The 1102575-nt window shown below is 49.2% G+C and overlaps 7 protein-coding genes, 6 long non-coding RNA genes, 2 other non-coding genes and 1 pseudogene across 25 annotated transcripts; 8 read left to right on the forward strand and 8 right to left on the reverse strand.

Moving 5' to 3' along the window:
• The first annotated feature begins 95543 nt into the window (after positions 1-95543).
• On the forward strand, positions 95544-741812 carry CDH4 (cadherin 4). Of its 2 annotated transcripts, XM_077116937.1 has the most exons (16): positions 95544-95635; positions 97884-97995; positions 516571-516797; positions 544126-544284; positions 617739-617894; positions 627084-627228; positions 660779-660951; positions 689495-689632; positions 700158-700343; positions 704186-704439; positions 706716-706858; positions 710082-710315; positions 730612-730845; positions 734006-734145; positions 735347-735511; positions 738000-741812. In XM_077116937.1, exons 1-16 carry the CDS (start codon positions 95579-95581, stop codon positions 738204-738206), a joined length of 2730 nt encoding a protein of 909 aa, XP_076973052.1. In that variant the 5' UTR covers positions 95544-95578; the 3' UTR covers positions 738207-741812. The 2 variants fall into 2 exon arrangements, with proteins under 2 accessions (XP_076973052.1, XP_076973061.1); XM_077116946.1 differs by lacking the exons at positions 95544-95635; positions 97884-97995; positions 516571-516797; positions 544126-544284 and adding an exon at positions 615107-615160.
• LOC143653495 (U6 spliceosomal RNA) lies at positions 160454-160556 on the forward strand. The gene has a single exon (XR_013161331.1). It is a non-coding gene; the product is annotated as a U6 spliceosomal RNA (small nuclear RNA).
• LOC143647202 (uncharacterized) lies at positions 211019-308340 on the forward strand. 2 transcript variants are annotated; one of them, XR_013157919.1, is made up of 3 exons: positions 211019-211258; positions 212908-213021; positions 307451-308340. It is a non-coding gene; the product is annotated as an uncharacterized LOC143647202 (long non-coding RNA). The 2 variants fall into 2 exon arrangements; XR_013157916.1 differs by lacking the exon at positions 307451-308340 and adding an exon at positions 214291-215256.
• Positions 478382-490614, forward strand: LOC143684493 (uncharacterized). 3 transcript variants are annotated; one of them, XR_013176053.1, is made up of 3 exons: positions 478382-478600; positions 479441-479520; positions 482042-482138. It is a non-coding gene; the product is annotated as an uncharacterized LOC143684493 (long non-coding RNA). The 3 variants fall into 3 exon arrangements; XR_013176052.1 differs by lacking the exon at positions 482042-482138 and adding an exon at positions 488076-488553 and having other exon boundaries at positions 478385-478600; XR_013176050.1 differs by lacking the exon at positions 482042-482138 and adding an exon at positions 490400-490614 and having other exon boundaries at positions 478388-478600.
• LOC143647217 (uncharacterized) lies at positions 607686-615135 on the reverse strand. The gene is made up of 3 exons (XR_013157928.1): positions 614900-615135; positions 608694-608962; positions 607686-607876 (listed from the first exon to the last, which is right to left on the reverse strand). It is a non-coding gene; the product is annotated as an uncharacterized LOC143647217 (long non-coding RNA).
• LOC143647221 (uncharacterized) lies at positions 734440-736330 on the reverse strand. Its single transcript, XR_013157930.1, has 3 exons — positions 736145-736330; positions 734959-735059; positions 734440-734529 (listed from the first exon to the last, which is right to left on the reverse strand). It is a non-coding gene; the product is annotated as an uncharacterized LOC143647221 (long non-coding RNA).
• A 1568-nt stretch (positions 741813-743380) lies between the features above and the next one.
• Positions 743381-784189, reverse strand: LOC143680689 (inositol hexakisphosphate and diphosphoinositol-pentakisphosphate kinase 2-like; annotated as a pseudogene).
• A 35767-nt stretch (positions 784190-819956) lies between these two features.
• TAF4 (TATA-box binding protein associated factor 4) lies at positions 819957-961591 on the reverse strand. The gene is made up of 15 exons (XM_077116974.1): positions 960638-961591; positions 861150-861316; positions 859803-859922; positions 857175-857294; positions 856360-856482; positions 854071-854160; positions 853091-853336; positions 850688-850835; positions 850318-850432; positions 848024-848193; positions 847564-847694; positions 846550-846675; positions 845697-845753; positions 845109-845228; positions 819957-820907 (listed from the first exon to the last, which is right to left on the reverse strand). The coding sequence occupies exons 1-15, from the start codon at positions 961566-961568 to the stop codon at positions 820740-820742; spliced, it is 2832 nt and encodes a 943-aa protein (XP_076973089.1). The 5' UTR covers positions 961569-961591; the 3' UTR covers positions 819957-820739.
• LOC143647232 (uncharacterized) lies at positions 960420-966116 on the forward strand. The gene is made up of 3 exons (XR_013157932.1): positions 960420-960708; positions 963320-963432; positions 963705-966116. It is a non-coding gene; the product is annotated as an uncharacterized LOC143647232 (long non-coding RNA).
• A 40009-nt stretch (positions 966117-1006125) lies between these two features.
• On the forward strand, positions 1006126-1016925 carry LSM14B (LSM family member 14B). 5 transcript variants are annotated; one of them, XM_077116997.1, is made up of 10 exons: positions 1006134-1006428; positions 1008100-1008263; positions 1009210-1009345; positions 1010144-1010260; positions 1012354-1012521; positions 1012786-1012863; positions 1013106-1013267; positions 1013610-1013760; positions 1014755-1014939; positions 1015777-1016925. In XM_077116997.1, the coding sequence occupies exons 1-9, from the start codon at positions 1006302-1006304 to the stop codon at positions 1014924-1014926; spliced, it is 1275 nt and encodes a 424-aa protein (XP_076973112.1). In that variant the 5' UTR covers positions 1006134-1006301; the 3' UTR covers positions 1014927-1014939; positions 1015777-1016925. The 5 variants fall into 5 exon arrangements, 4 of the variants coding, with proteins under 4 accessions (XP_076973128.1, XP_076973112.1, XP_076973138.1 ...); XM_077117004.1 differs by lacking the exon at positions 1006134-1006428 and adding an exon at positions 1006996-1007661; XR_013157936.1 differs by lacking the exon at positions 1015777-1016925 and having other exon boundaries at positions 1006126-1006428; positions 1013610-1013860; positions 1014755-1014865.
• Positions 1016926-1018569: 1644 nt separating this feature from the next.
• On the reverse strand, positions 1018570-1025443 carry PSMA7 (proteasome 20S subunit alpha 7). Its single transcript, XM_077117044.1, has 7 exons — positions 1025237-1025443; positions 1022659-1022785; positions 1021655-1021779; positions 1020834-1020956; positions 1020169-1020288; positions 1019282-1019344; positions 1018570-1018794 (listed from the first exon to the last, which is right to left on the reverse strand). Exons 1-7 carry the CDS (start codon positions 1025330-1025332, stop codon positions 1018702-1018704), a joined length of 747 nt encoding a protein of 248 aa, XP_076973159.1. The 5' UTR covers positions 1025333-1025443; the 3' UTR covers positions 1018570-1018701.
• A 364-nt stretch (positions 1025444-1025807) lies between these two features.
• On the forward strand, positions 1025808-1058679 carry SS18L1 (SS18L1 subunit of BAF chromatin remodeling complex). 3 transcript variants are annotated; one of them, XM_077117057.1, is made up of 11 exons: positions 1025808-1026007; positions 1039484-1039560; positions 1040031-1040115; positions 1041423-1041567; positions 1042001-1042198; positions 1043335-1043499; positions 1043786-1043887; positions 1044790-1044882; positions 1049732-1049845; positions 1052092-1052219; positions 1055844-1058679. In XM_077117057.1, the coding sequence occupies exons 1-11, from the start codon at positions 1025939-1025941 to the stop codon at positions 1055868-1055870; spliced, it is 1203 nt and encodes a 400-aa protein (XP_076973172.1). In that variant the 5' UTR covers positions 1025808-1025938; the 3' UTR covers positions 1055871-1058679. The 3 variants fall into 3 exon arrangements, with proteins under 3 accessions (XP_076973172.1, XP_076973187.1, XP_076973180.1); XM_077117072.1 differs by lacking the exon at positions 1025808-1026007 and adding an exon at positions 1026172-1026228; XM_077117065.1 differs by lacking the exon at positions 1025808-1026007 and adding an exon at positions 1026354-1036311.
• Positions 1058680-1059256: 577 nt separating this feature from the next.
• Positions 1059257-1079316, forward strand: MTG2 (mitochondrial ribosome associated GTPase 2). The gene is made up of 8 exons (XM_077117081.1): positions 1059257-1059275; positions 1060454-1060542; positions 1073857-1074007; positions 1075557-1075704; positions 1076044-1076159; positions 1076831-1077049; positions 1077369-1077507; positions 1078452-1079316. Exons 3-8 carry the CDS (start codon positions 1073876-1073878, stop codon positions 1078844-1078846), a joined length of 1149 nt encoding a protein of 382 aa, XP_076973196.1. The 5' UTR covers positions 1059257-1059275; positions 1060454-1060542; positions 1073857-1073875; the 3' UTR covers positions 1078847-1079316.
• Positions 1068785-1068891, reverse strand: LOC143652504 (U6 spliceosomal RNA). Its single transcript, XR_013160734.1, has one exon. It is a non-coding gene; the product is annotated as a U6 spliceosomal RNA (small nuclear RNA).
• A 136-nt stretch (positions 1079317-1079452) lies between the features above and the next one.
• On the reverse strand, positions 1079453-1088677 carry LOC143647271 (uncharacterized). Its single transcript, XR_013157950.1, has 3 exons — positions 1088338-1088677; positions 1087472-1087610; positions 1079453-1081078 (listed from the first exon to the last, which is right to left on the reverse strand). It is a non-coding gene; the product is annotated as an uncharacterized LOC143647271 (long non-coding RNA).
• Positions 1088678-1093476: 4799 nt separating this feature from the next.
• On the reverse strand, positions 1093477-1097293 carry HRH3 (histamine receptor H3). The gene is made up of 3 exons (XM_077161521.1): positions 1097041-1097293; positions 1095856-1096022; positions 1093477-1094403 (listed from the first exon to the last, which is right to left on the reverse strand). Exons 1-3 carry the CDS (start codon positions 1097291-1097293, stop codon positions 1093477-1093479), a joined length of 1347 nt encoding a protein of 448 aa, XP_077017636.1.
• Between the last annotated feature and the right edge of the window lie 5282 nt (positions 1097294-1102575).

Here is a 1102575-nt window from a genome sequence, read left to right on the forward strand (position 1 = left end):
TATTCTGGATACTAGAGCCTTATCAGATACATGATTTCCAAGTATTTTCTCCCATTCTGTAGGGTGTCTTTTTTCATTTCTTAATAGCATCCTTTGTTGCAAGAAGTTTTTAATTTTGATGAAATCTAATTTATACTTTTGTTGTTATTTCTTGCATTTTGGTATCATAATTAAGAATGCATTGCCTGATCTAAGGTCATTGAAATATACACCTATGTCTCCTTATAATGGTTTTATAGTTTTAGCACTTATGTTTAAGTCTTTGATCCATTTTGAGATCGTTTTTATACGTGGTATGAGACGGTGACAAAAATTCATCTTTTTGCATGTGGTTATACAGTTGTTCCCACACCATTTGTCAAAAAGACTTGTTTCCCCATTGAGTTGTTTTGAAACCCCTGTGAAAAATCAGCTGACCTTCAGTGGGTGGCTTTATTTCTGGATTCACGACTCCATTCCTTCAATCGATACTTGTATTCGTTTGCCAATACCTTACTGTTTATGGTAGATTTGTTATAAGTTTTGAGAGCAGAATTGTGAGTCCTCCAACTTTAATCTTTTTCAAGATGGTTTTGGCTATTCAGAGTCCCTAGAATTTCCTTATGACTCTTTGGATTGGCTTGTACATTTTTTACAAACCACCACAAAAATAAGGTTGTTGGAATTTTGATAAGGATTGCATATGGCATTGAATCTCTTGGAAGTATTGTCATCATAACAATAGTTATTTAGCCTTCCAGTCCTTGGACACAGTGTGTCTTTCCATTTATTTAGGGCTTCTTTAATTTCCTTCAACAGTGTTTTCTGTTGTTGTTTGTTTTCAATGTACAAGCCTTCCTTGGTTAAGTTTATGCCTAAGTATTTTATTCTTTTGGATGTTCTAGTGAATGTAATTGTTTATTTAATTTCATTTTTCGATTGTTCATTTCTAGAGTGTAGAAATGCAACTGATTGTTATATATTGATCTTCTATCCTTCAAGTACTGAATTCAATTACTAGCTCTAATAGCTTTTTTGTGGATTCTTTAGGATCTTCTATATATAATATTGTATCATTTGCAGTAATTTTACTTCTTTGTTTCCAATCTGAGTGTGTTTTATTTCTTTTTCTGCCCTAATTGTCTTGGCTAGGACTCCTAGTACGACATATTAAATGTAAGTGGTGAGAGCCGATATCCTTGACTTTTTCTTGCTCTTTGCAGGAAAGCTTTCAATCTTTCACCATTAAGTATGTGGATTTTTTATAGATGCTCTGTATTATGTTGAGGAAGTTCCTTTCTATTCCTAGTTCGTTGAGTGTTTTTATCATGAAAGGGTATTAGATCTCACCAGATGCCTTTTCTGCTTTTACTGTTGATATGATTTTAAATTTCTAATAAATGCAATACAAAATGCTGAAGTAATAACCAAAATAGAAAATATGGAAAGTTAGTGGTGAACAAATAGAAGAAAATTAAGGCACTTATAATTTCAACCACCCATAAATAACCATAGTAACACGTTGGCATGCACTCTTCTGGGCTTTTCTAAATTTCTTGTTTATATGTGTGTGCACACAAGCAGACATAGGGAATATGTATTCCCCCCTCCCCACCTCAACACCAGTAGCTGTTCCGTGCACAGCAGCCTGTTCCTTGGTCAGAATTCTTGGTTACAAAGAATAAGGACAGCTTAATGTAAGCAAGAAAGACTCACAGTGAGAGAATCAAGGCCCCCAAAGGTATTGCCTTAGCTTGCTAGGCCTGCTGCAAACCTAACCCCCACCCCCAGTTGGCTTAAGCAACAGGAATTTATTGTCTCAGAGTTTTGGAGGCTCCAAGTCCAGAGTCAAGCTCTCAACCCACCATGCCTTCTCCCCGCAGCCTGCAGCACTCTGGTGCGGACTTGCCAGGGCCCGGGGACCCCTTGGCTCACCTGAGCCAATGCCCCATGGCAATCCACCTCTCCTTGGGTTTGCTCCTGTTGCTGCCACTGACTTCTAGCTTCTACCTCCATGTCCAAGCTCCTTTGCTCCCAAGGAATCCTATGGCCTCATGCCCATCCAATTCAACCTGGCCTCATCTAAATAGGATCTCTGAAGACTGACTCGCCTTAGCATAGTCAGAGGTCCCATCTACAAGGGGAATGTGGTCGAGAATCAAGTGTGGCTTTGGTGGGGACACAACTTGACTCCTAATCCCTGGAACCCCTGTGCTTACTTACATGGAAAGGGCACTTTGTAGATGTAATTAAAACAAGGATTCTTGAGATGGAGAGATGATTGTGGATTATTGGGGTGGGCCCAGTGTCAGCACAGGGCTTTATAAGAGGGAGGCAGCGGGTCAGAGGCAGACAGAGGCATCGTGAAGATAGAAGCAGAGGGTGCAGGGACGTGGGTCCCTGAGCCAAGGAATGCAGACAAACTCTAGGAGCTGGAAAAGCAGGGAAGACGTTCTCCTAGAGCATCCAGAAGGAACCCAGCTTTGACTTTAGCCCCATAAGATCCATTTCAGACTTTTGACTTCCAGAACTATAAGATTAAAATTCAGTTTAAATTTAAATAAAGTTGTTTTAAACCAACTAAGTCTGTGCTAAGTTGATGTAAAGGCAATAAGCAACTCATGCAAGTGTCTTATTGGAAGAGCATCTCGTAGCTCATGGAATCATCCAGGCTGGAGAACCAGGTTTGAACAAACAAGGAAGGCGAGGCACAGCCAGAGCCTTGCTATGAGGATAATTGCCCACCTGCTCTCTAGACACTTGGTCCTGACCTTGCCCACCTGCCTCTAGACACTTGGTCCTGACCTCACCCACTGCTAGCACAGGACACGCCCCACCATGGGACTGGGTCCCAGCCCTCCTGTCCTTCACCGCAGGAACCCTGCCCTCACTGCAGCTGCCCCAGAGAGCTTCTAACTGACCTGGTGTCTTTGTTCCTCTCCTTCAAGGGTCCACCTTCGGGGCAGAAGCCCCTTGGTAACTTTCCTCTTTCACCCATGCAAGGAGAAGGGTTGTCTTCTCCCCTCTGGCCTCGCCTTCCATAAACTGAGACCCCTTGCCTTCTATCTATTCGGGACTCCAAAGCCACACAGTCAGCCAGATGCCGGGAAGCGAAAGGGCCACTTCACTTGGCAGGTTCTATATAACAATGCAGAGTAGGCACGTCCCTGTGTCAGGAAGTTTTCCACAATGTAATCTTTAAAAGGGCTTCTTTGTACAGATCAAACATTTACACAGTTTTGAATGTTTTAGAACCTCACCTGCTCTTTGAGTTCAAAGGAAGAGAGGTTTGTTTTGTCCAGAAACTAAATTTTCTATAGCACATAATCTGACTCAACCTGTCTGGATAGCTCATTTAAACAACCCAAACACAGGGAGCCCAGAATAAGAAAGAGGGCCTTTAATCCTGCATATCTTAATGTAATGCCTGGATACATCCTAGACTATATTAAGCAGATAATCAAAAAGTATTGGCAAAGTCCCTTGAGGGATGGGAGAAAAAATACAGAACTACAAAAGTTTACTACCAGGTAAATCCCTACTGCTGAGTCAAACATTAAGGACACCCAAATCAATAGGCCAAGCCCTTGATCTTAGGCTTGTTCTTGTGAATTTATGTCTATAGCGGAGAAGCTTAGCCTACCTATATGTATGCCTGAGAGTCATCTCCAAAGGATCTCTTTTGTTGCACAGATGTGGACTCAGTCTCTCTAGCCCAACTCTGCAAGTGAAATCATTGCCCTCCCCCCTATGTAAGACATGACATCCAGGGGTGAAAGTTTCCCTGGTGGCATGGGAGATAACTCCCAAGGATGAGTCTGGCCCTGGCACCATGGGATCAATAATGCCATCCTGATCAAAAGGGGGAAAAGAAGCATGACAAATAAGGTATCAGTGGCTGAGAGAATTCAAATAGAGTCAAGAGGCTATGTAAGCTTCAGTTAGACATTGCTACCTATCATAGCCAACCTATCATTGCCAACCCCCAACCAAAAGCATTCTAGCCAATCCTAAAGAGCTCCTAGGGTAATATATATGATTCTCCAAGGTTCCATGCACTAGGTAACTTTCCAGAAAACCAGAATCTCCAGATGGGTCGCTGGACCAGATAAGCCCTGAAACCTAGAGAGGCCAGTCTTTCCAGAACATAAGTTAGTTCCATCTCCTGACCCCTTATTATTGACAGTCCTTCCATGTGAAAAAATTAGAATGGGCATAGCCCAAATACCTCTAAAGAGTAGGAGAAAGATCAAAGGTGATAGCGGAGTTATACAGAGAAGGTAAGGTTTAACGAACAAGTATGATTGCTTGCTGAATTATTATATTGATATTTCTTTTAGCCTCCAAGATCTTGGAGCAGTTAGAAGTAAAAACCTAAAATGGTGAAATTGAAACCCATACTGAACTCTGAAGGTCTGTTCTACGACTAATTGTGGTGCTGTGCTTTGAAATTTATTGCTTTTTGTAGATGTGTTATTTTTCACACAAAAAAGTTGATTGTGATGATAAAAATATTTATTCCTTCTAGCCTCCTATATTATGGAGCAGCTAGAAGAAAATAACTGAGAGGATGGCAAACTCTGGGATCTGTCCTATAGCTACTTGTTAAAAGAATGCTTTGAAAACTATTGCTTTTTTCTTTCTATGCTTTGTATGTGTGTTATATTATACAATTTAAAAAGTTAAAAAAATGAGTGCCAAAGCAAAAACAATACTGAAGCAAACATCTGTCTAGTTAGGTTTATGGCAATGATGACTCCTTTAGAATAAATTTCTCAAAGTTGAACTGCTGCACCTGTGGCTCTTCAGAAACTACAGGCTTTTGTGTATATGTTGTCAACCCTGCACTGCTGACCTGGGGTCAGTGATTTTGCAGCCATGATCCAGCTGCAAGAGACGTGTGCATTCCCTACGACATGTGTGCACGTGCTGGAAAAAGCAGACTTAACAAGCACGGCCTTTCTCGCAGCTACATGGGGGTGTCTGAGGTCTGGCTGGGTTCTTTCTTCGTTTTAGAGACATTGCATGCAGGTCAATTAAGCAATTTCACAGGTTCCAGCCATGGTATCAAGAAAGGTTATTATTTCAATGGCAAATACTAAATGTTCAAACTTTTCTTGCATGCAGCCAATATATTTGACTGCATTTTAGTAGCTCTTAGAGTTAATTAAGGATGGGAGCATGTAATCAGAGCATGATTTAATACATTTTTTGTGATCCCTCTAATGGGGAACAGTTCCATCTGAACGCTCCCTCTCCTTCCCCATACAGAATAGTGAAAAGATCCAAGGTTCCCCTAGTGCACCCATCCCAGCTGAAACAATTCAGATCCCCGGTGAGATGAGAGGCAGACTCAGAAGTCCATACCCCTTACAGATGTGGAAATGGTCAGGTGTTCGTGAAGTGTCTCTACAAGGAAGCCATAGTTCTCCCTTAGCCCATGAATTTAGCCCGGTTGTTTTGAGCTAGCATCTGCATGCTTTGGGCCCTGCTGCTCAACTCTTACCCAGTATCATTTTCTAGTGAATAAGAAGGTGAGGTGCCACACAACACCTCGAGAGGTGAGGTTTTGTAATCGATTAAAAGATGCAACCTGAATTCGCATTAGATTTCTCCTTATGTTTAATTAAGTCGAATTCAACAATGCAGACATCTTCCTGTCACCTGTGGTGCAATTATGTTAAATATTTAATGCTTGCGAAGACTAGACTGCACCTCTAATCTATAGCTAGCAATCTGCTCCCCCTCTGGAGTATTTTTAATTTAGTTCTGCTTTGGTATAATGAGTTGCATTTCAAAGGAAATTGTTCAAGTCTTCAGTTCCGAAGGAGCCTCGTCACTGCGTGGGAGGTAGAGCGGCCATCCCATCAGGGATCAGGTGTGCAGCCACGGTGCCTTCTGGACCAGAGAGGAGGTGAGAGCAAAACGCACCAAGGGGCCCAGGAGGGTGTTCTCAGCCCACATAGCCTGATGACGATACCACGTTCACATCGCACACGCCCCGGGCACGCTTCTCGTGCTTCACCGCCGTACGCGCTCCAGCCCCTTCTCCCAAAGGGCTGTCAGCCGTTTATGGAAAAATACACATCTCTATGTCTTTACTGTCTCTAAATGTGCACACAGCCATCCTCCGCTCGGACGGAATAACACCACTTTCCTGAGCGAGGCAACCATCACAAAACACTCGCGTCCAAGAAAAGGCCAGGTTATTTCTAGCAGAAAAATTATAAATACTGACTAAGGATGTTTGTAAATGTCATACTTCCTCTCCAAAGGAAAATCAGCCCCTTGTTATCCGTCTTGACCCAAAATGCTGTTTGTAGAATTCACATGAAATGACGGCACTGAAGACTTTGGAACTTGCGATCTCGAAATAACTCCTAATATTTTGAACACATCTATGATCAAAGAGCGGATTTATGGAATTATGCTTCAATTGACTGAATCTGGGTAATCAATTTCTCCCACTTGTTAAAGACCCTCTTTTCTCAGCAGGGCCTGGCAGCCGTGGCTGCTCCTTCTTTACAAGTTGGAAAGAAGATCCAGTAGCTCCTTTATTCCATCAAGTGAATTTTCAAAAATTAAATTAACACAGGGCCAGTGCAGGTTCGGGTGGTGAACAAATTACATTCAGTATTTCTTTGGGCAGAGATAAAAGCCGCCTCTCCTCCCTCCTCTCAGTGAGGCTCCATCAAGGCTTCTAAAAGAGACCTGGGGACTGACACCCCAAAAGGACAGGCACTCCCCTGAACCAGCAGCCGCTACCCCAGATTCCCTGCTAAGGCAGGAATGGGGGTCATAATGTGATGGAAAGCCAGCTGTGTGCTCAGCAAGGAAACCTCATCCGCAGCCTCAGAGAGCTCACTCTGCCACCAAGCTTTTATGATCTGCAGGTAAGTCCCTATATATACATATTTTTTTTTAAAAAAAAAACATTTATTTTCAGTTGTGGCAAAATATGCATGGCATAAATATGATTTTAACCATTATAAGTGGACAATTATTTAACATTGGGTCCCTTGATAAGACTGTGTCGCTTTCATTGCTTTCTTTTTCCAGCCAATTTTCATAATCCCAAAGGACATCTCACTTTCATTGGGCCATAGCTCCCCCTCCCACCACCCCTGATAACCACCATGCTGCCTTTGGTCTCTGCGACTTTGCTTATTCTAGGCACTTAATGTAGGAGAAATCATTTGTCCTTTTGCATCTGGTTCATTTCTCTCAACACAATGTCTTCAAGTTTCATCCATGTTGTAGCATGACCCAGCACTGTACGTCTTCTTATGGCTGAATAATATCCTGTTATATGGATGGGCCCCATCTCGTTTATCCATGCACCTGTTGACAGATACTTAGGTTGCTGCCAGCATTCGGCTACTGTGAATAATGCTGCAAAGAACACTGTTGCACAAATACCTGTCTGAGCCCCTGCTTTCCAATTCCACTAGTTGTGGAATCACTGCTCCCATGGTGAGTCTATGTTTAACTCTCTGAGGAACAGTCAAACTGTCTTGCAGAGCAGCTGCAACATTTTACATTCTCACTAGCAAGGAATGAGTGTTCCTATTTCTCTGCATCCTCACCAACACTTGTTATTTTCCACTTTTCGAATAATAGCCCTCTTGGTTATTGCAAAATGGGATCTCATAGTTTTAACTTTCATTTATCTAATGGCTAATGAGGTTGAGTATCTTTTTATAGACATGTTGGCCATTTGAATAACTTCTTTGGAGAAATGTCTATTCAAATCCTTGGCCAATTTTTTTAGTTGGTTGGTTTGTCTTTTTGTTGTTGAGTTGTGGGAGTTCTTTATATATTCTGGATATTAAACCCTTATCAGATATATTGATATGTTGCTTTCCAAATATTTTATCCCATTCTGTAGATTGTCTTTCCACTTTCTTGATGCTGTCCTTGTGCATATAGTTTTGATATGAAAAAGTGGCACTCTCTTCTGGAGTGAGCAGGGCAGGGATGGATTTAATATCACCACCAATATCAGCAGGAAGTGTCCCTTCCACCTGGGGACTCAGCCCCAGAGCAGCGGCTTGGGAGGCATCTCCTCACCACCTGATGGGAAGTCCAGATCATGTATATTCAGAAGTACAACTGGATTCTCAAAAGTAACTTTGCACTTATGTAAAATTAATAAGGGTTCATTACGAAACTCTCCTGCATCTTAATAAAGGCTCTCTGTCACTGGAAGCAGGAGGTGGAGGCAACTTAAACTGAGGTTTTGTTGCCCTCTAGTGAAGGAGGTCAGCATTATGCATGCAAAATTATTGTGATCATTGCATAATTGTTTAGTGAAGTAGGGGGAAGAGAGTAGAACCAGGCCTTTTCAATGCTAGTGCTAAGTGTGTATCCATTGGTGTGTAGAGATGTGTGCGCGTTTCCCTCTTCTCTCCACCAACTCCCCCCTCCTTGACTTAGTTAGCATATGGAGTCATTATTTTCCTCTTGTCACTTTTGTTTTTTGGCATGGAAGTTTGGTTTTATATGGCTATCAACAGGCAGAGAGCCAAGCATAAGGAATAAATCAGCACAGCAGATCTGAGAACGGAGCTTTAATGCATCAGTATATATTTAATGTGTCTGCTGAAAGAATGTCTAATTATCCTGTCATTGAACAAAGCACATGTTCAACTGTGATAAATTATGCCATCCCTTACTCCTGCAAAACATATTGAGATTTAGAAAAGCTGCAGCCAAATCCCTAAGCCCTCCCCCGTAGGACAGCCCAGTGCCCCGTCCACCATGGGAGCAGCTGAGGGCGAGGGTGAGCTGCCACGGCTTCATTTAACCCAGGCAAGTCCAGCTGGCGAGGAGTCCACCAGCCCCAGGTTTAGGGAGAGTGGCTCCTCTGTAAGCAGACGGGACACACCTGCGTTCTGCGGAGCTGTGTCCTACTTTGCCCCGAGGCTGGATTCCAGCATCCCGAGGGAAGCAGCATATTTTTTGGAAAAAGGAAGGAGGGGAGGCCGATGCCCACACCTTGGTCTCTGGCTATAGCAGCAGCACTGAGGCCACAGCACACCTGTCACCCTGTGCACCAATCCGTACGCACTCCCCCTCCAAAGGGTTTGCAGAGACAAGGATCAATAGAAGACAGCCGAGTGCCCCTTCGGGCCGCACCAGGCAGATTGGGGGGCGGGGGGAGCCATTGTGGGCTCGAAGAAATGAATCCAAGTCCCCCACCCCTGCCCCCGGCATGCCCAGTCCCTCTGGATGAAGACAACACCCGAGTGAGGTTTGAGGAATGCTCTAGAAATCAAAGAAGCCGCAGCCACCCAGGAGTGTGTCTCAGCAGAGGCTTCTGGTTGAAGCCTGTTGACTGTGGATTCATCTCACTAAGCAAGTCTTTCTCCACTCACACCACTCCTTTGTCACACACGCACACGCACACGTACACACACACTTTGTATGCATTCTCCTGCCCCAGCCTTGCTCCCGCTGTTTCCTCTTAGAAGTTGGGCATCGGGGGTCGCTGGATGCTGGACAAGCAGGAGAGGGTCTTCTGGGTCTCTCGGCCAGGGTTGCAGAGCCCCATGGCTTTATTATGCTGTGCTCTGTGATCTGTGCAGTGCTTAGCCAGCGGACCTGGAGGGACTGGCTTTCTATTTATGTCAGCAAGAGACACAACAAACCAGGGAGAGAAAATACGAATCTGTCCTGCCACAGCGTCTAGTTCTTTCCTGCAAGAATGCTCAAAGTAGCTGTCTGCTGTCTCGGTGGAGATTCTACTTCTCATCTCTGTGACCAGCTCCTGTAATAGTATTCTTTTACTTACCAACATAGAAGAGAATGCTGTACTGCAAGTCTCTATCATGCCTAAAATATATAGCCAGTAGCCCCCATCCTTTTATTTGCTTTTCTCAGTCGTGATCTGTAGACTGAAGGACAAATGAATAATCGAGGAAGAAAATCTATTTCTGATATCATATTGGCTTTAAAATGTCAAAGTTTTTTTTTTTAATATTGTTTTAGGTTAGTGTCCTTATTTACCTTTCATGATTTGTTTTCAAAGGCTGCTTGCTGTCTCACACTGTTTGACTAGATGCTGTTTCATCTACCCTCGGGCCTGACCCACCCTGCTCATCTGTATTTTATTGCAGCTCCCTGAGCCGGCTGAGAGAGGACCGCCCAGGGACCCTGCCCCCTTACCCCCACCCCCTGGAGGTCACCAGCCACAGTCACAGATGTGGCAGGCACCTGGCCATGTGCCCCGTGCACACAGGTCAACCTAATTTTAGCAATTAGTAAGGAATTGGCAGTCACGCCAAGTAGCATGCCCCCGCAGAACATTTGACGTCTCAAGCCCTGAATGCCTAGCCCAAGCTGGGCACACCGTCATTTTGAACTTAAAAGCCCTGCGAAGTCAAATTTCCTCTGCACAAGGAAACAAAATGCACCTCCAGAATGAACTCCTGTGGTCTAATTGGTGAAGCAGAGAACCTGACATCAGAGGGCTTGAGACAAGGAGGGGGTATACAAGACACTCTCCCCGTCCTTAACTCTCGTCTCAAACTCACCACCCCTCGGCTTCCGACGGGAAAGGAAGTAGGATGTGCAGAAAAGCCCGGCTCCTTCTCCCGGCCACGAGCCCTGTGCTGTCCCCGCCTTGTGGGAAACTGACCTCGCATCGTGTGATCAGTTTGTGGGTTCTAAGGCATCCTGCGAAAGGCCAGGTTGGACATTTCCTTGGAAGAGCACAGGCAGGGGTATGCCTTATCCTGGGCGCTGGTGCCCCCCTAGAGACAGGATCCCAGCCCTGGGGGTCCCTGGTCGGTGGTGTTGCAGTACCGCAAGCTGCCGTTTTGAGGCATTCTTTCCAGGATGTGCATGAATTTAGGAAACTGATGAAGTGATGGTTCTGGAAAAAACAAAGTGGACTGCCTGGCAGCTTTGCCAATGCCCCAGAGCTGGACTGTAACTTCTCAGTCTCCAACCTGGGTGTCACTGGACGGGACTGGTTGAAAACAGCAAACTATGCATGCTTTTGTCATCAACGGACCGTGAATTACCTCCTTCCCTCCCTTCTTTTGGCCTTTCCCAAAATCCCATTTTCCAATGCATGCCTGTGCCCTCCTGAAAACCTTCGCTACCCTTTCATCCTATAAGTATTCACTGAACACCTTCTGTCTGCCCAGCACAGCACCTGGCATTGGGGGTAAAACCCCAGCTCCTAGTGCTGAGGGGAGGGGCTCTCTGAAGGGTGGAAGGGGCCGGTCAGGAGACGGGCACAGGAAAGAGGCCACATCGGCTGGGCCTGGGCGAGAGAGAGCCTGGCTTGTCCTAGAAACAGGAAGAACAAAGGAAGGCAGGGAGAAGGGCTTTCTACCCTCGTCTGCAGATGGAGCTGGTTCTCCTTCAGGGGTGACTCTGCCCCTGGGGACACCTACAGCATCTGGAGGGGTTTCGGTTGTCACACCAGCCAGTGCCCCTGGTTCTCCAGCAATGCTGCTAAAGCTCCTCAGTGCACAGGAGGGCCCTGCCCAGAGCACTGCCCCACCCCAAATGTCAGTGGTCACCGGCGTAAGGCTGAGCATCTTGCCCTGGGGTCTGCCCAGCAGGTGGCCCTGCCCTGCTCTGGTCCCTTCCCCGGGCGATGAGCTCCCCGAGGCCCCTCCTTCACTCACAGTAAGCTCCTTCTCAGAGCAAGCTGCACAGTGAAGACCACGTGATGGGAGACGCTGGCAGCCCCGAGACCTGCACGGGTAAGACATCTGGGGCAACAGGGGGCTTAGCCCAACCATGGGGACCACCTACAAGCTTCTTAAAATTTATTTTTTATTTTATTTATTTATTTATTTTTTGCATGGACAGGCACCGGGAATCAAACCCGGGTGTCCGGCATCACCACGAAGCTTTTAAAGATACTTCTCTTCAAGCAACACCCTCTGAATTGCCACTTTCCCACCAGCTTGGGCAGCGTCTATGCCGACTCTGGAGTCGTAAAGAAGAGGAGGCAGCCTCAATCGAACTGAGGAAGGAGAATCCAACAGACTTTGTGCCACGTTGTTATGTCACCACAGGCAAGTCGTTTCCTGTCTCGGGTCCTTGGCATCCACGTTAAATCAAGGAAGGAGGATGCAGGACTTCACAAATTTTTAAAATACATATAAACACATACCTGGCACTTTCTGGGCACCCAACTAATGTTTCTTTAATGAAAGAAACAAATGATTTTCCTTTGTGGGGCTATTCAGCTCCTTGGTTTGGAAGTTTTAAAGCAGTTTTTCTTGCTTTGCCTGCCAGGGGCTTCCTGGGAAATCCCCCAAGCTGGGCTCCTGTTTTATTTTCGCCTACGCGGCTCCATCACCAAAGTCCGCGTGGCCCAGGCCCAGGGCCCTTTCCCGTGAGACGGCCTCAGTGACATCGCCTGCCGGCCTGTACTAGACTGCAGCACACCTGCCCTGAGTTGTTTTTCAAAATCTTTACTCTTGTGCAAATTTCATCAGTTCCAGTCAGCTTGTTCTAGCTAATTTCACAATAATTCCCTGATGGATTAGATGTTGCTGCTAAGGGAAGGCCTGGAATTCGGGTCTGTGAGACGCATCTGGGCTTACAGGAACTCCAGTTTGGCGAAGGGGAAAACCTAGGTGCACACAGTAATAGTATTAAATAACTAAATTCCTGGCCTACAGTAAATAGCCAGCAATTACTACTGAACTCTGGTGGTGTGTCTGACATGTTATAACCTACACAGCCTGTGTCAGTAAGCAGCCAGAATGCAATAAATCAGAACTAGAATGACTTTTAAAAAGGGGAATTTTAAAAGTTATGTTTACAGTTCTAAGGAAGTGGAAGTGTCCAAATCGAGGCACCAACAATAGGCTACCTTCACTCAAGGAAGGCCGATGGGTCAGAAACCCCTCTGTCAGCTGGGAAGTCATGTGCTGGCACCTGCTGGTCCCTTGCTCCTGGGCTCCATTGCTTTCAGCCTCTGTTCCTGTGGGGGTTCCTCACTTTGCTTCTCCAGGGCTAACTTTCATCTCTTGGCTTCCCTTGGCTCTCTCCAGGTTCTGGCTTGCTTAACATCTCATGGCAACGCCTGCTGGGCTCCACGCATCTCCAAACATCCATGTCTCTGCTCTCTACCTGTCAGTTCTGCTCAAAAGTTTCTGTTGACTCTCTCTCTCTCTCTGTTGTTTCTGAGGTTTCTCTAGAATGTTTCCTCTTTTAAAGGATTCCATAAACTAATCAAGACCCACCTGGAAAGGGTGGAGTAGCATCTCCACCCAATCAAAGGCCACACACACAATTGGGTGAATCACATCTCCATGGAGATAATCTAATCAAAAGCTTCTACAGGCAATACTGAATCATTATTTAAAGAAACAGTTACTCCCACAAGACTGGGTCAAGATTAAAACATGGCTTTTCTAAAGTACATAATACTTTCAAACAGCACACCACCCTAGCAATCTTTTGCCTAGCAAAACCATTCAACCAAGAAATATTAGCATTCTTGTTTGCAATCATATAGAAAAGTACCGTCTTTTGCTCCAAATCTCTGCCAGAAAAAAAGAATAAAATTTCCAGCATTCTTCAAGAGGGCTAGACAGGGTTTTAGTCTTATTCTGAATAAACAGAATAAACTGGCCTTGCTATTTTTTCACTCATTAAGTAAGATTTATCAGGGCGCATTTACATTTTTTGTGTAATAAGTCAAACGCAAGATACCATTTTTTCTAATTTATCTTGAAGACTACTCAGGTGATGCCCTGCTACTACAAATATTTCTAATTATTTTTAAAATCCTGAGATAAACAGGTCCTGTATTTTGAATTTGGCAGTTATCTCCATACCCAAAACTTTATTTCAGGGGCTTGCTTTCTTTTCTTTTCAGTTTCTGAAGAAAGTAATATACAAGTTATATCGAGCAAGCATTTGCTATCAACATAAAAATATTGACTTCCCTCAAATCCTGTCTTACAAAGAGAAAACGTTAACAATTGTGATCATAAGCAGGTCTGATGCACAAAGCACATGAATTATGAATCAAAAGACAAAAGTGCGTGTGTGTGTTTTTAGCGTGGACGTGGGACAGGATATTATAAGCCTAAGGGAAAATAAATGTTTGTGCTCCTAAAGCATTTTACCTCCACCGCAGTGTGTACTCAGCAAAAAGCAAGGCTCCCCCTCCCATTTGTTCTTTCTCCAAGTACTCAGTGCACAGGACAGCTCACAAACACAACCGAAAGGTTGACTGATAATAACTTTAATTGTGGGAAATTGTCATTAATTTGGACTCTGCCACTTCAGGATCTGTGCTCATGTGAGCAGACTTTGGCCTGAAAAATATCTTTATAATCTTTATGAGGAAAACTCGATTTACTGGACAAACCCCTAGTACAAATATAATTACTAGGGAAATGGATCTTATGCTTAAGAGCACACACTGTTTCTGTGCATTTGGGGAAGAATCATTTCCCTATGAATTCTTATCATCTGCTAATTAAAACTGTATCAATCTTGTTTACTTTTTATAATGAAATAATATGGCTTTTCGTAGTTAGAAAAACCAGCATGAAAGTCTATAAAATAAGACGTGAAATTTTCTTAGATTGCTCTTGTCAAGGTCAAGGTTGCTGGCCATCGTTCTACCCGTTTTTAATAAGTTGAGGTCAGCTTGTAAGGATCAAGGCTGTTTGAAAACAAGCAAAATGGTTCTTTCAGGACTTCCACAAAAAGTGGGGCTCAGCGTCCATCGGAATGTGCTCTGCCACAAATCTTACTTCATGGAAGCCGGAACTCATGAAAGGACCACCGCCCCCTACCCCAGGAGCTGCTCTAGAGGTCTTGTCCCTCCCCACTACATCCACAGGTGATCCTTGTTTTCCAAGGTCATTTCATTGTACGTCGTCCACCACGAAGCCCTGAAGCACGTGGACAGCCAGCCCTGGCTGAGCAGGAAGAGGCTGGCAACTCACACCCCGCACCTCCCGTGGGAAGCTCCAACGTGTCCTGTGATTGAAAGACAATATCCACATCAACAGGTGAGTTTCCGTGAACAGCCAGAGCAGTTTATTTGCAAAACTGTCAGGGGTTGCATTTGGGAGTGGGGGTTCCATGCTGGCTCCATCTTCCCCTTCCCTTGGCAGGGTGTTGGGAGAGCCATTGGACCTCACTCCACACCCAGTGGGCGGCAGTTCCGGCCTGGAGGATGGAAAGATGTCCTCCCAGTCTGAACCTGGCGGGTTCCCTCTCCCTGGAGGAGGCTGTGGTCGCAGGGTTAGCCCTTCACTGCCAGGGCAAGGGTCCTCCCCGGCCATCGCCCCCAGCCCCTGCCCGCCCTGGGCCGCACATGCCCAGGAAGTTCTTTGCATGGGGGGCCCAGGGAGTCAGGAGGCCCTTTGCTTTGAGATCCTAGAGCCAACCTCCAAGCCACCAAAAGCAGAAACGCTGCCACTGGCCTTTGTTTTGCTATTTGCCTTGCAGACCCAAATAACAATCCCCTGCCTTGCAGCATGTTCACACTTCGAGCATCAGCCACCCAGTGAGGCAAAGGAGGCTGGGGTGCTTGAGCCCCTTGAACACTCCCGGAAGCCAAGCATCCTGCTTTCCTGTGGCAGCAGAACAAACAGCCACTGACCCAGCACTTGAAACAGCAGAAACCAGCTCTCCGCAATCCAGGGGTGGAATCAAGGTGTGGGCGGCGCCATCCTCCCTCTGTACCTGGAGGTGGGGGTGGGAGTCCTCCCGGCCTCCTCCAGGGCGTGGTGTTCACAGAGTCCCCAGCCGTCCCTGGAGGCAGCTGCGGCACTGCAGTCTCTGCCTCCATCGTCCCATGGCCTGGTCTGCGTGTCTGTCTGCACATCTGCATCTCCCTCTCCTTATAAGGACCCCAGTCCCATGGGCTCTGGGCCCATGCTACTCCTGTTTGGCCTCAACGAAGCCTAATTCTGTTCACACAGTCCCCATTTCCCAATTGGGGCACCTCGGTGCTGGGATGGGGCTTCGGCACATCTTGTGGGCAACACCATTCAACCCACGCCACCGAGCTCTGATGTTTCTACAAAACCAAAGCCGCAGGGTTTGGCCAAGTCCAGATGAGGCCCAGAACTTGTGTTTCTTTCTGCTGGACTTCATTCTTAGGAAAACAGATGAGGATGTAAACGCATGTGGTTACACTCCTCCCCCCACCGTGAGATCCCTCACGATTAGACTAGTTTCCCGGGACCACTAGGACCTCAGTATTTTCCTGTATAATCTCATAATAATGGCCTCTACATTAAACTGGTGGCAAGGACGGGATGAGAGTGTGCTCAGAGAGTCCATCGACCATATCACAGGAGTCAAATAAATGATAGTGATGGTGACGATACGATGATGATGATGGAATTTAGATTCCTGTTGCCTTTCTGGAAACCAAAGGGGAAAGGCCTTGTGAACGGACAGGGCATCCCGTTTTGTGTGTAGGTCGCTGGCTTTCAGGTCGCTGTTCCCAAGGAGCCAGGCAGGGCTCTCGGGGCGTGTAACCTGGTGCAGCCACAGCAGCGCTGCATTTCAGGTTTTCTGTGCAGATCCTGACCTGCCTTCGTGGCCTTGTCGACCATGTTGCCTCCACCCTGTGTTTGTTGGTGTCCTGGTGTTTTATTACAAACCGCTGTAGCCAATTGTAATGCAGGCAGAGATAGAGGCATGTACCCAGTGAGAGCTCCACCCAGACAGCAGCGCCTTGCCTTCCGCAGAGATAGCAGCAGAAAACCCACTGGGCGGCTTCCATGCCCTTCTCTGTCTCCCACCCTCTCCCCCTCCCCTTCCCCCTTCCCCTTTATTTTCCCCTTCTCCCTCCCTTCCCCCTCTCAATTCCTCTCTCCCTCTCCTTTTCTCCCTCCTCCTCTCTCTCTCCCCCTCCCTATTTCCCTCTCCCTCCCCCTCTCCCTAACACACACACACACATACACACACATAGAAATTTGGTTTCGTACACTCTTTTTAATAAAGTTAGGGTTGTGCAATGCACATCATCCTACAGTTGTTTCTTACACTCCATGTGTTGTCAACCCTTCCACCCTCTTTCTCAGGCTCTCAGCCCTTCGCCTCAGGTACTGCCATTTATTTCACTGTTTCTCGACCCTTGTCCAGCACGATGCTTCCAGTGACATCCTGGTTCAGGATGCCGCAGTGACCACTCATGCCCTCATGCCAGTGGCATCATGGAAGGGACAGGCCCACCTACTTGAGGAATGGACAGCCCAAGAAAACCAGCCAGTGGGGGAAATGAACGTGGCCTCCACTCTAGACAGAATCTTCCCAGGAGGTGGGCATGGCGTGGTGAGGCAGCATCCACTTGCTTCTCACCCGAGTGCCACCCTCTGATGCCCCCACCCTGAACTGTCCCCGCAGGCCGGCTCCAGTAATCAGCCCCAACAGATCCTTGTTTGACGAGCCACATGTTGTCGTAATTTCCTGGATACTTCAGAAGGTGGCATAACATGGTGACAATGTGCTGTAACACGCGTGAGATCTTAATACCCCAGTGCACAGGAAGGGCAGAGGATTTTAGCTGAGCTGGAGCTCACCCCACAGCCCCTCTGGCAGAGATGGATCGGCTCCATTTCCAGGCAACTGCAGCTTTAAGGACAGTGCTGCATCGTGACATGTTCTTTCCGCGCTCCACTGAGTCTGTGAACAGGACATAACAAGTCTTCCCTTTAAAATACCTGATTAGAAATCTAAAAAGAGGAGGATTTGAGTTGGATTTCCCACAAGGTAGTTTTTCTCTCCACTCTTAGCTGATTAAAATATTCCAATTAAGACTTGGAAACGGAATAGTCTTGCCAAAGAGTCATATAGGGGTCTAAGTGTTCTCTCGCTCCTCCTACTCGCAAGATGTGCTTTACCCTCGGCTTCGTCCTAACGGTGGGAACTTCCGAGTCCACCGTGTCAGAGACGAGATTACATTCTGTCTTCCAGCCCACTGAGGCCAGGACACAGGCAAGGGAAGCTTAGCTTATCTGTGGCATGTGTGCCATCCGCAACCTGAGGTATTTAAAAAATCACTCATTCCACCCAATTAAATCTCTCAGTAGCTCTGAAATGGTGGCACTAATAAGCATCACGGTCTTATGCAGGATGAAGACAAGCAACTTTGTAGAGACACATCAGGATTTGGGCATTTGTGTGCTCTCAGGGGAAAACATGGTTTCAGCTTAATTTTTGTGACTTAATTCGAGGGCTGAGAGCCCATTTTAACAAAACTGCACGGTGCCCAAGTGCTCTGGTTATTTAGATTGCTACAGGGAGAGAAAAAGGAGAACTGTATAACCAACCATGATTTAACAAAAATGGCATGTCATTTGTTCAGCTTTTTTCCAAAGCCCTGTGTTTTCAGCATCGACCTCATTAAAAAGGCTCTAAGCAGGGTGAGGATCTGGGTCCTGTATATATTAATAAAATCATTGATTTTCACCAAGCCAACTTTTCACTGGCATCAGGAAAACCTAACAACACTATGTGCAAGCACTGCTCATGTCAATTTCCAATGTACCACTGTTAATATCCAATTTTAGAGTACATCTTTTATTTGTAAAAACAAATTGCTAGGAGAAGCAATTGCCACCGGCATTCTGGCTTTCTCGTTCCAGCCTGGATCTTGGTAGAGAATGGATAGGGAATGTTTTTCTAAATTTCTCCATGTCCCAGACGGTGCTGATGTTTATCATAAATTTAGATACATATATGGCTTCATGAAATTTGAAGAAAAAATGACCACCCACATGAATTTGAAAATCAGTTTACTTGGAAGGGCATAAATCAAATCGATTTCACTGGAGGAGTAAAAGCAAAAGGCAAAAGGAGTAGAAGCTGTAGACCTACTGCGAAACACAAGCTTGAATTCTCTCTAGCATGTGATAGGATGTCCTGAACCAATAGCCAAACGCTGTAAGGCTGCAAGCCCCCTGGAGTGGGGAGCTGATATGAATGATGCCGGGAATGAAAGCAAGGAAATTAAGGACACTTGTGGGAGAGTTCAGGGAAACCAATTATTCCCTGAACTGGAATTATTGATTGAACACTAAGTCAAGTAATATTAACATCAAGTGAAAAGTGCAGACCAGACAAGTAACTAAAAGAACGAGATATTTTAAATGCAATTGTTTCAAAGTGCACCAAGCAATCACTCCAGTAAATAAATTGCTTGGTGCTCAATGCATTTTAAGCTTCCCATATGTCTTTGGGTATGTATAAAATATGGCAAGGCAGAACAAAATGTAAGTAGAATATACTTGGAGCAGGACTGAGATAAACTGTTCTGACCAAGCTGCTGATAAAAATGATTTGGGCAGCCCCAGAACAGGAGGCGGAGCATAAACTGAGTAACACATTGATAAAAACAGGGTATAAAATATGGAATACAAAAGCTGCAAGTCCAGAGCATAGCAGGCGACACGTCCAATATGAGGTTTGGGAAAACATTTGGATCAAGCCTCAACGTGGGAGCCGAGTCAAGGTCACGGGCACAAGCTGCGGTTTGGAGGCAGTGTACAGCCTGATGGTCTGTTTTGATTGCTTCTCCTGGACCTTTTCACTTTTCTTTTTAAATTAGCTGCCAATATTTCAAACTGGAAGATTCCACATCCAAGCCTGAATTGTGGAAAATTAAGATCTGACAGCACAGGGGCTGCCATCCTCGTGTCCAGAATTTGCTGCAGATACAAGAAAAATGGAAGAAGGCAGCTTCCCTCTGTCCACTCCACACCCAGACCCTTCCTGGCACCCCCCCCCAACTGGACCCCCCCCTCCCCAAGACGTGATCTTAGGACTCCTCGAATAAGGGAATATGGGAGCCTGTGTTAACTCTTCTCGTCTCAGGGCCGATGAGCTGGTTCAGGCAATTGGTGAAGGGGTTGAGAAACACTGGCTCCCAGAATCCTGTTAATTTTATTTGCAGTCGGGCTTTTCTTTATAGATCACCTCAAAGATTGCAGAAAGATTATAAGAGTTTGTGTGTGCTCCATGCTGTACAAGGAGAAAATCAATTTTTCATTCTTCTAAAAAGCCCACAACGCAACTGGAATTTTACCTGAACCAAGTAAACAAAAAATTGTCATCTAGCTAGAATGAAAAAAAAAAAGTGTTAGGAAAACAAATCTCTATCCTTCTGTTTTCAACTCTCCTGTAATTATCTAAGTCTGACTGATTTTTCAGGGGACAGAATTGTTATGGGGTGACTTTCAGACAGTCCCTGCCAAAACTATTTATAATAGAAACATTTTAAAATTGAAATTGCCAGTGAGAGATTGAAGCCATGTGGTTGAGAAGCTGTAATTATTGTTATTATTTTTTTTTTACCATCTGTCTTCCATGGGAAGCTCAGCGCAGTGTCGGTACCTCTTCCTCAGCCTGGGCTCATGAAGCTGTGGTGAGGAGCAGATCACCTGGGATTGGCCAGGGCCACAGGGACAAGCCACCGGTCACCCCAGGTCCAGGGCGAGCAGCATCTGACTGCACGTGGCTTTAGGAAGCAGGAAGGCGCTTCTTTAAGGGAGCTTCCACGCCCTCCAAAGCGCCATGTGCTGGAAGATCAGGCAGCCTGAGCCCTGTCCCTGCTGCAGTGAAAACCCCATCGAGAAGTCGTGTCTACACCCCGGGAGAAGCTGGTTCTACCAACTGTCCACCTGGCAGTGCCCTCTGCGGGTCCCCACAGCCTCAGGGCAGGCAGGAGTGAGGTGACCATGCTCACAGAGGGGACGGCATGAGCTGGCCGCCACGTGAGAAGCTGCTGTGAAATGCCACAGTGAAGGGGCGACGAGTTCAACCCCCAGGGTCCCCTTTCGTTGGCCAAGAAAGTCATGTGATCACAGACTCACCTCAAAAGCTAGAATAAAAACCACTACTTTGTAAGAATTCCCTGAAATAACGTGTATTTGTGGCCCATGACAGGCTGATTTGTTGTTGTAGTTGTTTGTATTTTCATTACATTCTCCCCAAGACCCATCTTTCCGTGAATTGGACGTGGCCAAATAAATTAGAGAGCTATTAACACTCACGCCAAGGCTCTGGAGCCCAATTTCTCACATGACGATTTAGGGAATGAGAAGTGTGCAAAATCGTGCCCATCGCCCGCTCCCCCATGAGCTGGCTCAGGACGCCCCCGCTCGGGTGCCCGCATGTGGAACAGGTACCCGCACCTGCCACCTGCTCGGGAGACAAGATGGCTAAAGGGAAATTCTTCGTGGCTGCGCTCCTTGTTCCCGCTGTGACTCATGCAATGTCGTAAACTATTATTTTCTTTACATAGACTTGGCTATTATTATAATTCCCGCTCTCAGTGGAAGTAATACAGATTTACGTCCATTAGTAAAGCCATCTGGAGAGAACATCTCCAGGGCCCAGGGCGGCTCCAGGGATACAGTTGTGGCATTTGTTTTCTTGGTATTTACCTCAAGACCTACTATTTCGCGACCATTCTACAGGTGCGTAAACCATTTCAGGCAGGCCAGCAGTTGCAAGAGAACCACTCTTGGAGTAGTTGGGATTTTCTCTGGAGCAAACTATGGGCTAGCAGTAAGCATACTGAGGGTGCCAACTAATTAGAATGGTAAGGGGAGCAGGCGGCCTGCCCGGGCACCAGGAAGAGGCAGGTGCATGGCATGCTTTGCCATGTTTAAGGCTCTGCCATGCGGGGCTCCCTAGACCTCCCCAGACAGGAGGAGGCGCCATCGTGTACAACTCACATTTGCAGACATACGCCATCCAAGAGGGAGCCGAGAGAAGTCTCTGTTTTTATTTGCTGGTTGCTAAAACAAATACCATGCAATGGGTTGGCTTTACCAAGGGGAATGTATCTGCTCACATATCGGTTTTGAGGTGAGGAGAGTCCAAAACTGAGGGGTCATCATGGTGACGACTTCTCCCAGGGACTGTGGCCTTCAGGAGCTCTTTGCTGGCCGCCCCGGGCCCTTGGCTTTTCCATCACTTGGAGGTGCACGTGGCAGCCTCTCCTGGCTTCTCTTCAGGTCCACTGACCTGCAACCTCTGATGCTCCTGTGGCTTCTCTCTCTGTGGCCTTCCCTGAGGGTCTCCAGTGACAGAATTGAGACCCACCCCGAGGCAGCACGGCCACACCTTCACTGAAGTGACCTCCTCGGAAGGTCTCGTTGCCAAGAGTCACACCCACAGGAGTGCATCCAGATTAAGAACAGGTTTTCTGAAGTACCTTTAGCTCCACACCATCACAGGCTCCTGTTAACGGGTCCTGTGGTTTGCTGAAGGTCCCGCTTGTGCATGCTGAGGACATCAGGTGAGCAAGAGGGGCATCTCCATGTGACAAAGTGGTGGAAACCCATCGGACTCAGAGCCCACCGGTACAGGGGGCAGCCCACCCACCTAAACTTGGCATGCACAGGGGTGGCACTTGTGCCCTGTATTTCTCTGCAGGGTCCACTGATCTCAGGATTTCTCTTGTGATGTGTATGATGGAGTTTGGGTCCGTTTCTCCAACTCATAATGTCATTCTTAAAGCATTTACTACTTCAAGCTTTTACTAGACGCTGCTTTAAGTGGAAGTGAAGACCTATAGGTTGCATGTTATAGCAACAAAAATTCAAAGAATGAGCTATTGCTTCCTCAACATATTTGGGGGATACGACTTCTCCTTTCAACCCAGAATTTTCTCCTGATCAGGAAAGAGTTGCCATCAGGTTTCTAGGCGAACAGTGTTCTCTTAGTGCAGCTGCTCCAAGGTCCACTCCCCTGAGCCCACTCACTCCTTTTCCTTATTTCACAAAGATGCGCCATCTGCTTCCAGAGGCTCCAGAAGGGATGCCGGGGCCTTCTGGAGCGTTTGTCATATGTTAGCACTTCTGCGAGTGCAGAAGAAGTTTGAAAGCTGCCAAGCTGAACTTCCTCATTCTCCGTGCATGAAAATTTTCATTGAGGTTACGATCTGCCAGGGGACTGCAAACAAAAAGATCATTTGTCTTAATTCATGCTTGAATTTCAATATCCAGCTCAGAAATCCACAGACTTTGGTGTTTTAAGCCTTTTGTCCGCTCTCCCTTTCCTATCAAACCAAAAATATCCATTATTTAGCTTCTGAAAATAGAAGAGATGTCACTGCATTGGCTTCTACCAATCGATACAAATAAGTTGTGTAACTTATGGGGAAGGGGCATGGTTTTTGCCAGTGGAAGTTCATCATAGCGCTCCATCCTCTCAAATGAATATAGCCTGCCATTAAAGAGATGCTGTTCATGTCTTCAGAATATATATTTAAACATATTATTTCTATAATAGTAGTGCGAAGTTTTACCTACATCTGTGGATGTTTGTTTTGTTTCCGCTATAGTCCACATACTCATATCTCATCACGACCAGGCAGCAAAGAGGAATACTTTAGGGTTGTCTAAAGTATCTGTTTAGTGTCAATTGTCTAATCAATAATCCATACATGTTTTGTGTGCATGTTCTGTCTTGTTCATCATCGTTATTTTTCATTTTGCTTTCCAATTGTCTAGAAAGCTTGATCTTTAGGTCCATAGTAATTGGCTTGAATCACTCCCTTTGACAGACAATGACTGCGAATTTTACTGCAACAAGGCAGGGGCTGTAGAGCTCCTTTTTAAATAGCCTGCTGCCTCCGCATCATTAAAAATCTCAAACTCTATTCCTATGAAAAAATAGAAATAAAAAGGGAACTAGCGTATCCATTTCCATCTGTTTTATGCTTTCTTAATACCTGGTTCATTAAAGGGAGTGTGATCAAGCCACCTGCCTTCTACCTGACAGTAATACTGCAAAAGTTAAGCCTCTCCCAGACAACGTGAGTAAAGAAGATTATTCCTATTAAAGTATCAGATTGTGTCAATAAACCTGCTTGGTCCTCAGATGCCACTAACAGAATTAAGTGGGTGATTAAGGGGTTAGGCAGGATCTACCCCTTGTTGGCAGGAAGGGGGGGCGCCCCCCCTGCAGCCAGCCCACCCCCGTCCATCAGACAGATACAAGAGGAATTACTTAATTTAACACCATCTCAGTTCTAACTGAATTCCATTTTCTAAATCCTGAATAAATACATTACAGCCGCGGCTTCGGTCAAATGGAGAGAAATAGCCATCTTTTAATGACTCCCCTGTGGATTTAATGCCTATTCTATCCAAGAGAATAAGGATTCCGCCATCCTGGGAATACATGAAAGGACGATGGTTATTGAAACATGCCAGGTCTTTAGCCTCCCCGACCACTGCTGCCTCTGCTGGGGTGTCTCTGTGATCCCCTGACAGTGAAAATGGAGCCGTGGGTGTAACTGCACCTGTCTGCACTCCAAGGACATGTGAGGGGAAGACCCGCTGCCCCAAAGAAACGCCAGAGCCCTCCCTTAGGCCAACAGCTCCCCCCCAGCAAGTGGGGACCCGGGACAGGGAAGGTGGGGGTCCCGGTAAATACTCACCAGCCAGATCTCAGGGAGAAGGTGGGAAGCCCGGACACAACGCTGCCCGTTTCCAGGGAGGTGGGAAGAGATGTGTCCCGGTGGCCCCCGAGTGACAGAGACCTGCAGTGTGGGGTCTGCACAAGAGGGTCCTGCCTGCCAACCCCTCCCTCCTGCTCTCCCCAGGTCAGTTCGCGCCTTCCCTATTCCAGGTTCCTCAGAGCGTCTTTTCCACCGTCTACAGACACCTGTCACTCACCTGTTTGCTTGTGCGACAATGTAAGCAGCAGTAGTGCTGAGACCTGGCACCATTCCAGAGGGACCTGGGCCCCGCCTGCCCTCTTTACTCCTTACCCTCACTTGTGTTTCTTGTTTCAGAGGATGGGGCTGCTTGGGGAGCCCCAAGGCAGGAGCTTGACTGTACCTCGTTTCCAGGTGCTCATGGACTGCCCGCTTCGCTGAGGCCTCTGCAAGCATGTGGAACTGCTGACATAACTGCCTCACAAAATGGATTTCCAGGAACCCCAAACCTAATTCAGACATTTTACAGAAGACGTTCCTGCAGTGTCAAAGACTTCATTTCAAAAGATAAGCAAAATTCAAGAACTTCAGGAGGAGAAATATTTCCTTACTATAAGAAGAATTGTCAAATGTAGCAGGTAAATAGGAGTCTAAACACAGGAGGAACCTCAAATCTCAAGTGTTTCTTGCCCTCAGATTGGTTTTCTACCATGAATGAGAAAAGGGTACCAGCGCCATCTCAGCCTGTTTCTGCTATTCGAGCCCAGCCTGGCCCAGGAAACTCCCCTCCTCCCCCAACAGGGCAGACGCGCCTAGGGCTTCCGGGTGCCACATCAAGGAGAGGCCAGTTGGTTGTGGTTGCAGAGGGAGGGTGAGTGGCCCCTTGGTGGGCTGTGTAATCATCCGACTGTGGGCAGTCACTGGGCTTGCAGCAGCACCAGCCACACAAATGCACATCTCAGAAGATCCAGGGAATGAGCACGCGTGGCGGGCCACACAAAGTAAAGCCCCTGGACGGTGGCCATATCCCAGCCCCCAGCAAGAAGGGCCCTGCAGGTTGGTTCAGCATCCCCGGGGCCACCACCTCCGCCACTGGGCCCAGGAGCCACGGGTGTGTGTGGTGGTGGAGCAGACTGCGGGCCTCGCCTGACCGTGAGGGCAGTGGCCTGGAGATCAGGCTCTTCTTGACACTGGCCACTCCTCCTCATCCCTTCACAAACCAAGCTGTATCTCTGTGCATGCTATCTCACCCTGCACGCCTGTTCCTGGATCCCTTGGGGAGAAATGACCTGCTCCCAGGACAGCTCAGCCACCCACGCCCCTGCCCTGTGATGGGAGCTGTCTCCATCCTATCGCCCCATCTGGAGGGGCACCACAGAGAGCACAGGAAGGAGACCCCTCACTCGCCATGGATATAAGGGTCTGTTCATGGGAATGTTTCAGAGAATGAGGGGTGGGTGGTGTTCGTTTTGACATAAAAAAAAAATTTGCACAGCTGTTGAGTAGTATCACTTACAAATTAAAATGTTCACACCCATGGACCCAAAGATTCCATTTCTAGGAAATCTCTACAGAAATAACACAAATGAACAAAGACATAGAAGGTTACCAAGACAATCCTCAGAATCTATCATTCATTTGATTAAATATCCAATGGGGTGGAATTAACTTTAAGTTAACCACTAATTTGAAAAAAAAATAGTTGTCGCCATTTGTAATACAAAATTGATATATCATTTTAAACCCATTTTTTCCGATTTCTCTAAGGTGATACATAATTTTGTGACATTTCTAAATTACTGATGTCTGCACCTCAATTTTCTCATCTTTAAAATGAAGATATTAACACCTTCTGTGTGAGATTGCATGTGTTAAATAATCTAATGCATATATGTGCTGAGCACATGGTCAGGGCTATGAAAGTGCTGATTATTAATATCTTTATTAATCCTCTGGAAAATTCTACCCAAAAGGCGGGGAGAGGCCAGAAGTAAGACTCCCATCCTTTGCTCGCTCACTCATTCATTTACTTGGCCAGTGTCTACTGAGTGCCCAGCATCAGCCGGTGGCAGTTCTCGGCTGGTTACAGGGATGTTGTAGTAAAGAAGAGAATACAGTCGCTGCCCTCATTGAGCTAAAGTCAGAGAAGACTGGGACCCAAAGCAGAAGTGCCGGTGCCACAGAAGCAGAGAAAGTGGCGGGTGGTTCAAGGGCATGGAGAGCTGGCAAAGGCTTAAAGCTGGGAGGGTTGTGACTCCGTTTCATTCCGGCAAAAGCACTCGGAGAGCAGAGTGGAGAACCGCTGGGAGGGAAACCGACTCAGAAGTCGTCCCAAGACTCTGACGGAAGGTGCCGATGGCTTTGGGAGGCAGGGCAGTGAGCAAGAGTGGGAGCTATTTATGAACTCAAGATTCAGAGACATGGGCGTGAAGAAGAAAGAAGCACTAGGAATGTTTTTTGTCTTTTTCTCTTTTTTAACCTCACAGTTTTTTAGCTTTGACATCTGGTGGACGAGGGTAGGTTTCACTGGAAGGGGAAACACTGGATAAGGAGCAGTTGTGATCCACGGAGCGGGGCTAGAGCTTGTGGGAGTGACGATGCAGCACTCCGGAATAAGGAAGGATTTGCTGCTTCATGGCTATCGACCAAAGAATCTTCCTTAAAGGAACAAGTGGCCCTGAGGCTGTTATGAAGTTACTTAGATATTGATGGGTTTAAGAGGAGTAGCCTGCATAAGAGAAGATAAAAGAGTGGCTGCTTAGGTGGTCATAATTATCCCCCTGAATTGCACCCTGAGAGACTTAAAGAGATCGGAAAGTCAGCATCGTGATTCAACCCAGAAGTGGAGGGGTATGAATTTGAGCCCAGATCTGTGATTCCAGAAATTATTACCATTCTAAGGGCATCTCAAAGAGTTCTAGAGAATTTTTTTCATACAGATTTTTAAAAAATACATCTCAAAGTGCAATGGTGGCTCAGTGGCAAAATTCTCACCCGCCATGCCAGAGACCTGGGTTCAATTCTCGGAGCCTGCCCATGCCAAAAATAATAATAATAATACTTTTCAAAGGAATGAAAAATTGAGATAAGGTTTTGCAGATTTCTAGCATGAGGTAATATGGGTAAGTGTTCCTTATCCTTGGCAGACACACTGACAGTTTTCTATAAGATGCACCAGACAGATAAGAACGAGTTGCTATAATGGAGCTTTTATACTCTGAAAGAGAGTAAAAAACAATTCAAGCAGAATGGAGCTGAAGACTTCTAATTTAATACTAGAAATGGAAAGAGCCAGAAAGAATGTCACTCCCACCTTTACAACAAGAAAAGAACTGGACAAATTGCAAACCACTGACTTTTCTTGAACCCACTAGAGGAATGAGACTACAGAGCAAACAACCAACCCAAAATTTGGGAAGAGATAGGTGCTTGCAGGGAGAAAGAAGACCCAAACGTTTTGGGATAGATGCTGCCTGATACTATACATACAGGAAAGAAGCTACAGCTAAAAAAAATTTTAACACATTGCTAAAGGCCAAGTGTGAGGCTCTGGGGGCTACAGAATTGGGGGCAGGCCCCACCATCTTGCGAACATGCTATGTATTATATATTTATAACATACATGAAGGTGAAATATATGACAATTTTACGAAGAATGGAAGAAAGGAATTAGAAATATAATACATGTGAAAAAGTACAATATTATTTGAAAGTAAATGTTCAAATATGTACATTTTAGACCCCAGGATAACCACTAAAAATTTTTAAGAAGTATAAATGATTAATCAATAGAAGAGATAAAGCAGAATTATAAAAGTGGATCGAGCCTACAGGAGGTAGAAAAAGAGGAAAAAATAAACAAAGACCAAATGAAGCAAATAGAGAATGTCTAGCAAAATGGTAGATTGTAATGCAACTCTATCAATAATTATTTTAAATGTAAATGGCCTAAACACAGCAATAAAAAGACAGAGATTGTCAAATTGGATAAAGAAGAAGACCTGAATATATGTTGTCTACAAGAAATCCATTTTAAATGAAAATAAATTGATACATTAAAAGTAAAAAGATGGAGTATGATATCATCAGGAACATGGATTACATAATGACATTACCATCTGACTTGACTGAACTGACATTTACAGAACAATCCACCTGACAGAAAAATGTACACTTTCTCCTCAAGTACACATGGAATATTCACCAAGAGAGCCCATTTTCTGGGCCATAAAATAAACCTTAATAAATGTAGAAAATATAGGCCATACAAAGATGTTCTCAAAGTTGTAATTAAACTTAAAAAGTCAATAACAATTAACATAATTGGAAAATCTCTAAATATTGCAAATTAAATAGCACACTTTTAATTAACCATGGATTTAAAAAAGATTTCTAAGGAAATAAAAAGATTTTGAACTTAATTAGAATATAAATAATACATGTTGAAATATGTAAGATGGAGTTAAAACAGTGCTTCGGGGAATTTTATAATGTAAAATGCCTATAAAAATAGAAGAAAGATTTTAAATCAATAGCTAACTAGTGGAAATGCACACACCTAGAGCCTGGATCATGGTTTCTAAATCCCACTCTCCAATAAAAGTTTCCAGGACTCCTTGGCTAGCGCTGGAAAGCAAATACAAGATGTGCTTGGAGCACCTTTTAAGATCAGAAAATAAGAAAATACTAAAAAATAAAAATAAAAAACCATGGTGCATTCAAAAGGATTCAGAAGTCAACAGGAAAAAGTTCCCCAATGGCCAAAGCTGGAGCAATTTAAATAGTAAAATAAATATAGTATGTATTGGATTATACCCCAAGTTATAAAATGAATATCCAGTAATCCACATTGATAGAGATACATTAATAAATAATAAAATGGAAGAGAAGAAACAATTCTTCCTTATAGGAGAACTCCAGTGAATAAATGTAGAAGCAATGAAGGAAATAGAAAAAATCACCATTGGAACACCATAGTACTTATTGTGGTGAACAAGAGGCTCCAATCGATGTTAAAATTATTGGGTGAAACTTTAAAGAGAAACAGGGTCTTTACATAGTTTCAAAGTCTCTCTCTCTAAAATATGTAATTATTGTGCTTCTTTTAAAAACATAATATCCACAGATTCTTTGATACTCCTCGTCCTCTTTGGGGTGGCCTGGTCTCAGTGACCCACTCCTGAAGCATGAATGGGAAACAGTGGAACTTCATAGTGGGAGACCAGGAGCCACCACCTACTCGAGGGAGTAAGGTTCCTGCCCCAAGGGACGGCGATTGGGCTGCAGACCCGGATGTGGTGCCAGGAAGGGTGAGAAGCATCGTGCTGTTCTTCCTCCAAGTCAGAGCCTCAGCCTATCCGAGTCAATGCCGTCAAACCCACACAGTCTACAGGGTACCTGACCGCTGGCGTCCAGACATCCCAGGTCCTGGAAGATGTGGGCTGCACGTGCCGTCCCGAATGAGTCCGGATGAAGGGACGTCAGCGGAAAGCCTGGCGGACTCTACCATTTAGCCAAGAGTCTTGGGCCAGTTAGAATTTCTCAGTTTTGACAAATGCCCAACACTTAGATGCAGGGAAGCTGGGTGAAGGGCACGTGGGACCTCTCTGTGGCATCTTTCCAACAAAATGGGCTCAGGGCACCAAAGTGAGGTAGATCCCTCCCATCTGCCACCTCAGGTGTCCTACAGGTTGGTGTTTTGGTTTGTTAAAGACGCCAGCATGCAGTATATCAGAAACAGAACAGCTTTAGAAAGGGAATTTATTGAGTTACAAGTTTATAGTCTAAGGCCATGAAAATGTCCAAATTAAAGCATCCAAGGAAAAATACCTTAACTCCAAAGAAAGGGCCGATGAGGTTCGTGGTGTCTCTCTCAGCTTGGGAGGGCACGTGGTGATGCCTGCTAGCTTTCTCTCCTCATTTCATAAGGCTCCCTGGGGGTGTTTTCCTTCTGCATCTCCAAAGGTTTCTGGCTGCATGAGCTCTGAAGCTTTTTCCAAAATGGCTCCCTCTTAAAGGGCTCCAGTAAGCAACCCCACCTTGAATGGGTGGAGACACATCTCCATGGAAGCCACCTAATCAAAAGCTACCCCACAATTGGGTGGGTTACATCTCCATGAAAACAATCAAAAAGATCCCCAGCAATATTGAATTAAATGACATGGCTTTTCTGGGGTCCATAACAGCTTCAAATCAGCACAGTTGGTGAGCACAGAGGAGGGGCTGAGGCCGAGGTTGCCCAGTATTGTAAAGTTAACTTTTCTACAACCTGGAGACATTCGCCCCGAAGATCCTCAAACACTGCCCTGCTGTCAGCTCCCAGACAGTCACAGTCTGAAAGGATGTGACCAACCGTGGAAAATGAGGAAGGCTGGGGAAATGGTGGATGAGACAGTAAATTGCTTTCTTATTAGAAATTCAGGATCCCAGTCTCCACCACGGAGCTAGCAAATAAAAATCTGCCTTTTTACCAGATCCCCAGCTAATCCTTGCACCTTAGAGTGCACAAAGCCCTGCCTTAACCCATCAGCATGCCACCAAAACATCCCATCTTCAGAACATAAATGTCATCGAAAAGCCAGGGTGTAACATGAAGAGAGCTTGAAGGCTTGGGAAACGAGGATTCGCTATTTCAGTAACAGAAGGGTGGCCTATTCCTTCTCCCTCGGGATGAACAGGGGCCAGCTGCCCAGCTCTGCCAGGCCCAGTGTAAAGCCAGGTCCTCAGGCACAAGGAGATGCACAGGACATTGTCAGTTAGACAACAGCACCTGTGGTGCTTCAAATCAGCTCTGGACACCCTAACCAGCCAGAAGTGTGGTTCTTGCATGAGCAAAAATAAGCCATAATATGCCATGACATGTGTTACTCATCCACCAGCAGACTTTCAGCGAGCATCTGTCACATATGGGCTCAGGACAGGCATCTTGATTTGTTCCTACAAGAAGGTTGTGGTGCTTGGGGGTGGCCGTTCAGCCAGTGAGTGGCCACAGCATCCGGGAGTGCCCGCCTCGGCCCCCACCTGCTGCCCAGTGGCCCCACTGCCCTCCCCCACCTGCTACCTGCTTTCCTTGTTTCTGGCTCAGACGCTGACTTTTCTGTTCCCTGAGCCTGGCATGCTTTTCCCTGAGCTTTTCTCAGGGCTGATTCTTTCACATCAAGTCAGCCCAACTCACACCCACTCTCACACAGGTCTAATCTCCATATGTATACACATTCACACACTCACATCCATACTCATTCTTACACACTCACACACATTCACACACTTGTTCACTCCCACACAGACACACATATGTTGGCACATACACAATGGGCACACACATAGGCACTGACACATGCTGGCACACACACAAATTCATTCACACTAACCCACACATGCTCATTCACACAGTCACAAACACACTTAGTCATACATTCACTCACACACACATACTCATTCACATACACAGACATGCACACATTGACACATGTATACTGGAACACAACCAAACCTTCTCTAACATATACTCACTCCTAGTCGCCAACCCACACACAGCCACACACTCATTTGCTCACATGCAGACTCACACACTCACGCTCACTCACACTGCATGGCCCAGTTTTGTTTTATTCAGGACGTGCACAGCCGTATTTAGCACGCCTGTTGGATTTGGGGCTGGCCTGCCCCCTGCTGCTGTCCCCTCCTCACTCTCTGGCTGTGTCTCATTTGTCACTGTCCACCCAGCACCACCACAGCCTGTGGCATAAAGTAAGAACTCGATGTTTATTTTTGAAGAGAGGACAAAAGCACAGGATAAAGAAGGAGAAAGGAAGAGAACAAAGACAGGAAGGGAGAGGGGGTGAGGAAGGAAGAGGGGCTGGTCTCTGTGGAGCATCGCAGGGTCTGGGACTCCCGCTGGCATTGCACACTTGCCTCGGCCGTGTCTCGTGGCCCCGTGTCTGCCATCATCAGCCCGCGGTACCCCACAGCCCGCCAATTTCAGGTGACATGCTATGCACCTTTGATTTAATAATCACAGAATATATATCTGCCTCTCCCACAAAGTTGTGGTCTCGATAACTAGCCATCACAGGCTCTGCTCACAAGTTAGGGATGGTTTCCATGGTGACCTCCTGGTAATTAATTCCTTGGAAGGCATCCAAGAAAGGCCAGCCTTCTCCAGCATTGTGCACCAGGGGTCCTTCCCGCCAGGTGCACCACTCTGCAAAACGCCTCACCTGACCCAGGTGTCGGAGGACCGTGTGTTCCCTCTTAACCTGAAGGGTCACTGCCCACGGGAAGATGTCTTGCACACTTCCTTGGGAGCCAGGCCGTCTCCTGGGAGCCTCATCAGTGGACGCAGATCAACTGTAAGAACCCAGAGAGAACAGCGGGAAAGGGATGGGGCAGGCAGTCTCTAACCCCTTCCCCCACTGGCATGGTTTTAGAGATAACAAACAAATCTGCACTGACACGTTGTGAAAGGGAAAGCGAGTGCGTAGTGGAGTGCTGCAGACAGACATTTTTTTCTAAGGTATCATATCTTCTTAGATGAATGTTTCTTGCCAACATTTTGAAATTCGTTGTTTGGCTTCTTTATGCTGGAGGCAAAACACTGAACAAGAGACAATGATAGCGCATTGTTGAAACAATGGAGATAAATTCTAAATAGACATAATTACCCAGTGGCCTGAAAAGGGACCTGCACACAATTAATATTGAGATTTGGCAAGTGTACCATCAGAAGCAACTTATAATTTATCCAATAAAGAAACATTAGGAAGATGAGCCGCTATGGAGCACGGTAAACAGTTTTCTAAGCAGGCAGTGAAATCCCATGGCTGAGAAAATGCATGCCGGGGGGCATTATAAAATATTGGACTGATAAAAATCATATTTCTGCCCACCCCCACCCCCACTTCTATCCTCGGTTCTGGTGTGACACTGCGAAGAGTTCTAAAGATTCAGCTGGGAATATATGTCCTGGAAGAACAGACCTGCTTGGGGCATGGAGAGCGGCAAGCTGTTGCAGACAGGCTCACAGAGGAAATGAGGAAAATTGGTTCTTTGGAAGATCTGGTGCAGTCTGTTTGTAGCTCGAGGGAATCTTGGAGTGCTGGGGAAACTAAGGGACATGGAGTGAGGCAGGACCCAGGGTGACTGAACACTCACCAGCTCTAAATGGCAAGGGAGGTGACTGGGGGCCGATGGGGGGGGGGGGGGGACGGTTAAGAAGATGACCTTGGAATTAGATCAACTGTGAGAACCTTGGGATTAGACCATCCCCAGACTCTGCCACTTACTTGCTGCGTTATTTTAACAAGGTTTGTCACTGTCCCAAGTCCCCATCTCCTCACCCCTCCAGGGGCTTGGCTCCCTTTTAGGGTGGAAGGTTACACATGATTAGGAAAGTGCCTGGGACATAGTAGGTGCTCAGTAAAACTAGCTCTGATTTTCTGCAGTGACGTGTGGAGCTCAGATTCTCAGATATCATCAGGCTTCCGGGCTCTTCTGGAATGAAGCAGAAATAAAATGACTTTAGTCAATCAACAGAGAATGGATTCAATGGGATTTACCTTTGCATTATCAAATTGAAAAGGAAGGACCCAGCAGTTCAAACCACCTTGGCCCTGTACCTGAAAGGGTCGTTCAAAGGGTACTCAAGGATATTCCAAAAAAAAAAAAAAATTTGGACGTTTCAACTCGGATGTGCATAAATCTCTAAGAAAGTGGATCTTCCCGAGTCGGTGGTTACCCACCTCAGGTGGATCGCAAAGGCAGTTCTGCTCTGCAGGGGTGCCCTGAACAGGGTCCTGTGCTGGCCTCCTGGCGTGGCCGCGGCCCCCCCACAACCACCTCCGGCGGCCCCTGCAAGCCCCCCACACCCACCCGCATCCCCTGCAGCTCCCCCACTCCCGCCCGCGGCCCCCCAAGCCCTCCTGCAGCCCCTGCGAGCCCCTCGGCCTGGGGGGCTCCACTCTGCGTTCTCTCCCCAGAAATAGTTCTTCCAAGACGCAGCAAAGCAGCTGTTTTACTTCTGATTGACTCTTTTTTTTTTTTTTTGAGCAAATCCTCCAGAATCAAGTCTCTTGACGGGTAATTGTTCTTGACAAATATCTTGTTTTTTCATCAGTGCAGCTGTGGTTATTCACCGGCAGGAACACCATCCATTGGCTGCGTGCTCACTGCTTTCCCTCCTTTTGCTGTGAATGTATGTTCGTAGAGTCTCCTCGTTTGGGTGGTATTCTATAGGTTTTAGAGGGAGTGACTTTTATTTATTTTTTGTTTGTTTTGTTATATTCCTAATATATAGTATAAGACGTTTTCAATCAAAATCAAAAAACATTTTAATTGAATATCTCAATAAAATAACATCAAAAAATTTTGACATGAGTCCATTAGCTGAACAAGGAGGAACTCATTAGTGTCAAGTCCAAAGATCACCTTTGGGGAACTGGGAAACTATGGGTGCCTCGGAGACACAGGATCTCCGCAGGGAACAGAGCTCACCCTCCTGTGCATGCTCCATCCTCACGGGGCCCTAGGAGGTGCCTGGGCACGTAGTCCTGTAAGGGCACCCACAAGTTAATGCTCCTGCACGTCCCTCAGGGCTTTCTGACCTGTAAAAGACCCTGAAAGGCCCCCTGGAGGGCAGGGTCAACTGCAGGAAGCCAGGAGACCTGTCCTGGCAGAATCAGGGTGGGGGATGAGGCGTGGGGGAAGGGGGTCCCAGGGAGACCCAGGTGGTTTGCAGCCCCCACGTCTCGGGTGGGTTTACTTTGGATGTAAAGCGTTAGGTCCCCAGCCTACACCCTGCACACCCCTGGGTGGGCCACACCCCCAGCACTGAACGCCCACCCCCGCCCACCCCCATGGGTCGGGACCAGAAGGGGGGACACGGTGAGGGCATGGGGTGCAGGATGCTGCGCAGCTGAGCACGTGTGGGCCACGGGAGCAGGTGAGGAGGGCAAGCGGAGGCAGCAGAGAGGAAAGCAGACAAGCCCTTGAGAGGCCCCCCGCGCAAAGACCAGCGCTGCGTCTGTCTTGCTCACATTGTCCTGGGACACAGCACAGTGCCAGGCACCAAGTGGCTTCCAGAGGGAGGAAAGGGTGGGCTCTGGGTTGAGAAAGGAACAGACCATGTCAACAGGCAACCAAAGGCCGGGGGTCAGTGGGGCCGTTAAAATTTAAATTACACTCTTTCTCCGCCGGCCCGCCGCGCGGCGCCCACGCCCCGCAGCAGCCGAGCCGCCCGCCCCCCTCCTCCCCTCTCTTTCTCCGCCGGCCCGCCGCGCGGCACCCACGCCCCGCAGCAGCCGAGTCGCCCGCCCTCCTCCTCCCCTCTCCTCCCCCTCCTGCTCCGGCTGCTCTCCAACCACCACAGTGCCCTCTTCCCCCGCCTTCACCGTGCTCCTCCGCCACCAGCCTCGACAGCCTTGCTGCCCTCACCTTTCCTCCTCCAGAACAGCTACTGGGGGAGTGGAGACAATACAGAGCAGCTCCCGGAGCCACGACGGAGATCAAAGGGACAGCGTACCCCATCCTGGAATGGCTGACTATCTGGGAGAACCAGCTCCAGTGAGATCACCAAGGGGCACGGGCTTTCCTGGGTGGGACGGCAAGCGACCGGAGTCCCTCCCTTTCACCTTCCTGGGCCAGCTGGTAGAATTGGACAGGCGGTCCCCTTAGGCCGCGGCGGCTGGTGCCCCCACCACACGACGCCCCCGAAACAACTGAGAAAGTTGGGTCGGAAATCCCCAGACTGCGGAGAACAGTGACCGGGGGATCCCTTCCAAACACGTGACTCCCCCGTCAGCTGGGAACAGTGTACTCTCCCGGGCTGCGACAGCTGGCGCCCTCCCGCCATGCTTGGTGCCCCGGGCCGACTGGCTAATTTGGCCGGACGCTCTCCTGTGCTGCGACGGCCGGCGACCCTCCCCGCGTTTGGAACCCCGGGCCGGCTGGCATTCTTCCAAGACGCTTCGGTTGCCGAACCTCCCCTACGGCGAGAGTTTTCCAGAGTTGAGGGACCCACAGCAACTTTCGCTGGTGGAACCCACAGACAGGCGTGTGCCACGAGCGCCACCTACTGGGCAGGATAGGAAGAACAGAACCCAGAGATTGCGCAGAAAAATCTTTCAACCTGTGGGGTCGAACACCCGGGGAAATCTGACTAAATGCCCAGACGCCAGCAGAAGATAACGGATCACGCTCAGAAAATTGAACATATGGCCCAGTCAAACGAAGAAACCAATAGTTCAAATGAGATACAGGAGCTGAAACAACTAATGCTGAATATACGAACAGAAATGGAAAACCTCTTCAAAAATGAAATCGATAAATTGAGGGAGGACATGAAGAAGACATGGGCTGAACATAAAGAAGAAATAGAAAAACTGAAAAAACAAATCACAGAACTTATGGAAGTGAAAGATAAAGTAGAAAAGATGGAAAAAACAATGGATACCTACAATGACAGATTTAAAGAAACAGAAGATAGAATTAGTGATTTGGAGGATGAAACATCTGAATTCCAAAAAGAAACAGAAACTATCCGGAAAAGAATGGAAAAATTTGAACAAGGTATCAGGGAACTCAAGGACAATGTGAACCGTACAAATATACGTGTAGTGGGTATCCCAGAAGGAGAAGAGAAGGGAAAAGGAGGAGAAAAACTAATGGAAGAAATTATCACTGAAAATTTCCCAACTCTTATGAAAGACCTAAAATTACAGATCCAAGAAGTGCAGCGCACCCCAAAGAGATTAGACACAAATAGGCGTTCCCCAAGACACTTACTAGTTAGAATGTCAGAGGTCAAAGAGAAAGAGAGGATCTTGAAGGCAGCGAGAGAAAAACAATCCGTCACATACAAGGGAAACCCAATAAGTCTATGTGTAGATTTCTCAGCAGAAACCATGGAAGCTAGAAGACAGTGGGATGATATATTTAAGTTACTAAAAGAGAAAAACTGCCAGCCAAGACTCCTATATCCAGCAAAATTGTCCTTCAAAAATGAGGGAGAATTTAAAACATTCTCAGACAAAAAGTCACTAAGAGAATTTGTGACCAAGAGACCAGCTTTGCAAGAAATACTAAAGGAAGCACTAGAGTCAGATACAAAAAGACAGAAGAGAGAGACATGGAGAAGAGTGTAGAAAGAAGGAAAGACAGATATGATATATATAACACAAAAGACAAAATGGTAGAGGAAAATATTATCCAAACAGTAATAACTCTAAATGTCAATGGACTGAATTCCCCAATTAAAAGACATAGACTGGCAGAATGGATTAAAAAACAGGATCCTTCTATATGCTGTCTACAGGAAACACATCTTAGACCCAAAGATAAATATAGGTTGAAAGTGAAAGGTTGGGAAAAGATATTTCATGCAAACAACAACCAGAAAAGAGCAGGAGTGGCTATACTAATATCCAACAAATTAGACTTCAAATGTAAAACAGTTAAAAGAGACAAAGAAGGACACTATATACTATTAAAAGGAACAATTAAGCAAGAAGACATAACAATCATAAATATTTATGCACCGAACCAGAATGCCCCAAAATACGTGAGGAATACACTGCAAACACTGAAGAGGGAAATAGACACATATACCATAATAGTTGGAGACTTCAATTCACCACTCTCATCAATGGACAGAACATCTACACAGAGGATCAATAAAGAAATAGAGAACCTGAATATTACTATAAATGAACTTGACTTAACAAACATTTATAGGACATTACATCCCACAACAGCAGGATACACCTTTTTTTCAAGTGCTCATGGATCATTCTCAAAGATAGACCATATGCTGGGTCACAAAGCAAGTCTTAACAAATTTAAAAATATTGAAATCATACACAACACTTTCTCGGATCATAAAGGAATGAAGTTGGAAATCAATAATAGGCGGAGTGCCAGAAAATTCATAAATACATGGAGGCTCAACAACACACTCTTAAACAACAAGTGGGTCAAAGAAGAAATTGCAAGAGAAATTAGTAAATACCTAGAGGCAAATGAAAATGAAGACACAACATATCAAAACTTATGGGACGCAGCAAAGGCAGTGCTAAGAGGGAAATTTATTGCCCTAAATGCCTTTATCAGAAAAGAAGAAAAGGCAAAAATGCAGGAATTAATTGTCCACTTGGAAGAACTGGAGAAAGAACAGCAAACTAATCCCAAAGCAAGCAAAAGGAAAGAAATAACAAAGATTAGAGCAGAAATAAATGAAATTGAAAACATGAAAACAATAGAGAAAATCAATAAGACCAGAAGTTGGTTCTATGAGAAAATCAACAAGATTGATGGGCCCTTAGCAAGATTGACAAAAAGAAGAAGAGAGAGGATGCAAATAAATAAGATTAGAAATGAAAGAGGAGACATAACTACTGACCTCACAGAAATAAAGGAGGTAATAACAGGATACTATGAACAACTTTACGCTAATAAATACAACAATTTAGAAGAAATGGACAGGTTCCTGGAAAGACATGAACAACCAACTTTGACTCAAGAAGAAATAGACGACCTCAACAAACCAATCACAAGTAAAGAGATTGAATTAGTTATTCAAAAGCTCCCTAAAAAGAAAAGTCCAGGACCAGACGGCTTCACATGTGAATTCTATCAAACATTCCAGAAAGAATTAGTACCTACTCTCCTCAAACTCTTCAACATAATAGAAGTGGAGGGAAAACTACCTAATTCATTCTATGAAGCCAACATCACCCTCATACCAAAACCAGGCAAAGATATTACAAAAAAAGAAAACTACAGACCAATCTCTCTAATGAATACAGATGCAAAAATCCTCAATAAAATTCTAGCAAATCGTATCCAACAACACATTAAAAGAATTATACATCATGACCAAGTAGGATTCATCCCAGGTATGCAAGGATGGTTCAACATAAGAAAATCAATTAATGTAATACACCATATCAACAAATCAAAGCAGAAAAATCACATGATCATCTCAATTGATGCAGAGAAGGCATTTGACAAGATTCAACATCCTTTCCTGCTGAAAACACTTCAAAAGATAGGAATACAAGGGAACTTCCTTAAAATGATAGAGGGAATATATGAAAAACCCACAGCTAATATCATCCTCAATGGGGAAAAATTGAAAACTTTCCCCCTAAGATCAGGAACAAGACAAGGATGTCCACTATCACCACTATTATTCAACATTGTCTTGGAAGTTCTAGCCAGAGCAATTAGGCAAGAAAAAGAAATACAAGGCATCAAAATTGGAAAGGAAGAAGTAAAACTATCACTGTTTGCAGACGATATGATACTATATGTAGAAAACCCAGAAAAATCCACAACAAAATTACTAGAGCTAATAAATGAGTACAGCAAAGTAGCAGGCTACAAGATCAACATTCAAAAATCTGTAGCTTTTCTATACACTAGTAATGAACAAGCTGAGGCGGAAATCAAGAAACGAATCCCATTTACAATCGCAACTAAAAGAATAAAATACCTAGGAATAAATTTAACCAAAGAGACAAAAAACCTATATAAAGAAAACTACAAAAAACTGTTAAAAGAAATCACAGAAGACCTAAATAGATGGAAGGGCATACCGTGTTCATGGATTGGAAGACTAAATATAGTTAAGATGTCAATCCTACCTAAATTGATTTACAGATTCAATGCAATACCAATCAAAATCCCAACAACTTATTTTTCAGAAATAGAAAAACCAATAAGCAAATTTATCTGGAAGGGCAGGGTGCCCCGAATTGCTACAAACATCTTGAGGAAAAAAAACGAAGCTGGAGGTCTCGCGCTGCCTGACTTTAAGACATATTATGAAGCCACAGTGGTCAAAACAGCATGGTATTGGCATAAAGATAGATATATCGACCAATGGAATCGAATAGAGTGCTCAGATATAGACCCTCTCATCTATGGACATTTGATCTTTGATAAGGCAGTCAAGCCAACTCACCTGGGACAGAGCAGTCTCTTCAATAAATGGTGCCTAGAGAACTGGATATCCATATGCAAAAGAATGAAAGAAGACCCATCTCTCACACCCTATACAAAAGTTAACTCAAAATGGATCAAAGATCTAAACATTAGGTCTAAGACCATAAAACAGATAGAGGAAAATGTAGGGAGATATCTTATGGATCTTACAACTGGAGGTGGTTTTATGGACCTTAAACCTAAAGCAAGAACACTGAAGAAGGAAATAAATAAATGGGAGCTCCTCAAAATTAAACACTTTTGTGCATCAGAGAACTTCATCAAGAAAGTAGAAAGACAGCCTACACAATGGGAGACAATATTTGGAAACGACATATCAGATAAAGGTCTAGTATCCAGAATTTATAAAGAGATTATTCAACTCAACAACAAAAAGACAGCCAACCCAATTACCAAAGGGGAAAAAGACTTAAACAGACACCTACCAGAAGAAGAAATACGGATGGCCAAGAGGCACATGAAGAGATGCTCAATGTCCCTGGCCATTAGAGAAATGCAAATCAAAACCACAATGAGATATCATCTCACACCCACCAGAATGGCCATTATCAACAAAACAGAAAATGACAAGTGCTGGAGAGGATGCGGAGAAAGAGGCACACTTATCCACTGTTGGTGGGAATGTCAAAGGGTGCAACCACTGTGGAAGGCAGTTTGGTGGTTCCTCAAAAAGCTGAATATAGAATTGCCATACGACCCAGCAATACCATTGCTAGGTATCTACTTAAAGGACTTAAGGGCAAAGACACAAACGGACATTTGCACACCAATGTTTATAGCAGCGTTATTTACAATTGCAAAGAGATGGAAACAGCCAAAATCTCCATCAACAGAAGAGTGGCTAAACAAACTGTGGTATATACATACGATGGAATATTATGCAGCTTTAAGACAAGACAAACTTATGAACCATGTAATAACATGGATGGACCTAGAGAATATTATGCTGAGTGAATCCAACCAAAAACTAAAGGACAAATACTGTATGGTCCCACTGATGTGAACGGACATTCGAGAATAAACTTGAAATATGTCATTGGTAACAGAGTTCAGCAGGAGTTAGAAACAGGGTAAGACAATGGGTAATTGAAGCTGAAGGGATACAGACTGTGCAACAGGACTAGATACAAAAACTCAAAAATGGACAGCACAATAATACCTAATTGTAAAGTAATCATGTTAAAATACTGAATGAAGCTGCATCTGAGCTATAGGGTTTTTTTGTTTTTGTTTGCTTGTTGGTTTGTTTGTTGTTGTTTTTTACTATTACTACTACTTTTATTTCTTTTCTTTATATTAACATTTTATATCTTTTTCTGTTGTGTTGCTAGTTCCTCTAAACCGATGCAAATGTACTAAGAAACAATGATCATGCATCTATGTGATGATGTTAAGAATTACTGAGTGCATATGTAGAATGGTATGATTTCTAAATGTTGTGTTAATTTCTTTTTTTTTTTTTTCTTTCCGTTAAAAAAAAAAAATTTAAATTACAATTACAGCAAAATTTTAGGTAAACATACAGAGACAAGTAATGACATTCTTAAAACTTCAGAATAAAATCTGTTTGATGGATTTAGGGATGGTTAAACTGAACTTCTGTTTGAAGCAGTGTCTTCCCCTCCTCCATCAGTGCAGGCGTAGAACACTTTGACATGTACCCAGAGCTGCCAGGGCTTGACCTTGCCAGCTAATCCACAATAACAGGCTCAGAGGTCCTTGGAGAGTGATTGATTTGATGTCCTGGGAAGTGGAAAGTCAAGATGACCCAGAACATCTTGCTGTCAGAGAGCGAGAATTCTTTCTAGAATACTTGGGGATGGTGTCCAACAGCTAGGAGAGCTGACCCAAGAGGCTCACAACGGACATATTGTGACAAGGTAACCCACACCAAAAGGGTGGTAATTATGGGTAACCAGTCAATTCAGCAAAAAGCTACAGGTCCATAATGACACTCAAAATGGAAAAAATTATAAATGTTTCAAAGCCTTCCATGAAAGGTGCCAGAATACTGGTGCCAGATTCTACTGCCACAGGCTACTTGCTGGTTAATGGACGGAAATAACTCACCCAGCAGAGGGATCTCGCAGGTACCACCTCAGTCCAAAGGTAAAACTTAATGTCCTACTGGGGAGGCCACCAGCGTCCATGTATCTCATGATGTGGGGTTCATAGCATCACCCTGAAATTAGACTTGCCCCATGGTGTTTACTAATCAGGCCTTCAGACCTAACTTCTGGTTTTCAGGAGATGCCAGGGAAGAGAGACACAAGCTAAAATGAGGACATTATCAGACAAATTCAGAATGTGGAGTCTACTATCAGGCAGCCAGAGGAGTCTCTCTAACAAATCAGTGACATGGGAAAATTAGAGACTTAGCAGATAGGACAACCAAAGAGAAAGCCTGATTCTTCCTTGTACCCCAAACAAAGTGGGGTACAACTGGACACATTTGAACAGGAGCTGGGAGTGTATGATTAAGAATCATTACTAGTTTTGTATGGGTGATGATGACATTGTGCTTATGTAGGAAAAAATATTCTTATTTTACAGATACACACAGCAGTATTTCAGTGAAATGACATGATGACTGTAATTTACTTTAAAGTACTTCAAAAAAGAGAAATAAGTGAAGCAATTATGATGAAATGTTAGCAAATTTTAAATCAGGGTGCTATGTATGTAAATGTCCACTGTTCATCCTTCCTTCTTCTGTGTTTGAAATTTTTCATAATTAAAAATTAAATAGAGGGCAGGCCACAGTGGCTCAGCAGGCAGAGTTCTCACCTGCCATGCCAGAGACCCAGGTTTGATGCCCAATACCTGCCCATGAAAAATAAATATATATATATATATATATATATATATATATATATTAAATACACTGGTAGAATGCATGCCTTCCATGAGGGAGAGCCGAGTTCAATTCCTGGACCATGCACCCCCCCCAAAAAAAAATCAATACACACAAATAAAAGATACAGATAACTAAATATGATTGCAATACTAAAAGAGCAGGTGGCCCCATTAGGATATATGTAATTTTCATTTATTGGAATTTAGATTATAAGGGTGCACGGTTGCTGGCTGGGGTTGGAATCACTTTGGAAGTTACAACCAGTTCTTGAGCACCCCCCTTAAAAAAAAATGAATATATTGATCAATAACCTAAAGCCTGTATCCCCAGGTGCCCTGAATCACTGTCCTCTTTCTTAGTGTTCTCGTGAGAGGATGCTAACACCCAGAGGGCTGGAAATGAATTGGGGAATGGTTGGGGTGAGTCATGCCCATGCTGCGTTGATATTTTGAAATGATTTTAAATGGCGTAGGTTTAGATCTGATTTTTATATAATACTGTAATTACGTGTTTGTGTCTTGAAGTGTTTGAGGCACTTCAGAGAATTTCCCATAGTAAACATGCATTTTTTTAACTGTTGTAAGAGGCTATGACTAAGACAATCATCAATTTCGGATGTATGGGAGAATTTGATTTATAAAAATTTATGTTTTGATTTATAATTAGAGCCACAATGTTTAGGAAACTGTTTCATATCAGATTTGGAAGATTAATAAACTGGGAAAAAGAAAGCACAGTGCTAGCTGACAGCAGTTCGAGCAGTGATTAAGAGGTTTAGATCAGCCAAACTGCCTGAGTTGAAATCCTTCACCATAGCAAAGGGTTGTTCCATCATGTCTTCATCTATAAAATGGGCATGTTATCAATAATGCTTACCCACAAGAGCATTATAAAAGGCTAAATACAGCATATTTTGAAGACTCTGGTGTATATAAGTGTTCCAGTGACTGGAACACTCCGTCCTGATGAGTGCTCGTCCATGCACAAATGCCTCTTAGATAGTAAAACATCTAGAATCAGATCAGAGGATGGAAGACCTGTCTGGAGCTGATGACCCAAAAGAAAGAGGGTGATGACCTATCGATAGAGCAGCTGAGAGAAGGGTGATTTGATTCCTACAAATCCAGTGAACAGAAAGCTTTCCAATAAAAGATACGGTGAAAAGTGGGGCAAAGTGCATTTCTTCACTTGGAAGTTTGTGTTCATTGTACCAAATGCTAAAATCAACTTCTGTATCAGTCACCCATCTCTATGTAACAACCACTCCAAACTTCAGCGGCTTACGGCAGTAATGCTTTATTATTGCCACAAGTCTTAGGTTGCTTGGCTTGGTTCCAGGTCGAGCTAGTCTCCTGGGGCCAAGCCAGCTTGGGGTGGTCCTGCCTGGGACTGAGCCTCTCCATGTGGTCCCTCGGCCTCTAGCAGGCTTGGACCTGGCCTACAGTCACTTCCTTTACATTCTGGGGTCCACGCAAGCCCCAGACATCGCCTTTTGCTGGGCAGTGCTCCAGAGTCACTTCCCAGTGGGCCCGGGTGTGGGCCAGGCTGGGCAGTGGAGCCCTGGAATCCACGCGGTTCACTGGGACCTCGCCCACCCAGCCAGAGCGGGTGGAAGGCAAGTCAGAGAGGCTTTCCCTTCACGTGCAAAGTTGAGCGTTTGCATACCTGGACTTTTCTCTGTGTCTCTGAAAGAGTCCATCCAAGGTTAGCTGTAGAGCAGAACTGTTCTTCAATCCTGACGACAAAACGTAATGCCCGGCAATGCCCAGCAGCAATGGAGCAGAACATGCTGTGCTCTTTCCTAAGCATCGAGGCACTGTCTACTTTCACTGTCCCCACAACCCCATGAGGTAGGTTCAATGATCATCTTCACAAGAAGTCAAAAAAGGTAAAACACAGAGAATTTAAATATTTTTTCCAAGGTCAAGTAGCTGGTGAATGGTAAGCCTGGGACTGGACTCCACCCTACCTGGCCACAGAACCCATAAGTTCCCAATGTACGAACATTTCACAGCCCATCTCTAGGAAAAGGTTAGAGGTCATGAGCCCCAAACACCTAGAGGGCCAATGCTGACCTTTGATGAACTTTAAAATGAGACAAACTGGTAAAATAAAGACAATGTGGAATTATTAATTATTTTTATATGATAAAACCCACTTACATATTTATATATAAACATTCTAATGGATTTCTTAATACATAATTCAATTCTGAGATTATAACCTTCCTACTTTGGGGGTGTCACAATAAACTTGTGCAGTATGGGAAAAGAACACTGCAGGCACATGTCAGCTCCCTTGCATTTTGGGTTCTTGGTGCTGGTTTGTAATTAACCATCAGAATAAGCAGCTGATAACACCACTTCAGTCCTCTACACAACATTTAACACATTCATCTATGGTGAAATTACAAAGTCTAGAAATGATTGTAGTGGACATACACCTTGTCACCTGCCGCCGTGCACTACCCACACAGTCCCTAAGGCCCACAGTTCCTGAGACACTCTTGGCAGGCAGGCGGGGCCTCCACCCTGCATGCAGCAGGTGAGCCCGTGGCCCTGGCCAAGTCCATTAGGGTACTCCAGGCCCTGGGTCAGACTTGGGGTCACAGGTGGGGCCAGTCTGTATCTCATTAATCAGGGGATGTTTCTGGGAAGCTGGGGACAGAGATGCATGTCACACGAGGAGCTGCAGCCATTTCGGGGTCCTGGGGAGAGCCACGTTAGGGTGAAGCCAGCCTTGGACAGCACAGCAGTGAGTGGAAACAAAATGGGTCTTCAGTGTCCTTAGAGAGCCCCCAAGTAAGTCTGCCCTTGTCAACCCTTCATAGTTCTGCCATGTATATAAGCCAGCATATTCCCTTTGGCACTTAAGTTCATTTGAGTTTAAAGTAAACTAGTCTGTTGTAAACCAGGTAAGAGGTAGTTAGTAACCAGATTCTAATATACAATTTGGGACTCCTTGGGGAAGCCCACCTTCCATTTTCCTGTCCAGTGAGGGGAATTCTGTTTATTCTGATTAAAAATATCTCTGTCAAGTTAGAGGACTCATGCCTTTTTAAAATAGTCCATTGCTTCAATCCAACCTTCCATCCAGTCGGGGTACACCCAGGCTGGGTGGCCCTCTAGTTGGGTGACGGGACTGCACTGCAAGGGGCCCATTCTTTGCAGCTCTCCAGGGACACATCCAGGATTTCAGTCTCCGCATTTTCAACACTGCTTTTCGGCCCCACGTGGACCTGGAGCTCAGGATGCTGCTTCGCTTCGCAGTCCTGGAACTGCTGGCAGAAGCCACGCCTCCTTTGGAATGGAACCAACTAGCAAAATCAGTCACTGTCCTGGCCACCTCTCGATGAATCCCACCGGACTTCCATTGGGTTCTTTAGAAGGAATCAAGGAGTCAAGGCTCTCAGCAATGAAAAGGTTCATCGGCTCAGGGCAAGTGAGAAGGTGGTCGTCTTTCTTCTGTTACATTATTAACCTCCAAAAATGCGTCCAGGTGTGTGGGGACAGGACGGCAGACTGGCACTAAAATTTCTCTGCACTGGTAACTTGGCACATTTTTTTCTGCCTGTATCCACACTCCTTATTCAGGACAGGCATACCTTGTTTCATTGCACTTTGCAGATCCTGTGTTTTTTACAAATTGAAGGCTTGTGGCACCTCTGCGTGGGACAAGTCTGTTTTCCAACAACAGCATGTTGGAAAAATACGAAGCTTGCTTCATGCCTGTGTGTCACATTCTAATTAAGGTCTGTACTTTTTTTTTTAGATATAATGCACACTTAATAGACTATAGTGTAGTGTAAACATATTTTTTATGTGCACTTGGAATTCTTTCAAAATTTCCTGAGTCATTTTATTGTGATATTTGCTTTATGGCTGTGGTCTGGAATGGAACCTGCGATATCTCCGAGGTGTGCCTGCATTTATCAAAAGCCGAGTTTTAAACAAAGATTTCTTTGCACAACCTTCACAGTACTCTAGGGACTGAGACATACACGTCAAATATTTTAAAATCCTTTACAAAAGCATTGAGATTTTATAATGCTAAATGAGCAGAGTGAGGCTGTGGATGGTAAAATTACCCGTTGCATACAGTAATTCAGCAGTTGTCTATCACCCAGGCGAGACTCAGTGGAGAGGAGGACCGGCTGATCTAGCTCCTCAATGGATGCATCCAAAAATACCACTTAGAACTTAGTATTTATTTTCCATAGAAAAGAATAACTGCACTGTTTCCTGCTGGGAAATTTACAACGCCTTTATTCTGTTTAACCAATAATGCCTTATGGGCTCTTGAAAATTATATTCACTTAAAGATCAAGCAGTCATTTTCATTTGTCCTTACAGAAAAGTGTCAATTGCAATTGGGTCTACAAAGCCCAGATTCAGTTCATGTCTTGCTAAAATAACAACAGCTACCACTTCAGCCATGATCTCTCAAACTTGACTTTCTCCCTGTGGTGCTAATGCTGCTTCGAGACTGGGCCCATATGTGGGAAGACCTTTCTCCTTGTTCCGTCCTGGCCAAACTCAATTCCTTCCTCAACAGCCAGTGCTAGTCTTTTCTTCTCTATGAAGTTCTTCTCAAATCTTGTCTGCATCAACCTCTCTTTCTGTGGACGTCCTTGGCAGATGGATTAATTAGCTTCACTTATGCATCCCTCCCTATACTTCTTCCCTTGTCATGTAACTTTTCTGATTCTTCCACTAAACATAGACTCTTCTTCCCTGAATCTAGACTTTGGGTTTGGCCACATTCCTTGCTTAGGCCAGTGGAAGGTAGGTAGGAGGGATAGTGGGATAGAGGGGATAGGGGAATGTGGAGTAGACCTGTAGGTGGGACCTGCCAAGCAGACCCTAGCCAAGACCAGCACCCATCTGATGCACAGACAAGAGAGAAAAAAATTCTTATTTCTATATGTAATATAGATTTTGTAATTGTTTGTTATGCAGCAATAGCTTACTGATACAACCTTCCATGACATTTTTTTCATGCCATTCATTTTAGGAGGCAGTGATGTAGTCTAAAGAGGGTGATTTGAACCTCAGCCAACTGATATAAACATTTAATTAATGAAATTTTCGCATTCTCCCAAAACCTAACCTAATCCCTAGACCTCATTCCCCTGGGTTGGGAAAAACTTAACCTTAGATTTATTTGATTGCTTATTTGTTTTTTAACTCTGCACATTTCTCTTTACCGTGTCCTTATAGCTATGTTCTAGAAGTTTACAATCTGACAAAAAAGAGAGGAGTCAGAAGCCTATAGGGTAGGGTTCTTGATGTCATCCATCCACATAGCCAACTACTGAGATGTCCATCAGTCATTGCACATTCAGGCTAACATGTTGACATCTTCTCAAGGGCCCTTCTGGTCTAGTATCTTTCTTTACCACTCCTATCACAGGGAAACATTCTGTTGCTCCAACCATGTACGAGAATCTGAGAAACAATGTGGGACTCCCTCACAACTTCTCTGCCTCATCAGAGCAGCTATGTCTTCTCTAAATTATCCCAGAATAAGGCAGTGTTTACCTTTGTCCTGGGACACTAGCAGCCGCTCTAGGTTTTTGCTGCCTTTCCTGGTACTCATCCCAGTAGGCCCATCAAGGGCCCATTTCTCTCTTGCCCACTAGTGAATCTTCTCCTCAAAGTATCATACCTACCTGGCCTTCCAGTGATGCTCATCTTATCTGAGAGCAGAAAAGACTGTTCTTTGTTTCCTCCAAAATCTACTGACTAATCCATATGCCCTAGGGAACTAGGCTTATGCAAATCTAATGCAAAGAAGAGACTCAATGTTTCTGTATGTTTTTATGTCACTGTCCTTCTTTGAGTTAAGAGCCACAAGACATGAAGTTAAGGGTCATCAAGTAGAAATATTGGGAACACTTCACAATTCATTCTATGAGGCCAGCATTACTCTGACACCAATATGAGACAAAGACAACACAAGTAAAGAAAGCAATAAAGCAATATCTCTTATGAATACAAATACATGAATCCTCCCTGAAATACTGGCAAATAGAATATAGCAATATATGAAAAGGATTGTACACCTTGACCAAGTGGGATTTATCCCAGGAATGCAAGGTTGATTTAATATCCAACAATCAATTAAAGTGATACACTAAATTAATAGAATAAAAGACAAAAACCTCATGGTCATTTCAAGAGACACAGAAAAAGCATTTAACAAAATTAGACATTGCTTCATTCAAAAACCCCCAACAAACAAAGGGTACAAGGAAATTTCCTGAACTTGAAGAATGGTTTCCTACGATGATAAGGAATAAGATGAGGATGTTTGATCTCACCACTTCTATTAGACATTGACTAGAGGTTCTAGCCAATGCAATTAGGCAAGAAAATAAAATAAAAGGCAGTCAGATCAGAAATGAAGAAGCAAAACAATTTCTATTTACAGATAACATTTTACTGCATATACAAAATCTAAGGAATTATTTAAAACCATTGGTATTAATAAATACCCTCAACAAGTTTGCAAAGTACAAAATTGATATGTAAGAATCATTTGTGCTTCTATATAGTAACACTGAGCACACCAAAAATGAAATTAAGAAAGCAATTGTGTTTATAATAACAACAAAAAGAATAATATGATTAAGAATAAACTTAACAAAAGAAATGCAAAACTTATCCTTTGAAACACTGTTTCAAATAATTGAAGAAAGCCTAAATAAATGGAAAGGTAACCACATTCATGGATCAAAAGACAGTATTGTTAAAAGACTGATATCGCCCAAATTGACCTACAGATTCAGTGCAATGCCTTTCAAAATCTGAGCTGACTGTTTGTAAAAATTGACAACATGTTCCTAAAATTAATATGGAAATTCAAGGGACCCAGAATAGCCAAAATAATCATGAAAAATAATTGGAGGACACACACTTTCTGATTTCAAACTCTACTAGAAGTCTACAGTAATCCAGACAGTGTGGTACTGACACCAGGTAGACATACTGAGCAACAGAGTAGAGTGGAGAGGCCAGAGATAAACTCTTATTGTTATTGTTGAGTTATTATTGTTGAAATAATAATCTTTTCAACAAATGATTCTGGGAAAGCCAAATATCCACATGCTGAAAAGTGAAGTTGTCTCCCTACGTCACACCATACCCAAAAACTAATTCAAAATGTCAAAATGGATCAAAGAACCACCATAAGAGATAAAGCTACAAGACTCTTAGAAGGAAACATAGGTGAAGCTCTTCACAACCATGGGCTAGACGAGGGTTTCTTAGATATGACACCCAAAGCAAAGGCAAGAAAATAAAGTAGACCAATTGGCTATCATCAAAATTAACAAAAGAAGGACTTCTGAAGATCATCAAGAAAATGAAAAGGTAAACCACAGAATGGGAGAAAAAAATTGTGAATCATGTATCTGATAAGGGAGTTGTATTTAGAATAAAAAGAACTATTAGAATTCAATAATAAAAAGGCCAAAACCCCACTTAAACCATTTAAAATTTGGCAAAGTGTATGAATAGTTATCCAAAGAAGATAGACAAATAGAAATGCAATGTTTTCAAGTTTCATCCATGTGGTGGCATTTATATTCTTCATTTCTTTTTACGGTCAAATAATATTCCATTGTATGTATATACCACGTTTTATTTTTCCATCAATCAGTTGATGGATATTTGGGATGTTTCCACTTTTTTTTTCTTTTTTATTAATTAACGGAAAAAAAAAAGAAATTAACCCAACATTTAGAAATCATACCATTCTACATATGCAATCAGTAATTCTTAACATCATCACATAGATGCATGATCATCATTTCTTAGTACATTTGCATCGGTTTAGAAGAACTAGCAACAGAACAGACAAAGATATAGAATGCTAATATAGAGAAAAAAATAAAAGTAATAATAATAGTAAAACAAAACAAAACAAAAACAAAAACAAACAAACAAAAACAAACAAACAAACAAAGTCTATAGCTCAGATGCAGCTTCATTCAGTGTTTTAACATGATTACTTTACAATTAGGTTTTATTGTGCTGTCCATTTTTGAGTTTTTGTATCTAGTCCTGTTGCACAGTCTGTATCCCTTCAGCTCCAATTACCCATTATCTTACCCTGTTTCTACCTCCTGCTGGACTCTGTTACCAATGACATATTCCAAGTTTATTCTCGAATGTCCGTTCACATCAGTGGGACCATACAGTATTTGTCCTTTGGTTTTTCGCTAGCCTCACTCAGCATAATGTTCTCTAGGTCCATCCATGTTATTACATGCTTCATAAGTTTATACCGTCTTAAAGCTGCATAATATTCCATCGTATGTATATACCAAAGTTTGTTTAGCCATTCCTCTGTTGATGGACATTTTGGCTGTTTCCATCTCTTTGCAATTGTAAATAACGCTGCTATAAACATTGGTGTGCAAATGTCCGTTTGTGTCTTTGCCCTTAAGTCTTTTGAGTAGATACCCAGCAATGGTATTGCTGGGTCATATGGCAATTCTATATTCAGCTTTTTGAGGAACCACCAAACTGCCTTCCACAGTGGTTGCACCATTTGACATTCCCACCAACAGTGGATAAGTGTGCCTCTTTCTACGCATCCTCTCCAGCACTTGTCATTTTCTGTTTTGTTGATAATGGCCATTCTGGTGGGTGTGAGATGATATCTCATTGTGGTTTGATTTGCATTTCTCTAATGGCCAGGGACATTGAGCATCTCTTCATGTGCCTTTTGGCCATTTGTATTTCCTCTTCTGGTAGGTGTCTGTTCAAGTCTTTTTCCCATTTTGTAATTGGGTTGGCTGTGTTTTTGTTGTTGAGTTGAACAATCTCTTTATAAATTCTGGATATGAGACCTTTATCTGATATGTCATTTTCAAATATTATCTCCCATTGTGTAGGCTGTCTTTCTACTTTCTTGAAGAAGTTCTTTGATACACAAAAGCGTTTAATTTTGAGGAGCTCCCATTTATTTATTTCCTTCTTCAGTGCTCTTGCTTTAGGTTTAAGGTCCATAAAACCGCCTCCAATTGTAAGTTTCGTAAGATATCTCCCTACATTTTCCTCTAACTGTTTTATGGTCTTAGACCTAATGTTTAGATCTTTGATCCATTTTGAATTAACTTTTGTATAGGGTGTGAGATATGGGTCTTCTTTCATTCTTTTGCATATGGATATCCAGTTCTCTAGGCACCATTTATTGAAGAGACTGTTCTGTCCCAGGTGAGTTGGCTTGACTGCCTTATCAAAGATCAAATGTCCGTAGATGAGAGGGTCTATATCTGAGCACTCTATTCGATTCCATTGGTCGATATATCTATCTTTATGCCAATACCATGCTGTTTTGACCACTGTGGCTTCATAATATGCCTTAAAGTCCGGCAGAGCAAGACCTCCAGCTTCGTTTTTTTTCCTCAAGATGTTTTTTGCAATTTGGGGCACCCTGCCCTTCCAGATAAATTTGCTTATTGGTTTTTCTATTTCTGAAAAATAAGTTGTTGGGATTTTGATTGGTATTGCATTGAATCTGTAGATCAATTTAGGTAGGATTGACATCTTAACTATATTTAGTCTTCCAATCCATGAACACGGTATGCCCTTCCATCTATTTAGGTCTTCTGTGATTTCTTTTACCAGTTTTTTGTAGTTTTCTTTATATAGGTTTTTTGTCTCTTTAGTTAAATTTATTCCCAGGTATTTTATTCTTTTAGCTGCAATTATAAATGGGATTCGTTTCTGGATTTCCCCCTCAGCTTGTTCATTACTAGTGTATAAAAATGCTACAGATTTTTGAATGTTGATCTTGTAACCTGCTACTTTGCTGTACTCATTTATTAGCTCTAGTAGTTTTGTTGTGGATTTTTCCGGGTTTTCGACGTATAGTATCATATCGTCTGCAAACAGTGATAGTTTTACTTCTTCCTTTCCAATTTTGATGCCTTGTATTTCTTTTTCTTGTCTAATTGCTCTGGCTAGAACCTCCAACACAATGTTGAATAATAGTGGTGATAGTGGACATCCTTGTCTTGTTCCTGATCTTAAGGGGAAAGTTTTCAATTTTTCCCCATTGAGAATGATATTAGCTGTGGGGTTTTCATATATTCCCTCTATCATTTTAAGGAAGTTCCCTTGTATTCCTATCTTTTGAAGTGTTTTCAACAGGAAAGGATGTTGAATCTTGTCAAATGCCTTCTCTGCATCAATTGAGATGATCATGTGATTTTTCTGCTTTGATTTGTTGATATGGTGTATTACATTAATTGATTTTCTTATGTTGAACCATCCTTGCATACCTGGGATGAATCCTACTTGGTCATGATGTATAATTCTTTTAATGTGTTGTTGGATACAATTTGCTAGAATTTTATTGAGGATTTTTGCATCTATATTCATTAGAGAGATTGGTCTGTAGTTTTCTTTTTTTTAAATACCTTTGCCTGGTTTTGGTATGAGGGTGATGTTGGCTTCGTAAAATGAATTAGGTAGTTTTCCCTCCACTTCGATTTTTTTGAAGAGTTTGAGGAGAGTTGGTACTAATTCTTTCTGAAATGTTTGATAGAATTCACATGTGAAGCCATCTGGTCCTGGACTTTTCTTTTTGGGAAGCTTTTGAATGACGAATTCAATTTCTTTACTTGTGATTGGTTTGTTGAGGTCATCTATTTCTTCTTGAGTCAAAGTTGGTTGTTCATGTCTTTCCAGGAACCCGTCCATTTCATCTAAATTGTTGTATTTATTAGCGTGAAGTTGTTCATAGTATCCTGTTATTACCTCCTTTATTTCTGTGGGGTCAGTAGTTATGTCTCCTCTTCCATTTCTGATCTTATTTATTTGCATCCTCTCTCTTCTTCTTTTTGTCAATCTTGCTAAGGGCCCATCAATCTTATTGATTTTCTCATAGAACCAACTTCTGGTCTTATTGATTTTCTCTATTGTTTTCATGTTTTCAATTTCATTTGTTTCTGCTCTAATCTTTGTTATTTCTTTCCTTTTGCTTGCTTTGGGATTAGTTTGCTGTTCTTTCTCCAGTTCTTCCAAGTGGACAGTTAATTCCTGCATTTTTGTCTTTTCTTCTTTTCTGATAAAGGCATTTAGGGCAATAAATTTCCCTCTTAGCATTGCCTTTGCTGCGTCCCATAAGTTTTGATATGTTGTGTTTTCAATTTCATTCGCCTCTAGGTATTTACTATTTCTCTTGCAATTTCTTCTTTGACCCACTTGTTGTTTAAGAGTGTGTTGTTGAGCCTCCATGTATTTGTGAATTTTCTGGCACTCCGCCTATTATTGATTTCCAACTTCATTCCTTTATGATCTGAGAAAGTGTTGTGTATAATTTCAATCTTTTTAAATTTTTTAAGACTTGCTTTGTGACCCAGCATATGGTCTATCTTTGAGTATGATCCATGAGCACTTGAAAAAAAGGTGTATCCTGCTGTTGTGGGATGCAATGTCCTATAAATGTCTGTTAAGTCTAGCTCATTTATAGTAATATTCAGATTCTCTATTTCTTTATTGGTCCTCTGTCTAGATGTTCTGTCCATTGATGAGAGTGGTGAATTGAAGTCTCCAACTATTATGGTATATGTGTCTATTTCCCTTTTCAGTGTTTGCAGTATATTCCTCAGGTATTTTGGGGCATTCTGATTCGGTGCGTAAATATTTATGATTGTTATGTCTTCTTGTTTAATTGTTCCTTATTAGTATATAGTGTCCTTCTTTGTCTCTTTTAACTGTTTTCCATTTGAAGTCTAATTTGTTGGATATTAGTATAGCCACTCCTGCTCTTTTCTGGTTGTTATTTGCATGAAATATCTTTTCCCAACCTTTCACTTTCAACCTATATTTATCTTTGGGTCTAAGATGTGTTTCCTGTAGACAGCATATAGAAGGATCCTGTTTTTTAATCCATTCTGCCAATCTATGTCTTTTGATTGGGGAATTCAGTCCATTAACATTTAATGTTATTACTGTTTGGATAATATTTTCCTCTACCATTTTGCCTTTTGTATTATATATATCATATCTGACTTTCTTTCTTTCTACACTGTTCTCCATACCTCTCTCTTCTGTCTTTTCATATCTGACTCTAGTGCTCCCTTTAGTATTTCTTGCAGAGCTGGTCTCTTGGTCACAAATTCTCTCAGTGACTTTTTGTCTGAGAATGTTTTAATTTCTCCCTCATTTTTGAAGGACAATTTTGCTGGATATAGGAGTCTTGGTTGGCAGTTTTTCTCTTTTAGTAACTTAAATATATCATCCCACTGTCTTCTAGCTTCCATGGTGTCTGCTGAGAAATCTACACATAGTCTTATTGGGTTTCCCTTGTATGTGATGGATTGCTTCTCTCTCGCTGCTTTCAAGATCCTCTCTTTCTCTTTGACCTCTGACTTTCTAACTAGTAAGCGTCTTGGAGAACCCCTATTTGGGTCTAATCTCTTTGGGGTGCGCTGCACTTCTTGGATCTGTAATTTTAGGTCTTTCATAAGAGTTGGGAAATTTTCAGTGATAATTTCTTCCATTAGTTTTTCTCCTCCTTTTCCCTTCTCTTCTCCTTCTGGGACACCCACAACACGTATATTTGTGCGGTTCATATTGTCCTTGAGTTCCCTGATACCCTGTTCAAATTTTTCCATTCTTTTCCGGATAGTTTGTTTCTTTTTGGAATTCAGATGTTCCATCCTCCAAATCACTAATTCTATCTTCTGTCTCTTTAAATCTATCATTGTAGGTATCCATTGCTTTTTCCATCTTTTCTACTTTATCCTTCACTTCCATAAGCTCTGTGATTTGTTTTTTCAGTTTTTCTATTTCTTCTTTTTGTTCAGCCCATATCTTCTTCATGTCTTCCCTCAATTTATCGATTTCATTTTTGAAGAGGTTTTCCATTTCTGTTCGTATATTCAGCATTAGTTGTTTCAGCTCCTGTATCTCATTTGAACTATTGGTTTGTTCCTTTGACTGGGCCATATTTTCAATTTTCTGAGTGTGATCCGTTATCTTCTGCTGGCGTCTGGGCATTTAGTCAGAGTTCCCTGGGTGTTGGACCCCACAGGTTGAAAGATTTTTCTGTGAAATCTCTGGGTTCTGTTTTTCTTATCCTGCCCAGTAGGTGGCGCTCGTGGCACACATTTGTCTATGGGTTCCACCAGTAAAAGTTGCTGTGGGTCCTTTAGCTTTGGAAAACTCTCGCCATGGGGGAGGTTTGGCAGCCGAAGCGGCTTGGAAGAGTGCCAGCCGGCCCGGAGGTCCGAACGCGGGGAGGGTCGACGGTCGCCACAGCCTGGGAGAGTGCCCGACCGAATTTCCTAGTCGGCCCGGGGTGCCAAGCGTGGCGGGAGGGCACCAGCTGCTGCAGCCCGGGAGAGTGCACTCTTCCCAGCCAGACCGGGGAGTTACATGTTTGGAAGGGACCCCCCGGTCACCGTTCTCCGTGGTCTGGGGATTTCCGACCCAACTCTCTCAGTTGGTCTGGGGGGCCTCGCGTGGTGGGGGCGCCAACCGCCGTGGCCCAAGGGGACTGCCTGCCCAATTCTGTCAGTTGGCCTGGGAAGGAGGAAGGGAGGGGCTCCGGCCGCTTGCCGTCCCGCCCGGGAAAGCCCGCGCCCCTCGGCGATCTCACCGGAGCTGGTTCTCCCAGATAGTCAGCCGTTCCAGGATGGGGTACGCCGTCCCTTTGATCTCCGTCGTGGCTCCGGGAGCTGCTCTGTATCGTCTCCACTCCCCCAGTAGCTGTTCTGGAGGAGGAAAGGTGAGGGTGGCAAGGCTGTCGAGGCCGGTGGCGGAGGAGCCGGTGAAGGCAGAAGAGGGCACAGTGGTGGTTGGAGAGCTGCCGGAGCAGGAGGAGAAAGGGAAGGATAAGATGGCGGATGGAGCGCCGCCAGAGCAGAAGGGGGAAGAGGGAGAGGAGGGCGGGCTGGCTGGTGGGGTGTGAGCGCCGCGCTGGGCCGGCGGACAAAGAGGGAGAGGAGGGCTGGCTGGTGGGGCATGAGCACCGCGCCGGGCTGGCGGACAAAGAGGGAGAGGAGGGCGGGCTGCTGTTTCCACTTTTGACTATTGCAAATACTGCTGCTATGAACATTCATGTATAAGTTTTTGTGTGTTCCTATGTTTTCATTTCTCTTTCTCAAGGAGTGGAATTGCTGGGTCATATGGTAACTCTCTGTTCATTGATTATCTGCCAGACTATGGTCCGAAGTGGCTATACTATTTTACTTTCCCAACTACAGTGTACTGGGTTTCCAATTTTTCCGTATCACCCCTTATACTTGTCATCTTCTGTCTTTTTTTATTATAGCCATCCAAGTAGGTGTGATTTTGATTTGCTTAATAATAATAAGAGGTGCCATTTATTGACACTATGTGGCTTGATGTCATGGAACTTTATAAACATTACTAATTAAAAATAAATTTTAGTTCTTTTCAATGGTGTCCAGCCTTCTTCTGCCATTTAAATATCTCACAACAGCATTTGTCATCTCCATAACTTGGTTAGCGTTGCTGACATGGAACATATTTTTATTATATTCCCTCAGCATTCCCAGAATAATGCAGTGTGCTCAGATACTTAATTAATGCCTGCTGATTTCAAGGTTATAACAGTTACTTTGCAGGGATTGGAAAGGCAAAACTGCTGTACTTATTTTTTACAGAGCTATGGCTCAGTTCATCATCATCAACAACAACAAAAACAAATGAAAGAAGTAATTAGTTAGTTTGATACACCCAAATTTCACTACAACTCATCTCCCAATCTCAGATGAAGACTTGTTTGAAGAGTGTTTTATGCCACAGTGTTAGTGGACACCTCCTTAATGAGCAGTTTAGTGCATTCATTCATTGGTTCATTGGTTTGTTTCACTTGCCCATCTCAAAGTCACTCAATGGTCAATAGAACTCTGGAGAGATTAAGATTCAATTCTTGGAAAATAAAAGAAATCAAGAAAATGCAGTAGTGCTGTGGTAGAGAAAGGACAAATCCCCTTCATATGGCACCTTTTGATACCCGAAACCAAGGTTGTCTTCTCAACCTTAATCACTTTAGAAAGGCCTTTGAGAAGAGAGAGATGCAGACAGAGAAAGCATTCTGGAGATCTGCAGAGGGTCCAGTTGAGTACTCTGCTGAGTACTAGTCAGCATATGTAGGTAAGGGAACCGCCTGTGCCTGGGAAAAGAACCATCTGAAAGGATTAGGGTGACCAGTGACCAGAGCTCACACAGGGCCAGGGACTGTGTCCTTGCCCACAGGCCAGTTTATAGAGATTGATAAAGGACTCCAGAAAGTTTTGTGTCATTAGTGGGGAAATATTAGTCCTAAACCCAGCACTGTTCTGGAGCTGCCTAACAAATAATAAAAGCAAGACTTAGAAAGAACAAACTTTTTATTTTCCAAGTGACTTAATTGCAATTCCAGAAAAAAAGAAACACTTGAGACTATGAATAAGATTACAAAAATATCTAGCACCCCAGAAGGTAAAATCACAATGTCTGACATCCAATCAAAGATTACCAGACATGAAAGAGGCAGGAAAACATGACCCATAATGATAATCAATTGAAACCAACCCAGAAACTGATGATAAAATTTACAAAGACATTATAGCAATTATTATAACTACATACTATATATTCAAAACATTATATTGAGACATGAAAGTTATTAAAGACCTGGGGTGCTTTTAAAAATATCACCTGGACAATTAAATCAGAATCTCTAGGAATGTAGCTCACACTTGAGTATTTTTTAAAGCTATACTGGTGAGTTGAATTGAGAACTACTGCACACACACACACACACACATACACATACAAAAAACAGAATGAAACAAAACAAAAGCTACACACCCTAAGACACCTAGCTCTGAAGGACTTCTTATTTACCTTCAGACAGCCACAGAACACTTACCAGTGGCTACCTTATTGGTCAAGATCTCTCTAAAGGAGAAAGGGCGTGTCTTGGCCATGTTCTCCCAAGAATACAAATGAGACATCATAGAAGAATTTTGAGTAAAATGGTATTTCCCTACCAAAGCAAAAATAAAACATAAAATCCCACGCCCTGGAGAAACATGCTTGATGACTATGATGTGTTTCTATAATACTCGTACACTTGGTGATTTTATAAAACAGTCCCCCCCTGGAATTTTTCATGTTTTAAAACATCTGCAAGTTCAGGCTCTCACCACTTCTTGCTGGAGTGCTCATTCTCTCGTTCCCCTTAGCACGTGATGGGACTGAGTGCTACCCCTCTAGTAGGCTCTTAAGAAACACTTGCTGAGTGGATTTAAATTGGATGATATACGAAGAATTTTCTCATAAACTGAAGCTGCTAGTTGCGATTACTATCTCATACACACATACACAAAATCATACGACATTGAAAAGTGTTTGGAGGCTCTCTACTCAGTGAGGAGCTTTGAAAAACCATCTCCACACCTGGGTGTCACCCCAGACAAATTAAATCAGAATGCCTGCAAAGGGCTCTATGCATGGGAATTTAAAAAAAAAAAAAACACCACAATAACAATGAATGCTGTTGTTAGCTGATTACTCAAGGAGAAAGGCACAGTTTGGCCTTAAAAGTCTTTAGCATCTCTCCAAGTCTTGCTCCTTTGTTTCTTTAACATATGGGTTACCAGGTCAGAGGCTGGGCGAACAATGGCCTCTCTACCACATGTAATAATGTTTTCCCTGTTTGCTTGGCTCCTGATGGCTGCCAAACTCAAAAAGCCCCAGCTCCTCAGACACGATCATGCACATGTCATGATAGAAGCAAAAAGGGATATAATTCTGTTACTAGAATGGTTTGTGCGACATGAATTGTATAGACTGGCAAAGTGAGAGGTTTCATAAAGGAGTCGTGTGACACTTTGAGCTGAAACTTTATGAGAGTGAGGGAGGGGCGTGGGCCAGTATGCAGTATACACTGAAGCAGAAAGATAAGAAAGTGAGATTACAAAAGATGTTGGGAAGGGCCACTGGTGGGGAGTGGCTGGAAGGTGGAGGGAGTGGAGGCGGACCAGGGGAGTCTACGGCCGCAAACTATGAAGAGGCCCCTGTGGACGCCTTGCTATTTATCCGTGGGATAAGTGGTGTCAAAAGAAGATTTTATTAAATGGAGTGTGCCAACCCATCTTCGCATTGACAAGAACATTCTTGATGCCGCTGATGAACACATTTGGGAAAGAGAGGTTACAGGCAGACACAAAAAAATTTATAATGTAAGTGTAAATTATAACAAATCACAAAGTGATGAGTGCCCTAGAATGCAACAAAGTTTAAGAGGAAACAAATTAGTATGAACTTTGCAGACCTTGGAGACACCCTCTGTCTTCTCCTTCTTTCCCCATCTTCTGCCCTCACAAGTAAGAACTGATTTGTGCTCACTGTCTCCTTGCCTCTCTTTACAGTATTAACATGCACATTTGCATTTCAATTAATATAGTCTCAACTTTCCCATGTTTCATTTACATTTTGCACATTTGGAACATTATATAAGTTGAACAATACCGTATGTATTCCTACAGCTTCTTCTCCTTTCACTTAGCATTCTGTCCTGGGCTGTATCTGTTTGAGTGCCTGAAGCTATCACTGTTTCATTTCCAGTGTTGTAACAACACTCTTTTGTAAATTATACTATGAGTTATTTCTCTATTCTACTCTTTAAGGAGGTGTTTTCACATTTATTTACTCATTTATTCATTCATGATGCTGCTGTGAGCATGCTTGTCCCTGCCTCTTGTGGAGAGAGTTCCCTGGGACAAATACCTAGGAATGGAATCACTGGGCCAGTGGGTATGTGCATCTTTAAATTTACTAAATATTAGCAAATAGGTCTTCAAAGTTTTGGTGTACCTGGCCCACCTAAGCAGATCTCTTGTCCAGCATCCATTACCAGCAGAGGTTACTGCTGTTGGATGTTTATCAATCTATGTTCAACAGGGACTCTTGTTTGTTTTCATTTGTATTCCCAAAACTTTTCACATCTTACGGCCATGTAAAATTAGTCTTTAAAATGTCATTTCAAGTTTTGGTGGCACTTTTAATTGGATTACTTGATTTTATTTTTCTATTGACTTATCTTAGGAGTCATTAATATAATGTTGGATAATTAACCCTTCCTTGTCAGTTGTGCATGTTGCAAATGCTTTCTCCCAGTTTAAGAATTTTTCTTTTGGGGGGTGGTTGGTTGATTTCTTTATGATGCTTCTTCCAACATTTTCACATCATAGTCCATAGGAAAAATATCAATTAGATTTAAGCGGCTTCCTGGGGCACATATCCTCAACAACCATAAAACACAAATTATTTTCAAAGACCCATAAAATATTTATAAAAACTGAAAACATACCGAGTCATGAGTTAGTCTCAGCATAGTCCAAGGCACTGGTGTGGGAAAGGTCAAATTATCTGACCACAAAACGATTGAAATAGAAATAAATATTTTTTAAAAAACAAACTAAAGTTTTATTTGTGTAGATATTTTAAAACCATTTATAAGTCACTCATGGGTCAAAGAAGAAATCATGATAAAAATTAGAAAGTATGTAGAATAAAAAGATGTGGCTAAAACAGTATTTAGAGGGAAATGTATAGCCTTACATGCTTATATTGGAAGAGAAGGAAGGTAAAAAATAAATGGCCCATATCTCCATATTATCAAGAATAAAGATTCAACCAAAAGCTCAGTAGAAGGGAAGAAGAAATAATGCATATAAATCAGAAAACAAACAGGTAAAATAAGAAGTTAGCCCATAATAGAAATTATTAACAGGAAAAGAAACAAAAATATTTAAGAAAGATTTGAAAACAAACAAAACTGTCCATATTTGTTAGAAGAAGCCACAGATAAATTAAATTTAAGGTATCTAGAAAAAATACAGCTCTACAAAATAAATATCATTTTAATATGCCAGCAGCAAGCCGAAATGAAATTTTATAAAATATTAGTTACAAAGGTAACAAAATATGTGTGTGGTTTTTTTTTTTAACAATACCTCTGTGGATGAAATTTTTTAATAACACCTCTGTGGATAAAATTATGAAATTGTATTGATTCATTCAGAGAAAATTTAAATAAATGAAGATGCATCATTTTAATGGGTCTGAAAACTCCGTATTTCTTAAAATGTCAATTCTCTGAAAACTGATGTGCAGGTTCTCTGAAATCCCAGCCATATCAGACTCTCTAACATTTAGATAGATGCAAAGGAACAAGGAAAGCCACTCCACTGTTAAGGAAGAACCAAGAAGAGAGGACGTTCCCTCCCAGACAGCTGCATTGCAGTGATGGTGACCGTGGCTTGGTTTATGACCACATCGCCAAGAGAGAGTAGGAGGATGATGGAGTTTTTAGATCAGCGCTGGGGTGGGGGGGAATGTTGATAGAGCTGCCAAACGATGCTGAAAAATTGGATGCTCATACAGGAAGAAAAGAACCAAACTAAATTCTAGTTCTAACGCATCATATGCAACAGCCAATTCAATGTGAGTTAAAGAAATAAATGCGAAAGGCAATTCTCTAAAGATTATAAGAGAATACATGCAATTATTGCTATAGATAAGCCAATAAATTGCCTGTCTAATTGTCTTAAACTCCTAAGCAATCTATCTTTCTGGTTCCTTTAAGATAGACTCTCGTCTTTAGTTTTCTGCAGTTTCACCAAAGTGCATCTAAATGTGTGTTTTTAAAAAGCTATTTATCCTGCTTGGAATTACTTACACTTCCTAAACCTGTAAATTGGCCTCTTTTATCAGTTCTGGAAAATTCTAGTCATTATGGCTTATTAACTCTCTCCTGTTACTCTGAAACTCTGTGATTTCTTTTTCAGTCCATGCTTCACCTTTGTTTGTGCTCTCATATTTTTATTTCTTTGTCTCTTTGGGCTGCATGTTGGATAATGGCTTCATATATGTATTTCAGCAAACTGATTCTCTTTACAGCTGTATATAATCTGCCATTAATTAAACCTACCTGTTGAGTTTTTAATTTTAATCCTTATCTTTTTTACTATATTTCTAATTTGTTCTTTAAAAAATCTGGTTATTTTGTATTCTCCTGCATGCTCCTCTTACTTTCAAACCTTTTGCTTATTTCTTTAGACATAAAAGCACACTTACGTTACATTCTATTCCTGATCATTTTAATGACTAAACTTTTACAAAGTTATTACATTTTTGATTTTTGCTAAATTCCACGTGAGTTTCTAAATTTTTGAGTAAGCTTATATTTACTCAGAACATCATCTACGGGAATCCTTTGGGATCTGTATTAAAGGCAGGATTATTTCCTCTTGCTTCTACTAATTTCCCAGGAAATTATGAACCAGGACAACTAAATTCTCATTTTGAGTGAGATGCAAACTTAGCCTGCAAAGCTTACTTTTGGATTATGCCTTCTCAGGGTAGGTTTCCCTCTCCGATCTCCCTCCAAATCCGAGACAGGCAGTGTTTCCTCGCCGTGCCCCGAGGCATGGATGGATTTTCACTGCAGCTCACATGGAGGGGATAGCCCTTTGGGTACCCGGTTTATGGGCAAGGAACTCCTATTAGACTTAGCACTGGACAGACCCTGAACTTCCAAATCTCTCCCCGACACCCTGGAGGCTCTAAAACTGAAATTCAAATTTACTTGTATCAGCAAATTCCCTCAAGGCAGAACTAGCTTCTGTGCTTTTGTTACCTCTCTGGGTTCCCCATAATAATCAGTTGCTGGTCTCCAAGTAGAACTTACTCTCTTGCCAGCACAACACGCACATAATTTTCTTTTTTCTTTTTTTTTTTTTGATCCAGCAGTTCTGGTGGGAGGGTTTGTCATTCTGCCAGAAGGCGTTCTTTTTAATCGCTGCATAAACTTCCACCTTATAAATGCCCCAGATTTTAATCATTGGATGGATAATCAGTTTGTTTCGGAATTGTTTGGTTTGGTTGTGAGGCAGAAAGAGGCTCTAAGCACTCATCTTTATGAATGTGTGCTCTCATTTCTGTAGGATAGATTCTGAATAGCAGGATGATGGTAACCAGATAGTGTGTGTGTAGATACAACAGATAGATTCATAAACCTACCTGCAATGTTTGAAAATGTGCCAGACTGACCTTTCTTTCTTCTCCATTTTTTATTTTGAGAAATTTGAAACCTACAAAATAGCTGCAAGCATGGTGCAATGAACACACACACACACAAACACATACAGGTGGGCATTTCCTTCTATCCTTCTAGTATATACTGTTTCACTGAAACAGGTGACTCATGCAACCGTCAAGCAGCTTCCTCGCTAAATGTATCAGCACATATTTCCTAAGAACAAGGATATTTTCATACATAACCACAATATAGTTATCATTCAGAGAGAATATAATGATGATACAATTTCATTACCTCAAATACCATCCCTATATAAATTTTTCCAAATTACTCCCAAAGTGCCTCTTGCAGTCGTTTTAGTTTTTTAATCCAGGAAAAACTGCAGGAACTATCAAGGATCATGAATTGCCTTTAGTTGTGAGATTCCCTTAATCCTCTTTAATCTGGAACAGTCCCCCTGAGTTAATTTTTACTTTTCGTCATTAGTGGCATTGATCTTTTTTGGGAAAATATCCCTCAATTGTATTTGATCGTTTCCTCATGATTAGATCAGGGGGCATCGTTTTGGGCACAAACGCTGTGTCCTTCTCAGCACATCTTATAGCAAGTAATAAGCCTACTTTCCCCCGACATACAGTGCAGGCTGTTAGGTTTGATCACTGGCTCAGGCCATGCCTGCCAGGTTTCTCTGGTGTTAAGTTATCCTTTGTTCTGACTAATGAATAAGCAACTCTTGGGGAGGCTTTGCAGTGACATGGGGTTTCTCTCGTTCTGCAACATTTTGTGGTTGGCATTTTTGGGAGAGAAGATTTTCTCATGTCCCCAAACTTAAGAAGGTATTTGTGTGTTTGTTTCTTTCAGTATGGACTCGCAGATTCTTACTTATATTCTTCTGTGATGCGGTACAGTGTATCCCTCGCATTTGTATTTTGATGCTAAAACTGCCCTGGAATTAGCTGGCGGGAGCCCCTCGAGCTACCTCTGGCATCCTTTTGAGACGTCCAACAATTTGTGAGCACTTTCCTTTTTCTTGGCACAATAGGATGTCCCAGTCTCGTGATGAACTTTCCCTGCCCCAGCCCTAGAGGTCACGGGTCTTCTTTTTTGGTGGGGAGTCATAGTCAGAGGCCTAAATTGTGCCCCTTCGCTGTGAAACTCTCTCCTGCCTTGGCGTTGACCGCCGGGCTCTCCCTGGCTCTCCTTCGTCTCTGCTTGTTCTCTGCCCTTCTCACCTCGTAGATGCTGGTTTTCTCTGTGCCATCAGGAGCACCCTCCATCCTGGCTCTCTGGATGAGCCTCTCCCATCCCAGGTGCCCCGGAGCTCCATTCTCTGCTCACACCACCTCCACGGGCTGCAGACATTCTGGACTCCTTCACTTCGCTTTCCATCAAAGACACTGCCATTCACCCAGCCTCCCAGACGTGAACATGTCACCTCCTTTCCCTGCCACCCAATATCTCTATTTGGTCACCAAATTCTGCCAAATCTACTCCAGAAATGGCTTGTTCCCTAGCCTGCCCTTTCCAAACTCACAATTACCGTGCAGACATCAGCTCTCACTTAGAGGCTTGCCTCTGACCCCCAATTGTTTTCACCATCCTCCCACTTGCCTGGCTTCTCACGCGACATGCTGGAGATGGGTGGGTGGCGTCCTTAGCCCAGCGGCAGCCCTCTGCCCACCTAGCCACCCGGCCACAATCCCTGCAGTGAGCTGCAGGCCAAAATGTGGCTTGGGGCTCACCGGGCAGCCCTGGAGCCTTTGCTCCCTTCTTCCTCCTTCCGGTCTGCAGCCCCAGCGGCCGCAGGGGACCACATGCCAGCTGGAGGAGGGACGCACGCTCTGGGTGGACATGGCTGAAAGATAAAAGCCAGAAACCCAAGCGCACAGGACGCTGCCACTCCCTGCCGTGTCCTGGATGCCCACCCCAGGCTTCCTCCACCCCGGAGGGCTGCCGGACGTCTACCTTGTTTCAGCCGCTGCTTTAGGAGGGGTGGCCATTTCCCTCATCAGACCCACACCTAATCCCAGTGGGCACGGCACAGTGAGGCGAGGCACAGCCACTTGGGACCTGGCCAGCAGCTGTCACGAGAATTGGCCGTGTCAAGCTCCGCGACGTCCTCAGGTTTTGCTTCTCCTGCACCACGCGTGTGTTTTTCACTCCTTTCACTTGCTGGGTTTCCATCCATGCTTCAGTGCCCAAGTCAAATGTCACTTCGGGATTCTGCCCTGTCTTTATGTGGATCTGGAGGTGCTTACAAGCTTGTATTCATTTGGGAAATCTTTAAGACTTACACGCTTAGATATAGGTATATAGATATAAGTATACAGCACATGTCCCTCTTATGTGGGTTGTGGATGTAGATAAAAACATAGAGGAAAGACAGACAGACATCGATGAAAATATAGATGAAGATACACAGAGAAATGGATATGCTCAGCTTAGGGAAGACATGCCAACCGCCCCAGGCAGCACTGCTACTTTGTTTATATTGTTAATGTTTGACGCCTTCCTTCCTTACCTGTAACTCACGAATCTCCTGAACTGTCCAGTAAACTCCTGCGTCCCCAGCCCACACACGTGCACAGAGGAAGTATTCAGTAGCAGTTTACAAACATGCGAGTGAGGTGAAATTCTCCATGCACACACATGTATTTTGGACCTTTAAGTAATGACTTCCATGTGTGTCATCCCAATTGCATGAAGTCATGCTTCCTTTATTTAGTCTCAGGCAATTTTCTTTAAATTGCACAAAGATGCCTCCTACACTTGGGAATTGGGATTTGGAGAAGAGACTCTTCTTCCTCCCTTCATTCCCTTCATGACTCGATATAATTAAGTCACATCCCCTTTACCCATTTGGAAAACGGCTCATCCTTTGGGCCTCTCTTTTGGGCATAGTCACAGTCTTTGCTTCATCTCAGGGTGGCCCCCTCTGGGAGTCCCATGGCAGCCTGGGGGGTTCCCTGCCATACTGGCCAGACTTCTAGACATTTAGAGACCACCCTCTCCCTGGCCCTCCCAGGAGACTAAAGAAGACAAAGGTACAGCCTGCATAAGAGGGGGATGTGCCGGTCTTAGGTCATAATCACAGTAGGGCTGCAAGATTTAGAAGAAAAAATATATACACACAATTAAACTTGAATTTCAGATAAACAGCAAACAATGTATAGTATAAGTAGGTCCCATGCAATAAACAACAATGGGGAGGGAGCACATTTACCAAAATTTACTTGTTGTTCATCCAGTCTGATTGGGAGTTCACGCGTGTGTCAAAGCCATGCTCTGCAGTAGCAAAGTGTTTGGGACATTATCATCCGACTTATTCCTCACAAGAGCCCAGTGAGTTAGGTGAGGAGGCGTGATTAGTTTCACTGAAATGAAGATATTTAACAAGTCACAAGACTAGCAGTTGCCAAGACTTTTACCAAAGTCAGGTTTTCTGGCTCCTGTTTCACCCACATCCACTGTTTTGCTAGTGGAACTGGTGGCCCCTTCCCACAGAAGAAGGTGATTTGGTCTGCTCCCCATCACCGATCACTGGACACACCTTTTCCTTTGGGAAGGCGCCTGGCCACCCTGAGTCCATGTGTTGGGGGTGCAGATCCCAGATCCCAGACCCAGGCTGGGAGAGCCTGCATAGTCCATTCCCCAGGCCACTGTTATTAGCGTATTGGCCCATGAGCTAAGACAGGTCAATAGAAGCAATCACTGGACTTTTTTGTGAGTTACTGGGGAAGAGGTATCTTCTTCCTTTGGGTTTCCACCCAGGTTAGCCTGGAATACAGGTGGTCATCTTGCCACCAAGAGGGGAAAAGATGCCCTTGAGTTAAGCCATCATAAAGGAAAGCAAAGCAGCAAGAAGAGGAAGAAAGTCCGGGCAAAATAATCTGAGCACCTAGATCCAGCCATGCCTGAAATCCAGTGGCTCTGGATTTCTCAGCCACGTATGAGCCAATGCATTTTCTTTTTTACTTAACCTAGATTTAGTTGGATCTCTGCCACTTGCCACCTAAAGAATCCTGAACTCCTACCTTCCTATTGAAATTTCAATGTTTGGAAATCTGTCCTGGACAAATAGATATTGACAAATATTTATGTTCCAGGCAGAGTGACAAGCACAGAGGACATAGCTAAGCCAGGTCAGCGTCCTCTCTGCCCCCATGGTGCTGATTTTGATGGTTAGGCCAACTCTCCCCTGCCATGATCATGCTGGGAGACTCAGTTTGAGAGAAGGTCCACAAAACTGTCCACTCAGGCTCCTTCCAAACCCCAAAGAGCCAATACTTCAGGTGGCCTCAGCCCTCTCTCACTAGAGTGCAGAGCACACACGGCCACCTGTTTTGTTAGAAAGTCCCTCCCTGGGCTTCCTTCCCCTGTACCCTAGTCAAAGCACATCCCGCCCTCCAGCAACACAACAGAACTGCCCATTCCCCAGCTGCCTGGAGAATGAATAAACCAGTTTGCTTAAAATACAAATACCGGTACTGAGACTCCACAGGCAAAGAGTCCTACCTATTTCTAAGATTTACATTCTAAGTGTGAAAGTCAATAAAAACTAATCAGATGTTTACCTCATTTCCTTGGTAATGACCCTTGCATGCCACTGATTGTCAGTCTGAATCTATATCTGGGCTCTCATTCCATCAGGGTCAGGGCTAGTTTCTGCACACACAAAGAAACATTGCTGCAGCTATTTATACCTGGCGTCAGTGCGTTCTGTGCAGATGCTGGTGGGCTCGTTTCCATAAGAGGAGGAGCTGGAGCCTAGATTTTAGAGCGCCGAGCAGAGAATTAGGTATGCAACAACCATTAACAATAATGAGAGTTATGCACCTAATTCCCCAGCACCATCTTAAAATTTGCTTTATTAAATAATGCTGTAATGTTATGTTAAGTAATGCAATGTTAAGTGACATTGACTTCAGCCTCATTAAATAATCTCCTTAACTATCGTACTGGAAAACTAGTATCATCAGACAAATGCTGTTTGTCATCTGCCATGATGTCATGGCTCTGGAAGTTTCTGCACTGGGGAATTAATAAACAAAGCACCATATACCCAGGACCACAAAGGGATAAAACAAAGGGGAGAGGGAGCAGGTCTGGAAAGCACCTGAGAAGTGAGAAATGCATTGCCCACGCTGTTCATTACACTCAGGGTACAGCACAAAGAGGGTAGGGCATAACCCCACTGCTCCTTTCTACCTGGTTGAAAGACATGAGCTCTGAGGTCTGCATTATCTCAATGTATTGGTGGGGAAAAAAAGGTGTCAATAAATGAATATATTCAGTAGATGTACTTGCTGACCTCCTCCCTAATATTAGGAACTATGAGAAAAACAAAATGGAACATCTTGACCACTTCACATTTGGCAAGCCAGGGCAAGCCCATGTTGTAATTAAAGCCACACCAACATAGAGTGAAACCATGAGGTCTTTCCTTGTGCTTTATTACCCCATTCTCAGTTGTGGCAGGAAGGATACTGCCCCCCACAGGTGTCCTTGTCCTACCCCAGGGCTTGTGACTATGCGAGGCTACCTGGCAAGGGGAGTGTGCCAGTTTGAAGTTGTCATGTACCCCAGAGAAGCCATGTTCTTTGGTCCTGATTCAATATTGTTGGGTCGGATCTTTTTTATCAAGTTGTTTCTGTGGAGATGTGACCCACGGTCTTTTGATTAGGTAGTTCCTATGGAGATGCATCTCCACCCACTCAAGGTGGGTCACTTACTGGAGTCCCTTAGTAAGGAAAAAACTTCAGAGCCCACACAGAGAGAGAAGTTTGGAGGTGCAGAAAGAAAACCATGGGAAAGCTGTTTGAAATGGGAAGCCAAGAGAGAGAGCCAGCAGACTCTGCCATGTGCCTTCCCAGATGAAAGAGAAACCCCAAATGTCATCGTCCCTTTCCTGAGTCAGGGTATCTTTCTCTGGATGCCATAGTTTGGACATTTTATGGCCAAGTTGACTTGTAACATAATACATTCCCTTTTTAAAAGCATTCCATGCCTGGTATATTGCGTTCCAGCAGCTTTAACAAACCAAAACAGGGAGGTGAAGGTCACAGCTGGGATGAAGGCTGCTAATCAGCTGACACTGGGATAGGGAAATTTCCTTGGACTGCAGCTGGGCCCCATGCACTCGCAGGGGACGGTGAGAGGTGGGAGCGAGAAGCCATTGGGGAGAAACAGGAAGAGAGGTGACAATGGCTGCAGGCTCTGAGAGGGGCAAAGTGAGGACCTGGGCCCCTCTGCTGGCCCTGAAGATGCAGGAAGGGGCAGGGAACACGGGCTGCCTCTGGAAGTTGGAAAAGGCGAGGACGTGGAGTTTCCCTTAAAAACTCCAACTGGAATGCAGCCCTTCTGACTTCTTGATTTTGGCTCAGTGAGACCCACGTCAGATGCCTTCTCTCCAGAAGCGCAAGACAGTGAAGATGTTGTTTGAAGCGCCTACGTTGGTGGTTATCTGTTATAGCAGTGAAAGAAGGCTAATACATAGTTATTTGCAGTGACTATGAACTTCAGAGGTGCACTTAGCGAGTTCATGCACCATGGCACTGCCCTAGATGCATGAGCAAGCCCCTTTGGGTGGCCTGGTGAACCTCAGCGCTCCGACACAGATAGCTCAATATCTGCAAAGAGAGATTCAGGAAAGGGAAATAGGCTGGCACACAAAAGGCAAATGTTCATCAGATCACGACAAGAGCAGGGAGGGACCAGCATTCCTGATGCCAAACATTCCTGAAATCCCTCTTGCAATTCAGCTTCCTCCTTCCTCACCCAGCAGCCTACTGAGGAATTTTTTGCTTGATTTTAGAGCTGAGAAAATAGACACTTAGGCAAGTTTGGAGCCCTATAGGAAGACTCCCAAAGAACTGGGATTTGAAGCCTGCTGAGTCTGGCTCCTGAGTCTGAGTCTCTCTCTTCTCCTGCAATGCTTGGGTTCCACTGATTTTCAGTAAGCTTCCACAAGTTAGATGGAATTGAGAGATCATACGTCTGTGGGGGAAACATCTAGCTTCAATTCAGAGTTTGTTTTCTCCCTTGTCCCTCTTAAAGGGTCTTCACAAAAGGGATCTTGAGCTGACAACAAAAGTCTCCGGAACAGAAGAATAAGAGTGGGGCCAGTTCATTATTTTTCCAGGCTCCAGGAGCGTGGTTGAGAAGGGCGGGGAATGCCCAGGCGCACAGCACGGTTCCCACTGAACCCCCTTCACCTCCAGGAAACCCCGTTCGCTGTGGCTCAGCAGGAGACACTGGACAGCAGCCCTCATGTGCACGCAGGTCAGCACTGAAAAAAGAAGACAACAGAGTTTACATAGGCGGCATGCCCCCTGCTCTGGAAACTGCCCATATTTCACTACACGAGTGGACGATCAAAGGGCATGAGTTGAAAGATTAGCCCCAATTGTCCATGGAATCTTCTGCCCTAATGGGAATGTCCTGCATCTGCCCTGTCTGATACAGCAGCCCCTGTGGCCAGTGAGCACTGGAAATGTAACTAACTGGTGCAACTGAGGGACTGAATGCTTTCATTCTAATGCCTTTGAATTAATTCAATTTAAACGTAAATCCCCTCCCATGGCTAGTGACTATTGAATCCGACAGCACAGGATTGAAGAAACCTTTGGGACCTTACAATATGTCCATCACACTGCACGGCCACGGGGATCAGAATGGTCAGCGATGTGGACAGCCTTGTCCCAACCTCCCAGACCTAGAAATATAATCGAGCTACGAAAAACCATGCTGGCTCATCCATCATCCTGTCATTTTTGAAAAAGACCTTTAGTCCAGACATCTTGTATCTATTTCTTTGGCAACTGTACCTGTCAATTTGCATTACCCATTGCACTGCCTCTTAAATACATACCCTGGGGAGTGCTATTTTATTGCTCTTGCAAGAATTAATATGTGTTGATTTCAGGCATCAATTAAAAATGGAGCTCCTAATAAAAAGAACCCTTGAACTTTTTGGAGATGCAGAACAAACTGCAAAGGGACAGTGCTGTGTGGTTGGGTAAGAACTGTGCTCTGTAGGTGCCCTGCCCAGCTCACACTCAACAGGCAGCATTGGCCCATGTCTCCTGCAGGGCCCAAGGGCCTCTGCCATCGGGCATGATAAGGACTCCTCGTGGCTCACATTTCTCAACCTCACTTTGGCCGTCACAGATATCTTCCGATGCATCAGGACATCCAAACCATAATCCAGACTGAATGACATTTTTAAATGAGAAAAACGAGATTTATAGATTTACTTGCCAGCATCCATGCTTCGATTCTCATCCTCAGAACTGGGCGTTCGACAAAGAGTTATTTAGGTTGCTGTCTGATGGGGCGTACTCAGGAAATGACCGCCTGGGGCTCTCACCCCAGGCACAGAGTGGCAGAGGTCACCCCATGGGCTCCTGAGAGGACACCTCCTTGAGAACCCATGTTATTCCACACACTCACTATGGAGTTATTTTATTGACCACCGGGGATCAGAGGTCCTGTTGAAATATGGTCTCTGCAAAGCAAGACCCTTAAACAAGTATTATACGCAGCTCTTTAATATTTGTTCAGCTAAGATCGTGGTGATGCTTTAAGCCAGCTGAAGGGCACGGGCTGAGCCTGCAGACCTGTCACACCCACTTGCGAAGACTTTAGTAGATAACCTGGGCTGAGGCGCAGAGAAGAGAGACAGCTCCCCCTGAATTACTGGCATAAATAAGTCAATATCTATTGCTCCCAAGGAAAGATGCACACACCCCACCAGCACTGTCCCCAGCAGCACATTTAGGGATGGTACTGATGCACAGCGTGTGTTCCCAGGAAGGCTGGAAGAAGCAGTGAGAGTTCCTTGTCGCAGTCACCAGACTCTGCGCCAACACATTTAGAGAAAACAAAAGAGAGAGAATCAGTTCGGAGCACGCCGCCCAAGCCTTAACCTCCCTCGGAAGCTTTGCAAAGTCTCTAATGCCCAGACCACTCTGCAAGCCCACTGAGCAACAGTGTCTGGAGGTGGGGACCTGGGAACCTGCATTTTTAAAAGTGTTTCCCAGGTGATTCTACTGTGTGGGGTGGAGCACCACAGGCTGGGAGGCTCTGGAATGTTCTAGATTAGCAAGAAGGCCGGAGAACAAAGCTTAGAAAGAGGGCAGCTCCGTAATCAGGGGGATTGACAGGTCCTGTTGACAGGCCCCTGCCACCGAGATGAATGCATGCCACCGTCCCCTCCCCCCTGAGCCCCTTGGTCAAGGGTCAGACATCCCAGAAAGGGTGTTGGCTGTGCTCAGGGTGGGTGCAGGCCTCTGCCTGCCGGGGGTGTGGGAAGGAAACAGCCGCCCCTTACTCCACCCACCCCTTCCTGCCTTCCTACAGCAGACGCCCCTATAGACAGAAGGATGCCCACGGGGCATGGAGACAAAGGAGGCCCAGTACCTTTGCCCATGATGAGTGACCTTGCAGGATGCGCTGGTAACCATGACAACAAGGAGAGCGGCAAGCCCTTGCATCCTGCTTCCCAAGGCCAGGCATCTTCCAACTCCTGGAATCCTCAGGGCCAGAGAAGGGAGGAAATTCTGTGCCCAGAGGGTCAGAGTCGTTTCCTTGATGTAAGCAGTGCACTCTAGGCCGGTGTGGGGTGGCTTGCCCAGTGCCCCCAGCCGTGTGCATCAGAGAACCATCTTTTGGCCTCAGGGTCTAACCTGCAGTGTCCAACCTGCTAGTCTCAAACCACAACGGCCACCAAAGAGCTTGAAGTCTGGCTGGCCCAAACTGAGCTGCACCCCCAGTGCGAATTACATCCTGGCTTCGAGGCCCTAGCCTGATGAAAGCCTGCAAATACTTCACTAACGATGCTTATATTGAATATATGTCAAAACAATGTTTGGGGCATATTGATTTAACTAAGGTAGAGTATTTAACTAAGCTATAGTATTAAAATCAATTTCACCTGTTATATTTCTCCTTCTTATAATGCGTCTCCTAGAAATTTCTCAACTACGTGTGTATTTCTCACTCTGTGTCGACCAGACAGCGCTGGTCTGCAGTGCCGATCCCGGACCCACAGCACACGGGCTGGGGCAGCAGGAAGCTCGTCCGGCCCACGGCCACGGGACCAAGCCTGCCTCCACCTGCTCCGAGCTGCGGGTCCCGAAACAAACTGCTGCCTTGCTGGAGCCTCACTCTCCTCGCCTTTTAGCAGGGTGACCACAAGCTGGTATAATTAAGCAGCCAGAGCCCATATGGGTCTGGGCACAGGATTGGGGCTGGTCAAGTTCCCGGGATTTGCGACGCCGTCAATGTTTTTCTCATGTGCGAGAGAGTCAGCAGCAGGAGAGCGAAGGGAGGCTCTGGAAGCTTTCTGCCCAGGACTCCCGTCTTGACTCCCTCTAAAACGTGCATCTCATCCGTTCCTGCATTAGTTCCCGAGTATGTGCGTGTGCCGAGTCCTGCGCACAGCTCCACTGGGCTGATGGTTCCTGGAACATTCCGCCTATATCCCCGGGTTGCAGCCAGGCTCCGTGGCCACTGCTGCCCCTGAGTCACAGTCTGAACCTTCTCCATGGGTTCTGGAATTTGTCGGATGAGCTTGTCTAACTTTAGAGTTACGGCCCCATTTGGACCTATGGCCAATATCAGGGTGGGATGTGAGGGGATTCCAAGTATGCCCTGCCCCCAGATTTAAACGACAAAGAAATCAGAGAGATGAGTCTGGGTGACTCCAGACCTTACTCAGCCAACATCAGGTGTTTGGCCGTGGACATGTCACAGGCTCTCTGCAGTCAGACTTCCTGTCAATCACATGGAGACAATTCCTGCTTCCCAGCCAGCAGGTGGAAGTGAGTTAAATTAGTGAACTCACACGGCTCCATGTGCTGAGTGCACGTGTCCATTCTGAGGGCCAATGTGTCTAGTCCTAGCACAGGGTCTGGCAATTGACCAAGCGCTAAATGCATATGTGAGAACTCTAAGAGCCCCAAATCTCTTCCAGCATTGCAAGCAATTCCTTTTTCCTATTTCCTGCAATATTTTAAGTTATTAAAGGCAGATAATTCACTAATGAGGGAATCATTTATGTGTACATGTGGATTCACCATCGTGTGCATGTGTGTGCATACATGCAGGTGGGTATGGATCTACCATTATGTGTGCATGTGCAAGTGTCCAGGAGATACGGGTCCCCATCGTGCATGTGTGTGCACACAGCCAGGAGTGTACAGATGCACCATCACACCATCGTGCATGTGTGTGCACATATACACACGTCCAGGTTGGTAGAGATGTACCATCATGTGCACGTGAACACATCCAGGTGGGAGTGTATGGATCCACCATCATGCATGTGTGTGTGCATTTGTGCATACCCAGATGACTACATCTACGTGGGCTCAGATCCATCATCACACATGTGTGTACATGTACACATGTTCAGGTGAGTACAGATGCACCAATGTGTGTGTGTGCACACATCCAGATGGGTATGGATCCTCATAGTGTATGCGTGTGCAAATGTACAGGAGTGTATGGATCCACCATTGCAAGTGTGTGCGCACATATACACATGTCCAAGTGGGTAGAGATGTGCCATCGTGTGCACATGTGGTTGGCACAGATGCACCATAATGTGCATGTGTGTGTGTGCACATGTCCAGGTGGGTACAGATTCACCTTCACACATGTGTGTGAATGTGCACACATCCAAGTGGGTAAAGATCCACCACCATGCATGTGTACACATATACACGTGTCCAGGTGGGTACAGCACCATTGTGTACATATGTGCATGTGTGCTCATGTCCAGGTGGGTACAGATGCACCTCATGTGCGTGTGTGTGTGCACAGGTTTGGGAGGGTATGGGTCCACCATTGCATGTGTTTGCCATATACACACTTCCAGGTGGGTGTCCACATGTCCAGGTAGGTACAGATGCACCACCATGTGCATATGTGTGTGCATATGTCCAGGCAAATACGGATGTGCCATTGTGTGCACATGCATGCACACATGAAGACACATGGGGGGGAGAGCCACCACGAGGTGTTCTCAGCATCCTCTTGGCCATCTCTGCAGACCCAGTCTTCCTGATGACCTCTTTCTAATGTGTTCTTGGTGACACGTAGGGTCTGGTACCTGCATGTGGAATTTGGCATCACTGCAGGTTTGAGGAGTGTGAGCTGAGGAAGATTTGGCTAAAAGGAGTCCTATTTGTGACCTGGAGACTGATTGCCATCTGATTTGCATGCTCACATGAGTCACCAGCTTCAGCTCAGTCCAGAACCTGAACCTCCAGTGGCCAACAGTGGCACCTGCATTTTCAACAAGTGCTTCCACTGTGGCATTACTGGCATGTAGATGTGTACCGGATTGCCTGCAACAGGGACCTTACCAAACCTTCTTGCCCACCTTTTCCTGACCTCCCTTCCCAGCCCCTGTTAATGCTACAAACAATTTCTCCTTTCAGTTTGCACCTTCCAAGGCAAACACTGGGCTTTGGCTGCATTGGGTGTGTTTGCACTTCAAACCCCATCCCCTCTGCCCATCACTCACATGCTTGGGTTCTTTACTGCTCAGAACATGCTGAGATCCACGCATCAGTCTCAGTTTAGAAATCTATCTCACATATACTCAGAGCAAATTAAATCAAACCAAGCAGAAATTGTCTTAAAGAGAGTTAATATCCTAACTAAAATCCTGCATAAAGCTGCCATGTTAACCAGCTCTGCCAGATTCACCCTGCTATCTAGGTCAGGTAAATGAACAAGCCAGCTGTCCCCCTGGGGTCTTTTTAAGAACTGGCCCCAGGAAGCCCTAATCACCTTGGGCTCTGGATTTCAGGTGATGATAGGGGTGGACTGCCACCAAACATAGTGGAAGAAGAGCATCCAATTTTGAATGGGTAGACTGGGGTAGGATATTGTCCATTCAGAATGTGAAAACCTATACACTGTTTCCAGAGCCTTTAAAATGGAGGCAACTATTTTTAATAGCTGAATTGGAAAATACTCAAAACCCGATGGGAAGGGATGGAAAGCCAAATTATGGGAAAGCCAAATGGAATTGAAACTGTCATTGGAAATGGAATTTATGGGGCTCGGTGGCCCCAAGAATGGGCTCTTGAGAGAGAAGGCCCCTCAAAGATGTCCAGGCCTGAAATCCAAAACCTTTGATTATGTCACTTCACAGGGAAAAAGGGACTTTGCAGCCATGGACCTCAAAATACCAGAGCACATCCTGGATCATCCAGCCAGGCCCGATTTAATTACATGAGGCCTTAAAAGCAGAGAACCTTTCCCAGCCGTGGTCAGAGCAGAGGAGCAGAGTCAGTGAGCTGTGCCTGAGAAAGGCTTGCCCCACGCTTGCTGTCTTTGAGGATGGAGAACCTGCCCTGAGTCAAGAAATGGGACAGCACCTATAAACTGAAAATAAAAGGGAATGCTCCTCCCCTTGAGCTTCCAGAAAGGAATGAAGCCCTGCTGACACCCTGATTTTAGCCCAAGGAGGCCCATTTTGGACTTCTGGCCACCAGAACTGTAAGAGAGTAAATTTGTGTTGTTTAAGCCACTGAGTTTGGGGTAATTTGTTACACAGCTGTAGATGACAAATACAGCTCAAGAACAGGGATCAAACTGTCGCAGTCCAAACTGGTCCCTCTTCTTGTTGCACCAACTTGCTGCTCCTGCCAAAAGGGGATAATTGGTGTTTCTACACTGCAGGATTAATTTAAGGGTGAAGTAAGAAAATGCATGGAGAGGTGGGAACACTCAAAGTGTATAAGCCATGATTAGAGTGAAAACTGGAGCTGGGCACCACAAAAGCAAAATTTTGAGTTCATAAGGACAGGCATGCTGTAGACCATGACTGTATAAATGCCAAGCTTATTACAGTGTTTCAATAACAGGTCAGGGGTGTGTTCAACTGTACGTTGGAGCCAATGGTATTTTTATTCATTCATTGATTTAAAGCATTCATTCAGTAAGCACTTTTTTTTCTATATGCTCTATGGTGGGGGTCACATTTCATTCTTTTTCTGTGTGAGTATTCTGTTATTGCAGCACCATTTGTTGACATTTTGGGGGGATGGGTGGGGGAATGTACAGGCCAGGAATTGAACCCAGGTCCCCTGCACGGCAGGCAAGAATTCTACCACTGACCTACCCTTGCACCCCCACAGTAGCACTTTTGAGCCCTCTGTGCTGGGCACTGGAGAGACACACCCTGCCCTGACCTCCTTGCCATTCCCTGGCCAGGGGCACAGTTGATTAAATTTACACTAAATAAAAAGAGGAGTCGAAGGAGAGAGAAGTCATGGGTTATTGGATATGATGGGGGCCCCTTGCAGAAGCTCATCAAGGCTGAAAGTACAACGTGGAGGGGAAAGATGTTCAATTCACACACGTCTGGACTGTTTAAAACGGCAACTCTTCTATTTCCTTCTTAGTTCCCAGAGATAAAATCAAAGGCCTCTTATGTATGCTGCACAATCTCTAGACTTTGTTTGCCCTCTGCCACTTTTTGTAGACAGGTTCCTTCCTCTTTGCGGTTTTCCCGCACCCGGTCGTCCGGTGATTTCCTCAGCATCTTCACTCCCTTTGGGAACGCACTCCTTGTCCTCTGTCCTTGCCAGCCAGGGCTGGGGAAGCACTGACTGCTCACTTCTGTCCCCATCCTCTAGTTGCCCTGTCAGGCCCGGCTGCCCCTCAGAACCGAGCCCGCTGAAGATGCTGGGCTGGAGACAGCACCACCCAGTAGCCAAAAGCCACAGGCTCGCCGCCCTGCTGCACAGAACTTTCTAGACAGGTTCTCATGACTGAAAGGAAATGCTATTTTGGTTAAAGCCGTTTTTCTTTTCATTTTGTTCCTAGCATTTTCTGTGGACCAAAATTCATCAGCATCACAAACACAAATCAAAGAATCAGGGAGGATTAAAGAGTGTATACATATATGTATTATGTGTTCAACAGAAAAATATGAAATTCCCATCTTTGCGCATCAAAAACAGTCAAATGGCTTAACCTAAAATTTCTATAAGGAAGCCATGAAATAAAAAATAAGTGTGTGCACACACACATAGGAGATCCTGATGTGTTTAAGATACAGTAGAGTTGAGCAATCTGGCCCCTGAGCTCAGATGGAATGCTGAAGACATGCATATGCCGCCTGTTATACATACCTTTCCTTTAAGGAAGCTGTTTGCTGGGCGCAGTGTGAGACTCAGAGTGCTGGAGGGGCCGGGTGGACACTGTCCAAAGCTGCAGAGAAGATGCCTGGGGAGCCCGTCCTGCCAACAGCAGCGGTCATCACCCTGACGAGGTCTTGGACCATTTCCTTCGCCTTGGAGTTGAACCACACTGCGCTCACTGCTTTCTTCAAGGCAAGGTGCTGGCTGCTTTGACCAGATGGCAGGCTGCTTCCCGCTCTCGCTGCCTCACCTCTGCTTCTTCTCCAGACACGCTGGGACTGGCTGCCCCACACCCACTACCCCATGGTGGGTCCCACTGACCCCCTGGTGGTGGCTGAGCCTCAGTAGCCAATGCTCCGAGGAGAGAAAGCAATCGAGTGCTGCCCCCTGACGGTCAGCCTCCCACGGAGACACTGTCCACAGGAGGTCTCATCAGCCGAGGACAGAGAGAGGTTGGTCCCTCCCACGCTAGCCACACCAACCTTTGTTTCCTCACACAGCCTGGGCTCGGGGCTTGGCCCTTGCCACCTTCTCTTCCTGGACTGTTCCAGAGTCTCTGTGGGTCATCACCTCCTCAAAGAGATCTCCCCTCATCACCCATGGCCTGTGGTTATGCCTCTCCTCCCAGGTGCTATTAGGAATTCCATCTTCTTTACGCATGAGTCACTATTGAAATTACCTTAGGTAGTTACCCCAGGTTGGTGGCGTGCACCCTTCCAATGGAGTACAAGCTCCACGTAAGCTGGTCCTTGCCTCATCTGCAATTTGCCTGATGCTTAGAAAGCTCCAGGCAAGGAGTAGGCACAAACCATGTTCGTTAGATTAATGGAAGGTATCTGTGACAAATAGAGTGTTCCTCAGTGCCCAACGCTATGGGAGGTGTGAGAGATCCGACCAGAAACTTCACCAAAGAGGAAATACAGATGGTAGCGAAGTGCCTGAAAAGATGTTCACCATTGTTAACACTGAGAAAATATAAATTGAAGCTACAATGAGATGCCAGTGGACATCTACCAGAATGGATTAAGAAAATAACAAACATGCAAACAAAACAGAACAAAAACTGATAACACCAAATGCTGATGAGAACGTGGAGCACCTGGAACCATCACCCATTGCTGGTGGGAATGCAAACATGGAAAATTATTCAGCAGTTATTCATGCAGTTATCATATAACCCAGCCATCCTGCTCCTAGGTATTAATTGAAGAGAAATAAAAACATATCTGCACAAGTCCCTGTGTATACATTTTATGGCAACTCTGTAATTTCCCCACACTGGAAAGAATCCAAATGTCCCTTAGCAATAAATGCAAAACAAAACTAAACTACTTATGCATTCAACAATTCAAAGAACTACACTCTAAAAGATGACATTTATTGAATGGAAATGACATTTTAACTTTTTAAATGCCTTTGAGGGTCTTTTCTGCATTGGCAAATTCTATGATGCCTGTGTGCCCAAACATTATAGAAACATGCTACAGTTAAACCATATAGCACATTTCTATAATTCCTTCTCCCTGTCTCAGCCTTAGTTCTTAGTCTTGCACTCATAGTAGGCTTCACTGAGACAGTTAGATTCATATTCACCCCAGTTTCCCTGCTGGAGTGCTAACATCTCCTATGCCCAGCCCAGATGGTTTACCAGATGTGTACACAGAAGTCTGTGTGGCCCCATGCAGAGGGGCTCACCAGCCTCCTCAGCTCATGAAAGACAAAGACTGAGCCTCCAGGAGGCCTCCTCAAGTGAGAGCTGGTCCTGGGGAGGGCAGCCAAACTCAGGCCGATCCAGCCAAATGCAGGTCAACCCAAGCCAAACCAGGCCAATGTAGCCAAACCCAGGTTAACCTAGCATAATCCAGGGTAAACCCAGACCACCTCAGGCCAACCCAGGCCAAATCCAGGTCAACCCACCCCAAGCCCAGCCCAATCCACCTAAACCAGGCCATCCATGCCAGGTTTGACAACACAGGCAAACCCAGCCAAACCAAGGTCAACGCAGGCCAACTCAAGCCAAACCCAGGCCAACCCCAAGCAAACCCAGGTCAGCCTACTTCAATCTAGCCAAACTCAGGACAAACCCAGGCCAGCCTTGGTCACCCCACTGCTGCTCTCTGTCTGAGCTTCGGCAACACCGTCATCAAGGGAAAGGGCCCCTGTGTTACCAGGTCAGGAGGAAGCCCAAGGTGCAAACTGGATCACGCCCAGCCAGTTCCATCCTGTGAGAGGACTTTGAATGAATGCTCCATAAAGGGAGCATCTTTCCCAATTAAGCACTGCGCATTAAAAGGTCTTACAGAGATCAGCATCCAGTTGCTGCCAAAACAAAGGCCCTGCCAGGTACGGCACTAAGTAGTTCAATCGTTTGACAGCACGTCATACTGCCACATCATTATGCTGCCGGCTACTTGACACCACTTTCAAACCACCTCTTTATTTCAATAATTATGAAGCTTCTTGGCCTCTGGAAAATAAACGTGCAGCCTTCCCATGTGCCAGCAGAGCTGGGAATGGAACATGAACAGAGCCGGGCCTCACCTCTCCTGCATGGCTTCTGTTCTTCGTAATTTGTGTTTGCCCAGAGCGATGGGAGATCCAGAGGTGTGCAGATTTGTTATTCACTTTCCACCCCTGTCAATCACAGTGAGGTTTTACATTATTGGATTTGAGTTTGGGGTGAATAATTCAGGTTTCCTGTTTTGATGAATAGAAAAAAATGCCTTCAGAGATCCCGAATTGTGTGTGTGCATGTGGTATCTCAAGAAAATAAACATCACCTTCAGCAACCACCACTTCGACTTCCTGTACATAATTTTCTGCAAAGCTTCGTCCAGCAGGTAAAGAGCATTCCCTGTGAGAAGTGCCCTGTCACTCGGAGCCTTATCCTTCTCATCTGCGGACTTCAATAACAGTCAGAACAGTGCCCCTGCCCTGAGCGGTACAGAGGTTCTCTGCGAAGTACACACGCATAAGATCTGGGCGCAGCCAAGTATTGGACAAACAATGATGCGCTGCTCAGTTAGCATCAAACAGGCACCTACCACTGTGCTGCCTGGGAATCTGGTTTTCAGAAATGGGCAAGATTGAAGCATCCCAACCTCCTTTATCAGTAGCTACTGATCCAAATCAGAATACCCTTTGCCGCTGCCTGATGGGAGCACAAGAGGGGGTCACGCAGTTAGGTGGTTATTTCCAAGTCAGAACCTAGGATGACCAATCTGTCCCATTATCACATCTAATAAATTGGGGAGGGGCTTTTTCCTAATGGCACCATGTCTCAGTTTCCCCCAACCACAACTAAGAGAACCTGCTTGCCTTGTCAGAGGTAACCTTGAAGAGAAGACGAGGCATGCAGGACCTTCAAAACACTTGCAACGGAGGGAAGCGATTTTGTGATACAACCTCTCCTTTTCCTCCCAGATTACTTGCTAACCACCTGTGCAAGACACAGAAGTTGCCTTGTATTCTTATTTAGAGAACCCGGAGGGTGTCTGGGCCAATTGGCTATGCTGCAGTTTTTGGAAATCTCCCTCACTTGAAGACTGATCTTTGGTCTCCAAGTTTAGCTGGCGTTAGGGGTATGTTCTGAATACACCTCCTCCACCTCACATAACTAATTTCATTTACAGCAGAACCCATAACTCATACATTCAAGACAGTTTGTCATGTATACCTGTAAATAGATTGGAAGTTTACTGAAGCATGCTGGGTAAACACGACAACAGCGTCTGCCCGTCTCCTGGAATCATGCCAAGTTCTGTAGATGTGGATGATACTTCTTATAGTGCATATGAATTTATACTACAAAGACAACCTCACCACCCCCACTGCCAACTCTGGAATTCCATTCAGTTTTGATTTTACTGCTTGAAAGCCGCTCGTTTCGAGCTGCACCCTGTGAAGGTGATGTGTCACCACCATCACTTTCGTATTGATTTAGGAGAGCTGCCTGTTATGCCGAGCAGAAAGTACTGCATTCTGCACACAGAGAGTAAACAGAGGCAGAGCTGCTTTGGAAGGGGGGCCTGTGGGCACCCCCTCCACGCCACTTCCCCTGGTGGTCTTGAAGTCAAACCATTTACAAGAGTCTCAATAATTGAAGTGTTCCTGGCCAGAGTTTCAGCCTTTGCAGTCTTGGAGCAAATCCCCTTCAATGCCCACTTATTGTGTTATGAGGTTATAGCCAAAGTAAATTAAAATGGGCATCTGTGAACTGTACAAGCCTGTGTACCTTCTGACAACGATGCCAATTCCTAAATGAATCCTATAAATACACTCATGGGAATACTCATCAGTGGCACAGATTCCAGGGAAGGAGCTCCCTAAGCCATTAGGGGAGAACCCCAGGTGTCACAAGGGCAGAGACTCAGTTCTCATCTCGGGGACATCTGTGCTCTCTGCCCTCTAGCACGCGTCCCTCCTTCTGGGAACATGTCTTCATCTGCACAGGTGGGTTCCACTCCCCAACACCAGGTTCAGATGGACCAATGCCACCTGGGCTTGGCCACGGTTATGTGACCCAGATAGAGCCAATCAACTCTTGAATCATCCTGAAAGAGAGGTGGGTTCAGAGAGTGCTACAGCGGTCCAAGCCCACGCCCAGGATGTTTGCTGAGACAACTGGATAAGGTCAGCTCCCCTTGCAGGGGTTGCTGAGGAGGGAGGGCATGGTGCTGGAGCCACTGTCACATTCTGCTACTAGAAGGAGGAAGCCTCATTCAGAGCAAAGCTAATAGGTGAGACTATAGAGGAGGACAAAGTCCGGAGAGTGAGAGAAACATACTGAGCACCTGGATACAGCTGTGCCTGAAGCCCAATACAGCTAGGTTTTGGGGCTACCTGAGCCCCTATGTTTCTTTCTAAAGAAACTTGAGGCAGCATTAATTGTGATTCACTCTCGTCTGACTTAAAAAAAATTATATGGATAATTCAACTTACACCCCCAATATCAGAATCAGAGTCTTTCCAATCCTTCTTAAAATGGATGTGCTTCTCTTGCAACCATGAGATTCTGATTCTAAATCAACAGTAGCTTTTAGATTCCTTCAAGTGCTGTCCTTTGTAAGACAAATCTCTCAAGTTGTCGGGAGCACAGTGATCCAACTGTATGGAGGAGGTGTCCCATTTTGAAAGGAGAAGGGAAAGCCATTTCTCTCCGGGATCTCTTCTTTGCCTCTGTGTGTCTCCTGTCCTCCTCAGCCTGCCCCAAGCCCCCTCCCCCAGTCCCTTTCTCCTGACAGATATTCCTACGGCCCTTGGACTCATCTTTATTCCCAGCTCTCCCACCCCCTTGGAGTCAGAGAAGGGAACAGTCACCTGAGTTCTTTGCCTGACAGCTGCACCGGCTGCCCTCTCCCAGTGGCCTTGAGTACTGTGTGTGAATACACTTGACTTAAGCTGAACTATCAATTTAACTTTATTTTAAATGCCCAGAGTCAATGACATTTTGAACAGTAGCGGAAAATCATGTAAATGAATACCCACGCTCACGTAAGATGATGTAAAAGGCTATGAAAACACAGGCTCCTGCCCGTGGCCACGCTGCCGTAGGGTTTTCCATCATGGGGGCCCAGGACCTGACTTTCTTCCCATCCTCAGGGAAACAACTCAGAAAAAGACTTGGTTTTCTGGCTACATTGAAACATGCTGGCTGGCTCAGAGGCCCCGTTTCCCTCTTCGAATGAGAGCATTCCTGGTTTCGGATGGTGCTGGACATTGAAAAGCTCCAATTAGGTTGTGCATCTGAAAAATCGGGGCCTGGTTTTTGATTTTACATAGTTGTGGTTAAAGCTTTCTGCCAACTGCTGTGGTTTTAATGACTCTGGGGTGGCCCGTGCACGTGGCTCAGCAGAGGCCCTGGCCGCGGTGTCAAATCCGAGCCAGCTCCCCAGGAGGCAAAGTGTGCACTGCGAGGGGCCCTGGGGGAAACCCAATGGACTGGGTCCTGAATCCCCGCTGGCCTTTGCCTGACCCTGGCGTCTGGGTGCACATGGTTTTTTATACAGACAATCCAGGGACATAGGGAGTTGGAGACAGGGAAGGCAGAAAAGCCAGAAGAGGCTGCATTGTCGAGCTGGTCACTGACACTCACCCTGCCGGAACTTTGCAGAACCCACTCAGAATAGTCTTGAAGAGGACGGAACCTGGGGGTGCATGTCCACAACCCCCTTCCACCACGTAACAGTTGCAGACTGCTCTACCCACCCCCAGGACAAACACACACACTGTGGGCTGGGCCTGTGGGCAGGCTGAGGATCCCCCCGGGTGAGAGGACACTGCGGGGCTGGGGTAGGGCAGCGGCCAGCCTGCATGGGAACAGCCCACCACTGCAGCAGCGGCAGGCAGAGGCGGTTCTCACCACTGAGTCTCTGCTCCAATGCAGAGAGGCCCTCCTGAGCCATCCATTCCAAACCAGCCCACACCTCCCTGTCCTGTCGGGACATGTGTGCCTGCCGGGGGCCACCCAACCAAACCAGCCTGGACTTCATTGGGCTCTCAGCTGTTTGGGGGTCTGGGGACTGCATTTAGCAGACTGCCCATCCCAACCATCATTTGCAAGATGAGCTTTGTAGAGCAGGCCACATCGTGGCAGGGCTTCCTGCTCCCTGCAGAGGAGGAGCTATGCACTGGATGAGCTTGGGACACCTGTTTCCTCCACGGCCAGGTGGGCCCACTCCCCCTTGTGTGGTGGGTTCTCCATGTGCAACTGGAGGACCGGAGAGTGGCTTCTCAGCGACCTCCCTCCCATGCAGTTATCCAGGGCCAGCGTCCCTCTGTCTGGCCTCTGACTGCCAGGAGAACCAGACACGAGTTCTTGACTGATACAGCTCATCCTGGCTGGGCTCCACATCTGCTGCTTTGGCCTCAAGGCTCCATGTCTGGGCTGGAAGCAAGCACACACAACAGATGTTCTCTACTTCCCTTTATCTGACTTAGCTCACCCACACCTCCTGAGAATTCACATGCCTCATCCAAGAGAGCTCAGGTCTTTAAGAAAACAACTCAGTATACTTCCAAGGAAGTCCACCCACAGTTGAGTCTCTGGAAATGCCTTGCTTCAGTCCTCTCTTTGGCCTTTTCCCTTTTTCCTCCACTGCTCTACATCTTTTTGTGGTTGGAGCAAAACCAAGTGGAGATGCATCCTTCTGTCTTGGTTCACTCCTGCAAACAAGAGCATGAGCAGACTACTATATTCCATTTGTGAATGGGAAGGTATGCTAGGGTCTTGCCTGCTGGGCCAGGCCTTCTTGGGAATGGGCTACTTCTTTCCAGGTGTATAAGTGAAGAAAAGCTTATAAAACATGTGGTTCTGATTTTCAAGGAGTAAGTTCTGTATTTGAGGCTGCATCAGCTAGGTGCTGAGCTTGACGTCTTCAACTTGGCTGTTCCCTGTGGGCAAAGGGCAGAATAGGCACTGCTGCAACACCAATCAGCTGTTGGGTGCAGCCAGCAAGCCCACCAGCATCAAAGCCTCCACAGAAGTGAGAAAGGCTTCTTTTCTATGTCTTTATCACACGTGCTTAAGTGAGCAAGCTTTGGAGACAGCGACATGTGTCTAAGTCAACTTACGTTGGACAGTGTAACAGTTATCTATTGCCGTGTAACAAATCAGCCCAAAATTTAGTGGCTTAAAATATCCACCATGTCACTCTATTTCACGGTTTTCTGAGTCAAAATTTCAGATATGGTTCTTCTGGATGATTCTTCGGTTTTGTGTGGTATCAGTGGAGGGTGTTCAGTGAACTCAGCTGGCAGATGAGCTGGCCTAGAGGGTCCAGGAGAGCCGCACTCAACAGTCAGGTGACTCGTGAGTTAGACTTACTCATGCGGTCCCTCCAGCAGGTATCTCTCCAAGTGCTCAGATTTCTTACATGGCAACTCAGGTCCCTGAGAGCTTATCCAAGAGGCCTCAGTAGATTGGAAGAACCAGAAGTCAAGTCTTTCACATTCTACTGGCCAAGTAAGACACTAAGGCCAGCCCAGAGAGAAAAGGAGGGGACATCAGTGCCGCCTCTCAATGGGGAGAGCGGCAGAGTCTGAAGCTATCGGCACCCTACCAGGCAGAGCACCTTTTTGTCTTGGTTTCCTCCTGTGGCAACAGGGATGATCCTGGGCCTGCCTCAGAGATAGGGAGTGAGAGGAAGATAGAATAATCCATTTAAAGTGCTCAGCCTTGCACAGAACCCATAGGGATGCTGACTCTTGCTTCCCTTGGCTCAGGCTAGATGGAAACTTCCAGCTTCCGGGGGACCTCAGAGTTGTGTGTGGGGCAGCTGACTATAGAGGTCGGCCTCCCTCTAGCTGTGCTACCCATCCAATGTACTAATGACCTGCCTTTGAACACTGATGCTCAGGTATAAAAATATAGCCTCTGGGTAGAGAGGATCAGATTGTGGTGCCCACTAAGGGTCGCATGGAGGAGGTGGGGCATCCGGTGTGAATGTGCAAGATGTGCAGCCACCACACATGCGCCATTGAGCTCATCTACCTCCTCCCACCTCAGCTCCAGGTCTGCATGGACAACACCATGCCTTTCCTGTCTGCAGCCATGTCCCTGGAGTGCAGCCCGGTCTGGAGCCCTAAGGGAACTGATGTGATCCGAGGTCTCAAAAGGGACAAGAGAGGCAGCTCCACCTCCTTTGGGACAGGGCCAGACCTGCGCCCAGTTCCTGTGGGGCTGGTAGCTGGGCACTCCTCATCCATGTGAGCACACAAGGGTGCTGGGTGAAGACATTCAATGGAAGAGCAGCAAGGCTCTGCGTCCTGATCTACTGGGCGGGTGACTCTGCCCTGGGGTGGGGGGGGAGGGGCACCAGCAGTCTCGGGAGAATACCTGTGCTGGGCTGCACCCTCCAGATTCCACACATGTTCTGCCTTAGTCCTGTCAGCCCTGTGGAGACGAGCCCCGGGACCCCAAGAAGCAGTGCGCTCTCTCTGAGCCTCAGCATTCTCATCTGGAAATGGGGCTGCAGCAAACAGATGGGGTGCTGCCTGGCAAAGTACTGGACATGGTGCATCGCTGTACAAATGTTAGTTTTCATTCCCACCCAAAGACCCTGAGCAGGGCAGCTGGGAGACTGCTATCCAGGTCTCAGCCTTCTGCAGGGACCCACTGTAGGGGTGTGTGGGGGGGTCCCCTCCTTTTGGCAGCTGCAGGGGGGCAGAGAAGGAATCCTGCATCCACGGGTGGGTCTGCACTGCCTCCCACCCTCCCGTGCCCCCACGGCCCCTCAGCACTAATAGGCCTCGCATTCGTCTCCTCCGCGAGCAGCCAGTGATCCATTTCCTTGCTGCATAGGAAACTTGTTCTGAGGGACTGAGTCTACAGATTTTAGCTTGAGAGCTGGCTCAGCTGTCTTCATGCCTCTTCTGTTTCCCACCTGGCATCAGTAGGCTTGAGGCCCCCGTGGATGTGCAGGGAATGCGTCCTCATGCCCCGTTCAGCACGTGGCATCCCAGCATCTTCTGGACTGCCTGCACCTCACTCCCCATAAAATCAGGCATTCCTCCGCCTAACCCACTTGAGCCGCCTTCCCAGGAAGGTTCGGAAAGCCACATCACAGCAAGGCATTCAAGAGGGAAACATCTGGGAATGATCTAGTGCCTTAGTCAGAAGATTGTAAACACAGGCACTTTCTAGAACACCAGGGGCATGCCAAGAAGCGTGGCTCAGCCCCTACCTGAAATGTGCAGAACCTGAATCTTCAGGACCGGGGAGGTCCAGGCATTCATATTTTTAAGAAGCTCATCAGGTGGTCCTGAAACCCCAACTAAAGTCTGAGAACACTGCCTTATCCCAAGAAAGTTATAATCCAATGGTGGATTATATTTTCTGAGCATACAGCATCTTTCTTCTTCTTCTATACTGGAGTACCTTCTCTGTTTGAGATTCAACCTCAGACCTGGAAAGCAAGAGGAATGGAACACTTCCTCTCTGGGAGGCTGGTGGAGGGTTGTCCTCTGAGGTCAGGAACATGTGTCTCTTTGGGCCTCAGGCTTAGTGGACTGTACCATGTTTATGCATCTGCTATCTGTATCTGAGAATGGAACAGGCTGGGGAATTCCTGTCACCCACCTGTGGGACATGGCCATTTCAACAATACTGGGGCTGGTGTTCGGGAGAAAGTGATCAGGAACAAACCAAAAATTCAGCAATAAAACAGGGTTAAATATAGCTCAAAAGGACCCAAGCAGTGACTGCATAAGGAAAACTGTCCCCCAGGGATGTCCCGAGTGGCTGAAGCCGGATCATATCATGGTAGCACAGTCTCGGAATTGCAGGTGGATATTTCACTTGTAAAGAACATTTTCCCCTTTCTTTCACTTCCTGGTCCCCCCAGTTTTATCACCACTCTCAGTCTACTCATATCCCCAACCTCTCCCCGGCTCCCTTCCTCCCCTTAAACTGGATATCTAATCCGATTATTGGTTACCTGGATTGCCTTCCTGGCACGTCTGTCTTGAGCATCTTCCTTATTTTCCTCCCCAGGCCTCTCTGCCTTGGGATCCCGTGCCGGGTGTGAACTCTTCTTCCAGGGAGTCCAGAGCAAGACAGGAGGCCACCACCCGTGCACCTCCCACCTGCGGCCCGCAGCCCCGCCCACTTCTTTCAGTTGGCTGTGAAATGCCCCGCCCACTCTTCCTGATGGGAGGCCCCGCCCACTTCTCCCAGGTGACTCCGCCAGGCCGTGCCCATGGCCACATGTCCACAAGGCCAGGCCTCTGTGTGCAGCCCTGTCCTCGGAGCTGGTGAGAGGGCCGAGGCAACTCTGCCCGCTGCCTGGAGTGCAGAACCTGCAGGGCGTCTCCCGGCAGTAGCCTGTTGAGATGATGAAGAGCCGGGAGAATGTTCTAGAGGCAGGGCAAGGGCAGACCCAGATGCAGGAACGGAAAGGGCTCTGGAGGAACAAAGCCAATGCAAGAGAGGGTGAGGTGAGGGCGGGAGGAGTTGGAGTAGGGCTGGGGGAGGGGATGAGAGTGGGGGAGGGGGTTGAAGTCTGGGTTGAGAGCCTTGGGATCTATGGAAAGATTAAAGCGGGGGGGTGGGCTGTGATACTTATTAACTCAGGTTTTCAGTGGATCCCTCTGGGGCCTGGATGGTGGACAGCAGCCAGAAGGAAGCTATTGCAGGAACCAGGTGAGGGGACTGTGCTCTCCCAGGTGGAGAGATTTGGAATAGGCTATGGGGAAGAATCAAGGAAAAAAGAGTGGAAGGAAGGAAAGGAGGGAGTGGGGGAGAGAGGGAGGGAACAATCAGTTCTCTGCTCCCACAGACAGCACAGGGTGGGGGGCTGTGGGGCAGGCTGATCCAAGACACAAGTGGGCCCAGCTACACTGCAGTGAGGTCCCAGGGCACGGTGGGGGGGGGGGCAGTGCCTCGTTTCTGGGGGTCAGGGCATCCCTCCTGGCGACCTGGGGAGCTTTGGAAGGGGCCTGGTCCCAGCTGGCACCTAACAATGGGCCTGCGTCACCCAGGGTGACCATGACCTCTTTTTCTTCTTCTGTCCAGTGCTTCTAAAAAACAGCAAACAACAAATCTGACATGAGGCAAGGTCAAGAGTGAGTGCTCTATTACTGGCATCCCCAGGACATGTGTCTCCTGCTCCTTCCCCGTTCTCTCAGGAATCAAACCAGGAGAGCTACATGTGGAGCAGAATTAAAACTCTGGGATCTTGTCCCCACCCCCAGCCCCTGCTGCCAGGGTATGCATCCTGTCCCCATCCTCTGGCACACCCAAGGGCCCTTGAGCACAGCACTCGTTTCACACTGTGGCTACATTTTGTTTTCCCTTCGGAACTGTGTTCCTGCTGCACAGAAACTGCCAGAGACTCAGTGCCCTGAGAACGGCTTCATCCTCACCCCACTCTCGGTGAAGCCCCGGCCTTGTGCTGCACTTCCTCACTTCCATGGCCAAGGCCACGGCTCTGGTTCCTGGCATGGGCAGTCCTGGTTCCCGGCCCAGCGCCTCTGCTTTTCACGGCCCAGATTCTTGCTCTGTAAAATGGGAGGAGGGGGCTGGCACATTCTCACTGCTTCATCCAGCAGCCACTGGGGCCCCAAAGCTAAAACCCTGGCCACGTCGAGGGTTGCACACCCTGTGGTCACCACCTAAAGGCTCTTGCTGGGTCCAGGGGACAGAGACGGAAAGTAACTCCACCCCAGTGTGCAGAGAGAGGTGGGTATGAAGCCCTAGAAAAGGGCAAAGCAGGCTGGGGAGAAGAGCTCAGCCCTGGGTGCTGGCTCCTGAAGGCTGACAGCTTCTTGAAGGGTTTGGTGGGGGGCAAAGGGACGGAAGCACAGAGGGCAGCATGGGCTCCTTTGGGGTGCAGGGCCAGGTTTCGGGGGTAGGGGCAGACTGGACAAGACCGGATGGGAAGATGGGTTTAGGTGGGGAGGGGATGTTTGCATATCCCCCCGAGGGTCCTGACCAAAAGAAAGCCTACTGTCAGCTCCTAGGTCTAAGCCACACTGTCCAGTGGTACAGCTCAGCCTGGCCTCTGATGGACTCGGGGCCTGACAGCCTCTGCCCCATCGCTGGGCCTGCGTTCCACGTGTGGAACAGAGAAACATATCCTTCAGATGTGACGATGCCCAGATCACAATAGAAAACCTTCAGTGTGGACTGGCAAACCCTAGAGGAGGGAGAGGATGGTGGTAGAGACAGAAATGACAGTTATAATGCCCATTCTCTCTCATCCCCAGCATGACTTGGATTCGGCTGGCGAGCCATATTGGGAGTGAAGGCAGTGAGCTACTTGTTCTGGTCTCGCCCTCTTCCCTTTTTCCTTTTAGATTGTTTTTCTCTGTTCTTTGTAGGGGGTGCTGTGGAACCGGGAAGCAGGCTGATCTCATTCATTTCTCCAATGCCTCGACAATCATCAGTGTCCACTAAGATTTGTTTTTTTTTTTTTCTGCCAACAGACCTTTGCTGACATCTTCCTACTTTGTTTACAACACAGCTTTTTGTCTATCATTGAAGTGTCTAAAAAATAATGATAAAAAGTGAACAACAAAAACAAAAACACGGAATTCACATGAAATGAAAGGCAGGGGAGGTGCAGCGCTGGGGCAGGCGTGTGATTTGCTTCTGAAGGTGGACTGCTCCAGATCGGCATCAACAAGTGGCAGACAGAGGAGAAGTCTACCAGCTCGGCAAGCAGCTGCGGTCCAATTACAGTCAACAGTTTACAGGTGTCGAGAGGAGAGTCACCCTCACACCACCCTCCCCAGTGCAGTTTCTTAATCTCTCTTAAAAACAAAAGCGCACTTTTCTCTAGGGCTCTCAAAACGGGGTGCTGCGCTTACAGCTCCTTGGCGGTTGCTCGGCTGCCCCACGCTGGCGCGTTGCTAGGAAGGTGGAGTGCTCCCCCAGGTGGCGGCCGCCGCCGTGTTTCCCCACTGTCCTCATGCTGAGTCCCAGGCTGCGCTCTGGAGGTCCAGATTTTCCATGCAGCTCCCAGGAGCTGCTCGGCACCTGGCAAGGAATGTCTGTGGGACGGGCCAGTGGTTCTCGAACTCTAGTCTGCATAACGCCAGCTTCATGAAGGGACTGGGAGACGAGTTCCCAGGCCCCACCCCCCGAAGCTCCCCGGTGATGGGGCTGAGATGGGGGCACAGGTGCCTGTGTCTCCATGACCCTCTCAATGGTTCTGTTATAGATGATCTGAGGACCCCTGGGTGGGGAGTGTGGATAACACGCAGAGTCAGCTCCCCTGGGTCTGGGGTGGGGCCTAAACTTCTTCATTTTTAACAAACGCCCAGGAATTGTTGATGCCGCTGGTCTTGGAGTAACTGTGAGCCAGCAGAGCGTCCTGTGTCACTTCTGCCATGTGTTTTAGATCATATCTGGCCTCCTCTCTAAACATGTCCTTCATGGTACGGCTGGTAAACCACTGCTTTCTCCTGGGCTCCCAGCTGTCGGTCGTTGTAGTGCTTCTGAAACCAAGTCTGTGGAACATCCGATCCTGGGCAGAGAGGCTCCCTCCGTCAGGCAGGTTTTGGGGGTGCACGCAACCCAGGGCTGCAGGTCTGAGATGGAGCCCTGGCCCTGCCACCTCCACCCTGGTGAGTCATCTCATCTTCTGTGCCTCTATTTGCCCAACTGTAAAACAATAGGACCCACTTCAGGGATTTGGAGGGATTATATGAGCTAATTTACATAAAGCCCCTGAATCTGTGTGTGCCAGGTGGCACCTGGCAAGGGCTGCCTGCTGAGTGGATATGCCCCATCTTGAAAGCGCAGAGATATTCAACAGTGAGGAGATGTGTGTGCGCCTGTGTTTGCACTCAGGACCCTCCGGCATCATTTTCCCCCCAACTGGCAGATCCCAGTCCAGGGATCACATTTAAGCAGATGCTGGGTTGTTGGATACCTCTTGGCATCATGCTTGGGCCTTCTGAAGACAGAGGCATGGCCCCAGCCCTGGATATTTCAAGACAACAGTCAGACTGGAGGGCTGCCTCGGTGTGTGGGAGGGGCCTTTGTCAACCTCTGCAATCACTCTGCGGCGGTGACCAAGCACCTTGGATAAGGAGCAAAGCACAAAGGTTGTCCTTAGCCTCCTGTGAGCACATGGCCGAGGATATGGAGTCTCACTGTGGCATCGCTTTTTGATGGAGGTGTTCATGAACTCTCACTCGCTATGCAGGACCCCTGAGCATGTTTGCACATGATGATCAGCCCAGCACGTGTCCTGATCTCGCCAGGATGAGTGAGATGTGGGGCGGGCGCTGCAGGGTGGTATAAATTTGGGTCCCATTTAGTCATGCCATGGGTACAGGTGAGGAACTAAACCTAGCCTTGTTTGGGAATATAAAATGTACCCCACTTCTCTTGTATTATCTAAAATCTGATTTCCTAAAGACCAATTCAGAGCGCTAACCAGCCGAGCACCTTGCCTCCAAGTGTGGGAGTTCTGGGAGGGGCAGAAGGAAGGGGCAATTCTGCAGCTTTTCCTGCTCTCTTGCCCAAATTAAGTCTGACCTTGGCGCTCAATAGTTTCATTCAATCCCTTTCCCTCTGTAATGTATTTCTTAAACCAGAGCTAATGTATTCTGGACACAAATCTCCTCCAAACCAAGACAAAGAAAATTAGAAATATCTGAGCAAACAAAACCACTTTTCTTTAGATCTCCAAGCCAAAAGGAAACAAGCACACACCCTGACTCACTTTCCAAGTTGTGCATATTTTTCATTTGATGATTCCTTAAAGAAATGTCCTCAGCTTGGAAACCACTCAAGCCAAGCAGAGGGAGCAGGCCCTCAGCTGTCCGTCTGCAGGTCTGCAGCTGCTCTTCCCTCCGGGAATTTCTTCGCGGCTTCTCAGGCCCAACTGTGCCTGCACGTACCCGGCAGCAATTAGTACTGTCCCCATGGCTTGCTGCACAACGCCAGCCAGGGCGCAGACTTTGGGCTTTCTCACGAGCAGGACCCCATCTCTTTTCTTTATAAATTTGCTCATCTTTCCAGAAGGTGACCCGAACGTGGGTTTGTGACTGTTTGGCAGGCTTGGGTGCAGAATGTGGTAGGACGCATACTTCCTAAACTAAAGAAAGGGCAAAATGGAAGTGCCAACAGGGACTCCCCATCCACAGGGGTGCTCGGGTTTGGGGACGGGGACTTCACGTCTCCCCGTTCCTCTTTTTGTCCCTGGAGGCGGAGTGCCCTCGGCCGCTTTGGCCAGAGCAGGGTTTGCGACGCCCGGAGCAGTCTCGGGCAGGGCGGGGGTGCGGGGAGCGGGGCGCGGCCCCTTTAAGGCCCGCGTCAGGCCCAGCGAGCGCAGGGGCCGGGCGCGGGGCGGGGCCTCGGCGGGGCCGCCGCGCGACTTCACCTGCAGTTCGGAGCGCGCGGAACAGAGGCGCGGGCGGCTGCGAGGCCGGCGGACTGGAGCGCGCCGCCGGCCCCACTTGGCCTGGCTCCCGGGAGTCCGGGAGGCGAGCGCGGCAGACACAGCCAGGCTGGAGGCTCGAGGCCGGCGCGGGCGAGCGGCGGCGGCGGCGGCGGTGGTGGCACCGGCGGCGACGGCGGCGGGGAGCGGGCTCCGGGCGCCGGGCACCGAGCTGGCGCCGGGGCGCGGCGCGGCGGGGAAGATGACCACGGGCTCTGGCGTGCTCCTCGTGCTGCTCTCGCTCTCCGGCTCGCTTCGGGTAAGTTGCCGCCTCCGGCTCCGGCCTCTCGGGAGGGAGCCCGGGGCAGCGCGGAGCCGGCCCTGGAGCCGGCGGGGCGCGCACACGCCCTACGGGGCTCTCCCCGGCTTCCCTGGCCGGCGCCAGTATCCCCACAGCTCGCTCCGCGGCGCCCAGCCCGGCGCCCGCGCTCCTCGAAGCCGCCTGCGGTTGGCAGGAGTGGGGAGGCGCCGGGGCAGCGTGGAGCGGAACCGGCGAGAGTGTGGGCTGCGGGTGGGTGTGTGGGTGGGGGACCCCCTGGGCAACCCTCGCCGCCTGCTGTTGGCGGTAGCTGCCCGGAGCTCAGCTCGCCCGCGCCCGGACAGGCTGCCCGCTGGCGGAGCGGGTGCGCCCTCCACCGCCCGGGAGCCTCCCGCCTCCAGAGTTAGCGCTCCGGGCCGGGGCTGCGGGCGAGGGGAGCCAGGCGGACGCCGGCCGGGATGCGGTTCGGCAGCTTCTGCCGGGGGGCTGGGGGTCCGCGGCACAGCGCCACCTCACTCTTCGGGGTGCAGGCAAGGACCGTCGCTGCGGGCGGGTTGTAGATATGGACCGCTGGACACGCTCGCCGCCCAGTCGCGCGGCGGGCTGCAGCCGGAGTCCTGGTGGGGCCCTCGTGGCTCGGATCCGGGCAGGGGGAACGGGCACGGGGCTGGCGCGGGCAGGGAGTGCGCCCTGGGACCGAGCTCTGGGAAGCCTGCTGGCTCGGTCCCCAGCACACGCTCTGCGTCTCTCGGGGTGCAGGGCCTGGGGTGGGGGGCGGGTTGCAGAGCTGTTGGTGGAGGGGAGCGATGGACGGCAGGGACCCCGGGGCGAACCCTGGGAGGAGACGAAGGGGCCGCGGGAGTTGCAGGCACCCCCTCTCGTGGCCGATCAGCCTCGCTGCCTCCTCCCGGGCCGCGCTGTTGTAACCTCGGAAATAAACAAATGCCGACTGCCAAGGCCCGGCTCCGAGGCCGCAGGGCACACCGGGGGTGTCTCAGGCGTGTTTCCCGGGATGGGTCGAAACTTTCGTGGATGAGTTCAGCCTCCTCCCGGGCTGCCGGTGCTATATGCAGCTGCTTTCCCGAGGAAACAAGCTGCAGTTCGGAGCTTTTCCACAGCAATGACGCCGCAACCTACTCTGCCTCCCTCTTGGGGAGTCGGGGTGCCTGGGACCTCTGGGCCCAGGGCAGTCTCTCGGAGACGAAGCCCTGGCGCGCGGGGTTGGAGGCGGCAGCCGGCGGGGAGGCGCGTTCCGCTCTGGCAGCCCGGTGAAGGCGCGTCTGTGGGGTGCGGGGTGCTGGCTGTGCTCCTAGCTCTGCGCTTGCTCTCCTTCCCCCTTGCACACGCTGCTGTCTCTCCCTGCATCCCCTGCATCTCCTACCCCCCAGTGCTTCCCTGTGCCTCCCGTACCCCACAGCCAGGGAGGGGCCCTTTCGCCTACCCTCATCTTCCTCTGTCCTCTCGGTGCCATCTAGTTGCCTCATCGGGCAGGAAAGCTGAGCAAGCTCCCTAGTACCATAAGCATGGTCAGCTAGGGATGCTCCATCCTGGAGGGGCTGGAGATGGGGGCTCTGAAGGTGAAAGCGTCAGAGGAAGAGGGGAGAAGACTGGAGCTGGGGCTACCCTGTGCCTCCCCCCACACACACACTTAACCCTTGGACTCTTGGCAGCCTTCCTCAGAGCGTGTGGCTTTGCTTAGGTGATTTTTTGAGCCTCCTCTTTATTGCTGTCCTTCCCCCTGGGGTGAAACTGGCTGGAAGAGACTTCAGCAGCCTACTGGTCCTTCTCCCCTAAAGCACAGAGTAAGAGGTCCAGGGGGGGCAATGGTCCCGCAAAAGGCTGGCCTGGATTCTGCCTGCCCTCATCTCTTGGCCCTTCCTGGAGCCCCCCCTCCCCCTTCAGTGGCTTCCTTGGACACTGGACTCCTGCTGTACTGCCCACTAGACCCTGCAGACCTTCCTTGCTCCCGCGGTCTGGAGGTCCCCACCAGGCCCCCAGCCTCTGCCAGGCTGCCTGGCACACCCTGTGGCATGTCCACCAGGTTGCTTGGGAGAGAGGTGTCCGGTGCAGAACGCTGCCACTGCGAGTCCTCAGAGGCCAGGGAGGCTCTGCAGGCCCATGGAGGAGGTCACTGGGCACCCACGGTTCTGTGGCAGCCGAGACCTTACATGTAGTACAATCCCATAAATGATGGGGTTAGATTTCCGTGAGCTTATTTGTGTTTAACCTCTCTTCTTTCTGTTCTTAGGCCCATACTGGGGATCTTACGTCCAGACAGACCTGTAAGGCTGGGTTCTCGGAAGAAGATTACACGGCATTAATCTCCCAAAATATTCTCGAAGGAGAGAAGCTACTCAAAGGTAGGGATGGGGTGTGGAGGGTGAAAGTAAATTAAAAACCACGTTGTCGGTCGGGGAAGACGTTGAGGTTGAAAAATCTAGGCTTGGCTGGTCTTAGAGCTGGGCTGTCTACTAAACGAAGGTTGTGAATCCAGCAGGTGCAAATTGGTGACCTCAAAGGCATTTTGAATCACAAGTGAAAGATTATGAGTGCCTGTCACTTTTGAGTGAGGTGAATCATTTCCTGGGCAAGGAATTAAAATTTGGAGGTAACGTCACCCAAATAATGTGCAGTGAGAATTACTTACCAAGTATTTTTATGTATGAGGTTCTGGATTCTTAAATTATCCTGCTCCGAAATGCATGATAAAGCAGACGATGTTGTTGGAAATGCGGTAAATAAGCCCACAGCCGTGCTGTTCACAAATGTGGCATTCATTTTCATTACTGCCCCACTGACAACACGGAAACACACATGCAGGAGGGAACTACCAGTTAGCGCTATCGTAATTGCAGAATTATATCCACATTTGTGATGGGAATCTCGGAGACAGCTTCAAAACGCAAACGGCAATAGATCATCCTGCATATTGATCTGTTTCCTTTTCAAGACAAACTAATTAAACTTTATATTTGCATGGGAGGGAAAATAAATCAGTTTTTCCTTCTCTGAGGTTTTAGACTTACACAGCTGCACCCTGCCTGTGTGCCTTCCCTCTCTGTGTCTGCTTTCCAGAAGTGGGAGCCTTTTAGCTGATTTCAAAGTGATGGGGGAGCAAACTTTAAATAAAGTATCAAAGTGAGATTTTAGCATGCACAACTAAATAATCCCCAGCCTACTGGCTTTTCCCCCAGTTTTATTTTCCAGCTCTCCTAGCACTATGTGGCCGAGGTGGGAATATAGAATTTTCCTTTAAGAACTGACAGCAGTGTGTGCGTGTGCGTCTGTGCTGGTGTGTGCGTAGGCACGCCCGTGTGTGTGTGTGTGTGTGTGTGTGTGCATGCACACATACATAGAGGAAGTTGACTTTTCAGATCTTCATCCTTTGCGACAGAACTTGCTGACTTGTCTTGTTTGTTTCTGGCTATGTGAATCAGAATTTTCAGTTACATTGAATCCACCTTCTTGTACTTATTTATTGTTGTTTGAGTTAACTACTGAGACAGCAGTGTGATGATATCGATCTTCTCTTTGATGACAACAAAACAAAAACCTTCTAGGCAGTTGGCCAAAGCAGAAGGAACGCGCTATGGACGTCGGCACGTGTGATGGGGAGCTTTCAAAAGTAAGACTGATCACACTTGATGCATTGAAGAGTTAGAAAGGGAGGGTGGTCTTTCACTTCCTTTCCTTCCTGTGTGTACCTACACATCCGCAGTGTCCCTGGAGGGGTCCCTTGTGCTCAGTCCATTCTCTGTCACGTGTCAGCTGGAGGTGCTGATCGCATCCCCCCTGCAGGCCCATCCTGGACCCCTCAGCTCTTCTTCTGAAGCTGGCCTCCCCAAGTATACGGTGGAGCCTTGAAAATTAAGATGTATCTCTGAACATCTGCTTTTCTCGGGATTGAAGAAAAGTAAACCCTCTTTTTTAGTAATGACTGATATTCTGGGTACAAAGTACAATAGAAAATCGTCATACTTCTCGCTGTAAAATGTGAGATTTCAGGGCAGCGCTCCTCTCTCGTCGTGGGCTGCCCTTAGCTCTGTAGGTGCGGTTCAGCTACCTTCTCTCCTCTGTCCTCGGACTCCCTGGCTGGTGTCACCCTGGTCAGGAGGTTTTCACCCAGTGAGGAACAAGAGTCGGTTGTCAGAGGTGAACTTGGAGCAGTTTTTGGGCTGTGTGGTGTGCGGCTCATGTTTTAAGCCCCCTCCCTGAGGTGAGGGCCTCCCAATTCCAGGAGGAATTACAGCCCATCCCCGGAGCCTCCTGAGATCCTGGGGCCTCTGTTCCTTCAGGGTGGGCTCGGGTCCTTTGGCTTCTGCAGCTCCTGTGAGCACCTTCTCACTCTTGTCTCCTCTTGGCTCTTCTTGAGGTGTGGAGTTTCAGGAACAAAGAGACATTTTTCTGTCTTAGAAATAATTTCACACATAGGGAGGCGAATGCCAAGGCTGACATATAATCAATCCCAGGCAGATCAAAATTCCTCTGTTTATGCAGAAAAGTCTGTAGCCTCGCCACCACAGTAAGAATGCATGTGTCAAAAAATAAATAAGGAAAGCAGGATGTTTCTATTATTCTGATAGGAATCAAGCTAAATAGATAATGACTACTTATAATTGAGTTATTCCGACAGAGAGAGCTTAACCTTAATTTGACAAGCACGCATCGCAGAGTCCCCGTTTTATTATAAGTAAGCCATAAGCTATTAACGACCAGTTTTTGGTGCCTTCTCTTTGCCTGAGTCAGCTCACCAGCGGCTCCCAGATATACAGATTCCGGCAGGAGCGATTTGTTACACAGTAATTAACTTGTTTATGATAAATGGATGGAAGAAATGTCGTGGCATTTTGTTTTATGTCTAAATGAAAATCATTGCATTCTAAAAATTCCGTGCTAATTAGGCTTAAAATAGTTTCCCCCAATAGGGAAGCAAATACCATGTATTGTGAACCTTTTGCAAAGCCTAGCCACTAAGTATGGAAATGCAGAGTGTCGGTTCGTCTGATTTGTGGCTTTCCTAGACCCCCTCTGTGCATACTGCCCGTGCTTCTGCTGGCAAGCATTGGAGGGGACTTGCATACCCTGTTCGGCTGTAGTTTTGTTTTTAGGATAGTTCTCACATGGTCATCATCACTGGGGCGTGGTAATATCTAAGACGCGCTGCTTATGCCATTTTCCTTAGGCTATAATGGAACAGTCTCAGTGCCATGGATTAGTCTGGGGCAACTGCTAAGCTGGTATCTTTTTCTCTGCTTGGTTAATAATTAATGGTCCCAGCCTGACTGGAGACTGCAGCCTGACTCCGTGACCTGCATGTCTCTCCTGCACGGTGGACAGAGTTCTGGGAAAACCCAGGACCAACTTAGTGGTGAAAAGCCCATAAGGGTAGGAGAACTATAGTGGGCATGGTGCGAACTGACAGGGCATGGGTCATATTTCTCCTTGACTTTGGAGACAAGGGTGGCAGGAGTAGAGACATTGTCTGGTGGAGGGGGGAGGAGAGTGTGGGGTCTGGACATTATTCTGAGGAAGGTAGATATGCCACGAATGCCAAGGCTGTATCAAAGGGAAATTTATTTATGATGCCTTAATTTAATGACACTTCCCCAGAACAGCTTTCCCTCTCCTCCATCCCTAGTTAGTTGAGGACCATCTTGTGTACCTCCCTGCCATCCCCTTTCTTCTCATGTGAGAGTTTATGGAATCTGTTTTAATCATCTCTCTTTCTTAAACTGCAAGATTCATGAGGACAGCAGCCCTTTGACACTTGTTTACCATTTATACCATTTTGGAATGCTGTGGGCCAACAGAGTAAAACCCAAATAATAGAATCTTTATATTTATGTTGGTATTAATTTTTCTTGCACAACAATGAGTGCAAAAACAGGTGGCCAAAAGCTGGCGTGGCAGCTCACCAACACCATCAGGTGCCTAATCTTTATTCTTATTGTTCTACCCCCTTTACTCTGTCACGTTATTGCTTCATGTTTTCAAAATAGCTGCTGTGGCTCCAGGCATTGCATCTGAGTTCAGAGAAAGAAGAGGGATGGAGAATAGCACCATCTGTTTCTTCCTTATGTCAGGAAAGCGATTGCTTTCTAAGAACCCCCATAGAAGGTTTCATTGGCTAGAACTTGATCATGTGCTTGTCCTAGCCACAAGAGTGAGAGGGGCGTTTGGAAAGCAGAGAATTGCTTTGTTGTGCTTCACTTAGACCCATCATCATCCATTACCTTGTCGATGAGCAAACTGCCACTTGGAACAGAAGTTCTGTTTTAGGAAAGAAGAAGGGAGGAATGGTTTTGACAAATAGGTAATTATCAGTGTCTGGCACATTTCCCCATGTCCAGCCCTGGAACCTAAGCAGAGGAGACAGGCTAGGAATTGTTGAATGAATGAATGAATGATGCATTTCCATAGCAAGGCATAAAGGGAGAGAGAGTGTTAAGGAGAGATCAGATATAGGGTCCAGGAATTAGAATCTCAGAATTTGTCACAATGTAAGGGGCCAGAAGTGCCATGCTCAAGTCTTTAGGAGGGAGCTGAGAAGTGTGCTTTCCCTCAACCCATCTCTGCAGACCAGAGAGGAGGGAGTCTCTAAATGCATGGGAAGAGAAGCAAGCCTGACTGCACTGTGCCTGCTGTGGGGTGCATGTGCAATCCCGTGAGTTGGATGAAGCCAGGAATGAGCAAGGAAATGCTCACGCTGTCAACGATTCTTAGTTCCATGGTTAACTGGCAGCAGGGTGGGAGCTGCTGTGAAAGTGCAGGCACGGGTGCTGAGAATTATTGGAAACTGCAAGTTGCCTATCTGATATCCATTCGCTCCTTCTTCCTACTAATTTCTGTATGAATCCTTTTGGGGTGACAATGTGCCCAATTTCAGACACTCACGCCCCCAGATTTCCTTGCACCGAGGCGGTCATGTGGTCTGATTCTGGCCAGTGTGATCGAATGGCAGTCTATTACATCCGGCATGCGGGAAAGCCATCTTTCTTCCTCATGTAGAGGAACAAACTCAGCAGACCATGCCCATTTCCCTCTGCTCTTACCTCTTCTTCCTGCCTGGAACATAGACATGCTGTTTGGGGTGGAGTTGCCATCTTGTGACTGTGCGAAAGGTAGAAAGGTAGAACAGGAGCCGGATCTCATTTGGCATCCCTGAACTGCTGCAGAGCCCTGGACTTGCTGCTTCCTGAGAAATGAAGAAATAAGGTTAGAGCCCCATAGTTGAATTTTTTGCCAGAGGCGGCCAGATGCAATCCCTGGCCTAAGGAAAGGGCGTGCACGCTGCCGCCACACCACGGGGCCTCCGGCGGTCTCTCTCGGAGTGGAGAGAGCATTGGCCCACTGCCCTGAGCCTCGGTTTTCAGGCCCCTTTGATACTTCCCTTGTTCCTGGGCCCTTGGCCTCTTGCTCCAGCTTTGATGGCCTTTTGTTCTTCTGTAAATTAGTGTCTGCCCAGTGCATTGGACACAGAGAGTGTGCCATGGGCACACCGTCCATAGTTGCTGAATAAATGAAATGAACTGTTGCCATTTCAAACTCTTGCTGGTCGGATATGAACGAATCATTAAATGTATTAATCCAAGTTTATCTACCTGAAGCACCCATCAGACAGAATAAGACACCCGTGGGGTCTCTTAGCCACCCGCTTCCAAGAAGCCAAGGGATGGGCTGTGGACTTTGTCCCATCTGCCACGTCCTCTGACTCTGGGGAGGTTGGTCCTGACGAAGCCACCGAGGTTGGGGTTGAGCAGGGGCCTGTCCCAGCTGCAGCCCTCAGCTCTCAGCTGTGCCATGGCCTGGCATGGTGCACTGGTCGTATTGCACATGGGGAAACTGAGGCCCAGAGATGAAGCAATGGCTGCCCAGGCTGGTGGACCTGTTCCCCGCCATGGAATCTTCCATCCTTCACAGCCTCCAGAATTGCCCACCACAAAGAAATCTCCAAAATCGCCCACCACCCTTCCCTGTCAAAGCCTGTACCCTGGTACAGAGAGGTGGCTCCCCAGACACGACGATGTCTGTGACTCAAAGATTAATTAAGATTTTTACATTTTAGCAATATGTAGTTTAATTGAGACTTAAAGATGAAGGAGTGTGAAGCTTTGGTTATAGCAGTAAGATTATAATAACATTTACATTCTGGGCCAGTCCTTAGCCTACAACGCACGCGTCAACCCTGACGGAAGCGCTTCCGGGGGGTAAATTGTTCCCATTTATGGATCAGAAACTGACAGAGACGGTGCAGGGCCAGCCGCATGGTGGTGTTTGCTTAGTTTCCCCTCTTTGTCCAGCCCTGCATTTCTGGCTATTTCTTTCTCCCGAATACTTTCTAAGATGATGATTTCTAGAGCGCTGAAGTCACAGGACACAGAAGGGCACCCACGTGTGCAGGAGCAGTTTCCAAGCAGAAAGACATGCTAATTGTAGCTCACCATGGATGTCGGCAATCAACAGAGGCCTAGTGAGCAAATGAGTAAAGGCTGGTGCCCAAGGCCCAACGGAGTTGGTGCACACTTAGTGCACACATGGGTGTGCAAAGGAGTGTGCAGTGCAGTAAAGGCTGGTGCCTGAGGCTCAGGATGGTGGGTGCATACATGGTGGACATGTGGGTGTGTGAAGGACTGTGAGATGCAGTAAAGGCTGGCGCCTGAGGCCCAATGGGATGCGTGCACATGCAGGTGTGCAAATGAGTGTGCAGTGCAGCAAAGGCTGGCACCTGAGGCCTGGTGGGATGCGTGCAGATGCAGGTGTGCGAATGAGTGTGCGGTGCAGCAAAGGCTGGTGCCTGCGGCCCAGCAGGGTAGGTGTATATACAGTGCACATGCGGGGGTGCGAAGGAGTCTGCAATGCAGTAAGGGGCGGCGTATGAGGCCCAGCATGGTGGGTGCACACATGGTGGACATATGGGTGTGCAAAGGAGTGTGCGATACAGTAAAGGCTGGTGCCTGAGGCCCATTGGGGTGGGTACACATGCAGTGGATACATGGCTGTGAGGAGTGTACTATCCTGTAAATGCTGACACCTGAGGCCTAGCGGAGGTGAGTGCACATGTAGACATGTGGGTGTGCAAAGGCATGTGCAATGCAGTAAAGGCCGGTGTCTGAGGCCCAGAGGAGGTGGGTGCGTATGTGGTGGACATGTGGGTATGTGGAATGTGCAGTGCAGTAAAGACTGGCACCTGAGGCCCAGTGGGGGCGTGTGTGGTGCAGTAAACGCTGGCTCCTGAGGCCCAGTGGAAATGGGTGCATACATGGTCAATAGGTGGGTGTGAGGAGTGTGTGATGCAGTAAAGGCTGGCACCTGAGGCCCGGTGGGGGTGGGTACACACAATGCACACGTGGGTTTGCACAACCGGTCCTGGGTGTGGGCACAGGAGAGTCCTTGATGCCAGCTGCACACTCTCATGCTAGGCAGGGACCGGCAGGGCCAGAGCAGGGCTCCCCTCAGTCCTCGCGCTCTGCCGGCATGGGGTTGGGTGGGGGAAGCAGGAGCGAGGAAGATTCCCAGGCAGAGTCCAGCCCACACAAGAAACCTCGACAGCATTCCATCAGAGTTTAGTGTGAGCATGAGACTCATGGTGTGACCCAGGAGGTGGCCGTGGGAACAAAGCCAAATGCTTTGCTGTGGATTGAGAGACAATCTGGTGGACAATGATCCCACGGAGGCCACCGCCCGCCACCCACGGACAGGCCTCCGACAGCCCCTGAGTGGATGGTCCTGCGGAATGGCCTGTGTGCTCCCCTGGGCCTCTGCCTTGGGGCTTGCAAGGGTTCCTACCCGAGGTTTCCAGAGAGCAGGGCGTTTGGTGCGGATCTCGCTGAGAAGGCAGGGCCCCCCTACCCCCCGCCCGGGGCTTCCCCTGGGCTCTCCCGGCCCACCTCTGATCCTCTGACCCAGGCTCATGCCCCAGCCCCCCCACCAGTACCTCTGCAGGTAACTTTCCTGAGCACGAGGCCACTTTCGCGCCTGTGACTAAGTGGCGATCGGATTTTAGTATAAACCGCCGTCATGTACCTTCTTTGTTTCAGAAATAGTAATTTTCTAATTCCATCCTACAGGGTTATTTTATCACAATGAAGTTAATGTGCAAGTTTAAACAAAATATATTTAGTATGTAGTTAACTGTTATTTGCCTCATGATATTAATTTCGAAATGGGGAAGTTCTGTGAATTCTTTTAGGTTGTGTGTGGAGGTGAGTTCAAATTGAGGGAAGGGCCTTTCTCCCTCCCTCCTTCACTTACTCCCTCCTTCCTCCATCTATCCCTCCTTCCCTCCTTCCCTTTTTCTTTCTTTTTTTCAAAGCATGGTTAAGAAGATACCACAACTAAGTCATGAGCAGAGAGAGAGCAAGCACGCATTCATCTTTCAAAGACTGTACCTAGTTTTCTGGCTTTGAGGGAACAGTTTGTCATCCAAGGACAGTGCGTTATAAAATACCTTACAAGCTGGTGAAGTGCCTTTGGTCAAGGCAGTAAAGTGCGTCCACATGTGTCCTTGCTTTTGCAAATCTCGTGGCTCTTGTGAGTCCTCTTCATCCCCCAGGCAGAGGATGGGGCGTGCTGCCAGCTGGGCTGACAGAAGTGTCTGCTCTTTGTCAGAAGGTCAGAAGCCTGGTGGCCTGTGGCCGGGTCCTGAGCAGCTCCTTCCTGGTGGCCTGCTGTCCTGCCTCGGTCTATTGACCCTTCGTCTCTGCATCTTCCCTCTAGTTCCTAAAGAAAAGAGAGCAAAGCAAAGCAAAAGCCCACCTTACTTATATTTGACCATAGGTGCTTCCAAGGCATAGTTTCCCTCGAAACGGCCCATGAGCGGCAAGGGAAAGGGGGCGCTGGTGGTCCTAAAGGACTTGCTCTGTGTTGATATGGCCTCTCATTGAACGTTTTCGAGACACCTGGAGCTTAGGGTTCTGGTTAGAAATCACACCCAAGTCACATGACTGCTACAGAGGGCTGGTTCTATGTGACTTCATTTTCCCCAAACTGTGTTTTCTAGGAGGGAACTTGCTTAGTTTGTATGCATTATATTAGTCTCCTGCTGCTACTATAACAAAGTGCCACAACCTAGTGTCCTAAACAACACAGGTTTCTCATCTTACTTCTGGAGCTGAGAAGTCAGACAGGTCTTCTTGGCTGAGAACCAAGGTGTTGGCCTGGCGGGGCTGCTTGCTGGAGCTCTGGGGGAGAGGCCTTCTCCTCACCTTTCTAGCTCCAGAGACGCCCGCATCCCTGGGCTTGTGGCCCCTTCCTCCATCTTCAGAGCCCATGGTGGTGCACCTCTGCCTGCCGTCCTTCATTCACCTCCAGTAGACCCTAACTCCCCTCCTTCCTTCTTGTAAGAATGGGTGGGATTGTTTCCACTGGGCCATGCAGGGCTGTCTCCCATCTCAGGGTCTTGCCTTGTCACCTCTGTGAAGTCCCTCCTGCTGCGTCAGGTGGCCCAGTAGCCGGTCACGGTCTTGGGGCTGGGATTCGGGCGCCTCAGGGGGCCGCCTCTGCTGCCACGCATCTCATATGGTGGAGGTGCCGAGTCGGTGTCCACAGCTGTTGCTTCTTGGCTGTTGCTTACTGAGAACTTGCCCCATGATGGGTACTGTGCTGTGGCCACCTGGGCCATTCTGACGGGACCCCTTTTTATGGTGAGGGAACTGAAGCCTGGAGCGGTTGAGTGACTTGATTCCAGCATGTGGCTGCTCCCCCGTGCCATCCATCTTATCCCATCCAGTCCTGCCCTGTGTCAGGAGCTGCTACCAGCATGAGAGTCCCCACCTTGGTCTGTAATTCGGACTCAGGCTGGCAGCTGCTTAGTGGGTCCTGGGACGGATTTCGTACTTCTGAGACTCTACAGTGTGGACTGCAGCTAGGAAGCTGGCATCAGCTTCTGATCTCACTGCTTCAACCCTGGCCTTGTTTGAATTCACTGTGTTTTCTTGCAGACAGTGCATGGGGATTTAGGAAGGATTAAGGTAAGCCTTCAGCGACAGATAAACATCCACAGAGCCTGTAAGTGCTGCCCCGTGCGGCGCTCAGAGGAGAGCACACGTGCGTGGAGGGTGGGTGCATGCCTCCAGGCGAGATGCACTGGCGTTCAGAGAGGTGCTCTTGTCCTTTGAGCAGGTGTGTCTCCTATTCAGGATGTACTTTCAGTAGTGCCAGGCTCCAGGGTGTGTCCAGGGAGAACCGGACAGAGGAGTAGCCTGCAGCTTCCAGCAGCTTCCAGGGGTACAGTGCCCACAACCGTGTGTCTGATTTGTAGAAATGGTGGGTTTTTTGCTTTGCATTTGTTTTCCTGCACAAATGTAAGTTTGACACTGTCAGCATTGATTGGGTTGGAAAAGCTGAGGAAACAAGCTTCGTAAGCAGGAAGTCCTGGGTACCTGCCTCCAAAGGGCCAAGGCAGGAAGGGATGCCAATTAAAGCTCAAGGCAGCGTGCAGAGGGCACCTGGCTGGAGGGTGGCTGGTCGCGTGGGTGCCTTCTCTGCTCTGGGCCTCACTTTCCTTGTTTGCAAAGCAAAGCGGAAGGATTTTGGGGTGCAGCCCAGGTGCACCGGCCTTGGGGATGCTTGCTAAGTCCAGCAGGCTCCTGGGTCCTAGCAAGACCCACGGCCATGGGTGGAGTGGCGTTCGTGTCCACACCAGGCCTGTGACGATGACATTGTTTGGGATTAAGTTAAGCATCTTGAGATGAGGCCGTCTTGGGGTCCTCAGGTGGGCCCTAAATCCAACGATAAGTGTCCTTATAAGAGACACGCAGGGGAGATGGCCATAGGGTGATGGAGGCAGAGCTGGGAGCCATGTGGCCACAAGCCAAGGACCTCCCAGAGCCCCCAGAAGTCGGGAGAGGCAGAAAGGAGCCCCCTTGCAGCCCCCAGAGGCAGCACGACCCTGCTGACACCTTGATTCTAGAGTTCTATGAGAGAATACTTGTCTGTCATGTGAACACCCCCAGGCTGTGATCATTTGCTGTGGTGGCCCCCAGCAAGCCAAAACCCATGGGGCATGGGAAATTCTGCGAAGGTGGCCTGGAACCATCTCCAGGGAGAACCTGATGGTCACGAATGCTGGAGGACGTGAGGTTTCAAGATTTTTAGCCTCACCATTCCAAGGGTCAGCGGTCCTGGTGAGGACGCTGCCGCCCGGGAGCATGTCAGCTGTGGCGCCCGGGCTTGGTGCGCAGCCCACATTGTCGGGCTGAAACAGAGCTGTGCACGTCTTCTCCCTAGAATGGCAGATGAGGCACTTTAACGTAGAGATAGAGAAGCTGGTATTATAAAGCGTGACACAGAGCGATTTCATCGGAATTAGAATGTATATGGCACATTTGTTTTCCTCCCATTGTCTTCCCATCAGATGGGAACTTAACAAGGATTACTGCGCAGATAATATCGCCGAGATACGTTGTAAATATTTTGTGACTCTAAAGGTCTCCGTTTGGGAATGGGTTGTTGAACAGGCAGCACTGCTGCTATGGTGGAAAAGGCTCCCCATGATGAGCAGGGTAGGCGCCTGCAGCGAGGAGTGGGGGACCCGGACGGGAGCACATCTGTTGTCTCCCCAAAAGTGCTGGACTGTGGGAATGCGAAAAGGCTGCCCCTTTGGCTCCGGGCGGCTCAGTCCTGACTTGCAGGCAGCGGCGATCCGCTGCGGGGCTGCTTGGCCTTGCTGACAGCGGGGGGTGCACACAGTGGCTGCTAAGCCCGTTTCCCAGGGCTCCCAGCCAGGCCTGGTCCTAGTTGCTTCTCCAGCACCTGAGTAGCAGCGAGGGCTATCACATGGATGGGAGCCTATTGCAAGTGCTGTGTTTCCTGGGTCTGTGGTTAAAGGGAGGTTCCCTTGGGGTACCCGTGTGGGGTGGGGGCTCTGGGAGCAGAGGGCCATGGTGGCCCACAGTCTAGCAGTCCCAACTCTCTTTTTGGCTGGGCAAAGGGCACCCAGGGCTCGGTGCTGGAAAACCTCAGGCCCAGGCCTGCCTCTCCAGCGTGGGGTCTACAAGAGGCTCCAAACTCCCAAGAGAGGAAAAAGCCCCTTTTACTGGTGTGTGGCCATTAGCCCCTGCAGGTAGCTCAACCAGAAGCCGGAGACAAAGCCCGCCTGCCGAGCAGGGCAGGGAGGGCCAGGGCTTCGCAGGTAAATGCTTCTCCTTGTTTGTCCCTGATGCTCAGCTGGGCTTGCATGCTGAGCATTTTAAAGGGAAAGATATGTTTTTCCCTCTCTCCTCTTTAATGGGTTATTCACAGCTGTCTCATTTGGAGGGGACCCTGCCAGGATAGACTAATGAATTCTGCAAATAAGGCAACTGCATCCTCCAGCAGCCTTTGGCATGTTACAATGCCTGCCCCACTCGAGGCGTTGGGAGAGAGCAGCTGTCACCGACGGAGCCCCCTCTGTGGCCAGCACCTGCCCCTCTGGTGTAGCCCTCCCAGCCGCCCCCAAGCAGGTGGGGCTGGAGCTTGGCCATATGGGTCACCTGCCAGGCTCCCTCAGCGGGTACCAGGTGAGCCAGGATTTAAATGGGGTAGCCCCCCTCCAGAGGCCTGTCCTCAAACACTGTACCCCGATAGCTCAGAGCCAGACTCCCCCCAGGTAGAGAGTGGAGCCTCCTGTGGTCCAAAGCATGGGTTGCAGAGTCTGATAAAGCACTCGGCCTCCCTGTTACTAGCTGCGTCCGGCCAGTTTTGGGGCTCTGTGCTCTCCCATGTCCCCTTCAGGAGTGGGGATGACAGTTCCATTTCATGGGAGGATGCAGTGTATAAAGCACATCGTGCCCTGCCCAGCCTGTAGAAACTCCAAACAGGGGCCCATGCTATTGTCACTCATGATACTTTTTAATGTAAACACACAAAGTGCTTCCAAGTCCAGAGCCTGGCTTGGCCAGAGACTCCTGCCCGTTGCCTTCTCATAGACCTCTGTGACACCCCCATCCCAGTGCTGTGTCCTCCCCCCAGGCCTTTGCACAATCAGCTGAATCCACGGGTCACGAGGAGCTTGTCATTTCCGTTGTCAGTGGACAAGCCCCAGTTCCCCAGGCGAGCCTGTCCTGGAGTCCAGCCCTTAAGATGTGGCGAGCACCAGCTAACCTTTGAGGCAGTCATTTTTTCCATCAGACGGGGCCTTGATTCAAAAACATTTTCCTGGTTTTGCGTGGGGGATTCTTTTTCCTATTGGTCTTTGCTTTCTGAATATGTGGCCAGAGATCTTTTGGCAAAAGGCGTGTTTTTAAAAGTGAATAAATAAATGATAGAGTGGCTTATTTAAAGCTCTGTAGATCCCAGTATGTGTGTGTGTGTGTGTGTGTGTGTGTGTGTGTGGAGGAGACAGCACACCAACGAGAGTTATTTATTAATCGGGTATTGGTGTAATTGGATTGTGCTGGGCCGTATTTAATGCTTGAGCACGGGAGAACCGAGAAAGTCAGAAAGTAAGTGACTCAAAGACAGCCTTCTCTGTGGGTTCCTGGCTGTTGAAAGTGATACTTTATTTTTTCTTGAGTTAGCTTATTCTTTGCCACCTCCCCCCAGATACAAAGAAGGGATTATAAAATGTGTCTTATCTAGTTCTTATATTTTAAGATAAAAACAGAATGCTAGGGAAGGGCTGAAGGCTGTAAAATTGTGATCTAAAGTGTGTAAAATTATAGAATTTAGGTTTTCTGGAGAACAGAGGGCCTTCTTGATGAAGGATGGCTATGACTTACCTTTTTTTTCTTAAAGGAGCTGGACAGATTGAGGATTGAGCCTTACAGAAGTATAAGATAAACCTCCACACAGGGGCAAAATTGAGATATGTGCTTGAAAGTTCACGGCCGGTAAATGCCAATTTTCTACAACCCTGGCTAATAAAAATAGCTTATAAGACGTAAAAAGTCATGCTGCCAAAATTACAGAGGCCTTTGAAATGCATTTTGAAGTCACAAATGGTGACTTTGGAACTGGTGTGCATGGATGACATGGCCTGAGTCTCAAGTGGTGTCTTCTGGGTGAGCATGCTGCCTTGAGGAAGGCGATGGAGCATTCAGCTGGGCTAGTTTTGGTTTAATCCTTGGACAAGTATTTGGAATTGGTAGTCCTAGAGACTGTAGACCCATTTTCATTATAGAGGGTCTACCTTCCTCGATCAGCCTCAACTGTATCTGTGGGTGTGTGACGTGGCCCTACTGCCAGGGTTTGCATTTTGACACTAGAAAGCAAATTATTCTCTAAAAATCTCAGATTTTTAAATGGCAATGACAGAGTCTGAGTGTAGTCCTGTGAAACCAGAATGGGGTTCCTCCACTATTTAAGTTGAAATTGCAGCACACAAAGATTCTGGAACTTTACAGAGTTTCAAGGGGTTGAACGAGATTGGGGAATAAAGAGCTCCACATTCCAGCCCCCCACCCCCACTCGCCGATCTCCTTTGCTCTGGGTGGGTGCGGGGCTGAGTGAGCAGAGAGAGTGCCTGAGCAATCAGTGGAAACATGTAGGGCCCGGTTTAAAAAAAAAAATCGTTGGCAGCATATTCATTTCCAGGCACCCCTTGTGTCCAGCGTCCTCCACTGTAGGCTGAACGAGCCCATGGACAGCGGCACCCCTTCTTCCTAAGTGAGAGAAGGCTGCCATCGTGTGCGCCTCTGTGCTGGGCTGCTGTGCCCGTCCCCTTTTAAGCAGGACCATGTAACTGTGCTGGCCGGGCCCGACGGGCCCCTGGCTCTGCCGCCGCCTTGGGCTCGGGGGACCCCCGCCATGCCCCAGACACGCCTCCCCGAACTTGAGGGAGGAATTGGATTTCTCAGCACTGTGGACCTGGAGGTGGTACTTCCCCCGTGCCACGTGAGGGAGCATGCCACAGACAGGGCGCTCCTGTCCCCGTGCAAGAGCATTTGGGAAATTAAAATGTGTGGGTGGGCTCATCCCCATCCCCCACCCCAGGCCAGGGATTGGCGTGGACGAGCAGGTGGGTACTCCCGGGCCCTCCCAGGTCACCAGCTTGCCATTGCATTTGCCGCGCTGAAAGGAGGCGGCTTGACAAAGCGCCTTCTGGGACCCAGGGCAGCAAGACAGCATCGAATGGAGAGTGGGCTGGGAGTGAGATGCTGTCCTGGTATGTGATCACGTCCTTCTTTCACTTAAAACTGTATCATTACATTAACAAGGATAAAAATAAATAAATAATAAGGGGAGATAAAGGATAAAAATTGGATAGATTGAAATACTGGAATCCATGAGAGGGAGGGGTCAGGGGTATGGAATGCATGAGCTCTTTTTTTTATTTCTTTTTCTGGAGTGATACAAATGTCCTAAAAATGATCATGGTGAAGAATACACAACTATGTGATGATATTGTGAGCCATTGATTGAATAATATGCCTGGACTCTATGTGTGCGGATATTTGTCAAGAAAAATATATATATATTTAAAAAAAGCCATGTCATTAGTGGCTTTCTCTCCCATTGCAAAGGAAGCACCAAGAAGAGGGTTCCTTTGCAAGCCAGGGCTCTGTCGCTTGGTGGTGCCCAGGCTGCAGCTTGCTGCACCCACAGTTGTGGAGACCTGTCCCATTGTTGGGTTCTCAAAGGAGGATTCTGGAAGGATATCTTTCTAGGGTGTGCAAAGGAGAAGTACCCCAACCAGGTTCCTATGGCAGTGGTGTCAAGGAGACACTAATTAATCACCTCCTCCAGCCCTGGGGGAGCAGAGGAACTGCTCTGGAGATAAGGAGGCTACTGGCTGCCCCACCTATCTGTTCCTTCTCTCTAGGCAGAAAATCACATTGTTTCCTCACTTTGATAGGTGGTTATTTTATCAGGAAGGCTTCCCCTCCATGTGGTTATCTACAAATTGTCTTATTGCATTTCTCCCTTATCTGTTGAGAAATAAGATTATTTCCCTATTGCTGAAATGCCATGTGGGGCAAAACTTGTATTATTGGAAAATGCCATCATCAATGAGTGCTTCTATTGCAGAGATTCCTGATTATTCTCGTGGGTGGCACATGCCAGCAGTGAGGTTGTGCTGAGCTCTGGACACTCGCTGTTTGGGCTGAGAGAGTCCCAGGTTCTGAGAGTCACCCAGCAGCTGCAGAGGCTGACACTTATCTGTTTAGTTCCAACATATTGTGCTGTTAATCTAAACTCCCGTCTCCCAGTGGAATTGCTCTTCATGAGACTGCATCTTCTCTCCAGAAAGGAATTTGATTTTTGATGTAAGAAAAAGGATTAATGTAGTTGGATTCTGATAAGCTCGGCCGTCTCGTGCGCCACAGACGCGGTCCCCACTCTATCATTCACAGTCGCTTCGTTACGCAGCGGCACTGCAGAGTGGTGATACGGGCGTGCAGAGATAATTGTAGTTTTGCTATTTAAAAAAATAAGTGTAGCGTTTTGCAGTGTTAATGTGCTAGCCCGTTTAGGGAGACTTGCAGTGCCCGACTTTCGGCACAGCAAAACCCCATCTAGCGGCTTGGCTTGGATCCTATTAATCCGTTTTTATTTTTCCGAGAATCATTTAGTCTTTTTTGTTTGAACTCATCTGTGGCAATGTAAGGCCAGAAGTGCAGTTCTGCAGCTTGTAGCTTCCAGAGAGTTTGCACCAATTCTGTGTTCTGCCTCTGCTTTTAGATGATCTTGAGCTTAGAGGTTAGATGTGTTCAGTTAGACACAAGGCAAAGAGTTTGATCTCTTGTGGGTATTTCTGTTCAAGGTGATTGTGCTGGTTTGAAACCATTATGTACCCCAGAAAAGCCATGTCATGTTAATCCAGTCTTGTGGGGACAGACCTATTGCTGGGTGGGACCTTTTGATTAGGTTTCCATGGAGCTGTGACCCCGCCATTCAAGTTGGGTCTTAATTGACTTACTGGAACCCTTTAAAAAGTGAACATTTTAGAGAGAGGAAATCAGACACAGACATTTGGTGATGCTTGAAGAGCCAACACATCACCATGTGCCTTCCTATGTGACAGAGAAACCCCGGACGCAATCGGCCTTTCTTAAGGAGAGGTAACATCTTGTTGATGCCTTAAATTGGACATTTTCATGGCCTTTGAACTGTAAATTTGTAATCTTCTAATCCTCATTATAAAAGCCTATTTCCAGTATATTACATTCTGGCAGCTGCTAATCCCAGTGACTTACCTGGGGACTGGGGAAAGTACGGATCAGGAGGCTACAACAGAGCTGCAGATAATGAGGTGCCCTGTGCAGTGTGAGGTCCTGTAGTGCTGTTGTCCTGCCTGCCCGGAGGGGGTCGTGCCTGAGATCCCCAGCACCCTCAGGGGCTGGCGTTTGTTCGGTGACCCTCTCTCTCGCAGAGCTGCGTCCTGTGGCCGAGTCAGCTACCCAGTGCGCTGGACATCGTGGAGGCCCGTGGAGGTGGCCCCGGGTAAGACAGCCTGGGCCTGACATTCTCTCATAGCAACTCCAAGATGCCCCCCGAGTCAGGGGCTGTTGGGCACATGGGGGCATGGGGGCAGCAAGACGCCACATTCCTCATCAGTAAATCATATTGTTCATTTGGGCTTTGCAGTTGGCATTTTACTTCCGAGATACCCATGGGTCCCTGGAGTCACTGCAGGGGTTGTGGTGCAGGGAGTACAGGGGACAACTTGAGAATCTTAGACCCCACAAGCTTGGCAGACTCCTGCAGGGCATCCAGTGGTGCCAATGCTGCCCTCTGTGCCATGGTCCCTGGGTTGGTCCCTTTTCCTCTGTGCCATGCCCATCCCTCTAGGCCTCTTCCCTGAACTATCTGTAAGGGAACTATCTGTAAGGGAGCCCTTTTCTGTTTTTGTTCCCTTGTTTTAGCTGCCCCCCTCCCACCCATCTTGCCCCTCTATCTGTGGGACTCTTTTAGGCATCTAGGGCCTCTGCATTCAGGTGGCACCTCTCCACTGCACCCTCTTTGCTGGCTCCCCCCCTCCCTTGTGCCTGGGCTAAGTCACATTAATTACTTCTACCTCCCTTGCTCCTATTTTTATTAAGACATGTACACTATATTGTGGTTTCCTCCACAGCTACCCAACTCAGTCTTTTTTTTTTTTTTTTTTTTTTTTTTTAAAGGAAAGACAGAGAGAAGGAAGGAAGGATAGAAGGAAGGAAGGAAGGAAGAAAGGGAAACATCTTTAAACATTTTCTTGTTTTATTGTATTTTGTTTCTTTGTTTTTGTTACATGGGCTGGGGCCGGGAATCGAACCGAGGTCCTCCGGCATAGCAGGCAAGCACTTTGCCCGCTGAGCCACCGCGGCCCGCCCCCAACTCAGTCTTATTGTGAGTGTGCATGTGTGTGGGTGTGTATGTGTGTGTGCATGTGTGTGGGGGGTTCTGGCTAAAAGCCAGAGAAGTGAGTGTGTGTGTGGGGGTGGGGGATGGAGTAGGAGAGAGAGCCAGATGTTCCAGCACACCCCATAAAATCTCTTCCCAGGAAGGAATCTTGCAAGGGAAAGGAGATGAGCTTTCTCCCACCTCTCGGAGAGGGGGAGAGTCTGGAACTGACAAGCAAGAAAATATGAAAGCATGATAATTGGAGAAGGATGGGCATAAAATGGAAAAGCCAAAGTATTTTTCATTTTGCACCTGGGTATTAGGGCTTACTGAGTTTATTTATTAAGCTATTATCAAAGTAAAGTAAGACAAGTGAGTCTTAGTCTAATGAAATTGCCCCTCTGTGGGCTGTGCTAGCTTCAGGTATCCAGAGCATAATTGGATAACAATGACAATTATTGCAGTGGGAGTTTTAGTACCGGACAGCTTCTTCCTCGGTGCACTTGCTGCTGAGCCTTCTGGCAAGGTGGGGACAGGGCTGAATTCTCCAGCTCCGGTTCTGACTTGGAGCTGCAGAGAAAGTGCCCGTCACCTGACCAAGTCCTTGCATTTCAGACCCTGGCACTGTCCTGCCATTCAAGTCCTGTGTGATAATTTGGGCAAAAAAAGCCAACACGCTGCCATCTGGAACGTTTCCCTCACTGGGCTTGTTTAGCTGGTCCAGACATCTGAAGCTGGGCAGTTATCATCAGGGAGTTAGGGGGTCAAGGAGGCCCCATCTTTACTTCTGCTTTGTTCTATTCTTTCTGGTTGTTTTTTGTTTGTTTTGTTTCGTTCTAGGCATGGGACTCACTCCCCGTCCCTGGCCATGCCCTTCCTTCCCCAGACCTTCCTCTCTGCCAAAATCATTTCACTGCTGAGAGTTGGGTACCTCTGTAAAATTATATTGACCTGAGAGAATTGAGACTGAGAAGTGCCCATGGGCTTAAATGTGCAGGAATCAAGCTGCTTGGCCGAAAACATTTTATCGATTCTTCTTTCAGTACTTTGCCGCCCTGAGGCTTCTCCAGATGGGAAGGCGATGGTTTTACGTTGGGCCCACGGCCCTCGAGGATGTGCTTGTGGGCTGAGGCCATGTCTTTGTCGATGTCCTGACAATCAGGCAACAGCTCGAGGCGCCCTTCCTGCCGCAGGGTGGGGGCCCTCCTCTCCCGGGACCAGGGAGCCCTCCTTGCCCCCTGGTCCTCAGCCCCCCGCTGAGCACACAGCCTGTCCCTGCACACACACTCATGGCGTGCCCACAGAAATTGTTCCGAGGTGACAGTGTTCACAGTGCAGGAGTAGGAAGGCTGGGACCGTGGGTGTGGCCCGCAGCAGGGGTCTCCTCCCTTTGGAGGAAGCACGGGGACTCTGCTGGGTGCTGCCTGAGTGATGAGCCTTGGGGGGAGTGGCTCTGGGAAGTGGCTCTGGGGAGGGGCTGGGCCCTGACTGGGCCTGAGCTGCTCAGAGACTAAGTCAGCTACCCAGAAGGGTCTAACTTGGCCGTCACTTCTGAGACTGCCGGGCTTTAGATTCCAATGTCAAGGGCCCTTCCCTGGGGAGGTTCGAGTTTAACTAGCGAAGTCTTCCCCACAGTGTCGCCACTGCAGAGGGTGGCCTGCTGGACAGAGATGTGGTGCACGGGGTCCGGGGGTTTGCTTATGGCTCCCTGCCTCTCTTTCCCGAGGGGCTGCCCCGTTCCCTTAGATGGCCGTGACCGAGGTCCCGGGGGGCCGCTGCCCCCGCAGTCTCTGCAGCAGTCCAGGGGTTTTATGAAGCGCACAGTGCACTGGCCCCCCCCCCCGCCCCCGTTGGCCTCCACATGGGCCTTTCTCCCTGCAGGATCTCCCGCACATCCACGCTTCCCTGCAGTGCAGGGACGAGCTTTATAAGCCCTCGTGGGGCCTCCTCGTCCCTCCCCCACCGAGCTCCTGGCTTAGCCACATCCCCTTTGCTTCCTGGAGCGCCTTCTGGCCCTCCTACTGCTCGCAGCCTCCACTGCTTTCTCTCCCGGGCCCCACTGCCTCGGCTCCCCAACCTGCCATCACCCTCCCCGTCCACTTGCTACTGGGTAGAGCAGCTCACTGAAGACACCGCTCCCAGCTGGAGTTCTTGCTCTTCTAGCCCCGCCTTGTGGACCCCTCCCCTGGGACAGCATGACCCCCCGAGGGGACAGACCGTGTCTGCTCTGCAGCACCCCAGTACATCGGGGTCTCCCCGGGAAACCAGCAGCGCTGTATATCCACGAGCCCTCACCCCGTCATCCCCAGAGCCCTCCCTTCAGTTCTCAGTGACGTCAGAGCACCGCCGGCCTCTCCTGAGTGTAGCTTTTGGGGCTCCCTGGTGCCCCCTTGCTGGAGTCCCCTTATCCTTCTCCTTGCTCTGCCCTCTCTTCTCAGCCTGGTGGCGAGTCCCCACCCCTGCCCTCCACAGCTGGGACCAGACCCCCATCGCTACCCCTTACTCCTTCCCAGGGACCTGTCGGGGGCTTGCTCTCTTTCTCCGCCACGAGCCTCGGCTCCCAGAGGTGAGGGGACCGCCCGTGTGCCGCAGCCCCTGTGCGGTCAGCTCCCACGCAGGAGCCAAGGGGCACTTCCCACACCCAGAGCCTGGAGCTGCAGTGTCCTCAATGCCTGGGGGTGCTAAAGGCGTGAGTGGGAAGGACACTGAGAGGGTGGTGGCAGCAGACAGGGCCCTGGCCACCTCCCTGGCAGTGACGCCACCCGAGCCCCGGGATTATTGCCACACAGGACAGAGACCTCACCGGCACTTCCACTTTCTAAGAAAAAGTGGGCCATCTAGATTTTGATGTAAAAATTCCCCTTTTTTCCCATGATACATCTCTGGGCTGAATCTGATTCTGCCAGTTTGTGTTGTAGAATCTGTTGTGAACAATAAAACAGTTGCATGGAAAACTCTATTCACAGGGGCCTTTGGTCCTTCTTGAAGGTGCGTCATCGGGACTAAGGGGATGTCTTCATAGGGTGCATTTGGCTGCAGGGTGTAGGGTTGCAGCCTCCCCACGCTGCAGGGGGGCCAGGTGTGGGCGGCATTAGAGGACACCCCCACACTGAGCCTGCAAACTGCGGCTGGGCCCTCCGAGCCTGGGTGTGAGTGGTCTCGGGGGGCTGAGTCCCTGGGGGCTGGGGGTGGGTGACCGGCCTCCGAGAAGGGGTGAGGGTGAGAAGCGTGAAGCAGGCAATGAGCAGTGGGCTATGGGGCAGGTGGGGACAACACTCGGTGTGACCTGGAGTGACTGAGAGGGTGGAAAGGCGGATGCTGACCTCATTGGCTTCACCCCCTTTGTTTAGGCTTCGCAGAGAGTAGAGTTTGTGGTAGGGGAACTTTAAGGGTGTTTCCAGGGTGCACAGTAAGGCTGAGAGTGAAGAAGTGTGACTCCCTCTCCAGTTCTCTTTCAGCGTGAAGGAGTCTTCCTAATGTCACTTTTTCACAAAGAGAGGCAGGTGGGCCCCAAGGATCAAGCAGGGATCTAGGGGCCTTATTTTGCTTTTCCTGTGCTGATTTCAAAGCCCAGTGCCACGACAATGATATGACTGTCCCTTAGAAATGCATTCACTTTTGTGAAATGTGGAGTCAGTTTAAATTTTCAGGTACCATCAGAGGTAGTAGGGGCCCTGCACCCTCTGGGTGAGGGAGGGGCGAGGGGGGAGCCTCAGCAGCGCCCTCTGGGCTGAGATGTGGCTGCGCTGGCCTTCCCAGCATGGCCCTGGCCCTGTGTCCTCAGCCTCTGCCTGGGGGTGCTCTGCTCCCTTTCCCCGGAGCAACAGAGCCCCCGCAGACAGCTACAGTTGTGTCATTCCTTCCGGCGGCTTCTCCTTGGGGCAGTCACACTTCTTCACTGTTCACTGGGAGTGGTGAGTTACTAAAGAGAAAGTCAGGGGCTTGATGGCCTGAACCGTGGCAGATGTCCAAAATCCTGAGTGGGGGCAACTGGGGGTGGAGCTGGTGCTTGAGTTCTGGGCAGACCAGGGTGCCACTGCTATCTCTGTATCCCTCGTGGTGGCATAACTTGGGGGGGGGGTTGTTAGCCCGTTCTCACTGTGGACGGGTGTCAGCTCGGCGGGGGGCATCAGCCCATTCTCTCCATGTCCGTTATTGCTGGGCACTTCCGCCCACCCCAGCCTCGCCTCTGACCTGCCTCTAGGCCGAGACACGGCCTAATGGCCAGGCCCGGGCCCTGCCTGCCCCTCCCCAGCCCTGTCCATGGGGAGACCCACGCAGGGTGGGGTAGACTGGGCCCGAGGCCCCATGTCCCGTGCCCCTCCAACCACTTTCCTGGCATGGTCCTGGAACTGTGCTCCTGAGGGGGCCTGTGGCTTCTTTGTCAGCCATCGAAGTGCTATAACCAGAAAGGAACGTAGTGGATTTGCATAATCAGTAAATTCTGTCCACGCTGCTGAATCGAGTTGAATGTTTCTTCGAAAATACCACCCGATCTGGAGTGAACCACCCGATGCAGAGAAAAGACAGCTGGAGTAGAGGTCAGTGATGGGCATGTTTAGGTAATGATGGCGTAAAGTAGGCACATGGAAACAGGTGGTAAATAATAAGGTTTCTTTAAAAAAGTCTACTTTTTGCTCCATCTGCTTATTTTTAAATGACATTTTGTATTTTGAAAAGCCAAAAAACATTACGGTTGAAAACTTGAAGACGAGAAAATTATGAAGAAAAAAATCAAGTGAAATCTTGTCTTCCTCCCCTGAGCAACCCACCTTTTACACTTGGTACATTGTTCGTGTGTGGGCATGTGTGTGTAAGCTGCTGAATGTGGTGTGAGTTCCTTGTGTATGCACACGTGTGTGGTATGTGTTCACATGCAAATGTGTTGTGTATTCATGTGTGGGGGTACATGGGTGAGTGTACAGATGTGCTGTGTGCATGTGCACATGTGACATGCTTGCATGTATGTGGTGTGTATGCGTGTGCATCGGTGGGGCTGGATGAAAGGATATTTCCAGCTCTCTGCTACTAGAAAGGATGTCGTGATGAAAATTTCTGCAAACACATCTTGTAGCACAGCTCTCATTATTTCTTTATGATGAATCACTGGAAGCAGAGTTTGGAGTTTCTGATTCAGAGGCGGTGTTGGGTGTGGCCCTGGAGGCCAGCGTGAAAAGGTTGTTTTGGAAAGATGGTGCCGATCTGTGTTCCCAGCGAGGACATGTGAAATGGCCTCATCCCTGCTGCCTCCCCACCAGGGAGTCCTGTCGGATGGCCATGCCTTTGAATGGATTCCCACATTGACAGGTATAAGTGAAAGCTTTTAATCTTGCATTTATTTAATTTGTACAGAGGTTGGACATTTTTAATAAAATGCACCCCTGCCCCTTTCCTCTTTGCAGATTGCACATTCATGTTGCCAGCTTTTCTCTGGGGGGTTGAGTGGAATGACCTCGCACATATGCAGATTCGTTTCATTTCATTCATTTGGGGGAAATCCAACACCTGTCTTCTCCTTGCTAACGTAGGTTGTTTTGTTTGCCAAGTTGCCATTTAAATCTCTCAGGAAGGTTTTTTGTTTGTTTTTCTGGGTGAATTTGCAGAGTTTGCCCCTCGTGGCCTATGGCCTGGCTGGAGGCGCTGCTGATATGTGTGTGGACGAGAACTTCGGTCCAGGGGCCGCATGTTGGTATTGATGAATAGGAAACCCCATTTGCATCGACCGAAACCCCCAGTGCAGAAGGAGCCTGGGCTTCTCTGCAGCGTTAGCCCATCCGCTCTCTCCAGCCCAGCTTTTCCTATTTTTCTGTGCACACGGAGGAATGACGTCCCCACCCTACCCATTGTGCCCTTTGAAATCAAAGACCCGAAAGGGACAGTTTCCTGGTTGGACACATTGATCGGACCAGCTTGGTCAGGTGACCATGGAGGCGTGATCACGTGACCTGTTCCCAGCAGCAGGTGGGAGGCTGGGAGGAAATAGGGCCAGCCTCGTGCAGGGTGGTTTCCCTCCCTGCATTTTGAGTGTGTGTGTGTTGAATAAATATACTGATGATTTACAGCAAACCACTTGTATTAGCAGGGAGACCTTTGGCTCCAATCTGGCCCCAAGGTTTAATCCCAGAGGGGAATTGGTTTCACACAGGAAATTACAGGACAGATGAGCTCCAGGCAGGCTCAGCCATCCCCCGAGGGTGGGCCTGTTCCCAGCAGGTAGGCACAGCTGATGGGCTCTGTCCCCAGCGGGTAGGCTCTGCCCTCAGTGGGTTGTCTGTACCCCAACGGGTGGGCCCAGTTCCCTGCGGGTGAGCTGTGTCCTCCGCTGGTGGGCTCAGCGAGTGGGCTCTGTCCCTAGCAGGTGGGCCCCTTTCTCTGCAGGTGGGCTCATTGGGTGGACCCCATCCCCAGTGGCTAGGCCCTGTCCTGGTCGAGTTCTCCCTTTCGGAGATGGCTGTCAGTGTCTCCGGTCTGACTCAGGGACAGGGTGACAGGGACTGATGAAAAGCTATGCAAACGCCATCCCACAGCACGTCTCTCTTTATACTTTGTGATGAATCATGAGAAGCTGAATTCAGGATTTCTGATTCACAGGCAAATGTGGTGCTTCTACCTGTTTTCCAGAAGTTTCTCTTGACTTTTCCAAGTAGGTAATCATATCTTCTACAAATAAGCATAATTTTGTCTTCTTAAAATTTGTATGTCTCATTTTTTTACATAGTAGAGAATGTGAGGTACAGTGCTATTTATTGTATAGATATATTTGTCATACTTTTATATAATTGCTATATATATCATATTACATATAGTAATTTATATATTGCTATATATTATATATTATACAATATTACATATTGTATTTATTATATATTGCTGTATGTATATTTATATTGTTATGTTTATCTGTAACTATGTGTTGGGATGGAAGGAGGGCACTGGGAGCACCTTCTCAGCATTTCGGGCCTTGATTCATCCGTCGTCATGTTGGGGATTATCACCCGAGCGGTAGGGCTCTGCAGTCCCCGGGCAGATGTTGGGATCTGACCAGCTCAGGGTCTTCCCTGAGAAAAGGCAGCAGGGAGAGGCCCAAGCAGGCTGACAGGGGCCAGAGTGCATGCTGGCAGTGCCAAGTCCGCGTGGCCGTCCCCCACGGTGGTGAGAGAAGGGCTGCCACAAGCAGCTGGTGGGGGGGGACATGCCTGTTCATCAGCACAAACATTTTTTTAAATGTCCTCCTGAGAGCGTCGTGTACCCGCGTGAGCTGTCTGCCTGCCCCCACGGCAGCCTGGGGTTTCTCCTGCTACACTGTGGACGTGGGGCTGCCTCATTCTCTCTGGGGGGCCATCCTTGGCACTGGAGTGGCGAGTGGCATCCTTGGCCTCCGCCCCTGGGAGCCAGGCACCCACCACCTCCAGCCCTAGCAACCAAAACAATTTCCCCTTTCAAAGACTCCAGTAAATTAATCAGGACCTGCCTGGAACGGGTGGGGTCACATCGCCATCTAATCAAAAGGCCACACCCACAGTTGGACCCATCACATCTTCGTGGGGATAATCTAATCTAGAATATTGACTCAGGATCGAAAGCATCAACTGCCTCCATAAGACTGGATCAGGATTAAAACAATGGCTTTTCTGGGGTACATGTTATTTTCAAACCAGCACAGGGGCCGTCCTGGGCACTGCATGGTGAGCAGCCCCCTGGAAGCCAGGTGTGCCCCCACACCAGCCCTAACAACCAGAACTGCCCTCAGACACTGGCCAGTGCCCAGAGCGGAGAAGGAGCAGAGCTGGCTGAGAACCAGACCTCTGAACACATTCTTCCTGAGTCCTCCCCACAGCCTGCCAGGTGTCTTGTTATCCACCTGTATCGGCCAGGGTTCTCTAGAGAAGCAGAGCCCACAGGACAGATGTCAATATGAAAGTTACGAAGGTGTCTCATGCAGCCATGGGGATGCAAGAGTTCAAACTCTGCAGGGCAGCCCCGAGGCTGGCAACTCTGATGAAGGGTCTCAACAAGCTTCACAGGAGAGCCTGCTGGCTGCAGAAACGGTGAAAAAGTCTCTCTTCTCCCTTCAAATCATTCAATTGATTGGATCAAATCCAATGGATTGGATTCTCTCGTTTGTGGGAGACCTACCCTTAGTTGATCATGGGTGTGATCAGCCACAGCTGCAATCAACTGACTAATGATTTAATCAACCAGCCACAAAATATCCTTGCCACAGTGGTTAGGCCAGTGCCTCCTGACCAGAGAGCTGGGCACGATTTCTGACCAGGTTCACACCTGCACCCACCTGTCACATGGTCCCACTTTACAGCTGCAGAAACTGAGGCCAGCCTGCGTGGAGGACATAGCCAAGGCCACGTGGCTCCTGAGTTGCAGAGCAGAACTTTGAACCTGTGGCACCTGACAGAGTCCTGCTAGCAGATGAGCGCAGATTGGCGCAGAGTCAGGGGCAGGGTCCAGAGGCTGTGGGGACAGTCTTGAGTGGCCTTCAGGGGCAGAGGGGCACGAGAGGATGAGGAGCGCGAGCACAGGGGACGAGGAGCACGAGCATGCCTGGCCTTGCCTGTGCCTCTGGGCCCCGCTGCTGGGCAGATAGCGACAGCGTTCACCACGACACTGTGATAATGAGAGATAAAGGAAACGAAATATTATTAACCGCTGATGGATAGTGTATTCAGTTTTCAATTTAATGATCTGCAACTGCAAATCTATAGCTAAAAAATGAACCAATTTCTCACTTCTTTTTGCTCTGCTCATCCCAGATAAGAAAATGAAAGGATTACTCTGCAGTTGCGGAATCCAAATGTCAATGTTCTGCCTCATTGGAGACACTGGCGCAGGCTGCCCTGCAAGGCACAGCTGGGTGGTGTCCGGGTAATGCCCAGGTGGTGTCTGGGTGAAGACCGGGTTAGTGCCCAGGTGAGGTCCGGGTGGTCTGCTTGGCCCAGATGGTTGTGCTTGGCCCGGAGGATCTGCTCCCAACCTCCACAGGCACCCCTGGCTGCATTCTTCTCGGCACTTCTTCCTGTGAGCGTGCAGTTCATTTCCTTCTCGTGCATCATCTCTGTCCCTGGGTCAGGCTGGTCACCCTCGCTGTGGACAGCCACGGAGCACCCATGGATGGAGTCCCATCCCCTCCTAGTGAGCAGTCAAGAGGTAGGTAGAGGGAGCTAAGTGTTCTAATGGAAGGCCAGCTGAACTGATATGTGTCCCCTCCTTCTGAGTCTTTCCAGTGCCCTCGTGCTGGAAACTGAGGTTGGAAGTCGCTCGGATGCTCGGCTTTGGTGCCGCTGCAGTGCTTTCTCAATTAGATGGCTGTTAAAGAGTGCCATGCCTATGCCTTCTGTTCGAAGCCAGCCCTAAGTCCAGGGGCCCACGTGTGGAGGGACCGGGGGACATGGCAAAGAGCTCCCCACTATGTGCTGCTTGATCTGAACACTTCTTTATTATGGTCTTTTCAGCCATTCCTCATGTGTGATTCCACAGAACCTTCCAGATCAAGTGCTGGACCCTGCTGCAGAGGGCAGGAACAAGCCTGGTCTTTTCGTAGGACAGGGTGGGGGTGGGGTGGCGGGGGCAGGAGTGCTGGTTACAGTTCAGGAACCAAGAGTGGCAGTGAGTGCTTTTACTCAAGGAGAGAAATTATGAGCAAACACTTATGCTCAGCAACTGTGAAAACAAACATATGACAGTGTAAATGCTTTTTAACAGCCCTGCATATTGGTCTGGTTCACAAGACATTGAAAACCGAAAATAAAACAATGAGAAAGGATGCGTGTGCCAGCTTGTAGGGAAGGAGCCCTGCATGGCTGATGGGTTCAGTCTTTCTTGTTTGTGGGCAGACCTCACACTGCAGCTGTTGCTTCTGTGTGTGGCTGGGCGTCTTCTGGCATCCTCTGGTTTGGGGGCTCTATGCGACTGAATTTGCCTAAGGTTTAATGTCAAGTTGAAAACCACCTGAAAGGTTGGATAGGTTAGTGTCAGGAAAGCTGCCTAGGGCGTTTTAAACCTCTGATATCAGACTTCTCAGTGGTGCTTATTTTAGAGGGGACAGGAGAGTTCCCCACATGAGCTGGAGAATTAGTATACTGTGGACTCCAGCTCTGGCTGAGCCACACCCGCCCTCGGCTGGGAAGCCGCATTGCCCTCCGTGCCTCGGTTTCTCACCTGCAGACTGGTTCCAAGTCACACCTGCCCATAGTGTCGAGGCGGCAGAAAAAAGCTGGGTTGGTGTGGTTACAGAGCCCTGCGGGGCCCTGAGCCTTATGACTTTTCACCCTGTGGCAACATTCCTGAGGGGACCCCCAGCTCGCTCCTGCCCCCGGGAGCAGCTCCCGGCGTACCCACACTGGATGTGGGGGTCATCACCGCCCTGATTCTCGGGCATCTTCATTCCACCTCTGTGCCGTCCCTTGGGGCAGTTTTCTGGAAGCTGAGACGGTCAGTGGCTGTTAGTGGCTTCAGACCCCTAGATCCGTGTCTGTGATGGGCCACTGGGGACCCCCAGCAGGTGAAGCTCATTGGGTAAAGCCCATGCCCACAGCTGACCCACGGGGTCAGGGTCATGGACACCGGTGCCCAGGCCCGAGAGACCAGGCACCTGTCTACGCTTCTTGGGAAAAGAATGTTTGATGCACCTTCAAGGTCTGTGAAAATGCATTTGGGGTCCATACTGCTTCAAAAATTTTTTTAGAAAAATTTCTTATTTTTTAGAAAAATTGTGGGCTTAAGGAAAAATCATACAGAAAGTCCAGAATTCCCATATACCTCTACCCTACCCTGTGCAGTTTCCCAATTATTAGTACTTTGCATTTGCCTGGTACCTTTGTTACAATTGATGAAAAAATATTATTGTAATTGTACTATTAACTATCGTCCATAGTGTACCTCAAGGTTCACTCTGTGTTGTAGAGTCCCGTGTTTTTAAAAAAATTTTATTATAGTAACAAATAACCCTAAATTCCTCCTTAACCCATTCAAGTATATAATTCAATGCTGTTCATTTCATTCACAATATTGTACGACCATTGCCACCATCCCTTTCCCATCATCCCAAAACTATTCCATCACTCTAGACAGAAACTGTACCAATTAAGCATTAACTCCCTATTCTCTACCCTACCCTTGCCCTTGGGAACCTGTATTTTAGTTTTTGACTGTATGAATGAGTTTTTTTATTCTAATTATTTCATATCAGTGGATCATAGAATATTTGCCCTTTTGTGTCTGGCTTATTTCACTCAACATGATGTCTTCAGGATTCATCCATGTATCAGGACTTCATTTCTTTTTATGGCCCAATAATATTCCATTTTTATGTATAGACTATATTTTGTTTAACCATTCATCAGTTGATGGAAGCACCTTGGGTTGGTTCCATCTTTTGGCAATGGTGAAAATGCTGCTATGAACAGTGGTGTGCAAATAAACATCTGTTCGAGTCTCTGCTTTCAGTTCTTTGGGGCATATACCAAGTAGTGGGATTGCTGGGTCATATGGTAGTTCTCTCCTTAGCTTTCTGAGGAATCACCAAACTGTCTTCCATAGTGAATGCACCATTTTAATCTCCACTATCAATGAATGAGTATTTCTATTTTTTCACATCCTCTCCCATGCTTACTATATCCTGTTTTGTCAGCATTAGCTGTTCTAGTGGGTGTGAGATGATATCATTTGTGGTTTTGATTTACATTTCCCTAATGACTAATGATGCTGAGCATCATTCTTGTATTTTTTGTCCATTTGTGTATCTTCTTTGGGGAAATGATTAGTCGAGTCTTTTGCCCATTTTTAAATTGGGTTATTTGTCCTTTTGTAGTTGAGATGTAGCATTTTTTTAATATATCCTGGATATTAAACCCTAATAAGATATGTGGTTGCCAAATGTTTTCCCTTGTCTGTAAGTTGTCTTTTTACTTTCATAATGAAGTCCTTGGATGCATATAAGTGTTTAATTTTGAGGAGGTTCCATCGATTTGTTTTTTTCCTTTGTTGCTTGTGATTTGGTATGAAGTCTAAGAAACCACTGCCTCACACAAGGTCCTGAATATGCTTCCCTATGTTTTCTTGTAGGAGTTGTATAGTCTTGGTTCTTATACTTAGTCTTTGGTCACTTTGAGTTAAATTTTATATATACTGTGAGGAAGGGGTCCGCCTTCCTTCTTTTGCATATGGAGATCCAGTTTTCCCAGCACCATGTGTTGAAGAGACTATTCTTTCTCCATTGAGTGGTCTCGGCACCCTTTTTAAAAATCAGTTGTCCATTGATGTGAAGGTAGATTTCTGGACTCTCAGTTTGATTCCATAGCTACGTATGTCTGTCCTTGTGCCAGTACCATGCTGTTTTGATTACTGTAGCTTTGTAGTAAGTTTTAAAGATCAGAACATGTCAGTCCTCCAATTTCATTCTTCTTTTTCAAGATGGTTTCGGGTGTTTGAAGCTGAGCACCATTTTTTAATGAAATGTGAGATTCACAGAGTGAAAGAAAACTGCAGCCAATAAGATTTGGAAGGACAATCCTCAGCCTTTAAGAATGTATGTGTATATGAATTTGTTTGGTGAAAGGAGGCTCTGGCATATTGAATTCTCGCAGTTTTTTCTTTTCTAAATTGATTGCATTCCTCAGGAGAGTTCTTTGGGTACAGAATGTAGTTACATGTTCCCAGAAAAATCCCTTTTCATGGGCTGGCCATCACTCCTGGCTGATTTGTACAAATGGGATTTCCCTTTCTTCGGTTCTGACCCCTCAAGTTGAACGGTGCCCCCTACTTTAGCTGAAAGAATCATGATTGTCCCTCTTGGCTGGCGACCTAAGACCCTTGACGGCAGGTGTTTCTGGTTCTGGCTGTTGGCTTCAGCATGAGGACTCCCTTAGTCCCGGGTCTGGGCATGACAGGCGCTGATTGTGCATATTAAATGTATTATCCATCCAGGACTAGTGGTCCCCCAAGCATGGGGAGGGGCTCTCCGCAGGGCCCTAGGTAATGAGCCTGCTGCCCATGGTGGCCTGGCAGCAGGATGAGGCTGGGGCTGCTCAGGGCTTGGGGTCCCTGGGGGCTCAGGACTGCTGGGGGCTCGGGGTTGCTGGGGGACTTGGGTCTGCAGGGGCTCGGGGTCACTGGGGGCTCGGAGGTGCTGGGGGTTTAAGGTCACTGGGGGCTCAGGGCTGCTGGGGACTTAGGGTCACTGGGGACTCAGGGCTGCTGGGGTGCTCAGGGTTGCGGGGGACTGGGGATCACCCAGGTGCTCAGGGTTGCGGGGGACTGGGGGTCACCCAGGTGCTCAGGGTTGCAGGGGGCTCGGGGTCACCCAGGGGCTCAGGGTCACCAGGGACTCAGGTTCCATATGCCCTAACAAGAGGCAAAGCCTTTGTTGGATGTAAGGGTTTGCGAGGCCACGACCCCCCAGACATGGGCCGGGGGCAGGTGCGAGGCTTGCAGAGTGAGCTCACTGGCTGCTGGGCAGGGCTGTGCCTCCTCGGGGGCACCCCGGCCGCACAGTTAGCGTGGGAGCAGTTTCAGCTTTTATCTGTGGGGGGAGATTCAAGGGCGCTCATCTTCAGGCAATAATAAAGTCATCATGTTCTGAGGCGGAGGTTATAGACTCTCGCTTGGTGCACGTAAACTGGAGCTTTAAAGGAAAGTGGCTTATAGAGATCCTATTAGGAAAGGACAAAAAACATTAAAAAGATAGGAATTCATTCTTTTTCTCAGGGGATTATCACTGGAAAGTGGTTTATGAAACACATTCCTTCCTTAGAAGGTGGATGTGGACGGTGGGCAGTAATTTTTGCTCTGAGACCAGATGTAGAAATTGTAGGTGCTCCCAGGTGGGATGCTAAAATGATAGGACAGAGCGGGGTGCCCCCCCACCCTAGGGGTGCCTTGTTCCTGGAGCGAGAATGGCCTCGTTCCCGAGCGTCTGCCTAGCACCAGCACACGCCTGCTTCCTGGTTTCCCCTGCACAGCCCTGGAGGCTCTAGGGGTGCCATCTCCCCTCCTGCAGGGCTGGACACGGAGGGCAGGACAGCCAGCCCGAGACCCTCAGTGCTTGGCAGAGCCTGAGGCTGCCCGGCCTTCCAGCGGAACCTGTCTCTGGGATCTCTGCCTGCTTTGGCTACACATGAGCTTCTGAGGGACATGGGACCTCACCAGCCTGGGGGCTGTTTTGCCCTGCACATGTGCCCTAGGTGGGTGGGTGGGGGACCCCAGAGGGCCTCAGCAGCAGCATTCTGGCATGGGAGGAAGCAGTCTTGGTAACATCCCAGGTGATAGGAAACAACTTCACCTGCCCCTGCGTCCTGCAGGACACTCTGGGTTTAGCATCACAGTTACTGGCTGAAGGGAAGTTGGCATGGCAGGGACTTGCCGTGTGGCCACCAGATGATCTAGGGTGCAAAGGGGGTGTGGCAGTTGGGAGTGGGCGCCTTCTCTGGGCTCACGCTCCCTTACTCTCCCGACCTGCAGATAGCAGAGTCACAAGATTGAGACTGCTCAGATGGCTGTATCCCTGGAGGGGGGGCACCCACCTGCCTATAACAGGAAGCCAGTGCACATGAGGGAGCAGGGACAGATGCCATGGCAGCTAGCATTTATTCCCTAAGCCTCTCTATTTGGAAACTCTGGGCCAGCTTCAGGCACGGCTGTATCCAGGTGCCCAGACTTGACATTCTTCACCAAGGACAGATGGTGATATTAACCGTGTAGACCCATGGCTCCCCAGAAAGTGGGATCTTTGTAAGGCTTTATGTTTCAAAGCAGTTATGGGTTTGCAGAGAAATAGTAGAGCAGGTACAAAGTTTCCTCTGCCCCTCTTTTCATGGTTCAGTTTCCCCTGCATCTTCTCCTCACATGGTCTATTGGTTGTAATGGATGAACCCATATTGATGCATTTTTTACTAACTAAACTCATTGCTCCCATCAGGGCTTGCTTTATTCTACACTTCTATGGGTTTTGACAAGGACATCATGCCATATATCCACCATTATGGTGTCACACAGAAAGGTTTCACTACCCCTCAAAATGCCCCCTGCTCCCCAGTGCACAGGCAGAGCGAGGGTGAGACGAGGGACCTCAGCCCCTTTGCTGGTATCTTTGGGGGGCCATCAGGCAGCTGGGGCCACCCAAATAGCATGGTCCTTCCCCAAGGCCCTGCAGTGTCTACACCTGTATGTGTAGCCCCAAAGAGGACCAGGCCTTTTACTCTCAGACAGTCACCTCTGAGGGGCAAAAGCCTGAGCATATGTTCCTTATTGCACGGAAATGCCAGCTTGGTGCAGGCAGGGCTTGTGTCGGCCTTGCCCGCCAGTACCCCTTGTGCCAGGACAGCGGTGACCCCTGGAGATGCTGACTAAGGAACATCCCCTGCACGGAGAGCACACCTGCCTTGTGCATGCCGGGGCTGGATTCCGGAGACCGTGCCGTGGGCTTTCTGTTCCCTCCCTCGCGTGTGTGATAGAGACATTAGCGTGTCAAACCCTTTAACGGGGCTTTCCCATTGTTTTAACATGTTCCTTTAATCTCATAAGTATGCGCCCTTGGCTGAACTTTTCATGAATCTGTGGGGAACGAGAGTGAATATATTACGGCAGTGTGGTTTGAATGACAATCAGGCATGCTCATCGGTGGCTGTGCAGGTTCCCCTCCCTTGCCGAGCCGGCCGCCCTCCGTCTCAGTTGCCGGGCTGGCTCACGGGGGGCCACTCACCCCCTTTCAGTGGTGCCCACATGGGAATCCCCAGGCGGCCTGGACTGTGGGGATGGCGGCTTTGGGGCAGGCCACGCATTAACGCCATGAAGCATCCTTTGCTTGTGCTTAGAGTCGCGGACGGAACGGAGTTCAGAGTCGGGGGCCACGTGTCTAGGAGACTCGTGTCTCCCTGTGCTTGGGGGCAGCCTGGCCGAGTGACTCAGGCCTGGGAAATGTGGTGTCCCAGGTGCCGGCGCTGACCTGGCCGGGAAGTCAGTGATGCCGAGGGAGAAGGAGCTGCGAGGACTAGATGGAAGCACACGGGCTTATTGATCGTTGCCCTGGACAACCAGCTATCCCCACTGAAAACTGAGCATCTGCAATCACCGAAGGTCTGGCTGCCTGGTCTCCCTCGCCCCTGCCTCACAAACTTCTCTTCTTTCCTGTCTCTCGGCTTTATTTCCAGAATGTTTGCACAGGCCACATCCTGCTCTGTCCTTGCGAATATCAGACGATGATATACCCAGCCTGCAACTGCTGCAGACCGCCTGGGGACCGGCCCTGCTGCTTTTATATAGGCTCCCTTCTTCCTCTGAAAAATAACACATTGTTTCTGACAGACACCGAGGCTTCTGCCAACCACCTTACCCTCTAATTCTACTGTAATCATCACCCTTTCCTCTTGCCAAAAAACTTAAAAATAAATTTACAAGGACACATACTAAAGAAAATAACTTCCAATTCAAGCTGCAAAGGAGTCAGAAATTAATAGCTGGAAACGAGTCCTTTTTTTTTTTCCCAGTGGTAACAACAAAAGCAAGTACAGCCGTATGTCCGTGTATGTGGCAAACATAGTGGCTTGCCTAAACAGGAGATAAAGATGCTCCCAAAGAAATGAGTCGGATTCTGAAAATAGCAAACTTCTAGCCCTGGTATCAGTATTTTGAATAAGAATATCGCTGAGGAAAACAGGCATTTTGGAAGGTCCAGAAGAAAAATTGTGTGGCTCAAAAATGGTGGTTCACATGAGCGTTGGTAGCTTAGCTTCTGAATAACTTTTTAGAAAGGCCCTTTCTCAATGGCTGAAAGTTTCTGCTAGGAACTTGCCTTGCTGGCCAGAGTGTTGCTCCCTCCGGCGGTGCCAGGCTCTGTTAGGCAGCTGGGTGTTGTTTAGTGACCCATGACAGGCATGGCAGGGGGGTTTCTGCCTCCAAAGACAAGGAACTCTCCAAGCTCTCTCGCTTTGTTTTCCTTCCTTTTTTTTTCACTGTCTAGTTGAAGGTTTATGAAACCACGTTCTACATGCAGACGATGATGAGGACTAAAGCCAAAAAAAGAGCAAACTCTAAAAATGTTAGGCCCTTTTTTTTCCGATTTTAAGCTTTTTATTTTGAAATACTTTCAACCTTACCATTCTAGTTACAAAATTAATACCAACCCCACACAGTGAACTCCAGCGTACCCCAACTCCCATCCCCAGAGACCCAAATCCACTGATTTTTACATTTTTGCCACATTTGCCGTATCATTCTATCCATCTGTCTATCAATCTATTAATCCATCTATTTTTCCATTTTGTTGTCCATCTGTTTATCAATCCATTTTCTGAACATTTGAGTATATACTTCATGTTCCTTGAACAGTTAACAACCACCATGTACATTTTCTGAGAACAGCGATATTATGTGTCCTCTTTGAATGAAGTTATCAGGCTCAAGAAATTTAACACTGATATAAAGTTTACAGTTTATAGTCCAATTTTTTCTTATGCCCCAATAACGTCCTCCTGCACTGTCTCTCCTCCCAACCCCTTTAATTGTATCTTTTAGTTTTTTTGTATTTTATTGTAGGAGCATATATACAACATAAACCTTCCCGTCACAGTCATGTCCCGCACACCATCCAGTGGCATATGCTGTGTGTGCCTCTGTCACCACCTTCCTTCACTACACTTTCCTGTCTCCCCAAACAGAAACCCTACACCCTTAGCTCCCCCTTCCCCACACCCCCTGCTGCTAGCAGCCTGTGATTCTAGTTTCTGTCTCTTTGACCTTCCATTTCCTCCAGTATTTTCTTGGTAGCTACCAGGGGGCTTACATTTTGCATCCTAAATCTATAACAATCTCATTTGCTTTGGTACCAATGTAACTTGAATAGTGGGCACAAAGTATGTTCTTGTACCCCTCTGTCCCCCACCTTTACACCTTTATGTAATTCTTGTCACAAGTTATATGTTTATACATTGAGCCCCAAACCACTGAATTATCTTTACATTTTATGCATTTGCCTTTTAGACTCTGTAGGAGATAAAAAGTGGAGTTACAAACCAAAAACTCAATAATCCTGGCATTTATATTTATGCCCATCATGACCCTTTCCAGAGATCTTTTTTTAATAGTTTTTTTATTGTGAATTATAATATATATACAAAAAAGCAATAGATTTCCAAGTACATTTTAACAGGTAGTTATAGAACAGACTTTAAAGTTTGGTATGGGTTACAGTTCCACAATTTTTTGTTTTTTCTTCTAACTGCTCCAAGACACCGGAGACCAACAGAAATATCAACATAATGATTTAGCAGTCATATTTATTTGTTGAATCCTATCTTTGTTATACTCCTCCTTTACTTTAAATGACATGTATACATAAAAACAATAAACTTCAAACTACATCGTAACAATTAGTTGTAGAACAGATTCCACAGTTTGATATGGGTTACAGTTCCATAAGTTTAGGTTTTTATTTCTAACTGCTCTAAGGTATTGGAACTAAAAAGAATACCAGTATAATAATTCAACACTCATGCTCATTTGTTAAACTCTAACTTCTCTGTAAAACTCCACCATCAGCTTTGAATCTTTGTCCCACTCATTAGGGGTATTTGGGCTATGCCCATTCTAACTTTTTCATGTTGGAAAGGGCTATGGATACTATGCGATAGAGAGATGAAATAAGTTGATGTTCTGGAGAGGCTGGGCCCTCTAGGTTTCAGGACTTACCTGTCCAGTGACCTATCTGGAAGTTGTAGGTTTTGGAAGGTTACCCTAGTGCATGGAACCTTTGTAGAACCTTATATAATGTTCTAGGTATTCCTTAGGATTGGCAGGAATGGTTTTGGTTGGGGTCTGGCAAGTTATGATAGGTAGCAAGGTCTAACTGAAGCATGCATTAAGAGTGACTTCCAGAGTAGCCTCTCGACTCTATTTGAACTCTCTCAGCCACTGATACCTTATTTGGTATACTTCTTTTCCCCCTTCTGGCCAGGATGGCATTGTTGATCCCACAGTGCCAGGGCCAGACTCATCCCTGGGAGTCATCTCCAAAATCGCCAGGGAGACTTTCACTCCTGGATGTCATGTCCCACTTAGGGAAGAGGGTAATGATTTCACTTGCAGAGTTGGGTTTAAAGAGAGAGAGGGGCCACATCTGAGCAACAAAAGAGATCTTCCAGAAGTAACTTTACCAGAGATATTTATTTCTTCATATGGCTTTGATCTATTGTCTGACGTCCTGTCCTTTCAACCTGCAGATGCTCTTTAGTGTTTCTTACAGGCTGGTCTAGTGGTGGCTAAGGCCTCAGCTTTTGTTTATCTTAGAATTTCTTAACCCTTCTCTCACTTTTTAATAAACATTTTTATTGACAGATCTTCACACATATACATTCCATACATGGTGTATGATCAGTGGCTTAAAAGACCATCGCATAATTGTGTATTCATCACCATGATCATTTTTTAGAATGTTTACATCGCTCCAGAAAAAGAAATAAAAAGAAAAAAGAAAAACTTATACATCTCACACACCTTACTCCTCCCTCTCATTGACCACCAGTACTTCCATCTCCCCAATTTGTTTTACCCCTTATCTTCCCTATTATTTATCTATTTTTAATCTATATGTTTTTACTCATCTGTCCATACCCTGGATAAAGGGAGCATCAGTCACAAGGTTTTCACAATCACAAGTTCACATTGTAAAAGCTGCATCGTTATGCAGTTGTCTTCAAGAATCAAGGCTACTGGGACACAGCTCAGCAGTACTTCATTAGAGGCCCTTTTAAATCAGCTGTGAAACTCCTGAGTGTCTGTATTGGTTAGGGTTCTCTAGAGAAACAGAATCAACAGGGAACACTCATAAATACAAAATTTTATGAAAGTGTCTCATGTGCCATGGGGACACAGAGTGCAAAATCCGCAGGGTGGGCTGTGAAGCCGACTATTCTGATGGAAGGTCTGGACGAACTCCACAGGATAGGCTCGCCAGCCAAAGCAGGAAGAGAGCCTGTCTCTTATGAATCCTCCTGGAAAGGCTTCCAGTGATTAGATTAAGCATCACTCATTGCAGAAGACACTCCCCTTGGCTGATTACAAATGGAATCAGCTGTGGATGCAGCCAACATGATTATGATTTAATTCTATGAAGTGTCCTCATCGCAACAGACAGGCCAGCACTTACCCAACCAGACAAACAGGTACCACCGCTTGGTCAAGTTGACACATGAACCTGACCATGACATTGTCCTCCCCCTGTTTGACTCTTGCAGCCAGGCTCTGGCTGTGTGAGACTGTTTGAGATAGAGTTTGAAGACAGAGATTGGGTTTGGGATAGGTTCTTAAGATGGGACAGTTTTAAAATAATTTTTTTAAGAGAACTGTGTCTGCATATATTTGCTTAGCAGATAAATATGGGCTGTATTGGCTGTTCTAAGCACTGAAGATTTAATGGTGCATAATCATGGAAGGCCCTGCCTGCTTGGAGCTTGCAGTCTCAGAAGGGAGGTGTGGAATCAACAGTTTAGCAAGTTGGCAGGATCCCACGGGGACCCAGAGAGGTGGGTGCTCTGAAGCCAGGACAGAGGGGTGAGGGCAAGGATGGATCCCCTGCATGGAGGCTGGGACCCCTGTCAGGTGGAGCAGCAGTAAGGGAACACTTGGATACTGAGGAGGAGGCGGCCAGCCTGGGAGAATCTAGGGGGAGCATGCCCAGGGCAGCTGGAACAGCAGGTACAAAGGCCCTGAGGCAGACCCAAGTGGGTGTGTTCCGGGATCAGGAAGGAGGCCCATGTGGCTTGGGCAAAGGGAGCCATGGAAGAAGGAGGACAGTTGCAGCCCTGGAGAGCAGACATCTGGAGGTGGTAAAGGTCTGAGACTAGAAATCCACTAAATGTCTAGCTCTCCCTCATCCACAGCAGGAGCCTCTGGCATCCTTGAAGAGCCTGGGGGTCTTGGTTCAATGGGCAGGTGGGCTCCACCAAAGCTGGATCTCCCTACAGAGATGCCTCTGTTGGGAGAGGGAAAAGGGGTGCCCGGCTCTTACCCACAGCCTAGCGTGACCCTGGCCTTGGCTGCAAAGCCTCCAGCACTCCTCTCCTTTCTCTGCCTTCTCCTTGGTACGGCTTCTTTGCTGCTGTCTCCTTTCCCATTTGCCTTGTTTACACCCATCCCTCCCAGGCTGACTCGATGACCATGTCCCCTCTGCCACGCTCCAACTGCCCACTCTGCCTGCAGCCCCAGCTCTCACCCTATTTGCCTCTGTGTCCCCCTGCACAGGCATTGCCTCCTGGGCTCCCCTTCAACTGGGGGTGTCTCCTTTCCCTCCTCACCCTGACATATACCCTCCCAGGTCCTGGCAGGTAGGCCAGGCAGGTTCTCTCCCCTCCCCAGGACCTTATTTCCTTTAGCTGGAAGAGAACTGGTTCCTGCCAGGGCCACCGGGAAGGCAGGGGGTCCCAAGGAGGCAGGCCTACTCCCTGTGTCCTTCATTTTAGAACATCTACCAGACGTGGCAAAGCGGGGGCACAAAGCTGGGCCCCCCCATTATGGGCACAGAGCACTGCCCATGTGCTCACGTGAGCTCTTGGGAATCCACAGATTTGTCCCGATTTTGGATGCCATTTTCCTGCAGAGGAGATTCTGATGAGAAGGGAAAGACAACGGCAGCTAAGGAATGTTGAGCCCGGCCAGCGCCGGTGTGTGCTGAGCTTCCACTTGCTGAGTTGCAGCAAAGGTCTCGACCCTGCTATCAGCCCACTTTGCAGGTGGAGGAGCTGAGCCCCGGAGAAATGATTTGCTCCAGTAGAAGACCCGGAGCCCATGCGAGAAATGATTTGCTCCAGTAGAAGACCCGAGTACCATCTGTTCTAGAAGTTGGTGATGCAAACTCTTAGGATCCTTTGTCACACAGAACCAAAGAGGGTGTGCCTCCACACGTTTTCAGAGGCACGGTGTTGGCATGCTTGAAACATTTCTCTTGGGAAGGTGGCAACAAAGTTCTGAAAACGTATTTCAGTTTAGTTTCAACAGGGCTGCTGCTGGCCTTCTCCTTGCCTGGCCTTTTGGCCAAGCCCCATTCTGATGACTACTCATTGCTTCCTGATGCCCCTTTCCTTCAACAAATGAAGTGCAGAAAGTTCTAGTACTTTTTTCATTATTTCCAGAGATTATGCCCAAACAATAAACCGCATCTCTGAAAATAGGTCAGCTGAAGGCCTCAAATTTTCTTCTAATTAGTGTGTGAATTTATTGAATATACCTAATCGGTATACTTCATGATATAATTAAAACTACTATTAAGATTTTGCACATCATAATATTTCAGGCGGTAGGGAGACGGAAAGCCTGATGCCCCCTGAGAATTGTATCTGCGTTGGCAAGATAAAGGACAATTTAGGACGATTACAATGGCAATGATTTAGAGTACAACATAAAACTCTGCTGAGAACTAATTCGTAATGCCAGCTGCTGCTAAGCTTCTTAATCTTTATCTAGTTCAATTAAAATCTGAATGTTTGGGATTTCATTAACAACTGGGGGTTTGGAAATTACATGCGCTTTTACACTGTATTCCACCGCCGATGTACAATACTGGAAGTTTCCCAAAACGTCTTCAGGTAGACTTAGAGATAATTAAAACCTAAACACTTAAAGGATAATGCAAAGGTAAAAGAGGATTATTTTAATTTCCCCATCAGATCCAATTAATGAAAGAAGGGAACTCCACCCCAAACAGCACCCCTTTTGTGTGGGGAGGGAGGGGAGCCCAGAGCTGCAGTTCTGGTCCTCCTCAGTCTTGATGCCCTCATCCTTCGGCTATGGGACCAGCTTGTTGAAGGACCAAGGAGCTACCCTTGACATCTTCCTAAGAGCCTTGTACCTCACCATCTCCCTGTGCAAACACGTCATGCCCTGTCTTGACTTTGGTGCAAATGTATTTGCTATCTGTCAATTCATTATGCATTTTCAAGACTTTGCAGGCAGGTTTTTCTAAAATTAAACTAACCAACATGATGAGCAAGCTGAAGGCGTAACTTTAGCCTCAGAACTAACAGCAAGAGGGAGGCTTCGTGTGTGCGTCCTTCCTTGCCCAGGTGCCAGGGCAGGTGGCCAGGTTCGTGCAGATTATTCTTTTCTAAGAACAGGGAATATTCCTCCCTCCCCTTGCCATAGCTCCTGATGGAGCTTGGAGTGGGCCAGGAAATCTGCATTCCTGGTGCAGATGCCGGGTCATGTCAGGCAGGCGGTCCTCTTCCCACGCTCTGCACACTCTGAAGGGCACACACGGGCCTGGGCTCTGTGGGAGGCACCTGTATTCTATGCCCAGCCCAGGGCTGGTGGGCTGAGTGGTGGCCCACCCCCTAATCCCTGGAACCTGGGCTAGGTTCCCTGTTAAGTGTGATTGAGTTAAGGCCCTGGAGATGGGAGAAGGTCCTGGATGACCCAGCTGGGCCCCTGTCATCATGGGGGCCCTTGTACAAGTGAGGTGGGAGGGTTGGCATTTGGAGAATGAGATGGGGCCATGGAAGCCGAGGTTTGAGTGATGCCAGGAAGGGGCCCTGAGCCCAGGACTGTGGGGGGCCTGTAGGATCTGCAAAAGGCAAGAAGCGAGCTCTCTACCAGAGCCAGAGCAGGAAGAAACAGCCTGGCCAGCTCCTCGGTGGAGCCCAGTGATACCCATGCCAGACTGCTCAGTCTGGAGTGATAGCAGATGTGTGTTGTTTGAAGCTGCTGACCTCAGGCTGATTCCTTAAGAGTAGCCGCAGGAGGCGGTACATTGTGTGACCTAAAGCAGATCGCTGTGGCGCTCGGAACCTCAGTTTTCTCATCTGTGAAATGGAGACAGGGCGTGGGTACCTCCAGAGGCCATTGTGAGGATCAGACGAGGTTATGGATGCCTAGCAGGGCCCGGCACAGAGAGGGGCATCACTGTTCACTGCAGCCTGCAGCCATCTCGTTCTGCTGGGGCTGGTGCCTAGCCTGCCGCTGCCCCAGTCCTGGTCCTGGTCCCAGTTCCAGTGCTGGTTTTGGTCCTGGTGTTGGTTCTGGTCCCAGTCCTGATGATAGTTTTGGTCCTAGTAGTATTCCTGGTTCTAGTTCTGGTCCTGCTTCTGGTCCTGGTCCTCACCCTGGCCCTGGACTTGATGCTGGTTTTTGTCCTGGTCCTGGTTCTGATTCTGGTCCTAGTCCTGGTCCTGATGCTGGTGCTGGTGCTGGTGCTGGTCTGGGCCCTGGCCCTGGCCCTGGCCTTGATGCTGATTTTGGTGCTGGTCCTGGTCCTGGTTTTAGTTCTGGTCCTGATGCTGATCTTGACCCTGGCTCTGCCTCTCTTACAAGAGCCCTTGTGCTGGTTTGAAGCTCTAGTGTGCCCCAGAAAGCCATGCCCTTTCATCCTCATTCAGTCTTGCTGGGTGGGACCTTTTGTGGTTATTTCAGTGGAGATGTGACCCACCCAGTTGTGAGTGCAACTTTTGATTAGATCATTTCCATGGAGCTGTGTCTACCCATTCAAGGTGGGGTTGCTTACTGGAGCCCTTTAAGAGGGAACCATTTTGGAAAAAGCTTTAGATTTGAGAGAGCCCACCCAGCCAGAGACGTCTGGAGACACAGAAGGAAAATGCCTCTGGGGGAACCTTATGAAATGAGGAGAGAAGGCTAGCAGACATCACCACGTGCCCTCCCAGCTAAGAGAGAAACCCTGAACATCACTGGCCTTCTTGAACCAAGGCATCTTTCGCTGGATGCCTTAATTTGGGCATTTTTATAGCCTTACCTTAATTTGGACATTTTCATGGTCTTAGAAAAATGTATTTGTAACTTAAAAAATTCCCCCTTTTAAAAATCTGTTCTATTTCTGGTATATTGCATTCTGGCAGCTTACCAACTAGAACAGCCCTCAAGCTGCCCAGGGATAAGTCTATGGGAAAATGGCAGCAGAGAGGCCAGGAAACTTTGCCAGTTCCAGAAATTGTCCCATCTAACCCTTTCCCTGACACCCCTCAGCCCCTCTGGCTGTCTCCAACCCCTTCTTCTGGCTGTGTCCTCACCCTCCTTCTTCCCCCTGGGTTCCAGGGTGTCTACCTGAAACAGGAACAGGAAAGGGGGCTTTGGAGATCATTGTCCTGGGAGCCAGGGTGAGCCCCCATTTTGGTTTGTTAATGCTACCAGAAATGGGTTGGCTTTTATAAAGGAAATTTATTAAGTCAAAAATTTGCTGTAAAAATGTCCAAACTAAGGCATCCAGAAAAAGATACTGTGTTAGCTTGCAAGCTGCCAAAATGCAATATACCAGAACTGGAATGGCTTTTAGAAAGGGAAATTTAGTAAGTTACAAGTTTACAGTTCAAAGGAAGTGAGTGTCCAAATTAAGGCACTAGCAGGAGGTTACCCTCATTCAAGAAAGGCCGATGAGTCAGGAACGCCTCTGTCAGCTGGGAAGTCATGTGGCTGGCATCTGTTGGTCCCTTGCTCTTGGGCTCTGTTGCTTTCAGCCTCTGTTCCTGTGGGGGTTCCTCACTTTACTTCTTCAGGGCTGGCTTTCATCTCTTGGTTTCACTTCGCTCTCTCCAGGTTCTGGCTTGCTTAGCATCTCATGGCAACATCTCCTGGGCTCCACGCATCTCTAACATCAAACATCCGTGTCTCTGTTCTCCACATGTCTGCATCTGTGGCAGCTCTGCTGTAAAGTTTCTATCAGCTCTGAGGCTTCTGTCATTTCTCTTAAGCTCTGTCATTTCTGACTCTCTCCAAAATGTTTTCTCTTTTAAAGGATTCCAGTAATCTAGGCAAGACCCACTTGGAATGGATGGAGTCACATCTCCATCTAACCAAAGGTCACACCCGCAATTGGGTGTGTCACATCTCTGTGGAGATAATCTAATCAAAAGTTTCCAAATTACAGTGTTAAATCAGGATTGAAAGAAATGGCTGCCCTCACAAGATTGAATCAGGATTAAAACGTGGCTTTTCTGGGTACATGATATTTTCAAACAAGTGCAGATACCTTGACTCAAGAAAGGCAGATCGATCCAGAAAACCTCTGTCAGCTGAGAAGGGATATGGCTGGCATCTGCTAGTCCTTTGCCTTTTTTGGTTTCCCCAGGGCGTTTTCTTTCTGCATCTCTAAACGTCTCTCTCTTCTCGGCTCTGAACCTTTTTCCAAAAAGGTTCCTTCTTAAAGGAGTCCAGTAAGCAACCCCACCTTGAATGGGTAGAGACATGTCTCTATGGAAACCACCTAATCAGAAGTCCCACCCACAGTTGGGCAGGTCGTATCTTCATGGAAACAACTGAATCAAAAAGATCCCACCCTGCAATATTGAATCAGGATTAAAGAACATGGGTTTTCTGGGATATACAACAGTTTCAAACTGGCACACTCCTTAATCAGTTGTTCCTGTGGTTTGAGGTAAGTCCCCTCTTCCCCTCTCTCTCTGGCCAGCTATGGGGCTTTCCCAGTTTGCACAGAATCCTTCCTTTGTCTTCAGTGGTCTTTGTCTTCTGTCCTCTCCTCCCTGCCCTTCTCGCTTCTAAGGCCACTGCCTAATTTCCCTATGGCTGCTTACAGGGCAGCTGGGCGAGGATGTGAGCAGCCTCCAGTAAATCTTCGGCCACACCCAGTGTTTCTGAGTTCGCAGGATGGCAAGCCTTCCACGAATTCAAAGAAGCCAGCTGGAGAGGAGGTCCTGAGAGGCAGGCTGCAGTCCAAGAAGCTTCCAATGCTCGGGCAACCGATTAATCTGTGCTTAAATAATAAAGAGGCCACTTTGAAGTCAAGTTGACTTGGGGTTGCTCTCCTGAATATTAAGAGAACATAACTGTCCCATTGGCAAGGTGCCCCGTCTTGATGTCCTTAGCTGGATAGTGCCTAGGCAGTCACGTGTAGGGTATGCAGGGAGCTCATGTTCCGTGGTGTGGGGAAGGGAAGCTAAAACCGTACTTTCCTGAGCTGCAGATCCAGGAACCATTTCACCAGCCCAGCAGTTCCTGAAGGAGTATTTTGGTGTTTATTTTCTCCCCCCCACCACAAGTTATCCTGCAAAGACATTTCTTAGTATTCAATATTTTGTATGGAATATAGTTAACAGCTAACTCATTCTTTTGTGAGAATGTTCATATGAATAATTCCCTAAGTCATAATTAGACTATTCAATATTCATTATTTTAAATCATTCTGAAACTATGGTCTTATGTGTCCTTGTTTTATTATCTTATATGTACATTTTATTGTTTCATACTTGTCTGCATGGTTGTCTTCTCTGTAAAGGGCGGGCGCCTTGAGGACTGGAGGTGTCCCTGTGTGTGTGTGTGTGTGTGTGTGTGTGTGTCTTTTCCAGCAGCATCTGACACTGAGGCTGACAACCCACGAGCATGTATTGCGTTGGTCCACAAACTTGTCTTCTCATTTTGCGATTTCTTCTTATTGTCCCCGAGTCTAAGGGGGGGAAGAAACGTTACATCCAGTGCAACTTGTCAGCATGCTGCTGTCTCCTGCCGTTTCTTATGCCACAGTCTTATTTTCTTTGGGTTTCTTGAACTTCAATGTGCTACCAAGTCAGGACACCTGTCAGAATCTCATGAAAGCAGGGATCCAAGGCCCTGGCCGTGGGACGGGTCCAAGCGACGCGTTTCTAAGAGCCACCCACCAGGTGCCCAACCTTCTGGCCAGGGCCCTCTGAGCGTGTGCTCATCCACAACCTGCACTCATCCACACACCTGTGCTCACCCATGCACCTGCGCTCATCCTCGCACCTGCGCTCATCCTCGCACCTGCACTCATCCTCACACCTGCGCTCATCCTCGCACCTGCGCTCACCCTTGCACCTGCGCTCATCCTCGCACCTGCGCTCATCCTCGCACCTGCGCTCATCCACACACCTGGAGCCTGCCCAGCATTCGGGTCCCTGAGCCATACGCTGTGGATGCCTGGCCAATAAAAGCCCATGATTCCCTTATGCTCCCCTGACCTCTGTCCACCATTTTCATCTCCTCCTTAGTTTTATCACGTTATAGAGTGTTGGTGGAGGTGAGCGTGCGGCTGCTTAGAAGACTGCCTCACTAGTGCTCGTGTCCACCTAAGTGGTGGGTGTCACATCCACATTGAAATGAGCCGCCGTGATTTTGTGCTAGTCATTTTCACTTGTAAAGAAGAAATCTGAAATAAATAAGTGAAGGATGCTTTCCTATCACAAATGGATTCAGTGAATGTCTCACCGGGGAGATGTGTGGGAGTTCAGAGCTGAAGATAACTGCAGATATGATATGTATCTGTGCATTTGGCTTCAAATATGGAAATCCTGGCTACAGATTGATCCATTAGGGGTAATAAATATATATCGTCTGTAATTACTCTTGAACTTTATAAGCCACCTTCTAATAGCACCCCTTCTGTTGGTTTTTCTCTAGGCCTTTTAACTTTTTATGATTCAGCTGGGCACTTAGATTCAATTCAAAGAGCAAGATGCTAGGAGGCTGTGCTTTTTTTTTTTTTTTTAACCTCCTGGTTGTCACATTCTTGAAAAGTTTGAATGTTTTGGTACTTCTCGTTGCTTAGGGTTTCATTTTCATCAGCTGACTGTAAGGTTTTTGCAAAGGTTTGGTGGTAAGGTTTTGCTCTTTTCAACCTTGACTTAACAGATTAGAATATTACAGGCAGAGCGTCGCAGGTTTCTTTGGAAATGCAAGTCACTCTAAACAGAGTGGCTGATTGGTTTCATTATGGTGATGGCATCAACTTGTACAAAACTTTCCAGAGATGTATAATAAATGTGCAAGCAAGTAGCATGCAAATGAGTGTATAAATCATAAGTGTACAGAGGGTGATTTTTCTCAAACAGAACTCCTCATGTCACCAGCACCATGTCAAGGCAGCAGAACATGGCCAGCTCCTCGGGCTTTTCTTGTTTTCCCCAGCCTGCTCTCGGTGGGCATCTGCCTGGTTGCAAATGGTGACATGGTGCCTGAGGGATCACGTTATGTATGGTAGCTGCCTGTCACACAGCCACTCTCCTCTTGGCGATCAGACGACCGGGATTTTAGAAGCACAACCCTAGTCTGAGATTGGGGAGTGTGTAAAGGCTGGACTTCATTGCTCAGGGAAAAAATGCAGATATTTCTTAGTATCTTACAATTGGTTCCAAGCAAGTCTCTTGGAGTTAAGTGCATGTGGCATATTTTGAAGCACACTGTACCATGCCAGGGGCAGTGCAATTTCCAGGGGCTCTGCAGGGGAGGTACTCAGAATTAAATGTGTGTGCACACAGACTTAACCAAAGCTGTCACGGAAGTGCCTTGAGCTGCAGTGCTGGGTGGGTGGACTTGGTTTTGTGCGAATCGAATTAGTGGGAACTGAGGTGGGGAGTGAATGAAGCTTAGTCAATGCCTCTTTCTCATTGCCCTGTATGGGGAAGCTACACAGACTGTTAATCTTCATCTACCTGTGAATTCTGGCAAAAGTCCGACGTGCCAGCAGTCCCTGAAATCTTTCTGCTGAAAGTGCTGCTGCTTCTGTCCATTGAAATACTCGCTGGTGCCAAGGCCTGGTAGGAGCCAGGGAGAACCAGGCCTCACCATTTGGCATGTTCTGCACAAAACATTTAATGTGCTCACTTATTTAGTGTGTGATTTCCATTTGCTGATGGGAATCTTTTCTCCCAGGGTCTTGCATTAAAAGTGAATTTGATGACGGCTGGTAGAGTAAAGTTTAGACAGTGCGAGACCTGAGAGGTGAACTTGCCTGGCAGAAATTTGTCACAGCCTCTCAAATGCATCCCCTTCCTAATACATGAAGTTGCTCAGGACCTGGCCAAAAGGGCTGGCCCTGGGGAATGGGTCCGAGGTGTCGCAGTTTGCAGGAATCAACTGCCTCGCCCCTCCTGACCACCCACGCAGGGGCAGGACCCTGGGCAGAACTGCCTGCCACTGCCATGCGAAAGTGCACACCCCTCGTGCGAATGTTATGAAGAATATTGGGATGGTAACAACAGAAGGTGGGAGCTGAGTGTGGGGCTCCCCAGAACCCGGGCCCCTTCCATGTGCAGGGCCTGCTGTGCACGGGGCCCTGTGCGTCTGCAAAGTTGGCACTGTGAGCTGACCTTGTCCAGCCATCAGCTCTGCAGCCTCCCTGGAGCTGGGGCTGAGGCCTGCTGGCTGAGAGTCGGCGGTTTGGGGCTCAGGTAGGGGCTTCCTACGCCGTGGATGAGCTAGAGCTGAGAAGCAGGAGCTGGCCCCACTGTGCGGGAACCGCCGACCTCTGGCCAAGGCCCCCAGCATCCCGGCTGCAGGGAACACACGTGGGCCCTGGGTGCCCAGCACTGACTGCAGAGTGCAGGGCTGCCCCTTTGCCTCTCCCTGCAGGCCTGGGTGGACTCACCTGGCCTCCTCTCCCCTGGACGCTGCTCTGAGGGCCTTTGTAGGGTCAGTGGGAGCTGTGATGAGGACAGCGATTCGGAGCAGAGGAAAGGAAGAGAAATGCTGCATGGACATCACAACACGGCCAGACCCGTTTCCAGAAATGGTGGGTCCATCTGTCTGTATCACTATATGATAAGACACTTGAACTTGACCATCAAATGTACTATAAGCTTTGAGCAGAAGAAGGGTTGATTGTAGAGCACCTCGTTCATTCATTCAACAGACATTCCTTGAGCACGTGCTGCTTACCAGGCCCCAGCTAAAGCAGTGGACAAAATAAAGTCTAGATAAGGTATGAGGGGTTACGTCATGGTGCTCGGGTTATGTGGGACCCACGGGGGTGACTGTGGCCAGCTCCCAACTAATTTTTAAAATCCATTAAATACAGCATGTTCGCGTTGGGGGTGACGTGCCATGGGGGACTGGCTGGGTGGGATCGGAGCATGTGTGGTGACATCGTGTTGCTCAGGCACACTGTCCTCTGCCGCTGGCCTTGTCCCTGCTCACTGGCCCTCCCTGGCTGCAGGAGTCACCAAGGACACCAAGAGCAGCACTGCCACTGGGACAGCTCAGTTCCCCTGCTGTCCCTATGCTGGGGTGGCCCCGGCAGGGCAGCCTGTGGGGTGGGTCCAGCCTATGCTGACACCTGTGGGGCTGTGGGGTGCAGGTGGGGCCAGGGCTCTGCAGGCAGTGGGGCTCTTCTGCCCAGAAGGGGTGGGATCCATCCTCTCATAGCCCCTGGGGAGCAGGTGAGGTTCCCCAAAGTACTGCTTCCCAGAGATAGAAACCAGCTTCCTGGTCCCCTGGCTGAGCAGGGAACACAGTCGTCCACCTTGTGTGCCCTGGTCTCCAGTCCAGTGCGGCTTCTGGTGGCTCATGGTCAGTGCCCTGGAAACAGCGACCAAGGGTTGGTGTCACTGGGTGATTTCCCAGTGGGCCAAACAAAGTCAACCCATTAACACATGTGCACACGCATGCATGCACGCGCACACACACATACACACACACCAGGGTTGGCTACTTAACCGGACTCTCAACAGGGATGGGGGCTGCATTCCAAATAGAAAATCACAGAAAAAATCAGAAAGGAATAAGGAGCCAGATCTCACTTAAAGATTATTTTCTAACCTTTTATAGCAAAAAAGTGTTCACTTTAAAAGGCAAACAGACTGGGAAAATAATGTTATGTTATAAATATGACAACGAATTTCTCACCTTTAAATATAAAGAGGTAATATAGATTGGTGAGAACAATGCAAATTAGAAAAATGGGCAAAGTGTAAAATAGAAAAATTATAGAATCCACAAATACTGATGTTTATTGAATCTAAGGAAAAACGTACAGTCTCACTTGTAACCAGGGAAATGACCTGGAAACAATGTTTTACCACCTTTGTTCGACCAATTGAGAAGCATTTTTCCCCATTCAAGTGAGATCATCTAAAGCTGGCTAAGATGCATTGAGTTGGGCATTGTTATCCAATGGGAGAAATGTTAAATTGACATAGATAAGAAGGGGACAGAATGGGTCAAGAGCCACAGAAATGGTTATGCACTTTGATTCATGCTTCTCAATCTACTGATCGATTCTGAAAATATGAGATAAAATCAGGACTGTGGGTGGGGCAGGGCATGCAGCAGGACTGCTGGACTGGGAGCCCTTGGCACTGGGCCTGCCGGCCTCCCCAGGGTCAGCACTCCCGACCAGGAGAGCCCTGGGCTCCGCCGGCTCCTGTCATGCAGGGAGGAGGGGACCCCGCATTCTATTCTTGGCAGCTTCCACTCAGCGCCAGCTGTGGTCAGGGCTCAGGGTTGAAGACTGTTCAGAGACCTTTGTCCCTTGTGCCTGGGTCTCTTCTTTCCAGTCTCCTGAGCCTTGTCTGGGGCCGTTTGTGCAGAGAAAGGTGCTGGGCCATGGCCCCTGGTGGGGCTGGGACAGGGTGGCAGGACCTCCCTGGGCTGTGAGGATGGGAATGAGGCGCAGCTGGGGGAACCCATTTAGGATGGGGTTTGCATTCTCCACCACACATCATGAGCTCGGCTCCTCTCCTGCTTCAGTCTGGGAGCCTTTAAATGGACGTAGATGCAGACAGAGGGATAGAGGTGAACGCCTGGGCCGTGTGGAGAGGAGGGAGGATCACGAGTCGTGTATAATCCCCTGCTGCTAGCTCTGTAACTACCCAGTGAACGGCAGCCCGAGGAAGTGGTGCCTAAAACCTCATAATCTCCAGGGCATAAACAAGCCTCCCTGGCCTGTGCTCACGCAGTTCAGCCACTGTCCCCATGTATCTCCTGTGCCTGTCGACTTGTGCTGTCCAGGCTGCCGTAACAAACATCCCCAGTGCCCCAGGGGCTGGGGAGCCTGAAGGACCTCCTCTCCCTGCTGCCTGACCCTCGTGTCTGAGCGCCGTCACTCCTGGACCCAGGCTAGCAGGGCTTCGACCTCCTCTTGGCTCCCCGATCACAGGCTTGAGAGCCACGGTGCACAGGCACCCACTGCTCTTACAGCATGTCCGGGAGTGGCAGACATCACTCAGCTCCCGTTCCGTGGTCCAGAGCAAGTCTTGTCCCCAAGCCTGTGTCCAGCTATCCCTATCAGGGCGGGCACTGGAGACCCCTGTCCCCGAGCCTCACCCGCCAAGCCGCTGCTCCCCTGCCTCCTCCACTGCCCCTGGTGCTGTGAGCTGCCTGGAGAGCTTCCCACCTGTGGTGCCAGGCCCAGGGAATGAGCTGGGTCATCGCACCCGTTTCCTCGGTGCCTCTGACATCCTTGACCAATGTGCTGGTCTCCTGGAACCTCAGTGAACAGGGGACTTCCTGACCTGGCCTTCAGAATTGGTCCTCTGTGGCCAGAGAAAAATAAACTACAGGGGTGCATGCATGTGTGCGTGCATGTGTGTTTGCACGTGTGTGTGTGTGTGTGTGTGTGTGTATGAGCCAGCGAAGACCTTGGGGTCAGTAGCGGGCAGAATGGTCAGTGCCCGGTCACCATCGCATCTCTGTGTCACCCAGAGGACCCTGTAGTTGCTCGAGACAAATCTCCCGGCCCCCACTACTTTCCCTCTCCCTCACGGCACCTCCTGCTGCTCCCTGGAAGTTCCCGCTTCCACACCCTGCCTTGTCGGACCTGGCCTGCAGCTGCTTTTCTCTCTGGCGCTTGCTTCTCCCCCAGCACCCGCCTTACCTGGGGCTTTATCCGTGTCCGTGGTCGCAGCTGCTGCTTTTCCCTGCACGTCTCTTTCCAGCCACCCTGCGGAAGGCAGGGCCCTGTCCCCTCATTCTGTGTCCCCGTTGCCCAGAGCAGCCAGGACCTGCACACCAAGCTGAAGAGTGGGGGAGAGGGGTGGCGGCTAACTTTGTCAAGTGTGTGACGGTGCATTCCAGAACAGAATCGAATCCCAGCTCTCTGCACCGTCAGCGCTGCCAGGGCCCTGGCCCACCCGTCCTTTCCCAAGGCCCGAGTCCTCTCCCCCACTCAGCCTCTGCCCTCACTTACACAGGGTGGGACCTGCAGGCCTTTCTAGGGCTCATCCTCCAGGCTGCCATCCGGGCCCTTCCTGAGAGGAGAGGGCTGTTCCCCGCGCAGCCCACCCGGCTCTGATCATTTCCCAGCCCCAGGGAAATTCATGTTACAGGCCAGCTCTGCTCCAGCGTGACTTGTGTGTTTCAGCTTCCTGAGGCCATGTTTGAAATCTCATTTATTCCTGCACTTCCTAATCCGGTGCACTCTGCGGAGCCTGCATCCCCCGCGTGGCAGATAAGGAATCTATGAACATGTGATTATTCACAGGGCTTCACCGTAAGCCCCCAGCTCCCTGGGACATGGGAGCATTGCAGGGTCAGGCTGGCTGGAGTCCTGGGGCCGGCGCCCAGAGGTGGGCACGGAGTTGGTTCGGTGCTGGGCGCTGAGCTCCGGCTCCTGTGCTGGCTCCAGCGTGCATTTGCAGGCCTGGCAAGCACCCCTGGGCACCAGGCACTCCCCTCCCTCCAGGAGGACCATCCCATCTGTGGCCTAGCTAGCCATTGGGTTGCCCTCTGGTAGCTTTGCTTTCTGTGTCTTGACAAACCCTGGGGGAAGCCACCAGCTCCTTCTCACGGTGCCTCTAGTCTACAAAAACCCTTTTTCAGAAGCTAACGGGGTGAGCTGGTTCTTTCCTGCATCCTGCCTGGGGTGCGGCAGCCTCCGTGGACCTGGCCTGGGCACCTGGCGGCAGTGGCTTCGTCTCCGGGGTTTGTTTGTTTCTTTGAGGTTGGCGCCTTTGCCTCCAGCTCTGATGGGAGGTCAGCCTGGCTGTGCAGGGTGTTGCGGACCGTATGTGCAGGACGGGGCTCCATTTGGGGGAAGCAGAGCAGACTGTTGGAAGCAGGGTGAGTGCATTCTTGGTGCATCCCTGGCCTTGGGTGGGCAGGGACGCTGGGGAAAGGTCGGGTTCCACCACCGCCTCAGAGGAGGGAATTTTGGCATGGGAGATGGAGAGTACTCCACAGCCGAGGGGAGACATAGAGGCCGTCCCTTTGGAGATACACTTAATTTTTAAATTTCTTCTGCCTTGTGTCATGTGACCTGTGACCCCCCTCCCCCCTCCCACACCCCCTCCCCGGGGCTGGCCCATTCTTTGGGACAGGCAGTAGTCCCGGGAAGCCTGTGAACCAGGAAGTGGACGTTCACGGTCCAAATAGAAGGGGGATTTCGCACAGGCTTTCTGATGGGTCTGCGTGTTTTCACATCCCACGGGGAAAAATTGGGAACGAAAAAAATCTAATTTTCTCAAACATGGGAAAGGCAGTGCTCTGTGCAGATGGAGACCGCGCCTAGCTAGGTGAAGAATTTGAAGGCTCTACCACATTTGACAGAGTCCACTTGTCCCCTAACTCAGGTTCAGGCTGCAGAGCAAGTGTCCTGTCCCAAAGGAGACCGAGTATGCCTGTGGCTGGAAGGAAGAAGAGTGTCGTCTCCTCCCCTTTTCCAGGTTTCTGCCTCTTCGGCTTTCCCCATCTAATCGAATCTCTCTGATTGTTAGAGGGAAAGTGGTTGTTTTTCAACACAATTAATTTAGTAGGCGACGGTGTTGCTGACTGATGGGAGTGGTGTCCGAGCAAACAGGTTGGTTGGTTGGTAGCAAAGAAATGTTGGCCATGTGAAAAAGGACGAGAATGAAGTTGGACTCAGCTGTCCTTAGGGCAGCTTTGCTTCACTTTCCTGGGAATTCTCTCTCTGAAGTCTGGAAGCTGCCTCTGTGTGTGTGTGTGCGTGTGTTTGTGCACGTGTGTGTTTTTCTTTTTAACCATTTGTTCCAGGGTGACAGTCAATGCTGAGTGACCAGGTTGGGGGGAGGCTCCCGGACGTGGGGTCTTGGAACGAGGGTCCTGGGACATGAGCCCGCTGCCCTGTAACCTCTCAGCAGGCTCCAGAGCCCCCGGAGTAGGGCCATGAGGCTTCCACATGCCCCGTTGTTTCCAGGACTGGGTGAAGGTGCCGCACACCTCAGACTCCAGCCTCCTGTGCTATATAGATCCTGTCAGGTAACACTTGAGCTGAAGGTTTCTCAGCAAGCCCTGAGCATGTGGCCGACTGGACCAGGGAGGTGGCAGCTGCCTTCACGGAAGTAAGGGGACGGCCGAGCCAGGCCCCTTCGTCGTTCAGCACCAGGGTCTCCAGCCTCAGCACCTTGAACATTCGGCCAGATGGTTCTCTCTCGGGGTGGGGTGGGGGCATCCTGGGTGCCGGAGCCCGCAGCAGCACCCCTGGCCCCTGCCTACAGATGCCAGGAGCACCCTCCCCAGTGTGTCAACTGAGGATGTCTTCAGACATGGCCAGCTGTCCCCTGGGGACAAAGTCCCCACGTAGCGAATCACTATCCTCGATAATTAGCTGGCCAGGCAGGGGACTCCTGTTCGTGGCTGTCTGTCCTGTCAGGCGAGGGTGAGTTTGCTTGGGTCTCTGTCAAAGGGATGTGTCAGAAGATGAGCAAAAGCTACTGCTGCTGGGAGGATGAACCAGCCAGCCCTGCCCGGTTTAGCTTGTAAGCATGTGAGTGGGCAAAAATGCTGATGTCATTCGTCACCAGCAAGAATGAAAGATGATTGGGCTCTGCTGAGGGGTCTCCACTTGCTGGTTCAGCTGGGGCCCCACATAGGATGTGTCTCAAACGGGGACTTTATATCCACCCTCACAAGTGGGGTGGACAGCTCCACCCTTCAGGCTTCAGCTGGGTGCTGCCTATGCAGAACAAGAATTTATCACCCTGATAAAAATGGAAACAGCCGGCTCTGCTGTAGACAGCAGTCCTTCCACAGTGACCCCTTCCGCAGGTGCTGCTGTCTGTCTGGAGTGAGGTTTCCAAGCTTCTCTGGCTGGCTGAAGAGACCAGCCTGGGTTTTCCACTTCTCAGCTTAGCGGCAGGTTTTGCAGTAGAACACAGCCTGGTGTTTAGTTGGAGTTGGTCTGGGATGACTGCCTTGAATGAAAGGGAAAAAAATCAAAGCCCGGCATGTGAAAGTTGTTTGACCTGCCACTGTTTTTCCCCCTTCCCCTTTACCCATGTACTTATCTCTTAGAATTAATTTTGGTGCTTGCCTAAGGAAACTTGATGCCCTACATAGTTTCATTATTAAATCATGAGTCGGTTAGAGCTTGCTGGTAGCTATTATGGGCTACTCTCCATAAAAGAATGCAAGCGAGACGGAAGACCTGGTTGTGCCCGAGAGGAATTTGGGTTCTGTAAAGATGAAGTTGGGGTGTGCACCAGACACACAGGGGCTGCTTAGGATATTTCAGGGTCCAGGCGTGAGGACGTGAGGACAGCAGCAGGTATGGCCCTGCATTTGGCACCCAGAGGTGTTCAGTGAGTTACCATGGATTGAATCGATCACTTAACTTGTGCCTTTCCCCCACATGATCCTTCTTATAGTTCATTCACTCATTTGCCCATTCATTCATTCAGCCAACATCTGGTCCATCCCTCTCTGTCTGCCACTGCCCGGGTGCTGAGGTGAGGGGTCGAGTTGGATGAAGCCCCCACCTGCCCACCAGGATGCTGGGCCTGCTGAGGCTGTGCCAGGCATGGGGAGAAATGTGGAGAGCAGATCAGATGGGTGTCCTGCCCTTAAAGAGCTGACCAGGCACTGATGGGGTGATGGCACAGGTGAATGGAAACTTGGCTCTGTATGTGGAGGGGTAGAGGAGCTGGGTGGTCAACAGAGGCAGGTCTACATGCATGGAGCCACTGAGAATGTGTGGCCTGTGCCAGTGGTTTTCACAGCGCAGTGTTGCCCCCAGGGAGCATCTGGTAGCATTGGGAGGCATTTTTGTTATCACAGCTAGGGTGGTGGTGGGTGCTACTGGAGGCCAGAGGTGCTGCTCGGCATCCTGCAATGCATGGGGCAGCCCCCACCACAAAAGATTTGTTCAGCCCCAAGGTCGTGCATACTGAGGTTGAGGCCTAAGGTGAGACCTGTGGGCGGGAAGGAGCTACCAGGCAGTAGGGAGGGCAGTGTGAACCCAGCTGATGGGCAGCATGTGCAAAGGTCCTGTGGCCAGAAGAGCACAGAGAGAACAAAGACCTGGAGAAATGGCTGCCTGGCTGGAGGGGCGAGTGGCTGTGATTTGAAAAAGTTACAGAGATGGGGTTTGGGTTATAGGATCCTGGTGGCCTTGACAGGAGCAGTGGGAAATTGCCTTCCTGCCTGGCCCCGGAAGCATCCTGTGGGCTCTCCAGTGGGTTGGCTTTGTGGCTCCAGCTCTTTCACCACACAAGAGCCTCCTCCAAGGCCTCCTGACCTGGCCCCTGTGGGCACCACTGACCCACCTCGTCTTGCTTTTTGTCAGTGGGTGCTTGACTTGAGTTTACAAAAGTAAACCAGCTGCTTGCAGATTGCACCCTGTGAGAGAGGAGGAGAGGAGAGTGTGAGCGAGGAGAGAGGATGAGGGGAAGGCGGAGGAGAGGAGAGGAGAGAATGGAAGGGAGGGGTGCAGAGAGAGGAAGGGAGGAGGAGAGAGGAAGGAGGGGGGAAGGAAAGGAGGAGAGGAAGGGAAGAGGAGAGAGGGAGGAGGGGGGAAGGAGGGAGAAGGTAGGGAGCAGAGGGAGGAGGACTCCCAGGGTCTCATTAGCGGTTGATTGAGGTCGAGGCGTTCCACCGTTCACTTAACTCTGCACATCAGGGCAGTTAATTTCCTGGGAGATGAATATCCTCTTCGCATCGATCTTGGGAGCTGCGGGATCCACCTTCGGACTGCAGAGGGTGGTGAAGCTGGTTTTTGTGAATTCTGAAGGCAAGGTCACCTCCTGACAAATGCAGCCTTCATCACTGTTTTTCTGGTTTTGTGTTTTCCTTGTTTCGTTTGCTGTTGGCTCTTAAAATATATACCGTGGAATGCTACTGCTCTTCAGATTTTCCTTTTAAAAAAACATGAAGAATTATGTGTGTGAGAGAGAGAGAGAATGCAGGATTTTCTGGGGGTGAGAGTTTCTGGGACTCTGTACAATCTTATCTCTTTGGGCACATTAAATAAAGGTTCTGAGAAGTCCCACAGTGAGCCAACGGTTCCTGACTCTTAACCTTTAGGAAGTGATAGTGTAACCAGATGGTGCGGTTGTAACAGTGAGACCCCTGATGAAGCCCTGCATGCTTGCTCCACCCGTCCTCTCTGATGTCCTCTCATCGTCGCTGTCGGCAGCATTATCCCCACTTTACAGATGGGGGAACTGAGGCACGGAGACGTCAAGTGACTTGCTCTGGTCACGTGGCTGGTTGGAGGACACAGCGGGCTGTGAAGCCAGAAGTTCTGGCCTCATTCCCATCTGGGGATGGCCGTTATCCACCTGGCCACGTGAGGCCTGAGCCTCTGCAGTCTGGACCTGACCTTTCCATCCAGCCCAGTGAAAATGAGACAAACGGAAGGGGAGGGGCATAGCACCTCATTCCCTGAGGCTGTGCCCAGCCTGCCTGGTAGGTCCGAGCTGAGCAGAGTGCCTGAGCCCAGCCCAAGCCTAGCCCTCTTGCCTTTCCTGCCTGGATTTGCGTGGAGGGAGAGCTGGGGGGTGGGGACTGTCTCCTTCCTTCTGGTCCTCAGGGTGAGCCAGGGGTCCCGTGGTGGCTGGGGCCCTGATGGGAAGCAGGGACAGTGCACAGCCCTCCTAGGTGAGCCTGCTCATTTCACCCTCCGCTGAGACGCGGCCCCCTGGGAAGGAGGTACCCGAGACTGTGGTGGCCGGGAGCAGAGCACCCCCCGAGCAGAAGGCATGGCAGTCCCACCTGAGCCCCCCGCCATGGGAAAGTTTCTGTGGTGTGCCTGTGGGCAGCCACCCTGCTACGGGCTCCAAACCCCTGATCTCACCTGGTGGCCCCAATAGGGCTCCCAGGACGTCTCACCGCCTCCGGCTGTCAAGTGAGGCCACTAGGCATAGAGAGTTTGGAGAGCCTCCCAGTGGCCCATGGGGCGAGGGCAAGCTCTGGATCAGGGAGCCTGAGCTCATCTATGCCCACTGCGCTGCCTGCCATCCCCCTTGCCCACCAGCTTGAAGGCGAATGCTGAGCAGGCAGGACCCTGCAGCACCTGGAGCTTCCTTCCACTGGTCATCGTCTGAGAAAACTCGAATTCCTGCATGTCTTCTTGCTGGTTCTGGAAGCGTCTCATCATCAGAACTCATCACACACTCTATTGTGAGTCTGATGTGATGGGAGATTTAGAGGGTCCTCCTAGGACCCTCGCCCCACAAACCGCTGGTGCTCTTGTGGAGTTTGATTGGTAAATTCTACCTCGTTGGCTGAACCCAGGCACCAGGAGAGAGTATTACATCAGGTACCAAGGACTGGCTGCAGAGAAAACTTGGAACTGCCCGCAGTTGGAGCTGTGACAGTTGACTTCTGCTGCTGTTTCGTCACCTACCCATGACCTGACCCCCACCCCCACCCCCACCCCCGTGCTCCCTGATGGCAATAATTACGGAGCTGGCCAATGTCGCAGATGGTTTTCGTCACCAAACTTAGTACAGGCTCGGTACTTGTACACCTGGGGCAAGGCCAGCAGGTGATTACACCAGTGGGGGCTTCACACAGCGATGGTCAGTCTCCTCTGTAGGAAAGTCCATTTGTCCATCCTCCTAGCTGTGGGGCTGGGCAGGAGCCCACTGTGCCCAATGGGTTCTGGCCTTCAGGTGTTTCAGGCCCTGGGAAATGCCAAGGGTGTCCTCTACAGCCAGGGCGGGACACAGAGGGGCCGCGTGGAATCGTTTCCCGTCACCTGCTTGTCTGCCTGCCCTCCTGCCCACTTCCCTTTTGCTCCCCCTGTGCGGGGCACCAGGATGCCGAGAGCTGGGAAAGGCCATTGGGAGGTGAGCGGCCATCACATGAGCTGGTGGGGGGGCAAGCTGTCAGCCACAGCAGTCCATCCTCCAGCTGGGGAAAGCCCAGAAGGTTGCCCTGGCATGAGTCTTGGTGTCCACTACCTTTGACCCCATGATGCTGAGCAGGTCAGGGAACCCCAGCGCCCCCGTTTCCTCAGCCCCCTAGTGCCCCTGTTTCCTCAGCCCCAAAGCACCCCCATTTCCTCAGTCTCCCAATGCCCCATTCCCTCAGCCCCCCAATGCCCCCATTTCCTCAGCCCCTCCCCCCCCAAAGTCCCTGTTTCCTCAGCCCCCAAAGCCGCATCTCAGCAGACTGAGGTGCTCAGGGGCCTGGTGTGCAGCCGCTGTCACAGCATGTGATACTATTTTTACGGGCTCAGTAACACTGTGTTCGCTGTCCTGCGCGGCCACTGGAAAACCCCACGGGCCGGGTCTGGGTTTCCAGGGAGGCCAGCACGCCCCTCCATCTGGACAGCCGGCTGGGTGGTGGGCTCGGCCCGGGCCCTCCCTGAGCTCACGGCTCGGGAGTTCTCATTTCTCTGCCGTGAGGTAAGATGTGAGGTAAAGGGAACTGAGGTACTGCCCTGTGTCCTTCTAGAAGAATGTGAGCACGGAGGGTGCATTCGGAGGAGAGAGGGCTCCGCGGGAGTGGGTTCTCCGTGGGGGGCGGGGAGCCGGGGGCGCAGCCTGGGTGTGCTCGGGGGAGAGGGCGGGAGCCGGGGTGCCGGCGGGCCGGGGGGCCTCCAGTCCAAGGCGCAGTCCCCACGCGGAGGCGCCGCCACGTCACTTTTCTGACAAGGCCGTACAGGGTTGTTATTTTGTGAAACCCTGCTTCTGTTCATAAAGGCCGGTGGCCCCAGGGGCCGTCTCCCTGAGGTCTGCGGGCCTGGCCGGGACTCTGCGCGGACACCTGGGCAGGGACTCTGCACGAACACCTGGGCAGGGGCTCTGCGCAGACACCTGGGCAGGGGCTCTGCACGGACACCTGGGCAGGGGCTCTGCGCAGACACCTGGGCAGGGGCTCTGCACGGACACCTGGGCAGGGGCTCTGCGCAGACACCTGGGCAGGGGCTCTGCACGGACACCTGGGCAGGGGCTCTGCACGGACACCTGGGCGTGGTGTCCACTCTGTGTGGTGTCCACTCTGCGTGGACACTGGCAGGGGCTCTGCGCGGACACCTGGGCAGGGACTCTGCACGAACACCTGGGCAGGGGCTCTGCGCAGACACCTGGGCAGGGGCTCTGCACGGACACCTGGGCAGGGGCTCTGCACAGACACCTGGGCGTGGTGTCCACTCTGTGTGGTGTCCACTCTGCGTGGACACTGGCAGGGGCTCTGCGTGGACACCTGGGCAGGGGCTCTGCGTGGACACTGGCAGGGGCTCTGCGTGGACACCGGCAGGGTCTCTGCGCGGAAACCTGGCAGGGGCTCTGCGCGGACACCTGGGCAGGGGCTCTGCGTGGACACCGGCAGGGACTCTGCGTGGACACCTGGGCAGGGACTCTGCGTGGACACCTGGGCAGGGGCTCTGCGCGGACACCTGGCAGGGCTCTGCGCGGACACCTGGCAGGGACTCTGCGCGGACACCTGGGCAGGGGCTCTGCGCGGACACCTGGGCAGGGGCTCTGCGTGGACACCGGCAGGGACTCTGCGTGGACACCTGGGCAGGGACTCTGCGTGGACACCTGGGCAGGGGCTCTGCGCGGACACCTGGCAGGGCTCTGCGCGGACACCTGGCAGGGACTCTGCACGGACATCTGGGCAGGGGCTCTGCGCGGACACCTGGGCAGGGGCTCTGCGCGGACACCTGGGCAGGGGCTCTGCGCGGACACCTGGGCAGGGGCTCTGCATGGACACCTGGCACGGACTCTGCGTGGACACCTGGGCAGGGGCTCTGCGCGGACACCTGGGCAGGGGCTCTGCGCGGACACCTGGGCAGGGGCTCTGCGTGGACACCTGGGCAGGGGCTCTGCGTGGACACTGGCAGGGGCTCTGCGTGGACACCTGGCAGGGACTCTGCACGGACACCTGGGCAGGGTGCACCCCCCAGCACAGGGCTCAGCCGGTGGCCCTGCCTGCTTTCCCGCCGGCCAGCACCCCTCGGGCCTCATCTGAGGACACGTGTCCCCGCACGCCCACACTGCCACCAAGGCCAAGCCAGAAGCCAGGAGACCCTCCCACCCCCTAGCAGGGAGAGGGGGTCACCTGTGCACACGTGGGGGGGTGAGACTGGGTGGGGGAACTGGCTGCAATACAGTCCCCGTCAGTGGGGGACACTCCCTGCAGGCCGTGACCATAAAGAGGGTGGCGCTGACTGCTCCGAGTTTCTCTCTGGAATCTCTGCTTAGAAGAGTGTGAAATGTTACTTTCCTCAGACTTTTGCACTTGTGTGGTTTGGCCCTTGTCCAAAGCTAGGCTTTAGGTTTCTGTGACTCCATACTGAATAAAGGAGGGAGGGAGGGAGGGAGCAACATGCTATCAACTGCTTTGGCTCATTGATACACAATAGCAGGTATGACAGGAAGGTTGCTTAGGATAAAAAGTGCAATCTGTATGACATATACAATTGTCTGTCAAACATACTAAGAGCTTTCTGGATATCCCCAGCATACTAGTTGTCTAGGCAGGTGGGAGAAGATGGAAATTTGGCTAATCAAATGCAGGGGGAGGATGAGAGCCAAGGAATTGATTAAATAGATGATCAGTTTTCCAAGGATCCAGTAAAACAAAATATAATGAACACTAAGATCGCACTTCCTGGAGTTAAGTCCCTCCGTTTTGATCCCAAAGGCACACAGCCATTCTGAGAGATTTGGGGCTGTCCCTGGAGCCCCAAGCTGCTGCTGTTGGGGTGTGGGACAGTCATGCTGCCAAGAGACCGACAGCAAAAATCTGTAAGACAGAGCCTTTGCCAGATGAGCTCTTTTTGGTTGGTTTTTCTCTTCCTTGGAGAAGAAATTGATTTGGTTCTAGATGGGGAGAAGGCACTGGTAAATGCAGGACACGTTGCTCCTTATGAGTTTTCATCTCAGCTATCCTTAAGCATCTGAATGACCATAACAGAGCCTGTGTGAAATGTGGTGAGGAATGAAGTTCCATTTCTGGTGCCACCGTCCTGGTGTCCTTCCCAGATCGTGTATTTTCTGGGTACGTCTGTGCTGTGAGGTTTAAGAGTCACCCCCAGCAGGCAGGACTTGGCACCTTCTTCACCCTCTTCTCCCCAGGCAGTCCCCTGGCAAAGGAGAGGGAGGCGCAGACCTGGGATCCTGTGGTGTCGCCCTATAGGTCTGCTGGAAGCAAATAACTGCTTCCCAGTCTCGCATTTTTTCTGAAAACTTCATGTACCCAGTATTTGTAAAGAAAAACAGACATGTTTGACTATACGAATTAACACACCACTTAAGTTTTATGGAAAAAAATAAAAACCTAGAGAAAATAATTTAATACATGTGACAGTTTCCTTAATAAATAAAAAGCTCTTAAAAATCAATGAGCAAAAAGACCAACAACCGAATTTGGTGGGGGCCGAAGGAGTTGAAGAAGCAATCACTAAACTATGTGAATCAGCAGTTCATGGAAAAACATTTTAGGGGGCTAAGAAATATTTTAAAAGATCCTGAAGTGCTCACTTTGGCAGCACGTGTACTAAAATTGAAATGATATGGGCGGGCCGCGGTGGCTCAGCGGGCAAAGTGCTTGCCTGCTATGCCGGAGGACCTCGGTTCGATTCCCGGCCCCAGCCCATGTAACAAAAACGGAGAAACAGAATACAATAAAACAAGAAAATGTTTAAAGATGTTTCCCTTTCTTCCTTCCTTCCTTCCTTCTATCCTTCCTTCCTTCTCTCTGTCTTTCCTTTAAAAAAAAAAAAAAAATTGAAATGATAAAGAGAAGATTAGCATGGCCCCAGCGCAAGGATAATGTGCAAATTCGGGAAGCTTTCAATATTAAAAAAAAAATAAAAATACTGAAGTTCACTTAAATTAAATGCAAAATAAAGTTCTGAACCGTCATTTTCACCAATCACATTGGCAAAGATTAAAAAGTTAGTATTCGGGGTTGAGACTTACCTGGATTTGGTTGCCATGTTGTCCTGAGTGAGGAGTAGGTGCTGACCCTCTTCCCTTTGTCCCCCCAACCTGTGCACAGTCTGCAGTGAGTGCTGCTGTGACCACTCTTGCCCTGCTGAGCCCATTCTCCATTCTGGTCAGAGGGTATTTTTACACACCTGGATCAAACTGTGTCCCTCCTCTGCCCTGGCTGTGTTAGCAGATGCATCCGAGCTCTCCATGATCCAGGTCCTCCATCACCTGACCCGTCCTGAGTCCTGAGACCCAGCCCCTGCAGCTTTCCTCCACCTCTGTGCATCTGCCAGCTTGCCCCGTCTGTTCCTCACACTTGTCCAGCTTGTCCCTGCCTCAGGACTGGGGTGTAGCTCTTCATTCTGCCTGGAATGGTCTTCCCTGAGCACATGAGTTTCAGCTGAAACAGCTCCTCAGGAGCCTGCCCTGACCACCTGCCTTTACTGAGACCCCTATGTCCATCACTTGGGTGACCTGCTTTGGTTTCCTCATGGCAGTAATCCCTGCCTGGGACCGGCTTCCTTGGTTATTTGTCTGCACATGTTCAGTCTCTTCCCCCTTGCTGGTACGCAGTGCAGCCCTTGCTGGTACTCAGTAAGCATCTGCTGAATACACAGATAAACTCGTTTAAAATCTCCATGGGGGTTGGGAGGAGCTTTTCCCTGCTTTCCTGCCCTGAACCTTCAGTGCCTGGAACAGGGTGGGCCCAATGGGACAGAGGCCAGTTTCTTGGATGATGTCCTGGACACGTGTAAAAAATGATGCCGGGCTGGTGTTTCAGGTGAAACATGTAATGATGTAAAGCTCACAGCCCCATATCAGCGTGGCTGAGGGTAAACTCTGGGCCGCCCAGGGACCTGCGGTAGAGATGTGTTCTGTCCGGCTCCAATGCCACCATTTACCACGCGGCATGACTGCAGCCTCAGTGTTGTGTGGGGTGGGCGGGCGTGCGGAGCCTGGGGGGACGCTGGCTGGGGTCCGATGGTCTGCAGGTGGAAAGGACGCTAGGTCGGCAGCCTGTGCTCTTAGGATGGGAAAGGAGCCGCGTGTGCCCCCCTCATGCTGCCAGGTCCTTCTGCGTCTCTGGGGGCCAGGCTCTCCCCTGACCAGGGGCCTGGGCTTGGCACAAGGGGCCTCACCTGGCCTGCAGGGCTGGAGACCTCCCAGGGGGTGGGTTTGGGGAGAGGATAACAAGGCAGCCCCTACCTTCTGCAGAGGCTGTGTGCTTCCTTTATCGTCCCCTTCCCTGCTCTTCCTGAGTCCCCACGGCCCTCGGCCTCTGGTGGTGCCACCTCTCCTGGACCCCAGGTGGACTGGCCCACGACTGGGTGCCCCCAGGCCAGGGTAGGACCAGGCAGGGTGCCAGCCCTTCCCCTTGGGTCTATCCTGGGGGCTCCTGCTCCTTCTCAAGGCCCCTTCCCTTAGAGGGGGCTCCAGGTCGCTCCACCAGCGGTTCGGGGGGAGTAAGTGCAGGGTCTGGGGCCTGCTCCATCCAGCTCACAGGCCATGGGGGGAGGATGCAGGTTACCCAGCTTTGCCATGGTGGGGGGAGTGAGATGCAGGGTGGGGGGCTCCTCCAGAGGGAGGGGGAGGGGCAGGTGGGTGCCAGGGTGGGGGCTGTCCCAGAGGGAGGAGAGGGGCAAGCTGGTGCCGGGGTGGGGGGTTGTCCCAGAGGGAGGAGAGGGGCAAGCTGGTATCGGGGTGGGGGGTTGTCCCAGAGGTAGGGGAGGAGCAGGCTGAAGCAGGGACACAGGGCCCAGGGTTCTGGGGAGACTCTGGGTCACCCTGAAAGGGAAACCTAGAAATAGAGTCAGAGTGGGACCCCCAGCCAGCCCTTTGGACCCTGCCCTCTGTGGACCCATCTGAGCCCTTCCCCAGACTAGATCTGCTTCCCACCACTTCCTGAATCAGTTCCCCATTCATTGCACAGATGCCTTCCTAGGATGACCCTGTGGAGTGCATCCTGAGCCGGCACCAGTGAGCCTGCTGCCCAGGGAAGGTCCCAGGCCAGGCTTGCCACCCCGAGACTCGGGTAGAAAGCGGTGGCCTGCTTTGCAGATGAGGAAGAGGCTCAGAGAGGTTAACTCCAGCCAGGCTCCCTCTGCCTAAGGAATGGGGCTAAGTCCGTTCCCCTCACCTGCCATGGATAGGTAAAGCACAATCATGGTTTCCACTCACGTATAAAGGTGCGTCGGCATTTACTTTCCACACCCTCCACCATCCTTCCTCGCACTCCCCATCACTCTGATGTTGCTGGCTCAGTTGTTGGCTCAGCCGCAGGAGTTTCCCACGGGCCACCTGTCTGCCTGCCCACCTTCTGCTTTGCGGCCTGGAGAGCACCCGTGTCCTCGGGACTTTCCCCAGGCGCCAGCTGGTGCCAGTGGGGCCATGCTGTAAGTAGGAGGACAGGGTGAGATAGAGCACGTCTGCATGAAGCCACTCAGGTGATTTGGGTTAAATAAAGGAACACATCCTTAAAATTAATTTCACCTCCTCCTTTTTACTTCAACATGGCAGCTCCAGAACTTATAACAGCCCCTGCCTCCAGCCTTTTCTCCCTCAACCCTCCCTCTGACCCCTGCCAGCCACTGCTGCTGGATGCATCCGAGGCTCGGGCACACATGCCGTGGTCGGTCCTTTGTTGGGACTGGGTGCCGTGCCCCAGCTTGGGCAGGGGCAGCATGCTTGGGTGGATGTCAGGGAAATACATGGAGGAGCCATACGCAGGTGGGCCACAAGCCTGGGGCGATCCCCCTGACCCCACCTCCCTCCCTGTGTTCCTGCGTGCCTTCACACCGCCCTCATGGCTGATCTCAGCGGTAACCACCTCCCGCCCCCCACCACTGCATCTGCCACCGCAGCCCCAGCTAAATGTTCTGGGTTACGGACTCGCAGATCCATAGCTCGTTCACCGAGCGCATCACACGGGCAGAAGTGCACTCTGCAATGTGGAGACATCTCGAGGCTCCAGAACCTCAGTCTCCTCACTTGAAAAATGACAGGGTCTGATGACATCGGCGGCTCCCATGCCCAGATGTGAGCGGTCAGCCGAAAAGCTGAATGGCCTCAACTCCAGAGCCCACAGGCTTGGGAATCCATCAGAGGTGACATCTGGGAACAGGACACACAAATATGTATGTTTGATGCACGGCATATGTGCATGTATATGTATATGTAAATGTTGTGTGTGTAAATGAGCCTGTGTATGTATGTGTGTATGTACATGTGTGTGCATATTTACACACATACCTAACTACCCTTGCGGCTGATGTGGGTTGAGCCCCTGTGGTTGCGATGGCCTTAAGGCCCTGTCCAGCCCGCAGCGATGACCCCAATGCACCCCTGTCCTTGAGACACTGCCTCTCCCACACCCAAGCAAATTCTATCACTGGACCCTGCCACACATGCCTCTGGAATGCATCTGAAACCCACACCTTAGCCATTGCTTCCTCAGCTCTCTGGTCCGAGCTACCACCTTCTCTGGCTGGGATAGCCACCGCGGCCTCCAGAGCGGGTTCATGACCTTTCACACCCCCTCTGCGCCCAGCTGCTGTAGATACGTGCTTGTGGAGTGCCTAAAGGTTCAACCTGGTGCGGCCACAGCACCTAACAGCTCTGCTCCAATACCCCGCTGAGAGGTGGGAGGCTCCTGGGCACGCAGCTGCCCGTGAGTGCTCTGCTCAGCGTTATTCATCAGAGCCGAGAAGTGCAGACCACCCAGCTGCCCATCAGTGGACCAGGATAAACCACGAGGTCTCCAGGTAGCATGGGATTATTTGGCCATAACAGGGAATGGAGTCCTGAGCCCCCTTCATTGTGGTTTAACCTCAAAAAAAACTGCCCTCCGTGAAGGAAGCCATTCCCCAAGGGCCACATGTCATACGACTTCAGGAATATGAAGTGTCCACAATAGGTATGCCCATAGAGAAATTAGGTTAGAAGTTGCCGGGGCATAGGAGAAGGGCGCAGGGGCTGCTTGCTAATAGGGGATTTTGGGGATGTGATGAAGGTGTTAGAGAGCTGAATAGGGGTGATGGTTGCACAACTTTCTAAGTATACCAAAAAATGCCTCGTAGAGTTTAAGTGGGTAGATTTTTGCGGTATATAAATTATATTTCAAATAAGCTGGTAAATACACGCCCCCTGCCTCCTGCTCCACAGCCCCCTTGGCTTCCCCCTGCTCCAGCATGGTGCCTACAAGGCCTCGCCATTCTCTCCCTCTCCGACCTCCCCTGGGTTCATCCCCTGACCTCCCTGAGCTCCTTCTCAGGTCAGGGTCACCTCTTGGGGTGGTGACTATCAGACACGGCTTATCCTGAGCCCTGTCCTTCCCCCCTGCCTCCTCCCTTGGGTGGGCCTCCCCAGTGCTATCTAGCACGTGGCCTCCTCTGAAGTGACCCTGCTTGCTGGCTGGCTGCTCCTGCTCCTGGAAGGGCGTGCTGTGGCGGGACCCACACTGGCGCCATGGCCCCAGGCTGCTCAGATACCTCCTGTGGATCCTCACTGCCCCCGTCTCGCCCAATCTGGTCTGGCCCTGGGTTCTCCGAGGCTGAGGATGAGTCTGAGAGATGGACGCTGTCCTCAGGGACCTCCCGTGCTAGTCAAGAAGGACACGTGCTCCTGATGGAGGACAAGACGCCACCCAGTAGCTAAGGGGGCACCGAGAGAAAGAAAACCCAGGACTCCTGCTCCCCACGCGCCCACAGAGCCCCGGCGGCCCTCCTTGCCAAAGCCAAGTGTGTGTAAAACTGCCGAGCCCTGCATTAAAGCCTCCCAGACCTCTCAGTGGACAGATGAGGTGTCCCGTGTTATTAATACGCGTGATGACAGCAATAAAGCTACCCAGGAAGCTAATGGGAGAAAGCGTATCTGGCAGTTCTCTCTAATGCAGTGGTTTTCTCGTTGAGCAGGAGCTCTTGAAGAAGTCAGAAGAAGAGGAAGCCTGGCCGTTGACAAATGTCAATGTGTTTATATTGATTGTTTCCTTAATGGCCTCCCTGCCCCCGATTGGGAATGACTTAGCAGGGGACGGGTCAGCAGTTTCATCTGCGCTCAGTGTAGCAGTTAGAGTTGCAGTACATTTGGTCCAAGGGAAATGGAAGTTAATTCTATTCATTGTTTACAAACTTAGGAATAAGCCACACATAAAGCATTCAGAGAATCCAGACAAATGGTTTTGATATTTTAAAAAGGTCTCCTTTTTGTGGTGCACAAAATGTGCTTTCTGGCATCATGGATAAGTCACACCTGTTTGGATGCCTGGTAGCCAGGTCCTCGACTGGGTTCTGGAATCTTCCAGACAGCATGGTGGTCTGGTCTATCTGCTGGGCAGGTCTGCTGGGCAGGTGCCCCAGCAATTGTTGCTAATGAAAGACTTAACAGGTACCTTGGAATATCCATGACCCACCTTTTAATATTCTGATTTCCCATTGAGGAATCTGCAGAAAATTCAAACCAAGAGGAGACCAGTAAGCTGAGTAAACTGACGGAGGGCTCCTCGCGTGGATGGCATTGAGTTGACCTTTGCAGAAAATGGGCGTAAGGGTTCCACCTGAACGTCTCCCTCAGGTCAGCTGCCGGAGGACCCTGATTCACCTGGTGGTGGGGACTTTGGGGGGTCAGCATCATGCCTTGGGGCTCGGTTGTCCTGGCTGTTTAAAGGGTGACCTTGGCAAGAACCGTCCTGCCCACTCATTACCGTTCCTGCCACTCTGAACCTTCAAATAGTTCCTGAAGGTTGATGTGAGGGTCTGTTGACCACGAGCTCCTATTTATTTTGTTTCCTGATGAAAGCACAAATGCCACCTCTCACCTCCTCACCCCCTCACCCTGTTGCAACCCCATAAACCACTGGTTTAACCCCCAAAATCTCTAACTTTAGTCTCACATTCCAATTCATTTTTTGTTTATTTTTTTGATCAGTAGATTTGTTTTCTCCTAAACTCCCCAACCTGGGCGCTTGGCTCGTTTTAGAGCCCCCCTCCCATCCCTGCCTGGCTGAATCCTGTAAGACCCAAACAAAGCCCCTTCCTGGCTGTGAGGCCCTGGGCGAGTCCCCTGAGCTCCCGGAGCCTGGGTGGTCTTGTCTGCAGAGTGGCACCCACTGCGAAAGGGCCCACCAGGTCACACAGAGGAGTCAGTGGGAAGCTGGGCAGAATGAGGCTCAGTGCCCAGCACCTGGTAAGCACTCAAAGGTGAACACCAGCTGCCTTCCTCTTTCTGCACCACCCTCAGCCTTGCTAGTAAGTGTGAGTGTCTCTACAGTCCTCTCTGAGTTCCTGTCCCTGCGGGGCCTGCTGTCACCTGGTACCTGTCCTTCCGCACAGCTCGCCATCTCTCTGCGGGTCCCTTTTGCACCCACCCAGAAAGCTTTCTCCATGGGCCTCTTTCATCCTTCCTCTGACGATGGTGCCAGGTCTGTGTGCCCCTTAGGCACTGGCTCAGTACATCCCAGGGCGGCCCCCCAGGTGGATGCTGCCAAACCAGGGGATGGGGGAGGCTGGCAGTGCAATCTCCATCTCACTTCACAGGGCAGGGTCAGCGCCACTGAGCACTGGGGTGAGGCCCTGGGGCATGTCTTTCTGTCCTCTGACCTCCTTCAGACCCCTATGGCAGGGTCGCAACAGGGTCCTCCTGTCTCTCCCATCCCAGCTATACCTACCCGGTAGAGAGGCACGTCCTTGTCGAACAGAACAGCAGAGAGCGGAGGGGAGAGGTGGACAAGAGCTCGGGTGACAGCAGGCCTGGTTGGGAGCCTGGGTCAACTGCCCCTGGCTGCAGTGGCCCCAGATATGTGGCTGTGCCCATTTGAGTGGCTGGAGCATCAGGGGCCAGGCAGAGATGCCCAGACACCCGATCCTGGTGTGACTGAGGGTGAGATGAGGTCAGTCCCTGAGCATGGCAGGCAGAGGGCTCTGCAGAAGTGAAAACAACAACACGGCAACGATAATGGAGTAATCATAGTGCAGCCCCTTGGTCTAGTCCTGGAATCTTTCCATTTTCCAAGCCCTCCCCTCATGCTGTCCACGGCCTTGAGTTGTCCTCCCTGCTTGGGAGTTTGACCTTCTTAACCTCTGCTGTTTCTCCTTCTTCGGGTTGTGGTCTTCCTTGACCACAGGAGCATTTTCCCACATCCTAAACTTGCGCCGGCCCCAGCCAGCTGCTGTGAAGATAGATCCCGTGTGTCTCCCTTCCTCTGGCAATTTGGAAATGTGTGAGTCTCTGCCCTGGAGTTTTTCATTTTCGTTTTCTCAGTCTGCAGGCGATTAATTAGCTTGTTTATTCCACAATAGCATTTACAGTTTTCTTATTAACTGGGCACATAGCCAAGGCCCCCAGTCCTTCGCTGGGGCCTCTTGCAAGATTTTCATCGTAGGGTTGGGCAGGAGGAGACACCAAGAGCCAGGAAAAGCTTGAATCTTGAATCACCTCTGACTGTCCCAGGAAAGTCACGGGACTGGTTTGGCCTTTTGGTCTGACCAAGGAGAAAACTATCAGAACGTGCAGCGCAGCCGTTCAGCCTTGCATTCCCTACAGGCTCAGCTTCAGAGGACGTTCAAAAGCTCAAGTGATCCAGAGACTTTAAGGAAAGTGTTTCAGGAAAGATGGAAGAGAAGAAAATCAGGAGTTTAGAACCAGCCAAAAGGCTGTTCCTGCACATGAGCCCCGCACCAGAGAACATTCTTTCTTGGCAGGGGTTGAGTGAGAATCAGGCATGAGCGAGAATGGGAGTGGGAGAAGGGAGGGGGCTGGTTTTCTCACTGTGAGGAAATGTCCTCAGGAAAGAACGGGGTTCCACGAACCCCCAGACCCGCACTGGACTGGGGAATGTGGCCGTGGCCCTTTCGTCTACCCCAGGAGCTGCTCCCTGGCCCCTGCCCCTCTGCCCAGGCTGCTGGCCACAGCTTAGCTGTCTTGTTTTTTTTTTCATTTTTATTATCTTTTTATTTGCCAGACTTCTTCATTCCCTTCCTTTATTTTCAACACTCTCTTAGAGCTGGTTTTTTTTTTTTTAACAGTTCATACAAGTTTTATTCTTTTTTATTTTACAGTATTATAATAGATCTGACTTTTTTAAATCATCAAAATCAACTTTTTTTCCCTTTTTGTGAAAAATAATGTATCTACAGTAAAGCAGTAAATTTCAAAGCACATCGCAACAATTAGTTGTAGAACAGATTTCAGAGTTGGTATGGGTTACAGATCCACAATTTTAGTTCTCCTTCTAGCTGCTCTAAGGTACTGGAGACTAAAAGATATGTCAGTATAATGATTCAGCAGTCATACTCATTTGCTAAACCCGACCTTATCTGTATAACTCCACCATCACCTTTGATCTTTCTCCCATTCTTTAGAGGCATTTGGGCTATGCCCATTCTAACTTTTTCATGTTGGAAGGGGCTGTCGATAATATGGGGTAGGTTGATGTTCTGGAGAGGCTGGAGGTTGTAGGTTTTGGAAAGTTACCCTAGTGCATGGAACCTTTGTAGAATCTTTTATATTGCCCTAGGTGTTCTATAGGATTGGCTGGAATAGTTTTGGTTGGGGTTAGGCAAGTTATGATAGGTAGCAATGTCTAACTGAAGCTTGCGTAAGAGTGACCTCCAGAGTAGCCTCTCGACTATTTGAACTCTCTCTTAGCTGTTGTTTTCCTAAGAAGTCTTCCCTGACCCAAGACTAAATTGCTCTCTGATGGACCATCATTATTTCCAAAATAGTGCCATTGAACACTTTCCCAAGGTAAAGATTTAAATTGTAACTAAAGGGCTTGTTAATTGTACTAATGGTTCTCAAAAAAACATTCATTTTTAATCACCAAACTCTCCTCAGGGCAAAGATAACACAGAAAGTATGAGAATCTTAAGAAAAAGGCTGTCATTTCTCTTCTGTGCCTGAAAGTCCTACATGAATTTGCTGCCTCTAGGTATATCCTCTAGAGACACTTTTGAATGTGGCCCAAGGAGAATGCAGAGGAAATTCACTGCAGCATTATCCATAATGGCAAAAACAGGTGATAAGCAAAACAAGCGAAAGAAAGCAAAAATGCCCCACTGTAGGAGAATAAAATGTGAATTGTGGTATAGCCAGGCAGTAAGATTCTGTGATTTATCATCCTGGATAAATCTCCAATTCCATGGCGTCCAAAAAAGTTGCAGAATGATATTTTCAAGAGGTACCATTTATCTAATATTTAAAAATAAATACTAAATCTTATTTTTGCCTGTGTATGGAAAGGGAGCACAGATAAGATCAGGACCCGTGTCCCAATAGTAGCCCCCAGTGTGGAGCGGGGGAACGGGGCGGGGTAGAGGTGGGACCAAGGGCCTCCACTGGGTCCTGTGACCCTCCTGAAGAGCTGAAGTAAAGGTGGTGTGTTCACATCTGGTGATCTTTAGATGCTGTGTGCACGAGTGCGTGTGTACGTGTGCATGGGAGATGTTATTTCTTGTGCTTTTCTGTCTGTTTAAAATGTTTCAGCATTACAAAAGTAGCATCGGTCTTGCTGTTGACTTATAAATATATTTTACGTCATTGTTTTTAAACGTCAGAGTCTCTCATAATAGGTAGAATTCTTGGGTCCAGATAAAGGTCGGGGTCACGGTGAGAGCTGTGAGAAGGTGATGGAGTCTGGGGAGGGTGACAGAAAATCACGGTGTGGCTACTGCGCCTTTTCCCTGCCATTTCCCGGCTGGGGATGGGGTATTCTGGTACTGCTGGAAGTACCTGCTTGGGAATCCTGTGTCTTTGGGGGACGTGATGTCTGATGGGGGATTTGCAAAGGGACCTTTCTCATGCTAGAGGAGATGAAGGAAGCCAGCATCCCACATAGAGTAGCTAATTGAGAATATTTGAAGGGAAAAGCCATCTGAATTAGTAGCAACTTGGAAGAGTTTTTTTGCTTGCCAATTTAAAATGCCATCTCATTACTTTCAAGCTCATTTTATGAATATAAAGGGTATTACTGAGTTTAAGAAGATGCATTAATTAAGAAATCACAATTCCCAGGAAGCCTCTTCGACATAATTTCAAAACCCAGGTAGGTGTAATCCCTTCATTGAAAAACCTAAATTGAATGAGGGACCATAAAACAGCATTCATAAGCCCCAAAAGCCGGGTGGGTGGGGGCCCTGGCTGGGAGAGGATCTCAGAGACTCGGCGGAGGTTGCGGTGCACACGGCAAGCATCTGGGAACCAGCCTTGGAGTGCGTGCAGCCTTACCCACAGCCAGGGCCCCTGGGGACAGCTGCCCGTACACCTCTGCCCTCCCCAGGACCGAGCCCCCATCTTGGAGGAATGAACTGGCTGAAAGGGGCCTGTCTCCTCGTGGCATGACGTCTTGTACTTTCCAAATACGACACTGTAATGTCATCCTAGAATAATCGCAGGACCTTGAATTTAGGGGATTAGTTCTTAGTCCTATTGGTTTATTTTTAATTCTGTTTTCTGAAAAAGCTCTGAATTCTGTGGTGCAAATAAAATCTAATGTCAAGTCAAGTACAAGCCACATTGGCCAAGGATGTATGGTCACGTGTTAGAATGTGAATTATAAAAAAAATGCTCATTGCATGTTCCATGGAACAGAACAGGCTGTTTCCACTGGGCAGCAGCACCAGGGGAAAGCTTCCTTCTGCTCTCCAGGCAGTGTGGCTTGGGGTGAAGCCTTGTTTCTGTGAGCGTCCGCCCTGTGGTGGGAGACCTTCAGAAGCCCAGCTCAACAAATTTGAGCTACAAGTCCCCTGCCCAACAACTGAGAGCACTAGTAAATGTCCCACAGCAAGGGACTGTCGGTGCAGGGCTGTTCTAGAAGTTTGTTGTTGTTTTACTATTTTCAAGGAAGAACTTGCTTTGAAGGTATTGCTATTGGTTGTGATTCAAACAGAGATGAAATAAGTGCTTAGCACAAAATGCGGCACATACTTTGCTCTCAATAAACGTTAGTCATTGTTATTATGTTTACTGAACTTTTCACTTTGGCTGTGTAAACTCAGGGGAGGAATGAATGGCGATGGTGACAAAGAAAAAAAATATGGCCTAATATTGACCAAATCTGGAAATTGCGAAGTCGCCGAGAAATAGCATTGCCTTAGGTTGGCCAAGCTGTCAGGAAAAGATTATGTGCCTTCATACATTTTTTAAAAAAGATAAACTGGGATTGAAGAAGGAGCTTAAAATCTTGATTCTCTGCAGCCTGGAAAGCTGGTAAATCAGAGAATTAGTGAATTGCATTATTCCAAAGCAGAAGCTCTTTCTCCTAAGATGATAAACACTTTTGTTGATTAATTGCTGTGTGCTATTAATATGAAGCTAAGTAATTAGAAGCAACTGGCAGAAGTTCGTGTAAACCCATCTGTTTCTTGCATCTTTGTGACCATTTTCAGTGCACAGCGTCTCTAAGGTGAGATGAAGACGCCTGAATGGTTACCAGCCAGAGACCAGGTGTCCCTTGGCTTTAAAATGCTGGCCCTCACTAGAGAGTGTCAGAGTAAATAGTGTCTTAAAGGCCAGCATCTCTTTCTCTTGTCCATGGCATTCGTGGATGGCAGGTGCACACTGAGGCCTGGCTTTTGGATCCAAGGACCTCGAGATCACGAGACTCTAACAATGCACTGGTCACAGTCAGGGAGCGTTGGCAGTGGTGGTAGGACCCAAGATTGTGGATGAGCGCTAGCCGTGCCTTTCAGGACTGAAGAGCTGTTTGCTTCAATGTCTGGGACAGCCCTGATTGCAGAGATTGGGCTCCATGATTCAGCCACTTGTGCTGCTGCCACAGGGAAGGGGGTTCCCTTGGCCTGGGCAGGTCAGAGACCCATGCAGCCTCTTCTGGACAAAGAGGTCCCTTCCTCCTGGATGAAACTAAAGGAGCCGAAAAGGGACGGCAGATGGATTCATGAACAAAAGTCTTTGTTTTCACCTTCTGTGTGGTACTTCTGGCCAGAAGTAAAGGTGGCATCGTAAATGACATTTACCCAATTGTATAATTAGCCTTTTTTTTTAAACCAAAGTAACATGATGGAGTAAAGACGCCTAAGTACTTGAAATCTTCCGAGCCCAGCCTGATGTTGTTAAATTCACTTTTCCTCTGACTATCACAAATGGCCTCACTGATTATTAAGAAAATGGAAGTTAAAAGTGCTGCTTTCCCTGATTTTTCTAGACACTCATATTTATTAGTTTACAGAGCTGTCAGCATCTCAGGGTATCATTTCAAAACTCTGCTCTTGATGGAGGGGATGCTCACTTGTGCTTAGCTGGTGGGGTGTGCGTTTGTTTAGACCTGTTTCAGAATGTGTTATGTTCCCAATGATTATTTTTGTCTAGCAAATATAATGTGGATAAGTAGATGATATTTTTTCATATGCCAGAAAATAAGACATGAAATGATTGGACTTAAGGTAAAAGTAACTGCAGGTTGGTTGTCCTTGCCAAAAACTAATTTTCATTCAGATTATATCAAGAAATTGGTTGGGAACCAAGAATGTTTAAGAAATACCTAAATAGAGTTTTTGAATATCTGTGTGAGAAATTGTGTGTATGTTTGTGTTTTATATCATTATCACTGTTAAGGCCCAGGCACATATCAGCCAACAATTTGGGTTGTGTTTGAGTCACCAATTCAGTGTGTATTTTATAAGATCTGGCCAAACCTACTTGAGTAATTGTCCCCATTCCAGCATAAAAGCTTTCAATGGCGGTAGTAGCCGTCAGCATAGATAAGTTATGGTTGCAGTAACAAATGACCCCAGAATTTTCATGGCTAATCTGGGATCCTGGCTGAAGATGCCAGGCACTCTTCTGTTCTCTTGGACCTTTTCTTTTTTTTAATTTATTTTTCTATTTGAAACCTAACCACATACAAACACAAACATTCTTACCATATGATCATTCCATTCTTCAATATCCCACAATATCATCACATAGTTGTATATTCATCATCATGATAATTTCTTAGAACATTTACATCAATTCAGAAAAAGAAATAAAAAGAAAACAGAAAAACATTCATACATTCCATACCCCTCCTTACCCCTCCCTTTCATTGATCACTAGCATTTCAATCTACTAAATTTATTTTAACATTTTTCCCCCTATTATTTATTTATTTTTAATCCATATGTTTTACTCGTCTGTCGATAAGGTAGATAAAAGGAGAATCAGACACAAGGTTTTCACAATCACACAGTCACATTGCGAAAGCCGTATCATTGTACAATCATCTTCAAGAAACACGGCTACTGGAACACAGCTCCACATTTTCAGGCAGTTCCCTCCAGCCTCTGCATTACGCCTTAACTAACAAGGTGGTATCTACTTAATGCACAAGAATAACCTCCAGGATAACCTCTAGACTCTGTTTGGAATCTCTCAGCCATTGACTCTTTTATTTTGTCTCATTTTGCTCTTCCCCATTTTGGTTGAGAAGGTTTTCTCAATCCTTTGATGCTGAGTTGGACCTTTTCTTTAAGACTCTTTGCAAAGTTCACATTATAAATGGATTGGCATGCTCATTAAGCCCTAAGCTCTTAGAAGGTAAGGGTCATTGTGTCTCTATTATCTAGCCAAGTGACTGTTACAGCAATGATGGTCAGACACGTTAGTTGAAACAAGGAGGCCTGCTCAGGCTAGGCACTGTACAGGGATTGAGATCACCCACCCACCCATCCATCCATCTGTACATCCATCCATCTATGCACCCATTCCTCTATCCATCTCTCTCCCTCTCTCCTTCCATTCATATCTCCCTCTAACCATCCTCTCCATCCATCCATCTGCCCATCCATCACATGCTAGAAGCTTCCCTGAAAGATTGACTTAGATTTAAAGGATTGCCTCTAGGTGAAGAATGCAGGGGGTATATTCCCAGAAGACAGACAACTATGGACAAAGCCATTAAGGCATGACAAATCTTAGAGTGTTCCAGGGGCTTCCAGGAGTGAATGTGGAGTGTGACGCAGAGAGAAGCAACTGGTGTAAAGAGAGAGGGAGGAGGGTCACACCCAGCCTTGAAGGACAGGTCTTGTAGCTGCCTGGTGTTGATGCCAAGGCCTCACTCTTCATCTGTCTCCCCAGGCCCTCCGCCGAGGGCCCTGCTCTTGCTGTGTTCAGATGAAGGGGAGGGAGGCCCATTGATTGCTGTCATTTGGTATCATTGAAAAGTTCTCCACTTCCGGTTTGGAAATTACTTCACTGTGTGTTAAGTTTTCCATAGTTATTAGGAATTAAGCTTCTCCCCATGTTGAGAACAGATTTGAGGTAATTTAGAAAAAAAATTGATATTTATTAAGGTTGCCAAAATGGAAAGTGAGGGAGAGGCAGCTTATTGGCATTGTTTTCTTTATCAGAGAAGTTGCAGGTTTACAGAGCATAAAATACAGGATTCCCAAAAACGACTCTAGTGTTACCAGTTTGCACTGGTATGGAACATTTGCTACAATCGAGGATGGCACATTTTTATAAGTATACCGTTAACTTTGGCCCATGGTTTAACTTAGGGCTTGCTGCTTGTGTAGTGTTGTTCCATGTTCTTATTTTTGTTTTAATTTTTATTCTGTTACCATATATATAATCTAACAATCCCTCTATTAATCAGATTCAAGTATATACTTCAGTGCCGTTAATTCGGCTCACAGTGTTGTGCTGCATCACCACCGTCCCTTACCAAAGCATTTCTGTCCTTCCAAATAGGAACCGTGTACATCTTACGCCTTAAATTCCCAAACTGTATCCCCACCCTGTCCCCTATAACCTATAATATAGATCCTGACTCTCTTAGTTTGCTTATTCTAATTATTTCAAATCAGTGGAATCATCCAGTATTTATCCCCTTGTGTCTGGCTTATTTCACTCAACATGATGTCTTCAAGGTTCATCCATCTGTGTTGTAACAGAACTTCATTCCTTTTCATGGCTGAATAATATTATATGGTATGTATATGCCACATTTTGTTTATCCATGCAGCAGTTGATGGTCAGTTGGGTTACTTCCAATTGTGAATAATGTTGCTGTGAACATCAGTGTGCAAGTATCTGTTCGAGTCCCTGCTTTCAGTTCCTTTGGATATAAACCTAGCAGTGGGATTGCCTGGTCATATAGTAGTTTTATAGGAACTGCCGAACTGTTTTCCACAGCAACTGCCCCATTTTATCTTGCCACCAGCAATGAATGAGTGTTCCTATTTCTCCACATCTTTTCTAACACTTGTTATTTTGCTTTTTTAAAAATGTGTATGAAATGGTATCTCATTGTGATTTTGATTTGCATTTCCCTGATGGCTAATGATGTTGAGCATCTTTTCATGTACTTTCTGACCTTTGTATATCTTCTTTGGAGAGATACCTAGTCATTGCCTATTTTTTAATTGGGTTGTTTGTCTTTTTACTGTTAAATTGAAGGATTTCTTATATATTTTAGATATTAAACCTTTATCAGAGATGCGGTTTTCAAATATTTTCTTCCATTGTGTTGGTTGTTGCTTTACTTTCATTGTAATGTCTGTAAGGCATGAAAGTTTTTTATTTTAATGTGGTCCCTTTTATCCATGTTTTCTTTTATTGCTTGTGCTTTGGGTGTAAAATCTAAGAAACTGTGGCTTAACAAAAGGTCCTGAAGATGCTTCCTTTTGTTTCCTTCTAGGAATTTGATAGGTGTGGCTCTTCTATTTATATCTTTGATCCATTCTGGGTTGATTTCTGTTTAAGATGTGAGGTGGGATGGGGGTGGGGCTCCTTCTCTTTTTGTAAATGGAGCTCCAGGTTTCCCAGCACCATTCATTGATGAGACTATTCTTTCCCCATTGAGTGGTCTTTGTTCCCTTGTCAAAATCATTTGGCCATAAATGTGAGGGCTGATTTCTGAGCTCTCAGTTAGATTCCGTTGGTCTATGTGCTATATGCCTGTCTGTGTGCCAGTGCCCTGCAGTTTTGATTACTGTGGATTTCTGATAAGTTGTCAAGATTGGGTAATGTGAGCCCTCCAACTTCAGTTTTCTTTTTCAAGTTGACTTCGGCTATTCGAAGTCCCTTACTCTTCCATATAAATGTGATAGGCTTTTCCATTTCTGCAAAGAAGATTGTTGGCGTTTTCATTGGGATTGTGTTGAATCTATACATTGCTTTGGGTAGGATTGACATTTTAACAAGATTTAGTCTTCCAATCCATAAACACTGAATGTTCCTCCATTTATTTAGGTCTTCTTTGGCTTCTTTGAGCAATGTATTGTAGCTTTCTGTGTACAAGTCCCTTACATCCTTGGATAGATTTATTCCTAGATATTTGATTATTTGAAATTTTACCTCTGTTCTTATGACCATCTTCTTGTATTTTTGTTTACTGTTTGCTATTTTTTTCAGTAGCAAGGTGTGGGGGGCAGATTTCACTACATCCTGTAAGAAGTAAGGAGTTGTTTTTCCTTGTCACTACTCAGGCCATAAAGTACCATGATTTGTTAGTTCCTTTATTAATTTGGGGGGGTAATTTTCACTGAACCTTCATTTCCCAGTGTCCTGTTTTCAACATTTTTAATTTTTGGTGATGTTTAGAGTATTAATTAACACAAACAAAATGAGATTTTCCTGTGTTTAAAACTGAAAATATGAAATTACCTTCTAAATGAAAAGAAGTGATAGAATGATGTAGCAATCATTGGATTCAAGATATGGGGTAAATCTCCTTTGAAACATGATCATTTTCTTCTCTGGCCTGTAGATTTGGGGTTCAGGACCCTCCTTAAGGCTCAGTTCTGTTGGGCAGTGAGTGAGATCATACTGAAAATCTAGGGTGCCATTACTAATGCTCACATAACATTTGGGACAGCAGTGTTTCCTCAACCATTTTGATTCCTGCTGTTTATATTGGTAAATGACCAAATTCTACCAAGAGTCAACATTCTGCGCCTAATGAGGAACATAAACAGATTTCATGTGTGCATTTGTGCCAGGCCTAATTTGTTCCCCTCACTGTTGACAGATTTGTAGATAGAGTCACCCATGAAAGTGATACTGTATCCAAGTAAAATTAAGATGGACAGCATGGCATTTTCTCTAATTTCTTACCTAGAGTAATTGTAAAACCTCAAACCTTGCCGTTATTAGCAGAGTGAAATCCAGAGTCTCCAGTTTTTAAAAGCACTGTTAGTTCGTGTAGTTAATTAGCCGTGTTTCATTGGGAAGACAGTGCTTTGTTGCATGTTCAGCATTTTATTTTTGCTCAGCTTAGCGTCATACCAGGTGGAAGGAGCCTGCACTGATGAACTGCCAGAGTCTTTATTGAAAACCTGGGGTTTTGAATCTTCAGTAATTCATTAAGGAGCCATCGCTGGGACACGGCTATAAACGTATTCATTTGACTTGGACTGAGAGCGTTGACTTTTCCTCTCACTTTTCCTTTTGCCTTTAGCTGCAAATGCGGAAGGGAGAGTTCAGATAGTGAGTCCCTGTGTGCTAGAACTCCGATGGGGAGCGAGGCAGGTGGTGTCAGGAGCCATGGATTTGGGCCTGACTCTAGCAGGAATGGGCTTGGTTTCAGGGCTTCTGGGGGCTTCGCACATATAGGTGGGTCTCGGCTGCTGGCATGCGAGCTAAATGGGAAATACGGGGAGGGCTCTCCAAGGATGGGGTTCCACACGTTTACTAGTTAAGGCCCATCTGTTCTTTCATTCAGCACATTTACTGAGCACCTGCTGGGACCTGGGACTTCTCTAGGCATCTAAGATGTCAGGCGCCTTCCTGCAGGCAGGTCACGGTCTACGGGAAGAGGCAAATGCAGAGCTAAGTGTACAGGCGAGAAGACTCCCTGTAGGGTAGAGTTTGAGGAAGACTAGACAGGGTGGCCATGGAGACCGATGGGCGGCTTGTAGGTGGTCCGGGGCACCCTTGGTACTGGGGGCGGGGGGTGAGCCTTTCCCACAGAGGGAGCAGCAAAGCAGAGGAACCAAGGCAAGGAAGATGGGGAGCCCCAGAGGAGCTGAACGGGCCCAGGTGGGTGGAGCTCCATGAGCCCAATAAGGCAGCTCAGTGGCAGGCAGGATGGGCAGGGCCCAGGCAGGGAGACTTGGGGCACAGGCCAGGGTTGGAGTCCCTTCTGGTGCCATGGGGGGCATGGGTGTGTTGTAAGTAGGGGCAGGCTATCAGATGTGTGATTTAAAATCATACCTCCCTGCTGCGTGGAGAGCGTATGGCAGGGCAAGGCTGGTGCAGGGAACAGGGCGGCCACTGTGCAGTGTCCGGGTGAGACATGGTGGTGGGTCGGGTCAGGATGGAAAGGTGAGGTTTACTGACTCTGTCCCCCAGTGTCATCCTGTCTGTCCCCTCATCTCTGTTTCACATCCCCAGGCAGAGGGATTTGCCAGATTTTCTCTGTTCCCCTGGCAATGCGCTCGCACCTCTAACAGCCCTGGATCTCGTTCCAGCCTGCGGGTTCTTCTGTGTCGTGCTTTGCTGACGCTCTATCCCCAGTGTCCAGCACAGGTCCCGAGGGCATCACAGGAACTCAGGGTGTAATGAGTGAAAGATGCTCCGTCTCCCCACGAGGTTATTGTCCATGGAGCCAGTGTGGCCCTGCAGTCCCTGCCTTTAATTTGAAGTGCCATTTTGCAATCCGCTCCTGGGCCTGGAGACGTGCTCTGAGTGCACATTCTTAGTGGCAACCACATTCTGTGGTACAGCCGACATGTTTTTAGTAATGTCCGCATAATCAGATTATAAGAGCTTTCAGTTTTACAGTGGTCTTGATATCTGATTTGGATTCCATTTAGCGAGCAAGACGTTTTTCCCTCTTCATACTTTACCAACGAGAAAAAGAATATCACAGGATACTGACTCCCACGATTCTTCCTGTGGGGACTAAATATAAATATCTATGACAAATCACAGAAGGCCTCTTTAATGGCAGCTGTCAGTGTTATTTAAAATGAATTAACCTCTTCAGTCTCCTGTAATGATGAATGCTGAGAGAGACGTTCCACGTTTTTCCAGTTCGTTCTGTACCTGGAAGGAAGTTCAGCTAATTCAGGAATCACAGAGACTTACGGAGTGAAACAAGCTCGGCTCACCCCTGGGTCTCAGAATAGTTGACACGGGAGTTGTTTTCTTGGTTTGGAGCATGGCCTCAGCCTCAGTGGACTTAGCTGATAGGGTCCGGCCATGGGTAGGAGCTGCCGGCAGCATGGGGAATGAGCACATGGCCATTTGGTTAATAGATATTATCATCATATTATCCCAGGGTCATCGAGCCTTCCTTATCCATCAGAGTGAAGTCCGATTCCAAAAATCAGGGCTAATCCTTTACATGATGAAAGAGAAGTCTGGAAATCCACGTATTTATTTATCAGGGAGAGTTCTTTTCTGGGCATAGATGAATCTATAACCTGATGGCTTCCCGTTGGGCTATTCCCCCCTATAATGGCAACTATTTTTATGTTTGAAGTGAATGACTCGGAAGAGAGTGGAAAAATGTTTTTATTCTTGACAAAGGAGTTGCTGAACTGTTTAGCAGGAGGCAAAAAGACTGAATTCTGCCTAACCTGAAAACTGAACTTCCAATAATAATATAATTTCCATTTTCTTTAACTTCCTTCTATTTCCTGTGTTTAAATAATCCAAGATCAGTTTACACACCACACTGTCTTCTTTTGATGTCTGGCTGAATCTCTCCAAATGGCTCAGCGGAGATCGCAGCACCCTCAAGGCTGGACAAGTGTGGGAAAGCAAAATAAGATTTCAGGAAATACAAAATAACTTGCCGTTCTAAAAGAGTGCCTCCTTCTTCCTGGCTTTGAAATAAGCAATCAGATGACAGCTAATAACTGCTTTTCATTTCCTGTCTAGAAGAGAAAACAGTTTGTAGTTTTAAATAGAAATGATACAGGGTCTCTAAAAACTCTTATGTAAAAGAAATTTGGTGGGGGTCCAAACTACATTTTTTGGAAAAAAAGCACGAAGATGGCTCACTTGTGTCCACCTCTCTGGGAGAACCCAGCCCTTGTCCCTCACAGGCGGTGCAGGGCTTCTGTGAATAATGTTGGGGGTGGAGGTGAATAAAAAGGGGAATAGCCCCATTTTTGTCTTAATTACCCCATTATATATTTAACTTAATGTTTCATTTCATGCTCTATAGTCCTGACATCATGGACTTTTTGTGCTTGGAAATGCGCGGCTATGTCATAGGAAGGAGTGGCTTTCCAAACCAGAGATGTACCAAGTCTAGATGGGTTCTCATAATTATGATGGCCTGTGAGAGGCCCCACTGCCTCCACAGAGAGTCCCACCTCCCCCACTGATGATGGGTGGCTGCTGTGGAATCGATTAAGTTGGTGGTTTAGGGAGAAAAGAAGAATGGACCCAGCATTCATTTCGTCCATCTGTACAGTGGGGCTTTGATGGGCTCCCCTTTGATGGGTAGCATTTAATAACATACCAGGTAAGTTGTCATCTTGCACACTGACTAACGTTTGCTGTGAATTGAATCGTGGGGGAGAAAAACACCCACTTGAGGTGTGAGCCAGTTAATTTGCAAGGTCAGTGCTGGGAAAAATGCCTTCAAGCGTCAAGGGAGGGTTAGCACAGTGGTTTCCGCTGTTTCCACCACCTCAGGTGACAGTGCCCACAGCTCAGGCCTTTGTGCGTGTGGGCCCTGGGTGCGTGTGGGCCCTGGGTGCATGTGGATGCACGTGGATCCAGATGTGCAGACAGAGCCTCATCTGAAGTTCTGTGCGGTGAGAAACGATGGCTCCCCATAATACCTCTCGCCTTTGCAAGCTCATCTTATTGTCCCATGGTAGAAGACCGTGTTGTTTTGAAAAATAACACACAATTACGCTTATAAACAGCTTGCTGGGAGAAGTAGTGCTGTGTTATCTGCAAAATAAGAACTCTCCAAAACAAAGCATGTGCTGAAGGAAAGGAGGCCACATAAACACGGCAGTTTTGTAGAGAAGGGACAAAGCCAAGTTAGTGTTGGCTTGGCATTCGGCCCGCCCGCCATGCCAGGAGCAGCTCGTGCTGAAGCTGGAGTGGGCGGCCCCTGGAGCAGAGCTCATTTCTCCCTTTTCCTCAGACTGTGTGTCACGCCCGCCCCAGTGATAGGAGCCAGAGTACCCCCCCACCCCGACCAGGAGCCTGCCCCACTGGTGACGGTCACGGCAGAAAGGGAAACGCACAAACGCTGGGGATGAATGGGGTCCCACCCTCCCGTGCAGCCTTAAGCCAGTGCTGGAGTAAAATTCTCTCACCTGGCATTTGTTCTCTCAGAAGAGACCCTCGCCAAGTGTGGGAAACCCTTGCCAAGGGCTGATTAATCTCTGCTCTTCTCCGAAGGGTTGCACCTTCAAGTGGCTTTCAGAGAATGCTTCTATTTTAAGCAAAGAAACCTTGCCATCCTCACAGGAAAGAAGTAGAATTTGGAGTCCAAATTTCACTTGGAATTATGATTCCATGAGCATGCTCCATGTTGCTTTTCGTTATTTTCTAGAAATGATTTTGAAAAGAAACATTGTAGAAATCAGTGAGTAAGTCATGAAAGACAGGAAATGATGTTTTGGGATGCGCAGATTTGAAGTGTGAGCCAGGTATGTGCTCATGCTCATAAACGCACAGAAGCCTGTGTTCGCAGAGGGGACCTGAGACCTGGGGTCCGAGGTCTTATGCTAAGTCCCTGCCAGTGGTGACAATCGTAATCGCTACTGTTGATTCAGACGTCCTGTGAGCCAGACCCCTGGTTCGGCCCATCCTTGTAACAACCCCCCCTGCAGACACTGCTTTCATCCCCTTTTTTCTGATACGAAGGTGGACATGCCCGGGACAGCCATGTGTCCAAGGTCACGAGCCAGGGGTGGGATTTGAACTTTCCACCTGCAGAAGCAGTGCAGAGCCTCCTCAGGGAGCTAGGGCATCGCTGCCCTTCTGGGGTGCCTGCTCCACTCGGCCACATGTGGGATGGACTGCAGGAAGGCGCATGACAACTTCTGAGCTTTCGAGTGTCAGACGAATGCAAATCAGCGGTGTCAGTGTTTTCTGCATGGTCTTAGGAATGACATTTCCTTCTTTTCATCAAAAGCCTGATTGAAATGTCTTTAAAGAAAACAACCCATGATTGAAAATGTGAGAACCTGGGCAGCAGGCAGACTGGCCGTTTCCAGCTGGTGTGCTGTGACTCCTCCGTGGACGCGACACGGTTAGTGTCCATTCAGGGAGCATGCGTGGCTCCTGTGCGGCTCCAGCCTGGGAGCCCCTCCTGGGGAAGGCACCCCCACACAGACAGTGGGCAGAGGCCCACAACCCCCTTCCGTGCAGAAGTATAATGAATTCTAAAGAACGGGTGAAAATGATGACCCAGCCATCATTTGAATGGGGCTTTGGGGAAGGGGAAGAAAAGGCTGAGTGAAAACTATTCTACAATTTCTCTTCCTATCCTTGATCTTATCTTTTTGAAACTATCACGTATAAAAATGTTGCATAAACACCTTTTCTCTATCATATTTGTGCTCAATTATTTTCCCCCACAAGTAATACATGAGTGCATGCTCACTGCCAAAGAGTTAGCCAGGGCGAGTGTCAAGCAACGCCTAGCGGCCTTCTCTCTTGCACTCGCCTCAGCAGTGAGGACCGTTGTCCCCTTTCCGGTGCATTTATATCGATGGATGTACATATATACATATTATTTTAACATAAATGACATATTATACACGTATTTCTGCATCTTGCATTTTAAGATTTAATATGCATTGAAGTTCAGGCTGTTTGAGAACATTTAGTTGTACCTCATTTAAAGAAATGGCAGCGCATCCCATAGATTAGGTGTCCCATTAATTTATTTAGCCATTATCGATGGCATTTCCTTCCCTCTGCATCTAAAGAGGCCATGAGCACTGTTAATTTCCGTTTTATTTGACTTCCCTGGTTCACATGCCCACCCACAAAGTACGAGAATGCTCATTCAGGGTGGCCTCTCCAAAACTGGTGTTTCCAGCCCTTTTAATTTACTGGTCAGCTAGCAAGTAAAATTTTCCATTTTATTTTAATTTCTTTTTCCCGGATAACTTCTAAAGTTGACATTTCAGTTTTGTCTTGACCATTATTATTTCTAGGTAGATGAACTGCCACTTCATTCTCTTCCTCCATATCTTCTTTGGGGCAGTTTGGCCTTACCTTATTAATTTATAGGTGCTCTTTATATATTCTGGACATTAAGTTCTAACCTGCCATGTCTGCTGCGCTGACTCTCTGGCAGCATATGCCCTGCCTTTTCTATCCTCCTCTGACCAGTAACTCAAGTAACCTGGCACCCTGTGACCATGCGAAATGTAGAGTGCCGGATGCAGGGCCCGCTTCCACTTCCCCCCGGGCCGGGGGCTGTAGACACCCAGAGACCTGGACGCACGAGGTGCTCAAAGAGAGCACTGCCCTCTGCCTCGTGGTGCCAGAGCCGACAGGGCACCTGGAGCTAGAGGCAGGCTCCGGGGACCCCTGGCTTGCCTCCCTGGCCTCCTGCCATTCCCGGGAACCTGACATCTGGCAGCCAGGGCTCTCCTTAGCCCCTCTTTGGTCAGACTCCTGCCTGGGTGCCTGCATGCCTCCTTCCTGCCTACTGTTCTCGCCCTTCTCTGTGTCCTGATTTTGTCCCCATACATCATCAGTTTCCACGGCGTACAAGGGACAAGTTTGCTTCCTCCTCTCTGGTGGCAGAGCTTCCTTGGAGGTGGAGCCCCAGGGTCGTGGTGGTGGCACCTGGGGCCACGAGGGCGCCACGACCAGGGGCTCTGTGCAGTGGCTGGGCCTCCCGCGTCCCCTGTCTCCCACAACTTCCTCTTCCATTAAAATTAATTTCAGAATCTCCGGCTGCAGGCCAAGCCATCACAGATTGTATAATGCCTGCGACTCTGGCCTGTAAATTCATTTCAGCACCGTTATCTAACTCATTACCTTGTAAACCGCCTTAATATACTGTGGCTCCGCAGAATATAGTCTTCACATAAAGCCAGATTTTATTCCCTAGCTTCGGGGGTGGGCGCCGTTCAAGTTAATCACTCCTCCTGCAGCCTGCCTTTTAATTCAGGTTAATTCTGCCTTTTTTTTCTCTTTGATTTGCCTGTAAAAGCGGCTGAGAGTAGAGTATGATCCGTCCCAGTTCACCTTCCAGTCACCGGGAACAGCACTCCAATCCGAAGCTGTAGTGTGTCACTTTAGAAACATCTAAAAATGAAAATTGCTTTTGAGCTCGGCCACCTTAATGAAGTTTATCTTCCCACGTAACAGAGAACGATGAGGGTTCGGCCAGCACGCCTGCCTCATGTGCAGAGGGCTCGCCTCCGAGTTCAGTGTCCTGGGGACTTCGTTGGCCCGTTTCTTTCAAATGTGGGAAGTGAATAATTTACAGTGATGGTGATAGTCCAGAATATTCCATGACAGGGCTTTTCAACCGAAGTGATGCAGCCCCCCTCCGGGAACCCCCCTCCGAAGATGCAAAACATCTCTGGGATACAAGATGCAACATATTGTATCTAGAGATGTTTTTGGCAGTCATGGCTGAGCTCCGGCCAGGTGGGGGATGCTGCTGGCATCCGGTGGGTGGGGTCGGGCCTGCTCGACACCCCCGGGATGCCCCCACAGTGAGGAATTACCTTGTCTGGTCTTGACAGCGCCGAGGGGGACCTCTGGGTCCCGTGGACCTGGTTGTGGGAGGGCAAGTGCAGGCTTAGCTGGAGGGCGCTTCTGCGTCTCAGCTGGGCTCCGGGGCCACAGCCTTCTCTGAAGTCCTGTCCCGCCTCTTGTGAGCTGTTCGAGCTTGGGCAAGCGCTATAACCTCTTCAAACCACAGTTTGCAGGTAGGTTTCCTGGAGATAAGATGTACCCGCCTCAACAGCGCTTATTGGGTGGTGCAGTAGGCTACATCATCTGAGAGTGTCAACTCAGCGCAGCTTCAGTACCCTGGTGATGGCAAATCAGAGCCGGGACCAGGAGGGAAGCAGGCAGGGCCTTTCCACCCTCGCCCAGTCCCAGCCGTCGGCAGGCCCTGCCGTGAAATCCCTTGGTGTCGGCCCGGCCACTTGTGGACGAAAGGCTTGGCTCACCCCGAGCCTGCCCAGCGCGGCTGCTTTCCTGGAAAGGCCAGCTCTCAGCTCTGCCCGCTGGCACGGCCCTTTGTGGTGGAGGTGACTGTGGCAGATCACTCGTCGCGCCCCTCGTCGGACTTTGGGAATCAGCAGAGCCAGTACAGGGTGCACCCGAGGCTGCCGAGAGGGCCTTGGAAGGGAGCAGCAGGGCAGAGGGCTGCTTGGCCGCCAGCCAGGCCTCTCTCACACCTTAGGACACCCTTTTAATTAGGCGTTTCCAGCCCCATTTGGAGTCACGCATTAACATTTTATGGGCCGTTTTCTTATAAAGAAAAGCAAAGCCGACTTAATTCTTGCTGTCTTTGGGGTTTTGGCTTCACACTCAGCACATCAGACATTGCCACTCTGGGAATAAAATCTCTCAAATGTGGTGGTCTTTATTGAGTGGGGAGGAAATGCGCCTTTTTAATTCCTGCAGCGGAGACCCCAGACCCTTTCATCTCTGGGCCGTGAGCCCTGAATGAGACTACCCTGGGGGACTGCGGACCCTCCATTCATGCTGCGTCAGGGGTTGTCGTGGAAGCAGAAGTCTGGGCAGGCTGGGCAGAGACTGGACACCGTTCTGCCTGTGCCGACGTAAGGGGCCATGCGCTGGGACGAGTGCAACCACTGTCAGCCACTGGGCTTCGACGTGCCCCGAGTGCCGCAGTGACCCTGGCAGGGTGGAGGGCAAAAAGGGGTGGGGAAGAAGCAGGCTCTCCCCTTCTGGCAACTTCGGATGTTGGAGTCAAGGCTGAGGGCCAGAAATGGAGCAAAAGGCCCTGTGCGCCAGCAGAGCAGTGGATGCCCCCATCCCTCCAGTATCACGTGCCAGGGCCTGCCCGGGGTGCTCTGCTTATCTCTTGCCCTCGAGGGCAGCCACAAGTGGACTCTGGTTTCCAAGAAGAAGCTTGGGGCCCCGGGCTACCCAGGTGACCTGTGCTGGGGGCACGCAGAGCATGGGCAGCTGACAGCGAGGTGGAGGGGACACACATGTGCCGTCTGCCCAAATGCACCCACACGTGCACATGCACAAGGAGCTGTCCCAGGAATGGCAAGCCATCGGGAGGTGGCATGCCACCTCATTCACGTGACATGTCCCCCGATTCCCCACTTCCACAGCCCCCACAGGGCTCCAGCATTTCCTGAGCCGCGGCATGAGCGGAGGGGCCTGGCAGTGAGCGACGGCCCAGGGAGCGTCCTGCGGTGTCGGAGGGCCTGAGGCTTATCGTCACTTTGTGAAAGTTTCTTTCTAGAAAGGTTTATTTCCCTTCCTAATATTTGTAAATTAAAAAAAAAAATTGAGATCTGTTTTTCATTTGACTATTTTTCACTTGAAGAAATTGTCTTCGCCAGCAGTCACGGCATGGGTATGGAGTGATAAGGGCACTGAGGGTGCAGTGGCAGGTGGCGCAGGGGCTGCGCTGCTCCCTGGCCCGCGGCCCCTCGCGTGGGAAACATCCCCCCCCCCGCCCCCGACAGAGTGGGCTCGGCGCTTGCCCAGGTCACACTGCTGGGAGATGGCGCTGCGGGGACGCTGGCCTGGCCTGTGTTGCCATGGCACCGCGTGTGTCCGCTAAGCAGCCTGGCCGCTCCCCGGGAGGACGAGGCCACCGAGCACTCTGCTTGGACGCGGCCCCCCATGGGTTTGCGCCCATTGGTTTATGAGTCCAACCAAGCGGGGCACACCGGGCTTCTTGCTTGCTTTCATCCCCTCACCATTAATGGTCCGACTTCATTTTATTCAAGAGGCAACAAAGAGTAAGAGCCATGCTGTTGCTTTGCTGTCAAGCTGATTGTAAATATTCAGCCAGAATTTGACTGACAGTGCAATATCATATTCCCCAAAGCCTGCGCCGTATGTGAATATTTTAATTAGGATTGTAACAAGCTATTGAGAAAGTTTGAGCTAAATTGGTTCAGCTGTTTTTGCATTAGTGAAGCATGAAAAGGAATTTTTCTCATTAGAAAATATTTCTTAAAAAAAATTAAGCTGAAGCAACTGAAAATCTGCCAGTTTGAGATGTTTTGAAGGGTGGGAGTAATGGACAGATTTGAAAATTTTGAAATATATGTAAAAGAGGTTATTCCTGGTTAATCAGTTCACTTTGGGGGCTGTTGGGAAAGGTGAGATGACTGTGAGAAGACCACGAGTTGTCCAAAGGGGAGGAAATCCTACCAGGTCCTCACCTCTCAGACCCAGGTGGGCTGCTGACCTTCTGACCTCCACCTACCTGGTCCACTGCTGGCGCCTTGTCCACACGCAGGCCCCCGCCCCGCCCGACTCCGCTTCTCTGCGAGCAGGTTAGGCCAGTGCCGCCATCTTGGACATGCCCCGTTAGAAAGTCTTTTCCTGTTCTGAATTGAACTCTGCCTCCCTGTCTCATCCTCCCGTGCATTTGCTCGTTTCCGCTCTCTTCCTTATTAGTTGTCTGCTTCTTGCTTTGTTCATGTTGCTGTTTAGCTATTGCATGTCTTTCTTGATTTCCCCTGAGAGGTTGAATTAGAGGATGAGAGGATGTGGCCGGTCACCATGCTTTGTGGTTGGGCTTCCTGGTCCATGGACACTTCCCTGATCCGTAGAAACTTCGCTGGTCCACAGGTACTTCCCTGGTCCACAGGTACTTCCCTGGTCAACGGACGCTTCCCTGGTCCATGGAAATTTCCCTGGTTCATGGACGCCCTCATCCACTGAAAATTCCCTGGTTCACGGACACTACCCTCATCCACCAAAACTTCCCTGTCCATGGATACTTCCCTGATCCACAGAAACTTCTCTGATCCATGGATGCTTCCATGATCCACAGAAACTTCCCTTATCCACAAATGCTTCCCGTCTGTTTGCCTCATGAACGATGCATGGTCCCTCACCCTGGCAGTGGGGAACTTCTCCTGGCATGTCTTCTTACTGACTCTCTGTATGTAGCCCAGCTTCCTGCCTGGCACTGACTGTCCTCTCAGGAACCGGACACACTGGGCAGCTCAGGGCACCTGTAGGAGAAGAGCGGATAGGCACAGAGGCAGACTATGGGCCTGCCCTGGCCAGATCTTTACGCTTGCTTAGACACAGCCAGAAGTCTGGAATTAAGTGTGAAATCTCTCCTTTTCAAATATCAGTGGCTAGCTCGTGTTTTTAACCCCACCCAGGCCTTACAGGCAGAGTCCCAGGAGGACTGCAAGCCAGTCCCTGAGCTCTGATTTCGCTGTCAGGACCCCAGAGGGCAGGGGCACAAGTCCTCGTTCTCATTTCCCCCCGTGCCTCCAAATGCACCTGCAGCCATGAGCACTTGGGAGTTAATACATTTCTTTTTTATAAAAATAAGTTTATATTTTAATTCTTTTCAACACTAAGAACATTCTTAACTCTTTCTTGGTTTTACAAATGCTTGCCCCACAGCTGCTGGTCCCGGTAAGAAATGTCAATGTTAATAAATAAATATGAGCTGTTCTTGTTTGTTTACTTCCTGGAAGTGGGTGCTTTGGGAGCCGCGTGAGCCAAAGACAAGGGTGCATTCCCTGCTCCAGCAGCTGCAGCCTCTTCCTGGGGTTCTGTCCTTCCAGCTGCTGGTTTGGGATGATGAAGCTGCTGTATTACCTTCCTCTCCCCAGTCCCCACACTGTTCACACCGGGTCTGTGTTCTGCTCCTCTTGTGTCCCAGGCTGTCCCACGCCCATGTCCAGCACACAGGGATACCATCAGCCTCATTCCCACAGCTCGGCCATATTCCACTGGATGCCGTGCCCTGAGGGTGCAGCCCGTGCCAAGCCTCTCCCCTGCCCATCTCCAGGGCCCCATAAAGGGCTGGGCAGAAAACGTACCAGAAATACCTCTTGAATGAAGGCCAAGCACACGGGGGCGTCCTGTCACCTTCCCTTCCCATTTCTTTGATTTCTCTTTGAACGTGCTTTAATCAGCCAGCCTCAGAGCGTGAATTAAAGAAACCTGCAACACAGCCCCTTGTAGCCTAAGCCCCTGTGCTCACTGGGAGAGGGTCAGTGCACGGCCTTCCCTCATTTTCCTTTGGGAACCTCGTACAGGATTTGTCTTGAAAACATGTTTGCTTCCACCTTTCAGGTCTGCAGCTGGCAGCTCAAGGCAGTGGTGAGGCTCTTCATAGGGGTGCAGTTCCACCAGGCAGCAGGAAGGCAAGGCTGCCACGTGGAGTCCCGGGAGCCTGTCCCCTCCACCCCAACCGTCCTGCCATGTGCTCCCCAGAAATTTGAGCCTGGATGGGTGCAGTGGGGGCGGAGGCCTGGGGGCCTCTCCATACATGGCACATCCAGCTTTGGGGTCACAGCTCACCCCACACAAGACCTTGGGGAGATTTCTGTTCCCCGAAGCAGCTCTGACTGCCTGAGCCGTGCCGGGGCCTTGGTAGGAGAGCAGAGCTATCAGGGGAGCGAGATAGGCTGGCCTCAGCTCTACCATGCTCTGTTCCTGGCACACTGAGTTCATTAATTCCAAGGGAAGTTTCCACACCAGCGGCTCCTCTTGGCCTCCTTTTCATGAAGAAACAATGGACTCACACATTCCCACCGTGGAAACCCTGCTTAAGTCTGCCCGCTCTTTAATCTGGGCCCTTTTCTCACTTTCGGAGGCGATGAGGGAAGGCGAGTGGCTAATTGGGATGGCCACCCTGCTCGCTGCCCCTGCCTCCCCCACACCACCCCGCTTTCTGGGTGCAGGTGCTCGCCTGTGCTCACCCACCTTTCTTTTACTGGGAAAATGTGTAAAGACGCATCCAGGGCCCAGTGCCGAGTTCGCTGGGGAAATGTTTGCTTTTCCAGTGCATGGGCAGCCTGGCCGGGGCTGGTCTACGTTTGTTGCACTCTGTGTTGGTTGAGCGGGTATCAGGGGGTGGGTGAACAGGCACTGGGAGGGGGGATGGTGGGTGAGTGGAGACCGGGGGTGGGGGGTGAGTGGGCATTGGGAGGGGGGACAGTGGGTGACTGGGCACGGGGGGTGAGAGTGGGTGAGGGGCACTGGGTGAGGGGTCAGGGGAGTGGGCACCACAGGGGGTGGTGGGCCAAACTCTGTGGTGTCACCCCCAAGCAGTGAGTGAAGTGTGCAGCCCTGTGCCCTGCTGCCTTCTTCGGGCAGGAGTCTGCACCAGCATCCTGTTCCCAGGGGCTTCAGCAGCCTGTCTTGATGAAAGCTGGGTTGTAGTAGAGTGAAATCAAAAGAGGGAGACAGAGATTTACCCCAGCGAGATGGACTCTCAAGGGAAAGGCCTTGGAAAAAGTTATTTATTGCGTAATTAGCCATAATAAGCTCAGATAAGACACAGATCAAAGAAAACCTTTTGGATGGAAAGTGAAAAGAAATGACTTTCTGAAAGGAACCACAAATAATATCCGTAAGCTCAAGGCTGGAGGCCCCGGCGAGTGCCTGGGCCTAAATAAAAGTGAACTGCTGCACACACTCACTGCCCCCCCACCATGAACCTAGAGCCACGCGCACCCGTGGGGGCTGCGTTGAGGTGGTGCCTGTAGCTTCTCTGCTCTGGTGGGATGGGAGGGTGGGCTAGCACCAAGGATCCCCGCCCGTGCCCGAGCGTGTGGGGGTCTCCACTGGGCACTGGCCCAGCTCTCGGACATGAATGGACGTGTCACCTGGAGGGACGTTCAGGGTGACTGAAGGTTCACAGGGAGGACATGGAAAAGGCCTGTCCGTGGACAGGAGCACACAGCAGGCTAGCTGAGGCCACCGTGTGCAGCAGAGTGCGGGAGCCGTGCTCAGGCCTGGGGCTGGTCTCTCCACATGGGTCCTGCCCTTTGACACCCGCTCCTCTATTCCTGCCTGGCACCCATTGCCTCACAGCAGCTGTGTATAGGCAGAGGGTCCCACCCCCCAGGGCTGCAGGGACAGGGAACCCCACCAAAGGCTGCACGGACAAGGCCTCCCTCCAAGAGCTGCAGGGACAGGGCCCCCCTCCAGAGCTGCAAGAACAGGGATCCCCAGGGATGCAGGGACAGTGGCCCACCTCCAGGGCTGCAGGGACAGGGACCCCCAGGGATGCAGGGACAGTGGCCCACCTCCAGGGCTGCAGGAACAAGGCCCTGCCTAAGGACAAGGGAGCCCTGGGCACAGCATATGTTATGCAGCTATGGACACGGCAGCAGTCTCACGTTCAGAGTGGCCACCAGCCCTGGCTGGGGAAGGGGGCAGAGGGCGCAAGGATCCCAGGAGGAGGGGGCATCAGAGGACCAAACGTCTATCCCTGGGGGCTCAAATCCTGGCCAGGTAGGGAGGTTTCTGTGTTAAATACAAAACAGTAAAAAAATAAGAAACCCAACTTGACAGAATCCCTGGGGAAGCAGCCAGAGGGATCAGAGGCGCTTAGCCCCCACTCTGGGAAGATAGGTAGAGGTGAGCTGTCGGTGTCCAGCCTGTCCCCCGAGGGGGATGGACTGGTGTTTCAAGAGGCAAGCAAACCACGGGAAGGGAAGTAAAACGCAGGAGACCACCTGCTGGACAGAGAAATGCTTGAGGATGCCTAGGATCCTGGCTCCAAGGATGAGAGGCTTTATGTGCTCATCTGGCGTCAGGAGCTAGGTTAGGGACCAGGCCGGGAGCGGTGGCCACACCGTGGAGTTCAGAAAGTGGCAAGGCTGAGACGGCGCCTTTGGGGTGTCCTCGTGCCATGGTCTGAAGAGAAGGCTCCACGAGGATACACCTTATCAGCATGGGCACGGGCTCGTCCTGGGGCTCCGGAGACTTCTAGAGCTTCCTAGGTACCAGCTGGGCACGTGTGTGATGCTGGGGGAGGGCGGCTGTTATTTCTCAGAGATTCCGTAACCCTGCGTGTGAGAAGAGAGGAAGGAGAACGTGGAGAAGCGGGCTCGGTGGAGGCAGACGGTTGAGTGTGTGAACCTCCCACGCTGCGACTTCCGGGGCAGGTGTGTGTGGGTAGTGAGCGACACGTCAGATGTGTCATTGGGATCTTGAGAGGTCTCCAAATCTGCTCGGTGTCAGGCCCTGGCTTCCGTTCTGTGAAAGAAAGCGCCCCACGCCAGCACTGTCTCTGAGCCAGCACATCAGGACGCTGGTCCCGCTTCCTTCCTTGCAAAGAGCAGGTGAAGGAGCCGGGGCAAGCAGGTGTGGAAGGACAGAGGGAGCCGTGCCCCGAGCCCCCCACATCCCCCATGCTGCAGACTGGTGGCCAGATGCCATGGGAAGGAGTCCCTGGCCACCTCTCACACCGAGCACAGTTCCAGGCACGGGACCTTGTGCACAGCCAGCCAGCTGGGTACCTGCTTCGTGGAGCCCACCTCTCCAGGGACAGATGGGCAGGGGGCAGTGGGTTCATGTCTAACCCAGTGAGATGGGCTCAGATGGTGGGAGAAGCTGGTGAAGAAGTGCAGTGTGTGTCTGCAGAGTGGCAAGGCTGCTGGGTGCCCGTCAGTTGACAGCATCAGAGAAGGAGGCACTTGGGCTGAGTCCTGAGGGTTGAGGAGTCAGCCGGGCAGGGAGTCCAGCAGGGGATACAGCAAGTGTGCATTTGGTACACTCAGCCACGTGGACCATGGGAGGGCTGGGGGCTTGAGAGTGTGGGAGCCACAGAGGGTGCCAGCAGGGAAGGGCATGGCCTGCGAGGGGCTCTTGTGGGCGCAGGGGTGCCCAGAGGTCCGGCATGGGTATAAGGGTGGAGGAGAGAGGATTTGCAGCAGGACTGGCCATTGGGTGAGGAACAGATGGTCCTGGGCACCTTCCAGCTGCCTGGCCAGAGTCCCTGCTAGAGGGTGGGGCTGTCCTTGAGGTGAGGTGCCAGGCTGTCAGCCTCCCACCTGGGAGGGCTGGGCCAGGGTGAGGTCAGGTTTGGGTGGGTCCGGTGGAGATGGCATCAGAAAGCTCCAAACAGCAGGCACTACCAGCCCAGAAGAATCAGAGCCCAGGGCTTTGACTTCTGGTTTTGGAAAGCAGGAGCTTTTTACCTTTTACCTTTTACCTGCCCACCTCAGCCCCGTGTGGTTTCATGAGGACTTGTTGGATATGTGACCTCACATGAGTTGAAGAACAGCACCAGGCTCCGGTTTTCTTGAACCTTGTAAAATAAGGACGATGGTCCTGGACGATTAGGCTTCTTCCAGCTCTGACATTCAATCATTCTTGACCAACTGGACCTGACGTAGCAGGCCTGGGTCTTTGCTAGGTTTCAGGATGGCTGTTTGCAGGTGCCGAGGGCGAGTACTGGACGGTGAGCCTGCCATCTGCAGGCCATCCGCTTGTCCATCTACACATCTACTCATTCATTTGAATGAACCTACATGCTCATTCAAACATTGCTGAGCACCTGGTATTTGCCAAATGCTGGGTACCTGGTATTTGCCAAATGCTGGGTAAGATGTTGGGGAGTCAGTGGCCAGTGGAACAGGGAAGCGTCTTTATGGAGTTCAGTCTTTTGAGAAGCATCAAATAACCCTTCTCCTCTCTGTCCCTCTCCTTCATTCACAAATGCATGTGAAGAGTTATGACAGCTGCTGTGATTAGTCGGGGCTGCTTGAAAAGACCTGGCATTGAGGTTTGGAAGGTCCCTGGCTCCAAGCGTAATCTCTGTACCTTGCTGCACTGGGGATTATTTTATCCAGTGGCAGGGAGCCGGCAGAGGTAGCACCCATGGGGAAGGAGGAAGATGGCCATGCCCTTGGCTCCATCTGCCCCTGGCCGCTAGTGCCTGGGAGCTGTCCCTAAGGACCCCTGGCGCCCCCAGGTCAGACCCGTGAACCGTCCTGGCCCCTAAAGCTTGAGCTCCTCTTGCCTCTTGGAGGGCCCTCTCCCTGCTCCTGCAGCCGGCACAGGGCCCGGCCTGGGCAGGCTCCATGCTTCGGCCAGGAGGGGCTTCCAGAGGGAGCTGGGGGCCCACCTGGCCGGGACCCGGCCCAACCCCTCCCATGCTTCCAGACTTCTGTGGCCACTGCCTGGCACACGTGCTGTCATCACAGGCTCAGACATGCACAGAAACGTTGAAATCCCAGGACAGTGGTTCTGACCGTGGGCCTTGCTCCTACTGAGTGGACCTGAGCCTCGGGACACAACTGGGCATCAGGGAGGGGTGTCCAGGCCCTCACGGGGACCTCAGTATTACCTGTTAGGAATGCAGATTCCTGGGCCCCTTCCCAGACCTACTCAGCCAGGACCTCTTGGCCTCCAGGGGGTTCTGATGCACAGCCCCCTCTAATGAGCTGGAGTGCTTGCTCTCCCGGGTTCCAGGACTATAGCCCTAGTGGGTTGTCAGTGAGGCCAGGAATGCTCTCCTTTGGTTTATGTTTTTTGTTGTTTCTTACTTTGGTTTCTCTTTTGTTTTTCCTGAGATGGTTCTGGAAAAAACACATGAAAATATTGTGTGCAAATAAGAGTACCTGTAAATCTGTTTTAAAGAGCAATGGAAGAATAAGCTTCCCAGTTCCCTGCCCCTCAGAGATGCTCAGTTCGCTCAATTTTGTGTTTATCATTTTTATCATATACCCTGTTTTTTGAGCTTTATAAAAATGGAATCATACCGAATTTCTCTGACTTTTTTCATTCCGTATTGAGAAGGCACGTGGCCAAAGCATGGCAGTGGGGGCTCTGGAGCCGAGCTTCCTGGGCTCAGAGCTCAGCTCTGCCCCCCGAAGCTGGAGCCGAACCCTCTGCATCCTCGTCTGAGGCAGATCCGCTGGGCAGCCAGGAGAAGAGGGAGCGACATGCAGACGTCTCTAGTGTGCACGGGGTTTTCTTTTTAAATGAAAAACCACAGTCTGTTTACACACAGCCTTCATGTTGCTCCTTCTTGAGGCAGTTTATTCATTTCTGCTGCTGTGTAGCATGGTTATACTGTAATTTATCCCGACTCCTGTGGGCAGACGTTTGGTTTGTTTTTTCCTTTTATGAGTGGTACTTCCATGAACTTCTAAAGCCATATTTCTGGTATAAATGTGCAAGACTCTTTCTAACTTACATACCTAGGGAAGAAATGGCTGGCTTGTAGGGTAGAATCTGCTCATTTTCAACTTAAATAGAAAAACGTCAAATTGTTTTTCCAGAGTGGTAAACAAATTTACACTCCCACCAGGAGTGTTTAACAATTCTTGTTACTCTGAATACTATTTGAAGTTTTTGTCACATTATTTTAAAACCTTTGCCTTGCTGTTGGGTGATCGATTCCATTTTCATTTCCAAAATTCTTAATGAAGTTGAACATCTTTTCCCATTTCTGCTGACCATCCTTTTGTTGTTATCACTTAATTTCAGTTTGGGTCTCTTATTCACTTTTCTTTTGGGTTGCCTTTTTCTTACTGGCCTATAGCAAAAGTTATCTATACAGCTTCAATATGAATTTTCTACTAGATTTGCATATGGCAAAGAGTTTCTCTCAGTTAATGGTTTCTCCTTCAACTTCCTTTAAGGTGCCTTTAGATAAACATCTAAACATTGGTTAACGTAGCGAAGTACAGTGGTAGATATTCTGTCCCCGGACTGCTTGGCGTTACTGAGATAAACCCAGCTTGGTCAGGAAAGAGAGCTTATTTTGTCTTGCTAAATTTAGTTTACTAATTTTATATCCATGTTCAAGAATAAGATGGCCTATCATTTTCCTTGCTTGATTGTTTTTCTTGCTTGATTTTGCTGTTCAGATTATGCCAGCTTCATAGAACCAAATGGGGGGCGTTCACTCTTTTTCTACTCCCTGCGGGGAAATGATGTATGATTCGGGTTTTTTCTTAAAAATGTTTGGTAGAATTTATCTGTAAATTTCCTGGTGTGTGTGTATGTGTGTATGTGTGTGTGAATGTTTATGATGACTGATTTGTTGCCTTTTTATTTTTAGAGGGCTAGCTCAAGTTAATTTTGATAACTTCTGGTTTTTTTTAACAGAAATCTTTACTTTCTACAGGTGTCTAGGATGTTCTAAATTATCTCATACATTTTGAAACCCTCCCTGGCCCTGCTCATTGGATGGACTTTGTAATTCCCCCATCCTGGTGGCAGCCTGCCCCTCGGAGCCCTGCCCCTTCCTGGGTGCTCAGAGATGAATGAAGACATGGTCTCTGTTCTCTGAGGCAGAGTGAGGCAGGGTGAAGGCGCGCCGGCCAGGGAAGGCTTCGGAGAGGATCCTGCCGTGGAGCTGGGTCTTCCCCAGGGTCGGGTGTGGGAATTCTACCGTCAGTCCATTGCTGCCTGCAGCTCACTTTTCTGTTCTGGGCAGGCCTGGACTCTAACTTTTTGTCTGCTAGTTTCCAAGGCTCATCATATTAAATACTGTGATAGTCCAGGAAGATATTCTGATCTGCTTCACCAGCTCTGTGTTTAAAATCTGCTAAGTCCCTACTCTTTTTCCAACAACTTAGATAAATCCAGTTCTGTGAGTCCCAGATACTAAATTACTGTTCTAGTTTGCTAGCTGCCAGAATGCAATATACCAGAAATGGAATGGCTTTTAAAAAGGGGAATTTAATAAGTTGCTAGTTTACAGTTCTAAGGCCGAGAAAATGTCCCAATTAAAACAAGTCTATAAAAATGTCCAATCTAAGGCATCCAGGGAAAGATACCTTGGTTCAAGAAGGCTGATGAAATTCAGGATTTCTCTCTCAGCTGGAAGGGCACATCGTGAACATGACATCATCTACTAGCTTTCTCTCCTGGCTTCTTTTTTCATGAAGTTCCCTGGGAGGCATTTTCCTTCTTCATCTCCAAAGGTCACTGGTTCGTGGATTCTGCTTGGTGGTGCTGCAGCATTCTCTGCTCTTTCTGAATCTCCAAAATGTTTCCTCTTTTATAGGACTTCAGAAACTAATCAAGACCCACTCAAATGGGTGGAGACATGTCATCCCCTAATCCAGTTTAACAACCATTCTTAACTAAATCACATCAACCAGGGAGATGATCTCATTACAAATATACAGTATTGAATAGGGATTATTCTACCTTTAAGAAATGAGATTTATATTAAAACATGGCTTTTCTTAGGGGGCATACTTCCTTTCAAACCAGCACAATTACCTTCCCAGCTGCAGTGACCTCTCTGTGGCTCACTGTGTTCTCCCGGCTTCCGTTCTGCCCTTGCACAGCTCATGCTCACTCTGCAACCAGAGTGAGGCTTAGAAACTATAAACCAGTCATGTTTTATAAAAACCCAGCTTTTTCTCTGAGCCCAAGGCTGGGGTAAGACCTGGTTTTTAACACTCCTGCCCAGCCCTCTTGCTCACTAAACCACAGACTCACAATCATTTTATCCTTTAAATCCATTGACTGCTTTCCTACCCTGGGACCTTGCATGTGCTGTTTTGGCAGCCCAGAACATTCTCCCATGCCTTTTGCTTGCCTGCCCTCCATCTTTGCATCAGTGTCACTTCCTCAGGCCCCTATCTGACTACCTGCTCATGGAAGGTCTCCATGAGCTTCTCCTTCTGCCTTTTGCTTGTTCATCTCTTAGCATTTGTCACAGTTTATACATAATTTGTTCCTATTTTTCTCGTTTTTGTCTCCCCCACCAGAATGTAGCTTCATGGCAGTGTGGACTGGCTGGTCTTGCTCGCTCTTGAATTTCTGGCATCCACTCCTGACCCATCATGGGTGCTTGGCAGATCGGTTTTGAAGGAATAACTGAATGACTCAGGGGCACTTAATCTTACAATCTCCTGGCAACCCTGGAAGCTTGCTTCCCCTAGCACTGGTGGGGCTGGGGGGCTTAGGAAGATCTGCTCCCCACCAATCTGTTCTGCTCAGTGTCCCCTCTTGTCCTCTCTGCCTTCTGTTCCTTGGGGATCTGGTTCCTTAGGACTGTGTAAAGCCCCTGTGGGCAGTTCTTGGATCCCTGAGAGGTGGGCATCCTGTGAGTAAGAGCAGAGACTCCGGGGCCCAGGGCCCAACTTGGATCCAGTCACTGCCCCGTGAGGCTCTGAGATCTCAGCCAGCTTTTGGACTGAGGTGCTGGGGAGAGGCTGGGGAGAGCCAGCTCCTTCAGCCCTCGGGTGCTGGGAGCCTGTATCCTTGCTCCTGAAGGGCTGACGCTGGCCTCTCCCAACTAGGCTGGGTCTTGCTGCAGTGGAACCTCCAGCATCGGAACCGTGCTCTCTTGTTTGCTTCATCTCTAGGACTTGGGATGTATACAGATTAGCCCAAGTATCCTCCCCTAAGCTCTAAGAGATAGGGGCTAGCGTTAGGTTATTTAAAGATGAAGAAACTGAGGTTCAGAGAGGCTGAGATTTGCCTTAAGTCACACAGCACAGGAGCAGCAGAGCTGGAATTTAGTGGGGCACAGCCTAGCTGGCTCAGTGTCCCTGGTTAGAGACACACACAGGGTGTGACTTTGCAGACTCAGTCTCCAAGACTCTTATTGAATGGCTGTTATGTGACTTTTAATATCCCCCAGGAGCTCGGCTCTTCCCTGCTGTGGCCTGTTGAAGCGCTGGGCATGGCGGGTCCAGTGGGACGTCTCTGGACCCTGCTCACAGGCCTTTGCCCCTGAGCCCAAGGCCGGCAGGGAGGAGCTGTGTGCGGTGGTGAGCAGGGAGGCCTGGGGGTGCAGAGGGCCCCCTCGCCTGCCGCCTCCATGAAGGCTCCCGGGCTGGCAGCAGGGGCCAGTGCAGAGCTGTATGGCAGGGTGGGGCGGTGGGAAGGTGTCCCCACAGAAGTCGCCCAGCCCTGCCCACACAGCGGCTGGCTGGCGTGTCTGTAGAAGAGCAACCACATTGTGGCTCCGTGGCATTTAACACAGTGGGAAAGGCTCCAGCTCGTCAAACTCCCCGTGCGCTTTCCTATTCAGGCCCTATGGCCCTGCTTCGGGAAGGGGGAGGCTGTATACCCTTTTGGAAAGAGAATTATCAGGCTCACAGGGAAGTGGCTTTTCAGAGCCACAAGATGAGAATTCAGGTGTTGGGTTTGCAGGCACTGCCCCCACCATTGTTCCAGGTTCCAAGCAAACTCCAGACAAGTAACAAGACGGGAATTGCATCAAGCCCAGGGGGATTAAATGACGGTGCATGAGTGAGCCGAAGTAAAACTTACAAACGCCGGGTTTCCTAGTGCAGGGTTAGTGTGGGTGAGCAAACCTGGGGCCTGTGTTTCAGAAACAGTGATAGGGAGGTCAACACAGGTCATGGCTGCCTCGGCCATACACAGGCCAGCCAGGGTCAGGAGGAGGGCAGGGGGAGGAGGGGGAGGTCAGGAGGAGGACTGCCACGTGAGGGAGCTGCCAGGGGTCTGCATGCAGGCTTGCTCAGGGCCGGGCCCTTTTAGGAGCTGAAGAAACAGCGGTGAGTGAGGCAGATGGTGAGAGGCCGTCAGTACCCAGGCAGACGCGGGGTTGCACCACGATGTGAGCTAATTGTAGCTGCAGCAGATTTTAAACAGGGCGACGTGCAAGATAAGGAAATGCTCAAGCAGTGACGGGGCCACAAGCACAGAAACTGGCAAACCGGGGTCAATGTAAATATCAGAAATAATGCCCGTGACAGATCCTAACCTAGAGTCCATGCTGCCATCAGTGGACAGATGCAGAGGGACAGCGATGGGATGAGCAGGTCACCCTCTGCCGCAGCTTAACGATGATCGAGTCAGGAATCATCAGGAGAAGTAACACCACGAGCGAAGGCTTGAGTCCTCGCCGTATGCAGAGGCTTTTGCTGCATCACCCCAAGAGTCTTCATAGGTGCAGAGGGGAGAAAATAGATGGTCGCTTCAGTGAATAAACCACAACCTGGCCTCTGCACCCCAAACCACGGGGCACGAATCAGCGTTGCAGCAGCAGGACAAGGGGGATCCCTGCCTTTTGAGGTGTGCTGAGGGACGCGCTATTTTGAGGTGACCTGAGTATCAGAACCCAGCTGGTGTCATGTAACACAGGACTGATGACAGTTCCAGGTCAAAGAAAACCAGAGCCAGGCAACAAGCGCTTGCTCCGGGATGAAGCAATGAAGACATGCCTGGGACGTGAGCACAGTCTGGACAGGGCCTGAGATGAGATGACAGGGTCATGTCTACCTTATCATCCTGATTTTAATAACTGGACTGTGGAATCCATTGGCCTTGTTTTGGGAAAATGCACGTTGAAGAATTTATTAGAGATCAAACAAACGTGGTTAAGGAAGTACACATGACAGGAACACAGGAATTCTTTGCCTTATTCTTGTAATATTTCTCGAGGGAGCGTGTAGTGTGTAAGGGGTGGGGGCGCAGGGGGCTGTTCAGACCAGATGGCCAGAGAAGGCCCTGCAGGCACCATCTGTGCTGAGGTGGGATGAAGGGAGAGGGGTGCCCTGGCACCCATCAGAGAGCAGAGAGCAGGGGGCGGCACCTGCAACAGGGGGACCGCAGCAGCCCTAGGGGTGCAGAGAAGCACTTGACTCCAGGGGCATTTTGGCAGCGAGGCTGATGGCATCTTGATGGTGGTGGAGGGGGCCTCAAGGATGAGTGTTTTCGCGGCTGACCGTCAGTGCTGTGTCCTGGAAGGTGGAGGAGAGCTGAGCTGGACATCCGCCCATGCCCTCAAGGAACTCACGGTGTTGCAATAAATACAGACCAAGTCCTGTGAGGGGTGGGCTGGGGCGGGCTGGGGGCGAGTCTCTGAGGCTGGGGCACCCAGGCCCCTGTGCCTCCCCACGGCTGCATCCCCTCCACCTGGTTGACACCTGCCAACCTGAATCGGTTGTTTCCAGCCAGGCAGGGGCTATCACTTGAAGAAAGTGGATTCACACAGACACGGCCAGGGCAGGCTTGAGAAACGACTGAGTTAAGGAAAGACAAACCAGTCCTGGGGTTTAAACACCGACGACATGTTCCACTTGGTAAATCACTCAATGGAAAGTTTTCACAATGCTGTTTTTACAGGGAATGTAAGGAGGGCGCAGTTTTCCCCCATTGCTTGGATATTAAGCTCTCAAATGGGGACGTTTGCACAGAATGCCCCCCTGAAGCTTGGGAGGAGTGAGCCGCAGGGGCCAGACGCTGGGGGGCCAATGCTGGGGGGCAGCTGTGAGGCTTCCAGGCCTCAGGAGAATGGCAGCAGTGTGGGCTGTTTGTTCCCTTCTTTCCTCTTCCCCACTGTGCCGGGCAGTGGCCATGGAACCAGGCTGCCTGGGGAAGGGAGGAGAGGCCGCCTGGGAGACGTCTCTACTTGGGCTGGTGCCCACTTTTTAATTGGCCCTGGAGTTAATGAATGGATTCGTTTCTGCTTGGAGCGAGCAGGCCTGGGCGCTGGAGCGTGTAATCTGATTGCAGCCGAGTGCTCTGGGCCCTGTGGAAGGCTCCGGAACCTGCCACGATGGGTTTGGCTGCGCTGCCCAGTGCCAGGGGAGAGGGTGGGAAAGCAGAGGGGGCACGGGGACGCTTGGCACAGTACATCTGCCATGCTGGGTTCTGGGGCCATCCGGGCTCTTTGTCAGCTTTGGAGGAACCATCTTTGTGTGCCGCTGTCCTGAGTGGTGGGCGACTCTTCTGGTGCAACTCCTTGTATTCAGTGGGCAGTTAATGAATGCATCCTCCCTCTCCACCTGGCACCTAGGAGGTACAGCTTCAAGCTGACGGTGGCCATGTTGGCAGCTATCGGGTTATCCCCCAGCACCCCTTCGTTTTTCTTTCTTCCAGCTGTGCCTCACTCTGCATGGGTATCCCCTGCACCCCAAATCTGGCCTGCAGGAGTGCCAGGGTGGGGAGAGGTAGGACTCTGTGACAGCACCCCTCTCCTCCCTACCATGGTACATGTGTGTGAACCCCACTTTCTCAGTGGACTCAACACCATGTTCATGTTGGGGACCCCAGGACCCCACAGAGCGGGAGCCGAGCTGAATTGGGTTAAGGATGAATGAATGCAGGAAGGGAAGTTTTGCTTTCAGTGCTGGAGGTACATCTTGGAGACAGAAAAGCTCCCTGCCATGCCCCTTAGCCCCTTGGCCCCAGCCGAAGGGCTTTCGTTGTCTTCTTGGCTAGTAAGCCCCATACCTGGTCTCCTGAAAATGATCCAGAAGTGACTTTGAAGACTAGCATGTGACTTGTGTTTGCAAGTGTGTGCCCATCTCAGGCCTAGAAGGACAGCTCCGTAAGTGACTTTAGGTCATCTGAGACAGTGCTGTAAGGCTTGAGTTCAGCTCTTCTGTCCAGATCTGTGCCTCAGGTCTCTCTTCCTCAGGGGTATCCCATGGAGCTGGGCTGGTGTTCTGGGGCATAGGAAGCACGTGGCCAACTCGGCTGCCCGAGGGTCCCTTGGAGTGCCAGGTGCCACGCCTGTCCATGGGCCTGGCCCTGGCTTTTGATTTGGGCACCAAGAGGGACGTCACACAGCAGCTGAGTGGCTGTGGGATGCGTCAACACCACCTGCCGTGCCCAGTGTCCATGTCAAAAGAAAACACTGTAAGCATTTCCTTAATGCCCTCCTTTGCCTCCCTCTCCACCTTGCTGAGCAGCTGTGTCCCATGGGTGCTGCTGCCTATGGGTTTTACAGCTGCATTTGCAAATGTATCACAGTGGCTTTACTTGGACTGATAATTGTTGATTCTGCTTTCCATAAAGCAGGAGCATCGGTGAGCATTCCCCAGCTGTGCTGGACTTCTGGGGGTGCTCATAGGCCTCTCCAAAGCTGTGGCAGCAGCGGGAGGCTGCAGAGATTGAGGTTCCCTTGCAGCCTTTCCGAGGTGCTGTCAGGACCACACCTCACCCCCAGGTGATGAGGAAAGAAGCTCATCTCTAAGGTTTGTCCCCACGTGGAAGGGGTGGCCAACTAACGAGGCAGAACACACAGACTGGATTAAAACATTGCACTGTGCATATGCAGTTAAGGCCAGAGTACACTGCAGTTCCTGGAATCGAGAGTAGAAGTGCATGGAACTTCAGCCTAAAGTGGCGGTAGCAAACTAGCGGCCGTCCAGGCAAATCCAATCCTTGCATTCATTATTTATCTCATTTAATGATTCAGACAGTTTTGTCATTTCATTGTCAACACCTAATCATATTTTTCCATAAAAAAACAATTTCTGGTTTATCTTTTTAAAAAAAGTCAGAGGGTTTGGCTGCCCTGAGCCCATCTTTCTGTCTAGAGCTGGTGGCTGACCCACCCCTATGTCAGGCTGTGGTCTCTGTACAGCTGTCATCCTGCTCAGGTCACAAGGCCCTTTTGCATTTCCTGCCCAGCCCCAGAGCCTGGATGTTTCCTGTGTTCTCCTGCCCCCGCCCCCGGCCGTCCTGTTAAGCAGCCCCCCATGCTGTAAAGAGTTTAGGGGCTAGGCAGAGGCCCTGGCTTTGAGTAGGAGGCTCACAGCATCTGCAGGAATTTGAACACTGGCTGCATCATTTTGTCCTGGGCGTATGAAATGGTCTGTGCCCTTTAACCACCCATTTTGAATTGTTGGAGACTTATTCAAAGGCTTCTTTTATTGTTCTAAAAACAGCAATGGTAGTCTTTGTTCTTTGAAGATAATATAGCGGAGGTTCACCTATTACATTTCTTGTAATGAATGTCATCCTGGTGCTCTCAGGACCATTTGGACTTAATGGAGAAAAAACAGCACATCAAACTACAGAAATTCCTTGCCATTTCTGACCTCCCAGAAAAAACAGGATTGGAAACTGGGGAATTTAAGTGCCCACATCAGACTTAGACCTGAATGAATTGTTGAGTGACCTGGGCCAGTTGTGTGAGATAGCTAGACCTATTGTGTCAACTGCAAAGCCACAATAATACATTTTGCTTCTGGATGGTATTTGGGTTGGTTGTTGAATACATCATCAAGTGATTTGAAAACGTCTTGAGCAACAACAATGCAAAGTGTGATTTATTCAAATGTGTGCTGCCTGGAAGAAATAGAAATTCATACGTATCTATATAAACTCTTTGGACCACATCATATGTGTGACACCCCATTCTCTCCAGAAAATAAGGAAACCTGGCATGGAAACTGCTACCCAAGCTGAGGTAGGTTCCCTGGATGTGGGTGTGCAGGTGCACGTGTGAGCAGGCAAACCTGTGGCAGAATCAGAGAATGTTGAGCTACAAAGATCATGGAGCATCTTGATGACAGTGAGTCAACAAGTTTTGACAGATGGCTCACTGAGTTTTTAAACATTTGTCAAGCTCCTATCATGGATCAGGCAGTGCGCTTGGTGCTAGTTCTATGACAGTAGTAAAATATGGTCCCTCCCTGAGGTGCCAATTGTATAATAGGGGACAGACATATGGGAAAAGTGAGTCCAGTATAGCATATGATGGCAGAAGATGTATGAGGCAGTCCAAGGTGACTCCTTTAGCCTAAGAACTTGGGGTAGGCTTCACAGAAGAGGTGATGAGAAGGATAGGAGGGCAGGAGTTTGAGGTTGACCAGGCATCCCATCAAGGTAGATTCTGTATCTCAGTATGCCAATGGGGAGTCATTAGTGAGTCCTAACAAAATGGAGGTATGGTTATGAGTGTCAACCTCTGAAGTCAGATATCCCAGGCTCAAGTCCTGGCTCCTCCACTTACTACTCCTGTGATCTTTGGATTCTCACTAAGTTAGCTTCAATGTTATCTGTAAATAAGGTAATAATAGCACCTACCTCAGATGGTAGTTATGAGGTTGGTGCTTAGAAGTTTGCTTGACATCTGCTAAGTGCTCAGTAATATTAGATGGTGGCAGCAAAGGTGGTGATGGTGGTAATGGTGGCAGCAGTGGTGGTGGTGGAGATTATGTGATAGTGGTGGTTGTGGTGGTGGTTTGGGTGGCGATGGTCATAGTTGTAGTGATGGTAGTAGTGATGATGGCAGTGGTGGTGGTAGTGATGGTGTTGGTGTTGATATTGGTCATGGCAGTGATGGTGGTGATAGTCTTGTTGTGATGGTAATGGTGATGGTGTTGGGGTCTAATGGTTATGGTGGTGATGGTCTTGGTTATTATGGTATTGCTGCTACTGTTGGTAGTGGTTGTGATGGTGGTGATCATGGTGATAGTGTTGGTAGTGATGGTGATACTGGTAGTAATGATAGTGGTATTGGAGAGGATGGTGATGGTTTTGGTGGTTATGATGGTGGTAGTGGTGGCAGCAGTGGAGGTGGTGGTGGTGGGAGTGGCAGTTAGTGTTGTGGGTGGTAGTAGTGGTGGTCGTGGGAATGATGGTGAAAAGTGGTGATGGTGGTGTTGGTGATGGTGTCAGTTGTCATACTGATGATGGTGGTGGTTGTGGTTATGGCGGTGGTGATGGCAGTGGCAGTTGTGGTGGTGATGGCAGTGGTTGCAGTGTGGTGATAATGGTGGCGGTGGCAATAGTATTGGTAACGGTGGCAGCAGCAGAGGTGATGATACTATTGGTGGTTATGATAGTGATGGTGGTAGTCATGGGAATGGGAGTGGTGGTAGAAGTAGTGATGGTGGAATTGGTGATGGTAGTGATGATGGTGGAGCTTGTGGTGATGATGGCAGTGGAGATAGTAGTGGTGGTGGTGGTGGTGCTGCTGCTGGTTGTTTTGGTGAGGATAGTGGGGGTGATGGTAGTGATGGTGGCAGTGGTGATGGTGGTGGTCATGGTGGTTGTGGTGGTAGTGGGAGTGGTGTTGGAAATGGTGATAATAATGTTGGTGTTGGTGGTTATTGTAGTGATGGTGGTGATGGTGGTGGTTGTGAGAGTGGTATTGGTAGGGCAGTGGTAGTGTTGGTGGCAGTTATGATGGTGATGGTCATGATTGTTGTGGTGGTGGTCTTGGTTATTATAGTGGTGCTAGTGGTGGTGATGCAACTGGTGGTAGTGGTTGTCACGGTGGTGTTGGTGTTGGTGGTGGTAGTGGTGTGATGGTGGTAGGAGTAGTGTTGGTAGTGTTGGCAGAGGGAATGGTGGTGGAAGTAGTGATAGGTGTTGTGATGATGATGATGGTGGCAGCAGTAGTGGTGAAGGAGGTTGTGGTTGTGGTTGTGGTGACAGTGGGGTAGTGATGGTGATGGTCATAGAGATGTGGGTAGCAGCTGCAGTAGCCTCAGTGGTGGCATCATTGATATGGTGATTGTTCTATAGTGTTGCCTCTGCCTCCTTTATGATGATGAGAGATTTGTAGAATCTCTGAAAAAGTGGACCGCATACACTAGAAGAGGGCTATGGGGAAAACTATGCTATGGCCGATAATTAACAGGAAAACATCAACAGTACCGCAGCACTAACAGGGACAACTAATTAGGGGGGTGGAGAGGTGATAAGAGGTAGTTTTGATTTGATATTTGGTGAGGCTGTGTTTGTTGGTTCTTTATCTCAATGGACCAATGAAAATTGTCTAAACTTGAGAGCGTTGCACAACCAAATGAAGCGTTATACAACCAAATGAAGATGCTGTAAGACATGGTTTGTTTACTTTGGGCATTATCCATGATGCCAATAGATGGAGGGAGCCAAAGGGAACAATGACTGAGAAGCAGAATGGCGAGCTATGATAGATTTATATGATGGAATATGGTGCGGCTACAAAAAGGAAGGACGTCCAGAGGCGTGCAATGAACTGAATAAACCTTGGGACAATGTGTTGTGCCAAATAAACCAGAAAGAAAAGAACAAATATGCTAAGGTCTCTCTCAGGGAAAGCTTATAAAAAAAGTTGGAGCCTAAATTGTAAGCCCTTATAGCAGTCATACTTAGTTTAAAGTTGTAAATATATTTCTAGATTCTGAGACACTGAGCTATATGTGTATCAGCAGGTATTTCCCTGGAACTCTGAATAACTCTGTGACACCTAAGACCCAGAAATGGAGTACTACAGCCCTGAAAGTTAGCATTGCTATATACAATAATAGTTCAAGTTAACAGAAAAGAGATCAGACCTCAATTAGAGATAAAAATGAAGCTGATCTGGCTGGGTCTAAGGTAAATTGGAATACAGGGTAAAAGATGATAGTGTATGTACTCTAGACCTTCATGTACTTTATACGAGACCAAAGGCAGAGAGGTTTTTATATGCAGAACCTAAATTTTTGGTAATTCATCATCTAAATCTGTATAGCTGTTGGTATAGCTCATGTAAGCAACCCAGAACAGGAACAAGGCCTTGTAATTCTGTGTAGCTTAATACCAAACTACATCTCGGACTATGGTGGCTGATCATTAAAAAGTATTGGTAGTGTCCATTGAGGGTGAAAGCACACACACATATATATATGGACCTATTAAACTCTCTAATCTGGGAAACCCTGGATACCCTCCCAACCATTGGGAGCTCTCAAGAAAATAGGGCAAGCCCTGGATTTTGAGGCTTGCCCTTACAAAACTTATGTCTATAGGGGAGAAGCTCTGACTATCCATAATGAGGCCTAAGAGTTGCTTCCAGGAAACCTCTTTTGTTGCTCAGATGTGGCCTCTCTCTCACTAGACTCAACTCTGCAAGGAAAATCATTGCCCTCCTGCCTACGTGGGACATGACATTCAGGGGTGGAGGTCTCCATGACATGGGGTGTGAGTCCCAGCAATGAGCCTGGTTTTGGTACTGTGTGAACGACAATGCCTTCCTGACCAAAAGAGGGAAAATAAGTGTAATAAAATAAGGCATCAGTGGTCAAGAGACAGCAAATAGTCAAGAGGCTGTCCTGGAGATTGCTCTTATGCCAGCTTCAGTGGGATAGTACTGATTGTCATATTTGCTAAACCCCAACCCACATCACTCCTGCTGACTCTTAAGAACATCTGGGGCTCGAACTGAAACTCTATAAAGGTTTCCTATACTAGGTTTGCTTTCCCAGACCTATGATTCCTGGAGAGTTCCTAGATCATATAAATCCTGAAACCCAGAGGGACCAGCCTCTTCAGGATTATCGATTGATTACATCCCTCTATCCTTTAGTGTTCACACCCCTTCTCAACATGAAAAAGTCAGAACAGGCATTGCCTAAAGATCCTTATAAATTGGGAGAAGGACTAAAGGAGAAGGAGTTATGACAGAGAAAATAGAATTTGACAAATGAGTGTGGCTGCTGAATCACTATATTAATGTTGCTTTAGCCTCCAGTGTTTTGGAGCAGCTAGAAGGAAAAATCTGAGATGGTGGAATGGTGGCCCACGACAAACCCTGGGATCTGTTCTGCAACTTCTTGTTGAAGTGTGCTTTGAAAATTATTGCTTTTTCTTTCTTTGCCTCATATATATGTTATATTTTATAGTGAAGAATGTTTTTTAAAAAGTGCACCGCAAAGATGAAACAGGCTCAGATTCTGTGGTGTGGAGTCGGAATGTTGTTGGGTGGATAGTAGTAGAGCAGCGGGAGCAGCGGGAGGAGCTGAGGACATCCTTTCGGAGAAAGCCAGCCTTCACCCAGTCCTCAAAGGGGAAGATGGCTTTCCCAGCCTGGAGAAGCGGGAGCGGCACAGATGTAGGGTTGGGGTAAACCCAGAGCACAGGAGGTGAGATGGATGTGGCAGCATGGTCTTGGGCGGCCCTGATCAGGGACTGCCTCCTACCCGGGTGGAGTTTGGATCAGCTGTGAGGTAAGGGTTGGTGCTTCTGGCATGTTCTCCGTGGTGTGCTGAGCTCCCTCCTGTGGATCCCTCCCCTGTGATCATTCCTGCCCTTACTGTCTCAGCATAGACCCCAGCGAGCCCTGCGATGCGATATTTCCATCTTACAAATGGAAGTGCCAAGACTCAGCAAGGGTCACGCGGTGCCCATTCCAGGGACGGGACAGCACATTCTCTGGGCATCACCCCAAGACACCTCCCATCGCTGGGAGGTCTCCTGGCATGCTGTGGCCTAGCAGCGCCCCTGTGCGGTTCAGACCTGCTGGTTTCCATTTCTGGAGTGAAGCCGGCTTTCCCTGCTGCTCAGCCCCTCTCCCGCCTCCACTGTCGCACCCGGGACTGAGGGAAGAGCACAGGGCGAATGTGAGCCGGCCAAGCATGGGGGGAAGGGGGGCTGCGTCAGGTCTGCGGTTGCCACGGTGACGGATTTGGAAGGGACCACCGGGTGACATGGTTTGCAAGCTGTGCTCTGCAGTTACTGAAGACTTTGTGACTCCATCTAAGATTGAGGAGGTTTAGAACTTGAGGAAGCTCTGGGGGTGCAGCCTTCGCTGCAGCGTGCTGCTGACCACTGCTGCCTTGGGAGATGCGCGCTTGGGGCCCCGGTCCCTGGCGCTTCTCCTGGGTCCTTCTTCCTGGAGTGGTTGGCAGCGGCGGGGCGCTCCACCTGCGCTGTGGTCTTCCTCCTCTCCTCTCCCCACCTCTCGGTTCAAGTGGGAAGTCTTCCAGCACCACGACCACAATGTGAGACTGCCCCCACAGCCCCACTCGCCCCCACACGCCCCGCTTCCCCAGCATCCCCCACATCCCTGCTCCCCCCGCACCGCCGGTCCTCCCGCCCGCCCCACACCCCCGCTCCCCTGGAACGCCCTGTATCCCCGCACCCCACATACCCCCGCTCCCCCCGTAGGCCCCGTATCCCTGCACCCCACACACTTCCACACACCCGCACGCCCGTCCCCCTGGGCCGAAACCTTAGGTTCTCCTGCGCCCTCACCCAGCCCTTTGGCTTCTCCGGCGTGAAGGTGGAGACCCTGGTCCCTCGCGCCTGGAACCCGTGAAGCCCCCGGGAGTCTGAGGCTGCGCTGACCCTATGCAGCAACTCAGAGCCCTTGGATGCTCCTGCCCGGCATGGGGGGAAGTTGCCCTTCGGCCTCTCCTCTCAGACATGGGATGAAGCCTCGGGCACTGATAGCCTTTTGCCATGGACCCACCACTTGAGTTGTGACTTAACCTTGGGTCTTTAATGTGGTCTGTCGAGTGTGAACTGGGCGACCAGAAAAAACAGCCCGGTGGAGCTCAGAACCCAGAAGGCGCCCAGGCCGCTGGGACGTCAGCCTCGGATGCAAGGCTGCTTGGTCCAGGTCTGTGGCCCTGCCCGGTCCCTCCCGTGCTGGTTTAGGATGGCCCGCTGGTCCCGGGTCTGGGCCGGTCAGCACAGAGGAGCGTGGCTGAGGCGTGTCCGTGCAGCCCTGGTAACCCACACAGAGTCAGCTCAACCACCCCCTCATTCTCCCCCCCACCCTGTCTGTAAGGAGTCACTCGACCACTGGATCCTGGAGACTTTCTTAATTGTACTTTGATTTCACTTGATCTGAAAAAAACTTGAGAAAAATAGTTCTGAAGCTTTAATTGGGGTGCAGTTTTGCTTTCTTTAAGATTTAAAAGTAGACCACGTTAGCTTTCTGTGGCTGCCCTAACAAGTGCCACACACCAGGCGGCCTAAATCAGCAGAAAGGGGTCCTTTCGATTCCGAGGGCCGCGTCTGACGTCACAGTGTGGGTGTAGACCCCACCCCACCCCACCCCACCCCCTCCCCCACCCCCACACCCTGCAGGCTCTGGGAGAATCTGCCTCTTGCCTCTTCCAGCTTCTGGGAGCTGCAGCACCCGAGCCTCTTGTCCATCTTCACATGACCTCTCCTCTGTCTGCCTGTCTGTTCTCTGTGTGTCTCTTGAGAACACTTGCTGGACTTAGGTGTGTCCAGGGGACAACCAAGCCTGGCGTCTTCATCTGGAAGTCCCCACCTTCCTCCTCCTTCAGAGACCCCTTTCCCAGATAAGGTGACGTTCTCGGGCTGCGGGGATTAGATGTGGACATATCTTTTGGGGGCATCGTTCAACCCACGACATAAAGCTGGGGATAGAACCATAGAATGAAGGTTTTACCGAAGTTTTAAAGCTTTTTATTTTGATAAAATTCTAGATTCCCAGGGAAGTTGCAGAAGTGGTGGAAGAGGTCCCATCACTTGGTCTCCCCCATGGCCCCTCCTTGTGTAACGTTAGCACAGTATCCAGCCCAGAACTGGTTGTCAGTACAAGCCACAGCTCTCAGGTGTGATCTTTTGGACAGCTCAATCTCAAGCCACAGAGATGGAGCTTAAATCCCTGACATTACGCAGGTCTTACTTGTCCCGCACCTCGAGATTTTGTTTTCCCATCTAGGAAAAGGGGACAATGAGAATACCTGACAGGGTGGTGTGGGAATAAAATGCAATTGAGTGATGCAGCCCTGAGCCCTGGGCCTACCTGAGCCCTGTATTCCTTTAACAAATAACAGGGGGACTTGGAAACTTAATGAGTTTCAAAATCTGCTCCTTGGATTGGGCCTGGAGATGAGATACAGGATGCGAGGACTCTCTTGAGCGAGTACTTTGGCAATGGGGACCCTGGACTGTGGGGTCCTCGGAGAGCTCTGTCCTCTCAGTACTAATGGGGGAACCCCAGCATGGAGGGTTTAATTGAGAGTCAGCCATGCCAGGTAGTCCGTACCTCTCTCCATAAACACCACACGGCACAGAACAGTTCGAGTCCTGCATTCTGTAGTTACCGGAGTGAATGTGACATTTGAATCTGTGTAGGAAAATCCGGAAGGTCATTGAGTCAATTCACAACTTCCCTGATTCAGGAGGCAGCAGGAGGGGGCGGTGGTGGCACTTTCAGTTGGTTTTTAAATAACCTCCCCCCCACCCTACCCCCGCCCCACTATTTACAGTTTACCTCATTTTTTTATAGCCTAAAATGATGGAGGAGAGCCTAAAAGAGATGTCTTTTTAAAAAAGAAAGACATGGAATGCCTCATATAAAACACTGCTTTGATTAAGAATTCTTTTAAAGAGTAATAGATAAATTGCCAGGACATTCTTTCCTGTTCTTGCTGTTTAACCAACTCTTCTCAACGCCCCTGTGCTTGAACATTCTTTGTTTAAATTTCCATTGCAAGTTTTACAAGTGAAATGTCAACTTTAGGAATATGAAAGGAAAAGAAAAATCACTGCTGGGAGGAGGACAAATCATTCAAAGAAAAGCAGACTGTAATTTGCCTTTGTTTTAAGCAGATAGTTATGCAGATAAGGATTGGGTAGATAATTTTGCTGCAGATTTTTTTTTTTTATTACTCAGACTAATTTGATATTGTCCTGGAAAGCCGTCCCTTTGAATATTCAACAAAAGCAGCCTGCACAGGGAAAAGTGGTATTAAGAATATTATTTTTGCATAATTTATGCTTGGTGACAGCGATGCCTGCTTCACTTCATCACGTTTGCTGGGAGACTGCTCAATACTTCAAATCTCATTAAGCTATTTATTCATTGTAATGAGTGATTTTAATGTACTGCATTAAGGTCACACCACACTGATCAGTTAGAAAATCCATCTTACTGTACACATTTTAATGTTTACAGCTGAATTAATACCTTTATTACTTCCTCAGTGGTTGAACGGACACTGTTGGCAGATGCATCGCATTTGTCTCGGTTTCTCCTCCAGTTCTGAACCCTTTCCTGATAGAGCTGTGATCATCTCTCCTCTTCGGTATCCATGGCAGGTACATGCTCTGATTTGTGTAAAGTTGTGCAGTTCAGGGAGCCACTCATCCATGGACTGCTCCTTGTCACCTCCCAGAAATAACTGCTATTCTGCAAAGCCCTGTTTTCTCCTCCCACCCACCTGTCCCCCTCCCCACGTCCTTCAAGATGTTGTTGGCAAAAGGCAGCGACAGGAAGATAACTTCTTTTGGGAGGCTGGAAGGCAGATCTAATAAAAAGCTGTCATTCACAAATCCAGATCCACTTCCCCACAGTATGCATTTTAAAGACCATATGAACTGTGAAAGGGCTCAGTCTGGGCAGTCGGCGTGGTTGTGACAACTTGGAGATCTTTAACAGCATCAAAAAGGAGGTGTGGGCCCATCTCAGCCTTGGCAGATGAAAGATTTTTGGTTATGTGAAGAGATATCGGCATCTGTGCTGGGTTTTATCTGCATTATTTCTTCCCATGCCTGCTTAGGAAGTCATCAGAAATATTCACCCTGAGCAAGGAGGGAAGTGGGCACATTTATGTGTAATGAAAACACTGGATTATCATCCTTGATAATCTAGCAAATATTTGAAAACCGTACTCTGTACAGGGGGACAGAGGCACTGCCTGGATGGCACTCAGAGTGTTACTTAGCAAGGGGAAGGTGAGACCTTAGGAAGGAGCCTGTTGGACTTGGAGAGGAAGGGGGAAAGGAGGCAAGTACCTTTGAAGGACAGTGATCTTGGGTAGAGTTTGGGAGTCCTGAGCCCTCCCTGATTTGCCTTTCCAAGATGCAACAGTGCATTCTGCACTGAGAGGTCATGAAGCCTGTGGTGATTGATGCCAGATATAAGTTCCTGCTTATTTTTATAGATGATATCACCAGGGTCCAATCAACAACTTGAGTTTTGAAATTTAAGAGAGAAAAATTGGGGACGAATCAAATGCAGAAAATTGTAGACAATTACTTTGGGCTTGTTTTAGCTGTGCGGAAACAATTAGTCCATCACATGGAATCCAGCAGTTTAAGATAAACAAAAACATCCACTTAGGGAAAAGATCTTAGTTTAGAAGAGAAGAGATAAAATAAGGAAAGAGCGGGTTCACCTCCCCCTCGCCTTGCCCTGAGAGAGGATGGCTTGAAGCATGAGAAAAGAAAGGCACAAATTACCAAGGATTATGGCTGCAGAATCAGTGGAGCCTCAGTATCAGAAAAGCCCCCACTTTGAAAATTTGAGTCAACCATCCCCCCACCCAGAGGAATGTGGGTGATTTACACTTCTTTTTATCTTAACAGAATTGAATAGCAGTGAAAAACCTTAATCAGGTAATGTCTCTCAGAGAACTCTTTTAGAAGATCATTACTATAAGCAGAAACATCTAATAGAATGGATATCTGATACCTATGGCAAAATCTTTCATTTAATTGGATATGTAAATGTAACAGAAACAAAGGAAAGAGAAAAAGAGAAGAACTAAAAGCATATTTTACTTGATGACTATTAACTACCTAGATGCCTAATAGATTTTCAAAGAACACATTTAAAGAGTTTTTTCAGTAACTAAGTTAAGCAATCACTGGATGGAAAGTTCCTTAAGTGATAATGAGGATGCCTGATGGAATTTTCAAACTCAGTGTGGCTACCTTAGTATGTAAAGACACGGAATAGGGAAGTAGAAGTCATGTTTCATTGGGATTATAAGAAGAATGAGAGATTCACATGCTGAAAGGAAAAGCAAGTGAACAGAAATTCCTGGTATTTGAAAAAGGCCAGCCACTTGGAGAGTGGATTGCCCCATGATCAGGGTGTCAGTGGCATCTGCCATTCTTGCCCCACTTAGAGACAAAGGGAGTTGTCATCAAAGGAGGGGGCAATGGGTGTCATGGAGGGCCTTTCAGGCCAGGCTGGGGTTGCTAAAGATGTGGCATCTTAACCAAGCCTGATCAGGATGGGGAAGTGCCATGCTTCCCCCCATACGGTTCTGGCGTTCATTATGCGTGATCTGGGAGCTGGGAATCTGGGGTGACCTGAGACTATGTGGGCCCTGCAGTCTCTGAATGTCCATCGTGATATCTAGTACTTCTCATTTCATCTTCCATCTCTCTTAACATATTCTTTCCAATCTCTTTATCTGCCTGTATTGCATTCTAAGTAATTTCTTCTGACCTGTATTCCACTTCACCTATTCTTTCTTCAGCAGTATCTATAATGCCCTTTACCCCACCCATTGAGTTTTAAATTGCAGTTTCTTTATTTTTCATTTCTTGCTGTTGTATTTGGTTCATTTTCAAATCTTTTCATTATTTTTTTATAGTTTCCTGTTCTCTGCAGATAATTCAAAGCTCTAAAAATCTTTTTAAACATAAACATAGTTATTTCAGAATCAAAATCTGATGACTCTAAATTGTGATGTGTACACTTCTGTTTCTCTTTTCTATGCTTTCTATTTGTTCTAGTGCATAATGCCTGCTTCCCTGAGCATTTCTAGCTACTTATATTTAGTGGATATTGAGCTCTGAGTTATATTTAGTTATACTGAACTCTGAGCTTTCCATTTTCCATGGGTGATTGCTGGTAAGACTCTTTTGAAGTGTAGAATGAAGTTATGTGGCTCCCGAGAGGATTTTCATTGTTGTTGTTGTTGTTTTGCCAGGCATCACAGACATCACCAGTTTAGAAGCCCCTTAAACGAAATTCATAACTTGGGTATTTGTTTGAATCATCCAGAGGTCATAAATTTACATCCTGCACCTGAGCCACCTTTCTCTGCAGCCTCTTGGAGGTGGCAGGGGGAGGAGTTTACACCTTACCCACAGTGTGTACTTTGAAATCCCAGCTTTCTGGGATAGCATTTCACATGAGATTTCCCCATCTTAGAAGGCCCTATGCATTTTCTTCTTTCCCCACAACCAGCCCCTTCCCTTCTTCACAAGGGTGCAAAAACCAGCACTGAGACGGCTAGTTTGGCAAATTCCCACAGGGCAAAACCAGTGGAGCCAGTGTCTGAATTCCCACTTCCACTTAGGTTTTGGTCTAGTGAACTCTTCCTGTCTCACCAGCTCATCTTTGTCTTTACTGGGGAAACCCCAGCTATCAGGGGCAATGCTTGGCTGAATACCTGTCCTGCCATATTCCAAGGCATATTACTGGACTTTTCTACTCTCCCCGCTACCCCTCCTGGCCACTCCTCGGCTTCTGGCCACTCTGTGGCCACATTAGCCTTGGCCTCACCACATGCCGAGCTCTCAGCCTCAGGACTTCACAGTGCTGTTTCCACCCCTAAAATCATCTTATTCCTCCTCCTCACCTGCCTCACCCACCACCCACCCCCTCTTTAAAGCTTGGCCTAAATACTATTTCTTCAGAGACCCTCTCACTGCCCAGACCCCCACAGTGCCCCAGACTCTCTCTACTTGTCCTTCACTACATGTGTCATAACTGTAATCAAAACATCACGAGTGTGGGTATTTTGATGCCTGTCTCCTGAGCTGGACCTAAGCTTCGGGAGGACCTGGCCATTCCCGCACATAGTGGACACTCCAGCCATAAACTCAGCTTTGCTGTTGGCCAGGATGGCAGCTTGTCCTGACACCTGAACTCTCTGGGGAGAGGGGACTCACTTCCTGGAAAGGGGACCAAGTCCCCCCCACCTCCATTGCAGGCGAGGGTCTTGACCCACTAGGTGGTTCACCCAGAACCACAGTGCTTTCCCACGCCTGACTTCTGGAAGAATCCCGGGAAGACACCTCCAGGTTTTCTCCAAAAGGAAAAACCCAGGATCATGCCCGAGGATCTGTGGTGCCTTCTTTTGGCCATTAGATGTTAGATAACTGGATTCTACTCTTGGGGGCTGCCCTTTCCAGGTCGGCAGGCTGCTTACCCCCCAGTGGTCCTACCTGAGATTCTTTCAATTCCCATCAGCCCTTCCTGGTGAGGTCCCAGCAAATTCTGGGCCCAGACCCCGTGCTCAGTCCTCTAGGGGAACTGTGAAGGCTGTAGATGCCCATGCTCTTTGACAGGCAGACCGGACAGGATTTACCTGCTCCCACCTGTACTGGACAGGCTCGGATAGATTCTTTGACCTCTGAAACGCTTCATTTCCCCAGTGGGGCTGGAGCTGCCCACTGCCGGGATTTCTGTAGCCTGAAGCCGAGGGCCCGGTGTGGAATGGAGCACTCAGTAACTTGTAGTCGCTGCCGTGGAGCTGCCGTAGGTCCTGATGTGATGTGCCTTCAGGAAAGAGCACGAGATGTGGAACCCACGGGCACCTAAAGGCTGGGAGAGGGCACAGCTGGGCTCTCCAAGTGGAATGAGCTGTGGCTCTGCAGTGTCCCAAGGACAGACCCCGAGGCCCTACGTGTGGCCACACGCCTGCTCTCAGGCAGAGTCCTCCCTGCTCTCAGGTTAGGGGCTGTTCAAGTTTATGTTACAGGGTTGCATTCTTTTACAAATTTGCTCTTTTGTAAAAAAAAAAAAAAAGTATAATAAAATGCACACAGTGTGCCCATGGTGAGGAAGGAAAACCTTGCAGTTGAGAGGGATTGCAGTAAAAGGTACATGTCCTTCTCATCTCTGAGAACTCCCAGTGGAACCCCTGATAAAACATACACACCACCCCTTTTATTTGGGGCCAGGTACACAGATTAATCTTGGTACTTGGTTTCTACAACATTCTCACATGTGGGTCTTTACAGCCTCTCTTTTATAAATTTAACTGAATAACAACCCCCGTGAAATGACCACCTGGCATGAACGAGAGCACAAGAACATGTCCACCTCTGTGGGTGCTCCCCGTCCAATCCCTGCCCCCACCGCCCTCTGGCTCCACCCCATGTAACCACTCACTCGAATCATGCTGTGTTCCCTTTCTTTTCTTTTTTGTGTAGTTTCACCACATCTGCATGTTTAACAAAAAGCGTGTATTTTTTGGTTTCAGTTGCTTTGACTTTAATAAATGGGTATCATGGAGAATGTAATCTTTGGGCACTTACTGTTTTTCACTCAAAATTATCTTGGTGTGATTCCTAAAGCAGACGTTTTGACCCCATATAATACCCCAGTGTCTGAATTCCCCAGTGTATCGTTTGTGCGGTGTGTGGGCATCGGGGTTTGGTCTGCACCTTTGCAGTTAAGAACATTATTTTCAGGCAGTGCGACGGGTGGATCAGTGGCAGAGTTCTCACCTGCCATGCCGGAGACCTGGGTTCGATTCCCGGTGCCTGCCCATGCAAAAAATAAAATTAAAGAATACTATTTTCCAAGTTTCCATCAGCACCCAGGTGGGAGTGTCTCTTGGGCCTGGGATTTCTGCGCCCGGAGGAGGGGGTGCTCCACATGGCACCATTTTGCCACGTTCTTCTCCAGGATGGCTGTGATTCCACGGAGGGCTCAGGGAGGCTGGGGGCCCACGCTGCCTCCCAGGTGTTGCTGTCCTGCTTCTTAATTTGTGACCTTGAATGGGTGCGGGTTGATATTGTTACTTGACTTGTGTTTTCCTGATAGCAGATAAAGGTTTACTATCTCTTTATCTAATTTTTGACTATATATGTCACCTAAGAAATTCTCATGCCTTTTGCCCATTTTTCTATTTTGTCATCTAAAGCTGAGAGATTGTGATATTTATAATATGCCGCGCCTTGATTTGTTCACATAGCCCAAGCACACACACGCACTTTGAGCAATTTTATAGTCTGCTTTTTTCATTTAACAATATGTCCTGGGGCTGTCGCATGGAAACAAAATGTATCTAAAACATAAAGTTTAATTATCTATGTGAAAGCATAACAAACTGTATTTAAGTAATCCCTTACATTTGGACATGAACATTGTTTCAAAATTGCACAATTACAGACAGCTTTGAGATAAACAGCCTTGAAGTTAAATTTTTTCACTTTTGAATTTTTCTCCCTTTAGGAGCTATTTTAAGTAGTAGAATTCCTAAGTTAAATTGCAAACTCTTCTTAAAAGCTTTCTGATCCAAATGGCTAAACTGATCATGGTTTTTTTAGTGTTGCCGTTCCTTTGTTTTTGTTTACCGATAAAGAAATTGCTACAGGTTCGTCTCAAAGTCTGCGTAGGCCTGATTCCCGAGCACAGCCTGGGACTGAAATGGGTACATGGCCTACCGCAGGAGATGGAGGGAGGCGGGGCTTTGCCCTGCCTGAGCTCTCTCCCTCGGGCTGGCTCTTCCTTTTGGGTCACACAGGTGGCCTGTCCAGACGCTGTTTATCGCCTGACCCTGTCTTGTGTCCTACTGGACATGCCTGGCTCTTTGCACAGCTTGTAAATCATAGTTTTGCTTCCTTGGCTATGATCTGTGTCCCCATGAGAGGTGGACACACCTTTCTTATTTGCCAGAGTATTCCTCGTGCCTGGTTCCAGCGCCTGGCACACAGGAGCCACTGAGCAATGAATGACCTGGAATGGATATGGGGCTTGAAGTGGCACATGCCCAGGAGAGAATGGGAGGAAGGGCCAACGCGGTGCGAGCAGTGGTTACTGCCTGGGTCACTGCTTCTCACCTGACCCAGGGACATCTGGCAATGCCCAGGGATGTTTTTGGTTGTGGTGCTGGGGTGGGGGCACTGCTGGCATCTGGTGGGTGGAGGCAGGGACGCTGCTCACACCCTGCAGTACCCAGGATGCCCACACCCAGGACTCACTACCCAGCTCCAAGTGCCAGAAGCACCAAGGGTGGGAAACTTCTAGATTTTCTTCCTTTTTATTGTTTCAGCTTTCCAAGTTCTCTGAAATAACTCTGTAATTAAAAATCACTTATTATAGACATATTATTAAGTAATATGAACTGGGAAAAAGAAAGCAGCAGCTCTCTAGAGCATGCCAACTGCAGCACGCTGCTCCTGTCTCTAGTTTTTATCCTGTCTGGGTGGGGTGGGTTGTGCCAGCAGGAACGTTGTACTTGCCCCCAGGCCTCAGAACACTTGGAAGTGGAAAGAATGTTCTAGAATACATCCCCGAGCTGTGCCCATTCTGTGACCTGCCGAGTGAGTGAGCCCAGTAAAGCAGTGATTTATCCAAATAGGTTTGGGGAGGGAGAGGGGCTGAGCGGCTGCATGGCACCTGCACAGGAGAAAAGGTCGGTGCTGGTGCAGCAGCCTGCCGGGTCCAGGACAGGTGCCTGGTGGGACTTAGTTTCCAGGGTGACCGACAGGCCTCTCTCCCTCAGGGGCCCGGCCAGCCACCCCACCCGCTGCCACTCATCTGACTGTCCGGGAAAACCTTCTGTTTGGCAGAGGGGCATTGTGGCCAACTAAGTAGCTGCCCTTTGTTAGCAGGCAAAGAAATGCATTTAATATCTGTTCACTTCATTTCCCGTGGGAATGCTTCCTGGCCTTCGCGTCTTTGTGTTTGGTTACTGAGATCAGTTGATCCAACTTTCCTCTTCCCTCCCTTAGGGGAATGTAAACAGAATGATCCTTAGGTCAGAAAACAAGACGGGGGAGCATTTCGCCTTGGTGGCTTGTCTGGGCTGCTAGACGGGCAGGAACAGTGGGAGGACGTTGTCCCTGTCCAGTATGACGTCCTCCGGCGTGCCCTGGGCGTGCTGAGCGTCAGTGGGAATGAGGCCGCGGGGGCTGGCTCCTTCCTTCCTCTAGGCGTGCTTCCCTCTCCCTGCAGAAAGGTAGCAAGGGGCAAATGGGGGACACCCCTTGGTGACTCTGCTCCAAGCCGAAGCCCCTCTCTGCCCTGACAGCCAAACTGCCTCTTGAACTTTTTATGTGCTCTAGAGTCCACATTAGGCTTCAGTTGAGCGTGGCTTTGAGCATCATGATATGCTTTCAAGAAATGCCCAGAGAGCGTTGCCGAACACATGTACTGCAGGCGGTCAGCCGGCTCAGGCCGCACCTTCTGAATCCAGGGATGTGGAGTAAAAACGACTTTGCATTTCTGTTCTGGATGGCACAGCCGCCCAACGAAATGCGTGTCCACCCAGGACCTGTGACTGTCACCCTCTGTGGAAACAGAGTCTCTGCAGAGGTGATGAAGCTGAGATGAGGCCATATCAAGTTAGGGGGGACCCTAAACCCGGCCAGAGAGGGAGGCCGAGACACCAGAGGGGAGGGCGCAGGTGTGGACAGAGACGGGGACGAGACAGAGGGGCGAGCCACTGCCGGCCAGCACCCAGGGTTGTTGATCACCCCAAGAGCCAGGAATGAGGCTGGGTCAGATTCTCCCCTTCACCCTCCAGAAGGAACCAGTCCTGCCGCCACCTTGGACTTCTGCCCTCCAGACCGGTGAGAGAATAAAATCAGGCTGTGGTCGTAAGTGCCCAGGTTATGGCCCCTTTGTTAGGGCGCCCCAGGAGAGAAATGCAACTTCCAGTCCCTCTTTCTGTTGCTTTGCTGTGGAGTTTGGTCTCAAATCCAGACGTGTGTCCCACCCCACAGGCTGCAGGAGTTGGCCCCGGCGGGTTCTTCTCCTCCATTGAGCGACGTCGTGCTGTCAGGGTCCCACTCCCCGGGCCGTGGAGCTCAGCCTGCCCCTTGTGGCATCCCACCCTCCAGGACGGAACCTGCCAGGCCCTGACGTTGCTTTCCGGAGACCTGAGTGACTGGAATATTAAAATTAGCCTTTTTTTAATAACAAAAAGGATATAGTCCATTGAAGTAGGGCTGGATTTATCTTATGACAGTGCTTGCCATGACCTCTAGTATTTATTGAGCAGTTTTAAAAGTTCATTAAACTCCAGAGATTAAATATTGCCCTGAGCAGTGTCCCATAAAGGGGAAATATCAGCTTATTCCTTGGCAAAATGTTGTACTGTGTTGTTAATTTAACTCCCCTGAGTTCCCATCTCCTGATTCTGAAGACATTTTCCCATGCTGTTAAATTTGACATTTTCTAAGAACCTCGGACCGTTTCTCACAGCGTTCCCCAAGAACCCGAGATTGCACATTCATTTCACAGAGGTGGGGAGAAACCCTTGCCTCCCCCCGACGGTTCTCTAGAAATGTCAAATGCGTTAGTCCTCCTTCCCCCCCACCGTTTTACTGCATCGCCTTCCTTGATAATAACCAGTTGACCCTTAGGGAGGCTCTCGGCTGGGGAAGGCACTGGACAGGGCCCGAGATTACAGCCCTCGCTGGGGACGGTCCAGAGGGCAGAGGGGACGGTCCAGAGGGCAGAAAGCACGGATGCGGCACCACGCCTGCCACCTGCTGGGCCCAGCCTGTGATCATTGCCATTTATTTTCTTTTAATTTCTAGCAAGTCGGGCCCGCTGCCTCAACTGTAGGAATGTCCTTTTCATTCTCCTGTTTGACCTGAGGCCTGTGTTTGCTTTCTGCACAGCAACCTTTGTGTGGGGTCCTCGTGTGGGCCTGCCTGGGGCAGGGTGAGCTGGTCTTCCATCTGGCGAGGGGGGATCTGATGGGAACCCTGTGTTCCTGGAGAGAAAAGGGGGATGAGTGTTTGGTGCCAAGCGGCCATGGGGTGGGCAGGGAGGCTGCTTGCCTCGTCTGTTGAGGCAGAAAAGGACCTCTTGGAAAACGGATAATTGTGAATGAAAGCCCAGCCCAGAGGTCATTATCGGCATGTTCACGAGCCCGCAGACACTGGCTGAGTGACTGCTGCGAGCCGAGCCTTGTTCAGTGACAGAGCCCCAGTGCGTCATGAGCACTGCATGGACCCTGGAGGTGGACTTCCCAGCTGTGTCCCTGAACATGCCTCTTCACTGCTGCTGTATTGAGCTAATAAGAGGGTGCAGCTCGCAGGTTCTTGCGAGGACAAAACACAGTAACACCTGCAGAGAACTGTGCATTGTGCCAACCGTCAGTGCTCAGTAATGGTGAGATTCAGTGGCACCAGCAGCAAAGGACAGCGGTTAGTAAGTCCTTGCCACAGGCTGGTAGCTCCAAGCCACACTTGCCTGGTGTGAGCTAATGCAATCTTCACGTCAACCTCATGTATATACTTGTGTGTGCAGTTCTCCATGACGAGGGCCTACCGGGCACAGAGAGGCTAAGTAACTTGTCCAAGGTCACACAGCTCAGAAGCAGCAGACCCTGGATTCCAGCTGGAGACCTTGTAGCTATCCATTAGCTAGAGTGCAGCACCGGGAGCCCCAACTGCTGCCATCCCTACCCCCAAAACAGACGTGGGTCCCCCCCCCCCCCCCCGGGGAACTCACTTCTTCCTCTGTAAAATGGGTTAGTGCCACGTCTGGCAGAGCACACCCCCTCCGTGAGGGTTAGTGGTCCTCTCCCTCCTCCTCCTCATCATCATCGACCTCGTCGCCATCGAAATTGCTACATATATTATCATGCACCTACGCCTGTGCATATCCCGTGCACAGAATATTATGATGCGTGCATTATTGTGTAATTATTATGCACCTTGAACTGGGCTGTGTGTCTTGAGATGTGTGTGCAGAGGGAGCAGGACCTCTTCAAACCAGAGGACTCTGTAGGCATCTTGGTTTGAGTCTCACGTCCAGCAGCAGCTCTTGGGGAGCATCCTTTCTCCTTTCACCCTGCCCTGCCTTTGACCTTAGCCCTCTGCCCAGGTGTGTCCTCTCCCCCCACACCCTCCCCTTCATATGCCAAGCCTCAGTCCAAGTGTTCACTCCCTGGCAGGGGCTCCCGCACCCCGGCCACTCAGCAGCCCTCAGCCCCTTGTGCTGGCCAGCGAGGGGAGCAGCCAGTCCACGCTGGCTTCATTCCATCAGGGAGGATGTGTCCCCATCTTCCGTGGAAGGCTCGGCTTCCTTAAGCGCGATCACTTTTCCGCTTTTGTAGGCACGTGGAGGTACAGAAGTGACAATGTCCTCTCCTCCCGAGTGCTGCCGAGGGGAGGAGGAGGGTGGCAGGCAGCACGTGGGGCCACCCGGCCTCATGAGTCTGGCAAGGCATGCCCGTCGCCCCTCGTCCACGGCTGTTCAGCCGGGAACGCCCTGCCCACCACTGCTTCTAAAGGAACCAGACCCAGATTTTTTAATTTTCCAATTTCAGAAACAATGCAAATTAAACAAACAAAAAAACAACTCTGTACACCAAACCAAACTCACCTGCGATTTGGAAGCGGCCAGCTGCCCCTAGAGGTGAGTGTTCCCCACTCCTCCTCGGGCTTGTCCGTGCCCCAGAACTTGACCCATGGGAAAGGGGCTGGAGCCAGGAGACGCAGGGCTCCTCGTGGCAGCTCTGGGGCCGGGCCCCCCACCCTGGGAGAGCAGGCCGGGCCGGGGGGGTCCACCCTCAACTTCGCATCCTTCCCCCTCTCTAGCCCTGGAATCTCAAGGCTTTGTGCAAAGAGCCGGTGCTGGGGAGTCCATCACTGTGCGGCGGTTTCCCCATATTTCTTGATGATTTTATAACTTACATACCAGAATGACTGCATTACTATTATTTAGTTTAAAAAATGATAGATGTGTTAAAAGATGAGGAAAAAAATTAAGTTTTATTTAATTGATTAACAGCACAAGGACATTTGTGCTCCCAAGCATGCGTATAAATGTATTTATGGTTATTAACGTGTTAGTGATGTTCACACACATAGATTTTTAAAGGTCTGGCCGCCCCTGCTGTTGTGTTATTGTCTGGAAGCGCCATAAACCCTTGGGATGGAGCCCTTCCAATGACGGTGGGGATGAGCCCTCACGTGGAACAGGCTTCGTATTAATTTCAGGTGCTTGCTGTCTTGAAGCTCATCATGCAGCCGACAGTTTGGATTAGGGCTCGAGGGGAGACCCCCCGGGTCTGGGCCGCTGCCTGTGTCTGTATGTAAGGTTTTCTTGGCACAGCCAGCCCTTCGTGACGCAATTTCTGTGGCTGCTTTTGTGCTAAGGTGGCCGAATTGAGTAGTGGAGACCGAGACGGGCATAGGGTACAAACCTAAAGCATCTGCAGTCTGGGCGGAACACCATTGCCGCCCCTGCTCTTGGCATGACGCTTCCGGGACGTGCAGCCTGCCCCAGCGTCGGGGGCCCTGCAGGGGGTCCCCGTGCCGACCCCGCCTTGGGAGAGTCGGTGGGCAGGGAGCCCCGAGTCTGTGTCTATGAGCCCCCAGGTCAGCACGGTGGGGTGGGGGTGTGTGCTTAGGGAGACCCCTGCTCCAGAAAGCACTCAGGCTTATTCTGGAGACATCCCGACAGGGGCAGGGCCCCCTGGGAACCAAATTACTGCCTTGTTTGTTTGTTTGTTTTTTTCACATGGGCAGGCACTGGGAATTGAACCTGGGTCTCTGGCATGGCAGGTGAGAACTCTGCCCCTGAGCTACTGCCACGCTGCCCAAATTCCTGGTTTTGAGCCCAGAGTTCCCCCTACCTGTCATGTCAGCGTCCGCCCCCGCCTCTGCAGCCTCTCCAAGCTCTCGGCCTCAGATGTGGGTGAGGGGTGGAGGCCCCTGGGGAGTGGGACGAGCGTGGAAACAGTGGGTAGGGGCCTCAGTCAGTCTAGTGATGCTTCAGCCCTAACTGTGTAGAATGATTTAGATCAACATGAAATTTGATGTCAAGGAGACGAACACCAGAAAGTCTTTACAAATGAGGCTTTTCGGGGGAAGAGGGAGGAGGGCAGGGGGGCAGGCTAGGATGAGGAACTTGGGCAATAAGGTCTTTGCTTTCCCCCTCCCCATGGGGGAGGGTTCGCGGGGGAGGGGGCTCGCTGTGTGAAAGCCCAGTCCCCACCCCTTCTGCTCCGGCACTTTTCCACCCGTGTCATAAGCCTTCACTGAGCCTGTGTTTGTAAAAATACAGGCCTCTGAGGGGAGACGCGATCTGCTGGTATGCTTGAGGCTGGACGGCGCAGCCCTGGGGCTGCTTCCCCGGGGCTCCCAGCTCCCCACCAGGACTCCTGGGAAAACCCTGTCCTGTTCTCTGGAATGGCACCGTCGTCACATTGCATGGCTTAAGTTGTTAAAGCAGTAAATGTGAATGCTAAATTGCACTGCCGTTTTTTAAGCTTTTTTTAAACTTTTTTTATTATATAACGTAACATATATACAAAGCAAAGAAAGAAAAAAGCCAGTTTTCAAAGCACTCTTCAATAAGTAGTTACAGGACAGATCCCAGTTTGCCATGGGCTACCATATGATCCTCTCAGATTTTTCCTTCTAGTTTCCCCAGAATATATGGTGTTAGAAGGAATAAATTTTTTTTTATCATCACAATTGACTTTTTTTCTTTTTTTTTTTAAAATAACACATATATATATACAAAAAAGCAATAAATTTCAAAGCACAGCACAATTAGTTGTAGAATATATTTCAGAGTTTGACATGGATTACAGTTCCACAATTTTAGGTTTTTACTTCTAGCTGTGCTAAGATACTGGAGACTAAAAGAAATATCAATATAATGATTCAGCACTCATATCCGTTTGTTAAACCCTATGTTCTCTGTATAACTCCACCATCACCTTTGATCTTTCCATCCCTTTCTTTGAGGGTATTTGGGCTGTGGTCATTCTGACTTTTTCACATTGGAAAGGGCTGTCACTAATATGGGGTAGGGAGATGGAACTGTCTCACGTTCTGAAGTGGCTGGGCCCTCTGGGTTTTAGGACTTATCTGGTCCAGGAACCCGTCTGGAGGCTGTAGGTTTCTGGAAAGTTACTCTAGTGCATTGAACCTTTGTGGAATCTTATATATTGCCCTACGTGTTCTCTAGGATTGCCCTACGTGTTCTCTAGGATTGGCTGGAATGGCTTGTGCACCGCTGTTTTTGATGGAAAAATAAATAATTCTCACTGGTGCAGGGCCCTAGCAGAGCTCTTGGGGGCCCCTGGAGCCTGTGAACAAAGGAGCTGCTTAGCTGGGTGGGAGTTTAACAACCCCTTGGCCGAAGTGTCACCGGCCGTGCTTGGCTGGATTTTTAGTGCCAAGGCCACAGGACTGAGTCCTGGCCTCACCTGTGCAGCGAGTCGACCAGGAGCCCAGGGTGCCTGCCAGGCAGCGAGGCGGGCGGGCAGTGACCAGGGGCTGGCAGAGGCACAGGGCACCTGCCGGGCGGCATTTCTGCTCTGGCCCATGGAGGGGCAGGAGCTCGCAGGGGTTCTGTTTTCCGCTGGCTTCACTCGCTGTTTACATTTGCTGAAACATGTCCTCACATTAGAATTGAATAAGCATTCAGGGAGATCAGTCTCGGTTATTTATCTTAGAATTGATAACGCACTCAAAAGGTTTTCAGCCTTAAATATTTACAGAGGTCTGACTTTGCATTATGATAGGATCACATTTTAGGTTTTTGCAACTTACGTGCAAAGAGGCGATATTCCTAAGAGTATGATTCGCAGAATAGGACCCCTAGCGTGCTTTGGGTGCTTGCCACCTGTGAGGGGGCAGGTGACTCGCTGCCCTCTCGACAGCCCCCTCCCCTCTGGAGCCCCTGCTGCTGTTGTAGTTCTGTTGTCACCTGCTGCAAGGGCCACCGAGACTGAGGAAGATGGCGGGTTGGACGTGCCATCCAGTAACGTCCAGCCACTCCATGGCAGAGCAGTTAGAGGGGCTGGTGGACGGCCCTTTTCCTAACCCTCCCCAGCACTGAAGTGCAACCCAGGCCAGGAGACCCAGCAAGCAAGAGGACAGTGGCCCAGGGGACCCAGTGGGTGAGGGAACGGCCCAGGCCAAAGGGCTCCAGCGGGCAAAAGGAAAGGCCAGGGACCATAAGATCTTCTAAGTTATGCAGTTTAAACTGAAACATTGTGTGGGACTTTGGGAAAGTTGCTTTTGCAACTTTTCTCTTCTGCCTCCGCCTGCTCCTTTTTCCCTTTCTCCTTTTTTCCTGAGTGGAACATAGCAATGATGGCTAGAGTTTCAGCAGCCACTTTGAACTATGAATTGTCCTTGAAGATAGAAGCCACGCATGCATGGAGCAGAAACATCAAAGGAGACAAGTCTCTTCCATCCCCCAGCCGCTATAACCCTCCCAGATTGCCTCCTTCTGGGCTTTGTTTAAATGAGCAAACGTCCCTTTACAGATTTAAGGCACAGGTTTGGAGGAGTGTCTTTGCAGTTGAACTTAGCCTAATGCAGCTCCTAGCACTCCATAACTTTTTCCTTTTAGACAGAGGAAGCCTGGGAATTGGCATTTGGCCCAGTAGTTGCTTCAGCATCATAATGCGAGGTCTGTGGTCAGCCTCTTTGGAGGTAGGACAATCTAGAAAGTGACCACTTCATGACCCCTTTGCGGCTGAATTGATTCTGAGAGTGGGAAGGGGGTCTTTTGCCCCATCACCGGGTTAGCCTGGACATCAAGCTGTGTCCTTCTTTGCAGCATTCTCTAGATGGGTGAGCCGTCACTCAGCTGTATTCAGCTCACAATCCACGTGTCTGCACATTCACACCAGCTGCTTCAGTATAGGCTCCTGATTTTGTATTTTGCATACAGGAAAATAGTACACTTTAAATTGTCTTTATTCCTTAAACCCAAAGGACAGAGGAAAGGTGAACATCTTTAACTGTGGAACTTTGTTCTCCTTATCCAAACACAACAAAAATGTCAGGCAGGACACAGTTTATCAGAAAAAAAAAAAACAAAAACTAAAAATTGTAGTATGTGATCACCGGTTCATGTAAATATCTCCATACTATTCTTAATTACATATTATTGAAGCAGGTAGGTGACTGACAACCTCGGTTCCATGCTGATGAAAGGGCCATGTCTTTTCCTACACTGTGGACCAGAAAGTGTTGCCTGGAGGCCTGGGGTGAGGATCCGGGGGGGGACAGGGCAGGGGGACACAGGCTTGGGGGGCAGGAGGCCCTGGCCCATCTCACACCACCACCCAGAGGCCCTGGGCACCGCCTAGGAGGAACGGGTGCTCCTGCCCATTCCAGCTGCCCCTCCACCCCCGCCACTTGTGTTTTTCTCTCTATATTTTAATTTCCAAAGCAGTGAGGACAGCTGTTAGAGTCTTATGGGTGACACTTCTCTGGGAGTTTGGGTTAATCTGTTTAATTTTCATGCCCTTCCCTCTGACCAGAGTAGCTTTGCATCAGAGCATCAGATACATTTCACGCGCCCTGACTCTGCTGAAATATCCAGTGGCGTGAACAGTGCCCAGAGCAACTGGCGCAGCCCTTGGCCTTTGGAACCTGTTTGGGCTTTTGAGAGCTGGAGGGAAGACAGACTGCTGTCCCCTGTGGCTCTGACTGAGGAGTGGGGGGACTTGAGTGAAAATCCCACCCTGGGCTCTTAAGGCCGCATTTCCCATTAACCTGAGTTTTTGTGGAGGGGAAATGCTAAACACCCGGGGGCCTTGGAGATTATGCATGGGACGCTTTGTTCTTTGGGGGGGGGGGGGCAGTTGTTGCTAAGAAAATGCTGCGTTCCCTTTACTGAGGTAGTTAACGGCTGGGTGGGGTGGTTTTGTGGTCCCAGGATTGACTCTGGAGGGGCTCCAGATCTCCTGCCACCACGCGGCCTCCTGCTGCCCCAGACCTCCCCTCTGTCCACTCCTGGGCCAGGCAGTCTCAGCATCCCTTCCAGGCTGTGAAATAGCAGGCACATCCCACCCTATGGCATCCAGAGACGCCCGCCTATTATCTAGGGTTGCAGAAGATAGCATCACAGAGCTGAGCTCCTGCTGCGTGGCCAGGACCAGCACCTTGGAGTGCCCCTGAGTGCCCAGTGACGAGTTAGGGACCCATGACCCTTGTGGTAATTAGGCTCAGGTGTCAACTTGACCAGGTGAAGGTGCTTAGTTCTATTGCTGTGAACATGACCCAATGGCATGTGAAGCTCATCTGTTGCTGATTACATCTGCAGTTGGCTAGAAAGCATGACTGGTGTTTGATTTAATTGGCTGGTGCTTAAATGAGAGAGCTCACTGTAGCACAGCCCAAGCATCTCAGCACACTTCATCTCAGCACTTGCAGCTCAGCCCAGGCCTTTGGAGATGCAGAAAGGAATCACCCCAGGGAAAGTTGTTGGAACCCAGAGGCCTCCTGGACAGAAGGCCAGCAGAGATCACCCTGTGCCTTCCCACATAAGAAAGAACGTCAGTTGAAAGTTAGCTGCCTTTCCTCTGAAGAACTGATGAAATAACCCCCCTTTTATTAAAAGCCAATCCGTCTCTGGTGTGTTGCCTTCCAGCAGCTTTGGCAGACTAAACAACATCTTCCTCCCTGTGGAGGGAAGATAAAAACAAGAAAATCACCCATGGAGTCGGGGCGGTGGGACCACATACGCTCTAGCCACAGCCTCGTCCCCTATTATTAAACCAGCTAATATTCCCATATCTGTGTCAAGGCAGAGAAACCCGAGGCAGAAGTGCGAATGTGTGCATATATAGATAGATACGTGCACCTCTGTATCTATATCTGTATATCATAACTCAGGGGGATCAGCTCCCCTGCTGGGTTTATTTTTGTTCCAGAATAAATAGTTAGACTGGATCTGTCAAAACATAGTTACCAGCATTGAGCAGTTTAGTCACGATCATCTTTATAGATCGTAAATGTCATCTGTCACCTAAATACTGCCCCTTGGTTTGGATCAATATGTTCCACATTTTCCTGTGAAGAAAAGATCTTGTACTTTGCTCTAAGGGTTCCAAGTTCTCTGCTAGTTCTTTGGGTTTTTCATCCAGTGTTGGGATTTTGTTGGGATTGGCAAAGAGAGCACGTAGGAGGTTGGTTGGTTCGCTGATTGATTGTGATTGAGTCCTTCATTCATTCATTAGGCAGATATTGGTTCAGCCCCACTGTGCCTGGGGACCCAGCAGTGAAGCCACTAAAGAGGGCCCTTCCTCAGGTGTCTTATGGGATGTTAGGAGATTCATGTCCTGTGTGGGAAGACAGCCACACAGAAGGGCTAGGGGAGGGTCACCGCTGACATGCCAGACCCCCCAGGGAGGAGAAGGCAGAACTAACCTGGGATTTCCAAAGTCCTTTCTAACCAGGGACCACTGTCCCCTTTGCCAGTCTGCCATCCCTATGGGTGGGGGTCACACCCCTGTGACACACGACCAAGTCCTTCTCCAGACACCTGAGAAAGCAAAGGCTCACGGGCAGGCTCGTGCCCACCGCGCCATGGCTTCCCTTCCTTTCTGGAGATCCATGTTCAGAAATGTTCACAGAAACCACATTCACCGTAGCCTCAGGCTGGGCGTTACCCAAGTGTGCGCGTGTAGGAGGATGGATAGGATGGTATTGTGTCTGCACGATGGAGCCCAGCCCAGAAATGGATGCAGCGGGCTATGTGCAATTGCAGACACATCGCTGAGCCGATGCAGCCTGGCACGTAAGAGTGTGCACTGTGTAATCCTTCCATGCGAGGGTCCAGAACAGACAAATCTGACTGCATTTGTTTCCTGCTGCTGCCATAGCGAATTACCCCAAGCTCAGTGACTTAAAACATCCCGGAGCTGTTATCTTATAGCTCTGGAGGCCAGAGTCTAAAATGAACTGGCCTGTGGGCTGCGTCTCTTCTGGAGGCCCTTCGCCTTTTCCTGCCTGCCTTGGCCCATGGCTGCACTTCCATCTGATCTCCGCGTCCATCATCCCCTGTCGTCATCTGGTGCTGGCCCTCCTGTCTCCCCGACTTGTGTGATGGTGGTCCCGGAAGCTCCCCCTCCTTGGGGTCCTCTCCTTCTGCATCCACAGGTTCCCAGGATCTGGGTGTGTTAGTACTCCTGCCGCACCCATGCTGACATGGAGCAGGGGTCTAGCTCAGGGAGTGGACGCATTGCAGGGAATGAGTGTGAGGGAAACTTCGGGGTTGCCAGAAATGTTCTACATCTCCATCTGGGTGCCACTTACATCGGCATATACATATATAAAAATGTGTCCGTCTACAGCTGTAAAACCAGTGCACTTGCTGTTTCTTTATTGTGCCTTAATACAATTTGTGAAAAAAAAAAAGAAGAGAATTTAACGTAGCCTTCCTGCAATGCCTTATCTTCTGCATGCAGCTAACACACCTAACCAGGTCCCAGTGCTCACAGCATGGTGACAGGACAGGATCTTGAGGACAGGAACAGGGGGAGGGGAGGTGTCCTCCTCTCAAGCTCCTTCACGGCACCAGTCTCTTTGCTGGTAGTGCCCAGGTGGCACTGGGTAGAGGCAGATGTCCAGGCTGCTACAGGGGCTCCTGGCACCTGCACAGCCCCTCTCAAGTGTCTGTGGGATGGATGCTCCTGTGCCCCGTGCTTGTCTAAAAAGGGTTCCAGAGGCAGCTGCCGCAGCACCTGGGGCCCACTGGACTCGGGCATCTGGAGTAATCACGGGCTTTCAGAGCCACACAGCCTCGTGGGCCTCTTCCCTCTGCAGTGCAGCATTGTGGGCTCTGGGAGGTGTTCAGTGTAGAAGACCATGGGGTGGTTTTGTCAAAAGGAAAGCACTGCATGGTTTCAAGATGTTTTTGCCTTCCGGGGCTGAATGTTGGCCAGCGCGGGTGTGTGGAGCTGCAGATTCCGGGGCAGGGGCTACCCCCAGCTGCTGTGCCCCCTTAACCTGGCCTGGCTCAGCAGCTGCACAAGAAATGTCCTTGACCTGCAGCCTCTCCCACCTTTGTACCCATGTCCCGCTGTCGCGTAAACATGGATGCACTAGACTCAGAGAGAGACAAGCCGTTCCCCTGCAACACTCCTCACGTAACCTCAGACCTTAAAATTAAAAACAGTTCCCTCCTACTCCATAAGGAATTAAAATATGTTCTTTACAGATAAATATTACCAGACTAGACCAACTCATCTGGATCAAATGTTACCTTTTAAAGATGCAAATTGAAAATTAAGCATGAAAACACTAGAATCCTCTGGAGCCACCACGAAGGGCTGTGAATTCTCATCAGAACCCAGTACCACTTGGGAAGCCTACAGTCTGTTCCATCCTGAGATGGATTCCCCTTTTTCATTGTTCCCATGAGTGTCTTACAAGATTATTTTTAATAGGAAATAGAATAAGAACTACTGTGCATTTCCCAAGTGGGTAGGAATCACTGTGTATGAGATAAGTTCTAGAAATCGTCCCCAAAAAATCTTGGCCCATTCTTTAACCCTGCAACCTCAAGGTGGCCCTGGAATGCCGTTTACTTTCTAATAGTCCCAACTTGGAACATTTTAAAGTAGGCTAAGCAAGTCACTGAGGAGATAGGACATTAGGTAGATGGGAGGACTCAACGGTCCAGAAAATGAATCATCGTCATTGGCGTCTGGGGGCTGGAGCCAATGTCCAACCTGGAAAGACAGGACAGGCTGAGGATGTGGAGAAGGTGGTGATGCTTTGGTATAAATTAAGGAAAAGAAGAATATATTGCATACATCTGATCCACCTGTCTATCCATCCACCCACCTATCCTTCCAACCATCTACCCACCCATCTGCCCACCCATTGATGTATGCATCCACCTATGCAGTCATCCATCCATCCACCCACCACCTATCCTCCATCCATCCATCCACCTACCCATCCTACCCATACATTCACCCATCTACTCACCCATCCATCCATTCATCCACCCACCCATCTATCCACTCATCCATGCATGCATCCACCCACCCAGCCTTCTACCCATCTTTCCATCCATCCATCCATTCATGCATCCACCTATTCTTCATCTATCCACCCACCCATCTATCCATCCCCCTACCCCTCTGTCCATCCCTTCACCCATCCATCTATCCACCCATCCATCTAATCTGTCTATCCGTCTGTCCACCCATTCATTCATCCAATCACCCATCCACCCAGTCCATCCACCCATCTATCTACCCACTCATCCATCCACCCAACCACCCACCTGTCCTTCCAATCATCCATCTATCCACCCATCCATCCAATTCATCTATTCATCTATTTATCTACTTATCCATCTGTCTATCCACCCACTCATCCACCCATCCATCCACCCATCCATCCTCCATTCTCCCATTTATCCACTTACCCATCCACCCATCACTCCACCCACCCATCTATCCACCTGTCCAGGCATGTGTCCACCCAGTCAACCATCCAGTCTATTCATTCATCTATCCATCCATTCATCCATTCACCCATCCACCTATCAACCCATCTGTCCACCCACCCACCCATCCACTCTTCAGCCCACCTATCCATCCATCCCTCCATCCATCCTGGATATCAGGGATTCCATGGACAGTGAAACAGAAGAGACCCCTGCTTTTAGGAATCTAATGTTCTCATGTTTCATTGTTTGTGATCCCACAGTGCTACCATAATGGGCAATTGTGTACCTTCCCAACAAGTCTCGTGGTACTCCTGAGAGTCCATATTTGGACTTACAGACTTATCTAGTATGAGTCTGACTTCAAAACTGCATTAGTTCCTCCCTCATCCAGAGGAAAGCTGCATTTATGGATGTACACACCTCAGCATAAAGACAGTATCTAGATAATTGCCTGGCAGACCTTCAAGCAGGGTGTTCTCTTGTTATCTTGATTTTAGCTTTCAATTGGGCATCATTTGCACAGGTCACAAGGGCCCAGCTTCAACACGGAGGCTGGGCATGTGGTGGTACTGCTTCAAAGGTGTCACCGGAAGCCCCATGTCAAACGTGGCCTGCCATATGCTCTACATTGACATCAAGCTGCACAGCTCATTTCATCACACTCCCTTTAATGCAGAACAAATTTTGAGCTCAAAAAAATATAAGTAAAATAAGCAGTGTGTTCAAGGCCTGGATGGGAGAGAATGTGCAAGTATTGGGGGATTTTGTGGGATGGGGGCATGTCAACACCATACCTCTGTCTGTATTTCCTTCAGCTCCAGCAGAGCTCTTTGTCTCAGCAGTTAGGGCTATTGAGTCAGGGCCATGCCACTTACCCTATTTGAGCTGGTTGCCTTGGCAAGGAGGCGGTGGTAAGACCCCCACAGTCCTTAAAGTGAAGGCCTCTTGCACAGAGCCCAGCTCATGCAAGCCCTTGGTGGGTGTATCCTTCCTGGCCCCACTCCATCCAAGAGGGCGGAGAAGGCCTCTGGTTGCTAACATGATCAATGCCTATTTAGGCCTTAGCCAGTTCTCCTGGGCTGCCCCTGCCCGGTTCATTTCCAGATGCTGGTGGATAACGAGTATCTCTGTCTTCAGACTAGGCTGTGCTTAAATAGACCAAAATGAATTTCATTGAATGCTTAATGACAGAATCTGTGTCCCTGGCCTAGGACCATGGTGGCTCGAGCTGGCTCTTAACAGCTCCCATGAGCCAATCATGCATGTCTCGTCCTGGATCTCTGGTCAGGGATGGCATGTTGGTAGCCTGAAATGGTTGAGTTGGGGGTATTTACACCATGGAAATTGTCCAGTGCTACAAATCGTCCCCTTTCCCTGAAAACCAGAGAACCAGTTGTGGGCATTTACCAGTACCTTGCTCATTCGGACTCATGAAGTGGCATTTGTGGCCCCTCCTGCTTTTCTGACTCAACTCAAAATGACTTTGAGAGGGGGAGAGTCAGAAAGACAGACACAAAGATTATTGGCATATGTAACTGAACTTTCCATTGTGGGTTCAGGCATAGCTGGATCCGAAAACTCCTCCTCTGTCCTCAGGAATGGTCTCCCCATCTCCCGGCCCTGCTTTCCCCACTGATGCCTCCATCACCTTCAGATTGACATTATTCATAGAGTTGGCAAACCGAGCAAAACAAGAGCTTTTCTTTTTTACAAGCTCAGCAAAGCCCTGGAGTTGCATCTCATCGGTCTCATTTACATCTTGCCTTAACCCTGAACCAGTCGCTCTAAATGGAATGTTCTGGTTGGTCAGGCTGGGTTGCAATTGCCCCTGTAGCTAGAGGAACAGAGACAGCTCCATCAGACCTCATGGACCAGTTTCCGGGAAGGGCATCTCTCCAGGGGGACCGTGTTCCACAGGAGGGGCATGATGCTGGGCAGGCACTCAGCTGAGTGTGTACCCACGCTACCTGGGCGTTGGTGTCCTCATCTGGCCCCTGGAGATGCACCTGGAGACCCACCATGTATCTGTAGGTAGCACCTGGCGTCACTGCTGGCAGCGCCGTTGTGTGATTCGCGGGTGGTCACAGACTCGTTCATGGCACCTTGCACCTGCTGGGTGCTCGGATAGTCACAAATCGGGCCCCTCCCCTGCCCAAGGAACTTCTCCCCCCACAGGTTCCCCCTAATGGGGTGATCTGTGGAAAGCAGCTCCGCGGGGGTCACACGGTCAGCACCCCGGCCAGCTCCTGTTCCCCAGGGGCAGCATTCAGCAGGCCACTTACCTCTCCTCAGCCTCCTCGGTGTGCACAGGGAAGGTCGGCAACCCTGCGTGGCTGGACTGCGCTGCTTGGAGTGGGCACTGCTGTGGCCCTATACCAGGCTCAGCCCTGGCCCACATGGGTGGTGGGCAGACTGGCGCGGATGGAGTGAGGCCTGTCCCTGGCACAGGGTCGGCCAAGGCCCCTTTCCTCCTTGCTGGGTACAGTCCTGTCTAGGGAAGGGAGCGAGAGGGACTGCAGGGATCCCTGAGAGCCTGGCAGCCGCAGCAGAGGGACTCAACCTATGCTCACTCAGCTCCTCCCCAGCACAGCTCGTCCACAGGCACCCGGCACACATTTCCTTTATCGTGTGGGCAGGAGAGGTCACACTCGCCATGGTTGCCAGGCCTGGGCACGGGCAGCGAGGACATGCCAGGCAGGGTGGCTTGTCCTGTCCTCGGAGTGGATGTTGATTTCATTTTTCAGAATCAGCCTTCCGAGTAGAGGTGGACTCAGGATGTCTCCCCGATAGGAGAGGACTTTGTCTGAGGTCCTTAGCAGAGCCAGGAGCCGCCGTCTCAGCTGGGGCCCGCCTGCCTCCTTCTGTAAATCAGGGCGCGCGTCACCCTGCACAGTTACCCCATCAGAAGTTGCTCGCAGGAGACAGGGAGAAAGCATCCTTGCTGCTGGGGTACCAGGACCTGTCATCCCCCCATCCACCGAGGGTCAGGTGGGTGGCTGACCATGGTGTGTCCATCGGCGGCGTTGGGGGCCACCATCATCGGTCCCCAGGAGACCCTCCTTCTACCCTCCCTCACTGTATCTCCCTCCCTTGGCTTCCTTTCCTCCCTCCCTCTTCCTTTCTTGCTCTCTGTCTCTGTCTTCCTCCCTCCTTGCCTTTCTCCCTCCCTCCCTCCTCTCTCTCCCTTTGTCACTCTGTCTCTCCCTCTCTCTCTGCATCTCTGTGTCAGTAACCTGCTATGACCACCTCTCTGCCATGAGGTGCTCTGTGGCATGGAGCCAGCCTAGGGACCGGCTGTCTCCCCTGCAGCCCTGCCCTGTGGGATCGAGGTCAAGAGCCAGCCAAGCAGCCCGTCAGCACTTTTCCCTCCTGACCTGTTTCTGGCATTTTTATATCCATGTCTGACGGTGCTGTAAATTAGGACCATGGATCTGGGAGGAAATCTCTGGCTGCTTACCTCTCAGAATGCCAATTTTTCCAAATTTGTAAAATTTATTTTCCTGTGAAACAATCCCAGGGGACTGGAGACAGATGCTGCAAGGAAGGGGTGGGGAGTGGGCACCATGGGTGGAACTGACATGGTCCCTGAGGCCAGACAAGGTGCGGATTTCCAGAAAGCTCCAGTTGAGAAGGTGCTGCCAGGAACATGCATTCCTTCCAGTGGTCTTGGCTCAATAGGCCATGCCGGAACCCCCCCACCCCCACCCCACCACCACCATCTGCATCCTCAAAAGGATGATTTGGAAAAGAAGGGGCATGTCTGCCCATTCGGTTTTCTGCAGAGGGCACATTCCACCCTTCTCAGGCCGCATTTCACCCTAAAGAGGTGTCTCAGTGCCTGCGTGGTGGACTCCCACAGGGATCCTGGGGAGATGCCCTGCCCATTGCTGCTGAGCTGCTATGAAGCGGCAGATGCCAACTGGGAAAATCAAGGCGGCCACTGGCGTCTGTGCCTGTTTGGCCCCCAGTGATTGGAGGAGGCATTCAGCAATGCAAATGACATGGGTTTGAGTCTCGCATTAACTGTGCCCATGTGGGGCTTCATCAGGCTTCATCAGCTGAGAGAGCCCCTCAGCTGGGTGGGACTGTGGGTCTCAGGGATGGTGGGCTACAGGACAGTTGCCACCCTCAAACCCTCGTCCCACACCGTGGCACATCTGATGCCACGTCCGTGCCTGGGGGTGTGCTGTGCTCTGATGGACACCCTCAGCTCTGCTCCTCGGCTCCACTCTGCCCTGACACATTTTCTGCGGTTTAGGCTGACTCCTCACCACGTGCAAATGGAGCACCACTTTTGGTTGCTTTTGTTTTTCGCCTCCCAGCGTGGTTGGTAAAGAACTCTGCAATTTCCTTGTTCACCTAAGGCTTTTGTGGGGCACCGCTTGCTTTCGTGGTTCCAAGCCCTGACCCTGAACTCGGTTCTCTAGGGCCTGGACCCTGGTGCTGTTGGCATTTAGTGGTTGGTTCATGCCCCTGCTGAGTGCGGGCAGGATACCTGCGGGCCCTCAGGAGATGTGGCATGGGGCAGGTAGGGTAGACCCACCTCCGGGAAGCCTGGGCCATGCCCCTCTGCTCGTGCCCCTTCATCCAGGAAAGGTGGGTAGGGACCCTGCCCCGGGCCAGGCACGCAGGCCAGGACCTGACCTCCCTCTGCGGGAGATAGGGAGGATCAAGGGCCTGGCCCCCAGGGTGCCCGAAGAAGGCTCTGGAAGACAGGCCTCCAAAGCCGGGTCTGAAGAGGTGAGGTGGGATTAGCCAGAGCAAGGTTGGAACCAGGTGGATGGGGAGGCAGGCCGTGGAGCCGGAACGAGGGTTTGAGGTCCAGGGTGACTCTGGGCCCACCCCCCGGGTGGCTGTGGTGCTACATCATGGCACTCCCTTCGCTGAGTCACCGCAGCACCCAGTACGCCTCCACCACTCTGCTTGCCCATGCTCATGAGGGTCCCGCTCCAGGGGGGCCCTAGACGCTGGGTGGGCATCGGCAGGTGAGGCCCGGGGCAGGAGTGTGGGGAGGTGGGGTTGGAGTGGCCAGGACGGAGGAGGGAACAGAGAAGCCTGGGCTGGAGCTGGGTGGGTCTAGGCTTCTGTGAGTAAGCCGGAGAGGAGCAGAAGCCTGGTCTCTAGCCTGCACACCTGTGCCGGAGAGGCGCAGAAGCCTGGTCTCTAGCCTGCACACCTGTGCAGGAGAGGCGCAGAAGACTGGTCTCTAGCCTGCACACCTGTGCGGGAGAGGAGCAAAAGCCTGATCTCTAGCCTGCACACCTGTGCAGGAGAGGCGCAGAAGACTGGTCTCTAGCCTGCACACCTGTGCGGGAGAGGAGCAAAAGCCTGATCTCTAGCCTGCACACCTGTGCAGGAGAGGCGCAGAAGACTGGTCTCTAGCCTGCACACCTGTGCGGGGTGGGGCCCATCAGCCCTGGCAGAAGAAAAGATGCAAGAGAGACACAGAGATTGTCTGTGAAATGAGGCAAAGGTCCAGGCCTGCCAACAAAGGCAGGGCTGGGAGAAACCAGAGGCTAGAAGGGCAGGGAAACCTCGCTGGGGGCAGTGATTCCGTCCCTACCCCAGAATCATCAATACATTTAAAAGGAGATTCACTCTCCTTCCTTTAGTAGTCATGGGAAATCTTGTCCGACATGTGGTTGATGTCATGACTGGGGGATTTTATTCCCTTCTGATCCATTGCAGTTAAAAGAAATAAAAGGTTATAAAAAGGTGTTAATTTGGGTGGGCCATGGTGGCTCAGCAGGCAGAGTTCTCGCCTGCCACACCAGAGACCTGGGTTCAGTTATCGGTGCCTGCGCATGTTAAAAAAATATGGTATTAATTTTTGGTTCAAAAAGAGCCATAAAAAGAAGAGGCCGGGGAATATCCTCTTTTTAAATGGAGGTTGCCATTTCTTTTTAATATGACAGTTGAAAGAATAGTCTTGTTTCTCGATGGAGCTAGTGCTCTATTGTGATAGAAGTTCTACTTGCAAATACTCTGGCTAAATGTATTCAAGATGAGAAATAGGGTGAACACAGGTATATTTAGGGAGCAGTTTTTACATCTGAGGGTGACGTGTTCTCTGTAACTCGTGTTCATGTCGGGCTCGGCGCGGTGGGTGTGTCCCGCACGTGGAGGCGGCGGGAATTCACTCGCCTTCTGCCTGGATAGAGCAGCGCGGCGGGGGCTCCTGCGGCCCTGTGTGGGGTGTCTGTGAGACTCCCGCTCTATCTCTCAGTTCTCAGCTTCGGAGGGGACAAGCCACTGGTTTGCTTGTTGGCTAATTCCCTCCCCACCACCTGCATCTCGGTTTTGTGTGTGAGGGAGCCGTAGAGATGATTGCCATGGAAATTCCCAGCGTGAGTGAGGTCGGACAGCACGGGCTTGGCCGTTCCAAACTCATCACTGTAGCCTCCGTGTCCGGGGGTTGATGGCACCTGTGAAGCTGGAGGAGGACTTCGGACAAGCCACTTCCTGGGGGGACGTGAGGCAGAAACAGTGTATCCTGAGCCTGGATTGTGGTTTATCTAAGAAAAACAGTATATATCCAGAGATATGGCTAGCTATTTAGAATTTCCAAAGTGAAGGCATTTTTCTAAATAAAAATCTTATGTAAGCTCAGCTACATAGTCCCAGGCTGTTTGTTAATAATTTTCCCCTTATGACTGCCGGTAACATATAGGTGGAGCTTTTCTTTAATGTTACCTGTGTCACTCATTTAGGACTGAAATGCACATCATATGAATGATAGCAACTCCAAATCCAATTAGGGAGGAGAAAAAAATCATAAAAGTGAGTACTTCATGAGCTGGCTCGTTGGAAAAAGCAATTATACACATCCTTGAAGCTAGTTGCGTAGCTTCCTGCTGCACGTTGAGATACCAAGTTGGAAGCCTCAGTGTGTGTTCCACTCTTAATTTTAGCTCTGTGTTTCCTGCATTGGAGGACAAGTCTTTTCGGCCTGCATGGCAGAGGGGAGCTGCTGGCTCTGTGCAGTAGCAGCCTGGCCCTTCTGCCCAGCTCTGCCTGCTTTCCACGGCTTCCTAGTTGCAATCCATTGTCCTGTTTCTCAGTGGGCTGAGCTGGGGCATGTGTCTTTCTCCTTGTGCAAATACATCCCAAGGCCAAAGGCATTCGCTGTTTTTCTGCAGGGGATTTAGGGACTGTGACATGAAATCAGAACTTCATCTTCTCTGATGCTGGATTTACATACTGAGAATTTTTTGGACACCTGGTCCTTCCAACCTGTTCAGCTGCGTATCTCATCCCATCCTGGCCCTCCCCCTTCTGCTCTATGCTCCATGGCACCAGGGTGCTGCTCCCAGGTTTCCAAGCAGGTGCACCTGTGCAGGACTCTGGAGCATGCAGGCCACGGCGCTTTGGCTTTTGCCAAGGTTGTCAACCCCAAACCTCCAGTTATCCTGGCAGGAAGCGCCCATCCGGTCCCCTGTGTTTCTCGATTAGCTGCTTTCACTGCACTCATCCCCACCCCAGGCAGCTGGACCCTGCATAACTACTGGGACTTCTAGTTACTGTGTGCTAGGATGGCTGATATCAAATTAATACAACAACATAGCAGTACTGGAAGGAAGGGAGGGAGGGAGGGAGACAGGAGGGGGAACTAGGGAAGAAAACAACCAAGATAGCTAGGACTTGAGGGGTCAGTATGCCGGAGAAGAGAGAACTGCAGAGAAGTGGGGCAGGTCTTCTGCCTGCCATTTCCCCTGGCCACTGCCCACTCGGAGCTGCACATCCACTACCGGGAGGCAGCCGCGCCCAGCAGAAGGCAGCTGCTGAGGTTTGAAGGCCAGGGAACGGGATGCTTCCAGTTCAGTGATTCTGGACGTTGTGAGGTGGATTCATCACCATCTGAAGAATTCAGTGTTACCATTCTCCCCTGAATTAATGATCCAGGAATGGTTAAAAAATTTTGGAGTTTGACAATATAAATGTCTAAACAGAATTTCATTTCTTTTAATGTCTTTTTCACCTATTGAAAAACACACCTGCCACCAAATGTGAATCACAGAATTTGTTCATCTTATGGCTCCTGAAGAGACAAAAACTGGAGTTCAGGATCAGCGAAGAGGAAGGGGACCTGGTTGACACCCAGGCTTTCAGCTCAGGTCCCCAGAGTAAGGCCAGCACAGAGACCAGGCGCTGTGTTGTGCAGGTGGCTGTTCCAAGAGCTGGTTGGCCAGGAGAAGCTAAGCCTCTCTGGAGGATGATAATATTGTCTGGAGTGTCTATAGTATTTCATAAATAGTGTTCAACATTCAACTAAAAAAAACTTCAAGTTTACTAGGATAGAGGCCCAGCAGATTGGGAAACAAAAGAAAAAAATGCAACAGAAAGAGATCCACAAGTGATCCAGACATTGGAGTTACTGGACATCGATGTTAAAAACTGTGGTTATTTTTTTTTCAAGGAAACATAATTTTCCCCCAAAATAGATAATAACATATTATATGTATATGTTTTTTCAATAACTACATCATTGTGGTATTGGCCAAAGGCCACCAGATGAACAAGGCAATAGATCAGAAGGCAGAGACCAAAAACAGCACTTTGCATACACAGCCACCTAATTTGTAACAATGGTGCCACTGCATTTGTCATAAAGGTAATAAAAAGTTAAAGGACAGTTTTGTTTTGCTTTGCTTTGTTTTGTTTTATTAAATGAAGCCAAAAACATAGGGAAACAAATCAACTTTGGCCTCTGCCTTACACCATACACCATACTCAGTCCCAGACAATGTGAAAGGTAAAATAAGAAGCTTCAGGAATATAACCTAGGTGATGTCTTCACAGTCTTGGACTGGGCATGGATTTCTTCAACATAAAAATAATTCTCTGGTAAGGAAAATTTCATACTGGACTTGATTAAACTGAGGGGCTTCTGTTTATTAAGAAACAATATCAAGAAAGAGAAAAGGGATAAAGAGTGGGAAAAGATATTTACAATACATGTAGCCATCAATTGATTCTAATATGTAACATATAAAGAACTATGAACAAATAACAAAAAGAGGGACAACCCAATTTTTAAGAAACAGCAAAAGATGTGAGCAATAATCTCAGAGACCAGAATATCCAAATAGTCAGCACACAAATGAAAAGCGGCTCAATGTCATTATCATCAGGTGGAAGAAACTAAACTGGACCCCAAAGTAAACTGTGCCCTCATGACATGGCTAAAGGGGAAGTCTGATGGTACCAAGTGTTGGCCGAGATGTGTAGCACCTGGAATCCTGGCACACTGCTGGTGGGTTTGAAAACTGGAACACCCTTGAGAAACCAGTTGGCGGTTGCTTCTTCAGATCAGCACTTGCATTTTGCATGCCCCAGGAATTTCATTCCCGGGTATATCCCTAATTGGGATATATGTGTAAGTCTACCAATGCAAGAATGTTCATAGAAACATCAGTTATTCTACCCCAAGGCTAGAAACCTTTGAAATGTCCACCGGGAATGGATAAATATACTGTAGACCACTCACAGAGGGGCTCTATGCAGCCTTCAGAGACCAACAAGGGTGAATCTCACAGATGTAACATTGACGGAAGTCCGAGTGGTGGGTGCGTTTGAGGTATTGGCTGGAGTGGGCTGAGATGGGCTTCTGTGGCCCTAGAAATGTTCTCAACTTGATTTGATGCTGGTTACATGAGTTTGTCCTCTTTGAAAGTCCTTTGAGTCACACCCTCAGGATTTGTTCTCTTCACCGTGCATCACGGTCAGAGCTCTCCAGAGAAACAAAACCAATGGATGATCTGTGTTTCAAAGAATTGGCTCATGGGATCGTGGGGCTGGCAAGTTAAAACTTACAGGGCAGGATGGATGGCTAGGAATACTGGAAAGAGTTATAGCCTTGAGTTTGAAATGCTTGGGGGAGGCCAGAAGGCTAGAGAGTCAGAGAAGAGTTAAGTAGTAGTCTTGTGGCCAAATTCCTTCTTCCCTGGGAAACCTCGGTTTTTCTCTTAAGGTCTTCAGCTGATAAGATGAGGCCCACCCACGTGATCGAGGGTGGTCTCCTTAAAGTCAACTGATTGTAGATGCGGATCGCACCTGTAAAATACCTTCATAGAAAACTCTAGGCCAGTGTTTGACCAAAAGCTGGGTGGGCTCATAGCCTAGTCAAGTGAATGTAAAATTAGCCACCACACCGTATGTATACATTTTAGCTAAATAAATAAGTAAATGCTTAAATAAGCAATGGGTGTTTATCGTGTTCCAAGGAGAACTCTGCCCTGTTCTTACGTTTCCCGGTGTATTTGTATTCCTCTACCCCCTTTAGAGAAGTTACTCATTATATTGTAATGTTGCATCTTCTAAGCCCTGGGCTCCTTGTTGACAGGGATGATGACAAAATGGCAGCAATAACAACAGCTTATATTTGACCTCTCCTCCTTCCAGTTATTGTTCTTAACTCATTTAATGTTTACAAACAACCCTTAAAGTAGGAACCATTATCTCCATCTTATACATCTTGAGACACAGAGAACTTGTTCAGCTTTCCCAAAGTCACACAGCTTGTAAAGGACAGACACAGAATCCCAATCCCAGGGGCCAGGCTTCATAGTCTGTATTTGCCCTGGTCATTGGGCTATCCCACCTCTCCTTGTAATGGAAGCACCAGTTATTTATGACCATTCGCATACCAGATGCTATACAGAGTACAATATCCAGTGGGGTTTCTCATCCCTGTGTCTCTAGTACCAGGCAGTAAGTTGGTTCTCCTTGTGGATGAATGGGAGGGTGGATGGATGGGAGGGTGGATGGATGGGTGGTGGATGGATGGATGGAGGATGGTGCCATTGTGGGTGGATGGGTGGGGTGGATGGGTGGATGGGTGGATGGGTAGATGGGTAGATGGATGGTGGTGGATGATTAAATAGAGAAATGGATGGGTATATTTATATATTCTGTATGTATATATAGAGTCTTCAAAAAGTTACATGTCTGTAGCCCACTGAGCCTGTTGTGTGTGGGTCTCCAGGGATGTGATTCCCTGTAAAAAGCAGGAGAGCTGAGTGTGGTTTGGGCCTGTGCTTCTTGCCTGGCGATGCCAGTTAAACCAGATTCTGGCCCACCCCCAGAGACTCCGAGTCAGCAGGTATCCAATCGGGCCCAGGATTCTGGATTTCTGATGGGCTCCCTGGGGCTGCCGCTCTGCTGGGCCACACTGCAAGGGCAAGCATGCAGAGCCCCCACCAGTGCTTCCGGTGCTGCCTCCATCGCGGTTTCTCTAAATGCCTGTTAATAGGACCGAGCAGAGATAACGAGAGGGTGATTTCTGGGGTGCTCCTTAAGAGCTCCGAAGAGTGGGTGTGTGCACGGGAAGGAGAGGGTGATATGTATTTTTAGCAGCCTCCCCTGAACCTGAGTCTGCACTCAGCTTTGAGTCCCAGCTCCTCTCCTTGGTGTGCCAAGCGCGGCCCTCTGCCTTGAGGCCATTTACAGTGTGCAAGCCTGTGGAGCTAAAACAGTTTGATGTGTAATTGCAGGAGGAAATGGGAGACCTGCTGAACATGGCGGGATGTAGTGCCTTATCACCCTTTATGTGCAGCCACTGCTTGCTGCAGCTGCCAGCCGATCCGCCCCCTCGGCAGAACGGCGGCGTCTTTCACGGGCCGCGGTACTGGGAACCAAGGCTGCAGCGGGTCGATTAGAGCAGGTGACGTGGGGATCAGCCACCACGCCGCCCGGTGGATCAGCGCCAGCTCTTCCTCCCGCCTTCCCGCCTGCTGCCTCGTGTGATATGCAAAGCAGCTTCTCCACACATGTTGCACCTTCACATTACCTGAAAATTGAATTTTATTTGGTGGCCTGCGTATAATTTCTAGCACTCCTCCAATACACTTGAGTTCTCATTTAGCTAAAAGTGTTCTTTATTTCCTATGGGCAGGGGAGCAGAGAAGGAAGCCTGAGGAGCCTGTGTTCTTCTGAGCCCCAAGCCCCAGGTCCCCCGAGGAACTGTGCTTTCAAAGGCTCTGGGCCCGCCTTGTTGGGTTCCCCACATTTCCAAAATGCCCCACGAGGCCACGTCCTAAAGGCTGTTAAGCAGAGGCCTGTCCTGGGGCTCCTCTTTTTCCGGCTTCCTGTGACCTCCTTGCCCTGTTTACCTAAATAATATTGAACACACTGGGGAAGCATCATCGAAAAATGTCAGGGCAGGAGAAGACTAAAATAGTCCTAAAAAAAAATACTCCCCCCACCACTATTACAGATCATAAAATTCCTTCAAGGGACATACTTGGACAAGCCCATGCTTTAGAAGTTTGCATGTAGGAGAATGTCCTGCTTGGCCCACATTACTTTTTAAAAAAATCAGGTTTATGGAGGTATAATTCACCTACAGCAAACTGCACCCATTTGCAGTGTACATTTCCATGAGTTTGAGGGATGAGGTCCCCCACGAAACTGCTGCCGGAGACCACACACAGAGTGTCCCTGGGCCCCCCAAGGCTTCCGGTGCCCTTGACCGGACCCTCCCCTTCCCACGGCCTCCCCGACCAGCCAGCTGCCCCCGCAAATGGAGCTGCATTTTCTCCCGCGTAGGGGCTGTGCCATCTTGTATCTAGCTTCCTTCACCCCGTTTCCCTGTGTGTATCTGTGCTTTGTTCGTTTTTATCGCTGCTTGTTAATCCATTGACTGGCCAGGCCACATATGCTTATCCCCTTACCTGCTGACGGACACTTGAGATTGGCTCCAGGTTGCAGCTCTCATGAATAAAGCTGCTGCCCTTTGGGTCTTCATTTACCTGGTCTAGCACCCAGGAGTGGCCTGACTAGGTTTTATGGTAGACATTTCTTTACCATTTTTCAGAAGTTGCCAAACTGTTTTCCAAAAGGTTGGAACCATGTTCTATTCCCAGCAGCCCCATGAGCGTGGAGTGGGAGCTCCTTGCAGTTTAATCCTCATTTCCCTGACGGCTGACAATGTTGAGATCTCTTCACCTTCTCACTTGCCATTCATGCATCTTTGTTTGCTAAGTGTCTATTCAGACCTTTCACCTGTTCATAAACTGGGTTGTCTTATTTATGAGTTGTAGAGTTTTTCATACACCGTGGATATGGTTTTTGGTCATGTGTGTGTGTGTGTGTGTGTGTGTGTGTGTGTGTGTTTACCTATTCTGTGGTTTTCTTAGGAGTGTCTTTCAAATAACAAAAACTCTGATTTGGATAAAATCTGCTTTATCAATTTTTCCTTTTATGATTCATGTTTTTATGTTCTAAGAAGTATTTTCCTACCCCTAAGTAGCATTTTTTTCTCTTAGTTTTTCTTCTAGGCGCTTTATAGTTTTACTTTCTGCCTTTATATCTATGATGTATTTGAGTTTATCTCTATGCATGGTGTGCTGCTTTGAAAGTGTTATGGACCCCAGAAAAGCAATGTTTTAATCTTGATCCAATCTTGTGGAAATAGCCATTTCTTTTAATCCTTATTCAACACCGTAGGCTGGAAACTTTTGATTAGATCATCTCCATGCAGATATGGCACATCCATTTGTGGGTATGACCTTTTGATTAGGTGAAGATGTGACTCCACCTGTTCCAGATGGGTCTTGATTCGTTTGCTAGAATCCTTTAGGAGAGGAAACATTTTGGAGAAACCTCAGAAACTACAGAAGCAACAGAACCAACAGAGAGAGATGAAAGAAACTTCAGAGCAGAGCTGTAACACTTGGAAAACAGAGACATGGATGTTTGGAGATGCGTGGAGCCCAGCAGACGTTGCCATGAGATGATAAGCGAGCCAGAACCTGGAGAGAGCCAAGGGAAGCCAAGAGATGAAAGCCAGCCCTGGAGAAGCAAAGTGAGGAACCCCTGTAGGAGCAGAGGCTGAAAGCAACAGAGCCCAGGAGCAAGGGACCAGCAGATGCCAGCCACGTGACTTCCCAGCTGACAGAGGAGTTCCTGTCCCATTGACTTTCCTTGAGTGAAGATAACCTCTTGTTGGTGCCTTAATTTGGACGCTTTCACTTCCCTTGAACTGTAAACTTGTACCTTATTCAATTCCCCTTTATAAAAGCCATTCTAGTGTATCACATTACAGCAGCTTTCAAACTAACAGACATGGTATGATGTAAGGGCCAGTGTTCTTTTATTTTTTTCACATGCATATCCAATTGCTCCAGCACGATTTGCTGAAAGGAATTTCTTTTCCGCAGTGAATGACCTTGGCATCTTTGTCAAGTATCACTTGACCTGTGCACGCAGCTCCATTTCTCAGTTCTCTCTTCTGTTCTGTCCTCTACGCTTCTGCCACTACCACACTGTCTTCATCACTGTTGCGTTATGGTCGGCCTTGAAATTGGGCAGTGTGATCAGCCATCTTCATTTAAAACCTCTTTGGCTTTTTAAGTTATGTGCATTTCCATTAAATTTTAGAATTGGCTGGTCAATTTATATTTTTAAAAATGTCTTATATTTGGACTGGGATTGTAAACCATTCTTGAAAATCCCTTGTGTTGACTCGGAAGTGCAGCAGGCTGGGGTATAGGTGTGTGGCCCTGTATTTTATCCCTAGTGCACAGAGGTGTGGGGCTGGCCAGCAGGGCTGAGGAGGGACACAGCCCTGTGGGTGTGTAGATGTCCGGTCCCTGTGAAGGGCCCCAGTGCCTCGGAGTAACCACGGAGGGTGGGAAATCTCACAGCATCCCGGCATGGGCACTCACTTCTTTATAACTGAGATTCTTAACCTTCATCCAGGTGGGAAAATGTGTTTGTTGGGCCGAGGATTCAATAAAATATGACATGTGGCTAGTGTGCTGCTGAAGGCTGTGGACTGAAATTGCAGTCCGACTTACCTGACCAGCTCCTAGCCCCCGAGAGCTGTCCAGGGCTGATGCTCCCTGACTCTTCTCTGGATACTATCACTGCTAAGTGTCAAAGGTCAGATCAGCTAGCGACTCAGAAATATCCCACCAGTTACACGTGGAGCCCTGGATGACTGCCCGGGTAAAAGTTGACCTCCAGCTCGTATCTGCCATGGTTTTCCTGAATGAGCCTCCTTAGATATTGCATGATCTGATTTAGCCCAGTGGTTGCTCAAGTACTGTTCAAAGCAGCAAAGCAGCGCCTGCTCCCTGCTCTGTAACAGAATAATGGATCCATAGGAGAATTCGCTGCAATGCTAAGCCCCAAGTTAAAGGCATCTGAGAGGTAAACATAGGTGGCTGGTGGAACATAGCGATGCACTGATGACATAGACTGCGTGTTCCCCGCTTACGGCCCAGATTGAGTTGCATTAGGGGCACTGGCCGCTTCCCTGCCGTAATCCATTGTCCTCTGGGGAGGACGGGGCAAGCATAAAAGATGCTAAGTTTGAAAAGCTCCCCTGGAAATTGCTTTCCTGGTGCTGGCCCTTCATGTAAGTGAGCTTGAGAACTTCGTGAACACTCTACAGCTCCCTGGCCACTTCCTTTCCAGGGCTAGCCCCTCCTTCTCTGCCATCACCTGGAGGCCAGGTGGGTTTGTATGTGACAGGTAGGCAGGCAGCCCCCAGCCAGGCAGCTGGGGAGCCCCAGGGTGCCGACTTGCAGGCAGCCCAAGAGGTGTTTTCAGGGTTCCTTCTCAGGCTGTTGGGCCCTCCTGCGCCCCTTCTCTCCTCTGCCCCTTTCTTTCTAAGGAGTGTCTTGCTAATACAATTGTCCCTTAATTTCCCTTTTTACACCCCCATCTAGTCCCCATCATGTTGAAAGGTAAAAAACAGCTGGTTCATTTTCAGTTTTCTTTTTCTTGGTGCATAGATATCCCTAGCCTCGACTCCACTGTCCCCATGCCCCCCAACACGTGCGCACACATGTGCACACACATACAGCCACACAGCTGCATTGGTTTGTTCTTTGCTCAAGCCAGCTCATGCACGCAGACATGGTGTTTCTTCTGAAACCACAAAGCGACAGAATCACTAAGCTGTAAAAATCCAGCTGTGAGTCCTCAGAAGACCTGGGGATGTGGAGTCCTTGATTGTACCCATTTTACAAAAACAGGCTCTGAGAGGTGGTGGGACTGTCCCAGGCCGGGCAGTGAGAAGGGGGAGGGACCGGGTCTGTACCTGATTCTGTGGGGCTGTGAGGCCTCTCCTGCAGCCCTGCTCTCCTGCCGGCTGATCTGCCTGGAGGGCGGGGCCTCTTCCCCTCAGCCTGCACCCAGGGATGTTCATTGACCCCACCCGGTGCTCTGACCACATCCAGACCAGCCTGCCCTGCCATTCCCACCTGGGGGCCCCAAGGGGTGAAGAGGTGGAGGGTACAGAGTGGAATTTCCCAGGCTCAGAGGGGAAAGGAACAGGGCCACAGAAGGAACAGGGAGAAATGTCAGCCAGACACCAGAGTTTGTGATTGGCACGAGGACCAAGCCCTGTCCCTGCAGCTACCCACTCACCTCATAGCTGCACTGCTGTCACCCCCCTGTTCTCAGCTGAGGATGGGGCTTGGGGCTGTACAGGACCCCCTGACCTCAGGACCCGAGCCAGCCATTCTTTGTTCTCACAACCTTCCCATCCTGGGCAGGGGCTGACCACAGAGCCTGGTCATTTAAAGGGTTTTGTCGCTGTCCTTCTAGCGGCTTCCACCCATGACCAGGTTCATAAGCCTCGGCAGCCCCTGTACTTGAGACTTGCAGGCAGAGGAACTGCAGAGGTGGGGTTCGGGGGCCACAGGAAGGGCCACTGGAGTCCTGGACTTCCTGAGCCGTCATTCAGACTGGCTGCAAAGGTCATGTGTTTTAATAGCACAGGTGAGAACACCAGGTGTACTCACTTGGGTGGTGGGGAGAGGGGTCCCTCAGGACTCAGGGGCCACTAAGGGGCCCCCAGGGCAGTTGGGCACTTTTATGACCATGGAGGCCAGTGTGGGGTGGTCACCGTCCCCCTGCCCCGGTCCTCTCCCCTGGGCCACATTCACCGTCCCTTGTTCCTGCCACAGGAGCGAGCTGCACCCTCAGCCTGGAGGGCCCCCCTTGGCCTGGCTGGCCTTCTTTGTGCATCAGATCTTGGAGAGTGTCACTTCTTCAAAGCAGCCTCCCCAGCTCAGCCTGGTCCCCCACGCACCAGCCCCCTTCCTCTTTAGCACCTGGTGGCCAGTGCTGGGCTTGCATGTTGTCTGAGTGACCCCAGGCAATAAGCTCGGAGGGCAGCGACCTGCCTGTTTTTCCCCTCTTGTGAATCCTCCTGCCCAGCACAGGGCTGAGGGTATGTGTTTGTTTCCAAAATATCAACCTCTGATGGCAAGTGGCAGACTTGGCAGGAGACAAGAGAAAAATCCATTTACCAAAGCACAAAGCATCAGGACCTCCTGTGCCTGCCCTGCCTGGTCCCTCTCCTAGCTCTCCTTTAAGCACCTTGCAGCTGCAGAGATGCCTCCTCCAGCAAAGCCTTTCCTAGGAAAGCACCTGTTTGTTTACGTTGGAGACTTTTTTTTTTTCTTTTTGGTGTGTGTTCTTTTCCCCTGGAAAGATCCCTATTTTCTTTGGAGCAGTGCCTTAAATGATAGCACTTAGCCGAGGAAATCACCTCCCACCTTCCATGCCCACCAGGAAAATGTTCACCTCATCTCCCTCTCGCTGGCGTAGCGTGCCATTTTGCCGGACACTGATTGCAAAGTAGGGCTTCTGGGTTCCTCTCAGTTCTTCCTAAGAGCAGCCGTAATCAAGAGTCTCTGGCATGGGCATCCGCCTTGCTGGGACAGAGAGTGCCCGCTGCAGCCCTGCCTAAAAATGGGTTTCTACTGGTAGGGTCTTCGGGGTGCTCAGGTTGTAAGAGAATGCGAGCATTTTTCTTTTCTCCCACATGCACCTGAGCCTGGGGGTTTCTGCTGTGTGAGTCAGGCCTGTTGTGCGGGAAATGAAGTTTTGGGAGACCCCGTGATAACTGCTGAAATGTGGAGAGTCCCATTTTGTTGATGAAGGACCAAAGGAAACCCCCGCTGGGCCTGCGGTGTCCCCTTGGGAAACAAGGCACATGGGTGATTCCTAAGGGATTGGCCATTTCCAGTTAGTCCAGGGGTTGGCAGACTTTTTCTGTAAAGGGCCCTCTGGTCGGTATTTTCAGCTCTGGGCCACATGGTATCCAACGTAAAACCTTAGCTTTGCTGTGGCACCATGAAAGCAGCTACAGGAAATAACAATGGAATGGGCAGGGTCATGTTCCAGCAAACTTTACACGAACAGTGAAACTTTACACAGTCAGTACCGGCCGGATGTTTTCCATGGATTGTAGCTTGTCAACCCCAAAACAGTCCCCTTTAATGGTTCTGACTCAAGAATCCAAAGCAATGCAAAATACACCTTGCATTTCCCAAATTTATGGTTCCAATTTTACCAGTGATGTCTTGAATTCAGCACCCTGAGAAGTTGTACTGTTTTTGTCTTTTAAAAAATTTAGACTGTCGTAAAAATAAACAAACCCACCAGTAGGTAAATGCAGCGCCATGAAAAATCCACATTAGAAAATATGAAAATCCATCCCCCATGCAATTTGAGTGTTTCTCCTAAAGCAGCCAGTAAACCTTTCTGCTAAAGTTTTAGTTTTATAATGTGTGTGTTTTGTTCTCCTTGAAAGTACCTCATAAATCAACTGGACACGTTTTGCTATAAAAGAAATATTTTATGTGTGAAGCACTTTCTTCAAGACTTTTTTTTTCTTTTATCAGGGGTTTGTAAAAGTACAGAATGACACCAGGGTTTAATTGGTTGGTCATTGTCCCTAGTACAGATGCCGTATATCTCTGCTTATGCAAAATTTATGTGAGTGTCAGACTTTATTTGAGTGGACCAGGAGAAAGCACTGCTCTGAAAACATCACATCTGAAAAAGACTATTCTGTGCTTCAAAAAACTTTTGGCAAAACTTTGCAACCTTTAATCAATAGAATGCTAAAGTAAACTGCCCATGGAAAACATCCTAGTGGTGTCCAGAAGTATATCTTTGGTCAAAAATGAAACCCACCATATTATCAAATCAATAATATACCCAGGAACCTGAGAGAAGAAGCCTAATTTATTTTCCATGCCCCCCCAAAACTAGTAAAAATTAGTAAAATGGTCTGATGCACTTAACATCAAGAAAACGAATCTGCTGTTATTTACATTTAAAACATGTTGGGTGAAATGTCTCAACTCTTCTTGTATTTTTCCTCTCAGCCGAGCGTGTGTCTTCTTGTGTTGACTGTTCTGACGGAATATATTTTTAACTTATGAAAGCCTTGTCTCTTCACTGAAAAATAGTTTGACTTTTTGTCAAAACGGTCAAAACAATCTCGGGCATGAAGTCGTGTTGTTTGAAGAGGCAAGTCTGTCTTTGAAAAACAAGCACCCGAGAAGACCGTCGGAGTAGATGTCTCAGTGTGGCTTGCTGCATAACAAACCTCCCCAAATGCAGAGGCGTCGCGCCATGTGTTATTCTCTCCTGTGGTCCTGGGGCTTGACTGGGCTGCTGGGAGACCCGCCTCAGGCTTGCCCAGGCGTTGCAGTCTGAGGGCGGCTGGGACCCGGGTCCCATGGTTGCTTGTATGCTGGGTGCCGTGGACTGATGTGCAGGCTCCTCCAGCATGGGGGCTGGGTTCTGAGGGGGGTGTCCCCAAAGAGAGCATTGCAAGGCCTCTCCCGAAGTACTGGAATGTCTCTTCTGTGCCATGGCATCCCACCCACCAGTCACTGGCCAGCCCAGATTCAAGGGGAGGGGACTGGCATGCCCAGAGAAGGAGGGTGCAATGGCATCCTCTCTGGGGACCATGACCCACAGCATGAGGGGGGTCTCCTCTCATCTTGGCTCTTTATCTTCATCTCCCTAGTTGTGTGGGGAAGAGAAAGGCATTCTTATCCAGACTACTCATAAACGGATCCCATGGAAACATACTTCTCTGCTTATCACTAAGTCCACCTCTGCCTAACGTCCCGTGTTAATTTTGAGGTCAGTCTTAGCTTACTGTCTGATGTAGCAAATGCACTATTAGAACTCTGAAATGCAGTGTGAATTGATTGCAAAGTGAATGTGCAAATAATGCAAAAATACAGGATTTCATGGAAATGATGAGACTGGTGTTGGCAGACTGCAGGAATCATAGACTCAATTATTGACAAGCAAAGGTGAGGTTGGTTTCCACCCAAGAACAACTGAAGGGGCAAAAATCAATTCAGCCTATGATAATATATGTTCATCCAAAGAGAATTATTGAAGTGTTAAAGGACTAAGAATACCTTCTTGAAATTAATGAAATTCTAGACTATTTTTTTGCAACAGTCACTCTCGTGAAAGACATATGAAAAAGTGGCATCCTATTGGGCTGCCATCCACGTTTATTGGAAAGCTGTAAAAAGAAATGATCCCGTCTTGAATCATTTTCTCATTCTGAAAGTTAGTATTTCATTGTGGTTATCAGCAACATTTTCTTAAATATAAAATCAACCCGTTTTAAAAAATATTGGTTTTCATTTTTCCATATAAATTGCTAATCAAATATTTGACTTCACTGTTCGATCTAAAACATTAGCCCTTTTTTTCAGTGGATTTACTGAGTATCTTCCACGAGTTTACCTTGTCCTCCATAACAGGCTCTCCTGAGCTTTGGGCCCAGCGAGTGGGGTTGGAACTTACCAGAAGCCCTTGGGGAGCTGCACGGAGCACTGCGGCTGCTGTGGACCCCTCCGGTTATGGTCGGGGCCCCAAGGTGGGGGGCTTCCACGATCAGGTCGAGGGACAGGGAGAGCATCTGGTATCAGTGTCGGGAGGCTAGGTTCCCACCTCTGCAGAGAGGTGAGTTCCCAAAGAGCATCTTCCTTGGGGAGAGCTGCAGCCAGCACACCTACGGGCCCACTGCCCATGTTAAAGGTGTGGGAAAAATCGGAACAGAGATTTTGGATCTGAGATGGAAGTTTCTGTAGAGTCCAGATGTAACTTCAGGGATGTTTTCTTCCTAGAGCTTCAGTCTTGGGTGAAGAAGACGCTCTTCCCCACCCATTTTGGACTAGGGAGTGACTTCTTTGAGTTTCCTGGGGCACGCTTTGTGACAGGCCTCCCCTGGGCCCCCACCAAACATCAGCAGTGAGACCTATGCCAAAGTCTCAGCCTGCTGCCAGCCCACCCATCACAGAACCAGGGTGGCCTTCTCTAGAAAATCCGAAAGGAGGTAAGACCACCTTATAGAATTGAGCATGTCTCAGAAGGCCAGAGAAAACACCCGGAGCAGCCTTGGGATTGTGGGGAGGAGAGTTCTTGGGTTCTGACGGCAGGACTCAAGTTGGGAGAAGAGCTGATGTCTTGCCCGGCCGTCTCACCACAGTTTGGCCCATAAAAAAGAGCAGTCAGGTGAAATCGTCCCTTTTGCAAGGCATGCTGATTCCAGTTCCCTTGTGTCACTCTTAACTAACAAACTGTGGGCTTGGAAGAATTCAGAGCCTGGCATGGTAGAAACAGCTGTAAAATACCCCGTCACTGACTGTGTGTACACATACTCTCAGTATCAGACTGAGCCCGTGGACGGCCAGCTAGATGCAAATGGCCGTGCAGACTTCCAGAGGCAGTTATTACTACTTTAAATGCTTCTACTTAGCATGATGGATTTTATCAGTCTTTGCTAAATTAAGCAAGTAAACGAGGATTTATTCAAGACGTATTTAAAGGCTTGTTTTAGTAAACTTTTCATAAAAGCCAAATGCAGGGAAAGCTGGGTTATGCACTGGTGTTGAAAACTAACACATGTCCAGCTAGAGAGTTTCCCAACGCTTGATTTAGACTAACCCACGCCTGCCCAACATGGAAACCTCTGAATGTATTTTTAGACAAACATCCTGATTTTGGCAAACACCTGTCAGACAGGTGCAATATTGCCGTACCCCTTTTGCTCATCATCTAGCCATGAAGATGTATATGGTAAAAATTACAGATTTTGAGAACGCCACTAAAAGGATCGAGGAACTACTGACCATTTCACAAAGAAGTGGCTTTTCTCCCTGGCCCACCTCGAAGCTCCAGGCCTCCACCTGGGCGCTGAATGGAATAGAAGCTGCCCGTGACCACAAGCAAAGCCGTGCGTCTGAGGGTGTGTGGTTCACATGCCGTAGGTGAGCTGGCACCTGCTGGCACTGTACCCAGTGTCAGTGGCTCCCCAACAGCAGCGGGGGTGCCGGGGCCTCCCTAATGGGTCGCTGCTGCTCTCTACATAAAGTAGGTCACAGAGAAGGATGTAAACCCGCCTTATGATGGTAAAAATACACATTTGTGAGTATATGTTTCTCAAGTGTGTGCCCTGCCCATTACAATTCCAGACCGTATTAGTACAGGTTTCCTCACCCTTGGAGCATGGACATTTGGGGAAATCCTACAGGCACTGCAGGTTGTTTATTAACATCCCTGGCCTCTGTTGCCACTAACACCCCCACTACACTTCTGACAATCAAAACTGTCACCAGACTTTGCCAATTGTGTTCTGGAGGATACCTCTACCAGTGGGACCCAGTTCCTCAGTGAGATCCGTGTTTTCTCATATACTTTTCACCACATGTCCCAGTTTGGATAGTCCATGCCCACTGGTGAGCAAAGCACCTTGCTTTACCTGGAAATCGTTGTGCATTTAAATATCACCCCAACATGCTTATCTGCTACAGGGGTTGTTAATGCTCTCTCTTGGTACAGTAAATATTCCAGAGTCTTCCGAATTATGCCAGAGTCATTTAGAAATCAGCTTTGAAACGCGGCTGCTATTTTAGGGATCGTCACACATCATCTGCTGTTTGGTGTCAAACCCCGAGCCACGGTTATTTAACACTGATTAATAAATGGCAGGTTGTCAGTACTGGTTGTGAAGACACTTCAAGGAGCCATTGTTCTTTTAAATTAAAACATTTAAACATTTAAATCCAGGGCTGGTTCTGGTGGCTCATTTTAATTATTCCTTTTGTCTTAGCATACCTTTCTTCTTCTGATCACACAGCTGTCACACCGACATAACCTAGAGTTGGGGCGCGTGACAGCCCTTCCCTACTAACTGCCATTATTTTTACAAGGAAAGCTAGAAACCACTGGAGCAGATATTAATTTCAGGAGAATACTGCTAGCTAAGTTATTAAAATGAACACATCTGAAGGCTACAACTCATTTGACTTGCATTGTGGGAAGGGCTTGTAGCGCTCTGCCAGGAGAACAGTGTGTTTGTGCAAGTGTGTGTGTGTGTGTGTGTGTGTGTGTATGTGTGCATGTATGTGTGTTGGGACTGCACCTTTATTTCCCTTCTCCTGTTCCCCTTCTCCCTCCACTCCTTTCCCCTGTTTGTTACAAGAATCACAACCTAGCTCTGGCCATCTTAACAAAGTAGGGACTGTATCCAGAGACACTCAGGAAGCCCAGAATTGATGGAGCTGGAGGATCTGGTGGGACAGTAGGCAGGAGCCAAGGCCTGTGGGGGTTGTGAGCTCCAACCAGAAAATGCAGGAAATAACATGAGTGCTCAAGGGGGAACAGCATGGGTGTTCAAGGAGGAACAGCATGGATGCTCCACATAATGCCTTAAGTGCTCCAGGGAACAGCCTGATTGCTCAAGGGGGAACTGCATGAGTGCTCCAGGGGAACAACATGGGTGCTCCAGGGAATACCATGGGTGCTCTGGGGTGACAGTGTGAGTGCTCTGGGGGAACAGCATGAGTCCTGTGGGGGAACAGCTTGAGTGCTCTGGGGAAATAGTGTGAGTGCTCCAAGGAACACCAAGAAGGCTCTGGGGAATAGCACAACTGCTAAAGGAGCAGTATGAGTGCTCCATGGAACAGCGTGAGTGCTCCAAGGAGCAGCATATGTACTCAAGGGAATAGTGTAAGGGTTCTGGAGATTAGCACAAACACTCTGTGAAACAGCGTGAGTGCTCTGGGGAACAGAGTGAGTAGTGACAGGAACAGTGCGAGTATTCTGGGGAATAGCATGAGTGCTCCCTGGAACCACATGAGTGTTCTGGGGAACAGCATGAGTGCTCAAGGAAACAGTGGAGTGCTCAGGGAAACAGCTCAAGTACTCCAGGAAACAGCACGAGTCCTCAAGCTCAGCCACAGGAGAGAGAATACAGCTGGCCTAGCTAAGGTCATGACCTCTTTTCCTAGTTGCTCCAGGTCCAGCCCCTTCAAAGTGGGTGACAGTAGTACCCCATACCGGACTAAACGTAATGATGGGGTCTGTGAACACAGATCAGAGTGCTAATAGGAAGAAAGGGTGGAATGTGGGGGGAGTCGACAAGTGATAAATGCCCCCTGCATCTTTCTTCTGGCTACCCCACTTTTGTCCCCCCCTCTCCCCTTCCTCTCCTTGCTCTCCCTGCCCCCCTCTGACTACTCAACAGCAGGCTAAGGGACAGGAGTGGCCATGTTACTTTTCGTTCTAGAGAATGCAGTTTTCTCACCAACTTAAAAATCCACCTGGTTCATGTTATATTTAGCTGTGCTCTCAATTCAGGAAAGAGAGCGAAAAGGCACAGGGGGACATTAAACTACTACAAAATTTAAGCTGCTCCCCCATGGATTCTAATATACAATGTGGGCCCCACATTCAAATAAAATAAAAGGCAGCCTGGCGAGGCCTTGGTCCTGGACACTGCTATGTGATGGGGTCGGGGGGGGTGGGGCTGATACTGCCCTCCCAGACTGAGGGCACCCGGGGTCACAAGCTTGGCAACCCTCCCCCTCGCATCCGGTGATGGGTTACAGGGTAGCAGACCGGGCAGTGGGGCTGGACTCACCCGAAACCTTGGGCATCTCACTTAGAGCTGTGAATCCCAGGTCTACTTTAAGAATGACTATTCATAATGAAAATTGACAGAACTCTAAGACTAAAATGATGTAATTCATGTTCCCCACTTAAATATGATTACAATGTAAAGTGCTTTTTTTTTTTACTGGAAAAGAAATTTTCATATGTAAAATAATTAATCAACTATTTACTTACCTAACATAAAAGCTTGCACTCCTGTGCATGCTCAGAAGTTCATTTTGTAGAAGCCAGTGCCTTTGGGCGATGCCTGGAAGCGTGTGTTCTGCCGGGTTTGCCTTGAGTCCCTGCCTGCAGGTCCCGCAGACAAGGGAAGGTGCAGGAAAACTTGACACGCATCAGGCATCATGGATTGAAGACGGCATTGCCAAGTACATTTAGGGGGACAAAAGCAAACTGCTATCCAATGAAGTTTATTTCAGTAAATTTACCTTGGTTTCAATGATATATTTTTAAGAGAAGTCAGAGTAAACAGGCTTTTATGTTATGCAAGTAAATATCTAATTATTTTGTCTAGAATTACTTTTCCAATTAAAAAATTGTACACTTTAACCATACTCATATTTTAAACTAAAACAATTTTAAACAAAACTGGGAGTCATCCTTTTAAGCGAGCATCTTTATTCTGCTCATTTTATTTAAAGGTTCCATGTCATCAAGCACTCATGGCTATATAAATATATCCAGCCCAGGGATTATCATTGTTCAATGGTTCTTCCTCATGTTAAAAAGTTAGATCCATTTTTCGTTAGGAAAAATGACTCTCAAGTGAGCATCCGTGTGCATAGGTTTTTCATGCACCTCTCATCATTTCCTTGAGGTTGAATCATGGGGCAAGAGGATTTGGATGTTTGCAATGCTTTTTACTCACATGGCCAGGCTTCCCTCCACACGCACTTGTCCGTTTGTGCTTCCGGGGACTTGTCTGTCTCACCATGTCCTGGTAAACTCTGAGAAGTTGAGATAGGTGAGTGGGTGGGTAGATAGACAGATAAATAGAGATAGATTAGAGAGAGCTGGATGGGTGGATGGATGGATGAATGGAGGGATAGATAGATGATGGATGTATCTCTGACAGTTTGTTGGGAGAAATATATAGTTCATTGTTCAAATCTGTACGTGTCACTGTTAGTGAGATTTTATTTTATTGCCACAGATTTATTGGCCGTTTGTTTTTTCTTTGTAAATTAGTTATTTTGTTTCATTTATTTTTATTTGTAAGACTTTTTTTGGGGGGGGGTGCTTATTCTTTCTACTGGAGTACTTATTTTTTCCTTTAGGTTTGTAAGAATTCTTTATATCTGGTTTCTTGCCTGCTCTGCTTATTGCAGATATTTCCCTTCATTTTTTGGTTTGCTTTTTTTTTTTTTTTTTTTTAAAGGAAAGACAGAGAGAAGGAAGGAAGGAAGGGAAACATTTTTAAACATTTTCTTGTTTTATTGTATTCTGTTTCTCCGTTTTTGTTACATGGGCTGGGGCCGGGAATCGAACCGAGGTCCTCCGGCATAGCAGGCAAGCACTTTGCCCGCTGAGCCACCGCGGCCCGCCCTGGTTTGCTTTTTATTGGTTATGGTTATGTATTGACTTAAAATTTTTTTAATGCATTTTCACCTATGTTTATCAGTCTTCACCCCTTCTGTGCTTCTTTTCCTTGCCCTTTGTCATTCAGTGTCTTCTATCCCTCCCTTCACTCTTGAATCCGTTTTCCTTTCCTCTCCTCTCCCTGTTGGCTGTTACTCTTCTTTTCCCCAGTCTCCCCTTCCTCGTTTTTCTTCTCCTTTTTTTTTTTTTTTTTTTTTTTTTTTTAAGGAAAGACAGAGAGAAGGAAGGAAGGATAGAAGGAAGGAAGGAAGGAAGAAAGGGAAACATCTCCAAACACTCTCTTGTTTTATTGTATTTTGTTTTTCCGTTTTTTGTTACATGGGCTGGGGCCGGGAATCAAACCGAGGTCCTCCGGCATAGCAGGCAAGCACTTTGCCCGCTGAGCCACCGCGGCCCGCCCTCTTCTCCTTTTTTTGACACCAGGAGGAGTGAGCGCCCTTATTTGGACGCCATGGGCTTCTGCCATGTCCCAACCGTCACCCCTCATTTGTCCCCTGCTCTTCAGTGGGGGCTGAGGAGCTGGCTTCCATACGTAATTAACTTAGGAATGAACTCCCAGGCCCTTACGCCCTCTCGAGCTCCAGTTCCTGGATCCTTAAGCCCCTGCCGGCCAGCAGCCAGCAGCAAAGAGAAGTCTGCACGTGATTCCTTCCGTGTACCACAAATCATGGGTGTCTGAGTAACTTGTTTTACATTCTGCTGACTATAAAAAAAAGGCGCTTTTATAGTTTCCATAAGAGATTTTTATTAAACAAACCTGTATGCTTACAGACCGGAAAGGTTATTATGTGGACGTTTTATGAGCGAGTGGAGAAATTAATGGAGAAAAAAGAAAAAAATAGTAGAAATGAAGGTTGTTTGCGGCACACACCCAGTGGAGTGTGGTTAATCATACATCACATTGCAGGTTTCTCTAATCTCCTCCGTAATGTGTTTTTTATTTCCATTTGTGTTGGGGGTTTTGTAAAATAAACACTGTGTTCTCTGGGAAGATAATGGGCATCTCTAAAAGGACAAAGGCGACTCTGCTGTAGTCAGCTGAGTGGCGGTGGCAGCGGGAGGGGTTTATGTCTCGCATTAATGCCTTTCTGGTGGTGGGAAACCACCTCAATAGACCCAGCCACGGAATAGAAATTGCGCTACACCTGTTATGATGAACTTTCTCTTGCACGTGTGTGCGGTTCCCTTGCATGAATGCACACGCACGCACACACACACACACACACACACACACACACACACCCAGCACTTCGGAAGGCTTCTTGTGGCTCCTTGAAAAGCCTATTTGTTCTCTTTTTTTTTGCAGGCCAGTTCTCAAGTTTAGTGATGGACAGAGGACAATCATAATAAGAGCATGAAAAAACGAAAACAAAATCCCCAACGCCCTAGAATATGTAAATTTTCATTAGGTAAACAGCTGCAGTGACAGGAAGGTGCCTCTGAGTGTTGAATATGCAATGTTTCTCTACCGTTTTTGTCAACCTGAATTCTCGTGAACTCCTGCCTCCGCACACACAGCCCTGGGGGGTGGCAGGGGATTGGGGCGGCATCTGTCCTTCGGGGTGGCTGCGTGGGGGGGACGGCCAGGCTTAGTCTTTTCTGCTTCGAGGGGTCCCCTGCCAGCCGGGCAGCAGATTCAGCCCAAGTTGAGGCTGTCCTTGGAGACTCGCATCCCGGCACAATTGTCTCCATGGGGCCGCAGGGGGGCTTTGAACAAAGATCAGTGTGGATTGTGGAGGCCAGCTGCCATCAGACCTGAGGAACTGGGAAATTAAAGGCTTTCATTTACATATTCACAAATGCCTCCATTTCTCCCACTCTGTGCTCAGCTCGCCTCTCCCTCCCTGGCGCTCTCTGCTTTTCCAGTCCCTCTGCTAATAGGTGTAACCGTGCCCTTCGTGTCCTGTGACGTGCAGGGAGACTTTTTAATTGAACCTATAGCTCATCTTGTTTGAATCATGATTTTGTGTGTTTTTCTACAAGGTGTTGGGAGAGAGAGAGAGGAGGAAAAGAAAGGACTTCAACAACTTTTATTGCTTTCTAAAAATTGTTTTGATAATAGTGTGAATGTTGATGGCAGAAAATTTCATAAAAATAGATAAGAATCCAGAACATGACATCCCCACTGTTAATATTCTGGTATACATATATCTTTTCGGACCTTTTTCATTAAACCAACAATAATGAAACTATACCAAATAATTTTGTTTTTCCCCCAACTTATCGGCATAGTGTCACTGTTTCCTGTCTTTGCTGTAATTTCCTACACTATTTTTAACGGCTGCCCAGCATTCATGGCACAGCATATTAGGAGGTATCTAACTTCCACAGCCAATTCAGAATTGTCCCATCCTTAAAGGGAAGAGAGGCATTTTGCTTATGCCGCTTTTGTGAAACCAGCAGCAACAGGCCACATCTTATTTGGGGGTAGCAGGGCTTTGGCAGCGGCCTGTGGTTAATTTAGAGCCCTGTGAAGTGTGGACGATCAGGGCAAGTTCACTTCTACAGTGTTGGCAATGAAGCCTTATGATAGAAACAGCCTTTGGAAAGTTTTCCTGTCTTCCTGGGTCCATGTTCATGAGCTTTTACTGCACCTCAGCCCGTTGGGACTGTCTCTGGGTAATCTCTGTGCTCCTGGAACCACCACCCAGGACTGGCTCCGTCTCAAAGCTTCTGGACTGGTTGGAGGCGAAACAAGACTCAAAGGCGCGAGGTTCACAGGCCCCCACCAGCTCATGGCGCATGCTCCTGGCCACCTCGGGTGAAGGGCTGGCATTGCTGCATCTTCATTCCAAACCACCCCCAATGCTCATTTACATCTGATTTCATAGGGACAGAGGTGCAGATATAATGTGATTTACACCAGCCCTTCACCTCTGCGATTGCTGTTGTGTGTCAGCCAACCCTTGGGCTGCTTCTCCTGGGATGTATCAAGGAAGGCTTCACGCACCAAAGTCTGCTCTCATACTGAGGTAGCTTCAGACGTTGTGAATGTATTTTAGGCCTTGTCTTGTTTCTCTTTCTGTTGATAGCATGGCAGTTCCCTTCTCACTATTCCAACCCACGCCTGTGTCTGGGCTTCTCTGGAGGACAGGATCGTCCTCAGCCCTGTCCCCGGCTGAATGGGCTCCTCCTTCCACACTATGTAACTCTAAGCCCCTCCTCTGCTCCAGGGACAGAGGCCCTGCAGGGGTTTCTCTCCAGCACCCACCTGGCCTCTGGCAACAGCAGCCCCCAGCTGGTAGATGAAGGAATACCAGAACCACAGACTGAGCTCCTGAGAAGTCCTTGAATTGTGAAATGCCACCATATCTCTGCATTAATCCAGGATTAATGCATTAATTAAACCATTTATGAGAAACCCCACATACCTACCTGCACCAGGGCCCCCCATGGAAGGTGACCTGGAGAGGTCCAGACAGAAAGACAGTCGTTTTTTGCATAGACTCAGCAGATCCCTCTGAGACCCCTCCCTCCTCTCCCTCTCTTCTGTCTTTTTGTGTTTCTTAAGTACTTTTCTGAGTGTCTCTGTGTACAGAGAGCTGTGCTCAGTGCAGTGGAGAATGCTTGGCACCTGGCTTCAAGAGGCTGGCCAGGTAGAAGGAGGGAGCACAGTTTGGGAACTAAGGAGAGGGTGTATCTGAGCCATGTCAAGGCAGCTGAGACACATTTGGCTGCTAACAACTCCTGGCCCGGCCACTTACCAGGTGTTCTTGTTTGCTAGCTGCCAGAATGCAGTATACCAGAAATGGAATGGCTTTTTTAAAAAGGGGGATTTAATTTACAAGTTTATAGCTCTAAGGCCATGAAAATGTCCCAGTTAAAGCAAGTCTATAGAAATGTCCAATCTAAAGCATCCAGGGAAAGATACCTTGATTCAAGAAGGCCGGTGAAGTTCAGGGTCTCTCTCTCAAGTAGAAAGGCACATGGTGAACATGGCGTCTGCTAGCTTCCTCTCTAGGCTGCCTGCTTTGTGAAGCTCCCTAGGAGGCATTTTCCTTCTTCATCTCCAAAAGTTGCTCGCTGGTGGACTCTGCTTCATGGTTCTGCAGTGTTCTGAAGCTTTCTCTAGTTCTTTTATAGGATTCCAGTAAATTAATCAAGACCCAGGTAGAATGGGTGGAGCCACGTCTCCACCTAATCAAGTTTAATACCCATACTTGATTGAGTTACATCTCCGTGGAGATAATCTAATTAAAGTTTCCAACATACAGTACTGAATAGGGATTAGAAGAAATTTCTGTCTTAACAAACTAGGATTAGGACTAAAACATGACTTTTCTAGGGTACATAAATCTTTTCAAACCAGCACACCAGGGTAGATTACTCATCTCTGCCAAGCCTCGGTTTTCGTATCTGCTAAGTGGGTGCAATGGTTTTCTATAATGCAGGCAAGCTAACTAGCATAAATGAGAACAGACTCTGTGATAAATGCCGAAGCATAAGCTTTTCTCTCTCGCCTGCCTGCTCAGGGGCACTCTGGGAGCCTGGATGGGCCTGGATGGGCCTGGATGGAAGCCATGGAAAATCTAGAAGGCAGGAGGAAGAGACACTAAATAAAGAAGAAAGAAAAATAAAAGAAACAAATAAGAAAAAAATAAGGAGAGGGAGAAGGACTGGTTAGCATGGCCCAGAGGGCGGCTTGGGGACCGAGACCCCTGGAGGGTTGGGCCGTGGGCTCTGGGAGGGGCCCTTCCTCCCTTGCCCTGCATCCTACCTCATGGCCTCTGGGTCCCACCGCTGGGAGCTTGGGCTGGGACCCCACTGAGACTGCCCAGGCCGGGGACACTCAAGGCCCCCTGAATTCTGGTCCTGTGACTCCAGGCCATGACACAGTGTCGGCTGTTGATGCTCCTGCTCTCTCCTAAGACCAGCGATTACTTCTCCCACTTACAGGCAGACTCACGGGATTGAATCGTGGTCAAGGCCATGGTTGGGAACTAGGCATGGTCTAACTGCAGAAGACCATGGGAGAACCTTCTGGAGGGGATCCCTGCGGGGTGGTTGGAGGAGGGGCCCCGGACCTGGACTTTCAGGGGAAGCAGGAGATAGCCAGGGGAGGCGGTAGGTAGGAGGCAGGGGCAGGGGAGCTTTCTCAGCCCAGGAGACAGACGTGTGACCTCAGGCTGCCCAGTGTGCCAGGATGTCTTATTCAGCTGCTGCCATGCTTCGGTGCCAACTAAATAGGTTGCCCACCTTTAACAAACATGAGCTTTCACCTCAAAACCTGGGTTTTCCTTTCCCTTCTGTAGGTTTCGGGGTTCCAGGCCTTGCCCGTAGCCAGCAGTGTTCCTAGGCCTCTTTGCACCCCCCACCCCCACCCTGCACCGAGGCCCTGCTTCCTTGTCAAGCTCATCATGCCAGCTGCCTTCAATGGGGTTCAAGACGCCCCCAGCCCCCCAGCCCCTCGCACCTCTCCGTCACCTGTGCAGCCTCTGCCCTCAGACACGAATGCAGTGAGGCATGGAGTGGCAGGGTGTGGGACCCAAAAGCCTTCCCTCTGGCCAGAGAACCCCATGAGCGTGGGGGGGGGCACTCAGAGAAGTGGCATGTGACCCCCCAGGCCTATCACCTGGACCCAGTGGAGGTGGGGGGAGGCAGCAGCAAGGAAACCAGGCTGCTCGGCTCTGTCAGTAAGTCACCTTATTTAACCCTGAATGCCGGCTTTCCATTCCAAACCCTGTCCGTGCTCTTGGTTTCCATGGCAACCATGTAAGCAGGACCACACTCACCCCCAAATTACAGATGGGCAAATGGAGGGCAGAGAGACAGCAAACCGCTTGGCCAAGATCCCCCAGCCAGGACAATGCGCAGGCAGGATTCTGGCCAGAGTCCCCCCACCCCCACCCCCACCTTGAGACCCCACCCATCGGCACTTCCTGACAGTGGGAATCCCCCACCTCAGGGCCTGCCATGCAGACGACACTGCTGTTTTTGCATGCAAAATGCTTCTAGAACATGTGTTTTTCTGATTAAATTTACCCGTGGTAAATAGATCGCAAACTGCTGTTTGTTTCCAAAGCTCTAATATACACCACTCGGATTGGGGGGGGGGTTCTACTCCTCCTCCTCCGGTTCTCCCCCAGCTTTTAGCTCATTTACGGGCACTTAGATGATTTAGGCAGGAACCATTTGAAAATTAATTATGCAGATAATTGCCTAACACTTAACTTGACTTTAGAAAATGTAAACTTGATTGTCAGGCTGACATGCCCTCATTTTGGGTCCCTTGGAAAATCACTTTTGCCTCTGCTCGAGAGTGGGATGCATCCGTGCTGTTCCCTTTGCTTGTTTGTGTTTATCGTGAAGATGGCCCAGCACAGGCTCAGACCCTCCCGTGGGCTTCTGTGGCCATGGAGATGCTGTGCTCAGTTTGGAATAAAATAGCATTTCATCCTCCCAGGTTGGACACCAGCAGGGTGGATTTACATGTTGAGTTCTGGACGACTTTGAAATTAATCTCATGTGTCAAAAAATTATACAAGATGATGCTTGATCCTGCTGGTCTGTAATGAGTCGTGGTCCCTCATTTAAGGATTTCCTTACACTGCTTGATGGGGAAGAAATGTACCTTTAGGTAGCTTTACATGTGGAGTTAGATTTCTGAAAAGATAGCTAATCCTAGCGGGATTTATGTGAAAGCAAGACTGGTGGAAGAGTCAAGGTTTCCATATTTATTAAGCATAGCTCCTCATGTGTGAATAATGCATTACAGGGCTGGCTCGGTAAATGGCTTCAGTTAATGAATTTCAAAGATAGAGATAGTTGTTGAAGCATCTTATCTGGTGGGTTCCTGTTTGAGCTTTGTTGTTTATTTAGTTCTTAAATTCTGCAGTTGTTGAGAAGTTTTCCAACATTTTATACAGAAGTAAGACAGAGAAAGCCAGATACATGTTATTTGATATTTATGTTTACATTTAATCCTTAGGATACATATTTTTTTTTTATTTGCAAAGTCCCTGTAATGAATTAATAGCCCAGCAGGTGAGACCTTGAGAAAGTGACTACTGGCAGATGAGGTAGATACTGAATAAAAGGTTGGACAAAAAAAGAAAAAAGGATGACATTAATTCACCTTCTTGCTTTCCTTCCCATCCAGCATCCACACCACAGCCCTGCGTTCTAGCTGATCTGCCCTCTATAACAGAACACCTACGGGAAAGAGTGGTTGATATTTAATCTTGGAACTTGTGCTGCTTTGAAAGGATGTATGCCCCTAGAAAAGCCATGTTTTAATCAAAATCCCATTTCATAAAAGTAGAATAATCCCTGTTCAATACTGTATGTTTGAAACTGTGATTGGATCGTCTCCCAATCACAGGATGATTAGTCAAGAGTAGTTGTTAAACTGGATTAGTTGATGACATGTCTCCACCCATTTGGGTGGGTCTTGATTGGTTTACTGGAGTCCTATAAACTAGGAAACATTTTGGAGAATAAAACGAGATGCAGGGAGAGCAGAGAAGCCTGCAGCACCACGAAGCAGAGAGTCCATGAGCCAGCAACCTTTGGAGATGAAAAAGGAAAATGCCTCCCGGGGAGCGTCATGAAACCGGAAGCCAGGAGAGAAAGCTAGCAGATGACACTATGTTCACCATGTGCCCTTCCAGCCAAGAGAGAAGCCCTGACTGTGTTCACCATGTGCCTTCTCACTTGAGAGAGAAACCCTGAACTTCATCGGCCTTCTTGAAACAAGGTATCTTTCCCAGGATGGATGCCTTAGATTGGACATTTCTATAGACTTGTTTTCATTGGGACATTTTTTCGGCCTTAGAACTGTAAACTAGCAACTTATTAAATTCCCCTTTTTAAAAGCCATTCCATTTCTGGTATATTGCATTCCAGCAGCTAGCAAACTAGAACAGAACTTCTTAAAAGTTAGACTATGAAGTGCCCCCTCCCAAATTGGCAATATAGCAAAAGGTTTTATTAAGAAGCAAATCAAGAAATGAAGAATCAAACTTCCTGGGAAGTCATTTTATCAGTTTATAATAAGCCAAATGAAATCTGAAAAGAAGAAAAAAGCCAAGGAAAGAATATATTGAGGAAATAAATTAAGTAATTTTAATGTCACCATTTGATATCTAGGAACACGAACCATTTTTAGATCTCGGGACTGTCAAGTTGAAGCATGTGTCTTTCAGTCGCGGGAGCTGTTGCCTACCTGGGGCTGTGTGTCTGCTTGGCCATGAAGGAGGCCCTGAGATCAGGGCTGTGACCCCCGGCTCACGGCTGTCCAGCTCCGGCTCACCAGGAGATCCTTGGCAAGTGACCGACCCCTGCTGAGCCTGGCTTCTTTCCTCACCTCTGGCAGGGGGAGGGGGCTCAGGGCTCTGACCACAGAGGCTGGTCAGGAGTAAGTGGGCTTTGCATGGGGCCTGGTCTGAGCAGCTGGAGCCCCAGAAGAGAAATGGTGTTGCCAGTGACCTGTGGGCCACAGATTTTCTTCTGTGTATTTAAAACCCACCATTTGCATTACTATCTTGCACTCTTGTTGAAATCAGTGTCCCTGAAGGATCTAGAAATGGGAATGTGAGCTGCAACCTGAAACACTGTAAAGCTCCCCTCGGTGGCCTGCCCTTGGTCCACGGGATGAGATGCTGTGCTTACAGCATGGGCCAGTGAAGTTCCCATACCCACACGTGCTAGTTGACTGGACAGAAGAGGACCTGCCTTCCTGACCTGGCCTGCAGCCGGGCTGGGACATGGGCAGCGTTCGTGGACAGGGTCACAACTACCCTCTCTTCTTATCTGCAACCCCCGAGCTCCCTAGCGCCCTGTTCCGGTCCTTGCCCATCAAATGCAAATGAGCCACTGACTTCCCTCCAGGGGCGCTTGCTTTTAAGTTCCACCTTTAATAAGAAATGAGCACCTTTTGACTTAGGAAAGCATGTGGCTGTGTGAGAGAGGAAGGGAGCTTTTGCCAAGCCGTGCTGCAACACTGCCCACCCAGCACTGCCCAAACACTGTGCTTAGGCCGAGAGTGGCCGTGTCTGCTGCCGGCCCATGCCAAGTGTGAGCTGTCTTTCAGCCTTCATCAGGCTGAGGGTCATTTATTCTCTACAACTGGAAAAGGCAGATCAATGCTAGGCTCAGAATATAAATTGTAGACTTCCCCCATGGAAGTTTTCTGTGCCCCAACATGCACGTCTTACCCTGCGGAGAAGCTGACCCCACCTACAACCCACCTTTCCGCAAGCAGCCCAATGACCTTGCTCCCCCCAGGTCTGTGCCCAGGCTGGCAGCTCGCCAGGATGGCCGTCCCTCCTCAGTTCTGCTGGGCAAATGTCACCCCCCATGAAGTCTTGCCAGAACCTCCAGCCCAGTGCCCCATGCCCTTTGCTGATGTTCCATAATACGTGGATTATAACTGTAGAGCCGTCAGCCCTCATGCATTCCTTCACACGTCCATCAAGGAGTGTTTAGCAAATAAAAATCATGTGCTAGACATCAGGAGGTGCAGGAGGTGGCGTGTCCGTCCTGAGGGGCCGTGCTCCTGGGGATGAGTTGGGTGAAAACATATTCTAACCCCACATGTCAGACACTTCAGAGAAGCAGGCATGGGGCCACGGGGATGAGGCAACCAGGGCCACCCCTAGGAGTGCACGTTACCTCTCCCAGGTGCCTTGGGTGCCGGCATGGATTCAGCACACCTGATCTTAGGCACACCCTCCTTCGCACACCCTCATTCGCACACCCTCATTCGCACACCCTCATTGCAGTCTGCGGTCATGAGACTGAGCTTCCTTGCCTGGCTTTCTGCAGCCCTAGACCGTGAGTGCCAGGAGAGAAAGGGTATGTCTGTAGACACGCTCAGGAGTCTTTTGTCAGACAGCTAGAATAGTGGACGTGGCCATCGCAGGATGGTTTCTTCTACCCCTTTGGCTTCTTAACTCTGTAGGACAAACACCTGTCTTCAGAGTAAATGTCCGTAGTACTCTCTTGGCCATACTGAGATGGAATTCATGGACAATATAACCTACCTGGGCATATAGGCACATGCTTTTTAAGAACTTTTTATTTTGGAATGATTCTAGATTCATAGGAAATGTACCCTTCATCCAGCTGCCCCTGGGGTAGCATCTTGTACATAGTACAGTGTCACAGCTGGGGGCTGTGGGGTGCATGTTCTGTGCATGTTGTATGATTGATCATTTACTGGGCAGGGTCCAGACCAGCGAGGGGCCTTCTGAGCTAGGTAGGAATTTTGGACTTAATGGGAAGAGGCGTTACAAACCATTGGTTTGTAATTTGTTTTTTTAAAAATTATGACAGCTTTCTTAAGATATAATTCGTGTACCAAAAAAATTCACCTCCTTAATACAATTCAGTGGACTTTAATCTATTCGCTGAATTATGCAACCATCACCACTATCTAATTTTCATCACCCAAAAAGTTGCAGATTTGTGTAGCCCCCATCACAATCAACATACCAAGTTTTTCCATCACCATAGGTATCTACTTTCTAAAACTTAATATGGAATGTAACACAACGTAAATGGAGATGAGAAGGAAGGCTTGTTGTGATGACATGGTGAGTGTCAGTGTGTGAGGGCTCAGGCTACCTTAGAGGAGGCGGCAAAGAGGCTGCATGTCCCCAGAACTGCTGTAACAGCTACCAGCGTCAAGAGACACGGTGGCATTGCTGACTCGGGTGCCCAGCGTGGCTGCTGGTGAAGAACTTCTCTAAAATGATGAACTCTTAGAAAGTTCTGAACAATGCCAAGAACAACTTCCTTCTGTTTATATGGCAGCTACACTTGAAATATTCAGTGTAGAGTAAAATCCTGCAAAGACACATGGTGTTTATACATAAAACAAAATAAAGGTTTGGAATAAGTAATTCTCTATGAATATTTCCCTTGGAGGACAAGATGATGGGCCAGGCAAGGCTCACACAGGTCTCCCTAAGCTTTGCGGGAAGCCTGGGTACCCCCTAGCCCCTGCCATAAGATGCTAATAGAAACCCAGACAGGGTAATAAATTAAGTGTGCTGCCCACATTTCCGAAACTGCACCTTTGGGTGGTGCCATATCCATTGAGAGTTGCTGTGCTTGATTATAAGTTCTAGTTCTTGTGTCTCCATCTACAGCACAGGCTCTGGCAGTTGAGAAGTACCTAAACATCAGTGGATGGATGGATGGATGGATGGATGGATGGATGGATGGATGGATGGATGGGTAGGTAAATGGTTGGGTAGATGGATGGATGGTTGGTGGGCAGATGGATGGATGAAGAAAGGGAAGGGAAGGAAAGAAATGAATGGAAGGATGGATGGGTATATGGATGGAGAGAATGAAGGAGAGATAAAGTAAGAGAGGGATGAAGAGAATATAGGAGGGAGGGATGAACAGACAGATGGATGTAGAAGAAGGAATGGAAGGAGCGGTAGAGGGATGGGTGAATGAATGGACAGATGGCTCCTAAAAACTCAATGTGCCTGCAAAACCCTCAGGAGTCTATTGTCCCACTTAAATGCTGAGTTTACCACCTCTGCCTTTGGACACGGAAGGACCTCCCACTTCTAAGTGGAATAAGGTAGTAACTTGGTGGTTGAAAATCTTAGCTTTAATTTTGTAAAAACACAAATGTATTTGAGAATCAGGTTTTACTGTAGGTCAGTGATTCTCAACCGGAGGCAGTTTTGCCCCGCAGGGGACCTTTGGCACGTCTGGAGACTATCTGGTTTTCACAACCAGAGGAGGTCCGCCGGTGTGGGCAGGGGTAGGGATGCTGCTAATCTCCTGCAATGGGCAGGGCAGAAAGTCCTCCAGCCCCGGATGTCCATTGTGTGGAGGTCAAGAGACACCACTGGAGGTGATAAGCTGTATTATTTTTTAAAAGCCACTACAAGAGGAATTAATTGATCTTTGGAAAACTGAAGATCATCTTGAGGAAAATGGATGCACACACAACACTGGCACCTATGGGAGACAAGAGACATGGGGAAGGCAGCTCCAGAGATGAGCTCTGCGAGGAAGTTTCTCTAGGTGTCTTAGCACAGAAAGTGTGCCCTGCATGGCAGATGTGTCATTAGTGTAATTATATATACTTACGTGAGGACACAGTTGTTCTATAAATGCAGCAAAGCTTCTGAGCATAATAGAAGAACTTCTCCTGGGGTTGAGCAAGTTAATACACGGAGAACGAAAAGCCTGGATTCACAATGGGGTAATAAATGGAAACTCACTGCACAAAGAAAAATTGGTGTTTTAATTTGTCCGAAAATTACTGACTGGCAACAGGCACTGTGAACCTGGGCTCTTCTTCGGTGTGTGCATTTACCTTAAAAGAGAACAGTCTGGTGTTTACAGTTTCTGTCCGAAACAGAGTAATTTGAACGCAATGAGGGCCTGCCTACACTGGAGTTGGTGGACCTGCAATCACAGGAGCCTCTCTGGAAACAATTAGTTTTCTCCAACATCTGCCACTGGGGCTGCTGCAGGCTGTTGTCTCCACATACCTTGGAGGTTAACAGGAACTCCAATTAGTTTATCTCCTCACCAAAGCTTAGCATCTCCCTGTGCAGTCTCTGGAGCCAAGAGGTGGCTTGTTTTCTTCTCCCTTAGAGTAACTCTGTTAAATGTTAAGACCAGGGGACAGAGAGCCAGACCTGGAACTGTTAATATAGAACAACTCTGAGAAATTCACAAGCAAAGTAGTTGGAATTTGGTGGTGGCAGTGATGGTGAGCGTGATGGTGGTAGTGGTGGTGATGGTGGTGATGGTGACGTTGACAGTGATTGTGGTAGGGCTTCTTGTGGGAAGAGTGCTGGCAGGGACAAGAGATCTGGGCTCAGTCCTGCTCACCCCTAAGTGATCTGGCCCCTACACCCCACTCTCATCTACCACACATCCCCTGCTCCTCCTACCTCTGTGCCCCAGACATGCCCATACGCCTTCCATCCTGGAGCCTGGCAAGCTCTGTCCAATCTCCAGCCCTTTACATGTTCTGTTCTCTCTGTCTGGATGCCTCTCACCCAGACCTTCTCTGCCTGTCTCCCTTTAGTCATTCACTTTGCAAAGCAGACTGCCCCCAGAGAGGCCTCTGGTTGCTCCCCACCCATCACCACTCAGTTGTCATCAGGAACTTTCATTGCCTGGCTTCCTGGGTCAGCCTGCCTGTGGCCTTCTTTAGGAGATCAGTTGCAGAAGAGCAGGTGATTGCCCTAGGCATCAGTGTACCCAAGGTCACCAGCTAGAACCCCTGACCCAGATGCCTTCCATGCATTTGTGGGGTTGGTTCAGTGTTTGAATGGCTGTAGGTCCCAGCTGGGTGGGTGACTGACACCATTGGGTAATGAACAAGGGGTCTGCCCCAGGGGCCCTGCTCCCCCATAGCCATCCTTCTTTACCTCACTGCAGAATGGAGTCATGGGGGAGCTTTGCCCCTCCCCTAGGAACCAGGTGATGGTCAGGTCCCCAGGGATCTGCAAATAAGCCAAGGTCAAGAACCACTGTGTTAGAGGGGACAACTTACAGAGAGTGCTGGAAGAAAGAGGCCAGAGGAGACAGGCAGATGGACAGGAGAGCACAGACATCCAAGGTGGGATGTCATAACAAGTGGGTGTCACGGGACCCCTGGGCAGTCCGAATCCTGGGTCTTCACACTGGAATGGACAAAGCAGGGGACTGTGTTCCCAGGCCTCTTCCTGCCATGATCACCACCATCTTCATCATCATCATCATCATTGTCATCATCATCGTCACCATCGTCATCATTACCATCGTCATTGTGGTCATCATTAACACCATCATCATCACCGTCGTCACCATCATCATTACCGTCATCACCATCACACACATCATGACTGTCATCATTATTACTGCTATAAAATAGAATTACTGCTATTCACAGAACTCAGAATTAACCTGTTTTCGAGACAGAAATGACTTTCCCTTGAGTTATACACTTGAGTGCATACAGGGACTGTTAGCACTTTACAGAAAACATGTCCTTGAACCCTCATGTGACACTTGGGTGGGAAAAGCAATTTCAAGGACGCTTATTAACCTGCAGAAGGTCACACCAGGTGACTGGTCTGCAGGGAGCTCCACCCCAGGGTCTCCAGCTCCAGGGGAATCACCTGGAGGGTGTTTAAAGTATGGGCCCCTTGCCCCCCATTCTGATTCACTATGGGTCACGTCTGAGAAAACTGCTCCTGTGTCACGACTGGGGTCCTGTTGGGAGATATACTTCTTTAGTAGGAAGTCCACAGATGTTTCCTAAATGAATGTGCCAGGAGCAAAGGTGTGGGAGGAGCTTCACTGCCAGCAGGTGGCGATTGCTAGACCACCGCGGGCCGCTGGTATCAGCCTCTCACTGCTAACTGGCATCTTGGCTTTGGTACTAAAGAAGAGAAACCTACAGTAAATTCGGGCCGCCTCTTCTTGCCATGGGACAGAGAAAGGGTGACCTGTCCCTTATATGAGTGCAGGTGTGGTCAGAGACTGAGGTTCTCACTAGGACCCAGGAGCCAGGTGGTTCCCTGGAGGCATCCTACGACTGGCTCGTGGAGATCCAGGTCCCACTTTTGCCTGCCTGGAGGGGTGCAGTGGTGGGCTTACCTGTGAGTGTGGGCAACCCGGTTTTGGGGGGTGTTATAGGTAGGTCTGAAGGCTGTGGGGCCAGGAAGAGGTTTCTGAAGGCTACAGAGGCCAATCTGCCACTGTCCGTGGTAGACAGAGGCATCATGACAGGGGACCAGCCAGCCGGGGACGGCATGGGAGGGCACGGCATGGAGTGGGTCTCCTGAAGACCCTTGACGGGTGGGGAGTGGGCTGGAGCAGTGGGAACAGAGTGCAACCTCCGTGGAGTTGGGGGTTGCATGAGTGTGGGCAGCTAGCTCAGTAGAGGGCAGCCGATGATTTATGTACTTTGATGGTCTCATGGTTATGCCAGTCCTCAGCCTGCCCCACCAAAGCAGGGCCCTCGGCCACCCCCCACTGCTGCCTCAGCCCTGCTGCTTCTGGGGACATCATGGGTGAGAACTTGAGGACCAGATTCCTAGCACAGAACTTGGGTGTATTTATAGACATATCTGTCAGTCTGCACTTTAAAAAGGGGGTGCTACAGCTCCCCTTCCCCAGTTTGCATCACTCATGTTAAATGAGAACATTGCCAGTCTAGGAGGCAAATCATATGTAAAAAGCGGCAGAATTCTTAAGTCTAGAATTTTAGGCAAATCAGTAGGAAGACAGCCTGGCACTCAGCCCCTTCCGTTTCGCCTGCAATTAACAAGGGTATTAAGAAAAGCAAAGGGAGAGACGGCGCTTTGCAGACACCGTCTCCTAATTGTCAGTCGCGCAGGGTTAATGAACTACATTAGTTCCCTAAAAAATAACATATTGACTGTCAGAGCTGACGCTTCGGCAGCCGGAAGCAGCCTCCATTGAATATCTTTGTAGAAAATTAAAAGTGACTTTCCTTCCTCTTGGAAGCACCAAGCTGGAGCTGCCTGGTAAGGAGACCTCTCCACAGAGGGGCTTCTGGGCACTGTCCGACCCTAAGCCAAGGGGCTGGGGCGCTCCCGCATCCATAGGGGACACCTGGAGGTGCAGAGGGCTCACACAGGGAAGGGGGCCTGGGGGTCTCAGCTGCTTCCCCCAAAACTTGGGCTGCCTGGAGACGGGCGTCCGCCTCCTGTGTGATTGTGGCCTGTGTGAGGTTGTTCCCTTAACCTGTGAGCTCGCATGGAGTCCCGCCTGCCCCGCGTCTGGAGCCGCCACATCCTGGCACTGTGTGCAGGGGTTGTGCAGGGCGAGCCCAGACCGCCTTTGTGCCTGTGGGTTCTGAGGGCCAAGAGTCGACGTGAACTAGGGCAGCCAAGTCCATTAGAAACTGAATTGATGAAAAGGCCCTGCGGTCCACACTCCTGCTTGAGGACACAGCACTTGCTCACAGGCACTGAGAATGCTGGAGCTGCAGGCTTCAGGACAAGAGGGCAGCCCAGGATGGGTGAGTTGATTTGATGAATAAAGCAGAGATTCCCTGAGGGCTTGGGAGTCCCAGCCTGGCCAGCCTGGCCGGGGCAATACCTGGGCAGAAGGGCATTTGGCCACTCTTTCCACTTCCCAGAAATCTTGCTACAAACTAGAACTTTCTTCCTAAATTCTCTATCCTCATTTCACCCATGCCCTCTTGACATTGGAGACACCCGAAGAACTGAGAATTCAGGGAGCAGAAGCTCTGGGGACCTGGCACCTCACCTGAGAAGGGTTTTGTCTGATTGTAGGTGTGACAGGCCCCTCCCCCAGTGCACCTTTGCATCATCCGTGGATGTCACGGTGTGTCTCTAGCAGGGGAGAGTCTTCTGTAGGCAACAGTCAGTCTTCTGATCACAGTAATTCCTCCTGTTCCTTAAGTCAGAGTGCCCAGCCAGCCCAGCTAGTCAGTGAGTCCTTAATGTTTTTCTACCTAGGCATTCTGGAAGTTATAAAATTACTTTTAAAATAAATTGTTGCATAGGCTTTCTATTAAGATTGGCCTTGTCCCCAAACAGACCTGGATCCTGAGAATAGGCCCCCTTTGCCCTTTTCTCTCCTGAGCCCCAGGTCCCAGGCAACAGGCTTAATCCCCACCCTCCATCACCTGGGCACACACCTGGGCACACACATGGCCCACTACAGGCACTTACCCTTGGTCCCCAGCTTCATTCCATGGGTCTCCAGGGCCTGCCCACCTCACCTCCAAAAGTGAACTGCACCTGCTGGTATCCCTGCCTCTGTTCCATCCTCCATACTTGCTGTCGGGGTTACCTTTTAAACCCCAGATGAGAGCAGATCTCTTTGCTGCACTGGAGTCCATTTATGCTGGGGAGCGGTGGGCTCCCTTACCTGCACCTCCTCCCCGTGGCCTGGCTGCCACACAGGTCTCCAGACCTCTTGTGTCCTCTGGGTGTCCTGTCCATCCCTGTCCGAGGTCACCTTCTCCCCCAAGACGGCTCCCCCTCCCCACCCCACCCTCCTTGCTAATTCTGCCTCACCTTTCAGTCCCAGCTGGGGTATCCCCTCCTGTGGAGAGCTTTCTGTACTGGCTTGAAGAGTGTCACTCCAAAGTCCATGTCCACCTGGAACCTCAGAATGGGGCCATTTTTTGGAAACAGGGTCTTTGCAGATGCAAATAATTAAGTGAAGATGGGGTCTGGCTAGAGTAGAAGGGCCCCCAATCCAATAGGACTGGGAGAGCTCTGAACCCAGAGACCTAGACATGGAGAAGCATGTGAAGGTGAAGGTGGAGATGGGACTGGTGTGTCTGCAAGCCCAGGAAGCCAAGGGTGGCCAGGAGCCACCCAAAGCCTGGACAGAGGCCCACCCTGGCCTCCAGAAGGAGCCCATCCAGCTAGTGTCTTGATTTCCAGCTCTGGGCTCCAGAACTGGGAGAGAGTAAGTGTCCTTTGTGTAAGCCACACAGCTGGTGGCATAGTGGCAGCTCCAGGAAGCATCATTCATCTGTCCATCGGACATGCATGGAGCACCTTGCTCAGCTGCTGTGGGTTTGGGGTGCTGAGCTGCTGGCCTCCCTGTAGCCCCCAGAACCTGAGCATTAGGGTTTGTCTGTCTCTGTGCTCCGCGCCTCAGCTGTTAGGATGGAACTGCATGCCGTCAGGCTCTCTGGGAGCAAGTCGGGCGAGGAGGTTGATCTATGGGGTCCCCTGCCTTCCGCCTGCCTAGACTGGGCATCAGGCAGCCAGCATGGGGTGAAGGCAGGGCCTGAGGTTTTATTGGGAAGTAGAAAGTGTGGTTATGGAGACAAATGCCAGCCCAGGGCCAGGGATTGCAGTGGAGATTTGCCTGCTCCCGGGTCCCACGGTTGTATTTTCTACCGAAACTTGGCTCCTTGGCCCTGGCAGAGCCTCCCGGAGGTGGGCAGGTGGACCTACCACACTGAGGGGCACCGAGGACCCTGCCCCGCATCCCTGGTTTGATTGGGGGTGGTCTGGGTGGGCAAGCCTGGGAGCCTCAGAGGCCCCATCCACCCCACGTACCATCACCCTCCACACTCGCCCCTGCCTCTGGCCACCCCCCTGCCAGTCTTTTGTTTGCATAACAGGAGTGCCTTAGCTGTCTCTTACCCGCAAGGGGCGTTGCTAGAAGAACGCTCTGGCACACTCACCCCTTTCGGGAAGAGGCAGCACAACCCAGCTGATGAGGGATTGGGGTCAGGGCCCAGATGCGGGCATCTGCTTTCTCTCCAGCAGCCGACAGCTGGCCTCTGTGGAACAATTTAGGTCTCCCCATCTGCGAAATGCAGATAATGACGCACCTCTATTGTTGAAAGAAGCAGTGCAGTAACGACTGTTATACACCAGGGGCTTACTCGAAGTTCACCATCCTGAAAGGTGGAGGTGAGGTTAGATGTTTGCTGAGCGATCCTCCAGGTAAACTGAGGCTGGGGGTAACATTTCCACTTTACAGAGGAAAAAACCGATGCTGGGAGATCTTGGCCAACATCTGAGGGTTAAATTGAGGAAGCAGGGGTTGGAAGTTGTACCTTTCTGCCTGTGAGTCTTTAGGGAAATGGCCCTCTCTTTAGCCATTCATTTTTCCATGCTACTGTCCTTGCCCTCCGTGAGCATATGGTTGAGCTGACTTAGAATTTAGGGGATCAGGGCTTACCCTTCTCATAAAACCTGTTAGTTCAGGATCTATCACTTTCTGGAAAACTTCGTATTTAGGGATCTTTATTTGCAGTAGGAAGAAAGTGCTGGAAGGATAGAGTAAACCCTGCTGCAGAAAAAGAAGGAAATAAATAAATAAACCAGAATACTAAATTAAAAAGAAAATCCCAATGGGTTAGTTTCCCTATGTGACTATTATGGACGTGATCGTCCTAAGCCACCATTTCAAATCCAGGACGAGCATAAAGAGTGAGCATTTGGAAAATGTTCTGGGCTATTTTTGGGCTGTGGGAGATGAGAAGTTAAGACAGCCCCTATGATTTAGTCATGAAATGACGGTGTGACATTGGGCTCTCGACCAGAACATCTTGGTTTATTGTCACCTCGGAGGCTTTGTAACAATGAGCCAGGATGTCCTTTTGCTTTTGCATGCAGCATTTTGTCCCTGAGTCGTAAAGAATACCAGCGGAGGTTAATTGATTTGGGCAATTTTGGATGCAGACACCCTCCCCAATCTCGGGGTGAAGGTTGGAACAGCCAGCTGGAACAATAAGGTCCCCCGAATCCAGTTTTAATAGCAGTCCAGCAGCCCACTTGGATGTGTCCATTACCCTCGGGGTGAGAAAAGATTCATCCTCACACTCGCTGCCCCCCACTCCCACCGGGCAGGAGTGGGAGCTTGTGCCAGCGTCCGTCGTGGGTGCAGGGCTGGGCCCGCTGTGCACTGGGGATTTTGAGCTGGTACCAAGCTAATTTTACCGAGAACAAAGAAGCCTACTTCAAAACTGGGAACCCGGTGAGAAGAAATGGCTCTTTTATCCAGGTCCCACGTTTTACATTTTTCCTGCTTAATAAGCTGAATGTCTGAAAATGTTGAATTCGAGTCTTTTGAGGCAGACCCTGCGCGTGTGCACAGGCCTTCAGGAGCAGGCATGCATTTCATATGCCTTCACGCTTAAAAGGTGTGTGTGTGTGTGTGTGTGTGTGTGTGTGTGTGTGTGTGTGTGTGTGTGTGTGTGTGTGTGTGTGTGTGTGTGTGTGGATGTCCCAGGTGAGCCTCAGGTGGACTTAGATGGAACAAGACGAAGCTGGAAGGGGCTGCGTGGTGTGAATTTCCCTCTTCCTCTCGGGATGAGGGAGGGGACTGTCAGAGAATGCGCTGGAGAGTCTGTATTGTCATTATATGAGAACAGCTAACCTGCTGTTTTCTAATTTTTAGCATAGCATCCGAGAAGAATGGGATTTCTGTTGGAATTATGCATTTAAAAGAACTTTCTGGGGAGGTATGACAATGGGGGAAGAGACTAGTGGGTATCAAACAAGGGATTTTTTTTAAACCACTCTCTATACCCTCTCTCTTCCACCATGCATGGTGGAGTGTTTCCTAGCAAAATGCACTTGCCCATGATAATGGAGTTATCTGCGGGAGGGATCTGGCTGTGCCTCCCTGGAAACTGTATACATAATACATAATGATTCTACACAGAGGCAGCAAAAGGCTGCTGGAGGGAAGTGCAGCCTGGTGGACATTTGTCTGAACTGTTGTCAGTAATGAAGTTATATAGCTGTACTTGAAGTTTGAGTCTTTTTCACATGGCTTGGGGATTTGGGGTTGTTGGGGGTTTTTTGTACTTTTTTGAGGGTCGATCCTTGAGAATTTTGAACTTGGTTTGCATTTGTGCACAACTCACATGCTTGCCAAGAGCTACCTTTCAGTTTGACCCTAGAGCAAAGGAATTGCTTTAAAAACCACGCCAAAATAACAGATTCCCCAGGCTGTATTAGTTTAGTTTGTAGGGTATAAGATACAACTTTTATGAGGGTATGAATTTCGACATTCTGGTGTTTTCCATAGGCTGGTTTCCAAATTAGTTTGACTACCATGTGTTCACAGTTCAAGAAAGCTACTTGTGGAGACCCGTGTTCAATCCCCAGTGCCTGCCCATGTAAAAAAAAAAAATTGAAGGACAGCTAACTTGTTTGGGATGGCAAGGAGGTAGGATCACATCTTCCCTTCGGACAGGCTTAAATTTGGAAGTGCATCAAATGATTTTCCCCTCTCTCCAGCCAACACAACAAGCAGTCTCACCACCCTACCCCTCTCTACGTGGGACATGACTCCCAGGGGTGTGGACCTTCCTGGCAACGCAGGACAGAGATCTTGGAATGAGTTGAGACTCAGCATCAAGGGATTGAGAAAAACCCTAGAATGAGCTGAGATTTAGCATTAAGGGATTGAGAAAACCTTCTCGACCAAAAGGGGGAAGAGGGAAATGAGACAAAGTGTCAATGGCTGGGAGGTTCCAAAGAGTGGAGAGGTTATCCTGGAGATTATTCTTATGCATCAAGTAGATATCATCTTGTTATTCAAGATGTAATGGAGAGGCTGGAGGGAACTGCCTGAAAATGTAGAGCTGTGTTCCAGTAGCCATGTTTCTTGAGGATGACTGAATAATGATACAGCTGTCACAATGTGACTGTGTGATTGTGAAAACCTTGTGTCTGATGCTCCTTTTATCTACCTTGTCAACAAAGGAGTAGAACATATGGAATAAAAATAAATAATAGGGGGAACAAATGCTAAAATAAATTTAGTTTAAATGCTAGTGATCAATGAAAGCGAAGGGTAAGGGGTATGGTAGGTATAATCTTTGTTTTTCTTTACTGTGTTCATTTTATTTCTTTTTCTATTGTCTTTTCTTTTTCTGAATTAATGCAAATGTCCTAAGAAATGATGAATATGCAACTAAGTGATGATATTGTGAATTGCTGATTATGTTTGTTGTTTTATTTTGTTTATTTTTTTAATTAAAAATAAATTTAGCTTAGCATGTGCATTGCATGCAATCTGCTCATCTCCACTAAAGAAGATGTGAATTTCCATGTTCTTTCTGTGGCTGCCCTCATACCATGACAGCTTGCTAGAGATGCAAAGTTTTACTCAGATATTTGCAAAGAACCAAGCAGAGCCTATATTCATATAGACCCAAACATTAGACTGTTTGATTTGAATGTTTTTTTTAGCTCCTCTCCAGATGTTTAACAATATGGGAACCCAGCTGGATTATCTTCACCAAGACATTTGATTTTGCTGCAGTCCTAATGGATAAAGTTTCCTCCCCATACTTTAAAATATATATATGTGGCCAAGAAAGGGAAAAGACCAAACCACTATTATAATAAGAGAGCACATAGCAAGTTTATCACACCACTAAAAGGAGAAATGCATAACAGATGATTCCATCCAATTCCAAAAATACCACTCATGACTGAAAAATTTGTTTCACAAATAAAAGATTGCAGCGTCCTCATCTTGACAGCGATGAGTTGAGAACTAACTTCTTCTTGCTAGCTCTGGTGCTCACGGCTAATTGGTCTAGCTATGGTGTCTTCATAGCCACTGAAAACATTTATTCAAGTTTTAAATTCCTATCCCTACCTCTTTTTTTTTCCACCTAAGAACTAAGGCTATTGCTGATTTGAATAATGTTTGCCATTCTGTGCATTCTTACTATATGCCAGGCTCTTTAACAAGCCATTGCTTATGTTATTTCCCCTAAGCACCTTATGAGAGAGTAGGATTCATCTTTAGTGCATGGATGAAGAAACTGGTCTCAGAGAGGGGAGGTACCTTGCCCAAGCCCACACAGCTTACACAACTTACAGATCAGCAATGCAGTTGCAGTGCATCTCCAGCAAGCCTACATTAAACCCTGTCACTTTGGACCAGGAAAGAATGTCTTACAAATTTAACTGGCTGAGCTCACATTTGCTAAACAAGTGGGCTTCAGTTCACTTGGTGCTTTTCAAAATCATGAAGTATGAGCTTTTGCAGCTCAACCCTCTGAATTCTTTTTGGGGGCTGTGTGGCCAATTCTCAGAAATATTTGTCTTGAGAGTGAGATGAAATATACATCTTCTAGTCAGTCCCCTCCCACCCGTGTCCTTACCCACAACCACATATGGGAACAGAAGTTCCAGTCTCCAGCCACAGGTTCGGCGCACTGAACCCCTGGCTGCAGAGAGCGGGAAACCGACATGGTCATCCAATCTGGGAGCTGCCTTCAGTGGTGCTTGTTCCCTCTCGGTAATAATCATGGCTTGGCCGGCGGAATTAAGTTTGAAGACATTTGTAGTCTTGGCCTTTGCCGCTTCCTGGAAAGTAATTCTTCTTGATGTCGTTGGTTGTTCTGGTCACTGCTGAACTTTCCAGTGAAGGTTTGGCAGCAATAGTACTGTTGGCTGGTGCTCTTTGCTAGAACAGGATGTCATACATGTCTACTTTTTGGCCACATAAGTGTAAATCATCCATTCCCCCTTCACTAAATGTGCTGTTTAATAAGTTCCTCCCGAAGTTAGATTACTGGGTGAAACTTTGTTTTTACTTAATGCTTTTTCAGTTAAAAAGTACAATTGAGAGTTGGTGGGCTGCCCCCAGTGGTGGGTGGTGGATGGTTAAGAGGGGAGGGGAGGAGCTGGGGCCCAATTCCCAAAGTTTGCCGATGTTTGCGGCGTGACTCTGTGGTCAGCTTCAGGCCGCCAGCATGAGGTCATCGGACATGGGCCTGGAAGGGAGCGAGCAGAGTTCTCCCATCATACAGGCATCCCGTCAACAAACTCAGGGGCTCAGACAACAGGAAAATACCTCGGAACGGCGAGCTTTTCAATTTCCATGATCTGTTTTCATCACAGTTTCTTTAATTGTAAGTTTATTCAATTTAATTTTTAATGGGCGCCAAGTTGAATGAGCAGGCTCACACAGCTCCTAGGGAGGTCACAGCCTTGGTGTGTGGGTGCCAGCTGCGGCCAGGGCATGGGGGCCCCTGTGAAGGCCTCATGCTGCCCAGCTGCTTCCCAGCCAACTTCGATCCCCTCCAACATCAGGTCTTTACCTCCAAAATAATCCAGGGTAGGAGCTCACGTTGTAACCAGTAGGTACCATAACTTAACTCATAAGCGGAAAGTTGAATTTCTGGTTCATTTAGCAGATTGCTTATAGTTCTCGGTTCTGTGCTCTTTTAACAAAATACATGTGGATAAAAAAAAAAACCCAGCCCATCGTGTCTGAATAATTTTGTTAAAATGACTTTAATACGGCAGTAGGAACAGAATGCCCCATACACACCTACACGTGCACACACACAGTCATGTGCACACCAACACACATAATACACGTACCCCCCACACACAGACACCTCAGGCACACCCATCTCTGTGCATATACCAATACACACCAGCACAAATATACACACCATATACACACATCTATATCCACACACACCGATGCACACCAACACATATACATACACCCCTATACACACACACAGATTCACACAGCAGCACACACACTGTACACACTTGCACACATATGCACACATAGAGATGCACACACACACCCTAGATACACACGCTTACATGCACACATATACACATATGCACTCCCCCGTGCACACTCTCTTTTTTGCATGTTTGTTTCAGGATAGAGAGAGGGCAGCGATTTGGGCACACCCGCACTCTGGTTTCTGTGTTTCTCGCCTATTTCACTGCACAATAGTTCATGATTTTATGGTGCTTCCCCGAGACTCTGTTGTAAAGTGGCTCCCGCGAATTTCGGACCACTTTGGACCACTGTAGAGATCCAGGCTGTTTGGTGAGGATCATAGAGGACAAGTTTTAAACTTTCCCCACTTTCTGGATCTTTAGGAAACATCCGCTGGTGTGATGTTCTTCTCTGATGGAGCAGTACATGATTACTGGTGTTCCTTGATGCAGAAGGAGTGCTGTACCTTCAGGGTGATAAATATCATCGATTCACACCGTTTGGGAGAGGCGCTGTAATATTTTTTAGATTATTAAGAAGGCTCCATGTACCCTCGGATGGGAAGAGAGATGAGTTTTAAAATCACTCTGCCCTGGGTGACGTGGGTTAAGCAATCAAACCTTCTCTTTAGAACATAATTATAATTGCCTTCCTTGAAGTATACTTTCTCTTTTTTTTTTACTTTTTCCTTTTTTGATACTGCCTTGGGCATTTTTTATATGTTCTATTAAGAACACTCCTGCTGCAGCAGATGCTACCAGCATATACTCTTGAGCAGGCTGTTGTTCTTTCCTCAGATGAGATTTTATAGCATTATTGAGTATTTTAGAATGTTATGTCAGGACTGGAAGCTACAGGATTTGCTGGTAAACTTTGGGTTTTTCATTGTCATTTTAGAAACCTGCTTCCTAATGTAATTTATTTCCAGTAACTCTGAAAATATTAAAACACCCAAAGCAAATAAAATATGAGCAATAACTTCATATTCTCTTTTGATTTCTGTTGCTTTTGATTATAGCAATCCCCACATAATTAATGATGTGCTTTATATGAGAAAACTGAATTATATAAACTGGCTATGAAATCCATCGTACAAAAGGGGATGTGTGTGTCACAGTCAGAGATGGCACAGCCTCTTTTTTCTCTGGTTACCTTGAGCACAGAACTTAAAAGCACTAATAGAAATGGAGTGTGTCGCCTGACTTCATATCTGGGCAGGAAATATAGCCACTTATCCTCATCCCGGGGATGAAATCTAGAAGCACCCTTATTTGTCCCCCACCCCCTTCCAGCCCCCCTAAAATGCCCAGACTTGAAAGGCTATTCCACCAAAAACCACCCTCTCTGGAAATGCCTGTGTTCTTACTTGCAGCCCTCAGAGGTCCTCCCAAACCCCTCCGGCCCTTCTCCCCCGTGGGCTGTCTCTCTCCCAGCCCTCGCTGGTGGGCTCAGGGCTGGCAGGGCCAACTATCCAGCTTTGTGATAGCCCCACCCTGCATTCTTTCCTGGGTGGTCTGTACGTGTGTGGGGATTGTACGCACATGTGGGGTTGTACATGTGTCGATGGTTGTATGTGTGTATGTGGTTGCTGCTTCATGGTGCAGACACTGCAAACCTAACACTCAGTCCTTGGGAGCGACGTCTGCAAGGTTTGGTGCGCTGACATTGCAGGAAGCCTTCCTTCGGTGTGCAGTCTCACATCTGCCTGGGTGGGATGTGGCCAAAGGCAGATCCCAGGTCACACCCCATCAACCTCCGGAGCTGCTCTGGGCCATGAACTGCCCGAATACTTCCAGGACCGTGGCCTGTCTGCAGACGATGGGATTCCCACAGGAGGCTGCATGTGCCAGCCCTAGGACAGGGCCTTGGCTCCGGGGAGGTGATGACAGTGACATAAAGCTACTGATGACAGTGAGAAAAGTGCATTTACAGGGGCTTATGAGGAAGCCCCAGAGTCTTCTTTGAAGGAATATCAACAGCGCTGATCACTGACCCCTCGGTTACACATGAGCGTGATTTTGGTCCTGGCTGTAGCATTTTGCTGGTGCTACTTTGCGTTCTTGCGCCCCAAATACCCAGCCTCTTCTAGACGCATGTGTGTGCACGCGCACATGATATATGTGGTTGTTCTAAACACTCACACGTGTCTGTCTGTATGTCTCTGTGTACATGCACGTACACACCCATGCACGCCTGTATATGTCCTCACCTCTTGCCATGGCATAGGTGCTCCTGCCACCCCATCTCATAGCTGAGGAAACTGAGGCCTGGGGAGAATAAGGACTCAACCAAGGAGGCAGCGGTGGTGGCTGGTATCTCACTGTGCCCATTGGGCATCAGATCTGCCCTGGATACCACTGCCCCCTAAGATGTTCCAAAGAGCAAGCTCTACAATTGAATACAAGCTGGGTAGGACTGGCTGCTGATAGCCAAGCTATTTTTATTATTGGATGCTTTTCTCAGATGGCATGGGCGCCTGTGATGGGAAGAACGCATTGGACAGCTGGGCTCGGGAACACTGCACGTGTGTGTGCAAGGTGGCACTCCCAGGAGCACGGCGCAGTTGGGGGTCGGTCACAGTGATGCCGTGAAATGGAGTTGTTGGTCCAATTCCTGGCAACGAAACCAAATCTGCATGTGGGACTCCGTAGAGGAAAGTTACTGCAGGAAGGTAGATTTTCAGGTGTTGGCGGACCTGAGGCAGCAGTGGGAGGCAGGGAGGCGAGCCAGGGACACGCGAGGGCAGGAGGACGTGCCCACCTCCCAGCTGGAGGCACAGGCGTGGGAGCAGGGCCAGCCGTAGACACTGTGGGCGCTGCGGACACTGCTGGAGATGCTGTGGGGGGCAGAGCGAGGAGGAGTGGCTGCTACCTGCCCACCCCGTCCCCCACCACCACCAGGGCTTGTTGGCAGGGAGCCTGGAAAGGGGCTTGAAGGGCTCAGCTCCATGCACTGACGGCATCCAAGGCCGGCGTCCTCGGAGTCAGAAGAGGTAAGGAACATGCTGTGGAGGTAGGACAGGTTTGCTCTTTCCCAAGGCCCATGGAAAGACGGGGCGTCTAGCGAGTGTCTAGGCCCAAGCATGCCCACATCTGGGCTCCCCTGGGGCCCTGGACCCGCTGAGCCATGCAGTGGCCACTCACCACATGCGGCCATTTCAATTAAAACTCAGAACAATTAAGTAACTTAATTTAATAAAATTGACATTAGCAAGCTCAGTAGCCATGTGTGGTGCTTGGCTGTCATGTTGGGGAGTGTGATAGCCAACATTTCCATCATGGCAGAAAATTCTGGTGGACTCTGCCCTTTCCCTTCTCACTGGCCTCCAGAAGTATGAGGCTGTCAGGGGGCACTGGACAACGGCCCTGGTCAGTGCCCTTCAGCCCAGCGCATTCTGGGGGAAACCCGGCTCTGCAGTGGTAGTCCTCTCCTAGGAGCATCTCCCCTCCTCCCAGGCTGGTGCTCATGACGATGATTGTGCAACTTTCCCCTGAGAGAGGAGGACTCTCGTGCAACAGGTCAGGTCCCTGCTGCTGGGTGAGGTGCTCTGAGAGGCAGAATTCCTGAGCAGAGCCTCATGGTTCTGTGGGTTGGAAGATGATTCCATTCCCTCAGGCTCATGCACAGACACGGACTTCAGTTGTTTAAAATAAGACACCGACATAGTTTGTGAGATGTAAATATAACTTCTGTAACAGGAGACTCTGGAGCTGTCTGTAATTGTATGAGAGTGACATTTCCTTCAGTCGATTGGCAGGGATTATAGCTGTTCAGAGGACAAAAATATGCCTCTAAATTGGGAGTTTTGGAATTGGCACCCCAGACAACAAAGAGGAGACTCGGCCTGGGTGCTCGGCCTGGGTGCCACCTCTGCTGTGGACGGAGCACCAGTGGGCACAGGGGGCCCTCCAGAAGGACAAAGTGACGCTACGTGACATTGCTCCCAGGACAGGGAAAGGCCAGTAACCAGCCCAGCCTGGCAGCCCTGTCTTTAGCAGGGGAGGGTGTTTACCCTCAAAACTGGTGCGAGCAGCAGCCAGCTTGGGGACGTGGTGGCATAGTGGAGCGGGAGGGATTTGACTGTGTTCTGAGCGTGGCCTAAGTTTGGATCCAAGACAGAAGATCTAGTTTCCTCAACCAGGGCTGAGTCTGGTTGCTGTCCAGGAAGTGACCAGATGTGGTACCTGTCTGGATGTTAATTTTGTCCACTAGGATGCGAGTGTGGCCCACCGCACATGTATGTTTGTCCGCTGTGCATTTATTGAGTGCCCTGTGTGAACCGAGCCCCATAGTTCATGTTGGGGATAGAAACATGGTTTGCTATAAAGTCCTCTATCAAAGAGGAAACAGAAAATTGTCATATGTGAAGAAGGTGTGATAGAGATGAGTGATGTTTCATTTTCCCTTTTTATAGAGGTAAAAGCAAAAAAAAGTTCTTTTTATGTTTACCATTACTGCTGCTTTTCATTCCTTTGTGTGGATCCACATTTCCACATGATGCTGTTTTCTTTCTGCCTGGAGGATTCCAGTAATATTTCTTGTTCTACTGCTTTGCTGCTGAGCAATTCTTCCAGTTTCTGTAAATCTGAGAAAGTCTTTATGATGCCTTTTTTGAAAGATAGTTTTACCCGTATGGAATTCTAGATTGGTGTGTATGTGCGTGTGTGTGTATGCATGCACGTGTGCACATGTGCATATGTGCGTGCATGTGAGTGTTTTCATTCAATACTTTAAAAGGGAGACTCCACTATCACCTGTCTGCATTATCTCCAATAAGACATCTGATGTCACTCTCTTATCTTTTCCCCTGGAGGTTACATGTCTTGTCCCCTCCATCCCTACCCTCTATGGCTGCTTTTAAGATTTTGTCTCTATCATTGGTTTTAAGTAGTCTGATCATAAAGCATTTGGTATAGTGTTCTACATAATTCTTCTACCTTTTCATCTAATTTGCAAAATTCTGCTCATAATTTGTTCAAATATTATTTTGTCCCCAGCCCACATCTCTTTTGGTAATTCCAGTTACGTATGTATTGACCACTTGAAGTTGATTTCCTTTTTCTCTCTGAATTTCATTTTGGAAAGATTCTATTGCTATATATTCACGTTCACCATCTTTTTCTCGGGCAGCATCTAATCTGCTCTTAATCCCATCCAGTTGATTTTTCATCTCAGACATTGTAACTTTCGTCTGTAGAAATTTGATTAGGAATGTTTTTGTGCCTTTACATTCTTATGCTTTCCTCTACATTCTTGAACATATGGAATATAGTTTTAATAATTTTGTAATGATCTTGGCTACTAATTCTTGCATTTCTGCATCTTTTTTTTGTTGGTTATATTTTCCTCAGTATAAGTCACATTTCCCTGCATTTTTGTATGCCTGGTATTTTATTATTATCATTTTTGGGTGCCAGATATTATGAATTTTACTTTGATTGGCCCTGGATATATTTGTGTTCCTGTAAATATTCTCGAGCTTTGTTTGAAGACACAATTGAGTTACTTGGAAACAATATGATCCTTTTGGCTCTTGGTTTTAGGCTTCATTAGGCAGAATTAGAACAATGTTTAGTCTAGGGAAACATTTTTCCAATTACCACAGCATCATTTTTTTCTGAATAATCTATTCAATGTTCCATAGATTGTGAGGTTTGTCCACTTTGACTAGTGAGAATTATGAGAACACAAACCACTCCTACTCCATGTACGCTTCCTGTATTTTTTGCTCTGATTCTTTCAGGGGGTCCTGTCCAGCTTAGGCTAATCTCCTGTCTAGTGTTCAACTGACACTCAAGAGAGAGTCTCTAAGATCTTCAGAGCCCTGTTTCTCGCTGAAACTCTCCCCTCTCAGGTGGTCTGCCTTATGATCACTAAACACCTTTCCCATGCCTCCCGCCAGAAACCCAGCTCCTTCCTCTCAACTCAGGGAGGCCCCTGGGCCTTGCCTGGGTTCTCCCTCCCTGTGTGAGGGCCTGGAAACTCTCCAGGCAGTAGCTGAGGCAGTGGTGTCGCTCACCTTCCCTGGGCGGTCGTGGAGCTCACCTTCTCTGCTTCTGCTCCACCATCCTCTGCTGCCTGACTTTCACTTTCTGAAAACCCTTTTCCATCTGTTGTGTTTGGATGATTCATTGTTCTGGGGTGGGTGGAAGGTGAATCCAGTCCCTGTTACCCTGTCTTGATAGGAAACCTCCCGCCCCGCTCTTAATCCACAGTGCCTGGTAAATGGTAGACCCATAATAAACAAATGTGGAATTCATAAAGATCTGCTAGGGACCCTTGGAGGAGCCAATTCCTGGTCTTCCCAGAAACAAAGAAATGCAGTTATTAACTCCTGGTGATAGAACCAGATGCCTGGCTGGCAGTGGTGGAGGAGGGGGAGGTGGGGGCATGGGGAAGGCCATGAAGGGCTGGTAAAGAACTGCCCCATGTTGCTGGCCCCAAGGGCCATCTGCACAGTAAAGAATATGAACTTTGGCATCTACCTGCCTGCCTCTGCATTCCCACTCAGCCAACAGATGCCATGAGATGAGAATCATGAGCCAGAGTTTGTGCTTGCCAGTTGCGTGAAAGGGATGCCATGCCCTTTCTCTGAACCTTAGTTTTTCCATCTGTCCATCAGGACTAATGATACATGCTTTGCTCACTGTTGAAAACAAGGATAATGTAGCTCAAAAGCTACTGTCTGTTTTAAGCAGATGCGCATCAGTTACTCTATTTGATTTTTAGATGAGTTCCATGAGAGGCAGGGGGACAGGTAGCTTTAGTCCTGTTCTAAAGAGTAAAGAACTGTATGGACCCAGCTAGAGGAACTTCTCCGTAGGTCACCCTACTGGGTGGTGAATACCCTTGGTCCAGAGCTCCCAGAGGTCCTGTCCTCTTCCTGGTACCCCAGCCAGCCTCCAGTGGGGGCAGTGTGGCCACTCAGGGGGACATGTTTGGTTATCAAGCTTGGGAGGTGGAAGGCTACTGGCCTCTGATGGGTGGAAGCCGTGGGTGCTGCTTAAACATCCCCCAGTGCCCGACAGCCCCACCACAGAGGATACGTGGTCCAGAATGCCAGCAGTGCTGAGGGTGATGAGCCCTGCTCCACAGATCCCTGGGAGCGTTCTCCAAAAACTGCCAGAGGTCACGCAAATGAAATCTACTATAGCATGATATTTTTTGCTCGATTCCAGGCTTGATTTCCGTCATCACATCTGAAAGAGAATGTATCTCTAAATCCCTCATGTCACCTGTGCTCTTATATTGTTGAATTTACGTTCATGTTATTTTCAGCCATTTATTCCAGATACATACAATAAAAATTTTTTTAGAGGACATGTAAGGGTTGAGTAAGCAAAAATGGCATTGTTCTATTGAGTGCCGGCACCCTTCTGAAGCGCAGATCTGAGCTAAAATGTGCTGGCTACGAGCACAAACCCAGTGTCGAGAACTAATTTGGTATTTAAAATGCAATAACAACTTAAAAGAAGTCATAGTTTATCTCTCATTCTAGCTGTTTGTGCATTGCTAAATATAAAAGAGAGCATCAAGATATATGATTTTTTTTTGCCAGGAACCAAACTGCTCCAACAAATGGGTTTCAGATATAGTGAAATACTCCTAAGCTTTTACTTATAAAATGTTCCCATATGATATATTTTTCAGTTCCATACATATCCATGGCTTTCCATTCCTCTTTTGTGATGACTTTTTTTTCTCTATTCCTTCCCCTTTCAACATTCAGCTCACTGGCCTTGTCCAAAAGGCTTGTCGCTTCATTTTTCAGGAAAAAAATGGAATTCTGTGTTTCCTTTGGCCCCAGCTATCTCGTTTATTCAAGTTGTTCCAATTCTCAGTGCCATGTCTTCTACAAAATGCCGACTGACAGAGGAATGATTCTGTAGGGCTCTGGAAATGCCAGGTGTTACCAGAGATCTGGCAACAGAATGAAGCTGAAATGTACACATCCCAACGTTTTCACAATATTTGTGTATGTCTCTCCCCAGTTTGCATTTCTTTTATTCATAAGGAAATCCCTGGGAGAGCAGCAGGTCCGTTGGAACCCACAGCCCTTTCTGCAAATGCTCCCAGCCATCACGATTCCTTTGGTGGGTGCTGGTGGCCCAAAGAGCGGTGGAGCTGGGGATTCCTCCCAGCTTCTGTTGCAGTTGTCAGTCAGCCCCTCCTCCCCTCTTCTGACTCAGCACCCTACCCCCATGTGGATGGGTGCTGGGGAGGGGGCAGACAGTCAACATGCTCTGCCCCCTCCCCTCAACACAGCCCTTAGTTCACGGGAGGACTGTGGCCCAGGGATCAATGTGATGCCCCAGCCAGACACTAAATGCTCTGTACATATTGGCTGATGGTGTCATCATGGTCTCCCCTTGAGGTGCCATGCATTATCACCCCCATTTTACAGGTGAGGAGCTGAGACCCAGGGCTCCCCAAGCTTAAGCAGCCAGTCAGTAGTGGAGTCAGGATTTGAGCCCACTCCATCTGCCCCTAGACCACGTTCCTAACCGCCACGCTGTGCTGCCCCAGGTTGGCCCCAGTGTCTCAAAGAGGGCTGACAGAAACTGAATTCTGAGAGGAAGGAATGAGAGCTGAGAACCCTGGTTGTCCAAAGAGCAAAGGCAGGCAGGATACTGTCCAGATTAAACTTAAGAAACCAAACCAGACTTTTATGATCTGGGGTGAAGGAACTCCCTCAGCTTGAGGTGACCCCACCCTGTATTCTTTTATCCCATAGTGTATTATGTTACTGTTCTCTCAAAGAGGAAAAAGTCCTGCCACTATGTGAAATTTGGGGGAGAGAGAAGCATTTTCCCTTCTACCCACCCATCCATCCACCCACCCATCCATCTGTATATCCATCCATCCATCCATCTGTCCAGCCAGCCAGCCAGCCAGCCAGCCATCCTCTCACCTACCCACCCATCTCTCTACTCACCCATCCATTCATCCATCAATTCATCCATTTACTCACCTACCCATTCATCTATCCATCTGTCAATCCACCTACCCACCCATCCTGTCCACTTTCCCACCCCCCATCCTAGAGCTAAGCCAGATCCCACCCACCACCCCACGCAGCCTCATTTATGAAGCTGGTTGGAAGCCTGGATTTAACTCATCTGTCATCAAATATTTGATAAGATCAGAGTATGAACTTTCCAGTGATTTCTCCTGGGAGCTAAGAAGAAAAGACTACTGGGCTGCACCTATGCATTTAGTATGAAAAAAAAATTAATATGGTAGACCAGTTGCCCCCTAGGAATAAGAGATTCATTGCTTTCCAGCGGGCAGTTTCATGAAATGAAATGAATTGGCATACTGTGCTTCATTTTGATGATTTTGGCAAATAAGTTGGGTTCTTCAGAATTGAAGTCAGCACCCTCGTTTCATTGTAGGATGTGGTTGGCAGCTACGGGCCCCTAAAGATCCTCTGATAGAGAATTGTATTCAATTTTCTTTTTTAATATAATTACGGGGTGACAGGGAAACCTGGCCAATTTTATTTTACTGCAGAATCCAAGCCTTCCTCTCCTTTGGCTGAATTTCCATGGCTATTGTGGATGGCAGCACCACACTCTCTCCCAGAATATTCTGTAGCACAAAAGCCTCTTTGCTGAGGAGGTTGCAGGTCCTCTAGTAGATTTATTCATCCAACCGACAAGTACTCACTGAGTACATCCGCTCTGCCAGAAACAGACTCAGGGGCTGGAGACGTGCAGAGGGGGTGACCAGTCCCAGGCCAGCTGCAGAGAGACCCCAGTCCGAGCCCAGGTGTGAGGTGGGCTGTGTGGGGTGCCGGGGTCCGAGGCCAGGTGTGAGGTGGGCTGTGTGGGGTGCCGGGGTCCGAGCCCAGGAGTGAGGTGGGCTGTGTGGGGTGCCGGGGTCCGAGGCCAGGAGTGAGGTGGGCTGTGTGGGGTGCCGGGGTCCGAGCCCAGGAGTGAGGTGGGCTGTGTGGGGTGCCGGGGTCCGAGCCCAGGAGTGAGGTGGGCTGTGTGGGGTGCTGGGGGAGGCTCCTCAGCCTCCTGCTGATGCCAGCTCCCCACGGCAATGGCCGAGGGTCTTCCCAGTGCCGGCGAAGATCAGGGTTGTGCCATGAATGTGCAGTGGCTATATACCGTGCACAGGCTGTGCCCAGACAGCTGCCCACACCCCACACCAGCTGGCCTGCTGCCCCCACCTCGCCGAGTGTGGTGGACACCCAGCCGCCCGCCCCTCCCGCTGCTGGAGCCTCCGTTGCACTCCGGGGCCCCTGCTTCTCTTGGACTTTCTGCTAAACACATGTCCCTTTGCATCAAAATCGACAATCAGGTGGCCATGCCAGCTCACTCATTTATGATGTAGTTCTGATTCAGAGCGCTGGAGTGCCAGGATGCCACCTGACAAAGGAGGGGGAACATGGAGACTTTTTGCATACGGGAGTGAACAGGGATTTTTTTTCCAGTTCTTAGTTAATCATGAACAAGAAAAATCCACGGAACACAGGAAAGAAACTCACTCAAGGCTAAAGGTCTCGTTCTAGCTCCACTTTTAACTCCACCCACCCCCACCCAGCATGCTCTGAACATAGCACACCCCAGAGACTTGAGCAGTGATAGAGATGGATGCATTTCCCAGCAGCCGGAGGCCGAGGGGCGGGTTTGGGGTCCCTGTGAGTGTACTGCGTCCGTTCCTGGCTCCGGGGGCGGTGGGGGTATGGGGGGCATAGGAGTGTACATGGGGGGGTATGGGGGCGGAGAGCAGTGGCTTCACAGACCCGATAGCATCTGTGTGCTCATAGCAGTCACGGCCCAGCCCATTGCGGCGGCTGAAAGCCCCCCTGCGCGCCCACCACCCAAAAACCAGACCCCAGCTGGGTGAGGGTGAGTCACTGCTGTGGACGTGACATGAACAGTCACCAGTTCATCAAGTCAACACGTGGCGGTGCATGGTTTTACCCCCACCAGGAGTAAACCCAAATAATGTGTTTCATCTCTTCCTTCTTCAGGGTGTCTCTTTACATCTCATCCACTGCCCTCCAAGGCTTAGAAACAAGATTTCCCACATCTTCACCCGCAGACTTCTGGGTGGCCTTTTCTTGCCAACGCCCTCTCCTCCCAGCCTCGCCGCTCTCTAGAAGTTCTGGGGGATGAGGGTCGGGGGGCTTCCCATGGCCTCAGATCTGCCCTTTGCAACCTGCAACTGCTCGTCAGTCGTTGCGTCAAGCGCCGGTCTCCCCTGTGGGCAGTTACACCTGGTCGAGACCCAGACACTACGAGGAGCTGCCTGTAGCCCGTTTGACTGTGGCAAGGTCGCCTTACACCTGAAACTACCCTTGATTAGCCCGTGCCCCTCTCCCAAGGCACTGGGCTGCGACTGCCAGCGACCACACCCGAGGCTGAGCTGCCCCTTGCCTGGAGGTGACCCTGTGATCAGGGCTTCAGTCATGGGACGAAGGGGCCTCGGGTACCCATGCTTCCTCGGCGCCAGACCGCGGCTGCAGGCAGATGCTGGCCGCACCCGGGCTGGCAGGTGGGGCACGGAGAGGTTAAGTCGTGTGATATTGAATCCCAGCCCAGTGGGTGGCAGGCCGTCCTCTGTCACCACTCAGCCCCCACAGTGATCCCAGACCTGGCTCCTCACTCGCGCTTTCTTGGGGAAGCTTTGGAAAAACACAGCCTTTGTGGGCCCACTCAAGAGATTCTGAGTAGAAGGCTGAAGGCCTAGGATCTGTATTTTTAAAAACTGTACAGATACTTCTGACCAAAGAAAAGGTTTGGGAACCTGTGTTTAGCTCGCAGATTGCTGGTTGAGTTCCATTATTTGTGTCTTCAAAAAGGAAAATCCAACCTACACCTCCTCCCTGGCCCAGCACTTCCCCTCCTGGCTGTTATGGGAGGGAAATGAGAGTGTTAAAAGAAGCTTAATTGCCCTAGACTGGAGGCAGCCCCAGTGGCCATCACGAACAAGCGAACGTAAATTCAGGGGTGAGGATTCCACGCAGCAGGGCAGCGGTGCCGGCTGCTGACACACAGCCCACCGCCCCAGCCTTGTGAGCAGGTGGGTGGGAGAAGCCCTGCAGGGTAGGGGGTCGCTGCTCACCTCCATTTCCGTGGCATCCTAGAGCAAGCCAAACCTTCCATGGCTTAAGAAGAAAACACACAATGGGGGTCTCCCTGGGAGTGAGGGGTGTCCCATTGCCTGGAACAGGAGGGAACTTTCTGGGGCTGGAGGTGATGCTGGTGTGTCATTGGGGCTGCCTCACCCGGACTATGCCTTTGACCCTGGCCTTCAGCAGGGCCACTTTAGACTCACGCAGCCCGCAGCAGAGGAAAAGGACCGGGACGCACACTGAGCCCTCGTGGAGGACGTGCATGCGGAAATGTCAGGGCTGGAGGGCGCCGAGGTCACACATCTGAAAACAAGGCAGATTGACAGAGGGACAGAGGGATGGCTGGGTAGGTAGACAAGGGAGAAAGCCAGTAGAGTAGTTTACTATACTGTTCTTTCATAGTTACTGTATGTTTGAAATTTTTTTTTAATAAAATGCTTGAAAAAATAAATATAGCCATTTGAGGACCTCACGGTAACTTGAGCAGGTGACACAGCCACTGATGCCTTCCCTTGGCACAGCGTGGCACCTTGGCCTCTGAGACACTCCCACCACAGTCACAGGCCCTGCAGAGCAGCCCACCAGGTCCTCTCTCGCTGCTTTGCCCCAAGCGGGGAGCCTGGCTGGAGAGGAGGCCGGGGCATGGCGGCAGGGGTCCTCTGCTGGGGCCAGGGGATATTTGCTCCAGGAGCTGTAAAATTCCAGGAGGTGGCCCAGGCGCCACCTTCCCCGAGCTGGGCCATGCCACAGAAGCCCTGGCTGTGCTGCGGCTGGGACTCTTCTACTGCACCTTGATTTTGAAGGACACAAATTGTGACTCAGCTGAGGTCTGAGTACCCCAAAATACTTGGTATCGGGGTGAAGGGCTCTCTCCTTTTATGGAGCTGCTCTGGGGCGTAGGTCAGCAGTTTATGATTAGCCCTTTGTGGGAGACTTGGGGAAGCTTGTAGTTTCCATCCAGTTGCTGAGATCTAAGGAGCCAAGTGGGATTTGGATAACTGCTGGGTCACTGGAGGGGCGGGGTGGGCGAGCATAGCCACCTGCCTCCTCTCTGAGCCTGGACGTCGGTTTAGGCAGGACACCTGAAGGGAGCGGGCTGGCTTGGAGTTCTGCCCCCTGACATTGATGGTAGGCCCTGGACAGAGGGGTCCTGGTGGGGAGGCTGAGAACCCTTCATCGGGGCATCTGGTGGGGTCAGTGCAGTGAGCTGGCCCCGTCATAAAGGGTCTTCCTTTGGGAGGACTGGGGCAGCGTAAGCCTGGGGCAGAAGGGCATCTGCAGAGCTGGCTGTGCACAGTGGACTCCTCGAGGTGCACTTCTGTGACCTGACGAAGCCATTAACAGAAAAAGGAAAGATGGCAGGCAGAGCGCGGCTATCGGCGCGGGGCACAATTTCTTTGCTGCCAGATGGCGCCTCCCTGTGAATGCGTTTTGTGTCCAGCAAGTGTCCGGGCGCCGTTGTCGGCTGAGAGCGGCTGTCCTCTCAACAGAGCAGATTCAACAACTAACAAATGGGACTATTGTTTTAACAGTTCATGGTGAAGTGACAATTCCAGGCAGCGGATTGCCATATGCGTGTCCTGTGGATGTGTCTCTTCCCTCCATGCCCTGGGCAGGCTGTGGCGCTCCCCCTTGCACTATACACGTGTAGCCGGCTGCCGCTAGGCCCCAATGCCATCCAACTTGACCTGTGATTCCTCAGGACCCAGCTCCTATGTGGGGCACCTGCCCTTCGCTTTCCAGCATCCTCTGAGTTCCCAAGTTGCGCCTGGTGCCACTTCATTGCTGGTGACAGTTCAGGGGCCATGCAGGAGCACACCCACATGTGAAGAGGTGAGCCTTAGGGGCCAACCCTGCTCTGAGGGAAGCTCAAGCTTTCTGGGGAGGAATGGGGCCCCGTGGTCACCAGAGACAGTGCAGGGAAGGTCCTGGGACATTGGCTTTTTAACAACCTTCTGGGTGTTGTCACCACACACTTAGGGCATTGACACGTCACTCCTGAGCCTTTTGGTGCATCCACAGCCCACGGCTACGTCATCAGCCCAGAGATGTTTCCAATGCAAGGGTCTTAAAACACCTCCCGAGTCATTAAAGAAATGTGAAGTGCCATTCAGCACCACGTGCTAACAAGGATGGTTGATTGTACTTTAATTCTCTGACGATGGATGACCCGTGTACGATTTGTCTGTTCACAGTCGGTGTGCGGGTTTGAATCTGCCGTGCACCCTAGAAGAGCCAAGTTCTTTAATCCTCATTCAGTATTGCTGGGTGGGAGCTTTTTGATTATCCATGGAAATGTCACCCACCCAATTGTGGGTGGTCACTTTTGGTGAGATGGTTTCCATGGAGACGTGTCTCCACCATTCAAGGTGGAGCCCTTCAAGAAGGAACCATTTTGGGTAAAACTTCAGAGTCAACAGAGCCACTGGAACTGACAGAGCCCTAGGGAAGCCATTGAAGATTCCCAGAGAGAAAGGTAGCAGATCTCGCCACATGCCTTTCCAGCTGAGAGAGAAACCCCAAATGTCATTGGCCTTCTTGAACCAAGGTATTTTTCCCTGGATGCCTTAATTTGGACATTTTCATAACCTTAGAACATGTGAAATTGCAACTTAATGAATTCCACCCCCCCTTTTTTGGGGGTGCATGGTAAATTCCCCTTTTTAAAAGCCATTCCATTTCAGGTATATTGCGTTCTGGCAGCTTGCACACTAGAACAGTTGGAGTACGTTTGACTAACCAGGTGTCCTTGCCCATCCTGAATGACAGCTTATTAAACTTCTGCTGCTTCCTTGGGAAGGAAGTCCCTTCTAGAGGAATCCTATTGATTGTATCACTGACCCCATCACAGAACAGCACATGACACATGCCATGATTGACCCCATATCAAAGCAAAACATTTTTACACCAGGTTTGCAAATCACAAGTATGCGTCTCTGATGGATAAGCCCAGACTCACCGCAGAGCGTCTCCTGGGTGCTTCCCGTGTGACTGCTGGGCCCTGCAGCCTGGCCCAAGAGCACTCAGCTCTGTGGAGTAGGGGAACTGTGAGCTGGACCTGCTTAGCATCTGCCAATCAAGGCGGACCTGCCAGAGCTTCTCCCCCAAACCTGAAGAATAGGAGTTCTGAACAGACTGTGTGTGGCTTGTGGTGCTGGAGAAATCCACCACCGAAGGCTGATGAGAAGCAGGAGACAAGAAGAGGGACCACACCCACTTAAATATGTGGCTTCTAGCCCAGGCCTCAGGCCCAGGCCACCCTCAGCCCCAGGCTGCCCAGCCCAGGCCACCCCGGTCTGCTCCTCTCTGTGGAGATGGGCCCTCTGTGGACATTCCCCGTAAATGCAATCACGCAGCACATTGCCTTTTGCACCTGGTTAATTTCTCTTGGCCTGTCCCCTCCCCACGGAGCCTGGCAAAGCCGTGACCCACACACCTCACATGCCCTGCTCGTTTGTGGGTCTCTGTTTCCCTTCGATTCTCCAAACTTCTCGGTTCTTATGGAACAGGTTTTTCTTACGGGGCCATTGCCTCTGTTGCCCATAAAAATACCTTTTAGGAAATGAGCTGGAAATTAGGTGCTGAGGAGGCGCCATAGAAAACGCCACCGTGGTTGTCACGTTTCCTCTCTTCTCATCTGCGGTTGGCAGCGGCAGCCGAGGAAGGAGCGGGAAGTCCGCACATGCCTCCTACGCAGGACGGGTCTCGCAGGCCACGGCAGCACCCAGGGCCCTGGGGTAGGGTGGGGCTGCTGGTCTGCTCGCTGACCCTCCAGCAAGCCTGTCTTCCGTGACATTTGATCACCCTCCTGACACTCTCCCGCCCCTCCAGAAGGAAAACAGATCCAGCTGGCACCGAGCCCAGGCCCCGGTCCTGCCCCATGCCGACCTGGGACTCCTGCAGCAAGGCCCAGAAAATCAGCAAAATGAGACCCTGCAGCTTTGCGTGGCTGCCAAAGTTCACCAGTAACCGGCCCTGGAAGCGGGAAGCCGGGGTGGGAAGGAAATGGCCATCTGATTGCAGCTCGTTACGCATAACTAAATCCAGGAGCTGGAGAGAGAGGGAAGCGTGAAGCGGCAGCCACTCACCCCAATTTACCAGCCACACTCCCCAAGTTGCACCCGTGGCTAATTCCTGAGAAGTCCTGGATGGAGGTGAAGTCTCTGCTTCTGATTGTTTTAGAAATGATCACTTCTGTTCACCCTGAAACTTTAGAGAAGTTTTGTGGGAAATGTTGCCTTTGTCTTCTTTGTTTTTTCGAAACTTGATAAAGAAATCTCCATCTCTGCTCTCACACGCTGTGCAAATCACTAAAATCTATAAACTTTGAATAGATTTAGAAAATCATACGCTGCAATGAAAGAAGCCCGTAAATGAATCTCTGCATTTGAAGTTTTGTCATTTAACAAATGCATTGTTATCCATTATCCTTTCAGTACTTAACAAACAACTCATAATGAAATACAGAAGGGCTCAATTGGAAAGACTTTCTCCCTCCCCACCCCCCCCCCTCCGCTTTCTTTCAAAAACAGCTATTTCCTTGCAGGTAGTAATTTTGTTTTAAGAAGAACGATGTTTAGCACCAGGCCTTTTAATAAAATATGTGTGAGAGAATAATTCTTCTAAAACATTCTGTATCTACAAAAATCTATATGTGGGAGAACTTGAATTATTCTCTAATAGATTTTATTACATAGCAGTTAAGAATTTTTCTGAGACACATCTAGTCAAAGGCATCAATTTTGGGTAACAAAGCACCAGAGAGAAAGGAACTTATTGAAAATTGGCGTTGTTCCCTCTTTTGTGAATCCTTTATCTGCTGCTTAGCTATCATTTTCCTCTGGGAGGTGAAGCTTTTTAAGCTGGAGCTGCTGGGTTGGGCTGCATACTGTGCCTGTCTAATAAATTAGCCACAAAGTGGTGAGTGTCTTGGGGACCCGCATTTTCTGTGGGGACCCCCACGGCAGGATGCTGTGCTCTGGGGACGCGGAGGTGCAGAGAGGCCACCCTGGCAGCCTGCGGGAATGGGGGTGCAGTGGGCACAGGCTGGGGGGGTGCTCGTGAGCAGGAGGCTCGGGGCACAGGGAGCGGGGAGGCCCAGCCCAGGCCCAGCGGCCACCAGCCAGCGCCCACTACTTACACAGGACCGGACGCTGCCCACTCAGGGCCGAGGCGCAGCAGAGAGCTGCCTCAGCCTCATCCCGGAGCGATGGCACAGCACCCTTCAGGTGTCCACAGTGGCTCTGCGACTAGCTGTGCACAGGGAAAGGGCAGCCCCTGGCTGTTGGAGCTCATGCATGAAAGGGGAACTGGGGTCTGGGCCCCCATGGCTCCTTAGGGAGCCCGCATTCTCCAGCAAAGCGTAAGGGGGCGGCCCAGCTCATCCTGGGAGGTGGCCACGTACACCCCCGGAAGAAGGTGTAGCCGGGCCAGGGCTCTGCTGTGGGAACGGCCATTTCAGAGACCGAACGGAGGTCAGAGGTGGGAGGGAGGGAGCCAGGGAGGCCCTGCGAGAGGTGAAGGGGGCTGCGCTCCTGGAATGGCTGCCCACAAGGTAAAGCCACGATGGACGTCTGTCTCCCCAGCTTTTTATCATGAATGCTTTCAAGCTTCCAGAAAAGCAGAGTGAATTGAATAATAAACACCCATGTACCCACCATGTGAATTCCTCAATTAGCATATTGCTCTGCTGGCTTTATCACATAGCTCTCCATCTATTCATCCCTCTATCCATTTACTTTTTCGTGCATTTCAAAATAAAGTGCAGATGCCAATATACTTCACCCAGTGTGCATGCATCTCATTAAGTGGAGTTCAATATTTGTTAACATCTTTGAGGCAAAGTTTTATAAAGAGAGCAGTGCACAAATTTTAAGTGTACAGTCTCTGGAGTTTGGGCAGATGTGTGTATACCTGTGTAACAAATGCGAACTGAGACATAGACCATTCTTATCATTCCAGAAAGTTCCCTCATGCCCTTTCCGAGTCAGTCCTTGTCTCCACTCCCCCATGTCCAGCTTCAAAGCAAGCATTGTTCTGGTATTTTTCATCACAGTTAGTTTTGCCTGTCCTAGAACTTTTCTGCAAGGCATCATTCACTCAGCACGTTTCAAGATTTGTACGTGTTGGTGTGTTTGTTGGCAGTTTCCCTTTTCTGGATACACCACAGATGGGCCTCAGTTTTGTCTTTGGTTTCCACCTGTGGAAAGGCTGTTGGCAGTTTGGGGCAGTTCTAAATGAAGCCGCATGCACAGGCTTGTACAAGCCTCGTTGTGGCCAGGTGGTCTTGTTTTCCCTGCCAACATGCTTTACTTCCATGCCTAAGCCCCTTTATGCTTCCTACTTGCATGGTCTGTCTTTTCCCATCTTTTTACTTTCCACTTCTCTCAGCCAGACCCTATCCGGGAGACCCAGCCACCTCACCTGCTGCCGTCCACGCCATGTCATCCTGTTGGGACCCCTGATTTGTGCAAGGCTGCAGTGGCGCTGAGGGACCCTGGGCCAGTGGCTCTGGGGGTCACCGGGGCTGGAGCCGGACACCCACGACTCACCTCTGGCTCTCATTTCTCATCCACGGATTGTGGGGGACAGTTCTAGGTGCCCCAGGGGAAAGGAGGACCAGAGGGAGAGAGCCCTCAGGGCACTACAGAGGACAGCGGGCACTGAACCCCGGGCCATGGCAATTATTATTCATTTACTATTTTTCTCATTATGGTGGCCATATCCAGTGGCGTGGGGCCGGTCCCTTCCCATGGGAGCATCCCCATCTGAGGGGGGCACCCCAGCCCAGGGGCCCCTCTGGGCTTCGGCAGGGCCCGGCATCAGGAATTTGTTTACATTACTGTGTTTGTCAAATAATGAACATATTATAGGCCGTGCTTGGAAATGGAAATTAAAATTGTAATAGGATAAACAGTAGAAGGAAGGAAGGACAGGCACGAAGGAGGGCTCGTTGAGGATAATTACAAATTATAAAGCCACTACTCACACCCGCTTTTGGAATTGCAGAGTGAATTAAAATGCCTGTCTGAGAGCAGCGCACACAGAAACTGCGCCTTCAAATCCTGCACCGACCGAGTGCTCAGTAGCGTGTGGGCAGGGCTCGGCACAGCGGGGCCAGCCTTGCCTGGGCTTTGGGCTCTATCCCCAGTTACCTCGGACAGACTTAAGCAACACTGTGTATACATTTGCTGAGATGGAAAACACACAGAGGCGCGGAGTGGCTGCCTCCTGCAGTTTGTGCTCTTTCCCCTCAAGACCTGGGGAGAAAACGACCTTGGCGTCGTCCTGGAATCGGCCCATCGTAAAATGACTTTATAATGAAAAGCCGGCTCCTGGCGGTGCCTCTATAGCATGAGGCAGAGGGGTTTTCTGTAAATGTCCATCTTTAATCTTTATAAATCGTATTCTCTTGACATTGGAAGTATTCATCCCACGGCCCCATGGCCTGGCGTCTGCTCAGCCACGTAGGCGCCGAGACCCAGAGCCCTGGGCTGCCCACGTGGGCCTTGTCGTGGAGACAGCAGTGCAGGCTCCTGCACTTCACATTCCCTAGCATTTAACCGCCTCTGTCCAGGTGTGCTGAGCATCTGGGCAGACTTGGGCTCTCCAGGAAGCGTGTGATCCCCCAGCAGCAGCAGTGGGGGGTGGAGTGGGGGGCCTCTGGAGAACCTCATGTGATGGAGAAAGAAGGAACTTTCTTCTCCTACGGATGTTTCATCAATGAGAACAAGGACCGTGACTTTCTGGAGCCTTGGCCTGGCCCCATCTGCCTGTGCCCTGAGCAGTGGGAGAGCCAGGGGAGGGAGATGGCGCCAGAGCCTCTGGGCCGAGCCACCTCCCCCAGCTAAGGCTTGGGGCTCAGGCTCCAGGTGACAGAGGTAACACATTAGCATATCTGGCTTCTGTGTGACAGGGCAGGTCTGATGGGAAAAGATTGTTGGGGAGAGAAAGACCAGCAAGCCCTGTCCTATCTCTGAATGCCATGCCTCATTGGTATTTACCGACCACCTGTTCAGCCATTGGGAGCCCAGTTGGGGGTAGTTTTTTGGATGGATCATGCTGTGGGCAGAGGCCTGACGGGGCTCAGGAAAGGGTGGTCACCACCTGGGCGCTTTCAGCCTTGGAGAACACAAACCCTTTGCACCTGGTTCTGGGCGGTCAGAGCCACAGGGCCCAGGGACCCAGTGCTGCCAGGAGGTGCCAGGTGAGCTTGGGCAGGAGGTGTGCTGTGCAGAATACTGGGGCTTACTGCGGCTGCCCCGTGGTACTGCTGTCAGACAGGACAGGTAGCTGGCAGCACAGCACTAGGCTCAACTAGCACGGCTCCTTTGTTCTCTCCTCTCTAGGTAAGTGACTCACTGCTAAAGTGGGACGATGTGTCCTTGTCCCCCCCCGTGTCACCACGAGAGCTTATGCTCCACCCCGGCTCCTCTGAGGCTGTGGCGTGAAGGTCTGGGGTAAAGTAAGGTGGCCCTGCCGTGTCTCCCTGCCATGTGCATGCTGGGCCATGTTCTCCAGCCCCCCGTGGTGTTCCCTGACCTTTCTTGTTCACACTTGTGCAAATGAAGTGTGTGTTGTAGGGTGGTATGAGAGCACTAAGCAGGGCATCAGGGAAAAAGGCAATTCATGTGCACTACCAAAATTTGAGAAAATGATTAAACTCTCCAGCTCTCTGGCACAGAATGTGCCAGGCCCAGATGAGATCCAGCACAGAATCTCAATGTAAACCTCAAAACCTGCTCTCACTGTGAGCTGTTTTTCTTATCTTAGCAGCTAGACCTTGTTTTCTTGAGTATAATTTGGAAGGCTCCATTTACAAATCTTTAGTGTTTCTAGGAGTGTGTTTTTTGCTCTTCCAGGGCTACCTTTGGGCTCGCTGCTGGCCAGGCTGAGGTTCTTTTGTTTGCATCATTGATTCAGCAGTGTTTTGAGTTAAAGCAAATGTTAAGAACAGATAGCTAGAGCTTTGTATCTGCTCCTTGGATGGGGCCTTTGGGATGCAGCATCCTCTTTCTGTGGTTAAGAGGTGTCCCTTGTACCTGCGCTGTCATGTTCTCCTCTCTAACTTGACATGTGTGCTCACCTGTGCTGACGTTGTTGTAAAAGAAGCCAGGCCAGGCCGTTTGGTATGCTCAGATGTGTGCCTGCCCTGTGCCAGGAAGGGTGTAGCAGAGAGGGGCATAGTTAAAAATAAAAAAAGAGAGGAAAACAAAAGACAAAAGAATCCAAGTCTGGGGAAGCCTGGTGTGGTGTAGAAATGCATAAGGGTGAGGCAGCCGCCACCCCGCAGGCCGTGGGGTTTCTAAGCACTATTGCCAGGCTTCGCACTTGGCCACGAGCTTCCCGGCATCTGAAGAGTAAAGGGAAAGACAACCAAAGCGCTTCCGGACATAAAAGGGAAGCGTTCTTGTTTCATTCTTCCTTTGTTTTCCTGGCAGTAAATATTCTTACCAGAACTGACTTATAAAAGAATTATTCCATCTTGGGTCTCTTCTCTCAGGGTACGTAATAGCCAAATAGACAAATATTAATGTTTCTAAAGATAATGTGTTGGAGAGTTCTGTCCGCTTGTACTGGGCCATTTTCTTCAATAAAGCAGTGGGAATAACACCGAGTTGTAACTCATTGAAAGCAGTTACCCTAAATAAGTCTTCTTTTAACAGTTTGGTTTGATCCAAGGGAGAACCCAGAATACTTGGAAAAACTGACAGGCATAAATAACTGAACAGTCCTCCCTGGAAAACCTTGATGAGAGTTGGACGGGAGGCGCTTGGCGAGCATCTTCTCTCACTTGAAGCTGACTGCAGATGTTCTGAGATGTCGCTTGCGAGTGCCACACGTTGCTTTAAGGCACTGGGCACATGTGCTCAGGTTGAGGCCCTTTGGGGAAGGTTAGAAACTTCATAGAGACCAGAGTAGCAGGGCATCCGTCCATTGTCCCAGGCGGATGTTCCCCGGGCAGACCTGGACCAGGTTCTGGACTCATACTCCAGTGCGCAGAGCTGACTGCCAAAAGGAAGGACTTTCTCTAAAATAAGGAGAGGAGATTAAAAAGAGGCAAGGGAAGTAAAGTAGTCAACTAGTGTTACGGAGACGAATGTGAACGTTCTTTTGAACACGTAACCTGGGTGTTTTTCTTGATGAGCGCACTGGTGGGGATGGTGCCACTGGAGGAGGTGAAAGTTCCAGGTGTTCCAGATGTCTGGGTGGCACTGATCCCTTGCCCGGAATCTCCTACCTTGTGTGAAGGGCGTGGGCCATGCTTCTGCCATGAATTCAGGATGTGGCACTTGGACGGAGAGTAACTGAATCCAGGAGCTAGTGAGATACTGCCTCGGGGAGCTGGGTTAATGCTGCGGTATCCTTGGCTCGCTGTCAGGCATGGCACTGAGTCTGGGGGGTAGAATGGGGGCCGGGCTTGTTTGTCGGTCCCCTGCGTATGGCCATTGACTCCTGCAGTGAAAGGCGCTTTGCCATGTAAGTGCTGTCTGCCTCTCGCGCACCCCAGAGGGAAAGAAGTCTGCTGTGGACTTGCTGCTGCCTGGGCTTCAGGGGGCACTCCCTTCCCAGCGCCCTTCTGGGCTGCCGCAGCCTTTCACAGCCTTGTGCTCTCAGAACGGGAGAGCACAAGGCTCTCCCATGTTCACAGACATCTGGAAAGGTGATCACGCCCCCATGTCTCAGAGGTCCCCTGCACCCCAGGAGGCAGCCTGCACATGGCACTTCTGGGACTGGGGCCTGTGGAGTGTCTCTGGGATGCCCAAGGTTAGCTTTAGCCTGAACTTCAGTGGTTTCCCTGCTCAACAGGTCCCATCCCACAGTCAGGCTTTAGACCTTCTGTTGTTCTCACTCCCTGCAGAGATGCATTGACTGCCAGCATCATCCTTGGAATTGATCCCTTAAACATTGTCTTGAGAGGCTTCCTACACCTGGGTTATTTGGGGCGACATCCTGAGCCTTCTCTTATTTTAACTTCATGGTTCTCAACGGGGGAGACCCAGCCCCCCAGGAGACACGTGGCAATGTCTGGGGACATTTTGGGTTGTCACCATTTGGGAAGGGGTGTGCAGCTGGCATCCGGTGGGTCAAGGCCAGGGGTGCTGCAAATGGACAGGACAGCCCCACAACAGAGAAGGATCAGGTCCCAAATGTCAGCAAGGCTAAGTTGGAGAAACCTCACTTTAAACGATGCCTGAAACTTTAACAATTATTGCTATTGACAGGACATCAGCATTACCTTCGGGAATTACCTTCAAGAATTCCAACACCGACAGTTGAAGCTGACAGTGTGCGAAGCCCTCTACTCTGCCTCACCTCCACGTAACCATTTACAATGTTCATCAACTCTGAGATGCACGATTGTTGCTTTCCCTTTGCAAATGGGGAAACAGAGGCCCAGAGAGATTAAGTAACTGCCTGAGATCTCATAACTGGCAATGGCGGCGCTTTCTGTTCTGTCCCGACTGTGAACAGGCTGTGTCTCTTTGCTGCATTTTCTCACCCCACCGAGAGTAGGGCTGGGGGGACCCATGTGGGACAGGGGACCAGCTTTTCCCAAGTTCAGCCCCGAGGGCTGCTTTTCAGGCGAATGCGGAGCATGGCAGCCAGCCCCTCCCCTAAGTGACCAGCCTGTGTGTGGACGCCGCCGCAGCCCTGGCGCCTTGCCACAGGTGAGTCTGACCAATGACCTAAATCGGCACCAGAAACACAATCCCGTGGGGTCCCTCCTGAAGGCGCTGGGTGGCCCCTTCCCCTGGATCTCAGAGCAGAGGCAGCCTTAACTCACGGCTGTCGTTGCTTGCCACTCAGAGGGCTCTCAGCACTCTCCCCAGCTCCTCCCCGAGCTGATTTAGGAGACCCGCCAGATTTAACGGGGAGAATAAAGGAGATGAAACAACAAGGGCAGGTCATCCAAAGCCTTCCGAATGCAGGGGAAGGTGTTTCTCTTTCATTACCCAGCTCAGCATTCATTGTTTCACTTTTTAACGTTTTGTCGGAGATGTAAGGCTTGGGGCCATTTTTTCCTGTGGAAATTGCATTTAAATTTCCATCTGTGTTCATTGGTGTGAGGCGTAACCGGGCAGCTTCGATTCAGTGTGGGGCGCCCTGAAGTGTACAGCGAGGTAGCATTTGAAAAGGGCTAGATGGAGAGAATAGGGTGGGGGTTGGAGAAAGTAGCACCGTGATAGCCCATGACATTTTGTTACTGGGCTGTCTAAAGGGTGCTGCACAATGACAAGGGTTACAGTATCGTTCCCAGCTCTTGCAGCAGCGCTGGTGCCCCAGGCTATCACAGTTTGAGAGCCAATCAATAGAAACATGATGTGAAGTTGAGGGAGTGAAAGACCTTCTCTTTTTTTTTGTCTTTGCTTCTTGTGGTCCCAAGTGTAGCAATTCCCACTGTACCCGAGAGGGTCCAGTCTTCGACTTTGGGGTGCGCATTAGGCTCCCGCAGGAGTGACCGCAGTTGCCTTCACATGTTTCTGAGGGTCTGGGCCTGAGGCTGTGGGGGACAAGGGGGGCTGTTGTTATTCCGCATCTCCAGTGTTTGGCGTCATACCTGGCACAGGTATCATACCTGGCACAGGTTAGGCGCTCAGAGAATGTCGGTTGAAAAGAGAAAAGAGGGAAAGAGTGAGCAGATGGTAACATCTCCACTCGCTCTCCAGAAGCTGAGCATCCAATGTGTGTTTGGGGAAGTCGAGTCATCGCGTCTGCTCGTGTTGATCGATTGTCCTAAGGTATCCCAGATCCACATGGTGTTTCCAGTCTTTATTCAGATTTCCATGTTGATAACAAGGGGCAGGGGGGAATCTATTCATACATTAAGAAACTCAGATTCCAGAGACTCTGGAGATGGCATCAAAACGTGGAGCTTGAATTAGACAAATACAATTAAAGTATCATAATATAATCTCTTGCCACATGGGATTTGATAGCCATTTCTTCCCCTTGAGAATTCGGAATGTGAATAACAGCAAAAAACAGTGACTTTATTATTCAAGTATTTGCAGAGATCGTAGAAGGGAGTAAACAGACAGTGACACGTTTTGTTGTGAGTCTTTTCTAGAATTATGTTCGGCAACTTGCACGTTTGGGGAAGAGTGGAGAAGCTCATGCATCTTATTTTCATATGCAGTGCAAGCAAGAAACAAAACTCCTGACAATTCTCTGTCCTTATTAAAATCCAATTACGGTAATAGCTCAGACTAAAACTTGGGCCATTACGAATGCAATATAAATGTTTAAACAGCACCACTGCATATGATAGTTCTTCCGTTCACATTTCTTAACATGGGTGATCTGGTTCTCAATTGGAGCGGACTTTCTGGGGTTTATTTGGTGAAGGAAATTTGAAAGAGCCAGCTGCTGAATATATTAAATTGTATCTACATTATTTATTTTTCTTCCCTCCTTAATGATAGGGCCTCCATTTCACGGTATTCCAAGTCATGCTCCATGACTTAGGCTGAATTGCATCAGAAAATTGCTTTAACAAATTTATATGGCACCTACTCGGTGCAAAAAATTTTGCTCTGAGTGACTCAAACTTGGCCCAACCTGGAAAAGTTGAAGAGTGAGAAAGGCCCGCCTAGACCTGTGTATTGTGATGATTCAAGACACCTGGGTGGGAGCTGACGTGGGAGGAAGGAGGTGCTGGAAAGAGTCGAAATGTTTCAGAAAGAAATTGTAGTCCCTGTGGGCCGAGAGGCTGCAGGATGCATAGACAGCTGTGAGCAAAGAGAGGAAAAGGGCAGAGCCCTTCGCCGGACGGGAAGGGTGGGGGCCTCTGGAAAAGCTCATTTAATTTGATTCAAAAGGCATTTTGCTACATTGGTCTTTCCTATGTTGCAGCTTGGGTGAATGTGCCCCGTTTTGAGTGTTTGGGGTGTTTTATTTTCCTAAGTGTGTTGGCAACAGGTTGGGCAAATTTTTCAGAAAATATATTCTTTTGAGTCAGTTTCAACAACTACAAATAAATATATCCTCACACACTTCCGCAGACATTTACAAATATATACACTTTCTCTAAGGTGGTTTTTGTAGAAGCTGGAATGGCTCAGCGCTAGGTCTAATCAGGAGGCCGTCGAGCAGCGCGGGGCGGTCTTGATTATAATAACCGCCTGCAGATAGCGCCGTGTTAGATTAGCTCATTCAACCGCTGTTCTCTAAGTGGATGTGGCTTATTTTTAGTCCTCGTGTGGGGCCAGGAAGCTGCCTGCAGAGGAAGTGTTGGCAGCGAGCGGGGCCAGCAGCAGGCCAGGCAGTGGGCTGGGTGTGGGGCACCCTGTGGGGGCAGTGGGTGCTCAGTGGGGTCGGCAGCACCTGGTGGGGTTGCAGCACTCTGGTGGGGTTGGCGGCACTCCATGGGGTTGGCGAGCCCTCTGTGGGGTCGGCAGGCTTTCCATGGGGTCAGTGGCACCCTGTGGGATCAATGGGCACTCGGTGGGGTCAGCAGAATGCCCTGGGGTTGGTGATGCTCTGTGTGGTCAGTGGGTGCTTAGTGGGGTCGGCAGTGCTCATGGGGTCGGCGGTTGCTCCATGGGGTTGGCAGCTGCTTCCTGGGGTCAGTGGCCACTCCATGAGGCAGCAGTGCCCTGTGGGGTTGGCGGTACCCTGTAGGGTTGGCAGCTGCTCCATAGGGTCATTGGCCACCTCATGAGGTCGGTGGTACCCCATAGGGTCAGTGGGCACACCATGGGGTCAGCAGCGCTCCGTGGGGTTGGAGGGCACCCCATGGGGCTGGCAGTGCCTTGTGGAGTCAGCAGTACTCCATGGGCTCGGTAGTGTTCCATGTGGTCATCAGTGGTGCTCTGTGGGCTCAGCAGCCGTTCTATCCCCGCAGGGGGAGGACTTGTGTAACATAAGCAGCGTGGGTAGGTTCCTGGATGTCCCGAGCTGCGTTTGCTACAGAAACCCACGTGGGTGGCACTGGAAGCGAAGTCCGGCATCCTCCAGGACACCAACAAAGCCACCGGCCCGCCTAGAACTGGCCAGGGCGCCCTGCAGCCTCCGGAGATGAAGTCATGGGCTCGGGCGGGACCTGGAGGGTGCTCCACCCAGCGAAGGGCCTGAGAAAGGGAGCGGGCCTCCGAGTCCACGATGCGCCTCAGCAGGGCCCGTGGGTCCAGACAAGCAGCTTCGGTGATGCCGGTGCCACATTAGGGAAGCTGGGAGCACAGCAAAGGGGCCTCTCTGGACAGTCCTCACCCCCTTCCGTAAAACCCAAACTGTTCTGCAATATAAAGTGCATCTTAGAAAGCAAAAGCAAGGTAGTTGAAAACACCCGTATTTCACCACGGGGGAAGACTCGAAATACTCGTGTATCCTGCTGTCTCTGCACACACTGTTCTACAGAGTGAGCTCACACCCGTTGTGTGACTCATGCTATTGCCCTTCCTTCTGGGTTAACTTAAGCTTCCTCTCTGCATCCGTAAAACTTTACTTGGATCTTAAATGAATGAGTGAGGAAATGCAGAGTGAGAGAACAGTGTGTCCTCCTGAGATGGAAGTAAAGAGGGGCTGGGGCCTCCACAGCCGAACAACTGAGATCCCTGTGAGACTTCATATACACAAGCCCCCTCCTCACCTGGGAGTCCAGACCACCCACAGAGTGTGTCCTCACTTTGGACCACAGGAGGGGAGCACTACCACCCACTAGATACCTAGAGAGGAGCACCCCCACCCGCTGGACACCAGGAGGGGAGCATCCCCAACTGCTGGACACCAAGAGGGGAGCATCCCCACCCACTGGACCCCTAAAGGGGAGCACCCCCACCCACTGGACCACAGGAGGGGAGTACAACCACCGACTAGACACCCAGAGGGGAGCACTCCCACCCGCTGGACACCCAGAGGGGGGCACCCCCACCTGTTAGACACCTGGGGCGAAACCCCCACCCGCTGGACCACAGGAGGGGAGCACCCCCACCCGCAATGCAACAGAAGGAGAGCACCACCACCCGCTGGACCACAGATGGGGAACATCCCTACCTACTAGACCCCTAAAGGGGAGCAGTCCCACCTGAGCATTGCTACCCTCTGGACACCAGGAGGAGAGCACCCCCACCCACTAAACACCCAGAGGGGAGCATCCCCACCCGCTGGACCACAGGTGAGGAGCACTCCCACCCACTGGACCACAGGTGGGGAGCACCCCCACATGCTGGACCACAGGAGGGGAGCATCCCCACCTGCTTGGCTGCAGAGGACCTGCTGCTGGGCCTGAGAGCCTTGGGCTCCCAGCAACAAGTCGGTGGCCACAGTGAGATATTTGGGTCCAGGGGTCTAGTGCCTGACTTGCTGGACATGATGTTGGACACAGAGCAGACAAGAAAGCCAGAGAGCTACAGCCCTGGGCCCCAGGGCCAGCCCTGCTAGCAGAGGAGGCAGCAGGGACATGGCAGCTGTGGTCCAAGGCCGGCCATAACAGCGTCTGCCCTAGAGAGAGGACCAAAAGGGGGATATATCGGGAGGACAGAACAGTGCAGGTATCTGAGGGGCTTGTCAGTTGGCAATGGGGAGAACTCTCAGGCACAGGAGCCATGGGGATGTCTAAAGTGAGGGGCTTGGAGGGGGTGGCCTTGAGGATTGGGGCCGGTGTATCTTTTAAGGTCTTTGGCCTATCACGGGGCCCTCCTGGCACACTGGACAGGGTGGTGCTGATGCTGCCTCACTGCATAAAGTTTGGTGGGGAAAGGGGTGGCTGGCTTGGAAGGCCAGTGGCTCGGGACAGCATGGACCCTGTTCGCCCTCTCCCCTCAGCCTCCTGCAGCCTCAGTACCTTTGTCAGCGCCCACAGGGACAAGGGCCTTCCCTCCCCAGTCTCCCTCCATGTGGCCAGTGCAGTGGACTCACCTCTGGGGCCACTACCAGCCCTCTGGAAGAGGCAGTGTGACCCGCCTACCCAGGGCCCAGCCTGGGAGGGTTGGGGTGGGAGGGGCATGTGTGCCAGTCCCCACCCTCTGCAGAAGGGGAGTCACACGGCAGGTCTGTGCTGGGCCCCCGGGAAGATCAGAGCCTGCCCCCATGGATGCCCTCTTCCAGGACTGAGCTGTGGCAGTTGGAACTCTGGGACCACCCTGGGCGCCCATGGGGGTTGGCTATGCCATGTCCCCAGAACCCACCTGTCCATCCTCCACCCTCCTCCTACCCACAGAGGTAGCCGAGACCCTTCCGGAAAGATCCGTGGAGAAGTGGGGGAGTGGGGTACAAGGTAGGGAGGGGGCGGGAGTGAGCAGCAGGCGTGGAGGCCATGCTCTGAGCACTTGGGTGGGCATGGAGGTTGGCAGGGGCTTCCAGGAGGAGGTAGCCTCTGAGGTGGGCCTTGAAGGAAGGTGAGGATATGCGTGAGAGGTGGGGATGGGGCTTCCCGGCAATGGGCCAGATGGGGGTGGGGCATCCCAGCCACAGGACACGTGGCAGCCTGTGATGGGTCTCCTTCCACTGAGGCGGGGGTGTACCAAGTGGGTCCTGAATCTCAGCCCAGAGTACGCAAGGCCGAGCAAGCAAGAGGGGGGACCCAGGTGGAGGTGAGGGAGTGGGGAGAAGGGTCTCAATTCAGGCAGGCCCCAAGATGGCACTGGACAGCTGCGGGCCTATGGCAACATCATGTCCCACATTGAGATGACAGGGACGGGTTGAATTGAGGAAGAGACGGCAGAGTACCTCTCACAGCTGCTGGCAGGCAGCAGCACTTCCACTCGCAGCTGCCATCTCAGGGTACCGTGGAGACAACTGTCATATTTTAAGGGTAAAAAAAGGAGGGAGAGAGAAAAAAGGGGGCGGGGAAGATTTTTCCATATGGTGAAGGTTCTCATTAAAATCAATTGTAAACTTTGCTAATAGCTGGGTTAACATCATTTGGAAATCATTGTAAATATCAGCTGCATCTATATTCGGCATTTGAAATTTTCTGATGAAAGCATGTATAGCTGCATGTGTTTCCGTGGAGTGTTATTCGTTTAAAGTTGTTTGAAAATCTTATCAGAAAGATCTCCAACCCAGAAATTTGGTGATTTGAGCCAGGCCTGAATCTGCACCCACTGGAGGGCTGCTCATGGACAGGGGGCCCGGGTGTTTGGGGGGGATTGTGGCTCTGCATTCCCTGGCATGTGGTTTTCCGGAGGACACGTTTTCCCGTGTGAGGCTGGACCCTGCAGGTGCCTGAGGGCGGCAGCGGCAGCGCAGGAGTTTACGTGGAAGTGGAAGTTGACCTGGCCTCTCTCTTCCCTTCCCACGGAGGACGTGGCAGGCTGCATTGGTGGTTCTGAGGCCCCGGCTGCCAGGTAGGCTCACGACGCCCTGCATGAGAGGGGGATGGTCCTGTCGGTTTAAAATGCCCCCACTCACTCCTGCCCCAGGCAGGGCCCGTGGGAGCCAGGGGGCTTCGGCAGCCCTGGGACTGGCCTCCCAGCCTTGCAGTTGAATAGCCTTAGTAGGTTCGTGTATAGAGGTAAAAGCTGTGGAGATGTGCGTGCTGGGTTGTTTTAGGGGAGGCAGGGTACACCAGCGGGGCGGACCGTTTGGGGATGGCGGTGGAAGTGTCTATCCTCCGGGATCAGCACCTCCCCCGGCGGCGGCTGCGGGGCCCGTGCCTGTGCCTGTGCATGGGCCCACCTGGGGGCCTCCGAGTCCAGGCCTGAATCGCCGTGTCCAGAAGCAGAGCCCCGAATCTGGGGGGCCCCCTTGACCTCAGAGACTTCGTAAGCTTCCTTATCCCCCTAAACCCATGCTTTTACTAAGATCCCCTTGTACATTTCACAAAAACTAGAGAATTTATTTTTTAAAAAGCCTCCCACGAAAGCAAATGGGCTTAGACCATGCCGTAGGCTCTAGAATGTTCTCGACAGCTACCAACGAGGAGATTCTAAAGGACATTTATCTTCACTCTGGCTAGCCCTCAAACATTTATTTAAATTAATTTAGCATGAGATTTGTACATGTGTTTGGGGCTCTGGCTGTTTTATAGATGGTGGAAGAAAGGCAGAGGGAAGAGTCCAGCACTTAGCCAGTATCTGGCAGACCTTAAAGAGAGCGCTAGGCTTCTCAGTCAGAACCAAAGCTGGTCACCTGCCTGGGGAGAAGAGCTCCTGGATGCACCCCAGCTGTCTCATTCCTCACACCACTGGTTCCCTGCCTTGCGGGCAATGATGCACTGCATTATACAAATTTGAGAGTGTAAGTATACCACAGAGTAAATATCTAGGAAGGTCTCACATTCCTGATGAGATGGCTAGGGGAGAGGTGCTCGTGTTTGCTCTTGAGGACTGAAGCTTACTCACCGGAAGCTGACCTTTCAGCCAGCCGGACCCTCCTGCTCCCGAGGCCATGGTCAAGCCCACAGTCTTGACTGGGACACGAAAGCTGAGGCTGCTGGCCATGGTTGGTGGCCAGGGCCACAGATGAGCGCGAGCCCCTGCCCTGCAGCCAGGCTGCTTCTCCCCCCAGCAGTTTGGCCTGCAGATGCAGGACACTTCCAGCAGGTGCCCACACCTGCCCAAATTTCCCGTCTAAGTGTCACAGGAGCCACCATGGCAGGGCTCTGGGTGAGGCTAGGTATGAGCATGTGTATGTGTGTGTAAGTGTGTATATGCATGTGAGTATGTCAGTGTGAGCATGAGTGTGACCATGTCTGTGCATCATTGTGTGTGAACATGCATGTGTGAGCATGTCAGTATGTGTGGGTAAGTGAGCGTGTGTGTGAGCATGTTAGAGTGTGTATGTATGTGTGTGAACATGCATATGTCATTGTCAGTATGTATGTGTAAGTGTGAGCAGGTTTGAGTGTATGTGAAGGTATGCAAATGTGAGTGTATGTGCACTCGTGTGTCAGGTATGTGTGTCAGTGTATGTGTGAGCATCTGTGAACATGAGCATGTGTATGAGCCCATATGGGCATGTGTACCAGCATTCTACTCTGTGTGTGTAAGTGTACACGGGCATGTGTAGGTTTGTGAGTGTACAAACATATGAGAGTGTTTGTGAACATCTGTGCCATTGTATGTGTGTATGCATGCACATATGTGCGTGTGAGCATATGTGTAAGTGGGGGGGGTGTATGCATGCGCAGTGTGGATAGCCCGGCCTAGGGGAGGGATTCTCACGCCTGGGGAAAGCGGAGACCTGGCCAGCCCCCTGCCCGCACCCGCCTCTGCGCTGCCCACTCCCGCTTGGACATTAAGCTGCATCGTGCCTGGGGCCCAGAATAGTGGGCGGCTCAGTGGCTGAGCCGATTAAAACATACATCGCTGGAGCCTGGCACACTTCATGACCCACTTCTCCAGGGCTGCTTATGACAGACCAAAAGTAGGTCGTCGGAGGGAGCGGCACTGGGCGGGGGGCTGTCACTTCCCGAGCGATCGCTACAACATGCCTCACGCGGGCTGCTGAGGAGTGGGAGCAGAGGAGAGAGTGTGTGCAGGAGACCCAGGCGCGGCCAGGGGGAGGGGCCTGGGGACCTAGAACCCACCTGCGGAGCCAGAGGCTGGCCTGCGGGCCTCACCTGTCTGGCCCTCTCCAGGTAGACTCGTTGGTTTGGGCACATTACATGCAAACTCCTGACAAGGGCCCCTCTGTCTTCACGGGGACATCAGCAGATTTGTAACTGAGGGGTTCTGTTTGTGTTTGTTTGGGCAAATCATAATAATCAGTCCATCAAACTCTGACTTTATTTTTGTTGATAATAGTAGGATCAGGATGCCAGGTAAGTTTGTTTCTCTTTTCCATTCATGCAGCATCCATGCCCAGAGCCCACCATAGAGGCCACTGCATCCCTTCCCAGGGCAGCCGCTGGAATCTCAGAGGACTCAGCCTCCTGCGTGGGCCCCCTTCCCCGGGCGGCCAGGGAACCCACCGGCCCGGGGCATGCTGCCTGAGGCTGGGTGCCAGCTCCCCCGTGCCCTGCCCCACTGGCCTGGATGGTGTCACTGCATCAGAGCAGGGCCCACTGCCCTGAGGCTGGGAGGGGCAGGAGATGCTGCATACCCCGCAGTGGGGGAGGGCAGCCCCCCAGTCTTCTGCAGGTTGGTGGAAGGACATGTGGCGTGGACTTGTAGTTGATACTTAATAGACTTAATTTTTAGAGAAGTTTTAGGAGTAGAGATTAAGTGATCAGTGGGTAGATGCAGCTTCCTTGGAACACCCTCCCTTCCCCACCCCCCAGTTTTCCGCATTAGTGGGGCACACTTGGTATAGCAGGCGACCCTGTATTGATACATTGTCACTAGGTGAATCTCTGGTTCCCAGGAGGGCGCCCTCAGTAGAGTGCAGGCCTGTGGGCTGTGACACATGCATGGATGCATCGTGGCACGAAGCCTCTGTGAGGTTATCACACAGAACAGTTTCAGTGTTCTCAGAATGTCCCTGGCCCCCATCACCCACCCCATACCCCTGCATCCACGGATCTCGTTGCTGTCCCCGTGGTCTGCCCTTCTCCCAAGGGCCCCATGGTTGGCAGTCCACAGCACGCTTGCTTCTTTCTCCGAGCAGTGTGCCGCCCAGGGCCCGCCGTGCCTTCTAGTGGCTCAGGGGCGCATTTCTTTGCTCACCGAGTGCCACTCCATTTACACGCAGGCCGCAGCGGTCACATACCTGGTTCCTGTTCCACACCCATCCCGCACACTGCAGCTGCGAGGGGTGGCCGGGGACCTCCGTGTGAGGGCGGTGGCACCTCCTTGCACTTCAGCCTCATGGCAGCCGGGCAGCCACGTCCCCGAGGTGCCCATTGCCCCGCGAGTAGACCATGGCACCGAGGGGACAGAGCCCTGGCGCCCTGCCGGGCCTGGCCATTTCAGCGGAAAGTGGCTCTAGCGAAGCCACTCTTCCCTGGAACCAGGTCCCACATCCAAAACTCAACCAGTTTCCTTTTCCCCTAGAGCATTTTAAAAATTAAAAAGGATAGAACCTGACAGCCCCAGGCCTGCACACTGATGTGCCCATAATTGCTGCAGTTGAGTGGAAGCTGCCACCCCTAAGAGATGGCTGTTCCCACCAGACCCCTCCTCTAGGGACCCTGAGACTGCAAACCCCATCCCCCTCCTCCCTATGGACCCTGCCCCCCTCCTCTCCGTGGACCCCGTCCCCGTCCCCCTCCTCTCCGTGGACCCTGTCCCCATCCTCCCTGCAGACCCTGTCCCCCTCCTCCCCATGAACCCCATCCCCGTCCTTCCCACAGGCCCCATCCCCCTCCTCCCTGCAGACCTCATCCCCCCGTGGACCCCCTCCTCTCCACAGACCCCATCCTCCCGTCCCTGCCAGCTACTGTCCCAGCTCCTCCATCACCGGCCCCTGCAAGAGCCCTGGACATTCTTTGACCAGAAAAGCCTTCCATGAAGCCAAGTATTTACTGGGCCTTAATTCAGCAGGCAAAATATCAACAGCACCCTCGGCACTGCCTTGGGAAGTAAAGATGTAGTTTTCTCTGAAACACGCATCTTTCTGAGCAGCTCTGGAACTGTAGCCAAGAGGAGACAGGTCGTGATTAGGGAGTTACCACGGGTGGGGTCAGGGCCCGGGGCTCCCCTGGGGATGGCTGGACATGGCTACACACGGCTGCCTTGGCATTTCGTGACCACAAGCTTCGGGCGAGGGGGCAGCGGGTGCGGCTGGGCCTCAGCCTTTCACCTGGAAGTGAGTGACTGTTCACCCATGAGCGTTCCGGCGAGGGTCAGGCAGAGAGTAAATGTCTTGTCATCATATGCTGAATTGGGAGACAAGAAAACTGGATTTTTTTTTTTTAGCATAAAACATCCTCAGTTTCGCTTTTTTGGCAAAGGATTGAAAGTTTGAAAATCTCAATGCAGAGTGGCTCCATGCCGTCCCCACCCACTGGCCAACCCCTTTGGAGTGCCTGGGGACAGGCGCCACCTGCAAGACCAGCCCTGGCCACGTGTCCCGGCCACGCATGGCAAGTAGTGGTGCCGGAGAGCCTGCTGTCCCTCTGATGACGTGGGGTAAACGGCCGGCTGTACTGCAGGGCCAGCCTGGACCCCCCATCAGCCACTGAGCTCAGCCCATAGTTTCCAGCCACAGAAAGAGGGGAGACCCTTCCGTGATGGCTGCACAGTGGGGGCGTGGGGGCTCTCTCCTTCTCACCTGGCCTGGAGGCTGACCGGTGGGACAGGGCTCCCTACCCCATTCCCGGGGTCCCCCGTGCCCATGTCATGGAGCTGCGTGGTCCGCCAAGGGAGAGGCGCCACTTTGCGCTGACATTCCTGGGACATATGTAAAGCAGTACACTATTCGGAGCCGTGTGGCCGTTCCGCCTGCAGGGGGTCAGTGCTTCCTTAATACATGAAGGCAAAGTAATTGCATGACTTTTTGTTCTTTTTTAGAAGGCTACTCTGAAGGTTCCCTCCCTCTCCTTCTCCCTCATAAGATGCTCTTTCTAGCATTGCTTGTCCACGTGTCCTCCCATCCTTCTCCCACCTGGCACTGTTTTGCAGCCTCTCCCTTCCCTGCTCGCCTGGCAAACTCCAGAACCTCCCCCAACCTGGTTCCTTAATGCACATCCCCCTTCCCAGACACAAAGAGGTGCCGGCCACCTCTTTCACCCTGGCAGCTGCCGGAGTTTTCTCTCCCCACGACCCGGGACAGCAGGGACAGGCCAGCAGGCCCTGCCCCACTCCCCCGCTGACACAGTAGTTCCAGACCTCTCAAGATCATAGTCACAGCAACTGCAGCTGTGCCTGGAGCCTTTTCTGCGTATCACATCTTTAGCTCCCTGTCTACATCCTGGGGGGGGTAGATGCTGCATACCGGTACAGATTGGGAAACTGAGGCACAGAAGCCGAGCGGGGATCAGATTCAGGCAGCCTGGCAGCAGGATCTGTGCCGTCGCCACCCTGGAACCTGTCCGTCTGCCCCCACCCTACCCCCTCTGAGTCCCGCTGTCCTGGGAAGCCCTTTACAATTTGGCAAGAAGCTCGGCCGCTCAGCTATTTTTAAACAAAATGTCAGAACCTCGGAGAACGGCTTGATGGTAATAGCAGGGCCATGAGGCTGTTTGGGATGAAATGTCAAACCGCGGCCGTGCCCGAGAGTGGGCACTGAAATGATGGGGTGCGCCGCCAGGTCAGGCGGGGCTGGGCCTTCACTGGGCTCCCCATTAGGAAACTGGCCCCGCCCCACGGCCCCTCCCTACCTCAGCAAGCCCCGTGCCTGTTGTGCCCCTTTCCGGCTCCTGCAGCATGTCTGGTTTTGTCACCCGGGGCACGTTTGTGCGTTGGAGTGTGGCACACACACCCACGCAGGCAGCAAGTGCCCGGCTTGATGGGCCTCACTGGGCCCACCCACCAGGCCAGCACCCCTCACGTGTCAGAACCCGCCCCCGCCCACCCCCGGGGCCCCTTCCCATCACTCTGTGCTGAATAACCAGACCCTGAGTTCTAGTTGTACGCGAGTTCAGTCTGCCTGGAACTTCATGAAGTTGGAACCTTTCGCCTCTTTGGCACTGCATGATGTTTGCAAGGTGGCCTCATGGTGGGTTGGCGTGACTTCTCCATCCCGCCGTCTGTCTAGGGTTTCCTTGGGAGAGGAGGCCACTGTGTGTTTGTGTCTGCCTGTTGCTGGGCACTGGGCAACTTCAGTCACCAGGATACCACGCTGGAGCTCAGAGCGTCTCCCAGTGGGTGTGTGTGCATTCCTGTGGGGTGAGTGTGCACGGGTTCCTGTGGGGGGGGTGTGCACGAATCCCACTGGGTGTGTGTGTGTTCCTGCGGGGGGGGTGTACACACCTCCCAGTGAGTGTGCATGCATTCCTACAGGGTGTGTGCACATCTCCCGGTGGGTACGTGCATGTTCCTGCAGGTTGAGTGTGCGTGTCTCCCAGTGGGTGTGTGTGTGCGTTCCTGTGGGACATGAGCACATCTTTCAGTGAGTGTGCATGCATTCCTGCACAATAAGTGTACATGTTTCCCAGTGGGTGTGTGTGCATTCCTGCAGGGTGAGTGTGCATGTCTCCCAGTGAGTGTGTGTGTGTTCCTGCGTGGTGTGTGCCCATCTCCTGGTGAGTGCATGGGTGAACTGCCAGGCCTAGGAAGGTTGTGACCACTTTAGGAGAAACTGCTGGTCAGTCTAAGCGGCTGCCCCTTTCCATGCTGCCCCCAGCAGGGTGGACACTTCCTCCCTTCCTCTTGTGACTTGGCACTGCCTTTTCTTCAGCCTGACTGCCGTAACGGTTGTGGGGAATGGCGTGGAATGCATTTAAGTGACCCTTTGCTGTCTGCCCCTCCCAGGGAGCTGGTGCCTCCCCATGGTACCGGCACCGTTGCTGAGCTACAAGTCTAGTTGGAGTCCCTGCCCTAGTCACCCCAACCCCTCTCGGCTGCAGAGTGAGAGGGATACAAGTACTGCATCTACTGGAAAGTTAAAAGAAAATTAAATGAGATGATGCCCACATAGTGATCATGTTAGCCATTGCTGTCATCAATTGATTATTAAGCTATTCTCCATCTCATGTTACGGTTTTCATACTGAAAAAAATGCTGTTGTACAGGGTTCATTCTTTCAGCCAGCAATTTGCCTGTAGTCTTCCTCTGTTCTCCGTTCAGTTCTGTAAGGATTTATTGCCAATGCCTGCGTACCCTCCGGGGCCCCTCCCCGACACACATGGCTGAGAGCAGTTTCCGGGGCTGTGGTTCCTAGGGGCGGCCCCCCGGCCTGAGATGCCCCTCCCACCCAAGGTTGAGGGGCTTGGCCTGAGTGGCCCAGTCACTGCCGAGTCACCCTTTATTTTCCCATCCAGATGCAGCCTTCAGGTTTCCAAAGAACTTCCAGGAAATGCACTGGCTACTGCTGGCCTGAGGCTCACTCTTCACTGACACCCCGAGTTCCCAGATCCTGGAAGCCCACATGGGTCCCTGCTGCCAAACCGTAAGGGCACTATTGTCAATCCCAACTTAAATTAGAGGAATCTAAGCTGCATAAAAGGATATTAATCACCCCCACACACTCCCACACACCCTAATTCTGTGCCTTCACATGGTAGAAGAACTTGGAAGACAGACTGGAATTTGGTCCGTCTCCATTATGCTGGGGCCGTCTACCCATCCCTCCCTCCCTCCCTCCCTCCCTTCTTCCCTCCATCCATCCATCCACCCACCCACACATACATCATTCTAAACATCCGTCCATCCATCCTTTCTCTGTCCCTCTGTCTTTCCCTCCCTCCCTCCCACCATCCTTCCATCCATCCATCCATCTATTCCACCACAAATCCATTGTCCATGCATCTATCAGCTCATCTACCACCCGTCCATCTATCCATCTATTTGTCCATCCATCTATCCATCCATGGGACATTTATTAAGCCCTAACCATGCCACATCTCATGTAGACTTCTTCTAAGGGGTTGAGTGTAACCATCACCTTTCAAATAATTGAAGGTATAGAAAGTGAGATTTCCATCACAGAATTCTGGGGCTCTTGGGGTCCTTTTCATGGGTTGCAGTGGAAAGAGCTTAAAAGATTAATAACATCTGGGATCTTCACAGGACAGCCTTTGCCTCTTTCTTTTGAAAGTGATTCAATTAATTCATATTTATGTACAATGGTTTTTAAAAACTTGCTTCTCCATTCTAGATGTCAAGCAGTGATTTCCTAGCACCTACCCGCTCCTCACCACTTCTGTTTCTAGCATGTGGGGCTTCGGGTTTCATCCCCTGGACAGCAGTCTGTAAGTGGTTTGCAGCCCGTGCTTGAAGATATGGGAGTAACAGTGGCACAAAGTGCTTACAATTCTTTGCAAAAGCCTTTTTGGCCAAGGAGCTGTGTGTATGTGCCTATTGTCCCTGCTCTTGCTTGTGGAGCATTGCTGTACCACAAAGATACCCTGACACCTGGGTCCTGGGACTGCCCCCTGCTCCCGGAGGAAATGGTACTCCCTCCCAAGGAGGAGGTGCTCCCTCAGGGCTCCACCCCGTGTCCTGTGGCTGCGTGATTCCCCCTTCAGTTGTGACTCATGAACCAAGCAGCTAAGCCGTTCCCTTCCCCTGGAACTGATGATGAGGCCGAGGCACAGGCAGTAGCCTCAGCCAGGGCACCTGGCAGGTGAGTGGAGACCCAGGTTTGCACTCCGCAGTGTCTGTTCCAGAGCATGGCTCTCCACACTGTTCCCTGTTTCTCCGGGGTTCCTAAGAAGCCACGTGGAACAGTTCTCAGCAGGGGCTGAGAACACAGCCCCGTTCTCAGATGCATTTCTTTCAGGAGCTCTGTAAGCCTTCCAGGATCTTCCATGCAGCAGGTGTAGTTTATCCTCCTGCAAGCAGCGAGCACAGATCATGCTGTAACTGTTTAAAATCAGTTTATTATTTGTTTCCCTTTTCCCAAGAGAGTATTAAACCGTTCATTTGTGGTGAGCATTAGACTGCCTCAAGCCTTTAGGGGAGTTTGAGGCCGAGTCCCTGTAGCAGGGGGGTCTGAGGTGCTCCAGCCCCTCCCACTGAATTCCCCAGTGATGTAGGGACAGAGGCTTGCACTTTGCTTCACCGACGGCCAGCCCACCCGCCTGTGATCCTTTGTGTCCCCCACGAACTCAGACCAGGCTTAACTGCATTGTCCTCTGCCCTCCCACCCACGTCCTTCCTAAACCAGCCATCAAGGAACAACCTGAAAAGAGGGAGATCCGAAAGAGGTGCCTCCAGGCGGGGCAGGGAGGTGTGGAGGAGGGAGGGTGGGGAGAGCGAGCAGGTGGGGGGAAAGCAAGCAGGTGGGGGGAGTGCGAGCAGGTGCAGCACTGAGGCTGCAGAGTAGGCGCAGGTGGCATTGCAGTGGGTGAGCTCTGAAAACCTGAGAGGTGCGGCACCGCTTCTGACACCGAGTGTCGCATTCGTTAAAGTTTAATTTGATCTTTTTTAATATCACATTAAAACGTTTCCATCTTGGAATGGAATGGTTACAGTTAGCATAAATCTGCCATACGCACAGTGGCTTCATTTATATTAGTTTTTATTTAACTTGGTAAAAGGTAATTGGTTTTTATTAATTGATTCATTTTCCCCCTTGCGTCAGGCAAGCTGCCTGGACTCGGGCCGGCTCGTTTGCAGAGCAGCTTCGGGCGAGAACCACGGAGAGCTGCCCCTTCACCTTGGCGCAGGCCCGTGTCATCCGCGGAAACTTTAATTGACTGCTCGGGTGCCCGTGTGGCCTTGTTATCTGCTCCACTGCCTCCTCTCTCCATTCCATTTTTAAAAAAATGTTTAGCTTATCCTGGCTGATTAGTTAGATATTTAATACAAAGATGGACTGGGCCATTTGCAGCATCCTGCTTTAAGCAGGATGGAAATAACCCCCAACCCCCTGTTGGCACATGGGCACATCTGGGCAGCCACACTGCCCTCCAGATGTGCAGCTGCAGTCCAGTGGGCGTCTTTGTCAGCCACAGGTGATGAAACAAGAGGGTGTGTAGCGAGTGACCTGGTTTGATTTCTATCTTTACTCTCTCTTCTGATATTTCATTGGTCTCATCAGTTGACAGGTGGGTAAATCCAGTTGCCCCCAGAGCTGGCTAGCAGCATCCTGTCGTCCGCTGCTCCTTCCATGGAGCTGACGCAGACGCGAGGGCCCCGCTCCATGCTGGGACCAGGCCTCGGTTCCCAAGTTCATGCTGGATTCACACTGGTCAGACTCGCGGGGCCTGGTGTGTCCCCACCTGAATTTGTCGTCTGGTTGCAGAGCATTTGGTGAGTTGTAAAATTAGTCCAGAGCCACCTCAAGTTCAAGTGTGCGTGAGCTGCACGTTGGTAAGCATTCGTGTTCAGCGTCACCCATCTCGGGCACAGGTCGCACTCACAGCCAGGCCCTCCCTGCCATCTCCGAGGGCACGTCCGTCACACCTCTGCCCAGAGCTCCCTGCTGGGCCTTGGCTACAGCGCCCCTCAGTAGAATGCTTCTCCCTCCAGGGGCCCATAGATAGAAGCCGTAATTTCCACTAAATTCTCCTTATAAACACCCGGGCAGGCTGCAGGCATCTTGGTTGGGCCACAGAGGATGGTCCCTGGGATGTCTCCATGCCACTTTCCTTTGGCACCGATGGCAGGGTGAGGGGGGCACATCCCGCAGTCCGTTTGGGGGTGACGCACCTGCTCTGCCTGATCCGTCCACGTGTGCACCTTCATTTTCCTTACCGCGAAAATAAGTCCCGTTTCCTGTTTCTTCACTGTAAAAAAAGTAGAATTGAGACCGGCTGATACTGAAAACCTTCTCCAGCGACAATGGCTGAGGACCCCTGGTGGAGGCGTGGCAGGAAAACACCCACAACTTCTCTAGGATCATCTCATTTCAGGGGAGCAGGATATCTAGTGAATTCAGCCATTCTCCCCCTCCAAGGACAAGGGAGCTCCTTTCAGCTTGAATTTTCAGCGAGCCGTCTCTGTAGGTCTGACAGTTGCCTATTGCTCAGCGCTTCACTTTGTTTTAGTGCAATAATGCGCATGGATGTGATTTGTAAATACTGGGGCTTTATACAGACCTGGGGCCTGTTATTACTTACCCATGCAAATATCACGTAATTATAATTGGGACCAATTGTGTTTCATGGTTTTGTCAATGACACTTTATATTTGTGTAGTGCTTCAAGCTCTTTGCAGAGCTTTTTCATATCCATTATGTCATTTAATCCAACTAATTGAACTTGAACTAGAACAAACAAAACGTTCTTAAATTAATTAAATCCAGTCCTTTGATGGGGGGCAGCTGGGGCGAGCACCGCAGCTGTGCCGCACGTTGTTTGGGAGTGCATATTAAAAATGTGACTGTTATTGGGAAAAAAAACAAAAAAGGAAAACCAGAATCTCCATCCCTCCCTGCCCCAGATTATTTGAATGGAAAAACAAGACAGGAGTTGGGTCTGTATTTGAATCTTATGAGATATCGAAGGTAACACCTGCTTATTGTTTCCCTACTGTCTTCTCTGACCCTCTCACCACCACTACCCCCAGAAAATAGATTTCTAAAAGTTTTTAAGTGGGAGTTTTTCTAAGCACAGGTGATGTCAGCACCCAGGAGACCTTCACTTGTGAGATTCTCAGGCACATCCAGGCTCATCCTTGGAGAGTGACCGCGTCCAGTCCATCCTGCTGCCCCGGGTGACCTTTGATCCCTGCCTCACTTTCCACATGAAGGAACCAGGCCTGAGTGCCCCTGGCTGGAATGGAAACCCCAGTTCAGGCACAGTGTGCTTCTTTAGAAGCTCACAGCTCCCAAGGAATAAAGCCAGACATCAGAGGGGCAACCACTGAGAAAAGGTCTAGAAATTGCTGCTCGTCCCAGATTACACTCTGAGGTCTCTGCAAGCCCCTCGTCCCCAGCGCCTCCTCTGGGGAAGAAGGGGAGGTCTGAAAGGTGGGGCCCCCCGAAGGGCTGTTTCACCTCCCACTTCCTGGGGTGCCTGGCCAGGCTGTGGGGATAGGAAGGGCAGAGGGAAGTGGGGGTGGCGTTTAATGCTGCCACATAATGCGACAGCTTCTGAGTGGTCCAGGGGTCTCTCTCCAGTGACCCTAGGGTGAGGGCTCCCCTTTCCCTGGGAGCTAGGGGTACAGAAAGAGCCCTCTGGGTGCTGTAACCCAGCATGAAAAAGTGCTTCCCACGCATGCTTTGTGGGGAAGTCACGTCGATACATGTCTCTATCAGAGCACCAGGACAATCTGGTCAGAACCTCTGATTCTGCTCTTGGAGAAACTGTAGCTGCAGAGGCTGAGAAATCTGTCTGTGGGACAAGGGACCCGTGAGCAGGTGTGAGCAGTTCCCCCTGAGCCTAAGCTTGCAACCACAGTGGTTGGTCAGCTGAGGGCTGTGGTCAGGAGTGTATGGGCCACGTGCACACATGAACAGTCACACATCTGCACACACAGGCACACATCTGCACACACAGGCACACATCTGCACACACAGACACACATCTGTGCACACACAGGCACACATCGCACAGGCACACATATGTGCACACACAAGCACACATGCACACACAGAGGCGCATCTGCATACAGGCACCCATCTGTGTACACACACCAGGTATACAATCTGCACACAGTCACAACATCTGCACACACATATAGGTACTTGTCTGTATACACAGACACATCTGCACACACAGGCACTCACACACACAAGCATACACGCCCACACACAGGCATACTTGCACACACACACACAGTCCTCATTCTATGATAGCCCTTTGATTAATCCTGCAGAGCATGTATTCTTGGAATTTCAGGTGGTGAAAAGTGCTAAGAGGCTAAAGGGCAGAGGCGCTAGGTGCAGGGACTTCTGCTGGGGAGCACAGTGCAGCCTGGTCAGCGAAGCTGCTGGGAAGGAACCAGGTAAAGATCCCAGGGTACAAGAGTCCCCTGTTGAAAATGGGCAAACAATGCAATTCCAAAATGTTTGGAGAGCTCTTCTCCCCACCGCATAGGGAAACATAACCACAAATCCGCTCTTTGCCTTCAGAAGGGCAAAGCTCTGCAGGAACAGGGCCAGAAGGTAGAAGGGGCTGGGAATTCATGGGTCTCTGCACTTCCCTGGGGGAAACTGCTGCCACTTTTCTTCCTTGCACGTAAGCGGGGTCTACTGCCGGGGAGACTCTCCTGGCTGGCTGTGTGGTCTGGTTGTGCTGCAGGGACCTCGCCCAAGCAGAAAGGAGCATTGTGCTGCTTCTTCCGAGTTATGAACCCTGGGGCTTCCCAAAGGCGTAGCCACTGTGTATTAATGCTGTAGAGAAACACTTACCTGGGTTATTTCTTAGGAGTGCTATTTATTAACGCCATGAAGAAGAAAAAAATAAAATACAATAGCTTCTTGAACTCCATTGTGCTGTTTTTGTTTATTATCCTGTGGGAGTTATAAGAATATTATTATCAAAAAGTCATATTTCTACTTGGTATGGCTCCCTGTTGGAAGAATACATATGTAATAGAGAATTGATTAAATATATCCATTTTTTAAAATAGGGCATGTAAAAACTGGGGAAATTCAAAGAAAATCTGTATCTGGGTTCATAGTGTACCAAAGTTATGACATGGACTTGAGTTACGTAAGGAGTTCTCATGGGAGAACGTATGTTTGGGGACTCCGCATGAATTTAGCAATTTCTAATCAGTCTTAAACTATTTGGAAAATTTTTAAAAAGCATATTCATAGCGGTCAGTTCTCATTTAGTAGGTAACACTGCAGACTAATTTCTTGGGTTGAAAAATAAACAAATTTCATACTTTGCCCTTTAGCAAAAACAAACCCCAATATCTCACATTCAAAAACAGCTTTTCTTTGCCTACCTCCTCCTCCTAAGACACCCCCTCCATGTTCCATTAAAAAAAAAGTCCTTTTTTCTAAACGAGTGTTGAAATATGTGTTGAAATTGCAAGTCTGGTTTCCATGCCAGCTTCTCATTTCCAGGTCAGTAATGATTTAGGATTTAGGGCGGTCCTTTTCTCAACGATAGCTTTGTGGTTATTGAGCTCAAATAGTACCTTTGCCAGACCTCACAGGGGGTGAATTCCCAGGTTTCATCCTGATGCCCATTTGCTCAACCATCCCCCTTGTAATTTAACTCAGCTGGAAGTTTCTGGTGACTGAAGACCCAAGCTGGAATAGCAGATGTCTGAGTGGAGAACGGGGCTGCTGCAGCTGCAGTTTTTGGAGGAGCTGTCATGGGAGTTTTAGAGAAGGATCTGGAGGATTACTGGAAGAGAGTGGGTTAGAGAGGGCTGGTGGGGTACATCCCAAGGGGTTCAGTGGCTCTAGAGCCCGCAAACGAACCAGGATGGGTGCCTCCGGCCGCCTCTGGCAAGGGCCTCTACGAATGGCGCATAGGGAGGTGTCTGCAAGCTGGTGAGAAGCATGTCATTCACATACATGGTCATCTCCAACTGAACCCACTTGGCCTGGAGCAAAGAGAGCAGGAAGGAAAGCAAAGATTTATCAGGTGCCTACTGTGTGGAAGGCACCCCAGGAAGCCCTTGCTCTGTCTGTACAGGAGCCCCCGTGGTTGATTTGCTGTTGGGATCAGGGCCCCTGGATCTGCAGGGGCCTCAGGCAGTAGAGCTCCAATGCTGCACCTCTCACAGAGCGCTGTGGGATTCCCTCCCATGCTCAGCCAGAAGGAAGACTCCCTCCAAATCAAAGGAATCCCCCTTCCCTAAGGCCCTGGTGACCTCTCTGTCCAGCCACTGGGCTTGAAAGTGTCAAAGGGAAAGACATTGGTTTCGTAGTCCTCGTGGCTGGCAGACACCCTCACCACTTCCACTCCCACTGCATTGGCCAGGAAGATCATCCCAGAGCACTGCCTGGAAGAAAGTGTCCTTCTCGGGGGCAGGGGGATGGTCTGCTCCCCAACAATTGCGTGCCCCCTGTGAAGGGGAGCATCATTGTTCAGTAGTCAATAATAAGCCTGGCCACAGAGGTTGTACTTTCGTTACCCCCCGGGTCACAGATGAGGAGACAGAAGGTCAAAGAGATTGGCTAGCTTTTCCAAGCGCACATGGCTGTCCATTTCCAGAGTCTCTGTGTGTCTCCCTTCTGCCCACTCTTCTGTCCAGGTGGTTTTCTTCTAGCCTCCCAGAAGTTCCCAATGGCCATGAGAAAGTCCAAAGCAGGAAGCTTCTTTTCCTTCTCTTTCCAGGTATAAAAAATGGCCCATTTAGCTTCTCTATTAGATGAGAGCCTAGAGAGTTTACTTTGCACTGAAGGAGGCAAAGGCCTTTCCCAGCACAGGTCAGCATGGTCAGAGGTCCCGCAGGCTCCCCTCGGCACGACCCCTCCCATCTGGGTACCGAAAACCTCACCATCCTCCAGGCTTTGCCTCCCGACTATGGGTTCAACTTTTTAAAAGTTTAAATATAGACCACTTATCCAGTTGCTTTGCTTTTCTAACATTAGGGTGAACAATGATTTATTCCGTGAGTCTCAGATACGATATGAATGATGGAGAGAGTGGTTTCAGTTTCATTATTGCACTTGTCATATTTCAGAACTTTCTAAATATAGCTTTATTTCAAAAAAAAAATCCTACAGCCTTACATCAAGAAAAAAAAAAAGGTTTCTGTCAAAATCAAATGACATGTCACTTTTAACAAGCAGCTGAAAAATTAACAAATGTAACGTTCTAATCTAATTATGTTCTTTCTGAAAGCTCTTAGAAAATTGACTCAAGTTTGATTTGTCAAGTGCTCTGCCACCAAGGCAGTGACGATAAGGTGACAGGAACTCATTCAGGGGCCAACCCAGGTCCCAGAGGGTTTGTTTGGCCTTTGTGGGATCTCAAAAACTTTGGAATGTCTTGTTACCATTTTAAAACTTCCCAGAGAGAAGTGGACTAAGTCTGCCCCATGGATTCCCACCAGAGATTCACATCCATGCAGCCAGCACCCAGACCTTCAAAGACTCCCTGCAAATATAGTCTCTGATGTTTTTTTCATAAGAGCTTTATTTATTTCTTTTTAAACTTTGTACTAGAGAAGTTATTGGCTTACAGAAAAATCATGAAGAAAATAGTTTCTTTACCCCTCCCTGCCCCGAACACACCCATTTCACTATTTTACTATTTTTCACTATTATTAACACTTTGCATTAGTATGGTACCTTTAGTACAATTCATAATACAACTTTATTATCTTATACTGTGAACTATAGCCCATGTTTTACATTAAGAGTCACTATTTGTGTTGTACAGTCCTGTGGTTTTGTTTTTTAATTTGTGTTTCAGAGACATACGTTCAACCTAAAATTAACCCTTTTAACCACATTCAAATATATGATTCAGCGGTATCAATTACATTGACAATGTTGAGCTACCATTATCTCTATCTATTAACAAACTTTTCCATCACCCCAAACAGAAACTCTGTACCAATTAAGCATTCACTCCCTGTTTTAGTTTGCAAATGCTGACAATACACAATATACCAGAAATAGGTTGGCTTTTATAAAGGGAATTTATTTAGTTAGAAGTTTACAGTTCGAAGGCATCCAGAGAAAGATGCCTTGACTCAAGAAGGGCTGATCTTGGAAGGCACGTGACTGGCATCTGTTGGTTGTTTGACTTCTGGTTTCAGAGTCCCCAGGGGCATTTTCTTTCTGCATCTCCGAATGTCTCTGTCTGTGTCAGCTCCCAGCTGACACAAATTGGTTCCCTCCCAGTAAGTGACCCACCTTGAATAGGTGGAGACACATCTGTGTGGAAACCATCTAATCAAATGTTATCACCCACAATTGGGTGGGTCACATCTCCATGGCAGCAACTTAATCAGAAAGAGACCACCCACCAACATTGAATCAGAATTTTGAAACAGGGCTTTTCTGGGGGTATACAACAGTTTCAAACCAGTACACCCTATTCCCTAGCCTTGCCTAGTCCCCTGGTAACCTACGGTCTAGTCTCTGCATAAATTTCTTATTCTGATTATTTCACATCAGTGAGACCATATTTGTCCTTTTTGTGTCTGACCTATTTCACTCAACATGATGTGTTCAAGGTGCATCCATGTCGTCATGTGTTTTAGAATTTCGTTCTTTTCTACAGCTTAGTAATATTCCATTGTACGTGTCTACCACATCAGTTGATGGACACTTGGGTTGCTTCTGTTTGACAGTTGTGAATAATGCTATGAATGTTGGTGTGCTAATATCTGAGCTCCTCCTTTCAATTACTTTCAGTATATAGCCAGAAATAAGATTGCCAGGTCATTTAGTAGTTTTATACTTCATTTTCTGAGGAATAGCCAAACTGTTTTCCCCTCAGGTGGCTGCACCATTTTACATTCCCACCTACAATGAATGAGTGTCCCTATTTCTCCACATCCTCTCTAACCCTTGTTATTTTCTGGTATTCTTTAATAGTGGCCACTCTAATGAGTATGAAATGATATCTCATTGTGGCTTGAATTTCCTTTCCGTAATAGCTAATGCTGTTGATCATGTTTTCATGGTCTTACTGGCCATCTGTATACCTTCTCTGAAGAAATGTCTGTTGAGTTCTTTATATATTTGAGATATTAAACATGTATCAGATATGTAATTTCTGTTTGGCCTTTTTTAAAATTTCTACCCTTTATGGAGTTTCTCATAGTTTTCATTCATTGCTCTCTTGATAGCCTTTAGGTCTCTATGCTTTCTTTTCTCTCCTTGAGCGTACTGAAGATCATGTTTTAAGGTCTGTCCAGGATGTCTAAAGTCTGATCTTTGTTGATGGTTTGTGAATTTTTACCTTCTTCCTTTTGATGGGCCATCATTTCCTATTTCTTTTTCTGTCTCATAATCTTTTCTTGCACAGTTTGTTTTAATATTTTAGTCTATTAAGTCTGGGATTTAGTCCCTGACGTTTCTGTTCCTTAAGTTTGTATCCAGCTAGTGATATGACTAACAAAACTAAATAAGCCAACACAAATAAAAACACTTTTCACAGTCTTTGCAAGTCGACTCTGCACTGGCTGGTCCTCTTCTATCAATCAAGAAGATCAGCCCCAGGAAAAAATCAAGTATGAGGTCCTCTCCATCCTTTCTGAGCCTGCCTCTTGTCTAGCCTTCCAGAAGTTCCCAGTGGCCTGGGGCTTGCTCACAACCTTTAAAATTCCTGTTGACAGGAACCTGGATGCCCCACCCCACTCCATACAAAGCAGACTTCCCCAGCTCCAAGGAGCCCTATTGCATGTCTTAAAGCCAATGATTCTTTGTCTCAGACTCCCTTGTCTTAACTGTTTCTTACACTGCTTTAGCTGTCTGCAAGGTGCTTCTGCTTTCCAGGAGGGTGAGTGTGGTGGTTTGGAACTGTACATACCCCAGAAAGCCATGTTCTTAAAGCCAGTCCATTCCTGTGGCTGTGACCTGTTGTAAGGAGGACCTTGGGTGAGGTTACGTCAGTTAAGGCACGGCAGGGTGGGTCTTAATCCTCTTACTGGAGTCCTTTATAAATGGGATGAATACAGAGGGAGAGAGAGAGAGAGAGCCCCACGGAAACCCAGAAGAGAAGGGAGAGACCAGCAGACACTGCCCTGGGCCTTGCCATTTGGCAGAGTTGTCTAGGATGACTGGCGGGCAGTCTTTGCGAAGGAAGCATCGCCTTGATGATGCCTTGATTTGGACATTTTCCTCAGCTTCAAAACTGTCCGCTAATAAGTTCCTATTTTTAAGACAACCCATTTTGCTATTTTGCTTTAAGAAGACTAGCAAACTAAAACGGTGAGCCCGAGATGAGTCTCCTGGTTCATTCTTCCAGACTGCCCCCCAGAACCCTGGCACTGAGTACAGGCCCTGCAGTGTGCATGCAGGCTTACTCTGCTCCCTTTGGAACAGGGCCCAGGGTGCGCCGTGGGCACTGCAGCACCGTGGCACGCAGGCCAGCTCCGTGCCCAGCTGGGGAGGGGGTGGGGCAGGGCCAGCAGGGGTGCCCCGAGCTTCTCCTACCGTTTTCACAGCTCCGTGTTCTTGAAACCTTCAACTGTTTCTGGAGTTTGGAGAAAGGTGACTCTGCCAGATTCAAAGCAGGGGAGCTACACCCTGGAGCATCTTAGACTGCCATCTGGGTCGACCAAAAGTGATGACTTTTTTTAAGCAAGATATCTGCACTTTTTAAGCAGCAATCTGTGTTTCCCTTCCAGAAGACAGGTGAATATATGCAATGAGGGAAGAGAACTTGTACCTTCTGCAAATTCCCTTCAGATGTCCCTTGTGGTTGGAATCCATGTGTGCCCCAGAGTCCCCAAGGAGTGAGAGTCATGCTGAGGTTCAGCCATGGCCTCCCTTTATCAAGGCCCTTCGTTCTTGTCCCTGCCAGCCTGCTGCCATTCTGGGTGACGCGGCATCTGCCCCGGTAACCAGTCATAGGACAGTGATGTTCGCTTGAAACTGGCCCGTCCAGCACTTCCTCACTTTGCTTTTGTATTGTGGCATTTACTTGTTGGAGAGTGAGGTTTTATCATTTGTGCCCTCAAGTATTTGGGGGGAAGCTACGGGATATCATTCTGGGTTTCAGAGATAGCAGAGCTGACCCAATTCCTTCTCGTAAGAACTTTCCTGATTATTTGGGGAACAAGACACATCTTAAAAATGAGTAAAAATACAGGGCAGGAAATGCTAAGTACCCATGTGGGAGGGAGGGTGAGACTAAAGCTGTAGGAACTGAGAGACAGGGAAGGCAGTCCTAGGCCACGGCTGGTGGCTACGAGATGATCTAAAATCAAAGCCAGAAACATTGTCAGGCTACGTAATGGGGGCAACACAAATTTAGTCTACTCTTCTTTGTCTTGTGCTTCCAAAGTAGTTTTAGAAAACAAATTGATATTCAGCCCATTTTTTAATCAAAATGCATGCTCATGATCCTTTTTATTAAAGATGACATTATAGTCCAGATATTGTACCTACTAAGGCAATGAATTAGACATTTTATAAAGGTTTCCAACAGAGGCCAAAGTAAAAAAAGAGATTTAGGTGATATTTTCAGTCTTTGGTTACCTAGAATATTCTGTTCCTAATAGAGATTCAATCCCATAGACCTTGGATTCCATTTCCATAGGAAGGACTTGGTCATTGTCACGTCTAATTCCAGATCTCAGAGTATCATTTTAAACTTTCTATTGATAGACTTTTCGATTGTGCAAACTTCATAAATCCAGATATCTTAGATAATAGAAAGATAAATTTACATAGACATATACCATAATTCTCACTCCTAAATATATTTTATATTGCATCCTTTACATGTGTTTTAAATATCCAGCGAATTGTAATAAATGGGAACTCATAATAAAAATTGGTAATAAAATGGATTATTCAGGTGATGCTGTTTTATTACGGTTTCATTATGATTATATAATCCTTATTAAAATCTGGATCAAAGATGAATTTCTCACTGGAGGCTCTTCCCGAGCACTTTAATAAATTCTATTTATTGCACAATCCCGGGTGAATATTGGTTTTTGTAATTTCATACAAATGTGTTGTAACTTGACTTAGAATCCATCTATAGGAAATCTATATCATTATTCTTTGAGAATCTGTAGCTTAGTGTTAGTACTTCTTGAGAAAGTGTTTGCTGGGCAGAGTCTCTCGTAAGCATTATTTTTCACCTTTTGTTGTTGCAAATTTTGCTCCCAGGGGCCTTTTCATAGAGTCTTGTTCTAATATAATTTGGGTTCTTTGATGATGATCAAAACTGCACAGGGAGGCTAGTCAAGCTGACAGAATTCCAAAACTGCAGTTGAGGAACACAGTGATTTACTTAGTGGACCCCTCATGGCTCAGGACAGGCAAAGATGTTCCTTGCCCCGCACATCCAGAAAGAGCTAGAGGGCTTTCAGAGCAGGCAGGGAAGGTGGCCAAGGAAAAGGCGTGGCAGGCTCTCCAACAACAGCCCTGCAGGTAGAATGCTGTGCCTGGGAAGAGGATGGGCTATAAGTATTTTTAACATTGTGAGAGGGATGGCTGTGTTCCACCAAATGTAGGCACTAGATCCAGGAGTATATGAGTATACGAGCATTTCTCTAAAAGCATACAAGCACAGCTTCAGAACAAATAAAGGGAGTCCTGCTTTCAGCTTGATCCAACAGAGAGAAGCAAATATTATAAGCATCTTGCAACATTTTTCATCATTTTGTATCCGCAGGACTGGCTCTGCGCTGTCCATTAGCGTGGTGCTGATCGCGTATTTCACAGAAGGAGCCGCTCCGACGCTGGTGCTGTCGAGCCAATTAACAGCCACACATATGGCTCAGGTGGGCCCAGGGAAAAATTGGCTTGAATGGCCTTAACATTCTTGGAATTCATTACCTGTAGCTGCTTTCTGAGTAGGGAGACCCTGCCCAGGCTGCCACCGTCTGAGCTCCCAGGTGCACCGCTCACCAGCTGGTGCCATCCTCTTGCCTCAGTTTCCTGATCTGTAAAATGGGCATAGCCACAGCATCTACCTGCAGTTGTTATAAGGATTGGATAAATTAGTATTAAAGTGCTCATCAATGCCTGCACATATTGTGTTACAAAAATATTTGCTCAGTTAATTCAGAGAAATGTATTTTTCTGCACGGGGCTCTGGGGCCATCCTCGGGGATGGAGGCCCCAGAGGGCAGGCAACCTGTCCCTTTGGCAAGAAGCCAAGGCAGCCCCGTGGCCCAGCCCGTGCTTGTGGGGACGGGGGATGGGTCCTGAAACTCAGTGCCTGCCTGGCCCCAAGCCCCGGGGTTGACACGGCCTGAGTGCAGACTGATCACCCATGTGGAAACTCAGCTCCACCAATCTCAGGTGGGGAAGCACAGTTTTAACAGTGGGATTTAGATAAAACTGCTCATGAGCAGAGGGAGGATTATCCGGGACTTTAAAGGTTGTTCCTCTGCTCTGCTCTGCTAAGTGTGGGAGTCCAAGAAGGCTTTGGCCCTCGCAGGAGCCCTGGAGGGCGGCGGGCAGCAGTGACACCTGCCGCTGCTGTAGCGACTGTGTGCCGTCCTGGACATGGACACAGATACAGACCTGTACACGTCACTGGACTGGATTCCTGGCACGTGGCCATCCCCTTTGTGCCATCTGAGTCTCTTGTGGAGAGCAGACTCCACAGAAGGTGCTGCCCAGGAGACAGCCTGATTCCATGGAATCCTCGAGCTTGGAATTCCCTCTCCCCCTCAAGGCAGGACTGTGCTGGAGGAACAGGGGAGGGACAGTGGCCCCAAAGCTGGGCCTGGGCTGGAGAGAAGACAAATGCAGATCTCAGGTCTCTGCCGGTGTCTCACAGGAGTCTGGATTTTATTCTCAGTGCAGTGGAAGCTTTCCCTGGGGCAGAAGAGGATGGCTTCGTTGGGAGGGGGGGGGGGCGGTGGCTGAGTTTGCGATAAATCATTCCTGCTACTGGGGACGGAGAAGCCTGAAGATGTAGTAGCAGTGGTGGGGAGAGCCCGGCAGAGCCTGGAGGGCGTGGGCAGTGCCCACGAGGATGGGGTGAAGTGAAGTGTCTCTGGGGACCTGGTGCAATGTCGGGCTCCACGCGAGGTGCCCGGGACAGACAGCCAGGGGCATCTTCTCCCTGCAGGGGTCCTTGCTGCTGCAGAACAGACAGCACCCGCTCCCTGGAGTTCGTGAAGATCTAGTAAATACATTATCCCACCTGCTCTTCAAGATGGTTCTGACACAGGCATTGGAATTCTCTCCATTTCCAGGGAGCAAATCGAGGCCCATCAATGTGGGCTTGATACAGCCACAAGTCAGTAAGGCACTGAATTTGGTTTCCATTTTAGGGCAGCTGACTATCATCCCCCCTCTTCTCTTTCTCCACATCACATCCCAGAACGACGCCCCAGAGGATAAGGGAGGTGGGGAGACCTTAGCAAGTCCTGGGCAGAGAAGAACCAGGAGTCTAGAAAGCGCTTATCCCCATGCCTGCCCTGGGTCTCCAGCTGCGCCAGGAATGGGTGGGTGGGGGGAAATTTGATGGGGGACCCTCAGGGTTTCTCAACTCGCTCTGGTGGGAAGACGGGAGCCCCGACTCAGCACCCTCCAAGAGTGCCCCGAGTAGGCTGGGAAAGAGCCCCAAGAGGCAAACCAGGCTCCTTTAAGATGCAAAGTAGACAGAGCAGGAGCCCTTGCCCTGGGGGCCCTTGGGGCAGCTGGGGAGGCAGACATAGGGCAGGGCCCTGGCTCAGTTGATGGGACCCAGCTGTCAGTGCAGCGCGAGCCAGGAGAGGCCTCTGCAGTCTGGGTGGACCAATGGACAGACGAGGGCTGAGAGGCTGTGTTCGTTTCCCAGAGCTGCCACAGCAAAGAACCATAAACTGAACGACACGAATATAAAAAATGGGTTCTCCCACTGTCGGGAGGCCAGAAGTCTGAAATTGGGGTGTTGGCGGGGTGGTTCCTTCTGGAAGCTCTGAAGGAAGCCGTGCCCCACACCTCTCTCCAGCTTTGGTGGCTTCTGGGCCTGTCGGCATCCGTCCAGCCCCTGCGTCTCCCCACGCCCCCGTCTCCCTCTCCTCTCTCTTAGAAAGACCCTTGGGCTGGGACTCACCCTAAGCCAGCCTGGCCTCGGCTTAACTTAGTTCCCTCTGCGGAGAGCCTGTCCCCAATAGGGTCGCACTCGGAGGTTCTGAGAGTTGGGACCTGGGCATGTCTTTTGTGGGGGGGCACAGTTCAACCCCCAGCGGAGGGACAGAGGGGTGGGTGCTGTCAGCCCTGTGGGCCTGACGGGGAGGTGGGGGGCAGCGCCTGTGGGGCGGGAGGCGCAAGCATGTGGGAGGATGGACCGGCCGGAGTCAGGGCGGGGCAGGGGCAGGTGACCCCCGGGCACTGTGAATGCCAGGCAGGCGCGTTTGGCCGCTGCCACGGTGGGGTGGGAGAGAACAGAAGGCTTGGAGCCGAGGAAGGAAGTGACAGGAGCTGGTGCTGTGGGGGGGTGGGAAGCAGAGGAGCAGGGACGGGCATCAGCACAATCACAGGCAGGGAGGGGGACATTTTCTGCAGGAAGGGGCCCATGGGTGTGCGACTCCCACAGAGGGTGAGTTATGGGGGGAGGGGGGCTACCGGGCTGCAGGCAGGGGAAGCTCAGAGGAGGCCAGTTAGGGAGGATGGAGGTGAGCGGGGGCCATGCTGTGTCGCTGACCCCAAGGCGGGTGCCGAGTTTTAGGGAGAAGAGACCGCCCTCCCCAGCAGCAAATGCGGCAGGGCAGCCGGGACACGGGCTGGCAGGGCGGGTCTGCAGGCCGCGGGCAGGGTGAGGGTCCCTCCTCCCTCAGAGCCGCTGTTCTCAGGAGCCTGGCCCCAGCATGCCAGCCTGTCACCAAGGCAGCTGCATCCACGGGCCGCCCCTGTCGCGTCCCTGGGCGAGGGCAGAGGGTCCTGAGGAGGATGCGGTGGCAACCATGGCTTGGCCTCTCGTTCCCCGTTCCGATTGGAGACCCTGGCGGTGGCCGCCCCCACTCACACTGGGGAGCAGCTTCCTAGGGGGCGGGGACAGCCTCCCACCCTTTAAAGGGAGAAAATGGGGGGGAGGACGTGCCCATGGGGCCGGCTGGGATGCTCCCAGCGTTACAGGCCTTAGGTGCCCGGGGCCTAGTCGTCCCTGCAGGGGAAGTGTTTAGACCCACGGATGGGCATTGAGGACGGGTTTGCAAAAGGAGCCCAGGCCAGGTTGAGGAGGGGCGGGATAAGGGATGTCTTGGCATCCTCGACTCAACTCCCAAATATGTATCTGGCTGTGCAATCTTTCCCTACTAAAAGGATGGGGGAAAGAGCTTTGAAGACAGGGTCCCCCCTCCTGTTAAGGGAGGTACAGCCAGTGAACACTAACCAATTTGTTCTATCAACATATTCATCAGTAGGCAAGCACAAAACAATATAACTCAATTTTTATCTTAAATCAACATTGTCTTAATCTTGTACTTGAACATCCGCATTTAATTTGTACATCCAGCTGGAAATATTGATTTTCAGAGGCATTTATTCTATGCATTAGGTAAAATTCTATTTGCACCATACTGTAGAGCTATTATTTTGTGGCTTACAATATTTTTCAGCTTGTTCCATTTTCCCCTTCTTTCCATTTGGGCTGAGGGCAGTTTGGCGCTAACTGACTTCTCAGTGGAACTGGGAGATTCTATGGCTGAGGTGAAAAATGTGGAGCTGGTGGGTGATTTAGTGAAAGGCATAGAACAAGGGAAATTGCACTTGTTTTGCTTGGTTTCTGTGACTAGTGACTCGGGATGTGTGTTCTCTGATGCATTCTTTAAAAAGCTGGTAGAATTGCAGACTCAGCCTCAACCAAAAGCAGGAGCCTTACTGGAGCCTGCAGGCCAGCTGTTTGCAGGTACCTACTTTAAATGAACAAGTGAAATAAGATACCTAGGGGTGGCTGTTCTGTTTTGATACAGCAGCAAACGGAGGCCATGGAGTTGCAGAAGCAGCTTCTCAACCTCTGCAGGAATCAGATGACACTGCCACTGCCTTTGCGATGTTGCCTTAAATTTGCACCAGCGCAGGTGGCCCGAGGGCCGTGCTCCCTGGGAGGCGATGGAGAAGGCACGGCGCCCCCACGTGGCAGTCACTGGAATGGCAGCAGCACAAGTAATCTTCCAATTCTGGTTATTCCAAAGCCCCCCTCTTGATTTAAGAGTTAATAAATTAGTTTCATTCCATCCTCCTGTTTCACATAAATAATGTCAGACTTACTGATGGAGCTTCTGCCCTTGAGACCGAGCGTGCTCTGCGAGGAGCAGGGGTGGCTTACATGGCGTGAGAGACCGTCACTGGCTGGGCGGTTGTAACTTCCCTGTTTCACAGGTGAGGGCGTCCAGGCCCCTGAGCCAGGTCCAGCAGGTCACCTGCTGCAGTTGCAGGGCGTGCTTAGGTGGGAAATGGGTGCAGTGCCACGCCTCGCTCCCCACGGCCCCTCAGCGTGTCCTCGGTCCGATGGGGTCCGGCCGTGGGGAGAACGGCCGGGCTCCACCTTATGGGTGTAGACCCCACCCACAAGCCCAAGAACAGGGGCAAGTTGGGAAACCATGAGTGCAGTTTTTGAGAACGGCTTCTGATATACAGAGCGCTGGACTTAAAATGATGGTAACAATATCAGGCTTGGGAAAATATCTAACTATAGTTGCCTAGAAAACCTGTGATGTAAAATGCTTGTGGAAGTCATTATATATGTGCACGTTGGAACTGGCTACGTAGTATCTGGGGCCCAGTACAGAAGGAAACATGGGGCCTCTTCTTAAAAATTAGGAGTTTCAAGACAGTGCGGGCGGAGCTGTCACCAAGTGTAGCCACCATGCACCTGACTCAGACTGCAGGGACCCCTGAACACAGGGACCCCTGAGCCAGAGCATAGGGCCCCCTGACCCTGAGGGCAGGCCCCCCCAACCCTGAGTGCAGGCCCCCGACCTCGAGCACAGGGACCCCAGACCCTGAGCACAGGGACCCCAGACCCTGAGCATGGAGCCCCCTGATCCTGGTGCAGGCCCCCCGACCCTGAGCACAGGCCCCATGTCACCCCGAGGGCCACATGCCGTGAAGTCGGCCCTGTGCGTGGGGCACTTGAGGAAGAATGTCCTGCCAGCCTGGCAGTGACCCCTTGTGCTCCTCTGGTTCCCACTCTGTCCCTTCCGTGGTCAGAGACCCTCTGAGTTTAAAGGTAGGAGCTTGTGCTCCCGGCGATGCGCTGCCTTTCGTCTCTGCCTCCACCTTCTACTTGTGATTCCACCCACAGGGACCCAGCAACCCCCTGTCTGCCCAGGCAGGCCTCCAGACACCCCATATCCCGTGGGCGCAGGCTGCCAGAGGGACCCAGGCCCCGAGCCCGGACTTTCCACCCATGACCTGGTCAGGTGTATCGACTCTACTAGGACAGTCTCCTGTGCCCAGAGCCCGCATGGCCTCCCCTCCTACTATCAGGAGCTGGCCTTGGGCATGTGGGCATGGCCCGAGCTGTCACTGCTGAGACGCTGAACGTTGATGGGCCTGCAGTCCGGGACACAGCTGAGAGCAGAGCAGGGCCCCTCCCCTGGTGCTGGGGGCGGGGGAGGGGAGAGGGAGGGGAAAGGGAGGGGAGGAGGAGGGAAAAGACACCCATGCATCAGTAATGCACAAAAGTGAAAACAGGGCCCTGACCTCCTTCACAGCCTCCTTCCTCGCCCAGGCCACAGACCTAAATGTAGTTGAGAAAATGGTCACCTCGCTCTGCTGAGTCCTTCCTTAAATCCATCCTAAATGAATTTTATCTTAAATAAGTAATTGTAAACAGAGTGAATGACCACACAAATGTTACATATGATATGTATGCACAAATGTGCACACACACACATACTTTCTGACTGTCTAGACCAGTGGGTCTCTACCCCAGGAGCATGTGACCAAGTTTGGAGACGTTTCTGTGGTCCTTACTGCAGGGAGATGCTCCCGGTCTGTCCTGAGAGCACCAGGGCTGCCACTGAACATCTGCAGACTGCCACTGACTGTCCATGTATGCCTCCCAAGCCCAGGACTCAGGCCCCAAATTGCTGATGGTGAATAAATGAGTGAATGCAGTTGAAGATGGATAAATGAATGAATGCAGATGAAGGTGAATAAATGAATGAATTTGAGTGAAGGTGAATAAATGAATGAATGTGGATGAAGATGAGTAAATGAATAAATGCAGATGAAGGTGTATAAATGAATGAATGTGGATGAAGGTGAATAAATGAATGGATGCAGATAAAGGTGAATAAATGAATGAATGTGAATGAAGGTAAATAAATTAATAAACGATGCAGATGAAGATGTATGAATGAATGTGGATGAAATGAATAAATGAATGAATGCGGATGAAGATGAGTAAATGAATGAATGCAGATGAAGGTGAATAAATGAATGAATGTGGATGAAAGTAAATAAAAGAATTAATGAGGATGAAGGCAAATGAACGAAGTGAGTAAAGGTGAATAAATGAATGAATGCAAGAGAAGGTGAATGAATGTGGTGAAGGTGAATAAATGAATGAATGTGGATGAAGGTGAGGAAAGGAATGAATGTGGATGATGCCCCCAGCAGCTCTGTAGCAGCTGCACCTCTGAGACTCAGCTCCCCTCCCTCATAGACCCTTCGACAGGGGCTGGGTTGGGGGTGACAGGTCCTCTGGAATGCGCTCTGCGCATCCTTCTGGCTTTTGACCAAAGGTCTCAGGAGGAAACACCTGGCTTACACATCCAAGCTCTGTTTTTCTTGCCGACCAGCAGGTACTTTCTTGTCCCAGATGCCCCCACCAGCCCCTGCCCCATGGGGAGGCATCAGCGCTGGCCCCGGGGTGTGGGGAGAGGCAGATTAAGCTACTCGGGGGCCCGGGAGAGATCTAAGGCTTGACACGTCACAGCGTCTGCCTTTTCGTGCTTGTCATTTTTTGCCCCCAGTCACCACTGGCAGAGCTGCCTCGTGGGGCACTTGCCAGGTACCTGTGCCCTTGGCCTGAGAGTGGCGCTGCCCCCTGGGTCAGGTGGCCTGCAGAGGGTGTGGACAGCTTGGCCCCAGCGAACCGGACCCCACAGCCCAGGACATCGCAAGCACACCCTTGGCGAGAGCTCTCTGTGTGCACATTTCTCTATTCTAAAAATAAACACAAAAGGCAAACATGGAAGCAAATTACCATATCCCTGTATTTAACTAAATGAGCCAGAAGTGGTTCAAGAAGCAGAAATGGGTTTTGTGCATCCAGCCGCGCTTCCACCTCCCTCCCCAAGACGTGCTCCCAGCGTTTTTAGCCCCCTCCTCCCTCCTTCCTTTCTGAGCCCTCACCTTGTGAGAGTAACGCACTGGGCCTTTCAAAGGACAGGCTGAAAAAGAGCATCGCGGAGCTGGAGCCAGGGCAGCCCTGGAGTTAGTTTTGAAAGGATGGACTCTGTTGAGTGACAGACGCTTTGAGCGCTGTAGAAGGGGCTGTGCGGGTCACACAGAGTCTGTCTCTTCTTTGCTTTTCCTTTGGGGCAGTGTCTGCACCCCTGGGAGTAGCCACGGGGTCTCCACAGGTCAAACCGGCCCATTGCCTTTCCGGGAAGACAGATTTCTGTCCACTTGTTTGAACAACTGTGCCCTGCCTCCGTTCCCACCACCCTCAGTAAGGTGTGGAGGCCTGGCACTGTGCTCCCACTGGGGACGTGGAGGACGTGGAGGAGGGGGTGCTGAGACCACGTCCTCAGGTGCATGGGGTCCCTGGAAAACTGGCAAATCCGTTACTGCAGGAAACTCCTGTAAGTTTTCCCTCGGACCTCTCCTTGCTGGAGCAGCCCTGCCTCAGGCAGATCAGCATACCGAACCCTTCAGCTGTCCGTTACTCTGGGAGAACAGCGGCCACCAGCTGTCCCCTCTGTCAGGGCAGGTGGGTGTGCAGTGGGGAGCCAGGGCAGTGGTGGCTTGTTCCGCAGGTTTCTTCACAGACAGACGGAGATGTGTCCACTCATGGATGAAGAATGGAAAGCGTGACATCTAGGCGACTGAGGGGCCCCGAGCCTGCCAGACCACCCCGACCTCACCCTTTCTCCCACTTGCCCACCTGGGTCTGTCTCAGATCCCCACCTTCCTGGGGCTGGAATGGTCACTTCTGCGTCCATGCCTGCTCTTCCCATCAGACGTCGGCTCCAGCCTGACCTTCTCCATCCCTTGGTGACGGGGGTCTTTGAGCCTCTGGCTCCCCCTGTTCCATGTCACTATAGTGTCTCCCCAGCCCTGCCCCACCCACAGGAGATGGATGACACCCCATCTCATGTGCAGGAAATCAAAGGCTCTGCACACTACAACCGAAATTCCTTCTAAAGACACATGGCCCCATATTCCCAGTGCGTGTGGCTGGCTGCCCCCAGGCCCACGTCCAGTGATTTGGGGGTGGCCCCTCTGCAGACAGACCACCCTCATTTATCCAACACTGCTGCCTGTGCACCTGCCGTGGGGCAGGCTCTGCAAGGTGGGGACAGCGCTGGGTGTGGCGCATGGTAGGCTCGGTATTTGTCCAGTGAGTATGGAGGGCCCCCACAGCACTGTGGTCCACACCCAAGTGCTGGCTTTGCAAGGGATCATGTGTCCTGGGCAGGTGTGGGTGTGCTGGCTCTCAGAAGTACATCAGCATGTGCTGGAGGCGGCCAGGAGGACTGCAGCAGGACTCGGGGTCTTAGAGGTCCACAGCAGGAAGGGCATGACTGGGGCAGCCCAGGCCCCTCCAGGGTGCCCGACCAGCCACAGCAGCCCAGTGACCTCCACCTGCCATGCACAAGCACAGCCATGGCACCTGCTGTCTGCTGGTTACCTTCCACATCTCTGGGACTTAGCTTAGCTGCAGCTCGTTGCTGAGTCAAAGTGCAGGTGACTTGGGCAATGGCTGACCATGAGTCAGCTCAGGACTCCCAGAGGTTTCTTGTAATCTCCATATGTATACACAGTCACTGTGGCAGGACGAGGGAGAGTGGAGGAGAAGAGCCCGACACTGAAGTAGAGCTCGCAGCTCCAAAATGCAGACGCTCTGTGCACTTCATGGACAGAACTAGTCACATGCTTGTGCCTCATTTGAGGGGTCACAAACCTCTCCTCTCATGAACTCGGAACCCACTGAGAACTGCCTAGGGAGCCTCCGTAATGCCATCACTTCACTGCACCTGGGTCAGCTCCTCTCCTCTGTCCTACTGCTATCTGGAGCAGCCCAGCCAAGGGAAGTGGTCAGATCGCAGCTTGTGGTCAGGTGTGGACATGACAGGTTAGAGGAAGACAGGGAGTGCTCCGGGCTCTGTGCACACCCAAACTCAGGCCTCTTCCCCAATCTTCAGAGTGCTTTTAGGGTTGTCCTCTATAAAGTCACCGCCTTCCTGTATCCCTGCTGTGTCCCCAGCACCTAGAACAAGGGGTGGCATACAGTGGGCACTCGAGAAAGAGGGTGGGTGAACAAGCGAGTGAATGCCCGTGTATCATTTATCCAAGTTTAAAAATTGTTTTCATTAAGATCTTGCATGTGGTAGCACATTTAAAGAATCACTTTGATAGAAAGGAAGAAAATTACCTTAAAAGACATAAAATCCAGCCAAAAATGTACCAACCAAAAGTGAGTATGGTACTTGTGTTAAAAAATATATTCATGACACCATTTAGAGCTGCGTTTGAAATGGGAGACTTCAGAATAAAAGAGAATAAATTCCCCAAACATTTATGTCTAATTCAAGGAAAATTTAATCGTCTGTGATCAGGGAGGTGTGCATAATTCCAGCTTCTAGTCTTAGGGTTTCAGTTCAGTCCAGTAAATTCTTACCAGAAGGATTCTCTGTAGCAAGGAAAATGCTGGGCACTGTGGCTGGCAGCTGGGATATGGGGTGGGTTTCCACGGCCTAGGGAGGAGGTTAAAAAGCCACCATCAGTGAGATGCCCATTCACAAGAACCCTTATCTTCAATAGCTCTTCCTGGCTTCTAACATCTGGCTCTGGGATGAAGTTTTCTAGACTTCTGATGGAACTCAAGTGGTACGATGGGGTCCTGGCACGTGTGGTTTATCATCAAGACCAGACGTGGTATCGGAAATTTTACCTCTTTTGGGAGCAGCGGATCTGCCAGAATCTAGTGGCTTCTCCACAAGTGGAGCCAACTGAGGTGCTCTACAAAACCTGACGCACAGGACATATGACCAAAGCCCCTCCCACCGCCCCCCACCCCCCAACTCCCAAAGCCCTGCACCTCCTTCAGTTTCCTGCTCAGTGATTTCCCTCACACGCTGGTCCAAGATCAAAGAAGAGAGGGATGGAGGCTGTGATGACTTCCCATTCGCTGCCTTCTTACCTCTGGGTCTAGAGTCAGGAGGGAGACTGTGACTACCTTTCACCCTCGGCGGAGAGGAGGCTGGACCCCAGCCTCTGTAGTTCTCTGTGGGTTTGATTGGGTTGTTCATAATCAAAGTGTGGGACTCTTGGGCACTGCTGTTCTCCTGCTGAAGCTGGTGTGTTGTGTGTGTGCTGCTGTGTAGAGATGTTTGTGAAATTGAAGACACCAGCAGAGAAAGGAGAAGTGGAGAAGCTGTACCTCAGAACACAGAGTTCCTGATGGAGTCTCTGGGATGGTGTTTCGCCCAGGCAGCTGTCACCACTCTGCCACTTCTTCATTTCTGTGTTTGCCATGTGGTGCTTCTCTATTTTTAGTATGCATAATGGTTAGTTTAGTGTCTTTTCTAAAGGAAAAAATTTAATGAAACATGGAAAGGACAAATAACATAGCAAACACTGAGGTGTCCACCACCCCAAATTAATGTTAACATTTTCTCATATTAGCTTCAGATTTTTTAAAGAAATAGCTACATCACGGAAAAGGCAGCATTCTCTGTATCCCGTTACTTCCCCAGAAGCGCCGTTTTTTAATGTAGTGTCTCTCCAGTCCATGGTTTTGCACTTTGTATGTATATTCATCACATACATAAAGTAAGCTAACTTTTTCCGACGACCTGTTGACAATCTACTGCAAATGGCATCACCCTGTGTCGTTCTGCAGCTTGGCTTTGAATCTGGAATGTTGTTTTTAAGCTCTCCTCTCACCGATGCCTACTAATCCGGTTCATTTTAGCAGCTGTCTATCAAATGAAAGAGTACCGACATATTCCCACTCCCAAGGGTTTGTGTGTGGACATCGCTACTGCTCACCAGTATTTCATCCTGTCTTCTTCAGGGCTCTGGAAAGAACCCTTCTCTCTTGCCTCTTGAAGTAGAACCTACAGCTTGCTTTGGCCAATGAGATGTGAGTGGAAATGGTGTGTGTCACTTCCAGGCTGAAGCATTTAATTGCCCATGCAAGCGTGGCCAGGGTCCTCTTTCCCATATGGAGACCCATAAAAATCAAAGCAACTTGGAATGCTGAGCCAACCCCACAGGGCAGCTGGCCTGGAGCGCTGCCCAGGCCCACCCCAGACTTTGTCTAAGCTGGAAGTAAACTCTTACAGCCTTATGCTTCTTATATTCAGAGACTGGTTGTTAGTGCGGCAGAACCCACTCTAACCTGATTAATCAAGGTTGATTCTAGTTTTTTGTTATTACCTAATGTGCAGCATTTAGTCTGTGTGTTTTGAGTCTCTCCAATGCTGTTCTGGGTGGACAGTTGTTGGGTCAAAGGGCAAATGCATTTTCAACCTGCTGGTATTGCTGACCTGCTCTCTAAAAAGGCTGCACCAGTTCCCCCTCCCAGAGGGGCAAGAGAGAGCCCAGCACTTGGTGTTTTAGACTTTGCCAGTCGGCCAGTCTGAAGAGTGTGAAGTTATTTCATGATTTAATTCGCAATAGGTCCACTCTTTCAGATACATTGTGTGTGTTTGGGGGCTCCAAAATCTTAGCGTTTCCCAAGTAATCAAAGTAACATCTCTTTAATGAACAAAAATCATATTTTGCCAAAAAAAAAAAAGTGGGGGGAAGAGGGGAAATTTCTTTAAGTTGGAGAAACAAAAACAAAAAAGAAACACTAAAGCCTTAACAGCTGAGTAAACTTTGGAATGCACATAGAAAATATTATAACTAGAAAATCATGAAAGGGGTTTCTATTCTTGTTAATAATGACTTGCATTTTAAGGGAAATGAGTAAGCACGTGTGCCATTGTTCCCAGATGACAGTTGGAAGTTAGCATTGGCCCTTTGAAATCACTGACAACACTAGAAATGTTCAAATTTCCCTATGATTTGGGAAAGTGATGCTTTCTTTTGTTAAAGTTTGGATGGCAGCAGCATTCCCTTAAGTGATGAAAATGTTGCTAAACTCGCTAATGTCACTAAGCTCTGCTAATTTCACAACCTTAATAGGTTTCATTTGTCACTTATGACATTGCCAAACCAAGCAATATTTTCCTTCTAACTTCAGTTATAAAAAATTTAAAACAACAACAACAACAAAAAAGCTGACAACACATCTGTGATTTGTTGGTGCTGAGACAAACCAGTTAAGAGATTTTAAGAGTAAGTGGAATGGCCAAATTACCCATCCAACAAAGCTGCTGTAAAAACTCACTAGTCACAGCTTTAAAACATTGCCTTCCTAAACCCTATGTGATTACAAATGATCTTTCAAGTGCAAATTGGCCTTTTGTAATGTTTATTTCACAAGAGATGCTACTTCCTCTCCTTAGAGCTGCAGCAGGGACTTTATCCCGACTGGAGCTGCTAAGGGCAGCGCCTTCCAGAACCCTCCCCAGCCCCTGGGGATTGTGGAAGCAGCTTGTTTTTGAATCTAGGTTCTCTACATCCTCGGCACGACTAAATAGTGCGACCTCCTCTCGCTCAGGACCCCGGCAGCCAACCCAGCCCTTCCAGTGTCCCACACCTGGCCCCTGGGGGAGTTTCCTTCGCTCCATGGAGTGTTCCTTTAGATCAGCCAGTGATTGTGGCGCCCAGAGGACAGTTGACCGTGTCTGCACCCTTGTCACAACTAGGGTGTGTCTGGACACAGGGCTGGGGCGGGTGCAGGTGGCATTCAGTGGGTGGAACCCAGGAATGCTGGCAAACACCCTCCGGGGCACGAGGGGTGGGGGGCGCCGTAGAGAATGATCCAAGTGCCGTGGTGAGAAAGGTGCCTAAATGTACCCCTTGCCCTTGAAAGTGGCCGTGTGCCGCCACCCTCTGCCGTCGCTTCCATGAACTCTGGATGGGAGCACGGCGGGAAGCGGCGGGCATCCCAGAAACTATAAAAGAGAGCGCACTTCCGTTTGTTAGACAGCACGTGCGACGGCCATGCCAGGAGAAAGGTGGCTGCGTGTGTCTCCGTGACCAGCGGGCACCATGTCTGGGCTGGCACGTGGACTGGATGAGCAGGGCCACCAGACCCCACTGTGTTTTAGGAAAAAAAAGCCTAAGTAGCTCAGACTAGGGGCTGGAGTCCTCACCCCGATTATTAGCTTGTGAAACTCAGGTAAGTCTCTCTGCTTCTGGGAAAGGAGAGTCATTTTGTAAATTGTAGAACTTGAATTTTGCCTCCAGGGAAGGAGATACTGCTGGATCTTGGAACTCAGAAAATGTAGGTTCCAGGTGAGGAAAAATCTGTGATGAAGACATTAAACAAGGACGGTCAAAAGTCTTATTGAGCAGCCTCTGTGTGTAGCCCCAGGCAGACAGCAGCCCCCGGCCTCCTGGCCTGCAGGGAAAGTTCAGGCAGCTTGGAAGAGGAAGCACGTGGCATTCTGCAGGGGCCCCACACAGCAGCCACCTGACGCGCTCAGCAAAACAGGAGGCATCCCGTGGGCATCGCGCTTTGCCATGCAGCTTCAGAGGCCACGTCATCATCTGTTGCTCCCATGAGCTACGGCAGCTCTTTAAAAAGACCAAGCAGTTTGCCGCGTTAAAAATTGCACTTTGAATACTAAAATTATGGCCATGTCCAACAAGTATACTTTTGGGAAAGGGTATAAATTCCACAAAATACCCATTAACATTTCAAAGCACTGCCAGGGTGTCCATCAAAACTTTGGACGGCCCATCAGAGGCCAGAGGCCAGTGGCTTTAGGCTTGCTTTCCTTCTGTCCACAGGGCCAGGGCCGTCCATTTGTCACTGGATAAAGCCTGGGGAAGGGCCCAGCTGTCAAAGTAGACCTCAGGGGCTTCCCATGCCAAGTGCTGGTATCCCATATGAGGGTATCTGGTAGGGAACCCACATCTCCCACAGGCAGGAGCCCCCTGCTCCGTCCCCCTTTGCAAAGGCCAGCTGGCAAAGCTGGTTTCCTTTTCAGTCACTGTGCACACGCATTGCTCTTGTCATCCTCCATTGTCCTGCTGTCAGAACCCTTGGCAGAGATACCAGCAGTGGAGCTCGACTTGGAGACTTGTGCCCCTCCAGCTTGGCGCTGGCAGGCAGAAAGTGTGAGTTTAGTCCACACACAACTCCGTGTGTGCCTGTGTGTGTGTGTCAGTGGGTGGGCGTGTGTCAAGAGAGATGTGTATTTGGTATAAACCTCAAATACACATTTGGTTGACAATGGGGGGGATCCCTGGGCTGCTACCCAGTATCATTTCCAGCCACGTGGGACCCTACCGAAAAGTCCCACCAGATTTACTGAAGTGCTCTGAAGTTCTGCAGAACTCCCAGGCTATTTTTTACCCCAAAATCTAGGTAGATGTGTGTGTGTGTGTCTCTGTTTTCTTTCTGAGCTACAATAGAGAAAAGGATATTAAATATATGCAAACAGAGCTGGTAAGCTGATTTACGTGCTGCCAAGAGAGCCAGTCTTGAATCTGGTAAGTCAGTCTGTTGAAGAACAGAAAGAAATTCATCAGCAGGACCCAGGGCAATTTAGCTTTCAGGGGGATAAAAATCTGATTGGGAGATGCCGGCTGGAATCTGCTGGTGGGCTTAGGAGGCATCCTTAGACCAAGCAGCTGAATGTGCCCCAGAACTTCCATGGGTGGGGTGCAAAGAGGCGCCAGAGTTGCTCATCTTGGAGCAGCCTCTCTCCTCTGCCCTCCACTTGTGTGTTCAGAGACAGAGTGCAAGCCTTCAAGAGGGGTCCAGCAGCAGATGGAAAGCAGCAGAAGGCGAGCCCTAAGCCCCTCCCCTGCACCCTCTTCTGCGTGGGTGTTGCGGTTGTTGACTGCAGGGTCCAGTGCACGCACTCACTGATGCACCCAGCAGATACTTGCTGTGTATCATTGGGTGTCTGGCAATGTCACCCCACAGGGCACATGGAGCCTTGCTCCCCTGAGCAGTCACAGCTGGCCTTGCTGGGCTGGCTGAACTCCCCCAAGCCCACCATACACACACACACACACACACACACACACACACACACACACACACACACACACACACACACACACACACACACACACACACACACACACACACGCAGGCCTCTCAGCTCCCAGATGCAAATGACTTCTATTCAGTGCAATCCCACAGTTATGCATTTAGCCCCCGAAGCCTGGAAGCCTGCCGGGTGCTGTCCCCGCTGGTGGGTGGCAGTCAGTGTAGCAGGTGTGTTCAGGGTTGACTGTGGAGTCTGGGGTGCAACCTACCCTCTCTGTCTTTGCACCCCCCATGCTTTGAAATACTCGGTCCAGGACTGTCTAACAAACCGTTTGAAGTAAGGAACGTTCCAGAGTACTTGCTTCTGCCAGCAGGAAGAGGAGCCAGGTCCCCCGTCACCACACATCTGTAGTGGTGGAGTTTGCCCCAGTGGCCCTTAGATTTTCGGGGGCAGTGGAAATCATTCCCCAGCTGGGTCATAGTTGCGGTTGGTCCCAGCACCATGAACTGTGGTGTGATGAGGCTTCACCAGAATAGCCCTGTCCGTTCTGGGACCCCGATAGAATGGGTGTCTTGGGACCATTCAGCAAATAAAGCAGGCTTTACACAGAGACTATGGCTGCACTGTCAGTAAAGTCAGGAGTGTGCATAAAAGGCTTGAATTGCTAAGCCAGAGCATCATTGCCTTCCAGGGTGGGATGGGCGAGGAGGAGGAAGAGGTGGTGGTGTTTGGTGCCTGAGCTCAGGGCCTGGATCTCAGATGCAGCCCCTCACCCTCTGGCTGGGCTTCCTCAGCGCTGAGTGCCTGGAGCAGAGTCCGCGACCCCCCAGCTGATGGCATCCCAGCCTGGCCGTCACAGGGAGTCACCCACCCTGCTCCCTGCGTAGTTGTCGCAGGCACCAAGGCAGCCCAGCTGGGGGTTCCAGAAGGGAAACCGAGGGCAACGCTCTGCACCTGGGCTCTCTGATCCCCTGACCACGTCACGCAGTGATCATTTCTGTGCCCAAAGGTGGCACATTCTGTGGACGGTTCCTATCTGTGGACAGTTCCTAATGGGGTGGGGGAGGGGTCGGCTGGCTTCAAAAGCTGGGGGGCTTAGCCTTTCCCCACACAATGAAGGACAAGCGGAAAGAGCACTTGGCTGAGGAGGGTGTGTTACATATCGGGGTGCATGGCCCCATTTGTATCTCTCCTCCCTGACCTCCATCAGCACTGACGGGCTGGGCAGCTGCGTTTAGGATAGATGGACTTGCGTTATTTCCTGGTAAATCGAACATTATTTCCTGGAGAATCAAGCAGCATGGGGTTGGCTCCCCTAAGTGTGGCCCGTGGACAATGATCCAGTGTGAGGGCAAAAGGCTCCAAGAAAGGATTTTGGGCTCAGCTCCCCACCTTGCGCCATGCATGTTCAATGCCATGGGGACCGTAGCTGGGCAGAGGACGGTAGAGGGGGTGGCAAGAGCAGAAGCGAGAAGAGGGACCTGAGCCGGCCATCGTGCGGTGCCCTCCTGTTGTGTGGTGTCTGTTGCACCAGTGCCTCCGGCTCTCATCACTCTTGTCAGCAGCAGAGCCTGGCTGCCGAAGGACCCAGCAGGCAGCTGCACCCAGTGGACACCGAGAGCCAGTCCCCACCCTTGCAAGCTTGGAGCCAGGCACTGCGGCTGAGCACCTGAGCCATCTAAGTGCACATGCTTTTCCTGCGCCACGTGCTGGTTCTCTGTGGATCTGGTTCTCCATGGACCTTGCCAGACTTCGTAATTGGTGAGGAGGAGAGTCGGGGAGGAGGCTGGGTGGAGACTGTCCCCAGCCCGGTAGCTGCCAAGCTTTGTTCTCAAAGCGACTGACTCGGCACTGCATTTAGAACTGCGGTCCCCAGTTTGGCGTGGGATTTTCTTTGAATCCACACCACCGAGGACCACAGAGGGATGGGAAATGCACCTTTTATTACTGATGGAGTTGCTATTCCTGGAGATAAGCCCTGGGGCCCAGGCAGGCTGCACAGTCATTCAATCCCAGCTGCTTTCTATTTTCCCCTGTGGCTGGAGACTTGACCCAGAGTCCCTTAGTGTGGTGTTTTGACCAGCTGATTTGCTTCTCATGGAGGGTAGGCATGGCCAAGCATGGTTGCCTGTCCACTGTAGTACTATCCTGCTAATTGCTGAATTTCAGGAAGCTGCCTCAGAAGTGTGTCCTGTGTCCTGGGGCATTCTTCCTGCCAAGCCTGTGCCTGTGATGTGTGGCTCCTTAATGGAACGTTTGCCCTGTCAGGACCACGTCCAGCCCTTCCCCCAAGGGCCCCCTTGCCACCTGGCAGCAGAGGACAGACCCCAGAGGGGGAGACCAGTATTTGCTCGGGGCCAGGTCAGGTGCCCTTGCCACTGGGGAGTCACCTCACCCTCCACCCTGGCATTGAGCAAAGGGGTCACTGGAGGTGGAGGCCTGTGGGGCCGGCGGACTCATTAGAAGAGGAGCAAAAGGTAAGGCTGGGGTGCCAGGTTAGCTGTGTGGACTTGGATGATGGGTACACCATGGACTGGAGAGAAGGTGAGAATAGGGGAGGGGTGTGCTGTGCTTCAGCCTGGACCCCCCAGTCCGCTCCAGCTCCCAGTTCTGATTTCCTGAGAGTCTTGGGGTGAAACCATCCATTTGACTGGTGAATATGTAGGTTCTTGACTCTTTCTCCCTTACATACCCATCACACTGCCTGCCCTCCTTTATACTGCGTTGTTGCTTGGAAAGTACTTGGGACTGGACATTGTGCACCTCTGGTAGGAGATCATACCACACACAAGGTGGTCAGGAGGCAGACTGGGCACCCTACTGGAAAGGGGACTCAGAGGAGGTCCCAGGGACCATGGGAGAGCCAGGAGAGCAGTCACAGGGCATGGAGGCTAGGGGCACAGGGTCCTACCTGGCAGGGCCTCAGCCAGCAGCACCACATGCCCAGAGCTTGCCGGGAGCATTGGCCCATCTGGCAGTGTCTGCTTCCTGAGACCTAGGGTTGCTCCTAGAGAGCCAGGAGTCCCTTGAACGGTTCTCCACTTATCTGGAGAAATGCCTCACCTGTGCCTGCAGCAGGGACTGGACTCTGGCAGCACCTGGGCAGGGCCAGGCAGCATCATGGATTTACATGGGATCCGGGGCACAGCCCCAGCCCTCTAAGCACTGTGTACAAAAACTTTACTATGAAAATTTGTAAACATATGCAAAAATAGAAAGAACAATATAATGAATGTGCATGTACCCTCAACCCACTCTACCCTGGCCAATCTGGTTTTGTCTACACCCCACTCTACCCTCCCCTTGATAACCAGCCACAGTGCCATTATCACACCTCAAGATTCACCATGGCACCTTAGTTCCTAAGGTACCTAGTCAGTGGCCCAGGGCCCTCAAATTCATAATTAAAAAAAATCGTTTGTTGGAATTAGAATCCAAATGAGGTTCATGTTTCGTGATTTGAGTATTACGCCTTAAAGTTCTTTTCATCTCCAGCTTTCTTCTTCTTCTTTTTGTCTTTCTAATTAGCTTGTTTGGGAGGCAGCCAGACTATCTGACCTGAAGAGTTTCCCACAGTTTGGATTTTGCAGGCTGTCTGACCTGAAGAGTTTCCCACAGTTTGGATTTTGCAGGCTGTCCTTGTGGTATGGTCTAATGGGCTCCTCTGTCCTCTGTGTTTCCTATAGATGGGGAATCAGATCCAGATTTGTGTTGTGGGAGGAACGAAACTTTCTGAGGTAGTGCAATTTCCACTGAGAACACCTAATGCCTGCTAATTTTTAATTTTAAAAAGCAATAGAAGAGAGTGTGCAGTATAATGGGTATGAAAAAGAGAGAAATATTTGAGAACCTGCATAAGGAACAGTCAAATGAATGGTTTCACGCTGAGACTTTTAGGAGTTCAAAACCGGGAGCCAGAATGAATGAGGGAGGGGTCAGGATGAGGCTGTGGGGCAGGAGGGAGGGGGGCAGAGGGAAGCCAGAATCCAGAGTCAACCTCAGGTGTAGGAGGTCAAAGAGTATAAATTAAGTGAAGAGAGGAGTTGGTGTACTTGTTTAAAATATTAAGATTAGTTCCTTTACTTAGTCCCTTTACATTACAGCTGTAGAATATTTTTAAGTTAATTTTAAGTTATCAAGCAAAATTCTTGGGGCAGCACTTGATTCAAATTGCACTTTAGCAGCTTCAAATGTTTATTAAAAAATTAAAACATATTTACAGAAATTTAAATTCTCAAGATGTAGCACGTAAATTGCTCTAAAAGCACCAGTTTTTAAGCAATTTGAAGAGAAAAGTCAGAAATTAGTAACCCCTGATTGCACAGCCCAACCTTGGAAGATTTTGAAGAATGGTTATCAGGTACACCGTGATGCTTATTGTTCTGAAAAGAAATGTCACAGATTAGGATATGGAGAAAGGAGCAATTGGAGTATTACAGGAATTGGCAGGTGATTGGAATATTATCATTAAATGAGTGGATAAAGATGGCTCATTCAGAGAAATGAATTAGGGGGATATGGAGCTCAAACCTTCAGGGAACACAAGCTATGTATCTTGTTATCCAACATTCCAAATGGCTTCAGCTTCCTGGGGGAGTGTGAAGGGTAGGCAGAACATATTTAGGCAGTTTTGTCCTCACACCCCAAATCTCAACTTTGCAAACTCTTCCCAGGTCAAGAGATGAGTGGCCATGTCCTTCCCTGATTTTTAATGTCACCAGGAGAAGTCATTTTCCTACCACCTTGAAAAAGTGCTTCTGACCCCAAGGTTGAACCAGTAGCTGGTGATGTAAAATATAACATTATCATGGCTGGTTAGAAAAGGATGTGTTTCCTGGCGGGATAATGGGTAACAAATGGGGCTCAATCACCCCCTTCCACTCATTTCATCACCAAGACCTGACAAGTGCCAAAAATGGAGCAACTTCTATTGCTGAAAGGGAGTATAAGGAGGATGCTTAAAAAATCACACATGACATCCTGGTATGTCCAAGGATAAATCAGATGCTTCTTTTTAGAAACTCCTGCAATCCTTTGATGGAGCAGTGAGCATGGCAGCCTGCTCGGGGGGTGCTGGCCATGATTTGCTGTTTGTCAAGGACAAACTTGTCAATTCAGAGCTTTTATCTTGCATTCTCAGGGTACTTTGTGGACCGAAGTTCTTTGATTCCCCATCCTGTCCCTTTCTCTGCAAGTTCACCATCAGCGTCCTTGGGGAGGAAGGCGCTAGCAAAGCCTCCAGGACCTGGAGCCATCTTCCAGAAGGAAGGGCTGTCATTTGCCACTTATGCAATGTGTGGCTTGGGGCTGGTTGTTTGGCCTCTCTGAGCCTTTGCTCCCTCATCTACCAGAAAGGGCTTCTCACAGCACATGCCCTCAGGTGCTGAAGGCATGTCAGTGAGCCCGGGCTGTGTGCCAGGCGGGATTCTGGGGGGAATGAGAGCAAACAGAGCTCACTGCCTTCGTGGACCTCAGCGTCCGGACTGTGAGCTCTCAGTGCACAGATGGCATCGTCAAACTCATGCGGAAGGAGCCTGGGGGGAGGGCTGGCAGGTCTGCTCTCCAGGAGGGCGTCTTCCTGGGTTTACCACCCAGCTACTCCCGACTCCCCACTTCTGTAAGGAGGGCTCTTCTGGCCTAGGTGCCCTGGTAACTCTCCTTGGAGAAGGTCTTTCTCCATCTGGAGCCTGCCCCACCCTGGCTGGCCACAGCGCCCGCATGTCCTCCTACCCCCAGTCCTGCTCCCAGCCTTCCCAGCCTGACCTTCCCTGACCCCCGCTTGCTGCCCACGAGCTCTGTGCCTCTGCAGGTTCTCAGGGCTCTGCAACCTGCCCCCTGCCCCCTCCTGTTTCCTTTGTGCCTCCTAACTGGGCCCCCCAGCTGCATCCGTATGCCCCCACCCTCCGTGTCCACCCCCTCCCCTACACGCCCTTGTCCTCCTCCCTCCCAGACCCCCCTGCCTTGAGCGTGCCCCACCTCCCACTCCTCCTGCAGCTGCTCCCAGGGACACGCATTCCACGGAGGCCATGCCTCTGCGCTGCCTTTCGGGTATGTCCTGAGTGCCGTCCATCCTCGTCCCCCTCACCGTGCCCCCCCCCCCCCCAATGGACAAGGCCCCATCACGAGGCTGCAGCAGGGCACGTGCAAGCAGGCACCATCATAGCTGCTTCAGAGCACAGTGGCATGGCTCAGCATCTCCACAGATGGCCCCCTTGCACCCCAGGAGGCAGCCAGGGAAGTAGGTGGGGGCGAGTCCCGAGGCAGACGCAGGTGAGCATGTATATGGCCTCTACCGCCCAGCCAGGTGACGTGGGGCCTCATCTCTGAAGTCGGCATTCTTACTCACAAGCTGCATTAGATGCCGTTCCTTCCTCCCAGGCATTGCTAAAGACCTAATGAACGAATGCACGTGAAGCATCCAGAATGGTGCTTGGCATGTCCTGGCACTCAACAATTGTTAGCTGATGAGTGTGGTTATTTTGGAGCACAGTGTATGCCAAGAGTGTCACACGTGTTCTGGGTGAGGAAGCAATGATTTCTTCTCTCTTGGTCTCACTGAGCCTTTTTCTTTTTTTGATTTGGTAATATTATTGGAGTATTAAGTAGCTCAGAATTTCCCAAATCACTGGTGCACACTTTTGATGGGTGATCACAAAATGAGTTCACACATGCAACCAGCAGCCAGACCAAGGGACAGGGTCAGCCAGGAGCCATACACAGCTTCAGCCACTTGCTGCCACACCCCAAGGGCAATGCTCCCTGACTGACACAGCACGGCTGCCCCCGCCAGCTTGGGCTGCACCCTCCTGGGAAGAGCCCCACCCTCCTGGAACAACCCCACCCTCCCAGAAGGGCACTGTGTGGCTTCCAGTCGAGTCCATGCACACTCTACTGCCTGGTTGTCCTTGCATGGGCGTCTCTGATGCAAGTGTGACAGTTGTTCCTGGGGACATGTGCATGCCTAGAGGCATGGCCGAGCTACCTTCCACAGGTTGGTGTGGAGTCATGTCCCCAGCTCTGCACAGGCACCTCGGTTGCCCCCAGCCTCACCAGCATTTGGTGTGATCCACCTTTTCCATTTCTAGCAAGACAGCAAATATTCCCAGCTCATGTCCTTTGAGTGCTGTGCTGCTTAGAGGTACATTCAGGTACATACGGTGAATGTGGACAGCTGGGGTCTGGAAAGCCAAGGTCACTTCTGCTGAGATGAGTCCCCACCCAGAGCTGTGAGCCTACAGCTGAGGGGCTGGCATGACTAAGGGCCCACAGAGCGCATTGAGCTCCTGCTTTGATGGGAAGCAGGCCTGCACCCCTTGCAGGTGGCCTGGGGCCTCGTGGTTTTGACGGCCGTTCTGGACACCCTCTAAACCAGTGGTTTGATCTTCTGCTCTCAGGCACCCTCAGGCTTCCGGCAGGAGTCCCCAGCCCAGGGCAGGACTCAGCCTCCTGCCCATCAGTCAGAGACCCCTCATCTCTGCCTGTCTTTGGTATGGGCTTCTGTGTAGAATCACGTTGGGAGAAGAGGCTGCCTTGTATTTGCAGCCCTCCAGCTCTACTCCTTTCTGTTGTCCTGGAGTGGTTTCTCTCTAGCCATAAAGCCCTGGTTCTCTTTTCTTCTGATTCTTATCCTTGTTGGATTCCCACCGTGGTGGTCCGCGACAACTGCTTATGGGCATTGGGCTTGGGGAGAAGGTGAGAGATGGAGACGCCGTCCCCAGCAGGGTGAAGTGGCAAGCCTGCACAGCTGCCGTCTCAACACCCATCAGCCAATCAACTCCTTGGGCTCCAAGAGCCCAAGCCTTGTTTTGTCTTAAAGTTAATTAAAACGAAAGTCAGACGTACATCAGAGTGCATTAAGCACTGGGAGGTCCTGGAAGGAGACTTCCTCTGTGGACTCAGCTCTCTGGATAGGACCTCAGCCACAGAAAACAGGTCTGTTTGCAGAACCCCAGCCCGGGCTGATAATGCATGCCCGCATACTCTCCTCTGAGGGCTGCCTGCAGTGCTGCAGGCTTGGGATGTACATCTGCAGACTGCACCAGGTGGCGGTCCATAGGACTGAAGAACCTGGGATCAGCCAAATGTATGTGTGTGTGTGTGTGTGCCCATAGCATGTAGGAGGGCTTCTAACGTGAGTTATGTGCATGTATGCACACACATGTCCAGCAGTAATCCATCTGTGCACATGCATGTATGTACATGTGTGTGCACGTGTGTGTGCACATGGTACTCTGTGATGCTGTTCCCATGTGCTTGTGACACATGCATGTGGTTTGAGTATATGGTGTGCACATGGATGTGTGCATGTGATGTTTGTGGGTGGCCGCCCTCCTAGAATAAGCCATGCATCTGCACATCTGTGTGCATGTGTGTACATCTGTGTGCATCTGTGTGCATGTGTACTTGGCACATTCGTGAGGTGCTCTCCCAGAACGAGCTGTAAGCAGCTCCCTCGTTTGCTCCTGAACCTCATTCCTGAGATCCAGGCAGCTTCCTGGGTGAGCAGCTTGTACACATATGCATGAAGGCTTATGTATCTTTTAATTGTGGAGCCAACTTGAGGCAGGGATGCCCCAGATTTTGGAGGAACTAAGAGCCACCAAGTTTCATCAACATCAGTAGAGATCAGAGCTATGGACACGTTGAAAACAAGTTTGGCTTTCTCTACTCCAGCTTGGGTCTGGTGCAGATAATTCAGAATGGACCTGCCTGGTGACCTACACAGGATGAGCTGGGGCGTCCTTCTGCTGCCCTGGACAGGGACGCTCTGGGAAAATGGGCTTGCCCTTCCCAGCACCCCCTTCCCATTTGGCCATGTTTTTTTGCTGCCATCTTCATGCCACACCTGGAGGGGAAGCCGTCACTCTCCGTCTTTCTGATTATATTCAACTCTGGAGCCATTTATGCAGAGACTAAAACGGATTTGATTTGATGAATCACAAAATTGCACCCTTTATTCAAAAACTTCACCTAAATAGCAATTCCATTTGGGATGAATTGGGCCCATACAACGAGTTATGGGCTCACTCGAGCGGCAGAGCGAAACGCCTGATCATATTAAGTTTATTTAAATCACATGGAACGCTCATTTTTAGAAACACTCTACACCCACCTTAAGGAATCATCTGTACCACTCCAAGAAATGTGCTACCACCCTGTTTGTAACAGGATTCACATGGCTCGCGGTTGCATGACAACTTGATTGCATTTTGCCTTCCCTGTGGGGACAGCCCATAAAGATTGATTATACATTAAAAACGGTATTAAAGAAAGAGCTGGCATTGTGTGTGTGCTCCTGCCTGAAGCTGTGAGCAGGGACCACTCTTGTCAGATGCAGCTCCTCGGAGGGGGTCCTGGGGTCCTGGACAGTTCTGCCCCGTTGGGAAACCACACAGTGCTCTGCCCCACCACCACCACCCTTGGCAGATCACACGTGCCAGGGGTGGCGTGAGCTTTGGCAACCGGGCTCTGCATTTGGGCACCCTGCATTCTGGAAGCCACGCTCTTCCGGGAATCACACCTGCCTGGGAAAGGATGGTCAGGGCAGGCGCGGTCAGGCTTTCTTCTCTCGTAGGTTCCCAATGTCAGGCCACCTGATCCCCAGTGTGGTAGAGGGTGGCCCGAACCTTTTATGATCATGAAAAAAGAGACCATAAGACAGAGGCCCTGAGGGTGGGGACCCCAGCCTTCCCTCGGGGCTTCACAAGACAGGAGAGTTCTAGAGCAAAATAGGTAGAGTCCGAACATCAGCTAGAATATTTTCTCTGCTGACCCACCTGGGAATAAATGTAAAGTGGGGATTCTCTTATGCACCACATGACACAGCAGTGATCTGATTCCCACTTTAGGGGACTCTCTTTGTGAAACTGTGCAGCGTGAAGCTTGGCCGGCCCTGTGCTGCGTACACGGAGATGCCCCCCCGACACACACACCTCCCGTGCTGCCCCGTCCCCTCCCCCCAGGGCCTCTGTCCTTGCAGTTGCCCTCCCCTCGTAGGCTGGCCCTGGAGAAGTGGGGGTGGAGGGTCTGGCCTGTGCCCCCAGGTGGGCGGGAGCCCTGATGTGAAGTGGCAGAGGTGCCCGCAGCCCTGGACCCACGCCCACCCCTCAGTCAGGGCCCCGCCTCTGTTGCAGCCTCGTGGATGGAAATGTCATTGGGAATCGACTTTCTGTTTAACCAGTAGATAAGTATTCTCTGGATCTTTCCATATGTAAGGTCACCACCTGGTGAGTTAGTGAACAGCTTCCTGAGTCTCTGACCTCATGTGTCTGGATTTTGTGCTCACGGGTCAGCCGGCTCCTGCACTTCCAGAAGGTAACAGCTAAAAATGTCAGCCCTGGCCCTGGCGACGTGCGGGCCTGGAGCCTGGGGTGGCAAAATACCCTCATGTCCTCGTCCCTCCCTCCCGAGGCCGCCGTGTCCTAAGGCAGTCCAGCAGGTGTTCTCTGTAAACGGCACCCCCCCCCCCCCCCCCCGCCGCACGTGGCATAGGCGCTGTGGCTCACCCAGTCCGCTGCAGCACCTCACTTCTGCTGTCGTGGCTCAGAAGCAGCCCGGGCTTCAACGAGCAGAGTGGCATCTCCAGGAGAGCTCCGTCAGCCCTCAGTGTTGGCAGATTTGTGTATGCGACTTCGCCTGCACGCTGACATTTATCTATAGCCCCGCCCATGCGCATGGCGCCTCCGCAGTCATTTGTGGACTGCGCAGAGCGGTGAAAACCTTGAATCACCCGATGGACACATTCCCAGCCAAGGGCAAACAAACGACACTGCCTTCTCATTTCAGCTCTCATTGTAAAGGAGTGTCCTTCCCACAGTTTACCTAGTGCCACGCTGCTTGCATTTTGAGGCTTTTTGTTGGTGATGGGGCTGTTTGCAGTGTCCCCTAAGTGTAGGGCTGAAGTGCTGTCTAGTGCTCCCAAGTGCAAGAGGCTGCGATATGCCACATGGAGAAAATGCATGAGTCAGACCAGCTTCATGCAGGCAGGAGGTGTAGCGCTGCTGGCCGTGCGTTCCACGTGAAGACAGCCCAGTTCATGTTCAGTAAGGCATCTGCAAACATAAAGCCAGGTGTGCACTGACTGGTAGAGGAAAGTGCTGTGCCCACAGGACCTCACCCTTGTTTCCCCAGGAGCCCTGTTCAGTGTTTGCTAATTCAGTGTTCGCTGTGTCTTTATAGGATAGAGTGGCCGTGAGTAACAAGAATCCACGGCATTTACAAACACAGGAGGTGGCCGAATCTGACTCAAGGGCCACACGTAGTTCAGAAGGGGCGTTAGTCCTGCAGGATGTTGACTCCGGCAACACTGGGTCACGCAGAAGCAAATTTAATTCCAAGGTCGCCTCGAGTGGGAAATCAGTTTTATATATTCGGGGACCTAGCTGGGTTTGCCATACATTTCTGTTATATGTTAATTGAGTTTCTTAATGTGATAGCTGTTATTCCGATAGCTTAGAGGAATGAGAAGAGATAACATTCACGAGCAAAATTGCTGCTCTTTTACAGTCTTATTCCAAATCACGTCTCTGTTTTCAGGGAATCGCTGGGCTTTTCGGTTGCGCTGGGATTCCAGGGGGAGGCAGCCGCTGACTCCCTCTTTATTGTATACGACCGCCTGGGGTGGGAAGTGTCTTGTTAGCGACATTAGCCCCAGCTACCTGCCTTTCAATCCTGCAGAGAGGAACGCGGGCCATTCCCTTCTGGTGGAGCATCACTAATTCTGTTTCCACGATGACTATGGAGTCCTGGATTTTAGAAATTAGGCCTCCGAGACCCATTAGCTGGCTGGTGCGCCGTGGATGTATTATTATCAAGGTAATTCAAAACAGCTTTCAAGCTGTGACAATAAAATTGTTCTTCTAGGAGGTGGGGTGGGGGCTGGAATTGCCGGTTGGAGTGAGAGCAGTTATACTTGCAAGTTGGAAGTTTGGTGGATCGTTTTACTTATTTCCATTAAATTCTGGGCCAGTTTTGCCAATGGAATACTGGCTGACCTGGATGGACTGTGATTAGCGGTTAATGATGAAATGGTGTCTGTCTCACCCAATTTGGGGTTTTCGATCCGAGGTGACACCTGCATTCTCCCCCATGCAGGGGAAAAGAGGGGTACTCAGTAGTTCTCACTGGGGAACCCTCCAGGAGGGGTTAGTCCCTCAGGCAGGACCATCTTTCTGAGACCCCTTGCTGGCTGTGACTTGCCCCTGCTGTCCCCTTTCCAATCTCGCTGCCCATACTTGATGTAAGGAGAGGTCAGTCTCAGGGGCAGAAGTGTAGATAAACTGATTTCCTCTTGCATCCTTCGTTACTTGTTTTTAATGCTAAAAGGGAAGGAGAAGGGAACTTCCCTACGCCATGCGTGTGTTTCCATGGCTCCATCCTCTGTGCCGGCTGTAGCTGGCAGGACTGTGCCCACGTCCACGCTCCCAGCAGCGGCCCCCCAGGGTGAATGTGAAAGGGAGTTCCGTTGCAGTAAGGTCTCAAGGACACTGAGAAAATGCTTCCAGAAGCCTCAGGAGCACCTCGCCCACTTCCCTCCCCGAATGCCCATAGCAGCAGCTGCCACAGTGAGAAATTGCCAGCATTTCCCCAGAGGTTCCTACATATCCAGCTCTGGTGACATTCACCAACTCATTGAATCTTCACGTCCACCCCCGGGCAGGGGACAGATACCGTGGTCACCCCAATTTACAGGTGAAGGAGGGGCGGCACAAGGTGGGCCCAGGTGAAGGAAGTGGGGGTGCAGGTGATGAGAGAAAACCATGCTGACCTACGACCGTGCAAGTGCCTCCAACCCACCCCTCCAGAGCTGTTGGACAACGGCAGCCCCCCACCCTGGGATTGCCACGGGCCTCAGGTGTCCCGCTGGCCCCAGCCTCACAGACCCTTACAAAGGGGTCCCCAACTGTGCAGAGCGGCCTTAAAGTCGAAGCTCTTTTCTCCCCGTGGAGCCCACCTGCGGACAGCTCGGCAGGAAGGAGCTGCCGCACTGCCCCTGGAATCTCTGCTGCCGCCCAGGGGAAGGGGACTCTGCACTTGACCCCCAGGCCCAGGACGCTGGCAGGAGAGGAGAGCATCTGATCGTTGTTTGACCAGAGAGCTCCCCACTTCTTCTGCGCTGCAATTTTCTCTTCCCATCCTCCAAGCACCAGCTGGCTGTGGGGCCCCCCACCCGGCCGCTCTGTGGGTACCGAGGAACCTCAGCAGCGGTACTTCAGACCACAGAGTGCCCGACGTGGGGAGCGCGGTCCCGCAGGCAGTCCAGGCTGCTTCCCCGGCAGCTGCTCACCTGCTCTGCCCTTAGATTTCGGGTAACCCCAGTCCCAGCCACATTCACTGAGAAGGAATGAAACAGGAGCCTGCTGGCTCCACACCGCCCGATCTCCAGGGACTGAGGAAGCCCTCGCACAGCGGCCAGCCACGGGCACCCGTGCAGCAGCATCCCCATGGGCACCTGTGCAGCGTCGTCCCCATGGGCACCCGTGCAGCGTCGTCCCCAAGGGCAGTGCCTCCTTCCCCGTGGGAGCCTGTTGCTTTTATCAATTCTAAGATAACAGTTTTTAAAGAGCATTTGTTTTATTTAAAGCCTAAGGTTTGGGGAGCAACACTTAATAGATTTGGGCACTTGAACAACTTGTAAGAGCCCATTTCAGTTCTGGAAGGGTTGTTCTGTAGGCATGACTGGGTGTGACAGCTCTGGGTGACTGGGAGTGACCGCTCGGGCGGCCTGGGCCCGCGGGATGAGCACCAAGCTCGTCCTCAGTTGATGGGGAGGCTGGCCCTAGGCCCAGCGGGGGGGATTGCAGTGAATAGTGGGTAAAAATAGCGGGGAGCTGAGGAGGGGGTCTGGCAAGCCTCAGTGCCCCTCTGTGAGCCAACACCAAGGTCCCTCATGGTGATGGCATGGGGAGACCCGGCTCTGAGCTGGAGGGCAGGTCCACCCCAGGAGCCATCAAGAAGCTTCAGGCCATCACGGCTCAAACCCTCCCCACATCTGCACTGAGCCCTGCAGCTGGGCAGGACACAAAGTCATTGGCCTGTCCTGGGGGAAGGGTCACTTGTGGAGGGAAGGGTCATCTGTGAGTGCCTCTTTACCCCTAGATGAGTGCATGGCCAGGGAGGGGATGCAGCTTTGTCATACTGTGGGCAACGCCATGCATTCTATCCCCTGGGCCAAATGCTGAACAGGCCTGAGCTTTTCAGGAATCCTACTTTGGCTCTGCTGCCTCCCCATCCCCGGCCACCTGGGTGTGCGGCCTGCAGGGGCGCACTGCTGCCTTTGTGGCATTGCAGTAAAGGCCGGAACTCCATGGGGTGGCGCCGAGGTGCTGGGCGCAGTGAGGTACCTGTCCCAGATGCTCCCACCTTGCTGCAGGAACACGTCTCTGATTTATTATGTTAATTAAGGGCTTTCCTGCTTTAATTTAAAACGTTTAATAAGCCCTCTTTATGTGAGAATCGTGGTCAAGCGTGGCACCATGAGCAGACCCAGGCGCTCACCTGACGCACGGCCGTAGAGCTGCGACTCTAGGGGCCAAACCCCAACCTGCCCCAAGGTCGGGGCGACCCAAGGGGGTCTCAGTGCTGGGAAAAGGCAGTGGGGGCTGCAGAAGGCCAGGATGAAATCCAGGTGTGACCCCGCACGCAGCCTCAGCTGGCGTTTCACGGCGGCTCGTTTTTCACTCCCCGCATCCTTTTGCTTGCTCTGGAAAGTGGTGGAGAGAGTGGTTTTCAGACGCAGACACCGCTGTCCTGCTCCTGGGAGTGCCCTGGGGGTAAGGGCCCCGTGTGCTTCCTCTCCTTCTCCCGACCTGCTGAAGACATCTGCTGTTACTCGTGGGAAGCATTCGCTCCAAAAGTGCTCCTCGCTCTACGGGGTCCGCGTGCCGACACTGCTGAGCTAACACAGGCCTGCCGGAGGTAGCTGTAGCTCTCACGCCTTTGTGAGACCCCAGCAGCTCAGCCAGGCGCCAGTCCCTCTGCCCCAGAGCTTCTGGGAGTAGCTAGACCGGTCACTGCTGTGGGGAGATGCCCTGGGATTTGGTGACCCTGCAGGATGCTGTGCCTGAGTCCCTGTACAGCATTTCTGCTGGAAGGCAGCCCTGGCTCAGAGGCAGGCCCTGTCCGTCCCTGCTACATGCCCCGCAGAGGGGCTGCCAATCGGCTCACGCTGCCCCATCACGGCCTGCAAGGCACGCTGTGTCCTCAGCACTGGGCGGATGGGAAGCTGAGGCTCAGGCGGGCTCACACCTGCTCAGGGTGACCTGGGAGGTGGCAGGGCCTGGGTTCCAGCTGGACTTGTCGGGGCCAAGTACCAGCTCTCCCCACGGCCGTTCCACCTCATCCTTCCCTCCTCCCCTCCCTCCTCTCCTCCCACCTCTCCACACTTGCCTGTGAGGCTGTGATGCTCCCCCCACTCCCAACCCCAGCAGGGTGGTAAATCCTGGGCAGGGCCCATGTACCCCCATGGCTAGGAAGTGCTGCCTCCACACCCTGCAAATGCGCCCTGCACGTGCCCAGCTGGTTCCAGCAGCCACAGCAAGTCCAGTTGGAGGAAATGGGCAGCATTCATCCCTGGGGATGACCTATGTGGGCTGGGTCTGTGTCCTCACCCTCGGGGGGGGGGGCTCCTGGGAGCTCAGCACATCCCCTCCCTCCGCGACTACCCACTGCCTCTGTGGCCCATGGGAGGGGCTCCTCCCCCCATACCTGGGCCGTGGTCCATAGGAGCCCCAAGCAAGCGACCTCAACAGGCCCCGACGGCTCAGGGTTCCGCTGCTGCACCCCCCTTCTCGGACCCGCTTCTGAGTGTGTTTCCTTACACAGCTTAGCACAAGCCGTGCTGGGCGTCACTTGGCAGGACTCTTACCACAGATTCCTAAAGATCCCACTTTTCTTCCTTCCTCTCACTCCACTCTTCCCCTCTCCAAATACTCGGGCCTCCGTTTGGCTCATTGAGTCCCGAGTCTTGGTCTCTGAAGCTTCCTGATTTTCTCCACAACATCCAGCAGACGTTGGAGGTGGGGGTGGAGCCCCCCGACCTGGATTGGGATCTGAGGGTCCATTGCACCCACCCTGGAGCTGGTGGGGTGGGGAGGGAAGCCACAGTCCCCTTCCACAAGGAACTCGTCTCCTGCTAGGCCCCCGGAGCACTCTGGAGCGAGTCCCCCCGTCTTGCTGAACAGGCAGCAGTGCCCCTCTCCCAGGCCAGCTTCCCATCGACAAGCAAGGGAGCACGAGCAGCGGGAACGAGTCTTCCCACGGCCGCCTTCCATCTGGAAACTTCCATCCTCTCTCCCCTTCCATCGCTGAACAAAGAAGAACCAAGTCCTGGCGCGTGGCAGGACCGTGCTTCGCAGAAGCTCCCTAGGTGACCCCAATGGAGACCTCCCAATGGGAACACCCATCTGTATCTTCATAGAGTTGACAGATGTCTACTGGGCTAGGCCTTGGAGATTGGGAATTTCTCCTTTCACCTTGGGCGTATCGCCCATGCTTTCCCCATGCCCAGAGGCCAGTGCCCATCCCTGTACAGCCAGGCCTGCCTTGGGGCTCAGCTGGAGGGCCCCAAAATGAATGAGCAGCTGGCACGCTCGCGGCTTTCTGTACACACTGGGGGCATGTTAGGTAGAGCTTACACTTTAAAAATCAACCTTTCACAAGATGAAGATGGTAAAAACGACCTCGGAAGTTCCTTCAGTCACCCATTGTGCCAGCCTGCGGCACAATGCCAAAGTGCCACAGACTGGGGGGTGACACAGACAGGCATCCACCCCCAGCGCTGGAGGCCAGGAGCTCCAAATCAAGGTGCCCATGGGTCAGTCCCTTCTGGAGGCTCCAAGAGGAAAACCAAGCCATGCTGCCTCTGAGCTGCTCACACTGGCGCCTTGGCGTCCAGGGCTGGCAGAGGCTCCATGCCGCTGCGCCCATCTTGCCACCGCGGCTCCTGTGTGCTTCTTCACAACTCTGCTGCACCTCCTCCTCTCCTTTCTCTTCAAAGAACAGCCGTCATTGGGTGCAGGGCCCCCCAAAGCCCAGGTCAGCCTCTTCTCGGGAGTCTCTCCTCGGGCACACACACAGCCTGTATTCCAAGCCAGGTCACTGGCTGAGGTTCTGGGTGGATGTGAATTGGGGGATCCACCACCCACCCCATGGCACACTCATCGCGAGGCGGGTGCTTTGAGTGTGAGTAGCTTCAGGCTTGGTGCTGGGCTCTGGAAGAGTGGAGGGTAGCAGCTCCGAGGGCAGATGCCGCCTTCTGGGAATTCACCTGGGCAGCATTCCAGGAGCTCTGAAAGCCCTAGGGGAGGATGGGGTGGTGGAGTTCAAGTGAGTTTGGGCTTGATGCTGAGCCTTCATGGTGTAGACCAATGCCATTTGTGCCCATGAGTTTCGAGAGATAGGAAAGCAGGCTGCTGGTACACAGTAGGCATCAGTGCAGCTCTGCTGTGCTTGCTGTTTCCTGCCATAGCTGGGCACACCCCAGGAAGCAATTTCAACTTGCAGAGGGATTGTGAGGTCGAGCTTAGCGGGCTGTTCCAGGCAGCTCCCAGCTGTTGGCTCCTGAGGTCACCTGACACCCAGCTGTCCCACCCACACACCTGGATGCCCATGGAGGCCCACCCCCTGCAGTGACTGAGTTCTGGTGTCACGGGTAAATTACTTGAGTGAGCAATGGGACAACACTCTGCAGGTCCCCCCTTGACCCAGCAGCTGGGTGCCACCAACCCCTCGCCCAGGCAGCAGCTCGCCCTGAGAGCAGAAGCTCATGCCACGCTGGTGATAGATGGAGAGGCTCCAACAGACGCAAACAAAGGGGAAGCTGTCCTTCCCTGGGCTGACAGGTGTGGGTTTTGCCCGCAGAGGGCTGCCCCCCATGAGCCAGCCACACTGTCCTGCCCAGCGACACCAACCCTGCCTGCACGTCCCCAGAGGTGCCGCCCATGGGATACTCAGCTTGAGCCGGGTGAGGGCTCTGGACGCTCCCTCTGCGTTGTCTCAGAGTCCTCCCGCCTGTTCTGGGACATTCGCCTCGTGCCTGTCTGCACACTGGCTGCAAGCCCTTGATAGGGGGTGTTCAATGCAATACGGGGCAAGTCTCCTGAATCTCAGCTTCCCAGGTCTGTGGGCTTCCTGGCAGTGCTGGGCCCATTTCAGGCAGCTCTGCCACTGGGAGAGAGCAGTGCCATTGAGTCCCAGAGCTTTGCCTGGGAGTCCGTGGGGTGGGGATTCCAAGCATCTCTCCTGGTCCCTCCCAGCTCACGGAGCCCTCATCACGAGGCTTCCTCACCCTTCCAGATGCCTGCAGGCTCCCTCCGCAATCTTCTGTGGGTGCATTTCCCCTTATCCTTGCTCCTAGGGCTTCCGTGCCATGGCAGGGGGTACACACTCCCTCTGCCACCCCTGCTGTCCCCACCCTACTTGACTATGAACCTCCTTGTCGGGCGGGGCTTCTGGAATGTAGTGTCCAGCCTTTCAGTTATTTTCGATTCTTCACGAGATTTTGAAGGAGGTTAGAAAACAGTCTTATTTTCTCAGGAATCATGTTTTAGCTTTGGTACTTGTGATGAAGAATTGGAATAAAATTTGCTGGCGCCGTAAATATCCACCTGTTTACAGAGGGCGAGGGGATACTGGCAACTGCCGATTTCTAGCACTTATTATGTTTTGAACCACTTATCCTCTAGTGTCACTCACAGCGTTTGACGGGTGCTTTGCATGTCGGGGAGGGAGGGGAAAGCTCGATGCCCCCTCGGGGTGGGTTTGCAGAGCCTTCCCTTCTGCAGAGGAGACTCTGTCGGTGTCCAGGAGGTACCCATAAAACTTTCGCATAGGTACATATCGACACAAACCTACTAATCACTTTCTAACTTAGCAGTCACTGCTCAGGCAGCCCAGGTGATTGAAGCCCAAGGGCAGCTCAGTGAGGCTGATACCCCTTCCCGGAAAGGATCACTGGCATCAGTAACAAAAAAGCACTCTTTTTATTGGTTTGTTTTTCTGTTTTTTGTGTTTTGTTTTGTTTTGTTTTGTTTTGTTTTACTCTATTAGAGAACCTGTGGGTTTACAGAACAATCGTGCATAAAATACAGGATTCTCGTATACCACTCCAGCCCACCACCCTGCACTGGTGTGGAACATTTGATGCAATTGATGATAGCATGTTTTTATAATTATTCTATTAATTAAAGTCTATGGGTTGACTTAGGGGTCACAGTTTGGGAAGTACAGTTCCATACATTTTTAAATTTTTTATTCTGTTACCATATATACCATCTAACATTTCCCTTATTAATCATATTCAGATATATATTTCAGTGCTGGTAATTATGTTCAAAATGTTGTGCTACCATCACCACCGTCTCTTACCAAAGCATTTCCATCCTTCCAAATATGAGCCCTGAGCTTTTTAAGCCTTAACTTCCCATTCCCTATCGCCACTCTGTCCTATACATTCTGACTCTATGAGTTTACTTGTTCTCATTGTTTCAAATCAGCTAGATTATGCAATATTTGTCCTTTTGCATCTGGCTTATTTCCCTCAACATGGTGTCTTCAAGGTGCATCTATGTTGTCACATGTATCAGAATATCATTCCTTTTCACAGCTGAATACTATTCCATTTGTATATCTACTGCACTTTGTGTATCCATCCATCAACTGATGGACCCTTGGGCTGCCTCCATTTGGCACAGCTCTCTTCGGAGCACTCCTGGGCCTGCCCAAAGGTGTGGGAGCCCTGGGCTTGGCATATTAGTGCACAAATTGCATCAGACCTGCCAGTGAAGAGAAGCATGCATTGTGCATCTTTCTGGGCCTCACCATATCTTACTGTCTCTTCTACCCACGTTCCTGCTGATGGTGGTGCCTGGTTCACCTACTGTAGGGAGCTGTAGAGCAGGGAAAGGGTCAGGTGGACACTCAGCTCTGCAAAACACAAAGGCATCTGCTCTGAGGGCCTAAGTCCTTTACAGTTAGACTGAAAGAGTCACCCTAAGTCCAGCCCAGCTGTTGTCCCCAAATCGCTGTCCAATGCACCTTTCCAACGTGGCAAGTTTCACATATATAAGAAAGCACCAAAGCTGACATCTGCAAGGACAGTTGAGCAGCTCCTGCATGCTTTTCTCAGGACCGAGGTTGTTGGAGGTCAATCAGCCTGCAGGAAGCCAGGCATGACCCTCCCTGGAGAAGCAGGGCCAAGGATGAGCAGACACGAGGCACAGGAAAATGCACTGCAATCACACCTGTCCTCTGTACAGGTAGTCATAGGAGAGCTCAAATAACAGAGCTAAGGCTTATTTTTTAAATACTTTTTGTTGGAAATTGAAGACTAGAAAACAAAGATGCAGACATGGCCTGCAGAGGGGCCTCTAAGCTGGAGAGAATGTCAGACGTGTGGATCATCCTCCTTCAAACATTCTGGAGGATCTGTAACAGTCTCGCTTATTCTGGCCGGTCTTGGGACACACCTGCCGGTTTCTGGCCTCGGGGCCTTTGCACTTGCCCCTCCTCCTGCCAGGGGTGCCGCTCCCGACAGACCCCAGGGCTCACCTGTGCTGCCCGCAGGTCTTGTACTTAGATGCCTCTTGGTGGGGGTGTCCCTGGCCTTTACTGAACTTGAGCCCCCCTCTCCCCTGAGGACCCCGATTCTCCCTCGTGTGCTCCACTTTACCCCATGGTGCTAATGCTGTGACATGCTCTGAGTCTCACATGTGAATTTTGCTTATTGCTTTCTCCATGGGCCATTTGGTGGGGGGGAGTTGCGTCTCCAGTGCCCTGTGCAGGCCCGCCTGGGTCACCCTCGTTAAAGACTGAATGAATGAAAGCTTGAGCCTGAAGCATGGTGACCCAGGTGACAGACCTCCCAGCCTGGGGTGGGGGGGATCCAAGGGCAGCAGGCCATGATGTGCGCTGCAGCCTCCCAGTCCCGGCTTCAATCCTCCCTCCACCCCTTACCAGTGCCCTTCTCTGAGCAACTGACCTGCCTGCACCCCTGTTCTCATCCCCCCTTCTGCAGCGGCCGCAGGGACCAAGTCAGGTAGGAGCTGCGGGATTTGGGCACAGCACCTGGCTCGTGGTAAATGCTCCAATGATTATTTTTAACTTTTATTTGGAAGTCATTTCAACTTACAGAGAGGTTGCCGCAATTGTACAAAGCCTGCCCCGATCTCCCTCACCCAGATTCACCACCTGGCAACAGTTTCCCACCCCTATGTGCATGTTCTGTCTGCCTGTCCTTCCGTCCATCCACACCCCCACCTGCCCACGCATCCATCCATCCACCTATCCATCCACTCATCCCTTCAGCCATCTGTTTTGACACATGCACAGTGTTTTCCTGCACCGTTTGAGAATTATAGACCTCAACCCCTTTGACCCTAAATGCCTCCGCGCTGCCTGCTGAGGAGGACACACGTAGGTGCCACTGCACAGTTACCACACGCAGGAAGTGCTCGCGCTGCTCTCCAGTCCGCATGCCAGTTCCACCGGCTGTTCAGTGAGGGGTTTTGAGGCCGCCTTCCCCCCATGTCAGGATCCAATCCAAGATGGGTCGTTGCACTGAGTTTCTAGGCCTCTTGAGGCTCCTGCAATCCAGAGTGCCCTTGGCCTCTCTTTGTCTTTCCTGACACTGACAGTTCTGACCCTGGGTGTGTCTAATTCTCCTTGATGAAGCAGTTACTATCTTCATCAGCCTCACTGTCACAGACATGAAGACCCCATCATAGAAGGCCAAATTTTGAGATAAAGTCGGAGCATCTGTGCGCGTGTCAGCAGTCGTTTTGTGCATCCTGTGGCTACCTGACGTGCGGAGAATGGTTACTATGGTGCTGATAAGCTCGGGGAGATACTGGGAAGGAGGCTGCCAACCTGAAACAACTGCAGCGAAAGGCTGAGAACTACCAAGCGCCCGTCACTTGGGAAGCATCACGGAAGCTTCCAGAGAAGGCATTATGAGACCATAATTCTACTTTAATGAGCTGAGTTTCATACAGCCTGTGGTACAGCAGGAGGAGATGTTTGTATACGCATGTGTATATGTGTCTTATTTAAAATTCAGGGAGAGAATCTTCTAGTGCCAGAAGTACTTATGAGCAGGGTGAAGGATGCCCAGAAAATCCAGTTCCCAGGCCAGCCAGGAAATATTACTTCAATTACACCCAGACAGGCCTTCCTGGAGAGGGAGTCCTGGGGGGGAGGGGGTAGCACCTTACTGCTACTTCAGGCTTGATCTGTGCAGCTTATTTCCAGAGGCTGGGATTGGACAGCATGATCCACCCCCTCCCCCCGCCCCCAAAGGTGGGAATGAAAAAGTAGACAACAAGGAAACTATCCAATTCAGGTCCAGGCGCCATGTTTCGCAGCTTTCTCAGCTCTGAGGCTTTTCCCTGCAAAGGATACCGTAGGAACAAGATGGACGGTTCTGCTTTTAATAAAGCGGCGTTTGGTTGTTAGTTGCTTATCTGTAACCTGAGTCCCTGGAGAAGGCATTGCCAAAGTAAAATGGGAATGCTTAATTGAAGTGGAAAACATATGCAGGAGTCGAATTTCTTGAACTGTGGTTTATTATTATGCTACTATAATAAATGCTAATTACCTTCTCTGCCTCGCTGTGGGGTGGCTGCTGTTTTCTTCCTCTTTCCAGCCTATTACAGTTGAGTGTGTAGTGGCTGTTAAAAAGTTTGACAGCTTCTTCTAAGAAGTTGTCTACATCTAGGTACTTCTCTGTGTGTGTGTGTGTGTATGTGTGTGTGTGAGTTGGTACTGGATTATGGTAGCTGGAAGACAATGCATTTGTGTGCTTGGAGAAGTGAGGGTTAGGCCTGGCTTAAGGGGTGCAGGGTTCTGCGTTGGATCTCTCCCTTACATTTTACTGTGTGGCTGCATAAATAACTACCCATGCAGTGCTTTCCTTCTCTTCAGTCCCTTGTTCCAGGCACAGATGCTCTAAAACATGTGCACTGGTTGTTTCCTATTGGGTTTGGATGATGGCTGGTCTGAGCGGGAAATAGAACTCCAGGCTTTTAACCCCCACATATTGTGACCACAGGGCCTGCACACATTTAAACACTCACTGGTTTGTACCGCTGTTTGGAACTGTGAGGCACTGGCAGTGCGGGGGTTCACCTTTGGCTGGTGTGTCCTCGTGGCCCCAGAAAAGCTGGCCAGGCTCTCACTCTGAGGCAGAGCTGAAGCTTTCCAGGGGCAGCTTTAGGCAGCAGGTCCGTACTGGATCCAGGCAGAGTGGGGGCTCTCGGCTTCTGGGTCCTTTTACATGCCAGGGTATGCTACCTGAGTTTAGACAAGAGTAAAGAGAAATGTCCAGGCGGCCCCACATTACAGCTATACACAGGCGTTGGTCTCAGGGCCCGCCTGTGAATTGGTGTTTGTGCAGGAACAGGGTCTTAGCTGACATTCTCTCTGGACTCATTCATGGAAGCCTGGGGAGCCCCCCCTTGCAGCTGAGAAGCATCCCCTAGCTGCTGAAGGTAAAGCCAGCCCCACTGCTGCGGTGCATTGTACAAGGAGCACATCCTTCCCTCTTCTCAGACGTTTCCAGAGCCTCACCTGACCACAGCCTGCTCTGGGTTGCACCACTTAATTGTCCACTGATGGCTCATCACAGCAGCTGTGGAACGTGCTTCAATTATGTCATTCCCATTGTACTGGGGGGGAAACTGAGGCACGCAGAGGCCACATCCTTTCCCCAGAGTGTCACAGCCGAAAATGACAGATCCAGCATTCAAACCTAAGTTTATCTAACTGCAGAGCCCAGTGAGTCAAACACGAAAGAGTGAGATTGGTTCTCAGGACTGCTGCTTCCAGAAAAGCAGGTTTAATCTGAGGCAGTCTCAGCAGCCAGTGGAGACAAGCTTCCCTGGGCTCGGAGCCCATCTGCTCTGCCCTTATCAGATCTAATTTCACTTTGACTTGCTTCATATGTGTCCCCTGACCTAGTTGTGTCTACACGCACATGTGCATACATACACAAATATCCTTACACCATGCACGTAGAGAGAATGCAGGGCACAGTTTCTCTAGCAGGCCTGGGCCACGTGGGAAGCAAGGGGTACAAGGGAATAAGGAACAAGAGTGAGCGGGCTGGAGGTACGATTAGCTGAGTCCTGAAAGTCTCAGGAAATCTGGGGTGCAGGGGAATGCAGAGCCTGTCCCCCACTGTTTCCTTGAAAGAGAAGAGGAGGCTGGGGAGGAGATGCAGAGTTGGGGTGCTGAGATGTCCTCAGAAAGCAGCCCAGCTCCATGTGGGGGATGGTGGGAGGTGGGGTGGCAGACAGACACTGCAGGCCCTGGGGAGCCCCTCAAATTGGCTCCTCACCTCTTACATAGAGTGCCCGTGGGAGCCCAGCCATAGGGACAGCCTGCCTCTTTCTTTTAAGGGCTCCCCAGTTCCCCCATTGTGACCCAGTTTGTATCACAGCCAAGAGAAGGACTTGGGGGCATAGTTCTGACGAAGCCATGTGAGGCACAGGGTGGTTTCGGTCAGAAAGCATCTTGGACAAAGCCCCCCCCCCCCATTCTGCTGCGGGTGCTTGGAGAGGGCTGGGGTGAGGGAGTCATGGCCCATTGACTTTTGTGGATGGCATTTTTATGGGCAGCGATTCCATCAGGGAGAGAAGTTGGATCCCAGGCGGGGGTGGGTTTCTATTTCAGCAGAGATCTGAAGCCCAGGAAAGGAGAACCCCTATCAGGGACGAAGCTAAAGCAAACAAAAATACCACCCCTTCATTCTGGGCTAGGAAGTTAAAAGTCCCTGTTACTGGACAACCCCTGACCCTGTCAGTACCCACAACTCATTCTGGCATTTTCATTGAGATGCTCTCACTTCAGGAAAAAAAGCTGTGAATTGGGAGGTTTCCGTGGAAGTCTCCGCTGGTTTGGCATCTCCAAGAGGAGAAAGCGCATCACCGAGTCAGGCTGATGGAGCTGAGGTCTTGGGAACCCTTGGAGGGGACCTCAGAACACAGCCTGTGGGGGCCCCAGGATGTCTGAGCATCCGTACCACAGATGAGGGAGCCTAGGCAGGCCTCTGGGCAGTTTTAGTCCCCGGTGCTCAGGCAGCCGCCCCTCTGGCCCCAGCTGGCACCTGGCTTGGGAGAACTGACCACAAGCTCACGGGTCACATTTGCCTGGCAGTGCTGCCAAAGTACTTTGCTCCTCCTCTTCTCCGTAGCCCGCCCCTTTATGTGAGATTCGAAAGAACATCCCCTGACTGTACCCACGCCAACGTTAATATTTTCGTTGGGGATCGTATGCTCTCCCCACCTGAGCAGCAGATGCCTGTGTGCTCTGCCATGCCGTGCTGTACTGCGGGAAGCACACGAGCCCTGAGTGCAAAGTGAATTGAAGATGCATGCAGGTGCTTTAACGTAGTGGGGGCCACCACGCACCTTGGGAGTACCAGCGAACGCCTTCAGTTGCTGTGGGGAAATAAATTTCACATCCTCTACTCAACCTGGCCAGCCACCCCTCTCTTTCCTGCCTCCTGTCTTACTCCATTCTGTGAATATCATTGGAATTTTGTGGACCATATTTAATTACAGGGTAACTTAATACCCAATTTAAGTTAAATAAAGGGCAACTTTTCAAGCTCCAGCAAATGACCCAAATATGAGAAGCAGTAAATTCTGGTTGGATAAGAAGCTGCTGACCCTGTGAGTCATTTGTCACTGAATGAGATTAGAGCCCCCTGGCCATGACATGGAGGCTCTGTCCTAGGAACCAGGCACTGACCCACTCTGTGAAGCCTTGGGACCGAATCTGGGATTCTCTTAGGGTCAGCGGCCGCACAACTGAGCAGTACTTAGTAAATGCCCTGGGGTTTCATTCCAGGGAGGTTAGCTCCGGAACAGCTGGTAGAAAACCCTTTCAGAATGGGGCAGGGATGCCTGCAGGGTTGCTCCTACACCAGCAGTGAACTTGGAGTTCTGCCACCAGCTCAACACCAAAACTAAGACAAGCGGCATGTTTTATTAATTCCATCACTTAGGGCCCTTTCAGTTGCAAGGGACAACATTGAATTCAACCTGTCCAGGGGATGGCTTCAGGTGTGGCTTGATCCAGAGGCTGAAGCTGTTATCATCACTACCATTTCTCTCTATTTCTACAGCCTCTGTGCAGGCTCATCAGTCAGGCTGTCCCCTCACAGAGGCGGGACGTCAACTGCAGCTCCACGTCCCATTCCCCAAGCCCAAGTAGAGGGCAAAGGAGAGAGAGGGCTTTCCCGAAGCATGAACATACATACCAGGGAGCTCACCTATGGGTTGCACACAGCTACAGGGTGGGCTCAGCTACGTATTTCACAAGCTTTTACTAAAGGGGACACAATGGTGGCAGAAAGGCACAATTCTGTTCCTAGGGAGTTTAAACCTGTTCAAGGAAAACAGACATTAATGAAATCATGAGATGAAGAAAGGGCAATGAAAAGAAAGGAGCGTGATCCTGCAGAGTAGGGGTTGGCACACTGTGGCCTATATATGGCCCCTGCCTGCTTCTGCAAACAGCATCTTATTGGGACCGAGCCCCCCCTTTCATTTTGGTATTGGCTGTTGCTGCTTCTGCATTATGACAGCGAGGTTGAGTGATTGCATGATTTGCATAGCCAAAAATTTTTACTCTCTGGTCCTTTCAGAAAGCCCTAGCCGACTCTTGTTGAAGACTGTGTGATAAAGGAGGCTGGCCCGTACAGGGAGATGAGTGTATGCTTCCCAGGGACGTGCAAATGGAGACTTCGAGATTAAATAGGCTTTAACTCGGCCTAAGAGGTGGAGAGAGGTGATATAAGATGGCCAGATGAGTAGAGGCTGCCACCCCAGGCCTTGCAGCTCTCAGAGAGAGTTTTTGGCTCTCAGGTGCACTGTTACTCTCAGGCTTGACTTTTTGTGAGTGAGAGGAAAGGGGAGGTGAGCAGAAGGGGCAAGTGGAGGAGAAGCTGAAAGGGGGGATGCAGACGGCCCATGCGTCCTGCTTGGAAGTGGGGTGGGTTTGGCGGGTGGGCTCTGAAGTACAAGCTGCCAGAAAGAACAGGCACACAGCTCCTAGGGACGTGGCTTCTTTAATGGGTGCGTGTGTAAGCATAAAGCAGAAGTTCTTCCTGCAGTCACACCTGAGGCCGCAGGCTGCTCCTTGCTCAGTAGGCTAGGTGCCACTGCCGTCCTTAACCCGTCCTGCCCCCATCCTCCTCCCCGGTGATGGGATTTGTAGCCGGCAGCTCAGGACAAGGAGAGAATAAAGACTCCCTTGGTGCTGAGTGAACCAGCCTAAGCAGGAGCACCACCTCCTTCCTTTGCTTGCTTCTGTGTGACCAGCCAAGCTGGTTAGCAACCTCGTCAGCACCGAGGACAGCACCTCGGGTTCCTCTCTGATGCCGATGGCATCCATGCAGTTGTCTGCTCTCCCTCACCTGGCACAGACACCTCTCAGGAGCCTCCGTTCCCTCCTCGTACAGAGCTTGCAGCCACTGCCCATCGCCCAGCACCTAGGAGAAGCCCGTTCACTGCTCTCGTACTGTCTGCTCACAAAAGCTGGATAAATGCAAGAAAGAGGGCCTGGGTGGAGTGCATTATTTTCTCTGTGGCAGTAAGTGTGCCCCTAAGTGGTTTGTTTGGAAGACTGAAAATGTGAATCCACAATTAGTCCCATTAAGCTTTGGGGCTCCACAGTCTTGGGAGATTTATTTATTTTTAATGCCAAGCAAGAATGTCATTGCAAGAGTCATAAAGTGCTGTTGGAAATTAAAAAGCAAAGTGGAAACTTGAGCTGATGGCTTCAAGGGGCCAAAGGATAATGCTTACCTGTGTCCTGCGTGCGAAGGTTTGCATGTCGATGGAGCTTCATGGCGGCAAGACTCAATCTTGCACACAATGGTTGGGGCTCCAGGCAGTGGACCTAGTCGGTGGGCTGGCCACCAACTCCGTAGGCTTGAGAAGCAGCCTAAGACTGTAATGTGTTCCAAAAGCCTGTGATGGGGAGGAGGAGAGGAGAGGGAGGCAGAAGAGGGGGAGGGGTAAGTAGGGGAGGGGAGGCTTTGCCCTGGCCGATTGCCATCTCTCTGCTGGCAGCCTGGGAAGTCCCCCGAGGATGTGATAAAATACAGCATCACGTGTGAGCCTTGACATAGCTAACATCTCTGATCAGTCGTCCCTCCTCCGTATCAACTTAGGAGCAGACTAGCCTGAGGCAAAGCTGTGAAAAGGGAAAAGCTCGTCTTCATTTCTCACCCATGTCATCCCTTTTGGTACCTTTTCCCACCAGGCTGGCCAGACACCCAGGCCTGCCTGGGGCAGCACCTATGTCAGTCTGTCTCTGCATCCTGACACTGACTCTAATTGAATTAAAACTTAGCTGTCAGGTGGTGTGATGGTGGCTCAGCAGGCAGAGTTCTCACCTGCCATGCCAGAGACCGGGGTTCAATTCCCTGGGCCTGCCCATGCAAAAAAAAAAAAAACTTAGCTGTCCCAGACCACCTCTCTGCTGGCATCCACCCTGGGAAGGACCTGCCGAGTATTCCCCACTGGCATGTGACGTTTATGAACCTCCCTTCCCAGGTATCGGCCTCATGAGGAGACCCTTCCTCAGCCAGGCATCTGTCCTTGATGATATATATCGAGCGCCAGGCCGAACGGGGCTGGATTTGGTGACCCAGGCGATGAAACATGTACTGCTCTGTGGGAATGTGCAGCTGTGGGTATTCTACCACAGTTATTGTTTGGTCAGAAGTTTCCTAGACCGTAGCACTCTATGATTACCCTGCATTTGGCTGCTAACTTTCCCCTCAAATTAATACAAAACAACTGGGAATGCTCCCACTTCCCGCTAGTTAAACCATTCAACAAGTTACAGATGACAATTCATAGCCCATCAAAGAGAAAACAATTTGTACAGCTCGGAGTTTTCCAGACGGACCCGGAGACTTCACAGGTGGTGCACCTCTCGTCCCTGGAGCTTTCGAGCAGGTGGCTCAGGTGCATCTGCTGGGGATCCTCACAGCAGATTCGGGGATCAGCTCCCCTCCCTTGCACTGCATCGCCCCCAGACATGCTACTCGGCTGAACATCTGTGTCACAAGTTACCCAAAACCAAGCTCAAAATCAAGTTGCTGTTAACCAAGGTCACCAAAAGTGTAGTTTCTCTCATCCCCTCCATTCTGCCTTGCATTGCATTTTTGGCCTTTCATTTTAGGTTCTACATATTTGGCTCCAGGCAGGTCTAGATTCTCCCCCAAGCAGTAAGCCAGCAGCCCCATCTCAGTCTCCTCCCACCGTCCCACCCTGTCTCAGTCTCCTGGAGCTGCCACGCAAATGACCTCAGACTGGGTGGCTTAACTTCGAATTTATCCTCTCCCAGTCCTGGAGGCCAGAGCCAGAAATCAGGGTGTCCCCAGGGTTGCTTCCTTCTGCAAGTTAGAGGGAAAACCTTTTCCATGACTCTCCTGGCTTCTGGCGGCTGCTGGCAGTTCTTGGGGTTCCTTGGCTTGTAGAAACATTGTGCTCATCTCTGCCCCCATCTTCACGTGGCCTTCCCCTCTGAGTCTCGGGGTCTCAATGCCCCCTTTCCTTTTCCTTGAAAGGACACCTACTGCTGTGCTGAGGGCCCACCTCAAACCCAGGATGACCTCATCTCATAATCCTCAACCTAATTCCGCCTGCAAAGTCCCTCCCTCCAGATAAGGGCAGTTCATGGGTGGGGGCTCAGGACTTGGATATGTCTTTTGAGAGACACAATCAGCCCACTGCCCACCCGCTGGTGGGATTTCCCGGAGGAAATTCAGGATCCCAAATTTACAAATGTGCATCATACCCCTCCCTCCAGGATGCTGCAAAATCAGGACTTTGTGAGGCTGCAGGGCTCCCACCCCTGTCCTCTCAGCTGGTGGAAGGAGCCTGAGACCCAGCAGGTGGCCTCGGAACCTCTCTTTGGAGATCCTGCCATCCACCCGTTCCGTGGATGCAGGGTCCAGGTTGTGTTCCCTGAAACCCAGGCCTCTTCCTGCTTGTCTTTCACATCCTTCTCCATCGCGCCTATTCCAAGCTGAATTGCGCTGCAGATCTATATGCAAAGCTGGGCGGCATTTGCCTTCATATTGAAACTCCAGTCAAACTGAAGTATAAGGCTGGCTGCTAATTATGAATGCAAATGCCCCTGTATATTAGAGTTATTCAGAAGCTCCTGGAGCCAAAATGAATTTTTTTGTAAAATGAAATGGCTAATTAAATTGCATACACTTTCTGAATTAAAAAAAAAACTGTAAAATAAACAGCTGTGCACTTGAGGTTTATCCAGCCAGCGCCTTCCATGAAGACAGTCGGAAAACAGCTAATTTGCTGTTGCATCCCCTTTCCATTTATAAAGTAACACAGGGTAAAGACCCTGATTTATAGACTCATATTTTGGTATAAAATTTTTTTTAAATCTGTTAAAAAAAAAGTTGGTGCAAACTCTGTTTTGCATGTGTTTTTACCACCCTTGCTAAGCCCCTGGTGACACGTGCATAGCACGTCTCTCACACCTGGATGAGACGAGCAGGCCTGTTTCGGCAGCTTTGCGTGTGAAGTGGAAGCAGTCCATTTGGTTTTGAGGTGGGCACTCTGTCCTGCCGGCCACAGCTGAGAGGCATGGCCCGTCTGTGACAGGCAGGTGAGGGCAGAGCGAGACCCTGCGTCAGCAGCGGGGCTTAGCACGAGGCTGTGGCCCTCCCCACACAGCCTCGCACAGCTGATGACAAGCATGCAGGGTTTTGACCTTCGGAGTCGAGTTGACCCTGGGGCCCGTCTGCCCTGGACCACAGCAGAGGACAGGAGGCAGCCCTACCTGGGACCTGGACCTGGGGTGAGTCGGGGCCATCTAAAGGGGTCTGTCCCTGGCCCTGGGTTCCTGGGTCTCTTGTGCTTAGAGCTTATCGCCAAACCTGTGGATAAGTGGACACCGGGAGCTGTAAGTCGGAGCCACGACCTCAGCTTTTCTGTGCTAGAGTTAGTGCTTGTGCGTGTGTGTGTGCGTGTACGCGCGCGCGTGTGTGTGTGTGTGTGTGTGACAGTGGTGTCTTCCCTCCTCGAACCGTCTCTCTTTCCGTTCTGCTGGCCAGTAGGTGGGAGAGGCTCTGTAGCCCAGGTGAGGCGGTACCATGTGCCCACAGCGCTGCCACCCCTGTCCACCACATCGCAGTGGCCACTGAACCGATGGCCTGGCCCTCTGGCTTGAAACAACTCGTTTGTTATCCTGCAGTATGGAGGCCAAAGGTCCCAAATCCCCCTCAGTGGGCCACAATCCAGTGTCAGCGGGCGGGGCTTCCAGGGGCCCCAGGGAATACACTGCTCACCTTTTCCAGTGTTGAGCCCACCTAGCCACAAGCCCAGCAGCTACCAGAGTCTCTCCTAGGGACTGATTGTTGTGGGCTGCGTCAGTCCCATGCTTCGCCTGCCCCTGGGGCTGATGGCTGGCACATCGCCACTGTCCCTGGCCTGGTAGGCCCTGGCTGCCAGCCCTTAGCCTCTCCCTGCTCTACTGTCCTCAGGTCTGCCTTGTCTGCACTGCAGGACAGGACCCTGGGCCTTCCCACTCCCACCCCTCGCCCTCTCGGCACAGCTAACCCTAACCCCCTTCACCAGCCTAGCCAATGGGGCAGAACCAGCACCTCTCCCTGCCCTTGCCCCATGGCCGCCCCACCCTCACCCCACGGCCCCGTATCCACGGTGCTCTGCCCTCTGCCCACGATACTCCCTGCGCCTGTTCCGGGGTTCCCTGTCCTGCCCCCTGCAGAGGCTAAGACCACCAGCGCCAGAGGGACCGGGGCTGGGTTTGGGAGGGGCCACGGAGCTCCCCCACGGGGGTGTGTTTGGAGACCCTCCCTCACCTTTTCACGTGCAGTCACCGTTTCCCAGTGTTCAGCGAGGGGTGTTTGGTGGATGCGTCTGTGGGAAAGTTCGGGGTCCCCTGGGGAGGCAGCATTTCCTGTTGATGTTCAAGTTCATGGAGCAGCTTACACACACACACACACACACACACACACACACACACACACACACACACACACACCCCGCCCCCTGCTGGCCTCTGGTTTCCAAGCGCTTGGGGGGAGTTGCTGAATTATGTGGAGCGGCGTGACTTTTTTCTTCCTAAACAAGTGTATCCTGCTCCCAGTCACCCCATCTGGCCAAAAATACGTCCCAGAAGCTTCCTGGGACCACCATGCAGCTGAGGCTGCCACCTTAGGCCATCCCTCCTCAAAGCACTGCAGTTGAGCAGGTCGAGGCCCCGCAGAGCTGCCTGCGCTTTCCCTCAGACCAGCTGATCCGCCTCATTTAGGGTCACTTCCCCCCACCCCACCCCATCCCCGGCCTCTCCTGACACTTCTGAGGCTCCTAGCTAATGCCCCTTCTCAATTCCCTGCCCTGCGTCTGCCTCAGCTGCCCCCAACCAGAAGCAAATGAGGCTTCTGGGTTTTAAGAAGTTCTGTGCTCCCTGTTGTCCTTTCCCATCACACGGCTGACACCCCTGGGACTCATTCCTTCCTCATTCCTCCTGGCCAGAGCTGCCGAACACCTGACACACACACCCCACTGTGCCAGCCCCCACACTGTGTTAGGCGCTCTCCTGGCAGCCCCCCTGCCCCCGCTGTGACTGGGGCTCTCTTGGCAACTTCCCACCTGACCCAGGTGAGCTCTGTCCTGTCCCGCCAGGTCCTTTCAACACCCCTGCAAGTGCTTCCCCAGGAGGGTCTCCCACAAATGCACCCAGAACCTCGCTTTGAGCCACCCCTCCGCAGAGCTCAGTTCTCAGTGGGTCCCAAGCATGCGGCACCATCTGGAGGTTTGTCTGTCTGGGGCCTGGGGCATGCAGACGACCAAGCCCACACCCTACATGTGATGCCTCAGCACCCAGGTGCCCCCCGGATTCCTGTCCTTCATTTCCCCTCCGTTTCCGGTGTGGGAGGTGGAAGGCTGCAGGCGGCGGGCCTGGGAGAAGTGCCTAGGCAGGGGTCCTGGGCAGGAGCTGCAGAGCCCCCACCTCAGGCACACCCCCCTTTCTTTCAACTTTCTCCTTCAAATCTCGCTAGTCTGCCGCAGTTGTCAGTCAGACAGAAGAGCTAGCCCCCCTCGGCGCTCCCTTTTCCGAGAGAAACAGCCACACCTTGCATCTCATAAATTTTAACAGCCTTTTCAATCAATGTTTTTTATGTTTTTATCTGTCTTACTTTGATTGTAATCCCCGAGGGCTGGGACCTCGTCCCGTTTCATCTCTTGTGCAGCTCCCAGTACCCACGCTGCACTCGGCACGTACAAACACAGAAGATAAATGCATGCAAACATCTACAATTGTTTTATTTAGAGCCGTTTGACAGATCAGAGATGCGTGTGTGCCTGTAAAGCTGAGACTGAGACGTGATTTCATTTCATGTCCTAATCTGCTCCTTGGGTATTAGTAATTTGTGAAACGTAATTTACTTCCTTAGGATTTTGCCTCATAGCTTTAAAGTGTGTACATAATATAAAGAAAAAAATTAATCTCCAATTTCTGATTAACTTTTACCAAGCAGTCTTGCTAGAGTTATCTCTGCTGGAATGGAGACTTATAAATAAGACTTTAAAGCATTTGTCTCAACAAACACACATCTTCTTTCCGTCTGAGTATTAAGTGATGCTAAAACAGAAAGATTCAACTTGGGTTTAAGACAGATTCAAATTAATCAAGAGTGATTTCATCTTCATCTGAGTTTTAAAGTGTTTGTAGAAGGGAATAATTGAGCTGACTTTGTTTTAGCCTATTAATTTAACTTTTTTTCTAACGTGTAAATGTTCAGATATTTTTTGCTGGAACATTCCTCTTGGTGAATATGTGTCATCAACGTGATTCATCAAACAGCCAGTCCGGACAGAGGAGAGCACACAGGAATAGTCAGACAACTCCTTCATTATCTCTTTCAAACACTGTTTTTCTGACACTTGCTCTGTACCAAGTTGTGTGAGAGCTGGGAAAGCAATAGGGAAGAGGGGTTTCCGGCCTTGGGGAGTTTCAGACCTATGGGGTACACAGAAAGAGTCTACCCCAGTAACCCACAAAATAAATAGAAACTGTAATAAGTTCCATGCAGGCCTGTGGGTGTAGAGACGGAACCCTGCGGTTGGAGCTCCCTGAAATGGGGCTGCAGCGCAAGTGCAAAGGCCCTGAGGTAAGCTCTGGGCACAGAAAGGAGGCCAGGAGTAGGAGTAGGTGTGGCCTAGAGAGCCAGGTGCACCTAAGGCTGTGCACTGCAGGCATGATTAGGGTTAGGGAGGAAGACGCGGAGGCTGCGGCAGGCGTGACAAGGGGTGACCTGTCCTGAGATGGCCCCAGGAGCACTAGGGATTGGAGTGGGCAGTGAGCCAGGCAGAGAACATTCCATGGCAGAGAAAACGGGGGGTGGGCAGGTAGGCCATGAGGCTTGTTCCAGGAGCAGTCATTTGCAGGAGAGCGGCAGGAGGACACATCTCAAGAGCCACTGGGGCGCAGGTGCTGGGGCTGTGTGAGCTTCAGGACATGGTGGGTTAGGCAAGCAGCCCAGAGCAGGGGAACGGAGTGAGGACGAAGTCCTGTCATCCACACTGGCATGGCTGGCTTTGATTAGAAAGTGAGGTGATGAGAGTATGTTCTGGAAGGATGTTTCTAGCAGCTGCGAATCCCACGTCCCTGAGAAGACACACTGAACTGACCTTCCTTTCACCCCTCTGTCACAGTGACACCCGCTAAGAGACACAGATCTGCCACCATGGCCAGTCCCTGAAAGTGAGGAATCATGATCTCCTAAAGTGGCTGCTCTGTAGTGGCGTCCCGACTCCGTCTGCTGGGTGGGCATGGGTGGACCTCCTCTCCCTGCTGCTGCCAACACCCCAGAGCAGGAGGCCTGGTCCTCCTTTACCTTAAGCCACTGCCCAGCCTCCCTGTGGCCAGCTGTCACCACTGGTCCTCCTGCTTCAACACCACCTGTTTCCCACCCCTGACATGCTATGCCATCCCCTGCTGGCATCCCATGTCACGTTCTCTGGGCCCTTTACATGCTAAATATCATTGAAGATTCAAAGAGCTGTTGTGTTTGTAGGTTAAATCTATTGATATCTACCCTGTTAGAAATTAAAACTGAGAATGTTTGAAAAAATAGCCATTGATTGATTCATTTTAAAAGAGCAATAACAAGTTTAAAAGAGCAATAGTGCTTTGCTAAACCTGCCAGAATACAATATCTCAGAAATAGATTGACTTTTATAAAGGGGAGTTATTAAGCTATAAGTTACAATTCTAAGACTGTAAAAATGTCCAGATTAAGGTACCAATAAGAGGAAAGGCAGCTGGTCTCCAGTTCCTCTGTCATGTGGGAAAGCACTTGGTGACCTCTGCTGTCCTTTGCTCTTGGCTTCTGGTTTCAAACAGCTCTCTCATCTTCTAGCATCTCCTGGGGCATTTTCCTTCTGCATCTCCAAACATCTGTGTCTAAGCTTTCTTCATAAATATTTCCCTCTTAAAAGGACTCCGTAAGCTGATTAAGACCCGCCTTGAATGGATAGGGCCATATCTCCATGGAAACAACCTAATCCAAAGGTCCCACCCAGCAAGTGGTCTGCCCCCCCAAGATCAGATTAGGAGAACGTGGCTTTTCTGGGGTACATAACAGTTTCCAACCAGCACACACCGGTAACGTAAATCACACATTTTATGAAAACTATATTTTACCAAACAAAATCAATTGAGTTGGAAGAGTGGTTCTGTTCTACATTTTTGCAAATCTCTTTAATATCTGGCTTGATAAAGGGCTGCTGAATGCATTCTGTTGCAATGTGCTGTTTTGGTTGAAATATGGAAAAATAGCAGCCCTATTCAGATGGGTAGGTAGAAAGGAAGGAGATCTTTTTACAGTCTTTTCAGATAATTGTGCATCTTCTTTGATACTATACCAAAATTCAGCAAGCAGTAGTTTCTTAAAGGTTAGTGGTGATGAAGAAACCAAAACATGTCATTGAACTTTTCATACACGCTTATGTTAAAATCCACTGACCTGTCTTATCATCTGAATGAACCTTTTACCCAGGCATAATTTTATAACGTCATGGATTAGTCATTTGGAAATCATTAGTTTTCTGAGTTATGCAGATACTTCCTTATACAATGTTTTAAAATCATGTTTGTTAGTCACCTCTAATCTCATCAGAAAAAAATATTTAACTATTGGGAAGTTGTCAAGCTTACAATGGCAAATACAAATTTTCCAAAATTCTTATTTTCCCTTGAAATTTCTAATTTTATCATTGGCAACAAATATTGTCAGTTGTTTTCCTTGAAATGATAGAGTTACTTTGATCATTTTCCAGAAAATGTCTGCCAAACCCTCAACCTGGTACAATGTAGCTTGTCTGTCACGTGTTCTTTTAGGTGTGTACATTGTTTCCCATGGGAAGAGGAGCTAGTTGAGCTTCTGACTCAAGCAGTTGTACCACTGCTTTTCCTTGTGACAAGTGTTTTACTTTAGCATCTTCTTTATCTGCCCCCAGCTCCACGTGAACTCCCAGCCCGTCCCCCTCACCACACGGCCAATGGAGACTGAACTGTGAGGCCTTAGAGCAATAGAGAGAGATGCCCACCCCATGCCCACCCCATGCTGCCCACTCCAGTGTCCTCTAGGAGCCAGCTGCTGGGCCCTCTCCAGGCACCCCCTGCTGCTGCCCACCTCCACTCAGCCTGGCCTGTCCATGCCCATCACCAACGTCAGCCCATCCGTCCCCTGCCAGCCATGCCCCTCAGCATCCCCCGGGGTTCAGCTCCCCATCTCTGCAGAGACCCCCTCAGAGGCTATGCACCTCCAGATGCTCTCCACCGTGGCTCCCTGAAGACAGTCCTTGTTCCTTTCTTCTCAAAGCCCCATGTGTCCAGCCTCAATACTCCTTTTCAACAGGACCCAGAATCCCCTCTCAACAAGGAGAGGTGGCCGGGTGGGAGGGTGGGTCCCTGCTGCCAGCCAGCAGGAGGGCAAGAAGCCACTGTCAGGGAGGAGACTGGACAGAGCATCCCTCACCTGGCTGGCAGCCAAGACTCACCTTCTCAGCAGGATGGGGTCTGTGCATGGCCATCCAGCCAGGTGGCAGCCACTACTATGACTGGAGGAAAGGTGCGGGAGAGGCTGGGAAAGCTCGGTGTTGTCTTCAGCTCCTTCTCGCTTGCCGTAAGGATCCTCTTGTACTCAGTGGCTGAGAGCCTTGCTGACCACACACAGGTAAGGCCTGTGGGCCCGAGCCTCTGCCCAACACCCGGCCTCTAACCCGCATCAGGGTTAGAAGGAGACGCGCATTACCATGGACAGACCCACTGCCACTGGCACCAGAAAACAAAAGTTTGCTCACAGGACTTTCCACATTTTATGGTATTTCAGTGATGGGCCCTCTGTACCCAGCTGATGACACCCACCACTGGGGGTGGGGGTGGGGCACAAGTGCATGGTCTTAACCATCCAGAGAGAGCAGGCCCTGAGGATGGCTGCGTCTGAGATGTCAACCTGGGCAACCTCGAGTCTGGGTGGCAGAGGTGGGAGCCTTCCCCAGCAGGTAGACAGATAGGCAGGCAGGATAGATGACTAGGTCAACAGGCCTTGCTTGAGAGGGAAAAGGACAAACAGGAAACATATAAACCCTGATAATAGTAACGATAGTGACATCGCCCTCCTCTTGTACTCTGCAAGCCCCACTCCTCCTGGACCTTCTCTGGATAAGGAGAAGGAGCAGAAGGAAGGTTTATCCCAGTGCTTTAAGATGCAGACCCCTGAGGTGGACTGTAGACCGCTCCCTGTGTTGTCCGTGGATGCTAGGAACACATTCATTTACTCCAAAAGCCTCTGAGCCCTGCCGTGGGCCGGGCACTGGGCCAGGTGGCCAAGACTCGGAGGAGAGCTTAGGGTATGATGGCTGACTGCATGCAAATGCACCCAGGGGCTGCATGGGGGGCTCAGGGCTCTGCATCGATGACTCAGCAATGCAACCAGGGCACTGTCAATTCAGTAGTGTGGCCAGGGTGTCACCGACTCAGCAGTGCAGTCAGGGTGTCACCGACTCAGCAGTGCAGTCAGGGTGTCACCGACTCAGCGGTGCAGCCAGGGTGTTGCCAACTCAGCGGTGCAGCCAGGGCGTCTCTGACTCAGGAGTGCAGCCAGGGCACCATGGATTCAGCAGTGCAGCTAGGGCACTATGACTCAGCAAGCTAGGGCTTGCTGATGAGCACAGCCGTGGACCAGCAGTCTCAGCATGTGCTGGAGCCCATCAATAATGCAAGACCCGTGAACCACCCTGGAAGCGTGGAGTCAGACTCTGAGCAGGATCCCAGGTGCTCTGCTTGCAGCCGGGAGAAGCTCTGGATGAGCCACCGCTCTGCCGGGCCCCGGCCCTTAGAGTTCCCGGTCCCACTGGGGAGACAGAGAAATAAGATGCAATGTGGCATGTTTCTGCATTCTCAAAGGCCACAGAGAGCTAGGCTGTGTGCACCTGTGTGGGGTGGGGATGGGGCTGGGGGTGAGGCAGACGGGCCCTGGCCCCAGCCAGGAGGGGATACATGAGCCAGCACAATGTAGGGCCAAGGGGAAAGGAAAACCAGGTCACGGGGCAGGAAGTCCTGGAGCACAGCCAGGCCCCCACACCCCTCCCAAAGATCCAGGTCTGCCACCCACAGATCCAGGCAAGGGGGTTCACGAGAAGGAAGTGCCACCGGCAGGCGAGAAACACATAGGGCCAAACGAGGTCAACACACTGGGGGTGTGGCAGTGTCTGTTTGGCGGCCAGGTGTGCCCTCCAGGGAGGGGATGAGCTCCTGGGGGCCAGGAGCAGAGGGTACAGCCTAGACATTCACTCCCAGCAGTTTCCATCCTCTGTGCCTGTCACACACACGCTTACATACATGCACAGAGCAGCAAGCAGAGACGTGCCTCCCGGTGCCACTGGAGGCCACCCAGAGGAGGGGACCTCTGTGCTGGGCCAGGACCTCTCCAGGCAGAGGAGGAGAAGGGCACCCGTCCCATCCCAGGGAGCTGGAGGATGAGCCCAGAGGAAGGGATGATGCAGGACAGGACAGGGGCACGCCCGCCGCTGGTCACAACTCTTAAAACCCAGCCAGAAGTCACCACTATCCTCTCCCCCAGGACCCCCGTGTGTCCACACCTCGAGCCTGTGTCACTCGCTGGAGTTACCTGTTGGCATCATCGCTGTCCTGCAGTTAACACTGGGGTCTGAAGCCAAAGCGCAATGTATTTTAAGGCCCCGCAGGAAGACTCCTGAGACAGGACTGGGTAGAGAAGGAAACTGAAAGCTTTTGTAGAGGAGGCCGCTCTGCACCTAATGAGCCTTTCCAGACGTCGTCACTCACCCCAGACAAGCTATTGATACCTGTGTTGTGGCTGAACTGATTGTGCAAAGAGCAGGGGGGCCAGCACTGGGGAGCTTCTGGCGGTTGAAGGGAAGTTCCATGGGAAGTCTCCCTTCACCACAGTCCCGGACAGGAGCATGGAGCTGTGCCTTTGGGGTGCTTTCAGCACTGAAGCTCTGCTGGGTCAGAGGGAAGGGGGGGAAGGGCGGGACCCAGTCTATTTCTTCAGGCTGACTCACGCCCCCCCACACACCCTAGGAAGCATGTGCACCTGCACCCCCACTCCCACATGTGGATTCCTCATCCTTGTTTCAGGGCACGGCTCTGAGCACGGCAGGTGGCGGGGAGGTCCATTGGGTGTGTGTCTGTCGCACACTGCACAGGTGCTGCCTGGGAGAAATGGCCGGAAGTGAGGGCGAGGGCTCTTCATGTGATGGGGGGGATGGGCCAGGGAGGGGAGCCCTGCAGCCCGGCAGAGCCCGTTCCCCACCGCCAGAGCTCAGGGTCTCCAAGGTGTCTTTGGTGTGTTGTGCTGAAGTCTGTGTCTGACAGTGTCCAAGGATGGACCTCCATAGTGCGGCTTCACTTCTCCACGAAATGCAAGACCGCAGTAGGAAGATGCTCCCCTCAAGGTCAGGCCGTGACCTTGAGTCTGCTGTGGGCGGTAACCCAGCCCTCAAGGCGGCTGCTGGCCCTAAGTGGGTCTGGCTTTGGCTGAAGGCCAGGCGGGGCTGGCCCGGGTTCGTGAGGACAGGCACAGAGCCCCTGCCAGTGTGATGGTGTCCAGATCCCCCCTTCATGCACGCACACTTGCTCACACACACCCACACATGCTCATACACACTTGTTCACACACACCCACAGCATGCCTGTCTACACACCCACAACATGCTTGTTTACACTCACACACCCTCATTCATACATGATAACTCACATGCTCACTCACACCCACAGCATGCTTGCTTACATGCTCACACACATACAACATGCTCACTAACATGCTCACTCACACCCACAATATGCTCGCTCACACACACACACACACACAGCATACTTTTTCACACACATACATATAACGTGCTTACTCACATGCTTGCTCACACTCAGCCACAGGATATTCACTCACACACTCACTCACATGCTCACACATGCTTGTTCACAACACCCATGACATGCTCGCTTACATTTCACATAAATGCTCACGCACACATACACCCACATGATCACGCTCACATGCACATTCACACACACATTCATATGCTCACATACACACATGCTCATTCATATCTTACACACATGCAGTCACACTCACCATGCTCAAACTCAAATACTCACTCAATGTGCTCACATGATGGTCACATTCACACTTACCCAAACTCACAGATACAAGCACACTCACACATGCTTGTGCATACACACTCACATACTCTTACACACTCACACATGATCACTCACACCCATTCTCACTCACACATTCATGCTCATACACCTACACAATGTTTGCTCATACTCACAGACTCATATGCATACTCAGTTGCACATATTTGCTCACATACTCACATACACTTACACTCACAAATGCTCATATACATTTACATACTCACACACATGCTCACTCACATTCACCCACTCCCACTCCCACACACACCTGTTCTCTCTCTTCCTTCCTGCTCCCCCCCTTCCTTTCCCCTCCAGCCCCTCTCCCTATAGAATGGTGAGCATCAGGCTTCCCTTGCAAGCCCTTCCCCTGGCAGACTCTGAACACCACATGCAAGTTTTGCACCTGAACAGAGCATCTTTGCACCATGTGAATGTGGATCCTTTGTGCAGACAAGAGACTCAACAGGATGTCTGTTCCCAGTGGTGACCAGTTGCGGAGCTGAGCACCGGCTTGGGTGGGCAAAGGGTGACTGGGAGGCTCCTGCAGGCACTGGCCGCCGGAATGGACGTGCTGGGCAGATGTGTGGGAAGATGGCACCCCTTCCTAAAACACGAGGGAGGATGGTGGTGGCAGCAGGCTGCCCACACCAGACCAGACCCAGAGGACTCAGAGGCCGTGACATACCCGTGCCCATGACGTGGAACTCCCCAGGCCAAGAAGACCCATTTGCATGCCAGGGTGGCTGTGGCCTCCCAAGGTCTGGGGGCCGAGAGCTGGAGTGAGGCTGATTAGAGGTCAGGGGGCAGCCATGAGGGTGTCAGGGTTCCTTTGAGGTCAGAGTTGCGGCCATTGACATGTCCTCCGCCCTCGTCTCCATGTGAGCTGCCGGGGAAGGCCTTGCCCCCACTTGGTAGTCGAGGAAACGGGTCCATGAGACGAAGGGACCACAGACACAGATGACAGCTGTAGTCGTGGCTGGTGACACGAGAGCCGGGCACCGTGCACATGCCTTCGACCCAACAGTGCTGCCGACCCACAGAGGTCTCCCCACTTCCCCGGGACCACTCGCGGTGGTGCGGAGGCACCGAACGCAGGCCCTTCTGACTGCACCGCTGGCCTGCTCGCAGGAAGTAGGGGCTCCCCGGTGGCTAAAACAATTCCACAGGCACCCCCTCGCTGCTGTAAGCTGGGGTTGTTCTTCCAAGTGTCTTAGGTATTACTATTGACACAGAAACCAGCACCTCTTAGAAATGGGCACCTTCATCCTGCCTCCTGACGTTCCCTGTGGCCGCGGTGTAGAGGGGGTTCCCGCCTTCTCTCAAGCCCAGCCCTGCTGACTTCACCTGCTCCTGGCCTCTTCCAGCTCGTATTGCACATAATTTACTTGTGCCCCATGTTTTTTTGCACTGGCATGTTGTGAATGGAAAGAAAATGGTTTCTAATTTGACTCAATAGAAGTGGCTTCTAGTGGCTGGATTGAAGAGCCTGCGTTGGGGAGGGGGCAGCATTTGGATCTGGCCCCCAAAATTGGCTCCAAGATTCCTGCTGTGAAGGCTTCAGGTAGTGCAGGGTGTCCAGAGGTTACTTGTGAGCCTGGCCCACGGGAGGCTGGTCCAAGGTCTGGTGAACATGGGCACTCCCCAGGGTGTAAATCTCGGGGTGAGCCAGGACCTGGCATCAGGGGATTGAGAAAACCTTCTCAACCAAAAAGAGGGAGAGAAAAATGAGACAAAATAAAGTGTCAGTGGTTGAGAAATTTCAAACAGAGTCCAGAGGTTATCCTGGAGGTTATTCTTAGGCATTATAGAGAAATCCCCTTTTTAGTTTATGGTGTATTGGAGTGGCTGGAGGGAAGTACCTGAAACTATTGAACTGTGTTCCAGTGGCCTTGATTCTTGAAGATTGTATAAAGATATAATGTTTACAATGTGACTCTGTGATTGTGAGAGCCTTGTGTCTGATGCTCCTTATATCCACGGTATGGACAGATGAGTAAAAACTATGAATAAAAATAAAATAATAAATAAATAATAGGGAGGGAATAGGGTAAAATAAGTTGGGTAGATGGAAACACTAGTGGTCAATGAGAGGGGAGAGTAAGGGGTATGGGATGTATGAATATTTTCTTTTTTCCTATTATTTCTTTTTCTGGAGTAACACAAATGTTCAAAAAAATGTTCATGGTGATGAATACACAACTGTGTGATGATATTGTAAGAGCAACATCCTATACATGGTAATTGTGTACCATGTATAGAAAGTATGTGTGTGAAGATTTTTCTCAATAAAAAATTAAAAATATAAAAAGCAAATGCAGTGGACTAATTGCTAAATGAGAGCATTCTGGGGACTTGACCGCTTGAGTGACACGGCATTGCTGAATGAAAGGACAGGACGGCAGATGGACTTGATCTTTCGGCCATTATTGGGTTTAATGACAATTTTAGCTATCTCAGCCTTAATGAATAAAGTTAAATACCTCTCAGAAAAAAAAAAAGTCTAGTGAGCAGCTTCGAGGTAGGGCAGGGCAGTGGCTGCGACAGAGTCTGGCTGTGGCAGGGACAGTAACATGTCACCTCCTGGTCCTTGACCTTTACACTCGTGTTTGCAAAGCGTCACAGTTTTAATCTTCCTTCACCACACGGACCCTAAATCTAGATGCTGAGCAGGACACAAATTAGGTGGGAAAGAAAACCGACCTCTCACCTCTGGACCTAATGGATTCCTAAAATGTACACAGAACAAGGTATGATGTGCCCGCTTGAGGGACTTTCTGTTTCTACATGTTTGCTTTTCCCTTTCATAAAAGCACTAAGACAGACCATGACCTTCTGGAATGCAAAGAGTTTTTTTTTTTAAGTGGGCGGGTTTATTTCTGCGCTCCCTGGCAGAGCTCACGGAATCCAAGATGGAGGGAGGTGAGTCTGCACCTGGGTGATGGCTTGGGCAGTTTTTAAGCAAGGGGGTCAGGTGATGTCCAGAAGGGGCGATTCTCCAGAAGTCAGGTGTCCGGAGGGGTGGTTCCAGAAGTCATGTTGGGAGGGGCGACACAGCCTCCGCAGCTCCAGTTGCAGTGCCCTTCCTGGTTCCCCCGATCTAACACTTGCTTTTTCCATTGAATAGATCTCAGTTGTCTTTCCATAGCAACACCAAGTAAATCGATACTTCATTCTTTTTAGCCCCATCATAATATGCTATGTCATCAGTGGATATGTCAATTTATTTAACAAGTTCCCCCATGTGGATATTTAGGTTGTATCTACTTTTTCTTATATTTTAAAAATTTATTTATTAATTAAAAAATTAAGAAACCAAATAAAACATCAACATAAATAATCAGTAATTCAAAATATCATCACTTAGTTGCATATTCATCATTTCTTAGAACATTTGCATTAATTCAGAAAAAGAAATAAAAAGACAATAGAAAAATAAATAAAACGAACACAGGAAAAAAAAAAAGATTATACCTATCATACCCCTTACCCTTCGCTTTCATTGATCACTAGCATTTCAAACTAAATTTATTTTAGCATTTGTTCCCCCTATTATTTATTTTTATTCAGTATGTTCTACTCCTTTGTTGACATGGTAGATAAAAGGAGCATCAGACACAAGGTTTTCACAATCACTCAGTAACATTGTGACAGCTGTATCATTATTCAATCATCCTCAAGAAACATGGCTACTGGAACACAGCTCTATATTTTCAGGCAGTTCCCTCCAGCCTCTCCATTACATCTTGAATAACAAGATGATATCTACTTGATGCATAAGAATAACCTCCAGGATAACCTCTCGACTCTGTTTGGAATCTCTCAGCCATTGATACTTTGTCTCATTTCACTCTTCCCCCTTTTGGTGGAGAAGGTTTTCTCAATCCCTTGATGCTAAATCTCAGCTCATTCTAGGGTTTTTCTCAATCCCTTGAGGCTGAGTCTCAGCTCATTCCAAGATCTCTGTCCCAGGTTGCCAGGAAAGTCCACACCTCTGGGAGTCATGTCCTATGTAGACTGGGGGAGGGTGGTGAGTTTGCTCGTTGTGTTGGCTGGAGAGAGAGACCACATCTGAGCAACAAAAGAGGCTCTCTTGGGGGTAACTCTTCGGCCTAAATTTTAAGTAGAGTTGACCTATCCTTTGTGGGGTTAAGTTTCATATGAACAAACCCCAAGACTAGGGGCTCAGCCTATAGCTTTGGTTGTCCACACTGCTTGTGAGAATATCAAGAATTCAACTTGGGGAAGTTGAATTTTTCCCCGTTCTCACCATTCCCCGAAGGGGGCACAAAGGTTTTTTTTAATCCAAAAAGCTTTCTTATTCTACTTATGAAAGAAAAAGAACTATTTTGAAAATATATTTGATGTCCCTCAGCCATTATTTATTATTTTCTCATAAATCATTTTTTTATAAACTTTTAAAAAATGGACATAAAACTTGAAATGTTACTGCAGAAAAAGGAAAAATAGCATGTAAAATGGTGGGCAGTCATGGAATTAGTGATAATGTAGTAAGATTCTATTAAAAATGTATGCTTTCTTCTATTTTTTTAAATTTTTTTTATTAATTAAAAAAATTAACACAACATTTAGGAATCATTCCATTCTACATATACAATCAGTAATTCTTAATATCATCACATAGATGCATATTCATCATTTCTTGGTACATTTGCATCGATTTAGAAAAAGAAATAAAACAATAATACAGAGAAAAAAATAAAAAATAAATTAAAAAAACTATACCTCAGATGCAGCTTCATTCAGTGTTTTAACATAATTACATTACAATTAGGTAGTATTGTGCTGTCCATTTCTGAGTTTTTGTATCCAGTCTTGTTGCACAGTCTGTATCCCTTCAGCTCCAATTACCCATTATCTTACCCTATTTCTATCTCCTGATGGTCTCTGTTACCAATGACATATTCCAAGTTTATTCTCTAATGTCAGTTCACATCAGTGGGAACATACAGTATTTGTCCTTTAGTTTTTGGCTAGTCTCACTCAGCATAATGTTCTCTAGGTCCGTCCATGTTATTACATACTTCATAAGTTTATTCTGTCTTAAAGCTGCATAATATTCCATCGTATGTATATACCACAGTTTGTTTAGCCACTCTTCTGTTGATGGACATTTTGGCTGTTTCCATCTCTTTGCAGATTGTAAATAATGGTGCTATAAACATTGGTGTGCAAATGTCCGTTTGTGTCTTTGCCCTTAATTCCTCTGAGTAGATACCTAGCAATGGTATTGCTGGGTCGTATGACAATTCTATATTCAGCTTTTTGAGGAACCGCCAAACTGCCTTCCACAGTGGTTGCACCCTTTGACATTCCCACCAACAGTGGATAAGCGTGCCTCTTTCTCCACATCATCTCCAGCACTTGTCATTTTCTGTTTTGTTGATAATGGCCATTCTGGTGGGTGTGAGATGATATCTCATTGTGGTTTTGATTTGCATTTCTGTAATGGCCAGGGACATTGACCATCTCTTCATGTGCCTTTTAGCCATTTGTATTTCCTCTTCTGAGAGGTGTCTGTTCAAGTCTTTTTCCCATTTTGTAATTGGGTTGGCTGTCTTTTTGTTGTTGAGTTGAACAATCTCTTTATAAATTCTGGATACTAGACCTTTATCTGATATGTCGTTTCCAAATATTGTCTCCCATTGTGTAGGCTGTCTTTCTACTTTCTTGATGAAGTTCTTTGATGCACAAAAGTGTTTAATTTTCAGGAGCTCCCATTTATTTATTTATTTCTTCAGTGCTCTTGCTTTAGGTTTAAGGTCCATAAAACCGCCTCCAATTGTAAGATTCATAAGATATCTCCCTGCATTTTCCTCTAACTGTTTTATGGTCTTAGACCTAATGTTTAGATCTTTGATCCATTTTGAGTTAACTTTTGTATAGGGTGTGAGATACTGGTCCTCTTTCATTCTTTCATGTATGGATATCCAGTTCTCTAGGCACCATTTATTGAAGAGACTGTTCTGTCTCAGGTGAGTTGCCTTGACTGCCTTATCAAAGATCAAATGTCCATAGATGAGAGGGTCTATATCTGAGTACTCTATTCGATTCCATTGGTCCATATATCTATCTTTATGCCAGTACCATGCTGTTTTGACCACTGTGGCTTCATAATATGCCTTAAAGTCAGGCAGCATGAGACCTCCAGCTTCGTTTTTTTTCCTCAAGATGCTTTTAGCAATTCGGGGCACCCTGCCCTTCCAGATAAATTTACTTATTGGTTTTTCTATTTCTGAAAAATAAGTTGTTGGAATTTTGATTGGTATTGCGTTGAATCTGTAAATCAATTTAGGTAGAATTGATATCTTAACTATGTTTAGTCTTCCAATCCATGAACACGGTATGCCCTTCCATCTATTTAGGTCTTCTGTGATTTCTTTTAACAGTTTTTTGTAGTTTTCTTTGTATAAGTCTTTTGTCTCTTTAGTTGAATTTATTCCTAAGTATTTTATTCTTTTAGTTGCAATTGTAAATGGAATTCGTTTCTTGATTTCCCCCTCAGCTTGTTCATTGCTAGTGTATAGAAACACTACAGATTTTTGAATGTTGATCTTGTAACCTGCTACTTTGCTGTACTCATTTATTAGCTCTAGTAGTTTTGCTGTGGATTTTTCAGGGTTTTCGTCATATAGTATCATATCATCTGCAAACAGTGATAGTTTTACTTCTTTCTTTCCAATTTTGATGCCTTGTATTTCTTTTTCTAGTCTAATTGCTCTGGCTAGAACCTCCAACACGATGTTGAATAACAGTGGTGATAATGGACATCCTTGTCTTGTTCCTGATCTTAGGGGGAAAGTTTTCAATTTTTCCCCATTGAGGATGATATTAGCTGTTGGTTTTTCATATATCCCTCTATCATTTTAAGGAGGTTCCCTTGTATTCCTATCCTTTGAAGTGTTTTCAACAGGAAAGAATGTTGAATCTTGTCAAATGCCTTCTTTGCATCAATTGAGATGATCATGTGATCTTTCTGCTTTGATTTGTTGATATGGTGTATTACATTAATTGATTTTCTTCTGTTGAACCATCCTTGCATACCTGGGATGAATCCTACTTGGTCATGATGTATAATTCTTTTAATGTGTTGCTGGATTCGATTTGCTAGAATTCTGTTGAGGATTTTTGCATCTATATTCATTAGAGAGATTGGTCTGTAATTTTCTTTTTTTGTAATATCTTTGCCTGGTTTTGGTATGAGGGTGATGTTGGCTTCATGGAATGAATTAGGTAGTTTTCCCTCCACTTCAATTTTTTTGAAGAGTTTGAGCAGGGTTGGTACTAATTCTTTCTGGAATGTTTGGTAGAATTCACATGTGAAGCCATCTGGTCCTGGACTTTTCTTTTTGGGAAGCTTTTGAATGACTGATTCAATTTCTTTACTTGTGATTGGTTTGTTGAGGTCATCTATTTCTTCTTGAGTCAAAGTTGGTTGTTCATGCCTTTCTAGGAACTTGTCCATTTCATCTACATTGTTGTATTTATTAGCATAAAGTTGTTCATAGTATCCTGTTATTACCTCCTTTATTTCTGTGAGGTCAGTGGTTATGTCTCCTCTTCTATTTCTGATCCTATTTATTTGCGTCCTCTCTCTTCTTCTTTTTGTCAGTCTTGCTAAGGGCCCATCAATCTTGTTGATTTTCTCATAGAACCAACTTCTGGTCTTACTGATTTTCTCTATTGTTTTCATGTTCTCAATTTCATTTATTTCTGCTCTAATCTTCATTATTTCTTTCCTTTTGCTTGCTTTGGGGTTAGTTTGCTGTTCTTTCTCAAGTTCTTCCAAGTGGACAGTTAATTCCTGTATTTTTGCCCTTTCTTCTTTTTTAATACAGACATTTAGGGCAATAAATTTCCCTCTTAGCACTGCCTTTGCTGCATCCCATAAGTTTTGATATGTTGTGTTTTCATTTTCATTTGCCTGGAGATATTTACTAATTTCTCTTGTAATTTATTCCTTGACCCACTGGTTGTTTAAGAGTGTGTTGTTGAGCCTCCACGTATTTATGAATTTTCTGGCACTCTGCCTATTATTGATTTCCAACTTCATTCCTTTATGATCCGAGAAAGTGTTGTGTATGATTTCAATCTTTTTAAATTTGTTGAGACTTGCTTTGTGACCCAGCATATGGTCTATCTTTGAGAATGATCCATGAGCACTTGAGAAAAAGGTGTATCCTGCTGTTGTGGGGTGTAATGTCCTATAAATGTCTGTTAAGTCTAGCTCATTTACTGTAATATTCAGATTCTCTGTTTCTTTATTGATCCTCTGTCTAGATGTTCTGTCCATTGATGAGAGTGGGGAATTGAAGTCTCCAACTACTATGGTATATGTGTCTATTTCCCTTTTCAGTATTTGTAGTGTATTCCTCACGTATTTTGGGGCATTCTGATTCGGTGCGTAAATATTTATGATTGTTATGTCTTCTTGTTTAATTGTTCCTTTTATTAGTAGATAGTATCCTTCTTTGTCTCTTTTAACTGGTTTACATTTGAAGTCTAATTTGTTGGATATTAGTATAGCTACTCCTGCTCTTTTCTGGTTGTTATTTGCATGAAATATCTTTTCCCAACCTTTCACTTTCAACCTATGTTTATCTTTGGGTCTAAGATGTATTTCCTGTAGACAGCATATAGAAGGATCCTGTTTTTTAATCCATTCTGCCAGTCTATGTCTTTTGATTGGGGATTTCAGTCCATTAACATTTAGTGTTATTACTGTTTGGGTAATACTTTCCTCTACCATTTTGCCTTTTGTATTATATATATCATATCTAATTTTCCTTCTTTCTACACTCTTCTCCACACCTCTCTCTTCTGTCTTTTCATATCTGACTCTAGTGCTCCCTTTAGTATTTCTTGCAGTGCTGGTCTCTTGGTCACAAATTCTCTCAGTGACTTTTTGTCTGAGAATGTTTTAATTTCTCCCTCATTTTTGAAGGACAATTTTGCTGGATATAGGAGTCTTGGTTGGCAGTTTTTCTCTTTTAGTAATTTAAATATATCATCCCACTGTCTTCTTGCCTCCATGGTTTCTGCTGAGAAATCTACACATAGTCTTATTGGGTTTCCCTTGTATGTGATGGATTGTTTTTCTCTTGCTGCTTTCAAGATCCTCTCTTTCTCTTTGACCTCTGACATTCTAACTAGTAAGTGTCTTGGAGAACGCCAATTTGAATCTATTCTCTTTGCGGTGCACTGCACTTCTTGGATCTGTAATTTTAGGTCTTTCATAAGAGTTGGGAAATTTTCAGTGATAATTTCTTCCATTAGTTTTTCTCCTCCTTTTCCCTTCTCTTCTCCTTCTGGGACACCCACAACACGTATATTTGTGCGCTTCATATTATCATTCAATTCCCTGAGCCCCTGCTCAAATTTTTCCATTGTTTTCCCTATAGTTTCTGTTTCTTTTTGGATTTCAGATGTTCCATCCTCCAGTTCACTAATTCTAACCTCTGTCTCTTGAAATCTACCATTGTAGGTTTCCATTGTTTTTTTCATCTCTTCTACTGTATCTTTCATTCCCATAAGTTCTGTGATTTGTTTTTTCAGACTTTCCATTTCTTCTTTTTGTTCATCCCTTGCCTTCTTCATGTCCTCCCTCAATTTATTGATTTGGTTTTTGAAGAGGTTTTCCATTTCTGTTCATATATTCAGAATTAGTTGTCTCAGCTCCTGTATCTCATTTGAACTATTGGTGTGTTCCTTTGACTGGGCCATATCTTCAATATTCCTGGTGTGATTTGTTATTTTTTGCTGACGTCTGGACATTTAATCAGATTTCCCTGAGTGTGAGACCCAGCAGGTTGAAAGACGTTCCTGTGAAGTCTCTGGGCTCTGTTTGTTTTTATCCTGCCCAGTATGTGGCACTTGTCTGTCTGTGGGTCCCACCAGCAAAAGATGTTGTGGCTCCTTTATTAATGCCACTATTGGTGTTTGGTTGGATCCAGTCCCTGCCACTGTCGGAGACTCCCTCCTCTCCCTCCAGGCAGCCGCCTGTGGGGGAGGGGCGCCGGCCACCAGGGCTTGGGGAACTCGCTGATCCGAGACTCTCGGCCAGTCCAGGAAGGAGGGAGGGAGGGGCGCCGGCTGCCAGTCGCCGCAGCCCGGGGAAGCGCGTGCCACTCGGGGAGCTCATGGCAGTGAAGTCTCGCAACCGGTCCAGCCAGTCCAGACTGGGGTACGCTGTGTGTCCGGTCTCTGATGTGGCCCCGGGAGCTGCTCTGCACTGTTTCTGGTCACCTAGTAGTTGCTCTGGAGGAGGAACTAAGATGCGCGTACCTTACTAAGCCACCATCTTGGACCCATCTCCTGTATGCTTTCTTTTAGTTAAAAAAAACACAAGCCCATCAAATGGGTGTGAGTTCAAAATGTGAAGGAGCCATCGTCTGTGCGGGGCCAAAAAGCACCCCCCACCCCAAACCAGACCCAGGCTGCCCTCAGACACCCGCTGGGTTTGCTTGGGGCCGGGCAGCTTGGATTCAGACGTTCCTGTCAGAAATAGGAAAGGCACCTTTGGTGGGGGGGCAGGTAGGGGAGGCGGGTAGGAGAGGCTGGTGTGTGCTCTCCCCCTCCCTCTCCCCCCCTCCTTCTCCCCCTCCCTCTCCCCCTCCATCTCTCTCTTGCTTCTTCTCTCTCCCCCTCCTTCCTCTGCCCTCTCCATCTCTCGCCCCCTCCTTCTCTCTTTCATCCCCTCTCCTCTTCCTTCTCTCTCCTCCTCCTTTCCTCTCCTCCATCTTCTCTTTCCCCTCATCCCTGCCTCCCCTCCCCTAGAATGTCTCCTATGTTACTGGGCACGTACTGGGCTAGAAGACAAGGTGAAGCTGTGCCTGCTGTGGGAATCTTGTATGGATGTGCAACTTATTATGATTCTTGATTACCTGATCCAGTCAGCGTACATAATTGGTGTAAGGGTAAATTTATTTTTAAGCTATAATGTTGGGAGGAAGGTATCTTGATTTTGTCTAGAAAGGGCTATCAGTAAATTTACCAAATGGCTTCGGTTCAATTGCAAGTTGTAGCTGTCATTCTGAAAGTAAAGGCCACGTGCCTGTCAGTGGCTGCAAGCCAAACAGGGCTTCCCGGGTGGCAGCTGCCCGCTGCTTGTCCAGGTGGGCCCCCGGGAGCCCAGGTGGGTGGGACTCCAAGGTTGCCACAGGTCCGCTGGGACCCCAGGCCGAGCTTCATCCTGGAGCTGGGAGCCGGGAGCCGGGAGGCCTCTCAGGCTGGTTTCCAGCAGCCGTGAGCGCATCCCTCTCGGCACGTGGAGGTGCTGCCCAGTGCTCAAGCCTGCCGGTTTCTCTCCTGCGTTCTCAGTTTTGCTTTGTGGTGCAGGAACATTGATACGTGGCCCCTTGTGGCTTGCCTTGCCTTCGCCCATCTTCCCGGGGATTCTGCAGACCAGCATCCCGGGTGCCACACTCTCAGGGGTCGGCTCACTCACCTGCGTGCAGTGGGCACACCGGGGCTGGTGGTGGTCGGCACGCCCGCACCATGGCCGAGTGTGCCTGGAGGTGTCCCCGGACGAGGCTGCCATGGGTTCGACCAAATGGGGGGATGCACATGGCCTTCGCCTCCCGCACAGCGGAGCAGCATCCATGTTCCACGGCGAGGCCAGGCCTGGCTACTGGGTCCTGGGCCCCTGCCACGATGTTGGCTCTGAGACCCGCCTCGTCCTGTGGGCTGCACGGCCACACTCTCCCATGGGCGGGGCCTGGCACGGCCGCCACGCCCCGAGCCGTGTGCGCAGCTCCTGCTAAATCCTGGGCCTGGTCGCCCTCCCGGGCTTTGGGGCGACAGTGGACACATGTCGTGTGCTCAGGACGCACAGATCAGCGTCTTATTAGCCCAAGTCGGTCATTATATGGGAAGAGAACTTCTGTTTTCCTTAGTCTCCATTTCAAAGCCAGCTGTGCTGGCATGCTTTAGAGTTTCCAAGGGTTGGATTTGTAAGTCCACACTGCTGGGGACGGCCCAGCACCTAATCTCTGAAAGGGCTTATTTTTTCTGCTTTAGAATCAGCTCCAGGTTTTTCTCCACTAGCATCCTTTGCTTGCTGTCCTCCGTTTCTGTGCATCGGGCCTCTGTTGCCCGCACGGTGCAGTGCAAGCCTATCTCAGCCCTGCACCCTGCAGCCTTCAGATTGTGTTTTTTTTAGAGAGAGTACCTTGGGCAGCACTTTCCCAAGCTGAAGCAGATGCCCAAAGAGGAGCTTTATGGTGGCCCTGCCCTGGAAATAATCTGTTAAATTCCAGCTGGAGTGGCCAAGACAGGGGCCGAAGGAGAAGAGGAAGGAGAGTAAGCACCAGGAAACAGAAAACCCCACTGCAGAAATTCCAGGAGACCCCAGGATCCCCTCACGTGTATTACTCAAAAGTCTTCACCCCATTAAAGCTGGATGGCAAACAGGCAAAGCAGTGGCTGAGCCTCGTCCGCTTCTTTTTCCTCTCACCCTGTGGGTGGAGGGTGACCTCATTCTGCTTTGACGAGCTCTTCTCGGAATGGGCATCTTTTTACATACTTGGTTACCATTTGAGTTACCCTGTCTGTGCAGCCTCCATTCACATCATCTGCCATTTTGCAAAAAAAAAAGAAACTTGTTTTTCCTGTCTTCTTCTTGTGACTTTGTAAATGTTTCTTGGCTGTGATGTACAGTTGTTTCTTTAAGTTGGAAAATCACCGACCTTAATACTCACTGGTGGCCTTTGTCAATTATGAGCTTTACTGAACAGGAATCCTGCAATGATGTAGTAAAAAAAAAAGACCATCTGCAGGGTTTAGTCTCATGGTTCTTTGTTGTTGTTGTTGTGTGCCTGGTCCAGGAATCAAACCCGGGTCTCCCGCATGTAAGGGAAACATTCTACCACGGAACCACAGAGCACCCTTCTTGGGTCTTTTTAAAGAATCTCATCCTACCCCTGAGTCATAGGCATGGTCTCCTTATTTTTCTGCTGATGACATGGCTTTGCATACTGCATTCAGGTTTGCACTTTACGAGGATTTTGCCTCTGCGTTTGGTGTGAGGTAGGGAATTTGAGGGGGCTTTTCATTCTCCCCATCAGTCTGCCTGTTCCTTGGCCACCTCTTTTGCCAAATTCCTTCCACCAGGAACTCAACTCTTGAGAAACGTCTGCCACTGCCCGCCGATTGTGTGCAAAGCAGAAAATGAACTTGAAATCCAGGGAGACCTCCAGGAGGACCAGTACAGGTGCAGATCCAAGGTCCCTGCTCACACCGGGAGAGGGGGCCCACGCCACACCCCCATACTTATGCTTCCTGGAAGTTCTTCCTTCATCTCATCTCACTTCCAAGCATCTCCTGGTATAAACGAGGGTTTTTCTTCATCCTACCCCTCTCCCCCACCCCGTTTGTCTCCATTTCCCACTCCTGTCTCCTCATCACGGCCTCCAGCCTTCCCCCGGGGGGCTTCAAAGCAAACCTCTGCAATGGTTTAAAAATAGGAACAGGCAGAGCACAGGAGACGCGTCCCAAAATCCAGAGCAACTCGTCCCAAAACGGTGCCAGCTTCCCCTCATTAGGGCTCTGACTTGGCACCCACTTGCCTGTGCTAGTCGAAGTGAGAGCCTCCAGGCAGAGCAGCAGTATCCTCACCTCTTCCTATTTCCCTGGAAACACGCTGGCCTCTGTGTTGAGCATGCTTTTCATCACCTCTGCATTGGTGTTGGTAATAGTCATTACCAGGGAAATAATTAATTCCAAGAGATTAAGAAGAGGAAAGGAACGATGTTCGTGGGGAAATGTCTGGCCAGGCAGACCCTCAGCACCTGAGCCTCTTGAACTTCACCCGTGGGTGGGTGTGTGGGGTTGCCGTGCCCTCGGGGAGCTGTGGGCTGCCCGGACATTGTCATCTCCGGGGGCTCAGTCCCCACAGCTATGGGGTTCAAATTTGGGGAACTGTTGGGGGGGGGAGCTTATTGGTTCCCCCAGTACAGATTTGCTGCAGCTGAAATGTTTCAAGTTCCCTGTGACTGCTGACGTGACCGAGTCCCCAGAGCAGCTGCTCATGGGAAGGGGGGGCCATGCTAAGGCATGGTGTACAAGAGTGATGGGTGGGGGTGGGCGGCTTGTTTTCAAAGATGACCAGAATAAGCCCATTTTTCAAAGTTTGCTGAGGAAGGGACAAACGAAACAGGACCTCCTGTCACAGACTCCCCAAGGACGGGATGCAGGGGCTGCCTAAACAGACCCGGGCATCTGGTGGTGCCAGCACCCCCAAGTACTTCACCCCAGCTACTGGGCTCAGTGACAATGGCAGGATGAGGACGCCAAACCCTCTCTGTTCCCAGAAGGAACCAGTGGACACTCCTTTCACCAAGAGTCCCTGGTAGAAGATGGTTCTTCTCGGCTCTTTCAGATTCCTGTACATTTGAATTTATTCACATATTTTGCATGTGGCTTTTTTTGTAAGTGTACGGTTTTCCATGATGAAAAGCCTTTATAATCAGTTAAGCCTCAGAGTGCTCAAGTGCAGCTTATTTATGAACTTCTAAATCTCTGGCATTAATATTTCTTAAAGAAAAAAATAGATTAATGGATGGCAAGTAGTTGGAAACTTTGAGGCTGAATATACGGCCCGCTGGCTCTATGGTGATTCATGCTTGGGCATTTTCTCTAGTCTCTTTGTAGTGTCTTAAAGAAAAAGTATGTCAGGGCCCAGCCAGCTCCAAATTTCCCAACAGGCATCAGAATTATTAATGGAAGGATTTGAGGGTTAGCAAAATTAATGATTTCTGTAACATCAGTGTAAATGAAAATGAGGACATCTGCATCTCCCATTTCTAAATTTGGGGTGATTGTGAGAAGAAGATGGTCCTGGGAAGTTTATCACGTTGCAGTTTTGGTTGAATGGATTAGGTGGCACTGGCCTCTTGACAAATGGCCTGTCCTCACTGCATGGTTGTTGGGACCTGGCTCCAGAGGTTTGGGAGCTGGTCTCGGGGAAGACAGTCGGAGTGGCCAGCGCTCATGAGTCCCCAGGACTGCATGTCCAGGAGCACGTTCCAGCTGCTCCTTAGGGGACGGGGAACTGGGGAGGACTTCGAGACCCAAAGGGCATGAAGCCGGTCAACCATTAGAAGTTGGGGAATGGGTGGCCGCAAGACCCATGTACTTGGGTGGGTCAGCGTGGTCATCTGTGATGGGGCCGAGGAAGGGACCCAGGCACCTGGCCTTGGAACCCCCAAATGATGGCTGGCCACCTGCAGCCTTTCGTGGGGGCAGTTTGGAGGGGGGACAGAGCATCCGTCTCCATCTCCGCCTTTGTGTCAGGTGCCTTATCAGCGTATCACGTGAAGTCCATCGGCGGAGTGGACTGACAGACATCTGTCTCCAGCAGAGTGATCAGACACTTACTGAGGGACAAGAGTGGGGTCACACCCGTTGCCTCCCTTTGCCTCTTTTTCTTGTCCACCACCTCTGTTCCTCCATGTCACCCTCCTTGCCACTCGTCTTTCCTTCCCGCTTCCTGCTGTCTCTCCAGAATTGGAAGGAGAACAATTGATCAATTCAAAAATGTCTGGAAGTTGTATCCAGACCATAGAATCTATTTTTTTAATCTGAATGGCTGTTTTTCATTCCCAAAACTATACCCAAAAGCAAAATGATGATTATAGCTCCGAATTCACCACAGACCTAAGGTTCACAAAATACTAGCAATTTACTGTTGGTGTTGGACCATATGTCACAACGAATCAGAGGTAACACTTTGCTTGGTTTCCAAAACATGGAGGTATCTGCTTGAACCAGATCCAGCCCATTTGTCTAGTCTAGTCTCAAGTCCCAGAGGGACCAAGTCCAGCATTAGATTTTGGTGTCTGTTTGTGGACGTGCCAAGCCATCTGCCTTGTGTGTTACGATGGTGAGTTTTGTTGGACAAGGTAGGATTGTCCACCTGAGGTTGTGCATGCACACTAGGCAAGAAGGAGCTCACAATGTTCACAGCAGGCCGCCCCTGCCCTCACCATGGAGGGCCAAAGGGCAGCCACTGGCCGGAGGCAGGAGGACACTGCTGGGAGGCACCTACCATGGCGGGCAGGGCACAGAGCTGGGAAGTGACCGCAGAGGAGTGCCTTGCCAGGTACCTCACCTCCTATGTTTCCAAGGCTCTGGGTCCACCTTTGTCTGGACCCCTTTGGTAGAAGGAGGAACTGCAATGGGTGACTCACACCAGCACAGAGCCGAGGGGAGCCAGGCAGACACCACACCTTCTTTCAGTGCTCATCTTCTCTTGGATCCCTCTCAGAAATGAAAGGTCCCAAGGGGTGCCTGTTGATATAGAGTGTAAAGTCTAAGGCCAGGATACTAAGATGGAGGGATGGATGGATGATGGATGGGTGGGTAGATGGGTGGGTGGGTGTATAAAGAATGACTGGGTGGATGGATGGATGGATGGATGGATGGATGGGTAGGTGGATGGGTGGATGGATGGATGGGTGGATGGTGGATGGTGGATGGATGGATGGATGGATGGATGGATGGATGGATGGATGGGTGGATGGTGGATGGATGGATGGATGGATGGGTAGGTGGATGGATGGGTGGATGGGTGGATGGATGGATGGATGGACAGATGGACAGGTGGGTAGGTGGATAGATGGGTGGGTGGATGGATGGACAAACAGATGGGTAGGTGGATGGATGGATGGATGGATGGATGGATGAATGAATGGATAGGTGGATGGATGGGTGGATGGGTGGATGGGTGGATGGTGGATGGCTAAAGAATAGATGGGTGGATGAATGGATAGGTGGATGATAGTCTATAATCTTTACTACATACAAAGTATAGCATGGAGAGTAAAGGTTAGAGTAAAAGTTTCCATGTTTCCTAATTCATTATCAAAGATGCTTCCATTAGAATCCAGCTTCTTTTGGTTCCTTCTAGGCTCCCTGAAGAGTGATGTTTGCTTGTTTATCTGAGAGCAGAGACTGGTCCTAATATGCTAAAATAAGAACCACGTATCAGTTGAAGCCTTCTCCCTAGGAACTCTGACCTGGTCTAGCCAACAGGAATTTAAAGCCTGTTTTCCCGACACTCTCCACATGAGCCCCAGGAAGGAGGGGAGGCCCTTCTCTGCATGGGAAGGTTTGGCACCCAGTGTGCCTCGGGTTTAGTTCCACTTGGTCTGGCTGTGCTCCCTCACTTCTAGAGGCTTTTGGATATTTCTCTGGGTTAAACGTACTTGTTTCCAAGGGTTCAAGGAGTTCTTAGCATCTGTTTTCTAACCACACTATTAATATTTGTTCTAGTAACTTCCTAAAACAGCACGGTCGATAATTCTTTAGTCAAAGGTCAGCTTTGTGAACTGGAATTTCTATTAAAAAAAAAAAAAACATGAGAAAATACTGTCTGGTGGAGTTTGTATTTAAGAAAGAAAATTCGTAATAAGCCACAATTCCAGATTGGGGTCCAGGTTTCCCTGGGGCTCCCCTGGCCTGCCGAGGTGTTACATTGGTTTTTTGTTTGTTTGTTTGTTTTGTTTTGTTTTTGCGTGGGCAGGCACCAGGAATCGAACCAGGGTCTCCGGCTCGGCAGGTGAGAACTCTGCCTGCTGAGCCACTGTGGCCTGCCCTACATTGTTTCTTTTTGTGCTGCCTCTTCTCATAGTAACATCCCTGTCCAGATGGCTTTGACATTCTGTAACTCTTCCTCAAACACAAGCTTGTCTCTTCTGCTGTCAGAGACAATGCCTGGAATGAAAGTTCATAACTCTATTGAAACATTTCAGCTAGCTGCAAAGCTCATCCCAGGAATTGTCAAGTTCATATTTCCATCTGTTCACGAGCAAGTGCCGTAATAAAGAATTGGGGGCGGGGGGGGGAGTGGGACAGGTTAATTTGCCTAAAATACCATGCAGTCAGAGTTCCAGAGTCGCTGGGGGCCACACCTGTCACCCGGGGCTTCCGGTCCTGCTGCCCTTCCCTGCCAGCCGAGGGTCTCTGGCTTGCACGGGTTGGCAGAAACACAACCAACACCAGCGGCAGCTGCAGAGGGAAGTGTTATGCCAGTGCTCAATACCAGCGGCTGGGGGTAGAGCTGGGAAGGGTAGGTTATCGTTCAGGGCCTTTGTGGAAGTAAAATGTCATCATTGAGATAAGATGGCTTTAATATTTAATTTGCCTTGTTGATATTATTTACATTTGTTATTTTTATATTTTACTTAATTTGCCACCGATGAAAACCCTCTTTGAAATGAAGTGTGTGCGTGTCTATCTGAAGATCCCTAATATCCATAGATATTTAATTTAAAAATAAAAATAGATCAAATATATGAACTAGAATTATTAAACAGGCTCTGCACCAGAGCTCTACATTCCCAGCCACGTATCAAAACATGCTCTGCAGGTTTTCTGCAGCCGGTTGTTAATTGTGACAATCGATACAGGGTTTCACGGTTGAGTCCCGTCCTGCTGGGGGAAGCCTGGTCTCTGGATCAGTCCCCAAGGGCCTGGCACTGGTTGAAAGCCAGGAGTCTATCAAGCAGCAGTGGAAGCAAGAAAAGGCAGAACACAATTGTGTTGTTCATTACCATGATTACAAAATACATAATTGGTTGGAAGAAACTTACTGGGGGGCGTTCGTGCTGCATTTAACACACGCCCTTCAGCTGATTTGTGTAGAGAAAATATATGTTTGCCCAAATGACCTCAGGCTGTCACTCGGCTTCAAGTTCTAGGGCCACCCTCTTACCTCAAAAAGAAGAAAGTGCTGGACAACCACCGGGGCAGTTAAGCTTGCTAAAAATGAAGAGGTGCCAATCATCAGGCACATTCTAGGTGCAGAGAATGAGGACTTTTCTAGAGAGTTGGAATTTGAGAAGCTGACGGCATCTAGCCACACCCATCCAAAACCCACCTGTCAACAGGTGGCCCGTGCCCAGGAGAGTAGCGGTGAGACGGACAGAGTCCAGGGCTGCCCGCCGCAGGTGGCGTGGGGAGCGGTCCTCGGGCCTGCCATGAAGATGGGCCTAGCACTCTGTGTGGGACTTGAGCTCCTGAGCGGCAGGGGCGGCTTCCCCCAGCGCAGGTTCCTCAGCCTCCACACTGTCGACACGTGGGGCAGATCCTTGTGGGGTCCTGGCCTATACTTTGCAGGGTGTTTAGCAGCATCCCTGTTCTTTCCTGTGAGAAGCCAGGGTGCACCCCAACTCCACCCAGGCACCTCCAAAACTGTCCTCAGGCACGGCCAGATGTCCCCTGCAGGGCAGAGCCCCCTGGTGGACAATCAGTACGTGCGAGTAGAAGGAACCAGAGACGAGGGTGTGAGCTGCAGAAACGAAAACAGCGCAGGCTCAATGGTCCCCCGAGGGCCGGGGACCCCCTACCCAGGCCTCCCAGTCATGGCATTGAACCTGCTCAGGACAGCGGGATAAAACTGTGTGTCAGCTTGGACGACACGGATGGTTTGATGCAGTCAAACAGCGGGGAGGTCTGCTTTCGCGGCACATGTTTTTTCAAAGACTGATGTGAAACCTCTGACCTGACTGTGTGTGCTAGAGAAGTGCCTTTCACGGTAAGAGCTTGGACTTGACAGCTGACAGGCCTGAGCTCACATCCCAGCCCTGCTCCATGCCAGGCAGGCAGGTCCCTGAGCCCGATTCCCCCTCTTGGGGCTGAGGGCATCTGCTCGCTGCATCGACGTGGGGGTCAGGGAGTGGGCTCCGTAGAGCGTGTGTGCAGCCTCAGGAGAAGCTGCGGGGCTTGTTGGTCTTATTGCTATGGGGCACCTCCTTGCTTAACAAAGTGGGGTTCAAGCCAAGCTGACCAGGGTCTGTACCCCACAACTGAGGTGCAGTCAAAGTGAAGGCAAGGAAGGCAAGGAATCCAAAGCAGGCTGCCTAGGCTGGGGAACGTCATAAAAAAGCTGACTGGTGATGCACACGGGAGGCTGCTCCGGCCGTGTCCTTTGTCCTTGCCGCTTCTGTCCTCCAGTACTCGGGGCACCTCACACCAGCAGAGAGCTACAGTTTTCCATGGACTCGGTTCTCCCTGCACCCCCTCCGCCCCGCCATGCGCCCCTCCCCCCCGCCATGCGCCCCTCCCCAACTCCACTTACAACAGACACCCAAGGTGCTAACTTCACAGACATCTTCTTTATATAGATTGCACCTCCGTCGAAGCTTTTAGAAATACCATTACAATGGAAACAATTTTAAGAACAAATTGAACACCAGAAAAAAGCATACTTGCACAGTTAATTAATCCATATGAAGAGAAACCACTCAACTAATAGAGAGCCGTCTCCAATGGCTGGGCTATTTTTCTGTATGTTAGCATCACTTGTTGAAACTTTGACACAGTTGATATTTAGGGACTTGGCATCACACAGCCCTGGGGACCAGCCACCATCAGTAAAAGCTAGTTCAGTGGAAAGAAAGTATTCATTTGCCTAGAATCTAAATGGGAAACAAGGAGAGAGAAACCCTGAGACCACCCTGAATTAAGGTGTCGTCCCTACCCCAGCACAGGGCTATGAACGTAGGATCAGATAGTGCATCTCCAAATGTGGGCTCTGATGTCACTTTGCCATGGGTCTTCAGAAAAATGGCTTGTTCTTCCTGAGGTTGCATGTCCTCTCTGTAAAATGAGGGTGACCCTCGTACCTGCCTTGGAGGGGATTGGAAGGATGAGACGAGCTATCCCAAGCATCTAGCAGGTGATCCGTGAAGCCAAAGGGTAGGCAGGTGGAGCGACAGCCATCCTCATGGGACGTGGGACAACATCAGCAGATGCTACATGATGCACTGAGTCAGCACACGAAGTCCAAACCAGTCTCATTGCTTATTGTCCATTCCCAAAACTTGCCCTGGAAGCTGCTTCAGTCACTATTGGATCCACAGTATCCCTCCTGTCGGCCAAACCCCAGCCTTGGGCAGGTGCTGCTTTGGAACTCCAGGGTCTACGTGCCCCTCTGTGAGTCACAGATGCACCTGAATAGTCAACTGGGGCTTGACAGCTGAGCCCACATTAGGGAGCTCACTTTCCCTCGTCCCCCCAGGCCTCCAAGAAGATCGTTCCAGCTGTGCTGAAGGTGTCTGAACAGGGCTGTCCCGTTGAAGGGGTCCAGGACCAGGTGGATGGACTTCGAGGCCCGCCCTGAAATGCCAAATCTGCAAGAGAGAAATAAAGATTCCCAATGGGACAAGGGCAGAGAGAGAGAGAGGGAAAGACAGTGTCATCTTGGGAGACACATAGTGTCCAGAGGAAATAGTCCAGGGAGAGAAGTGGTGGCTTTTCCATGAGAAGAAAAGGAAGCTGGGGAGATGGTTTGCAAAGACTCCGGAACATGTTAGCAGAGTGATGAAGGGTGTGTGAAGTCCAGGCTCAGGGGAGCAGAGTGCCAGCTGGTTCCAGGGGTGCCTCTGCACAGGTGACATCGTGCGTTGAGGAACACCAGCCGTCGTGCACACGCCTGCCGGCTTGTGCTAGCAATGCAGAATCAACAGCAGGGGTCTGCCAGGAATGGGCAAGTGCAGTCACAGAGGGGCAGCTTCTTGGCCAGAGCATGCCGGCCACCATGAGGGGAGTCGAGCCAGGTTAGTTTTGGGGCTCAGAGCCCCAGTGGGTCCTGGGTGAGGGACTGGGCATCTTCTTGGGCCCCCGGCACCACCCTTTGAGGCCAAGGCGTTACTCCCGGGATGTGTCCAAAACCCTATAAGGCAACACTCACCAGGGCAGGCCAGGTGGGAGGTGTCTCTTCTGGAAGTGGCTGGTGCCTCCAGCAGGATTATTTTGATGGAATTAGGGTTCACAGAGACAAGAAAATAATCTGTTTACTTGATGGCAGGGAGGAGAGAACCATTCTGAGCAAGTTTGTGTTTCCCTGTGTATTTAATTAGTATAGTCATTCAACATTTCAAATATTTAACAAGAGTTTTTTCCTTCTCCATGACATCAGAGATCACCCTGACATTTGCTAAACCCACTTGGCATCTTTATTAACAATTTGGAAGTGAGGCGTCCACAGTTTGAAGCAGTCTGTGTGATCACTTGTTCCAAAAAGCTGGCGTGGGAGTAAAAAGCAGGAGAAACGCGGGGCTATATTAGGGTCGGAATTAATGATCATCTACTCATCATGAGAACCAAATAGCAGCAGAGCAATGAAAACAAGTCTGAAGGCAGTGAAAGCAATGACACTTTAAAGGGGAAACAGCAGGTCTTTGTTTTTCAGGGTTTTTTCTGACTTGGCCACATTAGCAGACGCCGTTCAGATGCTCACGGTTTCCACGTGTCAAACTTTGTAACAGATTCAAGAGCGTCTCCGCTCACGCGTCTCCCAGGCTGCACTCTCGTCTCCCAGGCCTCACACTCATCCCTTAGGCCACACGCACGCCCTCTAGAAAGGGCAGCGGCAATGTCATCTGCCCATTTCTCAGAAAGGGAGACTAAGGCTCACGTAGACTTCCAGGCCTTGTGGCTGAGCCTTGGCCTAGCCCCAAATTTTCCAAACTCAAGTCTCCTGAGCTTGACTTCTCTTCCCCCCTCAGGGGTTTGCTGTGGGGATTAAATAAGACCTTGTGCGACAGAGCTCTTGGCCAATCAGAGATCCCCAGGCAAGGGTCAGGGCCACTGTGGCCCCCTGGGTGGACGTGGGTCAGCCACACACTGCATAGCGATGAGCTCTGGGAGGGCAGTGGTGTCTTCTCAGCTCCAGGACCTCCAGGGACACTCAGCACATGTTTTGAGCCCTTACTCGGTAAAGGAGAGTTCCAGGTACAGAGGAAGTAGCCGGGAACAGAAGACACAAAGCCCCCAGCCCTTGGGAAGTGGGCCTCAGCAGGAGGTGGGGGAGAACCAGACGTGAAGAGCAAGGAAGCTGCAGAGTGTTTCGTGACAAGTACCTTGGAAAACAGGAAGGTGAGGTGGGAGGGCATCGGTGTTAAATGGAGTGGTCGGGGCAGAGGGGTCATCTGAAGATAGCTTGGACCCTCGGAGGCCACTGAGGGGTAAAGATGCCAGTTGCCTCTGCCTTGCTTCACACCGAGGCCTCTCTGCTCGTCTGCCCTGGCATGGGCGCACTGCTGGCACTGTGTTTGGAGCCCCAAGTGTGTGCTTCACAAACAGAAAGAACTGTCCTTGCTCCTGAAGCCAGTAATTGAGAGTAGAAAAAGTAAAAAGGAGTGTGCCTACCATTTAGCTATGTGGTGACTCTCTGAGGTGGTGGGGGAGCCAGGGATGATGCTCAGAAGGTTGGCAGCAGCCCGGCCTCACGGGCCTGTCCTGCTCAGTCCATTGTTGGCTGGTTCGAAGGCCCCTCTATGGATGAGAAAAGGGTCAGCTGAATCTCTTGCTAGCCTATCACTAGGGGGCCCTGCTGGCCCTAGACAGCGCAGTTGCTCTCCTTGTGAGAAGAGGAAGGAATGTGTAACTTGATCCCCTGTCCTGTGGAGTTATAGGAAGTGAGAAGTGTTTAACTTGGAGTATCCTAACTTTTAAAAAAATTGTACTTTAAGAGGCAAAACAATTAAATTCAAGTCAGAGAATGAAGGACTATAGAAAACATGCTCAGATTTTCAATTGCTCTTTCCAGGTTTTTATAACCATGGAAAATCGGGGTTTCTGAATCCTTTTCATGATTCCATGGGAAGAGAGACTCTGAACCCCGAAGCTGGTTTGTGCTGGTGAGAAGAACCTCAGCACTGACTCGCAGGAGTGGACGACGTTTAGGGGAAGTCATCAGAGCAGGCAGACAGGCACTTGGTTGGTTTTAGAAGAGGCCTAGTGGGTCTGAGAAATGCCTAACGGCCCAATGGCTTTAAACAGATGTCAGGAGAGGGGCATATAAAGAACCCAATTCCATGTAGACAAGTCAAAGCCCCCATTTGCAGTGGGTAGCAATCAACTAAGACCTTACTCATCAAAGCTCTTGGCCAATCAGAGAAAGCTCTTGGCGTATCCTCTTGGTGAGCAGACCTTCCAACATTGCAGAATTCAGGGATCCATTTGAGGCTTGCATTGATGAAAACCTGACCCTGCCCACTGCTTTCCCAGACCTCCAGGCCTCTCGGTAGTCCAAGGTGACAGCTTTAGGGGTGTTGCAATAGAGGAATGTCCTGTAGGTCTTGTCACCCATTACCTTCTTATGTCATGCCAGTGCCCATATAACAAATTAAACCATTTGCTGGAGGGAATAAATAAATAAATAAATAAACAAACAAACAAACAAACAATCAGGCCAGGTGAATGATAAAGTTTAACTCTAAGGTAACAAAATTCAGTGTGTAATTGAAGGGTAAGATTTTAATATTGGAAGGAATGCCCCCCCACCACCACCACCGATCACTGCCTTGGGTGCTAATCCACTCGGCTGATTACCTTGTTCTGCTCTTGGGGGAATTGGTTTCAGTACCTGTGTAAAGTCCTGGGGCTGAGGTAACTTACCTGATTCACCAGGCCTCCTAGCTCAGCTTTATTTTGAGATGTAGCTGGGTTCTGGGGTCCTGGGTCCTTCTCAGGCCCCCAGGGGTTTGTTTATTAATTATAAGTTCCTTGTTCCCTCTCTGTTTTCCTCCCTCCCTCCATTCCTTCCTTCCTCAAAGAAGCATTTGTTGGGTGCCAGCATGCTGGACATTTGGCAGTGTTTAGGGCAGACGGGCAGTCCCTGCCCCGAGAGCCACGGCCACGGCAGGAAGCCCCCTGCTCTGCCCCTCTTGCTCCTTGAGGATCCAGAGGTCCTGGGTAGTCAGCTCTTTGCCTTGGAAGCAGTGGCTGTGCAGGCCATGCCCTTGAACTTCCCAGCTGAGTGGGAAAGGACACTGGCCACCCACTGCCAGGGGTGTGTGGCTGGCCTATCCCCTGGCCGTAAGCCCCATCCCCCTCCCACCAAAGTGTTACCCAAGAGGAGCTGCCCCAGCCCCCTGTACCCTGTGTGAGAGGCAAGAAGAGGGTGGCTTACTCCTGGCCAAGGTCTCTGACGACTTTTAGAGGTCCCAGGGACAGCAGAGACCTGTGCAGGGCCCTCCCGGCCGGATGGGACTGACGTGGAGCATGCTGAGGACTGGGGACATTCCTAAAGTCTAGAAGAGACAGGACATCAGGGTTGGGGCCGAGTCAAACAGAACGGGAGGAAAATCTCTGAAAATTGTTCAGCACAAGGCAGGGCTGAGGCAGCACCTGTTGGATAGAGGAAAAGAGGGCGGCACGAGCAAGGCTCAGATGTTGTCATCTCCGTTTTAGGGGCTCACAGGCGCTTCACTGTGGAAAGGAGCTGATTTTCTCAGGGCACGTGCACAGAGCCCCCAGGGACCCTCCACTCTTCTGCACATGTCATCTCCTTCTCAGGGCAGCCTGCCCGCCGTGTCTGCCCGAAGCACGAAGCACATGCAGGCTCTTTGCTCCATAAAGACAGCGCCTCATGCCCCATTCTTCAGCCCCCACCTCCCCCCGACCCCCCGGCAGCCCCATGCCCGCTCAGAGTGTTTCCATCCTGCTTGCCCCCTGAGTTTCGTTAGCGCAGTCACTCGTTCATCCATTCAAGCACATAATGCAGGCGCCACCAATTCATATTTTATTCATATTCATTAACGGCAGCAGCACACACAATACGCCTGCCCGAAGGAGCCGGTCACTCTTCTGGGTACGGGGAACAGCGTCCCCAGGTTGGTGGGGCCTCTCGCCTCACAGACCGTGCATGCAGTCTGCGAGCGGCATCGCTCCAATTACACAGGTGGGGATGAGCGGGCTGGGCAGGTGCAGGCGGGACCCAGTGGGCTGGACGGGGCAGATGCAGGCTGCCAGGCTGGCTCCCCTGGCCAGCACCAGGGGCTCCTGGAATTGAGGCCCACTGCTGTGGGTGAGCAGCTGTGCAGGCGCCATCTGCGTGCCCCACTCCCTGTCCCACCACCTGCCATGTAACACCCTCCAGATGGCCACAAGGGAGCATCAGGATGGGTGGCAGGGCCTCGTCCCCTCCTGGCTTAGAAAGCCCTGGAAGGCAGGGACACTGTTCTTGACAGTTCTTTCATCTCTGTAACATCATCTCGCCATGCACTGCCTACTGTGGGGGCTTGATAAATGCTTAATGAGTGTGCACAGGTGGGTGCCCCGCAGCTGAGGCATTTTGCAAGTGTGTCCAGGCTCTGTGTGCAGGTGCTGCGCCCGTTTGCAGTGGGCTGCAGGCAGAAGGCGCAGAGCTTGTGCAGGCTGCACTACCGTCGCTGGAGCAGACTGATGTGCACCTCACATCTGAGGCCAGAAAAGGCCACCAGAGGACAAGAGGCACAGGTGGAGGGGCTCTCGGGGGTTGCCTGCCAGCCGGCCTCACCACCCCAACATCTTCATCCAGGGCTCTGGCTTCCTCCACTGGAAGAGTTAGAGGGGCCGCCCTGGGCCTTCACTAGGGTGGGAATGAAATAAAAAATAACAACTAGAAGCTTCTAGACTCCCAGGGCCGCAGGATTAAAATTCCCTGTGGCAGAAGCAAGCTGCAATCAAAGGGAAGGTAGCCGTTATCTGCCATCCTCACACGTCCTGGCAGCACATGCAGTTGGCTTTAATTACCAATCTCTCTTTTTAAGTTAAAGATAAATTTGAGACAGCCAAGAATGTGGAAAGTTTATCTTGCAATTACAGGGTAAACTGTTAATAATGACCGCTTATGGCAGCTGCAATTTTCCAGCCACTTACAGAGGTGGCCGGGAGCGGTAGGGAGAGGGATGGACGAGCAAGAGTTGGAGCCCCACCAAAAACCAGGGTCAGGCGTCATGGTCGTCCACTGCGCCTGCCCTGTGAAGTGGGTGTGGGGTGGGGGGTTGCCCAGTCTCCCTCCTCATCGCTGCGAAGGGGGCTGAGCCCCCAAAGAGGCTTCTTGGTTGGTCTCCAGCTCTGCACGAACAGGACCCTGCCTACCTCCTGCTTCCCTCCTGATCGGGCAGAGGGTGAAGGTCACAGGGCCACTTGCAGAGAACCCAGCAGGGGACAGACTCTGTCTCGTGCAAGCTGCCTGCCTCTCCCTGGGCTCCAGAGCGGGTGGCCATGTGCTCCGCCCAGCCCCTCCCCCAACCCTGTGCCGACACTGTCAGCCCCAGAAGACCTTTCTGTGCAGTGCTGTAAACTTGTGGTGCCAAGTTGGGCTCCATAAGGCCCCTAACCTTGTCCCTGGGCACCTCAGCCACTGTCCCCAGCCCAGAATTTTCTCTCCATTCCTTCCACCGCCTGCCTTGCCCACCATGCCTGGGCATACCTGGCCCCCCCAGGTCCCGCTCCCGCACTTTGGCACCACGCTACTCCCTGTGCACACCACAGGACTTGAACTTGGCGGGTTCGCCCCTCACATGCCTGTGTTCCAGATACTCAGAGAAGCCTCACGTCAAAGGGGAATGTGCCAGGTGGTCCTGGGGCTCTCGGTGACACTGGGGCCCGTGGCCCTGCTCAGCCCGGATGCCCTCCCAGCGCGCCTATAGTGTATATCCAGCCGGCAGGCACGAGCCACCTCTACCTGCCAAAGCCCAGCCACCTGCCCCCTGGCACCTGCCTTTGGGCTCCAAGCCCTTGGCACTGCTTTGCCTTCTGTGGGGCTTCAAGGCCTTGTGCTCTTGTGAACAGATTCACGTCTGGTTTGAAATGGCTTTGCATTGTGGTTTAAAATTTCCTCTGATCCCAAGACACTTTCCAGGAGCTCCATGTGAGTGCTGGCGGGAGCCAGGGTGTTAGTCATAGCTCTCTTAGGGTTCAGTCACTCCCGAAAGCCCATTTGATGTAGAGGTGAATTTCTGGGTAGAAACAGCACTGGAAGTTCAGTTATTCGTTCATCAAACGTTCTCTGAGCCCCTCTACCTGCCAGCCTCAGGCTGGCCTTTGGGGATTTGGCAGCAAGTATGGTCAGTGCCATCAGGAAACTTTGATGCCGGTGGGAGACAGACGGGTGAACCCATAATTAAACCAACAGGGGGATTTAGAGTAAGAGCTAAAGAGGAAATGAAGCCCATGGTACTGTACAAGAGGGCTGGAAGGCTTCTCGGGGGAGGTGACATTTAAGCCGAGACCGAATGCTGAGAAGAAGCACTAGCATCATCAGGTAGGGCCCGGGGAGGCCAGGGGGCTCCCAGCACACAGGGGTCTGTCTGATTGCAGGGCACTTGCCCAGGAGCTGGGGATGCAGAGATACAGGGCCGTCCCCACCTCCACCCCAGCAGCCCACGGTTCTCTCAGGGTCTTCCATCGTAGCAGCTTCTAGGCATTTGCATCCATACGATTTGGGTCCATCACCCGGCACCTTAGGGCATGGAGCCGCCCACCCCGGGAGAAAGCCTGGGGTTGGAGCCATGCTCTATATGGAGCAGCTCGTGGTTGCTGGCTTCAGAGGTGGACCCTCGCCACCTGCCTTCTGGTGTGATTTGGACCCTGGCACTCCCTGGACCACACCTGAGACCTACCCTCAGTGGATATCTGCTCTCTGAGCTCTGGCTCTGTCATTCCCCAGGCAGACAGTGGGCCCCTGGAAGTGACGCCCCTCTAGTCCCCTGCTGATGGCAAGATGGCGACCCCTGGCTGGCCAGTATCACCCAGCTCCTGGCCACTGGAGCCCTTCCCTGCAAGCGAGCACCTTCCAAGGTGTCTGGAGGGCAGCCCAGGTGACCAGCAGTTGAGGAAAATGTCCTGAGTTTACGTTGTTTGGTGTAGAGTCTGTGTTTAGTGCAACCTTCGGAAAGAATGCTCCTGGGGCAGAGGGCGGGCCCAGTGAAGAGTGAGTGTGTTAGAGGGGGCCTGGAGGAATGTGTCCAGATCAGCCTTGTTTGCGCTGAAATAAAAATTACACGTGCAGCCTCCCCTCACCTTCTGGAGTGTGCCCTTGGGCTGCCACTTGCAGAATTCTAGAGCAACACACTCGGCCTGCTTCATTGGCCAGAAAATGTCCCCTGGTCCTCCCAGCTCTCCATCCAGAGGGATGGGCTGCATCGGACCATCGCTTCACTGAACTGTGGGAAATCATTTAAGGTGGGGCCTCCAGGAGGAGTGCTCCACAGCAGAGAGCTCCAGGCCTGGAAGGGCCCCTCCCCTGGGGCAAGCTCTGACTTTGTGGTCACAGAGGGACAAGGCTCTTCAGGAGTGTGGGCAGGGTCCAGACGGTGTCCAGGAGGGAAAGCACCCCCGCCTTCTCCTCGTGCCTCTACTGGCTGCAGGCAGCCACTTCCCAGGGCATGGGGGGGTCCTTGGCCAGTGGTGGCCTCAGGCCAGGCCCTGCCATATGGCCAGGTGGTCAGAGTACGTTTCTAATGGCAGGGACAGCCAGAGGGGAACAAGAAGGGCCAGCCATGAAGACTCTTTGGACTGGTTTCCCCTGGTCTAATGCTTGTGTGAAACTCTGCTGGAGATAGGTAGAGATGTACGCTGGGATTTTCCTCCACAGAGAGCCTTTTCCTGACCTCCAGAAACCATGCCACTCATCTTGCTCCATCCATCCCCAAGTGCTAGCTCAATCCGATACCTAGAAGCAAAAGCTCCTGATCAGTCCATCCATCCATCCATCCATCAGTCCATCACACGTCTACTTGTTCACGTAGCATTCCCCTATGCAGTCTTGCTCCCCTCCACCCAGCCATCCACCCACCCACCCCTCTACCTGTTTTCCCATCCATCCACCCCCCGTGCATACACGCGTCCATGCATGTACCCTCTCCTCCTCCCTTCCACCCACCCATGCATGCTCCCTTCCTCCCCTCTTCTCTCCTGTCTGCCCATTCAGCATCAGTCCATCCACACACCACTCATCCACCTGTTTGCCTGCCCCCCATCCATCCATCCATTAACCCATCCACCCACATCTACTCTCTTGCCCACCGCTCCCCCCATACACCCACCTGCCTCCTCCTCTCAGCTTCCCGTCTTCCGCCTTTCTACCGTCTCTCATTTTCCCAGTCAGCCATCTCTCTGTCCACCTTCCAAGCCAGCCAGCCAGCCAGCCAGCCAGCACCATTTAGGGCAGCCCAAGGTCTTCCCTGAGACTGTCAGTGGTGAAGTGTTGCTTCTTTGCACTTCAAATCCTGATGTTTCTAAGAAAGGATCCTAGAGACTCTAAAGTAAAATGTTGGGAAAGCAAAACTTAGTGAAAAGACAAGAAATAATTTTCCATTTAATCAAGGACATTTTGACTCATATTATAGACAAGGGAGAGAGAGAGAGAGACGAGAGAGAAAGAGAGAGAAAGGCAAGGTAGGGAGGGAGGAAGAGAGAGAAGGAGGGAAGGAGGGAAGGAAGGAGGGAGAGAGGGACAGTTCCATTTTGGGAGACACAACTACTAGGGCTCTTGATACATTAATAAGCCAAATGAGGTATTTAAACTAGAATCCTTGCTTGAATAATTAGTTTTCTCATTAATCAACTAAAATGGAACACCAGGCTCTGCTCGGATCATTGGACTATTCTCTGGGGTCTGCTGGCTTTTGCTCAGCTGAGACCCGGCTGTGCACTACTTTTGTCCACTTTCCCCCTGGCCCTCAGCCCTGGCTGCAGTCCACATGGAAGGCGGGAGATGGTGGTGGCCTCTGGTCCCCGCCCTGCTCCTGACTCCCCTACCTCACCCCACCAGCCCCTCCGTCCTCCCAAGCCCAGCGCCCACCCTCACAGCTGGCCGGACATCTGGTACACCCAGTCACTGCAGTCCAGGCCTTGCTCAGAAGTCTGATGGGTTTCCGAGAGACGCCTGGAGAAGCTTCATGGAAAGAGGAAATCCTGAAAGCAAGGCCTTGGGGAAAGAGTCTCCTGCGGGACTCACATGGCGGTCCCAGACCGTGGGTCCAGAGATACAACCCCAGCCACTCTGTGCTGGGCTACTGACCCTCTCTGAATGCCCTCCACTGCCCAGCTGAAGGGCCGGTGTACTTGCCCCTACCAGCTCTTCTGAGCATCAGGATACATGAGGATCAACCAGGCAAACGTGAGAAGGCAGGTTCCTGGATCCAGGTCTGGAAAGCTAGATTCAGTAGGTCTGAGATGGGGCTGCAGCTTGAAGAGTTGTTTTATGTTTTATTTGACTTTTTGATTTTGTTTTTGTTATAATGTCTTTAACTTTAGTTTGATTATAGATTATAATCAATTATATATTATAAATATATAAAAATCATTTATAAATCAATTATAATTTAGTTCGATTATAGAGTCACGGGAATTGCAGTATGCCCTTCACCCCACCATCCCCCAGCAGACACATCTTTTGTAGCTGTGGAGCAACAGCACACCCAGGCAAGGGACATCGGTGCAGTATGTGTGTGGTTCTGCCATTTTAGCACATGTGTTGATCCCTGCAGCACCACCACAGGCACAATGCAGACCCACTCCATCATCATGGAGTCACATGGCCACGGAGACACATCGCCACGGAGACACATTATCACGGAGACCTGTCACCATGGAGGTTCCATTGGACAGAGAGCCCATTGCCATGGAAACTTAACCATGGAGATCCATCACCACGGAGACCCATCACCACAGAGATCCCATCACCACGGAGACTCCATTGGACAGAGAGACCCCATTGCTACGGAGCCCAATTGCCATAGAGACCTGTTGCCACAGAGCCCCATCGCCATGGAGACCCCATCATCAGAGACCCCATCGCCACAGAGACCCCATCGCCATGGAGACCCCATCGCCACAGAGCCCCATCACTAGAAGATACCCCTTGTGCTACCCTTTATGGTCACAACCACCCTCCAGCCCCCAGTGCCGACATGGGCAGTCCACAGGGAGCCTACTGGCTGCTGACTCCTGCCCTGGCTCTCCTCCTTGGTCTCCTGTGAGGCGAGACTCATGGTTTGAACTCGGGCCCAGCTTGCGGCTACTCCCTTCACATGTGCCTTTACCCCGCTGATACGTTCTCTGCCTCACTCCTAGAAACGGCCCTCTCTGCGGCCTGGGTTCACTTTACTAATTTCACCTTCTTTCTTTTTTCTTTTTACCCCTGCTTACTTTCCTTGTGTCATGTTCACCTTCTCCCTTAACAAGTATTTAAACCATATAAAATATTAGCTTTGTTCTCTTTCTACGCAAAGTGTCTCTGGCATTATAAGAAAAATGGCATGCAAATAAATTGCCTGTTTAATGAGTTTGCACTACGGGAAAACTAGGTTGCCCTGTGCTGGGAAATACTGACTATACGTGGGAGGAGTGATTGGTTACAAATTTTGGTTTGTACAGCCAGGAGACATTAAGCCACAAATGTCACTGATGTGCAGAACTCACTTATTTGTTTCTTTGAGTCTCTGAATTCGCTGTCATTTCTTTTGATGACTCAGTGTATCTATGGTGGGATATAAAATAATGGTTTGGGGCTGAGCATCAACAGATGCTGATTTCAGTTTAGTTTTTATTTTCCCATTTGTGGATTCTGAATAATTCTATTATCCTTTCATGTTGGCTTCTCTAAGTCCGGTTGGGAACTTCTCTTTCCCATCTTGAACTCTAAAACTCACTGCAAAATCAAGACGGAAAACAGCCCTTCTGTTGCTCTCAGTTCCCTCCTGTTTATGTCTTTTCTCTTTAAATTGATTTTTCAGATGGTTTCTGCTGAAGTTCACCCTTGAAATGCATTCCAGATCAAGTTATTTTGCAAAAAAACGTTGACTGCTCTTTAGAGTCATTCTCTCACTTACAGGGTTTGAGTTGACAGTGCCACGGGACATGTGGAGACTTGGGTCTCCCCTACAATGGGTCATTTTTCAGGACCTCCTCAGCCTTCAGATGCTAATGGCAGTCCCTGAGTTCTCTGAGGTTTGGTCCAGAGGCTTTTCCCAAGGTGGAGGTGGTGCTCCCCTCCTCTCCTTGTGGGGATGCGTCCTGCTCCAGCCTGCTTGGCCGCGGGCAGCCCAGAGCGGCTCCTGCCCCGACAGAGGAGGGCGTTGTTGCTACGAATGTGGCCGCGGGAACAGGTAGCAGCATCCGGTCCTGCAGCCTGCTGTCCACCAAGTTTAGGAAGAGAGAATTCTGGAATGTTTCCGTCAGCAGCCAGCTCCTCCCTCCCGCTGGGAGGGCCCCCTCCTCCCAGCGACCTCCTCCTCGCTTCGTGGTTTAACCATTTGATACCATCTTGTAGACAAAGGGTCAAGGGCAGCACACTAGCCCAGGAGGTGTCACTTAGGAAATGGGCAGGTAGAGACCAACACAGTGCAACAATTACAGAATTCCGGAGGCCCCCAAGAGGGGGAAGAGGGCAACTGTGTCCTCTTTGGAAGCGGGGGGGGGGGGGCGGGGGGGGCGCCTGATTTCTTCAAAGGTGGGTGAGGGGTCGGATGCCAGGTAAGAAGAGTATGGGTGAGTGTGCTTCATAGACCTGGACCTTTCCAGAGATGGAATCCAGCCTGCTTGGAGTCCCAGGGTGGGATGTGTCTAAATCAATGCATGGATGGGTGGATAGACAGGAAGATGAACGGATGGGTGAGTGGATGGAGAAAGAGGAGTGTGAGGTCAGAGGCTTCTGGCCAGTGGGGAAGTTGCAGGCCAGCCAGGCTGTAGGAAAAGAGCAGCCCCCACTGGAGATGAATGGAGGGGCAAGTGGCATGAAGAACAGCACCCATGTGTAAGATGTTAGCCTTCTCTGTGATCCCACCAAGACCCCCTCCTGCCCTCAGAGTGCCCAGCACAGTGCTGAGTACTTACCATGCACACCGCTCTCTGGAAATTATTGTTGGATGCCTGAATCATAAATGGAAAAGGAGATTTGTGGGTGTGCTTACTAGGAGATTGTGTCCTGGTAAGCAGGAATCCCTGTTTTCTGTAGACCATCCTGATGGATTTGAATGTGGACCTGGGGTCAGGAGAGGAGGAAGCTGCTGGGATCCACAAAAAGAAAAGGAAGTTCTTTGAGCTCCAGAGGGTTAGTTGGAAGGGAAGCAGTGATGGGAGGAGAACCAAAGAGGGGAGGCAGGGGGCAACGTGGAGTTGTCTGGAGACCAGCGAGGGTGAAGGCTGCAGGTGTTCAGAGGTGGGGAGCTGGCTGAGCACCTGGCGAAGCATAGAGATGCCTGATGTTCAATTTGAAGTCACTATGCCTGCACACCTTTCCTTGGCATGCCTTTCTCTGCACATCTTTCCTTGGCACGCCTTTCTCTGCACACCTTTCCTTGGCACGCCTTTCTCTGCACACCTTTCCTTTGCTTCCCTCTATGCCTTCGTCTTGAGTTCAAGGCTGTGGGAATGGGTTGACTTGGGGTTTGGGTTTGGCATTCAGGCAGTGCAAATACAGGACAGAGCCATTCTGTGTGGAACCTGGAGGCACAAGTGACCCTGAAAACTGAACCCCCTAAATGTACTGGGGGTAATGGCAGGGGGCTAAGCCAATTCAGGCCCCAGCAGACACGGGTTAAAACAATAAACATCTTGTGGCATCTTTGTGAGGATGAAATGAAATGCTCCATGCAGAGTATGATACCTGGCCCCTAATTATATACTACTACTGCTACTACTATCAATAAAACATTAGCCAATCTTACTATTGCTGGCAGAAAGAATGAATGCACACATGAATAAATTAAGATGAAAAAAGAAGATGACAGCATCCAACCAGGACATGTTTCTGTGCAGGATAGATGATCTTGTGCGGTATTTGGCAACCGTTCTGAAGTTCATACACAGCAATGAATTGAAAATGCGAGGGAACATGAATTTCTAATGTAGGTACCTGACCCCTCCTTCAGTTGTGGTAATCACTGCAATTATGGTTTGTGCCGCTAAGTGCCCGCAGTTCACAGTGGGCTTTGCAGAGCATTCTACAGTCGTCCCCTTCCGGAGGAGGGCAGGCAGCGGCCGGTGGTTGACAGCAGGCATGGCCCTCCCCTGCTAGCATGGCTGTTCAGCCCGGCAGGTACCATTGAATTAATTGCTTTCTTGCTTCGATTGTACTAGTTTGTTGCTTTATCGTTTCCTTTGTATGCTTGCGTATGCGTGCCAACTGCTCAATGCCTACAGTGCCCAACTTGAAACAGAACCATTTGTGGAATTAATTTCAACATATGACCCCTTCAAAGACATGATGAAGCCGTAGAGCAAGGGGTCATCTTGATTGAAATGGAATTTAACGTGGTGGTCGGGGGCACGGGATAAATTGTGGTAAAGCTCACCCGCCCGGGCGCCGCCGTCCTGCGCCATTTCAAAGTGAAAGGGGTTACTTTCCCAGCCGAGGTCTCCTCTGCTTATTTATACTCTCAAAGCCAAGCTGAAGGCACGCACTTCTAGGGACTTCTTCGAGCTGTGACCAGCATCTTTATTTCTTGGTGGACCTTAGGTCAGCTAACCAATTATTTTATGTCCTTTTTTATATTAAGAATGCCATTGTGGACAGAAAACTCTCTGGTTAGCTGGCAAGGAGAATGTTCATTCTGTCTTCTTGGAGCTGCTTTGTCAGATGCTGAACCCAAACCCACTTCTGTTTGGTCATAATTGCCTTCTGTTCAGTTTTGAAGTAATTACTTTCTTATAGGAGCATTTGTTGTTTTATCTCAATGGAGAGTTCGCTTGGGAGAACTGATGGGAAAAAGAAATCCGTCGATCTGGCTTCCCCATGAAACTTCACAGCTTTTGATGTTGAGTGGGGGATTTTGATATAAAATCCCAGAGAAAATAGCAAGCATTCCTCTTAGCTGGAGGAAGAGATTTGCTCAAAATTGTTTGCCTTTCCTTGGTCCTTGGGATGCTCTGAGCAGCACAGCCCAGTTCAGCCTTCTGCAGGAGCAGATAGAAAGCCAGCTCATCAGAGGGGACAAGGTCAGGATTTCAGCTTTGTCTCAGTGACTGAGCTCTCTGCTCACCCAAATGGACTGGCCCGGAGCCACCCAGGAGGCCAGCACACAGTGGGACAAAACTGAGTGTCAGCCTGTGCTGGCTGCTGGCGCCAGTAGCTGGGCGGCCACTGTCTGGGGCAGTAGCGGGGGCGGGGGGGGTCCTACAAAAGTGCAAGCTGGCAACTAAGGGGACAGTGCCACCTCCAGACAGGTGAAAAGAGACCCCCTTTGGGAGTTCAGCTCACACCCGGTTGGGAAGAGTCAAGGGGAGCTTCAAGGATGAGATGGAGTTCAGATGGACCTTGAAGAGTTGGCAGGAATATGCAGCAGAGAATTATAGAAGAGTCTTGAATACATATGTGTCTTTCCTACTGATAGAAAACTCTCCTTTTATCCCCAAGCTTCCTCAGCAAAGATCCATTAAACATGAGACACCGATTAAGGTTTGAAGAGTAGCGGGCGTTTGGGCTGTGCTGTTGGTCTGTTTGAGGTGATTCTTGGTTCTGTTTCTATTAATAACTCTTTAATCCTGGAAGATTAGGTTTTGAGTCTGGAGAACTGAGTGTCCTCTTGCATGAGAGCACCAGGCAGAGCCTGGGTCTGCGCCTCTGGAGTAGGCCACGGTGGCCTAGCGTTTGGCGTACATGGCAAGGCAGGGGGTGACCAGGCCGCCGTTGTGCTGCAGGGTGGGTGCCCCTGATTTGCCCCGTGCCCTGCACGGTGGGTCCTGGCTCCTGTCTGCCTGGCCCACCATGACTTGCGAGCTGCCCAAGCAGCTAGAGGAGGGTCTGCTCTTCTCTCCGCCGGGATCCTCAGGGGTGCATGCAGGTTCAAGCTGACACCTGAACAGGAGACAGCTTGACAAGGAAGAGGAGGGAAGGAGAAGGGGGCCTCGGGTCCGGTGGCCTTGTAGGAATTTCAGATTTGTCCCCCACGTCATTACTGGTTTATAGTCAGAGCCATTTGGAAGGTTGGGAATCTCCAGTTACTGGGCACATAGGGTCTGGGCAGGCCCAGGGGGTCCAGGCAGGCTCAGAAAGAAGGTCCAGACAGGCCCAGAGGATCCGGGCAGACCCAGAGGGTCCAGGCAGACCCAGACGGGCTGGGCAGGCTCAGAGGGTCTGGACAGGCTCAGAGGTTCTGGGCAGGCCCAGAGGGTCCGGACAGGCTCAGAGGGTCCAGGCAGGCCCAGAGGGGCTGGGCAACCTTGGCTCCTTACACCCCCCATGTTGCTTCCCTCTGACCCTCACATGGAGCCTGGGCCCCTGGACCCCCTGCCTTGAGGAATACTCAGGAGTTCACTGCCCTCCAACAAAGTCACTGGAGCTATGACTTTGCATAACAACAAAGCACTGGGGCTATGCAAAAGTCTCGGAGGCTCCTGGCAGGTACAGGGATTGCAGAGGGGGGTAACCCCACTGGAGGAACCCGGGTCCCAGACCCCACCAGGCACAGCAGTTACAGTGCTGAAGGGCCACGCACCTTTTAGGGTCCCCGAGATATTTTAACCTATTCTAAAATCAGAAGAAAAAGAAGGAGCATAATCTTGCCTGAACTGCCTTCCTCTTTCGACCAGCGCAGCTATGAAATGTAACCCTGATCCTGATTTTATGGAGACAGAGCCCACTTGGGCCAGGCAGCCCCTGGCGTGGGGTAGAGAGGCCTCTCCCCAGGTCCCACCTGCCAGTCCAGGCAAAGCTGGGGCCTAGGGGCCAAGAAGAATTGCGTGCAACAGCAGTTCTTTTGTATAGCTTCTTCCCTCTGTTCCTGTTGTTTTGTGAATTCCTGAAATGGTTTGCATGTACAAAGAAACTACAAACTGTAAGCCAGGAATCGAGTCAATAAGTTCAGGTGAAAACCATCTCCCCCATCCATTAAAGGCCCAAGACAGCAAGTATTTTAAGCTGGATCCAAAGGAAGAGAGCGTTCTGGGAAGGGTCACTGAAGGGAATTCTGCCCGCTGAGCTCCAGCTGGATGGTGGGATCTGGGTGCAGTTGTGCTCTGAGCTCCCCTGGCCTGCAGACCCATTGAGAGGGCCCTTATATCAGCTGAGGGCCTCCACGTGGCAGAAAGCACGTGTAGCAACAAGTGGCTGTTGCCTGCTACCAGGTCCACAGAAAGCTGGCCACGGCAGCTGCCATGGCCTTCGTTAGCCAGCGGGAGGTGGTGCCAGGGCACAAGGCACAGTGCACTGGTGTCCTGTCATGGAGATCACAATTGTTTGGTAGGCAGTGACCTGTGGACGTCCTGTGCCAACGAGGCAGGGGGTCAGTGCCGTGGCACCTCCTCAGAGCCCCAGGCTCCAGGGCTACCCAGCTGCTCTGCCCGCCTGCAGCACAGACACCATGTTTGTCCCCAGAGGCAAGGATGTGTCTGGAGCTCTGGAAGGTTCCACTCCAGGTCGCGCCTCAGACCCCGAGGGAGCCTCCTGAGCGAGTGCCACCAGCCTCAGGTTTGGGTCCCAATCACACATCAGAGCCATGTGTTGGCTTTCTCAGTGCTCGTTCAATTAATCCATTATTTTAAAAATATAAATAAATGTAAATGAATAAAAATAAATAATGCATTATTCTGGCACACTCGTTTTTAAGAAAACTCAATGCACAAATATATAAATTTATTAAATAGACACATTGCAGGGTTTTACATTTTACAAACAGAGCCTTCCTCTTAGAAATTTGTTTGTGACAGCATTCTCTTAAATGTTGACTTGTTCGTACAAGAACTCGTGTTCAATTTATACCCAACATTTCTATCACTTCAACCCAATTAGTGTCTTTGCTCCCTGGTGTTTCTCTTTCTCCCTGTCCCTGGCGACAGTTTCCTTTGTCAGTTGCATGCAACATTTGATCACATTGTAATTTATAGGCAGCAGTTAAGTGTGCAGACAGCCTGGTCTGCAACTCCAGCTCGCCATGCCTGGCTTTGTTCTAGGACCTGGTGCCTGTTAATTAAAAATAATTTCTAACATCTCCTGGGTGCTCCCGCAGGGTCGGAACTTCACTGACACAGGTGCATGCATCATCTCACCCAGCCGTGCAACCATCCTAAGACACAGGTCTGTTGCTGGTGTCTTCTTACACAGAGGGGGAAACTGAGTCACAGGGAGGTTTGGTAACCTGCCCGGTGTCAGGCAGCTTGCAGGAGTTGGAGCCACGACTCCAACCCCAGCTGCCTGCCCACGAAACCCGAGTCCTGCCCCCTTGGAGGTGACTGCAGGGCCTTCCTCAAGGAGCCCAGACAGGACCCTGTGCGTGAGGGGCAGCCCAGCCCCCACTGTCAAGGCAGCTCTCGACTGAGAGGCTTTGCTGTCTACCGGGATTACTTTCCAGTGTGGCCGCCGCTCCCCACGCCTATGAGCTTGTGGGGTCGGGGTTATCCCCTCCTCCCTGCTGGCCCCCCAGAGGGTCTGGCATGTCGTACCACGTGTACAGAGAGAAGGTGGCCGGTTGAAGAAGCCATCCATCAAACAGGGCTACCTCACCCGGCTGCGGCTCCAGCAGGGTCTGGGCATCCATTTAGGAAGTGGCCAGCTTAGGACTCGGGTCTCCTACCCCCATGAGGGTCCACCTACCTTCGCCCTCGGAGGCTGCCCTGGTGAGGCTCCTAGTCGCGGCTGTGGGCCCAGGCACCCTGGGTTCAACCAGGCTCTGCCCCCTGTGCCCACGGGCCCCCCCTCCAAGCCTCCACGCCCAGGTCTCTGCGAGAGCTATGGGTGGGGAGGGGTGTGTGGCAAGGGGCTCCAGGCAGCCTCTGCGTCCGCTGTTTGCAGGTATCCGGGGCCTGGGCCCAGCCACTCTGCCCCCGCCCCCTTCCCTAGGCACCCACTCTCTGCCCCTGGGCACATCAACCATCGGTTAATTAAGACCAACATTTTAAAATTCTGCAAAAGCATTTCAGCGAAGGTCGAGGAAAGCTTTTACAGGGAGTGAGGGTAAATCCAGCCTTAAACATTTTATTAGAACAACACTTTCTGATTCAGAAGTGATGAAATGCTTAACTTTTATGTTGACTTCAAATGGCAGATATGGTTTTTAAAAGAAGTCTATTACCAGGAACACTAAAAAAATACAGCCCAGATGTGATGATTTTCCCAGTGGCTGCCTGATCACTTCACTTCAGTAGTTTCCTGTCATCCTTAACGATTCTGCAAAGGCTAGCACGGGGGACTTGGTGGGAGGGTGGGTGACACGTGCTCCCAGCTGCCCCCCACGTGTCTTCCCTGTCCATTGGAATGCTCCGGAAAGAGAGACCTCCTCCAGTGCCTGCTCGGCCATGGCCCTGCCCCCGAGGCTGGGCCTCCCCCACCACTAGGGGTTACCTGATAAATGCCCAGCTGGTCAAGGTTAGCCTTGGGGTAAAAGGCTGGGGAGCACACGTGACAAAATCCTGAGCCCCAAACTCCCTGGCAAATGCCCTTTCCTTCCAGTGGCGCCCTCAGTTGGCACCCAAATATAAATCCTTCTTGTGCAGCCTGAACGCAGCTCCCCTTTCTCTGCATCCACAGAGCAAGGGATCCAAAAACCTGATCTATGTGTGATTGTAAGAAGTCAAGTCAAAGGGATAATTTGCAAAGGTAAAATGAAAATTGTCCAGTGTCAGAAACGTGCTTTGTTTGTCCCTCCCCAAAGTGATAGAATACAGGCATTTATTAGGAAAAAGGTGTAACTGCTAGCTTACTTTTGGAGGTGTGCACACACGCAGCTTTGTTCTTTCAGGACGTCAAGGACCCCACGTCTACAGCAGGGAATGATGGTCTTCCTGCTCAGGTGACCCACAAGCTCGGAGGCTGGGCTCGTTTCCAGGGGTGGGGAGGGGACGCCCTGTGTTTGCCCACTGCCTTGCGGCGGGTAGGGGCACCCTGTGTTGGCCCACTGCCTTGCAGGAAGGGGGCACCCTGTGTTCACCCACTGCCGACTCCGTGGGGGTCGTGGGAAGTTGGGCCTGAGTCCGTGATACACCTGTGGTTCCTAGGATGGTGTTCCTTTAGGACAGGGGCTTCCATGTCATTATCTTGGCCAGGCCTGTCATTTGGCTTCATTAGTGCTCCGCCTGCAGAGGGACCGCTTTCCCTGAGCCACCTGTGGAGTGTGACTGGGTGACGGACATGGGCTGGTCAGCAGGGAGCCTGACCACTATGTGTGCAAGGACTAAAGAGGCAAAGCCTCCCAATTAGGAGAGCCACTCAGAGGGCCGGCCGTGGGCTCCGCTCACCTCTGAGGCCTTCTTCGCTGCCTGTCCGTCTTCAGATGAGTGCAGCTGCCCAAAACACAGGCTCTGCCGAAAGCACTCTCACTGGCCACCTTCACAGACCTGCAATTAACTGAGGAGCTTGTGCAACAAAAAAGGAAGAAGCAGCCCTGCTTGAAATGCTAATTTGTTATCTGGTCTTACTGACAAAATGTGGACATGGGAGATAGGGAGGAAGGAAGGGCTTTCCGAAAGGAGCCTGGCATTTGCTCACAGGGGTCCACCAGGGGGAAGGAGAGGGGCCAAGCCTGGTTTTAGAACTGCCCCCTGCAGTTCTCAGAGCCTCCTCTGATTGCGCTTGTATCCCATACAGGGAGCCCCTCAGCCCTGATTTCTAGCCCTGATTTCTGATCTCTCATGGGTAACAGCATGACATGGAAGAAGGAGCTGTCTCCTTCTCCTGGCTGGACAGACTTTGCTAGGAGTGTCATTTCCTCCAATAGAGGAAATGCAGTGGTTGGGGGATAGCACCCCCCCCCCAGCATGGCAGGTGTGGAGACCAAACAATGTGACCTTTCTTTCCTCCGTGCCTTTCTTAGGCTCCAGTTTGGTGAACATCATGCTGTCCCTTTATCCACAAAACCATAAGAAGAAAGAGGCCGTTTAGCCAGTGGAGCCCATGTCTTGGATCCAAGCCTAGCCGAGGTCTCAGTTTCTACGTGTGATAAATGGGGGTGGGGGTCAGAATCCCTTCCCCAGAGTTGTTATGGATACCAAGTAGACTAACATGCAAAGTATCTAGAAAGAAGTCTGGCACTCTGAGTGCTGTATCAGTGCTTGCTGTTAATACTTTTTTATTCAGAGGCAGTAGGGAAGGAGCCCGAGTAGGACAATGCACCCTATCTCTCTTTTAGGATGAACTGATTATAATCAAAGTTGTAGTTCTGTCATTGGCTGATTCCACTTGCTTGCTCACTCTGGCACTTAAACATTTATTGTTTAAGGTGCATTTTTTCATTAGACTATAAGCTACCTGAGGACAGGGACTGTGGGTTGCTTACCATTGAATTCCTGATGTCAGCATGTTGCTTTGCATTGATCAGGGCATATTTGTTGGAAAGAATGGCGTGTCTGTTATCTGTGATGTAGCACCTGCCAGTGGGATATGCCCTATTCTGTTACTACAGTAAGGCTATGATCTTACTGGGGTCATGCCCCACACTAAATGCATGAGCACAGCTTTGCTTTCAACCACCCTTCTCTGGCTGGAGCCCCAGGTCACAGGGTGGCTGGAGCCCAAGGTCAAGGTAAGGTCAAAGAGGTGGGTTGAATTCACATATTCTGGGGCTTGATAGACCAAAGATGAAGTTTAGATTTATATTTAAATATATATCTATATTCCTTATACTTTCTCTCTAACTTCATTTTTAAAATTTTCCTCTTACATGCCACTCAGTTGAACTCATTTTTGAAACTCTGGAAGTTGTACATCCAGGTCACAACTTATAAGCTGTCATAAAACTCAGCCTCAGAAGTGAAAAATTGACATTTTGCCTGCACCTGAGACAGGGAATCACGGAAATCTGCATTAATTACAAGACATCATTCCTATAGAGAGACCTGCGGTCTCTGGCACCTGCCAAGATCAACTCTAGCTTCAGCAACTGCTAGTGAGGCTGAATGGGGGGCTGTATATCAACTTTGGTAGACTGGGTAACTGGAAACTGAAAGTAACTTGAAGGAAGATTGTGCATTTGTGATTAGTTTGCCAGAAAAGCATAGTGAGTTGTCAGTAGGCTTGGTGATCTGTTACTCCCAGGTTATCCCCTTGGCCCAGGACTCTTTAGATATTTCCACAAACCTGGGAGAAGATTTTTTAAGGACCTTCTTTAGACACTGGAATATTGTGTGGTTGAGAGGGAGGACATATAGAGTTCTTGAAGTGTCTAGGCATTCTTGTCTGTGAGCTGACAGTGTGAAACTCACTACAGAGGAAGCAGGTTTGCTCAGCCACAACAGCAGCTAAGTGTTCCCAAATTGAACCAATAGCACTGGGCTCTTGGTTCATGTGTACATTTCCTAAGTGGGTGATCCTCTCTGCTGTTCCAGTCTTACCTGCCACCTACTCTTGCCTCTTCCAATTTATTCTGCATGCAACAGCCTGAGCATTCGATATTTTTATAACAAAAATTAGATCATGTTACTATTTTACTACAAACCCATCACCGGCTTTCTGTTACATTTAAAGTAAAATCAAAACTCTTAAATGGTCCCCAGACCCTCTGCAATCAGGTCTCTGCTGGCCCCTACAGCTACACTTGGTGCCGCTGTCCCACTTGGTCATTGTACTTTGGCCTCAGAGGCCCTTGTCTAGTTCCTGTGAAGTTCTCAACCTCAGAGTCTATGGTTCATTCCTACTGGAATGCCACTTCCCTACACTTTTCCCCTGCAAGTTTTTCTTTCTCCTTCAATTCTCAGCTTAAAAGTCATACCCGTCAAGAGGCTCTCCCTGACTGCCTCAATCTAAATTAGCACCCTCCTTTTTGCTATCTGTTATTTTCTCACAGTCCTGTTCTTTTCCTCCATAGTACTTTTCCATTCTGTAATGATACCTTTATTGTTGAAGATGCTTTCCCCCCTGGATTGCGAACTGCCTGACAGAGACTTGTGTTTTGTTTACCATTGGATTCCTAATGCTTAGCATGATGTTTGCACGTAGTCAACAATCACTATATACTTGTTGAGCAAACATTGCTTTTGTTGTCTATGATGTGACATGTGTCTTAATTTGTTTCTATACATAGAGTATACATCAAAGCATGAGTAAATGCTGGCTGGCTGCTGGCTGACATTGTCATTAACAAGAGTATCTTACTATTAGCCAGAAAGCTCTGATTGTTATTAAATATCTCGTCCTTACATTTTCAACAGGTATTTATTATGTGCTTCTTGGGTGTTAGGCACTGCATGAATTGATAGGGGTATAGTTGTGAATAAAGCAGTCAAGTTTCCCACCTCCAGAAAGCCCATATTTCCACACCAAACTAGATGATAACCCATATACTGTATTTATGCTATATTTTCAAAGGTTTATTTCCATAACTTAGAGGTAATAATAATTGCAAGTTTTTAGTGCTAATTCAGAAATAAGTGGCATTTCGTTAGTTTTTCCAAGAGCAGCAATTATCTCAGTCTCTCTAGCTGCTATGAGATTTATTCATATAAACATTAGCAAAGGTTTTAATCAACACATCCGTACATAGATTGTCTATGTCTAAAGACCTCATGTTTATTTCTACCCAGGGCTGACACCGAACCTTTACTGAAACCATTAACATACTCACCGAGGAGATTTTGGCCCATCTGCTGTGAGTGATTTAGGGATTGTTGTCTGCTATGGCAGTGACTTCTGACTGCAGGGTCTCGGCATTCTGGGAAAGGCATCTGATCTTTCAGTGTGCATTTCCCGTAATTCACACATATTGAGCCTTGCTTGGCCCACTCTTCATAAGAGTGCAGCTGCATCCCAAGAACATGATGTGTCTGTTACAGCATAAGTCTTTCTCTGTGCTGGTTTAACACACCCCAGTCCCTTAGGACCATCAACTTCTTTGATGGGCCTCAGCACAGACAGCCCCTCACATGGACACCTTGAGGCTCCCTGAGCAGTGTGGGTTTGGACTCACAACTGGACCATAACTCAGGCTCTGCCGCTTACAAGTCCTGTGACCTTGATCAGGTTGCCCACCTCTTAGGTCACCTGAGAGCCACCTGGTCAATGCTTGTCTTCTCCAAGTTAAAAAATCCCTATTATTTTTATCTAGACTCACCTATTTTCCAACCATTTGATGATTTTATTAACTTTCTCATTATTCTTTTTTTAATCCCAAGCACAACTGTGGGAAATGACTGTTGCTAGAAGAGACCCAGCCCTGGGTGCAACAGGGGACCCTGTCACTGCCCTCCTGCTGGGATAATACACAGAAAGGAAAGGAGGGTCCCCAAAAGGAATCGGGGTACAAGTAACAAGAAGCAACCATTGTCCTTCCACACGCTCCCTGAGAGGATATTCTCGGTTAGGGTTGCAGCCTCCGGCCACGGAAAAGAGAAAGAGGTGAACCGGACAGTGTCAGATTTGCAAACGCACAGGCGCTTTCTATTGTCATCGTTTGCTTAACTTCTTTAAAGCACATATCATGTGCTACTTTTGCAAAGCTCCTTCCATACTTTTATGTTTGTGCATACATTTATGGGCTCACTTACTGCCATAGATTTGATGCATATTGAATGAGGTGCCTTGTGACCTAATAAATCTTAAGCACCTGTCCATATTATGAATTTACATCATCATTTTAAATGACTGAATTCACTGTTATGGAGAAAACACAATCCATTTGGCTGTCCCTTTATAACTGTTGAGTTATAAATAACGTGTGGTGGACCCCTTACTCTGTTTGCATTTGTCTGTTTTTTCCTCAGGATAAATTCTTAAAAATAGATGTATCCAGTCATGAAGTATGGACATCTCTCAGGCTTTTAATCAATATTGCCATGTTGTCCTTCAGAAAAATCTTGACTCCATCCATCCTCACCATTAGTCTTTGACAAAATCCATTCAAACCCATGGAATCTTGAAATTTGATTCAACCTGATTATCATCCCAAGGGTAATGCTTGGGCATTAATTCATAGAGTGATTTTTCATTAGGAAAAATAAATTTCATTTCCCATAATATCAAGGAATGCTCAAGAATTTTTAAGAAACTTTGCCTAGCAGTTGTTTACTTACATTACATGAGAAGTGATGTAGTACAAAATACACGGTCCTATGTGAGATTGCTTGATCATTCTAGCTTGTTCTTTTGAAATTTATTTCACAGTTTTTAGTAGATGTGCCTTACTCTGTTTCTGAGGTTCGGTGGCATGGTTCCTTCCCTAAGGATATGTTTACAAAGGAGCGTTAGGTGACATCAAATGGCCATGGAGTCAGCTTCCACGATGAGAGTGGGCGATAAAATACTGTGGTGGGGGGGGTGACCTCCCTGTGTAACCCCGGCTCAGGAGGACCTCAGACCAGAGCAGAAGCTCTCCCTGTGCCAGCGGCAACACCCTGGACGGGGAAGGGCCCGTGTGTTGACCCAGTGACAGGCACATGCAGCCCAGGCTGTGGCTCGTCCCGAAGTCTGTCCCAGGGCTCCGTCTATGGCTCCATCCCTTGACTTCCATTCCACGGTCTGTCCTGGGAGTCCATCCCAAGGTCAGTCCCAGGGCTCCATCTGTGACTCTATCCTGTGGCTCCATCTGTGACTCCATCCCAAGGCTCCATCATGTCTCCGTTCCATGACTCTGTCCTGTGGCTCCATCCCTGGCTCCGTCCCATGGCTCTGTCCCAGGGCTCCATGTAAAGCCTCCATCATGTCTCCATCTAGAGCCTCCATCGTGTCTCCAGCCCGAGGCTCCATTCGTATCTCCATCCCATGGCTCTGTCCCATGTCTCCATCCATGGCTCCACCCCGTGGTTCCATCCCATGGCTCCATGCCATTGAGGCTCCATCTGTGGCTCCAACCGTGGCTTCCTCCATGGCTCTGTCCTGTGGCTCCATCCCTGGCTCTGTCTCAAGGCTCCATCCATGGCTGCCTCTGTGGCTTCATCTGTGGCTCCATCCATGGTTCCCTCCATGCTTCTGTCCCGAGGCTCCATCCCGAGGCTCTGTCCCACCTGGCCGTGGAGGCAGGCCTGCAGCGTGGTGTGGGAGGAGCAGGACCAGGAGCCATGCTCCTGTGGCCCTCTGGGCTCCCATTTTTAACTCACATATTTAGATTTTGATTTCTTTCAATGCATATCGCATTGATCACTGTATTGAAACAACATACACGTGTGTGTATGTGGTATACATAGGTGTATTTATGGGTGTGTATTAGCAGAGGGTGATGGCTGGAAGCAGACCCGTGAAATGTCAGCCATGGCACATAAAATTTTATATGCCTTCCAATTGCTTAAAAGAGACAATAGAGCACTTCTTCAGTGAAAAATATATTTATAAGTATATTCATTTTTAAAAAATGCACACACTGTACCCGCTTGCACTTTGGCCTTCTGAAGAGTGAAACGGTAGATGAGATCTATTTTAAGAAGCGACCATTGTTAGAGGCCTGATTTGGCCTCCTTGACCCCTGGCTCATCCTCTGTCTGGGAGGAGGGGCCACTTCCCTGCAGGGCCCCAGCTTAGGAAGAGGAAGACAAGGGTCAGGCCCACCTGCCATGCATTTTCCTTTTTGGGTGATGTGTCTATTTAGCAGGTGAGCTCTGAGCGCAGGTTCTGCTTGTACTTCTGTCCCTGCAGGCAATCTTTCCTTCCTGGGTGAAGCTCACTCTAGGCCTGACAGCCAGCCCCACCCCCTGCCCTCGGGACCAGAAGGTCTGACTGCACGTGGAGCTGGGGCCCCTCCCTGCTCCCAGCACGTGGTCAGTGCCCGGGGCAGCTCGAGGGGAAGCAGGCGGCTGACGAGGAGCCAATGAGCTCTGGTGGTTTGGGTGTCTTGTTAAGACAAACTTTTGTAGAGTACCCTGTTATAAAAGCTGGGCGAGACCCGAGAGTGGAACATCAGATTTATGGATAACTGCTGACCAAAGAAACAGGCAGATTAAGGAAGGCTTGTGACTTTGGAGGAGCGTGCCCCAGAGAGGAGCTTTGCTTTGTAAGAAGGAAAGAACCCAGGAGGATGGAATGGGGGCACATGGACTGGCACCTGCGGGACAGGGGCCTGTGGCCTCAGGTAGCATCTTGGGGAGGACCCTGGCGCAGGACTGGACCAGCAGGGGACTCATTTTGGAGCGGCGCCCCGGGCAGGCAGCGGGGACAGGTGGGTGTGGTGCCGGGGCAGCAGCCTCCCTCTCTGCCAGGGTGTAGGTCCAAGTGTGCTGGAAATTTCCCCTGGCCTTGGTCACAAAGGGCACCCAGGGCTCCAGCCACCACTCACCCGAGTGGGCGGTGCACAGTCTTCCCTGCATCCGACAGGGTCACCCATCAATTCCTCAATTCTGCAGCCACATGTATCCGGGTGACCTTTAGAAAACCTCCCTTTGTGGGATGGCACCCTCGGGGTCCAGGAGTCGCGGGTGGCACCGAAGCGTGGGGTCCATTCCCTGAAAAGCCTTGGAGGTGTGGGGTCAGCAGTGTGACCCAGGCAGGGTCCCAACATGCTGGGTGACCGCGACAGTGGGCCCTGAGCCCAGGCCGCAGACACCAGTGGCAGCAGCATGTCATGGTGTCCCCGGGAGGTGCCTTCTCAGGGCGGACCCAGCAGCCACAGCCTCCAGAGACTGCACAGTGTCCGAGTCAGAGCTGTGGTCCTGCTGGCCGCTGCCCTGGCCCAGGCTCAGTGGTCTCCAGATGCTCCGCTGGCTTTCTTGAGCTCAGGATGTGCAAACGTGTTTGTGACACGTGATCATGCAAACGTGACTGCTGAGGAGGCAAGGCCACGCAGCCATGTGCTCGGACTCGTGGAGAAGGACGTCCCGCTCCCTAAACTCGCCACTTCAGCAGAGTCTCAGACATTACTTTTGCACAGTTCATAGGTATTTTTTGAGTGCCTTCTGGAGTTTTAGGGTTATAAAGATAAATCCACAATCCTGTTGTCAAAACAGCGTATTAATGCCTTTCTTAACCTATTAGTTTTAAGCCTTTTTCTCTCTTACCAAAAATCCTTTCCAAAGGGTCTCGGACGAGGCAGCTGAGTAGTTGCCCAGTTTTCTGGATCAGGAGGCTGTGGGGCAGAGGCTCTGCAACGTGCTCACGAAGTGGAGGTACGAGGGCACTCTTGTAGAAAGAGCTAGAGAGGTTTAGATGCGTTGTCTCTGGGTTTGTTCATTGATGTTCTGTGTTTTGCTGAAAAGGCATCGATCAGAGGGTCTTAAAATGAAGCTATTTGCAGAATGCTTAATAGTAAGACACAGCGTTCACCTCGCGTGAGCTGTGCAGCTGCCTGGCATTTGTGATGGACCCAAAATCAATACTGTTAAATCTGTGGCAGTGAAAAAGCCATATCCTTTAGCAGAAGCCATCAATATGTCCATTTGCTGCTGCCTGTGGGGGCTTGACCGAGGGAGGGTGCATGGGGGGAGCTGAGGGGTGCATGGGGGGAGCCGACCCTGTGGACGGGCGACGGGCAGGTCTTCTCCACACCACATCAGCTGAGAGCCTGTGCTGGAGGGATGGGGCCGACAGGTGAGCGGCGCACGCCCGGCTCCCTGCAGCACTCTCCCCCGACATCTCAGCCCTGGAGAGTAGGGAGGCCCTGGATGTGGTCAGGGAGGGCCTGGAGTGTGGGGGAGCTCTGGAAGTGGGGAGCCCTAGAAGGTAGGGGCCTTGGCACATGGAGAGACCCTGGAAGATAGGGGCCCTGGCATGTGCAGAGACCCACTGCCCCCACTGGCCACCTTGCATCTGAGCTGCTGTTCCCTTGGGCGTGCTCGGCTGAGCACCCTGTCCAGAGCCCCCCTGAGCCCGCCGGTGGGGGGATGCTTCAGAACTCTGCTCTCCAGGTACCCCCTGCATTAGGGGCAAGTGCAGTTGTTTCTTTCCACTGTCTTGTGCACTTCCTCAGTGACTAAAGGCAGAAATCCCCACAGGGATGGGGAAACGCCAATCAGGGGCCCCAGCATGGGTCTGTTGGCAGTACCTGTGGGTACCTGGGGTGGGGGTGGGGGAGCAGGGACGCGGCTTTAGACCAGGTCGCCAGTGACCAGCTGTGCTGCCAAGACAGGGGGGCAGGCCCTCTGTCTTGGCAGAGGGTGCCCAGTCCAGATCAGGTGCAGGGCTCAGCTCTCCGTCCACAGCTCAGCCCCCAGGTGGGCTACACTCCCTCCTCCTTGGAGGGCTGGGAGACCCCTTACCCGGCACTGTCAGGGGACCGGATGGGAGTGTACAGGCATCGCCTCCACACAAGGACTTCATGGGAAGCAGGACCCATCGGGAAGCAAGCCATGACGTCATTGGGCAGGGGTCTGGGCCCCGCTCAGCCTTTCCGGGCTGGCTGGGGCGGGGTCCCGGGGCCTTTGCACCCACTGCTCAGCTGCATTCCATGGTCAAGTGTGTGCACAGAAGGCATGTGTTTTAATATATAATAGTATGTGGGATGATATCTAATAGGTGACATTGTACAGGCCTACAGGTAGATAGATGGCAGGTAGACAGGTAGATAGAGAAAGGAATAAAATACCCTGGCGCCTGTCAGGTTCACCGTGGGTTGGCTGGGTTATTTTGACAGAGTATAAGACAGGAATATTAAAGTTCCCAGAACTCACCCAAACTGCCCTCCACGTGTGTTGCCTTTTGCCATGGCCCCCCTTGCACACACCTGGGTGAGGGGGTCGCTGGAGAGGCTTGCGGCCCACCTCCCTTGCTCATCCCTAGCTGTGAAGCTCCTGGGGAACCCTCAGCGCTGGCCCCAGGAAAAAGAATGAGAATATGAAGCAGAGGGAGAAGTGAGGGACCATGCAGAGAACCCCTTGCCACGGTGGACAGTGGGCCAGAGAAGGCTATTTCTGAGTCATTCACCCGTCACTCTTTCATTCATACTTTCATTCATCCAGCTCATGGTCACATGCACCTCCTTTGCCAGGCCCGGCCTGGCTTTGGGGCAGTGTGACCGGCTCAGCCTGGGGGCTGCCCAGAGACCCAGTGCCTGTGGGTGAAATCCATGGGTCACCCTTAGTTCATTTGTGGGGGATGGAGTGGTTGTGTCTAGAGCCAGCCGAGAAGGTGAAAGTTGCATAAACTCAGACTCCCTGACCCCTACATACTCACGCGGCACCCTGTGGTCCAGCTGGAAGCTAGTCCCTGCAGAGGTTCTGATGCACACACACACTCAGGAGATAGCAGATGTCCCATGGCAAGCTTCATGCTTTGGTGTCCCAGACCAGTCCCACAGTTGAGGCTGGTGGAGGCCTGAGGGGTTCCAGAACATTCCTGCTCACCTGCAGGCTTCTCTCCCTGTGGTTCCCAGGTCAGCCTTCACAGCACGAAGGTGGTGCCACCCCTGAGTGGGCATTAGAATCCCCCAGAAGGCTCATTGGACGCAGACCCCACAGCCTCTGAGTCAGGAGGGCAGGTGGGCCTAAGCATGTGCATTGCTGGCAGTTCCCAGCTGGGTCTTTACAAACGTGGAGAGAAGAACAAGGCCATCTGCTTCCAAACGGCATGTCCCTTGCGGCCCCGCTGGCCAGCAGAGCTCTCCACTCACTAAGCCCTGGAGGCTCCAAACACGTGCAGGAGCAGTGTCGAGGCAAGGCGGCCCCAGAGAGAAGCACCCACCCAGAAGGGGCAGGGAAAGGAGCACTCACCCAGGAGGGGCAGGGAAAGGAGCACTCACCCAGGAGGGGCCAGGAGAGGAGCACCCACCCAGTAGGGGCAGGGAAAGGAGCACTCACCCAGGAGGGGCCAGAAGAGAAGCACTCATCCAGGAGGTCCAGGAAAGGAGCATCCACCAAGGAGGAGCCAGGATAGGAGCACTCACTGAAGATGGAATGGAATTCCATCTTCTAAACTCCTGGAAGTTTAGAGCACAGGGGGCCTGGGAATGGGCAGGTCTCCCTCATGGAATCAACAAAACCTGGAAAGAAGCTAAGTAAAACCCAGCTCCCCTAGGAGGAGCGAGGGAAAGGAGACCACCAGAGCTTGTGGGAAACCTCACAGGCAGGAAGAGAGTGGAGTGAAATATTTGAAGTGATGAAAGAAATATCATCAATCTAGAGTTCTGTATCCAATGAAATTATCCTCCAGAAGTGAAGGAGAGTAGACTTTCTCACACTGGAATGGAAGGAATGCATCACCAACAAAACTGATCTCAAGGAATGTTGAAAGAAGTTCTTCAGGAAGGCGGGAACTGATGGCCGTCAGAAATGTGGATCTATGTAGAGAAAGGAAGAGTCGAGGAAGGAGTAAATGAAGGCCAGGTAAAATCTCCTGTGTTCTTACTCTTAACGGATCGAATAGATACGGTTTGTTCAAAACACTAGCAGCAGCAGAGCACTGAGTGTTTACAGGACATGGAGAAGTAAGGTGGGTGGGGGCAGAGCTGGAGCAGGGGAACTGGGACCACCTGCTGTAAGGGCCTGCGATACTGCGGAAGCACTAGAGGCTTGTCTGAAATACCTAGGTCAGCTTAATTGTGCAATGCAAACTTGGGCAAGCACTAAAAAACATTGTTCAAAGGAGCGTAACCTTTGAATGTGCTAAGGAGAGAAATATGGAATCATAAGAGATGCTCAGTTAAACCAGAGAACGCAGAAAAAGAAGGGAAGATAAATGATAACACAGCAGTAATAATAAGCAAAGAACAGTGCCCTGGCCCGAGGGCTGAGAGCCCCCATGGAGAGAGCAGAGGGTGGGGCAGCCCCTGCTGGCCGCCTCCCATTTTGGCTTCAGATGGGTGGAGGGTCTCCTGAGGCTGGGGCGGAGCAAGGGGCAGGCTGTGTGCTGCGGGGGTGGGCAGCAGAAGCTGCAGCCTCTGGAAGAAGGAGGCGGCTCTGCTTTCTTCTGGTTTGGCCAGCCTGTCCCCATCGTGTCCCAGCCCCCTCCTCCAAGCCCGCCCCTGCTCCAGAGTAGGGGTTCTCTGGTGCGAGCATGTGAGCAGCGACAACTGGGGAGCCCTCACAGCCTGGAGTCTGTGCCATCCAGGAGCTGCAGAAAGGAGCGCCAGCCCCGCCACACCCTTTCCTCCCAGGACCCAGCCCTGAGCGCTGTTTGTTCCTCCCTGACTCTGGGGAGTCAACACCCCTTTCATGCATCAGGGCAGACCCTCGGGGGATGGAGCCCCTGGTTGTGGCCTCAGCACCCCAGGCTTGTCTGGGTGTCGGGTGAGCTACCAGGGAGGGGAAGCACGCAGGGCAGCCCCACGCCGGGATGCTTCCAGCACCTCGGGCCGCCCCACACGAGCCCCACACTAAGGCTCTCCATGAAGGCCACCTGCCCTGTGACAGGCCCTTTGGTGTTTCCAGTGACCCACATCCAGAATGCTCGGGATTTGTCCATTTCTTCTCTGTACATGTTTGGTTGTCAGCTGTAATAAATCCTGGAAAATCTAGCAAGAGGTTAAGGGACCAGACTAGAGCAACGCATTTGCCAGTGGCAGTTCAAGCTTGGAATATAAATCTGCTTAAACCTAAACCAGTATCTTATTGTAGTAGGTTTCCTCTCTCCCCTCTCTATATTGAACTCTCCCCCCATCCTGCCATTTACTCCCATCCATCCCTTCCTCCCCTCCATTTTCCATCCATCCATCCATCTACTGATTCATCCATCCATCCGTCCTTCCACCCACCCTTCCATCCGTCCACCCTCTTCTCTATGTCCATGCGAGTATGGGGGAGGGCAGCTGGCCTGTCATGGTTGATATTAATCCTTTGAAAACGATGGTAACTAAGTGCTGACTCTGGACAGAATGTACTATGCCCCTTACACAATTAACTTCTTAAATCCAAAACAAGAATAATTCTAAAGGAATCCCTCATTCTCCAAGGAGGAAATTGAAAATCAGAGGACACTGAAGACCTGTTCAGGGTCACACAGGTAGACAAGCAGCCGAGCAGGGTTTTGCACCCTGCCCCCACCCCCACCCCAGTTATCGTGGCTCCGCTCCTACCCCTGGGCTCTTCTGGCCCCTCCTAGAGCTAACCTCGGCGGTGCTCCAAGTGGCTGCTGCCCGCTGACCCACAGGAGGTGGCTCGGTGGCCGTCCTTTGTCCTTTGGAGCAGTCCCTGTGGTCATACCCAAAGCATGCAGCCACATCCCCAACTGCTCTTGCCTTTTGTCACCCTCGCACTTACCCTTACTATCCACCATTTAGCATAGAAACCCCACCAGAAACCTCTCTTTTCTTATTAAACAAACAGCATTTTAATATCTTTAATTAATTCACTTCGCCACTCTCATAAATCAAAAAGGTTAGACAAAAGTCAGCAAATGTTAGCAATAAAATTACTGAGAATCTTAATAATTAAAGATTTGTGATAAGAGTATTTGCTTGCATCTTGTTTTTGGTTTTATTTCCCCTTGCCGCCACCCCCCCCCCCCGCCCAAGTTCTGTCCATATCATCTTTTAAATATTACCCATGGTGATTCTGTTAAATATTGACATATTTGGGTTTGAATATGGGCTTATATTTGTGTTATAAGAGAGAAAGACAGACTGACTGACCAGTTACTCCAGGTTGATTCTAGATGGCCAGAGTAGATGGACCTTCAAGGAACATTCACATCCTCTCCACTCCCCCAACTGGAATCCAGAAGTCTCAAATGTGTTTATGACCCACAGATAGGTTTTGTTAGGTTGGCAGAGTTTTGTTGTTTTTTCCTAATTAGAAGCCAACATTTAAAACTCCGTTTTCTCATGAATATCTGTTCCCACTTAGCAACAGTGGCTGGAATTGTATAGCCATTTGTTACAGTTTCCTCATTTTCCTTGTTACAGGACCTGGCTAAGCTCTGTGAGCATTCCCTGCTCTCTAGACCCATCATATAATGAATTTCCCATCTTTTTTCTCTTCTAATTTGCCTGTAAGAACAGATTCCAAGAAAGAAACAGTGCATTTTACAAAGTAGTTGCTGAAAAGAAGGTGTGGAGTGGAGTGAAGTGGGATGGCATCAGGGGAGCGGAGTGAGTCGACTAGAATGAAGAGAGTGGAGTGGAGTAGAATGGAGTGACTGGAGTGGAGTGAGTGGAGTGGAGTGAGTGGAATGGAAAAGTGGTGGGAACAGAATGAAAGGAGTAGAGTGGGGTGAGTGGAGTGGAGGGAGGGAGTGGAAGGAGAAGAGTGAGTGGAAAGAGTGGAGTGAAGTAAGTGGCGTGAAGTGAGTGGAATGGGGTGGAGGGAGGGAGTGGAGCAGCGTGATGGCAGGGAGAGGTGGCCAGATTGAAGGTGCTCCCCACGTGGTTGGCCTCTGCACATCTTGGCACCCCTGCTGGGCAGGCAGGAGTGGGGAGAGAGCCGCAGCTGGGGCGAGATGCACAGGGAGGAGCACCCCGCCGCGCCCCAGCACGGGAGGGAGGAGGAGCCCTAGCCGAGATCCGGGTCCCGTGAGGAAGCGTTCTTTTATAAGCAGCTTCCACTGCCTGGCAGACTGTGCTTCTTCTGTACGTTGAGGCATGTCCAACAGAGTTGAGTTCATTAGCTTTTTAGAAAAGGGCCCAGGGTGGACATTGTAAAGGTCGTGAGGCATGAATCACACATTCCCAAATTATTTTATGCTTGAAAAAAGGGTCTGACGAGGCTGGGACCATCTGCTGAGCTTGTAGCGAGTGTCACTGAGACCCCCTCCCACCAAGCCTGCTTCCACTTCGGGGCTGGACTGGCAGGTCTGGGCTGGCTCTCGGTGTCCACCCATCACTCGCTGACTGGTGATTTGGCTCTTCCCCTGTGCCAGGTCGTGGCCAGGCACACAGGGTGGTCATGCCTTATATTCATTCTCATTTAAAAGGTTCAGTGTGTTGGTGTCACATTGTGGTTAGAGTGACTTGTGCAGAAATTGGGTGCAGAAGACACAGGGCCTGGCTCTGTTTCCTTTGCAGCTTCCTGCTACTCTGTAATTCTCCCAAAATAAAATATGTTTTAATTTGATTTGTTAAAGCCTGGGCGTACTGGACATGCAGGTAACCTTCCCAAGGCAGGGTTTCCTGGGATTGGCCTCCAAGGGAGAACCTTCTGTGACCACCAAGCCACTGCTGACATGACAAATCCTGCCTAGCTGCCCCTTGGACCCCCCGAGAGTACCCCATTTTTCTCCTCTGCAGAATCATGTACTGTTTGCCTCATCACCTGTTTGTCTCTCCAGCACTAAACACCCCCCAGGACCCACCTCTGAGGCTCACCACTGGTCCCCACCTCTGGGTCTTCACCCCTGGGTCCTACCCCTAGAGCCCCACCTCTAGGTTCTTACCTCTGGACCCCACCCCTAGGCCCCACCCCTGGATCACATTCCTGGATCCCACCCCTGGATTCCAGGCCTGGGCCCCCTTCAGGATCCCTCCCCTGGGTCCCACCCCTGGATCCCCTGGATCCCTCCCCTGGGTCCCATGCCTTTGACACTGGCGGCCAAGTGGGTCTGAGAATAGGCCAGGGCTGGTAAGAGGCACCTTCAGGGTGCAACCCTTACCCCAGAGCCCTGCAGAGCAGCCCCTGCCCAGGGGAGACCCGTCTACCTTTTCCTCTGACCCAGAAGCCTGGGAGTGAAGCTCTGTGAATAACACCAGCCTGGAGGGGACGGAAGCAACGCCATCCCTCCAGCCTCCCATGCCCTTAGCAAAGCACAGGTGTCACCACCACCCCAGCACCCACCCACCCGTGACTGCCCAGGGGTCAGGGTGGGTCCGGGCACGGAGCCCCAGCCCCTCCGAGCTGTGCATGCACTGCAGGAGGGCCTGAGTCAGGCACGGCCAGCCAAGCACAGGGGTCTCCCAGGGCCCCCAGGTCCTGGCCATGAATAATTTATTCCCTAAAGGTCTAGAAATAGAACTTCACCCCATAAATAAAACAGCGCCTGCCTTGCCGTGCAGGCCTGGCTTTGATGTTCCATGCAGGAGAGACCGCACCGTGCAGGGGCCGCTTTAGTTTCTTTCACTCCATATGCTCTGCTGCAGGTTCTGGGAACAGAGGTGGGAAGCGCAGTCAGTCGTTATATAACTTTAAAAAGTTATGTAAGAGGCTGTCCCAGAAGCTCGCTGTACTGGAGGGGCGTGGGGGAGAGGAGGCTGAGTGCCTGGAGGGGCTTCTTGGAAAACTGCACCATCTCCCTGCATGGCCCTCGTCTCCGAGGCTGGACTGTCCGGGCTTTTCAACTCAGTGGCCTTTGCCCTGGGTGGAGGGCTGCCCAGGAAACGTGCTCACCTGGTTGTGATAACGAACTCCGGCAGGTGGGACTGCCCACCTGGAGTGGCACGTGGCTTCCAGCACTCCAATCCGCTGCTGTGGCCCTGGGAGCACAAGCCTCAAGCAGGCACAGCTTGAAATGAGGGGCAGCTTCCCAGGCTAGCCCATGTGCAGCTCCTGAAACGTAGTGCTAATCTTAGGATCGAATCCGGCGTGTGTCTGGATGCTATTCCAAGAAGAGAAGGTGCGTGAGCTTGGAAACCAGAAGCTCGCTGGACTCAAGGGATGCAGGGGAGGGAAGGCTGAGCCCGGAGCTGTGGCCAGAGGCCCACGGGGCAGTTCTTTCAGCACAGGCTGAGACTGAGTCCCCACTCCCACCTGCCCAAGCTCAGCCCCTCTTCCTGCCTGGTACCCCTCGCCCACTAAGTCCGAGTGCCCGGCCTTTGTCCCAGCCCACTGCGGCACTGCGAGGGCCACCCAGGCCTTGTCCCCCCAGCCTGCCCCTAGTCAGCTGTTCAGGAAGGTTTCCTGGGGGTAGTGGGAAGGAACACAAGAAAAGCTACTCCTCCAAGGCCGCCCCCACCCTGCCAGGACTCAGGCGGGAGTGTCTGGTTTCTCAGCTGGATGGGCAGGGCCTGACTTCAAGGAACCGTGGGGCCTCTGGGGCACTTAAAATCCACACAGGGAAAATGTTTCCTCTTTTCCTCTTTTTCATTTGTTCTGATTACCTCAAGGAGAAAATGTCCGTTTTTGGCCGCTGTCTTTAATACCTCAGATCTCTGTTTTAAACCGCAATACACAGACCTGGGCCCCAAGCCCCGGCGGCGATGGGGCTCCCCAAAGACACGAGGAAGCGGAATGAAATCCAACGAGAAAGGCCACGGGCGGGGCCGGGACCACATTCAGCCGTGGACCTGTCCCTGCTGCTGGCGGCCTGCGCTCGGCTCTCATCCCCGTGCACTCCGGGGTCCGCAGGCAGGGTGGGCGGCCGGTGTCACGAGCACTGCATGTGGGGAGACTCAGGTCAAGAGGGGAAGGTTTACGCGCCCGAGCTGCGCCAGCAGGCCCATGCCAGCCGCCTGCACGGAGGGGACAGGAGGAGACCGCAGTCCCACGCCGGGGCTCCGCGAGACCATGCTTCCTCGAAGGCTGCCCCCGTCCTGTCACCCTGCTGTCCCTCCCGCCTCCGCCTCTGGCCCCACTTCCGGCCCCGTGTCCAGTGGCCTCTGCTCGTGGGCACTCCGGCCCTCTGGATGCCAGCCGTCCTCAGCATGGGGCCAAGGCCGCAGGTAATCATGGATTTCGAGCTCCTGCACGTAAAGTGGTTCTCTCCCGTGAGGCCCGGGATTGGTTCTTGAACATTTGGGGTGCGGGAGGTGGGGGCACGATTCCATGCCAGCAGCCCGCAGAGGCCTGGCCATCCCGTCCTCCACATAGGCCCCACCCGCCCTCATGGCCCCTCAGCCCTTCCCTCCCCATGAGCCGCACCCCCCACCCCTTCGGGACCTGCGTCCGTGGCCTGTCCCCACAGGCAGTGCAGACACGTGACAGGTCCTGGGGCGATCAACGCAACGAGAGGGCTCTGTCCATGATGTAGTCCGATTTTGTCCATTCCGTTCATTTCTCAAGTGGCAGATAACGACAGAACCTGTATCCTCGAGGCGCTTACACTATCTCGGATGATGTGCAGGACACACGAGATGAATGACAGAAATGGCCTTCCCCCAAAGGGTCAGATGTCACCACGAGATAAACGGTGCCGGGACAGTGGGCAGCCGGGGCAGGAGCAAGGCCGGAAGAGGCGGGCAGGCCCAGTATGCCTGGCCCCAGCGTGACTCTGGGGCTGGGTTCAATTCTAAGCAGGTCAGGAATCCGTCGACATACCTAGTTTGTGTCTGTGGGAGACCCTGTTGCCGGGGCGGGGCAGCGAGTGGACACGGGAGACCAGCCAGGGAGCTGCTGTGGTCCTCCAGGTGAGAGCTGATGCTGGCTTGGACGAGGCTGGCGTCACTGGAGATGGGACAACAGAGAAGAACCTGCCAGACAGTGTAGCAGGACCTGCTGGCAGACAGGGTGGGGGTCGGGCACAGAGCTGCCAGGGCCCCCAGTGTCGGGCTGAGCATCAGTGGCTCCCCAACCACATGGGAGGAACCGGTCCCTCCACCCTTGCCCCAGCCCCTGGACTCTCCTGGGCCTTCAGGCACATCCGCATTCTGGACTGTCCAGGATTGGCCCCCGGGTTTCTGTCTGGCCATGCAGTTAAGGATGACGTTCTCCTCCATCCGGCCAAAAAATGAAAGGACACACGGTGTCAGGGGAGTCGGGGCAAGCACACAGAGCTGGTTCCAGACATGCTCCGCATGGGCTCCCCGGGCTCCCCAAGGCTCAGCCAGCAGCACCGGCTGGGGGCGTCCGGGGGTCGGCTTTCAAACCGCAGTGCTGACAGTTCAGAACATCTGCCCAAAACCTACGTGTCAAAGTCCTGAAAGCAGCTTTTCCACCCAGAAGCTGTGCGTCCCACCTTGGAAATGTATGTCCGGGGATGAAACCTGATGGTACGGATTGGAAAAGCATTCATCTCACAAGATTCTCCCCATGAAATATGTGCAAGTGTCTGCATAGAGCCCATGTTTTCACCTCCAGCGCTTTACTCTTTGTTCTTCTATTCCAGACGTTTCTGCCCACTGGAAAATTAGAAGATACCCATGAAACTCATCATCTTTTTTTCGTAACATCGGGTGTTGAATTCCATAATTAAGACTAATCTTTTAAATACTGGTTTGACCCAGGAAAGACGCATGAGTCAAAGGAAGTTCCTTGAAATTAACAGTCAGCACATGTGAACAGAAAAGAGAGCTGGAGAGTCGGCTTGATGGTTGAAATTTTTCTACCAGCTTGTTGGTTTGGGGGCCAAGGCTTTGAAGCTGGCCATGCGTGGCTGTAGATGGGCCCCAAAGAGGGGTCAACATCCAGCAAGGAGCCCACTGGAACCCCCGAAGGCCTGGCTCTGGGTTGTGCTGACAAAGACACCAGGGCCGCTGTCTTGAGCTGTCCACACCCGTGTCCCCTCCGGGCGGCAACGCATCCACCTTCATCAGGCCGGCTGTCCCTGCCCCCACCCTGCCCTCCCCAGGATGCAAACACTTGCCCCTGAAATGGCACAGGCAGCTCTGGTCTTTAATCCTTTAAGCCACTGGATTTGCAATGGCTGGTAAGAGAGAAAAGCCTGTTTCCAAATCGACAAGTGTGATTTCTCAGTGGGGGGTTTGCTTCTGGGTCCCCGGCGAGCCCCCTTGCAGATGCGGGATCCCAGTGGGCCTGCTTAGTGCGTGATAAATGCCTCCTGGAAAGCATGCGTCGCAGGGGCTGGGGGCCCTGGGAAGATTTGCGGCGCGCTTCCAGATTGTGGTGGAAGTCAGCGGCCATGCTCAGGCGGGCTCGTGTTTATTTATTTTTGATGAAGTGTGCTTGTCGCCAAGGGCAGCCGGGCTGGCTTATGATACACCAGGGTCACGTAACATCAAATTTATCTCCGACCTTTGCGCATCTAATGTGCAGTGTGCAAAGTTGATGCAGTCCTCTGGCATGCGCTGCAGCCCGCTGCCTCCAGAACAGATGTTGGCTGACAGGGCGCGGAGAAAAATCACAGCGGTGGGAGTAGGGGCTCCGTCGGGGGCTGCAGGCTGGAAGACAGGTCGGTGCAGGTCAGGGCAGAGGTCGGGGTGCAAGGATGGCCAAGGGGTAGGGGGGCTGGGAGGGACCTCAAGGACAGCCTTAATGTTCTCACTGGCCAAGGCCAAGTTGAACGCTGGGGCCCTGGTGGCGCTCAGGTTTTCCAAAACTGTACAAAGGGACAACAGCAAGTCCCGGCCCCAACCCTGGCCTACTGGCCAGATTCCAAATGCGCTAATTACCTCCCCCTCCCTGGTCAAACTGTCCTCAATTTCCTCTGCTAAAACGCGGGGTCGTTGTGACCACACATCGTCAGCAGCTGCTGTGCCCAGAGGTGTCTGCGTCCATGAGGGCCGAGTCCTGGGAGCAGTCAAGTCTGCCCCACAGGCCAATGTCACGTTCATCCCAGGAGGGCTGCTGACTGCTCCCTGGCTGCTGCCTGGAGACCTGGGAGGCCGGAGAAACCCTCCTCTGTGCTCATGGGGGACTTGGTCACACTTGGGTCATGCACCTCATGCTGTTCCTTGCTTAGAAACAGTCCGTTGGCCCCGGCAGACACTCAAGAGAGGGATGAGGGGAGGAGGGTGGGAGGGGCAGCTGGATGGAGGGCTCTCAGCCTCAGGGAAGGGAAGGCAGAGCTGCCTCTGCTCCACCAATGCCACCTTCCAGGGAGCTGTGGCTCTAGGTGGGGCCCACCGGGCAAGCAAGGGGGCATGGGGGTGTCCCACGGAGCCCATGCCCTGCTTCTTAGGACCCCATCTCCCAAGAGCATCCCTGTACACACAGCCCCTGGTGCCCGGACCCCACACCCAAATGCCCCTGTAGTGAGCTCAGCGTCCACCCTCCATGTGCAGCTAGAAACTCAGGGAAAAGGACTTAAAAACAAATGCACCTGAAGGCGAGGCAGACCTGTGCTGGTGTCGGGCCCCACTCAGAGTGTGAGGCCTCATAGCCAGGGAGATGGCCGCCCTGCCCTCAACTGCAGGATCCGCATGGCCAGGTGGCAGTCCCTGCACCCAGGAGCAGCGGGGGGTGGGGGGTGTCTCTTGGTAGCACATGCTCTGAAAGTCGTGCAGCCCCCTTGTAGGTTGCATGAGCTTCTCTCATGCAAGCACTGGAATAGGGCTTGACAGATGGGGCAGGGGCCAGACACAGCATGCCAGCTGCTCAGATGGGGCAGGGGCCACACATGGGCGCTGTGTCCTGAGCAGCTGGCATGAGGGGGGACAGCGCCCAGGTCTCCCTGCCCACAGATGGGACAAGACAGGGACAAGACAGCAACAAGGTACACACATCGCCCATCGGCCTGGCCCTCCCTGCATGGTGGCCCATGCTGGGAGGGAGCCCTGGGCCCTGTGCCCTCCCCCAGCCGCGTAGGCCCCTGAGCACAGAGGGAAACCAACCCAGAGAGGTTGAGTAAAATATCTGCGATCACAAAGCTTGGCTGGGAGCCAGGAACCAGATGCAGCCTTCTAAAGGGGCACGTGCACAGGGCCGGAATGCCACATAACAGGCGTGCACACAAGCACAAGTTTGTGAACACACATGTACACTTGCACACACTGGCTCACACGTGTGCACACACAGGCAGGCAGGCCCACACAGACTCACACACTCACACTCCTGCGTCCATCTGCTAATTCTGCATTTGCACCTCAGGGCTCAGCCCCCTCCTCAGGAGCCTTCTGTGGGGACCTGCCTGACCCCACCCCAGGCTGCATTTTCTTGGGGGCATCCACACCCTGCACCCCCCAGTCTCCTTCCTGCCTCCCCCATCAGCCAGGGGCTCCCCGAGGAAGGGCCTCCTCCTGTGTGTCCCAAATGCATAGTGGGCACACCCCCTTCCCAGAAGGCCCCCACGTGGCCCCTCGGGTTGTGCTGTCCCTGTCGCCTCCCCGAGAGGCACTCTGGCAGCGGCTGCATGCTGGCGTCCAGGCCCAAGTACCCACCACAATGGGTTTTACTTCATTTTCGGGGTGTGCGCCCCAGGCCAGGGGCCTCGCCTCGTGCCCTCCACGGCGAGGGGGCTCCAGGGGACCCAAGATGGGAGTGCTGGGGTGAGGTGTGGGGCAGCGAGCAAGTGACTGGAAGGGCACCTAGAAGGGTGGACTGTGGAAGAGGCAGGGAGAGGTGCATACTTGGAAGCAAAGACCCCTCTTGGTGGAGGAGGGAAGCAGGCAGGGAGCAGGGGTGAGGCTGGGTTGGGGTCCCAGGTCCAGCTGGGAGTTACACATGGGACAGGGTGTACCCCCCACCCGCCCACTGCACCTGCTGGGGCCATCTGGACACATCTGGGTGGGATGAGGGGTCCGTGGTCACTCTCTATCTGAGGCATCCACGACCCAAGAGATGCTCCTTTGTGAACGGGTATAGGCATACCAATCCGTGGCATCTTTGCTGTTTTTAAATTCTCCAACCCTAGGAGAAGAAGAGTCCTGTTTTCTTCAAGATGTTGGGTCAGCTGTCATCCCACAGAGGCTAAGATTTTACACCACAACACACATATGTATCTAGAGAGAGAGAATACGTGTGTACATGTGCAAGTGAGTGTGGGGGGGGCTGTGCGTATCTGCACTGGTGTTGACACACGCACACGTACATGTGCACACATGCGGTAGATTTAGGCCAGCAGCCCAGCAGCACTAGCTGATGCCCTCCTCTTAAAAGAGAAGCCCAGAATCCTCGGGAGTGGCCATGAGCCCAGCCGGGGGTCTTTGGCTTCCAAAGCTACGTGCTGTGAAGCACAGAGCCCAGTTCTCAGCCGGGGCACACGTGTATGCACACGTGTGGTGTGTGAGTGTGTCAGGTGGTCCAGGCTGTTTGCCCCTCCCCCACTGTGAGACCACCGCTGTCCAGGGGAGGCACCAGGCCACGTGCATTCTCTCTGCCTCGTGGGGGTGGGTTCTATCACCTCCCACCGAAAAGAAGAGGAGACGGGAATCAGAGAGGAGAAAGAGCAGGCCCAAGGTCAAACAGCCAGGATTAAAACCTGGGGCACCAGAAAAGAGGGTTCTGCTCACTCATCCTGCTTTTTCCTGCCTGTCCTGCTTGGTGCTATTGGCATTTGCCTCCAAAGAGAAAGTATATGATGTAAGGAAAAATGTCATTAGAATGTGCCAAAAATGCAGCTTCCCTCAGCACCTTTCACTGGTACCGATCCTAAGGCCTCCCCTGAGCATTCCCTGGCAGCCCTCTCAGGCTACCCTGGACACTTCCCAGAAAAGCCCGTGTAAAGAGGGTCACGATCATTCCACAAGCCCCCAGAATCAGAGCCAACTCGGGGCCACCATTCCCTCTGCAGGTGCTGCCTGCCTGCCACATGCCAGGCCCGTCCCACAGGGTGGGCGCGGGGGAGGCAGGCACAGCCCGATCTGCGTTCCCATGGGGGAGGGGAGGGCCAGGTGAGAGGGTCTTGTGGCCCTGCTGAGCTGGGACGGGCATTTAGAGGGCGTGGCGTGGAGAGGCAGGCCTCTGTAAAAGAGTGAATGAAGATCTGAAGAATCAGAGGGAACCAGAATGTGGAGGGCTGCCAGGTGGTCCAGACCAAGCACAGCAAGTGCAAAGGCCCAGGGGCAGACAAGGCTTAGCATGTGGCATGTCTGAGCACAGAAAGAAGGTTCAGTGACTGGCATGGTGTGAGGGGTGCAGATCACAGATGAGCTCAGAGAAGTTGGCAGGACCCAGATCGTAAAGGAGATTAGAGGCTGTGGCGGGAATGTTGCATTGGTTCTAAGAACAATGGGGAGCCATCAAAGGTTTTAGCAGGAGGAGGGATATGCTAGGAATCTGGTAGGATAGACTGCAACTCCCATTTCCAAGCCCAGGGGAACTTCCAAGTGCCAGGAAAACCAGGAAAGCCTCAAATCCCATCAGAAAGTTGTCCCATATATAATGTTTGCCAAGAGAAGCTCTTTCCTGAAATTCCAATCTGCCACTGAGCTGAATGGACAGTTTATCCTTTAAATGTTCATCCTATTGGCAAAGGATTGTCCCCCTTCTCTCTCCTCCTCCCCTGGCCACAAAAGCTTTAATGAAAATAACTTCTGGCAGCTGTGTTTGAGACTGATGTGGGACGTGACATTTCAGTATAAATGAAATGTATAAATATATGTAGGACGCAGGGTGGCTGGGCAGCGAGGTGCCTGGTGAGGGAAGAAAGGGGAGGCCCGAACTGGCCAAGGTCCCCCTCCAACCCTCTCCAGGGGTCACAGTCCCCCCTTCTACTCTTCTTCAGGGGCTGAGACCCGCCCCCCACCCCGATCCGCTCCAGACCCATGGGCCTCTCCAGAGGTCACGGTTCCCCACACCTCAGGTGCTCTTGAGGGCCAAGGACCTGCTGGTTCAGAAAGGCTCAGAGTGAGATGCTCCTACCTTGGCACCAACTGCACTGCAGCTCTGCACGCTCTCAAGAAGGAGCCCATTTTGGGAGAATGCAGGTGCCTGGCCCTCAGAGCTGGTGCCAGCGGGAGCAGGCTCAGCAGAGCTTTGCTGTTGCAGTTTATCAAAGCCAACTCAGAGTAGCTTGACACACAGTGGGGCTTCCACCTCAGGGAGGCTGGTTTCAGGAATGGCTGCACCCAGGTGCTGGGGTGCCGCCATGGCGAAGCCCTCTCCTGGCTTTCCTCTGAGTCGACCATGTCCTCAGCCCGGTTCCTTCCCACATAGTCCTCAGCAGCTCCTGACTTCTGTCCCTATAGTTCAGCAGCCCCTACATAAAGAGAAAGTCTTTCTCCTTCCCCCATATTTCAGGCAAAATCGACTGTCCTCGACCCTCAGCCCCACAGCCAGCTGTGCGTGTCTAGGCAGTAGGGTTGGGGGGTTGGCCAGACCAGGGTCACACCCTAGCCCCTGGATGGAGCTGAGAGAGGGTGAGTACCCAGCCACACGGACACAGAGGGGCAGTGGTGGGTCCCTGAAGGACAGTTGAGCCATGTCCAGAAAAGGGCAGTCCCGGCAGAAATGATGATTATCCAGGAAAAGCTGTACATGGAGGGTGGCACAGGAATTCAGGAAAGGTGGAGCTGCAGTGGCTCACCAGGACTCTTATGACTTCTGTGTCCATACCAATGAGGAGATGCCCAGTGTCAGTGAGAGTGAAGACAAAAAACCCTTGGAGAAGCCTGGGGGCACTGCGGCCACCAGCGGATGTAGGGTAGAAAAGTGAGCAAGGAAGCAGGGTAAGCAGGGTTGGGGGCTAAAACAGGTTTCCTTACATCTCAACCTCTCAGCTCTGAGACTCCCTCTACCAAATGAGGGGCTTCGAGAAAGTGAATCTTAGGAAAATGGATTCTACATCTAAAAACCCTGCAATTGTCCAAATTTAAGCTGTAGTCCCTGTCTATAGTGAATTACATATACATCATATCCTGATACACAGTCAGTGGTCAAGTGCATAAGATGTAGGAATGGATGGATGGTGGATGGATGGATGGATGGATGGATGGATGGATGGATGGATGGATAGGTAGGTGCAGAGATGATGGATGGATGGTGGATGGATGGATGGATGGATGGTGGATGGATGGATGGATGGATGGATGGATGGATGGATGGATGGATAGGTAGGTGCAGAGATGATGGATGGATGGTGGATGGATGGATGGATGGATGGATGGATGGATGGATGGATAGGTAGGTGCAGAGATGATGGATGGATGGTGGATGGATGGATGGATGGATGGTGGATGGATGGATGGATGGATGGATGGATGGATGGATGGATAGGTAGGTGCAGAGATGATGGATGGATGGTGGATGGATGGATGGATGGATGGATGGATAGGTAGGTGCAGAGATGATGGATGGATGGTGGATGGATGGATGGATGGATGGATGGATGGATGGATGGTAGATGGATGGATGGATGAGTGAATGATGAAAGGATGGGTGGGTAGATGAATGATGGATAAAGATGGTGTTCTTTATGGTGAATAGATGGAAAGTTGGAAGGAAGATGGATAGATAGATGAGTAGTGAGTAAATGATGGAATATCCCTCCTAGGACCCCCATGTGTTCTTCACATGGTAGGAGTATATGCCAGGTACTGTGCCTGTACTGGGGACTCTAAGATGAACTAAGCAAGATCCATTTTCTCAAGGAGCCTTTCACAAATCTGACGCAAAGAACCCCAGTGATGTATTTAGATGTTGCATGACAGTAGGGACCACGTCTGTCTGTCTAGTGAGTTCACAGCTTTAGTTCTAGCATCCACAACTGTGTCTGCACATAGAAGGGGGCCCATAAGAAATGAAAGTGAGTGGGAAAATATCCATAGGCAAGGGAGCATGCTAGACCATGGGGAGGGGGCTGGAGGCCTGCACTGATGGTCTGTGAGGTGGAGGCAAGGCTGTCTGCCAGTGGTTGGGGACACTGAGTCACCGGTAAACACTGGAATATTTGTTGAGAGGAGCAGGAGAGGAGTTCAATGAAGGACAAGTTAGAAGATTGTGGGGTATTTCTGATTGCCCAATGGGGATTGGAGATTGCCCTGTAGCCCTGTCTAGCTGGGTGGTCTTCTCTACCTGTAGAGGGAGCTGAGAAAGCAAGAGTAGAAGATCAGGTACAATGGGAGGTAAGGAGGCCAAGGAGGTGAGCATGTGCCACCCTCGTCCTCTGGTCCTGGACGAGGAGGAAAGGGCTGAGGGGAAGAGTGGGGCCTGGAGGACATGCAGAGATCAAGGCCAGGGACCGGGTGGCAGCTGCAAGAAGTCAGGGCTCAGAGTCGGGTGCTGGCCACGTGCCTGGACTTGAAGTTACAGCCATCGGCTTTCTAGTGGGCAGGGGACTTCCTGGCTGGGACAAGTGCTAGGGACTAGAAACAGCCCAGGATGGCACCCAGACCACACGTCAGAGGTGGCAGATGTGAAAGCAGAGTACGGGCCCTCCAGAGGCGCCCTGATCCCTGGGCCCCCCGCAGTGACTCAGGCACGCTAACGACATGCACACGTTCAAGATCTTGAGATGGGCAAAGTGCCCTGGACTGCCCATGAAATCCCCAGGGCCCTCATAAGGAAAGGGGGAAGCCGGGGACACAGTTTCAACACAATGCGGCACCAATGAGACCCCTGCCAGCTTTGAAGATTCCCGGGAACATGAGTGGCCCCAAGAAGCTGGAAAAGCAAGGAAGCAGATGCCCCCTGGAGCTCTGGGATCGGGGCCCTACTTCTGACAGCTGGAACTGCAGGTGATGCACTCATGCGGTTTCCAGTGTCTAAGCTTGCACCCGTTTGCCGGCAGCCCCACGCCCGGCCGCCCGTTTGCCGGCAGCCACATGTCCTGGCCACGGGCTCCTGAGCCTGCAGCTCCAGCCCAGTCTCGGCTGCGGGGGGAGGGGGTGACAGGGCAGCACCCCCCGGCTCTTCTGAGCCCACTTTCCGTTGCGTCCTTAGTGAAACTCCCAGCAAAGGTGACACACTGAAATAACAGTCGCTGCCGTTGCAACAGTGAGATTTAGCATGATGGTCCTTCCCCTCTGTACCTGGCAAGAAAGGAGGTCTTAAAGTCTGGCAGTTTTTACCTCAAGGGAAACGTCAGCCCTGGTGTCCCATTTCCATGACATCTTCATCAGTTTAAGGTCTCATTACCCCGAGACCAAGGTCAGAATCCGGGGAAGCCCCCGCCCCACCATGTGATGCCGTCCCCTACAGGCTGGGGTGTCTGCAGGTGGAGGACGGGGTTCATTAGGTTGACTCAGCATATCTTGGTTTCATCGTGCTTCCAAGAGATGTCAGGAAGGCCATTCAAGAAGGGCAGTGGAGGTGCCCACAGAGCAGATGGCACATGCAGACTGCCTACTGACTAAGGGGGAAAGAAGCCCACGTCTCCCTTCTAGACGAGGTGACAGAGTGGGGCAGGGGCCAGGGAGAATGGCCTTCCGAATTTAAAGCCCCAGCTGCATGGCGTGAAGACCCCTTCCCGTCAGCACCTGCTGGAAGACCACCGTTTTCAAACTTAACATATATCTTAATAGAGACAAATGAAGTCCTCAAAAGAAGGGCTCAACAAAGCCTGTTCTTCATTTGCTGTTTGGCTTTAGTGACTGTGCAAACACAGCCTTGTTTTCTGGCTCTCCTCTTCAACCCATGAATCTGTTCAACAAATATTTTCCAAGCGTGGCGGGAAGCACAGCCCCTGTCCAGGGCTGCTTGGAGCTCAGTGGGGGACGGACAGGTGTGCTGCGGTGAGGTGGAGAGGGACCAAACAGGAGATGTACAGTGTCAGAAGCAGGAATAAGGGGGTCTGCACTGGCTTGTGGGGGCGAAAGAAAGTGTCCTGCAGAAGTAGGGGTCAGGTGCAGGGGACCATGCATTTCAGGCATTGAGTTGGTGCATGACAGATCTGAGAGGGCAGGAGAGGCCGACCTGCCCTGCAGGGGCCAGCGGAGCCCACCCTCTGGGCCCTCCAGAGCAGTGCTGTCTGTCTGTCCAGGAGAAATGGAGTGCAAGCCTTGGTGCACTCCACCTCTGTAGTTTTAAATTGTCTGGGTGCCACATTAAGAAAGTACAGTGAGCAGGTGAACTCCATTTTAATGATTAATTTTATTTTTATTTGACCTAATATATTCAGAATATTATCCTTTCGTTGTGTAATCAATAAAAAAATCATTAAGAGAAATTGTATCTCCTTATTTTCCCCTAACTCTGAAATCCCACGGCCACAGAGCTCAGTTCAGCAAGAGGCTACAGGTCATTCACTTGACCCCATCGGCCCGTGGCCTGCGTTTATACATAAAGTTTTATTGGAATGCAGACGCACCCGTTCTTTTACCTCTCGTCTGCGGCCACTTTCACGCTGCGGGGACAGAATTGAGCCCTTGTATGAGACCTTTCCGGCCTGATGAGCCTGAAGCCACCCCAAGCTGGCCCCTTGGCAGGAGGTGTGCGGACCCTGCCCTACACCCCCAGGGGATGGGTCCCCCATTCCGAGGGTGCAGGGAGGGACTGTGGAGGGAGGGGCAGGCAGACCAAGCCGTGGCCTCGGTGCAGACGCTCAGCGGCAGGGCTGGGGCCTGGGGGCGGGGTAGGAGGCTGTGGCTGCTCAGGGGGCCCAGCTCCGAGGACCCGCTCGGGGTGAGGGGCCACGTCCCCAGCCCAAGGTTCAGTGCCCAGCACAGCTTTTCCCCGGGGTTCCATGGGGTCAGTCGAGTCCCCCACTCTGGGATAGAGTGGACAGGCTGTCGGTGCCCACTGCCTGTGCCCCATATGCTACCGAATGTCACTGGGGTTGGGCAGGGTCCGGGGTGGCGACAGGGTACAGTGGGGACCTAAAACTGGACTCCACGGAGTCTGGGCCTGGTCTGGAGAGCGAGGGCGCAGGCAGCGTCTCCTGAAGCCCAGTGTGCCGAGAGACTCCAGGCCATGCTGTAGCTTCAGGGGCCTCTACCCAGGAAAGAACCCCCCCCCGCCCCAGGCTGGAAGGTGCCAACAGCGGGAGTTCCAGGACTCTTCCCCTGGGGCTGCCCCCTTCTCTGACCAGGGTGGGGGAATAATGTCTGGAGGAGCTGCCCGGGAGGCCTGAAACCGCCTTGTCTGCAGACGTGGGTCTACCTGGGAGCTCCGGGTGAGGCTGTCACATTGCTTCACCCCACACTGGGGTCCTTGAGTGCCTGGCACTGTGCCCCATCCTCCGCTTGTATCCTGAGCAAATACACACAACCCTGCACTCAAGGAGCTGCCGTCTGGGAGAGTGAGGGTGGCCAGATACCGAACCCCAATGTAGTAATGAAGTAAATGACTCTGCGCTTCAGAAGGTGGTGTTTGCTAGAGGGAAGGGAAAGTAGAAGCAGAGGACGAGGCCCAGGGTGGGGGTGGGGAGCAATTTTAAAATCGGGAGGGTGGAGTGCGGCTTGAAGGGGTGAGGCAGTGAGCAGAGGGAAGAGCAAACAGCTGAGCAAAGGCCCTGGGGCAGAGGGCCTGGGGGAGGAGAAGGGCTGTGCAGGGCAAGCCACAGGGCCTGGAGGCTGCCTGAGGGACTTGACTTTTGGCTCTGCTGGACGGCAGCTGAGGGTCGGGTGGGCAGCTGTTCCCACCTTCATTTTAAAAGCCTCGCTTGGCAGCAGGGTGGAGAGACTGGGGAAGAGGCCCATGCCTGGTGAATGTGGCGCTGGTCGGCGGAGAGGCAAGGGCAGAGTCCTGGCGCAGTGTCAGTGACAGGAAAGGATGTGGGCCCCACTGGGATGGCAGGCCGGGTGTGCTAGACCAGCCATGCCCCCCACATGCCCACCTCTCCCTGAGGCCCCGACAGCCACAGCCCCACCACCACGCCCAGCTCCTCTCACCCTCATGAATGTGCCACACCCAGGGGTAACGGACAGACCTAAAAAGAGTAAAATTCTTTGCTTAAAAAAAAAAAAAACATCAACAGCTCTCCACCCTGGAGACTTTCCCCTAATTCAGACTGCCTCCTGCTCCAGCACCCCCTGTCCTGCAGATCCGCGCACAGAGGCTTAGCCTGACGCATTGTGACAAAGGCATACACCTCACACTCACTCATTCACACTGACACACTCAGACTCACGTTCATGGGTGGGGCTGTGTATTCATGATTTCCTGAAGTTAACTGGCTCAGAAACTTCAAAAGGAAAGAGTATGCGAGACCCATCAGCAAGGTGAACAGACACTGATGTGCTGGGGTCTTGGGGAGGGATCCTGAGCTCTGGCAGAGCTGAGGCAGGCGCCCCAACATCCAGCAGCCAGAAGCAACAGCCAGTGGTGTCTGGTGTGCAGAGGGCGGCCCGCAAATGACTGGCTCCCCACCTTCTGAACTGTAGGTGCAGCAGGGATGTAAAGACCCCTGGAGAGGGGTTCTGGGGTTCCACCATACTCGAGCTGGAGCCGGAGTCCATGGGGAGGTGCTCACGATGGGTGGCCTGGTGGCAGATCCGTGCCCATCGTGGGCCGGCTGGACGCAGACCTGGGCAACCTGGGGACGGGGAAACGCAATGCAAGTCTCCGCAGAGGCTGCTTGCAGGGCCACACCCTCCGGCTAAGCAGGATGCCTGAGAATTCCACTTTCTTTCTCCGTCCCCGCCTCCCAACCCCACTTCTCTGGGAAGGTGGAGAGGTCAGTTTTCAGAAAGAAAAATATGCTTTAAGTGAAGTGGCTTCTCTGATGTGAACTTAACCTTGCAGGGCATGTATTAGCGAACCATTTGGCTGTATGAGTGAGGGGGGGCAGGCAGACGCTGGTGTCACCCAGAGCCCTCTCAGCAAGCAGGAAGACACCCACCCTCACAGCCCAAGGGCTTTGCTTCCTTCTTCAGCCACACAGTGAAATTTGAGACATAATTTGGTGTGAATTACCTACAAATTGTATGAAGTACTTCACGACAAAGTAGCTTTTTGCAGGACTTGATATGAATTTTCTCTTTTGTCTAAATTGTTAAGATTTTCCGCTGTGCATAAAAATGAGATTTAAATCACCTGAAAATGCATTAGACTACTCAAGGGATTCTAAACCATGTGTCTATCTCAAGGAACCTGTTGGTTCCCAAACCCTTGTTCCAAGGACGAAGCGGAGCCTTCTCTGGTGATCCGGCCACACTGACTGGTGGGCCAGGAGACGGCATCGTCGCGGAGAGTCTGGAGGAAGGACTTCCTGACAAGCCCAGAGCTCAGGTTGCCTTTGCAGAGTCCCCAGAAGAGCTTCCACGCCTCAGGAGAGCAGGGCGCCCTCACGGCTGGGCATGGGGTGCGTCCGGGGCGCTGGGCCTGGGAAGCGCCGTGTCCGCTGTACACATGACTTCCAGCCAGCCCAGCTGCCGTGCCCGTGCCTCTCTGGGCCTGGAGACAGCAGGCAGAGGGGCTGGGTGTGTGTGCCCGAGGGTGTGTGCAGTGTGTGGGCGCGGAGTGTCAGGTAGAAAACAGTGTAATTGCAAGGCCGGGGTCTATGAACCTATAAGAGCTTCCGGGGTGGGCAGGGCAGGGGTCACCGCGGACCCCACGGTCAGGGGCCACTGCGTTCACAGCCCCACTTGGCCAGGTCGCGAGCTGTTTTCAGTGACTTTGGTGGGTTTAGTGGGGACTGGGACCAGACCCCCACATCTCCATTAGCACCCACCAGGCCTTGAAAAGAGAGATGAGCCAATGGGCAGAGGTCACATTTAAAATCATCGGCTTAGTGGTGTCACAGTCCAGCCTTTGGGGGAAGAAATGAAGTAAATCACATCGCCTTATGTTGGACGATTAGGAGAGTGGGCCGCAACTTCCCTGAACACCTGAATGCCTGGAGGGCTTGCTAAAACACAAATTGCTGGGCCTAGCCCCAGAGCTTCTGCTTTGGGAGGTCTGCAGGAGCCTGAGACTTGCATTGCTAACAAGCTACCAAGTGTACCCGTTTCCCTTTGCCACAGTAACCTTCACCCCAGTATTGCTGGCCTAAAACAACCCAAGTTCATCGCTTTGCAGTTTTGCAGTAAGTCTGAAATGGTCCCCCTGAGCCAAAATCACGGCCCCACTCAGCCCCTCCCCAGCCCGGCAGAGCCCCGAGCCCTCTGCCCCGCAGCCACAGCATATTACAGCAGCTGTCCAAGCGCCAAGGCGTCTCCCCAAGGTGCCCCCATCCGTCCAGCTCCATCACCAAGAAGTGACGGCTTTGGGGGGAGGAAGCAGCATGGGAAAGGGGCCCTCGGTGGGGAGGGGAGCGGCGGGGGGTCCCAGCAAGCAGGGGCCAACGCTCATGGCTGAGCGCACATGCTGGGTCCTGGCATCCAGGCGTATGCCCCGCAGGCGCCCACGTGCCTTAACCCTCCGCAGCTCCTCATGGGCTCAGCCAGGGCCACGCTGACCCGGTGCATGCTGCAGCCTGCCTGAAGCCCACCCCCCTGTCCTCTGCACCCCATACAGCCCGCTGGCCTCCCTGTCCTCCCTGGAACATGCTGTGTTCACCGCTGGGCCTCCCAGCCTCTGCAGGCTCTTCCCTCCCCCACCCCCTCTCCCCCCTACCCCCAATAATCCCACTCGTCTGATTCAGCAGTCTCGCTTATCTGCCCTCCTGGCACCACGCCACTCTCCTCAGGAGCATTTGTCACAATCTGCCATGGATATCTTCTTTCCTACTAAACCATGAGCATCTCAAGAAAAAGGGCACATCTGTGTAGTCTCCCAGTGCTTTCCGTGAAATATAGTACACTCTCAGTAACCATGGGGTGGATGGACGGGAGGTCGGTGGATGGATGGGTGGATCAATGGACGGTGGGTGAAGAGATGGAGGGATGCATGGGTAGGTGGATGGGTGGGAAGGAAGAGAGAAAGGAGGGAATACAGCATTAAACCATCATAAGGATAAAACGAGTGGAAGCAGCTCTCTCCTCACCCTGTGGATTTAGCCCCCCCTCAGGAATGCCCTCTGTTTCTAGCTTAATGAAGATCAATGCTGGACAATTGTAGATGATTCCAATGGATGCAACAGTGTATTGCTCTCATATGTGTAGGTTTATGGCATTTGTCATCAGGACTGATCGTTTAGCTGCAGGGCAGTGGAGCCACGACTGGGTCTCCTGGAAAGGGCTCTCAGCTGCTCACCGGCTCGGCATCACCCTCTCTTTTGGAAAATACATTAACTGAAAAGATGTATGAGAACAAATTGTGAATCGTTCTCTCTTGGCTAGTTTTTTAAAAATTCAGCATCTTTTAGTAAGATGGAAATGACAGACCAAAGTCTATTAAAATAAATATAAAGCCACATGTCATTCAGGGCTGGCAAAGGGACTTGCCTTGTGTGATTTGATACAATATTTTCTCCCCAGAATGTGTTTATGTGAATTTATAAGCCAGGGATAAATGTGCAGAGCATGAATAAATACACACAGCTGTATTTTCCACGTCTGTGTGGTACGGGGCATGATAAATCCTGAGGGCCATATGTTTGTCTTACAAAATTCTGATCTTTGAAAGTAGTAAGTACTGAACATTAGGACAGCAGAGGCAGAACATAATCCGCTTCAGAGACTGTTCCCGCAACGCAAAGGAGGTATTTGGCTAAGTCTTCCTTGTTCCCTTGGAGGGGCTGACTTTCTCTTAGTGCCCTGTGCATCCTGGCACCCACCACCACCCATGGGGAGATGCCCCAAATGAGGGGGCCGTCACACGGACACCTACCCCAGTGGGGTCGAGGGCCGCCCCAAACACCCCACCCCATCCACCTTCTCACACTCCCGCAGGCAGGGGCACAGGTTCAGAATCGTTGTTATAACCTGTCACCTGTCAACTAGTGAAACACATTCTTTGTGCAACCATACCAATGGCTCAATCCAAGGACTGGAAAGCATTTGCTCGCGTCCAGCCTGACTCTCTTGGTGGAAGCCTGCATACGTGGTGCTGGTGTCCAGAACTGGCCTCTTGCCGAGTCGACAGCCCTGGCTGGAAACCACATTCCCGTCGGAAGCTTCCTCGCCGTGGCAGTGTGTCCTCCCTGCTGCGCTGTGACGGCATCGCCTGGCAAGGGAGAGATGGAGAGGAGGCGGGCGGGTGGCCTGTATCCGGGACACTTGTGCCCCGTGTATTTCCATGTACTCCGGGGGTTTGGGGAGCGGGGTGGGAGTGAGACAAGGTGGGGAGAGCCAGACATGGTTTGGGGGCCCATTCTGGGGTTTGTGGACTCCTCTAACACGTGTTGAGGGACCCCTGTTCTACAGTAGGGACAGAGTGGGGATGCCACAACAGGATGGTTCTAGAAAGGGGGCCGACAGCAACCCCCTGGCAGGTGACCAGCTGAACCCATCGCCAAAGGTGAGCAGGGCTGCAGGAGGTGAGCGGGAGTGTCCAGGGGGAGGGATGGGCAGACTCCGGGCCATGCCTGTGACCTCTTAACCATGCCATTGAGTGGGTCTAACATTAATGGAACCAAAGGTGGGGGACCAACTTGGGGAAAGAGGGCACCACCGACCCTTTGAAACAAACGAGCCCAGACCTGGGGATATGATCCTGAACTCTCTCTGGGTCCACAGAGGTTCAGATTCTAATGCCCTTTAAAACTGAGGGACCTTCTTGGACATTTTCATTCCCCCCCGAAGCTGTATAAACCTTCCTGCTTTTGCGAAAACAGCTCCCAGGGCCAGGCTCTACTTGAATACAGCAGGGAAGGCAGGAGGGTCCCTGGGCATCCCACCCCCACTGGCCAGCGCTGCCCCCAGCTCCAAAGGGCAGCCCCAGGCCATGCTGCAGCCAGCCACTGCTCTGCCACCTGCTCTTCTCAGCCTGCCTGGGACCTACAAAGGAACCACTCATCAACAAATATCTGTTGACTCTGAAGGGTGCAATTCAGCAGCTTTTAGTGCATTTGCAGACTTCGTCGACTATCACCATAATCTAATTTTAAAGAGCTTTCATCTCCCCAGAAAGAAACCCTGTGCCCTAAGCAGCCACCCTGTGCCCTCCCCCGCACCCTCCACCCCACCCTGGCAACCAATAATCCTCTCTCTATCCCTGTGGCCTTCCCTACTGAGACCTGTTTGGTGAAGGGCTTGTGCAACATGTGGCCTTTTGTGGCTGTGACTTTGACTTGGCTTAATGCTCTGGAGGCTCGTCCATCGGTTTCAATCTATTTTTTTCACTTATATCGTTTCTTCAGAGACTTACATCCCATATACTGTTCCTGGCTTTGTATCCTGCCCCCGTTACTTTCTTTCACAGCAACTTCATCTCTCAAAGCTCGTCGCCCATGTGTAAAGGGGGATGGCAGCCCCTGACGGACCTTCCGGGAACTGACCACGGAGTTTGTGCGCCAGGCAACCCTCAGGGCACTGCCCTGTCACAAGTATCTGGGCAGGCGGGCGTCGCCGGTGAAGGGGTCTGCTTGAACCCCTCCAGGCGGCACAGGGGTGCCCCTTGGCCCTCCCTCCGCCTTCATGGCTCTAGAATCGCTGTCCCTTGCTCTCTGGGCGGGCAGCTGAGCAGCCTACTACTCTTACCTGGTGTCAGGATGCCAGGGCTGGGCTTGGGCTTGAGCCCCCTGCCCTGGAGTCCCCTACTCAATTCCAGGATGCACAGAGGGGCCCTGTACCCCGGCCTCCTCCCTGCTCTCCTCAGATACCCTGAGCACATCCTGGGCGTAAATATCCATGCCCCTCGCAGGGGCACAGACCAGCCCCGGGGACCCACGGTGGGGAGGGGTGTTGCCCACATGCCATCTCACAGCCCAGATGGCAGAGTTCTGGAAGGAAAAGCTTTGCCTTCCAAATCCCTCTCCCTCCTTTCATCAGAGGGAATTTTGCAATTCTTGAAGATTCAGATAAATACTGATGGCAAAAATAAGCACCATCCTCGCACCATCGGAGGTGGTGGGATTTTTTTTTTTTTTTAATCTTCCAGTGAAAATAGACCAGCAGCGTCTGTACTGATAACTTTATTTTTTTTTCCTGCCAAGAGAATGGGGGTCTTGCCAACGTTTCCTAAAAGAATCAGAATTTCTGTGACTCTTCTGGAGTTCTACAAACTCTTCAGGGAGGCAGTTGATTCCTGGGGGCTAGACCCTGGGTCCAGCACCTGCCTCTCTAGGTAGCCTGGGAGCTCTGCAAGAGAACTGGGGAGCCTCCATGCTGAGTGTCTGTGTGTCTGTCCATACCGACGGAGGGTGACCAACTTGTTCCCAAGCCCTGGTGTCAGGCGGGAGCCTCTTCCTTGGGGCCAGGCAGCTCTGCCCCCTTCATGGGCAGTTGTCTTGCATCTCAGGTGGTGCCGTCCAGGCCAGCGGACACCCCGGTCCCTTCAAACCTACTGGGCAGAACTGAAGTGCCATGGCCACGGTCACTCAAGCAAGGCACGTGGTTCCAGCACGCGGCATTGCTGACCTGCCTGCCTGCAGGGCCACCTCCCATCTGCAGTTCTGACATCCGACCCAGCCCACTGGGGGGTGAAGTTTGCACACACCCCCTTCCTCCCTGTCCATATGATTCGTTATAAATAGTTTCTTGCAAACCCCAGAATGTTCCTTGTCAGAGATTTTGCATCCCTGGATGGGCAGGGGTATTGGCCGGACGCTCAGCTGCAGGGGGACGTGCAGGGGCGTCACGCGGGACGTGGGGGCTCCCTGATTCGGGCAGTGGTTTAATCCGGGATATTGTTTTATTTCCACAAAACCAGCCAGGGAGCTATTTTAAGGAGTATTTTAAGCACGAAGGTCTTTATTTAAACGTAGGTTTGGCGATGTAAAATAGGCGAGGGCTTCCTTTCCAGCAGACTCACTTAGGGTTTTCCAGAGTCCCAAGTAAATGATTTGAAAATTCTCTCCCCCTTAGAGCGCGATCCAAGGGAAGTCTTGACAGGTAGTATTTATCTCAGGAGCACCTGCTACTCAGTAAGCACTTGATGAGGCAAAAAAAATTAAAGAAAAAAAAATAGAAATGTGGTTTATAGTTACAATTAGGTACAAAGCAAAAAACATATTTTCCAGTAAGAAGATGCGCTCTATCTCGTAACCAGGTGGGGGTGGGATATTTTGTTGCTCACGGCATGCAGATAATTGCTGCTAGTTAACTGACCTTACCGGTACATAAAGTAAAAATATGCATTAAAATAGTCTTTTTTCTTTCAAAAAGCACAATCCCATTCGGCAGCCCTTTGCAACCCTTTTTTCCCTTCCAGCGTCTCCTGGGCAGATTCCCACTCGTAGCCTGTTCTGTGAGCTCCTTGTGGTTGTGGAGGGCTCCCCACATGCGGGGCACGGGGACCCCTCAAACACTTGAAGCCTGGGCTTCAAGCTGCTGCGTTAGCCCCTCTGGGTGAGAACAATGGTGGGGTGCTGCTGTTGGGGTGTCTGCCATGACTTCAGGAGCGGAGTGTGCTCAGATTTGGGGGTGTCCCAGCAAGAGGCGGAGAAGTGCGGACATGTGACGCCCTTAGAGACCAGGGCTCAGCAGGTGCCTCGGCCACAGGGAGTGGGCAGGTGGCTGTCGGGGCACGAGTGCTCAGCGGAAGACGGTTGCATAGACAGGGGTCTGCAGTGGAGGGCCAGGAGGCACAGAGGACCCAGGGTGAGGCAGCCGTCCAGAACTTTCGGGGGCTTGGTCTCTGTAAAGCACTTTACCGCGGCCCCTGGGCCTTCCCTGCACCTGTTCCGAGTTGTTTTAAGACACTGAACATTGGCCTGGCCCCACCTGTTCCCAGCCGATCCCAGTGAGGGAGTCTCCCGGTGTGCCTGATTTAGGGCAAGATGGGACCATGCCACCTGCAACCCTCCAGCCACCATGGCCACCAACCTAAGGCACAATGGCCAATTCCCATGGCAGAGCCACCGCACATGGCTGGGGCATTCGTGCTGACTTACCTGGCCTGGGAGAGACAAAAGGCAAGAGAAACGGCTGCAGGTCTCAGGCTCAGTGATGGCTTGGCGAGGTTTATACAGACACTGGGTGTAGGCAAACCCCTGGGGCCTTAGAGGGTCCCTCAGCCACACCCGGGGACTGGCCTTGGTGAGGGGTGCTGGGGCAGCCAGACGCCTGGGCAGGGGGAGTGGTCTCTGACCATCTCTAGTGAGCTTGCCCCCAAGACAGGGCATGCAGCAGGCTTTGCAGAGCACTTCACAGGATCTGATAGCTCTCCCACTTTCTTGGCGTCCGGCCCTTCTTGAAACGGATGAACTTGTAAATGATTTTAAGCACCAGGGACCTTTGTCTCCTGAGAGAGATTTCAGCTGTAACAGGTCCAGCAAGTGGGATGGGGACAAGACCCCTGCTCACCCTGAGGCGAAGTGGGAGCTAACTTACCCCCTGCTGGGTGTCCTCTCCTGCCAGTCTCAGCAACGACTCGCTGCCCCTGGGACTTCACACCTGTACATGTCACCAGTGCCAGGTATAATAGAAGCCTTAAAATAAGCTAGCAGCCATAGCAAACTTCCTAGCATTTCTAGGTATTGCATGAATCTGCAAAGAAATAAAGCCCTTTCTTCATTACTGCCAAAGAAGGAGTATTCTTCACCTTATCTTTGTTTGCCTTGGCACAAGGGAAATTTCTAGGTGTGAGAGAAATCAAAGCCCAATGGGATAAAGGTGTATCATACAAAGAGAGATATACGTGCATGTGTGAGGATATATAGAATGATAGATCTTGTTTTATTTTGTTTTCATCACCAGTGTCTCTAAGTTTAACCCAGGAATTTATCAGAGGAACATTTATGTATAGCCAGAGGCATAAAAGGCATTTTATTTTGGGTCTGGTCAACATTTTCATAAAAGAATCTGTTTTAAGTAGACAGGCTAACCCAGCACTAATTTCCCTTTAGGCCGAAAAGAGAAAAATGAGAAAAAGAGTTGGCGTCTACCTAAACATCCCAAGAATTTGCTTACCATGGGTATGTTTTCTGCCACATCTCCTAATAAGCATTTATTGATTGAACCAGGAAATTTTCTCAGCCAGGCTTCTGCGCCAGCAAATCCCCACACGCTAAAGTGTGATGGGGCAAGGGGCAAATTCAAAACAACTCTATACCGACGCAAAAACCCATCTGTGCTCCGTAGGACTCAATTTGCAGCCAATTATATACTTTTTAGCAGCAATTGATCAGAAAAAATTGATTTAGATTATATTTTAATGCATTATTTTCTACCAGCAAGTGAGTGGGGTTTTTGTTTTTTTGTTTTTTTTTTTTAATGCCAGCTGGGCCCTCATAAATATCCACGTGGATACTGGTCAGAAGTTAGCTCATTTCCCTAAAAGCCGTTATGCTAATAGTGCCGGGTGGTTTATGGAAGGCTATTTTTTTTTCAGTTATCCAGTCAATATGATCCATGAGAGTAGCCAGCGCGTGGATGGAGCCTGGAAAAAATGCCATTTGGGGTTTTCAATGGCTGGTTTGGGATTATCTTATCACAGGTCACCTGTCACTTCTTAACCTGATGACCAGACCTACAGGTCACTGGAAAATGCCCCATGTTCCCCTGCCAGCGGCCTCCTTGCTCAGAACCAGCGACCCTCGTCCCACCGCACAGAAGCAGACACGGCCTGGTGTCCACTGACCCCAGCGTGGCCAGGGCTCGCAAGGGAGGAGCCCCCAGTGGGCGTCTGGGAGGCAGCGGCGGCTCTGGAAGGAAGGGGGCGGGGCCCCGGACGGCAGTTAGGTGGGTACCGCAGGGCCTGCCATGGGACCAAGCACAGGCCCTTTCACGCTGGGCGCCGTGCTGGGAATTCTGGTGCGTTCAGGGTGGGGCCGGGGCCTGAGCTGTAACTGCTGGGAGCAGATTGGCTCTGTTTCTGCGGGAGCTGCCTGTGGGCTCTGTGCGAGGGGCAGGGTGCAGGTGGGGTGGCAAAAGAAGCTCCAGGGAGCCCGCAGCTGCGCACCCAGCTGCCCACCCACGCCATTGGGAGCCATATCCTTCTGTCCCGTGGGGTTTCTGCACCCAGCAGGAGCACCGCAGGGCCAGCATTCTGCCTGTCCCTCGGTGTCCTGAGCTCCCAGAGCAGACCTGACCCCCAGCATGTCCTGTGAGTCCAGCCTGTTCCCAGTAATCGCATGTGAGATGCAGGACTCGCTGCTATTAAAATAAAACCAGTATTATTGCTACTAGCCCTCAAGTTATCCTCCGAATGAAAATATTTCTCAGACACTCAAAACTGCACCTTTGCTGCACAGAAAACAGTCTGAAGAGGACCGGGCTTTAATGGGGAAGAGTGACTCACCGCCTTCTCATTTTGCATCTTTTAAGGACCACAGCCCGCTTCTCTCTCTCCTTCTGCAAGGAGCTAAAGGTGTTCATTCTCAATCAGCACTAGAGGACTGCTCCCCTCTCAGGTGGTGCTTTAGAGGAGAAATTTACTCCTCACTCAGGCAGAGATGAAAATACACAAAGGACCCTTCGGCCGAGGGAAGCGAGGAGATGACGTATTGGAACCAGCAAGCGGGGAGCCTTAAGAGACTGTATATTCTGCAGCCTGAGAGGTGACATGCCGCCACCACCTCCAGGCACTTGTGCAGAAGAGATTAGCCAGCGGTTTTCTGCGTTCCTTGGTGCCACTTGCCAGCAGTGCCCTTGCCATGCATGCGGTGCGCAGCAGATCCTGCTGACAGAAGCTAAAGTGAAATGTCAGACTTCCAGATCCGACACGCCACCGAAGAGCTAGAATGAGGCCTGTTGTTCCTTCGGAGACTGACAGCTAAATCCTTCATTCTTTCAGCTCCCAGCATATGGCATGAAGTAGGGTGTGAAAGATAAATTTCTTTGGATAGGTGCAGAAAATATGTGCGACGTTTTTACTGCTCGGCTGCATAGGAAGATCAAAACAGCCGTGTTTTCTGAGAGCAGAATTTTAATGCTTCGAAGCCATGTCTCCAGATTGGTGATGTTGATACAGAACTAATACCTACTTAGAGTCATTAGCAGTTTACTCGGTAAGCGCAGGAGCAGCCGCAGCAGTGGAGGGTCCACGAAAGGCAGACAGCCACCATCTGAGGCAAGCCTGCCCTCGCCCAGCTAGGCCAGCCTGACTTAATTCTGCAGGTGTCCGTCCTGCCTGGGGAGGCAACTGGAGTCAGAGTGGCCTTCCAGCTAGCCCTGGGTCCCGGGCAGGGGCACTTGGGCATTTGGGAAAGGTAGAGCGTCCGGCTGCACCCACACTAGCTCAGCCCTCACAGCGGTTTTCATCCTAGAAGACAGTGGGTGGCCCCACTTTCTGGGCTTGGCCACAAAGCACCTGAGAGCCCACAGTCAGTGGAGGGCCCTGCAAGGCTCAGCTGGGTGGCAGCTTTATGTTAGGGGGGACCAGACAAGAAAACCTAACCTCCCGGGGTCTCCGAACATGGCCTGTGTGAGAGATGAAAGACGCAGGCAGGAGCAGCCACACCTTCTGAGAGAAGACAGTCAATTTGGGAAATAACCCCCCAACCCCACTAGGCCTGAAAAGCCCGTTTTCCTCTGAATTGACCCCGTTTTGCTCAATCTTCCTCTTTTCTGCCTTTGGCAGTGCTGGGTGGCCTCTGCCCACTCTGTGCTGTGGGGAGAGAAAGGGGCTGCATTTCCCTCCCCTCCATGGCCCCCACAGCCCCTCACCCACCCAGGCAAGGGGTCACTGAGCAGCCCTAGCCACTCGGGCTTCTCGTTCTCTAATCCCAATTTGGGCAGCCCCGTAACGCCGGTGAGTGGACCCAGCTCCCCCTGGAACTCCCTACCTTGGGGACAGAAGCAGACAGGGCACAGTATGTCCCAGGCGGAGTGTGGCCCCCAAAACGATATGCCTACCTCTTCACCACCAGAACCTGTGAATGTGCCTTAATTTGGAAAAAGGGTCTTTCAGATGGAATTAAAGGTAGGCTCCTGAGATGCTGAGACGGGAGTAGATGGGGTGGGATTAAAGGAAGGCTCCTGAGGTGCTCAGATCACCCTGGATCACCAGGTGGGTCCTAAACCCAGTGGTGGTGTCTGTACAAGAGACACAGAGGTGACAGACAGACACAGGGGAGGCCATGTGAAAACCAGGGTAGAGCCTGGAGGGGTACGACCACAGGCCCGGGCCAGCCAGGGCCCCCCGAAGCTGGGAGAGGCTCTCCCAGAGCCTGAGGAAGGGCGGCCCTGCCCGCAGCTGGCCTCCAGACCTGGGAGAGAATAGATGTGTGCTGTCCCTGGCCCACAGATCATGGTGCTTGCTATGCTCCCAGGAGACTAACAAAGAGGTGCGTGACCCCAGGTATGGAAAGTGTGTGGGCAAAGGGTCCCAAGTGGCTCTTGGTGTGAGGTGGGGAAAAAGCATGGGAGATGAATAGCTTGGTTCCCCTGGCTAGGACCCTCGGAGAAAGAGCATCAGATGACACTGAAATAAGCAAGAATATACCGAAAACACTGCTTTCCTCACAGCTTCCTACTGTTCCAGAACCCACCATGGTTCCCTATTACCAGCCATTTGGGATCTAAACTCATGGGCCAACACAAGAAGGGCATCTGTCACTGGATGGCCTCAAGGACATTTCCGCTGTGACCCATGCGTGTGGCCAGGACCCGCCTCCCCGATCTTGCCACTGCCATTCTTTCTTCTTCGCCAAGCATGCGCCTTCCCGCAGCAGTGCCATTGCCCCAGCAGAAGCCGCGGGGCCCAGCCATACCGCACAGTTCTCGCGCCTGCTGGCCACCAATCATCTGAATTACCTGAGCATGTCATTCTGCTGCCAGAATCTCGGCTTTATGACAAATGGCCAGGGCTGGAGCCCCACTGCCCACTCCAGTGACCAGGGACCCCCTTGGGGCTATTTAAATATGCACTGTTTCAAGCCTGACAAAATGAAACCTTCAGTTCCTAGGTAGCCACATTGCACGTGCTCAATGGCCATGTGGACTCGTGACTGCCACGTGAGACGGTGCAGTGGGAGGTCTCCCCTCGCGGAGAGTTCTGCTGCATGGCCCTGGCCATCCTGAGACTGTCCCTACTTCACTCTTCTTCTCCAAGCCCAGGGCCAGGCCGAGTGAAGTCCCCTCTGCCGCGGCTCCTGCCCCCCACACCTGCTGCTGATTCCACGAGGGTAGAGTTGGAAGCTCGGTTATATGTTCTCATATAGTATGATTCATTCAAAAACCACCTACCCCGCTTTTATGGAGCACTTACTAAAGAAGCTGTGCCAAGTCCTTTGTACATGGCAACCTCTAAATAAACACACATCCTCAGGCCTCGTGGAGCTCACCATCCCGTGGAAGCAGATGGAGAGAGAGCCATTTAGCAACCAAGGAGAGGAGCTGATCCTGTGTGAGGTGATGGCAGGGCCCAGGGGAGAAAGTGGCCAGGGAAGGGCCCTCCAAGTTGGGGGAAGAGAGCGTGGCGCTCGAGCTGAGGCTGAAAGATGGGGGTGTTTCCTCATTTGCTGGAGGCTGGCCTTGGGATTTCAGCCTGTGTGTCTCAGCCTTGGCACGGTGGCATCTGGGGTCGGATGATTGTCTGTGGTGGGAGCTGCCCCTGCACTGCGGGCTAGTTAGTAGCATCCCTGGCCTCCTCGCCTCGATGCCAGTAGCATCCCCCACCCCCAGGGCTGATGACCTACAGTGTCCCCTGACACTGAGAACTCCTACCCCATGGTAACTCTTGGGAGAAAGGGCCTGTGTCTCAGATGCTTCCACACCTGTGTCCTCCATGGTGCTGGCCATGTTGGATGTCAGTGCTGTGTATTCATAAACAGTTGTTAAATCAATGACGGGCCCAAGTCCGGTAAATCACCTGGGTTAGAGCACCTCTGGGGAGTTAGGAGACTTGGGGAGCATTGACAGCCACACCCCTTAATTATCTGCCCCCTCTATCTATGGGGAAGGACCATTGTGTCCCCATTTGGGGGCTCAGTCGGTGGGACATGCGTTTCCATGGTCGAGCTGGACAAAGGTGGCTTTTCCATTCCATTACAGCCTCAGCCATGGCCTGATTTATCAGCACCCTAATATGAAATATGGGAGGTGGGGGGTTGGCACCCTGACCTTCTCCGTACACCTGCATCAAATTGGCCAGCTCCCCATCCTTCTGTGAAGGTCACCATGGCTGAAGCATGTGAGGAGCCAGCACAGCTTGTGCCACGGAGATGGGGGCAGAGCTGCGGCCCACGTCCATGCCCGGGCGCCATGCAGGTGGCGATGGTAAAGAAGGAGCAGTGCCCACCAGCCGCTGCTCTCCACCAGCAGACCAAGGGCAGACCCTCATCACCAGCCCCGGCAGCTAATTAGGACAAAGCGGCTGCCCTTCTGTGGGACCCGGCTCATTGCCAAGTCAAGAAATTATTGTTTCCATCAGGCCAGACGCTGCAGGCACTGCTTTCCACGTTATTTTCCCAGCCCCGATGAAATGCAGCCCAGCACAACCTGCACGGCACCTTCACTTCCTGTGGCGCTGGCAGTTGTTTCCTAGAGGTCACCCTGTCCTTAGAAGCTACCATGACAATGGAGTTGAAGATAAATTAGAAAGAAAGAGGACTGGGGACAATGGGCTGGGTGGAGGCAGCTGGAAGCCCACAGGGACGGACCCAGGACACATGCTTTTCCTGAGGACCAGTGGGAACAGCAGCACAGGCTGGAAGTTCAGGAGAGGTGAGAGTGGGGATGGCCCATGTCCTGTGTGTATGGTTAGTGGTGAAATCTCACCTCTACTGTGGGCATGCTGGCTGCTGGTGGAGGGCCCTCAGCCAGGCTACCCATTGCTTCCTTTGTTCATTCATTCCTTCATCCAATGAGCAATGCCTTCCCAGTTTGGGAGCACTGGGCTGGATGCGGGGGACACAGTACTGAGCAAGGCCACCAGGCCTCCACATCCAAGTGGCCACATGTGGTAGACAGACAGACAAAGGGAAACCCCTGCAGGGGTCAGTCCCAGGAAGGAAGAGGTGTGATGGGGCCTCTCAGCAAGCCCGTTGAGAGAGGAGGGCGGCCATGCACCTACGTGGAGAGAAGCATTTCAGAGGGACCCAGGCAGGAGCCCCTGGCTGAGGTGGGGCCGCCTGCAGTGCCTAAGGAGAAGGTGGGCTTGGGTAGGTCTCCGGGCCACCTAAGCTGCCAGCCAACTTCTGCCTAAGGCAAATGGAGATGGGAGGGCTGGTGCCACAGCCAGGAACCTGGCACACATCTCGGCCACCAGCCCACACAGCACACCCAGGGGCCAAGGTGCACCTGCCAGGCGCCAGGATTGCCTGTGTCCTTGGGAGAAGAAGGAAGCGAGTTGCGCTGCGGCAGAGACTCGCTCCCTGCAGTTGGGTCACAGAGAGGAAGCCCCGAGCAACCCTGAGCATCTCCCTCGGCGCTCCTGGGGATTTGGCCCTCCACCGTTGCAGGGCCCTGCCAGGCCCTCCTGGGGGATGACTATCAGGGCTTTTCCCTCTCTCTAAGGGGCAAACAGCTTCTCCAGCTGCTTCTCTCATAGGTCACAACGTCCTTGCGTGGGGAAGACGCGCGTCACAAGGGTAGCCTCCCGGGAGTAAGCAGACTTGTTTCCCCGCGGGAGGGGCTGGTTTACTCTGGAACCACGCACGACTTTTGGCTGAGACACACAGGGGCGGATCCCAGGTTCCCCACACAGGTCACCCCCAAAGTAAGGAAGTGGTCCTAGCAAAGGGACAGGGGGCTTTTCTTCTCGCAGCCATCAAACGGCTAAACTGATTATGAGCCCTCGGCGGGGACCATAGGCCGCAAGGTGTTCAAGGTGGGGACTTCCTGCCCCGCCTCCACGGACATCCAGCCCCGCCTCCATGGACGCTCAGTCCCGCCTCCACGGACACACAGCCCCGCCTCCATGGACGCTCAGTCCCGCCTTCACGGGCACACAGCCCCGCCTCCATGGACGCTCAGTCCCGCCTTCATGGGCACACAGCCCCGCCTCCAGGGATGCGCAGTCCCGCCTTCATGGGCACACAGCCCCGCCTCCATGGACGCTCAGTCCCGCCTTCATGGGCACACAGCCCCGCCTCCATGGACGCTCAGTCCCGCCTTCATGGGCACACAGCCCCGCCTCCATGGACGCTCAGTCCCGCCTTCATGGGCACACAGCCCCGCCTCCATGGACGCTCAGTCCCGCCTTCATGGGCACACAGCCCCGCCTCCAGGGACGCGCAGTCCCGCCTTCATGGGCACACAGCCCCGCCTCCATGGACGCTCAGTCCCGCCTTCATGGGCACACAGCCCCGCCTCCATGGACGCTCAGTCCCGCCTTCATGGGCACACAGCCCCGCCTCCATGGACGCTCAGTCCCGCCTTCATGGGCACACAGCCCCGCCTCCATGGACGCTCAGTCCCGCCTTCATGGGCACACAGCCCCGCCTCCATGGACGCTCAGTCCCGCCTTCATGGGCACACAGCCCCGCCTCCAGGGATGCGCAGCCCCGCCTCCACGGTCTGGGGTCACTGCTCTAACCATTACCATGTCTGCTCACAGGATGCGGCCGGGCTGTGAGTGTTGGGAGACCTTCAAAGCTGCAGGAAAGCCCTTTTTGCTGCAGGAATTCCAGCCCTCAGGTGGGACCTGGACCACAGCCTGGCTTTGCCATGGGGTCGAGTGTGTGGGCAGAGAACTGTTGGCGGCTGGGGCGTGGACTGGGCCCCAGCATGGCGGCTGTCCCGGGGTTCCGTGGCCGGGTGGCATTTCCCTCGCGCAGAGTAGGCGGGGCGCGGGGTGGGGTGGGTGGATGGCAAAGCCAAACCGGAGCTAACAGCCAAGCCAGGCCTGTCGTGAGCTCGCAGGGCCCATGGTTCTCGGGGCCTGGTTTCTGAGGGTTCACACCCCGTGGGAAGACCCAGATGGACCTGAAACAGCGCTGGCTGCACTCCTTGGGCGCCCGCCTCCCGCGCAGTGAGTCTGAGTGTTGGCCCCACAGACTGGACATTGGTCCCACCCCAGGTGACCATGTCCTCGCTCAGGGGAGGGTGAGTGTCAGAGCTCAGGTGGGGAGGCCGTCTGGAGAAGTCCCCTCCTCACTGAAGTGGGGCAGGTACTGCTGGACAGAAATGTAGGGCAGAAAGGAAGCGTCTTCTCTCTTGTAGCTTTGCCTGCAGGACCCTGCACTGGGCCAAGGCGTCTTAACACAGTGGCGTTTCCCAACATCTCCCAGCGAGGGGACCGCTGCCAGCAAAATGGGGTTTATTAGGAACAGTGGGAAGCCAGGAATAGGCATGGGTTGTCATCAGCATTTTGTGATCCCCGGCAGGCTGTGATGGGGAAGCCTAACAATGCAAGGCAGGAACAAAGCGAGAGGATCCTTTTGTTCTCCAGAAAAGTTCCAAAGAATACCCCTTAGAACAGGGCTCTGGAAGTGGAGAGCAGGGGCCAGCCTCCCTTCTGCAGCCAGAGTTGCCGGGTCAGTTGGTAGTATTTTTGCATTTTGTGCATTGTTGAGTCCTCACAGGCATTTTAGTGAAGCTGCTATTTATTCATAGACCAGGAAAGGTGAACGTGACCTTGATTCCAGGGAAGGTGAACGTGACCTTGATTCAGAGCGCCCAGAATTGAAGGTGGCAAAGTGGCTGCTTGTAATTATGCACTTTTTTATTTATCCATATATGCATCTTAAAATCACAAAAACTTTGTTCAACACTGAGCTTCAGATTCAAAAGTGCTCTGCAGAGCCAATCATGAGTGATGTAGTATGCAGAAAAAGTATGGGGGGAGTGGGGTATGTCAAGTGTATCATGTTATTTTCTCCAAAGTGCTTTGAAGAATTTTGCAATTAATCTGCAGTTCCACTTGATTGAAATGTAGCATTCTTGATCTGCAGTTCCATTTGGTTGAAATGGTATGTTCTTGATCTGCATCTGTCACTTCCTCGCAAAGTAAGTGAGGCTGTCTGTGCCTAATGACTGCTCACGTCCCAGGGAAGCCCCGGAGGATCAGTGCTGCAGCCGGGTCAGAGGTGTGATTGGGTCCCCCAGAAACATCGGTTCAGGCCTGCACCCCAGTCCTCATTTATTTGGAAATGAGATCTTTGAAGAGGTGATGAGTTCAAAGGAACCAAACTGAAGTAGGATGGGCCCGAATCCAACACTACCGGCATCCTCATAAGGGGAAACGTGGGTGCAGAGAGGGTCGTGCAGAGGAGGCAGAGCCTGGACCACTGTGCCCACCACCAAGGAATGCCCAGTCGTCGGGGAACCCCCAGGGGGGGCCAGGAAGGAGCTCCTGTGGGTTTCAGAGGGAGCCGACACTGCAGCACCCTGGCCTGAGCCTCCTGGCCCAGGGCCACGAGGGAGCCTATCCAGTGGTCCCCAGCCTCTCGGTCTAGGGTCCCCCACGGCATGTGCATTCAGGGGAGGCCATCTCAGCCTGCTGAGTAAGCCTTCATCCACGTCGCTCCATGCCGGGGAGGACTTGATACCACCCCCTTCAGGTGTGGGGGGACCAGGCTCTCAAGAAGTCCCAGGTAAATGCCTCAGCGAGCAGGTGATAGAACAGTGCCTCCCCGGCCAGCATTGCACCCAGTGTCAGTCACTCACCAACTCCTTCCTTCAGCATCTGAGTTCCTGCCCCACATGGGAACTGCCCTGGGGGCTGGGGCACACCTCATGGGGCTTCTGGCTTCGTGCAAGGAGGCAGGCCGCAAACATGCACAAGCATAGGCCAAAAGGAAGGCACTGGAAAGCATGACAACAAGAGGTAGATCAGATAGCAGATGAGAGGTGGCAGGAGGGCTGGGAGCTGGGTCATTGGGGTGGACAGAAAGCCCACTCAGGACCCCAAGTCTTCAGTGTGCAAAGGGCATGACTGGAACCAGTGGGCCTCCCTGGTTGTGGTGACAGGTGACATCTCTGGAGGAAGGGAGGTGCCGGCAGCACTGACATTTCTGTAAAGCGAGGCTGGAAGGGGTGGGGGATGCTGCCAGGACAGCCTGGCTAATAAGGGGAGTGGGATGGGATGTGGCATTGGCAGGAAGTACAGCCTAATACTGGAAGAATGTTATTTGTCCATAACCAAAGAATTGGTGGGGTCAGAGCCTCTGAATTCCCATGTGCATCCTTTTCCTGCCCCTCCTGTTCCTGCGTTTAGACAAGTCTGCCGAGAGAAGGGCCTTTGGACGTATACAGCCACCTGGTTTACCTCACGAGAGTGAATTTCATCTGGACATCAGTGACGCCTGTACGGCCCTGGGATGGGGGAGGCTCTGGGATGGGGGATGCTCTGGGAGGGGAGAGGCCCAGGGAGAAGGGTGGTCCTGGGAGGGGGGAGGCCCTGAGTGGAGAGGCCTTGGGAGGAGCCCCTGGGCTCTGCACTGAAGTCTGTGCCCTGAACCGCACCCCCGCCCCCAGCCTCAGCCTTCTCATTTTAATTTCAAGCATATCAGATTGGCTATGGATTTAAACAGTATTTACTCAAAACTGCTGCACCTTGTATTTTTCATTTAGAAATATTAATTGTGACCTTTCAGAACTCCCAATTAAACTTTTCCAATAAAATGGAAAGGTTGAGTGAGTGGGGGAGGGGAGGTCCCGGCACACCTGTGTGCTGGGCCTGCAGGGGGAGGCGGTCCTGCCCAGTGAGGGCCTGTGGGGAGGGGGAAGCCTGGCCCCCAGCCGTATCCTGGAGCAGGGGGAAGGCCCATCCAGGGAAGCTTCGTCCCTCACTGTCCCGGGCCGGGCTGTGAGCAGAGCAGGATCAGGAGTCTAGGGCGGACCTAGTTTCCTTGGGGTCAGGACCACCTTTGGTGCCCATTAGAAGCTGCAGCATTTGGGAAGTGGATGGGTGAAGGAGCAGGACCTCTGCCTCTCAGCATGGCGGCCAGATGGGGGCCAAGGAATCCATGCATGCAAGGAGGGAAGTCACTCCTTTCCCAGCAGAGAAGTTGGCAGAAGCAGGCACCTGTCTGTCATTCTGAGGGTGGGCTTTGGGGTGGACGAGGAATGCTGAAGCTGATTTGGGACACAAAAGGTTGCTGGTCCAGCCCGAAGATTCAGGATGTGTCCATTAGAGCCGGTGTGGCCTTGAGGATCTGTCCTTGCTGCTTCCCAGAAGACCTAGTGATTGCCTTAACACCAGTGGACCTTTGGGTTGGATAATTATTTGTTTTGGGGGCCACCCCTGAGCATTATGGGCTGTTTAGCTGCATCCCTGGCTTCTACCCCTCAATGCCAGTAGTGTCCCCCATGGGTGATGACCTACAGTGTCCCCCGACACTGAGAACTCCTGCCCTGTGGTAACTATTGGGAGAAAGGACCCATATCTTAGATGTGTCAGCACCTGTGTCCTCAGTGACACTGGCCGTGTTGGATGTCAGGGCTGGGGATTTATAAATAGTTGTTAAATCAATGACAGGCCCAAACACATAAACTGCTCCAGGTTAGAGCACCTCAGGGGAGTTAGGAGATTTGGGGGGCCTTTGACAGCTGCACCCCGCCCCCCCGAAATACCCATTTCTCTGTGTTATGCACCAAATATGTCTCCACACCTTACCAGTATCCCCTGGGACTCGCTCCAGTGGAGCCTGGAGGAGGCCCTGGATCATATCAGACTAACCCAGAGACCCGAGTGTGAATTGGGGCTCACGAGACATTTCAGCTGAGCCCAGAAATGCCCGCGGGGCTCGGCAGTCCCTAAGCATGGGCAGTGTCCACCCCAGCGCTGCTGCCCTGCTTCCTTTACCTCGCTGGCAGCTCTACCCCCTGACTGCTTCCCTCTTCACTCCCCCTACTTGCCAACAGACTTTAGGAACCTGCTTGAAACACGATTGTTTGTTTGTGTCTCCGTGGCGCCACGTGTGCCTCAGCTCACCGTGGCCCTCCTCAGTGCCGTGAAATGAAGAGTGTTGGTCTTGCCGCCGGGTGGGTGTGTCCCAGCCAGTCCCGGCCTGTGCTCACCCTACCTCGCAGTAACCACTGTCACCCTTAGGCGCGGGCCCTGCTCCCTGGCTTGTGTGCATAGCTGCGTCTGCCCAGCTCACCCCATGGCCGGTGGGAGTTAGGGGGCTCTCAGACGCCGATCCCCGGTGGTGTGGCGGCAGACAGCCAGTCAGGGGAGCAGCCACGGTGACTGCTCCTGGCCCTCCAAAGAAACCCTTCTGACACATCATCCCCCAGGAGACCCTCCTTGCTGGGCACCCTAGCAGAGCCAGATGCAGGACTGTAAATTAAAGGTGGATTAATCGCAGCTTTGCTGAGGGCTTCCCGCTCCCTGGGGCGGATGCATCCCTGAAAGTTGGAAGCTGGTCTCTCCTAACAGCAGACACTTAAAGTCTGAACCCGCCGAAGTTTTAAACTAGGTTAAAGCTGGCAGGATGGCCGAGAGGCTCCATCTGCACAGGGCCTGCTAGGCTGCTCTGCACACGTTTTGTGTCAACAATGAAAAATTACATCCCTAAAGGTCGAATCGAATACCCCAATTGTGTCAAGATCCCCAGATGTGATGTACAGAGCTTGGAGGCCCTTGTAAGTTCCCTGTCGCTTCCTTTCCTTAAAGCACCGGGGGATTTCTGCACAGATCCAACCAGTCAGTTCCAAGGTTGGAATTCTGAGCTTTGAAAGCCGCACTTGTAGCCTCCTCGGGGGCAACCAAGTTCATCCTGTCCCACTGCTTTCAGTGCCCCCTGTTCAGCAGATCTGCAGATGCTGATGACAGAGGGACAGAGCCCACACGGTGTGCTGTCCGTGGCCAATGTGCTCCCTGCCACCTCAACACTCCATCACTGCTGTGCTCCCACTGCCACCGTGCTCCCCACCACTGTGCTTCCCACCACCACCTTGCTCCTAGTGCCGCTGTGCTGCCTGTCACTGCCTTGCTCCCAGTGCCACTGTGATCCCTGTCACTGCTGTGCTCCCTGTCACTGCCATACTCCCTGTCACTGCCTTGTTCCCAGTGCCACAATTCTCCCTGTCACTGCCGTGCTCCCCACCGCTGCACTCCCCACCACTGCCACACTCCCTGTCACTGCTGCCATGCTCCTCTGTCGCCATGCTTCTGCTGCCACCATGCTCCCCACCCCACCGTGCTCCCACTACTGCCGTGCTCCTCACGGCCTCTGTAAAGCCACCTACATCAGCTACAGACCCACCTGCTATCCCAGGGCAACGTCCCTGAAGCACTGACCATTGGCACAAAAAACACAGCTGGCATCATTTGTGGGAGAGCATGGGAGACAATTCTCATAAATTCTTTGTAGGAAACACCAAAAAAGGCATGGGATGAAAGAAAGTTTTTCAGGAGAGAGTTTAATTACAATGAAAGCTCCAGGGGAAGAAGGACACATGGAAATGACACATGGGCCAAAAGAGAAGTTTGGGTTTCCAAAGCAGAGAATGCAAATGGCTTGAATTTGCCAGAAGAGAGGTAAACCGAGTCTTGCCAATCATTTTTGCCCCATGCATTGCACCGACCCAGTGACATTTAGAAAACATCACGGCAAAATGCAGCACAGTGCTCTGTGCCTGTAGCTTGGTGTGAACAATGATTCAGAATTTCGCAAGAACAGAGCTCAGGCAGGACACTAGTGGTGAAGTTCAGGTCTGAAGTGGGCTTCATTCGATCTTGAACATCGGATTTTTGCTTTAACTGCACCACTCATGATTTTCAGACAAGTCAAAAATGCAGTCACAGTAGGGGCCAGAGAGCAAAGTGTTTGCAGCTCACATGTGTCACCATGACCTTCGGCTCCAGAAGCTGCTGGATTCCATGTGCCTGCAGCTCACCCTGGGCTCAGGAATGCAGGAAAGGAAGCTGCATATACCGAACCAAAATTGACACTGTTCTGGAAACTTCTGGGGACTCCAGTCTCTGTCTGTCCCCGGAATGAGTCGGGGCACCAGGCTTGTCCTGCAGAAGTGGGTCCAGGCAGGGCCTGTGAGCATTCCCTCCCCGTAACTTGGTGAAAACTCCAGAAGTAACAATCTGTGTACCCCTGTGCCCAGGGTGGCTGAGGCATGTCTCACGGTCCTGCCATTTGTCCTGGGCATATGTGAAGAGTGTGATCTACTCAGAGCTCGCATGGTTTGCCCGAGATGGTGCCTGTACCCCTTGGCAGAGCTGGGGCTTGAATCTGGGTACAGCTTTGCAATGGCACAGGGACCCGCCAACGCTTTCTGCAGAATTTTCATTGCTGTTTCCCACTGCACAAGAGTGCATCTAGCAGGCACACGAAAGGCATTCATCAGTGGGGTGCAAGGGGAGCTACCCAGAGATCACCCGGCCCTGCTTTTGAGGATGGTGACCTCTTTTTGCAGATGGGGCCAGGGAAATGGTAGCTCAAAGGACCCACAGGGATCCCAGACTGGGGCTTATGGACCTCCACGTCCTAGGCTACCCCTACTCCGCCACGGGGCAGCCCCACTCCCTCCCCTCCCAGCCCCATGAGGCAGAGATCAGACCCCCCACCACCACTCTTTGGACCTCCTGCCTGGTGCCTAGGCTCCCCAGATGCCGTAGGAAGCTGAGCAGGTGGACGGACTTTAGTGGGGACAGTGACACCAAATGCTCTGAGTTGGCCTGCATGCTTTGGGGAGCTGGGGGGGTGGTCCCTGCTTCTAGGACCCCCAATCCCTATGGACTCTGAGGGATCACAGGGCATGGGGCTGGAGTCCAGGGGCTCATGTCCTCCTTGGTGAAGGGCAGGGAAGTATTTGCAGCTCATGTGGGTCATGCAAGGCCAGGTGTCTTCAGCAGTACCCTTCCCCCGGACCATGCATTTCCACTTTCCCTCGTGCTCCCCACTTCACCCTGTCCTCTGCCCCAGTGTCTCTGCTCTTCTCTTCCAAAACATCCTCCTTGGCTATGTTTCAGGCAGTGGGCCCTGCGGAAATGAGCATTGTGACTTAGCAGACCCAGTGCCTTCCTTCACTGGGGCACCCACCAGCCCACATCCCAAGCTCGTCCTATTGGCGGGGCTCTGTGTGCAGGAGCAGACGCAGCCTCTGCCCTTGGAGACTGTTCTTTTATGGGTACGTCAGAGGTCAAATGTGTAATCCTAAGAATACCAAAGACCAGAACAAGGTAAATGCTGGGAAAATGAAAAGTGTGTAGTAGAAAGTTCCACCCTAGATGGAACGCTGTGCATGGCAGGACTGCAGAGCCTTGCTTATTACATGGGCAAATGAGAGTCAGTCTCACTAAAATATTAGTGGTTGATAGTTTTGGATGCATAATTTCCCCAGGAGTAGATTTTTTTTAATGGATAACATCTGAAATGGCATCACCTTAAGTTACAAGATCTGTTTACAGTAACAGGATTCCAGTTGGTTCACTTTGGCAGTGGCTGGGAATTTGTGTCCAGACATGTGGGATGAGTGAGATGTGGTCTCACCGCTGAGGAGATGGTCTGTGAGGGAGAGCAGGTGGAGTCGGGAAAGGACCTCCTGGGGAGACGCTGGACGTCAGGCCAGGGAGCCGGACTGGCTGCGCGAGAACCTCTGTGAGGCGGGAGGCCGACGTGGAGGGGCTCAGCCTGCCCTCGGCCTGCACCCTCTCTGCCCTGGCCGTGGTCAGAGGTGGTGCGTGTGTCCCTAGACTCCGTTCTGCTGCCCCTGTGCCTGCCGCAGCCTCCTCACACGGGTCCCCACGGCAGCCGCACCTGCTCCCTCCCACACCCACCCCAACTCTGGCAAACTTCCACTGTTTATTTGTTTTCCCCGAAACAAGGATGGGAAACTATTTAAACAAAAGCACTTGAGAATGAAACACTGAGGAGATGCTGTGCTGCTGGGCAGCCAGGGCTCGTCCTCAAAAACCAAGACTGCTGCAGGCGCTGAGGCTTTCAGGAGCGACGTGGGGGGTCCATTGTCCCCCAGGCCCCACCCAGGGTACATGAGGGGGAGGGTGCCTGCCAGGAGCCCCCATAAGCCCTTCCTCGGGGCTCTGCTCCCCAAGTGCCCCAGACACAGACCCCATGGACGCGGGACCTGCCACCTCCTGCCCAGCTGCCCGTCCTGGTGGGGGCTGCCATGAGGCTCCTGTCTGGGTACAAGGGACAGAGAAGCATCCTGGGGATGGCGCATTGGAGCGCTCCCTTAGAGGAGGATGAGGCTCCTTGCCGGGGGGTGGGGGCTGGCGGAGCAGCCTGCCCTGGGTTTCCTTACCCTGAGCAGGGGCTCTGTGTCCTCAGCCGGCAGTGCTTCCTTTCCACGGGATGGGACCCAGCGGTGATCCTCTATTGGTGAGAAACAGCCCGGGATTGAGTGGCTTCAGACAGCAAAGAACATCTGTTACTTCACAGTCTCAGTGGCTCAAAACTGTGGGATTGGCTTGGTGTAGGAGAGCACCAGGGGAGTCTGGCTGCCAGCATGGCCTGGCCACAGGCTCAGGGTCTCCCTGTCCTGGGGCTCCACACACCGGCCCCACACGCCAGCACCGGAGACCCTTCCTAGGACCTGGTCCCCGCTCAGGGGCAGGCCTGGTGCCACATCCTCAGGACAAGGAGGGCACTGCCATGGGAGCAGGCAGCAAGCCCCGCCACAGGTGCCCTGGACACCAGCCACTCTGACCTGTTGCATGCTGAGTGACCTGGTCCCGCAGCTGTCCCCACTCACCCACCAGAATGATGTGGCTCCGGGTGAAATCCAGGGAGGAGAGCCCGCTGACCAGGATGCAACCAGCACACGCATCGACACACACCTGTGTGTACCACCAGAGCTTGGCATGGCCGAAGGGAGGGCAGACCTTTACCCAGAACCAGATCTGCCAGTACCCAAGCCCCCATCCACTGGCAGGCTCTGTCCTCCCTCTACCTGCACTGGGGCTGCTGTCACCCACCCCCCGCCCCCGCCCCCAGCCCACCACAGCCTCCCTCCAACCCCCCGAGGCAGAGGGCCTTTGGCAAACCCAAGTTGGTCCTGACGCTCCCTGCTGCACATGCTGCCACACTCCTCACAGCCCCCTCTTTGCAGCTGTACCCCACCCCAGCTCTAGCTCCACACTCGCCAGCCACACCCCCACCCTGGGCCATTCCCTCCTCTAATAACTCCTTCTCCAGGAGTTGCATGGCTGCACCTTCCCGTCCTTGGGGTCTAGTCAAATGCTGCCTCCTCCAAGAGGCTCCCCTGGACCTCCCGGCTGCAACCCCTCCCGCTCACTACACGTGCCTCTCTGCCCCCCACCCCGTCACTACCACCACTCGCAGCACAGCTGGTGGAAGGGGCATGGACCATTCTGGGTCAGGACGTGAGGAGGACAGGAATGGGGAGTGTGCATTCGCTTGTGTGGGACTGTCACAGTGGTGACGTCTGTGCACATGAGCCTTTCACCATTTCTTATTGTATTTCACAAAAGCCTCAGTGTGAGACAGAGATTGAGGTTAAGAACACCACTGATCCTTCACCGGGCAGGTGTGAGTGGCCAGGAGTGGGGTCATTGCTCAGGGCTGGCAGGGACAGCGTCTGCAGGACCTGGAGCCTGGGCACCTGGCCATGGGCCAGGTGTGTGGCAAACACCTGGAGAAGACAAGAGTGGACTGTCAGGGAGCCACAGCACCCCCCCCCCAGGTGACACAGCCCGTCTTCCCTGCACCTTGCCTCCAGGTGACACAGCCCATCTCCCCCCACCCCACTCTAGGTGACACAGCCCATCTCCCCTGTACCCTGCCTCCAGGTGACACAGCCCGTCTCCCCCACACCCTGCCTCCAGGTGACACAGCCCATCTCCCCCACACCCTGCCTCCAGGTGACACAGCCCATCTCCCCCGCACCCTGCCTCCAGGTGACACAGCCCATCTCCCCCCACCCCACTCTAGGTGACACAGCCCATCTCCCCCACACCCTGCCTCCAGGTGACACAGCCCATCTCCCCCACACCCTGCCTCCAGGTGACACAGCCCATCTCCCCCACACCCTTCCTCCAGGTGACACAGCCCATCTCCCCCCACCCCACTCTAGGTGACACAGCCCGTCTCCCCCACACCCTGCCTCCAGGTGACACAGCCCATCTCCCCCCACCCCACTCTAGGTGACACAGCCCATCTCCCCCCACCCCACTCTAGGTGACACAGCCCGTCTCCCCCACACCCTGCCTCCAGGTGACACAGCCCATCTCCCCCCACCCCACTCTAGGTGACACAGCCCATCTCCCCCCACCCCACTCTAGGTGACACAGCCCGTCTCCCCCACACCCTGCCTCCAGGTGACACAGCCCATCCTCCCCCAACCCCGCCTCCAAGGGACACAGTGGTCTTCCACCTCCCCTTCTCCAGGTGACACAGCCTCTCTCCCTTCCCCCACCAACCTTACCCCAATCCCCTGTCTCCACATGACACACGTCCCATCTCCCAAATCCTACCCTACTCTCAACAGGCAGGTGTGAGCAAGTACACAGAACTGGGGAACCGGCCTGGCCTCTTCCAGAGGGTTTCACCGTCTGCAAATTTAATCAAGAAGGTTGTCAGGGAACTTCAGACTTATTACCTTTTAATGACATTTTTTATTACCGGCTAATCAGGAGGTGAAAAAAGAAGCAAGGCAGAGTCCAGCATCCAGTTTCCTGAGTAAATCCGAGCAAAAGGGCACCACGAGATTGGAACGGTTTTGGCAAGGCCCCTCCGCAGACACCCTCCATGTGTCACCCTCATCACAAAGCCCTGGGCGGGAAGGATGTTCTTCTTTTTTTTCTCACAAATGGCACAAGCTAATTATCCTCATTTGCATAGCACCTTCCACCTCTAAAGACTTTTTCCAAAATGTTGGAAAACAGATGATCATGCCTGTTTTTGTAGCCGCGTGAGTTTTCTCATTAGCAGGATCGGGTGGGCCATCTGGGTCTTTTAGTGAAAAGTTTACTCCCAACTGCGAGTTTAAAACTTTGAGACAATAGCCGGGTGAGTGGCTTCTCATGTCTGTGGATGAAGCGTACAGCTTCCTGGCTGCTGGGAGGACTGGGTCCGGGCTAGCCAGAGGGCCACACAATATAGGCTGGAGAGGGAGCCAGGGGACCAGGGGTCGCAGGCCGAATGAGGGCCATGGGGGTGCAGGCTAGACGGGGGGCCAGGGGTTGTAGGCTGGGCGGGGGAACCGCAAGGGGTGCAGACTGGATGGGGCCCGCCTCTGCCTGCGCCGACCAGGCAGGGGCCCCTATAGTCCAAGTGCACATTCACCCTGGGGGACTTCTGGGGCGAGGTCTGCTCTGAAGGAGCAGGCTGGCCAGTGCACCTTTTTAAATCTGCCTCTGTGTTCAGAAAAGGCAGCGCTGCCTATGGTGGGGGTGGGGTGCCGTGCTCTGCCCCCTGGGGTGCTGTTCCCCAAGGCTGAAGCCTGGGGCGGGGGCCCGGGTCCTCAGAGTGTAAGAGCAGACACTGGCTCATCCAGTGACCCATGGGCTGAGTTGACCTGAGGTGCACCAGGAACTCTGAAAAGATTGGAGAGCCCAGGACTGGGCAGCCCCCACTGGGACCCCACCTAATGCTGTCTCCTCCCTGACTCGATGCTTGCCCAAGTCCCCTGTCTTGGGGGATACTGGCTATGGGCTTTTCACCGAGGATCGCTCTCCTTGCCTCCCTTGCTGGATATGAGCTGTAAAGGGGTGGGCCAGACCTCCACTGCTGGCCACCTGTGCCCTGAGCTGGGGGTGGGGAGTCAGGACTCTTGCCCTAACTGTAAATCCCACCGATGGTTCTCACCTGTCCATGCACATCCACTAAGGGAATCCCCAAGGGCCTGAATTTCATGGTTTGTTTTATAAAAGAAGGTTTAGTCATGTTTCCTTTGCACTAAAGACTAAAAGACCTCAGCTTCACCTGGGGCAGGGGGTCCTTCTATAGGAAGTATCAGAGTCTGCACCCCATAAGCAGGGAAAACTAAGTGGGGTGCAAATAAAGCCCAGTTCCACATGGCTCCCCACTGCGGCTGCTGTCACCTCCAAGGCGCCCAGACTTGCATAGCACAGGGCTGCATGCAGCACAGGGCCACATGCACTGCGTCACCTGGAGGGTCCCAGCAGCGGGTCCAGAGACCTCGGGTCTGCCCTCCTCCCAGCCTTGGGCTGATGCTGACACACCCACGGCAAGCAGGGTGGTGCTGCGGGGTCTGTGCCCCCAGGCACTGGGCAGCACCATTGGAACCATCTTAGGCTCTGCCCCAGAGATTCAGTTTCAACTGGGCTGGGTTGGAGTTCTGGCCCCAGGATTTTTACAGGGTCCCCAGGTGATGCCACTGTCCAGCCAGGGCCAGGCCATGGGAGAGACAGCGGGAAACCCAGATGTGCTCTGGCTGCTGGCAGAGGGGCCGCCCCAGCTCAAGTCTCGCCTGCCCCTCCAGGCACAGGTGCATTCCTTAGCACAGAGCGTGCCCAGGCACAAGTGCTCCATAAACACTAGTTCTCACTGGTAGTGCTTTGCTGGGCTTAGAATGAAGCCCCCATCCTGTACGGAGGGGAGGTCGGTACCATACCATCTGGAAGACCAAGTGCCTGGTCCTCTGCCTTCTCTGTGGGGGGAAGGCAGGTGAAGAGAAGAGGAGGTACAGCTGGCTCCGCCCAGCATTCCCCTCCTCGGGGAGCACAAGCAGCTGAGACCCGGCTACCAGTCCATGGAGTCCCGAAAACACGGGCTCGGTGTTCCAGTAGCTAACTCGGGACATGAGGAGCCCAAACCCAGACAGGGGCTGCCCCAGGTCTGCTCGCCTGCTCTCTCTGTTGGGGGTGGAGCTTGAGCAGTCACACCCCAAATCCCTGCCTGAAAGAGGCCACCTGGTTGGCTGGGCTGCCGTGGGTCCAGTGGTCTCTGCCCACACTCACGGATGTGAGCATTGCTGGGACCGCTCGTGTCGGGCATCGTGAGATAAACTACCTGCTAACAGACGGCCGGCAGTAACCGAGATAGGGTCAGCGGGTCCTGGCGGTGCGCGAATGTGCTGGCTCAACTAAAAGAGCTGCTCCCCTGAGCCGCAGCCTTTCGGGCTGCAAACCCCAAGCCCCCTCCGCAGGCATGCACACAGAGGCCTGAGCCTTCCGCAGCAGCTCACACTCACCACACTTCATCTTTGCGGGGTTGGCCACAGACAGAACACTCTGACTCTTGCTGGGTCGAAGTCGGGGTTGGTGGTGGGTTAAGGAAAGTGGACCTTCTGCAGCTCTGTGCCCTGCCCCATCCAGGACCCTCTGTTTAAAGTGTGTTGAGCCCAACGTGGACAAGAGCCCGCTGTGGCCACCCTTGTCCTAGTGGGACATGCCGGCCAAAGCCCCCAAAACCATATATAGGCTTCTTGAGGCCCTCTGCAACCAAACGGCCTTGCGTTTGAAAGCAATATATCATCTTGAGCTTCTGTGGACTCTAATCAGAGATGTAATTTTTTAAGTCTTGGCAATTTTTGTTTGTTACTTCAGAGAGAGAGATGCAGACCCCTGTTTGGTGCAAACGTGAAAGAACATTTCCTGCCACGAAGCCTCTTTGTGAAGCCTTCCAAGGTCCAAGTGAGCCACGGAGGCTTGTGAGATTTTATTCCTTGCTTTCAAAAACACAAGCTGTTTCCCCCCAGAAGAGCGTATAATGTGAGAAAACATTAGGGATATTGCAAAATGGTTGCGTGAAATAACTGTGGAAATATTTCACTAAAGCATTAACCTTCATTTGCTTCTCTTTCCCTCCCAACCCAAAAAGAGATAATTTCTCTGCATCTTTATCGTGTTCCCCTATATAATTGCAGCTTTAGAGTCATGAATGCAAAATGCATGGAGCTGTATTTAGACTCTGCTCACCTATAAAGCCACACAATCCCGTGTTCCCCCAGAAGAGAACACAATGGGAAATTACAGGGAAGCTGAAACTTTCCTCCCCAAGATGCTCATGAACCTCCGTGTTTGTATTGTGTGACGGGGGTGGGGGGTGGTACATGACTTTCTGTTGGCTCCTTTTGTTCTTTCCTTCTGAAGAATGGATAATTCCTTGGAGTGTCTCTTTCACTCTGTAGTTTTTAAAATTAAGATATACTCTGCAGCCCCGAGTGCTGAGATAAAGGTGGGCAAGCACCTGGCTTTGCTTGGAGTGGAAAAGGTGGGAGCACATTGTATTGTAGATACTCGTGGAGTTTAAAAATTGCAGCCACCGCTTTGCATCTTGTTTTTTGTCAGACTCAGAGTTTCATCCTTTTGCATTGTTTGCATCTCTCGGTAGCAGAGGAGGAGGGCTAGGAGTGGGCAGCCGTCAGGGGAGAGTGGAGGTGAGAGGGGGTCTCTCGCCGGCTTCCCTTGGGGTGGGAAATGGCCTCTGCCCCCGGGAATGGGCGATGCTTTCACGTAGGCCGACTCGTGTTTGGGGTGGACGTGTGGGGTACAGAGGAGCTGTGTTCTCGCTGCAGGCTCTCACCCGTGCAGCAGCCCCTGCCAAGCGAGACCCGGGTGCAGGCCCAGCTGGATATGTCCACATCCCTGGAGCTCTCCCTGGGAGGGTTCTGTAGTCTGGCCCGGGCTGGAGATGTCCAGAGGGGACCCATTCCAGAGGGAGAGGCTCTTTCCCTCTCCCATGGGATTTTAGGATATTTGGGCCGACTCTCGTTCCTATGCAGTTAACATCTCCCGAGTAGGCTCTGAATGCCAGGCATCATGCTCATATATTGCCTCATTTGATTTTCACAAAAACCGGTAAGGCAAAAATTCTTGTTTTCTTTTGACATGAGACAGTAAAAATTAGCTCCACAGTCTCCCTCGTTGCAATGGGTCAAGAAACACGGCTCTCTCAGACTCCAGTCCGTGTCTAGTGGTCTAAGTTGCTCCTGCCTGGTCAGATTGGACAGCCAGAGGTGTCAGTAGCTTCCCGAGACCACCCAGCTCATCGGGCGGCTCCCAGCGCTTGGCTCTTCCCAAGCAGCTTGCGGGCTCCTTTGCACCATCACGTTGTTTCTGCACACAGTAGCTGCCAGTTACATAAAAGGGCCCCATTAGGTGATGGGGAGGCAAATGGGGTAACTCAGGTGCATCGTCACTGGGCTTTCTCCTTTCTTCAGCCAGAAGTTTCTGGTACGAAGGCTGCCCTTCCCTGAGCCAGGCCTTCTCTTTTTAAGGAGGGCTCTGAGCCTTCCCTTGGTGTTGTCTGCTGTGTATTTGGTAGGAACCGAGGCTTGCTGTTTGCTAATCAAGTCTGGGCCCAGTGGGACTTGGCCAGCAAGGTTGTTCAGCTCCACACAGAGCAGGTGGAGGGCACAAGTGATGTCAGAGGCGCTCCTTCTGCCACCAGCATCCCTGGCTCTCATTTGTCTAAATCATCTGAAAAAAATGCATGCCTGCACCAGGAATCGAACCTGGGTTCTGGCATGGCAGGAGAGAACTCTGCCACTGAGCCACCGTGGCCTGCCCTTGTACTGCTATCATTAAAAAAAAAAAATCTTTGTCGAGTTTCATGTCAAAATTGTGCAAAGGATAATTAGCTCAGGACAGACATCTAATTTGCATGTTGCAGCACACACAGCATCTTCATTTGGATGGAGGGACAGCACGGTGCAGGACTGTTGACAGCCAGTGTTGGGTCTCACGTAGTGTTTGTAAGGTTTGGGAATCTGGTCACGAACTGTGCATGGCAGTATCGACCGCCCCCAAACAGACTTCATTAACTGAACTTTTTCTGCCAGGGATTAAGTCACCAAACTGTGGATCAAATGGACTGGAATCTCCAGAGACAGAATCTTGCAAGGCTTGGCCTCGTGCAAGGTTTCCCTTCACGGTGGTAGGAGATTCAGTGGTTGCTATTTATTGACGTGTGTCCCCCCAAAAGCAGACTTAAGCCCTAACTCTGAGCAGTGTGCATCCGTCGGGTCTTTGAAGATTTTATTCGTTAAGATAAAGCCAAACTGGGTTAGGGTGATCCTGAGCCACGTGACTGGTGCCCTTCTAAGGGAAGGAAATTAAAGAGGGCTGGAGGGGTGCATGTGCCGAAGCGGAGGCTGAGTGATGCCATAAGCCAGCCCACCCCCCCAGACTGCTGGCGCCCCCAGAGCCCTGCTGTTCTCAGAGGGGCCCAGCCCTGCCCACACCATGATTGAATGTTTGCAGCCCCCACAGGTGGGCCTCTGTGAGGCAGCCCAGCGAATCAGGAGTCGCCGGCCTGCAGCGGGGGGAGGTGTGAGGAGCCCTGGAAGAAGGGCCTGGTGCCTGCTCATCTCCTTTCTGCTCAACGACAGAAGCAGTAGAAATGGGAGCCCCTCTTGTCCAGAAACCTTAGTCTAATAGGAGAGAAAGAGCAAGCGAGATTGCAGAGAGATGCCGAGAAGGGTTTGCGGAGAAACATGACAGGTGCACCCCAGGCTGGGACAGAATGATAGATAATTTGGGGGGAAGGCCTTACAATGGCTTTTTAGAGGCAGGACTTGTTTGTGGGGGCTGCCTTTTTAATTTCCATGTTGTTTGTTGTGGAGTTGAGAGCACAGTTTGAAAGTATAGTTTTGCCTCTCAGTTTCGGGTGCAAGGTCTATGAACAAACAGCAAACAAAGTGGGCCCTGACTCAGTAGGGCAGGCACGAGGCCATCAGCAGGCCCTGCCCCTCTTCCTTCCAGGCCCATAGTGGGTGGTCCCTCTCCACTCCCTTTGAAGTCGGGGGTGGCCATGTGATTGGTGCGTCCCTCTTAGGGGGAAGTTCTAAAAACAAGTGTCGCTCATCCCTTACCTTGGCATTCATGGAAGCAGAAGATGAAACCTCTCTAAACCTCTGTCCCTAAGGATTCCAGAGAGCAGAGCCTCCCAGCTGATCCCCAACAGACATGTAACATGACCTTTCCTATTTTGTTTTATTTTATTTTTTGCATGGCCAGGCACTGGGAATCGAACCGAAGTCTCCGGCATGGCAGGCGAGAACTCTACCTACTGAGCCACTGTGGCCCACCCCCTTTCTTGTTTTAACCTAAGACTTGGGAGTTGTTTGTCACATCAGCTTAATCCAGTCTTATCCTGACTGATACACCCTGAACTTCCATTATACAGAAATGCATAATGGATTTGCAGAAATGCATTATGCATTTCTGTAATGATAACAGAAATTACTCTGGGGTTAATAATTTTGAGAAATAATGAATAAAATTAACAGGTCCCCCTGCAGCAGGACTCCTTGGCTCTTCAGTGCTCTAATGTACGTTGACAGCTTCCAAGAGAGGGACGTAAAATGCAGAGTCATCACGTACATGAAACCATCTGTTTCTGCACCTGAACATAAGCCCTGGAACATTCTTTGGACCATGATGCTGTAACCCACAAAAATCCTGTTGCTCCCTCTTTCACTCGCTTAGGAGCGACCAAACAGGCATCTCAGGCCTTTGCTCCCTTTGAGGTGACCCGTGGCTGAGAAAGGGATGCTGTAGAGAGACAGAAAGAAGAGCTGTGACTTTTCTTTCCCCACTGGAGTAGACTCCATTCTCCATCATCGCGCTCTTGCAGTCCTGGGTCTAATAAACATGTCCCGAGTCCGTTTGTTGGACTTCCAGCCTGGAAGGGAGCTCGAGCAGGACTGGGTGTGGCCCTTTTCCTCGAAGACCCTCCTCTGTGCGCCCCTGCCAGGCCCTGGAGCCTGGGTCGGGCCTCTTGGCGTGGGTGGATTCCCTCCTGCTCTGCCTGTGGCCGCCTCTTCCACCAGAAAGCCTTGCCGAGGCCCAGGACCAGTCAGACCCCTTCAGAGCACCCCACTCCCTGGAGGCTTAAACCTTGCTGCATTCTGGATGTGCCCGCGTCTGTCCCATCAGGCTGTTTCCCCTGTAGGCAGGCCACTAGGCTCCAGAGTTGAAAGGCCGCGTCCACATTGGCTCAGGGTCGCATCTGCCGGGCACGCTGTCCAGCAACGGGCATCTGGGGTGGAACAGGAGAGAAGTCTCCATCCCTAATTCACAGCCCCCCAAGGACCTGTGACCTTAAGGCAGTCCCCAAGTGTCTCAAAGCCAAATGTGTCTTGACTGCACTTGGGGCCAGAAGGGGTTTTGTTGTCCCTGTGCCTCTGGCTCAAGGAGATACAGGAGGAGGCTGCCCAGGTAGGGTTGCGTGCTCTAGAGAGGGAGAAAGCATATTTACACTATCTGAGTCGCTTTTCATTTACTTTAGAAAAATGGTTGGCAGCCAACCCAAGTGTTTGCAGAAGGAGCTGGGCCATAAAGTTCAGATTTGTGTTTGGATTCTGTCTGAGCAAACTGAGGCTGAGAAAGTGGGGTGGTCGTGGCCTGACCGTAGGGGGCAGGCAGGACTGGGCTGGGTGTGGGGACATCTCGTGGCCACACCCATGGATCCGCCGTTTGGTGGTGCCAGGTGCCAGGGAAGCCCCCATGGGGCCCTCCTGCGTGGGGGTCCTGCTGGGCTCCCCTCCACGGAGAGGCTGAGATACTCGCCTGCGGTGCGGGCTGGGTAGGGCCGGGGGGCACAGCCCAGCTCCTTGGGTCCCTACAGCTCTGCACCTGCAAGCTCCGGCTCCTCTGGGCATGTCTTTCTGGCTCCTGCTGTTCACGGAGCTGCCCCTGGAGCCCTCTCACTGCCCCCATGCCATTTCCTGTAGACCCTGGAAGGGCTTTGAGAGGAAAAGGCAGGGACACCCTCCAGACGTGAATGGATGCAACCAGAGCAAGAACCGCCCTGCTGCCCAGGTAGCCCCCAGGTCCTTTGGTCAAATGATGTGAAATCACAGGCCAGGGTTAGAGGTCCATCTGAGTGGCCCCTTCCTCACGTGGACCCCCATCAGCAGGGGAAGGTGGGGAGGGAGGCGGGGAGAGAAGAGAGGAGAGAGGGGAGGTGATGGGAAGAAGAGATGGAGAAGGGAAGGTGGAAGAGGGGGAAAGCAGGAGAGGGGGAGTGAGAAGAGGGTAGGTAAAGGCTGCAAAGAGTAGAAAAGGAAGGAGGGAGGAGGGGAAGGTGGAGGAGAGGAGGTAGAGATGGGGGGAGAGGGGAGGAGGAGGAGTGGTCTCTGGGGACGAGGGAGAGCCATCCGTGGCGGATGGAGCCGGGGGCCCAGCTTGGCCGTGGCCTTGGTCTTGGTCTTGGTCTGCGTCCTGGCCCTGCTGTAAGATCTCTTCAAGGTGCTCTTCCGTTAAGGTGCTGAGTCAGGGTAGGCTTCAGCCTAGGGCACTGGAGTCCTCTGTAAGGAGAGGTAAAGTCAGGCAGAGAGGGAAGCCCCAGGGAGCAGCCAGAAGCCAGAAGTCATCAGAACCCGGAGGAGAAAGGAAGATGTCGCCAGCTGCTTCCTCATGTGAAGGAAAAGCCAAGGAACCCCAAAGATCGCTGGACCCCAATCCTAGGAGCCAGTAAATGACAGCCAGGCTTCTCCCTCTGAAACAGCAAGCCAGTAAATGACAGTGGTTAAGCCGGCACTTTAACAGTGTTGTTTCAGCAACACCATTTGTCTTCCAAACTGAGACACCTTCCCTCCACCTGGGCCTTAATTGGCAATGATTTCATTAGCGTGGGTGTGAAGCACGTGACACAAATGACAGAGATGCTGGCGGGTCTCAAAATAGCCGTCCTTTTTCTGTGCTTTCAAGGCTACACCCAGCCCAGCTCCCCCACCCGTCCCCCCACCCTGCTCCCCCAACCTGGCTCCCCCGGCCTGGCTCCCCACCTGGCTCCAACCCCCTCCCCCCCCCCCCCCGGCTCCCCACCTTGCTATCAGTTCCAACATCTCCCTCTGCACCATCTCCCAATCACAATATTCAAAATGTGGGAAGAGGTGCAGGGATGCAGGGGAGCGGGCAGGGTCCTGGCCTGTGGAGGCCAAGGTGAGGGCCCAGCAGAAGGGAAAGCCCCTCACTTAGACTTGGTCATGGGGGGTGCTGGTGAGCCCGCTTTATTCTGGCAGCCGACAGGCTCTCCCGGGATCCCCCGGGCACTGGGGCTGATGGCAGAAAAGGGAGCAGCGCAGCGGGGAGCTCGGGCAGCCCCAGCAGGCTCGCACCACTGGGCGTGCGCCACCCAGTGAAACACCCAGGGAGTTTTCTTGGAGAGTTGCATCGTGCTGGTTATGACCCCGGACCCCGCACTCAACTGAAGCATCCTGCTGGCAGGGACCACCCTGGGAGAGTCGGGGCGTGCCTGGGGTTCACACCTCGGCCTGCTGCCCCGTAAAGCAGATGCCGGTGTGGTGACTGAAGGAGGCATCCACATTGCATTGGGCCGGCGTAGCTCCGGGCACCTGTAAAGAACGCAGGGGGCAGGAGCTGCACTGTCCTTGGTACCATCTGTCCAAGGGCCAGCGGAGACCCCTGAGTGTTCACTCCCAGCAGTAACAGTGGCCCCGCATTTCAGTGCCATAGTAGAGTCCGGAGCCCCTTGCCATTGCTTTCCATGGGATGGAACTCTCCAAAGAGCATGAGCCTGCCGCTGTCTCCAGAAGATTCCAGGAGTCTACCGAGCATTATCCTGGTTCTTTCCTCAGGATCAGCCTCAGGGGAGCAGGGTGCCCCAACTTCTCCAGGCAGAGCGGAACTCCAGCCTACGGTACTCTTCCAGCAGCAGCGGGAGAGCTGCTATCCTCCTGGGTGGGGCTCCGAGGCAGCGTGCCCGTGTGTTTTGAATATAGCTCCCCATAGCCAGACCTGTTGAAAAGGGTCGGGCAGCCTGGAAGATGCCGTGATCATGGGGACAGGCCGCACCAGCCTCTCAGTGTGTCCTCTGCAATGCGGCCAAGGGCTTGGGAGCAGGACACTCGGCGTCGGGTGGGAATGAGAAGGACGGGGGCTCCCGGTGGCACAAGATGGAGAGCCAGATGCCCGAGATGGGGAGAACGGGTGGGAGCCAGATGCCCGTTCTCCAGCCACAGAGCCTCCACAGGGCCCATTGTCCTCTCCGAGCGTCAGATCCCCCTTCCAGAAAGAGGGAATAACGTGCTCAGTAGCCAGCCTGGCCACCCACACAGCACCCAGTCAATAATGAATGAATGAATGAATGATGAGTGAAGTGATAGGTCATGTTAGTTCTTGGTAAATAGTTATGAAATGTTAGGTTCAGACGCTCAATAAAAACGTAGCCTTCTTAACACTTCTAAAATTAGCCTCATTTGTTTGAAGATCAAATGGAGTCCCAGAATACTGAATGAGGGCTGCCCCTCCAGGGTTCTCAGGGAGCCGCCATTTCCATGAACACCCCCATATCCATGCTGTTAGGACGTCTCCCACATCCCAGGCCATGTAGAGAGGGACCACTAGGCACCCCTACCAGTGCCCAGGGGACATCTCCTCACTAAGCATGGAATGTGAGACCTGCTCAGCCCTGGGCAGCCTGCCCCCCCGGGTGCCGACTGACAAAGTGCTCTCACGGGGACCCTGATGGCCCCCAAACCTGGGTCCTCACTGCAGAGGCGGAAGGGCTGATTAGGGGCACCACCTGAGTAAACGCCTCGGTGCTTCCTTCTGACGGGGCATCCGTGGAGGAGCACAGTGCTCATGGAACCTCCCAGAAGCCTGCCCAGGCTCCCACCCAGAGCTGCTGTCTCCCCGTCCTGCATCAGTGCTCCCCGCGCCCCCATGCAGAACAGAGACACGGGGTTCTGGTTTTGTTTTACTGCTTGATTTTTTTTTTTTTATTGTTGAATAGAACATATGTACAATAAAGCATTTCCTAGTGCATTTTAACAAGTAGTTATAGAGCAGATTTGAAAGTTTGGTATGGGTTACAGTTCCATGAGTTTTCATTTTCTTCTTGCTACTCCAGGACACTGGAGACCAGCAGAAATATCAATGTAATGTTTCAGCAGTCATACTCTTTTGTTAACTCCTATCTCTCTGTTATACTCCTCCTTCTCTTTAAATAACGCATATACACAAAAGCAATACATTTCAAAGTGCATCACAACAATTAGTTGTAGAACAGATTTCAAGGTTTGGTATGGGTTACAATTATACCATTTTAGGTGTTTATTTCTAGCTGCTCTAAGATACTGGGGGCTAAAATAAAATATCAGCATAATGATTCAGCAATTATACTCTTTTGGTAAAGCCTGCCTTCTCTGTTTAACTCCACCATCACCTTTGATCCTTCTCCCACTCTTTAGGGGTGTTTGGGCTATGCCCATTTTAGTTTTTTCATGTCGGAAGAGGCTGTCAATAATATGGATAAGGGAGGTGGAACTAGTTGATGTTCTGGAGAGGCTGGCCCCTCTGCATTTCAGGACTTATCTGGCCCAGGGATCCATCTGGAGGTTGTAGGTTTCTGGAAAGTTATCCTAGTGCATGGAACCTTTGTGGGATCTTATATAATGCTCTAGGTGTTCTTTAGGATTGGCAGGAATGGTTTTGGTTGAAGTTTGGCAAGTTATGGTAGGTAGCAATATCTAACTGAAGCTTGCGTAAGAGTGACCTCCAGAGTAGCCTCTCAACTCTATTTGAACACTCTCAGATAGGGGTTTATTTGTGTAATAGTTTTAAAGTGGCTCAGACAAGAACTCACACTTGTTGCCACTTGGCCTGGGTTTTCCTGCACAGAAAGTACATCCCAGAATTTGATTCTCATTGGGAGAGGCAAAGTCAGGGATGGCATTGGATCCATGGTGAGGACAGCCAGAGGGACAAGTGTCAGTCCCCTTCCATGAGCAAAGTGGCAGATAGGGGCTCCGATGCTTCACTCTTAAACAGGAACACGCTCTAACGTTCTGAGACAGTGTTTCCTCCGGAGCAAGTGCATCTGATGGATAGCAGGTACCCATTTTTTAAGGCCAAGGAAACGGAATTTATGTGTTTATCTCGCTAATGTCTCTCAGTGCCTTCTGGGGACCTCATATGCCTGGTGGTGGGTGCTGGACACCACCAAAGCCCACCCAAGGAGCCAGGGGCAGGGTGCTAGCCCGGGCTTGGGGGGCCTGAAGAGTGGCTGAGTGGTGGTGGGGCCAGGGAAGGCAAAGCACTCCTGAAGGAGGGGGCTGCATGTGCAAAATAGGGGCAGGGAGCAAGCAGACTCATCAGAGGGAAAACAGGTGTGGGATGGCCGAGCTCTGGACCCCAAGAGGGCTCAGCAGGGACATCAGCACAGACAGGGGCAGATGAACATTCCAGAAATGCCAATTTTGCTGCTGTGGGAAGCACAGTCTGATACTGGGAGAGGATGGCATGCAGGAGGCAGGCTGGGGAGACCCTCAGGGAGAGCGCCATGCCCTCTGGGCAGAGCGCGAGGCCCAACGAGCCTGGCCGCACAGGTAAGGGACGGGTCTGGTGATGGGTTGAACGTGGAGGGGGCCCTGGCCTGGGCGAGTGGGTGAAGGCACGCCTCCCGCCCACCCCACCCCCACGTGGGCACCCAGAAGGACTGGGTAGGAGATTTTAGGGAGAGGAGTAGCAGTGTGGTGTTGGAGGACCCCAGAGCCCCCCACCTAATGTGTCTGTGCTTCCCGGAGACTGGGGTCTGGAGGAAAAGCAAGAGGTTGTGGGTAGGGATGTAGATGGGGAAGCTGCGGGTCAAGCCAGGAACCGAACCCCTGGCAGAGGGTGGGGAGCAGGCCGGTGGGGAAGACCAAGGTAGGGAGATGAGGGGACATCAACAGGGGCTGGAACCAGGACAGAGCAGGGTGGCCAGAGAGGGAGGAGGCACCCAGGACGCCACAGCATGGGGAGATGTCCCAAGCCAGGACCAGGTGCCGCCCAGGGGTTAAGGGGCCCAGCCCCAGGATGCAGAGACCTGGGCAAGACCTGGCAGGCAGGCGCGGACCATGGCATCCCCTCACCTGAAACCCCACCAGAGGCTTCCTGCCCACCAGGTCCGGCTCCGTGGGGGTATTCTCTATCACGAGGGGTTTCCCTCAGTCTCCCTCTCACACTTTCTCCACCCCGTTTGCATCTTCCTGGAGCTGCCTTCAACATGCGCCTGCCTTGGAGGGGGCGCCTCTTCCAGCCCCACCCCCAGCTGAATCCGGGTCCAGGCTGACCCCCACCCCCACCCCCACCCCAGCTGGGCCCTCCATCTCTCCCACCTTACAACCCACTCCTGGCCCCATCAGCGGCCACACTGGGCTCCTTCCATCCTGTCACGTCCCCAGCAGGTACGAGCCCCAGGTCCTTTGCATGGTCTATTCCTTTCACCTGGAAGGCACTTCTCCCAGGCGGCAGCTGGGCTTCCTCCTCGTCTTCATTAGGTTCACTGCTCCCATGTCACCCTCGCCCAGACTGTCTGGTCTCCATGACACAGCCTCGTCCATTTACCTATGGATTCTGTGTTCTCCTAGCTGCAGAGTAAGCTTCCTTGGGAAAGGGACTTGGTTGTGTTCACTGCTTAGCCCAGCACCTGTCCAGCATATGCAGATGCTCAGTAAATACTTGTTAAATGGATGAGGGGGGAAGAAAGGAAAAAGGGGATGCACCCCTAAAGACACACCGAGGCCTTGAATTCCAAAGCCTCTCCTTTCCCCCCAAGGCTCCATAAAGGTGCTGATTTTCAAGACTTGAAAATTTCTAGGTTGCATCTGTCACTTCACCCCGTTTCACACTGACCCCAGTTTCTATTGTGAAAGTTAGAGGGCTAGACACTACAGGAGGTGAAGGCACACATGTGTGTATGCACAGGCGACACTGTGCTACTGCAAAGCCAGGCCTGCCACGCTTGGACCAAATTAGAATGAATTCGCTTAGTTCCTGCCATAGTCTCTGCGCGTGAGTTTGGAGAGGAGGAAAGGGGCAGGAGGTGGGAGGGGAGGAGAGCTTGGCGTCTGCCATCTGTGGATTTGACGAGTAGGACATGTGGGGGTGGGGGCAGGCCACGGAGCTCGGACCCTTCCCAGAGATGAGGCTGAGGCAGAGGGCCGGGGCACCTTGGGGAGAAAGACCGCTCTGGTCAGGCAGGAAGTAGAGACTCGGGTTTCGCTCACATGCATTTCAGTCTCTAAAGGCCCCATTGAGGTTGGGCCCAGCAGCCACAGCCAACCCTATGGGGGGCAGGGGGCAGTGAGAGCCGTGGGGAATGGCCGCTCCCTAGGTGCCGGGTCCCCTGCACAGCTGAGGCCTACTCGAGGGGCACCTCCAGGGTGATATGTGTGGCGCGTGCCTGCTGGTGCCCCACCCCACCCCCACTGCCCATTCTGGGGCTGGCACGGACGTCCTGCTCAGGGTGAGAGCCAGCAGGTTCACCCACGCTTTGCCAACTGCACTTAACCAATTTTTGTAAACATATGGCCTTCTCAGGAATCTGTGCTGCAGCACACTGACGGCAGATGAAGGCTCCACTGGTCAAGCGTCGCCAGCTCCATCCCAGCCCCGGGGTGCACCTGCTAACTGCAGCCCAAGGGCGGCCTCCTGCTGGGACAAATGACAGATCCACAGGACGCTTCAGCCCCATTCGGTAAAGAGCCTTGAGCAGCCGTTTCCATGGCGCAGGACGACGCCGTGGAAGTGGGTTCACGATCTCGGGAGCAGAAGTTTAATGATACGTTAAATGGAAAAGAGGCGTAGAGCTAGTCATCTGATTGCAATTAAAACATCCATGCAAGTAAACAGCCTGGAAGGATGTGCAGGGCATCCTAGTCACTGGAAGAGTCCCTCATGCCCACATCCAGTTTGAGGCTGCAGGGGAGAACCAGACAGGACAACACAGAAACGACCCCTGACGAACCAGCCCCTCCCTGGAGAAGGCCCTGCTGAAGCGCCATGCCCTGGCTTGCACCAAAAATACCAACCCATGAACAGGCCATCTACTTTTTGCTCTCACCGGGCACCAGCAGTTCTAAACAGTGTCAGTGATAAGGGGACACACTGTCCCATCTGACCCCACCCCACCCCAGAGGGGCCACTGAAGTGAACAAAGGGCTGCAGGAAGCTCTGGAGAGAAAGGGAATCAGAGCAAACGTCAACCCAGAGGGCTTCTTGGAGGAGGTGATGCCCGGATTGGGGTATGTGCAGCCAACCGATGGAGCGGGGGTGAAGGGCAGGGTGCTGCAGTAGGTGGCACAGCAGCATTGGACCCCTGGGGAGAAGCTGGTCTGTCTGGGGTGGGGCCTCAGTGGAGGGAAGCTTGGAAGGTGGGCGGGCCAGCTTGTGGGGGCCTTTGCTCTCCTCTTGCCACGCCTGTATCCGCAGTTCCATGGCTCCACGTGTTCCCAGGCTTTGCCCAGAAGCAGCACCACTGGTGAAGGGCATGGGCTTTGAGGCCAGCAACCCTGCCCTCCAGCCTGGGACCAGGGAGGCGCCCTCTCCATCTCCAGGGATTTCTTTGTCCAGACTCTGGGAATGGTCAGTGACAGCCTAATGGCAATACCCTCTCTCCTCAGGGTGGGTGTAATTGCATTCATTTAGTTTCTTTTATTCCCTAACAACTCCCCCTTCAACCTCCGGATGGATAGATGGATGGATGGATGGATGGATGGATGGATGGATGGATGGATGGGTGTTGGATGGATAGATGGATGGACGGATGGATGGATGGATGGATGGGTGGGTGGTTGGATGGATAGATGGATGGATAGAAGGTGGATGGATGGATGCGTACTCTTTTTGGTTGAACTACTGAGTTTCAAACTCATCCTGGCACAATCCCATCTTTGCACAGTATCCCTGGCAAAGTCCCAGCTCCCATCTTACCTCTGGCTTATTTGATCTTTCTTAATTTACCCTACAAGAAAAATAATAAAAGGAGTGTTTCATAGCCACAGTACAACTCTCCAGCATGCCAGTCTTGGGGAAGATGCAACTTAATGCTTCTGTAAATGTCAGGCCAACTGCTAAAGAGAAGAAGCAGATCCACTTGTCACTCACTCCTTCTTTCATGGATGAAGCAATTAAAAATGATGAGGGTAAAGGGTTAAACTTAAAAGCCGCCTTGTGAGGGGGATCTGCCGCGGTTACTTTCATTGGGCGTCTGATGCCATTTCAGCATAAGCTTCGGATAAGCCTCGCTGCACATGTCTCTGTGTGAGGAAGGAGATAAATTTTTTTAAGAAAGTTATTTGTACCATCCTGGAAAAATGAAAGAAGTAGGTCTCTGCTGTTTAGCTAAAGGCCTAATTCTGACTGCTACCCATGTTGAATATCAAATCCAGGGAATCTTTAGATCTAGGAACTGGCCAAATCCAAGGAGGTCCCACTCAACAGACTTGGGAGCCAGAGCATTTACATGGGGGATTTGTATCAGCTGCAAATTTTATGAATGCACAAAATTCTAAGAAACATAAGGGCATCCAGCCTGCTGCATGCTTTGCATTTTTGGCATCAATTAAATTGCTATTAAAAGGGCCCAGGGCTCTGGACAGAGGGTGAAGGCATCTGTAACAACCCTGGGCCCTAAGCCCTGCACATGGCAGGGATTCAGTGCGGGAAGATGGAATTCCTCGAGTGAATGAATGCATTCTAAAATGTCATTTCATTTCTGCCAGGTTGGTTTCCTTATCTATAAAAGGAGAGGCTGGAGTAGATAATTTCTGTAGTGCCTTTGTGCTGGTTTGAAAGGAAGCATGCCCCCTAAGAAAAGCCATGTTTTAATATAAATCCCAGTTCATAAAGGTAGAATAATCCCTATTCAATACTGTATGTTTGAAACTGTAATGAGATCATCTCCCTGGTTGATGTGATTTAGTTAAGAATGGTTGTTAAACTGGATTAAGGGATGACATGTCTCCACCCATTTGAGTGGGTCTTGATTAGTTTCTGAAGTCCTATAAAAGAGGAAACATTTTGGAGAATGAGAGATTCAGAGAGAGCAACACCACAAAGCAGAGAGTCCACCAGCCAGCGACCTTTGGAGATGAAGAAGGAAGACACCTCCCAGGGAGCTTCATGGAATAGGAAGCCAGAAGAGAAAGCTAGCAGAAGACGCTGTGTTCGCCATGTGCCCTTCCAGCTGAGAGAGAAGCCCTGACTGTGTTTGCCATGTGCCTTCTCACTTGAGAGAGAAACCCTGAACTTCATCGGCCTGCTTGAACCAAGGTATCTTTCCCTAGATGCCTTTGATTGGACATTTCTTTAGACTTGTTTTAATTGGAACATTTTCTCGGCCTTAGAACTGTAAGCTAGCAACTCATTAAATTCCCCTTTTTAAAAGCCATTCCATTTCTGGTATATTGCATTCCAGCAGCTAGCAAACTAGAACAGCCTTCCTGTGTCGACATTCTTTAATTTTGTGACACTGCTAAAAAATATTCTAGAAATGTAGTTGAACCACTGCATCCTCTCTGTGGTTGTGCATATATTTTCTCTCTACCCACCTGGCACACTCACACACACACACACACCATGCACTCACACAGACATATCTTTTTAGGCAGACATACAAGTACCTTCTAGAATTCCCTCCCAGTCCCCCAGTGCGTTGGTCCAGCTCATGAAGTCTTCCATGGCATGTCTCACCCTCCCTTGAGCTCCACAGAACTTCCTCTGCCCTTTACTTAGGACATGGAATTTGCATTCTGTATCCTGCACCACTGGGCCCAGCCTTCTCTGTCCCAGTTCACACGCATGGGCACTTCCACTTGTGTTGGGACAGGAGGGGCAAGAGGTGGGGTCCAGGAAGGGAGAGGGGCCTTGGGGATGACAGCCACCTCTTCGCCCCCACCCATCACACCACAGGCTCCTCAGCAGCAGCACAGGCCTGGGTGCCTCCTGCACAGCCTCCATTCCTAATGAATCTGTGCTGAATGAATGAATGAATCATTTACTGAAGAAACCAACATTCCTCGCTCTTGCTTTCTCCTCCTGCTCTCCTTCTTTTCCTGCCTCTTGAATTTTTCTGCCTTGAGTTGTCTTTGCTCCTTTGTCAAAGATCAGCTGACTGCTCCTGTGGGTCTAACCCTGGGCTCTTAATCAGGTTGCTTTAGGCTCTGTGTCTGTTTTCCACCAATGGCACGCAGCTGTGTTCCTGTGGCCTGAGGTCGTGAGGTCGCTGAGTGAGTTCTCCACTTTGTTCTTCTGGGTCTCTGCCTTCCGTGGAAACTTTGGAATCAGCTTGTCAATATCCACAGACTTTCTTGCTGGGGTTGGGATTGGGTTTGCACTGACTGTGTAGGCTGGAAGGAATCGTGTCTTAACAGAGCCCAGCCTTCTTGTCTGCCAGCGTGGAGTGTTCCTCCATTTACTCAGCTCTTCTCTGGCGCCTTCCACCAAAGCTTTGTAGTTTTTGCATACATATCCTGTACATAGCTCGTTAGATTTATACCTAAGTATCTCAGTTTTTTTGATGCAGATGTAAATAGTGGTGAATTTTAATTTTAAATCCCAATTGTTCATTGCTGGTATATAGGAAGGCAGTTGGCTTTTATGTATTAACTTGTATCCTAAAACCTTACTATAACTACTTATTAGTTCCAGGTCTCTTGAGTTTTTCCATCCCAAGTAGATGGCTCTGAGAGTCCATGAAGTGAGTGTTGGATATGCTGCCCAGATTGACGCGATCAGTGCCGGAGCTAAATTTTGAAGATGTGCTTCTGAAACCACGGAGGTGGACTCCTAACCCAGCCCACAGGGGTGTTTTTATGGGCAGAAGAGGCTATGACCCTCTCTTAACATTGGTCGCAAAAGGGAGTGTCTAGGAGACTCAGGCACTGCCACCGCCCCAGTCCCAGATGCCGTGTGACCTGCTTACAAGCAACCCCTGCACAACGCGGGGTGGCCCTTCCCACCTGATGCAGAGTCCCTAGCCCTGCATGGATGACCCGTGGGCATGTCAGAGCCCAGAAGGCCCCAGGAAACGTGGACCACATCCTCATAATGCATTGGAATTTGCAGGCCACCTCATGGGCTGAGGACCATGAGGATCATGCTTGTTTCTATTCTGTCCCTCCCCAGCAGCTCTGCTTCAGCCATACCAGGACTTGCTGCCTGGTGTCCCGTCTTCTGATGCCATTACTTTGTTGATTTCGGCTCCCCCCCCACCACACACACACACAAGGCTCCACTGGACAGTGACTGTGCTTCTCTCTGACAACTCTATCCATAAATCTCTGCTGAATGAATGAATGAATGAAGGGTGCCCACACTCACTCTGAGTGTCCAGAGTTTCTGGTCACATTTGATGAAGGTCAGTGAGTGGGTCCTTTCGTGGGGGAACAGAATGGGCGTGGGGCCCAGGAGGAGGCTCTACCATGGGGTCGGGCAGGGCCAAAGGAGGTCGCATCATCTCCAGGAATAACACAGACAGCCCTAGGAGTGGGCGTCGGCGTGGACGCCAGCATGATATATCTAGACTAGCATTTATGCAGAGTGAAGGGAAACTCATGTTGGTGACAGATGGCCGGCCAGGTGCGTCCCTGCCCTTTATCTGGGCACAGCATCCCAGCCTGAGCGGGACGAGCCCAGCATGTCTGATCAGCTGCATGGCTTTTACCAACTTCCCAGAGAAAGGGGTGTGGAGGAGAGAGGGGTGGCGGCTAAAATGCAGTCACCAACAACGTGGAATTTTCTGTGCTCAGCCCCTCACCACAGTGTCCAGCCTGAGTGTTTTCCTTAGCGTTTCTCTCTTGTTGGTCCATGAACAGCCTTTCAGCCGGGCCCCAGCATTCAGTCACATTTGGAGAGCAGCCCGCGTTGGTGGCCACTGGAAAGTGAATGAATGGCATGGCTTCCATTCCTTGGAACAGAACAGGGGCTTTAAAATTACATCCATTCTACCCAAAGGGGGAGGCTGATGACATGAACAGCCTTAGTAGAACCCCAGGCACTGTGGATTCCAGCACCCCAGGGTGCAGAGGGAGCACAGGAGAGAACAGGGACAGAATCCGAGGTGCTGGCTGACCTCACTACCCTGTAGGGCTCTGCAGTCCCTACCCTCAGGGCACTCCAGCCTGGCTAGGGACCCCCCCTTAGTGACCCCATGGTGGTCAGGATAATCCAACCCTCCATGCTCTCCCTGCCTTGTCACTGTCCCTCCACGAGCCTGGGGTCCCCACTGGGGGCAAGGGCATCTCTGGGCTATTCCCAAGTAGCTCCCCAGTGCCTGGCACCAGGACCATACTGTGTGGGCTTAGCCAAGGCTTAGCCTTTGCTCCCCGAGTCTCCATCTTCCCCACTAAAACAGGGGAAATGGTGTGTTCTGCCCCAAGTGTGGAGAAAGACACTGTGGCCCCGGCCAGGTACTATGGAAAGGACTGACCCCCAGCATCCTTCGTCCATCCCAGCCACACCCCTTTGGTGCTCAGAGAGACGCTGCTGCTTGTCCAAGTTTGCCTAGTATGGAGGGCATGGACCCAGCGCTCAAGTCCCAGTTCCACCAACCCCAGGCCAATGCTGGCATTGCTGCACGTGTGCCTTCCCCACAGCCCACATACCCTCCCCCAGTGTGTGTGCCCTCCCCATGGCGCGCACTCAGCCTCCCCATGGCGTGCTCACCAGCAGGGCCAGCACATCACCACCCAGTTGGTCCTGCAGGGCGGGGGCCACCAGGAGCCTTCCTCCCCCACATAGCGCCCTCCCCCTCCACGGCCGCTCACCCACCTCACCCATCGTGGAACTGCAGAAGCCGCCACACCAAGGGGACAGGGCTTCGACAGTGCATATTTAAACAATTCAGTGTAATTTCTCTCAGGACTCCTGTCTCTTATCAAGTTTGTTTAAAACTAATGGAAGCAATTAGCAAGCCGCAGAGAGACGTAGCAGCAGGTAGCAACTGGGAGGCCCAGGTGGCAGAAGGGAGCTGGCCCCACTCGCAAGCAGACTCCTGCCTGCTTTGTAACGTCAGGGTCATCCTCGCAATTGCATTTCCACCGAGCATTTCTCCCCATGAGTCGAATCCTTCGTGGCGGGGTCCCTGGGTCCGCGGGAGGTCAGTGGCAGGGAGAACAAGACCAGAATTGCTGAGCAGAGGCCAGTGGGAGGCTGTAGCCGTGGAACTCAGCAACTGGCGAGCCCAGGCGGGAGCTCTCCAAAGGGTAGCAGCAGGCTGCCCGCACGGGTGACCAGTGTGCGCCCAGCAAGACGCCCAAGGTTGCCACAAGCTTCTGTTTCCCTATTGCGAAATGGGTGCCACACCCCCGTAGACCCTGCAGGCAAGGGCACACGGCCCTTGGACGATACTCAGTAACCAGCAGAATCAGCAACATTGCCTGGATCTCGAGGAAACGAAATTTAATGTGTCATCTGCATTTAAATCCAAATTAAAACTTTCCCATGACACTTGTTAGTTCATATAATGCATTGAGGGAAACATTTCCTTGATCTTCTCCCGAAGACCATGAGAAAGTAGATCATCAACAAATGCTTTAAGAAGCCCTAAGACGTCGGGCTCCTCACTCACCCTCACAGCCTGGGAAGCTGGACTTCTCCAGGGTTCGCTTTCTATTTAGCTGCGGCGCCAGCTGCGCCTTCTCTGCCAGCTTGCAGGGCTCCCTACAGTTGTCGTCAGACCCGGAGCTCAGAGAAGCCTCCATTGGCCCGAGTTCGAGGCGAGGGCGCAGGAGGCCTGGGGGTGGCGTTTCTAGGCTGAACACGAAGCACAACCGCCCTTTCCCCTAAGCTTTGTTGAAAACCTGCGGCATCTGCAGTGTCGCCGCTGCCTGGGGGAAGTGCAGTGGAGAGAGCCGCTTCCCCGAGTGCTGACTGTGCCCGCCCCTGTCCTCTCCCCGGGGACTCAGCCGAAGCAGGACCACGGCCCTGCCCCCCGCGGCATTTTCCATGGTCAGGGACAAGGCAGGCAAGAAAAGGAATAAGGCAAACCCAGTGCGAAGTAAGTAAAGACGATTACATGGGGTGCTGTGGTGGAAAGGGCCGGTGCTGGTGGATTGATGTAGCCGGGAGGGTCCGGAGGCTCCCTGGGAGCTGGCCTTTGAGCCAAGACCCGACCCGAGAGGTGAGCAGAACCTTGTCCTGCCAGGAACCTACAGCACGTAATCCGATACCCGCCTTCACGTGGACATTGGTTCCTGAGGCTTCCTCTCCCTGTGTTGGGCCCCAGCCGGGTCTGGACCACTGTGCTGGGGTGGAGGGTGTGAGGAAGTACCCAGCCCAGCTGATGACAGCAGCTCCATAATAGGCAGGGGTCCCTGGCAGCGCTCAACCCATCCAAGGGCGCTTAGGGGATGCTGGGGTCACTTCATTTAGGCACGTCCAGGTTCCAAGCTGGCTGTTCAGGGCAGAGCCAGAATTAATCTGATTTCCACACCCCACTTGAGCTCTGGCCCCTGAGAAAGGAGGTGGGAAGCGGGTGCCATGGGCTGTGGGGGACCTGGCTCCCCGGAACCTGAGCACTGCAGGCTAGGGCTCCTCCACTGGGCCCAGCCTTCACTGTGCAGCCTCTTCTGTCAGGTGGAGCCGGATGACAGATTCACTACCGCAGCGCACGCCAGTGTAAATGCTAGCGTCAAGTGTGTGGGGTGGTCTCTTCCAGAGAGCTCAGCCACCGTGACCGAGCAAAACTCAGCTCTCCCCCGTGCTCCAGGGAAGGGGAGGGTCTCTCCAAAGACTGCTGTGCACGGTGGGACTGCTGCCTTCCTCCCTGGAAAAGGATGCTGGAAACTTCTAAGCACATGCAGTCCCTTCTGCCTGTCATTCACGTGGCCCCTGTGCCAGACCATGGGGGGGGGTGGGCAGAGCTGAGCCCAGTTCCAAAGGCAGAGGGGGGCAAGATGAGTGTCTCCGTGGCCAGAGTGGAGCGGCCAAAACCCCAAGAATCAGAGCAGGTGGGGCCAGGTGAGTGCCCACCAGAAGGAGCCTGAGGGCGGGAGGTGTGGAGCAGTGGCAGCTCAGGTGTTAGAACTGGACACTCGGTGGAGGTGCAGGCAGGATAGGCTACTCCTGGCAGCGGTAGAGGTGAGTGGCAGAAATCCCATAAGCAGCTCTAGGCCTCTCCAGCTGAGTCCTAGGATCATACTCTGGGCTACATTCAAGCAGCAGCAGAGCAGAGAAAGGCAGGTTAGCCACACCGGGCTCCGCCATCAGGACATCTCTCCCACGTACACACGCCCGCAGCATGTGCTGACACCCACACACACATGGGCAGCTCTACCTCTCCTCCTTCTGGAAAGCAGTTAAACTCTCAGAGCTACAAGCAGACCACAAAAAATAGAACAGGAAGCAAGAGGAATAAATCCTGTTAAAGAGGATATAAAGATGGCAAATAGGATGGAACCAATTGGTACTGAAACTAGGAAAAGCCTTTTGTTATTAGAGGCTGGCCACAACATTGTGTAGAGCTTCCCAGTAGCCGAGCAAAGAGGGAAACTGCCTTTGGGCAGTTCACTAGGGAAAGACAAAATGACTTCTCTCAGTTTGATCCTGGGAAACCAGATGTTTCCCAAAGGATCTGCCTCTCCCTTGCCCCCCGCATGCTTATGCCATTTTTATAGCAAGGCAAAGTATTAATAACATTCTGAGCCATGTTTGTGCTTTGATCCATTTATATCCACATTGCACTGGGTTTCATAAGTGGGCATTCATTTATTCAGTGTTTTATGAATGCCCCCTTGTGTCTCAGAAAAGCATACCTATTGATCTCCTTTGAAGAGGAGACCACAACCCAGTATTGAGCAGGAGTGTAGGTTGTTGAGTTTCTCTCCTTCCAGGAAGCTGGCCCCCCACCTCTGCAGACTCCTCGAATGACCCTCTTCCCTGCCTCTCCAGCAAGCGGGGCTGGGGTGGGGGTGCAGTACAAACACCATCTCCTGACCTTTGTTCCTGGACTGCTCCCTCCACAGCCAAGCTAGGAACTCAGCTTTCTCCGCCCAGAGGAGGGCTCAGTGCCACAAATGCGAGTGGCAAAACCCATCCCCAGTGGGATTTTGGGGAAAGCAGATCGCTCGCATTATCGGCTGACTTCCATGGGATGTGGGGGTGCCATCTCATCACAGAGCTCCGTGTTTCCCATCACCGAATGGGTCTGAGTTAGACACCAGTTGGAAAGACGTTCACTTTTAAAACCCCACAAAGCCCTTATGATGGCTCACTTGGAAAGGCCCCTGTTTCACCCCCAGGCAGAGCCCCTCGAAAGCTGCGGGTCAGAGGTCCCACATCAGCCCAGGGAGCATGGCCGATGTGCATGATGACCCTGAGCATCCTGCGTGGGCAGCTCGGATGGTGGTATCTTCTTCCTTAGAAAGTAGCCTCAACACAGGCCTGCGTTGTGGCCCGAGCCATGTGATAACATCGGTAAAATATGACGACATTGGTATCTCATCTGAAGACGCGTGGAGCCTCCTGCTGCTGTCCCATCCCATTAGCCTTATTAGAAATTTGCTTTTAGGGAACAGAGGGGCTTATTTATGCTTTGCATGCTAACCTCCCAGCAGTCACGGAGCTGTCATCTCTGTCTTTGCCGGTGACAGTCGGGTGTCAGGAGTGACTGATCCCCTCAGTTTGCTGCTGATTTTAATTTGTTTACCGTTAAGGCAGACAGTCTTTTAAAAGCTGTTGGGAATTTTCCTGTTGCTTGAAAAAATGTAATTAATCCCGCATCAGAGGGGGCTGTTGAGACAGGGGGCCCAGCCTCAGCCTTACCCTGACCTGCGGGGAAACCAGTTTGTGTGGGTCTGGACAGTGACAGCACGCTCAGCTCCCGCGGACCCCAGAGAGCTTCGCCATACTCAAAGACATTTTTATATTAAATGCAGAAGTAGGAGGGTCCTTGTAACTGGGGGGGAGGGGCACCCAAAGTAAAGTCTCTGAGATGAGGGAACATATGGTGTTTATGATTTCAAGGCAGGCAGCCATAAAAGGTGAACACGGGAAAAAACACTTTATCAGACCTAACAGTGAGTATCTTTTTTTTAGTTTTTAGAATAAATAGCAATTAAATCATGTAAGCTGTGACAGTGAAATTGCTTCAAAAACCAACCCTCCCACCATAATTGCCTAGATACCCACATTTTTATAAATACTAGGTAACTTTATCCATCGTTTTTTATCAGCAGAGTGTGACACTTCTGTTGGAGCCTCATAATTTCCCCCAGCATTAGGTGACAGTGCAAAAGCATGTATATAAAACACACACTAATGTGGTCCATGTGGGTCTGCAGCTTGGGAGGTGTCTTTTTTCTGCAGTCAAGTTTAAAGTGGCCGTGTCACTGGAGTCACGGGGGTGGGGGGATAGGGGGTAGCAAATCGGTTGCCTAATTAATGTTTAGGAACAAAGCAATGCCTGGTGCCCAGCAGTGCCAACAGACCAGCTGCCTTAAACTGTCTGTTTCCAGTTAACCAAGAAAGCACTTTGCCATGCCAGGTTCACTGCCCTACCTGCTTCTGACCTGGTGGCTGTAGAGGCCAAGTTTGCAGGTATCAGTTACACTTGTCGATATAATAATAAGGACCAGAGAGCATGGTCTTGCGTTGTGCTCCCAGAGGCCATGTGCGATGGGCTGCTGGCTCCTGGTTTTCCCTGCCTTCCCTGCATTTGGCCTTTGTGGGGTGGAAACATGGACCCATTGTGCCCTGTAAAGCCTATGCTGATAGACAGAAGGTTGGCATGTGGCAGGGGGAGCAAGCCAAAATTTTTTAGGTAGGGAATTCCCCACCATGCTATTAACAGACTCCAGTAGAATTCAAAATAATAGTGACAAAGGGGAGATCCATTTACAGAAATGGAGAGCAGCTGTGTTTTAGTAGAATGAAAGTGCATCGGTTGCTTTTTTCTCTTTTTTAATTTCCCTTTTTTAAAGCCTCTAGCTGATACCCTAGGGGGTGGGGATAAAATGCAGCACCTTCTCAGAAGGTCAAGGAATCATGAGATCACTGTTCTCTGGTTGCTCGTTGGAGCCCTAGAACCTACTGCTGAGAGTAAGCCCTCTGCCCCTGGCCCCGAGCGCGGCAGGCCGCACTGAGCGCATCTCCCTCTGCTCTTGCAGTGACGTTCAGCAGCTGCTTGGGGACCAAGGGGACTCAGTATGAGACCAACAGCATGGACTTCAAAGTGGGAGCGGACGGGACAGTCTTCGCCACACGGGAGCTCCAGATCCCCTCCGAGCAGGTGGCGTTCACAGTAACGGCGTGGGACCACCAGACGGCCGAGCGATGGGACGCCGTGGTGCGGCTGCTCGTGGCCCAGACCACTTCCCCACACTCTGAGCATAAGGTAAAAGCGTCACTGCACGTGGAGGGTCAGCCCACATTCCAAGCATAAATCTTTGCTTCCTCCTGGCAGAATCCATAGCAAAGGCTCCCCAAGGACAGGGGCCTGGCATGTGGGACGTGAGCTGTGCCTGCCTGCAAAGCCCCTGAAGGCATCTGCGACCTACCTGCCCGTCTTCTGTGCAGGGCGCGGGGTCCTGTCCTCCATCCAGTGCCCTGTGGTTGCCATTTGAAAGGCTTCATGATGTCAGACGATGGGCTCTGCATTTTCATTTTGCACTGGGCCCCACAAATTGTGCAACCAGTCCTGGCCGAGGGTTGCAGCCCACCAGTTTCTCATGGCTCCTGAGTCTGGGAGGGGTGCAAGGGAAGTTGGAGGCCAGGTGGCCACAGAGCGCTGATCAGAATGACCAGCATGGGTCCTTTGCCAGTAGCGCCACCTGCCCTGGCCTCCTCGGGGTCCTGACAGTGTGGCCTGGGTGGGGAGGGAAAGGGAGAGCTTCGCTGTCCTCTGGGGTCTTGAAGGGCCCCTCACCCCCTGCATACTCTAATACCCCAGACCCCTCAGCAACCCACGCTCCACACAGAGATCCTGCGGTCAGATTCCCTGTGTCTGGCAGGAACCAGGTCCCCAAGCTGTGTGGCCGCGGGGGCCCTGAGGCTTGAAGAGTGCTGGCCAGAGAGAAGTTCTTGCCACAGGCTGGGAGGGAGGGCACCAAAAAACCTGCATAGGGGGCCCCCAGCTGCCCAAAACCACTCTCAAGGGCCAGCCCAGCAGAGAGGGAGAAAGTTGGCTAAGTTTCTCAAACTCTTCAACCATTCATGCAAGGGCTTCATGGGATTTTTTTTTATGGGGTGGTGTGTGTGGTTCACTGATAAAAGCAGTAGGAGACAGTGTTTGGCAGCACCCATGGGTGTTTTGGCACCGAAGAGCCCATGGGAAGTAAGAGGTTAAACAAAAGTTGAACAGATTCTTTCACGTATTGTTGACTTTAAAGGTGAAATGTGCTCTTTGAATCTCTGAGTGAGACATAGCTTGCACAGTTTCCCAAACCTGTGTGACCAAGGAACCCTTCTTCAGGAAGCATCTTACAAAACAAGTGCTCCAGGGAGCCCACTTTGGGAACACAGGGCCCCACTTCCATGTTTTTGGTTTTGATTTTGTTTAAATCAAAGTGTAGGTATTTAGCTCGCCAGAGGCAGCGGAGGCTCGGGATGTGTTCTCACCATTGGTGATGAACTGTCCTATGGGTGCTGGTCTTGTAGGGAGGGTAGGTGCTAAGGTGCAGTGGTTGGATGAGGCACATTTCCAGGCAGCCGCTGGAAACTCATTGGCTCCTGTGTTGTGAGAGGGAGCTAGAGAGGGCTGGAGCTGGGGCATGTGAGGCAGACGAATGGCATTTCTTCCCTTCCTTCACAAATGGTCATTACATGCCAAGCCCTGGAGAGGGGGCAAGGGGCAAGGGGCAAGGGGCAAGGTATGGTCCGGGGCAGCCAGAATCCAGAGAGCAGCCCATGGACACTGTCCCATGCAGAGTGGGTCCTCTCTGTCCAGGTCCGTGGTGGTGGGGTAGGGGGTTGCTCAGGCTGGCCTACCTGGTCACCCCATACCTGTGAGAACCTGAAGCTCCATCATCCCTCCTCGGGATGCACCGCCTTGCGCCTCGGAGGCTGCGGAAGGCTGGGATAAAGGCGTTAATTGAAAATCTAATGACACCTTTTATTAGGCATGTTAATGAAGCGCTCTCTGATGCAATTAATCACGGGGTCCTCGGGGAAGGCACGGACGCAGGCGTTGATTGCGATTAGACAGCTCGCGTCGGTGCTGCTGCGGGTACAGCGGGGGCCCAGAGCCTACAGCCGGAACTCAGGGTGTCCTGAGAGGCCCACACCCCTGGGCTTGCCTGGCGTGACTCCTGCTTCCTCTGTTTCAAAGCCAAGGCTTCTTTGCTGAATTCCTAAGACCCAGGACCCGTCCTTTCAGCCAACATACACGGAGCACACACCCCTTGCAGGAGGCTGAGAAACAGGGGCAGGACTGGGCGCAGGTACCCGCTCCCTGCTCCGGGCCTCGCAGACGCCTTGGGCGTGCCTTCGGCAGGGCAGGCTAGGGCCGGAGGGATGAAGAAGGAGCCACCTGAGTCCCCCCAGGTGGCCATCTGGTAGACGCCCTGACCTGGTGCATCATCCCATCTATACTGTGGGGATCACCGCAGCACCACAGCAAACAGAGGATGGGAGGGAAAGTACCTGCTTGTTGAAAGGATGGAAACTTGCTGGCCTGGTCTGGCGGGACCCCAGGGCCGTGACAGGGCGTGGAGTGGGCGAGCCCCTGTGCTGCTGAGCGGATGGCGTGGCAGGAAGTTACCCCATCCACTGCAGGGCTCTCCAGCAGCTCAGCAGCGGCCTGGCATGGCTGCTGGGAGAGGATGGGGTAGGGAGCAGTGGTGGGGTGTCCTTGCAGCAGTCAGGGCTCTCCCAGGCCAGACTGAGTGGGGAGTGCTGGCATCGAGTCACCCCACCAGGGCACATAAATGGGCCCCCCAGCCACCCTCTCACTGCCTCAGAGTGCTGGGGCCGACCCGCATCCGTGTAATGGGGCCACTAAGGAGCTGGCAGGTTCCTTACATCAAATCACAGCTCACATGGGGCTGGCAGCACAAGGGACACCACATCTGACCACACATTCTGCCACCAATTTCCCAAATCAACAGAAGGTCTAGAAACTAAGAGAGCTACGTGAGAGACAATTGGCACAATTTATAGCACAGTAGGTAAACTGCATTATTGTATAGAGAAACCTATAGATCAGATGATTCTGTGGTTTAATTAGGAAATAAATATATAATTTTAATATATGCATCAATGTATTAATGTATACCGCTGTAGCAGCTGAAAACATCATTAAAATTACCTCTGGTACCAGAGGAGACCCTGATTTCTCACCCCTCTGCTTGTTGGAAGGGAAGGGATGGTTGATTTAAAGGCAGCTGCAGCCCTCCAGACTCAATTCCAGGCCCCCAGAGCCCTCCCCTAACACTTCTGCCCAGCTCTGGTACTCCCTCCCTGGCCTCTGTTCCCTCTGTGGACTCTCCATGGTTGGGGCGTCACCTCCATGTCCTGGATACACAGCCTGGCTCCTTCAGGCCAGAGGCCGTGTGTTACACGTGAGCTGGGGCCACTGTGCCATCCTCATTTTCCAGACGAGGGGCCTGAGACTCGGCGACATCAGCTGCTCAGCCACAGTATTTCAGCGAGGGAGGCGTGCAGCCCGCACTGCAGTCACTGTGTGGCCCTGACACCGGCAATTGCTAGAAATTAAAGTGAAGCAGAGACTGACACAAGCTTCCAGTGATGTCAGGCACTATGAATGGTTTAAGGTGTTGCCGGTTTTCAGGTGCCCCTAACTGCCAGAAACAAGTGGAAATCTTCTCTGGTGGAAGATAGCATCTCAGGCCTCAAATTATTCTATGTTCTTTTATGTACAGTGTCTTGTATTCAACTAAAGATAACTGGGCATGTGAGGAGGAGACAAGAAGATGAAAATAAAAATCAAGACAAAAAGAAGATGAAGTTAGAAATAATAACTGTGTTTACTACTGTTTAAGTACATTAAATATGGTTTTTGGCACAGTTAGAAGATTTTTAAATGACACAGTCCAGAACTGAAAAATATAAAGAACAAAATCAAGAACTCATTTGATAGAGCCAAAAGTTAGACATAGATGAAAGGAATTAAGCAAACAAAAGGATATCAGAAGAAATACTCAGACCTCAGCATGAAGAGATATACAAAAAGAAGAAAGCAAAGGGACAGTGGAGGTATTGTAAGATAGCCTAAAAATCATGTATTTGCAATCCAAAGAGAGAGAAAGTAGAGCACAGTAATGGCAGAAGATATTTCAAAACTTACAACAGAAGTTAAGGCAGAGAGTCAAGAAGCCCTATGAGCTCTGAGAGGGATAAATGTAAGGAAAATCGTGGGTGAGTACTATATGGCCAAACAGCTGAAAATAGAAGCAAGAAAAGACGTATTTCCTTCAAAGGTATAAAACTTAGACGCATGTGTGACTCTTCAGCAGGAACTATGGAGGCCAGAGAACAAAGGGATGACACTACGACTGCGGCAGATGGGGTTTTGTGCCCCAGCAAGACGAGCTCTTTGTCTGAGCCCGCGCCCCTGGGGGTGAGACCTTTGGCAACAGGGTCCCCTGAAGAAGGGGGTTTTAGTTAAGGTGTGGGCCCGGCTGGACACGGCTGGGGCTTAATCCGTACTAGAGATGTCTCAGAGACGAAACTGACAGTGAGAAGCTGGAGACGTCCACACAGAAGGAGTCTGGGGGTCAGTGAGGACAAGAAGAGCCAGCAAAGGGAGAGGAGCCACCACGGGCAAGCGAGGAGTCCTGAAGACTGCGTGCCAGCGGCCGGCAGGGCACCACCCACTAGGGGAGAAAGCCAGTCTCGCCAGTGCCTTCATTTGGGGCTTCTTTTAGCCTCACAGCCGCGAGCCAAGAAATCCCCATTGTTTAAGCCAACCCATTGTGTGTAGCTGTCATTGCGTCCTGGCAAACCTAAAACAGTGCACGTTATTTTGAAGAGCAAAATGAAAATAACTGCTAGACTAGAATTTTGTTATCCTGTAAAAAATATCCTCTAAAAAGTAATGTTGAATAGAGACATTTTCGAACAACAAAAAAAGATCTGTCACAAGATGTGTTTTTCAGGCAAAATAAGATAATTTGAAATGAAAGCTCAGAAGAGCAGGAAAGAATGAAGAGCCATGGAAAGATTAAGTAGATGGGAAACTGTACATACGTCATAACTGTGCGATGTCTTCTGGGATTTAAAACAGATAACTCAAATTCAGCAGAATGGCACCAGCATTAAATGGGGACGGTGGTCAGAGGGGCCGGAGATGCTCTCGTGTCCTGAAAAACAATGGAAATACCAAACTAGTATATTTTGATGAGACAGTTATTTGGTATAATGTCTAGGAAAATCACTAAAAGAATTGTATGATTATATAAGTTCTAAGATAATAGATGGAAAAATGGAATAATAAAAATTATCAATCCAAAAAAATGGAAGAAAAGAGGAATGGAACTTAGAACAGATGGGATATATATTTCTCTTTTGTAAGTTGATAGGTTTACAAATGCATTAGTGTTTATATTAAGTAGAAATAGATTAAATGTTCCAATGAAAAGAAAAAGATTGACAGACTGGATAATGCAAAAAGACAACTATATGCAGTTTGCAGAAAATACATGTAAAAAGTGTAAGGAAAGAGAAAGGTTGAAAGTAAATGGAAAAGGACAAATACTGTGCAAATAAATGATAACCAAAAGAAAGCCGGTGATGGCTCTATTAATATCAGACAAAATAGACTTTAAGGCAAAAAGCATAAGCATAAGAAACATAATATAAAAAGTTCAATTTACCAACAAGACATCAGAATCCTGAATTATTATGCCCTTAATAATATGACTTCAAAATATCTAGGCAAAAATTAATAATTGATAATGATGATGGAGATGGATAAATATGCAACCAATGATAAATTTTAACAAACATCTCTCGGCAAATAATATAAAATATTATATTAATATATAATATAATATATAAAATAATATATTAATATATAATATATAAAATAATATATTAACATATATAAAATAATATATAGCTGTAAATAATATTATTTTATATTATTTACAGATAAAATATCAGTAAAGAGAAGGTTAGAACCATGTAGTTAACAAATCTGACCTTACGGAGACATAAAGCACAGACCCTGTGGTAGTTAGGGTCAGTTGTCAACTTGGCCAGGTGAAGGTGCCTAGTTCTATTGCTATGGACATGAGCCAATGGTACCTGAACCTCATCTGTTCCTGATTACATCCCAGTCGGCTAGGAGACGTGCCTGCTGCGATGAATGATGTTTGATTTAATTGGCTGGTGCTTAAATGAGAGAGCGCAATGTTGCACAGCCTAGCAGCTCAGCATACCTCATCTCAGCACTCGCAGCTCAGCCCAGGCCTTTGGAGATGCAGAAAGAAATCACCCTGGGGAAAGTTGTTAGAACCCAGAGGCCTGGAGATAAGGCCAGTTGAGATCGCCCTGTTCCTTGCCACATAAGAAAGAACCTCAGTTGAAAGTTAGCTGCCTTTCCTCTGAAGAACTAATGAAATGAATCCCCTTTTATTAAAAGCCAATCTGTCTCTGGTGCGTTGCATTCCAGCAGCTAGCAAACTAGAACAGGCCCCAACCACTGCTAAACACACAGTATTTCCTAGTACACACACACAACAATTTACAAACATTTCAAAATCTCAACCTATTTCAGATGTTCAAAATCAAAACAGAGTTTGTTTTCTGACCACAGAGCAATTAAGTTAGAAATCAGTAACATGAAACATAACTGAAAAATCCCCATATACTTGGAAGTTAAATAAAAGCCTTTTTAATAACCCATGGGTAGACATCATATGGAAATGAGAGTTATTTTTAAATGAATAATAAAATTAGTGGGATGTAGCTAAAGTCATGTCCAAATGGAAATGTTATGTGAATACATATACTAAAAAATAAGGAAGGCAAAAAATCAATGCTCTAGGATTCAACTCAAAAAATTATAAAATGAACAGGAAATGAAACCCAAACAAAGTAAAAAAAAAAAAAAGGAAATAGTAAAAACAAGAGGAGAGAATAATGAAATAGAAAATAGAATCAAGAAAGGCTTAAATTGGTTCTTTAAATACGCTATTAAACTGATCAGACTAAGTAAGGGAAAAAGCCAGAAGCTGCAAATAATCCATATTAGAAATGAAAAGAACATGTTATGACCATCTTGTAGACATCAGAGAGATCATTTGAGGTTATTATGTACAATTTGTATCATTGAAAATAAACAAGCAATGGATGCTATTCTAGAAAAACACAACTTGCCAAGCCTAATACAAGATGAAAGAGGAAATCTGAACCCTTTTATTATTGCAAGCAAAATTAAAATCCTTACCACAAAGCAATATCCACACCTGGATGATTTGGATGGTAAATTCTACCAAGTCTAAAAGAAGGAATTCAAATCAATCACACAAACTTGTTCAGAGAGTGAAATGAGGCATCACTCTCCAAATTGCCTTTGGCCCAAACCTGACATGAACCGTGTCAGAAACCAACAAGCACCTTCTCCAAAGCTGGAGAGAACCAAAGCAGGCAAGAACTGTGTCCAGAAATATCAAGAAATTTGATAATTGTAATCCAGTCTCATTCGTAAATAGATGCAGAAACCCTAAGCAAAATATTAGCAAACTTGAGTCCTGTCGTGTTTATGTTAGATAATACATCATGGCTAAAATGGGTTTGTTCCAAGAGTGCAAGATTGGTTTAAGACTTGAAATTTAATCAGTACAATTCAACACAGAATAAAAGAAAAAAATCCCATGATCACCTGAAGGGCATTAGTGAAAATCTGACCTCCATTCAAGTGGAAGTACTCGGCATGCTCGAAAAGGAAAGGAACATAATCTGATGGCAGGTATCCACAGAAGCCCTACAGCAACTCTTGTTCACAAGGGAAATCCTGCAGGCCTTTCCTGGAGCTCAGAGATGAGATAAGAGCACTTTTACATCCCATGTTGGACCCGCAGCCCATGCAGGAAGGCAAGAAAAAGAAAAAAGATTAAGTAAAACTGACAAATGGTTATGATCATAGAAATGAAGAGAATCTGTACATAAATTATTAGAATGAAGAAGTGAGTTTAGCAAGGTCACTGAATATACAAGCAATTAAATTGCTATATACCAATAATAAAGTTAGAAAATGGCATTGAGCAAGATAACCAATCTAACAAAAAATGTGGAGATAATTACATGTTACTGAGAAAAATGAAAGAAAACCCATAAAAATGGAGAGTTATGCCACATTCATAGCCTGGAAGGCTTAATGTTGGAAATGACATCAATTCTACCTCCATTTTTCTATAGATTCAACACAATTCCAAAAAGATCCCACCATTTTTTTGTTGTTGCTTGTTTTTAAATAGATAAAGAGCCTATTTAAAATTTTGAAGTGGCGATGCAAAGGGCAAGGGTATCCTAAAATGACAGAAAGGTGGGAACTTGCTCTCAGACGTCAAGGTGTCTGACATGCTTCGCTGGAGGATTCTCAGGGGTTGGGCAGTGGTGGGTGCTGGGCACCCTGAGCTGACACCCACTGGATTCCTTGGCGTAGAGAGCACTCAGCAGCACCCCTGGCCTCCACCCACTAGAGACCGGGCTCATCTCTCCCAGTTGCCACAACCACCAGATGTCATTGTCACATGTCCTCCTGTTGACAACCACCAAAGGACGGTAATTAAAATGGGGTGGTTTGGGTGCAGAGATGGTCAAAGAGGCAGAGTGAACAGAACAAAGAGAAAATACTCAATTTTTTAAAAAGTCAGCCTCAATGAGGTATCCCTTTTACCGAGCAAGTTCACCCACTTTGTGTATACAGTGTGACCAAGCCCTGTCAGATGCACATAGTGCAGACACTTGATGTTTTTTATGTGAGTGACACCACAGAGCAGGGGTCCCCAAACTGCAGCCTGCAGACCAAATCCAGCTGCCCCGTTTTGTTTTTATAGCCTGCAAGCTCATAGGGGCTTTTACATTCTGAAGCAGTTCCATGTTAGATGGCTGTAGCTACTGCCTACATCATAGCCTCAGTATTGCCCCTTGGCTTGTAGACTTGAAATGCTCCTGCCCTCGAAGGAGAAGTCTGTAGGCATGGCTGTAGAGTGGGGGTGGGGGGTGGGGGGCATGGCTCTCTTCTCCATAAATGATACTGGGCCAATGGGGTCTCCTGAAGAGAAGAATATGAGAAGCCCCCAGCCCCACCCAGAACTCCCTTCCAGGTGGACTGTGAGTCCAATTGTGAAAGACGACACAGCACATCTCCTGGAGTGAGAGGCAGGAGCGCGGCTTCGTGGTCCTGGGGTGCAAATACTTTCTCATGCTTGAAAAGGAAGGGAACATAATCTGATGAAAGGTATCCACAAAAGCACTACACTTTGCACAGGAAGCTTGATGTGGTGGGCTTGCTTAAAAATAAGAACGTGCGCTCAGCAAAATATGTTTTACAGAGGGCAAGTCAAGCCAGGTAGGCAGAAGATACTTGCTGGGCTTCATTACCGACAGGGGACTCCCTCCCAACATCTATGACTCTCGATCTCTCTGCAAAGACAGACAGCCAGCCCAACAGATGCAAGGACCAGAGACTTCCCCAGGCCCTCCCTGGTGGTCCCAGGGGAGACTCAACCACAGCAGGGCAGCCAGGGAGCCCCAGAGCTGCAGCACAGCTAGCACTGGAAAGAGCAGCTGTACCAAGAATTGGGGAAAGTGGAGCAGTTGGGATTGTCATCTGTGCTGCTGGAAGCGTACACTGGGCAACACCTGAGATGGCACATTGATGTATATATGTAAAGATGTATATACGTGGGTTTGGGTATATTCCCAATAGAAATTTAGGTGCATAAATACCAAGAGATCCATCCCAGTGATTGTAGGGCGTCACTCATATTAGCCCAAATTGGGAAAAGCCCAAATGCCTGTCAACATTAGAATGGGTGAGTGACCTGTGCTGGATTCGTACTGTGGAATAGTATACAGCAGTGAAAATCAACCCCAGCTAGAAGCGACAAGATAGGGGGGTCCCAACCAAAACAGCACTAAGGGAAAGAAACCAGTCCCATAGGCAGAAAACCTACATCCTGTGTGATTCTGTCATGTAAACCCAAATAAGGGCCACACTACCATCGGGACAGAGGCAGCCTTTTGTGAGGCAGGACAAGCTCCTGTGTGGCAGGTGCGGGAGTGTCCCTGGGACCAGCCACAGGTTCCATTCACTTTTCTACAATTCAGTTAAAATTCGAAATTTTAATTTTTTTAAAGTGCATGCCAAAGGCTTCCTGGCTGGGTTTGGGGAAGGCAAGGAGTTTAGATGGGGACAAAGTAAATAGAATTTCTACTGGTTCTAGACAGAGGACTTCGCTCCAAGCAGTAGTTTACAGAGTGTTAAAAGCCCCCAGAAAGAACAGATATAAGTGATGGTAACTGATTAGTAGGTTTGTAAGTACCATTGCCACACTGAAGGCGAATATGACTGAAAGGGGATGTACAGTGCCATATATCCAATGATTAGATTTATGATTATAAATAAGTTCTGGTTTGATAGTGGACAGGGAGTCAATGCTGGAGGGATATAGGGGAAAACTAACAATGCATGCCATGGTCAATAGTTTACAGGCATTTAGATAATGCTAGTGGTCATAGTTCGCTAAACCTCAATCAGCATCACTCCTGTTGTCTCTTAAGAGCACCTACGGCTCAAACAGAAGAGCTATAAAGGTTTCCTGTACTAGATTTGCCTTCCTGGAACATGTTATTCCTGGAGGGTTCCTAGATCAGTTAGATCCTGAAACCTGGGGAGATCAGCCTCTCCACGATTTATCAATTGATTGCATCTCCCTGTCCTTCCATGTGGACACCTGTTCTCAGCATGAAAGAGTCAAAACAGGCATTGTCCAAAGATCCCTATAGAGTGGAAGAGGGATTAAAGAAGAGGGAGGAGGTATAGCAGAGAGAATGGAATTTAACAAAGGAGTATGGCTGCTGAGTCACTATCCTAATACTTCTTTAGCCTCCAGGGTTTTGGAGCAGTTTAGGAATGGTAGTCCATGACAAACTCTGGGATCTGTTCTGTAGTTGCCTGTTGAAGTGTGCTTTGAAAATTCTTGCCTTTTTCTTTCCTTGCTTTGTATATATGTTATATCATACAATAAAAAAGTTAAAAAAAAAAAAAGTTAAAAAAAAAAAAAAAAGCCCCCAGGGAAGCTCTTCTCTAAAAGAGCTGGAAGCAAATCCCTCAAGGACAGCCACTCAGGGTCCCCCTAATTTCTTGGTTCCATAAATTTCATTTCTCTTCTGTTGAGCTTTACTTAAAGTGCACCCTCCCCTGGCCATTATTTTAGCAACTCTCTGAGGAATTGGGCAAAACTGACAGCTTTACGGTTAGATGAACCATAAAAAATTGGCAACTTTCTCTTCTTTTCCATCCCTCTCTTAGCAACTATTTGAAGACAGTCTTTCTTCAGCGGTGCTAGGATCTGGAAGAACTTTTTTTGTGCAGTCTTGCAGGAAAGCTGATAGCAATTCAATTAGAAAATGCAAATGAGGTCACATATTCCCCCGGAGCCCTGCCTCTCCCCAGGGCTGCACTGCTCCCGCCTAGCAGTAAATGCTGGAGATAGTGTTTCCCTGCGGTCCTCATCTGACAGGCAGGCATAACACTTGAAAGTGGCAATGGGGCCTGTGGGTATAGTTTGCAAAAAAGAAAGTGTTGTTTATGAAACTAATATTAGGTCTTACAGAGTGCCTCAGCATATATGAAAGATCAACCCAGCCAAGCAAAATCTCACAGTCCAAGGGCCCCGGAGGCAGGCTTGTGCTCTTTCCCTATGTCTCTGCCTCCCTGCCTGGGTTGTGGCCTGTGCCTTCAACCAGGTGGGGACCCAACCTCAGGTTGTGACAGGTGCCCCCCAGCCAGGTGGGGACCCAGCCTTGGATCTGGTGGGTGCATCCAGCCAAGCGAGGACCCAACTTTGGAACTGGTGGGTGCCACCCAACCAGGCAGAGACCCAACCTTGGAACTGGTGGGTGCCACCCAGCCAGGCAGGGACCCAACCTTGGATCTGGTGGGTGCCACCCAACCAGGTAGGGACTCCTCCCTCCCAGGCAGCTGGGCAGACGACACCGTCTACGACACGGGAACCCAGTGGAAGGTAAGGGCACCCCCGCCCTCTCCGAGCCTACATCTTCCCCAGGGGTTCAGACGTGCACACTTGGGTACCCCCTCACTCAATGCCTAGCAGAGGTGAGGGGCAGCCAGGCTGACGCTGAGCAGGCAGAGCAGAATAATAAAGAGATGCAGAGTCCAGGTGGGGGGCAGATGCAGGGAAAGGGTCATGCTTTATCCAGGGGCTGAGGAAGGGGACATTTGCGTTGAGGCCTGAGCGAGGAGAAGCCAGCCATGGGAAAATCCTGTGGGAGGTGCATCCCAGCCAGGGGAGGACGCCAGATAGACAGACCAGGGCATCCCTCGGGGACCACGGAGGGCGGCCTGCAGGAGCTGCTTCTGTCTGAGTCTGTGGGAGCCAGGCAGAGCTGTGAGCAGGGAGTAAGGGGTTGGGCTCAGTTTCTACCTATAATGCTGGTCTTGGCCAATGCAGCCATGGGCTCAGCCAGCCTGCTGCCTGCTTGGCCTGGAGTGTGGAAGAGGCAGGAGGTCAGGCCAGCCGGGGTGGGTAGGAGGGAAAGGCAGGGTTGAGACACCCCCTCCCTCTCAGCCTCCTCGAGACCATGTCCCCCCTTGCTCCCCACCCCAGGGGACTCTTTCTACCCCCTCACCTTCTCTGTCCTACATGGTATCTCCCAGCTTTCTACAGCTTATGTTCCTGAAAAGGTAAAATCCCCCAGAGGCACGACACCTCCAAAAATCTATCCTCTGGCCCACATTCTGCATTCCTCCTGTCTTGGGGGGGTTGGCACTGGCCCTCCCACAAGGTCCAGTACTAGCCCTTGCTCCATGCCCCACCCCCAGCACACTGAAATGCCACAGCATTTCGGGTGCTGATGTGCACCCATGAGATCATCACAAGGACATTGATACTGATGCAAACCTGTGAGGGCATCTTGAAGATGTTGATGTGTGCCCATGAAGTCATCATCACGAGGACAATGGTGCTGACATGCATCCATGAAGTCATCTTGAGGAAGTTGATGTGTACCCATGAAGTCATCACAAGGACAGTGGTGCTGACGTGTGCCCTTGAAGTCATCTTGAGGGCGTTGATGTGCGCCCTCAAAGTCATCATGAGGACAGTGGTGCTGATGTGCATCCATGAAGTCATTATGAGGATGTAATGCAGAGATGTCCTCCCCAAGCCTGGCCCACCTTTCTCCCAGCTGTGTCACCATCTGGTCAAGTTACCCTGCGCCTTGGCTTCCTGACTGGCAAAGTGATCTGAGATATTCCATTTACCTCCCCTCGGAAGTCCGGTGGGCACGTGCTTGGAGCTGTGCAGACTGCAGGCTTATGTTGGTAGAGACCATTGCTCACACACCCTCCAGCGTCTTATACGAAATCAAATTAAATATCACATGTAATCTTAAATCCCTTTAGCTCCTGATTGGGGCTGGTGTGTGTGTGTTGGGGGTGTGATGAACCCCCATTGGAAGAGGTGTGAGGAATTCCAAGCTGCTTTATAGGTGTTCAAAGTAAAAAGCAAAGCCAGATATCTCGGACCAATGCAAGTTTGTGTTTCTCTGCAAGCCTGCAGAGATTCTCATTCAGTATTTGATTAAAAATAAAAGCCTTCATGTTTCTGGAAAGGAAATTTTGTGAAACGGTGTCCCCTAATACCCAACAGGAAGAATCCCCACCAAGGAAGGGTGAATCTGCAAGCCCAAAACCCACGTGCCTTGGAGCATGGCAGGCCCCCAGCCTGCCCTGGAAGCCTTAGCGTCATGCAGTGGCAGCCCTGGATTTGTGCAGCTCTCGTCCTCGTCACCTCTTCAGAGAGAAATATATCTCGAAGTCTGGTTGAGTTAAGGCCTCAGTCAAACCTTTGCCCACATCCTGTCCAAAGCCGTCTGGATTCATAAACACTGGGTGAAACTGACCATTTTTCTCACTAATTGGCACCAGTGTGAGCAATTCCATTGAATTCCACTAACAGATCTGGAAAATAGTAATACAAGGCTTACCTGACTAGTTTATCTGTATGTATTTCATTGCATTGAAGACTAAATCACGTGTTCCATGAAAGACCCATTTACATCCTAACCCCTGAGCTGTGGTGTGGGCCCATTTGTAAATAGGACCTTTGATGAGGCGACTATTAATTACATTGTACCCGGATTGAATGAGAGTGGGCCTTAATCCAAAGTGGCTGAAGTTCTTACAGTCAAATGAAAATAGAGGCCAGAAGCCAGAAGAGCCGACCCACGGAGAGAGAGGAGGTCATGTGAAGAGACTGCTGGCCACCATGGACTCCGGGGACACACCTGCCAATGCCCAATGCTGGACGCTGGGCTCCAAGTCTCGAGTCCGTACTCCCTGTACTGTCGTGTCCCACCCGCCCCAGCACACTCCCACCCGGGTCGTATTTGTTCCTGAAAGCCAAAGGGTCACTCTGTTTAAGGTGTTTCCAACTAAAAATAATTGTCTTTACTTTTCCGGAGCAAGTTTCAGGCAGAAGCCGTGCTCCAAGGCAGGCTTGGCAGCATCTCTGGTGGAGCTGGGGAGGTCAGGGGCCTCCCGACTTGGCGCTTGTCACGCGCGAGGCTCGCCCAGAGTCTGTTGCACGGGAGTGTTCGGGCATCCCTGTTCCCTGCCTTGACGTACTCGGGTGAATTCTTGTCCTGGGCTGGGGCAGGGGGCGGGGGGGCATCCTCAGACCCAAGCCTCCGTCCCCATTCCAGCACCTCCCTTCCTGGCTCCGAACCCCCCATGGTATTGCACACGTTGCAACATTGTCTTTTTGTGTTCTTACTTTTGAGGGACAATGGCAAACCTTAGCCCAGGGGGCGGGTGGAGGGCGAGCCAAGGGAGAGGCTGCCCAAGGAGCCCAACATCCAGTGCGCCTCCGCCCGCCAGGGGCATCGCGCCAGCTGATTCCCCCCCGCGTGGCCCCGAGGGACGAGCTGGCACCAGCTCCCTCATGGCCGAGCTGTCAGGGGCTCTGTGAGAGGTGGGGGAGAGGCCTCGTCCGGGGCACATGCTCAGCAGCATATGGGCCAGAGCCAGCCCCGAGACTTTCCTCCCAAATAGACACCTGAAGACATGGTACTGCTTTGAAAACAGACATTTTTATTGTGAGATAAAACATACATACAAAAAAGCAATAGATTTTAAAGTACACTGTAACAAGCAGTTATAGAACAGATTTCAGAGTTTTGATGTCGGTTACAGTTTCACAATTTCGGGGTTTTCCTTCTAGCTGCTCCAAGACACTGGAGACTAAAAGAAATATCTACATAATGACTCAGCAGTCACACTCACTTGTTAAATCCTGTCTTCTCTGTTATAACTCCTCCTTCTCCTTTGCTTCTTCTCCTAGTCTTTAGGGATATTTGGGCTATGCTCCTTCTACATTTTTTTTTAATATTTTTATTGAGAAATCTTCACACACATACAATCCATATCTGGTGTACAATCTGTGGCTCATATCATCGCATAGTTGTGTGTTCATCACCATGATCATTTTTAGAACATTTGCATCACTCCAGAAAAAGAAATAAAAAGTAAAAAGAGAAAACTCATACATCCCATACCCTTTACCCCTTCTCTCATTGACTGCCAGTATTTCAATCTACCCGATTTTTTACCCTTTATTCCCCTTTTAATTTTTTTATCTTTATTTTTTTTACTCATCTGTCAATAACCTGAATAAAAGGAGCATCAGACACAAGGTTTTCAAAATCACACAGTCACATTGTAAAAGCAATATCGTTATATAATCACCTTCAAATGTTACTGCTTTTTTTCCCAGGAAATCTTTAGTTATTGTTTCTACAGGAACTTTCAAAATGATCTCCTACCTTGTAAGAGATCAAAAGTAAGAACTACCCAGCGCTTTGGGGGTGAGGACTGTGTATTCATCTCCCCAGGAATGTCACTGATATAAGAAAAAATCCAGGAAGGGCCTTTTCAGAACTAAATTCATGCAAATGTTTATTTAGAGGGGCTTTTATGCTCTATTTGTTAAAGCATGTAGATATCTGTTGTTTTATTTTGTGTTTGTTGAATACTATTTATTCCGTCCCTCCTTAGCTGCCATGGAAACCAGCTGGAAGGCTGCAGACTGTACCCTTCGTTAAATATTTTAAATGTACATGCTGGCAGGCAAGCAAAATGTAAAAATGAAAATTTTTCACATGTATATTGAAAGGGAAGGAGGAGGTGGAGGGAATGAACTATCCAAATAGATTTCAGTGCCTCTCTTTAAAAAAAAAAAGAGAGAAAGAAATCTAATTATTCTCAGTAAAAATCAGTACCAGGCTTGACATTTGGAGAGGAGAGGAAAACACCTTATTTCCTTATTAAAGTATGTTTAACCCAAAGCTGTAAGGACGCATGGAAGCAGTGAGGCTGGTGAATCCAAGAACCATAAGAGAGTCATAAATAGCGTTGATATTTGGGAAATAAATCTCACGTGCTCTCATTACAGCATAAGTAGTGTTAGTTCACAACGTGGAAATGGCGCTTCCTTGAGTGGAAAATGTTTCATTTTGACTACAGATCTTCCTGAAATCAATAATCTTGGAAGACTGGTCCCTAAAACAGGGCACCAGGTAGTTACCGAAAATTCAGAGCAACCCAAAACGTTTGGCAGAGCAGGACCTGGACACGGGATAGGAGATTTTGTAAATGGGCTCTTGGTACCCTCTGCTGGTGGTAAGACTTGGGGGCTTGGGGTGGGGGTGTGGCAAAGGCTGGTGGAGAGAAGTCTGCCAGCTGGGGTGCCAGGCAGTGCTGGGTGAGCGGGAGGTGAGGGCTGGCTCTGTTTTGGGACGAGACAGCGCAGGGCCCTAGGCCTCAGAACTCCCAGCCCTGATCTAAAGAGCTTCTCTCCCCTGTATTCCCTCTGTCATGAAGCAAAGATGCAAGAAAACTTCTGGTGCCGTCTCATCTCCAGTGGGGCCCTGTGCAGGGGCAGGCATAGGGAAGCTGCAGCGTTTGGCCTCTACCCGTGCCAGCGACTCGGAAAGAGATTAGCAGCTGCTGAGAACTCCATCTTCCTCGCGGCACTCGTCTGCAGCCCACTTCTTAGATTACATACTTCACCATCTAAGTCAGCAAGTCTTGTGAGCACCCCCCAATGGTGTCTCCAGGGTCTGCTTTATATCTGATGTTGCACTGCACAATCATTCAAAGAAAAATAAAATCTTCAAGTTAGATGTATCTTGTCCTTGCAGAGATCACACAACAAGAACCCACAGTACCTGAGCATGAAAGGAAAGTTCTACCCTGATCAGTTCTACTGTGATAATCGACTTTTCATTCAACGCAAACTGTCTTGAATACCCACTGTTCACCCAGATTTCTACTTGTGGAGGAGGCATTCGCCACCTTTATTTTTATCTTCACGGAAAAGAAGTGCTCTGCTTCCATTGCGTGGCTTTCAAGGGTGAGTGTTGGAAGAAGAGAGAAGCAGAATTTCCAGTTTGGAGCTGTGCCAAGTTATTCTCTTCTTCTCTTCCCTGGTGGAATTGCTCCCTGTTCAAACTTTCCAGTCCAGAAATCAGGAGAAGTTAAAATCGGGAAGTTAAAAACCACACTCCCTCTTCAAATCCCCGCCCCCACTCCACTAGGCTGAGCAAGGAGCGCTAATTATCTCCTTATGCAAATGGGAGCCATAGCATCCCTGGGGCCCTGTCTCTCACTCCATGGTTCACTGGCTGCACTGCCAATCAGAAATTATAGATTGCACGGGGGGCCTTCCCGAAGAGCCACCGTCTTGGGTGACACGAGCTGATGATACCTCCTGGGAGGAGGGCAGGGCGCACTGCGTGCAGCGGGAGGGCCACCTCCACGGAGAGGCTCCCTCACATCAGCCATGCCCTGCCCACTTGACTGTCCCACGGGGAGCACCCTTGGAAAGGTTTCCACAAATTACTTTCGTTGCATCGGGTGGAGTTCTGCCCTGCTCGTTTCTCAGAATGCAGTGAAGTTAAGGTGCACAGGTGGCCTCCAGGAGGGTCAGCCCAGCCCAGGCACCCAGATGGGATGCGGGACAAGAAGTCACACACAGGGGCTGCCCTGCTTTCCTTGGAAATCACTCAGAGTCTGGGATCTGAAATGTGTCACGGCGTTTGGAAGCCATTTCCACACTCAGCGCCAGCCGCCCCTCGAAGGACGTGGGTCCTACCACATGCCCTTCCCCTGGGCGAACAGTGGGCGCTCCTCCTCTTGCTGCATTCTGTGAAGCACCAAGGCTTCTCTCAGCATCTAAGGAGCTGTGCGTGGGTTCCTGGCCCCGGCTCCCCTTTCCCATCCAGCCATCCACGGGGCCCTTTGGGTTGGCTCTGTCCCCACACTGCCCGCCGCCGCCCCCGCTCTGTGTGCCTGGGAGGCGTCCCCACCCTGGAGTGTTGTGGCGCTCACCCTTGGTTCAGACTTCCCGGGGATCAGGTTCCCACGTGGATGCCCAGACACCAGTACCCGAGAGCCTGGGGCAGGTCTGCTTCCGCATCGTTACCCAACACCCCGTTGTTTCCTATTCACACAAAGTTTGAAGTCAACTTTTCAAATGTTCACCTGCTCACCAGTTCACGCCCAGCTCAACCAAGATGGTGGGTAGATACCCCAGTGGAAGGTGCTAGAAAGCCCCTGTGCCAGCTCCCATTCCTTTCCATTCCCCGTGGAGCTTCCCCTCCGAGTGTTCCAAGAGTCGGTCCATTCACTAAAAAGAAAGTGCTCACACCTAGGTCTTCACGTTCTGTTCTCCCAGCAGGTGAGTGGATTGGATAAGAGAGAAATGTGATAAATTATAACTTTTTGCATCTACATTGCAGGGAGGTGGGGTCACGCATATGATTATATTCTTCCCCTGACAGTTTTGTTCTACTTTTTTTTTTAAAAAAAGGCCATAATTTAAAAGCTGCCCCAGGTCAGTTTTGCATTATTCATCTTTTGCTTCTGCGTGATGATGGAAGAGAAATGTCCCAGCTTCTTCCTACTATTGAGTGGTCCCCGAGGACCTCACCTAGAAATCACCCTCAATTACACTCATGGCCTTACGCACAGAACAGTTCTCCGTTACAAGGAGAGCAAGACCTAGGTTGGAATGCAGCTGCCGGGGCACTTTTATACGGACATAAAATAATGTGCCAGATTAGGAGCCAATAGGCCAAGTCTGACCTTGGGAAGAGGGCAGGTCACTGTGAGGGAAAAGGTTGCAGGCAGATGAGGTTGGGTTCTTTCTGCAACATGCAGCTTGTCTGTGAACGTGGGGCCTCAGCTCCCAGTGAGAACAGAAGGCTGCCATTGCTTTGTTGCCTTTCTGCCTTGTTCTCCTGGATTCATTTACGTGCCGCCACCCCTTCCCCCAAAATAGCTCGGACCATTTATGTGTCCTTAGGCGGCAAGGCATTGCTATGCGTCTTAGCTTGCCCGAGCTGCTATCACAAATACCACAGGCTGGTTGTGGCTTAAGAATGGGAATGTACTGGCTCATACCATGCAGGGGCCAGCCAGGACCCCCACTTGAATCCCCACCTCTGATGATCTGATATCCACTTAGCACGTGACGCTGGAATATATCCGTGTGGCCTAACAATGACATCAGTAAACACCCCGCAAATTATGAAGTGAGACAGGTCCTCCAGGAAGATGCCCCGAGACTGCTTCACCACCACTCCCTCCCACTCCCCACGCCAAAGCACAGAGTTCATCCAGCCCCTTCAGCAGGAAACTGAGGCCCGGAGATGGCAAAGATCAGGTCCTAGGCCCGGGGAAGCTCCGCCTAGCACTGTTCCCCCCAGCCCCCAGCCCCCCTAAGCCACTGTTTGAGGTCAGTTCAGAACGTGTTCCATCTCAAGCACAGTCGGTTAAGGCGCGGCGAGGAGCAGCCGTCCGAAATGAGACGCGCTCGGTAAAGTAAAGCTGATTGAAAAGCAGGCAGATTCAGGGCTTCCAAATGGGAGTCTGCTCTGGGCCCCTACCACAGGAATAAGCCTCCTCAGGCTCAGTGACCACGGCGCCCACCCTTTTGGGGACCTGCACCCTAAGTCTAGTCCTCAGAAAACCCACAGCCTGTCCCACCATGACCTTGGGAGCCCCAGGCACTCCCAGGAGTTCATCTCCTTCCCCTTACTGTGTGGCCAGGGCTCCAAAGGGCAACCGGGCAGACAAAGCACGTCCAGAGCAAAATGAACAAGGCGGGCCCCAGCGAGAAGTTGGGGGCCCCCTTTGGGCTCACATGTCTTGGGACGGGGTCTTTCTCCTCCTCTCAGAGCAGTTCACCCACACTCACACACTCACCCCAGCTCCCTTCACTCACACTTACTCACCCTAGCTCCCTTCACCCACACTCACACACTCACCCCAGCTCCCTTCACTCACACTTACTCACCCTAGCTCCCTTCACCCACATTTACACACTCACCCCAGCTCCCTTCACCCATGCTTGCACACTCACCCCAGCTCCTTTATCCACACTTGTACACCCTTATGGGGAAGGGGAGCCAGAAAGATTCGGCTAGTGTGGTAAATTGGACACATTGTCTCTTCCTCCTGTGCCTCAGTTTCCCTACCTGAGCTATAGGGAAGATCAGACAACTCTACATCTGCCTGCCTCTCCCACCTTCTGAATAGGTGGGCTCCTACCCAGGCCAGGTCTCCACCACTGGAACCCCACTGCCCTCTCTTCTCCTCTCTATACCTCTCTGGATCCCGGCCCCCCAGCTCTGTCCATCCCTGGCCCCAGCTCTCTCACTTCTCTGATTTCTTCTAACCACAAGACAGAAGCACCCGCCACCTAATACCTGCTTCCTGGAGGTTCTCTCCCATGCACTCACCTCCAGGTAGAAGGCATTACGTTTATTATGCAACATGACCCTTCCCTCTGACTGTGGCGTCTGCCTAATTGGCGTGCCTCCACATCAGTGCAGACACTCTGCCCCTTCCTAGCCTGTCCTTCCTGCCTCGTTCCCCCAGCACACTCCTATTCACCCGTAAGTGCCCCGCCAGCCACAGTGCTCTGCACGAGGCATCTCTGGCTCCTCCCCTGGGTGGACTGTTCTGGCTCTGTTCTCATCATCACCATGGAAGGTGGTAGAGTGGAAGGGTATGGTCTGACACCAGACCAACTGGGCCCATGGCCACTCCTGGGAGGCCAGGGGTAAGCTGGCTGGTCTGTCCCCCCTTGCCCTGGTGTCCTCTGCAGGCTGGCCTGAGTTACTGGTGCCAGCGCACGGCTGGTCCATGGTGACCACTACCATGACCTCCCCCTGCCCAAGGCTCCTGTCCTGGCCCCCCTGCCTGGGCATGAGCACCAAGGGTGCAGCCTGGGGGTCCTTTGCTTCAGGATCTTTGGAGCTGCCTGAGAGCCTGACGTGCAGTTGGTATGTGGGATGCAGTTGTTTAAGTCTGTTCACTGAGTTTGCTATGGACAGGGCTAGTGATTAGATGGGGACTCTCTGGCACCCTTGGAGCCTGTGGGTCGGCATTTCCCTTGCAGCCGAGGGTCTTCTTCCCTTGCAGCTGTGGTGTGGGGCACAGGAGCAGGGCTGGGTTCCAGGAGGCCTCCTGGAGGAGGTGACATGAGCAGAACCCAGAGTCATGAGGAAGCCACCATACAAACAAAGGAACTCTGAGCACAGGCTGGGACCTGGTGCTCGTGGGGAGCGGGGTCTGTGGGGGCAATGGGGAAAACCCACTGGCCACTGCCTTGGGCCAGGACATCAGGAGATCTGGCTCTGGCTGGCAAGCTGAGCTGCTCCTGGAAACTGAGTCCAGAGGAGGTGCTTGGGGAGCTCGCTCCAGCTGGAGTCTGCAGGGAGGTTCCAGGTGAGGCAGGAGTGAAGGCGGGGGCAATGAGGAGAGTAGGTAGGGCAGGGGTCAGCTGGGGCACTGGGGGAGGAGGGGCAGAGAGGAGGTGGGGCATGGAGAGACGGGGCACCTGGGAGACAGGTGCAATTGGGGAGGTGGGGGTGGGGGCTGTTGGTGGGGGAGAAGGCATGGAGAGGCAGGTTCCCCTTGGGGTAGGGATGGGGTAGCTGGCAGTGGCTGTGGACAGTGGGCAGGCTCCTCAGGCAGAACACAGGCCGGGGTAGTGGCGGGGACAAAATCTGGCCGGGCTGGGACTTGGGGACTCCATGGGACATTCTCAGACAGTCTGGCCAGCAGGTTGCTGCTCCCAGAGGTTTAGCTCTCAGGTGTCAGCGAGAGGCTGGGTGGGTCCTTGGGCAGCTGCCTGGATGCCCCGGCCCTTACCAGGTGTGCAGCCTGCCCTGGGGCCACCTGTGAAGTCCCGGAGTGGTGTGGTTGGTGCCTCATCTCCCAGGGCAGACACAGCAAATTCCCACAAACCAGGGGCTTAAGACAAAAGAAATGTCTACTTTTGAGTTCTGGGGGCCGGAAAACCTGAAACCAGGAGTCAGCAGGGCTCAGGGACACCCTCGTGCAGGCCTCTCCCCTCCCTCCTGGCCGGGGCCGGTCATCCTGGCGTCCCTGGGCGTGCGGCAGCCTGGCCCCAACCCCTGCCACACTCCTCATGGCCCCCTCCTGTGTGACTGCCCCTCCGAGTCCCAGTGCCCCTCTTCCTCTCTTATTGGATTTATGATCTGTCATAGTAGATTTAGTACCCCCAATCCAGTGTGATATCATCTTAGCTAATCACGCCTGCAGAGCCCCACTTTCCAAATAAGTCATAGTCCGAAGTTTTGGGTGGGGGGGGGGGATTTATTCAACCTTATTCAGTGGCCTTTTGCCTGCCACTGGGCTGCTGGTTTTGAGAAAATTCTGGTGTGTTACACACACAGACATACAAAAATGAGCATCCATAAATACATATATGCGTTGGTATACATAAAAGTCTGTGCGTGCATCACATATACACCTGCATATAGGCACACAGGAATGACTGTGCATGCATGCACATGCACACATGTACAAGGGTGTGTGCACACTTGTGTGTGTCCATATATGTATAGTTTTCAGTAACCGAGGCATAGTGGGCTCACTCAAACCTTCAGCAAAACCTCAGTCGTCATTCGCTCAAAAACACAAAATACAGGAATGCAGGGAAAATCAGCAGGGGTCATCTGATAGAAATATTTGTAGGAGTGACTGGGATGTCATTTCTGACTAGTCTAATTTCCCCTCACTGTTTACAGGCCGTGTTCTGAGCGGGCCTGAGATGACCGCACGTGCGAGAGGACGTGCTTGTCCCACAGGGGCAGCTGCTAACTGGTGACGTTCTCCCTGTTCCCGCAGAGCAGTGGGTGCCTGTTCCCGGCAGAAGCCTGAGCAGGTCTGGCATAGATTTTCACCAGATTTTGTTATTACATTTGTCTCACAGCTTTAAAATAGTAGCAAATATGTGCAATTTATTTAAACAACACTAGGGAAATTAACGCCATACAAGCTCATCCTAAGCAAATGAAGATAAAGCAGGTTGGGGTGTTTTTTTCCAATGGCTGCTACAAGCCCTTTGCAATCCTGAGTCTAAGATTCCAAGGCTTCAGGTATACTTGCCCATCAGGTGGGACAGACCAGCCGACCCTGCGGCCGTACTTCTGAGGGCCACAGCCGGGCCACCCAGCCCTGCCCCATCACCTGGCCCCAGATTTGTGTGACCCCAGCCCCACACTGACCCCCAGAGGGAATGGCCTGTACAACCTGCACTACAGGTGACCCCAATTCCCTCCTGCGGGTCGAGGAGGCCCCTGGCTGTGTATCTGAATCACTGGGAGAGCCCCTCACAAAGGGGCCACTTGTGCCCCTCCCTGGTAGATCTGGGGTGGGGCTCAAGAAATTGCATCTCTAACAAGCAGGTGGGGGTGCAGATGCTATTGACCTTGAGGACCTCTGCTGTGCAGCCTTGGGGGTCCCAGAGCCCTCCCCTCCCTTGTTTCCTCAGCTGCCCTTGCCCAGCGGATGCTGGAGCCGTCCCAGTCCAGGGGGTCCCCCTGCCCCCGATCCAGAGCTTGTCCCACATTTCCTGGGTGCAGGGAGCCATCCTGCAGACCCCCTTTGCCGTCTACTCCCCAACTTTAGGTGCCAATCTTACCTTCTGCCCAGCCCCCTGCTCCCCTGGCAGGGCCTGGGAGGGTTGGGGTGGTACCCGCCAAGCGCTTAGCCTTGTAGTCAAAGACTTGCCCTGGGCCTTAGGAAGCCACTTGCCTCTCCGGCCCCCTGTGTCTGCCCTGGTAAATGGGCATGGCAGTATGTTCTGCTGACCTCACTCCGGGGGGATCCAGCAGAGCTGCGGGAAACAGCAGTCAGCCGGCCTGGGACTCAAGAGCTCGGCACAGGGTAGCACTTGTTACCTGGTGTTTTTGTTGTTTGGGGGTTGTTGGTTTGGTTTGATTTGGTTTACTATTCTTGCAGTATTTCAAGGTACTTGTAGCGTTGGATTAATCTGATCTTTGTTATCAAAGCTGAGAGCTCGTTGACCCCGACATGCCCTGTGTTGGGGGTGGACCGGAGCGCAGTCAGACCCGGCTCCCCGGTGGCACTGTTTGTTCTGGACACTGTCTTGGAGGCCACGGAGGATTTCTCCAAGCAGAAGGCAGGTGTGTCGTCACTCTTGTCTGACGATCAATGCCTGTGAGGCCATGGGAGCGGCTGAGCCCTTGGTGGCAGGGAGAGGATGCAGGACAAGGATGGTCCTAAATACGGTTCTCGAAGGTCACCAGGGGTCTAGAGAAGCCCTTGCCCTTGGGTATCACAAGAAACTTTTGGTCCAGAGCAAGGCTGGACACAGTTGGCACAACATTCTATTTCCGTGGAAGTGAAGGTCGTGGGACTGACTCACGCCTCGCCTTGCTCCTTTCTAAACTGAGGGCGGAGAGTGGCACATGGGAAACTTTTCAGGTTTTAATAGCTGCAAGCTCTCGAAAGCTTGAAATTCTTGAGAGCTCAGCCTGATGAGACAGCTGGGAGCCTGCCGGGGAAGCCCCGGAGCTGACCTCTCAGTGGAGTGTGGCTTATCCAGGCGAAATTTTCCATTAATACAGTTTTGAGTCTGGGCATTTTAGAGGCGGATATTAGATTTTTTTTATTTTGCACCAAGGAGGCAGTTGTGTCAACATCTACTTATCTGACTTATTACTCTGCAGCCTTTTGCGAAAGGGAGTAGGGAGGGGTTCCATTCACAGAGGCATCCCTGAGACATGCAGCGCCCTCGCTGGCTCGAGCCCAGCTCCAGGGCAGCCACCCCAGTCCCGTCATGACCTCCCAGCCAGCTCTGTCCCTGCCCCTGTGCGCTGCTCTGCTCCTAGGTCTGCTTTGCAGAGTGAACCCTCACACTCCACCAGCTCTGCGCAAAGCCGTGCCTTATGGGGCACCAGAAAACAGATAAGGACACAGCCTACACATGTGCACCATGTATGCACATGGAACTCTGCTGGATCTTTCATTATAAAAATTCATGCACATTATAATACTGAGAGAACATGTCAAAGTAAAGAGAATAAACTAACTGTTTTGGTTTGCAAAGCTGCCAGAATGCAATATACCACAAATGCAGCATCTTTTATAAAGGGGATTTATTAAGTTGCAAGTTTACTATTGTAAGGTCATAGAAATGTCCAAACTAAGGCATCCAGGAAAAGACACCTTAACTGCAAAGAAAGGTTGATGTCTGTCACATGGGAAGGCATGTGGTTGGCATCTGCTGGTCCTCGTTCCCAGTTGTGTTGCTTCCTGCTTCTGATACCAGTGGGCCTTCACTTAACTGCTCCAGGACACAACTCTTTGTTCTGACTTGCTTAACATCTCACAGGAAGGCACATGGGGACGTCTGCTGGGCTCTGCATCTGCTCTGTCTATCAACACTCCGAGCATCTCAAGGCATCTGTGTCTCCATCACTCAGAAGCTACTGTTCTCCAAGCATCTGCATCTGAGGTTTCTCCAAACTGTTTCCTCTTTTAAATGATTCTAGTAAACTAATCAAGACCCACCTGGAATGGGTGGAGTCATATGTCCATCTAATCAAAAGGCCACATTCACAATTAGGTGTGTCACGTCTCCATGGAAACAACCCAATCTAAGTTTCCCACCCTAAACAAAAGGTCTCGCCTACAAGATTGGATCAGGATTAAAACATGGCTTTTCTGCCTGCACCATGCCCCGCAAAAAAAAAAAAAAAAACAACATGGCTTTCTGGACTGCATAATAGTTTCAAACTGGCACAATAACATAATGTAAAACTCACTGGTAACCCAGAGAAACCCAGTGTTCACGTTTTAATGCACTTTCCTCCCAATGCTTTCTTTATCCTTAAAAAAAATTGAGAATCTTGACTTATATAACTTCAGTTCCATTTCTCTAGTCACTATTATTTTAGGGTCCTTTTTTCATGTTGGAGTCTTGAAAGCATAACTTTTAATGACTGCGCTATCCAAAGACATGAAAATGGAATAATGTATTTAACTATTATTTGCTCTCAGACATCCCTATTTTCCTGCTATTTTGCTGTTATCACAAACATCTGCAGTGAACACCTGTGTACGATGATTTCTGTCTGCTACCTTCTACTTTCATAGGAACAGATCCCCGGCTGAGATGCTATGGGGTCACACAGGAGGCTCATTTCTGAGGCTCTCGATATTCACGGGGCAGAGGGGCTGTGCTGGCTCACGGCCCCCACAGGGGCAGGTGCCACCAGCCCCTCACAGCCCACGGTCACCCCTGGGGGCTCCCTGCCAGGCAGCCGGTCAAGGTCACCAATCTAATCCCACAGCAGCCCTCTGCATTTGGGGCTAGGTCATCACCCCATTTTACAAAGGAAGATGTGAAGGCTTGCGGAATTAAACCACCTGGTCCCTGTCACGTGATGGTCGGGATGCACTGCCAGCTGGGTGCTGCATGGTGACCACGACGCCGTCCACAAGGAGGATATTCACGTCTTAGCTTTGTGACCTTCACAGGGGAAAAGGAAAGACCACTGACGTGAATTTACATCATTTGATTACTGGGAGATGTGGACATAGCTCATAAGTTATTGCCCATTTGCATTTATTTTGCTGTGAATTATCTATGCATGTTCTTTTCCTATTAAAAAGGGATTTCATTTTTACCTCATTGCTTTGTAAGAGCCTTTTACACAATGAGACCATTAACCCTAGTCAGATTTGTCGGGAGTCACATTCTCCAAATTTGTTGATTGCTTTGAGGTATGTTTTCATAAATAGGAGTTTTAAATTAAAATGCATTAGTCTTTTCCTTGGTGATTTCTCCCATTGTTTTTTGTTTGTTTGTTTGCATGAGCAGGCACCGGTAATCGAGCTCTCCCGTCGTTTTTGTCCTACAAAGCCCCGGTCCACCCTATTGGTTAGAGTCACCTGTATTTTCTTCTACTTCTTTTATGGCTCCTTTTCTCCCTTTAATGCCGTCGTGAAGTGTGTAGGGATGGGGAACTGCTTTTTCCCTATAACGCAGCCACTTTCCCCGGCAGGATTCAGTCATTCTCTCTCTGTCAGGGCGCTGTGTGCTTTCTTTTGTGCAAAACTTAACCAGGCTTCTTCACCTTCTCTCCCCTTCCAAACCGCGCTCCAGAGAGGAAGGACGAATGCAGCCCCGGGGAGTGACGCGCTGCTGCCGTGGCCCCCGCACCGGAGTACCCGCGGGTTGAGGCGACAGAAGCGGGACTGGGTCATCCCGCCCATCAACGTGCCGGAAAACTCCCGCGGGCCCTTCCCGCAGCAGCTGGTGCGGGTGAGAAGACGCCGCGCGGGGGGTGGCGAGGGTCCCTGGGGGGGTGTCCGCGCGGGGGGTGGCGAGGGCCCCTGGGGGGTGTCTGCCCCAGCCTCTCTCCTGTGGACACGGCAGGTGGGGTCGGATGAGTGGCTCCGGGAGCGAGGGATGGCCTCTGCCTTTGTGTCCAAGTCAAGCTGTCCCCTTTTGGCAATGGGATCAGTGGTACAGCAGAGAAAAATGCCAAAGAGGGGCCTGTGTCTCAAGGTGGAAAGGCCAATCTTGGTGGCCTCTCAGCTGTTCTCCCTGCTCGTGGGGGTGAGGAAGCTGGGTAGGGGCTTGCATGGTGGCCTGGGCCTCCGAGTGTCCACTCTCGGGTCTCGGCATTCACACTCCTTTCCATGGGTGACGAAGACATTGGATGGTGAAATGATTGCATATTGGCAGTGATGATGAGTCTTATGAAAACTCAGAAGGCTGAGGCTGGAGAGGCAAAAGTGAGCAGTTTTGTGGCTGACCACGAGTGACTCTAGCATGCAGGAAACGTGTCCTCTGTTGCAGGGTGCCCCCCACCCAGGCACCCCAAGGTCACTTTTCCTGAAGGAGGGATTCCTTTTACATGTTTGTATTTCAATAACCAAGGCCATCAACTAGCATTTTCTTCTTCCCTTTGAAGAAAATTGCAACCCAATCTGAACAGTAATTTGATAAAATGATGGCAAGAACCCATTAAATGATTCCCATCCATTGTCAAAAAGCCTCACCCCACTCGTCGGAAACCAGGGTCCCTGGAGAATTATCACAGGGCCGTTTTCATTCTCTGTGCTGATTAGCCTCTGTTTTCTTTCCCGTTCTTTCAACGTGGAAAGATGGGTTTGTGTGTTTACAGTGCAGAGAGGGAGCAGGAAGAGCCACGTGCCCTGTAGAGGCTCACCCTCCAAATTCCATGAACCTCCGACATCAGACACAGGGCTTTGCTGACCCAACCAGGAAGGGAGTTAGATTGGCAGCCATGTGGGATCAGTGCCGTGACAGCACTGAGGGCAGCTGGCACCCTCTTATCACTGAGCTGAGCATGAGGCTCTCCCTACTGGCCCAGTGTTTCCAGAACCCTCTGGCGGTGTCATCACCAGATGCAGGATTTGGCTTTTCTGAGCATCCACAGCCACTTGGGTGCAGGCTGGGCTAGAGATTTTCACCATCAGGCGGAGTCAAGGATTTGAGTGAAGCGCGAGGATAACAACCCCGGCCCCATGTAGTTGGCCCCAACTCACTCCTTCTGGGCACGTTGGCCAGGCCCCAGTCAGGAGACACAGCTCAGCTCCGGGGCCCCCAAGCTGCTGTCACTCCCTCTCTACCTTCAGGGTAATTGCTATATCCACGTATCATTTGTGCTATAATTGGCTTTAAATTTATCTGTGATTCTTTTTTAATATGTCACGTTGTTGCAAAGGAAGACTTTGTGTTAGACCATGGTTAGAAACTGGCATTGTTTGTCACAATAGAAGTTCACTGTGAAAACAAGCAAAAGGCAAAGAGAACTGTGTTTTAAACCCTACCCAGAGCATTGTTATCTGTCTACACTCAGAGCCTGGCTCAGTATGTTTAAAAAAAAAAAAAAAAAGGACGAGAAGCCTCATGAGGCTTTTATGATGTGTTAGAACCAAACAGAGACTTTTTCTTTGAATGTCGCCACCATTGAAAGCAAATCAGAGAAGGAGGGAGTTTTTCATCGTGTGATTCAGTTCTGTTTAATGCCTTGTGTTTGCCCTACCCCAAAATCTCTGGTAGAAAATTGTTGATCTAATTCAGGGGTCGACAAGTGTTTTCGGTAAAGACTCAGATAGTAAATAGTTTCAGCATTGCAGCCCACAAGATCTCTACTGCCTCGACTCACCTCTGCAGGTGTTGGGTGAAAGCAGGTCACGACCAGTGTGTAAACTAACAGGTGTGGCTGGGTTCCAATAAAACTTCATTTACAAGAACCGGCAGTGGGCCAGGTCTGGCCCCTGTGTCATGATATGCAACACCTGATCCAACCTCTTTCCCAGACCCCGGGCGGCTCTGCCCCACGCCATCCTCACAGGCACTTTATTTGGTGAGTAAGAGAAAAGTGAAGGTCAGGGCACTCATCTGTCCCCACCCAGGGACATACGTGACACTAGGCATGTGTCTCCGTGCTGCTGGCATGGCCTGTTGTCCTGGCGTGGATGGTCGAGTTCAGACACATGGAACTTCCCTTCCCCTCTCCCGCCCATGGACCGGCCAGGAAAAGGTCCTGAAAGGGGAGGCAGGCTGCTAGGGGACCCAGGCCCACGAGGACCCCTCGCCGCTGTGGGCTGCTAGGTGCCACGGTCCTGCCACGTCTGTCATCTGCCACACCATGGGGAAAAGGGGCTTTCGTGGGTTTCCCCTGAGGGGCTTCCAGCTTGGGAAGGGTCTACCCAAGGCAGCTTGGCCCAGAGCAGCAGAGGGCTGGGCCTCCAGCAGGCCCATCGCCATGGAGACATGGCCCCTTCTTCTCTACATGTCCCGCTGCTTGCTGCACGTCTGAGGGCTCCGACTGGGACTTGAGGGTTTTCCAGTGTGCAGCAGGGATCGTACCTCCTCCTTAGTCGATTCCTGGAAACTTGGCTTGAGCGGACAGTGGGAGCTCTTGGAAGCGCAGGCTCCTGAGGTCTTTCTTTACTGTTGACAGTTCCAAACAAGAAATGTGGGGAAAGGGGATGTGAACTTGGCTGTCAGTGTCCAAATGAGAAAAGCTGCCAATGCACAGTGCTATGAAACCATCCCCAGCAACTTAACCGTGCTGAGGCAGCAGCGTCTTCTCTTCCACAGGCTGTGGCACGGCTGCAGCTGGAGTTAGAAGCCCAATGCACTAGAGGTTTAATTCTTGTTCGTGTAGAAGGTCATTTGGAAGGGAGTAGGGTAACATTGCCCCATGGTCACTCGGGGACCCAGTGTTCTACAGGGTGGGCTCAAAGAGTCCTCTACTGAGTCCTCTGCCAGGCCAATGGGTCGAGAGAGTGGGAATTGGCTGGCTTGGCCATGTGTGCCTCAGCTTGGCCAAATCCCATTGGCCAAATCCCAGTTGTGTGGCCATTTCGAACTGCAAGGACCACTGGAAAATGAAGCCCACTGCTGTGCCCAGGAGGAAAGGGCAGCACGTTGGTGGACGGCTGGTCATGGCAATGGCAGGTTCCTAGAGAGGAGAACAACCTGAGTCCTTTCCTCATCGATGGCCCTGCCCCGAGGCAGACCCATCCTCTTGGCTGTCCCCTCATCTGGGCTCTCCTCACCCGGTGACCCTGCTTGATGTTCCTCTCCATACATATTACCGCTGAAGTTTGTATTAACTATTTGTCTAATATGATTATCTAAGAATTGCCCAGACTCCTAGTGTTTAAATCACCCCAGCACCAGCAGGCACTCTGTTCATTGAATGAATGAATGAATGAATGAGCAATGGGTGTATCCTGAGTGTTGGATGTTATGCAGGTGCTACCTGCTCTTGTGCACCGAGGAGGGCTGTGTGCACTCACGTTGGCTCCCCGCAGCCCCCACACCGAACTGGATTCTCGGGGAAGACATGTCTTTAACAAATTGGAAGTGGCTCTCCAGGTGGCTCCTATACCCCAAGTCGTCCTGAGTGCACCCCAGGTCGTCCCGCAGGAGCCCAGCACACCCCCCACTGCAACACACACAGCCCAGCTCCCCACAGTCATCCCCCATTTTCCTTCTCTTGTCCTCCCTCTCTCCATCCCCGCACCCTCTCCACCAAGCCCTTCTCTGGTGGTTTGGAGGTGCCGTTTGCCCTTGTTTCTAGCTGCGGGAAGCTGAGTATTTCCTGCCAGTGTTGCAGAGGCGTCGCTCCTGAAAGGAGCCCAAGTCCTCATGTGAGTGAATGCCTCCCGATGGGGTGCGGGCCACCGCCCACTGAGGTTCGGCTGGGTTCAGCTGCGATTCTGGGCTCATTAAGGCACTTCATCCTGATAAAATGCATTAAATGAAAAATGGGAAGGAGCCCGGGAGGCCGAACCATCTTCCCCCAAAAAAGCAGTGTTAATCCCTGGGAAGGGGCATCGCGGCACTCCGTAAGTGCCTGCCCCGCCATGCCAGCAGCAAGTCCATCTCCTTGCAGGGAAGATGGCCTGCAGGAGGCAGGTCTGGAGCCAGAGGGGCCGAGCGGCCTCAGACCACCATCTAAATACTGGGTGTCCGGGGAGGAAATGCCGCCGAGAAGCCCCAAGCTGCCTGTGCTTCTCATAGACCAGAAAAATGAGTTCAGTGTAATTCACCCCCGGGAAGTGGGGGAGGGGGTCCTGTATTAGGTCTCCCTGGGGAACAGTGGAAAGGACAGGAGGGGCACCTGTGTAAGGTTAGCAGTTGCTGACTGGTCCAGACTGCCGTGTGGTTTCCAGTTGGAGGCCGTCTGTTCGCCTTCGAAACCCTGAGCTGGGGTTGGGGGTTCTGACGGAGAAGCTTCGCGTCCTCTACGTAGATGGAAGAGGCAGCAGGCAGTGGGATTTCTGCTTGTGATTCTGCATTTGGGCCCGTAATTGCTGAGCTGGACGTGTGCCCCTCACTTGTAGGTTAGTGGAGGGTCGGGAAAAGCCACTTGCTTTCCTAGCATGTATATTAAATTGGCCTTCTGGCAAGATGATAGAATGAGGATAAAATCAAACTTCTAGAAAGAAGATACCCTTCTTGGCTGAGTAATGAAAATTCAGAATTTATTAACCCAAGGGTTGTACAGAGTAATGGGTGAAATTGGCTCGTGACAAGGAGAAGGAGAGTTGTGCTCTTGGGGGACAAGTCTTTAATTTTGGAGATTGATAGAAGACGAGATTCTAAACCAGTCCTCAGGGCCCCTCACAGAGAGCAAGCCCTGGGCAAACAGCTCAGCTCTGAATATAAGACTCCAGAGAGGGAGTTGTGACATAATTGCTCAGTTCAAAGATGACTTTCCGGAGAAAACAGGCAGGAGGTCTTCTCTAAAGTAGAGTGGTCACAAGAATCCAGTTCCAAGGGGCTTGGAGAGGATTGTTAGAATCAGCTACTCACACCGAAGAACTTAAGTGAGTTTGCACTGATCGAAGCAGAAAGTTTACTTCACTCCCTCAATAAATGCAGTTCCCATTTTGTGTGTATACATTGATTCATATCCAACCAACAAATATCTATTGACCTTTGTGGAAGGAGAATTTGTGTTAGGTCTTTGGCAAATTGGGGATAAAAGAATGTACATCCTGCCCTCTGCAGGCTCAGAGGCTCGTTGAACAAATGAGACTGCCTTGGGGTCAACATTTCAAGATTTTTGCAGCAGGCACAGTGATTGTTCCCAGGCCAGCGTAGGTGCTCCATGCATGCTCACTGAATGTATGAATACATGCAACAGAGATGACGCAATTCTAGTTCAATGTTATCCCTACAGAATTTTGTTGGGCTAGTTAATTAGCAGCTTACTTATCACTGAGTTCACCTAGGTACTTATTTTCTAGTCTTTTGAAGTCATCCAGTTACATCCAGATGACTGATAGGGCCATTAATCATGGTTGCATGAAAGCAAGGTGACCTTCCCAAAACATGGATCTGCACATGTCCCTTCCGTGGTTTCACCATTGTCTTCTAACCCCTTAGCATGTCACATGGAGCCCCATGACTGTTCCTTGGCATACCAAATTCTAGCTATGCTGGGCTACTTGCATCTTCCAGGCTTGACCATAGACTTAATTACCTATAGTCCTGTGTGCAAGCTCTTCCCACTGCACCTGGCAACTTCCTCACCCTGGCTCCTGCCTGCCTTCTCTGGAAATGCCTCTCCTGGAATCCTCTACTTCCCAGAACCCATAAGAAACCCCCTATGGAGTGCCATTGGAATCCCTTTTCTTGAGATATGGCAAAGTCTTTGACACTGCTTCGTCAGTGATTATTGGGCTGTCTCACCACTAAACCTCAAGTCCCCTGAGGGATGGGCCACCTGGCAAGCAAAACAGCAGGGACAGAGTTGATGTCATTAAGTGTTTTTGAATGAATGATGATGAATAGGTAACTGTCATGTCCATCTCTACTAATCATCTCTTCATGATTATTGTGAAGATATTTAGATAATACATACAATCTTGAAAATAATGAAATCTGAACTCCTGCTTCTGGTAATGGTGGAGATGAACAGTCCTAAATAATAATTATAAACCATGGACAAAATATTTTTAAAATTATTGAAGTTACTTAAGAGTAATCTGTAATAGGTATAAATTAGAGATTTTATCTTAAAAGAAGGAAATTGCGGTGGGTGAGATCTGTGTTGATATCGATTTCCTCCAGAGGACACTCCCCAGTTTTTGTATCAAAGGTGGCCAGATGTCAGGCATGAAGCCATAGCCTTACTGGTTAGAGGAGTTGTAAAATAGAGTTTAAAACTGATAAACCATCTGGAAAGTGAGGGGGTAAATCCTAGAAAATATGTAGCCACAAATAGGGAATTCTCAAATCTGCTTATCGCCTCCACCAAGACCTCTGGATGTCCCTTGAATTCTTCATGCATACAGAGGGCTTCAAAGAGTGCAGTAAGAACAACAGCGAGAAGGATGAAGGAACTGAGCCAGAATTTTAGCTGCTGCTTTCCACAGGGGAAAGAGATTTAGATATGAGGTCCAGTCAAATTAACTCTCTATTGAAACAAAAATGAACACCTTTCATAAAAATATAATAGAGTCAGAGTGCCTATAATGTATCATCCACAATGTCCAGTATATAAACAAAAATTACTATCCATGCCAAAGAAACCCAAAAGGTCGGCTATGTGAACCATATTCAAGAGGAAAACTGCCCATAGAAACTAACCCTGGGGTTATGCAGATATTGGAATTAGCAACAAGGACTTTAAGATAGCTCTTAACAAATATGGCCAAGGACTTAAAGAAAAATATGGCCATAATTAATGAATAAATGGGAAATCTCAGCAGAAAAAAAAATAGAAACTCTAAATATTTGAATTTAAAAACCAAACAAATGGTAAACCTGAAAAGTATATTTCTAATAAAAATTCACTGGATAGGTTTAGCCGTAGATTTGAGAAGGCAGAAGAAAGGATCAGCGCATTCAAAGATAGATCAGTAAAAATTATCCAATAAGAAAAACAGAGAGGAGGGGTGGGAAATGGAAACACAAAGAGTTTCAGTGGGACACTGTCAATGGCCTAATATTGAAGTAATAGGAGTCACAGGAAGAGGGGAGATAATAAGGTGGAAAAGATACTTGAAAAATTAATGATTGAAAATTTCCCAAATTTGATGTAGAAACATAAACGTGCAGATCTAGGAATTCCAGTAAACCCCAGGTAGGATGAATGCAAAAAATCCATACCTCAGCCATAGTCAAACTGCTTAAGTTCAAAAACAAAGAGAAAATCTCCAACGCAGAGGAAAAGATGCAGTACTTACACGGCTGACAGTGTGAGTGAGGGCTGGGTCCTCTTAGAACTAAAAGGGCAATAGAACAGCATGTTTTAAATGCTGAAAGAAAGGAAACCATCAACCAAAAATTCTATTTCCAGCAAAAATACCCTTCAAAAATGAAGATGAAATAACAATATAAATGATAAAACTGAGGAAATTCAGTGCCAGTAAAGCTACAAGAAATGATACAGGATACTCTTCAGGCTAAAGAGAAATGATACCAGGTAGCAATTCATATCTACGGGAAGATATGGAGAGAGAGAGAATGATAAAAGTTAAGTATGTGGGCTGATATAAAAGATCATATTTTCCTCTTAATTTCTTTAAAAGACAACTATCTAAAGAAAATGTGTAATACTGTATTGTTGAGCTTATAATTTACATAGATATGATGAACAGGGCAACAAAAAAGAAAAATAATGGGATAAAGGATAGGAGAGAGAAAGTAGAAGTCTCTTCTTTCAATATTTGGACGTTTTTGCCTGGTGAAGTAGCTCAAGGTAAGCTTTCTCACTCTAGGTAAGCTTTCATACACGGTTAGGAGGTGCGCTGTCATCCCTGCAACTAATAAAAACGAATGTCTTTACAAATACACAAATTGGAACTGTTAGCTAAGTCATCAGACTTTTCAGTTTATTAGCACAAATAAATGAGTTTTGATTGTACCTGTCTAAGAAGACAAATGAGACACATAAATGATTCTGAAGGTCCCGTCTTAATTTATTACCCAACATTGTTCTAGAATATACTGATATGTATTTCAATTATTCACGGTATAAACTCTAAATTTTCCCAAGGTATATTTTATATGATGTTGCCTAAAACCTTTCCTTAACGTGCATATATGTTCTAGATAAAAGCATTGAAATATGGCTAAAATGTCATCGGGATCTCACTTTCCTCTAGCATTAGAGGCTTCTACTCCTTCCTTCCAATATCTGGGAGAAGTGTAAGCTCAGTCCCTTAGTGCACTCTTCTGGTCCCCTCTGCCCCATACACTATCAGGTTCTGAGACGTGCGTGTGAACCCCCTGTGAGCACAGGTGTGGGGTGAATGTCTCGCTTCCCCACCTTCGAGGCTATCATGCACATGTGCCCTGAACCTGGCTGCTGCCTCCCTGTTCCTCTGCCCACCTCCTGCACGCTCGGCTCTCACATAGCCAGAGGGAGCCACTTATACCTGAACTGTGCCACGCGGCCCCTGCTCAGGACCCCCTGGAGCTCTCCAAGCTTGTGCAGTGCCAGCACCACGACGGGGACCTGTGAGCCCCATGAGCCCCTGCCCCCGGCTCCCTTCCTGATTTCACCTCCCCCTGCTCTCACCCTCTCTGCACCAGCACGTGGCCCTGTGGTTCGGTGCTGAAGTTCACTCTCTGTGCCAGTGGCCTCCCCTGATGCCTGTTCAGAGGTGGCCACAGCCTGCCTCCCGGATGGTCCCCCTGCACTTCTCATGCCACTGTGCATTTCTTCACAGCACATACCACCGCCTGGCATATCAATGTGTTTTACTTATCACCAGCTTCCTTCCCCAGACTGTGAGGGCCATGAGGGCAGGGCCATATCTGGCTCTGTCCCCAGCCATGCCATAAGCACCCAGACTGGGGCCTAGCAGAAAGCAACCCTCAGTAAAGAGCTGAGTGAGTGGATGCTGGGGCTGCAGGGACTGGGGGAGTGGGACGGACTTCCTTTAGGTACCAGTAATTGAGCAGGGCTGTTTCAGTCTAGTGTGTGTGGTGGTGTGCGTGCAGAAAGCTGGGGTCTGCACACATTTTCTATAAAGGGCCAGAGAGTGGATGTTTTCAGCTTTGTAGGCCACACGGTTCTATTGAGACTTCTTGGCTCTGCTGTTGGAGCATGAAAGCAGCAGCGGATCGTACCTGAGGGCAGGCGTGCCTGTGTCCACAAAACCCGTTACAGATACAAGCAGTAGTGGGCCCAATTTGGTGATGGACCCGATTCGGTGATGGCCAGATGTGATGATAGGCTGGATTCAGTGACAGGGAGCATTCGGTGATGGGCCGTGGTTTGCCAGGCCCTGGACTGAGCCCTCCCAGCCAGTAGGCTTGCCTGAAGGACACCACACTGGATAGCCAGGTGCTCACTCCTCTACCTGCACACCTGGCCAGGTGCTGCTGCCCTCTTGAACCTCAGCTCCCCTCCCAGGACACAGCCACTCTCAGAGTCACCTCTGAACTGGTTTGGGGCAGATTTGACAGCTTTCTAGGCAGGCAGAGGCAGCCAGTGTTCCACTTCTTACTTCTCTAGTCAATCTTTAAGCTCTGGTTCTTCAAACCCAGGGAAGCTTGTGGGTGAGTGAAAAATGAAGTGAGTTTCCTTCCTTAAAGGAATCTTCAAATGTGAAGCCTGTGGGGAGAAATTAATAGCAGAAATGCTTTGGAGTTTGCTTGTGTTTGTGTTTTCTCCCCCTTGAATGGATCGTGGAAACATCATCCCCCCATTCCACCCCCACAGTCACACGACCTCTGCCCTTCCCCAGAAGGAAATGTGGCTTCTGGAGGCAGGTCCTAATAATCTGCAGTAACATTCACGGGACAATGTATTTTCCTCTCACAACGAGATAAGGCGTTACTTCCAGTTGCCCGTTGCCCTGCAGGCTGGAGACCTGCCACCTTCCAGTCTTCATGGTCAAGATGGGAGCACCTGGTACACACAGACAGGTACATGTGTCTGTGGACAGGTACAAATGCACACAGGGAAGTATACACGCTCACAAGCAGGTCTACACATGCACAGGCAGATACAGATATACTAGCAGGTACACCTGTACAGGCATGCATACACACACGCACAGACATACCTATGCGCAAGTAGGTGTACGTGTACATGAGCTGGCACACACACACACATAGGCAGGCACACGTGTGCATGGGCACATATACACTAATGTGCAAGCTCCGACACACGGGTTGCGCATGGGCTGGTAGAGTCACACAGGCTGGTATACTCACAGGGGCAGAGTGCACACAGGCACAGGCACGTACACACACACAGGCATGCACACACACTGGGCAGAGACACACACGCGAGCAGGTACACACCCAGGCAAGCACACACATGGAGACACTTGTGCACGGGCAGATACACACCCAGGCAGACACACACATACACAGGCTGGCACATAGGTGAATGGGCAAGTACACACGTGTGCAGCCCCCCTGCCCTGCCTGCCACACGTGTGGGTCTGTAGTGCAGCCCCAGCACAGGCACTCAGCCTGGAGCGCTCCTGCGGTGGCCCTCAAGGCACCTGTAATCCCACATGGTGCATTTCCCTGTGTTGGGGCCATAGGGGTTCTACATTGTCCTTGCTGAAGCCAGAGGGGCTGAAGAAAGCAGGCGTTTAATGATTCAGCTGCCTTGGGTTCTACAATTTAATCAATCACATAAGAGAAATGTGCCGACCCTTTCTGCTTACCATTCTCCCATCTGAGCAGAAAATGTTCCCTTTCTTGAATTGCTTTAATGGCTATATTTATGCTGCTGAAAGTTCCTTAAGAAATGAAAGTAAAATCAAATTGCTGCAAATGCTCAGATAATTTATCAGAGAATATTCAATTAGAATATATTAATATTTTAGATTTCCATCATTAATTTAATATTCAGAGACTTAATATAGTCCTTGAATTGCTGTAGCACCCTACATGGGTGGGTGTTAGGACAAGAGCTGGCAGCACCTGCCGTGCACAGGCATCTCACCGTGGCCCGGGACTTTGCACTGTCCCAGCTGCAGGCCTCTCATCTGCCATGCAGGCTCCGTACCTGCCCACCACAAGGTGGGCCCAGCAGAGGGCTGGCCAGCAGGACTGGGCAGCAGCTGGGATCATGCCGGCAATCGCCTGGTAGCCATCCACCAGGCCAGCGGCCCAGTTCTTTATTCTCTCCACTTCCAAGTTGGGAAAATAAATTACCGGCCCCCCAGATTCCCGTGCTCTGAGTCGGGTACCTATCTGAGGACAAGGTCCAGGGTGTTGTGGCTCTTCCTGGGTATTGAGCCATGGCTGCCGACAGCCATTCCCGAAATGGGGTGTTGGCCATGCTGAGGTTGTGGCCCCTGCCTGTACAGGTCAGACTGACCTTTCTTGCCCAGAATGATGATAAGCCACAGTAGCAGTGGTGGCTGCTTGTTCTCTCGGTCACTAACGCGTTGGGTCTTTAAGTGCATATTGAGGGGCTTCTCTGGGGGTGGTGCTGTAGGAGAAAGAGCAGGGAGCAGAGACATCTCCAGCGCTTGTGGATTATATTCAGGTGGGGGTGAGGGCAAATGACCCAATATTATACGTTAGGGGCAAGGGTATGGGGTGCAGGGGCTGTTCCCAGAAGTCACCTCCAGCAAGAGAGCTGCATGTGGTAGAGAGGAAAGATACCAGGGGGTAGCAGGAATATAGCATGTGCCAAGGCTTGGAGCATCAGAAGAAGAGTTAACAGGTCAGAGTGGCTGAATGGAGATGGCCAGGGAAGGGTAGTGGGAGGCTGGGCCACTTCTCAGGGGCGCATGGTAAGGACACGGCATTCTGCTGTGAGCAAGTGCCCATGGCATGGGCATGGCTCAGAGCAGTGGCCTGACTAGGCTTAGATTTAACTGCCCTCTCCTGTTGCCTCATGAGACCCAGCAGCGTCCAGGCAAGGGCAGCAGGAGACCAGAGAGAGGGCTTCTGCCAGACTCCGGGAAAGAAATGATGACTAGCAAGAGTATTGTTTCAGTGTCCCTGCTTGGTGAAATAAAAAGTGTTGGGAACCTAATAAATCCCTTTTTATTCCTTTTGAAGTTTACTGGTGTTAAATCTAGAGCTGTGGGGCTACTGCTCCAGGGTACGTGGGACCCTGGGCTCCTGCCACTCCCCAAGCCTGGGGAGGTCCTGGACCCAAAGGGAAGAGGAACCCCGTCAGGTGCCCGAGTCCCCAGGAGGGGGGGGGGGGAGTCCCCCTGCCACTCCCCACTTCTCAGATGATGGGGACACCAGGCTCAGAGACGTCCATGCTCCACCCGAAATGCTCCTTTAAAAGCACAAAGCCATACGTTGCCCCGAGCCAGCCCCCGCCTCCCGCCCTCTGCACGCACTGCCCCCCTCCATGCATGTTAGGCCAGTGCCCAAACACAGGGCGGCCCGCAGGGGCATCTCATTTGGCCCACGCAGAGTTTTAAGAGATGTGCCTCAACCCCCACCATTGCAACCAAGATGTCACATAAAACAGACGTTTAAAACGCCCCAAAGAGAAAAGCCATCACAACAGTTTTTTTTGTATAATTGGAACAGCCGACTCGCAGGCCAGGCTCTCACGTGGGACACTTGGAGGGGCTGCGGGCGGCTGCCCCAGGAGACAGGCATGGGCTTCAGGTTACCACATCCCTTCGCGCCCCAGGGTCCCCCAACCTGCTGCTGCGCCTCCCGGGAAGGGGCGCGTGTGTGCACCCAAAGCACAGAGCCGTGGCAGGCGGGCAGGGCGGGAGCCGGGGCCTGGGAAGGGGCTCAGATTTAATTCAGTTTCCCGGGAGGCCTGTGGGTGGTTCGAGCGGAGCCGTTGGCTGGTAGGGGCAGATCATACTACAGGGAAAACAACCCCCAAGTCTCCATGGTTTCTGGGGTTCAGGCAACACTCTAGGCCGTGCTCCTGGGGGCAGAAGTCAGTGCCCCAGGCCGCCGCTGGCTCCCAGCACCTCCGCGTGGCCCGCAGAGCACAGTGGTGTCATGGCGGCTTCCAGGGAGCTTACGGGGCACGGAAGGGAGACAGAAGGGGCCATCCTTCTGGGTTTGGGACAGGGCAACGGCCAGAGGGGGGACATGACCTGCTTTAGGTTTTCCCTTTAGATTGAGAGGGCAGTGGGGCTGAGAGGTTACTGAGCAGAGACGACCATCCTTTGGGGCGCCCTCTGATTTGGATGCGTCCCTTTGGAGGCTATACCCCATCTCTGATGAACTGTGGGAGGCTTGGGCCCAGCCCCCACCATCCCCACAGCGTCTCCCTGTCATCCAGGGCAGGGTCTGCTCTGCACAGCTTCTGCACGGGGACCTCGGGCCCAAGCCTGGGGGAACCCTCTAAAGTGAAGAGGCACTGGGCCTGGGGTGGGGAGGGGCCCCAAGCACCCACCTGCATGGTTCAGACCAAGGCCAGTATTGGGGGCTCTGGAGGTGGCGAGATAGGGAAGGGACAGGAGGTGGCAAGATAGGGAAGGGACAGGAGAGGGGGACCCTGGCCGGCATGAGACCCTTCCTTTGCTTGCTTTCGGGTTTTGTGGGCATGGTGACATGAGAAGGGGCTGGGAACATCTGCCACAAGGTAACGGGCTCCAGGCACTGGATACAGGGGTGAGGGTCTGGCTTTGTCCCCCAGGCTGTTGCTGGGAAGCCCTGCAAACCTGACAACAATAGGAATGTCCCTCTTGTGGTCCTGGGGCCATGCTCCCATGACATCAGCCAGGAAGGAGCCTTCTTTGCCTCTTCTGGCCTCTGATCTTCTGCATCCTCCGGTGTTCCTTGGCCTATGGATGCATCTGCCCCCACCATCGCGTGACCTCCCCCCCATCTCTGTGTCTCCCCTCCTCTTTGGCTAAGGCCACCAGTTCTACTGGACCAAGGACCCGCCTTGCACCTCTGTGACCTTATTTCAGCTCAACTAATTCCGTCTGCAGGGACCCTGTTTCCAAATAAGGTGCATTCTCAGCACCAGGGTTCAGACTTGAGCATGAATTTGGGGAAGACACAGTTCAGCCCATAACAGGGTCCTGAGGTGGAAAGAATGTACAGTGTGGTTTCTTTTCGAGTTCTTAATACCTGGGGGGGGGGGGAGGGGGGACAGGCAAGCAGGGGAGCAGAGCTCCAAATAGGACTCATCCTCCAGGCTTCCATCTCCCAGAGAGAGAGACAGGCGCCGGCCGGGTCAGGAGGTGCCAGCAAGTGTCCATCTGGGAACAGCCCGCACTCTACCTGCCCTTCCCGGGCGGCTTTGGGAAATCCCCGTAGCGCAGGGCAGTTGACTGTCGGGGTCCTGCAGGAGACCCACTTGTGTTAGATATTCAGTGGATTCTGTCCATTCCTCCCAAACAGCAGACATTTTGCATTAAAGACGCCTTAATCCAGAATTATTGAGAACAGTGCGGGGGTGGGGAGGGGGGAGCAGCTCCCTCCACAGATCTCTCATCTTAAGGCCCCGAGTCCCCCACAGAAGCCAGGATGGCTCGGTGAGAGTGACATGCCTCAAAGCACAGCCTATCAAAGCAGAAGAGTGTCCAGGGAGGGTCATATTTCGGAAATCAGACTATTTCCAGGCTGCAGCAGACGACAGAACATCCCCAGTGATGCCGAAACACTCAGACTTATGTCTTTAAAGTTACTTTTTAAAACGATGCCCTGGAAGAGGCTGGCTGGCTCTGGCTTGCAGCTGGCCTGGGTTGCAGCGGGTTTCGCTTCTGGCTGAGCACGCTGTCTAATGCCTCGTGCAGTCCCCCAGGCTTCTCTGGCGCCGAAGCTCTGGAGACTCTCTGCTATCAATTGTTGGGAAAAGGCCTCAAAGTTCTCCTAATCACTCTCATTTTAATCAAATCCTGAAATGGCCCAAAGATGCATTTGCATTCCGCACTTAGTTTTATGGCCCTGTCAGGCTGCTTTGCGATTGAGTTATGTGTTTGATTTGGGCTTTGGGGCTTCATGAGCTGTAACACTTATTTAAGTAGAGACGCTGGTTTTGTTTTCCCAAAACGTGGGGCACTAAAAACAAGAAAACCAGTGGAACCTCGGTGTCTGGTTGTAAAGAGCAAAACAGAGCAGAGAAAGAAGCAGAACCTCAGAAGCTTCCAGGGGCCCCAGGACCAGGGCGGAGACCCTCCCCTGGGATGGGAGGGGTGTGACCCCACATGCCGCCATCTGAATGTCGCTCACTGCCCTTGACGTGTTACAAGGACAAGAGTGGGAGGCAGAGAAGGGAGAGGCACTGTGTCCGGGACAGCCCAGCTGTGGATGCTTTGTCTCTGGAAAGAAGGAACCAGATCATGATTGAGGTTTTCCATTAAAAATAATAGAAAATGTTATCTAGATTGCAAATTTAACATGTAGATTCAGGCAGAGTTGACACAAATTCATAAGTACTCCTCTGAAACCGGCTTAAAAGAATGGGAGGAAGTGACTAGTACATCCGTAATCTATTAGGGCCGCTATGGCTATATCCATCGTCCACCCATCCTCCAGCCTTGTGTCTGTCCACCATCATCCATTCATCCATCTATCCATCTGTCTATTCATCCATCCACCCTCCATCTGTACGTCTGTCCATCCCTCTGTCTGTTCATCCATCCACTCTCCATCTATCCATCTGTCCATCATCTGTCTGTTCTTCCATCCACCCTCCATCTGTCTATTTGTCCATCCATCTGCCTTTTCATCCACCCATCACCCAACCACATCCATCTGTCCGTCTCTCGGTTTGGCCATTCTGATCCTCTCACCTACAGACCCTCACTGCTCTTGGCAGTGGGAGGGCCCTAGAGCAGGACTCTGGCCTACCCACAGATGACTTAGCTCCACCTGCTTCATCAAAGTGTTGAAGGCTTTTGAAGCAAAGGACAAATGGAACAGCCAAACCACTGCCTCATTAAGTTACAGTCCTTAAAATCACTTCAATATTTGAAAACTCACAGTTGAGGCTAAACGTTTGACAGTGATGGAAAATTATTTGAGGGGCTTGGGAAAAAGCCACCCCATCTGACTTACCTGTGAACCCTCCAAAAAACATTTGACACAATGGGGCAGCCTATCCCTGGGGGGCATTTTAGGACCAAAGCAGACTTCTGGATTATTTTCCTTAGTCAATAACCACAACAAAAATGTGGTTTATAAAGGTGAAGGGGGCTTCCTCATCCAGATTTCTCCTTAAAGTCCACTTTAATTTCCTAAGGGCAGTGTGTCCTGGGCAGCGTCTCCTGTTCACAGCAGAGACCCAAAGGGCCTCAGGGGCACAGCAGGGAGCCAGACGTTGGGGTCCCTGTTTCTCGACTTATGATCTTCCTGGTAAACAGGAGAGGACATCAGAACAGGGAAGGTGCCACTAGAAACTCTAGGTGGTGGGAGCCAGGAAGTGAGGGGATAGTGGGGGTGGGGAGCAGGCCCTAGGTGGGCATGTGCAGAGGTCTCTACAGGAGCTGGTCAATGGGCTGCACCTGCAGACCCAGGAGCTGGCAGAGGTGCAGCAAGTACAGAGGCCCTGGGGCAGCAATGCCCTCAGCTCACCCAGGGAACAGAAGCCTGTGGAGGGCGAAAACGTGCGGCAAAGGGAAAGGTAAGGGAGGGAGAGCCCGGACAACGACAGGGAACGGGTCACCCGGGGCCCCAGGCCAGGTAGGAGGTAGGAGGACCCCACTTGACTCCAAACGTGATGAGACACCTTTGAGGACACAATCTGATCTGTCTCTCTCAGTGATAAGGACCAGAGCTTAACCAGGGCACCAGGAGGAAGCCTGAAGCCCAGATGAGTAGTGTGCCAGGGGAGGACAATAGAGGCGTGGGGACAAGGACAGGAGAGGTGGTGGGACCGGAGGTGCTGGAGGAGAGGTTCAGGGAGCAGGGGTGATTTTAGTAGTGGTAATTGTGGCAGGGATGGCAGCAGTGGTGTTGATGGTGGCAGTGGCAGTAGCAGTGGTTGTAGCAGTGGTAGTGATGGTGGTGATGATGATGATGATAGTGACAACAGCTAGCATTTATCATCAGTACCAAGCGCCACGCGAGCCTTCACTCAGCTCTTGCTCTGCACGGACCTCACCCCTGCCCCTCCATCTCTCTGTCACATGCCGGCGTCAGGGACCGAGCCCTGCCTAGGAAGCAGTCGCTGCCTTTCTAAGGAGCCCTCAGGCAGGTGGAAGGGACAGGTAACAGGCAGTCGCCTTCCAACTGGACAGATGCGAGGAGAGGACACTGCCGTGGGCTTGGGGAAACTGAGGCAGACTTCTCAGAGGTGGGGGATGTGAGCAGTCAGTGGGAGAACAAGGCACCATTGTCAGGTCCAGAGCACCGCAGAGGCCAGTGGCTCAGAAGGAAGTGCCACTTATTCTGCTGGCCCAGAAGCTACGAGAGGCAGGGACCCAGTTGTGGATTTGAGGAGAGGGAGGCTGGAGCCTTGTCCTCACGGTCTTCCTTGCCCTGGAACACTGCCTGGTGCAGAAGCAGTGATGAAGGAATGCATGAGTGAATGATGGAGGGCCTCCGATCTGGGTTGTGGAGCTTAGACTTTGTTCTGGGACTAATGAGGAGCTTCTCATGGGCTCCCAGCAATCCAGTGACAGGTCAGATGTGCTCTCTCCTGGCTCCCTAGGCTTGGAGAAGCTTCCTGGCTGGCCCCCCTCTCGCCCAAAGCAGGAGGCTGAGCCTGGACAGCAGGTTCTTGCACAGGCCCCTCGAGCCAGGCCCCCTGAGCACAGAAGGCCCGGGGCTGTGGGACCCACTCACTCCCCAGGTCACCGCCTCCTTTGGGTCCCAAGCTGTGCCCCCTGCCCACTCCCTCTCCAGCTTCACACGCAGGTGACGTTCCAGCCTCCCTCCCACAGAGACCGGCAGAGGAGAGATATGATGGTGGAGGAGGGCGCGGGGTGGTGGTGGAGGAGGCTACAGCCAAGGAGGGCACCACGTCACATCACAGCACGCCTTCAGGGACTTTTAACCCCCTCCCCATCCACCAGCACCGGCCACGGCCACCCTTTGGAAGCAAGCCCAGATGGCCGACTCTAAACTGCACAACTCTCCCCTGCACCCCGGGCACTCATCAGGGAGTTAAAATCAATCCGCGGAGCTTGGAGACTGTTGGGAGCCAGGACGGCTCACTTACGACAGCTGCTGACCTGGGAGGAGGGGATCAGGCATAGCAGTGCCGAGGAGGGTGCTGACGCCACCGGCCACCACCCGCGCAGGAGACACCCTCAGCCACTGTGTCCCTGGTGGCCTCGCCATGACAGAAACCCAGTGCTGTCCCCGGGCCATCTCGGAGGAAACCCAGCTGCCATGGCCACTGACAGCGCTCCCTGCCATGCCCACAAAGCGTTGTTCCCAGTGCTGTGCAAACCTCGACCGGTCCGGGGGCCTCATGGGCATGGGGGCAGGCCCTGGCACTTGGGACACACATGGTGCTGGGTTGGGTCAAAAGCTGGACCAAAGGGGAGGCCGGGGGCAGCTGTGGGGTCTGCTGCTGCATGAGGGCCACGCCTTTGGGCGCAGTTTCCCTCTTAAATCAGGGCCCTGGCACTACCTGTTGGCATGGAGGGCAGGACCCCATGGCTCTGGGAAGTGATGCCCAAAGTTTGGTGCCCGTCCTTACCACCCAGCACCCACCCCGGCCAGCACTCAGGTCTCCCAGGCCTCTCTGGAGACAGGTGCCTGCCTGGCAGGCCCCCACTGTCCTCCCTGCCCGCGGAGTAAGCCCCTCCCCCCAGCGCCGCCTCCTCCCACCCCTGCACCTCGTCACCTCCCTCCTGGACAGCTCCGCCCCAGGAAGCCCTCCCGGCCCTCAGCTTGGGTGAGGGGCCTGCCCCAGCTGAGCTGTAGCAGCTCTGCTTCCACCTGGGGGCTTGCAGAAGATGAATGCCGAGTCCCCAACAGGTGGGCACCATGGGTGGTCTTGTCCAGGCCTGAGCACCGGCCCACGCCCCCTCCCCGCCCTGCCCTGCTGGGCATCGGTGGAGCCAACACTTCCTGGCAAAGCCACGGCCCCTTAAAGTTAGCCCCCGCTGCCCCCCCCCACCCCCTCTGCCCTCCCTGCCGCCCCCACTGCCCCTGCTACCCCCAGACGCGGAAGCCGATGGTGCCGGCGCCAGTCTTGCGGTTGACAGTCCCCTGCGATAGCACTAAGCTCTGGCCCTTAATGCAAATCCGAAAAGCTTTTAATGTATGTTAAATAAACACAAGCTACTTGTCAGGAAGGTGGTTGTGGAGGATTAATTTTATAGCGGCTACTTTTCTGATCAACTGTTACTTATAATTAGCCCCTATAAATGTTTCTAAATAATCAGATAGTATTTGAATAGCTTAAATAAACAAAATGATGGTCTTATGCCTTTTTCAGAAAATTACATTTAAATAGCTGTAAAGTAGGAATTTTCCAGGGGTGGGTCCATCTGCCTGGCCCGTGTACATGCTGAGTTGGCCGGCTCCAGCTGCCACACTCTGCTGGGTGGGGGAGTTTGACCGTTTCTATGGAAGAGGAACATTTCGCATGTCCCCATGAATATCTAGAGCACACACACAAGCTATAAATGCTCCCAAGTCCAGGTTCTCTAAAGGCTGGTAGGGAGCACTGTCTTTGGCATGCATCTGTCTGCCTAGCCATACCCACTGCCTCTGTGCCTAGCCAGCCCACGCTGGTTTGTGCAGCCATTTGTGGTTGGTGTGGGGGCAGAGGTCCAGGGTATCACCTGGGAAAACATCCAGGGCTGTCCTTCCCCCTGGGGCATGCCACCCTCAGCCTGGGCATCCCTGGGGTCTGGAAACCCTGTGCTGGCTCAGCTTAGCAGGTTCCTCCACTTTCTCCTGGGTCCCTCAAGAAGCCCCTGCCTCCACTAGCTCACCCATCCCAGGACACCCCACTCTGATTAGGGGAGTGGTCCCTGCCGCCTGGCAAGGATCTTCCTCATGCTGTTTTGCAGCAACCTGGGTTCTGGAGGCTCGTTGCAAGGCCATGACTACCCCTTTGCTGCCTATCGCTGCCAGGCCTTTGGCTGGGGAGCTCAGCTTGCTCTAGTGTCCCCTCCCTGCCCCCGCCAGCCTTAGATGCCACCTCTGGGACAGCCCAGAGCCCTCCAACCCTTGTTCAGTGATACTTGCTTCCCTTCCTGCAGTTAGGTCCTCCAGTGACCAGCAGCCCTTGGGGTCCTTGGGGGGCTGGTCTTTGATCTGTCATACTCTCTCCACTGAGGGTTTCCCAGCCTACCAGCCTTTTCCAGGGGATGGCAGTGTCCTCCACTGCCCCCTCGGAAGCCCCAGGAGAGGTTGTTCTCCCTTCATAATCCAGTGCCTGTGGCCCAGCAGGCACTCCCTATGAGTCCTCTGAAGGCCTGGCACCCAGGGGCCCTGGGCACACCCCGGGGCTGAGCTGGTGGACAGTACAGAGCCCCAGCACACCCCCTTTCTGAAGGGCTCCCTGCAGCTGCTGCTGGACAGAACCACAAAGGGTGACAGGGGGCACTTTGAGCGCTGCCACCAAGCAAAGATGCTTTTCTGAGGCACCACACCCAGAGGGATAGGTATTCGTAGGTCCCCAGGGGAGAGAACAGAGGCAGGTACTGTCTTCTTTCAAAGGAGGGGGATTCCTTAACAGGCCCTCTCGGAGTCATGCCCCATGTGCTTTGCAGGACAGCAGCCTGCTATGTGGGCTGGTGGCTTCCCAGGTGACCACAGATGACCTTGAGGTCAGCTTCTGCTCCCTCGTGGCCTCGGGCCTCTTGCCTGGGGTCAGCCTGGCCCTGGGTGAGGGTGCTGCACTCTGGGGTCAGCAGAGTTACAGCAGAAGATGAGGTGGGCACATTTTTACTGGGACAGAGCTCTATAGCGTCCGTCAGAGCTCGGGGAGAGATGGTGGGTGCGGGGCTGGCTCTCAACTTCCTTCTCTGGTGCATAAAGGGCATTTCCTGAGCCCCCTCCATGGTGCTTAGCTCAGGGCAGCACTTGCAGGAGCCAGATGTGCAGATGCGACCTTTCTATCATTGCCCATTGACTCACCTCGGGCACCCCCCACCCCTGCAACCCCCTGCAGAGGAGGGTGTTGCAGTGCTGGGCCTCGTTTCTCCTGGGGCACATGAACCCTGTGTTCTCTGTGACTATGACTTTCATCTCCAGTACCCGCCTGCCCCCAGGGCTCCGGCGCCTGCAGAGGAGGCATCACTGCCCAGGACAAAGCAACTCGGTGGGCAGCGTCCCTGCCTCTGGAGGACTGCAGCCTGGGCAGGCTGGCAGAGTACGGGTATAGGACGGTAGGCAGACGGCAGCAGCGGGGGGCTACAGGCCAAGGGGCATGTGGCTAGGCATGGAGGCTCAGTGTCCCGCCGCATGCCTACTCCTCTTTGTGCCTCTGGAGCAGAGTGGGGGTTCCTCCAGATCTGGCGTGCCAGTATCCACCTCCCAAGGCCACCGTGTCAGCTCGCCGCCCCCTGGCGTCCTAAGCCAGCACTCGTCGCCTTTGGAGTTCAGGAGGCCTACCGTGGGATCAGCCTCATTGGGGCGGATCCAAGCTGCCAGCAGGCCCTGCCCTGCTCTTGCCTTCTCCAGCCTGTGGAGGTGCCTGCCCACACCCCCACCCCCACCCCACGCTGGGCTTGTGGCCCTTCCTCTGCCATTGAGGCCAGCAGCCTGTGCTTGCGGTCTCTCTCACTCTTCTCCCCGCCCTCGGCCTACCCCTCCACGGTCCCCTGTGCTGAGCTTGGCCTACCTGGTAACCCGGGATCCTGCCCCACTCTGGGACTGGACCCCCTCCACTGCAGGAGTCATCCTGGGGCTCAGGGCTGGGGTAACTTTGGGGCCACAACCAAGCCATTATCCAGGGACCACATCCCCAGAGAGGGAGCCCGGGCAGTGCAACCCTGCAGGGAAGAGTGCAGGCCCTGCAGGGGAGGTGCAGCCCTGCAGGGGAGAGTGCAGGCCCTGCAGGGGAGGTGCAGCCCTGCAGGGGAGAGTGCAGGCCCTGCAGGTCTGGGCTCAGCCCCTGTGCCCCCGATGCTCTTACTTAACACTACGTATGAAAGAGGGTGTTGACAGCTCAGGTATCTGGAGCAGCCATGCCACCGCATCCCCACCGCCACCCTGCCTTAGGGAGCCTCCTGCTGGCCCTGCTGGCAACAACCCAGAGAGGCCAAGACTCTCACCCAGGGTCACAGAGCTCAAAGGCAGCCTAAAGGGCCACGCTATGCCACTGGGTGTGAGCCGAGAACCTGAGAGTTTTTAGGAGCAGCAGCAGCCCAGACCTGGGAAAGCATGCAGAGGGTACAGAAGGGCCCCCCAAATCCATGGCGTTGACCCTGTCACCCCTGTTTTCAATCTCTGAGTTGATTATAGAGAAAATAATTTCCTCTGCAGGACATCACTTTGAAGGAAAACTCACTCGCAGTTGGGGAGGGAAAATCTTCTCCATTGGAGGGGGTTAAAGATGGCCAGCTGTGCTTCTGGGTTTCACTTGTGGCTTCAAGCTAATCAGTCATACCAGCACCAGGACAGCTGCAGGCGAGAGAGTGACTAAGACAAAGCAAAGCATGTCCGTGGAGGTGCCTCACGCTCTAGGACCTGTGCAGAGGCAGCTGGGAAACCTAGCTGAGTAGAGGGGCCACGCCGGCCGGGGGCCACAGGGGAGGTGTTGGAGACCCTGAGCCTGCTCTGAGCCTCCTTGTCCCCTTCTTGCTGGCTTTGGTGTGACATTCACAGACTCATTCATTCTGGGTGGCCTCACAATCTGTCGTTTGCTGGCAGGTCCAGCTAACTCGTGGGGAGGTGGGGCAGGGGGGGACCAGGAGGGGAAGTGAGGGTGGAGGCAAGGGGCAGGGGGAGGTAAGTCGGGCATTGGTGCTGTCGCTGCTGAAGCCAGAGCTTCCCACCGATTCTGGCTGGCTGGGACCTTCCTGGTGTCCCCTTCCCAGCCATCTTCACCTCCCCACCCCGCGTAGCCCTCCATCAACAAGGTGCCATTAATGCGTTGTCCCTGCAGTTTCATGGAGCTGAGACAGCACCTGCTGCCGCCCTGTATCCATCAGGGGCTGCGGGCAGACAGGCTACCCCTGGTTCCGGTGTGTGGAGATGGGCCCGAGCTCGGGGGGCACTTGGTGTGCTCAAGGTGACCGCTCAGACCAGTGATTCACAGGCCACAGAGTGACAGCCGTGGCCACTGATCTGTCTAAACCAATCTCCCAGACCTGGTTATTTTAAGTCTGAAAATCCCTAATTCCATGAGGCAGGCAGGATTTAGATTTAAATTGGGTCCCCAAATGAGATCTTCTTAGTTCAAGTATTCAACTTATCAGAAGTATAGGGGACTATAACTTGCTTCCACATTAGGGGTCCTTGGCTGAGGGGCTACGGCCGAGTCTCAACCCCCCGGAGCTCAGCCTGCTGACAGGATCCGCCGTGTGCAAGCGCCGTGCCCGGGGTGTGCAAGGGGCATGCCTGAGGAGCCCAGCCGGGAGCTGATTCCCATGTAGACAGGGAGGCCATCCTGTCTAAGTGGGAAACTATGAGAGGAGGAAGGCAGCGCAAAGGCTTGGGTAGAACCGGCAGAACTCTGCCATTGCAAGCAGCCAGATAATAAGTGTGCAGGACTTCTGCCTCTATGTAAGTGAAACATGCAGAGGTTGTCAGCTTCAGGCATGGCAGGATCCAGGTGCTCCGGTGCTGTCACTGTCATCAGGCAGGTTTCCCATCACCTCATGGCCCTGCCACCCTAAGCATGGGCTCCAGTCTCAGGCAGACACTCCCCTCACCCCTACCTGCCACACTGGGCCCTGAGCAACACCAAACTTACATCCTCCCACCTCCAAGTTCTGTGGACAGACAAGTCCTCTCTTCCCAGTCAAGCCAGCAGACTTCTCAGGATCAAAGCTTGTTGGCTCTGATGAGGTCAGTTTCCTAGCCTGGAAGCCATCACAGGGAGCCACCCCATCCACCCAAGACACTTGAATGGAGAGCTGGGGAGGAGTAGTCCCCTAAGAAACATTGGGGTGCTGTCCCCAGAAGAAGGGAAGTGGGCACTGGGCAAGCAAAGATAAGCAAATGTCCATTTACAACGACCAGGACAAGCCAGCTGTGGCTTGGCTGGCTGGAATGTGGACCATGCCCTCTGGGACAGTGTGCAGAGGAAAACCCTGGGACCAGTGAGCATGAGAAGGACCCCATTTCGAGCCATCCTTAAACTTCTGAAGGTGCAGTCAAGTCCAGAATCCAGGGAGGCCCATGCCTCTGCCCGCTTCAGGCTTTTCCTGTCATGCAAGGGCATGCCAGTCACGGTGGTCCTGGCCCCAGCTTTGCATAGACTCACCTGGGGACCTTTCACCTGCCCAGGTGCCCCCACCTGCTGAGTCACAAGGACATGTTTTAAAACCTCCTCCTAGTTAGGGCTGATCAGGGACTAGGATCTCAGGCACGTGCAGAAGGTACTGGAAGTTGCTCCAGTGCGCTGGGCATCTGTGAAGAACCAGCTTGCAGGGGGAGGCAGCTCACACTGATGGTGTGTTAACTGGTACAGCCCTAGAGAAAGCAAGTTGGTGGCATTTAGGAGAAGTGAAAATGTGCAATCCTTATTGCCCAACAATTGCTGGCTACAGAGGTACCTGTCCAGGAGAAAGTCACTCGGGGACCAAGGGACGCGGTTGCAGGCTCCCCGCTGCCGTGTGGTTGGGAAAACTGAAAACTGCAAGAACCAGGCAAGAGGAGACCCCGCCCCCAGGAGAGCAGAGAAGTGGGGTGGCCTGGGTGGGGATGGCCCTATACTCTGCAGCAGGTGGAGCCACAAAACTGCTCATGTGTGCACAGAAGCAAGGCTGGACACATCCATACCCCAGCTTCCACAGCGGGGCCTCTGGGGTTGGGATTTTTCACATTTTCCTTGTGAATTTCTGTGTCTTCTACAACCTCTGCAGAATACAGACAATGTATAGGACCAGTAAGAAAAAGCAGCTGGTCTCAGGCCCATTTGACCAGAAGGTTCCCAGAGGGCTCAGGCCCGAGCCACACACACTTAGCGGGGGCCCTCGCCCCGTGGTGCGGTTACTCTCAAAGCTTTCAAGTCAGACTCCACGTCCAGTGCTCCTGCTTCCACTCCAGGGCGTTTCCTAAAGTGCTTGTTGGCCTCGAGCACACCAGGCGTGTTGTCCCCAGGCAGCAGCTGGGTTCAGCCTGGGTGGGTGGCTGCTACGGCTGGGAGGCAGCATGGCTGAGGACGCATCTCACCATCAGTGCTCTTGGAAGGACAGAGCGAAGGGGCTCTGAGCCAGGCCAATGGGGTTCCCCCTCACATGGGCACAGGCCATTCCTTGTGTTTAAGGAGATTTTCTTCCCATCCACCCAGGCGTGCGGGGGGACAGTCTTCCACGCGTGGCAGGGTTGGGGCTGGCACCACTGGGGGCCTGTATGTGGCGGCATCCACATATGCACCCAGCCCATGGCTGCTGGAGAAAGACTGTCTCACCCTCTCCTCCAGCAGCTGTTTTATTTCCTGATGAGAGGCGAACAAGCAAAGAGGCTACTGTGGCAGCACCCATCACGGTGACACGCCTGTGGACACACGGCACCCACCATGGGGCCCAAGGATATGGTGACGAGTCCTCCCCCCCCCCCCCGCCCCCCGGCACAGGGACAAAGCAAGCCTCTCGAACCTGAATGGGCTTTTGAGAGTGGGAGATGTTTCTAGAGCTGCCAAGAAGCCCTTCAACAATGGGCTGCCCAGAACCTGTTACGGAAGGTGATTTCAAAGGTGCCTCGGTCCCTCCCTGCCATCTGAGCTCCAGGCCTCGGAGCCCACCCCCTGACCCCGCTGAAGGTTGATGAGGCAGCTGTGGGAGGGGCTCTGTCAGGGTCCTGGACCCAAATTTGTGTGCTGGGCTCTGCCGGGCTGGCCAAAGCTGCCTCGGGGAAGGAAGCACATGATGCTAGAACAAAGAACAACAGCCCAAAGTCCCGCAGGGAGCCCCCTGCCCTGTCCCACCTGTTTTGGGGTGGAATCTTGGAACAGCTGGGATGCTGGAGAGCTGAGCCAAACACTTCACTCCCTGTGTGCTAACAGGGCATCTAAGGGTTTGAATTTGAGGCCATTCAAATTAAATTCATCTGATCCGGACAAGTCCCTTCTCTGTCAGCTCCCCCACCAGAGACTGTGGGCATCCGTGCCCCTTGTCCCCTGTGAGTCTGTCCAGCCCTGCTATCCCAGAGGGAGGGATGCCTCGGAGGGAGCTTGCAAGCTGTGATGGTTGGAAGGTGAGACCAGCCACACCTAAGGGTCACATCACAAATGAGTGGGACGAGCTATGACATCAACTGATGGCCCCACAGACTCGGCAGACATGAGAGAATAAAGCAACTCAGAAAATGTCAGGCACTAAGAGGATGGTGAGATAGCTGGGAATTCTGAAATAAGGGAAGGGAGATGGTGGGACACTGCACATCTTGGTCCCCAGGGTGTCAGCAAGATTCGTGGCAAAGCTGAAAAACAGCGACCAGGGGCCTTAGGTTAATACCGTTCCATCAGCAGTGGGCTCATGGGCCTGGACAGTCAGGGTCAGGGTGCACTCCAGACGGAAGCAGCGTGCCCAGCTGGGCAAATGTCCAGACTGAAAAGGATCTGGGAGCCAGCCGGCCATTGTCCCAGTGGGCATGAGCTCTAGGCTGGCAGATACAGTTTGCCCGCCATGTTTGAGGAGCACAGATGACCACCTTCAGCTGAGTACTGTGTCTGTGTGTTCCAGCCAGGAAGTAAGGGCCAGCAGGTGACCAGGGGTCATGGCCTGGCAGGGGTGACAGGTACCAAGGTAGGACAGAGCCCCAGGCCCTCCACCCAGCCAAAGCATGGGATTCAGATCACAATGCAGCCCACATTTCAGAGTCCCAGCTTGGATTTCCAACCTAACAGACACAATCTGTCTCCTTGGCCTTGTTTCAAACTTGGCAGTGCCAGCTGCCAAAAATGAAGCTGAGCCTCATAGAAAGACACATTTATAAGCACTACACCCTGTTATCAGGGAAAGGAAAAGCCCATTTGGCCTGTTTCAAGCCCAAGAGCACATTAAGGACCAGCTGTAGATTAAACCTGTTAATGATGTATCAGGTTTGCTTCAGTCCTTTTGGTCCTCCCTCATCTCACCATGCTTTGGAATATTACAGGAATGTCCGCAGAATTCATTCTTTATGTGATCTGAGGTGGAGCATGAGCCCTGGTCTCTCCTCCCACCTCCTGCATGCTTGAAGCCCCACATCTGTCTTGTTGCCAGTGTATCCATTGGCTCAGGTCTCCTTCACAAACTCACGTGGTAGGTAGGTTCTGGTGTCTGTGTGGCCAGGGGATGGTGCTTGGTTTTCTGTTGCTGTGGACTTAAATCATCAGCACATGAATTTCCTCTATGATTGACCACTACTGTGGTTGGCTAACAGGAGTGCCTTCCATGATGAGTGAGGCTTAAAAGGAGAGACAGTAATCATGCGGGGAGGGGTCCCAGGTTTGTGCCCTTCCCCCAGGAGTATAGAGCTGCTAGATGTGACTGACCCAACTGGTTTTCCTCCTCCTATGACTGTGGAGAAGCATTCCAGGAAAGATGGGTCGTCATATCCAACCTCAGCCAAGTTGGGAATGGTCAGGGACACGATGGTGGTGGGGTGAGTGGAAAATTCGAATATTGAATCAACCTGTGGTCTTAAGTGTTGGGGTGAATTGGAAGCGCAGCCAGCCAGGAAGGCAGACTGGCTGGTTAACTGCAAGGTTTATTTGAGTAAGACCAGTCCCAGTTGGAGGGAACCTGAAAACCAGTAACACTTCTGTTTAGTTTCCTAAAGCTGCTGGAATGCAATATACCAGAAATAGGTCAACTTTTATAAAGGGGATTTGTTAGGCTACAAGTTCACCATTCTAAGGTCATGAAAATGTCTAAACTAAGGCATCCAGGGAAAGATACCTTGATTCTGAAGAAAAGACCAGTGGCATTTGGGGTTTCTCTGTCACATGGGAAGGCACATGGTGACATCTGCTGTCCGCTAGCTCTCTCTCCCAGCTTCTGGTTTCAAACAGCTTCCCCAGTGGCATTTTCCTTCTGCACCTCCAAACATCTCTGTGTCAGCTTTGAGTTTTTTCAAAAATGCTTCCCTCTTAAAGGACTCCAGTAAGTGGATTAAGACCCACCTTGAATGGATGGAGACACATATCCATGGAAACCACCTAATCAAAAGGTCCCACCCACACTTGAGTGGGTCACATCTCCATGGAAACAACTTAATCAAAAAGATCCCACCCTATATATAGTCTAGATAAATTCTTGCAAATGTGCACAAGTAGACATGAATGAGGACATTCACTGCAGCAGTTTGTACTAGCAAAGATAATAACAAAAACAAAAATATAGAAACAAATGTACATCAGTAAAGGGGAGGCTACAAATTATGATATATTGATATAATGGAACAATTCACAGCAGTAAAACTGAGGGAGCCAGATCTACATACTTAAATACAGGTAAATCTTCACAATACAAAATGGAATGAAAACCCCAGTAGCTCAGGTGAACTATACTGTCTCTGAAGAAAAACATTTGCTCAACTATTCTTTAAAAGCAATGTTCTTCATTAAATGGACATGGCCTGAGTTAGGTACTTTAGGGGGTGAACTATTGATCTTCCTGAAGGGTCTCATGATTTGGGGACATCTGTAATATATAGTGGGCATTTGAATTAACACTGGATTTGGTGTGTGCTGACGAACTGAAACAGAAGCAAACAGGAAAACAAAACCAAAAAGCAACTCTCTCACATAAAGGCATAATAGGAGTAGTAACCTAGTTAAATGTTTTTAATGAGACTGTGTTAGTCAACAAAAATCTGGACCAGACTATTCAAGAACACAGATTGCACTGTTGCTGCCACAGAGTGAAATAATTGAAGTGTTTGGTTCTTTTGTTTTTGAATATTAAACCTACCAGAAAAAAAAAGATCCCACCCTCGACAATTGGTCTGCCTCCACAAGGTTGGATTAGGATACGGGGCATGGCTTTTTTGGGGTACACAACGTTTCAAACCAGCACAACCTCCATAAAGATAAAGGTCCCAGAATTCTGGGTGATTAAGTGGAATCACATCCACATATCCGCAACACAAGATGATTTAGTGTTTGTGCCCAGAGCAGGGAAAGCCACCTAGGATGTATGCAGAGGTACAGCCAGAACCCAGTTCCCAGGGTGAAGGGAAATGATGGGTGGGCATGCCGAGGCCAGGACTAGGTGTAATGCTGGAGGAGTGTTTCAGTGTAAAGTGGGCGTTTGCAAACCAGCTAGTGCTCTGATTGCTAGGCGCTGCTTAGGCAGAGGCGACACCTTTGATGTGTGCAAATGTGACATCAAAAATACCTACAGACATCCCTGGGGGACAAGGAGCAGGCAGGGCTCTGGAAGCGAGGTTGGGGCATGGTGATGGTGAGAGACCCGGTGAGGCCAGAACTCAAGGCCAGGTCAGGGGTTGGGAGTTCTCAGTTGGACAGAAGGCTGTTGGGGGTTTACCGGTGGAGGGACAGGATCTGGGCTTTATTTTAAAAGATCTATCAGCGTTTTGTCGCCACAGTAATCCTGCGTGAGAGTCAACCACGAACCTCAGTGGCATACAAGTGCTTACTACACCCGCGTCCAGGGGCATTGGCCCAGCTTGTGGGCCAGGATTTGTTGACCGTGCGGGCCTGGCAGGGAGGCCCGGCTCTGGCCCACATGTCTCTCAACACCTGCCCAGCACCTGCCCTGACGTCCTCACAGCAGTGGCAGAGGAATGCAAGGAAGGTGAGGCCAGGCATCCGGGCGCATACCAACCCAAGAGGCAGGGGGCACTGCAGAGGCCCCGCGGGGGCATGGGACATGGAGATGCCCTGGCTGCTTTGGGGACACACCACACACATGTTAGAGTGGCTGGCAGGCTGGGAGGCCTAGAGGCAACGACTGTACAGGTCTAGCTGGCTCCTGGGTCTGGCTGCCACTGTCCCAGAGAACCACCTGGAACCTCCGGCTGCCTCGTAGTTACCTTTGATCCCTCGGAGCCTCCCAGCAGCTCTGCCCCTTTGGCCCAGCTTCTCCTGGATGGAGCTTTCAGTCCACAGTCGCGGCTCATTGCAGTTTCAAGGGGTGCACAGGGCCAGTACCCTGATGTGAGGCTGCTCCGCAGACCACACGCTTTTGTAGCAGGAGCTGGAGGGAGTCGGTTGAACGAACTCATAGTGCTAAGCTGACCTCTCTCCACCAGCATCCTCCACGGTCACCTCTCAGGCCCACTGTGTGGGAAGAACACACATTTGTGAAAGAAATCAGATTCATGAAAACCACAGACATCCCCAAACTCACGGGGCAAAAAGAAACTCATCTCTGCTGAGGAAGTGGGCAGGTGGCAGTGAAAACTTGCTAGAAGAAGGAGCCAGGTGACCAGCTCCCCTCGGGACCCAGGGTCCAAATGGACCTTCTTCAAGGTTGTAAATTAAATGCCCATTCTTGGGCCACACGGACACGGCCCAGCAGGGAGAGCAGGGATAATTATTCGCCCACATGAAGATCCAACTTTGGAAGATGTGACTCAGGGAAAAACCAATAAATATTTAGCATCCATGCCTCTGCAATGGGGGAAGGAAGCTCGCTATAGAGCAATGAGCAAAGCAAATGGAATCAACTAGTCAAAAATGGGAAAACAAATTGAAAAATCACCGTTACACAGCCCGGAGGGTTCTGGGATTGCTGGCTGGAAGCACATTGCCTGGAGAAGCTGCCCTGCACCACCTGCCGACAGCCTGTCTAGCCTGAAGACCGTCCACCCGGGGGCCCCGGGTGTTTCTCCACCAGTATCCGTCAGAGTTTCAGACGACTTCCCACGGGCCACGGTTCATCTGCTCTAGGGCATGACTGCCAAAGCCCCGGTAGCCTGGAGGGGGTTCCTACAGCAGAGCCCAAGTCTGGTTGCAGTGCTTGTTATTTGGATGGGGATAGGTGCAGTCTAGAGAAGAGGAGGGGGGTGGGAAGCAGCTAAGCCAGGAGGTGCCAGGACCACAGCTGTCAGCCCTGTGCCCCCTACCAGGCACTGGGCAGCCTGGGTGGGACAAGTATAACTTCTGGGGGAGACAGCTCCCACCAGCTAGAGGTGGTTCTCCAAAGAAGGGTGCCCCAGCCAGCAGCGAATACCCCATCAACCTACCCCCCAATACCTGGGGAGGGGCCCACCACCCAGGGACCTGGGCCCAGACAGGACACAGAGGCACCTGTGAGACTTCCTCCTCCTCTACCTGGACTGTATTTTAAGTGAGACCCTCCCAAACATAGCCTTGAGGTTTGGTGGCCTTACCCCAGGCTTCTGAGTATAACTTGGTCTCCACCCTGCAGATACCATGTGCACTTGTGTGGGACACGGCTTGTCATGAACCAGGCCCCTTGGCAGCACACACAGGAATCTAGAGCATGCACACGTGCACTGCCAGGGTGTGCATTTGTGCGGGACACCTGCGGCCCCCCTGGGTCCCTTCCCCCTGTCCCACAGCTCCTGTATGCAGAAGACACAAAAGGAGTCAAGCTGCTGCTTTACCATCCAGGGAGAGACGAGAGAGGGGCCCCCCTCTAGCAGGTCAGCGTGTACTTCCAGAAATAAGTCAGAAAAAATTACAGCCATCTGGGAATAAATAGGACCTAATGGATTACAGTGCAGCAGGAAAGCCCCAAAAGATCAAATCACGGCCTCATGCCCAGCAGGCTCCAGGGCAGCCCCCCACTTAGCCAGGGAGGCAGCCACAAGCCACATGCTGCCACCCTCTCTTGGAGAGAGAGATGTTGAATTATCATTGCCACAGATTTCAAACAGAATTTCTAAACCCCTTTAGTTTTGTGGATTAGCAGTGCAAACAGGACTGTGGGGGGCATGCTGAACTTCTTTGCAAGCCCCTCCAGCTCTGCAGAGACCCCATCTCCATGGGCACTCGGGTGCCGGGAACTGTGCCTGTGCAGCCACTCTCTTGGCTCATGCACCAGTGCCCAGCTGGTGCCGTGGCTGCCACATTAGATGGAGTGAGTATTTCCGTGAGGACGACCCTGTCATTGCCCCATTTCACAGATGGGGAAATGGAAGCCGCCCATACTGAGTCAGGCTGCTACTTTAGGGTGATTAAGCATTTAATAAAGTGGCATTTGGACTTTCTGGTGGCCAGACAGCTGCAACTGGACACTTTCAAAAGGAGGCACATTCTCTCCAAGGACTGGTACTAATTCTGCTCTCTATTTGCACAAAGCCTCCCCATGAAGGCCAGGCCTCCGCACCCCCTCTGTCCTGCAGGGTCAGCTCCCCGTAGAAGGGGTAGTGTTGGCTCTGCCCTAGCAGCCCAGGAACCCTTTGCCTTGGGGTCACAGGAAGGTGGCCGCTCTGTGCTAATCTCTCCCACCCTCCTCCAAGGACCCCCTGCCTGGTTACGCAGCAACACAGGGTGCCTGCATTTCTGATAAGATGATGCAACATTCCTCACCCGGAGTGCATCCCAGTGCCCTTTGTCTTAAATGCATACAGTTTATGCCCCTGAGGGACGGTTGGCATGGATGACCCGTGAGGACCTGTCTCATTGTCTCACCGTGACCTGAGTCTGACACAGGAGACAGAGGCCCTGACGGGAGTCTCAGCATGACCAGCATTCTCTGAGCCCAGTGGGACACAGAGCTGCCTGTTTTAGGGTGAGTGGACATTTTCTTGGCCACAGATATTTGTCTGGGCTCAGCCATGGCCACTGGGTCACTGCAGCCAGTCCCGTAACAGGGGAGGGGGCAGCCCACCATTGTTTTCCGCAACACAAGCTCCTGGCCTGGGCTTGGCCCTTTGCCACATTTGTCCTGGGAAGGCTAACAGACAGGAAAGTCCCCTCGCTATCGGGTCTGGGGAGAACGGAACTGGTGCAAATTCCAGTTTGGAACTGGTACTAATTCCTTGGTACCTGGAGCCCTGAAACCTCCTGATGACACATTCCCCAAAGCAGAAGACCTACTTCGTTTGGAGGCATTTTCAGCCTGTGGGGCTGGAGGGTCTGAGGGCTGGAGGTGCCAGCTGGGGGAACTCCATTTAGATAAGCAGGTTTAAGGAAGCAGTTTCACCTGTCATTGGCACACAGCAGCCTCATGTCACAGAACGCCCAAGGGGGCTTGGGACCCCCTGGGCTGCCAACATGCTGGCCAAGGCTGGATTTGCTCTGGAACCAACACCCCACCCTAAAAATCCAATTCACATTTCTATTTGCTTTCCATCAAGATTTGCATAATAATATTGTCCAAAATGTGCATGGGGAATAAAATACAGCAGCCAGATTAAACAGAGCTCTCAATTGCTCCCAGATTTTCTAAATATAAAAGTAATGATTCTTGGTGGGAATGTGAAATTGCACAGCCGCTGTGGAGGACGGTTTGGTGGTTCCTCGGAAGCTAAGTACAGAGTTGCCTTATGACCCGGTAATCCCACTACTCGGGATATAACTTCTCATGGTCAGGTTCATGTGTCAACTTGGCCAAGTGGTGGTACCTATTTGTCTGGTTGGGCAAGTGCTGGCCTGTCTGTTGCTATGAGGACATTTCATAGAATTAAATCATGATCACATTGGCTGCATCCACAGCTGATTCCATTTGTAATCAGCCAAGGGCAGTGTCTTCTGCAAGGAGTGATTCTTAATCTAATTACTGGATGCCTTTTAAAGAGGATTTAGAAGAGACAGCCTCTCTTCCTGCTTCAGCCAGCAAGCCTCTCCTGTGGAGTTTGTCCAGATGCTGCATTGGAATCGTCAGCTTCACAGCCTGCCCTGCAGATTTTGGACTCTACATTCCCATGGTTACGTGAGACACTTTTATAAATTTTATATTTACAATTATTTCCTGTTGCTTCTGTTTCTCTAGAGAACCCTAACTAAAACAACTTGGTACCAGGAGTGGTTCTTAAGAAACATAATCTTAAAAATGGGTTTTTATGAATGGTTTTCTACTCTGACTGGACTCAAAGGCACTAAGGACTCTGATTCCCATAATCAGAATGACACTGCCAATCCATGGAGTAAGTTGGCAAAAGAGATAATCAAAATATCACCATTCAATTCTTCTTATGCTTTGATTATATGAAGCCAGGCTCTGGGGATAATGTTTTTGACACCTTTACGGAGTTTTATGGAAATAGGAGGTATAAAGATGTTGGCTGGTTGTTGTTAGATACACCTGATACTTTAAGGAGTGAAAGGGATGGGCTTAAGGCTTCAAACAAGAAACTTAAGCGCAGCCTTACAGATGTAGAAGTTTCTATAAGTCTCCTGAAGGAAACTCTTATTTCCTCTAGCTGTAGACTTGAGATCTCTGAAAATCAGACTCAGAATCTTATTGTTAGAGTAGCAACTTTACAACATAAACTAAAATCTCAATCTCACATGGTGTCTGCCGTTAAAGTGAGGGCATTGATTGGAAAGGAGTGGAATCCTGAAAAATGGGATGGTGACATATGGATGGATAATGATGTCGGGGGTGAGGTTGAAACCCTAGGTCATGCTGAGTCTTCTCTAGATAACCCTGTAATAGTCTGCCCTGAGGACATAGCCACCCCACCTCCAGGCTGGCTTGAGAAGTTGGCCACCCAACCTCCTCCTGAAGGGATTAGCCCTGGAGTGATTAATCCTGTTTCACCAGATGAAACTGCAAATGAAGGCCCTGAAGCAAATGGCTTGGAAGATATTTCTAATTCTTTTCATGACCCACCCCACCACCCCTCATTTCTTCCAGACCTATAACTAGACTAAAGTCCCAACAGGCCCCTAAAGGTGAGATACAAAGTATCACACATGAGGAGGTACATTATACTCCAAAAGAACTGTGTGAGTTTTCCAATTTATACAGACAGGAATCAAGGGAATATGTGTGGCAATGGATTTTAAGTGTGTGAGATAACAGTGGTAAGAATATAAGGTTGGATCAGGTGGAATTTATTGATATAGGCCCACTAAGCAGAGATTCTACATTCAATGTTACAGCTCAAGGGGTTAGAAAAGGCATTAACAGTTTGTTTGGATGGTTGGTTGAAACATGGATCAAAGGTGGCCTAGGTTACCTGAGGTTGAAATGCCAGAACTTCCCTGGTGTAATGTAGATGAGGGGATCCAGAGGCTTAGAGAGATTGGAATGCTAGAGTGGATTTATCAGGCAAAGCCTGCTCTTACACCCCAGGAATGTCCGGAGGATGCACCTTTTACCAGAACTGTGAGAAATAAATTTGTAAGACTAGCACCATCATCCCTGAAGAGCTCTGTAGTTGCACTTCTCTGTAGGTCAGATATTACTGTAGGAACTGCTGTCACAGACTTGGAATCCTTAAACACAATGAGGATGATGGGATCCTGAGTTGACAGAAGTCAGGTGGCAGCACTTAATTGTCAAAGACAGGGTAGACGTGGCTATTATAATAGACAGCAAACTCAAAGTAGGAGTCAAAATAATCTGACTCACAGAGATTTGTAGTATTTCTAGTAAATCATGGGGTACCTATAAATACAATAGATCAGCAGTCTACTAAATTGTTGTTTAAACTGTATAAACAAAAGAATTCTAGGTCAAGTGAACAGAAGTCTAATCTGAATTACAAAAACACAGAGTCACAGCCCCTTAATCAATTTCCAGACTTGAAACAGTTTACAGACCCTGAGCCTCTTGAATGAAGGGGAGGCCAGGTCCCTTTGGGGTAGAACCCTGTTACACTGCCACAAATTTATGCTGTTAATCTTCCTCCAAGTCCTCCCCAAGGTCACTAACGGCTTTTTACCAGGATAACTGTGCACTGGGGAAAAGGAAATGATCAGATATCTCAGAGATTATTAGACACTGGTTCAGAAGTGACATTAATTTCAGGGGACCCAAAACGTCACTCTGGTCCACCAGTCAGAGTGGGGACTTATGGAGGCCAGGTGATCGATGGAGTTTTAACTCAGGTCCATCTCACAGTGGGTCCAGTGGGCCCCCGGACCCATTCTGTAGCTATTTCCCCAGTTCAGAATGTATAATTGGAATAGACATACTGAGCAACTGGAAGAATCCCCACATTGGCTCTCTAATCATGCAGTGAGGGTTAATATGGTAGGAAAGGCCAAGTGGAACCCACTAGAACTGCCCTGACCTAGCAAAATAGTAAATCAGAAGCAAAACCGTATTCCTATAGGGATTGCCAAGATTACTGGCACTCTTAAGGACTTGAAGGATGCAGGGGTGGTGATTCCCACCACATCCCCATTCAACTCTCCCATTTGGCCTGTGCAGAAAACAGATGGGTCTTGGAGGATGACAGTGGATTATCATAAGCTCAATCAGGTGGTAAGTCCGATTGCAGCAAATTCAATACATCCTCTGGTACCTGATATGCAGCTGTTGATCTGGCAAATGCCTTTTTCTCAATAGCTGTTAGTAAGGTCCACCAGAAACAGTTTGCTCTCAGCTGGCAAGGTCAGCAACATACTTTCACTGTTCTACCTCAGGAGTGTATCAACTCTCTAGCCCTATGTCATAATCTTGCCCACAGAGACCTTGATCGGTTCTCCCTCCTACAAGACATCACACTGATCCATTATATTGATGATATCATGTTGATTGGACCTAGTGAACAAGAAGTAGCAACTAGTCTAGACTTACTGGTAAGGCATTTGCGTGTCAGAGGACAGGAGATAAATCCAACAAAAATACAGGGGACTACCACCTCAGTGAAATTTCTAGGTGTCCAGTGGTGTGGTGCATGTCGAGATATCCTTTCTAAGGTGAAGGGTAAGTTGCTGCATCTGGCCCCTCCTACAACCAAAAAAGAGACACAATGCCTAGTTGGTCTCTTTGGATTCTGGTGACAACATATTCCTCATTTGGGTGTGCTACTCTGGCCCATTTATCAAGTGACCAGAAGAGCTGCTAATTTTGAGTAGGGACCTGAACAAGAGGAGGCTCTGCGACAGGTCCAGGCTGCTGTACAAGCTGCTCTGCCACTTGGGCCATATGATCCAGCAGATCCAATGGTGCTGCAAGTGGCAGTGGCAAATGGAGATGCTGTCTGGAGCCTTTGGCAGGCCACTATAGAAGAATCACAATGCAGACCCTTAGGATTTTGGAGCAAAGCCTTACCATCTGCTGCAGATAACTACTCTCCTTTTGAGAAACAGCTTTTGGCCTGCTACTTGGCCTTAGTAGAGACTGAAATGCTTAACCTTGGGCCACCAAGTTGCCGTGAAACCTGAGTTGCCTATCATGAGCTGGGTGTTGTCTGACCCACCAAGCCATAAAGTTGGGCATGTGCAGCAGCACTCTATTGTAAAATGGAAATGGTATATACGAGATAGGGACAGAGCAGGTCCTAAAGACACAAGTAAGTTACATGAGTAAGTGGCCCAAATACCCATGGTCTCCACTCCTGCCACATTACCTTCTCTTTCCCAGACCAGAGCTATGGCCTCTTGGGGAGTTCCTTACAGTAAATTGACTGAGGACGAGAAAACAGGGGTCTAGTTTACAGATGGTTCAGCACGATATGCAGGTACCACCCGAAAGTGAACAGCTGCAGCACTCCAACCTCTTTCTGGGGTGTTCTTGAAGAACAGTGGTGAGGGGAAATCCTCCCAGTGGGCAGAACTTCGAGCCTGGTTGTTCAGTTTACTTGGAAGGAGAAATGGCTAGAGGTGCGTTTGTATACTGACTCCTGGGCTGTTGTTAATGGTTTGGCTGGATGGTCAGGGACTTGTAAAGACCATAATTGGAAGATTGGTGACAAAGAAGTCTGAGGAAGAGGTATGTGGATAGACCTTTCTGAGTGGGCCAAAAACATGAAGATATTTGTGTCCCATGTGAATGCGCACCAGAAGGTGACTTCAGCAAAGGAAGGTTTTAATAATCTAGTGGATAAGATGACCTGTTCTGTGGGTACCAGTCAGCCTCTTTCCCCAGCAACTCCTGTCATTGCCCAATGGGCTCATGAACAAAGTGGTCATGGTGGTAGGGATGGTGGTTATGTGTGGGCTCAGCAACACGGATTTCCACTCACCAAGGCTGACCTGGCTACAGCCACTGCTGAGTGCCCAATCTGCCAGCAGAAGTGACACACACTCAGCCCCTGACATGGCACCATTCCCCAAGGTGACCAGCCACCTACATGGTGGCAGGTTGATTACATTGGACCACTCCCTTCATGGAAGAGACAGTGATTTGTTTTAAGTAGAATAGATGCATACTCTGGATATGGGTTTGCTTTCCCTGCACGCAATGCTTCTGCCCAAACTACCATCCGTGGGCTTGCAGAATGCCTTATCCATCATCATGGTATTCCACACAGCATTGCTTCTGATCAAGGAACACACTTCACATCAAATGAAGTGCGAGAATGGGCACATGCTTATGGAAGTCTCTGGTCTTATCGTGTTCCCCATCATCCAGAAAGCAGCTGGACTGATAGGACAGTGGAATGGCCATTTGAAAACTCAACTACGGTGCCAACTAGATGACAATATCTTGAAAGGCTGGAGTAATGTTCTCTAGGAAGCTGTGTATACTCTGAATCAGTGTCCACTGTATGGTACTGTTTCTCCCATAACCAGGATCCGTGGGTCCAGGAACCAAGGGGTAGAAATGGGAGTGGCATCACTCACTATTACCCCTAGTGATCCACTAGGAAAATTTTGCTTCCTGTCCCTGTGACCCTGAGCTATGCTGGTCTACAGGTTTTGGTTACAAAAAGGGTAGTGCTTCCACCAGGAGAAACAACAATGGTTCCATTGAACTGGAATCTAAGACTGCAACCTGGTCACTTTGGGCTACTCATGCTCCTGGATCAACAAACCAATAAGGGGATTACATTATTGGCTGGGGTAACTGACCCTGACTATCAGGGGGAAATAGGACTGCAACTACACAATGGAGGTAAAGAAGAGTTTTCCTGGAATATGAAATCCCCTAGGGCATCTTTTAGTACTACCATGCTCTGTGATTAAAATCAATGGAAAACTGCAACAACCCAATCCAGGCAGGACTACCAATGACTCTGAAACTTCAGGAATGAAGGTTTGGGTCACCCCACCAGGCAAAGAGCCACGGCCATCTGAAGTGCTTGCTGAGTGTAAAGGGAACATGGAATGGGTAGTAGAAGAAGGTAGTGATAAATATGAACTATAACCACATGATCAGTTACAGAAACGAGGACTGTAATGCTGTTCTGTTCATGCTATACTATTTAAGTTGTAAGAAATCAAGTTTAAAGATGAATAATACTCAAGGCCTTGTACCCTATTCTTGAGAGATTTAATGTGTTTCTGGCTACATGCAGGACAGTTGAGTATTGTTAGGTGAAAGAAGAAAATGTGTTTTATTGTTTTTTATTTAAAAATTAGGTATGGTTTAAGGTGATGTATATAGCTGCCAAGTTGACAAGGGGTGGACTGTCATGATCAGGTTCATGCATCAACTTGGCCAAGTGGTTGTACCTATTTTTCTGGTTGGGCAATTGCTGGCCTGTCTGTTGGTAGGAGGACATTTCATAGAACTTAAATCATGATCACGTCAGCTGCATCCACAGCTGATTCCATTTGTAATTAGCCAAGAGGAGTGTCTTCTGCAAGGAGTGATGCTTGATCTAATCACTGGAAGCCTTTTAAGGAGGATTCAGAAGAGACAGAGAAGCTTCCTGCTTCTGGTAGTAGCCTCTCCTGTGGAGTTTGTCCAGACCCTCCATTGGAATCGTCAGCTTCACAGCCTTCCCTACGGATTTTGGACTCTACATTCCCATGGTTACGTGAGACACTTTTATAAATCTTATGTTTACAAATATTTCCTGTTGCTTCTGTTTCTCTAGAGAACCCTAATACATACCTGGAGGATCTGAAAGCAGGGATGTGAACAGACATTTGCACACCAGTGTTCATAGCAGAATTATTCACAATTGCCAAAAGATGGAAACAACTCACATGTCCATAAACAGACACAAGGATAAATGAAATGTGGTCTATACATGTGTTCTAGTTTGCTAGCTGTTGGAATGTAACACACCAGAGATGGATTGGCTTTTAATAAAAGGGGATTTATTTCATTCGTTCTTCAGAGGAAACGTAGCTAGCTTTCTACTGAGGTTCTTTCTTATGTGGGAAGGCACAGGGTAATCTCTACCGGCCTTCTCTCCAAGCCTCTGGGTTCCAACACCTTTCCCCAGGGGATTTCTTTCTGCATTTCCAAAGGTCTGGGCTGAGCTGTGAGTGCTGAGATGAGGCATGCTGAGCTGCTTGGACTGTGCTATGTGGAGCTCTCTCATTTAAGCACCAGCCAATTAAATCAAACATCGTTCATTGCAGTAGGCATGCCTCCTAGCCGGCTGCAGACATAATGAATAACAGATGAGGTTCATGTACTATTGGCTCATGTCCACAGCAACAGAACTAGGCACCTTCACCGGGCCAAGTTGACACCTTAATCTAACTACCCCAAAATGCAATGGAATATTATTCAGCAATAAAAAGGAATGACGCCCTGAAACATGCGATAACATGGATGAAACTTGAGAACATTATGTTAAGTGAAGAAAGGACAAATACTTTATGAGCTCAGTGATCTGAACTAATTATAATATGTAAACTCACAGGCATATAGAATGAGGCTAAAGAATGGGGAGCAGTAGCTTAATAGGTACAGAATGTTTAACTGGAGTGATTTTAACATTTGGAAATGGACAGAGGTGACGGTAGCAGGTTATTGTGAGAATAATGAACAGTACTGAGTGGTGTGTGAGTGTGGTGGGAGGGGGAAGGTTAAAGTCACGTAGATCACCAGAAGGAAAGCAAGAAGTTAAAACATAGGTATGTATAACACAGTGAATCGTGTGGTGGGCAATATCCATGATTAACCGTACAAAATAAGAAAACTCTTTTATGAACTAAAATAAAAGTAGGACACTATTAGGAGTTAATAATAGAGGGGCTGTGCTGGTTTGAAAGGATGTATGTCCCCTAGAAAAGCCATGTTTTAATCTAAATTCCATTTCATAAAGGCAGAATAATCTCTATTCAATACTGTATGTTTGAAACGGTAATCAGATCATCTTCCTGGAGATGTGATTTAATCAAGAGTGGTTGTTAAGCTGGATTAAGTGACGACATGTCTTCACCCATTTGGATGGGTCTTGATAAGTGGAGTCCTATAGAAGAGGAAACATTTTGGAGAATGAAGGAGATTTGGAGACAGCAGAGAATGATGCAGCACCACGAAACAGAGAGTCCACGAGCCAGCGACCTTTGGAGATGAAGGAAAATGCCTCCCAGGGAGCTTCATAAAACAGCAAGCCAGGAGAAGAAGCTAGGAGATGATGCCATGTTTGCCACGTGCCTTTCCAGATGAGAGAGGAACCCTGACTGTGTTCACCATGTGCTCTTCCACTTGAGAGAGAAACCCTGAACTTCATCGGCCTTCTTGAACCAAGGTATCTTTCCCTGGATGCCTTAGATTGGACATTTCTATAGACTTGTTTAATTAGAACATTTTCTCGGCCTTAGAACTATAAACTAGCAACTTATTAAATTCCCCTTTTAAAAGCCATTCTGTTTCTGGTATATTGCATTCTGGCAGAAAACTAGAACAGGGGCATATGAGATAAAATTACCTATTGCCAACTATGGACTATAGTTAACTAATATCTTAACACCCTTTTATCAACAGTAACCAATGTACCACACCAATGCTATGGATCAACAATGGTGGGCATAGGAGTATGGGAGGATTTGGGTTTTATTTTTATTTCTTTTCTGGAATAAAGAAAATGTTCTAAACTTGATCATGGGGATGTCTGCACAGCCATATGATAATGCTATGAGCCAGTGATTATATACTTCAGGTGGTTTGTATGTTGAGTGAATAAATCTCAATAAAATTGCACTTAAAAAAAAAAGAGTAAAACAGAGAAAAAGTAAAGATTCTGATGGCATAGTTCAACTGAGATTCTTACCGAAAAAAAACAATGGAAAATTACGTTTTTCACCTCCTTCAACACCAGACTTCTTTCCCTTTTATCTACGAGATGTTGATGCTTATCATCGCCGAGGCTCGTTTTGGCTGAAGACTCAGATGGGTTAGAAAAAGCAGCCATGCATCACTGATGAGAAGCACTCCGCAGCTCGTCATGACTTATCCAAGGACTGCCTGACACAGCACGTGAGCCTACAGTGGGCGAGCCCTTGGCAGAAAGCCTGGAAATCCGTCCCAAAGTGGGCAGGAGTAAGGATGGTATCTGGTGGAGTCAGGAAGAACTGCAGGGACAGATAGTTGGGTCCTCTCAGCCTCCCAGCAGGGCAGGGGCTCTCCTCAAAGACCGCAGGCCTCTTCCCTCCCTGGAGCGCCCAGCCCCCTGCACCCACCAACAGGCTGCCATCTCATGGCACAGGGCATGCGTGTGCATTTCCACTGACGAATTCAGTATTGTTGCAGTGGCTCAGGCAGGAATGTGTAGGCAGGCACTGGGGGACACTGAGCCCCAGCCCTGCACCCCAAGAAAAGGCCCACGCCAGCAGCTAGCTGTGTAAGTCACAATAAAATGTCCACTCTGGAGGTCACATGGGTGATTCCCCTCTTTTCTGACTTTTGGTTTTGCCAGCCGTCCTCCAGACATCTGCTCCCACTGCTCCTTCTCTCTGTACCAGGCCCTTGGAATTAGGGGACCTGTCTGTGCTCCTGGGAACTGCTCATTCAGTGGGAGAGATGGATAAGGACTTCAGTTTGGGAAAAAGAAACCTGCATGAACTGGAATGCTTAAAGAGGGGAGAGGTGTGGATTGGTCAAGAAGGGGGGCTTCCTGGAGGAGGAAGTCTTGGCAGGAGGCATCCAGGAGGCTGCCACAGCCAAAAAAGCGAGAAGAGCCACAGAAGGAGCAGCAAGGCGAAGCGCCCTTCCCGTTCGGTGCTGCCTTATAGGAGCCCCGGCCAGCGCCCTCTGCCCTCTGAGCTCAGGCAGACGGCCGGACAGCTTGAGCACTAACCCTAAGCCCCTCAATAGCATAAGTTCTTGTGGGTGCACCATAAGGACCCCAAAGCAGGCAACCCCCAAGCGTGTACCTCCCCACGCCACGAGGTGTTATTCAGAATACCGTGGCAGATGTGAGGGAGCAGGCTGTGAGATAGGGCAAGCCCTTTGTGTCTCTGGGGGAAACTACCAGAACATGGGGCACCCACACTGCCCACAGGTGTGCCCCAAGTCCTGGCTGCCCTCAGCATTCCGTGCTGGCTCTTTTGCTGGCCCAGCCCAGCCTCCAGTCCCCCACCGTCTCCCCACCTTTCCGCAGGCTGGCCCCCCTGCTCCAAGAACCTTCTCGGCTTTGTCCACCCAGATGGGCCCTGCCCAGGCTCCAGGTGGGGTGAGCCGGGCCCTACAGCCGTCCCTGAGCACTGGAACCCTGAAGGGGAGCTTGGGGTGTAGCCCTCTCACTTTCGCTTCCTCCCTTGCTGGGCAGGGGGCTTCCCGCACATGGGGCATCAGCAAATGCAGATGGGCTGGCCAGACCCACAACCCCAGCTGCCGTGAGGAGGCCGCTGGCTCAGTGAGGGCTGGAACTGGGAACTAGGTGAGGAAGCAGGAGGTGGAGAGCCACAAGTGCAGGACAGTTTCCTAACAGGCCCCAGGGAGCCGGTGAAGCTTGTCGGGCAGCAGCAGGACATACAGCTGAGCTCTCAGCTGGGACCTGGTGACATTCACTCACCCAGCAGTTTGCATCTTACAGGGCAGGCATAGCTCATTCTCCAAGCCTGCGGAGCTTGCCGTGTTACCAGACATCACTTACTTCATGCAGAGAGGAGGGGCCGCCTCCTCTAGGTTGCCTGCACCCCCCTTCCCATCTCTGCTCTGTCTTCCCAAACCCCAGGTCCCAGTCAGGCTTTAGTCTTGGAAGGAACAGAATTCCAGTTCATAATTCCAAGAGGAGGGAAGTTGTTTCCCAGGTCCTGCCTGGGCTTGAGTGTGTCCCGGACCCCTGTTGCATCTCAGGGTCATACATACAGAAGGCGCTGGTCGGCTCTCTGGACAGCTCCCTTATGCATCTCCATCCCCCGAGTTACAAGTCAGCAGTGTGTCCTTTCACTTTCTCCTACCCTTCACCCTCCCTGGTCCTGGCTGCCGGAGGCGTTGCTTAGGAGGAGGGAGCAAGGGAGGCTGTCAGGGGACCCGCCAGAACTTTCTGAATTGGCGCTGCAGCAGAGGCCACTGTGCCCGAGTAAGGGGCTCTGATCAGAGGAGCCTGTCCTGAGGGGCTCCTGTGGCCCCCGGCCTTCCCCTAAGCTCAGGGTCTCCCTTCCAGTGAGTTGGGGAGCACAGGGCTAGGTCCTGGGGGTCCTGAGATAAGTTGGCGTGGGTGGTAGGGAAGAGGCGGCCTTGAAACTACCCCTTCCAGAAGACGAGGCTGCGACACAGTGGACAGGAGCCTGTCGGGACCCACAGCTGCTCTTCATTTTTTCAGACGCATTTACAACCTGTCTTTCATGTCTCCGGGGAAAATTGCAAATGTATTTGTATTCTGCAGACCCCCTAGCTCTGTAATTTATCATGTCTTCTCAAAATGCATCATTGAGATGATCATACGTGGTTATGAAAGCAACAGAGCCGGAGCCAGGACACGTTTTATGACATTTCAGCACCCCCTCCCCCAGCACTGTTTTGCCATGGTTTAGTCCTTGTGTACACCCGTTATGAGAAAGTATCACTCTTGCGGTTTTTTCCTCCACTGCTGATTGGTATAATTCCCAGGAAGGTTCTAACCCCCTGCCGGGCAGGCCGCCTGCTCGCGATTCCGCACACAATTACAGGCCCTTCTTTCCAGCCTGCTTGCTGGGCAGGGGGAGGGCATCTGTAAAGGAGCTATTTTAGTTCTACTGATGAAATGCATATTCATTTGCAGGGGGTCAGTTACTCAGCTGTTACTGGATGGCATGTCTAGTTCTTGGGACCAGGCAGAAGGAGATGGGACGTCCCCTGGTGTGGTAGGGGAGGGGGTGCTGGTGTGACCTGATCTTGAGCTTTAGGGCCTGGGGTTAAGTGCAGTCCCACCCGCAGGGACCCTGTAAATCTGGGGTTCGCCTCCTTCTTGCCTTGTGGAGGGCTGAGGGCAGTGGTGTGACAGCCCATGGAAAGATGCCTAGGGCACAGTGGGGTGGGGGCTGGAACTCCTGCTGGCATTGGTGTAAATTTCGATGCTGGGGTTGGGGCATCCTCTCTCCACTCAGGGGGCAGTCAGAAGAAGACAGGAATCATCCTAGCCAGGACCCGACCTGCTGCTCCCCAGGGCTTGCAGGGGGATGCCCCTGGCACTCAGAAGCTGACTGGAGAGCATCCATCTGTCCATCTGTGTGGAGTATGGCCAGGGCCAGGGACCTTGTCTAAGTCAGTAACGAGCAGCTCCCAACCCACAGGCCACAGGCCCACGGTCTGACGGGCTCATCAGATGCCTGGACGCGAGAGGTCACGGCTGCCCTCAGAGCGCCTTCTCCAGGAACCCCCACATGAGACAGCAGCCCCTCAGGACTCCTCCATGCACACAGCCTGTCCTGAGGACTCACTAAAGCACCTTTTGAAAGTGTCATTCCTAAGACACTGCAGCCTTGTTCTTCCCACTTTCCCTGTTCATCACATCAGAGTCATTCTCCTCCCTTCCCTCCCTCCCTCTCTCCAGCCAGGCCTTTCCTCTCTCTCCCTCCCTCTCCTCCCTTCCTCTTCCTCACCCCTCTCTCTCCCCTTCCCCTTCCACCATCCTCTCCCTTCCCTTCCTCCCCCTTCCTCCCCCCTGCTCCCACACTCCCACACTCCCCTCTCTGTCCCTCTCTCTCCCTCCCCCTTGCTCATTGCTTCCCTCCCTCCCTCCCACCCCTTCCTCCCCTCACCCATGAGACTGGCAAGACCCCAGAAATCCTGCACAGCAGGGACTCCAGGTCGCCCATTGCCTGGTCCCCGGCTCTCCCTCCCTCAAGCAGAATTTGAAGCACATTCAGTAGCTGACCTAGAACTAGGGCTCAGGGTTCTTCACCCCATGCCCTTTTGCTTTGTCTAGACCAGACAAAGTTGCTTAAGTGAGATTGAACTCAAAACAGAGCCCGGCCTGAGGGCGGGGTCGGGGGGGGGAGTACTCCTGTTTGCAGACAAGGGGCCCCGAGGCCAGCGTAGCAGACCCTGAAGGGTTCACTCAGGAAGCGCCAAGGTGATCGGAAAGGAGTTTAAATGTGTGTATAACTCATCTTAGTTTGTTAATACAGAGAAATAAAACAAGAAAATGAAAATGGCTCCTGCCCCTGCTCAACTCACCATTACTGATCTTTTTATTTTAAATAGACATAACATGTGAACATGCTTATAAAATTCAAAAGATCCAGAAAGCAACAAAATGTAAAGTGAATGCTTCCCTCCCCCCCCTCCTCTGGCACAGAACCTTTTCTGATTTCTTCCACAGATGATTAGCTGATACAAATAGACACAGGTACCCTGTGGGCAGAGGGCCAGGTGGGAAGTTGCCTGCCCCACAGTAGCTTGAGCCACAGGAGGCAGGAAGGCTGGTGGCCTTTGTCCCCACATCCCCACGGGAGACTGGTAGCTTTCATCCCCCCGTCCCTGCAGGAATGGCCAAGCATGTCCAGGCAGCATGGCGCCAGCAGGGCATCCTGGACAAAGTTGCCATTGCCAGCCAATGAGGTCGGCCAGCAGCTGCAGGTGTGAGACAAGTGCAGTGTGCAAGCCCTTAAGTGTGAGCAGACTCCCCAGCACAGACCCCAGGACCTGTGACACCAAGACATTTGCCTTGTGCCCTGCACCCCAGTAGGAACAGGCTTTCCACTCCCCCCTGCACTTGCTCTGTCCTCTGCTTCCATCTGGAAGAGACCTGTGCGATCTCTAGGCCAGGGGCTTCTGTCCGTCTTGGAGCAGGCCCTGGACTTGTCCCCCAAACCCCTGCTTTCCCCTGAGAACCCTCGACATCCATGAAGGGAACGCTCCTATTCCTCTCTGTGTCCCTGCAAAGAACAGAGAACCCCTCCTACAGTACCTACACATCCTGATTTATTTCCTGTTACAAGATGTAAAGAGGTAGCTGACATTTGGCTCATTTTCTCAGCATTACCATGAAGGACTCAAACCCTTGATCTCCTGACTCCACCACCCTTAGCTATTGGCTTTTTGTCCTCATGGTTGCAAGAGGGCTGCCAGTACACCCACCTTCTTTTACACTTCAAAGCAGCAACAGTAGTAACTATCTTTTTATGCTTGAAGTCAGAAAAGCAAAAGTATCCCCAGAACACCCCACCTGGCCCCCAAAGACTTTCCCTTATGCCTCATAGTTCAGAAATTGCTCAGTAGCCACCCCAAGGTGCAAGGGAGACTGTGAAAGCAAATGGTTGGTGTCATTCCAGCCTCTGCAGTGAGAGGCAGGGAAGGAGAAAGGAGCCAGGACTGGCATGTCCACAAGCAGGGCAGGCTCCCTGGGCAGGTGCCTCCCCACATCTCCCTTAAGTCAAAGGCCGCAAGGGAATTTCCCTGGCTCTCCATGAACAATTCAAGTGGACTTTCCATCCAGCCAGTGATGGATCTGAAACTTATTTTTGGCTTTGATAGTCACTAGATTTGTTTCCCCTTCTTTAGGGAGGGAGGTGGGGCTTTGAGATTTTCGTTTTAGGCCTCATCTCATTCATAATTTCTGTATTTGCAATCAGTGCGCCTTTAGACCTAAGGTCCATGCCCTAATGCACTGATGAATTATGTGTTCATTACTCAAGTACAGCATAAAAAGCATTTTGATGCCTAGAAAAATCGCTCATGTAATAAAAACCTTTGTCATTTATTCATTTTAATACAATAACCATCTTATATCATATTGAGTGGTTATAGAGCCTCTGAGGGTGGCAATAATGCAAGGAGACAGTGGTTTTTATGGAGCAGAGTTATTGCCGTGTTTAGATGATCAAAACCTTTTATTCTGTTGCTACTATGAAAACGGATAAGGAGAGACAGTAGCTTAGTACACCTGCTACTCCCTGGGTCTTGGGCAGAGGCTACAGCAAAGGGGCACCCCACAACCCACCAGCAGGTGTCCCGGGGCACCCAAGACCATAGCTGTCAGTGTAAACACCTCTCAGAAGTAAGCAGAGCCTGTGGCCCCAGAGGTCCCCTTCCCCATGGAGGCCTCCACACGAGCACTTCTGGGCATCACCACAGTTTATGGTTGGAGAAAAGGTCAACTTCTGCCAAGGCTGGCTGACCAGGGGCCACTGGTTTGTCAAAGCGGCCAGCTGCCAGGCCCCGTCCTCCCCCCACCCTGAGGATGTGGATCCTAGATTTCCCGGCAGGGCCAAGGGAGGGACCTGGGATCCTGCCCCCTGCCCTCTCCCCACCCCGGGGCAGGGGCAGCCTGTGCAGGGCGGGGCAGCCTGTGCAGGGCGGGGCACAGACCCTTGTGGGGACACTCAGGACCGCCAGCCTTGTTCTCCAAGAGTCTTCTGCCATGTCGGGAGATCTGGGTTTGATTCTTGATCCATGCACTTCCCAAAAAACAAACAAGCAAAAAAGAAACAAAAATTGAATAAATAGTGCTACAATAATGGGATACTCACATGGAAAAAATAATGAAATGTGACCCCACCATATGGTATACAAAATATATATATATATATGTATACATGTGTGTGTGTGTGTATATATATATATATATATATATAACTCTAATAATAATAACGTAAACAGTGTGAGGCAAACAAACCTGTCCAAGGGTCCACCATTGTCAGGGCCTCCGGGTTTTCTGCCTCTGGAACAGGGAAACAGGAGTCTGCCCACCAGAACCCCAAGCTTCCTTTGGAACCAAATGCCATGGTGTGACCTCTTTCCAGGCCCCCCAACTCCATGAAACCCCCCCAAGCCCTCTCTCCTGCCCCATCTCTGGGTAGGCAGCTTCAGCACCAGCACCCATCATTGGCTATAGCTGGGCAAAGAGCCAGACAAAATTCCCGGGGACCCCATCAGCTTCTTGCTCCGAATCTAGGCACAAGCACAGCTGTGACACCAGGTTCCCCAAATCCCAGAGTCTTATCACAACTGCCCAGCTCTGCCCGCCTCTTAGTGCAGGCAGGATCCAGGACATGCAGATTTGAGGGAGCCTCGAGGCTGCCAACCCCCTTGGACATCCCCTGATTCAGAGGTCCTCAGCGGGTCAGCGTCTGCCCAGCTTTGCTGTCGGGATGTCTCAAGTCGCCCAGCTTCCCTTTGAGTGACTTGAGACCCCATGTCTGCCTGGGCCTTCCCTCCCCTGTGTACCCCCAGAGATGAGTAAAGGTGCCCTGTGTGTACCTGGTGAAGTTACGGGGTGCCCACCAAGGTCACCCTAACTCCACTGTCACACAGATGCCAGGACAAATAAAACAGGACTTGTAACTCTTCCTGCCTCAAAAATGCACACCAGCTACTAAGATGGGTCCATTTATTTTTTTTATCCTGAATTTGCGTTATTATATGTCATCATAAAAGTCAGAATTTCAAGTGAGGAAAGACATTTTAGAAGTCATTTAGTTTAAAGGCTCAGAAACGAAGGACTCACAAGACAAAGGGGGATCAGGCCACATGGTGGGTTGCCAGTGTCTGGGCCCCCTGTCTTTGGGCCCCGTCACCACCCCATGCCCTCCCTGCTGGGCTTCCAGGGATTTCATCCCAGGGCTCTTTGTATGAGACCCTCCACAATGGCAGCTGGAGATGCCAAGCATCCCTGCAGGGCTCCCAGTCCCAAATCTGCCACCCAAGAACCTTGGGATGCCTCCTTGGACTGCCCAGCACCCTCCTAGATGCTAGCACACTGGCCCAAGTTTCCCAAGAAAGGAAATCCTAACTCGTTGCAGCAGAGCTCTGCATTTATGACATCAGATGCCATGCCTGGTATCCCACTTGAGAAGCATAAATTCTCCAGCTGTGAAAATATTCAGATATTCTGTTGCCTGAAGGTACTCTTGGACATGTTCATCTTTGGGGTTCATTCATTAGTCCAGCATGGTTAGGTAACACCTGTATCTTGTTTCACATTCTCCCTCCTTCTGGACAGATAAGCCCCTCGTACCATGAGGATGATGGTGATGGCGATGGTAGTTAGGAAGGTGGTAAACCCGGGAGTGGTAGGGTACTGATGAGGAGGACAAGGACTGTGGGGATGTTGGTGATGAAAGTGATAAAAGTGATGATGGTGATGGTGATGAAGGTGACGACGGTAGTCACAGTGATGAAGGCAATGATGATGGGAGCAGTGGGGATGCTGGTGATAAACTGGAGGGTGATGGTGGTGGGAATGAAGGTGATGATATGAGGAACTGATGGTGATGGCAATGATGAAGATGATGGTGATGATGGTGGGAGAGGAGGAGGAAATCGCAACCACTAGTATTTGAGCACTTCCTGTGAATCTTGTAAAGTATGAGCGTCGTTGCTTTCTCTAGCAATCCTCTTGGCACCTTGATGAGGCAGGAGCTGTTATCCCCACCTTATAAACGAGAAGACTAAGAGATAGGAAGGTCAGACTTGCCCAAAGACTCACTAGTGAATGACAGGATGGGGGTTTAAACCCATACTTGTAATTGTTGATATGGTATCTTCACCATGAATTTGTGTGCTATACATACAATTGAATTGCTGACTCCATTAGTGTCTACTTACATATTTGACAGCATGAGGATAAATGTGTGTAGCACACTTATGTTGTCAGCTCATGTACATTCTTAAACAATAAGACACGCTCATCTCTGCTAAGTAAATTTTATGCCAAAGAACAACTCGATCAATAAATACTATTCAGTAAACCATGTGATGGGGCAGCTTTCTTTATACATAAGAGATATTTGATTGAGAAGATCTGAAGGGATGATGCCTTTAAGATAAATAAGGAATTGCTAGAGGAAGCAAAGTCACTGAGCGTGATTCATTTTGTTTGCATAGTTAAGCATGTCAGGTTTTCTTTTTCATTATGATCTTCTACCAGATGTTGGGAGACAGCAGGTTCCTGGGAAAAGGTCCCATTGTCCTTCACAGCTTTAAGATTATGCTTCTATTTCACGCCAGCTTTCCTTGTGACCTCAGGCTTGTCCCATTTTAGATTGTTCTCCAGTGGCATTGACACCGCCACCTTGTCAGGCTAGGGCTGTGGTGGGTAGCTGGTCTCAGGGATAATCATATGGGTGGAGATGAGCAAAGACTCTTGGGTGTTACAAAGACGGAGAAGCGTACAGAAAAGACCCCTCCTCAGCCCCAGAATGTGGATTAAGTGAATTGACGTTGGTGGAGAGGTGGGTAGGAAAGAACCCTCAGTAGCATCAGAGGGTCGCAAGTCCTCCCTTAAGAGGTAGAATTCTCATCGTCTTCTCCCCTCTGCTAAGCTCTCTACATCTCCGTATGAGAGTCTGCGTGTGCACGTGTTCTTATCTCTCTTACTGACCTCATTAATTTATTTGGAATTAACCAGCATGAAAACGTAGGAGAAAAGACATCTTGATAAGAAATAGTAAATCAGTGCCAAACAAGAGATCCCAGTCAAATTTAATCCAACTGAAAGTATATTTAGAAGGGTAAGAAAAGAGAATCCTTTAATGTGAAGGCCTTTTAAATCCAGAGACTTCTCCGCTATTCTTTAAAGGAACATTAAATTGCGTAATAATACTGGAGTTGCATGCATTTAGGAGTAGGCTTAGCCCTCCTAAGATTACAAGATGAGATAATTTTGAGTGCTGGAGACTTAAACACCAGGCTTCTTGAAGAAGGACCTTAAATGTTGGGTCTCTCCAAACCTCACCCCTCTCCTCGGATCCTGTGGCCATTTGCTTTATGCTGTAACCACATTTATAATGTTTGGATTTATGTTGTAAGAGTTGATTTTTCCCACATGATCTGTAGATCCTAGAGTTGGGGGAATTTCTACCTTTCTTCCTTAATTCTTTCCTTCACTCTGTGACTTTAAAAGCTTCCTATATGGTGACACTATTCTGGACCCAGTCTTTTGCTGCCCCTAAGTTTCAGGCTCACTTGGAAGAATTTTATTGCACACTCACTACTGGCAAGGTGTGGTTTTAGGTGCTTCATGTGCAAGATTTCATTTAGACCTCACCTGAACCTTTGATGGGAAAACTGCGGCAAAGAGGAAGTTTAGTAACTTGCCCAAGGTCACAAGGTAAAAAACCTGGGTTTTGCATGACTGCTGTGTCCCCACCATGTGCTTAGCCCTGAGGCTGTGCAGAGAGGGGCAGCTGCAGTCGATGGCCAGGGCGCTTGGAGAGAGGAGGTGGCTCCGGAGCAGGGCTGGAGAGAACGGCTTCCCGGGGAGAGAGCCTCTGGGCCTTCGTTTGAGGATGTCACGGTGTGCTGAGCCATTGGGAACAGACCCATGAATGAGTTGACATGGCCCGAGCGTGGGGACGCTCAGGGATATGTGCGTGATGTGAGGAAGGACGGCTGGGTGGCAGCTGGGAGCCGGCTTCTCAGGCTGGGGCATCCACACCCCACATCTATCATCGGGCACGCTGGGGGGTGTTTACCATCACGGGTTGCCCGTTTCCTTCTGGAGTAGGCATGTGGGCGGAGGGGGCACAGGGAAGACAGAGCAGAGTCTTGGCACGAAAGCTTTCGGATGTGAGGCAGGTGCAGGAGTCAGGCGGATTTGTGGCAGAACAGGACATCCGGTCCCCAGGGCTCTGAATCCAGGCTCCTCGGCCATGGGGGAACACGGTGGGACGTAGGACTGAGTCTCTCCATAAGGGGGACGTTCTCCATGATAAAAGGGAAACATTTACTCCTTGTGTGTGATGATGGGACTAAGGGTCACTTTGATCTTTTCGTGTTTTGTAATATTCTTCAAATTAAAAACAAATTAAGGTTGGGATGATGTAAACATTATCTGTTCTGGAAACAGAGGTGCTGGTTACACAACACTGAGTGTATGCAATGCCAGCAGAGCACACACGTAAAAACGGTTCAAATGGAAAAGATGCCGAGGCGGCCATGCCCGTGGGAGATCTCTACGGGGCATGTGCTGTGCAGCCCCGGCCCCAGGAGGGTCCCCCTGCCCCAGGGCCACCCTTTACCAGGGGTCACCCTTTACTGGGGGGTCGCCCTCGCCTCCTGGGTGGGTGCTGCAGCCCCAGCCCCACCCAGGACATCTGCCTTCACTTACAGTTCATCTGGCAGGCTGGCCGTGGGCTCTGCTGAGTGCAGCCCAGGCTGCCATCCTCTGCTGGGGAAGCTGCACCCCCATCCTTGGGTTCACTCAGAGACTCAGTCTCCAACCCCTGCCTGAGGAAGGGACAGCACCCCTAAACTGCAGCCTGGACGCCTGAGCTCCAGAAGCCGTCGTGGGGCTGAGACCCCTTCCGGGGCTAAGAACTCAGAACTCAGGGGCAGGGGCATGGTCGTCCCCCCGCCAGTGTCCTCCAGTGAGAAGTGGGCAGAGTTCGGCTGCATGAGCCTGGGGCTCACAGAAACTAGATCCCCGAGTCCACCCTGAGCAGAGCCTCCAACACCCCACAGCAGACACCTCACACATGACCTTTCTGTGGGCCCCAAGACTCCCGCCCTGCACCACCCCCAGGGTGTGAATAGGTTATGCTGCGTGGCACAGTCGGTGTAGGATGAGGATGGGGGAAGCTGATATAGTCAGCTGGGCCCTCAAAAGCAGCTTTCTCAGGCCAGTGGCAGGGGAGCCAGTGAGAGCTTGGCTGCACACCGGGTCCAGCACTGTGGCCTGAAGATGGAGGCGGCCACGTGCCAAGGAACCCAGGCAGCCTCTGGGGGCGGGGACGGGTCCCCGACAGCGGCCAGGAACAGGAATCTCAGTCCTGTGGCCACAGGAACTCAATTCTGCCAACAACGAGGCTGAGCTCGGATGCGATTCCCCCCAAGCCTCCGGGCCAGCCAACGCCCTGACTTCCAGTCTGGTGGTGTCTGAGCAGAGAACCCAGCACCCCCACGCCAGCCTTTGACCTAATAGCGGGTGCTGTGTCAGCCACTAAGGTCGTGATTATTTGTTGCGCCATCTAGAAACCCATCCAGAATGCCCTACCTGCCCTCAAGGAGCTCAAAGTCCTCATGCCAACAATAGGAGGGGCCTGGGCAATTCTGGGTACAAGGGAGATGCGGCTGCCCAGGAGAGTTGGGTTTTCTCCAAATTTCAGGGAGATGCAGCCAGTGACGGGGACAGGTCCCCCTTGGACCAGCCCCACCCGTCCTCCACGTGGCCACTGAGGCCTGCTGACTCCAAGGGATACCCAGCACACATGGCCACGGGGCCACTCAACCAGAGAGCCAAGCATAGCAGCCTAGGCAATCTACACCTGTCATTCAGCTTTCTCTCAGCTTCCACAGGCAGGGGCTTCCAGGCTCCTCTGCAGATTAACAGCCCCCCACCCCCCACAGCTGTTGGTTCCGGGCCAGGGCAGCTGCTCTGAATCATTCTGAGCCATTACTGGCAGCTCCACCGATGACCCCCAGGGAATGGGGTTGTAGCAGTGGCGGGCCCCGTGTGCTCAGCACCCCCAATGAGAATGGGGCTTGGCACTGGCAGGAAGTGGCCCCCAGAAAGGAGCCCTCAGGAGGCTCCATGGACAGGTGGCCGGGGGGACAGCGGGCTCCGAACATCGAGCCCTGCAGGCCCCCACCCCAAGGGCTGAGCTGGGAGAAGCAGGCCACCTCGCCACCCTCCATCTCCCCACAGGAGGCCAGAGCCCAGCATCAGCCAGCTGTTTGCATCATCCTGATGCAAGCAAATTAAATCCTCCCTGAACCACAAAATTACCTCCACTGAAATAAACATAAGAGGACAAGTTTAGTTCCGGATGGGGTGACTGTAGGAAGACATGCTACCAGATCAGAGCTTGCCAGCTCGGACACCAAAGGGGGTAACAATCATTAAAATAGGGGAGCAGGGTGAGGGGCTGCAACTGGCTGATGGGGAGGGACCTACTCAGTCCGTTTTCCTAAGGAGTGGAGGGTGGCCTGCACATGGGCGAGTTCTATGTTTCCTTCCTTCATCCGTGAAGGAAACAGGAAAGACAGCTCAGCATCTCCCAGCGCACACCCAACCCTGGCTCCTGGAGATTCAGACCCTGCAAGTCCACCTCTGCAGCGCCCACACAGCCATGGGCCCCCTTCCCTCAAGGCATCGAGTCTTCTTGCCCATCAGGGTCCTGAGTGAGATGGGGTGATTCTGCCCCCCAGGGGCGTCTGGCAATATCTGCAGACACTTTTGGGTTGTCGCAACTGGGAAGGTGCTCCTGGCATCTGGGGGCCAAGCCAGGGAAACTACAACATCCTACAGAGTCCGGGGACCCCCACCCCCCACCCAGAGGACCCTGCTTCAGAATGTCCATGTGCAGAGGCAGAGAAACAGGGCAATGTTGCAAGTTCTATGGGTACATGGGCAGTTTTGCAAGCTCCTCAGGCACATCTATGATTTTATCATGCAGTTCCTGGAGGGGAAAATACGTAGTTATTGCTTTTTGCATTAAATTAAGAGACACTGTCAGCATTTGAGACTGACATTTGAAGACCTGGGGAGTGAATGCAAGTGATGAGACCTGAGAAGCTGGGTAGGGAACCGAGGCTGCCTGTTTGTCTTGCGGATGTTCATCAAGCACTTGTGTTCCTGAACGGACAGCACACAGTCCCACTGAGAGCCCCCAGCTGGTGTGGCTGCTGGGGGCTGCTCCTGGCGGCTTCAGTGGCATCACTCACCCCACTTTACAGACTAGGAAGCTGAGGCCAGGAAATGGCCCTGGTTCTGGGCAGCCATCAGTGGCAGGGCCAGCCCGTAGCCCGGTGCTGCCCTCTGAAGTTCATGGCAGGCTGGGACAGGTGTATCCACAACACACCATCAGCCAGAGGGGCAAATCCACAGGGAGGAGACAGGCCTGGATCCTTTGTGCCTAAACTCACTTACTGTGCACCTGGAGAGAATCACACACCCTTTCTGGGCCTGGCTGGTCCCACAGGCTTTGGGGTTGTGGTCCTGGGACTTGGAGCTTCATTGTGCATGATGAACACCTGGGAAAATTAGTCCTGTGTGCTCAGGACTCTGGGGGCCATAGGAAGGGCAGTTCCTATGCCCGAGAGCTTGGGCTTGCTTCCTGTGGAAAGCAACAGGCGTGGCCAGGAGCTGGATCTCAAACCATTTGCGTGGTGGCCGCTGTAATCTCCTCCCCTGCCATCTGGATGGATACCCATTGCATCTCTCCCCAGTTGCCCCCTACTTCAGGCCCCGCCTGGCTGCTGGTCCTTTGCCCTGCCACCTCCTGCCTGGAGGTTCACAGCTCAGCACTGCACACTCACTGTGCAACTTCTTGAGCGATGGACACCCAATGGCCAGCTGCCGAGCCACCAGAGAGCAGTGACCAATCCACCACATCCCTGCCAGGCCCTCGGTATGGTGTGGTCTGTGCCCAGGATGATAGAAGATGCCACAGAGATGCTGGTGGAGGCTCTGGGGCAGCCTCACCTTAGACCAAGAAGAGCTCTTTGCTTTGAGAGGGGAGCTGGGGGAGGTCCCCCTTCACATCAGTGTCCCCCAGTCCCAGTAACCTCGTGGCCAGCATCTCGGGCTCTTCTCGGGCTTGAGCCCCCTTTTTGGGCAGAGAACCATGATTTGAGACATTGTGATAAAAACCAACATGAGCCCCTCAGGACATTTGATTACAGAGGACGGCAATGCTGGGCACAGGGATGGCTCGTCTGTGCCTCTGTGGCCATGTGTGGGCCATGCCTCTCCACCCTGCACCGCCCACCTAGGGTCCGGCAGGGGCTCCACTCTCGTCCTGCCACCTCATCCGCAAGTGCCACAGCCCAGTGCAGGGGAAAGGGTGGGGCACAACAGGAGCAGCTGAGCGGGGAGGATAGGAGGGTGCTACAGAGCATGACCGGACCAGCCAGTGGTGCTGCAGGAGCATGACAGGAGCAGATGGGAGGCTGCAGGGGTAACTGTGCCTTGGGGGACTTGACAGGGCCCCTCATGGGGATAAGGGGTGGGGGACAGCAGCAGTGCCCCTGCTTCTCGCTTGCCCTCAGCCTCCCAGTTGATGCCACACAGCCTCGAGGTGGGTAAGCTGCACACATTTTGCAGCTCTGGCAGCTGAAGCCAGCTCAGGGGGCCTGCAGGGCCAGTGGGAACAGAACTTGGGTCTGACAGTCTCTGTAGATAAGGGGCTCTTGGCCACAGGCTGCCCGCTCCCCATCCCCAGCCCCAAGTCCTCAGCCAGGGGATGGCTCCCAAAGCAGGAAGGGGTGACAGTCTGGATGCCCGGCCCTTAGGAGGGGCCGCAAGGGGAGCTGACATCGGAGCGCTCCACACCCAGGCTGGCCCCCAGCGTATGCTCAGACCCCTGCACCGAAGCCGAGGGACTCGCTGACTAACTCAGGGGCTGCATGGCACCTCCTGAGCAGTGACTCCTAGGGGTCTCTGTATTTCTAATTGGTAATTTTTTATTTCTTTATAAATTAAAAAATTAAGTTTTTAAGTGATAAAATGCACATAGTAGTTTGCAGTCAGTGGCAGTCAGTCCTCTCGGTGCTGTTGGGCCATCACCGCTCTTCAGTTCCAGAATGTTCTCATCACCCCACAGAGACCCCCACACCAACCACCCATCGCAGCCCCTGCAGCCACGTGCCTGCTCTCTGTCTGCGGGTCTGACTGTTCTGGATGTTTCTGAGAAGGGTCTTTAGAGCATGGCTTCTTTCACTCACATAACCGGCACTGGAGCTTCACTGTGTGTGGCCAAGTGATGCCCCAGCAAGGACAGACCTCAGTGTGGGTCCGTCCATCAGTGGCACTCTGTGGGGTGCTCCCACCATGGACCATGGTGGATAATCGTGCACACATCTTTGTTTGGACCTGTTTCCCTTTCTCTGGCGTACAGACTTAGATGTGGAATGGCTCCTGGCTGAGGGAGCTTCCCTGCCAGGCGTGGAATTCAAAAACTACCAGGGCCCCTCATGCCAATGGGCTTTAGTGACCAGGGGCAGTGGCCAAACAATCGTGGGCCCCTCTATGAGGTCCTGGGGCCGGCCGATGGCTCTGCCCCTCCGTGCCTCACCGTGCCCACCCCCACTGCCCTGTGGACCAGGTGCAAGATGGAATTTCTCTGGGGGCCCCCTGCCCCTGCAACCCAGCCCCTTGCCGGGCAAGGGGAGAGAAAGGCCCCGTCGTGCAGACCCCAGGCTGCATTACAGATGCAGAGCTGAGCATGCAGAACACATGTCCTTCTGGAGACCTCTTAGGACCCTTCTCTCTGGTGCTTCTTCCCCATACACAAGGCGTGTGCAGGTGGAAGGAGGAAATTACATTCAGGGCACACAGGGCAGGAAATGGGGTTTGAAGCCACCATCGCCAGGGCCTGGGCCCAGGGGCGGCAAGGGAGTTCTGTGCTTTTGGTCGGCTCTGGCCACCTACCTGCTCCTGGCTGACCAGGACCAGACCCAGCAGGATTGGGATCCACTAGGGATGTGTAACCCACACCCCAGAAGGGCCGGGGTGTCCCGTATACCAGGCCTTGCCCGTCTCTGTGCCACGCTCAGGTCGTGCCTCAGACTCCAATCCTCACCGTTTCCCTGATAGCACAGTAGTTCTGGGGATATGGGTGGTCTTCTCCCTGGGCACAATCCACAGGATCCGCCCCACCTGGACCTTCATTTTAGGAGCAGAGAGCCAAGGCAGATGGCAGGGGTCTTCCCTGCCGCACAAGAGCTGGTGCTCAGGGATGGTGCAAGCAGCGTCCAATTCCAGCTCGCAGCTCTGCTGGTGCAGGCCGAGACCCGTTTCCCATCCCTAAAGGCGGTCTAATCGCACTTTTCCTGACTTCCTCACCAGACCATGGTGGGGAGCCCGGTGGCTGGTCTACGTGGCACTCGGTGGCTTTGTTCAGACATCCATCGATTGCACAGATCCGCATGGAGCTTCCACCAGGGAGTGCCCCAGTCCTGCGCCCTGGGAACAGCCATGCACGGAGACCCAGCCCCTGCACGGGACCACCCACATCAACATTCAGCACTGAGTGCAGACAGCAAGGAGGGCCGAGAACAGGGTGTGGGGGCCTGGAGACTCTACTCCTCCTGCCCCGTCCTGGGAGCCTTGATGGAGGCTGAGCACAGGGAGTGGATGCCCCCAGACATCGAGGAACCCCCGAGGAGATGGGCAAGACCCCATGGGCCCTTACCACCCAGGTCTGCTTGCTCTGCCAGGGCAGACACCCTCGGCCGGGTCACTCCAGGCTTCTCCCCTCCTGGGTCACCAGCCCTGTTTGCCCACTCATCACCACAGGGGGTCCCAGGAGGGGTGAGCAGGACCGGCAGGGCTATAGGAAATCCCCCAGAGCCCCCAGTGTCCCCTGCTGTTCCACAGTCATCTGTCTCTCCAGCGAATGCTGCGGCACACCTATTAGGGGTGGTGGGGACACCTGGGGCTGTTTTGAGATGGAGGGGACCCCCTCTCTTGTTAAGCACTTCCCTCCAGGCCCAAATTACTCTGCAGAGGGATCGGTTGAGGCGCCATAGTTGCAAGGCGTCAGGCTCTTCCTGAGATCATTCGCGTTTCTGTCTCTCTGTCGCCTCCTTTCCCTGGCAGATTTGACACCTGTTGTACACAGGTAGGTCTCACCATTTTAAGCACCTCAGTCTGCTCACCTGAACCATTCCATCCTGAGTCTCTCGTTGCTGTGATGGTTGAGGAAGCCGCGGCAGAAAGGAAATTAAAATCTTAGTGAATGCATCAGGTCACTTTGCAAGGAAGGACCAAGAGCGTGGATCCGGCAAGGGTGCCTCCTCCCGAAGCCTCCAGAAGGTCTCTTGCAGCTAGTGCCCAAAGCACCCAAATTCAGACGGTCGATTTAAAGCACCGGCCTCAGCCAGTACCTCAGCCAGCAGAAACCAATGAAGGGTCAGCAGAGACGCACACAAGAGGTCCAGGCGCCCTGGCAAGGAGGCATTCCTCCTCAAGCGTCCCAGCATTCCTGCGCAGCCCATCACAGCTCTTGTGGCCACCAACACGTCCCAACCTCATTTTCCAAACTAGAAAACTGAGACTCAGAGGAGGCGGGACCCAGAAGTGTCCAGTTTCCAGATGGCTGCCGGGCACAGCCAGTGCCATCCCCGAGGCTCCAGCCTCTGGTCCTCCTGCCCATGGGACCCAGCCAAGATCAGAGTCCAGCTCTCTGGAGGCTGCAGAGAGAAGGATGTGGGTGGGCAAAGGGTGACTTTTCCCCTGCAGAGGGTCTCCTCACCCGAGAAGCCCCACCTATCCCCAGGCAGCCTCATAGGTGCCTCTGCTCTGGGAGCAGCTCCTCGTCAGCCACCAGGCCATCCTCCTGAAGGCACTGGACTGAGATTACCAAGTGGAGGACCGTGCTGAGTGGAAGGCTATCCCACCCCCAGGAGGCCTCGGGAGGAGACACCCTTGCCAGACCCAGGCTCTTGGTCCTTCCTTGCAAAGTGACCTGATACGTTCACTAAGATTTTAATTTCCTTTCTGTCATGGCTTCCTCCACCATCACAGCAATGAGAGACTCAAGATGGAATGGTTCAGGTGAGCAGACTGAGGTGCTTAAAACTATGAGACCTACCTGCATACAACATGTGTCAAACCTGCCAGGGAAAGGACAGGTGGGACCAGACCTGGGGCTCAGCCCCAGCACCCCACCCCCTCACTCTCACCAGCTGGTCGGACCTCTGCGGTCTCTCCTGGCTGCTGCCCAGATAGCAGCTCTTACCTAGGCTCCTGGGTGCAGCACTCACCTGGATTCTTGGGAGTAGCTCTCACCTGGGCTCCTGGGTGCACAGCTTACCTGGGCTCCTGAGAACAGCTCTTTCCTGGACTCAGGAAGCCTGACCCAGTCCCCAGACCCTATACCCCAAGTCCCGCTGGCCAGAGGATTAGTGAGAGGTGACAGCCATAGGACCAGTGGTCAGACAAAACTTTAAAAATAAATAAAGATTTGCAGGTGGGGGTGGGAGGGATAAATTTCAAAAGAGTCACTTCTATGAATAAATTTCTAGTCAGTCAAGTTCAGCTTGCTTTGAAATGTACTCAAAGGCCGGATGCATCTTTAATGAATCACACAGCGAGACCACAGCGTGTCTTGGACAGAGCAGGTGGGAGGTGGAGGAGGCTGAGCTGAGCACAGGGAGAGGAGGATGAGAAGGTCACTGGCAAGGCCAGTGAGGGGCCGGGGATCCTCAGCCTTGGCGAAGCTGCAGAAGTGAGGACTATCAAATCCAGCTCAGGAGCTATTGGGCAAAATGCAGGTGCTGTGGGCAAGCACTTCAAGCTGACAAGCCCCACAAAATGAGGGGCCTCTGCTTGCCAGGAAGAAGAGACAAGGGCCCCACTTTGTGCCATCTGTTGCAGTTTTGGATTACCTGCTCACAGTGGTCCCTCTCTCCCTCTCTCTCTTGTGCACACTCCCTAACTCCAAAGCCCTCTGATTCTGGCTGAGCATGAAGCACATTTCTGGTCAAGGCAGGCCTGGCCCTGACACCAGAGGATCCCACTGGAAACCTAAGCCGGGCTGAGGTTCTTAGAGGTAGAGAAGCATGGGTGGCACAGGTAACTTGTGGGGACCTCAGCCCCCACAAGGGCAGGTGACTGGATGGTGGCCCCCCAGGGGGGTCCTCAACAGCTGCAGGTTCCATTTCGCAGGGCATGCCAGGCATACTGATGCCCTCACCCAGCTCGCTCAGATATGGCAATGCTACTGGGAAGCCTGGCTCAGAAAACAAGGCAATGACTAGACATAGGGCTGATCAGGCTGGGGTGGAGGCCACAGGGGGTACAGCTTGTTACAAGAAGGTTGTATGGCCCAAGTAATGTCCCATGTGGCCCCAGCACACCAGAAAGAGGCTGTGGGAGATATGACCATTGCTGTCCCCTGGCCATCAGCCCGGCTGAGGAGGGCCCCTCTCATCCCTCTCGGCTGCCCTGATGTCAGCTCGGAGCCTATTTTCATCTCATCTCCCACTCCTAAAGCAAACCATGCAATGAGCTGGCTTAAGCAATGAGAACCTGAGGCCAAGACACAAAATCAAGGCATCATGGAGGCAAAGCTTTCTCCCCTAAAACTGTGGCCTTGTGGGACTGGCTGGCAGTGATCCAGGCTCCTTGGCTTCCCCGTCAAATGGCGATGAACGTGCAGCATCTTCCCCTTTCTCTTCAGGGTCCCGCTGACCTGCGGCTTCTGGCTGCCCCCGTGGCCCTTCTCTCTGTGGCCTTCCCTATGGGGACTCCAGGAACAGGATTAAAACACGTCCCGAGTCAGCAGGGCCACACCTTAACTGAAGAAAACTCATCAGAAGGTCTAATTTACCAGAGTTCACCCCCACAGGAGTAGGTTAAGCTTAAGATGTTTTTCAGGGGTGCAGACTCCAAGCCACGGTAGTATGATAGTGAGGAGAAACCGGCCCTGCCCCAACTCCTGCCTGTCCTCAGCTCTGCCTCTTCCACGTTTCCCAAGACCAGGCGCCATTTCTGCCCAAAGGCCTCGAGGCCACTTCTCCCCCAGCTAGCCAGGGGGTGCCTCTTGGAGGTGGCAGTTGCCGGTGGGGAGGGTCTTGAGGCTGGCAGTTCTCCCTTCAAATCCCAGCTCCACCCATTAGGGGCTTCGCCTCCCTGAGCCTCAGTCTCCTCCTCCAGGGAGGGATTAGTGACGTCTCTCTCCAGAGGCTGCTGGGCCATGAGGTGAGGTGATGCCCCCCACCCTCAGTCCTATGCCCAATGGAAAGTCATCACCCCAGAGGTGACCTCTGGAAAAAAGAAAGTAATGAGAACGCACACAGGGTCTGATTGAAGGAGGGGCCAGAACCTGGGGATCTGGAGGTGGCCTGGTATGTCTGGTATCTGGTCCAGGGCTCATCATGTTCCAAGGGCTCCAACCCCTCATTTCAAATGAGAGGTCTTGTCTGCGTCACAGGCAGCTGAGGGCGTCCTTGGGGGCTCTCTTCACTGAGCATCCACGAGTGGTCCTGAAGTCCCTTCTGGGGGGCAACTGGAGAAAGGCAGGAACATAACTGGGGAGGGGGGGATGGTCCATGATAACAAGCAAGCACAGGCACACTCAAGATTCTGACAAGTGCTCAAAGATGGTTAAAACAGAGCATGGTTTAATAGGCTAACTCCAAGACAGGGCAGTCAGGGAGGCCTCTGGGAGGAGGTGTCATTTAAACTGAGTTCTGAAGAGCCTGCGAAGCACAGCATCAGGGAGAGGGGGAGAGCCCCCGGGGTCTTGCACTTTCTAGAAAGGCTGGCTGCTCTCAGCTCCTACTAGAACCCTTTGTGAATGGAGATTGCTCAAAAGCATCCCCACCAGCCCTCCTGCAGTGGCACTGAATACACACACCTGCCAGCAGCTTCTTTCTTGTGTTCTAATCAAACTGTCCCAGAGCCCCAGGCACTGGGGAATTTGGAAGCCCTCCTGCAAATGAGAATAAATACTAAATGAAATTTCAATTAAAAGGATAAATCACAGTGATAAAGTTCCTTGTGGTGACCTATGAGAACCCAGCCTTGACTTCGGGCCGAATTCCAATTGAGTAGCAGCCATTTCTTTTAAAAAGTTAACAGTTTTCACAGGTATAACCACCTCCAGTGAGGAGTCCTAGAGTCTGTTTCCCACACAGCTGCTCAGATACCTGGATATGAAGAGGCTGCACCTCTTTCCTAGATGCCCCTGCAACTCCTTCCCAGGGTAGACTCCCTTCCCCATTCCACTGGCAGCCAGGTCTAATGGTTCCGGAGCAGCAGGGCCTCCATGCCAGCTGCCAGCATGATGGGTGGCAACTCCGCTCCCAGATCTTTTATTAATATCAGCGTTTCATTTGTTTTCCCCTTTCTTGCCATCCATTACTTGAACAGCATGGCATGTCCCTGCTCTCATTAAACTTTGATGCACTAACAAAGGAGGCTCTCCAGCAGGGCTTCTGGTGACAGCCCCTCCTCTGCGCTCCTCAGCACCCCCAGGACCACCCTGCACCTTTCTCTCATCCTCCTCAGGACCTCAGGTCCACCTACCCCTCCTCCTCCACCCTCCTCAGGACCCCCAGGCCCACCCTCACCCCCACCCTCAGCAGTGTGACCACTTAACAGTTTATGTGGGTATTGAGCCCATACACAGCCCTCTGTGTCCCAGAGGCAGCTGGAGTCTCACTAGTAATGGGACCAAGGTGCTGCTGGCACCTGAGCTGCTCTTTCACAAGCCTTCTAGCCCCCCACACCCCAGCATTTGTCATCACCTCTGTGGAAGGTGTGGGCTGATGGCTTCCAGAGGGCTACTGAGACAGTGATATAAGCTTCCCATGGGCAGAAAGGCAGCTTGCTGGCCTGGGCAGGAGTTGCTGGAACCAGCTGGCTCCCCTTTCCCCTTTTCTTGCTCGATTCTCACTGTGAGGAGCTCGTCACCCACTTTTGGTCTTGCAGGTAGGGTAGTCTCTGCTGCCAGCCCCAAGAGCGAGTTGTGACACAGGCCTGGCAAGTCTGTCTACTCCAAACCCGGCCTGTGGTCCTGGGATGGGAGGACATAGTATGCAATGAAAATTAGCCCTGAGACATTCCTGTTTCCTGTTGAAAGAGGCACCTTCCCTGCTGAGAAAGCACAGCAGAACCAGGCACCCTAGAGCTGTGCTGTCTTGGGAGTGGGAACCTCCCTGTGCCTTGGTTTCCTCATCTGTGACAGAAGAGAGGCAGATATGAAGCACACTGCTATGGGGATGAGTAAATGGGCCTATGTAGGTAAAGGGCTTAGGATAATGACTAGCCCTGTGTACTGGCTACAAAAGTATCAACTGCAATTGCCATTATCACCAGTTCTACTACCTCTCTCTCTGCACCAATGACCCTAATGCCACCCCCTCTGCTATTGTCCATCCATTGCTATTACTCCAGGGGATGGTGAGCTGACAGGACACAACCATGGAAGGGCCAGGGGCCGGCAAATGGCCAGCACACTGCTTTCCTGCTTGAGTTCACTGGAGGGGTCCCACCAGGCTGGGTGCAGTGAGCAAGCAGTTTGCCTCCCCTTCTGCTGAGGCCTGGAATCATCCAAGTGTGCCTGTCCTCTTGTTATCTTGGTCGGTTCAGCCATGCACCTCTGATGCCCAGAACCCTTCCTGTGTGTATGTTTCTGTGCCATGCTTTCCAGGAAGGCGTCAGGACGTAACACTGAGCAGCCAGCACTGACATAGCAAGGCCCAGCCCTGCGCTGGATACCAGTCGGACACTGCAGGGGCTGACTCTCAACCTTGACAACATCCCTGCATGCCAGTGAGAGAATCCCATCTCACAGTTGGGGAAAACAACACCAAGAGGGTCAGTGACTTGCCCAGAACAAAGAGAAAGGGTCACTATGGAGCCCTCCCAGGAGGTGCTATGGATCCTGCCCTCAGAGAGGAGCCACTCCCATTGCCCTCCCTGGGCCACATGACCATGCCTGAACAGTCACGCTCTCATTGGCCCAGCCTGAGTCACATGACCATGTCTGAGCTACGCACACTCTTATTGGCCCAATTTGAGTCACTGGTCTGTGCCTGAGCCAACCACAGTGCCACATAGCACTGAGACCCCCTCATTGGCCTAGCCTGAGCCTACCGCCTCCCCTCCCGCCAGGCCCCTGCGGACCCCGCCCCTTGCCTTCACCCCTGCATGTCTCCCCTCCAGCCCCCTTCTCGTGGCCACAGCTCTTCTCGGTGCCCCGCCCCCATCCCTGCTCCACCAAGCTCCTTCTGGGGCCGGCTCTGAAGTCATCACTTATCCCAAGCCCAGGGCCTGGCACATGAACTGTGAGACCATGCTCTATGTTGAAATAAGGGCCAGGAGGGGAAGACGCTGCCCACAATGGGCACACTCGCATCCCATTAGTGAGGCAGATTTCCCCCATAAGACCCTTGACTTCTCATTTGGGGGAAGGGGGTCCTGAAAACGCCAACAGGGACCATATGGGTGAACATCTGCCACCCGTTGTCACAGCCGGTCGGGTTCCTTGATTCCCCACCTCAGTCAGGTCAAGACCACCAGCCCCAAGAAGCTCCATATCACCCTTGGGTTGGCTGTATGTATCTGGCCTCTCTGACAAGGCTCTTCCCAGCTTGGATCACTGGAAGCGGAAGCCGGAAGCCGGAAGCCCCCTATTAGCTGTTAGGTCCAGGTCTCTTATTCCTTGAAAGCTGCAGGTTTGGCCCAGACTGGTTCTCATAGAGTGACCTGCTCTTCAGACACTTCCTCCCCTGCCCTGGCTCCCTTGAGGCGTCAGGCAGTAGCTGTGGAACAAACCCTCAAGGCCGAGTGCTGTGTACCCCTGCTTTCTCCTGCCCTTGAGCAGCCCTGGGGCTGGCCCACCCACACTGGCCTCCTTCTGCAGCACCCACTCCAGGGATCCCTGTGGGAGAGGCTGAAATGGACCCCAGCCGGGGCCATACTCTCCTTCCTTCCCGCTCTTTCTCCTGCAAACTCTCCCCAATCAATTCCCCACTAAAGAATCCCTGTCCCAGGGTCTGCTTATAGGGACCCTAGCCCAAGGTAAGGGGTGCTGAGGTTGGGGTGGCCTCCATGAGGGGCAGAGTAAACTGAGTCCAGAGCCTCCAGCCACATAACACCCCCACACACACACTAGCACGTAGCGCCAGGCACTGTGAGATGGGTTCCTCACACTGAATCTGCGTCAGTCAGGGTCTTCAGTTGATTGCAATGGAAAACATCTCCCATTATCCCGAGCAGGTACTAGAAAGACCCTGGGCTGCACAGGCTGGATGGAAAGGCCTGTAAGCCAGGGGCCTCAGGCTATGGGTCTGCACGGGGAGGTGATGCTGCAAGAAAGGGGCCACAGCCATGTTTTCCACCCTTGGCTCCTCTCTCCTCCAGATCCAAGTTTGAAACAGAGGCTGCACACCCCCCTCCACCCCTGCTGGGGTCACAGGCTTCCCCCAGTGCTGAAGGAGGGCAGCATCTTGACTGACCATCTCCCTGAGACCACCCACCATAAGGTAGTAGTGATTCCCCCAAAAGGAGATCAGGCCTCTCTTGCCAGAACAGCAGGTAATGCCCATTGTATGGCTCATCCAGCAGTAAAATCTACTCTAATCCCAGACCAAAAATTAACCCAGCACCTCTCTCTGTTAATTTAGTGCAACCTGAAGGGCATTTTCGAGAAGCATCTAATTCACTATTCCCCACCAGGTGAATTTTGTAAAAATATATTCACGGCTTTCATTAGTATTCATATGGCTTTAAGGGTTTTCTCCTGATTTATAAAACTCAAAGTAATTGTGAACAGTAATATACAATAGTGTCAATGTTACACAACAAATGCCTTTTCATATCACATTCGGGGGTTCCTGCTCATTACAGAGACCTAATTGAAAATAATTGAAGGCTGAATTTCCTCAAGCATGGAAAGTATTTCATAAAATGCAAGAAATACAAACATCTTCAAGCCTCTTAAAGAAATATTCGAGAATTAAGGAAGAGTTGGAAATAAGAATACTTCTCACCCTCAGTCCCAAGTTTGATTAATTTCATGAGATCAGTTTTAACAGTGCTTAGTCTTGCTGTTCATCCAGTGCCATAGCAAAGGGCTTTTAAATTAAACTTTGCAGTGAGCTAAAAGTGATTTAGTATGACTAGGTTACGATTCTGTAATCTCTTTCTGAAGTAATTGGCATGAAGTCCTGGTCCAGGAGCTGACACAGCCATGGTGACTTAAAAACATGTCACTCCAGCAATACCCTGCACACCCTGGCAGAACCGGCTGGAGTCGGGGAGATGGCCCATGTGTGAGCACGCACAAGAGCCCAGCAAGCGTCCTTGGACAAACACGAAGACCCTTAGTGTGTCCATGTGGTGGGCATGGACGTGGGAGCTGGGAGGTCCAACCTAGGTCCCCAGTTCCTTGCTATTTCCACATGGGCCTCAGTGTCCCCTCTTGTCCTTCAGTGGGATGGACAAGATAGTCAGGGGGGGCTGACATTTGGGACTGTCTTTAATGGAAGCTTCAGGAATTCCAGGGGTGAGGCTCAGAGTTTGAGATTTCTGGTCTCTCCCCTTCACAATGGCCACGGGAGGAGGGAGACCCAAATTTGTACAGAAGAGTTCAAAGCCATGGACGATCAGGTCACGATGGACTGTGGATGCTGCCCCATGGTCTTCCCTCGCAGGCCAGAAGCATCAAGGCTTGAGCTTGGGGGACATAGCAGCACACAGACCTCAAGGTCCAGGGCCCTATGCATCTCTAGGGCAAAATCACCCCGCTCCTACCAGCCCCAGGACCCCAGAAGGGCCCCCATCCCACTCTACAGTGACACCATCAGGCCAGGCTCAGCCAGCTCAGGGCGAGGGGAGTTAAGAGTATGACACCCCTTGCATTTCTCCCCTACTCCTCTCCCCTAATTTCTCTCCTCCCTTCTCTTTTCCTTTATTCGTTCTTTTCCCACCTTTCATTTACCCACCACTGAGTGAACCCCCAGTGCCTGGGAAGAGGACCATCAGCTTGCCCTTGGGCTGTATGTCCTGACTTTATTTATTCATCAGATAATTATCGAGCACCTGCAAGCCCGGATGTACCACTTGGGGTGACAAAGATTGCCATGTTTGGTACCCAGGGCCCGGAAAGGGGGCTCTAAAAATGATGGGAAGGGAAGAGGGGAAGGAGGAAGGGAAGGAGGAGGAGAGGAGAAGGGGACTATCTAAACCAAGCAGGCCTCTTGCCTTTAGGTGGGAGGGGCTCTTACCTCCAGGCGCTGGTAAGAGTTGGATTTTAAAGGGAAGTTGCCTTTCCTCCCCCAGCTACAGAGGCCAAGTGCAGCTCCTCCTGCCTGCAGGTCTGGGGGCAGGGGCCAGGGGTCTGCAGTCAGCATTGGACCCTTCCCTCCATAGGGAGATGGCAGCAACTACAGGCAACTCAAAACTCCCAACAGGCAGGAAAATAAGGATTTGCAATCCTTTTTCTTGGGAAAATCCCCCAGCTTAATATTATACAAGGAGAGGAAACTGAAACCCTTCACTGAAGAAGTACATCTTAGTGGAAGCTCTTGATGCTAAGGATTTTTAACAGAATCTTCTGAAATGCTGGGGCAGGAACCCAAGGAGGCCTATGAATGGCTGGCAGAGCCTGTGAGTTACCCTAACCCTTTAAGAGGCATGGTGCAAAGGAAGGGGGTCCAGTTGTGTGTCCATGAGCCTGCACCCAGGGACCCTGCTAGCAGTGGCAACACCCGGCAGGCTCAAGTGAACCCAGCATTTCACAGCCTCCTTGCCATCCCCAAGGCCTTCCCAAGGACCCTCCCTGCCCTGCTCCCTCCTCTGCACTGTATACCACAACCTCATTTAAGGGCCACGGGCATGCCACGTGTCTTAACGCATCTTCCACCACAGGGGAGCCACGCGGCCACAGGACTGTACTGCCCTGCTGCCTATCCTCTCCCAGCCACTGCAGGGTCAGGGGAACAGCACCAGGTTCCGGGGACTTGGAGGAGAGCTGGGTTTGGGAGGGGAGGGACAGCCAGATGTGGGGGGGGGCCTTCTGTTGGATGGGCTCCTCTGGGATCTGGGTATCCCCTTTTCCCAGGCGTCCTCCCCTCAGGTGCTTCGGGGTCCCCTCCAGGGTATTTGCCATTCAGAACCACACATGGTGAATTTTTCTACCCACGTGCATGGCCTTGGGGCACTGTGCCAGCACCCTTCATCTCATCCCACCTCTCCTGAAGGCACGCTGTCCTCCTCGCTTCTAGAAGCCCCTGGGTGCACAGTCGCCCAGCACCATAAGTTATTTTAATGTAGACCTCCCTTTAAACTAACCTTTCACCATCTGTTCTGTCCCTTAATAACAAATGCAAAAGAGCGCAATTCTCCGCGGCATCGTAGGCACAAGAGCGTGATGGAAATGCCGGTCTGTGTTCTTTTCTCAGGGCCCCCTTGAATGCTTCTGGATGTTTTTCTCATTTTCCAGACACAAATCAAGGGGAAACTGCTCTCCCCTGATCTGGTTACTTCGTTCGTGCACTATTTCTTCTTCATATCATCAACGACGGAAGAGACCCGAGCATTCTGCGAGCCGACGCAGAGCCCCAGGACACCAGCCGGTGCCAGCGCCGCCTGACTTCCGCGGCCCGCGCCGAGCGGCGCCTGGGGAACGAGGCAAATGTGGCTGGACGGCAAAGCGTAATAGGATTGACGGGCCAAAAAAGAAAAAAAAAAATCTTTATGTGGTGGGTTTTCTTTTCAGCAGTTTTATAATTAAATTTCCTTATGAAAGATGGGTGGTTTGGCCGAGAGAATGTAATAACACGCAACGTGAGCCCGCTACGCCCGCCCCTCACCCCAACCTCCAGAGACCCGGCCTGGCTCCGTGTGGCCTCCTCAGTCCGGCTCAACTGGGCAAACGTTATCGGAGGCCCTACCGGGAGCTCAAAGTACCCTTCTCTTAACCTCCAGTCAAAGCAAGCTTCCAAACCTTCCACACTCCTTCTAGAACCTTCTGCACTCCTGGAAGGCAGAAATGACTCCTCCTCAGCTCGAGCCTTGACATTTTTGTGTTACTCATAACATAAAAGAGTCGCCTCGTAGTGGACTGGCGGGGCCCCAGGAAGGAAGCGGTACCGCGCAGGTGTTCGCGTCAGACTGCCCGGGTCCGCCCTGTCCCGGCTGGCCGGAGCCAGTCCTTCCGGCGGAAGTGCCTGGGGACCCCACGCAGCCCAGGACACGGTGACCCAGGGTCAGTGCGAGCCCTTCCTGTGGGGCGGGTGTGTCGCCAGATCACTGGGTGGGGAGGTCGACGGTCCCAGAACCTGGAAAGGCTTCGTCACCTCGGGAAAGCAGCGGGGCGGCTGGCGCACTGCCGGGGCAAGGGGTCATATGGGTGCCCGGTGGGCGAACACGGGGGTCCGCCCCACGCCCAGGCACCGGGCGCTCTTGGTGGTTTTGCCAGGAGCTGTGTTTGGTGGCCGCTGCCCAGGGCAGAGCCAGGAGAGGCCCCGCCTGACGAGTGAAAGTGAGGACCCCTCTCTCCTCCCGAAGACGAGCCTCCGAGACTTCAGGCATGTGCACCTGTGGGTCTACCTGAGGGAAAGCCCATGAGGACGTACCTGTGGAGGGCCAGTCAGAGGTGGTGTGTGGCTTGCGCGTGCGCTGTGAACACACGTGTGTATGTGCACTGCAGCCGGGCATACTTCCCCGCCCGGCACACACACGGCCGCCGTGCTGCACCGGCCTGCACTGCGCGTGCCTGCACCTCTCACTGGGAGGAAATTCCCGCCGCCTTGGCAGGGGCAGTGCTGAGCAGCCCGGCTGGGCCGCCCGCGAGCACCAACTGGGCAGGGTGCTGACGCTCCCTGGGACCCATGGTTTCGTTTCCTAAGAATGGGTGGCCTCCTCGGAATGCTTGCTCTGCTGGACAAGCTCAACTGGAAAGGACGTTCGAGCACATGTCTCTCGGGACCCTGTCGAGATGACCGCGTGATTGTTACTGCGCTAGGGAAGCTGTGTTTTGTTTCCACTGGTCCTGCGGGGGCGGGGGGGGCGTGCCTCGGGCCGATGGCGGACCCCGTGCGGTGTTTCCGCTTGGCGGGTCACTTCCCCACCGGGCGGCCGACGCCCACCTTACATGGGAACTGCGGTGGCGGCATGGTGGCGGCACGGTGGCACTTGCCCTCTAGCACTCTGCTCTGGAAAAGGCTCGTTCAGCTTCTTGGTGCGCATCCCTGCTGCTGAGCGTGTGTGAGGTGTTTTCTGAATAGTGGCCTTTTCAGGGTGGGTCTTCAAGTTCGGGAATGTGTTTTTTCCTCAAAAAAAAATCAATTTCATCAAGATTTTCAAATGGGCTAGCATAAAATGTAACAAAAAAAAAAGTGTTGTTTTTCTCTCTTGATTAAATTTGCCAAAGGTGCATCTATTTTACTGGGGGTCTGTTTTTCTATACAGTTTCTGAATTATTCATCAGTTTGTGTTTTTCCGTTTTCGGATTCAGAAATTTCTGATTTTGTCCTTGTTTTGGTGTTACCATGCCCTGCTTCATCATTCCTTTGCTTCTTGAGCTGAGTTCATTTACTGGGATTCTGCTTCAGTGATGAAATATGTAAGATTCGGTTTGCTCTGAGTCATGTTTGACTACATTCCCTAGGTTTACTGTGAAACTGTCTCATCACCATCATTATTCTTAAATAGTTTCTAATGTAGTTTTGATGCCTGTAATGAGCCAATGATTATTTAAGAACACTTTTTAATTTCTAAGAGTTCTCTCTTTTTAAGTATTATCATTAAAGTTTAATAGCGTTGCTCTAATATAAGGTCCTGAGTTATTTTTGTGTCTTTTGGAAAATTTTTTTGAGGTCTGTACTGTGTTCTCTTTTATGACAAAATGGTATAATGGTCCCATGAGATTTGTTTTTTGAAGTTGTCTATTGTCTGTTCTTAAAGGTGTACTCAAAGTTTAATGTAACCCTCTTCATTCTACCTTATCAATTATCCCCTTCAAAACTCAATGGCTAATCTGCATTTTCTCTAGCGAATCCATTGAAGCTGGGAGAAGCAGGTGGCCTCCAGTGTCTGTGTTTCCAGCTCCTTATTGTCACAAGAGGGTTGAAATAGATATATCTTGGTTTTACTTCTACTAGTTTTAATTCTACCAGTGTTCTCTTTACTCCACCCTGAAACTTGCATTTGTCTCATTGTCTGGTCAAAACCAAAATGATGTCCTGAATAACTGTCCCAGTTACTTATAAAGTTATTAACCCTTGCAGTTAATAACCCCCTCCCTCTCCCTTGTCTCCACTCATGTGCTTTGGATTTAGCACCCGTACGACCATTGTTCACCCATCACTTTCACATTGCCAAGCCCCCTGATAAACGTCTTTATATTCGTATATAGCTCTGTAACCATACTGCCAGCCACTTGTAGGGTTGAATATTGATTCCTAAATACTGTTCTCGGGTCATTTGATGTCCCAGCCACCATCCAAGGTCCCACCTGGGGGTCCCCTCTCAGGGAACTGAATCATCTCTTTCATTGCCTCTGTCGAACAAGTGTGGCCTTCACACAGGAAGGAAAACCCAGCGAGCGTCCACGGCCTGGGCCCCCCTTGTTCCCCCAGAATCCTGGGCTGTGGTCTGCTGTCTTCTTGGGTGGGGGTCCTGGAGCAGCATGTTGGGGCCCTGCCCAAGGCCTTGTGCCGCTCCACCATCCCTCCTGTGCTCCTGGGGGCCCTTTGCACCTGCCCCCCGCTCAGAGGCTGCAGGACCAGGGCTGGGTGGCCGCGGGGGTGACCCTGCTGATGGCTCCCTCCATCTGCCCCCAGATCCGCTCGGACAAAGATAACGACATCCCCATCCGGTACAGCGTCACAGGCGTGGGCGCCGACCAGCCACCCATGGAGGTCTTCAGCATCGACTCCATGTCAGGCCGGATGTATGTCACTCGGCCCATGGACCGGGAAGAGCGGGCATCCTACCACGTGAGTGTGGGCAGCCCGGGGAGGGGGGCCTACCATGGGAGTGTGGGCAGCCAGGGGAAGGGGCGTACCACATGAGCAGCCGGGGGAGGGGGACCCCACCACATGAGCAGCGGGGTGGGGGGGCCTACCCAGTAAGTGCCGGCTGCAAGAGGGAACCTAGTGGAGAAGGGTGAACCGGCCCATCAGCCTGTATCAGAACCATCTAGAAGGCTGGGCCCCTGGATTTCACTGTCTTGCTTAAGGAGAGAGGGTCCCTGACTGTCGCTGGGGCCTCCACCCCCACCCTACTCTAGGGTGGGAGTCACTGAGCAGGTCAGCCGCCCCCAGGGTTGTAGCATGGCCTGCAGGCTGCAGCCAGGCCACTAGGGCTCCTGACCCCAGCCCCACTTGCTCCTCATGGTGTATGAGACCTCCTAGCTCAGCTCACCCTCATCCTGGTGGGCAGTGGCCAGAACCCAGTGAGTGAAGATGGTGAAGTGCTTGGAACAGAGGCCTGTGCATAGGAAGGGGGGTACCTGTATGCTGTTTGGGGACATCTGCTCTCCAGCTACTCTGACATGATTTGGAAACACAGACGTTCACTTAGAGAAGATGGATTCCCAACTTCTGCCTTGGTGGTGCCAGGCTAATCATCCCGATTTCACTTGGCTTCAGCTCTTGGCACCTGCTACGGCCTGACTGCTGCATCTCACACTTGCTTATTATTCACTTGTGAGTTATTGTTCTTCTCTGTCCACTAGAAGTACCATCCCAGGTGGGCAGGGAGTCATCTGCCTTGTCTACCTCATATCTCAAGTCCTAGAACCAAGCCTAGCCCCGGGGGCTGCTCTGTGAGGGTTTGCAGAGGGAGGGAGTAGGTCAGATGAAATCACTACTGTCAGTGGCAATGGAGGCCTTCCCCATTGCCTATCAGAATCAGGGTGCTGGGCTAAATGAAACCTGGCGGGCCCACACCAGGAGGCCAGTTGTCCCATCTGAGCCATGGGGACTTTCTTATCTTCACAAGTGGGTTGTCCAAGCCCCAAGAAGCTGCAACTTCAGAGATGAGTTCACCTGGACTAGGAGATTTTTCACACCCTGTAGTTTCCTCCAATTGGTAGTATCAAAGTTGGGCTCACAGCACCTGAAATCAGCTCCCTAGCTTGCTGGACTCAGACCCCCTTCCTCAAATCAGCTTCCAAAAGAAGTTCATACTTCCAGAATGGCTCATTCTTCCAGACTCTTCCCCCTTGTCTAGCCCATCTCATCTCCCATCCATCCTTTCACCATTCTTCTATCTATCCTTCACTTTATCAGTCCATCCATTCATTTGTCCATACATACACACATCCCTCCCTCCACCCAACCATCCACCCAGCCCTCCTCCACCCAACTGTCCACCTAGCCCTCCCTCCACCCATTCACACACCCATCCTTCAGTTTATCCATTGAACCATCCATCCATCCGTCCATCCATTCACCCATCCATCCTTCAATTGATCCATTCAACCATCCATCCATTTGTCGGGGGCTATGCTGACACACTTGCTCGCAGTGAAAGAAATACCCAAACACAAGAGGATATGGGTCAACAGGGGACTGCTCTCTTGTTAGAGAGCCCCGAGTGCTTAAGAGAGCAGACTTTTATTCACACAGGCAATGCCTGACCTTCTCATGAGAAACGGCCTTAGGCAAAACAATGATCTTATGTTTACATCTTATGGACATAGAGCCAGGGAGCTTATCTGTTTCGATTTTGGGGAACATACCCCAAATGTTTTGGGGAACATTTTACACAAAGTTCATTGGAAACACCCTCCCAATTTCCTTGAGACTAGTCACGGACACTGCCATTAGCAATCCATGTCCTTGGCCTGGCCTAATTCTGACCTTTCAGAAAGGCCCCTTATCACAACATTCTCCACCATCCATCTTGCACTCCTACATCCATCCATTTGTTTGTTCACTCATCCATCTGTCCATCTGTCCGTCATCCATCTATCCATCTATTTACCATTCCATCCACCCATCCAGGGAACATTTCTTGAGCATCTACTGTGCACCTGGCCCTGTGTCGAGGCCCTGGGGACATATAATGATAGAGTAGACATGCCCCCAATCTTGGGGAGTTTCTGCTCTAGTGAGAGAATGAGGCATCAAACAGTTCTTGGCTTGAAGCCGGTATGAAAGGATGTGCCTACAAATTCCTATGCAGTCAGACCTCAGGCCTTCTGCTAGCTGCTCTGTTGTCTTGAGAAAAGTAGGTACAAGTACCGGTATGATGCCATCTGCCCCCCCACCCCATCTGAGGTGGGCATCCGAGCGTCCACTGACTGTGCCTCTCAGGTGGTGGGTCTGGGGACAGGGAGAAAAGGGAGGTATAAAAGAGACAGGTTATCTCCTCAGCTGAATAGGAGAGGCTATCTCACTTGAGTGCCTGGGTATCTAAGCATCTTTTTTGAGCAGGACTGATGATTTTGTTCATGTTGCTGAGGAATTGGAAGAAAGTGGTTTGGGAGTAAGGTGTTTGAGGTGCACTGGGGTCAGGGCTGTTGAGATTGTTTTAGGTCAGGGTTCCAGAATCGGAACCAGAACTCAGATGGGGAAACCCTCCAAGGGCCGGGGTAGGGGTGCAGTTTTTTCTCAGGCAGACTTTGCTATTAGCTTTCAGACAGGTGATTTCAAGAAACACCTTCTCCCAGGGGGCTCCCGTGAAATGAGGGATGGTCCCACTGCTCAGTCGTCCCACTGCTCAGTCGTCCTCACACCATTTGCCAGCATCCTGTGCTGGTCTGACTCTGGGGTGCACTGCCAGCCCTCCCTCCTCCTCCCTGCTGCCCTCCTGCTCTCTATCTCTCATATCCCTCCTCTTGAACCCTCCCGCCTCAGCTCCTCTCCCTCCTCCTCACCTGCTGCCCCCTGCTCTCTCTCTCCCCTCCCTCCTTCACTGTCTTCTGTTCTCCCTTCCCCCTCCCCCTTCCTTCCCTTCTCCCCTCTCTCCCTCTTTCCTTCCTTCTTTCCTCTCTCCCTTCTTTCAGCAAACATTTATTGAGTGTCAGACACTGTTCTAGATGTTGGGGATACATCCGTACGTGAAACAGAGTCCTGCCTTCATGGATGGACAGTCTGTGGTGGGGGGGCAAATAATAAACCTTATAAAGTAAATTATAAGCATGTTCAAAGTGCAGTGGGAAAACAGCAGGTAAAAGTAACTGGAGTGGGGGTGGGAGTGTGTGCCATTTCACACAGCATGAGAGCCTCAAGGTGAGCTTTATCAAGAAAAGGGCATTTGGACAAGGGCTTGAAGGAGGGGAGGAGGCCACAATGGCCCCAGGGTCCAGCCTTCCCGCAGGAAGGAGCAGACAGCTCAAAGGCCCCAGGGCAGCACAGGAGGTGCAGTAGGGGGACCCGTGTGGCTGGAACAAGTGAGCAAACACAGTGATGAGTCAGTGGTGAGGCTGCGGCACAGGGTTCAGGGTGTGCAGGGCCTTGCATTGCATTGTGGGTCATTGATTTCCCAAGTGCCTGGATGGGGACCCTCCCTCCACCGGCTCACCGTCCAGTGGAAAATGCAGTTCAGATGCAGATGGCTACGAGCTGCCTGACACATTCAGCCATCAAGGGGGTTCTGAACATTCAAAGCAGGGCCTGGCAAAGAGGGTGGGAAGCAGGGCTTGCAGAGGAGGAGGTGGCCATCCAAAGTGAGAGCAGGAGATGTGAGCCAAGGGTGGGAGAGGACGAAGGAAGAAGGGACAGTCTGAGCCAGGCCAAACAGCCTGGGGCCGGGGCCCGGCGCCTAGGTCTTGGGGAGGGAGGCGGTCGTGGAGGGTCACCCTGTGACTGGACTGAGCCTAGGGCACCCCTGGGAAAGGACCTGGGTTCCCCACCATCCTGGGCCAGGCTGTGAGCCAGGGGCAAGGCCAGCTCAGCTAGGTCCCTGGGAGTGGGGAGGCATGGGACAGAGAGGAGTGGGGTTTTGGGGTTCCTCGGGACCTCCCATGGGAATCGGGGTTATCCTCCTGAAGCATAAGGGTGAGGTTGGGGCTAGTGGCTTAGGGAGGACCCCATCATCGTCATTTGGACCCACCTACTTTAGACTGGCTCAGCGTGCACTCAGGAGCATCCCATCACCTCTGTCCCCCACCTCCCAGGGGACTTTGTAGCTACCACCTCCTCTGTCTTCCCGGCCCCTCAGCAGGGTACTGCAAGCGTCAGGAGCCGCTCCAAGCCTGCCGCAGGCTGCCCTTTCTGGCCCTCAATGCCAGGGAGCTTCCAAATGTGCCAGGGAGATGGACAAGGGGCTCCCACCTTCCAGGGCAGTCCCGTGGCCACCAGCAGTGTGGCTCCATTTTAAATCCCCACACTGGAGCCCCAGGCCTGGAAAGTGAAGCCTCAGGAGAGGGCCAGCATGGCATCCCCTCCAGACATGTCTGCCTGGTCCACCGACACCTTGCAGCCCATAGACGCCCACACCCCAGGTGAGCCTCCACCCTCCACATCCAGCCCAGCCAGCCTACAGGGCCAGCACTGGACTGCAGGAGGGATGGGAGCGGTCTGTGCCGGCCTGGGAAGGGGTGGCATGAGCTGGGCCCCTCGTCCTGCTTCCAAACTCCTGCCTAGTTTCAGGGGAAGGCTCCCTGCCTCCCCATGGACTTAGACATGTGGCTCCTGGACCCAGATTTCCAAAGCCCACTTAGTGTTCTAGGTTAAATGGCACCCCCAAATCCAAAGCCACCTGGGGCATCAGAATACAAACTTGCTTGGAAATAGTACATTGCAGATGTAATTAAGGAGCACGTTTTGAGGTCCTGCTGGATGAGAGGCCCTAAACTCAATGGGAGTTTATAAGAATAGGTGAAGGCAGGGGCAAGGCGGGGGCCATGTGGCCGCAGGTCCAGGAGTGTCAGGACCCAGAAAGAGGCAGGAGCAGGTCCCCTTGCAGCCCAGAAGGGACCGGCCCTGTCCACCGGCCTCTGGAAGTCTGCCCACCGAAACCAGGAGGATCATTTCTGTTGTTTTAGTTCAGCCACCCAGTAGGGGGTGACCCGTGGGGCTGCCCCAGAAATAGGGAGAGATGAGAGGTCTCTGCATGGCCGGAGGTGGCTGTGATTCCTGCCACGTCACAGCTCTTGCCAGTCAGGTTCAGCTCATGCCACCTACCCCCAGGCCCCGACCACCGTGAGGCCACCCCACCACCTTGGGTCCCCTCCTGAGCTTCCCGCTGGTGCCTCCAGCCTCTTCCTCCCAACACACTGCAGACAGAAATGCACAATGCACATGGGACCTGGAGGCTTGGCCTTCTGATGAGGAAGTCAGTTATCTCATCATGAGTTCTGCACGTGGATCACATGTGGAAATGGTGATGTTTGGGCTCTCCGGGTGGAAGGAAACGTGTGGTTAAGATTGCGTGCACCTGCCTCTCTTCCCTTATGCTGCGTGGGCTCTGGGGCAGTTCTGGGTGGCCTGGGGGTGGCTGGTGCCTGGCCTGCTGGCCAGCCCCACTCCAGAACATAGGTCTTCAGGGTCTTTGGGTGTCCCCTTCTCGTCGGAAACTGAGTGGACCTTGTCATGTGGCCTTGATACTTTGTGGGTGTCCTGACCTCTCTCTCCCACACACCCCCAGATGTGCTCTTCTTGGGCATCTCTGGCCCAGGTGATAACTGGAGCTCTTGCAGTGAGCCGAGAAGGGAGGAGGGAGAGAGAATGGAGACCCAGCCTGCTCCCTCTGAGCCAGCCGCAACTTCAGGTCCCCATGCAGCCCCCACCCCTCTGCCTGTAGCCCCCCGGGCCTACCTTGAACTGACCACAAACGTAGCCCATTTGTCTGATGGCATTCACCTTTTTTGAGATTAGACAGATTCACTTCATGTCACTGTGGTTGTTAGGAAGAAAAAGAGCCTCCTCCCCCTGCCAGTCACCTTCTTTCTCTCCTCTTGGGGATCCCGACGCTGGGACTTGGAGCTGTGGGTCCCCATTTCCACCAGACACAACTCCTGCCGGATGTGACTCTGGCTGCTCAGCTTGAATCAGCTGGGGCATTTCCAGGCATGGTAGTCCATCGCTCGGCCCAGCTCTGTCCCTCTTAGCCCCGTAGATGCTGCATCTTGTGCTGACCTGGGGTCTTCTCCCATGCATTTCCCTGGATCTCTCAATTCTCTGCTGATCTCGGGCCCAGAGCAAGGGCAGGGAGACGGTGTCATCAACCTACCAGCTTCCTGATGACTTCAGGGCACAGGTCACTTTCAGAAAACCAACGTGGAAACATTCAAATGCACAAAGTAGATAAATAAGCATCACCGCTGGTCCTGCAGATTGACTCTAGATGCTTCTAAGGATTCTGTAAGTAAGGCAAGCAGCTGGGCGCCACTGCATATCACCAGCTTGGGCAGTGACCATCCTCCTGGGCCTCACCTTCCTCATCCATGAAATACAAATGGGACGATGCCAGTCCCCCAGGCAGTGCGGGCACCAGAGCGCATTCATGCAGGCAGTTCCAAGGCGGCAACCAGTGGGGCAGGCAGCCGGGCTGCATTGGGGCCGCATCGTTGGTGGAAGGAAATCTGTCACGTTCACCTGGTAACTTTCCAGGCCACAGGAGCACTCCGGCTGCGTGCCCTGAGAAGAACCTGCAACTGAGATACAGAGACTGGAGCAGCCCACAGGGAGAGAATTCAACTCCACACACATGAATGTGGTCTCTCCAGGCAATGTTCCTCCAAGCTCTCCTTCTTGCTCAGGTAGAAGACCGAGCCTGCATGTCAATGCTTTCCAGCCTTGTCTTCCGGGACAAGGATAGAAGAATACCTTCTTCAGAGCGTTGCAGGGAATTCACATGGCATGGGATGCTCAGATCGGCGCACAAGCTTGGGCCTCTCATGTCGGCATTGCTTTTCCCAGCTGCAGGGCACACTGTAGCCTCTTCCATGTGTGTCGAGCCAGGGCCATGGGTCGTACGGTGCCCGTCTCTGAAGATTTCCATGCAGGCATCAAATGTAGTTGCACCTTTGGGGGCGGGGCAAGTGGGATGAAGACTGAGCGGCCACAGGGTTGCCTCACATGGTGACCTTGTCCCTACTAGGGCAGCTTCTACTGTGGATGACAGCCCCCAAAGTTGGCCAGGCCACTGTAGTTGGAAGAGAGTAACTTTAGTTTTTGCTCAGAATTACATTATTTCAAAGGCATCGTGTATGACCTTTGACTAGGACTGTTATGGGCAAGATAAAGGAGAGCCTGGCTGTGCTGCCACCATCTGAGGCACAGGAGGTCAGGCCGGGATCAGGAGCCAAGGGCTCCAAAGGCAATGGGCACAGGGTGGCTGAGTGAATCGACAGTGTGGCATTTCGAGGTGTTTAAACAGGATACCTAAAACTGATTTCCATCAAGTTCACAGTCGCATCTTGCATTGTCGCTTGCAGATCCCCCAGGAACCAGTCCTAACTCATCTCCTTACAACAACCTTCCTTAGGCAAAGAGAGTCCTAGGATTCGCCTCAAACCCTTGGATGAAAGGCGACATTCTGTGCAGGGCTATGGGAACCTGGACATGGCTGCATTGCAGGTGCCCGCCACTCAGACTGGGGAGCAGTGCCCCTCTCCTGCCCCCCAGGGAGCTCATGGGGTAGCCTGGCCCTCGGCACCTTGGCTGCTATAATGACCTTGGCTTGTGATGTGCTTAGCTTGTGTGTGGTGTGTGGCTTCTCACAGACATGGGCCAGGCCATGGCGTGTGACCGTCATGGCTTTGTTCTGGGGCTGCAAACCCACCAGCTTAAACATGGAAATGTGCGGTCTCATGGTGCCAGAGGCCAGAAGTCCGAAATGGAGGTGCCGTCAGGTCACACGCCCCCCACCTAGGGCTGCAAGGAGGCTACTCCTGCCGACCCTGGCTTCCGGAGTCCCCCCAACCCCCACCCTTGCCTTCCTGCTGTGTCCCTGCCTCTGCCTCCTCAGTCTCTCACCTGTACCCTGCATCTCCCCTCCCCTTCTTCTCAGGGGGCTAAGCCCCCCTGCCCCAGCACAGCGGCCTCTTAATTCATCACTCCCGCAGTGACAGGGGTCTTAGCCTTTTGGAGGGTCGTGATTCAACATGTGCACTTGGGGAAACCCTGGACCAATCCCTTCTTCCCCTGAATCCTGGTCTCCCCTCCGAAATCCTAGCTGCCCCAAGCCCAGCAAAGGCCCCAGGTACCCCATCCTGCCCCCGTCTCCTCCCCTGGCGTTTCCTGTTGACCTGGACCGTCGCTGTACCTCACGCTCCAGGTCTCAGCTCAAACATCACCCCCTTGGAGGGCCCCCCATCACCAAACTGCACCTTCATTCTCTTCCTTCTTGGTGTCCTTTGGGGTGAGGAGCTGCAGGCAGCGGCTCGCACCTGTTCAGTTGAACATAATCAGGGTCCTGCTCATTATCAAGTGCTAGATAGATGTCATCGAGGGAAAGGGCAAAGAAAGGGAGGAAGGAATGGGCAAAGCTTTAAAACAGGAAGGGAGGAAGGAATGGGCAAAGCTTAAGGGGAAGGGCTGAGCACCTCTTCTGCAGCCTTTCTGCCCAAGTTCACAGTGTCCTTCCCTTTGACCTTGAAGCCATGATCCTGGGAACCTTCAGGACACAGGTCACCAGCAGCAGATAGAGCTGAGCATGGAAGACCACGAAGGTGGGCTCGTCAGGGATGCCCAAACTGGCCTGAGCCCTCTGGTGCCTGCTCGGGACCCCTCTGTGCTGCCCAATGGCCTCCTCCCCAGACTCCACCTGGGGTGCACTCAGGAGCCAGGTGCTCCTGACTTCTCAGTGCAGGACTTTAGAGACCTTCCCTTACTGGGAGCCAGGCCCCTCTTCCCCCCCACCCCCACCAGCAGCCACTGTAGATGGGCTGCATTTGAGGCCAAAGGCTGGGAAATGAGGACACTTCTGTTGGAGGTGCTTCTCCTACCCCAGACATTTGATAAAGTCAGCAGTGCACGGGCAAGCAGAAGCAGCCATGGGGGGCTGTGCAGCCTTGCTCACAGCTCTCCAGGCCCTTCCCCATCCCTACAGAGGACAGAACTGACCCTCAGAGAAGTCACATGGTGGGGGAAAGCACCCCCGGCCCCTGCCCCAGGCTGCCTCCCTTGCCCCTTGAGGCCAGGAGCTGCTGCCATACCCCACCCAAAGCTGCAGTCCCCGGGGCTGCCTGCCAGATGTCTCCAGCTCTGACAGCGTCCATTGCTTTCCAGCTCAGAGCCCATGCAGTGGACATGAATGGAAACAAGGTGGAGAACCCCATTGACCTCTACATCTACGTCATCGACATGAACGACAACCGCCCCGAGTTCCTCAACCAGGTCTACAACGGCTCTGTGGATGAGGGCTCCAAGCCAGGTGAGCCAGGCTGCACCGGAGAGGCATGTGGACATCGGCTTCCTGACCACCCACAGGCTCTGCAGAAAGAGGCCCCAGGGTGGGTGGGGAGGGGGCTGGAAGGGCCACCGTGTACCATGTCTCATGACCAAGCACCTCCCCCATGCTGGGAACTGCGCCGGGGAGACTGGGCCCCTATTCCTACAGACCTCACAGCCTAGAGCAGACAAAAGGCAGAGTCAAAGCAGCAGGTTAAGTGCTGACAGCAATGGAGAGGTCCCGAAGGAAACCCACGAGGTACTTGGTGCAGTGTAATGGGGGACATCTGTAGATCAGGGAAGGCCCTTCTGCAGAGGTGACATTTAGAGACGTGAGAAAGAGCAGCCAAATGGGGCTGGGGCCAGTACAGGTGCTGGAAGCGACCCCAGAGGAGAAAGTACATATGCCAAGGTCCTGGGGCAGGTGCCTAGGCTGGCGAGAAGTCCTGTCATTCTAGGTTGTGAGGGTTTGAATTTGATTATCAGAGCCTCACCAGCCAAAGAGGTGGGTCCATAGGCATGGCCCTTGGCTTCCCAGCACAGTGGCCCCAAGAGCCTGGCCTCCTGAAGTCCAGCCCAGGACAAATGATGGCAACCACTTTAATGTGTGCAGGGCCCTTGTTAAACTCTTGTCGTGGCTCAAATCCCTGGTTCCCCACAAATACCAAGAAGTGGGGACTCTTGTGTAAATATCCCTTTTTAGTTTAGGGTGTATTGGAGTGACTGGAGGGAAGTACCTGAAGCTGTTGAGCTGTGTTCCAGTAGCCTTGATCCTTGAAGACGATTGTATAACGATATAATGTTTACAGTATGACTGTGTGATTGTGAAAACCTTGTGTCTGATCCCCCTTTTATCTGGGATGTGAACAGGTGAGTAGGAAAATGTGGATTAAAAAAGTGGATGAATTTGGGGGGGTACAGAGGGTAGAATAAATTCAGTGGAAAGAAATGCTGGTGGGGGGGAGGGGGGGTGTGATGTGTATGGGTTTTTTTCTCTTTTCTTTTTGTTTCTTTTCCTGGAATGATGCAGATATTCTAAAAAATGGTCATGGCAATGAGTGTACAGCTGTGTGAGGACATTGTGGGCCATTTGTACACATGTATGGACTGTACGTGTGTGAAGATTTCTCAATAGAAATATTAAAAGTGGGCACTCCGCCTCTGCCCATTAGTGATGAGTAGGCTTGGGCCTGGGACTGGCAGGCTGCTGCTCTGGGCAGGTGCGAGTCAGACCCCAGCGGAGGCCCCGAGGCCAGTGTGGCCCCAGGACTAGCAGCAGCAGCTCACCTCGTAGTATTAGCTGTGCAGGTCCCAGCACATCTGCACTGGCCAAGTCAGGCTCTGCAGGTGGGCCCAGGAGGTCCGCGTTTCAACAAGCCTCCCAGGTGGGGACAGGAAGGGGACGTACCTCTGCCCAGCTGGGACTAAGGGGACAGGGACCGGCCACACAGTCACTGAGGAGGGCCCTGCTGAACTCCACATGAGGCAGCTAAAACACAGGATGCCTACTGACACTGGAAGCCTAGGTGAGCAACAGATGATCGTAAGCATAGGTATATCCCACATGACCTTTGGAATAGACTTTGCTGCTTTGAAAAACTAGAGCACACAACTGGAAACCACATGCCCCCACGGCCCCGCCAGGGGTCAGACCAGCGTCTGGGCTCCCGGCAGCAAAAGCAAACATTTGTCATCACATGGCCCTGGCCGCTCTCCTGGGGCTGTTCTCTCAGCAAGGTGAACTGCTCCTTCAATTGATTGTCTTTCAGAATTGTGAGATCCGCAAGCCCAGGGTTACTGAACAGAATTTCGCTTCCTAATGACATTTCTTCTGCTGTACCGTGGGCCGTCCATTCTAGCCTTTCCCAGAGGGCAGGGGCAGGCTGGGACACATGAGCCACCAGCAGCCAAAGAAAACAGATGAGACCCCCAGCAACTTACTGTTGAAGGGGATGAGGCGTGGCCTTGGGGGGTGCTTTCTGGTTATCACAGAACCTGGGGCCTCACTCCCCAAGACCAGGGATGCAGTTTAAAGGCACCTAGGCTTTCCAGCCTTTCTCCCTAAGTCAAAACTCCTATGTCTTATTATTTTTTCTTTTTATACATGGGCAGGCACCAGGAATCAAACCCGGGTCTCCGGCATGGCACTGAGCCACCATCACACCGCCCCCCCCCCTCCATGTCTTATTTTTAAACAAATCAGTACAGAGAAAGTCTTCTCAAATGTACACCCAGCTTTACTCTTTTGGGTAATAAAAGCCGCAAATTGCTGTGTCTGTTCAGAAATCCTGGAGAGCCTTTGAGCCGCAGGCCCCTCGTCTCTGTTTGGGGATACTGGGCATGGGTCTAGAAAGGGCCAGAGGCTCCTGTGAGCTCCCAGGCAGCCCCTTCTCTTCCCACTCACTCCCCACTTTTTAAAGGCTGTGTTTGCCTAAATGCTTACTGGCTTTCGGAGCCCATGGGGGACCCCGGAGCCCATCTGCAGTGCCGGAATTGGCCCTCTGAGGGCAGTATAGATGCAGCGTCTTTGCACAGAGGCAGGGTGGAACTGTCCTACACCGCGTTGAGCCAGCTCACCCACCCTTCACTCGCCCATCGAGGGCGAGGCCATAGCATCCAGGTAAAGGGTGGCATGTCCTTCTTGAGAAGGGAGCTCCCTAGGTCTTGGGAATAGTTTCTCCAATTTCTTCTCACAGCAGTAGATTACAATGCTAGAAGAGTTTTGTAAGAGCCTTTGTGGGATAAGGGAAAACTACCGCTGAAAATTAGTCATTACTCCAGGAACAATAGGCTAATGAAGGGTTTCAGATGTGAGTTCTAATAGAAGATGAATGAAAAGCTGTATTAAATATTGACTCAGCTAGATCAGAACTTTCTACAGTACCAGCAACTCGTCTGGGGACATTGGCAGCAGAGTCGGGACCAGGATTGGGAGCAGATCCCATGTTCAACCCACCTACATGTCCCTCTCGGCCTCTCTTCGATGTCGCAAAGCCCCCTTTGGCACCGCCCATCTGTTCGGGCTGCCTCGTTCCATGCTGGGGTCAAATAGCTCGGGAGGCACACATGGCTCAGGATAACCCGTCCCCAGTGGGAGAGCAGCATCCTCCACGACACGGGGTCAGGAGCGCCGCAAGCTCTGGTCACAGGAGTCAGGTTTCCTCTGCAAGCAGAAGGCAGAAACCCACCTGAGTGTCCCACAAGAAAGGGAGCTGGTGGCTCACGTAACCAGAAAGGCCAGAGATTGATGGTACCAAAATGGAATGTTCCAGAATCTTGCCATTGCTCAACTCTCCTCTCCCCCATGTTGGTCCCTCCTCAGGGAGCGTCACCCCTCCTGGACCCTGATGGCCCCAGCACTATGGGCTTCTCCCCAGGAAGTCTAGGGAAAGGGAGGCCCTCTTTCCGGCACGGTCCAGCAAAAGTCCCAGAGCAGGTCCCTATGGCCTGACTGGGGTCATGTGCCCAGCCCTGCAGCTGTTCTTGCAGCTTGTGCACAGGCAGTGAGAACCTTCCAGCATGGACAGAGTCCAGCTCTGGACCCACCCATGTCATGTGGCTTGAGCATGGGGCAAGGGTGGAGCTGAAGGAAGACCCCATTGCTGTCCCAGTTGCACCCAAGGAGCAGGTGTGCAGCACACGAGGGCCAGGCAGGGCCGCTCGGGGACACTGTGGCTCCAGGTCAGCGTAGTCCAGAGAAAGTGTCCGCACTTCTAGGAACATCCTGCACCTCTGTTGGCCGGTGTGGCAGCCCCCACCCCCGCCACCCAGGGCCACTTGAAATGTGCCTTATGTGGCCAAGAAAGTGAATTTCTAATTTTATTTCATTTTAATTCATTTAAATTTAAAATATAAATAACCCTGTGTGGCTGGTAGCTACCGCATTAGCCCACGTGGCTCTGGAGGATGACGTTATTGATGTCCTTGCTGACAGGGCCAGCCCAAGGCCGATGGTCCCCTCTAGGTGATGGTCCCAAATCCTGCCGGGGCCTGGTGGTCAGGAGCTGTCAGAGCTCCATGGGGACTGCATCCATGGTTCTGGAGTGGAAAGGCATCCCTGCACCCTGTGAGTGTGGCTGGGCCATTCCCACCAGGATCTGCCTACTCTGCTGCCCACCACCTGTAGCTAGCCACCCCACTGCCCTTCCCACAGGGCCGACTCAGACCCCTGGCCCTACCCTGTGCTCTCTGAACACACCTTCCTCCCGTGGTTGTGGCCAACCACCCATGACACCGGCTGCCTTTCCCTCCACCTCATCTCCCCAGCAGGGAAACGGCACCTTGCCCCGCAGGAGCAGGGTGTTCTCTCTCTGTGTGAGTGCCCGCCTTCCCTTAGGGCTGCTGACCCAGTGCACGTTCACTGCCATTGGAGGGTTCCCGTGGAAACGTTCATGTCCATCACGGTCATCTTTCTGTGGCTTGGAAATGGCCCCTAAGCCTCAGGAACTCATGGATGGGGAAAGGCTGGCTGGATTATGACACATCTAGAATACAGGTATCTTCCCTAAAAAAGGAAGTTTACTGAGTTCAGGTTCACCCCAAATGGAACCAAGATTAGGGTTTCTGGGGAAAGATGAGACAAGGAGGGAGGCCCCAGTGGTGTTGGCCCCGTGGAGCCCTGGGCTCCGGGCAGGGTCTTGGGGCCCCTGGGTGGGTGAGTGACTGAAGGGCCAGGTTTGTGGGCCACAGCAGCTCCCCAGGCATCAGCACCTCCATCTCATTGTGTCATCTTCCTGGGAGAGTACAGGGTTTTCTAAAATTAAACTTTTATTTTGAGATAATTATAGATTCTCGTGTAGATTCTACAGTAAATAAGATCCCATAAGCCCTCCCCAGTGGTTAAAATGCTGCAAAACCCTAGATGGTACGAAACCACAACAGGAAATTGCCCCCAACATAGCCCACCAACCTTCAGAGCCCAGTGTCTCCTCTGCACTCCTGTGTGTGTGTGTGTGTGTGTGGTGCTAGGCTATTTTAGCATACGTGCAGATTTATTCTATCCCAAGGAGCCTGGTGCTGCCCTTTTCCAGCCACGGCCATGCCCCCCCCCACCCCAGTCCCCAGCACCCACTCACCTGTCTCTGTTTCTCTCATCTTGCCATCTCAACAACACTTTAGAAATGGAATCATACAGAATTTGACCCTGTGGGTTTGGCTTTTCCATCAGCATCATTCCCTAGAGAGTCATCCAAGTGCCTGTGGCCTCGGGGCCCACTCCCTTTCTTGACTGGGTGGTTTTCCACGGCTCGGGGCCACTCACCCCCCACAGGCCATCCCGGCTGTTGCCAACTTGGGGCTTTTACAAATAAAGCTGTTCCGAGCACTCACGCCCAGGTTTTCTGACACTGTGTTGTCACTGCTCCAGAATAAATTCCCAGTGGTGTGATGACAGTTGGGTGGCGAGCACATGCTTAGTTTTCTAAGGTACTGCCGCACTTTTTTCCAGAGTGGCTGGGCTGTTTCACATCCCTCCATTTGGTCAGTTTCTCTGCATCCCCGCCGGCGTTACGGTGGGTGCTTGGTGACAGCCCAGTGCGGTCGGTGTCATGTTTCGCTGATGGCTGATGGCATTGAGCACCTCCTCAGGTGCCGCCTGTGTCCTCTCCCGGTAGGTGCCTGCTCCTGCCTTTTGCCCATTGTCTTCTTGGATTGTTTGAGTGTCCACCTTGGAGATTTGCACTCTCCTTATCATCCAGAATACCAGTCCTTTGTCAGACATATTTTTTGTAGATATCTTCTCCCAGTTTTTAGTTTGCCTTTTCATTCTCTTCACAGGGTCTTTGCAAAGCGAAGTTTTGTGTTTTGATGGATCCAGTTTATCGATGTTCCCTTTTGTGAGTCAGCCTTTAGTGTCTTGTCCAAAGATCCTCCCCCAGCCCAAGCCCCAAAGATTTTCTGGGTTTTTTTAAGTTGTATCATTTTTCTACATGCTGCATTGAGTCCAGGACCCATTTCAGGTTAACTTGTGAACAAGGAGACTTGCATTTCACCTGCAGCTGCCCAGGGCATTGGCTAGCAGGCTCACCTTCCCTGATGGGCTTCTTTTACCTTTGTCAGGCCCAGCTGGGCATATCCGTACTGGTCTGTTTCAGGGTCCTCTGGTCTGTCCCACGGGTCCCTGAGTCCCCCCGCCCTACCTCGCTCCTCTCTTACCCAAGCTGCACAGTGAACCTGGACATCATGGACAGTGGTCACGTTTCCAAACCATGATGTCACCCATGTGCACCCCAGCTGCTGCCCACACTTAGTACTGCCCTGCAGTCGGGCACCCCCTCCGGAGCCAGGAGGCCACCCTCATCCCCAGCTCCCCTCTGCAGGCCCAGGCTACAACCGTGAGCAACTTTCCTTACTGTCTCTGCCATCATCAGTAAAATGAGGTGGTACAGCTCCCACACATGCAGTTGTGACCATTAGGTAAGGACATCCAGGTGGGCTCCTACAGGTGTAATCATCAGGTGAGGATATCTAAGTGGGCCCCTGCCGGTGTGATCATCAGATGAGGACATCTAAGTTGGCTCCTGCAGGTGTGATCATCAGGTGAGAGCATCCAGGTGTGCTCCTGTATGTGTGACCATTAGTGAGGGCATCCAGGTGGGCTCCTATAGGTGTGACCACTAGGTGAGGGCATCTAGGTAGGTTCCTGCAGGTGTGGCCATCAGGTGAGGGTGTCCACCTGGGCTCCTGCAAATGTGACCATTAGGTGGGGGTGTCCAGATGGAATCCTGCAGGTGTAACCATTAGTGAGGTCATCCAGGTGGGCCCTTATAGGTGTGACCATCAGGTGAGGATGTCCAGGTAGGTTCCTGCAGGGGTAACCATCAAGTGAGGGCATCTAGGTGGGCTCTTGCAGGTGTGACTGTCAGGTGAGAATGTCCAGGTGGGCTCCTACAGGTGTGGCCATCAGGTGAGGGTGTCCAGGTAGGCCCTTACAGGTATAACCATCAGATGAGGACATCTAGACGGGTTCCTGCAGGTAGTGCTATAACTAATAGCCTTATTATTACTGACAGATACCAACTTATTGATATCGTTGTAAATTTAAACTCAAAATCACTTCCCTGATTCAACTGAGTTAATTTCTCAGGGAGGAGAAGCCCAACTGGGGTAGGTAGCAGCAAAGGCCCAGCCTCAGCCGGAGCCACAGGGTGCTGCAGTGGGAGTGGGCCTGTGCCCCCTCCCAAGCTGGTCACCCATGGGCACCCCAGGGCATGTCAGCTCCACTTGCAGCTCCATAGCCCTGGGGCAGCTCTGAAGAGGGGAGGTGCCAGCCCTCAGAAGTTGGGATGAAATCCCAGACACAGTGACGGGAGCCGCACCTTGCTACATCCACCCCAGACCAGAACTGGCACCTCCCCAGGCAGGCCCAGTGCTGTGGTGCCCACCTGCCCCTCAGGGTAATCCCTGAGCCACAGCTGCCCTGGGTTGGCCCCTTCTATCATGGGGGGCCCTGCATGAAGGAACAGGGGCATCTCCCTCCAGGGCGATTTGTTTTCACCTGAAGTGAGCGCCCACCTGCCCCTCGGGCCTCACTGCACCTGTGGGCAAGCCTGTCCTGCAGTGTGGCCACCCCCTGTGCCCTTGAATCCAGACTCTCTGAGAAGAGGACATAGGTCTCTTTCCAAGTCCAAGTCTTGCCAGCCAGGTCCACAAAGAGGCCTCAGCTAACCCAGCAAGCTCAGCACACACCACCACCAAGGAAAGCCAGTGACCGGCACTGAGGGGCTCCCTCTGCACGGGGCACCAGTCTGAGCACTTGAAACAGAGTAACATGTCACATCCTACCATAGCCCCAGGAGGCAGGAACTTTCATCGTCCCAGGTTTGGAGACGACAACGCAGCTGAGTCAGGGCACACAGCTCAGCGCAGGTGATGAGATTTAAACACCAGCAGTTTGGCTCTGAAGCCCACACTTCTAACCACTCAGGTGAACTGCCTCACCTTCCCACTCTGCACGTCACGGGTAGTTTGGCCACAAGTCAGGGAAAGCCCAACTACAGTCATTTGAACAAATTGGAATTTAGGTGAGAACTCAAAGACATCAGACCTACCATCTTTGCAGTTTTCATTTTCCCCTCTTGCATTTCATCACATGGTCACAAAGTAGCTGCTGCACCTCCAAACATTACATCCACCATCAGGCAAAAAGAAGGAAAAAGGGAGAAATATAGGATTTAGCATATTTCCCCCCAGGAAGAGCACATGTGTATGTTCCTTCCATATGTAAGGTAGGTGTCTGTGCCAGGTGCTGTGCAGGGCACCAGGAGGGGAAATCACCAACTCTACGCTTAGGGAGCACTTCGTCCAACTGAGGACCCAGGAAATAGGTGTGCTTTGTGCTAACAGTGCATGGCACGTGCCTGGGGAAAGGCAGAGGAACCAATGTCCCGGGCCATGGGGAATGGAAGTCTGTCCAGCCTCAGGACCTTTGCATGTGCTGTTTCCTTGGCCTGGAAAGTCCTTCCCTCCTTCTGAAACTGAGCAGGCCTTTCTCAGCTCCTGCTGTCCTCTATTAGCGGTTCTTTCAGGTTTGCTTTCATTCACATCGTGCACTCACTTTATGTTAGTCTCCTTGTCCCTCAGTCAGTTGGTCTGTCATCAGTTCCCATCCTGCTATGGACACCTCTGTGTGGCAAAGACACTATCTGTCTCACTCACTGTAGGGTACCCCAGCAAGGTGGGGAGGGGGCTCAGGAAAGCGGGGAGCTCCGGGGCATGAATGACACCTTGGAATGTGCCCAGCCTGGTCCCTGAGCCCTGGGACCAGTTCTGAGTAGAGGCAGGACCCAGGAGGACCTCCTTCAGGGGCTGTGCTGGGCACAGCGGGCGAGGGGGTAGCTACGCCAGTCTGAAGAGATGCAAGTATCGCCAGGCTTGAGGGCAGCCGACAGCAGGGTGAACGCACATCCCCTGATCCAGCGGGCGAGGGGGTACTACGCCAGTCTGAAGAGGTGCAAGTATCCCCAGACTTGAGGGCAGCCGACAGCAAGCTGAACGCACATCCCCTGATCCTTAGCCACTGCCTGCGTCTGCTCTTCATCCTTTTGGAGCCGCAGACAGTGAGGGCGCAGGGCAAAGCACTCCCTCCAGGGCGACTTTCAGGGAACCAGCCCTGCAGTTCCTGTCCTTCCTGTGGCATTTTCCAGCTGGAAATCAGAATAGCCCATAGATCCTCATGGCCAAAGGCAGCCCAGGTCAGTCTCAGCATTCTGGACAGACTGTTCCAGAAAAGACGCCTCCACAGTGATTATTTTTTAAGTAAAAAAGGCTATAATTGGAATCTGCTGCTCTCTCGAACCTCTTGTAAGTATGTGAGGGCCTATATTGAAAGTTTTGAAATTAATGTCATTTTAAAATATTAAATACCAGAGAAATCTACATGCTGCAAATGAAGTTGAAGAAACCTTCAGCTGTGCAATGCAGTCTTTGCCTAAACAGATTATTCTATTAGTGGGCCCCATTTATTTATTTATTTTATCTCTGCCAGTGGAGCCCCCCGAGACTAATGCCATGGACGAATGCACAGATGGTGCCAGATACTTTAAAGTCATCGGAATATTAAGAATTTAAATCTTTAGCCTCAGTTATTTGAGCAGAAAGCCAATTATGGGGCTGAATTAGTTTTCAAATTAAACTGCAATTTAAGGCTTGTGAAATTAATCCTTTAAAGCGCAGGGCAGCTTTTGTACATGAATCCCTGTGAAGAACCACCTTGCAGCTTTCTGCTTCCTCCCCGTACCTGTGAATGTAACTAATAAAGAGACGGCCTGCATCTTTTGCAGCAGACAGCTTCCCCTTTTTGACAAGAGCCCGGTTCCATCTCACCCAGAGTCAAAGAAAATCGAATCCCAACTGTCTGCTTTGTTGGTTCAGAACAGCTTCAGGTCTTTGTACTAGAGGAGAGAAGAGGAGAAAAAAGGGCTTATGGTCAAGATTTAAAATCCAGGCCTCTGGACTCAAGGACTGCTACACTGGGCTGCTGGGTGGCTGGTCCTTCTCCGCTCTGCACCTCCTGCTGTCTTCCAGGGAGCCTGCACTAGCTGCCACACGTGGTTTTTGTTATAACGATGGATTAATTACGTGTTTTACGATGGTTTGGCTTTGCTTTCCTTGGCTGCTGAAGCAAATACCAATGTAATGATCTGGCTTAAATAGTGGGAATGTATTTACTGACGATTTGGGGGCTTAAAGAAAGTCCAAGTGAAGGTGTCATTGAAGTGATATCATCTTCCCAAAGATTGGGGTTCCCAGGCTGACTGCAGGCGACCCTAGGTCCTTAGCTTGGCATGTGGCACAGCACATGCAGCGTCCCTGCTCTCCTCTTCCTTCCTCTCCCCCACCCTTCCCTCTTTCTCTCCCTGAATCTCACTTGGATTATAGAGGACTCCAGCATTAGTAGACCCTTCCTTCTTGGGCTGGGCCACAGTGTTGAAGTTTCCTCGTCAAAAGGTCCTACTTAAATGGGCCCGTACCCACAGGAATGGGTTGAATTTAAGAACATGTTTTTCTGGGGTACTTACAGCTTTAAACCACCACAGGTTTTAAAATGCAAACAAAAACTGTATGTTTAAATGTGACATGCTTGTTTAATTAGCCAGAGGCTCGAGGGCAGTTCTTATTGCACAGAGTCCCATTGGAAGGGCCAAGGAGGGTGACCCCATCCTCCTCCCCTCCCTGGACATGGAATCTTCTGGGATGGGCAGCGGGAGGGCTCAGGCCAATGGGAGATTCTTTCTTCACTCTCTTTTTTATTAGAGAAGTTGTGGTTTACAAGGAAGTCATTAAATACAAAGTTCCCATATACCGCACTATTATTAACCCCTTGCACTGGTATGGTACATTTGTAACAATTTACGAAATAACATTTTAATAATTGTTAACTAGAGCCCATGGTTTACAATAAGGTTCACTCTTTGTGTTATATAATCCTATGGATTTTTTTAAATTTTTCATTCTAGTTACATATGCAATCTAAAATCTCCCCCTTGTAACCACATTTAGGTATATGTCAGAGCTGTTAATTACATGCACAATGTTGTGCTACCATCACCACCAGCATCCATTTATCAAAACTTTTCCATTATCTCAATAATTTGCTTATTCTAATTATTTATTTATTCTAAATATTATTTGTTTATTCTAAATATCTAATCATTTGTTTATTCTCATATGTCCTTTTGTGTCTGGCTTATTTCAATCAACATGACATCTTCGAGGTTGCATGTATCAGGACTTCATTCCTTTTTTACAGCTAAAAAATATTCCGTGGTAACACATATTGTTTATCTATCCTTCAGTTGTCGGACACTTGGGTTGCTTCCATCTTTCGGCAACTATGAAGAATGCACTATTAACATCTGTATGAAAATGTCTGTTTGAGCCACTGCTTTCAATTCCTTTGAAATACCTATTCAAATAAATGTACCTAGAAGTGGGATTCCCAGGTCATATGGTAATTCTGTATTTAACCTTCTGAGGAACTGCCAAACTGCCTTCCACAGCGGCTGCACCATTTCACATCCCCACCACCAATGCATGAGCATTCCTATTTCTCCACATCCTCTCCAAAGCTTGTAATTTTCTGTCTTTTAATAGTATCCATTCTTGTGGGTGTGAAATGCTATGTCATTGCGGTTTTGATTTACATTTACCTAATGGCTAATGATGTTGAGCACCTTTTCATGTGCTTTTTGACCATTTGTTTTATTTTCCTAGTTTGCTTAGACAAATAACAAGAAATGGTTTTGATTAAACAATAGAAATTTATTGACTTACACTTTTGAGTCTGGGAAAATGTCTAAATCGAGTCATCATCACAGTGACGCTTTCTTCCCAAAGACCAGCTGCTGGCAATCCTTGGCTCCTCCGTCACAGGGCAGGGCACACGGCAGCATCTGCTGGTCTGTTCCTTCTCTTCTGGGTTTCATTAATTGCAGCTTCTTCCTTCCATGGCTTTCTCCTCTTTGTCTGAAGTTCATCTCTTCTAATGGACTCCAGTAAAAGGACTAAGACCCGTTCTGATTGAAGTGGGCCACACCTTAGCTGAAGTAGCCTTGCCAAGAGGTCCTACTTACAATGGGTTCACACCCACAGGAATGGATTAAACTTAAGAATTGTTTTTCTGAGGTACATACAACTTCAAACCCTCACCCTATTTATGTATTTTCTTTGGAAAAATATCTATTCAAGACTTTTGTCCATTTTTTAATTGGGTTGGTTGTCTTTTTGTTGCTGCGTTGTAGGATTTCTTTATATACTCTGGATATTAAATCCTTATCAGATATGTCTGTGTTAAATATTTTCTCCTGTTAGGTAGGTTATCATTTTAAAAACAAAAGTTTTTAATTTTGATGAGATCCCATTGATCTGTTTTTTCTTTTGTTGCTTGTGCTTTGGGTGTAAAGTCTAAGAAGTCGTTGCCTAACACAAGGTCCTGAAGATGCTTCACTATATTTCCTTCTAGGAGTTTTTTTTTTTTCTTTCTTCACCCGATTTATTTTTTTATTTTTTTTTTTATTAATTAACGGAAAAAAAGAAATTAACCCAACATTTAGAAATCATACCATTCTACATATGCAATCAGTAATTCTTAACATCATCACATAGATGCATGATCATCGTTTCTTAGTACATTTGCATCGGTTTAGAAGAACTAGCAACACAACAGAAAAAGATATAGAATGTTAATATAGAGAAAAGAAATAAAAATAATAATAATAGTAAAAAAAAAAAAAACCTATAGCTCAGATGCAGCTTCATTCAGTGTTTTAACTTGATTACTTTACAATTAGGTATTATTGTGCTGTCCATTTTTGAGTTTTTGTATCTAGTCCTGTTGCACAGTCTGTATCCCTTCAGCTCCAATTACCCATTATCTTACCCTGTTTCTAACTCCTGCTGGACTCTGTTACCAATGACATATTCCAAGTTTATTCTCGAATGTCCGTTCACATCAGTGGGACCATACAGTATTTGTCCTTTAGTTTTTGGCTGGACTCACTCAGCATAATGTTCTCTAGGTCCATCCATGTTATTACATGCTTCATAAGTTTATCCTGCCTTAAAGCTGCATAATATTCCATCGTATGTATATACCACAGTTTGTTTAGCCACTCGTCTGTTGATGGACATTTTGGCTGTTTCCATCTCTTTGCAATTGTAAATAGCGCTGCTATAAACACTGGTGTGCAAATGTCCATTTGAGTTTTTGCCCTTAATTTCTTTGAGTAGATTCCCAGCAATGGTATTGCTGGGTCGTATGGCAATTCTATATTCAGTTTTTTGAGGAACCGCCAAACTGCCTTCCACAGTGGTTGCACCATTTGACATTCCCACCAACAGTGGATAAGTGTGCTTCTTTCACCGCATCCTCTCCAGCACTTGTCATTTTCTGTTTTGTTGATAATGGCCAGTCTGGTGGGTGTGAGATGATATCTCATTGTGGTTTTGATTTGCATTTCTCTAATGGCCAGGGACATTGAGCATCTCTTCATGTGCCTCTTGGCCATCCGTATTTCCTCTTCTGAGAGGTGTCTGTTCAAGTCTTTTTCCCATTTTGTAATTGGGTTGGCTGTCTTTTTGTTGTTGAGTTGAACAATCTCTTTATAAATTCTGGATACTAGACCTTTATCTGATATGTCATTTCCAAATATTGTCTCCCATTGTGTAGGCTGTCTTTCTACTTTCTTGATGAAGTTCTTTGATGCACAGAAGTGTTTAATTTTGAGGAGCTCCCATTTATTTATTTCCTTCTTCAGTGCTCTTGCTTTAGGTGTAAGGTCCATAAAACCACCTCCAATTGTAAGATTCATAAGATATCTCCCTACATTTTCCTCTAACTGTTTTATGGTCTTAGACCTAATGTTTAGATCTTTGATCCATTTTGAGTTAACTTTTGTATAGGGTGTGAGATATGGGTCTTCTTTCATTCTTTTGCATATGGATATCCAGTTCTCTAAGCACCATTTATTGAAGAGACTGTTCTGTCCCAGGTGAGTTGGCTTGACTGCCTTATCAAAGATCAAATGTCCATAGATGAGAGGGTCTATATCTGAGCACTCTATTCGATTCCATTGGTCGATATATCTATCTTTATGCCAATACCATGCTGTTTTGACCCCTGTGGCTTCATAATATGCCTTAAAGTCAGGCAGCGCGAGACCTCCAGCTTCGTTTTTTTTCCTCAAGATGTTTTTAGCAATTCGGGGCACCCTGCCCTTCCAGATAAATTTGCTTATTGGTTTTTCTATTTCTGAAAAATAAGTTGTTGGGATTTTGATTGGCATTGCATTGAATCTGTAAATCAATTTAGGTAGGATTGACATCTTAACTATATTTAGTCTACCAATCCATGAACACGGTATGCCCTTCCATCTATTTAGGTCTTCTGTGATTTCTTTTAACAGTTTTTTGTAGTTTTCTTTATATAAGATTTTTGTCTCTTTAGTTAAATTTATTCCTAGGTATTTTATTCTTTTAGCTGCAATTGTAAATGGGATTCGTTTCTTGATTCCCCCCTCAGCTTGTTCATTACTAGTGTATAGAAATGCTACAGATTTTTGAATGTTGATCTTGTAACCTGCTACTTTGCTGTACTCATTTATTAGCTCTAGTAGTTTTGTTGTGGATTTTTCCGAGTTTTCGATGTATAGTATCATATATTCTGCAAACAGTGATAGTTTTACTTCTTCCTTTCCAATTTTGATGCCTTGCATTTCTTTTTCTTGTCTAATTGCTCTGGCTAGAACCTCCAACACAATGCTGAATAATAGTGGTGATAGTGGACATCCTTGTCTTGTTCCTGATCTTAGGGGGAAAGTTTTCAATTTTTCCCCATTGAGGATGATATTAGCTGTGGGTTTTTCATATATTCCCTCTATCATTTTAAGGAAGTTCCCTTGTATTCCTATCTTTTGAAGTGTTTTCAACAGGAAAGGATGTTGAATCTTGTCAAATGCCTTCTCTGCATCAATTGAGATGATCATGTGATTTTTCTGCTTTGATTTGTTGATGTGGTGTATTACATTAATTGATTTTCTTCTGTTGAACCATCCTTGCATACCTGGGATGAATCCTACTTGGTCATGATGTATAATTCTTTTAATGTGTTGTTGGATACGATTTGCTAGAATTTTATTGAGGATTTTTGCATCTATATTCATTAGAGAGATTGGTCTGTAGTTTTCTTTTTTTGTAATATCTTTGCCTGGTTTTGGTATGAGGGTGATGTTGGCTTCATAGACTGATTTAGGTAGCTTTCCCTCCACTTCGATTTTTTTGAAGAGTTTGGGGAGGGTTGGTACTAATTTGTTCTGGAATGTTTGATAGAATTCACATGTGAAGCCATCTGGTCCTGGACTTTCCTTTTTAGGAAGCTTTTGAATGACTAATTCAATTTCTTTACTTGTGATTGGTTTGTTGAGGTCATCTATTTCTTCTTGAGTCAAAGTTGGTTGTTCATGTCTTTCCAGGAACCCGTCCATTTCCTCTAAATTGTTGCATTTATTAGCGTAAAGTTGTTCATAGTATCCTGTTATTACCTCCTTTATTTCTGTGGGGTCAGTAGTTATGTCTCCTCTTCCATTTCTGATCTTATTTATTTGCATCCTCTCTCTTCTTCTTTTTGTCAATCTTGCTAAGGGCCCATCAATCTTATTGATTTTCTCATAGAACCAACTTCTGGTCTTATTGATTTTCTCTATTGTTTTCATGTTTTCAATTTCATTTATTTCTGCTCTAATCTTTGTTATTTCTTTCCTTTTGCTTGCTTTGGGATTAGTTTGCTGTTCTTTCTCCAGTTCTTCCAAGTGAACAGTTAATTCCTGCATTTTTGCCTTTTCTTCTTTTCTGATATAGGCATTTAGGGCAATAAATTTCCCTCTTAGCACTGCCTTTGCTGCATCCCATAAGTTTTGATATGTTGTGTTTTCATTTTCATTCGCCTCGAGATATTTACTAATTTCTCTTGCAATTTCTTCTTTGACCCACTTGTTGTTTAAGAGTGTGTTGTTGAGCCTCCACGTATTTGTGAATTTTCTGGCACTCCGCCTATTATTGATTTCCAACTTCATTCCTTTATGATCCAAGAAAGTGTTGTGTATGATTTCAATCTTTTTAAATTTGTTAAGACTTGCTTTGTGACCCAGCATACGGTCTATCTTTGAGAATGATCCATGAGCACTTGAGAAAAAGGTGTATCCTGCTATTGTGGGATGTAATGTCCTATAAATGTCTGTTAAGTCTAGCTCATTTATAGTAATATTCAGATTCTCTATTTCTTTATTGATCCTCTGTCTAGATGTTCTGTCCATTGATGAGAGTGGTGAGTTGAAGTCTCCAACTATTATGGTATATGTGTCTATTTCCCTTTTCAGTGTTTGCAGTGTATTCCTCACGTATTTTGGGGCATTCTGATTCGGTGCGTAAATATTTATGATTGTTATGTCTTCTTGTTTAATTGTTCCTTTTATTAGTATATAGTGTCCTTCTTTGTCTCTTTTAACTGTTTTACATTTGAAGTCTATTTTTTGGATATTAGTATAGCCACTCCTGCTCTTTTCTGGTTGTTATTTGCATGAAATATCTTTTCCCAACCTTTCACTTTCAACCTATGTTTATCTTTGGGTCTAAGATGTGTTTCCTGTAGACAACATATGGAAGGATCCTGTTTTTTAATCCATTCTGCCAGTCTATGTCTTTTGATTGGGGAATTCAGTCCATTAACATTTTGTGTTATTACTGTTTGGATAATATTTTCCTCTAACATTTTGCCTTTTGTATTATATATATCATATCTGACTTTCCTTCTTTCTACACTGTTCTCCATACCTCTCTCTTCTGTCTTTTTGTATCTGACTCTAGTGCTCCCTTTAGTATTTCTTGCAGAGCTGGTCTCTTGGTCACAAATTCTCTCAGTGACTTTTTGTCTGAGAATGTTTTAATTTCTCCCTCATTTTTGAAGGACAATTTTGCTGGATATAGGAGTCTTGGTTGGCAGTTTTTCTCTTCTAGTAATTTAAATATATCATCCCACTGTCTTCTAGCTTCCATGGTTTCTGCTGAGAAATCTACACATAGTCTTATTGGGTTTCCCTTGTATGTGATGGATTGTTTTTCTCTTGCTGCTTTCAAGATCCTCTCTTTCTCTTTGACCCGTGACATTCTAACTAGTAAGTGTCTTGGAGAACGCCTATTTGGGTCTAATCTCTTTGGGGCTCGCTGCACTTCTTAGATCTGTAATTTTAGGTCTTTCATAAGAGTTGGGAAATTTTCAGTGATGATTTCTTCCATTAGTTTTTCTCCTCCTTTTCCCTTCTCTTCCCCTTCTGGGACACCCATAACACGTATATTTGTGCGGTTCATATTGTCCTTGAGTTCCCAGATACCCTGTTCAAACTTTTCCATTCTTTTCCCGATAGTTTCTGTTTCTTTTTGGAATTCAGATGTTCTATCCTCCAGATCACTAATTCTATCTTCTGTCTCTTTAAATCTGTCATTGTAGGTATCCATTGTTTGTTCCATCTTTTCTACTTTATCCTTCACTTCCATAAGCTCTGTGATTTGTTTTTTCAGTTTTTCTATTTCTTCTTTTTGTTCAGCCCATGTCTTCTTCATGTCCTCCCTTAATTTATCGATTTCGTTTTTGAAGAGGTTTTCCATTTCTGTTTTTATATTCAGCATTAGTTGTCTCAGTTCCTGTATCTCATTTGAACTATTGGTTTGTTCCTTTGACTGGGCCATATTTTCAATTTTCTGAGCGTGATCCGTTATCTTCTGCTGGTGTCTGGGCATTTAGTCAGATTTCCCTGGGAGTTGGACCCAACATGTTGAAAGATTTTTCTGTGAAATCTCTGGGTTCTGTTTTTCTTATCCTGCCCAGTAGGTGGCGCTCGTGGCACACGTTTGTCTGTGGGTTCCACCGGTAAAAGGTGCTGTGGGTCCTTTAACTTTGGAAAACTCTTGCCGTGGGGGAGGTTCGCCAGCCAAAGTGGCTTGGAAGAGTGCCGGCCGGCCTGGGGGTCTGAACGCGGGGAGGGTCGCCGGCCGCCGCAACCCGGGAGAGCACCCGTCCGAATTTCCTAGTCGGCCCGGGGCGCCAAGCGTGGCGGGAGGGCGCCAGCCGCCGCAGCCCGGGAGAGTGCACCGTTCCCAGCTGGACCGGGGAGTCACGTGTTTGGAAGGGACCCCCCTGGTCACCGTTCTCCGCAGTCTGAGGATTTCCGATCCAATTCTCTCAGTTGGTCCGGGGGTCCTCGCGTGGTGGGGGCGCCAGTCACCGCGGCTTGCGAGGACCACCTGCCCAATTCTGCCAGCTGGCCCGGGAAGGAGGAAGGGAGGGACTCCGGCCGCTTGCTGTCCCACCCGGAAAAGCCCACGCCCCTCGGCGATCTCACCGGAGCTGGTTCTCCCAGACAGTCAGCCGTTCCAGGATGGGGTACGCTGTCTTTTTTATCTCTGTGGTGTCTCTGGGAGCTGTTCTGTATCGTTTCTACTCCCCTAGTAGCTGTTCTGGAGGAGGAAAGGTGAGGGTAGCAAGGCTGTCGAGGACGGTGGCGGAGGAGCCGGTGAAGGCGGAAGAGGGCACAGTGGTGGTTGGAGAGCCGCTGGAGTAGGAGGAGAAAGGGAAGGATAAGATGGCGGATGGAGCGCCGCCGGAGCAGAAGGGGAAAGAGAAGGGCAAGATGGCGGCGGGAGCGCCGCCGGCGGAGAAAGAGGAAGAGAAGGGCTAGATGGCGGCGGGAGCGCCGGCGGAGAAAGAGGAAGAGGAGTGCTGGATGGCGGCGGGAGCTCCGGCGGAGAAGGGGGAAGAGGAGGACTAGATGGCGGCGGGAGCGCCGGCGGAGAAAGAGGAAGAGGAGGGCTGGATGGCGGCGGGAGCGCCGGTGGAGAAAGAGGAAGAGCCCTTCTAGGAGTTTTATAGTTCTGGTTCTTGTGTTTAGGTCTTTCCTCCATTTTGAGTTGATTCATTGTTTGTGGTATGAGGTAGAGGTAGATCTTCATTCTTTTGCATATAGGCATCCAGTTTTCTCAGCACCATTTGTTAAAGACACTGTTCTTTCCCAATTGAGTGGACATGTGAGTGTTGTCAAAAGTCGATTGAGGAAAAAAAAAAAAAAAGGCAATTGGCTATAAATGTGAAAATTGATTTCTGAGCTCTCAGTTTGATTCTGTTGGTCTATACTGTCCTTATGCCTGTATCATGCTGTTTTGATTACTGTGGCTTTGAAATAAGTTTCAAGATTGAATAGTAGGATTCCTCCAACTTCATTTTTCTTTTTCTAGGTGGCTTTGACTATTCGGGGCCCCTTATCCTTCCATATAAATTTGATGATTGGTGTTTCCATTTTTCCAGTAAGTCTGTAAATCACTTTGGGTAGGATTGATATTTTAACAATAATCAGTCTTCCAATCAATGAACATGGAATGTCCTTCTTTTTATTTAGGTCTCCTGTGGTTAATTTTAATAATGTTTTGCAGTTTTCTGTATAAGAGTCCTTTATGTTCTTGGATAGATTTATTGCAAGATATATGATTCTTCTAGAAGCTATTGTAAGCTGAATGTTGTTTTGTGATTTCTTATTCTGATTATTTATTGCTAATGTGTTAGAAACTCTACTGATTTTTGAGTGTTGATCTTGTACCCCACCCCTTTACTGAATTCATTTATTAGTTCTAATTGCTTTGTTGTGGCTTTTTCAAGATTTTCTGAATTTAGAATATTGGGAAAGTTTTACATCTTCCTTTCCAATTTGGATGCTGTTCATTTCTTTTTCTTGTCTAAATGCTCCATCTAGAACTTCTAATACAGTCTTGAACAGCGGTGATGATAGTGGATAATGCTTGTCTTGTTCCCAGTCTTAGAAGGAAAGCTTACAGTCTTTCACCATTGAGTATGATGTTAGCTGTGGGACTTTGGTATATGCCCTTTTTCATATTAAGGAAGTTTCCTTCTGTTCCTAGTTTCCTGAGCTTTTTGTTGTTGTTGTTGTTTTTATCAAGAAGTGGTGCTTTGCTGGAAGATGGCGGCTTAGTAAGACGCGCGGATCTTAGTTTCTTCTCCAGGACACCTACTAGGGGAATAGAAACGATACAGAAAGCGCCCAAAGCCACAACAGAGATAAAAAAGACAGCGTACCCCATCCTGGAACGGCTGGCTGGCTGAGAGAAGCAGCTCGGGTGAGATCGTCGAGGCGCGCGGGCCTTACCGGGCAGGGTGGCAAGCGGCCGGAGTTACTCCCTTCCCCCTTCCCGGGCCGGCTGGGAGAATTGGAGAGGCGGTCCCCTGAAACAAAGACGGCTGGCGCCCACACCACGCACAGCCCCCGGACCAACTGAGAGAATTGGATCGGAAACCCCCAGGCCGCGGAGAACGGTGACGGGTGGGGGAGGCCCCTTCCAAACCCGTGACTCCCAGGGAACGTGCACTCTCCCGGGCAGGCTGCTGCCGCTGGCGCCCTCCCGCCACGCTTGTTGCCCAGGGCCGACTAGGAAATTCGGACGGGCTCTTTCCCTGGCTGCGGCGACCAGCAACCCTCCCTGCGTTCGGACCCCGGCCGGCTCAAGCCGCTTCGGCTAGCGAACCCCCAGGACGGCGAGAGTTTTCCAAAGTTTAAGGTCCCACAGCACCTTTTACTGGTGGGACCCGCAGACAAACGGGTGCCACGAGCGCCACCTACTGGGCAGGATAAGAAAAACAGAACCCAGAGATTTCACAGAAAAATATTACAACCTTGCTGGGTCCAACACCAAGAGAAATCTGAATAAATGCCCAGACGCCAGCAGCAGAAGATAACTGTCCACGCTCAAAAGATTGAGAATATGGCTCAGTCAAAGGAACAAACCAATAGCTCAAATGAGACACAAGAGCTGAGACAACTAATGCTGAATATACGAACAGAAATGGAAAACCTCTTCAAAAATGAAATCGATAAATTGAGGGAGGACATGAAGAGGACATGGGCTGAACATAAAGAAGAAATAGAAAAACTGAAAAAACAAATCGCAGAACTTATGGAAGTGAAGGATAAAGTAGCAAACATAGAAAAAATAATGGATAGCTACAATGATAGATTTAAAGAGACAGAAGATAGAATTAGTGATTTGGAGGATGGAACATCTGAATTCCAAAAAGAAACAGAAACTATAGGGAAAAGAATGGAAAAATTTGAACAGGGTATCAGGGAACTCAAGGACAATATGAACCGCACAAATATACGTGTTGTGGGTGTCCCAGAAGGAGAAGAGAAGGGAAAAGGAGGAGAAAAACTAATGGAAGAAATTATCACTGAAAATTTCCCAACTCTTATGAAAGACCTAAAATTACAGATCCAAGAAGTGCAGCGCACCCCAAAGAGATTAGACCCAAATAGGCGTTCTCCAAGACACTTACTAGTTAGAATGTCAGAGGTCAAAGAGAAAGAGAAGATCTTGAAAGCAGCAAGAGAAAAACAATCCATTACATACAAGGGAAACCCAATAAGATTTTGTGTAGATTTCTCAGCAGAAACCATGGAAGCTAGAAGACAGTGGGATGATATATTTAAAATACTAAAAGAGAAAAACTGCCAACCAAGACTCCTATATCCAGCAAAATTATCCTTCAAAAATGAGGGAGAAATTAAAACATTCTCAGACAAAAAGTCACTGAAAGAATTTGTGACCAAGAGACCAGCTCTGCAAGAAATACTAAAGGGAGCACTAGAGTCAGATACAAAAAGACAGAAGAGAGAGATATGGAAAAGAGTGTAGAAAGAAGGAAAATCAGATATGATATATATAATACAAAAGGCAAAATGTTAGAGGAAAATATTATCCAAACAGTAATAACACTAAATGTCAATGGACTGAATTCCCCAATCAAAAGACATAGATTGGCAGAATGGATTAAAAAACAGGATCCTTCTATATGCTGTCTACAGGAAACACATCTTAGACCCAAAGATAAACATAGGTTGAAAGTGAAAGGTTGGGAAAAGATATTTCATGCAAATAACAACCAGAAAATAGCAGGAGTGGCTATACTAATATCCAACAAATTAGACTTCAAATGTAAAACAGTTAAAAGAGACAAAGAAGGACACAATATACTAATAAAAGGAACAATTAAACAAGAAGACATAACAATCATAAATATTTACGCACCGAATCAGAATGCCCCAAAATACGTGAGGAATATACTGCAAACATTGAAAAGGGAAATAGACTCATATACCATAATAGTTGGAGACTTCAACTCACCACTCTCATCAAGGGACAGAACATCTAGACAGAGGATCAATAAAGAAATAGAGAATCTGAATATTACTATAAATGAACTAGGCTTAATAGACATTTATAGGACATTACATCCCACAACAGCAGGATACACCTTTTTCTCAAGTGCTCATGGATCATTCTCAAAGATAGACCATATGCTGGGTCACAAAGCAAGTCTTAACAAATTTAAAAAGATTGAAATCTTACACAACACTTTCTCGGACCATAAAGGAATGATGTTGGAAATCAATAATAGGCAGAGTGCCAGAAAATTCACAAATACGTGGAGGCTCAACAACACACTCCTAAACAATGACTGGGTCAAAGAAGAAATTGCAAGGGAAATTAGCAAATACCTCGAGGCGAATGAAAATGAAAACACAACATATCAAAACTTATGGGACGCAGCAAAGGCAGTGCTAAGAGGGAAATTTATTGCTCTAAATGCCTATATCAGAAAAGAAGAAAAGGCAAAAATGCAGGAATTAACTATCCATTTGGAAGAACTGGAGAAAGAACAGCAAGCTAACCCCAAAGCAAGCAAAAGGAAAGAAATAACAAAGATTAGAGCACAAATAAATGAAATTGAAAACATGAAAACAATAGAGAATATCAATAAGGCCAGAAGTTGGTTCTATGAGAAAATCAATAAGATTGATGGGCCCTTATCAAGATTGACAAAAAGAAGAAGAGAGAGGATGCAAATAAATAAGATCAGAAATGGAAGAGGAGACATAACTACTGACCTCACAGAAATAAAGGAGGTAATAACAGGATACTATGAACAACTTTACGCTAATAAATGCAACAATTTAGAGGAAATGGACGGGTTCCTGGAAAGACATGAACAACCAACTTTGACTCAAGAAGACATAGATGACCTCAACAAACCAATCACAAGTAAAGAAATTGAATTAGTCATTCAAAAGCTTCCTAAAAAGAAAAGTCCAGGACCAGATGGCTTCACATGTGAATTCTACCAAACGTTCCAGAAAGAATTAGTACCAATTCTCTTCAAACTCTTCAAAAAAATCGAAGTGGAGGGAAAACTACCTAATTCATTCTATGAAGCCAACATCACCCTCATACCAAAACCAGGCAAAGATATTACAAAAAAAGAAAACTACAGACCAATCTCTCTAATGAATACAGATGCAAAAATCCTCAATAAAATTCTAGCAAATCGTATCCAACAGCACATTAAAAGAATTATACATCATGACCAAGTAGGATTCATCCCAGGTATGCAAGGATGGTTCAACATAAGAAAATCAATTAATGTAATACACCATATCAACAAATCAAAGCAGAAAAATCACATGATCATCTCAATTGATGCAGAGAAGGCATTCGACAAGATTCAACATCCTTTCCTGTTGAAAACACTTCAAAAGATAGGAATACAAGGGAACTTCCTTAAAATGATAGAGGGAATATATGAAAAACCCACAGCTAATATCATCCTCAATGGGGAAAAATTGAAAACTTTCCCCCTAAGATCAGGAACAAGACAAGGATGTCCACTATCACCACTATTATTCAACATTGTGTTGGAGGTTCTAGCCAGAGCAATTAGACAAGAAAAAGAAATACAAGGCATCAAAATTGGAAAGGAAGAAGTAAAACTATCACTGTTTGCAGACGATATGATACTATACGTCGAAAACCCGGAAAAATCCACAACAAAACTACTAGAGCTAATAAATGAGTACAGCAAAGTAGCAGGTTACAAGATCAACATTCAAAAATCTGTAACATTTCTATACACTAGTAATGAACAAGCTGAGGGGGAAATCAAGAAACGAATCCCATTTACAATTGCAACTAAAAGAATAAAATACCTAGGAATAAATTTAACTAAAGAGACAAAAAACCTATATAAAGAAAACTACAAAAAACTGCTAAAAGAAATCACAGAAGACCTAAATAGATGGAAGGGCATACCGTGTTCATGGATTGGAAGACTAAATATAGTTAAGATGTCAGTCCTACCTAAATTGATTTACAGATTCAATGCAATGCCAATCAAAATCCCAACAACTTATTTTTCAGAAATAGAAAAACCAATAAGCAAATTTATCTGGAAGGCAGGGTGCCCCGAATTGCTAAAAACATCTTGAGGAAAAAAAACGAAGCTGGAGGTCTCGCGCTGCCTGACTTTAAGGCATATTATGAAGCCACAGTGGTCAAAACAGCATGGTATTGGCATAAAGATAGATGTATCGACCAATGGAATCGAATAGAGTGCTCAGATATAGACCCTCTCATCTATGGACATTTGATCTTTGATAAGGCAGTCAAGCCAACTCACCTGGGACAGAGCAGTCTCTTCAATAAATGGTGCCTAGAGAACTGGATATCCATATGCAAAAGAATGAAAGAAGACCCATCTCTCACACCCTATACAAAAGTTAACTCAAAATGGATCAAAGATCTAAACATTAGGTCTAAGACCATAAAACAGTTAGAGGAAAATGTTGGGAGATATCTTATGGATCTTACAACTGGAGGCGGTTTTATGGACCTTAAACCTAAAGCAAGAGCACTGAAGAAGGAAATAAATAAATGGGAACTCCTCAAAATTAAACACTTTTGTGCATCAAAGAACTTCATCAAGAAAGTAGAAAGACAGCCTTCACAATGGGAGACAATATTTGGAAATGATATATCAGATAAAGGTCTAGTATCCAGAATTTATAAAGAGATTGTTCATCTCAACAACAAAAAGACAGCCAACCCAATTACAAAATGGGAAAAAGACTTGAACAGACACCTCTCAGAAGAGGAAATACGGATGGCCAAGAGGCACATGAAGAGATGCTCAATGTCCCTGGCCATTAGAGAAATGCAAATCAAAACCACAATGAGATATCATCTCACACCCACCAGAATGGCCATTATCAACAAAACAGAAAATGACAAGTGCTGGAGAGGATGCGGAGAAAGAGGCACACTTATCCACTGTTGGTGGGAATGTCAAAGGGTGCAACCACTGTGGAAGGCAGTTTGGCGGTTCCTCAAAAAGCTGAATATAGAACTGCCATATGACCCAGCAATACCATTGCTAGGTATCTACTCAAAGGACTTAAGGGCAAAGACACAGACGGACATTTGCACACCAATGTTTATAGCAGCATTATTTACAATTGCAAAGAGATGGAAACAGCCAAAATCTCCATCAACAGAAGAGTGGCTAAACAAACTGTGGTATATACATACGATGGAATATTATGCAGCTTTAAGACAAGATAAACTTATGAACCATGTAATAACATGGATGGACCTAGAGAATATTATGCTGAGTGAATCCAGCCAAAAACTAAAGGACAAATACTGTATGGTCCCACTGATGTGAACGGACATTCGAGAATAAACTTGAAATATGTCATTGGTAACAGAGTTCAGCAGGAGTTAGAAACAGGGTAAGACAATGGGTAATTGAAGCTGAAGGGATACAGACTGTGCAACAGGACTAGATACAAAAACTCAAAAATGGACAGCACAATAATACCTAATTGTAAAGTAATCATGTTAAAACACTGAATGAAGCTGCATCTGAGCTATAGGTTTTTGTTTTGTTTTGTGTTGTTTTGTTTTGATTTTACTATTATTACTTTTATTTTTTTCTCTATATTAACATTCTATATCTTTTTCGGTTATGTTGCTAGTTCTTCTAAACCAATGCAAATGTACTAAGAAATGATGATCATGCATCTATGTGATGATGTTAAGAATTAATGATTGCATGTGTAGAATGGTATGATCTCTAAATGTTGGGTTAATTTCTTTTTTTCCGTTAATTAAAAAAAAAAAAAAAAAGAGAAGGGATAATTGGAGATGAAGGGATACAGACTGTACAACGGGACTGGATATAAAAACTCAGAAATGGACAGCACAATACTACCCAATTGTAATGCAATTATGTTAAAACACTGAATGAAGCTGCATGTGAGGTATAGGTTTTTTGTTTTTGTTTTTTTTGTTTTTTTTCTTTCTATTATTGTTTTAATTCTTATTCTGTTGTCTTTTTATTTCTTTTTCTAAATCGATGCAAATGTACTAAGAAATGATGAATATGCAACTATGTGATGTTATCAAGAATTACTGATTGTACATGTAGATTGGAATGATTTCTAATTGTTTTGTTAATTCTTTTTTTAATTAATAAAAAAATAAAAAAGAAGTGGTGCTTTAAGTCTTTTCTACATCAATCAAGATGATCATGTAGTTTCTTTCCTTCTTTCGGTTACTCTGGTGTATTAAATGTATTGATTTTCTTATGTTGAAGCCCCCTTGCATGCAAGGATAAATTGCACTTGGTCATGGTGTATAATTCTTTTAATGTGCTGTTGGATTCAGTTTGATAGTATTTTGTTAAAGATTTTTGAATCTATATTCATAAGACATACTGGTCTTTAATTTTCTGTTCTTCATCTGGCTTTTATATGGGGGTAAGGTTGGCTCATAGAATGAATTCAGGGGTATTCCTTCCTCTTCCACTTTTTTGAAGGGTTTGAGCTGGATTGGTGTTAATAATCCTTGGAACATTCAGTAGAATCCCCTGTAATGCCTTCTGGTCCTGGGCTTATCTTTGTTAGGGGTTTTGATTAGTGATTGAATCTCTTTACTAGTAATTGCTTTCTTAAGATCTTCTGTTTCTTCTTGAGTCAATGTAGACAGTCTGTTTGTTTCTAGGAATTTGTCCATTTCATCTAGGTCATCTAATTTGTTGGCATATAGTTACTCACAATATTCTCTTATAGTCCTTTTTATTTCTATGGGTTTGATGGTAATGTGCCCCTGATTTTAGTTATTTGCATCCTCTCTTTTTTGCTTTATCCAGCTAGCTAAATGTTTCTCAATTTTATTTATCTTTTCAAAAACCAACTTTTGGTTTTCTTGATTCTTTGTATTGTTTTTATTCTCTATTTCGTTTGCCTCTGATCTATCTTTGTTGTTTCCTTCCTTTTGCTCACCTTGGGATTAATTTGCTCTCCTTTTTATAATTCCTTCAGTTGTGGAGTTAGATTTCTGATTTGATATCTTTCTTTTTATAATGTAGTCATTTAGAGCTATAAATTTCCCTTTCAGCCCTGCCTTTGCCGCATACCATAAGTTTTGATATGTTGTGTTTTTATTTTTATTCACCTCAATGAATTTCTTAACTTTCCTTGTGATTTATTCTTTGACCCATTGGTTGTTTAAGAGTACATTGTTCCCCCCTACGTGGGACATGATGTCCAAGGGTGTGAATCTCCTTGGCAGCATAGGAAATGACTCCTAGGGATGAACCTGGCCCTGGCACAGTGGGATCGACAATGCTGTACTGACCAAAAGGGGGAAAAGAAACATAACAAGGTATCAGTGGCTGAAAGAGTTCAAATAGAGTTGACAGACTATTTTGGAGCCTACTCTTAAGCAGGCCACAGCTAGATATTACTGATTGCCACGGTTTGCCAAACCCTAACCAAAACCATTCCTTTTAACCCTAAAGAACACCTAGGGCTCTAACTGAGACTCTATAAAAGTTTCATGTGCTAAGTTGATTTCCTGAAACCCGTTGCTTGCAGATGGTTCCTAGGCCAGATAAACCCTGAAACCCAGAGGGACCAGTCTATCCAAGATTATTAGCTAATTCTGTCCACCTATCCTATATTGTTGACACCCTTTCAACTTGGAAAAGTTAGAAAGGGCATAGCCCAAAGATTCTTATAGAGTTGGAGAAGGAGCAAAGAATTAGATAGAGTTATAACAGAGAAAATAGAATTTAACAGATGAGTATTACTGCTGAATCACTATATTGATATTTCTTTTAGCCTCCAGTGTTTTGGAGCAATTTGAAGAAAAATCTGAAACTGTAGAACTGTAACTCATACCAAACTCTGAAATCTGTTCTATAGCTGCTTGTTGAAGTGTACTTTGAAAATTGTTTTTTTTTTTGTATATATATCATATTTCACAATAAAAAATATATTAAGGGCTGTGTATTGGTGGCTCATGGCTGAGTTCTCACCTGTCATACTGGAGACCCAGGTCGATTCCCGGAGCCTGCCGAAACCAAGAAAAAAGTTGAAAAAAAAAGAATATATTGTTTAATTTCCACATATTTGTGAATTTTCCATTTCTCCCTCTGTTATTGATCTCTAGCTTCATTCCATCATGGTTGAAGAAAATACATTGTGTGATTTTTGGTATTTTTAAATCTGTTGAGACTTGTTTTGCGACCTACCATAAGGTCTAGCCTGAAAAATGATCCACATGCATGCGAGAAGAATGTGTATTTTGCCGCCATTGGGTGAAGTGTTCTATTTATATGTTAGGTCAAATTGGTTTTTAGTATTTTTCAATTCTTCTATTTCCTTACTGATCTCCTCCTCCTCCTCCTCCTCCTCCTCCTCCTCCTCCTCCTCCTCCTCCTCCTCCTCCTTTTCCTCCTCCTCTTCCTTCTTCTGCTCTTCACACTTGACCAGCTTTAATGCCATCCATCCGTTCCATCGTGAGTGACGGCTGATGCTGACTGGGTGGTGGAGGGCACACGTAATGGCTCAAGTTATCTGAGCCCTTAGTGCAGAGAATCTCTGGGTGGGGTGGGGTTTCCTTGCCATGTGGCTGATTTGATTTTTCCCTGAGGTGCTGGACCAGGGTAGATGTTGAATTTGACCATGTGGCTCTCATTCCAAGTGGATGGGACATCCTCATGGTGGTGAGGGCATTGCCTGGGATGGTGGGCACAGTCTGGACCTACCTTCCACCTCCCCCAGCCAGAGAGGAGTGCTGAGCTGCTGCCTGGCAGCTGTGTGTGCCCTGCTCAGCCTTCTTCTCATATAAGACAGGCGGCCGTGGGGTTGTTCCAGGACATCATGAGTGGATCTGTGATGAGCACTTATCGCAGTGCAGGAAGGAATCGATAAGAGGCAGTGATGCCACTGATCCACTGTTGCTGGGAATGCGAAATGGTATAACCACTGTGGAAGGCAGTTTGGCGGCTCCTCAGGAATATAGAATTGCCATATGACCTGGCAATACCATTGCTAGGTATCTATTCAGAGGACATGAGGGCAAACAGACATTTGCACACCAATGTTTATAGCAGCTTTATTTACAAATTGCCAAGAGATGGAAACAGCCCAAATGTCCATCAACGGAGGAGTGGCTAAACAAACTGTGCCATTAACATATAATGGAATATTACGCACCTCTAAGACAGAATAAAGTCATAAAGCATGTAACAACATGAATGGATCTTTAAAAAATTATGCTGAGTGAAATTAGCCAGAAACAAAAGGACAAATACTGCATGGTCTGATTGATATGAACTAACGATAATGCACAGTGAACTTGGGAAATTTTAGTTAAGAACACAGGAGTATCAGGAGAGAGAAATAGAGATTGAGTAAGTGGCGCTGGAAGAATATAGATTGTGCAACAGAACTAATTGTAAAAATTCAGAGATGGATAGCACAATACTACCTGAATGTAGCACAGTAATATAAGTACCCTGAATGAAGCTGAATGTGAGAATGATAAAGGAAGAAGGGCTGGGGGCACATATGAAACCAGAAAGAAAGGTAGACGATGAAGACTGAGATGGTATAATTTAGGAATGCCTAGAGTGGACAATGATGATGATTAAATGTACAAATTAAAAAATGTTTTTGCATGAGGAAGAACAAAGGAATGTAGATGAAATACATGAAAAACTACAATCAATGCAAGCTAAGATCTATAGTCAACAGTAACATTGTAATATGCTTCCAATGAATGTAACAAAGGCATTATGCCAAAACTAAATGTCAATAGGCAGGGGGGATTGGGAAAGGGTTATGTATTCTTTGTGGAAGGAAAGGAAATGTCTTCAGATAAAGTATGGTAGTAAAGGCATGCCAGTATACTTAGGCTGGATTGTATGACGTGAGAATAAAACTGTTAAAAAGTGAACAGAGAGAAACAAGTGCTAGAGAAAATGTGGAGAAAAAGATGTACCTGTTTGCTGTCAACAGGAAAACTGAGAGGTGCAGCCACTTGGAGGGCAGAGTGGTGGCTCCACAGGAGGCTAGAGGTGGGGTTTTCCATATGATCCTGAAACCCTGTTGCACAGTACATACCTGGAGGAGCTGAGTGTGGGGACAGGAATGGACATTTGCACACTGGTGTTTCTGGCGCAGTGTTCATGATTCACAATGGATGGAGGTGGCCTAAGGGTACAATGACTGAGGAATGGAAGGGGGAACTGCAGTGTATACATATGGTGTATACATACAATGTACTACTGAGCAGCCACAAGAAGGAATAAAGTCGTGAAGCATGCAACTAGGTGAATGAACCTTAACAGCTGTATGTTGAATGAAATGTCAAGAACAAAAAGACAAATATTATCATGCCTCAATCATAGGGACTAAGTATAATATAAAAATTCATTAAACTAAAGTTGAAAGCATGGGACATCAGGTTGGGGCATATTGTAAATGGTCTGAGATTGTAAGCTCTTACAGCAGTCACATATATTCAGGAGATGTAACTGTTAGTTCTAAATTCTCAGATACTGAGCTGTTTGTATATAACATGGTCAGAAATTTTGGGTATTTATGTGACACCTGAGGCTCTGAGTTAGAGCTCTGAAGCTGTGAAAGTGTGCAGTACCCCATACAGGAACTATTTAAAGTTGAAAAAGTGATCAGACATTGAGTAGAAATACGAATGAAGCTGATCTGGACAGGACTAAGATGTATCAAAAGACTGGGTAAAGGATGATATCATCCATATTTTATAATTATTATTATTATTATTTGGCATGGGCAGGCTCCAGGAATCGAACCCAGGTCTCCAGCATGGCAGATAGGAATTCTGCCACTGAGCTACCATTGCACTGCCAAATGTCATCCATATTTTAAAACTTCAAATTCTGTGTGAGACTAAAGGAATAAATTTTTATTTGATACAGAATTTATATTTTGGCTAGTGTATATTCTATTTTACCTTGTATGGTCAGTTTAGTTGAACACCATAGATACATGGAATCTTGAATAGGGCATGAGACTTTGTTGGTTTGTCCCAGATTAGTGTGATGCCCCAATAAATCCCAGAGTGATTCAGACAGTGAATAAAGTATTTGCAAAGTCCTCTTGGGGAAATGAGGAGAAGGGGGAAATATTCAACTTCCCCATTTGGAGAATTTCTGATATTCTCACAAGTAGTGGGGCAACCAAATCAATAGGCCAAGCCCTCGATATTGGGCTTCACCCCTATGAAACTTATTCCAGCAAAGGATAGGCTAAGCCTACTTAAAATTAGGCCTAAGAGTCACCCCCAGAGAACCTCTTTTGTTGCTCATATGTGGCCTCTCTCTCTCTCTAAATTGACACACAAGTGAAATCTCTGCCCTACCCCCCCTCCCCAAGTACGTGGGAGATGATTCCCAGGCATATAAATCTCCCTGGCAATATGGAACAGAAGTCCTGGGATGAGCCAGGACTTGTCATCAGGGGATTGAGAAAAACTTCTCAACCAAAAGGGGGAAGAGAGAAATGAGACAAAATAAAGTGTCAGTTGCTGAGAGATTTCAAACAGAATCAAGAGGTTATCCTGGAGATTATTCTTACACATTATATAGATATCCCCTTTTTAGTTTATGGTGTACTGGAGTGGCTGGAAGGAACTACCTGAAACTATGGAGCTGTGTTCACATAGCTGCGTTCCATAGCCATGTTTCTTGAAGATGACTGTATAATGATATAGCTTTTGCACTGTGACTGTGTGATTGTGAAAACCTTGCATCTGATGCTCCTTTTATCTACGGTATGGACAGATGAGTAAAAAATAAGGATAAAAAGTAAACAAATAGGGCAGGCCATGGTGGCTCAGCAGGCAGAGTTCTTGCCTGCCATGCCGGAGACCCAGGTTCGAGTCCTAGTGTATGCCCATGCAAAATAAAATAAAATAAACAAATAATGGGAATAAAGATTAAAGTAAATTGAGTAGAAAAAAACTGAGTGGTAGTGGTCAATGAGAGGGAGGAATAAGGGATATGGTATGTATGAGTTTTTCTTTTTTCTTTTTTATTCTTTTTTCTGGAGTGATGCAAATGTTCAAAGAAATAATCATGGTGATGAATACTCAACTATGTGATGATATTGTGAGCCATTGATGTACACCATACTGGAATGCTTGTCAAGAATGTTTGTTTGTTAAGGTTTGACAATAAAAATATTAAAAAAAAAAAAAAAAAAAAAAAGAGGCAGTGACGATGATGGGGGCCCGAGAGGGACAAGCCGGGCATCCATAGGAGCATGCAGGCCCCTGCAGCCCTAGTGGGTGAAGGTTCCTGTAAAACCCAGCCAGGGCCGCCTCTCCTCAGAGTGAGGGCAGCAGACAGGGCGCGGCCATGCCTTCTGCCATGGGCGTGTTTGGGCTTCCCCCCGCCCTCCTTCTCTGTGTACCCCACTGTCCCCCCATCATGCCCTTTTCACAAGCACAGGGCGCCCCTCTGCCAGCCCAGCACACAGGCCCTCCCACTCGATACGCACTCATTTCAGATGCACGTGCTGGCTTGTGAAAAGGGCATGGTGGGGGGACCATGGGGCTGGGGCAGCAGGGTGCGCTGTGGAAAGCTGGCGGCTTCTCCAGGGACCTTCCCTGCTCTGCTGTGTAGGGGTGGGTTGAGCCTGGTTTTCCTTACTTGGCTGGGCCTGGCCTTATGAAGATCAGCAGGGGTGAGGAAGCCTCAGCCAGGCCACAGTCCACTGGCCAGGACAGAGGCTGCAAGGGCTTGTTTGTTTTTGCTATTGTTAAGCAGTTGAAAAACCCCACAAGTCATATTCTTGAGATGTACCCATATACTTATCCTTTATAGATCATTGCTTTACATATGTTATAAATAAATAAATGAGCAATATGTATGTAGCTAGATCCATATTCCCTCATAGCTCCTCGCTCATTTCTGCATTTCTGAGCCATCCGCTGGGGTCATTTTCCTTCTGTCTGAAGCCTACGCACCTGTGATAGATGAGTTCTGTCTTGTTTGTGTAAATATGTCTGCATTTTATTTTTGGAGAGATTTTTCACTGAAAACTCATTGTGCATTGTTCGTTACTTTCTTCCCACCCATGGAAGATGTCCTCATACTGACTTCAGCAGTGTGGGCAGGGCCTAATGGGGGACAGCAGTTGTAGGGTGCCTGGGCCACTGAGCACTCCTTGATGGACTGGTGATGTCTACCCTAGGCTTGGGGGGTGGGAGCAGACAGCACAGCATGCAGAGGCTCCAGTGGTGCCCTGTCCCTCCAGGCACTTATGTGATGACGGTGACGGCCAACGACGCTGATGACAGCACCACGGCCAACGGGATGGTGCGGTACCGCATCCTGACGCAGAGCCCGCAGAGCCCTTCCCAGAACATGTTCACCATCAACAGCGAGACGGGCGACATAGTCACAGTGGCAGCAGGCCTGGACCGAGAGGTAAGGGGCGGGGACACAAGGCAGGCGGGCGGGTGCCCTGCCTGGCTATGCAGGAAGGGCTCGCTTCAGCCCTGGCTGGGTTTCCCCCAAGCCCGTGGCCCCACAGGACATGGGTGCCTGGGGGGGTGCCCCTCAGAGACTCCAGTGAGCAGGCCGCAGGCACTGGTGCCCTGCCAGAGGCTGGGGGGAAAGACTCAGCCAAGCAGGTTCTCAAGCACTGCCCTCCACCACTCTGGCTAATTCCCTAAGCAGTTGCCTGGGGGAGGCTCCACCTCAGGCCCCTGCTGAGATGTGTGGGAGGCAAGATGTCTGGGCTCCAGAGAGCAGGGACAGGCCTCAGGAGTCTCCAATGGGCCCTGCGGCCCTCCCAGCCTTGGAGCTGTGCACAGCCTCCCCCCACCCCGTCCCACCAGAAATCCGAGCTCACAGGACTGGCCCTGGCATCTGTGTGGGGCCCCAACCTCGTGCATGTCCCTCTCCTAGGAAGCAGGGCCCGTTCCACTGGGGCCAGTGATGTTTGCAGCTGAACCTACTGACCACTCACCTGGGCCAGGCCATGACCCCTGCCTCTCTGGCCCCTCGCTGTGGCCTCCTGAGGCCACACCCGTGTCACGCCCATGCCATCCATCCTGTGCTGGCCTTGTCTGCCCATCCTCAGTGCTGCTGCCACTGGGAGACCTGTTCCCCAAGGACAGAGGAGCCCCATGTTTGGGCATGTCGCTCCAGAGGGTTCCCCACCCATCCCTGGCTGCAGCCCCAGGCCATGCCTCTGGCCCCCACGGCCCCAGGCAGGCGATGTCCTGACTTCTCCCACCCATCTGGCAGCCTCTTTGCTCGGCCACTGCAATGGACAGCTCAGCCACTGCAATGGATTGTAGTCTGCAATTTCCAGACACAATCCCCCAGGAGGTGTTCAGCTCCCAGGAAAGAGAGAGCCGCCGCAGTGCTGAGAGCAAACGGTGGTGGCTGCACAGGGGGCTGGTTTGTGGGGCCACAGTGGCTGCCTCCTGATGGCTTGTGCTGTCTTGGGGGCCCTGAGCTTCTTGTCCTGAGGGCATCTTGACCTCGGCCTGCAGTCTATGGGGACCCCATGGTGAGCCAGAGCTGCCGGATCCAGTCGTGGCCTTGGGTGAACTGTCACTGCGCAGAACCAAAGCCATTAAGATGGAGGTGGGTCTACCCTCCTCAGGTCCCCTCCCCCCTTCTGGTGACCCTGGCAGAGTGGAGAGCCGAGGGGACACCGGATGCCTTGAGTGTCAGTCTGAGACTCTGAGAGCCTCTACTGAGAAGCGCCTAGTTCTCGCCCCATCGCCTTGCAAGGAAGCTGAACTCCACTTCTCCCATAGAGAGCACAGTAGCCGCTGCTACCAGGAACTTCAGCCTAATGTCCAGAATTGAGGCTGACCCCTGGAAGAACAGCCCTGAATGGGAGCAAATGCAGCTGTGGACAGAGGCACAGGGCTAGGTGTGGGGGTGTGGAGCCAGGTGCGATGGGCTCCTTCCCTCCATCTGACTCCAGTTGGGGAGGGGGTCGGACACTGAAACGGATATTTTGTGGTGGGTTATTGGCAAGCGCAAAGTGTCATTGGGGGCAAGTGAGATGAGCACTAACTGTGGAGAAATCAGGGCAGGCTTCCAGGAGGAGGTGGCCCTCTGAGCTTTGGGGCCGGATCAGATTTTTCTGTGCTTTAGGACTAATGACCAGCTCCCATTTTTCCTGAAAGTTGCACCTCACCCATCTAACTTGTCTGGAGAATCACTGATAGCACTCAGCTGATTCATTTGTTCCTTTATTTGATCAAAAACTTTGACGACCTACTATGTGCCTCAGGCACTCAGGAGATGGGAGTGGGCAGGGCAGGCCACATGAGGAGCTGACTTTGGGGGAGGACCAGACAAGGAAGAGTTCACCAAGCAAATAGATACTTTCAGCAAGTGGCACATACTGTCAAAAAAATAAGACAGAACCATGAGCCATGGAGACCTGGGGTGAGGGTAGTCCAGGAAGCCTCTCAAGGCCCTTCCCACCCTGTCCCTGTCCCTGGGAACGCCACTGAACTTGATTTCTGGGGCAGCCGTAACAAATCACCACCACTTGGGCAGCGTAAACAGCAGAGATTGGCACCCTCACAGTTCTGGGGGCTGTAAGTCCAAGCCCCGCACTGGCCAGGCCATGCTCACTCTAGCAGATAAGGAAAGAGGTACTGGCCTCTTCCAGCTTCTGGGGTCTCCAGCTCTTCTGGGCTTGTGGCTGCGGCCCTCCTATTTCTGCCTCCGTCTCCACGTGGCCGCCTTCTTTCCTAGGTATCCATGTGTCTGCTTTCTTTCCTAGGTATCCATGTGTCCCTCCTCTTCCTATAAGGACACACATGGTTGGGCTTTAGGCCTCCCAATCCCAGATGGACTCATCTCAATCCTTAACTGATTTCCAAATACGGCTACCTGCTGAGCTTTGGGGTGGACGTGGACTGGGGAGGGAATTAGCCCATTACAGGTTAGCAGCGCTTTTCTTGGAGTTCCTGTCATACTGGGGTGTCCTTCAAGAAAAGGATGAGAGGGAGGCGGCCATCAAGAGCTGGCACCGAGCTGCCTGGGGCACAGCCACCCACAGGGGTGGTCATTTCACCCTACATTAATGAGTACTGAGTGGAACTAAACATCCTGAGCCTCTCAGGCCAGCCACGCCACAACCACTCAGTGACCACATGTGGCTGGGGTTCCCACACTGGACATGCAAATGGGCGCCTCTCCATCCCTGTGCAGAATCTGCAGAACTCCACTCGAGGGGTACCATGGGGAACAGCAGAGAGAACAGCTGGGCCAAGACCAGGAGGCAGTCCAGAGAGATATGGGGGGGCTAAAGCGGGGGTGTGTGGGCAGTAGTTGGCCGTAACCCAGGAGGGCATGGCCTGGGTGCAAGGACTCTGAATCTCTAAGAGCAAAGCCTGTGTCCTCACAGGTGACCTCAGGCAATGTGGCTTTGGGGCTGGGGGCTGGGGAGTTGTGTCATCGCCATCCTGGGACCCTTACCTAGAGAGACAAGTGTCATCAGTCCAGGACAGGCCATGAGCAGGGTCACTCAGCGGGATGGAGCAGGCACAGGCTGACCCGAGGCATGGAAGTTGGCATCGGCGTCCCATGGGAATGTAAATTCACCAGTGAGTGCCACCCTCTGGCTCCGTCCTGTCCCCTGAGCTGACTGATGGCCCCTGGGAGGTAAAGGTCACTGTTCTGCTCTTCCAACAGCCTCTTTAAAAGGATGAGCTTAGCCCTGGCTTGGTACCAAGGTCCCGCAGTCAAGGAGGAGCCCCGCCCTGGGACAAAGACTCCTGTGTTTCTGGGGTGAAGGGGAGATCAGAGAGCCGTGGCGGGCAGGACAGAGACTGGGCAAGTGGGGGATGTCCTAGCTGCCCCAAGCTAGTTCTCACCCAGCATTCCATGAAGTTCACTCCGCTCAGTGCAACCACCTCCTGCCCCCTTGTCTTCCACTGTCCCCTATACCCTTCTCTCTTCAGAACTGCCCTCCAGCCCCTCAGTGGCCACCCACAGGCCCCCAGCCGCAGCAGAGCCACGCTGCCCTCAGCCACCTGAAAGAGCGCTTCTGTTTGGTGTCTGTGGAGTATGAACTTCAGGGCGTCTTCAGGGCCCCTCGTCCCCAGCAAGAAAGTGCAGGTCCAGAGAAGGCTGTGCAGGAGGAGGAGGGGGCAGCTGGGGCCTGAGCATATGGGGCTCCTGCCTGTCAGTGGCACCTCTGTCTCCCCAAGTGCTTCCTGCATTTGGGGCAGGAGGGCGTGCTCCGGTGTCTTTATTTATGAATAAAAAGGTAGGTGGAGGGGGTGGGGAACGTAGTCTACCACCCAGAACCACACGAGGATAGTAATTGCTGACACTGGTTGTCATTGTCTGCTGTTCGTTTTCCGTCCTTTTAACAGACAATTATGGGGCACCCCTGTGAACAGGGCCCATCCTGGATTCTGGGGTATGCCTGGGACCCCCACAGAAGTTCACCATTTACCAGGCACTGCACTCGGGGAATTATCACACTCAGTCCTCCCGCGGCCCTGAGAGCACATTCACTGCCACTGCCCCATGCTGGTGGCTGCCCTAAGTCACAGAGCCATGGGGAAGCCTGAGCTCGGCTCCTGGGCTGGGGTTGGCGCTTGGGGTGAACAGAGCCAGGAGGCCTGAGGAGTGGGTGCAGCTCAGCCGGGCCTCGGGGGTGTGTGGAGCCTGAAGGCCAGTGGGCTGCATTCAGCGCAAAGCTGCAGTGGGCGGCTCGAAACAGGCCCCCAGGGACAGACCAGCAGCTGTACTCCACCCCTGCCACTGCCACCTGCGACGTCCGGTTACACATGAACCTCAGCTAGGTGGCAAATAGTCTCCAGTATAAGTGTATCCCAAATATCGTGCGGGACATACTGCTGCTAAAGCAGCACTAGCTGTGCCTGAAATTCTTGTTGAACTGGGTGTCCCATGTGGGTATTTGCTAAACTGGCCTCCTCGCCCTGAGGGTCCTGTGGCCCATGGGGAACTGTGTCCTCAGGGTGGGGGCAGCTCAGCCACCCTGAACGGTTGCCGGTCCCGCCGTGGCACGTCTTGAAGGAGCATGGCCCCTGCTCACCTCCCCTGCATCCCAGGGTGCCTTGATGACACCTGCAGCAGATGAAGATGGAGTGATGCTGATGGTGACAAGCCTCAGAGAGCCGGCCCTGCAGACACAGGTGCCACAGCCCTCCCGCCATCCGGCCGCCTGCCCCGGCACCTCCCACCCCACCATCTGCCAAAAGCACCTGGTTTTTCTATCTGGAGGAGAGTGACCTTCCCAGAAAACTCCTGCTCAGAAGACTTGGGCTTGTCACGGAGGACTCACTTCATTAACCCCCACAAACGCATCTTCATCAGGACACACCCTTTCCTCCCCGCAGCACCCTCCCCGTGTCCAGGGCCCATGAAGCCATGGGAGCACCTTCAGCAGGGAGGGGTGGCTCAGCCAGACACACAGGAGAACGGGAAGGGATGGTGGAGGCAAGGGCGGAGGATGGGCTTGCACAGGGCTGGCCGAAGAGGGGGTCCAGGACCCTCCACCCACTGCCCAGGCCTTCATCAACTACCCCAAGCCCTTCCGCCCATGCCCAAGACCCTCCACCCACTGCACCAAGACCCTGTACCCACCACCCAAGACCCTTCACCCTCTGCTGAAGCTTCCACCCACCACCTCAAGACCTACACCCACCATCCCAAGACCCTCCTCCCACTGCCCCAAGAACATCCAACCCAGCTCTCAAGGACCCTCTTCTGACCCTCAGTCATGCCTCACCCTTAATTAAACCCTTTGTACTCTCTTCTCTCTTGGAAAAAATGCCTATTCTGCCCTGCCATCTACCTGCCCACTCCCTGCCCTCTCTGTTCCTTGCATATACCAGTGCACTCCAGCTACAGGGCTGCTGCTGCCCTTGCCCTACCTCTTGGCCTTCACAGGGCCATTTCCTTACTCCCCAGGTTTCAACCCAAAGGTTACCTCCTCAGAGAGACCCTCCCATGCCCCCCAGAGGAACCCCAAGTCCTCCAAAGTTACTTGCTGCCACTCCCCTGCCTCAGTTCCTGTGCAAACCTTCCTCTTGTCCCTCAGTGTCCCTTCTGTTGACTCATTTGCTTGTTCTCTGAACCATGGTTTCACTTTTCCCAATCCTGGGACAGTTTTTCAGCTTTTCCACCAACAACTACCTTAGCTTCCCAGGCCGCTGGAACAAAATACCATGCACAGTTGGCTCAGCCGGAAACCTCAGGTCCCCGTCCCGAAGGCCACAGGCCTGGATGAGGTGTGGGCAGGGCTCTGGGGTCCGGCAGTCCAAGGGTGGGCTGGCCTGTGGCATCACTTGGCACCCAGCATGCGCTTTCTCCATGTCCCACGTCCTCACTCATAAGCACCCCAGCCATATTGGCTTAAGGGCCACCCCTAACCCCTGTGCCACATCCTAACCAAGAACATCTTCCCAGACACTGTTTATAAACACATCTACACTCACAGGTCCCAGGTCACACTGGAACATGTCTTTTGTGGGGGATACAAATCAATCCTCCAGGCCCCAAAAATCCAGGTCCTTCAGCATGGAAAATGCATTCTTCCCATCCCAAAAGCCTATGCCGTTTCGCTGATAGCTAAGTCCACGTCCCTCCTCAGTTAGGAGCGTGGGCCACCCCAGAGCAAAATCCCCCTCCACCGTGGTCCTGTGGACCCTGGAGAACATTGTCTGCTTGCAGGATATGGTGCTGGGACATTCCCCTTCCAGAAGGCAGAAATTGGAAGGAAGAAGGGGGCCACTGCTTCCCTCCCGGCAAACCTGAAGCCCAGCAGGGGAAATTCCACTAGATCTCAAGACTTAAGTTGCTGCGTCTTCCTCAGGGCCTGCTGGAGCTGACCCACCGGAGGCTGGAGGGCAGCTATGTCTCTTTGCCACCGACACCTCTGGCACCACTGGAGACCCACTGGACCCCATGGCCCAGGGCTCTGGGCCACAGATGGACCAGCAGGTGCTTTCAAGTCAGTCTTCGCCCCATGTTTCCACAAAGACCAAAGACGTTGCATGGCACCTGCTCAGACACCCCAGCCAGGTGGGCAAAGGAAGCAGGTCTGACTTTCCCAGGTTCTGTCTCTCTTTCTCAGGGTCTGTCCTGCCCCTTGGAGCCATGGGTGCCCCCTTCTGGGGCACTTGTCTCAGATGAGACCACCAGGCCTTTCACAGGCCCCTCACCAACTCCACCATTCTGGTTTCCCCTGGAGCCAATGGTTTCTGCATCTGCTGCAGGTCAAAGGAAACAGACATAAGCTGTCTGCACTGATTAGGCACAGCTAACAGGCCATGGTCTGCTGTTATGATCAGTGCTCTCCCGCCCACCCTTCTGCATTGCAAGGCAACGCTGGATCCAGGCAAGCAGGAGGAGCTCACCTGGGGAAGAGGGAGGAGGGAGGTGAGAGTCTGGACAGCAGGCCTAACAGGAGCAAGGAGGCTCCCTGGGGGCCCCTGCGTGCAAGGCCAACTCCCTGCCCCACTCTGTCCCTCACCCACTGGGCTTGTCCTTCTCTTGTCAGGCCTTTGGACCCACCAGGCTCTACTCTGCCCAGGTCTTTGCCACACCAGTGTCTTCTGACCTTTGCATTCACATCTCCTCTGCAGAGAGACGGTCCTGGGCCCCCTGAGCAGGCCCACCTGTCATCGCACTTCTCTCATGGAACACTGGGTCCTTCTGACCCTGGCCACAGGGGCCACTGGGTTTCTTTATTGTGTATTTCTCTCTCTTGACCGTAACCTCCATGAGGGTGAGGACTGGGTCTGTTCCATCCCCATTGACTGCCCAGTGCCCAGCTCTTTGGAGGCCCTGACTCATGCTAAAAGGTTGACTAGATGGAGAAAAGGAGGGCAGGAGTAGCAGACACAGTACCAGGGCCAAATGAGAAATGCAGCAATGCTATTGTGCCACCTCTGTCCCCCACCCCCCCACCCCTGAGCTGTGGCCTAGCCCAGCCCATCTCTACCTGGTCTTGGATTGACCAGGCCATGGGTCTCTGTGATCCCATCTGGTCTCTCTACATCATGAGTCTACTGCTAGTTCCCCAAACTGTAACTCAGTGAGGTCAGGTGTTGGGTGTGACTTTTTCATTTCATACCTGCTAAGTTCTGTGATCTAGGACTCCTAACTCCTCAGTGCCTTTGTTACTGGTCTGCTGCAGTCTATGGATGATCAGATCAACCACTTTATACTAAAATGTGAATGATTGATAGTTCATCATTGGCAGTTTCCTTCCCACTGGCACCTGCATTTTATCAGCGAGTAGAGCCTAAAGCTATAAAAGGAACACCCCAAGGATGAATGTGAAACACCCACCAGCTCTTAGGAGAGCCTCTTCCCTTGGAGAGCTTATCTCAGACATGAGGTCCCCATCATGCTTGTGGTGTCTACAGGGGCCTTGGATAAGATGGTGTCCATGTGACAGAGGAGGGGACTGGGACCAGATGGGGGAGGATTTCCCCGAGGCCTGGGCATGAGGTGTGAACAAGGTTGAGACCCAGGTCCTCACCCCTCCTCCTTGCCCTGAGCGCCTCCCAGCACATGCACCAGCAGGACATTCCTCTTGCCAGAAATAATCCTGACAGCCTGTGTCTGTGCAGCCCGGGATGGGAAAAGGATTGCTAGGTCTGGGCTATTTTTTGGATTTATATTTTAGGAAAGAGTAAATTTTATTTTCCAGGCCAAAGGAAAAAAATACACATACACACACACACACACATATCTGTGGATTCCCCTTCATAGCTGAAATATTTAAGGCCCCAAAAGCAGTCAGTGTGGGGTGCAAGCTCTGAGTGTAGGGCCCTGGCAGGGGGCTGCGGAGTCCTTGGGTTCACCTGGCTTACCTGGTGCATATCCCCAGGGCAGCAGCATCTCAGCCAGGACATGGAGCCATTTGGCACCTACTGCCTGGGCAGATTGCATGAGAGTCAAGGACACTAGCCGAATGGCCTGAGGCTCGAGAACAGACTTCAGAGGTTGAAGAAGGAAGGGTTGGGCAGTAAGGAGGGTGATTGAGGAGACCCGGAAAGAAACTGAGGAGAACAGGTGAAGAAGGGCAGCCGTGGGCCTGGCATGCTGTGCCATGTGGCGTGGAGAGAGGCGTTGCCCAAGGAGGGGCCTGGTAGATGCCAGGGCCCTTCAGGAGCCACAGGTCCAGGCAGAGAAGCAGCTCAGCCTCAATGCAGCTGCAGGAGGGGTCTGCCCTGTTCCACCCAAAAAAACAGCCCCCCAGGGTGCCACACCCTGACCCCTGGATTGGTGGCCATATGACATGGCCTGGCACAGGGGACTTTCCATTGGCCATTTAGGAAGATTGTCTAGCTCTCTGGGCCTAACACCAACAAGCCCCAAAGAGCAGAGAGCTTGTACTCCTTGGGGACAGAGGTGAGAGGAGGAGTCGAGAGATTCGAGGTGTGGGAGGGGTCAACGTGCCGTTGCTGCAGGGGCCACATGGACAGCCTGAGAAGGAATGCAGGGAGCCCCTGGGAGCAAAGACCACCCCCCAGGGACAGACAGCAGGGAGCAGAACCTCAGTCCTACAGCTGTAAGGAACCAAATCCATCCAACGCCGCAAGAACTTGGATGCAGCTTCTCCCCCAGATCCTGGCTTCCTCTGGAATGGCTGACGGCTTCCATGTTTGCTTAAATCCTCACATGGGGCACTATACGCTGGTGGCTCACTTTCTGGAAGCCCAGAATTTTCCAGACCATCAATTTCTGTTTTTTGTGCAGTTTGGTTCTCAACTTATCTCTTTCCTCTTGCATTTTACGGTAAGATTCATGGAGCAGCCAGACTGCATTTTCCACATTTAGTTTGGAAATTTCTTCTGCTAAATATCCAAGTTCATCACTCTCAAATTCTGCCTTCCATCAACAAAAAAACCTTCCTTCCATTTTCAACAGTACATTCATCATTTCTGTTTAAAGCCTATCAGAAGCATCCTTAGACTCACATTTATAACATCCTCTTCAAAACATGCCAGGCATTCTCTATCAAATCCTCACAACTCTTCCAGATTCTTCCCCTTATCCATTTAAAAAGCTGTCCCAATTTTGGTGTTTGCAAACTTCAGCAGCACCCCACTTCTCTAGTACCAAAATCTGTTTCATTTGCAAGCTGCCAGAATGTAATATACCAGAAGTAGTATGGCTTTTAAAAAAGTTACAAGCTTACAACCAGTTCTAAGTCTATAAAAATGTCCAAACTATGGCATCCAAGTAAAGATACCTTAATCCAAGAAAAGCTGATTCTGTCCAGAACACCTATCAGCTGGGAAGTCACGTGGCTGGTATCTGCTGGTCCCTTGCTCCTGGACTCTGTTGCTTTCAGCCTCTGTTCCTGTGGCTGTGTCCAGCCTCACTTTGCTTCTTCATGGCTGACTTTCATCTCTTCATTTCCCTTGCCTTTCTCCAGGTTCTTTCTTGCTTACCATCTCATGGCTATATCCGCTGGGCTCCAAACATCTCCAAACATGCGTGTTTCTGTTCTCCAAGTGTTGGCATCAGTGTCAGCTCTGCTCTGAAGTTTCTGTTGGCTCTGTCATTTCTCTTGACTCTGACTTTCTCTAAAATGTTTTCCCTCATAAAGGATTCCAGTAAACTAATCAAGACCCACCTGGAATGGGTGGAGTCACATCTCCATCTAATCAAAAGGTCACACCCACAGTTGTGTGTGCCAAATCTCCATGGAAATATACTATTCAAAAGTTTCCAGCCTGCACTGTTGAATTAGCATGGAAAGAAATAGGTGCTCCCACAAGATTGGATCAGAAACAAAACATGGCTTGTCTGGGGTACATGATACTTTTAACTGGCACACACACCCCCATCCCCCAGGTTGAGTACCCTGCCTCTCCAGGTCCCAGTGAACATTACCAAGGTGAGGCCTCCCACCCAGGTCCCAGAGCCCCCACTAGGGTGAGCCCCCGCCAAGTCCCTGTGGCCATCACAGGGTGAGGTCTTCCCTCCCAGGTCCCAGCAGCCACCTGTGTCCTCTCCTCCATTGATGTCTTGTTGTCACGAACACCCAGGGCACCTCGGAGGAGAGCCCCAAGGAAGAGGGTACAGTGGCCCATAGCCTGGACAGGGGGCTGGCGGCTGCTTCCCCCCAGCCTCCCTGCTGCGGTCCTGCCAGCTGGCCAGGAGCACTGAGTTGAGGAGCCCCCAGCCCCTCCCTCTGCTCAGGCCCCAGGCCTGCCCCTCCCGTTGTGAGGGTGAGAGGCCATGGATTTGGACGCCAGGCCCCTGGGTGGGGGGGCAACTTGGGCCGCGGCTGGCAGCCGCCCACCCACCCTACCTGTCCTCCTAGTGGCAGGTCTGGTCATGGCCGCAGCAATGTTTGCATCTCATTTAGTCTTTGAAAAGTGGCTGTAGCCTTCGGGGTCCTGTCTCAGGGCCTGGAGACTGGGGTGGCAGCTGGCAGGCTCTGCCTCTGGGGCAGGAAGAGGGTGACCCTCTGTCCAGAGCCCAGGCCCCTCTGAGAAGGGGAGAGATCCAGGGGCATGAAGATGGGGCAGGGGGTGTAGCTACTTCCAATAGAGGGACCCCTCACAACCCCAGGCCCTGCCAATGCCTCCAGGATGAGAGAAGCTGTACTTCTGCTATTTTATGCCCCACAGTCTATGGCACTTTGTTACAGGAGCCCCAGGAATAGCCACTGTGGAGGATGGGCATTAAGGCAATCTCATGGAGAGTGTGTGGGGACCATGGGGGGTGGGGGATGAGCCATGGAGATGGGTATAAGCTGGGGGGGGGGGGTGCTGTGAGGGTGGGTATGAGCTAGGGGATGATGGGGAGAGTGAGGTGTGGGGGGTGGGCTGGGGGTGGGGGGCTGGGCCAGTCCAGGCAAGGGTGTGGCCATAGGGGATGGGCTGGTGGGGGCGGGTGAGCAGGCCCCAGGTGAGGGGCCTGAGCCACAGGAGAGTCCACCTTGGGGAGCAGGAGGCCTCAAGGGCAGCCCCCTGCTGGCTGTGGCCCAGCCCTCTGCGCCACACACAGAGACAGGCCACCCCATGGGCCAGGTGCCTGTGGTGTATGGCAAGGGCCAAGTGAGCGACCTGGGGTCAGGAGGTGGCCTCAGCAGGCGGGATCCACCAGGAGAGGAAGGAGAGCCAAGGCAGGCCTGGCAGCCGGCCTGGAGGAAAGGGCCAGTGCTTGTCCCTTCTTAGCTGCGGCTGCTAGGAGGGCAAGAGGGGCCTCCTTCCTTCACGGGGCCCTCTGGAAGCCATCCCAGGTCTCTGTCCATTCTGTACATGTATGCCTTTCCAGGGTTTCACCTTTTCCCTTGGATAGAAGTCCTGAGAGCAGCATAAAGAGAGGGGGGATTTGCCTGGGCATGGGGGGTATCTGTTTGCATGTGGAGATGGGGTTTGTGTGGCAACAGCCTGCTGCTCCTGCTGGCCTCCTTGGGGATGCATAGTGGTCTGAGCTGACCTCTGGGAGCTCAGGGAATTCTCCTCTTGGGACCGACACCAAGTCTGGGGCTCAAGGGCAAACAATAGAACGACTAAGGGTTTTAAAGGTAACTCCTGGTGCTGACCGTCAGAGCCCACGGTGACAAGCAGCCATTCCTCTCGAGTGGGGCATGCGGGGCACTCCTGGGTGCCCGAGTCTCTCCACTCACCACCGGCAGTGGCGCCAAGGACTTGGGCGCGCCAGGCAGAGCTTCGGGGCCACATAGCACTCAGGCCCTTTCTCCCCGAGGCCCTGCTTATCCTGCTTTCAAATTTGAAAACGGCACATCCACGGCTCCTTTTCTTATTTTTTCTCTTTCAAATATTTCTAACCCGACCCCAAGGTAAAGCCGCCACAGAATCCGTGGGGGAAATCCCGTCCATGCTTCTTTTCTGTCCACTCCAGCGTCCAGGGTGGCAAGGAAGGCCTTTTCCCAGGGCGGGGAGGGGCCTACGGAGTAGCCACCATGGCCAGGGAGGCAGGGCTGGGTGGATGGAGCGTTTCCAGGATGAGGCTGGGGTGGCTCGGGAAAGTCGTGGTCACCTGTCCCTTGGGCACCTGCAAAGAGATGTTCTCGCTGCAATCTGGCCCCTCATGTGTTGCCACCCCCTTGGAGGAGTGACGGCCTAAAGGAGGATGCGAGTTAACTTCTGGGTTCCATGCAGAGGTGGGCGTGGGCTCCCTCAGGGCAGCAGCACCCGCTCCCTGCTGTCTGTCTTGGCTGCTCCTTGCAGCCACGTGCCTGTGTTTGTTTCGTTATTGAAAGCACCACCCACTCTCAGGCTGTCACGTTTCGGTCGTTGGCGGCCAGCCTCGTCGGCGGGTAGGTCCCCCACATGCTCAGGGTAGGCTGGAAGTTTTGTATCGTGTATTTAAAGGACTCGTGGGGGAATCAGGCCGACAGCTCTCTGCCAGGCTTCATGAGTCTCCTCCCACATGGCCCTCAGACGGGATCTCCTGGAGAAAGGGAAGCAGAGCCTGGATCTGCCACTGATGAATTAGTGTCAGCACCACTGCCACCCTCAATAGATTCACCTGCACCACCTCCGTAGACAGTGTTCCTGGTGACAGGACAGCCCTCCCCTTGGTGTGTTTTTTTTTTTTTTTTTTTTTTTTTTAAAGGAAAGACAGAGAGAAGGAAGGAAGGGAGGAAGAAAGGGAAACATTTTCTTGTTTTATTGTATTTTGTTTCTCCGTTTTTGTTACATGGGCTGGGGCCGGGAATCGAACCGAGGTCCTCCGGCATAGCAGGCAAGCACTTTGCCTGCTGAGCCACCGCGGCCCGCCCGCCCCCCTTGGTGTTTTGAGGGTGACTTGGCGCCCCACGGGAAGTCCTGAAGATGGTCATTCCTGCTGGAAAACGAGCTCCTCCTAAGTCCTGTCGCAAGGAGTGTTTGTGCAGCCTCAGCAGGGCTGGGGGGTGCAGGGGAGCCCTGCCCGCGGGGTTTTGGAGTCATTTTCATGGGACTCTGCCTGGAAGACACCAGACAGAGCTCTGGGGTCTCAGAGGGAAGACGTTAGCCCCTTAGGTGCATTCCTGTGCACCCACCTCGGATTGGGCTTCCACCTTTACCATTTTGTTGCTGTCTGCCAGCTCCCCTCAAGGACAGAGGAGAGGGTGAAGAGAGCTGGAATGCAATATACCAGAAATGAATTAGCTTTTACAAAGGGGATTTATTAAGTTATAAGTTACAATTTTAAGGCTATGAAATGTTCAAACTAAGGCACCAAGAAGAGAATACCTTCTCTCAAGGAAGGCTGATGCATCTGGAACATCTCCATCAGTTGGGAAGGCACGTGGCTGGCACCTGCTGTCCTTCACTCCCTTCTGGGTTCACACATCTCTCCCAGCTCCTGCCTCTCCAGACGTCTGTGTCTTAGTTTCATCTCTCTGTTCTATTTGTGAGCTCTGAGCACACTCACTCTTTCCTTGAGCTATTTTAGGGACTCCAGTAAACTCATTAAGACCCACCTTGAGAGAGCTGGTCCAAGATGGTGGCTTAGTGAGCAGAGGGATTTAGTTCATCCTCCAGAGCAGCTAGTAAATAGTCAGAAACAGTACAGAACAACTTCTGGGGCCACATCAGTGACTGGACACACAGCGTACCCAGTCTGGACAAGTTGGACCAGCTGCAAGCCCACCCAGAACCATGAGTTCCCCAAGCCATGGAGGCCAGTGCCCTTCCCCACAGGCTGCTTCCCATAGGGGTAAAGAAAGAGACTTTACTAGCAGCAGGGGCTGAGCATAACCAAGCTCCAATTGTGGAATTAATTAACAAATTCTAACTACTAAAAATAGGCCCCCAGCTCAGCTGAACCTTGAGTAAAAGCGGAGGTCACTGGTTTTTGCCCCAGTGCAGAGGGGGCAAGGCTGATGGAAAAAGAAAAAAAAACAAAGCAGATGTTTTTGGCTTGGACAGCATAAAATACTTGAAAAGATTTGGGCCCTGAAGGAAAGGAGGGGGCACATAGGACCTGGAGATACACAAGCAACGTACCAACTTAAGCTCTTTATTGGCAAAACCAAGTGTTCTAGTTTGCTAGCTGCCAGAATGCAACACACCAGAGATGGATTGACTTTTAATAAAAGGGGATTTATTTCATTAGTTCTTCAGAGGAAAGGCAGCTAACTTTCATCTGAGGTTCTTGCTTACGTGGGAAGGCACAGGATGGTCTCTGCTGGCCTTCTCTCCAGGTCTCTGGGTTCCAACAACTTTCCCCAGAGTGATTTCTCTCTGCATCTCCAAAGGCCTGGGCTGAGCTGCAAGGGATGAGATGAGGTATTCTGAGCTGCTTGGGCTGTGCTATGATGAGCGCTCTCATTTAAGCACCATCCTATTAAATCAAACATCATTCATTGCAGCAGGCACACCTCCTAGCCGACTGCAGATGTAATCAGCAACAGATGAGGTTCACGTACCATTGGCTCATGTCCACAGCAACAGAACTAGGTGCCTTCACCTGGCCAAGTTTACAAATGAATCTAACTACCACACCGAGAAATGGGGGTCCTGCTCTGAAAAAGATTTTTTTCTTTTCTTTTTTGTGGCTGTGTTTCTATGACTTGACTGTTCTTTGCATACAACTGCAGCACTTCTCAGCCTCCAACTGCCCCAGGCATGGGCAAAATTAAGCTTGTCTGAGAGACAAAGAGGCTGGTCAGATGAAAGGAAGTAATTCCCTGGAGGTTGTGCCTTCCCCAGAAGAGGGGTAGGGCCCAGCTCAGGTGGTATCCCTCCCTCAAGGAATTCAGACCCCAGGGTCTGGAAAAGTGAAGCAATTAATGCCAGCCTACAACCTCTCCTCTGTCTCAACCATGCCCCAGCAGGAAGAGTCTGCTGAAGTTAAAGGTACCACATCACCTTATGCTAATGGGACACACAGGCAGACAAGCACCACATTCTGGGCAGGATAGGAAAAGCACAGGGTCCAGAAGCTTCCTAGGAAAGTCTTTCAACCTGCTAGGTCCCACCCTCAGGGAAAACTGACACAGGTGACTCTTTCCTCCTGGTCTGGGAAAATATGACTGGGATCTATAATACCTAAGTAGACTCTCCTAAGGGGTAAAAAAAAAAAAGGTACCATATAGGCAGGGCAAGAAACAAGAAAACAAGAACTGAAAAATTCTGATCTGTTAAATAAAACCTAAGCTAGAGGGCTAGAATAAGCTGAACTGAATGTCACAGAACAGACAGACAATGAAGTCATCCCGCAAGAAAATCCTCGGTAAAAAAAAAAGTGAAAACAATCTCCAGAATAAACTAATTAAGGAAATTAAATGCCTAGACACCAGCAAAAAATAACAAATCATACTAGGAAAATTGAAGATATGGCCCAGTCAAAGGAACAGACCAACAATTCAAATGAGATACAGGAGTTGAAACAGTTAATTCAGAATGTTCAAACAGACATGGAAAACCTCATCAAAAATCAAACCAATGAATTTAGGGAGGATATAAAGAAGGCAAGGGATGAACAAAAAGAAGAAATCAAAAGTCTAAAAAACTAAATCACAGAACTTGTGGGAATGAAAGGCACAGTAGAAGAGATTAAAAGAAATGGAAGCCTACAATGGTAGATTTCAAGAGACAGAAGATAGGATTAGTGAACTGGAGGATGGAACATCTGAAATCTGACAAGCAAAATAAAATGTAGGGAAAAGAATGGAAAAATATGAGCAGGGACTCGGAATTGAATGACAAGATGAAGTGTATGAATATATGTGTTGTGGGTGTCCCAGAAGGAGAAGAAAAGGAAAAAGAAGGAGAAAAACTAATGGAGGAAATTATCACTGAAAATTTCCCAACTCTTATGAAAGACTTAAAATTACAGATCCAAGAAATGCAGCGTACCCCAAACAGAATAGATCCAAATAGATGTACTCCAAGACATTAGTAATCAGAATGCAGATGTCAAAGAGATAGAATTTTGAAAGCAGCAAGAGAAAAGCAATCCATCACATACAAGGGAAGCCCATTAAGACTATGCATAGGTTTCTCGGCAGAAACCGTGGAGGTGAGAAGACAGTGGGATGATATATTTAAGTTACTAAAAGAGAAAAACTACGAACCAAGAATTCTATATCCAGCAAAATTGTCCTTCCAAAAATGAAGGGAAAATTCAAACATTTTCAGACAAAAAATCACTGAGAGAATTTATGACCAAGGGACCAGCTCTATAAGAAATACTAAAGGGAGCACTAGAGACAGATAGGAAAAGATAGGAGAGAGAGGTGTGGAGAACAGTGTAGAAATGAAAACTATCAGTAAAGGTAAAAAGAAAAATTAGATATGACATATAAAATCCAAAAGGCAAAATGGAAGAAGAAAGTACTGCCCACACAGTAATAACACTAAATGTTAATGAATTAAACTCCCCAATCAAAAGACATAGACTTGCAGAATGGATTAAAAAACAGGACCCATCTATATGCTGTCTACAGGAGACACATTTTAGACCCAAGGATAAACATGAGTTGAAAGTGAAAAGTTGGGAAAAGATATTTCATGCAAACAACAATCAGAAAAGAGCAGGAGTAGCTATACTAATATCCAACAAATTAGACTTTAAATAAACAATTAAAAGAGACAAACAAGGACAGTATGTATTAATAAAAGGAACAATTCAACAAGAAGACATAACAATCATAAATATTTACTCACCAAGCCAGAGTGCTCCAAGATACATGAAGCAACACTGAAAAGACCCACCTTGAATGGGCAGGGTCATATCTCCATGGAAACAACCTAATCAAAAGATCCCACCCAACAATGGGTCTGCCCCAACAAGACTGGATAAGAACATGGCTTTTCTAGGGAACATGATAACTTCAAGCCAGTGCAGTAGGGAACATAAAGAAGCACAGAGAAGCAAGTGCCCCCTTCCCACCACTGGAGGGAAATGCAGCTGACGTCCTCTGTGACTCCCGCCAGCCTCTTCTGTGCCCACAGAGGGCACATCACACCCCCTTTCTCAAGAAGCTCCTGGTTGAGACAGTCCTGCATCCCACAGCCGGCATGACATACAATGCGTCATTTGAACAGCCTCCTGGCTTCCCATTATTTGGGTCTGTCATGACCAGTTTTACAAAACTCCCTACCATGAATGTTTACTTATTTTCCATGTTCTCTTGCTGTAAACGTGAATCAGGCAGGACATTTCAGGGAAAATGAAAATCCAAGAGGTTGGAGGCTGCATCACTTGGAAACAAGTTGTCACTGGGGCAGCCCCAGGGCTGAGCTTGGCCACGTGGATGACTCCTGAGACCAGGGCCACCCTCCACTCCCCTCTTGGCAGTGCCCCAGGGGACCCAGTGGAGGAGGGGCCGGCTGTCCTGTCAGGCCTGGAGGAAACCTCTTGCGGCCGTGCCCAGGAGGAATGTGACCTGCGATGCCCGACCTGTCCCTGGCCAGGGAAATGGCCACCAAGGCTGCCTTAGACCCAACAGGGCATCTCCTGAGCCTGGCTGGGGCCCTCTGGTGCAAAGGGGAGTCAAGAGTTTGTGGCCTCCCAGTAGCCCTCTCCCCACCTGGGACATGCTAAGCCCCAGACCCCCAGACCCACGGGCGCCCCATCCAAGGGAGGAGGCAGCACGAGAGTCTCTGGTGCACTTGACGAGGCATGGCCTGTAGCGAGGGGTGCGTGTGAGCCACGCCTGCTGGCCTCCAAGAATCCCAAAGGCCAAGGCCGACTGAGGTATCCCAGGCACCCAGCAGGACAGGAGAGGCCGTCTGTGGTGGCCACAGTTTCATGTGAAGAGGTTCGGATGGTGGAGGAGATAGCAGGAGCCGCAGAGCTCAAATGGGCCTGCCAACATAGGCTGCAACCCACCAGGGGAGTCCTCGGGGACTAAGCTGGTCAGTGAGGTGCCCCCCCACCACAGGCGCCAGGTGTGCACGATGACACGCAACCCCAGTCCTCTTTGACTCCGACGAGGACAGGGCAGCAGGGGGAGTCTCAGACCCTTGGGCCCATCCTCTCTGCAGGTCCCAGAGCCATGATCACCCAGGCTGCAGCGGGGAGGTGAGAAAAGGGAGTGGAGTCTGGGATGGGACTTCAGAAAATCCCCCAGGCTGGGAGCAGAGAGCGAGTGGCCTGGTAGGGTGTTCAGAGGTCGGGGTTGTCAGGGCCCCTGGCTGAGGACGTGGGTGGCCCTGCCACACAGGGGCGTTTTCTCCTAGATTCTTAAAATGCCCTGGTTGGGCGTGATACGGTGGCTCAGTGGCAGAGTTCTCGCCTGCTATGTCAGAGACCCAGGTTTGATTCCCGGTGCCTGTCCATGTAAAGAAAAAAAAAACCCCGTTCCCAACAGTTCCAGAGCTTTCCAGATGCTGTCTCCCTGCCAGCCTCCCCTTAGCATCAGCAAGGAGAAATGAGCCCAAGAATGTAGCAATGCATTTTCCTTTTAAAGAACCATGAAAAATAAAGAAAAGGCCCAACCTCCACTGCCTGAGTTCCCTAGGAGCGCTTCTCTCTGGCGCTCAATGGGGTGCTGCTTGCAGGTGATGCCCCTAGCACAGCCTGCTCACGGGGGTCTCTGTGAGCTCCAGGGGCCTGGGATGGGGAGGTCAGATGACATGCAGAGGGGGCCCCCGGAGGAAGGGGACATGTGACAGGTCAAGGGGCAGGAGCCCTGGGAAAGGAGCCAGTGTTGTCCAATGAGATGGGCCCTTCTTCAGAGCGCGGCGCTCTGGCCCCTGCCCTTGCCCCAGCCAAATCCACCTTCCTCCTCCACAAAGCCCCGCAGCTCTCTTGGCCCCGCCCCTCCTTCCTCAGGCCTCTTCCCCAGGGCCCAGCTGGATGACAGGGGCAGAGCGGCCGAGGCACATCTTGTTTGCCGTTTGGCACAGCAGGTTCAAAAACAGAGCTGAAGGTGTGACAGCAAAGGGTGATCCGAGGAGGGGTCGCTGGGCAAGGGGCCTCTGGCCTGGTTTCTCCTGCAGTCATGGGAGGCTTGGGCCCCGCCCAGCCACGAGACCTTCCAAAGCTAGGACCTGGCTGCTTGTCGGCCTTCAGTGAACACAAACTAGCTTCTCTCCGCCTGTTTCCACCAAATCCACCGGCAGGGGCAGGAGGCAGGTGCAGTGGTGGGGCACCTCTCAATCCCATCCTCTCCTCCTGTGGACAGCCTCAGGGTTAGGGTCAGGAGCGAGCCCTGGGGCAGGCAGAGTGGGCTTCTGAGGTCAGTGTTGAGGAAGGGGGGGGGCTGGGGAGCAACGTTCTGGCTAAGGGGGTCTCCAAGGCTGGGGCGTGGGGAGCCAAGGGCTCACAGGAGACTCTGACAGCCTGGGGGGCGGGCCCTGGCTGTGGGTTTCCCACCTCCCCCGAGCAGAGGGGAGCCATCGAGAGTTCCTTAGGAGGAGCAGCAAACAAGTGATGCTCAGGCCAGAGAGCCTATGTGTAAGTTTTATCGGCCCACGGCCACCTCTCTGCCCACACATTGCCTCTGGCTGGTTTTGCTGCTTCCTGCTACAAGGGCAGAGCCCAGTAGGGCTGTCAGAAACAGGGTGCAGAACCCGGAGGGCTTCTTCTCCGACCCTTTGGCAGGCTGTGTGAAGGCATCCCAGGTGATGGCTTGCAGGCTGTTCCTCGGCGTGGGGAAGCAGAGGCTTCTACACCCGGCGGGCGAGCGTTGGGGTGGCCAGGGTCTCCACCCACCCCTGAGGTGGAAGCAACTGGCAAGTGACACTTCTGGTTTTGGGGTTTTTTTTTTTTTTTTAACTCCATCCACATTTAAGCAGGAGAGCTTTGTCTAGGACTCCTGATTTCCAGATTCTCTTAAAATTCAGAGAGCTCTGGCCTCTGGCCACGCTCCCTCGTGGGAAATGAAGGACAGTTGGGACTGTGGGCTCCAAGGAGTTGAGGTGGAAGGAGGAGGTACCCCAGGTGGGTGGCAGGTGGGGCACGTCAGCGTCTCCACACCTGACTTTTCCCGCCCTCAGGCCATTCAGGTGTGTGCACCTGGTTACATCTTGCCTCCCCCTTCCCCACGCACACACCAGATCAAAACCGCCTCCAGCTCCCCCACACCCCTCCACCCCACCCCAGCTGCTCCGCTAGCCCCCAACCTCCTTACCCTGCAGCCAGGGAAATCGCTCACCTCCCCAGGCCTCCCCGCAGAGGAAAACCCAGGCCCGGCCAGGCCCTGCCACCTCACCACCCTTGAGCCCACCGCTCTCTGTTGCTGGCCTCTTCCTGGGGCAGATAGAAGCTGCTGCCCCAGGGCCTTTTCCTGCCTGTCCACCTGACTGCCCCTGCCTACCCCAGACATGGTAGGGGGGCTGACCATCCCACTGAAACCAGCACCCCCACTATTCTCTGCCCCTTCCTCCTGCTTCACTCTTCCACACAGCCGTTGTTACCTTCTGCTGTGACATTTTTTGCGGTTCTCAAGGACAGCCCCCAGGGGACCTTTGGCAGTGCCTGGAGATGTTTTAGGTTGTCAGAACTGGGGTGCAGGGGGTGCTCTGGTGTGTAGTGGGCAGAGCCCAGGGAGGTTGCCAAATGTCCTGCAGTACCTAGCACGTCTCCCACAGCCACCCGCAGAGAATGACCCACCCCAGATACTGTACGAGTTTGGGGAGCACTACCCTTAGAGCATAAGCTGAGGGGGGTGGGGCGAGGCGTCTGTGTTTTCCCCTCCCCAAGAGTGTGAGCCCCCCAGCTGCCATAAGAGGACAGATGTTTGCAGTTATGACCTGAAGTGGCCAGGTGTTCAGCCCTGGGGACAAGCCCTTGGGACTTGCCGATGCCCAAATCAGGCCCCCCCCCAGGCCACCTTTCGCTCTCAAACAGCCCACAGCTGTCAGTCAAAGTCCAGTTCAGTGTGGAGAGCCCAGAGCAGGTGGGAAGGTGTAGGTGACACTGACCCGGGAGTGTGGCCAGGTGGACAGCACTAAGTGAGGGTGGGTGCAGCTGGGGCTCTGCCTAGGGTGGCTAGGTGCAGCTAGGGCTCTGGCTGGCATCCAGAGAGTAGAAATGGCAAGGGTTCAACCTGGGGCGCTTTGAAGCTTCTCTAGGGCAGGCCAGCTAGCTGCATTATTGATGGATATTCTGCAAAATGTAAATGCTGAGCTATGGAGAGGTGTTGAAAACCCCAGGGACAGCCAGCTGGCGGTTTTCTTCCCTCCTCTTGAACTTGAAAATAGCCAAATCATGTTCCAATGAACCCACCACCCACTGTTGAGAGTGCCACCAGCTCCAGGTGCCTCTTGCCATGCTCTTTGCCTGGCCGACGTCCAGCAGGGATGGCTCTGAGAAAGGACCTTCCTCTAATTCCCTGGCCACTTCCCTCGGCCTCACCGTGGGTCATCCTGGAGAGTAGAGGCTGCAGAAACCTGGCTGTGGGGTGGGGGCGCCTTATGGCTGTGGTGGGGATACTCCCCTGCTATGCACAGCGAGATGGGTGTGCTTCCCTGCGCCTCAGACATGGTTTCTTTGCCCGGTGACTTCTGCACACTCGCTCAGACCTGCTCCGCCCATAGACTGTGACTTCACCTTCTCATGTAGCCTCTTACCTGTGACTCTGCCTGCGTGGGGTGGCCAGCGTCCTTTTTCACGATGGGACCCAGGAATCTGCGGCAGAGCTGTGGGGTACAGAAGCCCCCTAGAGGCCCAGCAATGCCTGCCCCCAGCTGCCAGCCCCCTCACCCCATCTCCCACCCAGGCTTGCCTGGCAGAGGCTCTGGCAGTGTCTGCATCCCCCTGCGGTGCCCACCATGTCCCTTCCTGGCACGGGGCAGGTCTGTCCAAGCTGCACCCCTGGCCCTGCCATGCCCTCGGCCTGGGCATTGTGGGCACAGCCAGAATAGATGTCCAGCTCCTGCAGCCCACACTGTTGCCCAGGAACTGCCCAGCGGGAGTCACCCCTGGTGCCCGTGGGGGCCAGCATGGGGCGCGGGCATTGAACCCCTTGCAGGCATGACATAGGGCACAGCACAGAGCAGGCAGCAGGCAGAGTACAGGCGGCGCCTGGGCCATGGAGACAGTGGAGGTGGGGGCAGACGGGGCACAGTGCATGAGACTACAGATTTCCTTGAGGTGCCAGGAAGGCCCCTCCGGCTAGGCCCCAAAGGATGGATGGCCCCACTCTGGCCAGGCTGGGAGTGTGCCAGCGCATGGGTATAGCGAGGAGGCCCATGGGGTGGCAGGGAAGTGGGTGAGGGGCATGGGGGAGCAGGGGACCAGCCAGGCCACAGTGGCCCCTCTGCTGGGGACCCGGGTGGCAGGGCAGGACCTGGGTCGAGCAGCTATATGAGCAGCTCTTGCTGCAAGGGACAGCCAGGTGGATGTGGCCTGGCCTGCCCTGGTTGGGGGGTGTCCAGGCTCAGCACCACATCCCAGGGGCATGGGCAGGGGCCCCCAACCCTAGGACCCCAGTTTCTCATCTGTGCCATGAGAGGTGAGGGGGAGCTCAGTGGGCGGCTTGGCTCCCTCCACCCTGCACTTCCCAGTGTGCTTTCCAAGCTGGTATACATATTCCCAGGTGGACTTTTAAAAAATGGACTTTGCACTTAGGATTAATTTGTATTTGTGGCAGTAATGCTGGCATTGCAGTTACACTGGTGACATAAGGCTTACTTTTAAGCCTATCTAGTGAAGTACAAAACGTCGTCACTGGAGTAAAGTTGTGTGAGCGGGGCATAGCAGCAGGTGGCAGGCACCTGGCCACAGCATGAGGGTGACACCCATGTGGCAGGGGGTGGGGGTTGCTCCACAATGACCCCTGACGTGGCCGCAAGAACCTGGCCTGGAGCCTCTCCCTGTCAGGGAACAGGGCAGTGGCATTGGGGGATGTGGGGAAAACTTGGCATCATGCTCCCTTCCCCTGCCTCAGGCACCTGGGACATTCTGTCACTTTTCCAAGATCGCCTGTGAGAGGGTGTTCTAGTTTGCTAGCTGCCAGAATGCAATATACCAGAAACAGAATGGCTTTTAAAAGGGGAAATTTAATAAGTTGCTAGTTTACAATTCTAAGGCCGAGAAAATGTCCAAATTACAACAAGTCTATAGAAATGTCCTATCAAAGGCATCCAGGGAAAGATACCTTGGTTCAAGAAGGCAGATGAAGTTCAGGGTTTCTCTCTCAAGTGGAAGGGCACATGGCAAACACAGTCAAAGTTTCTCTCTCATCTGGAAAGTCACATGATGAACACAATCAGGGTTCCTCTCTCATCTGGAAGGGCACATGGCAAACGCAATGTCATCTGCTAGCTTCTTCTCCTGGCTTCCTGTTTCATGAAGCTCCAGGAGTGGCATTTTCCTTCTTCATCTCCAAAGGTCACTTGCTGGTAGACTCTGCTTCTCGTAGCTATATCGTTCTGCTCTGCTCTCTCTGAATTGCCTTCATTCTCCAAAATGTTTCCTCTTTTATAGGACTTCAGAAACTAATCAAGACCCACCCGAATGGGTGGAGACATGTCATCACCTAATCCAGTTTAGCAACCACTCTTGATTAAATCACATCTCCAGGGAGATGATCTGATTACAGTTTCAAACATTCAGTATTGAATAGGGATTATTCTGCCTTTATGAAATGTGATTTAGATTAAAACATGGCTTTTCTAGGGGACATCCATCCTTTCAAACCAGCACAGAGGGTGTGTGTGGGAATGGGGGACCCTGAGCACAGGGGAGGGAGCCTCTGGTTCCCACGAGGTCCAGCCATCAGAGCATCTTGGTGCCCTTCCCTGCAGCACTGTGGGGTAAGGGGATGGACACTGCCGATTGGCCAGGCCTGGACCACGGGTCAGCCTATGCAGCCATGCAGGACTCCACCCCAGCCCCAGCCACGTGGACCAAAGCTAAGGGACATGACGACAGGGGGTGGGTATCCCAAGCAAGAGCCACCTGCTAGACCAGCCACCCAGTGCCTATGGGCACCCAGGTCTCACAGAGGGAACCACATGGATGGTATGTTACGGGCACAACCTCGCCTGGTCCATCCTCCAGCACTGAGCCTCCGTGCGCCCAGATGCTGCCGAGATGCTCCCTGCAGCTTGGCTTTCCATATAGGTCCTGGGAGACAGAGAAAATCAGATTTATAAGAAGGAAGGAAACTTGGGTAAGAAATGAAAACGTTTCCAAAGTGAGCCTGCTGCTTCCTCACTGATTTCTCTCGCCACTTTCCTTGGGGAGGGGAGGGGAGGGCCACTGATAGTGGACCAGGCCAGGGGAGGGATGGTAGTGGGCCCAGCTCCCCTCCCCTGCAACGGGAGCTGGTGAAAGGAGGGCCCCTGGCAGGACAGTCACCCCTTGCCGAGGTTTGCATAGAGAGATGGCGCTTGGGGTTGGGTTTGCAGTCTCTACACCACTGGCACTGTCTTCAGTCTGTGCCTGCAGTGTCCCAGCCACAGAGTGTGGCTTGGTGACAAGCAGCTCCAGCAGCCACCAGGTCCCTTGGAGGGGAAGGTGTGAATGGCTACCCCTCTATCCAGCTGGAGGGCGAGGCTCAGCTGCCCACCATGGAGACAGTGGCAAAGGAGGAATACAGCTCAGGGTGGGCTTTGAAGGACAGGAATGGGCACCATCTCTATTAGGGCCCTGCCACTGTTGGAGACTGCAGGTGCCTGAGGGGTGTGTGTGGCTCACATTTGTGTTCCTGGTGCCTGGTCCAGTGCCACACAGGAGGCACTCCATCAGTGCTCAGGCCAGGGCTCATGGCTAGCAGCTGCAAGTCACCAAAAGGAAGAGAACTTGGAACCATGAAATAAACAGGAAGAAAACATGAAAGAAATAATAATAGAAATAGCTTATGTGGGTGCTCTGTCATATTTTGAAAGTTCCCTTGCCCCTCCCTCATAGAAGATTGACCCTTTTCTCCTTCCTCCTTCTCTGTCCATCTATCCATCCATCCCTTCACCTACTCATCATCCACCTATCAACCCATCATCCATCCTTCATCCATCCATCACCCATAATCCATCATCTATCCATCATCTACCCATAATCCATCCATCATCCATCATCCATCCATCCGCTCATCATCCATCCATCAACCCATCATCCATCCATCATCCACCCATAATCCATCCATCACCCACCCATAATCCATCCATCATCCATCCATCCACTCATCATCCATCCATCATCCATCCGTCCACCCATAATCCATCCATTATCCATCCATCCACACATCATCCATCCATCCCCCATCTACCCATCATCATCCATCCACCCATTCACCAATCCATCCACCCAACATCCACCAACCCACCCATCATCCATCCATCCACACACATACCCACCTACCCACCCATCATTTATGGAGACCCCTCCTCCCCTCAGTTGGATCACAAAAGCCCACTGAGGTCCTCTCATCCTTTCATTAGATAAGTAAATTCAGGGAGGTGAGAAAGAATTCCCCCACTGAGATTCCCCTGAAGCAAGGGGGTGGAGCTCACGGGAGTAAGAAGCCGGGATAAGGTGCAGTAAGCAGTTGGAGCCACAGGGCATGGGCCCGGACATGTAGACACACTACGTGGGGAGCAGTGAGTGGTTTGTGGTTGATGTTGGGATGCACAAGAGCAGGGAGAAGGCAAACAATGGGAGAGAGCCAGTAAGTCAGGTTCTGGCCTGGGTCCCCCTCGCTGTCAGTGTGGGTGTGACTGCAGTGGCTCGTATCAGACACCGAGGGCAGCATGGCCAGGGCATACCTGGCCAGTGGTCACTGGCAGCTTGAAGCCCAGCAGGTCTTGCTGCTCTACCAGGCCCATCCCCTTGGGAGCTGTGCAGCCCAGCTGCTGCACTCCTTTCCTCTCTCCCATAATTCATCCCTGTGAAGGCTGAGGAGCTGCGTCCTGTGCCTTGGCATCCTCTGACACCTGCTCACTGGGAGGGCCATGCATGAGATTAAGTGGGAGGGGATCCAGGAGGAGTGCACCCCACCCTCAGCAGGCCCTGCCCAAGGGTGCGCTGGGCCAGGCTTCATTCTACAGAACTCAGCAGCGGAACCAGCATTGACCTGGGTGGGGCAAGACCTGAGCTCCCAAAGCCCTGACCCCTTCCCAGGCCAGCAGCCAAGCCCCTGGCCACTCCCACCTCCCGGCCTCGGCCACACCTCCCCTCTGCCCTCAGATTATCCTGTCACCTCCGGGCTGCGTGGCCCCCTCTTCCTGAAAGCCTCCCTTGGTTTCCCTAGCCACTCTCTCTGTATCATCTGTGGCCTATTCAGGGGGTGTTTGGCTTATGCTACCTGAGGCCTGTAGACCAGCAGTCAGCAGACGTTTCCTGTAGGGCCAGGCTCTGCAGGCCAGGCCATTTCCAAAGCTGCCACTCAGCGCTGCCATTGCAGCACAAATTCACCACAGCAGTGTGAGCTGGAGTGAGTGTGGCTACGTGCCAATAAAAGTTTATTTACAAACAGGCAGAACTGGCCCACAGGCTGTGGCTTGCCCACCTTGGATCCCATAACTCCCTGCAAAGCCCCTCAGGTGCCAGCCCCCTGTGCGGTAACATCCAGACCCCTCATGGGCATGCAAGCACTCTCTGGACTGACCTGCATCCCTGAGAACCTCTCTGGCCTCTGTAGCCATTGGCAACATCCACCTCACACCCGTAAGATGCCTTCTAGGCATTGGGCACCATGTTAGAGCCGGGCACACTATGGTCAGCAAGACAACCATGGCTGCCCAGGACCATAGCACAGTGAAGGGTCAGATGTAATCCCACAATGACCCAGTAAGGGAAAGATAGAGCCATGGTGCAAGCCATGGCTGAGGGCGTGTTGTGGGGAACCTCCATAAGAAGGACACATGAGCGAAGATCTGGAAGGAAGGTAGGCATTATCTGGAGGACAGGAAAGCATTCCACAGCAGGGACAGCATGAGCAAGACCCTGTGATGGGAGGGAGTGGGACACAGCTAAAGAAATGGAAGGAGAGGGTTCAAGATGGAGCCAGAAGAATGGACAACCATGAGCTTGCAGAACTTCGTGGACCATATTAATGATTTGGGTGTGTATCAGTTAGCTTCTGCTGCATAACAAAACATCCCTATACTCAACAAGTTCAAACAGGAGTCATTATTTAGCTCACAGTGCTACAGATTAACATTTTGGGCTCCACTGGGCTCCTCCATGCATCTGTCATCAGTTGTCAGTTGGCTGGGAGCTGGCTGGTCTATGAGGCAGGGAGGAAGGGAGAGAATGATGGAAGGAGGAACAGATGGATAGAGGGAATGCTGAGAGTGAGTGGAGGGATGAATGGATGGAAAGAGAGAAAGTTTGATGGCCCATCTGCAGTGTATGATTCCTTACAGAGCCAGGATCCAGCCTCCCTTAAAGGTCAGATGGAAGGGAGCTGTGGTCCCAGCAGACAGCTGCCTGCCAGGCCTGTCCTTGATGGCTGCACGGGGCACCTGAGACCCACGGGGCAGAACAGGGGTGCAGAAGAGGCCCTTGGGCCTGTGGTGGGATTACAGCACTAACATGCTCTCCACTAGAGGGAGTAGGCTGTGAATCCTTCGACCACCTAATAAAGTGCTTGCTCCATCAACTTTACCTGCCTTTTAAGGCTCACACCTGCACCTGAATGCTCCTTCAGGACTGCATTTCCAAACAGAAAGTGTGTGTGTCTCAGCAGCTGCAGAGGGAGGAGAGGGGTTTGCCTTTCCTTACCCCATTTGAGTTTCCAGCCTGCAGGGGAGCTGGGTGCTGTAAATGCAGGGGCAACGCAGGCCCTAGAGACTCTCTCTGTGGGCTCGGCCCCTGCTCTGCAACCCCCCCCCACCCTATGCCCGGTCTTCCAGAGCAGACACAGCCTCTGTGCTCTCAGGACCCCTGTCCATCTCCAGGCTTCTATCTTGGCACCAAATATGACATGTCTCATCACAGCCAGGGCCACAGCATGGAAACCCAGTCACCCGCTTCACACTGCACCAAAAGCAAGTGAGAGTGTGTTCTTCAGACAGGCGGCGTTGCCCAGGAGGCAGGGAGGGACTACGCCCAGCATGGGAAGCCAGCTTCAAGTGACTCCATTCTAAAAGGAGGAAAGGTGTCCACAACCCCACCCCTCTCTCCATTCCAGAAAGTCCAGCAGTACACAGTCATCGTGCAGGCCACGGACATGGAAGGCAACCTCAACTATGGCCTGTCCAACACGGCCACAGCTATCATCACTGTGTCAGACGTGAATGACAACCCACCGGAATTCACCACGAGCACGGTGAGGCCCTGGCACCACCCAGTGTGCCAGCGGGAGGAGGGGGCAGGGGGCAAGAGGGGTGCCCAGAGCTGTGGCTCAGCAGAGCCCCCCAGTGTTGACAGCCAAGAGGTCCCCAGGACAGGGCACGCTGGGGAGCACAGAGGAGCTGACGGGCTGTGTTTGGGCTCTGGCCAGAGGCTGACGTCTCAGCACCCTGGAGGCATAGGTGGCTGTGCATGCGGATGGAGGCAGGAGGACTTAACGGGTTCTCCTTGCTGTCACAGAAAGGGGACCTGGGGGTGCGGGGAGGACCCTGTGCGCTTGCTCCCTGCAGGTGTGACTGGGCGGGCCAACGGGTTCTCGTTGACCAAGGCTGGGAGCCCGCTACCCACAAGCCCACCCCCTCACGGGAAAACCCAGGGTCCTGGGTCCACAAGCCATGCGACTCCATCTCCTCTGGTTTGGGGGACACTGTGCCGCAGGGAGGGGCCTCCTGTGAATCTGCCCCTTCTTCACTTGGGGCCCATCAGGCCACAGACCACCCTACTTCTGTGCCACTGGCTTGCCCTCGGGGACCCCACTCAGCTTTCTTCCTGCCCCCCACCCTCTGCAGCGACTCTCAGGGTCTTCAGCCACCACTCTGGGCCGAGCCATCCGGAAGGAGGGGGCGCTTGTGCCCGGCAGGCTGGGAGGCCCCAGCGTATCACCAATGCAATTACCTGTGCAAGTGCCTCCTTCCCTGCAGTTCCCATTCGGCTCTGAGCCCGCCCCTCTCCAGGGCCAGGCAGCATCCCAGGGCCGATGGGAGGAGACCTGGAGTCCACAGCCAGATCAGTCACAGCCGCCACAAACCCATTGTGGACCACCCCATCCCACCCCCACATCAGGCACCGGTGTCCTCTTCCATCCCACACCACCCTGCAAGGGGTCAGCAGGGGCAACACAGCCTGTGGGCAGGCGGAGCAGCAGGGACTGGGATGCAGAGCTGGGGCTCATAGTGTGGGGGAGGGGGAGGACAGGCTGGGAGGAGGTGGGCCTGGAGGAAAGGGGGCAGGGTGGCTTGCCCTAAGGCAACACACAGGCCAGAGCCCCTCCCTGGGACAGACCCTTCACTGCTTCCTGCCTCACACTCGGCCTGGGCCCGACAGAGGCAGCCCCTGCCCCAGGCGTGAGGGCACAGCGCCACCCAGTGGGCGGACAGCAGACTGCAGGAAGGGAGCCAGAGCAGGTTCTCCAAGATCAGGCTGGCTGGCCTGGGGGGGCAGTGGGCATCCCTATGCCTCCTGGCCATGAGCTACCAGAGCCAGAAGAGCTGGCCAGCGCAGCTGGGAGCTCATGGGGAGCTGGCCTGGGAAAGCCCCCATCTAACTGGTGGGCAAAAACTCCCCTTCCCTCTCTCAAGCAGCAGTTTCTTACACTCTTCTGGCTGGTGGCAGTGGGCACCAAAGGCTCAGAGCCAGGGTCTGGGAAGTTTGGAGTTCCCTGGGACTGGGGAGAATAATCACCCCTAGGCTTCGGACCCTGGCAGGGCCTCACCCACACCTGGCTGGCAGATCCAGGCATCCTTCCACCTGGGCTTCCGTAAAGAAAACCTCCGAGTCCACCCCTAGCTTCTGTGATAGGGAGAGAACACACCACAGCTGTCATCGTTCATGTGCCAGGCTCCAAGCAGATGTGTCAGTTCCGTGAGTGTTTCACCTGTGCCAGTGCATTACCTGTGCTGGCATGCCACTTATACTGGAGCATCACTTATATGAGTGTATCACCTGTGTGGCCTGTCACCTGTTCAGCACATCAACTGTGCAGACACTTTACCTATGCAGATGCATCATCTGTGGAGGTGTGTCATATGGGCAGAGTGTCACCTGTGTGGATAGGTCAGCTGTGTGGTGTGTCACATGTGCAGATGCCGCACCTGTGCTAGCTCACCCCTCACTGTGCTCTCAGGTGAACATGATTTAATCCGTTCTGGAGAGAGGGAAACTTGCCCGAGATGACCTCTTGTGAGGAGCAGAGCAGGTACCAAATCTAGCCCTCACTAATGTCACATCTTAGCATAAGCCCACTCCCAAGGCAGGCGCCATCACCAGGAGGCCACAGGTGGTCCTAAATCCTATAAACCAGGAATCAGCCCCCAGGCCCCCTCCCCAACTCTATGGGACGGTGAGGCAGAGGCCCCTCCGGGAGCAGGAGTCCCCTTCCACACTTTCTATCCACCCCAAGCGGCGGGGACGGGCAGGGGCAACCCCCCAGGACCGGGCTGGGGACAAGCAGGCTCACCCCCTGAACCAGGGCAAAGGCCTAAACGGGCCTCAGAGTCCAAAACGGGCAAGAGGTGGGAGATGGTGGCCTCTGGCACCCGACCTGCAAGGCCCTGATGTGACCTGCGTCCCTGGTGGGGGGAGGCTAGCTCTACTCTAGCATGAACCGTCCCCATGGCCGGGTCACAGGGCGGTGGGGGGGGCGACCACCTGTATCAGCAATTATGGGGGTCTTGGGGGGAACTGGAGGTAGGTGACAGGCTAGGTACCCTGGAGGGAGCAGCAGAGCCGAGCCAGGGGAGGAGCCCAGGGACAGCAGGGCTATTTTTATCGCGTTTAATCAAGAACAATCAGCAGAAGCTAAAGAGATGCAGGGTATTAACATGATCCACTTCCTTTTCTTCAATGTTAATTAAAAGTTATTTTCCCTTAACCTGCTCTGCACATGCAGCTATGAGTCCAGGGGGACCCACTGTGCCCTGTGGGGAAAGCTGGGGGTCTACTGGGGTAGGGGGCTGGTGTCCCTGCAGGGCCAGCCTTCAGATGCTGCCCTGAAGGCCTCCTGTTTGCCCAGCCCACCCAGCATAGGTAGCCAGAGGCCCAGGCTTCCCCCTACCCACCCGTCACGTGCCTGCTCCTGGAGTCAGAAAGCCCAAGCATGGCTCCATGGGGCCCTCCCCACTGTGTGACCATGGGCTGATAGCCACACCTCTCTGTGCACCAGTTTGTCTCCATCGCACATTCGGCATAAGGCCTGCCCTCCACCTCAAGACGCCATCAGGAGCATGCACTAATCTGTGAAAGTTTCTGCCTTGCACGATACTCTGCTCGAAAAGTGTCACGTCATGTGGGGCCAGAGAGTGAGCGAACCAGCTCCAGGGCTTGGACAGACCCAGGGTCCGTCCCAGCGCTTCCTTCAACAAAGTCACCCATGTCCTACTGTCCTAAGCCTCCTCCAAGTTGGGGGATGGGTACTCAGTAATGTTGAGATGATGGGATGGCTGGAGAGCATTTAGCTCACTCTTGGTCATTATCTTAACATTTACGTACAGTTCACTCATTCAAAAGAGTTTGCCAAAAGCAAGGCTCAACTGAATTTAGGAGCCCCAGGCAGCTCAGGGTCTGTGGTCCCCATGTTTTGGAGGTGCTTTTTGGAAGCTTCTGCCCCTGGAAGCCCAGGAGCAGCTTGCCTGACCCAGAAAAGAGGCAGCCTGGGCTCTGCGGGTTGGAGGAAGGGCTAGCCTGGGCACCTTCCTGGCATGGGCTAGCCTCGCCTATGGCAGCCACACCTCGTTGCCCCCACCAGTGACTGACCTGGCCCCTCTGGTCTCACCCCAGCCCTGACCTACCCTGATTGCAATTCAGCTTGAGTTCCTGCGAAGAACAATTTGGCATCTTAAAATTGGAATGGATTTAGTGCCCTTAATTATGCTCGGGCACTCGGTGCAAACCTCTTGCCATAAATAATTGATTGGAGCCAGTTTCTCTGAGAGCCACGGCAGCTGTGGGGCCTGGCACCACACCCAGCAGCCCCTACTCTCCCCCCACCCCAGGCTTTGGGATCCTTGGGTGGCCCGGGCCCAGGAAATGGCCTCGTGGGAGGTAGAGGCCCAAGTCATTACAGCCACACAGGTACAGGCTGGAGAACCACAGAGGGGGATAGAAACTCCCAGGCCCTACCCGTGGCGCCCGCATCCCCAACCAAGAGCTAACTGCTGCCCGTGGTCCTGCACTGCCTGTGCCCTGGGGCTCCTGGAGAGGTGTGGCTGCAGGGGTCAGGGCAAGGGCCCCGGAGGCAGATCCCCAACTTCTAGCCTGGCTTCTCCACTGCTGACCAGCTGCTGACATCGGACAAGTGCTGCAGCCTCCTGTGCCTCAGTTTCCTCACCTGCCACACAGGAAACCTGAGTCCCCACCTTACGGGCTGTGTGCAGATGGCATGGCCACCTGACGTCGGTCACTTAGCAACGTCCCTGGCACAGCAAGACTCTAGAAATAAGACAGCAGCAGTGACAGTGGTGGGATGCAGTTTTATCCCCTCTGTAATGACAATCACTGTGGAGCATTGCTCTTCACCCCAGCAGCTGTCCAAAGGTGTGAATAGAACCGTGACGAGAAGACTTGCCAGTGTCCTTTCTGGAAACGGCGAGAACCACCCTGGTCTGTGAGCCCCCAACTCCAGTTTCTGGACTCAGGACCCCACAGGAAATATCATCTTGCAGGGTAGAAAACATACTCTTGACATTAAAAACACCATAATGACCAAGGGAGGCCACTAGACGGTGCCCAGGGGAGACAGGCACGGAACAAAGACTCATCTACGCCTGTCATGGGACCAGGTCACGGTGGTACGGTCAGGGGGGATGGTGGGGGCTGGAGCGCCCCAGGGCCACCCCAGAGCTGTGCCAAAGCCAGTGGCAGGTCCCCGAGTTCCTGGCACGCAAGAGGACTGAGCAGGAGCAACGCTGCCTCCCATTGAATGGCCTCATCGCGGCCAGGCTGGTGGATGCTGGATAAGCAGCTTCTAACTGCACTTAAAGGACAGTGCCAGGAGGGGAGGAGGTGGCCTCCCATGCCCAGTGGGGTGGCAGGGAATGCCAAGGTCCCCTCGCCCCAACCTGATTGGGACCAGCCGCCAGAGGCCCCAGCTCAGCCACTGAGGCCACCGAGGCCATGTGACCTCTCCAGGCTCCTGTCCCCTGACTCTGTTTGGACTCATGATGACACTTGAATCACGGAGCTTCTAGAGATGACGCGTACGTACTACTCAGCTACAGGAGGCGGGAGGCCCATCATGGGTATGCACACATCTGGCTCGTCTCTCCTTTTCTTTGTGTCCTACCACCCCAGCCCCGGGGTCTCACATGGAATTGGGACCCGGAAGGTCCAAGGGCCTTACTGGTCTCTGTGTGGCCAGGCTCTGTCGTCCCGAGCCCACAGGCCATCAGCAGTCAGGCTTTGCCTGGCCATGACCCCCCAAATCCTCCTCTGTGCTAACCCTGGAAGTGCACTTTCCTCTGCAGAGCTGGGATTGTGCTAGAAAGACCGTGCACATGGATGTGTATATGAGAATGTAATCCACACTGCCGCACAGGGTGGGGAGAGGTGAATTCTAGTTTACGATCTAGGTGAGAAATCCCACTCCAATTCCCTTAAAATTTTCCTTTTCCAAATATCTGCCTTTGCATCCCATGGGGCATGGGAGAAGCTTTTTCTGTGCTGGGAAATCTGAAGAAATTAAATTTAAAACTCATTACAGGTAGGGGAAGGTTAATAAGAAAATCCTAGACCAGATTTATCTGCTTAAGGCCCTTCTTTGTGAACCTTTATTAAACTTGCATGCATTAAAAGAGACTCTTCCGAATGAACTTCACCCAGGAGTCTGGAAGGGAACTGATGCAGGGACTGCAGCTGCCCTGCACCCTGAGCTCACAGGCCAGCTCTTCTCCAGGTAGGAAAACCCCCCAGGGGGACCTGAGCCAGGGGTGGATGCAATCGGGACCCTCCCAGGCTCTGGCTCACAGCCCCCCCAGGGGGGGACACCCAGAAATCACTCCGATGACAGCAGCATCCACTCGGGTCCTTGCAGCAGGGAGGGAAGCCCTTAAAGGGTCTGAGTGTCCACAGAGTCTGGGAGCAGGTGCGTCAGGTGTAGAGCTGCCCCATTGGAGGTGCCTCCTGTCCCCACCCCTGGGCTCCACCTCCTCCTGCCCCAGTGAGGCCTCTCTGCCGCTCACTGTGACAAATTCCTCAGGGCTCCAGGCCACTTGCTTCTGAATCCAAGCCATACAGGTGTGGCTTACTGGCAGGTGCTGGGTCATATGGCCGGGTTGTAGCTATAAAGGAAGCTGGGAAAGCATGTTTCTGGCTTCTGTCTTGTAAGGGAAATAAAGGAAGGGAATTCCAAAGGTGCCAGAGATCTAGGAAGCCAAACAGGTGTCCACTCCACTGACCTGGGCAACTTGAACCAAAAAGGAGCACCTCATCTCCCAGAAGCTATGATGTCCAAGGTCAGCTTCAGGCATGACTCAATCCAGGCTTCACCTTTGCCAGTAGAACCCCTCCCCTCAGCCTCTCTTCCTTGGGGCTCACTTTATTCTCAGGCTCTGTGTGGCAGCCCCCACCCCACCCCAACACCTCAGGCTCATGTCCTGGACATCCCCAGCCAGAGGGGCGGGCATCTGAACTGAGCCCTGATGGCTGATGTGGGCATGCCCATTCCTGAGCCAGTTATTGAGGAGGGGACATGGACATCTAGAGCAGGGGTCGGCAGCCTTCTCTCGTAAATATTTTTTACATAAGTTTCCTGTGCTGTGAGCGCCTGAAGACAATGAGATCTCACACAGCTAATGGTGTGGCTGTGTTCCAATAAAACTTAATTTACAGAAATGAACTGTGAGCCAGATGTGGCCCAGGGGCTGCAGTTTGCCAGCCTGTCCTAGGCCAAGCCAACGGGGCATCTGCCATATTGTGTGGTCCCAAGCAGGCATATTCTGGCACCATCCCCCTCTCTTTTCCCCCTCCCCAAAACCCCGCCCTCTCCCCAACCCCTACACCCCCAGCCACGTCAGCTTTTAATCCATGAGACGTCGAGACTGTCGGAATGTCCTCCCCCCATCTTACCCTGCTAAAATGGGCGACCTGGCCTTCCACGGACATTCTCCAGCCTCCTGCCCTCTCCCTGCATCATCAGCATCCTGTCTCTTCAGGTCACTCTGTCCATCTGTAAAGCACCCTCCCTGATGTCTGCCTTGGTCTGCCACCACCACGTGTCTACATCCTCTATAGGGAAACTCCCTCAAAAAGGGGTCCCCACTGCGGCCTCACCTGCCCCCACCCCTCTAGCACACTCCTCTGCAGGGAAATTCTGTATTTTGGGGTCACCAAACCCTCATCCTTGTCCCTCCGGTGATCGGCCCCAGCCCTCCCTTCACCTGGCCCCCAGCAGTGACAGACAAAGAAGCCCACTCTTTCCATCTGGAAACCCTTTGCTCCCTGCACTTCCAGGCCCTCACCTCCTCCTGGCCCACTCAGAATTCATTGCTGCCCCCTTCCCTTCCTGCCCTTTAGAATCCTAGGGTCCAGGCTCCAGCTGGCCCCGTCTGTCTCGCTATTCTCTTCTTGGGCAGTTTCACCACATACTTGATTTCTAATCCCCTCGGGACACCAGAAACGCCCCGACTTACCTCTGCAGCCCTGAGCCCTGATGCAGGGTCATGCCTGGTCTCACATCTGTGTGACTGGCTGGCCAGTATCATTCAGTTTGCACAAGTGAGAGACCTAAATTTGCACGCCCACCTGGGGTCAGCTGCCAACCTGGAGCCATCTGAACCCACCCATTGCCCTCCACACATCGGCAAACCCTCTGCTCTCCCTTAACCCAGCCCAAATGCAGCCACTGCCCATGCCCTGTCCCTGATCCCTGCTTCCTCCAGCCCCAAGGCCTGGCTTCCACTCAGCAGCCAGAAACATGCTTTCTAGCTATCTGCTTTAAACTCTCCAGGTGCTTCCCTGCCCCCAGGAACAAAGCCCAAGGGTCCGAAGCTGCCCACAGGCCTCTTCAACTGCTTCCCCCTCCACCCCACATGCCAGCCCTTGGCCTTAGCTCACTCCTACCTTGGGGCCTTTGCACATGCCGTCCTTCTGCCTGGAAGGCTCCTTCTACAGACTCAGGCCTGACTGACCTCACACTCCTGCAGTCTCTCTCCAAAGCCCCCTCCCATTGACCTCTCCCCTGGCATGCAGTGCCCTCTCCCCATGCCCCCACCTCCACTCCACATTACTCCTTGCACCAGGGCAAGCCAGGAGCTGCTGATGTTAAGTGTTACCAGTTCCCAGGACACGGGCCACATCAGTGCTGGTCACTGAGTGGGAGGGAGGGAGACAAAGTGTAGTGGACATGCTCAAGCCCTTGGAGCTTTGGCCTGGAGATGACCTGTGTCCCTTTTGCTCACATGTCATTGGCTGAAGCAAGGGACGTGGCCATGCCCAAGTCCAAGTGGGTGGAGAAGGGCAGTCCTTTCTTTGCACCCAACAGGAAGGGGACCACACACAGCTGCACAGGCACTGCACACCTCCAGGACATGCTCCTCCCCAACCTACAGGGTTTTGCTGTCCCATGAGAAACCAGCTGTCCAAGGGTAGGCGTGCTGCCTGTGCCATGTCCTGGGTGGCTTAACAAACGCGTGCAAGGAGGAGAGGAGCTGAGCCCCAAGGCCCCCACCCAGCATGCTAAGGGCAAGATCTTGGGGCCTGGCCCACCTCGTCAGCACCCTGGCACAAAGCCCTAGGCCCAGGAGCAAGAGCACGACAGATATTTGGCCTGTGGTAGAACTACTGCCACTCCCCTGAGTCCCGCGACAGGAAATTTGGTTGCAAGTGCAGCCATTGATTAGAGGCCCCATGCTGCAGCCAGCACCCATCGCCGCTGGGCAAGACCCTGCTTGGGATACTTCCCAATTTTCCCAGCTAGCGTGGTAGTACTGTCAGGACCTGAGTGCTGACGGGCACCAGCGGGCCCTTGGGATCCTGTGCATCCAGCAGAGTGTCATCAGCCAGCACCCAGGCAGAACCCACGGCCAGCACCTTTCCCTGGCCCAGAGGCCCCCAGGGGTGGGGGGTCCAAGCAGGCAGCAAGCTGGCCCAGCCGCCTGGGTAGCCCCACCCTCCCCACAGTGTCTGTGATGCCTGTGGCAATGCTGGGGCCCCTGTAGTGGGGCTACCCAGAGCAACAGGAGTGTCTCAGCCGTGGGGGCAGGAGGCTGGCTGTACATGCACCCCCATACCCAGGCGCAGCTATAGTGAGGCGAAAGCTGCATTCTTGGTTGAGAAAAGGCTGCTGCCCCGGGGGGCACAGGAACCACCCTGGGAAAGGCATCCAGTGGAAAAGGCACCACCAAGCACTTTGAGGGTGAAGCGGGGCCGCAGCGCCCAGGAACCAAGTGAGGCTTGGTGCCGCCTCCTCCTGCCGCTGGCTGCAAACAAGCAGGTGCCGGGGGCACCCACGGGGACCCGACCACCACATGCCTGCCTGCCCTTGCCAAGCCTTGTGTCCCTCACTGACCTTCCCAGGCCTGGTAGGAGCCGGCTCAGCTTCCAGCTGACCCCCTCATGGCCTGGCCTGAGGACTGGATACTCTGGGGCTTCTCCCCTTGCGATACCCTAAGGCCTGTCAACCTGGCCTGCTTCAGTTCCTTCCTCTATAAAACAAGGATACAAAGAGGCTGTTCCGGGAACAGGTGCAGTAACGCACAGGGTGTGCCTGGAACTGGACAGGCACTCGGCAATCATTGCCAGGGCTGGCACTACCACTGTGAGCACAAACAGGAATCCCGAGATGTTTGTCCAGCCTTTGCCTCCAAGCTTTTTGACTCAAAAGTATACCACAGGGAGAGGACTGAATGCATAATTTGCAGGTCAAAAAAGAGACTTAGGGGCCCCTTACTCAAAACGTACCAAGAATTTCAAGGTGGTGAGAGCACGGCATTAAAGCAAATGCTGGGCCCCCATACAAATGCAATGTTCCTCAACTAGTCGGAATTCCTCACTTCGTATCACCATGCCCACCACCCCAACACATGCACACACCCACATGTACACACATGTGCACACACACATGCCCCCTACCCACACACACACACAGCCATGTACATACATGCATGTACACACACACATGCACACCACCCACACACACGTATATACCTACACAAAGGTACACATCCACATACATACGCACATGCACACACACACATTCGCACACACAGATACACACCTACGTACATACACACATGCACATGCATATACATACCCATCACCCACACACTGTATACACACACACATGCACAAGCACACACCCACACGTACACTACACACACACATGCACACACATGCACACACACACTGTCGGCTCCTGCTCCTTAGTTGTCGCTGCCGCAGTGAGCCCCAGCTGTGATAAAAATGGGCTGTAGCTTCTTTGTGCTTTGAGGAAAGGGTTGAGGGTCCATGTTTGACCATCTATCCACCCACAGCAGCTGATCCCAAGACCATAGCTGTGTGACATGAACGGATTTAGGAGGGAGGCCTGGTATGGGGGGCTTGGTTTAAAGATGGAGCCTCAGGTCTCATCAAGCCTTTACTCACCCTCTCGATGCCCAGGAAGGGCCTGATCACCCAAACCACCATGGCCCAGGGGCAGTTCCATCACAGGCACCTCTGCAGGCATCAGCTAAGTATCACCCCAGGTGCCCCTGTGGGCCCCTTACACTGCCCTTCCTTGTGTTTTGCAGTACGCTGGGGAGGTCCCTGAGAACCGCGTGGAGACAGTGGTTGCGAACCTTACCGTGATGGACCGAGACCAGCCCCACTCACCAAACTGGAAGGCCGTCTACCGCATCATCAGTGGGGACCCCTCTGGGCACTTCAGCATCCGCACGGACCCTGACACCAACGAGGGCATGGTCACCGTGGTGAAGGTAGGTGTCCTCCTCACTTCTGCTGGGCAAGGTGAGTTCTGCCTCCTGGTATGTACCTGAGATGATGTTCAGTGTAAAGTACGTCCACCCCCAGTGTCCAAGCACAAGGCCTGTGTATGCCTGGTGATGGCAGAAACACACCTACAAGGACCTGTGATGTGAACCAAGGACACAGAAGGACCTGCCGCCTGCTGCCTGCCACCCCCAACAGGTTCTCATGCAGCTGTTCTCTGAAAGTGAATCTTAATCTTCCAGGAGAGTGAATTCTACAAATGGACTTTCTAATGTTAAACCATCCTTGCATTCCTAAGACAAATCCAACCTAGTCGTGAAACAGTATTTATTTGATACATCGTAGATTTGTTTTGCTAATACCTGAAGATTTTTCATGCATTTTTCTAAGCAATTTAGGCCTATATTTTTCCTTCCTCATACTGTCCTTATCTGGGTTTTGTTATCAAGGTTATATGTTAATCTCAAGAAATGTGCTGGGCAGTGTTCCTTCTTTTCCTACTGCCTGCAGCAGGTTGTGTAAGGCTGTGATTATCCTTCCTGCAACACCTGTGGAACTTAGAGCCATGAAATCCTTTGGGCCTGGGTTGTAGGTTTGGAGTTTTTTTTGGTTTGTTTCTTTTACTTTTGTTTTTTATATTGTGGGAAGAGAGATTTGCAATCATTAGCTCAATTTCTTTTATGATTTTGGTCAGTTATGTTTTTCTAGAACATTGTCCACTTCATCTAATTTTTCGAATTTATTTATATAAGCAGATAATTACATTAATAGTGAGACTCGGCCTTTTAAACTAACCCTTTTTCTACATTTACAATTAATATTATCCTGAAGGGCATGCTGGAAGTGATATATATCTCACTGCTACAGCCACTGTGCCTGCTTCCCACCTACCCCGTGGAAGGGCACACATGATGGCATTGGGGCCACTAGGACCGTCCCTCCCCATTTCAGGTCCTCCTGATCCCAGCTGCCAAGCCCCTTTGCTGAACGAGGGAAGGAGGCAGCAACCAGGGACAGACCTTGGTGTCTTGGGGTCGCTGTCTAGCCCACCACAGTGACCAAAGATATTTTTTTCTTTTTCATGTTCTCACTATCATTAGGAATGCATGGGCTCTTACCTTAGTGCACTCACTCATTTAATGGTTGTCCACATTTCTGGCACTCACTTGCCCACCCCCAGCTGTGGACACAGCACCTCCACTTTCCATCCAACAGGACAGCCCAGTGCAGGTTGTGGATTTCTTGCTTCATGTCCACATCAGCCATTTCTTTAGGGAGGAGGGGTACTTAGAGACCAAAATCTGGACATGAGAGATGTCACCACGACTGCCCTGCCTTCACTTTGGGGCTGTTTTAGTTAGGGTTCTCTAGAGAAACAGAATCAACAGGGAACACTCGCAAATATAAAATTTGTAAAAGTGTCTCATGTGACCATGGGAACAGAGTCCAAAATCTGCAGGGCAGGCTGTGAAGCTGACCATTCCGGTGGAGGATCTGGACAGACTCCACAGGAGAGGCTTGCCATCCGAAGCAGGAAGAGAAACTGTCTCTTCTGAATCCTCCTTAAAAGGCTTCCAGTGATTAGATAGAGCATCACTCATTGAAGAAGATACTCCCCTTGGCTGATTACAAATGGAATCAGCTATGGATGCAGCTGATGTGATCATGATCAAATTCCATGAAATGTCCTCATTGCAACCGACAGGCCAACATTTGCCCAACCAGACAAAGAGGTACCACCACTTGGCCAAGTTGACATATGAACCTGACCATGACAGGGGCATTCCAAGGGAAGAGCAAGGAAGTGACATTTCCAAGCACATGCTCACATTGGTTATTTCACATTTACTTCATTGTTTCAAATGATTCTTTTATTCAGATTTAGCATTAGAGGGCTTTTACGTAGTATCACTGATTTTCAACTTGTTTCTCATTCCTCTTACACTAAAAATCCTAGCTCTTAAAACAGTTGCATAATTTCTTATTTACTTTTCCTACAATAAAATGTTTTAAAATAACAAATCTAAAATCACTACCAAGAGGAAGGAGAGCCAATGAGTTTAAGATTTCTTGGCAAGTACTGTTGTCCTTAGGAGGTATTTCACCAGGGACTTACTATCTGAATACTCTATTCCAGCATCACTGGAAACAATGATTTTTATGTTGTTATATTATATTATGTTATATTATGTTATGTTGCCAGTTGATATATACTTAGTTCATTTGATTCAGTTGTTTATAATTTTGAGGGGATTGCCTTTATAGAAATATAATTTTATTGTGACAGCTAAAACGTGAGTGTATTAGCTGTTGAATGACTCAAAGTCAAAGCTACATGATGATACATGGAGAAGGCATTCTCCCAGCTACTCCTTCCCTTTGCTTATGAGTGGCCATTTTTATTAGTTTCTGGTTTATCCTTGCAGTGTTTCTTTGAGCAAATACATGCATATATAAATTTACATTCCTCAGTCTCTTTCTGCCATGTATGTTTCCTTTCTCACCAGTAGGTCATGGAGATCTGTCCGCTTCAGTGCCCAGAGAGACCTTTCTAATTTTTTTATGCAATTTTTCAAGCTATAGTCACATACCATATAATCACCCAAAGTATACATCCAAAGCAGTGGCTCACAGTAGCATCATACAGTTGTGCATTCATCACCACAATCAATTTTAGAACATCTCATTCTTCTTTACAGCTGCAAATTCCTCCATTACATGGGAAGGCTGCTGTCCAGTCAACCAGCCACTGTGGATGCATGCTGGATTCTTTCCAGTATTTTTGCCTCTACAAATAATGCAACAAACACCCTTGTGCATATGCTACTGTGCATGTGGTTAAGTAGAATTTTTTAAACTGCAGTTGCAATGCAGGTTTGTTGGATTGGGTTGGATTTTGTGCTTCACTGTGAGTCTGCTGCAGGCTTTGTAGTTGAACCTTCTCAGGGCACCAAGTTGCTCCTGTACAACTTCCCTTCTTCCCAGGCATGCATACGAGAGGCCTGAGAAGAGCTTTTGCAATAATCACCTCGGCCTGCAGACAGAGGACACTAGGGTCCTGGCCACCCACAGGGGTTTCACTGGAAATAAGTGAATGAAGGGACTCTGCAGAGGAGGTGGCATGGCAGGGGAGGGAACGCACAGCCTGGGGAGTATGTTCCTGGGCAGCCATAACAAATCACTGCAAATGCCCAGTTCCAGAGGCGTTGGCAAGGCTGGGTCCTTCTGGACTCAGCATCTCTCCAGGCTTCCAGGGTTTGCTGGTCATCCTTGGACCCCTTGGCTCCTGGATGCATCACCCCAGTCTCTACCTCCATCCCTGATGGCCTTGCCCTCTCTGTCTCTTCTAAGGGCCCTGCTGTTGGATGAGGGGTCAACCCCTGTCCAGGGAGACCTCAATATCCTTAACTAATCACATCTGCAGTGACCCTGTTTCCAAACCAGGTCACCTCCACAGGCTCTTTCCTTTGGGGGCCACCATTTGACCCCCTGCAGCTGGCGAGGCACCCATGGGTGGGCAACAGTGTGGAGCTGGAGAGCAGGGGGTGGGGAACACAGCATCTCCACAGCCTGGTTTGAGTAGAGCCAGGTCTCTTGAGGCCAAGGCCACCTGTGCCATTGCAGCGGGCGTGGGGGGTCACTCACCCTGATCTCCTTCCCTTCCCATTGGCCAGCCCAGCAGGAAGCCAGAAGACGGTCCTCGGAGACCAGACTCCTGGGGTGCACAGCAGAGAGTGGATGGGAACGGGGTGCAAGTGGAGACACACCCAGCAATGTCCCCGGGGGCCACCGCTGCCTGGCTCAGCCTCTTGGGCCTCTCTCACTGCAGGCGGTGGACTACGAGCTGAACCGAGCCTTCATGCTCACCGTGCTGGTGTCCAACCAGGCGCCCCTAGCCAGCGGCATCCAGATGTCCTTCCAGTCCACAGCAGGGGTGACCATCTCTGTCATGGATGTGAATGAGGCCCCCTACTTCCCCTCGGACCACAAGCTGATCCGCCTGGAGGAAGGCGTGCCCACAGGCACCGTGCTGACCACGTTTTCCGCCGTGGACCCTGACCGCTTCATGCAGCAGGCAGTGAGGTGGGTGCTTGCTGGGGCCATGGAATGGGGCCTCAAACCCCTCACGCTCCCCGTTTTCAGAGAGAAGAGTCCGCAGAAGCCCAGTGAATCCCACAACCAGGAGAGTCTCCGGGTGGGGGTTGGGGGCCGGGAGCCACGGAAGCCGTGGACACAGCTGGGGTCGCTCCGGCTTCACCCTCACCAGCTGCACAACTTGGTGAGCCACTGGCACTGTCGCTGTTTCTGTCTGTCAAATGGATGGCAACACGTCTGCCCTGAGGCCTTGTGGGGCAAGTGGGTGGGTGGCCACAGAGGGAGGGACCCCACATGCCAGCTGCCCTGGAAAGACATTCAGGTCCGGGGCCCCTACTTCCAACAACTTATCACAAAAGCCCAGGGGCCCACGACCTGTCCACCTACACTGGCTTCAGCGACAGCTGAACTAAAATTAGGGAAAACAGGTGTGCTTTGGGATTGAAAAAAAACAAGAGACAACTGAGTTCCTACAGAGACACCCCAGCCTCCCATTCCTGGGGCTAATGACTCTTTCCAAAACAGACCCCCCCGCCCCCCAGAATTTAAGGGGCAAAACCAAGTCCCCCAGAACCCGTGGCCATGGCTAAGTCACAAGGCAGTTCTGTCCAGGCAGGCAGGCAGGACATGGGGAGAAACTGCCCCAGTCACACCATTTGCCCTGGGAGCTCAGGCCAGGCTCCCCCACCCACACTCCTCCAGACCCCTGCAGCCCCCAGCACCAACCCCTGAGGCCCCCACTTCCCACCTTGCAGTCCCCACCACATCCCGGCCTCGTCTTTCACCCTGCAATCCCAGCCTCCCCCTGCAGTCCCCAGCACCCTCCTGCTATCCCTACAACCCCCTAGAGCCCCCACCTACCCCCTACTGCCCCCATCACCCATTCTGCTGTCCCCATCTCCCACCCTGTGGCCCTTCCTTCCCACCCTGTAGCCTTCACCTCCCTCCTGCAGCCCCCACATCCGACCTGCAGATTCCACCAACACCCCTACAACCTTCACCAATCCCCACCAATCCTCTACAGCACCCACTTCCCCCCACAGCCCCCAGTTCCCATCCTGCCACCCCACCATCACCATCCTTACAGCCCCTACCTCTCCCCGAAGTCCCCACCACCTGCAGTCCCCACCACCCCTGTGTAGGCCCCATCACTCACCCTGCGGCCCCCACCAACCCCCTGCAGCCCCATCTGTCCCCCCCATAGCACCTATCTCCCACCCTGCTGCCTCTACCTCCCACCCTGTAGCCCTCCTCACCCACTAGCAGCCCCCTCACCCACCCTGCAGCAGGGCAGGGGCGTGGACATCAGCCAGAGAGGCCGAGGCAGGCAGGCAGCTGCAGCTGTTTTATGTGAAGGACACCTGCAAGTTCGAGTCACCTGGGTCAAATGGTCCGGGTTTCTCATCCAGCGTGGCCAGTATGCAGACCCCAGGCCAGGGCCCTTCCAGGCTCACCTACTCAAGCTGTGGGCCCTATCAATAGTCACGTGTGCATGTGGAGGCTGGGCAGCCACGCCCTGTGCCCCGTGCCCTTGAGCGTTAGCTCACTGACTCCGCAGCTGCTCTGGCAGGGCCAGCCATCCTCACCCATTGTGCAGATGAGGGAACTGAGGCCCAGAGAGGTCGGGTCCAAGGCCACCCGGCTCAGAGTGGTGGAGCCAGGACTCGAGCCGAGTCCAGTGCTGTCCACAGGCTGCCCGGCCCCAAGTTGCAACAGTGCTGGCTCCTGTGGTTGGGGGAGTACACAGGTTTTGGGGACTGAGGCGGAGCCTTCGCTGGGCCCAGATCTCGGGCCTCAGCCCAGGGACCCACACTGACCATGGCCATGTGACTAAGGGGGGTTACGGCTGTGCGTCTGCAAACTGTGAAGCCCGCTGCCCTCACCAGTTGTTGGCAAGGGGCCATGCCTCCTTCTGGGGCCCCCTCCTCCTCAGTGCCCTTTCCCCTCCAGCTCACAGCCTGCTGCCCCACCGCCTGCAACAGGTGAACCCATGGGAGGCCGAGGAGTGGCGACCCCAGGCACAGGCCCCCCAAAGATGGACACGTGGGCTACTCTGGGGACAGAGGGTGACACCTGCAGGTGGGAGCAGGAACCCGATGGGGGCAGGAGGCCAGGTAGGTCAGGGCCAGCTGGTGCCCTGTATGTGCAGGCGGCAGGCTGGCCAAGCTGCCCACCTATGGGCAGAGAGGAGGGGTGGTGGCCTCTGGGTCAGCACCGTGCTCCCAGGCCCTCCCCAGGCCTCACACCTCGCCCCTCCCCCGCAGGTACTCAAAGCTGTCGGACCCGGCGAACTGGCTGCACATCAACGCCACCAACGGTCAGATCACCACGGCGGCCGTCCTCGACCGCGAGTCCGTCTACACCAAGAACAATGTCTACGAGGCCACCTTCCTGGCCGCCGACAACGGTGTGCCCCGCCTGGGGGTGGGGGCGCAGGATGGGTGCGGTGCTGTGGGTGTTGGGCTCCGTCACCCAGGCTGCCCTCCCTCCAACAACTGCCACTCCACCCAGTGACCTCTGAGTGTGCCGTGGGGGCCGTGGGCTCCACCACCACACAGCGGGCACAGGGAACGGGGCAGGCCGGCACACAGCGCGAGGCCCGCTCTGGCTCTGAACGGCTGAGGCTCTGGCTGCCTCCACTTGGGGCTCTGACCACACGGGGCTCTGACCCTTGTAGTCCTCGGTCAGAGCAGGGGTCCTGAGAGCTGGCGATGGGGTGTCACAGTTTGGGGGTAGGGCTCATATCTAGCCACAGGCACCCTGGAAGCACAAGAGGGCAGAGGTGAGACGCCTGGGCACAGGTGGAGCTGTCCCCCCCCAGGTGCCAAGGTTGGAAGGGACGAGGATGGGCTAAGCAGAGGTAGCCACATGGAGTGGTCATGGGCAGAAAGAAGGTTCCAGAGCACTTGGGGTTTTCTGGGGGACGTGGGCTGACTCTCGAGGAGTGGGGTTCTAGGAGTCATAGCTCTCAGAGGCCACCCCTCCCTGGACCTAGGGCACCTGGACACTGGGAGACCCCAGCCCTTCCCGGCTCACAGAGCAGGAGTGGGTAGAAGGAAGGATTCTAGAACCAGAGTGCGCCCCTGCCCACCACTTCCTGGGGGTCTTTGCCTCTCTTCGTCTCTGTTTCCCCCTCTGCCAGGTGGGGGCGCCCTACACCTACACACTGTGCAGGTGATAGCGTTGAATGTATTAGCATCTCCCAGAGCTTGTCACACAGGGCCTGGCAAGGGGGAGGCACTTGACCAACACTTGCCCTGACCATTCTCACTGTTGTTCTCGTTATTCACTGAGCACCCACTATGTGCCAGGTGCTTATCAGTGAGCGAAGCAGATAAAGCTCCCTGCCCTTGCATGGCTGACATTCCAAAGGCGGAGCACCTCAACTAGAACTCTGAAACTCAGTTCCATGTTGAAAAATAATAATAGTAATTTCAACAAAATTGAGGTTTATTTTCTCTTGCATAAATAAAGCTAGAGACAGATAGCCTGGGGTCAGGTACAAGAACTCAGGCTCCCTCTATGGCCACTCCACTCTCTTTAGCATGCCACAGCATGGCCTAGAATGACTGCTGGTGCTCCAGCTATCACCGCCTTTACACAAGGCTTCGGCTCACAGCTCCCGAAGGCCAGACCTTAGTCACATGGCCACATCTCGCTGGGCTGCAGGGGAGTCTGGGAAAGGTATTCTTGTTGGCCAATGAGGATCCCAGTTAAAATTGGAGGCTCCAATTCTGTTATTCAGGAAGATAAGGAAGAATTCATATTGGGGGATAACTCAGCAGTCTCTGCCCCAGGAGACAGGTGGGAAACAAGCCAGTATGAAACTTCAGGTAGCAAGAAGGGAAACAAAACAGAGGGCTGGGGGCAAGACACTTGGTGTCTCTCAGCTAGAGAGAGCTGAGCCATTCTCCCAGTTATGAGGAGCTGACCTGTGCGACCAGCAGGAACAGCCAAGGAAGGAAGATGGGGGAAGAGGGGAAGGTTCCGGGGTCAGGAAGCAGAAAGTGCAAAGGCCCTGGGGTGGGAACATCCTGGCTGATCCTAAAATAACCACACCAGCAGGGCAGCTGAGGCTTCAGGAGCAAAGGGGTCATTGTGCAAAAGCTGGTAGCAAGTGGAAGTTGAGACCTGTCCATCGGATGTCCTGCCAGCCTCCCTTCCATTGCCCCAACCCGCCAAGCCCTGACAAGGGGAAGCACCTCTCCTCACCCCCTCTCCACCAGCAGCCCAAGCACTGAGCCGAGATTAAAAAGTAATTAGAAATGAATCTCTCACTGTCTTAATGCATCAGGGGGGCACTGAAGCCACCACGGTGTGTGCAAAGCACCTGGAGTGCGAGTCAAGCAGGCATGCCCTGGCTCACAGCATCCAGTTATGTGCTGGATTACCAAAGCAGGTTTCAGAGGCAGGCGCCACAGTGTGTTACCTTAAAATGCATTTGGTGTATTTTTTGGAAGATTAAAGAGATAGGATAGCTTTTTTACACTCTCTGCCTGCCTCCCCCAAGGAGGGTGGTTATTTGTGCAGGGTCAGAAGTTGCCATTCAAAGGCAGGGTCCTGGTCAGAATATTGCTGCCGCCGCCTCCAAGCCCAGGGGCAGGACGCCGTCTCCATCTGTGCTTCTCCGCCTGCCCCAGAGGTGTCCACGAAACCGCTAGCCCAGGATGAGGAGGGGCTGGCCACATGGGAGCTCAGGGCACAGCAGCATCCAGTGGATCCCTGGGAGCTTGGGGTGCAGCAGAAAGGGGGTGTGGATGTGGGGCTCCACCCACTGGCAATGGGCATGTCCTCAATCCAAAGCTCATCCTGAGACCCTCCCCCTCTCTCACAGACAGTTACAGAAGCAGAAATTCTTCCTTTTGACTATTAGAGACCTGACAGAGGCTTCTGGACACGGAGGGCCCAGCTGGGGCAGGAGGGCAGGGAAGGTTTGCCCGAGAAGCCCCAAGCTAGGGAAAGATAAAAGGCAGCCTCGCTCCAGCTGTGGGGTGTGTGGAGCCCCCAGGCAGGGGGCTGTGATTGCAGGGGGCCCTTAGTTCAGCAAATGCCATGTTGTGCAGCTGTGTCTCACCATAGGGTATGCCTGTCACATGCAGCTCTATGTGAATGCTGCTTGCAGCTGCGTGGCTATGTGTCCTGTGGATAGGTGGGAGCCTGGGGAGGCTGCATGGCTGCATGTGGGGGTGCAGCTGGGAACCTAAGATGGCTGCACGGCTAGTGGGCTAGTGTGGGGTACAGCTGGGGGCCTGGGATGGCTGCATGGCTAGATGGGATGCAGCTGGAGACCTGGAGTGGTTATGTGGCTAGCTGGAGTACAGCTGGGGGCCTGGGGTGGCTGCGTGGCTAGTTGGGGTACAGCTGGACACCTGGGGTGGCTGCATGGCTAGTTTGGGGTGCAGCTGGAGGCCTGGGGTGGCTGCATGGCTAGTTGGGGTGTAGCTGGGCACCTGTGGAAGTTGCATGCTCTGGGGACCTCTGTCTGCATGAACAGCGTACTCAGTTGCGGGCTGTGCTTGGCTATGGGTATCAGTGCCGGCAGCCATGAGTCTGTCCTGCGCAGGGCCGTGGTAGGTGGGATGTGCGTGCTCCTGGGTGCCCTGGGAGTGAGCTGTGCACCTGTCCCGCAGGGATCCCCCCGGCCAGCGGCACGGGGACTCTCCAAATCTATCTCATCGACATTAATGACAACGCGCCCGAGCTGCTGCCCAAGGAGGCGCAGGTGTGTGAGAGGCCCAGCCCCAGTGCCATCAATATCACAGCGGCTGATGCGGACATCGACCCCAACGTCGGCCCCTACGTCTTCGAGCTGCCCTTCGTGCCGTCGGCCGTGCGGAGGAACTGGACCGTCACCCGCTTGACCGGTGAGCCCTTGACACGTGCCCATGGCAGCTGGGAAACCTGGCCCTGAGCGAGGACCTTGCCACGTCAAAGCGTTGCAGGGGAGCCTCCCCTGCGAGGACAAGACGCTGGCCAAGCCCTGGTCCACCCCACGGGGCCAGGTTGTTCCCAGTCCCTTGCACAGCCACTCTCCCTCCATGTGGTTACTGCGCAGCCTTCACCACGTCCTGTGCCAGGACCAAGTGAGCAGACCCTGACCCAGACGCGTTCTCAGGGCGCTGTCCTGGATGGAAATTTGGAGTATAAAGGTACAGCAAAATTCTGGGTTTTGAAAGTATCCTGAAAATGCCCTCTGGAAAGGCCATACTGGTTTCTAGTTCCACGGGGAGTGCAGGGGAGTGACTGTTTCCCGAATGCTCACCAACTGAATTTGTATCATGATAAGAAAGAGGTTGGCAATTTTACAGGGAAAGTCATTGTTTCCATTCGCACCTCTTGACTACCAGTGGACATTGTTTTATATATTTACTGTCTCTATATTTATTTCACATGAAAATTGTCCAAGATCTTTGCCTGTTTTTCCTTGGAGAGTGTTTTTCCTAATTGATTTACTAAAACTGTTTACATTTTAAGGAAGTTAAGTCTTCATCCTACATGTCATGACTGCTTTTCTTTTCTTTTTTTTTTAAATTTTTTTATTAATTAAAAAAATTAACATACAAAACATTAAGATATCATTCCATTCTACATATACAATCAGTAATTGTTAATATCATCACATAGTTGCATATTCATCATTTCTTAGAACATTTGCATCGATTTAGAAAAAGAAATAAAAAGACAACAGAAAAAGAAATAAAATGAAAACAGAGAAAAAAAAAGATTATACATACCATACCCCTTACCCCTCGCTTTCATTTACCACTAGCATTTCAAACTAAATTTATTTTAACATTTGTTCCCCCTATTATTTATGTTTATTCCATATGTTCTACTCTTCTGTTGATAGAGTAGCTAAAAGGAGCATCAGACACAAGGTTTTCACATTCACAGAGTCTCATTGTGAAAGCTATATCATTGTTCAATCATCATCAAGAAACATGGCTACTGGAACATAGCTCTACATTTTCAGGCAGTTCCCTCCAGCCTCTCCGCTACATCTTGAACAACAAGGTGAGATCTACTTAATGCATAAGAATAACCTCCAGGATAACCTCTCAACTCTGTTTGGAATCTCTCAGCCATTGACACTTAGTCTCATTTCACTCTTCCCCCTTTGGTCGAGAAGTTTCTCTCAATCCCTTGATGTTAATTCTCAGCTCATTCTAGGGTTTTTCTCAGTCCCTTGATGCTGAGTCTCAGCTCATTCCAGGATCTCTGTCCCACATTGCCAGGAAGGTCCACACCCCTGGGAGTCATGTCCCATGCAGAGAGGGGGAGGGTGGTGAGACTGCTCGTCATGTTGGCTGGAGAGAGAGGCCACATCTGAGCAACAAAAGAGGCTCTCTTGGGGGTGACTCTTAGGCCTAAATTCTAAGTAGACTTGACCTATCCTTTGTGGGGTTAAGTTTCATATGAACAAACCCCAAGACTGGGGGCTCAGCCTATAGCTTTGGTTGTCCACACTGCTTGTGAGAATATCAAGAATTCAACTTGGGGAAGTTGAATTTCTCCCCACTCTCACCATTCCCCGAAGGGGGCTTGCAAATACTTTTCCAGTCACTGATCAAATCACTCTGGGATTCATCGGGGAATCACTCTGACAAACCAACAAAATCTCATATCCTACCTGAGATTCCAAGTACTTGTGACATTCAATCAAACTATCTACATGAGTTATATTAGGAAATGCTCTAGTCAAAATATAAATTTTGTAACAAATAAACATTTTTTGCTTTAGTCTCACACATAAGGTGTCATTTTAAGTATTAATTATCATCTATTTTCAGCACCCTGCAATAATGACATTCCTTTGTTCCTCCTCATGCAAAAACATTTTTTAAATTTGTACATTGTACATTTCACTATTATTATACACTCTAGGCATTCCTAGATTATACCATCTCGATCTTTACCATCTATCTTTCTTTCTGATTTCATTTATGTCCCCAGCCCTCCTCCCTCTATCATTCTCACATGCAGCGTCATTCAGTGATTTAACATAATTACATTACAGTTAGGTAGTATTGTGCTGTCCATTTCTGAGTTTCTATATTCAGTCCTGTTGCACAATCTGTATCCCTTCAGCTCCAATTACCCAATATCTCACCCTATTTCTATCTCCTGATGGTCACTGTTACCAAGGAAATATTCCAAGTTTATTCACTAATGTCAGTTCATATCAGTGAGACCATACAGTATTTGTCCTTTTGTTTCTGGCTAATCACACTCAGCATAATGTCCTTAAGGTCCACTCATGTTGTTACATACTTCATAACTTTATTCTGTCTTATAGCTGCATAATATTCCATCTTATGTAAATGTCACAGTTTGTTTAGCCAACTGTCTGTTGATGGACATTTTGGCTGTTTCCATCTCTTGGTAATTGTTAATAGTGCTGCTATAAACATTGGTGTGTAAATGTCCATTTGTGTCCTTGGCCTCGTGTCCTTTGAGTAGAGACAGCATATAGATGGGCCCTGTTTTTTAATCCATTCTGCCAGACTATGTCTTTTGATTGGAGAGTTTAATCCATTAACATTCAGTGTTATTACTGCATGGGTAGTAATTTCTTCTACTATTTTGCCTTCTGGATTTTATATGCCATATCTAATTTTCCTTCTTTTGACCTTTACGCATAGTCTTCCTTTCTACACTCTTCTCCACTCCTCTCTCTTCTGTCTTCGTATCTGTCTCTGGTGTTCCCTTTAGTATTTCTTGCAGAGCTGGTCTCTTGGTCACAAATTCTCTCAGTGATTTTTTGTCTGAAAATGTTTTAATTTCTCCCTCATTTTTGAAGGACAGTTTTGCTGGATATAGAATTATTGGTTGGCAGTTTTTCTCTTTTAATAATTTAAATATATTATCCCACTGTCTTCTCGCATCCATGGTTTCTGCTGAGAGATCTGCACATAGTCTTATTGGGCTTCTCTTGTATGTGATGGATTGCTTTTCTCTTGCTGCTTTCAAGATCTTCTCTTTCTCTTTGACCTCTGACATTCTGATTATTAAATGTCTTGGAGTATGTCTATTTGGATCTATCCTCTTTGGGGTACGCTGCACTTCTTGGATCTGTAATTTTAAGTCTTTCATAAGAGTTGGGAAATTTTCAGTGATAATTTCCTCCATTAGTTTTTCTCCTCCTTTTCCCTTCTCTTCTCCTTCTGGGACACCCACAACATGTATATTCGTGCACTTCATATTGTCTTTCAATTCCCTGAGTCCCTGCTCATATTTTTCCATTTTTTTTCCTATAGTTTCTGTTTCTTGTCAGATTTCAGATGTTCCATCCTCCAGTTTTGAAATCCTATGTTCTGTCTCTCAAAATCTACCATTGGAGGTTTTTGTTTTTTTCATCTCTTCTACTGTGTCTTTCATCCCCATAAGTTCTGTGATTTGTTTTGTCAGACTTTCAGTTTCTTCTTTCTGTTCTTTCCTTGCCTTCTTTATATCCTCCCTCAATTCATTGATTTGGTTTTTGATGAGGTTTTCCATGTCTGTTTGTACATTCTGAATTAATTGTTTCAGCTCCTGTATGTCATTTGAATTGTTGGTTTGTTCCTTTGACTGGGCCATATCTTCAATTTTCCTAGTGTGATTTGTTATTTTTGCTGGCATCTAGGCATTTAATTACCTTAATTAGTTTATTCTGGAGATTGCTTTCACTTCTTTTATCTAGGGTTTTCTTGCTGGATGAATTTGTTGTCTATCTGTTCTTTGACATTCCATTTAGCTTTATCTGGACCTTTAGCTTCAGTTTTGTTTAACAGAGGAGAATTTTTCAGTTCTTGTTTTCTTGTTTCTTGCCCTGTTTGTGTGGTGCCTTCCCCCACCACACACTTAGGAGGGTCTACCCAGATATTATAAACCCCCGCCATATTTTCCCAGACCAAACTGGCCTCCTATCAGGAGGAAAGAGTCACCTGCATCGGTTTTCTCTGACGGTGAGACCCAGCAGGTTGAAAGACTTTCCTGTGAAGTCTCTGGACTCTGTTTTTCTTATCCTGCCCTGTGTGTGGTGCTTGTCTGACTGCAGGTCCCACCAGCATAAGATGATGTGGTACCTTTAACTTTGGCAGACTCTCCCTGCTGGGGGCGTGGTGGAGACAGAGGAGAGGTTGTAGGCTGGTTTAAATGGCTTCAAATTACCAAGCCCTGGTGTCTGAATTCCTTGATGGAGGGATTCCACCTGAGTTGGGCTTCACCCCTCCCCTGGGGAAGGCATAGGCTCCAGACAAGCCCCCAAAAGAGCTCACTTCTGCCTATGCCTGGGGCAGCTGCAGCCTGAAAAGTCCTGCCGCTGTATCCAGAGGCAGTCAAGCCTTTGTAGATACACAGCCAAAAACCTCTGTCTCCTTCTTTTTTTTTTTTATTAATTAACGGAAAAAAAGAAATTAACCCAACATTTAGAAATCATACCATTCTACATATGCAATCAGTAATTCTTAACATCATCACATAGATGCATGATCATCATTTCTTAGTACATTTGCATCGGTTTAGAAGAACTAGAAACACAACAGAAAAAGATCTAGAATGTTAATATAGAGAAAAGAAATAAAAGTAATAATAGTAAAAAAAAAAAAAACCTATAGCTCAGATGCAGCTTCATTCAGTGTTTTAACATGATTACTTTACACTTAGGTATTATTGTGCTGTCCATTTTTGAGACTGTTGCACAGTCTGTATCCCTTCAGCTCCAATTACCCATTATCTTACCCTGTTTCTAACTCCTGCTGGACTCTGTTACCAATGACATATTCCAAGTTTATTCTCGAATGTCCGTTCACATCAGTGGGACCATACAGTATTTGTCCTTTAGTTTTTGGCTGGACTCACTCAGCATAATGTTCTCTAGGTCCATCCATGTTATTACATGCTTCATAAGTTTATCCTGCCTTAAAGCTGCATAATATTTCATCGTATGTATATACCACAGTTTGTTTAGCCATTCTTCTGTTGATGGACATTTTGGCTGTTTCCATCTCTTTGCAATTGTAAATAACGCTGCTATAAACACTGGTGTGCAAATGTCCATTTGTGTCTTTGCCCTTAATTCCTTTGAGTAGATACCCAGCAATGGTATTGCTGGGTCGTATGGCAATTCTATATTCAGCTTTCTGAGGAACCGCCAAACTGCCTTCCACAGTGGTTGCACCATTTGACATTCCCACCAACAGTGGATAAGTGTGCCTCTTTCACTGCATCCTCTCCAGCACTTGTCATTTTCTGTTTTGTTGATAATGGCCATTCTGGTGGGTGTGAGATGATATCTCATTGTGGTTTTGATGTGCATTTCTCTAATGGCCAGGGACATTGAGCATCTCTTCATGTGTCTTTTGGCCATTTGTATTTCCTCTTCTGGTAGGTGTCTGTTCAAGTCTTTTTCCCATTTTGTAATTGGGTTGGCTGTCTTTTTGTTGTTGAGTTGAACAATCTCTTTATAAATTCTGGATACTAGACCTTTATCTGATATGTCATTTCCAAATGTTATCTCCGATTGTGTAGGCTGTCTTTCTACTTTCTTGATGAATTTCTTTGATGCACAAAAGTGTTTAATTTTGAGGAGCTCCCATTCATTTATTTCCTTCTTCAGTGCTCTTGCTTTAGGTTTAAGGTCCATAAAACCGCCTCCAATTGTAAGTTTCATAAGATATCTCCCTACATTTTCCTCTAACTGTTTTATGGTCTTAGACCTAATGTTTAGATCTTTGATCCATTTTGAGTTAACTTTTGTATAAGGTGTGAGATATGGGTCTTCTTTCATTCTTTTGCATATGGATATCCAGTTCTCTAGGCACCATTTATTGAAGAGACTGTTCTGTCCCAGGTGAGTTGGCTTGACTGCCTTATCAAAGATCAAATGTCCACAGATGAGAGGGTCTATATCTGAGCACTCTATTCAATTCCATTGGTCGATATATCTATCTTTATGCCAGTACCATGCTGTTTTGACCACTGTGGCTTCATAATATGCCTTAAAGTCCGGCAGCGCGAGACCTCCAGCTTCGTTTTCTTTTCCTCAAGATGTTTTTAGCAATTCGGGGCACCCTGCCCTTCCAGATAAATTTGCTTATTGGTTTTTCTATTTCTGAAAAATGAGTTGTTGGGATTTTGATTGGTATTGCATTGAATCTGTAAATCAATTTAGGTAGGATTGACATCTTAACTATATTTAGTCTTCCAATCCATGAACACAGTATGCCCTTCCATCTATTCAGGTCTTCTGTGATTTCTTTTAACAGTTTTTTGTAGTTTTCTTTATATAGGTTTTTTGTCTCTTTAGTTAAATTTATTCCTAGGTATTTTATTCTTTTAGTTGCAATTGTAAATGGAATTCGTTTCTTGATTTCCCCCTCAGCTTGTTCATTACTAGTGTATAGAAATGCTACAGATTTTTTTTTATTAATTAAAAAAAATTAACTAGGAAGATGGCGGCTTAGTAAGACGCGCGGATCTTAGTTTCTTCTCCAGGACACCTACTAGGGGAGTAGAAACGATACAGAAAGCGCCCAAAGCCACAACAGAGATAAAAAAGACAGCGTACCCCATCCTGGAACGGCTGGCTGGCTGAGAGAAGCAGCTCAGGTGAGATCGCCGAGGCGCGCGGGCCTTACCGGGCGGGGTGGCAAGCGGCCGGAGTTACTCCCTTCCCCCTTCCCGGGCCGGCTGGGAGAATTGGAGAGGCGGTCCCCTGAAACCAAGGCGACTGGCGCCCACACCACGCGCAGCCCCCGGACCAACTGAGAGAATTGGATCGGAAACCCCCAGGCCGCGGAGAACGGTGACGGGTGGGGGAGGCCCCTTCCAAACCCGTGACTCCCGGGGAACGTGCACTCTCTCGGGCGGGCCGCTGCCGCTGGCGCCCTCCCGCCACGCTTGTTGCCCAGGGCCGACTAGGAAATTCGGACGGGCTCTTTCCCTGGCTGCGGCGACCAGCAACCCTCCCTGCGTTCGGACCCCGGGCCGGCTCAAGCCGTTTCGGCTAGCGAACCCCCAGGACGGCGAGAGTTTTCCAAAGTTTAAGGTCCCACAGCACCTTTTACTGGTGGGACCCGCAGACAAACGTGTGCCACGAGCGCCACCTACTGGGCAGGATAAGAAAAACAGAACCCAGAGATTTCACAGAAAAATATTACAACCTTGCTGGGTCCAACACCAATAGAAATCTGAATAAATGCCCAGACGCCAGCAGCAGAAGATAACTGTCCACGCTCAAAAGATTGAGAATATGGCCCAGTCAAAGGAACAAACCAATAGCTCAAATGAGACACAAGAGCTGAGACAACTAATCCTGAATATACGAACAGAAATGGAAAACCTCTTCAAAAATGAAATCGATAAATTGAGGGAGGACATGAAGAGGACATGGGCTGAACATAAAGAAGAAATAGAAAAACTGAAAAAACAAATCGCAGAACTTATGGAAGTGAAGGATAAAGTAGCAAACATAGAAAAAATAATGGATAGCAACAATGATAGATTTAAAGAGACAGAAGATAGAATTAGTGATTTGGAGGATGGAACATCTGAATCCCAAAAAGAAACAGAAACTATCGGGAAAAGAATGGAAAAATTTGAACAGGGTATCAGGGAACTCAAGGACAATATGAACCGCACAAATATACGTGTTGTGGGTGTCCCAGAAGGAGAAGAGAAGGGAAAAGGAGGAGAAAAACTAATGGAAGAAATTTTCACTGAAAATTTCCCAACTCTTATGAAAGACCTAAAATTACAGATCCAAGAAGTGCAGCGCACCCCAAAGAGATTAGACCCAAATAGGCGTTCTCCAAGACACTTACTAGTTAGAATGTCAGAGGTCAAAGAGAAAGAGAAGATCTTGAAAGCAGCAAGAGAAAAACAATCCATTACATACAAGGGAAACCCAATAAGACTTTGTGTAGATTTCTCAGCAGAAACCATGGAAGCTAGAAGACAGTGGGATGATATATTTAAAATACTAAAAGAGAAAAACTGCCAACCAAGACTCCTATATCCAGCAAAATTATCCTTCAAAAATGAGGGAGAAATTAAAACATTCTCAGACAAAAAGTCACTGAAAGAATTTGTGACCAAGAGACCAGCTCTGCAAGAAATACTAAAGGGAGCACTAGAGTCAGATACAAAAAGACAGAAGAGAGAGATATGGAAAAGAGTGTAGAAAGAAGGAAAATCAGATATGATATATATAATACAAAAGGCAAAATGTTAGAGGAAAATATTATCCAAACAGTAATAACACTAAATGTCAATGTACTGAATTCCCCAATCAAAAGACATAGATTGGCAGAATGGATTAAAAAACAGGATCCTTCTATATGCTGTCTACAGGAAACACATCTTAGACCCAAAGATAAACATAGGTTGAAAGTGAAAGGTTGGGAAAAGATATTTCATGCAAATAACAACCAGAAAAGAGCAGGAGTGGCTATACTAATATCCAACAAATTAGACTTCAAATGTAAAACAGTTAAAAGAGACAAAGAAGGACACTATATACTAATAAAAGGAACAATTAAACAAGAAGACATAACAATCATAAATATTTACGCACCGAATCAGAATGCCCCAAAATACGTGAGGAATATACTGCAAACACTGAAAAGGGAAATAGACTCATATACCATAATAGTTGGAGACTTCAACTCACCACTCTCATCAAGGGACAGAACATCTAGACAGAGGATCAACAAAGAAATAGAGAATCTGAATATTACTATAAATGAACTAGACTTAATAGACATTTATAGGACATTACATCCCACAACAGCAGGATACACCTTTTTCTCAAGTGCTCATGGATCATTCTCAAAGATAGACCATATGCTGGGTCACAAAGCAAGTCTTAACAAATTTAAAAAGATTGAAATCTTACACAACACTTTCTCGGACCATAAAGGAATGATGTTGGAAATCAATAATAGGCAGAGTGCCAGAAAATTCACAAATACGTGGAGGCTCAACAACACACTCCTAAACAACGACTGGGTCAAAGAAGAAATTGCAAGAGAAATTAGCAAATACCTCGAGGCGAATGAAAATGAAAACACAACATATCAAAACTTATGGGACGCAGCAAAGGCAGTGCTAAGAGGGAAATTTATTGCTCTAAATGCCTATATCAGAAAAGAAGAAAAGGCAAAAATTCAGGAATTAACTATCCATTTGGAAGAACTGGAGAAAGAACAGCAAGCTAACCCCAAAGCAAGCAAAAGGAAAGAAATAACAAAGATTAGAGCACAAATAAATGAAATTGAAAACATGAAAACAATAGAGAAAATCAATAAGGCCAGAAGTTGGTTCTATGAGAAAATCAATAAGATTGATGGGCCCTTAGCAAGATTGACAAAAAGAAGAAGAGAGAGGATGCAAATAAATAAGATCAGAAATGGAAGAGGAGACATAACTACTGACCTCACAGAAATAAAGGAGGTAATAACAGGATACTATGAACAACTTTACGCTAATAAATACAACAATTTAGAGGAAATGGACGGGTTCCTGGAAAGACATGAACAACCAACTTTGACTCAAGAAGACATAGATGACCTCAACAAACCAATCACAAGTAAAGAAATTGAATTAGTCATTCAAAAGCTTCCTAAAAAGAAAAGTCCAGGACCAGATGGCTTCACATGTGAATTCTACCAAACGTTCCAGAAAGAATTAGTACCAATTCTCTTCAAACTCTTCAAAAAAATCGAAGTGGAGGGAAAACTACCTAATTCATTCTATGAAGCCAACATCACCCTCATACCAAAACCAGGCAAAGATATTACAAAAAAAGAAAACTACAGACCAATCTCTCTAATGAATACAGATGCAAAAATCCTCAATAAAATTCTAGCAAATCGTATCCAACAACACATTAAAAGAATTATACATCATGATCAAGTAGGATTCATCCCAGGTATGCAAGGATGGTTCAACATAAGAAAATCAATTAATGTAATACACCATATCAACAAATCAAAGCAGAAAAATCACATGATCATCTCAATTGATGCAGAGAAGGCATTCGACAAGATTCAACATCCTTTCCTGTTGAAAACACTTCAAAAGATAGGAATACAAGGGAACTTCCTTAAAATGATAGAGGGAATATATGAAAAACCCACAGCTAATATCATCCTCAATGGGGAAAAATTGAAAACTTTCCCCCTAAGATCAGGAACAAGACAAGGATGTCCACTATCACCACTATTATTCAACATTGTGTTGGAGGTTCTAGCCAGAGCAATTAGACAAGAAAAAGAAATACAAGGCATCAAAATTGGAAAGGAAGAAGTAAAACTATCACTGTTTGCAGACGATATGATACTATACGTCGAAAACCCGGAAAAATCCACAACAAAACTACTAGAGCTAATAAATGAGTATAGCAAAGTAGCAGGTTACAAGATCAACATTCAAAAATCTGTAGCATTTCTATACACTAGTAATGAACAAGCTGAGGGGGAAATCAAGAAACGAATCCCATTTACAATTGCAACTAAAAGAATAAAATACCTAGGAATAAATTTAACTAAAGAGACAAAAAACCTATATAAAGAAAACTACAAAAAACTGCTAAAAGAAATCACAGAAGACCTAAATAGATGGAAGGGCATACCGTGTTCATGCATTGGAAGACTAAATATAGTTAAGATGTCAATCCTACCTAAATTGATTTACAGATTCAATGCAATACCAATCAAAATCCCAACAACTTATTTTTCAGAAATAGAAAAACCAATAAGCAAATTTATCTGGAAGGGCAGGGTGCCCCGAATTGCTAAAAACATCTTGAGGAAAAAAAATGAAGCTGGAGGTCTCGCGCTGCCGGACTTTAAGGCATATTATGAAGCCACAGTGGTCAAAACAGCATGGTATTGGCATAAAGATAGATATATCGACCAATGGAATCGAATAGAGTGCTCAGATATAGACCCTCTCATCTATGGACATTTGATCTTTGATAAGGCAGTCAAGCCAACTCACCTGGGACAGAACAGTCTCTTCAATAAATGGTGCCTAGAGAACTGGATATCCATATGCAAAAGAATGAAAGAAGACCCATCTCTCACACCCTATACAAAAGTTAACTCAAAATGGATCAAAGATCTAAACATTAGGTCTAAGACCATAAAACAGTTAGAGGAAAATGTAGGGAGATATCTTATGGATCTTACAACTGGAGGCGGTTTTATGGACCTTAAACCTAAAGCAAGAGCACTGAAGAAGGAAATAAATAAATGGGAACTCCTCAAAATTAAACACTTTTGTGCATCAAAGAACTTCATCAAGAAAGTAGAAAGACAGCCTTCACAATGGGAGACAATATTTGGAAATGATATATCAGATAAAGGTCTAGTATCCAGAATTTATAAAGAGATTGTTCATCTCAACAACAAAAAGTCAGCCAACCCAATTACAAAATGGGAAAAAGACTTGAACAGACACCTCTCAGAAGAGGAAATACGGATGGCCAAGAGGCACATGAAGAGATGCTCAATGTCCCTGGCCATTAGAGAAATGCAAAACAAAACCACAATGAGATATCATCTCACACCCACCAGAATGGCCATTATCAACAAAACAGAAAATGACAAGTGCTGGAGAGGATGCGGAGAAAGAGGCACACTTATCCACTGTTGGTGGGAATGTCAAAGGGTGCAACCACTGTGGAAGGCAGTTTGGCGGTTCCTCAAAAAGCTGAATATAGAATTGCCATACGACCCAGCAATACCATTGCTAGGTATCTACTCAAAGGACTTAAGGGCAAAGACACAAACGGACATTTGCACACCAATGTTTATAGCAGCATTATTTACAATTGCAAAGAGATGGAAACAGCCAAAATCTCCATCAACAGAAGAGTGGCTAAACAAACTGTGGTATATACGTACGATGGAATATTATGCAGCTTTAAGACAAGATAAACTTATGAACCATGTAATAACATGGATGGACCTAGAGAATATTATGCTGAGTGAATCCAGCCAAAAACTAAAGGACAAATACTGTATGGTCCCACTGATGTGAACGGACATTCGAGAATAAACCTGAAATATGTCATTGGTAACAGAGTTCAGCAGGAGTTAGAAACAGGGTAAGACAATGGGTAATTGAAGCTGAAGGGATACAGACTGTGCAACAGGACTAGATACAAAAACTCAAAAATGGACAGCACAATAATACCTAATTGTAAAGTAATCATGTTAAAACACTGAATGAAGCTGCATCTGAGCTATAGGTTTTTGTTTTGTTTTGTGTTGTTTTGTTTTGATTTTACTATTATTACTTTTATTTTTTTCTCTATATTAACATTCTATATCTTTTTCGGTTATGTTGCTAGTTCTTCTAAACCAATGCAAATGTACTAAGAAATGATGATCATGCATCTATGTGATGATGTTAAGAATTAATGATTGCATGTGTAGAATGGTATGATCTCTAAATGTTGGGTTAATTTCTTTTTTTCTGTTAATTAAAAAAAAAAAAAAAAGAGAAGGGATAATTGGAGATGAAGGGATACAGACTGTACAACGGGACTGGATATAAAAACTCAGAAATGGACAGCACAATACTACCCAATTGTAATGCAATTATGTTAAAACACTGAATGAAGCTGCATGTGAGGTATAGGTTTTTTGTTTTTGCTTTTTTTGTTTTTTTTTCTTTCTATTATTGTTTTAATTCTTATTCTGTTGTCTTTTTATTTCTTTTTCTAAATCGATGCAAATGTACTAAGAAATGATGAATATGCAACTATGTGATGTTATTAAGAATTACTGATTGTACATGTACATTGAAATGATTTCTAATTGTTTTGTTAATTCTTTTTTTAATTAATAAAAAAAATATGTAAAAAAAAAAAAAAAAAAAAATTAACTAACACAACATTTAGAAATCATTTCATTCTACATATGCAATCAGTAATTCTTAATATCATCACATAGATGTATGATCATCATTTCTTAGTACATATGCATCGATTTAGAAAAAGAAATAGCAAGACAACAGAAAAAGAAATAAAATGATAATATAGAGAAAAAATAAAAATAAAAATAAAAAATACAAACATATATAAGAAAAAAAACTATAGCTCAGATGCAGCTTCATTCAGTGTTTTAACATAATTACATTACAATTAGGTAGTATTGTGCTGTCCATTTTTTTTTTTTTTTTTAGAAATCATACTATTCTACATATGCAATCAGTAATTCTTAACGTCATCACATAGATGCATGATCATCGTTTCTTAGTACATTTGCATCGGTTTAGAAGAACTAGCAATATAACTGAAAAAGATATAGAATGTTAATATAGAGAAAAAAAATAAAAGTAATAATAGTAAGAACAAAACAAAACAAAACAAAACAAAAACCTATAGCTCGGATGCAGCTTCATTCAGTGTTTTAACATGATTACTTTACAATTAGGTATTATTGTGCTGTCCATTTTTGAGTTTTTGTATCTAGTCCTATTGCACAGTCTGTATCCCATCAGCTCCAATTACCCATTATCTTACCCTGTTTCTAACTCCTGCTGGACTCTGTTACCAATGACATATTCCAAGTTTATTCTCGAATGTCGATTCACATAATTGGGACCATACAGTATTTGTCTTTTAGTTTTTGGCTGGACTCACTCAGCATAATGTTCTCTAGGTCCATCCATGTTATTACATGCTTCATAAGTTTATCCTGCCTTAAAGCTGCATAATATTCCATCGTATGTATATACCACAGTTTGTTTAGCCACTCGTCTGTTGATGGACATTTTGGCTGTTTCCATCTCTTTGCAATTGTAAATAACGCTGCTATAAACATTGGTGTGCAAATGTCCGTTTGAGTTTTTGCCCTTAATTCCTTTGAGTAGATTCCCAGCAATGGTATTGCTGGGTCGTATGGCAATTCTATATTCAGCTTTTTGAGGAACCGCCAAACTGCCTTCCACAGTGGTTGCACCATTTGACATTCCCACCAACAGTGGATAAGTGTGCCTCTTTCACTGCATCCTCTCCAGCACTTGTCATTTTCTGTTTTGTTGATAATGGCCATTCTGGTGGGTGTGAGATGATATCTCATTGTGGTTTTGATTTGCATTTCTCTAATGGCCAGGGACATTGAGCATCTCTTCATGTGTCTTTTGGCCATTTGTATTTCCTCCTCTGAGAGGTGTCTGTTCAAGTCTTTTTCCCATTTTGTAATTGGGTTGGCTGTCTTTTTGTTATTGAGTTGAACAATCTCATTATAAATTCTGGATACTAGACCTTTATCTGATATGTCGTTTCCAAATATTGATTCCCATTGTGTAGGCTGTCTTTCTACTTTATGATGAAGCTCTTTGATGCACAAAAGTGTTTAATTTTGAGGAGCTCCCATTTATTTATTTCCTTCTTCAGTGCTCTTGCTTTACGTGTAAGGTCCATAAAACTGCCTCCAATTGTAAGATTCATAAGATATCTCCCTATATTTTCCTCTAACTGTTTTATGGTCTTAGACCTAATGTTTAGATCTTTGATCCATTTTGAGTTAACTTTTGTGTAGGGTGTGAGATATGGGTCTTCTTTCATTCTTTTGCATATGGATATCCAGTTCTCTAGGCACCATTTATTGAAGAGACTGTTCTGTCCCAGGTGACTTGGCTTGACTGCCTTATCAAAGATCAAATGTCCATAGATGAGAGGGTCTATATCTGAGCACTCTATTCAATTCCATTGGTCGATATATCTATCTTTATGCCAGTACCATGCTGTTTTGACCACTGTGGCTTCATAATATGCCTTAAAGTCCGGCAGCGCGAGACCTCCAGCTTCGTTTTTTTTTCCTCAAGATGTTTTTAGCAATTCGGGGCACCCTGCCCTTCCAGATAAATTTGCTTATTGGTTTTCCTATTTCTGAAAAATAAGTTGTTGGGATTTTGATTGGTATTGCATTGAATCTGTAAATCAATTTAGGTAGGATTGACATCTTAACTATATTTAGTCTTCCAATGCATGAACACGGTATGCCCTTCCATCTGTTTAGGTCTTCTGTGATTTCTTTTAACAGTTTTTTGTAGTTTTCTTTATATAGGTTTTTTGTCTCTTTAGTTAAATTTATTCCTAGGTATTTTATTCTTTTAGTTGCAATTGTAAATGGGATTCGTTTCTTGATTTCCCCCTCCGCTTGTTCATTGCTAGTGTATAGAAATGCTACAGATTTTTGAATGTTGATCTTGTAACCTGCTACTTTGCTGTACTCATTTATTAGCTCTAGTAGTTTTGTTGTGGATTTTTCCGGGTTTTCGACGTATAGTATCATATCGTCTGCAAACAGTGATAGTTTTACTTCTTCCTTTCCAATTTTGATGCCTTGTATTTCTTTTTCTTGTCTAATTGCTCTGGCTAGAACCTCCAACACAATGTTGAATAATAGTGGTGATAGTGGACATCCTTGTCTTATTCCTGATCTTAGGGGGAAAGTTTTCAATTTTTCCCCATTGAGGATGATATTAGCTGTGGGTTTTTCATATATTTCCTCTATCATTTTAAGGAAGTTCCCTTGTATTCCTATCTTTTGAAGTGTTTTCAACAGGAAAGGATGTTGATTCTTGTCAAATGCCTTCTCTGCATCAATTGAGATGATCATGTGATTTTTCTGCTTTGATTTGTTGATATGGTGTATTACATTAATTGATTTTCTTCTGTTGAACCATCCTTGCATACCTGGGATGAATCCTACTTGGTCATGATGTATAATTCTTTTAATGTGTTGTTGGATACGATTTGCTAGAATTTTATTGAGGATTTTTGCATCTATATTCATTAGAGAGATTGGTTTGTAGTTTTCTTTTTTTGTAATATCTTTGCCTGGTTTTGGTATGAGGGTGATGTTGGCTTCATAGAATGAATTAGGTAGTTTTCCCTCCACTTCGATTTTTTTAAAGAGTTTGAGGAGGGTTGGTACTAATTCTTTCTGGAATGTTTGCTAGAATTCACATGTGAAGCCGTCTGGTCCTGGACTTTTCTTTTTAGGAAGCTTTTGAATGACTAATTCAATTTCTTTACTTGTGATTGGTTTGTTGAGGTCATCTATTTCTTCTTGAGTCAAAGTTGGTTGTTCATGTCTTTCCAGGAACCCGTCCATTTCATTTAAATTGTTGTATTTATTAGCGTAAAGTTGTTCATAGTATCCTGTTATTACCTCCTTTATTTCTGTGAGGTCAGTAGTTATGTCTCCTCTTCCATTTCTGATCTTATTTATTTGCATCCTCTCTCTTCTTCTTTTTGTCAATCTTGCTAAGGGCCCCTCAATCTTATTGATTTTCTCATAGAACCAACTTCTGGTCTTATTGATTTTCTCTATTGTTTTCATGTTTTCAATTTCATTTATTTCTGCTCTAATCTTTGTTATTTCTTTCCTTTTGCTTGCTTTGGGATTAGTTTGCTGTTCTTTCTCCAGTTCTTCCAATTGGACAGCTAATTCCTGCATTTTTGCCTTTTCTTCTTTTCTGATACAGGCATTTAGGGCAATAAATTTCCCTCTTAGCACTGCCTTAGCTGCATCCCAAGTTTTGATATGTTGTGTTTTCATTTTCATTCGCCTCGAGATATTTACTAATTTCTCTTGCAATTTCTTCTTTGACCCACTTGTTGTTTAAGAGTGTGTTGTTGAGCCTCCACGTATTTGTGAATTTTCTGGCACTCCGCCTATTATTGATTTCCAACTTCATTCCTTTATGATCCGAGAAAGTGTTGCATATGATTTCAATCTTTTTAAATTTGTTAAGACTTGCTTTATGACCCAGCATATGGTCTATCTTTGAGAATGATCCATGAGCACTTGAGAAAAAGGTGTATCCTGCTGTTGTGGGGTGTAATGTGCTATAAATGTCTGTTACGTCTAGCTCATTTATTGTAATATTCAAATTCTCTATTTCTTTATTGATCCTCTGTCTAGATGTTCTGTCCATTGATGAGAGTGATGAATTGAAGTCTCCAACTATTATGGTATATGTGTCTATTTCCCTTTTCAGTGTTTGCAGTGTATACCTCACGTATTTAGGGGCATTCTGGTTCGGTGCGTAAATATTTATGATTGTTATGTCTTCTTGTTGAATTGTTCCTTTTATTAGTAGATAGTGTCCTTCTTTGTCTCTTTTAACTGTTTTACATTTGAAGTCTAATTTGTTGGATATTAGTATAGCCACTCCTGCTCTTTTCTGGTTGTTATTTGCATGAAATATCTTTTCCCAACCTTTCACTTTCAACCTATGTTTATCTTTGGGTCTAAGATGTGTTTCCTGTAGACAGCATATAGAAGGATCCTGTTTTTTAATCCATTCTGCCAGTCTATGTCTTTTGATTGGGGAATTCAGTCCATTAACATTTAGTGTTATTACTGTTTGGATAATATTTTCCTCTACCATTTTGCCTTTTGTATTATATATATCATATCTGACTTTCCTTCTTTCTACACTGTTCTCCATACCTCTCTCTTCTGTCTTTTCGTATCTGACTCTAGTGCTCCCTTTAGTATTTCTTGCAGAGCTGGTCTCTTGGTCACAAATTCTCTCAGTGACTTTTTGTCTGAGAATGTTTTAATTTCTCCCTCATTTTTGAAGGACAATTTTGCTGGATATAGGAGTCTTGGTTGGAGGTTTTTCTCTTTTAGTAATTTGAATGTATCATCCCACTGTCTTCTAGCTTCCATGGTTTCTGCTGAGAAATCTACACATAGTCTTATTGGGTTTCCCTTGTATGTGATGGATTGTTTTTCTCTTGCTGCTTTCAAGATCCTCTCATTCTCTTTGACCTCTGATATTCTAACTAGTTAGTGTCTTGGAGAACGCCTATTTGGGTCTTATCTCTTTGGGGTGCACTGCACTTCTTGGATCTGTAATTTTAGGTCTTTCATAAGAGTTGGGAAATTTTCACTGATAATTTCTTCCATTAGTTTTTCTCCTCCTTTTCCCGTCTCTTCTGCTTCTGGGACACCCACAACACATATATTTGTGCGGTTCATATTGTCCTTGAGTTCCCAGATACCCTGTTCAAACTTTTCATTCTTTTCCCGATAGTTTCTGTTTCTTTTTGGAATTCAGATGTTCCATCCTCCAAATCACTAATTCTATCTTCTGTCTCTTTAAATCTATCATTGTAGGTATCCATTATTTTTTCCATCTTTTCTACTTACCTTCACTTCCATAAGCTCTGTGATTTGTTTTTTCAGTTTTTCTATTTCTTCTTTTTGTTCAGCCCATGTCTTCTTCATGTCCTCCCTCAATTTATCGATTTCATTTTTGAAGAGGTTTTCCATTTCTGTTTGTATATTCAGCATTAGTTGTTTCAGCTCCTGTATCTCATTTGAACTATTGGTTTGTTCCTTTGACTGGGCCATATTTTCAATTTTCTGAGCGTGATCCATTATCTTCTGCTGGTGTCTGCGCATTTAGTCAGATTTCCCTGGGTGTTGGACCCAACAGATTGAAAGATTTTTCTGTGAAATCTCCGGGTTCTGTTTTTCTTATCCTGCCCAGTAGGTGGCGCTCGTGACACACGTTTGTCTGCCGGTTCCACCAGTAAAAGGTGCTGTGGGTCCTTTAACTTTGGAAAACTCTTGCCATGGGGGAGGTTCGCCAGCCGAAGCGGCTTGGAAGAGTGCCAGCCGGCCCGGGGGTCCGAACACGGGGAGGGTCGCCGGCCGCCGCAGCCCGGGAGAGCACCCGACCGAATTTCCTAGTCGTCCCGGGGCGCCAAGCGTGGCGGAAGGGTGCCAGCTACCGCACCAGGGAGAGTGCACTGTTCCCAGCCGGACCGGGGAGTCACGTGTTTGGAAGGGACCCCCTGGTCACCATTCTCCGCAGTCTGGGGATTTCCGACCCAACTCTCTCAGTTTGTCCGGGGGGGCCTCGCGTGGTTGGGGCTCCAGCCGCCGCGGCCCAAGGGGGCCACCTGCCCCATTCTGCCAGCTGGCCTGGGAAGGAGGAAGGGAGGGACTCCGGCCACTTGGCGTCCCACCCAGGAAAGCCTGCGTCCCTCGGCGATCTCACCGAAGCTGGTTCTCCCAGACAGTCAGCCGTTCCAGGATGGGGTACGCCGTCCCTTTGATCTCCGTCGTGGCTCCGGGAGCTGCTCTGTATAGTCTCCACTCCCCCAGTAGCTGTTCTGGAGGAGGAAAGATGAGGGTGGCAAGGCTGTCGAGGACGGTGGCGGAGGAGCCAGTGAAGGCGGAAGAGGGCACGGTGGTGGTTGGAGAGCCGCTGGAGCAGGAGGAGAAAGGGAAGGATAAGATGGCAGATAGAGCACCGCCGGAGCAGAAGGGGAAAGAGAAGGGCAAGATGGCTGCAGGAGCACCACCAGCGAAGAAGGGGGAAGAGGAGGGCTGGCTGGCGGTGGGAGCGCCGCCGGCAGAGAAAGAGGGAGAGGAGGGCTGGCTGGCGGCAGGGGCACCGCCAGCCCAGCGGAGAAAGAGGGAGAGGAGGGCTGGCTGGCGGCAGGGGCACCGCCAACCCAGCGGAGAAAGAGGGAGAGGAGGGCTGGCTGGCGGCGGGGGCGCCACCGGTGGAGAAAGAGGGAGAGCTCCTTCTTTTTTTTTCCCCTTTTTCTGTCAGTCCTGCCCCTTGGCGCTGGGGCAAAAATGAGCAACCTCCGCTTTGATCAGGTTCACCTAAGCTGGGGACCTATTTTTAGTAGTCAGAATTTGTTAATTAGTTCCACAATTGGCGTTTGATTGTGCCCAGTCCCTGCTGCTGGTAAAGTCCTTTCCTTTCCCCTCTGGGAAGCAGCCTGTGGGGGAGGGGCACTGGCCGCCGCAGCTTTGGGAACTCGCGGTTCGGGGGGGTGCTCGCAGCCGGTCCAGCTGGTCCAGACTGGGGTACGCTGTGTGTCTGGTCACTGACGTGGCCCCAAGAGCTGTTCTGTACTGTTTCTGGTTATTTAATAGTTGTTCTGGAGGGCGAACTAAAACGCGCACGTTGTTAAGCCGCCATCTTGACCCCCATGATTGCTTTTCTCTTGAATCTCCAGTACCTTTTAAATTTGCTTATGGTGTGACATGTGTCCTGTGTTAGCCCCTCCGCCTTTTAGATCTCCACGCCACAAGAGAACTCAGCCCTTCCTTCCCTGGGACACCGTGCTGGGAAAGGGGGCTGGCTGGTTGCTGACAGAGGCTCTTCTGTCACTCTGCACAGGTGACTATGCCCAGCTCAGCCTACGCATCCTATATCTGGAGGCTGGGGTGTACGACGTCCCCATCACTGTCACTGACTCGGGGAACCCTCCCCTGTCCAATACGTCCGTCATCAAGGTCAAGGTGTGCCCATGCGACGAGAACGGTGACTGCACCACCATTGGCGCTGTGGCAGCGGCTGGCCTGGGCACAGGTGCTATCGTGGCCATCCTCCTCTGCATCGTCATCCTGCTGAGTGAGTGCAGTGGAGCAGGGGCGGATTTGGGGTGCCAGGAGTGTCCAGGTGCAGGCAGGTACAGGGCAGTAGGGACACGGTGGCTCCGTCCCAGTTGGCTGGGAAGAGGTAGAGTCTAGGCTTGCCCACAGCCTGTACTTCTCAGCCCTGCTGGTCTGTTAGGAACCCACCACTAGGATGGTGGGAAGGTGGAGTCTCTCATTACTGTCGAGTGCCAGGGACAGGCCAACTTGATTGACAGCCCAGGATGTCTCCAAGGGCCAGGCCCCTTTCCAGGACCCCACTCTGCTTCCAGGAGCCCCTGCACCCTGAGGCTGTCTCTGTAGGGCCCTGAGAGCCTATGTGCAGCCCCCACGGTAGATAGACACTGGGGACAGGTGCTGGGGGGTGGACACTGGGGGACAGATGTTGAAGGACAGATCCTGGGGGATGTTTGCTGGAATTAGACACTGGGGGACAGATACTGGGGGATGGACTCTGGGGGATGGACACTGGGGGATGCCAAAGTCCTGACCTCCCCAGCCAAATGTAAGGCCCCCTCAGACTGGAATGGCTGAGGTCACATGCACATCTTGGGACCCGTGGAATGACCAGTACTCATTGGCTCAGCCCAGGCCACATGCTCTGCCAGGTTTTTGCTTTCCCAAAACCATGTGGGACCTCCAAACAGGGGTAAGGCCGTGGGGACAGGGGAGAAATGCTGGAGAAGCCACCCCAGGTGTCCTCTAATCCTAAATACTCCCCTCTGGACACTCGCCCCTGTCCTGGCAGGGGCATGTAGAGGCAGGCAGTGGGCTGGGGCACCACCTCTCCATTTCAGACCCGATCCAAGGGACCCCTACCCACCCCTCGGATCCAGGCAGGTGGGTTCCCGTGCTGGTCTGACTTCACCCGGCAGCTAAAATGAGCCCTTTCCACAGGCCTTTTGATTTATGAGGCCTTTTTCCCATTTTCAGATTGTCGTTCGAGCTGCCAGGCAATGGAGGCATTTATGGTGGTGGTGGCGGGTGGTATTAGAATTGCAATTCAGGGAGTATTGATTCAGGTGGCTCCCAAATCGTGCCCTGAATGGGCATTTCCAGGCATGCAATTTTAAAGGGAGAAATTAGTGCAGTTGTCTGAGGGTGGCGGGAATTCGGGGTGCTCTGGTCATGCTTCAGATTAGCAACTTGCTGAGCTCTCTATCTTGGACTCAATCTCAGGTCCACATGGCCTTGGGGGTGGAGGGGTGTGGAGGCTCTGCACTCACTGGGCACGGGTGAGCTTTGACTCAGGTGTACGGAGAGTGACCTCCAGGATGGCCTCCTGACCCAATTTTAAGTCTCTCAGCCATAGCAATGCTATTTTGTTTTGTTTCTTTTCACAAGATCTGTGGCCCCCTTGGAGCTTGGTCTGCTCTTAAAGCTCTGCCAGGCACTGTCAGTCTGACGGGCGTTTTCCGTGCAGGAGCTAAAGCAGTAATTTTTGAGAAGTGGCTCTGTGCTGGGGGGGCTCCACCTCTTTACAGCACTCCCTCCTTTGAAAAGGCACCTGGGCTTACTGGGGGCATGGGGACCTTGCTCCCCAGTGCAGCACCCTGGCCCATGGGAAGGAAGCCGGCCAGTGCCAGGGATCAGTGGTAGATATGCCTGCAGGGCCGGCCCCTGCCCACTGTTTTCAGCATGTCTGCCCTGGTTAGTACATCTAGGAAGTGGGGGGTCCTCTGCCCACACCCCTCCTTGAGCCATCGTTCATCTTTTATTGGGCGAATGTGTCTGAATTCCTGCTGGGAGCTGGCCGCTCTGGCCATTCTTGTGGAATTTGCATCTGGCCAAGACCAGGGTTCCTGGCATTGTTCACACGGTCCGTGGGCTCCCCCATTCCGGTGTCCAGCTCCCTCACGGTCTTTCTCCACATCCCCTGGCCCTTCCACCCCCACAGAAGACATCAACACCCACTCGAATAACCACAGATTTGCACTTTCCTCCAAATCTGTACTTCAGAATCCTTCCTAACACAGCACTGAAGCAGCCACCACCTATTAGCCCCAGAACCTTTCTTAGGTAGGCAGCCTCTGGCTTGTCCTCTCTGCATCTCCTCTGTGGTACTTGGGAGTATCTTCATCAGATCTGGACTCGGTCCCCACAGCTGTGAAATGGGCTGTGAGTGAGGTGAAGCCTTGCCGTTGTGTGTGAGCAGTCATGCCCCATGCAGTCAGTGTGAGCTCCCAGGATACCGTGCTGCCCTCCATCCCTTTGGGAAGCAGCCAGGGGGGGGGGCGTGTAGATAGGGCTGTGGGGCCCCTCCAGGGGCTGGAGCATTCAGGGGGAGCTGGAGCAAGCAGATCAGGCCACGGGGCAAGAACAAAGGGCAGGGAAAAGCGGGTGGGGTCCCTCCACTGGCAAGCACAGGGAAAGGGCCTTATGTGTCTCTGGATTTCACTGGGGAACCTAGGCCCTGGGCTTGCAGCCCACTCCTGGGTCCCACCTGGGTGACTGCACCAAAGGTCCTGGCTGCCCCCTGGCTGGGGTAAAGGGCAGCTCCCTCTCTCTTTCCCCCTTGCCTGTCCCCAGGCTGCCTGCCATCTCTACCTGCCCCCTGCTGGCAGGCCCCTCATGGGCTCCCCACTCTGCCCCAGGCAGAGCCTCTTTCCAGCATGGGGATCTCCCCTCCCTCCCTCTGTGGCTCCTGAACCCTCTCCTCTCCTGCTGTTTGGAAGGGCAATTGCCAGAGAAAGCCATGGGTCCCCAGCCTGCCCCCATATCACCTGCCCTCATGGGGGTGAGCCCTGTGCTGGCCCTGCTCCAGAGGTGCTGGGCAGGAGAGGAACCTTAGAAAATAGCTCCAAATAGGGGCCCAGCCCAGGTGGTGAGTGGGAGGAGGCGGCCTTGGAAACAGCACACACACACACACACACACACACACACACACACAGATACACCTACGTGCATACACAGATCTGTGTATATGTATCCACAAGTACACAGGTACATGCACATGTATCCTGTGCACACAGAGGTGCACACAAACCACATGCATGGACAAAGGTACACCATCCCATGCACAGACACACCCGACACACAGGCTCACATGGCACACGAGGGCAGGGGACTGCAAACGTGCACCCACACGCACGCGCGCGGGCAAACGCAGGCTCACATGAGCGGCCCGCCCTCCGCAGTTATGGTCCTGCTCTTCGTGGTGTGGATGAAGCGGCGGGAGAAGGAGCGCCACACCAAGCAGCTGCTCATCGACCCCGAGGACGACGTGCGCGACAACATTCTCAAATACGACGAGGAGGGCGGCGGTGAGGAGGACCAGGTGGGGGCCGCACCCGTCCCGCGCGTGCGCAGATGGGCCCCCCAGACCCGCCCAGGCCTCCTTCTGCGCTGTCCCGCGGTCCAGGGCCGGCACCACGCGCTGGGAGGCTCCGCGCGGGCTGCAGGGGCTCCCGGCCAATCTAGCCTCTTCTCATTGCCCCTGACCCGGGCTCAGCGCCCGCCCGCACACCACAATCGGAGGAGGCGGCCCCTCTCACCCTCTCACACCTGCCAGGCCGCGCAGGGCTCAGGGGAAAAACGCAGTCTGCCGTGGGGGCGGGGCTCCACTCCTGGAGTGACGGGGTCTCTGCACAGCTCCCACGCGGTGGGCCCCGGTGGGCATGCGAGGGTGAGTCCAGTGGGCAGGGTCATGCTTGGCAGAGTTCTGAGCGGGTGGGCAGGGGCAGACAAGGAGAAGCAGGGCAGGCCTTGGTGGGGCACAGCAGAGCAGAGGCGCACAGGTGACCAGGGGGTGGGGCTGCCCTGGCAGATAGCTGGGGTGGGGGTGTCCCAAGGTTTCTGGAGACTCTTCTCCTTCTCCGAGGGCTGCCAGCCTCTGGGGCTGTGAACAGCTGGTGCTCCTCAAGGGGGTACTCAGAGACCCTGGGCCTCTGGGTGCCAACTCTGGGGTGAGGGAAGCAGCGGGGCCCAGGCATGGCAGAGTTCCACAGTGTAAGGTGTGACAGCGCCCTGCCCTGGGAGCTCCCCTGAGGCAGGTCCCTGGAGATGTCAGGTTCATGCCAGAGGGACGTACGGGCTCTCACTCCTTGCACGTGCTGGGAACCCAGACCCATGCTCCCCCAACCAGTCCTACCTGACTCAGTTTACCAGTAGGCTCTTCTATCTGTGGGATACTTCTGGAGATGCCCCCATCAGGGAGGGCTGCCCAGGGACACAGCTGACCACAGAGGGGTCCTGGTGACAGGCAGAACATATGAGGGTTACAGAATTAGCATGTGCTGGGACCAGGTCGGGAAACAAGCCGCAGGTGCTGGGACCGGGTGAGGACACAGCAAGTGCTGGGACCAGATAAGGACACAGACAGTAGGTTCTAGGACCAGGTGGGGGAACACGGAGGGGCTTGGGGACCAGGTAAGGAGCATAACAATGGGACTCTGCCCGGTGGGTTTTCTTGGGTGTCCCCCTGCCCTTGCCCCCTGTCCACGCCTCCCTCCTCTGGCTCCCCTGCCCCCTCTTCCTAGGACTATGACCTCAGCCAGCTGCAGCAACCGGAAACCATGGAGCACGTGCTTAGCAAGGGCCCTGGCGTGCGGCGGGTAGACGAGAGGCCGGTGGGCGCCGAGCCCCAGTACCCAGTCAGGCCTGTGGTGCCCCACCCAGGAGACATCGGCGACTTTATCAGCGAGGTAGGTGCTCCTGGGATGGCTCCCCCCATGGGACAGGTGTGGGACTGGAGCAGGCCACCTCCCTGGCCTCTTGGGCCAGCACAAGCTCAGGTGCCAGGAAAGCAGGGACCACACATCCCACAGAACTAAGATCCCCACCAGGATAGCTGTCAGCTCTTAGGGGACCCCCAGCCTCAGCCTTGGACCACATATGTCCACTCCCAACCCCAAAAGGGTGTCCCAGAGATGGGTGGTGGGGTCCCCAGGCAGGGTCCCCTCTGGTGTGAGTAGGGGTCTGGGAAGACCCTGCCCTGCCAGGTTCATTGCTGCCTCTGTCTGTAATTCCAGGGCGTCCTCACAGCCACAGCCCTTTTCCTTCCTCCTGCCTCCCTTGCCTGCACGGTGGGAGGTGGGGGGGATGCATGGCTCTAGATGACCCCTGTGGTTGTGATACCACCTCCCCATTGAAATAAAATCCTGTTAACATGCACACACACACACACACATACACACATGCTGTTTCCACCTGCTGGGCCAGCCTCCAGGGAGCTCAGGGGCCAGAGCTCAGCCCCTGCCACTGCCAGCCAGAGGCCTTGGCCAATGCCCCCCTCCCTCGGTTCAATGCCCCTGCCCAGGGGCCTGGAGAGGACTCACACAGGGCTCGGGCCACCTGAAGCCACAGGAGGGAGGGACTAGGCAGTGAGGACAGGTTTGGGGGCCTGAGGTGTTCTCGGAGCAGGAGCCTGGCCAGGCCCCGGTACCAAGCCCCGTGATTGGGGTTTCGAGGTGACTTAGTCCCGACCAGCAGCCATCCTCCAGACACAGTTGAAGTCACAGCTCAGCCAGAGAAATGCTGCATTCACTGCCCGAATCTTTGCTTCCTTCTGCCTTTGGGATCAGGCAAACAGGGAGCACTGTGCACTTGCCCTCTTGGCAGTTAAGGGCCAAGCAGCTCCTGACATGCCTCCCTATCGGCCTTCCAGGCAGGGTGGCATCCCTGGTCCCTGTTAACAGGCACGGTCCCCTCGGTTTTATTGCCGGGTCTCCAGGTCGACTGTATTTCTAAAGGGGGTTGGCAACACCTGTGTCTCAGCCTCTGTTGGTAAGTCATTTTAATAGACTGTAATGCAGCAAGTGATTCAGCTGAGATACACAGATTTCTGAGAACATCCCCCAAACAGACCACGGCCCTGGCAGCTTCTGTGTTGGCCCCAGCTGTGCTGCTCTCGTGGCATGCACCATCTGCAGGTGACACACCTGAAAACCCAGCAGCAGGTCCTCCCCGAATGACTTAAAGAAACTAAACTTCACACTCAGGAAGCTAGGAGAAGGCACAGGACATCCCCAAGAGAGATGGAATTAGTAACTGAGGCAGAGACTCAGAAGGCGGCTGGTCATGTCCGGTGCACGCTACCGCCCCCCTACTGGATTGGTCTTCAGCCTGAGACCCTGGCCCACCCACAAGCACCCTGCGCCTTCTGCCAAGATGCATTCTGGACCCTTGTGTGGCAACATCTTGTCCTGTCTCTCTTCAGCCCCCAAGGCTGGGAGAAATTGTTTAGCAAAAGGATATCTTTTCCCTGCACGTGATGGGACCTAACTAAATCCTGCCCCAGGCTGGCAGATGGGCAGCTGGCTCCATCCTGAGGGTCAGTTAAAGCAGGGCGGCCCCCTGTGTGGCCCGAGCTCCCCACCCCCATGCCCTAGGCAGGAAGAGCAAGCGGCTTGGCAGGGCCTCAGATGCGCCCCTGTCGTCACAAAGCACAGCTTGAGTTCCAGAACCCGGAAGCCACCCAGGGACCTGGAGCCATGGTTGAGTTTCTGAGCCCACTGAGGGGCTTTGGTTTGAAGTAATTTGCGATCTTGGTCTGAGCTCCCCCAAAAGCAGACCAGAGATGAGGATTAGGTGTGGGCTGTTTCTTTAGAAGACACCCCAGGAAGCCAGGTGGAGGTGGGGAAGTGGCACCGGGAAAGGCAAATGGACAACAAACAGGGCAGCGGCAGCAGCCACTGAGGGCTCCTGCAGCTCACCCCTGTGTGAACCTCAGGGGGCCAGTGGATAGTGCTCTGAGCAGAGGTAGCTGACATAGGGAGACAGACAGGGGACAGAGAAAGACAGATATGAGAGAGGTGGACAGAGGGGACAGAGAGCAAGTCTGATTGGAGAACGACCTGCCCCTATGGAACCTGAGCGGGATGAGCGCTAGCCGCAGGCCCCACCCAGCCCACTTGCCTGGCAGTAGTTTTTGCAGGCAGCAAGTCTGCTATGTCCAGGGCTCGTCTACCATCTGTCCTCTCTTATGACCTCCCCTACTTGCTTCTCTGCAATGCCCTTCAGATAAACACAGGAGCACTTATTGAGCCCCTACTGTATGCAAGGTCCTATAACTTCATCTCCCACACTACCATGCCAGAGCCTCTTCCGGGCACCCCTCTCTGTCCGGTCAGCACCCCAGGGCCTGGGGGAGGCGGCTGGCCCTTGGCCTGACCCCTGTGTCTTGGACCCCAGGGGCTCCGTGCCGCTGACAACGACCCCACAGCCCCCCCGTACGACTCCCTTCTGGTCTTCGACTACGAGGGCAGCGGTTCCACCGCAGGCTCCGTCAGCTCCCTGAGCTCGTCCAGCTCCGGAGACCAGGACTACGACTTCCTCAACGACTGGGGGCCCCGGTTCAAGAAGCTGGCAGACATGTACGGGGGCGGCGATGAGGACTAGCCGGCCGCGCGGGCTTGGCCCCACAGGCAGCAGTGCTCGGGCGCGGAGGAGCTGGTGCACAGGGCCACCGCCCGCCCCTCCCTGCCGCCTGTGTCCTTGTCGTGGTGTGTTAGGAGGCCCCCCCGCCCCAGCCCCCAACATGCAGCCACGCCCACCCGCCGCTGAAGGAGAGCAGGAGGCTCTGTCTTAACTTGAATTTCTTAGAGCAGGAGCACTGTTTATAAAAAAAAAAAAAAAAATGAAAGTGCCTTTTGGTACATGTATCAGATCCCCTCAAACTCAGGAGTGACTAAAACAAGCAGACAGAGCGCGCCCCCGGCCCATTCTGAGCGCCCACCCCAGCTGGTCCCACCCCTGAAGGCAGCAATTGGGAACAGGGAGAATGTTTCTCTTTCTTCCTTGTTTTTAACTTTTTGTTTTTGTCTTTAAGAAAAAAAGTGGGTGGCTCATTGGGCAAAATTTACAAAGAAGCGAGAGTTTGAGGTCCAAATTCCAACTGCCCTTCTCAGGCACCTCTCGGCCTCCACAGCGCCCCCCGAGATGCGGCCTCTCCCCTGATCAGGGGTCCCGAGGCCACAGGAGGCTATAGGCTTCCCTGAGCGTTGCCCCTGGTGAGAAAAGGAGCCACTGAGTGGGTTTGGCTTTCACCCAAATTGTTGGCGGCCCCCCAGCTCCCAGATGCTGTCAGCAGCTGGGGCAGGGAAAGCGGGGTCCAAGGGCCCATTCCCGGGACCCCTGTGTCTGCCCTCGTCATCCCCGGGGTCCTCCCTGCCCTCCATGATGCCTCCCCCAAAGGTGACGTCACCCCCAAACGCCACCCAGTCCCCCTCGCCCTCTGGTCCAGGAGAGCACGTCATCCCAGAACAGCCAGTATCCTGCCAGCCCCTGGCTCGAGCCCACCGCCCCGCAGATCTGACCCCTAGGGGACCCCACTGAAGGTCCAGCGAGCGGCATCCCTATGACCGCTCCAGCCCGACACAGGGCTGTGGGAGAGCCGACGCTCGCAGGGCCACCTCGGTGATCATGTGGGAGCAGGAGACCCTGACCGCTGCTTCCCCCTGCTGACCCCTCCCAGCCGAGGTTCACCCTGATGCCTGTGAAGGATGTTGATGAACAGCAGGGGTCCCTGGCGCTGCTGGGCCTATCCCATCCTCAGCTGCATCTGGGTGGCAAACTGGACACTACAAATCTCCTTTCCTTCAGACCCCAATATCTTCCAGTTGGAGCAGCCACCTGGGGACAGCTTTGCTGCTGATATTCTGAGGACGGACACCAGGACTTTGGTACCCAGGACCGTGACCAAGTCCCGTCCTCGAGGACCCACTAGGACAGCCTCGGGCTGCATTTGTTTACTGGTTCCCCCCAACCTCTCTGGGAGCATCTCCCAGGGGAGGGAGCAAAGGCACCTGGGAGCCGGGCAGGAGGCAGGCACGTGCATGGAGGAAGCCCCTGCCTGGTAGGCATTCTGCTCTCTGGTCACCCCGGGGGGGTGACATTGGTGGATTGGTAGGGGTGGGGTCCAAGGAGAGGGTGACGGGTGCCAGGGTGCCTTAGGGAAGTTGGCACTGGAACCTGGGGAGAGGGAAATCATATGCCTAAGGTGGGGTAAGGCATCTGCTCAGTCCTCAGCCTGCCCACGCCAGCTCCAGGGCTCAGGAGGCCCTCGCTTTGACCCGGGGGCCTGGGCGACTGGGGGCTCTCCTATGGGGTGTCTTTGATCCACGGCTTTCCTCAGCCTGTGGCCTTTTCTCCTGTATCTTCATCCCTTCTTCCAAAAAGCTTTGGCCTGGAAGATGCACGCACATGTGCAAGACATGTGGGTGTGTCCCATTGGACGTCAGGGTCCTGCCCCAAACCAAATGTGTCGCCCTTCTCCCCAAAGCCGTGGAGGGGTGGGGCAGGGAGGGGGCCGCCAGTGCCAGGGCCTTGCTTGGCCTTTTGCTCCCCTCTCTATGCAGACAGCCAACCCCCCACCCCCACCCCATGGGCGCCACACCTCGAAGGGCTCCCCAGGGCCTCTGCCTGCTATGCAAATTGCTGGGGGCCAACTGGTGGGTGAGAACTGTCCCGAATGCCTGGGGGGTCATGGCCATTTGAGGCTTTGATGCAGGTCTCTGTGGGCGGGGGAGGGGGGTGGAGGGCTGGAGGGATGTGAACTGGAATTTTCTGTTTTCGTTTGTTTTTGAACGTTCATCCAGAAGCTGAAGGCTATGGGAGGATTTTTCCAGGTGTGAAGAGGCCCAGGCACCCTGGCAGGTGTGGGTCGGGTGGGTGAGGCTTCAAAATCTCAAGGCCTTGTTGGACTCTGCATGCCCCAGGCTCTGCCCAGGGTTGGAGTGGGAGCAGGAGCTGGAGCCTGGAGGACTGGGTCTGTGGGGTCTGCCTGTGTTGTCCCCCAGCCCCTCACTATTCCCCTCAGCACTGCCGGGACTCCTGCAATCTGCCCAGCTCACTAGGCTGAATCTGCAGTGGCCAGTTTGGAGGCACAGTGACTACCGTCAGCCATTTTCCCCTCACATTCCCCACCCAAGTCAGCACTAGAAGCCAGGGAAAGCTGGGGCCCCCACACCTGCTTCTCCATCTTGGAACTTCACCAGATGGTGACTCAGCACTCGCCAGTTGATGGTCATTGCCTGACCTCTCACTGTTGTCACCAGTAGACGCAGCAGCTCACTGTTGTTGCTTGTAAATGCAGCAGCTCTGTGACCAGTGGGCCCCACTGGCAGGGTGGGAGGGCACAATTCACTTTCTTTAGGGAAGTGTCTTATATGAGGAGGAATCCATGCTACAGTACAAAGAGGCAAGAATGCCCTGGGCTCACTGGCAGGCAGACCTCCAGCCTGGAGCAGTCGTGTCACTGGGCCCTCACCCCCTGGGCTCCTGGCCTGGCAGGTCTGCTCCTTCTTGGGTCTTGGAACACATCTGAAGTGCTGTGGCTACCCACAGATCAGGTGACAGCTGATGGTCCAGCCCCTTGAGGCCACCTTGGTCTCTCTAAGGTGAGCGCCAGCCCAACAGCAGAGCCCATGTGGACAACAGCTCTGATTCCTCCAAGGTAGAAAGCTGGGGTAGTGGGGGGCACAGTTAAGAGGAAGTGCACCAAAAAGACAGGGACAGAGGCTGGCGGACACGGCACCCGGGTGTAACGGGACAGGTTCTGCTCAGCAGCAGGCCCAGCGGGAACCACCTCATGTATAACTGGAACTCGTTTTGCTTTTCCTACTTCCTTTTTTCATTCTGATTTTTTTTTTTGCATGTTTCTTTTTGAAAATGGACAAAATGTGTAGCAACCCGCATGACCGTGGTTGTTTTGGGGAAAGACACTGGAGTATGATGTGTTCAAACTGCGGCTCGAGCATCACGCGGTTAGACCAACGTTCCCACTTTTTTTGTAATCGTCAACAGCACAACTATTTTGTATTGTCGTTTGTATCATTTTGTACCAAAAAAAAAAAAAAGGGAAAAAAAAGGGAAGCGAGTCCATGTTTTCCGTGTGCTTCTGTGCTCTGCGGCCCGTGCGGAGCCCGCATGGCTTGGCGGCCATGCCCGGGCGTGTGGCGTGTGGCGCGCTGCTCCAGACCAACCAATAAAGTCCCCCTTTTAAGAGTCGGCCTCAGCCTGCCTCATTTTTCTTCTGTGCACCCAGGAGGCCACAGTGTTGGGGACAGCAGGGTTTGTGTCCATGGAGGTCCCCAGACCTCCCCGGGACTACCTGCCCCCTCTTGGCCCCAGCTCCCAGCTCGGGGAGGTCAGAGGTGAGCGGAAGCAAGCGCCTCCTCCAGGCGGGGCCACAGGCCATGCAGCCAAGTGTGTTAGAGTGTTAGAAGTGAGCAACCAAGCAAAGGAATGGGTAAGCTGACTCTGTCCTCCCCCTGCCTTGGTGAATGCACCTTCCAGCCCCTGAGGGAGTCCACCCATGGGGTGGGAGATCCAGGAAGGGGCAACCAGCCACCCACTGCCAGTCTCGTGCCCTGGGGCCCACAAAATCAGCCATGGAAGGCGACAAGGGGCACCCCACTTTACAGATAAGGAACTGAGGTTCAGAGGTGAACCCGCAACTGCGTTTCGGGCTCAGGCCTTCCCATGGCCATGGGCTGGCAGGTGAGAGGGAGCTGGGTACATGAATGGCCAGGGGTGCACAGCCCTGTCCCCAGGCACACTCACTTCCCAGTGTGGGGGTGCTCGTGGGCAGGGCAGCCATGAAGAGACATTTGTTATATTTAATTATAAATTCATCAAGACATAGGCTTTTTCTATAGTAAAATTTTTGTAGGGCTGGCCTCTGACAGGTACTCGGCTGTGGAGCCCCAAGCGGCAGAGGATGGGGAGGCCACATGGGCAGGCAGCTGGCCACTTGCATGGGGGCGCCCAGCTCTGCAGCAAGTGTCCAGCGCAGGCTGTCTTTAGCAGCCTCACCCCTTCTTCTCACTGGCAACCAGGACACACTTTGATTTCCCCAGGGTCCGATCCTGGGTCAGAGGCCAGGGGCAATGCCTGCGACCCAGGCCCCTGTGGGACACCCTGCCAGGGCTTGGCTGTGGGAACGGGGCCTCCAGCAGCCCCCAAGGTCAGGCTGACCAGCTACCATGGTCACCTCCCAGCAGCCCAGGCCAGGACAGGACCGGATGCTTTGGTTCTGTGGTGGAGGTGGCAACAGGCCCATGGGCGGGCTGCAGAAGGCTGGTTCTGTCCAAGCTACAGGGGCTCCTGGTCCGGTGGGAGATCACGGCCCAGCCTCTGAGGCTCATTTGAAAGGTGCCCCCACCGGCCCCAAGATGCTGCCCCCGCCAATTATCAAGGAGACCCCCCCACCAGCCCCTGAGTCTCAGCCTCGGCCCCGCTGTTTCCTGCATGGAAGGTGATGGAGGTGGGGTAAGGTTTTGCCTCCTCGGCACACCCTCAGCCCCCACATGCAGCTGTAAGCTCTGCGGGGCCAGGGGCCGGCGCGGCCATCCACCCCTACCTGCCAGACTCTGCACAAGGCCTGGCATATGCCAGCTTTAGGCCATCTTTGTTGGATGGAGGGAGGACAGACAGAGAGATGGGAGGAGGAAAGGGCAGAGGGAGGGATGGGTGGAGCAAAGGAGAAGAGGGAGGAATGAAAAGAGGACAAGAAGAGGGGAGGGAGGGAGGACTTGACCTGACTGTGGGCAGATTCTTGAAGCTTCCTGCGGTCATCTGCACACCCCCATCTGCAGGTGGGAAGCAGCCACCCACCTCCATTTGCAGTCACTGATCTGGGCCCCAGTGATTCGAATTCCAGAATTGCCTCCCCTGGCCTGCAGGGCCAGTCCCTTGCCCTGGCCCAGCTCCTGAGGCCCCATAAAGCAGGTCTGGTGGCTGGCCGGGTAGACAGATCTGAGCAACTCAGAGGGCACGTTCACTGTCACTTGGTGAAGCTGCCCTGCAGTGGGAGGACTAAGCTTCAGATAAGTGCTGCCCACCTGGCCCCTTGTGGTCTGAAGGTAAGCGGTAATGCCCAGTGAGATGGGGCTGAGGTGGGGTCAGCAGTGGGGGGAGAAGTCTGAGCCTAGGGGTCGAGCTAGAGTCCAGCTTGGACAATCCTTGCTGCTGTGTGGCCCTGGCCACATTGCTCACCCTCTCTGAGCTGGTGTCCTTTAGCCAAAGCTGCATCAAGCTCAGCAGGCAGGCCAGTGTTATTCTTAGGGCTCCAAAACAATTTTGTAAAGTAACTCAACATTTCTTTTTCCAAAAAGATCTCAAATGGGTCATCCCAAGGACCTGAGGAAAGGGTAGGATTGCCTTTGCCTTTGGTTTTTACCTGGGGTGGGGGAGCAGCTGCTAAAAGGCTCTGTGGGATGAAGGTGGGGGTGGGGTGGGGAGGGGCGGGCTGGGGGCAGAAGGCACCAGCACTGGGGCTGGATTTGGCAGTGGTGAAGCAGTGGGGCTGGTAGGCAGGACTCAGCGGGCTGGGGAGAAGGGGCTTTGCGTGTTATCTGTTGTGCCTTCACCTTCTAGCAGAAGCGTGCCTCCATGTGCTATCTGCTAATTAGAACATAATTTTTGGAGAGGCCTAATTCACCTACAATGAAATGCACAGACCTCCAATGCATAGTTCAAAGAGTTTGGCAATTGTGTACACCAGCACAACCCCAGGCACACAGAACGAGACGTTTCCACAGCCAGGAAGTGCCCCTGCCACACCCCAACCAACGCTAGCCCACCCCCACCCCCCACCCCACCTCACCCCACCCCGTGAGATTCCCTTTGCAGTCTTTGGTTCCCACTACTTGGTTTAAATGGCATCAGAAGGTCCCTACGACCTGCCCTGGCTGCCTGTGGCAGGGACCCAGGAGTCAGCTCGGTGGGCGCCTTCCCATGTCTCCGGGTGGAGGCCTGCACGGGGATCGCGGGCCACGTGCCGCCGCTGAGCTCTGCAGGTCCCGCGTCCCCGCAGGCGGGGCGCCGTGGCCGCGCATCTCCTGGTGGCAAACAGCCCCTTCCCGCGTCCACCTCCGGCCTGTGACCTCTTATGAAACGCCTGCACAAGGCTTTTGGCCGTTTTTTAAATTGGGTTCTCTCTTATTACTGAGTTCTCGGAGTTGTTTATATTCCACCGATAGGGGTCCGGCGCGCCCCCCACCCCACCCCTGTGAGCACAGAAGGGGCGAGTGTCCGCGGGCTGCACGGTCTGGTGCACCGCCCCTAAATGCGGGTCTGAAGAAAGAGCGTGAAATGTCTTTGATAATTCACATTCACTACATGTGGAAATGTTGTTTTGAAATTACAAGGTTAAATAAGGTACGTTATTAAAATTAATTAGGCCTGTTTATCTTGCTTCTGTAATGTAGCTACCAGGAACCTTCTTGGTGTGCCCAGGGTTTGCCTTGGCAGCTCAGGTCTGAACACAAGCCCTGGATGCCCGGGCAGTGCTGCTTTTCTGTCTTCTTGTTTTCTCTTTCCCTTCTTGTTTCCCTAATGGTGTCTTTTGCTGAGCAGAAATATTTTACCTTGAGCTCTAATTATTAATTTTTTGCTTTTTTCAAATTTAAATTGTTTCTAATTTTTGAATTTCTGATGTTTACAACCCGACTGTACCCACCAAACAACATCTCCCCTTCCCCTCGTCCCTCTATGGCCTCTGATCCACTCTGTCTCTGAATTTGCCATGTCTAGGTAGCTCATATAGGTAGATGCATGTGACAATTGTCCCTATTTCCTTCAGCATGATGCCTTCTAAACTCTCGAGGCAGCAGCCTGAACAGAGCTTCATTCCTGTTTGTTATGGCCAAGTAGTGTTGGATGGTGCCTATGGACCCTGTTTTTTATCCATTCGTTCGCGGGTGCACACAGGTTGTTTCTGCCTTGTCGGTTGTGAGTAACGCGGCCATGGGCGTTGTCTTCACCCTTTGTGGGGCAGACCCAGGAGCGGAATTAGGGTACGTGGTTACCCGATGTGTCACTTTTGGGGAACCGTCATTCGGCTTTCCTCAGCAGCTATACCATTTCACACTCACATGCCCGCCGCCCATTCACCACGGTTCCGGTTTCTCAGCATCCTCTCCAACACTTGTCATTTTCCAATTTTTCATAAGAGCCATCCTTGTCATTGTGAAGTGGCAACTCATCGTGGTTTTAATTTGCATTTCCCTAATGATGCTGAGCCACTGTTCACGTGCTTATTGATCATTTGTATATGTCCTTTGGAAAAATGTCTGTTCGAGCCCTTTGCCCATTTATTTATTTATTTATTTCTGATTCTGGAAATGAACATATTTTAATTCAGCCTCACTTAAAAAACAAGATTAGTTTCCTCACCCCCAAAACAAACATATTATTTACATTTTTACAGACAGAAAATGTAGGTACATTTACTTATTTACAAGATGTCTCCATAGAATACATTTACATTCATGTGAATATATGAACTTATGTAATTGTACATATTGGTGCCTTTTTGTATATGGCACCTTTTAAAACAACTAACATGTAATATGCTTGTTTTCTAAACGTCAGTTCATGTATAATGATTTAAAGTTAGTGGTCTGTTTTGAAAAATTACAGTAACAGTATTCATACTAGATAATTCAATACATTTATTTTTCTAAACATAAGCTTTGAACCAAAGTTTTAGTGATTTATATTATCTAACTTGCAATACATGTAATATTTATCGAGTTACACTATTTTGATTTATAATTTAAGTCATTTCAAGTGGTTCATAATTATTTGTGCATCAGGGGGAAAAGCACCAAGGATAATAAAATGTATTTCACATCAATGATGAAATCACAACACACTGATCTCAATTTCCCTTCATAGTCTATTTGGAAAGAGCATTTATTTGAAATGCTCAGTCTTCAAACTTTCTGAGATCAGCTGACACATTAGAGATAAGAATGGAAATGATAAACACAGATGCTATATATAAAATCTAACTATAGAATTCAGACACTATTCTAACATTGAACTGAGTTCCTTAGATCTAAAAAGAACTTAAATATGTAATATTTACAGATTTTTCAATCATCTCTCTTAAAAAGAAATTCAAAAGGTATTTACTTGCCAATATATGAAGCAAAAATCTTCCTGATGAACAAAAGCACCTCTTATAATGTAATATAAAAAGAAAATATTTTCTAAAAATTAATGTGCAAACTTCTATGCACAAAGGTATAGGTATCCTAGCTATGAATGTACTATTTTAAATAACATACTGTTCATCTTTGATTCATCGCATAAGGCACCACAGCGAAGAACAGATAGCAAAAAATGTACTTGACTTTCACTGGTGAGATAAAATCTGGTAGGGACATGACCTTTGGGGAAAAGAACACCTCTGGAATACACAGGATGGAGTTTATTTATGGAGTCATCATCTTGTGTCCTCTGACGGTCTCAGTGAATTTTTCTAACTAGAGGTGGACAGTATCTTTTGGCAATACCCAGTTTTTCCGCTTTACTTATACCATATTCCTGAGGGATAACAATATCTGCTAATGCTTTTGAAAGCCTATATAATTCCATTGTGCTTTCTAATTTCAAGGAACCATTATGCTGGACATCATACTTCATACGGTCATATGTCAGGAATATTGCTAATGTCATATCTTCCATTCTTTGTTTTAAAGTCCTTTTCCAACTTGGACCATCTACGTAGTATAAGCTCTAATGTCTTGCTATGGTAACGCTGAATATCTGATGACTTTTTTGGGCTCTTCCATTCAATGTCTGATTTGAGAAGTCAAACCTTGAATCAAGGAATAAACTTTGTCACAACGTCTTCATAGGCTTTTTAATTAAATGCATTGATTTGATAAGCGAAATGCTTCCAGATGGAGAAAGCTTTTCATAATCCTCAGAAGTAAAAGCTCTGTTTTTCTGAGGTATTTCATGAAGTCTTGCCTTTACACGTTGCTGACAACTGCTCAAAGAGTCACTGTCACTATGCAAAAGACCATTCACAGTGGCACTTTTTACCATCAGAAGCAGAACAGGTGTCAGCTCTCCTTCTAAAGCTAAGAATCCCTTTGCAAAAGCAGCTGCAGTCATCTGGACTTGTCCCTCACCAGAGGCATACATTTGGAAGTCATGTCGGTAGATACTATGTGTATTAGTTAGGGTTTTCTAGAGAAACAGAATCAACAGGGAACACTTGCAAATATAAAATTTTTAAAAGTGTCTCACGTGACCATGGGAACACAGAGTCCAAAATCCTCAGGGCAGGCTGTGAAGCCAACGACTCTGATGGAGGGTCTGGTCGAACTCCACAGGAGAGGCTCGCCAGCTGAAACAGGAAGAGCCTGTCTCTTCTGAATCCTCCTTAAAAAGGCTTCCAGTGATCAGATTAAGCATTACTCATTGCAGAAGACACTCCCCTTTGGCTGATTACAAATGGAATCATCTGTGGATATAGCTGACATGATCATGATTTAATTCTCTGAAATGTCCTCATCACAACAGACAGACCAGCACTTGACTAACCAGACAAACAGGTCCAACCTCTTGGCCAAGTTGACACATGAACCTGACCATGACACTATGTAATCTAAGTAAACTACAACCAGGAAAACTTGCATAATCTCCTTGACCTCCAAGATACATATGCCTGAAAACTCTTCCAAATTCTTCACCCTGGACCCTGCCTGCTTAGTTCTCCTCCCATTTTAGAACCAAATGTAAGGAGGGTTCTTCTCTTCCGCTGTCTTCCTCTTCGCTAGATGTTTTAGGACAACCACAAGAGAGATAAGTCAATTGGACCTTACAATTCATTCCAGAAAAATGGCCATACATCTCTAATACAGTCTTAAATTGTTCAAGTTTTGACTTATTTTCTTCAATTTCAGAATCATTATTTTGCCCAAGCTCAATAAGAAGTTGTCATACAATATCCAAAATTTCCTGTAATTGTTTTGTATTTTTGAGTTTTAATTTCCCAGATTTATATCCATCACACTTTTCTAAGAGATCAAAAAAATTTTGATGCCTCGCTTCCATTTTCATTTTTTGTTCTGGTATTCGATCCCCATGATCTATGACTGCTACCATACATCTAAGTTCCATCATAGTTTCAAATGCAGTTGGTGCAATTGGAATATCTTCAGCTTCTAAGGGTATTGACCAGGAAATATGAAATTGTGGAGCAAGCTCTTGCATTATAATATTGCCAGGTATTTTTGCACAATCATCATAATACTTCATGCAATTTTTCACAAACCTGAAACCATTGACATCAGGCATAGGACTGTCCATTGGCCCCTTTACAAACCAAAGCCATAAACTGTTCGCTTAAAAACAGGGCAGTCTTTCCAAGCAATTAATTTCTCTCAGGCATTGAGAATAACAGGGTATCTTATTTCCTTTCCTTCACTATCTCGTTCCACCTTGCCATCAAGTGCTGGAGATTTTCGAGCTGCTGCATGGGCATAATCTGGACCCACTATATAAACCTTAACATCAGTACCATCTGTAGGCGTAAACTCTTTATATGTATATATATATATGAGCCGGGTTTTGTACACTGCTTTCTGGGGAATACACACTACTTCTACTGCCAATCTTTCAAGAGAGCCTTTGACTCCCACCACCTGCAGATGTTGGATAATAAACACAAGCGTTGTGAGCTTCTGCACTTACTGGCTTTTCTACGAAGGGCTTTAGGAAAACTTCCCCATTTACTTGCACATGATCTTCTCCTCCAATCAGATTACATTCTTTGGGATTATTTGGGTCACGATTCAAGATTGCATAACGAGAATGTAAAATACCTTTAGCTTGAAGAATATTATCCACTTCTCTCCTATCTTGAATGAGATACTGCATTTTCAACTCATTGATTACAAATGCATTCCTGAGTTTTGCACAGACAGCTGCTTTGTCCAGTGGCCATCCTCGTCATCAGCCTCTCCATGTGTGTGGTGGAAGAAATGTCGACAACTTCCAGGATTTATTTCTCTATCTTCAGACCCAACAAAGAATCTAGGGGCTTCACTCATTTTCATTTCATTTGATATAATTAAAATGATCTGTACTAAAACTGCTTCTAAGTCAATGTTATCAGAAGAAAGCATCCTCCTTACAGCTGGCTGACACATAGGTCTGTTGCAGCTTGTTTCTGCTTGTACAACTCACTTGGCATTGTGATGACAGTTAGTTGGCAAATGTTCCTTTGTTCGCAGTTATCAGTGCTTCATGTTGATACTAAGTTGTCGCTGCCATGGCTACACTTATCCCATGAGCTGCTAGAGATGACCAAACCCATTCAGGTCTCGGTTTCCCCCTTCATCCCAGCAGTGTGAGAAGCAAAAGGTGTTTATCAAGAGACTGTAACTGTTGGTGCAGACGGGGGTCTGTCTTCTCCCTTCAGGGGCAGCTGAAGAAATACATGGAAGTATCTCAAGGCGCTACTTCACTGCATGCATCTTGGTCACGCCTCTTGCTTATTTATTTATTTAAATGCCCTTGTCCATTTATTTATTTATTTGTTTATCATAACTGTTTATTTTTTTTATTTTTTGCATGAGCAGGCGCTGGGAACTGAACCTGGGTCTCCGGCATGGCAGGCGAGAACTCTACCTGCTGAGCTACCGTGGCCCCCCATTTATTTATTTATTTATTTTTTGTTTTGTTTTGTTTTGTTTTGTTTGCATGGGCAGGCACCAGGAATTGAACCCGGGTCTCTGGAATGGCAGGCGAGAACTCTGCCACTGAGCCACCTTGCCTGCCGCCGCCCCCCCCCCCCATTTATTTTTAACTGAGTTGTTTTTATTGTTGAATTGTAAGAGTTCTTTATATATTCTGGATATTAAACCATTATCAGGTATATGATTTGCAATTATTTTCACCTATTCTGTAGACTTTTTTTTCTCTATAATATTTTTTGCACAAAAGTTTTAATTTTGATAAAATAAATTTACCTGCTGTTACTTTTTTTCCTTGTACTTTTGGTGTCATATCTAAGACCCAACAGCCAAATTCGAGGTCATGAAGATTTGGCCCTATGCTGTCTGCTAAGAGCTTTATGGTGACTTGCTCTTATATTTAGGTCCTTGATCCACGTGAGCTAATTTTTTTATATGATGGAAAGTAAGGGTCATCTCCCTCTTTTGCATGTAGATATGCAGTTTTCCCATCACTGGTTGGAAGAGGCTGTTCTTTCCCCATGGATTGTACTGGACTCCCTTGTGAAAAATCCACTGGCCATAGAGGTGTGGGTCTATTTCTGGACTCTCAGTTCTCATTCCTTGATCTACGTGTCTGTCCTTATGCCAGGACTAACGCACTGTTTCGGTGACTGAGTTTTGTAGTAAATTTTGAAATCAGGAAGTGTGAGTCTCCAACTTTGTTCTTTTTCAAAATTGTTTCAGCTAGGGGGATCCCTTTTGTAGTTCCACATGAATCTGAGGATCAGCTTTTCCACTTCTGCAAAGAAAGGCCATTGGAATTTTTATCTGGGTTATGCTAAATCATCTGCACCCCACTTGTGGTGGTATTGACATCCTGGTAATATCAAGGCTTCCCATCTGGGAACACCAGTTGTCTTGCCGTTTACTTAGGTCGTCTTTAATTTCTTCCCGGCAGTGCTTGCTGGTTTTCAGTGCACACGTCTTCCACCTTCTTAGCTCTATTTATTCATAGATATTTTGTTCTTTTAGATATTATTGCAATTTGAATTGTTAATTTCCTCTTTTGGTTGTTCAGTGTTAATGAATAGAAACAACTGATTTCTGCATGTTAACCTTGTGCCCTGCAAGTTTGCTGAATTAGTTTATTTCCTCTAGCAGCTCTCTTGTGGGCTCCCTGGGATTTTCTACACATAGGTTGTGTCAACCACAAATAAGAGATAATTTTATTCCTCCCTTCCAAAATGGGTGCCTTTTCTTTCTTTTTCTTGCCTAATTGCTCTAACTAGAACTTCCAGTATGGTGTTGATTTTTGTGCTTCTAGTAATTTTCTATTTCATGTAGATTAACTAATTTGTTGATGATATAATTGTTTATAGTATTCCTTTTTTTACATTAATGTGGAAAAATTGTAAGTTTACATAAAATTGGTGAAAAAAATATAATTAGAACTATATGATCAACTGAAGACCATAGTTTACATTAGGGTTCATTCTTTGTATGGTACCGTTCTATGGGTTTTAAATTTGTTTTATTCTGGTATCACATACGCAACCTAAAATTTCCCGTTTTAGCCACTTTCAAATATACAATTCAGTGGTGTTAACTACTCTCACAGTGTTGGGCTGCCATCACCACCATCCATTTCCAAACTTTCCCCCACTCCAAACAGAAGCTCTGCACCCACTGAGCATTGACTCCCCATTCCCCACCCTGGCCCCTGCTAACCTGCATTCTCACTCTAACCACAATATTCTCTTATAATCCTTTTTCGTTCTGTAAAGTCAGTAGTGATGTCACCATTTTCATTTCTGATTTTTGTTATTTGCATCTTTTATCTTTCTTTTTCTTCTTTGTCTGTCTAGCTAAAGGTTTGTCAATCTTTTTCAAAGAACCGAATTTTGGTTTTGAGTCTCTCGTTTGATTTTCTAGTCTCCATTTCATTCATCTCCACTATAATCTTAGTGTTTTCCTGCCTTCTGCTATGTTTAAGTTTATTTGCTCTTCTTTTTCTAGTTCTTCAAAGTATGAAATTAGGTTACTGACTTGAGATTATTCTCGCCTAATATGGGTGTTTTTTGTGGTTGTTTTGTTTTGTATTCATGATTTTGGGTCCTAAGAATTCTTTGCCTACCTCAAGGTCTCAAACATATTCTCTCATGTTTTATTTTAGAATCTTTTTTTATTGTGAAACGTAACATGTATACAAAAAAGCAATAAATTTCAAAGTACATTTTAAAAGTTATAAAACAGGTTTCAAAGTTTGATATGGGTTACAGTTCCACATTTTCAGGTTTCTCCTTCTAGCTGCTGCAAGACACTAGAGACTAAAAAGAAGTCCCAATATAAGGATTCAACAATCACATTCATTTGTTAGATCCTATTTTCTCTGTTACAATTCCACCTTCTCCTTTGATCTTTCTCCCAGTCGTTAGGGATATTTGGGCTATGCCCATTCTAAATTTTTCATGTTGCAAAGGGGTGTCAACAATATGGGATAGGGGATGGAACTAGTTGATGTTCTTGGAGAGGCTGGCCCCTCTGCGTTTCAAGACTTATCTGGCCTAGGAACTATCTGAAGGTTTTAGATTTCTGAAAAATAAACTTAGTGCATACAACTTTTGTAGGATCTCAGAGCCCTGGGTGTTCTTTAGGATTAATAGGAATGAAGTTGCCTGGGGTTTGGTAAACCCTAGGAATTTGCAATATCTAGCTGAAGCTTGCATAATAGTAGCCTCCAGAATAGCCTCTCAACTGTATTTGAAATCTCTTAGGCATTGATACCTTATTTTGTCACATTTCTTTTCCCCTTCTTGGTCAGGACACATTGTTGATCCCATAGTGCCAGGGCCAGACTCATCCATGGGAGTCATGTCCCACGTTGCCAGGAAGACTTTCACCCCTGGATGTCATGTCCCACATAGAGCGGGAGGGTAATGATTTTACTCGCAGAATTGGGTTGAGAAAGAGAGAGGCCACATCTAAGCAACAAAAAGAGGTAATTTTTACTCAAGAAGTAACTCTTAGTCATAATTATAGGTAGGTTTAGCTTCTCTGCTTCAGAAATAAGTTTGATAAGAGCAAGCCTCAAGATCAAGGGCTTGGCCCATTGATTTGGAAGTCCCTAATGTTTGGGACAGTATCAGGGGTTTCCCTGGTGGTAAAGCTAAATAGTGCCATATTTTTTCTCCAGTCCCTCAAGGGACTTTGCCAATACTTTTTAATTATCTGCCCAACATACTCTGGTATGATTTCAGGTATTACATTAAGCTGCACAGAATTACAAGCCCTGGTTCCCATTCTGAGCTCCCTGTGTTTGAGTTGTTTAAATGAGCTATCTAGACAAGTTGAGTTAGATTATGTGCTACAGAAAATGTAGATACTGGCCATAATAAACCTCTCTGACTTTGGTTTCATATCATAGGAGAATTTTTTAAATACAAACACTGTCATCCTTTTTACCCTGTATTCTTAATTACTTTAGTCCCAACCAAATCAGCTTCATTCTTATCACTAATTGAACCCTGATCTCTTTTTTAATTTCTTTTACAGTTGTTGTATGTAGCAAAGCTGACTTTCAGGCTACAGAACTCCAGCTCTGAGTCTCAGGTGTCACACAGGTAGCCAAAGTTCCAGGGAGATACTGGCTTATACGTATATAACACAGCATCTCAAAATCTAGAAATAACACTTAAAGCTCAGGACTAAATGCAATTGCTATAAGAGCATACAATCTAGGCCCCAATTTTCTTATAAGTATTTTCTAAAAGAGACCTTACAATATTTGTCCTTTGTCTCTGGCTTATTTTGCCCAACATAGTATCCTCAAGGTTCATTCACTTCATTGCATGCCTCACAAGTTCGTTCCTTTTTATAGCTGCATAATATCCCATCTTATGTATATAAGGCAAACCGCAGTTTGCCTTCTTCCTTCTCGGTCATTGTACCTGTTGGCCACCTCTATTCACTGGGCATCGTGGATAATGTCAAAAAATAATAATTCATGTCTCACAGTATCCTCACTTAGTTATACAATCAGCAACACTCTCAGTTTTAGACAGGTTTCATTGGTCTATAGAGACAAAGAACCCACAACCCAGCTTCACCAAATATCAAATCAAATCTACCCCTTATCACTTGTCCCTCCCCCCACCCCCACAATTCATTGTCCCCAGTAGTGCTGAGGTACTGTTGATATCTTCCTCTTAAACGTAGACCATAGCATGCAAATGTAGTTTTTACCCTATACCCCTCTATTGTTGACTCTGTATAAGCTTCATGCCTTTGAAGTAGCTCATGCAAAAAACATATTCATTTCTGTAGTGTTAATTGGTGAGAAACATGGCTCTCTACAACCCCTTTCAATCATATTCACCTTCAATATGGCAATATTACTTATAAACCCACTAAAGAACTATCATCACTTCTATCCATTCCTGTATCTGTAAGTTCAACCTCATTAGGTAACTGTTCTCCTATCTCTAGCTTCTGTGTATTTCTAGGTCCTCTGTGTTCTACATTATAAGACTCTGAGTTTACCTTTCCCAAGGTCATACTAGCTAAATCATATGGTATCTATCCTTTTGTGTCTAGCTTATTTCACTAGCGTTATGTCCTCCAGGTTCATCCATCTTGTCTATGCAGTAAGACCTCATTTCGGTTTATTGCTGCTTAATATTCCATCATACATATATGCCACATTTTATTTATCCATTCATCTGTTGATGGGCACTTGGATTGTTTCCATCTTTGAAAATTGTGAATAATGTTGCTGTCGTGGTCAGGTTCATGTGTCAACTTGGCCAGGTAGTGGTACCCATTTGTCTGGTTGGGCAAGTGCTAGCCTGTCTGTTGCTGTGAGGACATTTCATAGAATTAAATCATGATCACGTTAGCTGCATCCACAGCTGATTCCATTTGTAATCAGCCAAGAGGAGTGTCTTCTGCAATGAGTGGCATTTCATCTAATCACTGGAAGCCTTTTAAGGAGGATTCAGAAGAGGCAGGCTCTCTTCCTGCTTTGATGGGCGAGCCTCTCCTGTGGAGTTCATCCAGACCCTCCATCAGAGTTGTCAGCTTCACAGCCTGCCCTATGGATTTTAGACTCTATGTTTCCATGGTTACATGAAGGAACTTTATAAATTTTGTATTTATGGATATTTCCTGTTTATTCTGTTTCTCTAGAGAACCCTAACTAATACAGCTTGGTACCAGGACTTGTTCTTAAGAATCAGAATCTTAAAAATGAATTTTTACCTTTGGTTTTCTACTCTGACTGGACTCAAAGGCACTAAGGACTCTGATTCTCACAATCAGAATTATACTGCCAATTCATGGGGTGAGTTGGCAAAAGTGATACTCAAAATATCACCATTTAATTCTTCTAATGTTTCGCTTATATGAAGCCAGGCTCTGGGGGATGTTTTTGACACCTTTACAGAGTTTTGTGGGAATAGGAGGTATAGAGATGTTGGCTGGTTGTTGTTAGATACACTGCATACATTAATAAGTGAAAAGGATAGGCTTAAGGCTTCAAATGAGAAGCTTATGCACCATCTGACAGATGTAAACATTTATATGAGTGTTCTGAAGGAAAATATTATTTCCTGTAGCCATAGACTTGAGATCTCCAAAAATCAGACTCAGAATCTTATTTTTAGAGTAGCAACTTTACGACCTAAACTGAAATCTCAATCTTGCATGTTGTTTACCATTAAAATGAGGGCATTGATCGGAAAGAAGTAGGACCCTGAAAAATGGGATGGAAACATATGGATTGATAATGATGTCAGTGGAGAGGTTGAAACCCTAGGTCATGCTGAGTCTTCTCTAGATAACCCTGTAATAGTATGACTTGAGGACATAGCTGCCCCTCCGCCAGCCTGCCTTGAGGAGTTGGCCATCCAAACTCCACCTGAAGGGATTAGCCCTAGAGTGATTAATCCTGTTTCACCAGATGAAACTGCAAATGAATGCCCTGAAGCAAATGGCTTAGAAGAGACTTCTAATTCTTCTTATGAACCACCCCCACCACCCCTCATTTCTTCCAGACCCATAACTAGACTAAAGTCCCAACAGGCCCCTAAAGGTGAGATACAAAGTATCACACATGAGGAGGTACGTTATACTCCAAAAGACGTGTGTGAGCTTTCCAATTTATATAGACAGAAATCAGGGGAATATGTGTGGCAATGGATTTTAAGGGTGTGGAATAATGGTGGGAGGAATATAAGGCTGGATCAGGCTGAATTTATTGATATGGGCCCGCTAAGCAGAGATTCTGCATTCAATGTTATAGCTCGAGGGGTTAGAAAAGACACAAAGAGTTTGTTTGGATGGTTGGCTGAAACATGAATCAAAAGGTGGCCGACATTACCTGAGGCTGAAATGCCAGAACTTCTCTGGTATAATGTAGGTGAAGGGATCCAGACATTTAGAGAGATTGGGATGTTAGAGTAGATTTATCATGCAAAGCCTGCTCTTACACCCCAGGAATGTCTGGAGGATGCACCTTTTAACAGAACAGTGAGAAATAAATTTGTGAGACTAGCGCCATCATCCCTGAAGAGCTCTGTAGTTGCACTTCTCTGTAAGTCAGATATTACTGTAGGAACTGCTGTCACTGAGCTGAAATCCTTAAACGCAATGGAGATGATGGGATCCGGAGTTGGCAAAAGCCAGGTGGCAGCACTTAATCACCAAAGACAGGGTAGACATGGCTATTATAATAGACAGCAAACTCAAAGCAAGCATCAAAATTATATGACTCGCAGAGACTTGTGGCTAATAAGTCATGGGGAACCTAGAAATACAATAGAAAGGCAGTCTACTAAATTCTTGTTCGAGCTGTATAAACAAAAGAGTTCTAGGTCAAGTGAACAGAAGTCTAACCTGAATTACAAAAACACAAAGTCAGAAGAAGGTGTGCTCGAGGGGTGTGGCCAAGATGGTGGCTTAGCAATGTGCACGTTTTAGTTCAATCTCCAGAACAACTATTAAATAACCAGAAACACTACAGAACAGCTCCCAGAGCCAGGTTAGTGACCACAAACACAGCGTACCCGAGTCTGGACCAGCTGGACCAGCTGTAAGACTCCCCGGAACCGTGAGTTCCCCAAGCCGTGGCAACTGGTGCCCCTCCCCCCCAGGCTGCTTCCCAGAGGGAAAAGGAAAGAGACTGTAACAGCAGCAGGGGCTGAGTCCAACCAAACACCAGTTGTGGCATTAATTAACAAATTCTGACTACTAAAAATAGGCCCCCAGCTCAGGTGAACCTGTTCAAGGCAGAGGTCGCTCAATGGGTTAACAGAAAAAGAGAAAAGGGGAGGAAACGGGGGGTTTTGTGGCTGTGTTTCTATGGAGGCTTGGCTGTCTCTGGATTCAGCGGTGGGACTTCTCGGGCTGCAACTGCCCCATACACAGGCAGAAATGGGCTGCTTTCAGGGCTGTCTCCCGCCTATGCCTTCCCCAGGGGAGGGGTGAAGCCCAACTCAGGTGGAATCCCTCCCTCAAGGAATTCAGACCCCAGGGCTAGGCAATTTAAAGCCCTTAAAACCAGCCTACAACCTCTCCTCTGTCTCCACCACACCCCCAGCAGGGAGAGTCTGCCAAAGTTAAAGGTGCTGCAACATCTTATGCTGGTGGGACCTGCAGGCAGACAAGCACCACATACTGGGCAGGATAAGAAAAACAGAACCCAGAGACTTCACAGGAAAGTCTTTTAGCCTGCTGGGCCTCACACTCAGGGAAAACTGACACAGGTGACTCCTTCCCCCTAATAGGAAGCCAGTTTAGTCTGAGAAAACCTAGCTGGAGTTTATAATACCTGCGTAGACCCTCCTAAGGGTGGGGGTGTGGTGGTGAAAAGGCACCATTCAAGCAAGGCAAGAAACAAGGAAACACGAACCAAAAATTTATCCTCTGTTAAACAAAACCTAAGCTAGAGGTCCAGAAAAAGCTGAACTGAATGTCAAAGAACAGATAGACAACAAATTCATACAGCAAGAAAACCCTAGGTAAAAGAAGTTAAAGCAATCTCCAGAGTAAACTGGTTAAGGTAATTAAATGTCTAGATACCAGCAAAAAATAACAAATCACACCAGGAAAATTGAAGACATGGCCCAGTCAAAGGAACAAACCAACAATTCAAATGAGATACAGGAGTTGAAACAATTAATTCAGAATATACAAACAGACATGGAAAACCTCTTCAAAAACCAAATCAGTGAATTGAGGGAGGATATGAAAAAGGCAAGGAATGAACAAAAAGAAGAAATGGAAAGTCTGAAAAAACGATTCACAGAACTTACGGGAATAAAAGTCACAGTAGAAGAGATGTAAAAAACAATGGAAACCTACAATGGTAGATTTCGAGAGACAGAGGATAGGATTAGTGAACTGGAGGACGGAACATCTGAAATCCGACAAGAAACAGAAACTATAGGGAAAAATATGGAAAAATATGAGCAGGGATTCAGGGAATTGAATGATAATATGAAGCGCACAAATATATGTGTTGTGGGTGATCTGGAAGGAGAAGAGAAGGGAAAAGGAGGAGAAAAACTAATCGAAGAAATTATCACTGAAAATTTCCCAAGTCTTATGAAAGACCTAAAATTACAGATCCAAGATGTGCAGCGTACCCCAAAGAGAATAGATCCAATTAGACATTCTCCAAAACACGTACTAATCAGAATGTCAGAGGACAAAGAGAAAGAGAGGATCTTGAAAGCAGCAAGAGAAAAGCAATCCATCACATACAAGGGAAACCCAATAAGACTATGTGTAGATTTCTCAGCAGAAACCTTGCAGGTGAGAAGACAGTGGGATGATATATTTAAATTACTAAAAAAGAAAAATTGCCAACCAAGAAATTTAAACCCAGAAAAATTGTCCTTCAAAAATGAGGGGGAAAATAAAACATTTTCAGACAAAAAATCACTGAGAGAATTTGTGACCAAGAGACCAGCTCTGCAAGAAATACTAAAGGGAGGACTAGACACAGATATGAAAACACAAAAGACAGAGGTGTGGAGAAGAGTGTAGAAAGAAGGAAAATTAGATATGACATATAAAATACAAAAGGCAAAATGGTAGAAGAAAGTACTACCCATACAGTAATAACACTAAATATTAATGGATTGACTCCCCAATCAAAAGACATAGACTGGCAGAATAGATTTAAAAACATGATCCTTCTATATGCTGTCTACAAGAAACACATCTTAGACCCAAAGATAAACATAGGTTGAAAGTGAAAGGTTGGGAAAATATATTTCATGCAAATAACAACCAGAAAAGAGCAGGAGTAGCTATACTAATATCTAACAAATTAGATTTCAAATGTAAAACAGATAAAAGAGACAAAGAAGGATACTATCTACTAATAAAAGGAACAATTCAACATGAAGACATAACAATCATAAATATTTATGCACTGAACCAGAATCCTCCCAAATACATGAGGCAAACACTGCAAACACTGAAAAAAGAAATAGACACATCTACCATAATTGTTGGAGACTTCAATTCATCACTCTCATCAATGGACAGAACATCTAGACAGAGGATCAATAAAGAGACAGAGAATTTGAATATTACAATAAATGAGCTAGACTTAACAGACATTTATAGAACATTACACCCCACAACAGCAGGATACACCTTTTTCTCAAGTGTTCATGGATCATTCTCAAAGATAGAACATATGCTGGGTCACAAAGCAAGTCTCAACAAATTTAAAAAGATTGAAATCATACAAAACACTTTCTCAGATCATAAAGGAATGAAGTTGGAAATCAATAATAGGTGGAATGCCAGAAACTTCACAAATATGTGGAGGCTCAACAACACACTTAAACAACCAGTGGGTCAAGGAAGAAATTGCAAGAGAAATCAGTAAATATCTCAATGTAAATGAAAATGAAAATACAACATATCAAAACTTATGGGACGCAGCAAAGGCAGTGCTAAGAGGGAAATTTATTGCCCTAAATGCCTATATCAAAAAACAAGAAAGGGCAAAAATTCAGGAATTAACTGTCCGCTTGGAAGAACTGGAGAAAGAACAGCAAACTAACTCCAAAAGCAAGCAAAAGGAAAGCAATAACAAAGATTAGAGCAGAAATAAATGAAACTGAGAACATGAAAACAATAGAGAAAATCAATAAGGCCAGAAGTTGGTTCTATGAGAAAATCAATAAAATTGATGGGCCCTTAGCAAGATTGACAAAAAGAAGAAGAGAGAGGATGCAAATAAATAAGATCAGAAATGGAAGAGGAGACATAACCACTGACCCCACAGAAATAAAGGAAGTAATAACAGGATACTATGAACAACTTTATGCTAATAAATACAACAATGTACATGAAATGGACAATGTCCTAGAAAGGCATGAACAACCAACTTTGACTCAAGAAGAAATAGATGACCTCAACAAACCAATCACAAGGAAAGAAATTGAATCAGTCATTAAAAAGCTTCCCAAAAAGAAAAATCCAGGACCAGATGGCTTCACATGTGAATTCTACCAAACATTACAGAAAGATTTAGTACCAGTCTTGCTCAAACTCTTCAAAAAAATCGAAGTGGAGGGAAAACTACCTAATTCATTCTATGAAGCCAACATTACCCTCATACCAAAACCAGGCAAAGATATTACAAAAAAAAGAAAACTACAGACCAATCTCTCTAATGAATATAGATGCAAAAATCCTCAACAAAATTCTAGCAAATTGAATCCAGCAACACATTAAAAGAATTATACAACATGACCAAGTAGGATTCATCCCAGGTATGCAAGGATGGTTCAACATGAGAAGATCAATTAATGTAATACACCATATCAACAAATCAAAGCAGAAAAATCACATGATCATCTTGATTGATGCAGCGAAGGTATTTGACAAAATTCATCATCCTTTCCTGCTGAAAACACTTCAAAGGATAGGAATAGAAGGGAACTTCCTTAAAATGATAAAGGGAATATATGAAAACCCCACAGCTAATATCATCCTCAATGGGGAAAAATTGAAAACTTTCCCCTTAAGATCAGGAACAAAACAAGGATATCCAGTATCACCACTGTTATTCAACATTGTGTTGGAAGTTCTAGCCAGAGTGATTAGACAAGAAAAAGAAATATAAGGCATTAAAATTGGAAAGGAAGAAGTAAAACTATCACTGTTTGCAGATGATATGATACTATACATCGAAAACCCTGAAAAATCCACAGCAAAACTACTAGAGCTATTAAACGAGTACAGCAAAGTGGCAGGTCACAAGATCAACACTCAAAAATCTGTAGCGTTTCTATACACTAGTAATGAACAATTTGAGGGAGAAATCAAGAAACGAATTCCATTTACAATTGCAACTAAAAGAATAAAATACATAGGAATAAATTTAACTGAAGAGACAAAAGACCTATATAAAGAAAACTACAAAAAACTGTTAAAAGAAATCACAGAAGACCTAAATAGATGGAAGGGTATACTGTGTTCATGGATTGGAAGACTAAATATAGTTAGGATGTCAATTCTACCTAAATTGATTTACAGATTCAATGCAATACCAATCAAAATCCCAATAACTTACTTTTCAGAAACAGAAAAATCAATAAGCAAATTTATCTGGAAGGGCAGGGTGCCCCAATTGGCTAAAAGTATCTTGAGGAAAAAAACGAAGTGGGAGGTCTCACGCTGCCTGACTTTAAGGCATATTATGAAGCCACAGTGGTCAAAGCAGCATGGTACTGGCATAAAGATAGATATATTGACCAATGGAATCGAATAGAGTATTCCCATATAGACCCTCTCATCTATGGACAATTGATCTTTGATAAGGCAGTCAAGCCAATTCACCTGGGACAGAACAGTCTCTTCAATAAATGGTGCCTAGAGAACTGGATATCCATATGCAAAAGAATGAAAGAGGACCCGTATCTCACACCTTATACAAAAGTTAACTCAAAATGGATCAAAGACCTAAACATTTGGTCCAAGACCATAAAACAGAGAAAAATGTAGGGAAATATCTTATAAATCTTATACTTGGAGGCAGTTTTATAGACCTTACACCCAAAGCAAGAGCACTGAAGAAAGAAAGAAAGAAATAGGAACTCCTCAAAATTAAACACTTTTGCACATCAAGGATCTTCATCAAGAAAGTAAAAAGACAGCCTACACAATGGGAGACAATATTTGGAAACAACATATCAGATAAAGGTCCAGTATCCAGAATTTATAAAGAGATTGTTCAACTCAACAACAGAAAGACAGCCAATCGAATTATAAAATGGGAAAAAGACTTGAACAGACACTTCTCAGAACAGGAAATACAAATGGCCAAAGGGCACATAAAGAGATGCTCAACTTCCCTGTCCATTAGAGAAATGCAAATCAAAACCACAATGAGATATCATCTCACACCCACCAGAATGGCCATTATCAACAAAACAGAAAATGACAAGTGCTGGAGAGTATGTGGAGAAAGAGACACACTTATTCACTGTTGGTGGGAATGTCAAATGGTGCAACTGCTGTGGAAGGCAGTTTGGCGGTTCCTCAAAAAGCTGAATATAGAATTGCCATATGACCTGGCAGTACCATTGCTAGCTATCTACTCAAAGGACATAAGGGCAAAGACACAAACGGACATTTGCACACCAATGTTTACAGCAGCATTATTTACAATTGCAAAGAGATGGAAACAGCCAAAATGTCCATCAACAGACGAGTGGCTAAACAAACTATGGTATATACATATGATGGAATATTATGCAGCTTTAAGACAGAATAAACTTATGAAGTATGTAACAATATGGATGGACCTTGAGATCATTATGCTGAGTGTGATTAGCCAAAAACAAAAGGACAAATATTGTATGGTCTCACTGATATGAACTGACATTAGTGAATAAACTTGGAATATTTCCTTGGTAACAGAGACCATCAGGAGATAGAAACAGGGTAAGATATTTGGTAATTGGAACTGAAGGGATCAGACTGTGTAACAGGACTGAATACAAAAATTCAGAAATGGACAGCACAACACTACCTAACTATAATACAATTATGTTAAAACACTGAATGAAGCTGCATGTGAGAATAATATAGGGAGGAGGGCTGGGGACATAAATGAAATCAGAAAGAAAGATAGATGTTAAAGATTGAGATGGTATAATCTAGGAATGCCTAGAGTGTATAATAATAGTGACTAAATGTACAAATTTTAAAAATGTTTTTGCATGAGGAAGAACAAAGGAATGTCATTATTGCAAGGTGCTGATAATAGATGTAATTAATATTTTAAAATGTCACCTTATGTGTGAGACTAAAGCAAAAAATCTTTATTTGTTACAAAATTTTGTATTTGACTAGTGTATTTCCTAATATAACTTATGTAGATAGTTTGATTGAACACCATAAGAACTTGGAATCTCAGGTAGGAGATGAGATTTTGTTGGTTTGTCCAGAGTGATGCCCCGATGAATCCCAGTGAGCGGAAAAGTATTTGCAAAGCCCCCTTTGGGGAATGGTGAGAACGGGATGAAATTCAACTTCCCCAAGTTGAGTTCTTGGTGTTCTCGCAAGTAGTGTGGACAACCAAAGCTGTAGGCTGAGCCCCCAGTCTTGGGGGTTGTTCATATGAAACTTGACCCCACAAGGGATAGGTCAAGTCTACTTAAAATCTAGGCCTAAGAGTCACCCCCAAGAGAGCCCCTTTTGTTGCTCAGATGTGGCCTCTCTCTCCAGCCAACATGACAAGCAGTCTCACCACCCTCCCCCTCTCTGCGTGGGACATGACACCCAGGGGTGTGGACCTTCCTGGCAATGTGGGACAGAGATCCTGGAATGAGCTGAGACTCAGCATCAAGGGATTGAGAAAAACCCTAGAATGGGCTGAGAATTAACATTAAGGGATTGAGAGAACCTTCTCAACCAAAGGGGGGGAAGAGTGAAATGAGACAAAGTGTCAATGGCTGAGAGATTCCAAACAGAGTCGAGAGGTTATCCTGGAGGTTATTCTTACGCATTAAGTAGATATCACCTTGTTGTTCAGGATGTAGTGGAGAGGCTGGAGGGAACTGCCTGAAAATGTAGAGCTGTGTTCCAGTAGCCATGTTTCTTGAGGATGATTGAATAATGATATAGCTGTTACAATGTTACTGTGTGATTGTGAAAACCTTGTGTCTGATGCTCCTTTTATCTACCTTGTCAACAAATGAGTAGAACATATGGAATAAAAATAAAAAATAGAGGGAACAAATGCTAAAATAAATTTAGTTTGAAATGCTAGTGATCAATGAAAGTGAGGGGTAAGGGGTATGGTAGCTATAATCTTTTTTTTTTTTCTTTCCAGTGTTCGTTTTATTTCTTTTTTATTGTTTTTTTATTTCTTTTTCTGGATCGATGCAAATGTTCTGAGAAATGATGAATATACAAGTAAGTGATGATATTGTGAATTACTGATTATATATGTTGATGTTTTATTTGGTTTCTTAATTTTTTAATTAGTAAATTTTTTAAAAAACACAGTCACAGCCCCTTAATTGATTTCCAGACTTGAGACAGTTTACAGACCCAGAGCCCCTTGAATGAAGGGGATGCCAGGTCCCTTTGGGGAAGAACCCTGTTACACTGCCAGAAATTTATACTGTTAATCTTCCTCCAAGCCTTCCCCAAGGAGACCGACGACCTTTTACCACTTTAACCACAGTTACCAGGGTAACTGTGCATCGGGGAAAAGGAAATGATCAGATATTTCGGGGATTGTTAGACACTGGTTCAGAAGTGACATTAAATTCCAGGAGACCCAAAACTCCACTCTGGTCCACCAGTCAGAGTGGGGGCTTATGGAGGCCATGTGATCAGTGGAGTTTTAGCTCAGGTCTGTCTCACAGTGGGTCCAGTGGGCCCCTGGACGTGTTCTGTAGTTATTCCCCCAGTTTCAGAATGTATAATTGGAATACACATACTGAGCAACTGGCAGAATCCCCACATTGACTCTCTAACTCGTGCAGTGAGGACTATTATGGTGGAAAAGGCCAAGTGGAAGCCACTAGAAATGCCCTTACCTAGCAAAATAGTAAATCAGAAGCAATACCAGATTACTGGAGGGATTGCAGAGATTACTGCCACTCTTAAGGACTTGAAGGATGCCGGGGTGGTGATTCCCACCACATCCCCATTCAACTTTCTTATTTGGCCTGTGCAGAAAACAGATGGATCTTGGAGGATGACAGTGGATTATCATAAGCTCAACCAGGTGGTAACTCCAATTGCAGCTGCTGTTCCAGATGTGGTATCATTGTTTGAGCAAATCAATACATCCTCTGGTACCTGGTACGCAGCTATTGATCTGGCAAACGCTTTTTTCTCAATAGCTGTTAGTTAGGGCCACCAGAAACAGTTTGCTTTCAGCTGGCAAGGTCAGCAACATACTTTCACTGTCCTACCTCAGAAGGATATCAACTCTCCCAGCCCTATGTCATAATCTTGTCCGCAGGTACCTTGATCATTTCTCCCTCCCACAAGACATCACACTGGTCCATTATATTGATGATATCATGTTGATTGGACCTAGTGAGCAAGAAGTAGCAACTACTCTAGACTTACTGGTAAGGCATTTGCATGTCAGATGATGGGAGATAAATCCAACAAACATACAGGGGACTTCAACATCAGTGAAATTTCTAGGTGTCCAGTGGTGTGGGGCATGTCGAGATATCTCTTCTAAGGTGAAGGATAAATTGCTGCGTCTGGTCCCTCCTATGACCAAAAACACACTTAGTTGGTCTCTTTGGATTTTGGCGACAACATATTCCTCATTTGGGTCTGCTACTCCCAATTTATCAAGTGACCAGAAAAACTGCTAATTTTGAGTAGGGACCTGAACAAGAGGAGGCTCTGTGACAGGTCCAGGCTGCTGTACAAGCTGCTCTGCCACTTCGGCTGTATGATCCAGCAGATCCAACGGTGCTGGAAGTGTCAGTTGCAAACAGAGATGCTGTCTGGAGCCTTTGGCAGGCCCCTATAGGAGAATCACAACGCAGACCCTTAGGATTTTGGAGCAAAACCTTACCATCTGCTGCAGATAACTACTCTCCTTTCGAGAAACAGCTTTTGGCCTGCTACTGGGCCTAGTAGAGACTGAACGCTTAACCATGGGCCACCAAGTTACCATGAGACCTGAGTTGCCTATCATGAGCTGGATGTTGTCTGACCCACCAAACCATAAAGTTGGGCATGTGCAGCAGCACTCCATCATAAAATGGAAACTGTATATATGAGATAGGGCCAGAGCAGGTCCTGAAGACACAAGTAAGTTACGTGAGAAGTGGCCCAAATACCCATGGTCTCCACTCCTGCCACATTACCTTCTCTTTCCCAGACCAGAGCTATGGCCTCTTGGGGAGTTCCTTACAGTGAATTGACTGAGGAAGAGAAAACTCAGGCCTGGTTTGCAGATGGTTTGTCAAGATACGCAGGTACCACAAAAGTGGACAGCTGCAGCACTCTAACCCCTTTCTGGGGTGTCCCTGAAGGACAATGGTGAGGGGAAATCCTCCTGGTGGGCAGAACTTTGAGCAGTGCACCTGGTTGTTCATTTTGCTTGGAAGGAGAACTGGCCAGAGGTGCATTTGTATACTGACTCATGGGCTGTTGCTAATGGTTTGGCTGGATGGTCAGGGATTGGATAGACCATAATTGGAAAATTGGTGACAATGAGTTCTGGGGAAGAGGTATGTGGATAGACCTTTCTCAGTGGGCTAAAAACATGAACATATTTGTGTCCCATGTGAATGTGCACCAGAGGGTGACTTCAGCAGAGGAAGGTTTTAATAATCAAGTAGATAGGATGACCAGTTCTGTGGATATCAGTCAGCCTCTTTCCCCAGCAACTCCTATTATTGCCCAATGGGTTGATGAACAAAGTGGTCATGGTGGTGGGGATGGAGGTTATGCATGGGCTCAGCAACATGGACTTCCACTCACCAGGGCTGACCTGGCTACAGCCACTGCTGAGTGCCCAATCTGCCAGACCCACACTCAGCCCCTGATACAGCACCATTCTCCGAGGTGAACAGCTGGCAACATGGTGGCAGGTTGATTACATTAGACCACTCCCTTCATGGAATGGGCAGCAATTTGTTCTAACTGGAATAGATACATATTCTGGATATGGGTTTGCTTTCTCTACATGCAATGCTTCTGCCCAAACTACCATCTGTGGATTTACAGAATACCTTATCCATCATCGTGGTATTACACACAGCATTGCTTCTGATCAAGGAACATATTTCATGGCAAAAGAAGTGTGGGAATGGGCACATGCTCATGGGATTCTCTGGTCTTACCATGTTCCCCATCATCCAGAGGCAGCTGGATTGATAGAACAGTGGAATGGCCTTTTGAAAACTCAATTATGGTGACAATACCTTGAAGGGCTGGGGTAATATTTTCCAGGAAGCTGTGTATGCTCTGAATCAGCATCCACTGTATGGTGCTGTTTCTCCTATAGCCAAGATCCATGGGTTCAGGAACCAAGGGGTGGAAATAAGAGTGGCACCACTCTCTATTACCCCTAGTGATCCACTAGGAAAATTTTTGCTTCCTGTCCCTGTGACCTTGAGCCCTGCTGGTCTACAGGTTTTAGTTCCAAAAGGGGGAGTGGTTCCATGAGTAGAAACAACAATGATTCCATTGAACTGGAATCTAAGACTGCCACCTGGTCACTTTGGGCTACTCATGCCCCTGGATCAACAAGCCAAGAAGGGGATTACATTACTGGCTGGAGTGACTGACCCTGACTATCAGGGGGAAATAGGACTGCAACTATACAATGGAGATAAAAAAGAGTTTTCATGGAATATAAGAGATCCCCTAGGGCGTCTTTTAGTACTACCATGCCTTGTGATTAAAATCAATGGAAAACTGCAACAACCCAATCCAGGCAGGTCTACCAATGGCTCTGAAACTTCAGGAATGAAAGTTTGGATCACCCCACCAGGCAAAGCATGATGGCCAGCTGAAGTGCTTGCTGAAGGTAAAGGGAATATAGTATGGGTAGTGGAAGAAGATAGTGATAAATATGAACTACAGCCACATGATCAGTTACAGAAGCAAGGACTGTAATGCTGTTTTGTTCATGTTACAGTATTTATGTTGCAAAGTATCAAGTTTAGGAATGAATATCACCCAAGAACTTGCATCCTATTCTGGGGAGATTTAATGTGTTTCCAGTTGTATGCAGGACAGTTAAGTATTGTTATGTGAGGAAAAAAATGTGTCTTTTATTGTTTCTATTTAGAAATTAAGTATGGTTTAAAGTGATGTATATAGTTGCCAAGTTGACAAGGGGTGGACTGTCATGGTCCGGTTCATGTGTCAACTTGGCCAGGTGGTGGTACCCATTTGTCTGGTTAGGCAAGTGCTGGCCTATCTATTGCTATGAGGACATTTCATAGAATTAAATCATGATCATGTTGGCTGCATCAACAGCTGATTCCATTTGTAATCAGCCAAGGGGCGTGTCTTCTGCAATGAGTGACATTTAATCCAATCACTGGAAGCCTTTTAAAGAGGATTCAGAAGAGACAGTCTCTCTTCCTGATTTGGCTGGCAAGCCTCTCCTTTGGAGTTCATCCAGACCCTCCGTTGAAGTCATCAGTTTCTCAGCCTACCCTATGGACTGTACGTTCCCACATTTATGTGAGACGCTTTTATAAATTTTATATTTATGGATATTTTCTGTTGATTATGTTTCTCTAGAGAACCCTAACTAATACGGCTGCTATGAACACTGGTGTGAAAATGTTTGTTTGTGTCACTGCTTTTAGCTCTTCTGGGTATATACCAGGTAGTGATATTGCTGGTTCATAGGGCAACTTGATACTTTGTGGAACCACCAAACACTCTTCCATAGTGGCTGTGCCATTATACATTCCCACCAACAGTGACTAAGTGTTCCAATTTCTCTACATCCTCTCCAACATTTGTACCTTTCTCTTTAGTAGCAGTCATTCTTATGGGTGTGAGGTGATGTCTTACAGTAGATTTGATTTGAATTTCCTTATATAAAGTTAATGAAAGTGAGCATCTCTTCATGTGCTATTTAGCCATCTGTATTTTCTCTTTGGAAAATGTCTATTCATATCCTCGACCCATTTTATAATTCAGATGTTCTTTTGTTGTTGAATTGTATGATTTCTTTATATATACTGGATATCAAAACCTTCTCTGATATGTGGTTTCCAAATATTTTCTCCCATTGAGTTAGCTGCCTCTTCACCTTTTTAACAAAGTCCTTTGACGCACAGAAGCTCTTGATCTTAAGGAGTTCCCGTTTATCTATTTCTTCTTTGCTGCTTGTGCTTTAGGTGTAAAGTTTAAGAAGCTACCTCCTCTTACTAGATCTTGTAGATGTTTCCCTATATTTTCTTCTAAAAGTTACTGGGTCTGACATTTAGGTCTTTAATCCACTTTGAGTTAATTTTTATATAAGGTATAAGGTGGGATTCCTCTTTCATTCCTTTGGCTATTGATAGCCAGTTCTCCCAGGCCCCTTTTTTAAGAAGAGTATTCTGTCCCAGCTCAAGGGATTTGGGGGCCTTATCGAGGATCAACTGACCATAGATTTGATGGTCTATTTCCGTACTCTCAATTCATTTCCATTGATCAATATGTCTATCTTTCTGCCAGTACCATACTGTTTGACCACTGCGGCTTTATAGAAAGCTTTAAAATCAGAAAGTGTTAATTCTCCCATTTTGTTCTTTTTTTTTTTAGAATATCTTACTCTGTTCAAGGTCTCTTTCTCTTCCAAATGAATTTGATAACTAGTGTTTCCAAGTCTTCAAAGTAGGTTGTTGCAATTTTGATTGGTATTGCCATGAATCTGTTAATCAATCTGGGTAGAACTGACATCCTAACAACATTTAACCTTCCTATCCATGAGCAGGGACTGTCTCTCCACCTATTTAGATCTTGTTTCCTTTAGCAATGTTTTATAGTTTTCTTTGTACAGGTCCTTTACATCCCTAGTTAAGTTTATTCCTAAATATTTGATTCTTTTAGTTGCTATTTTGGATGGGACTTTTTTCTTAAGTGTCTCCTCAGTTAGGTCATCACATATGTATAGAAACATTACTGATTTTTGCACATTAATCTTGTATCACATCACTTTGCTGAATCTGTTTACTAGCTCAAGTAGTTTTGTCATAGATTTCTCAGGGTTTTCTAAGTATAGAATCATGTCATCTGCAAATAGTGAAAGTTTTACTTCTTCCTTCCTGATTTGGATGTCTTTTGGACTATTTTTCTTGCCTGAATGCTCTAGCTAAGAATTCTAGCATGTTGAATAATAATAGTGACAATGGGCATCCTCGCCTTGTTCCTGATCTTAGCAGGGAGGCTTTCAGTCTCTCACCATTGCTGGCTTTGGGTATTTTACATATGCCCTTTATCATGCTAAGGAAGTTTCCTCCGATTTCTACCTTTTGAAGTGCTCTTTTCAGAAAAGGATGCTGAATTTTGTCAAATGCTTTTTCAGCATCAATCGAGATCACGTGATTTTTTTTCCCCTTTTGATATGTTAGTGTGCTGTATTACATTAATTTTTCTTCTGTTGAACCACCCTGTGTTCTGGTATAAAGTCACTTGGTCGTGGTGTATAATTCGCTTAATGTGCCAGTGGATTTGATTTGCAAGTGTTTTGTTGAGAATTTTTGCATCTATGTTCATTAAGGATATTGGTCTGTAGTTTTCCTTTCTTGTAGCATCTTTATCTGGTTTTGGTATTAGAGGAATGTTAGCCTCATAAAATGAGTTATGTAGTGTTCCTTTTTCCTCAGTTTTTTTGAAGAGTTTGAACAGGATTGGTATTCTCCTTATAATGTTTGATAAAATTCCCCTGTGAAGTCATCTGGCCCTGGGCTTTTCTTTGTAGGAAGATTTTTGAACACTAATTAAATCTCTTTACTTGTGATTGGTTTGTTGAGCTCTTCTATTTCTTCTTGAGTCAATATAGGTAGTTTGTGTATTTCTAGGAATTTGTAAATTTCATCTAAGTTTATTGGCATATAGTTCATTGTATTCTCTTAGAATTTTTAAAAATTTCTTCAGGACCCATGATAATGACCCCCCTCTCATTTCCAATTTTGTTTATTTGTATCCTCTCTGTTTTTTTCTTTGTCAGCCTAGCCAGAAGTCCATCGATATTATTGATTTTTCTCAAAGAACTGACTTTTAGTTTTATTGATACTTTCTATCATTTTGTTATTGTTGTTGTTTGCCATTTCCTTTATTTCTGCTTTAATCGTTCTTGTTTCTCTTTTTCTATTTGCTTTGGGGTGAGTTTGCTGTTCTTTCTCTAATTTCTCCAGGTGCGCCATTAAATCCTCGATTTTTTGCTCTTTCTTCTTTTTTAATATAGGCATGTAGGGCAATAAATTTCCCTCTGAGCACTGGATTTGCCACATCCCATAAGTTCTAATGTGTTGTACTCTCATTTTCATTCATTTCTGGATATTTCCTGATTTCTCTTGCAGTTTTTTATTCAACCCACTGCTTGTTTAAGAGCATGTTATTTAATCTCCATATATTTGTTAAAGTTCTGGTTCTTTGGTGGTTTTTGATTTCCAGCTTTATTCAGTTGTGGCCAGAGAAAGTGCTTTGAATAAATTCAATCTTTTTTAATTTAATAAGATCCGTTTTGTGCCCCCAGCATATAATCTATCCTGGGCAACATTCCATGTGCACTAGAGAAGAATATATATCCTGGTGTTTTGGGGTGTAATGTTCTATATATGTCTGCTAGGTCTAATTCGTTTATCACATTGTTTAGGTTCTCTGTTTCCTTGTTGATCCTCTGTCTGGTTGTTCTATCTATAGAGTAGAGTGGTGTATTGATGTCTCCCACTATTATTGTTGAAACATCTGTTGCTCCCTTCAGTTTTGCCAGCTTGCTCCTTGATTGGGAGCATACACAATTTTTGATTGTGTATTTCTTCTTGGTGAATTGTCCCTTTTATGAATATGTAGTATTCTTCCTTGTCTCTTATGATGTGTTTTATGTTTAAAGTCTATTTTGCCTGATATTAGTATAGCTAAGTCTTTTTCCATCCCTTCACTTTCAATCTCTTTCTGTCCTTGGGCCTAAGATGTGTCTCTTGTAAATAGCATATAGATGGATCATATATTTTTAAGCCATTCTGCCAACCTGTATCTTTTAATTGGTGAGTTTAGTCCATTAATGTTCAAAGTTATTATTATAAAAGAAGCTATTGAATCTACTACCTTATCCTTTAGTTTTTTAAACATTTTTTATTGTGAAATGTAACATATACACAAAGAAAAGAAAGAAAAAGCAGTTTTCAAAGTACACTTCAACAAGTAGTTACAAAAAAGATTTTAGAGTTTTTGGTGGGTTACCATTCCATTATTTCAGATTTTTCCTCCTAACTGCTCCAAAACACTGGAAGCTGGAAGAAATATTAATATAGTGATTCAGCAGTCATACTCAATATTTAAATCCTATTTTCTCTGTTATAACGCCTCCTTCTCCTTTTGATCCTTCTCCAAATTTATAGGTATCTCTAAGCAATATCTTTCTGACTTTTTCATGTTGAGCTAGGGTATTGACACTAAAGGATGGGCGGTGTAATTGATAATCTTGGAGAATGTTCCCTCTAGGTTTCAGGAATTAATCAGACCTAGGAACCCTCTGGAAATTATTGGTTCCAGGAAAGCAAATTTAGTGCATGAAACTTTTATGGGGTCTCAGTTCAAGCCCTCTGTGCTCTTCAGAGTCAACAGGAGTGTTGTTGGTTAGGTTTACAAACCATGGCAGTCAGCACTATCTAACTGAAGCCTGTGTAAGAGCAGCCTCCACAGTAGCCTCTTGATTCTATTTGATCTCTCTTGGACACCGATGCCTTCTTTTATTACACTTCTTTTCCCGCTTTTAGTCAGGAAGGCATTGTCAATCCCATGATGCCAGGGCCAGACTCATCCCTGAGAGTCATGCCCCACATTTCCAAGGTGACTTTCATCCCTGAATGTCATGTCCCATGTAGGGGTAATGATTTTCCTTGCAGAGTTGAGCTTAGAGAGAGACCATATCTGATCAATAAAAGAGGTTTCCTGGAAGCAACTCTTAGACTTTGTTTTACATAGCCTTAGCGTTTCCTCTACAGAAATAAGTTTCATAAGGGCAGGCTTCAAAATCCAGGGTTTGGCCTATTTTCTTGGGAGTCTCCAATGGTTGCGGGATTTCCCAGATGGGAAAGTTTAATGGTTTCATATGTATATATTTTTTCTTCGGACCTTCAAGGGACCATACCAATACTTCTAAAATTATCAGCCTACCATACTCTGAGATGTATCTGTGTATCAAATTAAGCTATACAGGCTATTAGGCCTTGTTCCCGTTCTGGACTCCAGGAGTTCGGGTTATTTAAATGAGCTACACAGACAGGTTGATTTAGAGTATGTGTTACAAAAAACTTAGGTTCTAGACCCAATAAACCTCTGCCTTTGGTCTCATGCCATAGGTAAAAGTCTAGAGTGCATACACTACCAACTTTTACCCTGTATTCTGATTTACCTTGGATATTGCCAGATTGCCTTTGTTTTTTAACTCTGAGGCCTGATCTCTTTTTTGGTTACTTTAACTGTTATTGTATAGAGCTGTGCTAATTTTCAGGACTGCAGCACTCCATTTCTGGGACCCAGGCATCACAGAGCTTCTCAAAGTTCCAGGGAAATACCAGCTGATACACATATAGTTCAGTGTCTCAGAATCCAGAAATACAGCCACAACTTCAGACCAAATGTGGTCTGTGTGCTCACAATTCAGGCTTCTATTATAACTATTTTCTGAGAGAGACCTTAGCATATTTGTTCTTTTGTTTCTGGCTTATTTTGCACAACACACCAAGGTTTATTCAGTTCTTTGTGTGCCCCTTGACGTCCTTCTTTTTGTAGCAGCACCGCATCCCATCATATAAATGCATCACAGTTCTCCATTGTGCTTCTGTGTCATTGCACCCTTCAGCTCCCTCCGTCTGTTGGGCATGATGGATGATGTCCAAAACAAACAAACCATGTCTTACAGCATCTTTGATTGTACAATTAGCAGAACTCTCAACTCTAGACAATTTTCACTGGTCCATAATGACAGAGAATTGGCAAACACAACATTACCAACTATCAAATCAAAACTACCCCTTATCACTTGTCCCCCCCCACCAATTAGTTGCCCCTGTTAGTGCTGTGGTACCATTGATGTCTTCCTGTAAATTATTGGCCACAGCATGCATGTTTAGTTTCTCCCCCCATATCATTCTACTGTTGACTCCTTGTCCACTGTTGAACCATTTGAAATAGTTCATGTGGGAACTTATTTATAATCATAAATTTAATCAATGGGATACATGGCACCGTACCTCTCCTTTCAATCATATTCACCCTCAATATGGTAATGTTACTTATAACACCACTAATTAGTTAACATTACTTCTATCCATTCCCTTACATTTAAGTTCAACCTTTTTGGGTATCATTACCCCCTTCTCCAGCCTCTGTGCATCTCTAGCTCTGCTGTGTCTACAATGCAACCTATCAGAGTACATTTACCAGAATCATAATAGTGAAATAATACAGTATCTGTCCTTTTGTGTTTGAATTATTTCACTCAGCATAATGTTCTCAAGGTTCAACCACATTGTCATATGTTTTGGGACCTCATTTTGTCTCACTGCTGCACAACATTCTGTCGTGTATATACCGCATTTTGTTTACCTACTCATCTGTTGATAGGAACTTGGATTGTTTCCATCTTTTGGCAATTGTGAATAGTGCCACTGTGATCATTGGTGTGCAGATATCTGTTTATGTCGCTGCCCTCAGCTCTATTGCTATTGCTGAGTCATAGGGCAACTCAATATTTAGTTTTCTGAGGAACCACTGGACTGTCTTCCATAGCAGCTGTACCATTGTACATTCCCACCAGCAGTGAATAAGTGTTCCAATTTCTCCACATCCTCTCCAACATCTGTAGTTTCCTGTTTGTTTAATAGCTAAGCCATTCTTATAGTTGTGAGGTGATATCTCCTTGTAGTTTTGATTTGCATTTCCCTTATAGCTAATGAAAATGAGCGTCTCTTCATGTGCTGCTTAGCCATCTGTACTTGGTCCTTGGAAAAGTGTCTATTCGTATCCTTGGCCTGTTTTATAATTGGGTTCTTGGTTCTTTTGTTGTTGAGTTGTATTATTTCTTTATATATATATATATACTAGATATCAAAACCTTATCCATATGTGGTTTCCAAATACTTTCTCCCATTGAGTTCATTTCCTCTTCACCTCTTTGACAGTGTCCTCTGGGGTACAGAAACTCTTAATCTTAAGGAGTTCCTGTTTATCTATTTTCTCTTTGTTGCTTGTAATTTAGGTATAAAATTTAAAAAGCTACCTCCTGTTACTAGATCTTGAAGTTGTTTCCCTGCATTTCATTCTAGAAGTTTTATGGTCCTGGCTCTTACATTTAGGTCTTTAATCCATTTTTGTATAGGGTGTAAAATATAGGGGTCCTCCTTCATTCAGTCCATTTATTGAAAAGACTATTCTATCCAAGTTTAGTGGATTTGGGGGCCTTACTGAAGATCAAATGTCCATAGATTTGTGGTCCATCACTGCACTCTCGATTCTGTTCCATTGGTTGATACTTCTGTCTTTGTGCTAGTGCCACGCTGTTTTGACCACTGTGGCTTTATAATAAGCTTTAAAGTCAGGAAGTGATAGTCCTCCCACTTTGATCTTCTCTTTTAGAGTATCTTTAGCTATTTAGGATCTCTTTCCCTTAAAATGAATTTAATACTAGCTTTTACAAGTCTTCAAAATAGATTGTTGGGATTTTGATTGATATTGCGATGAATCTGTAGATCAATTTGGGTAGAAGTGATATCTTAATGACATTAAACTTTCTTATCCATGAGCACGGAATGTCTTTCCATCTGTTTCAGGTCACTTTTATTTCCTTTAGCAATGTTTTGTCATTTTTCTTTATGTAAGTACTTGACATGCCTGCTTAGGCTTATTCTTAGACACTTGATTCTTTTTCTCACTATTTTGAATGGAATTTTTTTAATTGTCTCCTCAGGTCATTGCTTGTTTATAGAAACATTACTGATTTTTGTACAGTAATCTTACATCCTGTCAGTTTATGGAATTTATTAGCTCAAATAGATTTGTTATGGATTTCTCAGGGGTTTCTAAACACAGGACTAGGCAAACAATGACAATTTTACTTTTCCTTTCCAATTTGAATACTTTTTTATTTCTTTCTCCTGTCTAATTGCTCCAGCTAGGACTTCTAATACAATGTTGAATAATAGTGGTGACAATCTATATCCTTGTTTCATTCCTGATCTTAAGGGGAATGCTTGCAGTCTCCTCACCATTAAATATGAAGCTGGCTATGGGTTTTTCATATATGTCCTTTATGATAACGGGTAAGTTTCTTAACATTTGAAGTGTTTTTATCAGGAAAGGATGCTGAATTTTGTCAAATGGTTTCTCAGCATCAATCAAGATGATCATGTGATCTTTTCTTTCCCTTTCAATTTATTAATGGGAAGAATTATGTTGATTGATTTTGTTGTGTTGCATCACCCTTGCATTCCTGGTGTAAACCCCACTTGGTCATTGTCCTGGTTTGAAGCTATTATGTACCCCCCAGAAAAGCCATGTTTTAATCTTGATCCAAATTGTGGGGCAAGACCTGTTGCTTAGGATGGGGAACTTTGGACTGTTTCCGTAGAGATAAGATACACACAATTGTGGGTGTGACCTTTTGGTTAGATTGCTTCCATGGCGATGTGACACACCCAATTGTGGGTCTGACCTTTTGATTAGATGGAAATGTGACTCCACCCATTCAAGATGGCTCTTGATTAGTTTATGAGAGCCCTTTAAAAGGGGAAACATTTTGTAGAAACCTCAGATGTAGATGCTTGGAGAACAACTGCTTTTGAACTGACAGAGACAGGGATGTTTGGAGATGCATGGAGGGCTGACAGAGAGCAGATGCCTAGACATGGGCAGAGCTCAGCAGATGTTGCTGTGTGCCTTCCCATGAGATGCTAAGCAAGCCAGAACCTGGAGAGAGCCAAGGGAAGCCAAGAGATGAAAGCCAGCCCCAGAGAAGCCAAGTGAGGAACCCCCACAGGAACAAAGGCTGAAAGCAACAGAGCCCAGGAACAAAAGAACCAGCAGATGCCAGCCATGCGCCTTCCCAGCTGACAGAGGTGTTCCAGATGGCATCAGCCTTTCTTGACTGAAGGTAACCTCTTGTTGGTGCCTTAACTTGAACATTTTCATGGCCTTCCAACTATAAACTTCATAAATTCCCTTTCTAAAAGCTGTTCCATTTCTGATACATTGCATTCTGGCAGCTTTAGCAAACCAGAACAGTCATGATGTATAATTCTTTTAATGTGTTGTTGGATTTGATTTGCTAATATTTTGTGGAGAATTTCTGCATCTATGTTTTTAGGGAGATTGGTCTGTAGTTTTCCTTTCTTGTAGCATCTTTATCTGGTTTTGGTATTAGAGAGAAGTTAGCTTCATAAAATGAGTTAGTGTTCTCTTTTCCTCAGCATTTTTGGAAGACTTTGAGCAGGATTGGTGTTAGCTCTTTTTAGAATGTTTGATGAAATTACCCAGTGAAGCCATCTGGCCCTGGGCGTTTCTTTGTAGGAAGATTTTTTGATGACTGATTGAATCTCTTTATTGTGATTGGTTTGTTGAGCTCTTCTATTTCTTCTCAAGTCAGTATAGGTAGTTTGTGTGTCTCTAGGAATTTGTCCATTTTAAATAAGTTTATTGGCATATAGTTGAATTTTTAAAAATTAGAATTTTTAAAAATTTCTTCAGGTCCCATGATAACAACCTCCCATCTCATCTGATTTTGTTTATTTACGTCTTCTCTCTCTCTCTTTTTTTTCCTTTGTCAGCCTAGCCAGGAGTCCATCAATATTATTGATTTTCTCAAAGAACTAAATTTTGGTTTTGTTGATTCCTTCTATTGTTTTACTGTACTCCAGTTTGTTTATTTCCGCTTTCAACTTTATTATTTGTCTTCTTTTATTTGTTTTGGTGTTAGTTTGCTTTTCTTTCTCGAATTTTTCCAGGTGAACCTTTAAGTCCTCAAGTTTTACTCTTTCCTCTTTTTTAATTAGGAATTTAGGGCAATAAATTTCCCTCTTAGCACTGCCTTTGCCATATCCCATAAGTTCTGATATATTTTATTCTCATTATCATTTGTCTCCAGATTTACCCATTTCTCTAGCAATCTTTGTTAATCTCCATATATATGTGAAAACTTTTGGGGCATTATTAATTTCCAGCTTCAGTCCATTTTCATCAGAGAAAGTGCTTTGGATAATTTTAATCTTTTTTTAATTAAAAAAGACTTGTTTTATGCACCAGCATATGATCTGTCCTGGAGAACATTCCATGTGCACTAGAGAAGAATCTTTATCCTGGTGTTTGGGGGTGTAATGATTTATATATGTCGCATTAGGTCTAATTCATTTATCATATTGTTCAGGTTCTCTATTTCCTTGTTGATCTTCTGTCTGGTTATTCTATCTATAGTGGAGAGTGGTGTGTTGTAGTCTCCTACTATTGTTGTTGAAATGTCACCCTTCAGTTTTGCCAAGTTTGCCTTATGTATTTTGGAGCTCCGTGATTGGGAGTGTAAATATATATGGTCGTTATTTCCTCTTGGTGACGTCTCCCTTTAATATGCAATGTCTTCTTTGTCTCTTGTGATGTTTTTACATTTAAAGTCTATTTTATCTGATATTAATATAAATACTCCTGTTTTCTTTTGGTTACAGTTTGCATAGAACTTCTTTATCTATCATTTCACTTTTAATCTATTTGTGTCATTGGGTCTAAGATGCGTCTCTTATAAACAGCATATAGATAGATTATATTTTTTAGTCCATTCTGCCAGTCTGTATCTGTTAATTGGTGAATTTAGTCCATTAACATTTGGTGTCATTAGTCTAAAAGCAGTTCTTGAATCTACCATCTTGTCCTTTAGTTTTTCTTTGTCAGATCTATATATTCTTTTCCCTCTCTTTATTTTTATTCTTTGAATTACCCTTACTGGTACTCTTCAATTCTGGACTCTTCACCAGACCTTGCTCTCCTGTCTTTTTTTTTTTTTTCAGCTGACAGAACTCCCTTTAGTATTTCTTGTAGGGCAAGTCTCTTGATGACTAATTCTCTCAGTCTTTGTTTGTCTGTGAAAATTTTCATCTTTCCTTCAATCCTAAAGGACAACTCTTCTAGATAAAGAATTCGTGTTTGGAAATCCTTCTCTTTCAGAATCTTTAATATATCATACCAGCTGCCTTCTCACTTCCATGGTGCCGTTAAGTAGTCCAAACCCGGTCTTATGTGTCTTTCCTTGTATGTGGTGAATCACTTTTCTCTTGCTGCTCTTAGGACCTTCTGCTTTTCTTCAGCATTTGAGAGTCTAATTAATATGTGTCTTGGAATGGGTCTATTTGGATTTATTCTATTTGGAGTTCTTTAGACTTCTTTGATTTTCATATTTATGTCTTTTATAAAGGTTGGTAAGTTTTCCCCATTATCTCATCAACTAATCTTCCTAGCCTGTTCTAGTTGCTAGCTGCCAGAATGCAGTATACCAGAAATGGAACAGCTTTTAAAAAGGGAAATTCATTAAATTGCAAGTCTACAGTTCTAAGGCTGTGAAAATGTCCACATTAAAGCAAAGCTATAGAAATGTCCAATCTAAGGCATCCAGAGAAAGATACCTCGGTTCAAGAAGGGCGATGACATTCAGGGCTTCTCTCTCAACTGGAAAAGCACATGGTGAACATGGCAACATCTGCTAGCTTTCTCTCCAGGCTTCTTGTTTCATGAAGCTTCCCCAGGAGCATATTCCTTCTTCATCTCGAAAGCTCTCTGGCTGAGTTGGCCCTTATGGTTCTCGTGGCTCTCTCAGCTCTGTCATGGCTTTGAAGCTTTTTCCAAAATGCTTCCTCTTTTAAAGGATTCCAGTGAACTAATGAAGACCCACCTGGAATGGTGGAGTCACAGCTCCCTTTAATCAAAGGTTAATACCCACAATTTGGTGTGTCGCATCTATGTGGATGTAATCTAATCAAGTTTTCAACCTATGGTACTAAGTAGGGATTAAAATAAACAGCTGTCTCCACAAGATGGACCAGGATTAAATATGGCTTTTCTAGGGCACATCATCCTTTCAAACTGGGACATAACCCTTTATTCTTCTCTTTTTCTGGGACACCAGATGATTCTTATGTTTTTATATTTTCTGTTGTCCATCATTTCCCTGAGATCCAATTCCAATTTTTCCATCTTTTTTGCCATTTGTTCTTTTGTGCATTCAAATGCAGTTGTCCTGTCCTTTAGTTTTCTTATTCTTTCTTCTGTATCTTCCAATCTGCTGTTGTGTGTCCCTAGTATATTTTTAATTTGATCTACAGTATCTTTCATTTCTGGGAGATCCACTCTTTTTCTGTTTATCCTTTTATATCCTCCTTTATGCTCTTCTAGTATCTTCTTGATATCCTTTATGTCATTAGCCAACCCACTGAATTTAGGAGAATTGTGTGAATGTCTTTGATTAGTTCCAAATTCTGTGTCCCCTCCGGTGTTTTAATTTGGTCATTTGGCTGGGCCATGTCTGCCTGCTTCATGTGCTTTGTCATTTTCTGTGGGCTTCAGGGCACTTGATTGTCTTGATAGGGTTATTCTGAAAGTTGATCTCCCTCAGTCATTTAAAGTTTTGTATTTGCTTGGGTTTGCATTAAAAGTCTCCTTTTAAAAAAAAAAAAAAATAGTCTCCTTTTGCTCTTGGTTTGTCAGTAATTTCCCACCAAACCAGGCCTAGATTCATGCAGGGAATGCAACTCTACTCAAGGATCTGTTTGAAGCTACAGATAGGCAGTTTGCCAGACTGCATTTTCTGTTTCTTCCCAGAAGGTGGCACTGTTGGGCCTTCTCTTCCGCTCAGCCCCACCTCGCGCTGACTGCGGCTACTAGCTGAGCTGGATGGAGACCCGGGGCAATTGCAGCTGGGGCTGCTGGTTTCGGTGGGCGGTGTGCACCTTGGCAGAGAATCCACTTGGGGGCTTAATGGGGCTGGTGACCCTAGGCTCCCATTTGGGATGACCTTGGGCTGTGAGGCTGGGTATGTGTCAGCTGCCCCTGCCCTCAGCCAACCCAGAAATGCCAGGCAGTGCAGCACAACGTTCAGTTCGGCCGGCTTCCTCGGTCATGCCTCTCTGCCCGAGCACACCTGAGGGCTCCAGGTCTCCATGGGGAAAGGAAGCCGTAGCAGGACACAACAGATCTCTTTGGCTGGCCAACTGTCAGACCGCCTCCACTCTGCATATCCCCCTCCTCCAAAAGGAGGCCCCCAGTCACTGTGCACTGGCTGGAAGCTTTGTGCTCAGCAAACCAAGTCTGCTGGCTTCCTGCTCTCCATGGGGACCCCCAGCTGTGGAGCTGAGAGGGAAGATCTCCCCAGCTAGCTGCGGGGGCAGGCAGGAGCGCAGGCTTCCCATGCCTTTGGGACCCCCGCCTTCCTATGTGCTACCACACAATCACCCCATTCTCTGTCCAATTTCTCCGCTTTTTCATCCAGGGCCTCCTTATATAGTGTAGAGGTCCCTCTTTGGTCACTCACACCTGGAACCACTGTCCAGGTCATTTTTCTGTCACTTCTCTAGTCGTTCCATGGAGCAGGGGCGAACTAAGTCCCTCTTCTGGAATCTTTAAGTTTTATATGCCTACCCCTATAATCCATCTCAAATTAGTTATGATCCATCTCCAGTTAATTCTTCAGTTTTGTGTGGGGTTGAGGTCAGAACTCTTTGTGGCTAGTTGTCCAGCATCGTGAAGGGTCAGGAAGTCTGCTCCTTGCACAGGCTTCCCTGGGATTCTGAAGCAGGGGCCCCTGCTCATACCTGGAGAATTGTGAGCCCCAGAAGCCTCTGTATCCCCCCAGCTCTGTTGCTTTCCATTGCTCATGGAAATTCTGTGCTATAAAGTCACTGCAAACACTGAACCCACAGATACTGGCCCATGGCTCCTGGGGAAGTACAGGGCTGGGTTCCTGCGAGCGTGTGGTCACAACACCTTCATCAACCGAAAACACATAACCTTGTTTTGAGTGGTTTTGTTTAAAGACACTTCATTTAGTATAAACTGATTCATTAACTGCATTCAGTTGAACATATGCCCAGGAGCGCTACAACTCCTGCCTGCACGAAGCTGATCCAACGCGCTTTTTCTCTGTGTGGCACGTTGCAGCCTCACAGCTTAGGAGCACTAGACAGCACTTCAGCCCTGTGCTGGGGGACACTGTAAAGAGCCCCGTCACCAACAAAAAGCCCCAAAATGCAAACAGCGTGGCACTAGGTAAATCAGGGAAAGGATGCCGGTTTGTGAGCACTGAAGCACGGGCATTCTTGTTCGTCCAGTTCCTTTCGTGCCCCGTATCCAGGCGAGTCCTCCGGGCTGTGGCACAGACCTGGGGTCCGTGGCACTTGGTGCTGTGCAGGGTCCACCCCTATGGCAGGCCTGGGCACTTTCTCTTCTGGAGTGCGAGGGACAGGGCTGAGTCACTCTATTTCTGTTCGTTTCCCTTCTGCGTGACAGAAGCTTCCATCAAGCCAGCGAAACCACCTGGGAAACATGCCCTAGGGAGTGGGGGGGTCTCTGGACTTCTCTCCACCCCCACCTCCTGATGCCAGGGCCAACTAATAACTTAGGTGTTGGGGTGTAAGCAGAGAAGGATGAGTGTGTGTTCAGGCCGAGGGTGGGGGCGGGCTCAAGGCCCCAGGTGAGGGGCACCAAGCAGGCATGTATGGGGGTGCAGGTGCCCAAGAGGGGTCGTGGCATGTGGCCTTCGGGGACCTCCCCTTCATGGAGACAAGCCACCTGCTCTAATGTGGGGACCTAGGCTTTCCTGGGCACCTGGGCACCTGGGCACCTGGGTGACAGTCCACGTGTGGTGCAGGGTCAGTCGGCGATGTGCAGAGGGCGCGGCGAGGGGGCCTTTGAAGGTACCGCGGTGCCGGCGGTTGGATGTGAGCTTGGGGTGCAGTTTTGCAGCCAGAACACCTAGCCTACCTGGGGATCAGGGTGAGTTCCCCTCAGTGAGTCCAGGAAAAAGTCCACAGGCCTCAGCCTGCCCTCAGGACCCTGGAGGGGAACAAGCCCCTGTCCCAGCTCCAGACTGGCTACCAAAGCAGCCCCCACGCCTGCCCTGAACCCCCCGGGCCTGCTGAGGGGCCACACCTAGGGATAAGCAGCCTGGGCCCAGCTCCCTGTGACTTCCTCCACCCCCTCCCAGGCCTTCTCTTGGGTACAAACTCGCATCCACAGTGACTTGTGTAACAACGCACTGCCCACCCGGTCAGCCACAGCGCGGGTGTAATTACAGGCCCAGTTAGCCGTTTGGTAATCCTGAGGGTGCTGAGTTAATTGCCTTCACAATTAGGCAACTGCAGACCTGGGACGGCAGTCCTGCGGGATAAAACTCCTTGTTATCGGACTCTGGTGCCTTGGGTCGGGGGGGTTGGTGTCCCCAGGTCCACCAGTCCGGCGCAGCCCCCCCTAGAGGACCCAGGGCCTTCTCTTGGGTCACTTGCCTGGGGGTTCCGGCAGGTGCAGCGGGAGGCTTGGCCCCCTGCATGTGGGATGGGCAGGGTCCTGGGCAGGTTACTCTGAGCAACCGGCTCACCCGGTCTGCAGGGCAGGGGCGTCAGCTGGACACTGGACCGGGGCTGATGGCCGCTCCAACATGTAATCCCTGCCCGCCATGCTGCAAAGCTGCTCTCCACGGCTCGGGGCTCCCCAGTCCCATCAGCTCATTGTTGGGGAGCTGGGGTGGGAGCCAGTGGGGCGAGGCCGCTGGAGTCTGCTGGCATCCAGTATGGGCCCCACCCAAGAGCAGACTGGCTGCCAAAGACACCTCCATCCCAGGGCTGGGGGGAGGCGCCTGGGAGGCTGGGAGAGGCCTGGCAACTGTTTAAATTGAGTTGTAATTTATAAGCAATAAAAGCCACGTCTTAGTTGTTGGAGTCTCTGGGTTCTGACAAGCCTGCCCTCCCCGCAACACAGCACTAGGACCCCTTCCATCAAGTCAGAAGTCCCCCAGGCTCATCCTTTCCGTCCCCGTCCCGGTTCTAGCACAAAGACTGGTCCTGCTTCTTCCAGAACCTCCTGTGAATGGAGCCACTAGCTGCCCTCCTTGGGCCTAGCTCCTTCCACTTGGCAGAACACTTCTGGTTGACCCTGGCTGGGTCCATATCAGTTCATTCTCTCATCTTTATTTTTCCAAACACTCCCCTCCCCTCGTTCCTCTTTATTACCCCGGACGTCCACACTGGCCAAGCCCCTTCTGTGGGACACCCCGTGCAGTCTCTTGGGCCACGGCTGCAGGAAGCAGTGGCACCCCCATGTCTGGAGGCAGAGACGGGGCTCGGGTGGTGGTGGTGGGGTCTGTCCCCGCATTGTTAGCCGAACAGCACCACCTGGCTTGGACCTAAAGGCACGCCTCACCTCGGGAGTCCCGGACAGGGACCAGGCCGGTTCCAGGGATCCTCACATGTTCTGCACCCTCCCAGGCTGTCACGTGCTCTGTCCTCGACCACCAGCAGGCCACAGGACCTCAAGTCCCATCACCCAGTGGCACATCTGTCTCCCCCAGCATCCACCAGACTCTGGCTGGTCCTACCTGGCTACCGCCCACTCCTGATAGCGTGTGCCCCTGGGTGGTGTGCCACCTGGAGGGAGGGGCAGACAGCCTTCCAGAATCTCACCATCTGCTGCCTGCTGCTCCCTCCAACCTGAGTGGACGTCATTCCAGGTTGCAACCAGCCAGGGAGCAGGTGAGCACCACAGCTGGAGACCAGCAGGCAGGGTGGTCCACCAGGAAGTGACTGGTGCTGGCTACCTTGCCTGTTTCGGCTTTTAAAATTTCATGAATAATTGGTTTTCTGGAATGGTTGCCATGGAAACTAAGAGACACAGTGGAAGGAAATAGAGGGGTGGAGGAGGGGATGTCAGGGCACTAGTCAGCCTGGGCCGATGGGAACCCTGTTCCCCGCTGTCTTGGCCCAGCCCCCCGCCTGTGTCCAGCAGGGCAAAGGCTCCGGCCCTTGGCCTGGGGACCTGGCACTAGTGCTTGGTCTCGGTGCAATGGAGGCTCGCCAAAAGGGAGGGGACACAGAAGGAAGCAAGCGCACATGCTCACGCCCCTCACCTGCCCCAGCCACTCGGTGTAAGGATCGGAGGGAAGTCAGTGAAACCGAGACTATTGGCAGATGCCTCCAGGACATATGGAGAAAACCCTGAGGAATCTGTAGACACCATCGCAGAATTAACAAGGTCACTGGGCACCAATAAGGTCAACAGACAAAAAAAATCCATCGGATTCTATAGACCAGGAACAAATAAAAATGGTAAACGAAATTTAAAATAATCCCATTTACAACAGCATCCAGATATTTAGAAACAATTTGAGTTGCAGATGGGAGAAATCAGCACCAGCACACCACAGAGCGTTCTGAGTGTGCTGAAAAAGACCTAAATAAAGGAAGGGTCATCCAAACCCTGGGGCTGGAAGACCCCCCCACTCTAAAAGGGCAGTTCTCCCCAACTGAGCCCTAGAGTCAATGCAATCCCCATCAGGTTCCCAGCCAGTTATTTTTCCGTTGGCAAAGCGATTGTAGCACTTCCAAGAAGCTGAGAATATTCAGGTGATGTCTTTGGCTGTTGTGGGTGGTGCGGGCACCAGATACCCTGCACACCTGGCTGCATGCCTCTTCCCCCTTCGCCCCGCTTTCTTCTAGGCTGCCCTGGGGCCTCCTGTTAGTCCGTGGCCAGACACGGTAAAGCTTCTGGGCAGCTCTGGGCTCTGCTGGCTGCCCCACCTGCCAGGGTCCGCCTCCTACCTGGTCACTCATGTCGTTGCACCTGTCTGGGGAACCTCGACAGCAAGGGGCGCGGTGCCCACTGCCCCAGGAGGGCGGAGGTCTCGTGTTCCAGCTCCCGGAGCTGAAACACATTTCCCGCTATGCCCTGTGCCTGGGTGTCAGGAAAGCTGACAGTTCCTAAAGGTCAGCAGCCTCGCTGACAGCTCACAGGGTCTAAGCATCCTTGGTAGCGATTCCTGCATGTCCCAGGCGTGCCCACACCCACACCTGTGCTGGGCCCAGGATCAGCCCGCAGGCACCACCACCTGCCACCACTCTAGGCGCCTCCACCCGGGTCTCAGGGGGGTGCGAGCTGACCCACTGGCTCAGACATGGCCTGAGGGGCAGAAGGTGAGTCGGGGGTCGGCGGTGAGAGGCACTGGGTGTCCCACCCGAAGCACCAGCCAGACCTTCCCTTCCCTCCCCCTCCTTCATCCTGGCCATGCAGCACCCCCTCCACGCTCAGCGCCCCAGGCCCATGTCCCCAGCTCCTGTCAGTCTGTCGGCCCCACCGCATGCCCTCCCTCCCCTGCTCGCCCTGCACACCCCCACACCCTCCCGCGTTCCCCGCCCACCTCCCGTATGCAAGGTGGAGGGCTCTCAGCTCCCCTCCACACACTCACACTGCCACCTGACCTTGAAGGCCAGAGGTATCCTGGGGGCCCCTCCCGCCCCCACCCCCTCCCCTCTTCCACCCCCACTGCCTCCTCTGGGGTGGGGGCCCTTGGCGAGTCCATCCCAATGGACTTCCTTGCCTCCTGGCCTTGCGCAGACCCCAGCCTCTCAAACTGCAGGGACAGACGGAGAGATCTCTGAGAGCACAGCGGACACTCAGTCTTGGCTCTCGGCACCCCACTTTCTGGGCACGACACTTCTGGGAGGGTCTTTGAAGCTACCATGGAAAGGGGAACGGGGTCTCTTTCCAGACCTCGCCTACAACCTTGGGTTTGAGGTCATCAAGGCTAAAAGGATGTGTCCTTTCTCACAGCGGGTCCCGTAGCAAAGGCCTCCAGGGGCCTTAGTGATGGGCAGCTCCTGCCCCCACCACTGGCCCCCTGCCCAGGTTCTCCAGGGCCCCCTGCTAGGCGTGTCCCTATGTCCCTTTCTCTTCACTTTAACTTTTTTTTTAATTAAAAAAAATTAACAACAAATGAACTAAAATATTAACATGATCATTCCGTTCTATATATATAATCAGTAATTCACATCATCACTTAGTTGCATATTCCTCATTTCTTAGAACATTTGCATCAATTCAGAAAAAGAAATAAAAAGACAACAGAAAAAGAAATAAAACAGAAACAGAAAAAAAGATTATACATACCATACCCCTTACCCCTTGCTTTCATTGATCACTAGCATTTCAAACTAAATTTATTTTAACATTTGTTCCCCCTATTATTTAGTTTTATTCCATATGTTCTACTCGTCTGTTGACAAGGTAGATAAAAGGAGCAACAGACACAAGGTTTTCACAATCACACAGTCACACTGTGAAAGCTATATCATTATTCAATCATCCTCAAGAAACATGGCTATTGGAACACAGCTCTACATTTTCAGGCAGTTCCCTCCAGCCTCTCCATTACATCTTGAACAACAAGGTGATATCTACTTAATGCCTAAGAATGACCTCCAGGATAACCTCTCAACTCTGTTTGGAATCTCTCAGCCATGGACACTTTGTCTCATTTCACTCTTCCCCCTTTTGGTCGAGAAAGTTTTCTCAGTCCCTTGATGCTGAGTCTCAGCTCATTCTAGGATTTCTGTCCCACATTGCCAGGAAGGTCCACACCCCCGGAACTCATGTCCCACGTAGACAGGGGGAGGGTGGCGAGTTTGCTTGTTGTGTTGGCTGGAGAGAGAGGCCACATCAGAGCAACAAAAGAGGCTCTCCTGGGGGTGACTCTTAGCCCTAAATTTTAAGTAGACTTGACCTATCCTTTGTGGGATTAAGTTTCATATGAACAAACCCCAAGACTGGGGGCTCAGCCTTTAGCTTTGGTTGTCCACACTGCTTGTGAGAATATCAAGAATTCAACTTGGGGAAGTTGAATTTCTCCCCATTCTCACCATTCCCCGAAGGGGACTTTGCAAATACTTTTCCACCCACTGATCAAATCACTCTGGGTTTTATTGGGGCATCACTCTGGACAAACCAACAAAATCTCATGTTTTACCCAAGATTCCAAGTACTTATGGTGTTCAATCAAGCTATCTACATAAGTTATATTATGAAATGCACTAGTCAAAATATAAATTTTATAACAAACATTTTTTGCTTTAGTCTCACATATAAGGTGAAATTTTAAAATATTAATTACCATCTATTTTCAGCACCCTGCAGTAATGACATTCCTTTGTTCTTCCTCATGCAAAAACATTTTTAAAATTTGTACATTTAGTCACTATTATTATACACTCCAGGCATTCCTAGTTATACCATCTCAGTCTTTAACATCTGTCTTTCTGATTTCATTTATGCCCCCAGCCCACCTCCCTCTATCATTCTCACATGCAGCTTCATTCAGTGTTTTAATATACTTGTATTACAGTTAGGTAGTATTGTGCTGTCCATTTCTGAGTTTTTACATTCAGTCCTGTTGCACAATCTGTATCCCTTCAGTTCCAATTACCCAATATCTTACCCTATTTCTATTTCCTGATGGTCTCTGTTACCAATGAAATATTCCAAGTTTATTCACTAATGTCAGTTCATATCAGTGAGACCGTACAGTATTTGTCCTTTTGTTTTTGGCTAGTCTCACTCAGCATAATGTTCTCAAGGTCCTGCCATGTTGTTACATACTTCATAACTTTATTCTGTCTTAAAGCTGCATAATATTCCATCATATGTATATACCACAGTTTGTTTAGCCACTCGTCTGTTGATGGACATTTTGGCTGTTTCCATCTCTTTGCAATTGTAAATAATGCTGCTGTAAACATTGGTGTGCAATTGTCTGTTTGTGTCTTTGCCCTTATGTCCTTTGAGTAGATACCTAGCAATGGTATTGCCGGGTCATATGGCAATTCTATATTTAGCTTTTTGAGGAACCACCAAACTGCCTTCTACAGCGGTTGCACCATTTGACATTCCCACCAACAGTGAATAAGTGTGCCTCTTTCTCCGCATCCTCTCCAGCACTTGTCATTTTCTGTTTTGTTGATAATGGCCATTCTGGTGGGTGTGAGATGATATCTCATTGTGGTTTTGATTTGCATTTCTCTAATGGACAGGAGAGTTGAGCATCTCTTCATGAGCCTTTTGGCCATTTGTATTTCCTCTTCTGAGAAGTGTCTGTTCAAGTCTTTTTTCAATTTTGTAATTCGATTGGCTGTCTTTTTGTTGTTGAGTTGAACAATCTCTTTATAAATTCTGGATACTAGACCTTTATCTGATATGTCATTTCCAAATATTGTCTCCCATTGTGTAGGGTGTCTTTTTACTTCTTTGATGAAGATCCTTGATGTGCAAAAGTGTTTTAACTGTTTTATGGTCTTGGACCAAATGTTTAGATCTTTGATCCATTTTGAGTTAACTTTTGTATAGGGTGTGAGATATGGATCCTCTTTCATTCTTTTGCATAGGGATATTCAGTTCTTAGGCACCATTTATTGAAGAGACTGTTCTGTCCCAGGTGAGTTGGCTTGACTGTCTTATCAAAGATCAATTGTTCATAGATGATAGGATCTATATCTGAACATTCTATTCGATTCCATTGGTCGATATATCTATCTTTATGCCAGTACCATGCTGTTTTGACCACTGTAGCTTCATAAAATGCCTTAAAGTCAGGCAGCATGAGACCTCTGGCTTCATTTGTTTTTCCTCAGGATACTTTTAGCAATTCAGGGCACCCTGCCCTTCCAGATAAATTTGCTTATTCGTTTTTCTATTTCTGAAAAGTAAGTTGTTGGGATTTTGATTGGTATTGCATTGAATCTGTAAATCAATTTAGGTAGAATTGACATCTTAACTATATTTAGTCTTCCAATTCATGAACATGGTATACCCTTCTATCTATTTGGTTCTTCTGTGATTTCTTTTAACAATTTCTTGTAGTTTTCTTTGTATTGGTCTTTTGTTTCTTTAGTTAAATTCATTCCTAAATATTTTATTCTTTTGGTTGCAACTGTAAATGGAATTCGTTTCTTGATTTCCCCCTCAAATTGTTCATTACTAGTGTATAGAAACATTACAGATTTTTGAGTGTTGATCTTGTAACCTGCCACTTTGCTGTACTTGTTTATTAGCTCTAGTAGTTTTGCTGTGGATTTTTCAGGGTTTTTGACATATAGTATCATATCATCTGCAAACAGTGAGAGTTTTAATTCTTCCTTTCCAATTTTGATGCCTTGCATTTCTTTTTCTTGTCTAATTGCTCTGGCTAGAACTTCCAACACAATGTTGAATAACAGTGGTGATAGTGGATATTCTTGTCTTGTTCCTGATCGTAAGGGGAAAGTTTTCAGTTTTTCCCCATTGAGGATGATATTAGCTGTGGGGTTTTCATATATTCCTTTTATCATTATAAGGAAGTTCCCTTGTATTCCTATCCTTTGAAGTGTTTTCAACAGGAAAGGATGTTGAATTTTGTCAAATGCCTTTTCTGCATCAATCGAGATCATCATGTGGTTTTTCTGCTTTGATTTGTTGATATGGTGTATTACATTAATTGATCTTATGTTGAACCATCCTTGCATACCTGGGATGAATCCTACTTGGTCATGATGTATAATTCTTTTAATGTGTTGCTGGATTTGGTTTGCTAGAATTTTGTTGAGGATTTTGCATCTATATTCATTAGAGAGATTGGTCTGTAGTTTTATTTTTTGTAATATCTTTGTTTGGCTTTGGTATGAGGGTGATGTTGGCTTTGTAGAATGAATTAGGTAGCTTTCTCTCTTCTTCAAATTTTTGGAAGAGTTTGAGCAGGATTGGCACTAATTTTTTCTGGAATGTTTGGTAGAATTCACATGTGAAGCCATCTGGTCCTGGACTTTTCTTTTTGGGGTGCTTCTTAATGACTGATTCAGTTTCTTTACTTGTGATTGGTTTGTTGAGGTCGTCTATTTCTTCTCAAGTCAAAGTTGGTTGTTCATGCCTTTCTAGGAACTTGTCCATTTCATCTACATTGTTGTATTTATTAGCATAAGTTGTTTATAGTATTCTGTTATTACTTCCTTTATTTCTGGGGGGTCAGTGGTTATGTCACCTCTTCCATTTCTGATCTTATATATTTGCATCCTCTCTCTTCTTCTTTTTGTCAGTCTTCCTAAGGGTCCATCAGTCTTATTCATTTTCTCATAGAACCAGCTTCTGGTTTTATTAATTTTCTCAATTGTTGGCATGTTCTCAATTTCATTTATTTCTGCTCTAATCTTTGTTATTTCTTTCCTTTTGCTTGCTTTGGGGTTAGTTTGCTGTTCTTTCTCTAGTTCTTCCAAGTGGAGAGTTAATTCCTGAATTTTTGCCCTTTCTTCTTTTTGACGTAGGCATTTAGGGCAATAAATTTCCCTCTTAGCACTGCCTTTGCTCCATCCCATAAGTTTTGGTACGTTGTATTTTCATTTTCATTTGCCTTGAGATATTTACTGATTTCTCTTGTAATTTCTTCCTTGACCCACTGGTTGTTTAAGAGTGTGTTGTGGAGCCTCCACGTATTTGTGAATTTTCTGGCACTCTGTCTATTATTGATTTCCAAGTTCAATTTTTTATGATCTGAGAAAGTGTTTTGTATGATTTCAATCTTTTTAAACTTATTGAGACTTGCTTTGTGACCTAGCATATGGTCTATCTTTGAGAATGATCCATGAGCACTTTAGAAAAAGGTGTATCCTGCTGTTGTGGGGTGTAATGGTCTATAAATGTCTGTTAAGTCTAGCTCATTTATTGTATTATTCAAGTTCTCTGTTTCTTTATTGATCCTCTGTCTAGATGTTCTGTCCATTGATGGGAGTGGGGAATTGAATTCTCCAACTATTATGGTAGATGTGTCTATTTCTCTTTTCAGCGTTTGCAACATGTATTTTGGAGCATTCTGGTTCGGTGCGTAAATATTTATGATTGTTATGTCTTCATGCTGAATTGTTCCTTTTATTAGTACATAGTATCCTTCTTTGTCTCTTTTAACTGTTTTACATTTGAAGTCTAATTTGTTGGATATTAGTATAGCTACTCCTGCTCTTTTCTGATTGTTATTTGCATGAAATATCTTTTCCCAACCTTTCACTTTCAACCTATGTTTATCTTTGGGTCTAAGATGTGTTTCCTGTAGACAGCATATATATGGGTCCTGTTTTTTAGTCCATTCTGCCAGTCTATGTCTTTTGATTGGAGAGTTCAATCCATTAACATTTAGAGTTATTACTGTATGGGTAGTACTTTCTTCTACCATTTTGCCTTTTGGATTTTATATGTTGTGTTAGTTAGATTCAGTTGTCAACCTGGCCAGGTGAGCATACCTAATCTTGTTGCTGCGGACATAGGCCAATGGTACATGAACCTTATCTGTTGCCAATTACATCTGCAGTCAGCTAGGAGGCGTGTCTGCTGCAATGAGTGAGGTTTGACTTAATTGGCTAGTGCTTAAATGAGAGAACGCAATGTAGCACAGTCTAATCAGCTTGGCATTCCTCATCTCAGCACTTGCAGCTCAGCCCAGGCCTTTGGAGATGCAGAAAGAAGTCACCCCGGGGAAAGTTGTTGGAACCCAGGGGCCTGGAGAGAAAGCCAGCAGAGACCATCCTGTGCCTTCCACGTAAGAAAGAACCTCAGTGGAAAGTTGGCTGCCTTTCCTCTGAAGAACCAACAAAATAAATCCCCTTTTATTAAAAGCCAATCCGTCTCTGGTGTGTTGCATTCCGGCAGCTAGCAAACTAGAACATATGTCATATCAAATTTTCCTTCTTTTTACCTTTACTCATAGTCTTCCTTTCTACACTCTTCTCCACACCTCTCTCTTTTGTTTTTTTCATATCTGTCTCTAGTGCTCCCTTTGGTATTTCTTGCAGAGCTGGTCTCTTGGTCACAAATTCTCTCAGTGATTTCTTGTCTGAAAATGTTTTAATTTCTCCCTCATTTTTGAAGGACACTTTTGCTGGATATAGAATTCTTGGTTGGCGTTTTTCTCTTTTAGTAATTTGAATATGTCATCCCACTGTCTTCTCACCTCCAAGTTTCTGCTGAGAAATCTATGCATAGTCTTATTAGGTTTCCTTGCATGCAATGGATTGCTTTTCTCTTGCTCCTTTCAAGATCCTCTCTTTCTCGTTGAACTCTGACATTCTGATCAGTAAGTGTCTTGGAGTACGTCTATTTGTATCAATTCTGTTTGGGGTACACTGCACTTCTTGGATCTGTAATTTTAGGTCCTTCATAAGAGTTGGAAGATTTTCAGTGATACTATCCTCCATTAGTTTTTCTCCTCCTTTTCCCTTCTCTTCTCCTTCTGGGACACCCACAACACGTATATTCATGCGCTTCATATTGTCAGTCAATTCTCTGAGTCCCTGCTCATATTTTTTCATTTTTTCCCTATAGTTTTTGTTTCTTGCCAGATTTCAGATGTTCCATCCTCCAGTTCACTAGTCCTATCCTCTGCCTCTCGAAATCTACCATTGTAGGTTTCCATTGGTTTTTTCATCTCTTCTACTGTGCCTTTCATTCCCATAAGTTTTATGATTTGTTTTTTCAGACTTTCCATTTCTTCTTTTTGTTCATTCCTTGCCTTCTTTATATCCTCCCTCAATTCATTGATTTGGTTTTTGATGAGGTTTCCCATGTCTGTTCGTATATTCTGAATTAATTGTTTCAACTCCTGTATCTCATTTGAACTATTGGTTTGTTCCTTTGACTGGGCCATATCTTCAATTTTCCTGGTGTGATTTGTTATTTTTTGCTGGCATCTAGACATTTAATTACCTTAACTAGTTTATTCTGGAGATTGCTTTCACTTCTTTTACCTAGGGTTTTCTTGCTGTATGAATTCGTTGTCTATCTGTTCTTTGACATTCAGTTCCACTTTTTCTGGACCTCTAGCTTAGGTTTTGTTTAACAGAGGAGAATTTTTCAGCTCTTGTTTTCTTGTTTCTTGCCCTGCTTGTATGGTGCTTTGTTCCCCCCACGCTTGGGAGGGTCTACGTTTGTATTATAGACCCCAGCCAGATTTTCCCAGACCAAACTGGCCTCCTATCAGAGGGAAAGAGTCACCTGCATCGGTTTTCCCTGAGGGTGAGACCCAGCAGGTTGAAAGACTTTCCTGTGAAGTGTCTGGACTCCGTTTTTCTTATCCTGCCCTGTGTGTGGTGCTTGTCTGACTGCAGGTCCCACCAGCATATGATGATGCGGTACCTTTTGCTTTGGCAGACTCTCCCTGCTGGGGCATGGTGGAGACAGAGGAGAGGTTGTAGGCTGGTTTTAATGGCTTCAAATTACCAAGCCCTGGTGTCTGAATTCCTTGATGGAGGGATTCCACCTGAGTTGGGCTTCACCCCTCCCCTGGGGAAGGCACAGGCTCCAGACAAGCCCTCAAACGAGCTTGTTTCTGCCTATGCCTGGGGCAGTTGCAGCTTGAGAAGTCCTGCCACTGTATCCAAAAGCAGTCAAGCCTTTATAGAAACACAACCACAAAAACCTGTTTTCTTTTTTTCTTTTTCCTTCAGTCCTTGGCACCGGGGCAATAATGAGCAACCTCCGCTTTGCCCAGGTTCACCTGAGCTGGGAGCCTATTTTTAGTAGTCAGATTTTGTTAATTAATTACACAATTGGCGTTTGGTTGGGCTCAGCCCCTGCTGCTGGTAAAGTCTCTTTCCTTTCCCCTCTGGGAAGCAGCCTGTGGGGGAGGGGTGCCGGCTGTTGTGGCTTGGGGAACTCATGGTTCTGGGGGGCCTCGCAACTGGTCCAGCTGGTCCAGACTGGGGTACACTGTGTGTCTGGTCACTGACATGTCCCCAGGAGTTGTTCTGCATTGTTTCTGGTTATTTAGTAGTTGTTCTGGAGGACGAACTAAAACACACACATTGCTAAGCCGCCATCTTGGCCTGTTTCTCTGAGGTGAATCCTTCCTCTTCACTTTAAGCATTCATGCACTTAATAGGCCAGTGAGAAAGTATCTCACGTTGCCTCAGGTAATCAGCAGGTACCGCCTAACCTTCAGGCACAGCTGGATCTAGGTACGGTAAGATGCTCTCAAGACACGTGCTTTTCCCTGTGTGTCTCCCTGGGGACCCCAGTCAGGCCAAGCCCCCAAGTGACCAAGGTGGCCGCAGGTGGCTAAGCTGACATCCAACCACCCAGCAGCCCCAACTACAGAACACCCTTCCCATGGAATCCCCACAGAATGGCCAAGTCAGATGCTTGACCAGGTCAATTGCTTGGCCCAGCTGGGGTCAGGGCCGTCCCTCCTCCCGCCACCCTGCCACCCCTAGCCATATGTCCCTCCAGGTAGCTGTAGCCCCTCCCAGGAACCAACTCCGCCCCCACCCCCTGCAGTAGAGTGGATGCCAACTGGCCAGAGCAGGCCCCCTGCGATATGCCCAGCACTGGGGCAGCCCCAGGTGGCCCACAGCTTCTCTTTTCTGCTCTCTCGGTGCCAGTGCACTTCTAGGCAGCCTGGGGCCTCAGGCTGTGGGAGAAGTGGAACCCAGAGGCTGAGAGCCGCTGGGGGCCGGGCTGGGGGCCTGGAGGGAGGCAGGGGACTTCTGGGAACCCCGTGGTCAGAGACTGTCCCAGGAGGGCAAGGACACACGAGGTAGCGGTGGGAGGTGGCAGAAGGCAGGGGATGCCCACCCCTAGAGTACGGCCTTAGCAACCCTGGACAACGTGATTGGGGAAACAGAGTTACCAGCCTCGCACTACCCCCCACCCCTGCCCTAGGTTGTTAAAAATCTTACCTAGGTTTTCTTCTGTAAACTGTATTTTCAGCTCTCATATTTAGATCTATAGTTCATTTCTGGTTCCTTTTTGTACACGGTGCAAAAAGTTGTGTGTGTGTGTGTGTTGTCTCATATTTTTAAAATGTGACTGTCTAATTGTTGCAGCACAATTTGTTGAAAAGATTATCCTCTCCCTGACCAAACTGCTTGGCACCTTGATTCTAAATCCATTGGCCACAGGTGTGTGGGTCAATTTCTGGGGTCTCCATTCTGCTCCAATGGCCATCTGTTGGTCCATCTTGAGGGCACTACCAGATGGTCTTAATCACAGGAGCTTTAAAACTCTTGAAATCAGGTAACGAAATGTCTTTTGACTTTGTTTTTTTAATAAAATTGTTTTGGCAGTTCTAAGGTATTTAATTTTCCATAGGAATTTTAGAATCACCTCATCATTGTTACCATAAACAAACAAAAACCAGCGCTGGGACAAGACTGGGGCGGGGCTGCAAGTGTACCAGTTGGGGGGATTGTATCCCAATGAGCCTGGGCCCTGCTTGGCGAGGTCTTTAACTTCTCCCAGCCGAGGGTTCTAGGGTCTGTACACAAGTCTGGCACAGCTTTGTCAAATGTGCACTAGGTATTTCATATTCTTTGATGCTATTGCAAATAATATTGATTTAACTTTCTACTTCTGATTGTCTGTTGTTAGTATAAAGAAATGCAATGGATTTTTGTGAATTAATTTTGTATCCTAAAACATTGCTAATTATCCTTATTCTACTAGCTATTTTGTACATTCTGTAGGGTTTTCTACATAGACAAACATGTTGTCTAAGAATAAAGATGGTTTTACTCTGTGCCTCTCCTACCTGTGTACCTCCTTTCTCACTCTTGCGCTAACAAGGACCTCAGTGCATGTTGGCTGAGTGGTGAAAGCAGACGCCCGTGCCTTGTTCCCAATCATGAAGAGAAACCCTGAGACCTGCACTGTTAGGAAGGTCTGTAGGTTTTCCATTGACCTTTATTAGGTTGAGGATTGCTTTAGTTTGCTAAAGCTGCCGGAATGCAATATACCATAAACGGGTTGGCTTTTACAATGGGGAATTATTTAACTTACAACTTACAGTTCTTAGGCCATGAAAATGTCCAAATTAAGGCATCAACAGGATGATAAAGGAAGAAAGGTCTCTGGCATCTGGGTCTCCTCTGTCATGTGGGAAGGCACGTGGCCAGCTTCAGCTGGTTCTTTGCTCCTGGGTTTTGTTGCTTCCAGTTCCAGAGGCCTCGTGTCTGAGCTTCTGTAGGTCTTTGCTTTCTTCTCCCAGGGCTTTTCTCTCTAAACTCTCCCCAGATGTTTCTCTCTGAGCTTTCTGGGTTTTTCTGTCTTTCATCCTGAAAAAAGACTCTGGTTAAGGATGCTTTTCTGCAGCTGTTAGCTCAGAGGTGGGCAAGCCTTCCCTGCAAAGGGCCAGACAGTAAATATTTAGGCTTTGCATAGTCTCTGCTGCGACAAGACTCCCCCTTCTCCCCTCCCCTCCCCCTCCTCCCCTCCCCTTCCCTCCCCCTTCATACTATACTCCGTCCCCCTCCTCTTCCTCTCTCCTTCCTCCTTGGTCTTTCTCCTCTTCCTTCCTCCTTCTTATTTCCTTTAAAAATATAAAAGTCACTTCTAGCTCAGGGACTTTATAAAAACAGACCACAGCCCAGTTTGGACTTTGCCAACCTCTGTATTAGATGATTTATGGTTTTTCTTTTTCAGTCTATTAATATGGTGGATTACATTGATTGGCTTTGGAATGGTAAACCAATATTATGTTTCTAGGATAAAGCCCATTTGGTCACGACGTATTTTCCTTTTTATATGTCATTGACTTTCATTTGTTATTATTAAGAATTTTTGCATGTATGCTCGTGAGGAATACTGGTGTGTACTATTCTTTTCTTGCGGTGTCTTTGTCTTGCTTTGTTGTCAGGGTGATGTTGGCCTCGTAGATTTCGTTGGGAAGTGCTTCCTCCTCTTCAATTTCCTGGAAGAATTTATGTAGAATTGTTATTTCTTACCTAAATGTTTGGTAGAGTTCACAGTGAAGCCATCTGTGCCTGTGGTTTTCTTTGTGGGGGAGATTATTAACTTCTAATTCAATTTCTTTAAAAGATAGGTGGCTAGTCAGGTTATCTGTTTCTTCTTGAGTGAGCTCTGGTAGTTTGTCTTTTCAAGTTGACCATTTCACCTAAGTTGTTAATTTATTGGCATAAAATATTCTCATTAGCTGTTTGCTGGCTGCAGGAGCTGTAGTGATGTTCCTTTGTCATTCCTGGTACTGGTAATGTGTGTATATCTCTTTTTTCTTCATGAGTCTGGCTAGGAATTTATCAATTGTATTGATCACAGAAAAAAAAGTCAGTTTTATTTCTTTCCTCTATTTTTCTGTTTCCTATTTCATTGATTTCTGCCATAAGCTTAATTTCCTTTGTTCTGTCTACTTTGGATTTAAGTTGCTTTTTTTCTGGATTCTTAAGATGAAAGATTAGTCATTGATTTAATACCTTTCTTCTTTTGTAACATAAGTGATTAATTCTATAAATTTCCCTCTAAGAACTGTTTTATGTGTGTTCTAGTTTGCTAGCTGCTGGAATGCAACACACCAGAGATGGATTGGCTTTTAATAAAAGGGGATTTATTTCATTAGTTCTTCAGAGGAAAGGCAGCTAACCTTCTACTGAAGTTCTTTCTTATGTGGGAAGGCACAGGGTGATCTCTGTTGGCTTTCTCTCCAGGCCCCTGGGTTCCAACAACTTTCCCCAGGTGATTCCTTTCTGCATCTCCAAAGGCCTGGGCTGATCTGTGAGTGCTGAGATGAGGTATGCTGAGCTGCTTGGGCTGTGCTACATTGAGCTCTCTCATTTAAGCACCATCCAATTAAATCAAACATCATTCATTGCAGCAGGCACACCTCCTAGCGGACTGCAGATGTAATGAGCAACAGATGAGGTTGACATGCCATTGGCTCATGTCCACAGTAATGTAACTAGCCACCTTCACCTGGCCAATTTGACAACTAACTCTAATTACCACAATGTGCATCCCAGAAAGTTGATAAGTTGGAATGTCCAGATAGCTTTCTGTTATTGATTTCTAATCCAATTCCACTGTGTGCAGGAAATAGACATTCTATGATTTGAATCCTTTTAAATGTATTGATAATTTATAGCCCAAAGCATACCATATATCTTGGAAACTAGTTCATGTGAGTTGAAAACAATGGGCATTGGCTGTGGTTAGGTGAAGTATTTGTATAGATATCCATTACATCAAATTGGCTGACAGTGCTGTTCAGGTCTTCTGTATCCTTCATGATTTTTGTGTCTATCAATTATTGAGAGAATATTGAAATCTCTGACTATAATTGCGGATTCTTCTATTTCTCCTTTTAGTTCTATCAGATTTTGCTTCATGAATTTTAAATTGCTGTAGATATGAAGCTTTCCCAGCACCATTTGTTTAAGGGAACGTTCTTTCCGTGGCATGTATGGGGCGCCCTTGTCAAAAATCAGTTGACCATAGGGCAGGCCGCGGTGGCTCAGCAAGCAGAGTTCTCGCCTGCCATGCTGGAGACCTGGGTTCGATTCCCGGTGCCTGCCCATGCGAAAAAAAAAAATCAATTTACTATAGATATGAGAATTTATTTCTAGTCTATACATCTATCCTTCTGTCAGTACTTTACTGTTCTGATTACTGTAGCTCAAATACAGTAAATTTCGAAATCAGGACGTGTAAGTCCTCCAACTTTTTTTTTTTCAAGAATTTTTTTTACCTTTGGGGCCCCTTAAAATTCCATACAAATAAGCATGGACTTATCTAATAAAGATTTAGCAAAGTGGCAGGATACAAAATCAACACACAAAAATCAGTTGTATTTCTAAACACCAGCAATGAACAATCTAGAGAGGAAGTCAAGAAAACGATTCCATTTGCAATAGTATATAGAAGAAAAATACTTCGGAATAAATTTAAGGAGGTGCAAGATTTGTACACTAAAATTAACCTATCGCTGAAATAAAGAAGATCTAGATACATGGAAAGATCTTGTGTTCATGTATTGAAAAATTTAATATTGTTAAGATGACAATACTACTGAAAGTGATCTATGGATTTAATGCAATTCCTCTCAAAATCCCAACAGCATTTTTTTGCTGCAATAGACAAGCCCATAAAATGGTTGTTCTAGTTTGCTAGCTGCCAGAATGCAAAATACCACACATGGAGCAGCTTTTAAAAGGGGGGGATTTATTAATTTGCAATCTTACAGTTCTAAGGCCATGAAAATGTCCCAGTTAAAGAAAGTCTATTAAAATGTCCAAATTAAGGAACCAACAAGAGGTTACTGTCACTCAGGAAAGGCCAATGAAGTTCAGGGTTCCTCTCTCAACTGGAAAGGCACATGGTGAACTTGGCGATTCTGCTAGCTTTCTTTCTAGGCTTCTTGTTTCATGAAGCTCCCCCAGGGACGTTTTCCTTCTTCATCTCCAAAGGTCTCTGGCGGCATGGGCTCTCTGCTTCATGACTCTAAAATGCGGGACTCTCTCCAAAATATTTCTTCTTTTAAAGAATTCCAGTCAAGGCCCACCTGGATGGGTGGAGTCATATCTCCCTCCAATCCAAAAGTTCATACCCACAATTGGGTGAGTCACGTCTCCATTGGAACAATCATAAAGCTCCCAGCCAGCAATATTGAATGAGGATTAAAGGACATGTTTTTTCTGGGGTCCACCAAAGATTCAAACCAGCACAATGGTGTTAGATTTTCTCAAATGCTTTTTTTTTCTTGCATCAATTAAGATGATCGTGTGGAGAATGTTCATATGTCAGGAATGATTGTAAGGTGTATGGTACGCATGAATTTTTTTCTGTTTTCTTTTAAATTTTTTTCTGAATTGATGCAAATGTTCTAAGAAATGATTGTGATGATGAATATACAACTACGTGATGATATTGTGAATTACTGATTATATATGTAAAATTGAATGATCATATGGTAAGAATGTTTGTGTTTGTATGTTGGTATGTTTAATAAAATAAATTTAAAAAAAGAATGATTGTATGTCAAGAATGTTGGTGTGTTGGTTCATTGTTTACAATAAAAATACTTTTTTAAAAAAGATCATGTGGGTTTTTCCCTTATGTTCTACTAATGCAGTGTTTTACATTTATTTTTGTTTCCTGAATCACCTTTGCATTTTTTAGATAAATCCCACTCAGTCATGATGTATAATCCTTTTAACATGTTGCTGAATTTTGTGTGCTAGTGTTTTTGAGGATTTTGCATCCATATTCATAAAGCATATTGACCTGCAGTTTTCTTGTAGTGTCTTTGACTGGATTTGGTATCAGGGTAATACTGGGCTCATGGAATAAATTAGGAGGGATTCCCTTCTCTTTAATTTTTTTGGGAGATTTAGAGGATTGGTGTTAATACTTCTTTTAGTGTTTGGTAAAATTTACCAGTAAGCCATTTAACTTTGGACTTTTCTTTCTTCAGAGGTTTGTGGTTACAGATGCAATATCCTTGTTTTAGGTCTATTCAGGTTTTTTCATTCTTGAATTATTTTTATAGTTTTTATGTTTCTAGGAATTTCTAGGTTACTTAATGTGTTAGTGTACAATTATTCATAGTATTCTTATAATCCCTTTTTTAACTTTTTATTGTACAACATATATACAAAGAAAAAAACAGAAAAAAGCAATAGTTTTCAAAGCACACTTCAACAAGTAGTTATAGAACAGATTTCAAAGTCTGTTATAGGTTACTCTTCCACTATTTCAGATTTTTCCTTCTAGCTGCTCAAAAACACTGGAGGCTAGAAAGAAAATTAATATAGTAATTTAGCAGTCATGCTCATTTGTTATAATCCCACTTTCTCTGTTATGCTTCCTCTTCCTCCTTCAATCCTTCTCCCAGTCTATAGGGATATTTGGGCAATGTCCGTTTGGACTTTTTCTTGTTGAGAAAGGGATATCCACACTTAAGGGTGGGGGTAGGGGTGGAGAATATGATTAATTGATAATCTTAGAGAGGCTGGTCCCTCTGGGTTTCAGGGTTTATCTAACCTAGAAATCCTTCTGGAATTAAATGTTCCAGGAAGGAAAACCTAGTACATAAAATCTTTATAGGGTCTCAGTTCAAGCCATAGGTGTTCTTAAGAGTCAACAGGAGTGATTTTGGACAGGCGCTTCCCCAAGCCGCGGAGGCCAGGGCCCCCCCCACCACGCTTGGCACCCCAGGCCGGCTGGGAAATTTGGACAGGTGTTCCCCCAAGCCGCGGAGGCCGGTGACCCTCCCCACGCGCGGATTCCTGGGCCAGCTGGGAGATTCGGATTGGCACTCCCCCAAGCCGCTTCAGCTGGCGACCCTCCCCTACAGCGAGAGTGTTCCAAAGTTAAAGGAGCCACAGCATCTTTTACTGGTGGGACCCACAGACAGACGAGCGCCACGAGCGCCACCTAATGGGCAGGATAAGAAAAACAGAGCCCAGAGATTTCACAAAAAAATCTTTCAACCTGCTGGGTCCCACACCCAGGGAAATCTGATTAAATGCCCAGACGCCAGCAGAAGATAACCGATCATGCTCGGATAATTGAAGATATGGCCCAGTCAAAGGAACAAACCAATAGTTCAAATGAGATACAGGAGCTGAGACAACTAATGCTGAATATACGAACAGAAATGGAAAACCTCTTCAAAAACCAAATCAATAAATTGAGGGAGGACATGAAGAAGACATGGGCTGAACAAAAAGAACAAATAGAAAAACTGAAAAAACAAATCACAGTACTTATGGGAGTGAAGGACAAAGTAGAAAAGATGGAAAAAACAATGGATACCTACAATGGTAGATTTAAAGAGACAGAAGCTAGAATTAATGAATTGGAGGATGGAACATCTGAATTCCAAAAAGAAACAGAAACTATAGGGAAAAGAATGGAAAAATTTGAACAGGGTATCAGGGAACTCAAGGACAATATGAACCGCACAAATATACATGTTGTGGGTGTCCCAGAAGGAGAAGAGAAGGGAAAAGGAGGAGAAAAACTAATGGAAGAAATTATCACTGAAAATTTCCCAACTCTTATGAAAGACCTGAAATTACAGATCCAAGAAGTGCAGTGCACCCCAAAGAGATAAGACCCAAATAGACATTCTCCAAGGCACTTACTAGTTAGAATGTCAGAGGTCAAAGAGAAAGAGAGGATCTTGAAAGCAGCGAGAGAGAAGCAATCCATCACATACAAGGGAAACCCAATAAGACTATGCATAGATTTCTCAGCAGGAACCATGGAAGCTAGAAGACAGTGGGATGATATCTTTAAATTACTAAAAGAGAAAAACTGCCAACCAAGAATCCTATATCCAGCAAAATTGCCCTTCAAAAATGAGGGAGAAATTAAAACATTCTCAGACAAAAAGTCACTGAGAGAATTTGTGACCAAGAGACCAGCTCTGCAAGAAATACTAATGGGAGCACTAGAGTCAGAAATGAAAAGACGGAAGAGAGAGGTATGGAGAAGAGTGTAGAAAAAAGGAAAGTCAGATATGATATATATGATACAAAAGGTAAAATGGTAGAGGAAAATATTATCCAAACAGTAATAACACTAAATGTTAATGGACTGAATTCCCCAATCAAATGACATAGACTGGCAGAATGGATTAAAAAACAGGATCCTTCCATATGCTGTCTACAGGAAACACATCTTAGACCCAAAGATAAACATAGGTTGAAAGTGAAAGGTTGGGAAAAGATATTTCATGCAAATAACAACCAGAAAATAGCTGGAGTGGATATACAAATATCCAGCAAATTAGACTTCAAATGTAAAACAGTTAAAAGAGACAAAGAAGGACACTATATACTAATAAAAGGAACAATTCAACAAGAAGATATAACAATCATAAATATTTACGCACCGAACCAGAATGCCCCAAAATACGTGAGGAATACACTGAAAACACTGAAAAGGGAAATAGACACGTTTACCATAATAGTTGGAGACCTCATTCCCCACTCTCATCAATGGACAGAACATCTAGACAGAGGATCAATAAAGAAATAGAGAATCTGAATATTACTATAAATGAGCTAGACTTAACAGACATTTATAGGACATTACATCCCACAACAGCAGGATACACCTTTTTCTCAAGTGCTGATGGATCATTCTCAAAGATAGACCATATGCTGGGTCACAAAGCAAGTCTTAACAAATTTAAAAAGATTGAAATCATACACAACACTTTCTCGGATCATAAAGGAATGAAGTTGGAAATCAATAATAGGCGGAATGCCAGAAAATTCACAAATACATGGAGGCTCAACAACACACTCTTAAACAACGAGTGGGTCAAAGAAGAAATTGCAAGAGAAATTAGTAAATACCTAGAGGAAAATGAAAATGAAAACACAACATATCAATCTTATGGGATGCAGCAAAGGCAGTGCTAAGAGGGAAATTTATTGCCCTAAATGCCTATATCAGAAAAGAAGAAAAGGTAAAAATGCAGGAATTAACTTTTCACTTGGAAGAACTGGAGAAAGAACAGCAAACTAATCCCAAAGCAAGCAAAAGGAAAGAAATAACAAAGATCATAGCAGAAATAAATGAAATTGAAAACATGAAAACAATAGAGAAAATCAATAAGACCAGAAGTTGGTTCTATGAGAAAATCAATAAGATTGAGGGGCACTTAGCAAGATTGACAAAAAGAAGAAGAGAGAGGATGCAAATAAATAAGATCAGAAATGGAAGAGGAGACATAACTACTGACCTCACAGAAATAAGGGAGGTAATAACAGGATACTATGAACAACTTTACGCTAATAAATACAACAATTTAGATGAAATGGACGGGTTCCTGGAAAGACATGAACAACCAACTTTGACTCAAGAAGAAACAGATGACCTCAACAAACCAATCACAAGTAAAGAAATTGAATTAGTCATTCAAAAGCTTCCTAAAAAGAAAAGTCCAGGACCAGATGGCTTCACATGTGAATTGTACCAAACATTCCAGAAAGAATTAGTACCAACTCTCCTCAAACTCTTTAAAAAAATCGAAGTGTAGGGAAAACTACCTAATTCATTCTATGAAGCCAAAATCACCCTCATACCAAAACCAGGCAAAGATATTACAAAAAAAGAAAACTACAGACCAATCTCTCTAATGAATATAGATGCAAAAATCCTCAATAAAATTCTAGCAAATCGTATCCAACAACACATTAAAAGAATTATACATCATGACCAAGTAGGATTCATCCCAGGTATGCAAGGATGGTCCAACATAAGAAAATCAATTAATGTAATACACCATATCAACAAACGAAAGCAGAAAAATCACATGATCATCTCAATTGATGCAGAGAAGGCATTTGACAAGATTCAACATCCTTTCCTGTTGAAAACACTTCAAAAGATAGGAATACAAGGGAACTTCCTTAAAATGATAGAGGGAATATATGAAAAACCCACAGCTAATATCATCCTCAATGGGAAAAATTGAAAACTTTCCCCCTAAGATCAGGAACAAGACAAGGATGTCCACTATCACCATTATTATTCAACATTGTGTTGGAGGTTCTCGCCAGAGCAATTAGACAAGAAAAAGAAATACAAGGCATCAAAATTGGAAAGGAAGAAATAAAACTATCACTGTTTGCAGATGATATGATACTATACGTCGAAAACCCTGAAAAATCCACAACAAAACTACTAGAGCAAATAAATGAGTAGAGCAAAGTAGCAGGCTACAAGATCAACATTCAAAAATCTGTAGCATTTCTATACACTAGTAATGAACAAGCTGAGGGGGGAAATCAAGAAACGAATCCCATTTACAATCGCAACTAAAAGGATAAAATACCTAGGAATAAATTTAACTAAAGAGACAAAGAACCTATATAAAGAAAACTACAAAAAACTGTTAAAAGAAATCACAGAAGACCTAAATAGATGGAAGGGCATACTGTGTTCATGGATTGGAAGACCAAATATAGTTAAGATGTCAATCCTACCTAAATTGATTTACAGATTCAATGCAATACCAATCAAAATCCCAACAACTCATTTTTCAGAAATAGAAAAACCAATAAGCAAATTTATCTGGAAAGGCAGCATGCCCCGAATTGCTAAAAACATCTTGAGGAAAAAAAACAAAGCTGGAGGTCTTGCGCTTCCTGACTTTAAGGCATATTATGAAGCCACAGTGATCAAAACAGCATGGTATAGGCATAAAGATAGATATATCGACCAATGGAATTGAATAGAGTGCTCAGATATAGACCCTCTCATCTATGGACATTTGATCTTTGATAATGCAGTCAAGCCAACTCACCTGGGACAGAACAGTCTCTTCAATAAATGGTGCCTAGAGAACTAGATATCCATATGCAAAAGAATGAAAGAAGACCCATGTCTCACACCCTATACAAAAGTTAACTCAAAATGGATCAAAGATCTAAACATTAGGTCTAAGACCATAAAACAGTTAGACGAAAATGTTGGGAGATATCTTATGAATCTTACAACTGGAGGCGGTTTTATGGACCTTAAACCTAAAGCAAGAACCCTGAAGAAGGAAATAAATAAATGGGAGCTCCTCAAAATTAAACACTTTTGTGCATCAAAGAACTTCAAGAAAGTAAAAAGACAGCCTACACAATGGGAGACAATATTTGGAAACGACATATCGGATAAAGGTCTAGTATCCAGAATTTATAAAGAGATTGTTCAACTCAACAACAAAAAGACAGCCAATCGAATTACAAAATTGAAAAAAGACTTGAACAGACACTTCTCAGAAGAGGAAATACAAATGGCCAAAAGGCACATGAAGAGATGCTTAACGTCCCTGGCCATTAGAGAAATGCAAATCAAAACCACAATGAGATATCATCTCACACCCACCAGAATGGCCATTATCAACAAAACAAAAAATGACAAGTGCTGGAGAGGATGTGGAGAAAGAGGCACACTTATTCACTGTTGGTGGGAATGTCAAATGGCGCAACCACTGTGGGAGGCAGTTTGGCGGTTCCTCAAAAAGCTGAATATAGAATTGCCATATGACCCAGTAATGCCATTGCTAGGTATCTACTCAGAGGATTTAAGGGCAAAGACACAAAAGGACACTTGCACACCAATATTTATAGCAGCATTATTTACAATTGCAAAGAGATGGAAACAGCCAAAATGTCCATCAACAGACGAGTGGCTAAACAAACTGTGGTATATACATACGATGGAATATTATGCAGCTTTAAGACAGAATAAACTTTTGAAGTATGTAACAACATGGATGGACCTTGAGAACATTATGCTGAGTGAGACTAGCCAAAAACTAAAGGACAAATACTGTATGGTCCCACTGATATGAACTGACAATAGTGAATAAACTTGGAATATGTTGTTGGTAACAGAGACCATCAGGAGATAGAAATAGGGTAAGATATTGGGTAATTGGAACTGAAGGGATACAGACTGTGCGACAGGACTGGATACAAAAACTCAGAAATGGACAGCACAATACTACCTAACTGTAATGTAAACATGTTAAAACACTGAATGAAGCTGCATGTGAGAATGATAGAAGGAGGATGGCTGGGGACATAAATGAAATCAGAAAGAAAGATAGATGTTAACAATCGAGACAGTATAATCTAGGAATGCCTAGAGTGTATAATAATAGTGAAATGTACAATGTACAAATTTTAAAAATGTTTTTGCATGAGGAAGAACAAAGGAATGCCATTATTGCAGGGTGCTGAAAATAGATGATAATCAATACTTTAAAATGTCACCTTATGTGTGAGACTAAAGCAGATATGTTTATTTGTTACAAAATTTATATTTTGACTAGAGCATTTCCTAATATAACTCATGTAGATAGTTTGATTGAATGTCCTAAGTACTTGGAATCTCAGATAGGATATGAGATTTTGTTGGTTTGTCCAGAGTGATGCCCCAATGAAACCCAGGGTGATTTGATCAGTGAGTGGAAAAGTATTTGCAAGCCCCCTTCGGGGAATGGTGAGAGCGGGGAGAAATTCAACTTGGGGAAGTTCTCACAAGCAGTGTGGACAACCAAAGCTATAGGCTGAGCCCCCAGTCTTGGGGTTTGTTCCTATGAAACTTAACCCCACAAAGGATAGGTCAAGTCTACTTAAAATTTAGGCCTAAGAGTCACCCCCAAGAGAGCCTCTTTTGTTGCTCAGATGTGGCCTCTCTCTCCAGCCAACATGACGAGCAGTCTCACCACCCTCCCCCTCTCTGCGTGGGACATGACTCCCAGGGGTGTGGACCTTCCTGGCAACGTGGGACAGAAATCCTGGAATGAGCTGAGACTCAGCATCAAGGGACCGAGAAAAATCCTAGAATGAGCTGAGAATTAACATCAAGGGATTGAGAGAACCTTCTCGACCAAAGGGGGAAGAGTGAAATGAGACTAAGTGTCAATGGCTGAGAGTTTCCAAACAGAGTCGAGAGGTTATCCTGGAGGTTATTCTTTTTTTTTTTTTTTTAATTTTTTTTTTATTAATCAAGAAAAAGAAAAGAAATTAACACAACATTTAGAAATCATTCCATTCTACACATGCACTCAGTAATTCTTAGTATCATCACATAGATGTATGATCATCATTTCTTAGTACATTTGCATCGATTTAGGAAAAGAACTAGCAAAACAGCAGAAAAAGATATAGAATGTTAATATAGAGAAGAGAATTAAAATAATAATACTAATAAGAATATATATATATATATAAAGGAAAAAGAAAAAAACAAAAACAAAAGATACAAACAAACAAACAAACAAAAAACTATATTTCAGGTGCAGCTTCATTCAGTGTTCCAACATAGTTACATTACACTTAGGTATTATTGTGCTGTCCATTTTTGAGTTTTTGTATCTAGTCCTGTTGCACAGTCTGTATCCCTTCAGCTCCAATTACCCATTATCTTACCCTGTTTCTAACTCCTGCTGGTCTCTGTTACCAATGATATATTCCAAGCTGATTCTCGAATGTCGGTTCACATCAGTGGGACCATACAGTATTTGTCCTTTAGTTTTGGGCTAGACTCACTCAGCATAATGTTCTCTAGGTCCATCCATGTTATTACATGCTTCATAAGTTTAGTCTGTCTTAAAGCTGCATAATATTCCATCGTAGGTATACGCCACAGTTTGTTTAGCCACTCGTCTGTTGATGGACATTTTGGCTGTTTCCATCTCTTTGCAATTGTAGATAATGCTGCTATAAACACTGGTGTGCAAATGTCCGTCTGTGTCTTTGCCCTTAAGTCCTTTGAGTAGACACCTAGCAGTGGTATTGCTGGGTCGTAATCCATTCTGCCAGTCTATGTCTTTTGATTGGGGAATTCAGTCCATTAACTTTTAGTGTTATTATTGTTTGGATAATATTTTCCTCTACCATTTTGGCTTTTGTATTATATATATCATATCTGATTTTCCTTCTTTCTACACTCTTCTCCATACCTCTCTCTTCTGTCTTTTCGTATCTGACTCTAGTGCTCCCTTTAGTATTTCTTGCAGAGCTGGTCTCTTGGTCACAAATTCTCTCAGTGACTTTTTGTCTATGAATGTTTTAATTTCCCCTTCATTTTTGAAGGACAATTTTGCTGGGTATAGAAGTCTTGGTTGGCAGTTTTTCTCTTTTAGTAATTTAAATATATCATCCCACTGTCTTCTAGCTTCCATGGTTTCTGCTGAGAAATCTACACATAGTCTTATTGGGTTTCCCTTGTATGTGACAGATTGTTTTTCTCTTGCTGCTTTCAAGATCCTCTCTTTCTCTGTGACCTCTGACATTCTAACTAGTAAGTGTCTTGGAGAACGCCTATTTGGGTCTATTCTCTTTGGGGTGCGCTGCACTTCTTGGATCTGTAAATTTAGGTCTTTCATAAGAGTTGGGAAATTTTCAGTGATAATTTCTTCCATTACTTTTTCTCCTCCTTTTCCCTTCTCTTCTCCTTCTGGGACACCCACAACACGTATATTTGTGCGCTTCATATTGTCATTCAGTTCCCTGATCCCCTGCTCAAGTTTTTCCATTCTTTTCCCTATAGTTTCTGTTTCTTTTTGGAATTCAGATGTTCCATCCTTCAGTTCACTAATTGTAGCTTCTGTCTCTTTAGATCTACCATTGTAGGTATCCATTGTTTTTTCCATTTTTTCTTCTTTGTCCTTCACTCCCATAAGTTCTGTGATTTGTTTTTTCAGTTTTTCTATTTCTTCTTTTTGTTCAGCCCATGTCTTCTTCATGTCCTCCCTCAATTTATTGATTTGGTTTTTGAAGAGGTTTTCCATTTCTGTTCGTATATTCAGCATTAGTTGTCTCAGCTCCTGTATCTCATTTGAACTATTGGTTTGTTCCTTTGACTGGGCCATATCTTCAATTTTCCGAGCGTCATCCATTATTTTCTGCTGGTGTCTGGGCATTTGATCAGATTTCCCTGGATGTGGGACCCGGCTGGTTGAAAGGTTTTTCTGTGAAATCTCTGGGCTCTGTTTTTCTTTTCCTTCCCAGTAGGTGGCGCTCGTGGCGCTCGTCTGTCTGCGAGTCCCACCAGTAAAAGATGCTGTGGCTCCTGTAACTTGCCAATCCGAATCTCGCAGTCGGCCCGGGAAACCGCACATGGAGGGGGGGTCGCCGGCCGCCACGGCTTGGGGGAGTGCCAGTCCAAATTGCCCAACTGGCCCGAGATGCCAAGCGTGGTGGGAGGGCCCCGCTATCCAACGTTCCCAGTCAGACCAGGGAGCCACGTGCGTGGAGGGGACCCCAGTCGCCAGCCGCCCCGGCCGGGAAAACGCGCGCCCCTCGGGTATCTCACTGCAGCGGATTCTCCCTGCCCGTTCAGCCGTTCCAGAATGGGGTATGCTGTCTTTTTGGTCTCTGTCGTGACTCCGGGAGCTGTTTTGTATTGTTTCTGTTTCTTTAGTTGCTGTTCTGGAGGAGGAACTAAGACCTGCGCATCTTACTAAGCCGCCATCTTCTCGGAAGTTGGAGGTTATTCTTATGCATTAAGTAGATATCACCTTGTTGTTCAAGATGAAGCGGAGAGGCTGGAGGGAACTGCCTGAAAATGTAGAGCTGTGTTCCAGTAGCCATGTTTCTTGATGATGATTGAACAATGATATAGCTTTCACAATGAGACTCTGTGAATGTGAAAACCTTGTGTCTGATGCTCCTTTTAGCTACTCTATCAACAGAAGAGTAGAACATATGGAATAAAAATAAATGATAGGACCCAGCAATACCATTGCTGGGTATCTACTCAAAGGACTTAAGGGCAAAGACACAAACGGACATTTGCACACCAATGTTTATAGCAGCGTTATTTACAATTGCAAAGAGATGGAAACAGCCAAAATCTCCATCAACAGAAGAGTGGCTAAACAAACTGTGGTATATACATACGATGGAATATTATGCAGCTTTAAGACAAGATAAACTTATGAACCATGTAATAACATGGATGGACCTAGAGAATATTATGCTGAGTGAATCTAGCCAAAAACTAAAGGACAAATACTGTATGGTCCCACTGATGTGAACGGACATTCGAGAATAAACTTGAAATATGTCATTGGTAACAGAGTTCAGCAGGAGTTAGAAACAGGGTAAGACAATGGGTAATTGAAGCTGAAGGGATACAGAATGTGCAACAGGACTAGATACAAAAACACAAAAATGGACAGCACAATAATACCTAATTGTAAAGTAATCATGTTAAAATACTGAATGAAGCTGCATCTGAGCTATAGGGTTTTTTTTTTGTTTTTGTTTGCTTGTTGGTTTGTTTGTTGTTGTTGTTTTTTACTATTACTACTACTTTTATTTCTTTTCTTTATATTAACATTTTATATCTTTTTCTGTTGTGTTGCTAGTTCCTCTAAACCGATGCAAATGTACTAAGAAACAATGATCATGCATCTATGTGATGATGTTAAGAATTACTGAGTGCATATGTAGAATGGTATGATTTCTAAATGTTGTGTTAATTTCTTTTTTTTTCTTTCCGTTAATAAAAAAAATAAAAAAAATAAAAAAAAATAATAATAAATGATAGGGGGGAACAAATGTTAAAATAAATTTAGTTTGAAATGCTAGTGGTAAATGAAAGCGAGGGGTAAGGGGTATGGTATGTATAATCTTTTTTTTCTCTGTTGTCGTTTTATTTCTTTTTCTGTTGTCTTTTTATTTCTTTTTCTAAATCGATGCAAATGTTCTAAGAAATGATGAATATGCAACTATGTGATGATATTAAGAATTACTGATTGTATATGTAGAATGGAATGATATCTTAATGTTTTGTTTGTTAATTTTTTAATTAATAAAAAAAAGTTTAAAAACAAAAAAGCATGTTGCTTAATTTCCACATTTGTGAATTTTCCAGTTCCACTGTAGTTGGAGAAAATACTTTGTATGATTTCAATCTTTTCAAATTTATTGAGACTTGTTTGTGGCCTAATATATGATCTGTGCTGGAAAATGTTCCTTGTGCACTTGAAAATTTATATTCTGCTGCTGTTGGGTCCGCTCTTTTCCTTTTTTTCCTTTGTTTGGGCAGGCACTGGGAATCGAACCTGGGTCTCTGGCATGGCAGGCAAGAACTCTGCCTGCTGAGCCACCGTGGCCCACCTCACTCTTCTAATTTTAACTGATTTGTTTCTTTATAGTTAAAGCGGGTGTTTCATAAGCAATTCGTAGAGTTCAGTGCTTTTTATTTCTAAACTTACACTCTTTGGTTTGGGTATTTACAGCACTTACATTGAATGTGATTATCGATACAGCTGGATTTAAATCTATCATCTTACTATTTGTGTTCTATATCTTTCATCTGTTCTCTCACCGTCCTTTCCTTTTTCTGCCCTTTTTTTTGGTTTAACTGAGTGTTTTTCATGATTCCATCTTCTCTCCTTCATTGGCTTACTAGACATAACTCTTGTTTTGTTCAAGTTGTTACTTCAAGATTTATAGTATATATCTTTCATTTATTAAGCTGTCTTCAAGTATTGTTATGCCACTTCAAGGGCAGTAGAAGGCCTTTATGACAACGTGCTCCTGTTTCTCCCTTCCTGGCCATTGTGCTGTTGTTGTCATATATTTTACTTCCACGTTATAAAATCCACTATGCATTGTGATTATTTTTTCTTTAACTAGTCAATTATCCTGTAAAGAAATCTCATAAATATGGGGAAAAAATCTTTTGTTTTTATACACATATATATTATTTTCAATTTTTCATCCCTTTGTGTAAATCCAGATTTTCATTTGGCATCATTTTTACACTGCCTGAAGAAACTTAACATTTCTTGTAGTGCTGATGTGCTGGTGATGAATATTTTTAGCTTTTGTTTGCCTGGAAAAGTCTTTATTTAGCCTTTATTAAATATATATATTCCTCCCCACCCACCCCCACTAGGTATAGAAATCTAGATTGACATTTTTTCCTTTCAGTACTCTAATAATGCTGTCCCATGTCTACTGGTTGATAGTGTTCAAAATAAGAAGTCTGCTGTTATCCTCATCTTAATCTTCTGTATGGAATGGAATGTCATTTTTTTCTAGTTGCTTTTAATATTTTTATCACTGATTTTAAGCATGTTGATAATGATGTCCCTTAGTATAATTTTCTTCATAATTCTTCTGCTTTGGGTTTGCTGAGCTTCTTGGACATATGCATTTATAATTTTCAACAAATTTGGAAAAATTTTTGGCCATCATTTCTTCAAATATGGCCCCCACCCCCCACTTTAGGATTATACTTACAGGTTTATTAAGCAGTTTGGTGTGGTTTCACAGTTCATTGATACTTTTTTTCAGTCCTTTTTTTTTTTTTTTCTTTTTTCATTATGGATCATTTCTATTGCTTTATCTTCCAGTTTGTCAGTCTTTTCTTCTGCAATGTCTAGCCTGTGGTTAATTCCATTGGTTTTAGTTTCCCAGCTGCTAAATCAAATACCACACAATGGGTGGGTTTAATGACAGGGATTTACTGGCTCAGTTTCAGAGGCTGGAAGGTTTGCTCCATCCCAGTCAGCATCTCCTGGCTGGGTGGCAATCTTTGGATTCCTTGACTTTCCTGACTCGTGGCAGTGCACATGATGGTATCTTGTTCTTTCTCCTCCAGGTTCCACTGACTTCGGTGTCTGGCTTCTCCCTTTGGCTTCTCTCTCTCTCTGCAATTTCCTTTGCTCATAAGGACTTCAGCCGTGTTGGATTAGAGCCCACCCTCACTGAAGGTGTGCATACTATAACTTATAACATCTTTGAAGAGCTTATGTACAAATGAGTTCTCATTCACAGCACCAGGAGTTGGAACCTGAATGTGTCTTTTGTGGGAGACAGGGTTCAGTCCCCAAACCAACCAGTGTATTTGTCCTCTTAGACATTGTTTTTCATTTCTAAACATTCTATTGTAGGTTTTTTTTTTTTTTTTTTTTTTTTGGTATGCTGTATGGGGGCAGGGGGTCACATTTCATTCCTTTTCCATGTGATATCTCGTTATCACAGCACCATTTGTTGAATTTTGGTTGTTTGTTTTTCCCTTTGTTTTGCCTATTCGTTTTTGAAGTGCATAGCCTGGGAATCAAACCCGGGTCTCCCACATGGCAAGTGAGAATTCTACCACTGAACTACCCTTGCACCCCCATTGGAGTTTTTATTTTAATATCTTCCATGTCTCTCATGAACATGAATGATTAGGTTTTCCTGTGCCGTGCCGATATTTATGACTGCTTTAATGTCCTTGTCTACTAATTTCATCATCTGTCAATTTTGCATTTGTTTTTACTTATTGCTTTTATCCTGTGGATATTTTCCTGCTCTTTTGCATACCTGGTAACTTTTTATTGGATGTCAGACCATGTGAAATTTATGTTGAATATTGGAGTTTTTTTTTAATATTCCCTTAAATAGTTGGGAGCTTTGTTCTGAAAGGTTTTGGGCTACTTAGAGATAATTTGATCCTCCCAAGGCTAGCTTGTAAGCTTGGATATGTGACTCTAGAATAGCCTTTTTTTCTAGGGCTAATCTGGCCCCACTTCTGAGGTCCTCCTTGATGTGCCATGGAGAGGACTTCCTAGTCTGGCTGGTGGGAATCTGTTCCAGGCTCAGGGGATGGTTTCATTGGATCCTTTCTTCTGGTCTTTCCCTTGCCCCAGTTTCTTCACACACATGTCCTGATCAGTACTTGGCCGAAAACTTGAAGGGAAACCCTCTGTGGATCTGTGGATCTCTTTGAGCTGCTCTCTCTTCTCTGATAATCTGCTCTTGAACCCTCAACTCTGTCTGCTCAGTTTCGGGACCCCATAGGCCACTTGGGTTTGCTGTCCCTGCTCTGCACATCATCTCCGGGGTAAGCCAGCAGTTGGAGGGCTTGCGTCATTCCTTTCCCTTCTGTCAGGTGTGCCGTCCTGCTGCCTGGTGTCCAGTTCCCAAGACTGTGTTATCCCCTATATTTTGCCAGGTTTTTTGTTTTTGTTTTAGCTGTTGGAGGATGGTTTTTAAATCCAGTTCCTGTTTTCCCAACCTGGTCAGAAGTGGGAATCGGGAACAAATCTCTCAGCAAACAAAAAAAAATCTTGTCACTTCCTTGTTTCACCCTTTAAAGCTTTCTCTTGCCCCAAGGGGACTAGGGGTGCATTCTGGGATCCTTGGCTTTGGCCCCAACACAGCTCTGGCCACCCTCCCCTTCTGCTGAGCAGCCATGCATGGGGCCTCCAGCTGTCTCCCCTCCCTTGGGTCCAGCTCAATGCCACCTCCACAGGGAAGGCTTCCCTGATGGTGTTTCTTCTCTAGACCTGGAACTTCATGACAGCTGGGCCTTGTGATGTCCGCTGGTCTGGACTGAGCACCTGCCACCAGGCCTGGATGTCACAACCCTCCTCACTGCTGCCAGCCCCGTGTCTTGGGTAGTGGACAGGAAAACCCCGTGAATGGGAGGGGCAGCTGCTGCACAGGTGCTACCTCAGCTCACCCCGATGGTCCCCTCTTCACGGGGAGGAAGTCAGGGCACAACAGGTTCAGGCACTCACTACTCAGGAACTCCAGTACCCGACTAGGAACCAGGGGCACCAACCACAGCCCCCACCATAATCTCCACCCTTAAACTGAGCACGCCAGGGCAGGGGAACCCCACCAGGTTCCTCCCCGCACTGCCCCACTGCCCCCCACGCTGCCCCACTGCACCTCACACTGCCCTGCTTCCCTGCCTCGCCAGAATCTACTCCCTGAGGCAGGCTCTCCTGCCTGCCCCTGCCTGAAGGGAGCCTTGCTGTGGCACCCTCCCTACAGCGACAGCCTCAGGGCTTGCCCCTGTATGCCCCTCGCCCCGAAGCCTCCTGGGACCCTCTCAGTGGCCTTTTCCGGTCCAAGTCCTACCACCTCCTCCGGAAGTTCCCTGGGGGCTGGGGCCATGAAGGTGGCTTCTTACACCCCCTGGACCCCAGAAAGGCAGCCTGCACCTGAGAGGCGCTAGTTAGCACTTGCAGAATAAGTACATTTTAGGGGGAAAAAATGGTTAAGTATGTGCCCATCTTCTCAAAAATACAAAAATGCTAGTGGTCATGATGGGTGGTCTATGAGGCTGGACACCAGCCAGGTGCCTCTGGACGCAGCTACACCTTGTCTTCCCCACAGTCTGACTGGCCCCCTCCGAGCTCCGCTGTCCTGGAGGCTGTGTCCAGCCACGGCTCCAGGAAGGGGAGGCTGCGGGAACATGGCTCACCCACACTGCGACACTCAGCCGGCTGGCCTACCGCTGGGGCAAGAGGGCCTGGGAAGGCTGCATGTGGCACAGAGCAGGCGATGGATGAGTGCTTGCTGTAGGCCACGTATGAAGGACACAGAGGCCTCAAGTGGGCCCTGAAGCTCTTTAGAGAGAAGAGATGCTGGCAGCCTCCACTGCCCAGGCTGGGCAGGGTCTGGGCTTGGTGGATGCTAGGGCCTTGCAGGAGGGCTGAGTGAATCTTTTCAGATAAAATTTACTCTTGGAGACTACAGACTCAAAGGGAAAACTAACCAATAATTCACGTAACCAAGGAGTCATGAGGTTCGTAGAAGTGATAATACAAGCAATGGCAGCGATCAAGTTACCATGTATTTTGGTGCTCATCCTGGGCCGTTACCTGCCTCATCTACATGACGTCAGGTCTCCAAAGATTGGGGGCTTGATGCCCAGGTGGGACTGCACTCCAGCCAGGAGGGCCCTGGCTAATCCCTCTCGACTCAGCCCAGCACGTTACGGAGGACAAGTGTCCATGTGATAGAACACACAAATCTTAACTGTCAGCTTGGGTTTTAAATTTGTATGTACCGTGGACCAATCCCCAGGGAAGACGGAGGTTTCCATTGTTCCAGAAGGGTCCCTCGACCCACTTCACCCAAGGTAAGCAGGCGTCCCACTTCTGTTACCATGTGCAGCCCGGCGTTGGCCTTCATACAGACAGAGTCACTGCGTGTGCTGACTGGGACGTCTTGCTTCCAGCATTCAGCACACCTCTCCCAAGATTCATCTACACTGTTGAGTATATTGGTAGCTCGTTCCTTCTACTCCCTGGGAATATTCCATTGAATTAATATAGTACAGTTTATCTATTCACACTCTGGTGGATGTTTGGGTCATATCTGTTGTATTCCATCAGTAAATAAAGCTACTGTGAACATTCCTGTGCAAGTCTTTTGGTGGACAAAGGTGTGTTAGTTTGCCAGCTGCAGAATAAGACATACCAGAACTGGTATGGTTTTTATAAAGGGGAATTTAATAAGGAACAAGTTTCTAGTTCTAAGGAACTAGAAGTGTCCAAACTAAGGCACCACCAAGAGGTTATTACCTTCACTCAAGGAAGGCTGATGGGTTGGAACACCTCTGTCAGCTGACAGTCACATGCTGACCATCTGCTGGTCCTTTGCTCCTGGGCTCTGCTGCTTTCAACCTCTGTTCCTGTGGGGGTTCCTCACTTTACTTCTCCAGGGCTGGCCTTCATCTCTTGGCTTCCCTTGGCTCTCTCCAAGTTCTGGCTTGCTTAACATCCATCTCATGGGAACATCTGCTGGGCTCCAGGCATCTCCAGACATTTTTGTCTCCATTCTCAGAAGCAGCTGTTCTCCAAGTATCTACATCTGCTCTGTCAGCTCTGAGGCTTCTGTCATTTCTCTAGACTCTGTCACTTCTCCAATATGTTTCCCCTTTTATAAACTCTAGTAATCTGGAATGGGTGGAGTCACATCTCCATCTAATCAAAAGGTCATAATCACAATTAGGTGTGTTACAGCTCCCCTGGAGAAAATCTAATAAAAAGTTTCCAACCTACAGGATTGAATCAGGATTAAAAGAAACTGCTGCTCCCACAAGATTGGGTCAGGAGTAAAACATGGCTTTTCTGGGGTATATGATAATTTCAAACTGACACAAAAGGTATTCATTGCTCTTGAGCAGATACTCAGGTGTGGGACTGCAGGGTCATGGGGTGATTCACACTTATTAGAAAGCCTGAGAGGATTTTCCAAAGTGGCTGTACCATGTGACAATGAAAAGCAATGTGTGAGCACCCCCACCCCCCGTCGTACGAGCATCTGGTCTTGTCAGTTTCTCGAAGGAACTAGAATCTAACTGTGGCTTTAATTTGGATTTCTCTGACTAGTAATGACGAGTACCTTTTCATTCATTTACTGGCCATGTGAATTTCTTTATAAAGTAGCTGTTCAGGCTTTTCACACATTTTTATTGGGTTGTCTTATAATTACTCAGTTATGGAGTTCTTTATATATTCTGGATGCAAATCCTGTTAGGTACAGTATTTTCTTCTAGACTGAGACTTGCCTTTTTGCTTTAATAAGGGTATCTTTTGATGACAGAAGTTTGTAAGTTTGAAGCCAAAAATATTTTCTTGAATTGTACCTTCTGCATCCTTAGAGACCCCTGCCTCAAAGGTCACGCAGATGTTCCGTAGGTGCTCTGTGCCTGACAGGGCTGTCATGGAGGTGAAACTAGTTGCTAGATTCGCGGGGTTTGAATGAACCACCCAGCAGGACCGCGGCTGAGACCTAAGCAGCAGAATCTAAAACTGCAGAGCTGGGAAAAATAGGCAAACAAATACAGATAAATTTGTTTTTAATAAAGGAGTTAATTTTCTTTCAATCCTATATAAAACAATAGCAATTAAAAACTTCATTTTTGAAAGTAAAATATTTACATATGAACAAGTAACTGTGCAAAATTTACATGAAAAAATGGAAAGACAGGGATTTCCTAAAAGACAAAATAAAAGGTGTAACAGTTTTCAGGTGTTGATAAAAAATACTGATCAGCATTCAGTTCACACGCGCGAATTAAAGTCTAATGTGAGAATTCACACGGAGAAAGCCAAAGTATTTACAGTCATAAAAGTACTATTCATAGACAATTTAATACAATAACCTCTGAAAATATAAAGAACCAATTAGTATATTTGTAATAAAAAAATAGGTACAAAGCAGGGGCTCTGCTCGGGCATCTGGGAAGGCGGCCCACAGCCTGCACGCGGTCTCTTAGCAAAATAATTATCCTGTCCAGAGCCATTCTTACGTTATGTGCCAAAAATTATGTACAATTACCGACAAAATACACCAACCATTTTTCAACACTTGATTCACACTGAGAAACAGTCTCTTGATGATTCTTCTCAACTTTGATTTTATTTAATCTAAGCTTTCACTTTTAGCTAAAAAAACACAGTGCAAGTAAAATATATTTATGCTGAAAAGGTTTTCATTTCCTTTAACTTTACAGCTTTACAAACAATAGCAAATAAAATGCATTTGTACAGATGCTGATAACACATTCAGGAGGGGCTGGCACCCCAAGCCGCGGCCTCCAATGAAGCACAAGAGTGACTGAGATCCGAGGCGGTGGTTCTACAAGGTATTGTGGATTCCTCGGGAATTCTGAACGGAGGGCAGGGGACAGAGGCAAGATAAATAGTCTAAAAACATCAGTTTGCTTTGCCAACTGACTAGTATAAAAATAAAATAAACGAAATGAGGTCATCTGCTGTAGACATACACCTATGTAGTAAGTTAGATTGAACAAAACCAAAATGCACAAATAATGTAAAAACTGCTACGAGCTGACAGAGGGCAGCGAATTATTTGCTAAACGATTCCATCAGTCTTTATATATGGCTTGTTTGGCAAGAAGGCCACTCAATCAAAGATGAGTTAAGATTTCATTGTCCTTTAGGAGTATCCACAGGCCTCTGTTCTCTCTGTTACAGAAATGTGTTTTCTTTCATACTGAAGGGTTGATTTATAAACAGGAATATAAAACTGTTCCATTGTAAAGAGGTGGCTGTTTTTTAAACAATATCCCATTTCCTTGTTACAAAAAAGGCGTAATCTGCAAATATATAAAAACGTCCCCAGGCGTCACCATCAAAAATACCGTGCTCTCTCCCGTGTTACTTAAGGAATGCTTTGTAGAGCAATAGTGAATGGCTTGTCTCACGCTCATTTTCTAAACAAAATATGAGGTCCCTGAGGTTGACCCGTGTGATCCTTTGTCGTGTGAACTGTCTGGGAGTTCCGACGCCAGAGCTGCCTGGGAGTGCCGTGCCTGCGCCCGATCCCTGGAGGGAGAGAGGAAGAGACAGCCTGGTGAGCAGGGCGTAGAGAGGGGGCTGCAGCACAGGACCCCTGGGTATTGGTGGGACCAGCACAGGGGAGGGCACCTCCTGGCGCCAGGGTGAGTCCGAGGGTCTCCACTGAGGTCACGCTCTGGCCCCAGGGCACGAAAAGGGAAGGGTTGGGAGCCCAGGGTTTCTGCCCTCCATGTGGCCCGTGGGTAGCTGGCCCCAGTGACAGTACTACACACCCCCGTACCCAGTGGCAAGCTGTGTCTCACCCCAACGCTGTAGACAAAGGCACATCAACACCCCCAGCCCTGGCCCCAGGAACTCCTGGCACTCCAGGGGGTGAGCAGGTAGAGATTACAAAGGCCAGGCTGCCCGCAGTTCATGACAGTTACCCAGTGACCAAGAGGGACCTCCCTGTGTCCCCGGCTGTCTGGGGCTGAGAGACAGCCTTGCAGCCCAGGGCGCAGCCCCTGCCAGAGTGCCCAGCTCTTCTCCAAGAGAAGGGTAGCTGCTGGGGGTAGTTTTTCTGGAAGGTAACGTATCGCCACTGAGAAATAGTGTGCACCTGCTGCTCCACTGGACACAGACTACCTAATTCCACTCCCATCCAGACGACTTTGCTTTCCTATTTGGAATGTGGTGTCTGTGTCCCTGATGCCCTGGGAATTTTGTTTCTGTCTCCTGACAATTCAAGTGCAAACACTCCACTGGTGTCTTCACAACACATTCTCAGTAGCAGTTTTAAGGTTGGGAACATTTTCCCTGTGAAGGCTAGAAGGGACCTGTGCTCTGCACGGCCACAAGGAGGTGGGAAGCAGCAGCAGACACGTGGCCACCAGGGGAGGGCGGGGATCAGCCTCAGTGCAAGGCCCCACCCCACCAGCCAGCTCCTCCTCTGGACAGGGTCCACATAGCTCTTTGCATATCTTTAGGCAGACTCATATCTTCGACAACCACTCCCCCCCAGGTGTATTTTATTAGCTTGGAAACAGAGAAGACGGCACGGCCCCTCTCCAGCAAGAGCTTGCTGGTGGCAGCCATCCTAAGCAGGGACAACTGTTGCTTTTTTCAGGAGGCACCTGCTGGTTTGGACCCTGCACCCCCATGGGGGAGGCTCAGAGGTACCTGGGTTTCTGGAGAGGTGGCTGGACGTGGGAAGGTACAGGGCAGAGGCTCGCTGGAATGACCGCTGCGGATGAGAGGTGCCCAGGGCACCTGGGTCTCCAGTGGGCCCAGCCCTCCCAGAGAAGAGAGCCCACCTGCAGGTGGTGGGCCCGGGATAAGTGGGTGGAAAGGCGTTCCTCACTTACTCCACCTGTTTCCACCATTCAACCAGCTAAAACAGCAGCCTGGCAGTGTCAGCTCAGTACCAATGGTCCAGGGCTGCTGAAAACAGCAAAAGCCCCACGCATGTGTGCTATCACAGCTGATACACCCAACTCTCTCAGATTCTTTGCTGCTAAAAAAAAAAAAAAAAAAAATACCATGCAACAGGTTGGCTTCAACGAGCATTGATTGGCTCATGTTCTGATGCTTGAAGTCCAAAATCAGTGTGCCATCAAGATGCCTCTGCCCTAAGCCTGAGGGGCCAGCTGTCACGAGCCTGGATCCTTGCCTTTGTCACATGGCGGTGCACGTGGCCTCTTCTCCCTCCTCCGCCAGGGTCTGTTGACTTCCAGCTTCTCCTTCCTGTCCAATGTCCTTTGCCCACAAGGATTTCAGCCATGCTGGATTAAGGCCTGCTCTCTTTTACTTTGGGCACCTTAACTAACAACGTCTTTGAACGCTATAAATGTGTCCACACCGCAGGACGGGGCTAGGGACCAGAACCTGCCTTTTGTGGGGAATATGATTCCAGCCCTCAAACCATCTCTGTTTCCTGCCTCCCGTATAACACACACAGTACAGACGACACACGGTACATTTTAAAGAATAACAAGGGTAAGCAGAACACTGAGGCACTCAGCTTGAGAAAAGGAGCAACCCTTCCCAGTAGTTGAAGGGAAAACAAAGCTACACAGAACTCACACCGTCAGCATAACCTGGAGCCAGAATATGCCCCAAGGTGAAGATGACTGCATGGAAGAGAAGAGCCACACCCTCCGTGGCCTGGGGTGGTTGGCCAGGGGCACAGCAGCCTGCAGAGAAGGCAGCAGGGCTCAGCCTGCCCTATGCCTAGCGAAGGCGGCACTCAGTGTCCAGCTCCCAGGGCACAGGAGCAGCAAAGCAGTGTTCTGAACCCAGTCGGGTAAAGTGGTGGGGTGGGGAAGCAAATGGGGGGATTGGGGGACCTGAAGACAAAAGAGCAGCCCAGAGTCAGACTCCTGGTCCCTCCCCAAACCACCAAAACAAAAACCCATCTGCTGAACTACCTGGGCTCTGCAATACTGTCAGAAGAAGACGCCACTAAGCTACGGTCTCGTAAAACCCCTGATATGAGCAAGGGGCGGGTGAGCAAATCCATAAAGAGCAGGGGGAAAACCAGAAAACGAATTCCACACACGTCGGCTGAGATAAACTCACCTGGGAAAAAGAGAAGAAAACTGTAAGACAACACTCCAGAGAAAGTAAAAAATACTTAAGCAAGCATTTAGGATATGAAAAATCACCTTGAATCAAAAAATTAATAATGATAAGGAAAGAAACAGACAAAACAGAGAAAGAAAGAAATGGTAGGAGACAAAACTATCTCAGAGCTGAATAAATTGACAAGGTGCCTGCCTGCAGTGGGGTTGAAGGGTGCTTCCCACCTCCCTTCAAGTATGTGGTCAAATTAACTCCCCGGGACCTGGGAATGGGCCTTACTTGGAGAAAGGGCCTTTGCAGCTGTAACTACAGTAAAGCTCCTGAGATGAGCTCATCGGGGATTGCCCAAGTGGAGCCTGAACCACTGACAAGTATCCTTTTGAGCCACACGGAAGGGGACCCAGGAGGATCAAGAGGGTGGGCAGCAGAGGCTGGAGGTAGGGCCAGCACCGGGACCCTTGCGCCTGGGGCCTCCGAGGTGGCAGCACAGGCCCCGCTGGCACCTGGCTTTGGACTTCTGCCTCGGAACTGAGAGTATAAATTTCTGCTATTTCACTCTACCAAGTTTAGAGTAATTTTTACAGCAACCCTGGGGCACAAATGCAGAGCCCAAGGGAGAATAGGCTCAAATGAAAATTTAATAAGGGGCATTGAATTAAGGTAGGAAAGCAGCAAGACAATGAAAATGAGGTAAGAAAGAAGGAGAAAGGGCCAGAGAAAAAGCAGTGGAAATGGAAGACAAGCAAAGAAGGAAAAGAATTTATATCATCAAAGTCCCTGCAGAAAAACAAACAATGGAACAGAACTAATGTTTAAATTATAATCCAGAACATTTTACAGCACTATAAAAAGAGAAAAAATCCACACTGAAATGGCCAGGCTAGGAATGGGATGGGGGGGTCTTTGGAAAATTAATCCCCAAAAAATCAACATAGCCTTGAAAAGGACTGACTTTCGAAGATGAGAGCCCGAGGTTAAAAAAAAAAAAAAAAAGGAAAAAGGACCACCAGGCAGGTAGGCCGCACGCTTTTCAAGGCACCATGGAAAGCAAGTGTGGACCAAGGCTTCTGAGTCCCAGCTGCTCTTCAAATAGTATCGTGGCTACAGAAAAACAGTCACCACACAAAACCTCAGGGACATTTACACCCATCTAGAGGATGAAAGTCACCCATGTAGAAATGACATGACTAAAAAGAGGAGGGAGTGGGAGTAGGAAAGCAGGATCAGCTCAATGACTGAAAACAATGTATGCCCAAAACGGGAGCTGAAGAGTAGCAACAAAAAAGGGCTGTTAAGAGTAGCAACAAAAAAGGGCTGTTAAAACAGGGCGAAGGGCATTAAAAATGTGGGAGTACAAAAATAACCACTAGAAGAAAAATGCAGACCTTTCTAAATACTAAATTATCTCTCTAAATTAAAGACCAAAATTACACGTCTGAAGTAGATGGCAGGGTAAGAAAATGCAAAATCCTGTCTTCCCACAGAAACAATGAAAAACAAGAAAAACTGGCAGAAGCAACTTTCTCAGAACTCTGAAGAGTCAAAGGTTACAGCAACCAAGAGAAGCGCTCAGTCAAGGAAAAGTTTTGTGGCTTCCACTGGACCATCCCCCAGGCTCCCCTGGGCACCCACCGCCTGCTCTCCCAGTGCAGGTCCCAGTCCCTGTGTCCTGGGAGCATAATGCACATCCTACTCTTAGACTAGTATGTCTGTCTGTCTGTCCCGACCTGCCTCACAGCCTATCCACAGTGCTCATCTCTGCCTCACCTGTCCTGAACTCATTCTGGGTGGGAAAGCGGCAGGAATGGCAGGGAAAACACTACAAAACCATCAAGCCGCAGCCAGCCAGGTAAAGAGATTTCTGCTGAGAAGCACACTGGCCACTCAGGGCCTTGGAGGAGAGGCCACAGGGAATGTGCAGGGCCACAAGCTCTCAGAGAGAGGTGCGCATTCAGGAGGAGCCAAGAAGACCCAACCCTAACCTTGGACTGCCCTTCAGGCTCAGTGCAAGGCTGGCAGAGCTGGTCTGTGCAGCTGGGAAAAGATGCTGGCCATGGGTGTCACAACTGTTGCCATGAGCTGCTGGCACCCCAGGGACTCTTGTCCCAGTTCTAGCCACGCACAAGCCATGGGGATACATTCAAGCGATGACACGCTGGAGGAACATGGTCTCTGCATGGAGACCTCACACTACACTACCACAGCCTTTAGCAATAGGGGGAACAGCCAACCCTAGGGAAGGGGAAAAATTTGATTTCCACAGTTAAAGCACTGAAATGTCCTGACTGCAACAGAAACTATCTGTGAGGAAGTTCAGACACAACATAATAAACAAGACTTTGAAACAACTCCTTAAATATGTCCCAAGAGCTAAAGGAGAACATGGACAAAGAAATAAGAGAAATCAGGAAAACAATAAGCCCAAAATAGTAATTTCAGTAAAGAGAAAGGAATTATAAAAAAAAAGAACCAAACAGATACATCTGGAGCTGAAAAATAAAATAACTGACATCTAAAATTCCATAGACAAGTTCAACAGCAGATTTGAGCTGGCAGGAGAATCAGCTAACGTGAAGACAGGACAACTGAAATTATCTATCAGAGAAAGCAGGAAAGAAAAACAATGAAGAAAATGGAACAGAACCTAAGGGACTTGTGTGACACCATCAAGAATACAAATACACAAAGAATTAAAAGAGTCCCAAAGGAGAAATCTGAAGAAACACCAATGAAAACTTTCCAAACTTGACAAAAACATGAATTACACACATCTAAGAATCTCAACAACTCTAAACAGAGATTCACCAAGACACATTATAATTAAACTGCAGAATGCAAAGACAAAGGCAGAATCCTCAAAGCAGCAAGAGGAAAAAAGCAACCTGCCACATACAAAAGATACTCAGGAAGACTAAGTGACAGTTTCTCATTAGAAACCAGAGATTAGAAGGAAGAGGGATGACATACTTAAAATGTTGAAAGAAAAAAATACAAGAATTCTATATCCAACAAAACTGTCCTTCAAAAAATAAGGGATAAATTAAGACAACCCAAAAAAAAACAAAAGCGACAGTTCGTTACCACACTACCTGCCCTACCTGAAATGGTAAAGGGGATCCCTTCCAGCTGAAAGGAAGGACATCAGACAGTGGCCCAAAACTGTACGAAGAAATAAAAGATGTCTGGGAAAGGTAACTGCCGTGGTAAATATAAATGAAGAATATTACCGTATTTTTGGGGTTTTTTGCTGCACTTTTCATTTCTGACATGATTTAATATATAAACGCATAAAATAATTATAAGTCTATATCTGGGAGCACTTAACAAATAGAAATGTAATTTGCAACAACATAAGGGGAACAGCGGAGTATGAGGGAATAGCATGTGTAGTCTATTAAAGTTATAGATTAAGGATGTTAAATTTAAGCCCTGTGGTAACCACAAAGAAAATATCTAAAAAACACACACAAAGGAAAAGAAGAAGGGATTCAAAATGATTCACTACAAAGATCAGCTGAACACAAAAGTAGGAAGTAATGGAGAAAATAAGGGAAAAGTATGACGTACAAAAAACAAATGGCAGAAGAAAGTCCATTTAAATGCAAATGGGGGAAATACTCCAGACAAAAGCAGAGATTGACAGAATAGACAAAAAGGAATGGCCCAACTATATGCTGTTTACAAGAAGCTCACCTTAAATTCAAAGATACAAGTAGGTCAAAAGTGAAAGGATGGCGAAAAGTACCCCACATAAGGAGTCCCCAGATAAGAGCTGGGGTGGCTATGTAAACATCAGACTTTAAGTTAAATACTGTTGCAACACACAAAGAAGGGCATTATGTATTGACAAAAGGGTCAAAAAGATATAAACATAGGCGCACCTAAAAACAGCTTGAAAAGACATGAAGCAAACAGAATTGTAGGGAAAGAGATAGTTCTACAATATTAGGAGACTTTAATACAATACTTTCAATACTGGATGGAACACTTAACCAGAAGATCAACAAGGAAATAGAGGCCTTACTAGCAGACACATGCAGAACACTTCACCTAACAACAGAAGGCATGTTCTTTCTTGGGCATATGGATCATTCTCCAGGATAATGTGTTAGGTCACAAAACAAGTCTCAAATTTCAAAAGACTGAAATCATATCTTCTCCAACCACAATGAAATAAAGCCAAAACTCAATATCATAAGGAAATATGGAAAATTCACAAATATGTGGGAATTAACCCATAAATTGAAGGAAAAATCACAAGGGAAATTAGGAAATACCTTGAGATGAATGAAAACAAAAACACAGTATACCCAAACTTTTAGGATGCAGCAAAGGCAGTGCTCAGAGGTAAATTTATAGTATAAATAACCATTTAAAAAGATGTCAAATAAAAAAACCTAACTTCACATCTTGAAGAACTAGAAAAAGATGAGCAAACTGAACTCAAAACAGGCAGGAAAAAGGACATAATAAAGATTAGAGCCATGCTAAATGTACAAGAGAATAGAAAAATAGAGAAAATCAAGGAAACCACAGTTGGTTCTTTGCAAAGATCAACAACATTGACAAATACTTATCTAGACAACAACAACAAAAAAGACAACACAAATAACTAAAATCAGAAATGAAAGTGGAGATATTTTATATTTCTGAAAATAAAAAGGATTGTAAGAGAATATGTCAAGAAATTAGCTAAATAGAGAAAACAGGCAAATTCCTACAAACAAGTGACTTTGACCAATAATACGAAAATAACATACAAAGGGATTGAATCGGTCCTCAAAAATCTTCTAACAAAGAAAATATGGGGCTTTCCCTGGTGAATCATACCAATTTAAAGAACATGTAACACCAATCCTTCGCAAACTCTTCCAAAGCATAGAGGAGAAAAATTTTCTTCCTAACTCATTCTACAAAGGCAGGATTGCCCTAATGATAAAGTCAAGTAAAAAAAAAAAACAAACAAAAAAAAACCCGAGGGTGAGCCACGGTGGCTCAGCAGGTAGAATTCTTGCCTGTGATGCAGGAGACCTGGGTTCAATTCCCGGTGCCAACCCATGCAAAAAAAATAAATGAAGGAATAAATAAATATTTTTAAAAAATGAAAGAATTTACAGACTAATATCCCTTATGAATATAGATGTAAAAATCTTAAGAAAATACTGGCAAACCAAATCCAACAGCACATAAAAGGGATTATACATCATGACCAAAGAGAATTTATCCTAGGAATGCATTTTTATCTGCATATATGTATTTTTACATCATTTTTCTGTAAACCTACAACGTCTCCAACTTAAAAATACTGTCTTTAAATGATAATAATAAATGTCAAAAAAAAAGTGGGGGTGGTCTATCCCTGACAATGTAGGATAAGACTCCCACAGATGAGACTGGCCCTGGCATTGTGGGAACAAAAAAGCCTTCCTGACCAAGGGAGGGTGGGGTAATGTTACAAAATAAGGTATCAGTGGCTAAGACAGTTCAAACAGAGTCAAGAGTCTATTCTGGAGGCTATTCTTACACTAGTGTCAGCTAGATATTACTACATGCCCTGGTTTGTCAAAACCCAACCAACATCATTCCTGTCGACCCTAAAGAACACCTAGGACTTTGAGATTCTATAAAAGTTTCATGTACTAAGATTACTTTCCAGAAACCTACAACCTCCAGATGGTTCTTAGGCCAGATAAGTGCTGAAACCCAGAAGGGCCAAATGCTACAAAATCATCAACTAATTCTAACCCCCATCCTACCTATGTAGTCAACACCCCTTTCCAAAGTGAAAAGGTTAGGATGGGCAGAGGCCAAATACCCCTAAAGATTGGGAGAAGGATGGAAGGAGATGCTATAACAGAGAAGGTAGGGTTTAACCCTACCTAATGTGGCTGATGAATCATTATATTGATATTTCTTTCAGTCTCCAGTGTCTTGGAGCAGCTAGAAGGAAAAACCTGAAATTGTGGAACTGTAACCCATACCAAACTCCGAAATCTGTTCTATAAACAACTCATTACAACGTACTTTGAAATACATTGCTTTTTTATACACATGTTATATTTCACAATAAAAAGAGGGTCTATGGTTGGAAAGTCTGAGTGTAGCCCTTGGAACTACACTTTCCTACCAAAAATGTAGATCAAAGCAATCCCATATTGCTCACTGAATTACAACAACTAACTTCACCATGGGAGACCTGAAAGGTGCAGGATGGTGATTCCCATCCCAATCCACATCTCTGCGTGTGGACAATGTACAGGTATTAGAACAGAGTCATAAAACTAACTATGGAGTGTGTTTAACTGCTACTGGACCCTTAAAGAAACTAAATGCCTGACCATGGATGTGACATGGGCTCAAAATTGAGGTGTCTTTAATAAACTGGATATCATTTAATTCACGAAACCAAAAACAACAAAACAAAACTATGCCTCAACATAAGAAAATCAATCAATGTAATATACCAAATAATAGGGTGAAGAGGGGAAAAAAAACATGCTTATCTCACCTGATGCAGAATTTATTTATCTCTTCTTGATAAAAACACTCAAAAAAGTAGGAATAAAAGGGAATTTCCTCAACATGGTAACGGGCATAGGTGAAAGACCTAGAGTTACATACTCAGTAGTGAGAAAAGCCTTCCCCCTAAGTTCAGGAGCAAGACAAGGATATCCACTTTCAACACTGCCATTCAAAACATTGTACTGGAAGTTCTAGTAGAAATAATTAGGCAAGAAAAAGAAATAAAAGGCATCCAGTTTGGAAAGGAAGAAGTAAAACGTTTTCTATTTGCAGATGGCATACTCCTATACAGGGAAAATCCCAAAGAATCAATTCGCAAACTATTAGAGCTAATAAATGAATTCAGGCAAGTTGCAAGAGTATAAGAGCAATACCCAAAAACTCAGATGTTTCTATACACCAACAATGAACAACCCAAAAAACAAATCAAGAAAACAATTCAATTTACAATAGCATCTAAAAGAAATAAATCTATAAAAATTGAACCAGCCCCCTTCTGCTCCGGCGGTGCTCCATCCACCATCTTATCCTTCCCTTTCTCCTCCTGCTCCGGCGGCTCTCCAACCACCACCGTGCCCTCTTCCGCCTTCACCGGCTCCTCCGCCACCGGCCTCGACAGCCTTGCCACCCTCACCTTTCCTCCTCCAGAACAGCTACTGTGGGAGTGGAGACGATACAGAGCAGCTCCCAGAGCCACGACGGAGATCAAAGGGACGGCGTACCCCATCCTGGAACGGCTGACTGTCTGCGAGAACCAGCTCCGGTGAGATCGTCGAGGGTCGCGGGCTTTCCCGGGCGGGACGGCAAGTGGCCGGAGTCCCTCCCTTCCTCCTTCCCAGGCCAGCTGGCAGAATTGGGCAGGCGGTCCCCTTGGACCGCGGTGGCTGGCGCCCCCACCACGCGAGGACCCCCGGACCAACTGAGAGAGTTGGGTCGGAAATCCCCAGAAGGCGGAGAACGGTGACTGAGGGGTCCCTTCCAAATAAGTGACTCCCCGGTCCGGCTGGGAACAGTGCACTCTCCTGGGCTGCGGCAGCTGGCACCCTCCCGCCACACTTGGCGCCCTGGGCCGACTAGGAAATTCGGTCGGGCGCACTCCCGGGCTGCGGCGGCCAGCGACCCTCCCCGTGTTCGGACCCGTGGGCCGGCTGGCACTCTTCCAAGCCGGTTCGGGTGCCAAACCTCCCCCACAGCGAGAGTTCTCCAAAGTTAAAGGACCCACAGCAACTTTTACTGGTGGAACACGTAGACAAACGTGTGTCACGAGCGACACCTACTGGGCAGGATAAGAAAAACAGAACCCAGAGATTTCACAGAAAAATCTTTCAACCTGTGGGGTCCAACACCCAGGGAAAACTGACTAAATGCCCAGACGCCAGCAGAAGATAACGGATCACGCTCAGAAAACTGAAAATATGGCCCAGTCAAAGGAACAAACCAATAGTTCAAATGAGATACAGGAGCTGAGACAACTAATGCTGAATATACGAACAGAAATGGAAAACCTCTTCAAAAACAAAATCGATAAATTGAGGGAGGACATGAAGAAGACATGGGCTGAACAAAAAGAACAAATAGAAAAACTGAAAAAACAAATCACAGAGCTTATGGAAGTGAAGGATAAAGTAGAAAAGATGGAAAAAACAATGGATACCTACAATGGTAGATTTAAAGAGACAGAAGCCAGAATTAGTGAATTGGAGGATGGAACATCTGAATTCCAAAAAGAAACAGAAACGATCCGGAAAAGAATGGAAAAATTTGAACAGGGTATCAGGGAACTCAAGGACAATATGAACCACACAAATATACGTGTTGTGGGTGTCCCAGAAGGAGAAGAGACAGGAAAAGGAGGAGAAAAACTAATGGAAGAAATTATCACTGAAAATTTCCCAACTCTTATGAAAGACCTGAAATTACAGATCCAAGAAGTGCAGCGCACCCCAAACAGATTAGACCCAAGTAGGCGTTCTCCCAGACACTTACTAGTTAGAATGTCAGAGGTCAAAGAGAAAGAGAGGATCTTGAAAGCAGCGAGAGAGAAGCAATCCATCACATACAAGGGGAACCCAATAAGACTATGTGTAGATTTCTCAGCAGGAACCACGGAAGCTAGAAGACAGTGGGATGATATATTTAAGTTACTAAAAGAGAAAAACCGCCAACCAAGACTCCTATATCCAGCAAAATTGTCCTTCAAAAATGAGGGAGAAATTAAAACATTCTCAGACAAAAAGTCACTGAGAGAATTTGTGACCATGAGACCAGCTCTGCAAGAAATACTAAAGGGAGCACTAGAGTCAGATACGAAAAGACAGAAGAGAGAGGTATGGAGAAGAGTGTAGAAAGAAGGAAAATCAGATATGATATATATAATACAAAAGGCAAAATGGTAGAGGAAAATATTATCCAAACAGTAATAACTCTAAATGTTAATGAACTGAATTCCCCAATCAAAAGACATAGACTGGCAGAATGGATTAAAAAACAAGATCCTTCAATATGCTGTCTACAGGAAACACATCTTAGACCCAAAGATAAATATAGGTTGAAAGTAAAAGGTTGAGAAAAGATATTTCATGCAAATAACAACCAGAAAAGTGCAGGAGTGGCTATACTAATATCCAACAAATTAGACTTCAAATGTAAAACAGTTAAAAGAGACAAAGAAGGACACTATATACTAATAAAAGGAACAATTAAACAAGAAGACATAACAATCATAAATATTTACGCACCGAACCAGAATGCCCCAAAATATGTGAGGAATACACTGCAAACACTGAAAAGGGAAATAGACACATATACCATAATAGATGGAGACTTCAATTCACCACTCTCATCAATGAACAGAACATCTAGACAGAGGATCAATAAGGAAATAGAGAATCTGAATATTACTATAAATGAGCTAGACTTAACAAACATTTATAGGACATTACATCCCACAACAGCAGGATACACCTTTTTCTCAAGTGCTCATGGATCATTCTCAAAGATAGACCATATGCTGGGTCATAAAGCAAGTCTTAACAAATTTAAAAAGATTGAAATCATACACAACACTTTCTCGGATCATAAAGGAATGAAGTTGGAAATCAATAATAGGCGGAGTGCCAGAAAATTCACAAATACGTGGAGGCTCAACAACACACTCTTAAACAACAAGTGGGTCAGAGAAGAAATTGCAAGAGAAATTAGTAAATACCTCGAGGCAAACGAAAATGAAAACACAACATATCAAAACTTATGGGACGCAGCAAAGGCAGTGCTAAGAGGGAAATTTATTGCCCTAAATGCCTATATCAGAAAAGAAGAAAAGCCAAAAATGCAGGAATTAACTGTCCACTTGGAAGAACTGGAGAAAGAACAGCAAACTAACCCCAAAGCAAGCAAAAGGAAAGAAATAACAAAGATTAGAGCAGAAATAAATGAAATTGAAAACAACAGAGAAAATCAATAAGACCAGAAGTTGGTTCTATGAGAAAATCAATAAGATTGAGGGGCCCTTAGCAAGACTGACAAAAAGAAGAAGAGAGAGGATGCAAATAAATAAGATCAGAAACGGAAGAGGAGACGTAACTACTGACCTCACAGAAATAAAGGAGCTAATAACAGGATACTATGAACAACTTTACGCTAATAAATACAACAATTTAGAGGAAATGGACGGGTTCCTGGAAAGACATGAACAACCAACTTTGACTCAAGAAGACAGAGATGACCTCAACAAACCAATCACAAGTAAAGAAATTGAATTAGTCATTCAAAAGCTTCCTAAAAAGAAAAGTCCAGGACCAGACGGCTTCACATGTGAATTCTATCAAACATTCCAGAAAGAATTAGTACCAACTCTCCTCAAACTCTTCAAAAAAATCGAAGTGGAGGGAAAACTACCTAATTCATTCTATGAAGCCAACATCACCCTCATACCAAAACCAGGCAAAGATATTACATAAAAAGAAAACTACAGACCAATCTCTCTAATGAATATAGATGCAAAAATCCTCAATAAAATTCTCGCAAATCATATCCAACAACACATTAAAAGAATTATACATCATGACCAAGTAGGATTCATCCCAGGTATGCAAGGATGGTTCAACATAAGAAAATCAATTAATGTAATACACCATATCAACAAATCAAAGCAGAAAAATCACATGATCATCTCAATTGATGCAGAGAAGGCATTCGACAAGATTCAACATCCTTTCCTGTTGAAAACACTTCAAAAGATAGGAATACAAGGGAACTTCCTTAAAATGATAGAGGGAATATATGAAAAACCCACAGCTAATATCATCCTCAATGGGGAAAAATTGAAAACTTTCCCCCTAAGATCAGGAACAAGACAAGGATGTCCATTATCACCACTATTATTCAACATTGTGTTGGAGGTTCTAGCCAGAGCAATTAGACAAGAAAAAGAAATACAAGGCATCAAAATTGGAAAGGAAGAAGTAAAACTATCACTGTTTGCAGACGATATGATACTATACATTGAAAACCCGGAAAAATCCACAACAAAATTACTAGAGCTAATAAATGAGTACAGCAAAGTAGCAGGTTACAAGATCAACATTCAAAAATCTGTAGCATTTCTATACACTAGTTAGTAATGAACAAGCTGAGGGGGGAAATCAAGAAACGAATCCCATTTACAATCGCAACTAAAAGAATAAAATACCTAGGAATAAATTTAACTAAAGAGACAAAAAACCTATATAAAGAAAACTACAAAAAACTGTTAAAAGAAATCACAGAAGACCTAAATAGATGGAAGGGCATACCGTGCTCATGGATTGAAAGACTAAATATAGTTAAGATGTCAATCCTACCTAAATTGATCTACAGATTCAATGCAATACCAATCAAAATCCCAACAACTTATTTTTCAGAATTAGAAAAACCAATAAGCAAATTTATCTGGAAGGGCAGGGTGCCCCGAATTGCCAAAAACATCTTGAGAAAAAAAAACGAAGCTGGAGGTCTCGCGATGCCGGACTTTAAGGCATATTATGAAGCCACAGTGGTCAAAACAGCATGGTATTGGCATAAAGATAGATATATCGACCAATGGAATCGAATAGAGTGCTCAGATATAGACCCTCTCATCTACGGACATTTGATCTTTGATAAGGCAGTCAAGCCAACTCACCTGGGACAGAACAGTCTCTTCAATAAATGGTGCTTAGAGAACTGGATATCCATATGCAAAAGAATGAAAGAAGACCCGTATCTCACACCTTATACAAAAGTTAACTCAAAATGGATCAAAGATCTAAACATTAGGTCTAAGACCATAAAACAGTTAAGAGGAAAATGTAGGGAGATATCTTACGAAACTTACAATTGGAGGCGGTTTTATGGACCTTAAACCTAAAGCAAGAACACTGAAGAAGGAAATAAATAAATGGAAGCTCCTCAAAATTAAACACTTTTGTGCATCAAAGAAGTTCATCAAAAAAGTAGAAAGACAGCCTACACAATGGGAGATAATATTTGGAAATGACATATCAGATAAAGGTCTAGTATCCAGAATTTATAAAGAGATTGTTCAACTCAACAAAACACAGCCAACCCAATTACAAAATGGGAAAAAGACTTGAACAGACACCTACCAGAAGAGGAAATACAAATGGCCAAAAGGCACATGAAGAGATGCTCAATGTCCCTGGCCATTAGAGAAATGCAAATCAAAACCACAATGAGATATCATCTCACACCCACCAGAATGGCCATTATCAACAAAACAGAAAATGACAAGTGCTGGAGAGGATGCGGAGAAAGAGGCACACTTATCCACTGTTGGTGGGAATGTCAAAGGGTGCAACCACTGTGGAAGGCAGTTTGGCGGTTCCTCAAAAAGCTGAATATAGAATTGCCATACGACCCAGCAATACCATTGCTGGGAATCTACTCAAAGGACTTAAGGGCAAAGACACAAACGGACATTTGCACACCAATGTTTATAGCCGCGTTATTTACAATTGCAAAGAGACGGAAACAGCCAAAATCTCCATCAACAGAAGAGTGGCTAAACAAACTGTGGTATATACATACGATGGAATATTATGCAGCTTTAAGACAGGATAAACTTATGAAGCACGTAATAACATGGATGGACCTAGAGAACATTATGCTGAGTGAGTCCAGCCAAAAACTAAAGGACAAATACTGTATGGTCCCACTGATGTGAACGGACATTCGAGAATAAACTTGGAATATGTCATTGGTAACAGAGTCCAGCAGGAGTTAGAAACAGGGTAAGATAATGGGTAATTGGAGCTGAAGAGATACAGACTGTGCAACAGGACTAGATACAAAAACTCAAAAATGGACAGCACAATAATACCTAAAGTAATCATGTTAAAACACTGAATGAAGCTGCATCTGAGCTATAGGTTTAGTTTGTTTGTTTGTTTTTCGTTTTTGTTTTTTGTTTTTTTTTTACTATTATTATTACTTTTATTTCTTTTGTCTATATTAACCTTCTATATCTTTGTCTGGTGTGTCGCTACTTCTTCTAAACCGATGCAAATGTACTAAGAAACGATGATCATGCATCTATGTGATGATGTTAAGAATTACTGACTGCATATGTAGAATGGTATGATTTCTAAACGTTGGGTTAATTTCTTTTTTTTTTTTCCGTTTATTAATAAAAAAAAAAATATTGAAGCAGGGACGTGAAAGACTTGTACACTGAAAACTACAAAACAGTGTCTGAAAAAAATTAAAGACTGAAATAAATGGCAAGACGTCCATGTTCAGGGATTGGAAGCCTCCATGTTGTGAGTCTGTCAATGCCATGCAAAATTATCTACAGATGCAATGCAATCCCAATCTGTTCTAGTTTGCTAGCTGCCGGAATGCAACACACCAGAGACGGATTGGCTTTTAATAAAAGGGGATTTATTTTGTTGGTTCTTCAGAGGAAAGGCAGCCAACTTTTCACTGAGGTTCTTTCTTACGTGGAAGGCACAAGGTGGTCTCTGCTGGTCTTCTCTCCAAGCCCCTGGGTTCCAACAACTTTCCCCGGGGTGACTTCTTTCTGTATCTCCAAAGGCCTGGGCTGAGCTGCAAGTGCTGAGATGAGGAATGCTGAGCTGCTTAGGCTGTGCTACGTTGCATTCTCCCATTTAAGCGCAAGCCAATTAAGTCAAATGTCACTCATTGCAGCAGACACGCCTCCTAGCCGACTGCAGATGTAATTAGCAACAGATGAGATTCACCTACCATTGGCTCATGTCCACAGCAACAGAACTAGGTGCCTTCACCTGGCCAAGTTGACAACTGAATCTAACTACCACACTATCCAAATTTCAGCAGCCTTTTCTGCAGAAATGGAAATTCATATGGAATCTCCAGGAACCCTGAGTAGCCAAATCAAACTAATTTGGGAGGACTCACACACTTTCCAATTCTAAAGCCTACTACAAAGCCATAGTAACCAAAACCATGTGGTCTGGCATGAGAACAGATATAGAGAGCAAGGAAACTAACTGAGAGTCTAGAAAATACCTGTCATCTATAGCCAACAAGGGTGCGAAGTGCATGCAATACAGAGAAAACCTCTTCAACAAAGGTTCCTGGTGGATTTCCATATGTGTAAGAATGAGGTTGTACCCTCTACTTCTCACAGTTTATAAAAATTAATTCTAAATGGAATGATGACCCAAATATGAGCTAAAATCATAAATACTTAGAAGAAAATACAGGTGAAAATCTTCAGGACCTGTAATGAGAATGAATTCTTAGATATGACACCAAAAGCACAAGCAAGAAAAGAAAAATAAGATAAACTGGACTTCATAAAACTTTAACAATTTTGTGCATCAAAGGACTTTATCAAGAAAGTGAAATGGCAACCTACAGAATGTGAAAAATATTTGGAAATCATTTATCTAATAAGGGTTTAATATGCAAAATATATGAAGAACTACTACAAACTCAACACCAGAAAGACAAATAACCCAATTAAAAACTGAACAAAGGACTAGAATAGACATTTTTCCAAAGACAACAGAAAAATGGCCAATAAACACATGAAAACATGTTTAACATCACTGGTCATTAGGGAAATGCAAATCAAAACCACAACAAGATGCCACCCAGGAGAATGGCTATTTTTTTTCTCACCCAGAGCTCACATCCTTATCTACAATGCTATACCGCCAGGTAGGATGGCTACTAGTAAAGAAAAAAAGGGGGGTTGGAGAGGATGTGGAGCAATTCAAACTCTTGTACATTGCTAGTGGGAATGTAAAGTGGTGCAGCTGCTATGGAAAACTGTTTGGCAGCTCCGCAGAGGTCAAATACAGAGTTACCATATGACCTGGTAATTCCACCTTGAGGTATATACCCCAAAACATGGAAGGCAGGGACTCAAACGGACACTTGCACATGATGTTCATCACAGCATTCTACACAACAGCTAGCCAAAAGGGGGAAGCAACCCAAATGTCCCTCAAAGATGAACGGATAAATAAAAAGCGGTCTATCCATACAATGGGATATTGTTCAGCCCTGAGAAGGAAGGTGCAACATGGGTGGACCCTGAAAACATCATGTCGAGAGAAATAAACCAGACCCAACAGGACGAACACTGTACGACTCCACTTACATGAAACACCTAGAAGAGGCAAATTCACAGAGACAGAGAGGAGATTAGACGGGGAGTGGGAAGTTGTTGCTAAATGGGTGCAGGGTTTCAGCTCTGGTGATGGTGGTAAACCCTGTGCACATATTCAGCAGCACTGAACTGTACACATCCAACGGGTTAAGATGATTAATTTTAATTTGTATATATGTTATCAGAGTTAAAAACAAGCAAACAAACCTTAGAACTGTATAACACAAAGAGTGAACTCCAGTGTACACTCTGGATTATAGTTAATAGTATAATAACAGTTTTATCCATTGTAATAAAAAATTTTAATAGTCATGTTGGCAAACTATTAAGTATATATGTAACATAGATATATAAAATATATATGATATATAAAACTACAATAATAAAAAGGGATTTAAAAAATATACATCTCATAGAGAAATACAATGAATATAACACATGACACAATTATAAAACATTATATTAAAGCCAAGACCAAACCTATCAGTCTGATAATAATGGTGAATGGGCTAACTCACTTATTAAAAGAAAAAGGTTTTCAACTCGGTTCCCAAAACAAGCCCTAGACATATCCTATGTATAAGGCACACCTAAAACAAAGTGATTCAAAAAGGCTAAAAATAAGGGGCGGGACGAAGGTATCCCAGACAGATGGACTCAGAGAAAGGGGAACAAACCCTGATAGCACAGAAAGTGGAATTCAAGCCCCAAGCACTGCACTGGGGAACCCCTTTCGAGGGTAAAAGCCACAAGGAAGAGGTGAAACACGTAGGGATAGTTATGCAACAAATAACACAGCAACCACCTTTACAAAGCAAACCCAGCAGCAGACAGCAAAGAGATAAGACAGGAACACACAAACCCACCAAGTCCAGAACAAAACCAATCAAGTGGCCTTGAGGAGGAAGGAGGAAGGTGGTAGGCCCTGAGCATGGGCGCCCGTCAGGCCTGGCCCTCTCAGAGGGGCACTGCCCTGGGAGCACCCACGGCACGTCTGTCAGGACTGGGCACCTGGCCCGGCAAGCTCAGGGAGCCAGGACTGTGCTGTGGCCAGGGCTAGGGAAAGGCGCTTGCACTGCTGGTATGAGCACAAACCAGGCCATCCTCCTGAGGGGAAAGTCATTCCTGGCAGCGCAGCATCCTCACCTGTAACCCCACCAGTGTCCTGGTCACTCTGTTCAGCACTGCTGTCTTAAAAGCCCACACGTACCAGGATGGCTGGGTCTGCTACAGTTCCGCTGGGCCACAAAGCTGGCCTGCAGCAAGTTCCAGGATCTAACGGATGAGTGGAAAGAGTGAACTGCAGGCCAGTGTCCATAGCAGGAAGTAAGAAAACACATGCATAGAGAGGGGAAAGAAGCAGTGAGGACACAGGGTGGTGACACTTGTGTGCATTTGTCTCTGTGCCGCTCTCACTTAGAATTGTGGCATTTTTCATCTCCAAGAATAAACAATTAAAATAACTAAGAGGTTGGTGAATCCTTGACAGAAAATAGGCAGGAACCAATGAATCCTGCTGCATTACAAGTAAGTTGCCTGGCCGCACTGAAGGGGCAAGGAAAGGACTCTTCTGAGGAACTCTGGAACATGGTATCTGATTGGACACTGTTAAGGATGAAAACAATAGAACTGTTCACAAAAATGTTAATCTACGAGTGGCTCTGTTTCAGCTCTGCACTCCTCTGTACATGAGGACTGGACAGATGAGTATGTCTACTGTGGAAGAGCACAAAGGGATCAGGGGGCTGGAATGGGCCCTGTGCTGCTGGGGCCAAGGTACAGAGCCCGCTCAGAGTGTCTGACCTCGACATGAATGTGAGTGAGCATGAGGCAGTGTATGGGTTCCCCAGCTCTGTCCTCCAATACCCCATGTGCCCAGACACCGAATCCTAAAGACCACTTCCCAAAGAAAGGAGCCTGGAGAAATGGCTGACCCCACAACCTGGGAGAAAAAATAGAAAAGGGGGCCACAGCCAACCAGAAAGAGCTCACCATGACCAAAACTGGGGCCATTAAAGTAGCAAAAATTTTTTAAAAGGGTAGCATTTGATTGTAGCCTATAGAATAAAATATCCAATACCAAAATATCCAGTCCATACCGATAGAAGTAAATATCTGAACGATAAATAAAAGTGTAAACAAGGAGAAAGAACAGCTAGCTTTACAAAACTCCAATTAGTAAGCAGGAAGATGGAAACAAAATCTTTCAGCAAACAGCACAAAAGTTACGGGAGCCAGCAAGTACCACAGCTGCTAAAACCAGGGGGTGAGAAACAGGATATAGTGGCGCGGTCTTCAGGGGTTTCCCCACAGGACACTGACTAATGACAAAAGGAAGAAGAACAGGGGCATGATAGTGGAAGAACCTGGCAGGCAGTGTTTTGACCAACAGGGTAAGAGCCCTCACACACCCTCGTGGCAACACCCTGAGAAGGGCACCTTGTCCCACGGCAGGGGCAGCCCTGCCAATATCACACAATCTGACTTAACCACAAGGAAACCTAAGAGTCATTTTACAGACAAGGCACACACACCGGCCCAGGTTTCCATTCCCCTCTGGAACCTCTTCTCACCTCCTGGAATGTGCTGGGATTCGTGGCTGGCATATCGGCACAGGGGTCCCTGCCCAAGCCCCTGTGGAGGACAGCACCTTGACCTGTCCCCACAGCCTCCCATGCTTCTGTGGCCAGCCTTGGACTCCCTGAGGACCCACTGACCACACCTGAAGTCATTCTAATTCCACCTGGGGTCATTCCTATCCCGTCAATATCATCACACACCAAGGTCGCACACCAGAAATTGAGGAGTAGTTTCTTTTCCTTACAGCCATCAGCCCTTCCTCTAAAATGCTCCCTTTCCACTACCTCCATTGGGCTAAAATATCTCAGTTTTGTGCTGGCCCAGGACCTCGAGAGAGGTCTGTGCCAGGGTTCTCGTTGCCCCCCTCCCACCCCTCCTCCCCTGCCCCATGCACCTGTCACCAGCAGTTCCTCCCGCACACAGCATGGCTCAGCTCTGCTCACCCCTCAGGTCTTGGTGTATATGTCACCTTTCTCTATCTTTCTTAAAGCAGGGTTTCTGGTTATTTGTTTCCTAGCATTACCAGTATCAGCAAGCTGGCTGTTTCTTTGGTCCTCCGGCTGCCTCCACCAGATAGCTGATGCCCGAAAGGCAGGCTGCATCCACCTGCTTGTGACTCGACCCCTGGTAGCTCTAGGCCACCCAGGAGCCCTGCGATCCTCATGGTACAAGCAAACTATGACTCCAAGAGGGTAAGCACTTATTCAAGGTCACCCAGTGACTATGTGGTAGAATCAGGATTTTAACCCAGACCTATATAATTATCACACTACATACTGGTCATTTTAAGGACAAATTATGGGTTATCTTTCTAGCCCCCTGTCATAAACAACAATAAAACTGGACAAAGTGTACGTGGCAACTGCTTCCAAGAAGGGGAACAGGCCTACAAAGAGACTGATCCCTGAGAAGGGAAAACCACAGGCCCCGTGTCATCTGGCTCAGATAACTGGAGGCAGAGCAGAGCATGGAAGTTCCAAGAAGCTGAGAAGCAGAGACGAGCCTTCAGGACAGTTAGAATCTGTGAGGTAGAGCATCTGAGAAGAGACAGCTGTACAGACACAGAGGGGTCTTCAGGCTGAGGTCCGGGCTGAGGAGGATATACAGACAGCAGCTGCTATAGGTGGAGAGCAAAACAGCTACCAGAGGTCAAATGGAGTGAGGAGAAGACAGTGCACGGCCAAGGAGTGCTCGCCAGTCGGAGTGGAGAGGTCTCGCTTTCACCCGAGGCACTCCAGCTCAGAGGTCAGGTTCTTACCTGGGAAGACCCACCCTGACAAGGCCGCAAGCCCTGCCACTACAGGGAAGACTGAGTAGAAGTCCCACCAAGTGAGAGAGATTCTACACAGATCCTCTTTAACAAATGTAAAGCCAAGCTGATGCAAGTGACTTGCTAAAACAAAAACGTACACTTTCAAAGAAAGATGACAGCAGTCACAATCCCTCAAATGTTGTCCACAACGTCCAGCATTCAGCCAACAATCACTAAATATGCAAAGAAAACCTAAACTGTGATTCAACTGAGGAAAAAAAGCTGCAACTGAATCTGAGATGGCTCAGAAGTTGTACTTGACAAAGACTTCAAAGTGGCTGAGAAAAGAGAAACTACAGAAAAGAATCAATCAAACGGAAGTCCTAGAACTGCAAAGTATATTAACAAGTGAAAACTTTGCCAGATGGGCTCAACCTCAGACTGGAGATGGCAGAGGGGTTAGGAAATGTGAAGAGGGAACAGAAGAAATTTTCCAGTCTGAAAAACAGAGAGGGAAAAAAAGATTGAAGAAAAATGAATAGAGTGTTGGAGACCTACACATATATGCGATTGGAATCCCAGTAGAAGAAAGTGAGTTAGAACAGGAGGAAAAAAAAACTGAAGTAACAATGGCAAAAAATATCCCCAAGTATGATGGAAATAAATACCAACCTACAAATTCAAGCAGCTCAGCAAACTCCAAGCTGTATTAAACAAGAAGAGAACCATACCTGAGACCACAGACAGTCATAGATGATAGGAACATTACACACAGGCAATGAGGATGGAAATGATGGCCACACCCCAAAAGACAACAGAACAGCATCTTCAGAGTGCCGAAAGAAAAAGAACAAACTGGTAAACCCATTTTTATATTGGGTGAAAAAGCCCTTCAAAAAAATGTGGGCGAAGAGAGGGGCTAAGAGAGCTAAAATAGAGTCAAGAGACTATTCTGGAGGTCACTCCTACACAAGCTTCACTGAGATACTGCTAACTGCCACACTTTATTCCTATAAACCCTGAAGAATACCCAGGACGCTACCTAAGATTCTGTAAAAGTTTTACTCAGTAAGTTTATTTTTCAGAAACTTAAAACCTCCAGATGGTTCCTAGGCCAGATAAGCCCTAAAATCCAGAGTCTCTCCAAGAGCGTCACCAGTTGCACACCCCTACCCCATAATATCGAAACCCCTCTTCAACATGAAGAAGTCAGAATGGCATTGCCCAAATACCCCTAAAGACTCGGAGAAGGATCAGCAACTAGAAGGAAATCCTTGAAGTTGTGGAACTGTCACCCCACCACACTTAAAAATTTGTCCTAAAATTGTTAAATGTACTTTGAAACCATGCAACAGTTGGAAGTGAAGATGTAAAATCATGGAATTGTAGCCCATACCAAAACTCTGAAATCTGTTTGCCATGTAAATTGAAATTTATTGCTTTTTTGTATGTAAGTTATTTTGCACAAAAAAGAAAAAAAAAAGAGGAAGTAGAGCAAAACAGAGAAGATAGGATTTAACGAATGAGTATGACTGCTGAATCATTATACTGATATTTCTTTTGATCGCCAGTGTGTTGGAACACCTAGAAGTAAAAATGAAAAATAGTGGAACAGTAACCCATACCAAACTTAAAAATTTGTTCTATAACTCCTTAATAAAATGCACTTGAAATTTATTGCTTTTTGGTATATATGACATATTTCACAACTTAAAAAAGTTAAGAAAACTTTTATGTACTTTGAAATTTATCATGTTTTTGTATATATGTTATTATTTCACAATAAAAAACTTAAAAAAAAAAAAGAGAGAGAGAGAATTTAGCAGGGGGAAGAAAAAAAGCAAATGGTCCCAATGTTGAGGGGCCTCTTGTGAGAGGGCCTGCGTGCTCCTTCTCTGAATGTGTGTTCAATAAATTTTCTACCTACTTACTTTAAAAAAAAGGGGGGGGGTGAGATACAACCATTTTCAATAAACAAAGCTGAGGGCATCTGTCACTAGTAAATCTGCATTCTAAGATGTCAAAGGCTATTCTTCAAGCCAAAGGGAAATGAGGCTAGATGGAAGTACAGATCTTGGAAGGTTAAAGAGAACTAGAAACAGTAAAATAATAAAAGATATAAAAGGGATAATAAAAGATATAAAAGGGGAGATATAAAAGACTTTGCTTTCTTCACGCCTAGAATTTACTTAAAAGGTAACTGACAGCTTAGAGCAAAATAATAGCACTTTAAAGACTGGGTTTTCAGCTATTATAGAAGTAAAAGATACAACAACAAACAAAACAAGAAACAAGTCTACACAAATAGAAACTCCTTTTCTTCGTACTACTTGCTAATCATCCATTCTCCTACAGGAGCTTATCTCACGTATATATGCATTCTCCACAAAAAGTGCTAACTTCCATTAAAGTATTTCTTCGACAGAATTTTCCCATATTCTTTTTAAAATCAGGGTTAAACCTCATTATACTAAACTAACTTTTAATACACTTGAGATCCACGAATAAGTTGCTTTCAATTTAAAATATCAAATTTAAAACAACTATTCCAAGGAAGGTGAGACGATACATAATTGGTAAGAAAGCAAATTCGTATGTGTTTTGTCTCCATGAAGAAGTTAGCCATTCGGTACTCCCCAAGCCCCTTCCAGACTCCAGACCCTGTAGTGTACTATACCTCTGTCCCCAGTCCGGGCCCTGGAGAATCCACTCTCCTCTTTTTCCGAGGCCCAATTGCGGCCAGGGCTGTTAGGTTGGCATCTCGCTGTCTCATCTGTGCAAGTTCTTGTTGTTGCATCTTTGGTTTGAAAAGAAAACAAGCAACATGTTTCATACATATTTTCTGCTTACTATGAAAGTAATATATATACACCAAGAAATTTTCTGCAATTTCTAAATTATAATTTATTTAATGTTTTTACTTTTCAGTCAGGAAGCATATTACCTTTATAATCAGAAAAATAAGGAATTTTTAAAAAAGCAATAAATATTCCAGAAAACTTGGACAACTTAAAAGCACAAAGAACAAATATCACCCACAGAGAAATCACTGTGAAATTTAAAAGCAGGACATAAGCCCTTTACAAAGGAAAATACCTTTGACATGGTAGCATTTAAACTTTGCAAACACTTTAAGTAGCTATATAAACGTTCGCTGTACAGAAATGCCATTGTTTCTTTCAACTGTCTCTCTTATTGGGTATTTCCGTTGAAATGAACACATTTTCAAGTGTGTAATAAAGACTCTATGACTCAAAAAGCTTACTTCTTTAGCCTTCTGTTTCAACCTTAACTGCTCTGGATCTTCTTGTCTGGACCGAGACTATTTTTGAAAAAAGTAGAGAGAAAAGTAAGTTATCACCAAAATCCTTATCATCTAACAAATATGTCAGCTTGCTCATTGTACCATAATATCTAGGTCAGACAACAGAATGCAAATTCAGTTTTTTAGATTTTTATGGCCCAAAGATGAAATTTTGGGTTGCAGATCATGAAAAAAATATATATTAGGAAAATTACCACCACTGGGATATGATGTGAAATAAACGGCGGCCTCTGGCACAACTGCCCACATCAGGACGCTGACCTGATGTAAGAGGATAATGGCCCGTGTGGGGCTTCCCGGGGCTCCAGACACCGTCACTGACTCATGCCCACATACAGGAGGAGGAAGTGCACACTGGCCAGAACCCGTGCCCCCTCCCCCAAACCGCCCCCTCCTCCATGGAACTGTGGTACAATGAGATGCGTTACACCTGGCTCTAAACATGGTAGCAGAGTGAATGCAAATGTCATTGAGCTTGAAGCTCAGGATGGCCCAGATGAGGAGTCACAAGGGAACTCACTCCACATGACTTTCTACATTTAAATGGCAAAGATACTTGGAAGAAAGCGAGATAAAGAGGCTGGAGCATGACAGTGAGGACCCTGAGGCTCCCTCTGCAGCTCCTCCACCAATTGGGTGCATGGGTTTCCCCTCGGAGAAAGTGTGGCACATTCTTCCAGGCAGCCCAAACACTCCGGGGCCCTAAAGTCCATGGGGGTTCTCAGAGGGGTGAGAGAGGCCCCAAGATGGAGAGGCCAGAGGCCAGCAGACCTTGCAGCATTTTAGCACTTGCCTTAGCTGCTCTCATCAGGATTTCTCGTTCCTGCTCGTCTTTCCTCTGTTTTTCGATTTGATCAAGTTGCTCAAAGAACTTGAGCTGAGCCCGTACGTCGCTGGCCTGCTCATACCTGTCGTCATCCTGCAAAAGAGATATAAATATGGTTAACCAAAAATTTGGGAACTGAACAAGCAAGCGAGTGCAGCACAGATGAGTGGTTTGTGTGCAAACATCACACCCGCAGTGCCCTCCACTTACGTTTATTCCCACAGCTGCAGAGTGCCCCAGAACTCCGCGGTGCTCACCTGACTGACCCTAAGCCTCAAGGGCTACTGTGGGACAAATGCTCAGAAAAGTCTGATGTCAGTGATCTTGGGGGGGGCTCGTGGGGAATTTCCCATCAAATGCACGTTGGTGGTTTGATTACTTTCAATATTTTTGTAACGATGTAAAAAATATTTTAAAAACACAGTGGCCCAAAGGCTTTCATTTTGAAGGTGCTCTGGGGCACTGAGGTGGCTCCAGCACAATCTCCGGGATGGCCTTCACAGCACTGCAGAAGACAGAGGTGTCTCCTGTTGAAAACCTATCTCTTCCAGGCTTTGGTACAGAGGGCCGTCTGCTGAACAGGGCAGTCTTCTCAGCATCACAGGAGCCACTCAGGCCTGACGCGAGCTCTGCAGGCTTCTGGAGGCCCAGGTGCCATGGGGCTTAGCTGTCCCCGGGGCTGAACCAAGGCGGCAGACTCCACAATCCTCAAAGCTGTGCAGGCTCAGCTCCTGCCTGCCCCAACCAGGAACTCTCCTCACGGAGCACGCCAGGGCCTCTCTGCTCTCCACCTACCCTAGCTCATGCTTACGGAGAGACAAAGAATACCAAGTGGCTACACCAAATGAAATCTTCCTGAAATCTATTTTTGTGACAAATTCAAAACCAATTTTAAAAGGTCGTGGGGGGCACTGCAGCCACCTCTGTGTGATGTGGGAAGAAGGGTCTGAGACAACACCAACCTGGAAACGACAACATTACCTTGTAAGAGAAGTTCTTTTGCTGAGCCGTTTCTGATATTTTCTCTACGAGATTCTGTAGCCTCTGTTGCGTGGCATGTGATACATAACTTACTACATCTGGATGTAATTCCGTTATGCCGTGTTTTTTACCTGGGTTTAAAGGTCAAGTGACGAAAACAAGCATTAATTACATATGCCTCTTCTTTCCTTCCCACTTCACTGGTTTTTCTCTTCTCACAGTCATCGCTTTACACATTCTCGACCCTCGGGGAAGTCTACACACGTTCAACCACCTGAGAACCGTCACTGTCAGCCACGTGGAGAGTGTATCACGGGCAGGTCTAGAGCAGGGCGTGCTGACAGCAGCGCAATCAGGAGAAAGGCAACATGACATCAAGTCTTTGCTGACAACGACAGTGCCCTCCAAGTCCACAGACACGGCCACCCACACTCTAGCAAGGATCACAACCTTCACCCACCTATTTCTAGTATTCTTCTCTGTAAAGGAGCCGGGAGGAGGAAAGTTTCGTCTTTACAGGACCGCGTCAATGTGCCCACCAACTCAGAATTTGTAGCCAATATTCTCGCACTTTCTTCTGACAAGTTGACCCCGGCCATGGAGGCCACATCGTTGATGTCATCATCATCCCTGGAGCGGACAGGAGTGGAGGAAGAGGAGGGGAGGGGAGAAGACAAGAGAAGATCACCATAGCCAGACAAGGAATGCAGCAGGAAGAGGATTCAGGGTTTTCCTTAGTGGGCGACAAAGGGCAAGGTACTGAGCCTTCCCATGGGGAGGGTGGCAAATGTTCATGCCAGGCTCCTTGGCCATGCCGGGTTCTAAACGTGGAAGACAGCCCTACCAACCTTATTTAAAGATAAATCCAACTGTTTTAGAGGGAAAGCTGGGGGAGGGAAGGCATTAAAGTGGACTAAAGTCTAGCACACAAAACCCAACCACCGGTAATAATGAGCTCAGAGGCGAAAACCTCACTTGGTGCTTTACAGAATTTATTCCAAGTGACAACTTTAAAAAAAAATCGCGGCCAGCATTAATTTCTTTTTAAAACAATCACAAAGTCATGGAAAAGTTGGCAGGAGGCATGAAGACCTGGAGTAAGTTGTCTCCACGCTACCTGACTACCCGGCTCACTTGCTGAGTTCCCCCACACCCAAGGGTGGCCCCTGACACCAGGAGGGGCACGGCGGCACTGCTGCCACGCAGCTCTCAGAGTCTGCTGAGCCCAGCTGACCACCTCTACCGCGCCACTCACAGCAGGACGGCCTGGCCCCACCACCTGCGTGGCTCTGGGGTCTCCCTCCAGCTGGCCCAGCTGCTGGCCTGGCCTTGGCCCTCATGCCTGCCATGGCTCAGTTACTCTATAGGGTGTCCCCTCTTGGTGACATCCCCACATGAGGAGACACAGGCTGTGCAGCTCAGACAGGAGTCTCATACAGAGGTGTCACTGCCTGCTGTGTTGCGTTTGTCCATCAGCGATGTGCACATTGAGACTGGGTTAGGGATGCAAGCCCACTTGGCCACCAAAGGTCACTCTTTTCCTTGTGGGCAGTCAGTGCTTTGATATAGTATGCACATCCCGTTCCTCATAACTTTTCATTTCTTTGTTTACTTAGTGACGTCTGTGTGGACTCATGGTGCCCTATCTTATTCACTAGGTTAGAAGCTGTGACAATCATTGTGTTGTCTGCTACTCTGTCACAGATTTGGCCCAAGTCCCTCCAAGTTGGCTTTCGTGAACTTCTGACAGGTGCTCCACAATCAGCATTTCCCAGCTTTCTAGCTTAACTTCAGTGCTGCAGTCGGCCCTTTCTCTAAGGAGCCCATGTTATTTCCATGAAAAACATCTTTTAGAAGACAAGATCAGAGCACCAGGTGTGCCCATGCTGCTAGAGTATCCCCACTCCAATGCTCTTCTAGTGGGCAGAGCGAGGAGTTCCCTATGTATTCACCTCTACATCTACCTGCAGACCCTGAAGTCCACGCATTCACACTGACATGTCCCATCTGAACCCAGCACCTCTGGATTCCCTCTTGTTTCTTCTCTTTCTCTGTAGTTTAACTCCCTTTCATAGGAGCAAGGATCCTGGCTTCCAAAAGCCTCCCTTGATTTACCTTTGTGATCTGTTTGTGTAGCTAGCCCCCCAGTCCTTCTCCTACCTCCCATCCTCCAGGGTCTGACTTCCTCACCCTGTTTGGTCTCTAACATCCAGTACCACCACTGACAGGCCAGCCTTGCTCTGCTCAATAACAGCTTTAGAGGTGAACTACTGGGAATGGGAAGGGCCAGCTGAAAACTTTCTGAAACATGCATACTTCCTGCTTGCTTGATTCTAACCCAAGTCATTGCTAACAGCCTCTCTACTGTACCCGTCCCACAAGGCAGACCCTGCCTCATGACAACATTCAAGTTCCTGCTTGTCAAGAGACCACTTCTGAAGGTGGTAAAGCTGAAGGATGGCAAGTGGACCACTCTGCTGTCCATGGTGATGAAGTTGAGATGCTGTGTTAGGACACTGTAAAAATCATTTGTATGAGTTCACATACAAATGTAGTCACTTTGCTCTTCTGGTATGGCCATGAGGACACATCCCTGAGCTAACTTCTGTGCATGGAAGTGTTTGTGAGGATGCAGAAGCAGAGGTCAAAACCGAGGATGGGAGGAAGCAGCACTGGGAGCCACAAAGATAGAGTATGTGGTCATTAGGCTCTGCTACAGTGGCCACACCCCTCCAGCACATACCCATTCCTTACCGAAACGAACCTCCTCCAGGTTCCTTAAGTTTATTTTTCTGTGCAGCAGCTGCTTGTGCTGAGACAGTGGAAAGAGCTTTGGTTCCAGGTAAGACAGCAGGTTTGACCACAGGGACTGCAAAAACAGACAAACAATGGACATTCATGTTTTTATGAGATGAACCATTTGCTTCGGTACTTTATGATCCCAAGGGAAAAGCCATCGCCCTTCTCACAAGCCACAGTGAAGTTTTTAAAAACTCTGGTTTTGTTAAAAGGTTAAGTTTCATCTCTCAAACATGGATCTTCTCCCATTTCATGACACTAGCAGATGTTGCTGCCCTCCCCTGGCTGCCCCTCCCCTGGCTGCCCCTCCCCTGGCTGCCCTCACCTGGCTGCAGCTGGTTTAGCTGGATCGGCTGAGGCGCAGTGAGCATGATGCGGCTGTGTGGCTGCCGCAGTGCCACCATGGGCGTCTGCGTGAGTGTGACCTGTGGAGGGCGGATGAGGGCGCCGGGCTTCTGGGGCTGCTGGATAACCTGAGGTGAGAGGACCCCCGGCGATATAAATGTGTGTCCCTGGCAACCGCCCAAAGACACTACCTCCCATGGAGGTTCTCCCTGCTCATGGACCCCTCCTGCCCACCAGGGAATCCTAAGGACCATTCATATCTGCCTCAGCACCATCTGGAGGAGACCCTAGTGCCAGTGGGAGCTCACCCCAAAAGCTGGGAGATGGTGCCCCAGCTTGCCTTCTCAGAGGACCAAGGATAAGCTCATTCTGTAGGAGATGCTCCTAAGTAAGCACGTGCTTGGGGTAGAATTGGTATGTGGAATTTTGTCCCAGGCTCTGGGGTCAGCTCCTTGGACAAGTGCCCATGAGCTGGAGTGTCCACTATAAACCACAAGCCAGACCCACAGGGGTAGCTTTCCCCAAACGGCCACAGAGGTTATTGTGACCTACTGGCTACAGGGCTTTTTTGGTTTGTTTCTTACAAATTTTCTATCAAAGGGCTACATCATGTATTCAGGAGACCGGGGTTCGATTCCCGATGCCTGCCCATGTAAAAAAAAAAAAAGGCTACATATGACTTTCATGTTGGAGGTGGGAGGGGAGGAGGTGCAGGTTTCCTAAGTCTTGCTGAACTTCACACTCAAGGGTCTCTACCTATGCACCACCACCCCTCAAACATAGCCTACCACACCTCTGTTTAGGAGGGCAGCAGCTGCATCCAACCTTGCTCTCCTGTATTCTGGGAACGAGGCAATATGGAAAGTTCTTGGGACCAGAGAGAACAGACTCCTTGTTGGAAGCCACACAGCTAAAGTCCATACTTTATCCAAAGACTTTGGGACAATGTGTTTCAAAACTCAGTTTTTACATTTCACAAGGGCAGTCTAATGAGAATAATGTTTATTACAGAACACCCCAGAAAGGGTGGGCTGCTTGCCCTCTAATCAAACTACTTCTGCAACAATACAGAGGGAAACACACTTCACTGGATACACTGACTGGAACCCATAACTGCCAACAAGATGGCTCAGGTCTAGCCACTTAGGGAGTTTGCCACAAATTGGGGGGGGGGGGGGTGGGGGGGGGGTGGAATCCCAGTTTTCACATCTGTATAAAGTTTTCAAAGAACACACATTACAGATTCAGATTCATGTCTGTCTGCTCCCTAAATACTTATACACACACTAACTGGAACAGAACCTTGGAAAGCAGAGTACAAAAGTGCACCTGCTGACTAACACTGTACTTGTGTTTATTTTTTTGGTATGCTGTATGGTGGGGTCACATTTCATCCTTTTTCCATGTGAGTATCCCATTATTGCAGCATCATTTGTTGAATTTTTTGTTTTTGTTGGTTTCTTAGTTAGGGAAGTGCAAGAGATGGCTGTACTTGTTTTTAAATCAAAGAATGTTGCTATCACTTATATAATTTAGCACCAAAGATGTAAACCTCTAAATAGGGGTGCAGGGGTACATAGTTCAGTGGTAGAATTCTAGCCTGCCATGTGAAAGATACGGGTTCGATTCCCAGCTCATGTCAGCCTGAGAAGATGACAGATCACGATGAGTTCTGAAGCCCTACTGTTACTACTGGAGACTTTCATAAAACATACTGCACAATTTACAATCAACTGACTGGGGAGCCTGCACTGCTTCATTTTTTTAAGTTGTCTGTAGAGGAACAAAATCCTTTGAAATTAGGCCACACACACACACACACACACTGCCCTCCCCCAGTGAACCCATTCTGCCCAGAAGCATGCTAGGGCTCAATACAGTATAGACACCCTTTCTCTAGCTTTGGAAGGAAACATCAAGATGCAAACTCAGAAAAACAGTTCATCCCTCCGACCAACAAGTCACAGCTAGCCAGTAGCTTTACTTCCTGAGAACCACCTCAATGGACAGCCATAGCAGAGAGGCCCTGTTCCATGGACAGAGGCTTATCCGCTCCTGCACACTTGCAAGGACAGCTCCCATGAGGAAGCAGATAGCATATTATTCCACATAGCTACAATGTAAATTAGAGGTGGAGGCCCTGTAAGTCTGTATTTCATTTCTCAGTGAAATGAGATCAGTCTCTGAGCTTTCAACTACTGACACATGCATCACCTGGGATGTTTGTTACTGCTGTTTGAGTGAACAGAGTGCACTTTCAGTGGCCCTCTCAGGTGAGCAGCAGAGGCTTAAATGTAAAACCAGAAAGAGGAAGGCTCTCTGCTCCACCGGAAACAGCTGCGAGCAGGTGGGCAGTGAGGGAAGGGGGCTCTTGGCTCCATACCAGTGGCGTGGGCTGCCCCTGCTTGCTGACGCCGACCTGAGCCGGCTGCGTGAGGCTGATGACGGGTGGCTGGAGCGCGCTGGTCACGGTCGCTGCCGTCTTCCCGGCCGTGCGCTGGACCGAGCTGCCCAGCACCACCGCCGTGAGGGCTGTGGTGGGCTGTGAGGCAGCCGGCGGTTGCTGCTGGCTCTGCTGGATGAAGGCGGCCGAGTCCGGGGTCAGCTGTCTCAAGGCAGGTAAGCTCCTCTGGGCAGAGAGACACACATGGGTCTCAGTAGGCGACTCCAGCATCACTGTACTTTCTTAAACATCCAGGGATATCAAACTTTCAGAAAAAAATTCTCAAGCTAAATAAAACAGATTTTAGACCCTCATGGACGCATCTCTGGATGCCAGATGTCAACATCCAACCGTCACCATCTCCCTGCTGCTGACACCAAGCCAGAAGTAGGACTGTTCCATGTAAGTGCTTAAAAGGTGTGAAAAAAAAAACAAACCATACACAGGCCAGCATCAAAATACTGTTTATGATGCTGAGGCCAGTCTCAGAGACAATGTGATGCTGTTTAATTCCTGGTTGCTAACTCGGGGAAGCCGGCCCGCTCAATCCTCACCCCAAGGCCATGCCGCCGGCGCAGCACACAGCAGGTGGACCCTTGCTTAGAGAACACAGGCTCTGCCCCTCCCCTCTAGGAAGGAAAAACAGAACGGCCAGTTTGGGAGAATTGACAAGTGTGCAGAAAGCATTTCCTTAATAGACGACTTAAAATTCTGTCAGAGAGGAGCTCTACGCTTTTTAAAATCAAGAGTGCGCGCCTATTTAGGCAAATATCAACAAAAGTGCCCCATCATCCCTCCACCCTTCCTCTGCCCCCACTTTGCTCTCCCCCGGCCCTCTTCCTGCCCCTTGAGTCGGGCTACTGGTGCTTGTAAGCCAGAACATGAAACAAGGAACAATGCTCAAAAATCTTTAAAATTACCTTCAGGAAAGGCACAAGATAAGGTTGAGGTGAAGAATTAAGTTCTCGGTATAACCTACTAGTAAAATCTTCTGCTTCAATTTTTCCATCCTAAAAAATAAAATCCACATTGACATTCCTGAGTGAATACATCTGAAACCATACATCTCTTTATTCAGCATTACTTTTGGTCTCGGTTTCTGCCAGCCCTCTTTCTCAACAAAAAAGGTCCCCTTGGTACTGGTGCCCATTAGGATGTCCCTGTGGAATTAACCAAGTGCTACGGCTCCAGATGGGCCATTTACCACCTGCTACGTAGCTTGTCATGAGTTTCTCACTCATCGCCAGTTTTCAAAATGGCCATGGATTCAAGGCTTACCCAGCCCCACTATGTGTCAGGCATTTTGCCAGGAGACAGATCAGTTTAAGAGTAACTTCCCAACATAGGCCAGGGGTAAAAAGTACAGGGCATCCAGGGTGACAGGTGGGGGTGACATCTGAGCCGAGACCTGTCAGATCCCTGGGAGGGGGTGGGGGATCATGCCACACTGAGCAAAAACCCGAATGCCTGGAAGCAAGGCAACACAACTCTGTTTTGGAAATACATGTTTGGTATAACAGTGAGGATGAGTGAGATTGGAAGGAAGGAGAGTGCAAGGCCATTTTTATGCCTGAGATCTTGGAGCCCTCGGCGGGGGAAGGTAAAGTGGACATGGTGGATGACACCATGCTGCTTCTACTCAGGGCAGGGAGGCGCCTGCCTGGGTGGCCATACGGCAGCAGGTACCTATGTGGGGAAGAAACCTGGGACCTGAGACTGTGGGTTCAGGAGAGAAGGAGGCTAGCAGGACCCCAAAATTCTGGCCTGAGCAGCTACACAAAGACGACAGGGTTTAGCTCTACTGTTTGAAACACAGATGTGGCAGCAGCCAGTGAGTACCTGAGGGGGAGGGGGAGGATTCAAGGTGCCTTGGAGGGGGTAGGGGGCCTCAGGGTGCCATGAAGGGGGGAGGGAGTCCTTGGGGACGCTATGGAGGAGGGGGAGGAGGGAGGAAGGTCTCGGGGTGCTGTGGAATGGGGAGGGGGAACTTGGGGCACCGTGGAGGGGGGTGGGGGGCCTCAGGGCACTAACACCCATCCCAGTGGCAATGCCTATGCCCGGATGGTATAAGGGGGAGTAGACCCAGGCCTACTCAAGCCACCCTTCCTCTGAGGTCCTCTGTTACTAACAGCCAAACCCAGTCCTAATCAATGCAGAATTCAAGAAGGGGGTGGTCAGAGTTGAATGCTGCAAAGAGCCCAAAGAAGCTGTAGGCTACTATGGCACTGGGGGCCTGGGGATATGTTTGCCTGCTGCCCTCCCCGCCACGTACACCCATGAGCACACCCCAGGGCTGTGGAGAGGCTCCAGAGGGGCCCGAGTCTCCTAGGCTGGGCTGGACAGGGCCCAGCAAACTCTAACAGCAGCCATACAGAAAACACACAAGTCCATCAGCTGCTAAACACCCAGTTTTCCTCAACAAATAAAGTGAATGGAAAGAAAAAAAGAATGTGGGGGGTGTGGGGGTTGGGGGGCCAGGAAGGGGCTATCGACTGAAAGAGACAAATGAGTTGACTGCAGTGGATCCAGAGGCCCGAACTGACCAGTGGGGAAGGGGGCACGGGCTAACCCTGGCTAGAGAGAGGACACCTGTTAGTCGGGTGCTGGAATGCAGGGCCCTTACCTTTCAGAAGGCCTGTCTAGAAAGACTTAGGGAATTGGGGAGGTGGGTGAGGGTGACAATGGGTGGGGGTGGCAGATCCCAAACTGTATGTGAGTTTGGGATCTCATTATTGAGACCTGGAGATGGCTACATAGGAGTCATCAGATATGTGTTCCACTTTTGTGTGTGTTTAAAATTCTCCATTTAAGATAAGAGGTAACATGAATGGCGAAGAGGAAGCGAGCCAAGGTTAAAGGCTTAAAAAAAAAAAAAAAGCCTATCAGGTGTACTTATTGCCCCTGGGACACAAACAGGAAAGTTTTGAGTGGCAACCAACTGGCCTGAACAGCAGATTCCTGCTCAGATGCTGGGCAAGCTCCTGGGGCCACTCAGAGAAGCACCAATACAGCACCGTGAGCCCCTCCTGCTGGGGGTGGCGGCAGACGCTCTGCCAGACCCCAGAACCTGGGACCAGCAGCCTTGGCGCAGGCCACCCCAACCTCCAGCGGGCGGGTGCTGCTCCCTGCCCTCGCCAGCACAGGTCTCAGCAACAGCAGCCACCTATGCGCACATGGGGCAGGGGGGCACAACATAAGCATTTCCTCACCAGTAAATTCTGTACAAGTTCTTTCACATTAGCTGCTGTCTCCGTAGACTGTTTACCAGATGAAGCCAGTTTTATTAACGTTGACAGAAAATTTTTACATTTCTTCACGTTTTCCATAGTTTCCTGGGTTAAAGTGAAAATGTATATGTGAAAAAATCTTACAAGGATTATCTCCATTATAGTTCTGGTTCAGCTAAGGTAATGTTCATGTCTCAGAATTTCTTTCCAGAGCCTAAGATCCCTCCCATGCCAGTGGTGGGGACACGGCCCAGGCAGGCAGATCCAGCACCCAGGGTCCCAGCACAGCCAGCAGCTCCACTTCTAGGAATGCGACCAGGAAGTAAGCACAAAGGAGAAGTAACCTACAAAGATTCTCACCATAAAACATGGCTTAACAGGCGGGCCACGGTGGCTCAGCAGGTAAGAGTGCTTGCCTGCCATGCCCAAGGACCCGGGTTCGATTCCCAGTGCCTGCCCATGTAAAAAAAAACATGGCTTAACTTAAAGAAAAACTGGTGTAGATAAAATAATTGAATTATAATAAAGCTCTTAATAATAATGAAAAACACCTGGCAAAGAAACATGAAAAAAGCAAGTCATAAAAGCATGATCCTATTTTGTTTAAAAGTTTATAATGTAGAGTGGGCCACAGTGGCTCAGCAGGCAGAGTTCTTGCCTGCCATGCTGGAGACACAGTTCGTTTTCCTGTGCTTGTCCATGTAAAAAAAAAAAGTTTACAGATGTAAAAAGCAGGCCTGGGCTCCTGGTGAGGCACCCACGCAGCCCCCCAAGGGACATGGGGAAGGGGTCCTTACCGTGGCAGCGGTGGAGGTGGCAGCAGCTCCAGGGACCGTTCGCTGAGCTGTTCCAGTCTGCACAGCCGTCGCCGTCCCCAATGAGGCTGTCTGTGCCGTGCCTCCAAGAACAAGCTGAGGCTACAAAGAACCCAAACACAAGGTAATGCATCTCGCGCCACCAAAGAGCTCTCCTGCGGCACACCCAGAACTGTGGGGACTGTTGCTGTGTTGGGAATGGCCGCTGGGTGGCAGCAGAGCCTGCGCGTTCAAGGTGGCCAGGAGGCACTGGACCCGCGGCTATACACACATGTGCTCAGGGGCACACGCAGGGCCACCCACACACGCATGTACCAGGGGCACACGTAGGGCCACACGTACACGTCCCCGGGGGCATACACATGTCCTCTGGGGCACAAACAGCCCCTGCACACCCAGCAGCGCTCACCAACGCTGCACACAGAGGCTGGTGGAAGCCTCTGAGGACCACAGGGCTGTGCTGTGCTCCCGTGGAAGGAATATCTCTTACACCTGTGTAAAAAACTGACAGAAACAAAGCTAAATGCTGAGAAAACCTTATTTTCAGAAATTGACAGTAAAGTTCACATGGTGACAGAATCAAATCAGATCCATATTTTTCAGAAATAAGAAACATATGCTATTGTCACCTCCTCTTGAAAATTCCTTCCATCCTCCCCTCTGACACGGGAAGAAGTTGGCTACAAGAGCAGGAAGAACTCCTGTCCCCTGAGGGGTGGCCAAGATGGTGAGGATGGCCTGGGCCCAGACCCTAGCCCCAGACCTTGGCCCCAGACCCTGGCCCCATTCCAGCCACCCAAGCCAACCTTCCATTATTCTTCAAAAGCAACCTGAGCAAGAGGCATCCCAGAGCAAGGGCCCTTTTCAAAGCCGACTGGGGAATGGGTGGGAGTCAAGAGGCAGAAAGCTGCCTGACAGAGGCGCTCTCCAGTCCAAGACGCCCAAGCAAGCAGCCAGCTAGGGTCGCCATCCCAGGCTACTCAGGCCCGGGCCCTTAGACTCCTCGGACTTGACTCTATGTGAATAATCATGATGTAAATATTTACTGGTCTTTTAAGTTAGTACTTTTCCAATTTCTAAATCTAGCCTTCAACATTTTCTGTCTCCCAGTTTTTAAAGACTCCTTCTCCATGGTGTCTGAGCAGAGGCAGCAGCATGGTCCGGGGGCTAGCTCTGCTGCGGGGGGACGGCCCAGGGGAGGTTCAAGGATTCCCAGACCACACACACCGGCCGCCCGGGTAGGCGAAAGCTAGGAGGGGCGCTGGGGAAGGAGAGTCTTTCCTTTTCAGATCTTTATATTCTTTTGCGTGTAACAACAAGCATGCATTACTACTATAATTAGAAAACATCAAAAGTTACTTTTTGCGAAAATGTAGAGGAAAAGCCCAAACTCCCAAAGTATGAGGAATCCCCTTGGGCTTGGACACCCTAGTGAGTGCTGGTCCCAACCACACACTTCACCGCAGGGACAGAGAAGTCTCTGCCCGTTTTGAGACATTTATCTTCCATCATACTTCATGCAAAAACTTGACGATGTGTTCACTGCCTTCTCAGGGCTTTTTAAAATCACCTTTCACAATAACGGAAATCAAGAGGCACCCAGGAGGTGGAAGAGGACAAAGAACGGTTCCAGGGAGCTCCCCCTGCACCATGATCACTCAAAAGGTGCTCCCGTTGGCTGGAGGGCTGGAGGGCTCCCCTACACCTGCTTCCAAGGACAGCTTCACCCCCCACAGAGGCCAAAGGGAGGTGCGGGTATAGCCCAGTGATGCCCAAGGGCCCTTCCCTGCCCCTGTCTGGCTCAGCCCCTCCACACCATGCCTGCACTAGTTAACAGGAGCAGTTCCTACCCATGGCAGCGCAGCAGGACAACCTAGACAAGCAGCACGTAGGAGCAAATGGTGCATGGCAGCCACCCAAGGGGGGCAGGTCATGAAAACCCACACATGGGATGAGTTCGCAGATACCACACAGACAGCAGCAGTCTCTACTCACTGTCTCCGCCAGGGCTGGGGGCTCAGGAGACAGGTTACCTGGACAGGGAGCAATCGCCCGCTCTGGACCTCAGAACCCCCAGGCCAGTGTCCATGTCCCCATCAGTGGTCCCGACTCAACAGAAGGGAGAAGGACAGCACTGTCTCCAGGGCACTTTCCCTCCCTCTCGGTGAAGATCGTCCTCACAACGAGCACCCCAGGTGGGTGCAGGAGATTTCTAAGAGCACATGAGGCAGGGCCTGCAGGCGGGCAGCCCAATGCAGCGCTGCACAGTGGCGTCAACAGCACTAAACAAGTGAATGCACCCATCCAAGCAGCACCGGAGGCAGCTGCTGTGGCCTGGAGGTCCTGTCTCGCATGCGGACATGGAGGTGAGTGCTGTGCTGCCTCTTATCATGGACCTGCTAATGGTGACTTCTGGGGGATTTTAGAGAAAAAGGAACCCGATTCATCTTGCATTGGTTGTCAGAGGAAAAAGTACTTTTTTCAAAAAAGTACTTTCCTACCAAAATTCAACTTAATGTCCAACACAGAAACTCCTAAGGCCTAATGCGTGCATCAGACAAACCCCCCTCTCCCCGCAGGCTTGTGAAGCCCCCGGGGCACTTGCCTCACCTGCACTCCAGGTGCACGTTGCAGGGCCGTGCTGGGCTGCACTGTCGTCTGGGCCTGAGACACCTGTTTAATTATGGTAGTCGGGGTCACCTGCCGTGCAATAATGGATGTCCCAGGTGCCTGAAAAATAAGAAGCCATCACCTAAAATGAACTCTAAGGAAAAGTAACTCTCTACCCATCCACCAAACACAAAGACCAATCCTGAAATGCATAACTATTAGAGTCAGTTTATTCCCCATTTTCAACAAAGCCACATAATCAAAGATTCCTTACCAAGATAGCAGTGTGTGATTTACACCTTTTAACACAATGTAACAAATATATCATTAGACTTTCTTAACAAGGTCTAAAAAACACACAAATTTTATCAAGAATACATGCATACAGAAAATCAGTTTTGCATGGATTCCTTGTGTTCTTGCACAAAAACAAAACAAGGATAAGTGACAAAGGCAATAATGAGCATGGGTCCCCTGGCTGTCCAGGAAGCCGAGTGACACCTATACCCCAATGGAAAGGCACCCCAAGTTCCAAGCCAGGTGAAGCTAAGGGGATAGCCATGAGGCTGGTGGTCAGGCAGGGGGACACCAGCAGCTACCACGAGACTTCAAGACACCTGAACTGCCCTTTATTTAAAAGACAGACCACAGCAGACCCTGAGGGTGCCACGCCAAGCGGTTTCAGGGGGCAGGGAGGAGCTCCCACGCAGAGGCCACGTGGGAGAAGAGCGTTCTCAAGATTTCTGCTGTCTCCTCTTTGGCACTAACAAGCCAACTAGCCCAAAACAGGAACCACAGCTGTAACTGGAAGCAGCTCAGGAGACAGAGAGGGAAGGAAACGTGCTGGCGCACACCCCAACTGAAATGACAATACTGGACAAGAAACACAAAACACTTAGAGAGGAGGAAAAGCTGCACACTTTCCTTTAAGCATTTGAATGGGCACTGGCAGGGGACCTGCAACCCTGGTAACAGCCGACACTGGCCAGGCGTCCCTCTGTCCCACCATCTAAGCACTATAAATGCCTCAATGCAATCACGGTGATGCCCTGGGAGACCAGTGCCATTCTCACGTCCACCTTGCCAGGTGAGGCGCAGAAAGGAGACCTGAGTGGCCTGTGGTCACAGGATGACAGGGAAGGTGCAAGGACAGAGTCCAGCAGCCCACGGTCCACATGTGGCTCTGGCCATGCTCTGCCAACCTACCTGGCCCCTGGCTGCAGGGTCTTGGCCACTCTCCCGGTGCCTACCATGAAGCCTATGCGACCCCAATAGTGGGTCTGAGCAAACTAGCAGGGGAAGCAGAGCCTGCCCCTGGGTGTATCCCTCAGCCAATGAAGCACTCACCTGTACAGTGGAGATCTGCACAGGAGGGGCGCTGGTGGGGGTTGCAGGGCGGGGGGCCATGGTGGTCTGGGGTGGGGCCTGCGCGTGGGCCTGGGCTTGCATCTGCGCCAGGGCCTGCTGTGGGATCATCAGCAGCTGGCCATTCTCGCTGCGCACGAGGACCATACCTGCGGGAACAGGAGGCTGGTCAGGGGGCGGCCCCTCAGTCCCACCATGGGGGCCACAGGCTTCGAGGAGAAAAGCTGTGAAACAGAAGGGATCCGCTGAACTCCAGACTACCTGCCAGGAAAGACGGAGCATGGGATGAAGATACTGTGATAGATTCTTAAAAGACCAAGAAATTCAAACAGTCCTTGAGCCTTCCTGGTAGTCCTTCCTCTTCAGGACACCAAGCGCCCTAGGGGCAGGCGAGGGCCAGACTGACCCGCCAGTCCCTGCACAGGGGTCCCAGGAAGCCAGGGCTCTGGGCCTGACGTGGAGATCGCCAGGCTTCCCTGGTCCACCTCCCACATCACAGGGGTGGCTTGGCCTCACTTCCCAGCATGCTGCGGCCACATGCCATGAGCCTCCCAGACCTGGCACCCCATGAAACCCAGAGAGGACATGAGCCTGTGCTAGCATGCCCTGAGGCCCACCACAGCCCACACCACCTGATGGCTCCTGGGAGGTGGCCGGTGGGCAGTATGTGCCCCGGGGGCACCAGGGTACCCACACACCAGGACTGTAGGGACTGGAAGCAAAGAGCTATTTGGGTGGAGGCCACTCACCTGCATGCTTCTTGAGCTAAATCATCGGGAAGCAAATCCTATCAGCCAGGTCTCACGTTAGCTTTAGCTTCAAAAGACACAGCCCTTTACATCCTAAGTTCCACTAGAAAGACATGAGCACTGATCGTTTAAAAACAACTTCCCTCGACAGAAGTAGACCTAAAGCCGCAAGAGGAGGGCCATGCCGCTGCCACCCGGCCCGGATGAGGCTGGCCGAGCCAAGGCGCACAGGTGAACAGCAAACCACCTCTGAGCCTGGCTGCTGGGCACAGCTCACGCCCGACATCCGCACAGCTGGGGAGCTGCTCAGTGAGTGGAAGAGCAAAGACCTAGGAGGCCCAGTCACTGAAATGCAGTCTCTCCTCCCCACCTCCCTCCATCTCTTGGTGCTCAGAAAGGCACTAGGGCAGGTGGAAAGTGGGTGGGCGCGTGCCTCAGGGCAAGGGGCTGCCACCCTAGGACAGCCCATGTACCCCGCCATGGAGATGCCTGGGTGGGGCCTGAGAAGAGCCATATCACACCACTTAATGCGTTCTCGGACTTGACCATTCGCTCTTGACATGCATTCATTCATTCAGAGACCCCCTTTTTCCTCCTAACTGTTCTAAGAAGCCAGACACCAAGGCAGGTGGAAGAGCATTCAAACGGCAAGGCAGAGAGGCAAATAAGGTCCCGGCACTTCAATTTCAATATGTTAATTTCAAACATGTTAATCTGTATACTTCATCAGCAGCTTTTTTTGCTTAAAAAAAATGACATCTATAGAAATTTAATAGCATATTTAAATAATAACTATTCATGAAATAGCCATGTGGTTAAAGTTCAAATGAAGTGAAGTGGTACTTTGGACATCACAGTGTAAGGAAGCAGATTCTGTTTGTTGTGGAATGGTTTCCAAGTAAAGAAGTGCCTACAGATCAGGAGAAAGTCCTGTGGGAAGTGACCGTGACTCCAGAAAGTACCTCAGCCTCTGCAGGTGGCAAGAGAACTCCAGCAACACATAAAAGCAATTAGACAGGAAGGCAGCATAGGCCACTGTGAAAAGAACTGATTAAACAGCAGTGGCTGGCTTTGTAAATTTAAAGTGGGCTGTACCCCGCACCTTCAACAGAAGGCATGGGGTTGTGTGTGTGGGACAGGCACTGCACTCCAGCTCTGTACCCCAAGCCCAAGGACACCCAGAAAAGTACCATGCTCTCTTGACACCACAGCAGCTTTGATTTTGGTCATGCTGGTCACTGTCACCCAAACATTTCAGTAACTTCTGGTGCAAAGGCAAAGGGGCACGACTCTGTCTCAGAAGGAGACAGTGCCCACCTCTTTCTCAGGCCTCTGGGAAGCCACGCCCACTCACTGTGGCACTCTCTGCACTTACTTACACGGTGCGCTTGGTGACAGCTTGACACCTTAAGACAGGGATGCAGACTGGGGTAAGGGGCTTCTGCAGAACCTGAGAAGAGGGCTCTCCAAAGATACAGGCAGACGGGGCTTCGACCTCCACGCCCTGATGCGGGGCAGGAGGCCCATCGCAAAACAGCAAACCCTCTGCCATTTACAAAGCCCTTCACCAGCGCAGTCAATTACAGGGTAAGTGGGGAAGGGGCAGGAGTGGGTCCTGTAGGAAATAGTCAGTCAGGAATGGGGTCTCTGCCCTCCCCTTCTCCTGGGGCTGCCTTCCCCCCGACAGGCATCCCCCACAGAAGCCTGGACCATGCTAAACCCAAATTGGCCCATCTGCATGTGTTACTACTACAGCACTTCTAGTTGGAATAGTAAGAAACAGCTGAGATTTCCTTTATAAATAATCTTTTTTTTTTTTTTTTTTTTTTTTTTTTTTTTTTTAAAGGAAAGACAGAGAGAAGGAAGGAAGGATAGAAGGAAGCAAGGAAGGAAGAAAGGGAAACATTTTTAAACATTTTCTTGTTTTTATTGTATTCTGTTTCTCCGTTTTTGTTACATGGGCTGGGGCCGGGAATCGAACCGAGGTCCTCCGGCATAGCAGGCAAGCACTTTGCCCGCTGAGCCACCGCGGCCCGCCCTATAAATAATCTTAATGTCTTAGTCTAAAAACAATTAAGCATTCATTGTAGAAAATCTGAGAACTGCAGAGACACAGAAAGGAAGGAGCTCTGAAACCCCACCCTCACCCCGCACCCCCGCCACAAGCCTGCCCTGAAAGGTCTTTCCCGCTGCAGACAGTCTGTCTCCTGGAGGCAGGGGATTGGTCTTAGTGCAAGCTGAACCCCATCACAGTGAGGGGGTGCACACAAGCCTGTGTCGAGTGAACAAGTGAGTGCAACAAATTCCACAAGTTCCCCAACTTGCAGCACCAGGCAAAGCAACATTGCACTGACATCGGGACAGACTGCCGGGGTACTGGCCCCATGGACAAGGACAGGGGCCCCTCTCAGGAGAAACCACCAGGCTCAAGGCAATGTGCAAACATCTGGGAGCTCAACACAACTGTGGATCCAGGCTAAATCGCCCTTGAGGGATGCCAGCTTGCCAGCCTACCCCATTCCTTCATCCACAGGCTTTTGTCAATGTTTCTCGTTATTGGATTCCGGGTCCTGCCCATATCGACCAGCCCCTGGGCTTTCCTAGCCTTTCACACCACAAGCCAGGACTGATTCAGGAGCATACGCATTTGCTAAAACAGAAGCTTCTCTGACAACACCCACCCATCTGGCATGCTGGGCTCTCTGGCAGCTCCAGTCTACATGACCCCTAGAGTAACACTGTCCCACCATCTGCCGCCTGTCCAGAGACACCAGCCAAGAGCGTCTCTCAGTGTGGTTCCTGTAGGAGGCTCTCCTAAGCCTTTGCTAGCAAATACCTATGGGTCCATTTATTCTGGGCCTGCTTGGGACTCACTCTGATTCCTCAATCTCATCTCTTTCATGCCTTCCAGAAAATCCTCAGCCGTCCTTTCTTCTGAGCTGCATGCTCTGGACAGTGACATGGAGTCCCTGCGAGCCTGCAAGCCTCCGGGCATATGCTGTCCTTCCCACGAGGACATGCCCTCAGCTTGCATCCAGGTCACAAGTTCTCCCTCCAATGAAGCCTGAACTTGCTCCATTGCTCCCCAGTTTTCTCCAAGCCACCACATTTTTCACGTCTGGAAGTTTTATTGGATTCTTGCTGAGATCTGCCCACTCTTTATAATAATGTTATATAATAATGTACTCTTGGAGGTTCAGAGCTCCCTTTTAGGTTTCTCTTTGCCCCCTTCAGGTGGACGCTGTTCCCACATGTGCCCCCTAACTCTGGCTGGGGCTTCTCTTCCAGGGCTCTCACAGGTTCCTGAATGACCTGAGTTGAAGGAGCCCCCAGAGGGGTCTTCCATTCACTCCTGTCTGCACCCCTGGGCTGTGACAGGCCCATCCCTGTGAATTCCTGGAAGCCAGGTGGAGAGGGGGCATTTCTTTCTTTCCACCACAGGACAGGCTGCGAGGGCACCCCTCCCCCCCACCGCCGCCATCTACACACACCACCTGCCAGCAGCAACTCTTCCTGGCCCAGGCTCTCACGGAGGAACCAGTCCTCCACTCGCTGCTGGTTGTCGGGGTTTCCTGAGTCCCAGCTCTCCTCCCAAGGGTACAAGGCTCTGCCAGGTCCAGCGGGTGGAAACACAAATGTCAGGGTCACAGAGAGTGAAACCAACCTAGGTTGTGTGACCTCAGGTCAGCTCACTCACGGTCTTAGCTACTGTCCACTATCCATTCCTGACTCCTGAAGGTTTTCTTTATTGTCTAGAAAGTTAGACTTCTCATTTAAGAAAATTCTACCCAGAGGGATTTGGACAATGAATAAAAATCCTCTTGAGGGACTGGGGAGAAAGGAGGAAATATTCAACTTCTCCATGTGGAGAATTTCTGATATTCTAAGCAAGCAGTGGGGACAACCAAATCAATAGGCTGCATCCTCGATCCTGTGGTTCACCCCTATGAAACTTATTCCTGCAAATGAAAGGCTGAGCCTACTTAAAATTAAGTCTAAGAATTAAGAATCACCCTCAGAAAACCTCTTTTGTTCCTCAGATGTGGCCTCTCTCTCTAAGCTGAAACAGCAAATGAACACACTACCCTCCCTTCTTACGTGGGACAAGACTCCCGGGGATATAAATCTTCCTGGTAACGTGGGACAAGACACCCAGATGAGTCAGGACCTGGAATCAAGGGATTGAGAAAACTTTCTTCACCAAAAGGGGAAGAGAGAAATGAGAAAAAATAAAGTATCAGTGGCCGAGAGATTTCAAAGAGTCAAGAGGTTATCCTGGAAGTTATTTTTATGTATTATATAGATAGTCCTTTTTAGTTTATGGTGCATTGGAGTAGCTGGAAGGAAGTACCTGAAACTGTAGTGCTGTGCTCCAGTAGCCTTATTTCTTAAAGATGACTGTATAATGATATAGCTTTTACAATGTGACTGTGATTGTGAAAACCTTTTGTCTGATGCTCCTTTTATCTAGGGTAGGGACAGATGAGTTTAAAAATGGATACAAAAGTAAGTAATAGGGAGGACAAAGGTTAAAATAAATTGGGTAACGTGGTCAATGAGAGGGAGGGATAAGGGGTATGGCATGTATGAGTTTTTCTTTTTTATTTCTTTTTCTGAAGTGATACAAATGATCATGGTGATGAATACACAACTATGTGATAATATTGTGAGCCACTGATTGTAACCATGTCAAGAATGTTTGTATGTTTGTATGGTGACTTTAACAATAAAACTATTTTTTAAAAAAAATGAATGTTTATCACGTTCATCCAGTCTTTTGGATATTTTTAATGGGGAGGTGTTCAGGCTATCTTGTTTTACCTTATTGCCACAATTCAAATAACCATTACTCTCAAACATGAGTAAACATCTAAGGATCACCAGATATCTAAAAAATAGCCTCCAACGCAAAGGCAAAAAAACAAAACAATGAACCAATAAAAGTTACTTACGAGTAAACCAAATAAATAAGCAACACTCATTAAAATTGTAAGGAATATCCAATATGACAATCAAAATAAAAACTCATTAGAATGGCTAGATCGCAGAGCTGAAGAATCTCCCAGAAAAAACGTTACAGAGAGAAAAACAAGAGATAGCAAGTGGAGAGAAGAGGTACGGGAGCCTGGGGGTCTGTTATGGAAGGTCCACGGTGCTTAACAGAGGTTCAAGGAGACTGTGCTCAGGTGTGTGTGTGTGAGGGGGAGCACGTGTCCAGGCGGCACTCGGTCAGTGTCCCACACCAAGGAAGAACAAAGGGTCCTGCTGGCACGGGGAAAAGGGGACAGCAGCAACCAGCACTCCAGACCTCACAGGCCATCCCGGGGCAGGCAGGCCAGAGCTGTGGGAGAAGTACCTGCACCTGGCAGTCAACACCAAACCCAGAGCTGCCAAAAGAGGTTTCAGACACGAGAAGCCCCAAAAAGGAAGAGGGGACCCTAAAACAAAGGAGCAAGTCAGGGAAGTGAGAGATGGGTCCAAAGCTCCCTTGGGTGACCAGGGGGCACACAACCGGACCGTGATGGCCCCGCAGAGGCTCAGGAGCGCCGTGGAGAGCCCAAGCACACTGAAAGCAGGTGCAGAGAAAAGCAAGCCCGCAAACATGGCGGGGGGCGGGGGAAGGGGGGACCTCTTGGCTGTGGAAGACAATGTCCTTTATGACACTGCAGTGTTTCAGCTTAAATAATGCTTTCCCAATCCAGTTAACATAGACACAAGTGCAACAGGGGCAAGGGGTGGGCCTGGCACGTGTGCACAGCAGTGTGGGGACACTAAATGGCCTCCTCCCCGGGCGGTCTAGTCAGCGATGCAAACGCAAGAAAGCGGGTCAGGTGCTGCCCTGGAAAGCCCGGTGAGAACACGGTGCACTTTCTCGTTACACCGTTTTTTTTTTTTTTTTTTTGGTTTTTTGTTCTTTTTACTTTTTTATTGTATAGTGTAACATATATACAAAGCAAAAAAATAAAAAAGCAATAGTTTTCAAAGCACTCTTCAACAAGTAGTTATAAGACAGATCCCAGACTTTGTCATGGGCTACCATACAATCATCTCGTATTTTTCCTTTTAGCTGCTCCAGAATATAAGGAGGCTAGAAGGCTTAAATATTTTTTTATCATCACAATAAACTTTTTCCTCTTCCTCTCTTGTGAAAAACAGCATATATACAAAAAAAGCTATAACTTTCAAAGCACAGCACCACAATTAGCTGTAGAACATATTTTGAAGTTTGACATGGGTTACAATTCCACAATTTAAGGTTTTTACTTCTTGCTGCTCTAAGAGACTGGAGACTAAAAGAAAAATCAATTCAATGATTCTCATGGTCAGATTCATGTGTTCACTTGGCCAAGTGGTGGTACCTGTTTGTTTGGCTGGGCAAGTGGCTGGCCTGTCTTTTGCTATGAGGACATTTCATAGAATTAAGTCATGAGCACATGGCTATATCCACAGCTGATTCCATTTATAATCAGGTAAGGGGTGTGTCTTCTTTAATAAGCAATACTTAATCTAATCACCGGAAGCCTTCTAAGGAGGATTCAGAGACAGGCTCTATTCCTGCTTCAGCTGGCCTCCCCTGTGGAGTTCATCCAGACCCTCCATCGGAATCATCAGCTTCACAGCCTGCCCTACAGATTTTGAACTCTATGCTCCCACAGTTATGTGAGACACTTTAATAAACTTTATATTTATGAATATTTCCTGTTGATTCTGTTTCTCTAGAAAACCCTAACTAATACAATTGGTACCAGGAGTGCTTCTTAAGAAAAAGAATGTTAAAAATGGGTTTTTATGAATGGTTTTCTACTCTGACTGGACTCAAAGGCACTAAAGATTCCCATAATCAGAATGACACTGCCAATCCATGGAGTGAGTTGGCAAAAGATAGTGAAAATATCACCATTTGATTCTTCTAATGCTTCACTTCTACAAAGCCAGGCTCTGGGAGATAATGTTTTTGATACCTTTACAGAAGTATAGAGATGTTGGCTGGTTGTTGTTAGATACACTATATACATTAATGAGTGAAAGGGATGAGCTTAAGGCTTCAAACAAGACCTTTAACGCAGTATGACAGATTTAGCGGTTTCTGTGGGTGTCCTGAAGGAAAATCTTATTTCCTTTAGCCGTAGACTTGAAATCTCCAAAAATCAGACTCAGAATCTTATTGTTAGAGTTCTCGATCTTGATGGTGTCTGCCATTAAAGTGGCATTGATTGGAAAGGAGTGGGACCCTAAAAATTGGGATGGTGACACATGGATGGATAATGATGTCAGTGGAGAGGTTGAAACCCTAGGTCATGCTGAGTCTTCTCTAGATAACCCTGTAATAGTCTGCCCTGAGGACATAGCCGCCCTATCTCCAGCCTGCCTTGAGGAGTTGGCCATCCAAACTCCAGCTAAAGGATTAGTCCTAGCGTGATTCATCCTGTTTCACCAGATGAAACTGCAAATGAATGCCCTGAAGCAAATGGCTTGGAAGATATTTCTAATTCTTTTCATGACGCACCCCCCACCACCTCTCATTTCTTCCAGACCTATAACTAGACTAAAGTCCCAACAGGCCCCTAAAGGTGAGGTACAAAGTATCAAACATGAGAAGGTACATTATACTTCAAAAGAACTGTGTGAGCTTTCCAATTTATATAGACAGAAATCAGGGGAATATGTGTGGCAATGGACTTTAAGGGTGTGGGATAATGGTGGGAGGAATATAAGGCTAGATCAGGCTGAATTTATTGACATGGGCCCACTAAGCAGAGATTCTGCAATTAGTTGTTATAGCTCGAGGTGTTAGAAAAGACATTAACAGTTTGTTTGAATGGTTGGCTGAAACATGGATCAAAAGGTGGCCGACATTACCTGAGGCTGAAATGCCAGAACTACCCTGGTAAAATGTAGGTGAAGGGATCCAGACACTTAGAGAGATTGGAATGCTAGAGCGGATTTATCATGCAAAGCTTGCTCTTGCACTCCAGGAATGTCCAAAGGATGCACCTTTTACCAGAACAGTGAGAAATAAATTTGTGAGACTAGCGCCATCATCCCTAAAGAGCTCTGTAGCTGCACTTCTCTGTAGGTCAGCTATTACTGTGGGACTGCGTCACTGAGCTGAAATCCTTAAACACAATGGGGATGACCGGATCCCGAGTTGGTAGAAGCCAGGTGGCAGCACTTAATCACCAAAGACAGGGTGGACTTGGCTATTATAATAGATGGCAAACTTAAAGCAGGAGTCAAAATAATCTGACTCGCAGAGATCTGCGGCGTTGGCTAATAAATTCTGGGGTACCTAGAAATACAATAGATGGGCAGTCTACTAAATTCTTGTTTGAGCTGTATAAGCAAAAGAGTTTTAGGTCAAATGAACAGAAATCTAACTTGAATGACAAAAACACAGAGTCACGGCCCCTTAATCAATTTCCAGACTTGACACAGTTTACAGACCCAGAACCCCTTGAATGAAGGGGAGGTCAGGTCCCTTTGGGGGAGAACCCTGTTACACTGCCACAAATCTATACTGTTACAATCTTCCAAGCCTTCCCCAAGGAGACCGATGGCCTTTTACCAGGGTAAGTGTGCAATGGGCAAAGGAAATGATGAGATATTTCAGGGATTATTAGACACTGGTTCAGAACTGACATTAATTCCAGGGAACCCAAAACATCACTCTGGTCCACCAGTCAGCGTGGGGGCCTATGGAGACCAGGTGATTGATGGAGTTTTAGCTCAGGGCTGTCTCATAGTGGGTCCAGTGGGGGCCCAGACCCACTCTGTAGTTATTTCCCCAGTTCCAGAATGCATAATTGTAATACACATACTGAGCAACTGGCAGAATCTCCATATTGGCTCTCTAACTCGTGCACTGAGGGCTATCATGGTGGGAAAAGCCAAGTGGAAGCCACTAGAACTGCGCCTACCTATCAAAATAGTAAATTAGATTTTGCATGAGGAAGAACAAAGGAATTAAAAAAAAAATAGTAAATTAGAAGCAATACCCCAGATTCCTAGAGGGATTGCAGAGATTACTGCCACTCTTAAGGACTTGAAGGATGCAGGGGTGGTGATTCCCACCACATCCCCATTCAACTCTCCTATTTGGCCTGTGCAGAAAACAGATGGGTCTTGGAGGATGACAGTGGATTACTGTAAGCTCAATCAGGTGGTAACTCTAATTGCAACTGCTGTTCCAGATGTGGTATCACTGCTTGAACAAATCAATAAATACTCTGGTACCTGGTATATAGTTACTGATCTGGCAAATGCTTTTTCTCAATAGCTATTAGTAAGGACCACCAGAAACAGTTTGCTTCCATCTGGCAAGGTAAACAATATACTTTCACTGTCCTACCTTAGGGGTATATCAACTCTCCAGCCCTATGTCATAATCTTATCCACAGGGACCTTGATCATTTCTCCCTCCCACAAGACATCAAACTGCTCTGTTATATTGATGATATCATGTTCATTGGACCTAGTGAGCAAGAAGCAGCAACTACCCTAGATTTACAGGTAAGGCATTTGCGTGTCAAAGGATGGGAGATAAATCCAACAAACATACAGGGGCCTTCAACCTCAGTGAAATTTCTAGGTGTCCAGTGGTGTGGGGCATGTCGAGAGATATCTTCTAAGGTGAAGGATAGGGTGCTGCATCTGGCCCCTCCTACAACCAAAAACGAGGCACAACGCCCAATTGGTTTCTTCGGATTTTGGCGACAACATATTTCTCATTTGAGTGTGCTATTCCAGCCCATTTATCGTGCGACCAGAAAAGCTGCTAATTTTTTGAGTGGGGACCTGTACAAGAGGAGGCTCTGTGACAAGTTCAGGCTGTGGTACAAGCTGGTCTGACACTTGGACCATATGATCCAGCAGATCCAACAGTGCTGGAAGTGTCGGTGGCAAATAGAGATGCTGTCTGGAATCTTTGGCAGGACCCTATAGGAGAATCACAATGCAGACCCCTAGGATTTTAGAGCAAAGCCTTACCATCTGCTGCAGATAACTACCCTCCTTTTGAGAAACAGCTTTTGGCCTGCTACTGGATCTTAGTAAAGACTGAACGCTTAACCTTGGGCCACTAAGTTACCATAAGACCTGAGTTGTCTATCATGAGCTGGGTGTTCTCTGACCCACCAAGCCATAAAGTTGGGTGTACGGAGCAGGACTCTATTGTAAAATGGAAATGGTATATACAAGATAGGCCAGAGCAGGTCCTGAAGGCACAAGTAAGTTGCATGAGGAAGTGGCCCAAATACGCATGGTCTCCACTCCTGCCACATTACCTTCTCTTTCCCAGACCAGAGCTATGGTCTCTTGGGGAGTTCCTTACAGTGAATTGACTGAGGAAGAGGAAACTCAGGCCTGGTTTACAGATGGTTTGGCAAGATACGCAGGTACCACAAAAGTGGACAGCTGCACCACTACAACCCCTTTCTGGGTGTCCGTGTAGGATAGTGGTGACGGGAAATCCTTCCAGTGGATAGAACTTCAAGAGCCTGGTTGTTCATTTTGCTTGGAAGGAGAATTGGCCAGAGGTGCGTTTGTATACTGACTTATGGGCTATTCCTAATGGTTTGGCTGGATGGTGAGGTACTACAAAGACCATAATTGAAAAATTGGTGACAAAGAGTTCTGGGGAAGAGGTATGTGGATAGACCTTTCTCAGTGGGCTAAAAACATGAACATATTTGTGTCCCATGTGAATGTGCACCACAGGGTGACTTCAGCAGAGGAAGGTTTTAATAATCAAGTGGATAGGATGACCAGTTCTGTGGATATCCGTCAGTCTCTTTCCCCAGCGACTCCTATTATTGCCCAATGGGTTGATGAACAAAGTGGTCATGGTGGTAGGGATGGAGGTTATGCATGGGCTCAGCAACATGGACTTCCACTCACCAAGGCTGACCTGGCTACAGCCACTGATGAGTGCCCAATCTGCCAGACCCACACTCAGCCCCTGATACAGCACCATTCTCCGAGGTGAACAGCTGGCAACATGGTGGCAGGTTGATTACATTAGACCACTCCCTTCATGGAACGGGCAGCAATTTGTTCTAACTGGAATAGATACATATTCTGGATATGGGTTTGCTTTCTCTACATGCAATGCTTCTGCCCAAACTACCATCTGTGGATTTACAGAATACCTTATCCATCATCATGGTATTACACACAGCATTGCTTCTGATCAAGGAACATACTTCATGGCAAATGAAGTGTGGGAATGGGCACATGCTCATGGGATTCTCTGGTCTTACCATGTTCCCCATCATCCAGAGGCAGCTGGATTGATAGAACAGTGGAATGGCCTTTTGAAAACTCAATTATGGTGGCAATACCTTGAAGGGCTGGGGTAATATTTTCCCGGAAGCTATGTATGCTCTGAATCAGCATCCACTGTATGGTGCTGTTTCTCCTATAGCCAAGATCCATGGGTTCAGGAACCATGGGGGGGGAATAGGAGTGGCACCACTCACTATTACCCCTAGTGATCCAATAGGAAAATTTTTGCTTCCTGTCCCTGTGACCTTGAGCTCTGCTGGTCTACAGGTTTTAGTTCCAAAAGGGGGAATGCTTCCACCAGGAGAAACAACAATGGTTCCACTGAGAATCTAAGACTGCCACCTGGTCACTTTGGGGTACTCATGCTCCTGGATCAACAAGCCAAGAAGAGGATTACATTACTGGCTGGAGTGATTGACCCTGACTATCAGGGGGAAATAGGACTGCAATTACACAATGGAGGTAAAGAAGAGTTTTCCTGGAATACAGGATTAAAATCAATGCAAAACTGCAACAACCCAATCCCAGCAGGAGTACCGCTGGCTCTGAAACTTCAGGAATGAAGGTTTGGGTCACCCCACCAGGCAAAGAACCACAGCTAGCTGATGTGCTTGCTGAGAGTAAAGGGAACATGGAATGGGTAGTGGAAGAAGGTAGTGATAAGTATGAACTACAACCACATGATCAGTTACAGAAACAAGGACTGTAATGCTGTTTTGTTCATGTTATACTATTTAAGTTGTAAGATATCAAGTTTAAGAATGAATTTTATCCAAGGATTTGCACCCTATTCTGGAGAAATTGAATGTACTTCCAGTTATATGCAGAACAGCTGAGTATTGTTAAGCAAGAAAAAAAATGTATCTTATTGTTTTCTATTTAGAAATTAGGTATAATTTAAGGTGATGAGTATAGCTGCCAAGTTGACAAGGGGTGAACTTTCATGGTCAGGTTCATGTGTCAACTTGGCCAAGTGGTGGTGTTTGTCTGGTTGGGCAAGTGCTGGCCTTTCTGTTGCTATGAGGACATTTCATAGAATTAAGTCATGATCACATCAGCTACATCCACAGCTGCTTCCGTCTGTAATCAGACAAGGGGAGTGTCCTCTTTAATGAGTGATGCTTAATCTAATCACTAGAAGCCTTATAAGGAGGATTCAGAAGAGACAGGCTCTCTTTCTGCTTCTGCTAGCAAGCCTCTGCTGTGGAGTTTTTCCAGATCCTCCACCGGAATCGTCAGCTTCACAGCCTGCCCCACAGATTTTGAACCCCACATTCCCGCAGTTACGTGAGACACTTTTATAAATTTTATATTTACGAGTATTTCCTGCTGATTCTGTTTCTCTAGAGAATCCTAACTAATACAATGATTGAGCAATCATATTCATTTGTTGAATCCTATCTTCTAAGTATAACTCCACTATCACCTTTGATCTTTCTATCCTTCACTTTAGGGGTGTTTGGGCTATGGTCATTCTAACTTTTTCATATTGGAAGGGTCTGTCACTAATATGGGGTAGGGAAATGAACTATGTGATGTTCTGGACCACCTCTGTTTTTTAAAATAGGTATATGATTAATGTAAAAATCAAAGTTCAAATCTTTTAAACGTCAAAAAAGAGAGAAAGAGGGGGGGCCATGGTGGCTCAGCAGGCAGTTCTTTGCCTGCCATGCTGGAGACTGGGGTTCAATTCCTAGTGCCTGCCCATGCCAAAAAAAAAAAGAAAGAGAAAGCAGTGCCCTCAGAAGTGACTGAGAGGCCCTACAGTGCCTGAACCCTCGATCAGCACAGGATACCAGGCATGACAAGGCCATGGCTGGCCCTGGGCAAGGGCTGGACGGCAGCAGGGGGAGAGCCGGACCCTCCCACCTCCAGAGTGGGCCGCCTGTTTCCAACATCTTGGAGCGGACCCACCTATAAGTCACACCCACAGGTGGAAAGGCCTGTCTGGGGACACTTTCCTCTTACCAAGATGCTGTCCTCACCTGGCAGCTGTGAGCAAGGCCTGCACCTGGAGCTGTGGGGCTCCCACACCCAGGGTCACAGGGGATGGATGATGGCACACCTGAGGTGCTAAAGCTCTAAGGGGAGCTGGTCTCAAGGAACCCATGGAGGCAGAGGGAACATTCAGCTGGAGGACCTAGGGTAAGAAGGGTCATGTAAAAGGCACAGAGGCCAAGGGACAAAGACAGGGTTGACACGGGGGACCCTGTTTTTTAGTGAGGCCACTGCCCACCTCTCATGGAGTACAGAGGGCACTGGGGTCCCTTTGCCTAGTCATGCCCACTCCAGGCTCTTGAGGAAGCCCACCCCTGCCTTCCAGGGTCCTGAGCCTCCTAGGCAGGTACCCAGAATCCGTGCCTGCTCCCAGAATCCCACCATGCAGGGGTTGCTGTCGGGGTGCAGCCATTGTTTGCATGGCAGCCCCCTCAGGACTTCCAGTCGGAAGCGAATCAGACGCCAGGATTCTTTCCGGACGCCCAGTTCCTGAGGAAACAGATGGAAGAAAGTCCTCCCTTCCCGATGTCATCTGCATATTTGTGAGGGGGCTGTGCAATGGCTTCACCATGCTGTCCAGAAGCCCACGCATAGCCAGCACCGTAGCCTGGACCCAAGCCGACAGGGGGCTCCCAGTGAATTAGCCTCAAGAATGGTAGGGGAGGAGTGGCAACGCACCTCCGAGGTGAGCAAGGCTGGCTTAGTTGACGTGGTGTAGCTGGCTTTCCCACGGCCTGACCCTGAGACCCTCCCCAACTGAACAAGGACAGCCCAGTGGGCCCAGCTGTGGGAAACTCTGCTCAGAGCCGGGGCTTCCCCTCTCCTTTGGTGGAAGCCACACTGGAGTAGGAGGATGCCTTTCTCATGAACCTGTAAAAGCCAAATATTTCTTTTCTTTTGTCACAGGGAGCAACTGAGAACTTCAGCCAGGATAGTCAGAACAGAAGCTGCAGCCACAGGGCAGGGGCCAGCACTAAAGGGAGGCTCTGCCCTGTCTGGGGGCACCAAGCTGCGACTAGTCAGGCCCCACATACCCAGCAGCTGCTGAAGACTCAACACGTGCTGTGGAGGGCCACAGACCCAAGCAAATCAGGACGCATGCTGTGTTCGTGGGTCAAGAAACTCACCATCGTTGAGATGTGAGTGCTCCCCAAGTTAACCTAATACATACAATCCAACCCCAATGCTATGCAACACACAGAAACCAACCGATTCTGCAATTCAGGCAGAAATGCAGGGGCCTCAGAGTAACCAAAGCAACTGTAGTAGGAAGAACAGATTTGGAGGACTAATAGAACCTGACTTCAAAACTCACTATAAAGCTGCAGTGATCAGGACTATGGAGCATTGGAATACATTTAATCAATGGAAAAGAATACAGTCCAGAAATAGACCCACATGTATATGGATTTTTGGTAAAGGTACAAATGCAATTCAGTGGAGAATGGATAGTCCTTTCAACAACTGGGGAACAATGAGATCTCCATACACCAAAAAAAGAACACCCTACACCATCAACTATATCAACTACAAAATCAACTCAAAATAGGTCCTACGACCTAAATGTAAGCCCCCAATTCCAAAACTTCTCAAAGAAAACATACCAAAAAACCCTTGTGATCCTGGGAATTCTAGATATAACACCAAAAGTACAATCCATAGAAGCAAAAATTGATAAACTGGACTTCATCAAAATTTAAAACTGTTCTTGAAAAGACACTGTTAAGAGAAGAGAAAGATCAGTCACAGAATGGGAAAGAACCTTTGAAAAGCATATATTTTATTAAAGGACTTGTATTCAGAATATACGTAGATTCCCAAAATTCAAGGGTAAGAAAATAAACAAGTACTAAAAATGGACAACAGATTTGAACAGATGCTTCATCAGGAAAGATACATGGATGGCAAATAAGCATACAAAAAGATGCTCAACATCCTTGGTCATTAGGACGATGGAAATTAAGTCCATGACGAGATGCCGCCACACCCCTATTAAAATTGCTAAAATTAGTTAGAAAGACTACACCAAGTATTGGCAAGTATGTGGAGGAACTGGAACTTAAGTGCTGCAGGTGGGAAGTAAAACAACAGTACAGCCCCTCTGGAAAATGGTCCCACAGCTTTTTAAAAAATTAAAAATACACTTACCATATAATCTGGCCATAACACTACAAGGTGTTTTCCCAAGAGAAAACAAAAGAATATGTCCTTACCAAGACTTGCACAGACACTATTCAAAGCAACTATATTTATAATAGCAAAAAACTGGAAATAACCCCCAAACCCATCACGAGGTGAAAGGATGAACAAACTGGGGTGGAATCATACAGTGGAAACCAATTTAGAAATAACAAGGAACAAACCACTGATTCACACGACCATGTGGACAAACCTCAAATAACCAGGCAAGTGAAAGAAGCTGGGGAAAGTAACATGTGTACTATATGACACCATGAACACAAATTCTGGAAAATGCCAGCAAATCTGCAAGGACAGAATACAGATCGGTGGTTGTCTGAGGAGCTGAAGAAGGGCGGACAGGAGGGATCAAGAGGAGGCCCGAGGAGCTCAGGGCAATGGTGAGCCCGTTCCCCGCCCCCCCCACTGGGGGGGGGGGTCCCAAGGGAGATCCTGTCACCAATACCAGCTGCCTTCTCTGCACACATGCAGCTCACTGCAAGTAAGTCGTGCCTCCAGCAGGCTGCAAGAGTTCACCCAGGCCCTCTCTGTTCACCACGCTGGGGGGAGTTCTGCCCTCCGTGCTCAGTCTTGGCCTTCTCCCGGCCACCTGGCATCACACCCATGCCGAGACAACCTCCATTGCCCTGTTTTACTGTACACTGACCTCCTGTGTGATGTAAGAGACGCTGCAAACGGCATGCCAAGGGATTCTCACCGCATCCTCTCTTTCTAACAACATACTTTAAATAGCACAGCTGATAATAAAACAATTTTTTAATTATGAAGCCAGGCTAACCCAATAGCATCAGAACCTCATGATAAAACTGCAAGTTGACAACTCCAAAAAAACAAAGCTAACCTATAAACTAGCTCCTTGGATGAAAAAGATTTCCTGTAGACCACAGAGGACCAGCGCCGAGACGGTAAAGCGGCCTCGTCCTCTGTGCACCTTCCCTCCCGCTCCTGAAACCAGCTTCGTCAGAAAAGTGACTCCAATTGATTGGGGTCTAGATTTGGGCCTGAGCCAACCCAAGGACCCACACACCGCCTCTCCGCTCAGTCACATGCTCCCCAGGTCTCCACATCCCCCACTTGGACACCCGCTCACCCTATGCCTCTCAGTGGTCTGCAGAGCAACCTGCACTCAATGGCCCTGTTGCCTGGCCCTAATGCCCACTGCCTAGCACACTAAATACCAACCATGGGAAGTTCTATTCTGCTATGGTTACTCTGCGGTATTCATACAAGACGTGAAAATCTGAGTATAAGAATTCACCATAAATTTTAAAGACCCTCCTTCCTCTCTAAATTAGGAGCAGTGACAGTCAAATATAGACGGATTTTAGTGTCCCAAACACGAAAATGGCATCAAGTGGAGCCTCAGGATAGCCCAGCCTCCCTCCCTCGGGGCTGACAGCAACACCAGTTCGCAGGCTGGAAAGCCCACGCAGGAGGCCACAGCGCAGGAGGCCACAGCGCATGAGCCCCTTCTTCCTGCAGCCCTCAGAGGCCACCATGACCTTCACCTGCAACGTGCTGCCCAGACTGGGGCAACTGCCCCCTTGTCCCACCCTGTCGGTGCAGCCTCCCTCTGCTCCCAATGAAACGCGCTGTCCTGGACTGTCCCACCTCGCCGGCTGCTCCTTCTCCGTCTCTTGGCAGGCCACCTTCCTCAGATTGTCCATCCCAGACCCAAGGCCAGTCTCTTGGCTCTGCCTCCTCTTCGCTCTTCCCAGTGAGTCTCTCTCTGCTGCTCACACTTTCTCCCCCTTAGGTAGCTCAAGGCTCCCCCTGCACTGAGCTGATGTCAAAACCTAAGCAATCTTCCCCACCCCTTCTAATCCTCACCCACATACACCCCCCGCCCCCATCCCCTAGCTCCAAGACCCACAGATTTCAGACCCGAAACCCTCTTAACTGCCCCACTGCTGCTCCAGGCCAAGCTGTTACCTGCTCCTGCCCACACTGGGATGACCATCTAAACCTTTCAAATACTGGAGTGGTCTCTAGAAATCCCCTACTTAGAGGCCTCCAATGGCACCCGCCAGGTCTGGGGATAAAGGTGAGTCCCTCTGCTGTGGCTGCCTTCTGGCAGGTTACAGGACCCAGCTAGCAAAGCTGTCTGGACCCCCCTCAGATCTGCCCCAGGTATAGATCACGGTAACTGTCCAGGCCCCATCCCCACTGTCCAGTCCTCCCCCCATCCCCTTGTAAACTCCCTGGGGCAGGGACCTGCTTTCTAGAGAGGGTCCCAGAAATAGTGGATTAAATGAATGAAGTGGAGAAAAGTGCAGGAGATGAGAAGACTCCAGGCCGGCCTCCTCACTTGGCCACATCAGCACGCTGGCCCAGGTCACCTCCTGCAGGCCGGAAACCCTCGCTGCTGGACTGGGCCGCCCTGATCTTCACATGCTCAGAAGAGGGTGGAAAGCATTTGGCATATGAGTAAGAACAAATCAATGCTTCATCTTTATAAACAGTTAAACCACCCCTCACTCAGCAAGTACTCAGCAGGCATTCACCATTTGCCAAGCGCTGGGCATGGAGAGTGAGCAGAAGAAAGAACTCCCCTCTGCCGACAAAGCAGCCCCTGCTGCTTGCTGGACCCGTTTTGCCCATGGAGGGCTGCAAGGCCGGTGCCTTCCCATCCGCATGCTCACGTCCCGGTCCAGAACCAGCCATTCAGATAGCAGCCCGTGATCCATTGCCACCTCCCGGTGAGGAGACACAGAGCATCCCATTCGCGCTTTCGCTGGGCTCCCTGCTGCCAGGCCAGCACCGGGGTCCTGCAGGGACCCTCCTTGCCCACAGACAACACTTGGAGGCATAGACTTACAGGCCCGCAAGCACCACTAACTGTGGCCGGCTGGAGCCTTCCTTCCTGCCAGGACTCTGTGAGCCAAAAGAGCCCCCCAAATGCTATCAATGCAACTTCTTAGTGCAAGTTAAATGTGAGTCACACCCTGCAGTAGGAAGTCACCATGCAAATGTGAGTGTTTAAGTGTCTACACACGTACCCTCTGTCCAAACAGCTTATCAGAAGGCAGAGCTCTGCTGCCAACCATAACCCAAAGCTGGTACTGAGGAACTCAACTTGCAGGGCTCTGCAAGAAGTTAATAAAAACTAACTGAAATTAACATTTGCTTCAAAGGATGCAAAATTTAGCAATCAGTCAAATTAATAATATAAGGTAATAAATACTGCCACTTTTTCTCAGCATCACCATCATGATGGTCAGTTTACACCCTTGATCACCCTTAAAGTCAGCCTTGATAAGAGAGAGGGAAAATTCATCTTCCCCATTTGGAGAAGGCCTGATATTCTCACAAGCAGTGAGGACAACCAAATCAATAGGCCAAGCCCTCAATCTGGGGGTTTGTTCATATGAAATTTATCCCCGCAAAGGACAGGCTAAGCCTACTTAAAATTAGGCTAAGAGTCACCACCAGAGAATCTCTTTTGTTGCTCAGATGTGGCCTATCTCTCAGTCAACACAGCAAGCAAACTCACTGTCCTCCCCCTCTCTACATGAGACATGACTCCCAGGGGTGTAAACCTCTCTGGCAACATGAGAAAGAAATCCTAGAACGAGCTGGGACTCAGCATCAAGGGACTGAGTAAACCTTCTCAACTAAAAGAGGGAAGAGAGAAGTGGCTGAGAGATATCAAATAGAGTCGAGAGGTTATCCTGGAGGTTATTCTTATGCATTATATAGATAACCCCTTTTGAGTTTAAGATGTATTAGAGAGGCTAGAGGGAAGTGCCTGAAACCGTAGGGCTGTGCTCCAGTAACTATGTTTCTTTAAGATGATTGTATAATGATACAGCTTTCACAAAATGACTATGTGATTGTGAAAACCTCGTTCTGCTGCTCCTTTTATCTACGGTATAGAAGATGAGTAAAAAAATATGGATTAAAAATTAATAAATAATAGGGGGAACAAATGTTAAAATAAATTGGGTAGTGGGAAATACTAGTGGTCAGTGAGAGGGAGGGGTAAGGGGTATGGTATGCATGAGTTTTTTTTTTTAATTTCTTTTTCTGTAGTGATGTAAATGTTCTGAGAAATGATCATGGTGATGAATATACAACTATGTGATGATTTTGTGAGCCACTGATTGCACAACAGCCACTGTATGTTCACCCATTAAGAATGTTCGTGCTGTATATTGACTGGTTTTATTAATAAAATTTTTTTTTAAAAGTCAGCCCTGAGCCCAACTCTGCTGGCCAGGGCTCTCCACCTGGGGGAAGCATCTGGGAGACACCCTAATATTCTGTGATGGGATCTCAATGGAAAAGTGCCCTAATAAATGACTTGTCTTCTTATTTGATATTCAAAGAAGAAACAATTAATTTCAAACCATATCCCTCAGGTGAGCCTGCAAACAAGAAGATCAACCAGACATAGGCAAGGAACCAGGAAAAGAAAAGAAAAGCCAATGTTATATCGAGCTGATGTGAACATCAAGAATTATTTTTCTGTGCTGTTAAGGCTTTAAAATGCTGAAAATAAGAAAGGCTATTGGAAGTGCAATTTTGAAGGCCACCCCTGGGCCAGGCAGATAGATGGGCCCGTCTTCAGGGAGCCTGTGTCGGGTCCCTCACCCACACCTGCACAGGCCACGCCGTGGGGAATAGCCTGAGGTGCCATGAAGGCCCTCCTTGATTTTCACATCTACTCATTTCATATAGCAGTGTTCAAACTTTGAAGAAGCATAAGGGTGTTGAGTATCTTATTTCCTAAGACACTTTAAAAACTGTAAGAAGCTCACTAAAGAGTGCACGTGTGCACACCTGTTTGCACAGCCCCCCAGGTGGGCAGCTGCGGAGGTTAAAGGAGGCCTTTCCTTGCATTAGAGTTGAAATTTTACAATGAGTGAGTTGAGAACAATTTGTGAAAGAAAACTGTTGCTCAAAAAACTTCACTAGTAAGCCAGTAAGCATCCCTGTCTTGTCTATTTTAAAAATCGGCCAAGAAATATGTACCAGACAACCCACAAGAGTAACAAAAAGGGCCAATCAGCAAAACAGGAAGAAAATTTAAATATCATATTTTTTTACCCATAAGACTAGCAAAATTCAATTCAATTCCATGTTATATCAGCCAGTACTGACAATGGTGGGGTGCAGGAAAGGAGGCACAACGGGGCAGGGTCAGAGTCAGTTTGCATGTGCCTGGCCCACTCCTTTCTCCAGGATGTGGATGGAAGGCACAGTGGCGAGACCACGCCATGCTGCGAGTCGACAAACTCGTCCTCTTCTAAGAGGCAGCACACACCCCACAGTGCTAGAACTGGGGGGCTGGGTGGACGCTGAAACTCTGAAGATTCTCTGTGCTGAGCAGCGAGTACAGCAACTTTTCCTGACAAAATCGCCTTCAAATTCTCCTGATCTCTTAAGATAAACCACAAAGGATAGTTAACTTCTCTATGTTCCTTACTCTAAATATTCTGTACTAATGAGAATCTTTAATTATGCACCATTTTAATACATTCCTTTGGTTTGTGGATTTTGCATTCCTTTAAAGGATACTTGGGTGTTCCCTTTGCCTTGACTGACAGAAGCCCCCTGCGCACCAGTGGGGTAGGGTGTGGTTAGGGTAGGGTCAGGAGAAGGTCTCAGACCAGTGGAAGAGGGTTTAGTTAGGGTAGGGTTAGGGGAAGGGCTCACATCGTGGAGGAGGGCGTGCTTGCCCCACCCTGGTTCCCACTCATCTTCCTTTTATTTGCCCTTTTCCTTTCTCGTCAATTTTCTCTTCTTGTATCATTTTTTTAAATCATTCACCTTGTATTTTCTAGAATAAAGGAATGTGTAAATAAACAAAGAATGCACAAGCAACTAGGAGCTATTCAGATGGAAGGTTCATGCTGTATATACATTTCCACAATTTTCAAAAAGGAGAAGACAGTGACAATTAAATGCAATACATGATTCTGGATGAGATCTAAAAATAGAGGAGAAAGGCCAATAAAGACTTTATGTCCTCGTGGACATATGCAAACACTACACTCCAGACTGTGAGCTTGATGACCAGAGCCAAAGTCCCTGGTCTGGATCACCACTTGAGGCAGTTACATAAGTGAACAGGCTTGTTCTTAGGAAAAATAGAAGGAAGTATTAAGTGTTCAAGGAGCCTGAGGTATACAATCTACACTCAAGGGTTCAAAAGTTGATGGGTAGGTGGGAGGCAGTAAGGAAGGAGACAGCAACAAAATGTTAAGATGCATGGATCCAGGTATCTGGTGGCATTCTCTACAAGAGTTTTGTATGATTTCTGCAACAGTCCTGTCATTAGAAATAATTTCAAAATTAAAAGATTAGCAAAAAGAGAAAAAGACAATGGTGATGACAGCAATGAGCAAATGCTGCCATCGGAGCCTCTGGAAAATGCACGGTGCAGGAGAAAGCCTTCTGGCCCCAGCAGAGCCTGAAAGCAGGACAGCAGCTCTGCCTGAGATGAGAGCCAAGGCACAGAATGCACAAAGATGTCTGGACAAAAGTTCCAGATGTTTTCCAAAATCAGTAAACAATCAGAACCGAAGTCTCCGGTATCAGAGATATCCACAAGTTTCACAGTGCCCACCTTCTGCTCTTCCTGAAGCATACATGGGGGTTTGTTTTCATTTTATTTAAAACCCAACATCCTCGGTATTTTATTTGCCAACTTAAACAATGAAAAACTATTTGTAAAGTCACCATCTGAATAGTGCTTATAACATCAATGTAAAAGCTAATGATGTTTTTTCAAACAGTTGGTGGAGCTTCTCCTGAGAAGGGTCAGCAAGGATCACACTGTAATTTCCCGTGCCTCCTGCAGCCTTGCCCCTGCCCTCTTCCGACTCAGCAATTCTGCTCCCTTCAACAGGTCCATACCATCTTCTCCAGCCTTCTAAAATCCGCAGATCGATCAGGGTTGAGACAAGTGACTCCACCTTCACACACTGAGCTGTCTATTAAGATGGCATTTATCCCAAGAGGGACAGCCGTTTTCACTGGCTAGAGAAGGACTAATCTGAGAACCTCAAATATGAGAAGAGGAGCTGCAGGGTCCACAGGCTCGGTCGGCCCACAGTGCAGGGCGGGACAGGATTCCCCAGGAGCTGGACTAGCGTTCCACCTGCCATCTGGGTTCATGACACTTGAAATGACCTTTCTGGAACCAAACTCAAAGTGCTCAGCTTCTTTTGAAAACGTCTTCACAGGGCTAACCTCAAGCACAATTCCAAGGAAATTAAGATCAGGTAGCAGATGGCACTCATCCTAAATGACCGACAGCAAACCTCCAGCCACACAGAACTCTGCTGTGGCAACCTCACTCATCAGAACATGACTGAGAGGAGGACGGCAAGGCAAAGGACTCTGAGGAGGCTAAACAGAGTCACTCCTTCAGGCATGGAGCCAGCACACCCTCCCTGCAGGCCGCCAATGTGCTGAGGCACTGCGGCCACCGGAAAGAAGACACCCAGGCCCGCAAGCCCTCCTGCGGCTCCCTACAGGAGGAGTGGGGAAGGTGGACCCTGGCCACAATCCCAGTGTCCAATCCCAGGCGTGGTCAGCGCTCAGCACCCAGAGCGTGCAGCCAGGGGACCCCTTGTCCTCGCCTGCAAGTCCACCCGGTTTCCAGAAGGCCCCACAAAGAGGAGTGCTGTGTGATGCACAGAGGGCCATCACTGCAGGAAGCAGAGCAACGGAAGGACCCACTGGGGGAGACCTGGCACAGTGCGATCTAAGCATCTAGTGAGGGACGCTGGGGTGTCTCCATGGAGTAAAAGGAGCCCTGGGCCCTGAGAGAGGAGGCAGCAGGAGGAGCCAGAGACCCAGACAAACGAGCAAGCAAGAGGTGCAGCAGGGGGTGAATTAACATAAACGCAAATCCCACAGCTGCCAAAAGCATTTTATAAAGTCCAACATCCACTCGCGACACACAATAAATAAACACCGGCACCCAAAAACAAACATTTAGAAAGTCAGCAATGGGGGGCGGCGGGGGTATAGCAACTCCCATACCTTAGCAAAAGGCATCTACAAAAACACCCACAACCAAAACCCTCTATGCAAACCCCTGGAACATTTCCTTTAAACCAGCAGCAATTCAAGGGTTAGCTACAACCAGTTTTGTTCGGCCCCAAACCAAAATCCTGGCGAGCCACTCAACCTGAGGACAGCTGGGAGGCTGGAAGATGAGGGTTTGAAAGAAACAGAATTGTTATTAATTGAGTATAACAGAATCCTCTACAAATAACAACCCCCCAAATTCACAGACACATTTTTTAAAGAGTTCAATAAGCTTGCTAGATCTAAGATCAATACCCAAAATTTAACTGCAATCAATACATCACCAAAAAATTATTAGAAAATGTGATTTCAAAAATACTGTTTATGGTAAGCAACAATACTAGTCCAAAATGAATTTAACAAAACATGTTTGTATCATAAAATTTATTGAAAGATACTAAAGAAGACATAAAATTTATTGAAACATACTAAAGACCTAAATGAAGAGACTGATATACCTTATTCATGGGTAGAGAAACACTGTACTGTAGCTATCAATTCTCCCCAAATTAACCCACAGAGTCAACGGAATCCCAATCAAGACATCTGAAGAGACTTTCATGGGCCTCAAAGGGTTGGCTTCAAAATTTAAAAGCAAGATCAAAATGCCAGAAACAGTAGATAAAATTGTCAAGAACAAAATGGGGTGCTCACCTTAGTAGATATCAAAGTCAGTATGAAGGCAAATTATTTAAGGACTGAGATGATACTGATGAAAGGACAACAAAACCAAGAGGGACAAGTGAGAGCCCAAAATCATACTTGTACATAAAATAAAAATGAAAATATAGAGAAGACACTCAGATCAGGGAGGAAGGGAAGGCCCTCAAAGACTGCAAGGACAACAGTGTATTCAAACAGAAGCAAAATGACAGCGGAACTCTAACTCAGGCCACCCACAAGTCCAACCCAGTAGAATGAAGATTGCAAAGAGGAAGAATGGGTCAAGAAGGTGCAGTGAAAGGCTTCAAACCCACCCCCCACCAAAGTTCTGACCGACCAGCAAGAACTGGCAGAGCATCTTTCTCAAAGCTCCAGGAAACAGTTAAAACCCTGCAGAAAGAGGACTATCGCCGAGCCAAGGCAAAGGCCACATGGAAGCTGGAGATGCTGGTGCCCTGCTGGCCCTCTCCACCGCTCACTGGCTCTGAGTGCACCTGGCCTGCACATCCAGTGACAATCTTGGCCCAATTTCAGGGCAATCCGAGTGGTCTCATGCACATGCTGGGAGAGTGGCGGTCTAGTCCAACCTAGCCAGTGGTGGCCTAAGGGGCTTGTCCTCCCAGAACTTGCCCTATGTATCCAGGGTGGCTTGCCAAGCTCTCCTAAGAATGTCATAGGAGGGCAGTAAGGCTGTGCTGCCAGGGCTCGGACTGCTGGCTGCAGGACACACAGTAGGAAAGCTTTTGCAGGGATAGGCGACATTTGCATAGGCATGCACAGCGAGGACCAGGGAGACCCCAACGCTGTGGCCTACTCTATAAACCCACTGGACAGATTAGCCCTGATGGAGGGCATTGGCTCTGAACAATCTGAAAGTGCTAGGATGTGTTTTCTTTTTTCCTTCCAACTTCTTCTACTTCTTTTTGTTGCTGTTGTTGGTCTTCAAGGAAAGTTTTGTCCTACACTGGCTGGAAATGAGCTTAAGGAACAGATGCCACAGAGCCTAATTTTCAATGATAACACACTGGAGTATAAAAATGTTCAGATTTCGGGTAGGCCACGGTGGCTCAGCAGGCAGAGTTCTCACCTGCCCTGCCAGAGACCTGGGTTCAATTCCTGGTGCCTGGCACATGCAAAAAAAAAAAAAAAGTTCAGATTTCAACATGAGACTACAAAATATACCGAGACACAAGAAGTGAAGGCCTCAGAAAAGGAGGAGATTAAACCATTGGAAACCACCAGAAAGGGGACCCAAACCAGGACGTAACAGACAAAGACTTTTAAAAATGGCCCTAAATATGCTCCAAAAGCTAAAGGAAAACAATAGATGAACACAAAGGGAGTCTCAATACAGAGATGGAAACTATGAAAAGGAACCATAGAGCTGAAGCCCACAGGGACAGAAGGTAAAAACTCCCCAGTGGGGTTCAGCAGCATCTGGAGCTGGCAGGAGAGAGACTCTGTGACCCTGAAGACAGGACATTTGAAATCATCCATCCTGAGGGACAGAAAAAAGAAAGAACGAAGAAACGTGAACAGAAATATAGATCTCTGGCAAAGATAACAAAATGGGTAAATATAAACACCAATACTACTATACTTTTGGTTTGTAACTCATTTTACTTCCTACAGGATTTAAAAGGCAAATGCATAAGATGTAATGGTTTTGGACTCACAATGTATAAACATGTAATTTGTGACAAGAATTACATAAAGATAAGAGGACAGCTGGGTATAGGGACATAGTTTGCATACACTATTGAAGTTAAGCTGATATCAAAGCAAATGAGAATGCCACAGACTTAGGATGTCAAATGTAAGCCATGGTACCTATAAAGAAAATACTGGGGAATCTGTAAGGTCACAGAGACAGAAACTAGGGAACGGGTTGGCAGGGGCGAGGACAGGGGGAATGCGGAGGTAATGCATAAATGGGTGTAGGGTTTGTATTTGGAAGATGGAAAGGTTTTGGCAATGAAAGGTGGTGAGGGCACTACAGCACAGTGAATGTGATTAACCCCATTGAATGATAAACGCGGGTGGGATGGGATGGGAAGACTGATGTATATATGCTCCCAAAACATATATATAAAGTACAACTAAAGTGACAGTTGAAGACAATATGTGAAACTGGACAAGATCTAACAAATGAGAATAAGTTTAACAAGGACATTATTGGGACTTGGGAAAAAAACTATAAAAGTTATCCTTGAACTGAATAACTGTACTTAAGGTGGTTACATAAGTGAATATATTTGCTTGTTGGAAATGTATATGTCAATATTAAGTGTTCAAGGAGAATTACATATACAACCTTACTCATGTATTCAGAAAGTGGACTGACATATAGATTAGATAGAGGGACAGACAAAGAGGGGAGACGGGAGGGCAGGATGAAGAAAGAAAGGAAGAAAGGAAGGGAGGAAGAACAAATGTAGCAAAATGTTAAAACTGGTGGATTTCAGTATCAAGGGTGGGGTAGGGGTATATTAGAGTTCTCTGTATGAGGTTTGTTTTTGCAATTGTCCTTTTAGTTTGAAAGTATGTCAAAATGAAAAGTCAAAAAAAAAAAGAAGAAACAACTAATATTTTAGAAGAAAATACAAAAGAAATCCCTATGACCTTGGGTTAAAAAGAACTTTTAAATATGACTCAGAAAGCTTATTTACTATAAAGGAAAAGACAGATAAATTCAACTACATAAAAATCAAGAACTTCTATCCACTATCAGTAGACACCATGAAGAAAGCGCAAGGGCCAGCTGTGAACTTTCAGAAGACAACACTGGCCACACGTACACTCATTAAGGACTAGTAACCACAATCTATACAGCACTCCATAAATTAATAAGAAAAAAACAACTTCCACAAAAACTGGACAAAAAGACGTAAACAGACATTTCACACACACAAAAAAACCCAGCAATAAACTAAAAATAATGTCCACTTCCTCAATATTAAAGAAATGAAAAGTAAAACACTACTGCGATAGCATTTTACACCCACTAACTTTGATAAACTGAAACTGACAAGTATGACAATACCAAGCTGTCGAGGATGTGATTAGGGGTGTAAACTGCTGTAATCAGTATTACTCTGATACCAAACCCAGACAAAGACACTGCAAGAAAAGAATATGAAAAGACCAATATCCCACAGAAAAAAAATTAGCAAATTAAACACAACAATATATAGAAAGGATACTACATCATGACCACGTGAGGTTTATCTCAGAAATGCAAAGTTGGCTTATCACCCCAAAATCAGTCAGTGTCATCCATCATATTAACAGACCAAAAAAGAAAAACCATGATCATCTCCATGCACATGACGAAAAGGCCATTTGAAAATACTCAGCATCCATTCATGATAAAAAATTCTCAGCAAACTAAGAGTAGCAGGAAATTCTGCAACCTAATACAGGGCATCTATGAAAAACCTATAGCTAGTATCATACTGAATGGGGTGTGGGGGTGGGGGCGAGGCCTGAAAGTATTCCCTCCAAGATCAGAAACAGACCGCCAAATGTACCTTCTCAGCACTTCTAGTCAACATTATACTGGAAAAGTTTTAGCTACTACAGTATGGCTAGAACAAGAAATAAAAGATACTGGATTGGAAAAAAAGAAGTATGACTCTTTCTTATTACAGACAAAATGCTTGTCTTCACAGAAAATCCTAAGAAATCTACAAAAAAGTTATGAGAACTATTAAGTTAAGCCAGATGATAAGATACACGATCAGTATTTTAAAAGCAATTATATTTCCAAATACTACAGACAAACAATTGGAAAATTGACATTTTTAAGAGTAATGTTTCCATAGCATAACAAAATGTGAATATTCAAGAATAAAATTTCACAAAATATGTCAAAAACATACACACTGAAAACTATAAAAGACGCTGAGATTAATTCTAAAAGACCTAAATAAATGGGCAGGTATACCATGTTCATGGATTGGGTGACTTAGTGCAAAGATAGCAATTGTCTTAAAACTGATTTATAAATTCAATACAATCCCAAACAAAATCCCAGAACACTTTTTTGTAACAGTTCACAAGCTGATTTTAACACTTACATGGAAATACAAAGGACTGGAATAGTCCCAAACTTTTTTGAAAAAGAAGCAAAAAGTTAGAGAATTCACACTTTCAATACTTACCATAAAGGAATTTATAATAAATTAGACAGTGTTGTATTGGCATAAGGATAGACATAAAAATCAATGGAACAAAAGAAAGTCCAGAAATAAAGTCCATACATAACATGGTCAACTGATTTCCAATGAAAGAAACGGGATAATTTAATAATAAGAGCTCTAATAAGTGGATATTCTCAGAAAACATTATAAATGATTCTCAACCCCCTACATTACAAATATTCCCAAATTAACTCAAATTGTATCAAGAGCTAAAACTATAAATCATGAAGACAGGAGATAATCCTTGTGGCCTTAGATTAGGAAAGAAAGAAACTGATAAACTTGACTCCATTAAAACTGAAAACTTTCGCTTTTTGAAATATCTTTTTTGGTATGCTATATGGTGGGGGTCAGATTTCATTCTTCTTCCACGTGAGTATCCTGTTATTGTACCACCATTTCTTGAATTTTTGTTTGCTTTGTTTTTTGTTTTGTTGTTTTGCTTGCTTGTTTGTTTTTGGGAAGTGCATGGACCAGGAATTGAACCTGGGTTTCCTGCATGGCAGGGAAGAGTTCTACCACTGAACTACCACTGCACCCCCCTGAAATATATTTTTAAGTAAATGAAAAGACAAACACAGACCAAGAGAAAATACAAAACAATTATATCTGATAAAGTACCTGTATCAAGGATATTTTTAAAACTCTTGCCAAACCAGTAACAAAACAAACAACCTAATTACAAAATATAGGCAAAAGATTTCAATACACACATCACAGAAGAAGATATACAAGTGACAACTTTGTGAAAAGATGCACAGCATCAACAGACATTGAGGAAACGCAAATCAAAACCACAATGTGGTACTATTTTACACCCAATGAAAGAGCAGTACCAACTCTTGGCAAGGATGTAGAACAACCAGTTTATATCACTGCTGGAAATGCAAAATACTACAGTCACTATGGACAAGAGCTTGGTGGTTTCTTAAAAAGTTAAATATTCATGAAGCATACAAAGTAATCCCACTCCTATGTATCTACCCAAGATAAATGAAAAATTATGTGCATACAAAGACTTACAGGGAATCTTCATAGGAGCATTATTCATAACAGCCAAAAGCTAGACCAACCCAAATTGTACAAACAAAATGTGGCATATCCATACAATGGAATACTATTACTCAAAATAAAAAGGAAAGAACTATTGATAGATGCAGCAACTTGGAGAAATCGCAAAAGTGTTCTACTAAGTAAAAGAAGCCAAACACACGCGCACACACACACACAATTTACTGCATAATTTCATCTACAGAAAATTTTAGAAAAGGTAAAATTATAATGATAGAAAACTAGCCAGTGGTTGCCAGGAGCTGGGGAGAAAGAGGGTTTAACTACCAAGACATACTGGGATTTGTCAAGGGGATGGAACCATTACAGAACAGTTCTTTGTCTTAATGGTGGCAGCAGTTCAGAGGCTGTTTGAGTTTGTCAAAGCTCACAGACCTGCACATTAAAAAGGGTAAAGTATCCTGCATGTAAATTATGCCTCAATAAACATGACTTTAAAAAAATAAACAAAGTCAGATAGCACTACACACCCACCGGAACGGTTAAAACTTAAGAAGCCTGACCTTACCAAGCATTGCCCACCCAGGATGTAAAGAAACTGGAATGCTCAGGCATTGGTGGATGGACAGTGAATCAACACAGCCACTTAGAAAAATGGCTTGGCAGTTTCCAATCCATATGACTTGGCAATTCTACTCTGTATTTACCCAAGATAAAATAAAACATATGTCCACACAAAGAACTGTGCACTAACATTTATAAAAGCGTTTTTCATAATAGATAAAAATTGGAAATCCAAACGTCCACCAACTGGTAAATGAAGAATTTGTGTAGGTCCAAACATGGAATGTTAGAATAAAAAGGGAACAAGCTACAGACACATGAAACAACACAGAGGAATCTCAAAACAACATGGTGAGTGAAGAAAGTCAACACAGACAAAAATAAAGAATGATTTCATTTATACAAAATTTTAGAGAGACAAACATGAAATTATACTGAGAAAGCAAAAGAAAAAATATTTGCCGGCATCCAAGGATGTGTGGACTGACAGCAGGGGACAGGAGGAATTCTTCTGGCGGTGAATGAAATATCCGGTATGTTGATTGTGATGATTACACAGGAGCATACATTTGTCAAAACTCAATCTGTTTAAAATGGACATTCTTTATTCTATATAAATTGTGTCCCTGACAGTACATTTAAAAAAAAAATGACCTAGATCTGAGCCAAGATGGCAGCTTAGCGAGGTGTGGGATTTAGTTCGTCCTCCAGAGCAGCTAGTAAATAGCCAGGAACAATACAGAACTGCTGGGGCCACATCAGTGACCTGTCACACAGCATATCCCAGTCAGGACAAGCTGGACCGGCTGCGAGCCCACCCAGAACCATGAGCTCCCCAAGCCACAGTGGCCAGAGCCCCTTCCTGACAGGCTGCTTCCCAGAAGGGAAAGGAAAGACACATTACTAGCTGCAAGGGGCTGAGTGCAACCAAGCTCCAACTATGGAATTAATCGACAAATTGTGACTACTAAAAATAGGCCCCCAGTTTGAGTAAAAGCTGAGGTTGCTGGGTTTTGCCCCAGTGCAGAGGGGACAGGGCTGATGGAAAAAAGAAAAGAAAAAAAAAAACACACAGGTTTTTTGGATCTGACAGCACAAAATACTCCAAAAGGTCTGGGCCCTGAAGGAAAGGAGTGGACACCTAGGACCTGGAGATACACAGAGCAACATACCAACTTAAGCTCTTGACTGGCAAACCCGAGGAACAAAGGTCCTGCTCTGAAAAGGATTTTTTTTCTTTTCTTTTTTGTGGCTGTGATCATACAGGCAGACTGCTCTTTGGATACAGCTGCAGGGCTTCTCAGCTCCAACTGCCCCAGGCAGGGGCAAAATTAAGCTTGTCTGAGAGTTTGTCTGGAGTCTGTGCCTTTCCCAGGAGAGGGGTGGGGCTCAGGTGGAATCCCTCCCTCAAGGAATTCAGACCCCAGGGTCTGGAAAAGTGAAGTGATTAAAGCCAGCCTACAACCTCTCCTCTGTCTCAACCACACCCCCAGCAGGGAGAGTCTGCTGTAGTTAAAGGTACCATATCACCTTATGCTGGTGGGACCCGCAGGCAGACAAGCACCACATACTGGGCAGGATAACAGAGAGTGCAGAGGCTTCATAGGAAAGACTTTCAACCTGCGGGGTCTCACCCTCAGGGAAAACTGACGCAGGTAACTCTTCCTGATAGGAGGCCAGTTTGGTTTAGGAAATTCTGACTGGGGTCTGTAATACCTAAGTACACCCTCCTAAGCAGGGGGAAAGGAACCATACAGGCAGGGCAAGAAACAAGAAAACAAAAACTGAAAAATTCTGATTAAACAAAACCTAAGCTAGAGGGCTAGAATAAGCTGAACTGAATGTCACAGAACAGATAGACAACAGAATCACCCAGCAACTGCCTGACTTTAAGGCATATTATGAAGCCACAGTGGTCAAAACAGCATGGTATTGGCATAAAGATAGATATATCGACCAATGGAATCGAATAGAGTGCTCAGATATAGACCCTCTCATCTACGGACATTTGATCTTTGATAAGGCAGTCAAGCCAACTCACCTGGGACAGAACAGTCTCTTCAATAAATGGTGTCTAGAGAACTGGATATCCATATGCAAAAGAATGAAAGAAGACCCGTATCTCACACCCTATACAAAAGTTGACTCAAAATGGATCAAAGATCTAAACATTAGGTCTAAGACCATAAAACAGTTAGAGGAAAATGTAGGGAGATACCTTATGAAACTTACAATTGGAGGCGGTTTTATGGACCTTAAACCTAAAGCAAGAGCACTGAAGAAGGAAATAAATAAATGGGAGCTCCTCAAAATTAAACACTTTTGTGCATCAAAGAAGTTCATCAAGAAAGTAGAAAGACAGCCTACACAATGGGAGACAATATTTGGAAATGACATATCAGATAAAGGTCTAGTATCCAGAAATTATACAGAGATTGTCCAACTCAACAACAAAAACACAGCCAACCCAATTACAAAATGGGAAAAAGACTTGAACAGACACCTCTCAGAAGAGGAAATACAAATGGCCAAAAGGCACATGAAGAGATTGAAGAGATGCTCAATGTCGCTGGCCATTAGAGAAATGCAAAGCAAAACCACAATGAGATATCATCTCACACCCACCAGAATGGCCATTATCAACAAAACAGAAAATGACAAGTGCTGGAGAGGATGGGGTGAAAGAGGCACACTTATCCACTGTTGGTGGGAATGTCAAATGCTGCAACCACTGTGGAAGGCAGTTTGGCGGTTCCTCAAAAAGCTGAATATAGAATTGCCATACGACCCAGCAATACCATTGCTAAGTATCTACTCAAAGGACTTAAGGGCAAAGACACAAACGGACATTTGCACACCAATGTTTATAGCCGCGTTATTTACAATTGCAAAGAGATGGAAACAGCCAAAATGTCCATCAACAGACGAGTGGCTAAACAAACTGTGGTATATACATACGATGGAATATTATGCAGCTTTAAGACAGACTAAACTTATGAAGCATGTAATAACATGGATGGACCTAGAGAACATTATGCTGAGTAAGTCTAGCCAAAAACTAAAGGACAAATACTGTATGGTCCCACTGATGTGAACCGACATTCGAGAATAAACTTGGAATATGTCATTGGTAACAGAGTCCAGCAGGAGTTAGAAACAGGGTAAGATAATGGGTAATTGGAGCTGAAGGAATACAGACTGTGCAACAGGACTAGATACAAAAACTCAAAAATGGACAGCACAATAATACCTAATTGTAAAGTAATCATGTTAAAACACTGAATGAAGCTGCATCTGAGCTATAGGTTTTTTTTCTGTCTGTTTGTTTGTTTGTCTTTTTTTTTCTTTTTTTTTACTATCATTATTATTTTTTTTTCTATATTAACATTCTATATCTTTTTCTGTTGTTTTGCTAGTTCTTTTCCTGAATCGATGCAAATGTACTAAGAAATGATGATCATGCATCTATGTGATGATGTTAAGAATTACTGATTGCATATGTAGAATGGAATGATTTCTAAATGTTGTGTTAATTTTTTTTCTTTAATTAATTAAAAAAAAATCACCCAGCAAGAAAATCCTAGGTAAAAAAAGTGAAAACAATCTTTAGAATAAACTACTTAAGGAAATTAAATGCCCAGACACCAGCAAAAAATAACAAACCATACTAGGAAAATTGAAGATTTGGCCCAGTCAAAGGAACAAACCAACAATTCAAATGAGATACAAGAGTTGAAACAATTAATTCAGTATTTTCGAACAGACATGGAAAACCTCATCAAAAATCAAATTAATGAATTGAGGGAGGATATAAAGAAGGCAAGGAACAAACAAAAAGAAGAAATCGGAAGTCTGAAAAAACAAGTCACAGAACTTTCAGGAATAAAAGGTACAGCAGAAGAGATAAAAAAAAAATGGAAACCTACAATGTCAGATGTGAAGAGGCAGAAGACAGGATTAGTGAACTGGAGGACAGAGCATCTGAAATTTGACAAGCAAAAGAAAATAAAGGAAAAAGAAGGGAAAAATATGAGCAGGGACTCAGGGAATTGAATGACAACATGAACACACAAATAGACGTGTTGTGGGTATCCCAGAAGGAGAAGAGAAGGGAAAAGGAAGAGAAAAACTAATGGAGGAAATTATCACTGAAATTTCCCAGCTCTTATGAAAAACTTAAAATTACAAATCCAAGAAGTGGATCTTTCCCTGGATGTCTTAGATTGGACATTTCTATAGACTTGTTTTAACTGGGACATTTTCTCAGCCTTAGAACTGTAAACTAGCAACTTACTAAATTCCCCTTTTTAAATGCCATTCTGTTTCTGGTATACGGCATTTCGGAAGCTAGCAAACTATAAAAAGAGACAAATAAGGACACCATGTATTAATAAAAGGAACAATTCAACAAGAAGACATAACAATCATAAATATTTATGCACCGAGTCAGAGTGCTTCAAAATAATTAAGTTTTTGCACAAGGAAGAGCAAAGGAATGTCAATATTGGAGAGTGTTGAAAATAGATGACAATTCATATTTTAAAACTTCAAAAAAACTAAAAATAGAAAATAACCTATACCTACAAGAAAGCCCCCTTAAACAGTCAGTCCCACGTACTGGGTGTGCAGTTTCAGGAAGCTGAGCCAGCCCATTCCCAAGCCCAGATGGGGAGGACTACAGCAGAAGGCAAAACAGAACTGGACGTCGACACACCCAATAAAGGACCAACCTGCCTGTGCTGGTTTGAAATGATGTATCCTACAAAAGCCATGTTTTAATCCTAATCCCATTTTGTAAAGGCAGCTGTTTCTTCTAATCCCTATTCAGTACTGTATATTTTAAACTGTCATCAGATCATCTCCCTGGGGATGTGATGTAATCAAGAGTGGTTGTTGAGCTGGATTAGATGATGGCATGTCTCCACCCATTCTCGTGGGTCTTGATTAGTTTCTGAAGTCCTGTAGAAGAGGAGACATTTTGGAGAATGAGAGCGATTCAGGGAGAACAGAGCAGAACAACATAGCCACAAGAAGGAGAGAAGATAGGATTTAACAAATGAATATTACTGCTGAATCTTTATGTTAATATTTCTTTCAGTCTCCAGTGCCTTGGAGCAGCTAGAAGGGAAAACCTAAAATTGTAGAACTGTAGCCCATACTGAACTCTGTTCCATAACCACTTGTTACAATGTACTTTGAAATTTATTGCTTTTTTATACGTTATATTTTATAATAAACATTTTTTTTAATTGGAAGTAAAGAATGTGAGCTTTTATAACTGTTAAGTGCTTGAACTCGATAACTGCACTTAACGTGATTTCACAAGTCTATACTTGTGTACAGGAAATGTACAAGGATGTGGTATGTGTTTGAGGATTATGGTGTCTGTATCCTACTCTCAAATGTTCAGAAAATGGGTGGATGGAGAGATGGATAGATGGATGGTGCCATTTATAATCGAGCTGTTGTTCTTTTGTTGCCGAGTTCTTTGATTTTTTTTTATGTATACACAATATCAAGCCATTATCCGAACGTGATTTCCAAACATTTTCTCCCACTGAGTTGGCTGCCTTTTCACCTTTTTGACAAAGACCTTTGAGGCATTGAAACATCTGATTTTGAAGCATTCCCATTTATGTATTTTTTCTTTTGTCCTTGTGCTTTGAGCGTAAAGTTTAGGAAGCTACTCCTATTACTAGGTTTCAAAGATGTTTCCCTTCCAAATAAATTTGGTAACTAGCTTTTCCAAGTCTTCTAAGTAGGTAGTTGGAATTTTTATTGGTATTGTGTTGAATCTGTAGATATATTTTCTTCTAGGAGTTTTATAGCACTGGCTGTTATATTAGATCTTTGATTCATTTTGAATTAATTTTTCTGTAGGGTGTAAGGTAGAGGTCTTCTTTCATTCTTTTTGCTACTGATAATGAATTCTCCCATGCCAATTTATTGAAAAGACTGTTCTGTCCCAGTACAGTGGATTTGGAGGCCCTGTTGAAGATCAACTGCCATAGATTAGGTGGTCTATCTCTGCACCCTTCAATTCAATTCCATTGATCAATACTTCTATCTTTGTGCTGGTACTATGCTTTTTGACCACTGTGGCCTTGTAATAAGCTTTAAAATGGGGAAGTGATAGCACTTCCACTTCGTTCTTTTTTTCTTTAAGAATATTTTTATTTTATTTTTTTAAAGAATACTTTTAATTATTCAAGATCTCTTTCCCTTCCAAATAAATTTGGTAACTAGGAGACTTCCGGAGAAGATGGCGGCTTAGTAAGACGCGTGGGTCTTAGTTCCTCCTCCAGAAAAGCAACTAAAGAAACAGAAACAATACGAAACAGCTCCCGGAGTCACGACAGAGACCAAAAAGACAGCGTACCCCATTCTGGAACAGCTGAACGGGCAGGGAGAATACGCTGCGGTGAGATACCCGAGGGGCGCACGTTTTCCAGGCCGGGGCGGCTGGCGACTGGGGTCCCCTCCACGCACGTGGCTCCCCGGTCTCACTGGGAACGTTGGATACCGGGGCCCTCCCGTCACGCTTGGCGTCTCGGGCCAGCTGGGCAATTTGGACCGGCACTCCCCCAAGCCGCGGCCAGCGACCCCCGCCTCCACGCACGGTTTTCCGGGTCGACTGCCCCGCAGACAGACAACCGCCACGAGCACCACCTACTGGGCAGGAAAAGAAAAACAGAGCCCAGAGATTCCACAGAAAAACCTTTCAACCAGCTGGGTCCCACACCCAGGGAAATCTGATCAAATGCCCAGACACTAGCAGAAAATAATGGATGACATGACGCTCAGAAAATTGAAGATATGGCCCAGTCAAAGGAACAAACCAATAGTTCAAATGAGATACAGGAGCTGAGACAACTAATGCTGAATATATGAACAGAAATGGAAAAACTCTTCAAAAACCAAATCAATAAATTGAGGGAGGACATGAAGAAGACATGGGCTGAACAAAAAGAAGAAATAGAAAATCTGAAAAAACAAATCACAGAACTTATGGGAGTGAAGGACAAAGAAGAAAAAATGGAAAAAACAATGGATACCTACAATGATAGATCTAAAGAGACAGAAGCTACAATTAGTGAACTGGAGGATGGAACATCTGAATTCCAAAAAGAAACAGAAACTATAGGGAAAAGAATGGAAAAACTTGAACAGGGAATCAGGGAACTGAATGACAATATGAAGCGCACAAATATACGTGTTGTGGGTGTCCCAGAAGGAGAAGAGAAGGGAAAAGGAGGAGAAAAACTAATGGAAGAAATTATCACTGAAAATTTCCCAACTCTTATGAAAGACCTAAATATACAGATTCAAGAAGTGAAGCGCACCCCAAAGAGAATAGACCCAAATAGGCGTTCTCCAAGACATTTACTAGTTAGAATGTCAGAGGTCAAAGAGAAAGAGAGGATCTTGAAAGCAGAAAGAGAAAAACAATCTGTCACATACAAGGGAAACCCAATAAGACTATGTGTAGATTTCTCAGCAGAAACCATGGAAGCTAGAAGACAGTGGGATGATATATTTAAATTACTAAAAGAGAAAAACTGCCAACCAAGACTCCTATATCCAGCAAAATTGTCCTTCAAAAATGAAGGGGAAATTAAAACATTTATAGACAAAAAGTCACTGAGAGAATTTGTGACCAAGAGACCAGCTCTGCAAGAAATACTAAAGGGAGCACTAGAGTCAGATACGAAAAGACAGAAGAGAGAGGTATGGAGTAAAGTGTAGAAAGAAGGAAAATCAGATATGATATATATATAATACAAAAGGCAAAATGGTAGAGGAAAATATTATCCAAACAGTAATAACACTAAAAGTTAATGGACTGAATTTCCCAATCAAAAGACATAGAATGGCAGAATGGATTACGACCCAGCAATACCACTGCTAGGTATCTACTCAAAGGACTTAAGGGCAAAGACACAGACAGACATTTGCACACCAGTGTTTATAGCAGCATTATCTACAACTGCAAACAGATGGAAACAGCCAAAATGTCCATCAACAGAAGAATGGCTAAACAAACTGTGGCGTATACCTACGATGGAATATTATGCAGCTTTAAGACTGACTAAACTTATGAAGCATGTAATAACATGGATGGACCTAGAGAACATTATGCTGAGTGAGTCTAGCCCAAAACTAAAGGACAAATACTGTATGGTCCCACTGATGTGAACCGACATTCGAGAATCAGCTTGGAATATATCATTGGTAACAGAGACCAGCAGGAGTTAGAAACAGGGTAAGATAATGGGTAATTGGAGATGAAGGGATACAGACTTTGCAACAGGACTAGATACAAAAACTCAAAAATGGACAGCACAATAATACCTAAGTGTAATGTAACTAGGTTGGAACACTGAATGAAGCTGCACCTGAAATAAAAAAAAATAAAAAAAAAATTTGGTAACTACCTTTTCCAAGTCTTCTAAGTACGTAGTTGGAATTTTTTTTTCTTTTATTAACGGAAAAAAAAAAAAGAAATTAACACAACATTTAGAAATCATACCATTCTACATATGCAATCCGTAATTCTTAACATCATCACATAGATGCATGATCATCGTTTCTTAGTACATTTGTATCGGTTTAGAGGAACTAGCAACACAATAGAAAAAGATATAGAATGTTAATATAGAGAAAAGAAATAAAAGTAGTAATAAGAGTAAACACACACACACACACACACACACACAAACACAAAAAAAACCCTATAGCTCAGATGCAGCTTCATTCAGTGTTTTAACATGATTACTTTACAATTAGGTATTATTGTGCTGTCCATTTTTGAGTTTTTGTATCTAGTTCTGTTGCACAGTCTGCATTCCTTCACCTCCAATTACCCATTATCTTACCCTGTTTCTAACTCCTGCTGGACTCTGTTACCAATGACATATTCCAAGTTTATTCTCGAATGTCCGTTCACATCAGTGGGACCATACAGTATTTGTCCTTTAGTTTTTGGCTGGACTCACTCAGCATAATGTTCTCTAGGTCCATCCATGTTATTACATGCTTCATAAGTTTATCTTGTCTTAAAGCTGCATAATATTTCATCATATGTATATACCACAGTTTGTTTAGCCATTCTTCTGTTGATGGACATTTTGGCTGTTTCCATCTCTTTGCAATTGTAAATAACGCGGCTATAAACATTGGTGTGCAAATGTCCGTTTGTGTCTTTGCCCTTAAGTCCTTTGAGTATATACCTAACAATGGTATTGCTGGGTCGTATGGCAATTCTATATTCAGCTTTTTGAGGAACCGCCAAACTGCCTTCCACAGTGGTTGCACCATTTGACATTCCGACCAACAGTGGATAAGTGTGCCTCTTTCTCCACATCCTCTCCAGCACTTGTCATTTTCTGTTTTGTTGATAATGGCCATTCTGGTGGGTGTGAGGAGATATCTCATTGTGGTTTTGCTTTGCATTTCTCTAATGGTCAGGGACATTGAGCATCTCTTCATGTGCCTCTTGGCCATCCGTATTTTCTCTTCTGGAAGGTGTCTGTTCAAGTCTTTTTCCCATTTTGTAATTGGGTTGGCTGTCTTTTTGTTGTTGAGTTGAACAATCTCTTTATAAATTCTGGATACTAGACCTGTATCTGATATGTCATTTCCAAATATTATCTCCCATTGTGTAGGCTGTCTTTCTACTTTCTTGATGAACTTCTTTGATGCACAAAAGTGTTTAATTTTGAGGAGCTCCCATTTATTTATTTCTTTCTTCAGTGTTCTTGCTTTAGGTTTAAGGTCCATAAAACCGCCTCCAGTTGTAAGATTCATAAGATATCTCCCTACATTTTCCTCTAACTGTTTTATGGTCTTAGACCTAATGTTTAGATCTTTGATCCATTTTGAGTTAACTTTTGTATAAGGTGTGAGATACGGGTCTTCTTTCATTCTTTTGCATATGGATATCCAATTCTCTAGGCACCATTTATTGAAGAGACTGTTCTGTCCCAGGTGAGTTGGCTTGACTGCCTTATCAAAGATCAAATGTCCGTAGATGAGAGGGTCTATATCTGAGCACTCTATTCGATTCCATTGGTCGATATATCTATCTTTATGCCAATACCATGCTGTTTTGACCACTGTGGCTTCATAATATGCCTTAAAATCAGGCATCACGAGACCTCCAGTTTCGTTTTTTTTCCTCAAGATGTTTTTGGCAACTCGGGGCAACCTGCCCTTCCAGATAAATTTGCTTATTGGTTTTTCTAATTCTGAAAAATAAGTTGTTGGGATTTTGATTGATTTGCATTGAATCTGTATATCAATTTAGGTAGGATGGACATCTTAACTATATTTAGTCTTTCAATCCATGAACACGGTATGCCCTTCCATCTATTTAGGTCTTCTGTGATTTCTTTTAGCAGTTTTTTGTAGTTTTCTTCATATAGGTTTTTTGTCTCTTTAGTTAAATTTATTCCTAGGTATTTTATTCTTTTAGTTGCAATTGTAAATGGGATTCGTTTCTTGATTTCCCCCTCAGCTTGTTCATTACTAGTGTATAGAAATGCTACAGATTTTTGAATGTTGATCTTGTAACCTGCTACTTTGCTGTACTCATTTATTAGCTCTAGTAATTTTGTTGTGGATTTTTCCGGGTTTTCGACGTATAGTATCATATCGTCTGCAAACAGTGATAGTTTTACTTCTTCCTTTCCAATTTTGATGCCTTGCATTTCTTTTTTGTGTCCAATTGCTTTGGTTAGAACTTCCAACACAATGTTGAATAACAGTGGTGATAGTGGACATCCTTGTCTTGTTCCTGATCTTAGGGGGAAAGTTTTCAAGTTTTCCCCAATGAGGATGATATTAGCTGTGGGTTTTTCATATATTCCCTCTATCATTTTAAGGAAGTTCCCTTGTATTCCTATCTTTTGAAGTGTTTTCAACAGGAAAGGATGTTGAATCTTGTCGAATGCCTTCTCTGCATCAATTGAGATGATCATGTGATTTTTCTGCTTTGATTTGTTGATATGTTGTATTACATTAATTGATTTTCTTATGTTGAACCATCCTTGTATACCTGGGATGAATCCTACTTGGTCATGATGTACAATTCTTTTAATGTGTTGTTGGATACGATTTGCTAGAATTTTACTGAGGATTTTTGCATCTATATTCATTAGAGAGATTGGTCTGTAGTTTTCTTTTTTTGTAATATCTTTGCCTGGTTTTGGTATGAGGGTGATGTTGGCTTCATAGAATGAATTAGGTAGTTTTCCCTCCACTTCGATTTTTTTGAAGAGTTGGTACTAATTCTTTCTGGAATGTTTGATAGAATTCACATGTGAAGCCGTCTGGTCCTGGACTTTTCTTTTTAGGAAGCTTTTGAATGACTGATTCAATTTCTTTACTTGTGATTGGTTTGTTGAGGTCATCTATGTCTTCTTGAGTCAAAGTTGGTTGTTCATGTCTTTCCAGGAACCCGTTCATTTCATCTAAATTGTTGTATTTATTAGCGTAAAGTTGTTCATAGTATCCTGTTATTACCTCCTTTATTTCTGTGGAGTCAGTAGTTATGTCTCCTCTTCCATTTCTGATCTTATTTATTTGCATCCTCTCTCTTCTTCTTTTGTCAATCTTGCTAAGGGCCCATCAATCTTATTGATTTTCTCATAGAACCAACTTCTGGTCTTATTGATTTTCTCTATTGTTTTCATGTTTTCAATTTCATTTATTTCTGCTCTAATCTTTGTTATTTCTTTCCTTTTGCTTGCTTTGGGATTAGTTTGCTGTTCTTTCTCCAGTTCTTCCAAGTGGACAGCTAATTCCTGCATTTTTGCCTTTTCTTCTTTTCTGATAAAGGCATTTAGCGCAATAAATTTCCCTCTTAGAACTGCCTTTGCTGCGTCCCATAAATTTTGATATGTTGTGTTTTCATTTTCATTCGCCTCTAGGTATTTACTAATTTCTCTTGCAATTTCTTCTTTGACCCACTCGTTGTTCAAGAATGTGTTGTTGAGCCTCCATGTATTTGTGAATTTTCTGGCACTCCGCCTATTATTGATTTCCAACTTCATTCCTTTATGATCCGAGAAAGTGTTGTGTATGATTTCATTCTTTTTAAATTTGTTAAGACTTGCTTTATGACCCAGCATATGGTCTATCTTTGAGAATGATCCATGAGCACTTGAGAAAAAGGTGTATCCTGCTGTTGTGGGGTGTAATGTCCTATAAATGTCTGTTAAGTCTACCTCATTTATAGTAATATTCAGATTCTCTATTTCTTTATTGATCCTCTGTCTAGATGTTCTGTCCATCGATGAGAGTGGTGAATTGAAGTCTCCAACTATTATGGTAAACGTGTCTATTTCCCTTTTCAGTGTTTGCAGTGTATTCCTCACGTATTTTGGGGCATTCTGGTTCGGTGCGTAAATATTTATGATTGTTATGTCTTCTTGTTGAATTGTTCCTTTTATTAGTAGATAGTGTCCTTCTTTGTCTCTTTTAACTGTTTTACATTTGAAGTCTAATTTGTTGGATATTAGTATAGCCACTCCTGCTCTTTTCTGGTTGTTATTTGCATGAAATATCTTTTCCCAACCTTTCACTTTCAACCTATATTTATCTTTGGGTCTAAGATGTGTTTCCTGTAGACAGCATATAGAAGGATCCTGTTTTTTAATCCATTCTGCCAGTCTATGTCATTTGATTGGGGAATTCAGTCCATTAACATTTAGAGTTATTACTGTTACAATAATATTTTCCTCTACCATTTTGGCTTTTGTATTATATATATCATATCTGACTTTCCTTCTTTCTACACTCTTCTCCATACCTCTCTCTTCTGTCTTTTCGTATCTGATTCTAGTGTTCCCTTTCGTATTTCTTGCAGAGCTGTTGTCTTGGTCACAAATTTTCTCAGTGACTTTTTGTCTGAGAATGTTTTAATTTCTCCCTCATTTTTGAAGGACAATTTTGCTGGATATAGGAGTCTTGGTTGGCAGTTTTTCTCTTTTAGTAACTTAAATATATCATCCCACTGTCTTCTAGCTTCCATGGTTTCTGCTGAGAAATCTACACATAGTCTTATTGGGTTTCCCTTGTATGTGATGGATTGCTTCTCTCTCGCTGCTTTCAAGATCCTCTCTTTCTCTTTGACCTCTGACATTCTAACTAGTAAGTGTCTGGGAGAACGCCTATTTGGGTCTAATCTCTTTGGGGTGCGCTTCACTTCTTGGATCTGTAATTTTAGGTCTTTCATAAGAGTTGGGAAATTTTCAGTGATAATTTCTTCCATTAGTTTTTCTCCTCCTTTTCCCGTCTCTTCTCCTTCTGGGACACCCACAACACGTATATTTGTGCGGTTCATATTGTCCTTGAGTTCCCTGATACCCTGTTCAAATTTTTCCATTCTTTTCCGGATAGTTTCTGTTTCTTTTCGAATTCAGATGTTCCATCCTCCAAATCACTAATTCTATATTCTGTCTCTTAAAATCTATCATTGTAGGTATCCATTGTCTTTTCCATCTTTTCTGCTTTGTCCTTCACTCCCATAAGTTCTGTGATTTGTTTTTTCAGTTTTTCTATTTCTTCTTTTTGTTCAGCCCATGTCTTCTTCATGTCCTCCCTCAATTTATCGATTTCGTTTTTGAAGAGGTTTTCCATTTCTGTTTGTATATTCAGCATTACTTGTTTCAGCTCCTGTATCTCATTTGAACTATTGGTTTGTTCCTTTGACTGGGCCATATTTTCAATTTTCTGAGCGTGATCCGTTATCTTCTGCTGGTGTCTGGGCATTTAGTCAGATTTCCCTGGGTGTTGGACCTCACAGGTTGAAAGATTTTTCTGTGAAATCTCTGGGTTCTGTTTTTCTTATCCTGCCCAGTAGGTGGCACTTGTGGCACACGTTTGTCTACGGGTTCCACCAGTGAAAGTTGCTGTGGGTCCTTTAACTTTGGAAAACCCTCGCCGTAGGGGAGGTTCGGCAGCCGAAGCGTCTTGAACAAATGCCAGCCGGCCCGGGGGTCCGAACGCGGGGAGGGTCGCCGGCCGCCGCAGCACGGGAGAGCGCCCGACCGAATTTCCTAGTCGGCCCGGGGCGCCAAGCGTGGCGGGATGACGCCAGCTGCCGCAGCCCGGGAGATTGCACTGTTCCCAGCCGGACCGGGGAGTCACGTGTTTGGAAGGGACCCCCCGGTCACCGTTCTCCACAGTCTGGGGATTTCCGACCCAACTCTCTCAGTTGGTCCGGGGGTCCTCGTGTGGTGGGGGCGCCAGCCGCCGCGGCCCAAGGGGACCGCCTGCCCAATTCTGCCAGCTGGCCTGGGAAGGAGGAAGGGAGGGACTCCGGCCGCTTGCCGTCCCGCCCGGGAAAGACCGCACCCCTAGGCGATCTCACCGGAGCTGGTTCTCCCAGACAGTCAGCCGTTCCAGGATGGGGTACGCCGTCCCTTTGATCTCCATCGTGGCTCCGGGAGCTGCTCTGTATTTTCTCCACTCCCCCAGTAGCTGTTCTGGAGGAGGAAAGGTGAGGGTGGCAAGGCTGTCGAGGCCGGTGGCGGAGGAGCCAGTGAAGGCGGAAGAGGGTACAGTGGTGGTTGGAGAGCCGCCGGAGCAGGAGGAGAAAGGGAAGGATAAGATGGCGGATGGAGCGCCGCCGGAGCAGAAGGGGGAAGAGGGAGAGGAGGGCGGGCGGGCTGGCCGTCGGGGCGTGGGCGCCGCGCGCCAGGCCGGCGGACAAAGAGGGAGAGGAGGGCGGGCGGGCTGGCCGGCAGGGCGTGGGTGCCACGCGCCGGGCCGGCGGACAAAGAGCGGTAGTTGGAATTTTTATTGGTAGATAAATTTGGGTAGGATTGGGTAAATCTTAATGACATTTAACCTTCCTATCCATGAGCAGGGACTGTCTCTCCACCTATTTAGATCTTCTTTGATTTCTTTTAGTAATGTTTTGTAGTTTTCTTTGTACGGGTCCTTTACATCCCTCATTAAGTTTACTCCTAAATACTTGACTCTTTTAGTTGCTATTTTGAATGGGATTTTTTTTTCTTATCTGTCTCCTCAGGTCATTGCTTGTGTATAGAAACATTACTGTTCCTACTTTTTGCATATTAATCTTGTATCCCATCACTTTGCTGAAGTAGCTCTGTTGTAGATTTCTCAGAATTTTCCAAGTATAGTATCATCGGCTGCAAATACTGAAAGTTTTACTTCTTCCTTTCTGATCTGGATGCCTTTTATTTATTATTCCTGCCTGATTGCTCTAGCTAGAACTTCGAGTACAATGTTGAATAACACTGGTAACAGAGGGCATCCTTGTCTCATTCCCGATCTTAGGGGGATGGCTATCAATCTCTCACTGTTGAGTATGATGCTGGCTTTGAGTATTTTATATATGCCCTTTATCATATTGAATAAAGTCTTTATGATTCCTACCTCTGAAGTGTTTTTGTTAGAAAAGGATGCTGAATCTTTTTAATGTTTTTTCAGCATCAATCGAGATGATCATGTGATTTTTCCCCCTTTCAATTTGTTATTGTCCTGTTTTACACTGATTTTCTTGTGTTGAACCACCCTTGCATTCCTGGTATAAATCCCACTTGGTCATGATAAATGATTCTTTTAATGTGTCTTTGGATTTGATTTGCTAGGATTTTTAGAGAATTTTTGCATTTATATCCATTAGGGAGATTGGCCTGTAGTTTCCTTTCTTGTTGTATCTTTACCCTGGTTTTGTTGTTAGAGTGATATTAGCTTCATAAAATGAGTTAGGTAATGTCCCTTTCTCCTTGGTTTTTTTGGAAGTTGGTTCTTTTTTGGTGTTGGTTCTTTCTGGATTGTTTGATAAGATTCCCCTATGATGCCACCACAGATTTTGAGTGACTGACTGAATCTCTTTACTTATGATTCGTCTGTTGAGAGCTTCTATTTCTTCTTGATTCAGTGAAGGTTCTTCATGTGTCTCTAAGAATTTGTCCTTTTCATCTAAGTTGTCCAGTTTGTTGGTGTAGTTATCCACAGTATCCTCTTATGATTTTTTTTATTTCTTCAGGGTCCATGGTAACCACCCCTTTTCATTTCTGAGTTTATTTAATTCCTCTCCCTTTTTTCCCACAGCCTAGTTAGGTGGCCACTGATTTTATTGATTTTCTCAAAGAACCAACTTTTGGCTTTACTGATTCTATTGCTTTTTGTTCTCCAATTCATTTAATTTTGCTTTAAATTTTGTTACTTCTCTACAATTTCCTCTGGGATTAGTTTGCTGTTCTTCAGTTTCCTCCAGATGAGCAATTAAGTCCTCGATTTTTGCTCTTTCTTCTTTTTAATACAGGCATTTAGGGCAATAAATTGCCCTCTCAGCATGGCCTTTGTCACATCTTATAAGTTCTGATATGTTATATTCTCTTTTTCACCCATCTCCTGATATTTACTGATTTCTCTAACAATTTCCTCTTTGACCCACTGATTGTTTAAGTGCATTACTTAATCTCCATATATTTGTTAAAGTCCTGGTTCTTTGGGGGGTATTGGTTTCCAGCTTCATTTCATTGTGATCAGAGAAAGTGTCTGCAGTAATTTTGATCTTTTTCAATTTATAAAGACCTGTTTGTACACCAGCATATGAACTAATCTGAAGAATGTTCCAAGAGCACTAGAGAAGAATGTGTACCCTGAGGTTTGGCAGTGTAACAATCTGTATCTGTCTTTAGGTCTAATTAATGCATGAAATTGTTTAATTCTCTATTTCTTGGTTGATCCTCTATCCAGTTGTTCTATCCATAGAGGAAAGTGGTATATTGAAGTTTCCCACTATTATTGTTGAAATGTCTGTTGCCCCCTTCAGTTTTACCAGTGTTTGCCTCATGTACTCTGCAGCTGCCTGACTGGGAGAGTGAACATTTATGACTTATTTCTTCTTAGCGAATTTTCCCACTTATCAAAATGTAGCATCCTTCCTTGTCTTTTATGACTTCTTTACATTTAAAGTCTATTTTGTCTGATATTAGAATAGCTACTCTGGCTTTCTTTTGCTTACAGCTTGCATGGAACATCTTTTTCCATTCTTTCTCAATCTATTTGTATCCTTGGGTCTAAGATGAGTCTCTTGTAAGCAGCGTATGGATGGATCATACGTCTTAATCCATTCTGCCAGTATTTATCTTTTAATTGGTGAGTTTAATCTGCTAACATTCAAAGTTATTACTATAAAGGCATTTCTTGAATCTACCATTTTACCCTTTGGTTTTTATGTCAGCTCTCAATTTTTTCTTATGTTCCAATAATGTCCTTTTGAGCATTTTCTCCTCCATTCTTGGATCTCATCCAGTATAATTTATTGTATTTAATTGTCATTATCTCTTTAGATTCTCTTGTGTTTTTAAAACTATGGAAACATATACAACATAAATTCTCCCATTCCAACCTCTCCCAAGCACCCCATTCAGTGAGAACCCTCACCACCTTCCAACAGTAGAATTTATCTTTTACCCAAAAACAGAAGCCCTACACTCATTTTGTGTTAATTCCCCATTGCCCCTGCCCCCGGTAACATGTACCCTACTCTCTGTATGAGCTTGCATACTCTCAATATTTTCTTTGGGATTACAATGGGGTTCAATTTTAACACCCTAAATCTGTAACAGTCTCATTTTTTTTTATACCAACACCTTCAACACCAAACAAAACTTATGTTTCTATAGCCCTCACTTTTTATAGTTTTTATCACAAGTTATATGTTTATACATTATGAGTCTGAAACCAACAATTTATCATTACATTTTATGCAGCTGCCTTTTAGATCCTGCAGAAAGTACAACTGGAACTACAAACCAAAATAGGACCAGCATTTATATTTACCCACATCATTTTCTTTACTGGAGATCCTTATTTCTTCATTCAGCTTTTATCTATTGTCTAATGTCCTTTCCTTTCATCCTGCAGAACTCTCTTTAGCATCTCTTGTGAACTGGTGTAGAGGTGATGAAGTCCCTCAGCTTTCATTCATATGGGAATGTTTTAATCTCCCTCATTTTTTGAAAGACAATTTTGGCAAATACAGAATTCCTGGTCACCAGTTTTTGCTTTCAGCACTTTAAACATATCATCCCACTGCCCACTTGCCTCCATGTTATCAGATGAGAAATGTGTACAGATATATTTGAGGCTCCCTTGTACATGACATGTTGTTTCTCCCTTGTGGCCTTCAGAATTCTCTCTTTATCTTTGGCATTCAACAGTTTGATTATAGTATGACAAGATGTGGTTCTATTTGGGTTTATCCTGTTTGGAGTTTGTTAAGCATCTTGGATGTGTCTATTTACAACTTTCATTAAATTTAGGAAGTTTTTAGTTATTATTTCTCTGGATATTCCCTCTACCCCTTTCTCTTTCTTCTTCTGGAATTCCCACAGGGTGTACACTGGGACACTTGATGGTGTCCCACAAGTACCTCTGGCTCTGTACACTCTTCTTTGCTCTACTGAAACAATGGGCAGACCAAAACCAGTTTGTTGTGACTTTGTCTTTTTGTATCCTTTTCTTCAGAGCTTGTTTTGCAGGTAGCCAAGCTTGACCACTAGCTATATAACTCAAGAATGCATGAAACAGAGACTCTTGTCCTTCAGACAACCTTTAAACCAGCAGGAACAGAAATAACCTCCCTGGACCCAAGATTAAGAGGACAAGGATTCATCAGAAGAAAATCACATGTGAGAGATCCTTTAGTAAGGAAGATCGGGCCTATCATCCACTCCACCACATATGGATGAAATGTAATTAACCAACTGGCCTATGCCAAGTCCAACCTGCCCATTTCTGTTCCCACCTCCCACCTCCCATTTTCATAAAACTTCCCTTAGGTCTCAGATTAGGGAAACAATTTTGAGTATGTTGCCTCCTGTCTCCTTGCCAGTGGACTTCACAATAAAACTCTTTTCTCAAAATCCTGATGTCATTGGCCTCTGTGTGTGTCAGGAAATGAGTCTTCACTCAGCTCTTTCTTCTTTCTCTCCTCAAGATGGATGATTTCAAATGTCCCGTCTTCACGTTCACAGATTCTCTCTTCTGCCAGCTCCAGTGTGCTGCTGAACCCCGCTGCAGAACTTTTACCTTCTGTCACTGTAGGCTTCAGCTCTATTTGCTATGTCTCATAATCTCTTGTTGAAATCTGGACATTTTGATATTTCAGTGTGTTTTAGCTGGAATTTAGGCTCTAATGAATCTGTTGCTTAAGCTTGTGTACAGCTAGTATAGGACAGAGCTTTCCCTGAAGTCCAACAAAAAAAAAGTAGAAGATGTAGAAGAAAAAAAGCAAACACTTTTCCCTAGTATTTTCAAACTGCCCAGAGCCAGTACCCTCCTTTAGGGCTCTCCCATCCAGTGAATTTGGAGACTAGCTTGAGGCCAACATCAGAGCATCCCTGGTCCTCTGTGCACATGCCTCTTGTCTTGAGCAAAGATGTGTGGCACTAGGAACTACCCCATTTACACAAACACAAGTGTCCCCTGTTTGCTCAGACACGGCTTCCTCACCATCCTAGGCACTGCACTGTGTGTCCTGCAGCCAGCAGTCCTGGCCTCAGGCAGCATGACTTGTCTGCTCCTCCACAGCATCCTGCAGGAAACCTGGGTGAGCTGCCTTGACAAGCAGGCCAGTTCTGGGACAGCAAGATCCCCAGCTACCACCAAATGGACACGTCTCAGCATGTGCTCGAGGACCACTGTGCTCCACCAAGAGCCAGGACTCAGGATCCACACTGAGCACACAGACCAGCTCCACGTGGAGCAGGGGGGCAGAAGGGGTAGCCTGGGCACCAGGAGAGCCCACAGCTCTCATGTCCCTTTTCTTGATTCACTCTGTTTTCTGCAGCTTTAAGAGGGACGTTTCTGCAGTTCTTTGAGAGGGATATTTCTGGAGTTCAGGGTTTCCGTAGGACAAAGCCTGGAGTGGCTCACGCATTCTCTTGGTCAGGTGGGCTCTATGCTATAATTCTGAAACTATTTTTAAATATATGGTAGAACAAACCAAGTAAATAGATTCATACAATCAGGATCAAAGATGTTCTGTACAAGAGAAAATACCAGATGTAAATACAACTTCAATATAACTTCAGCGAATTTATAGGGAAAAACCCTGCTTTGTTAAAAATTTAGTTGGAAATATCAGTATGAGGCCATGCTTCTTAAATATATTTCCTAGTTCTACTCACTAACAGAACTCAGTAGCAGTGACATCCTGGAGCAACGAGTACTTGAAGCACCCAGTCCTGGATTTCTAAATATCATTCCCATCTAAAAGGGACAAAGGCCCCTGGAAAAATGTTTGATTTCAGGTCTGGAACAGGGAAAACGTTGGTGGGCTGAGATGTCTATGCCAGAACGAGGACAGGCTCAGTGCTAATGGAATGGAGCCGGTGGGCCCAAGGACCGGTGGAGGACTTCTAGGAGATCACAGAGCCATCCTGTTTCAGGGAGACCACACTATGACTCTGATGTGCTCACAGCCTGGGCCCTGGGTCCACGCCAAAGAGTCCCTAGCTGCCCTGTGGCCTCCCTATCCCCCAGTCACTGGGTGAAGCCCACTGTCTAGATGCTCCCCCCCAGATGCTCAGGGGCTTGCTGCCCTGCCCCCTCCTTAGAAAGGCCCTCCCAATGCCAACTCTGACCCCCAGCAGTGTCCCTGTCCCCTCCACCCCTCTCCAATGCTCACCCACGGCACTTTTTCGTGTGGACCTATCGAGTTTGATGTGCATGCGGGCAGGCGTGCAGACGGGTCGGCAGACAGGCATGCGCACATGTGTGACACAAACCAGCATATTTCCCCTTACCACAGATCCCCAGCCTGGCACACAGCTGGCACTCAACAAAATACTTTACAACTACCACGTGAATGTTAACTTGGCTACCCGTCTATAGAAATCACACAAACCAAAGAACAGTTAAGGGCCTAGGAAAACTAAAACATCAGAAAACAACACATCCCTTGATTTCAGCTTTATCCTGACCTCTGGGGGACAGGAATGGAGAAGAGTATTTATTTTATTTTCTAGACCTTATGTCTTTATGAAATTTCCTACAGTGAGCAGGCATTATTTACTCAGAAGAGAATAATTATCAAAAACCTAGATGTTAGTTTAGTTATTTGCAAGTTTAAGGCTATGTAAACCATGACTTCGTAACTGCCACTGGTGAGGGGACTCAGCACAGAAGGAAATGCACAGACCCATGGTGTGCGGACACCCAGCAGGCCCTGATGACACTCCAGCCCAGATCAGACCCAGAACTGACCAAAGCAGCGGCACCAGGTTCCTCAGAGAACGCTACTTACGTGGCCTCCCTGGGAGCCACAGAACCTACTCCTACAGGCACAACAATGAACTCCTCCTCCTCCTTCTCTTTCTCTTGCAAGGGCTTCCAAATGCCCTAACTCTGCTTTAAAAATAAGTAAAGAGAGGAGGAGTAAATATCAGACTAAACAGGCAACTGGGGTGCTGCTTCCAAGGCACCCATGAAAGTCCAGCCCGACTTCTTGCTCTATGGCATCCCGGTGTAGGAGGAAACCAACCACTGATAGATTATACAACCAACGAGAGTGCAAATTATTACTCTAACGACATCTTTCTTTCTCCTGAAATATTATCTAACACCGAGACAGGAAGAAAAACAGCACTCAGATTTTGTACCAGTTCACTGAAATACAGTTTCTTCCTTTTAAGTGCCCAATTCAATGTGTTTTGGCAAACATATACAGATATGTAAGCACAGTCAAGATGTAATAAAACATTCCTATCAACTCAGAAGTCCCCTGATGCCACGCTGCACTCAGGCCCAGTCCAAGCAACCACTCCTGTTACAGTTGAGCCTTTTCTAGAACTTGACATAAATAGAATTACAGTGTGTGATCTGGGGTCTGACTTCTTTTACTCAGCAAATCAGTTCTGAAAGACGTCCACATTGCTGGCCCTGTGCTTCTGTCTCCCATGGCATGGACAAGTCACCCTCCGCTGAACCACTCACCATTGGTGGACAAGCTTGGCTGTCAGAAGCAAAGCTGCTACAAGCAGAAGTCTTGTGTAACCATATATTCATAACTCTTGGAGTGGGGTTGCTAGACACAGCAAGTAAATGATGAACTTTCTAAGAACTGCCAACTGTCCTCCTAAGTGGCTGTCCCACTCACAACCCAAAGGATGTGTCAGACAGCTCCAGAATCTGCCCTGCTCAGAGGGAGCCACTGCAATGGGCCTTGCACTGGGGTTTGACATTCGTTTCTCTGATGACTAAGGGCATTGAGCACCTTTTCACAGGCTTATTGGACATCTTTTTGTGTGTAATCACACCCTCTGCACACTTTTTAATTGGGTTGTCTGTCTTAATGAGTTGTAAGCATTCTTTATATATTCTGGATACAAGTTCTTTGTTAGACATATTTTCTTGCAAGCCATGTCTTTTCATTTTTTTAATGTTTCTCAAGTAGCAAAAATTTTATTTTTGTTTTGATGAAGTCCAATTTATCCTTTCCTCTGTGGTACATGTTTTTTTAATAGATTATTGTTCTACAAGTCCTCTGTCTTTGGAGGACGGTACTTAAGCGCCAGATAAGGGAGACACTTGTCCTAATATGGACACTGGCGGCCAGCAGTTGTGATCCCAAAGCCAAGCGCCCTGGTCACCCCAGAAGCCCACCCCCTTGGCCTCTTCTCTAGTTCCTGAAAAGCTCCTTCTAGACACTTTCTTCTCCTCTGGGCCTTTGAGAAAGAGTCTGAGTAGAAAGTCACCCCAGGTCCCAATCACGGGATTCTTATAAAGCTGGTGAGTCCTAATCAGATCATCCAGAAGGAAAGACACTCTTGCCAGAGCATGTTTCACACACTTTTCACAGTACATGGGGAAACCACTTTGTTTTTTTTATTTTCTTCTAAGACAGGAGCCCCAAACATGAACAGGAAAAGATAAGATTTAAGTTCACAGTCAAGTAAAATGAAGACCTACTCAAAAGCCAACATCTTTGGTGTATTCTTAGTCTGAAAGCCATATTCAGTGAGAGCTTGAGAGGCACAGTCTCCTCTTAAATAAGCTTAACTTACAAGTAGGAGTGAAAAATCCTTTAGAAGGGACATGTGACCAAGACGTTGAACTAGTTACCCCACCCTGCTGCCGCGAGCACAGCAGCCACACTGGCCCATCGGCGATGCAAATACCAAGGTGATTCAGTACGCCTTGGGACATATCTGGCTCTGCCATGAGAAAAGCTACCTCTAGTATCCATGGTTAGAACATTACAGAACCCAAATGTATGCTCATCAAATTTTAATCCTATCAAAAGTCACACAATCAAGGAAGGCACACTTCTTTACATAAACACCTGTACCTGGGTCCTTCCCCAGGACAGGGTCTAACCAGCAAACATGCACTGGGACTTACGGATCACCCTGGACTTACAGGTAGCTGCTGCCTCCTGTTGCCTCGGAGCCTCAGGTCAAGGGCCATCCCAGACCCATTCCTTCTCCCTGCCAGAGGAAGCCTGGCACTCCTACCAAGGCATGCCTTTCTTCCTAGGACTCCACCACCCTGATATCACCCCAGTAACTGGGTCTGGCCACCATGCCCACCCTACCCCACCATCGGGAGGCACCTCTCTGGGGGATCTGCTTTAGCAGAAATCAAGTGACAACACAACTCACCCCTGAAAACTCTCCAAAGCCCAGGAGGGTTCAGTACCGAACCAGCTCCCTCTGGCGGAGACATAAACAGCTCCTCTCAACATTGAAACAAACTAGTGCTTGTCTGGTTGACCCCAGATGAAGGGGTTGTCTTGGCTTTGGGGATTCTGTTGTCACCAAAAAGGTTTTCCTAAAAGCACTAGACCCACACTAAGAGCAGAATGGCATGGCGCTCTGCTGAGCTTGCCCTGTGCATGCCATTCAGCCTTCCCCATATCCCAGGAGTGGCTAGTGACTCCCCCTGGGTGGTGACAGCATCAGCCCACTCTGGGGGTGGGGCTAGGAGGGTGGGCCTTGCCTGAGCCCAGTCCTCCCTTCCCTGGAGCAGTGGCCTCATCCACGCTGGACACTGTCTTGGTCACCACAGTTCCAGGGTTTCAACATCCTTTACGTAAGCACTTTACTTAAGCAACACCCCCTCCCTCCTGCCCGTCCCAGCTTCAGCACCCAGCTCTGTCTCAGGTATGGTTGACTGCCCCCTGGGCACCCAGCTGTGGGTCTACAACCTCTTCCTCTTCCACGCCACCCAGGCCCCAGCCCACCAGCACGACTGCTGTGCCCTCGTCACAACTGCAGTAGCCAGGGAGGCTGTGGAGAAAGCACGGGGCCAGGCCCACCTGGCTCCAACACCCAGCTCCCTTCCTTCCAGTGGTGGGACAAAGCCCTTGGCCTGTCCAAGTCCCAGCTACCATTCATAAAATGAAGTTAAAATCCTGAGGGAGAAACACACCATCTGCTCCTCAGAAGGTCAGACAGCACTGCCACGGGACCCTGCATCACATTTCTGGGCACCATCTGAAAGAACCAAATGCAGCTCCTGAGCCACGCCAAGCCAAGGGCCTCATTCACAATCCCAGGAGGATGCAACCCAGTGACCCTCTACAGTTGGACAGACAAACACAGCATGGCACAAGAAGGAATGAGGCTGTGACATCTGCTACAACATGAGACCTGAGGACACTGCATTGAGTGAAATAAGCCACACACAAAAGGACAGATACAGTACCATCTCACCTACAGAAAACCCCCACAACCAGCAAATTCACAGGGACAGGAAGGAGGTCAGAGTTACCAGGGCTGGGGCAGGGAGACGGGCTCCAATGCCAGCGGGTGCAGAGCTCCCGCTGGGGGTAGCAAAGGCTCGAGAATGGCCAGTACTGATGGCGGCGCGACGTGAATATAATTAACTGAACACCACTGAGTTGCATACTTAAAAATGGTTAAGATGGGAAACTTTATGTTATATTTCAAGTTACAATAAACTCAAGTAATTAAAAACCACGCACAAGAACGCCCTGCACCTGCCCGTTGCCCTTTCCTTCCCACTGCCTCCTGACCACCAGCTGCCCGCTGCCCTTTCCTTCCCACTGCCTCCTGACCACCAGCTGTCCTCTAATTCCCTCTCCCAGGGCCTGACTACACCCATCTCCGCTCATGAGCCTCCAGAGCACCACTTCCTGCAGGCTCGGCCCAGACTCCTCAGCTGGTTTTGGGGGGCTTGTGCCTGAACCACATCTTGCTCTCTCTCCCTCTGCTCACTGCTCCTCGACAGTCCCCTCCCCCTGCTCCCCACTCTCCCCAGGTCCCGCCATGGCCCCCTTCCCTTCAGGGCCTGCCCACACCCTGCATTTCACTCCCTGGCCAAGTGCCTCAGCCTTCCAGAGTGTCTTCCACAAATGGCTTACACCATTTCAATGGGCTCTTCTACCCGATGAGGGAGAGATGAAGAGGTTCTGAGCCCCAAATTTCTGGTCCTGCGTGCCCCTTGGGGAGTCACTGAAGAACTGAGCCTCAACATCCTCACGTTCAGAACAGGCAGATTAGTGCTGTCACGGCAAAGATTATGAAGCAATACACGAAACTACTTAGGCTTGGGACAAAGGGGCTACTTAGTGACTCTGTGCTGAACTTCACTTGTTCAGGCTATCTACCTATGGCTGACCCCCAGCTGAGCTCCACAGATGATCTGAATGCCCAGCAGGAGAGACGTGAATGAGTAAACGGTGTATCTTCACACAACAAAACAGTGCCCAGCTACAGACATGAACTTCAGAAACCTGCAGCCATATGGAAGAATCTTGGCGGGATTATATAATATTTAAGTTGGAAAAGTCCCAAAAGACTACCGATTTCATGATATTCTTCTTATAAAGTTAAGACTAAAATAAAGACCCATGCTTTTTAGGAACACAGAGAAAGAAACAAAGAGTACATGGAAAAGGAGCAGCAGACATGGCCAAGGATGATGGCTGCCAATGGGGAGGAGGCTGGAGGTAGGGCAGGACAGACCAGTGTGGGGTGCTGGCAGGGTCCCAGCCCCTGAACGGGTGGTGGTTCGCAGGTACTTATTAAATTGTTAAAGATGAGTATATAAATAAAAGCAGGCCATGCAGGGACCAAGAACTCTGACTAACTCAATTCTAAGTACCTGAGATCCAAAACAATATATCCTGTTCTCCTCCTCCAGTCTTTCCATTTAATTAATGGCCCTCCAAAATCACAGACTGCCCACCCAGCAACTGGACTATGAAAGCCTCCAGAGACTCACTGATTCATGCCGCAGGCATCTCCCACACGCCAAACTCCATGCCTGATGCTGAGGACACAAACGCATCTGGCATGCGCCCTGCTCTCTGCCCTCAGCATGCTCCCATTTAGTCCATGGTGCCACGGTGGAGGCACCCGCCCCCCAGGGATTAGGGTGAGTGGGGCTGTCCCTGCGGTCACTTGTGGGGCTCTGCAGGCGCTGCCCCAATACCTGCCCCCAAGACCCTGCAGAGGCAGGCCTCAGGGCCTCAGGCTCAGTCAAGATGGGAGTCCTGAGGGGCGGAAAGAAGCCTGGTACAGCCACAATGGGTTCCCAGAAGCATCTCCTAAGCCGATTCTAAAGGAGAACCAGCATCCAGAAAAGGGGAAGGTCTCAGCAAAGCAAAGAGCCACTGTCAATTGCAGTCCTAAAAGTCTGATATGGGTGAGGAGGAAAGCACCTTGGGCTGGGAGGAGAGGCAGGTAGGACGCTGGAGGGAGGGGTTGAGCAGTGGCCTTCCCGCAGGCCACTGAGGAAGGAGCTAGGCCCCGTGGAGGGCCTTAAACGCACAGCACAGTGAGGCTGGCCTGAGGCTTGAATATCAGCTAAGAGCGTGTGCAACAGTGCAGGGGACCCGGGGGGCCTGAGCAACCAAGACCACCACTTGGGCACAAAGGATAGAGACACACCGAGCACCCACTGATCCACACAACTGTGAGTTTCCTTTTAAAAAAAAGAACAAGTTTAGAGAGGTGGACAACTACAAGAATAGAATAAAGACCCAAGGTGTCTACCATTCAGCATAAAGGATGTTAAAAACTATCACAAAAATTTTGATCTCCTTAAGAAAATAAAACTTTTCAGATCTACAGCAGGGCTGTCCACACTCAAGGTGTGTTCACACCCCGACCTCTGGAGACACAGCCTCTGCCAAGGGCAAGGCACTGGCGCTGTGGCACACAGGTGTCACAACTGTGCAGGGAGCGGGCCCTGACCTGACAGTACGGGCACCCTCCAGCTGCACAGGGGGTCACGTGGACTACTTACTTCTTCCCCACATGTACTTCTGAGATCCAGCCAAGCTGATGCACTCCTCTCCACCACATGAGTTTGTCCATTCGTGCTCCATCGTGAGGAGGTGAAATTCTCTGCCTGCCTCCCTAAGACTGTGCTGTGTACTCTCAGGCTGGAGGGTCAGGCCTGGAAACACATGCAGGTTTTCAGAGCAGGGGCTCCCCGCCCCACAGGATCTGGGAGTACCTCACAGGGCAATGAGCCACACAGTCCCCAAGCCCAGGACCTGGGGTGGGGGGTGACGTGTCTGGGCCGTGAAACACCCCCAAGATGGAGGAGGGCAGCGTCCACTGCCAGCTCACACAATCAGGACAAGGCAGCCCCGGGCCAGTGGCTCTCACAACTTCTAGCCAGAAACCTCTTTCTGGGAGTGAAAATACATAGCAGGAGCAAGCAGAGGCCATGGTGAGTTCCCACAGTGCTGGCCTAATGCCCCGAGAGGGCACTACGAACGAGCACCTACCCCTGGTTCTGCCCACCCCAGCTCCTCTCTTGGAGGCCAGTGCCACTATCACATCCTGAACAGAGATACCAGCCGCTGGGGCCAAACTGAATGGCACCAAGATGACTTCTTATCTATCAGCCAAAGCCAATAGGGAACCCTGAACATAACAGACACTGCATATCTGAGAAATTACACTAGGGAAAGCAGTAGACATTGACATCTCATGTTAGGAAATTATATTCAATTGCCCGAACCTACATTCCATGCAAACTGATGTTTGTTCCCCAAACACAACTCCACCAGAAAGTGCATCCTTGAGGACAGGAGCTGCCCCACACCTCATTCTGCATCAGTGCCAGCACAGGTGTCCCAGAACACAGGTGCTCCAGAGCACAGGTACCCCAGTGCGCAGATGCCCCAGCAGCAGGTGCCCGAGCGCAGGTGCCCCAGTGGCAAGTACCCCAGAGCACAAGTGCCCCAGTGCAGGTGCCTCAGCAGCAGGTGCCCCAGCATGGACTTGACTGAAGCTGATGCTCCCTGCCTGCTGGATAACTGACTAACAGTACATCTCCCCTGTCCCAGGCATGACCACACCCCCCAGCCCCCTGCAGCTGGGTATAACCAGAGGCCCGAGTTCGGACAGCAGGACTCAGAGAAGCACGGCCCCAAGCAGGCAGCAGAAAGCCACAAGACGGAAGTTGCACGTGGACCAGCTCCCATACCTCCAATCCGCTTCAGAGCCAGGCACTGGGCCTCTCTGTGACCATGACCACAGCCCCTTGAGAAGTTCCACAGCATCATCTTTAAATTCCTCCTCACTTGGGGCCCTAAACTAGGTGCATGGCATCTGGCTCCTGGGAAGGTGGAAGAGTCAGCCCAAGGCAATGCTACCCTGGGGGCCCCGGACAGAAGCACGGAAGACAGGACTCGGACAATGACGGTAACCAAATGCCCATGGAAACAGCCCAAACGCCACCCACAGACGCACAGACAACAATGGTGGCACAGCCATGCAGCAGATGCCCCTCGGCCAGGAGGAGTGGAGTCCTCCTGCTTGGCCACAGATGCCAGACGCCACATAGCACATGACTCCTTTTCTATGAAATACTCAGAGGCAGGGAGCAGATGGGTCGTTACCTGGGGCCAGGGGAGGAGTGGGAAGTGACCGTTTAATGGGTCTGGGTCACCTTTTGGGTGACAGAATGTTCTAGAACTAGACAGAGGTGGTAGCAGCACAAGCACCATGAACGCACTAAATGTATTCAACTGTTCAGTTTGGCACAGTTAGTTTTGGGTTATGTGAATTGTATCTAAATAAAATTTAAGAGTTTTTTAAGAAAAAGACAATCATTATGAACCTCTCCCTCTCCACAGCTTAGGAGATGGAAGTCCAGAGTCCAAGGCCACACACCCAACACCCAGCAGAGCTGAGCCTCCCCCAGTCGCTCCCCACTCCACACAGCCCACACAGTCTCAGGCCTTCCTACAGCTCTGCACAACCCATAAGTAGCACAGAGGCGCTCAGAAAGGGCCATGGCCAGTACATGGTCCCCTCGGCACAACCCCTGCCCCTCCAATCAAGAGCAAGTCCTGGGGTGAGTCCCCTCGGCACTCCCCCACCTCTCCTCCAATCCAGAGCAGGCCGTGAGCGGGTCCCCTTGGTGCACCCCATGTCCCCCCTCCTCCAATCTAGAGCAGGTCCTGGGGCAGGTCCCCTCAGCACGACCAAGGAAGAAACGTGCCTGCACAAAACAGCGGAAAGTCACAGGCCTCCTGGCAAGCCTGGGGTCTTCACCATGGGGAGCAGTCTTCAAGGGATTCGAGCACCAGAAACCCATAACCTCGTGCACCTGGGCACAGACTTACCCTATACAGCAGGGGTAAGTCTAGGACTGGGTATGGTTCCTCCACTCAAAGTCACTAACTAAAATAGAACATTAAAATACCATCAGGCTGAAACAAAAGGACCCTACACAGGAACTTGAGGCTGTAAGAAGCAATAAAAAACATGGATCAAGGTAAGTGTAAAATCCTGTTAGCTTATTGTTCATCTGTAACTGTTTCCCCATATGACCTGACAGGCAAATGTATAAAACCCCTTCGCACATCTATGTCCATGGGCAGACAATATACAAAGATATAAACTGAGTCTCCCTGGCGACATGGGAGAGGACTCCCAGGGATAAATCCAGACCAGACACTGTGGAGTCAACAATTACAGCCTGACCAAATGGGGGAAAAGAAGTGTAATTAATAAAGTATCAGTTGCAGAGAGAGTTCAAATCAAGTTGAGAGGCTACTCTTACTCTGAAAGTTGCTCTTACACAACCTTTAGCTAGACCTTGCTACCTATCATAACCTGCCAACCCCCAATCAGGACCATTCCAGCCAATCCTAAAGAACACCTAAGGCAATTTACAAGATTCCACAAGGGTTCCAGGCACTAGAGTAACTTGCAAGAAACCTACAACCTCTAGATGGGTTCCTGGTCCAGACAAGTTCTGAAACCTAGCCCAGCCTGTTCAGAACATCAGATAGTTTCTTCTCCCTACCCCATATTAGTGAAACACCCTTCCAAAATATCAAAAATTTACAATTGCCATAGCCCAAACAAAGGAATATGAATGAATGAACAAATGAGGACTTAAATGAGTATGAATGCTGAACATTAAATTGATCTCTTTTAGTCTCCAATATTTTAGAGCAGCTAGAAGTAAAAACCTAAAATTGTGAAATTGTAACCCATGTCAAAGTCTAAAATATGTTCCACAACTAACTGTGGTGCTGTCCTTGAAAATACATAGCTTTTTTGTATATATGTTATTGTTCACAAAAAAGAAGGAAAAAAAGTTGATTACGATGATAAAAAAGTAAGTCCTTGATAAAGCATAATAGAGAAGACAGGATTAACAAATGGGTGTGACTACAGACTCAATATATTGATATTTCTATTGGTCTCCTGTGTCTTGAAGCAGCTAGAGGAAAAAAACAAAAATTCAAGGAACTGTAACCCATACCAAATTTTAAAATCTGTCCTATAATTGCCTGTTAAAATGTACTTGGAAATCTTTTTTTTTTTTTGTATATCTGTTATATTTCACACACACACACACGCACAAAAAGATGTAAACTGAGACAAGACCAATATCCAGGGGGTGGGAGGCAGATAAACAGGAGTAGAGAGTACACTGCTCAAACTAGGTTGTTACTAGTTCAACCAAATTGTTGCTAGTTTTAACAGAAAGGGCAGTGCGACAGTGGCTCAGTGGCTGAATTCTCACCTCTCACGCCGGAGACCCATTTCCATTCCCAGAGCCTAACCATGCAAAAAAAAAAAAAAGGCCTCGGATATGAACAGGAGTAGAAAGCTTGCACACTGCTCAAACTAGTCGAAACGCGTTATTACTAGTTTAAGATATAAACAGGAGACCTTGCATACTGCTGAAACTAGGTCAGGACTAGTTGAACCAGGTTGTTACTAGTTTAAGATATAAACATGAGTAGAAAGCTTCCATATTGCTGAAACTAGGTTGAGACTAGCCAAATTAGGTTGCTATTAGTTTAAGATATGTCATAATTACTAAGAAAATAAATTTAAAATAAAGAGAAAAGGAAAGAAGGGAAGCAAACGACGCACTACAAAAAAAGCAAATTAAACACACACACAAAAAAGTCAGTAATGAAATAACTGAGGAACCAAAAAAACACAAGCCATACAGAAAATAAAGAGATGAATGGCAGAAGTCAATCCTTCCTTCTCAGTTACTGTGTTAAATGTCAATGGATTACGCTCTCCTACTGAAAAGGAAAGCTGGGCAGACTGGATAAAAAACCATGACCCATCTATATGCTATACAGAAGAGATTCAAGGTAAAAAGATACCTTTGAAACTAAAATGATAGAAAATATAGTCCATGTAAGCAGTAAGCAAGAGAGTATGAATAGCTGTATTAGTGTCAGACAAAACAGACTTTACGTTTTAAAAAGATCACAAAACACAGAGAAGGATAACATATTTATAAAAGGTTCAATCCACCAAGACAGAATAATTATAAACTTACATGCACTTCACAACAGAGCCCCAAACTACATGAAGAAATTGGTAGAATTAAAGGGAGCTATAGACAGTTCTACAATAACAGTTGGAGACTTAAACACAACTCTTTTAATAATTAATAGAAGAACATCTAAGCGGAAGGTCAACAAGTAAACAGAGGACGTGAACAACTCTATTAACCAGTTAGACCTAATGGACACATACAGAACGTTCCACCCAACAACAGAAACACATTCTTCCCAAATGCACATGCAACATTTTCCAGGATAGACCATCTTAATAAACTTAAAAATACTGAAATCATACCAAGAATTTTCTCAGACCACAGTAGAAGTCAGCAACAGGGGGAAAACTGGGAAATTTATAAATATGTGGAAATTATTAACAATGCACTATTAAATAACTAATGTGTCAAAGGAGAAACCACAAGGGAAATTATATTGAGATGAATGAAAATGAAAACACAACATATCAAAACTAATGGGATGCAGCAAAGGCAGTGCTTGCAGGGAAATGTATAGTTCTAAATGTTTACAATGAAAAGAAGAGAGACAGGGGCAAGATGGTAGCACAGTGAGGTGTGGAATTTATTTTGTCCTTCAGAGCAGCTAGTAAATAACCAGGAACAGTACAGGACAACTACTAGCAACTGGACACACAGTGTACACCAGTTTGGACAAGCTGGACCAGCTGAGTCCCCACACAGAACTAACTGTGAGTCCCCCAAGCCACAGAAGCTGACACCCCTCTCCCATGGATTCAGCAGGCTGGTTCTCCAAGGGGAAAGAAAACAGACTTTACTAGCAGCACAGGCTTAGCTCAAACAAGCGCCACTTTTCAAAATTAATTAGCAAATTCTAACTACTGAAAATAGGCCCCCAGGACAAAGAAACCTAGAATAAACGTTATAGGGACTAGGAGTTTCTGCCCCAGCAGAGAGTGGGCGGGGCTGGCAAGCAAAAAAAAAAACGAGGCTTTTTGAGTTGGACAGCACAAAATACAATAAAAGGAACTGGACCCAGGGTTCCGGGAACATGGCAGAATAGGATAGGTCGAGTTTATCCCTGCTCCAAGGAACAGCTAAAGAAGTGACAGAAAAATGACCAGGACAGAGATTCCAGGGAGGGTCTTGTGCACCACACAGGTGGGTCCTGCTTACAAAGCTGAAGAACTGAGAGGCAGAGAACTGGAAACCATCCAGCTGGTGAAGCCAACAGCCTACCACACCCCCTTCGAAAGAGAAGCCCAAAGCCCTCAGGACTGCACGGGCGGGGAAACCGGGACTAGGAACGATCTACCCCTGCGTCCCCCACACTGCACCCTGCTCCTGCGCCCCAAGGCCTGCCTGAGTCGCACAACATACCTGGGGACACCACACCGCACCGCTACAACCCCACAGTACACACCCCATGCTCAAAGGCACCAACGTAGTGTCCCCAACCTGTGCGTATACCTGTACTGCAATGCATCACACCACACTGTTGTGCCCTGCCCCACACTCTGCATCCTGCTCCACATCCATCCTGCAAATACAATGCTTTAGACTACTTTGTAAGTTGAAGGAAACCAACCAAAATATTTACAGGCCTCAAAGACAACAGAAGTTGATCACTAAGCATATCACAATGCAGACAGATATAGCCCAGTCTAAGACCAAACTAAACACTGGAGAAGACAAAGACTTTGGAACCACTAATCAAAGATGTTCCCCTAACTCTACTAAATAAAATAAATGGTATGGCTAATAACATAAGGGAGATCAAGAAGACACTAGAAGAGCATAAAAAGGAGTTTGAAATAATAAATAGGAAAAAATAGCAGTTAAAACAGAGATTAAGGATGCTACAGAACAAATAAAAACATACTTGAGACACACAATAGCAGATTTGAAGAGGCAGAAGAAAATAACTAGAGGACAGGAAAATTGATTTCGAATACTCAAAGCAGCAAACGGCAAAAAAGATGGGAAAATATGAATTAGATCTCAGGAAAATAATGGACAAAACAAAGTACACAAATATAAGAATCACTGGTGTCCCAGAAGGAGAAGAGTAGTGGGCTAGGAAGATTGCAGAGGATATAATGGGGGAAAACTTTCCAACCCTTATAAAGGATGTGAATATGCAAATCAAAGAAGCCCAACGAACTTCAAATAGAATAAATCCAAATAGGTCTTCCCCAAGACACCTAGTAATCAATCTGCCAAATGTTGAAGCAGAAAATCCTGAAAGCTGCAAGAGAAAAACAATCTACTACATAAAGGGAAACCACGTAAGACTGAGTTCAGACTACCCTGGTACTATGGAGACAAGAAGGCAGTGATATGATGATATATGTAAGATCCTGAAAGAGAAAGACTGCCAGCCAAGAATTTTGTACCCAGCCAAATTGTCCTTCAAAACTGAGGGAAAGATTAAAATTTTCACAGACAAACAAATTCTAAAAGAATATGTCAACGAGAGACCAGCCATACAAGAAATACTAAAAGGAGTTCTGCCAGTTGAAAAAAGACAGGTGAGGGAAGGCTGGAGGAAGGTATAGAATTGAAGAGTACCAGGAAGGGTAACCTGAAGGATAAAAAGAAAAAGAGGGAAAAGAATATATCGAACTGACAAATAAAATCCACAAGATAAGATGGTGGATTCAAGAAATGCCTTTTCATTAATAACTTTGAATGTTAATGGACTAAACTTCCCAATTAAAAGATAGAGATTGGCAGAATGGACTAAAAAATATAATCCAGATATATGCTGCTTATAAGAGCCTCATCTTAGACACAAGGATACAAATAGATTGAAAGTGAAAAGATGGAAAAAGATGCTCTACGCAAGTTGGGACCAAAGGAAAGCAGGGGTAGCTATACTAATATCAGACAAAACAGACTTTAAATGTAAACACATCAGAAGAGACAAAGAAGGATACTATATATTAATAAAAGGGACAATTCACCAACAAGAAATAACAATCATAAATGTCTATATATGGGTCCCACTGATTAATACTACAAATATAAATAAGTTCTTGCATAACTACTTCAAAGGTATGATTCCTGAACAAGAGTCTTTAAATTCAGGGTATAGAGGGAAAACTGCTGTTGCATACTATGGGCTATGTTTAACAGGGAAGGATCAACAGTACCACAGCAACACCAGAGGTAAATAATGGGGGTAGGGGCAAGAGTTAAGGGGAGGTATAGAATTCCTATTTGGTGAGAATGTGCTTATTGGTTATCTTTCTCTTGGGAATAATGAAATTACCTAAAATTGAGAGTGTTGATGGGTTGTGGACTTTGGACATTATACATGATGCCTAATGAACGCAGGTGGGGGGAGGATGCACTGACTGAGAGGTAGATTGGTTAATGATGGTATACACATATGACTGAATACTGTGCTGTTACAAAAAGGTACAAAGTTGTGAGGCATGCAAAACTGTGAATGAAACTGTGGGATATTTGGTGAGACAAAATAAGTCAGAAACAAAAGAGCAATTATTGTATGGTCTCATTTAGAAAATGCTTATAAGAAAACAGGGGCCTAGACTAAGCTCTTGTAGCAGTCATATTTTGTCTAGAGGGTAATTACTACTTCTGAATTTTTAGAGGCTGTTTTACGTATGTATAATCTGGTATTCAGAGATAAGAACAAAGGTGACCAGGGTCAGGATTAAGGTAATTTAGAACACAGAGGGGTAAGGAAGACATTGTCTATATGTTAGAACCTCACCTACTCTTTGAGACCAAAGGAAGAAAGGTTTATTTTGTCCAGAACGTAAATTTGCTGTACCACATAATCTAACTCAACCTCTCTAGATAGCTTATTTAAACAATCGAAACACAGGGAGCCCAGAATTAAAATGACAGACATTAATCTTGTATAGCTTAACGTAATGCCTGGATATATCCCAGAATATATTAAGCAAATAATCAAAATGTATTGGCAAAATTCCTTGAAGGATGAGAGAAAATATATGGAACTATTAAATTTTACCGACAGGGAAACTCGATACAATACTATTTCATATTATAGGACACCCAAATCAATAGGCCGAGCCCTTCATCTAGAGGCGTGTTCTTGTGAAGCTTATGTATATAGTGGAAAAGCTTATTATTCTACCTAAAAGTGTGCCTAAGAGTTACCTCCGGAGGACCTCTTTTGTTGCTCAGATGTGGACTCGCTCTCACCATGGGATCAACAACGCTATTCTGACCAAAAGGAGGAAAAGAAGTGCAACAAATAAGGTATCAGTGGCACAGAGAGTTCAAATAGAGTCGAGAGGCTACTCTGGAGGTCACTCTTACACAACATTCAGTTAGACATTGTACCTATCATAACCTACAAAATCCAACCAAAACCAGTCCAGTGAATCCTATAGAACACCTAGGACAATATATAAGATTCTATAAAGTTTCCATGCACTGGGATAACTTTCCAGAAACCTACAACTTGCAGATGGGTCCTTGGACCAGATAAGTACTGAAATCTACAGGGGTTTCTGTAGCTACAGAACATCAGCTAGTTCCATCTCCCTACTTCTTATTACTGACAGCCCTTTCCAACATATAAAATGTAGAGTGGGGAGACTTTCGGCGAAGATGGCGGCTTATTAAGACGCGTGGGTCTTAGTTCCTCATCCAGAACAACTACTAAAGAAAGAGAAACAGTACAGAACAGCTCCCGGAGCCACGACAGAGAACAGAAACACAGCGTACCCCATTCTGGAACAGCTGAACCAGCTAAGAGAATCCGCTGCGGTGAGGTCCCCGACAGGCGCATGCTTCCCCAGGCCGTGGCGGCTGGCGACCGGAGCCCCTCCCTCCCTCCTTCCCGGGCCGGCTGGGAAATTTGGATCGGCGGTCCCTCAAGCCGCGGCGGCCGGCGCCACCACCCCCATGCGCGGCTTCCCGGGCTGGCTGGGAGCTTTGGATGATCACCCTCCCAAGACGCGGCGGCCGGCACGACCCCCTCCCACGCACGGCTTCCCAGGCCAGCTGGGAGATTTGGATCGGAGGACCCCCAAGTGCGGAGGCCGGAGACCGGAGCCCCTTCCACACACGTGGCTTCCCGGGCCGGCTGGGAACTTTGGATTGGCACCCCCACAAGCCGCGGCAGCCGGTGCCCCCCCCCCCACGCGTGGCTTCCCGGATCGGTTAGGAGATTTGGATCGGCACTCCCTCAAGGCGCGGCGGCCGGCGCCACCCCCCACACGCGGCTTCCCGGGCCGGCTGGGAGCTTTGGATCGGCACTCCCCCAAGCCGCAGCGGCCGGCGCACCCCCCACGCGTGGCTTCCCAGGCCGGCTGGGAGATTTGGATCGGCACTCCCCCAAGCCGCGGTGGCCGGCGCCCCCCCCCCACACGTGGCTTCCCGGGCCGGCTGGGAGATTTGGATCGGCACTCCCCCAAGCTGCATCGGCTGGCGACCCTCCCCCACAGCGAGAGTCTTCCAAAGTTAAAGGAGCCACAGCATCTTTTACTGGTGGGACTCGCAGACAGACGAGCACCACATACCCGCAGACAGACGAGCACCACATACTGGGCAAGATAAGAAAAACAGAGCCCAGAGACGTCACAGGAAAGTCTTTCAACCTGCTGGGTCCCACACCCAGGGATCTGATTAAATGCCCAGACGCCAGCAAAAAATGGATGGATCACACCAGGAAAACTGAAGATATGGCCCAGTCAAAGGAACAAACCAATAGCTCAAATGAGATACAGGAGCTGAGACAACTAATTCTGAATATACGAACAGAAACAGAAAACCTCTTCAAAAACCAAATCAATAAATTGAGGGAGGACATGAAGAAGGCATGGGCTAAACAAAAAGAAGAAATGGAAAGTCTGAAAAAACAAATCACAGAACCTATGGGATTAAAGGACAAAGTAGAAAAGATGGAAAAAACAATGGAAACCTACAATGGTAGATTTAAAGAGACAGAGGCGAGAATTAGTGAACTAGAGGATGGAACATCTGAATTCCAAAAAGAAACAGAAACTATCCGGAAAAGAATGGAAAAATTTGAACAGGGTATCAGGGAACTCAAGGACAATATGAACCACACAAATATACGTGATGTGGGTGTCCCAGAAGGAGAAGAGAAGGGAAAAGGAGGAGAAAAACTAACGGAAGAAATTATCACTGAAAATTTCCCAACTCTTATGAAAGACCTAAAATTACAGATCCAAGAAGTGCAGCGCACACCAAAGAGATTAGACCCAAATAGGCATTCTCCAAGACACTTACTAGTTAGAATGTCAGAGGTCAAAGAGAAAGAGAGGATCTTGAAAGCAGAAAGAGAAAAACAATCCATCACATACAAGGGAAACCCAATAAGACTATGTGTAGATTTCTCAGCAGAAACCATGGAAGCTAGAAGACAGTGGGATGATATATTTAAGTTACTAAAAGAGAAAAACTGCCAGCCAAGACTCCTATATCCAGCAAAATTGTCCTTCAAAAATGAGGGAGAAATTAAAACATTCTCAGACAAAAAGTCACTAAGAGAATTTGTGACCAAGAGACCAGCTCTGCAAGAAATACTAAAGGGAGCACTAGAGTCAGATACAAAAAGACAGAAAAGAGAGACATGAAGACTTCCTGGAAGATGGCGGCTTAGTAAGACACGCGGATCTTAGTTTCTTCTCCAGGACACCTACTAGGGGAGTAGAAACGATACAGAAAGCGCCCAAAGCCACAACAGAGATAAAAAAGACAGCGTACCCCATCCTGGAACGGCTGGCTGGCTGAGAGAAGCAGCTCGGGTGAGATCGCCGAGGCGCGCGGGCCTTACCGGGCGGGGTGGCAAGCGGCCGGAGTTACTCCCTTCCCCCTTCCCGGGCCGGCTGGGAGAATTGGAGAGGTGGTCCCCTGAAACCAAGGCGACTGGCGCCCACACCACGCGCAGCCCCCGGACCAACTGAGAGAATTGGATCGGAAACCCCCAGGCCGCGGAGAACGGTGACGGGTGGGGGAGGCCCCTTCCAAACCCGTGACTCCCGGGGAACGTGCACTCTCTCGGGTGGGCCGCTGCCGCTGGCGCCCTCCCGCCACGCTTGTTGCCCAGGGCCGACTAGGAAATTCGGACAGGCTCTTTCCCTGGCTGCGGCGACCAGCAACCCTCCCTGCGTTCGGACCCCGGGCCGGCTCAAGCCGTTTCGGCTAGCGAACCCCCAGGACGGCGAGAGTTTTCCAAAGTTTAAGGTCCCACAGCACCTTTTACTGGTGGGACCCGCAGACAAACGGGTGCCACGAGCGCCACATACTGGGCTGGATAAGAAAAACAGAACCCAGAGATTTCACAGAAAAATATTACAACCTTGCTGGGTCCAACACCAAGAGAAATCTGAATAAATGCCCAGACGCCAGCAGCAGAAGATAACTGTCCACGCTCAAAAGATTGAGAATATGGCTCAGTCAAAGGAACAAACCAATAGCTCAAATGAGACACAAGAGCTGAGACAACTAATGCTGAATATACGAACAAAAATGGAAAACCTCTTCAAAAATGAAATCGATAAATTGTGGGAGGACATGAAGAAGACATGGGCTGAACATAAAGAAGAAATAGAAAAACTGAAAAAACAAATCGCAGAACTTATGGAAGTGAAGGATAAAGTAGCAAACATAGAAAAAATAATGGATAGCTACAATGATAGATTTAAAGAGACAGAAGACAGAATTAGTGATTTGGAGGATGGAACATCTGAATTCCAAAAGAAACAGAAACTATAGGGAAAAGAATGGAAAAATTTGAACAGGGTATCAGGGAACTCAAGGACAATATGAACCGCACAAATATACGTGTTGTGGGTGTCCCAGAAGGAGAAGAGAAGGGAAAAGGAGGAGAAAAACTAATGGAAGAAATTATCACTGAAAATTTCCCAACTCTTATGAAAGACCTAAATTTGCAGATCCAAGAAGTGCAGCGCACCCCAAAGAGAATAGACCCAAATAGGCGTTCTCCAAGACACTTACTAGTTAGAATGTCAGAGGTCAAAGAGAAAGAGAAGATCTTGAAAGCAGCAAGAGAAAAACAATCCATTACATACAAGGGAAACCCAATAAGATTTTGTGTAGATTTCTCAGCAGAAACCATGGAAGCTAGAAGACAGTGGGATGATATATTTAAAATATTAAAAGAGAAAAACTGCCAACCAAGACTCCTATATCCAGCAAAATTATCCTTCAAAAATGAGGGAGAAATTAAAACATTCTCAGACAAAAAGTCACTGAAAGAATTTGTGACCAAGAGACCAGCTCTGCAAGAAATACTAAAGGGAGCACTAGAGTCAGATACAAAAAGACAGAAGAGAGAGATATGGAAAAGAGTGTAGAAAGAAGGAAAATCAGATATGATATATATAATACAAAAGGCAAAACGTTAGAGGAAAATATTATCCAAACAGTAATAACACTAAATGTCAATGGACTGAATTTCCCAATCAAAAGACATAGATTGGCAGAATGGATTAAAAAACAGGATCCTTCTATATGCTGTCTACAGGAAACACATCTTAGACCCAAAGATAAATATAGGTTGAAAGTGAAAGGTTGGGAAAAGATATTTCATGCAAATAACAACCAGAAAAGAGCAGGAGTGGCTATACTAATATCCAACAAATTAGACTTCAAATGTAAAACAGTTAGAAGAGACAAAGAAGGACACTATATACTAATAAAAGGAACAATTAAACAAGAAGACATAACAATCATAAATATTTACGCACCGAACCAGAATGCCCCTAAATACGTGAGGTATACACTGCAAACATTGAAAAGGGAAATAGACTCATATACCATAATAGTTGGAGACTTCAACTCACCACTCTCATCAAGGGACAGAACATCTAGACGGAGGATCAACAAAGAAATAGAGAATCTGAATATTACTATAAATGAACTAGACTTAATAGACATCTATAGGACATTACATCCCACAACAGCAGGATACACCTTTTTCTCAAGTGCTCATGGATCATTCTCAAAGATAGACCATATGCTGGGTCACAAAGCAAGTCTTAACAAATTTAAAAAGATTGAAATCTTACACAACACTTTCTCGGACCATAAAGGAATGATGTTGGAAATCAATAATAGGCAGAGTGCCAGAAAATTCACAAATACGTGGAGGCTCAACAACACACTCCTAAACAACGACTGGGTCAAAGAAGAAATTGCAAGGGAAATTAGCAAATACCTCGAGGCGAATGAAAATGAAAACACAACATATCAAAACTTATGGGACGCAGCAAAGGCAGTGCGAAGAGGGAAATTTATTGCTCTAAATGCCTATATCAGAAAAGAAGAAAAGGCAAAAATTCAGGAATTAACTATCCATTTGGAAGAACTGGAGAAAGAACAGCAAGCTAACCCCAAAGCAAGCAAAAGGAAAGAAATAACAAAGATTAGAGCACAAATAAATGAAATTGAAAACATGAAAACAATAGAGAATATCAATAAGGCCAGAAGTTGGTTCTATGAGAAAATCAATAAGATTGATGGGCCCTTAGCAAGATTGACAAAAAGAAGAAGAGAGAGGATGCAAATAAATAAGATCAGAAATGGAAGAGGAGACATAACTACTGACCTCACAGAAATAAAGGAGGTAATAACAGGATACTATGAACAACTTTATGCTAATAAATACAACAATTTAGAGGAAATGGACGGGTTCCTGGAAAGACATGAACAACCAACTTTGACTCAAGAAGACATAGATGACCTCAACAAACCAATCACAAGTAAAGAAATTGAATTAGTCATTCAAAAGCTTCCTAAAAAGAAAAGTCCAGGACCAGATGGCTTCACATGTGAATTCTACCAAACGTTCCAGAAAGAATTAGTATCAATTCTCTTCAAACTCTTCAAAAAAATCGAAGTGGAGGGAAAACTACCTAATTCATTCTATGAAGCCAACATCACCCTCATACCAAAACCAGGCAAAGATATTACAAAAAAAGAAAACTACAGACCAATCTCTCTAATGAATATAGATGCAAAAATCCTCAATAAAATTCTAGCAAATCGTATCCAACAACACATTAAAAGAATTATACATCATGACCAAGTAGGATTCATCCCAGGTATGCAAGGATGGTTCAACATAAGAAAATCAATTAATGTAATACACCATATCAACAAATCAAAGCAGAAAAATCACATGATCATCTCAATTGATGCAGAGAAGGCATTCGACAAGATTCAACATCCTTTCCTGTTGAAAACACTTCAAAAGATAGGAATACAAGGGAACTTCCTTAAAATGATAGAGGGAATATATGAAAAACCCACAGCTAATATCATCCTCAATGGGGAAAAATTGAAAACTTTCCCCCTAAGATCAGGAACAAGAGAAGGATGTCCACTATCACCACTATTATTCAACATTGTGTTGGAGGTTCTAGCCAGAGCAATTAGACAAGAAAAAGAAATACAAGGCATCAAAACTGGAAAGGAAGAAGTAAAACTATCACTGTTTGCAGACGATATGATACTATACGTCGAAAACCCGGAAAAATCCACAACAAAACTACTAGAGCTAATAAATGAGTACAGCAAAGTAGCAGGTTACAAGATCAACATTCAAAAATCTGTAGCATTTCTATACACTAGTAATGAACAAGCTGAGGGGGAAATCAAGAAACGAATCCCATTTACAATTGCAACTAAAAGAATAAAATACCTAGGAATAAATTTAACTAAAGAGACAAAAAACCTATATAAAGAAAACTACAAAAAACTGCTAAAAGAAATCACAGAAGACCTAAATAGATGGAAGGGCATACCGTGTTCATGGATTGGAAGACTAAATATAGTTAAGATGTCAATCCTACCTAAATTGATTTACAGATTCAATGCAATACCAATCAAAATCCCAACAACTTATTTTTCAGAAAGAGAAAAACCAATAAGCAAATTTATCTGGAAGGGCAGGGTGCCCCGAATTGCTAAAAACATCTTGAGGAAAAAAAACGAAGCTGGAGGTCTCGCGCTGCCTGACTTTAAGGCATATTATGAAGCCACAGTGGTCAAAACAGCATGGTATTGGCATAAAGATAGATATATCGACCAATGGAATCGAATAGAGTGCTCAGATATAGACCCTCTCATCTATGGACATTTGATCTTTGATAAGGCAGTCAAGCCAACTCACCTGGGACAGAGCAGTCTCTTCAATAAATGGTGCCTAGAGAACTGGATATCCATATGCAAAAGAATGAAAGAAGACCCATCTCTCACACCCTATACAAAAGTTAACTCAAAATGGATCAAAGATCTAAACATTAGGTCTAAGACCATAAAACAGTTAGAGGAAAATGTTGGGAGATATCTTATGGATCTTACAACTGGAGGCGGTTTTATGGACCTTAAACCTAAAGCAAGAGCACTGAAGAAGGAAATAAATAAATGGGAACTCCTCAAAATTAAACACTTTTGTGCATCAAAGAACTTCATCAAGAAAGTAGAAAGACAGCCTTCACAATGGGAGACAATATTTGGAAATGATATATCAGACAAAGGTCTAGTATCCAGAATTTATAAAGAGATTGTTCATCTCAACAACAAAAAGACAGCCAACCCAATTACAAAATGGGAAAAAGACTTGAACAGACACCTCTCAGAAGAGGAAATACGGATGGCCAAGAGGCACATGAAGAGATGCTCAATGTCCCTGGCCATTAGAGAAATGCAAATCAAAACCACAATGAGATATCATCTCACACCCACCAGAATGTCCATTATCAACAAAACAGAAAATGACAAATGCTGGAGAGGATGCGGAGAAAGAGGCACACTTATCCACTGTTGGTGGGAATGTCAAAGGGTGCAACCACTATGGAAGGCAGTTTGGCGGTTCCTCAAAAAGCTGAATAGAGAACTGCCATACGACCCAGCAATACCATTGCTAGGTATCTACTCAAAGGACTTAAGGGCAAAGACACAAACGGACATTTGCACACCAATGTTTATAGCAGCATTATTTACAATTGCAAAGAGATGGAAACAGCCAAAATCTCCATCAACAGAAGAGTGGCTAAACAAACTGTGGTATATACATACGATGGAATATTATGCAGCTTTAAGACAAGATAAACTTATGAACCATGTAATAACATGGATGGACCTAGAGAATATTATGCTGAGTGAATCCAGCCAAAAACTAAAGGACAAATACTGTATGGTCCCACTGATGTGAACGGACATTCGAGAACAAACTTGAAATATGTCATTGGTAACAGAGTTCAGCAGGAGTTAGAAACAGGGTAAGACAATGGGTAATTGAAGCTGAAGGGATACAGACTGTGCAACAGGACTAGATACAAAAACTCAAAAATGGACAGCACAATAATACCTAATTGTAAAGTAATCATGTTAAAACACTGAATGAAGCTGCATCTGAGCTATAGGTTTTTGTTTTGTTTTGTTTTGTTTTGTTTTGATTTTACTATTATTACTTTTATTTTTTTCTCTATATTAACATTCTATATCTTTTTCGGTTATGTTGCTAGTTCTTCTAAACCAATGCAAATGTACTAAGAAATGATGATCATGCATCTATGTGATGATGTTAAGAATTAATGATTGCATGTGTAGAATGGTATGATCTCTAAATGTTGGGTTAATTTCTTTTTTTCCGTTAATTAAAAAAAAAAAAAAAAAGAGAAGGGATAATTGGAGATGAAGGGATACAGACTGTACAACGGGACTGGATATAAAAACTCAGAAATGGACAGCACAATACTACCCAATTGTAATGCAATTATGTTAAAACACTGAATGAAGCTGCATGTGAGGTATAGGTTTTTTGTTTTTGTTTTTTTTGTTTTTTTTCTTTCTATTATTGTTTTAATTCTTATTCTGTTGTCTTTTTATTTCTTTTTCTAAATCGATGCAAATGTACTAAGAAATGATGAATATGCAACTATGTGATGTTATTAAGAATTACTGATTGTACATGTAGATTGGAATGATTTCTAATTGTTTTGTTAATTCTTTTTTTAATTAATAAAAAAAAAAACAGGGAAAACAAAAGAAAAAAAAAAAAAGAAGAGAGAGACATGGAGAGAAGTGTAGAAAGAAGGAAAGTCAGATATGATATATATAATACAAAAGGTAAAATGGTAGAGGAAAATATTATCCAAACAGTAATAACACTAAATGTTAATGGACTGAATTCCCCAATCAAAAGACATAGACTGGCAGAATGGATTAAAACACAGGATCCTTCTATATGCTGTCTACAGGAAACACATCTTAGACCCAAAGATAAACATAGGTTGAAAGTGAAAGGTTGGGAAAAGATATTTCATGCAAATAACAACCAGAAAAGAGCAGGAGTGGCTATACTAATATCCAACAAGTTAGACTTCAAATGTAAAACAGTTAAAAGAGACAAAGAAGGACACTATATACTAATAAAAGGAACAATTAAACAAGAAGACATAACAATCATAAATATTTACGCACCGAACCAGAATGCCCCTAAATACGTGAGGTATACACTGCAAACACTGAAAAGGGAAATAGACACATATACCATAATAGTTGGAGACTTCAATTCATCACTCTCATCAATGGACAGAACATCTAGACAAAGGAGCAATAAAGAAATAGAGAATTTGAATATTACAATAAATGAGCTAGACTTAACAGACATTTATAGGACATTACACCCCACAACAGCAGGATAAACCTTTTTCTCAAGTGCTCATGGATCATTCTCAAAGACAGACCATATGCTGGGTCATAAAGCAAGTCTTAACAAATTTAAAAAGATTGAAATCATACACAACACTTTCTCGGATCATAAAGGAATGAAGTTGGAAATCAATAATAGGCGGAGTGCCAGAAAATTCACAAATACATGGAGGCTCAACAACACACTCTTAAACAACAAGTGGGTCAAAGAAGAAATTGCAAGAGAAAAGGCGAACGAAAATGAAAACACAACATATCAAAACTTATGGGACGCAGCAAAGGCAGTGCTAAGAGGGAAATTTATTGCCCTAAATTCCTATATCAGAAAAGAAGAAATGGCAAAAATGCAGGAATTAACTGTCCACTTGGAAGAACTGGAGAAAGAACAGCAAACTAATCCCAAAGCAAGCAAAAGGAAAGAAATAACAAAGATTAGAGCAGAAATAAATGAAATTGAAAACATGAAAACAATAGAGAAAATCAGTAAGACCAGAAGTTGGTTCTATGAGAAAATCAATAAGATTGATGGGCCCTTAGCAAGATTGACAAAAAGAAGAAGAGAGAGGATGCAAATAAATAAGATCAGAAATGGAAGAGGAGACATAACTACTGACCTCACAGAAATAAAGGAGGTAATAACAGGATACTATGAACAACTTTACGCTAATAAATACAACAATTTAGATGAAATGGACGGGTTCCTGGAAAGACATGAACAACCAACTTTGACTCAAGAAGACATAGATGACCTCAACAAACCAATCACAAGTAAAGAAATTGAATTAGTCATTCAAAAGCTTCCTAAAAAGAAAAGTCCAGGACCAGATGGCTTCACATGTGAATTCTACCAAACGTTCCAGAAAGAATTAGTACCAATTCTCCTCAAACTCTTCAAAAAAATCGAATTGGAGGGAAAACTACCTAATTCATTCTATGAAGCCAACATCACCCTCATACCAAAACCAGGCAAAGATATTACAAAAAAAGAAAACTACAGACCAATCTCTCTAATGAATATAGATGCAAAAATTCTCAATAAAATTCTAGCAAATCGTATCCAACAACACATTAAAAGAATTATACATCATGACCAAGTAGGATTCATCCCAGGTATGCAAGGATGATTCAACATAAGAAAATCAATTAATGTAATACACCATATCAACAAATCAAAGCAGAAAAATCACATGATCATCTCAATTGATGCAGAGAAGGCATTTGACAAGAATCAACATCCTTTCCTGTTGAAAACACTTCAAAAGATAGGAATACAAGGGAACGTCCTTAAAATGATAGAGGGAATATATGAAAAACCCACAGCTAATATCATCCTCAATGGGGAAAAATTGAAAACTTTCCCCCTAAGATCAGGAACAAGAGAAGGATGTCCACTATCACCACTATTATTCAACATTGTGTTGGAGGTTCTAGCCAGAGCAATTAGACAAGAAAAAGAAATACCAGGCATCAAAATTGGAAAGGAAGAAGTAAAACTATCACTGTTTGCAGACGATATGATACTATACGTCGAAAACCCGGAAAAATCCACAACAAAACTACTAGAGCTAATAAATGAGTACAGCAAAGTAGCAGGTTACAAGATCAACATTCAAAAATCTGTAGCATTTCTATACACTAGTAATGAACAAGCTGAGGGGGAAATCAAGAAACGAATCCCATTTACAATCACAACTAAAAGAATAAAATACCTAGGAATAAATTTAACTGAAGAGACAAAAAACCTATATAAAGAAAACTACAAAAAACTGTTAAAAGAAATCACAGTAGACCTAAATAGATGGAAGGGCATACTGTGTTCATAGACTGGAAGACTAAATATAGTTAAGATGTCAATCCTACCTAAATTGATTTACAGATTCAATGCAATACCAATCAAAATCCCAACAAGTTATTTTTCAGAAATAGAAAAACCAATAAGCAAATTTATCTGGAAGGGCAGGGTGCCCCGAATTGCTAAAAGTATCTTGAGGGAAAAAAACGAAGCTGGAGGTCTCACGCTGCCTGACTTTAAGGCATATTATGAAGCCTCAGGGGTCAAAACAGCATGGTACTGGCATAAAGATAGATATATCGACCAATGGAATCGAATAGAGTGCTCAGATATAGACCCTCTCATCTATGGACATTTGATCTTTGATAAGGCCGTCAAGCCAACTCACCTGGGACAAAACAGTCTCTTCAATAAATGGTGCCTAGAGAATTGGATATCCATATGCAAAAGAATGAAAGAAGACCCGTATCTCACACCTTATACAAAAGTTAAATAGATCAAAGATCTAAACATTAGGTCTAAGACCATAAAACAGTTAGAGGAAAATGTAGGGAGATATCTTATGAATCTTACAACTGGAGGCGGTTTTATGGACCTTAAACCTAAAGCAAGAGCACCGAAGAAAGAAATAAATAAATGGGAGCTCCTCAAAATTAAACACTTTTGTGCATCAAAGAACTTCATCAAGAAAGTAGAAAGACAGCCTACACAATGGGAGACAATATTTGGAAACAACATATCGGATAAAGGTCTAGTATCCAGAATTTATAAAGAGATTGTTCAACTCAACAACAAAAAGACAGCCAACCCAATTACAAAATGGGAAAAAGACTTGAACAGACACCTACCAGAGGAGGAAATACAAATGGCCAAAAGACACATGAAGAGATGCTCAATGTCCCTGGCCATTAGAGAAATGCAAAGCAAAACCACAATGAGATATCATCTCACACCCACCAGAATGGCCATTATCAACAAAACAGAAAATGACAAGTGCTGGAGAAGATGCGGAGAAAGAGGCACACTTATCCACTGTTGGTGGGAATGTCAAATGGTGCAACCACTGCGGAAGGCAGTTTGGCGGTTCCTCAAAAAACTGAATATAGAATTGCCATACGACCCAGCAATACCACTGCTGGGTATCTACTCAAAGGACTTAAGGGCAAAGACACAAACGGACATTTGCACACCAATGTTTATAGCAGCATTATTTACAATTGCAAAGAGATGGAAACAGCCAAAATCTCCATCAACAGAAGAGTGGCTAAACAAACTGTGGTATATACATACGATGGAATATTATGCAGCTTTAAGCCGGAATAAACTTATGAAGCATGTAATAACATGGATAGACCTAGAGAACATTATGCTGAGTGAGACTAGCCAAAAACTAAAGGACAAATACTGTATGGTCCCACTGATGTGAACCGACATTAGAGAATAAACTTGGAATATGTCATTGGTAACAGAGACCATCAGGAGTTAGAAACAGGATAAGACAATGGGTAATTGGAGCCGAAGGGTTACAGACTGTGCAACAGAACTAGATACAAAAACTCAAAACTGGACAGCACAATACTATCTAATTGTAAGGTAATTATGTTAAAACACTGAATGAAGCTGCATCTGAGCTATAGTTTTTTGTTTGTTTGTTTGTGGTTTTTTTTCATTTTTTTATATATTTTTTTATTTTTTACTTTTTTTATTATTTTTATTTTTTTCTCTATATTATCATTCTATATCTTTTTCTGTTGTTTTGCTAGTTCTTTTCCTAAATCGATGCAAATGTACTAAGAAATGATGATCACACATCTATGTGATATTAAGAATTACTGATTGCATATGTAGAATGGAATGATTTCTAAATGTTGTGTTAATTTTTTTAATTAATAAAAAACATTCTAACATATTTAATATTAAAAATGTTAAAATCCTCTAATAAAATAGATGGGTTTTGCCTAAAAAAAAAATGCTTAGGGATACAGGCATAGTAAGGAAGATAAAAATGAGGGGAAGTATCATAAAGTATTGTATGTAACTGAGGAAATGTATGTAACTGAGGAAATGTACTCAGTATGTAACTGAGTACTGTATGTAATTGAATAAATGTAACCGCGAGCGTAGAAAGGCCTTCTGATGGGAATATGTATACGTGTGTTTAATTTCTTGTTCTGGATTTAGCCATTTAAAAGAAAATGGGCACAGATCTTAAGTGCTAAGGGCCTTAGTTTACCTACTTATTCAATAAGACATTTGGTATGAAAAGTATTTCTCATCCACAAAATATACATGTTAGTTCAGATGAAGATATATGGTGGGGTTCAGAGACAACTCCATGAAGGTGGGGAAACTTGACTAAGTCTAAAGAATAATTAACCCAGAGGCTAGGGATATCATAGACTGGACAACTGGTCAAGGTATAAGCATTTTATAGGGCATTGGAAAGATCAAATTAGGAAGCCAGAATGCTCTTGACAGGAACCAAAGAAGAGCCTGTTTGTTGCAGATGTTTAGAAGTCTTCCATCAGGACAGAAGGGATGAGATTTGTTGACAACCTCCAATTCTTCCCACCCCTTTTCTTTGTCCTTCAATTGTCACAGGGCTTAATATTATTAATCCTACCAAGAACTAACCATGAGGATCCAAGCTACTTGTTATCCTACATTTCTTTAAAGAAGTTTGCCCCATCTTTCTAATGCATATTGGATCATTTGAGGTCCCAAATAACCTCTTAAGAGAGATTATTCTTTGTATCCTAATTCAAAGAGGGAGGATTGCTGGGACTTTGGATGGTGAGATTTTTAAGTAGCATTTGTAACCTGAAGGGGACTGTTTTGGAATGAATTGTGCTACTCCCTCCATCCCCCTGCCTTCCACCCCTAAAATCACATTCAAATCCTAACACCCCGTACCTGTGAATGTAACTTTATTTGGAAATAAGGTCTTTGCAGATGTAATCAAGTTAAAATTAGGTCATATTGGAATAAGGTGGACCCTAATCTAGTGACTTAGGTCCTTATAAGAAGAGGAAAATTGGTACAGACACACAGAGAGAGAATGCCATGGGATGATGAAGGCAGAGATTGGAGTGATGTGCCTACAAGCCAAGGGACATAAACATTTCTGGGAACCATGAGAAGTTGGAAAGAGGCAAGGAAGGAGCCATCCCTGGAGCCTTCAGCGGAAGCATGGCCCTGCTGATACCATGACTTCAGGCTTTGAACTGCCAGAGCTTGAGAGAATAAATTTCTGTTGTTTAAAAAAAAAAAAAGGTAGAATGGGCATAGCCCAAATATCCCTAAAGAGAGGGACAGAAAGATCAAAAGTGATGGTGGAGTTATGCAGAGAAGGTAGGGTTTAAAAGAGTATGACTGCTGAATCATTATATTGATATTTCTTTTAGTCTCCAGTATCTTAGAGTAGCTAGGAGTAAAAACCTAAAATTGTGGGATTGTAACCCATAACAAACTATGAAATCTGTTCTACAACTAAATGTCATGCTGTGCTTTGAGATTTATTGCTTTTTTGTATGAATGTTATTTTTCATAAAAAAAGAAAAAAAGTAATGATGAAAATATATATATTCCTTCTAGCCTCCAATGTTCTGGAGTAGTTAGAAGGAAAAATCTGAGACGATGGTAAGATAGCCCATGACAAGCTGTGGGATCTTTTCCTGTAATTACCTGTTGAAGAGTACTTTGAAAACTACTGCTTTTTTTTCTCTTTACTTTGTATACATGTTATATTATATAATTTAAAAAGTTAAAAAAATTCTTATCAGCAAAATCATAAAGAGGTTAGTCATGTGTTGGTAAGATAAGTTTTAAGTGAGTAAACTGAAATTCAGACAGATCTCATACAACTATATCAGTCAGGTTCATATCACTGCATTCAGAGTTACTACAGAGCAATCAATATTCTTTGACCAAAAGACTCTACTATAAGTAAAATCTATCATTACCAAAAAAAAAATTTTAAACAAATAAAAATAAAGTAAGAGCACAAATCAATAACCTAACTTCACACATACAGAAACTATAACAAGAAGAGTAAACTAAATTCAAAGTATGTAGAAGGAAGGAAATAGCAGAGATCAGAGAAAAATAAGAGAATTAAAAAAACAACAGAAACTATTCAAACTCTCCTTCATTTTAGAAGGACAGCTTTGCTGGATAGAGAATTCTTGGCCGGCAGTTTTTCTCTTTCAGTATCTTAAATGTATCTTACTGCTGCCCTCTCGCCTGCATGGCGTCTGATGAGAACTCAGCCTTTGGTTTCTTTGGCTTCCTTTTATGTGATGAATCACTTTTCTCTTGCTGCTTTCAGAATGTTCTCCTTGTCTTAGGCATTTGACAGTCTCATTACTATGTTGTCTTCGAATCTACATATTCTTTCAAATTCTTATCTATGCTCATAGTTTCTTAATGTATTTTAGCTCTTTATACACACTTTCCTGCATTACTTTGAATTGATTCAGGAGATCTGTCTGCACATCTTTGATAGTGGTTCCAGATTCTGTGTCTCCTCCAAGTTTTTTATCTGCTCCTTTGACTGGAAACCACATATCTGATAAAGGTTTGGTATACAGACTATATATAAAGAAATCCTACAACTCAACAATAAAAAAGACAAACAGCCTAATTAAAAACTGGGCAGGGTGGGCCATGGTGGCTCAGCAGGCAGAGTTCTTACCTGTCATGGTGGAGACCCAGGTTGCTTGCCCATGCAAAAAAAAAAAAAAAAAACTGGGCAAAAAACATGAATAGACATTTCTTCAAAGACAAAATACAGATGGCTAAAAAGCACAAGAAAAGATGCTTAGCTTCCCTAGCTATTAGGGAAATGTAAATCAAAACCACAATGAGATATCATCTCACACCTATCAGAATGGCCACTATTAACAAACAGGAAACTACAAGTGTTGGAAAGGAGTGGAAAAACTGGAACACTTATTCACTGCTGGTAGGAATGCAAAACGGTACAGCTGGTTTGGTGGTTCCTAGGAAGCTAAGTTCAGAGTTGGCTTAAGACTCAGCCATCCTGCTACTTGGAATATCCTAGAGGATCTGAAAGCAGGGACATGAACAGACATTTGCACACCAATGTTCATAGCAGCATTATCTATGACTGCCAAATGATGGAATCCATGAACTGATGCATGGATATACAAAATGGGGTCTATACATGCAATGGAATATTTTTTTGAAGTAAAAAGGTATAAAGTCCTGAAGCATGCAACAACACTGATGAACCGTGAGAACATTGTTGAGTGAAATGCTAGACACAAAAGGATAAATACTGTATGCACTTACTCATACATATTAATTATAATACGTAAACTCACAGACATATAATCTAGAACATAGGCTACCAGGATACAGAATGAGGCTAAAGAATGGGGAGTGGTGGTTTAATATGTGCAGAATGTTTAACCAGAGTGATCTTAATGTTTAGAAATGGACAGAGGGAGGTGACAGGAGCACTTATTGTGAGAATAATGAACAGTGCTAAGTGGTATGTGAATGTGGTGGGAGGGGGAAGTTTAAAGTCATGTATGTCACCAGAAGGAGAGCTGGAGGTTAAAACATAGAAATGCATAACACAGTGAATTGCATGGCAGACAATGTCCATGATTAACTCTACAATATAAGAAAGCTCTTTCATGAATAAAACAAATGTGTGACACTATTAGGAGTTAATAATAGAGGGTTATATGGGACAGAACTACCTATTGCAAACTGTGAACTACAGTTAACAGTAATATCTTAATATTCTTTCATCAACAGTAGCAAATTATGTACCACCCTTAAACTATGGGTCAACAACAGTGGGGAAATAAGGGGTAGAAAGGTTTCGGTTTTATTTTTTATTTTTATTTCTTTTCTTTAGTAATTAAAATGTTCTGAAAATTGATCATGCAGGTGTATGCACAATAATGTGATGATACTGTGAGCCACTGACTGTATACTTCAGATTAATTTGTATGGTGGGTGATTATATCTCAATAAAATTGCATTTAAAAAAAAAAACCAACAAAAACAAAAGAAGGGCAGCCCATGGTGGCTCAGTGGCAGAGTTCTCACTTGCCATGCTAGAGACCTGGTTCGATTCCCTGTGCCTGCCCATGTGAAAAAAAAAAAGTTCTTTGAAAAAACTAACAAAATCAACAAACCTTTAACCAGACTGCCAAAGAAAAAGAGGGAGGGGACAGAAATAACTAAAATTGGGATTGAAATGGGGAACTTACTATCAACCTTACAGAAACAAAAAGGATTACAGGAGAGTACAATGAGCAAATAATGCCAACAAAAAGGAAAACCTGGATGAAATGGACAAATTCCTTGAAACATACAATTTACCTAGTCTAATGCAAGAAGAAAGAGAAAATTTCAATAGACCTATAGAAAGTAAAGAGATTGAGTCAGTAATCATATACCTTCCAACAAAGAAAAGACCAGGACCAGATGATTTCACTCCTGAATTCTACCGAACATTTAAATAAGATTTAATATAAATCCTTCCCAAACTCTTTCAAAACAAAAACACGAGGGAACATTTCCTAACTCATTTTATGAGCCCAGAATTACCCTGATATCAAAGCCAGATAAAAACAGCACAAGAAAAGAACATTATAGACCAATATCCCTTATGAATACAGATGCAAAAATCCTCAACGAAATACTGGCAAACCATTCCAACAGTCTATTAAAAGGATTATACACCATGACCAAGTGGGACTTATTCCAGAAATGCAAAAGTGGTTCAACATAAGAAAATCAATCAACGTAATACACCACACTATAGATGAAGGATAAAACCACATGATCATCTCAATTGAAACGAAAAAGCAATTTGATAAAATCCAACATTCTTTCATGGTAAAAAGTCACAAAACTAGGAATTAAAGGGAACTTTCTCAATAGATAAAGGGCATTTATGAAAAGCCCAAAGTTAAATATTATATTCAATGATAAAGGACTGAAAACTTTCCCCCAAAGACCAGAAACAAGACAAAGATGCCCACTGTCATCACTGTTATTCAATGTTATATTGGATCTGCTGAAGAGAGCACAAGAGAAAGAAATAAAAGGCATTTAAATGGGAAAGGAAGAACTCAAAGTATCCCTATTCACATATAACATGATCCTATATAGAAAAAATCCCAAAGAATCCACAAGCAAGCTGCTAGAGCTAATAATAAATTAATTCAGCAAAGTTGCAGCATACAAAACAAACATGTAGAAGTTACTTGGGTTCCTATGTAACAGTAATGAACAACCTGAAAAGAAAATTCCATTTACACTAGCATCTAAAAAATAAAACAGCTAGGAATAAATTTAATGAAGGAAAGACTTGTACACTGAAAATTACAAAACACTACTGAAAGATATTAAAGGAGAACTAAATAAATGGCAAGATAGCCCATGTCATGGATTGGAGGACTTAACATTATTAGGATGTCAATACTACCCAAAGCAATCTATAGATGCACTACAATCCCCATCAAAATTTCAGCAGCCTTTTTGTAAAAATGGAAAAGCCAACCCTCAAATTCATGTGGAATCTCAAGAGGCCCTGAGTAGCCAAAACAATCTTGAAAAAGAAAAACAAATTTGGAGGACTCACACTTCCTGATTTCAAAACTTACAACAAAACTACATAATTAAAACAGTGTAGTCCTAGCAAAGAAAGATATACAGACCAATGGAAAAGAAATGAAAATCTATTGTTAAATCCATACATCTACAACCAATTGATTTTAGACAAGGGTCAACAAACAATAGTGGGACAAGGGGAAATCCATATGCAAAAAATGAATGTGGAACTTCTACATCTCACCATATACAAAAATTGATTCAAACTGGATTAACAACCTAAATATAAGAGTTATTTACTAGAATGGACACTATTAAACAAACAGGAAACTACAAGTATTGGACAGGATGTAGAGAAGTATGAACATTCATTCACTGCTGGTGGGGATATACAATGGTGTAGTCACTATAGAGGATGGTTTGGTGGTTCCTTGGGAAGCTAAATATAGAACTACCATATGACCCCATATTTTAGTTTGCTAAAGTTGCCAGAATGCATTACACCAGAAATAAGTGGCTTTTATAAAGATTTATTAAATTACAAGTTTACAGCTCTAAGCCCATAAAAATGTTTAAACTGTGGCATCCAGGGAAAGATACCTTGACTCAAGAAAGGCCAATGGCATTTGGAACATCTCTGTCAGCTAGGAAGGCACATGGTTTGTGTCTGCTGGTCCTCTGGCTTCTGGTTTTAAACAGCTTCCCTGGGAACATGCTCTTTCTGCATCACCAAACATCTCTAAACTTCTTCCAGGACGGTTCCCTCTTAAAGGACTCCAGTAAGTAGATTAAGACCCACCTTGATGGGTGGAGACACATCTTCACGGAAACCACCTTATCAAAAGATCCCACCCATCACTGGGTGGGTCACATCTCCATGGAAACAATTTCATAATCTAAAAGATCCTGCCCAAACACTAGGTATGCCCCCACAAGATTAGACTAGGAAAAAGAATATGACTTTTCTGGGGTACACAACAGCCTCAAACAAGCAGAACTGGCAATTCCGCTACTAGATATATACTCAGAAGAACTGAAAGCAGGAATGCGAACAGATATCTGCACCCCGATGTTCACAGCAGCATTATTCGCAATTGCTAAAAGATGCAAGCAACTCAAGTGTCCATCAACAGATGAATGGATAAACAAAATGTGGGATATACATACAGTGGAATATTATTCAATAGTAAGAAGGAATGATGTCCTGAAACACTGAGAACATGGATGAACCTTGAGGACATTATGTTGCATGAAGTAAGTCAGACAAAAGGACAAATACTGTACATCACTAATATGAACCAAATATAATAAACAAACTTATGAAGTTAGTATCTAGAATACAGGTTACCAGAAGACAAAATAAGAGTACAGAATGGGGAACTGATGCTTAATTTCTACAGAATTTTTTAATAAGGCTGACTGGAAATGGATAGAGGGAATGATAGCACATCATATATATAAATAAGAGTGCTAACTCGCATGTGTGACTGTGGTTGAAAGGGAAGTTTAGGGTCATATACAACATTAGATGGAAAGCTAGAGAATGAAATAATATAATGAACCCTGCCATGGACAATGAAAGCAGTTAATAATACAAATACAAGAATGTTCCTTCCACCCGGAGCTCGAACTGAGACCCTATAGAGGTTTCTGGCACTAGGCTTGCCTTCCTGAAACCGGTAATTCCCAGAGGGTTCTGAGGTCAAATAAATTCTGAAACTCAGAGGAACCAGCCTTTCCACAATTATCACCCAAGTACATTATCCATCCTTTAGTGTCAACACGCCTTCCCAACATGAAAAACGGGCATTGTCTAAAGACCCCTATAGACTGGGAGAAGGATCAGAGGAGGAGGAGGAGGTGTAACAGAGAAAACAGGATTTAACAAAAGAGTATGGCTGCTGAATTACCATATGAATACTCCTTCGTTCTCCAGTGTTTTAGAGCAGCTAGGAGGAAAAATCTGAAATAGTGGAATGGAAAATCTGTTCTGTAGCTATTTGTTGAAGTGTGCTTTGAAGACTTGCTTTTTCTTTCTTTGCTTTATATATACGTTACATTTTACAATTAAAGAAAGTTTTAAAAAAAAGACTGTTCTTTTTTTTTGTTCTAGTTCTCCACGAACTAGAACAAGGACATGTCACTATTATAAGGTGTTAATAACAAGGTGGTATATGGGGAAAACAAGACCTAATGCAAACTATAGACTATAGTTAACAGTAATATAATATTCTTCTATCCACAAAGGTACTAAACTACAGCTAAGTGTCAATAATAAGGGGGTACAAACCACTCTTTTTGGAGCAATGAAAACGTTCTGAATTTGATTATAGGGATGAAAGCACAATTCTGATTACACTGAGAGCCACTGTGTGTACTCTGGATGGATTTGTGGTACATGAATAAAACTTAAAAAAAAAAAAAATGATTGAAAAAAAAGAGATAATACCATAAAACTCTTACAAAAAAAATAAAAGGGAAATATCGTCAGGAATCTGTACCAGGCAACAGATTTTTAGAAAGAAGGCAGAGCAACAAAAGAAAAAAACAGACAAAATGGACGTCATCAAAATTAAAAACATTTGTAGACAAAAGGACACTATCAAGAAAATGAAAAGACAACCTACAGAATGGGAGGAAATAGTTGGAAACCATATATCTGATAAAGGTTTAATGTCCAAAATATATAAAGAACTTCTGCAACTGAACAAAAAGACAACCGAATTTTTAAAATGTGCTAAGGCCTCTTCCTAACATGAAGAAGTTAGAATGGTCATTGCCCAAATATCCCTGAAGACTGAATGATCAATTGAGAGGGCGGAATTGTAACAAAGACGTTAAGATTTAACAAAGGATTATGCTTTGAAATTTGCTCTGTAGTGACTTGTTAAACCATACTTTGAAATGTATTACCTTTCTGCATGTATGTTATATTTCACAATAAAAAACGTTTTAAAAAAAAGGTGTCAAGTCTTTGAACAGACCTTTCTCCAAAGAAGATCTTCAAATGGCCTTTAAGCACATGAAGATGCTCAACATCATTAGTTATTAGAGAAATGCAAATTAAAAAACATGAGACAGCACTTCACCCCTAGGATGGCTATTAAGGAAAAACTGAAAATAACAAATGTTGGCAAGTGTGGTAGTTAGATTCAGTTGTCAACTTGGCCAAGTGAAAGCACATAGTTCTGTTGCTGTGGACATGAACCAATGGCGTGTGAACCTCATCTGTTGCTAACTACATTTGCAGTCAGCTAGGAGGCGTGCCTGCTGCAATGGAAATGATGTTTGACTTAACTGGTTGGTGCTTAAATGAGAGCGCTCAACATAGCACAGCCCAAGCAGTTCAGCATACCTCATCGCAGCACTCGCAGCTCAGTCCAGGTCTTTGGAGATACAGAAAGAAATCACCTGGGGAAAGCTGTCAGAACCCAGAGGTCTGGAGAGAATGCCAGCAGAAATTACCCTGTGCCTTCCCCACGTAAGAAAGAACCTCAGTGGAAAGTTACCTGCCTTTTCTCTGAAGAGCTAATGAAATAAATCCCCTTTTATTAAAAGCCAACCCATTTCTGGTATGTTGCATTACAGTAGCTAGCAAACTAGAACAGATTTTGATACTGGAGAGTGGGATACCGCTGTGGTTTGCAAATACCAGATATACTGGAACCATTTAAGGGGAAGATTTTGGAGGAACTGTGATGAGAATGATGGAGACGTCCTGGAGCGCATGAAGAGACTGTTGGTGTAAATGGAACCACTGCCAATCTGGACAAAGGGGGACACAAAGGGACAAATTGCAGTTTGCAGAGTGAGAACCATGGAAGCTCGGGTCTGAAGCCAAGAAACCTCAGCCAGGAGAGTGAACCCACCCATATACATGGAGAGGGTGAGTTTGCCCTGAGGGCAGAAGATGAATCTTCCATTTCATTGCAGTGGAGGAGCTATGCTGCCTCAGGCCTTGGAAAACGTATAGCGCATTCCTTGGGGACTGGGGAGAGCCTGGCTGCCACCACATGGTGGGGTTGAGCATGTTAGAGAGCCAGAAATGATAGAGAGCCCAGAAATGATAGAGAGCCCAGGGGTGGCCCTGATGCCTGAGAGAGTGGAGCCGAGAAAAAGGTGGTCTCCTCAATGTTCCCCAAGGTTGACTTGGAAAGAGGTGGGCTACTGCATAGGCCCTTGGAAAGGTGGGACTGCCACTTTCTAAAGCTGAAGGGTAAATGACTTTCAGACTTTGAAATCCAATGATGTTTACCCTGAAGGTTTTCCTTCCAGTTTCTCCCTATGGATCCTGTGACTGTCCCTCCTTTGCACATTGGCACCAGACAACTTGTTTTGAGATTCACAGGTCCACAGCCAGAACAGAATTTTTTGCATCTTAATATTGCTTAAGGTGATGCGTGTAGTTGCCAAGTTAACAAGGAGTGGACATGTGGTAGTTAGATTCAGTTGTCAACTTGACCAGGTGAAGGCACCTAGTTCTGTTGCTACGGACATGAGCCAATGGTACGTGAACCTCATCTGCTGCTGATTGCATCTGCAGTCGATAGGAGGCATGCCTGCTGCAATGAATGATGTTTGACTTACTTGGTTGATGCTTAAATGAGAGAGCCCAACATAGCACAGCCCAAGCAGCTCAGCATACCTCATCTCAGCACTTGTAGCTCAGCCCAGGCCTTTGGAGATACAGAAAGAAATCACCCCGGGGAAAGTTGCTGGAACCCAGAGGCCTAGAGAGAAGGCCAGCAGAGATCGCCCTGTGCCTTCCCCACATAAGAAAGAACCTCAGTGGAAAGTTAGCTGCCTTTTCTCTGAAGAACTAATGAAATAAATCCCCTTTTATTAAAAGTCAATCTGTCTCTGGTGTGTTGCATTCCGGCAGCTAGCAAACTAGAACAGCAAGGATGCAGAGAAACAGGAGCCATGGTACATCACTGATGGCCATTTCAAATAGTGCAGTCGCAGTGGACAAAGTTTAGTGGTTTCTCAAATAATTAAATCTAGGATTACTATATGATCTGGCAATTCCACTCCTGGGTATATATACTCAAAAGAATGGAAAGCTGGGACACGGATATTTTTACACCAAGGTTCACTGCATTATTCTGGCAACAGCCAAATGACGGAAGTAACCTAAATTTCTATCAACCAAGTGAATGGATCAATAAAATGTAGTCCTTTCATACAATGGAATATTATCGAGCCATAAAAAGAAATGCTGGCACATGCTACAACATGGATGAGTCTTGAAGACATCATTTTAAGTAAAATAAACCAGACCCAAAAGGACAAATATATTTTATGATTTCTCTTCTATGAAATACTTAGAATAAGCAAATGGGGAACGGGAAATTTTTGCTAAATCTTTGCTCTAGGTGATGAAGACAGTCTGGAAACAGATAATGGTGAAAGCTACACAGTCCTGTCAATGTACTCAAGGTCAAAGAATGTTCTGCTTAAGACAGTTAAAATGATTTTTATGTCATGTCTATTTTACCACAATTAATAGTAAATAAATAACTTGAAGCATGCTTTGAAAACCACTGGCTTTTTATTTCATTGCTTTGTATGTTATACAATAAAAAAAGTTTTTAAAAAATGTAAATAAATTATCAAGTAATAATGTCAACCCTGAGCCATTTTCTTACATTAAAAAGGCAAAACAGACAAGAAATATCTGCCATATAAAGGACAAAACACTAACATAAAAAGCTCTCAGGAAAGCAATGGGCAACCTTTCTTTCTTTCTTCCTCCCTTCTCTTCCTCCCTCTCTCTTTCCCAAGAGTGGGTAGCGCCTGTGGCCGCCCCTCACTCGAACCCCTTCAGCCTGGCCACTATGCCCTTGGCCACCTCTCCTCCCCATCCTCTCCCCGGCAGGCAGGACCACTTGTCCTTCAGGAAGCAGGGCTCATGCGGCTCTCCTGGAGCTCCTGCCCCCAAGTCTCTGTACTCTGCTGAGAAAAGGAGGGGCCAGCATTCCTGCCTGGCTACTCCTCATCCTGCCACTCCCACAGGGGGCTCCCCCAGTTCCAGGACCGTCAATTCTGTCCAATGCCATGACTCACAAACGACCACTCCAGGAGCCCCTGCCACAAGATCAAGTCCCTTCGCCACACTCTCCCAGAAATGGCACCTCAGACATAGCATGTACAGACAGACACAGCTGCCCTTCCTGTCTCCCATCCGGAGTCAACCTAATTGCCCTCCAACCCCTGGGCAAGTCCTGGGAGGAGGTGCTTCTGGCCCTCCACATTCTCTTTCCAGGCCTTGCCACCTCCACATCACACCTGGAGGTCTCCCACTGTCACCTCACCAACCTCCCTGCCACCTGTCCTGCCATTGCCGCCGCCACCCCTATGCTCCAGAGTTCACAGCACAAAATGGCCTCAAGCACAGCCCTGAGTCTGTCCCTGTCTGGCTTACAGCCCTCCAAGGGCTTCCCAAGTCACCTGGAATAAATTCCAACACCTGAGCATCACCACGAATGGCTACATGACACACAGGGACCCACTGCAACCCCTACGAGTCCTGACCTCCCCTCTGAGGTCAATTCTATCCTCCCCTCTGAGCTTCAACCACCAAGCCCTCCACCCTCAAGGCTCTGTCCTCCACCAGGAACACGGTTCCTGCAGCCTGCACATGACCGGCTCCCTTCTCACCCAAGTCTCCACACAGCACCCGCTCAGGAAACCCCACCACCACCCCCTGCCAGGGACCCTGGCCACAGTGACTGCTGCTGCCTCACCTGCACCGTGACAGAGACACTGATGACTGGTTTGGGCATGAACTGCCAGCTCCTGGCCAGAAAGGAGCTCCCGAGAGCTCACCGAAAGCAGGGCTCTGCAGTCCAGGCTCCCAGGGACAGGCCACACCACACCATCCATCAGAGACCCAGTGTGGCAAAATAGGCTCAATTTCCTTCTGCTCCAACAACATCAACTTCTAAACAAACAGTATTTTGGTGATGGTTCTGGTGGTTTGGGAAGTGTAAAATGGTCCAAAGGTAGTTTCCGTTAAAGCCCTGAAAGAGCCTCCTGACTCTGAGGCACCAAGAGGGTCCTGCATACAGACAATCACCACAAGGCCACGTGTAACAGAGAGGAAATGCTCACCATGGACACACTGCTAAGTGCCAGCTCAGACAGGGACTGCGTGTGACCAGGTCTGGGGTGGGATGAGGCCCGGGAAACATACCCGGGACACACCCGCAGCCACCAGGGACAATGAAGACAGCCTGGGGAGAGGAGGCAGCAGTGCTCTCCAAATGCCACCCTCAGCTATGCCTGGTACAGCTCAGAAAACACAGGCAGGGGACCTGACTCCACAGATCCCAAAGTGTCAGGTGACTTTTTCTCCTTTTTCACAGTTTACTGTCCAAACCTCCCACCATGAATATTAATTTTTAAAGCATAGAAGGTGTGAAAAATGAACCATTTTCAAGTACTAATTTTTATACCTATAGTTACATTAAAAAATCACATCAAAGGTCCTCTCCTTTCCCACTCTTCAAATAACTATTATAATATTTAAGATACTAACATTTTACAGCACATCTACAAAGCTAAACCTTGACTCAAGGAAGGCTTTTTTTCATCATTTATACTGATAACATTCAGTGCTCTATCTACAACACATTTGAATATAGATTACCTTAAAAACTTCCTTTAAAAATTTTTCATAAGTAATTGCCCCACATACTCAGCTAGCACTAAGTTTTAAAACTATGAAACTAAATGTCTTTTCCCCTTCCATGTGCTCCGTGTACAGCAACTCTCTGCCCTAGGGGCCTCAGTCAGATATGGGCCCCCCAGCGCCTTGGTGCACAGTCCAGGGGAGTGCCCCAAGCTGAGCTCTGACCAGATGCCTGGGCCTCAGAACCCCAAATAAGTCCTCTGTAGCCATGGTGCTTCTACTGCCCGCCCTCAGGCTCTGAACACCAACCCCAACTCGTATGGCCATCAGAACTGCTGAGGCCGGAGAGCACCTGAAAAGGCCCATGAGGGCCACAGCCTCAGTTGGGTCTCAACCTACAGTGCCAAGTGGACAGGACAGGAGGGTCCCGGTCAAAATCCAACCACAGGGTAGGAGAGCCAAAGTTAACCTCGATCCACAGAGCTGCAGGGCAGCAGAAGGAGAGAGCGCGAGACCCTGGGGCTGCCCCCCCCCTCTGCAAATGCCATCCCCAGCTACACCTGGACCAGGTGACGTCCAACCTCGATGGTGCCATCACACAGACCCAGGTACTGTGTGCCCGCAGACACCAGATACCTGTCAAGGACAGATACGAGAAACAGGGAAAAGGCTAGACACTTTTCAGATCTGCAGGGTTTTTCTAAGCTGCAGACAATTTTTATATCCTTGGTTTTCAAAGGTATTAATTCCTTGGCGCTGATGTTCAAAGATATATAAAAATCAAACTTATAAATTAATTTCTATGGGTCCTACCATATAAACATAAAGTTCCAGTTTCCAAGCCTAACTTTACAGATCCTGACCTGCTTCACAGGAAAGTTAGAGAGTAATTATACTCAGTAAGAAACCCTGAAATAACGCTCGCATCTATGTTTGTAATTTACAGTGCCACAATGCCACAGCGACCTCCCGCAACAAGCAGAGAACAGGGGCGGGCAAAGAAAAGCCACAGGTACCCAGCGGCCAGAACACAAGGTCCTCCTGCGAAATCTCTCCGCTTTTTTTTTTTTAACTTAATATAACTTTTATTACTAACAGAGGCCTGATTAAATAAAAGGCTACCAGCCTCCAGCTGGAGACAAGTTCCAAAGGTGAGAGATCTAAGCAGTATCTGTTTCCCAGGAAGATCAAGAAAATCAGCGGCACTGCTTACAATTACCATAAAGAAAAGTAAAACAGCTTTTCAGAGCTACACAAATTACCCCAAATCTCAGGCAAGTTCCTCCAGAGTCTTTTTAAATCTCTGCTTCACGATTTTCAAAAACAGTTGTTAATTATGTTTTGATCAACTCACATGTAACTATTTATAAAAGCTTTTCTCAAATATATCACGTAAATGAAGAAAAGCTTAAATGTATATACTGAAGTAGTTTGAGAAGCACACCAGACACTACCTTTACTTTTATATCAAAGAAACAGACACGCGTGTGCACATATGCGCATGCACACACACGCACTATCCCACTGAGCTGCTTCATTTCTAGGGCAGGGTCTGAACTGGGTCAGGGTTGTTCTGACCAAGCTCAGCCGCAGGAGGGGGACAGCCGTCCACGTCCAAGACACCCATGCAGGGCTTCAGCAACAGCCACCCACAGCACACGTGGGGGGCAGGGTCAGCTGCCCCACTCGGGGACCCGGAGGTGTCAGGGGCCGGCCTTCCTGCCTGCCCTTGGACAAGAAGTGGGGGGGCAGCTGCTGCAGGCCCTTTAGCCCTGCACATGTTCTTTACCCACAAAGCTGGGACAGCATCTGTCTAGCTAGCTGCCTTGGGGCCCTGCAACTGCCTCCCTGACAAAGAAGGCCCACTCCTCACAGGGCCAACTGAAGGACCTGGAAGCAGCTGATTCTGCCAAATGCACAGCACTCAGTGCCCTAGGAGGCTAGCCAGGATAGAAACTCCAGGAGTGCGGAAAGAGCCCCCTTTCCTGATTTGCTAAAATGTGACCGTTCCCAGCTACAGAAGACATTGGCTACATGTGCCCAAAGCACTCCAATCACCAAGGTGAAGAATCTGACAGTGGTGATGTACCATGAGCAAAACCCAGAGCAAGGGACAGGGAGGCAGGAGCTGCCTGCTCACCTGCATGGATTCCCCCAGACCCCATCACCAGGGGCAGAGAGCAAGGAGCTGCCTACGTACCTGCACAGACTCCCCAGATCCCAGCACAGAGGGACAGGGAGGAAGGAACTTTCTGCTCACCTGGACAGACTCCCCCAGACCCCAGCAGAGTGGAAAGGAGATGCTTGGAAAAGCTACCTTGATCTACTCTAAATAGAACTGTCCAGTGCTGTTCCTGTCCCAGTTCCCAAAAAGTTATTTTTTTTCTTTCAAATGTCACTGTTGCCTAAGTTCATCCAACTTAGTTAAGGCCAACTTAGGCATTAGTTAAGGCCTCCAACCTAACAAGCCCCCATCCCCAATGTCCTGCGCCCCCTTTCCCACAGGTTCACAGTCTGGGACCCGTCCACAGCCACCCTCCGACCAAGCTGGCTAACTTTCTCATTCACAGACCCTGAGTCAGCCACCCTCGCCAGACTCCTCGGCCAGGGAGAAGGCAACCAGTCTGGAAGTGGGTTTGATTTGAATAAAGCAGCCTTTAAGAGCTTTAACTAGTTCCAGAGCAGCAAAACGTTTGGAAAAGGGGAAATGTTGTAGACGTGGGAGGCCACACGGGATTTCACAGTACCCCACGGTGACAAACCCCACTATATAGCTGGGGAAACTGAGACTCCAGGGTACAACATAACTTGTCCCAGATCAGACAGCAAGAGGCCTTCAAGTAACAAAATCCTGAACAAAGTCTGTGCCTGGGGCCAAAGTACTTGCCGCCCAAGCTGGCTGCCAGAGTCCCCAGCTCTCATCACTTGCTGGCCAGCAAGGAGCCCTCACTGCTGGGCCATCCCATAGAACTCAATCACGCCCCAATGTGGTCAGCTACCAGTGACCTGAGGTCTTCCCTTCCCCACCAATATGCCACAGGCAGGAATCAGAACCCCAGACCCATGTGCTCATACAGCACAGCAGCCTTGGAAATAGGGATTTTAGAAGACCTAACAAGTAAGCGCTTCTTGGCCACTGGGGGAATATGGTTTTCTCTCCTGAAACAAGCACCTCCACCTTGGTCAAACCTCAGAGAGCAACCCCAGAGCAAATTCTACAAGCAAGCAGAACGAATGTCTGCGAAAGAAGACACTAATTTGTCAAGCCTAAACGTAACCTCTAGAATCAAGCATCTTTCACATGAACACCTATCTGAAAAACACCTATCTGAAAAGATCTTTTTAAGTCACTTACATGCATGCTAGCTTTGGTATCAGATCACTTCCCTCCCCATAATAGGAACGTTACCTTGGCCCTGTGACTGTCCCAGTGTGCACATGGCTAACTGAGCCCTTCGGAGTCCCTAGGACAGTTGTATCCGCTGCACGTCTCTGGAGACTCCCTGTGTGCTCTACTTATTCCCAAAGCAGGTAAAATGCCGACTCTGTCACCTTCAAACCAGCACAGAAGAGTATGTACCAGGAACATCTCTTTACAGAGCCATCCCAACAGAGTACCGAGGCTGAATTGGCTAAAACCAAACTGGACTTAGGTTGATTAAAAGCTCACCTGAACTGTGGGGAGGAGACATGCACAACCCAAGCTTCTGCCTCAAGCATGTCACAGCTGGTTGTGGACGGCAGCAACCAACATCCCTCCCATCCCCACATTGGAACCTGCGTATGACAGGGGTGGCCTAAGTGGACCATCAAGGACCTGGTGCTTCCCCGGAGCCCTCTGTGAGATGAAGACCCTGCCCTCCTCTGGTAGATTCAGAAGTGCCTACACGCTGAGCTGGAACAAGAAGGAGCTCTTAGTCAACAAGAATTATTCTTCCAGCAAGAGTTATTCTTCTAAGTGGTTTCCACCTCAGGTTTATCTATTTTTGCCACGAAAGATTTTGAGAGAGAGGAAACATCAGACGGAAAATCTAATATTTCCTGCTTATCTGATTATATGAGGTAAAACCAATGAACTCATAATTTGTCATTTAGATTTACAAAATTAAACTGCACTTGTTTAAAGTAGGGTACCTTGGCTGGAGCACTGGGGGTAGTTTTAATGATTGTTTTGCTTCTACTACATTAAAATAAAGTAACATAACTGACTGGAATTCCTAATTAGGAGCTCAAGTGAAAAGGGACATGAAGAAAGGGATGGAAAGCTTCTATTTTCTAGAAAGCAAAGGCCTCAACACTTGCCACACATGTTAACACACACTATCCCCTGCCCTCAGAGAGATGAGGAAGATGCTGAGAAGTCATGCAGAGAAGCAACATTTCCACCCATACGTCTACCTGTCAAATACAGACACCCCTAAAAACTGCCATTAAAACAGAAGTTGAAAATGACAAAGACGCCCTTTGCTGCCCTCCCCAACAGAAATAAAGCAACAGGGCCACCTATGTGAAGGCTCAGATGGAAGTGACCTGCTGACCCCCAATAACTACAAATAATGACGGCTGCCAGGGGACGGAGAAGGCGTGGGACACACCAGCTCTAAGGAATGAAAACACAGCCTGGGGGGTAGCCTGAGGAGGTGTAAGGGAGGGGCCTGGCATGAACAGGACCACTAAAAAGGCATTTTTATAATTAGATAAAAAGCTAAGTGCATAAAAAATACCCTGGCATTTTACACAATATACAGTGCCCACAAATTATCTTTAAAGGTTACTAAAGGTCAGCCATGGAACACTTTCCACCAGGTTGAAACATACAAATGCAGGTGAGGAGCTGATTAGAGCCCCGACACACTCCTTGGGATCACCAGGGAACTCGGTATCTCTCAGGTATTTCTGTATGTTACCATTTTCTCCTGGAGTACTGAAATCCCCGCACCACCCCAAACAGCTGTGTGGGCTGTAAAATGCCAAGGTGTGGGACCACAGGAAAGCAGCTGCCTGTGGAAGCCTGGCCCCCACTCCTGCACCTTCTCTTCTTACACTGCTGAACCGCCTCCAAAGTGACCAACCACTTAGCCCAAGGGGATGCAGGAGGTGGCCATGCTCTCACCTCAGTAACTGCTGCTGCAGCTGCGCCACACGTGACAGCAGCCTTGGAGTGCCTTCTCCAGAAGGGCGAGGCGGAGAGGACAGAGCCCAACTGGGGAAGCCGCCCCCTCCCAGAGAACTCCTAAGCCAGAGAAGTGTGCCATGCTGCTGGGGCATGTCCTGACCTCACAGAGGTGACAGGCCAGTGGCTGATGCAGAAACCCAAAGGGGGAGCCTGAGACCGAGCCCTCAGTCACCAAGCGTCCTGGGTCCAGTTTCACCCCACGTGGTCCTGTGCCACTGCTATCTCTAGAGGATCCTGACAAAACTAACCACACATCCTTTCCAAGCAACAGTACTGAGTTTAAAAACCATACCGGTGAGCTAGAGAATGCCAAAGGAACGCCCCAGAGCATGGATGTACAGTAAGGATGGTGACCATGGGGGCACACCCGGGACCCCTCTAGCACTCCACCCCTAAAGGCCTTGCAATTGTAAGATCTCTATCAGACAGGTATCGGAGGAAAAGCCCTCCCCCTCTCAAAGATGGTGGTCACCCTGCCTTGAGGTCAACTTCATAAGAGTGATCTCTCTAGCCCACTCTACGGGGGAGAGGCGGCGGCCACCACAGCAAGGGCAGTGAGGACACAGGCCATACACCTAAGTCCAGGAACCAGGAAAAGCTGGTGGTGCCCGAAACTGCCAAGGTGGGGCCATGCTCCAGGCAGGTCCCCTGTCACCACGGGAGGTGGGGTGTACGGCACACACGGGGCCCTGAGGGCCAAGACAGAAAGGCGGAAGGCCCTAAGGCGAAATCCTGGCAGGGAAAGCCAGAAAGGCAGACAGCAGCAAGGGGAAGGCCAAGCACCGCGGCTGTACCAGGCTACAGCCGTGATGTCACAGATGGAAAACCCACGCTGCTCCAGTGGGCGGGCACCGCGTACACACGCACGCACACACACTCAGGCAGCTTCAGGCCACCACAGCACCTGGGCGAGGCACAGCCTCAGCAAGCCCCCAATCCAGCCTCGCGGCCACCACAGCCCCCAGGGCCCACCGCGGACTCTGAACGTTTCAGCCGGCAGGACTTCCTGGAAGCCGCTGCGGAGTCAGCCAGGCCCACTTGCTCCTCCCGCTGAGCGCGCCCCACTTACCTGGGGGCAGCTGAAAGTTCTGAATGTTGGTGGGGTTCTGAGGTGGCTGCGGCAGGCGGGGGGCTAAAACGGTGGGTGTCAGGGTGGCCCGGATCCCGCCGGAGGTGGCCGTGGGCGTCCTGGGCAGGTTCTGAGTGCCGGCTGTGGCAGGGCCCTTGGGCAGCCCCGTGGGGGTGCCAGGGGCCGGCGGCGGAAGGCCGGGCGCGGCGGGCAACGCCGCAGACACAGGCGGCCCGATGGCCATGCCGGGCCCTGCGCCCCCCGCGCAGCCGGCCGCCAAGCTGGGCGGCGGGGGTAGCGGCTGCACCACGGTCTTCGGGGACTCGGCCTTGCCGGTGGGCGCGGGAACCGCAGGCGCTGCAGGGGGCGCGCCGGACCCCGGTTGACTGTTCACCAGGGTGGTCGGGGCCGTCCCGGAGCCGGCAGGGGCCGGGGGGGCGGCGGCGGCGGCGGGCAGGCCTCCCGCACCGAGCGCCGAGTTGATGACAGTACTACTCCCGTTCTGGGCGGCGGCGGGGGGCCCCGGGGCAGGAGCTGAGGCTGCGGCCGGGGGGCCAGGCGGCCGGGCAAGGGCCGCGGCGGCGGGGGCGGGCGGGGGCGGCTGCGGGGCGGCGGGGGCGGCTGCGATGACGGTGGGCGCCGAGGAAGCGGGGGCGGGGGCGACCGCGGCTCCCAAGAACGAGGCGGTCTGGATGACAGTGCCGGGGGCGGTGGCCGGGGGCGCGGGGCCGGCGCCCGCCTTAGCCAGCGGCAGCAACACGGACGCAGGCCCGTTGTTGACCAGGGCGACAGCAGGTGCGGCAGCGGGGGACGTGCCGGCGAAGGCGCCCCCGGCCAGGTGCGAGTTCACCACCACGCTGCTCCCGTTCAAAGTTTGCACAGCGCCGGGGGGCCCCAGCTTGCCGTTGCGGGCGGCCAGCGCGGTTGCCATGGAGGTGCTCAGGACCACGGACTTGCCCGGCGCTGCGGCGGCGGCGGCGGCGGGCTCCGGCCCTGCGCCCGGGCCGCCCGGGGAGGGGGAGCAGGCGACGGCGGGCGCACAACCCGGGGACGCGGCGCGGCTGGCGGCGGTGGCTGCGGCGGCCTCGGGCGGCGTCCGCACCGCGCTGTGGTTCGTCACGGCCCCCGGCGCCGCTCCGGCCCCTGCAAGAACAACGAGAGCGCGGCGGTGAGGACGCACCCGGCGCCCGCCAGCCCGCCGCCCGCCCGCCGCTGACAGCGCCCGCCCGCGGGCCCGGCCCGCGCGCCGCTCTACCTGCGGGGGGCCGCTCCGGCGCCGGTCCCGGTCCCGGCGGGGCGCCCTCGGGCGGGGCGGCGGCGGCGGCCGCGGGGCTGCCGCTCACAACATGGTTCCCGAGCGCGCCGGCGGCGGCCGCGGCCCGGGCCTCGGGCGGCCGCGCCGGGAGGTGGTGGTGGTGGGCCGCGCTGGCCGCCAGCTGCGACTCGAGCGAGCCCACCAGGTCGCTCACCACTTTCTCGTCCACCTCGCTGTTGAAGAAGACCTCGTCCAGCAGATCGGAGCCCGCCGCCATCTTTTCTCCTCGGCCGCCGCCGCCGCCGCCGCCGCTCGGGCCGAGGGCGCTGGGCGAGGAGGAGGTTCTGCGCGGGGCGGGCGGCAGGCGGGGCGGGGGCGGCGCGCGGCGGGGGCGGGGCGCGGCGGGCGGCGCGGGTGGTGGCGCGCGGGGGGAGGCGGCCGGCGCCAGTGCGCAGGCGCGCCCGGGCGCCCGGCGCCTCGTGATTGGCCGCCGCGCGCGCTTAAGAAGCACGGCAAATGGCCGCGAGTCGGAGAGGCTGGGGCGAGGGCGAGCGGTCGGGGACACAGAGCGGCGTGGCGGCGCGGCTCTGCAGAGGCGGCTAGGGCGGCGGCGAGGGCAGGCGGGCGGCCGCAGCGACGCGAGGCCCGGGCGGCCGGGTGGCCGGGCCGGGCCAGGGGCACGGGCGAGCGAGGGGCGGCGACAGCAGCTATCTCTTTGTCTCGGCGCGCTCCAAAATGGCTGCGGCCGGGCCGACTGGGGCGGGCGAGGCAGCGAGGGGCGCGGAGGCCGTCGTCCGCTCCGGGGCCGACCGCCCCGCCGCCCGGGCCCTCGGGAAGGGCGGAAGCTGAGGCCCGGCGGCGGCGGCGGCGGCGGCGGGGAAGCAGTACCCCCGGCGTCAGCCGCCATGGCTGCTCAGGCCGTTGAGCGCGGGAGGACGGACGGAAGAACGGAGGACGAGCAGCGGCGGCGGCCAGCGCGGCCTGGGAGCCGCGGGGCTTGGGGAGTATGCGCCCGCCCCCCTCCGGGCCGGGGAACACCCGGGCAGGGGCGGAGCCGGGGGCGGGCCCGAGTGGGCGCGGGGCTGTAGCCTCCCCACGAGGACCCCGTGTCCCGCGTTGTCGGCGAACGCGGGTCGAGGAGGCCGCAGGCGGGGCGCCGAGGGCCGGGCACGGGTGGGCCGGGCCGCGTACACCTAATGTGCTTCCTGTACAGTAAGGAGGAGAGCGACGCGGCCGCGTGCGCGGTTTCCTCCTGGGAGTCCTGCGCCCCCAGCGTTGGGGGGATGCCATGGAGCCGCCGCCTTGGTCAGCAGGGGGCGGGGGCTTGAGGGGCCCCAGCCAGATGAGCCTCGCAGTACTGGACTGAATCACCGGCGTTTACCCCCTTAATATGACCAACTGTTCTTGGGCCTTTCCCTCAACTTTAGGTCAATAAACGGAGTTTTTCAAGGTACAAGAAAAAGACCTGACGCTCAAGTGCTTGTCATGTAATCCGACTCAAGTCAACCCTCCTAGGCAGGAATATCTCATAAATTATTGGGTAAGTGGACAGTGCCCTTGAGAACAAAATAAAATTTTTGCATCACTAAGCAATCAGATCTAGAGGTGATTTCCTGTTCTTTATTTCCACTTTTTTTGACCAAGTAAATTATCCAAAACGATATTGACAGCACCTACTTCATAGAAATATTTCACTTAAAGTTACCTCTTTCTGGATGTTTACTAGTTTGATTTTGTTTTCACTCCCAAGATGGTGTAATTGGACATTGCTAATAGTTTTTTCTTCCTCTTTTTTTGAAACCCTTTCCACAGAGAAATGGCCCCCTCCTCAGACCTCACAACATGCGCTCATAGGGTCGTCTCTAATTACTGAAGAGATAATCACCACAATAAGCACAAATCTTCTCACAGTGAATGAAATTGTTGACATAGTAAATTATTTTTAAAACTGCCTAAACAAAAGAGACTGCTCAGCTCTCAAGAACAGTCTCGCTGGGGCTTTGTGTGCCTGTGTGTGTTACGCGTTGCAGTTTTGCCTTATGATGTGTGGCTATGTTCCCTCACACCCCCACCCCACGTTTATTCTCTTGAAAAAAATTATCAGCAGTGGAGGCTAAAACCAAGGAAAGAGGAAAAAAATGTTTATATGTCCTATAAACATATAACCTGAATTTTATACTTGAATTTTGGCCTCCAGAAGCAAGGCTATCATTCATGAAAAGTATCCTGGAAATGAAAAAATAAGGAAAGAAAATTTAAATCTTAGGCTTTCACCCCAGTAAGTCATTAATTGAGTATTGAGCTGCAGTGTAGAAGCCCAGACTTTGTAGGTGAACTAACCAGGTAGCTGGGATGAGACATTGGGTATGGTGGGGACTGAATGTTAAAAAGCCAAGGCCCCATCTCCACAGGGTGGCCTTGAGCAAAGAGCTCAGTGTGCAAAGACAGTCTGATTTTTCAAATGATAGAAATTTGAACTTTTATTTTAGGTCTTTTGTGTCTTAATAGCTAATTAGAAAATTTTTAAGTAGACCTAGCAAAACTCTCAGCAGGCCACCTTCATCCCGGTGCGCAGCATCTGTTGTAGGAAATGTACATTTGGATAAGGTTATCTGTACCCAAATACTCAGGTAGAGTAGTGCAAACAGCTGGGCTTCCAGGCAGAACACTGCACACCGCATACAGTGAGACCCTGAATCTGGGGCCCTGTGTCAGAAGCCTATCTTGCCAGGCAGCCCGGTTTTGCTCCCACACTCACATCAGTGAGTGCTTCAGTAGAGGAGCCAGCCATTCCCCTTAGCACATGGCTTCCCACATTTGCTGTAGCCCCACCCACTCACCCCTGGAACCCTCCAGTCCAGATCTGTCCTGGAGCCCTGAACAGACTGGATTCATCACAAGTGCACACTGCAGAAAGCTCGCCTCCAGTTCTGCATTCTGTCCCCAGTCTGCCACCAGGCTTGCTTTGGACCTCCGGTTCACAACCTCTCCCATACACAGATGCTGTGGCTGACATCACTCCCAGAGCCCTCTGCAGCAACCTCAAGACCAGCAGAGAGAAGACGTTGCCACGAAATCAAAAGGCACTTGTCAGCCTGACCAGCCCATTCATCCCAGGGAGTCCTATAAAAGAGGAAACATTTTGGAGCATGAGAGATTCGGAGAGAGCAGAGAATGCTGTAGCACCATGAAGCAGAGAGTCCACGAGCCAGCAACCTTTAGAGATGAAGAGGGAAGAGGGGGAAGCCTGTGACTTGACAGGTCTGAAGTAGAGCCTACTGCCTGGGCAAGTCCCCTCCCCACCTCTCACTTGCCAAAGTGACAATGCTTAAATCTTCTTGGCCAAGCCCCCTCACCCAGGTGCAGTCACCAATAATAATCAGAACCAAGGCACTAGATGCTCACCATGTGCCAGGCTGAGTATGCCCCACAGATGAGGGCCTCAGGGCTTGCAAAGGTAAAATAAATGGCCCAAAGTCTTGTTCCTGGTGCGGGCAGAGCTACCTTAAAAATACACAGGACTCAGCCTCTCATGCTCTTTCCAGGCTTCTACGGCTGACTGCCCTCCTCTTTCCATACAGGCTCTCTCCAAGCATGGCAGAACACTGCTGATTAACAGTCCGCTCACTGTCTTATAATCCAAGTCAGGCTCGCTTCTTCTCTGAGACTGACCCAGATCTCTCTGATGGCAGTTGTAGGTGTTTGCAAACTCTCCAGTGACTCATTGTTAGCACTCTCTTGGCTTACTCCCACTCACCATAGCCAGCATGAATGATTGGGCCAGCTTAAGGCAGAGAAGAGCTTGTTCCAAGGTTCAGGGGAGGAACTGCCCTGTCCTGACAGCACTCGGACAAGCCCAACCTCATGTGACATTTCCTTCACCATCCCAAAGGGCAAGTGAGGAATGGCCTTAGGCTCAAGAAAGTGGAGCCTAATGTCTTCAAGACCCTCCTTGTTCTTGTTTGCTAGTTGCTGGGATGCAATATACCAGAAATAGAATGGTTTTTAAAAAGGGGAATAAGTTGCTAATTTACAGTTCTAAGGCTGAGAAAATGTCCCAATTAAAACAAGTCTATAGAAATGTCCAATCAAAGGCATCCATCCAGGGAAAAATACCTTGGTTGAAAAGAAGGCCAATGAAGTTCAGGGTTTCTCTCTCAAGTGAGAAGGCACATGGCAAACACAATCAGGGCTTCTCTGTCAGCTGGAAGGGCACATGGTAAACATGGGGTCATCTGCTAGCTTTCTCTCCTGGCTTCCGGTTTCATGAACTCCCCAGGAGGCATTTTCCTTCTTCATCTCTAAAGGTTGCTGGTTAGTGGACTCTCTGCTTCATGGTGCTACAGCATTCTCTGCTCTCTCCGAATCTCACATTCTCCAAAATGTTTCCTCGTTTATAGAACTCCAGAAAGTAATCAAGACCCACCCAAATGGGTGAGACATGTCATCACCTAATCCAGCTTAACAACCACTCTTGGTTAAATCATGTCTCCAGGGAGAGTATCTAATTACAGGTTCAAACATACAGTATTGAATAGGGATTATTCTGCCATTATGAAATGGGATTTTAATTAAAACATGGCTTTTCTAGGGTCCATACATCCTTTCAAACCAGCACACTCCCTTACCTGGAAAGGTGGAAAGGCACAACTGCCTGGCTCCGCTTCCTGAGCACAGTGCCCATTGGTGAATTCTTAGAATTGCTGCTTGCTATGCTTAACTCCTAACTTAACCAGCCCCTTAGTCTGCTCACACTTTCAATTTATAATGCCCAAGCCCCTATCCAATAAAACCCACCTTCCTACAAATCTTTGACTTCCTTGCAGGTGGTTTGGAAGATACACCAAACCATAGGTTTTGTCATTGGTAAGTTGTTCAGTAAGTATTAATTGCTTTGATATATAAAGTGAAGATATGAGACATTGACAAATGTTCTAAGAAATGATCGCAATGATGAATATACAACTATGTGATGATATTGTGAAATACTGATTATATATGTAAAACAGAATGATCATATGTTAAGAATCTTTGTGTTTGTTGTTATATATTTTTTTAATTTAAAAATTAATTAAAAAAACAAAAAAAGAGATACACGACATTGACCATTAAATGTCAATTAGGAAGCAAAAAAATAACACTTTTAAATGAAGCTCAGAAAATAAAGTATTTGCAAATCCCCTTGAGGGGCTGGGGGAAAATGTAGAAACATACTTCACCACCTGAGAAATTCCTGATATTCTCACAAAAGTGGGGACTACCAATTTAGTAGGTCAATTTCTCGGTCTTGGGGTTCACTCTTGTGAAACTTTTTCCTGCAAAAGAGAAGCTAGGCCTACTTGTATTGCCTAAGAGTCAACCCCAGAGAACCACTTTTGTTACTCAGATGTGGCCCTTCTCTCAAAGCCAACTCAGCAGGTAAACTCACTGCCCTTCCCCCTACATGGGACATGACTCCCAGGGGTGTAAATCTCCCTGGCAATGTGGGACCTGACTCCTGGGATGAGCCTAGACCCAGCGTCTTGGGACTGAGAAAGCCTTCTTGACTAAAAGGGGGAAGAGAAATGAAACAAAATAAAGTTTCAGTGGCTGAGAGATTTCAAATAGAGTTGAGAAGTCATTCTGGAAGTTATGCCTTAACTAGACATTCCTTTTCAGTTTTTAGTGTATTAGAATAACTGGAAAGAAATACCTGAAACTGTTGAACTGTATTCCAGTAACCTTGATTCTTAAAGACAAATGTATAACTATATAGCTTTTACAGTGTGACCATGTGATTGTGAAAACCTTGTGGCTGACGCTTTATGCAGTATATAGATGAGTTAAAAAATAAGGGCAAAAAATAAATAATAAGGGGGTATTGGGGTATAGAATGTTTTGGGTGTTCTTTTTCATTTTTATTTTTATTCTTATATGTATCCTTTTGAAATAATGAAAATGGTCAGAAATTGATTGTGGTGATAGATGCACAACTATATGATGATACTGTGAACCACTGATTGTACACTTTGAATGATTATATGGCGTGTGACTCTATCTAAACAAAATTACAGAAAAATTAGGCCATTTACAAGACATCAAAAGCTCTAATTCCTTAATCTAAAACTAAGAAAAAGCAGTACAAGACTATAACCTGAAAACCATTAAACAATATTGGGAGAAATTATAACAAACATAATACATGGAGGGCTATACCAAGTTCAAGAATCAGAAGACTCAATATTTCAGTTCTCCCAAAATTGAGCTCTAGATTTGATGCAAAATTAGTATTAAAATCTCAGCAGTATTGTTTCTTTGTTTTCCTCATGAAAATTAACAGGCTGGGCTTTCATGTCCAATGTGGTAAAATAGCAGAAAATCTGCCAAAATTAAATGTTGGTGTTGGATAGATTGGTAGAATTTGAGTGAAGGTAAGGCTTTATGGGTGCTTTCCTAACTGACAAAGGTATTCTGGATGGCATTAGCCTTTCTTGGGTCAAGGTATCTTTTCGTGGATGCCTTAGTTTGGACATTTTTCTTTGAACTGTAAACTTGTAACGTAATACATTTCCTTTATAAAAGTTCCATTTCTGATATATTGCATTCAAGCAGCTTTAGAAAGCTAAAATAGATTTTGGTACCAGAGAAGTGGCGTGCTGCAGTTTGCAGATACCAGGCATGTATTTTAACAGCTTTTAAATGGATAAGGGGAAGATTCTGGAAGAGTTGTGGGGATCCTGTTAAAGAAGACCCAGAATGCTTTGAACAGACTGTGGGCAGAAATGTGTACAATAAAGATACTTTCAATGAGCCTTTAGACAGAAATAATGCATGTGTTATTGCAAACTAAAAGAAAGGTGACCCATATTTTAAAGTTGCAGAAAATTTGACCAAATTGAATACTGCTATTGGATGTAAGTTAGAATATAAAGGCAATGACCTGAGATACTTAGCTGAGGACATTTCCAAACTAAATGTGGAAAATGAAGCATGGCTGCTCCTTTCAGCTTGTAGTAACATGTGACAGGAAAGAGATAAGTTGAGAACTGAACTTTTGGGTACAAAGAAAACAGAAATTGATGGTTTGGAAAATTCTAGGCTTCCTGAAAGTAATGGAATTGTTACCCATCTCAACAACAAAAAGGAGAAGTAATGGTGATTGACCTCTATATGACCCAGATGGTGGAATTAGCAAACAAGAAGTTTAAAGTAGCTATTATAGCTATAATCAATGATGTAAGGTGAATAGGACCTCATGTGACGATATCAGAAAGTGAATAGGGCCCCACGTGAGGATTTTACCAAATGTGGAAGCAGTCAGCCTTTACTTGACAAGTGATGATTGGAGATGGAATTATCGGAAAGGATTTGTGGTAACTCCTATCATCTGATGGTTATGATCCTTTTGTATACTGCATAGAAAATAAGAGTGTTGTGGAATCTGTATAATGGAACCACTACCAGTCTGAACTAAAAGGAACAGAAAAGGGACAAATTGAAGGAAAAATGACTTCAGAGGCAGAACCATGAAACCGAAGGTCTGGAGGCAGTAAATCTTGGGCCAGGAGAGCAGACCCACCCATACACTTGGACAGGGTGAGTTTGCCCCAGAAACAGAGGATGGGCCTTCCACTTGGTTGTTCAGAAAGAGTTTCAGTGCCTCAGACCTTGGAGAGGGTGGAGCATACAAACCTGGGACTGGGGGGAGGTTGGTGGTCGCCCCATTGTTCTGAGGGGGTTGAGCATGTACCCTGGAGATGGCAGAGAGCCCAGGTGTTGCCCCAATGTTTGGAAAGGGTGGAACCAAGCAAAAGGTGGTCCCCTCAATGAGCCCCAGTGTTGCAGCCACCACCCCAGCATTTGCAGAGAACAGGGCAGCTTCATAGGCGTTTGAAAAGGATGTGACTGCTGCTTTCTAAAGCCACAAGGATACATGACTCTCAGACTTTGAATCCAGTGGAGTTTGCCCTGCAGGTTTTCGGAACTGTTTGGGTCCAGTGACCCCTGTTTTCGTTTTGATTTCCCCCTACGGCAATGGAATCATGTATCCTATGACTGTCTTTCCTTTGTATGTTGGCTGTAGATAACTTGTTCTGAGTTTTACAGGTCTAGAATCAGAGAAAAATTTTGCCTTAGGACAGACCATGCCTTTAGCTGACTTTGATGAGATTTTATACTGGTTTTGACTTTGTGTTGTATTTGTATTGTTACTGAAATGGTTTAAGGATTTGTGATGTTGTAATGGAATGAATGTATTTTGCATATGAAATGAATATGTCTTTTGGGAGTTCAGAGGGTGGAATGTGCCAATTTGAAACCAAAACGTACCCCAGAAAAACCCTGTTTTAATCCATATCCAATCTTATGGGGCCAGACCTATTGTTGAGGGTGGGAAACTTTGATTGGATTGTTTCCGTGGAGATGTGACACACCTAATTTGGGATATGGCCTTTTGATTAGATGGAAATGTGACTTCACCCATTCAAGGTGGGTCTTGATTAGTTTACTAGAGTCCTTTAAAAGGGAAATATTTTGGAGAAATCTCAGGTGCAAATACTTGGAGAACAGCTGCTTCAGAGCTGACAGAAACATGGATGTTTAGAGATACTTGGAGTGCTGACAGAGAGAGCAGATGCCTAGACATGGGCAGATCCCAGCAGTGTCATCATGTGCCTTCTGAAATGATAAGCAAACCAAAATCCAAGTTGTGTCCCAGAGAAGGTAAGTGAAGGCCCACAGATGCTTAGAGAGGAAACCACTGGCATCAGAATCTGGAAGCAACGGAACCAAGAACAAGAACCAGCAGATGCCAGCCATGTGCCTTTCCATGTGACAGACATCGGCCTTTCTTGAATATTTTCCTGAATGCCTTAGTTTGGACATTTTTCTGGCCTTAGAACTGTAAATGTATAATAAATTTCCTTTATAAAAGCCATTCCATTTCTGGTGTATTGCATTTGGCAGCTTTAGCAAATCAAAACACTCCTATTGCTTTTGCTCTTACAGAGATAGCAGTATGAACTCTGAACAAAAGTCAAAACCACAACCACCTGAAGTCACCAGAGAGTAAGCACAAGCAGACAGACATTGGAGAGAAGTCAATGTTTGGAAGGAGGGACAAGCATTGGCTGAGCTCCCTATTTGTACTGCTTCTAGCCTGACAGCAGGCCTCAGCCATACTATGCAAGACAGATAAAACCCCAATAAAAAACAGCAGTCCTTCTAGCCTGAAGAAGTAGGAGGTAGAGTTGGGGTAATGACAAACACCGAAAAATGAGGGTCAGCACAAAAAAGAGAGCACTAGAGATGATGTTTTGGTTTACTAAAACTGACAAAAAAACAGTATACCAGAAATGGGCTGGCTTTTACAATGGGGATTTATTAACTTACAAGTTTATAGTTCTAAAGCCATGAAAATGTCCAAATTAAGGCATTAACAGGACCATACCTTCTCCCTAAAGACGACCTACCAGGGAGCTTGGGCTCCTCTATCAGATAAGGCACATGGTGATGTCTGCTGGTCCTTTTCTCTTGGGTTTTGTGCTTCCAGCTTCTGGCTTCAGTGGCTTCCTGTCTCAGCTTCTGCATATTTCTGTTAGCTTTTGTTTCTCTTAGCTTCTGTGAGGGGCTTTTCTCTAAGCTTCTCTGGGATTTTTTTTTTCTGTATTTTATCTTCTTATAAAAGACTCCAGTAAGAAGAATAGACCCATCTTGAATAAGGTGAGTCTTGCCTCAATTGAACTATCAAATCAAAAGGTTCAACCTAGAATAGGTCTACATCCACAGGGATGGAGTAAAAGAACATGATTTTTTTCTGGGTATTAACAGCTTCAAACAATCACAGATGGAGAGCCCCAAATTCTGTGTCTAAACCTTGCCTAAATATCTGATTGACTGTTGAACCACATGCACAAGACAGACTGCAAGCAGCTTGACTAAGAATAAGATAACTGAATCATGTTTTAACTGCTACCCTTGAAAGAAAATTTGCTATTCAAATCCAACCAAGTTGATTGCCTGCTAAAACAATTTAAAAAATAATAAACTCAATACTCTTTGAGGTAATATGAGAGAATCCAAAGTCTCCACAAAATAACAGTCACAATGTCCAGGATACAATTCAAAATTATTCAACAGAGAAGGAAACAGGGAACTGTTACCCATCTCAACAACAACAAAAAGAGATAAGTAATGGTGATTGACCTCTATATGACCCAGATGATGGAATTAGCAAGTAGGAATTTTAAAGTAGCTATTATAGCTATACTTAATGATGTAAAGAAAAATATGTTTTTGATGAGTGAAAAGGCAAGAAATCTCAACAGAGAACTAGAAACTATATTTCAAAAATGGAAATTCTAGAAATAAAAAATCTCTTAAATATAAGATTCACTAAATGAGACTAAGAGCAGAGTTTGGAAAAAGTCAGTGGATGTGAAGTCATATCAATATAATTTATCTAACCTGAAGAAGAAAAGCAGGGGTGGGGGAAGAATAGAAAAAACTAAATAGAGATTTAGGAAATTGTGGGGCAAATATAAAAATATGTATGTATGTGTAACTGAAATCACAAAATGAGAGGAGAGAGACAATGGAAGGGAAAAAAGGATTTGAAGAAATAATGGCTAGAAATTTCAGTATTTGGTGAGACATCAGTTTACATATTTAAGAAGTTCCATGATCTTCAACCAGGATAAACTCAAAGACAACCATCCATTAGCACCTCATAGTCCAATTGTTGAAAAATAAGTGAAAAGTAAAACTCTTTAATATAGCCAGAAAAAAGCAACACACAGAGAACAATGAATTGAAAAGCTGCTGACCTCTAATTTGAGACTATGGAGGCCAGAATAGAGTGGAATAACATCTCTGAAGTGTTGAAAGAAAAGCTTGTCACCCATTAGCAGAATATAAAACTATCCTTCAAGAATGAAGATCAAATGAAGATATTTTCAAACAAAAGAAAAGAATCACTAGCAGACCTGAATTATAAGAAACACTAAAAGAACCTCTTTAGAGTAAAGGAAGACGATACTAGGTAGAAACTCCATCATCAGGAAAGAAACTCCATCATCAGGAAAGAATAAAATGCATCAGAAAATGGTAAATACCTGAATAATATAAAGATTGTTTTCCTCTTAATTTCTTTAAAATACATAGGCCAGTTTAAAGCAAAAAATTATAACTTTGTATCCTGGGGCTTTAATGCAATAGATATAATATACACAATTATAGCATGAATCGGGAAGGGGAGGTAAATGAACCTATGAGATTGCAAAATTTCTACATTTTAAGTGAAATGATACAATATTAATGCTAAGAAGATTGAAAAGTTAAAGGATGTATATTGTAATCCCTAAAGCAACCACTAAAAGAAAAAAAATGCAAACAGATATAGCTAAAAATTCAACAGATAAATTGAACAGCTAAAAATAGTCAAATAATCCCAAAGAAGACAGGAAAGGAGGAAATTTTAGAAGTGACAAAATATGAAACAAGTAGAATGATGATAGACCTTACTTTCACCAAATAATCATATCAAATGCTAACTCATTAAGCACTTTGATTAAAAGGATAGAAAAGTAAGCCCCCATCATGTGCTTTATTCAAGAGAGATGCTTTAGAAATATACCATGCAAACAGGAAGCATAACAAGGCTGGAGTGGCTATATTAACATCATTTAAAATAAACTTCAACACAAAGAGTATTATCAGAGATAGAAAGAGGCACTGCATAATGATAAAACAGTCAATTCATCAAGAAGACATAAATCATAATTGGGATGTGCCTCATAGCAGAGCTTCAAAATACAGGAGGCAAAGACTGACAGAATCGAAAGAAAACATGGATGACTGCACAATCACAGTTGGAGAGTTAATTGCCCATCTTTCAGCAGTGGACAGAACAGCTGGACAAAGATCTCAGGACAGAGATGATCTCCTCAGTACCACAAACCATCTTGACCTAACTGATGTATTGAAATGATACCCAACACATTCTTTTTAGTTGAACATGGTGCCTTCAGTGAGATAAACCAAATGCTGGACCATCAAGCAAGTCTCAGTAAATTTTGAAGGATTGAGATAATACAGAGCATGTTCTCTGATTACAATGGAATTAAATTTAAATCAATAACGAGAGGATACCTAGGAAAACCCCAAATATTTGGAAATTTCTAAACAATGCATGGGTCAAAGAAATCACAAGGGAAATGAGAAAATATTTTGAACCACATGTCAAAGAAAATGCAACATATCAAAACTTGTGGGGTAAAACCATAAAGCAGTGCATAGAGGGAATATTACACTTCAAAATGTTTAAATTAGAAATTTAGCCGAATTCTAAAATTCATGTGGGAATGCAGAGCAAAGAAATAGCTAAGGTAAACTTGAAGAACAAAGCTGGACAACTTACAGTGCTAGACTCAAGACTGTTATAATAATTAACACTGTGGTATTGGTACAAGGACAGACAAATTGACCAATGAGTAGGATAGAGAGTCTAAGAAAAGACACACAGGCTTGGCACCCTATTTATGACAAAAGTGATTGTACCTTGCAGTGGGGAAAGGATGGGCTTTGCAATAATTGGTGCTGGTTCAATTAAGTACCCATAATGGGGGGGAAAAAAGAATCTTAACCTCAATCTCACCTAACAGAAGAACCAATTCCAAATGAATTGAAGATCTCAATGTGCTAGGTAAAATAATAAAATTTTTAGAAGAATCTCATAATCTTGGTGTAGGTGAAGGTTTATTAAAATAAGCACAAAAAAGTGCCACACCCTGTAAAGAAAGACTAATAAGTTGGACTACATCAAGAACTCATCAAAGGACACTATTAAGAAAATGATGAGTGGGAGAAGATGTATGAAATACATATGTCTAAGAAAGAGATCATATTCTGAACAAGTAAATAATTAAAAAGACAAAAAAGATTAGAAAATGGGCAAAACTTGATCTTGAGTCTTGCTCTTGTGAAGCTTATGTGGGTAGCAGAGAAGCTTAGCCTACCTATAGGTATGCCTAACAGTTACTTCTGGAGAACCTCTTCTGTTGCTCAGATGTGGCCTCACTCTCTGTAAGCTCAATTCTCCAAGTTAAATCATTGCCTTCCCCGCTATGTGGGACATGGCATCCAGGGTTGAAAGTCTCCCTGGCGACGTGGGAGGTGACTCCCAGGGATGAATCCAGCCCTGGCACTGTGGGATCAACAATGCCATCCTGACCAAAAGGGGGAAAAGAAGTGTAACAAATAAGGTATCAGTGGCTGAGAGAGTTCAAAAAGAGTTGAGAGGCTACTCTGGAGGTCACTCTTACACAACCTTCAGTTAGACATCGCTACCTACCATAACATGCCAACCCCCAACCAGGACCATTCCAGCCAATCCTAAAGAACACCTAGGGCCATATATAAGATTTTACAAAGGTTCCACGCACTAGGGTAATTTTCCAGAAAACTACAACCTCCAGATGGGTCTGACCAGATAAGTCCTGAAACCTAGAGGAGCCAGCCTCTCTAAAACATCGGGTGATTACATGTCCTTACCGCATATTATTGACAGCCCCTTCTAACATGAAAAAGTTAGAATGGACATAGCTCAAATACCCAAAAAGGATGGAAGAAAGATCAAAGGTGATGGTGGAGTTATATAGAGAAGAAAGAATTTAACAGATGAGTATGATTGCTGAATCATTATATTGATATTTCTTTTATCAATACAAAAGAAAAGAAATACCTTAGAGCAACTAGAAGTAAAAACCTAAAATTGTGGAACTGTAACCCCTACCAAACTCTGAAATCTCTTCTACAACTAATTGTTGCCCTGAGCCTTGAAATTTATTGCTTTTTTGTATGAATGTTATTTTTCACAAAAAAAGAAAAAAAAGGTTGATTGTGATGCTAAAATATATATATATATATATATTTTTTAATTCCTTCTAGCCTCCAATGTTCTGGAGCAGCTAGAAGGAAAACTCTGAGATGATGGTATGGTAGCCCATGACGAACTCTGGAATCTGTCCTGAAACTACAAGAGTGCTTTGAAAACTACTGCTTTTTTTTTTCTTTGCTTTGTACATACATTATGTTATACAATAAAAGAGGTTTAAAAAAAATGGGCAAAAGATTTGAACAAGCACTTCGCGATGTCTAACAGCATACATGGATGCTTATTAGTCATCAGGGAAATGCATATTGAGACCACTATGGCCCACCCAAACAGCACAATTTAAAGGACTGGCCACACCCAGTGTGGGCAAGGATGAGGAAGGACTACTGAGGAGAGTGTGAATTTGTTCAACCGTTCCACTAAAGCTGTAAAATTGCTCAGCCCGGTGGTTCCACCCCATATGCACCCAAAATAAACAGGGAGCTCATGTGCCCTGGAGGCCAGTTAGAATAGCCACAGCAGCACTGTGTGTGATAACCAAAATTTGATAGAAACCCACAAATTTCTGTCAACAGCAAAATGGATAAATAGCAGGAGGTCTGTTCATCCAGTGGCATTAGGTGGGTGTGGCTGCTTGGAGGGAATCCGTTGAGGTGTACAGTTTTTACCATGTTACACTTGCGTGAAAGTCGACAGAGACTGTCAAGCTAATCTGTGTGCACTCAGTTTTCTGAGCTGGAGAGCCTAGTATGAGCCCCCTGTTTTGCAGAGGATGAAACTGGAGCTTGGAGAGGATAAACGATTTGCCTCAGGAAACCAGGAAATGGTAAAATTTAGACCAAAACCCAAGATTCTTGAGTTCCCAGCCAGGCTCTCCCCATATGGCAATCTGCTGTCATAGACATTCTTAAGTCATTTTACACTTGTAGGTTTTGCCACCTCAAAAAAATGGTGAGGTCCTAGAAGTCAGGAATCAGCTGTCTAATTGTATGCTGGTAAATTCTTAATAATTGTCTCCCCAAGTAAAAACAAATCAGTCAGTAAACACCTAGGCGTGTAGCTGTTTTAGTTTCCCGCTGCTAAAACAAATACAATGGGCGGGTGGGTTTCACCCCAGGAATGAATTGGCTCACAGTTTCAGAGGCTGAAGGCTGTCTTTCCCCTGGGGTGGCATCTTCCCGCTGGCCGGCAATTTGGGGGGGTTCCTCGGCTTTTCTGTCCCATATGTGGCCATATACATGGCAGTGTCTTCTCTCTCCTCCAGGTCCCGTGGACTGTGGCTTCTGGCTGCTCCTGGGGCTTCTCTTTCCCTCTGACTTTCCCTCTGTTTATAAAGGACTCCAGTGACTCAGTGAGAGCCCAGCCTGAGTCCATGGGGTCGCACCTTAGCTGAAGCACCATCTTGAAGAGGTGTCTACAAAGGGTCCACACCCACCAGAATATGGGGACCAAGGCAAAGCACAGCCAAAGTGGGGTCCACCTTTCAGTCCACACCATCCACCACTGCCCGCTGGCTGGATCCCAAAAAGACACGTTCTTCCCGCATGCTCAATACGTTCATTCCATCACAACATCCCCAAAGCCTCATGTCATTTCAGTAACAACTCCGAGTGCAGGTCTCATCGAAGTTGGTTGGGGGTGTGCTCTGTCCTGGGGCAGAACCCCTCAGTCTGTGGGCCTGTGAAGCCTGGAGAACAGGTTAGCTGTTTCCAATATACAATGGAGAGACAGGCATATGGCAGACATTCCCATTCCAGAAGGGAGAAATTGGAAGGAAAAGAGGAGGCATGAGTCCCTAGCAATTTCAAAATCCAGCAGAGCAAATTCCATTAAACTTCAAGGTCTGAGAGTTATCTACAGGACGACGTTTTGTCCTCCAGGCCTGATGGGGCAGAAGCCCACTCCTTCCAAGTACTCTCGTAGCAGTCATGCTCCCCAAACATGGGGATGAGGGCCCCTCCCTGTCTAAGACCAGGGCAGCAGTCCTCTCCCTGAACAGCAGGACACAAGGCCCACCCCCTCCAGGTACCAGAGCAAATGGCCTGTCCCTTCAGAAGCAGGGCTGGACCTGCCCTCTTCACATATGTAGGTGGACCCACTCTCCTGGGCCGAGGAGATATTTTTGGTCAGACCTCACTTCCATGGTTCTTCCCTCAAAGTCATTCTTCCTTCAATTCGTCCCTTCTCTGTCCCTTTCACTCCAGTCTGGCAATGGTTCTGCTTATATGAATTTTGCAAAAACCTTGTCAGCTTTGCATGTAGTTCACAGGGGTCCAAACCATCAGGCTAGAGGACTTTCCACAGATCACTCCTGCATTCTGCATCTCCAACCCTGACTTCCTCTGAAATGGCTGATTGGATCTGTGTCCATTGAAACCCTCATGTGGAGCCCTAGTCTCTGGGGATTCACTTCCCAAAAGTTCAAGGAGTTCCCTGATGGACCCTAGTCTCAGAGCACATAATCTGGTTTGGCTCAGAATTTTCCAGATCATTGTTTCTGGTTTCTTTGCGCTTAAGAGTTTGATACTCAGCTTATCCCTTTCCTCTGACATTAAAAAAAATTTTTTAACCATCTTTTATTGTGAAATATAACATACATACAGAAAAAAAGCAATAAATTTCAAAGTACATTGTAACAAGTAGTTATAGAACAGATTTCAGAGTTTGGTTTGGGTTACAATTCTACAGTTTCAGGTTTTTCCTTCTTGCTGTCCCAAGACACTGAAAGAAATATTAACATAATGATTCAGCAGTCATATTCATTTGTTACATGTTATCTTCTCTGTTATAACCCCTCCTTCTCCTTTGATCCTTCTCCCAATCTTTAGGGGTGTGGGCTCTGACCAGTCTAATATTTTCATGCTGGAAAAGGCTGTTGATAACATGGAATAGGGGGAAGGAACTAGTTGATGTTCTGGAGAGGCTGGCCATTCTGGGTTTCAGGACTTATCTGGTGCAGGGACCCATCTGGAGGTTGTAGGTTTCTGGAAAGTTATCACAGTGCATGAGTAGAGCCCTAGGTATTCTTTAGGGTTAGTAGGAATGGTTTCAATAGGGATTTGGCAAACCCTGATAATTAGCAATATCTAGATGACCGTATTTGAACTCTCTTAGCCACTGATACCTTATTTTGTTACATTTCTTTTCCCCCTTTTGGTCAAAAAGGCATTGTTGATCCCATGGTGTCAGGGCCAGACTCATCCCTGGGAGTCATATCCCATGTTTCCAGGGAGACTTTCACCCCTGGATTTCATGTCCCACGTAGGGGGAAGGGTAATGATTTTACTTGCAGAGTTGGGCTTAGAGAGACAGAGAGAGAGGGGGCTACATCTGAGCAACCAAAAAGGTCCTCTGGAAGTAACTTTTAGGCATAACTATAGATAGACTTATCTTCTTTACTGTATGAATAAGCTTCACAAAAGCAAACCTCAAGATTAAGGGCTTGACCTATTGACTTGGGAGTCCCTCATGTTTGAGACAGTATCAGAGTTTCCACCAGTGATAAAGCTTAATAGCTCCATTTTTTTCCTCTAGTCCTGCAAGGGACTTTGCCAGTACTTTTTAATTATCTGCCCAACATACTCTGGGATGTATCCAGGCACTATATTAAGCTAAACAGAATTAAAAGCCCTCATTCCCATTCTGGGCTCCCTGTGTTTGGGTTGTTTAAATGATCTTTCCTGACAGGTTGATTTAGATTATGGGCTACGGAAAATTTAGGTTTTGAACAACCTAAACCTCTCATCCTTTGGTCACATATAATAGTTGAAGTTCTAAGAGGCAGACAATATCCTCCTTACCCCTGTGTTCTGATTTACCTTAGTCCTGATCTGATCAACTTCATTCTTATGTCTCACTGAAGCCTGTTCTCTTTTTTGGTTTCTTTGACAGCTGTTGCATGTCGCAATGCTGACTTTCAGATCTGCAGAGCTATGAATCTTAGATGTCACACAGGTACCCTAAGTTCCAGGGAGATACCAGGTTATACATATACAGCACAGCCTCTCAAAATCTAGAAATAACATTAACAGCTACAGACTAAATGTGATGGCTATATGAGCTTGCAATCTAGGCCTTATAAGTATTTCCTAAAAGAGAACATATAACATTTGTTCTTTTGTTTCTGGCTTATTTTGCATCACATAATGTCCCCAAGGTTCATTCACCTTGTATCCTGCCTCATGACTTTGGTTCTTTCTGTAGCTGCACAATATTCCATCATATGTATATACCTCAGTTCATCACTCTAATTCTCAATGTATCCATCCTTCAGCCAACTCCTTCCATTGGGCATTATGTATAATGTCCAAAGTAAACCATCCATGCCTCACATTATCCTCACTTAGTTGTACAATTATCAACACTCTCAATTTTTTCTTCAAAGAGAAAAATAACCAATAAACTCACTCTAACCAAATAGAAAATCCAAACCTCCCCTTAACTCTTGTCCTTCCCCCTGGTATTGTTGCAGTACTATTGATGTCTTCCTATTAAACATAGCCCACGGCGTGCAATAGCAGTTCCCCCTTTTTCCTCTGACATTTTATTATAAACTATAAGGAGAAGCCAGGCTGCACTTTCCACACTTACCTTGGAAACCTCCTCAGCTAAATATCCAAGTTCATTGCTCATAAGTTCTACTTTCAATCTGATATCAATCTGATATGAAAGCACAGTTTTTTGCCTGTTTCTCTCCAGTTTTTAACAAGAACTGCATTTCTTCCAATTTCCAATAACACAGCCATCATTTCCTTCTAAGCCCTCATCAGAGGTGCCTCCAATGTCCATAGTTCTACCAACAGTCTCTTCAAAGCAAATCAGGCTTTTCCTATCAAGCAACTCGCACTTCTCCAGCTTCTTCCAATTCCAAAGCCATTTCCACATTTTTAGGTAATTGTCATAGCAGCACCCCAACATCTGGTACCAAAAAGTATTTTAGTTCCCAACTGCTAAGACAAACACCATACTAGCTCACGGTTTCAGAGGCTAGAAGGCTTCTAGAAGGGGTCAGTACCCTCTGGTCAGGGAGCAGTCCATCGGGTTCCTTGTCTTTTCTATCACATGGCAATGCACATGGCAGTGACTTCCCTTCTCTCCTCTGTGTTGACTTCTGTCTCCTGGCCGCTCCCTTGACTCCTCTCCCTGTGACCTTCCCTCTGCTTATAGAGGGCACCGGTAATTTGGATCGAAGCTCATGCTGACTCAGTGGGGCCTCAGCTTAACTGAAGAATCTCTTGAAAAGTACTTACTAATGATGGGTCTACACCCCCCAGAATGAGGACCAAGAGCCTAGCCCTGGGTCCACAAGTCAACCTTTCATGGTAGCAGTTGCCATTTTCCGTGGTGTCAAGACTCCCACCATGGCTACTTTCAGGCCACCAGTGAAGCCACTGAATGTGGAGCTGGGCAGAGATGAGCACAACTAGTTTTGAGGGGTCCACTGAATGCACCCCCGTTTTCCTCAATACCCTGCCCCCTATCTGGAAGCACATCCAACTCAGGACCAGGATAGACTCCTCTCCCCATAGATACAGAGGGACTTTCGTAAAAGGATGTTAGCCAGGATCAGATACAGAGCTGGGGGCGGGGGGTGACCATGCAAGTGAAAGCGTGGGGCCTCCTGTTCAACCTCCATTCAGAATTACAAAGCTTCAGCAGCAGAGCAGTGAACAGGGACCCTTGTGAGCCCTGGGCACAGCCTGGCGGCCTTGGGTGGAGACGGCCTCCATGGACACGTGCAGGTTCACAGTCCAGGAGGCTGGGCTGCCATGGCAAAAGGAACTGGCAATGCAAGGACGCCTTGGGGCCCACCAGGCTGCAAAGGACACTTCCATGTGTCACCTTCAGGGCCCTGGGGCTTCTCTTTATTATTGTATACACCAGCTGCATATATTTAGCAATAATTTTTGTATTGGCAACTTAAATGTAAAATATATATATATATTTTCATGTGCAGGCACCAGAAAACAAACCTGGGTCGCCAGAGCGGCAGGGGAGAACTCTGCCACTGAGCCACCATTGCCTGCCCAAAACATTATATTTTTAAACTTCTAAAATTTGCAAGCAAGATGCCCTGGGTTAAATAATAAGAGTTTTCCAACACTGAACGTGCTTATTTGGAAATCAGATTTTCTGCTTGAAATACAAAATCAACTTCCTATGTCTCCTAGGTGGGAACGTGACTGTGATTAAATGACTGATCAATCTGAGCTGGTCACATCCCCTTTTTTTCGTGCCTTGGTGTGATGGTTTAAAACATTCTAGAATAGATGCTCCCGCCAGCCTTACACAGCAATTTCATCCCGAATGTCTCCTGAGAGGCATAGACCCAATACAAGACGCTTCTCCATCCTTCTTGCTCTCCGAGTGGTGGTAGACGGGCGTAGGGATGCCCCCGGGCCATGTCCGTTCACCAGCAGGAGGGGGCATAGTTGGTGGCAGCTACAAGCACCCTCTAATTATTTTGATTAGTTCGCTCCTGGGGTTGGCTTTATCCAGGACAGGAAGCTGCTTCTCACCTGTATATTTCTCTTATCACTGGGATTTTGGAAAGATGCTCTCAGCCAAGTCAGGCATCTCCTAGTCTCTGTGGGCAGGTGCGGTGCAGCCTGACGTCTTCGCGGGGCCGGGGGGGTTGGCTGGGGGAGCGGCGGCCTAGGGGGTCCGGCTCTGGAGGCGGCGGCCAGGCCCTGGCTTTGGTGACAGCCACTTCCCTGTGTCTTCTTTGCCCGCAGCCAGGCCAGGTGACCCTCAATAACAATTTAAAACCTGGCTGCAAACGCTTCCTTCCCTTTGGGGCAGGATGTGGAGTGGTGAACCCTGGGGAGTTGGGCCTTTTCTGTGATGTTCGGTAGTTTACAGGGAGAAGACAGGCACACGTCACTTGTGTTATTTAAAATAAAAAATGAGTCCAGTAGAAATTCTGCTGACATCTGGACATCATCGACAGAAAGATCGGGTAGCAACAGAGCTTCAAATTCTGTCCACCCAGTCTAGTCTCGCACACCGCCACCAGCCCCTCGCCCTGGCCTTGCCCCTGGCTCCCTGTTTCCGGCCGCCACCTCCCACCGCAGTGAGCCAGCGTGGCCACCCTCTTCCCGCCCCTCAGCTGTCAGAGCCCAGGCCTGGCCATCTGCCCCTGGAGCCAAACCTCACAGCACCTTCTGCTCAGGGTGGGAAGCTGGATCTGATCCCACGTCCACATGGTCACCTTTGCGTGCTCTGAGTGTCACAGCCACTGGACCCTCGGGCTGGCCTTCCAGGTACCATCCACACTGGCCGCCCTATCGGGTGTGGAGAAGCAGGCAGCGCTGGCCTTCTGCCCCCAGGACTAGAGCCCTGTGCGGAGGAACCCCCTCGCCCCCCTGGTCCACTTGCTGCCCTGCCACCCCTGCAGAACCCCCAACTCCCACGGGATCCCCTGTCCTGGGCAGGTGACGTGCTCCCCTCAGCCTTCCCTCTTGGAAAGATCCACCAACACAGAGGCCCGGTGACAACAGAGCTCCTAAATTAATTGAGGGGGACGGTAACCTGCACTTCCCCTTCGGCAGAGACCCCAGTTCTCTGGTACAGGCAGCCGCTTCCCTCCGTGGCCCTCCTGGCACCGCCGGCCTTTAAAGAAGGCCGTGTTCCCGGAGGCCAGGCTCCCACAGACGGGGGACGGCACCTCCCTGCCCTGCCAGGGTGGCCCAGGTCAGCGGAGAGCAGCAGCCATCTCCCCCTGGGGACTAGGCGCTATAGGGGGGAGCCCTTATGCTGGGGGTGGGGGCTCAGGCTAGAGAAGGCGACGGACACTGAACAAGCAAGTCTCAGGTGCCAGGTGTGCGCTGTGACAGCAGCGGCAACGCGGATAGCTGTGAAAAGGAAGATGGAGACTCGGCCGATGCCACACTGGAGCCCGCATGCCTCTTCCCCTTGGTCTGCATGGTCTCCAGAACAGCCAGGGGAAGGGCCCACAGTCACACACACACACGTGTACTCACACTTACTCAGGCATGCCATCACCCTCACACATTCCACGTGCACTCACACACTCACTTGCATGTGCTTGCACATACTCAGGGCTCACACCTATGCATCCATGCACTCACTTTCTCATGTTCACTCTCACACTCTCACACACGTTTGCTTTCACGCACTTACACGCCATGCACACTCACACTCTCACTCCCACTTCATGCACACTCACACTCACACCTTTCTCTCATTCTCGCTCTACTGAGCAGCTGCTGCTATGCTCTGCCCCAGAAACTGCCCCCTCCAAAGCCCCGGAAAGAACGTTCTCTTTTTCTTTGTTTAACATATTTCATGACTTAAAATGCTTTAATAGATGAGGAGGCAGACGGGCTCACCAGAGGGCGGGGGTGGCCCAGAAGGCCCGCAGAGGGGATGTCACAAGGGCGGTCACCACTGGCCCCGATGGAAACCCCAGCAACGGGCACAGCAAAGACCAAAGAGGCACCTGGGGCTGGAAGATGGCGCCGCTTGGGGGGTCAGGAGCAGCTAGGCATTGGGTTCCCACACCTGCCCCCACGGCCAGTTAACACCCACCTCATCCCAGCAGAATTTAAGCCAAGGACACTGAGGGCTGAGCTCAGTGACAGGGGCCCAAAGTGGCAGGGTCAGGGCTGGGGCTCCTTCAGTCGGCCTTGACCCCTAAGCGCAGCCCGGGGTGGAGGGCTGTGCTGCTTTGCAGGCTGGAAGGTGAGGATGTGGGGCTCCCTTTCTTCTTCTCAAGTTATTTAAAATATGTATGTGCGATACAGACACTGTTTCCTATGCATGATATATTTAATATTTAAAAGTGAAAGAGAGGAAAATGGCTGGCATGCACAGACGCACAGGGAGGCAGGCCCCTGCACAGGTGTGCCAGCTCATCACTGGGAGTTGTGTTTTGGGGGACCCGGCCATTTGCCTTCCATAAATGTCCTTCAGATCAATTCTCCTGTCCGCTGAGAACAAGACCCTCTGTTCCACCACAAGGCAGGGCCCTGCCCCAAAGCCTTCTCCTCAGGCTTCCGGAAACAAGGGAAGAATTGAAACAAATCGTTTGCTCTTTTCTTGGGAAGCCAAAGTGAGTAGGGACACATGCACTGTGAGGTTCGGAGTTACGAACAAGCCAATGAGCCTAATATTTGAGAAAGGAAGGCATGTTCTCACGTGTGAAAATCTTTCTGAAATCACACAAATGTGCACTTTTGACCTTTATATTCTATCAAAATGAGCTCTGTGATTCAGAAACAGTTTGCAAAATGAATGTCCTACTTGGAGAACCCCCCGCGATAAAATTTTTAAAACTACTAAAGCAAAAAGTTCACCCTGCCCCCGAGGTGGATAAAGGTCAGAGTTGCTCGCTGGGTGGCCACACTAAGTGGAACATGGGAGAGGACGCGGCATGTTTCAAGCATGTCCCTGAAACATGAAACAGGGTGACCTCGAGACATGTGTGTGTAACTCACAGATCACAGCATCCAAGTACATTTTGTCTTGACCAGGAACCATCATTGATTTTCACCAGCCTCCAGGCTTCTTCCCCCAGACCCCCCAGGCCTCAGGGCCAGCCACCTCCCTGGGACCAGAGTGTCCAGGGACAGACCCCAATTGAAGAGGCCAGGCGTGGCGACAGTGGACATCATGGGGGCCACCAGAATGGGGGGTTTCCTTTTATCTGGATGCTTTTCCTGCAATCTACAAATTTCCTTCACAAACAGGTTATTCTTTTATAATCAGAAGAGAAAAAAAAGAAGCATTACTTCATTTTCTTCAACTGATTCTTGTTCTAAAATTCACGTACCAAAACGTGTGGACATTGTGAGTGTACACATCAATAAACAGCCACAACTATACACACCCACGTGAGCACAGCTCCCAGGCAGAAGCTGCCCCGCCCCCAGGGACCCTGCGCGCCCGTGGCCCTGACCCTAGGGTGACCTCCACCCTGACTTCTCACATGGCAGGTGCCTGTGGCCAGGACTGGAACTAATGAAGTGTCCTCTCCTTTTTTCCCCCAAGTTTTTGAAGTCCTAAACATTTTTTATTGTCTTAAAACTCACATATGACAAAACCCACCATTTTAACTGTACTAAAGTGTACAATTTACACGTCAAATAAAGTGACCGCACTGTGGTTATCCCTTCGCCTGCCGAGGGCCCGGGCTGCCCCTAGTTGTTGCGGGGATGGCGCGGTGGCCAACACCGTGCAAGCGCATCCAGGCCATTTTTGGTTCTTTGGGGGCGTAGGCAGGGAGTGGCTAACCCTGGGCTCAGTGTACGGGATTCTGTCCCCAATGCAAGCGCTTTTGTGAAGCCAGCGTGGCTGCTAGGATGGAGAGCGGGCACACCCACAGCTGCCACACTCTGTGGCTTGAACACATGCCGCGTAAGAATCCGTTCTTCAGCTGAGGGGACTTGTGTCCTGGGGAGCCCTGAGCGCACGTCTCTGCAGGACCGTAGCTGGCAGTGAACAGGCAGCGGGCTGGCTCACGCTCAGCCGCCCCACAGTTCTCCGCGGTGGCTGAACCCATGTACATTCCCACCAGCGGCAGAGGGGCCGGCTCGCGTCCTGGCCCCCACTGGGCGCAGCCCATTTCTCTGTGGCCGGTCTGGGAGTCTGTAGTGGTGGCTCACTGCAGCCTTGTGGTGCTTTGCCCTGGTGCCCAACCCCCCCCCACACCACGTGCTGGCTGTACACCTCCTGTACAAAGTGGTCTCGAGGGCTGTGTCTTTGCTCCAAGGACCGTCTGCATTTTTCATGGAGATACATAGGAATGCTTTGGGCAGGGTGGCAAGCACTTTTGTGAACGCATTCCTGCAAATACCTTTTCCTGGCCAGCTTGCCCTTTCAGGTCATCTTGGGTCTTCTCAGGGAGAGAAGGGCTTCATTTAATAGAGTCCTGTTTAGCCTTTTTCCTTCATGAGTGTAGGTCACCGTCCATGCCCTCTGACGCCATTCCACCCTGGCCCCAGACAGTTCTGTGCTGCAAAGAGGGTGACCACACCCGGACGTCACCTCCCTACCTCCCTCACTTGCTGGTGCGGGCCTGTGGGGGAGGGACGGGCGGCTCCCCAAGGGTCCCGGCGCGCCTGTCACTGCCCCCAAGGTAGGCACAGACCACGCACACATGCACACACAACTCAGACTCATGCAAGGCACTTCACACTCACATAACTCATATTCACGAGTAGGCACACACACAACTCATATCACACGCAGGCATGCTCACACATAACTTGTACTCATGTGCAGGCATGTGCATACTTGTGCACAGGAACTTGTACTCACATGCAGGCACGTACACACACAACTCATACTCATGCACAGGAACACTCACACTCACACTCACACACAACTCATATCATGTGCAGGCATGTACACACACAACTTGTACTCATGCAGAGGCACAAACACACACACAACTCATACTCATAAATATGTACATACACTCACATGTATGCTCACACACATTGGTATCACACATACACTCTCACATGCTCATAGGTTCACACACAGACATACCCACTCACAAATATACTTCATATACACACCCCTCATATTCATACTTATCTGCTCTCAAATACATGTTTATACACTGCACACACACTCACATATATACACTCATAGACATGCCCACACGCACCCCATACTCACACTTGCATTCTCTCTCACACACATGATCACACATGTTTACATGCTTACACCACCACACAAATACTTGTACTCACTCTCATACCCACATATACACACTCACATCCACACACTCTCATACACTCACACTGACCTCACACACTAACACCCTCATGGTCTCACACACATTCATTCACTTACACTCACAATCATGCACTCTCACAACCCCAGGCTCACACTTAATCTCATATAATCACTCTCATGCACTTACTCTTGCACACACACACTCACACTCCCTTTCTCCCACATTTGCTTGTGTTCACAGGTGTAATTCTCCTCCACATTCCACTGTCCCCCTCCTTCCCTCTTGCCTCCTCTTGGCCCCCATACTTTCCAGTCCCTGTCCCCCAGGTTTCCCTGTCACTGGTCATCCTGAGTTTGGCAGACATGGGGTGGGGCAGACAGGTGGTTGGATGCTCTGAACGTGGAATTTTCTTCCACACACTAGGAAGGGGAGAGGGTTCCTTGGTACATTACACAGATGCCTCCTGGGAGCTGCTCTGGGTCAGGCCTGTCCAGCACCAGGCACACGGGGGCCTGCCCCCAACACACATCTGGTAGAAAAGACAAGACACCAGAGAGGCCCTGAGCCAATACACAACTGTGGGTGGTTGCTTTGAGCAGAAGGATGCAGCGGTGGCCACTTAGGAAAGGGATGCAGGGGGCCTCTGTGAGGAGGTGGCACAGGGTGGACCTGGTCAGGCAGGGTGAGCACTGCAGCAGGGGGAGCTCATCAGGAGAAGCCAAGTGATGAGCTGAGAGGGCTGAGTGTGCACAGAGCGGGGAGGGGTGGGATGAGGGGGCAGGATGGAAAGGGGAAGAGGTGGGAAGGGGGGAGGGGGAATAGAGGGGGAGGGGCTGGAGGGAGGAAGGTGGCTAGCAGGTAAGGGGCTTGTCCTCAGCCAGCACATAGGCGGAAACCAAGGAATGACAAATCGGCACGCTCGGCCTCAACTTTCCACCACCTAATGGAGCCAAAGCTCTTTGGAACTAAACCCAGGATGGAGTAAGCTCAGTCAAGTCCTCAGTGCCCATGGGGGAACAAGAGTGCTTTCATGACCCAAACAGTGAATCCTTTCAGAGTTTCCAAGAAACCCAGGTCTCCAGTCACGGAGGACTTCCTGGAAGAGGTAGAAATATGGGAAAAGGATCAACCTGAAAGGGTGGGCAGGAATCAGACAGGGAGTGAGAAGGGGGCTGGTTTTCCAGGTGGGTCCGTGGGCTGAGCAAATCTCCAAGTGGAAGAGGATGAGGGGTAGACAGGCCAGCTGGGTGGGGCAGGGGAGCTAGCCGAGCTCACATAGGCCCCAGGAGGCCAAGTCTCTGCACATGCAGGAGGACAGAGCGCCTGGCTGTGACCACACAGGGCCAGGGCCATGGGCTAGGGCCAGGGCCATGGGCTGAGATGTTCCTCCAAGGTCACCTGCTGCTTCCACTTGAGGGTTCTCTCCGGACCTGCAGATATCTGTACCCTGCAGTGCCTGGCACCTGTCTTGTGGCTGCATACCAAGTCACCCTAAATGTACTTAGTGGTTGACTCTGTGGGTCTGGACTCCGCACGGGGCACTCGGGCCCTCGTCCCTCTCTCCTCGGCCTCTCCATGACATGGTTTCAAAGGGCACGTGTCCTAAGAGATGATGCTGGCAGGGCCAAATCACACCTTTACCTCCTCAGGAGGTCCTGCACCTCCCAGACAGCGCAGCCCCACCGACCCTCTGCCCCTCCCTGCCGGCAGCAGCTGTTCTTCACCCAACCTCAGGGCCCGGGAGACCAGATGCCTGTATGTTAGCAGGTGTAATGCCAGCCTTTGCCACCAGCTACGAGCTCCAGGTTAGGCTCCCATCAAGTTTGGCTCATGCTTGTGTCCCCAGCTCACAGCACAGTGCCTGTCCAGCACAGGGCAGGCACACAGATAAATATGTGAGTGGATGGATGAGGGGGTGCAAGTGTAGTTCAGTGGTAGAATTCTCACCTGCCATGCCAGAGACCCGGACTTGATTCCCGATCCCTGTACTCACCCCCCAAACAAAAATAAAAAACAAAAGAAAAAGACATAAAAACAAACAAAAATTCAACAAGTGGTGCTGCAATAAAGGGATATTCACATGGAAAAATAATGAAATGTGACCCTACCACACAGCATACAAAAAAAAAAAAAAAAAGAATGTATGGATGGGTGGGTGGGTGGGAGGATCAACGGATGATTGGATGGGTGGAAAGAATGCAGGAAGGAGGGAAAGAAAGAAGGGAAGAAGGGCAGGAGGGAGGGAGGGAGAAGAGGAGGGAGGGACGGAGGATGAACCAGTTCCATCATACCTTCCTAGGACTAAGCTGTCTTCTACATCCCACAAACCTAAAGCTTTTCACACTACTTTCTTCTTTTCTTTGTTCTCAAGGAGTTCCTGTCTGTAACCTTTATTTCAGGAAATAATTATAAATAACCTTACATTTTTATTTAAGTTCTCCATGTTTAAACATTTGACTTAGGAATACTTCAAGGAGCTGCCTCCTTGTCTTCCAACTGCAGGCCGTCTACCTGAGTAGTAAAACAGTCGTGCTCGAGCTTCTAGATTTTGTGATCACCATGGTAGAATAGTGTTTTTCTGTTGGAGTCCTGAGTATCACACCAGCCTCTGACTCATCTGTCACATGTTTTGTGTTACCTGTCTTTGCATCACCTGTGTCTGCCTGGGTTTCAGACCTAAACAGCCTACCTTATGATAATTCGGTGCTCCCCAGTGCTCCTTCACCCCTCCTTGGCCCACCAACCCCGTGCCAGTTCACCCCCAGCCCAGCCTCTCCAGCCTTAGCGCTCACTGCCCCACCCTCGCTCCCCTCACTCCAGCCTCCCAGGCCTCTTTCTGGTGCCCAGGCATGCCACACTCCCACTGTCACAGGGCCTTGTCCTCAAGTCTGTCCTTGCCTGGTTATCCCCAGGCATCCTTCAGCTCAGGGCCCTAGGTATTGTTTCCTGCCTCTCTGCTCTTCCCCAGCTGTCATCAGCCCCTCAGGGGATCATCGGGTTCACCTCTCCTTCCCTTGCTCAGCCAAGCACTGCATGAGGCAGACCTGGCCTGAGGCACCTGCCAGGCACCTCCCGCCCCCAGCCTGGCGCCTGACGCAGGGTGGGTGCTCAGCACCCATCTGCTGAGTCTTCATGGGATGGGAGCCAGACCAGCCACATCTCTACCTCCATCACTGATGGGGAGGGCCAAGAGAAAGTCAGTGAATAGAGCCAGGGAGTGGGCAGACGGGGCACAGATGGGTGTAGCCTGAGGAAGGGACCAGGGCAGGCTCTCTGAGCGGGGACTCGTGCACTGAGACAAAGCAAAGAAGGAGCAGGGGTGGGGAAAGGACAACAAGTCAGGAGGGGAAGAGGTGGGTCAGGTTTTGGTGTGGGTTGAACTATGTCAAGGAGATGGGAGAAGGGGGAGGGAGATGGGGGCAGGGAACTGGGGGAGGAGTGAGGGAAATGGGGGGGTTGAGACAGCTGGGGGTGGTTGAGGGAGGTGGGTATGCCAGATCCCACGGGCCCAGCAAGTCTGAACTTTAGGGGCCTGGCACCAGCCTGGGGGTAGGAGGCCTGAAGACAGGTGGTGGCAAGTGAGGGGGTGGGAGAAGTGGGCGCGGGTGACCACCTTGCTTAGAACAGGAGCCTGGGGAGGCCAGAGGAGGGGCCTGGTCAGGTTTCAGGAAAGGTGCCAGGATAGTGCGCACCCCCCACAATGGGTGCACCTGGCCATGCTGCCCCTCCCACATGCCTCTCTCCCTCCCCACAAAACCTGGGCAGAGGCTCCTCAGTGTTGAAGATCTGGAAAAAGGCCTCTGGCTTGGGCTGCTGCTGGGCAGGTGGGCTGTTCGGGGCTGGGCCCCCACAGGCAGGATGCATGATGGTCAGGCCTCAGTTTCCCACTGCACACGGTGGACAGTGGGCAGGTCGGGGTCCACGCACTGGCACCTGGGACAGTGCCTTGCCCACCCGGTCCTGTCCCAGCTACAGCACCCTAGGGTGGGCACTCCCATGGGCACCCCAAGCCTTGTACAAGCCATACAGCACCCTGAGCAGCAGAGGAAGAGACGGGGCTCCATGGTCTGTGAGAGCCCCCAAGGCTGGCTGTTCCCAAGCTTGGGGTGCACAGAGGGAGCTTCAGGGTCTGGACCTCCACCCCGGCCCCTCACTGGCAGCTTTCTGGGCACCCCTGCTAGGGGCTGTCTTAGGGCCAGGGGCTGCCAGGGCAAGTACCATAAACATGGGAGTGGCCTGAAACCACAGAAACTACTGCCCTGTGGCGCACAAGGCCATGTGTGCAAACCGAGACGTCCAGAGGCCCAGCACCCCCAGACCTGCTGGAGAAGCCAGCGGTGCCGCTTGTAGCTTTGGGTGTTGGGGCGGTCCTTGGCGGTCCTTGGCGTCCCTTGGCTCGTGGAGGCGCCAGTCGAAGACCACATAATGAAATGTGACCCTACCACACAGCATACAAAAAAAAAAAAAGAATGTATGGATGGGTGGGGGGGTGGGGGGATCAATGAATGGTTGGATGGATGGAAAGAATACAGGAAGGAGGGAAGGAAAGAAGGGCAGGAGGGAGGGAGAGAAGGAGGGAGGGAGGGGGGGATGAACCAGTTCAATCATACCTTCCTAGGACTAGGCTGTCTTCTACATCCCACAAACCTTCACGTGGCTTTCTCCCCTGTCTGTGTCCCCACCTCTTAGCAGGACACCCATCACGTAAGGTTCAGGGCCTGCCTTGCTCCAGGGTGACCTCATTTTAACTTAATTCCATCTGCCAAGACCCTATTTTCAAATAAGGTCACACTCACGGGCCGGGGGCTGGGACTTGAACATGTCATTTGGGGGACACGTTTCAACCCACAACCAGATTTGTGGCATACCCATACCACGTCAATCTTGTCCACCTGGGCTCCACCACTGGGCACCACTGGAATTTCCATCTCTGCTGTTCTCGACAGAGAGGATGGAAAGATATGCAGGGTCCTGGAAGGGGGCTCCTGGGCTGCAGAGAGGTGCTGGACTGGCCCTCCTCCCCTGGCTGCCCCCACAGCTCAGAACCAGCTCACTTCTGATGGTGGCTTGGCTTCCAGGGCTGACCACAGAGGAGCTCAGGCCCAGAAATGCCCAACTCACCTACAATTCCACCTTGCAGAGGGAACCTGAGGCTTTCTCATGGGTTGCTGACGACTTGGCCCACACATCTGAGGACCCCAGCGGAGAATTGCTGGGGGCAGGGGTCTGCAGACTTTCCTGGAGACACCAGAGTGCTGGGGGCCTCTCTGTTACCAAGACTGCATCGGGCCTCTGCCTTGATGGCCTGCTGAGCCCCAGGACTCTGGGGCACACCCAGGACTCTGGGGGAGACCCAGGAGCAGCCCCTGCAAGAGGAGCGGGCCTGAGTAGGGAGCAGTGGTCAGCTCCACTCAACAGGACTTCAATTTCTACCACCAGTTGGAACTTCTGAAGCCCCTTCTCTGAGCCCCATCTGTAGAAAGTGAGGGAGCCAGAATGCAGATGTGAAAGGAAGAAGTGAAACTATCCGTTTTTGCAGATGACATGATTTTCTATACAGAAAAGTCTCCAAAAAAACTGTTAGCGCTAATAAACGAGTTCAGCAAAGTAGTACAATACAAAATCAAAATGCAGAAATCAATTTTATTTCTATATAGTAGCAATGAATAAGCCAAAAATGACATTGGGAAAAAAAAATTCCATTTATAATAGCATCAAAAAGAACAAAATATTTAGGAATAAACTTAACAAAAGAAATGTAAAACTTGAACACTCTGAAAACTATAAAACATAGTTGACAGAAATTGAAAACCTAAATAAATGGAAAGCTATCTCATGTTCCTGGATCGGAAGACTTTATAGTATTAAATGCGATATTCCCCAGTTGATTTTTATTTGCAATTTCCTGGTGGCTAATGGTGTCAATCATCTTTTCATCTGCTTATTGGCCATTGGGATATCAGATTCAACACAATCTCTACCAAAAGCCCAACAGAAATTGACAAGTTGATCCTAAAATTCATATGGAAACTTGAGGCACTCAGACTAGCCAAAACATTCCTGGAAAACAGAGAAAGTTGGAAAACATACACTCCTTGAATTCAAAATTTGCTATAAAGCTACAGTAATCAAAACGGTGTGGTTCTGGCATAAGGATAGACATATAGGTCAGTGGAATAGAACTGAGAGTCCAGAAATAAGCCCTTCCATTTGCAGTCAATTGATTGTCAACACAGGTGTTGAAACAATTCTGCAGAGGAAAGAATAGTCTCTTCAGCTAATGGTGCTGGGAAAAGCAGACATCCATACTTAAAAGAACTTAAGTTGGACACCTACCTCACACCATATACAAAACTAACTCAAAATGGATCAAAGACGTAAATGAAAGGGTGAAAAATGTAAAACTGTCAGATGAAAATCTTAGAAAAGAATCAAAGGCACAGACCTGGGATTGACAATACTAAACGCACAAGCAACAACAACAAGAATAGACAAATTGGACATCATCAAGATTAAGAACTTTTGTGCTTCAAAGCACTACAACAATAAAATAAAAAGACAAGCCATAAAAGGGGAGAACATTTCTAGTCCTATACCCAGAAATTCATCAAGAAAATAGAAGGCACCATTATAATTTATTAGCAAAAAAGCAAATAACTCTATTTTAAAATGGGTAAAGGATATCAATAGACATTTCCCCAAAGAAGACTCCAAATGGCCAATCAGAACATGAAAAGATGCTCAACATCTTTAGACATCAGGAAAATGCAAATCAAAGCCATGAGAGACCATGTCACACCCACTAGAATGGCTATAATAAAAGAAGACAGGCAGTAACAAGTATGGCAGAGGATGGAAGGAAACTGGAATATTTGTACACCGCTAGAGAAAACAGGAAATGGTGCAATCATTTTTGGAAGAGAGTTTGGTATTTCCTCAAAAAGTTAAACCTGGAGTTCCATGTGACCCAGAAGTCCCACTCCCAAGTACATTCCCAAGACAAGTGAAAACCTTTGTCCATGCAGAAATTGTAAGTGAATGTTCATAGTCACATTATTCATAATAGCCAGAAAGTGCAGACAGCCCAAATGTCCATCAGCTGAGGAGTGGATAGATAAAATGTGTTTATTCATATACGGAATAGTATTCTGCAAAAATGAAATTAGGTACTGATAGATGCCACCACCAGGTGAAAGAAACCCGTGGCTAAGGACCACATATGGTATGATTTTGTTATGGGACAAAGGCAGCAATTCTTGCCCGATGTGCTCAGATGACCAGTTCCTGAGACCCCGTAATTTCAAAGAGAGAGAGTTTATTACTAGGTGCGTAGTAGGAGAGCAGATGGCCTAGCGGCCCAAAATCTGTCTCCCCAACTGCAGTAATTCTGATAGTTTCATTAGACAAAAAGATGGTCAGGGTTTAGGGTAATGAACAGTGGCCCCACGGGATGTAATTAGAGGTGATCCATTATCGAGCATGTGCAGATGATGACATGCTTAGTCACAGGTTAGAAAACGGCAGCCTTCATACGATGACAGACGTGATTTTTAATATTACAGTGAGGTACAGGTGACTTGTAGGCTAACGTCTGAGCTCCTGTGCATGTCAGGCAGGCACACTTTGGTTAGATCCAGCTCAGTTAACAACAGAACTTTGGACTTGGGGTGGGGAAGTTCTGGGCTGACCCAAGACCCTTCCTTAATAAACAGCAGGGTCTGTCTTTCGTGATGACAAGACTCGAAAGTTCAAAAACTGGATAAACAGGTACAAGTGAAGGTCAATTCCAAGGTTTTTACAATCACAGGGGCAGAAGACAAAGGCTATACAGTCATCATCAGGGATCGAGGCAGAAAAATTTAGAGATTTCAGGTATTTCCCGGTCGCCTCCAATGCACCAGGCAGCAAAAAGAAATGTTTATATAATGATTCAGTAGTCAAAGAGGAATGTTTATATAATGATTCAGTAGTCAAAATCATCCCTCAAATCCTAATTTCTCAGTTACAATTTCATTTATATGAAATTATATGCAATGTCCAGAATAGGCAAATTCACAAAAACAGAAAGCAGATGAGTGATTTCCCAGGGTTGGGGGGGTGACGGGCTTGCGGGTAGGTGGAGAGTGACTGCTAATCAGCACAAGGCTTCTTTAGGGGGCAGGCAGGGTTGGGGAAGGCGTTCCACAATTGATAATGAGGGTGGCTCTATTGTCTGAAGGTCCTGACCCACTTAGTTGTACACTGTAATGGGTGAATTGTAGGGAGTACGATTCCGCTCAATAAGGTTTTTGTTTCTTTAAGTGGGTGGATGCACGGGTATGAAGGGAAGCAGCTCACCTGGGGTGGGGATGGTGGGACAGTCCCTCCCTCCAACTCCAGGAGGGCAGGGGCTGCATGGGACCCGACTTTCAGACCCCGCATTTCCGGTTCCTTGTGTCAGGTGGCCATCTCATCTGCAGGCTGTGATCAGGGAGCCAAGGAGGAGACACCCCTGGCCCAGGCGTGCCCTTTCAGCAGGGGCACAGAGTGGGGCGAGCGGAAAGCAGGCCAGTGCCGGCCCCTCTCCCCAGCAGACCCCAATGGTCCTAGCCCCTGCTACCCTCTCTGCGGCAGACCTGGGGAGGCGGCTCAGATTCCCTCCAAGAAAGGATCACATGGCCAGCTGTAAGGAATGGGGCGAGCTGGGGGTCCCCACCTACAGCACCTTCAGGGTCTGTCACAGGCGTCAAGCCCAGGCCAGGCTCTTGAGGTGGCCCCAGCCGCTGCCAACGAAGCATTGGAGTGGGAACCAGCTGGTTCTCCTTAGGGTGGCCCACCCTAAGGGCAGGCTGCCCCCTACTGCAGGACAGACCTTACCTGCTCCCCCTTGCACAGTCCAGCTTCCTCCCTTTTTTCCTTCAAAGGTGTGACTTCCCAGAGAGCCATCTGTATTCCTAACTCCATTTCAGTATCTCTTTCCTGGGGACCCGACAAGTTGGCCCTAGGAATGGAGCAGTCCAAGAAAGCAGGGGGTAAGATGGGTGTGGAGACTGGCTAGCTCATCATCTGGCCAGCTGTGTGGCCCCCACTCTGGCAGAGGTCTGCACACACACACACACACACACACACACACACACACACACCAGAGAGAAGGAAGGGCAGAGGAGTAGGCCTTTAAAATACACCAGGGAAGCGGGAGGATAATGGAGTTTAGTTAATGGGCTGTTAACTAAGCTGTACAGAGACACGCTGAGGACAATTCACACGCAATTGAAAACGAAGTGTGAGAGCCAGCAAGTCTCCTCAGTGGTTTCATCTCAGGCAGTGGAAGAGCAGAAAAAGCTGAAGTTCTGACCCGGATTTCACAGCTGGCCTGATTGAATTTCAACAATGGTTCCTCCAAATCAATTAGGCCTGCCAGGCAGGGACAGAACACACCAACAGCAGAACAGGTTCTTCTCAGGTAGGCCATGAGTCAGGCCACACAAAAAATCTCAATTAATTTCAAAATATCTTCTTCAACCACAATGGAATGAAGCCACAAATAAGAACAGAAGGAAAACTGGAAATCTGTAAAGATGTGGAAATTAAACACATACTCTTAAACAACCAATGGATTAAACAATAAATCATAGGGGAAGTTAGAAAATACTTAAATATGAAGGAAAATGAAAATCACATTATACCAGAACTTTATGGGATTCAAGGAAGGCAGGGCTCAGAGGAAAATTTATAGTTGTAAATGCCAAAATTATTTTTTAAAAATCTCAAATTAACATCCTAATGGCATACCTGAGGAACTAGAAAAAGAAAAGCAAACTAAACACAAAGTGAGCAGAAGGAAGGAAATAGTAATAACTAGAGCTAAGATAAATAGAGAAAAGAAAAATAATAGAATCAATGAAACCAAAAGTTGGTTCTTTGAAAAGGTCAATAAAATTGACAAACTTTTAGCTAGTTGGCAAAGAAAATACAAAGACACAAAGAACTAAACTCAGAAATCAAAATAGGGTCATTACCACCAACCTTACAGAAATAAAAAGGATTATAAGAGAATGCTGCGAACAACTATATACCAACAAACTGAATAACCTAGATGAAAGGCACTAATTTTTAGAAACATGTAAATTACTTAAACTGACTCCAGAAATAAAAATCTCAACAGTCTTATAACAAGAGATGGAGTTATTAATAAAGAAAAAAAACACCCAACAAAAAGTCCAGTACCAGATGAATTTTTCACTGGTGAATTCTATCAAACATTTAAAAAAGTAACACTAATCCTTCTCAAACTCTTTCAAAATAGAGAGAGGGAGGAAACATTTCCTAACTCATTGTATGAGGGCAGCTTACCCAGATAGCAAAGCCAGAAATAAAAGGCATACACATAGAAAAGGAAGAAGTAAGACTGTCCCTATTTGCAGATGACATGATCCTGTATCTAGAAAATCCCAAGGAATACACAAGAAAGCTACAAGAACTAAGAAACAAATTCATCAAAGTTTCAGGGTACGTAATCAAAATGCAGAAACCAGTTATATTTCTATATACCAGCAATGAACAATCTGGGAAGGAAATTAAGAAAATAATTCCAATTACAAAAGCATCTAGAAGAATAAAATACCTATGAATAAATTTAACTAAGGAGGTCAAAGACTTATTCATTAAAGACAACAAAACATTGCTGAAAGAAGTTAAAGACCACCTTAAAAAATGGCACGAAATCCATGTCCAGGGATTGGAAACCTTAAATATTGTTACAGTATCAGTTTTACCGAAGTTATCTATCAAAATCCAACTGCATTTTTAACACACATGGAAAAGTTGATCCTCAAATTCGTACAGAATGGCAAGGGGCCCTAGATAGCCAAAACAATCTTTAAAACGTTGAAGGTTAGAGGGCAATCCCTTCCAGATATCAAAAATTAGTACAAAGCTACAGAAATCAAAACAGTGTGGTATTGGCATACAGACTAAGGACTAATATACAGAAAAAACTGAGAGTTCAGAAATAAACCCATACATTTATGAACATATTTGATCTTCAACAAGGGTGCCAAGTCCACACAGTTGGGAGAGAACAGTCTCTTCAACAAATGCCATCGGATTAATGGGAAAACGGGATCTCCATATGCAAATGAAATGATGTTGGAGCCTTACCTCTCACCATATAAAACAACTAGCCCAAAATGGATCAATCACCTAAATACTTAAAGTCAAGTGGTTGTAGATGCTAACCACATCTACACAATGCCATCACAATAATACTTAGTGATTGATTGAGTAGCTGTGTGCCACAGCCTACCAAAATTGGCACAGAAGATGAACCGTTACACCACCCAACTCTGTAAAGTGGGATCAGCTGGCTGCCTCTAGCTGCCAGACCTGTAAGAGTCCATTTCAGATTTTGAGCTGAGTCATGCTCTTCTCTGCTGGATCCAGTACTAAGCAAGGCAGTGGTACTAGGCCATTCTGGCCATTTCTGCCCAGTGTGGGACTCCTCCAATGGATGACCTTTCCCCCTAAACCCCTTGTTGGGTGCAGAAACCATTAGGCCTGACACCTCCCAGCCTGCTCTGGTTTCCCTCACTTTTCCTCTCACAGGCATTATTCCCCCATAAACCTTTTGCATTCTTTACTTTGAATCAGCATCTGCTTCCTGGGCAACCCAGCTGACAACACTTTCATCTGGCCAGGGATGGCCACCGAGCGTTATGTATTTGAACTCTCAGTGACTACTTGAAGAAGAAGTATAGTATGGTGCTCAAGATAATGGGTTCTCCAGAACTGGGTTTGCATCTTGCCTCTGCCTGGATGGTGGGCAGGTTACTCCACTGTCCTTGTCCTCATTTTCCTGTTTGTAGAAAGGGGATATTTGTAGACCATGCTCCAGAGCATTGCTGCAAAAATTGTGCGTGTAAACTGCTTAGCACAATGCCTAGCATGTACTCAACAATAATTAAGTCCAACTGTTGTTATTGTTCCCTTGGGCACCCACTTCAAGGTTTTTGCTACATTGGTGTTATTTTTCTGTTCAGGAACTAGAATGCATGGCCTGACAAGCGTTCATGGGCAGATGGTAGTAGCAGGACAAATTTGGAATTGTAAGATCTGGGGATTTGGGTTGCGTGGCTACTGTTCTTATATAGTTCTGTGGCTGGAGTAAAAGGCAGGCTGTGTGTGTGGCAACCTCAAAGTAACTTTTTCCAGGACAGAATCTCTAGTCCTTCCGCAATGGCTCTTCATAAAAGAAGCCTCTCTCTGCCTTGCTCATCTGAGCATGTAAGTCTGTGCCTCGGGCCACGGCTGGCAGCAGGGAATGGACGCTGGGTTCTGAGGCACTTTATCTGAGCAGAGAAATAACTCTCACTCCCCACCCCCACCCCATGGAGGAGCCCCACCCTGGAGACACCACACCCTGCACCAGAGAACATCACAGAAAGCTCCTATTCTGACGCTGCTGGTGGGGCCATAAAAGGTGCAGCCATTTTGGAAGACAATTTGGCAGTTTCACAAAATGTTTAACGTGGAGTCACCATAGGCTCCAGCAATTCCCCTCCTGGATATCTACCCAGGAGAAATGAAAACCTGCATTCACACAGAAAACAGGACCTGAAGGTTCAAGCAGCATTGTTCACACAACTGAGCAATGGAAATGACCCAAATGTTCATTGCTGGTGAGTGGATCAACACATACAAAGCAATATCTGGCAACAAAGGAGAGAAGTGCTGACACAGGCCACTAGCATGACAGACATTACGCTAAATTAAAGAATTCAGTCACAAGAGGCTGCATGTTGTAAGATTCCATTCCTATGAAATGTCTAGAATAAGGAAACCTATAGAGACAGAGAGTAGATTGGTAGCTGCCAGGGCTGCGGGGAGTAACCACTTCATCAGCACAGATTTCCTTTTGGGATGATGAAAATGTTCTGGAATCAGACAGCGGTGATGGGTGCACATCTCTTTAAATATATGAAAACCACTGAGACATACACTTAAAAGGGTGAATGTTATAGTGGGTAAGTATAACCTCAGGAAAGCTGCTAAATGAATGAGGGAATGAACGACTGAATAAATAAGCAACCAAATAGAACAAGAGTTCCGGCCCAGTCCAGTGAGGAAATGGACCAGACTTGCTCGGGTTTCTGCAGTGCGGGGTGAAGGCCGTGGGTAAGACTCTGCACCGAAGCCCTTCTGCTGCTCGGGGAAGGCAGCTGGGCATTCAGGGAGGTCTACTAGCACCTGCACAGACAGGAGAGTCCACAGAACTGTTCTCTGGGTGCCCTCCTCTCCATCCAACTGGTGGCACCTGCTGGAGAAGCTCGAAGCACTGGCCTGGGAAACTGGCTTCCCTGGGCATGGCCCGCCCCTCTGCCTGCCCTCACCCTGTCCTCTGGTAGCAGGGGCCCCTCGCCCGCCTTTTGTTGTGGGTGTCACAGCCACATCTTCTATGTGTCCTCGCTGGCTCCTAAGGCCAGCCTTTGCCCTCAGGGTGGTTGAGGCATCTACAGAAGGGAAGGACACGGTGGTAAGAAGTGGGAACTAGCCATGCCTGGAGTCCCGCACCCTTGCTAGGCGATGAGAATAGCTTCAGGACTGAGATGGCCAGTGCAGATGAGGGCCCTGAAGTTGGCTCATGGAGCTCTGCCAGGTGAGGCTGGGCTTTGGGGAGGCCCGGATGGTATCCCCAAGTTCTGCCACCGTTTCCTTATTTACACACCCTCATTGGTACTCGTGCACCATCAGGCAGGTGCCAGGAGAGTGGCCAAGCCCGCCTGGGACCAGAAGTTTGCCTCCTGGGGCACTCCAAGTTACCATGGCAATTCCTTGAGACGCCTCCACATCCTCTACATTAAATTGAGGGGGAGACACTTGAGGAAGAGCTTGCTTCTCCTGCACCCAGTCCCAGCTCAGGATTTGGTCTCAGGTGGACTACATCAGGGGCCTGCTTGGAGTGTGGGCTCCACGTCACTGTCCGGGGTCCATCCCCCAGGGCAGAGCACAGGGCCTGCAGTGGGCTGGTCTGGGTGGCCAGTAATCACCAAGGTCAGCGGCCGGCTGCTTGGACCTGCCTCCAGCCTGGCCACATGCAACCTCGAGCCCCGGTCGGGGCCTCTGTGTTCTTACCTGTGAAGGCACAGCAACACAGCACAAGGCTGGGGTGAGGGTGGGGGCGGTCTGCACAGAGTGGGGCCTCAGCCCAGGTCGGCTGTCATGTGGACACCACCCGTAAGGGCGGGACGCAGCAGCTTGGTCCTGGCCATTCCCTTTTATGCATGCAGAAAAATGCCCCGAGCCCACGGCCCGCTCAGTGGTTTCACCAATAGAAATTCCTGTGTAACAGCACCCATGAGCAGCCCTTCCCACTTGCAGCCAACCTGCTTCATGGGCATGGAGAGTGTCCAGCCTCTTTGTCTCTCAGCACCACCCGCCTCTCGCCCTGGCGCAGGGACCACCATAGAGAGCTTCACTCTCCTGCCAGGGAGCAGGGAGCAGTTTCAGGGCCCGCCCGCTGGGGAAGGGACTCACGTTTCTGCTGGGTGCGCAGAAGTATCTTTTATTGACAAATAAGGATGACTCCCAGGAGTCTGGGTGGGTGTACTCAGGGGCAGGAGGGAGCACCTCTCACATCCCCTTCCTGGCTTCTCAGGGTGCCCAGCCCCCATGCCTCAGCCCCACCCCCTGCTCCAGCCTGGGGTGAGCCCCTCATCCGTTCCCATCGCCCCTGGTGAGCCAGGAGGCAGGTGCCCAGCAGGGCCCAGGCCTCTGGACTCCGTCCTGAGCCATCACCATGGCCCCCTGCAAACTTGGCAACAAACAGGGCTGGGTGCCCCTTGTGCCAGCATGTGCTAGAACCCGAGGCTGGAAGCAAGAGAGGTCTTGGGGGGTTGGGGCAGGTTGGGGTGCAGCAGCCTCCAGCACCCTGGGCACACCGTTCTCCTGACAACGCCCCAACCAGTGGCAGTGGCACTCTGGCCTCCCCATCCATCCCCTCTTCCCCATCCCAGCTCATGGGAGCTGGCTTCTCCCACCCTTGTGGACCCTGTTCTCGGTGTGTCACCCGTGTTGGCGGGCAATACCCACCCACATCAGAGGCCACCTGCCCCGTGAAGCTGCCCCCTTCTCCTCCCTGAGCCACGTGGTGGGGGGGAACCACAGGTAGAGTGAAGAGGCAGGTGGGCCTAAGGAGGTAAAGAGTGACCCTGAGGCCGAGGGGGCCCCACAGCCGCCCTCAGCCAGCACCGGTGCACAGCCTCAAGCATAGGGACTCCGTCTGTCCCCGTCCTCCCTCACTGTATGTGCTCTTGGCACATGGACACCCTAGGGATGGCCTACTTGGCTCTTGGCACATGGACACCCTGGGGATGGCCACACAAGCCCTTCGTGGCACTGCCTGGCCTACAGCAGCCCTTTGGGGCAGGGTTTCTTGCCCACTGTTCCTTTCCAGGACGCCAAGGGCACAGACGCTGGAGAAGCACAGGCAGGAGCCGTGGGAAAAGGACTGCAGCCAGGCCTGCTTCCTGGGTGTTGCACCGGGCTGGCCTCCAGATGGATGGTGAGGGGTGGCCAGGGGTCTCTGGAACGTGGGCCCCTTGTTCCCAAGCTCTTCAAGCCCTCAGGAGCAGGGCCTGGATTGCCTCCAGGAGAGGAAGGTCAGCCACCCTGGCTCACCACGCCCCTTTCCCGTGTCTACAACAGGCTCTCTAAACGTGCTCTAGGCTCCCGGCGGCTGCTCCACGGCTGGCCCTGTGGGACTCTAACACTTAGGGTCCTGATGTCCTGGGTTTGCCCAGGTCCTTGTCGACTCTGGCTGCTTTCCCAACATGCCATGCCTGGAAAGGCTGGCTGTGGCCACTTTGTTAGGGCTGCACTTTAAGCTGCTTCTCTTTTACGTTCTTCCTACAACACATGAGCCCTGAGACCAACAAGCTCTGCTGTCAGGATGGGTGCTGGGGAGGTAGTAAGGGGGAGAGGGAAGCAGGAAGAAATGGAATCACAGGGAGCAGTCTGTGGGGATTAGCTCTGCTTCCCCTCTCCTTACCTTCTGGCCACGCCCATTGGTGCCCCCCACACCCCTCGCACCCAGGCCCTTCCCTCCCCAGAGAGCCTCACAACTCACCCCTAGGAACTTTTAAAGAGCCACCCTCAGCCTCCCACCCAGCCTGGTGGAGGGCTCCTTCCCGACGGGGTAGCCCCCCACAAACCCTGCTGTGGACATCCTCCTGAACCAGGTGCGGACAGGCCCATCTCCACACTTGAGTGCACCAGCGATTTTTGCTCTGTGGCCCACTTGTATAGGAACCCGTCTCTAAACCAACTCACCTGTGGTGGTTTCACACACACTCAGCAAGGAGAGCTGGGCTGGCCAGTCACTCCTCCCCAGGTGCACTAGAGTCATACTACGGTATCCGTATGCCTGCTAGACTGCCAGCAAAATCCCAGGCAGGGTCCCTGCCCTATGTCCTCACACCTGCCCTCTCTGGGGACACCTGCACACATGGTGGGTGCTCATAAGGGGCTCTGTGGTCAGAGTGGGAACCTCTGCAGCAGCCCAATCTTCCACGTGGGTCCCTGGCCACCCTGAAGCCCTTCATAGGTCGTGCCTTCAGGGTCTGTGTGTCCACTAGCAAGGCGGATGGAGTAGCTATCATTTCCATCCAGCAGATGGAGAAACCAACATAGAAAGGGTTTCCTGGGAGCCCCAGATCTTCTCGCTAGATCCTGGCTCACTGCTGTGAGGCCCAGGCCCCACTGGGTGGGCTTTCTGGCCCTGTGCACACAAAGCAGAGCCGTTTGGGGTGGGGGGTAGGGGAGCTGAATGGGGTTGTCCTGCTTTGGAAAGAAACCACGCCATGGACTCTGAGACCAAGGTTAGGGGCACCCCTTTTCATACGTTTCCTGATTGCCCTCTATTTCAGGCAGGACGCTAAGGGAGGAAGGGTGGGGCCTGCCTATCTTTAGGCCTCTGCCTGCCTTGACATCTGAGCTGTGGCTAATGTCCTCAGGGAACAACACCACACTCCCAGGAGCCTTAACTGGATACCAGAGGCTCGGGACCAAGCTCCCCTTTCCAAGACAGAGCCAGCTTCTGCTTGGCTAAGAGTGTGTACCCGCCCCAACACACTGGGGCTTGGGGGCTCAGACACATATGGGAGTGTAAGGTGTGGGACATGTGTCCTTAGCCAGATGGTTGCTGAGCTACTCAGGAGACCCCAGCAAGCACCTACTCCAGAAAGGTGTCCTCCAGTGCATGCCCATGGGAGAGGTCTTGCTGCAGGAAAGGAGAAGCCAGGGTCCAGTCGCATAGCCGGCCTGCAGCATGTGCCAGTCTTGGGTGCCTGCCACAGAGGTGGCACTAAATGTGTGGCTGTGCTGCCCGGGTTCCCTAGTAAGTGAAGACTTTCCCATCTTCTTTTGTGCTGGATGTTGGTGAGTTCTGGTGGAGGGCATGCTGCGGGGGGCTGAGCCTGGTTCTGGACTCCCCCAGACCCATGTCTGCTACCCACCTGCAGTGACTCTCCTGTGCTGGGTGTTTACTCCTCTGGGAATTGGGGATAGTCGCAACTGTATCACCACTTTCACACATTTTTCACCTGCACCCACATTAAGACGTACATTTTGCTTCTTGACATATCTTGATGTAAGTGAAGAAAAATGCTTCACAAATCTACACTTCTCACTCAGTGGGACGCTGATACTATTTCATTCTATTGCATTTTATAAAATGCTGGTCACCACCCACTACATTATTTTCAGGACCCGGTATTGGCCCCTGCGCCGATGATGTCATGGCCAAGAGGGAGAGCCGAGCGAGCCACACTCACAGGCGCACACACTCCCTCCCCTAGGAATTGTGCTAAGTGCCAAGCTGGGGAAGAACGCGGCGGTGAGCGAGTAGAGGGGGGTTCTCCGCGGAGTCCCGCGTTCGGATTAGGGCTCGGGTGGAGGGATGTTAAGGCACTGCGAGATAAAAAGAGGGGCTGTGCTCAGCGCCTTATATTTAGCGCCGCACACCGGAAGCGCGCCAGAAACCGGGAGCCACTACAGTACTTCCCCAGGGGCGCCCCATCTCCCGGCGCGGGGCCCTTCTGCCGGTTTGCACCCCGGGAGAAGGGGGCTCGGGCACCGCGATCCGGGAAACCCGGGGTCTCCGGACCAGCCGCGCTCCCGGGAGGGCGGCGAAGACCCGGGCGGACCGGCCCGCAGGGCGCACAGGTTAAGGAAGGGTTGTCCCGACCCAGTCCCTGCAGAGGGAAACACAGCCTAGGAGGTGGCGCCCGACCGCAGCGCGGCTCCGCCCTGGGGAGGGGGCGGACCCAGGACGCCTCTGGCCCCGCCCCACCAAGCTTGCGCACGCGCACTCCGACCAGTCCGCTCTCCGTTCTACTCCCCCGCCCGCCCAGTCTCGTGCTCCCCTACTCGCGCAGGGACCGCTGGGAGCAGGCGCAGGTGAGGGGCGGAGAGCAGGGGAAAGCTCTTCGCGGGCCGGCGACGCCGAAGTGCGCAGGCGCAGGGCCCGGGCCCGCCCCCCCCCCCCGAGGCGGTAGCGCGGCCATATTTAAAGAGGGGGAGACGCCGCGCGCCAATAGGAGGTGAGCGTGCGGGGGCGGAGCGTTGTGGCGCGAGGTCCCGGATGAGGCTGCGGCGCCCCTCCTCCCTCGCGCTGCGCTCTGAGTCCCGGCCGCGCGCGCCCCGCCTTCGCTCGCCCGGTTCCTGGCGCAGGACCCTGGGGCGGCGGTGAGGAGGCGCTGAGGGGGCGGCGGCGGCGGGGTGAGGAGTGCAGAGCGGCGGCGCGGCGAGCGCTAGGAGGAGCGGCTGCGGCCTGTCCGCCCCGCCCCCGCCCGCCGCCATGAGCGGCTCCTCGGGCACCCCGTATTTGGGCAGCAAGATCAGCCTCATCTCCAAGGCGCAGATCCGCTACGAGGGCATCCTTTACACCATCGACACCGACAACTCCACCGTGGCTCTCGCCAAAGGTACCGGCCCCACGGGAGGCCTGCGCCCCGCCCCGGGCGTCCCAACCGCCCCGGGGCGGCCCCCGAGGCCTGCGTCGCGCCCCCGCCTGCTGCCACCAGCCGGGTCCCGGGCCAGCGGAGCCCCGGCCCTGCCCGCGCTGCGCCCTTATCCGCACTGGGGTCTCCGGGTCGCGGCGGGGGCCCGCGAGGAATCCCGGGCAGCCCCAGCCCTGCGAGCGCGCTCGGCCCGCCGCACAATGGCCTCGCCCGCGCTCCGCCCGCAGCGTTATTGTGCGCCGGCCGCTCGGCCGCGGCGGGGTGGGGGGAGCGAGGGTGAGGAGTTGGGGGACGAGGGCGAGGAACGGGGGCGCGCTTGGTTTGAGCGGGAGGGGACTCCGCGCAAGATTCGCGGCCTAGAGGGACCTGGGGCTGAGGGGCCGCTGGTTCCGGGGACCCAGCCCCCTGCGGGATAAGCGGAGGGGCGGGGCGAGTGGCTGCGGAGTCTCCCCGGGCCTTCCGGGGAGCCGTGGGGTGAGAAAACACAATCCACAAGCCCTTTTGCAACCGATTAGGCGGTTTAGCGGAGTCTCCTGCTGGAAGGAATATCACCCGAGTTTAAGCCGTTTTCCTCCCATGATCCAGTCTTCTAGACTGTGGGCCTTATCCTTTTTTTGTGACCCACCGTATCGGCTCTAGTAACTACACTGAAGCCGCTGGGAGCCCTGAGAAGGCTGCTCTCTTGTGATTTTAGATTAGTCAGAATATTTTTTGAGCTTGTTTTGAGGCAGAAGCTAGCCTTAGAGAAAATGGGTTGTGCACTTCCCTTGCCCTTTGGGGAGAGAGTTCGGTGGGGATGGGCCCGAAATGGAACCTTTGGGTGTCTAGGCATGTCCTGAAGAGTCAGGTACCAGGCCTGCAGAATGCAGTCAGTCATCCAGCATTTTATAAAAGTGTCATGCTCACCGGTACTATTGGTACATTACTACATTTCGCGTGCGATCCCAATTAGAGAAACTGAGTCACGGAACGTGTCCCTAGAAGGGAGTAGTTGTGATCATGTAATATAGACGCTGCGGTGGAGCCCAGCTCTGTCCTAGAAATCAACAAAGAAAAAACTTGAGCCCTTGAGCTCTGCCTGTTGGGGTTAATACCCCAAGGAGGAATCTTAGCTCAGAATTTCTTTAAAGGATCAGAAGCTAATGTTGTCTGTCCAGTTTCTGGGACCTCCTCCTCCTGTGGTTTCAGATGTGGAAGGTGAGGATAGCAGTCTCACCAGTTTCTCTCCTGAGGAAAACAGAATCCCCAGGGATGTTGCATGGTGCGATTTCAGGCAGAAAAACAGCTGTTGGGCTGCTTGATCTGCCAAATCAGTGGTGAGCGGGGAGGTTTGCCAAGCAAACCTTGTTTTGCTGAGAGCCCTGCCCATGGGTGTGCTGCACTTGAGAATGGTGAGCTTCACGTTCACCTAGAACTTTCCTGGCAAAGCACCAGCTGATGTCTCTTGTAGGTTTTTCCACTGAAGAGCCGGGTTAAGTGGTGCTGTCCTGTGGCCAGGGTCAGGGCCTTGAGTGTCCTCTGCACTTTTAGCCTCCTGTCTTTTGGGAGGCTCCAGAGCTTACATACAATGTTGGAAAATTGACCGGATGCACTTGGCTAAGGACAACTTAACACTTCTCTTTCTCAACTCCTAAGTGAGGTCCTTTGGTACTGAAGACCGCCCCACAGATAGGCCTGCTCCCCCAAGAGAGGAAATCTATGAGTACATCATTTTCCGGGGAAGTGATATCAAAGATATTACTGTGTGTGAACCTCCGAAAGCTCAACACACACTCCCTCAGGATCCGGCTATTGTTCAAGTAAGTGTGTCACTATGCTCATGTGGGCATGGTCTCTATGATGTGCTAGTTCCAAATAGAGCTTCTGTTGCTGTCTGATTTGAGTGTTGTTTAACTCGAGAAAGAGCCTTCTAACGAAAAGTGGTTTAATCTTTGGGCAGTTGGTGTCCTGTGGAAGCCCTTAATTCATGGAGTGTGGGCTGTCGCTGGCCCCTTGCAAAGAAGGAGGTGCTTAAGGAACAGTACTTTCTGTAGTTTTTGGTGGGATGCAGCTAAAGCCCAAATGGAGGGTGTGAGTTTCAGGAGAGATGCTGGTGTGCTGTGTGACACAAGCCACATCCCAGCCCGCTGGGATTGGGGAACAGGTTGATGATTTCTTGTTAACGTAAGTATTTATTGGCTCTTCTGGGGCTGAGCACACGCACCAGCAGGTAGGAGGTGTGGTCGGCCGTGGGAGTGTGTGGAGAAGCACCTGGGCCAGACTTATGAACGGTTTGGAGGGAGGGTCCTTAGAGACTTGGGAGGAGGAAGGCACCTGTGTCAGGTGAAGGAGGTGGGAAAGGTCAGCCCAGCTGCAGCAGCAGTACTCGTGAAGACATCAGGGCAAGAGAGGTGGCCACTTGGGAACTGCAGGAGTTCTCCATCCACACAGATACAGCTCTGTGCATGGAAGGGAGCCCAAATCATGGGTGGTGTTTTAGTCGTGTTATGGAGACGCTACCTAATGGCAGTGGGGGAGCCATTAGAATGTTTTAATTGGTTTAAAGGAAATTCTTATCAGAATGATGTGGACACTCCCAGGTAGAGCTGGGAAAGAAATTTCCTGGAAAATGCAGCTTAAACCTTACTGGATGGAAGCTCACAGTCTTAAGGACTCATTAGTCATTTTAGGAGTGCTCAATAGAGTGACTTTTTCCTGTCTGAACAAAAGCTCTTGCGTTGCTCTTGTGTGTGTCTCATTGTTCAGTCTTCTCTGGGCTCTGCCTCGGCATCGTCCTTCCAGCAACATGTGCCTTACAGCCCCTTCCGAGGGATGCCGCCCTACAGCCAGCTGGCGGCCAGCTCCCTGCTAAGCCAGCAGTACGCCGCTTCCCTAGGCCTCGGTGAGTAGCCGTCTCCATCTGGTGTGCGCGAGTGCTAGGATGCTGAGCTCCAGGCCTGGGCTCCTGTTGTGTTCACCTCGCAGACTGTATTTTAATATAAACTTTGTAAATTATCTGGTGAAATGTCAGCTAGTTAGAAAGTTTAGTAACTGCTCAGTTCTGGGTGGCAGGCCGAGGTCTGAGCTGAGGAGCACGTTCCTTTGGGATGTCAGCCTGGATCTGGGTGGAAGTCCTGGTACGTCTGCTTTAGTGAATAGATACCTGATATGTACAGTTACATATAAGTTCTAACCATTTGCACATTTGTAAGCCTATAAATATTAAATTCAGCACCCACCTCTTAGATCCTTTGTACTGAAAATTACTTGCTCAAAAATTAAGTTTCAACCATGGTTGAATAACCTCAGAATAATATTCTATTCTATACACGTTCTCCCTTGTCCTTGACCTGGACATATCTTGGCAGGTGAATTCAGAGCGTTAAATTGGCAGACAGTTTGCCCACTCTTGCTTGTGAATCTAGCGGTAAGGTGGCCAAAGGCAGGGGGCACTATGACTAGGTCTGAAATGAGTTCTTTGGGTCACTTGCTACCAAAAGTCTGGTTTGGCTTGATTGCAATTCCGAGTGTGATAGGTACACTTCTTGGCCTGACTCATGTTTCTAAAATATGCTTATTTGAGCAAAGTGTTTTACGGGAGGTTGCTTGGCTCTTTCCAAGTTTGCTAGACACACGACAAGTGTACCATTACTTACTTTATACTTCTGTTTTTGCTCTTTTCTCCTTTATCTTCTTTTAGAGAAGTTGGTAAGCCCTCCAGCCTCAGCCGCTGCTTCAAGCCCTAGTTCTTCTCCATCTCCACAACCTGTTTCAGAGCTTGACATGTCCTCAGAGCCACATCAGCTCACTTCCAAGGGTAACAGCAGTCTTGGAGAACTGCATGCCGTTTTGCAAACCATCCTAAGAGCAAGGGGGTAAACTGGAACAGAGTGACAGTAACTGTGGCAGATAATTTGCTATGCCTATGGATCCATTAGGCTGCTTCGGTTTGGCCCAGCACTCAGTCCCAATTTATCAACTACCACAGAATTAGAGAAGGGTGACAAAGAATTGCCCTAACACTGCTCCACTCACCTTGGATCCAGAGTCTGTTTTGACCTGTGCCACAGCTACCGTGTGTGGGAAAACTCACTGTTTACAAAAAGCAGTTTCCATGGGGTTTTGATTTGTACTAACAGGTTATATTGGTGGGGGTCTTATGTCTGGACTGAGGGCTGCTGTTTAAAACTGCAGTGGAGCCTCCCTGTGTTGTCTTTGATCTGTGCCAGACATAGGTTGCCAGTTAAAGGCATTCAAAACTGGGGGCTTCATTAAAAGTCTTCATAAAATGAAGCCCCTTTAAAAAATTGGGTGACTGGCCTGAGCTCTTTGCCCAGGTGAGCAAGTGGTGGGCTGATGGGCAGCATGTTGGTGTGAGTGTGGACCCCTTTCTGTGGGGTGCAAGCACCTGGAGGGGCTTCATTACTTACCAACATTCTTCTTTTTTCTTTAACTGAAATTCTAATCTTCACCTTGATGATTCCCGTGCACATCTGCTGTATGTATGGTACCGTGTGCTTTGCCACAAGCCAGAGCCACCACTCTTCCATGATCTTAATCCGAGATCATAACTCAAGCTTTCATAAGCACACACAGCTGCTGTCATTCTGTCCCTGGGTACATGCTAGCTTCTGCATTGTGCCTCAGCTCCAGCGTGCCAGATTTCTAGAAGTAGTATATTTTTTCCACTTGAAAAGTACATTAGGGAATTTCATTGTTTTTAAACCATTTACATACAGCTCCTCATAGGGTAAGATAGGTTTTTTTTTTTTAATTGGTTTTGTTTTATAAAAAGCAAAAGAGTCCAAAATTGTCCCATCCAATTACAGTATGAGTGTGAACTGGGCTTAAATTGTGTTTGTCTCTTAAGAAAGGTCAAGATGTTGAGTGAGATGATAGAGAAGGTCGTATAGACTAATTCTCATTATAAAGAACACTTATACATTCTTACATATAACACCCTTCCCAACCTGTCCTATGAGTGCTTCTGGTGGTCTGGTTACAGTGAATTTTTTCCCATTCATTTCCCTAGTTTCTGTCCTATATAAAAAATAAGATGAAGTACCCAGTGTTTATCTTTTGTTGGGCTGCCCTTCAGTGAAGTTACTCAAACTTAGGGCTCACCCTGTCTCATACCTCTGCCCCTCTTCCCTGTCCAGAATTGCCCCATCTAAACAGTACCCACAGACCCAGGAGCTTGGGGGAGGAAAGGGAGGCGATGGATGGGTTGTGTGTGGTATGTCTCGCTTTCCTTGTCCTGTTAGGCTTGTCTTGTGTCATGGGAACCTCCTGTGGGGCTGGGCTTCTGAGCTTTCATCTCCATGTGCTTAGGACAGCCTGGGAACCCTTCATTTCTTTACGATGAACCTTTACTCTTGAAAGGAAGGTGAGCTGGTACTTTCTCTGAATTGCAGCTCTTCTTACTTCACCTTTTTTTTTTTGTATTTAGCAAAAACTACAGTATTCTAGAATTAAACTGCAAAGACTGACCACTTTTTCTAGAAGGTGCATATTGGGCTGGTTCTTCTCTAACATGCCACAGAACAAGCAGATTCTCAGATCCTATCTTGGGACCATTGAGCCCCCTCTGGGTCAGAGCCTGTATAGTTTTAGGAAACTGTTCTAAGCCGTCTGGGAGGCTCGCCTTTGTAGGCGGGGAGTAGTTTACTTCCTTGAGGTGCCTTCCTTCAGTGCTGGCTGGCGCTGTTGGGCCTTGGCTGGCTTTTGCTGCCTGAGCTAGCATCAGAATGGATGGCCCAGTCTGGGGAAGCTTTGCCTGGGTTTTACTGGAACTTATCTAGGCAGTTTCCTTCCTTTCCTGCTTGATTTGCCAGCCAGAAGGGAAATAGCTAGAAGGTAAGGCTTTCTCCTTTTTTCTGTTTTTAAACCCTCTTCCCCTCCCCAACTCAGGAGCTGCTTTTCCATCCGTCCCAGTTGGCAAGAGCCCTATGGTGGAACAGGCTGTCCAGACTGGTTCTGTCGATCACCTGAACGCCAAAAAGCTGTTACCTGGCAAGGGCACCACAGGGATGCAGCTCAACGGTCGCCAGACCCAGCCGAGCAGCAAGACCGCCAGTGGTATTGAATATTTAACTCCCCTGGAATTTGTTTGATGTAAAAGTGGTACACTACTTCCCAGGGTTATTAAAACAAAAAATAAACCTAAATCTTAAAATCCTGTATCCTTTTTGTAGGGCAGGCCTCTTGAAGCAGCTGCCTCTTCTGCTCAGCCCTTCCTGGTGCTGTGCTATGTTGCCGGCCCAGCCTGGTGGTGCTTTGCTTCCTTTGCTGGGTTTCTGCTTCTATAGGAGCTTTGCCTTAATCTTTTCTTTTGCGCCTTAGATGTAGCTCAGCCTGCAGCTGTGCAAAGTCAAGGGCAGGTGAATGACGAGAACAGAAGGCCTCAGAGGAGGAGACCAGGTAAGAGCTGTTGCCGTTCCAGCTCTGGGGGGCCACGTGTGGCCCAGTTGAGCTCTGCTTCCATCTGCCCTGCACTGAGTCATAGCTTCAGCAGGCCATGTCCCTCGCTTGCTGTCACCAGTGTGCACCCTTAATTCTTAGGTCTCCAGCACTAAGTAAACTTTGGAAAACTTTCTTGAAATCATCTCCTCGGGTTGGTGGGTCCCTTCAACCATGGGTGTCCCCTCCTCTCTCTTTCACAGGGAACAGGCGAACGAGGAATCGCTCCCGAGGACAGAACCGCCCAACCAACGTTAAAGAAAACACAATCAAGTTTGAAGGCGACTTTGATTTTGAGAGTGCAAATGCTCAGTTCAACCGAGAGGAACTTGACAAAGAATTTAAGAAGAAGCTGAATTTTAAAGGTCTGACCCATTATGAAAGCAGTGTCCCTCCAGAAGCATCTGTAGAGTGCCTCATAGACTAACTGGAGTGATCAGTCTGGAAGAAGTGTCTGCTAAGGAGGTTTCGAGGTGATAGTCGTCTTCTGGATGGGGTTAACAGGAAAATAGTCCTCGTGGAAGAAGGCAGAGACCATGGGAGGAGGTTCTAAGAGATTTCCACTTAGCTTAAGACACTTAGGCAAGATGTCTTTTAACAGTGTCGTACCATGTGGCTGCCAGGTGGATCCCCAGTGATGGGACCACCCTGAAAGAAAATGGGCTGTTTGCTTCCCCTGCCTTTTAATGCATTGGCTTTTCTTCTAGATGACAAAGCAGAGAAAGGGGAAGAGAAAGACCCTGCGGTGGTGACTCCAAATGATGAGACCTCAGCCGAGGAGGACCTTCTGGGGCCTAACTGCTACTATGATAAGTCCAAGTCGTTCTTTGACAATATCTCCTCTGAGCTCAAGACCAGGTAAGGTCTGAGTGAATTGGTGGAAAACACTCATTCTGCTTGTCTGAACAGGACCACACTGTAGTGGCACGCCTTGAAGAGCAAGAGGGTGGGAGAGGAGGTAGGTTTGAGTAGGTTTTGTGTGTCATTGTAATGATTGTGGCTTTAATTCTGAGTGCTGTGGGAAGCTCTCGAGGGTGCTGAGCTGAGAAGTGATGTGATCTGACAGGCTCCCAGCCTGCTTGTTGAGACTGAAGCTGGGTGGCCAGTCCAGAGATTTTTGTAGTAATCAGGATGTCTTGGAATAGGTTAATGATGGTGGTAGTGAGAATGATTGGATTCTGAATCCATCAAGACGGTAGAGCTAACAGGATTTACTGATAAGGATGTGAGAAGAATATAGAATGACTCCAAGGTTTTTGGCTTAGGTAACTGAAGGATGAAGTTACTGTTTCTTAATGAGTAAGCCTGTGGGTGTCAAAGGTTTTGGGGCAGAAGAGGAGCTGTTTCAGATGTGTTGAATTTGAACTGCCTATTAAATATCCCAGCTGGGTACAGAGGTGGATTTAGGAGACTGGGGTTCATGGAGAGGGGTCCAGGCAAGAGATGCAAACTTTAGCACCATCAGGGAGTGTTGGTTCTGTGTTCTCATAACTCCCCCACCACTTAAAGCATAAGCACCATCTTCTCAGGGACCCAGTCTATCTCGGCCCGCCCTACTTCTCCTGGTAGGATCTGGGGTGTGCCCCCACCAAGCACACCAGTGTCAGGTGCTCAGCATAGTGGGCAGAGGGTGAGTTTCTACTGAGCAGCCGAGCCTGTGGTAGTTTGTAGGATGGCCAGGAGCCCTGTGTTGGTGTTTTGGTCTCCAAGTTTGTGACCGGTCACTGACCCCATAGGGTGGCTCCAGGAACAACCTGTGTTTTCCTTGGCTTTCTGAGGAAGAAGCATCACTCAGGGCTATGAATGATGCCAGCAGCAGTTGTGATTCTCATGTACCTTTTGTGTGGTTTAGTTCCAGGCGTACTACGTGGGCCGAAGAGAGGAAGCTCAATACGGAGACCTTTGGGGTGTCAGGGAGGTTTCTTCGTGGCCGTAGTTTCCGAGGTGGATTTCGTGGGGGCAGAGGCAATGGTACAGCTCGTCGCAATCCAACGTCCCACCGAGCTGGGACTGGCAGGGTGTAAAGAGTACCCGAAGGTGAGTAAGGGTATTTTCTAGATGGAGAATGTGTGGGCTCTTGGTGGGAGGCAGTTGGGGCAACAGTATCTAGAGAGGAGCCTGTCTAGTAGGAGATGAGGTACCAGGGAGCGGTTAGTTTTCTCTCCATCTTCCTGGAAGAAGAAAAGCCTCAAGGTGACAAGGCCAAAAGGCCTTGAGCTCTTCAGTTTCCTGGGGAGCCCTTAGAGACAACAGCCCCCAGCTCCAGTATGGACCAACTAAGCTGGATTCTAGGGAGGGCCGGGCCCCAGTGTGGTCAGCACTCCAGGGGATTCCAGGGTATGCATCAGCTGTCTTTCTTTTTTTTTTAATTAATACAAAGGCTTTATTTCCTTTACAGTTAAAATTTATCAGTGGTGTACTAAGATTTGACTTGGCCTAGAAACCACTTTTTTTTAAAAGTTTTATCCACACACCATATAATCCATCCTACTTGTGCAATCAGTGGCTTTTGGTATAATCACAAAGTTCAGTGTGAGAACATTCTCATTTCTTCTGAGGGAAAAAATCCCATACCCCTTATATTCTCCTATTATTGACAGCTATCAGTTGCGTTTTTAACAGTCCCCAGGGTAAGGTTTGAGAAGCCTGTGTGGGGTGCAGTGAGTGCGCTTATAGGTGTGCCTGATGCTGCCAAGCCCTGGTTTGGGCCGTGATAGACAGGTCTGGGAAGGCTGGCCTGAGCCAGAGAGGGAAGGAGGGTGAGCAGCTCCTGGTCAGAAGCCACAGTGCCAGCCTTCTGTTGGGCAGCTGCATTCCAGAATGTGCTAAGTGTGTTAACTTTGAGAAACCAACTTAGTGTCTGTTTTCTCACAGGCTCCTCCTGAAGCAGCACAGACATGAAGCTGTGTATAGAAGGACACACAGAAAATGCTGCACTTATTGCGGGGAGAAATGGGTCACTTTGTTTACCAAGTTTGGAAGATTCCCATACTACTTGTGTTTGGACTTAATTGAACTTGGACATGGTCTGAGTTAGAACCACTTATTTTTTGGGGAAGTGTTCATGGGTAACCTCTTTGAGGTGTCTTGGCCTATTTTTCCTTTGCAGTTGCACACAGCCTAATTCTAAGGTTTTAGTATTTTGCAGAAAGGTTTCTGTAGCTCAAGCTGGACCCTCACTTGATGACTTTTCTTTTAATGACAGCTTTGACTTTAAAGTGGAACCAAATCTCATCTGGCAGATGCAGCAGCCAAGTGTGTCTTCCTTGGTGCTGCTGGCCTGGCACCCCCACTGCTGGGCGTGGTCTCAGGAGTCAGGGCCCACACAGGGCAGGAGTAAGGGGTGGGGGTGGGGCCCGGGCAGGGAAGTGGGGCATTGCACGGATCATGTTGTGAAAGTGAACCAGCGTACCCTGACGTCTAGTGTATAGTTAGCAAGGTTGGGGTTGGCAGGGGGTAGGAAAGAACAGGGGGTGACTCCTGGGCAAAGGAAGAGGGGCCCTAAACACCAGCTGCTTAGCTGGCACCTGTGGAGCCCTGTGTCCCCATAGGGCCCTCCTTAACCTGCCCGTCTCAGATGTCATTCAGTTCAGTGTTGGACTCTGGCAGAATGCTCTTGAGTGTTCTCATCTCTTTTGGAAATGAGCCAGTCTTTTTTTTTTTCCTGGGCAAGGTCAGTTGACCAAAAGCATATTTCCTCTCAGTTGTAAATAGTTTTGTGTTTTTGTTTTAAAGGTGGGGGGAGGGAGGGTGGGGAATATAAATTTGTTGCATGAATAAATGGGTCAGACATTTAGTGTAAGCATGCGTCCCTCTCACAGGGCATTTTGTTGAAAATAAGCACCTTGGTAACTAAACCCCTTTAAGTAGCTATAAAGGTTTTAGTTATGTATTGATTAAGTTACTGTAAAGGCTTGGGTTTATTTTTGTAGGACTTACTGGCTAAGAGTTAGAACAGCAGTGGGGCTGCTCTGTTGGAGTAATGTAAATTGTGATTATAAATAAACATGCAAATGTCTAAAAGTCCTTTCCTTTCCTGATAGCTCTAAAGTATAAAAGTCTCACTACTCTGCTGCTCAAATCACTTCTGGCATGATGCCCAAAGCTCCACTGGCTGCCTGTTATGAAAACCATTCCCACTCTTGAGGGATGGTACCTGTTTGGGGTGGGAGGATTGGGGTGGGGGGTGGGCCCTGGTGGTCTCAGAACCAGACTGAGAAGGCTGGTCTGGACGCCTGGGCCTATGCTCACTAGAGGCCATGCTCACCTGGGATGGATGGCTCTGCTTTCCAGGAATCTTGTGAGTGTTTCAGGCGAGGGGACAACAGTTTCAGTTCAGAGATAAACCTTCAGAAATGGCACCTAATGCTGCCTTAATGCAGCTTCCAGCCTCGCCAAAATGTCTGTATTCTCAGCTTTGTGAGACTTCTAACTCCGGGGAGCCACTCAGAAAAGCTAAGATGGCTTGCTACTCATCTTATGATCAATTATCTTTGTTATTTTAAATAGTAATTATGCGAAGAACAGGAGAAACTCCAGTAACTTAATATTCCTTAAATATTTGCTTGTTGCAGTTTATGCCTGTGATTTAATTAGGTTCCAAAGCAAAAATGTTAAATGGGCAAAAAATGGTTTATAACCTTTGGACCTGGCCAGGGATTTGGGCTGACTTCCCTTTCTGGGCAGTTAAAATGATGGCCCCAAACAGACTACTTAACCATTCCATTAGGTACTGATTTCACTGATCACAGTCATTCAAATTTGAACAAATTGTTAGCAACAAGTAAGTAATTCAGCGGGTGAACTAACAGGTATTCTGAATACAGCCAACAGACACCTTGCTATTAAAATTTTAAAGACAATTCTGACAATTGTATGCTTTATGCTGACCTCAAAATGTATTTGTGCTGCCTTGCAAAAGAGAAGGGCCATAAAGCAAGAACCAGATCAAGAGAATTAAAATGCAGAGGCCTAAAAGTGCTAACAGTGTGGCTGGAGTGGGCAGCCCAAGGACCCACAAGGCCCTTCATCCAGCCCCCGCAGGCTGTGGCGAGCCAGGAAGCTCCCTGGGTTTATCGAAGTCCAGAACAAAAATTCAGTGTTGAACCTGGATGTTGAGCACCTACTACTCAGCTGCAAAACCACTCAGGCTAAAGAGGTTGCTACTGATATTCTGTGAAGCGGTAGCTTAGGACCATGATTTAAACTGTTGTTGGGATGGAAGCCAAAAGGGGAATCCTGGTCAAAAAACTAGGAAGAGTAGGAAATACCCAGGAACAGAAGATAAGACTAGTTCTGAACAAGGTGGCTGCTCTGAAATTTGAGGAAAGATTTAACGGAGGTCTCTCTCTATGCCCCCAACACTGCTACCTCAGAAGACCTGAGTAAGTTCTAAAGACAGCAAAGTCCTGAGCTCAGAGGTCTAAAGGAGAGGACTTCTGATGTGTGGCTGCACAGAACCACTGTGTCACAGTAGCCTCACAGGAACCACAGTTCGTTCCAGGAGCTGCTTAGACTGAAGGGCCTTCCACCACCCTCAAAAGAAAGAACCCTGGGCTCAGATAACTGGTCCGTCTTAAAGCCCAGCGACGGAAGCTCAGATACTAAAAGCAAGGGGATGAGATTACATTTTCTAACAAGTTATTGAAATTATACCTAAAAAAAAGGTTTAAAAATAATGGAAATTTATTGTAGGACCTTGACAGTTTGGGTAAATAGAATGGAGATGCCTACACATCATTTTGAGAATCATCCATGATTTGAATTTAAAAATTGCTACAAGCAAGGAGATTTAATTCATCATGATGCTTTCTTTTGTTTCTTCTTTTCGTTTTCTTCTTTTTCTTTTTCAATTTCAGCAACGTATTTCTCAATTTCTTCAGGATTTAAAATCTATGTGGGGAAAAGTAAATATGGTCAACACTTGAGCTGCACAAGTGCCCTCCTTTGGTGAGGGGAGCTCTGGATGCCAGCCAAAGTTTGTATCCCAGCTCCTGTAGCAGTGTGGAGCTGGACTCAGGTCTTTGACAAGAGGCTCCTGTGAAAATAGGACCACATGTATCTGATCTAGCTAACAACAGTCTGTGCCTATACCTAGCTGATGGTTTTCAAAGGCAGCAACAAATGTGCAATTGTGGACAGCTTTTTATCGTGCAGAGAGGCCTTGCAAGCAGAGGCTTTAGGCTGGAGTGTTTTTTTTTTAAGATCCATCTTTGGGGTGCTTGGGAAGGCAGCTCTTTCCTAAGCCTAAAATCACTCAGCAAAATGGCCATGTTTCTTCCTAAACTTCCACTGCCTCTGTCCTCACCAAAGAAAACTGGGGGATAAAGAGCCCATTTTTTTCAGCAGGCTAAAGAACACAAACAAATGTGAGTATTACCTTGAGGGCTTGGTCTCGCCTCATCACAGCAAGCTCAATGTTTTTGCCGCCTGACTGAACCACCTTGAAGGGGTGAGAAAAGAAAGTTAATGAGAGCAAGACATACCTCTCTGACCTCAAGACCAAACCAAAACTAGCCCTCATCAGGACCTTGTGGGGTGAAAAGTATGTCCCCAAACCAAGCTGTGTCACCAAAGTGGAGGGCAGCCAAACCACAGACCCAAGCCCCAGCTCCCAAAGCCTTTGTCCTAAAGACATTTAAGCCTGAGAAGTTCATTTGGGGTACATGTGCACAATCTCCCCGTGTGTCTCTAGGCAGTTGGCCTCTGCTCAGACCATGAACCTATGCACTAAACCTCCCACCACATGCAGCCATTCTCACCACTGAGTTCCAACCTCTAAACTCCAGCCTGCCCTCCCAGTTACCCCTTCTCAAGGCCTTTCTTTGCCTCCCCCCTCTAGCATTCCTCAGCTATTGACAAAACCTAAGATGCCGTGATGCCCAAGCATGATTTCTAGCTCTTTCCTTTTCATTTCCTGACTTTAATGGTAGCGCAATGCCTCAGAGAGGCCTAGTGACAGTGATGAGAACATATGACATTCCATGTTCACATCCTGCTTCTGCTGCTTCCTAGTGACTAGAAGCAGGTACATTTGTCCTATTTGTATGAAAGAGCTGATAACAGTGTCTACTCCATGGAGGAACATGCTAATTGTGATAAGCAATAGGACAGTGCCTGGCACACAGGAGGCTATCACCATTAGCCCACCTTGATGCTTCCTTGTTTAACCCCACACTCTGCAGCAGTCACCCTGTTCCATCCAGCCCAAGACACCATTCCAATGTGCATGTCTTCACTAATCTTACCCAGAATGCAAACACTTACTTCCAGAAGAGCCTTGATAACGAGCTTGATGGCCAAGTCATCCGCTTCAATGGCTTCGTCAGTGTAGTTCTTCTCCAGGAACTCACGCACTGACTTGGCACCTCGTCCAATGGCATTGGCCTGAGACAGATGTGTGGGCCAAGTCAGAGACAGCCCAACCATGCAACCACCCTCGCGTGGGCTGGCTCACCAGCAGCCGCCCTCACCTCTCCCCCAGTTCTGCCTGACTTGCGCTCCAGGTGAGAGGCAGCACAGTGCACGAGGTAACTGGACTGGAGCCTGCCCCACAGCTTTCTTTCACCAAGGGCTCTTCAAAGTTAGTACCCATTTGTAACAAGAACGTGATTACACTTTTATCTCATTACTGAAAGACTTTAATTTACACTATATTGTGCCTTGCCATCCCTTTGACTTTCTTCCAAACAGCAGTGTTAAATTTTTTTTGCTCCTGTATCATTGTACAGGTCAGAATAAACGGAACATCTGCCGTGTAGACACACATTTGTAGGGTCTGCTGCGTATACACACACTTGCAGGACTGGGTTCACTTAAACAATCACCAGTCATCGATTCAGGCTTGGAGGAGGCCTAATGCCTGTCAATCACACCCAAAGGCATTTTTCTGCAAAGATGCTCCAGGCCCCTTTTTCCCACTCCCGACATACCTTCCAGGCATGATATGTGCCAGAGGGGTCCGTCTGATACAGTCTGGGAGTGCCGTCAAAGTCAAAGCCCACAATGAGAGCAGAGATGCCAAATGGTCTGCGCCCGTTGCTCTGTGTATAGCGCTGGCAGGAAAAAGAATGCATTACTGACATTGTGTTCCTGGCTTGGTGATAGCACTAAGACCTCAAGACCAGCTAAAAAAAAAAAAAAAAAAACACCAGCAATGCCCTAAACAATTGTGCTTTCCTTAGAAATCCCAGTGAAGGGATGAACACATTCTAAATTTGATGCCCACATCCAGGTTATCTGTAACCCAAATGACAAATGAAATTAGCCAAGTGTTCAACATTCCTCCTGTCCTCTCTGCATGTCCAGCTGCAGACATCATTCTTAGTGACCTGCCCATGACCAGAACTGCATCACAAAGCACACCTGAGGCCACCTGGGAGTTATCCTAATGAAGGACAGATGTTCCCTATCTGGTTACAATGGTTTTAGGGACCAACTGCATATTACCACAGAATGAAGGGGCTTCTAGTCCCCTCCCAAGTGCTTGGTTGTCAGCCATACAGAATGGCAAGGCAAAAGCAAAAACTATTATTTTCCTTCAGAAACACAGATTGTGACTGCCCCATACCACTAAAATAACAAAGATGCCACAGAAGACTAGGTTATAGTAAATTCTAGGTGTACAATGAAAGAACAGAACCAAACCCTGGGACAAACGCAGTCTTGTTTTCTTACACACGTAAACATCTCATGAAGTAACGTGGGACCCTTTCCATGAAAGGAAGCTGCACTGAGGCAGGTTGGCACCTACCTGCTTCAGGCTGGCAATATAGCGGGTGATATACTCCACCGTGACTGGGTCCTCCACGGTTAGCCGGTGGCTCTGGCACTCAACCCGTGCCCTGTTGATTACTATCCTGGCGTCGGCGGTGAGCCCTGCCATGACAGGGAAGCAGGGTTTCCATCCTTGCCACACACCACCCGCTCCCGTGATACAGATGACACAAGCAGGATAGCAATTAACCTTTGGCAAAGATGCCAAAACCTGCCTCTGAAACCCACGGGGTCCTGTGGAGTAGCCAACAGCAGAGAAATCTGGGCATATAAAAACAAGGGTGGAGCAGACCCCATTTAGACACACTAGCTGAGCCCTCTTAAGAATCCTTTGAAAGACAAACTAATCCCTAATTTGGTTTACATGAACTGGAACCCCCCTAAAATGGATCTGCTCAGGATGAAATAAGTTAATCCACACCAAGTGCTTAGAACATTCCAGCACAGGGCAAATGGTCAATGCATACCATCCTGCTGCTGCTGCTCATAATGGCAGGACACCATCCTCTCCATTTGACCCTTTAATAGGAGCATTCTTCGCTCTAGAAAGCCTGACCCTTCTCTTGAGCATAACTAAATGGAATGGGAAAATCACAGTGAAGTGCTAAAAATAAACAGTGATTGTGACAGCCCAGCAGCTATGCTCTGTTATTTATTTAGTGACTTGTGCTTTAGCCACTTGAGAGAGGGGCCCAAAGAAATTCTGGCCAGCTCTTTTTACAGTTCCAAATAATTTCTTTTCTTTTTTATTCAGGGCCGGGGGGGAGGCAGTGGGGATGCCTGGTCCAGGAATTGAACCCAAGTCTCCTGCATGGAAAGTGAGCATTCTTCCACGTAACCATCCGTGTACCCTCCAAATAATTTCTTTTAAATGTTTTCAGCTTCCCCCGTCTTGTAATAACCCATCCACCCAAGCTGGACTCCACTGCTCTGCTCTGTGCTAGGACTCTAAGAAGCAGAATACTGTTCCCAGACACATACCTGCAAATGCCATGCAGACGTTGTCATCTAGCGCACAGATCTTCCGCACCGTTCTCTCATCCTGCAGTTTGGCCACTGATTTCTTCTCCACACCAAGAACAACGATATCTTTTCCTCGAACACCAACCTTCAATGAGAGCCAACACACCACTTAAGAAAGCAACATAAGGCTCTGCCCCTACACAAAGAAACACTAAGAGCAGAAGACATTAACATAGATCACAGACATCCTGGGGAAAGCAGCCCCAGAAGGTGGGGGAGCACCTCCCTCCTCCATTGGCTGACATTACACCCCAAATGTCACTGGTGGAACCAGCACAGGTATCCTGACCTAAAGTGCCTGATGCTGTCTGTGCCTTTAAAAGACCATTATGTAGTTCCAATGGCAGCATAACTAACTAAGCACCATATAATCTGTAACCCTGTATCATTTCACACTAATGAACCAGCAAAGCAGAGGGCCTTTAAGCCCCAGACCCAGATATTCAAGCCAGGTATTCTGGAAGCGGTGTTTTCTGGAGCTGTGGAGTTATTCCCCCACCCCTCTTTTCTGTGCCTGAATAGCCAAGGCACACAGCTGTGTGAGGGGCCGCTTTTCATGGAGGGATGACTGTATCAGCATTTACTGGGAGGTCAAACTCTCCCCTTTCACAGCTGACACTTTAGAGGAGACAATTGGTGTGGCCATTATTAAAAAAACAAAAAAACACCGATGGCCAGTTAACCCCTCCAGTCAAGACAGGAACAGACATGTATGGCACAGTTGGAGAAGTAAAATCCCCTCTTACTTCAGAGCATGGAGCATGGTCTCTCAGCCTCTGCAGGATGGGCATTTTAGGGCATGTAATTCTCAGTTGTGGGGCGTCCTGGGCACTGTGGGATGTCTAGCAGCACCCCTGGCTGCCACCCACAAGATGTCAGGAGCACCCCCCTCCTGAGACCTGACCACCAAAAACGTCTCCAAACGCTGCCAAATAACCTCTGCCTAAATCGCCACTGACTGAAAATGTGTTTGAGTTTCCAAGGGCTTTCTCTTGTTCTGTCTTACATGATCTTCAAAGTAATGGTGAGGGAAAGAAGCCCAGGCCCAGAGAGCTCGGTGGGTTAAGCAAAGCCACAGCTTTCACACATAGTTCTGTGAATTTTTGAAGTGTTTTCATTTCTTGAATTTTTGGTTGTCTTGAAACTCAGGCTCCAGGTCTATCTGCTGGCCTAACTCAACTTATACAGCACTGGGAGAGGAGTCGGCTGTCCCGCCCCCCATCCCCACTCCCCTTGCTGCCCCAGCAGCCAGCTGTGGCTTTGCTTGACCCACTGAAACCCCTCAAATACCAGGTGATTAAAAAAAAAAAATCTATCATGCAATCTGACCAATGAGAAAACAGACAACTATCTCAAAGACACCATGGGTGTAAACTGCAAACAGCAACACCAAGGGTACCCAACATGCGCGATAGTTCTGGCAAGAGGTACCTGCTCAGATATGAAGTGACAAGGGGTTGGATCACTGCTGAGCCTCGGACCCAGGACAGCCTGCCCTGCCACCTATGAGGACCACTGCCTCCCTCTCCTTTCCCCCGGGTGGGGAAAGACCTGTAACACTCCCCAGCTCTCTTGTTGCTCCGCCGTGCATCAGCACCCACACATACCATCCCTGCACCCCAGGTTCCCTCGGCCTGCAGAGTGCAAAGGTGAAGGCCCAAGATGGCCGTCACCGCGTCACCTCGCCGCGCTAGGGACAGTGCACCCTGACAACCAAAGATGCTAAAGAGAGACGAGAGTGACTTTGAATCCTGCACTTCTCTCGGGGACCTCTGCGGTTTCTGAAAACCACTAGTAAACATCTACAGTTTATGACCTTCAAATTAAAATTCAACGGCCCACCTTGCCGCCCCAAGCCCAAACTATAGGGAATAAACGGCCCCACACAGTGCGCGTGTTCTGCTTTTCTGTGCAAACAGAAGAAAGCGACACCGACACTTCCCCAGCGGGACAGCAGGTCACGAGGACTTCCCCAGTTTGTCTAAGGACACCGACGCCGCCGTGCCTTCCCCGGGCGCTCCGCTGATGTCACTGCGCTGACTTTAAGAGGCAATTTACCAAGAGGCTGCTCCCTAGGCGAAGGCGAGGCGGTCGACAGAGCGACTCGAGCGACGCATGCCGGGGCCCACTGAGAACACACGCTCTGCGGCCAGGGGGAAGGCGGCTCGGGGCTGGGCCGCTCGCCCGCGCCCCCGGCACTACCACAGGTCCTGCTCGGACACGCGCAGCCGGCGCCCCAAGCCTGGGCTCCGAGACACTGCGCCGCAAACGGCAACACGGAACCGCGGGCCACAGCACGGAAACGCGCGGGAACACAGCAGCCCTGGCGGCGGGGTCCAGGGCGCCCACCCCCGGGCATGACCCCAGGTCCCCCGGCCTCCCTGCTTGTTCCGGGGCGCGCACCTTCCCGACGACGACCCAGGGGCAGCCCGGCCCTCCCCGCCGCCGGCCAGCCAGCTCCACTTCCGCCCGGATCCCCGGCCTCGCGCAAGGCCCGGACCCGGGCTCCCGCCAACCCCGCCGGGTGCCGCCTCACCGCGGTCGAGCCCTTCTTGACGGCTTCCTGAGCGTACTCCACTTGGAAGAGGTGGCCGTCGGGCGAGAAGACGGTGATGGCGCGGTCGTAGCTCATGGCCGGAGGCGCGGCCGCAGCCTGGCTGACGGAGAGCTGTGGCCGCCACCGCCTCAAAAGCGCACACTCATCGCTGCGCACCGCGCGATTCCCGACGCCACTGCGCCGCCGCCGCCGCCGGCCCCCTCGCGGCCTACGCTGCTCTACGCTGGGGGCGCCCTACGCTGCTCGCGTCTTACGCTGCTAGTGCTGTACGCGGCTGGCACCTTACGCTACTGGCGCCGTACGCTGCTTTACACGGCCGGCACCCTACGCTGCTGGCGTAAGGCGGCGTGCGGCGCGCTCCCGCGCCGGGGTCGGAACAAACCACTGCGGCCCGGCCGGGGGTGGGGCAGTCAGTGACGGTGGTGGGGGCGAGGCGTGCTGGGCTGTTGTTGGGGATCGCACCGCGGGGCTCGGGCTCTGCCGTAGCCGGCGCGAGGGCCCGCGGGCCGGAGGGCCGGAGGGTGCGGAGGCGGCGTCGGGGTGGGCGAGCCCACGATGCGGCACCCCCCGCGCCCTCCCCTCCGCCCCCCCACCGACTGCGGAGAATGAGAGCCCTCGGCCGCGGAGCGCAGCCGGAGAATAAGCCCCTCATGATTAAGGCCTGAGCCCCGCGCCGTCGACATGTCCGTGGCTTTCGCGTCCGCCCGGCCGAGGGGGAAAGGGGAGGTCACACAGCAGACCATCCAGAAGGTGGGCGTGGGGCGCCCCGCAGGTGCTGGCGAGTGCGCACGAGTGCCGGGACGCGGGAGGGCGGCGGGAACAAAGCGCGGTGTGCAGCCGGGCCGCCGGGGGCACCGAGCCGTGCCCTCAGGGGCGCTTCCGGAGCCGCGCGCGCCGAGCCCGGGCCAACTTTGTTGGGGGCTGTCCGAGTGGCAGGGGCCCGAGCGACCGGCGGGGGATGCCTGGGTTGGGTGAGAGGCTGTGGGTTCCCCGCCGCCCCTCGGGGCCCCGGGGCGCGGGCTCGTCTAGTTACGCTGCCAGCCTGGATGGCGAGGACGGCGGCGGGCGCCACTCTCCGCGGCGCACACCTCAGCGGGCAGGGCGGGGACAACCCCGGGTGGTCGCGCCCCGCCCGCCTCCTCCAGGTGCCGACCCTTGGATCACCCAGGGGTGGGTCCCCCGTGAGGCCGGGCCGCCCCAGGGGCTCGATGGCTGACCCGCGAGTCGCCGGCTCTTCGTCGCAGGTCGGGCTGATTTTCAGCGCGACACCCGGGCCAGCAGCCACTCTCGCCACAGAAATGTTCAGATCTGCTTCGCATCGTTTCCCTTCTCTCTGAGTTTGGTAATGTGGTTTCTGGAGCTAGCATCACCTGCATTGGGGGACACCTTTCACCAGCACTTTGTCAACAGAAACCTTCAGTTTTGACGGTGAAACGTTGCATGTCCTACCATTTCTCTTTAGAAGGCAGGTTTAGCGGAAAACCACCGTTGAGCATTCCTGAATTTTCCTAACGTCTTGGGTAGCTTCGCTGACTTCTTTTCCACACTGTGGCTCTGTCTTCCCTGGACGATCTGCCCAGTCCTTTGAGGAAATTGTCCTTAACCTGTCACCTGCTAGGGTTCACCTTGCTCTGGTTGGTGCTGGTGTTTAATGGTTTTCCTCTTTTTTTTTTTTTTGACCTGGGTAGGCACCGGGAATCGAACCCGGGTCTCCAGCGTGACAGGTGAGAATTCTGCCCTTGAGCCACTGTCCCATGGCCCTTAATGGTTTTAATAAAGAGTCTCAACCCACTCTGAACAAGAAACAGCTGACTGGAGCAGCAGCAGAGAATTGGGTTTAGTTAAATTGTGTACCCAGTTATTGTCATAAGAGTGGTCAATCTTAACTCATTTAATTTGCAGAGGGGGGTAGTCGCTGTTACCCCAATTTATAGATGAGGAATCTGAGGCAGAGAGAGGTTAAGTGGAGCTGGGAGTTGGTTCCAAGGTCTGCTCTGACAGTGACAATGTGTCTGGCAGAGGGTCAGGCACTGGCCTCAAGGCCCTGCTAGCAGACCAGGGGCCCTTGCTTGGGCCTTAAGTGTGATGAGCTTGATCCTTATTCCTGAAGCCACCTTGGGCTCACAATCACCCAATTATTTGCACGTTGCCAAGCCAGCACTAAAGCTCTCCAAAATTTCTAGGCAGGAGTGCATTATGCAGCTATCCCTAAATGTGGTTTGATCAGAAGGAAGGAAAACCTGCTGACCCTGCATCCCAGGGCAGAGATAGCCTGCTACTTGTTGAAAATGGGTCTTCAGTTCGGGCTTCCAGCAGGCCTTACCTGGTAGGGCCAGCAGTCTATATCCTCACACCTTGGCATTTTGACAGTAAATATATGTACTCAGGTCTTTTATTGGGGGCATGTGGCAGGTGCATAGTATATACTGATGTGTGCTGTGTACACAGCATGTGCTAGAAACTCATCCCAAGGGTGTTGGGAAAAGCCAGGGGTTCCTCAGAAACCTGTGTGATGATAAAGAGGCAGGGAAATACAACTTGTTCTTAGAGCTTATCTGAGAAAGAATTCTTCTGGGCAAACTTCTACTCAATCTTCAAAGCCCCACTCACATATCCCCTCAGTCGTATGTCAGTGTATGTGGTCAATATAGGTCTTTCACACCTTGCTTAGGCTCCCAGGCAAGTTTACTGAGTTATTCTTTGCTGTACTCCCAGCCTGGCCTGGCACTTGGACAGTCAATGTCAGAATATACAGAATCTCTGACTGTGGTTCTGCCAGTGGGAGTATTTGGGGATTGATGGACATGTGGAGGGGAAGGTATTCCAGATGAGAATAACCAAAGGAGCAGACATGGGAGGTCTAGAAGTTTGAGGGAGTCTTGTGTGGCCCCATATGCGGCCAAGCACGTGGTTAAGTACAGGAGTGAGATGCAGTGCACTTTGATGAGAAACACCAAATCACAGAGGACCCCACTTTCCAGGGACACTCCACTGTCCCCTGTACCTGAGTGACTGACTCCCTGGCCAAGACCTGCCCTCCTTTGCTTTCCACCAACTCAGAACCCAAGTATCCCTGCTCTGAGGCCCCTGATGCCATGGTTATGTGGGGTTGTGAAAAGGCTTGGGTACCTGGAGGGGAGGGGGCCTGGATCTCATTGGGTTTGCAAGGTGCTTCCTGCCCCCAGGCACACGGGAACTTCTCAGTGTAAGTTATCATTACTGTTCATGGTGCAGTGGGGAGATACAGAGCAGCAGCTCTCTGGAGAACAGGGCAGAGCTGATGAGCTGGGCCAACTTGTGGTATGGGCCTGGTAGAGGGATGTGAAGCTGGAGAGGCCTGGGGCCTGGGAGCCCAGTCGGGGAGTGGTTGAACTCAGACTAGCCCTGCTCCAATGGCTCCCATTCCCGGTGAGGGATGCAAGGGTAAGAGATGGCCATCTGGCCAAGGGATGGGTAAGTAAGTGATGGGTGGATGTGTCTAGGCACGGGGTGCGTGTCTGCACAGTGGTTGGTACCTTGTGCTCTCTAGACCAGGAGTCTGCTGTCTTAAAGAACGTGGGCTAATTTGTTAGGAAGATAAATTAACTGTTTATGACATTAGAGCTGTTTTTGGCAACTGTAAATGGTCCGAGGGACTCTCCGCGCTGTGCGGCCTCCTATTAACGTGGCTAATTGATAGTTCTTAGGTGGTTATTACTGACGCGCTTGATCCCCAGTAAGCCGAGGCCCTCCTGGGGAAGGGAAGCACAGCCACCTATGGTTCCAGGTGCCGTGGGGCTGGACTGCCCTAGGTGGCTTCTCTGGTCTTGCTGTGCTGTGAAATGCCACACAGTCAGGGGTCTGCTTGTCACAGCCATCGATTGCACTTGAACCTCAGCTCTGCAGAGGCTCTGACTACAGCTTGTGCATGTGGGGCTGTGGTGGGAAGGGTGTTCTCCAGGAGGGAACAGCCACAGCCAGGCCTCTGTTCCCTCCTGCCCAAAAAACCTGGCAACGTGTCCTGCTGGGGCTCTTCCAAAGCAGATACTCTGGCCGGTTACCCAGATCCTTGGGAGCCCCTTGATGCATTCGGATAAAGATGCCGTTCCCCATCTTGTCTCCCTTCTTTCCAAAGCTGCTGGCTCCGACCCTTACCCACCCAGCCCTCTGTGTGTCCGTTTGTCTTCTGTCTGGTAGCTCTTTGTGGAACCTGGAGGCAGAGAGGAGAAGGCAACAGCTGGGTCTTGCCTGCCTGCTATTTGTGGGCAGGTGGCCCCTCTGGCACTGTCCTTGTGGCTCCAGCCCTCTGCCCTTGTCCTTTCCCTGCCTCTGTGTGCCTGGAGTCTGTGAGCAGTTTCCTGGAATCTCCTAACTATGCAAGCCAGGAATGCTGTGCCTCCCCCTACAGCTGCAGAACATAGGGGGAATGTGCTGTGGCCCTGGGCCTCCAGTAGCTCACCCACGAGTACTCCTGTCATGTATGGCTCATGGACGAGGGAGAGGTATCACCACCTTCCCTGCCTGACCATGGCACGCCCCGCTGGCAGCTGCCTCAAGCTGTGCGAGGTGGGGTCAGCATTGGTGCAGAGGATGCTCCTGGAGGCTGGGCCGAATGTCGCCAGCAAACATGGTTCCTGTGCACACTGAGCAGTTGCACTGCAGGCTTGTTTGTCTTCTCACATTGGAAATGGGCATAGTGGCAGCAGGTCCTGCCTGGGGCCGGGAGGTGGGATCCCCCAAGCAGCAGCAAGGCCCAGGCAGGCAGCTCCCCAGGCCCCAACCCTCATTTCCTGGCGACGATGGGCGCTTAGCCTTCTGCGGCTCTGTGTCCTTGTTCTCAGGGGAGGTGGTGTGGCCTCCTGCGGGGCATGTGGCCTGGCACAGGGAGGCTTCGACCCTGGGGCTCCTTACTTTTAGTCTTTTGGTGGGACAGTTGGCCAGTGGGAGGTGGGCCAGAATTTTCCATGGATGTTTTGGAAGGAAGGTAGGGATTCAGGGTCATGTTAAGAAGGAAAGGTAGTTACTTACGAGGTTTTTAATATAGCACGTCTTTATGCAGCCTGGAAGTTCTTGCAGAAGCAGAATTATTTTGCCGTACTATGGTATTGATGTTTACGAGGTTCCAGAGCCCAGAACACCTGGAATGGCTCCCATGTTGTCCAAGGAGGGCCTGCTGTTCCAGCGACTAAGCACGGCTTACTGAACTCTTAGAAGTCTTTGGATATTGAATGCATATTCCACACAGGCTGTAGCAGGCCGTCGGCCAGGAACAAAAGGCAGTCCCTCCAAGGGCCCTGTGTGTGTGTGCAGGTCTGGTCTTGCCTATTTTGCTTTCTGATTCCCTCATTCTAAGGTTGGGTGAATGTCCGAGGGGCCCCTGTTGGCCCCTGTCAGTAGTATCTGTGTGGCCCTTTGCCCTCTGCATTTCTGTTGGCAGCGGCGGCCCAGGCACACAGGGGCAGGACTGAGACGTGCCAGCTGAGCCTAGGGGAATGCGCCTGTCCACTAGAGGGGGCCCACCTGGCAATGCCTGACCAGCCACTGGGACACCTCCTGGGACCTTATCCCATGTCCCTGTCCACGCGGTATAGAGTGTGGCTACAGCGGGGCCCTTTGTAGCAGCACAAGAAGGCAAAGGAGACTGAAGACCAGATGTTTGTCCGTCTGGGCTTCCCTGCAGTTTAGGAATTATGAGGTGGTCTTTGCATAGACGTGGAGCCATCTCCCAGCTGTTGGAGAGGAAGGGGCCCAGGGAGAGGGCGTTTCCATCTGTGTAGCAGGTGGGGGGCAGGTATGCATACCCCAAGGGCAAAAAACTTCCAGAAGGAGTCGGAGGCTGATGGCAATGGCTGCCTTGGGTGAGGGATCCAAGGAGCGGGCTGAGATGGGAGGCAGGAAGCTGCCTTTTCCTTAGGGGCTGCCTGAACTTCTTCACCACATCTGTGAGTCTCTTTTTTCATTTAAACAAAAAAGCAATGGAACTTGATTAATTGGAAAGAACAACTCCCAGGACATTGTGGAAGAACCTTTCTGCCCATGATGGGGTTGCCTTAGACCCTTGAGCAATGGGCCTCAGAACTCCCAAGCGCCGTGCATCCCTGGGGAGTGCAGCTTCCCTTTCAGTGAGCCATCCCCAGGTTTCTTGCTGGTGGCCCCACCTCAAATTCAGCCTGAGGACCCAGTCTCTCCCCAACCCCTTCCCCTGCTAGTCAGGATCCCTATGGCCCTCATCAGCCTTAGGCTGCTGAGTCTGGTTTGAGTCGTGACATCCACCACTTATGTGTGTGGTACACGGCCTACTGACTGGATTTGGCCAATGGGACATGAGCAGATGTGGCATGGCAGATGCTTCACAGTGCTTGCACCTCAGATCTGCCCTCTGGGAGACCTGAGCCACTGGGATTTAAGGCCATGTGGACAGGAAGGCAGGCAGGGTCCTGGTGTCCCATTGAGGCCAGACCCCAGGTCAGCCCCAGCTGAGGGCCTGGGCGAGAGCAACAGACTGTCCAGCCAGCCCAGAATCATGAGACCTCAGAAAGTGTTGTTTAAACCATGCAGTGTTGGGATGTTTGTTACACAGCAGCATATGACAGATGTGCCCACATGCCTTATGGTCTTGGTCTGGCAGGCCCTCGTGAGGCCCCTCCTCTCGGCCTCCACAATCAAACCAGATGTGGTTGAGAAGTCACCTTGGCTCTGTTGGGCAGAGCCACCCACTGTCCTGGCCACCCTAAGGTCCCCCTCCCTCCAGCAACAGCCAAGAACTTGTTTCTGTTCCTGGGTGTATGTTGCTTGGTTATGTTCTTTTTTTTTTTGTCTTTTTGTGTGTGTGTTTTTTTTCTTGGTTATGTTCTTGCATATGACACACACTCTGCTGGGGCTTCCCACCCCATTCTTCACCAATGAGCTCCTTGTCAATTTCCCAGCCTTCCTCAAATGTCATTCTCAGGCTGGCAGCTCCTGACCATATCCTACATGTGGCCCACAGCGGTTTCTTCCTGGCTCGAGTGCTCCATCTCCTTGCTGTTACTTGCACCCACCTGGACTTTGCGAAGCACAATTCCTAGACAGGGAGCTCAGTACCCACGGTCCCTCCAGACGTGTTGTCTGCCTTCTCAACTCTGTCCCCAGCATCCTCGCCTTGGGCCACACCTGGTACTTAGGTTTCAGCCCTGCCAACTTCACAAGTCTCAGACTGCTTTCTCAATGACCCCCAGCTCAGCTCCAAACCTCCTCACCAGAAAACCAGCTTTCCCAAGAGCAGGGTGCAAGGGGCACAGCTTTCTATGCAAGAAAACACAGCCATGCTTCAAGAAGCTGAAGCTGACCTTGAATCCTCCTGCCAGTGCAAATGAATTCTTGGTTTACAATTTTGCATCATGGACAGACATTTTCAGACACATTTTCAGACAGGTGGAGAGAACATGCTGACAAACTCAGCTCCATGATGCCGGTGTCACTTCAGGTCTCTTTAACATAACTTTCTAAGAATATAATTAATGCTTCCTTTAGAAATATTTACAAACACAAAGGCATAAAAAACAAGATTCTAGATCCACATCTCTGACCCAGAGAGCACCATGGTCCCCATTCGAGTGCATTCTGCCACTTCTCTTGCTTTTAGGTTTATTTTTATACTTAGCGGAATCATGCATGCATGTAGAGTCAAATTGCTCTACAGGGCTCGCATTAAAAATTAGGGGTAATCCTCCTGCCTCACGTCCAGGCACCCCCTGTACCGCAGCAAACACCTGCCCTTCTCGTTGCTAAACAGAAGGCCTCCTTGAGTTGTTTTTAGCTTTGGGTGTTGCCTGCTACCTTCACAGACAGCAGAGAGTGCAGACTTAGCTCTTTGTTGAGCTCGTGCCCCCGTGGGCGCACCTGTGCTCCCCACCCCACCCCCAGTCCCAAGACTGTGACTCCGTGGTGGGGTGAGGTGCACCTCACCTCTGGTTGGCTTTGTGGTCCTGACTCAGCCCTACGCTGTCGTGTGAGCCCACTACCTTCGTGGTCCTTTGTTTTCCCTGGAGTTGGCCAGTGTCTTCCTTTTCCCTGGTCATCACTGGTCACTCATTGGTCCTGACCACCCCTGCAGCTGCGAAGCCCCTGCCTCAGGAAGCCCATCAGCTCTTTGCCCCAGCCTCTCTCCTTGGTCTTCTTGCATCTCCCTCTACCATCCTTCCAGATTCAGCATCTTTGGGGGTTTGTTCCCTTGTGTTGGTGGCACGCGTCCTTTCATAACAACCTGAGAGTGGGTGTATGGGGTGTAAATTTGAAGAAGAATCCCATGTTCACTCTCCCCAGACTCCCCAGTGCTGACTTTGCCTCGTACGCTCTTTCTTAACCGACCCTCCGTGGGTGCAGAGGCTTTTTTCCCTGAACTGTTGGAGAGGTGCAGACGCAGTGCCCATTCATTCCCAGATACCCACGTGTGCCTTTCCTAACTATGAGGGCTTTAGGTGCAAGCGGGTCTCGGAGCTTGGGGATGTGACCCGACTTGTAGGCCTTCCAGTTCCCCAGCGGCCTCGGGCTCGTGATTCTTATTCCTCTCTCTTTGTCCGTATTCCTGGGTGCTGGCGCATTTGAGTGTGTGGGCAGTTCCTTAAAGGGTGCCTCCGGTGTGTCTGAAGGTGTGTCCTTTCTGGCTGCAGGCAAAGTTGGAGCCTTTCCGGGCTCTCGGGGTCCCAGCCCTCCGCAGGAACCTGGATCTTCACCCCACCACTCTTAGGACCTTAACCCCAGGGTTTTTGGGCAAGCTAGGCTGGCCCCAAGAGACTCTTCAACCTGGAAACTTGGAACCCTCAGCTCTGAGAAAACATCTTGAGCAATTTTTTTTTTATTATTTCCTCCCTGCGTTTTCTTTCTTTCTGGAGGTGCTGAAAGAGCTAATTGTTGGACACTGGGGCTGTCCTTATCATTTCATGATCTTTTCTATGTTCTGTCTCCGTCTTTTTGAACTGATTTCTAGGAGTCTTCTTAAACTTTTTATTCCAAGCCTTCTATTGGGTTTATCGTTTTGGCCAATGTATTTTAAGTGTCTAAGAGCTCTCTTGGCTCTGGTTCTTTTTTAAAAATAACATCCCATTCTTTGTGAATCCAATAGCTTTTCTCTTTCTAAGGCTATTGATAATCATTGCTTTTGTTAAGTTCCTTCTGGCTAGTCTTTGTCTTCTTCAGGTTTTGGCCTCTGTAGCTGGCTTTGGCCTTTGTCTCCCCAGTGCCGGGGGTGCATAGCCATGCCCTCTTGTTGTGGGGTGGGGTGTCATGGAGCAAGTGGGGGCTGTGGGCCAGAGCAGGTGTGCCATCTGGGCTCCCAGGGTCTCTCCTCCCAGGCTGGGCAGGTTCCCTGTCATTACCAGTGTGGCAGGGCACAGGAATCTCAGTTGAGAGCCATTTAGCTTTAGCCTCAGCACTCTGGGAAGCTAATCTTTGCTCTTCTCTTTACTTCCCAGCTTCTGAAATCTTGTTGCTACTGTCCCATCTTCCATTCTCTTTGGGCCTGTGAGCTTTTGCTGTTTCTATCCCTTCCTGGCCTGGTGGGTCAATGAGGATTTGGAGTTTGGGGCTCGTATCCATCTTGCCGGAGGTGTCCTGCCTTTTCTTCCTAAAAGTACTTTTTTTAGATCAGCATAATACACTTCATAATACACACATTTCACATTTACAAGTATAAAAGGCAAAGAACCTCAAAGACTCTAAACAACTACATTTAATGGTTAATACTGTTGTTCCTGTTCCCCGTTTCGTAAATCCAGAGGAAAGCTATAAATGCCATCCCACACCTGGACTTCACTTTTAGAAGTTAGAGACTTTGCGTAGTTCTGTACACACCTGGGTTCCACAGAACTGAGCTGAGACACCATCGTGTTCCAGATCAAATCAACCAGAAGGAAATCATCCATGGCTATGTTATTGTTGGTGCAAAACAAATTCCCCAGGTGAAAAGTTTTATTGCTGGTGAAAAGCAAGCTCCCTAGGGTTTCTAATCCACAATTCGTGGTGTGTTTCTGTACTGTTCTGCTGAACTTCTCTTTCTAGAGCAGGTAGGTTTTTAGTGAAAATCCCTTCTATTTGGATTTCTATGTCAGGTAAATCAGTGCTCATGGAAAAGCTGGAGTGTTTCAGAATATTGCCCAAGGCAAGTGAGGGCTACTGTCTAAACAAGGATAGGTCTGTCTGTGTATCAAACGTTTCAAGGCCCAAGAAGTTAGCAGTTCCCCTGCAACTATAAGACTTTGCAGAGAGGTCTGCAAGTAAAAAGTTGGTTTGGGTTGCTATGTCCAGGGATTCCAGTACTGGTTCAGTGTTCATATTGCTGAGTTCACTCTCTTCCGTTTGAGTTTGGGTATTTGAGGCTGAAAGAACTCTTCAATATCAAAATCTATTCCATGATTCTGGGTTGACTAGATGGGAGCTGGGTGTCAGGTCAAGTGTCATGGCAGACAGACACTGCTATGATCCAACGTCTGACCTACCAGGTTACTTGACAAGATGTTTGTAAATTGCTTAATAAATCTGTGGTTTGGGTCTGATTATCTGTCATGTTTTGCGAAGGAAGCATCCCGTTCCGCTCACTGAAGTTTATAATTGGTGCAGATTTCTCCGTATCTTGATTTAAAAAGTCTCAAGGTCATTCTGAGTTTACAAACCATAAGCTATAGTCTCTGCTACCAAACTGTTGCTTCTAATATCATCTGTAGAAACCCTCGTGATAAATGGACATTCTCAAAAACATCTACAACATCACTGCTTGGCCCGTGTGCTCAACTGTGGAACTCTGAACTCTACTGAGTTCCTCTGGTGATCCCACGTGAATGAATGGAAACAAGCATCGAAGAAAGCATCAGTCCAAGCGGCTCTAGATGAAGTTACTTTAGAACTGGGTAAAAGTGTTTGAGTATGAACACTACAAGAAGTGAAACCTGAGAACCAAGCGTTAATGTTTGAGAACAAGATGTCAGAGGAGTCTGGGAAGCCCCTGTGCAGAGGGCATGAAGCCTGGGGAGACGTGAAACTCAACTGCTGCATACTGATAGGAGGACCGCTGTTCCTCTGACATGTGCTCCCAGGTTGAGGTAAGGTAGTAGGGGGACTTTTACCAGGTTCACTTGAGCACCTGCACGAATGGGCTCAACAGCAATGAGATTCACAATTTTTGAGAGAGGCAGGCTCTCCATAAGAGAGTGAGCCCCTGAATCTAGGCCGAGGGTCATGGTTCCTAGAGACAAGGCAAGTGCGTGTCCGGGGCCCACTGCAGATGATCCATACCCACTACCAAAGCTGGGCCAAGGAGTAGTAGTAGCGCAGAGACAGGCATAGGGAAAAAGTGCACAAAGGGCAACTTAACCCCAGCCACTTTGAAATTTGGTAGAAGCAACTTCTGAGGATATTTTGGAAGTATTATAAGAGTCTGTTTTCTGGCATTGGAACTGCAGGAGTCTTCAAAAGAAGCTATTAGCTTTATTTCTGAAGTTTCTAGTTCTTGTGTGTCTGCTTTAGAAGTTGGTTTATGGAGCAACATTCAGTGATCTTTTTTGACAACTTCCGGTTGCTGATGGAGGGCTCCATTTTCCTTTGCTTACTAGGTAGATACCTGTGCTCAGCAGGGACCTCATGGTCAGTTGGGTAGATGTGTGACTGCAGGGCAGTTCTGCTGGCGTAAGGTCAGCCACGTGTGCCCTGGAAGGTCTTGTCACAGTCCACTGTGTGTCTTTTCACGTTGTATTCAGTACCATAACAATTGCTGCACTTACATTTGTGCTTCTTTTCAGCATGCATTTTCATAAAGTGCTGTTTTACAAGAGAGAATTGAAAAAATGATCTGTCGGGGCCTCTAGGGCAACAGTAAAATTTCGGTACAGTTTTCAAATCTTCCCTTCTGGTTGGATTGACTGTGCCATCGTGCAGGCCGTGGCTCTTGACCAGGTGTGTGCCGAGTGGAGTGGCTGGGCAGGGACTGGCCGCAGCTGTGTCCGCTGCACAGGATGTTGGTACGGGCCATGACAGGACCCGCTCCCAGGCAGGCAACACCAGAGCTGTGGGCTGTTGCCTCAGCCATCCTGGGGGACCCCAGGGGCCCGAGGCAGCGGCATGGCTCCTGCAGGCAGCAGGCTGAGCTCTCAGGCCCCTACGAGTGTTTTTAACTTAACCAAGGCAATGTTCCAAATCCTGCCCTTTTTTTTTCACATTGTAATATGATATTTTCACATGCTTTACAAAATTTATTGCAAAACAATTCTCATGGCTGGTTCCTATACCCTGGTATGGTTATATTGTAATTTGACTAACTAATCCCCTTTCATTGCACATTTAGCCTCTCACCCTCTTTTGCCCGTTTATAGATGGTGCTAAAATGATTCTCCTGTGCAGACCTTTTAGGGATGGCCTTCCTGTCCTCGGGCAATAATCCCTGTGGGGAGTTACAGCTCAAAGACATTGAGTGATGCTCTTTTAGACTGGCTTCTTGCAGGAAAAGAAAGGCAGCCTTTAAGAGCTTCTTTTCTCCCTTCACTGAATCTAGAGAAAGCCTTACCTTGAGTATGGGGAGAGCTTTTGGTTTGCCATTGATCCACCTGCCCTGGCGGCTGACTCGGGATGGCACAGGAAGCCTACCCTCCCAGGGCAGACTCACCTGGCAGAGAAGGGTGCAACAAAAATGGGACGAGAGAGGCCACCCCCCGAAGTCATGAGATGGAGGGACTGAGGAAGAAAGCTGACCCAAGGGCAGCCTCTCATGGGAGCCAGGGGTATCTGCCAGCCCAAGGCCTGGTGGGCCAAGCCCCATGGCCCCTGAACCCCCCGTCTGTGCAGGGCTGGGAGGCCCACCCTTGGCAGCTTAAATGGTGCATGTCCCCCATGGGGAGGACAGAGTATGAGGTATGACTGGATGAACTAGGTCTGAGGAGGCTGGCTTGGGTCCAGAGTCTTGTCCAGGTGCCTGGGGGGGCTAGTAGAAGGGGGATCCCAAGGTGTTGGTGGGTGGATCGCAGTTACAGGGCCCCTCTGAGGGTGGAGGGAAGGATGGGTGGCCCTTAGGGACCAGGAGAGAGGGAGCGCCTGTGCGGGGTCTGCCCAGGGCTGAGATTCCCAGGCACGTATGGGGATGGAAGCCCAGACTCTTCTATGACCGTCTCTGAGTGAAGTCCTCCTCGTGAGCAGAGCCCTGGTCATAGGCTCAGCCTGCCTTGCAGCTACCCACTGCCCCAAGGGTTTGGGGCCTTCTGAGGCAGGGGGCGGACTCTTCCGGTGCCCTCCTCAAATCCTCCAGAAGATACAAGGCTGGATCTAAGATGCACGTGGGCACCTTCATATCTGCCCATAATGCCTGCTGGTTGCCAGATCGGCAGTGACGACACTAGACATGTTTCTGTCTCTTCCCTTCAGGTTCATGCTGACCGCACAGCTGCCCCATGTGCTGACCTGAACTCTGGGCCTGGGGGGGCTAACTGTGCCACCCAGTCCCACCCTACATCTCAGGACTATGGGGGCCACTTGATCCCACCCTCCATCCTGGGTCCACGGGGCCTGGCTGTGCCACCCGGTCCCACTCTGTGTCATGGGCCCACAAGGGCTGCCCCGCCCTGTCCCACCCTCTGTCCTGGGCCTGCGGGGGGGGCTGGCTGTGCCACAGGTCCCTGCCACACCCTCTACGGCCTTCTTTCCTGCTGCTGCTCCATCCCCACCGCCAGGGCTCCTCCAAGCCACCCTGTGTGCTGCCCCAATGCGGTCCCCTTAGATAAGCCTCTAGGGCCTCCTGCCCACAGAGCAAAACCCAGGTATCATGTGGCATTTGGGGCCACGGCCACAGCCTGTTGTCCTACTTGCTGCTGCCACCCACTCTGCACTCACTGGCTGGGCCCAGCACATCCCACATGTGGTCAGTTGGCCCCCGTTTGGGAAGGCCTCAGGGGCTGTGTGGATCCCACATTGTCCTTGGCCCAAGTCCCTGGCCTGGGTCTTTAATGTTCTGTTTTCTCTATTGATGAAGCCCGGCCTGTGACCCCCACCTCACCCCAGGCCCAGGCAGCTGCCAACCGCTCTCCAGGGGCTGCAAACGCCACATCCCTGTCGGAGCCATGGGGCCTGCCCTGTGGTCCTGATCTGTGGGTCTGTCTCAGCCTCCAGATGGGGGCCCTGGGTCCCCTGGGGCCAAGGGAGTGTGCCGATGCCGTGGTGGGGACACGTGAGCACCTCGGCTGGCCGGAGAGGAACCCCACATCCCCCATGCTCACCTGAGTTTCTCCCCAGATGCTGGATGAGAACCATCACCTGATCCAGTGCATCCTGGACCATCAAAGCAAGGGCAAGACGGCAGAGTGCGCCCAGTGAGTCCCCGTGGCCTGTGGCTGTTGTAGGACCTGAGCCAAGGTCATAGGCTTTCAGGCCTCCTGTGGACATACCAGGCTGCTTGGACGGTTTGCCCCCACTGGGTCCTGCCCCACACAGAGGCCCTGTGCGTCACCCCTAGGACAGTGGGGGCGGGGGGCAGAATGTTGGGGGAGGTAGGGTGGCTGCTGCCAGCGGAGGACATGCCCCAGGACAGAAGGGGACTACAGGCAGATCCTAGGGGCCCAGGGTCAGAAGCAGAGTAGGTGGGAGGGTCCCAGCTAGGCAAGTGGCCTAATCCCTGGGCATTCTCTGAGGACAGTCTAACAGGGTTTAGCCAGACTGGAGGCTATCTTTTTAAAGCCATTCGGAATGGGCCCATGGGTAATGGGCGCCTTTGGTGTTTCCCCACCTCATGCTGTGCCCCATCTCTCACTATACCCCACCTCATGCTGCATCCCGCTTGCAGGTACCAGCAGATCCTGCACCGGAACCTGGTGTACCTGGCCACAATAGCAGACTCCAATCAGAACATGCAGTCCCTGCTGCCCGCTGTGAGTATCCTGTGCCCACAAGTAGGGGGTACAGTGGAGGGGAGGGGCATTGCCCACACTCCCACTGCCAGGACTGTAAACTCTGCCTGGAACCCACTGCTGGGAAGAGGTCTGAGTGGGTGTTAGAATCGTGGGGGGCAGCATGGCCCAACCTTGGCAAGCTGAGAGAGCACCTGAGTGGGTGGCCCAGCCTGTTCAGCACTGGGAGGTGACCCCGAAGATCTGAACCTAGAGGATGTTTAGAAACCCTGGTAGGAGGTCCCAAGCTGCCCCCAGGGCAGGGGAAGGCACTGGGGTAATGCATGGGGCATCCAGCCTTTTGTAAAGCCATCCAGACCATTTGAGAAATTCCAAACTGCATGCACTGCTGTGATGGAAAAGCAAATGCCCAGTGCCAGAGACATTTCAAATGGTAGTATGCATCTATATTTTACTTACATTTTTATTTTTTTAGATGCATTTTCCTAAAACTAAGTTATTTCTGGGAGTCCCAGTTGCTGTACCTGCTGCTTTGGGCACCCTCTGCGGGAGCGTGAAAGCATGACGTCACAGAGCACATGCCCTGTTGTTGACCGTTTGGGAGGCAGGGTTCTGGGGGAGCTTCTCCCGAGAAGTAGCTTACCTCCTTTGCGTCCTTAGTGCCCCTGGAAAGGATGGGCCCATTAAATGCCAGGATGCATTTTGCCAGTATAAATGTTAACCGCCCCTTGACTGTCAAATTGGGATTCCTCAGCCTGTAGGTGCCAGTGGGTCCTGCCAAAATGTGCTTTTCTTGGACAGGCATAGACAGCGCCTGTGTCCAAACTGGGGCCTGTTGTTTGATCTAGAGCCCAGAGATGGGGTGTTGGGGCATCACTTATAAGCGGGGCATGGGGTGGGATGGGATCCACACATAGTGGGAGTACAGGAGGTGTGACAGAGTGAGCTGCTGCACGTCCAGGTCTGGAACAGTCTGTGCAAAGGCCCTGGGGGCCTGGAGTGTGGAGGGGGCTGGGCTGGGTGAGCCCAGGAGGACCCAGCTGAGTGCAGAGCAAGGTGAGGGTGAGCCAGGTGCAGAGCACCACCTGACAGGTGGGGATAGCACCCTGCTTTTAACACGCAGGTGTTCTAAATGTTTGCCCAGAACCCTTGTCTCCACCTTGGCCTTGAAATGTTTGGGACCTACATGGTCACCCCCTTGAGTCGAGTCGGCTGTTGCCTAGAGACATTTGTCGGGGAGCCATGAAACGGAGAGGCCCTAGCGGAGCCTCTGGTGGTGCTCTCTGTGGCATTAACCACCCTCCCAAAACCCCTCCTGTCGCCTGCAGCCTCCAACCCAGAACATGAGCCTTGGCCCCGGGGCACTGTCCCAGAGCGGCTCCAGCCAGGGTCTCCACTCCCAGAGCAGCCTCAGCGATGCCATCGGCTCAGGCCTACCACCCGCCTCCCTCATGCAAGGCCAGATCGGCAATGGTGAGCCCTCCGGCAGTTTGGGGAGCAGGGGCCTGCCGGGTGGTTGTCTGGCAGTGAGGCCAGCTCTCAGTGGCTAGTTGCCATGACAGGGTACCTACCCCTGTGCATGTTGGGGTCACCACACAGAGGGAGGGAATCCCATTCCAAACCCCTGCTCCATAAAGTGTGTGCCCAAACTGCGTCCACTTCAACTGCAAAACCTGGGGTTCCCCACAGCTTCCTGAGGATGAAATGCTGCTGTCTTTGGGTGTGTCCTTCCTGTGTACTTGGTTAAGGGCGTGGTGACCAGCGTGCACGCCTCCTCCCAGGGTCTCGGGTTTGTTGGGGGCCTGGCCATGCGACTCAGGCCCGGGTGGACCATGGAGGCTTAGGATTGGTTTCAGCTGGCCCAGGCCTGGCCCTGATGCCTGCCCCACCCCTCCCCTCCTGGCAGGCCCCAGCCATGTGTCCCTGCAGCAGACGGCACAGAACACGCTGCCCACAACCTCCATGAGCATGGCGGGTAGCGGCCATGGCGCGGGGCCTGGCTACAGCCACGCAGGGCCAGCCTCCCAGAGCACCCCCATGCAGGGCCAGGGCACCCTCGGCAGCTACGTGTCTCGCTCCAACCTCAACCTATCATCCAACCCAGGTACTACCCCACCTGGCTCAGGGCCCTGGACTGCCTGTGGGGACCCTCCAAGATATCCAGGCTGCACGCATGGGCCCCCATGGGCCCCCTCGGGTGGGGGGCTGATGGGCAGGAGGGAGGAGGAGATTAACCCTCCTGGAACTCCCTGGGGTGAACAGCACCCCCACCCCAGGCTAGGGGGCTGGACTTTTAGGGAGGGGTGGGCTCTTTGTCATGGTGGCTTCTGGTGAGGCTTTGAGGAAGGGGTGGCATTTGCCCAGGAGTGGGTGAAGACCTTCTCCGTGTGGACTATGCTGCGGCCAGAGGCCCAGAGGGATGTGGCAAGACCCTGAATGGCAGGCTGAGGGACTTTCCCAGGCCACAGAGGCCTTGGAGCCCTGATTCCCACAGGTGGCCACTGACCCCACGGCCTCTGGGCTCTTGGGGGAGGTTCTTGGTACTTGGAAACAGATTTCAGAGGCATTATACAGAAATGAAAATGGGAAGAATCTCAGTATTTTTTTTATCAGTTACCTCTTGAAGATGATAATACTTAAGAACCATTTGGGTCAAAATAAAATATATTTTTTAAATTTATTTCACTTGTTTCTTTTCACTTTTTCAAACGGTCACTAAAAAATCTAAACTACATGACTTGCATTTGCAGCTCACATCCAGTTTCTACTGGGTAGTGCTGTTTTAGAAGGTTCTAGGCAGGGGCGACAATCAGGCTCAGGCCTATAGGTGTGAAATTCACCTTGTGCTCTTAAGGTCTGCAGCAAGGCAGTGGTCACTGACGAGTGGCCACTGGGCTCCTCCTAGGACCCCCACTGGGGCAGGCAGGGAGGGCTGTGCCTGTGTGCAGCCGGGCAGGCCAGGGACAGCGCCTGAGGCATCTGTCTGGTATGAGCCCAGCGTCTCCCCACCCAGAGGTGCTCTCTGTTACTTTCTCCCCATCAACCTGTTTTAACGTCTTTGGCACAAACAGTAGGGTTCCGACCATGTGCTAGAATGTGGGCAGGTGGGAGATCTGTGCAGGGTGGAAGCTGGTATTCTTGAGGTCTGTCAGGGACCCACAAGGGGCCAGCCCAGGGGTCAGAGTAGGCCTTCCAGGTAGCCTCCTGGGAGTGAGCTGGCTCTTCTATCGTGTCCCGCAGTTTCCATGATGCACCAGCCGTCAGCCACCCCGCACTATAGTTCAGCACCAGGCAGCAGCCAGCACTACCAGGGCCAGCCATCCATCGCCATAATGGGTCAAGGTGGCCAGGGGAGTGGCATGCTGGGGCAGCGGCCCATGGCACCCTACCGATCCTCCCAGCAAGGTAATGTCCCCTCCCCACTGTGGGGGAGCCCAGGAGTCCGTGCTGAAAGCTGTGCCTAGGGGAGAGTCAGGACAAGACTGTGAGCCCCAGGAGTTGGCTCGGGGCAGGGTGGGGGGTTCTTGGGGCTGGGTCCAGAGTGTTGGGGGCTGGGAGTCACAGGGCAACAAGGCCTAACAATGCCTGCCCAGGGCCCGGGGTCTGCGGTTTGCCCAAGAAGTTGTCCTTTGTAAGGAGATGGGGCACAGCAGGGCCAGGGCCGGGTTGACGAGGTCCATTTCCCCTTCAGGCTCTTCCCAGCAGTACCTGGGCCAGGAGGAGTACTATGGCGAGCAGTACAACCACAGCCAGGGCGCCTCAGAGCCCCTGAGCCAGCAATACTACCCTGACGGTGAGCACTTCCGTGGGAGCCACACTAGGAGGAGCTGGCAGTGGAGAGGGGACACGGGCACAGGGCTGCACACTCCGGACATCCAAGCTGCTTGGGCAACCACACTTGCCATGCAGGCCCTGAGGTTCTGTCTGCAGAGTGTCCAAGGCCCCTGGCTTGAGTGTATGGGCACCAGGATAAGAGCTGGCCTGGGGCTGCCTGGTCTGTGGCGGAGACAGGCTTCCAGTATACTCCACTACTGCCCCCTTGCCCCTTTGGGCTCCTCGCCCCCCTTTTTCTGAAGGTGGCAGGAGTTTTAACTGTGGCCCTGCCATCTCCAGTCGAATGCATGGGGATGTCTTGAAACGACTGGTAACAGCCTTACCTGGCCATGGCATCGGGTCTCATGACCCTCCTCTCCCAGCTCCCTCCTGGAGGTGGCATTTAAAGTGGACTTGAGGTGGGTGGGATTTCGGGAGGCGAAAGGGGACTCCTCGGAGAAGGAAGAGCAGTGAACGGGTACAGGTTAAGGCATGAGGCTAGGTATGATGGCCACCTGATGGGCAGGGGTGGAGCGGCAGGGGCAGGTTACACTTCTTGCAGCATGGTGGGCCATGAGAAGCCTCACGCTGGGCCATGGCACCCGGTGGCGTCCTGATGAGCCAGGCAGCAGGGCAAGGACAATGCTTGCTGCAGGGGGCAATTGTTCTCTTCGTAGACTGTGGCTTCCTGAGTCCTCCCGATTGCCCACAAGATGGGTATCAGCACCGTGTTCTCTAGTAAGGACCCTAAAGTCCGGGGTCTCAGTGCTGCCTGTCACCACGGATGGTACCTGGCCACCTCAGGCCTGGCTCCATAATGCACAGCCCTATGACGACCTGGGTGGTAGATACCCACTGACCAGCTTTTCTGCCCACTTGCAGGCCATGGTGAATATGCCTACCAGCAGTCGTCCTATGCAGACCAGAGCTACGAGCGGCCATTTGAGGAGCCCACCCAGCACTACTATGAGGGGGGTAAGGGGGCCAGGGCCATGTGCCTGCTGCAGGGGCATAAGCACACAGAGCCACTGAGCTCTCGGGAGTGAGCAGGCCTTGGGGGTTGCTGCAAACTGAGTCACGGAGGGTTAGTGTTACCAGCCTCCAGAGAGAAGCTGGCAGGCTGACGGCATTGTGCAGGCCCTGAGCACGGGCTCCACGGGGAGATTTCCTGCCCATTTAATGCACGTCCATGGCAATCAGAGCAGGCTTCACAGTGAGACACTCTGCCCCTGGCCCAGCTGGCCATGTGGGGACTGTGAGGAGGCCATCTCCAGCGTGGCCAGTGGTATGGGCCAAGATACCCTGAACGCCCTGAGCCCTGATGATGCTGGCCATGTATGGCCCTGGCATTTCTTTTTTTTTTTTTAATTAAAAATTTTTTTTCTAAAATATGACAACAAAGAAACACAAACATTCGTAACATATGATCATTCCATTCTACATATATAGTCGGCAGTTCACAAAATATCATCACATAGTTGTATATTCATCATCATGATGATTTCTTAGAACATTTACATCAATTCAGAAAAAGAAAAAGACAACAGAAAACAATTTTTAATTATTTATTTTTAATTTATGATATATAACAACTACAAACACAGTCTTATCATATGATCATTCCGTTCTTGTTATATAATCAATAACTTACACTCTTATCTCATAGTTGTGTATTCGTCATCATGATCATTTCCTAGAACATCTGCATTAATTCAGAAAAAGCAATAAAAAGAAGACAGAAAAAAATTTGTTCATACCATACCCCTTATCCCTCCCTTTCACCAATCACCAGCATTTCAATCTACTAAATTTTAACATTCGTTCCCATTATTTATTTATTTTTAATCCATATGTTTTACTTGTCCATCAATAAGGTAGACAAAAGGAGCACCAGACACAAGGCTCTCACAACCACACAGTCACATTGCAACAGCCATATCATCATACAGTTTTCTTCAAGAAACATGGCCACTGGAGCACAGCTCCACATTTTCAGGCAGTTCCCTCCAGCCTCTCCATGACAACTTGACTAACAAGGTGCTATCTATTTAATGCGTAAGAATAACCTCCAGGATAACCTCTCAACTCTGTTTGGAATCTCTCAGCCACTGACACTTTATTTTGTCTCATTTCACTTTTGTATGGTCCCAGCATTTCTGCCCACACCTATCAGCCAGCTGTGGCATGTCAGTTGGCTGGGGGTAGGGGTGGGTGTTACATTCCTCACCCAGTGTGCTGGTGGCGCTCATCAGAGGGAAGGCTGAAGCAGTGGGGCAGTGGGATGTGGGGCCTTTAGGACAAGTGATGTCAGCCATTGGGATGGGATGTTGGGACAGCGAGACAAAGGGCATGGGGCCATTGGGACAGGATGTGGAGTCATCGGGATGGGACGTGGGTCCACTGGGACAGAGGAATGTGGGGCAGCAGGACAGGAATGTGGGGTGGCAGGATAGGACATGGGACTGTTGGGACAGGGGATATGGGGCCTTCGGGACAAGACATGGGGCCATTGGGACGGAATGTGGGGTCATCGGGATGGGACATGGGGCCATTGGAACAGAGGACATGTGGTAGCAGGACAGGATGTGGGACCATCAAGACAGGGGACGTGGGGCAGTGGGATAGGACATGGGGTAGCAAGACAGGGGACATGGGACAGTGGGACAGGATTTGGGGCTATCAGGATGGTGGGATGTGGTTTGTCTTACATTTTTGTATCATGTGATTGAACATGTCATTCAGAAGTCAGATTTAAAAATGACTAAGCACTGGCTTGTCATCAAAAAGAAACGGACCTTGAATTCGTGGTTGCTGGGACTTGGCCTCCCCCTGGAGTCCTGAGGTGCTGCCAGTGCTGCTGATGGTGGATTTCCCAGGATGTTCCTAGATGGGGGTGGGGATGTTCAGAAGAGCTCTGGGCCCAGAGCAGCTCCTCCCCAAATGGCTGAGGTGTGCACCCGTGACTTACATGAAATGCATATCCATATTATAGGACATATATACTGACAAATGCCTCTCCTCTTTTTTCACAAGTAAATGGTGCTCAGCTTTGTTTTTTCATTGCAATAGCACAAAGTGTTGCAAGATTCTTAAAGAGGTAGGTAAAGGGGGAAAACGAAGAGAGAAGAACCAACGGAGCGGTGATTGTATTTGCTGGCAATGTGGGAACAGTGCCCCCCACAGCAGAGGCTGTGCCTCCTCCAGCTTGGCTGGTTTCGAGAAGTACTCCTTGGTGATGCTGAGACTGTTCCGGGGTTGGGGGGGGCCCACACAGGTGCCTTCCTTCCCCAGGTTCTACCCCTGGCACGAGCCCAGGTCCATTGCAGGCTGACGCTGCTTCTCAGGCCATTTCACCAGCTTTCATTGCACCTACTGCACGCCAGGACAGAGCCTGCCAGTTTCATACAATTTAGATAATTTATTATCAAGGACGATGAAGGAGGGACTATGGGGCAGGAGACTGCACAAACTATTCAATAAAAGCCTGAACCTTTGGAAAACCTGCCAGCCTCCCTGACAGACATCACAGGGCAGGGAAAGGAGGAGCGGGAGTTCTGCTAGCAGGAACTGCTGGAGCCGCCTCTGCTGTGAGGAAGGAGCAGACGGGGTTGCGGTGTGTCCTTGGAAGGCCAGTGCGTGGCAGGGGCTGGAGGGTCAGAAGTCCTGCTGTGGGCAGGAGCCAACTCCAAACAAGAGCATTTGGGCATGCCATTGTTCTTTGTTGACTTGAAGTTGAACTAATGGATCTGTGAGTCTTTCCTGTGTGAATTAAATCTCAGTAATGCTGTTATTTTTAGAAAAGTACATGACTAGGGTCCAGTATAAAAACTGCTGAAGTTCTCCGGCTTAAGGAAAAGACAGCCGTGTATAGCAAGGGAGGAGAGCAGAACAGTGGGCTGTTTGGTTGGTTTTCGAGATCTGACCTCCTGTCCTTGGGCCTCCAGTTTCTAATTCTTGGGACTCGTTTTGAGGAGAAAGACATCCATTTCAGGCCAGGCTGTCTCTTTGCACGTTGGGGTCGCAGAGGACTGACTTGCAGGAGTGCCTCCACGTGCCACCGCTTAAAGGCAGAGTCACGGTGCTTTGTGTGTTCTGAAGAGCAAAGCCCAGTGTAAAAGAAAATAAGGAAAACACTGAGAGGTGGTCTGTTCACAAGATGTTCTGAACACTAAGGAAGGGCATTTCATCTCTGTGCTAAACCTACATGGCAACTTTGGAAGAGTTAAAAATGATTGCTAATATTCCTCTCTTAACTATTGGGAATTATTTGGTGATACACTTATTCCTTTCCTAAGTCGGTTTTCTCACTATAGACTTGCTTTCAGAATGTAGCTTTGGCATGGGTGTGGGCTGGCTGGCTAGGTTTTCCTTTCTTAAATAATAGGCTTCCTTTTTAATAGGAGTTAGCTTTACAGAAATAGAACAGAAAGCCCAGAGCCCCACACCCTGCCTGCCTCTTCTGGCATTGGTCGCTTGTGTTAGGTGCGGTGCCTTTCTTACAGTCAAGGAATCAACACTGATATGTTATCATTAACTAAGTCAAAGAGTTTACATCAGCAAGATTTTTGGAAGTAAGGCTAAGACATTTTTCTCTGAAGAAAAAAGAAAATATATCTCTTGGATTTACTAACACAGATAAACAGTATTATATATCTACCTCTTTTTAACCTCCGACTGTTTGATGAAGTCAGAGGAAGAAACCTTACAAGTGTAAGCTGGTACCGTACACCTTTGGCTTGCGTCTTTGCAAATAAAACCAGGGTGCCATGAAGTCCTGGGGCCCCTCTGCACCCGGGGACTCATAAGCTGTCTTGGAAGTATCCATCTGAGCGAGGGCAGGTCTTGTAAGCCCCTGACCATGAGCCTGCGGCTCCCTCAGCAGGCCCAGGTGGCAGCATTGCGGTGCGCATCATTTCAGGAACAGCATAGGGCCACGGGATCCCGGGGCACAGGGTTGCCTCAGGGAGAGTACAGAGTCAGGGGTCACAGGGCCATCTCAGGAAGAGTGGCGGCCAGGGTCACAGGGTCATCTCAGGGAGAATGCAGCAACTGGGGTCTCAAGGTCCTTTCTCCTTTCTCATGTACCCCCTGCCTGAGGTCCTCCCCCTGCCTGGCTGGCTGCCCAGAGTGTGTCCAAGGGGCCTGGGTGCAGGTCCAGAGCTGCCTGGGTTTGGATCCTGGGTTCCCCATTGGCCAGGGGCCTCAATTTCTCCACCTGTGAAAGGGGACATGGTGGCCCTCCCTTCACAGCGTTATTAGGAACTGAACCAGAGGTCTCAACACAGTAGATGTGGTTTACTGACCCGTGAGGACACATTTCTCCATAAATGATGCATGAGATCATAAGTATCTTGTATTGAATAAGTTTGTGAGAGTAAACACAGGAGTGTGTGCACACGTTTGAATAAAAACACACAGAAGCACAACCTACACCGATTCTCAGTCCAGCACTACAGGCAGCTCCATTTCCTCCATCATCTGCTGTGCCTTCTCGACGTGTTTTCCGCGGTGCTGTTCAGCAGTCTGCACAGGTGCTTCCACCTGCTTTTTTCCTTCCCAGGCCAGTCTGGTCGGCACGGCCCCATTGCCCGTTCCTGGAGGCTTCAGGCACATGTACCCATCCTCACCTTTGTCTCCTTGTGGTGTTAACCCTTCCCTAGTGTCTGCTTTGGCTTTCCCTTTGTGATTTTATAAATCAACAGGAGGTCATGTGATAGGATACTCGAATCTTTGTGGGGAAGGCCACAGACTGGGTCTAGACCCAAAGCTAACCATATGGCGAGTGCGCGGGCAGCACCGCTGACAACATGTCTTCCCATCACAGGGACCTCACAGTACAGCCAACAGCAGGCCAGCTACCAGCAGGGTGCCCAGCAGCAGAGCTACTCACAGCAGCAGTACCCTGGGCAGCAGTACCCCGGGCAGCAGCAAGGCTACGGTAAGAGCAGGTCTGGCCAGGGGAGTGTCCACAGTGGCCTTCCACCTGGGCATCCATTTAGATGCAAAAAAGGCTGCGAGGGTGGGACAGGGTTCTGAGACTGCTGCGCCCGATGCCCTTACTGGGATATTTACCACCGACTGGCCAGGTTCCAGGCTGCACTAGGGTTGAACCAGTGTTCCCTTTCATTCTTTCCTTTGTCCCTGGGCTGTGCAGCCCGTCCTGGGTTCTGGGTCTTGGGCCATGGGCTGGGGGAGGCCAGTTGGGTGGGGGTGGGACGCCCCTCTATGGGGCTATCGAGGCCACCCATGCTAGGGGCACTATAGCCACATGTATTCTTTGGGTTTCTCCTGCAAGGAAGACTCACCTCTCCTCCACGATCTAAGTTATTTAGTCAGTTAGTTATATGAGTATGGACTCATGGATGTTAATTTGAGGCCCTGGGTTAATATCTAGTCCTGTCACTTACATTGTTGCTCAAGCTGTTGTGAGTCCTTGGCCCTTTGGGTTCTGCCACTGGCTCCTTCTGCTCTGACATGCCCTGTGGTTTGAGCATTTGGTTGGCCCTGTGGGTGCACTGGGTTCATCTTGTGTATTTCGCCGCCCCAGATCAGAACCAGCCATTCCTCCAGGAACCCTGGTTCCTGGCACTGGAGACAGGGTTTAGAAGCAAAGATCTGGGTACTGGCGGATATTTGTTGAGCCCCAGTTTTATTTGACATCTTACGTGAAGCAGCCTATGGGTCTGTCATTTCTGCAGTAGTGCCCAGGAGTGCTTGCTTACTCCTCAGTTGTAACCCTCCTCACGAGGATTTTGCTAAAGGCAGACTGGGTTGTGGGAGCCCCTTTTGACAGTACTGCTTTCTGGGCCACTTTGGAATACCAAGATATGGACAGAGGGGAGGCCTTGCAAGCTGCAGTACAACAGGAGAATCATGTGCACCCAAGAAAACGAGCAGAAAGGAAAGCTTTTGGTCTCGTTCAGGTCAGGTCGCGCAAGCAGGGTGAGTGTAGAGGCAGGATTGACCTTTGCATCTTCCCCAAGTTTTAGAGGTCCTTGGCTCCCCTGGGCAGTGTCCTGGGGGTGGAGGCAGCACTGGCCTTTCCACCGAGGGTTGTGTCTGTCAAGGGCCAAAATTGATATGCCTCCCTGGGGTTTTTGACCACTTCCCGAGGGGTTGAGGGCAGTATCTGAGTTTACGCTGTTGTGGCCTCCCAGGACCCAGGCTGCCTGGGGTGTTTGTGGTCTGACACTGCTCAGACTGGAGGGTGATGTTCTAGAGGGCTGCCATGCACTGGCATACAGGGATCCCATTTGAAATGCCCTGAAGAGCTGTCCCCCTTCAGGTTTGGGGTGAGCGGCCAAGTGGGCTGCTAGGAGTAAGTTCCAGTAGGTGTCAGGAGATGTTCCCGTTTGCACACCAGGATATGGTCACTTAAGACACAGATATATTTGCTTGCCCCCATTCCGGTGTGGAGCCACAGCACCTCCTGTGTAGGGGAAGTGCTGGTTGGAGCCAGGCTTCCCTCCTTCCCCTCTGGGTATCATCCCTCAGTTCCAGCTTTGCCCTTTGTGGCCAAGAGAGGGAATTCAGATATATGGGAAGCAACACCTGAGGCCACATGTCTTTGCCTGGGGTCCCTTAGATTCACCTGGGAAGTTTCTGGAAAGTAAGGTGCTAGGCCCGGTCCAGTAGACACAAAGGCTCAGTTCTGCCCCGCAGGGGGAGGAGGTTGTTAACATAGTGATTCCTATACATGAGGAAGAAGGAAAACCAGATACAGGTTTCCCAACCTTCTGCGAGTAGGTTTTTTTTTTTTTTTTAATTACTTGGTCTTTATGGATTCTTTCCAAAGCCTTTAGCTTAGTTTTCATAGAAATGATAACCCTTCCTTTTGCACATGTGCTTTCACCAGTTGTTAGGCTGTTTAGTTAAATAATCAAGTTGCAGTAACCACCATAACTGGCATAAGCTGGTTCTGTAACAAATACAAGTATTTCTTGGTAAGTGCCACTCACCTGCTTTCCCGGTGGGCTCAGGTGTGCTGGAGAGAAGCTCTATCCTGGGGGTTGCCCAGAGGACCTGGAGGCCAGTCAGCCTGAGTGAGTCGACTGATGATGGTGGTGGAGGGGGTTTCACAGAATGCATTGCATTCAGAGAAAACCGGGGGTCTGGTGTTTAACAAACTCACAGCTGCCCAGTGCATGCTTTGGAGTGGTGACATGGTGCGGTGTGTTTTCTCAGGGCCTGCCCAGGGGACGCCCTCACAGTATTCCAGCTACCAGCAGGGACAGGGCCAGCAGTATGGGAGCTACCGAGCATCGCAGACAGGACCCTCCGCCCAGCAGCAGCGGCCGTATGGCTATGAGCAGGCAAGCCTCCCTGGCACCGCGGGCGGGAGATGTGCTGGCATCCCGCCATGGGACCAGCCGGCTTTCGGGGCCCTCCAGATTGTTAATTCTCTCAGCCTCAGAGGTTCTAAAATATTAATCTGCATCTATGCTTGCCTTGTCCAGATGCAGCCAACTTTTTATATCCTAAGTCCCCTGTTATTTTTGCATGTAATTTTCTCATTCATTCGTTCAACAAGTATTTATTGTCTGCCCTTTTTGGGCAACAGGATGGACACAGCCCCTGCCCTGTTAGAGTTTATGTCCGTTCAGGAGATGACCATTCACTCCCCAGGCCCGGACTGTAGGGGCCAGGTGGGAACAGGGAGCAGAGGAGATAAGCCCCCTTCCTGGTGGTACTTACCTTCCAGGTGAGGGGGCAGTAAAGTGGACACATTTGTCAGGTGGTGATTAGGTTCTGTGAAAGGGGGGATGGGTTAAAGGGATGGAGCATGAAGGGCAGCAGGGTGCTGGCCAGACCACGGGGTTGGGAAACTGCAGAAGGAGGCAACCAAACTGCGAAGCGCTTTTTAGCCCAACACAGCCCTCAAGCCTGCCAAGGCTGCTGAAGGCTTCTGACCCCCACTGCATGTTCATGGGCTCCTAGAACTCTCTGAAACCTGTTATGCTCGCAGTCATGTGTATTCAGGATACGAATCAGAGCCAGCCAAAGGAAGAGGCACCCAGGCGAAGTCTGGGAGGGTCCACGTGCATTGCGTCCCGCATCATGTGGGGCCATACATATGGAGTGTGCTTGCGTGGCTGAATGCAGCTTCTAGTCCCACTGGACTGGCACTGCCCATAGCAGAAATAGGGGTCACCCAGGGGCCCACCACACCCCACAGAAGTGCCCCATCATGCAGGATTCCAGGGGCCTAGAAGCTGCCCCCCAGGAGGGACAAAGACCAGACCTCCCTTTGGGTGAGCCAAAGGGAGAGACCCTCTGCTGAGGTGAGAGTTGGGTGGGTTCCTGAAGGAGCAGAGCCCCAAACCAGCAAGAGCTGAGTGAGGGGAGTGTCCAGGTGGATGGAAGCCTGAGGGTAGCAGACCTGGGAGGTGCCAAGGCAGGTGCATCCTCAGGTCCCAGTGAGGACTTGCCCTCTGCTCTGAGTATAGCCTCGAGCCCCTGGAGAATGTCCGAGAAACTTCTCATGCCCAGGGCTCCAGTCACAGAGACTCCTCCTCGCTGTCTTGAACATGACACATCATTGTGGCCTTTGCATGTCCTCTCCCTGTGCTGGCTCGTTCTCACCTTCAGCTCTTGGCCCACGTTCCCCTCCTCACAGTGGCCTTCCTTGACCACCCCCCTGCCCACTGTGACCCAGACCAGGTCCGGGCTCTGGCTGTGCTCCTGGCGAGGGCACGTGGCCATGGTTGGGAGGTGACAAGGGCAAGGGCTATGGGTACGTCTGCTAGTGGGTTAGATGTGGGACGTGAGGAGGAGAGAGGGCCAAGGATGACCCTTTTCGGCCTGAGCAGCTGGGAGCAGTTGCCATTCATCAGGACATAGAAGACTATGGAAAGGATAGCTGGGAAAGAAACTCAGGAGTTGGCACTGGGCCTGTTAAACTTGAGGTGCCTGTTAGACTCCTCAAGGGGAGAAAGATGGTTAGTTACAAATAAGTAAGCTCCTGCTGGTGATGAGCAAATTGGGTCATATTGGACAGGGCGGTCAGGGACATGTGACACTGGGGACAAGAATAAGCCAGCCACAGGGAGTGGACATGCAAAAGTCCTGGGGACACAATTATTATATTCAAGACACCAAGGAGAAGGCTCAGTGGCTGGTGCCTCAGGTGTAAGGGGAGTAGTGAGGCATGAGAAGGAGATTGTCCTGGACATTTACTAAAGCCTCCTTTACAGAGAGAGTCCTTTGCAAAAGGTGACTGTGCATTTGTGACTTCTAAAGCCAGGTAGGAGATGTTAATGACAGCAGTTTGTGAAATTTCAAACACTATATTGATTACGGCTATTTTTCTCACATAACTGGGTACGTGAGATCCTTTATTTTATTTTTTAAATGTTTCTTTTCCTCCTCCCTGAAGAGAAGTAAAGGATGAACTGATTATAAGAGAAATCTGAGTTCTAGACAGAGAGTAAAACACACCCAATCTTGGGCGAGAATAACAAGGAGGGCCAACCTTCCTGGCATTTAAGAAAATGGTCCGGAAGTGAGTGAGGTTGACATGAACCTTTCACAGTAGATAGAGTCACAGATAAGAAGAGGGTCCGTGGAGCCTGGATACACCCCTGTGGGCCGTGGCAGGCCTTGGTGTGTGTCATTTTCAGGACAGGCTGTGGTCCACAGCTTGCTACAAAATTAGAAGTATTTGAATGATTTACTATTAGGATAGTTTTGATGAAACTGGATGTCTGCTTAATAGAGCCCTAAACATCATTTCTTTGGTTTTTGTAAATTAATGATGGAATGACAGTTAATCACGGACTGAACTGGAAACATGAGACTTGATGCCTTCCTACAGGGAAGACTGAGCCATGCACACTTCAGGGCAGAAGTGTCCACCTCACTCCAAAATGTTCCTTTAATCTTGTCTATGGTAGGCCTCAGCTCGAAGTGTAGTCACGACCTCCCAGTCTCGGCACTGCTGGCATCTGGGGCACTCTCCAAGGTGGGGCACCCTGTGCACTGTCCTTGGCTTTGGTTCACCCCTGTGACAACCAGAAATGTCTCCAGACATTACCACACATCCCTCAGGGTCAAAATTGTCCCCAGTCAAGCACCACTGGTGTGGGCATAGAAGTGTGAAGAGTCAGGGGCTTCTCAAAGAATGCTGTCCCCTCAGCTGACCAGCTCCAGGTTTGGGGTTCTCTGGAGGGGTGGGAAGACTGATTCGAGAATTGATTCCTCCTAACAGGACTCATGCCAGCAGCTCTAGGAACAAGAATGCCGTATCATAATGCGCAGATGGGATTAAGTCAGAATCCCACCCTTCTCCCCACGCTCTCTAGTTGGAGGAGCCCAGAATACCGGACTGTTGTGGGTTGGGGCATAGAGAGAGTCAGGGCATCAAGACAAGTGATTAATCCCCTTGTTCATCATGGTCTCCTGAGTGGCTCTGCCATTGTGGGGCACACGAGACACTCCGTGTCCCAGGGCCCTCCTGGGAGGACATGTGTCTCGAATTCTCTTCTTCAGGTGCCGTGTTGGCCCCACTGCCTCAGCCTGCTCTTCCCTGTTTTCTTTTGCTGGGGAGGTGGGACCCTGTAGGGCTCTGCCACTGTACCCCAGTTTCATCCAGCTGGGCTGTGTTTGTGGGACTCGGCCATCTGGGAGTGAGAGGGTAACCCTGAGCTCGCTGTGGAAAGGGATAGTGCCTGGCCCACAGTATGAAGATCCACACATGAATGTGGGAAACTCTTTGATAATAAGTCATTAGCTGCAGGGTTGGATAGGGGACTTTCTGAGAGCCAGTGACCCTGCCATGTGGATTTGGGCGACCACTAGTCAGAAGGTTGCCCCTGGCTTGCCTTTGCATTTCCTTTTATCTCTAATTCTGGATGTTGGCTCTTCAGGGGCCCACTCATCTTGCTGGGACCCTTTCACACCCTGACTGGAGGTGTAATCTATGCTTTCATCTCTTTTAGGGCCAGTATGGAAATTACCAGCAATGAGGGACAGGCAAGCTGGTCGGAGCCCCCGTGAGCGTGTTCACCTGGAGACTGGACGGCCTGGCGGCGGTTCTGATGGGTGGTGACGTGCGGGTCACCCCTGTGCCCAGCGTGTGCCTGCACATGCAGCTCATGTGTGCTGGGCAGCATGCTGTATGCACCGCTGGCCCGAGACAGCACTTGAGTGGCGTGATACATTCGGTGCTGTGTACAGTATTGTGTGTGGACACAACGGAGAGGCTTCCCTCCCCACCTGTCCTCCATGTGTCTTGCTAGCTGTGGGGGTCATTTGTCATCAGGGTACTCCATGCCCAGTGATGGGAAGCCTCCAAGACACGCCATGGTCCCTGTAGTCACTGAACAGACTGGGTCTAATTTCTCTGCTCGAGCTCCTTTCTTGATGTGGGTTGTAAACTTTCTCCCCCCAGCACCTGGAAGCAGCCTCTTCCTGGGCCGCGATTAGGGGGTGGGGGGCATTCCAGTCACTTTATTACCCAGTGCAGGGGTACATATGCTTCATTGTTGGGGAGCTGGAAATGGTCATTTACAGAGCTTGCCCATTGCCTGTGTCTCATGCTAATGCCATTTATCTCAAAAGTTACAGGTTTTTGTATTAAAAAGTAAAGAGGGATCAGTGACTTTATTCCAAATAAATGTGAATCTGCAAATGCAGCATATGATTAGCCAACCCCAGGGAGGGTGGCATGACTGAGGGGAAGAGGCAGTTCTCTGGGAATTGGGTCTCCAGAAGTGACTTCGGCCCTTGTTTTTCTGACAGTCATTTCCTGGTTTGAATATTTAATATGCCCATTTCTAAGTTTGTAGAAAATTCTAAATATTGATACCAAGTTTTCCAAACAGTTGGCAAGTTGTTTATTTTCTATTATTTCTCCCAGGACTTGTTCAGATCTCCAGGCAAATGTTCCTTTTCTTCTAGGGATATCTGAAATTCACATCCTATTTTCAAAAAGAGCCCCTAAAACATTACTGGGTTCTTCCTAATGAAAATTAAAGATTTTACACAGAGAAATTTGTGTTGAGCAGTATTTACATTCCTCAGATATTCTATTCTGTTTAAATTCCATACAAATGCTGAAGACAGCTTACTTGGAAAAGTACAAGCAAAGGGAAAGTCCTAGGTTTCTATTATTAAGCAGAACAGACATTTGATCAACCTTTACTTGGATAATAACTTTCATGTTTATCAGAAATACTGAAAAACAAAACAGCTTCAGATAAATGCTCAAATATTTCCAAGTACTACTGAGGAAATACAAAAAATATCCAGTTCTGGACATGGGAGGTCTATTGATGATATTGTTTTTCCTTAATTGATGAGTTTTATATTTTAAAAATTAAAAGTCATTCTTTATCCAGAGTAAGTTAGTGCTTTACAATTTACAAGATACTTTTATTATTTTTTGCTTGAATTAATCCTGTCCACACAGGGAAATTGGAGGCAGTTGGTACTCCTGTTTCAAGGCAAAGGCTCAGACCCAAGGATTGCCCCACTTTGTAGCCAATCCTGCCCTGACTCTCTCTCCATGGAGACCCGTGTCACACACTTGGGGACACAGCACTTAGTTTGTAGGGCTTAATTTATATAAAGCCCTTATCTGTGTATCTCCATATCAAATTGCTGAAATGAGAGTTCTTAATTACTAAATGACAAGGGCATTAGTTTTATTTAGAAAGTCCTCTTTCTTGATTTTGTTCTTTTCCTTCCTGACAGTTTTTGTAATAAATAATTCAATTGGGGACTAAAATTTCCCATTGGAAAATGTTAAACATTTTAGGTAACTGTGGAAATGCAGTTTATTTTTCTTCCTTGCCAATCTGAAAATATGCCTTTTATGTGTTTTTTATGAGTGCTGTATTAATACTTTTTGAAAGAAAAAGATACTTAAAAAATTATCATCCCCAAACATCAGTCTGAAATGTCTTACATTAAGAATTTCTTGAATGTTGTGTACATATTTAAAAAAAGCACTTTGTGAAATAGTTTGTACATTTATTTCCTAATTTATACATGGTTTCTGGTGTTAATATATTTAATGATTAATAATAATGTTTATTTAATGTGTTGTCTGTTTAATGTAATATTGTGGGGACAAAGTGATGCCAGCAATTTTTTTCATTGACTGTATTATATCTTTTCTGTAATATGAATGTTTGAAAAAAGCTTAGGCTAAAATGAGTTCGTGCAGTGTGCCTGATGGTGCTTTGATATCTTATGACTATTTCTATGGAGGACAGTGAAGATGCAAAGAAGGCCTGGAGTTCGATGGCCATTCTTCCAAGTATCCACTGACATCCAGCAAGGGATGAATTTGAAAAATGATCACCATACTTTTCACAAGTGCTGACAAACTCAGATTGGTATGCAAAGCTCTTTGCCCACTACAGTCTGTTAAACCAATGCATTTTTGGACTTACTGTATTAAAAATGACATTAGAACTTCCATCAAGAGCCATCTCCAGTGAAGTCAAGGTGGACATGCCCTGGGATCTTAAAAGAAGGCTGCTCAGAGCTGAAAACGTAGCCAACCTCTGATTTCACCTGTTTTTATATATGTAGGTTTGAACAGTAGGCATCCACTCAAAATTGTAAAAAGAGGAAGACCGTCTCCATTTCCATTTAAAATTCTTTAGCCATTACTTCATTTCTATTTATTGACAAGGTCAAATTTGTCTTGAGTACAGTGTATTTTTTTTAAAAGCATCCTTATTGGTTCATTTTTTTCAGAATCTTGTGTATAAATTGTTTATGCTTTTGGTGTAATCTAATAAACTGGTTCTTCAAAAATCATCCTATCAAGGATGAGTTTTTATGAAGTTACTAGGGTTTAATGGGATTAAATTAGCAAACAGTTATCACTAGGACTTTGTGGCCCTTAAGGTACCCGCACCTGACAACCCCCTTTCAAGGAGCACCTGGCCCCTGGCCAGGGTTCGAAGGCCACCACACCTGCTTCAGCAGTAGGCACCGTGGGGGACGGGTTTCAGGCTGGGGGCCAGGCTGCAGCTGGCTGATCGCTGCCCTCCCCACCCCACTTCTGTGCCCTGAGGGCTGGGGTCCGACCCCACGCTGCTCCCCCTCGCCCGCCGCAGTCACACAGGGGTCCTCGGGCAATCGGCCTGCTCAGGGGTGGTCATGCAGCACCGTCCTGGCGGGAGGGGACCACTCCAGGAGCTGCCCCCGCCTCTACTTCCCGCCGATGCTCTCTGGGCTGAGCTTGGCCCCGCGCTGTTGCACGTGCGCGCCGGTGAGGTCCTGCGCAGGCGCGACCAGAGCCAGGAGACTGGGCCACGAGAGGGGCGGGACAAGATCGCCGGGGAAGGGGGGCCGGAAGTGATTAGAGGGCAGAGTAGCGGAGTGCCCCGGAAGCAGTGTTCCCTTCCGAGCCGGTGAGTGCTGGCGTGAGGGATGCGGACTTGGGGGCTGCAGCGGCTCGGGGGCGCGCGGGGGGCGGCGGGTTTACCCCGAAGGGCCGCTGGCAAGCGAAGGGTGGTCTGCCGCGCGGGGCCCAGTCAGGCGTTCGGTGGTCGCCGATGGTCGCTGGGGAACCGGTGCGCGCCGGAGTGCGCGAGAATGTAGCGTAAATCGTTGCAGAGGTAGAGGACGCGCTATCGCGAGGCGCAGCCCCGCCTACTGGGAGTTCGCTCATGGGGGTCTTTAGGATTGAAGCCTGTGCTCCCAGTTAATGGGAAAGTTCACTCTGGGCCCCCCCCCCCTTTTTATTGTATAATATAACGTATATACAAAGCAAAGAAATAAAAAAGCAAGTTTTCAAAGCACTTTTCAACAAGTAATTCCAGGACATCCCAGAGTTTGTCATAGGCTACCATGCGAACCTCAGATTTTTCCTTCTAGGTGCTCCAGGATATAAGAGGCTAGAAGGCTTAAATATTTTTTTGTCACCGCAATGGACTTTTTTTCTTTCTTTTTTGTGAAAAATAACATATATACAAAACAATAAATTTCAAAGCACAGCACTACAATTAGTTATAGAACATATTTCAGACTTTGACATGGGTTAAAATTCCGCAATTTTAGGTTTTTACTTCTAGCTGCTCTAAGATACTGGAGACTAAAAGTAATATCAATTTAATGATTGAGCAATCATATTCATTTATTAAATCCTGTCTTCTCTGTATAACTCCGCCATCACCTTTGATCTTTCTGTCCCTCTCTATGTGGGGTATTTGGGCTATTCCCATTCTAACTTTTTCATGTCAGAAGGGTCTGTCAGTAATAGGTGTAGAGATATGAAACTAACTGATGTTCTAGAGAGGCTGGCCCTTATTGGTTACAGGACTTATCTTGTCCAGGGACCTGTTTGGAGGTGGTAGGTTTCTGGAAAGTTCAGTGCATAGAACCTTTATAGAATCTTATATATTGCCCTAGGTGTTCTACAGGATTGGCTTGAATGGTTTTGGTTGGGGGTTGGCAAGTTATGATAGGTAGCAATGTCTAACTGAAGATTGCATAAGAGTGACCTCCAGAGTAGCCTCTCAACTCTATTTGAACTCTCTCTGCCACTGATACCTTATTTTGTTGTACTTTTCTTCCTCCTCTTGGTCAGAATGGCATTGTTGATCCCACAGTGAGAGTGAGTCCACATCTGAGCAACAAAAGAGGTCCTCGGCCGGTGACTTTTAGGCACACTTATAGGTAGGATAAGCTTTTCTACTACATACGTAAACTTCACAAGAGCAAACCTCAAGATCAAGGGCTTGTCCTGTTGATTTGGGTGTCCTAAAATTTGATGGAGTATCTGGTTTCCTTGTGGTAAAGTTTATTAGTTCCGTATTTTTTCTCTCATCCCTCAAGAAATTTTGGCAATACATTTTGATTATCTGCTTAATATATTCTGGGATATATCCAGGCATTACATTAAGCTAGTCAGGATTAAAGGCCATCATTTTTATTCTGGGCTCCCTGTGTTTCGATTGTTTAAATGAGCTGTCTAGACAGGTTGAGGTAGATTATGTGCTACAGAAAATTTAGGTTCTGGACAAAATAAACCTTTCTTCCTTTGGTCTTAAATAGTAGGTGAAGTTCTAAAATATAGACCATGTCTTCCTTAACCCTCTGTGTTCTAAATTTCCTTAATCCTGACCTGGTCGCCTTCATTCTTATCTCTGAATACCAGGTTATGCAAATATAAAACAGCCTCTCAAAATCCAGAAATAATAATTACCACTCCAGACTAATGTGTCTGCTATAAAAGCTTACAATCAGGGTGCCTGCTTTCTTGTAAGCATTTCCTAAAGGAGTCCATACCATTGTTGTTCTTTTGTTTCTGGCTTATTTTACTTCACCAAATGTCCCACATGTTCATTCACATCCTTGCTTGCCTCACGACTTCATTCCTTTTTTTGTAGCAGCACAACATTCGTTTGTAAGAATACATCATCATTCACCAATCTGCTTCTCAGTCAGTGCATCGTTCAGCCACTTGCATTCATCAGGCCTCATATATAATGCCCAAAGTCCACAGTCCATCAACACTCTCAATTTTGGATAATTTCATTGTTCCCAAGAGAAAGAAAACCAATGAACACACCCTCACCAAATAGGAAATCTTAAACCTCCTCTTAACCCTTGTCCCTCCCCCCATTATTTACCTCTGCTGTTGCTGTGGTTGTGTTGATGGTTTCCTTTTAAACATAGGCCATAGCATGCAATAGCAGTTTTCCCCCTGTACTCAGGACCTAAACACTCTTTGTACATGAATCATATCTTTGAAGTAGTTTTTGCAAGAACTAATGTATATTTCTAGTGTTAATCAGGGGGACCTTTTGGAACTGTTTTTCTTTTCTGTTTTCACCCTGGGAAGTGGCTGAATGTCTTTTATTAATCACCTAATATGGCTCTGCCACGATGACAGGCATAGTTCAAACGCACGTTTTTTAGAAATTCCCTTTGACCCAAGTTTCTGTTGTATTAAACATTTTCTCCTGGCTACTTCTGTACAATGACTATAGGACATAGTTACAAAAAGCACCATGAGTTATGCGTTGGTAAGACATTTATTAATGAAAATAAAGTTTAATTATAAAAGCAGTTCTGGCTAAGGTAACTTGTTTTCCATCTCAGTCCATTTATCCGTGTATGAGTTTTGCTGGATGAGAATGGGTTTATTCATTCTCAGGCAGTCCGTTTTAGGAAAGAATGTATTGGAAGTTGAGGCACAGCAATTGCATACCTTTAAGAGTGTCCTTGCCAGGGCTCCCTTGGGGAGTCCTTGTGCCTGCGTGCCTCAGTTGAAGGTTCCTGCTGTAAAATTTAGATGCCAGCAGCATTTCAAAGAAGCCAAGGGAGACTGTAACTTTGGGTTGGTAACTTAAGTTCTCCAAGCCTCATCCTCTGCTGCTGTAAAATTGGCATAAAAAAAATGGAACAGTCAGGGGACAGGTGGCACACACACATTTGCATGAATGAAGGAAGGTTTATAGGGGAACACTTTCAAAAGTGTGACCAACTTGGGACGATAACCTGGGCTGCTATCTGTGGAGTTACTTCTAACCCCAGTCTCCAAAGGAACAGGGAGGTAGTAGTTTCCAGAAGCAGGAGGGTGTCAGCTAGAGAGGGTTTCCTTGACTGGAAGCATCACCACCAGTTGTGGGACCCCTGGAGAGGAGGGAAATAAATATCCTGCCCTACTGGTCCTTCCTCCACTCTGCTGGAGTTATCCAGCCAGGAGCCAGAGGGTCAGATGGCAATGGTTGGTCATCCAGAACAGGATGCAGAAGGGTAGAAAGTGGGTCTGGAAGAACAAACACTGGAAGATAGCTGGTGTGCAGTGTTACCCCTGCTGTGAGGAATAAATGTTGAGAGTCACTTCAGGAGCTTGGAAGAGACTCCTGGCAGGTGATGACTTGTGCAGACCCAGAGACATCGAGCTCAGCCCTTTACGGGACAAGCAGTGATGTTACTACTGCAGAGCCCTTACCATTTAATGAGCTCCTGTCCAGGCATTGTCAGAGCCTGTCCCTGTGATCATAGAATGTTCTGTCAGATCCCAGTCCTGGGCTCTCACCACTGTCTTGCCTTCTGCTCTGTACCAAACTGTGCCCAGTAAATAAACCCTCTGAGGAGAAATTGGAGTCAGCTTTTCTGGGCACCCACTGCATGGCGTAAACCAGTGCTGCCTGACAGAACTTTCTGTGATGACGGAAAGGTTCTAATCTGCAGTGTCCCCTGTGGCAGCTACGGTGGCCATGAGCACTCGAAATGAGGAGCTGGACTTTAAGTTTTGCTTTTCATTAACTTGAACATAAGTACCACTTTTGGCTGGTAGTTACCATTTTGGAAAAGTGCAGGTGTAGTTTTGTAGGAAGGCAAACAGACCACCAAAAAGCAGGAGACAAAGGTGAATTTATTGTTTGCTTGGCATGGGAGGGGCACAGCACTCGGGTATGAGGTCAGGCGTCTACCCAAACAGAAATCAGAAAGGCAAAATAGAGGATGTATGCCCAATTAAGCAACATTCTGAGTTGAGGTCTCAGGACTGCTGCTTCAGGTGTCCAGGCAGCAGTACTGGGAAGCCTGGGTTCAGGTGCATCCGGGATGAGGGGTACGTAGCTTCCAGCAGGCTTAGCAGGGTGATGCGTGGACTTGTGCCTGGTGAGTCGTTTTCCTCAGACCTCTGCCCTCACTCTCCACTCCCACCCCTTCCCATCTCTGTGACTGCGAGTAAGTTACTTCATCTCTTTTTGCCTCTGTTTTGTCCTCTGTAAATTGGGGATATAAAAGTACTTTTTTCACAGAGTTGTTATGAGGACTAAAGACGTTAATCCTCGAAAAATACCTTGCGCAGTATCTGCACAGAGTGAGGCGCTCAGAAGCCAGCTGCTTTATTACTATTGGTTGCTTCTCTTTTTTATTTGTTGTTCTACAGATGTTCATCTAGCGTCACTTGGCATACAAGGTCCAGTAATGTCCTTACAGTTGTCTTCCCCTCGCATAGTGCCAGACCTTGGCAGACCCTCAGGAAATAATTGTTTTAACGTGAAGATACTCTCAGTCAAGGAAGAAGAACCTTCTGATTGCTCGCCTGGCCCTAATAATATGACCAACATTTACCAAGCGCCCAGCACCAGCCAGACCCTGCACCAACCCAAGGCAATTTGAGAAGTAACTCAAAGTGTACCCCAGAGTGAACCCTGGGGGTACGTGTACACTTTGATCTGTTTCGACATTTCTACATACCATCACTGCAGCCCAGAGAACACATTCCCATCACATCCTAAGGATTCTTGTGCTCCCTTGTCATCCATCCTGCCCTCCCCCACGCAGGTGTCCATGGTCTTCCTCTCACTGTAGATTAGGTTAGATTAGGTTGCATTTTTTAGAATTATACATAAATGGGATCTTACGCCATGTGGCCTTTTTGACCCAGATTCTTTGACTCAGTGTTAACAGTTTTGCACTCCATGTGTGTGGTTATGAGGGCTGGAAGCCAGTTCCTTCTTGCCGGAAGCAAGCCTCCCAGCTCACCTGTGCACTCACCTACTTGTGAACTTTGGGTTGTTTCTGCGAACATTTATGTACAATCCTTTGTGCGGGTGCTGGGCTGGGTGTTCTTTTGTGTGTTTACTTTTTAAAGAATCTGTCAAACTGTTTTCTAAAATGACTACAGTTTGCATTCTCACCAGCAGTGGCGAGAATTCCCATTGTCCACATTTTAGTTAATACTTGGGATGGTCTTTTTTTTTTTTTTTTAGCCATTCTTGTGCAGTGGTGTCTTGTGGTTGTTTTTTTGACATTTGCATTTTCCTGAGGACTAATGATATTGGGTGTCTTTTCATATGCTTCTTTGCCACTCACATTTCTCTTGTAATGTGTCAATTCACATCTTTTAAAGCCCATTTTTATTTGTGCTATTCCTTATTATTGAGTTGTTATAGCATTCTTTCTATTGTCTAGATACAAGTTCTTTGATCTCCTAGTCTGTGGGTTACATTTTTATTTTCTTCATGTTGATTTAGGAACAACAAACATTTTTAATTTTGAAGAAGCTCAGATTATCCCCTTTTTCTTTTATGGTTCCTGCTTTTTCATGAGTTCTATTTAAGAAACCTTTGCCAACTCCAGGATTTAAAAGATTTTGTTCTATGTTTTCTTCTAGAAATTTTATAATTTTAGGTCATGCGTGTATGTCTGCAATCAATTTTGAGTTGATTTTTCTGTAAGGTCCTGGAAAGGTTCTGGTAAGGTGGTAAGGCTCATTTTTTTCCCATATAGACACCCAGTCGATACAGCATCATTGGTTAAAAAATCCACCCTTTCCCTGTGGCACTGCCTAGCACCTTTCTTAGAAAGCACTTGGCCCTACCTGCCAGCCTCTCCCTGCTGCCCCACTCCATCTTGCTAGCACCCAGTTGCTTGATTACTGCAGCAAGTCTTGAGATCAGATAGAGTCAGTCCTCCAACTTCACTTTTTCTGAATTTGTCCTGGTTATTCTGGGTTCTTTGTACTTCCATTTACATTTCAGAATCCAGCTTTACAATTCCTACCACCCACCCCACCCACCCCAAAAAAATGCCAATGCCTGTTAGCATTTTGATTGGGAGCTTGTGAATCTATAGGTAATTTGGAGAAAATTGTCTAAATAATTTTAAGTCTCCCCATCCATGGACATACTAGAGCTTTCCATTTACTTAGACCTTCTTTAATTTCTCTCAGCAAAATTTATAGTTTTCCAGGGAGAGATCTTGAATGTTTATTGTTAGATTTATTCCTAGGTACATCTTGTTTGGGGCACTACTGTGAATGGGATTGTTTTCCTAATTTCATTTTCCAGTTGTTTGCTTCTAGTATATAAACATACAGTTGATTTTTGTTAACCTTGTAACTGGCAGCCTTGATTTAACTCATTTATTAATTCTAGATGTTGATTTTCTGTGGAAATATTTATGTCTTGTGCAGATAGGGACAGTTTTACTTCTTCCTCCTTTCCCCCCCTATTGCGTTGTCTAAAGCTTCCAGCCAGGACAGTGCTGCCTAGAAGAGGTGAACTTGGGAACTCTTGCCTTATTCTCCATCTCAGGGAAACACTGAGTCTTTCCTGTTGTGTGTGACACCGGCTGGAGGCCTTTGGACTGTATGTCCTTCCCCAGTCTGAGGATGTGCCCTTCAGATTCCAATTTGCTGAGGTTTCCTGTTTTGTCCCTAATCAGGCATAGTTTTCAAGACTTGTCGAATGCTGTCCTGTGCGTGATCATGGGTCTCCTTGAGATGGTGGAGCCCAGTGGTGTTTTCACTGTCGGCATGACCCGTGACCCTGGTCCCTGGTGTGACCCTGCTTGGTCAGAGTTCATCATCCTTTCTGACTTACTAAATTCAGCTTGGTAATGCTTGCTGAGGACTTTTTGCATCTGTATCCATGAGGGATATTGGTCTGTAATTTTCCTTTTTTTGCCATGTCAGGGTTTGATACTGGGGTTATGAACTAGCCTTGCAAAATGAGTCATGTGGTGTTCTCACCCTCTGTTTTCTGAAGTAGTTTGTATAAGATTGGTGTTATTTCTTCCTTGAATGCTTGATAGAATTTACAGTTAAACAATTGGAGCCTGGGATATTCTTGTGGGGAGTGAGTTGTTACATTTGTTGATAGAGCTGTCCTCAGCACTCTGGCTCATACCTGCAGGGTCTGTGTTGATAACCGTTTTAGTCCTGGCCTTGGTAAATTGTGCTTTCTCTTTTTCTCTCTGTCATTCAAGCTAGAGGCTGTGAATTTTCTTTATCTTTTCACTGAGCCAGTTTTTGCTTTGTTTTTTCTATTGTGTTTTTTATTTCATTTCTGCTCTTTACTATTTCCTTTCTTCTATTTACTTTAGGCTTGCTTTTTTATTTCCTGCTTTGGAAGTTTAGGTCACTGATTTTGGATTTCTTCTTTACTAACATAAACATTTAGAGCTATGGATTTCCCTTGAAGAACTGCTTTGGCTGCATCCCTTGAACTTTATGGTATTTTTATTATCATTCAATTTGAAATACTAATTTCCTCTTTGACCTATATTTAGAAGAGTGTGGTTAATTTCCAGATATCTGGGGTTTTCCTATATGGACTTTATCCTTTTAAATTTATTGTCTTGCTTTATGATGAGCTTATGGGTTATCTTGCTGATGTTCCACATGCCCTTGAAAATACAGTATGTTCTGTAAATGTCAAGTAGATCAATATTGTAGGACTTACTGTTTAGGTTTTCTATGTCTTCACTGTTTTTTTTTTTTTTTAACTTTTTTTATTGTATAGTATAACACATATACATAGCAAAGAAATAAAAAAGAAATAGTTTTCAAAGCACTCTTCAACAAGTGGTTACAGGACAGATTCCAGAGTTTGTCATGGGCTACCAGATGATCCTCTCATATTTTTCCTTCTAGCTGCTCCAGAATGTAGGAGGCTAGAGGACTTAAATATTTTTTTTCATCACAATCAACTTTTTCTTCCTTCTTTTTTTTTGAAAAGTAACATGTATACAAAAAAAGCTATAAATTTCAAAGCACAGTACTACAATTAGTTGTATTGCATATTTCAGATTTTGACATGGGTTACAATTTCACAATTTTAGGTTTACTTCTAGCTATTCTAAAATACTGGAGACTAAAAGAGGTATCACTTTAATGATTCAGCATTCCTATTCATTTTTTATATCCTGTCTTCTATATATAACTCCACCGTCACATTTGATCATTTCATACCTTTCTTTAGGGTTGTTTGGGCTATGGCAATTATAGATTTTTGATATTGGAAGGGTCTGTCACTAATATGGGGTAGGGAGATGGAACTATCTGATGTTTTGGAGAGGGTGGGCTAGGATTCAGGACTTATCTGAATCAGGGACCCATCTGGAGGTTGTAGGTTTCTGGAAAGTTACTCTAGTGCATGAAACCCTTGTGGAATCTTATATATTACCCTAGGATTGGATGGAATCCTAGGGTTGGGGGTTGGCAGGTTATGATAGGTAGCAAAGTCCACCTAACCTGAAGCCTGCGTAAGAGCAACCTTCAGGGCAGCTCTCGATTCTATTTGAACTCTCTCTGCCACTGATACTTTATTAATTACACTTCTTTCCCCTTTTGGTCAGGATGGAATTGTAGATCCCACGGTGCCAGGTCTGGATTCATCCCTGGAAGTCATCTCCCATGTTTTCTTTCACCCCTGGATGTCATGTCCCACGTAGTGGGTAGGGCAGTGAGTTCACTTGCATAGTAGGGCTTAGAGAAACTGAGGTCACATCTGAGCAACAACAGAGGTCCTCCAGGAGTAACTCTTATGCATGCCTATAGGTAGTCTAAGCTTCTCTGCTACCTACGTAAGCTTCACAAGAGTAAGCCTCATGATCGAGGGAATGGCCTATTGATTTAGGTGTCCCTCAAGTTTAACACAGTTTCAGGGGATTCCCTGATGCTAAGGTTTAATAGTTCCATATTCTTTCTCACCTCCCACAGGGGACTTTGCCAATACTTTTTGACTATCTGGTTAATATACTCTAGGATGTTTCCAGGCATTACAATTATCTATACAGGATTAAAGGACCTCTTTCTTATTCTGTGCTCCCTGCATTTCAATTGTTCAAATGAGCTATACAGATAGATTGAATTAGATTATGCACTACAGAAAATTTCAGCTCCAGATCCAATAAATCTTTCTTCTATTGGTCTGAAAGAGTATGTGTGGTTCTAAAATATAGACAGTGTCTTCCTTACCCCCATGTTCTGAATTACTTTAACCCCAACCTGTTCTTGTCTCTAAATATCAGGTTTTATATTTAAAACAGCCTCTCAAAATCCAGAAATCATAATCACCACTATAGACTTAATGTGTCTATTCTAAAGCTTACAGTCTAGGCCCCTGTTTTCTTATAAGCCTTTTCTTTTTTTTTTTTATTCTTTGTTTTTAAAAATATGGAACGCTTCACGAATTTGCATGTCATCCTTGCACAGAGGCCATGCTAATCTTCTCTGTATTGTTCCAATTTTAGTATATGTGCTGCCGAAGCAAGCACTTATAAGCATTTTCTAAAGGTGACCATACCATTATTGTTCTTTTGTTTCTGGCTCATTTTGTCTCACCAAATGTCCCACATGCTCATTCACGTTGTTGCATGTCTCATGACTTTGTTCCTTTTTGTAGCAGCACAACCTTCGTTCATAAGTATACACCATTGTTTGCCAATCTACTTCTCCATCAGTGCATCATCCTTCAGCCACCTGCATTCATTGGGCATCATGTAGAAGGCCCAAAGTCCGCAGTCCATCAACATTGTCAATTTTAGATAATTTCGTTGTTCCCAAGAGAAAGAAAACCAATAAACATACGCTCGCCAAATACGAAATCTAAACCTCCTCTTAACTCTTGTCCCTCTCCCCATTATTTACCTCTGCTGGTGCTGTGGTAGTGCTGATGGTTTCCTTTTGAACATAGCTCATAGCATGCAATAGCAGTTTTCCCCCTGTACCCTGGGCTTAAACACTCTTTATACAAGAGTCATATCTTTGAAGTAATTCTTCCGAGAACTAATTCATATTTCTAGTGTGAATCCGTGGGACACATAGGTTATACAACTCCTTTCAATCTTGTTCATCTTTAGTATGGTAATGTTACTTCCAGACCCACTAGAGAATCAGCTTTGCTCCTATCTATTCCCTTACATTGGAGTTCAACCTCATTAGCTAACAGTTCACGCATCTCTAGCTTCTATGTATCTCTAAGTCCCCTATATTATGTATTATAAGCCTCTGATTATATCTTTATGCTGCTCATAAAAGTGGAATCATACAGTATCTGTCCTTTTGTGCCTGGCTAATTTCGTTCAGCATTATGTCCTCAAGACTCATCTATCTTGTCATGTGCTTCAGGACGTCATTTTGTCTTACTGCTGCATAGTATTCCATCGTATGTATATAACATATTTTGTTGATCCACTTGTCTGTTGATGGGCATTTGGTTTGTTTCCATCTTTTGGCGATTGTGAATAATGCTCCTATGAACATCGGTGTGCAAGTGTCTGTGTCGTTTCTTTCAGCCTTCTGGGTATATACCAAGTAGTGCTATTGCTGGGTCATAGGGCAACTCAGTATTTCATTTCCTAAGGAACCACCAAACAGTCTTCCATAGTGGCTGCACCATTATACATTCCCACCAGCAGTGCATAAGTGTCCCAGTTTCTCCACATCCTCTCCAACATTTAGTTTCCTGTTTGTTTAATAGCAGCCATTCTTATAGGTGTGAGGTGGTATCTCATTGTAGTCTTGATCTGCATTTCCCTTATAGCCAATGAAAATGAACATCTCTTCATGTGCTTTTGAGCCATCTGTATTTGCTCTTCAGAAAAATGCCTATTCATATCTTTAGCCCCTTTTATAATTTGCTTGTTTGTTCTTTTGTTGTTGAGTTATATGATTTCTTTTATATATACAGGAAATCAAACCTTTGTCCAATATGTCTTCACTGTTTTGTCTTTTGTCTGCTTCTTCTATCAGTTGCTGATAGAAGGATGTTAAAAATTCATATTATAATTTTACAATTGTTTATTTCTCCCTTCCAGTCTGTCTAGATATGCTTTATGTGTTTTAGAGGTCTTGTTAGGCACATATATAATTGTTTTGTCCCCCTAATCAGTTGTTCCTTTTATCATTATGAAATTTTTTTTTCATCTCTGTTAATACTCTTTTTCTTGTAGTCTTATCTGATATTAAAGTAGACACTTTGGTCTTCTTATATATGCTGTGTGCCTGGTCTCTTTTTCTATCCATTCACTTTCAACCTATCTGTGTCTTAATAATTAAAGTTAGTCTCTTGTAGGTCTAACATTTTTTTATCCCTTCTGTCCATCTCTGCTTCTTAATTGGAATGTTTAGACCATTGACATTTATTGGAATTATTCTTTGGTTAGATTTAGATGTACCATTTTATTATTTCTTTTCTGTTTGTCCCCTCTATTTTTTTTTCTCTGTTTCCCCTTTTCTTTTGAATTGTTTGAGTATTTTTTAGCACCCATTTAATTAGTCCATTGGCTTTTTGGATTTATCTCTTTGTATTATTTTTCAGTAGTTATCCTAGGGATTACAAAATACGTATCTGACCTTTCACTATCCACTTGGAGTTGATAACAAGTCACTGCACAGAAAATGGAGAAGTGTTGCCATCGTGTGAATCCCTTCAATCCCCTGTGAAGGGACTATGGTACCATTTTCACGTGTTACTTCTACATATATTGGAAACCTCACTGGGAGTTGTTGTAATTTTTTTCTCTAATCATATTTTAAAACTTTAATGGGGGCAGTGCGATGGTGGCTCAGTGGCAGAATTCGCGCCTGCCATGCCAGAGACCCAGGTTTGATTCCCAGTGCCTGCCCATGTGGGAAAAAAACAAAACAAACAAAAAAACCTTAATAGGGACAAAACAGTTTTTCACATTGACCCAGATCTCCATGCATTCCCAAAGATCTGGGTTACTCTCAGGTGTCATTTTCCTTTAGCCTGAAGAGATTTCCTTAGCATTTCTTGTAGGGCAGGTGTACTGGTGACAATTCTTTTAGTTTCCTACCATCTGAAAATGTACTTATTTTGCCTTCCTTCCTGAAGGATTTTGTCACTGGGTATGGAATTCTGGTTTGACAGTTCTTTTCTTTCAGCTCCTTGTAACTATTGTTCTGTGATGAGTAGATGAAATATACTAAAACAGGAAAAGGACATTAGTGGAACAGCTGGGGAAACCCAGGTGACATATCTGGAGTTTAGTTCATGGTAACATACCAGTGTTGGTTCCTTAGTTTTAACAAATGCACCTTGGTCATGTAAGATGTTAACATTAGGGGAGCTGGCTGAGAAGTTTATGGGAATATCTTTGCACCTTTTCTCTTTATCTAAAATTATTGCAAAGTAGAGTTCATTTTTAAAATACACTCCAGGAAAGATAACAAGAAGAGAGAGAGAACATCTATGTGCAGGCAGGTAGTGGAGGGGAGGGTCTGGCTCCATAGGACAGAGGAGCAGACAAATAAATAACCCTATAAAGAATCATGGAAGCCGGGCCCTCACCGTCAGAGGACGGCAGCATAAATACAGCAAGAGAGGGGCTAGTGCTGGGTTGGGACTGAAGATCTCGATAGTAACTCACGGTTTGCAGCAGATATAGATGTTTAACTTGGGATAAATAGAAATGACTATCAATATAGGCGTGTGGGTGTGCGTGAGTGTGAATGTGCATGTGTAAATGCGTGAGTGTGCACCTGCATGCACTCTGCAGCCCTGTCCATGGAGAGCATGTAGAAGCAGTGAGCCACTGGCTGTAGGCAGGGAACACACACAGCAAGCCTGGAGCATTCTAGCAGCCCGCCGAGAAGAGTGAAGAGCACCAGGCACAGGTCAGGAAGACTCTGCAGCAGCATAGAAGCCTCCTGACTGAGTAGGGACAATCCCAGCAACCAGATAAATGATAATAAGAGTGTAGCTCATTGAAAAAGGAGGGCATAGATCCATAAAAATGACAGCTAAATCAAGTATTGAATGAGGAACAGTATACATGTAGGTCATTTCAAAGCACTTCCCCATAGCACTGACCACCAACAAGGAAAAGAGTGAGCTTCCGTGGCCAAGCAGGCTGGGACCCCCAACCCAGTCTCAGCCTGCACATCACTGACGGACAAACTGGACAGTCAGCAGACGGCAGCGCTGCTGTGTCAGACTCCTGCTGAGCTGCACAGCCTGTGTCTTCTCACGTGGAGATGCCACCAAGAGGGGACACCCTACAGAGTTACTAACTATGTCAGGCATGATGGCCAAGACCAGGCAGCAGCTGGTCCAGCCCGAGGGAGACCCCAGAGCCACACAGGGAGTGTGGCCGGGCCCTCATGTTGTGGGTGGCATGGTGGGCTCTGAGGGCTGTGTAGCAGCAGGGCCACCGTGCCCCACCTGGTGTCGGGGACCACCCTCGGGTGGGGGAAGCTCAGCAAGTGAACCAGGCAGTCAAGCAGTGTGGAGGCAACTTATTCCAGGTGTTCGTGCCTACTGCCAACCTCTGGGACTTTGTGACTGTTTCTAAATTAAAAGTAAAATTGCTCCATGCTAAGGGAAAAACTACCACAAAGAGTGATTCCTGTTCTGGAAGAAAAAGGGGTGAAGGGGTGTGGACTGGGAGGTACCCACAGGGGACCCTGAGGAAGAGGAAGGTTCTGCTTCTTTCTGGGTGTGTTGCATGCAGGCCTGCCTCCCCGTTATTCTTTAAACAGTATGTGTACATTTATATCATACTTAAAAACGAGGCATGTGCACATGGAATGGGGACATCTGGGAGAAGGTGGCCAGATAATCATCAGATGCCGCCTAAGTGGCCCGAGATGAGTGAAAATCTGCTCACGTTTCTTGTACTCACATGTGTGGACCTGCTGCAGTTTGGTCATGGGACTAGCCTATTTCACTCCCAGCTGTCCCTGTCTCCTGTACAGATGGGGAGACTGAGGCAAGATTGGTGAGTTCACTTCCCAGGGGCCGCACCGCAGATAAGAGCCAAAGGTGGGCTTCAGAGTCCAGGGGCGTCGCCTCTGCCTTCATTATTTAGTATTCTTACTTTAATCCAGGTTAACGATTTTAAAATGCACAAAATCAAACGCTCAGTATCATTTGCATAAATGGGTGTTGAATTTGTAAGCACTTGTGACCTAAGATTCTGATTTTCGTTTAGCAGATGTCTGGTGGTCTGTAGGGGGGATGTCAGTGTTACAGGGAATTTAATGATTTAAATCTTTTAGACAGAAAACCTGCCCCAAGTAGTGCATAGGCTGAGAGGACAGACAGACACCTGGTGACCCGCGGCAGCCGTGCTTGGGTGAGACCAACGTGCCTGTTCGTTTGTTTCCTTGTTTCAGAAACATGTGTTGAGCTTCTGCTGTGAACTGGACAGTCTTCTTTGGGATTCTTTGGTGTTCAACTGATGTTTAAACTCAGCCTTGTTTCTTTTTTTTTCCAGTTTGACTTTTGCCAGGGTCATGATTGCGGCAGGATTGTGGGCCAGGCTGGGGGGACTGGGGCGCGGGGGCCGCCTCCTGTCTGCCAACTGCGTGGCCCACACCAGGCACCAGGAGCCGCAGGGGAAGAAACTGCTTTCAGAAAAGAAACTGGTAAGGCCTCTGGACTTCAAGGGACATACCTTCCTCCTCCCTCTGGGAGCACCGGGACCGTCATTACTTTGTCTTCACTGACCTGATTTTTGCACCAGAAGAACACATACAGGAAGCTTCTTGAAAATGCTGCAATGAAACTAACGTCTGTGTGTGAGCCAAGGATGGCAGTGGTCTAAACGCCAGGCCAGGAGGGGGTGCCAGGACAGGGTGCCAGAACCGGGTGTCAGGGCCTTTAAAAGCACCAACTCTTCTGAGCTGGGTGGGCCATGTGGGTGCATATTTCATCATTCACCTAGATGTCCTGTTAGGTGTACTCCTCTGTACGTGTGAATAGTTTCTAATTTAAAACATCTGGGGGTGGAGCTGGACCTTTCCTTTTATAGCCTTTAAGCCTCACAAGTTTTTCTTGTTATGTTGACTGAAATAGTCTATTCAAGTTTAAACATCAATGACCTTTGACTAAATTTAAGGAAATATGTACCGATGACCTGTTTTGTTTCCTCCTACATGCAGAGGTTCCAGATAAGCATTACTAGGACAAACAGCACTTCCTTTGGGCAAAAAAACACTTTGATATTGAGTATATTTACTCAAATAGCTGAAATTTGTGCATGGTTTCTTTCTCTCCCCCAAAATGTAAAAATTGAATCCAAGTGACTGATTTTGATAGTGTTGGCACACGTCAGAATTGTATATTCAGAGTTTGAAGTAGTAATTCATGGTTTTCCCATGTGACGGTGCCAAAAGACACTGAAGGTATCTGTGTAATGTCTTGAAGAAAAGAGCATTTATGAAATGGTGGATGGGAGGTACAGAGGGCCGGGAGGCCTGGCTGAGGGGCTGCAGAGACCCACTAGGGCCTGGGGAGACGCCTGTCCTGTGCCCATGGCAAGGAGAGCAGCTGATGCCCTTTGAGGCCTCCTGGCTTGGGCACAGGCCTCGGCTGGAACTGCATGCTGGGCCTCGGGCGGCTGAACCCTCAGGTGTTAGTATGTCTTAAATATTAACCTAGCTGGTTAGTTCTCATTCATTAGCTGCAGTGTGCCTAGCTTAGGGACCTGTAGAGAAATTTACTCTCAGTTAAGGGGCTCTGCTTATATCAGTACATTTTAAAAATAAGCCCCATTTTAGCCAGGCCATATAAAATGCTCTTTCTTTGTAATTGGGAACCTAATTATCGCCCCAAGAAAGCCTCTGACTTGCTCCTTCAGTACTGCATCCTAAAGAACTTTATTTAAGGAATAGACTTTATTTAAGGAATTTTTCTAATCAACTCTCATTTTCAGAATGAGAGGTCAGAAATGTTGAGTGAGCATTGAAGTGGGACCACCCCTTACATGTGTTTTGGATTTACATTTGCTATAAATGCTAGTAACTTGTGTTATTTAGATTTGTACTGTAGGAGAGATTACCAGTATTAATATGATTAACTTTTAATTTTAAAAGACTATTATAGATGGAAAAGGTACATTTCAGACAGATGTTTATTCTCTTGAAAGAATTTTAAATTATTCATGATGCCGGAGACTGTGTTGTGCTCTGTTAGAAAAGGTACTTTGTGGACCATCGGAGAGTGTGTGTCCGTGGGGGAAACGGCGGCAACGGAATGAGCTGCTTCCACAGCGAGCCCAGAAAGGAGTTTGGGGGCCCCGATGGTGGTGATGGGGGCAGCGGCGGCCACATCATCCTGAGAGGCAGGTGCCTGGGGAGGTGCCAGCATCTGCGTCTTTGGGGTCTAAAGCTTTGCCCTCTTTTCCCAGCCTGAATTCAAATGTAAAAGCTGATGTATGAACGTTACTTGTGTTAAATCACATGGCTATTCACTTATAAATATCTCACAAAAAAACAACTTTAGAGGAAAATAAGAAATTAGTTTTTAAAAACATCACATTGCTCATGCAGAAATAACTTCTGCTTTAGTTTCACTCCGTGCCCTGTGTGTGTTAATGTTTTAAAGCCACACAGAAGAGTGGATGACGCGCAGGCAATGGCATTTAACACGAGGAATGTGACAGTCCTTTTCTTGCTTCTAGTTGACAGGCAGATGAAGTCACTGTCCTCAGTCCTTTCACGGTACCAGGGCTTCAACGGAGAGGACGGTGGCCGGAAAAACTGCTACGGGCGCAATGGCAGGCCCCTCTATGTCCAGGTACGCTGAGACCCTGGCCGGCTACCCTGGTCCTGTTGTGCAGTGCTGGGGCGAGTCTAGGGTCTCCCTTCAACCCGAAATAGGCCAGCAGGAGAAGGAAACGCAGATGCCAAAGCAGACAGATGGAGAGACGGGGAGGCCAGTGCAGACCTCCAGAAAGCAAAGCTGCACGCAGCGCCTTTTGTACTGTCTTGTACCAGGTGCATGTATTAACTAGTCACGAAACCATGAAACAAGAATTTGTTAAAAGAGGCACCCACAAAACCACTCTTCCTTGAGCCCCTCAGCCCCGTGAGTAGCCCCTCTGTCTGAGGAGGCTGTTGTCACCCACCAGACCTCATGGGGCACCCCCTTTGTGAGCCAAGAGTTTATACTCCTCTTGGATCACCTCACATTCTTTTCTGATGCTTCAGTTCACCTTGGGTTTTAGAAACATGATTAGAAAAAGACTCGTGTGCCGTCTGCAATGTGTGTAAGGCCCTGGGGCCTTTTCCGTCGTTTGCGTAGCTCTGAGGAGCAGAGCTCAGCTGTCCCCCCAGCTCCTCTTCCTGTCCCAGATTTGGCCGCCAACATGCGATACACACTGCACTGCCTGCGGTTCTTTTAGTGTTGGCCGAGCATTTAACTCCCTGGTCAAGCACTTAGCCCTCTGACGCTTTCCTCTCTTGCAGGTCCCCTTAGGGACACTAGTGAAGGAGGGAGGTGAAGTCGTGGCCGACCTCTGTTGCCCTGGTGATGAGTATGTGGCGGCACTGGGGGGCATGGGAGGAAAGGGCAACCGCTTCTTCCTGGCCAACGATAACCGTGCCCCAGTCACCTGCACCCCTGGGCAGCCTGGTCAAGAGCGTGTTCTCCTCCTGGAACTCAAGACGGTGGCACACGCAGGGCTGGTAGGTCCATCTGCTGCTGCCTGACCACCTGCATGAGGAATGGCTATGTTTTATAGACATTTGACTCTGGAAAATGTGTTCTCCCTGGATGGTGGCACAAGTTCCTGTTCCTAGAATAGGAGCAGAAATTTGTAGCTCAACTTTTTCCAGTCAGTGGGCTGTTAAGTTTAAATGAGCATGTGCTCTCATTTATCATTCATCCCTGATATTGAAGTTCTCCCTTTGATCTTAGTTACCAACTTTCTGCCATAACAAAGTCACTTCCTTATGTGACTTAGAATGACTAAGGACGTGACTATCTTAATTTTTTCTTTCTCAGGTTGGATTCCCCAACGCTGGCAAGTCTTCACTGCTCCGTGCAGTTTCAAATGCCAGACCCACCGTGGCTCCTTACCCATTCACAACCTTAAATCCCCACGTTGGAATCATTCACTACGAAGGCTACCAACAGATCGCAGGTCAGGCTTCTGGAATTCTGCCGAAAGATGAGAATGATTTGCTTTGAACAGTAGGGGTGATTCAGGAAAGTGGTAGTACCATTCTTAAATTTAACTTCCTATTTAAATGTAACATTATTTTTCCTAATTTAAAAAATGTCGGTGAGTCTTTTATCTATCCAAATTCGGTCTTAGATTTGTTTCATACCCCATCCCTCAGAAATCTTTTAGTAGCTATTCAGGAATTTGAGTTTAAGCTTCAAATCTGAAAACATTATTTCTTCTCTCTGCCTTTATTCTTCTTTCTTCTTTGGTGCCTTAGCATCAGTCAGGCAGACAATATGGGATTTAAAAAGCTTTTCCTGTACCTTTTTAAGAGAATAAAACTTTTTTCCCAGAAGATAATGTACCCGTTAAAAATAGTAAGCCTGCTGATAATGTTATTTGTATAGCACTTTATATTTGCAGAGTACTCTATAATAATTTCTATCAATAATCAAATTATTAATAGAGTACAGGAAGCCATTTTCCCCATTTTTGAGTAATCTGAAGGCAGAAAGGCTAGAATTTGTTAAATATTCCTTATTAGATTGCTCCATCACCAAACTTGTCACCCAAATATTTCAAAGCATTTTGCAGAACTGTGAGCTGAACACCCTGGGTGTCATTGACGAGTCACTCAGACAGTAAGTTGAGCTTCTTCAGTTTAATGTTCCTTGAAAGGAACGTTTTAAAACTCAGGAAATTTGGCATGGCCACATGCTCCAGGTTCCCCCTCCCAGAGACAAGGGCAGCAGTGTTCTCTGCACAGAGGCCTCACCCACTGGGCCTGGCACCCTGTCCCCCCACAGCGGTGACCTCTGCCTGGAGGCCTCACCTGCTGGGCCTGGTGCCCTGTCCCCCCTGCAGCAGTGGCCTCTGCACAGAGGCCTCACCCACTGGGCCTGGTGTCCTGTTCCCCACAGTGGCTGACATCCCTGGCATCATCCGAGGCGCACACCGGAACAGGGGCCTGGGGCTTGCCTTCCTGAGGCACATTGAGCGCTGCCACTTCCTCCTGTTCGTGGTAGATCTTTCCTTGCCAGAGCCATGGACTCAGATTGAGGCCTTAAAATACGAGCTGGAGAAGTATGGAAAAGGCCTGTCTGAGAGACCCCACGTCATCGTGGGGAACAAAGCGGATCTCCCCGAGGCCAGAGCCCACCTCCCTGAGCTGCGGGCCCGCCTAGGACAGAGGGTAATTGCACTGTCGGCCACCACTGGGCAGAACCTGGAGGAGCTGCTACTACATCTGAAGGAGCTCCATGACCAGGTTGCGGGGGCTGAGCTGAGCCAGGGCCGTGAGTCCCTGAGGTGGTAGTGGGGCCACCGGCTCCTGCCAGGGACTGAGCACCACGCTCAGGAGCCGGCCAAGGAATGGTGGGGCTGGGGCCTGAGCAGAATGTTGAGGGTGTTCCAGTTGCTGCACAAATAAAGCCTCGTTACCAAACGGTAGTGCCTCTGACCGTGCAGAAGGAAGTCCTGGAAAAGGGGGTGAGCATGAGTGTCAACTGGGAGCTTCCCTTGAATGCACCCCAACACCCAGTCTGCTCCCCAGTGCTTCACAGCCCTGTCAGCGTCATGGGCTGTTTTGCTGAGATGGGACTCATTTGTGTTAATTAGCACCTTTAAATAGCCCTAGGACCCACATTGCTGACAGATATAAAATGTTGCTGAGCATGCAGACTCTGTGGGGAGTTGAGCAGAAGCAGCTCAGCAGGTGCAACTCCTGGCTTCTCCACACTGTCTCCCTCTGTTTTGACAGCCAGTCACAGGGTAGACCCCTTCTAGATAGGGGTTATCCAGCTGCCCGCCCAACCCCCCATGCACCGATGCCAGAGCACATGGCCACACTGCACCCGCTCAGCTGCAGAGGTGGCACACAACAGCGGAAGGGGTGGCTGTGAGATTTTCCGCAGGTGTTGGGGGTCTGAGGATGGTATGATGGGGACTCCCTGTCTGCTCCACAGTGCTGCGCTGTGCTCCGGGGGCTGAATGCCAGGAGGCAGCGCACATTTTCTGCACAGTGGGTGCACCCAGCATCCGCCCTTGCATGCTGTGGTTTCGGACTCAGCCCCATGTGCACCAGCACATAGCCTATCACCACGGCACAGGCAGTGCCTCCTGAGCAGACAAGAGGAATCTCCCTGAGCATACGGGGCCGAACTCCCACTCAACTTGATCGGTGGCAAATTGGGAAAGAGCTTTCGCCTGCAGCAGCAGTTACTGGGATTGATCTGCTCAGTGGTCATTAGTTGAGAGAGTGCCTGAGAGACAGCGGCAATGTCCTCTGGGGCTGGAATCAATTCCTTTCTGCTGCACTGATGGCAGCCAGAGTGTCCTAAGTGCTCAGAGTTGTTGGAGGGCTGCCTTGCTCTGAAAGCGAGCTCATTTCTGTCTTTGCCTTCAAATGTGGACAGTATGTGTGCTGGGCCCACACCCTGCATGCTTCACGGACCCCAGGCTGCCACAGGGTGAGGACAGCTGAATTGCTGCCACCTACTTGTCCTGCAAAATGCTCTTCAGCTTTTTCTTTTCCCAAACGAAGCCTCATGTGATGTGTAACTGAGAGCCCCCTGGAAGCCACAGGCCAGGAGAAATAGAGGAAACAAGAGGACATGGAGGGCAGTTGTTGGGAGGGGGAGTCCTCGGCCTCCCGATACAGGGCTAAGCAGTTCCTTTTGGAGGCTCAGGCACACAGGTGGAATTTGCCAGAAGGGTCCCTCTGGGAGACCCACAGCTGCACAGACGCTGGGTCTGGTTTCTCCTCTGCACACTGTGGCCAGGCAAACCTTGAATAATAAGCCAGCACCTGAGCTTTCAGAAACAATTTGGTTTTGATCTAACATCAAATCTGCAACTGGAATAAGAGACCCTTTTTACCCAAAGCTTTATTTTAATGTCTTATAATTTCAAAGGTCCTTCTGTTTTAGAAATCAGAGATGGATGTTTGCATCTATTTACTTTCTCTTTCAGGCTACCATAAAGGAGTTTCTTAAAGTAAAATGAGATCTGAGTATGCACTAATTATCAGTGGCCTTTCATCTTGGGTTGCTGGGCCTCCAGCCACATTGGCAGCCCAGGGAGGGAGAAAGATGGCTGTCTCTGTCCACCGTCACAGAGCACTCAGCCCAGCCTTCTATGGTTTAAATGCTCGCTCTAGTCCCTGATCGGTTACCAGATTTTGCTCTATGACTTGGCAGTTAGTCTGATCGGCGCTGAAATTTCATTTGTCTTCCTCCAGCAGCTGTGAGCTAATCACTGGACAGTGACCAGTGACTTGGGGCATGACTGTCAGCTCTGGTTAAGGAGCAGAGTTCACTCCTTCTCTCACCTGTAGTCGCGCCAGGTCCACATCTGGCCGCAGCCCCACCGGGGAGTTTGCCATGTGCAGTGCAGGTCCCAGTGAGCGGGAGGCGCTGATGCCGTGGTGCCAGCTGGCGGGAGCGGGCAGCCAGCGGGCTGTGTCCAGGAGGTGCTGCGGCTCCACGGAGGCGAGGCCGGGGTCCTGGGCGCTGCCAGGCAGGGCCGCTATTGCTGCAGCTTTTCTTAACTACAAAAAAAAAAAAAACACTTACGATGTTTTCCTACCACACTGAGAGTGTTTGCCATCATGCTTTAAACATTGATTTTGCTCTTTAACATACTACTCATTCAGGAAGGTAAAGCTAAATGCGATGACCTCACTCAGTTCCTCGTGTCCACTGTTTTAGGAACAGAAATCTTTGCCTTCTTTTTCTTTTCTTTTTTGAAGTAATTCACAGGCCAGGAACTTCATTTTCAGTTCTGTTTTTAGTACATTCACAAGGCCATGGAACCAAAACCATTGTCTAATTCCAGAATATTTTCCACATCCCCAGATGAAGCCCCATACCCACTGGCAGTCACTCCCCACCCTCTGGCCGGCCTCTGGCCACCACGAGGTGCTTTGTGTCCCTAGATTTGCCTTTTCTGGGTACGGCATGTGATGGACCCATACGGCACACGCCCCGGGGCAGTCCCTGTGATCGCCAGTCGGGACTGGCCTGAGCACCTGCAGGAGGCGGCAGATGCCCCGGGGGGTGGAGCTGGGCCTGTTCTCAGTGGTAGCCCCCACACCCCCAGTCTGGGCTCGGGGAAGGCATGTGAGCACTTGTGGAACGAAAGAATGAATGGCAGCTGGTACTAGGTGCATTTACTTTAGATTGCTTTTCATTTTTGTTTAGCTTGAAAATATTTCTAAAATGCAAGTGGTACTAAGAGATTTACCCTAAAACCATTCCCTGCTCAGCTCTCCTTAAAGCCGGAGGTGTGCCATTCCCCTTCTCTAGCCAGTGCCCCCAGAATTCACCTCTGTGTTTCTAGAAACGATTCCACCCTTGCTTCTGTTCTGAATTTTGGGCCACACCTGTTGCCCTCCCTCCATGGTGGACAAGGATGTGGCTTCCCTAGGTTACCTCCCCACCTCCCCAGGGCAGCATGTGGGCCCGAGTTGATGGGTTGTGATGACATTGGTGCCATGCCAGGCACAACGCCCTGTTGCCTCCATGCCCCACATCTCTCTTGGAGCTGATATTTGCTTTGTGTTTATTTGCCCTGGAGTCAGGGCACATGTGCCTCTCGATAATTTTTTACCCTAAATCTTCCAACATCGGTCTCCTACCTCGCAAAGAATCTCCCGTCAGCTCCAGGAGGCCTGTTTCTGTTTTCCCTGGAGATCCCACCCCCCCAGCAGCAAGCAGCCCACCCCCACCCCAGGCCTTGGCCTCCTCCCGCCTGCCCTGGTTCCTTCCCTCCTTTCAGTGGCTCCCTAAGAACGCTGCTTAGGGGCCAATTCTGTCAGCCCTCGCGTATTGAGGGGCATCATTACTCCTGGCTAAGTGTTGTTTCCTAGATGGAAATAATTCTCCTTTAGGACTAGTAGGGCTTTGCTCCGTCCTCACAGAGCGTCTGGGGTTGGGGCAAGGCCAGGTGAGTTGTGATTTCCGCCCCACCCTTGTCTGGAGGCGGAGGCTGTCCCCTAGGCCGGCCGGGCCTAGTGGTGCCTGGGGCGGCTGTCTGGGGCCTGGCTCTCCTCTTCCCTTCTTTGCCTCCCTTTCTCACCTGCCATTTTTCCTGTGCCTGTCAGTCGCCTGTTGGTTCTCCTGAACAGGCCATCCAGGGGTCTGGGGTTTTGTTTTCTTCCATTTTGCCTTTTTTTTGTTTTTTTTACATTCTGGAATATTTCTTTGATTTCACTTTCCTTTTGTCAAGTCGTCGTTTTGGCCACTTATTTTTAATTTCCAAGAACTCTTATTCTCTGAACTTTCTTCTTTTGCCACTCTAATTTTGTTAAGGTGATGCCCCTTACCTTATTCTTCTTGTGTCTCATCTTTCCCCACCATTTTCTTCCTCTCCTCTTGTTGCCGATTTTAGCTGTTAATTTTGTTTGTTTGAGTTTCTGGCTTTTCCTCAAATGTCTGGTGACCCCCAGCCGGCCACATGTAGGGTGAGGCACCATGGCCATGGCAGTGCCCTGTGGACAAACAGGCCTGACTGCCAGGCCTCGGTCCTGATCCCCGAGGGCCAGCAACCTGATGGGCTGTCCCTGGTGGTGGCAGCATTTTCGAGTCTGTCTCCTGAAAAAAACTACCCGCGCTCCGGCCCAGCCCGGAGCTGGTGCTCGCGGGTGTTTCGGGAAGCCAGTCTGAGGATCTTCCTTAAATACCCCTGGTTTTCAGCTCCAGGTGCCACCCATACATCCAGCGTCCAGTTCCAGAACTTTCCTGTACACTCCTCCAGAGACCCACAGGCTTCCAAGGGGCGGGGTCCCAGGACGCAGCCGCGCAGGACAGACTTGCCACCCCCTGTTCCCTGTCCTGCACCTCACGCCTATCCCGTCCCATTCTCCGACCTCTCCCCAAAACTCTGTAGACACACCTGTCTTTCCCTCTCCCTCTGTCTTTATTCTCAGAGGCTCACAGCTTTCTTATTTCTGTCGTTTTGTGGGACTTCAGGAGGAAGAGGAAAGAGAAGCACGGGGACACCCCACCCTGTTCCAAGGTCTGTTAAAGGCCTGGGGAGACCAAAGGGGATGGATGCTCACTTCATTAGGAATGTCATTTAGAAACCAGATGTAACTCTGCCTAAGAAGATATAAACCATGGGCAGCCCAGCTGTGGGGACTGTGAGTGGCTGAAGCGCCTTGCTGCTTCCTTGTAAGTGGTGGAGCTGGTCTCCACCCTTCCCAGCCGAGCCTTGGGACTGCTCTGACCCAGAGGACAGGGCAGTAGTGAGTGGGAGGCCCTGGCCCAGGCTGCGGGGGGCTGCCAGCACACAACCAGGCCCAGGTCAGCCTTCCCCAGGAGGATCACAAGCTCTGCAGCACTGGGTGCTCGTGGGCCCCTGGCGCGGAACTTCCCCTGGGGGTGGCCTGGGGCTTCTGAACTCGCTGGCACCCCAGCCAGGTGGAACAGGTCTAGGGGTGCACCCCGAGGGCCCACAGGTGGCCACAAGCAAGGTCTAGTGCTCGCTACTCCCCCTGGACACAGAAGAGCTGCCTGGACGCCCCCTTCAGAGGCCTGGTCTGTCACGGAGAAGGGACATGGGTGCATCATGAGTCGATGGCCCCTCACAGCATTGCACCTTGAGTTTTCGCATTGCTTCGTAAGGTGTGGAGCAGAATGCACTTGGGGCTCCCAGGGTTGCCCTCCCTGCAGGGTCACCTGGCCAGGCCACCACCGCTCCCACCTGGCGACTTGCAGCCACCTTCCCACCGGCTTGCCTGCTCGTGGGGGCCCCTGTGTCTTCCCAGCACTGCAGCCGGGGACCCTGAGAATCAGGAGGCCTCCCTGTGCTCCATGGGGAGTCAAGTCCCGAGTCCTCCAGGCTTCAAGGCCCGCCTTGCCCAGCCCCTGCTGTTCCTGCCCCTTTGCTGTCCCCCCTGCTGCTCCTGCTGTCCCCTAACATCCTTGTCCCCCCTACCACCCTTGCAGTCCTACCACATACACCTCTGGCCACACAGGCCTCTCTGAAGTTTCTCGGACACACTAAAGATACTCCCTGGACTGATCTTTTGCCCAAAACGCTCTTCTCCAGACACCCCATGGAATAGCTGATCAGGAGGGCTTCTCTGACCTCCCGGGTCTGCTCTTGGCCTTGTCTGACTCCGTCTTCATGCACATCTCCCCACCTGACACTTTGTACCCCATTCCTGTGTGATCTGCCCCCGCCTCCGACCCCCGTGTTCCTGGAGAGCAGACCTTGCTTGTCTGGGCTGGGCACGGTGCCTGCTTCAGAGCTGGCGGCTGGGGGCATGGCACAACCAGGCTGAACCGTTTCAAATACACACACATTGGGGTCACTGCCGAAGTGTGTCACTACTGGGGTACGCCGTCAGCAGCCCTGCTCAGCTGCGAGAAGGAGGCACCCAATGGGCTGGATGCAGTGGCGCTCTGCCTCCCAGAAGGGTGCTGCTGCCGAGTCCCCTTCCGCAGCGTTCTGAGGTGACAGCAGAGGCCGAGACCAGGGGAGCACAGCGAACTGGAGGGAAGGCGGAGCTCAGGAGGCATCTGTGGCTCCTTGGGGTGGACCCTTCTGTCATCGTTTTGGGGGCACAGATCGACAAGTGTGACAGAACCACACAGGATCAAACATGCTCATGCATGCACCTGGCTGCAGGTAAAACAGGAGAAGTCTGGGTGAGGTGATGAAAGACTGCAGGGGCCTCTGCCCATGGTGGGCTCCCTAGAGGCTGAGGGACAGGCCAGGATCACCCCTTGGTTTCCCGGGACCTGTCCCCACGCTTGGCTCCATTGCTGGGTGCTTGTTGAGGAAACAAGGCACCTGCTGCCCACGACCCCACGTTGTGCCCCGGTGGGGTGGGGAGGAGGTGCCTCCTGGAGCCTGGGTCGGGGCACCCCTTGGAGGCCGCTGGGAGCCCCTGCTGTCACCATTCATAGGCAGCATGGCCTGGTGGGCAGGGCCATGTGCTAGCAGGGCTGGTTGGTCCTCCTTGTCCCTTAGCGGGGACAGGGCTTGACAGAAAATCCACGGGCACCAGGGGCTCTGTTTTCCCCCAGAGCTGGGACGTCACTGCCCTTTTGCATAGTCTGGGGGCGTGGGCTCTCCCCCTCTGCACAGCTGGGCTCCCCAGTGACCTGGTGGGGGATGAGTGGGGGTGCCCCCAGTGCAGGACAGGGGCAGGCAGGCAGCAAGGGCTCTGGGCTCACCAGTGGGACACCCTCGCCAGCTCCGGTGTGGGGCCTTGGGCCACCACCCCCCATTGCTCTGCTGGGAACTGGGGGTCCCGGGGCCTGGCTGAGAAGGTGGCCTTGGCTGTGAAGACTGAGGGTCATGCATGGGCTCCCTTCAGCCCCACATGGGGTGGGTGTGGATGCGCCTGCACCCACTTCCCGCATGGCCCCCTAGCCCCCTCCCCATCCTCACCAGTCCCAGGGGTTCAGGCCAGGGGCAGCCACTCATTCGGCCCCCTCACCTGCCCTCCCAGCGGGCCCCAAAGTTCTTAGCAACCCCTCCTTGCCCCACCTCATCCCTTCTTGTCGTGAAGTCGGTGCACCAGGTTTACCCCGGAGTACGAGGACTGAGACATTATTTGTTGTTAACCTGAAGCCCACCTGGAAGCGGCTTCCGGTACTTATACGGCTGCCCTAAGGGGTAAAGCCAGGGAACCCAGATGCTGATGGAGCCTTAATTATCTTCCTGATGAAGACCTGGCCACCAAGGGGAGGGGCACCCCTGGGTGATCCAGTCCCACCTCTGCAGTCCCTAGAGTGTTTCTGACCCTCTCAGGTCACCAGACAGGAGCCCCCAGCTGGGAGTGCACCAGGGTGGGGGCGGGCTGCGCCTGCCCTCACAGCACCTCCCACAGCAGCGCTCCCCAACCCAGGATCCCTGCCCCAGCTCAGCCTTTGCCCCCCACCCCCACCCTCCACACTGCCCTGGGCTTCCCTCCAGGGCCTGTCCTGCCCCAGGAACAGGCTCCAACAACTAAGACCATGGGAGGCTGCAGTTGCCTCCCCAACTATGTGGGATAGCCCCAGGGAAAGCCCCAACTGTCCCCTTCCAAAGCGGCCCTTCTAGGTGGAGACTTGGGGTGGCTCCACAGCCAGGAACTCTGAGCCCCAGCAGCTCCGTCCCACCTGCACCTCCCTGGAGCCCATTCTGGGCCTAGCCAGTGCCCACACATGGGGACACTTGGGGAATGTCTGGAGTCCACAGAACTCACTCGTGCAGCCTGGGTTTGTTCCCATGGCCGGTGGCCCCCACACGGAGGCTCAGTCCAGGAGTTCAGCCAAAGGGGTTTTTCTCTCCCAGCTGGAAAAATCCAGATTCCTCGAGGAGGTCAGGGTCCAGCACCCTGCCCTCCACCCACCAGCCTTCCATCCCTGGTGCATCTGTCTGAAATACCTGCATTAGAATATAGCGCTTGGATTTAAGGATTGTTCTCCGTTGAAGTGGGAGCCTCTCCCTGCTCTAGAATGTGCAGCCAGTCAATCACACCTTAGTATAAATTAATCAGAGAGATTCTGACAGAGCACAGATGGCTTCTAGGAGGAGGGGCTGGGGACAGAACAGGTAATAGACTTGACACAGGCCTGATCTGGTGGTTTCCGAAGGCCTGGAGCTGAGGGCACCAGAGAAGGGAAGAAGGGCCACTGAGGAAACCACCTACCTACGGCCCTCCCAGCTTATCAAGAATTCGTGGATCTGCCAACTTGGGGACCAGCCCAGGGTGGGGGAGGAGGGACAGGAAGGGGGCAGAGGACAGGGGTTTCCCTGTCTGCCATGCTGTTTGGCTCCTAAACCTCAACTTCAAATCTGGCTTTGCTGGAGTCCTTGAAGATGGTCCAGCATGCAAAGCAGAAGCATTTAAAGATCCTCGGTTTGTCATGTTTGAAATCCATATGGCTTCAGAGTGGCCTGGCACAGTTCTGAAAACATTCAACCCCTGTCTCCATCTCCTTACCTCCTTACATCCTCTTTTCTCCCTCGTCTCCTTTCTTTTCCGTGGCTGTGTCCCTGCCCTCCAAGTTTTGTGTCTGATAGGCTTCAGAGCGAGGCCCTGCTCTGGGCACAGTGCCTGGTGGCGGGGGAGGGGGAGCGTGCTGTGTGGGGGAGGGGTAAGTTGTGGATGAAGAAATAAAGGCCCTGGCTCCCCTGCCCGCCCCAGGCAGCCGCTGGACTCCAAGCCAAGGCCAGAAGGCCGCAGAGAGCATTTGGGCCGTATTGGGCACCTGGTCACCAGCGCTCTGCCAGCTGCGGCTAAGTGCGGCTGCTGCCCTCAATGACCCCTCCCTGACCTCAAGTGCCAGGCCTGCCTGCTTCAGCGTGATCCATAATGTCAAGTTCAAAGGCACGTCAAGCCTGACAACAGAAGGCCTGTCACCTGTGGGGTCCCACTCATGTCAAACGGGGCGATATTGGTGCACTGGTGTCCTCACGACCCTGGAGAAGGCTGGGGCTCACTCGAAGGGTGCATCTCTGCCCCTTCAGCTGAGGCCCCCATGTGTGTGATGGGCGTGACCCATGAGGACTATGACAACTGCCAACAACGCTTCCTGCACCACCCGCTGCCAGGCCACTCACCGAGGTCACCCATGAACTTTGGCATCGTGGAGGGACTCAGGACCAGCGTTCATGCCATCATTGCCACCCATAAGACTGGAGGGGCCCTCTGGGAAAATATGGCATGGCGGCCGTGGGGCTGCCCAGAACATCTTCCCTGTGTCTGCCAGCGCTGCCAGTGCCAGGTCATCCTGGAGCTGATGGGGAAGCCCACTGGCCCAGCTCCCCGTGTCCCCACCCCCAGTGTGTCTGTTTCCTATATCTGACCTGCCGACTGGAGAAAGCAGCCAAGTACGATAATGTCAAGAAGTGGTGAAGCAGGCGTCAGAGGGCCCTAAAGGGTATCCTGGGCTACCCCGAGGACCAGGTTGTCTCCTGTGACCTTCATGTTGACACGCTGTCTTCCACTTTGTGACACTGGGGCTGGCACTGACCTCAAGGACCACTTTGTCAAGCTCATTTCCTGGTATGACGGTGAATTTGGCCACAGCATCAGGGTGGTGGGCTTTACAGTCCATGTGACCTCCAAGGAGTAAGTGACCCGGGACTTCCAGCCCCAGCGGCAGCACGACAGGACCCGGGCCGCCGGCTGCTGGGGGATCCTGGTCCCAGCTCAAAGAAGGGGAGGGCTGACAGCTGCACCTTGTCTTGTACTGTCAGCAGAGTACACCCAGCCAAAGAAAAGAAGCAAAGGCCGAGGGCCTTGCGTGGCGGCCTGTGGACAGGTAGGACATCACAGGCTTGTGGGCCTCACTGGCTTCCTGACCTTCCCACCCTGGAACCCGGTATGTTAAAAGATCTCTTTCCTGCCAACACAGTTACAAACAACTGATTATTTAATAAATAATTAACTCACTTCTCTGTAACCCAGACTTTGTATGGGCCTGAATGAACCAATCTCCCACTAAGATTCCAAGTCCAGTGAGAGTTGGTGGCACGGAAGCCAGTACTGCCTCACCCAAGGGCACCTGGGAACAGGTGGATCCACCCACTCCACTCACCAGTGGGGAAACAGAGACTCGGGGCTGGGTCTTGCTGCACATGACTTTTCCCATCACAGTCACACAACCCATGTTATACTGGCTTTATGGAAAAGGCATATTTGGTGACTGATGAAACAGAAAAGTTCTGGATCACATTCAGGCAAGGCTGGATCCAGGGGCTCAGTGGCCTCAGGAGGCTGTCTCTTTCCAGCTCTCACCTCAGCTTTCCTCTGTTAAGTGCTCCAGGTGCACACCTCCATGCAGTGGCCCTCAGGGAGGACAGCCTGACAGTATCAGGCCTGTAGCCCCAGCTGGAAAGGGGTGCCTCCTTGCAAAGCACCAATCAAAGCCCCAGGAAGGAAGGGGGAGGCGAGGTCGCCCAAAGAAAAAGCAAGGACTGCTCCTACCAGCAGAAGGGGGCAACAAGGTGCACCCTCCAGGCCACACAGCGAACAGCCGTGGGCACACTGGGGGTGTTGAGTGGGATGGGGCTCCTGCCCTGGAGGGGGAAGAGAAGGTGCCCTTGAGAGCAGAGACAGTTGGGAAAAGATGAAGAGGAGACCAGCACTGATTCATCCACTTGTTAGCTGTGTGACCTTGAGCAGGTCACTTAGCCTCTCTGTGCCTATCTCCTCAGCTATAAGATGGGACAACAGTGCCTGCTCCATAGGGCTGTCAGGATGGAATGAGTGTGGATAAGAAAGGGACTTGGAACTGTGCCTGGAGCATAGGAAGTGTTCTTTAAAAACCTGAGTGGCTCCTGGCACTGTGTGCCAGGCCCCAGGATGAGCCTTCCAAGGTGGGCACCAGTCTTGAGCCTTCTCTGATCCAGCCCCACTGCTCTGCCCACTGGTCCTGAGGCCCCAGCCCTATCCTCAAGGAAAGGAAGCTCAAACTTTTCCAGGGTTTGCCTCCTGACCGTGACCCTCCTCAAGGGTCCTTAGGCTCCTCATGTCCCCAGGCCAGTGCTGACCACCTGATGTGTAATGAAGCCTGGGAGAGGCCTAGGCCCATCCAGCCTGAGGGTCCAAGCACCTGAGAGATGCACAGCCAATGCCAGCCCTGCAGGAGGGAGGAGTCTGCAGGCAACTGTGCAGCCTGAGCCCCTATTTCTTGGGGACCTCGGCCCTGCCAACCTGGCTGCAGCCCCACCCCCTGCACCAGAAGGCTGCCAGGTGGCCCCTGGGGGTCTTGGGACTGCCACACTCCTCAGATGCCACAAGCCTCCCCAGATCCTGCACAGTCTTGCTGGGGCTGCCGCCTCCAGGCAGATCTCAAGGTTGTGCCCCATCCTCAAGCCTCAGCACCCCTCCCCGACCCTTCACTGCCTTCAAAGGAGGACACTCCAGGCCCTGGGGTTCACTCCTGACCCCCACCACTCTCCTGCCCCATGGGCCTCCTGTCTCCCATAAATGTGCCAGACCCCTCCCCCTTCTCACCTTGGGGCCTCCACACCTGCCATCCCCTCCGGCTTCCCCAGGGCCACCCCTGCTGCCCCTCAGGTGCTCCATGCATGTTTGTGCCAAAAGAACAAAACATGTGAAAGAAGGCTGGCCCAGATGGGGGCACACCTGGGTCCACTCGGCCCACCTCCCACGGGAAGGGCCTCCCGCGGTGTGTTTGTTTGCTGAAGAATGCAAGCCCAATAGATGTGGGGTCTTTCTTCTCTTCTCCTCCACCGTGCACAGGAGCTCCGGGGAGCGGCAGTTTCCAGAGATTGAAGGCAAAATTGCTTGAAAGCCTATGCTTTTATCCTCCAATTTGTCACCATTTAGCAGCACTGGGTGGAGGGCAGTGGTGGCTCTAGCTGTGTTCGCACGAAGCCCTCGCTCTGTGGAGAGGGGCTTTTTGTCCTTTCCCAGACAGCTCCAGGCCAAGGGGTGGGACACCCGCACAGGAGCCAGGCTGGGCTGCGGGGAGCCAGGCTGGGCCGCGGGGAGCCAAGGCGGATGGCAGCCCCGAGGCCTCAACATGCAATTTGGGGTCCCGGAGGTGGTGGTTAGGTGGGCGTTGCTGCATTCTGGGCTCTGCAGAAGGTGGCATCTGGAGTTGCTGCTACCTCACTCCTCTTCTGCCCCTGCCTGCACCGGCCCTCAGTCGTAGGGGGTGGGAGTGGAGGAAGGCAGGGTGCACCGAAGCACCCCTCCAGCCACTGAGCTGGGTGCCCCATGCTCGTGTGGCTTCTTGCCTGAGAAGAGGGTCCTGCTGTAACCAAGGCACCCTTACACTCTAGGGAGCCAGGACTGGAAGTATGGTTGCCAGGGAGAGGGCTAGAGGTAGTGGTGTTGGTGGGGGGTTGTGCAGGCCATGGATTCTGGAGGAAGTTTTCTGGGGGGCTTGGGAAATGAAAGTGCAGCGGAGTGTGGAAAATGTGTGGAGGAGAGAGGCTCTGTTCATTTTCGGCTTTTGTTTTTAAAATTACTGTGAACAGTGTAGCCCCTTGGCAGTGTCTGACAGCTGGGTTCTCAGGACAGCCTCGTGGCTAGAGACAGGACCCCATGGGTCACACCCAGGGGACAAGCATCCCTCTCTGTTGAGGAAGAAAAGACATGATCAGATTTCTGCAAAAGCAAGGCTGACAGCCAAAGGCAGACTGTATCCAGAAGTCAGGCCCTTTGCTGGAAAGGAGGGAAAGCTTCCTCGAGGAGGTGGCAACTCACCTGGGTCAGCTTGTCCTGCCCTTCCCCAGGTGGGCTCTGAGTATCCAGGGCCGGGCCAGGCCACTGCCTCTTTCACAGCCCTGCAGGTCCAGTACCTGGGCCCAGGCTCACCAAGTGCCATCCACCCAGCTCCTCTCCACCCATGCCCAGGGCAGTGCCTCTGCCCCACACCGTCCCTGACCTCGACTCATCACATTCGCTGCTCCCCACAGCTCAGCTCCAGCCTGACTGCGCAGAAGCCCTCGCCAGCTGCTGCCGCCCCCTCTGCTGCCCCATTCCCCTGCACGCCCCGAGATTGCCTCCCAGGCCGGGATCTGCGCCCCAGGGCGGGAGGTCAGGAGCTGGGTGAGGGCAGGGTGAGCCAGCAGTGCTCACTCCCGCTGCGTCGTGCCAGCTCCAGCCACACGGAGTCCTGGCTGCTGGCCCAGGAGGGTGAGGGCCCTGTCCATGGTACCAGCCAGTGGCATTGAGGAGGGGTACTGGTCCTGATTCTCTGGCTGGAGAGCCCCCCCCCACCCCAGCACCAGGACACGCTTCTGAGCAGGTGTGCAGGGCTGTGTCACTGCTGGGGGCTTGAGGGGTGTGGGAGGCCCAGCCGGTGGGGGATCCCTGTGGGACACATGTCCCTCCTTAAGAGTGACAGGCCAGTCTCAGCTCCCCCTACAGCTCCCTAGCCAGAAGAGGACCCCGAGGCACAGGGGTCCGTGCCCTCCATGGGGCCACAAGCACTCTGTCCGCCCCCACAAAGTCTTCAGGAATCAGCCTTGATTAAAAAAAAAATACACTTTATTGGGGACCACACAGTCTGGCAGCAGCCGCGAGAGTGGGCACTGGGGGGACGGGGCATGCAGAGCCTGACTCAGTGCCCAGGCCAGGCAGCCCCTCCCCGACCCCGCCGTGGGCCCTAGGCTCACCCTGACCATCCGCAGCCCCCAGCTCTGAGCCCTCCATCCCATCCACCCCTAGGAGTTCCGGTGGAGCAGCTGCAGTGGGCGGGTGGCATCTGCCAGGCAAAGGGCAGGCGTGGAGGCTCAGCCCCACTCCCAGCTGCCGCCCCGACACCCCCCACCCCACCAAGGCCCTGAGCCGGGGCTGGGGGGCGGGGCCGGCAGGCAGCTGGCGCTGCTCAGACGGAAGCAGCAGCACAAAGAGAGGAGGGCGTGGGAGCCCACACCTGCCAATCCAGCCCTGAGCTCCTCGGCAATTTTGTCTCTCTTGATTAAACATCCAAGGAACATCAAGTTCACAGACGTGTTTTCTTCTTCTTCATCTTCCTGAAAACTCCCAGAATGGAAAAGCAGAGATCGACTGCGAGGTTCCTGGGGGGTCACTTGGCACTTTTTGGAAGGAGAGAGAGTTGGAGGGAAGTAGGACAAAGGAGCTGAAGCAGGAGACAGCCGGCAGCAAAGGGGGCGGCCCGGGCTTGTCCGGGGAGAGGGGATGGTGCAGGCATCTGCACGTGCGGGAGAAAATTGCTGGGCTGAGAGACCGGAGCCCACGTGAGCATTTGCTGTGGAAGGGTGGACACCGCTGGCCACTGCCCTGTCTGTAAGGTTGGATGGCTCAGCGGGGACCCCTGGATCGTCTGTCCTGGGATGGAGCCAGGACTTGGGAGCAGACTCTGCACCCAGCACTCTGGTTCGGCCAGGCAGGGGACCCCTGGTCACCCATCAAGCTGCCTGCATGCCCACAGCTGTGTGGACGTCCTGCAGACTTCCCAGAAACTAGGGGCCGAGAGCTCCCAGTACCCCCTGAGGCCCCACTCACTTCCAGCAGTGCTCGAGGGAGCCGTGGGGCTGGATTTTGAGCTTCTGGGGGCAGAGCAGCTTGGTGAAGGCGCGCCGGAAGCTGTAGTGGCACAGCGGGTAAAGGACAGGGTTGACAGCCGAGTTGGCCCACAGCAGCCAGAAGGATGTCTCGTACCAGTAGTCGGGGACGCAGTGGCCATGGCAGGCTGCTCGGATGATCATCAGGAGGGTGTAGGGGGCCCAGCAGAGCCCGAAAATGCTCACAATGACGGCCAGCGACTTGGCCACCTTCTTGTCCCGTGACAGCCGGAAGCGCTGGGTGAAGCCGTGGGAGGCCAGCTTCATGCGCCGCTCCAGCGAGGCTGACGACGCTGACGGCTTGGAGCCCCTCTTGAGTGAGCGTGGCCGCTCCGGGCCCCGTGAGGAGCTACCCGAGCTAGAGGTTGGAGAGGCCGCGGCACCGCCCCCCGCACTGCCCCCCAGTGCCGCCTCCCCCGCCTCGGTGCCAGCGGCCACCTCGCCGGCCCCATACCTGTGCAGCGGCACCGCCTCCCCACGCCGCCCCTGCCTGCAGCCCCCACAGCCCCAGCAGCCCGGAGGGGGCGGCGAGGGCTGGGCCTCGGGCGGGGGCTCAGGCCCAGCCGCCTCATGTGCCCCGTCCAGCCGCACGCGCGTGCGCCTCTGGATGTTCAGGTAGATGCTGAGGTTGAAGAAGGTGACGCTCAGGAAGGGCGTAAAGAACTCCAGTGTGGAGGCCGTGATGAGGAAGTACCAGTTGTAGAAGAACTCAGCATAGCAGTGGCCCTCGGGGATGGAGCTGCCGCCCGACACATACTCCCAGCTCAGGATGGCTGGCCCATACAGCAGGAAGGCCAACACCCACACCAGTGCCATCTTCTGTACCGCCCGCCGCGTGTCGCCCTGCTGGGCCCGGTACGAAACCTGCCGTGGGATGAGGGTGCTGGGCCGGCCGCGAGGGACCAAGCCCTGGCCAGCAGCTGCCCCTCCAACTCCCAACGCGGCAGGAATCCCCACCTGGGAGTCACCTGGCAGCCTCTGTGCCTCTGTGCATCATCCTCCCCTCGGCCAGCACTGCTCCTCCTCCACCTGCCTCCCTCCCACTCCCCATATGTCCTCGGGGGCTCAGCACCTCTTCCAGGAAGGCCCTGGGGTTGGCTCATGCCCCGTCTCACTCTGTTATGACCTCTGAACCCTAACTTTGCATCATCCCCATTCCCTACTAGCTGTGTGTTCCCCTAGGGGGTCTTGTCACTGTTCTCTGTCCCTGGCATCAGGCTTGGTATCGGCCACATGGCAGGGGCCGCTGAGTAGCTGTTTCTGTCCTAAGCAGATCTTGCCAAGGCCTGGACACCCCAGCCAGCTGTGCTGCATGTGGCTCCCGAGGGGCCAGGACTGCTGGCCTTTAAGGCCTCCCCAGATCCATGCTGGGGCCTCTGGAGGGAGCACAGGAGGGCAGGGGCCAGGAAGCACTGCACCCTCCATGGGCAGGGGAGCAGGGCAGGGCTGGGCAGCCTGGGAGGGGGTCAAGAGGACCTGAGAGCCTCTGCAGTCTGTCCCCACCCCATGCCCAGCCCCAGCAACAACAGGAGCAAAAAGAAGAGCAGCTGCTGTCTATTGAGCACCAGCTGTGTGCCTGGCGCCATGCTTAGCAACTGCAGGATGTCCTCTTACTCACTCCTCATGACAGCTCTCTCAGTATCCCCCTTTTTCTGACAGCTCAGGGAAGGGCGTGAGGAACCCCAGGTGAGACAGCTCAGAGGGCAGAGCTGGGGTAGGACCCAGGTCTGTCTGACCCCAAATCTGTGCCCTTTGCCCTCTATCCCACAGCTGGCCTAGGCTGGAGAGAAATATGCATAACTACCACCACCCCAACCCTCAGCAGAAGGGAGGCTGCCTCGGGGGGGCAGTGGCTGAAGCCTTGGGGGTGGATAAGCCACCAAAAGGGAGAAGGGAGGGTGAAGGGGCAACTCCAGGTGGATCCAGGGCCTGCCTCGAGGGAGCCCTGCACAGCTGGGAGCTGCTGCCTGTCCTGTGGCTTTGTGCAGGTGTGCGCATGTGTGTGGTGGGCAGATGGTACAAGCACATGTCCCACCAGAGGCTTCTGGCCCTAGAGTCTCCCTCAACTCCAGAGAACTTGGACCTGCCCCTGGTGGAGGCTGAAGGGCACTCCTTCCTTCAGGGGCATCTGCTTCCAGCCCGGGGCCCCCATCTCCCATCTGTCTGGCATGCGTGCACACATGTGGCCCCTGCTGGCACCAGTGGCTTCTGAGCAGGACACTGGCCAGACAGTGTTGGTCAGATCAGCTGGGAGGCCCCAGTTCAGCAGCAGCCACCCCTTCTATCCCGCCCCTGCCACCACGTCCCAGGACTCACAGCACGGGTGACCGAAAGGAAGCGGTCATAGCTGATGAGCACGATGTTGAAGACGGACGAGGTGCACAGCAGGTAGTCCACCACGAGCCACAGCTTGCAGAGACCCCGGCCGAAGGTCCAGCGGCCAGTCAGCACGTATGGCACATAGAGTGGGATGCAGAAGGCCCCTGGGGGGAGAGAGGGCCATGGGGAGGGGGCAGGGGGCCCATAACTGAATGGGGCCCAGGGCAGTCCCACCTCAGTGGAGGGACAGGCAGGACCTGGAGGACAGACGTGACCACCTTTCTGAGACCAGTTACCGTCCTTTTATCCTCTCCCCCCTCCATGCCGTCTCCTAGGGGGCCGCCTCTGCTTCTTACAGCCCCACCCACCCCCACTGGTGAGCCCTGGACTTGGGGCAGGAGGGAGGGTCCAGGCACGTGGCCACCCAGGCAGGAGGGGATCCCGAGCCTGCAGTGAGGATCCCCAGGCCCCCAGACCCCAGACCCTCCCCTGGCCCTGGGACGGCCTCCCTCATCAGCGCAGAAACCGAGAAAGCCTCTCCAGGGGTCTAAAGGGCACTTGGCTACCACCACGCCGCCACTGCCCCACCAAGCCCACTGCCTGCATCAGAGAGACACACCTCGTTGGACCAACAGGTGTCAGCTCCCCAGCCCCTGAGCGCCCCGCCCCCCTCCCAGCTTCAGTAGAGCGCCGACACGTGAGAGGGCTCCTCTGGGCATCGCCCCACCTCCCGCCGTCTCCACGGCCCCCTCCCCCGGCAGATCCCGGAGAAGTCCCCTGCCATAACCTCCTTTCCCCCAAGTCTCCCTGCAACCTTCCCCAGCGCCCTCCGCACACCCGAGTCCGCCGCCGCCTTTGTCTGGCTGCGGCGCCGAAACCAGCGCTGCACCCGCCGCCGCTGCGCCTCGCGCCTTGCAGAGCGCCGCCGGCTCAGGCCCCATCCCCGGGGACATCCTTGCCCAGCCCCCGTCCCGTGCCTTGGCAGGCAGGAAACTTGGCCCGCGCCCACCGCCCCACAGCCCCGGGACAGCCCCCACCCCTGGCCGGGCCCCTGGCGGGGCTGTGTGGCCGGATGGGAGACCCCTCAGAAGGCAGCGCCCGCCCCAGGTGCGCCCTCGCCTCCCCGCTGGTTGGGCCAGGCGCCCCTCGGGCGCGGGTTGCGGGCGGGGCGGGGGGCTTTACCCACGAGGAAGTCGGAGATGGCGAGGTTGAGCAGAAAGAAGTTGTTCTGGGTGCGGAGGCTCGAGTCGGCCACGAAGGCGAGCATGACCAGCGCGTTGCCCAGCACCGTGGCCACGATGAGCAGCGCCATGAGCGCGGCCAGCACCGCGGTCCAGGCGGCTGAGAAGCCGCGCGCCCCGCCCGCCGCCGCCGCTGCCTCGCCCGCCAGCGCCCCCGACGCGTTCAGTTGCCCGTCGGGCGGCGCGCGCTCCATGGCCCCTTCGGCTCACGCGGCGCCGGGAAGCGAGCCAGGGCGCGGGCTGCAGCCGGGGCGGCCGGCGGGGGCCCCGGCCAGAACGCCTGGTCCCTGCGGGCTCTCGGCCCGGCTTGGTTCACCGGGGGGCGCCCGGCGCATGGTGCGCGGGGCGCCCGGGCCGGGCTGGGAGCGGGCGGCGCCGAGGGCACCGGGGCCGGAATCCGAGCCGAACCGGGCGGGCGGCGCGGCCGCTGCAGCAGGAGCGGACCGGGAACCGAGTCGGAGCCGGAGCAGCGGCGGGAGCGTCCGTGCGCCCAGAGCGCAGCGCGCAGCCGAGTGCGCCCCGCGCCGAGCCCGCCGCCCCCCGCCCGGCGCAGCGCCCCCGCCATTGGCTGCCGCCCTCGCCCCGCCCCCGCCCCGCCCGGCGCCGGCAGCACCACGGACAGCGCCGCGTGCCCGCCGAACTGGCTGGAGCCCGGGCTCGGGTGCGCACGGGGGCTCGCCGGGAGCCGGGCTCGGCACGGCTGCAGCGCAGGGGCAGGGGGCTCGCCGGCTCTCAGCCCGGGCCGCGCACACAGGTGCCCGGCTCTGGGCCTCCCAGCCTCCCCCGTGTCCTCGGTCCCGGTGACCCCTGCCCGGCCCTCCTAGGGAGCCGGGGCACCTGTGGGGACCCGGGGTGAGGGTGGGGAGGGGGAGGAAGGCCTGCACCGAGCTCCGGGGAGCGTGGCCCGCGGGGCGCCTCATCTTTCTATGCTTTGGGAAAATGGGTGTCTCGTGGAAGGGTGGGGGAGGGCGTCCAGATAAGGGATGGGAGGAGGGTCTCCAAGAGCAGATGTCCTAGCCTGGGTCCGCTCCACCCCCACAGGCATGAGACTCTGGTCCTCAGCCTTCCCGTGAGTAGGGCACAGCCTGGGGTCCGGGGTGACCTGCAAAGCGCAGACAGATGTGGAGTTACATAAGGGAAGAGGGAGAGAGCAAGCGGACCAGCCTGCAGGGGAGCGCGGCCGCTCGCGGCTCAGGCGGCCCGAGATTGAGGAGGGGGTGCCAAGTGTCTCGGAGTCTAGCCACGGGTTCCTCGGTGGACAGAGCGACGGGGGGCGGTCACTGTTGCAGCAGCCAGAGGAGGTCACTGCACTCCGGACGCAGACAAGGCGGTGGCGGCGGCAGCTGCGTTAGCGCCTGCGGGCGGGGATGGGAGAGGGAGGGAGCGCCCCCTCTCCCAGACACACAGGCTCGCACAGGCAGGGTCAAGGACAGATTCAGCTGGAGACAGGCACAGTGAGACAGACAGACACGCCCGTATTCAGACACACAGACACCCACAGAGCAGGAAAACAGGCACCCAGAATCAGGTTCAAGGACCCACAAACAGCAGTTAGACACACAAACATCAGGCAGCAGACAGGGAGGGAACAGAAAGCGAGCAGTGTCTCTGCTCTGTCGCCAGCAGCATATATCTGCAGAAACCTCAGGGAGGACAGAGATGTCTCCTGTCTTTAGTGGGTGGGGGGTGGTGAGTCTGTTTTCCCCAGATGGGCAGCCGGAGGGGCTGCAGGCTGGACCCCAGGTGCCGGCACTCACAGTCACCCCCATGCTTGCAACAGCTTCCCGATCATGGGGGAACCCACTTCTCCCCAGGCCCCAAGAGGCGCTTCAGAAACTTTGGGGAGCGGGAGACTGGGGTCCTTCTACCCCCTTCTTTGGGATGTATGCAGGGAGGAGCCCCCAGACTCTCACTCCTAGCCAACTCACTCTTCATGTCTTCTTCCAGCCTGTGCTGGGCTCCAGCTCACTCTGCTTCTGGTCACCTTCTCAGTGTCCCTGGCTCTACCCCTCAGCAGCAGACTCTTCTCCTCTTACAGCCTCTCCCCCATCCTGCCCCAGTTGATCTGTAAGCAAGGGCTGTGCCAGAGCGGGGAACCTCAGACAGTGGGACAAGTGAAGGCAGAAAGTTCTCTGGAGCTGGGACTTCCCACCATCCAAACTTCCTGTGCCCCATCCTCAGCCAGCAGCTCGTTCCTCCCTGCTCCTCCCTGCTCCTCCCTCCCCCATCCCCCATCCCCCCCCCCAGGCCAGCTCTACTCCTCCCCAGCCACTCCCTAGGCTTGGGGGTGGGGGGTGGAATTGGAAGGGGTGAGAGTTGGACTCTGGCTCCCTCGCTTCTGGCTGGGAGTCCCCTCCCCAGCCTAAGTGTCTTCCTCTTGCTTACCACCAAGGCGTGGAGAGGGATCAAGGAAGGCTGGAGGTTGCTAAAGTCTCAGTAAAGTCAAGCTGCTTGGCTATATTTGAGGCCATGATTGTGAAGGGCCACGGAGGTGGGAGGGGTGGGGGCTGGCCAAGGCTGGAGGAGGCAAGGTGGGGGCGCTGCTCCAGCAGGACCCAGCTATAGGATGGAGGGAGAGAGAAATGGAATGTTCCTGGAGCAGATGGTCCGTAAGGGTCTTGAAGCCTACCAGCCATTCTCCCTCACTGCCCCACCCAAGTTCCAGGTCCCCAAAGCCCCCTGCCAGCTGACCATCCCCAAAGAGTCCTGCACTCCTGGGCAGCACCGGCCTAGGGCTGGACCACCTAACATAGGGAGCATCCCTGGTGGTCACCGTGCCTGGCAGCAGCCAGGTGGGAACAGCTCAGCCCCCACCTCCCCTGTGGTTGTGCTGGAAATCACTACCAATCCCTGTGCCATCGGGACCATTTGGGAATTTCCATTCCATGGGGAGGACCAACACAGCGGGTGCCGTGACCTGGATTTCACTGTCCCCTGACAGCAAGTCTGAGCAGAAAGTGAGCAATACCCCTATGTCACAGTACTAGCTCAGCGGCCAAGCCCTTTGCCCAAGGGCACACAGCTGACAGGGGGCCCAGCGGGGCCCAATGTGTGACCTTGGCGAGTCATGGAATTAGCTGAGTCTCAAGTGCCTCCTCTGGGATGTGCAGCCCACAGGAGAGCGACATGGCCAGGCTGGCCCTGGGTTGTGGTCACCATACTGGCTGGCACCTGGCGAATGCCTGCTGCTGGCTCAGCTAGTGCCAGCACTTAGCTGGCAGGGCCTCATTTGTCCTCCTTAGCCCTCTAAGCCCCATGGGGCCCGCCCTCTCCCTGAAGAGAGAGGGAAAGCCACTGCCCAAGGCCACACAGGGAAAGTCACACAAGTCCAGAGGCCGTGCTCTGAATGACCACACTCCTAGCCCAGCAGTGAGGGGGAGACCCTGAGCTTAGCAGCCATGCTCAGCACGGAGGTTTATGGTGTCCCCTTGGCTTGGACCTGACTCAACACAGCAACTCAGGGTGCACAAGGCAGATTCCCACATGGCTGCCCACAGGGCACCTTTCCTTGGGGACTCTGTCCTGAGGAGCAAGTATCCAGGTTCCAGCTGGCAGGGAACCAGCTAAGACCCTGGCAAAGCTGGCTGAGGTTTGGGGGATGAGGACAGGCCCCTAATCTTGGCCCAGACCCCCCCCCCCCCGCCACCCCAACCCCGAGAGAGTGGGCTGGGCCCAGGTTCTCCCATTTGTTGAAACAGTCAGCACTGGCGGGGATGAATGCACAGCCCACCAAGGAGGTCTTCTGACGAATCCCATTCACACAAGCCTTGGCCAGTTTGGCCAAACCAGAACCCCATAAACCCCGTACACAGGAGATCATGCATTCATTATTCATTCATTCATTCACCCACTTCTCCCATTTTGCTGGGCATCCTGGAGCATCAGGCATTATGCTGGGTCCTGTGTCTACAGAGGTGACAAGCTTAGGAGCCTGACTGTCATGGGGCTGACATTCCTGGGGATGGGGGGGAATGCAGGCCTGGCTTAGCAGATTATAGAAAAATGTGCTGCTTAGGTCTGTGCCAAGAGAGAAGCTGGCGTGTGGGGTGCCGTGAGCTGGTAACCTAGTAGGAATGCCTTTGGGGTGGACTGCAGAGCTCGAGCTGGGGCCACACTCAGGGGTGGCCTTGAAAGCCCAGTGTCATGGGAAACACCTTCCCAACGAGCAGAGTCTCGGCTGCGTACCTGATCCTGGGGAAGTAGCCCAGGTGAGAATATTTAGGGATTTTCACCCTCCCACCAGGGAGTGGGGGCACCAAAGCCTGGTGTCAGCCGTCCCAGGACTGGTGCGATGGCACAAGATGTCATGGCAAGGGGCACATAGGTCGTGCCAGCCACAGCTGCTTCCCAATGTCTGGCTGCCACAGCAGGGCTAACGCGGGGCCACCGTGGCACGCTCCCCCAGGAGATAAACTTGAACGGGGTCCCTTCTGTCTCAGAAGGGCCAGCAGTTGGTCCCTGGGGGGACAGGTACCTGTTCTTAGGTTTGCCTGTCTATGCTATCCGGGGACTTAGGGTGTCCTGAGCCCCAACGAGGAGCCGCCTCCCTGGGAAGTAGGGGCAGCGCCACCTGTGCCAGAGGGACCCTCTGATGGGAACCCTCACTGCATGCTGGGAGAAGCCGGCTTCACAGAGACAGGGACAGCCGAGGCCCCGGCTTGGCGTGAGTGACAGAGTGGGGGGCTTTATGTTGTGCGCACAGCTTTCCGTCCAACGAGAGCACTGGGGCCAGGAACCAGGGTGGGACCCCTCCCAGTGACCCACTGGGGAACTTGTGCTTCTGCACCTCTGGGTTCTGCAGGGTAAGAGACCTTGGGCCCTAAAGGGGTGTCCCTCCTGCTGGGGGACACAGAAAAGGGCCCCCTGGGCTACGAGTGATGGCTGTTGCCCAGGCACTTCAGGCTTCTTGCATCCAGGGACCAGCAGGCAAGAAGAGGACTTGTGTTTGTTGGGACTATTGGACCTGGTCAGCCAGAGGGACTTGGGCTGCTGTCACAGAGCGTCATGCGGGAGTCCAGGGTCCTCCTGGGTGGCTTTTAGTGTGTCTGTGTCTGCTAATTTCTGTGAATGGATGTGTGCTACAACCTCTCCCTGCGGCACAGGATGGGACCCCTTCCCCTGCCCAGCCCTCCCTCCTTGCCCTCCTCCTGCCGTGCAGGGTGCCTACCCTCCCCACCTGCTCCTTCTCTCTCCCCCCTTTATTTTTCCCAGGCTTTTTCCCCAATTAATCTCTTGCCCTTGAGCTTTGCCTTCACAGAGGACCCAGGCCAGCCCAGTTGGGGTTCCGAATTTGTAAAGTAGGCTGGAGACATGTCCGAGGAGGGAGCACCCGAGCAGATCTAATGAGGCAAGCAGAGTCCTTGGACACCTGGAGAAGAGAGTGCTCCAGGCAGCCTGAAGAGCTATGCTCAGGATGAGAGGCAGGCATGCACCCAGCGTGTTCTAGAACAGCGAGGGGGCCAGGGGCGCTGGGGCA

Source organism: Tamandua tetradactyla, chromosome 1 (genome assembly GCF_023851605.1).
Source record: "Tamandua tetradactyla isolate mTamTet1 chromosome 1, mTamTet1.pri, whole genome shotgun sequence".
Taxonomy (NCBI): domain Eukaryota; kingdom Metazoa; phylum Chordata; class Mammalia; order Pilosa; family Myrmecophagidae; genus Tamandua; species Tamandua tetradactyla.

Bases quoted from the DNA above. Each gene is read 5' to 3' on its own strand.
- MTG2 (XM_077117081.1), top strand. From the start codon at position 1,073,876: ATGATTGCGGCAGGATTGTGGGCCAGGCTGGGGGGACTGGGGCGCGGG. The intron at 1,075,705-1,076,043 runs GCAGGTGCCTGG...TCTTGCTTCTAG, and splicing joins CGGCCACATCATCCTGAGAG to TTGACAGGCAGATGAAGTCA. The intron at 1,076,160-1,076,830 runs GTACGCTGAGAC...CCTCTCTTGCAG, and splicing joins GCAGGCCCCTCTATGTCCAG to GTCCCCTTAGGGACACTAGT.
- CDH4 (XM_077116937.1), top strand. From the start codon at position 95,579: ATGACCACGGGCTCTGGCGTGCTCCTCGTGCTGCTCTCGCTCTCCGGC. The intron at 95,636-97,883 runs GTAAGTTGCCGC...TTCTGTTCTTAG, and splicing joins CGCTCTCCGGCTCGCTTCGG to GCCCATACTGGGGATCTTAC. The intron at 704,440-706,715 runs GTGGGTGCTTGC...CCTCCCCCGCAG, and splicing joins TTCATGCAGCAGGCAGTGAG to GTACTCAAAGCTGTCGGACC.
- HRH3 (XM_077161521.1), bottom strand. From the start codon at position 1,097,293: ATGGAGCGCGCGCCGCCCGACGGGCAACTGAACGCGTCGGGGGCGCTG. The intron at 1,096,023-1,097,040 runs GTAAAGCCCCCC...CTCTCCCCCCAG, and splicing joins CATCTCCGACTTCCTCGTGG to GGGCCTTCTGCATCCCACTC. The intron at 1,094,404-1,095,855 runs GTGAGTCCTGGG...ATCCCACGGCAG, and splicing joins TCCTTTCGGTCACCCGTGCT to GTTTCGTACCGGGCCCAGCA.
- LSM14B (XM_077116997.1), top strand. From the start codon at position 1,006,302: ATGAGCGGCTCCTCGGGCACCCCGTATTTGGGCAGCAAGATCAGCCTC. The intron at 1,008,264-1,009,209 runs GTAAGTGTGTCA...CTCATTGTTCAG, and splicing joins AGGATCCGGCTATTGTTCAA to TCTTCTCTGGGCTCTGCCTC. The intron at 1,013,761-1,014,754 runs GTAAGGTCTGAG...TGTGTGGTTTAG, and splicing joins TCCTCTGAGCTCAAGACCAG to TTCCAGGCGTACTACGTGGG.
- PSMA7 (XM_077117044.1), bottom strand. From the start codon at position 1,025,332: ATGAGCTACGACCGCGCCATCACCGTCTTCTCGCCCGACGGCCACCTC. The intron at 1,021,780-1,022,658 runs GTATGTGTCTGG...CTGTCATGGCAG, and splicing joins CGTCTGCATGGCATTTGCAG to GGCTCACCGCCGACGCCAGG. The intron at 1,019,345-1,020,168 runs GTAAGTGTTTGC...CACCCCTTCAAG, and splicing joins TTATCAAGGCTCTTCTGGAA to GTGGTTCAGTCAGGCGGCAA.
- SS18L1 (XM_077117057.1), top strand. From the start codon at position 1,025,939: ATGTCCGTGGCTTTCGCGTCCGCCCGGCCGAGGGGGAAAGGGGAGGTC. The intron at 1,041,568-1,042,000 runs GTGAGCCCTCCG...CCCTCCTGGCAG, and splicing joins GCAAGGCCAGATCGGCAATG to GCCCCAGCCATGTGTCCCTG. The intron at 1,044,883-1,049,731 runs GTAAGGGGGCCA...TTCCCATCACAG, and splicing joins CCAGCACTACTATGAGGGGG to GGACCTCACAGTACAGCCAA.
- TAF4 (XM_077116974.1), bottom strand. From the start codon at position 961,568: ATGGCAACCGCGCTGGCCGCCCGCAACGGCAAGCTGGGGCCCCCCGGC. The intron at 850,836-853,090 runs GTATGGAGCCAA...CTCTCACCTCAG, and splicing joins AGGGGCAGCCCACGCCACTG to GTTATCCAGCAGCCCCAGAA. The intron at 847,695-848,023 runs GTGGGTGAAGGT...CTTTAAACCCAG, and splicing joins GAGAAGAATACTAGAAATAG to GTAAAAAACACGGCATAACG.